The 1153433-nt window shown below is 45.3% G+C and overlaps 1 protein-coding gene, 1 non-coding gene and 1 pseudogene across 2 annotated transcripts; 1 reads left to right on the top strand and 2 right to left on the bottom strand.

The window, feature by feature from the left end:
• The first annotated feature begins 291422 nt into the window (after window positions 1-291422).
• Window positions 291423-1065521, top strand: SWAP70 (switching B cell complex subunit SWAP70). The gene is made up of 12 exons (XM_069623664.1): window positions 291423-291846; window positions 443863-444003; window positions 628821-628994; window positions 771115-771342; window positions 841256-841402; window positions 853864-853972; window positions 911470-911651; window positions 913948-914055; window positions 928198-928364; window positions 959107-959305; window positions 1009930-1010026; window positions 1064822-1065521. Exons 1-12 carry the CDS (start codon window positions 291751-291753, stop codon window positions 1064932-1064934), a joined length of 1761 nt encoding a protein of 586 aa, XP_069479765.1. The 5' UTR covers window positions 291423-291750; the 3' UTR covers window positions 1064935-1065521.
• On the bottom strand, window positions 673805-677052 carry LOC138505204 (28S ribosomal RNA; annotated as a pseudogene).
• LOC138505246 (5.8S ribosomal RNA) lies at window positions 677449-677599 on the bottom strand. The gene has a single exon (XR_011280074.1). It is a non-coding gene; the product is annotated as a 5.8S ribosomal RNA (ribosomal RNA).
• Window positions 1065522-1153433: the final 87912 nt, after the last annotated feature.

Raw genomic sequence — 1153433 nt, 5'->3', positions numbered from 1 at the left:
TTAAAAAACACTTTCCTTGAAAATAAAAGAGAACTAGAAAATATGGGATACGACTTAAGAGTGTACCCAGTGACGCAGACAGAGCAAAAATACGACAGTAAAGAAAGGAAGAGGAAAGAATCTCCGGATAAAAACTTGAATAAACAGAGGAACTCCAACTCACAAACAAAGAAAAGTTACACTAGTCGCGGAGTTAAGGAAAAGACGCAAGAAATGAAAAAGCGAGAAGGACAAAAATCATTGAATTTGAAGGAAACTATCCATTATGGAAGAATTGAGAGAGAAGACAAGAGACAAATTTATAGCGTCATGGAAACACCCTCCCGAAAACAGGCAGGAAAACAAGAAGACCTAAGAAATATTCACAGTGCCAGGGAAACAACAGCCCGAAAGGAACAGACTCAGGAACAACAACAAAACAAAATCGAGAGCGAATTTCCATTAAAATGTGCACTAATAAAAGGAATGTGGTCCTGGTTGCCAAAAGTGTTAACAGAAAAGAAGCAAAAATAGCAGTTTTCTGGAGTCGAGCACATTCAACGAGGGAAATGTAAGGGAGGAGAACAGAAGCAGTCAATAAAAATGTGCTCGTGGAACACGAGAGGACATCTTCACCTCCTATCCGCCAGTGACATGATTTTGGGTGCATACGATTTAATATGCCTTCAGGAGACCTGGTTGTGTGAACCACCCTCTATGAGAGGATTTGATTTAATCTTGGCACCCGCTAATAAGGGCCGTTTGGGAAGACCATCTTCAGGGCTTCTGATCGCTTGCAAAAACAGAAGTGGGATTAAACTAGACAAGACATTGATCAGTAATCTGGACATATTGATGGTGAAAGCCTCATGGACCCGCAAGACAAATAACAAAGAGGGCTATGGAAAAACACCACTAATAATAGCAAATGTCTATTGGAATCCAGCAGCCACAGAAGCAACTACCTTCCTGGAGAAAGTTGAAGAAGCATTGGATATAGCCCTGGCGGATCACTTAGTAAATCACTTCCTGATCTGCGGGGATCTAAATGCAATATGCTCTACAGTCCCAGAGAAAGGAAATAGTCAAGTAAGCAGACAGCGGGGAGAGCAGCGTGGTGAACTTTGGACTCGTCTGATGAAATCTAGAAATTTGCACAACTTACATGAAGCCTTCCCAGACCCAAAGCGTCTGCCAACATGGGAAAGACAAAATTCAAAGGCAACAATAGATTACATTTTTGTTACAGAACCGATTTTGGCCATAACAAAAGACTTTGGAATAATTAGAACAAGGTCCAGCGATCATAATCTGCTCTCAACTTCTTGGGAGGCATCAAGCCCCCCGAATGATTACATGAAAGTCAACATCAAAATCAATGGACAAGGAAATCGATTAAAACTATCAAAGGAGCACATTGTGGAATTAGAGAATTGATTTAATTCCATGACGGAGATAGTGGAAGCGAATAAAACCAACTATATCCCGCTTCTAACGAAGTACAAAAAAACTGCATTTGTAAAAAAATTTGCCGGAAACCCACCAAAACATGTGTTCGATAAAGCTCTGGTGGAGAAACGTCGTATCCTTCGTAAAATTAAACGTACAGCAATAATCAAAGATACATCGGCAGCATATGAAGAAGCAGTGGTTGCAATAAAACATTACAAATCCTGGGTTAGAGGACACAGGTTAAAACTCTACCAACAAGACTCGGAAAACATCTTAAAAATGATAAGTGGAAGAAACACAAGGGAATTTTGGAGTACCTTGAGAGCCACGACGGATGTACAAGAAAAATCATTAATAAGTGAGGTGGGCGAAATAACATGGGTAAAACATTTCGAAACAATGTACTTGGCTCCAACGAAACCCTCTATCGAACTCGTGGGAAATGAGCAAGGCCCATGGCTAAAAGTGGACGACCCTGAGGAGATTCGATTAAAAATTTCAAGTTTAAAGAACTCAAGAGCCCCGGGGCCGGACGGGGTCACTAATGTGGACTTAAAAACAAATCCTGAAGAGTGGGCAAGTCTACTGAGTAAAATCTTCAGTAAATGTTCGGATCTGAGAACTATACCGCCGTCTTGGAAATCAGCAACAGTGGTACCCATTTTCAAAAAAGGTGATAAAAAGGACCCAGCGAATTATAGACCAATCGCGTTGCTTGATGTTATAGGCAAAGTGTTTGGAGCAATGTTGCTAGATCACTTTAAGCTATGGGCAGCAAAAGCTCCATGTGAAGATCCATTCCAAACGGGATTTAAGAAAAATATGGGCACGACGGCTAATATTCTACTCCTTTCTGTCCTGAAAAACAAAGTCCTGGAAGGGGGTCCAAACATTTTTGTGGCATTCATCGATCTGACCCAGGCCTTTGATCGTATAGATAGAGATAGGCTCTGGTCTAAATTGGAGGCGTGGGACTGCCCAGCCATCTTGCTAAACCCAATCAAGGCATTATATACAGACACCAATATGCGGATCCGCTTGGATCAAACCGGTTTACTATCAAGCCCGATATCAACAGCTAGAGGTGTGAAACAGGGGTGTCCATTGGCCCCGGCCTTGTTCTTGGCATTCATTGGCGACATAAATGGCTCAGATACAAAAACACAATCTTTCCCTCCGAAAATTTGTAAAACGCCTATAACGAGGCTCCTATATGCGGACGATCTAGTCCTTTTGGACTATACTCCCGTGGGATTACAGAGACAAATGACAAGTCTGCAGAACTATATGCAAGAAAATCGGCTGGAAATTAACACCAAAAAAACTAAATTGCTGAGATTCAAGAAGTCGACTAGAAAAAACAAAGGACCGAGCTTAAATCTTGAGGGCAAGCCGATTGAAACAGTCTTGGTCTTTAAATATCTAGGAGTTACATTAGACAGCACAAAACAAGACAAAGCTATGCAAATAGCGTTAACAACGAAAGTAAACCAAATGGCAGCCCAAGCCAGGGCAATAGATAGAAAGTTTGGCAGATTCTCGCTGATACCAGTGCGAGAATTCTATAAGAAAAAGGTGATGCCAACACTATCATATGGAGGCGATGCCATGATAAACTTGCCATTAGACATCTGGACAAAAATGGAGTCAAAGTTTTGGAGGAAAGTCCTCACGCTGCCGAACTCAACATCGGGTGCTTCGATTCGTAAAGAGCTTAGCCTGCCGTCCCTTAAAAGCTCCGTAGAACAGGCAAAATTGATGCTTTACAGGAAATGCCGGATGGCGGAGCCCCCATCAATTTATAATTTGATAAATCAGGAACTCGAACGAACCACTACTGGAAGCCTAACAAAATGGAAAAATGATAACATCCAGGTGTTGAAACAAATACAGGAGAACGAAGATTCACTAATCACTAATCCGAAACAAGTCCTCAAAAAACTACGAGAATACGATTGGATACTAACTCTGGAAATTGCAGAAAAAAATAAGCTAACTGCACATCTGCCACCATATGTTAAAAAACTAAATGAACTACAAGAATTCATTAAAAAATTCCCTTGCAGGAAAGGGAGAGACATGTTACTACGTGCTCATCTCAATCTCCTGCCAACAAACGAGATCTTGGCAATAAGAGGCAAAACTGCATCCAATTTTTGTCGTTTTTGCAATATAGAAGAAACAGAGTCAATACGTCATTTATTGCTAAAATGTGCCGCAAACCAACAAGTAAGAAGTCGGTACTTGAGACCTATTTTTTCGGATTTTATTATAGCCGATGAAGATACTTGTTGGGCTCGCTTAATGGGAGGAGACAAGACAAAATGGCAGATAGCTACGTATAAAATATTAGAATCATTAAATCTGCCACAGAAATAGCCCGCGAGGACGACACATTTTAGCGAGACCTTCTGCTTAATTGCGAATTTTATGACAAAATGTCATTTTGTAAAAATCTGTTGATTAAATACAGAAAAAAAAAAAAAAATGTTTATACGAAACTTGACGACTCCCCCTCGACCAGAAAGTACGAAAACCAGTAAAACATTTGTGCAAATTGAGACTCCAGGTAAAGAGTCTAAGCCACTCTTAATGTTACCAAAGGAAACAGTGAAAATGCAACAACTAGTAACAAAACGTCCTCGTGAAGAGACTATGTCCGCAGATGAGGTGGAAGATAATAACTCAATAGACCTATGTGATCTATCAACTTATACAATTGATGATGGAGTTGACCCCCAAAATACGACAATGGTGAGCGAAGACCTAACATCACCGACAGAAGAAGAGCGCATCAATGATTCGAAAAGGAAAATTATGTGGCACAACCGTTATGTGCAGATGCACTCAAAAATGGAATCAGTGATCAGTAATAAGAATCATCGTGTCGTCCAAGATGCCAGAGTAAAAACGAACAATAAGGTGCAAGAAGCATCGCAAACTGCACCTTTAAAGGGCAATCCTAAATGCACCACTGCTCAAGCGCAAAAGCAAAAGCAAAAAAAGCAGAGTGATACATCCACTTCGTATCCACAAGAAAAAAACTGTTGGTGGAAACTGGATTTGGAAAATATACTGGAAGACAATAGCGATCTAAACTTAAACAGAGCCAGTGTAATGAGGTTATTACATTACGTACCGGCACTACGCAACATAAGATCGGACGATATAGCTATTGTTGAATACAAATCAGAAACAAGATCAGATTGGGTGGTGCTACACATGAAATATAAGAACTTAGCTAGACCACTCTTGGAAGCAAAAGAAGACCTTCTGTTCTTTGGGTTTAATCTCACAGTATGTGATGCTCAACACCCAGTAATGGACGAGGCAAACAAGCATAAGCAGAATAGATCCTCAAACAACACCAAAAGGGATGTCTTATGGAAGCAGATGAAACACCAGTCATCAAATCCAACAAGAACCCAAAACCCAAAGAGCCACGTTTAGGATCATGCAGGGTCAAGAGGAATGACCCATTTGCTAACATCTTGGAACATGCGTGGATTTGCTCATTTATTCAGAGATGGCGATATACAAGATCTAAAAAGTACCTTTATCTGTCTGCAAGAAAAGTGGCTACGCGAACCGCCATCAAGTGACGGATACACGAAATTTCTAAATGCGGCAGGAAAAAATATTCTTTGACGCCTTTTTTCTGGCCTATTAACCATGGTAAAGAACTCTGCAGGATGGGAACTGCTACACAGCCATAATCCAAATGTGTTCGTACAGGCCCTAACACTACAAACAGCTGTGGGAACCCATGATGGGAAATCCTTAAATCAACAACTACTGCTAATGAACTTATACTGGAATCCTGCAATGATTGCCGAATCGGTATTCTTGAAGGCTGTAACAACGGAAATAGATAAATGCCACGCATCTTTTTCCGACCCGTTCATGATAGCGTGTGCTGATCTAAATTATTCATGGTTTGATAAGCTAAAAAGGCGAAAGCCATGTGAATTACCAAATTATCCATCAGAGTTTGATGACCGTGGCACAAAATGGGAATATCAACTGATGTTGCGGCAATGTGTAATGCTGAACGGTGTAATCAATGGAGACATCCCTGCAGCAGACACGTGGCACAGAGGAGAAACATCAAAAACTCTTGATTACATTTGGGCCTCTGAAAATCTTCATCCACACATAACAAACCTTGTGATAACGAAGACAACAAAAAGCGACCACGATCCACTGGTACTATCCTGGGAGAACCCTTACAAAAAGCAATTGCAAAGACATATATGTCCACTAGGCATCAATAATGCCCAGAATCGAATACGAATAAACTTTGATCAGATCGACAAGTTAACAACAGGTTATACCGAAACACAAAAGTGGAAGAACCAAGTGGAATATATTTCACTATTAAAGAAGTATACCTACACAAACAAACCAAAAGCGGGAAGTGCCTCATACAGACATTCATTCAGTCCAGCCTTAGACAAGGCAAAGAAACAGCTGCAAAAAGATCTGAAGCAGATAAGGAACGAGGGTGGACCTAAGGAAAAGCTATCATTGAAGGGAAGACGACAGCGTTACTGCAATTGGCGGAAGTCTTTCAATTACATACGAACACAAGAACAAGCTGAATTGATGCTTCGTCTGTTAATGCAAAAAGACAGTCGCAACATCTGGCAAATTATAAATACTGGCAAACTAAACAAGACAAGTGCACTAGCAAATGGAGTAAATGCGGCCAGTTGGATAAATCATTTCACAGCAGTATTCAACGACCAGGACAGCATGAAGTCATCTAATCCATTGGTCGTAGCAGAAAGCTGGAATGTCATTGAAACTGTGGAAGATATTGAATCAGCAATTCAAAAAATGTCAATTTCACGATCAGCTGGACCAGATGGCATCTCAAACCAAATGCTCAAAGCAAATAAAGAAAATTGGGCAAAATTCATTAAAACATTATTCAAGCACATTGCCATGACAAAAAAGATCCCTGTATCCTGGACTAGCGCGGTGGTAGTACCAATTTTTAAAAAGGGAAACCGCGGCAACCCTGAAAACTACCGCCCGATTGCGCTGCTAGACACGATGGGGAAAATTGTTGCCACTTTTCTCCAGAAATAAATTGCTCAATGGGCCGAAGCCGCATCAATATCTGACAACCGACAAACCGGCTTCACCAAAGGCGTCGGATTGGAATTAAACCTAGTGATATTGAACATGGCCAAACTAAACGCTTTAAAACAAAAGAAGAGATTGTTTTTGGCATTCGTCGATTTAAAACAAGCATTCAACAGTATTAACCGCCAACTTCTTTGGAACAAATTGAAAAACTGGGGCTGTCCTAAGCAACTATTGGCTCTACTAATGGCACTTTATGCAAATAGCAACATTTGAGTACGCTTAAACATAGAAGGGGAACCTAACAGAAGAAATTCAAGCTACAAAGGGCGTAAAACAAGACTGCCCCCTAGCTGCGTTCCTATTTAAATTGTTTATAGCCGACCTCCCAGCGGCCTTAAGGCAAACAAGATGCTTCCCTCCAAAAATAAACGTAAATCAGATAAGCCACGTAGTATATGCCGATGATGTAGTATTATTAGACAGCACGGAAATCGGACTTCAAAGATTGTTGTCTTCTCTGCAAGCATAACTATCGGCAAACCAGATGACAATAAACGTGAAGAAATCGCAAGTCATTGCCTTGAGACCAAAAACAAACGTTAAAACAAAAAAATGTACGTGGAAAATAAATAACGAACTCCTGTGGAAAGCAGATACAATCCGTTATCTGGGAGTTGTGTTTAATTCCTCGATAAGAGAGTGGAGCTGGACAAATGAAGTAAGTTCACGAATGAAAATTCTAGCTTTACAAGGAGCAAAATTACATGCTACATATGGAAAGTTCTCATATCAGCCAATAATAACTTTCTACTCTCAAAAAGTGGTCCCAATAGTACGTTTTGGCAGCGAAACAAGCTGGAATATTGACGCAAAATTTTGGTCCCAATTGGAAGGCAGATTTTGGCGCAAAGTGCTGAAATTACCACAGTGTACGTCAATGGTAGGAATTTGTCACGAGCTGGGACTAAATTCCTTACACTCCGTGGTTTTGTTGAAGTCAATAAGTTTGCTACGTAAAATGAGGATAACACCCGCAGCAATACCTTATTTGATTTTAAACAACAAAAGCCAAGATCCATCAGCACATTTGCTAAACAGCTGGGAAGAGAAATTGCTGTCAATTCTAGCAGCGGCAGACATAAACATGCCACTGGTAATAAATACTCCACAACTGGCGAAGGCTAAGTTCAATCAATGGAACTGGATCATCAATACCAACACAAGAGTTTCATTGTTGACAGGTATCGATCTGGGATGTCTTCGCTAAAAGTAGGAGGTTTACCGAAGTACCTGACCAGATTTCCATCACAGTACCACAGAAACCAATTCCTAAGACTGCGACTTAATCTTTATCACACTCGTGAGATCCTGATGAAGATGAAAGATCTGGAAACAACAAGTGCAATCTATCGCTATTGCTTAACAGAAACTGAATCACTGAAACATTTGATAATTGAATGCCCAAATATTGCCAGCCAGCGGTCATTGCACTTGTCACGTTTTGCGCCAAACAATGGAAATATGCCTGAATGGTGGAACTATGTAATATCAGGGACAAATACCATCTTGACATGCTGAATCATAGATTTCGTTGACATGATGCTGCCACATCAAACAAAGTTGAGCGAAACTGGTATGTGAAACATCAAATCGAAGTAGGAGGAGCAGGGGAAAGGAATCAAATAGAGGATCTGAGAACACAGAACGAAAAGACGTTGTTGAATTTAATGTTTGGAAAGAACAAACATTGGCAGAGAACCTAACAGAGGAAGTTGGAGTGTTACTTTACCTTCTACTGGAAACGTTTATTCTCACTCCTATCTTCTTTGTTTCTACGTCTACACTTAGGTTCTCGCCTTGCTCTCCGTTTCTCGCCTTGGTTCTGCCCGTTTTTCTTCCTCTACCCTTCTTTCTGTCTTTGTCCTTTTCTGTTTCGTTCATTTTTCTCAGTCTCTGCTCCTTCCCAGGAAATGGAAACGTAATGATGAAATTTCGTGACTAAAAAGTTTTTTTTTTTTTTTTTTACAAACTAAAGGCAATAAAAATTTTTTTAAAAAAAGGCTGGGTACGGAAGCACACTCTGAGCAAGGCCAAACACATGAGGAAGCAGCAGTTCCAAGATGGCCATTTAATACGAGGAGAAAGATGGCAAAACCTGAGAGGGTTGCAAGGAGGGAAGTGCCCTTGACCTTATCAGAGAAAAAACTTTACTTTCACAAGCCTATCAGACTACAAACATACAACCTGGAATTAAAGCTGAAGAAACCTGCATTTTGTGTCGGAGGTACCCATGGCTCTCCTGCGTCGATAGCCTAGGTGGGGAGGAGCGTTTGCCGCCGTGGGACTGTCCTTGGCTCCTACAACAAAACAATGCCAGTAAAGTCAGCACAGCTGGTGAATCGGGGAGACTGATAGCAGTCCAGTCTGTGTTAGAACCAAGGCTGCAAGCGGCAACATTGTATGAAGAAATCTGAAGAGAACAGTGTGTAAAGTGTATGTGACAAGCGACGCAAATATAATTGAACATTAAAGGAGGGACATAACATTTGAAGCCAAGATAGATACCGTATACAGAGTGGTCTGGCGCCATGTGGGTGCTCATTTGAAGGTCTCTGTTAGGTATCCAACCGAGAGGTGGCAAATGTAAATGGAATTGTGATCCTGCCCCTGTCACCCTGGACTCTCGGGTATCTACCCCCATGCACCGGGTGCATCTCTCCACCCCCCTCTGCCCTCGGGAATCCACCCGACCTCCCCAGACTCCAACTCTCTGCTCCGGCCCTTTTGGCGGGCCTCGATGATGCACCGTCCTCCCATGCAAGGTCTGCTTCCCCTGCGGCCACCCCATGTTCCTGGGGCACGACCCAGCAACCCCTGTGTCCGGAGACCCGAGGCTGGGAGAGCAAGACACTGTAGGTGACATTAGGGTATTGAGGGGGCAGTCTGCACCCATTTCCACTGACTCGATGGACGGCTACCTTCTGACACTGCTGACGGAATGTTCTAAACTGTCACAAACCCCCCATCAAAGGATCAAGCCGATCAGGCCGATCCACCAATTTAGACAGATAATTCGCCACCAGTTGCATGGCAGCCAGCCGGTGCAGAATCCGAAACATATACGGTAGTAGGTAAGGAACCATCTCAGGACCCTATGATTAGAGTTTTTCTTGACTGCCAGCAACTGTAACTGGGCATGGTCAGTAAAGATCATAAAAAGACTGCCCCCAGTAATTGTACCTCAAGGACTCCATGGCCATTTGATGGCAAGGCACACCTTCTCTATCATGGAGTACGGTAGTTCATGAGGAACGAGTTTCTGGCTAATGAAAGCCACTGGATAGAGGTGTTCCTCGTTGCCCTGCGACAACACTGCCCCCAACCTTGTTCCTGAGGTGTCCGTCTGTAGATATAAAGGTTCAGCAAAGTTTGGGCACCGCAACACTGGGAGCGAGGACATCATTTTCTTAGGGCATTGGAATGATTCACTGGCCCGCTCGTCTAAGGACAAGTCACCTGTGTGGGATGCCTGACGGGCATCTGAAAGGGGGGTGGCCATGGATGAAAAGTCTGGATTAAACTGCTGGTAGTGTCCGACAATCCCCAAGAAAGCTTGGATACCCTTCTTTGTAGTTCGCAAGGGCAATCAAAGGATGACTTCCACTTTGTCTAGCTGGGGCCGTATCTCTCCACGACATAACCCAGATACTTAGTCTGGGTGGTGGCCAGTACAGTCTTTTATGGGTTGTTGTGAAGTCCTGCTTCTTTCAACATCAAAACCACTCAGAATAAATGTTCCAGGTATTCGTCCCACAAACTACTGAAGACGATGATGTTGTCTATATACACAGAGGCATATTGGGCACGGGTATCAACAACTTGTCCATCAATGACTGAAAGGTGGCAGGTGCCCCATGGAGACTAAAGGGCAACACAGTAAACTGGTAAAGACCCTGGGGGCTAGAAAAGACAGTTTTGACCAAGTCTTGGATCCGTAGGGGTATTTGCCAATATCCTTTGTTCAGGTCGATGGTACTTAGGAACCTAGCCGTTCTCAATCGTTCTAACAGTTCATCAATTCATGGCATGGGATAAGCTTTGTATGTGGATATGGCATTCAACTGCCGGAAGTCCATGCAAAACTGGGTAGACCCATCAGGTTTTGGGATTAGAATGACTGGGGAACACCAAGGACTAGATGAGGGTTTGATAACCGCTAGCAGTAGCATGTCCTCGAGCTCCACTTGAATTTCTTTTCTCTTGGCCTCTGCGACATGGTATTGTCGCATCCGTATCACTTTCCCTGGGATCGTGTCTATGGAGTTTTCCATGAGAGTGGTTCGGCTGGGTAGGTTGGAGAAAATGTGAGCCACCAGTTTCAGAACCTGGACCACCTCGTTATTTTTCTGTGTGGTCAGTTAGATTCCCCACTCTACCTTGCCCAGACTGCAGACCTCACTCCGTGGAAACAGTTCTGGATCTTCATCACCTGAGCGGACTATGGACATTTGTTTTACAGGTACTGCCCACCTTTTCAACAGGTTTGAATGGTAGTTTTTTCTCTTTATCACAGCGGTTGGGCTGGTGTATCAGTTAGTTCACAAGTCCTAAAACGGTTTTTACGGTGTAGGAACCTTTCCAGTGGGCTAGCATTTTGTTGTTATCCGTGGGCAACAGGGCCAATACCGATCTACTACTTGGAAGGATCTCATCTGGCTGTGTCGGTTGTAGAAGGCTTAATTTCTCTCTTGTGCATGGCCCAGATTGGATCTGGCTAGTTCCCTCAGTGACATCAGATGTGATCTGAGTTTGGTCACAGACTCGGACAGGGATTCTTTCCCATGTTATTCCCAGTCTTCTCTGACTATGTCCAGGAGGGTTCTAGGATTCTGACTGAATTGCAGCTCCAAGGGGGTGAAGCCGGTGGAGGATTGAGGGTTATCCCTTAGGGTCATTAAAATCCATGGTAGGGTCATTAAAATCCATGGTAGGACCCTATCCCAATTTATTCCGGTTGGGGCGGTAACTCGCTTGATCATCTGTTTCAGTGTTTTGTTATATCTTGTAGCGTTCTTGATCTGAGACGATTTCGTGGAGAATTTAGGAATAAGTACGTCACAAACTTGGGTGGCTGAGGTGCCTCTCAAGGGAAACGCTTCAGGGTATCGAGTGGCATAATCGACCACCACCAATAGGTACTGATATCCTATAAGGGCATACGCTGTAGTGATGCTTTGGGAGGAACATAGGGGTTGGTCTTTTGGCACACAGGACATCCCTGACAGTAATTAGAAATGGCTTGATAGATTGCGGGCCAACAGAACCGTTTCAGCACCTTTTGTTGGGTTTTCTCGGGGACTATGTGGCCACCCATGGGATTGTCATGGGCAAGTTGTATCACCATTTCTCTCAAATCCTGGGGCACTAATGACTGCTCATTCGACTGGGATCCATCTCCCTGAGTTATCCGATAGTATTGCACCTTCCTTTCCTCAAATTTTGGGTCAGTTGGGTTCTGGTTAATTTCAGGGTTCAATGCCTGTTCTCGTGCCCTTTTAAGGGTAGGGTCACTGTCCTGCTGCTCTAAAGGAGGCTTCTCTTCCATCGGGTAACCAATCTATCACACAATTGCGATGAGCAGGGATAGGTTTTGGTGTCCTCGTGTACACATCTAATAGCACTGGGGCGTTCATCACTTCCCTTATCCCCACTTACTTCAGGCGTTATGGCAGACTGTTGGCTTCCACTATCCATTGATGCCTGGGTAGGTTTCCCATCTAACGTCATGGCAATGGTGTAGGGGGTTCTTCTTCTTTGGTACTCCTGTGTTCGGAGGACTCCCACTTCCCTAGGCTCTGGTTTGGGTAGGTGGGTACAAAATCTGGCAATATGACCCCTCTACCCGAAACACTGGGGTTGTCTCTGTCCAGGGGTCCCTGTAACAGGGCAGGGATACGGTCTTGGGGTTTCTGGTTCACAAGGTGGCCATCGTCTAGATGAGGCTTTTTGCCCTTCCATGAGACCACCTCCTCCCAAGGGTATAGCAGGTCCAGCCTTTTGACAGGCAGTGGCAGTGTTAATGGCTTCTGCCAGCGATGGCCGGTGGTGTTATCTCACCAACTGCTTGATCGAACCCGGGAGACCCTCTATACATTGTTCTAGTTGTATCTTCTCAACAATTTCGACAACAGAGGCTGTGTTAGGCTTCAGCCACTTTTCTCTGAGGTCTTGTACCTGATAGTACAGCTGCCTAGGTGTTTCGCCGGCTCTTAGCTTGTCCTTTTGCAGGTGGATTCGATATGATTGACCGTCAAATCCTACTCTTTCCAGGATGTCCCCCATATGAGGTGTCTCCCGAGTGGTTGGCCGCCTGGTACGCCCCTTGCATCAGTCCTGTAAGGAGAGTGGTGATGGAATGCCCCAAATGTTCCAATGCCCACTGGGCATTTCGAGCCACTCTCTCAAAATTGGTGAAAAAATAAACATGGGTCTTCCCCGAGTAAAATCCTTTAATTCAGGTAAGGATTAGGTTAGAATCCTTAGTTCACAAAAGAGCTTTGAACAAAAGAAAATATAAGTCTGTCGGTGTCTAGTTTAGCCTGCGGGACTACTCTGGTAAGGCAGTGATCTTTGCTGCCATCTATGTGTCCTCAGTTCTTCAGTACGCCCAGCGGTAATCCAACGAGTGTTCCTACAGCAAGCAGGATACAATAGACACAATGTATCATCATCGCCACCTTTTATAGAGGAAGGTTCTTCCTTTAACCAATCAGGAGTTAGCTTGAAACCCCGTCCTGCGCAGTAGGCCCCCCTATTGGTACCAAGCAGTTCCCTGCAGCCACCATCTTTTTGCCTTTCCTCCTACGTGTTCCTGTGGGCTCCTGCACCCATCACCCTGGACCCTCGGATGTCTCCCCCATGCACAGGGTGTGTCTCTCCACCTCCTCTGCCCTTGGGAATCCACCTGACCTCTGCAGACTCCAACTCTCTGCTCTGGCCTTGTCAACGGGCCTTGAGGATGCACCGTCCTCTCATGCAAGGTCCACTTCCCCTGCGGCCTCCCCATGTTCCCGGGGTACGACCCAGCAACCCCTGTGACAATTGAGTCTGGAGACCCGTGGCCGGGAGAGCAAGACATGGTAGGTGGCATTAGGGTCTTGTGGGGGCACTCTGCACCCATTTCCACTGACTTGAGGGAGGGCTCCCTTCTGACATTGCTGACGGGATGTTCTAGACTGTCACAATAGGGATATCATGTTATGGTTTTGTCATGTTATGGCTACAAAAAAGGGGAGCGCTCACTCACACAAAAACACATATATACCCCCACCCATAATGTAAGCATAGCTCCAACCATGCAACAGTAACTCCATGTTCTGCTAACAGATCATAAGAGAACATAGAGTGCATATTATTCGTGCAGTATATTTGGAGCATTTTGAAAATTATTGGGGTGGTATTACAAAACATAAAAGGACACACAGAAACATGTAACTGTCAAGGCCAACAATGAGGGTCTGGGAGGAAAAACATAATGAGAGTACTACTGCCAGTGCACAGAACAACGCATGAGAGTAAGCAATAAGAACATTATTTTGTATACATGTTTAAGTAAAAATGTTGATTTATGTTATAGATGAAAACATTGGCTTTTTTGGAGCGCAAGAGGAATTTTTATATGGTCTTAGTGGAATATAGTGCAGTGATACAGTGATACAGTTGGAAGGAACAGCATAACAAAAGGTAAGTACTAGTGGATGAAAGAGGGAGTTGAATAAAGAGAGGAAAGATAGGTACCTATGGACACAGGAAGTGTGTGGATCTCCTCATTGGTTAATATTGGAGGAAAGAGGACCCATGTGAGTACAAATGAAAGAGAAAGATAGTGAGGGATAGAGTGGTTTCAAACTGATAGCATTTCTCTTAAGTATAGTGTAGTAGGTGTAGGTAAAGTATAGTATTACATGGCCTGTGGTAGCGGCCATGTAGTTATGGTTAAGTTGCTCATCTCATAGGAAGAGTACTTTTTGGGCGGCTTATAACTTCGCTCCCCCTGGACGAATCCTCACCAAACTTTTCAAAAAAACGTATATGGCCCACTCAGAATTATTTTGCATAGGTACCCTCTCTCCCTCTAGTGATGGACAGGTGAACATGTCATTCAGGGCCCATGTCCTGCCCTCTAGTCCAATATTGCAAATATGAACATAGTTATGCACTCAAATAACTGTATTAACCATACCCTAAATAGAAACAGTGAGGATGAATACGGTCTGAGCATGTCATCTCACCTATGACACATGTAGCTGCATAAGAGACAAGGCAGATATGTATTTATTATAAAATAACACAGACATTAGGCCACACATAGACTTGCAAAACAGCACACGATGACTACCAACCGAAAAACACCCCAAGCCCAGCAAACGGACCCACCAGGCCGAGGCTGCCAACAGCACATTACTGATATCTTGCACTTTTCCAGCTCATTCCCACTAACTCACCCCCCCCCCCCTCCCTTTTTCAGAGCTGCCAGAGCGCCAGGGGACCACTCTGGTGGTGATAGTGCGTGATACAAATATTCTTTAACATTAACATTAACAATACACATTATTTTCACCAGTACATGATTCACATACACAGGTGGATATTTTCTTCCTCTCAGGCTCACTGCTTGATGGCAGACATTCAGGAGAGAAGTATCTCAGATAATGCAAGCGTTATGCTGAGGCTAACCTTTAAAGTCCTTAATTGCGGATACAGGAAGTGGCATCTGAATGCTAATACCCTGAAATATGAAAGTGTCTCTAAAGTGCTAAGGGAATTTATTGAGAATTTGTTTTCTTGATAATTCTTGTACTTCTACTACCTATATTGTTTGGGACACTTTTAAAGCCACCATCAGGGGTGAGCCTATTACTCGGATCTCACATTTAAGAAACTAGGCTTGGCAGAGATTTTAGCCTTAGAAAGGGCATTGTTGATGGCACAAAAACAATATGCTACTTTGAAAAGTGAAAGTGATAGACTGAAATCCGTTAGACTGAAGGGATCTCTTGAGTGTAAGTTACAATAACAGGCAAAGAAAGGCTTGTTCTTACTTAAACATGGTTTCTGGCAGAGTGGGGAAGTGGGAGGGGGAGTTACTTACTAGAACTCTTAAAGGTTAGTTATGCAATGCATTCTGTGGTCACACATATTATTAAAGATGATGGATCATCAGTTATAACTAATAAGGAAATGTGTGATTGTGTTAAGGTTAAGTCTTTATATATTGAAGATTTGAATCCAACTGATAGCGACCTGGACAGATTCTTTAATAAGATTGAGTTACCAACATTGTCGTAGGGAAAGATTTTGGTTAATGAGGTTTCATCAGCTATTAATCAGTTACAAGTGGGTAAATCTCCAGGTTTATCTGGATTGCCTGCTGAAATCTATCAGACCTTTTCAGATCGCTTATTACCGATTCTATGTGATTTGTATAACTGCCTATTGAACAGAGGGCAATTGTGTGCTACGATGAAGGAAGATATAGTTACTATTATCCCCAAGCATGGTAGGGATAACTCAAAATGTGAATATTATTGTCCAATCTCACTACTGATTGTGGGTATGAAAATGTTGGCAAAGGTTTATGTGAATACACTGAGTGTGTGCATTACAGATGTGATACATGTGTCACAGATGGGGTTCATTAGTCAGAGATATGGGTATGACAGCATTAGGGCAATTGTTCATATACTTGGACATACATTTGATGCTGACTACAATGCAGCTTTGAGTTTTTGGGATACTGAAAAAGCATTTGATTGGGTTAACTGGACCCTTCTAGAATTTTCATTACACAAGATGGGCTTTAATGACACTTTTGTGAAAATGGTACATTGTTTGCATAAACGTGTGGTAGCAAAAATGTGGGATAATGGCATACTGACTATTGAGTTTCCACTGCATAGAGGTACAAGGCAGGGTTGCCCATTGTCCCCTTTTTTATTTAACATTGGTCTAGAACTGTTGATAGTGCTCATACAACAGGATTAAAATATCTGTGGACCGATGATTGGAGCTTTAGACATTAGATTGTTGGCCTATGTGGAGGACTTTGTGGTTGCTCTCTCGAACCCACAAGAATGTGGTTCTGTTTTAAGAGATATTTTTGATGAATCTTAATAGGATGGACAAGGTTTTAAAAGATTGTTTGTGGAGTGATAAAACAAAGAGAAATTTGCAATACATTTTAGCCCGTCATGTAGCAAACAGGGGCTTTAGCTACACTGGCCTGGGCATGTATCATAAAGGTTCAGTACCAAAAAGTCAGCAATGTATTTTGGAAACAACAAGGAGACTTTGCCACTGTGGTTACTGATGGAAGCTCAAATAGTTTTGCCGTTCGAGGTTTCCAATCTGTATGTCTAAACCACTGCATACTATTAGATTTTTTCCAACTATATAATTCTTATGTAAGATATTGGTTGAATGATTGAAAGACAATGATCAATGTGTGTGGTTGCATAAAAAGGCCTCCTTGTGGAACAATCTGGCTCTTCAAACACATAATAAGACGTTATGTTGGAAAATGTGGATCAGTAAGTGTCTTCTAGAGGTAAATGACCTGTTAGAGGATGACTGTTTGAGTCATTTTTTTATATTTTATCTGATAAATACAATTTACAAGCAAGGAATAGGTATGGTGTCTTAGACATATGCAAGTTATTGTCTGAAAAATATGCTTTAACCACGTGTTTTAAGCTTATGCCAACTGGGATTGAATCAACCGATGGTTGGGACAGACTCAACAGAAATGGTCCATTGAATTGGGTCCTGATTTGTCCCAGGGCGAATGGTATGAGAGGACTAAACTTGCTGCTTCGGCAAAACTGGATCTTAATCTACGCCTTGTATGGAAAAAAGTCTGGGAAGGTTGTACTGGACACCTGAAAAGATGCATGGGGGAAGGAGAGGGGGACACTAACACGTATGCTATGGGACTGTTCAAGGGTTGAAGATTTCTGGATGGCTCTGCTTGACAGGGTAGAACTAGTGGGTAACATTACTATTCCAAGACATCCTGGATGTTCTATGATAACTTTAGGGGGACATGACAGGGGTCAATTTTGGTACAAAACTTTGGATTGTAAGAGCGCTTGTTTTAGCTCACAAGCAAATTTTAAGACTTTGGAAAACCAGGAAAAAACCTCAGTTAGATGCCTGGCTGAATGAGTTGCTTATCCTTTCTAACTATGAGAAAGTCATGTACCGGAAAAGGGAGAATTCTCACTTATATGATGAAAAATTGTCAGCTTTCAATGAACTGTATGGTTAGCCTCGGTTTGTTCCGAGTCATGTGATGTTCTGTTTTTGAGTATGATGTGGCAATTTCGTTTTTCTTGTATGTGTTCAGTGTTTGTCTTGTACATATTGTTTCTCTGGATTGTGCTCAGCTGTAGATTGGGAATGTTAAAGCTCCATTTTACTATGTTTTAGATAGAGTTGGAAGTTTGACATGTCTTTTGTTTTTCCTTCTTAAGCCATAACTGTGTGATGTATGTTATATCTATGAACTCGTTTATGGTACTTTGAAAGACTATGGCCCTCATTACGAGTGCCGCTGCGCCTGACAGGTCTGACCCTGCCGGTCGCAGTGGCCCCGGTAGTCAGAGTTGCAATGGAAGCACCAGCAACGTTAGCAACTGTGCCGGTGCTTCCAAGTCCCCATTCCCATGGAGTCCTATCTCCTATGGGACTCCATGGGAATGGGGGCTTACAAAATCTGCCGCCTGTCTACCTGCTCTGCCGGGACTTGTAATGTCCTGGTGGCATCGGGAAGTCAGGTGGCGGATCCAGTGTTACGGGGATAGCTGTAACCCGCGGACGCACCGGCAGGTTGCCGGTAACCCCGTAATGAGGCCCAGTGTCACCTGCATACCGTTTCACAGCCACACCCTGCAGACACCCTCCCGCAAACCTGCATGAACATCTTGGGCATTGTCTTGCCCATACACCCAGGCCCCCTGACAATGATCCGTACCTAAAATCCCTGATGAACACTTAACAGGCACCCCGTACTGCCAAGTGAAAGAAGCATAATCCCAGACTCTAGGCACCCTGCCACTGCGTACTGCATGTGTGCCTGCCGTGCCACCACAGCATGACAATGGTACCCCTCACCTGCACCCACACATGTCCACTCACCCATCCAATGGGGAGAGCATGGGCCTTCCATGTCCATGCCAGCCTACCACATACCCCCATTCACATACTGGGCCTGTAACTGGGTCAACCATCAACTTTAGCCGTGCTCCTCCCATGCCCCCCACCCACCCCCAAAACCACCCTCATAACATCCCAACACCCTACACACAGATAGACTGGCATGCCACCGCTCCCAGCAAATTGCAGGTGAACACGCCGGTAATCCCAGTACAGATGTGTTGCATGTGCCATCATCTCCCTACCTGCAGCTGAGGCCACACAACACATGTATGAGTGCAGCATGCCATGTTCCCTCAACAGCATGCCACACAATCATCATGTTGCATGTAACTGGCCATTTGGTAGCCACGCTGGTCACTAACATCATGCCTTTCTTTAACCCTCAGGCACACCATCTGACAGCAAGGGAGGACAACCACCGTCATCAAGGGGCACCAGACGTGGAAGGCAGTCATATCAACGCACAACCACCACCCAGGACACAACAGCACCCACTGTGACTGTCACAGCTGCCCTCACCACCCAGGCAGCTCCTGCAATACCCATTACAGCTGCCATCACCACCCAGACAGCTCCTCCTGCGCCCATTACAGCTGTCAACACCACCCAGGCAGCTCCTATATTGACATAATTGCCCACAAGTGCAATGGCAGGGGACAGACACTACCCCCACCCCAGCAGTCCTATTCATATGTGGCTGACTCCAGCGATGGGGAGCCAGCTGATAATGCAGATGACTCCACGGGGACACCATGGACCAGGCCACTTATGAGTGGCCAGAATTCAGCCCCATGAAACTGTCAAGCCCCCCATGCCCACCCTTCCCCAGTGTCAGGGACGGCCATCTACGCTGCATTGAGGAAAGGCAGGAGGAATTATCTGCCCTGGTGCAGCAGCACCTTGAGGAGTCCCACCTGATGCGGGGTGCGAGGGCGCAGCCCTGCTACGCACTGAGGCCCAGATGATGCAGGAAAGCATGCAGGCCACTGGGCTCCGCAGCGTGCGTCCCCTTGGACATGCTACGTCTGATATTTGATTCTTGGCCAGGAGTGTCAGTGAGGGCAACACCATGTAATGCATGGCAGAGTCGATGGCAATGTCCATGCAGGCGTCCCTGGATCGACAGGCCAATGAGCCTTCACACACTCCGTCCACAAGCTCCACTCCTGCTAGTTCCAGCCAGAGTAGCCCAAGGCAGAGGTCTATGTGGCTGTCTGATACAGGGCATAAGGGTGGGCCAGGTGGCAAGCGGCCAGGTAAATAGGCCCTGGTCAAACATGTGTCATGGGTGTTTCTTGGACTGAGAAATATTTGACTGTTGTGGAGGGTTAGTTGGTGAGGAGGAGTGGGGAGGGATAGTTGGGGAGGGAGATTGTGGAGGGGTATTTGGGGAAGGGCAGTGGGGAGGGTTAGTTGGGGAGAGGGTGTTTGTCCACCTGTTAATTTCTTTCTTTGATGTTAATACACTGGGTTTTGCATTGAAAATCAAGACTGGACATTCATTTCTTTCATGAGAGTGTGATTTATTTGCTGTACAGTAGTTATAGTGGTTGATGGACTAGGCCATGTGCATGTGCTGTGTGCCTAAACGTAGTGGGTAATCAGTTGATGGCATGCATCACGCCCATCCATGGCATCCCTGCGATGGGGCAATGGGATCTCGTCCTCACTGTCTGTCAGAATCCCGGTAGTTGAACTTGAAGTGTAGCCGAAAAGGTCTTCCTACCAATGTACCCCTCTGAATGGAACACACATGCAGAGGAGTCCATTAATTGGAAGATGGAGCACCGCACAAAACCCAGGAGCTGTAATGGAACAAGGAACAAAGTCACTTGGATGTACTGGTTTCACACAATATGGATCAAGACAAAAAACTCTATGGCTAACCAGTGTACGGTAAATCCTTTCCTCTCTAGATGAGTGATGTTGGCCTCTATAGATTAGGAAAAAACCGTCTGTCATACAGCTTCAGGTAACACCTATGCGATAGAACACACTGCTATAACATGGGCTAAATACGTGGGAAGCAGTATGTGATACACAGAGAGGAGACTTACCATCTATGAAAACAGTTGACTCGAAGTCTAGGAAATGCACCCAGTGTATTCCACCGAACCGTACCTACCCAAGACGGCACAAGGACGCCTAGTACGGTTAGGGGTAGAGTCTCCAGTTCCAGGTTGACGAAACAAGGACGACTAATGACAACGAGCGCCAGGGGTGGAAGTCTCTAGTCTGTGCAACGGGTTTGGCAGGAAAAACACTTGGGGTGCAAGAAGAGGTGTAGTTCCGTGCATTCGTTGAGATTGTGTTGAGCTGGGGACTTCTGGAGGCAAAACAAGAAGAAGGTGAGCAGTCCGTGGGTGTGGTCTGGGTCGCAGCCGTGCAGGTGTAGGCAGTGACCAAATCAGCAACAATAGGCTGGGTCCATAAGCGTTCCAAGATTTGTTTTCCGTGCGGGCAAAGACAATGGCAAACTCAGCAATAATGATTTGTGCAGGGTCGTCATTTGGGGGTCGCCAGAGGGCCCAAGTGCGACCTCTGAGGTCTCCCTTGCGACCTCTGTAGTCTCCCTTGCGACCTCTAAAAAAAAAAAAAACACTTTTTTTTATTATTATTTTTTTTTTTGCAATGCAAGCTCCTGGGCTGTGGCCAGCACCATGTGGCTCTTTAATTCAGGAGTGGCTAGCTTTCTTGTTCAGGCCCCTTAAAAAAAGAAGAAAAATAAGAACAAGAGGGCAACACTTTCAGCACTGAACCTAACCTAAATAAGAAATAATGGGAATGCCAAAACATGTGTCTTTCTGGAATTCTATACAATAATTGCTAAACTCATTAAAGGTTTATTTCAGGCAAACTTCAGGGGGTGAATTCACTGATTTAGTCTGTTCTCAAGCACCTCAACTCAGCCTTTCATCCTTCTGAGGTCGGTAAATGGGTACCAACACAGGTTGGGTGATATTGGGTGTATATTTCTTCTATGTAAAGCGCTTAAGCGTAAGTGCTATATAATAACACATCATTATCATTTGGTCATGGACGTCTGCTTGCAATCACAGTAATTTGGTAATATGGGCCTACACACACTGATCTTAACGATACATATGGCGATCCATTCAGGTATGAAATGTACATCACATTATAGTGATATCGTAACCATATTTTTTGTAGTGTACAATGCTATGTGATGCCACTTCCTGTTTTGTCAATGGGTGAAAGGTCGTGTTCCATCGCTTCCCGCGATATCACTTCGGGGTGGGGTCAAATGACATCAACTCCTGTGATTTCATCAGGGGTAAAGGGTCGTGTGATGTCACTTCCACTACCCCTGGCATTTTGGTGAAATGACGTCCCTGGATTTGTGCCCGTAAGCGTTCCGGGTTTTGTTTACAGGTATTCACAAGGGTTGAGGTACAGAGGGGCTAGACAAGAGGGGTAATGTGGACATAAGCAAAAGTCTGGATATCAAGGTTATACAAGAGTAGCACAAGCAGTTAAGCTGTGATTTTTTCAAAATCAGAAGCGGCAACGCTTGGTAACCGGAAGCCTAAGTAGCTCTCCCGTAAGCCTTCCTGACTCTGCCCCTCACGCAGATCGCGTTGTAGTGGGCATGTAAAGGATGCCATAATTGCCATGGAAACCCCCAACCAAAATGCCCATGTGGCAGGGAGCATTTGGAAACAACATATTTCGGGGACACAGTGAAAAATGGAACATGTGGTGACTTGTACAAATTGCTGGTTACCAGAGGACATGACATGGGAGTTGCTAATGAGAAAAGAGCATGCCCATTAGATCGCTTTACGTACGCAGCCCGTGACCTAATCCTGACAGTAACCTCACCTAAAGATGCCCTCACCCTCCTTGTGGACTAGAAATCTGAAACCAGAGCCGGGGCATGGATATTCGTAGATGGTTCCCACATCCTGTCCTCTGGACCATGGCCTTTCCAATACATGAGTTACAAGCGAACACCCTTACAAACCTTGGTGTCCAGAATCCAGAATACGGCTAACCTTGTGCTCCTCCGATCCCTGTACAGCGACCGGAGGATGGGCTGGCAGTATGGTGTATGAATGGAAAGGCTTGACAGGGGATACATGGACGATAGGGTGTATATTCCAAGAAACAGATAGAGCCAGGCACACAGCTACTGGATTTATAACAGTGACTGAATAGGGACCCACAAAAGGAGGTAACAAAGTTCTACGACCAGGGAGGATTAGGTTACGGGTGGACAAGCACACTTTGGATCCTACTAAATACTGGGGAGCCGATGTTCTGTGGACATCCATAAACTCCTCATCACGAGCCTTGGCCCTACGCAACTGATAGGAGACTGCATCTCGAATCTTAGTCAGGTCGCGTACACATGCATCGACTGCCGGACTGGTTTGGGAGGCCACCGGATGCAATGAGAGAGTATGAGGATGTCTGCCATACATAGCGAAGAAGGGTGATGAGCCTGTGGATGTATGTATTGAGTTATTATAGGCGACATCTGCCATGACTAAGACTGACAACCAGGTATCCTGGTGATGAAGAACAAGACAACACAGGAACTGTTCAGGAGTAGCATTCAAACTTTCTGTTTGGCCGTCTGTCTGTGGATGATAGGCGCTCGAGAACCGCCCATCAATACCCAAGGAATGTGTGAGAGCCCTCCAGAAAGGAGAAGTAAATTGGGACCCTCGATCAGAAATGATAATGTGTGGTAGACCAAAGAACCTGAAAACATGCTTTGAAAATAGGTCGGCCAAGATGGGAGCAGTGGGAAGACCCTTACGAGGAACAAACAAGGCTATCTTGGAAAAGGAATCAATTATCACCCATATTGTATCATAGCCATTGGTTTTGGTTAATTCTACTATGAAATACATAGATAACATGACCCGTGGTTACTCAGGGATGGGTAACGGGTGCAAGAGTCCCATGGGTTTAGTAGATGCATTATTGCATTGGGCGCAAACAGAGCACATGTCGTTATGTATTTGGGTATGTCCTTACTCATGGATGGCCACCAGCACGAGAGACGTAACAAGTCAAGTATTTTCCTTCCACCCGAGTGTGCCGCAAACTTGGAATTATGACACCACTGTATGGCAGTTCTGCAAGTGGAACTGTCAGGAAGGTAGATCAAACCTTGATGATAAGGGAGGCCTTGGACAACATCCAGACCATTGTCCTTGATCTCTTGTGGATACAAACGTACCCATTTCAGTAGTGAAGCACACAAAGGAGGTTGCATGGTGCAACCGCAAATCACTTGATGAGGAAGTAAGAGAGGAGTGCCACTATCAGCACAAGTAGATGAACCATGGATACGGGACAATGCATCTGATTTCAAGTGTTTTGAACTGGGCCGATAGGTGATAACAAATGGTACATTGAACAAAAACTTGTGCCAATGAGCATGGCGGGCCGTGGTACACTTCACCGATTTTAAGGCCAATAGATTTCAATGATCCGTGTAGACCTGTACAGGCAGAGTGGTTCCCAGGAGATGGTGTCTCCACACAAGAAAGGCATCTCGAACTGCAAGCAATTCACTTTCGGTGATAGTGTAATTGGCTTCATTGGGTGTCATTTTTCTGGAGTGAAAAGCCACTGGATGTAGATCATTGGTATCCCCACATTTCTGGCAGAGTATTGCCCCAACAGCTACGTCAGAGGCATCCGCCTCAACAACATAGGGTAGTGCAGGGTTCGGATGTAGCAGAACATGGGCTGTCGTGTATGCAGCTTTGAGTATGTCAAATGCTTCTTGAGCTGCCTGGTCCCAAATGAAAGTTTTGTTAGATCTCATAAGAGAGGTCAAAGGAGCGACTATACTTGAAAAGGACGTGATAAACCGTCTATAGAAATTTACAAAGCCTAGAAACGAATGCAATGCTTTCAAGTTAGTCGGTATTGGCCAATCTAAGATCGCCTTTACCTTGGAAGTACTCATCTGGATTCCTCTGTCAGTAATATTGTAACCCAGGAATTCTACCTTGGTGACATGAAAAATGCACTTTTCCAATTTTGCATAAAGATGGTTGTCCCGAAGACGTTGCAAGACCCGAGACACATGAGTGACATGGGACTCATACGTGGGAGAATAGATAAGTAAGTCATCAAGGTATACAACAAGAAAACTGTCCAGCATGTCCCTGAACATGTCATTAATGAAGGGTTGAAATGTGGCGGGGGCGTTGCACAGGCCGAATGGCATCACGCAATAGTCAAACAACCCATAGCTGGTCTTGAATGCAGTCTTCCATTCGTCACCTTGACGCATTCTGACTAGATTATAGGCTCCCCTCAAATCCAGTTTCGTGAATATCTTGGAGGAACCTAGTTGATCCAGAAGAACGGATATCAATGATATGGGATATTGGTTACGAATAGTAACTGCATTGAGTGCACGGCAGTCGATACATGGACGGAGGCCCCCTTGCTTCCTAGGAACAAATAACATGGGAGAGGCCGCCGGGGATCAAGAAGGGCGAATATAACCTGTACTCAAAGCTTTGTCGATGTACTCCTCCAGTATAGCGTCCTCCTTTACTGTCAAGGAGTAGACACGGCCTGAAGGTATTTTTGCCCCGGTACTAAATCAATGGGACAATCATAGGGCCTATGTGGAAGTAATATGTCGGCCCCTTTTACATCAAAAACATCCCGAAAAGCCTGGTATTCCTTAGGCAACGAAACAGAGGTGAACGATCCTATGGTAGGAGCAATTCTCAACAATGGCCGACAAGGATTCTTTGTCAAGGTTGTCAACCCCAAACAATTGGCTTCGCAATATTCTGAAGAGACGAATACCTCACAGACTTCCAGTCGATAATCAGGTTGTACAGTTTTAACCAAGGTCACCCCAATATCAATTTAAACTGAGGAGCAGCTGTGACGTCAAAACGAATGGACTCTGCATGCCCCACATCTGTGGTCATGTCTAGATACACTGTATGTTCTGTTACCTGACCGGACAGCAGTGTGGTACCGTCCACGGCATCGACTAGCTCAGGATGTTCCTTTGAAACCACAGGGATGGCGTTTTTACGGGCATAGGTATGATCTACATAATTCCTGGTAGCACCCAAGTCCAGTACAGCTTCCCCGTCCCAAGAAAAACCAGACAGTGGCTGGAAAGTAGCCTTGATCGTGAGGGGTGTTGCTAGAACAGAGTCCACGCACATGGAACTCAGTAGTTGGACTCCATCAACCACCGAGCTTTCGTGTTTCCCGACTTCTTGGGTTTCTATGTGCATGCCTTCAACAAATGGACCGAAGAGCCGCAATAGAAACATAGATTAGCGATTTGTCGCCTCTCCCGTTCTTCAGGAGTTAATGGCCCTCTAATCGCGCTGATTTACATCAGTTCAGCGTTGCCACTGGTAGGGGTTGATGGAGTGACAGGAATTGGTAAAGGACACCTTTTTTCTCCCTTCCTTTCTGCCCTTCTGGCATCAATCTGTAGTACGAGATCCAATACTTTGTGAAAAGCAGTCGGGACCACAGGGACCGTGGCTAAGGTGTCTTTCAAGGCTTCAGATAAACCTTTATAAAACAAGGATGCCTTCTTATCTTCAGGCCAACCAGTCTCGGCAACAAGCTGGTTGAACGTGGCTACATAGGCAAGGCCTGAGAAGTCTCCTTGTTGTAAACCTAGTAATTCTAATTATGTGGCCTGCGTTTTATACCATGTATCAAAGACACGACTCATAGCTTCAAGCAAGGCATCGCAGTGAAATAGCAAAGGGCTACAAGCCTCGAGTAAAGGGTTTACCCATGCTGCAGCTGTTCCCCTCAGATGGGACAAGACAAAAGCTGCCTTAGTGGTAAAGTCGGGAAACACATTAGGGCAGCACAAGAAGTGTAGCCTACATTCCTTCAAAAAGGTGTGATACACTTTAGGGTCGCCATTAAACCGCTCTGGGGGGGCCTGTAGTATGAAGGAAGTTGCATTTTACACAGGTGCATTAGCTTGCTGAGCTAACCATATTACATATTAGGTCCTTAGATGGCTGCATTAACATCTAAGACTAACAGCTTATTTGAAGTGTGTACTGAATGCTGAAGCTGACCTTTATAGATGGATTAGCAATGATTTAGTAGCGCCTATATTCTAAGTATAGGGAGCTACATTGAACGTGCAGGCATCAAAGGGGTGGAAGGTTACATTCATAGCTTGCAAAGGCAGGGCAAATGCCCAGGTATAGTAGCTAATAGAGACCTGTATTTGAGTGCTTAAAGCATTATAGTGACTAAGATGGCCAGCCTTGTAGTATTATGACACTAGCTAGCTAGCAAAGTGCAGGCTCAGGAAAGCTTGCACACTAGGGATTAATGCAATGTATACTGCTTCAGCTTCCACTGGAATATTCTTTCTTTGCAACTGTGGCACTGCCAGCCTCCCCAAACAGGCCCTCATTCGCATGAGAAGAAACGGCACAACCTTGCACACACTGATAAGAGACAATCCTGAATTTGCAGATGGGCTCTGAGGGGGTAGGAAGGAGCACCTTGGAGCGTTAGCAAGCAGTTTTTCTTTTCCATCAGTAAACAAGTTTTGCACTGAGAAAGTTCTAGAATATTGCGCCACGCTGACTGACAGCACAAAGGTACAAGAATGCATGCATACATGACCCGGTGGGGGATTCTGCCGTGGACTCGCTTCGAGCAAGTGCCCGGAGCTTGATATGCCGCAGCATCTCCTTGTGGCACTGTCTTCTAAAGGGTTGGCTAAAGAATAACACCTGGTGATGGGCAGCAGTTCGTTTATGGTGACCAGCGCCCCCCAGCACTAGATAAAAGGAACGCGAGGCTGTGTTCTAAGTATTTGTGATTTCTCTAACTTGCATTTTTTATTATTCCCAATTGCTGCTAAAATTACCGTTTTTTCTTATATGTTGCTTTCTGTCAAATACATTTTTATGCAGAAGGTGTCATGTCTCCATGTGTGAATTTATCACTGTTGCGCAGAGTCTGACCTGTTAGTGGGTTGTGTTTTGGGGTGTTATAATGACGGGCTGGTCCCCAAATGGTGCTTGCACCCCTTTTCACTACACTTACTTTTCATGCTACTAAGCTTATCATTTCTTCTCTTATTTTTTCTCTGCTTTTTTACTGTTCTGGTATGCTTTTTGGCCTCCCATCTCTTCGTTTTGCTCCTCTAAAAATCTTTCTATCATTCTTCAGTGTGTGTACTCTGTCTTCTGCCCTATCGTAATTCTATTACAGCATCTCTTGTTTCACTTGGTTGGCTACCCTTTCATTTTCAACTTAAATTTAATTTCCTTTGTCTAGTCTTTAAATCTCTCTATGGTCTAGCCCCTGACTATCTTGCTGCACTTGTATCTTTCTCTTTGTTCTTCCTCCCTTTTCTGGTTGAACGTTCCCCCCTTCCTTGTGCCAATCCCGTTTTCATTCTTTTTAGCTCATTGCTCCTTTTCACTGGAACGCTCTACCGCTTACTCTTCGGTCTATCTCTGTCTACTCTATCTTTTGAGTCTTTTTGAAAAAACATCTCTCCATTGTTCCTGATTGTTAGCTACCAGACTTGATTTTCGACCAATTTATCTGATCATTATTGTTGTACTGCTTAATTTTAACTCTGTGCAGCGCTTTGGACAGAGGCGCATTATAAAATACAATAAAAATACAAATACAAAATTGTGCTGACGGCCGTAGGTCAATGGCCACCTGGGGGATGGCGGTGCTGGTGGTGCTCCCCTGCCTTTCAGGCTTGGGCAGTGGCAGTGTGGCAGGCACTGAGCGGAGTGCCTCAAACCCTCTGGAAGGATTTTTGCTTGTGGCACAGTGCTCCGCTTGCGTAGGCAACAGTTTTTTCCCTTTTTTCCAGTAAAGGAACCATCACACAACCATGCGTGAGGGTCGCTTACTCTATAGCTATTTTTATGTTTTGGGATCCCCGGCAAGGTTTCACTCGCCGGGTTTTCTTTCTTTTATTCATATCCTGCACAGGGGTTCCATGCCCCAGCCCCTTTGAACTATCCTCGACCCTGAGGACAGCCTTGGCCTGTTCTATAAACCTTATACCTATAAACCTATAAATCTTTCGATCGATAGGCCACCGGTTGCCACCCGGTACCCTGAATCTCATGCAGCTCCCACTGTACCCCTGAACTCCCAGGAATCCGCTCTAGAGAAAGAGGAACATAGGACTGAGAGGAATGGGCAATAAGAGCCTCACACTTGACCCCTGGTGAATCATAAGTTGATTTCAAAATGGGTCTGCTCTCCCAGATGGTATGACGGAGAGCAGCCGGGCCTCATTTAGATTATCCTCCTGACACAGTGTCCAGTCCTGATAGGTTCTTGTCCGCGGGAGCTGCTGAACCTCACAGACCCCTCAGGATGTTTGATCAACAACTGATTAAATTCACATCTGAAAATCCAACCTCCTCAAGGGAAACGGGAAGTGGAGAAAACAACAAACAACAAATTCCTGTCTCCTAGCTAGTTGGAAATCTGCAGGGAAATAAAAACAAATCACAATAAAATTCACTCTAACACCTCTGACTCTCCCAAGACAATCCCCACATTAGAACCAGTACCTGTTATCCTCCTCGAAGAAGTGGGAGGATTTTTACATTCTGAAAGTTGAGATGACAATCAGCAAGTTCATAGATAATCTTGTCTTTGACTCCTTTTTGTGAAACTCAACTAAATCATCCTGAACTTCCCAGATGACATACTTATGTCCATTGGTTTTTGTTTTAAAAGTCTCTTGAGAAACACTACTTGCTTCCAGATGCTTTTACTACTGTTCAGAGGTTCAATTTCTGTTGGAAACCCTTTTGAGTTCATATTTTATAGCGCTTAGTTTGTTTCTTGTTTGAAACCTTCTGACTGTTTAGAAACTAAAGCAATTAGTGCTTGTTGCAACTGACATGAAGAAAAGGACTCTGTTTCAAGTCCTCGAGCAATGCGATCAATGGAAACGAAGATGTTGCTCTTTGCCGTATGCACGTTGGAGAGAGGACACTACTCCACTGCAGGCCGTGTAGAAAATGTCTGCCAGGAGATGCTTCTCTCAGTCGCGTGATGTTTCAATCAGAGACATTGCTCTCTGCCTTCAATCTAATTAAAGTTCGCGAGGTGCGCTTAGCCCCGCATCTCTAAACTGTCAGTTTCAGAAAATGTTTCACAGATGACACACACACGTACTTGTAATTGTAACTCAAGGGAAAGAATGTTTGCTCATGAATACTGAGTATGACACTCTCTCTCTCAACTATGAACTTCTTTTCCTAAGAAGAGCAAACGAGGAAGCATCAAAAATGAAAGTAAGGTTTTACCAGAACAGAAAACGAAATACCTAACTAAACACCTAAGGGATCATTCTGAGCTCAAAATGTTTTCGCACAAGTGCTATTGTAATCAGTTTTGCTGCGCACCCACCAAACTTTCTGGTTTTCTTGTCCCTCGTTGAACTGAAGTCTCTGGGATCTTTACTTGAAGTGTTTCTTCTCATGAATTCCTGTAACCACAGTCTTATTGAGCCTAAACCTGTAACTTCTCTCACACATGCCCTTCCGGTTCCTGCTTGTTGAATTTGCACAATGAAAGGCAGTTTAGAATGCCTGTGACAACTAGAAGTGCAACCTCTACCAATCAGGTCCCAGCAGCGTTGTCTCCATGATGAATTGGTGAACCTTTCTTCTGCGAAATGTAAAGTTGAGCCCAAACCAACTCGTACCCATTTTAATATTGATATTGATATTTTATTTGTATCGTGCTTGTACACAAGTGTTTCAGAGCGCAGCAAGGCAAGGGAGGGGAACAAGGGAGAACAAAAACAACGATCTTACTTGGCCCAGTGACTTTCAAACACGCAAGTGCATGGGAGAGGGAGGGGGGAGAAGTGGAACGTGTGGAGCAAAGGCAAAACAGATAAATAATACAATACATAAATGATAAAAGGCAACAAACAGTGGTAGTGCAGCCAGCAAGTGGCAAGTGCTGGGTATAAGGCAACAGACAGGCTATGTCTGATAAGTGCAGGATAAAAGTGGGGACTGTATGGTTACAGCTACAGACCCCAGTGCAAGGGGTGGCCCGGAGGCAGTGCAGGTGTGTGGCAGGGTGAGCAGGTACCTGGGCCCGGAAGACAGAGGGTAGGCCAGGTGCACAGTGCCGAGAGAGAACTGATCAGCAGGGGAGAGGAAGGTTGGAAGCAGAAGCAAAGAGGAAGGCCTTGGGGTGCTTCTGGAACCAGAGATGGTTCTCCTCATGTTTCAGAGTGGCAGCGAGGCTGTTCCAGGGGGAGGCCCCAGCCGAAGACAGAGATCTACCCACAGCTCATTTCTTTGAGAAATGACTGACCCTGAGGGAGTTAGAGGTAGAGGAGGGAAGAGCTCGAGAGGGGAGATATTTAAAGAAGGATAGCTGAAGGTATTTTGGAACCAGGCCCCAGAAAGCCTTGTGGACGATGCAGAGGGTTTTGAATGTAATCCTTGCATCCACTGGGAGCCAGTGGAGAGATTTCAAGGCTGGAGAGATACGATCCTAGGGCTTGAGGCAAAGGACAAGTCTTGCAGTCCTATTCTGGATTAGTTACAGAGGGCGCAGTGTAGAGGTAGGTAGATTTAGAAAGAGGCTGTTACAATAGTCCAACCTAGAGAGAACCATGCCTCGGGTGACAGTGAGCTTCTAGAGGAAGGAGAGGAAATGCAGAGTACCTCTGAGGAGGTGCAGTCGGAAGTTTGACTTTTTAGAGACATCAGAGATGTGGGCAGAGAAGGAAAGTGTGGAATCAAAGATGACCCCATCTTTGAATGGCAGTTAAGCAATCAGAGATGAGAGAAGGAGAGGAGGTGGCTGAGGGAAGCCTGAAAATGCACTGGAAATTGGAGCAAAAAATGGCAATGCAGTTGGTGAGATTTGTTTGGGATATATTTACCCACTCCGCAGTACTTCCCCACATCACCAAGCTGCACTCAGCAGAACCAGCAAAATGGCTGCGCTGGCTCCTGTGAGCACAATCGTCTCACACCAAAACTGCATTTTGCAATGACAAAAAGATGACTACACCACCTTGCCAAGCACATATTGGGCAGTATGGAACCAGGGGACACACTGAAAAAGCTTGCGTTGCCAGTGTGTTCTTATATGTACACAAGAAGGGGAATGAAAAAGCAGTGCTGCTTTGCTGCAAGGCCAAAGTTCCCATTGAAAAAGGGAATATTTCACATTGGGAAGGAGGCTGCTATGATGCTATTTTCATCTGTGTTTCATCAAACTATTTTATTAATAAGGCCTTGCCATGCCCATCCATATCCACATTGTGCTTCGGCAGAAGAAAGCATGATCCTTGTATGACAGGCTCTGTGCCAGACAAATCTGATAAAAGCAACAAAAGCTTTACTTCAGGTACACAGAAAAATGCTTCAACTTTTGCTACAAAATGTCAAAAATCACAGCTTGAAAAGACATTTTAGCTTTCTGTGCACATGTCAATTTCATGGAGACCTTTGCCTGGTAGAGAGTGTTGTGTAAAAGAAGCTGGCTACAGCTACGGAGCAGTATTGGGAAGTCAGATGGAACAACTGAATTTGAAAGGAAAATGCTAGCAGCTGTCACCACATGTGTCAAAAATGGGCTTTTGCAAACCAAAGAAGAAAATGCCTGTTTTAAAAGTATTATGTTGTAAAAACATATCCTTGCCTAGCAATGTGAAAAGGGATTGTGCTTTGAAATACATGTATGAGATGGTTTTATTCAGCAGGTTTTCTTCTAATTCAGAGCAAAAATAAATTAAACTGCATTGGCAACCTTGGAGAAATCAGCCCAAGACAGGCTTCTGCTTGGGGGAGAGGTGCTAGTAACAGAAGGCCATTCACAGTAGATCCTAACACACAAGTGATAATTGCTACCTTTACAGACTTTGGTCTGTGCTCCAGTCTCTTACAATGGAACGTCTGCGACACCAACCTGTGAAGCTTAAATCAAACTGGGAAACCCCCCTCGACAATGGGCTGAACTGACAGTTGGGGGGTAGCTGAAGAGAAAAAATATGGTTCCAGTGAAGGACAAAGGATGCCCATGTGTCTCCAAAGACTATTTATGAATAAACTTGTAAGACTTTCATCTTTGCAACAGGACCTCACAAAAATGTAAAAGTTGTTCAGTTTAAATATGATTTTCGTGGCTTTCAAATAAGATATCTTGGCTGTCAATGGCATGTATGGGACATGGACGCCAGAAGAATGTGAATCATGGGGGAAGGACATATGCTGGAATGTTAAAAAGTAACAGAAATAGGCCCCATGATAGTCTGTACACACACCTAAAGTTATAGAATTTTAGGCCGAATGTTTCACATTAAAAATGACCAAAGATTATTAGAAGGGAAAACAATGTGTTACAGACTGCAGAGTTGGCCTGGCATGTTCTGCATAAAATATGTAACCTGCTTATGTAATTTGTTAAGATACCCCAACTATAAAAATGTGCCATTTCTGGCAAAACTGGATTTTGGCAAAAAAGGGCTCCGGGATGGCTTTTTACCTCATAAAATGCAACCTCTTAAACTGGGACGGTTCCTCGAGGAGGCGATTAACTTAGGCTGACCTATCTGAGTCTTGGAGGTAGGCCTAGCTAAGTTCTCCCCACCAATAATTCTGTGATGTCACCAGGCTCTATATAAGGGGTGGTTGACAGAACTCTAGATACTATTCCTGAATTTCCTGCACCGGCGTTCCTGATCTTCCACATTCATCTTGCCAGACTCCAGATCCCACTGAAAAGCTAGAGCATAGCTGATCCTAGCCGAGCAAGGCCAAAGCGTGTGCTGCAAACTCTCATCTCAGAACAGGTTATCATGCCATATTCTTTCTGGAGAGGAGCGCCTGCTACCTTTTTTGACATTTTCTTGCAAGGAACTTGGGGTTGGTCACCCTAAGTTACCTGGGGGCAACCAGACGTGGACTCCCTGCTCACTGTGCTAAGAGAGACACAGCTTCACCTCACTGATGAGGCCCAACAAGGCTGAAACACGTGTATGGGGTTTCTGGTGGTACTCTTGTTCAGAGAGGAATCGCCATAGCATTTCGGTGCTGGACTGCCCATGTGGGCGGGACAAAGACTGATATGCAAATGGATATTTCCCATCTGTGAAAGGTACAGTGAGCAAAAAGCGTGTGCTGCAAACTCTCATCTCAGAACAGGTTATCATGCCATGTTCTTTCTGGAGAGGAGCGCCTGCTACCTTTTTTGACATTTTTTTGCAAGGAACTTGGGGTTGGTCACCCTAAGTTACCCGGGGGCAACCAGACGTGGACTCCCTGCTAACTGTGCTCAGAGAGACACAGCTTCACCTCACTGATGAGGCCCAACAAGGCTGAAACACGTGTATGGGGTTGCTGGTGGTACTATTGTTCAGAGAGGAATTGCCATAGCATTTCGGTGCTGGACTGCCCATGTGGGTGAGACAAAGACTGATATGCAAATGGATATTTCCCATCTGTGAAAGGTACAGTGAGCAAAAAGCGTGTGCTGCAAACTCTCATCTCAGAACAGGTTATCATGCCATGTTCTTTCTGGAGAGGAGCGCCTGCTACCTTTTTTGACATTTTTTTTGCAAGGAACTTGGGGTTGGTCACCCTAAGTTACCTGGGGGCAACCAGACGTGGACTCCCTGCTAAATGTGCTCAGAGAGACACAGCTTCACCTCACTGATGAGGCCCAACAAGGCTGAAACACGTGTATGGGGTTGCTGGTGGTACTCTTGTTCAGAGAGGAATTGCCATAGCATTTTGGTGCTGGACTGCCCATGTGGGTGAGACAAAGACTGATATACAAAGACTGATATGCAAATGGATATTTCCCATCTGTGAAAGGTACAGTGAGCAAAAAGCGTGTGCTGCAAACTCTCATCTCAGAACAGGTTATCATGCCATGTTCTTTCTGGAGAGGAGCGCCTGCTACCTTTTTTGACATTTTTTTTGCAAGGAACTTGGGGTTGGTCACCCTAAGTTACCTGGGGGCAACCAGACGTGGACTCCCTGCTCAATGTGCTCAGAGAGACACAGCTTCACCTCACTGATGAGGCCCAACAAGGCTGAAACACGTGTATGCGGTTGCTGGTGGTACTCTTGTTCACAGAGGAATTGCCATAGCATTTCGGTGCTGGACTGCCCATGTGGGCGGGACAAAGACTGATATGCAAATCGTTATTTCCCATCTGTGAAAGGTACAGTGAGCAAAAAGCGTGTGCTGCAAACTCTCATCTCAGAACAGGTTGTCATGCCATGTTCTTTCTGGAGAGGAGCGTCTGCTACCTTTTTGACATTTTTTTGCAAGGAACTTGGGGTTGGTCACCCTAAGTTACCTGGGGGCAACCAGACGTGGACTCCCTGCTCACTGTGCTCAGAGAGACGCAGCTTCACCTCACTGATGAGGCCCAACAAGGCTGAAACACGTGTATGGGGTTGCTGGTGGTACTCTTGTTCAGAGAGGAATTGCCCATGTGGGCGGGACAAAGACTGATATGCAAATGGATATTTCCCATCTGTGAAAGGTACAGTGAGCAGAAAGCGTGTGCTGCAAACTCTCATCTCAGAACAGGTTATCATGCCATGTTCTTTCTGGATAGGAGCGCCTGCTACCTTTTTTGACATTTTATTGCAAGGAACTTGGGGTTGGTCACCCTAAGTTACCTGGGGGCAACCAGACGTGGACTCCCTGCTCACTGTGCTAAGAGAGACACAGCTTCACCTCACTGATGAGGCCCAACAATGCTGAAACACGTGTATGTGGTTGCTGGTGGTACTCTTGTTCAGAGAGGAATTGCCATAGCATTTCGGTGCTGGACTGCCCATGTGGGCGGGACAAAGACTGATATGCAAATGGATATTTCCCATCTGTGAAAGGTACAGTGAGCAAAAAGCGTGTGCTGCAAACTCTCATCTCAGAACAGGTTATTATGCCATGTTCTTTCTGGAGAGGAGCGCCTGCTACCTTTTTTGACATTTTTTTGCAAGGAACTTGGGGTTGGTCACCCTAAGTTACCTGGGGGCAACCAGACGTGGACTCCCTGCTCACTGTGCTCAGAGAGACACAGCTTCACCTCACTGATGAGGCCCAAAAAGGCTGAAACACGTGTATGGGGTTGCTGATGGTACTCTTGTTCAGAGAGGAATTGCCATAGCATTTCGGTGCTGGACTGCCCATGTGGGCGGGACAAAGACTGATATGCAAATGGTTATTTCCCATCTGTGAAAGGTACAGTGAGCAAAAAGCGTGTGCTGCAAACTCTCATTTCAGAACAGGTTATCATGCCATGTTCTTTCTGGAGAGGAGCGCCTGCTACCTTTTTTGACATCCCAGCAAGGCCTCAATCCTGAAACCCCACTAAAAATCCCAATACCCAAAGGGAGAAGCTGTGGTATTTCTTTGGGAAGCATCCTGAAACCAGCCTGGCTTTTGCCCACTAACTGCATGCCTGCTGCCACCCTGCCATCCAGTGACCCGAATTGCCCAGCTGTACTTGCCATCCGGTGACCAGAATTGCCCAGCTGTTTGCTGTAAGGCGTGCCTGCCGTGTGGTGACCAGACTCAGTTGGCTGTTCCAAAATTCCAAACCCAAGCATGGAATGTGAGTATCTCCTTATCCCAGGGAAACACATAGGGGGTCATTATGAGTTTAGAGGTAGCCATGGTGCTATTAGTGCCATGGCTGCCTCCAAAGTTGTGTCCGAGTTCCCTGAATGGGGATTTACCGGGTCATTCCAACCTTGGAGGACCCGGTAAATCCCCATTCAAAATAGCCATCCCCATTCCCATTCGGGCCCCCATAGGGCTCAATGGGAATGGGGAGGGAGCTAATAGCTCCCTGGTCCCTTAGCGGCTCCCACTAAGGACAGCTGGTTTTACCAGCCGGCCTTAGTGGGACCCGCTAAGGGACCTCGTAATGCGGCGGTAAGGGGTTAACGGCCCTTACCGGCGCCGTTAACTCCTTACCGCCTTACTCATAATGACCCCCATAGTCTCTCCATCTTGACCCTTTTGTCTTTATTCCACTTGCGAGCGACATCTGTCTTTTCATTTCTATCTGGTGTAAATCATAAGCCCTTAGTCATATTTTGAGTAATCAAACTAATTCCCAGTTAAAGTTGAGCGCTGGGGTGACAAGGTTGACTTCGCAAATCAACCTTGGAGCTTACTGTGTCCCTCTTTAACAATATAGTCTAGATAATTTAGTTTAAGTCAAATTTTCCTTTCTTTCAAAACTATTTTCTTATTTTTAACTGCTCTATTTTCCTAAAACTGAACCCCATTCCACCCCGAAAATATCATCCAAATCTTCAGCTACTACCATGCTTTCACTTTGATATTGTCCGTGTTATACATTTGGTCCCCAGCCCAGAAACTGCATTCGAATTCAGTGTTTTTGACCCGTTTTTTTAAAGGCGTTTTTGCATTTAAAACTGTTTCTGTGTAAAAATGCAACTTTCCAAGGTGTGATTTGACTGCAATGGGTTTTCAATTTCAAATCTGTTTTGTGAACTGTATGGTTTTGTGATATTATTACCTTATGGTTACTAGTGATATAACATCCCTGACACTGTGATAAAACATACGCATAGCATTATTTTAAAACACATATAATTAATTATTTATCAAAATCCGAGTGTCATTTTAGGCCTTTGCAAAGGGTTTAAAATCTTTTTGCTGCCTCTTATCCCTGACTACCTGCTGCTTCTTTCTATCCACTCAGAATTTGATTATTTGGATTATTTGGTGGTTAAGGGAACATTGCAGTGGTAAACCTTAACTTGGGTGCTATCTATCCTAATTCAAAAAGTGCTCCTATTCAATTTTTCTTTGGATATGTTCTACTAGACGGTTAACCAAGTGCATTGCTTCAATTCCCATTGTAATTATTACCCCATTGGTGATTGCTTCCCAGTTATAATATATGTGTGATTTTTGTGAATTCTAAAAATAAATAAATATTGTATTTTCACCAACCGTCCTGGTTCATGGTCCATTTTGACCTGGGGTATTTGTAAAAGGGGATGTGAGACGGATCGGATATCGGCTCAATTTGAATTCATTGAAGTTAAAGAAAAATGCATTCCTATTTAGCTCCACATCACAGGCTAAGACCAAGTGTCCTGGTCCAGTGTGTGACGCAAGATTGGTATCCTTAACAGTTGCCAGGTATTGGGTGAAAATCCAGGGTGAGAGGTTAGACCCCAGGGGAACACCACAGATAGAAAGGGAGATAGATGATAGGAAGGACCCAATTTAGACCTGGGAGGGTCAATCAGAGAGGAAAGAGGTCAGCCAGGCCAGAGCCTGATCAGTGATACCCAGGTTGTCACAGAGACGGTTGAGCAGGATGGTATGGTTGACCGTGTCGAAGGCAGAGGAGAGATCATGTAGAATGAGGACAGAGGTAATGTTAGAGTCAACGTTGGAGAGCATCTCTTCATTGATGTTCAGGAGAGCAGTTTCTGTGCTTCTGGCAGCTCTAAAGCCAGACTGATGGTCTTGGAGACAACCAAAAGAATCAGAATGAGGGTTAAGCTGAGAGATGGCCAGCTTTTCCAGGAGTTTGCCCAGAAAAGGAGTAATGGAAATTGGACGATAGTTAGCCAGACAGGAAGGATCTGCTGTGGGTTTCTTGAGAAGAGGATGCACAAGGGAGTGCTTCAGAGGGGCGGGGAAGGCTCCTGAGGCAAAGTAGTGGTTGCAGTAATCGGGAAGGGCCAGAGCGAGGGTATCAATGTGATCCTTGATAGTTTTAGAGGAACAGGGATAAACCTGTTTAGATGAGGCTTTCATAGATTGGACTTGTCTAGCAACCTCATCAGGGGAGAAAAGAAGAAAGGACGAGAAAGAGAGTGGGGGTGGCTGAAGGAGGGTCGGCGTGCACAGAAGGAGAGGGGAGAGCAGGAGGAGGGGAGGAGAGGGTGGACAGGATGTCCTGAGTTTTTGAGCTACAGTGAGGCAAGGGCATTGCAAAGAACTTGGAAGGCTACACGAGGGGCAGAGACTGCAGCAGGGTTGACCAGCTCCTTGGAGATTTTAAAGAGTTCGCTAAATTGTTAGATGCTGCAGAGACACTGGCTTGAATGTGGGCTCTCTTCTTGGTGTGGACAAAGAGTCGGTATTGCCTTTGGAGCAGGCGACAGACCATTTTGTCAGAGGATGAGTAAGAAGCACTCTATTTCCTCTCAGCCGCCCTACACTTACGTTTAAGTGTAGCTAGGTCAGAGTCATACCAGGAATTGCATTTGGCTTTGGACTTCAAACGGATCCTCATGACAGAGGCAAGAGCATCAAGAGTATCACAAATAGAAGAGTAGAGCCGAGACAGGGCTGTGTCAGGATGTGAGTCAGGCAGAGGTGGAGGGATGGGAGAGAAGGTGGCAGCGAAAGCTTCAACTAACACACCCTTATTGGGCCAGATGTCTGAGAAGGAGGTGGCAGTGTTGGGGTAGGTTTGGCCTGGGGGGAAGAGAGGGAGAGATGAGAGGAGAGGAGGGAATGATCGCTCCAGGAGAGAGGAGTGGTCAGAGGGATGGAGAGGGGGAGGTCAGAGGAGATCAAGACATCAAGTGTGTGTCCTGCAGAGTGAGTCAGGCCAGAGGGGAGAATAGAAAGGGAGAGGGAGGCGCAGAAGTCACGGAAGAGTACAGAGGAGGAACAAGGATAGTCTAGATGGATATTGAGGTCACTGAGGAGGAGGAGTAGAGTGGTAGAGGCCAGGAGGGAGGAATAAAGGTCTGCCCACTTAGAGAGAAAGGAGGTGATTTGACCAGGAGGCCGGTAGATAGTAGCCACGGTAAGGGAATGACTAAGAGAGAGAGCCTGCAGACAGAGCATTCAAAAGAGGAGTAGGAATGATTGAGGCAGGAATCCACCCAGGAAAGATTTGAACTGAAAATTATTATCAACTCAAAATAAATTATGCATGACCATAAATTTGACAAAACTGAGCAAACTCACTCTTGCCCCAGACCCTATCTTCCAGTGGAGGAACAGGTAAGGGTTCCTCTACCACATCAAGCATAGTAGGGGCGATGGAGCAGGAAAAGGAACAACCTCTGAAGGAATACTCAGGATGGGGTTCAGGTTCACAAGGAGTGGGATTTGGCTCTGTGAGTGTAGGTACCCACACTGGTGTCTGATTAAACCATCGGTCTGGGTAGACACCAAACGGATCGCCCTCAGTATCAGAGTCTTCACTGGCTTCCGTTTGGCCTTCTGACAGTCTCATGGTCTCGGTAGCTGGGGAAACTTCCGGGGATTGAGGCTTCGAAGGATCTTCTTCAGGCCTTTTAGGGCGAGGTCATTGCTGTTTTACCAGCCCCTTCACTGGTTCTTCCTTAGTCACCTCTGGTGTTCGCTGAACCTCATCCCCGACTGGGAGCAGGTGGTTCCAGTGCAAGGTCTTGATATTCCTTGGCAGCTTTACTCTCACAGTCAGTAGACAGGGAGCTCTCACAGCTGATGCTCTGTGATGAAAGGCTGAAACGCCTAGATTGTTGCGTCCTTTTTTTCCCAGGCTGCAGATCAACACATGATCTCAAAGTTGAAGTGCATGAAACTGGACCTTAGTGTCATAGCATCTTTGATTTCCTTCCGCTGTCATCTCCACGGCAGCCTGAGCCAACTGATATGATTGCTCCAGTTGACGTGTGAGCTGTTTTACACAGCTGGCGTAGTTCTTGCTGCCTGTTCCGTCTGTGGAACTCCAAAACACATGCCTACAGGCAAGCGGGAATCCCATCTAAACATCAAGAAATATGGTATAAACCAGCATGGCATTATTCCTCGCACAGTTGTAGGCATAGGTCAGGGTGGCCACATGCTGACTCCATCTGTTCTTCTCCTCTGGCCACAGGGTTTCCAGCAGTGCCAAGAGGTTTTGATTAAATCTCTCCACAAGGGAATCAAATGAGCGTGATATGGAGTTGTATGGTTCTTCTTGATGCCAACCAGCTCCAGAATCTGCTTGATGAGTGTCGATTCAAACTCTGGTTCCTGGTCTGAATGAATCCTGGCCGGCCTGCCATAGTGCACAACGTATTTTCCCACAACATACGGGCAACAGTGGTGGCACGATGATCTTTGGTGGGAATCACCTACTTGTACCGAGTGAAGTGGTCTGTCACCAGCAGGATGTTCTGTACTCCTCGCCTGTCCATCTCCAGCTTGAGGAAGTCGATGCAGACAAGGTCCGTGGGCCCAGGACCAGCCATGGTCTTCCTGGTGACACACCTAATGCAGTGTTGGCAATAATGCTTGAAATCTGCCGTTAGGCCCAGCCAGAAAAACATTGTGCAGACCAACTCGATGGTTCTGTCACTGCCAAGATGTCTGTGCTGGTCGTCGAGTGTATACAATGGTAAACAGCGTTTATAACTAAAAATAAATAACAAATAACTTTAATAATGAAAAATAAATAACAAAAGACAATTTAATTTTGGGTTAAAAGTATATGTGGGGTGGGGTAAGGGATTCAAAAAGAGTGGGGGGTTAGGATAGGGGTAATAAAGCTAGGGAAACAGGGGACTTGAGTGGGGACTGCCCAAATTAAAAAAGAAAAAAATGCAAAATGTTTTTATTTTAAGATAGTTAAAAACGTTTTTGATATTTATTAATTTGTTATTAACACATCTAACCGCATACAACACAAGTAGCGGAATCTCTGTGGCAAAATCGGTCAACAAAGTATCTGATCTCCATTGTTGCTTTCCTTTTGCAGGATTCCACTCCTTCAGCATCGCAGCTTCCTCGGGGTCATCAGGGATGTCTCTGGACACATCCACTCCCGTAGTCTTGACTTTCAGGAACAGAGCAATTCCAGAATTTGCTAGCTGTGCCATACGGATCTCATCATGGGTCAGATGCGGTAGCTCAGATACCACCAGACTGGTGATGTTGCAGTGGACTGCCGGTACCGCCTCAGATGAGGACCCCAAGCAATCCACGCTCCTGGCTCTGTCTGACTCCTGAAGACAACTCCTTCCACAAGCTGAATCCAACTGGATCATACGGTTGCGCATGAGGCCTCCGAGAGAGGGCATCAGCATTGATGTTAGTGCACCCAGGTCTGTATTGTAGACTGAAATTGTATGTGGGCAGTGTGGCGAGCCATCACTGTCCGGTAGCATCCAGCTTCATCGACTTTAACACATATGTAAGGGGGTTGTTGTCCGTCCTCACAATGAAGGTGGCGATGTAGAGGTAATACTGGAACCTTTCTGTAACAGCCCGCTTCAATGCAGAAAATTCCAACTTGTGGACTGGGTAGTTCTTCTTTGTGGCATGCAGGCCACGGCTGGTGAAAGCAACCAGTCTCTTCTCATCATTGACCTCCTAGTAGAGAACAACTCCCAATCCCTCCTGACTCGCGTCCACATGCAGGATGTAAGGCGATTGCGTATCTGTGTGGGCCAGGACTAGTGCTGTAATGAAGGTCAGCTTGAGCTCCTCGAAGGCCTGCTGGCATTGGTCAGTCCACCAAAGGGCTCCCATGGATGACATAGATGATCCACAGAGTTGGCAGTATTCCTCTGGCTCCTCTGTGTAGGTGGGTATCATTCAGTGATTTTCACAAGTGGTCGGAAGATGTTGGCATATCCCGCAAGGAACCTCCTGTAGTAGTTACAGAATCCCAGGAAACTCTGTAAATCATTTAGGGTAAGAGGTCTTGGCCAGGTTCACAGGGCGCCCATCTTTGCCAGATCCATGGTGATGCCATTCGCAGAGACAATGTGTCCGTTGTACTTGACACTTGTCCGGCAAAACTGGCACTTGTCCACACTGACCTTTAGCCCTTGCTCCCTCAGGTGATCTACCACCTTCATGAGCCTCCTATTGTATTCTTCGAGTGCCATCCCGAACACAATGATGTCATCCAGGCACACAAGTACCTATAGGAGGTTCATGTCGCCAATGATCTTTTCCATGAGGCGCTGGAAAGATGCTGGCACACCAGAGATCCCTGGAGGCATCCTGACGTACTTGCACAATCCCAACAGAGAGATGAAAGTCATCTTCTCATGATCCACTGGATGCATTGGGATCTGCTAGTAGCCACTCCACAGGTCTGGGACCAAAACCACTTGCTCCCACTCAGGCAGTCCAATGCTTCGTCCACCTGGGGTGTGGTGTACTGGCCCAGAATAGTGCAGATGTTAAGTCAACGGTATTTGATTCACAACCGGATAGCCCCATTTTTCTTCCAGATGGGGAAGCGTAGGGGCTCCTGGACTCCTGGACTCCTGGATAATCTCTGCCTGCAGAAGATCATCCAGATGGTGGTGTACATCCTCCAAGTCTCCTGGGGCGAGGCGTCGCAAATGCTCCCTGATTGTCACGACCCTTGCCCAAAACCCCCTCTGGCAAACCCATTGGCCAGGTGGAGTCAGGATTCGGGCCTCTAGAGCCAGGCATCCTCTTCAAAAGCCCTCATCGGGCCAGTCCTGGCGCCTATGGCACCGGGCTCATACACCATGAAAAACAATGTGCTTGGGAACTACTTTATTGTATTGTCAGCCAACATGGAGGCATCCACATAGCTTGGTTCATAAGAACCAAGCTATGCGGTCTAGTGTTTTGGGTGTGGTATCCTAGGGACTACTTTACCTGGACTATTTAGTTGGGGCTATTTAAACCACACCCGAGCAAGACAACACGCTTCACGTTACTTTGCAGCTTGCAACGTGACGCTCACCGTGTCAAGGTATTCCCTCGGAGAAGCAGAACCTGCAAGGAAACAAAAGGAACATCATTAGCAGCAGCATCTTACCTGCAGTCTTCATCTTTAAACACTCGCAGCTACTGAGAACAGCTTCCTCGAATCTGCACACCTTCCGGACAGAACAACCTTAAAGAGGACGATAGAGGCAACATTAAAGAAAGCAGTAGAGACATTTACAAATTACGAACTGCTCAAAATGTTTATCTGGCTGGTCGCCTCTCGGCTGGCACCACTCTGGACATTCCACTCGCGCTGAAGAACACTGCGACCTACAAGGATGAAAAACACAGGTTAACAAAGGCAAGACTTCGCAGCACTGCGCATAGCGCTTACATACCGCATCATAGCGCTCTTAATGCGTCATCATTTACCAGCGGGGCTCAACCAAGCCAGTTCACCGCGCTGAAGCTCCGCATACCTAAAGGAGAAAAAAGAGACATTTTAAACAAAGAAAGGTATGCAGGATAGCAACAAAACTAAAGAACAGCAATAAGACCTACCTGAACAATATCAAACGGGCCGGCGTCAGTGAAGTAACTGGACCGCACTCGCCCATGAAAGACAACGCGCCCCTGCAAAGAAGGCAGGACGGAGAGCACGCCTAATTCTACCACAAGGCAGAACCTTCCCCGCAGACCACATCAGGGCAAAGCTGAGAAGCATACCAGCGAGTAACCCAGCTGGGTGGCGTCCCTGTGGATACCAGGTGAGCGTAACAGAATGCGAAGCCTACCATAACAAATCCACCTGGGTGCCATGGAGACATTAGAAATGGACCAATTGGCCCAATTACTAGTAGAGCTTCGTGCTGAGGCTCATTCTGCCTGACAAGAGACTAATGCCCCCCGGAGAGACCGAATAGTGACCAAAGAACGCACTGAAGAGATTAGCAGGCAATACTTGCAATCACAGGCAGGACAGACGCCTCTACCTGGAAGCAATCCAACGATGCAAAAGCCCGCCATACTATCCAGTCCGGTACAGATCACGTTACCTGGAACAGTGTCCCTGGCACCACCAGAAAGGTTCTCAGGCGACACACGGAAGTATGCGGCATTCATCAATCAGTGCCGCCTTCATTTTCTTTGTAGGCCTGGAGCATTTTCAAACAACCAAGCTCGGGTAGCTTTTGTCTTATCATACCTGAGTGGTAGTGCAGCAGATTGGTCGGTGCTGTTGGTAACCCATGACGATCCTCTATTACATGACTTTGGGGGGTTCCAGAGAGAAATGGAAAAAACTTTTTGCTCGCCATACCCTGGAACAAGCAGTAGACAATGAACTCTTGTCCTTCCGACAGGGGAATCAGGACGTGTTAACGTACATTGCTACCTTCAACAGACTGGTTGCCGAAACTAGGTGGCCAGAAAACAAAAGAACCACGTTATTCCATCGAGCCTTACGAGGCGAATTAAAGGACGCCTTTGCCCAGGTGGTTGATCCACCCAGAGACTGTGCAGAATTCAAAAATCTGGTTGTGAAGCTAGACCACCTGTTGCAGGACCGAAAGGCAGACTGGTCTAAGACGGACCGTCGGACCGTGTATGTTCGACCAAGGGAAAACACCCCCGTGTACCTGAAAATGCTGTAGAGCCCATGCAGATTGGAGGGATACGGCCTCCATTAACAAAACAAGAGCGGGACAAAAGAAGGCAACAACAGCTTTGTTTGTATTGTGGGAAACCACAAGATTTCCTGAAGGACTGTCCAGTAAAACCCCCAAGAAGAACAGTCGGGCCACAGAGAAGGATGAATCTAAGGAATCGGAAAACTACCAAGCTCGACAAATGTAGAGGTCATTTTGTCGAGTGAGAAGAAAGAGTTTCTGACCTCGCACTTTGCAATACCAGTGATCTTAATTAACCACCAACAGTCGTCAAGAATGCATGCTGTTGAAGCATACGTCGATAGCGGAGCAGTTGGAAATTATATTGATCAAGAACTGGCAGCAGAGATGGGGCTTCCTTTGTGTTCTAAGCCAACTATGGAGAAGGTAATTGCTTCTGGACCAGTAACCCAGTGCACAGCCAGGGTAACCTTTCTGTGCCAGGACGGACATCGGGAGTCTATTTCATTCGATCTCATCAAGGCACCTCAGTTCAGGCTAATACTAGGGATGCCATGGTTGGTTGCTCACAACCCTTTGATAGACTGGCGGGCACGAAAATTAACCTTCCTCGGTGACTGCCCCCTACCTGCTATTACCAAGAGGAGAAACCCGACGTCTGTATCCCCATGACTCCCAGAGCGACAGTACCAACCCTGGGAACAACTAATACCTTGCCAAGTGAATACCATGATTTCCAGGATGTTTTCCGAAAGGACCAAGCCAATACATTGATGCCGCACAAGCCCTATGACTGTCAGTTCGACCTTGTTCCTGGTGCACAAATCCCTTGCGGTAGGATCTATGCTCTCACCAGAAAACCTTCATTTGAAATCCTATTTAGACCAGTACCTTGCAAACGGATGTATCCGTCCTTCGAAGTCCCTGGCAGCCAGTCCTTTGTTCTTCGTACCGAAAAAGGAAGGGGAGTTGAGAAACTGTATTGACTACCGCGCATTGAACCAGATCACCCCGAAGAACTGCTACCCCTTGCCACTTATTCCTGAGATGCTAGACCAAGTTAAAGATGCCCAGATTTATACCAAATTGGACCTTCGAGGAGCGTACCACCTGATCCGAGTCAGAAAAGGAGATGAATGGAAAACCGCCTTCTGTATTAAGTACGGCTTGTTTGAATATCAAGTCATGCCCTTCGGGTTATGCAACGCTCGTGCGGCATTCCAGTATTTCATGAATGACGTCTTAAGGGAGTTAATTGATGTGTGCGCCTTAGTGTACATAGATGACATCTTAGTATACTCAGCCTCGGAACAACATCATGTCAGGCACGTTCGTTCAGTCCTCACCAAGCTCCGTCAACATCGCTTGTTTGCAAAGCTTGTAAAATGCTTTTTTCATGTCACCGAAGTAGAATTTCTTGGTTTTATCCTTACTCCAGGAGCCATCAGAATGGACGTGCACAAGGTAGATGCCATTCTGAAATGGCCTTCACCGACGTCTCTGAAAGGGGGTACAAAGCATGCTGGGCTTTGCGAACTTCTACCGCCGGTTCATCCCAGACTTCTCTCAGGTAGTGCACCCAATCACAGTACTATTACGAAAAAACAACAAAAAGTTTGCTTGGACCGAAGAAGCAGAAGAAGCCTTTCAGGAACTTAAACAAAGGTTTACCTCCGCTCCAATCCTGCGACATCCTCGTCCAGACCTCCCTTATGTCATTGAAACTGAGGCGTCCAGTCTCGCAATGGGAGCTGTCCTTTCACAGAGAGACCCAGAAACCAGCCAGCTACATCCTGTGGCCTTCTGGTCGAAAATGTTCTCACTGCCAGAGATTAATTATGCCATCACGGACAAGGAAATCCTGGCTATCAAATCCGCCTTTAAAGCCTGGAGGCACTACCTTCTGGGGGCCAGACACACCATTACAGTCATTACAGACCACGAAACCTGCAATATCTCAAAACAGCCAAGGCCCAGTCCTCGCGCCAATTACGGTGGGCCCTTTTCTTCGCCGAATATGATTATGTAATCACATTTCGACCTGGAGTCAGAAACGGAAAGGCGGATGCCTTATCTCGCATGGGCATAGATGAAATAGAATATACAACTCCAGACCCAGTACCTATTATACCGAAAGACAAACTCTTGGGTATCACGACAGCCTTAACACAAGCATAACTACGAAAAGAAATCCAGCGTAAAATGAATCCTGATGCCTACCTCGCATGGCAAACTCAAGGAGAAGAATATACCATCAAGGACCATCTACCCTTTTTAGGGATCGCCTATTTGTACCCAAGAAGGAATTACAGCAGCATATTATTTCAAACTATCACGATTCACTGTTCGAAGGGTATCCTGGGATCGGCAAAACCCTAGCTACGGGGAAAGAGAACTTTTGGTGTCCTACCTGGTGTAAGGACATCATTCAGTATATTCAGTCCTGCGGTGTCTGCGTGCAAAATAAATCACAGAAACAAAAACCATCTGGTCTCCTACAACCACTGGACATTCCTCCAGTTCCATGGCACACTCTTTCCCTTGACTTCATCACTGATCTACCTCCAAGCCAAGGGTTCAACACCATCCTTGTAGTTGTGGACTTTTTCTCGAAGATGGCCCATTTTATTCCTCTCAAAGGTCTCTCTGTCATGATGCCTACCCCCGCGGACCCAGACCAAGTCCAGCAACCCCAGAAGCAGGCATCAAGTTATCCCAAGCAAGCGCAACAACCCCTGCTAGGGGCTATTTGGGTGCAGTCCTGGCGTCTATGGCGCCAGGCTCATATGGAGAGTCAGTCCTGGCGCCATAGGCGCCAGGCTCATAGATTAAAACTTACCTGATGCAGACCATGCTGCAAACTTACCTGATGCAGACCATGCTGCAAGAGCTCCAAGCCAAAGGAGGCTTGGAAGAGACTACTTTACCTAGGGACTATTTTTTACTCGGGTGGGGCTGGGGAGGAATACTTACCTGGGACTACTTTGGAGGCTATTTAAACCACGGCCGAAGAGCAGCACACGCTTCGCGTTATTCTGCATCCAGCAGCGTAACGCTCACCATGCCTGCAAGTCTGCATCCAGTCTTCTGCAACGCCCGCCTCGAGTCTGGAGCTCCTAGAAAAAGGGAGAAAGAAGGAGAAAAGGTTAGAACAAGAGCAATACCTTTAATCCTTACCTGAATTCCCGATCCATCACGCCTTCGAGCTGGAAGAAAGAAGTTATTTTATGCGCGTCGCCTCGCCAGCTGCAGCGCCGCGCTGAACTCACCAGCCTTCACAGCATCTTCACATTCCACCGCATCCACCTGCATGTTCCCGCCGCACTCCGGCACCTAAGGGGAAGACAAGAACAGCAAGGTGAGCCAAGGGAATACACAGAGGTAATATTAGTTACCCCCCATAGACTTACCTGATTTTACCACCGGGGGTACTATTCGTCTTCACGGGTCGGTGCAGCTTCCACTGCATCTTCGCCGAGCCCCGCCCCTAAGGGGAAACAAAAGGACAGCAAGGTGAAACAAAGGGACAAACAAGGGGAAACCTCCTCACCACAATAGACTTACCTGATTTTACCGCCGGAGGCATTATTCCCCGAGACTTCTCTCAGCGCCTGAATAAGGGAGAAAGCAACAGGTTACATATTGACATTATTTTATCGAACTGTGTTGGATAATACAAATCCTTACCTGAATATTACCGGTTGCCACGAGGAACTCTTCGCTAGGGTCAAGCTGCAACCTGCAAGGAATCGGACAAGAGTGAAAGTCAGACATTTGAACTCTTACGAACTACATACTTACGGCGTCTTGCCGGGAATCTCGGAGTCAATATTGTTCTGGAACTCACCAATTCCTTCGAGCCAGTGAAGAAACTGGTTATCTACGCGCCCCTGTGGGAGCCAGGTGAGCGTAACAGAACGCAAAGCCTACCCACAAATTCCCACCCGGGTGTTATGGATACCTCAGAAACTGACCAATTGGCCCAATTACTAGGGGAACTGAGGGCTGAAGTGCATTCCGCCCGTCAAGAAACCATTGCTCTTAGGAGAGAACTGATTTTGTCAAAGGAACGAACTGATGACCTTGCTAGGCAACTACTGCAAAGCCAGGCTGGACAAGCACCCCTACCTGGTTCCGGGGGAAATCCAGCTCATGTGTTATCGAGTAACCCTGTGCAAATAAACCTACCAGGAAATATTCCATTAGCTCCGCCCGAACGCTTTGCCGGAGATCCCAAAAGGTTCGCCGTGTTTATGAACCAATGCCTCTTGCACTTTTTATGCAGACCTGGAGCCTTCCCAAACGATCAAGCCAAGGTAGCCTTTGTATTGTCATATCTCAGCGGCAGTGCAGCTGGTTGGTCAATTCCACTAGTTACTCAGGATGACCCAATTCTTCGGGATTTTCAGGGCTTTCAAATGAGCATGGAAAGACTATTTGCCCGGCACTCCCAAGGACAGGCCCTGGATAACGAACATTTGTCCCTACGACAGGGTAACCAGGACCTTCTATCCTACATTGCGACCTTTAATAGGTTGATAGTGGAAACTGGATGGCCTGAGGTAAAACGAATCACGTTATTTCATCGAGGGCTTCGAGGAGAACTCAAGGATGTCTTGGCTCAAGTCGTGAACCCACCTCAAAACTGCGCTGAATATATAGACTTAGTGGTCCAGTTAGATCACAGACTTCAGAACAGAAAGGCTGATCGAGCCAAGTTTGAGAATCGGGTGTTGGTCAAAACCCACGCTAACCCCAAAGGAGCAGATGCTTCAGAACCCATGCAAATCGGAGGGGTTAAAGGACCCTCAACCCAGAAGGAAAGAGAAAGGAGACGGCAAATGCAATTGTGTCTATATTGTGGAACTTCTGGGCATTTTCTACGGGATTGCCCTGTAAAACCACCCAAGAAGGTGGTAGGATCTGCTGATAAAAGCCATATGGAGTGAGACTCGGGAAACGACCACGCCCGACAAGCGTAGAGGTCCGCTTGCCGAGCTTGAAGAAGGATACTCAGACCTCGCATTTCATCATACCAATGGTCCTCGTAGATCCAAGGCAGCCATTGCATATGCACGCAGTAAGGGCATACATTGATAGTGGGCCATAGAAAACTATGTGGACTACGAATTGGCTTCCAGGATGAATCTACCTCTCTGCCGAAAAACCACCTCAGATGTCATCACCACAGTCGATGGAACTGAAATTGCCTCTGGGCCTGTAACTCATTCCACCGCAGAGATGACACTATTGGGTCAGGATGGGCATTGAGAGACTATTGTGTTTGATCTAATCAAAGCCCCACAGTTCCAAATAATACTGGGGATACCTTGGTCGGAAACACATAATCCTTGTATTGATTGGCGAGAGAAGAGAATAACCTTCCCAGATTGTGCACAAACCTGTTACCCAAAGACAAATCAGAATGCAGGCCTGGCCACAGTAACCACAGCAGTCATGCAACTACCTCCAGAATACCAGGAATTCCAGGATGTCTTCCAAAAAGGACAGGCAAACACCTTACTACCTCACAGATCGTACGATTGTCAAATCGATCTCATACCCGGTGCACAACCCCCTTGTAGCAGGATCTATGCCCTTACGGAACCTGAGAACCTTCACCTATGACAATACTTAGACCAGTACCTTGCCAATGGCTTCATTCGCCCATCCAAGTCCCCTGCATCTTCAGCTTTGTTCTTCGTGCCCAAAAAGGAAGGTGACCTCAGAACGTGCATAGACTACCGCACATTGAACCAGATAACTGTTAAGAACCGATACCCATTGCCTCTGATCCCTGAACTACTAGACTAAGTGAAGGACGCTTGCATATACACTAAGTTAGATCTCCGGGGGGCATACCATCTGGTACGTGTAAAAGAGGGCGACGAATGGAAGACTGCTTTCCGCACTAAGTATGGGTTATTCGAATACCAGGTGATGCCTTTCGGGTTGTGCAATGCACCAGCAGCCTTCCAATACTTCCTGAAAGATGTACTTTGTGAACTCATTGACGTTTGTGTTGTTGTATATATCGATGATATTCTAGTATACTCCTCTTCAGAATCTGACCATGTGAAGCACGTCCGAGCAGTCCTTGAGAAATTGCGCCAGCACAAACTATATGCAAAACTGGAAAAATGTGTTTTTCATGCCACAGAAGTTGAATTCCTTGGGTTTATCCTGACCCCAAGGGGAGTCCTAATGGACTCACGAAAGGTGGACGCAATCCTTAAGTGGCCATCACCAAGTTCAGTTAAAGGAGTACAAAGCATGCTCGACTTGCCAATTTCTACCGCAGATTCATCCCGGATTTTTCACTTGTTGTACATCCCATCACCACACTCTTGCGAAAAAATAAACGCTTTATGTGGACTGAAGAAGCTGAAAATGCCTTCCAAGAGCTGAAAGCGAAATTCACGTCTGCACCTGTATTAAAGCACCCGCGCCCTGAACTTCCATACATAGTGGAAACTAATGCATCCAGTCTAGCCATGGGAGCTGTCCTGTCTCAAAAGGACCCTGAAACTGGCCAGCTTCACCCATTAGCATTTTGGTCTAGAAAGTTCTCGGCACCCGAGTTAAACTATGCGGTTACCGACAAGGAGTTATTAGCCATTAAATCCACCTTCAAGGTTTGGCGGCACTATCTTCTCAGTGCCAGGCATACCATTACTGTGGTCACTGATCACCGGAACTTACAGTATTTAAAGACAGCCAAGGCCCAATCGTCACGTCAACTCCGATGGGCATTGTTCTTTGCCGAGTTCGATTTCGTGATAACCTATCGACCAGGTTGTAAGAATGGTAAAGCAGACGCCTTATCCCGAATAGGGATGGGAGAGGCAGAAGTGAACCCAGAACCAGTACCTATAATTTCGGAACAAAGGATTCTTGGCATGACTAATCTACAGACAATAGAGGACATTCAGGTAACGATCCAGCAACTCTTTGATCCTACAGCCCTGCAGGACTAGGTAATGAAAGGCCCGGACTACTCTGTCACCAATGATCTGTCTTATTACCAAGGGCGGCTATTTCTTCCACACAAGGAACTACAAGAGCTAGTCATTTCCCGTTATCATGAGACCCTAATGGAGGGGCACCCAGGTATTGCAAAAACTGAAACTAAAATTAAAAGACAATTCTGGTGGCCCACCTGGCGAAAGGATATTAAATCATTTGTGATGTCTTGTGGCATTTGCACCCAAAACAAAAGTCAAAAGAAAAAACCAGCTGGACTTTTACAACCTTTAGACATTCCGCCTACACCATGGCACACCTTATCGTTAGACTTTATTACTGATCTACCCCCATGCAATGGATTTAACACCATTCTAGTTATTGTGGATCTTTTTTCCAAGATGGCCCACTTTATTCCTTAAAAGGGATTACCTTCAGCTTCAATCCTGGCCAAGTAGTTCCTCGAAAACATTGTTCGCATACACGGATTTCCATCCGTATTGGTCTCTGACCGGGGCAGTCAATTCATTTCACATTTTTGGAAAGAATGCTGTCAATTGGCGCAAATCGATGTGAGGTTATCGACCAGTCACCACGGCCAAACCGATGGTCAAACGGAGAGGACCAACCAGACTCTCGAACAATACCTGCGTTGTATGTTACATCAGACTGAGAGTAATTGGAAAGACATTCTTTGGATTGCCGAATATGCATACAATAATTCAGTACACTCTGGAACTGGACAAAGCCCCTTTTATACCTTATATAGGCACCATCCTTGAACCTCAGACCTTGACTCACCCCAACACTTAGAAATGCCCGCAGTGGACCATCTGCACGCTACGATTACACAAGCCTTTAAGGAAGCAACTGCACATTTAAAACAGGTGAAAGAAAAATACAAGAAAGATGCTGATCGGCATAGAAGTGATACTCCACAATACCAGATAGGGGACCAAGTATGGTTAGCCACAAAACATATATCTCTAAAGGGAACATAGACCTTTAACCCCAGATATTTGGGACCTTACTCTATTAAGGCCATTATCAACCCGGTGGCTGTCAAGTTGAATTTACCTGCTAATATGCAAATTCACCCCATCTTTCATGTGTCACTTTTGAAGCCAGTGCAACCAGGGACAAGACTAACCAAGCCACCAGACACCATCCTTGTAGACGGGGAACCCGAATTTGAAGTTAAGAACATCCTGGACTCCAAGCTGATAAAGTCAAAACTTTTTTATTTAATCGACTGGAAAGGTTACGGACCACAGCAAAGGTCATGGGAACCTAGTGACCATGTTCATGCACCCTGATTGGTGAAAAGATTCCACCAAAATTTCCCAGACAAACCACAGGGAAGAACGACTTTAGGAGGGGCCTTGGGGGGAGTGCTGTCATGATGCCTACCCCCGGGAACCCAGACCAAGTCCAGCAACCCCGGAAGCAGGCATCAAGTTATCCCAAGCAAGCCCAACAACCCCTGCTAGGGGCTATTTGGGTGCAGTCCTGGCGTCTATGGCGCCAGACTCAAATGGAGAGTCAGTCCTGGCGCCATAGGCGCCAGGCTCATAGATTAAAACTTACCTGATGCAGACCATGCTGCAAACTTACCTGATGCAGACCATGCTGCAAGAGCACCAAGCCAAAGGAGGCTTTGAAGGGACTACTTTACCTAGGGACTATTTTTTACTCGGGTGGGGCTGGGGAGGAATACTTACCTGGGACTACTTTGGAGGCTATTTAAACCACGCCCGAAGAGCAGCACACGCTTCGCGTTATTCTGCATCCAGCAACGTAACGCTCACCGTGCCTGCAAGTCTGCATCCAGTCTTCTGCCACGCCCGCCTCGAGTCTGGAGCTCCTAGAAAAAGGAAGAAAGAAGGGGAAAAGGTTAGAACAAGAGCAATACCTTTAATCCTTACCTGAATTCCCGATCCATCACGCCTTCGAGCTGGAAGAAAGAAGTTATTTTATGCGTGTCTCCTCGCCTGCTTCAGCGCTGTGCTGAACTCACCGACCTTCGCAGCATCTTCACATTCCACTGCATCCACCTGCATGTTCCTGCCGCACTCCGGCACCTAAGGGGAAGACAAGAACAGCAAGGTGAGCCAAGGGAATACACAGAGGTAATATTAGTTAGCCTCCATAGACTTACCTGATTTTACCACCGGGGGTACTATTCCTCTTCACAGGTCGGCACAGCTTCCACTGCATCGTCGCCGAACCCCGGCCCCTAAGGGGAAACAAAAGGACAGCAAGGTGAAACAAAGGGACAAACAAGGGGAAACCTCCTCACCACAATAGACTTACCTGATTTTACCGCCAGAGGCATTATTCCCCGAGACTTCTCTCAGCGCCTGAATAAGGGAGAAAACAACAAGTTACATATTGACATTATTTTATCAAACTGTGTTGGATAATACAAATCCTTACCTGAATATTACCGGTTGCCACGAGGAACTCTTCGCTAGGGTCAAGCTGCAACCTGCAAGGAATCGGACAAGAGTGAAAGTCAGACATTTGAACTCTTACGAACTACATACTTACGTCGTCTTGCCGGGAATCTCGGAGTCAATATTGTTCTGGAACTCACCAATTCCTTCAAGCCAGTGAAGCAACCTGTGGGTGTTATGATGCCTACTCCCGGGAAGCCAGTTCAGGCCCAGCGTCCCCAAAAGCAGACATCATGTCCCCAGGGAGGGACCCAGCAACCCCTTATAGGGGCTCTTTGGACATTGTCCTGGCGCCTTTGGCGCCAGGCTCATAGAAGACATCAGTCCTGGCACTATAGGCGCCAGGCTCATTATGGGAGTGCTTGGATGGACTTACCTGATGCAGACCATTCTGCCGGATCCAGACCTCCTTGAGGTCTGAAAGGGACTATTTTACCCATGGGACTATTTTCCAACTCGGGCATGGCTGAGGAAGAATACTTACCTGGAACTACTTTGGGGCTATTTAAACCACGCCCAGACAGCAGCTCACGCTTCACGTTGTTCTGAATCTAGCAGCTGGACGCTCACCGTGTCTGCTCCTGCATCCTGGCTCCAGCCACGCCCGCCTGCCACCTGGAACACCTGAAAAGGAAGGAAAGGAGAGAAAGGTGAATAATTGAACTTTATCTACCTCCATCCGGAGTCCGGAACCATCACTCCGACGATCCTGAGAAAAGACATTATTTTTAGAAGCGCATCGCATCGCTCGCTGCAGCGCCGCGTTCAACTCACCTTCACGAGGCGCCCTCGGGCTCTTCAGCGACCATTGGCACCATCCGTCGCCTTTCAGCGCCTAAGGAGAAAAAGAGACAAAACAAAGGTGAGCGAAGGAACAGATTGAGGAAGGCCTTATTCTTCCACCTTAAGATTTACCTGATTATTGTTGGGACAATCTTTCCTCACCTCGGGTCGGCGCCGCTTCTTTGGCACTTCCGTACCCCGGCCCCTAAGGGGAAAAAGACACACGCATTAGTGGGTGAAAGCAAGATCACTAAGGGAACCATCCATCAAAAAGACTCACCAGAGTTTACCTTCGGCGAATCCATTCCTCTACGCGGATTCATCATCCTGCATCTGAAATAGAGAAAAGGACAACGGACAATTAAGGCTTGAACTTTTGCAACTGAATACTTACGGCCTCATATCGGAAAAGTCAAGCGGAGTTGAATACTCACCAAACCCGAGATCCAGTGAAGTAACTGGAAATCAACGCGCCCCTGCATCGGAAGCAGGATGGAGAGCTCGTCCTTTCAGACTCTAAGGTGAGACTCTCCGGGGAATCGCGGAGGGGGTTTGAGGAGTGTGAGAGGGGGAAAGGGGGGGGAATCCGACACATTATCCAGCAGACAGTTAATCCCCTTTTCCATCTACAGAAGGATTCTTCTACGGGCCAGACAGGCGAGGTTTGCGGGTCCGGTCCAGTCTGTCTTCCGAGTCCTGAGCATCACCTTAGAAGAGGTCATAGCAGTCCAGAACAGTTCGGCGCCTCTGTGGGAATCAGGTGAGCGTTACAGTGGGAGCCAGATGAGCGTAACACTCCCAGACGCAGCCACTTTAGCAAAAGTGTTCCTGGAGGGCGTGGTTAAGCTACATGGTTTCCCTTCGGTTCTGGTCTCTGATCGAGGCAGCCAGTTTGTTTCAAACTTCTGGAAAAAATGTTGTGCAATGGCGCAGATCGACGTTCGGCTATCTACCAGTCACCATCCCCAAACGGACGGCCAAACCGAGAGAACCAATCAGACACTCGAGCAATATTTACGGTGCATGCTGCACCACGACCAAAGGAATTGGAAATACCTACTATGGATAGCTGAAGATGCATATAATAATTCTTTGCATTCAAGCACAGGACAAACGCCCTTCTACACCCTTTATGGCAGACATCCACGTACCGCTGAACTAGACCTTCCAGCCAGCTTGGAAATGCCAGCTGTAAAGACTCTACACACAACCATTACTCAGGCTTTCAAAAGGGCAAAGGAACACCTTATTCATGCCAAAGAAAAACAAAAGAGAATCGCTGACCAACACCGGAAAAAGGCCCCTGATTATGAAGTAGGAGACAAATTTTGGTTGCCGCTAAATTCGTACCCATCAAGGGAACCCGGACCTTTCATCCCAGATTCTTAGGACCCTATACCATTAAGGCAATTATCAACGCAGCAGCCGTGAAACTGGATTTACCACCTAATCAACACATCCACCCGGTATTCCATGTGTCCCTCCTGAAACCAATGCAACCCGGCACACGGATTGGGACACCACCTAAGCCCATACTTGTTGACGGAGAACCAGAATTCGTAGTCAGAGATATCTTGGACTCTAAATACTCTAAGACCAAGCTAGATTATCTCGTCGATCGGAAAGGATTTGGACCACAAGATAGATCCTGGGAGCCCAGTGAGAATATCGACGTACCACGTCTAATCAGGAAATTCCATCGGAACTTCCCAAACAAACCTGGGCCAGACAGAAGGAACACCATGGGAGGGGCCTTAGGGGGGAATGCTGTCACGACCCTCGGCCAAAACCCCCTCTGGCAAACCCATTGGCCAGGTGGAGTCAGGACTCGGTCCTCTAGAGCCAGGCATCCTCTTCAAAAGCCCTCATGGGGCGAGTCCTGGCACCTATGGCACCAGGCTCATACACCATGAAAAACAATGTGCTTGGGAACTACTTTATTGTATTGTCAGCCAACATGGAGGCATCCACATAGCTTGGTTCCTAAGAACCAAGATATGCGGTCTAGTGTTGTGGGTGTGGTAGCCTAGGGACTACTTTACCTGGACTATTTTGTTGGGGCTATTTAAATCACACCCGAGCAAGACAACACGCTTCGCGTTACTTTGCAGCTTGCAACGTGACACTCACCGTGTCCAGCTATTCCCTCGAACCTCGGAGAAGCAGAACCTGCAAGGAAACAAAAGGAACATCATTAGCAGCAGCATCTTACCTGCAGTCTTCATCTTTAAACACTCGCAGCTACTGAGAACAGCTTCCTCGAATCTGCACACCTCCCGGACAGACAACCTGAAAGAGGAAGATAGAGGCAACATTAAAGAAAGCATTAGAGACATTTACACATTACGAACTGCTCAAAAGGCTTACCTGGCTGGGCGCTTCTTGGCTGGCACCACTCCGGACATTCCACTCGCGCTGAAGAACACTGCAACCTACAAGGAAGGAAAACATAGGTTAGCAAAGGCAAGACTTTGCAGCGCTGTGCATAGCGCTTACATACCACATCATAGCGCTCTTAATGAGCCATCATTTACCAGCGGGGCTCAACCAAGCCAGTTCGCCGTGCTGAAGCTCTGCATACCTAAGGGAGAAAAAAGAGACATTTTAAACAAAGAAAGGCATGCAGGAGAGCAACAAAACTAAAGAACAGCAATAAGACCTACCTGAACAATATCAAACGGGCCGGCGTCAGTGAAGTAACTGGACCGCACTCGCCCATGAAAGACAACGCACCCCTGCAAAGAAGGCAGGACGGAGAGCACGCCTAATTCTACCACAAGGCAGAAAGTTCCCCGCAGACCACATCAGGGCAAAGCTGAGAAGCATACCAGCGAGTAACCTGGCTGGGTGGCATCCCTGTGGATACCAGGTGAGCGTAACACTGATCTGGTGTTCGACTGTGGGCCTTGCCAATGTCCCAGGGGCTTGTGGAGAATGTCTCGGCATGCAGGGCAGATGCTTCCTCAAATGGTCCTTGTCCCTCTCTGAGATCAGGGAGTCCAAGGTCCAAAGTCCAAGGTCTTTGGATTCAATGCTGTCTCGGATGAGCTGGTGGCAACACTCGCTGGGGCTACAGAACTGGTCATGTGGAACTGTGTGATGATGGTGCATCCTGGTACGTGGATGGATCTTTTGATCACTTTAATGACCAGTACTTTGATGGACTTCAGGTTCATTCAATCTGTTTTCACCATGGTCCGCTGTACCAGTAAACCCATCTCAGAGATCACCACATTCTGGTGCTTCCATCACCAGATGTCTTGGTCGTTGATCCCCGCTGAGTCGTAGTGCCAGGAACCATCATTGTTGTGTGTGCCAGGATTGTGATCTGCCCGAACTGGGTGGTGCGTATATCTCCACTGGGTCCATCAGGTGGAACTCTGGACCGGATCTCTCTCTGCAAGTATGCCTTTTGGCACATGGGGTGCATGGAGAACGTGCTGGCATATCATGGTCCAGCCATCTCCCAACATAATGCTGCCAGTGCGTCTAACATTGAGGAATTAGTTTCAATCACCACCTGTGTTGTAGGATCTTCACTCCGACTGCTGCAAGCTAGAGCCAGGGTGGTGATAGAAGTGCTGAATCCAGCTGCGTCGCATGGACACTCCAGTCTGACCCAGATGTACACCAGATATTTGAAAGGGATGTCTCCCATACCGAGAAGGTTCAGCCCAGCCAAGTGCTCTAATAGGATATGGACCATGTGTTTTCTGTAGACCTGCTCTTAGACAATGGTCACTTGTGAGCTGCTATCAAGAAGCGCTTGTGCCTGTCGTCCAGTGATGGCAATTGCCACTGTGACGGGTGGTCCTACGAGCCCGTCAGGTATTGCCCATGATGTTCGGCTACTGCGCTTGCTGGTAGTTTCACTACAGGTGATTTTCCTCTCAGGTTCCCAGATGATTTCCCCACCGGTGGTGTCACTGCAGCCTTGGACCCATCTAGTGGTGCAGATTTTTGTGTCTCTACTTGGCTGGAGTGTACTAATATTGAGGATTTAAATGCTCCTCTTCCCAGTCCTCGCTGGCGTTTCCCACCATTGCTTGTGTTGGTGTGTTCAAGGCCTGCAACTTTGCCACGACTTGGACATAATCTGGTGTGTTCATGCACATATGGAAAGTGTAGCCCTCTTGTCCACACCTGTGGCAGAACTGCCAAGGCAGGAGAGGTGCGGTATTCCGTTGATTCAATTGGGTCTGCCGTGGCTCTTGAGCGTGCCGGAAGAGTTTGTGTTCTCTCTTTAACGATGGTGGTGTAGAGGCTCTCCCACACTCTGGTGGCCTGGATGTCATTATAGGCAGTGGCTTGGCTGGCACCCTATCGCCTGGATGGTTTGGCACAACTCCTCCACTTAATGTCTCAGGTCATACTCTGGGCAGTGTATGGAGACACCAGTTGGTTTGGCAGACTGTACACTGCGTCCTCCATCTCGCCTTCCAGAAAACACCCCTCTCGGACCAATTCATCATAGGGTGGTTGTTTCTAGGTTTGTTCTTGGAGTCGTAGCTGCAGAAGCATCAGCACCAGGAATCTGGCTCCACCCATGACCTGTTGCAGCTTGACCAGGTTCAGGTGGCTTGGTTCAATCTGCTCCCATTCCAAAGCCAGCTGAATAATCAGCTTGGTCCTGGCCAAATATTCTGAGAGACGTTCACCCTGTTGGAGGCAGGTGGCATAGTACTTCACCATCAGCTCTGCACCGGAATCGGTGGCTCCAAACACTTCATCCAGCATGTACATGATGTCCTTCGCTGTGGGATCTGGATGCGTGGTGCGGAGCGCCTGGATGACTCTCAATGCATGACCACATAGACTCTCAATGATGCGATGCCTCTTCTCCCGGGCTGTAGCTCTCCAGTCGTGTATCATTTAGTTGGTCTGGTCTGCCCAAAGTTGGTATTCTTCTTCACTCCTCGGGATTGGTTTCTCCCCACAGAAGAGTCTCAAGCAGACATGGGAGCCATGCTCAGATGGTGTTGCAATGGCCTCATGTAACACGTCTTTGAAGGCATCCGCCATGGAGGAGGTGATCCGGTTGGTGCCTCTATCCTCTGGTATAGCACTGGTGCACGCTCTAGACCCCAGTAAAATAGGGGTGCTTACAGGCGCATTCATTATGGCACCTAAACTTGGCACTGCAGGATAACTGGGTGCAGTGCTGGACATGGAAGGATTTGGGCTAAGCTAGGTCGTGTGACTGATGCACTACCCTGTAACCCTGTCCAGGTGGTCAATGCTCAGAGAGGATAGGACACTATAGGTACTCCCCCCTGAATGATAAGGGGCAATCTCTCAGGGTCGACTTCATTAGGCCCATAGCAGACCAGGATACTGGTTCCTGCTAGGCAAGGGGCTTTACCCAGGCATTTGACAAGGCCAGTGAGGGACTCTAGGGACTCTGTCAACTTGAGCACCTGGTGTAGAGGTGTGCTCCATGGGACGTCACCTGTAATAAAGCAATGATAAGGCTTAATCTTGTCACCCTCAGCCCAGATGACTACCATGAGGATGGTACCTGTCTATCAGATGGGGTGGCTCGCAGGCGTCCATGGGAGAGGAACCGTGATGGAAAGCATTGCACGATTCACTTTCTCCTTGCACAGTTCTTAGTTCATGATGTTCCATTTGTCTCCAATTTAACAATGGCTGAATACGATTAATAGAAATATTAAAGGGATTGCTAGCACTGTCAGGATTCTCGGGCATGGGGAGTGGCATCATGTCCAGCTTGTAAACAAGAATCTGATGATAGAAAAGAGTTCCAACACATATGGCTAGAGATGGATTGAAGAGCTTGGGGAAGCCACCATGTTCTAGATGTATTTATTTATTTACAGGATGGAACAATGCTCCTTTGATGACAAAAGTACACACAATAGATAAGAAATCAGATTTGATGGGAAGCACTGAGCTTCTTACAATGGGGTGAGTTCGAGTGACATTATGACCAGGTTGTGGGGGTGGGGGCTCCCGAGTCCCATCCCCTAGACTAAGGCATTGGAACACATCAAAGGATACAGTACTGTTTGCTTCCCATTACATCCCTTCCCATAACAAATGTTTCCTTACTTCTTTATTGGCATTGTGAGGGTTTTATAAAGTGTTGTGCTACAGAAATGTTGTGTTCTATCCATTACAACTCGGTTAATTCCTTCCCATTATAAGATTATCATTCATTCTCTCTGGCATTGGAATGGTTTGATACTGTACTGCTGAATTATTCTTATTTATTAGGGTCCATGACATTAACATGATGTATGTTTCTTTTCTTTAGTACCAACAGCACTGCCAGTGCAACCCATCATCTCGGATCAATCAACCACAACTGAACAACACCATCAATTGGACGAATGCTCAATTGGACGAATGGTCGGGAGCATGGATTGTGGGGTCATTTCGAGTACACAGAGAATTGTTATAGTTTCCACTAATTCGGCGTGTGTGCAATTTCTTATGCTGGGATTTACCCCATTGCCTTTTGATTTGCTTGAAAAATGTAGTTTCACAAGGTTTCTGATTTGCATTTTTTCCAATCTTTTATGTTTTCGAATTCATCAGTTGATGATATAACAGGTGGTGCCGACATTACGAGTACAGTGGTATCTCTGCAGTAAATCTGCTGAGATACCACCAAACTAATACCGTTACCGCAACTTGGTCTGGCAGTATTACTGCTGGAGATTACAAGTGGTGATGGCAGTGTTAGTCCCTATTTAACTGGAGTCCATAGGGCTCCATTGGAGATTTTGGCAGAATTACTTTGGCGGTAATTCCACCGGCGGTAATTCTGGCAAAATTTGGCATAAAGGTGATTCCTCCAACTTTCTGCCAAACTCATAGTTGGGTGGTGTGGTAATGCCACGGTAACGGTATTACTGCTGCATTTTACCCACACCGCCCATCTCATTATGAGGCCCATATTGAATGACCTGACCAGCTTTCCTGCACTGACACATGGGGCCTCATTATGAGCTGCGCGGAATGGGTTTAACGGCGCCGTTAAACCCACTCCGCACTATTATGAGGTTCCCTCGCGGGACACGCTGTGGACGTCTGGTTTATCCAGACGTCTGTGGGATGTTTTCCCCCACTAGTCCAGGTCCTGCAACATTACTGTGCATTGCTTGCATCAGGAACATCAGAATGGCCGCTGGAAAGCATACTGCTCGTTAAAAATCACCCAGAATTGCGCAGGAAAAATCTGAAAAATAGGCCGCCATCCACTTTTGCCTATGTCAGTGGTAACACAGGAGACCACTGCCAAAACCCATCATTTGGCTACCCACAGAGCAAAATGACTGCAAAAGAAACACAGAGCTGTTTGGAAATCCGTTTTTCTTGGTTGTCAAATTTGCAAAAATCATGGCTCACATACCACCCAAAAGACCCAACTTCCTTGTTGGATGTTAAACATCATTCTACTTCAGGAATCCACATAAATACAATATCCACAGATGTACACTTATCAGAAGAAAATCCACATTGAAGATTGCTTACTTGGAAAATATTTCAAAAATGGTTACAATACCGTTACTCGCCTCTGTCAGACGCTGGCGATCTCTAAATCTGACAGGAGAAACTTGTGTCTAAAAAGTTAAAGATGTCAAAGAAGGGACTTTCATCAAATGCAATATAGGGTGCCACACATTGATTTTCATGTTGAAAAAGACTGGAGTTGAAGATATGTTTGCTGATTTTAAATTTGAAACTGTAATTTTTCACAAGGGACAATGTCAATTTGACCATAAGGTAACCTGATTCAGCTAAAACTTCAAAGAGGCTTTTTTCCACTGAGAACATACCACCCTTTTGCTTCCCACCAAAAGGATAGGAAATTTCATTTGAATGCTATTACGGGGAGGAGCGGCACTTTGGCCTGTTGCTCTGCTGATCTGGGAAAGAGACAATGGGTTCCTTGAACTGAATAGAAAATGCTAATTCGGGTGTGACTGACACCAACTGCCCTGGCAGGAAGAAGCCATGTGACTCTCTGACTCAGCCAAGCTTTGGAGGCGGGCCAGACTGAAAATGTGGATTTGATAATGAAGTAACTGTATGTTTTAGAAAAAGACTTATAGCAAATTGTACTGAACTGATACAAATATGAAATTTATAGGTTGTTAAAATGAAAAATGTGCTCACAGTTTAATACTAATCTGGAATCTGTGAGACATTCAGAGACTGAACCACGAAAAAGTGCATATTCTAGCAATTGTGATTATGTTAGGAACATGAAAAATTACAGGAATATGTCCAGATAGTATGTGCATGTATGTGGGAAGAATTGTACAGATCCGAAAATGTGTAACCAACCAAAAGCACGAAAAACTGTCATTTATGAACCAAAACTCGTAAAAAGAGAAGATTTGGACAAAAACGTACCTTAGTCAATCTGTCATGTAATTATGTATTATTAACAAGTTGTGCATATTGGAAATATGTTTTTTGGGGAAAATAGATTTGCTGGGTAAAAGCAAAGGGGAGGGATTTCCTTTGGACCCTAAACACAGTGTTATTCTGACACATGATGACACATCATGACACACTGCTTCTTTCTCAAATGAGGAGAGTGGGAATTCTCTGACCTATCAGATCCTTAGAGGGTTGGGCATAGTAGAATCATCCGCCCCACCCCTTTGGAAAATGGATAATTAGGGACTGTTGAGGACCCAGAAAAACACACACTTTCACTCATCACTGATCTACCGGCGAAGCACCCTGCAGGAAGATCCAGACTCCAGAACCTAGATCCAGACTCTAGAACCTAGATCCAGACTCCAGAACTCTGAAGCAGAAAGGCCAATCCAAAAAGCTGAACCCTTCTCAGCTGGCCTTTAAAATCTTGCAACCTGATTTAACCCCTAAACTTCTACGGGGCCTAACCCAACTCATTCAACAGCCTGGCTGAGCTGTTTTGCTGCTTCTGGCCAAAACCCGTGCTAGAACCCAAGATCCAGATCAGTCCAGCAGAGTTGTAACCCAGAACCCGTCAGATCCAGTCCAAGAGGCCGCGCAGAGACCAGAGTGCTGAGAGCAGAACCAAGCACCTGAGACCTGTACGGTGGCGAGCGAATCCCAGCCAAACCCTTGACCATATCTTTAACGGGTCCATTTTAAACCAGAGTTGTGAGTATTTAGCCTAGAACTGTCCACAGTCATCTCTTAGTTTAAGGTAATCCATCCAACCCATTCCAACATATCCAGACTGCATTGTAGAATCTCTTTTGTCCATTCTGAATCCTTTCTCATCCATCTAATCCTGTGATAATTGTTAGTGTAAGCCAACCTGTTTGTAATTCAAAGTGCAATTTCATTATAAATCTTGACTCCTTTTGAGAAAGATCGACCTCTACTAAAACCTCTGTAACTTTTAAACCGTATGTGCTAGGAACGAAATTTAAATGTCATTTTGAAGCTAACATCCTCAACATTCCAATTCCTTATAGTTTTTCCGTTAAAAAAGTTGCAGCGAATTTGCATTTGGCTCAATTTCACTACATGTACAAACAGCTATTTCTTGATTTCCACTTTTGTATGTCATTTTCCATCAGCTAATCATTCTACAATCATTGCTAGTGTTGACCTCAACCAATCCAAATCAACTCTCACTAGTTCTGAATTCCATTTAGCGAATTAAAATAATTTTAGCATTTTTCCCATTCAATTCAACCACATTTAAAAGCAATTGACCTGTTTTCAAATCATTACTGTTCTCTCTAAGCTTGCTGGGGGAGGGGGGAATCGAGAATGAAACTGCAATTGTTGATTGTTATTCCTGAAACCTGTGTGCCCCCAATCCATCTATTCATATTGCATATTGGGGGGAGTGAGTAAAAGGGGGAAAGAGTGATCCCATTGTCTTTGATTGAAGTCATATCAAGTTTTATTTCTGTGTTGCATTCCTTCCTATCATTGCAATTTCTTGAACCCATACAAAGTATTCTCTGCTATATTATTCTTCCTATTCCTACTCCTAATTTATTAAAGAGATTGTCGATATTGTAATATTACCCATTGCTGATCATTGTTCATATTCATAAGTGTGGTATTCAGATATTATTCATATTTATAAAAGTGTGATATATAGATTGTTCAATTCTTCAAATAAATCTTTTAATTTGCAAAACAAACCTATTTCTTGGTTCAGTGAGACCGGGGGGATTCAAAGAGAGGGGCGTTATATAAGGGTACATCATCCAGAATTAAAAGAACTTTTGACATAAACATATATAAATAAGGGTTTCCATTGGGCATCCCATACTAGACATTGACTTAGTTGGAGTGCTGGATTGAAATCACTTACACGTCCATAGCGGGTTCCTCGAGGGAAGCATGGAGCTAACAACGGGCCCATTATGAGTGGGCCCGTTGTTAGCTCCCTCCTCATTCCCATTTAGCTCTGTGGGGGCTCAAATCGGAATGGGGAAGGACCTGGCCCGGGTTCCCTGAAGGAGGAATTACCGGGCCCTCCAAACACGGAATGGCCCGGTAATTCCCCATTCAGGGAACCCGTACACGATTTTGGAGGCAGCCATGGCGCTAATAGCGCCATGGCTACCTCCAAAGTCATAGGGCCTCATTACGACCCTGGCGCTAAGTGAAAAACGATGGCGGTAAATGGTTACCGCCATCGTTTTCCGCTAGGTCCGATCATGACCCGTGACCGTTAACTACGATGCCATTAGCGGCATCGTAGTTAACGCTGCCGCTAACTGCGCCAAGGGCGCGTGCACGCGACCTCCCACACCGTACTTAGCGCCATGGTGGAAAGGTACGCGAATGCCGACCCAAGCAGACATGCACCTAACGCCATCACCCAGCCCGTTAAGTACCTTACCGCCATGGTGCTAATTACGCCATCGCGAACCAACCGAAAATGGCCATGTAAAGTGAATGCAGCTGCCACAGGTGCACAGAAACAGCACAGGTGAAGGCAATACAGACTCAGGAAGTACAAAAAGAGCACACCCCACCCCTTCCCACACCCAGTCACACTCCACAATGATACCAATACGACTAGCAATGTTGGGGCTGGAGGACCTGATAGCAATGTAAGTGCTACAACAGCAACAACAACAACAGGCAGCACAGAGGAGACGCAGGAGGAGAAGGAGGGCAAGGCAGGCCCAGCAAGCCCCACCAGCACAGCCAGTGCCACCACGCAGGCAGCCCCCAATCCCACGCATCAGAGCCAATCCATTCAACCTCACTGCTGAGCAGATCCACACCCTGTACCGTTTGGACCGGGACACCATCACTGCCATCGTAGACATGACACACAACAACATCGTCAGCATGATAGAAACTCCAACCGCCATCCCACCCCGACTGAAGGTAGTGTCTGTACTCCACTTCCTGGCCACAGGCACCTACCAGCACACAGTGGGGCACTTGCATGGCATTTCACAACCATTATTCTCACGAGCACTCATCCAAGTGCTCGATGCCCTCCTCAAGCACACAGACGACCGCATCTCATTACCACAGACTGCCCAGGAGATTGCAAACACCAAAGTGGGTTTCCATGCACTAGCCGGCATACGAGGTTGCATTGGTGCCATCGACTGCACCTATGTTGAATTGGTGGTTCCACGTGCCATGGAGGTACCGTACCGCAACCGGAAACAGTTCCACTCAATCAACGTGCAAATGGTCTGTGACTCCAACAAGATCATCACACATTGTTGTGTCAGATTCCCCGGATCAAACCATGATTCTATGGTCCTGAGGAACTCCCCAATACCACGCTACATGGAGCGACATACAGGCCCAAGATCCTGGCTACTCGGTGAGTCCAATGTCATGACCATGGAAATGTGAATTGGGTAGGTGAATGACGTACCAATGCATACTCCACCTGGCTGAAAGGGGGGGGAATGATGCATACTCCACCTGGCTGAAAGGGGGGGGAATGATGCATACTCCACCTGGCTGAAAGGGGGGGAATGATGCATACTCCACCTGGCTGAAAGGGGGGGGAATGATGCATACTCCACCTGGCTGAAAGGGGGGGGGATGATGCATACTCCACCTGGCTGAAAGGGGGGGGAATGATGCATACTCCACCTGGCTGAAAGGGAGGGGAATTATGCATACTTCACCTGACTGAAAGGGGGGGGATGATGCATACTCCACCTGGCTGAAAGGGGGGGGGGGAATGATGCATACTCCAATTGGCTGTGAGTAGCAGAGAGAACGGAGACAGGTGATACCCTAAAGCAACCCAAACTCCACCCAACACCAGTAAAGCCAATACCCAATGTATGCAGCCCTACCATGTGAATGAGGTTGTGTCCCAACCATGACACAACCATCTGCAAGTGCATTCTACCAATTTAGACCACATTGTCAACAATGAAATGCACCTACATGCACGTCACCAAACACCATCAACCGATAGGCCTGTCCCCCATAACTGCCCACGAAGGAGGCACATGACGGACAGAAACATCAACACACCATTACACAGACAGCAGGGCCCCCAAAATGTCCCTGTCTACATCAGCATTGCTCACTGGGGTCATGATGAGGCCCACAGCAATGTTGCAATGATGTGCGCATTGCCATCACAGGACATGTGCCAGGCCAACTAACCAAACGGCATGAACGGACACAGTGGATGGGCACTCACAATGCACTCCACTCCTCTACATACATTGGGTGATGGCATGCAAAAGAGGCCATGAGAGCCATGAGCATATACTGGTTGCATTGTGTGAATCAATTAGTGCATGTAGAAGTGAGCCAAAGTAACAGTTGGATGCAAGCCATGGTGGCACATCATGTTCTTGATCATACGTCATGACTGACACATACATTCTCGCCTACATACAGGTGATGCAGGCTATCCCCTGAAGAAGTGGCTCCTTACACCAGTCCGGAACCCGCAGAACCAGCACGAGGAGGACTTCAACCGTGCACATACATGTACCTGTGTGGTCATAGAGCAGACATTCGGCCTATTGAAGGCACGGTTCCGATGCCTCAACGGGTCTGGTGGGGCACTCCTGTACCGCCATGAGAAGGTGGCAAAGATCGTCATGGCATGTGTCATGCTACACAATATGTGCGTCAGACGGAATGTGCCCCTGCCCCCTGACGCAGAACTGCAACCACCTGACGATGAGGATGAGGAGGGTGCAGATGGGGCGGCACCTCATGGAGGAGGCGATGCACAGGAGGGGCGTGAAATGCGTCAAAATATCATCGACCACTGCTTCTAGCACACACGGCTGGTGTGTATCACATGGAGACTGCACTTGGGGCACTGTGTGTCTCTGGGACATGCACACTGTGGACTGTACACCAATAAAGCACACATATGCAATGAAAATGTCCACACATTTCATTTCGGAAAAGGAAAAAGTGTATTTCAATCATAAATTGTCATGACACTCCCCCTCCCACCTCCCCCCTCCCCCCTGCACACCCCAACACACCCCCTCCCACCTCCCCCCTCCCCCCTGCACACCCCAACACACCCCATGTAAGTGTCTACAGATGCCTTTGACAGTGGCCACAGGCTGTTACGAGCCCCCTCTCCCGGCCCCCGGGGCACCCCTGGCTGTGGAGCGCAGGTTCCGTCCGGAACGTCGGACGGGGCTGCTCTGTGCAGAACTGGCAGCGGAGGATGTCCCTTCCTGCTCCCGTGCATGCACGTCCTGTAGGGTGTGGGAGAGCTCAGTGAGCACACGACGCAACCCGGCAAGTTTGCCACAAATGTCCCTTGACATGGCCTGCATAGCATCCCTCAGGGTGGCAGTGCTCTGTGCAATTCCGGCCCTTAGGGTCTTCGTGGCCTTTTCAATGGTTGCCCTAGCCCCCACACATTCCGCAGCATGCTCAGTCAGCATCGTGGGCAGATGTTGCTGCCGTTGTATGATGTCCTCGATGGACTGCATACTCCACCTGGCTGAAAGGGGGTGGGGAATGATGCATACTCCAATTGGCTGTGAGTACCAGAGAGAACGGAGACAGATGATACCCTAAAGCAACCCAAACTCCACCCAACACCAGTAAAGCCAATACCCAATGTATGCAGCCCTACCATGTGAATGAGGTTGTGTTCCAACCATGACACAACAATCTGCAAGTGCATTCTACCAATTCAGACCACATTGTCAACAATGAAATGCACCTACATGCACATCACCAAACACCATCAACCGATAGGCCTGTCCCCCATAACTGCCCACGAAGGAGGCACATGACGGACAGAAACATCAACACACCATTACACAGACAGCAGGGTCCCCAAAATGTCCCTGTCTACATCAGCATTGCTCACTGGGGTCATGATGAGGCCCACAGCAATGTTGCAATGATGTGCGCATTGCCATCACAGGACATGTGCCAGGCCAACTAACCAAACGGCATGAACGGACACAGTGGATGGGCACTCACAATGCACTCCACCCCTCTGCATACATTGGGTGATGGCATGCAAAACAGGCCATGCGAGCCATGAGCATAGACTGGTTGCAATGTGTGAATCAATTAGTGCATGTAGAAGTGAGCCAAAGTAACAGTTGGATGCAAGCCATGGTGGCACATCATGTTCTTGATCAGACGTCATGACTGACACATACATTCTCACCTACATACAGGTGATGTAGGCTATCCCCTGAAGAGGTGGCTCCTTGCACCAGTCCGGAACCCGCAGAACCAGCACGAGGAGGACTTCAACCGTGCACATACACGTACCTGTGTGGTCATAGAGCAGACATTTGGCCTATTGAAGGCACGGTTCCGATGCCTCAGCAGGTCTGGTGGGGCACTCCTGTACCGCCATGAGAAGGTGGCAAAGATCGTCATGGCATGTGTCATGCTACACAATATGTGCGTCAGACGGAATGTGCCCCTGCCCCCTGACGCAGAACTGCAACCACCTGACGATGAGGATGAGGAGGGTGCAGATGGGGCGGCACCTCATGGAGGAGGCGATGCACAGGAGGGGCGTGAAATGCGTCAAAATATCATCGACCACTGCTTCTAGCACACACGGCTGGTGTGTATCACATGGAGACTGCACTTGGGGCACTGTGTGTCTCTGGGACATGCACACTGTGGACTGTACACCAATAAAGCACACATATGCAATGAAAATGTCCACACATTTCATTTCAGAAAAGGAAAAAGTGTATTTCAATCATAAATTGTCGTGACACACCCCCTCCCACCTCCCCTTCCCCCCTGCACACCACAACACACCCCCTCCCACCTCCCCACTCCCCCCTGCACACCCCAACACACCCCATGTAAGTGTCTACAGATGCCTGTGACAGTGGCCACAGGCTGTTACGAGCCCCCTCTCCCGGCCCCCGGGGCACCCCTGGCTGTGGAGCGCAGGTTCCGTCCGGAACGTAGGACGGGGCTGCTCTGTGCAGAACTGGCAGCGGAGGATGTCCCTGCCTGCTCCCGTGCATGCACGTCCTGTAGGGTGTGGGAGAGCTCAGTGAGCACACAACGCAACCCGGCAAGTTCGCCACAAATGTCCCTTGACATGGCCTGCATAGCATCCCTCAGGGTGGCAGTGCTCTGTGCAATTTCGGCCCTTAGGGTCTCCGTGGCCTGTTCAATGGTTGCCCTAGCCCCCACACATTCCGCAGCATGCTCAGTCAGCATCATGGACAGATGTTGCTGCCGTTGTATGATGTCCTCGAGGGACTGCTGCCCCTGCTGGGCCATGCCCAGTGCTGGTGGTGTGATGGAGGGGCTGCTCCCCTCCTGTGGACTGAGAACTGGGCATGGGGTAGAAGGCCACTCCTCTTCCTCTGTGTGCCCCTGTGTGTGATCCTCATTGGGGCTGGCATTTGACAAACAGGGGGAATGTAGAAGGTCAGTGGGGCTTCTGACTTCGTGCTCCTCAATGTCAGAGTCTGAACATGCAGCAATTGCAGCTGTTTTACCCATGTTGCTGCTGGCCGTGGACCCGGTGCCTTCTGTGGCAGGCAATGTTGGTACAGGTGGTGCTGCTGCTGCTGGCCTGCTGCCTACTGGGGTGCTTGCCGGTGGGCCGTCCGGTTTGCTTGCAGTGGATTCTGCTTGTTGTGGGGTCTGCCTCACTGCAGCCGAGGTTGAGGGTGCGGGGATGGTATTCTTGGCCTTCTTGGCTCTTTTCGTCGCAGGGGTGTCCTGGTCCTCAGGGTGTGATCCTGTGCCTGTGGTGGAGCAAAGGAGGGAGGGCGTTATTGATGGGTCTGCGGACTTTGGAATGACAATGATTGACATGATTCTGGTCAGTAGATGAGGCAGATTTCAGGCAGGGCCATGCAGGTTGTCTCCTTTTTGTGTGGAATGTGGATGGAGGTATGTGGGTGCCAGCAGTGTATACAGGGTGGAGCTCGCATGTGGCTGAGGGCAGTGTCCAGCTAATGTGTTGCATTTACACTCTAGGGCAACATTGTGCTACACATGAATGGACTGCAGTGACTATGGCATGTCTTGTTTGAGGCATCTACCTTCATCGCCTGATGTCGGAACTCCCCTTTCCATCCCTCCGACGCCTTCAATGCCTTCCATGCCAATCGTGGTTGCACATATTTCCTCCCACGGTTGGAGTTTCAGTGGGGATTCCGAACCTCCACCGGTACCCAGGGCAAGGTTGCGGTTCGCAGAGATGACGGCTCTGACCCGTATGCGAAGGTCATCCCAACGCTTCCTGCACTGCTGTGGGGTGCAGGGTATGGTCCACACCGCGCTGACGCGCTCGGCCACCAGGGCCCATATGGCCTTCTTTTTTGCTATCGCCGGCCTGGTCATTTCCGGTGAGAAAACGACAGCTGCATTGTCTTTCAGGGTCTCCGCAAGCATGCAGAGTTCCTCCCGGGTAAATCTTTCCTGGCGCTGGCGGTGACATGCCTTCTTAACAACTTTAGGCATTTTTGGGTGGTTGAATGGGTGGGTGATGGGTTGGGACAGGTGTCAGGGTTGGATCTGGTGTTGTTCGGAAGGATGGCAATGGATTGTGTTTTTAAAGATGGCCGACGTGCTGTTTCCCGTTCCGCCGCGATGACGCTATTTCTGGTTCTGCTTTTTACGGTGACCGCTAATTGCGGCCACCGCTAATTACGGTGGCCGCTACTTACGGTGGCGGAAGTGCACCTTGCTCGCCCTACAATGCCGGTAGGGGCCCTTTCCGCCATGGCGTTATTTACATTACCGCCATGGCATAATGCTCGTGCGCGATGGGTCGTAATGTGGCGCTCTTTATGCCATCGGCCCACGGCGTAAACGCTCATTACGCCATGGCGGTAATGTCGGCAGATTACCGCCTGGGTCGTAATGAGGCCCATAATGAGGCCCATAGAGTGTAAAAAAGGATCAAGGACCAGAGCCTGCCGGCTATCTCGGTGAGGGGGTGGAGGTCCAATGAGTGCACACGCAGACTGTGGACAATATCACTCTGTGGGAGAAGGAGCAGGGGATGCCGGCACAAGACGTGGATTGTGAGCACTAAAAATAGATGCTTTACAATTAAACACATTTCAACACATATTTATCGTTTACAGTACACAGCTGTCGCCAAAACACAACACTGATGTGCTCAAGAGTATGGCCCTCATTCCGAGGTTGGTGCTAGTCATGGCGCTATCAGCGCCATGACTAGCACCAATAACGGTACCGCCACCGACTTGGTGGTATGGGGACTTACCGATCTATTCCGACCTTTAAGGGACCAGTAAATCCCCATTTGAAAAGCCATTCCACATTCCCATTTGAGCCCCCATATGGCTCAATGGGAAGGGGGAAGGCGTCAATAACGGTACCGCAAATTGCGGTACCGTTATTGACCCCGGTATCCCTTTGTGGGTCCCGTCCATGACGCCTGCTAAAACCAGGCGTTAAGGGAGGACCCGCAAAGGGCCCTCGGAATAGGGCACAAAGGGATTACCGGCACCGGTGTCATTACCGGTGCCCAGTATCCCTTTGCGCCCAGGTCGTAATGACCCCCAATGTAAATTTTTCCATAAGGAAAATGGTTACTCTGTGTGTTCAGGGCTTTTGAGAACATCTCTGTAAGCCAACAACAGACAAAAACAGATTGTATGTACTTGCTAAAAGATAGAATGAAATCATTTGCACATGGTACATTAGGTTAGTTCTTAGTCACAAATGTAATCAACATTTCATGTTTAAATTCGAAGCTATGTCTGCACTGCACGGCAAGGTGCAATATGGAAGCAAATGGCAAAGCTCAATTTTTCTGCTCCATTATTGCAAGGGGCTTTAATGTCAGGATGTGAATTTAATCAGGCTTTTGCTAATTTAAATGCCTTCAAAATAGGTATTTGTATAGAAACTGGCATGCCCCTTGGGCATTACCATATGTACTGTATGTTTACAGATACTTGGGTAGAAGGATTTGAAGATCGCAAGTTGTTTCAAAATACAAGACGTATCAGCCCTCCCCATTCAATTTCCTGGCTAGGGCAGATAAGAGTGCTAGTCCAAAATATGTCATGCAAGTTTCAGACTAAGGACATCACTCCTCTGAATGCGTGCGGCCTGGATGCAGATTGGACATGAAAAATGTAACTGCCATCGACATTATTAAACATCACTAAACACATTACATTACCACTGAATGCGGTCAGGTGGTATTCAGATGTGTACCGAATCTGGCAAATGAGAGCTTGAAGATGCTATCTGCAGGTCGCAAGATCTTTCGAACTAAAACTCCCATCTGCCCTCTTGAATATGTGCAAGTTAGTAGCATACAGTAAATCAAAAAAGGTCATTTACTTTGCCATTAGTTAACACAAACATATGGCTTTACTAGTGTGCAGTTTTCTGGCATAGGTATATCAAATCCTAGGATACATGCAGGCAGCTGGAGTACACTGTGCCCCACATCCAAAACCACTGTTTCTGGTATATATGTATAGTGTGGCATAAGTAAAATAAACTTTCCACACTTTGTCATTATATAAGAAAAAATGCAAACATCAACACTTCATTATATCCATACAAAACAATCAATACATACAGTACATTAATTGCATTAAATACATAAATCCATTCCAAAATGTACATTTTTAGATACATTTCCTCAATGCGGATCCACAATTTAATGATAGCAATCATAAGAGACAACTGGTTGCTGCCAAGGCAGCACAATCAAAAGTGAGATTTAATTGTGTCCAATATAGTCCAAAGGTTATTCAGATAAATTCAATATAAATCCACCAAACTATCACATGAAGTTAAAATATGTCTTGCAAATTCGTGTATTTCTGTATTCTTAAAGTCGACAAAACCCCTTTTCATTTGATTTATCAAATCTAGGCCCTAAAACCGCAAGGCAAGGATGAAGATTAACACAAATGTTCTTCAAAATTCGAGATATGTAAATTATATTAAATATTGTGCCTGATTATATTTGTAAGTGACTGATATTCATTCTTGATTATTTTTACATGGTATAGTCCTATTTTTCCTCTTCTTCAGTGAGTTCTTTCTTAAGCACTTCAAAACAAGTTGCATCATTAGAAACTGAAGTTTTATGTGTGCCAATTATTTCTTTCAGATGTGACAATAAAGTTTGAGCATGCAAATATTTGAGAGAGTCCATTAATTCAGAGAGGTATTTACTTAATGGGAGCTCTGTTTGCAACATCATTGTTAACATAACAATGTTTCTTAACGTAGGGATTGCTCCAATAAAAGTAATGTCCAGTTCCAACCTAAAAGTTTGGAAGACCCAATACCTTGTGCCAAAAGATATCCTCCAATCTATCAAAGTCCTCCAATCCAATTAGAGGTTGCACTTTAATGAACCCATCACCTGTGTAGTCCCTCAAAGAATAATCCTCTCCTCTGTGGATGTCTAGTGCCTACATGAAGCTCGACCTCTCCAAGACTGAATTCCTACTGCAGACCAACAACACTGAACACCATGACATCCAGACCTGGCTCTCTGCTGTGCACATCAAGGGCTTCACACCCAAGTTAGCCATCTGCACCAAGTCCCTTGAATTCGACATCGATAGCCACCTCTCCTTCAAAGAGCACATAGCAAGGAAGACACAAAGGCTTGGACCAATATTCTCTCTTGCGGAAATAAAGGCTTTCATCCCAGAAAAAAAACGTCAGATCTGCTGTCTAAGCCTTGTTCATCTCCGACCTGGATGGTGGCAATGCCCTTTTGGAAGGCCTTACAGCACCTACCCTGGCATCGCTGACATGTGTCCTGCATGCAGCAGCACAAATCACCAAAGGACTTCAAATTCAAGTGACCCTGACCCTCATCGAATTGCACTGGCTCCTGCTGCTATCCCATATCATCTTTAAATCCTGCTGTATTATCTACACGGCTGTCACACTGAAGTCCCCAGACTATCTCACTGAGAAACTCAGCATCTTTGGAGGCCTATGATCCACCAGAAGGACATGTGCAGATTTGAACTTTGTCGATGCAGGAAGGGAAGAACCAGAAGAGAGGCTTTCTCTGTCTCTGCCTCAAGACTCTGGAACCCCCTCCCAATCGGCATCAGACTAGCAACTTTGCTTCTAAAATTCAGGAAGCAGGTCCAGAAACGTATATCTTCAAGGAATGGCTCCTCCCTAACATGTAGGTCCACACACCCTCCAATCTCCACCGTACCTGAGTCTGGGTGATCTGATCCCCACCATTTCATCCCATGGTTGCTTCTAGAGGCCTTGCTGACACATTGCTCGCTCTCCCCCTCACCTGTTGTCAGCTCCTCACTCCATTGTTTCTCTGCTTCCCTCACCATGCTCTTTGCTATATTTTTGTAAATCACTCCGTTGTTTGCTGAGGTTAGGTCTGTGCTCAATGAATACCCTAATAGAAACAATAAAGGCCATATAGCAAACTAGGAATCAGGCTTTGCTTATATATTAAAATTAAACCCCATAACTAAATCCCTGATGATGATTCACAAATGCTCTCATTTTGACCGTCTTTTTGGAGACCCATAGTTTGTCTTAACTTGTATTCTTTAATTGCTGGTTATTTTGATGCAATAAAGACTCCTAAGAAGGGGTAAGAGTCACTACTTTCAATTTCTATGTCTGGCATGTGAAGTTTTCCAGGCGTATAATTGCCACATTTATGAAACAACATATATTTTGTTTTCATACGATTTAGTATAAAAGAACATTTGTTCAAATTATTCATAAGAGCACTAATTACAAGTTTCATCCTCACTGCTGTGTGGCCCAATAAATGGCCCAATAAAACAACATCATTGGCAGATCCCATCCGAAACTCACTACACAATTAGGATGAAGACCACGCACTTCAAAGTCAACAGAGTTGTGGAATCAGGGTATCGATTAACAGAATGACTTCTGCCTGCGACCAAACCAGATTTTGTGCTTCTATAGTGAACAGTATTAACGCACATCCTATTGGTAGATGGATGGGAAAAAGTGTTTGGTGCATGCCATCAACAGGCACATAAAGTTTGCAGATTGGTAACTCATATCTGCAGAATAAGGGGGGGAAACCTGTATTAGTGTTTTATGCTGTACATTAATGCATTGTACCAAAAAGTCCTTACACTGTGTAGGTTTGCTCAATGACAGCAGGGGGCACGATGTCAGTCTTCAAAAGGACTGTGAAGCAGAAAATTAGAAAATAAATCACTGTAACCCTGTGTACTGTACATCCAATCAATAATATATTAGATAGCATGTCCATGAGCACAAGGGCAGGAACAGCACTAACAGCACTTTGAACTTGGGTGATACGTATGAGTGAGCCCTAAAAGAGTGTGAGGTTGTATACAGTAGTATGAGACAGTATGAGGAACTTATTTGGGGATATCAACTTCTTGGCCTCTGCACCTCAGGAAATATGCAACACAATCATGAAGGATATACGGAGCAAAGCGGTGAGGAAGGACGGGCCGGCACAATCATGGCCCAGGTTACAAGGCCTGATGAAAGCATTCATGCTGATGACCTCCTGATGACCTCCTTGGCATGAATTCACTTGTACCCCATTCTTTTAGACCTTTGTCGCTGGTGGTCCCGAAACCTCAAACATCAGAGAACTATGAAGAGAACTATGAAGTGCTGATATTGATGAAAAGGTCTCTCAGAAGCGTTGTGCAGTCGTAGATGTGCACAATGTACTTGATAAATGGGTTCCATCTTAAATCTCCTCCCACAGTGATTCTAACAACAGACAAGAGTACTTCCAAATGGGGGTTGGGGCATTCGTGGGGAATGAAACTGCACAGAAAAAAAGATCTAATTAAACTGGAGGGAACTCAAGCCCATTTTCAGAGCCCTAAAATTATTTGCGCCTCACATCAAGCAACATCATATGCTGATCAGGACAGACAACACCACAGCTGTAAATTGCGAGGGGATACTCACTACAGACCTCAAGGGAAGGTGGCAGGAGTAATGGGAGCAAGGGCAGAGAAGAATCTACGATATCTAAGAGCAACTCACTGAAGTGGGGTGGAAAACACTCTGTGAGACTCCCTGGGGCTGTCTTTTCCTGTGTCCCTGGCATGGTCTTTTTGCTAAGTCTTGCACAGATCACCCAGGAAATAGGAGTCCCCAACATAGACATGTTCGCATCAAGGGGGAGCTCTTTTTCTCCTGCTCTTTTTCTTAAATTCTTCTAAAGGAGGGTCATTATGTTAAGATGCACAGTCAATCCAATGGAGCAACACCTTTATGTAGGCATCCCCCTATGCCTCTGACTGCCACGGTGCTCAAAAAGATCATTGACAAGCCAAGTTTTGACACTTTACTGGTCGAGGAGAACATGGTTCTCCCCTTTAATAGAATTGGAGAGTGGCCCTCCCTTATTACTGGACAATGTTTTGAACCCTGTGACAATGTGGTCCTGTCCTCAGCAGTAGAACAACTTGAGATGGGAGACATGGATATTCAAAGGGCACGGCTAGAGTGGCAAGAGCTGTCAATTTATATTTCCTCATTCACTCATGGATCACATAGGGCTTCAACTTTGAGACCCTATGCTAGCTCTTATCGTCTAGTGTAAGGATAGGAATCTCCTTCCCTTGCAATGTGACAGCCAGTAGAAGCCCAGTTCCTACAGGATAGTTGATATCTGGGCCTTGCCTATTTCTCTCTAAGACAACAATGGACAACCATCAAGGGATTCTGAGAACCTTGGGTAAGGGTTAAGGTTACCCTTCTCTACTGACAGTTTTAAAAAGCTTTGCAATCCCTTGCCCTTAAGGTAGATCCCTTGCACCTTCCTGGGATCTGCCAACAGTGCTAATAACCCTACAGGCAGCCTTCCATATTTAAACCGGTGTCCAGTCAAAGTTTCGAATACATAGTTTCGAAATACAATACTTTTGAAACAAAAGGATCGAAAAAAAATGTTCGAATGCTTTTTTTAATGTATTTTTTTGGGTTTCGTGTAGGAAAAATTAGTGGTTTTTCACCAAAAAACAGGGGTTTGGGGGGGGACCCCCTAAAAAAAAAAAACATGCATACAATTTTTTTTTCGATCCTTTTGTTTCGAAAGTATTGCATTTCGAAACTATGTATTCGAAACTTTGACTATAAACCTTTAAACACATCACAATAAAGATTGTTTATTTTGGTGGTCATTACATCTTGTGGAAGACTAGGGGAATGTGGTGCTCTTCTCAGTTACCCTCCAAATCTGGTGGTGTCTCCTGGGGGCATCACTTTGAGATGTGATCCCATGTTTCGTCCTAAGGTGGTGTCTTCTATACGTCTAGGAGATCATTATCCTATCTGTCCCTCCTTTGTTGGGCCAAGAGGATAGGGTAATCTTAATTCCTTGAATGGTAGACAGATCCTGCTCACTTACCTAGAGAGAACGGAGCAGGTTAAGAAGTCAGACAGTCTTTTAATTTCATTTTGGGCTGCTGGGCAAGGTCGCAGAGCATCCAAAATGTCGATCGCAGGTGCCTGAGAGATACGATTACTCTGGCCTACCTGCCCTGTAGAATTTCAGGGTAGGCCAACCAGAGGGGTGGCAACCTCATGGTACAGACCAAGAGGGAGGCTTTCACACAAGACAATTGTAGTATTACTACCTGGACCATGCAGTGGACCTTTCTTTTTCCACTGCTACCAGCTTGCTCTGTCAGGTCAGGCTGATAATAATCTGTTTACCGATGCATTTCTGCAAGCCACAGTAATACAAATGCACCTTGTTTTAAGAAAAAAGGTTAACATTGTTGTGCAGCATACAGTGGTCCAGCTTTAATATTAGGGCTTGAGTGTCAAGCAATATGTGTACTGTCTAGATAATACTCTTATTATTTACTGCTAATCTTCAATACTACTAGTTTTACTCTTTCTTGCGCTACTCGCCCACCCATGAGTTGAGGTTGCTTCTCCGGAATGGCTAGAACTACCAGCTCAATTAAGGGTAAGTGTATCCTTTTTATATCCTTATGTTGAAATAAAGAGAAGAACACTATTGGAAATTTGCTATGGGGAAAGCAGTTCATCTTTAATGACAGCAAATATTGGGATGAGGTAAAGGGGGGCTATGAGCAATGGAGGTTACCAGCAAGTAATCAGAGTACTCATAAGCCACAAAGCTGCAAGGCAAACTGATGCTCAAAGCACACTTAAAGGTAAAGCCCATATTGCATATGATCCCATTGAATTATTCAGAAGGGGAATTTGCTAAGCAAGTGGCAATCCAAAATGCAAAGGCAAGAAATCCAAAAAGGCAGCCAAAGAAAGTAGTGTACAGTTCAGAGCCCAAAAAATAAATCTGTAGTTCTGTAGTTAAAAAGTGTATCCATCTGGATGGAACTAAAGCAGCATTGGATGTTAAAGGGTTACGAACCTGTTCACTTTGATCCTCTGAAAAATTATATTAAAATATCAAGTATTATTGTATAAACTGTGGCTCCCACCAGCTGTGCCAAAAGAAGCTAGTAAATCCCTGCCCAAAGGGTACATAATCTATGACCAGTATGTGTTTGTTTCATTTGTCAATGGTTCTATGGGTAGCTCAATAGGGTTCAATAGCAACAAAACAAAATTAAAAAATGAGGAAGTCCAACTAGAAAAAGGCATAGATGAGGTGAGAGTTGTATGCAGTTTCTTATCAAAGGCAAGTGTCCATACCACTTCACTATCAACATTGTCTTTGAAAACTCACATAAACTTGAGCGCAGCTTGTTATGCCTGACGGGCAAAACCTTAAGCATGAGCATTGTGATTTGCGTCTACTGCCACACCATGGTGTGAGTGGGGAAGTGCCATTTGTTTATGTTTAGGCCTCTCGGCAGTGGTTGAAAGAACATATAATTAAACCAGTGCTCACTCACCAAGGCAATGGGGCTTCTATTGGGGGCAAAGGGTGCATCGTGAGTTGAACCATATTTAAAATGTTGATGACAAGTACTGTACTCTTGTGGTCACCATGCCCCACTTCTCTTTCACCCAGGTGCTATAGCATTGTATGTTCCCATGTGACACTACGGAAGCAAAGGGTAGATAAATATAAATATGTAGCTGTTGCTAAACAGATTTACAGTCCAGAGGAAATAGGTTCTTTAAAAAGTGAGGTAATGTACAGATATTTCAATGGCCTTTATCTCAACCATCCTTTTAGAGCACACCATTCTCTGTGGTATCTAATCGTGGTGCTGGGCTCCCTCATGTATAAAACATTTTAGACTATTACCTCCTGAGATCAGGAGTTATTGTTTTAGAAAACTGTTTTTCTTTTTGCTACCAGTTCAGCCAGATGGATAATTGGGCTACATGATTTTGCTTTGCAAGACCGCTCCATCGTCTTGCATATGGACAAAGTGGTCTGTCTCACAAAACTGTGTTTAATTCCTAAAGTATTATCTGATTATCATCTTTGAGGGGTCAGAAATGAGAGGCGGACACAAAGTTGTAATGTTTTCCACATTAGAAATGTATTAAAATACAAGCGTTTGAATAAAGGCCTTCTGTCCCTATCCTAACGAGAGTTTCACTGCCTAGGAAATCAAAACTAAACTAAACTGACCTTGTGTCCAAAACGTATCTGACCCTCACACAAAACATTTACAACAAAAGGTGCAAGGTTAAATGTCGCTGCTTTAGATTCCGCAAAAAGTGTGCAAACACCAAGTATGTAAATCCAACAAAACAATCCTTGTATCCAGGGGATGATTCCCTTCCCCTGAACTGTCTCAGGTAGAATATTGAAAATGTTCTGTTCAAACAATGATTCCTAAACATTAGTAGAAATGCCTCTTTCACATAACAATTTCTCAAGCATGATGAAAAGTGTCTTTTCCAAGCAATGGTGTTTTAAAGGATGACAAAGGTGTCTTTTCTGCACAGCAACTTCTTAAAGATGGCCTACTAGTATACCCTCCTGCCAGGAACCTTTTCACAATATATTTTCCTTTCATATACTCTAAATGCATTACCTGGTTTACTCCCCTGCCCGGAATCCCCTTCTGGGCTTTGCAGATCCCCTGGTGTACTCTCCTGCAAGGTATCTTCCCCCAAAGGCTCACTGTCTGGTGCACTTCTTTCACCAGGTTATCTTATAAACATTTATTTATCTTTCAGTTCTCTTTCACTGTAAGTATAACACAGTTGTACTCCCTCGCTGTTTCTACTTTATTGGCTTCAGGCCTAACTTGCTCCAACTTCCCCCATATCAACAGTTCATATATGGAGACTTGTTCAAGTTTTGTTTGTTAACTTTGTTGTTAGTTTTCATTGGCTTGTGGCAATGCATGTTCCAGTCTTCCCAATATTGACATCTCATATCTGAAGACGTGTACAGATCTTGCCTTTCAACTTCTTCATTAGTGTTCAATTGCTTATGACAACATTTACTCCAGTTTTCCCATACCAACATCTCATATATGGGGACTTGTGTAAACTCTGTCTTTCTATATTACTTGGTTAATATTCAAAACAAGTTTCCAATTGTGTTTATGCCTGCCAGTTCACCACAGGGTTACCAATACTCCTGGGCAGACTCACCAGTGTTTACTGGCATTTCCAACCCGCAGAGTATGGCTGTGGTGAAGTCCTTGCTTCAGGAAAGCATTTCCCGTTCTGCAGAGACTTTTCCAGTTCTCCCATCAGCCTCTTTATTCACCCGCTGGTTGAACTGCTGCTCTTCAATGTGATCGTGTCACTGACCGCCTCTACGCTGCTTCTGGCTCTCTAGCGGTCCTCCTGCAGTACCCATGGTGCTTCTCCCGGGTCTCTCGACTTTCCGTTAGGAGACGCCTACCTCTTTCAGCACAGTCTGCTCTCGGTGTCTGCCTTCAATTCTGCTTCTGCTTCGCCGCTCTGCATCTCTCTTCTCCACCTTCACTTCTGATTTGAAGAGGCACACCATTTTTAAATATCCCATACAGCTGATTTCCATCACAACAACTAGTCTGCACATTTATGATGTTTCTTTTTATCCACATTAGCTCCTTCTCCCTCTTCCTTGTCTCAGTACTTGGGGTTTTATGGGAGTTGGAGTCCCTAGGATTATTGTGCTTTTTGAAGTTGTATTGCTTTGGATTTTTGTTTAAATCAAAAACACCAGAAACAAGGGGTGTTATACGTGTGTTATGTACATATGAAGTGCAAATGGTATCCTGTTTAAGGTGTTTGTCAAGAAGGGGTTTTAGGGTTTCACAACTGGAAGGATTTGTATAAGGACAACATGCCATCCGGAATTTAGGATTTATAGGGTCTTCACATGGAAGGGAAGAATACCACGTCTCTCCTGATGGGGTCACCACATATCCCTGACAGCCATCTCCTCCCATGTGATCCTCCCTCATAATACCACCCCCAGGGTCATGATCAGGTAGCACCTGTCATCCCCTGTCCACATGGAAGGAGATCTTAGGCTGTGGATCGGTGATGACTCCAAAGGATTCATTGTGCATCTATTAATTGGGAAATTATTCTTCCAGTATGTCATCCAAGACCTCATGCTTCCTTGGCTGAGGAAACTTTACATAATTTGGAAGGCTTTTGTGCATGGAAATTCTCCAGTTTCAAACAATTCATATATTTTGTTAACCTTTCCGTGACTTGGCAGTCTTGCTATGGGCAAAAGAGTGGCTGAAGCAGTTTGCTATGAACATGAAGTTATAACAGCACACAAGAGACTTTGTGCACATTTGTTCAGAGCAAAGGCTGTATTGCTGGCTGCTGCTCATCTTTGTTGGCCACTGTTGATGCTTTTTGTGTTAAATTTTACCTGGATGCTCGGGGAAGCATCATCATTTAACTTAGAAATTCTAAGTGATATGTTTCAAGGCCTTGTCAGGGAAGGGAGGGAGCCCAACCATCAAAATCCCTTGCTGTGCCATTGTGTGTGCAGCAAGGCAGCATCTGTACCCCGCCCGTCAATGCGGTTCCCAGAAGAGAGTGTGGTTCTAGCAACAGTCTGCACACAAAGTGGCCATACAGCGGGTAAGCCACGGTCGAATGCACATCAAGAGAAAGAGCCCGCTCAGGGGGAAACCCCACCACTAACCCACCCAGGACTTATCATATCAGGGGACCCCCCTGGCCCACCAGGGATGGCATCATTTCAGAATGGCCTGCAAGACTGCCTGAATAAAGGGAGACAGTAGTCCCCCATAACCCGCAGCTTACCCCACAACAGGCATGCGAAAGGCCCACGTGAGGAAGGGGGCGGGGCTTGCAAGCCCTTTAGATGTTTTCCCAAGCCCTTTTACTGCCACAACCCCTGAAGCCAGGTAGGTTGATTGGTCGGAGTGAGTTGGCCTATCCTGAGAGAAGGTGGTGGATTTAGGAAGGAGCCTGAGTAAAAGTTGGTGTGGGTTAGTTTGGTGAGGGCAGGAGGTGGAAGCAGACATCCAAGAGACCAGATGATGAGATTGCAGAGGAGAGTGGAGGTTGTTGGAGTGAGGGGTCTGCAGAGTGGTTGTGTATGAGAGTGGAGATCTTGAGAAGTAGAGATACAATAAGAGTAGCAGGGTGGAGTTGCAGTGGTAGTGGAGGTTGCTGTAATTGTGGGAGTAGTGGAGTAGAGGTGGGTGTAGGAAGTGGTTGTTGGTAGTAGTAGACAGTAGTGAGTGTTAGTTAATGGTAGTGGCAGCTGTGGAAGTGGTAGCAGTGGGTGAGAGAGAACTAGTTACGGTAATAGAAATAGCAATAGCAATGGAGTAGTAATAGTACTGGTACAGAGTTAGTTGTAACAGTGGAGGGGAAGTACTGATAAGGAGGCAGAGTAGTAAGAAGGATAGTGGAAGGAGGAAGTAGTGGGACACGATTTGGAGATAATGGTAACTGGGAGGAGAGGATTAAGAGGAGAAGTAAGATCAAAGGTTGGAGGTAGGAAGGAGGAGTGTGAGATCACAGGGACAGTTGTACAGAGAGGAGAACATCTGGGGGCTCAAATTAGCGAAGGGCCAGGTAATATTGTGTGTGGTTGTAGTGCAAGTGGTACGGTGTGGATGGAGAGACCATCCCTAATTTCCTTAGTGTACTGAGAGGGCATAGGAGAGGGAAAGTTAAAAGGCCCCCTGGGAGACAGGTAGCCATCAGTTTAGGGAACACACTTTTAGTCCCAGCCAGAAATAAGGCAGACAGGTGGCAGCATTCAATAGACCTAACATCCCTCATGGACGTTTGGGTTAGGAATGTGGGAAAGTCTGCAGAAGGTGAGTTAGAAAGGGACGGCCCTATCGCCAAAGCCACAAGCACATCGAAGACCCGAGAAGCACCAGAATCCATCAGCTCATCTGTTGGTACTATTACAAATAAACACCCTTGGAACGACAAATGGTGTTGAGGGTGGTTATTTGTGGCAGACCCCATCACACTATTCACTTGAATCTGAATGTCATATCCCTTCTGCCACTCGCAGTACTTTTGAGGTCTATAGCCTGGTCACAGGTGAATGGTAAATTTCCCGTCCCTTCCCACCACCAACCCCATGTGCCCCCAAATGACAGTAACATGCCCTGATCCCAAACGTACCCTGGCTTCTTCACTTGCACCTCATGTCCACCTCATGTACAACATCCCATTTAGGCATCGGGTTTTAAACCTTATTTTTAAAACATGTTACAATTACAACTTAAACAGGAGCAGAAATAAAAACCAGATCAGGGAGTATTGGTAATACAAAATAATAGGCGCAAGTAGAAAAAACTACCATATTAGGTGTTATTAGAAATAATGTCCATGAGCAGACAGACAGACACACACACACAAACACACCCTGGCACCAAGGACACAGAAAACACTCTGGCTCTCTGAGACAGTGCAGGGGTTTTGAGCCCTAGGGCATTCCCACTCTCTCCTGTCTTCCTTGGGGTTTCCTCCCACATCCAGGCATCCATATCCCCGAGTTATTGCTACTAAATGGTAACTCCTACTGCATATGCACTGGTCCTGCACTAGAAAGGTTTCCTTGAATGCCGGCTGTCCAGCCTCTCTGAGGGACTTACTTATTGACCCTACACTATTTAGTTGTTAGCATTCTAATGGGGGATTGATTATGCCTTGCACTTGCTCTATTTGGTCCAGGCTGATCACTCACACCCACACTCACTTCTACCCTCCTACTCGTACCACTCTGTCCCTCCTCCTTGCTCCTCCCACCAATCTCCTGTTCCTCTGGTGCTTCACTCCTCTTATTTCTTGTCTCTCTTCGATGTCAACTCTCCTCCCACTCCACTTCACTACACCTCCTCTGTGCACTACTACTCTCCTCCTCCCAATACTACTCTCCTCCCCTACTACTCTCCTCACACTACTTTCCCACCACAACTACCACTCAACAAACTCCTTTCTCCCAGTCCCATTCATTTCACATCCACTCCTTGTACTTATCTCTACCCACATGCCACACAAACATGCACACTCACACCGCAGAACCACTGTCACTCCTCAGCTAATGCCACACATGTGCCAACAATCTCCTCAGGAATCCACGGCTCCTTCCTTCCTCCTGCTGTTCTCTTGGACCACCACCTCCAGCTCCACTGACCTCAACCAGATAACCCACAATCCCTGTGGTGCCCTGATACGGCCCTCCCATTTTCTGGATTGGTTCTCTTTCCCTGAAAAATCTGGCCATGTCTTCCCCACCTGGGAGGGTTTGGAGGAAGTCAACATTATAAATAGGGAACTAACACCCGCCCGCCTTCTACCGTGCAGGTTCCCTGCATCATTAATGCACGGTGTGGAAGGTTCAAGGTTCAGTGTTTGTGTTTGGGGGTTCGTCTGTGTGTGCCCAAAGGTAAATCCTTGGTGTAATGGGGTACATGTCCCCAGAAGCAGTCCCTTGTGGTCTAGGGGCTTTAGCAGCATTACGGTTTCGCCTTCACTGATGGGACCCTCTGAATGGCTTCCCTGCCTCACACATAGGGGTGGTTCTGCGGATTCTCTTTTTTTCTGCACCTCCATCACCGATGGATCGTAGACTCCAGAGCCCTGTAGATTGATGGTCAGGTCGTGGCCTGCAGCTGGTGGGGCACTAGATAATGGTTCACACTTCAGTATCTCTCATTGGGCTTCCTCAGGATGCGTATCGGATTGTTGTGGCATGACTTGAGTTAAAGGTGGTCTGCACAACAGCATACTGGCAATATGTAGGGATGGAGAAAGTTAGACCTCTTTTGACCTGGTTGTCTTCCTGAGAAATGACTTTTTAGGGCTCCCTGGTTTGTTCCTCGACCTTAACTGAGAGGGGGCTTTCACCCCCTCTTTACAAGTCCAGAAAGCTGGCCTTGTCACAACACACACTGAACAAGGTACAACATGAATAGCAACAGTGGAAGTTTGCCTTAAAAACACAACGTAAAAAATGTCGTCGTGGGAAGGGACATCACAACCTTCCCTCATGAATAGGAACACCAGTGGCATGGCCAGTGCAATCATTACTTATAAAAAGGAACAGCAATGGGAAGGCCTAGTGAAACAGGTACTGCGTGGACAGGGATAATGGAAGCAATACGATGTTGGCTTTCCTGGGCGGGCAATAGGGGTGGTCCACAAATGGCATGGCTGAAAGGCTCAGATGGAGGGAAGTAGTACTTTGGGTCACAAGAGCGCCATATGCAAAGCATTGTTCACACCCCCATCATTTAAGGTCACCCGCCAACTTATTGGTTGCTTCTGCCTTGATTTCAAGTGACCCTATTTTAATGATCAAATTACCTATTTCCTTCATTAACCCTCCAAATGTCCATTTAATCTAATGCATTTCAATGTAAGTTTTATGTGGAACCAGCATTTTAACATCAGATGAAACATATACACACAGGGTACGAGGGTAAACGCGGGTGGACGGAGTCCACCCACTTTTTTCAGTGGGTGGACTCATTCCCCCCAACTAAAATGAGAAACATTCAACCATTGAATCAACTGCAGTCTTTAGATTTGCAGGCCGGACACTTCACCACTGTACTATATAAGCTGATGAAAAATAACAAACAACTAAAGGTGAAATGTCTCATTTCGGTACTGCAAGTGCCAGGAAAAACATTTCTATTTGGTCTTGGAGTTTAAAACATGCACACCTTTTAACGTTTTCAAAAAAATATTAGGAGAAAGTGACCTCTCTTGGTTTTGTGTGTGTGTCGATTTTATGAAAGCCAAATAGCATTCGTCCTGTGCAATTTGGGTGGTTATGCAAAGCCAATTTAATTAAATGTGCATAATTCAACTTGATGTGCTAATTTCTGGAGACATCACATCCCATTGCATTTGTTGATGAGTCCCCCCACTTCAGTTTTTAGGACTTGACCCGGAGGTAATCCGAGGAAAGTGCTCGATCAACAAAAGCTACTTTTACGGGAATCATTTAATGGGAAACTTGACATGATCATGATTCATATTATAAGACACGACGCAGGTTTTGAAGGGGAATCTCAGCTCGACACCGCCATCTTGTGCTCAAAGATGTGTCTATAGCTACACAGAAAATGGCGTTCCTGGGCACGTGCATAATAGGAAATCATTTTCCATACAGGGAAAATCTAAAAGTAGAACTGAGGGTTTTAATTGAGAGAAATGGACTTATGTGCCAGGGAATCACATTCGAGGAAAATAAAAAAGGTTTATGCAGAATCTACAAAAATGTGTTTCTTAAATGCTGGAGGTGCAGTTCGGATCTGGTTACCCAGTAGCTTGTTTGCCCGTTTTGCCCAAACATATAATTATTTGGGGCATGCTTAGAAAGCGAATACCTCAGGTTGCCGGGCCGGAAGGTGGAATTCACAAGCCCACTAGAGGTTCAGGGGAGGTGAGTTGCCTTAAAAAAAAAGTATAGCAAAATGCGTTGACTATTTGGTTAATACCAGAAAAATTGAAAAGTTGTGCGACACCGACAATTGAGAATGGAGTACGAGTTGAGTGCTGTAATTAATTTGGAGAATGTGCTCTACTAGGGAATAAGAGAGATACTCTATTTTCGATTTCTGTCCTTATCGGAACGTATGTGCAAACATACATGCAAACAAAACGAAGATTAAACAACATCCGTAAGAAAGTACACTACATGAAAATGTATAACTGAATAATAGACAAGAGCCAGGGGCGAGGTGTGAAGAGATTATGTAGGCGAGAGGCCGCATTCCCTAAAGTTAGATTTTGCAACGATTCCACTCAGACTTGCCAATGATCCGTTGCGAAAACGTTTACGTGGAAGGATAAAGGCAGGATAAAGCGCCAAGCCGACCATGGCGGAGCCTGGCCGAGAGCGAGACATGGGCGTGTCAGGCATCTGTAAAGCTGCGGATGTATTTTATCTGTTTTCTTTTTACTAGCACCGACTGATGAGTTTATTAATTTGTGGACTCTGAGATTGCAGTGGACCATTGTACATGTGTTTTTAAGATTATGTAATGTACTACTGCAATGTAGTACTCTGAACATAAAACAATGAAAAATGAAAAAGATAAAAGGAAACAAAAGAGGTTTGCACGGATCGAAGGCTGGGAATCATCACAGACGGAGGCAAGAGCCAGCTGGCGCGAAGGAAGATACTAGACTACCCCGGATAGTGAGCGACGAGCTGTTGCACATCCTTCCTGGGCCAGGCCTTGAGGAAAGGGAGAAAATACATCACAAAAGTGTTGGTGATCATGAAATTGGGCGCCTGTTCAGAGGGATTCCTTCATAGTGAAGGAGTGGCACATGGAATGGCACCAGTTCCTTGTGACAATAACGAATTCACTAATACCCAAAGCTTTTTTAACGAATAAAAAATAACAACAAACATATCGGAAGAGTGAACAGACTCTATGTAACATTGTAAACCCAGAGGGATGATTACTACAAGCAGGTACTAGAGGGTTGGGCCCCCGTTTACCAGGGTGTGTGCCCTCCTCAGGTCCTAGCCTCTCTGACACCCAGGAGGTCTGGGCTTTCCTCAAAGACGAACACTTCCAGCAACTTGCCAAAGCCCTCATGCTAACCCCAGCTTTTGCACAACTAATGTGAGAGGCCACCTGGTTCCCTGAAACACCAGCCTCACCCCTCAAGGGGAGCACACAGAGAAACTGTGGTTCTAACTGTCGACCCACACTGCCACCCATGACTGAGAAGGTTGGTCTCCCACTCCTGGGGCGTGTGCCCTCTTCTCCACTCGAGGAATGGAGGAATGCTTTCGGCTCGCACAAGGCCTAGAGGAACAACAGACTGTACTGAGCGCGCTCCTCTGAAGTGCTCTGGGCTACGTACGGATGGACGTTAAGGAGAAACTTGCACCCTTTTGATTCTCCCCGCATCGCACTGACTTTGCCCCTCTCCAGATCCCAGAATGGCGACTTCAGGAGCAGAGGCGGCAGCTAACAAAGCTGATATAGCGGACCAGCTGAGCGAGATGAAAAGCATGAGAGCTGACATAGGTGGTAAAGTTGACAAAATCACACAGCGAATTGATAAGATGGAAGAAAGACTTGAGGAGGTCAAGCATAATCAGACCTCTCTGGGCATGCTGGAATCCCAAATGGACCAGAGGATTGCGGACATTGAAGCTAGGGAGGAAGAATTCTGCATGAAAATGGATGACTTAGAGAACCAAGAACGACGGAACAACATATGCATTTTTTGAAAACCCGGACAGAGAAGGGGAAACCGAACATGACCTAAAAAGGACCGTCCACATGCTTATGAAACTCCTGTTCGAAGATGACTCTATCGATGAGCCAAAAATGTATCGTATACATAGAGCTGGAGGCACTGCAGGTGGCCCAAAGACGGTCCTGGCACGGTTCCACAATTACGCCGACAAAGCCAGGGTTCTTGAGAAGGTCAAGCGCAGCGCGCAGATTCCCCTGGATGCAGCAAGGGTTCCGATTTACCAAGACCTGTCATCTCTCACATTGGCCATGAGAAGGAAGTACATCCCGCTCACTAAATGGCTGAAGGAGAAGGGCATCCGATATCATTGGGGCTACCCTTTCTCGCTCATATTCGAGTGGGAGGGGAGTATGATCAAGTTTAAGAGAGGGACATCCAGAGCTGTGCAAATGACTTACTAAGGGGCCAGGGGCATAAAGCAAAGCGGGAAGGAAGAAGCGAAGATGACAGAGAATGGCGCATCAAAGGTCCTAAGCGCAGGCGAATCCCAGGATCTAGGAAGTTCAGGAGGATGAATGCATCCCCAGATGCTGAACACTAAGCATATTATCACTGCGCCTCACCACGTCCGATCCCTGCACCTAGAGTGGCAGAATACTTGATCGCCCTAGACGAACAATTAAACTTTACCAATGCGACGGAGAGGGTTTATAGGCGAGGCGATTCCAAACATTGACGACGGAGGCGCCAGTACCATGTCCACAATGAACCGTGAACACAGACTTGTGTTGGTACAGTACCAAGCGGCTCTCGAGCTGCAGGGAAGGATAACCGGTGGAGCTATGTTGCACCAGCTAAGGCACCTACAGTATGACAAGAATAGGAACTGGCGGCAGATCGCTACATTGGTGTGAGGCACTAGCCGGAAGACACTAGGTTGGGGGCTCATTGTGTTCTCTTGTGTCTTCAGCCACAGTGCCCATTGTGACACGTTCCTTATTAGACTCAGTTTGTTCTGAGATCGCTGACTTAACAAGGTATTTTCATGATTCGAAGGGAGGGGGGTGGATAGGGGCTCAATGTTTAGTTAAATGTTCTGAGATGGGACCGTGTGCCGTAAGGTCTCCACTGGTGGTCTGAGACTGGCCAGGGTGAAGATAACCCAGCCGGCCAGAAGCCGATAGGAGTGGGTGGGTGGGGGGCTCAGTTGGGTGGGGAAGGGGAGATCGGAACATGTCCCTACAAAGTTGTGTTGTGGGTATTTGAAACTGCGTTAAGTAACAATGGCACAGGCTCATTTTGCAAGTGGTATAGGCAGAAAATAAGACACGATGGGAACACCTGAACCCCCGAAAGTGGGTCTTCTCAGGGTGGGAACACTCAATGTAAAGGGCTTGAATTCGCTCACAAAAAGGTCATTGGTCTCCAGGGAATTCAAGAGGGCAAACCTTGATGTGTTCTTCATTCAAGAGGCTAAGTACATATGGGGAGAAGAGTGCAAGGTTTTACATCCCAGGCTCGGAACGGAATATTGGGGCTCTGGCCTGCTGTGGAGGGCAGGAGTGGGTATATTAGTGAGTGAGGAAGGAGTTAAACCTGGAGAATACTAAAGTATGGGTGGACACAGAGGGGAGGGCTCTCGTGGTGGGTACAGTGCGCACTATAACGCTCACGGTTGCAATGCTGAACTCTCCGACCAAGATTTCTGCAACGCATGTTCCCAAAGATCATGTCAGAGGCCTCGGGCCATACCATTCTAGGGGGAGACCTTAATTTATGGGTGGATCCCAAGTTGGACAGAAGGGCTGGAAATCCAGAGGCTAGTGACCCTGTAGGAGGTGGCCGAGCAGAAGTGGTGGAGATGATGAGGATATATGGGCTGAAGGATATTTGGCGAACACTTCACCTGAATGAGACTGGATACACATTATATTCTGCACCCCACTCCACTCTCACCAGAATAGACTACCTGTATCTCTCAGACGGGGTGGGAGAGGTTGTGACTGCTTCCAAGATATTCCCAATTTCATGGTCGGATCACAACATGGTTATTCAAGGAATAAGCTTGCTAGCTCTGCCAAACAAAGTTCAAAATGGCGTCGTAATGAAACTCTGTGGAAGGGCCACATCTTTCGCCAGGAAATGGAAAGGGGAATTGAGGAATATTTTGAACTCAATAACACAGAAGGGGTACCCAAGAGAGCAGGGCCGGTCTTTGCATCAGGCAGTGCAGACGGCTGCCTGAGGTGCCAGCTGGTGGGGGGGCGCCAGAACGACTCCAATCATGCATCATTTATTTGTAATTGTACAAAAAATAGAGGTATGAAATCTTGCACTCTGAGCAATGCACCAGTGACCAGTAGCACGAAAGGCCAGCCAAGGTGCTACTGCATTTGTCAGCAGTGATGCAGGCCCTGATCGCTGGAAGCCCCAGATGTTGACATTTTCTTAAAAGCAACATTTGTTGCTTCTCAGACAGTTCCCAGGCCTGGTCTGACCGCCTGTGCCTCCCGAGTCCTCAGCAGAGTTCAGGTGGGGCTCCAGAAGATCAACAAGGACCTGGCAACAGGCAAGCCACTGCTAAGCCCACACACCACATGCAACTGAACTATCGAGCGCAAAGAGGCTATCAGGCTGGCCACTCAAGAGGCTCTGCTCTCGGTAAATCCACTCTGCGTTATAATTTAATATATGAAGTAATGCCATTGCCTTTGTGAGCCTGCATGATGTCCTTATAAGAAACTGCAAGAAGCCCCTTTCTGAGACTGACGAGGGCTTTTTCTTTTGCCAGCACGATGTCTCTCTTAGCCAATGAGCTGCCCCCTCTCAGAGCCTCTACGCTGCCCCTCTTGAAGTCTGATGTGATATTGCCCAGATCACACACTTTGGTCAAGGGGGGGCGCCGGGATATAGAGTGCCTAGATGCACAGTCGGTCAATAATGTAAGGCTAAACCACGTCTCCTTCAAAAAGTTTAACTGTATGTAAACCTTGGCTCAGCATTAAACTCTGCACACCTCCCAGCCAGCCCTGGTTATTATACAGCAAAATATTAACGCATATACATCTTTGACTTTTTACATGTAGATAAGAGAAACGCTGCCAGCATTTTTTTGTTTGTTTGTTTTATTTGCTTGTATAGCGCATCGAGCCAGAGGGTATCTGGGTGCTTTTCTTAAGGTACATGTTACAAAGTTATACATATATAGAGGTAAAATGAATTATACATTGGAATTTGCAGGACAATAATATTTACAGATTTCTACACGATATATAGATTTACAGCATGCACAAACGAGTTGGGATCATAAGAGCTAGTAGAACTGCCCCTGGCTTAGGATGGCCTAAGAGTGGGACCAGGTCGGCTCTAGGCATAGTCAGGTGGGAAGCAAGGGTCTAGAGATCACGATAGGTCAGATTGGATAATATAAGTTGTTTAGTTTGGTTGCGAGAATAGCCAGCATTTTGTTTTGTTCTGAAAAGAGAGGGACACAGTGTCAGTTTTTAGGGCAAGTGGGAGCTTGTTCCAGATCTTGGCAGCTAGCACAGGGAAGCTGGATCCCCCTGCTTTGTTTAATTTAAATGAGGGAATGTTTAGGCAGTGGGAGTAGGTAGATCTGGTAGGCCTTGTGGATTCTCTTCTGGAGAATTTGTTCATCAGATATTTGGGCACTGAATTATTGAGGCATTTGTGGGTGATCATGAGTGTTCGGAAGGTGATCCTGTCTTGGATCGCGAGCCAACTGGTGTTTTGCCTAGTTTGTGTGATGCGGCTAGAACGCGGAATGTTGAGTGCAGCCCTGAGAGCATTGTTTTGCAATACTTGAAGTTTGGGAAGATTCTTTTGACTGGTGCCCAAGTAGAGAGTATTGCAATAGTCCAATTTGGCCATTATGAGGGCTCTGGCCAGGGTGAGACAACTGTTGGAGTTTATGAGCTTGTGAAATGTTTTTGGAGGATGTGCTCTGTCATGACCCCAGCCCCAACACCCTTTGTTAATATTTACGAGGATAGCATACATATTAAAGGTACTCTGCTTTCCTTGTATAAACCACAGCCAGGAAGAGCCTGTGTAATTATAAGGGAAGGGGCAGTGGTTAATTGAAGAGGACTTTCACCGAGCACCAAAAACATTTTTGCTCACAGGTCATTTTGTACATTGCAAATGAAAATCTCACCAAATGCTTTTAGCATTTAAAAAATGCATTTGTACCTTGTGTCATGCCAAACTGCCTAAAATGTTTGCTGCTTTTAACCTGAAAATACTCACGTAAGGGTCCAAAATTACTGTTTGGTGCATTGTGGATTTTCAGTCCTATGGAAATAAAACATTGCCACCCATCACACACAATCAGGGTCTATGGTCTGTCACCTTTGCTGGGAGTGCGGGGACACCTCATTGACACTTTATCCTACCTGTAATATAGAAACCCACACTAACTAATGATCTTTCTTTATGGTCAGTGTCCTATTATACACTTATCAAAAGAACACAATGAAAGTGCAGTGATTTCGGTTTCAGATAGTTTGAAGTACATAGAATGGAATTAAATGTGGCTTTTAAACATTTCTTGGCTGTTACTATTAGTTTAAGGTTAACAAATGATGTAAATCTCCACTGGAATACACAGGGGTGGTTCTAGGTATTGTCAGGTGCTGTGCGGCAAAGCACATTCAGGTTGCCCTATTTTGCATATGTATTGACATCACAGAAAATGATCTTACAATGAGTGACCTAATTCTTTCATACTAGAGGCAACAGAGGAAGTCAGTCACATTGCATGCAAGATGTCCTCAGTAAACTAAGAACCACATAACTTTTTGATGTGCATTTATAAATTGCCACTGACAAAGGGTGTTGCTAGGTCTGGAAAAAAACAGGGACTATGCTAATGTCGGGATTGTCGAGACTCTGGGCTAGCTAGTCTTTTGATTGTAGCCCTTGAGCTTCTATCCGGGGCTACAACCAAAAAACCCAGATCTATAGCCCCTTCAGCCCCCCCCCTCCAGCAATGCCTCTGGCCACTGACATATACATGAAACACAATACCATGAATAAGCCTTTTTTTGAATAGTGTACAGCATAAATGCCTACATATCTATTCCATTCAACAGATGCTAATTAGTCCTGGTTTAACTTCGCATTCTTGTACTTGTAGTCCTGGATTTCCCCATTATAAATCCTGGACTACTACTCCCAGATTGTAAAATTAAAAGCAGGACTGGAATTGCCTCTCCCTAATAGAATGGATAATGTTGGCATATATGGTACAGCATGAATTCAATACCTTCTAGGCTCTTCTAATGTTGGCAGATCAAATCATGTGAGCATGATCAAACACTTTGTGGGGAAACTGGTATTTGAGACCATTATGTATCTTTGACACTCAAGCACATATATGCTCATGTCTGATTGGTAGAAATATGTGGTTGTGCCTGGATTTTAAGACTACTCTGTTTTATAGAAATTAATCGAAAAAGTGCAGCACGACAAATCCATGCATACATATTGCCCATCACATTTGCAAGTGGTGAGTGCAAATTTGCCAAATTGAAGCTCATTAAAACGTACCTCCCATTAACAATGAACAATGAAAGCCTGACTTAGTTGGCTGTTCCATCAATTGAAAATGACATTGGCCATTCTCTGATTCTATCTGATGTTGGGCTTCCATTTAAAAGGGCAAAGTCAAGAAAACTTACTTTTTGAAACCATAATACAGGTAACATTCTAAGATTGTGACCTATGATCTGATGTATGCATTTTATATTGCATTTTTATCTAGTCATTTGAGTGCCATATTCACAGCATTTGTAACATGCAATTTCTGTTTGTGGTTGGGGTGCCAAGGATGCTTTCCGCCTGGGGTGGAATCTGGGCTAAGGCCCGCCCTGCAAGAGAGTGGTGTGGGAGGCAGGGACGGCAACATGGAGAGGATTCTTGATTAGAGAGGGAGAGAATAAAAACAGAAAGAGCCCTAATAGAGACTGTGTTAAGGAAAATGATTGCACAATTAGATGCTGTCGCTTGCAACTCCACCCAGCAGCGAGCAGAGAAGATTGCCGAGGCCAGGCAGAAGAGAGAGGAGTTTAGGCTCATGGAGGAAGGCCAGATTGTTTGAAAACTCCAGTTCCTTAAACAATATGAAAAGGGAGATAAAGCAGATGCGCAGCTTGCCTCTAGGTAGCGGAAAGGTCAGTCCACACCATAGATGGGGGAGGTGGTACCCTAACGACGGACCCGAAAGAGATCCCAGAGGTCTTTGCAAAACTTTATGAGAGACTATACAAATCTGAAGTGGTACACAGGGACACAGAAATAGGACAATATCTGCAAGGGTCAATATGCCACGACTCTCCCATGAAGATATGGAAATGTTAGACGCTCTGATCAAGATTGAAGAGATCGAGAAATCGATAAAGAGACTCCCACTAGGGCAGGCGCCAGGTAACAACTGGTATACAGCTGGCTTCTATAAGACGTTTATATCGTCTTTTCTCCCCTTTATGGTCGACTTATTTAATGACATCCTACGGACAGGGGTAGCACCCGACTAATTCTCTGAGGCACTCATTACTGTCATCCCTAAAGAGGGCAGGGATCCCAAGTACTGTGGATCCTACCGCCCGATCTTGTTACTTAATATTGATGCCAAAATCTACACGCGTGTACTAGCAGCCAGAATTGAGGTCCATATGCCCCGATTAATATACCCTAACCAGGTTGGATTAATTCAGGGAAGACAGGGCACGGATATTATGCGTAAGACGCTGCACTTAATCCGTGAGTCAAAGAAAATGGCAGGTGATCCTGCTCTCCTGTCGGTGGACAACGAAAAGGCATTTGACAGGGTGGAGTGGGACTTCTTGGGGGTGGTACCCGAAAAGCTTGGGCTGGGCCCCACATTCAGAAAAAGGGTCAAAGCTGTTTATACGTCTCCCAAGGCCTCAGTGATGGCTAACTCTGAATATTCCAAATGGTTCAACCTGGACAGGGGTACGAGACAAGGCAGCCCTCTTTCGGCGATATTGTTGGCACTCTCCCTAGAACCCCTCGGTCAGAGGCTTAGATCAGATCATCAAATTGAGGGCCTTCAGGTGAATGTAAAGGAATATAAGATAGCCCTTTATGCTGACAACATTCTCTGACACATAAGGAATCCCCTAGCATTGATACCAAAAGCCATACAACTAATAGAAACCTATGGGGAACTTTCAGGGTTTAAAATCAATAGATCGAAATCCATACTATTCCCATTACAAGAACCCACTCCAGAAACCAACGCCAAGCTCTGCACTCTCGGTCTCGCCACGGGCGGAACCACCCTCCATTATCTAGGGATAAACCTGACATGATATTTGGAGACTTTATATGAAGCCCCGCGTACTAGCCAGTTTTCAGGTCGACTTACATAAGTGGCAGAAGCTTACGAACTCATGGATACGGAGGCTTAATACAATTAAACTGGTGTGTCTCCCAAGATTTCTCTATCCATTTCAAATGCTCCCATTACGACTTCCGGAAGCATTCTTCGTGGAAGTTAAGAGGGCCACCCTGAATTCCTGTGGCAGGGGAAAAAGGCAAGGATAGCTTATGAGACCCTTTTCCTACCCAGGGAAAATGTAGTAGCAGGCCTCTCTGACCTAAAAAACTACTACCAAGCCGTTCAGCTAAGGATCCCGATCCCCCACCTGAGAGGCTGGACAGAAGTACAGTGAGTGCAGCTGGACAATTGCAATCTAGCTCCGGCCACCGTTGCAGAGTGGTTATGGGTCCTGAGGGATACATTACTGCGAAGATTCTGAAATCACCCGATACTGGGCACGATATGGGATATCTGGAGGAAGAGGGTCGATATGCATGCAATAACCACAGGTCCTTCCCCTCTGCACCACATGTGGGCTCCGGGAGTCCAGGAGGAGATCCCCAACCTTGAGAGGTTCCAAACGTGATTTGAAGCAGGCCTTGAAAGAATGGGACAACTATGGAGGGAGGAAAATTTCTTTACAATTACTGAACTCAAAGAATCACTGGGGATACACCCATTGCCAGTCTTCCCCTATTACAGCTTAAGGGGGTCCTTACGCAAAACAAATGGAAGGAGCAGATACAGAGAGACCTCACCCCTTTTGAGAAACTGCTTGACACAATGATCGAAACCCAGGGCTTGATCTCTGCTATGTACAGAGCACTGATAGAAGCAGGGAAGGGGTCGACTGCGCAACTAAGGCAAAGGTGGGAACAAGACTTGGAGTTGGAATTAGATCCTGAGTTATAAACAAGGATCTGCAAAGGGGTCTCACAGGTTTCTATAGCAGCCTAATATAAATTGCATGCCTTCAAACCTCTCCACAGGTGGCAATACAACCCTTGTAGCTTGTCGAAAATGTTTCAATCAGTGAGTCCCATGTGCTGGCGCCACTGTGGGGAACAGGCCAATTATTGGCACATGTGGTGGGGGTGCCCCTGGGTGAAAGTGTTCTGGGATGATATCCTGAGGTGGATCAGGCAGATAGATGGCATCTCCCAGGAGGCTGCACCCCTCTTAATTTTGTTTGGGCTGAAAGAATGTGAGGGGAATTGAGAAGAATGATGGGGATTGCTGCTCCGCTCCTCTTTGCCGCACAGGCCTGCCTGGTGATCAAGTGGAAAGCGGAATTGGCCCAGAGTAAGAGAGAATGGATCGCTGTTGCAACACATATCTGTGTAATGGAGAGAATTACTGCATCCCTACATGGAAAAGCCGCTCAATATGAGTCGTGTGGTGACTTTGTAAATGCAAAATATTACTACTTCCCTGCAAGCACCACCATAATGGGAATGATAGCCAATCAGGTTTTGTTTATGTGACCGCAAATACAGTGAATGAACAATGCGGTGATGAGCAGTCACCTCAAGACCTCCACAGAGCACCACCATACGCACTCAAGTTGTGCGGTCAAAACTGCTGACTAGTAATAGTTCAACCACAAGTCAAGCAAGTTGTCATAGAGGACACAGATAATAATTTGGTTACTATGAGAGGACACGGTTCCGGAGGGGGTTTGGGGGGTTAAGAGAGGGAATAAAAAATGTGGTTTATAGTTTCATGTTGATGTACTTTTGGGGGGGAGAGGGTGGGAGGAATGTCTCTAGTTTTGATATGTTTTGAATGATACATCTATGTTGATTACTATGTTTTTCATAACATAATAAAACTAAATTTAAAAAAAAAAGAACTAAACATGCAGAAACATGTCCAGGCAGTTGCCTTGTCCGCTGCTTACTCAGCCAAACTCATCAACCTCTCCAGAAAATTCCTTACCACTACCAACTGTCTCACCAGGGCCAGCATTGGAAGTAAATTTGATTACTGCAATGCTATCCTTTCCGTAACATCGCAGAAAAATCTCAACAATCCGATCAATTTTCACTAGTTAGACGTGAAGCGCACTGACTTCCAATTAAGGCGCATATTGAGTTCAAAATCCTTTCTATCACTCATTGTTGCCTACACAACACTGCCCACCCCACCTAACCCTTTGCATCACAAAAAAAACAACATACCCAGTCTTCGCTCCTCCACCTCACTTACCACGCCCAGATTCAACAGAAAGAGAGTTAGAGGCTCCAGCTTCACCGTTATTGCTCCCACCCTGTGGAACTCCCTACCACTCTGTATCCAAGAAGAACTCTCCTACCTTCTTTTTCAGAGAAAAGTTAAAACGGCATTGCTTAATAAATATGCCTGAACTTATTGTTTGACCCCCCCTGAAATGTACTGTCAGAAACTTACAATTGCCTCCTTACTGTAACCACCACACTGTACTGCTTGCAACAAATACTGTAAATCCTATTACCTGTACTGTACCATTTTCTAGTGCTCTGATACCTGCAGGTCTGGGCGCTATAAAAAATATCAATAAATAAATAAATAAATACAAATTTAAAAATACATAAATAAAAATACATGAATAATATGATTAGCAGGATTCTTGATGGTGCTGGTAACTTCGTAACACTGAAAGAAGATGCTTGTTAGCAGTTCTAGACCGTTCATAACAGATTTGGACCAATCCTTTTTTCTGACAGTTTGGCAGTACTATAGTCACTGAAACGGGTGCAGTGCTACTAAAAAGCAGAGATTCAACATTGCTGCCTGAAATTCTACACACCTACAGTGTGTACAGTATTCCTATTAGTGCTGATGAGAGTTTTTCAAGTTTTTATAGTTATAGAATTTCCAGATGCCTATCTACATCCCTGCCTACATATGTGCATGCCCTGCCTAAATGTACTCAGATTATGCATTTTAGTCATTGTTGTGATTGCTGCACTTAGGTGCCTCCCTTGTCCATTGCATTTTAGTCATTGTTGGGATTGCTGCACTTAGGTGCCTGCCTTGTCCTTTGCATATTAGTAATTGCTGGGACTGCTGCACCTAGGTGCCTCCCTTGTTCATTGCATTTTAGTCATTGCTGAGATTGCTGCACTTAGGTGCCTCCCTTGTCCATTGCATTTTAGTCATTGTTGGGATTGCGGCACTTAGGCGCTATTGCTACTTGTCTCTTAACATGTGCTCTACTAAGACTTACCGTACACTCATATTCTGTTCCCTACAGTGGACCATTCTCACTAGCATCATAACAATGGCCTACACCAACGCCACACCTTTTAACCTTCAAGAGAGAAATATGCGACTTAGAGCAAGATTACCACGGTTGTACGACCTCAAAAACAAAAGAACTAGACCACCTGGTCCCTCACTAACTCTAACTGCCTCCGACTCCAACCCTCCTGCCCTAGCTGCAGAAAGACACCCAAAAATACATACTGACTTCTCTTACAACCAGGAGAGACCCAATCCCCCCAATCCTAGACCTACCCTAAAAACAATCACAACTCCTACCTTATCAGGAGCCCTCATCAATGCAAGGTCCCTCATAGCCCACAACACGGAAATTGCCGATATACTAGCCATGGACAACTTAGATCTACTAGCCATTACTGAGACCTGGCTCCATGATGCTGCTGGCCCTGCACTCATGATTGCCATACCAGACGGCTACAATGTACTAAGAGTCGATCGGCCTAAATCTAGGGGAGGTGGCCTGGCCATCAGTGCCAAAACGAAACTAGCTGTAAGGCTCACCCCACACCCAGATATCGCATCTTGTGAACTTCTTGCTGCTAAAATACCGATCTCTAACAACAGTACACTAACTATCCTTCTGGTGTATAGACCACCAGGCCCATTAGGTAACTTTGAGGAAGACCTATCTAGCCTTCTCTCGAATATTATCAAAAATTCCACTCAGCTCCTGTTACTAGGTGACTTTAACCTGGGATTCAATGAGGACACAGACAAACAGGCCCACTCCATCCAATCAATCCTAGTCGATCATGGCCTTACCCAAAAAGTCTTAGCCCCTACACACACAAAAGGATGGACATTAGATTGGATAGTTAACCGAAATTGTGCCATGACCATCTCCAACATCTTACCACAAACGTGGACTGACCACCACCTCATTTGTTTCTCATCCACCATAGAGCCTCCTAAACTAGGCAAGCTTGCAACAGCTCCGTCTTTGCCTACTAGAAGCAAAAAATAAATCACAGCTGAAAAACGACTTCCTCTCCTCCTAAGTGCCCTCACCGCTAGCGCTATCAGTTCTGACCCTAACATGTTAGTTGAGACATTCAACAATACTATGTCCAAAGCCTTCCATTCCAAAGAACTCTTCTCCATCCTCCGAGAAATGGAAAACCCAACCACACCCATAGATAATGCCCCCAAGGACAAACAATTGTGCACTAGCATCCAAAATGCTTTAGCTAATAAAATCACATCTCTTCAACCGAAAATTGCTAAGAAGAAAGCATCCCTGAATTCCACTGGAACCCATACCTCCCACTTGGCAGATATACCTAGAATAGTCACTCAAAGTAACTGCAAACCATTCAGATTTTCCAACATATCCATATTGGAAACCGAAAAGGTGATATTATCCTTGAAACCATCCAACTGCCAAGGTGACAGCTGCCCGGCTCAAGTCATTAAGGATGCAGCTAGAGACCTAGCGCCATTCATTTCTAAATTAATAAATTCCTTCTTCAGAACTAGCACCGTACCCGCTAACCTCACAGAATCCTGGATTCTGCCACTCGTAAAAAAACAGACCCTTGACCCAGCAAACCCAACCAATAATAGGCCCATTACTACGGTCCCATTTATCCTTAAAATCATTGACAGAGTAGCTTACCTCCAGATCCAAACTCATCTGGAGACAAACCAACTACTAGGATCACGCCAATCTGGCTTCAGACCACTAGATGGTACTGAAATGGCCCCAATCGACCTAAAGACACAAATCGACGAGTTGAAGGATAAAGGTAAAACAGCTATGCTCCTCCTCCTTCACTTATCGGCAGCCTTCGACCTAGTGGACCACGCAGTGTTATACAACCATCTAGCGTCTGCCGCCCATTTCTCAAGTGAAGCTATAGCATGGGTACAATCCTTCCTAGCCAACTGTACGATGAGAGTGTTCTCCCCATTAGCCTCAGCGGACCCAATACATATCACCTGTGGCGACCCACAAGGTTCATGTGTCACCCCTACAATGTACAATACCTTCAATAAGCCACTCTTTGACAAACTTGACAGATTGGGGGTAACCTACACCAATTATGTGGACGATAGGCAGATCCTCATACCACTATCTGGCAACTTTGTTGAAGACACAGCTCTAGTAAATAAGATTTACCTCATCATTCAGGCATGGATGGCCTCTCATGGCCCCTGCCTGAATGACGATAAAACAGAGATACTGATACTGGGTACCGACTCCAACCTCAAAAAACTCAGCCCTAACTATAGTACCTTCAATATAGACGGCAATATAATCAAAGTGGCAACGGAGGTAAAAACACTAGGTTTTTACCTTGACTCCACTTTATCTCTCAAAAAACAGGTCAATTCCCTGTCTTCCTCAACAGCCTACACATGCAAATTAATCAGGGCCTGCAGACCTTACTTGTCCAAAACCAATTGCATCACACTAGCCAATGCCCTAGTAATGTCCAAACTGGATTACTGTAATGCCCTATATGTAGGCGCCAATAAAACTGTCACAAACAAATTGCAAATATTGCAGAATAATGCTCTTAGAGCAGCCCTTGACATACCCCACAGAGCACATATCTCTAACATTAGGAAAGACAACCACTGGTTAAAAATTAATGACAGAGTTCTCCTTAAAACGCTATCTCTCACACACAAAGGACTGAACAACACTGCGCCCCCATACATCTCGGCTAGACTGACCAGAAAATCCTCTACTCACTACACCAGAGCCTCTAACCACTCCCTACTTGAAACTCCCAGATTTAGACTAACTAAAGCAGGCGAAGCTGCTTCCCTGTTAGAGCGGCCTGTGCTTGGAATTCACTCCCTATGGCATTGAGAGCTAATCTACCCTACTCTAGTTTCAGAAGTAAGGTGAAAAGTTGGCTCTGGAGTAACGACAACTAACCCACTGAACCTGGCCCTCTCATTGCGCATAACCACCTTTGACTCTCCTGATTCCAGACCTATGAGAGAGACTCACATTCCTGTATTTCTTGTATATTTGTATATTGGTATTGTATATATGTCAACAACTCACATAATGCATATTCTGTATGTATCCTTTGTATGTATGCAACCTAAGCCTAAGCATTCTTGCAACTGCTGCGCCCGGCTACCCCTGAGTTTTGGAGCGCATTATCAAATAATAAACTAAACTAAACTAAACTATTTAGAGTTATTTTAACAAAAATGAGTTCACAAACTTTCATAGTTTCCACATTTGTTATAACCAAATGGAAGAAGGTAGGTCTTCTACATGAAGTTCATATATCAAATGCAAGATCACATATCCTCTGGTCTGTTTTGTCACAAAATAGAAATTGCAGTGCCCCTTGTTATTCTTTCTAGATTAATCATCTGTCCTTAATGTTAAGCCCCGGAATAGTTTGAGGAAATTTGGCCTTAGCTACCAAAAACGCACACAAACCCGCACCTTGCGAGACATGAACTTCTATGAAAGATTAACAAAAAATGATAAAATGACTCTAACTCTGTATCCAAAGGATGGTTTCTGACAAGGGAGGCCTCTTACATATGCGTTATGTCTGCCCAAGCGTGTCTGTATACTGGAAGTGAGTGAGCAGTAGGTCTTGTGAAACGATTGGACATCAGGAGCCCCTACCCCCATAAGTGCGTAGTCTAGGTTTTTTGTTGTAATGTATGTCTCCCTTTTGCTCTGTGAGTATGGTGATGTCAGTGTGGAGTGCACGCTATACTGTTATGTCACATGGAGTGTTAGTGTTGTTATCTGAATGTGTGTTCCAAGGGGGACAGTTGGAGAGGATGAGCTGGCGCTGAGGGACGTGCCGGTGTTCCTGTGAACTATCTTACTTAATAGACCCACAATAACTTACCTGCTGGCTCAGGTGTGTTGGTGTATGGTGCCACATCATTTAATTTTTCCAGGAAAATGGCTCAGGAGAAAGGTAGGTTTTTAAACCTGGGCCTGTTCCTGGCTAGACGATGCATATTGTTGGGTTGGACCAAATGGCGACCACCCTCAATAGATGACTGGATCCAGGATGTGACTTGGCCTAATGACATGGAAGGTCTATGGAACCATGGTACATGTGAGGAGCAGACTTAAAGACATTTGGCAGGACTTTCGCCAATACCTTCATGACCAGAGTGGGAAGGATACAGTGTCGGACGGTGTTAAGCAGAATCCTGTGCAGTTCCCTTAGGGAGCACTACACAAGATTAGGACTACAGGTGAGAGCAATAAATCCCTTTTGGTATCTGTCTGTACCACACAGATTTAGTTGGTAGCTGTGGCTGAGCAGTCACACCTATCTCAAGAGGGAGATGAGCAGTATTCAGGGTTTACACAATAGGTCTTCAGTACTATGGCACAAGGAAACACTGACCAAAGCTTTGTATTAAAAAGTAGTTATATATTTATTTTATACACTTCTAATAAAACACATGTATCACAGTCATCAAGCAAGTTAAATTAAGTCAAAGGAAAAATATACACACTCCCAAGTTAAATTGTAGACCAAGTGAACCAGAGTGAAAACTGAGCAAAACGGCACAGTGACAACTACACACAAGGGATCCTCTGACAATTCCTCACGCGGGAGGAAAAACACAAATTATATAGAAATAGGTTCTTACACACCCTGACAACACTTCCCATAAGTTTGTGGACCAGTTTCAGCAAGACAGTGTATCAGTATAGCAATACTTAAATGAAAACTGAGCAAAATGGCATTTCACAAGGTTTAACAATGGGAAGGAAAGGGTAGTTAAAAGAAACAGGTGCACCACACGGTTCTAGCTAAAGAAGGCAGATCTAACAAATGTGACCAGAGTCAGTAGGCCTGTGCCAAAGTCAGTTGGTACAGGGCAAGGGCCCAGGAGCAAAATGTTCTTGTAGCTGCAGTCAAGTCTTTGGTTAACAAAGTGGAAAAGGTGGATGCAGAAGTTGAAAAGACAATGTTAAGAGAGAGGGGCGGCCAACCCAACAGGTGGGTAAAGGATGTAAAACACCTTTAGTGCTACCGCGAAGAAAGGGCGGCCTGGCGGAACAATGTACCTTTAAATGAAGAAGTGGCTCCTGCGGTGGCATTTGTTCCTGGTAGTTCTTGCAGTTCGGGTGATCCAGCAGAGGAAGAGAGGCTCTCGTTGTGGAGGAAGGTTCGAGTTACTGCACTACCCAGGGATGAAACCAGCCATGGTGCTGCCCGACGAATAAAAGGTACGCTCCTTTAAATCGCGGTCCGGGTGGACTAGTGCCTGGCTATCCGGCCTCCGAGTACAGGATACGGGAGATTCAACCAAGGCAGGTCCAGGAAGGCGATTGGCAAACTGGTTGGCCCCGCCTGCTCAAGGGAAGAAGGCTCTTGCAGGTAAAGATCTTCTCTCGTCGTGTGGAGAAAAGTGGTGAGACACTGAAGCAGGGCTTCACCGGTGGTTCAGTCATTGCAGATGTCTTTGGCTTCTTTCCTCTTCGGCTTCTTAGTTCCAGTGGTGACGTCTTGCTCTTCCAGTCCTCAGGACCCTGCTTTTATGCAAAAAGATCCCCATTCATACAGCCTAGCTGTCACTCACACAGTGGAGTGGTCATCTTGGCGGGAGACCCTCCAGCCTATCAGGATAGAGTGCGACATGGGTTGCTGGGGCAACCCTGTCCAGGGGGTCCTACTCCCCTCCCACACAATGGACCCACCCCAGACTCAGGTGCGCCGAAAGGAGGGCTTCTCGGCAGAAGCCCGCCAAAGGGACGAACAAAGGATCCCCGACCAGGGTTAGGAGTTTAGAGAAAGACACGAGAAAGAAGGTATATTAAAGTTCTGGCAATAAAATCCTACTGGAGTAAAGTTAATATTAAAATACACTGGTGGTATGTTAGAGGCTGTCAGAAAAAGAACAATGGGAAAATCCCATAGGGAAATATTTGTGGTCGAATATTTATGGTAGTAACCACTGCCACCAGCCAGAAACTTTTGAGAGAGGGACTGTACGGTACCCTCTAGAATATGAACATAGGGGAAAAACTATTAACCCCTTCCAGTGCCTCCATAGTAAGATGGGTTGTACTGGTTTAGTACATAGGATTTGACTAGTAAAGTCAATGGGGACTTTACATGCCCTTGGAGACAGTAGTCAGTCCCAGGGTATGGAGTCTATGTTTGGGGGGCGCTATGACACCCCTGTGTCACTGCACTGAGGGTGCTCTGTAACACATGTGAATAAAGATGGTTCTTATGGGGTTGAGAAAGATCCCATAGGCATTAAACACAAAAATAGCCTAGAACACACATAGCAAAAATGCCTAAGAGTGGGAAAAAGAGTCTCATTCTTAGCAGGTAAAAAGAAACAAACCCTTCAAATCCAGCAAAGCTGCTGGGGGACTCTATAGGTAAGGTAAATTAGGCATAAAATTAGAATTCTCCCTAATACCCCCCCCACCTCCCTCCTCCCTCAGACTAAGGGACAGGAGGATCTAATCCACTCCTGGATGAGTCTGTTTCCTCTAGTCGGTTATAAACATTGTGGTCTAAACTTTTTCAAAGCCCACACAATGGCAAAACATTCTCTCTCAATAGTTGCCCACCTTGTTTCAGGTTCCTTCAGTTTCCTACTGATGAAGCAAATGGGGTGCTCCCCAGCTTTGGTCAGGAAACACTGACCAAAGCTTTGTATTAAAAAGTAGTTATATATTTATTTTATACACTTCTAATAAAACACATGTATCACAGTCATCAAGCAAGTTAAACTAATTCAAAGGAAAAATATATACACTCCCAAGTTAAATTGTAGACCAAGTGAACCAGAGTGAAAACTGAGCAAAACGGCACAGTGACAACTACACACAAGGGATCCTCTAACAATTCCTCAGGCGGGAGGGAAAACACAAATTATATAGAAATATAGAAACACCCTAACAACACTTCCCATAAGTTTGTGGACCAGTTTCAGCAAGACAGTGTATCAGTATAGCAATACTTAAATGAAAACTAAGCAAAATGGCATTTCACAAGGTTTAACAATGGGAAGGAAAGGGTAGTTAAAAGAAACAGGTGCACCACACGGTTCTAGCTCAGAACCAATCTAAAGAAGGCAGATCCAACAAATGTGACCAGAGTCAGTAGGCCTGTGCCAAAGTCAGTTGGTACAGGGCAAGGGCCCAGGAGCAAAATGTTCTTGTAGCTGCAGTCAAGTCTTTGGTTAACGAAGTGGAAAAGGTGGATGCAGAAGTTGAAAAGACAATGTTAAGAGAGAGGGGCGGCCAACCCAACAGGTAGGTAAAGGATTTAAATCACCTTTGGTGCTATCGCGAAGAAAGGGCGGCCTGCAGAACAATGTACCTTTAGATGAAGAAGTGGCTCCTGTGGTGACGGTTGTTCCTGGTAGTTCCTGCAGTTCGGGTGATCCAGCAGAGGAAGAGAGGCTCTCTTCATGGAGAAAGGTTTGAGTTACTGCACTACCCAGGGATGAAACCAGCCGTGGTGCTGCCCGACGAATAAAAGGTACGCGCCTTTAAATCGCGGTCCGGGTGGACTGGTGCCTGGCTATCCTGGAGTACAGGGTATGGGAGATTCGACCAAGGCAGGTCCGGGAAGGCGATTGGCAAACTGGTTGGCCCCACCAGCTCAAGGGAAGAAGGCTCTTGAAGGTGAAGATCTTCTCTCGTTGTGTGGAGAAAAGTGGTGAGACGCTGCAGCAGCGCTTCACCGGTGGTTCAGTCATTGCAGATGTCTTTGGCTTCTCTCCCCTTCAGCTTCTTAGTTCCAGTGGCAACGTCTTGCTCTTCCAGTCCTCAGGACCCTGCTTTTATGCAAAAAGATCCCCATTCATACAGCCTGTCACTCCCACACAATGGACCCACCCCAGACTCAGTGGCGCCGAAAGGAAGGCTTCTCGGCAGAAGTCTACCAAAAGGACGAACAAAGGATCCCGACCTGGGTTAGGAGTTTAGAGAAAGACACGAGAAAGAAGTTATATTAAAGTGCTGGCAATAAAAACCTACCGGAGTAAAGTTAATATTAAAGTACACCGGCGGTATGTTAGAGGCTGTCCAAAAAAGTGGTAGCCTTGAACAATGGGAAAATCCCATAGGGAAATATTTGCGGTCGAATATTTATGGTAGTAACCACTGCCACCAGCCAGAAACTTTTGAGAGAGGGACCACATTCCAGTACCTCTATAGTAAGATGGGTTGTACTGGTTTAGTTCATAGGATTTGACTAATAAAGTCAATGGGGACTTTAAATGCCCTGGGAGACAGAAGACTGTCTCAGGGTATGGAGTCTATGTTTGGGGGTCGCTACAACACCCCTGTGTCACTGCACTGAGGGTGCTGTGTAACACACGTGAATAAAGATGGTTCTTATGGGGTTGAGAAAGATCCCATAGGCATTAAACACAAAAATAGCCTAGAACACACATAGCAAAAATGCCTAAGAGTGGGAAAAAGAGTCTCACTCTTAGCAGGTAAAAAGAAACAAACCCTTCAAATCCAGCAAAGCTGCTGGGGGACTCTATAGGTAAGGGAAATTAGCCATAGAATGAGAACTCTCCCTAACAGAGGGGGATAGTGAATTGGCTGCGTTACCCTCAACTATGCAAATCTGCGCTGTGCTTCATTGTTAAAGTGTCTGAAATGTGTGATTTAATTATGCAATTCAAATTGTATTGTCACCAAGCTAAATTAAATAAAGGTTTAATAAAAAAAAACTCTGTTTCCAAAACCAATTTTTTTTTAATATTGCACACTAGCTTACAAAACCAGTCAATGTTTGCATCATTCAGACAAAAGCTAGGTTTGTCTACCAGCACCATCAAAGTTGGAGCAGGGGCATTGATTTGTTACTTCTGAATTGAATCTTTTTACCATAAAGCACATGATTCTCAAAAAATCACCAAAGTAAAAACTGCAGAGGATGCACTTTTTCATTTGTATGATTTTAGGAAATACGCAGGTCACCTTATTCACAAACGTGGCATGCACATTTCCGGGGGCTGTGTTCCACCTCAAGTGATGCACAGACCAGTCCCCTTGCATACATTAGTGTTGGGAATGTGCTCCCAAGATTTTGTCACTCTTCCCATGAGGCCAGGGTGGCGAGGCCGCTGCCCAATAGTTCCCCTGGGGGTGGTACTCAGTGGGAGGATCTCATGGGAAGAGATTTCTCCTCCGAGGACAAGGGGGTACATTTCGGGAGAATGCAGTATACCCACCCTCCGCCCATGTACTGTCAGCACTTACTTTGGCATGCCCTCCGCCCTGGAGGTTCGCACTTACTCCTAACGCGGCTCGAGGCTGTTTAGCACTCAACAATCCTAGCACTTCAGCTGTGGCTCACCCATGAGCTTGGAACCCCCAGCACTTAACCCCTTTGCCTTCTTCCTTGCTGCACTTGCCCATTCTGAATACTCACAGGGCCTAGTAGGATTGTCATTTGTTCAACTTTTCCTCCCACTGCTCTTAAATATTGTGTTTTGTAATGTGTTTAACTCCCTTGTTCCCTCCCTTTGCCCGGTGGGTGCTTTGAAACAGTATTTTACTTGCTGTATAAGCGCCTAACAAGCAAACAATAAATAAATACAATCCTTATACACCCCTTCAGTCCTTACATCCCACTTCCAACACAAAATCCCATAGTGAGAGTAGGCCCATGTACTTCTGTAACATCTGTGAGTTTGACATAACCAAAGGTACTGGGACAAAGAAGATCATTGAGAGCCCTGAGGTTTGCCTGACCCTAGTACTGGGACGAGGTGGCCCTTGGGAGGAATAAGGATTGACATGACAACCAGAATTGCAGGTGTTGATGATGTGCCAGGGTGGAGCTGGCATAATGAAAGGAAAACAGAAGGAGGACTATTCTTCGTCAGCCCATGACAAACCCGGGTGTTTCGAATCATGTCCAGAGAAGAACACGGTGAAGCGGTGGACAAAGGTGAGCATCCGTGGAAGTCCAGAGGAGGTTGAGCAGGAAGTAACCTTCCCGCCAGTGCTGAAGAACGGCACAGTGATGTGGCCATGACCAGGTGGACCGAACAGTCTGATGTCAGCGCTGAACCCAGGAAGCAGAGAAGCAGACCACAGACCCAAGCAGCTGATAGACTGAGGGAGAAGGAACACTGGTGCTGCCATCAAGACGCCCAGTCCCAGGAAGAACTGGAGAGCTACCAGATCCCATTGGCAGGTACAGGGAAGTTCAGGAGGCCCAGCAGGGATGCGGGGCAGGTGATAAGAGGGTCTTGTATCAGAGGAATGCTTCCTTGGCCCTGTGGCCTAAGGAAGATCACTGACCAACAGAGAGGGGTCTGGGACCCAAACCAAGAAGCAAGGCATCTCCCTTGTATCAGTACTTGGCAAGAGGGTGAGTCAAGGGAGCTGAACTGAAGGGTGAGAGAAAACAGGGCCTGAGACCCAAACCAGGACATGGGGTGTCATCCTCATGGCCATACTTGGCCAGAGAGTGAAACAATTGGGCTAAACTGAAAAATGAGAGAAACCAGGGTCTGGCTCTCGAAATCAGAAAATAGCATGAGTCATCTTCCTCATTGCAATAATTGGTATAGAGAGAAAATAAGTGAGTGCAAAGAAGAGGAGAAGCCAGGGTTGGGGACCCTTCTAACATTTGAGAACTATGTAATTGAAGCCACATGAAATATAGACCCGGGGAAGGAGTCATTGTCCCTGGTAGTAGTGAACTGTGAAACCAGAGTGAGAGAGAGACCAGGGGAAGGGAGTCATTCCTTCTGGTGATCTGGAATTGTGCTAAAGAAGTGAAAAGATACCAGGGGAAGGGAGTCATTCCCCCCTGGTGATCTGAATTGTGCTAAAGAAGTGGAAAGCTACCAGGGGAAGGGAGTCATTCCGCCTCGTTGAGTTGATCTGTCAAGATACTAGGAGAAGGGAGGCATTCTAGTAACCAAAGTTGTACAAACTCTTGAGCCAAAATACCAAAAAAGGGGGTCCTTCTCCTGGTAACCAAGACATGGAGAAGGGAGTCATTCCCCCTGGTTGTGTTCAACTTTTAAGTCAAGACTTTGTGATACAAACTGTTAGAAGATAAGCAGTGTCTCTGCCCAGGAGAACTGCTTGAGCTTTGCCTTTTGTCTGTTTTGACCTGGGGAAGAGAGCCATTCCCCTAAGTAGAAGCCAATACTTGGAAACAAACTTCTACCCCCAGTACAGAAGAAGGGAGTCATTCTTCTGGACAAAGACGATCTACGTTATCTTTAGTTTGGTATTAAGTGTAAGGGACAGAAGTAGAGTTTTGACACAGGATGGTGGACCATTGATTTAGACGGACATTCTGACAGAGCTATTACTCTTTTATTTGAGGCTGGGTAACCCCTCATAGAGTTAGGGAAAGTTAGGTTTTCTCTTTATTTTCATAAACAATAGAGGTGTATAGCAACCACTATACCACATTTGTGTGTCAGTCTCCTCCTTCTACACCCTTACAGTAGAACAGGTCGTGGTGAAATGCCAAAAGACACATAAAAACATTTATGGGAAAGAACAGCAAGAGGGACATGAGGGTTTAATTCTCGAATTTAATGACATGGTCAATAATTAACCTCTCATATACTGTGCATTCCCCTGAACCTGTTCCAAAGAGGCACTGGGAATGTTTTTGTTTTCTGCGCATTTCAAAATGCACCTTATTTCTCCTTCCGTTTTCTTCCCATTTCAAAACACTGTATTCTGAATTTGCAATGTGCTTTGAAATGCACAGAAATACCCCTTCATCCCCATCTTTGTAAAATAGTTCATGGGGGAAGGGCAGCTATGCACACATTCAGATGCCCTTTGTGAATTGGATGAAACATATTTTCACGCAGTGAAGAGGCTGTTCTACATGAAAATACTGTTTTTAGAATCTGTCCCTTACTTGTTATGGTACTCTAAGGGCAGAAGAAAGTGGGTATGACCTTCACAAGGGTTTGGTTAAGTTACAGAATGCATGGCCCTTTTACTAAATCTAGAGCAAGGTGACGCCATTGACATTTCATTTAACATTTGTATTCGAAAGGAAAAACAAACTTGTATACACCATAGTCTAAAGCAGCTCTCAAAGCAATTCTCATCGGTCACATAGAGCAAACGCTCAAAGGCATCCCAATAAACAACCCCTTTGAGATGTATCCCTTCTTCTACCCACAAGACTCAGGCAATAAAACAGGCAATAAAACAATACGCACCGAAGTCTCCTCTTCCAAGCTGGAATCATCATGACGCCCCCATCTGAAACATCCGACCAGTTGACCTCCATCTGGGTGACAGTGTAGCGCTTGTCATCGCAGTCTACATTTAGTAGCACCTGGAATCTTACTGATGCTGCATTTCTCTCATATTCAAAACTGTTTAAATCTCTTGAAAATACCTATGTTTGGGTAATACCTACGTCTCGGAGTCCATATCTGGGTAAAGCAACAATCAATGATCCTGAATCATCTTCTATTTGACAGCTTCTAAAATTAGACTGGCCCTCAAATCTGTAGAACGGAATATATCCATCACTGCACTACCTTAACCCGGAGTTGCGTGAAGTGGATCTTTCATTGCAAGCAGTTATCACAATTTGCTCCTATTGCCGCGGGTTAGGGGACTGATTTGGGGTTTATTCCCTACTGAACTTTCCTTCCGGACCTCATGTGACAGTGCTATGGTGAATTAAGAGCGCTAAATATTTTCCATGTTACTTCCCTTCCGGATCCATTCCAGATTTCTGGCAGCCAGTATGCTGCTTTAATCAAAAGACTATGCTTCCCAGAATGCATGGCCTACTGCTTCATCTCCACCCTTTCAGGACAAGGTTGGGTGGAGGATAATCAGCACCTGTGGCTGGCAGGTGCAGCAAGCAGCACACCTGAGGCATGTGCTTGTTAGCCAGCTTTAAAAGCTTCAGTTTGCTTCAGTCCAGCGCTGGTCATTGATGCAGTTGAAAGAACAAAGAAATATCGAGGTTGAGTACCACAAATGAAATACACCAATCACAGGCTGAAAAGATACAAGTATATTTTATTACTGTAGAGTTTCCAAAGCAAAACAGATAGCTATCTGGCTCCCAAACCTCACAGTGTGTACCAGCCGACACACTGAGGAGAGAGAGTGCTGGACATCTAAACACAGGCATGTTTGTGCAATTTCTACAATATTGTCCAGCCTCTCTTCAGGTTAATATTTCACGGGCTAGAGTTCATGCCTAGTTCACTTGACAGATGTTACAATATTATGCAAAGGATTATACAGGTTTACATTTCCATGAAAATACAATGATGCTATAGGTTCTCGGATCCGCGGTAAGCCTTATTTCAAGAGTCATTTCAATGCAGTTCAGCTAAGGCATATGATCAACGTTTACTCTTCATTGTTTCAATGTTTATACAAGGATAAGGCTCGTGAGCGCAGGCAACACTTGAATGGCAGTTCGTATGAAGAACAAGGTTTCTTTGAATAGTCGGCTCTCGGTCAACCTAAACATTAACAGAACTCAAAGGTTGTTCAGCTCGACTGCAAAACCGAAACACAGTTCACCATTTCAGAACATGGAACATGAATTGAAATCAAAATGGCGGCTGAGTCTCAAAATGGCGGCGAAGTTAACCCAAAATCGTAACTTTGCTACGCGGTTTTCTGTGTAACGCGAATGGGCTTAGGCCAATATTCATAATAAGGAGGCACTATATGATTACAGTTTAACAAACCCTCCTTTTGGCCTAAACCAAGAGCATTACTAAAACATTTGCCTTACTTAAAACCCCATGTTTCAATGTCCGTACATCCTGAATCACATTCTTCAGAAATAACAATCGCCATTAGATCCTTGACAGTAATATCCTTCATCACAAAAACATTAGTCATTTTCTCAGGTGCATGTGTATTTGGTTCCAATGTACCTATAGTTTGCACACAACATCCCCCTACCACCGAACATATGGCAGGAAGATGTATGCAACAACAACAGAACAATAGAATACCAAGGATTACCACTAAGATTGAAAAGAGCTTCCATCCCCAAGACCGTAGAAAGTCCCAGAACCAAGCACTAAGATCCCAATTTCCCTCGGGAACTTGTACTTCTGTACTTAGGACATGCAGATTTTGTATTGCCTTGAATATGTTAGGGGAGGAGTCAGGCACAAAAACACAACAAGCAGATCCCACCAATTTACATACTCCACCACGCTCAGCTAGGATGACGTCTAACACCATCCTATTCTGTGAAGCTACTAATCTAATTGTTTTCTGTTCCAACGTCATATTGTATAGTATGTTGGTGGTTCTGTTGATGGTTCTCTCCAATACTCTTGCCAGTCTACTAATATCCTCAGAGTTCATAATCTATCCCCAAAATGGAACAAAGTATTTTGCTACATCACCCATGACCTGCGAAGGAGTATCACCATTCTAGTCCCACCTTGGACGAGCTCTAGAGACCTCAGAGGTGCTAGCTACAATACCCCTGGTAGCAAGATACCCAAATAACAAGTACCCTGCCAATCCCTAGGTAGCCAAGGTTAAGCTTCATTGCCACAGACAAAATAAACGGGATCACCTACATACAAAGGTCTGTCCTCACTAGTCCGATTCGCAATATTGGTACAAACCTCAAAAGTACCCATTGACTGAGAACCATCCCTTTGTATGCAGAAGGAAACAGAGTTGGGGCTATGATTGGTAGTGTAAGAGGGAGGCATGGCATCCCATTTGCCTACGGGAGCCATTTTGAAAGAATTCAATGATTGAAAAGGTCTAGAAAGTCTATCGGAAGGCCTAATAGAAGCAACGTTGAGTTTGTTCCTATTTGCAAAAAGGGAACATCCCAGAGGCATCAGGACTCGTCTTTCAAACTCACTCAAATTAGTCCCATCAAAGTTCCCAGAAATGCTATCATTCCAACAACCAAAGAATAGTGCCCTTAGAGAGGCGTAAAATGAAGTAGTCAAAGGAAGAGGATGAATATACCAGCCCAACCCTTTTTCTCCATGCAGTGGCAAATGCAAACATATCCAGCAATTTGTACTATTCAGAATTGCATGGGTTGCATTCATGATTAACAAAAGTGTATTATTGTGGTAACTCTGTCTGTGTTGGGAATCCCTAGAAGGTAGAGTGTGCAGATACACGAAAGGTGAAGACACAGTGGGGATACTCTCGGTAGGTAACAAAGTCTCAAGTGGACGCATCCCCTCAATATACCAAAACCCAAGCGCAATCACAACTGTAAGGCCAGTTAACATTATCACAAGAAAGCAGTAAGTCCTCAAGGACCATGATTTTTGATGCTCAAATGTCTTTGTTAGCCACAAGACCGATCGGTTGGTTCATATGAGTAGAGTTAGCGACAGGCATTGTTCCTCAAAGTTTGCTTTGAAAAGTCTCTGCAAAAAACTCCTTAAGTTCGTTCATTGGTGATCTTCTGACCACATGGTTTATCTTGCTTGAAGGTAACTTTGCCGGTCCCAGCCAGTTTACTTATGTTTCAGTGAGAGAGTGGCAAGGGACTAGCTCAACAGTCATTTCCTGTGGGCACAGCCATGCTGTGCTGTAAGTCTAGTGCCGTGGACGGGGATCGTACCTCAAGACTCCCAGTACGGCGTGATTGCGAACAGAGTGTTGTTACTTCCTGATGGAAGTGGTGAAATAGAGGCAAAATTACTTAAGGGTGCAGAAAGATCCGAAGAAGAATTCAAAGACAAAGCAGCAGTCTCCCCAGGCCCCACAGGCTCAGGGAGAATCTCCAAAACACCCTTGGTGTTTTTTAAGACAGGTTTTTCTTGCGAAGCAGAACAAACGGTTTCCTTCTTTTCTTCTTCGTCGAGTGGCAAAGGGAAAGGTATTTTCTTGACGTGCGTCGCGTGTATCCAGTGTCGTTTCCAGCTACTAGTAGAGCGGTCTGTGTGGCCAACAAGATCTGAAACGGTCCTCTCCAATGCGGTGCAAGGCTGGATGCTCTTTCAAAGGTTTTTGTGAGCACCCAGTCCCCAGGTCGAAGTCGATGACCTGGCCCTTTGTATTTAACTGGGAGAGCTTCTCGCACCTGTTGATAAATCAAATACACATTTTGAGTTAACTGGTCACAGTATTCAGCAAGAAGCAAATGCTCCACATCTTTCAGTTTCTTGGGTTTAGGCAAATTCCAAATATTAGCTAGTCTCCCCATTACAATTTCATAGGGGAAGAGTCCAGTTCTGGTCTGTGGGGTCATCCGCATCGACAGTAAAACTACTGGCAAGGCATCTGGCCATTTCACGTTACTGCTAGCGCAAACATTTGCTAGCTTGTTCTTTAGGATACCATTATGGCGTTCTACAAGTCTGGCACTCTGAGCGTGTCTAGCCGAATGGAACCATTTATCGATCTGTAATCCTGCGCATACTTGCAGGATAACAGCAGCGATAAAATGTAGACCATTGTCCGACCAGATGACCCTCGGCAAACCAAACCTAGGGAAATATTCCTTAAGCATGGTTTTCGCTGTTGTCATTGCTGTGGCATCTTTCACAGGGAAGGCTTCAACCCACTTGCTAAAGGCACAAATAACTACCAGAACGTACTTATAGTTGTAGCAGCGTTCCATTTCGATGAAGTCCAAATGAATGACCTCGAAAGGCACAGAGGGGGGACCAGAACTACCCCTCGGCGTCGCTGTACCCTTTCCCACATTATGCTGTAAGCATACCATACAGTTTTGGACAAAACGCTCATCAGTCTTTGAAATGTTCACATTTACCCAGACAGGTTCTAGTAATTTACAGATTTTTCTAGCACATATCTGAGTAGGACCATGAGCCATTGTAACCATAGCGGTGACATATGCATCGGGTAGCATCTATCTTTTTCTATTGTTGTCCACCCAACAACCTTCCTCATCCAAACTTGCTCAACCCTTAGCCCAGTGTTTAAGTTTTTTTGGAGTGGCATCAGCTTGAATATTTTTTATGGAATCGATTCCTGCATCTATTGTACAAATATTTGTAGTTTCTTTCGTTATTTATATTTCTGAACATAAATCAGTAGCAGTCTGTTTAGCTATCCTGTCAGCAAAAGCGTTTCCTCTCTCTACATCATCTGTTACTTTCTGATGTGCGGCGCACTTCATGATTGCTAATTGAGTAGGAAGCGCAATTGATGAGAGTAGCTGAACTTTCAAGATGCCATGTTGGATTTTAGTTCTGTGTGAGGTCAAGAAACCTCGTTCTGCCCATAGTCTACCGAAGTTGTGAACCACCTCAAAGGCATACTGGCTATCTGTAAATATATTTACTCTAAGCCCTTCGGAAAGTTCACAAGCTCGAGTCAATGCAATAATCTCTGCAGCCTGCGCTGAGTTATGCAAGATTCTCTTGGTTTCCACAATCGTGCTTAGTGTAATGACGGTATAAACAGCAGTGGATGTACCATCTGGAAGTTTAAAGCAGGAGCCATCACAAAACAGCTCCCGTTGTGGATCATTCAGAGGTGTATCATTTAAATCAATTCTTCCTTTGGTTTCCTGCTCTGTAGTATAGAGGCTGTCATGTGACAGTTCGTCACTGCAAGCAATATCTTGCAGAAGAGGCAATAGTCAGCCGGATTCAATACGCAACACCTCTTAATTTGAATATGTGGTGTAAATAGGATCAATTCGTATCTTGTTAATCGTGCGGAAGTAAGGTGTTGAGTTTGCGTTCTGTTTAATAGAACGTCTACAGAGTGGGGTACCATCACGGTTAAAGAGTGACCTAAAACCATACCCTCACATTGTTTTACGGATGCAGCAGCAGCAGCGACAGCTCTCAAACATCTCGGCAAAGCGCATGCAACAGGATCAAGTGTGGAGGAAAAATAACTGAATGGCCTATTCTTCCCCCCATGTTCCTGCATTAAGACAGCCAAAGCACATCCATCACATTCATGCACATACAGAACAAAGGCCTTACCATAATTTGGTGTGCCCAAAACTGGTGCTGAACACAGTGCAGTCTTGAGCAAATCAAAAGCTTTCTGGTGTTCCAAGTTCCATGGTAATGGCAAAGAAATGCCTTTCTTTGTCAATGCCAACATTAGTTTTATCACTAGTGAAAAATTAGGGATCCACTGTCTACAGTAAGAAGCCATTACTATTAAGGCTCTACCCGCTTTCTCTGTATTCGGGACAGACATGCTAGAGATACTCTTTATCCGTTCAGGTGTCAATCTTCTTCCCTCCTTTGACAAGAGATAGCCTAAATAGGCAACCTCCTGTCGACAATACTGAAACTTTTTCAATGAAGCTTTATGCCCATGCTCTGCTAGATGAATAAGCAACAACACAGTGCCCTCTTTGCAAGTAACTTCTGAGTCTGCAGCTAAGAGAAGGTCGTCAACGTATTGCAACAATTTACAAGTGGGAGGCAACTCAAGTGTATCAAGCTGCTCTTTCAAATCCCTACTATAAATGCTCAGGCTCTCCGCGTATCCTTGTGGTGCATGAGTGAATGTAAACGAGCATCCCCCTATGGTGAACGCGAACAAATATCTACTATCCACATGTATGGGAATACTAAAGAAGGCATTCTTAAGATCCACCACACTGAAATGAGTAGCAGAAGCTGGGATCATTGGTAATATCGTGGTTACATCAGGCACAATTGGAAATTGTAGAGCAACGATCTTATTGATTGCGCGTAAATCAATGATGAAACGTAAAGGAATTGCATTATCCCCTTTTTTATACACCGGTAAAATCGGGCTATTGCACAAACTTCCTGCAATTTTCTCATTTACTCCACGGTGGACAAAATCAGAAACTGTGCTCTTCAGGGCTTGCTCACCATCAACTGAAATCTTATATTGTGGAATACGTGGCAACTTAGCTCCTGGTTTCAAAACAATTTTAATGGACTCAATTTGCAAAATGCCAACATCATTGTCGTTAACTGCCCATAAACACGCCGGAACTTCACTAAATTCAGGCGGTAAAGGTCTAGTCAAAAACTGTGAGACAGAAGATTGCTGGGGTGAAATCATCAAACGTACTCCATCCAAAGAACAATGAATTACCACATCTAATTCTTTCAACAGATTCAACCCCAACAAATTCTCACCACAATTTGTCATTAGAAGAAATGGACAGTAATCCGTGAATGGCCCCAATGTAATCGGTACCGGCAAATAAACCGGACTAACCACTGGCGTGGCAGAAAACCCTACAGAAACGTTATTCTGCCCTGACAGTGGAATGTCTGGAACCCGTGAATGATGAATGGAACACTTCTGTGCTCCTGTATCTATCAAAAATAGATGCCTCCTATTCCCCACCTTTATCTTAACGTAGGGCCCTTTCTGATTGACGGGAATAGGCATTGGTTCCAGACCCTGCTTCGGGCTGTCCTAACGAAACAATATATCATTGAAAACAAGATCTTCAGAAAGATAGGAAGTTGAAGGATTATCGAAAATATTTCTGCTATCTATGCTAGGTCGCTGATTATCTTGCGAGAATGGTAGTGGATTTTGAGTGAACTGGTTTCTACCAGGACCCCCTACCCCAGGGCGACCTCTGGATTGTCTACCCATGACACCAAATGTGTTATTCGACCTCTGCTGAAGGATCGAGCATTGTGTTCGCCAATTACCCTCTTGTCTGCAATAAGCACATTGGTTCACGTGTACAGGACCCAACTGCGCATTACTTTGTGGATCAAACTGACCTCGAAACTGTGTATTCCCAGTCCCTCTAACTATCTGTTGCAATAATACTTTGGTTTTCAGGTCTCACATTTTTTTTTCAATCCTCTCTTTTTCATTTTTGACTCTATTTTCATAATACTGAGCCATATGCAATACTTGATTTAGCTTGCCAAGCACTTTCATAAGTCATGATTTGTGATTGGATATCAGGCAACAATCCACGCACAAATGTATCCACAAACAACCTTTCCCCTGACTCGGTGCTTAAATCCTGTCTGCTAAAATCTGAAAATACTTGTTCAAACCGATTAAAGAATTTGGTAGCACCTTCAGATTTCCCTTGGGTACAAGCAGTGAGTTTGTCCCAAACAATCCTTCTCTCGGGAACCAGAGTTTTTAATTTCGTTACTATCCTGTCTGGCAAAGTCAGTATCACTTGCGGTGGTTTCTCACCAGCTTTCCTTTCTCTGTCTAATCTCACCAAGTTAACCTACGTGTCACCCAGCCCTGCTTGATCGTCTACAGTCCTAATCTGTTTCCATAAATCAGCAGGTAGGATCACAGGGAACAACAAGTCTCTATCACCTAAAGTGATAACTGACAAATGCAAGACAGATTCTATTTCTTTATAAAACCCTGTTGGATTTTTCCTAATGTCTGGTATCGACTGCCTAATAGTGTTCACTTCCTGTCTGTAGAACGGAACATGAACAAATTGTGATACATAGTGAGCTTTAATAGTAGCGGCTGCTGTACCTGCTGCAGCATTAGCTGGAATCTCAACTTTAGGAACAAATGTCGGAGGAACTTCTCTCATAGGCAACTGAGAAGTAGGCAACTCCGAACGTTTGTTAAGCAATAAAGCCAGATCGAGTGCTAAAGTGGTGGAAGCAGTATCGGGTGCAAAGGCTCTCTTATAAATAATCATCAATTCTGCGGGACAACAAATCTTTTTCTTTGCAAATTCATCCTGCAGGTATTCTACCATTACCTGTAACACTGTCTTCTGCATTTCTGGAGTATACTGACTAAACATAACATATACTTCTATGGGAGATATCGACACATCTGAAATCCATCTAAGCGCATCCCTTGTGCAAATTTGCGTCTCTTAACTCATTGATTTACAAGGAGAAAAGAACCGTTATTGCATCTACAGAGCATCCAATCTATCACCATCTACTTCAACATTCTGTAACCATTCTAACTCCCTTCTTAACTCAAAAAGCCTCTCAACATGTTCATTTACTTTCTCCGCAGTGTCCCTTGAATAAGCTAAAACATTCAAATCCCTCAACCCTTGTGGGACATCCATGTCCGTCAAATTATTCCACATTACAGCCAAATGTATTCCCATCCCCTCAATAAAAACATTCTGTTTGGGAATACTTTCTAGATCAAGAAATGTAGCTATGACAGCTGATTTTTCACCTTTCTCTATACATTGCTTAACCCATGCATACAAATCTCTCTTCTTATCTTTAGAAACTGTACTATGACTCACTACGTTTGATTCATCACTCGCCCTTTCATCTGCTACAAGCGGAGCAGAAGCGCTTGGGAAAGAGAGAGTAGACAAATCCTGTACAACAGGTAAGGGAGACACTACCGCTGGCAACAAAGACAGAATCACAGGAAAAGTAATAGTGTCACGACCTGTGACCCAAAACCCCACTGGCATGGTTACATGCCAGGTAGGGTTAGGACTCAGAGTTCACTTGGGGCCCCAAGGGCCTTGCATTATCACCATGGACTCTCCTGGAGTCAGTCCTGGCGCCTTTGGCGCCAGGCTCATGTTCAGATTGGGACATTGTCTTGAAGGGACTACTTTTTCTGTGAAGGCCTGCACCCAACATGGAGGCACCCACACAGTCTAGTTCCTAAGAACCAGACTGTGCGGTGCAGTGTTTTAGGGTGTGGTAGCCTCGACTACTTTATCTGGTCTACTTTACAGAGGGCTATATAAACCGCACCCAAGCTACAGAACATGCTTTGCATTATTCTGCAACCAGCAGCGTGATGCTCATCATGTTCAGAGACCAGCACCCAGTGATCCTTGAACAGCGGACCTGCAGAGGAGACAAAATAACATCATTAGCAGTCTCTGCTTACCTGCAACTCTCCATCCGTCGATTCCTGCTGCTCGCGGTCTTCCATCCATTCGGCAGCATCATCAGGACACCACACACGCACCAGAATGAAGCACCTGGAGGGAGAGAGAAAGAGGGACAACGTTAAAACAGGTTACTCACGGCATTCACTGCAGTAATCACAAATTCCTCACCTGGCTGGGCATTTCTTGGCCGGTTCCGCTCCGGAAATCTTCACACGCCCAGAAAGACCATCACGACCTGAAAAGGAATAAAGATACAGGTTAGCAAGAAAAGACATTACCGCGCCGCACTTCGCATTTAACCTACCATCTATCATACGCTCCTGCGTCCATCATCCTGGAAGGAGCCTGATCCAAGAAGCGCACCCACCGAACCTCTGTGCACCTAAGGGGGAATAAATAAAGAAAAGACATTAATAGCAAGAAAGGAAAGCAAGGACATTTAAGACTGCTATAACCAGACTTACCTCCTTAAACACACTTGAATGGGTTAGCACCAGTGAAGTTAACTCGGTCGCTCCAACCCGCAGAAAACTACGCGCCCCTGCACAGAAGGCAGGATGGAGAGCACGCCAGACATCACAACAAGGTGAGGAGTGGGCCATCAGGTCGAGTCCAGGGGGGCTGGTGGGAGGAAACAAAATCTGTTCGTAAATCCAGTCCTCCTGTGTTTTCATGCCCGAAGGGTCCAGGGTGAATCCGGCAACCAAGGCATAAGGGCGTCCCCGTGGATACCAGGTGAGCGTAACAAATAGTTGGTAAAGGTGGAGATGCAGAAGGAGAAACAACAATAGGAAGTGGAGTAACAACTGGCGGCGGAGGAACAACGGGAAGAACAGGGATTGCTTCGGGAAGAGGTGCAACATCAGGAAGAGGTAAGACAGCATGAAGAGGTACATACAGTGGCACCAGGCATACGTTCATTTAAGAGTTTATCAATTAGTTCATCTGAGACATGAAAATCTTTAGACCGCTATATTTTCTGTACACCAAGTTGAAAAGCCCTATCCATGTTTCTAACAGATTCTGACTGTTTCTGTTGATCATACAATAATGCCTTTTCTGAATTCGACATATGACGACTTGCATGCTTCTCTTTGCTTTTAGGTTGGTGCATAGCTTCTTTTTTCCAATTCTGAATTACATCAAATGCTGCAGGTCTAGCCTTTTTCTTTAACAATATGGACTCTAAATACTCTGTTCGGGCAATTTCAAAACTACCATTGACTGGCCACTGAAATTCGGAAGCATGTCTAGTTTGTCTGTGCCAAATATCATTGAATACCATACTACCAATGCCGTACTTACAGTACATAGTACATGCCGACGACCCCTCCTGTGGCACCGGTCGGCCAAATTCCAAAGATTGTCTGTCTCTTCGGAATAATCCCCTGTAACAGGCAGACCATTTCCCAGGCATGTCAGATCACTGGTGTTACCTGGCGTCGTTTGTGCTAGCGAGTACAAATCTGCAACCAAACATCAGGATACTTAGGAATCGGGGCACGACTCACCTAATTACAAAGGACTGAGGAGGTCCGATTGGATTACAAAGAACAAAGGACCCTCGTAGTAGATGATTTCGGCAAAACTGCCCGCCTCGATATATGGATCCTTGCCAAGATGCCATCTCGGACCGCGTGCTCACTGCTCAGGGATCGGATCGTGCAGTACTGTTGAGGTATTGCATCTCCTACAAAGGGGCCCCCTTTTTCTCACTGTCTGATCCCCGTCCGATAGCCACGTCTTCTCTTCAATGAGGTGGCATCAATCTTGAGGCTCCCTATTCGGGCGCCATCTGAAAGAACAAAGAAATATCGAGGCTGAGTACCACAAATTAAATACACCAATCATGGGCTGAAAAGATACAAGTATCTTTTATTACTGTACAGTTTACAAAGCAAAACAGATAGCTATCTGGCTCCCTACACTTCGCAGTGTGTAGCAGCTGACACAGTGAGGAGAGAGAGTGCTAGACATCTAAACACAGGCATATTTATACAATTTATACACTATTGTCCAGCCTCTCTTCAGGTTAATATTTCACGGGATAGAGTTTGTGCCTAATTCACATGACAGATGTTATAATATTATGCAAAGGATTATACAGGTTTACATTTCCATGAAAATACAATGATGGTATAGGTTCTCAGATCCTCGGTAAGCCTTATTTCAAGAGTCATTTCAATGCAGTTCAGCTAAGGCATACGATTGAATGTTTACTCTTCATTGTTTCGATGTTTATACAAGGATGAGGCTTGTGAGCGCAGACAACACTTGAATGGCAGTTCGTATGAAGTACAAGGTTTCTTTGAACAGTCGGCTCTTGGTCAACCTAAACATTAACAGAACTCAAAGGTTGTTCAGCTCCACTGCAAAACAGTTCACCATTTCAGAACATGGAACATGAGTTGAAATCAAAATGGAGGATGTGTCTCAAAATGGTGGCGAAGTTAACTCAAAATCGGAACTTTGCTACGCAGTTTTCTGCGTAATGCGAATGGGCTTGTAGTCATAATAAGGAGGCACTACATGATTACGGTTTAACACAGTGTTCCTGTTTGTGACTGGTCCCTTGTTCTTGGCTTAGTGTCTAGTTCCTAGTCTCTAATTTCTTGTTCCCTTTTCCCTGGATTTTGAATTGAGTGTGCTTATTAGTAATTTCTGCTTCCTGGATTCCCTTTCTGTCTTCCCTTGTTTTGCAATCAGCACTTCCCAGTGCTTTCCTTTCTCTGTGCAGCCAGTTTGTTTATGTTCTATATTCCTTTGTCTTTGCCCTATTCTGCAGTGAAACCATGGGCCTTTAGTCACTCATTGTTACAGATTTAGTATTTAGTCCCATTTTGGCTTTCCTTCCCTGGGTGGAAGGGGGAAAGTATTGCCGTTGTAATTTCTTTTTCCCAGCTCCTGTTACTTTACTTTCTCTTGGAGTCTGTTCCAGGGTTTCCTTTGCACTTCTCCCATTATTCCCTATTGATTATTAGGTGTGGTGTGCTGTTGTAGCCAGCTCCTATGTGAATGCCTATGTTTTCCTCACTATTCTATAATCACTATTCCTACTCGTCCCTTGTCAGGAGTCCTATGTGTTAAGTTATCCTCCCTTTGCTGTTATGGCTTTTCTGGGTCCCTATTTGATCGACAGGGTTTGTGGGCTTCGCTGACATTTCAGGTGGTATTTCTCAAGAGTATTGTCTTTAAGTTACCTTATACAATAACATCAAAGGGGTTAGCTCACAGATCCTGTTGTTGTTTGCCCTGTATGTGGGTTTAGCTCTGACAGTGAATAGCAGCAAAGAAGTGGGCACCACTTTGTAATCTTTACCCGGATACTGATTTTTTAGAAAATTAGTTTCTTATGTGATTTCTTGTCCAAAAATTGTAAGAGGGAGCCAGCTGAGATAAATGAGGAGACACCCAAATCTAAACTCAACTAAAAAAGCAAAAGACCAAGTACACAACTAGGTCACTCAACTGCTCTCCAGAAAACCCAACCGGGTACAATGATAATGCAAATTCATCAAAAGTTTAATGTATTTCCGAAATTATATGTTCACATATAATAACCACGTTAGTCCATTGATTTTTCAAAAAAAGAGAGTTTTTATCAACAAATAGTTGCGTGAAGGCATAGTAATCTGCCTCGTGGTGTGAGGCGTTACCAATATTTCCTTAACGAGGAAGGAAAAGCCACTTAACATCTCATGTCAGACAAAAACATTTGCCAATGCATTTCGGATTCATATATCCTTCTTCAGGGCAAGTCTGACTGAGTAGTAAAGTGCTTGCATGCGTGGTGGCTTGGTGTGCGAAAACATGTGGACGGCAGTGAACTGCCCGGGAAAATGTCAGCGCCGTAGCGCAGCCTTCGGAATAGGCTGAAATGTACTTTCATTACATTTCAGCCTATTCCGAAGGCTGCGCTACGGCGCTGACATTTTCCCGGGCAGTTCACTGCCGTCCACATGTTTTCGCACACCAAGCCACCACGCATGCAAGCACTTTACTACTCAGTCAGACTTGCCCTGAAGAAGGATATATGAATCCGAAATGCATTGGCAAATGTTTTTGTCTGACATGAGATGTTAAGTGGCTTTTCCTTCCTCGTTAAGGAAATATTGGTAACGCCTCACACCACGAGGCAGATTACTATGCCTTCACGCAACTATTTGTTGATAAAAACTCTCTTTTTTTGAAAAATCAATGGACTAACGTGGTTATTATATGTGAACATATAATTTCGGAAATACATTAAACTTTTGATGAATTTGCATTATCATTGTACCCGGTTGGGTTTTCTGGAGAGCAGTTGAGTGACCTAGTTGTGTACTTGGTCTTTTACTTTTTTAGCTCTGACAGTGCCTGTAACAGCAATTGTGGCCAAGGCGCTTGCCGACTTTCTTTGTAATCATAAGTAGTTTCTAAGTGCACATCCCTTTTCATGTATTTGTATTCTTATCACGCTCTACTTGCATATCCTGAATTTTAGTGTACATGTGTCTTGGTTCCTGAGTGCATGTTGTTTGACTCAAGGTTATTCACTGTGTGATCTTGTGCACATTTCCCTTGCCATATTCACTGCCTTTGTCCAAACATGACACATGTACACCCTCCAAATGTTCCTTCCATGAGCTGCAAACTGCTCGCACAGACAACTGTCAAAAACCTCCTTCATCTGAGACTCCAAACCATCCGACACTTGTATAGAACCCCAACAATGGGCTTCTTACCTTCTGGTATCCAAAGCGTTAACCTGTGTGTCCACATTCAAAATTCTTGTGAAGGCACAATCTTTGATTTATCTTGTCCACTCCGGGGAAGCATCCACCTCTCTACCCTGGTAACCAACTGTCCTATCTTTTGTGGCAGGCAGATGATTTTACAGCTCAAAATGTTGGGATGATATATTACAACAAATGCTGACATTCGCCAACCTAAAATGTATGTTTCTTCAATGCAAGTCAAAAAGAAAAAAGAAAATTCACTATATCTGGTGCATATTGTTCCTCTAATGAGCTCTCAAATGCTCGATGATATGAACCTTACCCTCCTGTTCAAGGATGACAACGCTTGTGCCCTTCACCAACATTGACGGGTCCATAGCCATCACTCTATTGATAAAGGAACTCTGACTTGTGCTCTTCTGCTTTCACCACCAACTCCAAGTTGCCAACTTTCAGGTTAAGGGAAGAGTAAACAGTATTCTTTGACTTGAGGAGTGTTTTTTTACCAACTGTGATCGTCTCCTCCTTTGGTGTTTCCTCGGGAGTGTGTTCCCTCATGCCCTTCCACTGTGAAGACCCACACAATTGAAAGAAGTCTTCCGTATTCTCTTTCCTTCTTTTTACAGCCATATATCAGTTTTACTCTCTCTATGCCATGATGTCTGTCACATGTGTTGGTCCAGTAATACAGGGTTAACGCCTGCAGTTGAGAAGGTCTTCAAGATTACCAGCAAGAGAAGTAGAATAAACTTAAGTAATTTGGGCCTCACTGTTTGCTGCACAAGAAGCACCACTCCACCACCAACATGCTGCAGGTGCTTCCAACCCATCTTCACAATTAAGTGGGAGCCACTACCCGCTCATGGAGAGCCGCTAATCTCCTTCAGCTCACATCCGATAAACCTGCCAGCAATACTGCAACTCTCAATAGGATTTTGGCAGATCTGGTTTACGGACAATTACTGTCTTTTACCCTGGGCCTCCTCGTTGGTTTCTATGTGAAATTTGCAAATATTGATGGTCGCACGCAAAAAAGACTGTTCTTTTGGGCCGATTTTAGTGCGGCCCTCAAAATTCAGAAATGTCACTTTTATCATCCCCCAACCTCTTTGCCCACCTTCTTTCCCCCTCCTTGTTCTAACCTGAATTAAAGCGGGTAAAGAGTTGAGCAGTCTCAGTATGGGGTTTCTAAAGCAATATTTTTTATAGGTGGAATAATGAAAAAGACATTTTCACACCAACTCCCCTCCTTGGGCACATTCATTGTTTTACGCTGCCGTCATCCACTGAGGTTAAAAACTCTGCACTGCTCATCACGTGGAAGGAATGAGACAGGGGACTCATGGTGGTCCCAAATTACAGTCACCGATCATGGGCTTCCTGGAATTCCCCCCCCCCTCACTTACTCCGTCCATGAAGATCACTATGAGGGTCCCTTTTGCCCAAGAAAGCATGATGTATGGCTTACGTCACGAGTGACGAAGATAGACATAGGTTTCAAATGTTTATTTCAATTTTTTAGGAAGCATATTGTGTCAGGATACCTGCTAAGGGGTTTCCTAACACAAGTATCAAAAAGAATAGGTCTTCCCCTCTTGCACCAAATCGTTTCCTCACTGCAATAACCAATGTTGATGGTTTCTTCTGTGTACTGTGAGCCAGGCTGCTCCCTGAAGGGCCATGTCTTGAGGATCAGATGGTCTCTTAAAAGGTTGGCCTAAAATGATGTATTGGCTAGCCACCATTTTGGATGTTAAACTAGCTTGGATGGACGCTCATTCCCCTCTCCTAAAGTTGCCTGCTGTTCTTTCTTTTGAGCTCCTCTTCCCGCCCAACATGTGTTTCATTTGTACAGAGACCCTGTGCTAAGCAAGGAAAGGTAGTGAATATATTTGATTCATGTCCTGGGTGCTGGTGTCACCAAAATTCTAACTTTGGTTCTCCTGCAGTGCTTGTCAAGTGGGAGAACAATGCTTGCTACATTTTAACTTCACCCAATAGAGGCACATTTGTCTTCTTTATTTTCCCTGACGTGGAAAATTATACTTTTTATTTCTGCTGGTAGCAAAACGTTTCTATTTGTTTTACTTAAGAACTTTGCTGGAGGAAACCAAGTTACACACCCCATTGTCTGTGTTGTTGCTCCGTTTCACTTCCATTCACGTTTATGAATACTTGAAGGTTAATTATTATTAGCTGTTGTACATAGAGGAACAAAGATATCAGATCATGAGGTCTCTGATGGAGTCTTTAAAAGGTATGCCCACATTAGGAATATCTGATATAACTCATATTACACTGCCACAATAGTGGCAGTGTACTTATGGTTAAGTTGGTGTTTCCGTAGGAAGAGCACTTTTTGGGCGGCTTATAACTTCGCCCCCTCTGGACGAATCCTCACCAAACTTTGTAAAAAAAAGTATATGTCCCACTCTGAATTTTTTTGCAAAGTTTGGTGAGGATTCGTCCAGAGGGGGAAAAGTTTTAGGGGGGTCCCAAAATTTCTGTTTTTTCCCATAGACTGAATGGGAATTTTTTTTTGCTCGCGCCTACAGCCCAAACCGCTGGATGGATTTTCACCAAATTTGGACCAGGAGCAGCGGCTTGGTCCCGAAAGCATGCTTTTGCAAATTTGGTGAAAATTCGTGCAGTAGTTTTTTTTAAAATAACCAAAAAGTAGGTCAAAAAAATTAGTGATATCTGTGTTCGCTTCGCGGACACACTTCCCTGTTCGCTACGTGGACAGGACGGTGATTGTGAAAGCACCTTGCGTGATGTCCACAGACATCTGACGTGCTCTCTCATTGGATGCGGTGAAAGCGTGCAGTGCGTCTGGCTTCAGAGACGCCCGCCATCTTTCTTTCCCGCATGAGAGGCTTTGTCAGGTCAGCAGGAGCGTGTCTGTCTCCTGTTCCTCCCACCCCCGCTCATGCCCCGTGTCTGCCCCTCCCCCCGCTCATGCCCCGTGTGTCCTTCCTGTCCCCCCCACCCCCGCTCATGCTCCGTGTCTCCCCTGTTCCTCCAGCCCCCCGCTCACGTCATCGCACACAGTGGCCAGCGGAGGGCCAAGGAGCGGGATCTGCCGCACTAACTCATGTCCGTGTTTTTGTTTGTCTCCTGACATACAAACCCCTCACCCCCCGCTCATGCTCCTTGTGTCTCTCTCCCTCCCCCCATCCCCCGCTCATGCCCCGTGTGTCTCTCTCCCTCCCCTTCACCCCCCGCTCAGGCCACATGTGTCTCTCTCCCTCCCACCCGCCCCCCGCTCAGGCCCCGTGTGTCTCTCCCTCCCCCCCACCCCCGCTCATGCCCCGTGTGTCTCTGTCCCTCCCCCCACCCCCCGCTCAAGCCCCGTGTGTCTCTCTCCCTCACCCCACCCCCCACTCATGCCCTGTGTGTCTCTCTCCCTCCCCCCCACCCCCCGCTCATGCCCCGTGTGTCTCTCCCCTCCCCCCACCCCCGCTCATGCCTCGTGTGTCTCTCCCCTCCCCCCCACCCCCGCTCATGCCCCGTGTGTCTCTCTCCCTCCCCCCCACCCCCGCTCATGCCCCGTGTGTCTCTCTCCTTCCCCCCCACCCCCGCTCATGCCCCATGTGTCTCTCTCCCTCCCCCCACCCCGGCTCATGCCCCGTGTGTCTCTCTCCCTCCCCCACCCCCCGCTCATGCCCCATGTGTCTCACTACCCCCACCCCCCGCTCATGCCCCGTGTGTCTCTCCTCTCCCCTCCCCCCCGCTCATGCCCCATGTGTCTCTCTCCCTCCCCCCACCCCCCGCCGCTCATGCCCCGTGTGTCTCTCTCCCTCCCCCCCACCCCTGCTCATGCCCCGTGTGTCTCTCTCCCTCCCCCCATCCCCCGCTCATGCCCCGTGTGTCTCTCTCCCTCCCCTCCACCCCCCGCTCATGCCCCGTGTGTCTCTCGACCTCCCCTCGAACCCCCGCTCATGCCCCGTGTATCTCTCCCAATCCCCCACCACTCCTCGCACATGCCCCGTGTGTCTCTCCCCTCCCCCCCACCCCCCGCTCAAGCCCCGTGTGTCTTTCGCCTCCCCCCCACCCCCCGCTCATGCCCCGTGTGTCTCTCCCCTCCCCCCACCCCCCGCTCATGCCCCGTGTGTCTCTCCCCTCCCCCCCGCTCATGCCCCATGTCTCTCCCCTCCCCCCCACCCCCTGCTCATGCCCGTGTGTCTCCCCTCCCCCCAACCCCCTCTCATGCCCCGTGTCTGTCTCCCCTCCCCCCCACACCCCGCTCATGCCCCGTGTGTCTCTCCCCTTCCCCCTACCCCCTGCTCATGCCCCGTGTGTCTCTCCCCCTCCCCCCCACCCCCTGCTCATGCCCCGTGTCTATCTCCTGTTGCCCCCACCCCCGATCATGCCCCGTGTCTGTCTCCTGTTGACCCCCGCTCATGCCCTGTGTCTGTGTCCCCCCACCCCCGCTCATGCCCCGTGTCTGTCTTCTGTTCCCCCCGCTCATGCCCCGTGTCTGTCTCCTGTTCTCCCCACCCCCCGCTCTTGCCCCGTATCTGTCTCCTCTTCCCCCCACCTCCCGCTCATGCCCTGTGTCTGTCTCCTGTTCCCCCACCCCCCGCTCATGTCCCGTGTCTCTCTCCTGTTGCCCACCCACCCCCGCGCTCATGCCCCGTGTCTGTCTCCTGTTGCCCCCACCCACTCATGCCCCGTGTCTGTCTCCTGTTCCCCCGACCCGCTCATGCCCCGTGTCTCTCTCTTGTTGCCCCCCAACCCCCCGCTCATGCCCCGTGTCTGTCTCCCATTCTCCCCACCCCCCGCTCATGCCCAGTGTCTGTCTCCTGTTACTCCCAACCCCCGCTCATGCCCCGTGTCTGTCTCCTGTTGCCCCCCACCCCCCGCTCATGCCCCGTGTCTGTCTCCTGTTATCCCCATCCCCGGTCATGCCCTGTGTCTGTTGTTCCCCCCACCTCCCGCTCATGCCCCGTGTCTGTCTCCTGTTCCCCCCTACCCCGCTCATGCCCCGTGTCTGTCTCCTGTTCCCCCTACCCCCAGCTTATGCCCTGTGTCTCTCCTGTTGACCCCCACCCCTGCTCATTCCCCGTGTCTGTCTCCTGTTGTCCCCCGCCCCCCCGCTCATGCCCCGTGTCTGTCTCTGTTCTCCCCCACCCTCGCTCATGCCCTGTGTCTGTCTCCTGTTGCCCTCCACCCCCCGCTCATGCCCCGTGTCTGTCTCCTGTTGCCCCCCACCCCCCACTCATGCCCCGTGTCTGTCTCCTGTTTCCCCCACCCCCCGCTCATGCCCCGTGTCTCTCTCCTGTTGCCCCCTACCCCCACTCATGCCCCGTGTCTGTCTCCTGTTGCCCCCACCCGCTCATGCCCCGTGTCTGTCTCCTGTTCTCCCCACCCCCGCTCATGCCCCGTGTCTGTCTCCTGTTCCTCCCACCCCCCCGCTCATGCCCCGTGTCTGTCTCCTGTTGCCCCCCACCTCCCCGCTCATGCCCCGTGTCTGTCTCCTGTTCTCCCCACCCCCGCTCATGCCCCGTGTATGTTGTTCCCCCCACCCCCCGCTCATGCCCCGTGTCTGTCTCCTGTTTCCCCCACCCCCTGCTCATGCCCTGTGTCTGTCTCCTGTTCCCCCCACCCCCCGCTCATGCCCCGTGTCTCTCCTGTTGCCCCCCACCCCCCACTCATGCCCCGTATCTGTCTCCTGTTGCCCCCGCTCATGCCCCGTGTCTGTCTCCTGTTCTCCCCACCCCCCGCTCATGCCCCGTGTCTGTCTCCTGTTCCCCCCACCCCCGCTAATGCCCCGTGTCTGTCTCCTGTTGCCCCCCACCCCCCGCTCATGCTCCATGTCTGTCTCCTTTTGCCCCCCACCCCCTGCTCATGCCCCGCCCGTGTCTGTCACCTGTTGCCCCCCACCCCTCGCTCATGCCCCGTGTCTGTCTCCTGTTCCCCCCACCCCCCGCTCATGCCCCGTGTCTCTCTCCTGTTGCCCCCGCTCATGCCCCGTGTCTGTCTCCTGTACCCCCCACCCCCGCTCATGCCCGGTGTCGGTCTCCTGTTTCCCCCACCCCCTCATGCCCCGTGTCTCTCTCCTGTTGCCCCCCCACCCCCGCTCATGCCCCGTGTCTGTCTCCTGTTGCCCCCCACCCCTCCCGCTCATGCCCCGTGTCTGTCTTCTGTTCCCCCCACCCCCCGCTCATGCCCCGTGTCTCTCTCCTGTTGCCTCCCACACCCCGCTCATGCCCCGTGTCTGTCTCCTGTTGCTCCCCACCCCCCGCTCATGCCCCGTGTCTGTCACCTGTTCTCCCAACCCCCCGCTCATGCCCGTATCTGTCTCCTGTTCACCACACCCCCCGCTCATGCCCCCTGTCTGTCTCCTGTTCTCCCCACCCCCCCGCTCATGCCCCATGTCCGTCTCCTGTTGGCCCCACCCCCCGCTCATGCCCCGTGTCTGTCTCCTGTTGCCCCCCACCCCCCACTCATGCCCCATGTCTGTCTCTGTTGTTCCCCCCAGGCCCCGCTCATGCCCCGTGTCTGTCTCCTGTTGCCCCCCACCCCTCCCGCTCATGCCCCGTGTCTGTCTTCTGTTCCCCCCACCCCCCGCTCATGCCCCGTGTCTCTCTCCTGTTGCCTCCCACACCCCGCTCATGCCCCGTGTCTGTATCCTGTTGCTCCCCACCCCCCGCTCATGCCCCGTGTCTGTCACCTGTTCTCCCAACCCCCCGCTCATGCCGGTATCTGTCTCCTGTTCACCACACCCCCCGCTCATGCCCCCTGTCTGTCTCCTGTTCTCCCCACCCCCCCGCTCATGCCCCATGTCCGTCTCCTGTTGGCCCCACCTCCCGCTCATGCCCCGTGCCTGTCTCCTGTTGCCCCCCACCCCCCACTCATGCCCCATGTCTGTCTCCTGTTGCCCCCACCCCCCTGCTCATGCCCCGTGTCTGTCACCTGTTCTCCCAACCCCCCGCTCATGCCCCATATCTGTCTCCTGTTCCCCCCATCCCCCACTCATTCACCCCGTGTCTGTCTCCTATTGCCCCCCACCCCCCGCTCCTGCCCCATGTCTGTCTCTGTTGTTCCCCCCACCCCCCGCTCATGCCCTGTGTCTGTCTCCTGTTCCCCCCACCCCCGCTCATGCCCCGTGTCTCTCTCCTGTTGCCCCCCACCCCCTGCTCGTGCCCCGTGTCTGTCTCCTGTACCCCCCCACTCCCCGCTCATGCCCCGTTTCTGTCTCCTGTTCTCCCCACCCGCTCATGCCCCGTGTCTGTCTCCTGTTTTCCCCACCCCCCGCTCATGCCCCGTGTCTCTCTCCTGTTGCCCACCACCCCCGCTCATGCCCCGTGTCTGTCTCCTGCTGCCCCAACCGCTCATGCCCCGTGTCTGTCTCCTGTTCCCCCCACCCGCTCATGCCCCGTGTCTCTCTCTTGTTGCCCCCCACGCCTCCGCTCATGCCCCATGTCTGTCTCCTGTTCTCCCCACCCCCCCGCTCATGCCCCGTGTCTGTCTCGTGTTCCTCCCACCCCCCGCTCATGCCCCGTGTCAGTTGTTCCACCCCACCCCCCGCTCATGCCCCGTGTCTGTCTCCTGTTTCCCCCATCCCCCGCTCATGCCCCGTGTCTGTCTCCTGTTCCCCCCACCCCCCGCTCATGCCCTGTGTCTCTCCTGTTGCCCCCACCCCCCGCTCATGCCCCGTATCTGTCTCCTGTTCCCCCCACCCCCCGCTCATGCCCCGTGTCTGTCTCCTGTTGCCCCCCACCCCCCGTGTCTGTCTCCTGTTGCCCCCCACCCCCTGCTCATGCCCCGCCCGTGTCTGTCACCTGTTGCCCCCCACCCCTGCTCATGCTCCGTGTCTGTCTCTGTTGTTTCCCCCACCCCCCGCTCATGCCCCGTGTCTGTTTCCTGTTCCCCCCACCCCCGCTCATGCCCTGTGTCTCTCTCCTGTTGCCCCCGCTCATGCCCCGTGTCTGTCTCCTGTACCCCCCACCCCCGCTCATGCCCCGTGTCTGTCTCCTGTCTCCCCACCCGCTCATTCCCCGTGTCTCTCTCCTGTTGCCCCCCGCTCATGCCCACGTGTCTGTCTCCTGTTCCCCCACCCGCTCATGCCCCGTGTCTCTCTCCTGTTGCCTCCCACCCCCGCTTATGCCCCGTGTCTGTCTCCTGTACCCACACCACCCCTGTTCATGCCCCGTGTCTCTCTCCTGTTGCCCCCCACCCCCTGCTCATGCCCCGTGTCTGTCTCCTTTACCCCCCCACCCCGCTCATGCCCCGTGTCTCTCTCCTGTTGCTCCCCACCCCCCCGCTCATGCCCCGTGTCTGTCTTCTGTTCCCCCCACCCCCTGCTCATGCCCTGTGTCTCTCTCCTGTTGCCCCCCACACCCCGCTCATGCCCCGTGTCTGTCACCTGTTCTCCCAACCCCCCGCTCATGCCCCGTATCTGTCTCCAGATCCCCCCACCCCCCGCTCATGCCCCGTGTCTTTCTCCTGTTCTCCCCACCCCCCCGCTCATGCCCCATGTCTGTCTCCTGTTGGCCCCACCCCCCGCTCATGCCCCGTGTCTGTCTCCTGTTGCCCCCCACCCCCCGCTCATGCCCCGTGTCTCTCTGTTGTTCCCCCACCCCCTGCTCATGCCCCGTGTCTGTCTCCTTTACCCCCCCACCCCGCTCATGCCCCGTGTCTCTCTCCTGTTGCCCCCCACCCCCGCTCATGCCCCGTGTCTGTCTTCTGTTCCCCCCACCCCCTGCTCATGCCCCGTGTCTCTCTCCTGTTGCCCCCCACACCCCGCTCATGCCCCGTGTCTGTCACCTGTTCTCCCAACCCCCCGCTCATGCCCCGTATCTGTCTCCAGATCCCCCCACCCCCCGCTCATGCCCCGTGTCTTTCTCCTGTTCTCCCCACCCCCCGCTCATGCCCCATGTCTGTCTCCTGTTGGCCCCACCCCCCGCTCATGCCCCGTGTCTGTCTCCTGTTGCCCCCCACCCCCCGCTCATGCGCCGTGTCTCTCAGTTGTTCCCCCACCCCCTGCTCATGCCCCGTGTCTGTCTCCCGTTCCCCCCACCCCCCGCTCATGCCCCGTGTCTGTCTCCTGTTCCCCCCACCCCCACTCATGCCCCGTGTCTCTCTCCTGTTGCCCCCCACCCCCCGCTCATGCCCCGTGTCTCCCTTCTTTCCCGCTCATGCCCCGTGTCTCCCTTCTTTCCCGCTCGTGCCCTGTGTCTCCCTTCTTTCCACCCCCTGCTCATGCCCCGTGTCTCTCTCCTGGTCTTCCCGACCCCCCGCCGATGCCCTGTTGTGTTCTCTTTATACAGCCTGCCTTCCCTTTCCCTGGTGTCCATCTTGGTAAAAGATGTTCCTTCCTACACCGGGACGCCTGCCTGCGGCGTCCCGGTTTGGGAAGAAAAATCTTTTTTTTACCACCCCGGGTTCCCACTTTGAGAACCTAGGATGCTAGTGGTCTTCCTCCATTGAAAAGGATGTTATGGTTACGTTGCACTAATAAAAAACTATGAAATTCAGTAAAAAAGTGTGTTAAAGTGACTTTATGGTTAAGTTGCGCTACTAAAAACCTATGAAATTCAGTAAAAAAACTTTGTTAAAGGGACGTTATGGTTAAGTTTCGCTACTAAAAACCTATGAAATTCAGTAAAAAAACGTTGTTAAAGGGACGTTAAGGTTAAGTTGCGCTACTAAAACCCTATGAAATTCAGTAAAAAAAACTTTGTTAAAGGGACGTTATGGTTAAGTTGCGCTACTAAAAACCTAGGAAATTCAGTGAAAAAATGTTGTTAAAGGGACGTTATGGTTCCAAGTAAAACCGAAAAACCCTTGAAATTTGCCAGTTATGGTAAGCTAAGCAACCATAACTCGCACCACCACCGTGTACTGCTAAGACTAACACCCACGACATCAAAGATGACATCACAAATGTCATTGATGACATCACTGATGACATTACATGTCTGGCTCACTCTTTTTTCTTTTGCTGACATATCTAGGCCAGGAAACCAGGTTAATCTTAGACTTTGATACTGAATACCCCAACGGTCACACCGTTGATGAGGAGCTGTATACTTTTATGGGCATCTGATACTCTGTTCCTTTCGGTCTAGTTTTCTTGCTCTTGTCTGTTTGATTTTGGTTACCCAATATTGCTTCTCTTAAGTACTTCTAAGACATACTGTTCCGGCCTGGAAACGCCTTGTTTTAATTTTATTGTCTGTGTTATTGTACCAGACTCATTTTCTTTTTGGTTTTACGGCTGTCTTGCCATTCTGATACATTAAGGGACCATTATTATTATGATTTTTGATATAGGTTTATTCTAAATCTATTTTTTCTATGGATATTGCTTTCTTTCCTTCCAATTTTTGCCTTCTTTCCTTACTTGCTATTCTATCAGGTTGAGCACTATGCAGATTTCTTGTTTTCATATATTTGCTTTTTACCGTGTGGGCACGTGATCAACAAAAAACTAACTACTCTTTTAAGACTCTAGGGCATGTAGTGTTTTTATTCCAACCCTAGCCTGCAGCCATATGTATTTTAATATGGAATTTTATTGTAAAATCCTTGCACTTGCACTTTATGAGTACCATAACAAGTTTGGTCTCTTGTTTATTGCTGCTAAATCAGTATGTTTACATGGAAATGCACTTGCACTTCATGAGTATCAAACTACTTTGGTTGATTGTCCACTGCTGCTAAGTCGATATGTTTACATAGAAATGCACGTGCCCTTTATGCTGTAACTGTGGGCTGTCCCACTCATCAGATCTTTTGCTATTGCACTTGCACTTTATTGCCCATTTATAGAAACATGTTTTAATTCCATGGTCGCACTTTCTTGATAGTGATGCATTTATTTTATACTACTGCTATGTTAATATATTTACATAATATTGCACTTGCACTTTATGTTATAACTTTTGACTGCATGTTTTGGAAAGTGATGTTTTCATTTCCAAAAAAGAAAAAACTATTGTTGTGTTTGCATCCATATCAATAATCCTTTATTTTTTATCATGGGACTTATATTTCAGTATTATGCTTACCTCTTATTTTTGTGACATTTTAAACATGTTTCTTGAATTACTTTACTGTGCAATGTATTATACTGCTATATCTAATTGCTGATATCATTGTTCTGTTTTAGACTTTACTCCAGTCTAACATGGCTGCCCTGGTTTTTACAGCATAGTGGTTGATTTGTGGAAACAGGCAAAATGGAAGAGGGACTACTGTGCAATATGTATTGTGTTTTTCACTACGGTTCCCTAACGTGACCAAGCGCTCAGGGAGGCCCGAAACACGTCGTTCAGGACCCATCCTTGGCGTCCTGCTTTGTTTGCTGTGTGTGCTTTGCTTTTTTTGCCTTTTTTTTTACCAACATTAAAACTCGTGTCTTTACCTTGATTCGGGTTTGTCATTTTTTGGGACCTGCAGTACCTCATGGTGGAGTGCGGTTTTCTTTCCTCTGCTGTGTTTTTATATATATATATATAACTTTGCCCCCCCTGTATAAATCCTCACAAAACTTTAACAGGTATATGGCCCCATCAGATTGATTATGCGAAGTTTGGTGATGTTTCGTTAAGGTTGGGCAAAGTTATAGAGAGGTCCCAAAATGTGTGGTTTTTCCCATAGATGCAATGGAAAAAGAATGTTGCTCATGCCTACAGCCCAAACCGCTGGACGACATGTTCACCAAAATTTGGGCCAGGAGCAGCAGCATGGTCCCGAAACGTACTTTTGTAAATTTGGTGTAAATCCAACCAGTAGTTTATTTTTTAAAAGAACCAGAAAATAGGTAAAAAGAAATTAGTTATATCTGGGTTTGGTCCAGGGACGGGCCTCCGATTGGCCCAGAAGTCAAAGTGAGGTCCGCAGACTTCGGATGAGCCCACTGATTGGATGGTGAAAAGCGCGAGGTGCATCAGACTTTCGGAAGCGCCTGCCATGTTGGATTAGCGGACAGCGGCCGATGTCTGCGAACACTGCAGTAAAAACATATTAAAAAACACAACATTGCATGTGGCAAACGAATGAAACAATCTGTGGAGAAGTGAGGGGTGATGAGGATGGGATATGGGCTTGAAAAGCAAAAAAAATTGGGTTTTCTTCTCTGATGACGGCAAACAGTCCGGGGCAGTCTTGCGATATTCGCGAACATCTGAGATGTTTGGGGCATCTATGCCTATTTCTGCATTACAGGATTGGTGAAAAGCAGTTTTTGGATGGTTTATAACTTTGGTGCCACTCAATGGAAATGCATGGAATTTTGGAATTTCATTTTAGACCTGATTCTGAATGGCTTTGTAAAGTGTGGTGCTGTTTTGTCAAGATGGAACAAAATTAGAGAGGGGGGTCCCAAAATATTGTAAAGGCTTATAAATGTTGTGGCATTTGATGAATCTGCACAAAAGTTTGAAAAAGGATTTTAGATCGTTTACCTAATACACACCCTAAGATACTCCAGCCAAAGCTTTCAAATCAAGCGAATAATCCATAAAAACTGGGATTTAATCAAAACAGACCCACAACTGAATTCCCCTTTTCCGGAACCACCGATGTTAGCATTTAAAAGAGGAAACAACTTCAGAGATCGACTTATTAAAGCAGAGACAAGAAAAAATCCTACTCAAACATTCCTGAGCAAACCTAAACCTGGTACTTTTCCATTTCTCAGTTGTCAACATTGCTCCAATGTGATCAAAGGGGATCATATTAGACATGCAAATACAGGCAAGAAAATTCCATTGAGAAACTATGCAACCTGTGACTCTAAAAATGTCATTTATGCAAAACGTTGCCCGTGCAGGAAATATTACGTAGGCAAAACAACGAGGAAGGCAAAAGAAAGATGGACGGAACATAAATCCAACATCAGAACAAAAAACATCAAATCACCCGTCTACAGACACTTTAGAGATCATAATCACAATATTGCACAAATGAGGGTAGTAGTTCTGGAAGTTCTACACCCCCTACCCAGAGGTGGGGATATTGAATAAAGACTTTCACAAAGAGAACTGTACTGGATCCATCGACTCGACTCATTAAACCCATTAGGTATTAATGAGGACTACTATTTAGGGCCTTTCCTATAAACATTTATATTGAAAAAAACCCTGATCCACACCGCTACATCCAAAACTATTAAAATTGAGCCATTGCAGAATCTAATAACATCAGATTGTGAATCCTGAAATGGGACAGCTTTTGAATTTCTTTGTGATTAAATTCACAGATGTACCTTAACCAAAATATCCATTGATGACGGTGTATAAATCTGTTTCACCATGTCTTACTATTTACAGATAGGAAACACTCACTTGTCTCTTGGTCTAAATGTATACAATAACATCTGTATAAATTCTAATCTATACCTATCTTTGAGTCATAGTTACACTCCATTGAATGTGAATCCTCAAATGGAACAGCAGTGTATTTGAATCTCATCAAAACCTCTCAATTTAATTTTGTAACTTGTTAATACTGTTGTTTATTTTATAACAACACATTATAAACATATAAACATATCCCGGCACTCCGTTACCTTGTTGACATGGACTGTCAATTGAATCCCCAGTAAAAAGATTTTTGGACTGACTATGTAGTTACCGTGACACTTACAATCGTGTATCATCCTGCACACGAAATATTCAATCTTAATTGGCAAAATGCATTTAACCAATAAATATGACATCTCATGACTCCCGATTAATTGCCGACATAGTAATCCCTTCTTTTGTTTACTCAATTACTATATAGTAAACAATGCCGCACTACGTGTGCGCGTTACCCGAGAGGACTACTTTTTTATGAGCACGCATTTGCGTGCCTACGTCATTGCTATGACGGTATAAATAGTAAACACACACTCCAGGCCAACAAGCTCCAGCGCAACGGCGACTGCTACCGCGTCGGCTACAGCGTCCCGCGATTCTTCGTTTCTAAGTAACTCCTCATGAGCACAGGCTCATACAGCCACTACTCTGTGCTTTATAAGCACCTTACTAAAACGATACTTTCTTATTTTTGCAGTTACGAGGTGTCCGCTCAGTGACACTTAGAATTTTCACGTTGATCTTCCTGTTACCTATCTACCTCCACCTCCTGATTGATGTTTTTTACGTATCCCTAACAGGTTAGCCTTTCTCTTTATAAACCCGTCTTTTTACAGATAAGACTTGCTAAACTTAGTAACATAGACAGATCGAATATGCCCAAGCAATTATGAGTGTCTTATTGTCCAAACAAACAAATGTTTATCAATTCTCTGCAATTTTTCACCACAGTAAAAGCATTATCACTATTTAGTTTTGTGAAAACTTTGACTTATTATATACTTCTCTCAAGCCATTATGTGCTTTCCTTTCCATAGGCAACTACGTGCATTTGTTATACCAGTCCTTTTTTTCATGTTGAGGGACAAGACAACCAGTGGATCATTTAAATCTACACACAAGGTTAGAAAGCTAACTCTTTTTAGATTAACACTCTCTAAATTGTAGGATTACTTATAAAATAAATTCACAACAGTATGCATAAAATTGCAATTTACTATAAAAAAAAATTCCTTACGAAATGGTTGAGATAAGATATACAATAATGAGGATATTTTGTCATTCTTTACATTGAAACTTCAAGCTCTGAATGTTGAATTAATTGTTGATTGCCAATTTTTACTTATTCTAAAAAACATTTTTTCCATAGAAATGATGAAAATTCTCGTAATTATGTACACCTGATGAACAGAGAAATCTCGAAACGCGTTGGGTGATCGCATTATGAATTAAAACCAAATTATTGTGTGAAAATCTTGTTACTGTACTTATTTACATTATGTTTTGATTGAAAATTGTTGTTCAATCTGACCCATAACAAATTAAGAATTTATGAACTTTCCTAAAAACATATGAAGTCCTTTTGGTGACTCTAGATGACAGTGTTCCATTACATTGTCTCATGAGAGTACACCTCATTGTCACATTATTTTTCTGTTTAAACAGATCTTGGATAGTGTGCAGGGGACGGGAGTTCCCCAAGTTAGGGAACATCCACCTTCTTTTATTTTAACGGCTATGTGTTAACAATTTTCGACATTGGGATAGGTTTCAAATGGGATACAAATTGTGCTCGTGGGTACAGGTTGAAGGGCTGGCTGGGATTGCAGCAAATAAGCACTAAGAGGGTCATAAAGAACTGGAGAGCATGGATTTGCAAACATTTGCTGTGTGTTATTTTTAAAGTGTAAAATGTAAGTACACAACACAGTGATATAACATTGGTGTCTGGGCAATGAGCCTGGCCGTCAGCAAGGAGAAATGTGTTCTGTAATTTGCTTATTGGGGCCTGCGGCATGGCCGAAACCGTAGGTTTGAATGGCAAAAAATATTCTGCTTGCGGTTACAGTCTGAAGTGGTGGACAAGATTACAACAAACAAGCTTGATGAGCATTAGCAAGGACCTGAAAGCATGTTTTTGGAAATATGTCTTGTGTTTTATTTTTCAAAAGTGTAAGAATGTAAGTAGAAAAACTAGTGACATACATTTGGTGTCAAGGACCTGAAAGCATGGTTTTGCAAATGTGACCGTGTTTTATTTTTGGAAAAGTGTCATAATGCAGTTAGAAAAAATAGTGAAACACCTTTGGTGACCGAGGTATAGCCTGTGGCTATGGGAAGTGGCCAGGGTGTCTAAGTCATGGCCAAAGGCCATGAGCCAGAGTATCTGCTACTGGCCAGGACTACGAGGGACCAGCAGTTGCGTAAAAGAGCACGTGTCCACCAGAGACCAGCTATGTGGTAAAGTTTTTCGAAATTGGGATAGGTTTGAAAAAGGAAAAAATATGTGTTCGTGGGTACAGGTTGAAGTGCTGGATGGGATTGCAGCAAATATGCATGAGGAGGGTCAGTAAGAATTGGAACGCATGGTTTTGAAAATACGTCTTGTGTTTTCTTTTTTAAAGTGTAAAATGTAAGTACACAACACAGTGATATAATATTGGTGTCTGGGCAATGAACCTGGCTGTCAGCAAGGAGAAATGTGTACTGTAATTTGCTTATTGGGGCATGCGGCACGGCCCGAAACCCTAGGTATAAATGGTAAGAAATATTCTGCTTGCGGTTACAGTCTGAATTGGTAGACTAGATTACAACAAACTTGCGTGATGAGCATTAGCAAGAACCTGAAAGCATGTTTTTAGAAATATATCTTGTGTTTCATTTTTCAAAAGAAAAGTTTAAGAATGTAAGTAGAAAATCTAGTGATATACATTTGGTGTCTGGGTAGTGGGCCTGGCCCTCAGCAAATGCAAATGTGTACTCTGATTTGCTCATTGGGGAATGCGGCATGGCCGGAGCCTATGCCCCATGGATTTGGAGACTGATCATGATTGCAAGCCATGAGCAACAGCCATTGGTTACATTATTAGGGTATAGTGGACACTGAGCTAGGATGCAGGGTAGGTGCAGTGACTAATAGGGGTGGTTTGGTTCGGCTGGGTTCATGGTGGAGCCTTATGCCGTAGGCAATTGAACAATGATTTCTATTCCCAGCATGCACTGCTGATAACGACAGACATAAGTATGTGTTGCAAAAAATATGTCTCTTAAAGGAGATTTATAGTTCATTCATATATATGAAAAGAGGAATTATTAATAACTTATATATAGTGATGGAACACCATGCAACATTATCACTTATAAAAACCTATTAAATTGACAGCAAAAACTTTGTTAAAGGGATGTTATGGTTAAGATGCATCTCATCCGTGGGACTCCTCTGCTCCATTAGTTACCCAGTGGCGTCCCACCTTGGCATACCTTGGCATTCTGGGTTCACATGAGCACTTGTTCATCCAGTCCTGATCCGCCTCTGCCCTCTCCCTTCCTGCCTCCCTGTACGCCCACCCGCCCCTCTGATTGGTTGTCTCCATAGGCCCTCCAGGACTACGTGACGACCGCTCTCCTCGCTCGCTTCTTGTTGAGCCAGAGTGGGATCGAGCGGTCGCCCGTAGCCCTTTGTGGCTTGCTGTTTGCTGCCATCCAAGCCCTGTTGGGCTTCAGTAAGCCTGCATTGTTTGTTTTATATTTGCCTCAGTCTTGTTGTTGGCGCTCCGTGCGCACTTGTGCTGCCCCCTACCCCCTCCCTCCTCCACACTTCCTGATCCGCCTCTGCCCTCTCCATTCCCGCCTCCCTGCCCACCCACCCCCCCTCTGATTGGTTGTCTCCGTAGGCCCTCCAGGAATACATGACGACCACTCTCCTCGCTCGCTTCTTGTTGAGCCAGAGCGGGATCGAGCGGTCGCCCGTAGCCCTGTCTGGCTTGCTGTTTGCTGCCATCCAAGCCCCGTTGGGCTTCAGTAAGCCTGCATTGTTTGTTTTATATTTGCCTCAGTCTTGTTGTTGGCGCTCCGTGCGCACTTGTGCTGCCCCCCGCCCCCTCCCTCCTCCACACTTCCTGATCCGCCTCTGCCCTCTCCCTTCCCGCCTCCCTGCCCGCCCACACCCCCCCTCTCCTCCCTCTCCTCCTGCCTTAAATCCCACCCCCATGGGCAGCCCCCTGCCCGGCGGCCCCCTTCGGCTAAGGGCCACTTAGGCAAAGGGCGGCTCCCATGGCTGCGGCTCCCTGCGTGTCTGCAGGTGTCCGCAGGGGACGCCAGGTGCCAGGTTCACTCTGCCAGCTCCACCTTCACCCGGCCCCTATACCTTGTCACATCATTCGCATGGTTTCTACACCTCACTGTTGTGGTAAACTAGGATTTTTGTCCCCTCGCAGGACTCTCAAACTTAGGTGGCCTCTGTACCTATTACGCATTACTGTTGTTTCTGAAATGTGGTAACCTAGGGTTTTTCTCCCCTCGCAGGACTCTCAAACTTAGGTGGCCTCTGTACCTATTACGCATTACTGTTGTTTCTGAAATGTGGTAAACTAGGGTTTTTCTCCCCTCGCAGGACTCTCAAACTTAGGTGGCCTCTGTACCTAATACGCATTACTGTTGTTTCTGAAATGTGGTAAACTAGGGTTTTTCTCCCCTCGCAGGACTCTCAAACTTAGGTGGCCTCTGTACCTAATACGCATTACTGTTGTTTCTGAAATGTGGTAAACTAGGGTTTTTCTCCCCTCGCAGGACTCTCAAACGTAGGTGGCCTCTCCACTGTGTACCTAATACGCATTTACTGTTGTTTTTCTGGAATGTGGTAAACTTGAGCTTGCTGCTGACTTCCTGTCTGCGTGCTCTCATCTCGTCTTTCTTCCCCCCCCACTCCCTCCTAATCCATGGTGCTCTCTATCTCGCCTATCTTTTCTAACTGCTTCTCTATTGACTATCCTTCTCTCCTCACTAAATCTGGTAGGAAAAAGTTTAAAAAGGACATCCTGGTCTCCAACCCAGGCCTCCCTATCGCTGACACCTACACTAGTGCCTCCTCTAAGGAAACTCTCACTGACATCCTCTTTTTCGTCCCTTCGCCTGACCTATGGACCTTTCATATGGTCTCTGTGCTCTCTCCTTTCTCCTCTTCTCCTATTAATGCTGGCACCTGTTGGGATGTCCTCTTGGCCCCCTTCCACTCCTCTAAGGCCATCATTAATGTCTATGCTAATGGGACCATCTTGGTCCAAGGCCCTCAGGCCAACCTTCACCTCTTTGATAGACGCTTCCCACGCCTCATCAACTTCCTTTCCTCTCCTGCTGTCCCCCTCCTCCTCTGTCCTCGGCTACCTTGCCTCTACCCTCCCTCCCTGCCCCCTCTCGTGCTCCTTCTACACCTCCTTCTTCTTCACCTCCGCAGGGCATACTTCTGATCTGTACCCCTCCCCGGAAGTCCTTCAAGGATGGCAACCTTCTCCACATTGCCACTCTTAACTCTCGCTCTGCCATCAAACATTCCTCTGATATCTGTCGCCTTCTTGAGGAACTGGACCTTGACGTCCTCGGTCTCACGGAGACATGGTTCACGGCCAGCTCTGTCACCAGCTTTGACACACTCCTACCTGACGGTTACAAGATCCTCGCCGTGCCCAGGCCCAACCGTGCAGGGGGAGTGCAGCCCTTATCTTCCCTGAGTGGATTCCTGCTACTGTCACTCCTACGCAGACCTACTCCTCTTTTGAATGTCTTGTCTGCCGACTCTCGCTCTCTCCTAGCCATTCCCTTACCGTGGCTACTATCTATCGGCCACCTGGTCAAATTTCCTCCTTCCTCTCTGAGTGGGCTGACCTCTCCTCCTCACTCCTGTCCTCTACCACTCAACTCCTCTTTCTTGGTGACTTCAACATCCACCTGGATGCCTCTCGTCCCCCCTCCGGACTCTTTCGTGACCTCTGCGACTCTCTCTCACTCTCTATTCTCCCGTCTGGGCCTACTCATTCTGCAGGGCACACTCTGATGCTCTGATCTCTTCTGACCTTCCCCTCTCCGTCCCTCTCTCCACTCCTCTCTCCTGGAGTGATCACTTTCTCCTATCCTCCCACCTCACCCTCCCTACCCCACAGGCAAAGCCTCCCTCATCACTGCCACCCACCTTCTCGGTCATCCGACCCATGAAACGCGTGTCAGTTGAGGCTTTTGCTGCCACCTTCTCGCCCCCCCCTTCGGCTGACTCCCACCCTGACACAGCCCTCTCCATGCTCCACTCTGCTATATCTGATACTCTTGATATCCTTGCCCCCGTCATGAGAATCCGCCTGAAGCCCAAAGCCAAATGCAACTCCTGGTATGACTCGGATCTCGTCACCCTAAAATGCAAGTACAGGGTGGCAGAGAGGAAATGGCATGCTTCATGTTCATCCTCTGACAAACTGGCCTGCCGCCTGCTCCAAAGGCAATACCGTCTCTCCGTTCTCACCAAGAAGAGAGCCCTTATCCAAGCCCGCATCTCTGCGGCATCTAACAACTCAGCCGAACTCTTTAAAATCTGCAAGGAGCTTGCTAACCCTGCAGCAGTCTCTACCTCTCCTGTCCCCTCCCAGGCCCTCTGCACTGCACTGGCCTCTCACTTCATCTCTAAAACTCAGGACATCCTGTCCTCACTCTCCTCCTATCACCTCCCTCCCTCTCTTCCCTGCTCTTCCTCTGGCCCTTCTGCAGCTACCCCCCCTCCCTCCTTCTCTGCCTTTCCCCTTTTCTCTGCTGACGAGGTTCCCAGACAAGTCCGATCTATGAAAGTCTCGTCTAAACAGGTTCACCCCTGTTCCTCCAAAACTATCAAGGACCACATCGACTCCCTGGCACCTGCCCTGGCTGACTTTTGCAACCACTCCTTCGCCTCTGGAGTCTTCCCATCCCCCCTTAAGCACTCCCTTGTGCACCCTCTTCTTAAGAAACCCTCTTCCGACCCCTCCTGCCCGGCTAACTATCGCCCAATCTCCATCACTCCCTTCCTGGGCAAGCTCCTGGAGAAACTGGCCATCTCCCACCTTAACCTCCATGCTGAATCTGTTGGTAGTCTTCATGACCATCAATCTGGCTTCAGAGCTGCCAGAAGCATGGAAACTGCTCTCCTGAACATCCGTGAAGACTTGCTCTTGAACCTCGACTCCAACACTCCGTGTGTTCTCATTCCGCTCGATCTCTCTTCTGCCTTTGACACGGTCAACCATGCCATCCTGCTCAACCGTCTCTGTGATAACCTGGGTATCACTGGTCAGGCTCTGGCGTGGCTGACCTCTTTCCTTTCCAATCGACCCTCCCAGGTCCAACTGGGGTCCTTTCTCTCTGACATCTTTTTTTCCACCTGTGGTGTCCCCCAGGGATCTAATCTCTCTCCCTGGCTGTTCAACCAGTATCTGGCACTCCTTGCCCACCGCATCGCCGCTCTCTGCCCCAACTTTCAGTGCTATGCGGACGATACCCAGCTCATTTTCAGGCTACCCTCGGCCTCCTCCTCTCCTTCCCTCATGTCTGACTGTCTGTCTGCTATCCAGGAATGGTGTGCCGCCAATGACCTCTGCCTTAATGCCAGTATGACTGAGATTCTACTCATCGGCACACCCACTTCCTCCTTCCCTGCAGCTCTCTGGCTAGCCTCTCTTGGCCCTCTTCCTGCTCCTACCTGCAAGGCAAAAAACCTCGGGGTCATCTTCGACTCCACACTCTCCGTCTCTCCTCATATTTCTGACGTCTCTAAGAAGTCACACTACCAACTGCACCTCCTCAGAGGTATTCTTCCCTTCCTCTCCTTCCCCCAGAAGCTCACTGTCTCCCGAGCTCTGGTTCTCTCAAAGCTGGACTACTGTAACAGCCTCTATCTTAATCTGCCTGCATCCACTCTACGCCCTCTGCAACTCATCCAGAACAGGACTGCGAGACTTGTCCTTGGCCTCAAGCCCAGGGGCCGTATCTCTCCAGGACTGAAATCTCTACACTGGCTCCCAGTGGCTGCGAGGATTAAGTTCAAAACCCTCTGCATTGTCCACAAGGCCTGCTGGGGCCTGGGGCCTGAATACCTTCAACTCTCTCTTCCTAAATATCTTCCTTCCCGAGCCCTTCGCTCATCCGTCTCCAACTCCCTCAGGGTCAGCCGCTTCTCGAAGCAACGAGCTGGGGATAGATTTCTCTCTGCGGCAGGGGCCTCCCTCTGGAACAGCCTTCCTGCCTCCCTGAAACTTGAGGAGAACCATCTCTGGTTCCGGAAGCACCTCAAAACCTTCCTCTTAGCTTCTGCTTTCTCTCTCCCTCTCCCCTGCTAAATTCTTCACTAAACTGCACTGAATCTGCAACTGGGCCACTCTCACCGACCTCGGTACTGGGCCCAGCCACTCTCCACTTGCACTGCCTCCCGGGCAACCCCTGCACTGCGGGACTGTCTCTGTATCCCTACAGCCCCCCCTCCCAGCACTTGTCTGCACTAACCTTGCACTTGCCACCAGCTGGCCCTATTTTATTTATTTTATACTACTTACCTTGTAATGCACTTCCCCCCCTCCCCTTCCCCTTGCACTTTTTCCCTTCCCCTTACCCCTGCACTTGCGCGATCTAAATGACACCTGGCGTAGTAGGATCGTTGTCTGTCTTCCCCTTGTTCCCCCCTCCCTGCCTCGTCGCGCCTTGAAACACCTGTGTATAGGCGCGTTACAAATGCCATATCATATCATATCATATCATACTGCCTCTTCTATTTATGCACTTCTCTCACTGCACAATGCATATGTGCATTTTTTAGGAGCATTGTATACAATGTTCTATAAGTAAGGGAAATGCAGATGCAAAAGATTTGTAAAAGATTGTTAAGTGGCAGTTGGTGTGTGGAAGCTTAATATGGTCATAGGGTTATATGTACAGTTTTTGGAAGTGATTGGTGGATGGATGTGTGACTGTTTGAAAGTAGGCATTGAGGGAGTTGTACAAATATCAAATTAAAAAGGGTAGAAGCGATGCCTTGTGCGATGGTGTGCATGTGCCATACGGGTGTTTTAATGACCCATGGCATGGAAAGGGGACTGTGTAGACCATGGATAGTTATAAAGGTCCATCGATTATGGTCCTTATTGTATGCTAGAGAAAAGTAATTGGGACAGAAAAATGTTTCTGTCATTTTATATTTTTCTCTAATATACAATTGTAAATTAGCACTCTGGGTGGGGGAGCCAAACAATCAGGTGGCTAGGAACGCAGGCTTGACCCACCGGTACAAGCCTGCATTCCAAGCTGCCTGACAGCCAGCTCTCCCCACCGCTATCTTCCTCCCACCCTCAATCCCATTTTATTTATTTTTTTCACCCCCCACTGCCCCTACTAACCATATTTTGTAAGGTATTGTGTACCGCCGCCGCATTCGCTCCTTCTCTTCACCTCCCGCAGGCCGCCATGGAAAGGGAAGAGGGGCTCTGTGCGGAGTCCCACCTTCCCTTTCCATGGTGGCCATCCTGGAAAAGGACTTTCATCCAACAGCGGGATGCCACACGCATCCCGCTGTAGGAAGGAAAATCTTTTTTTTTTTTAGCACCCCCGTTACCACTTTGGCAACCCAGGGTGCTAATGGCCTTCATCCCTCATTGCAGGGGCTGGAATGGGGGATAACGGTCTGGAGCCCTCGTTATTTGCCCTTGCTTTGCTTGGGCCGAGAACTTGGGCTGACAGGCCATTATCCCCTGTTCCAGCCCCTTGAATGGGGGATAAACACCACATTATTCCCATTAGCATAACACAAAATGCTAATGGAATGTTGGAAAGTCTTTTTGATTCTATCTACTTTACTGAGAAATGTAAAGTAGATGGAGTCTATAAGATACTTTTTTTAGTTCCACTTTTTAATTGTCAAAGGTGGTTCTGAAAGGAACCTTTCTTTATGCTGTTTTTTGATTTTGTCTCTTTTTTGTAGGAGAGGTCATAAGATGGGGAGGTAAATGAGGGAAGAGACACCAAGCACTAATATGGAGGGGCAGGTGGACAGGGGAAGATGCTGCGCGTTTGTAACATCTAATGTAGGGGGCAGTGTTGCTCATGCTTCTTGAGTACAGCTTCAAAAGCACTTCGAAATTGTCCCCCGCTTGCAGAGTGGTGTGTTGCAGTATATACAGGGTGCTATTGCCTTCGAAAGATATGGATCAACAGCCTCTTTTATCGCTTGCAAGGTAGCTGGTGGGATTTTGTGTCCCACAGAAGTACGCCATGTGGTTACAGTATTGGTTGAGGAAGATGAGGTGGAGGAAGACACCTACTACTTGCTAAGAAAGGAACAACCTTTCTGAGAGCATTGCAGTGGTTGGATTTGGTGTGGCAGCACATGGTGGTGATCCCGAAGGAGTACTGTCCAGGTAGTCCGCGACTGAGTACACTCAGTGCATTTCACTTTGGTAGCATTAGCCTTTGGTACATTCAGTGGTCGAAGTGTACGAGAAGAAGTAGTGGAACTATGTTCCCTACTTTTCTGCACCGCTCCCCACAAACCCCATTGCCACGCCCCCTCCCATGCACAATACAAACCCCAAAACACATGTGCCTGCTGATTAAGGGAACGTCCAGTGCAGTGCACTGAAAGTGCAAGTTTCAACATATTCCTACACTTTTATTTTAAAACGAAACCGTTCCAGAACGGTTTCTTTTTAAAATAAAAGTATAGGAACGGCAAAACCTAATTAAAAGAAGTAGAGGAGCACCGTTCCCGACTGCTCCCACCCACTTCGACCACTGGGTACATTCCCAACAGTGGTAAAGTACTGCCACACCCATGATTCCCTCTGGGTGGTGGAGGTAGGCACTTCTCTACCTCATCTTCCTGGACCTCTTCATTGTCTTTGGAAGTACTGCGCTTTTTTGTTGTGTAGGTTTTCCTGCTGGTGCTGGTGGTGGCTCTTGGGAAGGAGAGATGGCAATAGCTGATGCCATTTTTAAGATAAATAGCAGTTTTGCTAATATCCTTCCAAGTATGTGCTATGTGCTAGATTGTTAATGGATAATGAGTAAGAATAGGTGTAGAAGCTGTGCAAGGGTACATTTTGAGTTTGAAACTTCCTAGATCAGCAGAAAATGCAGTTCCGGACTCTTCACAAAGCACTGACCCATTCCCGAAGTGCAGACACGTTCGCGGACACAAAATCATGCCGCGTGTGCAAGGTCACGTGACGCTGTCCGAAAAGTCTGCAATGACATCAGATGTTCACGGATGTCGATGGACACAAAAAGTGTGGAAAAAGTTGCAAAAAGTGTATAGAAGTGTTACAAATGATACTAGAAGGTGGGAAATTACAGAGTGTTAAGGTGAGACGTTGCAAATTGGACAAATATTTTGCTATATTGGGGTAAGTATGATATTACTAAGTTGTAGGAAATTAGTGTGCACTGGTAAAATGACATGAAGTTCACTGAAAAACCTTTGGTAAAGGGACATTATGGTTAAGTTGCACGAATAAAAACCCATGAAAGTTATTGAAAAAACGTTGTTTTGTTGGCCAACTTGCATCCTGGCATGTGGAAACCCGACAATCCCTTAACTTCGAACACAGCAATTGGGGAACACCACATCGGAAGAAGAAGGCAAAAAACCCAAGGCCAGCTTCTAATGTATGAACCTTTAGCCACAAAGAAGAAAAGAACGAAGAAGGCTCTGGGGTACACTAATCAAGCTGCACCCAAAGTTGTGACCTTATCTCCACCTCACCCTTATCATCCTTCTTTGGCCTTAAGCTTTTGAACACCCCAACCCCGGCGCCGCTAACAAACAGCGGTAATTAACAAGGAAATCGAGGACGTTTGGTCGTAGCCCTCTGATCCTATAAATATTACTGCACTTGTTAAACCTCAGGCGGCCAGATTGACTAGTGGAGCCTGTGATGCAGGCAGTAAGAAGGTCTAAGAAGACTACAGGGGACCTCCCATTGCTACAAGGGTCGCCACTGCAGGCTTGTACCAACTCCCCTTGTCTAACAAATAATGGTACAAATGTGTTGGGTTAGCCTGCCCCAGAGCGTCAGCACCCTTCCGGGGTCCTCAAGAAGCCTACTGGCTATGGTGATGTCGCTTTGTCTACTGCTCCATCATCCCGGCTTCATGTCTCACCTAAGGGGAAATGTCCTATTAGCACCCGTGCATTACAAATACAGAGCTTATTTGGCGGCAATAGTGACTTATCTTTAAATCATTCTTGCTTACTGGAATTATTCCATAGTATCATTCCATTAAGGTACATTGAGATCAATGCTATCAAAGTTGTGGACATTTCTGAGAATGCCCTTAGGCCTACATTCATAATATTCTTTTTTTCCAATAGTACCTTGTTATACATTTCAGAACATGCTGAATGGTTGAATCATATGGGCTATGAATGTCTTGCTTTTAAAACCCCTTAAGTGCTAAGGGCGAGGTATCTCGTCCTTGGGATTACCTCCCTGTTGCCAAGGACGAGATACCTAGTCCTTGGCACTTAAGGGGTTAATGAAAGAGAAAACGTTAGAAGGCATTGAATGGCGAAATACTGAAATCATCAAAAAAGGCCTTGTCACTGGGGGGGGCATGGCAGTTAAGTTAATATTGCATATGGAAAGAGATTCCGCCCAATGGATATGCACTTGAGTAACCATCCGAAACCCTTGCTTCATGGTGAAACCATCCATGACCAAAGTAGTGATCACAACTGCAACCCTAGCTTGCTGCCTGCGGCAGGGCCTCAGGCTGCCCTACAGGGGGAAGAGCTCCACTGGTCTTGGCTGGCGAGCCTTGTTGCCCAACACAGAAAAAAGCCTTCCTAGCTTACGGCCAGTGTCCAGGATGTTTTGTTGGAACACCATGGGCAACTCTCACCTCTGTGAGGGGGTGGGGGTCTTGATGGCCCATATTGACCAATACTTACTAGTGGCCTTCCAGGAGATCACTAGCCTGGTCTATGTCAGCTGATGGTAGTTTACCTGTAAAAAGGCAACACAGGGTGATCGGGGACGTGCAAAGGGAGGGCTGCTTCGGGGCATTAAAAAATCACTGCTCTTTGCAGAACTAAAATCCACCTCCCCAATATCTTGGTGGGTAAAGTGTGTGGTGAATCATCCAACAACTAAGAAACCATTGACCTCATTGTCTTCAATATATATGACCCTCCCTATAGATCAGACCATGGCCTTATATTGGTGGCGGTAGAAGCACTGCTGGAGGCCCACCTGGGAAGCTCCCCATGTATCATCTGTGGTGACTTCAATTCTAAGATCCCCAAGGAACTGGATTCAGTGTTACTGGATCACAAATCACATCCAATACCTAAGGCGGATGACCAACTAACCAAATGCTACAGTCGGGGACTGGAGAGGGCGAGCGTGATATACTATGCTGGCTTCAGGATGATGAATGGCGGTATGCCATCTGATACACCACCTCATTTCACGCACGTGGGTCATAAATCCAGCTGTGTCTTGGACTATGCCTTTGTGGCTAATGCAAAACACTTGACCATAACACACAGGCTTGAGAGCGACCACCTGCCTTTGATCATCAGTTTGAATGTCTCGTCACCCCCCCTGACAGCTATCATGTCCAGAACGCTGGGCATTAACATAGCGCTGAGCAGTATCTTTTGGAACGACCGACGCTTAGAGATATCTGTACCCATTATGCGGGTCGCTTTAGTCTCCTATATTGAGTATAGCAAAGTGAGTGTGACCAACAAATTGGCAGACTCTGCACTGGAAGCCATCAATGAATATGGAGTGATGGTAGCAAAGGTGATTACCAAGATCTTCACTAAGAGAAGCTCTAATTTACGCCAAACATCACGTGCCACTCATAGCCACTTGTTTGACTAGCTCGTGGTTAGTAAACGATGGTCCTTGCGGGTCAATCTGTGCACCCTGTCAGAATCCTTTGTGGATAGCACAGCATACGCTCTCCAGTTCAACTTAGAAAAGAGTAACTACCACAAATGGTTAAAAAACACTGTTGCCATCTTGAATGTGGACGCTGGCACACTTTGGTCAGCTTTGCCTTAGAAAAAGATGCCCGTAAATTCTGGAAGGCTGTAGAGGGTGCCCATCATGAGCCACCCCAGGGCATCATTGGTGTTGCCGAACCAACTTGGATCGCCTTCCTTACTAAAACCTTGGGAAATGGCAGGCATGCTACGGCCTTACCACTTATTCAACTAGCAAAATGGCAATACAAAAAGGGGCCCAGTGATATTTTAAAGTTGATTACGGGTAGTAATTCATCAGGACCCGGATGGCATCTGCAGCTCACTTGTTAAAAGGCAAGCTGTCCATTGAGCCATAACCCTCGACTGGCTATTTTGTTGGATTGCAGAGTGCCAGGTTATCCCTCTTTCATGGCATGATAGTATCATCATCCCACTATGGAAAAAGGGCAGTCGGGAGGAGCCGAGCAATTATCATTTGCTCGCAATGTTGAACGCACCGTTCAAAATCTTTTCTTGCCTATTGCTGAGTGAACTTCAGGAATGGGCAGAGCAGGCCAACTTTATCCCCACAAACCAAACAGGTTTTCAAAGCGGCTGAGTACCACTACCAATTGTCTTGCTTTAATACTTAATAACTGTAATACAGCAAGCATGGGGTATAGGCGTAAGGACAGTGTTTGTGGCCTTCATTCACTACAGTACAGCCTTTGTTTCCGTGAATAGGAGCCACCTCTGGCAGAAATTATCTGACTGGAATATTCCACCTGGCTTGCTCTCTATGATTATTGCCTTACATGAGAACACACAGGTAAAGATCAGGCTGGATCAACCAGGGAGCACTTCCACCTGGATGCCTACCTATATGGGCTTAAAGCAGGGGTGTAACCTTGACCCACTTCCTTTTAATCTGTACCTTGTAGACATGGGTGCAGCATTGGCCAATTCGACATCAATCACACCAAAATTAGGGGATATTCCCATGCAGTGGCTTGGCTACAACGATGATATAGTGTTGATGGATCTTACTTCGGTTGGCCTCCAGGCATCTTTGGAACGCCTAAGGTTGGACTCTTAATTGAACTCCTTAGTCATCAATATTAGTAAGGCAAAGGTGATGGTCTTTAGCCCCTGCTTCCATAAAACTGGGCGGATGAGTTGGTTCCTTAGAGGGAGAGAATTGGTATTCGCTTTGACCACCAATTATCTAGCCATAGCCATAAGGAGGCAGTGAAACTGAAGAGTGCCCAGATTATAAGAGGCTTACAAAACCTAGCACTGAAGGGTGGAGGCTACTCGCTGGGCATACTAGCTCGACTGTACTCTGCAAAGCTTCTTCCTATTCTCGTGCATTGGGCAAAGTGTTGGGCAAATAAATATGTGAAGAATCTGGCTAAGCTTCAGGGAACTCACCTCAAGAAACTGTTTCATCTTCCCGCCCACACCCCGGTTGAAGTAGTTTACCTGGAACTAGGGCTGGTCACGTGCACGGCGCGAATACAGCTGTCCAAGATATACATGCATTGGAAGCTGGCTACCAACACCCAATCGGAAGCCTCAATCATTCCATCCCAAAGGCAGCTCGAATCAAAGGTGCAATTATCAGGAACAGCAGTCTGATCAACATCTTCTCTGAATGCATTAGCTGGCACCCTGGATACCTGGTGAATCCCGTGACATATAGCCTTACACGCTATAAGCGGGAAATGAAAAATAAGATCATCCCCTTCCACCAAGAGCTTCATAAAAGCAAGCTCCGGACTAGGAGCAATAGTCTTTACTTTATAGAATAGCAAGCTCCGAACTAGGAGCAATAATCTTTACTTTATAGAATAGCAAGCTCCGAACTAGGAGCAATAATCTTTACTTTATAGAATAGCAAGCTCCGAACTAGGAGCAATAATCTTTACTTTATAGAATAGCAGGCTCCGAACTAGGAGCAATAATCTTTACTTTATAGAATAGCAAGCTCCGAACTAGGAGCAATACTCTTTACTTTATAGAATAGCAAGCTCCGAACTAGGAGCAATAATCTTTACTTTATAGAATAGCAAGCTCCGAACTAGGAGCAATACTCTTTACTTTATAGAATAGCAAGCTCCGAACTAGGAGCAATAATCTTTACTTTATAGAATAGCAAGCTCCGAACTAGGAGCAATAATCTTTACTTTATAGAATAGCAAGCTCCGAACTAGGAGCAATACTCTTTACTTTATAGAATAGCAAGCTCCGAACTAGGAGCAATAATCTTTACTTTATAGAATAGCAAGCTCCGAACTAGGAGCAATACTCTTTACTTTATAGAATAGCAAGCTCCGAACTAGGAGCAATAATCTTTACTTTATAGAAAAGCAAGCTCCGAACTAGGAGCAATAATCTTTACTTTATAGAATAGCAAGCTCCGGACTAGGAGCAATAATCTTTACTTTATAGAATAGCAAGCTCCGGACTAGGAGCAATAATCTTTACTTTATAGAATAGCAAGCTCCGAACTAGGAGCAATAATCTTTACTTTATAGAATAGCAAGCTCCGGACTAGGAGCAATAATCTTTACTTTATAGAAAAGCAAGCTCCGGACTAGGAGCAATAATCTTTACTTTATAGAATAGCAAGCTCCGGACTAGGAGCAATAATCTTTACTTTATAGAATATATTGCAAATAGATCGGTGGTCCCAGCTTACATTGAGCAGTTTGTGGGAAACCAGCTGGCCTGGAACAACCTCAAGCTACAAACAAACGCAGTTCACACACTAGAAATCCCTGGGGCATGGACCAACATCCCACGTAGTGAAAGAACTTGTCGCCTGTGTGGAAATCGGGAACTGGAAACTGTGAAGCGCTTATTGATGGAGTTTGAAGCTTTGCCATTATGCGATCACGTGCTGTGAGATCTGCTGGTAACTGTGATGGCATGGGAGAGGGGGAATTATGGGTATGTCTGATGAACGGGAATGAAGAGCCCTTTATTATAGTCTTCACAGTTATGTGGCGGAAGATAGTATTGCTCCAGAATGCGCTAGGAGACTAGGAACGACCAGGTGTGGGGGGAGAGAACGAGTGGCGCAAAGGCACAGGCCGTTGGGTAGTAACGAAGATGCCTATGTCCAGATGTAATCATGATGGCGAAAGATTTCTTTTGTCTTTTTTCTTCGTTTTAATTTCTTGTTTGTGTTACTATCTTTCTTTTTTAATTTCTTTTTCTTACTGAGCATGGGCTCAATTTCTGTGATGTGTTGTGTTAAAAAGCTGACATTGTTCTGCTGTATGACACGTTAAACAATAAAAAAAGGAATATATATATATGCTCCCAGGTGGTTGTAAGGAAGGAGTTATTCAGTCACTTCTAACAAAGTTGCAGATTCCATCTAATTGGGAAATACTTCTCAAAGTGCTTTTGGGAGAGTGGGGGTGAATTTGTCTATTGCTATCTTTGAAGACATATGGGGGAGTATTTGCATTAGTATGACATGAAGTGTGACCTAACGTGCATCAAGCTATGTAGAGAGTGTTACTATGCCATCATCGGTCCCCATTGAGACTGTTTAGACCTACCCATCTTCCAAGTGTTGGTCCTTCACGGGGTGGGGACATCCCCAGTGTGCATGCCATCTTCTTTTAAATGCACATGGCTTGCAAGCTTCTGACCTGTTTTCACTTGCAACGAGCATCTAAGTGCACCTTCTGTTGGATATTCACTACTTACTGTAATTAATTGCAATCACACTATGTGGTGGCTGTACACACATTTGCAAAGAAACATTGAAATTATGAGATCTTCCACTGGTGACGGGGTCTCAAGCATTACACTTTTTTGTCCATATAAGAAAGAAAACATTCCTAATTGGTACGGTGGGATTGGTGGATATGAAGAGATTTGGGGACAATTTAATGAGCTGTACTTTAATCTCCCCTTCTCACCTCCGACTTCTCATATGGCGTGTACCCATTGTGTACTCTGATCTGGTGGTATGTAGTTTTGTCAGTCTTTGTTCTCCCTCCTGCACTTCCCTGTGTTTGTTTTGGTACAGAGGTATTTACAAGCTGTAAATCTTGAATGATTTCTTTGCAATTTATGACTGGGATTTGATCCACTTTCATGATGGTGCATTTAATTATGACCTATATTTTTGGACTGTCTACCCTGTGTTTTCTTAATGAAATAAATATAGCGCCTCGTAAGCTTTCCCCAACAGATATATTATTAACATTGCTGAAGACATTGTCACCTACCAATGCATAGAAATGGGTGACACACATTTTACTGTAACACCCAGCAACTACTTAATTGATTGTGACATTTAAAACAGTTTTCTCCGCACACAACTGAACTCCGAATTAACAGGGTATTTAGATGGATAACCTGCATCCTGACTACCCAACACATGAAGGAATGATTAATGTGTACACTGAAGGGTCAATCATGTTTCAAGCCAAACCCTCAAGCCTGTCTCTTCCAGCCACCACCTTTCCCAACCTCCTCTCCATAGCTTTCCCCTTGAACACCTCTAACCACAGTACAGTGGCCAACTTAACCCTGCCATCAAACAACCAGGATAGTACACTTACTAACAGAAGGGCCCCTAACATAGCCAAAGTTCCAGTAGAAATAGGAAACTAAATAAAGAATGACATAGGATTAACAACACTGCCAGTTTAGTGAAACACCATAACACCATTGTACTAGGCTCCCGAAACAGGAGCTCATCAAAGAAAGTGTAGCTAACATTCACTTGCGGTTGAAGACCACCAAAGTGGCCACCTGTGCTTAATCACGACATGGCTCAAGGTGATCTCTACCACACCTCTTGACACATTACTCTCTAACAACCACACAATCACATCCAACAACAGAACAAATAGACCGGAAAGTGTAGTACCCCTTATCTACCACGATAACATATCTCCGTCTTCGACACCACTGAAAATGCCAATCTAGAATCCATAGCTACACGTTTATCATTGAGCATAACACCTTCATGACCCATGTAGTGGGATGCCACCCATCAGAACACAATTCAGCATTAATCAAGCTGTGGGCCAATCTCCTGAATGACACACTGGTCTTCTCAGACAAGATTCTAATACAAGGAAACATCTGTCTCTGGCTTGATTCTCTCACAGACAATTACGCCTGCCAATCCAATTCAGGTCCAACATGAAGAAACTGGGCTTCTCCACATGGATCAACGCCCTTGTCCATAGAAGTGGTCCGACACTACACATCATGAGGTACATCAACATACACCTTGATTTGGCAGGATAGATCTTGGTTCCCTGTTGCAACCATCAATTGATCATGAGTACTTTGCAACATCAGAAATAACCACAACCATGTGACACCACCCAGACAGAATTTAGCTCTGTCTACAGATTTACAACCCACAGGCTATCCGGTAGATCACCAAACAGGACCCTGGTGATCTAGTAGAAACACTAAACAAAGAGTCCACCCTATCCTTGGACAGCCAGGTACATTGTTGTAACCTTCTCCTCCACACCCACATAAAATGGACCAGAAAGGGTTTGATAACACACAATGAAGAAATGTGGGGAAACTGGAACGCAGTTGGAGGGGTTTGCTGTCCCCATATGAACTTAGTTAGAATACCCAGTTCAGGGGGTACCGAGCCATGATTGAAAGAAAGAAGAACACATATTTCTAAAATAGAGAGAGATCAGTGACCAACAGTTCTTCAGAAGTATTTAAAATCTTTAAAGAAATAAATGCACCCACCAGAATTCTCATTTGTGGAATCCCTATTCCAGGCAGTTTACCTTCCAATTCACCAGGATCCCTTCTGTGTGTAAATGTACAAAGAAGAGCAGTGAAATTGACATAGGGTTACGAAAACAAGGGGTTCAACAAGGTTTCACGAATTGTGAATCAAGCAATGTCATTTATTTAATCCAATGCCTATGCGGACTGAGATATTTTGGAAAAACCGCACGGAAAGCAAGAACCCATTTGATAGAACATTGCAGTTGTATTCAAAATAGCGTGGAGACAGCCCCTTTGGTGAAGCACTTTCTTGAATCATCTCATACCTGTGATGAGTTTTTTGAACAGTGGTGATTAAAGTCACTGGGAAGAATCAAATAATCATTGATGTAAAATTGGGGGAAAATTCATTTTCTTGACAAAACGTCACATTCACGGTTTAATTGGAAACATAGAATAGAATAAAGGGTTGTGATATCCATTTCTATTCAGATGCAAGACCTATTTCCCACGAACAGATATTTTTTGCCACATATGGAACTAGTACTATGCATTTGCCCATCCCAGTCTTAGCCATCTATCAAATTAGCACATCAAGTGTAATGTTTTATGTAATAGCTATGAAGAATTGAAATATTGTTTTTTATAAGGCATTATGGGTGCATACAAACATTTTGTTTTGCATACAATGCTATTATGTGAGGCTCAGTGTAGATCATTCCATTATGTTAATATGAAACACATCCATCACAGAGATGCAGCTGAGCCATCCCCACAAACGTGTTAAGACAAACAGCGCACATTACACATTAGGTAATTTTGCCATTCTGTAATGTCTTTCCTGAGAAAGCCTTTAAGACCAATATAGCCACCAGTTACGCAGTTACGTACATTACGTATTATATGACGTACCTTTATGGTACATTTTTAGGTTAAGCAACGCTTTGTATTAGTTTTGCTGCTTAAAAAGTGAAACCACGCTACAGGCAGAAAAGCTTGCAGGCATCGAAAGATGTCAGTTAACCATTAACACCAGAACAAAAATTCCTCATTTCAATTATTTCCTTTTTGAAATTAAAGAAATCATTTAGGATAGTGAGACACAATTTTTCAATATTTCAAATTGTAGCGTTCTGAGCTTGATGTGGCAAGTATGGGGACAATAACATTGCTTAACAATGTCTCACATCAGCTATTATTAAGGTAATAAAATACAAATCCTCTTTCTATTAACTTTTTTAGACACGTGTTGCATAAAACCTTTTCTATATTTAATGGATTGATTCCTGGTCATTGCTGTTTTCTTATTTGCTATACTCACTAATACTAAGATTGGTTGTGCACTTTAATGTATCTATGTGTGTTATATGTTGTTTGTAAGCAGGAACTTTATTCTATGCATTATCATGTTTGCCTAATGTTTGTGTATGTGCATTAAATGCAGCCATTTCTGATGTATGCTTGCGGTGTACCATCCTGCTAGTATTATTTTTTCGTTGTATCATTTGTCTGAGTAGGCTGTATTTCCCAGTTAATGTGTGCACCACCAGATCCAATCTAACCCCTAAATATCCAAGGTATCACCCTAGATGAGGAAATCTTATTAACAGCCCATATTGACAAGCTCACCTGCAAAGAGTATTTTAGGCTCTACCTGCTGCGCAAGATCTGACCGGACCTAGATCCGGGGCAAAAGATTGAGCTGACTAGAGCCTTATTCGTGACCTCGACTAATGTAATATCTATGCAGCTCACTCTGACTAAACATCAAACACATCTTGGGTGTTTATATGTAGGACTGTATCACATCTTCAGTCAAAGCTCCACTGACTTCCATCTGAGTCCAGAGTTCGCCTGAAAGTACTGTGTCCTATAAGGAGTAGCCACACTGTTTAAATGCCTTATGAGCACTTGTGGCCTTTACAATAGGTTGATGTAGATTCCCCTGGTCTATAGCACATTGTATTGTATTCAATGGTGATCTTTAATGTCATATTTGCTAGTACACTGCCAACTGTATAATGGGGTATGGATATGAAACTGTAAAGAAAATAGCAACCCAAAACCCGAAGGGTAAAATTAATCAAAAAGGCCAAATAATCACTGCACCTCTTTGCAACGGAAAACATGTTTTATTACATGCAAAAGGTCTCAGACGGTCCCGTAGAACTGAACTGACAATGAGCTCCTCACTTCCCATGAAGTTACAGGTTATATAGTGATAAACTGCAGATTTTGAATATGTAGGTTACATTGGTATCCCACCATCTTCATTGGCTACCATCTATAGAACATGCTATCGTCCCCCTATAGCCCCTGGTCCGATTGGCCACATCTTATCTAATCCCATTCTCCTAAACACGTAGTCTCCTACTCCGCTCCAGACGCGATCAAAGTAAACTGACAAGGCCAACTGTGCTTTCATAAGACAATAGGCCTTCTCATTGTACCAGACGCCATGGCGCACACAAACTGCCTCCCTGACCTTGTACTGAATTTATTGGCATCACCTCTGCTCCTCCTATTCCAAATCACGTAACGTTTCATCACAGCTTCCACCTTATATCCTTCTAACCGCAGGTGCCCATTAATCACATGACTGGGGCACCTCTTTTTAGTCTGAATTTTAGGGATTTATTTGTTTTAGCTGTGTATATACTTGTAATTCATGTGTAATTCAGCTCTGAAAGCAACCCAGGAACAGGGCCTCCGACCGGTAACCACAGATACTCACTCCTACCAATATGTTTACTCTCCACTTTGCATCAATAAACAATTAGAAAGCAGACACACCCCTCAATCAATTTGGCCTAGCTGCACACATACCTGCATTGCTCTGAAAGCTCAGCAGCGCAGCCTAGCACTAATAAGCTACGCTTCTCCCTCCACTGACACGGACCACAGTCCCCAAGGGCGTTCAACCCTCAACCTTTAAGATCATACCAATGATACATAAAGTGCTATACAAATGCACCATAACATAAGATGACCTCTCATTGGGGAGAGCCAGTACTGCTCTAAATCTTCTCCTTCCCCATTGGCATCACAAACCCTTATACCCTATTCACATGAATTTGTCCTTCATAGGGTGTATCCCTAATAGATCTTCCAGCAGCTCACATTCTGTTCCCACCACATTCAGTCCCTGCAGATGGATACATTTAGCATGTATCTGTGCACTGTGGGTGCCTCTCACCTCGGTTTCTCTACTGGGGAACGGAAAAGGGGATTTGTTTTTGTAGCTGAGCTACACAGAGACGCAGCTCCACATCAAGGCCCGAGTTCCATTCTTTTCTTGGTATATTACCCCTTAACATCCGATATGGTGACCCTTCTTCCATGTTAACACACTTATCTCACTTCTACCACAGTACCTATCCGACTCCATCTTCCGCCTGTTTCCACTCTTCCCACACACCTCCCCTCGGACCACAACTTTAAATATAACATCTATGCACAAGGCCTATAATGCTGCCCTATCTATAACCTCAGTAACTGCAACAATAGGACATTTGTTGCTCTTTCTGTGTTGCTGTATGTGAGTATCTAATATGTGCCAAACCTAACTAAAAACATTACATGCGCCTTCTGCCACCAAACCTCAGTCTGCTCCCACGATAGTACGTGCTGATAGGTTTTTCTCAACCTAAACCTTTTCGCCTGGCTTGGACCTTGTACATGCATACCCACATTCCCCCTTTAGTTAATACCCCATTACCTAACCCTGCTGCCTCCTTCCTTCTATAGTCATCATCCTTTGGTACCCATGCCTTCCCCACATGGCGTAAGCTTATCCCTGGACATAATCCTCTGGGGTGCCCATCATAAAGCAACACCCTCCATCTACTGCTAAATCAACCCAGCATTCTACACAGTTCTCTGGGTCTGGTGGGGGTGTGGTCAGGGTACCCGGGGGTTACAGGGCATACTCTATTTTCACCAGCCTTGGTCTTACCACCCCATCCCATCTATCAGCCATGGTGTACTTGTATTTTGCGAGAGGAGGAGCTCTAAATACTGTTATTGACACCATCATCATAGCACTCTTCGGTAACGTCTTTGTGCAGCATGTCAGGCTCATCTGACACAAACAAAAAAGTACAAGCAGAAAAATCCTGAAGGGAACCAGCATGTTTACAACTATTTCTTACCACGACAGGGCCTACGAAAACATGGAGTCAAACCAGTCTTCAGCGTTCACACCGCTTCTTTCTCCATCGCGATCCTCAAATCGTAAAGGGCCCCTATCGCACGAGTCAAAGATCCATTGTCTGCATCATTTGGGGGATATATATGTGCAGCATGATGGGCCAATATTCTTGCACACGCCCCCTTCCATAGCAGTGAGCAAATCTAGAACGTATCTATTCTGGAGGGTCATAAGCCTGAATGCCTGAACTCAGTATTTATCGAATTAAGACCCTGTCCATCTGGTTCACCAGCTGCAGCATCTCCCACCTGGTGATCTGTAGCCAGTTGGCATTTGCTGCAGTTTGGGTACCTGGCACCAGGAGGGAGTTGAAAAAACTCTCTATTTTAGTAAACAGTCTGTATTTATCCAGGATCAAATTCAGTTTATTGGAGGAGTCTTTGGACAGGTAATTTGATCTTCTCTGACAACAAAGTCTTAGTGAGCGACGGGTGTGCTTGTCTGTCGGGGAACTATCAGAACTGCTGAGTGCAAGGAGGTCAGTGAATGTAAGCCCCTCCCTGACGGTGGGAAGTGTAGGTAAGTGAATTGTTCGCATAACCATTACACATCCATCAATGCTGCTGTGCCTTCGATCAGGTCACGGATAAAGAGTATTTTATTACAGCAAATATGTGTTCCTATTGGTATAGTACAATTTTCTCGAAAGCAAAAGGAATACTCCACCGGCCTCTGTACTTTTTCTGGTGTTTCACTTAACTCCATTCATGTCAATTTTGGCACGTAATTTCCCCATGTCCTGCCACAGTTCTGGTTCACGCATGCCACTACACCTTCTGAAAACCCGAGTAAGCCCCCCGCTGCACAGCTCACTACTCCTGCCACCCATCTTCCATTGGAAAACCACACTCCCTCCATTTTCAGCAATGGTGTTATCTTGCAACAGGCTTGTTCTTTCTTCTTGGCACATTCTTCATCATCTCTGTCCATTATTACTGCTTGGACTGTGTGCCCTTGAAAAAGACTTCATACTCTGCACAGGGTAGTTGTACCAAACACTGGGCTATAAGAGGCAGCATTTCATGAGGTATAAACAACTTTGGTGCTCCCGTCGCATGAAGCATCAAAGAGCATACATAGCAGCTCTTGTTTGACCTCTCCCTCCGCACTTCATGCATGTGATTATACCACATGTTGACTGATTCGGGATTGGGTACATCAGCCACAGTGTCACAAATTACCCCTCTATATTGGTTGTACTCTATCTCTGCCCCAGTTTCCCTCTTGGTTCATGTTATTCCCAAAGATACATCTGTTTAATTCCCATACCACCCCTTTATCTCCCCCAGCCATATAAAATAACCACACACAAACACTGTACAATGCTTGTAGTTTTGAACTTGCAGTGGGTGAGAAAAAACAGACAACTGAACCCCGGGACCTGGGCCCTTTAAGATGGGGTACCAATCCTTAGAGATGGATGTGGATGCAGAACTTACTCATACAATAATCAAACCGACTCAGGGAGTTGGCAAAACTTAGAACTGTTTTATTAACAATTCCCTAAAACAGGGAGTTACAACGAACATCAACTGACACCGCAGAGCATAATCTCGCATTCTCGAAAACTGAACTTGTTACATGAAAAAATACACATTTATAGTAAAAACTCGTCATCATTGACATCACACTACGTGGCAAACTGAGAAAACCTAATTGGGGATGTGATAGGCTTAACGGGAACATCTAGGTATACGTTCCATACTGATGGGGCGTTGTGATTGAGGCTCTACTGTCAGGTGGGCAACTAAGCCCATCCTAAGTGCAAGTCATCCTCTGTGTCATACTAATACTCAACACCTTATTGGTTACACAAACTATAGGGCTCCTTGATACTTGCCCCTCTATAATTGGTTTGCACGCTTGTACCCTTTTGAAATATTCCACTTGCTAGCAGCATGCAATCTGGTTACCCCAGGTGCTGGGAAGGTCGGCCTGGTCATGCCTCCCCACCCAATTAGCCCAACATCTATCATCACTCCTGCGGTCTGCCATTCAATTAGGCTTTGAACATGGCCTTGTAGAAGCTCGCTGTGCCTGAGAATAAAAGGGAGTGTGGCATTGTCTTCTGATTTCGGTGTAGCTCGATCCAAAGTCTATTTTCATCTGATCATGTGACTGGAGACCATGTTTTTGAGCTTTTAGTTGCATAAAACACTATTTAATGATGAACTCTTGAAGCCTTCAGTGTTTTTTCATTCTACCTCAAACAGAGTTTGTTTCTTTCTCACGTTCATGTAGCTTATTGACAGACAACCAGGCTCACGGTGGCCTCGATTCTTGGTGCTGGGCCAACCAGCCTTTCTTGAATTTTCCTTCGCGATCAGCTATTTTCAACTGTGCCACACTTCAGGCTCTTTCCATTCACGTGGTTCAAGTTTGCTAAAGTGCATTGTGGAACATCCAGATTCTATATATTCCGATGTATATACTTTGGCACATCGCCACAATCTATTCGCTACATAGCCAGCCTCAGGATTACTTTGTCTGCTTGCATTAGAGCATCTGTACAAGTACAAAATTACTTTGCATTTTCTTCAGCATTTCTTTGCACGATCATCTTCATTTCGATCCCGAAATGTTGCTTAACTTTGACACCTCCTCTTCAGATCTTATAGAATGTTTATGTTCCTTCTTCATTTGTGTCTTTTCTAGGTGCATCAGTTCTACTTCACGTGACGTCACCAGTCCTTTTTCCAATTAATTTTCATACTTCTTCTGGGACACTCTCCAGAAGACCATTACTTCTTCATGAATGCATATAGGGTTTTCTCAGTGGATACCTTGTCGCAAGGATTCTTTGTGGTATAGGCATCCTCACTGTTACTGTGCATGTTGCAATTTCAGTTCCCAACATATAGGCAACATGGGGCAGAGCTTTTGGTAGGGGTATTTGGATCCTCCTCTAAACTCCCCCCTCTGGGTGATTCAGCGACCACTCTCTCATCAATTTTCACATCGAGACGTCCTCGTCTGAAGAAGTGCTTCATTGGAGTCCATATCTTTATGACAGCTTTCAGGCATCCTGCTAATTTCACATGCTCATCAACACTCCAGGTAATAAGGCTACACTGTCCATAGGGACTACATTGGATCCGTCTTCCCACATACTTCTTGTGGTTCTTTAGATACAGAAACTTTGTTCCCTCAGGTGCATTGATACTGGCCTTTACGTAGTCTCTGATTTCTTCATCTGTCAGCTCTTTAGGTTTGAATCCTGATTCAACATCAATCACAATCCTAATTCCTACTGCTTTCTTTACAGTCTTCTTGCATTGTGTGATTATTATCCTGATCACACAGAATCCAATCATGATCATCACCAGCAGGGCTCCAAGGAACTTGAAAATGTTCGCCATCCATTGTGGAACCCAGGAGAAGATTGACGCAAACCAGCTGTCATTAGGAATATCTTCCACTTTGTTATCCATCTTGACATGTAGGTGTGTCAGCATCGTTATGGCCTCTGTCAAGGTGCCATTCTCGTCATCATGAGACGGTATGAATTTGCAACATGATTCTCAGGTTTTGGCATAAACACCTCCAACCATAACTGTAATCATATCCAAGACATATCTGTTCTGAAGGGTCATCAGACGTATGACTCTTAGCTCCTCCTTGATAGAATTGAATCCCTTTATGGTGGTGTTGATCGTCTGCAGATGCTCCCATCTGGTTATCTGTAACCACTTGGCATTTGCCATTGTCTGGATCCCAGGCATAAAGATAACAGTAAAAACGGAAGCAGTCTTGCTGAACAATCTGTGCTCATGTGGAATAGCATCAAAGGCCTCTATCGATTTGGCTGAGAAATAGTTTTCTCTCTTCATTTGAATTAAGGAGTTCAGCAGATCTCTTCTTCCTCAGGTGAGCATCTGCTTTTGGAAACTCACCAATGTGTCATGATCTCTGCTTCCAAAAGGTCAGGGTTTTCCCAACTCCCTTGGAAGCAGATCCATAACCCAGGTTCCGAGTGCCAACCAGTCCCAATTGGGACCTTTTGGACCCAGTCCTGGCGCCAGTGGCACCAGGCTCATAAATATGCCCAGTTCCAGCGCTGGAAGCGCCGGGCTCATAATGCTTGGGTGGACTTACCTGCAGCAGACCATGCTGCTTACTTGCCTGCCAGTTGAGCCTCTGATCCTCTTCTGTTTGGAACTACTTTTCCTGTTGGGTGGGGCAGGAGCCACTCCCTAGGTTCAGAACACTGGAACTCTTCTGGAAAGCAGGAACTCTTTTCTTACCTAGGCGTGGCTGTGGAAGGAGACACCTAAGCACTACAGGAGGCTATTTAAACCACACCCGATGCATTAATCTTGCTTTGCGTTATTCTGCATCCTCTGCAGCAGAACGCTCATCGTGTCTTCTGCATCTGATCCTGGGCCTAAGGAAAAAGGCTTACCATCCTGAATCCAGTCTTCAGCAACACCTATAAAGACAAGAAAGAACAGGTTAGCATTACGGTCTTCAGTGATAGCGCTTCACTTACCTGGTCCATCGGCTGTCACCAACGCCTCGCGCTGCATTCCAGCATCTGAAAGACAAAGGCTTACCTACTCTTCGTGCGCTCCGGAGGTCTTCGCACTGCATTCCGGCATCTGAAAGATAAAAGCTTACCAACTCTTCGCACGCTCTGGAGGCCTTCGGCGCTGCATCCCGCATCTGAAAGACAAAACAAGGTGCGTTTAAAGACATTGGGGAACTTTAATACTCACGTGCCATTACTCCTTTCCACATCTAACCCAGTGGGTATTCCGGCACCCTGCAGCCGCTCCGAATTTGTACCTGCAAAATAAAAAGACAGTTAGAGCGCATCGTGAAGCAGGCAACAAGCGCTTACTTACGTGCTTCCAGGCGCTTCTATTCATCACACGGGCTCCATCTTCAACTCACTTCAGCCCGTCATCCGCCATCGCCGGAACCCTGCAAAACAAGAGACATCATTACTAAAGACTTTTAAAGACATTAGAATTACTCGAAACTTACCGTTCGTGCAGTAAACGACGGACAGCAGTCCTCTGAAGTCAAGAGGCCTGCTCCCCTTATCCAGTGAAGAAACTGGTTACAGCACCCTGCCCCGAGGCAGATGGAGAGCACGGCGTTCACTTACCTAAGACATCTTACCCTTCGAGTCAGACATACAGTGCACAGAGGTCCAGCCCGAAGAGCCAGCCGTGTGTTACACATCACCTTTGAAGATACGGTATACGCCCAGTCAAGACCGGCGCCTCTACGGGAATCAGGTGAGCTTTACAGAACACAAAGCCTACCGCAAAACTCCCGTCCAGGCGCTATGGAAACCTCGGATACCGACCAGCTAGCCCAGTTACTTGGGGAACTAAGGGCAGAAGTGCATGCAGCCCGTCAGGAAACGAACGCTCTAAGAAGGGAACTGATTATTTCCAAGGAGCGAACAGATGATCTCGCTAGACAATTGCTACAGTCACAAGCCGGACAGACCCCGTTACCCGCATCTGGGGGAAATCTTCCTTCTACATCCTCTATGAATCCAGTGCAGATCAACCTACCTGGGAATGTACCTCTGGCTCCGCCCGAACGATTTTCTGGTGACCCAAAGAGGTTTGCAGTATTTATCAATCAGTGCCGGTTGCATTTCTTATGCCGGCCAGCAGCCTTTCCAACTGATCAAGCTAAAGTAGCTTTCATGCTTTCGTACCTTAGTGGCAATGCGGCAGACTGGTCGATCCCTCTAGTAAATCAAGATGATCCGGTCCTCCATGATTTTCAAGCTTTTCAGCTCAGTATGGAAAAACTGTTCGCAAGACATTCACAGGAGCAGGCCTTGGACAATGAGCTTCTTTCGTTGCGACAAGGTAATCAAGACCTTTTGGCTTATATTGCGTCTTTCAACAGACTGATAGTGGAAACTCAATGGCCTGAGGATAAAAGGATTACGCTGTTTTATAGAGGTCTACGTGGAGAGCTCAAAGATGTGTTAGCCCGAGTAGTGAATCCCCCACAAGATTGTTCGGACTATATAGACTTAGTCGTTCAAATAGATCACAGACTGCAGAACAGGAAGGCCGATCGTTCCAAGTTTGATGCTCGAGTATTTTCCAAACCGCCAACTCCTTCCAAAGGAGTGGACTCCGGGGAACCCATGCAAATAGGGGGCCTGAAAGGTCCTCTAACACAAAAGGAGCGGGAAAGGAGAAAACAGTTGCAATTATGCCTCTATTGCGGAAACTCAGGGCACTTTCTTCGAGACTGTCCGGTGAAACCTGCCAAGAAGGCAGTAGGAGCTGCAGTTACCAAAGTTACAAACTCTGAGCAGGGAAACGACCTCGCCCGACAAGAATAGAGGTCATCTTGCCGAGCGTGAAAACCAGTTCCGTGACCTCGCATTTCGTGATACCTATGGTCCTCATTAGCCCTGATAATCCGGATCGATTACATGCAATTGAAGCTTACGTCGACAGCGGTGCCATCGGCAATTATGTGGATCATGAAATGGTTTTGAGGATGAATCTAACTCTTTGTCCCAAGGCTGTAAAGGACGTCATTACTACGGTGGATGGAACGGAGATTGCCTCCGGACCAGTAACGCATACCACTCAAGAAGTGACGCTAGTAAGTCAAGATGGACACCATGAGAAGATCGTGTTCGATGTGATCAAGGCTCCTCAGTTTCAGATTATTCTAGGAATACCTTGGTTAGAGAAACACAATCCTCTGATCGATTGGCGAGCAAGAACGGTCCATTTTCCAGAATGTGTCTCTACTTGTCACCCTCCACCTGGTGTTGCACTGGCAGCAATTTCTTCAGAGACTCCCCAGTTACCTCCCGAATACCTAGAATACCAAGATGTTTTCCGGAAGGATCAGGCTAACTCTCTACCTCCTCATAGGTCTTATGACTGCCAGATAGACCTGATACCTGGATCTACTCCTCCTTGTAGTAGAATGTATGCCCTCACCGAGCCTGAGAACCTTCACCTTCGACAATACCTGGATCAATACCTGGCAAATGGGTTTATTCGTCCTTCCAAGTCCCCTGCTTCTTCAGCTTTGTTCTTCGTTCCAAAAAAGGAAGGAGACCTTAGAACTTGTATAGATTATCGCTCCCTGAACCAGATCACCGTCATGAATAGATATCCGTTACCTTTGATCCCTGAACTCCTGGACCAGGTCAGAAAAGCATGCATATATACAAAGCTGGATCTTAGAGGAGCCTACCACTTGGTACGAGTAAAAGAGGGCGATGAATGGAAGACGGCCTTCCGCACCAAATATGGGCTATTTGAATATCAGGTCATGCCCTTCGGACTTTGCAATGCCCCGGCCGCCTTTCAATATTTTATGAACGATGTCCTCAGAGAGCTCATAGACGTGTGTGTTGTTGTTTACATTGACGACATCCTCGTTTATTCTTCATCGGAATCTGAACATCGGAAACATGTGAAAATGGTCCTCGAAAGATTGCGTCAACACAAACTTTTTGCTAAGTTGGAAAAATGTGTTTTCAACGTGACTGAAGTTGAATTCTTGGGATTCATATTATCACCTAGCGGAGTGCGTATGGATTCAAAGAAGGTCGATGCAGTTCTCAAATGGCCATCACCATCCTCCGTAAAAGGTGTGCAAAGCATGTTAGGCTTCGCTAACTTTTAACGCAGGTTTATCCCCGAATTTTCTCGAATAGTCCAGCCCATCACTGCCTTGTTAAAGAAAAACAAACGTTTTGAATGGTCTACCGAGGCGGAACAAGCTTTCCAGGATTTGAAGACTAAATTTATCTCTGCACCAATCTTAAAACACCCTCGCCCCGAACTCCCCTACATCGTGGAAACTGATGCTTCAAGCCTTGCCATGGGGGCAGTTCTATCACAAAAGGACCCGGTAACCAATCAGTTGCATCCCGTGGCATTTTGGTCCCGCAAATTCTCGCCTCCTGAAATCAATTACACGATTACTGACAAGGAACTTCTGGCTATCAAGTCTGCCTTTAAGGCTTGGCGGCATTATCTGCTGGGGGCCCGACACCGTTACTGTGATTACGGATCACCGAAACCTGCAATATTTGAAAACCGCAAAAGCCCAATCCTCTAGACAACTCCGTTGGGCATTATTCTTTGCCGAGTTTGACTTCATAATTACCTATCGACCTGGTACAAAAAACGGTAAAGCTGATGCCCTTTCTCGGATGGGAGTGGAAGAACACTTGATCAACCCTAAACCTGTACCAATCATTCCCGAACAAAGAATTCTGGGTGTAATCGCCACACAATCCATAGAGGAAGTTAAGTATAAAGCCAGGCAACTTGTAACTCCAGCAGACATACAGAATTGGCATCTGCAGGGAAAGGACTTTGCAGTAAAGGACAACTTATTGTATTTCCAAGAACGATTATACCTGCCCAGCACAGATTTACAGAAAAAAGTAATCTCTTGTTATCACGATTCTTTAATGGAAGGACATCCCGGTATGGCCAAGACCTCAGAAAAGATCAAGCGCTACTTCTGGTGGCCGTCTTGGAAAAAAGATATCAGAGACTTTATAATGTCCTGTGGAGTATGCGCCCAAAACAAGAGTCAAAAGGAAAGACCAGCAGGCCTCTTACGCCCTATTGACATCCCACCTCGCCCTTGGCATACGCTTTCTATGGACTTCATCACTGATCTACCTCCATGCTCCAGATACAATACGATTCTAGTAATCGTGGACTTATTCTCCAAGATGGTGCATTTCATTCCGCTCAAAGGCTTGCCAACAGCAGCAACTCTGGCCCGAGAATTTCTCGAAAACATCGTCCGACTGCACGGTTTTCCTTCGGTTCTAATTTCGGATCGAGGTAGTCAATTTATTTCTCATTTTTGGCGAAGTTGCTGTCGGTCGGCTCAAATTGATGTGAGACTATCGACCAGTCACCACCCTCAGACCGACGGACAAACCGAGAGGACCAATCAAACTCTGGAACAGTATTTACGCTGCATGCTGCAACAAACTGAAAAAACTTGGAAAGACATCCTTTGGATAGCCGAATATGCCTACAATAACTCTGTCCATTCGGGAACTGGGAAAACCCCGTTTTTTCTGTTATACAGCAGTCACCCTCGAACCTCAGAGTTGGATCCCCTCCAAGATCTTGAAACACCAGCAGTAGACTACCTGCATTCTACAATCACCCAAGCCTTTAAGGAAGCTGTTTCTCACCTTCAAAGGGCTAAAGAACAATACAAGAAAGGAGCAGATCAACATCGGAAGGAAGCCCCTCAATATCAAGTAGGGGATCAAGTCTGGTTATCCACCAAATATCTACCTCTAAAAGGGCCACGCACATTCAACCCAAGATACCTTGGTCCCTATTCCATCACTACCATAGTAAACCCAGTAGCGGTCAAATTGGACTTGCCCCCGCACATGAAGATACATCCGGTCTTCCACGTCTCTCTATTAAAACCCGTGCAACCTCAAACCCGACTAACTAAATCTCCAAAACCCATCCTAGTTGATGGAGAACTCGAGTTTGAAGTCAAAAGCATTCTGGACTCCAAGATCTCCAAATCTAAACTATTTTACCTAATTGACTGGAAAGGCTACGGCCCCCAAGAGAGATCCTGGGAACCTGCTGAATATGTCCACGCTCCTCGCCTAATCAAAAGATTTCACCGAACATTTCCTGACAAGCCAAAACCCCCGGAGAAGCCCGGTTTGGGAGGGGCCTTGAGGGGGGGTACTGTCATGATCTCTGCTTCCAAAAGGTCAGGGTTTTCCCAACTCCCTTGGAAGCAGATCCATAACCCAGGTTCCGAGTGCCAACCAGTCCCAATTGGGACCTTTTGGACCCAGTCCTGGCGCCAGTGGCACCAGGCTCATAAATATGCCCAGTCCCAGCGCTGGAAGCGCCGGGCTCATAATGCTTGGGTGGACCTACCTGCAGCAGACCATGCTGCTTACTTGCCTGCCAGTTGAGCCTCTGATCCTCTTCTGTTTGGAACTACTTTTCCTGTTGGGTGGGGCAGGAGCCACTCCCTAGGTTCAGAACACTGGAACTCTTCTGGAAAGCAGGAACTCTTTTCTTACCTAGGCGTGGCTGTGGAAGGAGACTTCTAAGCACTACAGGAGGCTATTTAAACCACACCCGATGGATGAATCTTGCTTTGCGTTATTCTGCATCCTCTGCAGCAGAACGCTCATCGTGTCTTCTGCATCTGATCCTGGGCCTAAGGAAAAAGGCTTACCATCCTGAATCCAGTCTTCAGCAACACCTATAAAGACAAGAAAGAACAGGTTAGCATTACGGTCTTCAGTGACAGCGCTTCACTTACCTGGTCCATCGGCTGTCACCAACGCCTCGCGCTGCATTCCAGCATCTGAAAGACAAAGGCTTACCTACTCTTCGTGCGCTCCGGAGGTCTTCGCACTGCATTCCGGCATCTGAAAGACAAAAGCTTACCAACTCTTCGCACGCTCCGGAGGCCTTCGGCGCTGCATCCCGCATCTGAAAGACAAAACAAGGTGCGTTTAAAGACATTGGGGAACTTTAATACTCACGTGCCATTACTCCTTTCCACATCTAACCCAGTGGGTATTCCGGCACCCTGCAGCCGCTCCGAACTTGTACCTGCAAAATAAAAAGACAGTTAGAGCGCATCGTGAAGCAGGCAACAAGCGCTTACTTACGTGCTTCCAGGCGCTTCTATTCATCACACGGGCTCCATCTTCAACTCACTTCAGCCCGTCATCCGCCATCGCCGGAACCCTGCAAAACAAGAGACATCATTACTAAAGACTTTTAAAGACATTAGAATTACTCGAAACTTACCGTTCGTGCAGTAAACGACGGACAGCAGTCCTCTTAAGTCAAGAGGCCTGCTCCCCTTATCCAGTGAAGAAACTGGTTACAGCACCCTGCCCCGAGGCAGATGGAGAGCACGGCGTTCACTTACCTAAGACATCTTACCCTTCGAGTCAGACATACAGTGCACAGAGGTCCAGCCCGAAGAGCCAGCCGTGTGTTACACATCACCTTTGAAGATACGGTATACGCCCAGTCAAGACCGGCGCCTCTACGGGAATCAGGTGAGCGTTACAAATGTTCAAGTCACTCTTGGAATCACCAACGCTGGAACATGAACAATCACTATAGAACATAGTACTCCCCAATCTCTAGGCAGCTTCATGTACACTCTGGATCCACAGGCTCAGTAGTGATCCATTATCACCACTGTCCAATCTTTCATTCCTGGCACATCAAAGATTCGACCACACTGTTGATTCTCTCCAACTTTTCTTGTGCCATTGTTTCTGAAGCATAGTTCTGCACTAGCCAAAGGCACTATCTGCAACATGCCTCCTTTGTCTTTGATCCACGTCAGAAGCTTTGCAAGTTTCGGCCAGAGAGGTTTGCATCCTTTTTCCACTTGTTCGATAACTGGCTTGTGATGACCAGTTACTGCCACAGCTCTGCATATGACTATGTCTTCTTCCCAGCCATCTGGAGAAAGTACTGTTCCCCAGATTCACACCTGGCCTCTTTCCTTGCAGCTTTGTACTTCTTCATCAGTCTTTCTTTGGCAATTGAGTTTCCTGTTTATCTCCCATCTAATTCCAGCTACCTTCATGCCAGGCTGTTCATATCTCATCACATGATCTCTGGTGTGTTCTCTTTGTCTTGTCTTCAAATCTTGGACATAATCATCTTCATCTGGTGCTGACCATTCTGTCACCATACCAAGGATGCCATTCGACCCTGGAATTGGCCTCTTGTATGACAGAGTGCAAGGTGAGTCAAGCAATGAGCTGTTTGGACATCTATCTCAATAGCTATGAATATCTTAGACTTTCCCATAGCATAAGGCAAGAGAGAACTTACATAGCAAGCCTCCTTAGAAGTACTCTTTCCCACTTCTTTCATGTGCTGATACCACATGTTATTCCCCAAATGTGCTGTACTGTATAAATAGTCATTTAATTCATAATCATCCTCCCTTGCACTTCTCTTACGTCTCTTGTTTGCCAAATGATTCCGTACATAATGATCATGGAGTAAATCAAAAACAGACCTCCCTCCAAAGGGAAGCCTGGGGCCACTTGTCACAGATGTGAGTGCCTTCACATGTGTCAATGATGTAGGAACAATCATATACAGCCTTGGCCTTCTTACAGTGTCTAGTTCTGCAAAGGTGACTGGAGTGGGAAGGATTAAGGGATCTCCTTCCCTTTTGGGGCCAACAAAGTAAACAGTGTGGATCAATAAAAACAGAAAAACAATAATAAAAGCTGAACAGGAATATATTATGCACCAATACTTCAGGCCCCACCATCGGTGTCTCTCCACACATCGTCGACTCTGCTCACTTTCTGGAACTGCAATATGTTCAATAGATCACATTTTGCCTATAATTACTTTTAAGGAAGGAAAGATTATTTTTAATTAGGCAAATTTGTCAGGTGTTCAGGAAGCTGCCTGATTTGTTCTATAATCTCCACAAGTAACCAACTGATTGCAGGACGATTTATAGGATCGCATAGAAACACATAAGTGTTGGTGTTACGCCAAACAAGATAAGGATGAACTTAAAGTAAATAGTAAAAGATCATGACAAGTAGTTTGTCAGCATCGTCTTTAGACAGGACCATTTGTGCGTCCAAAGAGAAATTCAGTGAGAAACGAGTCGGGAAACTAATCCCTTTTCCGGTCGTCGAAAAGGAAATCTAGATCGGGCATTTTCCATTTACTTCACCACTCCAAGGTCCAATGTCAAAAAGCTCCTGTGGCTCAAGAACAGTAACTTTCTCGTTTTCTTCTAAAATATCTATAAGGAGTGTTTCATGGGAACCACAGTCCAAATGTACACTTTTTCCTATCTACTGGATAGTCTTTGCGTCCTTCTTCCTCATCATCGATCAAGTCTGCACATGCTGAACTTCTTCTTCTTGACTTGCTTCCGAATGGGTTGGGGGTATGTTGGCCTCTCCAGCGTATACTTTCACATCTCCCAAGTGAATCCAAGCTCTCCACACTTGGACTTTAACTGCTGAAGGAGTAATGCCTTCCACTACATAAGGGCCACTAAATATGGGTTTGTGCAACTTCCTTGTGAAGTTTCTTACTAGAACAGCATCTCTGGCAAATCATTTAGGAACACATAGTTTTTCAAGTCCGGTTGCTGTATTGTCTTCCTCTGTGTCCTGAGACTGACACCCCTTCCGTTTGAGCTGATCTGAAATGACAGAGATACTGGCAGTCATACATGTTAATTACGCATGTAGCTAATTTCCCAACAATTCTGCAGTTGTCTGCGCATCACTCCTTGTCCTCGATGCTATCATTTCTTTGAGCAGACCTTTGAGTCTCTCACATATCTGTTCACTTGCGGGTGATAAGCAGAAGAAAACTTATGTTTAATGCTAAGCAATAAGCTAATCTGTTCAAATACCTCGTTTACAAACTGAGGTCCATTATCAGATCTCAGCACTTCACATACTCACCATCTAGGAAATACTTCTCGTACTAAAAACTTTGCAGCACAAGTGGCATGAGGATGTGTGTATGGACCAGCTTCAATCCATCTCTAGAAGGGGCACACTACCACTATCATATACCTATAGCCACTACAAACCTGCAGCATGCCAACATAGTCAATATGTAAATGCTGAAAAGGACCATTTGGTCGAGGAATTACTCCTCTGACTGTTCGCAGTGTGCGCCCAGCAGTAAACCTTTGACATAAGATGCAATTTACTACATAAAAAGCAACGTGTTCTAACAGGCTCGGTACGAACCAGTCTGCCACAATGGTTTCTGCAAGGCTCTCCCTGGCAATATGCGCAGCATAGTGTAGCTGTTCTAGCAGCACCCTTAATAAGGCTACAGGCATCACCGGTTTACCAGTCTTGTCACCACAGTGCTTCGGAAGAAGATAAAGAACACCCCCTCTGTGTCCATAGTTCTTTTTCTTCCTGTGGATCTCCACCTTGAATTTCCATCAATTGTGTTCTTGACAAATGATCAAACCCTTCATTCACAACCATTATTAAAACAATTTTTTCTTGCACATCAGGAGTATCAAATCTAAAAATATCAGATGAATATGAAACCCTTTTGGCTTCTTCGTCTGCGGCTTGGTTTCTGCATGAAATAAAGTCAGTTCTGTTTGTATGTGCTGTGCACATAACTATTGCAATAGCTACTGGGAGCTGAAGTGCTTTAATAAGCCTGTCCAATAATGCTCAGTGTTGCACTAGAGTGCGTCTGCTCAGAGGTAGCCCCTCCTTTTCCAGCATGCTAACACTGCGTGTACGGTTGATGTCACGTAGGTGGAGTAACTGTACACCTTCACTTCCTGCCCGGTGCGATTCTCGAGCATGACCATAAGCGCCACCAATTCCGCAGCCTGTGCTGAAAAATGAGACGGCAAACTCACACTTGCTACCACTTCAAATTCCCCATTAGCTCTGTGCCTTACCACAGTTGAACCTGAATGGCTTTCTCCATCAGTTTGATCGATCTTCGAAGACCGATCAATAAAGAGAACCTCCCCTGCTGCTACAGCATTCTCCTTTATCCTCGGGATTTCGTCATAGAACTCCTCATAGTTAGAGCAATCATGCACTTGTTCATCTGCTGCCAATGGTTCGGCTACAAACGTGGCACGGTTCACTATTCTATACCTGACTATTTTGATCACTGGATTTGATACAACCACCTCATAAGCAGAAGCCCTCTGAGATGTCAGTGTACCTTTAGATTTCTCCAAACCAGCAAACAAAGCATGGTCAACAAATAAAGTCATGTTACACCCCATTACTATGCTTGCAGATTTCTCGATAGTGAATGCGGCCGCTGCCAGCGATTGTTTGCAAGGGAAGTGACCCCACATAACTGGTTCGGAAATCCCACTATAATATACCAAATGTTTGTGTCCCAATGTGGTTCTCTGTGTGAGTACTGCTGTCATAACTGTTCCATTTATGTGCGAAAACAAAAATAACTGCTCAGAATAATTGGGAATTCCTAACACTGGAGCCATGCAAATTTCTTTTTTGAATTCATCAAACCCTTCCTCCATCACCTCATTCCATTAACTTTTTTCCTTATTCACCTGTGTTTTCTTGAGAGCCTGCAAAAGGGGTCTTGTATATGAACTATAATCAAATATCCATGCTCTGACATAATTACACAGTCTCAGAAATTGCTGCATTTGCTTTATCATGTGCGGTTTTGACGTTTTCATGATTGCCTCAGCTCTTTCAGGTGTAACTTTCTTTCTTTCATGCAAAATTAACTGACCTATGTATAACACCTCTTCCTGACAATAAATTTCTCCTTATCCACTTTATATCATTTCTCTGCTAGAATAATCATTAGCTGAATCGAGTCTTGGCTGCACTCTTCCTCTGTTGTGCCACAAACTAAAATATAATCTACATACTGCAGCACAATGCTTGGCAAATCAATATTGCTTAAGTCCATTTGCAACACCATATTAAGGATTGATGGAGACTCACAATACCCCTGGGGCAAACATGTGCTTTTCAGCTTAGTCTGACGGAACGTGAATGACGTCAGATCTTGAGAATCTTTGTGCCACACGATTGAGAAAATTGCATAGTCTTGAAAATGCCCTCATCTGCCTCTCGGGACATATGATACTACATTGCTTGAGATAAAATTGCTCCGGATTTCAACTTACTCTTAGGGGCCTGTAGTCCATAAAGAGGTTGGCACCTTTTCCATGTCTTCATAAAAAAAATGCGAGCCGCTGCCGCACTATCACCAATCGCAGTGGGATCTCTCTTCTTTCTATCCTGATCCAATAAGTAATACTCATTTCAAACACCACTTCATCATTTGACGGATTGTCTTTAAACATATCCTCGTCAGTGACATCAGTCAATCTGTACCCTTCCCCAATGGCAATCACGGTTCTCCATGGCCTGCCCTCATCATCAAATTCTTGGAGCATGGCCAATTCCCCTCGCACTATTGCTGCTTCCAATTCTAAGGGAAACATCTGTCCCTCTCTTCCTCCATAGGAATCTGTGGCCTGAACAGAAATTCGTCAGGTATTCTCATAATCTTGCCCACTAAACCGGGTAGCCACGTTAACAAAATGCGTACCCCATAGTGAAAGACTTCCAGCTCATGACGGTGTTCCTCTCAGAGCTATTTGTCCTGTAAATGCCATGATAAATTCACCCACATTTAAATAATGTATCCCAGGCATGGAAAACACTATGCCTTCGTCAGTGAAGGAAATCATCATATTTAGCTTTGTCATTAAACCTCGGCCCAAAATATTAACTGGTGTCTGCCTAGAATACAATAATGAGACAGACATATCACACTCTCCTATAGAGACTGGTAATTTCTCAGTGAAAGGAACTCTACTTGTAGCTCCAGAGAACCCTTGAGCATTCACAGCATTTCCTGATAACGAAAATGTTCCCTCTCGTATACATGAGCGAGTTGCCAAAGTGTTTACTAAAAAAGAAAAAGAGTTGCCTCCTATGGTAACATCAACCCTTGGTTCCTCTTGAGGATGTGGTGTCACTGATAGTACTGAACACATCAAGTCACCATGTGAGCTGTCCTATAGTGGGTACATGCTTATTCCCGTGCTGTAAAAGGATTCCCTCCTGTGACAGGGACACCCCCTACTCTAGGAGTCAATAACTGTCCTGTGTTTGCACTCTGCTGCATCTGCATGGGTGCGTGCTCTATCTGCCCTTGCGGCAGATTCAATGCTGCTTGCTGTGGTTGTAAAGCATGTCGCGTTTGCGGTACTTGTGCTTGATACACTGTCTGATTTTTGCAAACCCACCCCTACTTTGTGGGCTGTATGCTGGAGGATAAGCTGTCCCACTCTTGAGAATTGCCAATTTTGTACGTACCCTTGGCTCCCACATGTTTGCGCAATGTGCCCTGTCATTCCATATGCCTTGATTATCGTTCTGCAGATTCTGAAAACGACCTTGGTTATTCTGAAAGCCTCCTCGATTACTCTGAAAGCCTCCCCTTCCTCTGAAACCTGTTCCCCTGCCTCTTGGCATGAATCCATTGCCTCCTTGATCTGACTGCTACTGATAATTCACCTGCGACACTCCCACTACTTCCTGTGTCCCCAGCCCCTCTCCGCTTGTCAACATTGCCCCTTCTATAGCATATTTTGACAGTTTCTTCTGAACTAGCTTAGCTTCCTTGAGCTTCCTGGCATCTTCCCTTTTCTGATTTTTCTCTTGCAACAATCGACAATGGTGCGCAATGGTGAGCTGTATTTCTGGCCATGGCTTTGCTTCCATACCCATCAGCTTCTTGAGCTGCCTCTGTACCTGCACTGGCAGTCCTTGTCATAAAATATGATATAATACAGGTATTGATTTTCCTCAAGGCTCTCGAGTTTCCAAAGACCACTCTTCCTGAAAATTCAGAATGTAAGCAAGCAGATCTTCGCCTTCCTGTATCTTACGTGCCATAATTGCACCCATATCTGACATATCAGGATATTGTACGCTAAGCGCTTTCCAGGCTGTCACCCTGCAGTTATTAAACAGCGCTCCATCATGTGCTGTATTCTGTGCTGTGACACTTGAGTATCCTGCTCTCGTCCAAATGTCATCAGCCCTTTCCCCAAAGATAGCTGCTAGAAGACCCTTAATGTCCCCTATGGCTAAGGGATTTCCTCCTGTCACTTTTTCTAATTCATAAATCCATTTCCCACCCCTGCCGTTAAGCTGGGCAATTTGTATCGTAAATTGTGTTTATCCATTTGGGGCCAAGGAATATACTGCGGTCTGGCCCCTCCTTTCGCTAACAAAGGGAATTACGAAATCCCAAAATCACAATCGGCTCCCATCGTCTGCCTATCCATAGTAGGGAAAATGGTTCCTTATCGCCTTCCTCCTGGTAATGACCTCAGTCTGCTCACATATGGTGGCAATTTCCCCCTCTCACTATGAGATCACCGTTTAGGTCACTCGGGGTACGCCATAGGTTCTGGTATCCGGTTTTAGGCTGATCTAAATCTGACCACCTTACTTCCTTATCAGTCTGGAAACATCCCTCAGGACCGCATGCACTGATACTCTCCTCCTCGCGGAAGGTTTCCCTGTCTTCGTCTGACATAACTTGTTCCCAACTAGTATGGCTACCATCTTTCTCATCTCTGTTTAGAGTCAGCCTGTCCAAAGACAAGGCTCTGTGCTCTAGACTAAACTCTTACTTGCCTCGTGACTGGGCAATTTCAGATCGACCTTCTTTCCCTCTGTTCCTTAATTCAATGTTTGTCCTCATCTCCTGATAAGCTTTTTCGATTCTGTCTCCGATGTTTCCTATCTCAAAATTCTCCTCTGGGTTTACCCGGAAGGCCCTGGTATTGCTTCTTGCGACAGGAGAAACTCCTCTATGTCTTCCCATAGTACAACTGGACTTGGTTCCATCAGCTCTTTCTCAAGGCAATCAATATTGCGTGCCTTCTGCCTTCTCTTTTGTTCCATTTCCTCATCAAATTCCCTTTGTTTCTTGCTTCCTCTCTAACCCTTTCTTCTTCCTGTTTTTTCGCTTCCCTTCGCTCATTTGCCTGATGCACCTCTTTGTCTCTTCGTCTTTGCATTCTTTTATCTCTTAATTTCTATTCTTCCTCCTCTTCTCTCTTCTTTTCTAATCTATCTAATTCTTCAATTGCTCTTTGTCTATTGTCATGTCTTCTCTGCTCCTCTGCTCTTACTTCCTTTCTTAACTGTTCTTCCTGATACATCTGTTCTCGTCTTTGTCTGCTCTTTCTTTTATACTCGTCTTACTTCAATTGTTTCTCTCGTTCCCTGTCTTTTTTATTCTGCTCATCTTGATCTTCCCCTTGCCTTACTTCCTCGATGCTCTTCCCAAAACGTTTGAGCAATATCTGACCACCCATCCATTTGTTCTGTATGAGCGCTATCTCGTCAGCCTTGTCTTTTTCTCCTTTCCATCTCCTAATTTCCCGTTCTATGTCCATGGTCACACTCGGTCGTTCACTTTTCTCTTTGTCCTGCAAGACTTTAGAGATCACTTCCCTTTTTGGAGTCCTTTCTGGGCTCTCCTCACTGCTATAAGCAGGCGGTTCATGTATCAGATTACTATATCCTGTTGCTACTTTTAATTCCCTTAATGGATACAATTCTTCATCTTTTGCACTATCGCCATTTACTTCAGGTGTGGGAGGGGGAGCAGAAGGCTAAACACCCACTCTTTACATTGGTTAAGCATCCAGTCTTCAAAAGGCGGGTCTTCCCATTCCTCCTGGTACATTTTCCAAATCTCTAAGCTGGCTAATCTTTTCTCCAATTTCTTTCCTGTGTACGCAGCGTGCAAGTATGTGGTCATGTGTTGCAAAACTGCTTTTGACAGCGATCCCCCTTGTGGCCATGGCATGAACATTTTATCTGCCGTGCCTTTAACCCATTCTGCACTATATTGCTTAAATCTTGGGTGCATGTTTAGGCAATTGCTTACATAGGTGCATAAGTGGAGTATCATCCCCCATTGTGACAAGTTTCAATCGACTATCAATACTTACCGTTATTTTACACAGAAATGCTTTTCAGAAAAACAATAGATATGAACTTGCACCAATCGTCACCGCTCGAACACTCTATGGGCCTCATTACGACCCGTGCGGAATGGGTTAACGGATTCCGCTAATGGATGCGGACCCGTTAACACCATTCTGCACGATTACGAGGTCCCCTCGCGGACTCGGTAAGGACGCCTGGTAAAACCAGGCATCGTTACCGGGTCCCGCGAGGGGAAGAGGGAGCTAACAACGGGCTGGTCGTAATCGTCCCGTTGTTAGCTCCCTCTCCCATTCCCATTGAGCCCTATGGGGGCTCAAATGGGAATGAGGAAGGTCCGGGTCCGGGTTCTCTCCGAACTCGCAATGGCCCGGTAATTCCCCATTCAGGGAACCCGGTAGCTCCATTGTTACTGCCAAACTCGTAATGAGGCCCTATGTCTCACTTTGCTTTAATTTACCTATTCAATTGATACCATCAAAGACTAAATAAATAAATAATTTACTCTCAACCTCGTAACACAACCTATCGTTTGTCGCTCTTCAACATCTCATTTTTTCTTCTATACATAAAATACATACAAGGCACAAACAGACAAAATGGCCAGCCCCACCATATATCTCTTCTCAGCGCTCCTCGCTGCTATTCTTGCCCCTAAATTTACTCCGATGGGAGGGCAAAACTATTTCCTTTAGGAAACCTTGTTCGCTTATCGCCTATTTATCCACTTCCTCCTCATCATATGCCTCTATGTGACGCTCTTCGTCATTAACTAAATACCCCACCAACCCTCGGTTGCTTTCTACGCATTATGACTTTCCCCAATTAACATTTATCAATTTATTTTTTGCCACCTTTCTCAATCTACTCACCATTCGATTTTCAGTTCCTGACCCACGGGATCGTCTCCTCCTCAACCAGCAACCGGCACTTTCAGTCCGCTCTGCTCCTTGTGGAAACCAGGAGGGGATTTCGTGAAAGAGGGACCGGTCCCACCTATCTCCTAATGTCTTGCAAGAACTTTTTCGGCCACTATCCACAGGAAGCCTCACGGTCCTCGAGCTAAATGGTGGACGACATCCAATATTCCGAGACCCTTAAAAGCCTACTGGGTCGATGCGTCTTTAACCATCCTACCTCTGCTACCATGTGAACCCCGTGTCCTGGGGCCCTTTCAGACAAAGTAGCAATACTTAGAGATGAATGGGGATGCAGAACTTACTCATACATCAATAATCAAAATGGACTCAGGAAGTTGGCAAAACTTAGTACTGTTTTATTAACAATTATCTAAAACAGGGATTTACAACAGACATCAACAGACGCCGCACAGCATAATCTCGCATTCTTGAGAAGTCAACTTGTTACATGAAAAAACAGAAATTTACAGTAAAAACTCCACATCATTGACGTCACACTACGTGGCAAACTAAGGAAACCTACTTGGGGATGTGATATGCTTAACGGGAACATCTAGGTATATGTTGCATAATGACAGGGGTTGTGATTGGGGGTCTACTGTCAGGTGGGAAACTATGCCCATCCCAAGTGAAAGCCATCTTCCGTGTCATACTAATACTTGACACCTTATTGGTAACACAAATTATAGGGCTCCTTGATATGTGGCCCTTTACAATTGTTGGCACGCTTGTACCCTTCTGGATTCCACTTGCTAGCAGCACACAAGCTGGTTACCCCAGGTGCTGGGAGGGTCGGCCTGGTCATGCCTCCCGACCCAATTAGCCCAACATCTATCATCACTCCTATGGTCTGCCATTCAATTAGGCTTTGAACCTGGCCTTGTAGAAGCTCACTGTGCCTGAGAATAAAAGGGAGTGTGGCATGGTCTTATCTTCTGGTTTTGGTGTAGCTCGACCCAAAATCTATTTTCATCTGATCATGTAACTAGAGACAACATTTTCCAGCTTTTAGTTGCATAAAACACTATTAAATGATGAACTCTTGACGCCTTCAGTGTTTTTTCATTCCACCTCAAACAGAAGTTTGTTTCTTTCTCATGTTCATGTAGCTTCTTGACAAACAACCATGCTCATCGTGGCCTCGATTCTTAGTGCTGGGACAGCCAGCCTTTTTTGAATTCTCCTTTGCCATCAGCTATTTCAACTGCGCCACACTTCAAGCTCTTTCCAATCACGGGGTTCGAGTTTGCTAAAGTGCATTGTGGAACATCCAGATTCCATATATTCGTATGTATATACATTGGTGCACCGCCGCAATCTATTAACTAAATAGCCAGCCTCAGGATTACTTTGTCTGCTTGCTGTAACGCTCACCTGGTATCCACGGGGACGCCACCCAATCTGGCTGGACTGCTTCCGACCTTGGACCCACTCCCTTGGACTTTTGTTCGGCTGAGGACCAAGTCTGAAACACAGGAGTTTAGGTTTTAGCTTATTGTCTCTTTTAGCCCGGAGCCCACCTCCCTTGTGGACCCAACGACCCCTTAGTGCTCTCCTCACCTTGTTTTTTGGGAGGGTGCGCTCTCCGTCCTGCTGTTCTGTGCAGGGGTGCATTGTTGATGGGCGCGTCGCAACCTAGTTGCTTCACTGGTGCGGGCCCCTCAGAGTCCAGACCTGCTGCAACTCAGTTCGTCAGGTAAATCTGCTGTTTTGGGAGCTTGTGCTTTATTTGTAATTGCCCCTATTAATGTCTTTCCTTCTTAGGTGCGGAAGGAGTTCTGGTGGTGCCGTGCTGCCAGGGGGCTGTGTACGAGATGGTAAGTGAAAGCACGGAGCGCTGCGCTATGTGCGTTTCTTGTGCTAACCTGGTTGTTGTCCCTTTCTTGCAGGCTGCTGTGATGTTCCGGACTGTATGTTGCAGAGAAGTTGGAGAGCGGTGAGTAAAGTGTTGGTCGAACCGCCTTCTAGCACTTATGAGTGTTAATCGGCCTTGTCTTTCTTCTTGTAGGTCGTTGAAAGGCCCGGAATGGACGTGGACCAAAAGCAAGTCAAATTCAGGTAAGCGAATACTAACAGTGTTCTTTTCTTGTACTTGCAGATATCAGGCCTGGAATGCAGAGGAAGATCCGACAGACCGCTGTGAGCGTCACGCTGCGACCAACAGAGTAACACGAAGCGTGTTCTCCAGCTTGGGCGTGGCCTATATAGCCTGCAGGTATCCCAGGTGCCCCCAGGCCTGACCACACCCTAAATGCTAGACTGCATGGCTCAGTTCTGGAACTGAGCCATGCAGGGGCATCCATGTTGTGAAAATGCCATTGTGAGTTCCAGTTCTCCAATTTCCCATATGAGCCTGGTGCCAAAGCCGCCAGGACTGACTCCAAGAGAGTCTTGGGGGACATAATGGGGCCCTTGGGGCCATGATGGAAGACCGTATTACAGCCCAGCTGGCCTGACTGCAAAGGCCAGGGGTAGGGGTCATGACAGCACTCCCCCCGAGGCTCCTCCCAGGGCGGTTCTCCTGTCTGGTCCTGGCTTGGTGGGATAATCATGATGGAAACGCTGTATCAAACGTGGTTCGTGGCTGTAGTCACAGGGTTCCCATGTCCTGTCCTGCGGACCATACCCCTTCCAAGTCCACTAGATAGTAATTTCGTTCTGGCGTACTTTGAGTCCAGGATGTTCTTGACCTCAAACTCTGGTTTTCCATTGACTATTACTGGTACGGGTGGTGTGGTTACCCGTGTTCCAGGTTGATCTGGTTTCAAGAGAGACACATGGAACACAGGATGAATATGCATGTTGGTAGGCAAGTACAGTTTAACTGCAGCTGGGTTTATAATAGATTTGATGGTGAAAGGTCCTAAATATCGTGGGCGAAATGTCAGGGTTAATTTGAGAGGCACATGTTTTGATGTTAACCAAACTTCTTCTCCCACCTGGTAGTTGGGAGCTCTTTCACGACGCTGGTCTGCGTATTTCTTTTGGCAGAGTTTGGCTTGACGTAAATGCTCGAAGGCTCTTGTGAAGGCCTGAGAAATGATGGTGTGCAAGGTTTTGATGGCCAGCATTTCCAGAGTCGTGGGGACGTCCAGTTCGGACGTGCGTGGATGTCTGCCCTGTATTGTGTAAAATGGGGTCTGTCCCGTACTGCTGTGCAGGGAATTATTATAAGCATACTCGGCTATCCACAGCAAGTCTTTCCAATTCCCTTCCACTTGATGTAACATACAGCACAGGGACTGTTCGAGCGTTTGGTTTGTTCTCTCTCTTTGGCCATCAGTTTGGGGGTGGTGGCTAGTGGATAGTCTGATGTCGATTTGAGCCATTGAACAGCATTTTCTCCAGAAGTTGGATACAAATTGGGTACCTCGATCAGAGATCAGCACTGACGGGAATCCATAAAGTCTTACGATGTGTTCGAAGAATATCTTCGCCAGGCTAGATGCATTTGGGAGACCTTTAAACTGCAAGAAGTGAGCCATTTCAGAAAACAAGTCTACGACCACTAGAATGGTATTGTATCCTTGACTGGATGGTAGATCGGTGATAAAGTCAAGAGATAATGTATGCCAAGGTGCCGGCGGAATTTCCAGTGGTCTGAGGAGTCCAGCTTGTTTCTGCTTAGATGACTTATTTTGTGCACATATGCTGAAAGGGATGATGAATTGAATGACGTCCTTATGCCACGTGGGGCACCAGTAGCTTTGCTTCACCTTGGCTAGAGTCTTAGCAATTCCAGGGTGGCCCTCAATTAAGGAGTCATGATACCCTGAGATGACCTGTTCCTGAAGCTCTTTATTGGGCAAGAACAGACGGTTCCTGAAATATGGTAGTTGGTCCTTGACTGCATAGTGTTCTCCCCGCGAATCCCACTCAGGAGTCAACACATGTCGGATCCCTTGCAGTAATTCGTCCTGAGTCATCGTGGTTGTAATGCCCAGGGGTTTGTCACTCGGGATGATGGCCACGGGATTGGGGGTCGTGTATACCAGTTCATCAGTACCCATGCGGGAAAGGGCATCAGCTTTTCCGTTTTTGACCCCAAGTCGAAACTTGATCACATAATCATACTCCGCAAAGAAAAGGGCCCAGCGTAGCTGTCGTGAGGATTGAGTCTTCGCAGTTTTTAGATATTGTAGATTTCGATGGTCTGTTATCACGGTGATAGTGTGCCTGGCACCTAGAAGATAATGTCATTAGGACTTGAAGGCTGATTTGATGGCTAGGAGCTCCTTGTCCGTGATAGCGTAATTGAGTTCAGGTGGTGAACACTTACGCAACCAGAAGGCTACAGGATTCAGCTGGCCGGTTTGTGGGTCCCTTTGCGAGAGAACAGCACCCATCGCCATGCTGGAGGCGTCTGGAGGCGTCTGTTTCCACCACATACGGAAGATCTGGGCGAGGGTGTCATAAGAACGGGGCAGAAGTGAATCTCACCTTGAGTTCTTGAAAGGCCTTTTCTGCCTCTTCCGTCCACTGGAACTTCTTGTTGCACTTTCTCAATAATTATGTGATTGGATGTACAATTTGAGAAAATCCGGGAATAAATCGGCGGTAAAAGTTTGCAAAGCCCAACATGCTCTGGATCCCTTTGAATGAACTTGGGGCTGGTCAGTTTCGAATGGCGTCAACCTTGTGCACATCCATTCGGAATCCCTTTGGAGTGAGGAAGAAGCCGAGGAACTCTACCTCGGTGATGTGAAATTAACATTTTTCAAGTTTGGCATAGAGGTGATGTTGGCGGAGCTTCGTAAGGACGGAATGAACATGCTTGACGTGGTCCTGTTTCGAGGCCGAGTACACTAGGATATCATCGATATAGACCAGGGCACATACGTCCATCAGCTCTCTCAAGACATTGTTCATGAAATACTGAAATGCACTGGGTAGGGTACCCATCACACCCAGTGCAATTGCTGCTGTTCCCTGGACAGATGGGCTTGTATTCGTTGACTTCCTTCCTTTGTAATAGCAAGTGCGAGTACATCCTTCTGAAAAGACCAATTCCCTTGCACGCCAATCGATATGCGGATTGTGTGCGACCATCCACGACATCCCTAGGATCAACCAGAACTGCAGCGCCTTGATGAGATCGAAAGCGATAGACTCCCGGTGGCCATCCTGACATAGAGGGGTTAGAACTGTTGTGCATTTGGATAATGGACCGGAAGCGATTTCTGTACCATCAATGGTGGTCACTGTCTCGGTGGTCGACATAGGGCAGAGAGAGAGCCCCATCTTTGCTGCAAGATCCTAGTCCATATAATTCCCAACAGCTCTGCTGTCGATGTATGCTTCTACAGCATGCATCCTAGACGGCTGCTGGTGGTTGATTAGGATCACAGGCAACGCAAAATGGGAGGTCTGTAGTTGGCTTTCTTCGCTCGACAAATGGACCCCTACATTTGCCGGGCTTGGTAGTTTTTCAACTCTTCATTCGTGTTTTCCTTATCCGTGGCTCCTACAGTCCTCCTTGATGGCTTTACTGGACACTCTTTGAGGAACTGAACTGCTTTTACGCAGTATAGGCATAGCTGCTGTTCCCTTCTCTTGTCTCTTTCAGCTTTGGTTAAAGGAGGTCTTACTCCTCCCAGTTGCATTGGCTCCACCGAATTGTCTGCCACTCGTGAAACATGGTCCTTAGACCGTACGAACATAGGGCGAGTGTCTGCTCCGATCTGCCCTTCGTCTTGCAACCTGTGATCAAGTTGAACCACAAGGTTGATACACTCTGCACAGCCTTTTGGTAGATCCACCACTTGGGCAAGAACATCCTTTAGCTCCCCCCGTAGGCCCCAGTGAAATAGCATGGTTCTCTTTTCCTCCGGCCACCCGGCTTCGACCACAAGCCTGTTGAAAGTCACTATATATGTTAATAATTCTTGGTTTCCTTGACGAAGAGACAAGAGTTCGTTGTCTAGTGCCTGTCCATGAGTACGACGGGCGAAGAGTTTTTCCATCTCCTGTTGGAAGCCCCCGAAGTCACATAGCAGTGGGTCATCCTGACTAACGAAAGGTACAGACCAGTCTGCAGCACTACCACTCAAATAAGACAACACGAAGGCCACACACGATTGATCATTAGGAAAGGCCCCAAGTCTTCAAAGAAAATGGAGATGACACTGGTTCATGAAGGTTGCATATTTCCTAGGGTCCCCCGTGAAACGCTCCGGTGGAGCTAAAGGAACTGCTCCTGGGAGGGTGATCTGTACCGGATTGATCAGCAGTGCTGACATCGATGGAACGTTCCCAGGCAATGGGGCTTGTCTGGCCTGCGATTTAAGGAGTTGTCTACTTAAATCGTCAGTGCGTTCCTTAGCCACTATCAATTCTCTCCGCAAGGCACTGGTCTCCTGCCTGGCTGAATGCACATCAGCACGTAACTGCCCCAGCATCTGAGCTAACTGGTCGGTTTCCGAGGTTTCCATAACACTCAGGTGGATTGTGGTTTGAGAGGCTTCGCGTTCTGTAACGCTCACCTGGTATCCACGGGGATGCCACCCAATCTGGCTGGACGGCTTCTGACCTTGGACCCACTCCCTTGGACTCTTGTTCGGCTGAGGACCAAGTCTGAAACACAGGAGTTTAGGTTTTCACTTTGAAGTGGGAGAATGGGACAATACTCTCCCCCCAATCTCATCCAGACCATGGCCCAGAGGATCACGACCCAGTCACCCCCCTCGAGGAGTCGGGGCCTCCCCAGCCCAGAGGCCTGTGGACGGCTCTGCCGGCCTCGGGAGAATCACCCCGTCAAGTTGGAGGCACTGCTGAGATCTGTTTGAGGTGTATCTCCTGGGAACTTCATTCCAAGGCCCTTGCAGCGAGGCGACCCGGCAGCGCGGCCCCCTCTGCCGTTGCCCCCTTTGAGGACTACAGGACCATCGCGGAACTGCGAGAAGACCGGACAGCGCAATCCGGATATTGCCCCTCGGGAGCCGATTGAGAAGTATCCCACCCGCGGTTGGCGAGTGTCCAGACATGGTCCACACGAGTGGAGGTGGCGAGCCGCTTAGAGGGGTGCACGCAGTTGAGCGGCCCCGCATCAAGGGAACTTGGTGAGTATGACATGCCCAACAAGCAATGTGACATTGTGAGGGAGGGGGAGGAACTGTAATAAGGGCGGCGGGAGGTGTTTTTACAGTGTGTTGTAAAGATTTGATTAACAAGTGTTGACAGAAAAGTGAGCGGTAGTGGGACAGGCACGAGGGCCGTCTTCTACCGCATCACAGAAACAGGGTGGGTGGAGCCAGAAGGCACCACGTGCGGTTACTCGAAGGCACTGGTTTGTCTAGATCGTGAGCACCTGTAGGGAAGGGGTGTGGCTTTCCTATGAATTGGCATTTGTAGATCAATGAGTAGATGAGGATCCCTACTAATTGAGTGTTGAAGCTCGTTAGGTAGATGACGTTTTCCCATAGGAGGTAGCCAGATTGTTGCCAAGTGTGAAAGATAATTGGCTGGTTAAGCGCCCCTGGCGAGGGGCATATCACACACAAGGCGACGCAGCGTGTGCAGTCCGATTATAAGAATTTTTGTTGAATACCTTGCTCCGGGCGAGGCGAGAGGACAGCTGTGGGGTTGAGGGGGACAGAGGGTAAAACATATTGCGCACTCCACTAGTGTTATAAAAGGTTCTTACCGGTAGTAGGTTGAAGAAGTTGGTGACGTCACCCGTAGAGCTTCCATAGGACACAGCGGCCACATCGCGTTGATAAAAGGGGTGGCCAGGGAATAAGTATCGGGGAGGGGGCAGCATAGAAGAGGTGGGAAGGCCGCACATGGAGAACGCCGGCACCCCTCGATACGGGGAGGGCAGAAAGGGGAAAGGTGGCCGTGCACAGAGAACGCCGGTCACATGAGCAAGGTGGTTGAAAAGGGGAGGGAGAGGTTGGAGAAGGGGAGAAGAAATGTGGGGCGGCTGTACTAGCACATCACACAGGGCACGCAGCCGCAGGGGGCTCTGTGCGCCACGGCCGCAGGGGGCCATACGAGTGATATAAAAAAAAAAGAAAAACATGAGGAAAAACAAATAGAGGAAAAGAACTGTACATTTGCACTGCCTTACCTTTCAGCGGACTGTCGGAAGCCCCCAATTACGGGGCCAGGTAAAAAAGGTGGTTACTGAAGAAGTTGAAATGAAATATAACATAGCAATGTCTCATGGGTCAGGATCTGGAGGGTGGGGAAACACTCTAACTACCCCCCTCCAACACATCTGTAAGACACTATCACCCCACAAGGAGAAACTTATCAAGTATAGTATAGATTGGACACAAGGAACAGACAACAAAATGAGGACACCATGGCCGCCTAACGGCAGCTTAGACCCATACGTCCAACACTCGCTGTTGACGTACATACATAACACATACAAAGGGAAGAAATTAGCTCATCATGTAGAGATGTTCAACTTGTGGAGGATGTTCCAGGGATCGAGACCAGGGACAACAGGGATGTTTACTATGAAAAAGACAACAGAGGAGAAGGGGAGCAAAGAGACAAAGGAGGGTAAGGAGGTGAAGGAAGAAGATGGGGACATGAGCACGGCGAGCAGCAATGCCCCACGTATGGAGGAGGGCACGAAGGAGGAAGGAGGACCGGTTGCAGTACCAGAAGTAAAGGTGGAGAAGGAAGGGACAGACGATATGCCTCTAGCGAAGGTAATAAAAAAAGAGGAGTGAGGATTGTACCCAGTGACGGAATTAAGAGAAGCAGCTAGGCCACAATTAACAGTGGCTGAGGGGTATTTAAACCCTGCGTACAGCCCTCCACCCTACGCCCCTAAGGATAGCTACCAGAGGGGGGCGGCGGCAGCAACGGGCGTGCCAGAGTTCAACACAACACAGGCTGGTACGGGGGGAGGGAAGTAGAGTGGAGAACTAGTTGCAAGCATAGGACCAGATGAGTGGATAGCCGCACAGGTACTCCTAAAACTCAGAGGGACACTAACCGAAGAAGAAGAGGACGTGGTGCAGAGAGTGAAAGAGGAGGGAATGGAAAACACACTGACAGGGACTGAGGTGAGTAGCACCGAGGAAGAACGGCTGTCACAGGTGGAAGAAGAGATGCTGGAGGAAAGGTTGGCTGAACTAAGAGAAGTACGAAGCGACCTGATTAGACAGTACGAGCAAGAAACACGGGGGAGAAAGAAGGAAAGAAAGGAGAGTAGGAAGGAGCAGGCGAGGATGAGGGAGAGACTGGAGGAGAAAAAGAAAGAAGCAGAAAGAATGAAAGCGATAGCAGAAAGAGTGTCACATATGGAGCAGCAGAAAATGAAAAGGAAGGAGGAGGAAAAGGAAAAAGAAATGGAAATGGAAATGTGGAAAAAGAAAATATTGTCTGAAAGCAAACGAAAGTATGAAGTAGGTAAAGTAATAGAGAGCATATTGAAAAGAGGAGGGGCAAAATGGGGAAGACGGGAACAAGACGAAAGGATACTGGCGAAGGTAAGTGCCGAAGTAATGGAAGAATTGCGCAAAAGGAGAGAGGAAATAGGGGTGAAATATTGAGAAATGAGGGAAAAGAGAAGGGGGATAGGAGAACGGAGAATGAAGTAAGAACATACACTCGCCAGGACTCAGAGGTGCCTACAACCTCGGGGCAACCATTAAAGGAGGAGAACGCAAGGCAGCAAACTTGATCGATTTAAAGACAGTTACAGTGGGGGGGAAACTAGCAGACTGATAAATTTTGTAGCGAGGAAGAAGGATGTTCGGGAAAGAATGGAGGAGATGACAACAGGGAAAGCTTAGACAAACTGTACATTACACAGGTAAATTGCAAATCACCCTGGGCATGCAGGAAAAGGGAGGAGGAAAAGACAAGCGAAGAACAGGTAAGAGAAGTAGCAGGGAGAGCGCCACAACCAGTGACACCAACACCATGCCCTCGGACACCCACCCCTGCACACACTCCATATGTCAACAGACTTAGAGATCTCCCGGGGCGCAGACAGGAGGACAGGACGAGCATGCCTGCAGTGAAACACGAGGGTAACATAAGAGGGAGGAGGAGTGGAGGGGACAACAGAACAGATAAATGTAATGATATGTTGATAGGATCACATGACACGGAGGAAGAGGACGAATACACTGACATAGCCCCACGCGCATTAGAGGAAGTGAAGGGGGGGAACTTAATGCCACTTCTAGAAAGAGGAGGGGTCAGACCACAATACGTCCCATGGAAGCATGCCGATAAAGAAAACATAAACTGCAGGCTCTCATCTCTAAGTGGTGGAGCTGGGAAATGGATATATGAGATGGAGAAACATACTGCAGGACAAAAACTACCGGTAGGGGATGTGAAAGAGCTCCTAATATCAATACTAGGGGATGCTGCAGATAACATCTGGAAAAGGGCAGGCTTCCCAGGGATCACAACAACAGACACGTCACATGACGGGGTGCCATTTGCCAACTGCAGGCACACACTATGGCAGGCATTAAGAGTCGAGTACCCAGACACGTCAGACATAGGGGCAATTACGTCACGCAAAATGCGTGAGAATGAAGATCCTGTCGATTACATCCAGGAGATTCAGGAGAAGTGGGGCTTGTGAAGGTGGAGAACCCAAGAAACCCGAGGAGCTATATCGGAAGATGGGTATACTGCAAACCCGGCGGCAGCTGCGTTTACATGTACTGGTCATTTGAAGATCATGTCAACCATTATGGGCACTTGGCTGGAATAACTAAAGTATGGAGAGTGAAAGGAGATTAGGTAAAGGATGAGTTTGTGGTCGACAAGTCGACCAGAGGGGGGACTGAAGTGGGAGAATGGGACAATACCCTCCCCCCAATCTCATCCAGACCATAGCCTAGAGGATCACGACACAGGCACCCCCCACGAGACGAGTTTGTCTACTTACCAGATGACAAAATACCCTGGTTCAGAAACTTACACATAAGAGGAGTATGCCCACCAGCACGCCCGGCACCAGCCCGCCCGGCTCAAGCCGACGCCTGCCACATGGATGAGCTCGACTAGAACAACAGCTACAAGTATCCACATCGTTAGAGATGCCATAACGACATAGCCAACTGCCAAGAACACACGTGCCACCATGCACACTGGTCACTCACACACCAACCTACATGAAGAACATACACAGTGCTATGACGTAGGTGACTGACATACCCACTGACGTGCATCGTTGTAATTTTTTCACATCGGCCTTTTTACAGCACTGCAGAAACTCAAGACGCATGAAGAGCTTGTGTATATGCTTGCTGACACTTCTCCCGCCACCCACCCCTATGACGACACCATCATGTATATCTAATGCTGCTTGTGACACCCTGTCAACCCGCGACCTCCATACTATGGATTATGTACCGCCACCCATGAACTAGGCCCGACTAGGCCGCAAGCAAGAGTCCCCAGGCAGGAGCCTAGCAATGAAAATCTTCCCAGAACAAGAGTACAAGTGCTGACCATGCAGAACAAGTCCCCGGCGAGAGCTCACAGCCAAGGCCACAATGATGCAACCCGCATGCTGCAAGACCATCGCCAAGGTTATACCTGTAAAATGCCAAACCCACAGAAACGAAATACAAATCTAATGCTCATAATTCTGCTCCAACTACGGTCCCTCCACACGTGACCAAGCCGAACTAACAAAGTGCCAAGCTCACGAGACAGAAAGTCGCTAGGGTCCCAAGTCTGGGACACAGGTTGCAACAACGAAGCGGCAAGATGGACACCTACAGCGATGGGAAAGACCCGCTCACAAGCCATGAGCAGACCTGTCCGTTGCCTGCACAAACACATAGTTGCACATTGTTGCTAATGACAGGTACAACGCGAGCTGGGAACGACGATGGTCCCAGGCTTGGGGGCTCGCGGGAGAACCAATCAGAATCCAGAGGGGATTATTACTGATGCCATTACCCTTAACCAATCACCAAGGGTCCCCCTGTAACAATTCTAAAGTAACAACCGCAAGGGACAACCCAAGTGTACCACCTGACCCATCCTCATCCACTAATATTTCTTTCCATATGTTACCTATACTAACCCTACCACTCGGGGAACCAATCCTGAGTGGCGATAGGTTTTGTGCTAACTTTCCCAGGTGACGCGAGTAGCGCATCATACTGCTGTAAAAAGGGCCTTTTCTGCCTCTTCCGTCCACTGGAACTTCTTGTTGCACTTCCTCAATAATTATGTGATTGGATGTACTATTTGAGAAAATCCCGGAATAAATTGGCGGTAAAAGTTTGCAAAGCCCAACATGCTCTGGATCCCTTCGAATGAACTTGGGACTGGCCAGTTTAGAATGGCGTCAACCTTGTGCACATCCATTTGGATTCCCTTTGGAGTGAGGATGAAGCTGAGAAACTCTACCTCGGTGACGTGAAATGAACATTTTTCAAGTTTGGTACAGAGGTGATGTTGGTGGAGCTTTGTAAGGACGGAATGAACATGCTTGACGTGGTCCTTTTTCGAGGCCGAGTATACTAGATATCGTCTATATAGACCAGGGCACAGACGTCCATCAGCTCTCTCAAGACATAGTTCATGAAATACTGAAATGCAACGGGGGTGTTGCAAAGGCCAAATGGCATTACCTGGTAATCATATAGGCCATATTTGGTACGAAACACGGTCTTCCATTCATCCCCCTTTTAATTCGGACAAGATGGTATGCTCCTCTAAGGTTCAATTTCGTGTAGATTTGGGCATCTTTGACTTGGTCTAACAATTCCGGAATAAGCGGCAGGGGGTAACGATTTTTAACAGTGATTTGGTTCAGTGCGCGATAGTCGATGCAAGTCCTCAAATCTCCTTCCTTCTTCAGCACGAAGAATAGGGGAGATGCTGCTGGTGACTTCGATGGGTGGATAAAACCATTAGCCAGGTATTGATTTAAGTAGGACTTTAAATGTTGGTTCTCTGGTTCTATAAGTGTATAGATTCGACCAGAAGGGTTTTGTGCACCAGGTACCAGATCGATCTGGTAATCATAGGGTCTGTGTGGTGGCAAGGTGTTAGTTTGTTCCTTTTGAAACACATCCTGAAAGTCCTGGTATTCACTGGGTAGGGTACCGATCACACCCAGGGCAATTGCTGCTGTTCCCTGGACAGATCGGCTTGTATTCGTTGACTTCCTTCCTTTGTAATAGCAAGTGCGAGTACAGCCTTCGGAAAAGACCAATTCCCTTGCACGCCAATCGATATGTGGATTGTGTGCGACCAACCACGGCATCCCTAGGATCAACCAGAACTGCGGGTCCTTGATGAGATCGAAAGCAATAGACTCCTGGTGGCCGCCCTGACATAGAAGGGTTAGAACTGCTGTGCATTTGGATACTGGACCGTAAGCGATTTCTGTACCATCAACGGTGGTCACTGTTTCGGTGGTCGACTTAGGGCACCATCTTTGCTGCAAGATCCTGGTCAATATAATTCCCAATGGCTCTGCTGTTGATGTATGCTTCTACAGTATGCACCCTAGACAGCTGCTGGTGGTTGATTAGAATCACAGGCAACGCAAAATGGGAGGTCTGTAGTTGACTTTCTTCGCTCGACAAATGGACCCCTACATTTGCCTGGCTTGGTATTTTTCCGACTCTTCATTCGTGTTTTCCTTATCCATGGCTCCTACGGTCCTCCTTGGTGGCTTTAATGGACACTCTTTGAGGAAATTACCTGCTTTTACACAATATAGGCATAGCTGCTGTTCCCTTCTCTTGTCTCTTTCAGCTTTGGTTAAAGGAGGTCTTACTCCTCCCAGTTGCATTGGCTCCACCAAATTGTCTGCCACTCGTGGAACATGGTCCTTAGACCGCACGAACATAGGGCGAGTGTCTGGTCTGCTCCGATCTGCCCTTCGGTCTTGCAACCTGTGATCAAGTTGAACCACAAGGTTGATAAACTCTGCACAGTCTTTTGGTGGATCCACCACTTGGGCAAGAACATCCTTTAGCTCCCCCCGTAGGCCCCGGTGAAATAGCGTGGTTCTCTTTTCCTCCGGCCACCCGGCTTCGAACACAAGCCTGTTGAAGGTCGCTATATATGTTAATAAGTCTTGGTTTCCTTGACGAAGGGAGAAGAGTTAGTTGTCTAGTGCCTGTCACTGAGTATGACGGGCGAAGAGCTTTTCCATCTCCTGCTGGAAGCCCCAAAGTCACGTAGCAGTGGGTCATCCTGACAAACGAAAGGTACAGACCAGTCTGCAGCACTGCCACTCAAATAAGACAACACAAATGCCACATACGATTGATTATTAGGAAAGGCCCCAGGTCTGCAAAGAAATGGAGACGACACTGGTTCATGAAGGTTGCATATTTCCTAGGGTCCCCCGTGAAACGCTCCGGTGGAGCTAAAGGAACTGCTCCTGGGAGGGTGATCTGTACCGGATTGATCAGCAGTGCTGACATTGATGGAACGTTCCCAGGCAATGGGGCTTGTCTGGCCTGCGATTTAAGGAGTTGTCTACTTAAATCATCAGTGCCTTCCTTAGCCACTATCAATTCTCTCTGCAAGGCACTGGTCTCCTTCCTGGCTGAATGCACATCAGCACGTAACTGCCCCAGCATCTGAGCTAACTGTTCGGTTTCCGATGTTTCCATAACGGCCAGGTGGATTGTGATTTGTGAGGCTTCGTGTTCTGTAACGCTCACCTGGTATCCACGGGGATGCCACCCAATCTGGCTGGATGGCTTCCAACCTTGGACCCACTCCCTTGGACTCTTGTTCGGCTGAGGACCAAGTCTGAAACACATGTCATGATCACTGCTTCCAAGGAGTCAGGAACAGCCCAACGTCCTTGGAAGCAGGCCCCTAACCGTTATTTTAGGCACCAACCGGTCCACACTGGGACCTTTTGGACCTTGTCCGGGCGCCGGTGGCACCAGGCTCATCAAAGCCATCGGTCCCGGCACTGGAAGCGCCGGGCTCATAATATGTATGAAGATGCTTGGGTGGACTTACCTGCAGCAGACCATGGTGCTTACTTACCAGCCACATAGGAATCCTCTGTGAACAGGAACTACTTTCTTACCTGGGTGGGGCAAGCTCCACTCCCTGGATACAACACGGGAACTCTTCTGGAACTGGAACTCTTTTCTTACCTAGGCGGGGCCGTGGAGGAAGACGCCTCATCACTCCAAGGCTATTTAAACCACACCCGATTGAACAAACGTGCTTCGCGTTATTCTGCATCTGCAGCAGAACGCTCACCGAGTCTGTTCCAGCCTTTCTTCCTTCCGATCCTGAACCTGCAAGAACAATACTTACCACTCCTGTATCCAGTATTCAGCAGCACCTGCAAAGACAAGAAACAACAGGTTAGCACTGCAACCTTTACACGCAGCGCTTTCCTCACCTGATCCATCGGCAGCGAACATTTCTTCACGCTGCACCTCCGCCTGTGAAGACAAAAGCATTGTTATTACTTACCGGCACTCCGCGAATTCCGGATTTCTTCAACGCTGCAACCCAGCATCTGAAAGACAAACAAAGAGACATTAGACAGGTATTTACTCACGTCCATCGCGCTCGCCACAGTAGAGCGCCTGCAAATACTCCGGCGTTTTCCAGCATCTCTTCAGCACGAACTCACAGCTGCAAGGGAAAAGAGACAGTTAGAGCGCTTGTATTTACTTACGCATTTCCAAGCGCTTCATTCCAAGGCTCTGGCTCCAACTTCGGCTCTCTTCACACCATCTCCTATCTCAAGAGCCCTGCAAGACAAATAGGAAAAAGCATTATACAGAGTCCTGTTCTATATTAACGTCCGCACCTAAAGACTAAAAGGACTAAAAAGGTGTCCAGAAAATCACCGCTCGTGCAGTTAACGACGGTAGCGATCCTCTGATTTCAAGAGGCCTATGTTTCACCAGTGAAGGAACAGGGCAACGGCACCCTGCACCAGACGCAGATGGAGAGTCCAGCATTCACCTAAGGTGAGCACATTGACCTGGGGGCTCTACGGAGAAGCTAAGAAGAGAGAGAGAGAGAGAGAGAGAGAGAGGGACATTCAACAACCCAGATAATTAACCCCCATATTCTTTCACCTGCAGTAATCTCACTCTTCGAGTTCGACACACAGTGCGAAGAGGTTCAGCCCCAGAAGCAAATCGAGTCCTGCACATCACTTTTCGGGTCACAGACACCTTCCTGCCAAGACCAGCGCCTCCGTGGGAATCAGGTGAGCGTTACAACACAGGAGTTTAGGTTTTTGCTTTGAAGTGGGAGAATGTGACAATACCCTCCCCCCAATCTCATCCAGACCATGGCCTAGAGGATCACGACCCAGTCACCCCCCACGAGGCGAGTTCGTCTACTTACCAGATGACAAAATACCCTGGTTCAGAAAGTTACACATAAGAGGAGTATGCCCACCAGCACGCCCGTGTCATGATGCATACCCCCGGGCATCCAGACCACGTCCATCAGCCCCGGGAGCAGGCATCATGTTGCCTTGAGAAAACCCAGCAACCCCTGTTAGGGGCTGTCTGGGTTCAGTCCTGGCGCCTATGGCGCCAGGCTCATATGGGACATCAGTCCTGGCGCCATAGCCGCCAGGATCATAGGTGTACACTTACCTGATGCAGACCATGCTGCAAGAAGATCCAAACCCATGTGAGGCCTAGAAGGGACTACTTTACCTTAGGGACTATTTTGTTATTCGGGTGTGGTCGGGTAGGAATACCAACCTGGGACTACTTTGGAGGCTATTTAAACCACGCCCGAAGAGCAGCACACGCTTCGCGTTATTCTGCATCCAGCAGCGTAATGTTCACCGTGTTAGCAGCAGCATCCAGCCTTCTGCCATGACCGCCTCGAACCTGGAGCACCTAGAAAGAAGGAAAGAAGCAAAGGTTAGAACAAGAGTATTACCTGATTTCTTACCTGATTCCGGATTCATCGCATCTTCAAACAAGAGGAAAGACTTTGTTTTAAACGCGTCACATCGCAGCAGCAGCGCCGCACCATACTCACCGTTCCACGCAGCATTTCTTCGATCCGGTGCTGTCTCCATCTTTACATCGCCGAATCCCGGCACCTAAGGGGGACAAGAAACAACAAGGTGAGCAGAGAGAACAGACAGAGACAATCTCTTTAGCCGCCATATGCTTACCTGATTTTACCGCCGGAGGTATTATTCATCAGCACGCCACATCTTCTTATGCTACACCTGTAAGAACAGGAGAAAGCAGCAAGTTTAACCCTTTGCATTATTTACCGGACAGTGTTGGGTAACACAGACTTTTACCGGAGCGCTTTCAGCAGTCAATCTTTTTATTGGGTCAAAGTTGCAAGATAAAAGAGGAATTGGGCAGGAGTGAATTCCAGACATTTTGAACTCTTACGAACTATATACTTACGGCTCTTCGCCAGGACCTTTTGGATTCAGGATTCCTCTACAACTCTACCAATATCTTCAGGCCAGTGAAGTAACTGGTCATCAACGCGCCCCTGCGTGCTTCGCAGGATGGAGGGCTCATCCTTCAAGAATATAAGGTGATATTGCCGAGAGGGCACAGAGGTGATTAGTGGGGAGGACAGTGGGGGAGCTATCACTTGAATCCACAAGTGGCTAAATCCAGCTCTCCACTTGTAGGAGAATATTTCTACGGGTCAAGCAGACAAGATTAGGAGGGCAGATCCAGTCAGTCATCGCTGCACTACGCATCACGTGGGTGGAGGCCGCAGCAGTCCGGGTCCGACCGACGCCCCTGTGGGAGCCAGGTGAGCATAACAGCCCGGCACCAGCCCGCCGGGCTCAAGCCGACGCCTGCCACATGGATGAGCTCGACTAGAACAACAGCCACAAGTATCCACATTGTTAGAGATGCCATAACGACATAGCCAACTGCCAAGAACACACGTGCCACCATGCACACTGGTCACTCACTCACAAACGTACACGAAGAACATACACAGTGCTATGACGTAGGTGACTGACACACCCACTGACGTGCATCATTGTTATTTTTTCACATTGGCCTTTTTACAGCACTGCAGAAATGCAAGACGCCTGAAGAGCTTGTGTATATGCTTTCTGACGCTTCTCCCGCCACCCACCCCTATGACGACACCATCATGTATATCTAATGCTGCTTGTGACACCCTGTCAACCCGCGACCTCCATACTATGGATTATGTACCGCCACCCATGAACTAGGCCCGAGTAGGCCACAAGCAAGAGTCCCCAGGCAGGAGCCTAGCAATGAAAATCCTCCCAGAACAAGATACAAGTGCTGACCATGCAGAACAAGTCCCCGACGAGAGCTCACAGCCAAGGCCACAATGTTGCAACCCGCATGCCACAAGCCCAGCACCAAGGTTATACCTGTAAAATGCCAAACCCACAGAAACAAAATACAAATCTAATGCTCAAAATTCTGCTCCAGCTACTGTCTCTCCACACGTGACCAAGCCGAACTGACAAAGTGCCAAGCTCACGAGACAGAAAGTCGCCAGGGTCCCACGTCTGGGACACAGGTTGCAACAACGAAGCGGCAAGATGGACACCTACAGCGATGGGAAAGACCCGCTCACAAGCCATGAGCAGACCTGTCCGTTGCCTGCACAAACACATAGTTGCACATTGGTGCTAATGACAAGTACACCGCGAGCTGGGAACGACGATGGTTCCAGGCTTGGGGGGTCGCGGGAGAACCAATCAGAAGCCAGGGGGGCTTATTACTGATGCCATTACCCTTAACCAATCACCAAGGGTCCCCCTGTAACAATTCTAAAGTAACAACTGCAAGGGACAACCCAAGTGTACCACCTGACCCATCCTCATCCACTAATATTTCTTTCCATATGTTACCTATACTAACCCTACCACTCGGGGAACCAATCCTGAGTGGCGATAGGTTTTGTGCTAACTTTCCCAGGAGACGCGAGTAGCGCATCATACTGCTGTAAAAAGGGCCTGCGAGCCCCACTAAGATTGAGAATCTCATCGGACGCGTACGATCCGAGACCCATCCCTGCCGTTGTTATAATAAACAGCAGAATCACCTTGCCTCTTGTGTGTGTCTCATACTCCTTTTGGGTACACGGGAGGAGTTGGGGCCTCCCCAGCCCGGAGGCCTGTGGACGGCTCTGCCGGCCCCAGGAGAATCATCCCGACAGCTTATTGTCTCTTTTAGCCCAGAGCCCACCTCGCTTGTGGACCCAACGACCCCTTAGTGCTCTCCTCACCTTGTTTTTTGGTAGGGTGTGCTCTCCATCCTGCTGTTCTGTGCAGGGGTGCGTTGTTGATGGGCACGTCGCAACCTAGTTGCTTCACTGGTGCGGGCCCCTCAGAGTCCAGACCTGCTGCGACTCAGTTCGTCAGGTAAGTCTGCTGTTTTGGCAGCTTGTCTTTTATTTGTAATTGCCCCTTTAATGTCTTTCCTCCTTTCTTCGGTGCGGAAGGAGTTCTGGTGATGCCGTGCTGCCAGGGGGCTGTGCACGAGATGCTAAGGGAAAGCGCGGAGTGCGGCGCTATGTGCGTTTCTTGTGCTAACCTGTTTGTTGTCCCTTTCTTGCAGGCTGCCGTAATGTTCCGGATTGTATGTTGCCGAGAAGATGGAGAGCGGTGAGTAAAGTGTTGTTCGAACCGCCTTCTAGCACTTATGTGTGTTAATCAGCCTTGTCTTTCTTCTTGCAGGTCGTTGAAAGGCCCGGAATGGACGTGGACCAAAAGCAAGTCAAATTCAGGTAAACGAATACTAAGGGTGTTCTTGTTCTTGTACTTGCAGATATCGGGCCCAGAATGCAGAGGAAGATCTGACAGACCGCTGTGAGCGTCACGCTGCGACCAGCAGAGTAACGCATAGCGTGTTCTCCAGCGTAGGCGTGGCTTATATAGCCTGCAGGTATCGCAGGTGCCCCCAGGCCTGACCACACCCTAATTGCTAGACCGCATGGCTCAGTTCTGGAACTGAGCCATGCGGGGGCATCCATGTTGTGAAAATGCCATTGTGAGTTCCAGTTCTCCAATTTCCCATATGAGCCTGGCTCCAAAGCCACCAGGACTGACTCCAAGAGAGTCTTGGGGGACATAATGGGGCCCTTGGGGTCATGATGGAATACCGTGGTGCAGCCTAGGTGGCCTGACTGCCAAGGCCAGGGGTAGGCGTCATGACAGCACTCCCCCCCCAATGCCCCTCTCAGGGTGGTTCTCCTGTCTGGTCCTGGATTGGTGGGATAATCACGATGGAAACGCTGTATCAAACGTGGTGCATGGATGTAGTCACAGGGTTCCCATGTCCTGTCCTGCAGACCATACCCCTTCCATTCCACTAGATAGTATAATTATGTTCTGACATGCTTTGAGTCCAGGATGTTCTTGACCTCAAACTCTGGTTTTCCATTGACCATTACTGGTTCGGGTGGTGTGGTTACCTGTGTTCCAGGTTGAACTGATTTCAAGAGAGACACATGGAACACAGGATGAATATGCATGTTGGTAGGCAAGGCCAGTTTAACTGCATCTGGGTTTATAATAGATTTGATTGTGAAAGGTCCTAAATATCGTGGACGAAATGTTTGGGTTCCTTTTACAGGCACATGTTTTGATGTTAACCAAACTTCGTCTTCCACCTGGTAGTTGGGAGCTCTTTCACGACGCTGGTCTGCGTATTTCTTTTGGCGGTCTTTGGCTTGATGTAAATGTTCGACGGCCCTTGTGAAGGCCTGAGAAATGATGGTGTGCAAGGTTTTGATGGCCGGCATTTCCAGAGTCGTGGGGACGTCCAGTTCAGACGTGGGTGGATGTTTGCCATGTATTGTGTAAAATAGGGTCTGTCCCGTACTGCTGTGCAAGGAATTATTATAAGCATACTCGGCTATCCACAGCAAGTCTTTCCAATTCCCTTCCACTTGATGTAACATACAGCGCAGGTTCTGTTCGAGCGTTTGGTTCGTTCTCTCTGTTTGGCCATCCGTTTGGGGGTGGTGGCTAGTGGATAGTCTGATGTCGATTTGAGCCATTGAACAGCATTTTCTCCAGAAGTTGGATACGAAATGGGTACCTCGATCAGAGATCAGCACTGAGGGGAACCCATGTTCGAGGAATATCTTCGCCAGGCTAGATGCATTTGGGACACCTTTAAAAGGCAAGAAGTGGGCCATTTTAGAAAACAAGTCTACGACCAATAGAATGATATTTTATTCTTGACTGGATGGTAGTTCGGTGATAAAGTCAAGAGATAATGTATGCCAAGGTGCCGGCCGAATTTCCAGTGGTCTGAGTAATCCAGCTGGTTTCTGCTTAGATGACTTATTTTGTGCACATATACCGCAAGAGATGATGAATTGAGTGACGTCCTTATGCCATGTGGGCCACCAGTAGCTTCGCTTCACCTTGGCTAGAGTCTTAGCAATTCCAGGGTGGCCCTCAATTAGGGAGTCATGATACCCTGAGATGACCAGTTCCTGAAGCTCTTTCTTGGACAAGAATAGACGGTTCCTGAAATATGGTAGTTGGTCCTTGACTGCATAGTGTTCTCCCAGCGAATCCCATTCTTGTAACAACTCGGGAGTCATCACGTGTCGGATCCCTTGCAGTAATTCGTCCTGAGTCATCGTGGTTGTAATGCCCAGGAGTTTGTCACTCGGGATGATGGCCATGGGATCGGGGGTCGTGTATACCAGTTCATCAGTGCCCATGCGGGAAAGGGCATTGGCTTTTCCGTTTTTGACCCTGGGTCGAAACGTGATCACATAATCATACTCCGCAAAGAAAAAGGCCCAGCGTAGCTGTTGTGAGGATTGAGCCTTCGCAGTTTTTAGATATTGTAGATTTCGATGGTCTGTTATCACAGTGATAGTGTGACTGGCACCTAGAAGATAGTGTCGCCAGGCCTTGAAGGCTGATTTGATGGCTAGGAGCTCCTTGTCCGTGATAGCGTAATTGAGTTCAGGTGGTGAAAACCTACGCGACCAGAAGGCTACAGGATGTAGCTGGCCGGTTTGTGGGTCCCTTTGCGAGAGAACAGCACCCATCGCCATGCTGGAGGCGTCTGTTTCCACCACATACGGAAGTTCTGGGCGAGGGTGTCGTAAGATCGGGGCGTAAGTGAATCTCACCTTGAGTTCTTGAAAGGCCTTTTCAGCCTCTTCCGTCCACTGGAACTTCTTGTTGCACTTCCTCAATAATTATGTGATTGGATGTACTATTTGAGAAAATCCCGGAATAAATTGGCAGTAAAAGTTTGCAAAGCCCAACATGCTCTGGATCCCTTTGAATGAACTTTGGACTGGCCAGTTTAGAATGGCATCAACCTTGTGCACATCCATTTGGATTCCCTTTGGAGTGAGGATGAAGCTGAGAAACTCAACCTCGGTGACGTGAAATGAACATTTTTCAAGTTTGGCATAGAGGTGATGTTGGTGGAGCTTCATAAGGACGGAATGAACATGCTTGACGTGGTCCTTTTTCGAGGCCGAGTATACTAGATATCGTCTATATAGACCAGGGCACAGACGTCCATCAACTCTCTCAAGACATAGTTCATGAAATACTGAAATGCAGCGGGGGTGTTGCAAAGGCCAAATTGCATTAACTGGTATTCATATAGGCCATATTTGGTATGAAACGTCGTCTTCCATTCATCCCCCTTTTAATTCAGACAAGATGGTATGCGCCTCTAAGGGTCAATTTTGTGTAGATCTCCAGCTTGGGTGTGGCTTATATAGCCTGCAGGTATCCCAGGTGCCCCCAGGCCTGACCACACCCTAAATGCTAGACCGCATGGCTCAGTTCTGGAACTGAGCCATGCGGGGCATCCATGTTGTGAAAATGCCATTGTGAGTTCCAGTTCTCCAATTTCCCATATGAGCCTGGTGCCAAAGGCGCCAGGACTGACTCCAAGAGAGTCTTGGGGGACATAATGGGGCCCTTGGGGCCATGATGGAAGACAGTGGTGCAGCCTAAGCGGCCTGACTGCCAAGGCCAGGGGCAGGGGTCATGACACTTGTGTTATAGCATCTGCACAAGTATAAAATAACTTTGCATTTTCTTCAGCGTTTCTTCGCACAAGCATCTTCATTCCGATCCCAAAATGTTGCTTAACTTTGACACTTCCTCTTCAGATCTTACAAAATGTTCATGTTCCTTCTTCACTTGTGTCTTTTCTAGGTGCATCAGTTCTGCTTCACGTGACGTCACCAGTCCTTTTTCTCATTCATTTTCATACTTCTTCTGGGACTCTCTCCAGAAGACCATTAATTCTTAGTGAATGCATAAAAGGTTTTCTCAGTGGATACCTTGTCTCAAGGATTCTTTGCGTTATAGGCATCTTCACTGATACTGCGCATGTCACAATTTCCAGTTCCCAACATATAGAAAACATGGGGGCGGATCTTTTGGTAGGGGTATTTGGCTGCTCCTCTACACAACCATGCAGACACATGCACACTATTCATCATAGTATCAGTATTGATCAACTACAATATCATAAGAAAACGTGCTGCAAAGTGTAGTTTAATATCACTCATTAATGTCATCATTCTCGTGAGAAGGTGGATTGGTGCGGGGTGCTTCCAAACATCAGTTAACTGTACCCAGTGTTGCAACTCCCTCACCCATACTGCAAAAGGTGTAGCAAAAATAACAGTTTAAGGTCCATGGAACCTCTGCTTGCTCCAGCAGCAGACAAAATTTGCCACAAAGACCTGGTCCCTTGGATATTGGTGTGGCACCAGTAAGTTCCGTTCATCTGTCGGTGATGCTTCAACTGTTTCTTCTCTTCTTGGAGCAATATGGCGAGGCAAACCGTTTATACTCCTTGTTAACTCCTGCAAATACCCCTTAAACTCCTCCCCCAAAACACCTGCTGCCCTGTGAGCATCTAATGCTGTGTACCTAGGTGTGAGTGGTATGTGCATCCTTCTCCCCATCACTATCCCGAGCAGGGACAAGTGGTGGTCTTTACTGGGCTGCATTCTCAGGCTAAACAAAGATAGAGGAAGACTGTGCAGCCATATCCTCCCTAGCATTGTACATGTTATGTTATGTTATTTTGTATTTATATAGCGCCTTATATACCATTGGTATGGTCTGAAGGCGCTGGTAGGTTGAACGCCCTTGGGAACCGAAGTTCAGATCAGTAGAGAGAGTAGAGAGAGTCAAAGGTGCGTGTGAATAACTTAGACAGTTTACTCTACAGTAGTCGTTCATATTTTCTACAGGTCCGTTGGCCTAGGGATGATATATTGAGCACAGTTTGTGCTTTATCCCCAATAGGGATACTATTTCCTTGACAGTTCATTAAAAAAGTGAGTTCCATTATCAGATTTTGGGTCCTCAAACACCCCCTAGCGAGGAATTACCTTGCGTACCAAAAATCTGCCTGCTGATTTTGCATCAGGTTGTGCGCAGGGACCAGCCTCAACCCAACGGGAAAACAGACACACTATAACAATAGGATAACAGTAATTATTGCACCTATTAAGCATATCCACGTAGTCGATTTGAGCATCTCGGAAATGCCCAGTGGGATGGGCAATGTGCCATGCAACATGCTGAGGGTCTGGCTAGTGCTGTAAAGATGACACGTCATGCAATTCGCCACAAAAGTATTAACATATTCCTGCAGGTTGGGGCCAAACCAGCCCTCCTGAATATCTGCAGCAGTGTGTTGTTTGGAAACATGTGCTGGGTAGTGCTGCTGCCCTAAAGCAACCATGAGCAATTCTCATGGCATTACTACCTAATTTGAAATGTTTTGTCTCCAGATCAAATCGGTCGGTGACTGTGAGCAACCCCTTCTAACCCAAAGCTCTTTCTCACCCTAAGGCACCTGATCTTGTAACTCAATTATTTGTGTGAGTGGTGCACAGTGTATGGGATTGCAAGCTGCAACTGTTGGTTTGCCACCTCTGGATATGCAGTGACATCTGGGTCTCTGTGATCTGTTGCTTCTTTGGTGGCCTTCTCTGCTGCATCATTGCCAAGAGAAACGGGGTCTGTACCTTGGGTGTTGGACGGGACAAGGCATAAATCAATCTCTCTCAAAAGGCTGCATGCTGTATGGGCGTGGCGCCCTACTTCCAAAATCCACTCCTTTTCCATCTGGACAACCCTGAATGTACGGTGGTGGTCACATATGTGGAATCAGAATAAATGGTCACTAAGTACCCTTGAGATCCCTCGAAGGCTTCAATTAATGCAATTAGCTGCGCAGCCTGAGCCGAATAGCATGTTGGTAATCTATTTTGAACTATAACATCATTTTCCCCATCTACAAGGTGCACCACTGCTGCACCTGTGGGTCTCTGACCAGTCTCCTGATCATCTGTCGATGACCCATCAAAAAGGAAGACCTCACCTTCCCTAAGTGTGTCCTCCCTTGCTTGTGTTAAATCATATTCAGAGCTTTCATAGGTAACACAATCATGCACTTCTTCACCTTCCCCAACAGGTATTACAAGAAAGGTGGTGGGGTTCACTGTGCGGCATTGCACAATGTGAAAGGAGGGGCATGACAAAATCACTTCATATGCAGAGGCCCTTTGTGTGTTTAGAATGGATTTACATCGCTCAAGGATGGCAATATCCACAGTGGTCAATGCCTACTCAAAAGGAAATTGACCCTGCATCACTGAATATAATATGCCATTGTAATAAGTAAGGATGTGTGTCCTAGAGATGCATGTTCAGCCAACACAGCAGTCATTATTGGTCCATTGGAGTGTGAAAACGAATACAATTATTTTGTGTAATCAGGGGCTGCCAGTACTGGTGTGTTACTAATGGCATTTTTGTGTTCCTGAAAACATCATACCTTTCTCCTGTCCATGTGAGTGACCCTTTACTTCTCTGTGCGTATTTTAGTCCATGCAGTAAAGGTTTTGTATAACTAGTGTTGGGAGGCAGATGAATACGTCATCCATAACTTCTGCCCTGCCCCCAATCCAATACCACACAAGTAAGGAACATTACATACTCAGTGAACCATAGCACCCTTATCCCATTCAGGTACAACAACACATAGAGACAATCTAAGCTGAAGATGGTGAAAGCAGTCAAGCTAACGTTGCAACATCAATCGGTGTACACACTAGACACAAAGTAGATATGCACTCCACAGGAAGAACATGCACACTATGTAAAATGGGCATTTGTACATGAAAACTATTAACATGTGAGTCTAGAAATTACCCTCCCATAACATAGGCAATATATTTCGTTGGCCGAAAGAGACAGCTGCTTCTGAAACTAAGGAAATTGTTGCCAGTTCCCGCCACAAAATCTGTCTGATCCTGAAATAAAACCTGGAAAGATTGCTATAAAGGAGAAAGGGCTAAGAATGCCCCAACGTTGCCCAGCAGAATATGCATCACTGCTGGCTGACACGAAACCTGCATCATCACTTTGGCACCCACCACCTTTCGTTGCGCCGCAGGCTGACTCTGAGCATGAGTCTGGAAGTGCACCCGCACTATTCATCGATCACACAGTACCTGGAGCAATGCGGTATAATCTACGGCCTCGAGACAAGAAATGATTAGATCTTTGTCCTATTTTTCTTTGTTGCCTCTGTTTCTCATCACGGATGAAGTGGGAACCGGAGGCCTAGGGGAGAGGGGCATGGGAGTTTTGCATATCCGACAGCTCAGGAATGCGGCTCCCCGGTGCTATCTTTGAAAATCCATGTGTAGATCACCCCTCACGGACAAGAGGGGCTCATATGTTACAAAGGCAATTGATAACCGCTCTGGAGTTCTTTGAGCATTGTGCAGAAGCACGATAATCTTGCCCAACGTATAGCAATCCAGGCTGCTGAGAACTGGCAAAACACTTTGTTGACACTTCTGAACTTACTAATATTCGAACGAGTGCAACGGTAAGAGGTATTCATGACGAACATTGTTGGAGAAGAAGAATCAAGAAAAATGCCTGCACAAGCTTCTGCCCCCTCCTGCATCAATGCTGATAATGTAGTAAAAACCGGTGTACGTAGGTGACCCTGTCTATTTCATATGTGGAGAAAAAGCTTATCCCTGGTTGCCCAGAAATTGGGGAGGTACTTGTTACTTGGGGATTCTGTTTCCGGGGGTGTTTCTTTCAAAAACAGCAGATATAGCCAAACAATCTAGATCAAGACCACCACGAGATGAGGAAGGAGGATTAATTGCAGAAGACATAGCAAAATCATTTATACCATTTGGGGCCAAGCAATAAACTCCTATAACATAAGACAACTGTCCAGAATATTAGAGAAAACGATAAATGGGACAACGGATCTATTATACAACATGACATTGGAGGAAAAAGGGATTAGATTGATGACACTCCTAAATAGGATGACTCTTTTGACATAGTTTTGGCTGATCGTGGGGGAGTTTGCAAAATCGTGGGATCATTGTGTTGCGTATTTGTAAGTGACTCCTCCCCTACGATTTTTGAAGCGATAAAAAAATTGCACATTTTGAGCTCCGACCTCCATTCCCTAGAAGGTAGTTGGCAATTAAATATAAGCTCCTGGTTCTGGGAAGTATTATGCTCATGGGGATGGAAATTAGTTGCAATCCTAGTAGCAGTGCTCGGAATATTTATGACATGTTGTTGTTTCATACAACATTGTTTACCAATAATTTGCACTGAAGTAAGTGAGGAGTGCGTACACAAAGTAGCACACAAGAAAACTCTCAGATTGGATACTAAGATGAATCATGAAATGAAGACAGTAAAATAATTTATGTCAATTAATATTGATGACAATGATGATGATTATAGTAGTATGCAAAGTTTGGAATCAGATACCTGGTCAGAAGAAGATGCAATGTTTGGATGATGCGCTTGGCTTACGGCCAAGAGGAGGGTTTGTGAGTCTAGAAATTACCCTCCCATAACATAGGCAATGTATTTCATTGGCCGAAAACCAACCGCCTCATATGTTCAGCATTATTAGTACAGACTCATGAGCATGACCAGAGAGCGTCCATTTTGGAGGAATAGAATTCGAATTTTCGGTTCTTGCTTTCTGTTCAAACTGCTTTGCTGTAAGCGTATTCTATCCCGTTATTGCTCATGTATAGAGCAAGGCCACAAGTTACATGTTGAAACGCAGCTCAGGCAACCCAGACAGCAATGCCCGGTATCCTCCCTCACAAGTCCTTGGAAGTAAGCAACAAGGCATTTAATCACTACGCAGGTGCCAGCTAGTCTCGCTGGTGCGGTAGAGACGGTAGAAACGAACAATTAATGGCTTGAATTATGCTCTCTTTTACAACCCCCCTTCACTGAGCCCCTGTAGATCGAGCTGACCTCTAGCACACAAATAGAAACTAGAAGATAGTGAGGCCTGGAATGTGTCTCTCCCCTGCACGCAGCTTGCTTGTAAGAACAAGAGCATTATGTTCCCTAAAACAAAGAATCGTGTCTGCAAGTCCGCAAATTGCAAACTGTTGCTGAATAAATGTCTGAAGGTGTCATATTCGTCATAATTGTCAATCATCGAAACCATTTCAAAGGAAATACATTATGGGCGTTATTGAATATGTCACTACTGATAATAAGATGTTCATTTTTTATATATGTAACTGTTGTAGAATGCTCGCACTATTGCGTCCCACAGGGTCTGGAGACACACGTTGCGGGACGTGAGACCCAGTCGGCCAACTGGGACTATTTGCTTTGCAATAAACCTTAGATTTTGAGAATTGAACCTCGTGTCTGGTGTATCAGTTTGTGTGAGGTGATTGTGCCTTGTTTCCATACGCGAGGGTCCCTTAGGGGCCCCATCAAAATGGCACCCGAATAGGGACCCTTCCCCACTTGTTCCATCATATACGTTGTAATATAAGAAGGCGAGAGGAGAAAACGAAGCGAGGACGAGACGGTCGAGCCGGGATCAAGAGGTATTCGGGGTGCCCCTGTGAAAGTGATGAGAGACTCCTTTGCAGATCTGTACACAATGATCCCTGATCGATGTGTCGGGCCAGAGAACAAGGAGGCGAGGGTCCCGAAACGAGGCAGAGTGAGCCAAGATACGCAGACACGACGATTCTTGGTTCCGTCAGTATACGGACGAATTGCATCTTGAAAGACGACTTGGTTGATCAGGTGAGTCGTGCCCCGATTCTAAATAACCCTGATATTGGTTGAGAGTTGCTCTTGCATGATCAAACGCCCAGGGTAAGGTTAAAACATGCCTGGGGTATTGTCTTCCTGCCTAGTGGGATTTTTCCACTGCGGTAGACAATCTTTGGAAACTGGCCAGGCTGAGCCACTCATGGGGTCGCCGGCATATGGGATGTACGTAAAATATGGTATAGGGGCGATAATGTTTTCTGAAGTTTTGCATAGGCAAACCAGACACAAAGAAGATTTACAATGGCCAAAACATGGGAGTTATGAGATTGTGCGGATAGATTATTTGGAATCAATACTGTTAAAGAAGAAAGCGCGCCCTGCGTCATTTGACGTCATTAGAGACTGGAGGAAGGAAGCTATGGTCCGTTGGAAAAGCAGAGAGAAAAATACGCGCAGGTCCAAGTCAAGAACAGAAAGAGTGTAAGAGCAGGATGAAAAGGAGTGGGATGATAATTTAAGAAAGACAGACAGATGTGTTCAGATGGGAGTAGAAAAAATATATCTACAACTAGAATTGCATTCATCAGATGAACTAATTAATAAAATATTAACTGAGAAAAGACAAGGGAGACTGATAGAATTATATCGGTGCCCATTGCCCAACCCCTCCCAGTTGCCCAGTCCCCATTACAGCCGCAGGTCTTACAGCCGCAGCAACCACTCCCCCTTCCCGTTGTTCCATTCACACCAGCACCTCCCTCCCAAGACATTCCCTTTACCCCTCCGCCCATTGAACTTGAATTCACGGTAACAAGAGAAGACGGTACGGGAAGAGAGGGTACGGTACAAAGTGAGTGTACTAGAGTCACCCGTAGTGCGGTCAGCAAGGAGAGAAGAAAGGAGTTGAAAGAACAGCCAGAGATGTATATAGATGGAAATGATGAGACATTGACGCTGGATTCAATGTATGATTTCAGGAAGACTAGTGAAAAAAATGTATTGTTGGAATGCATGGGAGAATATTTAATGGAGAGATGGAAGCAGTTGATTGGAATGGTACCGCCGCAGAAGCTGCGGGATTTTAATGCTTTTGCACGGCTGAGAGAGAGAGATGCAGAAATAAAGGAACATGTGGACAGGCTTTTTGAATTTAAAACTGAACTTGATGAAGCATATGCTGAAATGTTTTCCATGCCAGGGTATAGGAACAAAGACATAAGAAGGGAAAGGAAAGAGGCAGTACCATATGTGCAGCATTGATTTCTTCCGCCGTCAAGACAGGCTAGTGAGGAACTGAAAATATGTATTGTATGCATTGTAAAGCCCATTGACTTAGAGAAGGACAGTTGCACAGAACTTTCTGATGCTATTATATATGGTATTATATATCCAAAAAATGTGATTACTAATGTACCTATTAATGACAACTCAATGTTGGGTGTTGTTGGAGACGAGGACTCCTTGCCGCCATTAGATACCTCCCTAGTCGCTCCGGTGGTGTTGGCGGAATTACACAGTCGAACCAGACTGTCAAATGGGCCTTCTACGCCAGCCTTCTACGCCAGCCGCGAGCTCTCATCAATTTAGAGAACAAGTTCATTTTCATGCTGCCATTGAAGCAAATTTGAAACAGCTTAAAAAGGACATGAAAATAAATGATACATCTAATACTAACACCATGAGGAAGGTCAGCTCGCCTGCACATGAGTTACCTCAAATGTATAATGAATCAAGTAATTCACAATCCCCTGTTTTGGGCATAGGCCGAACCCAACTAAAAGAGAGAAATGAAAGTCCACGCTTACCAAACTCATCTTTTCCTCTCTACCCACTTGAGGATACCCTAATTGACCTGAACAATCAAGAACTCCAAACTTTTCCTGTGCTTGCAAGAATTTTGAACTTGCTTGATAAAGGTCATGAGTATGCACATGGAGCGCTGCATGCATTAAGTAACTCTAATGCAGAAATTATGAACAACCTAAGTAGAATCGAAGGATTTATGATGTCACAGGAAAAATGTAATAACTTCTGGGCTTCACAACTGGACACTGTGAGGCAATTGGAACACCCTTTAGTTAGGCCTCCATCTTGTGATCAGTCTACTCAAACTGAGGGGATCTACGTAGAAAAAAGAGAAGCATCTGAGTCACAATTGCAGCCTGTAACTAAGGACAAGCCTATACCTGTCTCTGAATATCTTGAAATTGCAAAATTACAACATGACAGGATACTGGTCCTTGAAAACAACGTAGTAGCAGCGAACTTAGTTCCCCCAGAGTTAATGGAAAAAGATGGTGTTAATCTCCCGATAGCAGTGAACATGGTCCTGGAAAAACCAGATAGTCCTTCAGCTATCACGGATCTGATTGACCTAAATATGGCCAATCTTTCAGTGACAGAAATTCCCTCATCGATAGAGGCAGAGGAAACTGAGCCACCGCAATCTGTGTTTTTTATGTCAAGAAAGGCAAAAAAACAATATGCGAAAGCTCAAAAAAGAAAGGGACGACGAGTTACAGTCTCCTCACTGCCCCTAGCTATTACGGAAAAAAAAAAAAAAAAAAAAATCTAAAACAATAGCCACCCCCTTGTCCACCAAAATGGGTGTTGCGCAAAGGCAATTGGACGATATGGGCATTGACATTATACAACCGAATAAGGAGAGTCGGGTGTTCGTGGAGGAGAGTAAACTGCTGGCTGAGACCAAGTTGCCTCCCGCAAGTACCTCCTCTGAAAAGACATCCGAGAACTCTCCTATGCTAATACAAACACAATTACAGAGGTTTTTTGAGAAGATTGATAAAAAAATTACATCCATGTCGGTACATGTGATAAATGACTCTTCTGAATGTGTGGGGAATGATGTGGCGAAACAAGCAGGAAATGAAATTGTCATCCAAAAAAGTAATATAACAAGTGGGTATCAGCCCACCCCGTCGCCAGTCTTTACAAATGTGAAGGGGTCTTTAGATCCAGTCTTGTCCTATACAGATAATGTAGAGAAAGTGGGTAGGGTGGTCCAAAGGGAAGAAAAACCATTAGAAATTAAACCTATAATAGGATGGTGGGCCAATTATAACTTGATTGATAAACCCAGTCTAAATCGAGCGGCGATAATGAAAATCTTCCATCAGATTCCAGCTTTACGAAATTTGGTCTCAAATGACATTGACTGGGTCAAATTACCATTCACATACAATCACCGAATGATTTGCAAACTACAATCTCCCATAATTGCATCTTTAATTTGGGCTCACTATAGAGACCTAGAGTTTTTGGGTTATAAGATATTTGACTTCCACTCAATGGAGGATGCGTCTGCCTTCATAGACTATCAAGATGTAGAGGAAAAATTAAATCAAAAAATTGAGCCAAGGGACACTCAACTGTCTATGTTACATGATAAAGTAAGCTCACAGGCTGAAGCTGTTGATCAAATAATAAAAAGCTTTGCATGGTTAGAGCCCCTAATGAAATCGATGATTAAAGAAAATCCTGTGGTTGACAACTCATAAAGAAATGTATTTATTATAAAATCTTGGAACTGTTGTGGTTATAAGAACTTAATGACTTGGTCGAGGACTAATTTATGTCTAAACAGGCCTGCGATTATTATTCTGCAGGAAACTATGGCCATTGCAGATATGCCCGTTGAAGGTTTTTCTTGCTTCTTTAGCCACGCACAAAAGGGACTCCTGGGGCGGCCAAGAGGGGGCCTTGCAATTCTAGTCTCATTGGTTTTTGATGTGGTTATAAAGAAATTGTATGTTTCCGAAGAAATCTTGGCCAATGTCATATTGTCTCATAACTCCCAGAATACTCCGCTAGTAGTCTTATCTCTGTACTGGAACCCGATGAGGTCTACAGTTGATGGAATATTAGAAAAATTGAATGCTCTGTTAGAGGTGATTATGAATGAAATGCCAAATGCTGAAATTATTCTGGGTGGGGATTTTAACTCTTCCTTGTTGTACTGCCATGTTGAGTATGAACACTCAAATAATCAACTTGCTTTATCGTCTCATGAAAGAGGTCAATTGTGGGGTCATTTTTTTGATGACTGGAACATGGAAGTTATTCCGTTTGCAACAGATGGTCCTCAAACGACCTGGGAAAGAGGCCGCTATAAGTCTTCTATTGATTACATTGTTGTATCGACCTCTTAAGTCACGTCTCATGTGCATTGCACAATTGAAGAATCAGCTCTTAGTGATCACTCTTGCTTGAGCTGTGCGTTAGCGTGTACCTTAGATGAACACAAATTGTATAGTCCGTTAAAATTGCCTGTAATTGACAGAAATATGTTTTCCATAAGATGGAATTTAAACACGTGTCGCAAGTTGAACAGTCTTGTGAATCGTGACCTGCTTACATTTGATTCGAAAATGTTGTCAATGGCAGAATGTAGGTGGTTGGACTTATGGAATGGGAAAACGATTTGTAAACACCTGAATGATATATCCTCCACTTTCAAGCCTGCGTGGATTGTGGAAGGAGGTGGTATATTTGACTTGGCGATTGCAAAGAGAAAAACACAAAAAAATCAAGAAATAAGGGTCTTGAAAAGGGCATATAATCTCTCGTCTGCCCAAGTAAACGACAGAAAAAAGGAAATTATGGCAAAATACAAAAATGATATTAGATCTTTAAAATACATTATACATATCAAAAAGAATCAACAATTGATTAACATGATGCTTGGTCGAAAAACTAGAGAGATTTGGGGAATATTAAGAGACCCATTGAATAGAAGCCAGATTCAGAAATCCTCTACAGTAAGCGGGGAAGATTGGGTTGTATTCTTCCGGAACAAATATGAGATGCCTGAAAAATATAAATCAATTAAATATGAGGTATGCTTAGCAGATTTACCTAGCAGTTGTCCATGGGAGGTGGAGGCAATTGAGTTGGTAATAACGAATCTTAAACAGTCAAAAGCAGCTGGCCCAGACGGAATTCCACCGTGTGTATTGAAAGATGATCCAAAATTCTGGGCCTCTTATTTACATCGCTGCTTTGAGCTTATATTTAAAACAAAAAAATTGCCCCCCTCTTGGACCTCTGTCTTGGTTATCCCCTTACACAAAAAATGAGACACAGCTGATCCTGCCAATTTTAGACCTGTCGCTCTGATCGATATCTCGGCAAATGTGTTTTCTGCATTAATTCTAAAAGAACTAAATTCCTTTATAACTGTTTCTCAGACCTTTTCTCGTTATCAAGTTGGTTTCAGAAAGGGGCGAGGGACACAATTAAATGCAACTATTCTTGCACACTTATTAAAGAGCGTAAGGCAGGATCAAAAAGGTACAATATATATGGCATTTGTCGATTTATCATCTGCATTCGACTGCGTCATTAGAGAAATGTTATGGGTGAAGATGAAATTGTTTCAGATTCCGGATCACTTAATAGCAATGATTGTTATGCTTCACTCTAACACCAGCTATGGGGTGAGAATCGATTGTTTTGGTCGTTTGACTGATCCTATACGAACCTTCATTGGGGTCAAACAAGGGTGTAATATAGCGACAACACTATTTAATTTATACCTTGCTGACATAGATGAGCTCTGGAATCAGATGGTTTCTTTTCCAGCGAAATTGGGTGATCTATGCATAAATTGGATGGCATTTGCCGATGATATAATTCTTCTAGATCGCACCCTCTTTGGGTTACAACATAAACTTCAACGTTTTTTTAACTTCTGTGAAACCCAGAATTTGTCAGTAAATCCAAGCAAATCAAAGATACTTATCTTTAGTAACAAAAGAAAGGCGGTATCATTTAAATGGTCCATAAACAGCAATGAGATTCCTCGGGTGCCAGGACTCATTTATCTGGGATATAATCTGTCAAACGCCGACTCAATATTTAAATGGCAGGTGGCAATCTCAATAGAAGCAATGCCATTGATTGGTCAGATGAAGATTATTCACAGTAAGTTATGTCAATTTTCGCTTATTCCACTTATTGAGTTTTATCTACTTAAAGTTGAATCAATCATCTTATATGGGTTAGACCTATGCTTACTTTCAATTGGGCCGATACTAAATGCACTGCAGGGGTTGATCTGGAAGAAGGTGCTACATTCTGGCATCTAAACTCTTGTGGCTGAGACTTGCTAATTTTGGAAAAATGTTAGATCCTGTTAAAAACTCACTATATGAAGATCTAGAATCCATGGTGACGAAAGGTATTCCTATATCCTTGCAGAAGGCAAATGCCGAATTACTTAATGCCCTGTCTATGATTGCACAGAACCTATCAGATTTGATCCGATATCCTCAAATTGTAAAAAAAAAACTTTACATGTGTGATTGGGCCAACACCGCTGATAAGATTGGACAATATAGCAATCATACGGAATATGTGAAATTCCGCCACAAACAGAAACCTCTTCTTTTATATCTTACACAAGTTCCCAGTAAATGGGTGAGAATTTCTTTTATGCGATTTAGATTTAACCTTCTATTGACTAAAGATCGCATGAAAAGTTGGAAGAAAAACATTGAACAAATAGACATGAATTGCAGATTATGCATGACAGGTGCTCAGGAAACCCTGAAACATCTTGCATTATATTGTACAGCCTTGGAATCAGAGAGGGTGAAACTTCTTGGAAAATATATATTTTCAGCTACTGGCGTTGCCTATGAATCCTTGTGGGCTCAATGTATGTGGGGATTTAGGGTGCCGGTTGTACTTGCTCTGGTACGTCTGCTTCAAATTATAGAAAAAAGATTAGGCACGGTAAATGTTGACTGAAAAAGAAGAAATGAAAATATGGTTGTAAAGATATCTAGTTATAGCCTCTAGTTTGAAAAGGGAATATAATGTTCCTCTTAATCACTAACATAACTTTTAATATCAAATGCGTGATAACAATTTATTTGTAAGCCTAAACTTGAATTGTGAAAATTGAATTTGCTTTTATATTGGACATGTCTGTCTGATTCTTTTATTGATTTTTATATCCCATATGTGTTGTTTTAGTATTGTATCGTTGTAAAAGATGTTTTGTAAAGTTTGAAGTGTTTTGATTTATTGTATTGTTTAAATTATATGTTGTAAAGATGTTCCATCAAACACAACAATAATAAAAATAAAAAAAAAATATGTACACGAGAGTCGCTAAAATGGATTACAGACCTTAGTGTTCCCATGATGGAAGTGCACGAAATATTTGATCAATATACATTGCCAATGAAGAGAAAAACACTGCAGGTAATGGTTGAATATTTGCAGGATAGAGATATAGAAAATAAACAAGCTAGCCCCCTTGAATTAATGGCAATATATAAGAGAGCTATTGAACGTGAAACAGGATAAACAGCCTTATCGCTAGACTTAGCAATAATATTGCATATGACGGAGGGAGGAGGAAAAGTAAGTGCGGTATTTCCTATGAGGGAAGTTCCACCTACTTTTGTGCCAAAAGTAGAAATTCCTGCAGTGGGTGATCAACCAGCACAGGTAAAAGAAGCGCATTATACAGAACAGTATGTACATGTTCCTTTCTCCAGACAAGAGGTGAATAATATAAAAAGAACGATTCCTGACTTGAGGAAGAATCAGGCCGGATTCTATAAAGAAAGAGTCCTATTTGAGATCGTCCATTTTTACTATGAACGATATTGACCTAATATTCACAGTAATTTTGCCAGCAGTCATATGGAAGCAAATAAGAAAAGTAAATGATCAGGATAGTTTTGGTGACACATGGGAGAATCTAGCAACAGAAGATGCGGACAGGAAAGCAGGCGAGAAACCATCACCAAATATGGCAGCATTACCAGGACGAATAATACAAACATTGAAGGAGATAGTTCCAGAAAAAAGAATTGTATGGGACAAATTAACTGCATGTGTTCAAGGCAAAGATGAGTTAGCCACATATTATTTCAATAGATTTGAGGAAGTATTTACAGATTTCAGTGGGTAGGATGTAAGCACTGAAGCAGGGAAAAGACTATTTATTGATAAATATGTGAGGGGATTAATACCTCCAATTCAAAATCTGATAATGACATCTGAAAGTGCATGACAAGTGAAAACATTGAGTGAAGTATTGCATATGGCCCAGTATTATGTTATGAGCATAGAGTGAATACAGAGAAAGAGAAAGAGGCGAAGGATAGGGTAAATTTGAAAACGAGGGTGTTACTCCAGCAGGTAACGGGTCACAATAGAGGAAGAGGAAATGCGCAAGGGAGGAATAATTCCAACATGCATGGAGGGCCTCTGGGATTAAATCAGTGTGCATATTGTAGGGAAGAGGGTCATTGGCCAGCGCAATAGAAATGGGTATGGTCAGAGAAGACAGCACAGGGGACACCCGGGAACAAATGGACAGAACAGAAATAATAATATGCAGCAAAACCAGACTAGTCAAGGAAATGGCAATCAGAATCAGAACCAGCATCAGAGTCAGACTCCTTACAACCAAAATCAAAGTGAGTGAAATAGAGGCAGGAGCTGAAACATTTTTGACACACAACCCAATGCATATTATTGTGGTGACTACACATCGGATGATTTATTGGTTCCTCAATAGGACAGCCCAAGACAGGGGTTGGAACCAGTGTCTATTCCCGTGAATCAAAAAGGACCCTACGTAGAAATGAAAGTTGGGAATAGAGAGCACAGCTTTCTCGTAGACACAGGTGCACAAAAGTGCTCAATAGACCACCACTTTGCTCTGGAAATACCTCTGTCAGGGCAAAATAATATTTCAGTAGGGTTTGCAGGTACACCAGTAATCAATCCAGTGTCCCAATCAGTACCGGTAACATTGGGACCATTTACCGAATATTGTCCTTTTCTCTTGACAGACAATTGTGGGGAAAATATATTAGGATTAAACTTATTGAAGAAATTGAGTGCAGTTATCCATTGCACTCCTGATGGAGTGTTCTTGATATCACCACAGAATATACCAGTGTCTGAGTTCCTATCCAAATGTTTTCCGGGGGAGTTGAGTGAAGTACCAGCTTGTATATGGGCAATGAATGATAATGATGTGGGATGCTTGAAGATAGAACCAGTGAAAATTGTTTTGAAGGAAGGAGTAACATTGCCACGTATTCCTCAGTACAAGATTTCGATGGAGGGCGAGAAAGCATTGAAAAGTATTGTTTCAGATTTGGTAAAACTGAAGGTAATTGAAGAGATTACAGGTAGCACATGTAACAGCCCCATTCTCCCAGTGTATAAGAAAGGAGGTAATGAGATACCGTATCGTTTCATAATTGATTTACGCGCATTGAACAAAGTCGTTGATCCTCAATTCCCATTGGTCCCAGACGTCACCACAATTTTGACAATGATACCTTCCTCAGCAGCATATTTTAGCGTGGTAGACCTTAAGAATGCATTTTTCAGCATTCCAGTACACCAGGATAGCAGATATTTATTTGCTTTCACGTTAGGAGGACGGTCATTTACATTCACGCGCATTCCACAAGGCTATACAGAGAGTCCGAGTATTTACAGCAGAGCATTGAAAGAACAGCTAGATATGTTAGAATTACCGGCAGGTTGTGTATTGTTACAATATGTAGATGATTTGTTGATTGCTGCTGATACAGAGGAGATTTGTAAAAAGAGTACCGTCTTGTTATTATTACACTTAGCCGCACATGGCCATAAAGCGAGTTTGAAGAAATTGCAATATTGCCAAAAGGAGGTGGCTTATTTGGGCTACCTACTTTCGAGAGAGGGGAGAAGACTGACACCAGAAAGGATAGAAAGTATCTCTGGTATGCCTATTCCAAAAACGCAGAAAGGAGTCATAATAGGGATTGTTTCCTATTGCCGACAGTGGATAGCAAATTTCGCGATGATTGTGAAACCAATGGTCGGAGTGACAAAAAAGGATGCTGTGATGCCTTTGCAATGGAATGAAGAATGCCAGAAAGCATTTGATCTGCTCAAAACTGCATTGTGCTCCGCCCCAGTTTTGGGCACACCAAACTATGAAAAACGTTTCAGATTATTTGTGCATGAGAATGAAGGCTGCACGTTGGCTGCTTTAACACAGGAACAAGGTGGAAGAAATAGAACATGCGGCTATTTTTTCTTCCGTGCTGGACCCTGTAGCATGCGCTTTAACACGTTGTTTGCAAGCTGTTGCAGCGGCTGCTGCATCAGTGAAACAAACTGAAGGAATGGTGCTGGGGCACACCTTAATTTTAATGGTGCCACATGCCATAGATGTTCTATTAAATAGAACGCAGACGCAACACCTCACGTCCGCTAGATTGACTAGATATGAAATTGTCCTATTTGCACCACACATTCAAATTATGAGGTGTAGTGCTTTGAATCCTGCAGAATTAATGCCACTACCCAGTGGAGAAATAAGGGAGAATGAATCACCTCCCCATGAATGGTTACTGAGGAAGAAACGAAAGGAAGAGTTGATTTAACAGACACCCCACAGAAAGAGCCATATGGAGAACTGTTTTGTGACGGCTCCTGCTTCAAACTACCTGATGGCACAGCAACTGCTGCCTATGCCATTACGACACAAAAAAGTATTGTAGAAAGCAAAAGAATCCCCTACAACTCTGCACAAGCCGCGGAGATAATAGCGTTAACCAGAGCATGTGAAATTTCTGAAAATTTGAGTGTAAACATATATACTTACAGCCAATGCGCCTTTGGGGTGGTACATAACTTTGGCTGACTCTGGGCTGAGAGGAGTTTCTTGACATCACATGGAACCAGGATTCAACATGGCCCTTTGATTGTACGATTGCTGTCTGCACTTATGTGTCCGAAGCGCCTAGCAATAGTGAAATGTGAGGCACATAAAAAAGTAACATGTACAGTGGGAGAGGGGAACGCATTTGCAGAGAGGATTGCGAAACAAACTGCCACTGATTTGAGTACCAACATGTTAACAGTACAGTCAGAAGAAGTGCCTTGCATGATAGAAAATGGGATTGCTACTGTCAAAGAGATGCAGACAGAAGCAACTGCTGATGAAATACAAGAGTGGGCTGAGGGCTCTGCAGAACTAGATCTAGAAGGTTGCTGGGTGGACAAGAAAAGTAGAAATTGGATGCTGCCCAACTCCTATGTAACTGCAATGGTCACTATGGCCCACAGTCTCACGCACATTTGTGCAAAGAAAATAATTCAGCACTTAGCTACGGTATAGCAGAACACACACAAGACTAGTACAGAATTGCATAACGTGTTTGCAACACAATGTTGGAAAAGGAACAGCTATTCCAACAGGTAGCTTTGGCCCCCCCGCTATGCCATTTGAGGTAATCCATTTTGAGTTTATAGAGATGGAAAGGTGTCAGAACTTAAAATATTTACTCGTGGTTGTTTGTGCGTTCAGTAAATGGGTAGAAGCATATCCACTGAAGGATTGTACCGCCATGAGCACTGCTAAAGTGATGTTAAAGGAGTACTTTTCGCGGTTTGGCTTGCCCCGCGTCATATGGTCAGACAACGGCCCGCATTTTATTGGCGCAGTAATATTACAGATTTGCGCAGGTCTTCAGATTGATAAAAGATTCCATTGCGCCAGACATCCGATGAGTGCCGGGCTTATTGAGCGCCAGAATGGCATATTGAAAGCCAAGATTAATAAAATTTGTGCAGGAAACAAGTTACGCTGGACGGATGCATTGCCCCTAGCTTTGTTGTGCATGCGCACATCTGTGCAGGCAAGGACTGGGCTCTCCCCGTATGAGATTGTTATGGGGAGGCCTGCTAATGTTTGGTGTGCACCACAGCCAAGGCGATTGAATAAAGTCGAGTATCCTGTGCTCAGTACATACTGTAACCTGTTAATGCAGAAATTGCGTTTGATTCATCAGCAGGTGCAGGAGGCTCTTCCCATCAGATACACGGGTCCAGGGCATTCTCTGCAACCAGGCAACTGGATCCTGGTGAAGGATTTCGAGAGGAAGTCATTGCTTGCACCCAGATGGCGTGGACCCTACCCTACCATACCAAGTACTTTTGGCAACACAGACAGCAGTCCGTGCGGACGGTAGGACGGTGTGGGTACATGGCACACATAAGAAGAGTGTTCCATCGCCATTGAAAGAACTGCCTGATCCAGACGACCAGAGAGAGACAGCTGCTTCTGAAACTAAGGAAATTGTTGCCAATTCCCGCCACAAAATCTGTCTGATCCTGAAATAAAACCTGGAAAGATTGCTATAAAGGAGAAAGGGCTAAGAATGCCCCAAAGTTGCCCAGCAGAATATGCATCACTGCTGGCTGACACGAAACCTGCATCATCACTTTGGCACCCACCACCTTTCGTTGCGCCGCAGGCTGACTCTGAGCATGAGTCTGGAAGTGCACCCGCACTATTCATCGATCACACAGTACCTGGAGCAATGCGGTATAATCTACGGCCTCGAGAGAAGAAGTGATTAGATCTTTGTCCTATTTTTCTTTGTTGCCTCTGTTTCTCATCACGGATGAAGTGGGAACCGGAGGCCTAGGGGAGAGAGGCATGGGAGTTTTGCATATCCGACAGCTCAGGAACGCGGCTACCCGGTGCTATCTTTGAAAATCCATGTGTAGATCACCCCTCACGGACAAGAGGGGCTCATATGTTACAAAGGCAATTGATAACCGCTCTGGAGTTCTTTGAGCATTGTGCAGAAGCACGATAATCTTGCCCAACGTATAGCAATCCAGGCTGCTGAGAACTGGCAAAACACTTTGTTGACACTTCTGAACTTACTAATATTCGAACGAGTGCAACGGTAAGAGGTATTCATGACGAACATTGTTGTAGAAGAAGAATCAAGAAAAATGCCTGCACCAGCTTCTGCCCCCTCCTGCACCAATGCTGATAATGTAGTAAAAACCGGTGTACGTAGGTGACCCTGTCTATTTCATATGTGGAGAAAAAGCTTATCCCTGGTTGCCCAGAAATTGGGGAGGTACTTGTTACTTGGGGATTCTGTTTCCGGGGGTGTTTCTTTCAAAAACAGCAGACATAGCCAAACAATCTAGATCAAGACCACGACGAGATGAGGAAGGAGGATTAATTGCAGAAGACATAGCAAAATCATTTATACCATTTGGGGCCAAGCAATAAACTCCTATAACATAAGACAACTGTCCAGAATATTAGAGAAAACGATAAATGGGACAACGGATCTATTATACAACATGACATTGGAGGAAAAAGGGATTACATTGATGACACTCCAAAATAGGATGACTTTTTTGACATAGTTTTGGCTGATCGTGGGGGAGTTTGCAAAATCGTGGGATCATTGTGTTGCGTATTTGTAAGTGACTCCTCCCCTACGATTTTTGAAGCGATAAAAAAATTGCACATTTTGAGCTCCGACCTCCATTCCCTAGAAGGTAGTTGGCAATTAAATATAAGCTCCTGGTTCTGGGAAGTATTATGCTCATGGGGATGGAAATTAGTTGCAATCCTAGTAGCAGTGCTCGGAATATTTATGACATGTTGTTTCATACAACATTGTTTACCAATAATTTGCACTGAAGTAAGTGAGGAGTGCGTACACAAAGTAGCACACAAGAAAACTCTCAGATTGGATACTAAGATGAATCATGAAATGAAGACAGTAAAAGAATTTATGTCAATTAATATTGATGACAATGATGATGATTATAGTAGTATGCAAAGTTTGGAATCAGATACCTGGTCAGAAGAAGATGCAATGTTTGGATGATGCGCTTGGCTTACGGCCAAGAGGAGGGTTTGTGAGTCTAGAAATTACCCTCCCATAACATAGGCAATGTATTTCATTGGCCGAAAACCAACCGCCTCATATGTTCAGCATTATTAGTACAGACTCATGAGCATGACCAGAGAGCGTCCATTTTGGAGGAATAGAATTCGCCATTTTGACTAATTTTCGGTTCTTGCTTTCTGTTCAAACTGCTTTGCTGTAAGCGTATTCTATCCCGTTATTGCTCATGTATAGAGCAAGGCCACAAGTTACATGTTGAAACGCAGCTCAGGCAACCCAGACAGCAATGCCCGGTATCCTCCCTCACAAGTCCTTGGAAGTAAGCAACAAGGCATTTAATCACTACGCAGGTGCCAGCTAGTCTCGCTGGTGCGGTAGAAACGGTAGAAACGAACAATTAATGGCTTGAATTATGCTCTCTTTTACGGCCCCCCTTCACTGAGCCCCTGTAGATCGAGCTGACCTCTAGCACACAAATAGAAACTAGAAGATAGTGAGGCCTGGAATGTGTCTCTCCCCTGCACGCAGCTTGCTTGTAAGAACAAGAGCATTATGTTCCCTAAAACAAAGAATCGTGTCTGCAAGTCCGCAAATTGCAAACTGTTGCTGAATAAATGTCTGAAGGTGTCATATTCGTCATAATTGTCAATCATCGAAACCATTTCAAAGGAAATACATTATGGGCGTTATTGAATATGTTTACTACTGATAATAAGATGTTCATTTTTTATATATGTAACTGTTGTAGAATGCTCGCTCTATTGCGTCCCACGGGGTCTGGAGACACACGTTGCGGGACGTGAGACCCAGTCGGCCGACTGAGACTATTTGCTTTGCAATAAACCCTAGATTTTGGGAATTGAACCTCGTGTCTGGCGTATCAGTTCGTGTGTGGTGATTGTGCCTTGTTTCCATATGTGAGGGTCCCCTAGGGGCCCCATCAAACATAGCAACCACAAGACATGAAGAACACTAACATAACCAATGTATAGGCTGAATGCAACACGAACGATATGCAAGTATAGCTCTTTAATATAGAAATAAGAGTGTAATAGGGCAGCCATCATCTTCAAAATGGACACTGCAGCATGCTTTTAAATAGTCAAAAGCCTTGAGGCTTTCAGAGAACTGAAAATCTGCCTAAATACAGAGCTGTGCAGAGTTCAGGCAGTAGTTGGCAGTTAGTGCCAACGTCAGAAGGAGATACGTTGGATGGGAACATCAGATCAAAGGCACAAGATAATGATTCCCACGACATAGGCAGTATATTCCCCAATTAATTCAATCTCATAAGAGCACAACCAACCTTTGTTAGCCGAATGCAATGGCACAGTGAGCCAAAAGGACCCCATAGAGAATAACTCAAGAGAATCCCTAAAAACACTACACACACATTAATAATAGCTAAAATCTCAATCAATAGGAGATATTTCCACTTCATACACGTCCTCTAGCATGTGACTTGGAAAACAATAGCTATTCATTAGGTGCAAGCAGAAGATAGGACACCTATGGTACTCCCTAAAAGCACACATAGACCAAAGTTCAAGCTCATAGAGATTACCTGAGCTCATGGTCTAAGTAATGAGGGATGGATGGCATTGCGGTAAAAACATATAAAAAAACACATTACACTTGTTAAACTTATCAAACAATCTCGGCGCGATATAAATAAATAAGTGAATAAATAAATAAATAAATAACGAGGGCTCCGGACCATTATCCTCCATTGCAGCCCCTGCAATGGCGGATAAAGGCCATTAGCACCCCTGGTTCCCAAAGCGATATATGTAATCAAGCAACGGGAGCATTGCAAAATGCGTGTCATCTTCCCGCCGTACCCTTTAGAGGTTTTGGGAGTTATGGATTTCATGCAACTATTAATAAATAACTATTTTAACCTCTGGTTTGGACTCTGGCAACAACTATTCACTTCTAATCATGCCTTCTAGGAGTGCGACTTAATATCGCCAGAAAAAAAAAAAAAAATATATATATATATATATATATATTACACAGCCACAGTAGTGGCTGTGTAGTTATGGTTAAGTTGCTGTTTCCGTAGGAAGAGCACTTTTTGGGCGGCCTATAACTCCGCTCCCCCTGGACGAATCCTCACCAGACTTTGCAAAAAAAAGTATATGGGCCACTCTGATTATTTTTGCAAAGTTTGGTGAGGATTCGTCTAGGGGGGAAAAGTTATAGGGGGGTCCCAAAACGTCTTTTTTTCCCATAGACTGAATGGGGGAAAAACTTTGCGCACGGCTACAGGCCATACCGCTGGATGAATTTTCACCAAATTTGCGGCAGGGGCATGGGCTTGGTCCCGAAAGCGTGCTTTTGTAAATTTGGTGACAATCCCTGCAGTACTTTTCTTTAAAATGACCAAAAAGTAGGTCTAAAAAAATGAGTGATATCTATGTCCACTCCGCGGTCACACTTCCCTGTTCGCTCCACGGACAATATACCAATTGGCTAAGGGGCTGGCGTCATGACCACGGACACGCGACGTCTTCGCCGATTGGCTGCAGCGAGCCAAGATGTGCGTCAGAATGTGTGGATGCGCCCGACATCTTGGATCCGACGACAGCGCAGTCGCAACCAGAGGCAAAATGCTGTGTACGGAAACTGTTTTGGTCTGCTACATTGTTTGAGGAGGTCTAGAGAGTAAGAGATGTGTGAAATACTGTACTTGTTTAGGCGGCAGGTGTTAATGATGTATTCACCATGCCCGCCTTGTCCGGGATATTTGTAAGTACTGCAAATGAGGGTTCTCATAAGGATAGTACTTCAGTCCGTGCTGTGCGCAGGCAACTTCAAACTGTTCTAAGGACACGCGTGGAGTTAGCGAACACTACAATTGAGTAGATGCTGTAGTTCCTATTTTTGTTTGTATGGGTGTGCTACTAATTTAGACGCTAGACCCTGGACACAACCACCGCAGCATATAGCAGCTATACCTACACCCGTAGTCTTGCTTATTGATCAAGTGTTTGTGGGGAGGGACTAGAGTTTTGGATGCATGGCCAAAGGCCATGTACACAAGATCAAATTTGTACGTAGAGAATTTATACGGCACTATGGGTGCGGTATGCTGTGGTAGTTGTGGACAGTACGTAGAGTCTTGGCTGCATGGCTGAAGGCCATGCACCCAAAAACACAATTATAAGCACTGCAGTTATAAGCCACTATGGGTTTCATATACTGGACACCCATACATTCACATATATATGGCCTTACACCCAAGACTCTAGCCTCCGGCCACAACCACTGCAACTTATCACAGCTATAGATACACCCGTAGTATCAAACATCAATTTATATGTAGTGGATTTACAAGCCACAATGGGTGCAATATGCTGTGGTGGGAAACTGTTTTGGTCTGCTACAGTGTTTGAGGAGGTCCAGAGAGTGAGAGATGGGTGAAATACTGTACTTGTCTAGGCGGCAGGTGTTAATGATGTATTCGCCATGCCTGCCTTGTCCGGGATGTTTGTAAGTACTGAAAATGAGGGGTCTCATAAGGATAGCACTTCAGTCCGTGCTGTGCGCAGGCAACTTCAAACTGTTCTATGGACACGTGTGGTGTTAGCGAACACTACAATTGAGTAGATGCTGTAGTCCCTATTTTTGTTTGTATGGGTGTGCTACTAATTTATATGCTGCCATGGGTGTGATATGCTGCGGTGGTTGTGGCCAGGGCCTAGAGTCTTGGGTGCATGGCCGTAGGCCTTAGGCCATACTCCCAAGATGCTAGGCTCTGGCCACAACCACTGCAGCATATTGCAGCTATACCTACACCCGTAGTCTCGCTTATTGATCAGGTGTTTGTGGGGAGGGACTAGAGTCTTGGATACATGGCCAAAGGCCATGTACACAAGATCCAATTTGTACGTAGAGAATGTATAAGGCACTATGGGTGCGATATGCTGTGGTAGTTGTGGTCAGTACGTAGAGTCTTGGCTGCATGGCTGAAGGCCATGCACCCGAAAACACAGTTATAAGCACTGCAGTTATAAACCACTATGGGTTTCATATACTGGACACCCATGCATTCACATATAGCCTCCGGCCACAACCACTGCACCATATCACAGCTATAGATACACCCGTAGTATCAAACATCAATTTATACGTAGTGGATTTACAAGCCACAATGGGTGCAATATGCTGTGGTGGTCATGGCCAGGATGTAGAGTTTTGAGTGCATGGCCTTTTTATAAGCAGTGAAGTTATAAGGCACCATGGTTTTCATAGAGTACATTGATTGTGGGCAGGATGTACATTTTTGGCTGCATGGCTGCAGGCCGTAGGCCGTGCGCCATACTTCTAAACTGTATGCCCTGTGCACAACCACCACACCAAAGCACAGCAATGCATACACCCGTACTATCGCTTATCGCTCAGATGGTTCTGGGGAGGGTGTACAGTCTTGGGTGCATGGCCAAAGGCCATGCACCCAAGAACGATCTTATAAGCACTGGAGTTATAAGCCACTGTACACCCATACATTTAAATATCTATGGCCATACCGCCAAAACTAAAAGGCCCTGCGCACAACCACTGCAGCATGTTACATAGCCACGGTAGTGGCTGTGTACTTATGGTGAAGTTGCTGTTTCCATAGAAAGAGTACTTTTTGGGTGCCTTATAACTCTGCCTCCCCATGGACGAATGCTCACCAAACTTTGTAAGAAACATTTATGGGCGACTCTGAATTTCTTTGGAAAGTTTGGTGATGTTTGGTCCGGGGGGGGAAAGTTATAGGGTGTTGTCTAAAACATCTCTTTTCCCCATAGACTGAATGGGTGAGAAACATTCTGTCCGTTGACATGTGGCGCTTTCCCTGATTGGTTGTGGAACAGCGTGAAGTACGTCAGCTTTCTTTGGTGCCCCCGCCATCTTTAATTCATGTTTTGGTGTACGCAGAGATTGCCAGTAACACATACAAAACAAGACAGCATTGCACTTGTCACACTTATGAAATACTATTTCAGAAAGTGACCTTTAAGGAGAGTGGGATGGGATGTGGCAGCACAAACTGAAAAAGTGGAGTTTTCTTGTCACCAAGGCCATACGGTTAAATGGAAGTTGGTGCTCACTGTACAACTACCAATTAGTAGTTGTACATATATATATATATAAAGAGCACTTTCTGGGTAGCTTATAACTTTGGTGCCGTTTGTCGAATCCTCACCAAACTTTGCAAAAACGGTATATGGCCACCTCAGATCGATTTGGGGGGGCGGGGGGGGGTGGTATTGGTGGTATTGGCAAAGTTATAGGGGCGTCCCAAAACTTTTGAAATCCTCATAGACATAATGGAAAAATAAATGTGCTTGTGCCTACAGCCCAAACCGCTTAATGGATTTTGGTCTAAATCTGTCCAGTAGTTTTTTTTTTTAATGGCCAAAAAGTAGGTACAAATAAATGTGGGATATCTGAGTACGCTTCACGGACTCACTTCCTGATTCGGAGTCCACGGACAACTCTGGGCCAATCAGGGGGTGGCTTGGTGTCTGTGGATATCAAATGCGCGCACTGATTGGATGTATTATTATTATGCATTATAATGTTTTTAACGGTCGTCATATTGGATCCGCGGTCCTTTGTCCACGGACAGCGCAGTGAGGGAAAAAGTCTGGAAAAAACATTTGGGGTTACTTTGTGGCTGAAAGAGGGCTGGAATGGGTGGGGGAGTGATACAATGTTGATATGGAGCTCTCTTTATAGGTGAAATAAAGCTGTGCAGGTTCTGCTGAGTCTGCGGTCAATTTTACTGTCCGCAGACGGCACTTGGATTGGGGGTTTCTGGGTAAGTCTTGTTATGTGAAGGTGTATTGTATGTACTTGTTATATGGTTTAATTCTATTGTGGTTGTGGCCAGTGGCCAGATTCAACGGCCATGCCCCCAAGAATCTGCCCACTGGTCACACACACTATAGTAATATGTGTATAGTAATTATAGGTTCTTGTCATGCACCTCGCTCCGTGGCGCTTGTGGAATAGGTTCAGGCTGGGTAGCCATTGAACGCTCCATCACGCTGCAGAGTGTCTGAAGCAGTGGTCTAGTTTTGCCATTGCCAACGCCACGGCTCATAAGCCATGCCCCCTCCCTGACTTGTTGTGTTGCAACCTTTACGGTTAGTCCACTTGCTGTTTCTTTTGGCGCAGAACGCTAGTTTTCCTGGTTTTCCTGAGCCGCGCTCAGCTTCTATCTCTTCATTTTCTTGTTCCGCTTCCTGCAGTTCGCTTTGCTCTTGTTTCCATTCCTTCCTTGTTCTTTCTCCGTAACTTTGCCTACGCTGTTTACCTGCTTTGGGCGTTGCTCCGCTTTGCATCTCTGTTCGAGTTGTTTCCTGCTCTGCTCTTCTTCCTTCCGCTTTGGCTTACTTGCTCCTCTAAGTCCTGTGGCTCTGCTCTTGTTGTTCTTTCTTTATCGCTTCCGGAACTCCCTTGTTTATCAGCCATCCATTACGGGTACCTACCTTCCTTATCCACCGGAGCCCATCTTCCATTGGTATTGAGGAGGAGCCATTCCGCTGTTCATCATCTGTGTTGGGGTTTTTTGTGCCTACCATAGGCTTTTCCCCAATTGGTCTTTCCCGGGAAGGGCGTCCAAGGGGGGTCCTGCTTGTCAGATCTCACTGTGGCTTTCCCGCGGGTTAGACAAGTGCTTCATAAAAAAAAGAAGAGGATGGATTACAGAGCCCGCAGACCCCAGATACCATCCAGTTCCGGGTTCAGTCTCTCAGGTCAGGAGAAGGAGGTGGAGAGTCTGGAAACAGGGGCTGGGCACCCCAAGGGAACTGACAGTTCTATAGGGGGAGTACACAGTATTTGTAATATGGTAGAATTATATAATTTGAAGTCTAAATGGTATTTATGATCGTAGTACAATTGAGGCTAGTGCTTATGGAATCTGTAGTTGTTTCTTTGTGATGAAATAAAATAGGATAATACTGGGTATGCTTACTTAGTTGCATTGGTAATAAAGCTGGAATGTCTGGTTCTTTTTCTGTGAAGAAAACTGTATGAGTTGTTAAACAAACTAGTTCAAAACTTTAGTTGTATACTATTGTACATACAGATGTACCTTTTTCACCCGTATAAATAGTACATTCTATGCACTATGTTTGGTACAACATTAGTGTGTGGTACACTGTTGTTGTATTTACTAGAATTTATCGTTGGGTCATTGGGAGAAAAAAATCCATAGTGGCTTAAAAATAAAACGACTGTATTTTCGTGCAGTTTTTGGCATATACATAGTTTTAAAGAATATGCATGTTACAGAATACATGTGTGTGGTAGCATGGATATGTTATGTCAGTGTGATACGATGTTTGTTTGAAGTGTGTTGTAATTACTCCTGGAGCTTACTCACTATGTGATTGAAGTTCCGTGCGCATCACATCACTATGACACTGGAGCCACTTAACCTGATATGACACACTGGAGGTCATTACGACCCAGGCGGTAAGTACACCAACTTTACCACCATGGTGTAAACTACATTTACACCATGGTGGATGGCGGATTTACCGCCCCATTCCAAGGTGAGTGGGGCGGTAAATCCCCATTTCCCATTTACCCTTCCCCATTCCCATTTTTGCCCCATAGGGCATAATGGGAATGGGGAAGGCGCTAATTACGGCACCGTAAATTACGGTGCCGTAATTAGCACCAAGGCGGTTTAGCGCCATGGATTTTAACGCCTGCTAAAAGCAGCCGTTAAAATTGGAATCAGGCGTTAAGGGTTAACGACGGCGTTAACCCTTACCGCCTGGGTCGTAATGACCTCCACTGTATATTACTGTATATTATAACCCTATGACTATGTAGGTAACATGCACCCTATTACCTCATTGTTCCTTGACCCTGACCCTGCCTTGTACATACCTGCCTACTGTAACATCGTTTATGTCTGTATTTTCCCACCTATCGTGTACTTGTAACTAAGTTGAGCATATTCTTGTCTGTTTGCGCCCTGATGCCCCAGGACATGGTGCGCTATATAAATAATAAACTAAACTAAACTAAACTAAGGGTATGCTTAAAGCTTACTATATTGGATGTTATAAGAAGTATTGCAGTAACAATAACTGTGATGTATAAAATAAGCATATTTATTTGATGGGCAAAGGGTAATAAACTATTGACAGAAGAATGTGTTGATCAGCACTACTGTTAGTGAGCATGGGAGTGGTGGTATGATGGAATAAGTAGGAACATTATGATGTTTTGAGGAAAACAGTGGCTGTTATAATGGTGTGATTTAGTGCATAAGTATGAGGGTTGCGTGGGTGTACTTGCAAAGGGATGAGGAAGTGTGTGTATGTGTGCTAATGTGTGTTTGTGATAGGGGTATGGAAGAGTAAGGAAATTAAATTGTGGTATAGAAGTTGATGAGAGATGGGTGTGCTGTTAGGCAGTAAGGAATTGGTGGTGTATTGAATAAACTGCAATGTTTAGATAGGAATAGAAAGAGTGTGAATACTGTATTTGTAATGTGTTGCAGCATTTTTAAACAATGAGAAAACTGTGGCCAAGTGGTAATGGAATGGCAGTTTGTAGTTGGAGCAGTGTATGTTGTGTTATAGTACCGGTTGGAAAAGAACAGTACTTTATATGTAAGGAGAAGTGTTGTATATAGATACTTTGGCAGTATACACATATGTGTGACCAGGCGGAGAATGGTGGCACTATAAGGGATATAATGAGAAAGGTTGGAAAGTATGACATTTATATGGAAGGAAAAATGCAAAATGCTGTGCGTTTAAAAATGTTTCTTGTTTAGAACATTTTGTTGAAAGTAAAAACATGCATATGTGCATTTACAGCAGCACGGTGTGTAATGTGCTTGTATAAGTAAGGGAAATGCAGATGAAAAAGATTTGTAGAACATTGTTAAGTGGCAGTTGGTGTGTGGAAGTTTAATATGTTGGCAGTACATGTAACTAACTTCCACTTGATGTGACCAGGTGCACAATGCTGCAATACATGGCATTTGATAGAGTAGTTAAAAACAAGAATATGCTTAGTGAGAAGCTTATTACATGACACGTGGCAGTAACCCTATCTATTTATATACCTATATATATTTTGAGGTGTTTTAAAATATTACTTTAAATAAATGTATGAATACCTGTACTATGTTTTGTTAAATGTAGATAGTGTTCAATCTGCAAATAGAAATCTTGGAGAGTTTCACAGTAGTTTTTGATGCAGGTTGCTGTGACTAACATGAGATATGTAGTCTGACTGTTCAAGAGTACATCTGAAGTGTTGAACTGAGGTGACAGGGTTACATGTAGAGACTTTTGGATGTCATTGGTGGATGGATGTGTGACTGTTTGAAAGCAGCGAATGAGGTAGTGTTAAAAACATAAAAGTAAAAAGGGTAGAAGGGCTGCCTTTTGCGATGGTGTCCACATGCCATTCGGGTCTTTTAAGGATGCCTGGCATGGAAAGGGGGCTCCGGAGACGGCAGACAGTCATGAAGGTCTGTGGATTATAGTCCTTATTGTATGGTAGAGAAAAGTATTTGGTACAGAAAATTGTTTCTGTCCTTTTTCTTTTTGTCTAGTATACAATTGTCCATTATTTCTATTAGCATAGTACAAAATACTAATGGAAATGTTGGAGAATCTTATTGAGTCTAACTACTTTACTGCGAGTCTACACGATTATTTTTTTAGTTCTATTTTTTTAACTGTGAAAGGTGACTCCAAAAGAAACGTTCTTTTTTTGCTGTTTTTTGATTTTGTCTTCTTTTTGTATTTTGTTCTTGTTTCCAGGAGAGGCAAGGAAGTAAGGTGGGAGAGGGAAGTGAGGGAAGGGGCACCAACTACAGATACAGAGGGCCAAGTAGACAGGGGAAGGTGTTGGGCGTGCCTTAAATCTAAAGTAGGGGAAAGTGTTTCCCATGCTCCTTGACTGCAGCCTCGAAAGCACTTCAAAACTGCTCCCCCCACAGAGTGGTGTGTTGCAGTATATACAAAGTACACTTTTCCTGGAAAGATATGGATCAACAGCCTCTTGTATGAAATGCGAGGCAGCTGATGGGATCATCTGCCCCTCAGGAGTAGCATGTGTGGTGGCAGGAGTGGTTGAGGAAAATGAGGTAGAGGAAGACAGACTACTACTCCCTGAGAAAGGAACAGCCTTTCTCAGAGCACCTGGGTGGTTTGAGCTGGTGTGGCGGCACATGGAGGTAGTACCAAAAGAGTATTGCCCATGTAGTCCGCGACTGGGTATGATTCCACACTCAATGCATTCAGCATGAGCAGCCTGAACCTTTGGTGTCCCTTGTATGGTCTTAAAGAACCGCCACACCGATGATTCTCTCCGGGTGTTGGAGGTAGGCATTTCCTTCATCTCATCTTCCTGGTCCTCTTGATTCTCCTCTGAATCATTGTGCCTGTTCCCCTGTCCAGGCACTCCAGCTGGTGGTGGTGATGGTGGCCCCTGGGGAGGAGGGATGGCCATGACTGATGCCAGTTTTGAAGTGAAATAGCAGGTGTGCCAATAGCCTTCCAAGCAGGTGCTCTCTCTTGGACTGCCAGATTGAGAATGGCTAAAAGTAATGGGTGGGTGCCTTCAGAAGAACCTTCAATGATCTTCCCCACTGTCTGCAGACTATAGCGTCACAAATAGGCCTAGGAAAGTTGTAAAAAGTTGAGAGATCAACTAAGACAATGGTCTAGGAGCTGTGGAAGGGTAAACTTTCAACTTGAAACTTCTTAGATCGGTTGAAAATGCAGTTACAAAATGTCTGTGAAGCACAGACCCATTTGTGGACATCATGCTGCATGGGCACGGTCACATGATGACATCTGCAATGGCATGATGATGTCTGTGGACCTTGATGGCGGGAGACGCCAGGCGCATGCGCAGTGGTGTTTGCAATCAGAGGTGCTGTCTGCAGATTTAAGCATGCTTCACATGACACCGGACAGTGTGACATCCGCAAACAACATCCATTGTTACACCGGACTCCAAACATTCCTATACTTCGTGGACTACACATTTGTTTTTTTTAAATAACAAAAAGTATCAGAGAATAACATACAATATATTTATATTATACAAAATACATGTATTTGTGAAAGGGATGGGGTATCGGAATTGGAAACAGAAATGGGAGGATTTGGAATTTCTATAAAGTCATTATTTGGGGTGGGCGAGAGACAAGTTTCATAAAACCGTCTTCGATTTATGTTTTGCGAATTTGATTGGGGTTATTGTTTCGGGAAGGTGGACAGGTACAAGTAGGACAATGATAATCAACATTTCGAACAACATGATTTTTACATGATATAGAAGTTCTTTAAAGTGTACTGGTAAAGATCTATGATATTCAGTGAAAAAACTTTGTTAAATGGACATTATGGGTAAGTTGCACTAATAAAAGCCTATGAAATTCAGTGAAAACTTTGTTAGAGGGACATTATGGTTACAAGTAAAATCGAAAAACCCAAGAAATTTGCCAGTTATGGTAAATTAAGCAACCATAACTCGCACCACCACCGTGCACTTCTAAGACTAACACCCAGAACATGAAAGATGACATCACAAATGTCATTGATGACATCACTGATCACACCTCATATCAGATTAATTCTGTTGGAAAATCTCTACAAGGGGTTGTGTTTACAATGTTGGTAGCAACATATGAGGGATGTTTGGGAGTGCTTTCATGAACTACTTAATGTATTAAAACATTTGTTCATTTAAACAAAATGTTATATTTGAGTGTTTTTGTTAATTAAACAAGCTAATAATACATGTACATAGGCAATGGGTGCAGCATGCACCACAAAACTACAGTATTTTTTAATTTACTAATATTGGTCAGTAAAATAATGAAGGCAAGGCTATCAGAATCTTGACTAATGTAAAACTTGGAATTAATAGCTAATAATACAAGCCTTGCTACACACTTGTGTTAGTACAAACAATACATATGAAGAGCCACAATGCATAGGAATATGAGGCACATGCAGGGAAACTCCAGTAAGGAGGAAAGAAAGAACATCATCACAAAATGACAATAAGATTAGAGTTTATTATCTTGTATACAAATTAATGTTGTGTTTGAGGCATGCTTATTTCCCCATGTATGTGCATCATAAACTGAGACCATACCCTAAAGAAAGTACTTTAGCAACATAGGACAAGGTTAACATCTAGATATAAACTCACTTCTACCACAGTACCTATCTGACTACATCTTCCACCTGTCTCAGCTCTTCCTGCACTCCTCAATTTAGAGCAAAACTTTAAATATGACATCTAAGCACAGAACCTATAATGCTGCCCTTTCTATAACCTTGGCAACCACAACAGCAGTACATATGTTGCTCTTTCTATGTTGGTGTATGTGAGTATCTAATATGTGTCAAACGTAACTCAAAACAATACATGATCCTTCTGCTGCGCAAACTTCATCTAGAACTCTCATATTCAACCTCCTTGAATACTCACAACTTCAACTAATCATATCTACTGCCAAAGAAGGAAAATCCCTCATCTGGCTTGGTAACAAGTTGTTTATTTCACAAGATGTAGCCAAAGGTACGGCCCAACGCAGAAAGGTTTTCCTATCCTTTCGTCCAGTCCTGAAGCAGCTTAATATAAGATATGGGCTTTATCATCCTTGTTCCTTTAAAGTTACGCATGAAGGTCGTTCCGCCGTGTTTGATGATCCTGCAGACCTAAGAGATTTCATACACTCCATCAAATCTGAATGCATGGACACATCCTCGCCTGCCAATGCATCTACTTCTTCCACCACGTGACTATTTTTCTCTTAATTATTTACCCTTGTTATTCACTTGTGTAGTTTAATTCACTTAATGCCATTATGATCCTTTTATTCTATATGGTGGGTTGGGTTTTGCTGCAGTGCCCTTCCTCCACTGAGAGTCGTTCTTTTTCCCTTTGACGACTCAGAAGGCGTTGCCTATCCCTGCTGCATTTTTCTCCTGTTTTTTTTCCCCGTGTCCTGGTCTGATCTCCCTATTTTCCTTATTTTGGTTGGCTCATATATATGCGCTTCATGATCAGACCCCCTACTCCTTCTCCTGACCCTTTATGTGTTTTCCTTATGTGTCTCTCTCAGGGTAGATGTGTTCAAATTGATATAGATACTACTGTGCGCCCTTATTTTTTCCTGGGTATCAGGTTGTACATCGATAATGCTCTGTTTTTTGTTCTATCTCACATTAACAAATTCAATCCATCTGTTGCATGCATACAAGAAACACATCTGTCCAATAAAGAAGCAAAGAAACTTAAATCCGTTTGGGTTAAAGACATCATTTCAAGTCCAGTCATTGCTAATAAACATGGAGTGGCCATATTAATTAGTAAAAAACTTCCTTTCAAAATCCTGATTTTGACATAAATGGGAAATGGGCATGGGTTAAGCTATTGATCGAATCTACACACATCTCCATTCTCAATATCTATGGGCCCACATTGCCCGACCCCAATTTCTGGACCTCGGTCAAACAAATGATACTAAAGAATAGTTTTACTAATTTAATCATGTGCAGTGATGTTAATCAGATAATCGATCCATTCCTCGACCGGAAATCCAGTTGTGCATTCAAATCCTCTAAGTCTCATAAGTCGTTTTTGGGTTGTTTAACCAAAATCAGTCTTATTGATTCTTTGAGACTCTCTCATCCTACTCAACTTGATTACACCTTCCACTCTTACCCTCACAACACACTCTCACACCTAGACTACATTTACTCTACTACATCTCTTACAGGCTCCATTATTGATTCTAAGATTGCTAACATAATCATTTCTGATGATGCCCCAGTATGTACTTCATTTAGTCTCTCGGAAATTAACAAAAGCGCATCTCAATGGAGACTTAATAACTTCTTACTACAAGACACATTATGGAAAAAACATTTAGATGACCACTACTCTCACCGTAATCTAGCAGAGAAACAGTATTATCATAATTCCAATCCTGAAAATCATCGTCAAATCATGGCCTTACGCTTCAAAATTAACAATGAAATTAATGATCTAGCAGCCGGGACGATTCTCAAGTACAAAACAAAAATCTATCAAACATCCAATAAAGCCGGTAAGGTGCTAGCCTCTTACTTAAAAGCGAAAAAAGAAAAACACAATTTTTCCCACATTAAGGATATATGGGGCATCTCTCATAATAAACTTGATGAAATTCTAAAATTCTTTAAAGAATTTTATGAAGATTTATACACTTTGGACAACACTATTTCGAATAATAATATTGTTTCATTCCTCAACAATATGAATAGATCCTCATATTCTCACACTGACCTTTCCCACTTAGATAATGATATTACCCTTACTGAAATCACCCGAACCATAAAGGATTTGGGTAGAGGAAAAGCTCCTGGCCCTGATGGCCTTTCTGTTGAATTTTATGACATTCTGCTTCAGCCCCTTTTACCCAAACTTATGACTCTTTTTTCATTCTTTATATCTCCAAAATCCTCCTCGGGTTCATTTTCTGAAGCCCTCCTCATACTATTTCCTAAACCAGATAAAGACCCTTCTCTTCCTTGTAATTATCAACCTATTTCCCTCATTAACGCACAGAGCAACATTTTTGCTAAGATTTTAGCCAACAGAATAGAATCCTCCCTTTCTGCCCTGATCAAACCGGACCAAGTTGGTTATGGTAAAGGACGCAACATCTCCTCTAATGCTAGATTTCTGCTGAATGCCATTGAACTGGCTGCAAGGGATAAAAATGATAAACAAGGTTATGCAGCCATTGCATTAGATGCAGAAAAAGCTTTCGACCGTGTTCATTGGGACTATATGTTTCAAACCATGGTTGTGGTGATAAGTTTATTTCTATGTTTAAACCTCTCTACTCTTCCCTGAAATCCTCAATTTGTATTATTGTTCAATATTCCTCCTTTTTTCCTCTTCACAGAGGCACACGTCAGGGTTGTCCGTTCTCTCCTATCCTGTACATTCTCTCTCTGCAACCATTATTGGAACCAATCAGATCCATGAAAAATATTCTGGGTATTTCAGGGGGTACTACACATATTAAAATTACTGCATATGCTGATGACATCCTTATTCTTATTAAGAATCCTAAACTTCATCTTCCAAACTTACTTAACACTCTATTTCTATTTGGTCAAGTTTCAGGATACAGACTTAATCAAGATGAATCTGAACTTTTACCTTTAAATCCTTATCATTTCAAGCATGATATTGACCCTTTTGGCTTCAAATGATGTAATGCCTCTATTAAATATTTAGGTATTCGCTTTGCTCCTACGATTCATGACACTATTAAGCTCAATACTCAGATATTACTGGATAAACTCAAAAATCTTACATCTAGATGGTCCCCCCTCTATATTTCTTGGTGGGGACGGCTGGACACAATTAAAATGATGCTCTCCTCAATTGTTCTATATCATTTACAACTCCTCTCTGTCCCTCTACCTTCATCCTTTTTTAAATCTATCAATTCCATCCTACTTAACTTTCTATGGGGTGTAGGGAAAAGTAAGAGAATTGCTATTGCTAGGCTGAAAGCGCCTTACAACATGGATGGGGTAAGATTCCCTGATTTTAAATTATACCACTCTGCTTTCCTCTTGAAGCAATCTAGATTCTGGTTTGCATCCAAAGAAATAACGGATATTCTCACTTGGTGTTCTTTAGAGAAAGATGCTGCCCATCCCTTTGAGGTCACTGACCTAATATACATATTTAATCATTCTTCTATGACTATCTCTGATCCCATAAAAGCCTGAATTTCTGCCCTACAAACCTTTCTCTCTCCTCACACTACATCTCCTAATAAAGGTCTCTCTCCTTTACTTTGGCATAATAAAGCTATTAATATTAACAATGCAACCTTGAATCGAAGGTCCTGGTGGAAAAAAGGTGTTAGATTCATACAACAAATTATTCATGGCCCTTCTATTCTCTCTTTTCAACAATTAAATCACCAATTTTCCATTCCCAAGACCGATTTCAATTATTACAATAACCTTGTCAATTCCTGGATTGATGCTCTTCATCTCTTTGCTAATGATATTCTATCACCAGACCCCTTCAGACTGCTGCAGCTAATCATGATCTCCGATATCAAAGCTGCTAAATTTTATGACATTCTTGCCTCAACCTCTGTGATTTGTCCCGTACGCCTCAAATGGGAAAATGACTTTGGGTGCACCTTAGAAGATCTTACATGGTCACTTTTATTCTCTCAAATTAAAAATATTTCCGTGTCTGCTAACATTACACAACATTTTTTCTTCTTAATCACAGAGACTTCATTACTCCGGACAAACCTGCTAAATCAAATCTGATAGTGATGCACGGTGTTGGTCTTGTGGTTATCCATCAGCCTCACATGATCACATGTTCTTTAACTGTCCTTTTATTTACAGGTTTTGGCAGGACATTTGGAAATATCTCAAACGTATATTTGGTGTGGTTGTTCAATTATCTTTTTTGAATATTGTATTAGGAAGTCTGGCTAATAATACCAACCTCTCCCCTGATTCTGCCAAATTGTATGACGTATTCATTGTTATTGCGCTAAAACTCATTACAGCCAATTGGAAAGGCTTTCGTTCCCTTTCTGTTAGGAGTTGGTGGAACAACATCTGCCACATACAAAGAGTGGAACTCTGCATGGCAAATAATTTAAATCATATTCTTAGGTACAATGCTAAATAGTTATTTTTCATTAGTTTCCTTGACTGTTTTAATGCTACTACGCATGCCACTTAAACATTTGAATGTACATGTTACTTATATGTTGTTAATATAGGTATTTATTGGCTATATCTGATATTATAACTGCTGTATACACTGATTTTATCTGTTAAAATTGTTCTCATATACACCCCTTCCCTCCTCTTCCCTCTGTTTTCATATGTGTTCCTTGTTAGTCTCCTTTTTTGTCTCCCCTTATTCGCGTATTATCTTTGCAGAATCCTTTACAGCAATTTTGTGTGTTTTTGATACTACTTACCCTGCATTAGGATATATTCCTTTCAAATTCAACTAAATTATTTATGGATCATTGTATTAGAATTTCCTTGATATTATTTTCTTGTTGTTATCAGTTCCTATACATTTCTGCATTGTATTGATTTTATTGTACTGTTATAATTAATATGCTAATAAAATCTTTTAAGCTAAGATTGCAGTACCTTAATGCACTTAAAAATAATCTTCCATTTAAGAGAAGAGAAAATAATGCTGCAACGGTATACTTTGCTAACATATTTCAATAAGGATCACATATTGGTCTAAGTACTGTATTATGATTAGTGTACTTTTCATGACTTCTTTATGAAACAGAGTAAGTTGAAAGCTAAACATGGCGGATGAGGAGCGGAAAGGAGGCAAGGACAAGTGAATCGTGATGATTGCAGTACTCCATAAAAACACCATTAAAATAAAAACAAGCATGATACTGCTGCAAAAACAGTACTCAGTTTCAATTGGCAAGGCAAGTCACATTTTGGCACTGCATTCTACAGTAAGATGGTGTTTTAAACCGAAGTTTCAAAAAGAACTGTCACAAAGTGTCTGAGTTGCAGAGAGGTCTCAAATCTTGGTTTCCCCCCTTAACCAAAATGTATGCTCCAGAGACAATTGTTTTATATCAATATGCTTTATTTTAAATTCTTCCATGTCCTTGATTATTTCATAGTTTATTGCAAATGGGTTTTCTGTACATTGTGCACTCCATTTATTGTCTGTTGAAACCTGTAAACATTTTTCTCTATGATGGCTTTTTGAGTGGCCATATTCTTGCATTTCTCATAACCTTCTCTGAAATATTTACAGCAATTTCTTTTATCTTCAGTTTGCCCTGTTTTAGAGGCAAGCAGTACATGGGGCCCCCTTTTGACATCAAGTACATTTTGACAGGTGGGAATGCCCCTATTGTGTCCTTAGTCCAGCCCACCTTTGATAGGGCTTTAATATAAACTTAATATAAATTTAATATAAAAATGATGTCAAAGATTTAATCAATTATGTATATTTTATATAAAGTGTTTTCTAGTTGTATATCAAAAAGGATATAAAATTAATATACATTTTATATTAAAATGATATGAAGTGAATATAACATTTATATAAAAATGTGGCTGTGAGCATGCAGCTGTGCTGCTGACTAGTTGAGAGTTGAGGGCAAAGTGAGCTGTGAAAGCAGAGACGGGGAATCTAGGGTTTTATGGCGTGATGCGACGATGACCCTGGAGTGAGGTTCCGCCCAGAGGTGTTAGGAAGCAGATATACATTTTGTATCAAATGAACAAGCCCCCAAAGTTTTTGTTAGCAATTATATTGAATTTCAATTATTTTATATAACTTTTATATACAGTTTATATATTTAAAGAATCTCAAGAATGTTTGATAAAAAATGATAGAGCTATAAATAGATTTGGGATAATTTTAGTATTTTAATGTGAATAAAATAGAAATAAACATGAATAAATGTGAGTAAAAAATCTGTTGTTTATAATATTTGGTTGTGTGTTTATGTTCAATGGTTATGGGGCGAATATATCGGGCATGAGACTAATGGCTATGTGAGAGCATGCCGGGCATGTTCATCCCATAACCAGGCATTCAGATGACTGTAATATATTATGACAAAGGAACTGTCAAGAGCATTTTGTATGAATAAAAAAATGAAAACATTTAAGTTGTATAGTGTGATTACAAATATAGAAACTGTTGAGCTATAGGTTCAACGACTAGTAACATTAAACTTGCTATAGTGCAAATAGAGGTTGGCACATTGGCTCTATGTAAAGCGGCAAAGTGCGTTTTACAGGGCTAAGACAAATGTTTTCAAACAATTGCCTTTGGCAATGCTTGTTTTTTATATTGACAACAATTTGCCTTTTTATATGGAAAGACCAATGCATGGGGGCATTGCAGGTGATTCTCTGCCTGATACAAAATATTAGCAGCGGAACTCTATGTGGGTTAACCAGCAAGAAGTGTTTTGCCTTTCAAAAATGAACAGCAAAGCTTTGAGAAAACAAACTACCGGCTGTTTCATTGCATGTTTGCCATTTAAAACACAATGGGCCTCATTAAGAGTAGGGTAGTAACCCACCGGTGCGACCAGTGGGTTGCCGCCAGACTCGTAAAACTTTTCCGGCGCCTGACTTCCCAGTGCCACCAGGACACTACAAGTCCCAGCGTATCGGGAAGTCAGGCGCCAGAAAATGTTAGTCCCCATTCCCATCGAGTCCCATGGGAATGGGAACACGAAAACACAGGCACTGTTGGTAATGGTGCTAGTGCTTCCGTGAAATCTCTACGGGTGGGTGCCGTTGCGCCCATCATGTAAAACCTGGCACCGAGTTGTATTGTGGCGGTCCAGAAAGGGTGCCAGTACGGTGCGACCGACACCCTTATTTCCCAACCGCCACACTTATAATGAGGCCCAATGTGTCTTTATTTAAAATAATGCACTTTGACAATGTGTGGTTTGGTTTTAAATGAATGCTTAGGACATTCTGCTGGCAGGGACACACACACACACAGAAACAGCAGCTGTAGTTGGGACGGTTTTTATCTATGAAGCTACGGCTGAGTCAGGACACATGGGGCCTCATTATGATACTGGCGGTGGCCGTGCCGGTAAAACTGGCACAGCTGCCGCTAGCATCATTTTTTTCTGGGCACCCACAAATGGGCAATTACCTGGTCATTACGGGCTTGCCGGATCCGGTAATTGCCAATTCACGGCGCCAGAAAATATTCTTCCCTCTTCCCATTTGAGCCCCATAGGGCTCAATGGGAATGGGGAAGCCGGATGCACCAGCAACATTCGTGAATGGTGCCGGTGCATCCGACATGCTCTGCTCGCAGGTGCCGGTACGCCCGCCAGGTCTGACCTGACTGAAAAGGCACCCGCGAGCAGAACTTGTAGTTTGCCGGTCCGGTAGTAACGGTGCCGGTAGCTTACCGGCGCCATTACTACTGGACCAGCAAACTTATAATGAGGCCGATGGACTCTACCGCGAGCTGTGAAATGCTAGAAATGGGTTGACTCACTCAGCTGATCAGATGTGTTGTCAGCCAGCAGAAAATATTTTAAATAGTCATAGGCTGATATAATGTACACACTCACAATGTTCAGCATTCTGCCGACTTTGCAAAAAGGACTTCTGGCAAAAAACACAGTGGCCTCCCTGTGTGCACGTGATATGCACAATATGATTAACAGAGTGTTATGTGCTTGTGAAATCAATTTTGAACATCACATTCTTCTGCATAGTAATCCAAAATATAGGTATGTGCTTTTTGGATAATGATTCTGCAGAGGGCTGGGTCACACTTTTTTCAAAATATGTCACGGTTTAGGGGTGCTGATAAGGGAACACTAAGGGGGTGAATGTAGGTCTCTGTGTTTAAAAAGCAGACTTTGGACGCCAGCCAAAATATCACTTTAGAGCCTCCGAAAAATCTCAGGACCCTGCTGTTTTTCTGCAGTGTCGAAATTGGAAATGGCGGCACCTCTGCATGGTATCCTGTAATATGAATGCCTGGGACAGAAGAGGCCCCCCTTTTACTAGGTTTTAGATGGAATGAAAAAAGGTGAGTTATTTTTACTTTTAAATTAAAACAACAATATGCATTTAATGACAAGCCTGTGATTTAAAACATTTATTTCTGGAATTTTGTGATCATGTATTCAGGCCTTTTTGAGGCAGACCACCATATATTTAGGCTCTGTAGTAACATTTGATTCTGTGTGAAAGGCTTGGGCTCTGTAGTAACATTGCTCAAGATTTTAGTGCTAAAGTGTTGTGCAGTTTATTAAGAATATTTTTTATAACATTTAGTCACAAGGCTTTTTCACATTTCAAATGAGTGGTACTATATTTTAAACACATTTATGATGGTGTTTATATTCTACAGGCTGAGAGCAGCTGTAGCCTTTTTTCATGTATCAACCAGCAGAGAGATACACAATTGTGAGCCAGTGTTAGAAAACCTCTGTGTCTATTTTTGTGTAAGGAAGCCTCAGAGTGTTAGACTTGTGTGAACATGGAAGAAATGCATTTGTGCCAGTCCGCATGTTTGACTGACTGCAGAACGTGTGCTGTGGTAGAGATAAGAAAGGCTGTTATTTATACCTATATTTTTGTTCGCTGTAGGGACATTCTGTATTTCTTATCAAACTTGTCTTTCTTATCAATCTTTTCTCAGACTTTCACAGGGAAGGAAGACTGATTAAGAGCAGCCAAAACCCTATTTTCATGTATTACCAGCACAGAAATATAAATGCTATTTTTGCAATTTAGACACAGGGCCTGAAAAGTGCACTATAATTGACATGTGTGCGAGGAAGCTCAGAGTACCAGTCTGCATCTTTATACGTGGAAGCTGCGATGTGCTTTTAAAACACAAATATGAGGTAGAAGATAACATTGTTAAGGCAGGGTTAAAGAATATGACAAAACATAACATGAAGAAAATGTTAGCTAGCCACTGATAAAGATTGACTGTAAAGTGTGGCTTTGTGCTAATATTTAAACCTACAGTGATTTATAAACCCAAGCAACTGTAAATATTTATTTTAATCAATGTGGGAAACTGAATGCGAATGAAAATGTTAGTTAGCTGGTGTAAAGCTGTCTGCAGAATGTGTTTTGTGAGAGATAAGGCAGGCTTTCAATCTATACTTATATTTTTGTTTTCTGTGGGGATCCCTCAGGAACATTCTGGATTTCTTATATCTCGGGAGGATAGCTCAGGGGCAATGTGCTTGCCTTGGAAGCAAGACAACACAGAGCACCACAGGTTCACTCCCCAGGTCCACGCATAGAAACCTCTAGGTATTAAGCGCGTTATAAATAACCTATCATATCATTTCATATCATTATCAAACTTGTCTTTCTTATCAATCTTTTTGCAGCTGTGTGCTTTTTTAATGACATGTTTAAAAAGGTAGAGTTTTGTGGCTTTACATGCTGACTAGGATAAGGTGTGGAGGTGTTTGTAAATGTTTAAGCCACTATTACTTAATCAAGCCAGCACTTAAATATTAACGCTTGGAAAGCAAGCATGGGGTAGGAAGTATAAAGGGGTTAAAATCTCTCCCTAAAATCTCTGTATAATTATTAAATTCTACACCACTCTAAGCATGAAAAATGGTCAGGACTTTAAGGCTGTAACTGCACACCCTCGATAGAGACCCACTTTGGCCTTCTATGGGGCTGCTCTGTAAACAAAATATAGGTGTGTTGTGAGGTGCCCGGTCTGGCAGGTTGTGCAAGGATGAGGAAAAGGTAAAGCTTTTTTCATACAAGGGGATGGAATCATTGATTTTTTAAGTGGTACAAGTGCTAGGGTGCTGCATCGAGTTTAAGATGTATTCCTACAGTTGGAATAGTGCTTGTCAATATTTTTTAAAAGAGATGCTTGGTGTGAAAGCTGGCTTCTTTTAAGTGTATGTTGTAGATTGTGCTGGACTCATCTTGTATTTTTAAGTATGGGCCACAATTTACATTTTTGTTCAGCGTGCACAAAGTGACACAATGTAAAACAAATTGTGCAGAATGGTGCTACAACTGATATGTGTTCAGCGAAGCTCAGAGTGAGAGCCTGCATCTGTATATGTGAAAGCTGCAGTGTGTGCTTTAAGACACAATTGTGAGCTAGAAGTGTGCTATTAATTTAAAATAAGTTTTCAACTTTTGCTGCATTTTATAGAATAATGACAGTTCTGACAATGTGTCACAGATCACACGGGCAGTTGAAACACTGGAGTCACAATTTATTTAGTACAAAATGTTTAAAATGTTTAAGGGTGGCAAGTAGCATTGTGTAATATTGGGCTCAATTTGTGAGTGTTGCTAGAGTTGGCATACTGTTGGTGAATGTTGTAATGTGATTTTTACTGTGTGAAAGATGTTCTATTCTGGTTGTATATTTTTTATTTTTAGAGGCAGCATGCACTCCAACAGCTGGATCATGGCAAAGCCGGTAGGCTCTCTGGATGTGGATTGTGGAGCACAGCAACTCGCGCCCATTGGCTTTATGGAGATTTCTGTGGGTGATTCAACAAATCGTGGATGTTTTGAGGACCCAAGGATGGGGTCTCATGTTTCTCTTGGAGCAAATACCAAATAATCCTGGATGTTTTGAGGGCCCGACTATGGGGTTGAATGTTTCTTGTGGATTAACAAATCCTGGACATTTTTAGTGCCCAAGGATGGGATTGCATGTTTATTGGTGTACCAGCAAGGTCTGCTGGATTTGGGGGCCCAATGCAGCAGAATTGTTCTGCAGATTCATCAATGGGAGTGGTTGAATTGACGGCCTGAGGATGGGCCACTGGAATGTCTGGGATCTGTCAAAACATTATGGTTTTTGTGCTGATCCATCATTGTGTCTGGCGAGTGGAACCTTGCAGCCGGCAGACAATGATAACTTCGGGTCTGGGCGAGTAAGAAATGTAATAAATAAATAATGATGTCATGGATCTAGGAGTGCCCATGGCTATCAACAAGAATGGATGTGTGTAGTGAGGGTTTGCAGAGTGTGTTGCTGAAGGGGTATGTTCTTCAGGGGGTTTCAAGCCATAAAGGCTTGGGCCGGGCGCTGCCAATGAAGAATGGCTTTTGGGCTGCTTCAAGGGGCCTCAGCAACCGCTGTCTTGTGAATGACCTGACAAATGGATATCTAAAGAGGGGCCCAAGGACCTGTGATGGTGCCCATTGTTTTTTCATCACAAGGGGTCATGCATCAGGGGCACTGGCGCTATCAAGCCCACAATCATGCAACGCTATGAATGGTGGTTTTGACCGCAACAGCTGACACTACAGGATGTGATGGTGGCCACTACAGCTTTAATTATGAACATTGTTATGTGGGTTTGGGAGGGGGTCACCACACACCAGATGATTCATTATACCATCTAAAGGTATGTCATCTATCACATACAGTGGATGTGTGTGTTATGTAGTCTTTAAGAGGTGTATTGTCACATGTTTTTATTTCTCGCTTCTAGGTAAACTAGAGAACATCAGGCATTTCTTTTGTAGGTTTTCACCTAGCGCTTAAATGCTTAATATAGACACGCAGATACAGCTGTGTTTGTTTTAGGCTAACCTAGCTGTGACTTAAAACCACCCAGTGGGGTTCACACATAGATATCTGTACATGGTTTGTCATTATGGATACCAGGCTACAACATCCATTTGCGTGTGCGCTGGCAGGGCCTTCCAGCTGCGGCATGAGTTACTTTGTCAGAAAACTTTTCGAAAACGCCCATACCACTATGACCCAAATTCCCAATGATTTTCTCTGGTTGTACAGCTGTTGGCAACCTCTTTATAGCAGCTTGCAACAACAGTTTAAGCACCCTCAGTTTATGGAAGGAATGCCTGAGAGTCTCAACGAGGATCATTTACTGCCGCCAAGCATGGTGACTATGATTATCGTGGATGATTTGATGACTGAGGGTGGCCAGAGCATTGAGTTAGAAAAAGCTTTTGCTCTATATTCCCATCATCGCAATCTAAGCATTTGTTATATCATGCAAAATGTGTTCAACAAGGGCAAGAGCAACAGATCTATAATGCTAAACACTAGTTATAGGGTGTTACTTAAGAAAAACCGGACAAACAACAATTAGCTGTAATGGCTCGACAGATGTATCCATCCATCCAAAATGCATTTTTTTAATGGACCCTTTTGAAGACGCGACCAGTAAGCCCTACGGATATCTTTTTGATTGATTTAAAAACAACCCCTATAGAGGATTATAGATTGCGTACCGATACATTCCCCCTGGCTCTGCCAGCTGTTAATATCCCAAAAAAGACATCTAAAAAACAACATTAATAACAATATCACGTCAGTAGCTGGTTGTGCTTTCATCATGTCGACAAGCATGTGAAGAAACATCAAGCCGCTCAAAATGCTTGTATACGCTACCCCTCAACAACGCAAGGCCATTTCAGCCATGACCTCTGATGATCTAATGGTGGCTATTTCGGAGGTTGCCCAGAACACTTTAAAGGAACACGTCCCCCTAACACACCATCAAATAGGTGTGTTGAAAAAGAAAAAGGGCATCATCAAGAAACTGGTCAATAAGCGAATATTGCTACAGGCAAAAAGAAAGGTGGTTTCTCGGACCGTGGATTCATAGGATCGCTCATAGGCATAGCCCTACCGCTAATCACCAGCTTGCTCAAAGGTTGGTGATGGCGCATGCCCATAACAAGTATTTGGTGGACAAGCAGCAGCTAGAAAGTGTGACAACCCCTAAACCCCCTGCAGATTGGGATGTACGAAAGGTTGCCACCATGCGTCTCGACTCAGAAATGAAGGATGTTTTAAACATACCGGGTTTACCGGCTCATGATAAAGCGGTCTTATATATGGATATTCTGCATAAGTACTTAAACCATGCCTGACACGGCGATGTAGAGAAAAACAAACTAACTTTATACATGCCGCCCGAGGAATCTAGCGGTGTGAAAGCTCCACCAGAGGCAGATCCAGTTGTGGCTAATGTGGTGAAGACACTTAGCCAACACTATAAACCTAATGCTGAACTATTGCTGCATAAGATTCAATTTGCAATGGATGTGGCCATGTAGACCAATAAGGGGGAGTTTATTTACAGAGGCGTGGTTGTAAGGGTTTCAAACCTGCACGATCTAGTATGGGGTGTTACGAGTGGACAGACCACTTCTATAATAATGCTCCCATCGGCTGGAATGAGTTCATGCAAGCGGTCGCAGATTTAAATATTCTGACATCTGTTATGGGTAATGTCGCCCAGTGACGCCTTCTGGAGTGGCTAAAAACTGCTGCTCCCGCTACTCCTTGCCAAAAACACAGCCCTCTATATCGCCCTATGAGCAGAACCTGTTTCACAGTCCGAATGAGTTGTGGAATACCAGCTGGTTTAAGGAATCTTTATCCAGTCCCACACAAATCCACAATGCCCCCGACACCCATACCACGAAGAGTTTAGATCACGCCTGTGACGCGGTCCTCCTAGATGGTTATCTGATTAATGTGAACCCCTGTCTGTTGTCTTGAGATGTCTGTGGTATACATTCTTTCTTCCTGTAATAAATAGGTCTTTTTTATTAATAAATGTTTTCAATTCATAAAATTGCCTGGTTCTTTATGATGTGATATGATATGGCATTTATAACGCACCTATAGACAAGTGTTTCAAGGCACGACGAGGGGGGAAAGTGCGGGGGGAAAGCGGAGGACACAGTGCAGTACATGGCATAGTATAATAACAGTAGGTAAGGTAACGGCCAGCAGGAGGCAAGTGCGAAGGTAAGTGCAGACATCAGGTGTCAAGTGCTAGTAGTGGGACTGTAGGGATACGGAAACAGTCCCCAAGTGTGGGGGTTGCCAGGCAGGCAGTGCAGGTGTGTGTGACTGGTGGGGGAGGGACCTGGGCCCAAGAACAGAGGGTGGCCAGGTAACCAGTGCAGATTCAGTTTCAGCCAGGAGGTCAGCATGGGAGAGGAACAGAAAGGCAGAAGCAAAGAGAAAGGTTTTTAGGTGCTTCCGGAACCAGAGATGGTACTCCTCAAGTTTCAGGGAGGCAGGGAGGCTGTTCCTAACAGAGGCCCCAGCCGAAGAAAGAGATCTACCACCAACTCGTTGATTGGACAAGTGACTGATCCTAAGGGAGTTGGAGGCAGAAGAGCGAAGAGCTTGAGAGGGAAGATATTTAGGAAGAGAGAGTTGAAGGTATTGAGGCCTTAGGCCCCAAAACACCTTGTGGACAATGCAGAGGGCTTTGAACTTGATCCTCGCAGCCACTGGGAGCTAGTGACGAGATTTCAGTCCTGGAGAGATACGATCCCTGGGCTTGAGGCCAAGGACAAGTCTCACAGTCCTGTTCTGGATGGGTTGCAGAGGGTGGCTAGTAAAGACAGGCAGATTTAGAAAGAGGCTGTTGCAGTAGTCCAGCCCAGAGAAAACCAGAGCTCTGAAGACATTGAGCTTCTGGGGGAAGGAGAGGAAAGGTAGAATACCTCTGAGGAGGTGCAGCTGGTAGTGGGACTTCTTAGAGGCGTCTGAGATGTGAGGAGAGAAGGAGAGTGTGGAGGTGACGATGACCCAGAGGTTTTTAGCCTCACAGGTAGGAGCAGGAGGAGGGCCAAGAGAGGCCAGCCAGAGAGCGACAGGAACGGAGGTCCTATTTATTATGTATAATAACACACAATGTGTGTTGATTTTTTAAAAGTTATTTTATTGATACATCTATCACTATGTAGACTACCCGCATTTTTGACACATTGTAAATATTTTGCTAGATCTATATACATTAGATAGCGTCTTGTTAACGAATCTGGTTACCATTTGATCGTTTTGTTTGGGAATTTTCAAATACCTTTTTAAAACAACAGGCAATTGGACCTACTGAACTTCAGTGCATGCCACCGTCAAATGCCCCTCAAAATGTATGAGTATGGCCAGCTTCATGGTAAAGTTGGATATTTTGTTGCCTGTAATTGTCTTGGCTGAAGCATTGCTGTGGAGCATAATATAAAAGGTGCAGACTCCACACCATCCCCGTTTCATACCCATGACTTCTAGGGATCTGGTTGGCATCCAACTGTTGAATTTGTCAGGCCACCCTAGTTATTTGACTAGATATTGTTTCCTGGCTCCACGACCTTTACTCTTTATGACTTTTTCGATTCTATAAACTCACTGCTGGTCTTTACTGACCTTTGGGATCTCCTCCCCGTGAGAAACACCCTGAGCAACCTCCCCCAAATAATCAATTAATCTCTCTCTCTCTCTCTCTTTCTCTCTCTCTCTCTCTCTCTCTCTCCATCAATTATATATATATATATATATATATATATATATATATATATATATATTTTTTCAAAGAAACTGGCTTGTTGTCAGTCATTTAAGGAGCACTCATTTATTTATTTATATATTATATATGGGAGAGAGAGAGAGATGGAGAGAGAGAGAGAGAGATTAATTGATATATATATATATATATATATAGAGGCCCTCCCTTTGAGCCACTCTATCTATGATAATAAATCTCATCGCTGTAGTTCTGCTCATACACCTTTGTAAAGACAGCCGTGTGTTTTGAAATCTGCACATGATCCCCCTTTTGAAGGGGCATAAATGGTGTTTTTTAAAAAAAAAAGTTTCTCACTGTACAGTTTTTTCCAGACCTCCAGAACATTCTGTGGCGTTGCACCAGCTGGTTGTAATACACATTTGTAAATGCGCTAACACCTCCACATATCTACAGTGGTTTTAGCCATGGAAAATCACCAGAGCCGTGTTTTAAAAGTGTGTATAAAATGTTGTACAATAGAGGCTTTAACTTCAGAGTGTGTTACAAAGTGATGTATCCCGTGTTGCTTTAGAAGGCCCTGCATTGCTTTATTTAAAAACTCCTTACCAGCGACCATCTGTAATTTAGCAGGCACTCTGCCTTTGTTAAATATGCATTTAATAGCTGTTGCCACGCTGGGATCCATCTTGTTCTTTAAAGCCTCAACATAAGTGTATTTTGATAGAACATCAATGACGGCTAGAATATAGCAAAAACCATTTTGTCCTCGTGGAACCCGTTCAAATCCATAATATTTGCCTGCCATTGTTGAGCGATATCAGATACGACGGTTGTTCACTGTTCAAAATGTTTCTGGGCTGGCTTGTGTAACGCATAAGCCTCCTGCCCCGAAAGCCACGTCTTAACTGCTCCTTGTGACACCTTTTTACCATTGGTTCACAGTTTACAGCATAGGCTGTAAACAACTCCATAACTACCAACTCCCCCTTCATCATAATATATTTTGGACAGCTTCAGACCCGACATATTTGCCCCATAACCGCTCAACACAAGACACAACCAGGTTTTATAAACAACAGATTTTGATTAACATTTAAAATTATTCAAAATGTATTTGCATTAAAATGCTAGAAGAATCGGCCCTGCTACAGATTCTGTAATAAATGCTAAAACTGCAGAGACACATTGCACGCCACTGCCTCGATAAGCAAACATATCACCTTCCATTTAGCAGTGAACTGGATATACTTTATACCCTTCCACTTTCAAACTGTTTTCTCAATGATGTTTCTAACACCCATCGGACACATGCTGCTTCGTTTTCAAAAGAGGGTTATTCGCCGATTCTATAGCCCATAATGTTTAAGACACGCATTGTTCAGTCCCAACATCAATCTTTATCTGTGTCAGCGGCTGCGTCAAGCACAGCAAATCTACTAGACGTTTAGGACTCAACACGTAACATATTTTACATTGCGAATTATCCACCTAACATATTTCCAAACTATCGTGAGCGTTCTGCTGGGGATCATAATTTTTAAGTCTGTAGCACCATGTGTAAAAATGTTGTTTTAAACACACCTCAGCTATTATGGCTGTAAAGCCGTGAGTAGCCCGGATATCAGTGCGAAGAGGAGCTGTTGTGTCCATATCTGTCTCCATTAGCAAGATACAATCCTTACACAAACTGTTATCCCCCGTGGTTTCAATTCATTTTGAATGACAAGCACAATGAATAATAACATTGTCTTTAAGGCTATAGGTTTCCATGAGCACCTTACATAGGCCATTCTCGCAATCCCCTGTGTTTTCAAGTTGATTTGAGCAGTAAGCACAATAAACACTGAAAGTCTTTGCTCTGCTACAGCTTGACACTCCTCACCCCCTTAGACGGAAGCCTGTTTTTCATCAAGTCCCTGTGATGCAGAATCAGCCTCTGGCGTCAACACCACATCCGCCTGCAGAGCCATAGATTTACAGTCTTGAGAACCAGCATCATCCACGCTTCATTGCTTCATAACCACATTGTTGTTGTACCAAAACTCTTCAGGTTCATAGTTGGCCATCAAATCCTGAGCATCTTCCATCCAATCATACACCATAAAACAATCAGAAATATGACTATCGTCATAACCCCGGGGCTGGCTGGGGGTGTTTCCCCTCATCATAACCGTAGCTGTTCATAGTCTTTGTTTCCTAAATAGCCCCTGGCTCTTTGGAAGAGCATGCACGTGTTTTTCATCCATACCACAAAATCTATATATCCGTGTTGTAAGACTGTCCACCTACGTCATCACAGCCTTGGCCCGTCCCTTTAGATTGAAATACATATCCATCTATACTTGCTAACTCTCTAGCCTGTGTCATTGCGATTGTACAATCATGATGTAATCAATCCTATTTATAACATTCATAGTACATTTCTATCAAAGTTTGATGTTACAAAGTGCCACAGCAAATGACATAGCCTGTATACAATTCATAACCTCATCTATACTATCTATAGATCCAATGAAGTTCATATTAAAATTTAGACCCAATTTTATATTAAAATGTATCCAACATTTTTATATTAAATGTATAGAAATTTCATATACGATTAATATAAAACGAATATAAAATGTATACTGTCCCAAAGCTATTTATAGCTTGGTCATTTTATATCAAACATTCTTGAAATTCTTCAAATATATAAACTGTATATAAAGTTTATATAAAATTATTGGAATTCAATAAAATTGCAATCTAAAACTTTGGGGGGCTTATCCATTTGATATAAAAAAGCATACTCACTTCCTAACACCTCGGGTTGGAACCCTACTCTGGAGTCATCGCCGCATCACACCACAAAACCCTAGGTTCACAGTCTCTGGGCCTCATTACGACCCAGGCGGTAAGTTACCGCCTGGGCCTTGACTTTACCACCATGGCGTAAACTACGTTTACGCCATGGTGGTTGGCGGACTTACCGCCCCATTCCAACCTTGGCGGGGCGGTAAGTCCCCAATACCCATTTACCCTTCCCCATTCCCATTTTTGCCCCGTAGGGCATAATGGGAGTGGGGAAGGCGTTAATTACGCCACCGTAAATTACGGTGGCGTAATTAACTCCATGGTCCCTTAGCGCCATGGATTTTAACACCTGCTAAAAGCAGGTGTTAAGTCCGCCATGGCGCTAAGGGACCTCGTACTCAGGCGGTAAGGGTCGGCGCTGTTTACGCTGCCGTAAACCCCTTACCGCCTGGGTCGTAATGAGGCCCTCTGTCTTCACAGCTCACTTCGCCCTAAATCCTCAACAAGTCAGCAGCACAGCCGCATGATCCCAGCCACATTTTTATATACATTTTATAATCACTTCATATCATTTCAATATAAAATGCATACTTACTTTATATCATTTTTCATATAAGATTTAAAAACCCTTCATATAAAATATAAATTTGATGTACAATTGATAACATCTTTGATATCATTTTCATATTAAATTCATATTAAGTTTAAATCAAAGCCCTATCAAAGGGGGGCTGGACTAAGGACACAAAAGAGGCATTCCCACCTGTCAAAATGTACTTGATGTAAAATGAGGCTGTAGTGGTACGCTGTAGGGAAAATGTGGATAGGGGAAAATCACAATATACCACTCTAACCATTGGTTTGCAGACAGAGGCATATCAAAATGAGTTATTGAAGTACATTTGAGCTCACTGATAACATTGCAGTCAGAGCTCAAAATGTTTACTCTCCTGATGTGGAAGGGAGGTAGGAATTATAGAGCTCTCAAGATTGCAATGGCCATGCATGAGAATGCCACCCTGTCTGTTTTTTAATTGACACTCTGTGACTCATAGTTTTCCTAAATTTGAACTGGGAAAGAAAAAGTACAATGTTTCACGATCCAAAGGGAAAAAACAGACTGGATGGTTATCTCACGCATGGGCACCTGAAACTTGAGCTCTCAGAAATTCCAAGTTCAAAAAGTAGCACAATAAACTTAGGGTATGATTCTCCAAGCAAAATGTGTTTAAGTTTTCACAATTAAGTGCTGTTTTAAGCTCTGACTATAAGTTGAAGCCATTGGCATGGGAAATTAAGTTAGTAAAGAGATGGGATGTGAGGGGGGACACCAATGCTGTGAGTATTGTTGGATTTGTATCCACCCATTGACCACTCAGGGCCATGTTAGTCTGTACAACCATTTTCAACCACTACATGCCCCTTCCAATTCAGAACACCCTTCCCACACAATATCCTTGAGATATCTTTGTGCTTTTACAAGGAAGCCTATATTATTTCCAAGCAGTCTTCTATAGGGTAATTACATATATTATGGAAATTATGAATGATGTATATCATTTTAATTATTCTTTGTCTTACTTTTTAATGTTCAAATGTTAAAGGTTGTTTTCAACCAAACAACATTAAAATAATTTTTAAAAATAAGGTAATTATGTATTTGCAAATATAAACAAGCTTCTGATGTAATAAAAAGGTCTTAACAAAGACTGCCTATAGGCATTTTATTATACTCAATATGTGTGGCCTTACCTCTGTTCCTGACACTGAAACACTTTTAATAAGCTATGGCAAAACCCGTAGTTTTGGCTCTTGAATAGGCATTAGATAGAAATGTTCCAGACAATGTTATAATATACTGAGCTGCTAACACACGTTGCCAGCTCTTGCCATCTTATGGCCAGATGTTACCATCCTGGCAGTGCCTGGAAAATGGTTTTCCCATGCCTACATAAAAGCCCAAACTGTTGGTTTTACCAATGCTTGTTTTGCCATCATTCTGAGCAAAACTAACATGATGAGTGTTCTTATGTGGCATACTGGCCTACATTGGTGAGGCCAGCATGGCTGTGTTTTCTTGCAATGGCATGACTTTTTTTACAGGCATTTTGGGCAAAACCATCAGGAGTATTATGTAACATAGGGCTATTGACATATATTGACATAGCTAGCATGGACATGTTTCTTTATAATATTATTACTGACACTATCAGCAAACAAACATGAGTATGTTCTTATGTGGCAATACTGGCATATAATGGTGCAACCAGGCAGCATGGAGATACGCCAGCATAAACATGTTTTGTTTTACACTGGAAGAATACTAGCATATACTGTGGGTAAAGGCTTCATGAACATGTGGTGAAAAAATTCCTGTGCACTGTTAGTGCCATGTATTGGATCTTTTCATGTGTTACCCTACACAACCAATTGTAAACTGTTACCCAATTAAAGTGTGCTGTAAAATGTACGGTAAAATGCACCATAAAGTGTGCTGTAAACTGCACCATTTTAAGACATTATTTTAAAGATGTTCTCTGGTGGGCGGAGGCAATGGAAGAGACTCCCTCCCCCACCCCTGAATGCCGCTTGGTTACTTCGGGCTCCATTGCTGACTCATATTCATAGGATAAGTTTATGCCCCTTGTATAGGAGGTCCCAAATAAAGCATGCAATTCAGTCACCCATTTTGAGGTACCAGGAACATTCACACTGAAATATGTGACTTATGATGAACAAATAAACCAGCAGAGAGCCGCAGTAGGGCAGGATGAAGATATTCAACGAGCTAACACCTGTACATATGCTTGTAACCGCAAGAAAGCTAAGAAAACAGTGCGGCTTGCTATGCTAAGTAGAAGAATAGAGCGGCAAGCACCATTGTACACAATTTACCTCAAAATGAAGCATGTTATATAAGTGCTAGTCCACTTTGAACTAAAAGCAGAACCAACCCAGGTTACTATACGCCAAACGCAAGAATATTCACATTCTAGCAAACACAAGGAAAGAAGGCTGAATCAAAACTCAGCAGAGGCAGCTTGTGCCAGGGAAGCAAAGGTCACATCAACAGAAGCTATGAACGGTAGCTACTTTTAATTGAAGCTAAGAACAGAATATCCTACCTCTGAAGGATCGAGATAAGATGGCGAAGGCAGGTGGCGGGTGAAATGAAAATCAAATACACAAATTGAGAGAAACGAGGCAAATCCATGGTGTGGTAGCATGTGACCATCCGAGTAAGAAGAAGCACTGGTTCACATCTACGCTTGGCATCCGCCCAGACAGAGATGTCAGAACTTTCTCGAGACAAGAAGATGCAATTTCGAGGCCAACCACAGTGAACTAATTGACACATAGCCCATAAAGTGATGATTGATTGAAGGAAGGCAGGGTGAATTGGGGGACACCCTGCACCTGGATGACCGTTCTGCGTGCTGCTAAGCAAAGTGGAAATGTATGCATGGTGTTGATGCCAACCCAATCATCATGAAGCAAATAATCCAGGGTCCTATAGTTAGTAGAACTAATGGGACGTTGTACTTTTAGTGACGTCTACAGTAGTCATTTTTGAAGGAAGGGCTTAGACGCCCACCTGATAATGTTTACCCAATCCCCTCACTCCGTTACCATATACAGATATAGCACCTATATAAAAGTTACCTTTTCCTAACCAATAGAATTGCATGTTAACTTTTGAGTGTTACACGTCAGATTATGAAGCGTTTTGAGTATAGAAATTAAGTTTTGTATGAGGTTTGAGGGAGTTGGGAGTTGAAGCAAGACGGACTATCGAATCACTGCTGATTGCCATTGCTCCCCGTTTTCTGTACTTGTCATTAAACGCACCCCCCTTTGCCAAACCATGATATTGTCCTTATTGATTGGTGTTGGAGTAATAATTCTGCACCCCCATCCATCTCAAGGTGCAGCTATCTTGCCTTAAAGTACTTCGGAGCAAACCCAGACTCTGTGGGCCGTCCGGGGGTCTCCCCAGTACACTTGGTAGCAAGATAGGATGGTTTATGGACTATAAATTATGGATTAAAATAAGACCCTCGACATGAACTAACTCTAGGTCCTCGGCAATATCACAAGTCCTTTGCCATTCGGCTGAGTAGACCGTCAAGCTCCCCGAAGACAGTGGTAGATAAAGAAGAGACTGCAGTCAGGGCCTGAAGGGACCCGTTTTCCCAACACATCCCTTCCCATTCCTACGGGCAACTGAGAGGGCGAAAAACTGAAGAAGGCGGTAATGAAGGCGGTGATCCCGAGGGTCCAGAGACGAACCATGCAAACGGTGAGTGAAACAAAAAATTGAATGTTTTGGCAAATTGTGCATGCCTTAGAACAAGTAAAGGGAAAAGGTAACCGAGGGAGGAGGGAAAACAAAAATAGTCAGAAGTAGAGAAGACTGTATATATATATATATATATATATATATATATATATATATATATATATATATATATGGATAATGACTCAAGAATAATTTAATAAATAAAGGTTACCGGGGAGGACACCCGAGAAGGGAGAGGTTACCAGGGGAGACGTCCGAGAAGTGAGAGGATTCGCCTTATTCCTACGCTTTAATATAGCGGCTAGAAGCAAAGTGTACCCAAAGTCCCACATAATGGGGAATGAATAGGCTACCACAACGTTTAAAGACGTTGTGAAAGGGGTACGTTTACACGCCATGAAGGGGTAATGATTAAAGGCAGAGATATCTGTATCCAGCTGGTATCTGTCTAGTCTGTCAAGCGTCTGTCTTACATGTTTTGTTGTGATGTCATAAGCAAAATATTTTTTTAAGAACTGATTTAAAATGTTGCGATTTAATAGCTGAGATAGAATCGCACACGAATTGATGATTTTTGGGTAGATTAGAATAAATAAAATGTTGTGAAAATTTGGATTGGAATTTGCAGTGTTTGGTGCTCGCTCATATTGTCAGAAGTTGTTTAAACCGCACGAAAGCATTGACAAGTGTTGTAGAAGAGGAAAGTGAACAGATTTAAGCATGGAGGACATGACTCCATTAGCACACTTAAGCAAGCAGTTGCCAAAACACACACCAAAGCTAAAGAAATACAGCACCAAGTGGGTTAAAGGTACCTCCCACAAGATGTTTATGCCGTGACCTCAAAATGGGTCTTTATCTAAAGCTGTCCTACAACATATGACAACATATTTGCATGCCACATATACAGGCAAGAAGTTATGAAAATGCCTTGCTGTTCTCAAGTTGTGGAAAATGTATGAACAGGGAAAGGAGGAAGAGCCACCAACAGATTGGATACTTAATGTATGCGCAGAGGGGGGTGAGGCCTACCGCGCACCTGCCCCACCTGAAACGAGAGTTGAAGAAAGAAAAGACGAGGGATTGTACCCACTAAGAGAAATTAAAGCAGCCACAGGGTACAGCAACCTCGCATACGAGTCACATACACATAGTAGTGACGAAAATCAAGGGAAAGATAAGGACAAAAATATTACCTCAGTAGTCCCAAGGGACAAGGAAAGACGTGATGATAAAAGAAGGGATCAGGCACATACACCTGCGTCTCTCGACAAGGAAATAGAAGGGAAGAGATGCAAGGGAAGCAAAGGTAGAACTGATGAGATAGCATTTGCAAAGGATGAATGGATGGGAGGACAAATCTTATTGAAACTCGATGGCAAAGGCATTGATGACACGAAACAAAAAGGAGAGGTTAGATGAGACACAGAGAAAGGGGAAGAAGAGGGAGTTAAGAGATGAAAGAATAATAAGAAAAGACAGACAAAGGCGAGAACAGCTATATCACAAAGAGCAAGATAGACAGCTCGATCACAACCCAAGAGCAGCCAATGATCAAGACAGACAAAAACAGCAAAGGTTAGTGGAAGAGCAAAGAATATGTGAGAAAAGAATAAGAAGATGAAGAGATGAGGAAATTCAAAGGGAAGATGAATGTAGGAATGAAAAGAGAAAGGAAGAAGGTCAGAGAAGAGGTGAGGAACCACAAAGAATTTGATGACGATATCGAACTTAAGCGAAGACAGAGAGCATGCGATCTTGAGTATTTGGAGAGGGAGATTCAAAAACCCGATCCAGTTATAGAGTGGGAAGACATCGAAGAATTCTTTCCTGCATATGATTCAGTACCAGGCACATCTAGGGCAAATATTGAAGATGACTTCGATGCCAGAAGCATCGGAGAAACGATCGATAAAATATATGATGAAATGGGGCTAGAACAAATACCCCAAGGAGAGGGGGAAGACGAGCGCTTGGAAAGCACTCAGCTGTATGACACTGAGGATGTCACCCGAAGTAGTGGGAATAGGGAACTATCCCTGGACAGATTAGAAATCAGTAGAGACAATGAAGACACAAGAAGTTGCCTGAATTGGGGTCAAACAATGTCCAAATCCGAAAGGGAGGAGTGCGAGGAAAACAAAGAAGGGAGGCGCAGCGAAAAACGATTCCCAAGGGAAAAAGGGATACGATGGTCAGACACTAGCGAGTCTGCACCAAGGGCATCAGAGTCAGCCACGCAGTCTGACCGACATTAAGGAGTACCTCATGGTCAGAGGTGGGTGTCTTCACTGCACTATGTAGACAGACTAAGGACATTGCCAGGTAGACAGCGATGCAGGAATATTATCCCTGCAATAGGCAGGAGAACAATGAGAAAAGAGAAAGAGGGCTACGCATTCCAATTTCCACTACTAGAGAAGGGGGGAATAAGACCACAATACATTCCATGGCCACACATGGATCGAGAAAACTTGAAAAACAAGCTTCCAGTGCTGACATCGGGAGCCGGAAAATGGATACATGAGTTAGAAAAAATGACAGGAGGAAACACGTTAGCTATAGGGGACATTAAGGGCCTCCTAATCACCATACTTGATGAGAGAGCAGACGATGTGTGGGCGCGAGCAGGCTTCCCTGGTGTAACCACAATTAATACTGCGCACAACAGAGTGCCATTTAACAATTATAGAGCCACAATATGGAAAGCACTACGAGTGCTGTATCCAGATACTTCTGATATGGGAGCTATAATGACCCGAAAAATAAAGGATTATGAGGATCCGTTAATTTATATACAGAATTTCCAAGATGCATGGGTACTCGAGACTCATGAATCGTGGACGAAATCAATACCTGTGTTTTACCATATATTGTGCCAAGGGTTGCCAGAACCGGTGCAGAAACAACTCAAGAAATTGGTAGGAGTTCAGGCTAAACCTTGGGCTGAAATACAGTTGACTATCGCACATTATTGTAGACTGCTGCAAGAAAGAAATCGCAAAAAGGAAGCAACTCAAAAGGCTGAGGAAGCAAAATTGGTGCAGAAGAAATGATCAAAGTATGCCCTTGAAAGAGCCATGATAACGAGCGCAGCAAAATCAAGCATACATCAGGTGGCTAGTCCACAACAAAATAATCAGGGTAACGTAGGGTTTTACCCACGGGGAAGAGGATTTAGGGGAAGAGGATGGCAGAGCAATCAGGGAGGTTTCCAAAATAATCAAGGAGGCTTCCAAAACATGCAAAATGGAAACCTGGATATGTCAAATGGGCAAATGATCCGACCACCTCCAGTATGTTGGCTGTATGGAATGACAGGGCATTTGGCGCGCACATGCAGAAATCAAGGCATGATACAGAACGGCCAAGGAATGGGAGCAGGCATGGCAAATCCACCTGCAGTTTTACAACAGGGCATTGCACAGAATCACACGGTGCAACAACAAGCGCCAGGAGCGCAACAAAGAGTCCAACCTCAGAGCATGGGCAATTTTCCACAAAGACAAACCCAACAGGCACCATTGCAAGTGTCACAGGCAATGAGCACAGGGCAGACTCCAAACTCTGGAAGGGGAAGTAACAATGGGAATGGGGGAAATCCACAAGTGCACAGTGGGCGAAACTTGTATATGAACTAGGACAGCTCACTGGGAACCCTGATGTGCTCTATCCTATCAGTGACACCAGACCCTCACAGGGAACCTAGGTGGGATGTCATTATAGGGGGTAAAGAATATTTCTTCCTAGTGGACACGGGTGCAACATGCTCGTGCATACGTGAAATCAAGTTTTCCTTGTGCGGTGAGGCCATAGATACTCAGAGTTTCACAGGAGCTCACAGTTGAGTTCCCTTTACAAACGCACTCCCAGTCTCCATAGAAGAGTGCAAAATGAATGTACCTCTATTATATTCACGTCAGACCCCAATAAACATTTTGGGTCGAGGCTTAATGACAAAGTTGAACATGACAATTTCGTTCACTGAGGAGGGCATAGTATGCTCCACTCTAGGAATGCACTACTCAAATGTGTGTGAAATGTTTAGAGCATACTCAGGACACATAGCCATGAGGGCCATACCATTAGAGCCAGAAATGTTCGCATATGGCATGCATGTGCTTATGGCGGGATTGCCAAGCCTTGCGGACGGGATCATGAGAGCCCCTGATGAGTTCCTATTCAGACCAAGAATACCGATGCATGAGGAGGAGGGACAAGTATTTCTCTTGATGATACACACGGCAGCAATACGAAGGAAAGTGGTTTTGGTTGACGGTTATGATAACGAGGGCAGACAATGGTGCGCGATAATCGCCATCGAAAGAAGGATATCGAGTGACTGACGTCACCGATGACGACCTATTTGAAGAACAAACAGATATAGGAGAGACAATGGTAGAAGTGAGTCTCACCTTTTTGGTAAAGATGTCCAAGAGAGATGTACCTCAGAGAATGCTGCTGGCATTGAACCGTCCTGAATATCTTGATGACGACATGGCCTACAGGACCCTATGACGTAGGCCTCTTGAAGGGGGTGGGAGAAGTGAAAATTAAGCTAAAACCAGGAGCAATTCTACCCAAGGCACGACAATATCCCATGTCCAGAGAGGCAGATGAAGGGATTTTCAAGACAATTTCCGCCATGATGGACCAGGGCATTTTAGTGACGTTAGAGTCACCATGTAATATGTCAGTGTATCCTGTCAAAAAATCATAGGGAGAGTCTTGGCGTTTAATTCAGGATTTACGCCCAATAAATGACATTGTTGAGGCCGAGTTCCCTTTATTCCCTAACCCGGCTAGAATTCTATGTAATATACCTGTTGAGGCAAAGTATTTCACGGTGATTGACTTGAAAAATGCATTTTTCTCAATCCCGTTGCACCGAGACACACAAGATCTGACGTCATTCACGTTCAGACAAATGCGTCTGAAAAGCACGAGGCTGCCACAGGGGTACTGTGAGTCCCCTTCTATTTTCAACAGAGTCCTGCAGATGGACTTAAGCAATATTGCATTAAAAAGTGTCGTCCTGCAGTATGTGGATGACATCTTAATCTGCAGCACAAGAGAAGAGCAATGCAAGCACGATTCTGTTCAGCTATTGACTATACTGGCTGAGAAAGGATATAAGGTTGACAAGAAAAAGTTACAGTATTGTCAAAAGGAAGTGCTGTACATAGGCAAGCTGATCTCACATGAAGGAAAGAAAGTGACCCCAGAAAGGGCTGAAGCCATATTGAACACGGCTAAGCTGCACACGATAAAGCAGATGCAGAGCTTTCTAGGCCTATGCAACTATGTCAGGGCATGGGTCTTCGACTACAGCTCTTATACTAAGCCTTTACTTCAGGCCCTAAAGAAGGCCCAAGTGACGAAAGAAAAGATTGAATGGTCTGAGGCCATAGAAAAGGGGTTTGCTGAACTCAAGAGAGCGATTTGTACAGCTCCAGTTCTCGGAATTCCCAATTATGCAGAGGAATTTTACCTGTTTTCACACACAAATGGCAGCGTCACAACGGCAATTCTCACTCAAAGAACCTCGTTGGGGTACAAGCCCCTGGCATACTACAGTGGGAATCTGGGCCCAGTAATGAGAGGCCACTTCCCATGCGAACAAAGTTTAGCTGCCAGAGTGTTTGCCATAGAGAAGGCTACAACCATTGTGATGGGATGCTCCATGACGTTTTATGTCGAGCACTCATTATTTGCCATTTTAGAAAAACCAAAGAGCACATTGACATCTCAGAGAGCTTCTGCTTATGAAGTGATCATATCAAACCCATCGATTAAAATAGTCCGATGTAAGATAGTAAACCCTGCTAGGTTTATAGCAGAGCCAGTCACTGAATGAGAGCCGATACACGACTGCGCAAATTATGAAGAATTCTACGATGAAATCCCCAGAGTAAAAGAAAATGCCTTGGCAGGAGGAGAGATCGTCTTTATTGATGGGTCTTCGAGAATCGATCAAAGTGATGGGCAAACATACACAGGCGTTGCTGTGATGAAACACACACCAAATGGAGAATTTTGAGTGCTTCTTAGTGCTCGAATACTATCTCATTATTCAGCACAGGCTGCAGAATTATTGGCGTTGATACTCTCCATTGAGAATCACGCAGACCAGGAGGTAACGGTGTACAGTGACTCCGCCTATGTGACGTCAACAGTGCATGCAGGCTTAGCGCGCTGGAAAAGGAGGGGCTACCTCCGAGCAGACGGCACGCCAGTGCAGCAGGCAGCCTTATTGGACAGGCTGATCAAGGCACTACAGCTCCCAGTGGGCATAGCGGTCATGAAATGCACTGCCCACACGAAAGGGACAGATTTTATCTCACACGGAAATCAAGCAGCAGACACGGAAGCCATGCGTATGGCATCCAAAAGTGAGACGGTTATGTCAGTGGAAGCTGGCCATGCCAATGGACTGGTGATGTTTACATAAACCGCACCTGAGGGCTACAGCAATTTGGGGCAAACACAGTTAATGGAACTCCAAGGGGAGGCACCACAGGAAGAGAAGAACCTGTGGAAACGTCGAGGGTGTTTTTTAAACCCCTCTGACAGCTTGTGGTGACAAGACAGCACTGGTAAACCAGTAAATCCTGTAGCCCTATTAAAAATAGTGCTGGAGCAACTACATTACCCAGTCCATATGACAAAGGAGAACCTAGCAGCAACGCGGAAGACTGGTTCATACAGAATTTAGCTGAGCATGTTGCATTCTTTATGGTGAACTGCATAATCTGCCAGCAATTCATCGCTGGGCACGCACTAAAAGTAATGAGAGGAGTCATCCCCATGTCAAATGGGCCATTTTAGCACTTGCATGTCGATTTCATTGACATGATTCAAGAATGTAACGGGTACAGATACTTAATTGTTGTGGTGTGTCCATTCTCTAGATGGATTGAGGCAGATCCCTGTACACACCCAGACTCTACCTGTGCGGCCACATTTTTAGTGAGTGAAGTGTTCCCAAGGTGGGGGGTGTGCGAAGTCATGAGATGAGATAATGCCCCTCATTTTGTCAATGCAGTGTTCGAGTAGATTAGCTTGCTGCTTGGTATAAAGCACAAGTTCTCGTTGGCGTATCATCAGCAAGGTAATGGGGTCTGTGAGAAGCTCAATGGCGTGTTAAAGGAAAGGATAGCCAAGTTGAAGCTTACTCTAAAGAAGGGATGGTTTCACTGCCTTCCACTGGCACTGTATGCTCTTCGGAACCAACCCGGCTCTGACCATCATTTTACGCCACACGAGATAGCCACAGGAAGAAGAATGAGAACTCCCCTAAGACCCCGAGATAGAGCTAGATGTGATGCCCAGTAGACAGGAGAGGTTTTAGGGTCTGAAATGCAGAACTATCTGAACTGTATGACATCTTGCCTTACTGCAATTTCAGACCAGCTGCAGCGATGACGAAAAGGGTGCAGCGATGATGAAAAGGGTGCAGCGCTGCACAGAACACAGAAGGAGACACTCAATGTAATGCTCACCTGGCTCCCACGGAGGCGCTGACCTGGTCTGTATTGTTGTGACCTCTTCAAGTGTGATGCGCAGGATTCGAAACACTGACTGAACTGGACCCCCAAATCTGGCTTGTCTGGCCCGTAGAAAAATCTTTCTGTAGGTGGAGAAAGGGGATTAACTGACTGCAGAGTATTGTGATTGCTTCCCACCTCCCCTTTGCTCTTTTCTGACCAACTCCGAAATCCCCAATCAAGGATCACCTTAATGTTTGAATGGATGAGCTCTCCACCCTGCTTCTGGTGCAGGGGCGCGTATTTTACCAGTTACTTCACTGGTTTCGGAAGGCGAAATGCCGTAAGTATGCAGTTTAAAAAGTTCCAGAGTAGAGTCTTCTCTTTGTTTGCTTTTCTTAACCTGAGATCTGTCCTTATTTTCAGGTGCAGAGTGGAAGTGATGCTTCGAGGGATATTGCCGGAGATCAACTAAGGTGAGTTCGTGATAAAATGATCCCTTTAAATGTCTTTGAATCCCTCTAGTAATGTCTTTCTTTTTTCCCCTTAGGGGCCGGGGTGCGGCACCAGGCCAAGAAGTGGCGCCGACCCGAAATGAGGAGTGGTTCTGTCAAATATGGCCAGGTAAGTCTTGTGACGGAAAATCAGGCTTTACTCATTTGTTCCTCCTGCTTACCTTTTGTCTCTTCTTCTCCCCTGCAGGTACAGAAATGTGGCGGAATGCCCAGAAGGTCGCGGTGGATAGTGAAGAGCCCACGAGGCAGGTGAGTGATGCGCGGCACTGCTACAAGTAGCGCGATGCTTTTAAAGAATGTCTATCTTCAGGATCGCTGGCGTGATGAATTCCGGAGACAGGTAGGAAATTAGATTAAGTTCTTGGTTTTCACCTTTTCTTTTCCCTTCCTTCCTTTCAGGTATCCCAAGATCGAGGCGGGCGTGGCTGGAGGCAAGATGCAAGAGCAGGCACGGTGAGCATTCAGCTGCTAGATGCAGAGCAACGCGAAGCACGTGTGGCAGTCCGGGCGTGGTTTAAATAGCCTTGGAAGAAGTTCCAGGTAAGTATTCTTCCACGGTCCCCACCCAAGTAAAATAGTTCCTTTGATAAAATAGTCCCTCCTAAGCCTCATTTGGCTTGAGGCTTCATGCAGCATGGTCTGCGTCAGGTAAGTGCACCAAACACTTTCTTTTATGAGCCTGGCGCCTATGGCGCCAGGACTGATGTCCAACATGAGCCTGGCGCCAAAGGCGCCAGGACAAAGTCCAAAGAGCCCCTATTAGGGGCCGCTGGGCTTTTACCCGAGGGCATGATGCCTGCTCCCGGGGGTGCTGGGCTTGTCCTGGTGCTCCGGGGGTAGGCATCATGACACTCAATCAGACTCAGTTCAAGGTCTACATGTTCCACTCGTCTTCCCTGGAGATGCCGTCCTTATGAAAAACCATACAAGGAAAATGTGGGACGAGCCAAGATTCAACGGTCCTTTCATTATAGAGGACTACACTCCATCCGCTGTGAAGCTACAGGGCAGGAGAGTGTGGATTTTCCTCGGTGATATCAAACCCTACATCGGAGAAGGCCCCCTGCCTGCACCCCAACGAGAGGAATCGTCGAGCAACGGGGAAGAACCACAGCACGTGCAGACGAGATCCATGATGAGGAAGAAGGATACATGACCAGCAAGACAAAGAAAAGGAACTTTTGCAAATTATGGCTTAAATTGGACAATTCCTCTAAGCAAAAAAGGGGATAAGGACATTTTTAAAAAAAACGGACACTCTGTGCATCCTAGTTGCAGGGTGAAGAAGAAAATTGCACGTGTAAGACACAACATAGTCTGCTGACTTTGAACTTTGGACTGAGGCACGCTGAAGCCTTGATGAGAAAAAGACTATGCCAAATTTTCACCGAGGACATTTACATTGGAAGCAAATACAGTATTCTGATTCATTCAGCACCGAGACCTTATTCGAAATAACTTATGGTATCCCACAGTATAGATATCACAAAGGACGTGGTCACCTATTTCAACCTAGTTCTAAGATCATACCTGTCACTGGTAGGAAGACTCTTCAAGATCCTGAAAACGAAAAAATAATAAAACAACTGCTTACTGTCATTGCCGAAGAATTTATTATACTCCCTGAGTACAGTAAGGAAGAATCAAATGTTCCCAACACAGGCGGAAATAAATGAGCTTGTCAACATACTGTTCTTTCGCATAATCGAAGACTGTCCAACCATTGTCGGGTGAACAACAGATACACTAACATTTCATCGAAACCCAACAAACACTGAACATTAAGTCATCTTTTGAAGAAGATCGTCATTTTGGTCGCACTTCACACGACCGGACACTGCAGACATTGTTTACATCAAGGAAAAAACATATAATCCTGAACGCAGCAAGACAGGACAGATGTCCCTATCACCAGAAGACAGCGGATTGGCACACAATGTCCTTTTTCGCCTAGTAACTGACTTTCCACAGCTAGTGGGGAAACCAATTGATGTTGACATCCTCACATTCATCAGAGATCCAGCTAATGTTGCACAAATGAGAATGCTCCTGTGTGGTATCGTGCTTCAAGTGGAACATTCTAATCATCAGAGAGATTATCTGAGGAGATTTTAAGAAAACTTTCCGCCGAGAGACAGATCGAGGGAGCAGAGTCAAGAACTCCATTTGTTATATTTGTTGTTATTTTTTCCCTATTTCTTCATATTGACCAGTGTCCAACATGTCCTCAGGACTGAAGCAGATTCGGGGGGTGGATTGGGAGCTTACCTACTTTGAACATGCACACTAAAGGGACTCACTGAAGTATTACTTAATTTGATTTTTCCCATAGTCTAGCAAAGGAACTGTATCCTGAAATAAGAAACAATTGTCACTCGCAAGAGGGGGGACACCTTTGGAGCGCCAGACACTGCTAAACACAGAACTCGAAAGACGATATTTGTTAAGGGAATAATAACATTGACATTTGACGAATGATCGAGATGGGGGTCCAGAGCAGCAACCTGGTCCTCCCACAAACAGAGAGGCACCCCCGCTTCTCTGGAAGAAAATGCTGCCGTCTAACATACAAAACTATCATGTAAAATGTACGGTAAAATGCACCATAAAGTGTGCTGTAAACTGCACCATTTTAAGACATTATTTTAAAGATGTTCTCTGGTGGGCGGAGGCAATGGAAGAGACTCCCTCCCCCACCCCTGAATGCCGCTTTGTTACTTCGGGCTCCATTGCTGACTCATATTCATAGGATAAGTTTATGCCCCTTGTATAGGAGGTCCCAAATAAAGCCTGCAGTTCAGTCACCCATTTTGAGGTACCAGGAACATTCACACTGAAATATGTGACTTATGATGAGCAAATAAACCAGCAGAGAGCCGCAGTAGGGCAGGATGAAGATATTCAACGAGCTAACACCTGTACATATGCTTGTAACCGCAAGAAAGCTAAGAAAACAGTGCGGCTTGCTATGCTAAGTAGAAGAATAGAGCGGCAAGCACCATTGTACACAATTTACGTCAAAATGAAGCATGTTATATAAGTGCTAGTCCACTTTGAACTAAAAGCAGAACCAACCCAGGTTACTATACGCCAAACGCAAGAATATTCACATTCTAGCAAACACAAGGAAAGAAGGCTGAATCAAAACTCAGCAGAGGCAGCTTGTGCCAGGGAAGCTAAGGTCACATCAACAGAAGCTATGAACGGTAGCTACTTTTAATTGATGCTAAGAACAGAATATCCTGCCTCTGAAGGATCGAGATAAGACGGCGAAGGCAGGTGGCGGGTGAAACGAAAATCAAATACACAAATTGAGAGAAACAAGGCAAATCCATGGTGTGGTAGCATGTGACCATCCGAGTAAGAAGAAGCACTGGTTCACATCTACGCTTGGCATCCGCCCAGACAGAGATGTCAGAACTTTCTCGAGACAAGAAGATGCAATTTCGAGGCCAACCACAGTGAACTAATTGACACATAGCCCATAAAGTGATGATTGATTGAAGGAAGGCAGGGTGAATTGGGGGACACCCTGCACCTGGCTGACCGTTCTGCGTGCTGCTAAGCAAAGTGGAAATGTATGCATGGTGTTGATGCCAACCCAATCATCATGAACCAAATAATCCAGGGTCCTATAGTTAGTAGAACTAATGGGACGTTGTACTTTTAGTGACGTCTACAGTAGTCATTTTTGAAGGAAGGGCTTAGACGCCCACCTGATAATGTTTACCCAATCCCCTCACTCCGTTACCATATACAGATATAGCACCTATATTAAAGTTACCTTTTCCTAACCAATAGAATTGCATGTTAACTTTTGAGTGTTACACGTCAGATTATGATGCGTTTTGAGTATACAAAAGTAAGTTTTGTATGAGGTTTGAGGGAGTTGGGAGTTGAAGCAAGACGGACTATCGAATCACTGCTGATTGCCATTGCTCCCCGTTTTCTGTACTTGTCATTAAACGCACCCCCCTTTGCCAAACCATGATATTGTCCTTATTGATTGGTGTTGGAGTAATAATTCTGCACCCACATCCATCTCAAGGTGCAGCTATCTTGCCTTAAAGTACTTCGGAGCAAACCCAGACTCTGTGGGCCGTCTGGGGGTCTCCCCAGTACACTTGGTAGCAAGATAGGATGGTTTATCGACTATAAATTATGGATTAAAATAAGACCGTCGACATGAACTAACTCTAGGTCCTCGGCAACATCACAAGTCCTTTGCCATTCGGCTGAGTAGACCGTCAAGCTCCCCGAAGACAGTGGTAGATAAAGAAGAGACTGCAGTCAGGGCCTGAAGGGACCCGTTTTCCCAACACATCCCTTCCCATTCCTACGGGCAACTGAGAGGGCGAAAAACTGAAGAAGGCGGTAACGAAGGCGGTGATCCCGAGGGTCCAGAGACGAACCATGCAAACGGTGAGTGAAACAAAAAATTGAATGTTTTGGCAAATTGTGCATGCCTTAGAACAAGTAAAGGGAAAAGGTAACCGAGGGAGGAGGGAAAACAAAAATAGTCAGAAGTAGAGAAGACTGTATATATATATATATATATGAGGATAATGACTCAAGAATAATTTAATAAAGAAAGGTTACCGGGGAGGACACCCGAGAAGGGAGAGGTTACCAGGGGAGACGCCCGAGAACTGAGAGGATTCGCCTTATTCCTACGCTTTAATATAGCGGCTAGAAGCAAAGTGTACCCAAAGTCCCACATAATGGGGAATGAATAGGCTACCACAACGTTTAAAGACGTTGTGAAAGGGGTACGTTTACACTCCATGAAGGGGTAATGATTAAAGGCAGAGATATCTGTATCCAGCTGGTATCTGTCTAGTCTGTCAAGCGTCTGTCTTACATGTTTTGTTGTGATGTCATAAGCAAAATATTTTTTTAAGAACTGATTTAAAATGTTGCGATTTAATAGCTGAGATAGAATCGCACACGAATTGATGATTTTTGGGTAGATTAGAATAAATAAAATGTTGTGAAAATTTGGATTGGAATTTGCAGTGTTTGGTGCTCGCTCATATTGTCAGAAGTTGTTTAAACCGCACAAAAGCATTGACAAGTGTTGTAGGAGAGGAAAGTGAACAGATTTAAGCATGGAGGACATGACTCCATTAGCACACTGAAGCAAGCAGTTGCCAAAACACACACCCAAGCTAAAGAAATACAGCACCAAGTGGGTTAAAGGTACCTCCCACAAGATGTTTATGCCGTGACCTCAAAATGGGTCTTTATCTAAAGCCGTCCTACAACATATGACAACATATTTGCATGCCACATATACAGGCAAGAAGTTATGAAAATGCCTTGCTGTTCTCAAGTTGTGGAAAATGTATGAACAGGGAAAGGAGGAAGAGCCACCAACAGATTGGATACTTAATGTATGCGCAGAGGGGGGGGGTGAGGCCTAACGCACACCTGCCCCACCTGAAACGAGAGTTGAAGAAAGAAAGGAAGAGGGATTGTACCCACTAAGAGAAATTAAAGCAGCCACAGGGTACAGCAACCCCGCATACGAGTCACATACACATAGTAGTGACGAAAATCAAGGGAAAGATAAGGACAAAAATATTACCTCAGTAGTCCCAAGGGACAAGGAAAGACGTGATGATAAAAGAAGGGATCAGGCACATACACCTGCGTCTCTCGACAAGGAAAGAGAAGGGAAGAGATGCAAGGGAAGCGAAGGTAGAACTGATGAGATAGCATTCGCAAAGGATGAATGGATGGGAGGACAAATCTTATTGAAACTCGATGGCAAAGGCATTGATGACACGAAACAAAAAGGAGAGGTTAGATGAGACACAGAGAAAGGGGAAGAAGAGGGAGTTAAGAGATGAAAGAATAATAAGAAAAGACAGACAAAGGCGAGAACAGCTATATCACAAAGAGCAAGATAGACAGCTCGATCACAACCCAAGAGCAGCCAATGATCAAGACAGACAAAAACAGCAAAGGTTAGTGGAAGAGCAAAGAATATGTGAGAAAAGAATAAGAAGATGAAGAGATGAGGAAATTCAAAGGGAAGATGAATGTAGGAATGAAAAGAGAAAGGAAGAAGGTCAGAGAAGAGGTGAGGAACCACAAAGAATTTGATGACGATATCGAACGTAAGCGAAGACAGAGAGCATGCGATCTTGAGTATTTGGAGAGGGAGATTCAAAAACTCGATCCAGTTATAGAGTGGGAAGACATCGAAGAATTCTTTCCTGCATATGATTCAGTACCAGGCACATCTAGGGCAAATATTGAAGATGACTTCGATGCCAGAAGCATCGGAGAAACGATTGATAAAATATATGATGAAATGGGGCTAGAACAAATATCCCAAGGAGAGGGGGAAGACGAGCGCTTGGAAAGCACTCAGCTGTATGACACTGAGGATGTCACCCGAAGTAGTGGGAATAGGGAACTATCCCTGGACAGATTAGAAATCAGTAGAGACAATGAAGACACAAGAAGTTGCCTGAATTGGGGACAAACAATGTCCAAATCCGAAAGGGAGGAGTGCAAGGAAAACAAAGAAGGGAGGCGCAGCGAAAGACGATTCCCAAGGGAAAAAGGGATACGATGGTCAGACACTAGCGAGTCTGCACCAAGGGCATCAGAGTCAGCCACGCAGTCTGACCGACAGTATGGAGTACCTCATGGTCAGAGGGGGGTGTCTTCACTGCACTATGTAGACAGACTAAGGACATTGCCAGGTAGACAGCGATGCAGGAATATTATCCCTGCAATAGGCAGGAGAACAATGAGAAAAGAGAAAGAGGGCTAGGCATTCCAATTTCCACTACTAGAGAAGGGGGGAATAAGACCACAATACATTCCATGGCCACACATGGATCGAGAAAACTTGAAAAACAAGCTTCCAATGCTGACATCGGGAGCCGGAAAATGGATACATGAGTTAGAAAAAATGACAGGAGAAAACACGTTAGCTATAGGGGACATTAAGGGCCTCCTAATCACCATACTTAATGAGAGAGCAGACGATGTGTGGGCGCGAGCAGGCTTCCCTGGTGTAACCACAATTAATACTGCGCACAACGGAGTGCCATTTAACAATTATAGAGCCACAATATGGAAAGCACTACGAGTGCTGTATCCAGATACTTCTGATATGGGAGCTATAATGACTCGAAAAATAAAGGATTCTGAGGATCCGTTAATTTATATACAGAATTTCCAAGATGCATGGGTACTCGAGACTCATGAATCGTGGACGAAATCAATACCTGTGTTTTACCATATATTGTGCCAAGGGTTGCCAGAACCGGTGCAGAAACAACTCAAGAAATTGGTAGGAGTTCAGGCTAAACCTTGGGCTGAAATACAGTTGACTATCGCACATTATTGTAGACTGCTGCAAGAAAGAAATCGCAAAAAGGAAGCAACTCAAAAGGCTGAGGAAGCGAAATTGGTGCAGAAGAAATGATCAAAGTATGCCCTTGAAGGAGCCATGATAACGAGCGCAGCAAAATCAAGCATACATCAGGTGGCTAGTCCACAACAAAATAATCAGGGTAACGTAGGGTTTTACCCACGGGGAAGAGGATTTAGGGGAAGAGGATGGCAGAGCAATCAGGGAGGTTTCCAAAATAATCAAGGAGGCTTCCAAAACATGCAAAATGGAAACCTGGATATGTCAAATGGGCAAATGATCCGACCACCTCCAGTATGTTGGCTGTATGGAATGACAGGGAATTTGGCGCGCACATGCAGAAATCAAGGCATGATACAGAACGGCCAAGGAATGGGAGCAGGCATGGCAAATCCACCTGCAGTTTACAACAGGGCATTGCACAGAATCACACGGTGCAACAACAAGCGCCAGGAGCGCAACAAAGAGTCCAACCTCAGAGCATGGGCAATTTTCCACAAAGAAAAACCCAACAGGCACCATTGCAAGTGTCACAGGCAATGAGCACAGGGCAGACTCCAAACTCTGGAAGGGGAAGTAACAATGGGAATGGGGGAAATCCACAAGTGCACAGTGGGCGAAACTTGTATATGAACTAGGACAGCTCACTGGGAACCCTGATGTGCTCCATCCTATCAGTGACACCAAACCCTCACAGGGAACCTAGGTGGGATGTCATTTTAGGGGGTAAAGAATATTTCTTCCTAGTGGACACGGGTGCAACATGCTCGTGCATACGTGAAGTCAAGTTTTCCTTGTGCGGTGAGGCCATAGATACTCAGAGTTTCACAGGAGCTCACAGTTGAGTTCCCTTTACAAACGCACTCCCAGTCTCCATAGAAGAGTGCAAAATGAATGTACCTCTATTATATTCACGTCAGACCCCAATAAACATTTTGGGTCGAGACTTAATGACAAAGTTGAACATGACAATTTCGTTCACTGAGGAGGGCATAGTATGCTCCACTCTAGGAATGCACTACTCAAATGTGTGTGAAATGTTTAGAGCATACTCAGGACACATAGCCATGAGGGCCATACCATTAGAGCCAGAAATGTTCGCATATGGCATGCATGTGCTTATGGCGGGATTGCCAAGCCTTGCGGACGGGATCATGAGAGCCTCTGATGAGTTCCTATTCAGACCAAGAATACCGATGCATGAGGAGGAGGGACAAGTATTTCTCTTGATGATACACACGGCAGCAATACGAAGGAAAGTGGTTTTGGTTGACGGTTATGATAACGAGGGCAGACAATGGTGCGCGATAATCGCCATCGAAAGAAGGATATCGAGTGACTGACGTCACCGATGACAACCTATTTCAAGAACAAACAGATATAGGATAGACAATGGTAGAAGTGAGTCTCACCTTTTTGGTAAAGATGTCCAAGAGAGATGTACCTCAGAGAATGCTGCTGGCATTGAACCGTCCTGAATATTTTGATTTCGACATGGCCTACAGGACCCTATGACGTAGGCCTCTTGAAGGGGGTGGGAGAAGTGAAAATTAAGCTAAAACCAGGAGCAATTCTACCCAAGGCACGACAATATCCCATGTCCAGAGAGGCAGATGAAGGGATTTTCAAGACAATTTCCGCCATGATGGACCAGGGCATTTTAGTGACGTTAGAGTCACCATGTAATATGTCAGTGTATCCTGTCAAAAAATCATAGGGAGGGTCTTGGCGTTTAATTCAGGATTTACGCCCAATAAATGACATTGTTGAGGCCGAGTTCCCTTTATTCCCTAACCCGGCTAGAATTCTATGTAATATACCTGTTGAGGCAAAGTATTTCACAGTGATTGACTTGAAAAATGCATTTTTCTCAATCGTTGCACCGAGACTCACAAGATCTGACGTCATTCACGTTCAGACAAATGCGTCTGAAAAGCACGAGGCTGCCACAGGGGTACTGTGAGTCCCCTTCTATTTTCAACAGAGTCCTGCAGATGGACTTAAGCAATATTGCATTAAAAAGTGTCGTCCTGCAGTATGTGGATAACATCTTAATCTGCAGCACAAGAGAAGAGCAATGCAAGCACGATTCTGTTCAGCTATTGACTATACTGGCTGAGAAAGGATATAAGGTTGACAAGGAAAAGTTACAGTATTGTCAACAGGAAGTGCTGTACATAGGCAAGCTGATCTCACATGAAGGAAAGAAAGTGACCCCAGAAAGGGCTGAAGCCATATTGAACACGGCTAAGCTGCACACGATAAAGCAGATGCAGAGCTTTCTAGGCCTATGCAACTATGTCAGGGCATGGGTCTTCGACTACAGCTCTTATACTAAGCCTTTACTTCAGGCCCTAAAGAAGGCCCAAGTGACGAAAGAAAAGATTGAATGGTCTGAGGCCATAGAAAAGGGGTTTGCTGAACTCAAGAGAGCGATTTGTACAGCTCCAGTTCTCGGAATTCCCAATTATGCAGAGGAATTTTACCTGTTTTCACACACAAATGGCAGCGTCACAACGGCAATTCTCACTCAAAGAACCTCGTTGGGGTACAAGCCCCTGGCATACTACAGTGGGAATCTGGGCCCAGTAATGAGAGGCCACTTCCCATGCGAACAAAGTTTAGCTGCCAGAGTGTTTGCCATAGAGAAGGCTACAACCATTGTGATGGGATGCTCCATGACGTTTTATGTCGAGCACTCATTATTTGCCATTTTAGAAAAACCAAAGAGCACATTGACATCTCAGAGAGCTTCTGCATATGAAGTGATCATATCAAACCCATCGATTAAAATAGTCCGATGTAAGATAGTAAACCCTGCTAGGTTTATAGCAGAGCCAGTCACTGAATGAGAGCCGATACACGACTGTGCAAATTATGAAGAATTCTACGATGAAATCCCCAGAGTAAAAGAAAATGCCTTGGCAGGAGGAGAGATCGTCTTTATTGATGGGTCTTCGAGAATCGATCAAAGTGATGGGCAAACATACACCGGCGTTGCTGTGATGAAACACACACCAAATGGAGAATTTCGAGTGCTTCTTAGTGCTCGAATACTATCTCATTATTCAGCACAGGCTGCAGAATTATTGGCGTTGATACTCTCCATTGAGAATCACGCAGACCAGGAGGTAACGGTGTACAGTGACTCCGCCTATGTGACGTCAACAGTGCATGCAGGCTTAGCGCGCTGGAAAAGGAGGGGCTACCTCCGAGCAGACGGCACGCCAGTGCAGCAGGCAGCCTTATTGGACAGGCTGATCAAGGCACTACAGCTCCCAGTGGGCATAGCGGTCATGAAATGCACTGCCCACACGAAAGGGACAGATTTTATCTCACACGGAAATCAAGCAGCAGACACGGAAGCCATGCGTATGGCATCCAAAAGTGAGACGGTTATGTCAGTGGAAGCTGGCCATGCCAATGGACTGGTGATGTTTACATAAACCGCACCTGAGGGCTACAGCAATTTGGAGCAAACACAGTTAATGGAACTCCAAGGGGAGGCACCACAGGAAGAGAAGAACCTGTGGAAACGTCAAGGGTGTTCTTTAAACCCCTCTGACAGCTTGTGGTGACAAGACAGCACTGGTAAACCAGTAAATCCTGTAGCCCTATTAAAAATAGTGCTGGAGCAACTACATTACCCAATCCATATGACAAAGGAGAACCTAGCAGCAACGCAGAAGACTGGTTCATACAGAATTTAGCTGAGCATGTTGCATTCTTTATGGTGAACTGCATAATCTGCCAGCAATTCATCGCTGGGCACGCACTAAAAGTAATGAGAGGAGTCATCCCCATGTCAAATGGGCCATTTTAGCACTTGCATGTCGATTACGTTGACATGATTCAAGAATGTAACGGCTACAGATACTTAATTGTTGTGGTGTGTCCATTCTCTAGATGGATTGAGGCAGGTCCCTGTACACACCCAGACTCTACCTGTGCGGCCACATTTTTAGTGAGTGAAGTGTTCCCAAGGTGGGGGGTGTGCGAAGTCGTGAGATGAGATAATGCCCCTCATTTTGTCAATGCAGTGTTCGAGTAGATTAGCTTGCTGCTTGGTATAAAGCACAAGTTCTCGTTGGCGTATCATCAGCAAGGTATTGGGGTCTGTGAGAAGCTCAATGGTGTGTTAAAGGAAAGGATAGCCAAGTTGAAGCTTACTCTAAAGAAGGGATGGTTTCACTGCCTTCCACTGGCACTGTATGCTCTTCGGAACCAACCCGGCTCCGACCATCATTTTACGCCACACGAGATAGCCACAGGAAGAAGAATGAGAACTCCCCTAAGACCCCGAGATAGAGCTAGATGTGATGCCCAGTCGACAGGAGAGGTTTTAGGGTCTGAAATGCAGAACTATCAGAACTGTATGACATCTTGCCTTACTGCAATTTCAGACCAGCTGCAGCGATGACGAAAAGGGTGCAGCGATGACGAAAAGGGTGCAGCGCTGCACAGAACACAGAAGGAGACACTCAATGTAACGTTCACCTGGCTCCCACGTAGGCGCTGACCTGGTCTGGATTGTTGTGACCTCTTCAAGTGTGATGCGCAGGATTCGAAACACCGACTAAACTGGACCCCCAAATCTGGCTTGTCTGGCCCGTAGAAAAATCTTTCTGTAGGTGGAGAAAGGGGATTAACTGACTGCAGAGTATTGTGATTGCTTCCCACCTCCCCTATGCTCTTTTCTGACCAACTCCGAAATCCCCAATCAAGGCTCACCTTAATGTTTAAATGGATGAGCTCTCCATCCTGCTTCTGGTGCAGGGGCGCGTATTTGACCAGTTACTTCACTGGTTTCGGAAGGCGAAATGCCGTAAGTATGCAGTTTAAAAAGTTCCAGAGTAGAGTCTTCTCTTTGTTTGCTTTTCTTAACCTGCGATCTGTCCTTATTTTCAGGTGCAGAGTGGAAGTGATGCTTCGAGGGATATTGCCGGAGATCAACTCAGGTGAGTTTGTGATAAAATGATCCCTTTAAATGTCTTTGAATCCCTCTAGTAATGTCTTTCTTTTTTCCCCTTAGGGGCCGGGGTGCGGCACCAGGCCAAGAAGTGGCGCCGACCCGAAATGAGGAGTGGTTCTGTCAAATATGGCCAGGTAAGTCTTGTGACGGAAAATCAGGCTTTACTCATTTGTTCCTCCTGCTTACCTTTTGTCTCTTCTTCTCCCCTGCAGGTACAGAAATGTGGCGGAATGCCCAGAAGGTCGCGGTGGATAGTGAAGAGCCCACGAGGCAGGTGAGTGATGCGCGGCGCTGCTACAAGTAGCGCGATGCTTTTAAAGAATGTCTATCTTCAGGATCGCTGGCGTGATGAATTCCGGAGACAGGTAGGAAATTAGATTAAGTTCTTGGTTTTCACCTTTTCTTTTCCCTTCCTTCCTTTCAGGTATCCCAAGATCGAGGCGGGCGTGGCTGGAGGCAAGATGCAAGAGCAGGCACGGTGAGCATTCAGCTGCTAGATGCAGAGCAACGCGAAGCACGTGTGGCAGTCCGGGCGTGGTTTAAATAGCCTTGGAAGAAGTTCCAGGTAAGTATTCTTCCACGGTCCCCACCCAAGTAAAATAGTTCCTTTGATAAAATAGTCCCTCCTAAGCCTCATTTGGCTTGAGGCTTCATGCAGCATGGTCTGCGTCAGGTAAGTGCACCAAACACCCTCTTTTATGAGCCTGGCGCCTATGGCGCCAGGACTGATGTCCAACATGAGCCTGGCGCCAAAGGCGCTAGGACAAAGTCCAAAGAGCCCCTATTAGGGGCCGCTGGGCTTTTACCCGAGGGCATGATGCCTGCTCCCGGGGGTGCTGGGCTTGTCCTGGTGCTCCGGGGGTAGGCATCATGACACTCAATCAGACTCAGTTCAAGGTCTACATGTTCCACTCGTCTTCCCTGGAGATGCCGTCCTTATGAAAAACCATACAAGGAAAATGTGGGACGAGCCAAGATTCAACGGTCCTTTCATTATAGAGGACTACACTCCATCCGCTGTGAAGCTACAGGGCAGGAGAGTGTGGATTTTCCTCGGTGATATCAAACCCTACATCGGAGAAGGCCCCCTGCCTGCACCCCAACGAGAGGAATCGTCGAGCAACGGGGAAGAACCACAGCACGTGCAGACGAGATCCATGACGAGGAAGAAGGATGCATGACCAGCAAGACAAAGAAAAGGAACTTTTGCAAATTATGGCTTAAATTGGACAATTCCTCTAAGCAAAAAAGGGGATAAGGACATTTAAAAAAAAAACGGACACTCTGTGCATCCTAGTTGCAGGGTGAAGAAGAAAATTGCACGTGTAAGACACAACATAGTCTGCTGACTTTGAACTTTGGACTGAGGCACGCTGAAGCCTTGATGAGAAAAAGACTATGCCAAATTTTCACCGAGGACATTTACATTGGAAGCAAATACAGTATCCCGATTCATTCAGCACCGAGACCTTATTCGAAATAACTTATGGTATCCCACAGTATAGATATCACAAAGGACGTGGTCACCTATTTCAACCTAGTTCTAAGATCATACCTGTCACTGGTAGGAAGACTCTTCAAGATCCTGAAAACGAAAAAATAATGAAACAACTGCTTACTGTCATTGCCGAACAATTTATTATACTCCCTGAGTACAGTAAGGAAGAATCAAATGTTCCCAACAAAGGCGGAAATAAATGAGCTCGTCAACATACTGTTCTTTCGCATAATCGAAGACTGTCCAACCATTGTCGGGTGAACAACAGATACACTAACATTTCTTCGAAACCCAACAAACACTGAACATTAAGTCATCTTTTGAATAAGATCGTCATTTTGGTCGCACTTCACACAACCGGACAGTGCAGACATTGTTTACATCAAGGAAAAAACATATAATCCTGAACGCAGCAAGACAGGACAGATGTCCCTATCACCAGAAGACAGCGGATTGGCACACAATGTCCTTTTTCGCCTAGTAACTGACTTTCCACAGCTAGTGGGGAGACCAATTGATGTTGACATCCTCACATTCATCAGAGATCCATCTAATGTTGCACAAATGAGAATGCTCCTGTGTGGTATCGTGCTTCAAGTGGAACATTCTAATCATCAGAGAGATTATCTGAGGAGATTTTAAGAAAACTTTCCGCCGAGAGACAGATCGAGGGAGCAGAGTCAAGAACTCCATTTGTTATATTTGTTGTTATTTTTTCCCTATTTCTTCATATTGACCAGTGTCCAACATGTCCTCAGGACTGAAGCAGATTCGGGGGGTGGATTGGGATCTTACCTTCTTTGAACATGCACACTAAAGGGACTCACTGAAGTATTACTTAATTTGTTTTTTCCCATAGTCTAGCAAAGGAACTGTATCCTGAAATAAGAAACAATTGTCACTCGCAAGAGGGGGGACACCTTTGGAGCACCAGTCACTGCTAAACACAGAACTCGAAAGACGATATTGTTAAGGGAATAATAACATTGACATTTGACGAATGATCGAGCTGGGGGTCCAGAGCAGCAACCTGGTCCTCCCACAAACAGAGAGGCACCCCCGCTTCTCTGGAAGAAAATTCTGCCGTCTAACATACAAAACTATCATGTACCTATGTATCATATTCATTATTATTTTACTGTCATTTACGATCAGAACTGCATTCTTTATTGGTGCACGAAGCGTTCCAATTTCAGTGCACCCACCTGATGATACACGCATGAAACCCACAAGAACACCCAGTCCTTATATAGTTATTCCAGTCCCTAGAAGATCTGATGGTGGAATGAATGAACTTGAAATGGATGTAATTAGCAACGATATACACACACTTGTGGTAACGAACAAAAAGAAAAGCCGGAGACAGGGTCGGCAAGAGATGAATGGGATAACATCACTGATAACTACACGCATGCAAACACTGAATGCACACAAAACAGGCCTAGCATCAATGACTGCAGAACCACAAACCAAAGCAGTAGAAAGGAAGAGACTGCCTACCATAAGGAACTTCACAGAAACTGTCATGAGAAAACAAGAAGAGTTAAGAGAAAAACCAACAGAAGCAGTCATATAAGAAACTCTTGAGAAAACCAGGGCCAACTCAGAAAAACTCTCTGCAAGGACACGAATGTTAGAAGACTTACTATTCCTGCATATAGCCAGAGCGAGGAAACTGCATGAGGAACTGAAAAACAAAACTGCTGAGACTGCATTACCCAGCATATATGTTCCAACACAAGGGACAAGTACCAGTTCCACAATACAGCCATATGCCGGACCAGTGTCAGGCTGGGTGGCATGGGCATTTGCACGCAGCAGAGAAAAGATGCATGAGGACCAGGAAAGGGCTGCCAGACTCCTGTCCACTCAAATGGCGCAGATGAAGAGATCTGCACCATGGACCAGGATACCTGAGAACTCTCCAGCAAGAAAGAGCCATACAGATGCATTCAGAGATGTAGTAATAGCAAACTACATGAAAACCCTAAGAATCAAGGGAAGCATGCAGGAAGACGACAATGAACTGAATGATTACCTGGATAGGACAGCACACTTAGGTAACAACATTTGGTACCAGCATATGAAGGAAGTTGGAAGACGAAAATCCGAAGGGGAATGCTTCGTTTGCGCACTCCTACCGTACAGCATGGGGAAGTCCAAGATCTTCGTGGCTATAGAAATCGATGTCCCGACAGCACACTGTCTCTCACACATAACAATGTGCAATACCAAAGGCCAGTTCATGGGAAGTGATGCCTCATTGATATGGGCAACTGAAACAGCTTATCCCGGTGAAGATGTTTATGTCCAGGACATTAAGCCGAGAAACAGAGCCCATACTAGGAATCATTTGACCGGGTACGAGAAGCCTGGAGTTAGAGGAACAGGAATAAGATGGAAAGTGAACCCAAAACTAAATATCCAAGGAAAAACTCCAGAAGAGGCTCAAAATTGGAAAAACAGAGGCCAAATGCAGATTTGGGGAAAGGTGCTTTCACCAGACGGTTGGGAAAAAGGAGTAGTGATCTTCAGAGCATGGATGGTCCTCAGAGCCTGTAAGGAGGCAATTGAAAACTCACAAAGACTGTGCAAACCACTATGGCCTAAACTTACAATATTACTGACATGGGTCCAAAACAGAGGAGGACCCTTGCAGATAGTGCCACTAGAAAGTCCGAAATTGCGCTTCAGGAACAATGGCACAAGAAAAATGGGGGGAAATCAAAACTGCGGACACATTTTTGAGGGTCCAGGAATGACTCATGTGGCTGCAGTGATCATGGATCATTATTGGGCATGTGGATCCAAAGCATACATTAGACTGCCGAAAAACTGGGGAGGCATATGCACAATAGTGAACGTCCACGTTCCAGCATTAGTGATCCCGAAAAGTGACCTGAACATTGATAGTTTCCCGAAAGCAGATGCTCACCTGAGGAAGAAGAGATCTGTGGAACTGATAACCCGAATGAAGAGAGAGAATTACTTTTCTGCTAAATCAGAAGAAGCATTTCATGCAATCCTAAATGAACACAGGCTGTTCAGCCTCACCCCATCAGTGTTCACAACGATTTTCATGCCTCGAATCCAAGTTGAAGTAAATACTAAATGGTAGCAGATAACCAGATGGGAGTTATTGCAAACCATCAACACGACAATAAAAGGATTCAATGCAATCAAGGAAGAGTTAAGAGCCATCCGAATGATGACTCTCCAGAACAGATATGTACTTGACATGATCATAGATATGGGTGGAGGAGTTTGTGCAAAAATAGGAGAATCATGTTGCACGTTTATACCTTCTCACGACGAGGAAAATGGAACTTTAACAGAAGCTATAAGTATGCCGACAAACCTGCAGAAACAGATGATCAATGAAACCAACGAAGTTGATGATGACAGCTGGTTTGGATTCCTGTTTTCATGGGTTCCACAATGGATGGTGGATGCATTCAAATTCTTGGGAGCCCTGCTAGTGATGATATTATTAGGATTTTGTGTCATCAAGATAATAATCTCACAATGCCAGAAAACTGCAAAGAAAGCCATAGGGATGAAGATCATGATTGATATCAAACCAGGATGGAAGTCCAGAGATCTGACTGATGAAGAAATGAGACTTTGTGAAGGCTAGCAAGCACGCACCAGAAGGTGCAAAGTTTCTCTATCCCAGGAAACGCAGAAATTATGAAGGAAGATGGATTTACTGCAGCCCAAATGGACAATGTCAGCTGATGACGTGGAACAAAGACGAACATGTAAGGACAGCAGGAAGCCTGAGAGGAGTAATAAAAATATGGACTCCAAAGAGACATTTCTTCAAACCATCATGTACAGACCCAGAAGATGAAGAAGGGATGAACCCAGACGACGAAGTGAAGATGAATATAGAGGAACCAAGTAAGATGAATCCAAAGAAGGAAGTGAAAGTGGTCGATGAATCGCCCAGAGGGGGGAGTGTAGAGGAGGTCCCAAATAAAGCCTGCACTCCAGTCGCCCATTTTGAAGTACCAGGAACATTCACACCGAAATACGTGACATATGATGAGCAAATAAACCAGCAGAGAGCCGCAGTAGGGCTCTGCCCAGTACCTATCAGAAGAACAATAGCTATTGAAGTAGCAATAACCAGACAACCATGGACAATAAGGTACCCATTAAGAAAACCCTACCAGCAAATGAAACGAAATAAAGATTACTTAAGTACTCTCCAGGAAGAAACCAAAAAGTCCTTAATGGAAGACGAATGGTGACATCACGATGGCCTGGACTAACGCACCCATAGAAGATATGACGACCCAAGGATGACAGAAAGAGACGAAATGCCATGAATAAAAATATTGTGAAACTGAAAGAAGAGAATGTTGATGAAAGACAAAGGAGCTTAAATTGTAAACAGGATGAAGATATTGAACCAGCTAACGCCTGTACATATGCTTGCAACTGCAAGAAAGCTAAGAAAATAGTGTGGCTTGCTATGCTAAGTAGAAGAATAGAGCGGCAAGCGCCATTGTACACAATCTACCTTTAAACGAAGCATGTTATGTAAGTGCTAGTCCACTTTGCACTAAAAGCAGAACCAACCCAGGTTACTATAGGCCAAACGCAAGAAGATTCATATTGTAGCAAACACGAGGAAAGAAGGCTGAATCGAAACTCGGCGGAGGCAGCTTGTGCCAGGGAAGCCAATGTCACATCAATAGAAGCTATGAACGGTAGCTACTTTTAATTGAAGCTAAGAACAGAATATCCTGCCTCTGAAGGATCAAGATAAGACGGTGAAGGCTTTGTTTTAGGTTAGTCCTAAGTTTCATATGTTGGAATACAGAGTTATGGTTTGGAATTGTGTTTTATTTTGTTTTCCACTGTTATGTATTTTTCAATTCAATGACCTAGGATGTTAATTCTGTTGTTTATTGTAACTTGTTGAAAATGAGAAATAAAGAGTTTTAAAAAAAAATGTAAAAAAAAAAGATAAGACGGCGAAGGCAGGTGGCGGGTGAAATGAAAATCAAATACACAAATTGAGAGAAATGAGGCAAATCCATGGTGTGGTAGCATGTGACCATCAGAGCAAGAAGAAGCACTGGTTCACACCTACGCTTGGCATCCACCCAGACAGAGATATCAGAACTTTCTTGAGACAAGAAGATGTAGTTTTGAGGCCAACCACAGTGAACTAATTGACACATAGCCCATAAAGTGATGATTGATTGAAGGAAGGCAGGGTGAATTGGGGGACACCCTGCACCTGGCTGACCATTCTGTGTGCTGCTAAGCAAAGTGGAAATGTATTCCTGGGGTTGATGCCAACCCAAGCACCATGGACCAAATAATCTAGGGTCCTATAGTTAGAAGAACAAATGGAACGTCACACTTTTAGTGACGTCTACATTAATACATTTTGAAGGAAGGGCTTAGACGCCCACCGGATAGTGTTTACCCAATCACCTCACTCCGTTACTATATACAGATATAGCACCTATATTAAAGTTACCTTTTCCTAACCAATAGAATTGCATGCTAACTTTGAGTGTTACACATCAGATTACGACGCGTTTTGAGTATAAAAATTATGTTTTGTATGAAGTTCGAGGGAGTTGGGAGTTGAAGCGGGATGGACTATCGCATCACTGCTGATTGCCATGACTTCTACTTGTCATTAAACGGCCCCCCTTTGCCAAACCATTGAATTGTCCTTATTGATTGGTGGTGTCGTAATAAATCTGCACCCCCATCCATCTCAAGGTGCAGCTATCTTGTCTTAAAGTACTTCAGAGCAAACCCCGACTCTATGGGCCGGCTGGGGGTCTCCCCAGTACATCCACCAATCAAAACATTCACAAGCTGTCTCGATGCATTTGTCAAATTTAGAAGCCACTAGAACCAAACCAACTCACAATATCTGCTACTCAAAGAAAAGGCCTAACTCATGATATTGCCAGATAGGTAAAGGGGCCATTCATATACTGGACCTCACAAAGCTTGTCTGTTGTTCTAGGAACTCCTTTTAATGTAACTTCCTGTGATTCCCCCCCTCGAGTATTAAAGAATTATTCTGTGTTGTCACAGATGCCATTACTTACGCAAATTAGAGGGCCTCACACATTTTTTTGCCATCCAGGGCTCCGCTGCATTCTCCCACAGCTGTTCTACAACCCGGACCAAGCCCTCACTTGAGTCGCCCCTTAGTCCACCTCCTACAGTGGCACCCCATTGATCTATGCCGCCATAATGATTTTTATTAATGTATATAAAGCGCTCACACATACAGGAATAGTTTGTTTTTCTTAGTTGCATAATTGTGTTTTTTTTTGTCTTAGTTACGTATTTATAATGCGCTTGAACACCCAGAGGTTTGGAAGCGCGGACCCGGGGATCGAACCTGTTGTTACTTCGTGTCGTCTTGCTTCCAAGACGTGCACGCTGCCACTGAGCTATCCTCCCGGGACAAATTGGTTAATTGTCCAAACTGCCTGCTTTGTATGCACCTGGATTGTTTGAATGACCTTTACTCCATGGAACACTTTCTATAATGAGAGGGCAGTATACACAACACAAATAAAATAAAGCAAATATGAAAAAGCTCAAAGAAATGCTAAACTTATATCTTCAAACTTGCCACTCTGGAAATGACTCCAGCACACCACTGGGCAGGGGTTGCACTTCACCTTCTGGGGTCCCTGCCGCTGTTGCCACGCGGATCTGTACACCTGGTGTCACCGTTTTTGTGCATACTTTTTTCCTAGAGCATCGCTGTGCTGCTGCCAGGTGAATGGTACAGTATATACAGCAGGTGCACGTTATGCTCCTGGTGTTAGTGCCGCGGTTGTCACACTACTTCTCTACCGTCGGGTGGCGCTCTCATGAACGTTGATGACATGTTTTACAGCATGAATTGCACTGGACAAAGCGCACAAAGGTACTCATTAAGGAGACAACAGGTTCACTGGTCATTCTGTGGACCTGAAAGTGAACTGTGCCATGATCGTGGCGTTGTGTGAAGTGTCTGAGTCTGCCGGTGCCCCTCCTTCGGCTGCCCTGGGCCCTGCAGCTAGCACTTCTCATTGGCTCGGGAAGGAAGTCGCGTCACGTGTCCCGGGGAGCGGAGCAGTCACCAGAGGGAAGAGTGCAGTGCAGAGTAGCGCCCGTGCCAGTCACACTCGGGTCACTGTGGGAGCGCCAGGGGCGTTCATTGCCAGACGGAGACCACCTGCTGCGGCACGGACCTTTCCTGCTTAGGCATGGCCTTAAAAGCGGAGCTGCTGAAGCCGATATGGCACGCCTTCACCGCCTTGGACGTGGACAAAAGCGGAAAAGTTTCCAAGTCTCAGCTCAAGGTAACACTACACTTCTTTTTTTTTTAACTTGTTGTGGAGTCCGCAAACGGCGAGAAAACGTGAGTGTGGAAATAATGCCGCAGCGAGCGGGGTCGGTGGAGAAGTCCCACCCATCCCAGCGGGTCGCTATCATCCTAGTGCGACACTCGGCAGTCTGCATTGTAGACCACTCTGACCCCACCTGAACTTCGCGTTCATGGGGGCGAGGGGGCGTGTGTGCATCGTGCAGGGTCCCAGTTGGCACGTTGCCATAATTAGTCTACCATAGGGGCGTCCCCTGAAAGGGTCCATTCAAGGGCCACGGATAGTCGTGGAGCTCACTACATGAGCTGTTGTTCGTAGATTGTAAGGACGGCGTGCAGTGCACAGTTGTGTTTGAAATGACGATGGTTGTTCCTTGTCGTGTCTGTGTTTAGGCCCTTTCAACTGAATCGGGGTTCGGGGAACATATTCAGCACCTGACAGTTTCCCTTCAAGAAAGAAATAAAATCTTCATATGTATGATGTGCCTGTGGTGCGCTTGTTGTCGGATTCTGCTGTGCTCTTCCTGTGAACCCCCCTGCCTCATTTTTTTTTCTGTGACTTGACTTTGCTTTTTCTATGAGCCCCACACATTGCCTTCCCTGACTGGCACGGCACCCCGCTTTTAGAAAACGTGCAGAAGGTTCATTGCTCCACCCCGCGTTTAACACGCACACCAGATTTCGCTTCTAAGCGCTGATATAGCGCCTTAAGCCACTCGCTTACGCTTGCTTTCTTCATTCTGGAATCGAATGTTTAGCATTGCAAATGTAGCCCTGTGTATTTTCTGAGTGGATACGCTACGGGTCTTTAAAAAAGAACACCCTCACCTGTTATTATAGGACTTTGAAGTGGGAGCGTGAAGGCCTATTTTTTAAAAAGTCATTTGTTTATAATGTGTCTATCCCAAAAGGTTCACAGCAAACGTCACGTCACATAAATATACGCGCAAAAATAAAACATTTTCATTCGACCATTCTGTTGCTGTAACTCGTCCAAAATCAATTATGACTACACCACGTCTTACGAAGGCCAAGTTTGGTACAATGTATCTGAACTTTTTGTATAACGTTTTAAACGGTGCTATTTGCAAGCTTGGGGGCTTCGCGGAAGGACAACAAAAATGTACCTCGGCTGTTATTGTTGCGGGGCTTAAAAACAGCGCCGCTCAGTGTAGTACTTGCACTTGAAATGATGCACTCCCTGACCCCGGGGCTGCTCGCAGCTAAACACTAGCTGCCTGTCGTTGTAGGTATTAGCACAGCTGCAGTACTAGCTCCCTTGATGCGGACAGACCAGCAGACCCTGTTATGCCGGCCAGCCACGACCAGCAGGAGAGCTGTGTCTCCTGTTTCCTGGCTCCCAAAAGCTGAAGTTTCTGCCTCATGCTGTCCACTTGCCAACTGACCCCTCCAGGTCCCAGCGTGCCGTGACAGTAACCAACAAGACGCCCTTCTGGGGAATCGCTATATGGGTCATCCTGGACACGGTCGGACTGGGCCACCAATCAAAAAGTGGCCCATGGGGGCAAATGGCTATGCATTCCTTTTGTGACACTGTTTGAGTAGTACCCAAGGGCTAGTTTCTTGATAAAATGTGATGCGAATTGTGCATTTTAAGGAATATTTATTCAGCAACACTGTTCAAAACGACTAGCCGCATAGTGAAGTAACTCACCAAACTGGCCCACCTTAGCCAACAAGTGGCCTACTTTGCCAAAAAAAACTGGCCGACACCAGCATTTTGTGTTTTCGGATCGGCCCTATAGGCCAGTCCGAGTCTGATCCTGGATGACACCTCGAAGCATTTCTTAGCACGTCCCTATTCTGAGAAACTGGATTGAGTCCATAGGCTCAGTGCTTTGAAGCCACCTCAGCTTGGGAAAAGCGCTCCACAAGAAATTAAGCAGTCATCCGTGGAAGACTATACAGAGGCTTAACAGGTCCTGCCTGCACACAAGTGAAGTCAAAATAGGTTCATTTCGGACAATGCCCATAAAAAGTGTTTCCGCCATAATATTATTCCATCATATCATACTAACCTATTTTTTTTATATATATGATAAGTGCAAAATCCCATCCATACAAATAGGCCACTTTGATATGATCAGCAATGTCATATAAGCAAACATTATACACAGCCCACCCCAAATCCACCCACCTAAATACTGAAGTGTCCCAGGAAAATGAAAAACACATCTGCTACCCTATATTTCCTAATATCAAAGATTTTTATTTTCATAAAAATCGCGAATTTTAAAGGCTAACCTGGTGCAGACTCATTTAAAAAAAAAAAAAATGAACCGCAGCTTGATTTGGAAGGGGGCGGCCTTGCTCGCTTATGCCCGATGTCTACTTAGTTGGCTGAAACAGTTGCAGAAAAGGGAACCTATTTTCCATGACCCCTCCATTATTGATAGTTAGGAGACTTTTCCCATTTTCCAGGACAGCGGAAGCTCCGGTATCCGTTTTGTTATGAGATCCACGTGGATCGCCATGCACGCAAGCCCCCCACAACCAACAATACATCAAATACACTCTACAATTCGAGCCTCCACCCACGCAGCACCCTTCACACCACCCTCTTCAAGCGTAACCATGACCCCCCATCTCAGACTCTGCCCACCGCGCTCGCCTCTTGCAGAGAACACATGCTTGGGGTGGGGAAGGTGGGCGGATCCTGTAAGAAGCGCAGCTGCAGCTGCAGCTGCACGAGACCACATCTTGCACAATAACACATGCATGGACATCAAGCACACTCACCAGCACGGTGCAGAGAGGGGCGTGCTAGACGCTGGACTTGCAAACCTGATGTAGGCCAAGATTGGAGATATCAGGGATTTGGTGAAACCCCAGATTTGGTGCACCTTTCACACAGTAATGATAAGACTAACGTGCATTTATATAGCGCTATGAACCCTCTGGCATCTGAGCGCTGCTTATTATTAGCTACAGTGTGTGGTGCTCATGTATAGACCGTGGAAGGATGAAAGGCTGAGTTTGGCCCTGCTGGGATTCGAACCTGCGTTGGCAGGCTCTAAACGTATGTCAAAGTGAGCACTCTACTCGCTGTGCTATCTGACCGGCTCTGCATGGCTTCCCAATAACCCTGGCTAATATTGCATTGCTGCTGGTGATTCTTCTTTGCAGATGTGTCGGCTACGGGCGTGTTGTGATTGTCTACGTATGACACATATATTGCAATAAGCTGCATGTTCAGAGTTCTAGGTTAGCAGCTCTGTCATGGCCTCTCTGGATTGGCTTGAGGGCACATCTTGATCAACGTGCACTGCAGCCAACCACTTCATTGGCATGCCTTTCTCTGCAAGTGGCACATTGAAACAAGTCCATATGTCTGCCGATATGTCTCTGTAGCTCTAGAAGACCGCTAAGTTTAATATTCTCCCCATATCAGCAAATGGGCCGTTTCCAAGTAGCGGGCAAGAGAAAACCAAAGTATAACAAAAATTGGCAGAGCCAATAGGTCTGGCCCTGTAATAGTAGAGGGGGAATATTGTTTGGAATAACCCCAGAACAGAAAAAGATATTTCCTTGACATTTGCAAAGTCAGACCTATTCACCTTTGCCAATACAATTTGCCTTTGAGGCAAACTCTGTGCTTCCACTTCAAAATATATGCCCATTTCCCTGTTAGCCATATTTAATTAATTTCTATCATACATGCTCCTAAAATCACTGTGGCCTCATTTCCATCCCCACACATACCTGTGGGCGGGATTACAGTCTGCTGCATACTTCCTGTTGACCCTAGCGTAGATTATTTTTAGAATATTGTTATACACATATTCTTTGACTTTATAAAAGCTTGTTCAGTGCATACCGTGGGGAGAAATATCACAAGCTGCTTTGACACACCGCACCCACCCGCCTGAAGCAGCTTTGTAAAGCTTCATGGAAACAATGAGCCCCGGGATTCATAATGGGTTTTCCTGGAGAACAGAATGTACCATACAAGCCTTCTGTGGTGGGTTGGACTGTCCCAAGGCAATAACCATCTGTTTTTCTGACCTGTAGCACTTTTTTAGAAACTAGGAAAATACATTTTAAGGTGTACTTATTGACTTTCTTGCTATATTACCCACGCCCCCTATCTCAGACTGTGCACCCCTCCCCTCTCCCATGCACTTCTCGTTCTCGCACTTGCACGATCTGAATGACACAAGGCCTACTAAGATCGTTGTCTTGTCCTCCCTCTGTCTCCCCACCCCTTGTCTTGTGGCGCCTAGAAACACTTGTGTACAGGCACATTATAAATGACTTGTATCATATCATATTGTTGACTTTAACGTTTCTATCCATTTTATTAAGCATGCAGGCACAATTTTTGAGAAAAGTGTAATGTCTCATAGACATATATTTAAAACAAACAGTACCTAATGTAGACTACAGAAGAGTACACGAGGCCAATCGTTAATAGAAAATAAAGGCTATCGACATTACACACTGACCTAGAATTTACCTCGGGTAACGTTTTTGGACGACTAGACGTCGATCTAGAGCATTTTAAGCTACAGATTGAGGAGAGAGCAGGGCCATGTCCAGGATGGCAATCTGCCGCCACTCAGTTTGGAAGCCCCAGAATCTTGAGTCTTGAACCCACAAAGGGAGACATGCTCATTCACTGTGTTGTGTGCTATGTCCAATAAAGTAGTATACGCTCTCTGAATATATTATTTGTCCAAGATCACAAGGCTGATCTGCAATAATACGTTCACTTCCAGTTTAGCATGCCTTCAATCCTCCTCGTGATTGAAAAACACAAGCTGTCTGTGTACTGTTTGCCCAAGGTCACAAGGCTGCACTGTAATGAATCCACCCACCCTGCAGTATTGACTGACGTGCTGGTTACTTTCATCCCAAAAGCTGGAATACAATTGTTCCAAATACACTGTTCTCCAAAGATCAAATACCTGTACTGCTCCAAACCACTTAACTGATGGGATGAATGCTTTTCTGTTCTCCACATGCAACACAGATCCATAAAACATACCCCATGCCAAAGATCACTGGGAACACTTCAATAAGCATCTCTTATTTACTGTTTTCTCACTTTCTTTTCCTCCTCCTGGAATACAGGAGCCAAGTGTCTGATGTTTGCACAGGATCACAATACTGCAGTGCAATTAATCTTTCCATCTTTAAGCGCTGTTTGTATCCATTTCCTCCCTGTGAATACAAGAGCCATGAATACACTATTTTTCCAGGATCTCTAGGCACTACTTACTGCAGTTAAGAATAACACACTCCCTCTGCATCATCGTATTGGAACACATGCCATGCTTTCCTTTAAATGATCCACCAAATGCCAATTTCTGTTGTAAAACTCAGTTTTGTGATCTGAGGAGTACTGTTCTTGTGTCCAATTCAACGATTACTATAATTCATTATTTATATTTTCTTGGGAGATTTCAGGAATCTAGATTGTATTTCCTTGCAGTTTCACTTAAACAATATCACATTCCTTCTCAGCCTACGGCCACGTCCTTCATAATTGCAATATCAAAAGTAATTTCGAAGGTATTGAAGCATTTTTGTTTTAGGGAAGTGTTTGCTGTGCCCTGGGCCACATCCAGTCTCTGTTATTTATTTCATTGCACTGCTGAACTACTGGCTACTTTGAAGGAAATGCTTTTGGCAATGTTGTTTCTTTTGCATGTATGAAAATAAGCAAGTGGAGAACACGTATGTTTCATCCTGTTTGTAGTCCCTACTTGCTTTCTTTGATCTCAAAAGCCAAGATCTAAAACGACCAGAAGTGGTCCATACTTGACAGTAAAATTCAGGTGACTTGGAGAGCCATACGTCGTACCCGAAGGGCCATCGCTGGCCCATTATCCACATCCACCTGCTTTGCACCACTGAATTGCACTAACTTTCAAAAGCACTATTCTGGAAATAAAATTGTTCTACGATAGTATAATGTGTAGATGTATTCAGTATAGTGTGTCATTACATTGAATGCCACAGCTCACGTTTAAAAATGACCACACAAAAATGTTCTCCTGTGGTGTAATGCAGTCAGTCATTTATTATAATGTACTAGCAAAAAGTACCCATACTCCTCACGAGTTCTGTAAACAGACATGATACCATTCTCATCAATTATTGAACATCAGTGATCCTGTAGGTTGCTCTTACCAGTCGCTTATCACTTGATGTGCTTTGCACTCTGAAGTAAACTCCACTGAGAATGGGCACGTGTGGCCGGCTGACATAGCCCAGAGCAGACATGGAGCGGAGTGGAGAGTTGGCATGCTGCGGGATACTGGGACCTTCTGTGCGCTCTGCCACCCTGTCGTCTCACCCTGGCACGTTGCAGTGCGTTGTGCTGCAAATATCTCAGAAACGGTGCGTCCTGGGGCCTGGAAACATGTTTTATGTGGTCCTAAACATTCAAGTTGTGTTCCTCGTGTCGAGACGCATAAAATTAGCTTTGTCCGGTCCTTCTATGACCACATTGATGTTAAGCTGATTTCAAACAACTGTCACGTGTGTGAGGGGGCTGAAATGCAGGGAAAGGGGTGGGTTGTCGAAAAATGTTTTCATGTAGACAGAAATGTCCACAGGGTCCTTAGAGGTAACTATGCTAAATTTGATGCAGATTGGTGGAATAGTGTGGAATTTTATAAGGAGCTAACTAACAGAATATCTGCTTTATATTTATTTATTGAGCAGTTGTAAGGCGCTTATACAGCGGAATTGTGTTTCAAAGCATCACAAGGCTAAATGGGAAGGGAACAGGGGAAATAATAACAATGGCAACAAAAACCCAGTAATACACAGTTGTGGTCCTACTAGGTGAGGTGATTTTTTGGGGGTTTCTTCTGGGTACAACCTCTTACTCCGGCGACCGTAATATACCACTTTGTATGTTGTGTCGCGTTGGTGTGGTGATTTTAGGAGGGACCAATTCCCCCCCTCCCTGGTTTCTTGAGCAGTCTGTGAACCACACCTTAACTGCGCCACCAGAGTCGTTTTGTCTCCAGAAATAAATATCCTTTATCCATATGGTTTCATTCAAATGCAATTTATTGATTGAGTTTGCCCAATGCTTGTTTACACGTGTTTCAGCCTCTCAAGGGCCTTTTTCAAAACCAAAAATTCCACGAAGGTTAAGTCATGTCAAGTCAAAAATATATACACAAGTCAATCATTGTGTATTTTGCACAGTCACGGGATAATCCCTTTTCCCGCAGTAGCAGTTCTGACGCGTAGTATCCCTGTTCACGTACCGAAAAGGGATTATCCTGTGTCTGTGCAAAATACACAATGATTGATGTGTGTATATATTTATGACATGACATGACTTAACCTGCCGGAATTATTTGTTTTGAAAAAGGACTTTAGATGCTGAAACATGTGTAAATAAGCATTGGGCAAACTCAATCAGTACATTGCATTTGAATGAAACCAAATGGATAAAGGATATTTATTTCTGGAGACAAAGTGGTCCTACTAGGCCCTGTGGCATTCGGCCGTGCAAGTGCATTGAGGAGAAGTGCAGGGGAAGGGGATAGAAGGGGGAACAGACGAGTGGACAAGTGCTGGAGGAGGGCCTGGGAGGGAAGTGCTAAGTGGAGCCAAGGAGGATAACCTCAGGCTATGTGCTGGTACAGGCGACTCTCAAGGTGGAATGTGGAGCCACCAAGCAGGGGCCTGCAGGGCAGTGTATTGGGGGGGGGAAGGGTGTTAGTATTGACTGAGAGGAAGGGGCTGGGATCCTGTGAGATTCATGAGGGTCAGGCCACTGGTCACAGTGGTAGTGGGGTGATTAGCAGGTAAGGGAAAGAGGCAGAGAAGAGCAGAGTTTTGAGCAGTTTCTGGAACTTAACGAGGTCCGGCTGAAGTCTGAGAGGGGAAGGGAGGCTGTTCCAAAGGGAGCCACCAGCTGGGGATAGCGACCTGCCCCCGCTCACTGTTAGGAGAAGCATTTGACAGTCAGAGAGATGGAATTAGAGGAGTATAGGGCTCTGGCAGGGGAGTATTTAGGGAGGGAAAGTTAGAGATAGCGTGGTCCCAGGCCCCAGAAGGCCTTGTGGATGATACAGAGGGTCTTGAATTTGATCCTTGCAGCCACTGGGAACCAGTGGAGAGAGTTTAGGACTGAAGAGATATGGTGCCTGGGCTTGAGGTGCATGATAAGACTTGCAGCCGTGTTCTCGATTAGCTGGAGAGGGAGAAGGGAGGAAAGAGGGAGATTGAGAAAGAGGCTGTTGCAATAGTTCAGCTTGGAGAGGACCAGAGTCCTGGAGACATTGAGCTTCTGGGGGAAGGTGAGAAAAGGAAGAATGCCTCTGAGGAGGTGGATCTGGAAGTGGGACTTCTTGGTGAGGTCCATGATGTGGGGGGTGAAGGAGAGATGGGAGTTGAAGGTGACCCAGAGGTTTTTGGCCTCACAAGTTGGTGGGGGTAGAGGGCTCAAAGAGGGTGGCCAGCGGGTAGGCAGAAAAGAGGGCACAGGTGTCCCGATGAGGAGGATCTCGGTCTCACTAGTATTGAGACAGAGATAATTCACTGCATGCCATGCCTGAATGGCGGACAGACAGTTGGGGATGAGAGAGGAGGAAGAAGTGGAAGTAGAGGGAAGTTTGAAGGAAAGCTGTGTGTCATCGCGTAACACTGGAAATGAGGAGAAAAGGAGGAGATCAGGTGAGCAAGAGGGGCGAGATAGATATTGAAGAGCCCTGGGGGACACCACAGTTAGAGAGGGTGGTGATGGAGGAGAAAGGGCCCAGTTGCAGTTGGAAAAGGCAGTTAGTGAGGAAGGAGGTCAGCCAATCCAGTGCCTGGTCAGTGATGCCGAGGGTTAGAGAGATTATTACATGCTGCAGCTCAAACATTGTCTCCCGCAAAGAAAACATACACTAAGTAGAAACATAATCACAGAGCTGATAGACACAAGTGACAATACAATTGTCAACCATGTCCTACGATTCCAAGTAGTGGCCATTAGGATACTGAATTAGTTAATAAGCAGTGGTCACAAGAAAGGCATTTGCTATGATATTCTTTAACTACAAGATAATATATACACTAAGAATACACAAGTCCAGAATTGTTTCACTGACATGAAGCATAAAGGATTCACATTTCAATTATCACACAGTGTAAAATCTCTGAGCTTTACTATCAACTGTTACCTTTCATTTACAATACACTTTTCCAAGAAGACCCACATGCTACCACCTTGAACTCCTCCACAAAGGCAAGCCTGTCATCCTTACCCCCAGTTTCAGAACAGTTGTCTAAGCCCTGGCCATTTCCCATGTGGACAGAGTTAACGCCCTATCACCAGCCTGACCCCACTGAAAGCCACCTTGCATGCTCCAGCGGCATCATCACAGTGCTCCGGAAATGCGACCCTCTCTCCATCCTCAAGGAGATGCATTGGCTACTCCTTTAAGCATGCACCATTTTCAAGACGGCTTACATTACCTGCAAAGCAGTCCCAACCAAAACATCACTCTTCTTGGCCGAGAAACTCGCCATCCTCAGAGACCAGTGCACCACCAGAAGCCACAACATCCCCAGGCTGGAAACTGCAAGAGGGGATGAAAACAGGAAATATGAAGCTTCCTGCCCTGCACTGTCTCTGGAACAAGTTACAGATAAGACTGACCCTCTCATCCTATACTTTAGCAAGGACCCAATGACCCTACTCTTAAAAGAACATTTCACTGATCACTCCCCTCAACCCCCTTTCCCTGCTCTCTCTACCCATTCCAGCTACTCTGCTAGCCATGCACTCTATCTGTAAATCACTCTTTCTTTACAGCTAGGTATGTGCTTGATATATCCCATACATTTATGCATACTGTAGTACACAAGTGGACACACCGTCATTACACAAAGCAACATGCAAACTTAGGAAGCCCTTCAAAGCAACATTCAACAACTCTTTCTCCAATCGCGTTATTGTACTGGTTTCTACAAGCAACGGATACTTTAGCCAAGCTTTCACCATAATGCACTCTTTCTGCATCACGTAGCAGTTGATTGGCATCAGCATCTTCTACATACTGCTGCAAAAGGTCTGGCAGAGGGCTAAAGCTCTCTCCAGCAAGACCTGAAAATGATGTACTGTACAACTATGGCAAAAACCTGTTGCAAAGAAGAGACATCCTTAAATGTGTTTTCACAATAGATGTTGCAGTTATCACGTACGTTTTCAAATGGAATGACATTCATATTGTTATGGAAAAGGCACTATTGCAACTTTGGCTGTAACACGTCGCACTGTGCCTGGGCCCTCTTTTTCCTGTGCAATGTTGTTGCATCCCACTCTGCACATGAGAATCCCCATATTCGGAGCTTCCTGGCAGCATTGTCCTGCAGCCTGCAATGTACTTGGAGCCTCCGACCAATCAGATGGACCAATTGCAGAGGATCCACCGCAGCACAAAGGCTTGTCAGCAAGAACCTCCAAAGGGAAGCTATCTCTTCCCTGTAAGGGGCTGTGCTTTGGCTGCTGGGGGCCACCCATGCACTTTAAGACCACTTGCCTTGTGTACAAATGATGCCTTGCATGGGTGAGCTTGTGCATATACTAGTTCAAAAAGACACTCTGCCCCACAACTTTCTATGCAGTACCCTGTGACCCCGGAATTCCGGGGCACCAATGCTCCAACTGCAGGGACACACGGAGAGCTGAGCTGTGGGGCATTGACAATCATCATGCACAGTGGAATAGGAGTCGAAAAACGTAGCAATCCCTAACCCTTTGTTGCTGATTGCAATCCTAATGTTTGTGTTTGGCTCAAAACCATCACAACTTCAAAACAGGCTCCACTAGTGTGCAAAAAGTATCCAAATGTTAGTCAGCCCTTCGTCACTGATAGTGTAGTCAATTATCTATGATTGCTAAGCATGTCACGGTACTCCTTGCTATGATAGCTCAATATAAGCTGCATACAATAGCCCATTACCCTTACCTTGGCTAGCAAGTTGTTAATAAAACCCATTAAGAGTTCTGCAATGATTGGCCCACAAACAAGGACAATGGACATAAACAAACGACACATGCATACATTCCACAACATGCCTATCGGGTTTTGTGATATATGTACGTACCACTTTCACCTGTAGTGGACTCTTGCTCATGCTTAAACTTGTCACCATTCCACAGCTAAATGCTACACTCCCCAATGGGCTGCGATCATTAACTCATCTTTTATAATGCCCTTGAAACCAGAGACCAGTCTCTAAGGGGAGGACCGGATACATACCTGTGTTTCTCTGCGTTGTCTTGCGTCCAAGACAAACCCTTTGCCCCTGAGCTATCGTCCTGACCTACTCCCTCTCTTTTGTTTCTTCGAGTTGATTAAGGAATTCTGTGAGATGAAGAGAGTGAGAGTTCAGGGTTCGATGGAAATCAGATTCCATTTGTTGACCTTTGGAACCATCTGCCCTCATTATTATTGGCGAATCCATCATTGAAAGATTATCTACGTTTGATTGTTCCCCTGATACGGTAGACTCCACGTGGAGCTCCTATTACGAATACTAGCCTTTTATTTTATTTGATTACATTTGTTACACTCCCAGACCCTTAGGTATCACGGCGAGGTTACAGAAATCTTGTTTAAACTAGTCAGAGAGCCAATTACAGCATACTTAAAAGAACTAACATATTTCCAAAAATACAGTAATACAGACAGCAGGTGCCACATTATATACAGAGTTTAGGGAAACAGTTCATTGGTATTGGTTGAATAACCAGGTTTTTAGCAGTTTTTTTAAAGGCTGGCAAGGAATCCTCTTTTTTGATGCTGAGTGGGAGGGAGTTCCAGTGTTTGGGCGCTAGGTATTGGAAGCTACTCCCCCAGCTCTGGTATTCCTGAAGCGGGTGTTGTTAGTAGATGCTGTTTGTTAAATCCTAGAGTTCTGGTGGATTCTGTTTAGTGCCATATAGTTTTGTATGATGGCGTACATTTTATTAATAGTCAGTGTATCTTGGGTGTAATTCCCTGTAAGTTGAATGAGGATTTGGGTGTCATCAGCAAAGTTGGTGTAGATGACACCCATATCATCTAGTGCTGAGAAGAGGAGTTTGGTGTATGCGTTATAGGGAGTAGGCAACAGGCAGGAGCTTTGGGGTACTCCAATGGTGGACTAGGATACGGTCTGCGGCTTCTTTGCCTATGGACAGTCTAGAGGTTCGTCAGCTAGGAAAGATTTGATCCATATGGTGGCATCAGTGGAGAAGTTGAAATCTTTGGCTATGATGAAACAAAGTTTGTTATGATCCACAAGGTTGAATGCTGTAGAAAGGTCCAGCAGTTGAAGAATGCAAAGTTTTCCTGTGCCCCTAATGGTGTCCATCTGGATTTTCAAGTCCAGAGCCATTGCAGATCCAGTCCGGTCCTACTGTGTGGTGACCAGATCGCTTTGCTGATTGCAGACCAGCAGAATTCCTGTCCAGAAATCTTGACTGACCTGAATCCCTAACGTTTCTGTCCAAACCCATGTAGTGAGTATCCTTAGTATAGGACAGTCACTAGTTTATGTACTATGCATAGTCATCCCTATCCAAACCCATCCTCTCTGATACTCAGAACTGCATTGTTAGAATATTTTGAACTGCCTCAACTCTCTATCTCATCCCCATTATTTCTTCTCTACTAGTAGTGTTAAATCGATCTTTGCGCTGATATATATTTTTCTGAAGAAGGCGAGCGTCTTGGCAGGCAAAACCTGATCCAGAGGTGTCCTGGGCTGGTGGCTGTGCTGTCGTGTAGTTTGCTTCTTCGTAGTCCATGCCTAGTGTAAAGAAATCCTGTTTGTCTTTTTAAAAGTGCATCTTTGAAAACGTCCATAACTTCCTCAAAGTTCATGCTAGAAACAAACCCAAAACCGCATCTCAAATCCTTATATTTGTCCCACGATTGCGATTACCGCGCGCGGAAAAGTTTGCCACACATTTTTCGTTTTGGCAAAATCTATAACGTGTAAGATAGCTTTTCATTGCACCCAACCTCAAAATTAAGTTTTCTCATTGCTTATTATCATCAAATCATTGCGAGGGTTTGTCTGCAACCATACAAAGCGTCTCCCATTAGAATTTCAACAATTTCAGTGATTTAAGCCCATATTTAGTGTTTTCACTAGTCCATTCAAAGCCAATTTTGAAACCATTTTGACAGTTTGCCAATTGGTTCTGTTTCTATCTTGTGTTTGCTGGGGGGAAATTGGGATTGATATATTTGCTTGAATTCTGCATTCCTGAAACCTGTTTTCTCTCCTCCTATATCTCTACATTGCATATTGGGGGGTTGAGGGGTTGTAGGGGGAAAGAGTAACCACATTGCTATTGATTTGACCAACCCACAAAAGTATTATTGCTGTGCTGCATTGTCTTTGCTCATTATTACGCCTTATGATTAAAGGGATTGTTTAGTGTGGCATCACACCATTGGTGATTATTGCATAACCATTAAAAATAGTGTGATTATATTGTGAAATACATAATAAATATTTTAACTTTGCAAACCAGCCTGATTCCTGGTTCAGTGTGACCGGGGGGGACGGGGGGAGGGTTCAAAGAGAGGGGCGTGATATAAGTGGTACATCGTTCAGAATAAAATAACCTATAGACACAAATAAATGAGGGTTTCAGTTGCGCATAACACGCTAGGCATTGACTTAGGTGAAGGGCCGGATCGAAATCACTTACAGGATGTGGATGTGACACGGTTGCAGGAAAGTCGTCTGACATAGGAGGATGCACTTAGAGTGGTTAGAGGTTGGGTGGGACAGGCATACGCGTTGTCATATAACACAACATTGTGAGTGGTGGTTATATTGGTTAAGAAGAACCAGCCTTTTACAGTGTTGAACTATCATAGTGATAAGGAAGGGAGGATTGTATCAATTAAAATCCGAATTCAGTAGGCTAATCTGACTGTTTGAAGCATATATGTTCTGATATTTGGTGATGGTTCATTAATTGAAGTGATGGCGCAACACTTACAGAACAAATTGGTGGGAGATATCCTATTAGGGGGAGATTTTAATGAGGTTATGAACCTGTTGCTTGATAGGAGTAAGATCTCACAAAAGCTGACGAAGAGCAAGAATAGGCAGACCCTTATCTATTTGGTAGATGTGTGGAGACGAGTGCACCCAACAGATCGTGATTACAGCTTCAAATCCGGGGCCCATCATATGTATTCTCGTATTGATTATGTCTTGACATCTGGAAGAATGACTCAAAATGTAATGAAAAGTGGAATTGGTGCACTACTCATATCAGATTATGAACTGATTACAGTGGAGCTCTCCTTAGACTATTCCTTGAAGAAATCGGGCAATTGGAAAATTAATATGCAGATTCTGCAAGACAAAGAGACTGTCGGATACATCACTAAAGAAGCTAAAGTATTCATAAATAGACATCGGAATGGTGAGGCCAATAACCTTGCACTTTGGGAATCTTTTAAATGCTATATGAGTGGCTTAATATTTGGGCTTTTGAGCCGAAAGAGGAAGGAGAAGGAATGTGAATTAAAATCTTTGGAGAAAGCAGTTAAATACTTTTAAAGAAGCTACTATACAAACCAGGGAGAGCAAAAGAAGGATTTTGAGTAGAAAAGATTTGAGCTGAACAAATGCTTGGCGGAAAAAGCAGAATATGTATTATTTAGGATGAGATGTGCATACTATGAAGGGGGTGAGATATGTAGTGGACTACTGGCACATCGTTTGAAGAAGATGGGGAGAGAGAAAGTCATTAATGCTATCAACCTGGGCAATGGCTTGAGGTTGTCCTTGCCAGATTGTATCAACAAAGGGTTCAAAGAGTTTTATGAGAACCTCTACTCTACTGACAAACGTGATTATGCCTCATGCACATTTCTTTATTGCAGATTCGCCACCAGGCTTTGTATATATACTTAATACTGGGAATACCCTAATCAAAATCTTGGTCTTGACAAAGACCCAGGAGCGGTCGAAGCATGTGCTGGCTGTTTTCTTTTCCATCATGTAACAATGTTACATATATATGTTTGCGGTACTAAAAACCCATTTGGGTGACCGTACATTGTTCCTACGAACCATGGTAACAATATGACACATAATGTTACATATATATTTGTTTGCGGTACTAAAACCCCCTTTGGGTGACCGTGCATTGTTCCTACGAACCATGGTAACAATATGACACATAATGTTACATATATATTTGTTTGCAGTACTAAAAACCCCTTTGGGTGACCGTGCATTGTTCCTATGAACCATGGTAACAATATGACACCTATTCCTTTTTGCCCCAGTGCAGTTATTTTAGGGATCTTTGTTAATTTGTCCTAATCTTTCGAGGGTGGTAGGCACCACCTCTCTTTACCTTGACACAAGCAGCACAGAGTTTACAACACTGCATTTTACACTGTACTGATACCCAGCGCAGTTTTGATTCACTGTCCTTGTGCCCACCCTTGTGTTTCTTGTATCTAGGGGTATGGCTCACTAGGGATTTAGGCCACTTAATGGAAAAAAACATGTCATGGGCTTTGGATATTGGTAGATGGTCTACACTTAAACTGACACTGTGGGGTAGGGTGAGCACGATCAAGATGACAGCAACACTGAGAATTAATTATATTTTGGAAATGCCTCTGCTTCCAGTGGAGAAAGGGGCCTGGGAAAGGTTGGGTAAACTTCTGCAGAGCCCCCTTGGTAGAATAAACCAAGGTTGAAACTGTGGAAGCTACAACTGCTGATGAAAAAGGGCAGTATAAATGTACGGAATTTTAAGGCTTATCAACTAGCGTTTGCTCAATGCTATATTGTGCCATTCCTGGAGGCTGTGCCAGATGATTGGACAAGGGCTGAGACTAATAGGGTCTGTAAGCAGATCTGAACAGAGACTTCTGCATATTGAAGAGGGTGCTGGGTGGTGCACACACTATTGGGGATGGCGATCTAGGCGACGCTCTTATGCAATTGGCTGGACAGGAAAATCTGGCACCTGTGGTTTATAATCTCTTGCTGGGGACTAGGAAAGGGAATACAGGGTTAAATGAGAAGTGATCTCAGAAACATGCAGCTGGTATAAATGAGGCAAAATAGGAGAGGATATGTAGAAATCTACCTCCTAATATTGGTGAACGTGCGAGACTGGTTCAACTTTTTTATCGAATATTCTGGACGCCTGTATCTAAGGATGTGTGAAAAGAATATGTGTGATTCAAGTTTGTGTTGGGGTGTAGGCACATGGAGGGAACATTAGAACACATTTTCTGGGATTGTCCCATGGTGAGAACATTCTGGAGTGAGATGTGTGCATTGATCACCCGAGTGCTGTGTCTGGACATACTGTTTGATTTTGAAACCCTGATACTTAGGGACAATATACTGATAGAAGATGTATCCAGTCCGGACAAACAAAATGGCTGTTCAGAGACATGAGGACAGGGAAAAATAGATTCTTGGAGGTTGGAAATCTATGAGGCATCCTTTAATGAAGGATTGGATTAATGAGCTCTATAATTTGTCTTTAATTGAAAAGTTACTGTTTTCTCAACAGAATACCTTTCAGCTGTAGGAGAAGATTTGGAATAGATTCAAGGATCTTGACCTGTGATCTACATACTTTTATGTCACTGTGTAAACTTTCTTCCTTTTAGTTGCTGCTTGAATGTTATTCTGTATCTTGTTTACAAGTAATTGTAAATTCATATTAAACCTGTGGTGCCAAGCGCACACCTCTGCATTCGTTGGCATGGATTTTCTGATGAAGATGATGAGTGTCCAGACAGATAGTCATTCACTTCACCAGCGGATTCAGTACACTACTCAGGTGACTCCCCTGCTCTGGACAGACAGACACACACAGACACACACACAGACACACACACACACACCCCCGCCCTCTGTTTTACTGATTGTTCTGGATCCTTGCTTCCTCTTACAGCCTATTCTATTTTCCAATTCCTGATCCGCCTGGGCTAGCCACTTGAAATGATGTAGCTTGCTTTGAGCACTAGCAAGTTCTTCTCATTCACTCAAAAAATGTGATTGAAGAAAGGAGGGAAAAGCCAAAGGCTGCCACCTGCACCTACATTTTACTGGCACTATCCATAGATCAGTGAACCATGCATGGGACCACATGGTGCCAGAGGGCAGAAGCCTAAGGTAACACACCCACTGCCAACAACACAAAACGACAAAGTTACTTTAAGGTCTCATTGTATGACAAACATCCAGATGAATACCTGGACCTTTTTCCCTGGGCCTTGCTGCCCGAACTATAAATGGAACAGTACAAAATATCTCATATCTGGGCTTGCACAATCTACTTGACCGCTCGCATAGTCAACACGTTTTTATGAAGGTGGAGTACTATTTGCAGGGTACTCCACCTTGCTGGTGCATACAATGAATGTTTGAAACCTTATTTAATTTTACAGTTTAGCAAGCAGTAAATGTATGGCTGATCTCCGAGGGCCATGAAGTGGGCTTAAGGTGACGTACGCCATTTTAATGAAGGTGCTCAGTTTTCTTAGGTCGATTGGGTTAATAAAAGTTACTGAACTTGCAGATCTGGAGAGACTTTAAAGAATTTGCAAGGCCTGCGCGTCCTCCTTGCATTTTATTAGTCCTTGCTGCTGCAGTGATACATGTGTAGCAGTTACTCCAACCTGCTTTTCAATTTACTCTGAAACAGGATTTTGGGTCTGCTTCTGTGATAGAGTTTAGTTTTTGGAACTGACCATAAGTGGCCACGTGACACCTGTTCTTTTGTCCCTGCACAGATTCTCAGTTTCTATGCTGTCGCCATTCCAAATAAAAGTAGCTGCCATTGTTAACAGTCTCCCCATTCTGCTACACCTGGCATCCGCAGTCATGCATTTTCGTTACACAACCTTGATGTTTGGTTCAAAAGACAGCAGGCATGGCTAGGCCTTGTTTTGATTGTCGTCATTTGTGACGTGCGGCTATTGTACCGCGGCATACCGGTTACCTTAGTTTTCGAGTTATCACTCCTGTTTCCACCCAGAATTGGGCCTCTTTCCAGCAGCGTTTACACCATACTGCAGCATCACGTTCAATAGTTAAGTCACGCAGAATTGCCACGACTGGAGAGGCCTAACGGATCCCATACCACAGGACGTTTTGATCCAATCCAATTATTACGTTGGTGTATCGCTACCATGTAACATTGGCAGTAGTTACATACCAACCCGATTATACCTCTGCCACTCTCAAGCGAGTTTTGAAGAACCATTGTATATTCAGTTACAGCTCTAAGGAAGAGCCTATGCTCGAAAGACGTGTTGGCTGAACACAACGTGCTTTTTGAATTCTAAAGGCAGAACACATGTGACCTCGGAAATTATAATTTATGTACTTTGTCCCTTTACAGTCTTTGACTAACTACGTGCATTTATGAAAAATATGTTAATACTGACTGAACACAACATGCTTTTTGAATCCTAAAAGGCAGAACACGTGTGACATTTGAAATTATAATTCATTTAATGTATTTACTTAGTCGCATTACAGTCTTATTCGACTTAATACATGCATTTATGACAAATCTGTTGATACTCAAGTTAGTTTTGGAGATTTGTTTAATTAGATGCTTTGCAATGCTTGCACGATTTGTTCTTTTTGAATTAGTATCATTCATACTTGGTGCATCTTTCTGATTCATGCTTATGTTGTAAATTGTACCTTTTTTTTTGTTTTGAATAATCCATCATTATTTCTAACACAACAACAAAAGTTTGAGAACCGGTCGAACATGGCCTTTGATTTTTTTCATTTTTCTTCATCTCTTGAGGGAGGCGCCCAGTGAGACTTTGTGCTTATGCAACCTTGTCTCTGTTTGCCAAGGACCATTCATAATGGCCCCTTTGGCCCCAGCAGGCGCCCAGATCACATGCGCTGTAGCAATCACGGAAGACTTGTCGGTTCAGCATTTCCTTCTGCAGGCAGTGGTGACTGTGGCTTAATCAGGAAAGAGGAAGGTTTGTCACACACAAGCATCGCTATCCTGAGAACTGGAGCTCTTCAACAGCTCAGCGTGTTCCCCGAAGGGCCGAAAGGCGTTTTACACAGAGGAGCGATTGGCGCACGAAACTCATTGTAATAGGGGATCTGGGAGAACGCTGAAGTCCTAAAGTGCCTTGGGAACGATGACACACACACTATCTCAAGCATGTGGGTAGGGGAACACAAGTGCCGACTGGGATCCAGGGTCTTCTGTGAGGGAACTCTCATAGGGTTCTTTGATTTACGCCAGTGATGATAGATCTGATTGCAGGTGTGGCATCAGTAAATTGTTGGTAGGTGTTCCAGTCAAATTGTGTAGATTTGTAACTGCTGTAGGATAATAGACTATTGTGGTGGATGAAGTAGAATGTCAGAGGGGAAAAGAGCAATGGAATGAAGGTTAAGCATGGTGGAAGGAGCATTACTGCGACAACCCACACCATGCTCTGTATATGGACTGAATTATCTCTTACTTCCTCTCTGCTCATAAACTCTTTGCCTTCGACTCCAACTAACATCCCACCCATTGCAAACAAGCATGGACAATATAGTGTGGGCAGAAGAAGGGTGCACTGTCTTTGTCAGGAGTAACTTTCAGGCACTCCATAACAGTGCCACAATCCCAGGACCTTACGCTGAGCTGGCATTCTAGAAAGGGATCCAGATAAGATTTTTTAATGGGAGTATTTTACTCTCTATTTGTTTAAGTTGGGAGTAGAATGATTTTTAGGGAGTAAAACAATAATTCACATATCCAATGAGAGTATTTAATTTGAATGAGTAACATTTTAGCTCTAATATAGATCTATTTTTGTTCTCCATACTTTGTACCCATTCATTTAAACTCTTGGATCAGATGTCTTATGGTGTGGGGAGCGGGTGCTCCATACCGCATATTTAATATCTATTTCCTACACCCTTCTGCCGGGATTGCATATTCCAAAACAGTGATGGTCGGTGTTAGGAAAGATTTCTCTTTTGGCAACTTTCCTTCCATAGTTTCGATGCACCCTCCCAATCTTTTTGATTTGTTTTTTAACCCGTTCTGACTTTTTCATGGGAAGTAAAGTCTTTAGCTTCACTTCCCCTGCCCTTTGTTCATTTGTTCTGGGGAAACTGATCAGTCCTTAGGGCTATCAGTACTGGGAAATTATGAGTCCCTTTTTTACCTTTTGTATTCTTGTAACATTTGAACCTTGCACGCATCATCTTACAATGCAGTGCAATGGGGATCGTATCTGCCTCGCTTTTTACACTTGAGATTTTTGGTTACTTTTATACGTGCTTAAAGACAAGCTGGTGGCAGCAGATCCATTTTTTCAATTTTTGCATTATTTGTAGTGTGTACATTTGCGTTGACTGCACATGGCTACTAAACGTGGCTACTGCCCTAAAAGGGACGTTACACAAGATTATCGCTTGTTCTTTGGCCATATTGTAGTTTGCCCTTCTTCCTAACTTGCCAGGTAAGGAAATTCCATATAAGGTCATGTACTTGCCCAGGAAAGCTGCTGCTTTGCGTGCTAGTGCTGCCTTTTGTGTGTGTGTGTGTGTGAGGCCCAGGAAGGGGGTGCGACTGTCTGGTACCATTCCACATCCATGGAGCCAGAGAGTCTAGGTGTGGGACATGGGTGAAACCAATAGTTGCCCCTGGTTGGACATCTACTAACTGTCTGAAGGTGCAGATCCTCAACACTGGTGGACTTGAGCTTGCTTCCAGGCTGGATCTTGGATAAAAATAGTACTCCTGCAGCCATTTCTTCAGATCAGTGTTGGAGCCAATAATCCCTTGTAGGCAAACAGCTGACTGAAGATCTGAAGACGATCCTTGAAGAGGCCTGGCATTCCTTCCTCCGTCTGGCTCGGTGACACCCTGTTGGACTACCTGATTTCCAAAGACACTGAGCGGTGCTTTAGCCCTTGTACTAGAGGGACCAACTAGTATTGATGCCTTCTCAATGATCCAGCCATCCCAAGCTTTTGGAAGTGTCCCTGGAGCACCCAGTGGACTAACCAGCTCTCTCGTGTGCTACCTCACCAGAAGCGCCGCTGTTCCCGGTTGCACAGAACTTCATTGGCTGCCAGTTTGTGGTACAAGTCGCATTCCCTGTGACTTTCAGCATCCCAACCTCAACGGATCCTGTCCTAGAGAAGCTTCTTAAACTGCTACTGGAAAGACACCAGCTATTGTGCGGTGGCCGTCACTGGAACTTGCCTTCCCTTGTCCTGTGGCGTGTCCTGAAGAGGCTGCATCAGTGAATCTTGCATTTCTTCATTGCTAGGAGTTGCCTCCTGTATCTGGACCTGACCGGAAGAATCCTTGCACCCGCAGCTCATGGGCTCCTCTCACTGGACTCACAAACCAAAAGGAGGGACCAGTGCAAAAACACATATAGTTTATGACTGAGCTATAAACTTGATACCACATAAAAATGGGCAGACAAACCTGAAAAAAACGTACACACACAGCAACCTCACTGCATTCTGCAATTCAGCGGAAAAATATCACAGGCATTCATGGTCCTATGGTGCTCATGGAATTGCGCTGAGGAGCTGCCTATTTAAGAGTGGCTAGAAAAAGAGCACAAGTTGCTTGTGTATGCCCCTAGGTCGAAAGACCTTGTATGTCATCTTCAGAATCCCATTATCTAAGAACAACACTCAAAACGCCTCAATCCGGGAATATTATGTTGGGAGAAATTATATTTAAAAAGGGGCGAGTAGATCAACCAGTGGGGTATCTTTGGCCACAAAATGTATTCGCCGATACACTAGGTGCCTGTACCTAATTAAGAATAGCTTATCTACTTTAAAAAATCCAAGACGACCTACCAGAGAGGAGAGCAATCTATTAACCGCTCAGCTTATCTGGTATAATTTATTATGTTGCAGGCACTCCCTAACCATCTCTCTGTTTGTGTCAACCGGTTTCGGCGGATATCTTAATAGTACCATCTTCTTCAGGACAGTCTTCAGAGAACGAGACTTAAGTCCTTATAGTTCCTTCATTTTCTCTTTTTTTCACCAAGACTTGGGTTAATATAGGATTCGAAAGGATCTCCACCTTGCTATCGCTTGACAAATTGTTGTTGCATTTTTTTAAATCCTGAAATGCAAATGTGGCATAAATAAATCACACTAACCATAAACTATTACTTGGCTGTTCAGGTTACTTAGTCATACTACATCATCACTTTGCTTATTATTATTAGATTTTTTAGTATTGCTCACGTTCAGTGGTTTTTGGTAGTTCACAATATATCATTTTGGTATCTTTCTTCACAGGAAAGGTACCTACGTTAATAATATATTAGGTTTTTGGGTCAGATACTCATTTATTATAACCACTGGTCATTCATACTTGACCAGTGACAGTGATTTCTGCATGATTAACAACGCCAAAGGAAACCCACTTGTTCTAATACAAGTCCTTCTTTGTTCTAAGTTAAGGACCAGCACAGACAGCCAGGACACGTTTAACTGGAAGATGAAACCAAATTAAGGAGAATCAAGCCTTCACTTTATAGCATGAATGGCTGTGGTCCAAAAATATCTGGAGTATTGGAAAAGAAAAAGGAAGTGAACATGATCGGTGCTTATTGTGATACATCCCGCAGAGTCATCACTAAACCCCAGGCTAAAGTCTCCTCCCATGTGACCAGGGTAGGGCAGCTACCACCTGATCCTAACCCTGGGGGTGGTAACAAGAGGGAGGATCACATGGAAGGAGACAGCTCTCAGGGAGAAGTGGTGACTGCGGTAGCAGAGACGCGATATACATCCTCTTTCTGAGAATGAGTTTCCCCTAATGACTAAATATCTATTGGCATGCTGTCAATGTATAATTCCCTCTCCCAGAACTACCCAAAGTACCGAACATGAACGTTCTTTTAACCAGCAGAAAAGTGGTAAATTGGGACTTCAGGAAGTCAATATCACAACTTCTAGTTGTTGTGATTCTGCTTTATTTCAAGGTCTAAAACCCAAGGATAAACCATCAACTCCTTTACCAACTTCCCATAAGTTTGAACACTCTTACTTAACCAATTAGATTAAGTAACTGATTATAAAACAAACAAGAACATTATAAACTCCCAGTGACATAATGCCCATAGTACTGGCACGAGGAAGAGGGACTCAGAGTTGATGCAGTGGCATGAGTGGTCTAGTTGTTGGGAGAGAAGGAACCTCAGTTGGACTTTTAAAACTATAAATGGACTTCAGGTGCAGAGGCAGAAGGAAGCTGATGGTGTAGTTGTGGAGCCAGCAGAACACTGTGTGGGAGATGTAGTAGATTCTGGGGAAAATGTTGCTGAAGCAAGCTATACCATGTGGGAAAGGAGCTCCTGACATGCTGTGAACTGCTCTGATACCACAGCCGCACTGGAGATCACACAGAGCTACGAGAGATCCAGTGAAGGACTGCACACATGGTGGCAGACAAACTAAAGCTTTCAGAAGCAGAGGAAGCCCTGAAGAGACTCGCAGCAACACCAGCTAGTCAGAAGGAGACGTCAAGGCATACCAGTGATGAATCAGGTGATCCCAGGGCACTATGAAGGAGACAAGTAATTATTTTGAATGCCAAACAAATGAACTGATGCAACCTGTGTGCAACTCGCTTAATAAGGGATACCAATTAGGGGACCATTATTACCTGCATTGCCAAAGGCATAGAAGAGACAGATCAAGGCAAACTGGGCGCAACTCTCTTAACCAGGGATACCAATTAGAAGACCATTGTAACCCGCATTGCCAAAGGCATAGAAGAGAGAGAGATCAAGGCAAACTGGGCACAAATCTCTTAACCAGGGATACCAATTAGGGGACAATTGTAACCCGCATTGCCAAATCAGCAGAAGAGTGATACAAGGGTAAACAGGGTGAAAATCTTTCAAAAAGGGATGCCAATTGGAAGAAAATTGCAACCGCCATTGCCAGAATCCAAGAGGTTGCAAAGCCAGAAACCAAAGACTTCAGGAGCAAAGCCCTCCTTTTATGGGAGACCAAGGGGGAGAGAACTGTAACCTGCATTGCATATAGCCAAAAGGCAAGCAAGAGAACAATTATTTTTATGCAATACTCATTTAGGAAGAATTGTAACCCACTTTGTTAAGAGACCAGAGATTATAACGAGAAGCAGTTGTTGATTCAAAACCACCTTATTTATGATTCTGATGTGGAGAGTTTTGGAACAAGCATTACCACAGCATACACTTGTAGTAGTAGGAGTTTTTTCCTGACAGGCGGGTACACCAAGAAAGGGACCAATTGTAGTTAGTCCTGGCAGGCGAGTATACCAGGAAAGAAGAAGATGACTTAAAGTGCTGTGGTTGTGGTAAAAAGATGTGGTGGAAGAGGAAGGGTTAATTCCATTACCATGTCTTCATAAACGGTTACTTTTCAGAATGTGATTAATGAGCCATTTTGACTAAAGTATTTCTTTTGAATAAGAAATATGATACGTTAACAAGTGCTTGGCCCTTGAGGAAAGAACATTTGCATTGATTAATGAATTTGTGTTTTTGAGGAAAAGACTTTTGTTTTGTGAAGCAGGCGATTGTGGAAAAATTGACATTTGCTTTGAATTATGAACAAGCCTCTGGAAGAGAGAGATTCAATTTGGCAAGTGAAAGGATATATTGAACAGAAAAGACTTTGTATGCTACACTGAATGCAACTTTGTTATTGCACAGAATGTTGTTGAACTTGGACTGTTCCTGACTTCATCCAGGGAAAGGGAATCCAGCCCTGGTTACAAGGATTACTGTTTAAAGATTTTGAGTCGAATCAATATGTTATTTTGTGGAATGTAAGACAACCAAACCAACCTTGTATACTTTTGTTGTGTATATTAGTGTGAGGGTCAGATACCTTTTGGACGCTAGGTAATTTTTCTTTAGCCTTAGTTTGTTAGGCAGGGGCATACTTGTTAGGTTAGGGAAAGATTGGCGTTTGTCTCACCTCTTTTTAATGAATGAAATGGCAACTTGTGAGAAAACTAAACCTGTGTGTTCATCTCGCATTTCTGACCCCTCACATAATGCACTGCAATGCTGTTAAGCTCTGTATATGGGTTGACAGTTACAAGTTACAAATGCAATTGCTGGTGCTCCGCAGAAGCATGCTGCTAAAGCATAGGTCTGCATGACAGATCCCCAGATATGACTAACCTTCCTGGACTGCTAGTGCAGGGCAAATGACATAGATTTGTTTCTTTCACACATGAACTGCGCCACATGTGTTTAGTTTGATTTCAATTTCAAATTTTATGGTTCACAAAAATGATTGTGTATTCAACAGTCTCCCAAAGGAGAGCCCTTTATGATGACACATGTTTCAGCTCCTCATGAACCTTTTTCAAATCAGGGCATATATCATGTTCACTTCATTTATACAAACAAATATGTGCACACATATTGTGATGTGTAAGGACAGAAAATAGGGAGGGGTGGCGGTTAGGAATAGTAGGATTCACAGAAAATCGGGGGATGGGGAAACAAATCAAAAAACATATATGTCAGAATAAGTAAATTATCTCACAGTGATTGCATACATGCATACTATACGTTTGGGCTAGTCTTAGTTACTTGGGCCATGTCCAATAAGCAACACCTACGAATGAACAAAAAAAAGGGTGCTGTTATTGAACTGTTTATTTTCTGATAATGTATTCCTTTCATGGTTTACATAAACATTTTCCATAGATCACTAAGAAAGGAAATGCAATAAATAATGGATATACATATTTTCAAGTGTCTATTTAATTTACAAAGTGTTTTTTTGTCTGCATAACTTTATTAAAAATGGCACCTATTCTGCTCCGTATTCAGCTCTGGACGAATACTTGTCCAACTATTTAGTATTCAGTTGAATACATAAATCTACTATTCGGTACACCCCTAATCCAATATGATGCATTTGTGATTCAAGTACAGGCCCACCATTATTCAGTCTCCCACTGACCTGTTCGATAAATATTGTGGTCAGTGCCATACTACAAATGTGTTTTAGGGCAAAAAAGGTTCTGGACAGCATTAGCCACATTGGCATTCCATTCCAAACCCTACTGAGGATTCCCCTCTCCAAATGTATGCATCAGTGTAAATCAACACCTACCGTTGCCAATGGGCCCATACCTATGCCTTTTCATTTCCACCTTGCAGTGTGAGTCTAACCAGTGTACTGCAGATCGCACTTGTGCAGCGAGATAATCATAATGCACCTAGAAGACCATGGACCTTGAGCACCTAACACTCTGTAAAACCCGACACTCTGTAAAACCCTATACAAGGAATATATTTTGCATAATCATTCGGTGCTACCCCGCCCAAATCACACAAGAGTGACAGTCAAACCCCTCAGAAGAAAATGTTTTTGTTGACATTCTCTGTTGGAAAAGCCCTGTTACCGTATAGTAGCTTTGGGAGCATGACCATCCTGGCTAGCCCCAGCCTGCCTGCCAAAGAACAAGATTGGTAGGTAGCATCTGTCACCTTTCAGCTTTCACGAGATCCAGCACTCCATTTTGTAGAAGACATTTTGATCCTGAAATATCTATATTTTCTAGAGCTCCTCTCCAAGGAGAGTCCTTTTTGATGTTGGGTCAAGGCTCTCTGAGGGTAACTGTCTTTTTCAACTCTGACAACTTCCCAAAGTGGTCTTCTAGGCCTAGAATCTGGAGGCATACTATGGCGTGAGCAGGAATGTGTGCCAACTAGTTACGTTTGTTTTTTCTATCATCTCAATGATAGTAGTACTTGGCCATTGAAAATTGTTTTTCACACTCTGTTGGTCTGTATGAACAGTCTTCCAAATGCCTGTATTGGACCACTTGAAGACAGACCGTGACTGCTACATTCGTTGACCTCAAGGTCAGAACTAACTGCAAAATCTACTGTCTACCAATGCCTGTCGAATTCCTCAGATGTGCCTTCCAACCTTTTTGTTCACTAAAAGCGAACTTTGTGATCACCACTTTTGTTTTCCTTTTTTTACATTTGTGTTAGAATTAAATTGGTCAACTGATTGAGGCACCATATTCTCCATAGCTGGCATACATCACCTACAGTACTATGGTTTCTACCCTGACACTGCCTACACATGTGATAGTCAAACGGAGGCTGGATGCACTTCTTCTTTTAAAATTCTCCAAAGAAGTGTTTTCATACTCCATCTTTATGTGGACACCCACTTGTAAGCTTTATTTAATGCCCACTGCTTGTGAGTGGTGTTGGAAGCTTACTATTGTATGCATTCTTCAGCCTGAGTGTCATTTCCTCTGGTAAACCATGTGTAGACTTTAAAACATGTCTACACTGCTCTTCTTTCATGCTACAAGAGGGTTACAAGCAAACAGCTTTCGGTGCAGGACTCCCTTGTTGCTTTCAGCATATCCTCTTTTGTGCAATAACAACCGTTATCATAAAGATATCACATACAGACCTTTCCGTGTTGCTTCATTCTCTCTGAATCAATGGCTAGAAAAGGATATTTTGTAAAAGCCAGTTCATAGGATGCATTTGGCATTGCTTGCATGCCTCTTTATCAAGAGGCTGGATACAGCGGGTTACAGATAGCGTTACCAGATGGCTCCTCCCATGGATTCCGTCTTTAAGTCCTCTGTATTCATTTAATAGTATAATTCCTTCTGGGAGGTAACCCCTTTCTTTCATTTGTCCCAAAAGGACTAAAGTAACACATTCCGATGGCATTTTGAAGGGGAACACAAGCTGCCAAACAGACGTAAGGTGACCTAGCCCTTGACATCTCTAACAAAGTTAGCACTTTATAATTTATATTACATCATCAAAATATTACGGGAACATTTATAGTTCTGCTTTTTGGTACATCCTCTTCCTTTATTGCAGGTTCCCCTATACATTTAATTCATTGTGTAGGCTGTTTAGATTAGTTTATTTGCTTACACATTAACAATGACATCAAGGGACATTTTCTGTGTGTTTTTCTCTCTCTCTCTCTCTCTCTCTCTCTCTCTCTCTCTCTCTCTCTCTCTCTCTCTCTCTCTCTCTCTCTCTCTCTCTCTCTCTCTCTCTCTCTCTCTCTCTCTCTCTCTCTCTCTCTCTCTCTCTCTCTCTCTCTCTCTCTCTCTCTCTCTCTCTCTCTCTCTCTCTCTCTCTCTCTCTCTCTCTCTCTCTCTCCCCCCCCCCCCCCCCCCCCCCCCCCCAGATATATCCCAGAAGGTGACTTTACAGGACCTGCTACCCCCCCGATGGACACTTGCAATGCTTATTATTATGGGAATGATGTGGCTAAAAGGAAAATGATGATCCAAACTTATATAAACAGGCTTAGAGGTTTCCAGATTGAGCATCACAATACTGTGAATCTCAATATGCTAAAATATATCTGTAAAAAAAACTCAAAGAAGATTTGCCCACTAATGAAACAATCTGGCACTTCATATGGTACTGTATGTCGTGCTGACATTCCTTCAGTAGTTGGGGAGAAACATATCCTAAGTAAATGTCTCCCTCACAAATTTAAGGATACTTCCTTCATGTTTGACAAAAAGGGTCTGACCCCCCCTGTTGGGATGAGCCGACAGGACATAGAATGGGCCATTCGTCAATTGAATCCGTCTAGGGCCGCTGGACCAGACAGGATTCCAGCAATATGGGCGGTAATCTTGAAAGCTAAATTCGACCTAATTCTTGCAACCAATTCTCTTCCCGAGGCTTGGTCGTCATCCATCATTGTGCTTGTATATAAAAAGGGGGATCCCACCTCCCCTGATAATTATCGTCCAATTGCACTGACAGATGCAGCTGCAAAAGTTTTTTCTATACTTATCCTGCATCAACTTGAGAAATACATTGCTTCCCACGATATCCTTTCAAAATATCAACTAGGATTTCAAAGGGGGATGAGTACAGTTTTAAATGCCACCGTCGTGTCGCATATTTTGGCACAAACTAAACTTAAACATGCAAATCCAGCATACATGGCCTTTTTTCGACATGTCGTCGGCATTCGACAGAGTCATCAGAGATATCTTGTGGCGTAAAATGCATAAAATAGGGATTCCAAATGAATGCCTTTTTTGGATATAAAAAGTCGGAAATCACTAATGAGGATGCCACCACAGCGTCTATCTCCACATTTGTAGGATTAAAACAAGGCTGTAATTTGGCAGCCACTCTATTTAATCTATATTTGAGCGATGTGGATAACTTATGGGAGGCTGCTGATATGTTTGCAGCTAAACTAGGAACTTGTTGAGTTCCGTGGCTTGCATTCGCAGACAACATTATTCTTTTGGATCCCACTGCTTATGGACTGCAAAATAAATTATGTGCATTCGCAAAGTTTGCAAGTGCCCATAATCTCAGGCCTAATGCAGCTAAAACAAAGATAATGATCTATACGGCAGGTACGAAGGTTAGATCCTTCAAATGGAGGATAGATGATGGCCACATAGATGTATGCTCAAATTTAACAAATCTTGGGTACTCTTTGAGCAATTTTTTGTCAATGGCATATTGGTCTGAAATTCTAAGAGAGAAGTCACAGCCTTTAGTGTCCCAAATGACATGGGCATGTGCTTGTGCAACATTAATATACTTTTCAATACACTACAATGCACCCTTATGAAATCAGCTACACACTTGGCTCTGTCAGTCCCCAACTCCGTGATTCGTCATGAATTTGGACTGATATCTCTCGCAAGTAGATTTGAGTGGAGGACTTTGTGCAATTATGCAAAAATTCTTGAACCTCCAAAAAATTCTCTTTATTCCGAGTTTCATAAAATGTTGAAGAGGACTGGTTCAAATTCCTTTCTCAATTATAGCAAGTGAATGAATTTATTGCTAAATGATCTGGGCATCTCGCAACATGATTTATGCTTTCGTCCATCATACGTTAAAAAGAAACTATATGAGAAGCATTGGATGCTGGCGATTGAAGAGCTGAACAAATATAGCACCTATAAAGACTACGCTAAATTTACTAGGAAAAGGATACCTTGTTGTGCATATATAGTTTATTTTCCATGCCATGCCTCTTGTATGTTATATATACATTTTAAATTAAATCAGCTCTGTGCATGAGAAAGGGTAGCTAACTGGTCCTGTGAAAGGTCTTTAAGATGTCGATTTTCCACTTGTGAGGAGCAGAGAGAATCACCGAAAGAACTTTATTACTGATTAGATTTACTAACCCTGATAGGGTGGATGCACTGGAATTATTATGGATGTGAATGATGTGTGGGGGAGAATAAACCTCTTGTTTTTGCTTTGGTATGATTTTTGTGAATGCTAGAAGCTGAACATGCACGGTCATAAAAATGGTTATAGAAACCCTGATTTCAGCATTCTGAGCACTGTAAGTGTATGTTTAACATAGATTTCAGGAATTAGTTTAAAATACGATAGTAAATATTTAAGTTGCATCGATTTTCTAATATGAATGAACCGGTACAAGAGCCATCTGGTTAAATACTGCACTATGCATCTTTTGCACATAAGCCCAAAATTGGGGTTAAACATTTTTAATATCAGGATGGATCATTGTGTTAGGAAATTTTAGCTGTGTAGGTTCACTATCTTTGTATGTTTAGTTTTATGAATTAACTTAGAATCAATTTTTTTGGAATGTTGATATGAACTCCTTCAGTTATAAATTGTACTATTTGCACATTCATTTACTGCACTTTAGCCCCAATTGGGGCGTAAGGTTTTAATACAATGGACAAATTGAAAGATTATACAAAAATATAGTATGTTATATTGGAATTCCAATTATCCAATTATATTGAAATATTAAGATGAATTTCTTTCTTGATATAGATTTCACCGCTTGCTCATCGTTTATCTTGCATATTAGCTCTGGGTAGGATAGCAGATGTATTATGACAATTCTAAATTATATTGTATGATCAAACTTGAGGTATCTGGATCATAATCAATAGATGAAGATATTCAAGATTTTTTCTAATCTCTCTGTAACTTATGAAATGTATGTAATTGAATCGAACAATGCTTTGTTGAAGGTTTTTAAAAACCATAAACAAATAAAATAAAAAAAATTGCATATTGTTTGAAATATTGAAACTTCAGTATGTTAATGAGTAGTGCATGGTGACCATCAAACACACAGCAACATTTTAAAGCAAGCTAGTTTTGATTTTTAAAGATCAGTACACATATTTACATGATATATTTACTTTATCATGTTTTATAGAAGCAAGCAAAAATAAAAAATACATTACTATATAAGATTTCATGTAATATGTATTCGGGAACTTGGATCTTAGAATATCCTTTAAAACAAATTAATACAACTCTCATTATGGAACCCAAAAATAATCCGTAATAAAGTTGTTTGTAAACACCCTGGGAAATGAACTAATCTAATTTAAAATGTGTTCTCGAAACATTCATTTTGGGAAATGCTATGCGCAGGTTTCTAGATAAAAGTCGGACGTGGGATTATTTTACTCCATATTTCTTTAAAGACTGAACAAAAACTCTCTTTCAGGGACTAAAACAAAATTCCAATTTCCAATGGGTGTATTTTTCTAGGCCATTAAACCTATATATTTACTCTAGAACAAATCTTCCTTTGTAATTCACACTTCTTTTCAGCTAGAAATTCATTCACATTAAAAGATGCATTTCTACCTTAAAGTTGCAATTCATTTTAGGCAGTAATATTATTAGCACTGTTTCCTGTGGCACAGTTCTGCTGGCACCATTGATCTGAACATATGCTTGGAGCTGTTTTGGTAGAAGCAGTGTATAAGCCCATATGGGTAGTTTGTTTACTATTTTGTCGCAAATATTTGTCCGTTTTTAAGGCGTCAAAGTGGCTGGAACATCGCTTATCTGTCATGTTGGGTATAAGTACATATTTTATCAAGTCAATCTTAAATTTAGACCGTGCTCGGAGGCATACTGTACGAAGACACTATACCTTTCTATATTGAAACCACTTCAAGCTGAATTAGAAAACATATTGTTTTAAACACTGAAAGTCATTTGTAGATATATCTTTGAGATAGACCCACCCAAGAGCAAATTCATGTAGGTCTACTTTAAATGTATTCGGCGAAATCTGAAGAGAAAGGCGAACACACACCAGACGACAGCTGTGGATAGAAATGTACCACATAGGGAAGCGCTCAGTAAATGACTGCGTCCAGTAAATCACTGCAGTAAAAAACAGACCTATAACTACAGGGACGTAGTTCTGTGGTTGTGTTCAAGAGCCCTTCCTAGACTTTATAATCGGCAGTGGCCAGAAGGGAAATGATGAACTCATGCTCAAAACACTAAATGGCCCCAACTACACTGACTGAGTTCTCAAATAAGAATTCTGTTGATACCCCGCAGTTGCCACCGGAATCTCTGCTGGAGACAAGCCAACCAAAACATCAAGGCGTAGTAAATGGGGCTCACTGCAACACACATTTTTGTCTTGAAGAAGGCTGATGTCATTTCAGAGTTATTGTTGTTGAATTAGTGTCACACCTAACTAATGATAGGGTGCACACAAAGTAAAATAAGTACTTTACCACATGAATGCCTCGAATCATATGAGAGGCAGATTATGAATCAGGATCAACATTGTGAGAGTGTTACTTTGAGTGAATAGAGATACGTCTGAGCAAATAGGTTGAATGTGTTTGGGAACAACTAGTATATAAATGTGTCCAGGAAATGAATTGTTACGAAGAGAAATGTGATATTATCAGAGGTTATTAACTGAGTACCAAGAATACATTTCTATTTTTGTATGACATATATGGGTACAACTGTTGTTAATTTGTGAATGTCCTGCACTCTTTGGTCTTGATCAATTGTTTTTGCTATATACTTTAAAAGCTATCCATGAGAGATTAAATATTGATGTCCTGTACCATGTTTTTAAGTGATACTCGTTTACTTTGACTTTTGTCTGAGGGATTGTCCGATGAGTGGGCTAATGAAGATATTGTGTACAATTCTCCATACAAGGTTAAGCAGTGGCGTAATTTATGGGTTACATTCCGGGGAAGCAGGCGGTGTGATAGGCTACTTTTGAATGCCTTCTATGGTTTATATCAGATTGTTTGTCAGGTTGTTGTTGATGTTGCAGCTACAAAAACTATTGAGGTAATATATTCCCCTAATTCGTGTGATACTCTCAAATCAAGGTTTATTGCTCAAAATCAAAGTTTGTCATTTATCTCATGCAAGATACATATGATACACTTAACTGCATGAAGACACGAACAAAGAAAAAAGATACTTTCTAACAAGTGACAACCAAAGCCATATCCCACTTTTAAACAGTACCTCCCTCCCCTTCCCCATGTCTCTCTATTGTCCTCAGTAGAATTATTCTAATAAAAATAAAAGACCATAATATCTCCTTGGATTTACACACATTACTCGGGCTACCTTCCATATTTGTCGAAGAAAGGAAGCCAAGCGCTCTTCATGTTCATTCTAGATTGGTGCAGTAGGTGCATTAAATACTCAATGCCAGAAATGGAGCCACTCTATCTCTGTGGGAGTCTTGTTTTGCTTTCACAGTTGCGCTGCACAACTTCTAGCTGCTACCAGAAGGACTTGTGTCATGTGATCCAACTCCCTCTCCTCGTCTTCATCATCAGCTACTCCAAAAAGCACCAGTAACGGAGAGGGTGTTCTTCTTACCCCATCTATCCCCTTAATTCAAGAGAGGACTTCCTCCCAGTACCTCTGTATGTATATGCAGCTCCACTACATGTGGTAATAGTCCCCACCCTACTGCCCGCATTTCCAGCATCGACAGTCCACCCCTGGGTACATCCTTCGTAACCTGGCTGGTGCCTGGGTACTGCCAGCTATGTATCCCCTTGAGGGCCTGCTTCCTGTACTGCAAGGACACTGTAGAGTGAGACACCCTCCTACAGATTCTTGCCCACCCCGTGTCTGTTAATTCCATACAAAGACCGTTTGTTCATTACTACCTAGCAGATATCAGGCCTATGGGTTCTGCTAATAGCAGCTCAATGTACATTCTTGCTATCAAGCCTTTAGTGTTTATTTTTGGGAGCAACCTGCTCTCAAAGGACGTTAGCCCTCTATGGAGATTGTTCCCCCACCTCAAATCAAGTTTAAGTGGTGGCCATATTGAGTCATGTGATTTTTAATAATGACTGGTCATATGGTGTATTTCCTGTCTTCCATTATTAAAGGGGTCAAATTGCAAGGTAAGTAGCCTTATTACAGCAAAATAAGCGTTTAACATATTTTAATATGCACCTGCAACAATGGAATTTGTTAACTTTGCACACAACTTCAGACTGCGTGGGGAAGTCGTCCTTGGTTAGCCCTCTGGAGAGTGTGGCGTGTAGTGGATCAGTGTAACGACCAGGACTTGTTGGAAGTCTGTCATTATCAGTACTCAATGTACATACTTTCGGGTTTGCATTGAAGTTAATGATAATATAATATGTTGACAAAACTCCAAATGTAATATTGTCAGTTATCTTACATATTTTCAATAAAATGGATATACTGAAGAACCGAATGTTTCTTAGTGCTCGTCCGTTTTTTTATCCGAATTTCCAGTTTAATGATGAAGGGTCTTGGAAGGTCTTCAGCTCATTTTTTGTTTTGACCGATTGGTGGCAAAGCCAGCATTGTGCAACTTTTGCCATGTACACAGTGAATGGCTGAGGAGATGGATACGACTAAGCACGAAGGCATCAAGTAAGCAGGATCTCTTCGCAATTTGCGATGCAATACCCTTGGATCTCGTGTCCTATAAACGTTGTAGAAACTGTGCTTTGAATTTCAGTCCAGTAGTGCCTGCTAATGGGGGCTGATCACTGATCTGCTCAAATAGTAGGTGCAGAGACTGTGTGCACAGGCGAGGCAGAGGAACTCCTGGTGGGCTCTGCAAAAATGATTGCAATTTTGCCTGGGTTTCTGCCTCTTTCATTGTCCCCAAAGCGTATATGCAGGGAGGAATATCGAAGTCCTGTGCTTTGCTGCTGTGTCATCCTTGAAGCCTGTAGTGACTAAGTTGCGGACAAAGGGGATTGGGCAAGGGCAGTACTTGGAAGTGGATCGTAGGATGGGCTGTCTGGGCCTGCCACGAGGGACCCCATCCTGGGGCTAAGCTCTGCAGCTGTATGAAAGAGAGCTTGGCTGGTTGGGTATATGCTGTACCTTACCTGATGCCCCTCCATGATGGATATGGGGGCTCAAGCTATTCTTTCTTGGATGTTAGTTTCAAGGTACTCCCCGCAGCTTGATGGGAACACAGGGTGGGGATGGGAGGGCTGTTTATATGCTGGTCCGTCTCTGGCTGTGCCCTATGCTGGATGTGGGGGCTTGGGCTCTTCTTTCCTGTAGTTGGTCTGAAAGTAAGTGCCACAGCTGTACGGCAAGGAGGGGTGGGGATGGAGTGCCTGAATACATGTAAGATTGCAATTATTGCAGTTGTGCCCTGTCCCACTTGCACCTGCCTCTGCCATAATCACCAACGCAAGAGCATATGGGAAGAGGGCAACAACCAACCCCAGACTCTTTGCTGTGCTGCTATGTCAGTGTTATCCCCCGCTCCTGCGGATACTGTGTGTCAAGGCTGGTGAAAAAGAGGATTGGAAAAAGAGGGCTAATTGGAGGTGGACAACGTTCTGGACCTTCCTGGATGGCAGTCATGCTGGGTGTGGGTGGGTGCCTGCATCCTTTCGTAGTTCAATATCACGCACTGCTGGAGTGTGAAAGTTAGAGGTGTGCTGCGGCCATCTCTCTTTGTGTGTGCCAGCTCACTACAATCTATGCAGTGTGTTTGTTGCTCCCAAACAGCCTGTTGGGTAGGACACGTTAGAAATGGGGTGATGGTTAACTGTATTCAGTATGTCTAATGAAGTCCATTTCAGTAATGGAGTCACCGCTCTGATTGTCAGCGCTGACGGAACTGTGCCTCGTGGAGGCAGAGAGTCAATTTACAAATGTGGCATCACACCAGCTGGGAAGGCAAAGAGCTCCAGGGTTTAGTGATCCGCTGTGATGATGGCTACCTTGTGGCACCCAAGCACGCTGTGTATTTGAGCAGCTCTCATCTTTAATGACTGGTGTCGAAAAGTGAGTTATTCAGAGAGAGTTGTTGGAGAAGAAATGACTGTCTTTTTTTGAGAGATGTGGAAACAATAGTTTGACAGCTTGTGTTATTCTAGTTTTGGGAGTTAAGGGCTTTATAAAGTTTTGAAATTATACGTGTTGATGCCCTGCACTTTTGTCCCACATGAAGTGCCTTGGAAGAATGGACATTATTATTGGTGATTTCTATAGTGCTTCAAGTTTGACTCCTCCAACTTCCAAGCTCTAGACGAGGAATTTATCCGAAGGCCTATTCCCAAGCTGAGCCTGTTGTCACTGGATAACCTGTCGGCTTTAGAATACTAAATATTTCCTTCTGAGCGTTGGGTGTCCCATTAGCGCCTGACCTCCTCAGTTAAAATCTTGGATACACCTTGGGTCTCATTCCATTATATGTACTGAATGCCAAGGCAGGCAGTAAACATTACATCCGGATGCTAAAGCCTGTGTGGAGTGGAATTGCTGAAGGTGCCCGTACTGCCACACGTCCAGCCATTTGTGCCAAGGGAAGGGGGGGTCTGTGTGATGTTCCTGGCCGAGGAGGGAGTCTTGGTGGCCTATTTTTGGCAATGAGAGGGATCCCCGTGGATCACTCTACATACGATAGGTCTCAGCTAAACTGCTAGGTGCCCACCCGTGACATCCCCACCATATTAGGCCAGCTTTTAAATTATCTAAAATTAGAGGGATTTCCTCTGTGCGCTCTGTGGGATGAAACTGGTTTGGCGAGTTTTGTTTTCTTCCCCCTTAATGTTCATTGAACATTCTTTTCTTCTGGTTGATGGTGATTTCAGTCTCGCTCATGCATGCATTGACTCCACGCTGCCTTGATACTGAATGGGTGACGGCCAAAGCCAAGAGGAGGGTTCACTTGCTGAGTTTCATATTTTTGATGACAAGCAATCATTTGAATAATGGGAAGCCAATTTACCAAACGCAGTCACTGTCCCAGTAATGAACGGGAAAAGACAGACCGGGTCAATCTGGTGGTCCACTAACAGCATACCAGAGGGGGGATGAGCAACGCTCACAGGCCAGCAGACTGCTTACCCCCCGCTGCGCTGCAAGTAAAAACACAAAGAATAGTCCACATTCAAATGTATGTTGGTGCCAATACCCCTGTGAATAGTACACATGGTTGGTATATCTCAAGAACTATCTTCGCAGGAGCATCTCTGTGTATGTTCGACGTGTGAGGACACTCTCTGCCATGAACCCCCGCTCATAGAAATTGGTGTTCAGGGAACCTTTTTTGGCCATTTGGTTAAAGAGATCTTGCACCATGAACACATAGGTGGGATGGATTTGGTTGGCAGAGGGGTGGAAGCCTTTTCACTGAACTTGGTGTTGGCAGTGTGCCACAGAGGTTATTGCTTGAGGCAACATGCTCTATCTACAGTGTGGTTGGTTGCCCCTGTGGGGAAGGATCCTTTATATATGTCTCTTGCGTCTCTGACAAAGCCTAGGACAGAATATTTAAGGTGAATAACCCCGTAAATGTGTGTAAAGATATGTGTCTGTTCGCTTTCATGTAAGGACCCAATGTAACTTAGATTTAGGAAGAAGGAGTCACAGCTTGCAAACTAAATCACTTTTTAGAAATACAAACTGTATGTGATTTCAGTATATGATTGTGAAATTGTCTTTGCATGTATGAATCATTTTTAAGACTGACATTTGCAAAAGAAAGCAATTCTAATATTCCATGAAGAACAGATTTATTCTGCAGCGTACAACCGCTCGCTGCGTTTTCACATGTATAATTACAAGCTGCCTTCTTTTATTTCTCCATTGCCTTGTCTGGCCGGAAGGGTACATGCACATTATCTAGATATGTTTTTGCTGCACCTTAGTTTCTAGACTGCTGCTGACTTTGCAGGTTTTCTATTTTAAGCAATGGCCGTCAGTATCTAGATTTGGACAGCCTTTCCCGGCCTCGCTCGCTTCGCTCCCTCATTCTCCAAGTCTTTCATTTTGTTCTGTACTTTGTGTACTGCGGTTCTTGACCTTCCTTGAACTACACTTTTCAGAGCTGGATTCTAACTTAAGCCACGTGAACCATTTCTTAGTAGGGGCTCGGTGATCCGTTCCAATCCACTTTGTCCATTTGGTGACGCTCCCTCTCTTCTGACAGGCGTCTCGCTGGAAAGCTGCCAATGGTGAAGCCATCTTGAAATGTTGAATCCTAGGCAAGAAGAAAATAATTCTGTTGGCATTGCTAAGGTTGGTCTGTTGCATCACTGATAACTGTTTCGTAGTAGTGTAAATAGACCAGAAAAGGACAAAATGTTTGAGAGATGCCTCCTTTTTTAGGTGACCAGGAAACGTATCAACCAAAATCTATTTCCTCTTGAGTCCCCCACGCTGCCCTGCCCCCAGGGGACAGGTTACTCATTTGCTCCTTGCCATATTGAACCGGCTGATTTCTTCAGGTTGTTCAATTACTTATCTGCGCCACCAAAAGCTGTGACTGCCACGAGGACATTGGCATTCACATCCTTTACAGTTCATATATCTTGCAGAGGGGGGGAGTCCACGTCCTCCGCAGATCACTGTACAACGATCGGGAAGGAAGCCTTCTCCTCATTGACTCTACTTGGCCATGAACTGGATTTCAGCACGGCGCAAGCTTTTCTTATGTACACCCTGTGATTGCTTTTTCTTTTAAGGTCCACCCGTAATGTCCTAGCTAATATGCCCTTTGTGCATACAGTCCTTACTTTCATCTTTCGCTTGGATGGAACTTCTTGCAGAATATGTGAATTTCTTCTACCAACCATTGATTCTGCTTTCATTGTTCCTAGATGAATGCTTTATGCAATACAGGATGACTAAGTGTTTAAGGCACTCCTGAAGTGCCAGTAAGATAGCCCAGCAAGCTAATGTCTCTCTGCTGACATCTGTGTGCAACCCGCAGTCACATGTTAAAATCCCCCAGTAGGGCCAACTGCGACCTTCCTCTTTCGGGGCAGGTAAGCAAAGTGCCATTAAATGGGTAACAGTTAAGACTTCAAGACTTTGGGTCCCATTACAAGTTGGGCGGTGTGGGTAAAATGCAGTGGTAACACCTTTACCGCTGCAGTACTGCACTGACCAACTACAAGTATGGCGGTAAGGGGCAGGAAAAACCTCCAGTGAAATACTGGAGGCGATTCTGCTGCCCTTACCGCCATGAGGCATCCATTTCAGAGGCATTACCACTGGCGGTATTAGCACTGGTGGTAAAACTGCCAAAATCCTCATGGAGTCCTAGGGACTCCATAAATGGTGACTAACACTGCCATACTGCTACTTGTAATCCATCGGAGCAAGTGGCAGTAGCAGTAATACAGTTTGGTGGTATCTCGGCATATTTACCACTCAGATACCATCAACGCTATAATGAGGCCCCATGGCAGGGTCTTTTTTGGGGGGGGGGATAATTGCAAGCACTCAAGTCATGGGTGAGGCAATTGGGAAAGGGGAATGATCCCCAGTAATGACACCAGCCATTGACTATAAGGCTACCAGCAGAGCGCTAGGTAGGTTTAATAAGAACATGCTACATGTTTTCAATGCTACAACTTGCTGAGCAATCCGGGCCGTCTCAAAGTGTTGATGATATGGTGGGGGAAGTGTGTACCGGAGTGTGAATTAAAGGTTACAAGAAAACTTTGCAATTTCTACGACTCCTGCATTGCCCGATCCTGTATGTATAATTCTCTAGGGGTGTTTGTGCCTGGTCACCCTTAGCCTCCCCTCGGGCCTCTTGTGACATTCTTTGGACTCATGACGCAAGAGCGCCCTTGAGCCCAAACGGGGAGAAAGATGTCATAGCTGGTCCAACAAATGGTTCATGTTCACAAACATTTGAATATTAGGATTAGTCTTGTGAAAAATGCAATGAGGATAACGTATTATTAGTTAGGTGTAGTTCTGCGCCAGAGTAAAAATAGTCAACTCAACTATATGTTGGTCGAAGTTTGGTTTTATTAAACACATATGTGTCCTTCATTAACTCAACCAACATTTCCCGAATGGTGGCACATGCTAATGTTTCGCCCTCTGCGGGCTTTGTCAAGGTGTGTTGGTAAACTTCCAGCAGTTACAACATATTGTCCTGTTATAAATCCCAGGTTCTTGTGTGTTAGGAACAAATGTGATTAGCAATTCCTTAGTCGTCAATAATTTCCAAGCTCAGATTTCACAACCTCTGGATGTTAGCATCCATTGGTTAATCCGAATACGTCCTCAAATGCACGTTAGTTCACAGATTGGTATTTTCACAGTTTTTTGTTGTTAACAACCTGTTGCTAATCCAAAGCAGTTCCCAAATACCAGTTAGTCCACAGATTAGTACAACATTATTACATTGCTTTCATATCAATCATTTAGAAAAGTTCTGCATTCTGATTACAGTGGGCCATTGCCATGTTATGAGTAATCCTTAGGATTGTCAGTGTGGTGGTGGATCAGGTGAGTCTTAGTATTTAAGGTGGCGTACGTCCTGGTACTTGGGCATTTTTTTCTTTTATTCTGTACATTTCCTTGTAATGGATGTTTCCCCTTAAGTATTTTCAAATTGATTAATCCTAAATCCGAAGTTGCAGCTCCTCTGTTCTGAAGGCGATGCTCTGCTGCAGTGTCGCACTTATTCATTGTAATCTTTCTATATGACACCAATGTAATACTTTGGTACTAATCTGTGGAATGACTTGTATTTGGGAACTGTTTTGGAAGAGTGGGGGCTGGGTTAGGTTAGTGGGGAAAGTGGGCAAAATGCAAGATAGCTTTGTTGCTGTGTTGATGAGTACCTGCATACTGTGTGAACGAAACCTTCATGCCAAAAGCAGCAAGTCATTGCATCTAGGATAATCCCTAGATGCAGATCCCTGCATTTAATGTTCAAATGGACTGGGATTATGCGAGAAAATGGATTTTGTCAGCATCGAACTGCAAGAAAAAGTCTCCCGGAAATACTTCTCATGTTTCTTTAAACCCGTTCATCTATTAGCAGATTTTTTTTTTTAAAAAAAGGCATGTGTTGATGCTGTAAGATTTGCTCGGGGTCATTCATTCTTCTCCTTTGGCACTGAACTCCGCTCTACAAGTTTTGCTTTGTGTGATTTTTTTTTTTTTTTTTAGATTTATCTGCCTTATTTGTGAATTTTCCACTGTACCTCTTAGTTTTTGCGTGTTTGAAAATACGAATTTTTCTTCAGCTCATTTTACATCACTCGAGTTTGGTGGTATCACAGTGGTAAATTCACCAAGATATAACCAAACGGAATTACCATTGCTGCCACCTGGTCTGGCAGAATTACCTCCGGATTACAAGTGGTGGTAGGCGATGTTAGTCCCCATTAATTGGAGTTCATGGAGATTTTGGCAGAATTACCGCTGGCGGTATTTCTGCGGATTTTGCTGGTTTTTTGGCAGAAAGGTGGCGGTTTACCTCCAGCTCTTAGCTGAAGGTGAATCCTCCTCCTCTCTGCCAAACTCGTAGTCAGGCGGTGTGGTAATGCAGCAGTAAAATAATTATGACCAGTTTTTACCACACCGGCCAACTTGTAATGAAGCCGTTGTCTATAGGGTCAATAGAAAGTCGAAATACTTCAAGAGAAATCTCATTGATTTGATGTGATTTATAGTATTTTCTTCATCTAACATAACCAAACTATTGTCTTTTAAACAGTTATAAACCACACAAACATAATCAAAACATTTCAATTTTAACCATAGGTAGTTTACACATTATTGCAAACCTGGGAGTGCAAATGAACTTAATTATTTTGGCATTTTGTTGATTGCTAAATATGAAGTGCAAAGGGCTTGAGGCACATTAACCCATAGGGTGCATCAAAAAACACTTTTCTAAGCTAAACAAGTTGAAGCATTACAAAGTAACACAAATCTCAACAATTTGAAATTGCAACGTGCATTAGGTCATACAATGAACTATTTAGGTACAGCCATGACACATGTATCAGTGTTGTTTACATTAGGAGATCACACCTTCTTAGAGTGGCTGTTCAGCAGGAAACAGCATAATTTCAAGAGGTTGTTTAATGAGCCTCAAATAAAGGACAGGTTCACTTCCTTTTTAATTTCAGTTAAATATTTACAAACGGAATGTTCACACATGTTTCATGGCTTCTCAAGCAAAGGCACCACAAGGCCTTATCCTAGGGATATTCATCCTTTTTCTTAGGCAAGATAATACTGGGGCTTGATAAGGTTTCCTTCAACATCCATTTCAATCCTTTTCCCCTTGCTAATGTGTGCGGTGCATTCGTGATCATGACCAATGTTTCCTCAAATTTTCTTTTTTCTAAGTGTGGAAATGGTTGGCTTTTGTGAGCGCATTATTTTCCATGTACACAACTGACTGACGAGGTAAGGCACTTTGTGAGCATGCAAAGTTAATGAACTACCATCTTTGAAGAGCTTGGAAGGGACACTCCACTTCCCAACCACTGCAATTCTATCAGTCTAAAGGTTTCATCTTTCAACACTTTTTCCAAACATGTAGGCTAAACAAATATTTTTATCAAGAGCTCATCAACCAGTCCAAGACTTCAAGATCTGCCATAGTAGCTATCAAAAGTACTCCTGTGCAGGGAAAAAAAATGTTTGCACAAAAAAAGCATTGTATGCTCAGGATATATAATAGGTTTAGTTGCAGATATTAATTTGTCGGCACTGCTCAGGGACAATGCAGAAAGTATTTTATGTCATTGGAAAAAAGCACTCTGGTATTACAAAAATGTATATCGCTTATCACTGATGTGGCTGTCTAAAATCAGTAAGATTACAATATTAGCATATGGAATAATGGCAGCTAAATGGAATTTGTCCGAAAATAAGCCAATTCGAGTTTATGTGCTACTTTAATGAAGTAATTCAAGGGCAGGGAGAACATGTATCTTTTATGAATGGATTATAATTTCATTAGAATAACTGCACCACAGAATTTGATCAGAATTCCTGGGTTTACAAATCACATTGTGTTGTCCTGTTAGTTATGACAACACAGACTCAAAACTTTCCTTGAAGCTATGAGGCATATAGACCATCGATTTTTGCTCCCTAAAAAACAAAAATGTGCCCACCAAAAAGGAAACCATGAACTCGTAGAAGCCTTCCCACTGCTTCCACCCACAAAGTTCACTGATATTTTGTGAAGTCAGTGCCCAACAGAGCAGTGGAATAGAAGGAACTCATAATATTACTGCCTGATCTCAAGAGGAATGTTAAGGGAAAATAACATCTTTTAATAGGGGTAAAATATCCCTTTTGGCAAAGCTGACTACTTTTTCACCCCCTAAAAAATCATTTGATTCCAGTCCAGGAGAAAAATTGTATCGGAGCCCCGCTGCTAACCTTGACATAGGAAGTGGAATGACAGGGCACATAATAACGTTTATAGTCCCCTTTCCTCACCAAAGCCCAGACAAAATTCGACAAAAGCCTTACTGAGGTTTCTTTTGCAGCCCTTTTGAAGACCATCACATGTATTTGCCTTTTGAGTTAACATCAGCAATGGCCATAGGTACAACAGATTGAGTGCCTTCTTTTTTTAATTGGAGAGCCCTCTTCTGCAATTCACTGTTATCAGTTAAACCAGAAGCCTGGCGGAGGCAATAAATGCAAATCACATGATTATATTGAAAAGCTTTATCAGCTGATCATAGAAAGTAACAGAAGGTGCAGTTTGCTAGCCTGTTACTAGAGTTTCCTATCCTTTAGCAAACAAACAACATATTCCCTTTAATGTACTGTACAGCTGAAATGTCTGTCTTGGTTTTTGAAAGTTGATGATTTGTTCTTCACCCTGTGTTCTCCTGTGCTCTTCCACTCGTACCCTTCCACTGCTCCTGTGCTTGCCTCCAATATTTGTTGACAGGGCTCTGTAAACAGTGAGGGATTTCAGCAGTAAAACACTCACTGGGGTATTTGCATACCGACAATGCTTTCCAAGCAACGCATATTTAAAGCATCACCATGATAGTATGTGCAGTTTAAGAAAATGTCATGAATCTGCATGTTCACAATTATTTTGAAGTTTACACTAGATTGTTTGCAACATACCTCACACTTGTCTTGTTGAGTAGGATTAAACAAGTGCTCAATGACACTGTCTTTGTATATCAGTGAGTTACCATATAATTTCTTAAGGTTTATGACCAATGGAACTCTTAAAACATGGAAAGGATGCAGAAGCTTTCTAGCTGTCTAAATATCCCTTGCCCTAATTCTATTTACGAATAATACCCAGCATAGCTCATAACCATTATACCTTTGCATGCCAAGAAAATAATATTCCAGTGTCGCTCTCCATTTATAGGGTAATGTTAGCAATTCTAAAGTAGCAGATGTTGAGAATGACATTTACTTACTTAAAATCTTTAGAGGGCAATTTGATATTTGGGTTTCATAATTGGTTAACTTGCAAGGGGGGCACTTCAAAGTGCTTTTGTGCAGATGTACAAAGAAAAGGATGGAATGAAGGTACACATCCAGGTAGCCTGCTCACTTACAGTCAGTATCAGATATTTGCGCTGATAGTTGGGTTACATAGCTAGTCTGACGCTTTTACAAAGGCACCATTAGTAGCAGAATTTCTAGTGCTTTATTGTTATTTATATTATAACATAAAACAATTGGATGTAGCTACAAATCTGGTAACAGTCAATGATGTCCAGTAATATCTTAATGCGGCATGGGGCGGAAGTTAGAGTCATAAGGTATAATTCTGGTAGACTCAATAACAGGAGTCATGGGTGTGGTGGAAAGATAATTTGGTAAATGTGTGAGGCTATATCTTAGTTACATCTTTTCATGGAGCCACTTTTTCATATTAGTTGTTAACATCGTGTGCGTGTATTCTGTTTTTATAGTCGCACTTGCCTAGTAGGGTAAGGGTAACGTAAATAGGTTAGATCAGAATACCAAGGCTAGTTAGTATAATTTAGTTTTATTTTGAGGGAAAGGAAATGTTTGGGTACTTGCTGTGGTTTTACCTTTCATTACATCTTTTTAAATAGGTGGGAATCATCTGTGTGTGCTGCTAAAACTCTTCTGAGCGACACCCAGAAGGAATCTGGGCAAGCTCAAATGTGCACCATTTAGAGGGAACATTGAATGACCCCATCTCCCTTTTTGAGAATAGCTATTGAGAAACACAGGCTCCAGCTCTCATGGACCTCAAATGTATGGCAAACTGAGTGGAGCATTTGAAACTAGCACTAGTTTTGGTTTTTGTACCGGAATGGGATAGAAATTTGGCAGCTATGGCTGTAATGGTACTACCTGGCAATATGATGGCAAGAGCTGGAAAATGCAGGGATTGCCTGGAATTATACTAGTGCCTAGCATATGCCTCAATAATACCCATACACATCCCAAAACCATTGGCCGGGGCAATGTTTATTTTTTAACAGGACTTTAGTGCAAGGAACAGATATAAATCCGTGTCTGAAAGCACACCTATTTAAGCCTTGTTTATTACCCTTGTTGCACATGCACAGCCTCAATTAAGCCCTTAACTGTCAGAAGGTAGATTAGAAGTATCACTGGTAGGACACAGTTTGATGTTACTGCTTGATAGAGCTAGCTAAAAGAGATCCCAGGGGAATGCATTTAGGCAAAGAGGAGCAGGCAGTGGGTGGGAATGGCAATAAGGAATAAATGGGCACAGGCAGACAATCGATGGGCAAATAACCAAACTCCCACAAGCTGTGTCCCTACTCGGATGTCATCTCCCTCCCATCTGTACTCCAATGCAATAGTCTTAGCTTATAGTTGGCGCCTAAGCACCACCTACCAGCCAAAGCTAAAAAGGAAATGCGCCCACACCTACTGGTTCAATTTCATGACTGGAGCCAACAGGCCAACTTATCCCAGATCTCAGGAGAATTACCATGGGGTGGGTAGGTCATTATGATTAGTTTGCCCCCACTCACCAGCCACTCCCACACACACACGAAGGTGCCCCTGGAATGAATGATTTGAGTGTCCTTTTGTTTGGAAAAACGTTTTTATATTGATATGGCTGTGCAGCTTATTTTTCGGTGCACAGGGACCTCGAATTTGGAAACCATTCACTTCGTTCTTATCAGTGTCTCGCCATTTTAGTAGAGATTTGCATGCTTAAGGTCCCTCGAGATGCAAACTGTGTCAATAAGCTCATATATGTCTTTCTCAATCATACACATGAACTGAGATGGAGTATAATATAAGGCAAAGTTTCTACTGCTTATTTTTCTAGTACAACAGAAAGTACGACAGAAATTAGATTAAAAACGTTTTTCAAAGAATTCACCACCACTGTCTTTCCTACAAAAGCAGAGAAGCACACGCTGGCAGTCTATCCCTGAAGCATGCCGCTAATCTCATGTTCAGATTCTCGCTCTGCTGTATGGGCCCTGTCCAGAGCTCTGAGCTAGGTAACTATACAGGGTGCTTGGTTGTTTGTTCGGATCAATTCAACAGTGCCATCTCTTTGTGTGTGTCTGAGGCAGAGATGGGGCAGTTAAATTCTATTGCCTTATATTCTTTCAAGCACTGGAACTCCTTGCATACAGCTTCCTCTGAATACTTTGCCAGTCCCCCCTTGAGGCCCTATCAACATGCCATGTACCTCTATTGCTTCCTTAGGATGACCACTCCCTGAAGCACTTGCAATACTCCCTGCCATCTGCCCACCACAGACTTTCTTAAACTCCGACATACACCGATTTGAGTAGCCAACTCCATCCAGTTACACACTAAAGCAGTACAAGGATATTCCTCCACAACCCTCTTTTGTTATGAATTTGATCTTGCAGCTTTTGTTAACATCTACTCTAAATTCAAAATGGGTCTGTTGAATGCCATTGTCCACAGTCGCCACACATTCCCAGATAAGTGCAAGTCTGCACTCCCAGACATGCCCAAGGAGGCTACAAGGCTACAGACTAGTGCATTGCAAATGACCTGTAACAGTAAATGTAATGTGAGAGACCAAGGAGGATAGGGAGATTTTAGGCCCAATTACAGCCCAGGTCAACTAGTTACTAAAGACTGGATATTTTTCAGCAGTGGATTAAGGCCAACGTGACCCTCTATTAATGCTTTACATTAGCATTCAGGGGAGTTACAGGACCCACTTATGAAACCACAAAAAGTTCAACACCATAAACAGTGTCGGTTATAGGAGCCATGGAAGTGAGTCCCTAATCAAAAAATCGGTAGCAGGCTAATATAATTGAAGTGTTCTTTATAATGATCAATTTCTTGGTTATATTGTTAAAGTAATGTATGTGATATGCCTGGATTTAAGTGAAGCATTTGACATGGTTCTACACAAAAGCCTCTTAAGCAAGTTGAGCGAACCTCTGGAAATAGTTTTTTTGGTTATCTAGTTTAGGAGCTCTGAGTAAAAGCCAAGACTGGTTGAATAGATTCCCTGTGTTAAAAAGCATATGACTACATGGGTCAGTCATTGCCCAAAGGTTCTTCAAGGAAAGGTATCATGACACTCTTTTCCAGGTGAGAAAGCATTAAAGAAGGCTCCGGAAAGTGGAGCAGTCCTTCCTTCTAAAACTAATGTGGAGATAAAACGCCCATGTGTCCCATGGAATCCCCTTACTTATGCCAACACAAACTGCAAAATATATCGATGTAAAGATAACACTCTGTCCCTAAACAGTAAAAATACCAATTTTCCCCCAAACAAACCGATAGCTAATGTAAAATCGACACTTTCAGAATAGGTCAACATATCGTTGGCCTGTTTAGTATCTAAATTTACTGAATCCATCACATTAGCTCTAGAAGCTGACATTGCTACTGATACATATAATGCTCAACGGATGAACCCAGAATCGCAGAGGTTGGTAGAGGAGGGAGTCAGTCAATCGGATGAATGCAACTGACTCACGAGTAATTCAAAGCAGTATTCCCCATTGGCGTGTGGATTTGGTTGTCAACATGGGTTCGGCGGTAGTACTAGATAGAAGTTTATTGCGTTCACCAACAATACTTTTGTGGTCACGGAACAAGAAGATGAAGCAGACTTGTCTAACTGTCTGCCCAGATCCGTAGATCCAGAGTGACCTAAGTTAGACACCCAGAGACAGCCAATTGATGGCATTGCTAGACTGACGCCTAATCTTGGCGACAAGTTGAACTCATTGTCTTGTATGAAGGACCAATTAACTTCACACGATTTGCTGTCTTCTACACTAAAACTCCCGAAGCATTAGACTTCCTATTGACTTCCTTAGTCGAACACTGTGAGAGCACTCATTGAAAAGTTATGTCTCATACAGAATCCCTCACTTTGACTACTGACAACTGGGTATAAAACCTTGGTTTACAATTGTGGCATACATTATACTAGAGAACATCGACTGTGAGGAGGAAGTCAAAAAGGATAACACTAATTGCAACAGGCGTGTAGTAACTACCCACTATCAAAAAGCAAATCCGGATTCCATCGCCGTGCAATCACCTAAGATAATGTTGATCCAGCAATTGAGTAATTATATATTACTTCTTTAGCAAAGCCTATGGTGGGAGTACAAGAACACCTTGCTTATGAAGAACTCCCAAAAGCAGAAACCTAGGTTTAGACAGAATAAAGGCAAACACAAGAGCAAGGAAAATGTTCCAAAAACTACTAAGCCAGCAAGGGAAGTCATTATTTTGAAGCATCCAATACTGACTTGGTTATTGATCCGGAAGGAAGATATTCCATTACTAAAACCAAAGCAAATAATACAAAGTCTTCTTCGAAGATACAGGCAGGAAGACACAAGTGTACAGGGAAATCTAAGAACGGCTTTGGAGAAAGTCACACATGTGCGCCATCATATTTTGATCTAATAATTACGACTCATAACGAGGAAGCTTCTTTAAAGAGCAATAAAGATATTTGACTTTTTTTATACAGTCTCCCTTGCAGCCTAGTCATCCAGCGGCACACTCTGAATGAGGGAAATACGATCATTCCATCGACCTGCAAGGGGTTGACCTCTTGTTCATGGCCAATGAAGTTGCTGGTCCTCCTCCCCTCCCCCCCCCCCTACCATTGAAGTACTACCGAGTAACAAGAGTGGACACAATCTTCAAGAAACCTTAAATACTAATGCCCCTCAAATTACAATACAAAATAGCCATGTCGCAGACTGCTATTCTTACATGTCTGACAGTAGTCATCACACAAATAAGGAGAGAGATTAACCCATGCACCTTGCAAGGGCCCTGTGTAGGGGCGATCCCAATCCTGAACGTGGCCTAAGAATCCAAAGCCTATTCTGTTTTACCAGTAACTTTATATTAAATCACAGCGCTCTTGTAAATCTACTGCATCTCATATACCCACTTTGTCTTGCGAATTCGAGTGACATGGTGCTAGTGGACCAAATAGAAGATGAACCCTGAGCAGGGGCCAGAGTTTATTTATATTCCAAATCAGTTATGGAGACAGTTAATTTCTTTCACTTAAGAGTTCATCAATATGGGATACGAATGCAGTAATATTAATTGAAGGAGGAATCATGAATCACATAGCTATTGGGAATCGGACCTTACTATCACAATCACCAATGCTGAGGAAACATTAACAGTGACGATTAATGGGGAAGGGGCCAGAAAAACATTCATCAACACCACACAACCCATGAATCACTCCAGGACAGATGGGGAGGACTGGCCCTGGTTGCCCGCGGCTCTTCAACTGAAAATCATTGGTAGACCATAACAAATATTCTAATCTACTCTCCTGGAACATGAGAAGACATGGACATTATTTAGACGAGGAAGGCCTATGGAATCATCTAGAGAAGGTTGCTGTGGTCACCTTGCAGGAGACATGGGCAGTAGATCTACTCAAGTTTGATGGCTAGAACCACATTGAATCCCCAGCGATGGAGGGTTGAGTTGGGAGACTTAGGGGAGGATTACTCCTTAGTGTTCCTAACCAATTTGACATATGTACGGTTAAACTAGACTCAGAGGTATGTTTTGGCTAGGCGTATTATGGGGAAGTCGTTGGGCTCTCACTCTGGAGTTTTGGTTATTAATATATATGATCCCCCCCACCCCCTGGCCTTGTGTACTCAGAGGCAATTATGGCTGCCATGTGGCCATTGGTGGAGGAACCAAACAGGGTAGGCACAATACCTATATTTATTTTAGGTGACCTGAATGCAAATATTGCTCATTCTGCAAAATAAGACTTTGACTCGGCTCTAGAGATACCGGTTACTCAGCTAAAGCAAGCTCTATAGAATACAAAGGGGAAGAAATGTTACCTCTTTTTAAAGAGTTATGGTTTTATTATGCTTAACAGAAGATGTAGTGGGGACATTCCTGGGTGATACACGAGAGTTACAGATAAGTGTGCCTGCACCCTGGATTATGCATTTACCCCAGCACACTTCTTTCCCATTATATTGGGTTTATCAGTAGAGTGTAGGGAAGAAAGCAACCGTTTATCGCTCCTTATTACCTGCCGTGCCCCATAGACGAAAGACATTCCAGCAGTCTCATCGGACTGAGCAGGCTTAATTGGCACCAATACAGGGACTCACCGCGTTACTTGGCAACACTATAAACCTGAAAGTGTGGATCAATGCTTTATTATCGAAAGCGACACTTTCATTGAGTACTGGAGGGCTAATGGTTTAGATGGCCATTTTAGCTACCCTGGGGGTGTGCAGTCTGGGCAGTAACAGTAGAAACAGTTTTGGAAAAATATGAGCTACCCATATCTAATATCATTGAACAGACCTTCCTAAATCTGTGTCTTAGTAAAGATTTGCTCATAGGGGTATTTTCCCTGAAAAAAGAACATGCACACCGATAGAATGGTACAATTCGTGACAGGAAACATGCTCTAAGAAGGGATTTACGTTTTGTTGCTTATGTTCGTGGTGAGCAGCTTGTGGTTATTGCCCACACTAATTGTATTAAACAACTATATCGAAGATAATGATAATGATGTTATTTCTATAGCGCTTTCACAAAAGCTCCTTACAGAGAACATATTGACATACAATATCACCCAACCGAAGTTAGTACTCACTCGTCCTCCCTTGTGCCCCCGAGAAGTGTCCTACATGCGGCCTCACTCCTCAAGGCTCTACGCTGATACTATCACATCACCCCAGCCCTCATCAACCTTCACTGGCTCCCACTGCACTCACAAATCACCATCATCTATTCGGCAGTCACCCAGCTACCTCGCAGAGAGACTCAACATCTCCAGTGTACACCACATCACCAGACGTCAGGACACGTGCAGACTTGAAATCCACTGCTGCAAAAAGGAAAGGACCAATTATGCATCTGTACTGTGTGTATCTGTATTGTTGTATACCTATGTAAAGCACTCCATTGCTTCTCAAAGCTACATCTATGCTTAATAAATATAATAATAATAATAATAATAATAATAATAATAATAATGATATTTGCATGCCTACAGAACCCGCCAAAAATGATGCTGTTGGAGATACCTGATCGAGGCTATTAGCAAAAATGATGAGCAAGCATTTTGGAAAGTGGTTTATGACCATCCTTCAAATTTTAGACTGTTGGAAGGAACATCTAAAGACGCATGGGAAGTTTTTATTAAGAAGACCTTCAACAAGATTCCAGCGGAGGGGCATGGTGTATTTTGGCCTTGTGACAAGTGGCATCTAAAACATAATCTTGAGGATAATATCATCCACATAAAAAAGAGCAAAGATTCCATAGCTGCTGGGCCGGACGGTATCTGCAATGCCCTGATGAAACGCAGCCAAGAGAGGTGGGGCACAGTATTTTACTGATTGTTCCAGACCATTAGTGAGGCTGGCTTTTTTCGAGGGATCTGGACTAAGAGTATTGTGGTACCAGTCTATAAGCCGAGTCCAACTAGTGATCCCAACAGCTATCGCATCCTAGCGATGCTGGATTCTCAGAAAAAATATTTGCTAGGGCGCTACTGGCTGAGTGGGAAGAACTAAAACAGATCTAACCATTCAACCAGTAGGGCTTTCATAAGGCATGCTCAACCACAGACGATCTAATGTTGCTCACGACTGTTATCGAAATTGCATGGAGCTTTTGTCAACAACTGCTGTAGGTAGTGTTTGTTGACTTTAGCACCGCCTTCGACACGGTCACCCGTGTAATCCTCCGGAAAAAGTTAGATGCACAGGGAATGCCCTGTGGGCTACTAATAATTGTCAGGAAACTCTAATAAGACACCCCGGTAAGAGGAAGGTTAAATAGGAAGGATGACTTGACTGCTCATATGGGTGCAAGAAATGGACTGAAATGAAACTGTATATTAGCTCCACTCTTTTTCAACCTATACATGGTGGACTTGTATAACTATTTGGAAGTAGTGCAATACCTCTCCTGCCTTCCAGTTAGGAGTCCCTAGTATTGCTTGACTTGGTTAAGCAGATGATCTGCCGCTGATGAATTACACACCTAACGGACTGCAGGCCCTAATAATTCAGTTGTCGGAATTTGCTAAATTGCATGATCTGAGAATAAATACTGCCAAAACCAAAATCATGGCATTTTAAGTTCAGATCGTCCTTACAGGGAAGTTCGATCGAGCAGGTTCAGGGCCACAACTACTTAGGGGTTAACCCCTGACAGCCGACTTAACTGAGGGATTACATATGGAGAAGTTTAGGCTGGAAGCAGTCCAGCAACTGGGGGCATTAAAAAGGGTTGAAGCATGACACGCAGGATTCTCTCTGGCATCCCTAGTTAAGGTATGTATAATGAAAATCCTCCACAAACTTGCATATGGGCGTACTGTCAGGAGGAAGAAGTGTGAGAAAGAACTTGTGTGAGTTGAGAGCCTTTACATTAAATCACTCTCAGGAGCTTCCCCTCCCGTCTGGCAGTAGAGTACTTAATGTGCAAGCTTAATATCGGCATGATTAAAACAGAATTTCTGATGCAATTTTCTATGTATTATTTACCTAACTCAACTAAACCCATTCAAGAATGAATTCGTCCTCATCGGTCTCCCGCTAAATAAACAACTTGTCCAGCAATGGCTCACTGGTACGGGCCTAGAAGAATTTGATCTACAACTCTGAGGCTGCAAAATCCTTAGGCCTCACCATTGACTGCAGTCTGCCCTTCCAGAAACACACAGGCAAGAAGGCCCAATAGCATGGCTTAGAATCTCTACCGTAGTGCAGGCCCTTGTAGTCTCGCTTATCGATGGGTGAAATGCTCTCCTAACAGGACACCCAGCTGCTCTCTTGGCTCCCCTAAAAGCAGTCCAGCACGTTTTATTGCAGGAGCATGGACATTTGACCAAATGACCCCCATCCAACGTGAACTACAATAGATACTACTAAATGTCCTACTGACTAAATGTTCATAGGACATTTTGTAGTATCTATTTGGTGGTGTAGGTAAAAACAAAAAACAAAATGAAAGGTTGCAGGAGTCCCCCCCACCACCCAACATCCCGCTCACTATATTATACAGTATAGTGAGTGGTGGTTGCAGGGAACAACCCCGCAGCTGAACCAACCAACAGAAAAAAGGGAAAAAGGCTGCAGGGGTGTCCCCCGTAACACCCCGCTCACTATAGTATACAGTATAGTGAACAGGGCTTGTAGGGGACACCCCTGCTACTGACCTGAGAAGTGAAAGGGAACCAGCGTTGCAGGGACACAGCGAGTCGGAATGAAAGGTACGTAGGGGCTGGGGGTGTGTTGGAGGTCTGGGGGGGTAGCTGGGGGTTAATGTTTGTATGGATTTGGAGTTGTTTTACCATGGATGTCCGCATGGGAAATGTACAAACAATTTTGTATAACGTACATTTCTCATGCGGTCATTTCCGTCGCAAACATTTCAGTCGCGGTAAAACAACCCCAAATCCACCAGTGTACCTGGCATCTAAGCTCCACATATCTGGTGACACACTCTCCTCGCAGACCAAATCGTGCAACCTGCTTGAATGGCAACTCGCCTGCAACGAGAGGACCTGCAAACAATCGTTCTTTTGTCATGTACCCACCTTGAGGAACACGATTCCGGTGTTGGCTTGTAATGCCCCAATTCTCTAATTTTGCAAATCTCTCAAAACATGGCTCTTTCAACAACACCTGACCAAGGACTAATTCCAATGGACACACAGACTGACACATAGACCTCACAGTACTGCGCTACTATTAAAAGATGTCAGCCAAATTATGGCTACCAACACTCTGTACAGCGCTCCGCTGCTCTCGAGCTAGGTCCGTACTTTAAGCAATAAAAATTAATCAAATGTAAAAAAACAGTTAAGCCCAGTGATAAGTTATGGCTCATCTCCTTACGATCAGAACTCGGCTATCTGTTTACTCTCAACACGTGACTTGTAATTATATTTGGGAATGGAGTCTAGCCTGGGAAGTAGGTCTCGGCTCTAACATGTCTCGCTTTCCTAGTGCCAAATATAAAAGATTGTTCAATGGACATTTAAAAGAACTTGATAAAGAGCGGCTTTAGGTATATTTATTGACCCCAGCTAATAGTGGAGACTATATAGATGGACGGCTTACTCTGATATGCGTAGGCCAGCATGCCTTTCATAACTCGTTTCTCCGTATGGAATATATAAGGCTAAAATTCAACCTAGTTGACACTCTGGAGATACTTGGTCCAGTATTGGCTCTAAATCGAACACTTCACATGTGTAGACGGTGTTGTACTCATATTATGGCGATAGCTAAACATCTTATTCTCTTGTTTGTAACTAATAAAAAAGAATGACTAGGGCCCCTGATACATTATGTAGCATGATGTTAGATGGGAGTTATATTACCCTTATTTATCAACTGGTGAAATTCTGGGTGACCCTGGATTTTAAATGACGTGACTGGGAAGGCTGGATTATGGGATGAAGGGAGGCTATATGGCATCTCTAGTAGGTGTTAAGATGATTTTGCATGTAATAGAACTGATTTTATGTATGATGTACTGTTTGATTGTTTACAAAAAGCCACTTTGGTCGTATTATAATAAAGAAACAAAAAAGATGAAAGAGGGGATGGAGATTGAATGTTTTTTTTATCTTTGCTTCCACAACACACACAGTCTGTAGAAGAGTGCCAGATTTTTATCTAAAGTACCCTTGGTTCTCTTATACGATAGGTAGAATGGAAGTGGAAGGCAAGGCCAAAATAGGGAAGGCTGTGTGGGGGAGACCTCAAGCAGTGCCCCAGTTTTGGGTCGGAGAATTAGCAGACCCCGGTGAGGTGTGTTGTGTATGTGGACTGGGTCCCCCCTCTGGCAATAACAGGCAGGCTACCCAGGAAAGTGAGAACATGAAAGAAGGCACCAACGTTTTTGCAGAAATCAGGAAATTCATTTATTACAGACAGAGAAGTATGCTCATTGCCAGCAGAGTAAGTTATGCACACTAGACATGGATGATGGTCTGCACGGGTCTGCGGCACAATGAGAGGCATTGATGAGAGGAATACTGGCTAGGCACACCCAGAAGCAGAGTGAGGGCGGGTGAGTAACAGAGACTGAGGGGCACAGTCAGAGAGTGAGGGGCACATTCAGACACTGAGGGGCACAGCGAGAGGGAGAGACAGAGGAGGAGAGACATGGGCAGAGGGGCACAAGGGGATGGAAAGGGAGTAAGCCAGATAGGGAGAAGTGTACCTGCTTGGGTCTCTGTAGCGCCCCTGCCCCTACCCACGTGTCCAGCACTGCAGCCAAGAAAAAGGGACCATGGCCCTGGTTCTCTGTCCACTTATAAGGCTGTTGCTCCACCCCTGCAGAGCCTGCCCACAGGGTCCAAGGAGGAAGAGGGAGGGATTATGACAGGGTCTAGGGTGACGCATTCAGTCACTGGTCCCCCTCCACAGCTGTCACTTTCCCCTCCAAAGGGGAGAAGAGCTTATCAGGAGGTCAAAATATTTCACAGCGTCCGAGTGACAGGAAAAGGGGTGGAGATTCACTGGGGTGGTAGGCTGACAGTTGGAGGCACAGCCCCCCTCCTCCACAGCTGTCCCAGGAAGGGGATGGTGGGACCAAGGAGGAAGGGGTGGGGACATCCCACGATGGGCACAATGGTGGATGCACAGCCCACTCTTCCACAAGTGTCCCAGGAAGGGGATGAAGGGACCAAGGAAGAAGGGGTGGGCAGGGTCATGACAGGTGGGCAAACATCATAGGACAACAGCAACGGAAGGAGATGGAAGGGCTCCCCCCTCACCCACCCCTGTGGCGACCGCAGCTGTTCTCCTGAGCCCAGGGAGGAAGGGGCAGGAATCGGCATAGGCAGGCCCCTTTGGGGGAGCAGGAAAGTCCATGTGACAGAAAGGGGAGGGTGATGTCACAGGATGGGGGCAGCTGGGTACACATGCAGGGACTGGGGAGGGGTAGAGTTCTTCAGGAAGAGCTAATTAATTGGTTGTAAAACTGGCAGCTGTTTGCTGTGCCTGGGGTGGGAAGCAATGAATACATTCAAATGCAGCAATTCAAATACATTTGTGGAAATGAAAAGTCACGCGATATATTAAATTCAACAAGTACCATATATCAACCAACCTAGGCATCCACCCGCTGAGACGGCTATTTCCACAGTAGCGTGCAGACATTCAATAATTGAGCACGATCCAAAAGAGTTGTAGCTAGCTCGCCTTTCCTGCTTTTCAGAAAATGCATTTTTTTCAGGGCAAACTAATGTGTTTTTCCTGTAATTAGCCAATGTTGAAATGTCATGTTTGTTTTGCTTTCAATCCCTTCACTGAGGGTAAGATTACCCATTATCTTTCTATTAATGCTTCAGTGGTCGTTATCTTCAATTACCTTTTTAAATATGACATGGGCAGAGCCAGGAGGAAGGGGTGGGACATGCGGAGCAGTGAGCCTGGTCAAGTCATAGAGTTCTAGAGTCAAAGATTGTAGTATTTGATTATGCGGCACAGCTTTTTGTTAAAATAGCCGTAGATCAGATTTGGCTTCTTGTGATTATGAATGTGTACCCTTTTGTGTCTAGTTGTCATTGGAAGGGAGCTAAATGCATTTGAATGGTTAAAGCTTGTTAAAATAATGATTTAGGCGAGTATGCTTGAGCGTGGGTAAGACGTTGAACTTGGTGAGTTGGAATGTTAACGGTCTGATTCCCCATTGAAATAAGCGTAGTGTGGATTCTTTGCGACAGAGCAGACCTTGTCCTATTACGAGAAACACATCTTTTGGAAGTAGATGTGGTACACATCAAGTCAGGATGCCAAGATAGAATTCCCTAGCACATTTAACTATAAGAGCAGTAGGGTCTCAATTCTGCGAAAGAAACAATGTCGATGTGTGGTAGGTAAGATACGTAAGGATAGCGAAGAATGAGACATCATAATGAATTGTCTGATAGATGGGGCTCCCTATATAAAAAGCAATATTTAAGCACCAAAAAGTGGGCACAGTACATATTTTGAGGACATTCTATAGGGCATTAAACACTTAGGTAGGTATAAAATGATTATATGTGAAGGTTTTAATATTACAATCGACGTGGAGATGGACAGGCCCGGAGGTAAGAGAAGCATATACAGAAATTATAATGATGTAGCATGGTAGACAACCTTGACCTAGTGAACGTCTGACATATAATACATCCCAAAGAATGGTATTACACGTTTGATTGAGATACCCATCAAAGTTACGCGTGGATAGACTATGGTTATCAGAAGAATAAGTGAATAGGGTTAGTGATGTGGACATCAGAGACATTTGTATCTCTGATCATGCTATGGTCTCCATGGAAATTACCCTTGAGAAGCCTGATGTCAAATATAGATGAGGTTGGAGACTCAAAACCTCTCTCTCTTACATAATGAACATAAGGCGAAGAATCAACAGATAGATATTAACCATTTCTGGGAGGAAACTATCGACTCGGTGGCCACAATGGGGTCCCAAAAGAAAATCCATTTCTAAGGGTCAAGATGTTCATTTAACAGTGTTTAAGCAATATCCGAGTAAACAGAATTCCTTAGTGGGATATTTTGAGCAGGATTTGGCAGACATGCGCCCGAGGTCACACCACTTGGTAAAGGTTCCTTGTCGTGGAGTCTTTCTTGATTTTTAACTGAGCACCAAAGGTCTTCAAATATGTCACTGCTACAGTAGGTGTCATTGTGATCCCAGTTTATTTTCACACAGATCTGTTGGAGATTCATTTTGCACATTGGGTTCTAAGGACTTTGGCTCCATCGCAGACTTTAAAATCTTTGAATGCAAAACCTCTTGCCACAGGTAGGGTAGGCCCAAGCAGTCAGTGTCTGGACACGGCATGTAGTGCTTTGTTTTTGCATGTGCTTTAGTCCGAATCCACACCAGATTGCTTGCTCTTTTTTAAATTCTTTAACCACCCTATATTTGGGGTTACAGTGGCTCGAGGACCGGTTCTCCTGACTTCTTTAGAGTACCAGTGCTTGGCAGACAACTGTCAGGATCCACCAGCAGAGACACCACAACATCTACTGAAAGTGATCTTCATATCACTGACTTGGGAAGATTTAAGCAGTTAGGCTTACAATATTTTGGGTTCTATGTATTAAAAGCACGGCCAAAAGGGCCGTTTACACAAAAAAGTTGCAGCACAAATGATGGGTTTTGCTGCTGCAATGTAATGGATGTGGGGAACACCCCAGCGCACCTTGACCCATTATACAATTTTTAAGGGGGTGGGGGACACCCCCGCAATCCCCGCTCCCCTTAAATGGTATAATAGGTACTCCTTTACCAGGTCAAACCACAGCTTTTTGCCGCAATCTTTTTTTTGGCGCAATTTTATTACTGCACACCGTAGTTATGCAGTTCTTGTAAGGTCAATATTCACAACCCTTTTACTAGAGATCAGCTTTGATGAACACCAAGTCTTTAAGTTGGCTGCTGTACCCCTTAAGAAGTTTCAATAGTAGTAGGCCATGTTTGCCACAAACTAGTTGAAACCCTGTTTCTCATTGATGTAGCTTTCAAGCAAAATAAGTATCCAATCCAACACGTCCAGAGAATGGGCTACTTTAATAAAGGAATGGAAAGGCTAAGCTGTTATCCTCTGCATTCCAGTGTCCTATTTTGTTTCTTTGTAGAAGGCAAGGCACCTTACACTTTATATTTAAAGGCAAAAATACCTGAGTATTTTGTACATCCACAGTTATTAGGGATATTAGAAATCCCTAGTATGAGTTGAATTGTTAGTCAGTACTTGACTACTCACTGTGTTGGCTGATAGAGAGAACCTTCAGATCTAGACATGGATTGGTAGAGAGGAAGTACTCATTGAGCGTTTCTGCCCACTAACCAGGATCTTGTGTTTATCAGGTAACACTTTTAAAGAACAAATGAAATACTGATTTAATAAGGCACCTTGCAGAAAGTGTTCACAGTAACTATGGATACAGGGAATGTGGGTGAGGGGGTGCCCAAAGTGGAGCAGTGAGGCTTTGCTAAATTAGACCTTAAGATATTATTTCTTAAAAAGTATTGTGATGGGACTCCCCGATGTTTCATCAGTCTCAGGTGATTAGGAGAGGAGTTTTTTGGATAATCCAAAGCATACAGTAATTGGAGAGTAGGGGTCTTGATAGTTCAAATAATGTGGTGCTTGTGAGTTGAGATGCCAGTGCTGTACAAGTACTTCAGTAATTGAGAGAGGATTGTCAGGGATGGCCTAGTTCTGAGAGTAGCTATCTGGGTAGCCCAATCCAGGGGGGGCAACGGGGGAGATGGCAGGATAGATGCATAGAAGTGAAATGCCTGAACTTGCAGAAGATGTGCTCCCATTAGAAGGCCCACTGGAGAGCAGAACAAAATGAAACAAATATTAATTAAGTGCTGACTTATTACCAGTAAAGCCAGTTTCAAGGTGCTATTAATACCATTACAGCCACATACATTAATATTAACATATAGTCACAACCTAGAATTCCTTAATACATATAAAAGCAGTTCCAGCCTCACTCCCGATCCAGCAGAATTATACCTGTCCTAAAACTCAAGAAATAAAAAAAAGAAGAGGACAAATGCTTGTTTAGTCTAGTCTTGAAACTTTCTAGTCTTCAAACTGTGCGCAGTCGGACAGTTGCGATTTAGAGTTGGAAGACCATTCCAAAGGCGACAGCGCAGGGTGTTGATCAGTTTACCTCTGAAGCATTTTTTTTATGTATGTATCTTCTGCTTTTCCACTTGATCGAAGCACATGAGAGGGAACATAGGGCTTTACAAATTTGGCCAAGTATGTCAGCGCCATTCCAGGAGTAGTTTTCGAAATCAGAGTTGAAACTCTAATTTGAATAAGGGCCTCAATTTGCAGGTTGACACATATTAACACGTCTCGACATGTGGTTCTTTTTTAATGATTACTCCTTCCCTAGATGCTGATTCAAACTACTGGGAAGGTTTGTATCCCGCAGAGCTAGAAATCACTTCCCTGTCTGGACAGTTTTTTGTACTTGACCTCAATTTTCAGCCAGTGCAGTAAGTTGCAGGCTTCAGTGATATGCTCAAACCTTTTGCGCCCATGCATTATTCGTACTGCTCGATTGTGTACGGCCTGCTATACATTAATTTGCTACACCCAGATAGATAGCTGCACAGAATTGGGTTCTGCATAGAACCACTGTTTGAACCAAAATCCTTCGGTGGTGCAGATCTAAGAAGTAGCCACAGCTGCCTATACTGTGCAGGTGTAAGTGAGCACACTTTACCACAGAATTCACCGGGGGCCGCTGACAATTTACTGTCCATCAGCACTCCCAGATTTCTGACGCCCTCAACTCGGACAGGAGGGATGCCTAGACTAAAAGGCCATGTAAATGGCAGGGGGGTTCTCCCTCTGATCACCTACTAACATTTATTTCAGTTTTCCCACCAATAAACACGAAGAACACTGTCCTGCATCCACCTCTGTATTGCCCCCAAACCCTCTCCCACTTTCTTACCTGTTTCAGGACTATTGTGTAGATCTACTAAAAACGGTGTATTGCAAGCATGTAGCCAGCAGTCAAAACCCTAACTTTCAATGATGTCCGCTAAGGGAGATATATATACATTGAAAAGAAGGGGCTAAAGAGCAGATCCTTGTGGCACTCCACAAGTCGGGCAGTTCCTGGCTGGCCGGTCTATAGTTTCCGAGTTGGACTCTCTGGCTTCTGCTAGTCAAGTATTATTTTAGTCGGGCCACACTGTCCAAGAAACATTCTTCTGCGGTTTTAGACACTGAATCAGTCTATTATGATCTGTTGTGTCAAAATCAGCTAAGAGATTGAAAAGAATCAAAGCTGCTGGGTCCACTCAATCTCCAATATCCAGAAGAGTTTACTTGCACCTTAATTCTACGAAAGACAGATTTGGAGAATGACTGCTCCCAGGACTCATTAAATGTGAAGGGAGACATAGACCAAAGCTTATCCTAGATAGGTTCATTGTGGCCACCTAAACTGCGCCTAATCCAAATGTTAAAATGCAACTGGCACCGGTGTGCCCCCTTCAAAGGAGGGGGAGATGAGGCAGCTGCGGGCCAGTTGCAAAAGCTTGAAGGTCTGCCAGGCATGAAGAAGGACGCTCATTAGACAGTGGCTTACTGTGCCTTACATGCTCACCATCAAATGGCAAACACGCATTCACAGGTTAGTCGCGAGATACATGTCATTGGGCCAAATCATGTATTGCATGCTAAAACTGGATTGTCGGGAATAAGTCTGCCAGGAATAGTGTAAACCTGGGAAGCTTCCAGTTTTTTTTCCGGCTCAACTGAAAATGAGCTCTGTCAAGAGTAACACTTGTGGAGGATCATTTTTTCGCTCCAGAGGTCTACCGACCTCAAGCAGCATCAATGCATTTATGGTGTACAGATTTATGGATCACATCTTATGCCTTAATGTATGCGCCTCCTTAAACCCACTCTACCCAACCTGTGATCGGAGGCATTCACACAGGGCTGGATGCCGTACAGAAATAATTGTATATGTTACATAGTCCAATATTTGGATCTGTGTCTGAACCTCCCCTGCTTTGCCGCTACCGATTACTGTCTTTCATATACAACCCACAATCATTCTTTTCATAGATGTATTCATTTTTTAGGGGGTGCCATCCTTTCCTCACAATTTCATACTTCGCTTCCATTTTGTTTTGTTATAGCCCCCCCCCCCAAGTAAAAAAGCGAGGTCAGTTTCATTGTTAATTAAACTTGTCCATTTCAAGTTTACAATGTGTTTTGATGTTTTGATTATTATAAGCTGGTGTCTTAGAGGACACTGACCACAGCACATATTTACTTTTAGGGCGAAGTCCACACTTTATTGCTGCACTCGAAAAATATTGCGCACTTCCTTATTCCTCTATTAAGGAGCAGGCATGCATGTTGGTGATATATTAACATTATTCACTGACCCAATGAAATCTTTTTACTGAATGGGGATTCCCCCTAATCACATACTTGTACAGACAAACAATCTTAATTTGTATACAGCAGAAACATGTTTCACATGAACTCTCGGAGCAGAGTTGGGGGTGCAAGAGTGTGGAGAAATAAGTTATCTTTTTTTATTTATTTGTTCATTTTCGTTTAGGACTCTCATACCAGCACCTCAGTTTGGTCAAAAATATTCAGTCTGGAGGCCTCTTAGATGCTCCAAAGAAGTAGGTTAGTGATAAGCCATCATTCCTGCACCCTCAGACCACTGACCCTCATGGTCATGAAAGAAGATGTTAGTAGCAGGAGACGATCCAGAAAGCACCCTCGTACTTTACACAGAAAAAAATGAAAACATTCTAAGAGTTGGTGATTATGTTTTGATACAAGTTAGATGTTTATATGCGCCTTGAAGCAATTTAGCAGCGAGCACAAAGCAGATCTCCCACAAACAGCAGAATAATGTTTTTTGACAGGCCGAAAAGTAATCTCTGTAACATGGGAAGTGTGTGCTAATTCAAGAATGGATAGCAGGACTGTAGGAGTAAGGCAAACAATATGTCAGAATCCAGGAGTGCAACTAAACCTACATTTGGGATGGGAGGGCACTTTAGAAACAGGGCGGGACAAACTTAGAGGCTTCTCCCCCTCTGTTCTACCCTAGGGGTTGTCTGGTGGTGAGCCCATATATCCTATCCCCGTTTGCCCACCTATCCTTCTACCAGCCACCACACCTCCCCAGCTCTACCCGCCAGAATCAGCTGCTCAGTCCAGTATTACACATAAGTGATCACACATATAAACACAGACACACACACAGACACACAGACACACACACACAGACACACACACAGACACACACACACAGACACACCCACAGACACACACACAGACACACACACATCCCATTGACCATTCACTCACTCATTTACATGTGCACCCAGCCCCCATACATCATACTCGCTCATCCATACATACATTACGTACACACTCCTTGCATACATGCATACATACATAATGAGCTAACGTGCAGTGCAACACCCTTCCACACTGCTATATTCAGAAAAGGCTCCCCTCTCCTCTCTGCCTAACAAAGAGCAAGTGTGCACATAAACCCCCCTCCCCTCGGACGTGAAAAAACACATAACGTTGTTATATGTTCTCTTTCATCTGTGAGGAGGGGGCTGATGTGTGCGGTTTTAGGAGAGGCTTCTCTCCCTTCTGAGTAACAAATTGCCCCGGCCCTCACCTCAAATTTACAGGGGGGCTGAAACCCGGCCAGCTCAATGGTGTTGCGCGACTGTAAGAATCTCCAATGTGTAAAGCCACGCCTGAGGAATTGGTTAATCTGCCACTAGGATGCTTAGATAGTGGCCTCAGAGCAAGGTCATTCTCCACACCATAAAGCAATGCCAGAACTGGAAAGTAGCCACTCCTTTGCTTTCGAGAGACTGGCGGTGCTTTCTGCCCTTGTTCTAGGATTGACTGAAAGATGCTCGGATTCCTCTAGCGCTCTACGTCATTCGCTCTTGCCTTTCAATTGTCCTAAATGGTTGTTGGCCAAAACAGGTGGATTTTTTTCAGTTCCAAACCTATGAAAATGTTCGTCAGTATATCTGTGGCTTCTCCGCCTACGTCGATTATTTAAATTCTGAAAATATAGTGTACCCTTGGTCACAAATTAGTGACTTTAATGCCGTTCGCGTTAATCTCATAGATGGAACACATCTCATTTCTAAAACTGCAAGACCTTCTTGTGCTCCTCTTTCAATGCCTTTATTTGATTGACCTATGATATAAGAGTAGTAGTAAAGAGTCTCTGAAAATATTTATGTATTATCAAATGAAGTGGCACTTGATACAGTTTGGAAGTTATTAATTGAAGCAATCATTCCTTTAATAAATGAATGAGAGGACTGTATGTTCTTTGGGTGCCGGAGCTTGAGCCTGTGTTTTCAAAGCGCTGTCCATCTTGTTCAACTGCCCAGTATACAAGAGAGAGAGCAATATTGAAGTGTCTGAGATGTCGGACATTCCCTTATTGTAGATGGGTTTGCTTATTCTAGATTACCAAACAGATAGATTTCGGCAACTGAAATTAAGATTTTATGCGCAGGTGCGACATGCAGCTCCTGGGTATCAGGCGTATCCCAGTGACCAGGAACTACCTTTGGGGAGTGTGAGGCTACTATATAGTGTGCTGCTAATTTAACTTCCACAGGAGGTGCAATATATATATGTTGTTGCCCATTTCTGCTGAACCAAATGTCTAGTTCTCAAGCACACGTCTCCTAGCACATTGGCATACTTGTTTGTCACAAGTTGGCTTGGGGATGCAACGGTGGCTGGTAGCACTTGGTGCCAAGGTAAGCAGTTTCTTAGAGGCGCCAAGAAGGATCCAAATAGCTGCAAGCTTTTTATATCCCTGAGTTCTGTCTGGATTTGAAGACGACCCACTATCACGCACCACATCCTGAAAAATGCATGTATCCTTTTCTTTTGGACCCTTTTGAAGAATGTTTGAAATCTAAAAGGTAAATAGGACAGCTTAAGTAAAGTAGGAAAATGAATGTTTGAAATGTAGAACTATTAACATGCATGCAGGGCTATCAGGCGCTGTCTTTATATAGAATGTGACCGCACAACAATGTGGTTTTAAATATTAAAATCCATTCTTTCAAGGCCACATTTTTATAATATCGGAGATTTCTTCCTGTGAGATACAAAAGGGGTTGTTTTCTCAAAGGAACCAGTCTCCTCTGATCTCTGTTATAACAGAGATGTTTTGCAGCAGGAATAGAAGGATTGCTGAAATAGTCATGTTGATATAATTGATAACATAATAGATATGTTCGATGATTGATGTGCAGTACTTGTCAAATACATTTGTAATCTCAGCCGAGACATGGTATGTCCTCGGCTGCCCTATGATTGGCTGCATATAGCTTACAGAATAATCGCATATTGCCTGGCATGCCACCACGCCAAAATCAAAGGAAATATAAATTGTAGTGGTGGCCATTTTGCAATGGCGATTTCAGCCACTGAATTGTACAGTGTGTGCCAACGTGTTTGCATCTAGCATTTTCTATAATCATTGGATTATTCCATGACTCCATGTGCATATTGATTTCTCTCTCTCTTTCTCTAAATGAACAAGCAACGTGCCAGTCGCGAAACGCGTTATGATGCTGCCGAATGGTTGGTTTTAATCCTCTTGGGAATACCCTATTTGGAGGGCTTTTAAATATGTTTCTGTGATGCACCAATAAATATATTTTCTACAACTTGGACTCAGACCAGCTGCTGCAATCATTCTTCAAAGAGTGCAACTCATTATACTGTTGCTTCGCAGCAGTATTTGAACATATATGTATTTAATATGTTTCTGTGTGTTAGATGATTCTTCTTTTTTTTTAAGAGTTCCTGACCTTTTAAATATCAGTGTTTTGAAAATCATATGTTTGGAAGCTTAACATGCATATTGTGTAGACATCATGAAGACACAGACAACAGGTTCAATTTTTTAATAAAATGAATAATGTTCTCAACTGCCAGGATTGAGTAAGGCCTAACTTGCCTTACGCTAAGCTAGGATTTCCCTACCTAATGACATTAAGGATAGTCTGTGTCCGTAAGTTCCACAAAAGTCTGTCTGTGTCCACTTCACTTTATAATCCCCCAAGCCTCTCAATAGCTCGTACAGATTGCTTTCTTTTTCATTTACTTCATCAATCCTGTTGTCAAATGCCAGTTTCCTTATCTTTACCTTCCTTGACTCTTTCCAGGCGTGGGTCACTCAGTCTAAACGCAGTTGTCGGACCACACGGTGCACCCATTACAGGTCACGCAACTGATAACCCTTGGCACTCTTTTTTTCCTTCGGTATCCTTTGGGTTTTCTTGCTAACACAGGTTTTTTTCTCTCTGCATCTGTGTCATCGCTTTATATTAATTTGACAAAAGGATTTTCCACACGATTCACTCTGTGCTGTTCACCCTTTCACCACTTTACTTTCACAGTATTCATAAGTGATCATCATTTGCGTTTCACCATGTTCATAAATGTTCATTTGCTTTTAAGCGCTCATCACTTGCTTTTCACATGGTTCACAAATGCTCATCACTTGTTTTTCACTTTGTTCACATAGTCATCATATCTTTCTTTTTGTTCGGTATTCAATATCACTTGTTTCATCTTCTAAATGCATTCCCAACAACTTGCAGATTGCCTGACATTCAAAAACCTTCAAGCTGGGTTCCATGACCAATTGTTACAGGTTTCACTTTGTTCGGCATTACTGTATGCCTGTTTGCAGCCCCAGTGGCGCCCCGGTGCGAGTGTTCCCTTTAATCCACTCACCAGTATGCAGCTGCTCCTCCGGGTGTCTTCTCTCTTAGTTTCAGCTTCTTTTGCACACTGTATACTTTTCAGGAGCCTGGTGAGCAGCGGTCGACTTCTTCGAACCTCGCTGCTTGTTGTAGGTAGCTCTTCTCTTCCCACAAGGATGCTACCAGTGGCCTGTAATGCTTGGGAGCCTTCTGTGTCCCATGGCTCCAGCTGTTGGCAAAAGGGAACAGAGGCTGCCAGTGTCTCGACCCTCTCATGACCCGTTCGGACCCCGGCATCACTTTCTCTCCTCTGCAGCGCCCAGTGTCCTTCCCACCGGCCCCTCTCCAGCCTGCTCCATCGTTAGCTGCGTCCTGTCCTTGGTTTCTCTCCTTCTCCCTTCTCTGCTCGCAGTCCCTCCTTATATGCACCTGTGGCCGGATAACTGATTGCAGGTGCAAGTCTTTGGTTTCAATTATCTGACCATAATTAATTTTCTAGACATGCCTGACTCTTGCAATGGCATTCCTTTGCAGTCCCCTTCTTGGTCTCAGTACCAGAGTGGTATGAATGAGTGTAAGAAAGAGGAAATGACTGATAATAACCTATAAAGGCAGCGGGAGGGTAGCGGTTATTCTGACAAGGGAAAAGGGGATAACATGTCTCACCCCAAGACTTCCTCTCCCCACTCCCCAAGGCCCCTCCACCCAGGTGATCCTCTCTTGCATCTCCACCCCCAGGTTCGGGATCCGAGAGCGATGGCCTATCCCTGCCACCTGAGAAGAGGATCCAGGGGGAGTAGATGTGAGGATGCCCTCAGGTTCCTACAATATCCTGTTAGTGAAAATGTCAATGCACTCTGATCACAATCACAAAATCTTTCTTATAATTTTGAATCAACAAAGTAATGCAGTATTGTACGTTCAGAAATGGCGGTGCCATTGTTTTCTTTTCCTATAGCTCTTTGAGCATATTTAGAGGTCTGTCGTTTTGATAAATGCCACAGCATGGTTGCAGTGCAGTGTCCAATCAGGTTTGGCATTTTAATTAGGGATGTATCTCCTTCGTTTCATGTTAGGATGAGCATTTCCAGTGAGAGAAAAGTGATTTCCCTATCACCACTCCCAAGTAGATTATAACGTTATTAAGATGTGATCCATGTAAGTGGGCACATTGCATAAAGAAATATTTTAATCTTCAAAAATCAAAAATATGTGACTACATTCTTGAAAATAGTTCCATTATCAAAAATCATCCATGTTAATAGTAAAACAATGACCAACATGTGCTTCACAGGATAGATCTGGTTTATCAATTTCACTTAGTGCTCATTGATGCACAAAATGAAATGTTTATCAACACACATTTCCATTGATATTCATGTTATCTAAAAATTAAGAAAGAAGATCACACACAAAAAGTGAGAACCATTTTTTTTTTTCAGCTAACCTGATCTGAGATATATGGCCTGATCACGAGGCTGCATATAAAGGTCCCTCCAATCTTGAGTCTGGTGTGTTTACCCCCAGCTGTGAGCTGGGGGTAAACACACCAGAACAATGCCAATTTTTGGTGCAATTACCGCCGGCGGTATTACCGCACGGTAATTGTGCCGTAAATTCCCCATTCGGTCCAATGGGGACCGGTTATGTAGTGTTCTCAGAATGTACTGAGCACAGGATAGCTCACTATCTGCCATTTTCATACAGTAGAAAGATGTTGGTTGCAACCCAGAGGTCTCTTTACACCTTCCAATTGTGGCATAATTCAGTTTAAGCATTGTGTAACTTTATTCCAAGGTGCTTGACCTGCTCTCCTCATAGTGCCAGATCTGATCCACCTTTTTGTTGCCTCTGTTATATTCGTATTCGTCTTACACCTGGAGACAGGGCCAAGCTCCTAGAGAATCTGATGTAGGGGGAGTTATATATTGTGTTAGGATCAGAAGTGGAAAAGCTATAGATCTGAAAACCAGCCTTTGTATGACACGTTTTACCACACATAGGAGCTTATTGTAGCAAGCGGTAGAGAAAGCAGATAACTCTAGTGTATTACATGTTTCTGGAATTCTTCTTCCTTTAGCTGCTTTATGCACAGTGAAGCAAAGAGGGGACATATGCCATCCCATGTCATTGCTAGAAACTAGTCTGAGAGCCCATTCATCCCACTGAGGAACTAATGTACTCCCAATGCATATAGTTAAGCACTTCCTCTTCACCCACTATGATTTCTGCTTACAGATTTGGAAAACTGGATGTGCTACTGATGGCTTCTAATAAAGATTCTTCGTTTCTGGATTACTCTAGGTCTTGTTTGAAACCTTGCTGATTTTCATGGCATAACTCACTTTTTTGTTGTTAATTTGTAACTTGGCAATACAAAAGGGCATTATCGTGCTCGAGCAGAGATCGGTTATGCAGAGAGCTGGTGACATCATCTAGGGCAAAGAGAGCTGCCATACAAGCGATTTTTTTTCATATTCAAGTATTTGAGGATGACCATTTTGTGCCATTATTCGGCTAAATCATTGCTCTGTACTGTGTTTCTTTTGTCTGGTTCTAAATAGGTATGAAGGCCACTTTTATTTAAATGCTTCCATGTCTACTAGGGCCACCTTCTAAAGAATTCTGTTGTAGAAATTGCCAATGGTTCATCTGAGAGTTTCAGATTCCTGACACTATTTCATCTAGGCATAGTGAAATGTGAAATAAAGGCATAGAATAAGCAGTATCACATAGCGATTTGCTATGCAATTCTTTAGGTTTGCTAATTTAATTCTCACTTGTATAGCACTGCTAGCTATTTAAATTGCCCTGTTCAATGAAAGTACAGCTCACCATGCATTCCACGTTTGCCCCGGGCTCTCTCCACCCTCTGTTCTCGGTTCTTTGTCATAATTCTGCATTTTAAAGGCCAAACACAAAAAAGACAGATTTTTTCCAGCCATTTTTGTGTCGGCTTTAAAATGCAGAAACATGACACTGTGGCCCCCACCACACTTCGCCAGGTCAACCCCTACCCCACCCTCTCCCGCTGGTTGAATTCTTAATCGCGGGGGGTTTAACCTCCCAAACCGCCTAATTACCCAACCCTTTCACAGCAAAACTCAGACTTACAATAAACACAAACAAACCCCTCTTCTCCCGCGGCGGCTCTTCCTCGTCCCGCTGTGCCTGTCAGCCCCTGCAGGCACTCGTGTGCAGCAGGGTCATGACAGTTCGATTTAGAAAGACCGCTCTGTGCGGCCACAGAGCGGTCGTTCTAAATCTATCTTTTTTCTTTTTTTAATTGTTTTTTTAAAAATGATCATTTAACTTAATGTACTTTTCTCTGTTGACTGCAAGTTCAGAGGGGCTAATGGAGAGAGAGTGCAGCAGTAATCATCTCAATCATTATTAAAAGTGCCAAAGGCCTGTACGGGAGTGCTAGACAAGAAAAGCTTTCTTTTTCAAATAATTGCAAACCATAAGTAATCCGGATGATGCTTTTGTTAAGCTAACTACATGCTGTTTGGCAAAGACCAGCATGTGGGAACTATGTTTTTTTAAAGACCGTCCTGCAATTGCATTCGTAAACATGTAAATTGATACATAATGCATAATTGTAGTATTGCTACTGCAAAACACTGCATTCTCAATGTTTTTCAGGAAGGTTTAGGTTAGTGTATCTAGATCTCATAATGTCAACTATATTTCATTTTGATGGGGAAGGTGCATAATATTAACGAGTGGACACTTTTGAAAATGTACATGATCACATTGCCAAATGCTTTTGATGTCAAACCTAGTTCTGTGACCTTTGAGCTGATCCCAAACTTCTTGACATTCTATCTTATCACCCTGTTTCTATATACCAGCTACCCTGAAAGTGAGATGGCCACAAACTACATCTATTTGACCAGTTCTTTGCCTGCAATGCCATTCACTCTGCTTAGTCTCTTACTTTTTCCTCTTACATAATGAATATACAAAGCTAACTAGATGTTTATGCAAAGTAGTTATCAATAGTTCCACCCAGTCTGTGCATCTACAGGTCTGCTGCAGTACCATGCACTGTAGTTAGTCTCCAGAACTCGCTTTGCTCTACAATTATGATTGCATTATACATTTCCACCTGCAGGAGAGGATGGGAACCCAAGTAAAATCTGCAAGTAGCCACCTGCATTTCATGCCGGACCGCTGCACTCTGTCTCCACTGGAATGCCACACCGTGACCCCCTCCTGCCACCACCTGGGTCACATCTAGATCCTGGAAATGGTTATTTCCAATCACCGGAATATGTGTAATTTATTTTTAAGGGAAGCATGAATTGAAAAAAAACTGGTTCCCTGAAAAATAACAACAACAAAAAAATAACCGCACCTCAGATGGGACTCTGAGTGGTAAAGGCGATAAAGGCAGATTACGTGTGTGTGCAGAGCTGGACTTCACTTGGGCATACCTGGCTCAGGCATGAGGAACTTTAGAGGCCCCCCACACCTCCGAAAGTGGTGTTTAACTCTATATTGAAAACAGTTGATATCAATGACAGGCCCTTCTTGTCTACCTGAAGTCGACAAGTACCCTCCATGCAACAACACCATACTATGTATTTAGTCTCCAGCTAAGAGTTTCCTTTAACATTGTGCACGTTTTGATTTGTAACACTTCTGAAATTCTCCTTGCATAGCAAATGATGGGTCAAGCATACAGTATATGGGGCACTGCCCTGTGCAACACTGGATGCACCCAGTTGCACAAAGCCTTGCACTGAAAACTGTTTTCAGAGCCTTTTTATCATATTTATTTGTGTCCAATGACGCAGTCAACCATTACATTTTACAGAAACTCATCTCACTAATGTCTTACTTCAGTGGTACACACACTTGCTGTATTGTTGCTCATTTTATGTCTTGGGTACAAACAACTTCTGGAGACATTAACGAAATCAGTGCACACTTGCTAATGAAATACATTTGTTTGCTGATGAAGAACATTTTATTTTGCAAACTCTGCTAATCAATTTTTGAAAATGAATGTATGCCTTGGAAATGTACAAATCTCTTCTGGATGGCTCTGGATCCTCTGGGATTTGAATGGTCTATGAATCCCAGATGGCCAAGATATTTTGATTAAACTTTGATTGGCTTGGTTTGCATTGCAAGAATGTTCCCATTATTTTTCTGTACTCCTAGATTAGCTCCAGAGCTTTGCTTAATCTAAGAATTCATGTGTGTGTTGTTTAAATTTTCTTAGGTACATGCAGACCGCTTTGCGACAGTAGGAGTGGCTCAGATTTGGGAATATGTGCTGCTCCGATCAGGATCATTGTCACTTACAAATCTTTTTAGGCTCCCCAACACTAAGCTTTATTTTTTTGAGGCTATGCTACATTATTGGGTCTTATGTTGTGAGACATCTCCCATTTTCATTGCCTAGGTCATTAGTGTTTCAGGATGAAAAGTAGGGGATCGTCATTGGGTCCATGTAACTCCCTTGCCCCTGTGAATTTAAAACCTTTTAGTTTACTCTTTTAGCTGGATTGGGTGTTTTTCAGTTTGTAGGTAACATTACCAAAAATGTGCCCCCCAGGTTCTTCATCAACCCGAATGGAAGTGCAGATCTTTAGGGGTTGAAGGTACCAAAATGGAGCATTAGTTTGTGTTGCCAATGGAATCCTGTATAACTGATAGATCTAGCTGCCTGGTTACATATAGGAATATTGAGCAAATGTGTTCTAAAAGAAGAGCAGGGACTGAAAAGCAAAAGGCAAAAGAGAAAGAGTACAAATGAAAATTGGGAGATAATGCAGATCAGAATATAAAGTGAGTAGTTTCCAAAGAAGTGAAACTAGGAACGCGTGAGTCTTATTTAGGTTAACCTTTGTGACTTTTAGGTGTTTAGATGTGAGCAGTTATTTAGCTACTTAACTCCAGCTCTTCAATCCTTCTGCTTGCAGTGAGTCGTAGCAAAGTTGGTCAGGTGAATGAGCTGTGGAAAAGTGGCCATGCGGCTTATATTTACTTTAGACTCTCGATGAACTCTTGATGAACTCTTGATGAATGATGTTTCACACTCATCCATTGGTGGGGTCAAATTATTTACTAGCTTGCATAACATTTGTGGGGTGTAGATGTAAACCGAATAAAAACGGAGCACATCTCCTTAACCCTGAACAGTGTGCTTTGGTAACAAAATAAAACGTCCAAATAGATATGCGGGGGTTTTCCCCATATATCAAAGCAGAGATAAACGTTTCAATCCAGCATGCATATGTGAACAAAACACATAAGGCAGTGATTAAGAGTAGTGGGAAAAACGTCAGTAATACTGTTGCCGGTTATTTTACTAATCTGCCTGTGCATGTTGGAAAATTGTGACAATTGCGCCTCTGGAATGACCACCAATGGTAATGCCGCCATTACATAGTCAAGTCTAGTGTCTTCTGAATGGGGAATAATATAATCTCATGATTAGGCATGGATGCCACTGTTGCCTCCAGCGTTAAAGGCAATACTGCGTGGCGGTATAAGCATTACTAATACCAACCTTATAATGAGGCCCATAAAAACGTGGCTTAGTACGATAAGTCTGATTAAAGCACTAGTTTTTCAACCAAGTGCAGAATCCTCCTTAAGGAGGAGGAAAATGGGTTTAAGAACTCATCCTATCTGACTCAGACACCATTTATGATCAGCTGGGAGCTCCAGCCTTATTTGTGATCATCTGATACAATTAGACCACTTTTTGCTGACTTTGTTTCCATTTAGGCTTTTACTGTGATGCCATCTCTGCTATAGTTTGTCAATTATATGATTCCTGTGTTCCATATAATTTGTTTTTTCTGCTCAATGTGCCATTCCTATGTGAATCAGAAACAACGTATCTGCAGGTCTGGACTATTCCGACCAGTTGACAGCCTGCTTGACAAAAATTCACTGGTTGGGTGGCAACCAGGTGGTTTCAGCACAGACCCTCCACCCCCCTCCAAAAAGGGGCTGTTGTTTTTTACCGATTTCCAGCATGAGAGTGTCCAGCTTCTTGGTTAAATAGCCCTCCTCTTCCTTTGCAAATCATTGGATATCCATTGTAAGGGAAAATATCTAGGAGTCCACGTCAGCTGCCTAATGGCACTCAGGCCTCAGGTGGTCCCATTGCCCAAAGCTTCGGAATGGGATATCATTACCTCATTGGAATACTTGAGTACTAAAACAAGTTATGCACTTTACATTATGCACCTTTTTAACACAGGTACACCATGTGAGAATTTATTGGAATGTGGGAATTATGATTTTAAAAGATTTATGATTTCTTCATTTTAATATTTCACCTTGTAATGAGTATATTGGGGATGGAGATCCATTCTGTATGAAAATAGGACATGTCGCTATTGTGAACACAAGGTTGAAACAGCAAGATATTTACTCACCGTGTGCCCTAATTTAATAGGTTTCTATTATAGGGGCTAAAATCAATTGCTTAGCAACCCTAGATATGATTGTCTCGGATCAATTTTGGGCAGCAATTGCCCCCCCGCTACCAATCCCCACCCCCACACTCCGGTTTACATTGATGCTGCTAATTACACAGTGAACATAATTTTTAAATTATTTTTTATGATCATGAATTGAGATATATGTGTTTAATTGCAGTGTATTGTAACATAGCTTTTAGTTTTTAGCTTTCTTTTCTATGTGTTTTAAATGCTGTAACAATACTGTGTAAAAGGTTTTAACTAACCAAAGCACAATAAATAAAAAATAAAAAATTGCAAAAATTGACCCAAGCTAATTTTAGCAACTGTAGGTCATAAAAAATACCCTCTGTGTTTTGACCAAATGCATAGCCATTCTAGTAAGGGAGGTTGTACGTTTTCTACTTACTTCACCGCCTTTTACACAGTGCTTCTTTCATACTAACTTGTGCCACTCTGTATAGTGCAACTCGTTTATTTTTGCTAATTTGTGTCCTGCACACTGCCAGCTGAATAGCCTCTTGGCACTGTGGCAAACTAAGCCACAGTGAAAAGGCATCAAAGGAGAAAAGGTACGTGGGGAGAGGGAGAGGAAGGGCAAAGGAAGAATATTGGAAGAGAAGGATTGCAGACATTTGCTTTCATAAAGGGATATTTATAAAAGAAAGTGTTGGATTGCTCACCTGAAATGCATGATAGAGCCCATGGCTCTGATGCTCGGGGCAGAGAGTTCCTGCGACGAGGACCAAAGACAACCAATACGTGTGTGTTGCCTGTACTTACAGCTTGAGGGTCGCAATGTAAGGAGGCTGGCATCAGAAAAAAGAAGCTCTGTGGCCGTAGGCCTGCAATTAATGTTCAGCCAGGCAGGGGATGCTCTTGAAGGTGGATTACAGAATCTTGAACTTGATTTGGAATCCCTCGGAAGCCAGTGGAGGCTGGTGAGTGACGTTTCTTTAATCCAAAGATCAGATGGCCAGATGAGTGTTGAACCTTTTGCTTCTGATTGATTTGGTCGCCGGGGAGTCCTGAGTAGAGGGGATTTCCATTATTTATTTGCGAGTTGCCAGTGCTCCTACCACTGTATGGTAGTTTTTTGTGGGATATACGGAAGGAGAACTTTCACTTGGTGGAAGCAGCTGTTTGCACGGTGCAACAACGTTAAAGGCTCATGTCAGTGTTGCACCGAAAGTTTAGGTTTCGGACCTGATATGGACTAGTTTTCCAATCATTACGGGTCTGGTGGTAACCGTGACGGTAAACCAGCGGGTTGCCGCCGGACCCACAAAAAAAATTACTGGCGCCTGACTTCCCGGTGCCACCAGGCTATTCCAAGTCCGGCGGCCGAAAAGTCAGGCGCCATCAATTTTGTTAGTCCTCATTCCCATGGAGTCCCATAGGACTTCATGGAAATGGGGACTCAGGAGCACTGGCAACTGTGCCGGTGCTCTGGTGAGAACTCTCAGCGGGTGCCATGCAAGCGTGGCAGGTCTGACCCTGGCGGGCGGGGCGGCACCTACCCGCAGAGTTGTAGTGTGTCATGGTCCGGAAACAACAGTTGTTTCTGGACTGACACTATTGTAATGAGGCCCAGAGTGTGTAAAATCATTTGCGAAGATGAGGGGGTCCCATTGCAAGGATTTCAGTTTTGGCTCTGTTGAGTTTCAGACAATTAGTGTTCATCCTAGATTCAGTGTCCAGCAACACGTGAGTAATGTGCGGTTTGTGAAAGCTGGGCCATGTGAGTAGTGCCAGACAGTTTGTTCTTTGGTCAGTGAACAGGTTAGAGACGGAGGGCCATTTTACAGAAAGGATGGTGCAAGCACCATTGGCAGAAAGTTCCAGAATCTGCTGGAGGTAAGAAAATCGATTACAGAAAATGATACACTGCCCGGAGCACAGCAACGTTTAAGACCCCTCAAATATCCACCTGCCAGTATCCCACCAGCCATGTATCACATCCCCCATTCGCTGAGGGCAACTGATGACAAACATATACCAATATGTGCACCCTCATGGATTCCACGCATGTGAACTGGTGTGGAAAGCACGCCACCAATGCACAAATGGTCTGTGACTCACACATTATATTCACCAAGGCCACCATGTGTAGCCATGCTCAGTACATGATGCACACATCTAGAACCCATGGGAATCATGACTATATCGAACATCCCGGCTGCTAGGTCAGACCACATAACTACGGACCTGCAACAGTGAAGTTGCTTTGGATAATCCTACATAGAAGAATGAGGCAGCTCAATAAATGTACATGTACCTGTTACCCACTATGATTTCATACTTGCATAGAGGTGACAGTGGATACCCTCTACAGCCTTACCTACTGACATCAGTAGTGGGTGCCTACTGCAGAAAGACAACAAAACCCTTGCCATATACCGATACAGCCCTTTATTGAGCACACAATCGGAGTGCTGAAGTCGTTATGGCCATGACGCATGCATTTGGTGGAGTTCTTTGGTTTTCCCCCAATTTTGTGGGCTATGTTGTCCCAACATAAGTGACCCTGCACAATGTGGAAATGCATCCCAACATCCCTCTGGCTTAGGATCTAGAGAAGGGTGATCAGCAAAGTGGGCCGCCAGTGACTCGGGGACAAGCAAATGGTTGCCCTAGAGACACAGATGAAGCTCACTGCACATGTGTTCCAATGACCCAATCACTCTTACACCACTATGCACTACCAGCATGCAAAAAACCCTTACAAAATGTTCAAAAGTGCCCATGTCTGCAAGTGTTTTAGTGATAATGTGCCCACCACGACATCCAACCCTCCATAACCGAGAATGTCCCCAATGCTCATCGTACCCCATCCCTAACATAACCCAATCAGTCCCTGGGGCACATCGTACCCTCTCCCTAACCCCAACAGTCCTTGGTGCCCATCATATCCCCTCCCTAACCCAAACAGTCCCTGGTGACCAACCTACCCCTTCCTAACCCTAACATACCTTGCTGCCCATTATATCGCCTTTCTAACCTCAACAGTCCCTTGTCTCCTTTCCCAGCTGGGCACATCATATCCCTAATCCCCCAAGTCCCTCATGCCCATCATACTCCACCCTAACTTCACTGAAAACACAAGCGACTTCATGGCTGTGTAGCCAGTGTCAAGGCTTGACGTGTACATTCTGCGTCCATGTAACCCCTTCAACCTATGAAGAGCAAATGGTTGTCATATAGCCGTGTCTAGAGTTTCAGATGGGTAACCTCTGGCATGTACAAGTCCTGTACCATGTTCAGCTTGTGTGCATACAAATAGTGTCTGCAAGATTGTGCTTTGTTGCCTTAGGGACATCACATGGGTGTGATCCTTTGGCCACCCAACAGTACATTTTGTTTTTCGCCATGCATGCACATTGGACTCTGTGAACACCTTCAGGAGGCTCTCAACAGCCTGTAGCTGGGCTCCCATCATGCAGTCATAGTACGCCTGCAGAGATGATGTTCTGAAATGTTGCATGTATGGCTGAAACCTGCATTACTTGCAGTAATGCAGCTTCGTGGTGGGTCAATCTTGCCACGCCACGGTCTCTGCGTTCGCCCACTTCAACAGGTTCCTCCACCATACCTGCACCACTGGCCTCACATGTGCTTTCCATCCCATCGCTATTCTGCGTTTTGCAAGTATCCCTGACTGCCTATCTGCCATCCGGTCCTGGTGCACCTCCAATGATCACTGCCTCAATGCCTGCAAAACTGAGATCCTTCCCATTGGGACCCCCTCTCCCTCCTCCTTCCCCTCACTCTGGCCTTCCTCCTTGGGCTCTCCCTCTGCACCTTCAACTGAAGCCAGAAATCTTGGAGTTATCTTCGACTCCTCTCTCTCTGTCCTTCCTCCCTCACACTCGGGACAAAGCCAAGAAGTCCAATTATCAGCACTTCCTTCTCAAAGGAATTCTACTTTTCCTCACTTTCCCTCAGAGGCTCTATGTGACTCAAGCCCTGGTTCTCTCAAGACTTGACTACTGTAACAGCCTCCTTCTGAATCTGCCTTCTTCCAGTCTGTGACCCCTTTGGTTTATCCAGAAAAGGGCAGCAAGACTTATCCTTGGCCTTAAGCCCAGGGACTGCATCTCTCCTGCAATAGAAAGTCTTCACTGGCTCCCGGTTGCTGCACGGATTAATTAAAATCCCTATGCATCATCCACAAGGCTGTCTGGGCCAATGGACCACACTATCTTCAACTTGATCTCACTAAATACTCTCCCGCTAGACCACTTCACTCCTCTGGCACCAACTATTTCTGTGTAAAGCAGTTTGCTAAACAGAGGGCGGGGGTGCTCACTTCCCTCAGCGGGCTCCCTCCTTTGGAAAAGCCTCCCCCTCTCCCTTCGCCTGGAGCAGGATCTTCTCAAATTCCTGAAGCTCCTTAAGACTTTCCTCTCTTCCTCCTCCTTTCTTCCTTTTCTCCTCTGCTAATCCCACAGTTGCCGAATCGGTGTCCTTGGCCCTTATGCATCTTCGGGGCCTTGACCTCCCACACCAATTCTTCCCAGCTCCTGTCTATCCACAGCACTTGCATCTGCACACCCTCCGCTTTGGAGACTCGCCCTTACACCTCCCGCGGTTGAAGCGGTGTAGCACTCATCATTCCTAGCACTTCGTTCATGGCTCACCCACAAGCTCTGACTCCCCAGCACTTGCCCCTCTTCCCTCTTCCTTTCTACACTAGCACGTTTTGAATACTCACAAGGCATAGTAGATTCGTCCCTCTCCCTCCTCCCCCTCTGCTCTCAAAATGGTTTTGTAATTTATTTCCCACCCTCGCTGCCTCTCTGCCCTGTGGCCTCTTTGAAACAGTATTTTCTTATTGTATAAACGCCTAACAAGCAAACAATACAATAAATAAAGTAACCTGTAATAGCCTTCCGGTTATTGACATCACTGAATGTTTGTGATTAAATTAAGTCTTTGCTATTTTTCTAAATACAACCACTTGCTATCATGCACAGCTCATGTGCTGCTTCTAGCATTGGCCAGCATTTGCAGCCCGCTCATTAATTTTGGTGCTACAGAATGCATTGACTCGGTTGTGGCAAAACCTCAACTTTATGAAACCAGTCCTACAGACATTACTGTAGGAACAGTGTTGCCTTTCATGGGGGACAACCCAACTGGTGCAACACTCTTCCTACAGTGATTTCTGTAGGACTGGTTTCTTTATAATTCAGCTTTTAGGGGAACCTGAGGCTAGGAATCCCTTTAGTGTTGGCACCGATAACTCCATTAGAATTTGAAGCTTTACCCACTAGAGTGTTAACTCGAGTGTATCCTCAAAACTTCTTTATTTGGAAAGTCACATTTGTAATATCCTACCCCTGGTTGATCTTGAATAATTGCCCATTAGTCTACAAGAAGGGCCTCTGTGAGGGATTTGTTAGTGACCACAGCTGGCAGACAGGACTGTTATACGCACATTCATGTGAGTATAGGGTTTGTGTCCTGGACAGAGAGGCCAACACTGGACTTAACGAAATTGATGCATATCTGGCAGGTTGTTTTGATCCTGCCCTGTCACGATCTTTCTCAAATGAGGGAAGGTCCATCCCTTTACCTGGTGTCTTGGATCAATTCTACCCTTCGATCTGCTAATGTCGTGGGCACTGCCTGCGCATTCGACTTGGGTTGTTTCATTCCAGTGGGTACATTTCAAATGTTTGGTCATAGGTCGGCAGTAGGGTCATTTTGCTTTTCATGATCATATTGTTGATTTGCCTGTGCTCCCGGTGTAGGACTCCTTGAAGTTAACTTGAAAGATCTGAGGTTCGAAGGATGCAGAGTCCTGCACGCTTCCCCCTGTGTAGTCTTGTTTCGTATCATGACCCGATGACCTTCAAAACTCTGCCTCAGGAGCCACAGCAGTGCTGGTAGGTGCAGGCTTGGGAGAACTAGCTTCAGTGTTCCACAGTGGACAACTTAACAGTGCATTTGACATGTAGATCCACTACAACCAACTCGGAGTCAAGGTTCATGCCCACATCCTAGGACCCTCTTGTAGGATTTAAGTGTTCCGGCAGCAAAATAGCACAGGTCGAGCAAGGGGGCAATAGTTGGACTCCCATGCGCCCAGCAAGTGCCCATTTATTCATATGTGTTCCGGGGCAGACCTGATTCAAGAAAGTAGGGATTCATTCCATTTACAATATTGGTTTGTGCAATTATTTCTGGTTAATCTATGCGTCACTTTTCACACATTGATGTGGTTTTGTTGACTCTCCTGTGTCCGTCCAAACTCTACTTTTTAAAGAACTTAGCTTCCTGCCTTCAGTTCACCAGGCACTCCCCCCTACCCCCCTCTGCCAGTCACACACCTGCACTGCCCTCCTGGAAACCCCTGCACTTGGGGACTGTTGTCTGTATCCCTACAGTCCTACCACTAGCACTTGACACCTGATGTCTGCACTTACCCTTCTGCCTTGCACTTGCCACCTGCTGGCCGTACTTTATTTTGTTATTTATTCTATTATCCCATGTATTGCACTGTTCCCCCCCCCTTGCACTTCTCCTTCCTCCCTTCCCCTGCACTTGCGCAATCTGAAGGACACCTGGCCTAGTAGAATCGTTGTCTGTCTTCCCTCTGTTCCCCCTCCCTTGCCTCGTCGCGCCTTGAAACACTTGTGTATAGGCGCGTTATAAATGCCTTATCATATCATATCTTATCATAACTCACTGGCACTCAATGTATCGATTTAGGGAAGAATGGAAGACTGTCCGGAATTTGAATACGTGATCGATTTCACACATTTCTGAAGCACACACATTAACCACCTGAGCTATATTACTAGACGTGGGAGTGTGTGATTGAATTCGAAGCATTAACAAAGCAGCTGTTTGCCATTTGACTCGGGGAAGATTTCGTCATGAAGTTCAATTTGACCACGAATTAGTTTAATTCGATAAGCGCTTTCTTAGATTCATATTCGATTTATCGGTCCCTAACAAGTAGAAGAGATGTGTGTATTCGATGTTTATGCTGCCCCCATCTGCTTGAGAGAGAACTCTTTTCCAGCTTCTGTATTTTACCTGAGTGTCTAAACGTGGCTGGTGGCCAGGCGGCAGGCACGCCAGTCCTGGGCCCCAGGGTACAGCACTAGTATAGAACATGTCATGCATGAAGCCAGGTGTCTGCTTTACATTGCTGTAGGATATGGCATAAAAGAAACATTCACCACAAACACACAGTCAGTGCATATGGTGTATACACGTGCACACATTCGGGGCATAAGCGTGCTTATTTTCCTGAGCCATTCAGCATAAAAGATGTATTGTTTGCAAAGTATGTGTAATATACACTGCCCATGTGCGTTAACTGTAACAAAAACGTGTGTTCTAAAAAGCTCTTCAGGAAAGAGAACATATCGAAAAACGGTCTCTATGTGCCCTGGGATGGACCATTTGCAACATTATCAGTTGCACTCTGCCCCTTAATTCCATGCCACTCATGTAGTGTGGCTGTGTCTCCTTAATGTGTTTTCAGTGGTGCGAGGAATTGGCATCATATGCTCGTGTACTGCCATTCCCAAGGATTTCTGGATGTGAGTGGTCAGGATAGGCTTCTATTTGGCTCCTGGAGAGGGAAGATGCCCCGTGACCTACCAGGGGATCTAGCGTAGCAGTCCAGAGAGTGCTACCGTCAATTATCCTCCCGAGGTAAGTCCCATGATGTGGTGTGTAGACCTTAGTGCTATGAACCTGTCCCCTGAAATTACCAACAGGTGTGTAGTGCCTCTGGGTTTGAATTGCATCATTGTTCTGGACCTCTCCCCAGTTTTCCGCCCAGGTTGGGAGAAGACAATGGAGACAGCGGGGATAGAGTTTGATAAACCACCCACCTCCCCTGAGAAGAAGGAGACTGCAAACATGTTCAAGGATGCACCTGCCCCACCCAGGGACATCTACTACTGGCAACCAGAGACCCAGGATTGGGATTACCCAAACAAACATGGACCTACTGGCTGGTGGGGTGTAGTGCAGCGGGTGTAGTGGGTCTGGGAGATCCAGAACTGCACATGCGCGCATGGCTGGGCCATGGGGCTATTCAGGGTGCATGCACTTGTCTAGATCCTTAGTGGGATTCAGAGTGAAGATCACGCTTGCACCTGGAAATAGATCTTCCATTGCAGGTGGCACTCTGAAGTCATGTCACTATAGGAAGGAGTCTGACCCAGTAGGTGCCCCATTTCTTATTTTGGGGCATGGGACGGATTTCCATCTGCTTGGGCAGTCTCCCAGTTTTTTTAATAGAAATTGTAGGAGCTCTAGTAAGTGGATTCTGCCCTGAAAGTAAACTCTGCTGAACAGTCTCACTTTCAGACCACACTCTGTGTTTTACAAGCTCGTTTTGGTGGGTTTGCACCCAGATCGGGCTGCCGGCCATTGGGTGGTTATTGAGCTCATCAACATCATGTACGCAGCATGTTACCTGCAATGGGGCTTCACTTTTAAAAAGTGCCAAGTCAACTTGATCACTAAGGTGTAAACCTAATTTTGGTTGCCTAATCTGCTACAATCGTTTGTAGGGATCATTCAAGACTACATCATGAAGGTGCCCTCCAAAATAACTAACTGGTATATACATAACTCAAGTTATTCTAATTATTGCACTGGCTTTATCTGGAAAAAATTGGAATATATTTGAAAGTGAACAATTAATTTAAAATGGTATAATTGTGTGCCCACATAGTCTGGCGATAGATATTAATAAATAAATATAAGCCATGTCTGGAGTTGACATGGTGATCATTAGGAAACCACAATTATACTGGCCAAAAACTTTTTGATGTCATTTTATTATCATCTTGATTACTTGTGACCTTGTGGTCGGGGGCACTTGTGTATTCATGTCCTCGGGCCGAGTTCTATCCAAAACAAGCCATTTCGCTTCAGCCCAGCAAAAGCCTTTGCCTTCCCTGTCAAAGGGTTGTCACCTGCCGGGAAGACAGGAATTGCCTCCATGGGCAGAGGCGTTGCTAGGGTGGAGGCTAAGGGGGCTATAGCCCTGGGTATTTTGGTTGTTGCCCCGGATAGAGGCTCCGGGACTACAACCAAAAGGCTATAGCTAGCCCGAATCCCACCAGTCTCGGCATTAGCTTAGCCCCTGATCTTTTCCAGACCTAGCAACACCACTGCCCATGGGACAGGACGGGAGTCAGTGCACAACATGACATGCTCTGCCATATCAAAGGAAATTATAGCAGGGTGGTAATTAACCAAGACCCTTTGATGTATGCAGACATAGGAAGGGGCAGAATTGTGTAGCCTGGAGATGACTTTCCAGTTACAGAACAGGTCCATCATCTTGGGTTTCCCTAGGGCTTCCATACTACATGTCCCCTCCACATTTCCTGCAAACAAAGCAGTCAGGGTATGACCTCGCCAGGCAGAACATTCTCTGAACACAGCATCCAGGATTGGACCCCTTACAGATGTCTAGAAGGCAACCAATTGACCCTTTGCTTATATAAAGGGGGAGCTTCTACTCTTAGTTGATTCAGCTTTGAATACTTGAAGAATGTGGATATATGTGAACCTCTGTTAGAGGTACAGTCTGCTTCAAAGTCCTCTACCACAGAGGTGAAGACAGAGAGTTCCAAGAAAAGGGCAATCCTTTTCAGCTAACCATCCCAAGGGAATATTTTGGATGACTTGCTGCCTGGGCAAGGCCTACTGCAGATGAGATCACTGGTACCCACAAGCCTGCTTGCTGCAGATGACCGCACCCTGCAAATGGTCTCTACAAACCTTCCTGGTTGGGAAGTGCCGAAGAAAGGCCTTACCTTTGCCCTCAGGATACCCTGCGCACAGCCTCCCAGCAACCCAGACATCAAGGAGTAGGGTTTAGGTTGATTTGGTAGAATGCATTTCTTTGCAGGATAATCCCTGCAGCCCTCCAAACCTTAAGCCCCCTATATGAATCCTGCTTGAAAGGGCCCTAGTGACATTTAGGACACCACTCCTTACCTTTTTAAAAGATATCTTTGAACTTGGACATGTGCTGGTGAAATGATTGCCTGCCTGCCCCGTCTTCAAAGCCAGAGAGCCCATTTATTCTAAAGTCTGAATTCCCTTACAGGGGTGGACCCGTGGTATTTTGTTATTTGTGTGTTTATTTTGTGTCTAATTTAAGTTTTGTGTTTTTATAGAACCTTGAATGTACTTTGATTTTATTTTGGTACCACATTACTCTTGCGGTTTGGGATGCTGCCATGCTGCCTCACATCCTTTCTGAAGAGTATAGCCTGAAGTATACCATGGCAGTTGTCTGTTGCTTCCTCATACCTTCAGGTTGTGTTGATTTCAGCTTTATTATAAGGATCACTGCAGGTTTAGTGGTAGGGTGGGGCTGAGTAGGTGCTTAAGTCACCATTCATCCCTGTACTCCTGCAGAGCAGTTGCCATTTCGTCACACCTCCACATGCTTGACATTGTGACCTCATTCCATATAAACAAATGTTTATGTTCATGAAATACATGAACATGTTTATCAGGATCGGATCAGTCTTTTTATCTTTGTCGCTTTTCTTGAGCCAGCTTGATGGTCCTCAATTTAGGACAGTTCAGTTCTCCTCTCGTGATATACAATGTCTCAGAATACCCTCAATTCAGTTTCCTAGAATACAGTTTTTCAATTGGTTGATCAGTTCCTGTTTTGCACCTAGTATTTGTCTGTTTTCCCAGAAGGCAGTGTTTCTCCTGATAACACTTTGGGATTCGGATCAGTTTCCCAGAATGTAGTATTGATTTTCACTACTTTGCTGGGATTTTGCTCCTTTCCCAGGATGCTTCGTTTGGGTCATTTACTTGCTTCATTTCTCACCCTATTGGATTTCACAATGTTTCCCTGCCATGTATCATTTTCTTTCAGCACTTGCTTGTCTGGTCACACTATGGGACTTCCCAGAATGCAGCATTACTCCTTCAAATGTCAGCTGGGCATTTGACTTCTCGCTGGGACTCCCACTATATAGTGTTTTTTCATTTTGTCACGGTGGCTTCAGCATGATCTCGATTTACCAGCCTGCAATCTTACTTCTGGGGTTGCGGTTTTGCCGTTAGGTTTCTCACTTACATTACACTTCCTCAAGTGACCTGCTTTTCTTAAAATCAGCCCCTCTGCATGGGATGTTTTTGTGAGCTTATGCCACAACTCGAGTGAATGTGGATGTGCATATATTTGCGTAGCCAGCCCCAGTGTCTGTGCTGTTTGCAAACAGATTGTGTTTCTCAACTCGGCAGCAAAATTTGCCATTTTTTTCACCCCAATTTTGACCAATTCCCATATGTCTACGTACTGTTGTAGCCCCGCATGGATTTAGAATATGCTCTTGTAACCTACTGAATGGTTCACAAACAGCATCTGAGGTCATAAATACCAAGATGGCCACTGCACAGATATGCTTCATGAAGAGCACAGGGTAAGATTAGAACGTTTGAATGAAAATCCTGCGCTCTGGAGGGTTGCAATATAGTTTCGTTTTCAGATTGTAACATTTGTGTGCTGATTGGATTTTCCCCAAACCCTAGCTTCATTTCAACTTGGAACAAGCTTCTACCAGAAAGCGAAAATCCCTATGGAAGTTTGCAACATTTGTGGCCTTTTTCGGTGCAGTTTACACCATTAATCGATTAACACAAAACCTTCTCTGTGAGACCCAGATTCCCCTCTTATTGTCACCCACTGATCTCCCTTGTAACCTTCTTTCTCTTGGCCTGATTTACAAAGTATGTTTTAATGGGATTGCGCCATTGTAAAATGCTTTTGTAAATCAATCCCTCTGTGTTCTATTAGCATTGTCTGTTGTCCCTTTGCCCTCTCCACCTCAGCCTATATCCTGAGATCCAGAGTATTCCCTTTCATCTCTCTCTCTCCATTTCCTGTTAAACTAGTGTTAATAGTCACTGCACTGTTTTGGAACTGCAAAGCTTAGCACAATGATGCTCTGTCGCTTCTCAGAGAAGCAGTGCTACGAACATGCCTGAGAAAAAACGATTGGCATAGGCAGTGCATGTGGGCTTAGACACCATCTGGCATTGTGGAGCTATACACCTTCGCTAGTCCCAGGAGAAATAGCACGTTCTCTGTATTATCAGGAATCATGTCATATTTAGGAAATTGGTAAAGGTTTAACTGCAGTTGTCAAAGTTGTTGGCTGTTGTGGCAAACCTTTTTAAGAAGGCATGCCTTCTGCCCCCTGATTTCCAATCAACAACAGCATCCTGTCACTTAGCCCTGAATTAGAGTACTTGTCATGTTGACGTTGCCCTGGGAGCGGGAGGCGGGAGTTGGGGGAAAGGAGAACTGAAGCAGGGAGGGGAAGTGACGAGGGAGGGGACAGGGAGAGGGCAGAGTAGTTTGCACAAGTGAATAAAGACGTGTTGTTGAACTCCAGTGTCTGCGTCTTTCATGCTGCGCCACACGTGCTCCAGAGCTAACCCTCGCTTTAACAATGGCGGCGAGGAGGGCAGCCTGGTCAGCGCGGCCGCTCTCGTGAAGAGAGAGTGGAGGCCCGCAGCACGCAAACCGGAGCACTCTAAGGCTCGCAGCACGCGATCCGGAACTCGCACGGACAGAGGAGCAGAGCGCCCATGGACGCGGGCCCGCTCGAGTGACAGCCCTCATCTGAGGAAGCCTGGGCTGCGGCGGCGAGCGCAGGAAGCGGGGAGTGGCCACCGCAAGTGGCAGTGACAGCACGGAGGCTGACACGGTACCCGGCCCGCGGCGGTGAGAAGAGAGAACAGCACGTGCACCACGTGGAGCGGAGAGTCTCCAGCCCTGCACATGTCTGCCCCCACGGAGCGAGGAGCTCCAAAGCACAGTAAGTGCTGTACATCCCCACCCACATCGCCAATGAGACTGCAATGATGGTGCTCGTGCCACTCCTGGTGGCCATTTAATCCCCAATAAGCAGGCTGAGTCAGGGCCTGAGGAGGAGGGAGAGTGGAGCAGAGGGCCTCTACCCAGGGACCACCCCCAACCGATCGTGCTCGTGCCATAGTTGTGGCCATCAGGAAGTGAGAGAGTGGGCGGCAAGCAGCCAGGAAGAGGCTGAAGGAACACCCCAGGCCAAGTTAACTCCGCATAGAGGAAATGTCGGGCCAAGAGAACAATCAAGGGGCACAAGCTCAAGGAAATGGGCCCCCAGCTCCGGGTATACAAGCACCAGACCCCGTGCCTTATCACCTGCCAGACAAGCTGGCTGCCCAGATGCCAGGCGCATTCGATGTCACCAACACCAGCAACATGGGTCCCACAAGGACCAAGTGGATCAGAGACTTTGATCTATACATGGGAGCCACAGGGCCGATCGCCGACGCCAGGCAAGTCTGCCTACTAAAATTTGCGGTTGGGTCCGCCACACGCGATATGATTGATGAAATGCGCCCTGACTCCATAGACTCTATCCAAGACTTCAAAGACGCGCTGGCCGCGTACTTTGCTCCACACACCAACGCGGATTATGAAAGGCATCTATTCCACAGCACCAAACAAGCTAAAGGTGAGACGATGGATGCCTATGTAATGCGACTGCACACCAAGCTAAAACACTGTCACTTCGGCAACTACTCGAACACTGAGGCGTTGAGATCGCAAATTATATCTGGATTCGAATCAAAGGCGTTCCGAAGGAAACTGCTTCAAAAGTCCCTCATGCTGGAAGAGATACTGGCGTCGAGAGGCCTATTGGCTCCCAGGTAGAGAGCTTTGGAAACGCAAATCCAGGGTAAAACCTGCACAGGCTCCAGCTGGAAAGGAAGGACGAAGAGCTCTTTTTCTACAAATGCGGGTTTGAATGCCCCCACAAAGGGACGTGCCCCGCGATTGGACAACGCTGTTGTCTCAATTATTTTTGTACAGATAATTAAACTACTACTAACATGTTTATTGTTTTGTAAACAAAAAGTAAAGACTGGTAGTAAAATGCTAGTAAATTTGCTGGGATAATTTTTAGAAAATTCTAATCTATAAAAGTCGTGTTGTTAAACTGAGTAGCGAGAACATGACTGCTTATAGCCAACACTTTGGCTTTACCAATGCTTGTTTTAGAAAGATGTCCCTTTCTTCAGCTCATCATTGGCAATGATATAGCGGAAAACAGTGGCAAGAAACATGGACCCAAGGTCCGTAGTAACATTCCTTGAAACAATATTGACTCCTTACAGTATGGGCAATTCTTGGTGAATAAATTGCCAGTGCCCGATAGAAAGTAGAAGCAAGACTGATGCTTTACATTCTTCTTTGTGAAGAGACGTCAGAATTCTGACAATTTCACTGCGGCTGTACCATGAACTGTGACTGTTTTCTACATGCTGATTGGCTCGTACTCTTCAAATAATAAATATCAATATCAAATGACTGTTATATGTGACAATAATGAACTTGTGAACATTTCGGTGAAAGGTTTTCAAAACTGTAAACCATACTAATGCCAAATAATAATAATAAATATTATCAAAAGAAAGATGTCTTGTTAAAAATGCCACTTCCCCAAGGGGCAATTCCTTGCATGTGGTGCAATCTTAACCAAGAACTAGTGTCCACCAACTGGCTTGCACAATAAGACACAGGATGTAAGCATTGCTGCTACTAGGAAAGGTTGCAAGATGCACTGTTGAGCAATACTCCTTCTCTGGGGCTACTGGCTTGAAAGCGACCACAAATGGTAGCAACGAAGACAAATGATGTAGTGGGGAGTATGAAACAGCAGGTTTCTGATTTAAAATATGCAAGTGCGCATCTGAAGAATTCTTTATTCAGAGTTAAGTCCATGAGAGTGTGTGTATGTATGTATGTATGTATGTATGTATGTATGTATGTATGTATATATATTCAATGAAAAAACTTTGTTAAAGGGACGTTATGGTTAAATTGCGCTACTAACAACCTATGAAATTCAGTGAAATAACTTTGTTAAAGGGACGTTATGGTTAAGTTGCGCTACTAAAAACCTATGAAATTCAGTGAAAAAACGTTGTCAAAGGGACGTTATGGTTCCAAGTAAAACCGAAAAACCCTTGAAATTCGCCAGTTATGGTAAGCTAAGCAACCATAACTCGCACCACCACAGTGCACTGCTAAGACTAACACCCAGGACATCAAAGATGACATCACATCGCATGTGTATGTACTTTTCATGAAATATGTGTACAAGGGATTCTTATTATAATGTTGCGAAACAAGTGTCAAGGATCATTGCAATAAATATCATACCCTAATTGGTGCATGGAACGATGCATTGATATAAATAGCATTCTATTATGGGGTTCTATCTAGTATACTAAGCTACTCATACAGAAACATAACATTGTGTGCAGCGTACAAGATGAAGGTATAATATTCGTAATGTTAATATGTTGAATAAGGAAATGATAATTGTTTTCTTAATAGATTTTTGTGTACTGTGAAATATGTAATACGTAGCTAATAAAACACATGTATTACATAATTGCATTACTATAGACTAAACACAAAGACACAAGAACACATACTAATATGGGTATATACAGGGAAAGTGAAGTTGGCAAAAAAGCACAAGTAGTAGCAGAAACAATTCATAACTTAACTGATTATTTTCATGCAAATAAATGATTGCTCCGTTTCAAAGCTGCTATTTACCCTATGTATATGTATCACTTGATGTGATTGGACCCACAGGGAAAGTACAGCTATAAAAAAAAAACAGAACTATCAGAAAGTGCTCATAAGTCTGTTGATTATCTTTATGCACAAAAAGGATTGCTGTCTTTCAAGCTTGTGTCTTCTCGTATGTATATGTTTCATATGATGTGACTGGACTCTAAGCGAATTACTGTAAGAACCTACTTGAAGGATACATCTACAAATAAAATAAAATGTTTAGTTTCTGACTGTTACTGAAGAAAACCATGTGGCCTAGATATGTCAGCAAAAGAAAACAGAGTGAGCCAGACATGTGATGTCATCAGTGATGTCATCAATGACATTTGTGATGCCATCTTTGATGTCCTGGGTGTTAGTCTTAGCAGTGCACGGTGGTGGCGCGAGTTATGGTTGCTTAGCTTACCATAACTGGTGAATTTCAAGGGTTTTTCAGTTTTACTTGGAACCATAACGTCTCTTTGACAAAGTTTTTTCACTAAATTTCATAGGTTTTTAGTAGCGCAACTTAACCATAACGTCCCTGTAACATTTTTTTTGTACTAAATTTTAAAGGTTTTTATTAGTGCAACATCACCATAACATCCTTTTCAATAGATGAAGACCACTAACATCTTATGTCCTCAAAGTGGGAATGCCGGGTGGTTAAAAAAAAACAAAGATTTTCCTTCCTACACCGGGACGTCTGCGGCGTCCCGGTGTAGGAAGGAAAATCTTTTACCAAGATGGCCACCATGGAAAGGGAAGGCGGGGTGTATAAAGAACACAACAGGGCATGAGCGGGGGGTAGGGGGGAACAGGGGAGACACATGGGCATGAGCGGTGGGTGAGAGGGAACAGGGTACAAACGGGGCATGAGCAGGGGGTGGGGGGGAAAAGGAAGGAAACACTGGGCATGAGCGGTGGTGGGGGGAACACGAGAGAGACACGGGGCATGAGCGGGGGGTGGGAAGGAACATGAGGGAGACACGGGGTATGAGCGGGGGTTGGGGAGGAACACGAGGGAGACACGGGGCATGAGCGGGGGGGTACAGGGCACACACGGGACATGAGCGGGGGTGGGGGGAAAGGAGAGAGACAAGGGGATGAGCGGGGGGGGGTGGGGGGGTAACACAAGGGAAACACAGGGCATGAGCGGGGGGTGGGGGAACACGAGGGAGACACGGGGCATGAGCGGGGGGCAACAGGAGACAGACACGGGGCATGAGCGGGGAGTGGGGCCAACAGGAAAGAGACACGGGGCATGAGCGGGGGGTGGGGAGAACAGGAGACAGACACGGGCATGAGCGGGGGTGGGGAGAACAGGAGACAGACACGGGGCATGAGCGGGGGATGGGGGAACAGGAGACAGATACGGGGCATGAGGGGGGGTGGGGGGCAACAGGAGACAGACACGGGGCATGAGCGGAGGGGTGGGGGGCAACATGAGAGAGACACGGGGCATGAGCACGGAGTGGAGGGGTACAGGAGACAGACACGGGGCATGGGTTGGGCCAACAGGAGACGGACACGGGGCATGAGCGGGGGGTGGGGAGAACAGGAGACAGACACGGGGCATGAGCAGGGGGTGGGGAGAACAGGAGACAGACACGGGGCATGAGCGGGGGGTGGGGAGAACAGGAGACAGACACAGGGCATGAGCGGGGGGTGGGGGGGACAGGAGACAGACACAGGGCATGAGCGGGGGGTGGGGGGGAACAGGAGACTGACACAGGGCATGAGCAGGGGGTGGGGAGCAACAGGAGACTGACACAGGGCATGAGCAGGGGGTGGGGAGCAACAGGAGACTGACACAGGGCATGAGCAGGGGGTGGGGAGCAACAGGAGACTGACACAGGGCATGAGCAGGGGGTGGGGAGCAACAGGAGACTGACACAGGGCATGAGCAGGGGGTGGGGAGCAACAGGAGACAGACACGGGGCATGAGCGGGGGGTGGGGGTACAGGAGACAGACACGGGGCATGAGCGGGGGTGGGGGAACAACAGGAAATAGACACGGGGCATGAGCGGGGGGGCAACAGGAGACAGACATGGGGCATGAGCGGGGGGTGGGGAGAACAGGAGACAGACACGGGGCATGAGCGGGGGGAACAGAAGACAGGAAATAGACACGGGGCATGAGCGGGGGGGCAACAGGAGACAGACACGGGGCATGAGCGGGGGGTGGGGAGAACAGGAGACAGACACGGGGCATGAGCGGGGGGAACAGAAGACAGGAAGACAGATACGGGGCATGAGCGGGGGGTGGGGGAAGGGGGAGAGACACACGGGGCATGAGCTGGGGGTGGGCGGGAGGGAGACACACACACGGGGCATGAGCGGGGGTGGGGGGGAGGGAGAGAGACACACGGGGCATGAGCGGGGGGTGGGGGGAAGGGGAGAGAGGCACACGGGGCATGAGCGGGGAGGTTGGGGAAGGGGAGAGAGACACACGGACATGAGCGGGGGGTGGGCGGGAGGGAGAAAGACGCATGGCATTCGTGTGCAGGCGGCAGTTCCCGCTCCTCGGCCCTCCGCTGGCCACCGTGTGCCGATGGCGTGAGCGGGGGGCTGGAGGAAAAGGGAAGACACGGAGCATGAGTGGGGATGAGGGACTTACTGTGCAGGCGGGATACAAAGCCTCTCATGCGAGGAACAAAGATGGCGGGCGTCTCTGAAGCCAGACGCACTGCACGCTTTCACCGCATCCAATGAGAGAGCACGTCAGATGTCCGCGGACATTACGCAAGCTGCTTGCCCAATCACCGTCCTTTCCTCGGAGCGAACAGGGAAGTGTGTCCGCGAAGCGAACACAGATATCACTAATTTTTTTCACTTACATTTTTGTCATTTTTAAAAAAAACTACTGGACGGATTTACACCAAATAAAGCAAAGCACGCTTTCGGGACCAAGCCGCCGCTCCTGCCGCGAATTTGGTGTAAATCCGTCCAGCGGTTTGGGCTGTAGGCGTGAGCAAAGTTTTTTCCCATTATGTCTATGGGGAAAAAAAAGTTTTGGGACCCCCCCTATAACTTTGGCCCCCCTAGACGAATCCTCACCAAACTGTGCAAAAATATTCACAGTGACCCAAATACTTTTTTTTGCAAAGTTTGGTGAGGATTCGTCCAGGGAGAGCGCAGTTATAAGCCGCCCAAAAAGTGCTCTTCCTACGGAAACAGCAACTTAACCATAACTACATGGTCTCTCTCTCTCTCTCTCTCTCTCTCTCTCTCCAGCTGAGAGGGCTGAAATATGATTGCAAATTATATTTCTTTTCAGTTCAGACCATGTAAGCTTTATTCGACTTAAGTCTTCAGCACTGCAAAGACCATCAATAAAAATATACAAGAGTATCCAAAAAGTACTGATAGTACAGATAAAAAACACTAGCAGCAGGTCATACATAGTATACATAAACCCAATGTATGCATAAATAGAAACAGGTTAAAACAACCAATTGATGATATTAAAAGAATTTATAAAACAGTATTGTTTAGCATTTAAACATTTCATGTGCTACTCATTCACCATCACTCTTATGGTGGGTTTGAAAAAAGCAAGAGGAAATACTTCTACCATCAATGTGATAGTAGAATATGTAATTTCAGTGAAAAAGCCACGCATAAACAGCCTCACCTAGAAGCCATCACCTTCAGATCAGAGCAACGCCACAAAGCATTATGGGTATGCAAAATAGCTGACAAGCTTACTTGTTGCTACATCTGAGGAAATGTCCTAGTCTTAGAAAGCATTGCTATTGCATACGTAGCTTTATCAACCCAAGACTGACATCTGTCAAGAACATTTGCACTCAGCCTCCCTCAAGCCCTTTGTGACGTTTATTCGTTTATGTTCGAATTTGCTATATTATACCATGCTAGGCAATGTTTGCAATGTTATATGGTGCGTGCAACATTATCCTGTGTTCAGGACTTTTTGTAATGTTTGCTGCTTTTTATAGGTAACTAACATTTAACTCTCACCCTTCATACCCTTAACAGCCAACAATGTGGCAGTTCCTGTACATTACCACGCACCTCCTGCCACTTATCACTAGATATATCAAAAAGATCCCATACACAACCTCTACTCAGATACTGTGTCACACTTCTCCCTGACCTCTGCACTACACAATAGCCATACGCCCGCACACACATGAGGTTGGTGTGATGGTCTGCTGGTGCCTCGCGCTGCCTCATTCATACACATACACACGCATCCTAATGGTACGCAGAGACGCATCTTGTGCTGATGAGGTCCCAGCGGCAACTGCCGATCGGGACGCGTTTCTTGTCAACGCGCATGCATGAGCCCAAATGAGGCTCGCGCATGTGTACCCAGGACTCACACTGTAACATCCCTCCTTTTCTTTAAACAGAAACAATTAACCAGATGTAACTTAAACGGGACTCAATGTGAGTCGTTCACTTTAGCTTGCTACAGGCTCAGTCTCCCGAGTCCATGATGTAGTCCTTGAATCGCACCGGGGGCTGTCGCCCATGTCTCGTCGGGTACCGGCTGCTGCTACCGTAGGTCGGCAGCGGTGCGACTTCATTTTGCGATTGTTCGGCCTGCATGTCGACCTTGGGGACACCTCCACTCGCTTCTGCTCTTGGCGTCTCCTCCGGTGACCTTTCCATGGGACTCAAATCCACTTTCTTGAAGAAGGATTTATTTCGGATTACGCTTCCTCTTTCGCTGGCTGCTGTTACCATCGCTCATTTTATGTGAGCGACTGTCCAGGGTTGTGGCTCACATGTAAGCGAAAATGTCCCCTCTGGGTGGCGGTTTTTCACCAGCACAGTCTCCCACCTTTACCTCTCTCTCCTCGGCCTCTCCTCTCACTCTCCGTCTCATTCCTGGTCACTCTTTCTTGCCGTACCCTGGCATTTTAGATTACGCTTGGTGCTCGTCCCTCCATTTCAGGAATTAGTCCTCTTGGGCAGCGTCCAAACAGGGCTTCAGCTGGGGAAACCCACCGAGATGCGAAATACCTTGTTCAATGTCCTCATAAATCGCTCTGCTTCCCCGTTCGCCCTGGGCCATAATGGTGTTACCTCCCTGTGTTGTATCCCCCTTTCCTCCATGTATCTTGCAAACTGGTTCCCCATGAACGGGGGCCCATTGTCCGAACACAGGACGGTCAGGAACCCATGGGTCGCAAACATTTTCTCGAGGGCCAAAAGGGTGTGATCGCATGCAGTGAAGTCCACCAGCTCTACTTCGGGATACCTCGACCACTGGTCTACCACGGCCAAGAAATACATCCCTCTGCCCGTTGAGCCAAAGTCTGCGCCTACTGTCCCCCAGGGGAGTCCGCTCCTATCCATAGACTTTCTGGGCGGGGCCCTTTCTGCCAGGCTTGCGGCTTTGCACGGAAAACATCCCCGCACATGCCCTTCCACATGGTCCTCGAGGTCGGGAAACCACACCTTTGGCCGCAACCTCGTCTTCGTTTTCGCAGAACCCATATGACCTGTGTGTGCCAGTTCGAGGACTCTGGGGACCAGTGCACAGGGAATTACTGTCTGTCTGCCTCGCAGGAGTAGGCCTTCTTCTGAGATGGATAGCTCGTCTCTCATCTTCCACAGTGCCTGCAAATCTCTCTGGGCTCTTTCCTCCCTTCTCGCGTTGCTGTTCAGGACCTCTTTCCACTCCCCACTCCGGATGCCAGACTGAATTACCTTGAAGATTTCCTCTTCGTTGGACGCTCTGGCGACAACCTCTCTCTACAGCGCCACCGGCATGTCCACTTCCACGATGTTATGTATAATCTCCTGGCATGCTACAATTTGCCCTTGCTTCCACTTGCTATTTGGGTGGCGGGACAGGTAGTCTGTGGGGTTGTTAGTCCCGGGCCTGTACAGTAGTTTCACCCCGTAGTCTATGAGTGACAGCATCCAGTGTTAAATGCGTGGTGGGGGTTTGGATGACGCCCCGGCCATGATCGGGATCAGCGGTTTGTGATTGGTGACCACGACCACCGGCTTTCCAAGGATATAGAGGCGGAAATGCCGGCAGCCCCACAAGATCGCCAGCGCCTCACTCTCGATTTGGGAATATCTTCTTTCCGTCTCTGACAGTGCCTTGCTTGTGTACGTAATTGGGTGCATGCTTCCTTGTGCATCCGCCTGCATCAGTACAGCTCCCAACCCTACAGGGCTGGCGTCCACTACGATTTCGGACTCAACAGTGGGATCTAAGGATGCCATGGTGTCCTGATCCGATGATGCCTTCTTGATGTCATTGAACGCTTGTTGTTCTTTTCTGTCCCACGTCCACGGTACGTCATTCTTTGTTAGAGCACAGAGGGGTTCAGAGAGTGACGCCAGTCCTCTTTATAAAGCGGCCACAGTAGTTCAACATTCCGAGGAAGCTGCATACTTCTGCCAGTGACTCAGGAGCAGCGGCCTGTGAATGTCTCGAACTTTTTCCGGGTCTGGCGAGATACCCCCAGCATGAAAAATGAACCCGAAGAATTCTATGCAATCCTTAAAGAATTCGCACTTACTGCGGTGCAGCGTCAGGCCTAGCTCATTCAGTCTCTGCAGTGTCAGTTCTAGCCGCTTCATGTGCTCCATCTCCGATGATGCGAACACCAAAATGTCATTGCTCATGTTGAGCACCGCACGCAGGCCTGCCAGTGCACCCCTTATCGTGTTCTGATGCACTTCAGCAGCAGAGGACACGCCAAAACTGAGTCGCTTGAATTGATAAAGCCCTTCGTGGGTGGTGAAAGTCGTTATGTACTGTGATTCCGGGCAAAGCTCAAGCTGATGGTAACCGGAACGTAGGTCTAATTTTGAAAGGACTTTGGCCCCCTGCAACTCGCTTACGATATCATCCAAAGTTGGGGTAATGTGGCGCTCTCTCTTTATCACCGCTTTGGGCAGCCGCATATCCACACAGATGCGGACAGAACCTGGTTGCTTTGGTTTGGGTGCCACTACTATTGGTGATACCCAGGGCGTGGGCCCTTCAACTTTCTCGATGATATCCATCTTGATTAGAGACTGCAGTTCTTTTTCCACTTGCGGTCTAAGGTGAAAGGGTATCCTCCGGTGTTTGAGTGCGGTAGGTCTTATAGACTCGTCGATGTGTAGACGAACTGGTGCCGCCTTGAGTTTGCCCACCCCTTGAAAAATGCCCTCAAACCTGCTCAGGAGCTGTTCAACATCTGCCTGGTATACTGCCAGCGTAAAGTGGACGATGTTGAGGGCCTCTGACGCTGCGCAGCTCAGGAGAGAGTGGGGACTGACGGTGGTTACATAAAAACGAGCCTTGATTGCATTGAGGCCGTGTGTAACTGGTGCGACGAATACTCCTTGAATTGGCAGGGGCATGTCGCCTCCGAATGTGCAAATCCTAGCTTTTGACTTGTCCAGCTGTGGTAGGCCCGGGATGGCCATGTAGTGGTCCGTGGCCAGAACACACACCGATGCCCCTGTGTCTATGAGGACTGGTGTAGGGGTGCCCTTAATGTCCACTATACAGGGGGGTTGCCTCCTTTTCTTGGCTCCCGTGGCAGTATTCGATATGAAGAAAATGTCTTTGTCATCTTCCTCCTCAGCAATATTTAGTCTGTGTGTCCTGCTCTAGTGTGGCTATGCTCCGCGGCCTCCTGAAGTTGCTCCCGCTTGCCCTCGCAGGACCCCTGTGTCGTCACTGGAGCTGCAGCTCAGCACATTCTTGCGTAATGCCCTGGTGTGTTGCACCTCCCACATACCCTCGACTTCGCAGGTCAGTCCTCAGCGTGCAGCAGGTCGTACCCACAATATTGGCACACTGCAGGGATCCCTGGGCAGGAGACGTATCCTGGCGTTTCTGGCTCCAGCGGGTCTTCGATGGGTTGGCTTTCCCTAGGGCAAATGCCTCCTCACCTTTGCTCAGGCGTATGGCAGTGTCCTTTTTCGCTCCCCTGCTTTCTGCTAGTTCATATATTCTGCCATTATCTAATATCTGGACTAAAGTCATCCCTGGTTCTCGCAGGATTTGCCACCGTAACTTACTTGAGCTGCATCCTTGTATCAGCTGGTTCCTGATCATCACCTCCTCATTGTCCACCTACACATGCTCGATAGCTGACACAGCCGTGCACAGAACTGGTCCAGGGACTCATTGTCGTGTGTCGACATTCGAAAGTGGGATGAAGTGGTTCTGTAGAGCAGTGTTGACGGCAGCATACGTTACCACTTGGACATTTAGTGACTCATAGATGTGTAGCACCTCAGTTCCTGCTGAATACAGCAGCGTGGCGACCTTGGCGTCATCGTCCTCTTCTCCAGTCGCTCTGAAGAACATGTCTAACTTCTTAATCCATTCCAGCCACTTGGGCCCCAACTTCGAGGGCGGGCCTGATGTGTTGAACTCGGGCATGGGCGCCAGAGTGCCATGCTGCCGACGTGCTCCTCGTGCAGGTGATGCAGTCTCCTCGTCTGAGACACTCATTGTCACAGGTAGCACAGGCACCTCACACACGTGACTGAGGCCGCACACTTGTTCTTCTGGTTAGATCCCTCGCTGCTATCCACTGACCTGGATGCCTTGATTATGTGGAAAGCAGGCTCTTCCTTCAGTAGGCCCCTCAAGCAGGGCCATCAGGCATGGGTTGCTGGCTCATTATGGCTGTCATGAAGAGATGTGCCCTTCAGGCCAAGATCGTGGCTCCCTTCCTAGGAGAACCACGAAAGTTCCAAAAATTGTTCCTTTGCTAACCTGTGGGCAGCGCTCAAGCACCCTCGCGGGCCGCAACTGCATCACAGGTCGATTCAAGATAGCCGACAATCGTGTCAGCGTCGGATTCAAGCCGCGTTAGGGAAAGATAGATGTTGCTTGCACTTGCGTGTGCAATAGTAATTCTTCCTCGAGCGACCGTCCTCGTCGCCAATGTGATGGTCTGCTGGTGCCTCGGGCAGCCTCATTCATACACATACACATGCATACTAATGATACGCAGAGACGCTTCGTGCTGTTAGGTCCCGGTGGCAACTGCCGATCGGGACGCGTTTATTTTCAACGCCCATGCGTGAGCCCAAACGAGGCTCGCGCATGCGTACCCAGGACTCGCACTGTAACAGTTGGTGTCTCTAAGTGCCTGCTGGCATCACTTAACTTGGCCACACATGCATATCATTTTGGGATACGCACCTCGTCACACGTTTCTTAACTAAGAGATGGTTACCCGGAGCAAAACATAGTTTCTAGTATCAGTCTACATCATTACCTTAGGCAAAGCAACCATAGGCTACTCCCACTAGCTCACAAACCATCACGCACTGTTGCCTCTCTTACAAGACCCAAAGTTCCAAAACATATTACAGATGAGCTCATTGGTTTAATAATGCCCCATACCTTTGTATGATATTCAGGGTTGGTTGATGGAACAATGTAGTCCTTTCATGATTCCACTAGAGCTCTCCCTCTGTTTTGGTTCATGCAACTTATTTTCAACTTTCAAGTGTTCCTGTAAATATTTGCAGTGTTTTCAGGGCTTTGTCATATAAACCTCTGCCCTCATTCCCATATTCCCATCTATTCCTTCACACCTGCTCTACTATCCACAAGAGCAACCATCACCTTTAGCTCCAGGGGGCGGCGACACTCAAATGATTCTCCTCTTTACAGAGTTAGCTGAGCCCTAGTACTCAGTTAAAAAAACATAAAAAGTCAGATGTAGCATTTACTCGTAGAATGGGAAAGCATCCTTTCGTGAGAAAACAAGAAGGCAATGGTGTGCCTGATCTTCCCGACCCTTCAGACACGGTGCGCATGTCACTGTGATCTCTCCAGATCCACCCCCAAGACTGAAATATCCTTGTTTGGTGGTGGCTTGTGGACGCTGCGCAGCTGTGCCCATTATAACAGGTTCCCTCAGACATGAAGACAAACACTTGAAGTTGGTGGGCAAACTCAGACACATTTCTTTAACTGGCATTATAAGGTCAGGGATCTTTTTAGAGGGGCGGGACTATTCCCTCATGCATAAAATCAGAAAACTGATGATTGTGCATGAGCGGAAGGGTAACATGCGATTTAAACGAATTCAAAAATAACGATTGAAATTATAACGAAGAAAAAACAAATTCAACATGTTTTTTTTTTTAAATTGGGGGTTTCTACCAAACCCTCCATTTTACCATGCTTAGAATTGAATTGAATTACCGTAGTAAATGACCTTGGACACAAATAACCAGACAGACTCAAAGAATATGGCAAAGTACTACTTTATGGTCAGCTCAAATAAAGTAGGGAAATCTGGTGACCATACAAAATGCAGCTCACTCACTCTCGGTTACTTTTCTCTTACACAAAGACTTTATACTTCGATGTACATCTGCTGTGACGTCATCCTATGTGGAAAACAGTAAAACCTATCGAGGGGAGGGATTGGTATGTGGAACATATATACCTATAGTGTTAATGAGACCATTGGCTGCCCCTTATCTGTTATGCACGCCTCACACTACCTCCAAATACTTATACTACTGATTATAAAACGTAATAGCATCAGATTGGCTTCTGCAACATTGTATATCATGCTGCTACATAGCCACTCATGATTGGTTGGCATCCTCTCCCAACCTTTGACATTCGGCTCGCTAGAAGCACGTGAACATAAGAAAACCCAGGTGCAGAGAACGTTAGACCACTGCCCACTTTGGTCAATTAGCCTAGCATCTCTCATCAGTCAGACCATGAGCCAAGGCTTCCCCTTTGTAGTCGACCTTACTGGCTGTTTTCTTCTTTGTGATTTTTAAGGGAGTCGGGGTACACCGCATTCTTCATCTGAGGCTTAATGAATAGACCTTGTATTCGAGTCCTGCATCACTTATCAGTAGACCACGAATTTGTCATAGTTGTGACACAATCCAACATCCTTCTTTTCATCATGGCCACTTTCCTCATGCTATAGTTTCTACTGCAGTATGCTTCTATGCAACTCAGCTACCTTGGCTTTCTGTATATATATATATATATATATATATATATATATATATATATATATATATGCTTCATCTCACTTGCCTTCTCGGCACAGATGATTTCTTCATCTCTTTATACTTGATTACTTTGTTACTTGGATTACACCTTCATTCTTTAAGTATTCTTATATCGTTTCTGTGCGTCATCGTGTCTTCCTTTTTTATGGTGTCACTTTGCTCTCATCTGTTCGCACTTACATCTCTGCTATGTCTAATGGTGAATGCCGACATCCTTCTACCACTTCAGTGCGAGGGGACATTTGATACAGTTGTCTGAGTACATAACGTCTCTCATATCTTCGCTGTGGTATTGGGACGATACCTGGTGCCAAGCACAGAGTCTTCCTGATTTGCTTCCAACATGATGGAGGTGAGGGGGTGGGCACTACAGATGATGTCATCTACTCATCTACATCCCCCCCCGGTCGAGTCCTCGACCACCTCCTCAATCTTCTTCACCTTCTCTTCACACTGTGGCTTCATTGGGATCCATATCTTCGTCACCCCTCTTAGGCGACTTGCATTCTTTGCATGTTCATCCACACTCAAGTCATATAGCATCACTCCCCAGATGGTGGACAGAATACCCAATCTCCTACATCTTTGTTGTGATCTTTAGGGTAATAGAACTTAATTCCTGGGGGTTCCAAGGGACTTCCTTTTATGTTCTCATGGGTGCTGCTCACATTTTGCATGTGTTCACCAGTTTCAGCATTTATATTGATCATTATCCCAATAGCTTTCTTTGCTGTCTTTTGACATTGTTCAATAATGATTTTCACCAGCATTACCAACACTAGCACTGCCCCTAATCGGTTGAAAGCATTCGCCATCCAGGTCGGAATCTAATAAAACAGGGATGAGAAACAATCATCTCCCTCAGTCTCGTCTACTACTTCTTCCATTTTCATGTGTACGTTTGACAAAGTTGTTATGGCCTCTGTCAGGGTTCCAATTTCTCCATCATGGGTGCAAAAGCCACCTTCCATTGCTGTAATCAAGTCCAAGACATACCGTTCTGGAGGGTCATCAATCGAATGGCCCTTAATTCTACTCGAAATGCGTTGAATCCTTTTATAGCTGTGTTGATTGTCTGTAGCAGCTCCCATCTGGTAATTTGTAACCACTTGGCATTCACTGCAATATGGAGTCCTGGCATAAATATAGATGTAAAAAGCATTGCCGTCTTGCCAAATAGTGTATGCTCATCTGGAATACTTTCATAAGCTTTTATTGATTTTGCTGAAAAATGGTTCTCTCTTTTCAGCCAAAGGATGTTAAGAGACCTTCTTTCTCTGGTGTGCATCCATTTTCAGAAAGCTTTCAATCTGAAGATCGCTTTGGGAAATTACTAATGCAGGAACATGTATGATTACTATAGAGCATATTCCTCCCCATTTCTTAAGCAGCTGCAAATAATCTTTAGATCCAGAGGCCCAATAGTTGTCCATTAGTACAGCAGTTCCTCCATTCATTCCTGGCACATCAATTATCTGGTTGCATTCTTCATTTTCGCCAATTTTAATCAGTCCTCTATTTTGGAAACATATTGTGGCATTGTTTACTGGTATTATGGATTGAGGCCCTGCTTCATCCTTGACCCATGTTAGTAGCTTAAAATACTTAGCCCATGACTTTAGGAATATGTTGTTTACTATTTGCACTATGCTTACTGATTCCTTCTTCAATAAGTGTGCAGTGCAAGGTAACATTCCTTCTTCCCATCCTGTACTGGTGGCAACCCATCCATATACCAATAGCTGAGGTCTCTCCCAGCATCTTGGTACTCCTGGTTTTTCCTCTATACCTGAACATCCCAGCCTCTTCATTTCAACAACCTTTACTTGTTCTCTAGTCAGGGATGAACCTATAAGCATCTGGCTCATCAGCAGCCTATCTTTTTTCCCATCTTTTGTGTTTTCATATAAGCATCTTCATATGGAAATTATCTTCTTGATCGCCATTATAAGGTTGCCCATCTTCATTCGGATTGTCCTCTGGTTGTACACGCTGCTAGATGGCTGAGACACTTTGCATCATGCAAAGGTATTTCGAGGGGATTGGGTCCTCCGACGTATTCCATATCTATGACAATAATCACCACAGCTTCGCTGCTTCGGAAAATTTTCTGCGTCCTGCGTCGATGACGTCAATGCGCCGTCCTTGAGGACCTCCTCCGACGGCCGACGTCACACGATGTGATAAGTAGGACCACGATGCCCGTAGCCTCAGTTCCGTTTTTTCTGCGAACGTGTTAGCTTCGTGAATCTCGGTACGCCTCGACTCTTTGGAGTTTCTGTTGTTCATCTCGGTTCTTCGAACCTGTTCGTTTGTGAAGTTATTCTTCGTGAAGATGTCTACCTCGTCTTCCACACCGTGTCCGGGCTTTAAGAAGTGCGGGGACTGTGGGTCCAAGATGTCGGTCACGGAATCGCACAACGCCTGCCTCTGGTGCCTCGGGGAGGCCCATGACACGGATGACTGTGTCGACTGCCAGTCGCTCACGTCGAAAGCCTTGCGGGAGCGCAAGAAGAAGTTATCGGTAGGTAAGGTGTCTAAGCCCCAGAAGTCGAGGTCTGCGGGGCTTTCGACGGACGACTCGAGGGGCGACTCTCCGCGTCGTCATTGGAAGTCCGGTGGGTCTCGGTCCCGGAGTTGGTCTCGCCACTCCTCTGCCTCTTCGAGGCACTCCTGGAAGCGCCGTCATCGGTCTCCTTCCCTGTCCTCATCCGAGGACTCCGCCCGTCGGCGGGTCGCTTACCCCACCAAGCATGTGACACCGGAGGAATGGGCTTCCTTCGGGAAGAAAATGTTAGCGATTCTCGAATCGCAGGGCACTGGTCGGTCCGCACCTCCGAGTGGGGTCGGTCGTGATCAGCCGAGAGACATCGCTCGCACGCCTTCGGGCTCCGGTGGTCGTCAAGATTCGCGGGAAATGTCCCGCTCGGACAAGGGGAATCGTTCTCGGCATGCCCGGTCCAGGTCCCGGTCCTCGACACGCTCGAGACCGCGTGAACCTGTGAAGTCTTCGAGGAAGACATCGACGCGTGTGGTGCCGAGGTCGTCGACAGACTCTCTCGAGGCTCCGCCTCCGAGGAAGTCATCGACGCCTTCGGCTCCCAGGATGTCGAGGGACACGCTCGGGGCTCCACCTTCGAGGCCTGTGTCGACGCCATCGATGCTGTCGGCGCCGCGTCTGTCATCGACGCCGATTCTCTCGACGTCGGCACCGATTCACTCGATGCCTTTCGGGGCTGTGTCGACCGGGGTACCCCGTGCTCGGGGGAACCACCTAGGTAGGCTCTTGCCAAGGTCAAGCATGGCTTTTGTTCCAGTTCTGTGCCTTCTTACAGCCATCTGGAATTCATTTCAGAGGTGGATGAGGGGTTGCAGATCTCCAAAGCTGCAGCGAAGTCGTTGGGCGCTGCAGTTCGACAACCTCCACCTTTTCGTCCTAAGGGACAGCAATGGACGGGAGGTTCCTTTCGTTATTACTCATCCTTTGGTAAAACGAGAGGAGCTGCCAGTCAAAGGGGCCACCGTAGGAGTGCCAGAGGTGGAAAACAAGGTACTCGAGGTGCCAAGGCCGCTCGGGCTGTTGCCTCTTTGCCCTCGGGCAACGCTGCAGCCACTTCAGCTCAGTCATGAGGCCATGTCCCATGGTTAGCCGGTTGGGGGAAGGCTGGTGCAGCATCTTGCAGAGTGGCGCACCATTACTTCAGATGTGTGGGTTCTGGAGATCATAACCCACGGCTACTGTCTTCCTTGCCGACAGAGGCCTCAAGACAATCCACCGGGGAATCTCTTTTTGAAGAGTCAGGATCCGCTCCTTGCGCAGGAAATTCAATCCCTGCTGGAGAAAGGCACCATATAACTGGTGCATGTAGCGGGGAGGAACAAGGGATGGTATTCCCCTTATTTTTTGATTTCCAAGAAGGACAGGGGGATTGAGACCCATCATGGACTTGCGCGGTTTGAACAAAATCCTCAGGAATGACAAGTTCAAGATGGTTACTCTTTCTCAAGTCCTCCAGGCCCTTCAACTTCAGGACTGGTTGGTGTCTCTCGACCTCAACGACGCTTATTTCCATGTGCCGATCCATCCGAAGCACAAGAAGTACCTGAGGTTTGCGGTTGGCGACTCGCACTTTCAGTTTCGGGTCCTGCCGTTCGGATTGACCTCCGCCCCGAGGGTCTTCACCAAGCTCATGGTAGTGGTGGCAGCGCACCTCAGGAAAGGGGGGATTCACGTCTACCCCTACCTGGACGATTGGTTGATCAGGGCGAGCGCTCTCCCGAGCAAGTCCTGGATCATCTGTCAGTCACCTGCCACTCCCTCCACAAGCTGGGCTTCTCCCTCAATTTAAAGAAGTCCCGTTTGACACCAACTCAGAGGCTCCAGTACATCGGAGCAGTGCTCGACACATCCCTGGGGAAGTGTTTTCCTCCCCAGGTGAGGGCACATCACATTCAGCAGATGGTGCACAAGTTTCAACTTGCCCAGACTCTCCCAGCGTTCGAGTTCTTGAGACTGCTCGGCCTCATGGCATCCTGCATTCTTCTGGTGCCGGAGGCCAGGTTGCGGATGAGATCTTTGCAGTGGGCACTCAAGCTCCAGTGGTCACTCAAGCTCCAGTGGTCTCAGTCCTCCGGCAGGATGTCGGACCCTGTACAGGTGCCGTCTTTGGTCGCCCGGGATCTTCTGTGGTGGGCCGACGAAGGCAATCTGATGAGGGGGGCTCCATTTTGGCTGCCTGGTCGGAGGTGACGATCGTGTCGGACACATCCTTCACGGGAGGCAGAGCTCATGTCAACGAGTTGACAGTCAGCGGTCGTTGGTCTCCGTCGGAGTCCAGACTCCATATCAATCTGTTGGAGCTGAGGGCTGTCAGGCTAGCCCTGAAGGCTTTTCTGCCGACTGTGCGAGGAAAGAATGTCCTGATCCTGACGGACAACACGGTGGCCATGCACTACCTCAACAAAAAGGGGGGGCAGGGTCACATTCTCTGTGCAGGGAGGCGATGCAGCTCTGGTTCTGGGAAATCCAGCAGGAGGTTTCGATCTCGGCAGTTCATCTGGCAGGAGGCGAAAACGAGATGGCGGACCCTCTGAGCAGGCAGAGCGCGATCTCTCACGAGTGGGAGTTGGCTCAGGAGATTCTCCTGGAGATCTTCGCCCTTTGGGGGACCCCTCAAGTGGATCTCTTTGCCTCCAGTGTCAACCGGAAGTGCGAGAGGTTCTGCTCGTGGGAATTTCCTCCAAACGGAGCCTTAGGAGACGCGGTCGTGGTGGAGTGGTCATTCCCACTGCTGTATGCGTTTCCTCCAGTCCCCGTCATCCCGCAAGTACTGCAGAGGTTACGGAGGTTCGGTTCCCGGATGATCCTCATTGCTCCGGCGTGGGCCCGGAGGACGTGGTACCCGGACCTTCTCGACTTGTCCATCTGCCCTCCACGACGTCTTCGCTACCAAGATGATCTCCTCTCACGGGAGGGGGGGGTCAGGTTTTCCATCCAGAGGTCCGGTCCCTCAACCTTCACGCATGGTTTCTGAAAGGTTGAGGTGTAAGGATTGGGACCTCCCTGAAGACGTGATGGAGGTGTTGCTTTCGGCCAGAAGGCCCGCAACAAAGTCCCTGTACCGTTGCCGTTGGAGGAAGTTACGCCATATATGTCCATATTTAAGCGCTCGTCTGAAGAGTCTTCTGATTTTAAAATTCCTTTAATTTCTCAGTTTCTGAAAGGGCTCACTAATGTGTTCCCTCCGTCACCTTTCCAGGTGCCCGGTTGGGATTTGAACCTTGTTCTCAAGTTTCTGATGGGTGCTCCGTTTGAGCCTTTGCATTCATGCCCTTTGAGACTGTTAACTGTATTTTTAGTTGCCGTCACTTCCGCTCGCAGAGTGAGTGAGTTACAGGCACTTTCAGTTAAGCCAGGTGGTGTCGGAATTTCATTTAGGCCAGAAGGTTGTTCTTCCGGCATTTTATCCTCCTCCACATTCTGGTAAGGAAGAGGAGAGGCTCCATAGGCTTGATCCTAGAAGAGTGTTAAGCTTTTATATTTCACGCATGTCCCGGGTCAGAGTGGACGATCAGCTCTTTATTGGTTACGCTGGAAAGCGTTTGGGACAGGCTGTGACAAAATGGACATTGTCTCGCTGGATTATTTTGGCTATCTCTGAGTGTTACCGCTTGGTGGGAAAGGACCCACCGGTCGGCTTACGGGCCCATTCTACCAGGGGTATGGCTGCCTCTACCGCCCTGCAGAGGGGTGTTCCTATTCACAACATCTGTGATGCAGCCACCTGGGCTTCGGTACATACTTTTGTATGTCACTATTCCCTCGATTTCATCCGGGGGCAGGATCTGGCTTTTGGCAAGGCGGTCCTTTGCTCCGCAATTTGATTGGGCATGCTAAATTTCTGTTTTCTAAATTCTTTTCCCACCTCCTTGCATTGGTACTGCTTTGGGAGTCTGTCATAGATATGGAATACGTCGGAGGACCCAATTCCCTCGAAGAACAAGTTACTCTCTTACCTGGTAACGTTCTTTCGATGGGATGGTCCGACGACGTATTCCATATCGCTCCCTCCTACCTTCCCCGCTACAGAATTTCTTATGTGATTGCAGCTTACGTTTCCGCAAGGCTTTGTGTGTCGGACTGGCAGAAGACTGGTGGCACACGTTCTGGGATAAAACTACAACTGAGGCTATGGGCGTCGTGCGTCCTACTTATCACATCGGGTGACGTTGGCCGTCGGAGGAGGTCCTCGAGGACGGCGCATCGACACAGGACACAGACGCTGAAAATATTCCGAAGCAGCACAGCTGTGGTGATTACTGTGATAGATATGGACTACGTCGTCGGACCATCCCATCGAAAGAACGTTACCAGGTAAGAGAGTAACTTGTTCTTATCTTGCAATAAATGTTATGGCTTTGCTCATGGCATACGAGATGAGAGAACACACTTAGCAGCTTTACTCTGACGTTCTCCTTGCCACCTCCTTTATGTGTTGATACCACATAATATTCTTTAAATGAACCGAATTTTCAAGATATGAGTTTATATCTTCATTATCTTCTGCAGCATATCTCTTTGCTCAAATAATTTGTTCAGAAACATTAGAGAAAACATTGTTCTTTTACTAGAGATAACCATAGAAGCATCATCAGTTAATGTTTCATCTGTATTATTAAGCATCAACCATCGAAAAGCTGTAATATTGAGGAAGAAAAGACAAATCCTTGTACAAAATGATAATATAAGCATGAATCCAAATTAACTTATTGGTCTTCCCACTGGCATGGCACCTCTTATACTCTGAAACATTCTCATTCTCTTTTTCTTTCAATGTTGTTTTGATCAGTTTTTAACAAATTATTTTCTTTTTACAACAAATATTGCAGGATAATTGCAATGATAACTCTTAGAATGATAGGGACGTTTTTAGGATTCCCCAAAAATGTAATCACATCCACGTCTTGTATTACTAAAGCTGGGTAAGACTGAAGAATATAAGTGAAAAGAGCATGCACAAATGTCTGTAATGTTACCGTTGTAGGCAACATGAAGTGATATATGTATGTATGTTGTTGCTTTGTTTCTGGCACATTATCCCTTTTTCCTAACTAAAATTGTACTGTAATTGCTGCAATGTTCACTTCCCTTCACACTTGGGAATGACTGAAAAGTTCAGAAATGTTCTTTATTCTGATAAATCTTTGGTTTTGCCCTTAGTAGCCATCTTGTCATCCGTGGAACGTCTTCTCTTGCCTCACAGTCATCAGTTGTCGGAGGGGTAGGGGAGCTCTCCTTTGTAGAGCTTCACGTCATTCAGATGCAGCCAGGCTCTTCTGCTTTTCAATTTGACAACTGTGCGTGTAACCTCCTCTACTAGTTAGTCCTTCAAAGCAGGGTTTATTCCTCCTGGATACAAACTAGGCTGCTTTAATAGTTTACTCAGATCACCAGTTGGGCTGTTTTCCGCAATCTTCTTCAACCCTTCCATCTGTTGCTTGATCTGTTGAGAAATAAAAGAAGCACTAGCGGTCATATTTGTCAAATAATCATGCATCTCATCACCTAAAGCCTTTGCTACACTGTGGGCATCAGTTTCAATTCTAGTGGGAGGAGTAAGAGGGTAATCTCATGCAGCATCCAGTCACCAACTCCCGGGGAGTTAGGAGGTGATCTGAACCAGGCTGGCTTTCTCAGTGCGAACAAAGCAAGGGGCAGACAAGGCAGCCACCCATTCTTCAGAGTCATCTTCAATTTCGCTATCCTTTCCTTGAGAAGTCTGTTTAATCTCTCGCAGATACTATTGCCCTGTGGGCGATAAGCAGACAGAATTTTGTGTTTTATGCCTAATAGAAGCACTATCTGTTCGAATAACTCATTAACAAAATGTTGCCCATTGTCGGACCGCAGAACTTCGAACACACCCCATCTAGGGAACACTTCACGCACAAAGAACTTGGCAGCACATGTAGCATTGGGGTGTGTGCATGGACGTGCCTCGATCCATCTAGAAAAAGGACAAACTACCACTAACATGTACCTGTATCCGTTGTATACTCGCAACATATCCACATAATCTATAAGTAGATGCTGACAAGGACCATTAGATTTTGGGATTGCTCCTCTCACTTTCCTTAAGGTGTTTCCTGCTCTGAACTTCTGGCATACAATGCAGTTCACAATAAACTGTGCGATATGGTCCAATACATGTTGTGAGGTGAGAACCAGTGGTCTGTCATTGTTGCAGCAAGACTCTCTCTTGTTGTGTGCACTGGGTAGTGCTGCTCCAACGCCACCTTCGATAATGCTAGAGGCATAACTGACTTTCCAGTGCTATCTTGTCACCATAATGCCTCAGTGGAGGATAGAAAACCCCTGTTTTTTCCCTAGGTCCTGCTCTTCCTGTTGGGCTTGACCTTTCAGTTCAATTAATTATACAATGGATAACATATTAAACCCTTCCGTCATTACCATATACCGTCCTGACAATTGTTTAACATTCTCTACATCAAAGTTAGAAACGTTTTGGAAATATGCTGTCCTTTTGGCTTCTACGTCTACGGATTTGTTACCTTGAGAAATTAAACATGTCGTTTTAATATGGGCTGTGCACTTCACGAATGCGATAGCCAATGGAAGCTTCAGTACTTTAATTAGCTTGTCCAATAGCGGTGCATGTTGCACGGGGGAGCCGTCTGCACGAGGAAACCCCTCTTTTCCAACATGACAATCCTGCATGTACGATTGACGTTGCATAGGCGGAGTCGGAGTACACTGTACTTCTTCATCCTGATATCTCTGGAGTGCAGCGATAAGTGCCACTTATTCTGCAGCTTGTGCTGAACAATGCGAAAGCAGTCTTGCACTCGTCACTACCTCGAATTCACCTTTCTTTTTTAGCCTCACTACTGCTGTCCCAGTATGGCTTTTGCCAGTTGTGTGATACATTTTTGAAGAACCATCAATAAAATAACTCCCCCCCCCCCCTCTGAGGGCTTTGTCTCTAACATGGGGAATATCAACATAGAACTCAGGATACGTTGTGCAGTCATGTTAATGCTGCTAGAAATGTTGCTAGATTCACTATTATACATCTAACAATTTTGATGCTGGATTCAAAATAATGACCTCATATCCAGATGCTCTTTTTGTAGTCAATTTACTTCTGAGTTTCTCTAACATAGTGCATAGGGCGTGCTTGACAAATAACATCATTGAGCACCCAATCGTAATATTTGCAGCCTTTTCAATCGCAAAAGCGGCAGCAGCTAAAGCTTGTTTGCAAGGTTAATGTCCTTTAATTACTAGGTCCAAAATCCCACTGTAGTTTGCTAATGGTTTGTGCCCATGTCCTAAAGTCGTTTTCTCTGTAAGAACTGATGTCATTACCTCTGCATTTGAGTGCGAAAACAAATAGATTTCTTCCTTATAATCTGGAATTCCTAACACAGGAGCTGTGCAAATTGCTCTTTTTAATTCTTCAAATCCCTCAGTTATTTCTTCGGTCCATATTAATTTATTCTTGCCCACATGTGCTTCCTTGAGTCCTTTTTAAAAGTGGTTGAATATATGTGCTGTAATTAAAAACACAGGCCCTAGAGCAATTACATAAGCCTACAAATTGTTGCATCTCCCTTACTGTCTCTGGTTTAGGACTGTTTAGAATCACCTCTGCTCTCTCAGGTGTCACTTTCCTTCCATCTTGAGAGATCAGCTGTCCTGTGTACAGGACCTTTTCCTGACCATATTGCAGCTTGTCTTTGTCTACCTTGGATCCTTTCTCTGCTAGTATAGCAGTGGTCTTCAAACTTCATAGGCCTGCTCCCCCAAGCAAAATTTGGGCAGGCCGGTCCCCCCCCCAAAATGCCAAATGGATAGTAAATCCAAATGGCTATGAACTATCACATGCGGTCACCACATCCTACTCCCAGTATAGTCCCTGGGCTCCCCCACCTGATTCAATCACAGTCTCTGGACTCCCTCATCCCACTCCTAGCCCAGTCCCTGTGCTCACCAGATCCCACCACAGACCCTGGGCTCTCCAAACTCTACTCTTACCACTACCCAGTGGCTACCGCCCATCCCGCTCCCACCACAGTGCCGGGCTCCCCACCCTGTTCCCAGCACAGTCCCAGGGCCATTGGCGGCTGGTGAATATTTTAAGTGGAGGGGCATAAATATTTCCGCCAGATATGCCATGGCGACCGAGCGCAATGAGGGAGCCCAAAGCAACATAAGGGGTGAAATGTTGCATTTTGGAGAATACTTTCAAAATAAAATGGGTAAAAAGACAAACAGTTTGCAATTGGCGCTGATATGATAGATGTCCAGTAAAAAGATACCATCCCTGTCCCCTGGGCCCCACAGTGCCTAACACAATCAGCATGATTATGTGTGTATGCAAGGCGCTGAGGGGCCAAGGGGGAAAGCATGGTATTTTTCATTGGACATCTATGATAGATACCCAGTAAAATAAATACCATCACTGGGCTCCACAGCACCTCAGAGAGCTGATTTTGGTAGGTAGGTAGGGGGATTGTGCAACAAAGGCATTTTTAAGATGCCTTTGTTGTACAACCCTACTTCCCCCCCTCTACCTCACATTCGCCAAAATCAGCTCAACGGACCAAAACACACACACACACCCCACATATGCACACATCAATCACTCTATCATTCGCACGAGCACCCATCACCATACACTCACTCATAACATAAGCATACACGCATCCATACATATATTTAAATAAAAAAATAAATGAACATAAATGTACCTTCTGGTGGGGCCTGTGTGTGGGTGCAGAAACGCCCGGCTACATGTTGCTCTGTCCGTATGTGCGAGGAGGCACAGGAGCTCCTCCTTGCACATACAGACATGCAGTGACCAGCCAGCATTTACAATTAACTATGCAAGGCTGGCAAAGCAAAACGCCCCCAGCCTTGTATGTTTTCAGTGAGCATGTGTGGCTGGGGAACTGAATTGAAGGGAACAGTCAAAGGGAAACACTGTTTCCCGTTGACAGTTCAGCCAGCCCAGGAGCACTCCCTCAGCTGGAAAAAGCAGCTGAGGGAGTGCTCAGTCTTTCAATGGGCTGGCTCATTGGCTGCTCCATAATGGATGAGGGGGCCACTGGGTGGACGCCCCCTCGCCCATTATGGATGAGCTGCTAGCCTCGGACTGGCCTATAGGGCAATAGGGCAATGCTCGTACCAAAAAATGCTAGCGTGGGCCAGTCAAAATGGGAAACTTTTTTGGCCAATGTGGGCCAGTTTGATGAGTTACTTCACTATGCAGCTAGTCATTTTGACCATTGTAGCTGAATAAATATCCTTTAAATATCACAATTTGCTTACATTTTAACAAAAAAAATCTTGTGTACTATTCAAACAGTCTGTGACTAAAGGAATGAATATCCATTTGCAACTGCTGGCCACTTTTTCATTAGTGCCTGAGACAGTTTTATGCTCCAGTCTGACCATGTGAGCCACCCCTGCCGATTTCCTTCACTTTTTCTTTTTACATTTCATGCTGTGCTCTTGCACCCCCCCAGTTTGAAGAACTCTGTAGTATGGTCATGAGTCGAACTGAGTCTTCTCTGCATCATTCTTCTGTCTCGGTGCACACTAATATGTCATCTATGCACCTAATTATTGCACTCTCAAGCTGTGCACTACCCAGATCCATCTGAAGAACCCTATTAAAGATTGAGGGGGAGTCACAGTACCCTTGAGGCAAAGGAGCAGGTTTCAGTTGCATATTTGTATACGAAAATGAGGTCAAATGCTGTGAGTACTCATGATTGGGAATTGAGAAGAATGTGTTTTTTTAAATCTAGGTCTGTAAAATATTTGGCTGTTGCTGGGATATTTAATAATATTGTAGCTGGATTTGGAATTAGAGGAAACTGTGTTTCGATAATATTATTTAGAGGGCAGGAATCCTGAATAAATCTCCATGAGCCCCCTTTCGATTTCTTCACGGAGTACAGTCGTGTTGCATGGGGAATCTGATGGTACCAATATTCCTTCCTGCATTAAAGCAGAAATGGTTTCAAATATGCCCTCATCCCCTTCTGTGGACATGGGGGTACTGCTTAGCTCCTGGCAGTATAGTTCCAGGCTTGAGCTTGATTTTAACTGCTCCTACTCCTTTTAGTAGACCTACATCATAAGGACTACTAGTCCACAAGATGCTTGGCAACTTCTCTAAAACTTCCTGAAAAAAAGGACAGCTTCCTTCTCAAAAATACCATTCCCTGTGGTATGTCTTTGCTCTCTATTTTAATCCAATAGGTAAGACTTACAAAGAATACTAATTCATCGTCTGAGTAGTCCTCTCTAAACAACTCCTCGTCTGTCAGTCTGTATCCTTCACCAAGGGCTAGCACTGCTCTCCATCCTCTTCCCTCATCATCTGTCCCATTGACAACCACCCTTTCTTCTCTGACTGCTGCTGCTTCTTCTAACTCCATGGGAATTATCTGTCCGTCTTCAACATCCATAGGTATTGCTGGTCTGAACAAGAATTCATCAGGTATTCTGAATATTTGTTTGTTTGTTTTATTTCTAATGCGCTCCAGACGCATAGGTAGAAGGGCGCAGCAGGTAGGATAATGCAAAACTTACATTGTTACAGATTATACAGGATACAGTAAAAGTTATACATATTATACAAGATACAGTAATGGATATTATAGATATTATACAAGTTATACAGGATACAGTAATATTATAAAAATGTGCAGGACCATCATCGGGCAGGTCGATGAGTTACATAGGGGATGGTAGGCATAACATATCGTGAGACAGAAGACAAGTGTCAGAGGACAAGTGTCAGGTCTGGGAATGTTATAAACCTATATCTAGTGGTCGTTGGAGATAAGATATTGGATAACATTCCTTCTAAATAGTGGGTACGGCTGATCTGCTCTTAGATTGTTGGGTAGTAGATTCCAGGTTTTGGCCGCCTTCACAGGGAAACTATTCCCACCAACCATGGTAAGTTTAAATCTAGGCACTACCAGACAGTTAGTATTGGTAGCTCTGATAGGTCTGATGGAGTTTTTTTTTTGTATTTTGTTCGTAAGGTAGCTTGGGGCGGCGTTGTTAAGAGCTTTGTGTCAAGGAGATAATTTTTAATTGAATTTTGTGGTTTGTAGATAGCCATTTGTGTTGACGTCTAATGGTGGAGATGTGTGTTCTTTTGTTTATGCCAAGCGCTGCTCGCAAAGCATTGTTTTGGAGCCTTTGAAGTTTCTGAATGGTAGATTTGTTGGCGCCACTGTAAAGGGCATTACAGTAGTCGATCCTGGAGAGGATAAGTGCTCTAGCCAGGATTATGCAACTGTTATTGGAGAGGAAAGGCTTGCCTGCTCTTATCAGTTTGCAGGTGTATGCGGTGGTGGAGGCCAAGGATTTTAGTTGTTTGTCGAATGATAGTGTGGAATCCAAGTAGAAACCGAGGGTTTTTACTTCCTTGGAGACCCTGATAGGATTTCCATCAATATTGAAGGAGGAGAATTCCTTACCTAATTTTTTGGTGTTCATATGTGTTCCCAGGATTATCAGCGCCGTCTTGTCGTCATTCAAGCACAAGCCATGTGTGGCCATCCATGCTTGAACAACGAGATATACCCTGTTCACCAATTCCGAGTCCTTCCTATGATCCCCAGAAAGCGGGAGGAGAATCTGTGTATCCTCTGCATAGTTAGTGTAGGTGATACCCAGAAGGTCTAGATCATCGAACAAGGGTTTGGTGAAGATATTGTATAGGGTAGGCGATACACAGGAACCTTGGTGAACGCCACATAATATAGGGGTAGGGTCAGCTGCGGCCGATGGGGAAAAAACTCTCATTGTTCTTTCGCTGAGGAAGGATTCTAGCCATTTGATGGCCTCAGGAGAGAAATGGGCAGCAGAGTCCAGGTGTTTGCAGAGTACCTTGTGATCGACCAAGTCGAATGCTGCTGAGTAGGAGCAAGAGTGCTGTTCCTCCACCATCCCTCAGCTCGTCGACCTGCGTCTTTAAATCAATTAAGGCGGTTTCTGTTCCGTGAAGTGGACGGAAACCAGATTGTCTTGCTCCTAGGAGCTTATACAAGTCAAGGTGTTTTTGTATCTGAATATAGGCAGCTTTGTCCAATATTTTGAGGAGGAATGGTACAGTGGTAATGGGGCGGTAGTTGGTTGGGATAAGTGGGTCTAAGGTCTGTTTTTTGAGAAGTGGGAGCACCCAGGAATGTTTTAAATTGGCTGGGATAGTGCCTGATGTGAAGGAGGCATTGATTAATTTAGAAATAAATGGTGAGAGGTCTCTGGCAGCGTCTTTTATTAACTGTGCTGGGCAAGTATCGCCCTTGCAGTTAGATGGTTTGAGTGAAAGAATGATTTTTTCTACTTCTAGTGGGGATGTTTTGGAGAAGTGAAATTTGTTGTTTGCCTCTGGTGGGATACTATGTGTAGAGGTATTAGGGGAGTCCTGAAGGTTGAGCATATCTTTTTTTGTTGGATTTTGGTTTGAAGTGTATTAATTTTATTTGCTAGTGCATTTTGAGTATCTGTGCACCAAGTCTTATCCTTGGTAACTAAGTCTGATGTGGCTATTGGTGACTCTAATTCCTTCAGTATGGTGAAGAGTTCTCTCATGCTAGAATTAGAGTTAGTGATACGTTTATCATAGGAATTCTTTTTGGCAAGATTTACTTCTTTTTTAAAGTGAGAGGAGATGGAGGATAGTTTTGCTTTATTTTCGATAGAGGGACATAGTCTCCAGGAATTTTCACTTTTTCTTTTTAGGAGTCGTAAGTCTCTCAGTTGGGGAGTGAACCATTTGTTAAGGTGCGCTTTAGGTTTGCTTTTTCTGAGTTTGAGCGGGGCGATTTTGTCCAATGTGTTGAGCATAATCTTGTTATATTCTTCAACTAGAGTACTAGGGTCTAGATTGTCAGAGCGAGCGTTTAATGTGGGTAGGATGGCGGGGATGACTTTTTCCGCTGTAATACTCTTTTTGTTTCTGGTTAGACAAGGCGGTGCTAACAAAGGGACCGTCGGAGAAGGTCTGGCTGTAGATAGGTTAAAGGTTACGAGAGAGTGATCTGTCCATGATTGGGGAGAGATGGAAGTGATAGAGGCTGTGCAGTTGTAATCTGCTATCCAGTCTTTTGTTCTCCCTTTGGAGTGAGTGGGTCTGTTGACTTTCTGAAACAGGCCTGATGCATTGATGGTATTGGCTATGTCTAAGGCTTGTTTGTCCATAGGGTCATTAAAGCCAAGGTTAAAATCTCCTAATAGTAGAAGCTGGGAAGTAGGTTTAAGGTTGTTGGTAATCAGGCTATGCAGGTCCTCGTCGAAGGTGCCGAGAGGACCTGGGGGTCTATAAATTAGGTGGATGGTGAGGGTTTGTATGTTTATCTGGAATTTGACCGAGATATTTTCACAGGATTGTAGGATTTGAGGAGGGGATGTTCTGAGAGAGAGGCTGAATTTGGAGATGATGGCAATTCCACCACCTCGTGTGCCATCCCTGTCTTGTCTTGTTATAGTGTAGCCTTCTGGAATTGCTAGCATTAGCGATGGTCCAGCTGCGTTATGTAGCCAGGTCTCGGTTACTGCCAGGAAGTCCAGATTGTGTTCTGTAATGAGGTCGGCTATGTCAAGGGCATGGGCGACAAGGGATCTAGCATTAAGGAGTGCTCCTTTGAGTACTAGCGTCTCTTTGGGTATGTTTGTTGGGCTAAGGGTAGTTAAGTTGGTATCTGAGGTCTTGAACTTTTGTGTTTTGATTGTAGTGACATTTGTTGTTGCCGTCTGGTGTGGTTTATGTGGGTAATTTGTTTTTAGGTTGGTTGATGGTAAGGTTCTTCTAGGTGGTTCATAAAGTTGTGTGAGTCTTGCGCGAAGTTTAAGATTTCTGCCTAGTAAGGTGGCTGGGAGGGAGGTGAAGGTTTCGCCTCTGGTACTAATGTTGTTTGGTGGAGAGTTGGTAGGGTTATTAGTCGCTGTGTTGGGCAACGTATGTAGGGCCGGGTCTAATATCGAGGCAGGAGATGCCGTAAGGTGTTCTTGGGTCATGGTGATAAATCTTAGAGTAGCAGCTATAATACTGTAGTGTAATAATGGATGCAGCATTTTTAGTGAGTCCAGATATGTGCACGTGGGTGCTTAGGACTATAGGCAGCAGGGTGGGGCGTTCACTAACAAGGCACAAATGGGCAATTCGGTAGCAAGGCACAGCTGGGCTAGGTGAGACATTCACCAACAAGGCATATGTAGGTTAGGTGAGGCATTCACTAGTAAAGCATACCTAGGGCACAACAAGGTCCAACACAGGGCTCAGCAAAGGTTAAATGTGGTCGAATGGCGACCATGGGGCACAACACAGGGCTCAGCAAAGGTTAAATGTGGTTGAATGGCGACCATGGGGCACAACACAATCTGGGAAACCATGTTAACAAAACAGTCACTCCATACAAGAATACCTCTGGGTCTAAAGGAACCCCTTGAAATACCTTCTGGCCTGCAAATGCCAATATTAACTCTTACATTCAGAAGATGTATTCATGGAGTGGAACACACAATCCCTTTGTCTGTAAAAGATATTGGGCCTGATCATAATACGGCTGGGAAATGGCCAGCCCAAATAGAGTTACCACCAGCCCAATTAGCGTTACTGCTACTCAGTCCAGCGCTATTGGCGCCGGATCACGAGTAGCAGATGAACGGTTATTTCCCATTCCCCATTGGGTACATTGGGCCCAATGGGGTTTCATGGCGATATTAGCGCCGGTGGTAATAGCGTTACTGACACATTTAAGGGCTACCGCCCAACTCATGATGAGGCCCACTGTCATGTTTCATTTTGTCATCAAATCACCTCCTAAAATGTTAACTGGTGTCTCTCGAGAAAACAATAGTGGCATAGGCACATCATGTTCTCCGATGGAAATTGGTAATTCGTCAGGAAAAGGAACAAAACTTGTTGCCCCAGAGAACCCCTGAGCCTTCATGGCAATGGCATAAATTGGGTATTTTCCCTCTCGAACACAGGAAAGAGCCGCTCCAGTGTCTAGAAGAAATGAAAATATTTTGCCTCCTATCATTACCCTGACACTTGGTTCCTCTTGGGGGCCTGGTATCACTGATAGCACTGAACACAACAGGTTGCTCTGTGGGCTGTCCTATTGTGGATATAAATTCATCCCGGTACCTGTGAAAGAATTTCCTCCTACCACGGTCACACACACTAGGTGTAGATGTTTGCATGGCCGCTGCATTCATATTCCATTGTGGTGCCACTGCTTGCTCTATCGGTACTTGCTGTGTTTGTATAGGCGCTTGCTGGAGATACCCTTATGGCATCTACACTTGTGCTGGGCTCTGTTGTACCTACTGTTTTTGCGGCTCATGTGTCTGATTCTGTGTATGATCTTGGGAATAATACGCCTATGGTTCTGTATTATACTACGGAGAATAGCCCATCCCCCCTCTTGAAGCATGCCAGTTCTTTTGCATGTCCCTTTTACTCCTGCACGTTCGGGCTCTGTGTTCCATTCTCCCACAATTCCAACATTTCTGCCGCTGTCCTCCATTAAAGCCTCTCCCCCCTTGGGGTTCTGAAATCTGCCCTGTCCACCTCTGGGCTCTTTCTGTCTACCAGATGGGCAAAAATTGTATCCACCTTCATTTGCAGGATACCCTACATTGCTTGACTCTACTGGCTGTACTCCTTGTGTTGCCACACCTTCACCACTTGTCAATACCGCTCCTTCTATACCACACTTTAACAATTGTTTCTGAACTAACTTTGCTTCCTCTTGCTTTCTGCCCTCTGCTTTTTTCTTGTTTTTCTCTTGCAACAATCGACAATGATGTACGATAGTCAACTGGTTTCACTTCCATCCCTACCTGTTTCTTCATCTGCCTTTGCACTGGTTCGGCAGTCCCTGACTAGAATGTGTTAAAATAATGCCACCGTTTTATCGCATGGTTCTCTCGTCTTGAACCTGCAACACTCTTGAATCTCTTGAATAAAGGCAACAGGGTCTTCATCCTCCCCTATTTTTCTTGTCATAATCGCACTCATGTCTGATGTGTTGGGGTACTGTACTGTAATTGCTCGTCATACATCTGCTCTGCAATTATTAAATGGCGCTCCGTCATGTGTTGTGTTTTGTGCTGTTACACTCTCTTACGTTGCTCGTCTCCAAATTTCATCAGCTCTCTCACCTAGTATGGCTGCTAGCAGGCCCTTTATGTCACCCACTGCTAACATCATTCCCGCTGTCATCCTTTCTAACTCGTAGATCCATTTTCCTGCACCCACAGTCAAACTAGGCAATTTACATTTCAAGTTCTCTTTATGAATCTGTAACCACGGTATAAATTGCAATCATCCGTCCCCTTTCTCTAATAATTGGAATTGCATATACCCTCGCCCATAATCATATCCACCTACACTTCTCGTTTTCCAGGTGTGGCTAGTTTCGCCAATCTGTTTTCATCCTGGCAGTGACCTTAATCTACTCATATATTGCAGGGATATATCCCCTGCACTGCACCATCGTACCGGTGGTCGTTCAGACTATGGTGTTGGCTCCTGTGTTTTCTCTTTAGGGTCTTCTTTATCTGACCATTTTACCCCTTTTTCTATACTTGGATCTATTGAAAAACCACATGCACCCTCTCTCTGTACCTTCTCATTTTGTTGTCTTTCTTCATCTGACATCATTATACCCCATCGTGTATGGCTATCATCCCAGTCCTCATCATTAAGATCAAACCCACTTACGGACAGTGCTCTATGTTCACCTGCCTATATGTCACCCAATCTACTTCATATTGCTTCTGATAAAGATCCGTCATTGTTCCCTTTAGTTTTATAGCATCCTTCTACTTCATTTGCCTATGTAGAGCCCCAGTCCTTTTCCCTCTGCATTCTTCTTATTGCTTGTCAGCCCATGTCTATATTCTCTGTATTCCCTGCAGCTCGAGGCTGTTGTGATCCTCTCTCTTCTTCCCATCGCTTTCATGCTTCAACTGGCACTATACATCTGTTAATGAGATAATCTATTTTGTCATCTTTTTGTTCCCTCCTCCTTCGCATTTCTTCTTCCCTTCTCATCTCCCCATTCTCTTCTTCCTCTTGCCTTCTTTGCAACCTATGTTCTTTCATTCACTGGGCTTCTATTTTGCTGCATTTCTTCTCCTCTATTCTCTTTCCCATTCTCTTGTTATTTATACCTTCTTCATTCTTTTTGTTTCCTCTTTCTCCTTCAGCTCTTTGTATTGCTTTTCTTTCTCTTTCTGTTCTTCTTTCTTCCCTCCGTCTAAGGCTATCAATACCTTTTCCGTCTAACTTGAGTAATATCTTTCCTCCCATCCATTTGTTTTGCTCTGTGATCCCTTGATTGGCTCTGTCCTTCTCCTCTTCTGGTCTCTTGACTTCCTCCTCTATTTTTATCCATCTACTTCTTTGTTCCGCACACTCTTTATATTCCTTGTGTGTCGATATATTTTTTCGTTCCTTAATCTTACTTTCTTCCATGCTGTCTTTACTATTATAAGCAGAAGGTACCTATGTTGGATTAACATACCCCGCTGCTGCCTTCAATTTTTTAAAGGATAAATTCCCTGTTTATCTTCTGTTGTGCTATCATTTTTGGGAGGAGTAAGAGGAGCTGAGGGCATGTTGTCCTGCTCTTTATGATGATTAAGCATCCACTCCTTCTCAGACGGATCTTCTTTCTCGCTCTGATACATTTTCCACAATTCTAGAATAGCTAATCTTTTTTGTAGCTACTTCCGCATATATGTAGCATACAAATACGTTGTCATATGTCGCAATACTTTTTCTTACAATGAACCTTCTTGAGGCCATGGCGTGAGTTTTTTATTAGTCGTGCCCTTCACCCATTCCTTGTGATACTGTCTTATTTTAGGTGTGTATCCTGGTAATGTCCTGCATAGATGTAAAAGAGGAGTGTCCCCCATGATGACAAGCTGATCTCGACTGCTAATACAAACCGGGTTCTTAAATCACCTATAATACAATCATTTATTTGGGCAAGCACTGTTGACTGTGCCCTTTACCAATAAAGATCAATATTTTAACCAATTCTTAGTCTCTATGAAATCGTTTCTCTTTATTTCTTTATTTATAGTTCTATTGACTCTTGCTGGCCTGTTCTGTTATTGCCACTGCAAGAACCTTTATTTAACTTTTACTATTTTTCTTAGCTTTTATCCTTCTGATTGACGTCAATCACTTGGTTTTAAGGCCTGATATTCAACTGATTGTATTAGTATTGTTTTATACTTCTTAGTTCATACACATTAAAAGTTTTATACTGATGTATTTATATCCCCAAATAAATGTGCACTTTTCCTTTTCTGTGATCACCATCCTTTACTTTTCCTTAGTAAATGTATTTCATCTCACTATTTACTCCATTTTGTAGTGTAATAACCATTCTTCTTAATTGGCACTTGCATCAGGAAATCTTATCATATACTCTACTTGGAATATAATGCAAATTCTTTGGTCCCCTTGGAGCCTGAAATCGGGGTATCATCCTTGTACCATGTATATACACTTTATACTATAGCCCCTCCCCTTTATTTGCCACCTTCAATGTTTTACTTGCATCCGTGGCTCAGCTCCAGGCCCTCAGCAACAACCCTTCCCTAATCAACCAGTTTGCCTTCTGTCCCCGGGGCACCTGCAGGGAACGGACAGGTATTTTGTCAAATGGGCACCTGTCAACACTTCTTTCCACTGGTGTGTATTGTGCACCGCTCTCCACAGGAAACTCCATGAGTCTAGATGTGGGCCTAGGTAGTTGGATCATGAACCACCCTCTGCTACCAAAATGTGCAATAGGACCATGGAGTGTGTCTCATGCGCAGAATGGAATTACCATAGTAAATGACCAGGGGAGGGATTGGTTAGGGGAACATATATACCAATAGTATGAATAAGTGTTAATGACACCATTGGCTGCTCCATATCTATTAGGCACGCCTCAAACCACCTCCAAATATGCATAATACTCATAAAAATGACAGCGGATTGGCTTCTGCAACCTTGTATAGCAGGCCGCTTCATAGCCAATTATGATTGGTTGGCATACTCTCCCAACCTCGGACATTCAGGTTGGTAGCAGCAAGTGAACAGAATGAAACCCAGGTGCAGAGAACGTTAGACCACTCCCCACTTTAGTCAATTAGCCAATTGGCCTACAATCTCTCATCATTCAGACCACGGTTTTTCCTTTGTAGTTGACCTTGCTGGCTGTTTTCTTCTCTGGGATTTTTAAGAGAGTCGGGTTATACCGCTATCTTCGTCTGAGGCTTGATTAATGGACCTTGTTTTCGATTGCTGCATCACGTGTCATTAGACTACAAATCTGTCCATTTGGACTTATTTACTGCGATTTGATTTAATTATGCTGGGTGCTATTACTCCTCTTGGCCTCTAGACACTTGGTTGCTCCATCTTATTTGTGCTTTCAGCACACTTGATTATCCAATACTTGGCACTTTCAGATGTTTTCGCTTCTGCTTAATCTAAGAGAAATGTGCCCTTTGTTCATTGCTTATCCTGTTTAACTCCAATTATGTCTTCATCCTTAGTCTTGGTAAAAACAGATATTCTTTGTTTCTTGCATGAATCTTTTTTCTGCAGTATTTCTATCTGTGGCCCTCGTTTGTCTCTGAGGTAGTTTTGACATGATCCGACGTCCATCTTTTCATCATGGCCGCTTTCTTCACGTTATAGTTTCAACAGCAGCAGGCTTCTATGTAACTCAGCTACCTTGCATTTCTGCATATATATAAATATATATATATATTTGTTGAGCTTCATCTCACTTGTCTTCTCGGCATAGATGACTTCTTCATCTCTTAATACTTGATTACTCTGTTATTTGGATTACTCCTTCATTCTTTAAGTATTCTTATATAGTTTATCTGCGTCATCGTGTCTTCCCTTTATGCCAGCACTTTAGTCTCATCGGTACGCCCCTACAGCTCTTCTATGTCTAATGGTGTATGCCGATATCCTTCCACCACTTCAGATGACGCCATCTGCTCCTCTACACCTGCTTCTGCATGGACTCTTGCTTGTGAGATTGGATGGGTAAATGACCCTCCCTGGCATTGAATGAGGTAGAAAGAGTGGTGCAGACAAAAACAAAATTAAGAAATGCTTGAAAAGGGAGGTTCGGTTTGGAAGCGGGCGTCCCTGAATCTTTGTTCCCAAGCACAAGGTGATATTGAATTTCTGTGAATGTTGTTGTGAACGCTAGAAAAGAGCATTCTCAATTTCTCTGTTTGAGGATGAGCATAAAAGGTTTATTCCAGTTTTTAAATTGCAAGACAACACAGACAACATCCTGGCATTAACTCGTTCCCTCGCAACTAACCCGTTCCACCCACCAGGAGAGCTGCATTTGTGCTCTTCAGAGGTTTGACCCCTCTATGTCAAAGGCACTTTTCAGGCCTTCCGGTCTGCTATTCCCGTCTAGCCAAAAGCAACCAGTATATTGCCTCCTAGGAAAAGTCCCTTATTTATGGCCCTAACAGAGCACCTGACTACAGGCTGAAAGTCCAGAGTCTGCATTCTGTAGTGATGGCTACCAGCATTGCCTGATGCAATAACATCGGGGTATCCTAACCAAGTGTCAGCTCTGATTTAAAGGAAACCAATAAACACTAGTGTCATGGGGCGGTCCTTAAGGCAAGATGTAAGAAAACATTTTTTGTCCTGATACTGCTTCCTTGTTTTCTTTTGTCAAGGTAGTTGCTCTCAGACCTGCCTCCTGTTTCTCCATCCCCGTCTTTTCCATTTTCTTCATGTCTTCATCTCATTAATTCATCTATACTACTACTTTTAATCATGTTGGAGCTTTGTGACCATCCACACTGACTTGCAGATGACACATGCTAGCATTCTGAGAACGTTTTCCCGATAGTATTAAGTCATAAAATCAAAGTAATTTTTGGAAAACAATTAGACAGTAAACAAAAGGTCAACAAAATGACAGTAACAAAAATGGGAAAACAGATTTAAAATGGCACCTCAACATTAGTCGGGCACTAAAGTATAACGCAAAACTATGGAAATGTGAGTGGGGAGAGAACAGGGCGTCTTGCATTTTGAAGACAACTATTTTCACTCATTTCCTACATTCTATTGTAGAAAGGCGAGTGATCCGACAAAGATAATGGGGCAGGTTGCAAGCAGAACTCTTCCATTGTGCACTCTCCTTTCCTTTCCAGGTTTGTTGGGACAGTGGCATAACTGGGGTGCTACTGCTGTGTTGCAAGACGTTAGTAAGACTGGCATCACAGTTCAGGCCAACCCATACTTTACATTCTAAACAGCTTCGACTTACGATAATGTCACCATAAATGCACAGGGTTTACTGGTATTACTGGTTACTGGTATTTTGCTTTACCACAAACGGGTTTGGCCAGTTTAACGGAAAATATTTTACTGTATGGCCTTGTTGACTGAATTTAGTCTGTACGAAATGATCGTAAAGCCAAAAATCCGGTCCATCATAGCCATAAGGATCCATCATAGCGAACAAGGGGAACGGTGGTTTCTGGGGTGTCCCACCACTCCCCTTGCTCGCTATAATGGTAACAGGGGTTGCAGGGGTGTCCCCCGCTCCCAGGACATTGGAAGTGGGGACATTAAAAAAAAAAAAGGAAAAGAATGGGCCCCTGTGGAGTCAGTTCTGTCCTGCGATGCGGGGACGGAACTGATGCCGTTAGGTCCGAGTGAAGGCAGCCACTGAAAGGTAAGTGGGGGGCTGTATTTGGTGGGGTAGAAGGGGGCTATGGATTAGTTGATTTTGGCTGTGACAAAATTGGGTTTGAAGCGAAATTGACTACGGTCACTTCTGCCGCAAACAATTATGCCACTGCACTGTCAAAGCATACCAATCCCCACAAACAGTCTGATTGGCATGTGACATCATCTTCCAGTGTTGATGTGTGCCTTAGACCTGCAAAAGGTTTGCAACATGGTTCTGGCCTCATAGCAGCCCTAAAGGTAAACTGTGCCTTTGTTGGAGCTCACCATTAGAGAATGGTTGTTATTGGGTCATGGTAAATGACATGTTTATTGAGCTATAGTGGTCGTTGCCAAAGCACATTAAGAGCAGTAGCAGTGAAACCACGTAAAAGCAGCATTCTGCTATACATGGGAATGATGGGGATCTATGAAAAGTGGTACTTTCCCAGGAATCCCAGAAGTTGTATCATAGCAACTGCAGCTTGGCGGATTCAGGAGAGCCTTGAAACTAGAATTAGGCAGAAAGGAAAGCCAATGGCGGGGATGTTAAGATGGGCTGGTAAGTTACACAAATGTTTTGATGGGCCATAACATTAAAAGCAAGACATTTTGACATCTTTGAATGTGGTGCCCAGCTACAAGATAAACTGGTCAAAATCGAGGGGTGATGCCTGGGTCGCCCTACTATCTGTGCCATCTGTTGAAAGATTGAGGCTTTAGGTGGTGTTCGGTAAGAGAGAAATATCTTGGAATAGGGGTGTGAAAAGAATCATGTAAGTGAACATGTAGCTCCCTAAAAACCGATCTGGAGCACTCAGCTGCACTGCCCTGAGCGCGATGGCTGGCCCAAACCGTGCCTACCTAGGTTGGGATACTAGCACCAGTCATTTGCTGTTTGTAACCAGAGGATATCAAAAAAGCTCACAAGCCCCTATGGTTTATTAAGAGTTTCAGTTTGCAGACATATCATTGTTCGTTGTCCTTCAATGTGGTTTGTGCTGAAACTGCTGTTATCCGCCTTAATTTATTACAAGACTACACCATGAGCCCCTTCCTGGAGGGTTCCTTAGGACGCACTGATATGTTAAAATGGCAAGATAAAGAATTAAGTGTTTCCCTCCAGGTGGCCTACTTGGGATCATCCAATACAAGAGTATGTGCTGCCTTTTTCTTTGTTGGCCACTCCTCTTCTTTCTACGCTTTCCTCCCTTGGTTTTTCTGGATCTTCAATGGTTTCAATCTAACCTTTGTAATATAACTTATTCTTGGCTTAGTCATATCTCCTCCTCCATAGCTCTTCAATTTGGTGTTTTCCAAGGATCGGCTCTTGGCATCCTTCTTTTTTCCCTCTACACTATTCCTCTCTCTGCCACCATCGCATCTTTTAATCGTTTCTGTCACTTGTACCCTGACGACTCGCTGATCTTCTTTTTCTCCTTCTCTTCTTTTTCTGTTGCTCTACACAGTACCCTTTCAAACAGCCATTCATTCCTGCATACATTCTCGTTCTCGTCATCTTAACCCAACTTAAACTGAAGTTCTGTTCTTACTTGCTTTCACCCTCCTTCCTGTCCCTCCCCTCCTGCTCCTTTTGCCCTTCTTCCTTGTTCTTTTTCCATTTCTGCCCAGAATCTTGCTATTCTTTTTGATTCTTCCATTTGCTTCTCATAGTTCTACTTTAGCTTCAGCGGTTCTGCAGGTGCCGTGTTGAGGCAGCCCATCTGCACTCAAGCTGGCTGCACCACTGCACCCTGACTGGCTGCTGAAGGTCACATGGTCGCCTCTGGTCTGGTAACAATAGCCAGACAGTGGCCCAGACAAACCACATCTAGGAAACATGAACCTGGCTGCATTGGGCAAAGGAAACTCTGTGAAGAGGATAATGTCTACATGTGAACTGTGTTCTGCTCATGGAGCCACTGCCTTTATGAAATGGAACCTTCAAGGATTTCGCCAGATTTTATTATTTATTTGGTATTTTTTAATGCGCCTATACACAATGTGGTTCCAAGCGCAACAAGACAAAGGTGGGGGTCGGGGGGGTGGACATGGAGGACAGAAACAAACGGTCCTACTAGGCCTTGTCACTTTCGGATCATGCAAGTACAATAACGAGAAGAGCAGGGGAGAGGGACGGCGGAGGTGGGAGGGGGTGAAGTGAGGAGGAGTGCAGGGCAGGGCCGAATAGGCCGGTTCAAACCAGGCAATCAGGACATTTCTGTGGTAGAATAAGCCCCCCCCCTGCTGGTTTTCTGCAAAGTGCAACTCGCACAATTAAAGAGAACGATGAAGTGAGATGTGGGTATTATCTTGTGTACTTTGCAAGACATGTTATGAATTGGAACAGTTCTGAATGTGATGAATGGGCAAAAGCGGAGGCTTTGGAATGAAGCTGGTGGGTCCTCTGGTGCTGATCCGAGTGCAGCGTCATATGGGATATATCGCAACAGAGTTCCTCAATTAAACACTCTCTCTTAAAAAGTGGGGCAGAAGCCTGCTCTGGAACAACCGGTTTCTTGGTAGCATGCATGCATCACGGAGAAGAGGATGGAGGTGGATGGAGGTCTATTTCTGGTATCCCTGATAAAATGCCCCAAACTATCCCAGATGGTGTCCTCTGTATATAGGCTCCTCAGAGCCCAATGTCAACAGGTGCACCGTTGTCCATTGCCTGGTTTGGGGCATTGGGCCTTGGAAGGAGAAACAAAGGAGAGGTGTTGTGGTAATACCAGGGTAAAGTCACTGGACTGGAGCATTAGGCCATGCCAGATTAAGGTATCGAACCACGCTCACTGAACACCACAAGGCCAAAGAAGGGTTATGGTTGACTCTGTGGACTTTTGGGGTTGTGCACATGAAGTAGGGTCCTTGGTCTAAGCCAGACACTGCTTTCTGGTTGAATGTGGTAAGGTATGTGAGGGACGTGCTGGATGTAGACGTCCAGTTTAGTTTTGGTGAAGTGATGGTCGTCCCAGGAGGATAGCTCAGCAGCAACGTGCTCGCCTTGGAAGCAAGACGACACGAAGCAACACAGGTTTGATCCCCGGTCCACGCTTAGAAACCTCTGGGTATTTAAGCATGTTATAAATACGCAACTAAGACAAAAATCAATTGGGCAACTAACTTTTTTTTTAAAAACAATTCCTGTAACAGCGCTTCGATGCCCGCGGGCTGTGTGAGCGCTTTAAAAATGCTCAAATAAATTAATAAAAATAAAATGGTGGGTAAGTACTGTGTGCTGCCAACCCTATTGCTAGGTGATCAGTTGTGGCTCCTTAGGGGGGTGAGGACATCCAAGAAAAGGGGTTTGAGGCTGTGGAAATCAGTGGGGCCACTAGCTTTTGTCTAATTCAGTCATAGAGCAGGCAGCACTTAGGAGCAAGGGGAAGCAGCAGCTGTGTGGGACACTTGGGGAAAATCCCTGGCCTTCCATGGGTCACTGGCTTCTAGGCCTTAGTTGGATCCAACGGCCGCGGTGTCGAAGCCCACCCACCCTCATTTACACCTGTGGTAATTAGTAGGAGAATGAGGTGGGCGTGTTCATGGTCTCCCTTTTTCTCCCTGTGCTTCTTTTGGGGTGTCATTTATATGTTGACTTTTATTCTGAAGTTGAACTTCTTGATGTGAACCCGGTACACAAGCAATAGTAAACTCTGAATATAAAACTAAACGAAGGTTTTCGAGAAATCAGTGCAATGCACGAGAAAGAGTACAACAGGCGTGTGTTACACCGGTTAGAGGAACTGAAAAAGGGGAGTACTCGGATGGAACAGAAATAACAAGATTAATCACCACATCGAAAGCAGATGAGTCATTGAAAGAACAAGAGAGGCAGTGTTTTATTAAGAAAGGATGCAAATAAAATCTGAACCGACTTTTTCTTCCCTGACCACAACTGGGAAAGCCCCACATTGTTGGCCTTGACGATAATCGCTCCTTGCAGAGTGGACGCTGAACCTGAAGGGTGACCTGCTGCTGGCTCAGCTGAATAATGAGAGGCAACAGGAGTCACGTGGTACATGCAATCTGCAGTTCTATGCAATGACTTTATTTAACTTCCTTCTGATGATCGTGTGCTGGTAACAAGAGAGGGAGTGCTGGTCCGCAGATTCTGGGAGTGTTTTTTGTCTTTGTGAATATTTGTTGGTGTCTTTACAATACAATGCAGTCGTTATTGTGCCTCAGCCTTAAGAGGTACTCAATAAACACCTTTAAATATGTCATTTGGCTTTCTTTCTTTAATGCTGTGGAGCACATTACTGTGCACATCTACAAGGTGTAGTTTGTTTAAAAAAAAAAAACAAATAAAGGTGTGGTAAGCTGTCTTTAAACCATGACATTTTTGTCTTGTCTCATATTTTAGTAGCTAGTTTTTAAGTGTCGCAAAGTCATTTTACCGCATCTCTGTTCTTGTGGCTTTCGTTTCCATGCTTGTGGGCGAGGTGGGGCATGAAGGTAAAAAGGGGACTTGCCTGACATCGCATTGGAGAGGACCCTGCAACCAACACAAGGAAAGAAAGACTTAAAGACACAGAAAAGGAAAAAGAGCAAAATAAGTGCAAAGAGAGAAACTCACTGTGCCAAAAAAAAGGAGCAAAAAAAAAAGGAGAAAATCTCTCACTTTGCGATCCCTCCCCCACCCCCAACGGTATAGGTGGAAATGCCCACACATCAGAAAAAAAGAAAAGCACTATTGCACAGCAATGCCATGAAAGGAATATCTAAGGAATGGGGTCTCTGCAACAGCATATCCAACTTACTTGTCAAAAAACCTGTTACGGATTATGTTTTAGACCCCCTACCCTACTTACAGTCGCAACATCTACATACTCCAATTCCCTCATTGCAACCGCTGTCGGACATTCATGTTGTTCCTGTGCAACTTGTTACCCACTTTGGCAACACAAAGCCTGAGACCGAATATTTCTATGGACCAGGGAATCTGTGGATTCTGCAAACGACCTGCTGCTAAAGAAGTCAATTAAACTCAATACCACTTGTATTCGGCACACAGCCACAAAAGTAAACAGAGCAGAAAAAATACAGTTTCATGATAAAATTCCATAATACAATACATTATGAAATGCTGTAAGTCCATGTAGATAGAGAAGATTATAAAGACATACAGAAAAGGACGGAAAAAAGAAAGCGAGTGGGTATTTACAGCACACAATCGTTTTGACATATTAAGGGAAATTGGCCACAGGAGTTTAGAAATTGAGGAATGGGGAGAGTACATAGTCGCAGTCCCATCACTAGATTTTACTCTACTAGACCTAGTCACTCTGCATGGTATTTTACATTACCTTTGGTCCGGCATCCTGATTAGTCTCAGTATATGGCAGTTGCCGTAGGCAGCCTACACAGCAGAGAAGGATGGAGATTTTCAGCACAGATTCCTTTTCTTTTTTTTTTTTTGATGGCAGTTGGCCACAGGATTTTAACAGTCGAGGAATGGGGGAGAGTATATACTCTCAGCCTCGATTCCTTACTGCCAGGAATGTATTGTCCAGTTTGCGCTTTGGATCTCACCATCCATGCACGCTGGATGAATTTGGCCACAATAAGAACTGTCTCCATGTCATCAGATCTTTTGCACACATTTGATGCATAAGACATGGTGTGAATTCCTGCTGTTTTTAAAAAGGGTTTGTGGTACAGTGCCCTCAAACCCTGTATCATTGGGTATACAAACATGAAGTGTGAAACTGTCTCCTCGCAAACGATGGAAAGTGGGCATAAACCTGTATTCCCTTCTCCCAAAGTACTTGTAAAAGTAGCCAATTTTAATGTGCCCAATCGGAAATTAATAAACCGGGCACAAGCAAATGGAAGATATAGGCAAATGAGGTCTTTTTTTAAAGCCAAAGTCACCTTTAATCCTTACGGAATTAGGAGCCAGCTTTAGATGTCTGCATGCTCCCACTGTTTTCTTCCTGTAATGGTCTACGCAAATCTTGCTTTTAATTCTGGTGGCAATGACTTTGTTGATTTGAGAAGGACGTGTCCATAGAAACTGCTCACCCAAATCTTGCAGGCCTTTCTTAACATGGACTACCCATGGCAGATTCCTACCACTTTCCAGGCTCGGGACGTGTACTAAATCATCCCTAAAGGCCATGAGATTGGGAGTGTTCCATAGCCGTACCCAGTGTACAATTGGTGATGTTGCAGCAATAACATCAATGGGGCACACGTTGGTTTCTAGATGCAGTAATGCACTAAGCGTTCACTGTGGTAACACAAGAAGAGTCTTTAAGAATTTGTTCTCCACCATGGCGAGCATCCTTGCATTTTTGAACACCCAAATGTCCACCCCATAAAGAGCTGCTGTTGTGACCTGCTTCATACAGATCCAACGCTGGTCTTATTTCCCCTTTGCCATGTCTGTTAAAAAAGACTCGGGTCCCACCACTTCATTTTTCCAAAGTGGCTGAGGACTTTATCAACTGACTCATACAATACCCATTCTCATTAAATTGTATTCCAATATAGTCATATGACTTCACTTGCTCTAGGTCGATACCCTCAGCCCTTACTTCTAGTTTTTATTGTCTCCCAAGCTTTGCCTTGAAAACCATGGCCTTTGTTTTATCAGTGCTCAGGCTCAGCCTTAGTTCTCCGCACCTCCTCACAAAGGACGCCAGAGCCTGTCTCAATCCAATTGGGTCGGTTGACAGAATCACAGCGTTGTCCACAAAGAAAAGTGCAAGGTACTTATTTTGACCGGTTTTGGGGGGTTTTTCCTTCTTCCAGCAGGGTTTTAATAACCTCCTCTATATTTATACAAAACAACTGGGGGACTAAGACACAACCTTGCCATACACCTCTGGTTACCTCGAATTTTCTAGTAACTGCTCCACCCACTCATACTCGGACAACTGCCCTATTTCTGTACAACAATTGGATAGTGGAAATGAGACACGTGGGCATAGTTCTTTTGGCCAGTACCTGCCATATGAGGTCCCGTGGAATGCCGTCAAATGACGACTTTAGATCCACAAAAGTGGCATACAGTTTCATTTTTCTAAGGACGGTATATTTCTGGATGAGAATAAACAGACGGATACCCTGGTCTACTGTGCCTTTGCCACACTAGAACCCTGCCTGATGAGTACTGATTATGTCGTTATCCTCAACCCAGGTCTGCATATGCTTCAGGACCACTTTAGCAAAGACTTTGCCTGATCTATCTAGCAAGGATATAGGAGGATAGTTTGCTGGATGCTCCATTCCTACTTTTTTTGTATATGGGCACTATTTCTGCTAGTCGGCAGGAATCAGGGATGACATTGTTTTTGATGCATGCTTTGAAGAATTTCCAGAGGACCGGTGTCCAACCAAATGGTTCATCCCTGTAAATATATAATGGACCTTGTCGGGTCTTTCCGCCGTCTCTGTCATAATGGCAGATTTCACATCTTTAACACTAAACACTAGTTCTCTCTCACGAACTTAAGATAGTGGATGTATCTCACCCAAGGATTCACAATCCCTTCTTCCCCCATAAAGTGCAGAAAAAAAGTGACTGAACCAGGCCTCTGCAGTTATGCTACTCAGCATATTAACATCCACTTGAACCTTTTTGTCTGTTACTTTTTTTCAAAAGGTTACGCTATCCCCGGCCCTTGCAAGACAGTCCCATTTTAATTTGGGGTAGCTTTCTTTTTTTAGTTGTCTAAATTTCTTAGACTCACGCATAGTAGTTCTCTATCGACTAGAGCTCCCTGGGACAGTGTGGCCACCAGGGCCTGTTTTGCTAGAACCCAGCCCCGTCGTACCACTCTACTTTGGCTAGTGCCTTTTGTTTTACTCGATGGCTTGGATAAGTTACAAGAGGAAAAACATTTCCAATTATTTCCTCAAAAGCTTGGATGATTTCCCGATCCTGAGCTCTGTCAGAGCAGATATTCTCAATATAGGGGAGCCTGGTTTGCAACATTGGTGACCTGAGTCAGCGTGGGTAAGGGAGACAACGTTAAGTGAAACCACTAAAGGCCTTTGATCGCTTTCATATTTTTCCAGGATCTCAAGCTTAACTATCTTCTTCCAAGCCCCAACTGATACAAAGATGTAGTCTATCAATGTGGAGTTCCTTGGCTCCATAAATGGTTACCAGCTGGGTGGTCACCGGGGAAACACCCATTACAGGCTCATGGCTCCAATTCATATAGAATCCTGATTATATCAATTGCTAGCTTATAGGCTTTCTTAGGGCGTGGGGCTTTTAAGGGTGGGATTTTCCATATCTCATCTTGATCTTCCCAGATCCTATATGTGTCTGGGAGCGGTTCTAGTTGCATGCTGAAATCCTCCAGAACAATAGTAACCTTGTTAAGTGAGTTTGGGCCTTTAATTTATGTATTTCCCTAATTACACAAACTGTTGTATGCACTGAACAAGAGAATACATTGTCCATCTGCGGCTGTTGCTATTGCATATTGAAAGTTCACAGAACTTGTCTCACAGTTTTCCACCCTCCATTTCAGGGCTGGGTCAATTAGAATAAGTAGCCCGGCACTTGGGCGACCTCTGGGACCCTTTTGGGCAGGACATTTTATTGACTGGTACCCTTGTATGCCTACTGCTTCAATTGCTCAGGTCTCCTGAACAAATACGAGCTGAACCCGTCTGATATGGCTGATCCAGCTAGGTGTAGATATGTGTTTTAGGAGACCTGCTATATTCCAGGAAAGCATATTAAGTGGGGGATACACATCATCCATCAAACTACTAATTTGATATCAATCCACACTTTTGCGTCCTTCTCCTCCGAGGGCGCTCTGGGTCTGATTATTGCAGGACATACATGTGCTGTGACTATTTCCCAGCATTCCTTCCAGGGGTTCCCTTTGGACCTGCACAGTCATGTATGGTAGCCAATGCCTGTTCATAACCTAGTAGATGTGCCCTCAGGCATATCGCAGTTCCCCTAGGTGGATATGTTCTATAATCTATGGGCAGCAATTCCTCTGTCTAACGATAGTTTGAGAAGTATATTTCGATACAGTCAGACAAGCCATCAAACTCCTCCATTTTACACACCTATCTATGTTTTCCCGAAAAATAGAGGTGCACCCTTTCAAATTCTTGACCCAGTAAGTGCATTAGTTTGTTAGGGACGCTTCACTTTCACAGGAATCTGGTGCAAGCCTATGGACTTTGTGGATGACCGCAAATGTCGGGCCTGCCCCATATTCTGCCTTACCTTTATGATCTATCGGCGTCCCAGATGATATTTCCCTCTGTACTCCGTATCCCACATGTTTGAGTTGTTCTGGCCACATGAGAATACATGGCTTTAATAATGGCCTTCAGCAGTTGAATGGGCTGTTCTTTATCAGAAGTGGGTGGGTTTCGCTTGTCTTGCCTATCTGACCTGCTTGTACACTTTGAGGCAGCAGTAGTATAGTTACCCACAACAAGCTTGGATGGTCTATGGCCCTCATTACGACCCAGGCGGTAAGGGGTTTACGCCGGCGTAAACTTCGCCGACCCTTACCGCCTGAGTACGAGTTCCCTCAGCGCCATGGCGGATTTAACACCTGCTTTTAGCAGGTGTTAAAATCCATGGCGCTAACGGACTTCGTTGTTAATTACGCCACCGTAATTTACGGTGGCGTAATTAACGCCTTCCCCACTCCCATTATGCCCTATGGGGCAAAAATGGGAATGGGGAAGGGTAAATGGGGATTGGGGACTTACCGCCCCGCCAAGGTCGGAATGGGGCGGTAAGTCCGCCAACCACCATGGCGGAGTTGGCAGCTTAGCGCCATGGACCATGGTGCTAATAGCACCATGGTACTCCGCCAAGGTCGTAATGAGGGCCACTTGAATTCATGGCCTGAGTAGCTTGCAATCCTCCTTCATTACTCGTTGTTGTTGCTAGAACTGCAAGCCCAGGTGCTGCCCCTGCTCCAAGTTTTATACCCAGTTCCTTTATGGTGCCGTCCAGGGATCTAATCTGGATCATACATTCTTGGATGACACCCATTAGCTGCCCTATATTAGGTTAACCTATAAACTCCTTCCTTACACTCTGGTTCCTCGGACTAACATTAATCGTTCTGGAACTCATCGGGTAGTGGAAGGCGTGACTCAATTCTTGGAAATCCACACCCTGGTGGTCCTTCACGCTCAGTGTAATGCCTTTGGAGCTTCTTGCTTATAATGATTTATTCTTCTTACTTGACTCCCTTTCTGCTTTCTCCTGGAGCAACCTCTTTGTGCCAGAGCAATACCCTGCTGGGGACCTCGGGGACTCAGGGCAGAGAACATGTTGGAAGGCAAGACACTAGGGTCAATTATAATGGTCTCCGCTATCAATTAAACCTGTACCTTATTAATAGGCTCGTTATTTACGCCTGCAGTGTCGCCAGTAGAGGTATTGTCTGTACTTAAAGTAACGGTTGCCCCATCACATTGTGTGAAGGGTGAACTTCGATGATGTCAAATTTAATTGAGCCTGCAGACCAAGCGATGTTATCAGGTAGTACGAAATTCACCCCCCTGACCCGTCCCTTTTACCAATTTCAAAGGCCTTTAGTGGGTCCTAAGCATTCTTCCCTGAACTACTTCCAGCCAGCATATTTATAGTCTGGGTACTATTTGTAGTGGGTTTTTGGACAGCCATTGCACAAACGGTAATTTCATCCCACACCCCTCCTAGGAGACAATTCAAAGTGGAGTTCAAGGCACGATTCGTGTCAATTACGGCCACCTTTTCTATGGCCCTCGGCCAAACGCCTCCCACTAGTGTCCAAGCAGTCGATATGCTGTTCCTGAATTAGATCCTGAATTTCTGTTATCAAAATATTAACATCCTTGATGGGACCAAACATTTTTTTAAATCTTTTTTTGTCAGTCCTCGGGTGAAATGGAGGACATGGCTTTCCTCTTGGTTGTGATGCAAGTTGCAAAAAGCAAAGTGCAAAATGAATGCATGGTTGCAAAGTGCAGTGTGCATGTATCAATTAGTAACAATATATTGTAAACGTGGTATATCTGTAGACCTATTAGCACTCTATAGTATGGCAGGTATTAAAAATGCCAAAAATATCATTCTGTTAAAAACTAAAAGCTCTAGGCGAATAGCCAGTGCTAAAATACCACATTCTCAGTAAAAAGAAATAGAAATCTAAAAAATCAATTGCTCAAGTGCATTACCAATCTTGCGAAAATTGAGGGTCAGGTGTCAAGTGGTACTATGCTAGAGTCCGTTCGTCCATCGATGAAGCATGAAGCCACACGGGTAAACTTCCAATTGATTGACAAATGGACAAAGTCCGTGGTGCAGGTATTACCTGGCTTATGCTTGGGGGGTTTCAGGGCACGCCCGACTGGCTTGGGAGGAAGCAGAGTCCGTCTCCTCCCCCCTTTAACCCTCCTCTGTTTCTTGCCTGTTTTTCATGGTTCTCATATCAGGTTTTATATTTCAATCACAATAACTTCAGTAAGGGCGGTGATCAATGTCAGTGATCATCAGTAATAGTAGAAGGTGCTGGGTTTACGCAGTTCAATTCAATCAACCTTCATTCAACCTTCTTCAGTCGTTACATGTGAAGCTCAGGGACCCGTCAGGCCTCCTGGTCTCCTGTAGTTTCTCTGCATTTGCCGCACTGCAGATAAGGGTGCACCGGCTCGTGAAGAGGACAACAGAGGCTCCTGTAGTTGCTGCTTTTCTTATAACTCAAGAAAGAAAAAGGCTTGTGAAGCACTCGCCTCTGTCTATGGACAGCTTAGGCTGCTCCTCGAAAAGGCAATTTACACTGACATCTGTGTCCAATCAGGTTTCACTCCTAGCAGAGCTTTTCTTCTGTCCTTTCAGACATAAGACTGTCCATCTGTGGGCAACCAGGTTCTAATCAACGCTGGGCAAATTCAGCGTGCCAGAGTGCCATTCGAGAACAGAGGATACTGCTGACTAGGAGATCAGCTACTCAGGCGTTTATTGTGCAAACTATTGTGAGCTTCAGGTTAATACAGCATCTCCAGTATGCAGGTTGGAATACATCATGATGTGGCGCGATCGATGTTGCACCACAGAAGAATGGAATTACAATTGCTGGCACTAGGCGGCAAGCAGGGAACTAAGCTGAAACGAGACTAGGTAACAACCTAGCAGTCCAGCAGGTGGTTATTCCACCTGCTGTGCCCGCCTAACACCTGTAGTGCACAACACTGCTTGCCCTTAGCAGGCCCGGCTTCTACAGAAGACATACAACACTTGATGACACAATGCATAGCAATGGAACATGTACAACATATGCATCGAGGAAGAGTTTTATATAATATTGCAACACCAAGAAGAGTTGATTTCTAGCGACATCTGGCTGGTAGTCCAATCTAATGAATCTTTGCGCTAATGAACTTGCATCAAAAAAGTAGAAGTAAAGCTGAGTGGCCAATGAGCTATGTTTTATGTGTTAATGTACTTCATTTAAATCTATAGGAGTTAAAATTATAATTGTAGTTTAAATTGTGGAATGTATGAATTATGTCTTTTATTTTTATATACTTTTTAAGATATTGATTTTATAATTTTAGTGTGGAACGTTTAAGTTCAACTGTAACACACTTATTTAAATAAAGAAATGCCCACAGAAAACAATGCCACATAAAAAGCTACACAACTAGGTGTCTGATCTGTTCTCAAGAGGGTTCTATGTTATTTCATCGAACGGAATCACTTTGTGGTAATTCACTTCGATGTCTATACTTTGTTTTTGTTTGTTTTTTATATAATGGGGGTTTCCTCCTACCCTCCATACACACATCCCTACATACCTACCTTTACCACCCCACCCTTAAGCCCCTTATCACCAAATCTACACATATAATTTACTTCTCCGCGAAGTAAATTCATCAAAGTGAATGATCACAAAGTCATTCACTTTGATGAAACAACTGTACACAGACAGTGGAAAGGACACACCCGTTCTTGAAAGCTCGGAACTATAAATACGAGCTAGTCTGTTGGATGCATCTTCTCTGCATCATTGCTTTTTCTTTTGATTGTAACTTTTGCTTTTTCCCTCAGTCCCCCTGCTCTCAGGGGCTAACTCATGTTGTGCAAGCTTCCAGGACAACATCCTCTCTCTTCGGGATGTTGCACATAACTGAAGCTGGTTGCCCCTTAATAAGGAGCAGATGCCTGAACTGAACACATGACAGCAAAGTGGAGAGGTGCTAATTTCTATAGATTTTTGCAAACACACACTCGGAGCATTTGCTTCCTTGACAAGGCGAGAGAAATGCAAACTGTTCTATTGCTCACAGACTTCAAATCCTTTCCTTCTGTTTTCTTTCCTCAACATAAAAGCAGAACGTAGATGATCTGAATGCTATCAAACCGGTTTTAATGTACCTTGTGAACAAGGAAGTGGTTTCACAGTTAGGCTTGAATGGATCGCTTACGGCTGGGGGAGGAGAAGGAGGGAAGCGGGTCAAATTAGAGGCAGTGAAGGATCAAACACAATCCACACACCACAAAAGAATGGAAACTTCAGAATCCAAGGCTCGCTCACCCCAACCATTGTGGTTTGTCATTAGGCCAACAATTTGTACCAGTGGCATTTTTATAGAGGTGAAATGGCACAAGCAATCAGGATAGAAATGAACATGCGTTGGCATAGCATTGACCACAAAGAAACAAACAGAACAGTTGGTGTACGTTTTGCTTGTTTAAAACGTAGCCTTTAAAACGTAAGCATGACAGTCCTACATGAACATGTCAAAGTGCTGAGAGACAGAAGTGCGTGTTAATAAGGAATTATCGAGATTTGAGCATCAGTTTTCAGGACTAAACGGAGGCAAGAGTTGTATGGCTCTTTGCTATGTTTTATTATGTTACATTGGGTAAGGTTGGTTAGTGAGAGGGATAGCATACATGTTGTGCTCATCTTTGGATGTGTGCAGAACCTGGAGCACCTGGCGTCTGTGCACGTGAGCTTTCTAGATCTGATTAGTTTTGTGTCCTGAAGGTACTGCTTCCAGTGTTTGACTTGTTTGTTGTCTGAGGTGGTAGGGCTTATAGCCTGGTTAGAGTGATGCATGGTTTGCATGTTTTGGTGGTTTAATTTACTAGCCCTCAGGGTGAGTGTTGTAAGTGAGGCATCTGGCAGAGAAGATGTAGTTAGTGGGTTCTGGGGGATCTCTGGTTATTTGTAGCTATGTTATTGTTTTCCATTCTAAACGTACCGCTTTCCTTGTTTCCGGTTAATGATTTGTAGAAGCACGGAATGTGTGGATTGGGCTGTCCATTCATGGAATGGTTGTTAAATGATTGATCAGTGTTTATCTTGGTGCATTGAAAAGCCAGGGTTTTAGACTTTTCGTGAAAGGAGGTGCTCTTCCACTGTTCTTATTTCCTTAGGGATCAAATTCCATAGTTTGGATATCAAATAGGAAAAGGCAGTTGCTATGAATTTTCATTTCACATAATGTGCTCTTTCTATTTGGATGCCAGTGCTGGATCTCAAATCTTTCTTTGGATGGTATCTGGTGATTTGTCTTTGAATTAATTCACCTCCTTGTCCGTGTACTGATTTATTGGCAATGCAGAGGGCTTTTAAGTTGATGGTCTTCTTTACTGGTAGCCAGTGTAGACATGTTAAGGTCGGTGTGATGTGGCCTCTTCTATTTAATCTCAGGAGTAGTCTTGATGCAGTATTTTGGATGTGTTGTAGGTTTTTGATGAGACGTTCGCACATTCCCTGGTGTAGACTATTTCCATATCTATCCTTGAATATACGAAGGAGATGATTGCGAGGGTTCTGGGTGCGAAGGGGACGTAAGGGAGGATCACTTAGTAATTGGAGGAGGTAGAAGCATTTTTTACTATTGTGTTGGCTAGTGGTTCCAAGGTGAGGCTGTTGTCCATGCAGATTCCCAGGTTTGTTATCAATGTTGACATCTCTGGTTGGGTTCCTAAGGTCGGGGCCATGTGAGGGATGACTGTGTTGGACTGTTTTCTTGTGAGGCGATTCATATTTCTGTTTCGGTTGGGTTTAATTTGAGGTTGTTGTTTGCCATTGAGGAGTTTGTCGGTGAGGCATTTATTGAGGGCATTGTCCAGGCCATTGCCATTGGTTATGTTGAAGATGAGGTGGGTGTCATCTGCGTAGTTGAAGGCTGTCAGTCCCTGGGTTTCAATTCGTTTTTATTAGTGGGGTCATAGAGATGATGAAGAGGAGTGGGGAGAGGCTTGATCTTTCGGGTACTCTCTATGCAATATTTGTTGTGTTCAATGTGAATGGTGGAATGTGGGTTCTTTCTGTTCATTCAATAAATATTTCAGCCATTCTAGTGCGTAGCTATGCATGCCATATTCCTCCAGTCTCTTGATTAGGATTGTGTGCCCGATCGTATCGAAGGCTGCTGAGATGTGCAGCATTATGAGGGCTGATTTGAGGGCTGATTGGGTGTTGACGTCCATGTTCATTTTGAGGTCTTCCCATATGGAGAAGAGTACTGATTCTGAACCTCTCATAGGTCTGAAACTGACCTGGAATTGCAGACTTGAAATCCACTGCTATGCACCAAGATTATTGAAACTCCTCCCATCAGACTTGCCCCCACGCTCAAATAACTGAAGACCAACCACTTTAAGGAGTCCCTCCTCCTCCTCAACACCTAGGGAATGATGTTGCCCCACACCACCTGACTTGCAAGATGCCATCTCTCCCTCTCCTCCCCGCCACCCTGTACACCTGTACCCCTCCTCTGTGCCTCTCTGTATCCTACCCACCACTGTATATCTGTTCTGTTGTTATCTCTGAAAAATGCTCTATTATGCATCTGTACTGTTGTATACCTCGGTAAAGTTTTCTGTTGCTTCTCGAAGCTAGGTCTGCACTCAATAAATACAATAATAATAATAATAATAATAATAATAATAATAATAATAATAAAAGTATTCCATTGCTTTCTACAGGATTGAGTAGTTCTTTGTACATGTGGTTTTCGAGGATTTTAGCCGGGAATGGTAGGTTTTAAATGGGTCTGTAGTTAGTAGGGGCATCTGTATTTCCCTCATCTTTTAGGAGAGGTTTGATGTACACTGACATTAATGACTTTGGTACTGTTTCAGTGTTTAGTGTTTAGTGATAGGTTCATTAGTAGTAGGATCCGGAGGGTTGGTGTTTTGTAGAAGAGTAGCTTTTTGTAGATATCCGGTTGGCACGGGTCTCAGGGAGATCCGGCTATGTTGGTATCTTTCAATAGTTTGGCACTTATAGGTTGACTTGCCTCCGCCTCCTACCCCAATAGTCGGCAGTCGGATGACCAAACATGGACACACAAAAAGGCTGTAGCGAAATCCCTGTTTGCGTTATTCAAAAGATACACCAAACCCTGGTTAGTAACATAAGGGGCCTCATTACGGGTCCGGTGGTAACCCTGCTGGTATTACTGGCGGATTGCCGCCGGACCCCGTAAATATTTACCGGTGCCTGACTTGCCGGTAACACTGGGGTATTACAACCCCGGCAGTCCGGAAAGTCAGGTGCCAGTAAATAGTAATTTCCCATTCCCATAGAGTCTCCTAGGAGCCTTTGGGAAAGGGGAACAGAGAAGCACCAGCACCGTTATGAACGGTGCTGGTGCTTCTGTGATGGTCACCCTACCGTGGCCGCTCTGTCCAGCAGGGTCAGTCCTGCCGGGCACGGCGGCTCCAGCAGGCAGACCTGTAGTATGCCGGTCTGGAAACAACAATGCTGGTAAACTTACCCGCACCGTTGTTTCCGGAGTGGCATGCTTGTAATGAGGCCCAAGATTGTTAGTTTGCCGTTTTCTTCAGAAGGAAGATGGATATCAGCAGCAAGTAATTTGAAGCAGAAGTCTTCACCCAGTGAAAGAATGTGCTCTTATCCCACCTTGCCACATGGGCAATTGTCCTGAATACCTGCCACGAAAGCTCTCCCCATCAGTGGCACTTGTTACTGGCATACCTCCTTTCTACGAAGTTTAAAACGTAATTTACTCACGTTGCCGTATATACATCTGCTTCATTTGGATGAAAATGGTATGAAGAAGGGACCTAGGTGATGGTGAAAGTGGCAAAAATGAAATGTGTGTTCCACTGATAAAGAAACCAAGCTTTAAAAAGAGTTTCTTGTCATTTTGCTTTTTTGAAAATCAATGTTCTGCACTTTTATTTAATGCACAATTGTTCTGTCTGTGTTCACTTTCTCATATAATAATATAAATGTTTCATTACTTACTCAGCACAAGCCTCTGGCCAGCTGCCTCAAACAGACAGACTCTACACAATTGTTCAAAATGCTGTGCATCAGCTCTTCTCCATTTTCAAAGCTTCTCGTTGGCTTAGGAACTTAGACCCTCTCTTGCAGAAGTCCGCTTTCTGTTTTCACTCGGCATTCTTCTGACACCGTTTTGTTCTGGTAGATGGTGATTTGCACCAGGCTCTGAGAATTTTCCATGTTCTTCACACTGCTGTTTCTTCTATTTTGAGGTGGTGGCCTGTTGAACGGATGCTGTAAAGACTCTAGATTAAGAGATCTTGACTTGAGAAAAAGGGGTTACGTTCCCGTACTGCACACATGTGTCTGAGAGCATGTTGAAAGGGTCCATGATTGCTGCAGACTTTTATGCTGCAATATTGTTAGAAAGGGCAGCTCGTCCATAATGACCGACATGCAATTTACCTGACCCACATTATGGGCGAGCCAAAGCAAGCCCAGTGAAAAACCTGAGCATTCCCTTAGCCCCAGCGAGTAGCTTAGGCAATGCTCATGTGCTGGCTGTCTTGTATAGGAAACCAGGGTTCCTTGTGGTGTGGAGTACCCCCAGTTGCACATGCTCAGTGGGCCATCCAAAGCCGGAACCATTTCCCCGGCCTTTATTGTCACATTGGGCATGCTGAGTGGGGAACAGCAAGCAATTAGGGCTTAGGAAAGGATCCTGAGAGTCCACTCCCAAATGGCCTGTCGGGGCTTTTTTGATGCGAGTGCTCGTGGCTTTGCTGCAGGTATTGGGATGGAAGAAATGGTGTGATTGACAGCCAGCTTTGCGCCCTGTCTGTGGAGAGCATCAGGGCACAGCAGTGCTAGTGCAGGGCTGAGGAGGCCGATGGAGCATGTAAATGATGGACAATGTCCTGTGTGTATGCATGCCTGCATGCAAGTGGGTTTTGTTTGTACTTTTGACCATGTGAATGTGTGTGTATATGGATGCATGTGTGTGTGGCGGCAGTGTGCGTGTCAGTAAAATAGTGTGTATGTGTAATGTTTGTGTGGTTTGGGGTGGAGGACTGGTGATTGCGGTTGCAGTATATGGGCATCATGAAGCAGACACATGCAACCGGTTCAAGTTTGGTTCTCAAAACGTGTATTAACTAAACCTGCAGGATGGAGTAAGGCCTAACTTGCCCTTTGCTATGGTGGGATTTCCCTACCTAAATAACACTAAGGATAGTCTGTGTCAGAAAGTCCAAAGCAAATCTGTCTGTGTCCAAAACCTATACTTGCCCTCATAACTAACTGTATGAAATGTGTATGTATGTCAGCATTAAAATGAGTCGTGTTCAAAATAATGTTCAGAGCTTCTTCCAGCTGTTGGCTTGTAATCAGCTTCCCATTCCCCAAGTTCAAAATAGTTCATAAGGCACAGGGGGTCCCTCCCCCAAGAGTTCAAATCTTTCAGCATTTCAAAACACAGCTCCGGGGAACACTTCGCAGTTCTTATGATATTGTTACTGTACATTAGTACACATATATAGTTCAGTTTCTTTACTTCAACATAACACAAGAGATTGTTGTAAAATTCAAACTTCTTTATGGGTGCTTTCAGTGGCTTTTCCATACAGGGGTGCACTCAGTCTAGGCGCAGTTGTCCGACCACATGGTCCACCCATTACAGGTCACGCAACCAATATCCCTTTCTTGGCTGTTTCTTCATCAACCTTAGCCCACTGCTTCAACTTGCCAGTGATGCTTGATGTATTCACTTGTGACACCGTTTTGACACTGTAACACACGCTGGAGACCAAGTAATAATACTGGGTCACACAACCGCTCTCATATGGGGCCCAAGATGGGCACGTATTTATATCTGATTCACGACAATATGTTCAAGTATCCATAATATACCATACTTCTTAGAGAAAGGAAGATGAGTCTTTCTGATTCATATCAAAAATGATTTATCCATAATAGTTCAAACAAAAAGCTATCACTAATATTCCTTAGTGAGGAAGCAGTTGCCACAATCCACATGTATTAGACTAAAAAAGCCAATGCATTTCGGAAATTATTTCCTTCATCAGGGCGAGTCTCATTGGTGTGGTCAGTGGTGAAAAACAGAACGTCCTGCGTTCATGCCCACTCAGCAGTGGGTTGTAAATGACATTATGCACAAAGGCATGGAGAAAATCCACTCGTGCTTACAAGGAAACCAATCTTGTAATACACAGAGAGAAATGATCCTCCACTGTGCAGCTGCAGGGCAGTGACTCACACTGCAGTCTGAGTCACTGCCCTGCAGCTGCACAGTGGAGGATCGTTTCTCTCTGTGTATTACAAGATTGGTTTCCTGATATGCAAATGGATATTTCCCATCTGTGAAAGGCACAGTGAGTAAAAGCAGTGGCTGCGAACTCTCAAGTGGTTAATAACCACTGAACAGGTTATCATGTCTGTTCTTGCGAGAGAGGGGCGCCCGCTACCTTTGTAAAACTATTTGTTAAGGAACCTGGGATTGGTAACCCTGGGTCTCCTGGGGGCAACCAGACGTGGTCTCCCTCTCACTGTGCTTAGAGAGGCATCAGCTTCACCTCACTGATGATCCCCAACAAGGGTGAAACACGTGTATGGGGTTGCTGGTGGTACTCTCGTTCAGATTGGAATTGCCATTGTATTTCGGTGCTGGACTGCCCCTGGGCAGGACAAAGACTGATATGCAAATGGATATTTCCCATCTGTGAAAGGCACAGTGAGTAAAAGCAGTGGCTGCGAACTCTCAAGTGGTTAATAACCACTGAACAGGTTATCATGTCTGTTCTTGCGAGAGAGGGGCGCCCGCTACCTTTGTAAAACTGTATATTATGGATACTTGAACATATTGTCGTGAATCAGATATAAATACGTGCCCATCTTGGGCCCCATATGAGAGCGGTTGTGTGACCCAGTATTATTACTTGGTCTCCAGCGTGTGTTGCAATTATAAGTCCGGGTGTCTCCAGACTTGTCACAGCCAGCTCCTTTTCAATTGGATGTATATTCTTTTTTGAAATATTTGATTTTTACTTGAATATTCTGAACATTTTTGAATACATGGTGGTGCCCACTCTCTTCTCTGTTTGTACCGTTTTGACACTGTACCATGGCTTGGTTGGCCACCATGCACTTGTTACTTTCTTAGATTCTCCTGGCCTTTACCAGTGCATATTTCCTCATAACATACAGTTCCTTGAAATCTCTTGGCTATCGTAAATGCTTATTTTCTCCTATAGTGCAGTTCTTTTGAATTCTTTCCTTTGGCCAATGCTTGTTTTCTCATATAATGAAATTCTTGGTATCAGCTAGATTTACAAACTTTCTTTCACTCTGCTCAGTATTCAAGAGTGCTCAAAACTTGCTTTGGTTTTGTTTGGTATTCCAAAGTAATTATATTTTGCTTTCACTTCGTTCATTACTCATATAACTGCTTGTTTCTATTCAAATTCATGTTCATTATCTTCTTTGCATATTTGCCTGCCAGCCCGGTGTTTCCCCTTCTTGGTACAGTCACTGGTCGGAGCTTAAGGTTGTTCTGCAAGGTCCTCTGCTGCCACAAGTTCTCTTCTTCCAGTGCGGTACCTCGCCTATTCTCCCAGCTGCTCACCTCGTGATACTCTTCCTGCAGCTTCCTTTCACAACCAGTTTGCTCTGCCACGCCGGTCTCCCTCTCTCTGTCTGCCATCAGCCTCCAGCTTCCATCAGCTTTGCTTCCTGCTGCATAAACTCTACATCATTTAACGGGTCTCGGACACTCAACTTGCCACACCGCTGCTCTGGAGTGGACTCCCTGCACCTGCCTGCAACCATCAGTCCGGAGCCTCCATTTCCACAATAAGTTTGACTTTTAAAGTTCCTGCCACCATGATTGGTCCAAAAAGGACTAGAGCGCTCACTGCTGCAACGGTAGTCCTGTCTTGCACTTGCTGTCCTCCTCCTCCTCCTCCTCCTCCTCTCAGTACCTAACTGAGGCCGGTATGTATGTGCATTAATACAATTTGGATGAGTTGCTCTAATTGTTCTCTTCCTCATCCCAGCAGTGCAACAAGGAGTTCATGTAAAGGAGTATGGCATGTGCTGTAATAATTAAGCTGTTCACTAGTTGTATTACAGATATATCACGGCCAAATTAAGTGTAGACATGGCATTGTACTGTAGTTCAGTGCATATGACAAATATTGACAATTGCTGCACTTGTTGCAGTAGCAATCCTGGTGCATGTCAATGGTTTACTTGCCAAGAAGGAATCATTCGATTCCATATTAACAAAATACTGAAGTAACAGTAAACTGCGCACATGGATTTCTCCACATGCGGGTTTGATTAGTCCAAAACAGGGTGCACTTAATTTGGCCTCACATACAGTATTCATTTACATAAACTCCTTGTTGTAGTGATCATGGACAGAAACTGCCAAAGACAAGAAATAAAAACATCACACGTCCAAAGACCATCTGTATTGAAAGGTCAGTAGTTATGTTCCAATAGCACTAATGCACAAAATAACACAGACATAGTGAAGGTGCTAAAACAATGAACAAATATCATCACTACCCGTCCCACCCAATGAAGTTGGGGTGTATTCACACCGGGAGGAGACCCACGTAATTGTAAAGAAATATCCGCCACAAGGAATAACCTATTTCCCAAAGTGTCTGAATAGGATTCAGGTCAGTAGTGCCCTATAACCAAGCTGATAATTAAGAACAACTTGTACTTATGCAATAAGAATCCCCACGTATACCTGTTCCATGTTATATTTTATTTCAGAGCTTGAAGATATAATGAAAGGGTTAGATGAACGATTTGAGTTTCGTTATTAAGCTATTGTATGTCCTGATGAAGGCCTAGTATAACATTTATAAAGATGATCGTCAAGATGTGCGAATCATCATAAAAGGGCCGAAACACCTCGTGTCGACAGTGTACTCCATGCAAACATCCTGTTGTGAATAAAACAAAGCGGAAAATATAACCAACTGACTTTAGCCACCAGGCAATGCTCTGAACACAAAAAACTGTAAAACAAAATTAGATAGATGAATGAATTTGAACACATTAGCATTTTTTTAAAAAGAATTGGAAGTGGTTGTGCTCGCATACCCACATAGACAAACTATGAACAACTTTTTGAAACATGTTGCTTGCATACAAAGCGCACTTTATTACTAACCTCATATCGCACTTAGGCACTTTAATGAGCTGGGAGTATGATAATGTTATGACCCCACACCACTCGATAAACAAAATGTTATGTTAAATGTATGTGAATCTGTACAAATTATATGTTGACATTTTTGCCCATCTGTGTTATGATGTATTGAAAGAAAAATACATTTGAAAAATATTATTTTAAGTTAACAGGATAAGCAAGGCTCAGTGCTGCATTCAGTCCACACCTGCACTCATGCTATAGGCGCTGCAAACGAGGGAGGGGTATCTTTATACTCATTTCTTGTTTTCTGTCTACAATTCCACATTTTTTGAGTATAAGCCCACCGGATGTAGAGGATGTGGACATCCACGCTCGTTCAAGCACCCGTTGTTTGTTCATGATTTATTGGCAATTGTTTTTTCAAGTATCACTTCTGTGAAGTTGTACATTTGCTGTTCTTTAAGGATGCCTTCATTCTAAAACATACATTTTGTTGAGATCCTGTATTTGCTGCATTTGATCATGTTAGGTTTTAATATAACCTTATAGACCGAGGGAGGGGTTATTATCGTGGGGTAATCACCCATGTCTGTAAGGCTAGTAACACATAGCAGTAATAGTAATACATGGTTTGGAGTTTCGTGGTGAAGTAAAAACTTTACTATACTAGTGGGAAAAGTAAATGGACAAACCTAGTAAATTAAATCTGTTTTTATTTTGTAGTATTTAAATAAGGTGTTTTTAATTTAAGCATTTAAATTACACAATTGGCTATACTAGAGCGGGTTCAAAGGGAGCATGCATTAGGAGTCAAGTAAAAGTTAACAATTTATTTAAAAGAAAGCAAACGAATTTGCCAATGTTTTATCATTGTTTTGTTAAATAAGATGTTCGAGCAAAAGAAATCTCCTCCCTGAAAAGGAGTATTTTGCTAAAAAATATCTTGCCTGAATATCGCACTGCTGTTTGCCCTTTTTGTTTTTGAAGACACAATGTTCAGAATGCAGTCAAAACTAGTAGTTACTGACTGCGCTCTGAACATTCTGATTGGCTGAGAGGAGGTCAGTTTCAATCTCCATGTGCTAACTCTAGCTATTTGACGGCATTAGGGTCACACATAAGACCACTTTTTACTACAAGGGAGGTTAGATGGACAACAAGTGTAACATATCAGGCCCTCTCTTAGCCCTCTCATTACATTGTTTGAATAAATTATTACCAACAGGGCAAGTGCCAGTTTAACCCGAGCAATAGCTGCAAGCAGTCCAGTGAAAGAGATGTTCATCCAGACCAACAACATTGACGAAAAGCTTAGGAAAGTCCTCAAAAGTAGCTCCCAGGCATCACGTACAGCGTGTTGCAAACGCACTAAATCAATAAGTAAATAAGGAACTAGTATAAAGTAACAGGTCTGGGGCATCAAAGTCTGCTTCCAGGTGTTTACATAATGCCTTTGCTAGTTAAAAAGGAATTAAGATACAGTAGCGGTTCCTTGGGCATCAAACTTTGGTTCAGTTGTTTACATGACGCTTGTATTTGTAGAGGAGCAGTTGGACGCATATACCCTAAATCCTGCCCCCATCATACTGGAACAGCAGGAGGAGAGATGTATGTGCAACCCCCTGTGTTGTCTCTCTACCACATCGAGTGTAGAAGAGAAGATATGCACTCAGACAACCATACCAAATATACCCTCACACTGCGAGAGTGGAAGGATGTCTGCACACACCATTGGACATCATGGATCGCTGATTGACATCTGAAAAGGGCAGAGTGATGTCATGAAGAAGATATATGACCGCATACTGAAACAATATGAAAATACTTGAGAGACGGTGTAACTGAAGCAACAATAGAAACATGTATGTAATGATAAAGTAATCATGTATGCAAAAGAAGATAAAGTCAATTGGTGATCAATAAGTGTAAATGTGCAGCAGTGCAAGGTAGATGAGATATATAGAAGCTTGCTATAGAGGAATATATAACTTGGCTAGGATCGCCATAATTCCCATCCTCTTACTCATGGTGTCCCACAAGGATCAGTTTTGGGGCCTTTTCTTTTCTCTCTTTATACTTCTCCTCTTGCTAAAGTTATCTCCTCTTATATCTCACCACTTCTACGCTGATGACACCCAGCTCTTTCTCTCTTTCTCCTCCTTTTCATCTGATATTCATACTCGGCTGTCTTCATGCTTAATGGCCATCAAATCAAGGGTGTCCTCCCACTACCTCACACTTAACACTACAAAAACGGACATACTCTTTTTCCCTTTTATTACCATTCCCTCTCCTATTCCTCCTTCATTTATTTAATTTCCTCCTTCTCAACTTACTATTGTATGTAATGCTCGCAATCTGGCACTCTACTTATATTCCGGCCTATCATTCAAACATCACAATTCTCTTCTCGTGCTTGCCTTTATCATCATATTTAATATTTCCAAAGTCTGCTCTTTCTTAACATTTAATGCAACTTAGCTACTTATATCTTCTCTAATTTTTTCACGTCTCTTACTGTTCCACTGCACTTTTTGGTCTCAGAACCTCTCGACTTGCTCCTCTAAAATCCATTTTCAATGCTGCTATTCGTGTACTCTTCTGTTTGACCCCATGTGAATCCTATATCCTCTGCTCTTCTCACTCTTGGCTGGCTTCCTTTCCATGCACAGTTTAAATTCAACTTTATGGTCTTACTCAGGATTACCTTTCCTCACTGGTCTCATTCTACACTCCGTGCAGCTCCCTTCACTCTAGTTCTCAGTTTTGTCTTGTAGTTCCAGCCCCTCCCTGTGCCCAATCACGTTTTCACACACTTGCTCACCTTACCCCCTGCATTGGAATGTTCTTCCTCTTTCTCTACGCTCTATCACTACCTATTCCTTATTCCGCAAATCGCTGAAACTTCATCCGATCTCAGGCTCCTAATGTCAAGATTCATTTGTTTACTATTGTACCATTTTTAAATTGTTGCTATATTAAGAACTTTGGATTAAGGTGCTATAGAAATACCAAATGAATACAGATACAAGTACAAATAATTGGAAAATGGAAGTTGGCTCGTGCGAAGATTAATTCTAACTAACTCAGAAGCAGACCAAAGCTGCCGAGTCAGGAGAAGCTAGAAAACAGCTTTGTGTGCAAACTAAGAGGAGTCTATGTTGGCCTGGGATCAGGGATGCTTTTTTAAGAAATAGCTGAAAAGGACAAAGGGAGGCAGACAGATAAGCCATGAGCATGAGACATATTTATCTCAGATTAAAGAAGATGAAAATGTGCAAAAGCCAAGTATTGGACAATTAACAGTGAATAAGGCTCATCCAAGATGGAGTGAGAAAGTCGCTAGAGGCCAAAGGAGTAATAACCAGTATAATTGAATCAAATAGGAGTCCGAAATTGACACATTTGCGGTCTCTTCACATGTGTTGCAGAAGTCGAAAACCAGGGCTATTCATTAAGCTGTGATTGAAGATAAGTGATGTCCTCATACTCATTTGAATGTCCCAGAACAGAGAGCAACTGCAAGGTCAACTACAGATGGGAAACATTGGCTTATGGTTAAGCTGATGAGAGATGATGTACTAATTGGGAAAGTGGGGAGTAATCTGACGTGACTCAAGCACCTGGGTTTGTTTTTGTACGTGCTGCTAGCCGTGCTGAAAGTCTACGGTTGGGTGGGAATGCCCACCAATCATTGGGTATATGGGGAAACCTGCTATACAATATTGCAAAGACCAATCCGCTGCCATTATGTCCGCTATAATCAGTACTATACGTATTTAGAGGGAGTTCAAGTTGTGTTTTACAGATAATAAACAGCCAATGAAATTCTAACCCGTATGCATTCTAGAAGTAGATATGTTCCCCTAACCAATCCCTCCTGCCAATAGGTTTTATAATTTACCACATAGGATGACATCATAGATAACACACGTTGGGGTATAACACCTCTGTGTAATCAAGTTTGTGTGTGCAAGTATCAATCCAATGTCTGCTGGTGTACCCTGCTTTATTAAATTGAGACTAAAGTATTACTTTGCCATATTCTTGGAGTCTGTCCGTTATTCGGTATGAGATCTTTATTGGTAATTCTATCTAGCACAAGAGACGCTTCAAGGTGCTAGAGCACGTATTAGTAAAGAAGGAACTAGAATACACTAACGGGACTGGGGCATCAAATTCTGCTTCCAGTGTTTCCATGATGCTTTTATTCGTAAAGAAGGAACTAAGATACAGTAATAGGTCTAGAGCATCAAACTCTGCTTCCGGTGTTTACATGAAACTTGTGTTTCCTGTGGCAACAGCTAGCACTGTCTGTCAGTTAAAGGGTGTAATCCAGGTTGTCTGTTTGCTTTTCAGGTGCTGTCCCACAATCTGTGCACGCTGCTCAATGTCCCCCATGACCCAGTGGCACTGGAAGAGCATTTCCGAGATGATGACGAGGGGCCCGTTTCCACCCAGGGGTACATGCCTTACCTGAACAAGTTCATCCTGGATAAGGTGAGGGCTCTTTTCTTTGTATGACTGAATGAATGATTTTATTTATTCATTTTTTATTTTTCTGTATTTGTAACGTGCCCACGACAGACTTAATGATATGATATGATATGGTATTTGTAACGCGCCTATACACAAGTGTTTCAAGGCACGACGAGGCAGGGGGGGAACAAGGGGAGACAGACAACGATCCTACTAGGCCAGGTGTCATCGGATCACGCAAGTGCAAGGGTAGGGGGACTGGGAAAAGTGCAGGGGAAGGGGAGAGGGGAAGTGCAGTACATGGTTAGTAGAATACAAGATAAATAAAAGGGCCAACTGGTGGCAGTGCAAGGAAAGTGCGGTACATGGTTAATAGAATATGAGATAAATAGTAGGGCCAGCTGGTAGCAAGTGCAAGGTAAGTGCCGGGAGAAGGTGCTGTAGGATACAGAGACAGTCCCGTAATGCAGGTAGGCAGTGCAGGGAAGAGTGGCTGGGCCAGGACACGAGATCGGTGAGTGGCCCAGTTGCAGATTCAGTGCAGGTTCAGTGATTTTAGCAGGGGAGAGAGGGAGAGAAAGCAGAGGCAAAGAGGAAGGTTTTGAGGTGCTTCTGGAGCTGGAGATGGTTCTCCTCAAGTTTCAGGGAGGTAGGAAGGCTGTTCCAGAGGGAGGCCCCTGCTGCGGCGAGAGATCTACCCCCAGCTCGTTGCTTGGAGAAGCGGCTGACCCTGAGGTGGTTGGAGGTGGATGAGCGAAGGGCTCGAGAAGGAAGATATTTAGGAAGAGAGAGTTGCAGGTATTTTGGCCCAAGGCCCCAGAAGGCCTTGTGGACAATGCAGAGGGTTTTGAACTTAATCCTTGCAGCCACTGGCAGCCAGTGTAGTGATTTCAGTCCTGGAGAGATACGGTCCCTGGGCTTGAGGCCAAGGACAAGTCTCGCAGTCCTGTTCTGGATGAGTTGCAAAGGGCGGAGAGTAGAGGCAGGAAGATTTAGATAGAGGCTGTTACAGTAGTCCAGCCTAGAGATAACCAGAGCTCTGGAGACAGTGAGCTTCTGGGGGAAGGAGAGGAAAGGAAGGATACCTCTGAGGAGGTGTAGCTGGTATTGTGATTTCTTAGAGACGTCAGAGATGTGAGGAGAGAAGGAGAGTGTGCAGTCGAAGATGACCCCGAGGTTTTTTGCCATGCAGGTAGGAGCAGGAAGAGGGCCAAGGGAGGCCGGCCAGAGAGCTGCAGGGAAGGAGGGAGTGGGTGTGCCGATAAGTAGAATCTCAGTCTTACTGGCATTAAGGCAGAGGTCGTTGGCGGCACACCATTCCTGGATAGCAGAAAGACAGTCAGAGGTGAGGGAAGTGGAAGAGGAGGCCGAGGGTAGCCTGAAAATGAGCTGGGTATCATCCGCGTAGCACTGAAAGTTGGGACAGAGAGCGGCGATGCGGTGAGCAAGAAGTGCCAGATACTGGTTGAACAACCAGGCGGAGAGGTTAGATCCCTGGGGGACACCACAGGTAGAGAAAAAGATGTCAGAGAGGAAGGAACCCAGTTGGACCTGGGAGGGTTGATTGGAGAGGAAGGAGGACAGCCACGCCAGAGCTTGACCAGTGATACCCAGGTTATCACGGAGACGGTTGAGCAGGATGGTGTGGTTAACAGTGTCAAAGGCAGAAGAGAAGTCGAGCAAGATGAGATCACAAGGGGTATTAGAGTCAAGGTTTGAGAGCAGGTCCTCACGGATGTTCAGGAGAGCAGTTTCCGTGCTTCTGGCAGCTCTGAAGCCAGACTGATGGTCATGAAGACTACCAACAGATTCAGCATGGAGATTAAGCTGGGAGATGGCCAGTTTTTCCAGGAGCTTGCCCAGGAAGGGAGTGATAGAGATCGGGCGATAGTTAGCTGGGCAGGAGGGGTTGGAGGAGGGTTTCTTAAGAAGGGGGTGCACAAGGGAGTGCTTGAAGGGGGATGGGAAGACTCCAGAGGTGAAGGAGTGATTGCAGAAGTCAGCCAGGGCAGGCGCCAGGGACTCGATGTGGCTCTTGATAGTTTTGGAGGAACAGGGGTGGACCTGTTTTGACGAGACTGTCATAGATCAGACTTGTCTCGTAACCTCGTCAGCAGAAAAAAGGGGAAAGGCAGAGAAGGAGGGAGGAGGGGCGCAGTTGGAATTGTCAATATTAAAGTAGAGCTACAAAAAGTCACTCGATGGTTAGTTTGTTACGGTGTCCCTTTCAGTTGTCAAACAGTTAGATGATTACTGAAACAGACACCAGTTCAGGAAGGATCTGAAAACATTTCTGACATTCCCTGATCTTTTGCAGTATACTGTTCCATAACAGTATTGACTCATTTGTGCCTCCCCTGACATAGTGTTGCATGCATGTGGTGTGTGTGATGTGGTGCTTTACATGGACTTCTTCAGAAATGTTTTATTGGAGCAGGAAGGGCTTGGGTCTGATTCTTTTTTGTGTCCTGAAGTACAATTTGAAGAAGTATGCATTACCAGTGTGCCCCTTATTCTCTTTTCTTCATTTGCCGTAGCTAATTCGCGAGCATGTTCCCTGCGGTCAGATTATCAGGCCTGGCATTTCCTTGAGGGGGTAGAAATCCTTACAGACATGAGCATAATATCATTGTTACAAGTATCATGTGCTTACCTTTACCGCTCATCCAGGAGAATCGTTCATAATAAGCCATGTTTTCTTTGAAACAAACCTATGTTTATGTTGGTGACGCCTGGAACAAAATAAAAAAAATGTGTTTTGCATAGTTTCTATGGTAACACATCTGATTGAGGCGGCCGCTTTGGTTGGAAGCGCTTTAAATCCCATTTATTGCAGACTGTCATAGAAGAGGAAATTACCTTTTAAAAATGTTACATTAGTAGAGATTGTCCTTGGGATGCTTTTGGTGCTAAGAGCCTCTAGTGCGGGGGTCTTCAACCTTTGGTTCTACAGATGTTTTGGACTCTTATCTCCCATGATCCCTCACCATGTTTTTGCTGGCTAGGGCTGATGGAGTATATAGTCCAAAACATACATACACCTGGCCTGCATTGTAGTATTGAAAACTACTCCCGAGTTTCAATGATCACCAGAGCTTGCATTGTTGGAACAAATCCAAGCCTGTTTTCTGGTTGTTTCTAAAAGCACAGCTACAAGTATCCAGACCCTTGATGAAAACTCTTGAAATACAATACACTTGCAGGGTTGAAACATGTGTATTGTGACCAGTTCTCTGCATAGAGTGTTTTAGCACCATGTTGCCTTATGAGTTTTGCGATGTAAGTGTAAGCTTTTCTTATCTAGGTAGTCCCTACACACTTTCCCTTCCATCCCGCATGGTTTTATGAGCTATATTAGGATATTCTGATTCCATCTATGGCAAGTGCAAGGGGGCGAAGGTGGGGGCGCAGGGGAGTTGTAGTTTGCAAATCGAGTTCCTATACTCACTAGCAATTAAAACAAAGGGAGGCAATGGTTACTCTGAAACTACGCCTTTATTGCCTCCTGATTTTGAGGCATTGCAAATGACCAACAGCAGACTTGTTAGATTCCCAGTGAATGTATGCATAGGTCTATGTATGGGCCCAGTTGGTCTGGGGGAGTTCAGCATAGCCCCTGGTCGAAGTTGGCTCCAAGCTAAGCAGGCTTTCCTGGCCCACAAGGAGCAGCTCAATCCTCCGCTCCTTTCAGTCCATTCAAGAGTCATGTCTAGAGTGAGCTCATGTAGTCTAGCATCGGTCACATGGCGATGCACAAACCTTTGACCTGTACACCCTTCCTGTGCATAGCCGTGCGTTTTTGGTTTAATATTTAATTTTTTGCATGAGCATGTCTTTTTATAAGTGACCCAGAAAAGTGACTTCCAACACATTATTTCCCAGTTTATCGTGGGCTTTCATTGTCTTCCCCAACATGTTTCTGTATAAATTGTTTCTGGAATGAGACAATGGGTCTTTGATAGTATATGCAGCACGTTATAACTGCTTTACAGATGTGTGCAATGTATGCAGAAACTGGATCACTTGTGTGTGCCAGTCTCCTGTGCATTGGTCACATACCCGTTTAGTAGCAGGAGTGGTGGCATGTTGAAGACACCATTTATGCAAGCACAGCAGGTAAATTGTGAGGAAGAGCCTTCGAGCCGTTCATCATGATGTTAATACTAAATAGCAAGTCTTTCATTAATGTTTGTCCCAAAATAAATGGAATGTCCCCCAGAGATTCTGCCCAGGAGACTGGGGTCAGAATGTACCTTGTGTGCTGTGCAGAAGTCACTTACACCAGCCAGAGTCCAGGAGTAGGGAGTAGAATGGGGGGGGGGGTGATGAGTAGGCTACAATTGGAGTCATTGAGGGGGGTATAACAGGAACCAATGAGCAGGACATAGAATGGAAGCCCAGCAGTTATGGGCTAGAATGGCGGTCAGTGCGTGGTGGCAGAATGCACATTAATGAGTGGGTGGTGGAATTGCAGTCAATGAATGGTGACGGAATGGGAGTCAATGGAGGACAGAATTTGTTTCATTTAGTAGCAGACCACATGGGTGGCATTTGGAAAGAGGAAAGAATAGCAGGCAATGAATTGGGCAAAGCATTGGAGAGAACGAATTGGCAAAAGAACAGGAGCCAGTAAGTTGAGGAAGGAATCGGAGGCCTGATTTGAGAAAAGAACATGATTTAATGACATGAGAAATAAATGAGTCCATAAGAACAAGAGTCCATCCGCATGCAATACAATGGCACGATTTGTAGTGGATAGAAATGTAGCCAGTGAGTTAAGAATATAATGAGGATCCATCCATAGACGATATATTGAAAGTAAAACAATGTTCACACCTGTATGAGTATGCGCAATCAGATGGCCAGGAATGCGGATAAAACCTGCTAGTAACTGCCCACACTCTCCCTTCCACCTGAGTTCTTGCTTGCGTTTTTGATGAATGAGTGTATCTATGGGTACGCACGTGAATGAAAGAGTGTATGTTGTGTGGGTGCATGAATGAATGTGGATGTGTGTATGTGGGTGCAAAATGCACCCTCTCTCCTCGGGATCCCCGGGCTCCCAAACAGAGGCTAACTAACCACTTATTTGGGAGTAAAGGTGGAAGGGGTGCCCCCAAATCAAGAGGCCCCCTCAACAGCACAGCAATCGCCCCTCACCTTGCGGTTGAGTGGGCCTTTGATTTGGAAATAATAATGCATTGAGGGGCCTTCTCACCCGGATTGTTGCAGCTGAAGGAGCGCATAGTGTTTTCACTGGGCTGGTTTGGCAGCTCGCCTATGGGTGGGTCGACTCCCTGTCGCCCATTATGGACAAGCCAATCTTCTTGATGGCAGTAGGAGGATACCCCTATTGAGAGACTCCTTGCAAAGGGTGGTGAGTGGATTTGCCAGATTGCCCTAAAAATGTGCAAGGCCTGTGTCAGCTTGCTAGGAAGGTGCTTTGCATTTGGAGGCCAATTTATCAGGGATTCTACCATAGCAGCATGACATTTGTGAAATATATTGCTATTGCTGCTCCTAGAAAGGGGGTTGGCTTCTTCTTTTGAAGGGCAACAATCTTGTTCCTGACGACTTCAACTTTGCTGGAAAAGAAGGAAGGAATAACTTTCACTAGTGCATGGGTGGAAGAAACTGAGTGTTCACTCTCAGTTGGGTCCAGCCGGGTCATTTAGGATTTCAAATGCCCCCAGAGGCACATTTTCGGTTCCTGCATTTTGGCCTTGTAGATAGTTGCGTCTTTCAGCACATTGGCTTCTGGTATCCCCATGCATTGATTGTACATATTGTTTTATCTGCCATCTTGTCCGATTGCGACCAATATTCAGCTGCTCCCTTTGATGGCTTCCACTCCTTTTTAAGACAATTTGTTGGATGCTTTGATTTGCATATTTTTAAACCACCCATGCTTGTACTACTCTTAAACACAAGCCGATCCTAAACTGACATCTTTTTACTCAAGATTCTTAGAACATATAGGGACTTTCTGCTTATTCATCTGACCCATTTCAGAAATGGGATGGGAACAGAGCTTGCACTAGTGGGTGTTGTGGGGGCTGAGGGCATCATTTAAGACCAGTGATACATTTGTCTACCACTTCTGACACCATCAGCTTCTTCACATCAGCATGGATATTGGTGGTAGTATACGCTAATAAATCTGGTCATGTTTCTCTGACTGTTGTCAGTCTCCCACACACAATCCCTTTAAAGCATCCCTGGCACCATTTAACTTTAGGGTATTGTAAGGGTTAGCTTAGGGGTTTTGATTGGTTGGCTTTCACCTGATCAACCTTGGATAACTGACAGGTCATTAAGACATGCACTGGACAGGAGCGGGGTATGGGAGGTCCATAGACTGCCTTCCTTTGAATTAAAAAGAAACCATCCCTTATTCCTAGGTCATGATCCAGGGTGATTCCTCTGTAGTAGGCCTTGTATGGCGTCTCGTGTCTGAGAATATGCGTGAGGAGTGATGCAGGCGTCCTATCTGTGTTATTACTATATAATCTCAGGTAACCACTTTGGCAAGACTTGATGATTCATTGAGCTTCCATTTTAACATGTATGCTGACCTCAAACACACAGCCTCATTTGCAAATAATTTTAGCAATCAACAGATGGATGTGCTTTACCTGCCTTAAGTTTAGCTCTCCTACAAATTCCTCGCCACCACAGATGTCTAGCAGTCATCTGAAGGTCTCTGATCAACTTCTCAGTAATGGACTACTTTATGCCCTGTGTTCAGACCTTTCCAAATTCCATATTAGCAAATCCAAGGAACTTCAAAATGCAGCTGCCAGTACACTGTTGAAATGTGATAAGGTGCCCATGAATCCCCTGTGACCCTAAATTGAGCCGGCATGTCAAACTACGACCTGAAATCGCAACATGCAGTAACTAGCTGTGTAGTTACAAAAATGATTCGTTTTTATTGCTCCTCCTCCGGGAAACCAAGCTTGAATTTGTGGGGGCAGACCCCTAATTACCTCAGCCCAAACCGTGGTCCACCAGCTGAGGAACGAGTGTACGTTTTGTACTAAAAGCTAGGTTTATTGTACACAAATCTTGGCAGCAGTTAGATGGTACTATCTGACCAAATGAACCCAAGTTTCAACAAATTACATCAATGGATACATTTTTAGACATTTTGGCAACAGTTCAAACACTCCCTGATATTTTATTACAACCCACCCATCAAACATGATTGTCAAAACATTTACAATGAAACTTCATCTTTTCCAAATTCATTCTGTCTCATTGGTCATCGACAATCTTTTTGACTATCTTCAGATCATATTCGAAGTCTGCCTTTGCTGGGGATTGGTCCATGTCAGGTCGTGACATCATGGTACAATGAAACATTCACATATATCATAAGTCATTACTTAGTAACAACTGGCCTAGAGCCTTTAACCGTAAGCGTGACTGCACATGGTCTGCTCTGAGATTTTAGCAATACGAAGAAGGGCTGAACAAACAGGTTTCACTTTGTATTACAGATTGCATTCTTATCCACCCCAGACTCCTGGCTCCTCTTAAAACATTCTAATCTATGCAACCACTATTTCAACATGTACAGCCTTTAGTTTCACCCTCTGAAAACTATTTTAACAGTGGACACCATGGCCCCATCTTTATTGCTGAACCAAACAATCAATCAATTCCTTCTACGTGACTTTAATGCAATGAGAGAGATTACATCTGTTCCCTACTGAATTGTTAAACCATAAACCTTCATCCTGTTCACAAGCTGGCCTTCTACTGGGTGAGTCATTCTTCCTCCATCAACCTCCCCCCCAAGCCCAGAAAACCAGAATGTCCCTTTTACCTAAAATATATCATGCAACTGCTAACTGCAAAGTCCAAATGAACCCACAAAACCCCACTGCATGTAGATTTATACAACTTGTTTTTAAACTCCTTTTTATATGTTCCTTCATGTGTATGTCTTATAAATATTATTCCTTCTTTACCGCTGAGTTTCAGAAGAGGATTCCCTCTGGATGCTCATTGAAACCTTCTCCGTCTTCCAGTTTTCATGTGCTTCAAAGCACCCTGTGTGTAAATCGCGTTCATGTTGCATTTGTGGCTTTAGCGTTGTATCTTTCTATGCGCGTGCAACTCTAATTTGTATCAATTCTAGATATCAGTAACACTAATATTAACATAGCCCATCCATAATTAACTACACTCGATACATATGTATTTGCAACATCTCACCCAGTTTGCTGCCACCCCCCAACAAGAAGGCACATGCAATATTAACCCCTCCTAATTATGGGGACCCTTCCTTATCACCCCAAAAGATTGATAATTGAATTACAAACTGTTCAATCATCACTGCCATGTGTGTATTTCGATGATAGTCTTTTAATTGATGTGCAGTTGTGTGTTTTGATGTTTTTTTTAAGAGTTCACAACATAAACAGCCAGAATGGGGCCCTTGAAAAACAACCTAATGTCTCCTCTACTTAGGCAGCTCGGTTCGATCTTCTTGGGGAGGGTTTAGGTCGGGCGTCTGAGGAGGTTCAGATTGTGGCCCTTGGGTTCCAGTGGGAGGTGTGGGGAGGAAGGATGCAACTGGCGAGCCTGCTGAGGGCCCTTGAGCTTGGTGTCCACTTTGGGCATAGTGAAAAAGGAGTGAGTTTAGGACTGTAAGTTAACCCCTGAGAGATCAGGAAACTCAGCCCATTGCCTGCTGTGTGGCTTGGGTTTTTGCTTTTCCAGGGGGCAGGGTACATCGGATGAGACAGCCTTTTGTTATTTTGGTTAAAGGCTTTTTTGCATGGCTTTCACAGGGGAATGGCTTGTAGAGAGTTATGGAAACTCACAACTGGCACAGTACCCTGATGAGAGCGCTTGAATGGAACATTTGTTAGTGTCTGCAGGGCTGGTACACTGACAGGAGCACACCTGACTTTGTTGGGAGCACCAGAGCCGCTATGAGATGTTATGCCAATTATTAGGATGAGCTGGATGGGTGGTACCTCTGGAGGACTGGACTTGAACTTAACATCAGCCATGGACTCACTTTCCAGCCAACTGCTCTGGGCATCCCCATGTCCCTGTAAATACGGCTTGGGAAGTCCCCAAAATTACACAGAGGTTCTGGTGCTAGAACAAACCAAGCACAATAATGGAAAAAGACAAAGTGCAAGACAAAACCCAGCTTTATTGAAATCAAAATAGTGGGGACAGCATACACATCTTGAAGCTCTCAACGTGCTGATCAAAAAACAGCTTTTAAGTCGATCCTTCATCATAATTAGCATCATACTGTACCAAAACCTGCGGGTGAGGAGATTCGTTAAGGGGATTGACTACATTTACATTCTTTAAGGGTTAATAATCTGATTGGGTAACAACAATCTGATGGCGCCTCCTGAGACCACCTCTAAATTAATAATATTGAAGACATCATCTCTAAAATAGGTTATTGTTGGCCTAATTCATACTGGGCTGCCTAAGATTGGGGGTTTTGATTAGTTGGCTTTCTCCTGATCAACGTTGGACAACTGACAGGTCATCAAGACATGAGCCGGACAGGAGTAGGGAGAGGGAGGTCCATAGACTGCCTTCCTCTTAATTAAAAACATACCATCCCTTATTCCTAGGCCATGAACCAGGGTGATTCCTCTGTACTTGGCCTTGTACGGCATCTCGTGTCTGGGAATATGCCTGAGGAATGAGGCAGGTGTCATATCTGTGTTTGTTGCTAATGAATAGATAGTGTTCTTCAATTATGGGTCATGTGTGATGAAGCTGCATTTGGAATTATTTCACCCTGCATTTATTTGCATTTGAGCTAATATTAGTGTGAGTATTATGGTTTTCTCTGCTACTTGGCACACTTCACCCATCCAATACCTCATTGAAACTATTGGCTGTACTTGTTTCCCATATCTCCATTTTCAGTCAAATGATGTCTTCGCTACTGCATGGATCGAGCCCATTTTCACTTTCCTCAGTTCATGCCACCACAAACAAGTTGGGCTGTCCTCTGCTACTTATACTATCGCTAGGGCAGAAGTCTCCTTGAACCTGATGGTGCAGTCTCTATATATCGAGGAAGGACTACAAGTGTGCCTCTGAAGAGTTTGTTTTTGCTCACCACCTTCTTCATAATGGCCCTCTTCATCCTATGATGATAATAACAAAACACAACATAGTGAAATAGTAAACTCCACCATTTTTTTCAGGGCGTTGTGCTAATTTTTAATATGTATTTATTCATCCTTTCCCTCCATCTTTTGAACATGTTGGAGGTTTTCTTATAGTAGCACATTATGATATGTCATGGTATGTCCTGCTGTATTGCGTCAAGTTTTCTAATGTTATTTCACAGCATTGTCATGTTGCTTTGTAGGAGGCCCATAGGGCTTGTGAAGCAGTTGGAAGGCGACACGTAGCATTCCACAAACACCCGTACAAATGATATACACTACTCATTGTGGGAAAAGATCTGTAACGCCCAGTGTAAACCTGGAAAGCAGGCTCTATGGCCCTTCTGAACCTTAAGATTCCCCTGCTTCCCTCTACTATTAGGAGAAGGGAACTGAAGCCAAGATTAAAGAAGGCTAGACCAAGCTGGATGCTAGGAAGCACATTCTAAAGCAGCAAGTTTGTGCTGTAGAATACATTAAATCATAGAAATAACACCATATTCTGGAAGCCACTGTTGCTTTCACAGGAGTGGTCAGCTTGCCTTTTTTCAACAGGGCAGAATAAGACCTGAAATGTTCTCTTGTGGGTGGGACTTAAGAATAAATAGGGGAAGCCAAGTCCCATTTGCCTAAGGTCATAATGGAGCTGAGAAGTCAATGATTCTTTTTCTCTTCTCTTAAGCCCTTGAAGTGTTTCCACTTTAGCAGCCCATCCCAACTGCAACCTAGCACTGAATTAGTAAGCTGTGTGCCCTGTAACACAGGATACTGGTGTAGGCACTCCCCTGTCCGCTCACACCAGAAAAAATACAGCCCACTAGGGAAAAAGGCCCAAGACACACTTGCAAGGATAACAAGTATTTATTTCTGCAAAGTATAAATGCATCAGCAAAGAACTCTGCTGCCGCCAAATGTTCTGGGCTCCGTAGGCATGTGCAGCACATTATAAGCACAAACAATATCACTGATGACCTAATCATATATAGTACACTTTCTACAATCCTAACTGGCCAAGCTCTTTACATGTAGGGCCTGCTCCATATGGGATGCCATGCCATTGGTCCATCTTCATCTGTCCGCCCTAGTCCACGTGGGCACTGCTGGGCTCGTCATCCGAGGTGCAGTTGGCCTAACAATTGATTGACTACTAACACAAACCATGTTATTTTATCATTGTAAAAAGCACCTAGCATATATAGGGATGGGCTCGGGGGGAGAGCCAAGGTCACACTAACTCACACCTTTCACTTCCAGACAGATCAGCAACTCCCAAGGTCCTCCACCTTAGTTTTAGGCTATAGTTTTGATGCTACCCTGCACTTTGCTGCACAAATCATGTGGCCCTTTTTTGAAGGCGCGATAGCCTTGCCTTCTGATCTCGGTGATCGATTCAGGGGTGTAAAAGTGTTATGGTGGTCTCGGTTTGGACTGTGCCATGGCATGCGGGGGGATCATCAGATGAAAGCATGGCAAAGCTGTATTTCTCGTGTGGCGACCCTTGGGGGCAGGAGTGCCTTGCTATCTGTCCTGTGGGATGGTACTACCAAGAGGCGCTCTGCTCCCCTCTCAAGACCTTGCAGGGCGTATTCTTTCCAGGACATGAGGGCATCTAACTTTCTTAGAACAATGGACTGTGTGAGACCTGGCCGGGGTGTGGGTTGTGTTCGTTCTCATGTAAGGGGTCTAATACTAACACACAAAATGTTGTACTCGGCACTTGGGCCTAACTTTTAAGATGGCTGCCGCTCGCCAAGATGGTGTTCGCACCTGCATCTACAATATGACTTGTGCTGCATGCACTAAGGTGATCGCGCACCCCCCTCTATGTGCACCCCCTGCTCCCTGGATGTGTTCTCTTAGCATTTATTTCTCATTCAGTATCACCTAGGGGGTGGGAAGACCCTCTCTTCTTCCCAAAAATGGTTTCATGTGCTCCGGTGGACACGGTGCAGGCCACATTCTAAGCACAAAGACAAAAAACAGGGAACTTTTCAGTAATATCACTGTACGACCCCCGCGAGCAGTATTTAGATTGCAATTCTAAAGATGCCGCATTGGTGTGTCAAAAGAACGGAGACAAAGAGTTCCCCTACTCTGTTTGTCTGAGTAGAAACATGTATTTTGCCCACACCATATAACTGCGCCCCCCTAGGGCTTACCAGAAAATAATAGCTTTCTCACGTCTCGCGTCATAAGGAGAACTGGACGTCAGTCCCTGTTCTTGAAGTTGTGTTCCGGTATTGTCATGGGAACCAGGTAGTCCTACCTTGGTTTCTATGGTTGGAAAAATCATGTCGGCCATGTTTTGGAGTATTCCTATAGTACACTGTGGAAACTACGTGTAAGCTGCCAACGATAGTTTGAACATTTAGTAAACGCAAATTAGAATGTGCCGGGGTGACTGGATAAGTTCTAACATTTGTAAAATTGGGGGAGCTGAGGATAAAGCAGCCCTATAGTGTGGATGCCGGGGAAAAAAACCTGTGCAGAAAAGTTACGTAGTGAGCGACTGCTTAATTCTAGGAAAATCAGAGTCGAAGACATGCAATCATGGCGTGATGGCCATGCATATTTTTATATTTATAGTTAACTATGTGTAACCATCCGTGTGCGGATGGAGGCTAAATAATGGTACTCTCAAAGTGCTAATACTGCTGTATTGTGGGGAATGTGGTCCCCAAACCGAGCCCACAGGGAGAAAACGGTCTCCTATGATCAATAGTACATATATTTCGTAGGGTTGTATACTCTCACTGTTGCAGTTGGTACCTGCATGTAGGGGTGTTGTGACAAGCTTGCAATGAGTAGTTTTATTGACGTGTCACTGATCAAAGTAAGTGATAGGGTTGAGCTAGATATAGACTATAAGAGTGCAGTCTGTGCTGATGTTTTTGATTCGCACAGGTATTTTACAGAAGCAATTGGTTACATTGAATTACGCTTCACTCAGGTAGTTAGTGGTTCATTGTACAAAGGTATAGTAAATCACTCTCATGATTGTGGAATTCAGTTCAGATGTGCTTGTGTTTGATAGGTGCTTGTGCTTCCTGTCGATGCTCGGATGGATTGTTAGTGTCAAAGGAATTATGCCATTTCGTTGTCTGTATTTAAGCCTGCTTCCACACTTCTGAAGCGACAAATAAATTTCACCTCCTCTTGGCGTAGAAGCAGTTCTTTGTTGCCTCCTCTCTGACCCAGGGTAACTCTTGAGACCGATGAATTTGATTTCTCGTTTGTCATTCATCTGGTGTAGGTTCTGCCAATGGTCAGCTAGCAGCAAGTTTCTGTCTTGGCTGCCAATTGCTGATTAATGTTCTCTGATTCTGAAGCGTAGTTCTCGGATCGTACTGCCAATGTAGACCTTGCTGCAAGTGCATATGAGTGCGTATATTACGTATTTTGTCCGACAATTGATTTGTTCTTGTATTTTGATTTGAATTCTGTTTGAATCTTTAAAAATGTCCGTGCTGGTTGTCGCATGTTTGCACATGGAACAGGTGCCATATTTTCTAAAACCTGGCTTGGACTCTTGAAGCCAGGTCGTGGGTGTTTCTTTCTTCCCTTCAGGTAATAGAGATGGACCGAGACTTGTTCTAAGTGTTCTGGCGCGTCTGTAAATTATGGACGGATGCTCATTAATGAAATCCCCTATGTGGAGATCTAGTTTAAGTAAATACCAGTTTCTTTTGAGAATCTTCTTGATTAAGCGATTGTCAGCACAGAATGAGATAATTAATTGAATCTTGTCATATTTGGGTCTGTCCCACTGCTTTAGAGTTTGTAATCTTGGTGTCTGTTGAGCCTTATTCCAGGCTATCTGAATGCTTTTTTTCTAGTACCCTCTGGCCTTGAACCATAGCTCTCAACCCACACGCTTTTGGTGGGTGTCAGCCGCCTTGTAAACAGATGACTCACCCAGCAAGCCTGCTGCATGCCCATTCATTTCAATGGGCCTCTCACCCACCAAAAACAAAATCGGTGTTTTCACCCGCCTTTATGACACAAATGGTTGAGAGCTATGCTTGAACCTGGTAGATAGGATTTCACATTCTTCGTTAAAGTGTTTTTGATCATCACAGTTTCTCCTGGCTCTTATGAACTCTCCTTTTGGAATATTTTGAATCACCGGTTTGTAGTGGCAATATTCTAAGTAGTTGTATGACATGAGTGAGCACCTTTTGCAGCATCCCAAAAGGCTATGCGCTTTGTTTACGTTTCACTAATTACCATTTGAGGCTTTCTATGGTAATTAGGGAAGCAGACCGCTGCAGAGTATTTAAAAAGCATTTTCTGCGCAGTGTTTACCCCTGTTTTTGCACCACTTTCAGATGGGCTGGAGAAAGGGACATCAAAATTGACAGGGACAATTAGCCTGCTTTTCTGAAGGCACGTTCAGTAAATAGAGAGAGAAACTGCAGGTGGACATATAGAAATCAATTAAACAAAGGATGTTTCACATAGTACTGCTGACTGACATTTTGAAAGATACCAACCAGTGGCCACTGACTCGCCTCCATGTGCGATACCGAATTATGCAAATTAATTAAAATCCTATGTCTGTCCTGTACCCTGCATCTGTTTCCCCCACTTTATTAAATGCAGGGCACTTTGCAAGGCACAACCCAGACTGAGAGTGTACCGAGGCAGGGGGCCACTTTATGATCGATGCCCTGCAAACGGGTGTGCGTGTGTGTGTGTGTGCATGTCTGTGTGTGTGTGTGTGTTGCAACATGTTATGCAACGTTATTGTGTTAGGATATATATTTTAGTTTCCATGCATCTTTTCCCAAAAATTGTACTTGATGATAATAGTCGCTTAAATGTACACCACTTTCTGGTTTGCTAGGGTGTAAACAGCCTTCCACTTCTTTGCATCCCTGTACTTAATTTTAACCCCTCCTTCCAAATTTTGATTTTGTCACAAAGAACCATTTCTTTTAAAGGTACCTTTTAGTCATTTCATTTTGTGTGTGTTTATTTACTCATGTATCCTCTCTCCCTAATTTCCTGTGTCTGTGAGCTATGGCATGCTACCCAATGTTGGAATATTGAGCTCGAAGTTCCGTCCTTCTGTTTTATTTTAATTCTTCCTTCCAATTTCGTTGTTACTGAAGGGCAGTTTTTGTTTTTGTGAAAGTTTTGCTTTTTTTAATCTATTTGTATATTTACTCATCACCCCTCCAACTGCTTAACACAACTAGCCGGTCCCTGTGTAACATACTCCATTCTAGCATATCTGAAATATCAGTGGCTAATTCATAGGGTCACTTCTGTCCCCCTTCTTAAATATTGGAATTACCACTGATTGCTTTCAGGATCCTGTGACTTGTTAATGGTCAATGAAAAGGCTAACCATATAGGTAACTGTCTTCTTTTGAATTTATTAGGCATATTTGTAACAGATCGATTGAGAGGTATACACGATATAAGAACTGTAACTAGTTGCATCGATTACACAGGCCTCTATGACGTGTCTTTGTAGATGCATAATTGACACCTTTGATCTATTGCAGAGTTCCTGCGATGGCATAAGTTTGCATAGTTGAAGAATTACAGCACTTACTTTCAGTTTTAGCTTGTGGGGAGGCATTCATCCTACAGCATTTTGCTCTTTAGAGACTGACATGTTGTGCCGGTACTTGACTGGTCATTGACACTGGAACTTCCGTACCCTGTGTGAAGAGAAGTGGGAGTGGAAAGAAGTAACTTGAAATTATTCTGAATGTTTGTGATAGTGGAAGGTGAAGGTGACCGCGTAGAGTCATGCTCATTCTGTTTGTTAAAATGATAGATGTTGCTGAATTGCAAGGGCACACAGAGGTTGACTTTGCCATTTGGAAAGCAGACGGCAACCTAACACTGTTAAATTGCTTCAGCTGAGTCCAGAAACATACAAGCGGTTTTATTTATATATATATGTACAAAAAAATGAAAGGAAAACAAACCACACTCCAGGCAAACACGTAGATCTCCACAGATAGTAATTAGTGTACTGAAGAAAATACACCTCAGCTCGTATTTAAATAACGTGCTGTTTATTATTTTAAAAACAGAGACAAAAATTGTCACGCAGTAGGTCAGTGACAAGGGTTCAACAGAGGCAGGACGCCATCCTGCTAGAAAAGACTTGTTTCGTGCACCACTCGGCGCTTGTTCACTCGTGTGTGTATATATATATATATTACACGGCCACAGTAGTGGCCGTGTAGTTATGGTTAATTTGCTGTTTCCATAGGAAGAGCACTTTTTGGGTTTGGGTGGCTTATAACTTCGCTCCCCGTGGACGAATTTTTACCAAACTTTGCAACTAAAGTACATGGCCCACTCTTGCAAAGTTTGGTGAGGTTTGGTCCGGGGGGGAAAGTTATAGGGGGTGGTCCCAAATCGTCTTTTTTCCCCATAGACTTTTTTCCCCATAGACTGAATGGGGGAAAAACTTTCAGCTCAAACCGCTGGACGGATTTTCACCAAATTTGCGGCAGGCGCTTGGTTCCGAAAGCGTGCTTTTGTAAATTTGGTGCCAATCCGTCCAGTAGTTTTCTTTAAAACGACCAAAAAGAATGTCTAAAACAATTAGTGATGTCTATGTCCGCTCCGCGGTCACACTTCCCTGTTTGCTCCGTGGACAAGATACCAATTGGCTAATGGGCTCACGTCATGACCGCGGACACGTGACATGTCTGCCGATTGGCTGGAGTGAGGCGTGATCTGCGTCAGATTGTTCGGATGCGCCCGACATCTTGGATCCGCCGACAGCGCGGCGGCGAACACAGGCGAAATGCAGTTTTGGGGAGTGTTTTGGTGTGTCAGAGTGCTTGGGGAGGTTTAGAGAGTAAGAGATGGGTGAAATACTGTATTTGTTTAGGCGGCAGGTGCTAATGATGTATTCGCCATGGCCGCGGATGTTTGCAATTACTGAAAATGAGGGGTCTAATAAGGATAGTATTTCCGTCCGTGCTATGCGCAGGCAAGTTGAATCTGTTCTAAGGACACGCATTGGTGTCAGCGGTCATTAAAATTGAGTACATGCCGCAGTTAAAATATTTGATTCTATGGGTGTGGTACTGAGTTATAAGCCGCCATGGGTGTGATATGCTGCGGTGGTTGTGGCCAGGGCCTAGAGTCTTGGGTACATGGCCAAAGGCCATGCACCCAAGACCAAATTTATAAGTAGTGAAGTTATAAGCCACAATGGAAGTTATAAGCCACAATGGGTGTGATATGCTGCGGTGGTTGTGGCCAGGACCTAGAGACGTGGGTGCATGGCCAAAGGCCATGCACCCAAGAACAAAGTTATAAGCCACCATGGGTTTCATATACTGTGGTGGTTGTGGGCAGGACCTGGAGTCTTGGGTGCATGGTTGAAGGCCGTAGGCCGTAGGCTATACACCCAAGACTCTAGGCCCTGGCCACAACCACCGCACCATATTACAGCCATAGATCACACATATAGATTCGAATATGTATGAAATGTTTAAAAATATATTTACTGTTTCATTTGTTGAGATTCGATATTTTTTACATGACTTTAGTACTTGGAGGAAATATTCTTTTTCAATTTCTGTGATAAAAGAAAACAGCATTTTAGTGTATGTATTTTATAAAGACTTATTACATTGCATAATAGACATTTTAGCTTTTTTTCAACCCTCATATTTAGTTAACAAACCAGTGTACTGTGCATGTTGCTCAGTTTCTGTGTTTGTTTTTTCATTGGGTCTGGGGGAAAAAGAATCCTTGTCGGATTTAAAAAAACAACCTTTTTTTGTTATGCTACACACTATTTGTTTGTTTCCTTTGAGTGTTCACTTGTTGTTTCTGGGTAATGTTCTATCTGTTGGCTTGTTGCACATTTTTGAAGCAGTTAGATAACTGGTAGCGTATTCTAACTGCCTATTTTTTGTTACACTTCAGTGCCATTCATTTATCTGTGTGGTTGTTTTACAATCTTGGGCCAGTTAGATACCTGTTGGCGTATTCTAACTGTTTAGTCTTTTAATTGGATTTTTGTTAATGTTGAAGTACAGATTAGTTATAACATTTTGGCTTTAAGAAGATTAAGTAAGTGTTTGTAAGATTTGCTGGTAATCTCTGCTTTAGAGCAATGCTACTATCATTACATTCGAACCATCCACATTTCTTTTTAAAATATGCAGTGTAGTGACTTGATTGGTTGTGGCTCCTGCTTGGTAGATTATACCTATTGTTGTGAAGGTTTTCTTACCAAGTGATACTTGACCGTGTGTCAATCCAGTCAGCTTGCAGTTGTTTTTGGTCCCATCTGCATTGTAACGTGGAAGCATTAGTATTATGTAGTTACTATGTGTTTGTATAAGTAAGGTGGAGCGATTATCTGAATTGCAGATAGTACATAATCGGCCATGGTTTGCCTTTTGTAGAAGTTGCTGAAATGGAATGGATTCACAATTGGGTATGGATACATACACAAATCACTCATTAGGGATTTGTTCCTGTGTCACATTGTTGCTGAGAGTGCATGTATGTTTCCACATGTATGAAATCTGGAAGATTTCATTTATAGGTATGTTTTTGTTTTCCAGTACTTGTAGTAAGAACATTAGAAATTCTTGTGGATCTTCTTGCGAGTTTATAGTGAACCTCACCATTCCAGCACAGGAGTCCAATTCTTGTCTTGTCTTGTTTGTTGCGTTTCTATGAAGGGCAAGTCCAATTCTTGTCTTGTCTTGTTTGTTGCGTTTCTATGAAGGGCTAACATTTGCAAACACAATTGGTCTGTACTGTGTAAATAAATGTTGTTAACAATTGGTGGCAATTGAAATAGAATATGCATTGCGAAATTTGCATAGCAACTTACACCAGTTACATTTGAAAATTTGAATGGACCAGATAGTTCTGTGTCCGAGTGATTTATTTCGGAGTTTGGGTTCCTTCTTTGAAGGAGTACCTGATTTACTTTCACTAATAGGTTCTTCTTTGGTTGTGGTAATTGATGAAGTATTAGCTTCTTTTACTCTCTTTTGAAGGATTTGCAGTCAGATCCTGTTGCATTTCTGCTTGAATTAGTTTTCTTTTACAACGTTTTCCTTTTTGTGGAACAGGATATGATTTCAGATGGGGGGTGTACAGTGAACGTAGTCTATTGTATTCTAAAATGCAAGGAATATCAGTGTTCACTTTACTTCCATCAAAGTTGATTAGAAATAGACCGTCAAGTGTAGATAAGCGTGATAGTGCTACGTAGCTCATGCCTTCTTTAAAGACCTTGTTTCCAATATCTATCAATGCTTTGTCTAGGGTAAGACCTTGGGATTTATGAATGGTGACTGCATATGCAAGAGTTAGAGAACATTTTTCTCTACGTACATACATGTCTTTGAAGAGAAGGAATCGAGCTGTTGAGCGCCCTATCCTTTTTACTTCTGAAAGTTTGTCAAAGAGAATATTGACAAACTGAATGTTGTTGTCACGTGGGTATGTTTGAAAGCCAACAACTGTACCCAGTGCCCCATTAACTAGTCCTTGCTCCACGTCAAGGTTACGTTTAAGCATTACTCTATAATTTAAGGATAATTTTAATATTTTTTCTCACCCAGCTGTGTTGGAGATTGAATTTTCTAAGGTATTTAGTCTTGTTGTGGCTTGCTGACACATGGGTACTGTCATACCATGTACGTCCAGTTTGTCTGTGGAGCAAATTTCAATTATTGGTTGCATTTCTTTTTTTAACATTGTTTCATTGAATTTGGAACAGCTTGCAAGAGTTGGCATTAAGGCCATACAATTGACATGTTTGTGCGCTAATTGTTCCATAACATCAGTAGCACATGCGTTATCGCCATAAAGTGCATGAATGTGTCGGTTTTCAATATTGCCTGTGCTTCTTGAGATAGTACACCAATTCTAATACTTTTAAAAATGTTGGCATAAGTGTGGTCTGCAGATCGATGCATGTTTTCTGTTAATTCTCTGTATTGGAAATGTTGCCAAAGGTTGACATTTCCTATGCTGCCAACAGTTTCACGCCAGAGTTTGTGTCCTAAGGTTTTAAAAATAGGTTCACCTTTCACTGGTGTCAATTGTAGAAGATCTCCGAAAACAATAATCTGTTTTCCTGCAAAGAGTTCTTCGTGGTTTGTTTTAAGTACTTCTTGCAATCTGAGGTGAATCAAAGCCAACATTAGGTTGGAGACCATGCTCACTTCATCTATTAGTAGCATTTTCATTTGTTTTAATACTCTGCGTAGTTCCTTTGCAGCTTTTGTAGAAAGTTTGTAATAGTCAAATTTGTTTTGGTGTTCTACTGGAACGAGTAGTAATCAGTGTAAAGTGACACCACCTATGTTGTAGGCAGCTAAACCTGTGGGGGCAGTTACAACACCTGACAGTTTGTTATTTGTCAATTGTTGAAGGAACTTGTTGATGATTTTGATTAAGAATGTTTTGCCTGAACCAGCTTCACCACTGACGTACAGCAGTATAGGTTTGTAATTTTGGCAAGTACATTCTTTATTTTTGTGTTGTACACCATGTGCAATTTCTTTTGTTACTTCAAAAATGGTGCGCTGGTCTTTGTTAAGTTTTGATTGTAGTGCAGTTAAGTCGTCTGTATCTTCTTCATAGTGACACATGGTGTTTTCTACTTCTGTCATAGCTAATTATGCCTCATTTGCTATTAGTGGCTGGCCCAGTGGTTCTTGGCTTCCTGTTAGTGAAGGTTGACTACTGTCGGGAGTGTCCTTATCTAGTTGGGCCTGGAGTTCTTCTTCGTGTTGCTGTTCATTGTGCAATATGGTTTTGTACTGCATAAAGTTCACATCAGTGATAGTGCTTTAATTTGCTTTGAAAGCGTCTTCATAGCAGTCATAGTTATCTAGTATCTCTCCTTCTTTTCTCCATGGTTTAAAAAGTTGTAGCAGAGACATGTAATATAGTTCTTTCTGTTGAGGAGTTTTTAATGACAATTTGACATGATTAATTAAGCTTTGTTTGGTAACTTTCACTAAGCTGCCTTCACAATCTGTCACTCTATATCTACCTTTTTTCATCTGGTTTTATATTCTTTTTGTATGCAAAGTTTTGGGCTATGTGGTATAGACACATGGTTTCCAAAGTGGTACTTCTGTTCATGTAGTATGTAGTATGTAAATTGTTTTTCTTAAATTGTCTTGGCTGTTGGGATCATTTTTGGCTATCATTCCTATGTCCTCATATGATTTGAGAACTCTTTTTCTAGATTTAGCAGGAGCAAGACTTAGCCATACTATATTTTCAGATTTTCCATACAAAGCAGTACCGGTTAAATGATCTGGAGCTTCGTAGGCACCACATTCTCTGAGAGCATTTTTATGCCTAGCCTGTACAATTTCTGAGAGTGTTTTGTCTGATGATGGGTCATTCCAGAGGTCTTTCTGCTTTTGTTAAATAGGCTGTAACATATTGTGCAACTGCAGTAGAATTGTCTGCAATGTACTGCACATCTATGTTCGCATTCCATAAGAGGGCAATGATTGCTTTGTAATCATTGATATATTTTGATTTTTCTGTTCTTTTTATGTAATACGTGTTCTTATGTGATTTACCTTTAACACTATGTCGAACTGAAGACATGAATTTGTTCACTTCACCTGTTTCTGTAACTGGTCTAGGGAAACCAAAGCGGCATTTTGTGTAGTATTTCCCTTTGTTTTTGTATTTGCGACGACAATATTTGCCACATTTGTGTCTTTGAAATTGTACAATTTGTCCATGAAGGCCACTCTCTGTCGTTTGTGAAGGGATTTCACAAGTGACATATTTTTGGATGAACTGCAAAACAGTGGCATCACTGTCCTGACCAAATTTAGGTGCACCTTTTAATCCATAAAAGCATGTGGATATGTGGTGCTCCTCTTGCTTGGTATTCTTTTCTCCAAAAGAACTGTTGCACTTCTCCACGGGGAGGAACAGTTTTATTACAAATGAAGTGTAGCATAGCAATGAAACGATGGTGGAAATATTTTGAAACATTAACAGGATCTAGAGAGCAAAGTTCTCCAGGTGTTAGTATATCTATGTTGGTTTTGTTGTTGTTTGATAGCGTAGGAAATCATGTAAATCTTCCCATGCATATTCTGCACAACTTAATGTAACAAACCAAGTGGGTGGTCCAAAGTCTCTGATCGTACAACGTACATCTCTGTGACATCAGAACTAGTATTCTTTCTTACCATGCATATTTGCAAACAGATTAGTTATGCTTGATTGTAAAACGTCATCTTTTTCTTGCACTTTTTGTATTAATTGCGTAGCTGACATATTTTGAAAGTGGGTTCCAGATTTCAATATGTGTGCAACTCCGTAACATAGGGTTGCTAGGTCACTTTCAAAGAGTAGGTGGAATATGTATTCCCAGATTTAGACAAAATGTGGATCTTCAGAATACATTCATAATGAGCAGTATTCTGATGCTGTTATCTGAGTGGGTCTATCATCGTATCTTCCTCCTTTGCCAGTAGGAAATAATAGTGGAAAAGTATGTGCTTCTATACTTTTTTCCCATATGCTCATTGGTGAACCTTTTGGTTTGTCGCATTTGGTAAGTTTCTAGTGCATCATCTATGGTCTCATTAGAGTGCAATGGATGAATTGTATAATGGTCCAAAAGAGTGGATACTGCAGCAGGATCCAGAAGTTCAAATTGACCAGTGTCTGATGACTCTTGAATTATTTCAGTTGTTTCCCTTAAGCTTTCTTCAATATTTATTTCTTTGTAGTATTCATTATTGTCTTTCAGATATTGCAAGGCTTGTCTAACTTTATGTAAATCCACGAGTTGTTGCCATTTTATTTTACTTTTGTTGGTACACCATTTACTAAGATAATTTAAGAATGCTCTATTGGACGTTGCACTCTTAGAGTGTGCACATTTTCTGTCAGATCTAATGGCAAATAAACTACTTTGCCACGGATGCCTTTCACCAATTCAGAGGGAGGTAATTTTGCTGTTTTTGGTTGAAGGCGTATTATTGCTTGAAATGGGTGTACTGTTTGAATTATGATGCTCTCATACAAATTGAGTTGTTGCAGGGGTTTTGGTAGTGGGAATAATCCCAAGTTATTTGTGATAGCACGTGAAGGAGTTTGGTTGTTGTCAAGTTTTGTAGTGCAGTAACTGCAACATATTAAGGGTTCACTTATTTCGTATTTGTTTTCTGCTAAAAGTTAGAGATCTAATTCGAACCATTTGGAATCTTCATTGTCTTCTATTTTGTATGTTACGTTTATAGTTTTTGTAACTTTTGTAAAAAGTTCTGCGGCAACACACACACACACACATATGGTTTGGTACTTTTAAATTTTCGTATTTCTCTCTTGTATGTGTGTAATAGAAGGTTGCCATGTGCACAATTGTTGCTAGTCTGTTCTAAAGCTATTGCATTTTGTAAGTGGCTTTCACTTCCAAAAGATTTTCTCTGAATACGGTTGATTTCTTCTTGTAGGTATTTGGGTGTACCATGTAGAAGAGTGTTATTTAAATTGGCTAGTTCTAAAGCAGGACTTTTAGCATAACACAGTTTATACAATAGATTTCTTACATTTGAATGATGTGTTGATATCATTTTGATATCATGGAAGGTGCTTTTGCAAATAGGTCCTGAAATGCAGGCTAATGAATGTCCTTGTAGTCCTGTGTATTTGCGCACTGGACAGGTATCCATATTTTGCAGCACTTTCATTTTGAGTTTGTCTTTACCTTTCACATACTGATTGAGGAACTGGCGTAAAGATTTGAAACATTTGTTGGGAATGTTACACATTGACGTGCACGGCCATTTGTATACTGGAGGTTTTTCATATCCTCGTCCACTGCTATGGATGGCAATTGTGTGTGTTTGGTTTTGTTTGTATGCTTCTTCATTAAAATATGGTTCTGTGGTCGTGGTGTGACTCCATTCACCTCCACAGATATTACAGAAGTTATTTTTGTTGACATTCCGTTTATTGAGAAGTTTCTTTTGTAGTTTAGTACTTTTGTTAGTGTTTTTAAAACTAAAATAAATAACTTCCTTTTGAGAAGGATTGCACTGTCTATGAGAGCTTCTAGGATTAATTTTCTACGGTAAGTTTTAAGGGTTGTGGATGGTTCGCTCCTGTTCTTATTAGATTCTGAAGGACTCTGTGGCGGAACATTTTTGCTAAAATACTTTTTTTTAGTATGGTTTCATGCTAGTATATGAGGATTTATAGGAGCAGTGTTGGCAGTAGTGGTAGCCGAATTCTTGTTAACCATTTTCTGTTTCGTTTCACATTTTGATAGAGGAGGCAAAGTTCTGTAGTTGAAGCTTCTTTTGATTCGCTAAATGACTGCATTAGCTGTTTTGTTTCAGCGTTTTGTACAAACTCTGGTAGAGATGGATGCTTATTTTGGACACTTTTATTTTCATTTGCTCTATTTCTGCGTTCCTTTCTACGGACTTGCTTTTTGTTAGGCATTCTTTGGGCTCTGTTAAAAAAAAAAAGGTATGGGTTGGTCTGTTTTACAACGTATGTGTGCTGTGTGCATGCGTGTATGAGTTTGATGGGGAAGTTGTTTGTGGTGGTGTGTGAATGTGCATTGGGCAGTTACAATGAGTTGGGAAGGCTATTTTTCTGTTTGTATGTTACTACACTCTGGTTCAGATGAGAGTAGAAAGTGAGCTAGTGGTGAGGAGAAGCATTAATAGTAAACGTAATGGTATAAAATTAAAACAGTTATTTGTTTTGTAGTACTAACATTCTAAGGCTTCAGTATGTTATTTGTGTTGCAAAAAAACGGGGATTTCCGTGCCATTCTGCCTGTTAATCTCTGTTTACTAAATGGGGATTTGTGGGCAGAATGGTTCAGAAATCAATATTTCTTTTGGTGCGCAAATTACATGAATGACCCACACAGTCTCTTTGAGGAACAGTAAGAATATAAAGGTATTAATCCACTTACTTTTTTTTGTTGTAGAATGAGCAGATTTCTTTGGATATGTTTGCAGTTTAGATGCTGTTGATTTTCAGTGGTCTTCACTGCAATTGTAAAAAGAAGAAGTTAGTAATTTTGTGTGTTTATAGCACTGATATTAATGTACATGTTAACTTTCATGTTTTCATGGTAGTATTCTCGTTTGATATCTGAACATAGTGTATGCAACCATTTTGACTATGTGCAGCCTTTATATGTTTGCAGTATATTAGTTCAACCTGCTTTGCAAATTAGTACCATTTTAAGTTCATGAAATTCACTTGTTGTTTTGCAGCTGTGTTGTAGATAGCAGAGAGGTTTGGATTTGGAAGTGATAGTTCATTATAGTACATGGGAAACATTTGAATAATTTCATATTATAACTAGACATGCAAACGATCGGGAACACTTGAGAGGGGGATTTCAACTCAGCAATCGGGAACGTTTATATTTCTCATACGATCGCATTGGGATTAGCATTAATTTAGGCGGGAGACACTAAAAAATTATGACATTTTTTAATGAAAAATCGGAAGTCTCGCGCTTAAAGCGGGAGCTTTGGCATGTATGTATTGGCTATACAGATTTAGTGGCATTACTTTTTTATATGGATTCATAAGAGTTGTACATGTAGTCAGAATAAAATATGCATACATGTACTTTGTAATCATGCATGTGGATATGCATGGAGCTGTAAGTAGAAATCTTCGAGACTTGCACGGTAGTTTTTGTAGTAGGTGCTTTCCAATGATATGAGACTTGTATTCAGAGTGATCAACAGTACATTTGAAGTGCGGAACTCTGATGCTGGAGTTAGATGTAGGGGTCTTGGATGTGATTGGTGGATGGTTGTGTGACTGCTTAACTGTGTCCAATGAGGGAATGGATTCGCGAGTGATGTGGAAAGGGTAGAAGGGCTGGATAAGTGTTACGTGCCGCATGGACATCGTGCCTGTCCGCGGGTAGGGCGTGCCACATACAGGGTTTTACAGCAAATCCAGCATGGAAAGGGGACTGTAGGGATAAGCCAATCAGATGTTGACGTTGTTGATTTGTGTAGAAAGAGAGTGTGTGTAGTGAAGATGGCAGAGGTGGAGACAGTCAGGGTGTTGGTGCTCGGAGATATGTTTGTCCATGGTTTACAGCACTATTCTCAATGCAGGCATGTGGCAAACAATTTCGATATTAGAGGAGTGGAGGTGGTGTGGAGCGCTGCGACTGACTGCAATGTAGAGGCAATTCTCCAAGTTTGCAGAGATATGCGTAGGATGAACAGTCCCCATGTGGTAGTGTTTCACTATGGTACTTTCCATTTGGGGTACGTGAGTTCCCCTACTTTGTTGGGAGATTTGGAATAGTTGGTTGAAGCAGTAATCAACATCTTTCCAGCTGCGAAAGTAATTTTTTCTGGATTACTTCTTAGAGCAAAATGGACAACAGTTCTGTTTTTTGTCCTGATCAAATCATTGCTAGGTGTGCAATCAATCGAGGCATGCTTGCTTTCATGCTAAGAACTGGTATGTTTTTCTGTAGCCACAAGAACATTGTTTCGAGTAATGCGGCTTATTTCGAAGCAGATGGTGTTTCTTTATCTTTTTTGGGAAATGACATGTTTTTTTTGGAATGTAAGGGTTGCTTTGGAACAATTTATGTGAAGATTTTAGGAGTAAAATAAGAAGAAACCCCCCCCCAAAAAAATACAAAATAACAGGTGTCTGTTAGGCATCTGCAAAAAAAAACGGCTCTTTTCAGAGCCCACCTTAAAGGGGAAATGGGGAACACTATTTAAATGTACATTTGCAACGCTCAGATCTTCTACATGTCCGCGGATATGGCGGTAGTCTGTGGACAGCACATATTACATACAGGGATTCTGGGGTGGAGAGGCATGCAAATGAGAATGAGCGCAGCTAGGGATTTGTCAGTAAAGTTTAGTGGGTGTGTTGTGTACAGAGAGATTTAGTGAGGATGTCTTTTTCCTGACAGGAGAACAGACAGCTATGGCTGTGTGTGCTCGAAAACAGATATCTGGATTTTGGGAGACTCATGGATACATTGGTTGAAGGTGCATGCAGAACGTTGTGGTATATCTGCAGATCTTGGATTCCCTCATGTGGAAGTGCACTGGCATGGAGTGTGTGGAATAAAGTGGCTGGACTTGGTACCTCTCTGTGCTACTTTACAGACCGAGCGTCATCCTGACATAATTATAATTAATTGTGGAGGGAACAGTTTAGGACATGTGTCCGGAATTTCTTTGCAATTTGCAATGAAGGAAGGACTTGCAAAGGTGATGGACATGTTTCCAAATTGCCAAGTAATTTTTTCACGTATAGCGCAAAGACAAATGTGGCTGCGTTCTTCTTCATTTGGTCAACAAATGGAGAAAGTGAGGCGCAATGTCCATAAGGTTGTTTGTGCCTTTCTAAGAGATGTTGGCATGTCGTCTTTCTACAATGAAAATATTATGTTTCGCAGCACATTCATTTTTCGCAGAGATGGAGTCCATCTTACATATGCTGGCAATCAGATTTTTATTTGAAATGTACGAAATGCATTGCGACCTTTTCTGGTAGTATAGTCCTCTATTTTGCATTACATTTTGACGAATCCAAGTTTTTGAAACACACAAAACACCACTAAAAGGCTCTTTTCAGAGCCACAACTTACTACCAGAGAAAAGTGCATTGGTTTTGCTAGGGTTGCACCCCAAAATTGCATCTGTCCTAGGACTGTCCGCGGACTTATAAAAAAAAGCGCGGGGGTCTGCACTGTTTACATGATAGTTCTGTTTTTAAACTGAGAAAGGTGGCTCTGAAAAGAGCCTTTCTTTAAAACTTTTTGTTGTTTTATATATTTTTTGTGGCTCTCTGTACACCCGACACACTAGGAGAGGAGGAGAAAAGAGGGTAAGGAAGGGACACCAAGCACAGGGATAAGAAAGGACAGGTGCAGAGAGGAAGATGTAGGGTGGGCCTTATTTAGGTAGGTAGCAGTTCTTCTGATGCTCCCTGACTCTACTCTCGAAAGCACTTCGAAGACTCTCCCCGCTGCAGAGTACTGAATCGCAGTACATACACAATATAGTGACCCTCGAAAGGTAAGGGTCAACAGCATCACAAATGGCATGTGAAGCAGCTGGAGGGATGCGCTCTGCCACAGGAGTGTCTCTTGTGGTGAGAGGATCAGAAACGGAGGATGCTGCGGAGGAACTCAACCTACTACGTTCTACTACATGGTACAACTTTGCGAATGTCCGGACCGTGGAGCGAAGTTAGGTGTCGCTTCATGGATGTCGTACCAAAGCTGTACGAACCACGTCTCCCACGACTCAGCACCAAATTGCACTGGTTACAGGTGACCTTGTTCGCACGTGCTTTCGGTACGTTACCATGAATGGTAAACAACCGCCACACCCACGACTCCCGGCAAGTGCTGGTAGTAGAGAGTTCTCTTCATCCTCTTCATCCTCGTTCTCTACATCCTCACGCGTATTCCCCTCAGCAGGCCCTTGGTGAGGTGTTGGTGGTGGAGGGTTTGGGGGTGGTGCTGAGGCTGATGTAGCAACAGCAATAATGGATGGCATTATGGTTGGTGAGGTAATCTCAGCTAGAGCACTAAAGGCAGCAAACGTCAATCTGCAATAGCCAGAAGTACAATGAAGATGAGCTCTGAGGTGTGGCCTTTTATAGGGGTAGAGGGTGCGCCTCATGACCATATCGATCACTCAAAAGCGATGAAAAAGTGGTGATTTTGTACTGTACAATAATTTGGATTGTCTGCATAAGTTCTTTTAAAATGTTGGGGAATCGGACAAAGTGCGTAAATTAGGACACACGCTCAGCTTGGGTGCGGTCACATGATGACGTTGTGAACACGCCCGCAAAGGGAATGGATGTCTGCAGGACACCAAATGCACAGGAACGGTTGTGCGGACAGTGTGCGGGTCCTGAAACTAATTAAATGTGCGACACAAGTGACATGGACAGTTACGGACAGGCGCGATGTTCGCAGGTCTTACGGGTATGGTGCGCATGTGCGTAGATGTTCTGCAGACTGTAAGGCCAGGTATAGTGTCCTTAGGACACCTCCATTTTGTTTGACTACGGACATTGCGGCCACCGCGCCTGTTCTACGGACATTTCCATCTTGGTTGCGAACGGTACGGATAGGTATAGTTTCCTTAGGACACCCCCATTTTGTTATTTTACGGACATCCCGGACACCTGGTGTGTTCTAAGAACAGTTTCATCTTAGTTGCGAATGCTACAGAGAGGTATAGTGTCCTTAGGACACCCCCATTTTGTTTATTTACGGACATCCGGGACAGCTGGTGTGTTCTAGGAACAGTTTCATCTTGGTTGCGAATGGTACGGATAGGTGTAGTGTCTTTAAGACATCCATATTTTGTTAATTATGGACAGTCCGGACAGGCGCGCTGTCCACGGCCATTTTAACTGTTTCTTTAAAAAAAATTAGACACAAACAATTTCATTAAAACTAACATAACATTTATTTTATTGTACACATATACAGCAATTAAGAAAGAGAGGGCGAAGCAGAAACTGAAATAAATATAGGGGAACTAGGGGTTTGCAGAGGATGGTTGTGAGGGGATGAAGGGGACGGTAAGTTTCGTCAAAACGTTTATGTTCTTCATGAGGGTTTGGGGATACTTCATTGGGACATGGAGAGGGGGGACAGGTACAGGTAGTACAGTGGTATCTAATTTTCCTTTGACGTGCTCCTCCACAAATTGCCTTAAACCATTGAAATTATCTTTCAGCATGTCCACTTTCTGTTCTATGCATTGCAAGGTGTCTTGCATGGTGTCTTGCTTTGTGTCTTTTGGTGGAATTTCTTCAATCTTTGCATGGTCTGTTAAAAATATATATATATATGTTAAGACCACATGATGTACTGACTATTAGCTTATGCAGAGAATTATGTACCATTATTATCGCTATCTTCCGACATTCCGTCATGCGGAAAATTCTCCTCGAGCCACTCCAAAGTACTGCACATTTCTGTGTGAAAAACACAAATATATATTAATTAATATATTAATTTTTCTCTACCTCATACAAAAAGTATACAACTATATAAGAAAAATTAAGTTTGCTTACTAGTTTCTGGTAATTTGTGTTCGTTGTGTTGTGTTTGTGTACTGTCGCTCCTAGTTCTGCAGTTTCTGTGAGGAAATTATGTTGGTGGCATATCTTTTTAGTTATGGTATAATCCATTTCATTACATATGGTATTTAAATGGATGGTTGATGTGTTAGACGTGTAGGTTGCACTGCTTATTTACTATTACTTACAATGTGTCTACTTGCTGCTTTTTAAACTTGTGCAGTTTTTCCATGGTATGATAGAACAATTTCAGATACCCCCTGAGTGTTTGGGTAGTGTTGATGTTGTCCGCGGACATACGCACAGTCCGTGGCCTTCAAAAAACATTAGCGCAGGGGTTCAATATGTTCTATGTTCTATGTTATATGTATATAAAGTAAGGGAATTCTAGTAAACATCAACCAAATTCATATGATGCAAGTGTATATTCAGTAAAAAAGCTTTGTTAAAGGGACGTTATGGTTAAGTTGCGCTAGTAAAAACCTATCAAATACAGATAAAAAAACTTTAACGGGACGTTATGGTTCCAAGTAAAACCGAAATACCCTTGAAATTCGCCAGTTAGGGTAAGCTAAGCAACCATAACTCGCGCCACCACTGTGCACTGCTAATACTAACACCCAGGACATCAAAGATGACATCACTGATCCACTGGGGCTGAAAGTGGTGCATTCAGTTATACGATACATACACTTTGCTTTGTCTGTGGGAGACCACATGCACCCCACTGGCGCGCAGGCCCTTTATCACAATTTTGCCTATCTGTGTTGTTTCTTTCCCTGTTCGTGCTGTGGTCGATGACGTTTCTAATTATGGATTTTTAGCTCGAGTTAACCTTTCTTCTGTCTTTTCGCTATTGGTGTGTACTGTTAGCTTATCTATGATCATTTTACCACTTATCAGCTGTCCTTTGAAGTCACACGCCACCACCAACTCACAGAAACTCACCACATACTCAGCTGGTGGCTCATAGTGATGTGCATTGTGTTTCTATTTAACACTACATTTTCTATACTATCAGCATGCTTTGTTGGTCTCCTCTTCGATTATTCTGCCACATTGTCACCATGTTCCTCATTGAGTGTTGGTGACTCTTCCAGTCCTCCAAATAGTCTTTGGCCTTCATTCAATGCTCAAGATATTCAATTCCATTTCTTTTTCCTGCCTTGGCAGAAGCAGTCCCTCCTATGAATTCCACACACACAAGCGTTGCTAGGGGTTGGGGGGGGGGGGCTGCGCAGGCTATAGCCCCGGGGGTTTTGGTTGTAGCCCTTGATAGAAGCTCAGGGGCTACAACCAAAGGGCTAGCTAGCCCCAACGAGTCCCAACAGTCCTGACATTAGCGTAGCCCCAGATCTTTTCCAGACTCGGGCTTGGTTCAGCTTCCCCTTCCCCAAGTTCAAATAGTTCCACAAAGAAACAGAGGCCCCAGGTGGGGGATGGGGGAGGGGTTTCCTTCCCCAAGTATAACACTGTTCCGGGATATCTCAGGGTTCCCTTCCCCAAGTTCAACACAATTGCACACGATTCAAGTCTCTTGATTTTAATCAATATTGTTCGCTTCACTGTACACTCCTTTGATTCGTATTAAACAGATGCTTCAGCATTTGTATCACACAGCCTTTGTCTTTGGGCTTTTCTTGGCTATTCCTCAAGTTTGGCTACTCTGTTTAGGTGCAGTTGTCGGACCACAATGTTCCCCCCTTTACAGGTCACGCAACCGATCACCCTTGGCACTTTCTGATGCTAATGTTTAACACCGGTTTTCCACTTAGTCCCAGTGTTAGCTAACATCTGCTCTGGTTTCTCTCTGGCAGCTTTGTGGCTTAATCACCATTTGTATATTGTCAGTCTCTTGGCTTTGCACCCACTTGCATTCACCTTGTTCGGTGGTGTATGTCTTCTTCGTCCACCTTGTATTCACCTTGCTTCTATGAGTTCAACAACTTGTCTTTTACACTTGCTTTTCATTCAGTTCAAAAATATTCATGACAGCTTTCACTTTGTTTCTCAAAGCTTTTAGCAAATTTCACTCCTTTCAACATAGCATGTTATTTGTTTTCCACTTGTGCTATAATTTGACATGATTTCCATTTGTTGTCTTTAGTGCGGTATTCAATATTTGCTGTTGTATTTCCCAAAATATGGGTTCCATACCCCCTTATTATGAGATTTTTGCTTATTGGCAAACATTAAGGGCCTGATTCACAGATTGTTTTTCAATGGGATTGCACCATTATTAAAATGCTTCTGTGAATCAGGCCCTTAATGTCTTACATTGCCCCCGAAATCCCCCTGGTATGAGTAGCTCCTGTCTCACACTCATTGGAGCTGCTCTGCTTCTCTGGGCATCTTCGTGCTGTTCTTCGTCCTGCTCTGTACTCCCGGATAGGCATCGAACTCCAGTGAGCAGCGCTCGCTTTCGGAAAACCCTCTGACAGTGTCCTGCAGCAGTCAATTCTCCATTTTCCCCAGCTCCAACTAGGAACACTTAACGTAGGCAACTGCTGGGGTTTTGGTCCTCTCGCGGCCCGCTCGGGTCGCGGCAGCTCCCTACTCCCCTGAGAACACAGTGTCCTCTCTGCCCATCCTGCTCCAGCTTGCTCCTCGCCACACATCTGCCACCATCTCTCCAGGCAGGTTCTCTCTGCCGCTTGGGCTTGATTTTAAGCACCTGCAGCCTCCCAATAGGTTTTAGGTGCGAGTAGTTTGCCTGACCCTCATAACACCAATTAACTGGACATGCCTGGCTACTATACTGATACTTATCCATAGCTCTCTTCCTCATCTCGGGTACCAAAGTGGTGCGAGTTAATGGAAGCATGCACAACTTCCAGTTGCCTCCTCCTTATCCCAGTACCACTTGAATTCTGGGACTGGAAGTCCCAATGGGGAAAGTACGTGTTTTTCACAATTTGGGTTGGGCAAAGTCCCATAAAGGTTTGGGATTTGGAAGGGTCTTCACAGAAGGGATATTGCATCTGACCTGAGGGTGTCTCATTCTCTCTCTCCATAAATTGTCTCCCCCCATGTAGTCCTCTCTCGTAGATCCACCCCCAGGGTCAGGATCTAGTAGCGATGGTCCTTCCTTGGTCACCTAGGAGAGGCCAAGAAGGGGAAAAAAGTGAGGATGCCCTCAGATTCCTCACAATTGATATCTGGAAACACTTGCACTTTGTTCCCCATATTTCCTCATTTAACTCTATAATCTGTAATGTTCCTACTGATCGTATGTCACGATCCACCAGAGGCTTTATCTTAGCCGACAGATACGTTGATCTGTTGGGGAAGGTAGTGATAGGGGCATTTTGTATTAAAATCAAAGCTGGTAAGGGTAACCATTACAGCTCATGGAGGGTGGAGGAGATGTGGTTGAACTTGAATAACCCGTTGATGTGGGTTGCGTGGTGTGCCACCTTAATTAGGAGAAGTTTTGTCGCTGAGAGCCCTGCTAGGTGGGAAGTTCCACCATCTATGTGAAAGATTACCAGGGCAGCAGGAAAGGTTTGACCTTGTACAGTAGGGTGATTTGATACCTGCCCATTTGGGCCTTTTCACCTATGTGTTGTTGAAAGGATAGGTGGCTATCCAAAATGAATCCGAGAGATTTCACTGATTAGGTGAGTTGTTGTGTAGATTCGTCCATGTGCACACCATCCAGCCACCTTTGAGAGGGAGCCTGCGTGGCTGGGGGCCTAGGAGGAAAGATTCTGTCTTGGTAGGATTAGGTTCCAAGTAGGTACTTGACAGCCATGTTTGAATGTTAGCAAGGCCTGCGTGGAGGCGGGTGATGTCTTGGGGACACTTAACCTTTAAATACAGCAGAGTGGCATCCATGTATTGGTGTATCGAGATGTCGTGAGTCGGGTAACTTGTACTATGTGGCCAATAGAGATTGAGAGATTGAATAAGACCTGAGAAAGGATGGAGTCCTGGTGGACACCACACGTCACATGACGGCCTGCCAACCTCAGAGAACCCATCTGGATGGCCTGGTGTCTCCCAAATAGATGTGAGGAGGATGACACTGCCTGCAAATCCCACTTTGTAATAAAGGAGGGAAAGTAGTGTGCCATGGTCGACAGTGTTGAATACAAGCATGCTTCACCTTTATTGATAATTTGGAAGGCATCATCGACCACCTGGCTGGTGGTTGTTTCCATGCTGCATTTGGCGCAGAATCCAGATTGCTAATCCTGAGGCAGACCACAGTGGTCAATTTTAGCGAGAAGTTGATTGGCAACAACCTTCTCAATGATCTTTCCGATGAAAGGGAGGCTTGTGCTAAGAAGTTAGTTTGCGAGAACTGCAGGATTGAGGGTGGGTTTTTTAAAGAGGGGGCTTACAAGTACTGTTTTTAGTCTGTCCATCCTTTAGTAAGAGATACTTTGATATCCTGAGAAGGGCAGTAACGGCAGGACTGCTCAGTTGTTTGAGGGTGTTCACTGGACTAATGTCACCCCAAGTCGGCAGTGAGAATTAGGGAAGCCAGTGTTTTAGAAACATCCTCAGGTGATAGGAGGGGGAAGTCAGTCCATGGTTGTACGGGCAACAGGGAAATTGTGAAGCTTGCTTCTCAGTGCCTAGACAATTAAATGTTTGTCCAGATGATTTTGATTTTGTTGAAGTTATTGATAGCCTTATATATTTCTTGTGAATACGGTACCTCATGGTCTGGCACGGGGATCGAGCATTGCTTGACAGCTACCAAAAGGTCCTGGCTCCTGCTAAGTGATGTTGCAATAGTGTTGCCTCATGGATGTAGGTCCGATGGTAGCACCTTAAGGACTTTAGGTCAAGGAGGTTGTCTGGTCTGTGTGCCTTGGACCACTATTTCTCTAGGCTGTACCAAGATACAGAGGGCCACTTTCAGTCTCATACAGTGACATGCAGATTTACATATGCGTCCTAGTAGCAGAGGACCAATTCACTGAAGTATCTTGAGGTTGGGAGGGAAATGAAGCTGGGAAATGCGACTGCTGTCTGAAGCTCAATGGTTTTAAGACTGAGATCCTGGTGCTACACAAACACCCACTTAAAAAATGGATCCTCTTTTCCATGTTGCTACTTTCATATGAAACTGTCCCAATCAAAGGGAATGTAAAAAGATACTCAGATTCATTTGACATCACAACATTAACCTTAATACCCGGATCCGTTCTGTTTTTTAAAATGTCATCTTTTAACTGAACCCCTTAATAGGATCCTTCCCTTTATCCCACCAAAAACCATCCAATGGTTGTAGGGGCATTACTCTCCTGTCCTTTGACTGTGGTAATGCCTTCCACTCCAGTCTCCTCAACTATCAAATTTGGAGGTTTCAAAGAGCACATAATGCTACGGTTTGTCTTATATTGGACTACTTATCGCTGAAGAATACACTAGCTGCTGGTTCACTCCAGGATTCACTTCAGGGTTGTCCCTGCAGTGTTCAGAATTTTCAGTGGCATGGCCATGGAAATACCTTTAGCATAAAACTGACCGTTACTGCATGACACTTCCTATGAGATCCCCAGATTGCAGTCTTCTCGTCATTTCATCTTAAACCTGCAAAATCTGGGTGACCTATCTTTCTCAGTTCTTGGCCCTTGACTCCCCATCTTCCTTCCCTATTCTCCTGCTTTCATTCTGTCCCAAGTTAATTAATTCTTTTTAATACAGTTTTTAAAACTAAGTTTTATTCAAAAACTGATTTGACATTAGGGTGTGGATAATGGTAGAATCCTGTCATTAGATTCTTCATTCAAGTAGAGAATTGAAAGGTATGACAGATAAGGTACAGTCAGTGTATTTTCCAACTTTACAGGAATTGTCCTTGTTTTTTGTGGCTATTTTCTAAATGCTATTTTAATGTGTCAAGAAAGTACACTATCTTCTTGTTATATTGTTTCCATCCATGCATTTATATTACACTGGTTGCATATCTTAACATGCTTATCATTATGTGGTCTTTTAACGTTGTATGTTTATCTTCAAACTGGGGCTCCTGCCAAGTCTGTTCCATTGTGACATATTAGAATTCTCTGAGTGTATATAGGGAGGACCGCTGGTGAAGCTCAGAAATTTGCAGCCTAGCAGTGGAGATGGGTATTTGTTGGACACTTCTGCACTCGGTAAGTGTGTTATCTAAAGTGTTGCAAACATCCAAACATTGACACACTATCCTATTTATCTCATGTCCAAGTTATTAAGCCAAACTCAATATAATATCTTGGATCTCTGCTAATATGTCAAGAATTATCTTCTTTCAAACTTATTTATGCCAAAACTTGTTTTGAGCATAGTTCTCTTCATTAGGGCATGCGATCCGAAGTGTCCTGTACAATGAGATTTTTACCCTGGCAATTTGAAGGGGAAACTCTCTAGTAATGACCATTAACATGGACACCAAACTGAAAGGCATACAATAAGCAGTGTTGTATAGCAATTTGCTATGCAATTCTGTAGGTTTGCTAATTAAATGGACACTTGTGTAGCATACATATTTAAGTTACCCTGTTTAATGGAAGCACAGCTCACCCCGTGTTCCTCTTGCCCACAAGCCTCTATTCATCATTTTTTCCTCTGTTCACTGCAGTAATCACCGCCTCCACTTTTAAGTGCCAAAGGCCAGTCTGTGAGAGTGTTAGTCAAGAATTGTTTTTTTCCAAATAATTGCAAGCCAGAAGTAATCGGGATGACTCTTACTATGCACACTATATCCTGTCTGGCAAAGACCAGTATTTGTTAACTTTATATTTTTTAAAGGATAGTCATGAAATTGCATTCCTTGCATAATTGCAGTATTGCTACTGTAAAACATTGAAATGTCTCCATGCTTTACAGTATAGTTTAGCTTAGTATATCTAAATCTCATTGTCAACCAGATTTCATTTTATTGGGGAAGAAGCATCATATTGATGAGTGAACACTTTTGAAAATGTACATGATTACACAGGCAAACACATTTGATGCTAAACCTAGTTCTGTGACCTCCTGGTTGCATACATCTGCAACTAGTGCTCAACCCATGTGCTGAAGACATACTCCTGGACAGTCTATCTTACCATCCTGCTTTATCCCAGCTAGTCTGAAAGTGAGCTGGCCACAAACTGCAATTTTCCACCTAGTTTGTCCACTTCTCTTCCTGCTATGCCAACCCCTCTGCTTAGTCTCTTTCTTTACTTCCTCTTACATAATCAATACACAAATTAACTAGACATGTACGCAAAGTAGTGATCAATAGTTCCATCAGGTCTGTACATCTACAGATCTGCTGCAATACCATCCACTGTAGTTAGCCTCCATAGATCACTTTGCTCTACGATTATGATTGGTTGTTGACTAAGATTACCTAGTATAATAGCAAAAACACGAGAGAGGGGGCCAAACTGTTTTCAGAACCTTTTCATCACATCTATTTGTGTCCATTCATGCAGCTAACCTTTTACAGACACTCATCCAGGGCCCACAAATTCAACTCGCCCACTCATAGTCGAGTAGATTTTAGGAAGCGCGAATACCATTTGCAGGGGACATTTTAAACTTTTATTTAATATTTACTTTGCAGTAAATGTCAGTAAATGTCAAATAAAGGTTTCACTGTGCATGGCTGGCATCTGGGTGGCAGTAGCGTGCCAAACAAAGTGGGTTTTGGCACCATGCACCATTTTATAGAAAGCGCTTTTACAGTTTTTGACATCTGTTACCAAGAGTCAAGTGCTTTTCTCTTAGGTTGAGTAGGTTAACTAAGTTACCAGACCTGCAGGTCTAGCAGAATTTTTAAGAATTTGCAAGGCCTGACTCTTTTTCACTAATGTCTTACTTCAGCGGTACACAGAAATGCTGTATTGTTGCTTGTTTTATGTCTTGAGTACAAACAACATCTGGTGATATTAAATCTATTAGTTTACCATTGCTAATCAAATGGGTTTGCTTGCTAATCAATAACATTTTAATTAGCAAACTCTGCTAATCAATGTTTTAAAACTAATTTATGCCTTGAACTGCAATGGAGAATGATCCTATTTGTCGTACAACTTTGAACTAATTGTTGACTTTCAATAGGAATACAGATTGGAGTCATAGACAAGATGAGGAGGATTTTACTACAAACTTAAGTGAAAAAAAAGAAGCTTATGAAGACAAGAATGATATAAAGATGTAGGTCCACGCCCTGATGCAGAGCGCAAAGCTCAAGATGTGTTGGCACAAGACTTTGGCATAGCTATGTTTGAAAATGATTTAAATATGTCCTATGTAAAGCGCTTCAGATTAAAATGATACATAAAAAATGTGTTATTATAATTATTATATAAATGTTTATTCCTCTGTAGTTCTTGACCGGTTGGCACAAACCCAATACCCAAGATATTATATTGAGTTTGGCTTAATTTTTTCTAAATGCTCCATTGATCTCATCCACTTCATTCTGTTCTAATGTCAACGTCTAATGTAAACATTTTCATAAACATTCTATAATGTTGCAGATTGCAGCATAACTTCTCATTATGCTGACCTTAACCTTTCCCAGTTACCCTGTTCCCACAATTCCACACCTTCGATCTAGGGCTGGTGCATGATCAATCAGCTCTTTTCTGTGGGCTCTGAGGTCATGCTCCTACGAGCCCTCAGGCATGTGGCTCTTCAGGGTTTAGAGTGTCATTGCGTATTGCTAGTGATTGGATCCTTTCAACCCCACGTCTCCTCTTGTGCCGTCGGGCTGGGTGTTCACAGTAAGAATTCTATGCCTGGGCAGCTGTTAGCATATTTTATCCCTTCACTGTAATAAAACACCTCCATATGTCTGAAACTAGCTGTTGATATAGATGAAATTATTGTGTGATCCTTAACATACCCATCATTTCCTTCATCCGTTACCCACCCCTTTGCCAATTCTGACAGTTCAGGTTTCAGCCAATATGTGTATGAGGTACTTATCTAGGGACGAGCCCTCCCCCTTCCGGTCAGCATCAAAACATCACATGGAAAGGGGACAGTCCAAACTTTATCCTAAAACCTGAGGCTTCTGTTGGGGCATTTCTCTTGAAATCTCCAGGAATATATGGCAACAAGTGCCGGAGGCTTGGCACCCCATCTAACACTTCCCTGCTGCTGGAATTTACCATTTTATTGAGATGGCTAGAACCATTATATATCTACTCGCTGTCATCCTTTGACATTCCCTCTGCCGGGGGAAAGGGTCGTTTTGTGGTCTGAGTGTTAGAGAGTCTCCTAACAGTCATGTTGAAAGCCTTTGTCTAGTTCATGTTCCCATTTGTCTTTTAACCCTGGAGTATGTCTTTCTATCCAGGGTCAAGCTGTTCATATATAAGTGGGAAGCAGCAATTTGGGTAAACAGTCCCTTGTCTATGTCAATTATGAGAGTAATGAGTGGCGATGTTTGCCCCTGTCCATCCCATAGAGACGCTGTGGTTTGTAGTAGTGGCGACATTGGAGGTATTTGTAGAATTTGCTGTGTGGCGGCGGAGGTGGAACTTTCTTCAAAGGATCTAATCAACTACCTTGTCAAAACACTGATAACTCTTGGAAAAAACAGTGATCAAATGTTGTTCAATGTCCTATCTTATAAGATTCCTTCGAAGTCTGGGTTTTCCTTTAGGGGTGCCTTGGTTGGGTGTTGCGTTTCCAGACTCCCCGATGTATTGGGTTATGAATATGCTAGATCTGTTATTATAAGGTTTCTCCTGGGCTATGGGCTCCTGCTCTTTGATACTGGAGATGGGGAGACCTCTAATTTCATAGCGAGTACAGAAGTTCTCTTCCATTTTAGTCCTGAAATCCAGCTGCCACTCGCAATATAGGACTGTGCTGCTTTAAAGGGCAAGATCCAGGACGTGCCGCCTCCCCCACCACTCTGAAGGTTCGCTTTCTATTTTATTCCTGGGTTTTTTCCATTCCCAGATAAACCTGAATATGGCGTTTGTCCAGGTCCGCATTCTTGCAGGTTAAGTGGAAGTTCTAAGCAATGGAACAGATATAAGACCCTCGGGTGGACATTTCCCCTCTGCCTCCCACTCCATTTCAGTGTGGGAGCATTCTTTGCCACTCCAGGTGCCAGAGTCGCTTGTGTACGAGGGGTCTGTAGTTCTCTTTGTAGAGATCCTGCCTTTCAACTCTGATGCAAATTCCCTGGTATATGTCTAATATGTTAGTGAGATCAATGCTACGAGTCCTTTATCCAAAATGCGATGGGAGCCTGTCTGTTGTGTGCGTGGAGGGTATTTCCTGAGGCCTAACTGTATTCTCCGATCTCTTCCAGTTCGGAGACTGTGGCTTCTGGCTGTGCCACATAGAGGACATCACTTGCACAGAGGGAGATTTTGATTTCTACACCCAGGATGTTAATTCCTCTAATTTACGGATGTGTTCGCCACACCTGCGCAATCTGAATGACACATGGCCTAGTAAGACTGTGGTTTGTCCTACTTCTGTTTCCCCCTGCGTGTCTTGTCGCCCCTAGGAACACTTGTGTACAGGCGCGTTATAAATGACTTATCATATCATACCGTGATGGCCTAAAAAGACTGCATTAAGCCTTCTCCTGAAGGAAACCACACCCTTGCCCAAAACTCAAATCCCATTTAGAATGGGGGTCTGGAAGTTCACCCATCTTAATTGTTGTTAATAAGAATTACTAACCAACATTATTGAAGGCCTTATCTTCATCTAGCGGTAGTACAAATGTCTGCCCCAACATGGGTTGGAATTCTCGCGGGTACCCCAGTGGGATTGCGTTAATGAAGAGGTGGTTTCGGGGGTGTAGCAGCGCTCAATCAATAAACGGTCGAAATTGCAGCGCACGATTTTACTTAAAAGATGGGCAGCAGAAGTGGAGCATTGTTTAACCCAGTCCCGAATTGAAACATTTCCATCGTTAAAGCCCAGAGTGCAAAGGTCAACTCTGATGATAAGGATAAATGTGTTACCTTTAACAGCTTGAATGGACTGGTTGGGTTCAGGCGGAATCTGCGCTTGTATGATGGGCAAAGATGAGGGTATAACGAACTTTTTATACATTTTGTATTGATTTTAGAAAGAGATGGTTTAAGCCGCATTTTATTAAAAATAATATAAGGTCATGCTCGCATGCTATGTCCTTGTTTTTTGATTTGCAATGATGATTTATTGTACAATGTTTTACATTCTGCAAAGGTGGTATTCAGAAGAAGGTCGAGAGACTTTTGAGTTTTTATGTACGTTTATTATGTGCCGGTTTTGTTATATTGTGTGAAATTGACTTTTCCTATTAATGGATATTACCCAAATAAAGAATGTTACTATTGCTGACAAAAAAGCAAAAAACTGTGCAGGATCTTACAGAGATGATACTAGGCTAATTCCATACTTGTGTCTGCTGTCTTACAAGACCACAGGGTTCTTCCTCAAGCAGAAGTTCTGAATTGTAAGTAGGCTGCACGCATTGTCCCGCCCCATCCTCCCTTCCATGCTGAATCAGGGATGTAATCTTGCCACTCAGCCTCTTGCCCATTCATTTGGGGTACATTTTACAGTTTAAGAAGGATATAAGTCTATACGATGTGCAGTTGTCGTTCAGTTTTCCCGGTTTGGCGAACACCCATCTTAATTGTTGTTCATAAGAATTACTAACCAACATTATTGAAGGCCTTATCTTCATCTAGCGGTAGTACAAATGTCTGCCCCAACATGGGTTGGAATTCTCGCGGGTACCCCAGTTTAATTCACAGAAAGCTCCAAACCATCAGCACAAATGATTATACTTGGAGACTTTAATCTTGGGTTTAATGACCCTCTCGACACACCAGCCATTGCCCTGGCCACGGCATTAGGGGAGCATGGCCTAAAACAATTCTGTTCCAAACCCACCCACTCGAAGGGTAGAATCCTTGACTGGATAACCGCCCTCAACTGCAACATTACCGTGAAAGATCCCACACAGCTCATTTGGACCGATCACTACCTCCTCCCATTTGACAATAATACCAGCAATCTAGTGCACAAAAAACCCATTATTGCACCTGCCTGCTCAACCAGGAAAAAGAGTAACATCACAGCGGAAGCACTAATACCTTTGGTGATCCCGACTCTAAACGCACTTCCAGCTACAACTGACCTGAACCAATTGGTCAAAGTCTATAACGACTCCATGACCAAAGCCATTGACATCATTGCCCCACTGAAAATGCGCAAAGGGAAACCTAAAGCGCACCTGAATACATGGTACACCCCGGAGCTTAAAACTCTCCGTCAACAAAAAAGTAAACTTGAAGCACTATGGAAATCAGTGCCTTCAGTAAACAACAAAACTAATCTCGCTAATATCTCCACTCTCTACAAAAATGAGATTACACGCGCTAAGAAAGAATCTCTCAACACTAGGATCTCCCAGGCAAGCTCTAGCACAAAAGAGCTCTTTAACATCCTAAAAGAATTAGAAAACCCCACTCCTCCCACTGACTCTTGCACCAAGGATAAATCTTGGTGCACAGGGATCCAGAATGCTCTTGCTAACAAAATTTCAGGGCTCCAAACCAAAATTGACAACAAACGACAACAACTCACTCCTGGTTCTACCTCCAGTTCTACCCCTCTTCCTCCCACCGCCACCAGCTCAGGCTTTACCTTCAGAAAGGTATCCATACCGGAGGTACAGAAAATTAAAGCATCTCTGAAACCCTCGAATTGTAAGGGGGATAGTTGCCCCGCACAAATCATAAAAGATGCAGCCAGGGATCTCTCCCCCTTCATTACTAAATTAATAAACCTGTCTTTCTCCAACAACCTGGTCCCCAGTAATCTGAAACAATCCTGGGTCCTACCACTACTAAAAAAAAACACTCTCGACCCGGACATACCCACTAACTATAGACCCATTACCACCATCCCATTCTTGCTAAAGATTCTTGACAGAGTGGCCTATCTACAAATCCAGGATTACCTTGAGACTAACCATTTACTAGGAACTCGCCAATCTGGCTTTCGTCCACAACATGGGACTGAAACGGCCCTTGTTGACTTCAAGTGCCAGATAGACGAACTCAAAGATAAAGGTAAGGCTGCCATTCTCCTTCTCCTCGACCTTTCCGCTGCCTTTGACCTGGTTGACCACAAAATCCTGTGCAACCACTTGTCATCGGCAGCACACTTCTCCCATTCTGCGGTCACATGGATTCAATCCTTCCTGGATAATAGGACCATGCGGGTCTTCTCACCCCTAGCAGCGGCTGACCCTATTCCCATTACTTGCGGTGTCCCACAAGGTTCCTGTGTCTCACCTACCTTGTATAATATATTTACAAAGCCCCTATTCGACAAGCTGGACAATCTGGGTGTGACCTACACGAACTACGCAGATGACACCCAGATACTCCTCACCCTATCCGGTAATCACAACGCGGACTCCAAATGGATCAATGAAGTCTTCTCCATCATTCAGGCATGGATGGCCACACATGGCCTCTGCCTGAATGATGATAAGACCGAACTGCTTCTTGTCGGCTCACCTAATACTATCCGGAAACTCTGCCCCAGCTACACCAGCTTTACCATTGACGGCAACACCTTACCCATTGCCAAGAGCGTAAAAACCCTCGGTTTCTATTTAGACACAAATACCAACCTAGCCAAACAAATTAATATGACCGCCTCAGCCACTGCCTACACTGGTAAATGAATCAGGGCCTGCAGGCCATTGATCTCCCCTAACAACTGCCTCACTTTAGCCAGAGCACTCATTCAATCTAAATTGGACTATTGTAACAGCCTCTATGTAGGCGCCAACAAAACAGTAATAAACAAACTGCAAGTTTTACAAAATAACGCACTCCGTGCCGCCCTAAATATTCCTAGAAGAGAACATATCTCCGCTACAAGAATCGCTTGCAATTGGCTCTCCATCCAACAAAAACTCGACCTAAAAACCTTATGCCTTACATACAAAGCTCTTAACCATCTAGCCCCACCCTATCTCACTAACAAATTTACATTAAGACAGAACACTAGAACCACTAGATCCTCTAACACACTACAACTGACGTTGCCCAAATACTCCCTCAAAAGAGCTGGCGGATCCAGCTTCCCAACTCTGGCCTCACAACTTTGGAACACTGTTCCACTGGATATCAAATCCACACCTACCTTCCAACCCTTCAGAACTAAGGTCATCACCTGGTTACTTAACAAATAACCAACCATGTTTGTATACATTCCTAATGTACAAATGTTTCTTATTATGCACTAACTGTCTTTCTGTTTACTCTGCCTCATTACTACTGTACTATTGTTCCCTAATGATGCCTGTAACTTGATGCTCAAAGCGCACATATACCCCTGGGTCAAGAGCGCTATACAAATAAATAAACAAACAAACAAACAAACAGGGTAGCATAAAGGTATTCCCTGTGCAGCGGTGTGCTGTTAAACCAGAATGTAACGCATCCTGTTTGTGGCAGTGAGGTGCTCAGTCTGATATTCGTGCGTATATTCTTGGGTGAAGCCATCAGGGCCTGGAAATTTCCCCAGTGCTAGACCCTTGAGAACTTTCTGTAATTCCACATTTCATATCCTGTCTCATGGAAAGTGTCAATCTATCTTGGAGTACATCCACGTCATCTACAGTCATTGCAGAGCACAACATGGGGTGGCGGTACCTGTAGCGTCATTTTACATGTCAGTCTTCATCTAGCTACTGGGGGATTCGTGCCTGGGCCTCTACTTGTTTAACGAGGCAATAGTCCCTCCATCTTAGTCCCCTGATCATCTTCTTGACTGCTCCCAACCCGCTCCACTTTTTGCAGACTTCATCCTTCTATTTTTTGGGATAGGATCAGTGTTAAGATCATGGAGATCTTCAGGCAGCTTAGGTGAGGCAGTACTTGATACTTTATTTAGTTACATCAAACAGGTACATATGTTGACAGGAAAAGTCAGGAGCAGGGAAGAGGCCCACTGGCTCCCACCACTCAGGCTACATGGTTTCCAACTGCCTTTGGGTGGAACACTCACCCAAGGCAACATTCCACCTCACCCAACATTTCACACAAGATATCACACATTGACTGCCATCATTCACTCTGCACACACTCAGGCCCAGTCATCATATACTCAAGTCCAGTCATAACAATCATGAAGCGGCAATTGAGTTAGTGGTGTGTGCTTTGCAAATCAATAAAAACAGATCTATAAAACACCAAGTATATTGTATCTGGAATCTGTGTTCCAAATAGGCCACAATGCCGGCCTTCGAATGGGGTGCCCGAACAGTTGTTTCAAGAATCTATTTCATCCTGAACGGATAACTCATCATAAGCATGCCACAAGGTAGCCTTGTTCCCATTAACACCCACTGCTTTTCATATAAAGCACAATTACATTTAGCCACATTTTAAAATGAATTGACAGGATTCCGTAAGCAGCCCGGGTTTAATGATGACTCTACCCTTGGTATTTGCTATTGGTTGTTCTCGCCTTCAGAATGATGAGACTTAGCTGGGCACGCCTGACCTGTGATTGACTCTGCCTTCACAAATCTGCCTTTCAAGAGGTTCTAGTCGTTGCTATTTACTATAAGTATCCGGTGGGGCACGCTTTGTCCTCCAAGCTGATGGGAAGGCTCAGAGCGGGGGCATTACCATACTGTAATCTCACCGCTCTGAGCCTCCTCAGGGCTGGAGGCCGCCATCTCCCTTGCTGAGGAACAAGGTAAGTTCTCTCCCCCCACACCTCACCCCATCTTGCTACAGATTTCACTCCTTCCCCCTCCCACCGCACTTACCTTCACCTTTCTGGTCATGCGCTGGGAACTGTAGTGTTCCTGCCTCATCCGCTCCTGATCCGCGACACACCACCATGCAAAGGGAGAAGGGACTATGTAGTCCCTTCTCCTCGTTTCCTAGGCGGCCATCTTTTTGTGTGTTTCTTTCCAGTTGTTAAACACAGACATCATTTCACAACTGCCAAAAAGATTCTATTAGTACCCCAGCTCAGGGTTTGTTGCTTACGTATTACGCTCAATGGTACCCACTTTGCCCACTTAAGAGAAATGAAAGACAGAGTCATCTCTGCCCGCATTATAACTTGCACCTGCCACTTAAACGGAGTCCCTTGTAGCAGGCGCATTAACTTATCAAACTGAGTACATTTCTTGGTTTGTTTTAGTTGATTTGTGTTAATTCAGGAATCAGTGGTACTCATTTTATTGATTAAAGAATGACTCTGTCCGACCTAAACTGGGACCTGTGATTTTCAGGCTACAGGTAGATAGTTGCAACAAGCACATTAACCAAATGAACTATTTGGGGTTTGTAAGTTGTGATCTGCCGGTTATTACAGATCTCTGCAGCAGATGCATTAATTTGTGGAGCCAAATTAGTGGAATTAGAACTTGTGACCTGCAAGCTAGTTATTTGCATTAGCGACATTTTCCCTCAAAATGCTTCTGTGCATGGAACCTGGCCCCTGTAATTTACACACCCATCTACATAAACGAACATGTCACCTGCATGATACAAATATATCTGCAATATTTAAATGAGCCAATTGAAGTATCTCACTGGGACGTGCACGTTATACACAGACCACTGTAACAGGCCCACTTACCTTTTGATCTAGCCTACTGGAATTCGGCTTTTAGGCTTGTCTTATACAAACGGATGTCTGCAATAGGGGTGTTAACACACTGAGCTGGCTTACTCGGAATGAACTAGTGGCCTGCAGACTATGTAGAGATCTTTGCAGGTGGTTCATTACGTCACTGAGCTACCTCACCAGCATTGGAATACATGAACTCCATATCGCACACATAATTATTAAACCAGCAAGCCAAAATACCCCAATTGGAATGTCGGGTTTAAAAGAGTGATGCGATGGCAAGGGGAATTTCCTCAAATCTGAGCGTTCTAGCGAAGTTGGAAAATGGGAAGAATACACTTTGCAGGGGTAGTAGTTAGCCCCACGCACAACCCTCGCCACTGCCCAGAGCACACACACAGAGGTGTCTGCCCTTCACTGAACAAGAGCACACCCTCTTTACAAAGTAAATGACACACTGCATAGAAAGTGCCCTTCTAATTTTACCAAATAATCTCACACCAAACAAACCTCAAAAACTTAGCAAATTCCCTGCCTCCTCTTTACCAAAAAATACACAAGAAGCTCCTAGTCCTGGCAAGTGCAGCAAAAGCAATCACTCGCATCACACTTCTTTCTGCATGACCAACGAAGCATGTGGCCTGCCCCCAGTAGTGGCTTAGTTCCTGCGCGGCTTTAGTGCCGAACAGTGGTCTGACTGTGGGCAAAGTGCTTAGTAGGGCAGCTAAAGAGAGCAGACCTGCAGACACCCATGGTTCTGCGCACATCCCACGGCATGCCTGTCCTCTTCCGTGCTGGCAGAGCACAGCCGGGCCTACTGGGGAGGACCCCGCTAGGAGCTCTAACTCATCTGCATTTCTGCATACACATGTATTACCGGGTCTGAGGTTTACGAGAAGGCAAGTTCTTCCTAACAGTGCCTTCATTGTTGCACTGGGCGAGCGTGGAGCCGCGCCAGAGCGCACACTTTAATAAGGGGGAGAAAAACTGTAAAGAAAGGCCCAGGCCTCTCCCCACAACAGTAGCCGTGGAAGGGGGAGATCGCCATCGGCGTGCTGCTGGGTTGCATCTCCCAAAGTTGGGAAACTGAGGGCACGATTATGTGTCGTTTTTGACATACGGATACGTTCAAGCAACCATAGGACCTTTTAATAAAACAATCCATGCAAACAAACTAATTGAAAACTCTTAAAAACCCACTCCTGTAAAAAAAAACAGAGAATACAGGACTTTCATGGGAAAGTCCACTCTGGGTTAATGAGCAGGGGTGTTCAGGCAAGAGAATATGCAGCAACGTTAATTGTACAAGAATTGGTCTTTGGAAAGATCTAGAAGGGGACTTAAAAGTCACTATTGTCCTTTAAAATGGATCCGTGGCAGGGCCTCGTCAAAATACCTTCGTTCTTTTCTGTGGGTGCTCGACAGCATCAAGCCTGGCTACTAGGCCTTTTTTATTATGACCAAGCTTATCTCGAGACATTCGAGTCATGCAGTCCCACTGTCAAGTCTGTTTGATGTGTGGGCTCCCATTGGGTCGAGCTAAATTTTGAAATGGGTGAGTCTGTGGCTTCTATTGGTCGGGACGGCAGGTGAATCTGTTGCCTCCACCAAATTGGGTCAGGCATCGAGTTGATTGAGGTGGTCCACTGCAATGGGTTGAGCCGGAATACTGATGGCTAAAAAGGCAGATCAGCGTTTCAAAGATGCATAGAGTGCCCAAAGCAGCACCACAGGTCCTGTAACTGCACAAACTGCATTGGGTGAGTCGAGCTGGCTTGCAGACATTTCTATGCAATGAAACCGGGTTCTAGCTACCCAATGTAGGTTCTCCTGGGACAAGGTGGGTCCTCAACTCTAAACTTCCAGTTCAGGACATTGTCTAGCACTAACGGGGGGGGGGGGGGGTCATTCAACTACAGCAAACAGAATCCTGGTTCCAGTGCCCAGCCAGCAGAGGGACCTTGGTCCAACAGCAGTGTCACCCCCACTGTTCCCTGGGGATGGAGTGGGGGCAGAGCTCTCCTCTGCTTTGGAAGCTTCTGTCTTGACCTTCATGGCAGAAGACTTTGTAATAGGTTGTATCCCCAACAGAGTGCCAGGTGAAATATTCTTGTCCTTCTAGGATTCCAGAGATCAATCAAAGAGGGAGGGGATGTCCCTTCCTTATAAAGGGAAAATGTCACAGGGATTTGTCTGAAGCACGTCTGCTTTAAGGGGTAAAATCCAGGCTGTTGTAACAAGTGCCCTTGACAACATATCCAGAGTGCCTTGGCCTGCAGGAAATGGGTGGCAGAACATTGTAGAGATCTCTAGCAGAAACCCCTTATGGTGGAATCAAAGTATCAGACTACCTTTCTCCCCTGGCCACTCTAAGACTGCTCCTTCCCATGTCTGCTGATTTCACAAGGGCTCCAGTGGTTATCACCCTGGTGTTAGTGCGGCTTTATGTTAGTGGTGCCTTTGAATCGCTGATTCCAGGATATCTCTTTTGGAGGAACCATGTGTCCTGAGAGGAAGGTGTTACCCTTTCTGCAGGAGGATCAGAGATATAGCTTCCTGAACATTAGCCCACATGGCAATTGTGGAAACATCCAGGTCAGATGGCTAATACATGTCAGCCCTGTCATAGCTAAAGTCCTGCTCACAGAACGGACACCTGTATTATATCAAATTGCTGTGGCTGTATAATTGTGGGACCCTAACAGCCACAATGTCATAACCATGCATGACTTAGTTTTACAGTGCAACATGACACCAGTCTGACTAGGTTACACAATTATTTTAATTTGAATCAGAGGTGCAGGCAGTTAAAGAGCAACCTCTGCCTGCTGTCACTTTGTGTTCCACTACCTGTCAGGAATACTTGTGACCTTTGAACCTGCCCTATGCCACAGCAGTGCTGGTGCTATGAGTGTCAGGAGATTTTCTCATCAAAGGTACATTTTTGCACTATCCTTTTCGCATGGGACATTTATGAAAGAGGGGTCCGATTAGCAGACCTACCTTTCAAAAATTAAAATTACCTGCATCATTATGTTTACTAAAATTTAAAAAAAGGTTGAGCTACTTGCCCAGACCATTTGACCACATGCTCTTATTTGAGATTGTCTGCAGTGTTTGATATTAATACCCCGGTTATGCCCTTCTTATAACCTAGGGAAAAACAGATTTAATACATAGCTATCCATCCCTCTATGGCCTGTTAAAAAAAAAAAGGTTATTTATGTTTCTTGTTACTAATGGGCCTCAATGGGCCGAGTTGATCGGTAGTCACTGTTACCGCGACATTTAATGGTCCACCCAATCTCGAGTCTGGTGTGTTTAGCCCACCTCAGAGCTGGGGTTAAACACACGGAGTTAATGCCAATTTTCAGCACAATTACCACTGATGGTATTACTGTGCGTTAATTGTGCCAAGAATTTCCCATTGAGTCCAATGGACCTAATGGAAAATGGGGACCAACCCATGATCCAGGGATGATACCACTGGACGGGTGGGTGCTAACGCTAATAAAGTTGGGCAGTAACCCAGCTGGGATACCGCCCAACTCGTGATCAGGCCCAATGTCTCTTCTGCAAATAAAAACCAAGGTTGCAGTAGATGTTTATTGTTAACACACTGGTGTCATGCAAGTCCCTATGATTCTTGCTCTGCTGTGGTGCAATGCATCTTCAAGTACCCCTCTCCTGCAAAGAGTGGATTTGAAGATCAGCATGGTGTCAGTGTCAGATATGGTATTTTACGAAAAAAGCTGCCAACACTGAATTTGTCAGCAGCACCATGCACTGGATGCAAACACTTTTTATCTCGAGCGAGCAAACTCTCTTAGGTGAAGGGGGAAAAGGTGTCAATTTGCTGTCACTATGCTTGATGCAAGCCGTATCTTGCATCCGCAAATGCTGACCATGGTAGAATTATTTCTTAAGTGCTATTTTTTTAGAAGGGTACAGTTATCTCCCATTCTCACCTTATGTAGGTGTGCATATATTCATTAAGGGATAAATGGTATGTTTTTGTTGCAGGGCAAACGGTGGCCATTGCCATGCACTGTTCATGATGCTCCACAAATTACTTGCGTGCACCCACAGTTCCTACATGACATGAGCAACAAAAAGAGCTCATGAAATATTGTTGATTCTCAAACTTGTTAGGGCCACTTTCAGTTTGACGTGACGGCCAGTGCCAAAAAGCAAATAAAGTAATATTATTTTGATGACTCACTGTTCCATATCCTTCACCATGTGAGATATGTCCGGAGCAGTGCATGGAGGTGGCCAAGTTGTGGCTGTTTTATGTTGTAGTTGACTTTAGGAACTATAAATAAATAGCGAATAAGTGGGGTTTTGCTGTTTTGTGCTGAAATCCCAAAATCCTTTTTAACAATGGGCCTCATTCCGAGATTGGAGGCCGCCATGGTGCTACTAGCACCATGGCTGCCTCCAATACCGGGTCCATGTCCGGTCTGGTTGATTGGGGACTTACTGGGACATTCCAACCTGTGCGGACCCGGTAAATCCCCATTCAACCAACCATTCCCCATTCCCATTTGAGCCCCCTTAGGGCTCAATGGGAATGGGGAAGGCGCCCTGGTCCCTTAGCGGGACCCATAAAGGATGTGTGGTCAGACCACACGTTCTTTGCGATTCCAGCTAAGGGACCTCGGAATTGGGCGGTAAGGGTTTACCGGTACCGTTTTTTTTGACTGAATTTCAATGACGGTGTAAAGGTAAATGTAACCATCGTGTTCTCCATCCAGTTGCCAAGTAGTTATGGCTCCTGGAGGTTGGTGACTGCCCATTCTTCCTCTCTCCCTTGGGTTTGCCGTGTTCACCTGTACAAGGCCAACTCCTTGGTTCTGGTCTTTCTGTCAGGTAACTTGGCACCCCGAGATTATCCTTGTAATTTATTTACCAGGAGGGACGTATTAAAAACGTTCTGGTGAACAAGCTTCCGAACTTCAAGAGTATGCTTAGCTTGAGTCCATTGCACGACCATGCACTGCTAGTACCACAAACGCGCTGTACTAGGAACTGCCCTTATGGAGAATAGCTCAGCACCACAGGAGGGTTTTATTCCTGCTCTTTTCGATCAACGTTTGCTTGATCCACTACTTGCAAGTACTATGAAGCCATGCAAGCGTATAACCCCCTTCAGCTTCCCGCTCCGGAGGGGGTGTAGCCCTGATCTCCCACGAGTGGATTCCTGGCTTTGTCATTCCTACGCAGGCCTACTCCTCCTTTAAATGCCTCGTCTGCAGGCTCTCTCTCTCCCCTAGCCATTCCCTTATTGTGGCTACTATCTATCGGCCACCTGGTCAGATCTCCTACTTCCTCTCGGAGTGGGCGGACCTCTCCTCTTGACTCCTGGTCTCGACCACTCAACTCCTCCTTCTTGGACTTCAACATTCATCTGGATGCCTCCTGTCCTCCCTCTGGACTGTTGCGCGACCTCTGTGACTCGCTCTCACTCTCTATTCTCCCCTCAAGCCCGACTCACTCTGCAGGGCACACCCTGGATGTTCTGATCTCCTCAGACCTTCCCCTTTCTGTCCCGCTCACCACTCTTCTCTCCTGGAGTGATCACATTCTCCTTTCCTCCCATCTCACCCTCTCTACCCCTCAGACCAAGCCACTTCCATCACTGCCACCCTCCTTCTCGGTCATCCGACCCATGAAGCACGTGTCAGATGAGGCTTTTGCTGCCACTTTCTCACCCCCCCCCCCCCTTTGGCTGACTCGCACCCTGACACAGCCCTTTCCCTGCTCCACTCTGCTATATCTGATACTCTTGATATTCTTGTCCCTGTCATAAGAATCTGCCTGAATCTCAAAGCGAAGTGCAACTCCTGGTACGACTCAGACATCGTCACCCTTAAACGCAAGTGCAGGGTGGCCGAGAGGAGATGGCGGGCTTTATGTACATCCTCTGACAAACTGGCCTGCCGTCTGCTCCAAAGGCAATACCGCCTCTCTGTCCACACCAAGAAGAGAGCTCTTATCCAAGCCCGCGCCTCTGCGGCATCCAACAACTCAGCTGAACTCTTTAAAATCTGCAAGGAACTGGCCAATCCTGCCGCAGTCTCTATCTCTCCTGTCCCTTCCCAGGCCCTGTGCACGGCACTGGCTTCTCACTTCATCTCTAAAACTCAGGACATCCTGTCCTCACTCTCCTCCCTCCCTCTACTCCCTGCTCTTCCTCTGGCCCTTCTGCAGCCACGTCTCCTCCCTCCTTCTCTGCCTTTCCCCTGTTCTCCGCAGACGAGGTTTCTATACAAGTCTGATCTATGAAAGTCTCATCAAAACAGGTTCACCCCTGTTCCTCCAAAACCATCAAGGACCACATGGACTCCCTGGCTCCTGCCCTAGCCGACTTCTGCAACCACTCCTTCGCCACTGGAGTCTTCCCATCCCCCCTGAAGCACTCCCTTGTGCACCCTCTTCTTAAGAAACCCTCTGCCGACCCCTTCTGTCCGGCTAACTATCGCCCAATCTCCATCACTCCCTTCCTGGGCAAACTGCTAGAAAAACTGGCCATCTCCCAGCTTAATCTCCACACTGAATCTGTCGGTTGTCTTCTTGACCCTCAGTCTGGCTTCAGAGCTGCCAGAAGCACAGAAACCGCTCTCCTGAACATTCTTGAAGACCTGCTCTCCACCTTTGATTCTAACACCCCCCTGTGTCCTCATCTTGCTTTATCTCTCTTCTGCCTTTGACATGGTCAACCATGCCATCCTGCTCAAATGTCTCTGTGATAACCTGGGTATCACGAGTCAGGCCCTGGCGTGGCTGATTTCTTTCCTCTCTGACCGACCCTCCCAGGTCCAACTTGGGTCCTTCTGCTCTGCTATCTTTTTCTCTACCGGTGGTGTACCCCAGGGGTCTAACCTCTCTCCCTGGCTTTTCAACCTATACCTGGCACTTCTTGCCCACCACATTGCTGCTCTCTGCCCCAACTTTCAGTGCTACGCGGATGACACTCGGCTCATTTTCAGGCTACCTTCGGCCACCTCTTCTCCATCTCTCATCTCTGTCTGACTGTCTGTCTGCTATCCAGGTGTGGTGTGCCGCCAATGATCTCTGCCTTAATGCCAATAAGACTGAGATTCTCCTCATCGGCACACCCGCTCCCTCCTTTCCTGTCGCTCTCTGGCCAGCCTCTCTTGGCCCTCCTCCTGCTCCTACCTACAAGGCTAAAAACCTTGGGGTCATCTTCGTCCCCACACTCTACTTCTACTTCTCTCCTCACATCTCAGATATCTCTAAGAAGTCACACTACCAGCTGCACCTCCTCAGAGGTATTCTACCTTTCCTCTCCTTCCCCTAGAAGCTCACTGTCTCCAGAGCTCTGGTTCTCTCTAGGCTGGACTACTGCAACAGCCTCTTTCTAAATCTGCCTGCCTCTACTCTCTGCCCTCTGCAACTCATCCAGAACAGGACTGCGAGACTGCGAGACTTGTCCTTAGCCTCAAACCCAGGAATCGTATCTCTCCAGGACTGAAATCTCTGCACTGGTTCCCAGTGGCTGCGAGGATCAAGTTCAAAACCCTCTGCATTGTCCACAAGGCCTTCTGGGGCCTGGGGCCTCAATACCTTCAACGCTCTCTTCCTAAATATCTTCCCTCTCAAGCTCTTTGCTCTTCGGCCTCCAACTCCCTTAGGGTCAGTCGCTTCTCCAAGCAACGAGTTGGTGGTAGATCTCTTTCTTCGGCTGGGGCCTCCCTCTGGAACATCCTCCCTGCCTCCCTGAAACTTGACGAGAACCATCTCCGGTTCCGGAAGCACCTAAAAACCTTTTTCTTTGCTTCTGCCTCTTCTCATTTGTGGTGTCATCTTTGATGTCCTGGGTGTTAGTCTTAGCAGTGCACGGTGGTGGCGCGAGTTATGGTTGCTTAGCTTACCATAACTAGGGAATTTCAGGGGTTTTTCGGTTTTACTTGGAACCATAATGTCACGTTTGTATTATGGCACATTTTGTAAAGTTTGTTTAGTGAATTTCACAGGTTTTCAGTAGCGCAACTTATTCATAACGTCCCCTTAACAATGTTTTTTTTTAGTGAATTTTACGGGTTTTTAGTAGGACAATGTAAGTATAAGGTCTTGTTAAGAAAAGAATTGTGTACTTCATGTCACAGATTTTCAGGAGAGCAACGTAACCATAACGTCACTTTAGCAAGGGTTGTTGGTAAACAGTATACACCTTGCGAAAAATGCCACATGAAGGTATGCTGGCATACTACACCGTGACATGTCCCAGAATCAGTTCACACTTAACTGTACAATCTATGCCTCGTGGGCAGTGTGGAAATACATTTTATAATCATGTAGCAATGTCCACCTCCAACATTTGCCGTACACAATGCCAACATGTATTGGTATGCAGCGATTAGCAATGCACTACACATTATATATCAGTAGCAAAAGTTGTAGTTATCTGAAAAACACATCAGCTAAAGGCATCCTTCCTCCCTAAGAAACAGCAGCAGTGGTGTAATGTGAAAGCATAAGAAACAGTGGCGCTACCTTGCATATAAAAAACGGATAAAATTTGTCACCGTACATCTACCGACCCATATTACCTTTTGTTGCCTTTTTGCTCATTGCCGTTCGCATATTGCCTTATTGCCTGCTGTGCCAAAAAGGAAAGGCGCCTGTAAACAAAGGAAATAATGCGTTAATAACGGCCTTTCACAGTGTAAGGAAAAAAATAAAAATTGGCATACACTCCAAGTACTGCATATTTCTCAGTAAAGTACATAGGCTAAATAATCTTTGCCAGTAATAGTCTAAATTAGGAAAGCAGTAACGTGTGCTACTGAAAAGTACGCCTACTTTTTGTAATCCGGGGCGGCTTTGGCAGTTTGCATTACAAAACAAAATCCTCTTTCAAGATGGCCGCCATAGAAAGGAAAGCCGGTTATTGCATACATATGCCCTCTTCCCTTTCCATGGTAGGCTGCTCAAAGCACAAGTACGTGACGTGACGCAACACTTGTAAATAAACATACAGCGACGTACTACCTAATAACTTACATTTGGAAATGATATAGTGGAAGGTAAAAGAAAACGTGAACATTATAGAGTTTGCAAAGTAGGTTTATTTAACAACAAACTGGCAGAGTCCATCGGAGTAAGCCCATTTTCAATACGATCATAACTATGGTTGTAAGGGCGGCATAGGAAATGGTGAAGAAGAAGAGCACGTTGTTTTTTTGCCATACACATTTTTTTAACTCTTTGTTGAAGCAGTCGCTTTGTTTCCACAGTTATTTCCCAGAAGTCGTCATGACCTGGAGCATACAGCACCATAAATGAAGTGACTTTGCTCCGAATAGCGAGTTCAGCGTACGGACAAATCGGGCTTACAGTCTCATTCCACATAATTATTATGGACAGGCAGCCGCTCACCAGCAGTTGCATTTGCCGTCAGAAGAAGCCCTCACTCGGCATTTGAAAACCATGGCAGACTCAGTATGGCATGATCTACCTGGCAGGAAAAGTTACAGAAAGTACGTGTCAATAGCCAACCTTTAACAAAAAATTTCAAAAAAGACACAGAAAATGTGCAAAGTACAACACAAATGTACGTATTCAAACATGACATGTTAGTAAAATGTTACTAATTTCCATGAGAACCCATAGTAGCAGGCTACAAATGGTGACATTTTGCATGCGCCGTAAGCAGGGTCGCCAACTCTTTGATAGTCTGTCACGGGACACTTGCCCACAAGGCAGTCATGACGTCACGTCATTCACTTGGCCCGCCCCTTTGTAAATGTAATTTTTTTTCAAGGGCTCTTAATTCCTGGCTTAATTGAAATGCAAATGGTTTGCCCTTGGGAGGGGATGGTCACGTTTTTTAACTGCAAACATGCCCATCACGACTCCAGGAACAAAGCATTAGCATTTCAATGAAGCCAGGTGTCGGAGCGTTACAGTTCCAACTGTAGGCTCAAAAGGAGCCAGGGCTGCAGAGCCGGCGGACAAAAAAAGCAGCAGGCGGCAGCGCAGTGCTGTGTACATGACCCCTTCAGTTTGCAGAGTGGCTGTGCTGGAGGCAGGTTCTTCAGACGCAACTCGGAACAACCTGCGTCCCGCACAGCCACTCTGCAAACAGCAGGACGGAGCACCTAATTGCGGGACAATCCCCCGAAATCCGGGACAGTTGGCCACCCTAGCCATAAGAGTAAATAAAATACCAACTACACAGGAAGAGGATAAGTCGTTTATTAAATTAATTATAAAGGACAATAAAAAAGTCTCCTCATTTCAAAAAATACCTAATAAAATGTGCAAAGTTACACCCAAAGCTATGAGGACAAAGTTACCATTTCAAATAAAAAATATTAATGCTAAAAAAGGATGAGTGCACTCATAAGCTACAAACGTACAACCTGGTCACTCTGCAACGTTACAGGAAAAATGTAACAGTGCATAAAGATAATACGGCAATTATATTAGCACAATTAGATGTGCGGTAATGGTACAATAAAGCACGGGTGGCTGTAGAGTGGGCAAAAATAAACGTACATAATATTTACTGCTTCCATTCTGTTTGTGCAAGTCACAAGCCAATGTATTCGCATCGAAGAATCTTCGTATACTGATATTGCAAATCCCTTGCAAACTTTTTAAAACATAACCTTATCAATTGCTATCTTTTTCGACCCTTTCATTGCGTGAATTGCTGCTAACTTTCCCTTTCGGTCAAGGTCAAAAAACAATTGCCCCTTATAGATTCACTCGGATGCGCGGGTGTATTGAGCGGTCAACCGAAAAAAGCAATTCATGTGGCCTTCACTGAGAAACCAAATACATTCTTTCTTTGAAGCAACATATTGCAATCCAATTATGAGAACTGCTACTCCCATACACCTCCAGAAGCGCTGTTTCTAGCAAACACTGCAGATGGTGTCCTTAGTTTTGTAAACTTACGACGCCAGTCTGACCGCAATTTAATTTCAAAAACATTTGTAACTCACACCCCGTAATTAATCGTGGTACACTGAGCAGAAACTTCCATTTAAACGTATCACTTTGGTGACAAGAAAAGTCCACTTTTTCAGTTTGTACTTGCACATCCCATTCTGCCCCCCTCAAAGGTCACCTTCTGAAATACTATTACATGAGTGTGACAAGTCCAATGCTGTCGTCTTTTGGATGAGTTTCTGGCGATATGCGCCTACAGTAAAACATGAATAAAAGATAGGGGAGCCACAAAGGAAAGCTGACGTATTTCATGCTGTTCTACAACCAATCAGGGAAAGAGCCACATGTTTGCGCGCACAAACTTTTTCCCCCATTCAATCTAAGGGGACGTTTTGAGAACCCCTGCCCCTTATAACTTTCGCCCCCCTGCCCCAAAAATCACCAAACTTTCCAAAGAAAGTCAGTGTTAGATTTTTTTTTTTGTTGCAAACTTTGGTAACGAACCGTCCAAGGGTACCACAGGTATAAGGCTGCCAAAAAGTGTTCTTCCTAAGGAAACAGCAACTGCACCATAACAACACAGCCACTAACGTGCCTGTCTAATATGCTGCAGTGCTTGTGGGCTGGACCTAGACATTTGGATATGTGCGTACAAACCTTTGAATGTATACGTGTGCATTGCCTTATAACTGCACTGCTGATAAGGTCGTTTCTTGGTGCATGGCGTTCGGCCATGCATCCAACACTGTACACCTTCCCCAAAACCATCTAACATGCTAACCTATACTACGGTGTATGCATTGCTATAATATGATGTGGTGGTTCTGGACAGGACCTAGGGTTTTAGTAGTATTGTATATGGGCTACAGCCTGCAGCCATGCAGCCAAAACTCTACATCCTGCCCACAACCACCTCTGTGGTGTGCACTGGAAGGGGTATATTGATAGGAGTGGTATGCTTCACTTGATCTCGCCAGAGACTGCATGCCTAGCTGTATGTCCATAGATATTACAATGTGTTGGTGTGCACTGGCTTATACCTGCAGCCCTTATAACTTTGATTTTGGGTGCATGACCTTCGGCCAAGCACCCAACACAGTACACACTCCCCACAACCATGTAATCCATAATCAATACTACAGGTGTATCTATGGTTGTGACATGCTGCCTTTGGCCTACGGCCTAAGGCCATGCATACAAAACTCTAGGCCCTGCCCACAACCACCGCAGCATGTCACAACCATGGTGGCCACCTAATCAATAAGAGGCCCATATGAAAATGTAATGTAATAACGACATGTACTCAATTTCAATGGTCACTAACACCACGCGTATCCTTCGATCATTTTCAAGGTGCCTGCACACAGCACATACTGAAATACTACCCTTATTACACCCCTCATTTTCTGGACGTACAAATATCCTGAACAAGGCAGCAATTGAGAATACATCATTAACAGTTGCCGCCCAAACAAGCACAGTATTTCGTCCATCTCTTACTCTCTGAACCTCCCTAATCACTATAGGAGATCAAAATAATTTCCCAAACACCATTTCGCATGGCAAACACATCATTAACACCTACCGCCCAAACAAGTACACTATTTAACCCATCTCTTACTCTGTAATCCTCCCCACGCACTGTAGCAGAGCAAAACACTTTCCGAAACGGCATTTCCCCTCTGGTAGCGACCGCGCTGTCTTCCGATCCAAGATGTCGGGCACATCCCCACACATTCTGATGCACATCACGGCCCGCTGTAGCCAATCGGCGAAGAAGACACGTGTCCGCGGTCATGACGCTACCCCCCTGGCCAATCGGTATCTTGTCCGCGGAGCGAACAGGGAAGTGTAACTGCGGAGCGGACATAGATATCACACATTTTTTGAGACATATTCTTTGGTCGTTTTAAAGGAAACTACTGGACGGATTGGCACCAAATTTACAAAAGCACGCTTTTGGGACCAAGCCCCTGCCCCTGCCGCAAATTTGGTAACAATCGGTCCAATGGTTTCACCTGTAGGTGTGCGCAAGGTTTTCCCCCCATCCAGAATATGGGGAAAAAAGACGTTTTGGGACCCCCCCCTATAACTTTTCTCCCCCTGAACCAAACATCACCAAACTTTGCAAAAAAAATTCAGAGTGATCCGTATACTTATTTTGCAAAGTTTGGTGTGGATTCGTCCAGGCGGAGCGGAGTTATAAGCCGCCCAAAAAGTGCTCTTCCTATGGAAACAGCAACTTAACCATAACTACACGGCCACTACCTTATATATACTGTGGCCGTGTAGCTACGGTTAAGTTGCTGTTTCCATAGGAAGAGCACTTTTGGGCGGCTTATATCTACGCTCCACCTGGATGAATCCTCACCAAACTTTGCAAAAAAAGTATGTAGCCCACTCTGCAAAGTTTGGTGATGTTTGGTCCAGGGGGGGAAAAGTTTTGTGGGGGGGGGTCCCAAAACATCTTTTTTTCCCATAGACATAATGGGAAACAACTTTGCTCACACCTACAGCCCAAACCGCTGAACAGATTTCCACCAAATTTGCAGCAGGAGCAGCAGCTTGGCCCCGTAAGTGTGCTTTTGTTAATTTGGTGTAAATCCGTCCAGTAGTTTTTTTTTAAAATGACCAAAATATAAAGCAAAAAAATTAGTGATATCTTTGTCTGCTCCGCGGACACACTTCCCTGTTCGCTCCGCGGACAGGACACCGATTGGCTAATTGACTTGCGTCATGTCCGCGGATACCCAACGTGTTCGCTGATTGGTTGGCGTGAAGCATGAGGTGCGTCAGATTTTTGGAAACGCCCGCCATCTTGGCACATCGGCCAGTGTCCGCGGACATCGTGGTAAAACCATATTAAAAAACACAACATCGCACTTGTCAAACTTATCAAATAATCTCTGAGGAGGTGAGGGGTGATGAGCATAGGATGGAATATGGCTGCAAGAAGCAAAAAAACGGGTGGTTTTTACCACGAAAGTCCACGAACAGTTTGGATGTTAGCGAACAGTCCTGAAAAGTTTGCGAACACCTCAGCATTACAGGGTTGGTGAAATGCAGTTCTTGGACGGCTGTTAACTTTGGCGCCACTTAATGAAACTGCATGAAAATTTGCATGTATATTCCTGGGCTGATCTTGAGTGGTGAGTATGCAAAGTTTTTGGGGATTCTGTCATGAGGGGGGGTCTCAAAATAATGTAAATGTTTATAAATGAGGTGCCATTTGATGAATCCTCAATTAATTTGGGAAACTGATAATACATTTAGATAGAAATGTTTTTCCGAAGTGTGGTAGGATTTTGTGAAGAGGGGGCAAAATTAGAGGGGGGTCCCAAAATAATGCAAAGGCTTACAAATGAGGTGCCATTTGACGAATCCACACTTCATTTGGCAAAATGATAATAGATCAAGATATACATATTTTTGCGAAGTTTGGTGGGATTCTGTCCAGAGTGAGCAAAATTAGAGTGGGGGTCCCAAAATATTGATAAAGGCTTATAAATGTGGTGCCATTTGACAAATCTACACAAAGGTTTGCAAAAAGATTATAGATCTAGATTTAGATGTTTTCGTAAAGTCTGAATGGATTTTGTCAAGTGGGGCTAGGTTTTATGACGATTGTATGTGCATACATTTGACACTTTTGAAAAAATAAAACATGGGTGGATTTCCAGCAAATTTGCGTAAGGAGCATTGGCAAGGACCTACAAGCATGGTTTTGCAAATGTGCCAGTGTTTTATTATTTGACAAGTGTCATAATGTAGCTACAAAAAATAGCTCTATACCTTTAGTGACTGAGGGGTAGCCTGTGGCCATGGAGAGTGGCCAAATTGTCCGGGTCATGATCCAGACAATCTGGCTACTGGCCATCACCACAAGGGACAAAACATAGAATTAAAGTGGCCGTGTCCACCTGGGTCTGGCTTTGTGGTAAAGTTATTCGAAATTAGGATAGATTTGAAAGGGAAGAAAAATGTGCTCGTGGAAATATGGTCATAGGGTTCTCTTTTTGCCTTCTGCAGGCTGCTATGGAAAGTGAAGAGGGGCCCTGTATGGAACCCTCACCTTCCCTTTCCATGGTGGCCATCCTGGAAAAGGATTTTCCTTCCTACACCTGGACGCTGCAGGCGTCCCGGTGTTGGAAGAAAAATCTTATTTTTTAGCACCCCGGGTTCCCGCTTTGGGAACCTAGGGTGCTAATGGCCTTCATCCCCCATTTCAGGGGCTGGAATGGGGGGATAATGGTCCAGAGACCTTGTTATCCACTCTCGCTTCGCTTGGGCTGATAACACAATATTCCCATTAGCATAGCACAAAAAGCAAATGGAAATGTTGGAAAATCGTATTTAGTCTATGTACTTTACTGAGAAATATAAAGTAGATGATGTCATCTTTGATGTCCTGGGTGTTAGTCTTAGCAGTGCACGGTGGTGGCACGAGTTATGGTTGCTTAGCTTACCATAACTGCCGAATTTCAGTTTTTTTTGGTTTTACTTGGAATTATAACGTCCGTTTAACAAAGTTTTTTCTTTGAATTTCATAGGTTTTTACTAGTGCAACTTAACCATAACTTCCCTTTTAACAAAGTTTTTTCAATGTGATATATATTTATAAAATCTCTTAACGCTTATTAAAAAAGTGCCTCTTATTACAGGAGAAACCCATGAACATAAATACCTGAATGGAACCTATAACCTCTTAATTTAGTACTGTTCAAAGGCCTTTCATTTTCTATCTGCACAAGCAAAATGGACGTTCTCCCATATGTTGGATGGATGCTGAGTCAGGGACCTGTTCTGTTTTGATATACAGCAGGGCAGCATACTGTATGGGGTGTGGATGAGTGGCAGGCCAGGACACTATGTACTTAACGTATGAAGAAAGCGCACACTCTGACATAATTCGGAGATGACACCTTATAATTACACTCTGCCTGCGGCCCAAGGAATCGGCTCCGTCACAGATGGGCATGAGTGGGCCCGGGTGAGTCCACACAGAAGCGCGCTATCAAGGAGTGTTTTGTAAATCCGCAAACTCTAACTGGTTCAAATTGATCATACGTGAGCCAGTCAGAAGCAGGAGCTGTGAAGGTAAACACAGCGTAATTACAGGGGCTAGGGTGGAAATGAGAGATTGCTACTCTAACTTGAACTCTGCTGTCCGAGTCCATGCATTCCATTGCAACGCAACCTTACCCGCGTGGCAGAATGACACTGACTCTTGCAAGGAAATCTTTCCACCACCAGCTATGCTGATTCTAGTATATTATCTTGGTGTTGCCAGCATGTCTTTCCCTGGCTCTGGTTGCGCCGGGCGGGGGTCTAGGGACTGCATTTACAGAGCTGGTCAATCCTAAAGCTTTGATTTTTTTCACACGTATAGTATTCATTTGTTTCTTCAGGACTGCATTTAAAAAAAAACAGCATCTATGAACCATTTTGTAATATGCTGCTTTCCAGACCAGCTGAGGTGTTGTAATACCAGCGCAGTGCTGATTGGCACAGTAGTAAAGGCTGGCAACATAACACAGGTGCATTGCATACTCCTGTTTATCGATCCACTCAAAGCTTGCTCCTTTGAAACTATTAAATGTCGAGTGGATGGTGGGACGATGGTGGTAAGCTACGGCAGGCAAGAGCTTCCACCTCATGCCTTTGTTGGGGGCTATTGTCTGTTCTTTCCTCTCCCCCTATTCACTGCTGAAAGAGAACCAGCCGCGTACCTTTTTGTGGTAAGGGGGGATGCAGCAACTCTTGAAGATGAGACAAGACTTTATCAAGATAATAGACCCCACATCCTCCCAGCTGTGCGTCTTCCCTTTTCTAACCGTCCTCCCATGATCCATCCCAGGCATCCAAGCTCTAAAGCTTGGAACCCCATCAGCGTATCCAAGATACCACAGACGTCCCCCCTGACACAGAACAAAACTAAACGAGAAACACAACCAACCTAATTCAGAACTAACAAAAAATTGTACGTTCACGTGTATGGGGTTGCTGTTGGTACTCTTGTTCAGAGGGGAATTGCCATAGCATTTCGGTGCTGGACTGAGACTGATATGCACATGGATATTTCCCATCAGTGAAAGGTACAGTGACATAAAGTGTGGCAGCCGACTCTCGAGTGTGTACCTTCCCAAAGAACAGGTCAATGGGCCGTGTTCGTTCTCGCCGAGGGGCGCCTATGGACTATTTTTTTAATTCAGAACTAACACAAACTCATAAAAACTAGCAACTAAAGGAACATAACATATACATTTTATTTTTGCATACATTGCTTAAGCAATATTACACAGGAGGGGGGGCATTACAGGGCCAGGTAATGCTCTGGGGCCATAGTTACAGGCCTAAGATCCTCGCTGGGTACTGATATATTATGTAAACACAATGCAACTTCCTCCTTCCCTGATGTATTGATGGAGCCCTTAATCCAAGCCAGGCGTCTTCTGACCTTTCCAGGCCTCAATACATCCATTTCAACATTACGGACTTCCTCGGTCACACCCATCTTTCACCCACTCTCCTGCCCATCCACATCCTCTACTATTCATCTCACTCACATCCTCCCATCCACCGACCAAATGAACAAGAGTATGTTTCCTCTCCTCACCTGAGCCCCTCCCTTCCTTATGTACTTCCACTACTTTGGCCATAATCCAAATGGACCCATCCTCTAATCTCACAGCATTAGATAGAATTCCCCCCACTCTTTCATACCTCTATCCCTAGCATACTCGGCCATCTCAGAACTTCTAAATTGAGCACCATTGTCACTTACTATCTTTAATGTCTAGCCTTCCCTTTTAAACACCTACTCCACGAAACTATTAATTTCATCACTAAACACCATCTTCACCAATTTAATCTCTGGCCATTTGGTAAAATAGTCAATCATCACTATCACAAACTTGTTCTTACCACCAAGATTATGGTCACAAATTGTCTATCCCAATACGCACTTATGCACCTTCCGGAGGCAAGAAGGGTAATAGCTCGTGTTTTTGCAACTTCATACTCTTATCAGTTGAAAGATGGACAACATTCCGTCACCTTCCTCTCGACCATCACATCCATTCCAGCCCACCAATAATTCTCTTACCTTTTTGTTTAGTGTCAGTTTTTCCAGGATGACCATCCTGAGCTATATCAATCAATCTCACCCTACACACACTGCAGCCACTAATGCTTGTAAGCAACCCTTATTCTACCGACAATTGCTCCTTAACTTCCCAGAATGCCCTGTGCTTTTCTTTTATGTTTTTCTTTGAAGGCCAACCTTCTTGCATCCACTTAATAACCTGCATCAGCACATTATCTGAAACCAGACCTCCTTCGTATTCCTTTTTCGTCACAACAGCACATTGATCACCGAATACCTCACCTAAACACGCAACCATTTTATCCTCCTTCTCATTCCTTTCCACCCCTCTCATTACTGTTTCCAATGGTGAACTCTATAAATAATCTGCAATTTTATTTTGCACCCCAGGTACGCATTCCACTGTAAAATCATATTCCTGCACTCATATGCACAATAACGTTGCTGTCATAAATCCTTGAACTGAATACTTCTACCAATGGTTTATGGTCTGTGCGCACCATGATTCACTGCCCCACACATTTCCTAAAATACTCTACTCCCCATACACATGCCAACAATTTTCTTTCATTTACTGAATACCTGCGTTCACAATCTGTCACAACTCGGGCTGCATGACATATAGGCCCTTATTCACAGAGCGTTTTCCAATGGGGTGTTGCCATTATAAAACACTTCCATGAATTAGGTCCTTCGTGCTTTCCTTTTATCCTCTACCTTGAGATAACACAGACCCCAATCCCTTTATACTGACATCAGTCGTAATGACTGACATTTTATCTACATTAAACCCTCCTGGGTTTTTATCCTTAAAAATTCCTGCTTTTATTACTCCTATCACTTCCTGCCACTCAGCACTCCAATCAAATTCGACTCCCCTTCTTAACAAATCCCTGATTGGTTGGCTTATCTCTGCAAAATTCATTATACATTTATTGTAAAACTCTGCCATCCCTAAAAAAGCTTATATTTCATTGTTATCCTCAGAATAGATGCTTCCCTGATGGCCTTTATGGTATCCTCTCTAGGTCTATACCCCTCACCGCTAATCACATGTCTATTCAACCTCTTTTGCCCTACACTTGCATTTTCTAGGTTCTATAGTCAAATCTTTATCTCTCAATCCACTCAACACTTCATGCAATTGTTTATCATGTTCCACCATGTCCTTCCCATATACAAAAATGTCATCTTGATATACTAATATGCCCGGAATCCCTTTCAGCATCAGATTCTTCACCCTCTTAAATGCCACTGCACCAATCCAAATGGCATCCTGCAATAGCCGTAAAGTCCAAACGGTGTGATAAATGACATTAGAGCTCAACTATCCTCTGTTAATGATGTATGGTGTTACACGGCTTAAAGGTCTAAAGATGTAAATGACTTAGCATTGCAAACAGAGTTCAACATTTCTGTAATAATGGGCATTGGTTACTTGTCCACTATGATCTTTCTGTTCACATCCCTCAGGTCCACACAGACCCTAACTTTACCATTCCTCTTTTTTGCTACTGCAATCGGGCTAATCCACTCCGCTGATTTAATGCGTTCGATCACTTTCTCCTTCACCAGTCTTCCCAATTCTTTCTCCACATCTTCCTTTATTGAAAGGGGAATCTGACGCAGTTTGTGACTCTTAGGATCTGCTCCCTGTTTCAATATTAACTTATAGGGATAACCCCCTCAAACACTCAATCCTTTAGTAAATGCTTATGGAAACTGTTCCTCTTCTGTGCTTTTCCCCTTTACAAACATTACTGGTTCTTCTTGTCTGGGATCTAGATGAATCCCAAGGGCAGCCGGGTCACGCAATCCCGACACATGTACTCCTTTCTTCGCCACATACATGCTTACTACAACCATCCTGCGTTTGTATTCCACCATTGACTAGAACAACACTATAATGCTGATCCTTGATCCTTCAATTCCCTCAAGATCTTTAATATTTGATTTCTGGATACTCTCCTTCAATCCTTCCCCTTTCAGTTTCTTCCATTTACTTTCAGTCAGAATTGAATATGGTAAACTTCAATTATCCACCAACAGCTTGACTGGATGACCATCAATACGTATCTGGCAGCTAGGACATTTCATCTTCCAAAAATGCTTCTCTGCTCTCATCAAAGCAACAACCCTCTCCTCAGCAGAACTACTGCCCTCCTTTCCCTGCACACATGACACTTTCTTGTTCCTCCAATATGTAGCTGTGAAAATGACTTTTCATTCCACAATTTGAACACTTATGATTAATTGCAGGACACGGCTTCGAGTTAGCATAACGTCCCAGTTTCTGACATCGATAACATTTGTTCTTCTCATGTTCCGCCGTAGTTATTGTCTTTCACTTCTCTCCTTTACCTTCACTATCCTTCTGGCCCATCTTATCAATGGCCACTTTATAATTCTGTTTGGCCACTATACTAACTTGGCTCACTTCATTTCCTGTCTCAGTCCCATCAGCCTTTTTTTTCCTTAATGGTCTTTGAACAGAACTGGGTATGTCCCACATTCTTTGCAATGGCTATTTGATCTTCTAGCATAAGATTTGAACTCATCCACAATCTCTCCTGCGTCACTGGGTTGTTGTTGGTATGGATGATTATCTGGTCCTTAAGCTCATCTGGCCCCATCCTAGCTGTAAAGTCACATGAAACGGAGATTCCATAATGCACTTACATACTCCTCAAATGTTTTATTTGATTCTTGTTTTTGTGTTTAAAAGTTAAATCTGTGCATTGCTATGTTTGTTTTTGGTGTGTACTAATTTTTTATTTGTTTAAGTGCCTTCTCATATGCATTCATGTCCCCTCCACCTTGATCATCTGCAATCGGGGAAATCTCCCTATACTTCTTTTGCCCCTTGTGGCCCAATGCATAGTGCAACTTTTCTTTTCTTCATGTCTGGACTAATGCCTTCATGCTCACCTACACTTAAATAATTGCACCAATATTGTTTCCAATCTGTCCGTGAAATTGCTAGCACCCCTGGATTTGGTAAGAATGCTTCAGGTGGATATACAGTGAGTGGCATTCTCGCTACTACTAGTGCTCCTGGTTGTTCCTTTAGAAATGTTCTTGCAAAAGATCATTCACACTTTATCACTATCTTTAACTATTGTCCACATTAACCGTTATGCTCACTGTTCCAGTCAAGTGTTCCATGTGTTACAAGGGTTTACAAATGACTTCCTCCTTGTTCCACAACCTTTTGCATTTCAATCTGAAAAATACAATAAAATGGCCACCACGTTTCCACACGTAGAGAGGTTCTTTCCTCTACTACTTCCATGCAGCAACAAAATTGCTGCCACGTTTCTATTTGTAGAGAGGCCCTTTTCTCTACTCTGTCGTCACTTCACACAGTAGCTCACGCCTCCACTAATGCCTGGCTTGCGATCCTCATGTGTCTTCCAAAGCCGCTCCCCTTGCTGTGATCATTAACACCTGGTTTGCAATACTTGTGTGTCTTCCAAAGCCACTCTCCTTGCTGCGTCTGTTCCCATGCCCATAACTTGCCTATGTGCCAATGGCTTTTCGGGCTTCGCCCAGCAAAGCATGCACGCTACAGCAAATTCTCTAACAGAGTAGCACACGTTTATTTTACATGGATCCTCACATCCTGCTTGCCTCCAGCATCTCTCCTCACCAGAATGTGGTAAGCAGAGACACAGCAACTCTTGAAGATAAGGCAAGACTTTATGAAGATAAAAGAACCCATAGCCTTCGAGCTCTGCTTCTTCCCTCTTCTAACCATCCTTCCACGAACCCTCACGGGCTTCCAGGTTCCAAGCTGTAGAGCTTGAAATCCAATCAGCGTATTCAAGATGCCACACTGTTCTTTTCTTAAATTGGTGTATTTGGCAAGTTTCTTAAAATAATGCTTGTTAGGGTACCGAAATTTAAGAAAGGAAAAGGCAATATTCTGTCCCTTCAGAAAGCAGCCAAGCTACCATGCTGTACAGGCCTGTAGACTGCATGTCCTGGGGCAGAATTCCAACTGGGATAGTATAGAGCTACAGTAGCTGTACAGGGCTGGTGTAATGAATGTTGCTGTTACAATAAGGGTCATCTTGATTCGCCCATCATAAACCCACATAAACTGACTATGGCATCCTCTCCCCCGAATGCGCCTTCACGGCTTAACTTGCACATTGTGCCCACCCCGTTCACAAGTTGCTGTTTCACCATCATGGTTTAGACCACCAATTCATAACAAAGTAAAATCAAATCACTCTGTGTTGCACACACAATCGATAACACTCAAACAGGATTAGAAACAATGAGCAGATCAGGCATGATTAGAAACAAACAAATCAGACCAGTTTAGGAAAAATATATGATATTGGTTATAATTAGAAATAATGACCATCACGCATCTGCATCCCACACTAAACACACACCCATGCAGGTGCCTCTGTGAGCCAGTTTACTGTGCCAATATGGGACACTTTAAAGACATGCTGTAGACTTCTTTGAAGGTTGTCAAAGAAGGCTTACACTTCATCTAACCGAGCAGGCTCTACACCAGCACACACCAATTTCGATGTGAAGCTGCAACGGGCTGGTTGCTTGCAGAATTCTTGCCATGCCGCCACCCGCATCCATTCCACCTTCACTAAACTGAGTGGAAATTCATTGAAAGGCAGAGGGCATTGGTGGCTGGTGGTACGTTAGCTTGGGGATATTGTCGTCAGCGATGGCAGAGAAATAGCTTTGCTCAGATGTCCATTCCCAGCTGAGCAAAGGGAATTCTTTTGGCATCACAGATTCGTGGGAGGAGAATAGGAGTGGGACTGCCCCCTCCCAACCTTAATCGGGTGATTTCATCATCTGGAGGTGCTGTTAAGTTCTCCTGCCAAGCTGTTTATTGCCAAAAAATAAAATAAAATATCAATAAATGGGCTGCTGTTAGCAGTGGATGTGAAAATAGAATGGTGGCTTTGCCACCCAACTTGGCCAGGTGATTCCAAGATGTGTTGAAAGCTCTGTTTCCATTATGTTTCCTGAATGCAGGCTTCAGTGCAAGGTGCAGCTGGGAGATAAAACAAATCATACTGGCCAGTTGTTATACAAAATAAAATAAAATGTACAATTTCCCAAAAACTGTGCCCAAAAAGCCCCCCTGCTACTACTGACCTTGCTGTGTAAAGTTATGAACTGTGTTGTATAAATATGGGTCATGATACACTTTTTTAACTCACAAAAAAGATACAGCACTGGGAGAAACAGTGCAAACATTATTCACACACACAAAACACAGCCCACACAGCAGGCATTCAAGCTTCCCTGATATACACGAAGATTACAATATGGGTAGCATTAAAGCAAGTGAACCCCACACAAAGGACCAGCACAGAACAGTATGCAGCATTGAAATCTTGCATTACTCACTGAACAGATGCATCAAGGGTAGCAACACTGGAAGCTACTATCACATGCCAAACAGGTACATGAACAGATGCATCATGGGTAGCAACACTGGAAGCTACTATCACATACCAAACAGGTACATGGGTAGCAGCAATACCAGATTCCCTGACACGCACCAATAACAGTCACTGCATAGGCAGTAGTCGTGCAAAGGTCCAAACAATGGGTGCTACCCTAACAAATAGAGCAGGTATAGGCAAAGAATAAGCAGGGCCAGTGCAAGCTTTCCTTAAGAAGGTACAGAGTGGACAGGGCTAGTGCAGGCTTTACCTTAAAACCCAACAGGTACAGCATGGGCAGGGACAGTGAAGATTTCCTCACAATTGGTTACAGCACACGCAGGTCCATTGCAAACTTCCCCAACGACCGGGTACACGTACAGCATGGACTACTAGTGCAAGCTTCCTGCTCAAACACAGCACAGGGAGGAGAGAGCAAGCTTCTCACAAATGATTCAGCATGGGCATATGGACATTTTCTCACAAAAAAGGAAAGCATGGACCTTATCAATGCAGTCTTTCCTCACAGACGGGTGCGGGTAGGTAATGGACATGTCCAATTCATGTTTCCCTATGAAATCGGTAGACAGACTGCATGGGGTGGGCCTGGGAAAACCTCCCTCACCGATGGATACATGTGCAACGCAGGCAGGACCAGTACAAACATTGCTCAGAAACAGATACAGCCTGTGCAGGCAGGATCAGTGAAGTCTCCCCAGTGAAATGGCCCAGCATGGACTATTCCATTGCAGTCTTCATGGGCTGTATTTTAGAGGGGGATAGGGGTGTTTGTCCCCCCCAACTTTCATGGCACAGCATTGTGTCCCCATACATTTGGCTGAGCCACCTTTTCTTCAGAAGTAATGTTCCCTCCCCCAACATTTTCAGCAAAGTGACTCTACTGGCAGTCTTCTCTCACAAATGGGCAGAACATGAGTGGGGTCAGTGCAGGTCCCTTGCAAAGGTTCCCAGTACAGCATTTCCGGGTGTGTGTAAGTTTCCCTTACAAACATGCACAAGTACAGCCATTGGCAGGGCAACTGTCCGCAAGGGCCTGGTCAAACTTCACTTATAACTGGGTAGAGGAATAGCACAAAAAGAAAGGTGTGCAGCCTTCCCTCACACCCTGGTACAGGTACAACATGTGTAAGGACAGTGCAAGCTTCCCTCTCAAATGGTTACAGGTGCACCATGCACAGGTCATTGTAAGCTAGTTTACCATTGGGTGCATGTATAGCAGAGGTCTGCAACCTTCAGCTCTCCAGAGGCTTTGGACTACGACTCCCATTAGCCCCATCCAGTATAGTCATTGGTGAGGAATGACAGGAGTCATAGTCCAAAACATATGAAGATCCAAAGATTGCAGACCATCCGTAGGCAGACCCAGGCAAGCTCCCCTGACAGCCACGTCTGGCACAGCATGAACAGTGCCATTTCAAGTTTCATTTGCAGAGTATAGTCACTACATAGGTGCTGGCTCTGTGCAGACGGCCAGATTCCATGCATACAGAGCTCTCCGGGGGTTCCTCTGCCCCAGTCAGCAGCTCTTACCAGAAGTTGGTTGGGAGAGGGACATGTATACAGAGCACACTGTGCAAATATGCCTGCCTTCTGAAATCTGTCTAAGCAATATCTCACTGACAGTCATACTTCCTGTGTGGGAGTGGAAGGGTGAGGTGAGGACAAAGGGAGTTAAGCTGTTGGTGTGTGCAGACACACACCAGCATCCTCTGTATTCTGTGTGACCCCAGTGACCCTGTTTTTCAGTGACCCTAATGTAGAGATTCTAGACTTGTTGTCTTCACATTACTGGCACTCTGCAGTGACCTCTAAAAAATCTTCTATTCGTTTAATGACTTTCATTGTAAGCTTAATATAACTTTGAAAGGTTGATTGCACGGCATTTTCTCTCACCATGCACATATTCACAGCACAGCCAACATGTATTAGGTAAGCATACACTGGCCTAAACAGGCAAGCTCTGACCCTTCATATCAGCATTGCTTGGAAATTTAGCACAGAAAAATGCAAATAATAAGGCAGTTTGAGTTTGCTGACTTTCCAAGAAATTCTATACAATACTTGCAGCTATGAATTCACCCATGTGCAAAGTATACACCTTACAATGTAGCTGGAGCCCCGTGTTAAGATGGCCGCTGCAGCCCTTACGATGCACAGCCTTGCCGCCATCAGCGAAGGGCATGAGAAGAAAAGGCCGCCACCTGTCCGGGCCAGAAGTGCCGTCTTCACCCCATTCACCTAACTTATGCACTTGTGTCCTATCACACTGCAGATCTCCTAATACTTAGACCTTCACTTGACCATTTCTGTTGAGCTGACTCTAAGCTTCTCAGAACTATACCCCAAGGATCATATACTCATGTCTCTCCTCCAAATCACAGAAGCCGACCCTGTAACCACCTCGGACCATTTCAACTACTCACTCACAGATGTAGCACCCAGCCGGCTGGTGCAGCTTTCCCGATACATACCTGCATAACACCATTTAATTCCTTAATGCTTGCAGATCTGTACAATACCATGCATTTCCCCTACTGCCAATACCACGCTCAGCTGAGGAGCCCCCACCTACTTTGTATGTGGCTTTACCAGTTTGGGTTGTTATGACCCTCCTCTTTTACACCTCCATCACTTGAGCCTCCATTCGCTTGAATGTTCCCTATGCCTGCCTGCCGTGACTATATACGCCAACTCGTCTTCTATGTAACTCCGGTAAGTGGGGGGTTGTCTTGCATTATTACACAGGTTTGTTCCTAATTGTCATTCCTGTACATACTTGAACCTGCCTGCAGTTTACCTGACTTGCTCCACAGCCTTGTGCTGTATATGCACTTGATCCTGCCCCTATGGGACCTGAACTGCAGCTTAGTGCTGCATACATTTCTTAACGTGTCTGTTACACACCAGATTGACCTGTAACCTTTTGCTGTGCATGTATTTGATCTGGTTTATAGTCATAATCTCGAATTTACAAATCTCCCAAAAAAAAATGTCAAAAAAAAGGCCGAAAAAAAAAATGTCGAATTTTTTTTATGACGTTTTTTTTTCGAAATGGGGGGGTTCCCCCCGAACCCCCATTTTTTGAATTTTTTTTTGTTTTTACCTATTTTATTTATATATACTAGAGCCCAAAAAAAATATAGAAGAAAAAGAAATTCAACATTTTTTTTTCGCCCTTTTTTTCGAGATTTGTAAATTCGAGGTTATGACTGACCACCATTTGATCTTGCCCATACTGGATTTGACTTACAGCTCGATGCTGTGTACATAATTGTACTTGTTTGTTGCACATGTAATTGAACTCGACAGCAACATACTTGTCCTTTGCATATCTGTCCATAAGGCGTGGCTTTGCCAGACTGTGCAACTACTTTAAATGTGTCCTTTGCGTATCTGTATACCTTACGTAGCCCCTCGTACCATGAGGCGTGGCTTTGCCAGGATGTGCACCTACCTTAAATGTATCCTTTGCGTTTCTTTATACTTGATGTTCCCTCTCCCCCCTTTGCCAGGAGTCGTGGCTCTGCCAGACTGTGCACTTACCCAAATCTGATCTTTCATGTGCATCTGCACACCTGCAGCAGCCCCCCCATGCCATGAGGTGTGGCACTGCTAGGTTATGCTTTCAAGAACCGCCTGTTGTAACCCTTATGCGTGGCCCTACACCTTGTACAATGCCACTTTGCACTTACTGTAACTAGCGCCTAGATGCCTGAGAGTTTTGCGCGCTGCTATAAATGCCAAAATAAATAAAGTTCATGTAGCGTGTGGACCAAAAATAAAGTATGCTTTTTTTTCTGTATTTGGCCACGTCCCCTTATTCTCAAAGGTGACTTGTACATTTCAGCGGGTGGTAGGGGTTATAAAAGCAGCAGTTTACAGGATTCTGTGGCCAGCCCCTTTGCATACATTGGTTTCACTCCTGACACTAATGTATGGCTGGCTCGCAGCACCCACCTGAGTGCTGCGAGCACATTTCACAGTGAAAGGCTCCTATAAAGACTTTCACTGTGAAATGCTAATAAAAAGAAAACCTCATTGCTATCCCTGATTAAGAGATAGAAATGCAAATGGGATAGCAGTGGTTTACACTGTTGCAGTTCCGCTTACAAAAATGCACTGCAAGGTCATGAATGACACTGTCGTGAGCATCCCATCATTTAAAAGACTTTTTTTTTTAAAGTCTCTATTTTGGTCGTGCACGTTTGCCTGACCAGAATGCATCTCGTTTTTTATATGTGTATGCGGGGGTAGAGAATTAGTGGGGGTGGAGGAAGGGAGTGGGAAGTTGTGGGGGCACTCGCTAGTAGAAAGAAAAAAAAACAGATCGAATTCTGGTCGAGCAAAAGTGCAGGGCCAAAATGAAGACTTAAAAAAAGAAATCCTGTAGAACCCTGAGATGCAATGCTCATCCGCTGGGCCTGTGCCAAACAGGCGCAGGAGAATGTCTTTGTTTGCTGCACATATTGCAAAAGTGAATATAAGAAGAACTTTAACAGGCACAGAAACGTAGCCTGATTTGTGCAAATGCACAAAGGGGTTAAAAGAGCAGTTGAATATGTGCATCTATGATGCGCACATTCAAATGACCTTACAGAAAATGGTGTATTTTATTTGGTTGCAAAAGGTGAGATGCGCTAGGACATCTGCTCATTTGCGCCAACTTTTCTTTTGGAAGCATTCCGCTGTTGTTTTCATGCAGTAGTTCTACAGTTGCATGAGTGATATATTTCAGCTTGAGAGGAAATGCTGCAAGAAATCCATTCGTGCGTTTCGGATTCCGAGGCAGTCCTTCCGGCATTTCGTCTCGTCTATCAGGCTGTCTATGCTAATGAAACTATTTAGTAGAGAATGTACTGCAAGCAGAGTACGCTTTGTCCTATTCTGAGAGTGCTTGGAAAATGGCATTCAGCACCTTTGTTGCTGTACATGCATAAGACCCCATCCCTCTCCTGCTCGTACCCATGAGGTGTCTGCTTTGGCTGGCCCATGCTCCTCCTCCAGAGGTATCAGAATGGATCTACCATGACTCGGACCAGACTGAGTGGGATGAATGACCCATTTTGTTTTTTTTATCAAGGTCTCTTCCTCCTAGGCCTTCATCATGTGTGGCATAAAGCCCCAAAAACAGGTTCCCATGGAAAATAATCCTGCGTCCACTCCCAAATGAGTGACTCTTAGACCTGTGGACACTGTGGTTTGCAGATAGGCATCATGCAGCCACTTTATCCTAGATTGCTTTACTTCTCTTTTGTAATTCATAACTGAGGGAAATCACTGCTGTTTGGGTTGGGCCCCTGCTTGCCAGTGCCCTAAGCCACAGCCTACTTTACCTGGTGCCTGCACCTGCCCTGCTTTGCCTCATCATCCTGTAGAATCCAATTACCCGAATCTCGTTCCAGGGAATGTGGGCACTTCACTGGTGATGAGGTGAGTTCAGGGAAAGCCCTCTTGCTGTGCCTGCTCTAGAACCGCTCTCCAATGGAAAGGTTACTGAGTGTCAAAGTTAGATTCTGCTTCCCATTGTGTGTGGCAGACATTCAACTCTGCTCAACCTATGGACATTGACCCTGAGCGTTATTGTTGCTAATCTCTAGGGGACAATTTCTACCCTTACTTGCCAATTTTAGACACATTAATCTGAGTCATTAATGCGATTTACTGCTGCGGACGTCCCTAAGCTATCGTATGCCAGGTGGCCGGCATTCAAGTAAGCACTCTTGTGACACTTTGATCGCTCTTGATGCAGGATTTTCCTTCATGAATGCACATGCTCTGCTTGTTCTGGTCAGCTTTTGCTCCTGCCGGAGTGAGAAGGCCACACAGCATGTGCATGAAGCAAGAATTGTTTAACACCTCAACTCTCGGGGGCAGAAAGCCAACGGGAACAGAAGGACAAAAGCATAAACCTATGAGGGTCACATCCACTGACACAGCAGGCATGAGACCAAGGTTAACAAAACAAATAGCCGAGCATGGGGACGATGTACATGGACCATGACACTCTTCATGTGCAGTGTGGAGGCTGTTTTATGTTCAGGCACGTGGGAAATTCTGTTTTTGTGTAGAGGATGGGGACAACCAGTGCAGGTCTCCTCCTCCTGTGGGCAGGGGCAGCCACTCTAGGAAAAAGCGGACTAGCGCTCTGAGCAGATCTGTAAGCAGCAGGAGAAAATAACCGTTCAAGGCTGGCAAGTGAACTGAAGAACCTTCTCCTTCCCTAAACTGAACCATCTATTGGCCCCAATTGAGTATAACAACCCCTCATGGGCTGATAGGGCAGAAAACCTAGAAAGGAATACATTGCACATGAGTGGATGCAAGCCATAAAAGCTACCAGTCGTCCTGCCAACCAAAAATACCCTGCTTATCAAGAGTCTTTCTTTGCTCTTGTCTCTTGGCAATGTTTTGGCCACACATGGTGCCAATAGTAACCAACCATATGCACCAAAACCAGTAAGGACCTCTGAGCTTCTTCGGGGAAAGTCTTCACAAACAAAATAAACTTGCGGAAAGCAGACCCTTTGCTAGAGGAATAATTCTACCATTTGCTAGAGGAATAAACCTAGATTCTGGCTATCTTGTGCACACCCCACCTGTATGTTCTTCTGTGATACATTTTAATAATGCTGATTTGGTGGGTTGCTAAATTCTTGCTACCAATGTTTTGTTTAGGACCTGCACAGGGTTCTGTTGATCCCGAGCGTGGGTTGCGCTGTAAACATATATAACAACATTATGCCATATTTTTCATCTACTTTGGATGTTCTCATTGTTGGGGCTGTGTGCTTTGTTAGGTGATTAATATATCATCACTTAAGAGCCAGCGGGGTCTTCTCTGCAAGGAGTATGCTTTTTATCATTTATTTTAACGTTTACAATTAATTGTGTACCTTTTGTTAAGTGATTTTCCACTTCTTTGTTTCGATCATAAGTATATTAGGTTCCAATATTTTTTTAAGTTAAATCTTTTTATACATTGACTAAAAAAAACCTACAACAAACGGATCTCTTTGATTTTTACAGCTAGCTATCGGACACCTAATATACCATAAGCACGTCGTAGAGGGATTTATATTTTATTCTATTGTAATAATATCAGATTTTTATAGAGTTCCTCAACCGGATCCTACCCACTTTCGGGAACTGTAATAATAGGCATAATTATTACCAAATGTATTGATACTCACTTCACCCAACCTGGAAAGAGGAAGGGAGGTGTTGGCCCTGTCAGTATTCAAAGCTGAGAAATGCAGGCTGTCCCCGTGACCGAGCTAAGAGCTCAGCTCGTTGAGCTATCCACCTGGACATTGACGCACTGAAGGGGCATAAGGCAAAAGCTAAAAATGGCCCTTCGTGGTGTTGAGACAGTGTCCGTAGGGTGAAGCACTGGTGTGCCAGCTGTTTAAAGTTACCCAATTGTCCACCTTGTGAGAGGTCATGATTTAGATTATCCTCATCACTGAGGGTTTGCTTTGAGTACTCCGCTATTGATTTAGTTGGGGCACAAACAGCCCAGGGATGAAGACAAAGAGGAAAGATGGAAGAACTAAGCAATGAACAGACTAAGGTGGGGGCGCTGTTGAGCAGCCCAAGATGACTGCTTAGTTTCCGAGCTCCGTGTGGCTCTGGCTGAAATCCCCCATGAACTGCGATTCCTTTTGCCCTTACAGCATAATTTTGGTTGAGCCGCTCTCGCATCCTTCCTGACTGCTTCGCTGCAGCTCTGGCCCGAATCGGCCCCAGGAAGCCTGCGAACGGGACGCTTGGGCCGGTGACTTTTGGCGTGCGGGGCCTCTGCGGGCGCCCGGCTCCCGCTTCCTCCTTCCTGCCCTCTTTCATCGGCGACGGGCGGCGACCGCGGTGCGTGTGCCCACCCCCCCTTGGGGGCTCCCGCTACACGGCCACGTCTGCCCACCTGAAGCGGGTCTTTGTCATCGGACGCGGCGGCCCCCCGTGTACGCCGTCGTGCGGGAGGCCGCCGCGGGAGCCTGCGCTGGAGCGCGCCCCCACTTCTTCCCCTGCAAACAGCGCCGGAGCGCTCTTCTCAGCACGGCGGGAGGCGGCTGGGCTGGGCTGGTGCCTGGCCGCCCTGAAAACATGCGGCCCACGTTCCTGGGCTAAGGGGTGGCCGTCGCAGGGGCCTGCGCTGGAGCGCGCCCGACTTCTCCCCCTGTAATCAGCGCCGGAGCGCTCATCTCAGCACGGTGGGGGGCGGCTGGGCTGGAGCCTGGCTGCCCTGAAAACACGCGGCCCACGTTCCTGGGCTGAGAACTTTGATACTGAGGTGAGGAGCGGGGGGGGTGGCCCGTGCTGCGGCGCTCGTGTTGCACCGGGCTGGCCCTCTTGGGGAGGCCTGACCCTCTCACTCTACCCTGAAGTGGGGCACCACCCCTGGACTGCCTGCCCCTGTGAGGGCCCTGGGGTCCCTAGACGCTGATTGCTGCATCTCCTCCCATTACTGGAACCCCGGACTGCACTGGGCTCCCCCACCTTATGCAGGCGACCTGAGGCTGTGGCATCTTTGGACTAGTGGGGTATTAGCCCTGCACCTTCCCCCCCACTCCACTGGGGGCACCTGGCAAACTGAATCTGCTTAGAATTCTCTGACCTAACTGGAAGTGAACCCCTATACAACAACTGCTAACGTTTTTCGTCAGGAAACCACTCGCTCCTTGGTGCTGGCTGCCTCCCCCTACTGACTCCTGCATGGTCCCATGCTTCCTATTTTGGCTGCAACCTGCCCGACTCCACTGTTGCCATAATCTGCCCATGCCACCGCCACGGGTGCGGTGCTTGACGTCTGCCATCGCTTTGATCCTTAGGCCATTCGCCTTCTTCTAATTGCTGCATCTACGAGCCCTGTCACACGGAATCTGGTCTTCGGGCGGCCACTGGTGAGGCACCCGTGGTTCTCCGACATTTGAGTCCCTTGGCCACTCATTCTCCTATAGCATCTGCCCTGGTGGCCCTCCGCCATTTCTGAGTCTCTATCCACAATGCCAAATAGACCCAAAGGGGCCAATGGGAGGGGAGCCATGGATAAATTTGCCAAATCTGTCCCAAGGGCGGAGATGGGGCACACATCGTCCTTGCAGGAGGACCCGGAAAGTGATACTCCCTCTGTGGTGAGAACCCCTGATCCGACTATACTTATGGAGTCCGTGGCCAAGAATTTCGCCTCCTTCCACGAGAAATTAGATGACATTAACGCTAATGTTGCTTCCCTTAAAACCCGAGTGGACCAGGCAGGCACCAGAATTACTGAAGCCGAAAGTATGAAGATGAGATCCATGTGCTGCAGAGTACTGTTGCCTCCTTGTCGCGTGACATGAAGAGTGTGAGAGCTAAGTGCGACGACCTCGAATCGCGCTCTCGTAGAAATAACCTACGCGTAATTGGGGTCCCTGAGAATGCTCTTAAGGGGCGCATGGAGGACGCCGTCGAGACTCTACTCAAGGATCTACTAGGTAATCCGGCTCTCTCACCGTACTTCACTGTTGAACGTGCACCCAGAGCCCTGTCTCCGCGCCCCAAGCCAGGGGATATCCCAAGGCCCATCATCACCAGGATGGTGATATCCCCACTTGGGACATTCTTAACTACCGGGACAGAGAACTTATCCTTCGCCTGGCCCGTAAAAAGGGAGACCTACGCGTTGAGTCCCACACCGTCGGGATCTTCCCAGACTTTTCAATAGCGGTGAAACAGGAACGGCGCCAATTCCTTGGGGTTAAGAAACTGCTTAGAGAACGCAATGTCCCGTACACCATATTGTTTCCGGCATGTCTCAAAATTACTCACAACAACAAACTGTACTTCTTCACTGTCCCAGATGAGGAGGTAAAATTCATCGAAGCACACATACCACTTCATAATTCGGCACCTGACCACGCCAACGCTGACTAACTAGATGTGACTCAGCCTGTCATGGCTCAACCTGGCTGGTAAACCTCCTTTGCACATGGGACGATGGCAATACTCCATCATTAACCATGCGGACTAGGCCCTCTCAACATACTTCCGGGCTATGGTCCGGCTCAGGTGCTGGGGTCATTGCTATCCTTCCCCCTCTTGGGGAGTGGAGCTGGTCTGGCGTTGGATACCTCTTCAGCCACACCTTGGCTCCGATAGCTTACTGATTTTGGGACCCTACAAAGACTCTGTATTGCGCAGAAACCCGTTTCCGACAGCCCATGCTGTCCTACATAATGTTCAAGTAGCCGTCCACACGGCAACAGCGCATCTCACTGCAATTGCAATGCTTATGTTTTGTTGGATGTTACTGCTTGTTGGCCCCAGTTGGGCCCTGGTAGGGGCATATCCCAGTTGGATTTTGCCCTCCGACCTCTACTTCCTAGGGTGGGTCGGGTTAGTTGGTGGCACATGCATCCAGGGGGGGGGGGGTGATTTCCACTGCAAGTTGGGGGTGTGCGGTGAGGGTGGGGGGTGGTATGGTTGGGGTTTGGGGTAACGGTATTGTAAATGACAGGGGCAGTTTGGCAAAACGCACGACATCGGGGCAACCCCGTGGGGGCTTTCTTCATTCACCATGTAACTTTCAACAGCGGTTGTGGGATGTACCCTAGTCTCCTGAAATGTCCACAACAGTGATGTCCTGGAATGTCCGGGGTTTAAGTAACTACACCAAGGCACGCAAAATCAAGGCCCACGCCAACAGGCATGGCTGTAAGATATTGCTTTTGCAGGAAACACACTCTAAGGGCCTGCTGACTAGGTGCATGGCCCCATCATGGGGTCCCCATAGATATTCCACTGCTTACTCGACCCGTGCCAGAGGGGTATTGACAATGATCCATAGGTCACTCAAGTTTGTCCTCCATAAGAGCTACATCGACCCAGAGGGAAGGTATGTTATCCTCCATTGCGCAATAGCTAACGGGGAATATTTACTGGTTAATACCTATGGCCCTAATGAGGACTCTCCCGACTTTGTTGACAAGGTGGCATCCATATTGCTGGGATACGTGGGGGTGCAGATCATTTGGGGGGGGGGCATGAACTTCATATTAGACACCACATTAAACAGAACAGGCACAGCCCCCAGACTGCTTTCCAATGCGGCGCGCAGGCTCCGGGCACATAGCACTACCCTTGACATTCGAGACGCATTGCGGTTAATGCACCCACAGATGCATGAATATACTCATTACTCCTCTGTGCATGACAGCTCCTCCAGAATTGACATGTTCTTTCTATCTGGTACTTTGCTGGGGAGGGTGGTGGAAACTCAAATATTGGCACGTACCCTGTCAGACCATTCACCGATCCGGTTATCCCTAGAATTAGGAGTGCCCGCCCCTACAATTAACACATGGCGTTTAAAGTCCTTGGCCTTACAGGACATATAGGGCCTCATTACGAGTCCGGCGGTAACCGCAACAGTAAAACCGCCTGGTTACTGCCAGACTCGTATTACCATTCCGCCTCCGTGACTCCCGGAATTACCAGGGCATTACAGCCCTGGTGTCCCGGGAATTCCGGAGGCGGAATTCGGTAAATCCCCATTCCCATTGAGTCCCATACGACTCAATGGGAATGGGGAAGTGGAAACACCGGCACCATCTCGTCATGGTGCTGGTGTTTCCACGTCCGCCTGCAGGCGGGAGGTGTTCAACCCGCCAGGTCAGACCTCGGGATCGGGCGATCCGGAATTAACAGTGGTGGCGGGTTTACCGCCACTGTTAATTCCGTACTGCCCGACCTGTAATGAGGCCCATAGTATTTAAGGCTGATATTTTGTCCGACATCCAGTCCTATTTTGAGCTTAATACACCCCAGTCCACTTCTTTGCGGGTCCGGTGGGAGGCTTTCAAAGTCTTCATCAGGGGAATATCCATATCTAGGGAGGCGGGAGTCCTCAAAGCCATAAGAGCTGCCCTTGCCCGCTCTGAGGCCAAATTACATGAACTTGAGAGTGCTCATCCTACATCCGTTGACCCTGCCACCCTCTCCCGGATCATTGAGGAACTCCAATTCTTTAACAAACAGGCCACCAGGGAAGTTCATTACTTCAGTCGTCCACAGGCGGCTCGTAAATATGGAGAGGGGGACAGGCCCGGCAGGACGCTGGCTGCATTGGCTAGGGGTGAGTGGGGCCAAGCGCAGATCACTAGCGTCAAGGACAGCCTGGGGTCGGAACGGTGGTCTGACCAACAAATTTTGGAAGTCTTCACGGACTTCTACTCAGAGCTGTACTCCCAACCCCCCGAGCACAGTGAGTCCCAAATGCGCGACCTCCTCGAGCAGATCCCCACAACTATCGTCTTCCCCCGCAACCAGAGACCAATTGGATTCCCCCATCCTGCTGGATGAAATAGTCGAGGCTATATCCAAATTCCCCAAAGGTAAGGCACCTGGTCCTGACGGGCTGACAGCTGAGTTCAATCAGGAGCACGTGGCCATTTTGGCCCCCAAACTACTAGAAGTTTGGAACGAGTCACTTCGGCTGGGCACCCTTCCCCCAACACTGCGTGAGGCCGTTATTACGGTCTTGCTCAAACCCGGTAAACCCACCGACGAGTGCGGATCATGTAGGCCCCTCTCACTAATGAATTTGTACACCAAAATCTTTGCCAAAGTGATTGCTAGCCGTTTCCTCCCGGTCATGTCGTACATGGTTCACGATGATCAATCAGGCTTTGTACCTGGGAGATCAACATCCCACAACATTAGAAGGCTGCTTAATGTCATGTCGCACATTGACCAGGGTGTGAGTGCAGTTGCGGTCACGCTGGATGCCCAGAAGGCATTTGACATGGTGTCTTGGAAATATATTTGGTTGGTTTTGGAAACTATGGGTATAGGGCTTAATATGATAGCATATAATAAGTTGCTGTACACTTCCCCGGTGGCCAGGGTTCGAGTTAACTCCCAGACGTCCGGTCTGTTCCCTCTCTTTAGAGGCACTCGACAGGGATGCCGTTTTCCTCGATCCTGTTCGCCTTGACAATAGAACCAATGGCCGACTACGTCAGGGAGCGGCACGCGCGCAAAGGGGTACGGCTGAAAGACTCCCCTGAGATTATCTCGCTTTACGCAGATGATGTATTACTCTTCATAAGAGATCCAGCTGTTCATCTGGACCCAATCTTACGCGACATCACCCGCATAGGTACATACTCCGGGTTCACCATAAATTGTACTAAATCTGAGATCTTCCCCCTTACTAGCTCCACGATACAACCCACCACTGAGTACCCGCTCTGTTGGTCCCTGAATGGGATCAAGTACTTGGGAGTCTGGGTGTCCCTGTCCAAAGATTCACTACTAGCAGACAACTACCGGGCTGTTGCAGAGCAGGCAGAGGCCAAAATTACGCACTGGCGTACCCTCCCACTATCATTAGCGGGAAGACTCTCGCTGGTAAAAATGATCTTACTCCCCAAGTTGCTATACATATTTGGTAATGTCCCCATCTGGCCGGGCAGGAGATATTTCACGAACCTGCACAAATAGTTCGCTCAATTCCTATGGCACTCTGGTACGGTGCGTAAAAAGTGGTCGGACATGTCACTACCCTACGATAGAGGGGGCTTCACAGCCCCGGACTTGCTGCGATATTGTACCGCATTACAGGCACAGTTTGCATCTTCCTGGTACCCTGGGCCCCCACCCCGTCCTCACGTCAAACTGGAGGCTCTGGCAGCGGCAGCCACTAACGTGATATCCTTGATTCTAAACCGGCAGTATGAACCAGACTCGCCCATTGACCCGGTCCAGACCACGGTACAGGCTTGGGGCCAGATGTTCAAAACTTGTGACGAACAATACCCGTACTACAAATGGATCCCCGCCTGGAGCTTTCCCGGGCTGGAACCCACACATGACACCGCCCTGGCGCGACACTGGGAGGCCCTGGGATACCGCGCCCTCACTGATTTCTATCCAGAGGGGCAGTTTATAACACTGCAGACGTGGAGACCGGGGCACTCGGGTTCTGTTCTGGAGCTTCTGCAGTTCTACAGACTCCGTGCTGCCTTTCAAAATGCATGCCCTGGCTTCCCCAATGAGCCCCAGGACTCTCCTGGGATTGCCTACATCGCCAACTCGGGTGGTGCCCGTGGGGTGGTTTCTTCGGTATACAAACTCCTCTTGACCGCTGCTTCTCCCCTTCCATCCAGGGCTTGTGATGACTGGGCCTCCGAGCTGGAGCTGGAACTCACTGATCAACAGTGGGAGAAGATGTGTTCTCACACTAGCAGGGAGTCCCTAAACTTCCGCTACCGGAAATTGCTCAACAGGCTGTATTACGCTCCATGTAGAATCTCAAGGTTTGCTCGCTCTGATCCTCGGCTCTGCCCCCGCTGCGGCGGGGAAGGTGCTGATCATCTACACATGTTTTGGGACTGCCCGGAACTGGCCACATTCTGGAGTAAAATCATAGAGACATTGTCTGCAATCACTGATTCTGTTGTTGATCCCGATCCAATGGGGGTTCTGTTTGGGGTGTGGCAGCCTGGGGGGGGCTAAGGACATTGTTAGGTTCCTGAATGTGAGCTGTGTAGTGGCCAAGAAATGTGTCTTGCAAAGCTGGAAGAGCTCTAGTCCCCCTCCATTCCAGAAATGGTTAAATTTACTCACGTGGTCCCGAAACTGCGAGGAGGATTTCCTGGGTATGCTCCCAGTACGTTCTCGTCCTCAAAACATATGGTCCGCCTTCAACAGCTACTTAAATAGCTTAAATGACACTTCTTCGGTGGATGAGTCCTCCTAGCTTCTTCATTAACTGTGTGGCAACCTGGTGCACCGTGATATGTTGTTACTCAGCTGCTGTTGTTCTACTCCCGCTATATGCTCTGGTATTCATCTACACGTGTACCAAATTTGTTTTTTTACTGCTCTGATGTATGTGTATGCTGTATGCCTCTGTCAGCAAAAATAAAAGTTTTTTTTTAAAAAATGAACAGACTAAGGTTGCAAATAAAGCTGTGGCTAATAATGATCCACCCTTTATCCCTTTGTACCCCATTATTCTGGCGGCAGTGTCATAGGTCAAAATATAGCAGATTATTTTGCAGAGCCATTAATACATTAAATGTAGGATACTTCCCTTTGGGTTGTTGACTAGTTTCTACTATTTACTGATTTACAGCATTCATCAGGACGGCTTACCTCTTGAAACGGCTTACCTCTTGAAACTCAAAAGTGTTGTCAGCTGAATGGACCCACCCGTATTGAGCTTGGTCAAATTCTCTCAAGCAATGTTGCTGCACCCACCATCTGTAGGCAATATAAAGTATAAACAAAAGAATGCTGAAGTATTGCAATCTTATTGGTTGAATTTAAAAACTGTTTTCGATATAACCTTAAAAACAAAGGGATACACCAATAGTGTAAAATCCTTGCAGGTAAGCAGGGGGGACAATGTGTACCTGCCACTTGACGTTGCCTAGTGATAATTGACTCTTGAGGAATAAGAAATGGGGTGCTGTGTGTATGTATGAAATTGAGGTGGCGATGGATGTTTTATGTCTGGCAACTTCAAATTTTGCACCCTGAGTTAAGTGCGTGATTTAGGATTGTGGGTCAATTAATTAATTCTGTCAGTCGGTGTGCTGGGAGTCCTGTTTTCTTTAATAGCCTTTTTTTACTGCCAAGATGCAGGCTGTTTTTAAGTTGTCCTCGGATTTTGGGAGATAGAGTTCTTCTATCTGTCCAAGTGGAGAAGCCAGTATTTATTAAAAATGTGTTTAATTGTTTTTTGATAATGCGCCTATTACCATACCTGATTTCGGTTTCTAAGTGCAGATCTGGGATTTGAACCACTGTTGCTCTGCCTGGTCTTGCTTCCAAGACCAAAGCGTTGCCCCTGTGCTATCCTGTCAGTACTCACTCAGTATCCCTGATGATGAGTCAACCGAGTCCCAGCAGGTCGGAACCCAAATGAAACAACCGATCTCAACAAGCCAAGTAAACGTAGAACCTGAGCCTGTCCAAGCCCGGGTCTCCTCACATGAGGGAGATCTTTCTTTAGATTCACCCTTCTGCTGAGTTATGATCACCGGAATTGCTAGGACATGAAGTGGACCAAGCTCTCTACAATAGAAGACAGGGATAATCAGTTGTATACACTTAGCATCTAAAGGGTGACTGAATAGAGAGAAACGAATGTTCTGTGTCTTACCAGTATGGAACTGAGGTCCTAAGGTCTTTAATGAGTTAAATCCAGAGGGAGGTTTAGTAAGGGAACTGCACCCGGGCGGCACGAGGGACGCACTAGAGTCGGGTAGGTGCACCGGATAGAACTCCTGCAAAGTTACCAGTAAGTGCACGTGGAGTAGATAATTTGGAGCCAAACAATAAGTCTTAGAGAACGATTTAGTGGCGAGGGGGAAAACATTTTGGGGGCAGATGTGGAGTATTGCAAGGAATAGAATCCAACAAAAACACAGAGGGTTTAGCTTTCTTAGTCGCGCCGCTAATGGATTTAAGAGCATGACCGGAATGGTCTGTAAACAAGGGAAAAGGGCAGTTTGAGCAGAATCAAACAACACAAAGGCAGAGAACGATACCGTGGTCGTCGTAGTAGGCATCCAGAACCAGGAAAACAGGCGAGTATTCGTTAACAGGCAGGCAGCAAAGGTACAAATCGGCAGGCAAGAGGGACGTCGGTGAACAAATCCGAATGTCAGAGCTTCAAAGACGACTCTGGATACTCCGAGGAAAGCAGTAATGACATTAATCAGAAGCAGCATTCTGAATGCCCCGGCACCTTTTATACAATACCGGCATAGCATGCCAACCGAAGGTACATGCAGAGCACGTGACACGCGGCGAACGCCGCACCGAAATGGAATGTATTACAATTTAGATCAGTCTTGGTGTGCAGGTCATGTGACTCACGGCGAACTCCGCACCGAAGTTGAATGCATATGTGATTAGATGCATCTTTGAAGTGAATGTCTCCATGGCAACTTCCACTTCTGATAAAATGGAGCAGCCACTTAACGAGGCAACCGCAATACTTTTCTCGCTTTTCTCTTTTCTAGTATGGCGTTCTTGGAGTCAGAGGCTTCACGACCCACCAGGACCATGACCTATCCTCTGTAGATAACAATTTGCTGAAGAACAAACTATTTGGTTAAAGCTAGCCATGGTGGTATGCTAGCCTGTGATGTCTAGGTTGAAGTAAGGTCTTGGGAGCAAGCCTATTGAGCTTTCTTGTTGGTATTGAAAACGGTGCTCCTCAGTTGCCTACAGGATTCTTCAGGAGGTGCCTTCAATATCTGCGTTGTGGTCTGTGTTATACATAGCAAAAAAGGTATATTGGAAAGCTTTGAATTAATCATGACCACTGGGTATTCTGCTGGGCACCTTTCCATTCCCTTGTGTTTTGTGCCCTTAAAAAGGACACCAACCATCAATCTTGGCCCTTCCCCCGAATGAAGCAATAAAGCCACGCCATCTCTGCTCAAATATGACAAGTGACTGTAAATCGGGTCCAGTGAGCAAGCAACCCCAGGCATGTTTCATCAGGGTATATCCAATTATGGGTCCCTTCCTTGCTCAATGTGGACTGCTAGTCCAGCAGCAACCTAACCATGCAAGACCTGGCCATCACAGAAGCCTGACAGAGCATATGGGTTGGGTTGGGTGATTGTATCTAGCACAGAGGGGCATATTGAGTCTGCAGTTTCTCGCACACTGTATACTTGAATACTATTCATGTTCTTCTTGGTATCCAGATATGAGCCTTTATCCATCCGTGTGTGCCGGTTAAAAAGTCCCCAGCCCCAGATACCAATGGGCAATGAAGCAATAAGAGTCCTCATGCAGGACAAAAGCGTGGCGTCTATATGGGCAGTGTTTTGGAATGTACTGGAGTATAGCAAGGACTGTTTTGCCCTCAGAACAAAAGGTGGCATTTAGACATTTCACGGGACAAATCTCATTTTCAGTGGGTCAACATGTATAATGTTAGACCACTCATGCATGTTGACCATGTTCATAATACGATGCAGTGTCCATGCCCACTAACTTAAACAGTGTTTATTTAAAGGAAAGAATCCCAGCTTTTTGATATCTCACTACGGGAGATGTTGGGTGCTGGCCTGTATTTTGTAGCCCAAGCCAAAGCCATGACCTCTGGTCTGTCAAGGGGCTACTACTCCATCGGACTGGTGTTGCAGCTAGGCATTGGTGCTTAGTAAATCACTTAAGAACACTTATTTGCAAACATGCTCTTATAGGCCAAGGACCTCCATGGCAGCTTGGTTCCTAGTTCATTATCCTCGCAAGTGATGTAATGAAATATCATGCCATCCTATTGTTTTCTGGCCACCATCGAAGGCACCATGCATAGCCTGATCTCGGTGGAAGGATTACTACATGTGCAGGGAGGAAAATTAAAGCTTACTGCCTCCTTAGGTTACAAAAGTTAATATGCTTCACTTCGAGCGTTGCTGCAGACATAGGGGATGGGTTCAATGTGTGCTAGATGGGCACCAAACAACCGAATACACCTTTCTAACCAATGAATGAATCAATCAGATATATGTATTTCAATGCTAGCCATAAAAGCATTAAACATCGCAAATGTGTGTTAAGGTTGAAAAAATTGTACAACAAACTTCAAATTAACAAAACCAACATTTATCCAACTTGCTTTTACAGTAGGAAACGGAATCACCATAAACATACAAATCATTGCATGTGTGAAACAAATACTCAATACATAAATACAAGAGGAGACATACATGTACAAAGTCACAAACATAATGCGCTCTTCAAATTGAAATGCATATAACAAAAGGAGTGAAAACAATTGAATCACATAGTGCAAAATCAAAGACTCATGGTTTGAACTAAAAAAACAACCCAAAATTGATATAAACGTTTTTACATTTGATGTGATAATGAACCAATCAATCAAATCAAAATAGCCACCAATCAGTCTAATAGAAGAGACAATGTGTAAATGTGTGGCTTCTATGACATGCTCATGAAGGGATGTCCCCTGATCTTCCCTAATCTAGTTTCAATCATATTCCCATAATAGGGCTGGTTTTCCTCAGCACTTTATCCTTTTCTTTCCTTCAACAATCCTTCTTTTTCCGGGTACTGTCCTCCTGCAATTCAGAACAAATTAAACGACATGTGTTTTTAAGAATTCTAATTTGTTATAATAATACAATTTGTTTATTTGTGCATACTAGAATTTGAACCTCGAAGAGACCTACAAAAAACAGCAATAATCTATGACCTTACAAATGCACAAAATCCTTTACTATATCTATAATATTGCCTTGTATTTCTATCATTAAAAGGCAGAAAGAGATATAATGAGAAATGCACTTACAGTGGTTTGTACCTCATCTATTTCTCCCCTTAAAACACGCTTTTAAATCCCAGGTCTTAAAAACTATTAGGCAATTCCACTGTCAAGTCTTCAGAAGTAACCTGGACATGGCCTACATGTGACAAGGTTACAAATAATTATGTGGTATGTTCTGCTTGTCGTTTTACGAATTCCCATTAGAAAAAACGGCAGCTACAGAACGTACTGGGCACTCTTATTAGCAAACATGACACGCATGTCTTGTAACTGTAATGGGACCGATCTAGCCGCCCGTGCAGGATACAGGAATGCTATTCAATGCTGAAAATGGGCCACTCCCCACTGCGTGTAACCTGTGGAGCATATAGCGGGTGGAGAGAAGGGCAGAAATGGCCACCTGTGTGGGTGTGGATAGAGGTTGCTAAGTAACTTGAATAGACGCTCACATTATTGCGTCATTAACATACTCTGCATGTATGCAGCGCCTATTGAGAGTATCTGAGCAGCCTCTTGGTTGTTAGGTAACCAAGATGGACGCTCTTGTAGCCGCGTCATCACTGCTACATCTGCTAAACGTGGATGTCTCTTCATGTATGTATCCCGCGCTTGCAGGAAATTCTTGGCGTAAGGGCGCTATGCAGCCCAGTTAGTTTTGGCAGCACAACAGCTGACAATGAAAAATTACAAATTGTATCTGTAGCTGTTTCGGAGAGTCTGCGAGCGAAGTGTGCATGGTGCTCCAGGTTCCCCAGTAAATACTCGTAGGGCATCTTGCATCAGAAATCTGCTGCCCGATTGCAAGTAAACGGACACAACCAGACAAAGAAAGGACCATGCCTGACTCTGTTGCATGTATCTGGAAGAGAGAGTCTAAACCAGGGATGGGCTTGATAGCGGTCATACATTTTACATTGTGACATAACATCAAAATGCAGATAAGTCTGTTCCTATGTCCAGATAGGTAAGCAACAACATGTCACATAAATTATACAGTTAATGGATTGATATACACCAGTAAATAGCAAATCTGTCTGCTCATATATAGGAACATTGCAGGTGCAGTTGTTCATGTATAGGCCTACTGAACCATAGTATTTTCATGGCACACATGATATTTTCACAGTAAAAAGAATATGGGAGGGCACGATGGCAACATTATTGATCAGAAATAGTATTTTTTCCAATGATATAGTTCTGTCTTCTCTCCTCAACCAATAACAGTATTACAAAAAGTTTTGACAAAAGAGGGAGTATAGATGCACCAGTTGGCCAATGTAAATTTAAAAACAACCTAAAGGATGCCATTCCCCTCTGTCGTTGAGGCCATGCTGATAGCTCTGTAATTTGTGTCTAAGAAGTGCTGTACCAGAGGTGCTGTTAAAGTCTTGGTCCTGATCTTTGAACGATGTTCTGTGATCCTAGTTCTAACCAGTCAGCTGGTTTTGCCCACATATATCTTTTTGCATGGGCATTGGATGATACATATAATGTCAGAGCTTTTGCAGGTGTTGTGGATTTTCAAATTCCATTCTTTTCCGTTCACTTCAAATGAAGTTCTTTTTTCTGTGAATGTGCAGACTGGACAATTTCTGCAGGTGTAATGCCCCATTTTATTTTTTGGTAAACCAAAATATGTTCTTCAGTTAGTCTCAGGAGTTATTGCCAGCCTGTCTGCATTCAGGAGGTGGTGTTTTGTATTATGTCCCCATTTGAAAGCAAAGAGGGTCCTTCAAATAGCAAATTCTCTAGTTGTAGCACATGCCAATTTTTTTAAGAGTTGTTTTTATAGCATTACTCTGCAAAATGTGTTGACACAAACTATATTGGTATTTGGTTGCTTGGCCAAGGAATTGTCTAACAGACTGTCTGTTTTGATTTTGTGCTCTCTTCTTAGCCCGTCTGACCATGTGTTTGGAAATGCCTCGATTAATGAATTTCTGAGACGCCTCAGCAGCCTCCTTCTTAAAGGGTACTAAAGTGGTGCAATTTCTGCAGATTCTCAGGAATTGTCAAAAGGGAATATTTTCCCTCAAAGCTTTTGGGTGAAAGCTCTTGTTGTGCAGTATAGTGTTCCTGTCTGTAGTTTTTTTTTTATATAGGCTGACTGCATGTTTTCCTTCTACCACTGTTATCGTAAGATCCAGGAATGGGATTGAAATGTTGTCCTTACACATGCTGAAACCTAAATGTGTGTTGAGGTGGTTCATCCAAGCAAAGAACTGGTCTACATTTGCCTCCCTGGTGTTCCAAATGACCAATACGTCATCAATGTATCTTTTATACCATAATATGGCTTTGTAAAATTCATTGTTGACTTCAGATTTGGCCATAGAAAGTATAGCATAGTTGGGAGCAAAATATGTCCCCATTGCTGTGCCTTTTATTTGCAAAAGATATTGGGCCTCATTACGAGTTTGCCGGTCCGGATACAACGATACTAGTAAGCTTACAGGTAACATTGTATCCGGACCGGCAAACTCCGAGTTGTGCTCGCGGGTGCCTTTCATTCCGCCAGGTCTGACCTGGTGGAATGAAAGGCACCCGCGGGCATAGCATTTCGGATGCACAGGCACCGTTAATAACGGCGCCTGTGCATCTGGCGTTCCCATTCCCATTGAGTCCTATGGGGCTCAAATGGGAATAGGGAAGAATTTTTTTCCGGCACCCAGGAATGGGCAAATACTGGGTCCGGCAAGGCCGTAATGACCCGGTAATTGCCCATTTCTGGGTGCCAGAAAAAATGCAACTACGGTGGCAGCCGTGCCTGTCTAACGGGTATGGCTACCGCCAGGTTTGTAATGAGGCCCATTGCTTTTTAAATCTGCAAAGGTTTTTGCTGAGAGCCATTTCCAGTAAAGCTAAAATAAAGTTAATACGAAAAGTTTGCGGAGTAGCTCTGGTTTCCAAGTAGTCATGACATACTCTAATGGACTCACCTTGTGGAATATTAGAGTACAATGCAATTATATCAAGTTTTATTAGTAAATGGTAATTAGGATTAAATGGAAACCCTTCAATGGCATTTATTAGATCTCTGGTGTTGTCACGCTCACCTGATTCCCACGGAGGCGCAGGTCTGGCTTCGAGTGCTGATGCTTCTTCAGTGGCGAAGCGCAGGACTCTGAAGACGGACTGGAAGGGCCCCTCTACTCTGGTCTTTTCTGGCTCGCAGGAATATTCCCCTGTGCGTGAAAAGGGAGTATTACCTACTGACGGAATAATGCTCAAGCCTCCCACTCCCTTCCAGCCCTCCACGATACCCTTCCACGATTCCCCGTGAAGTCTCACCTTAGGGTCTGGAAGGATGAGTTCTTCATCCTGCTTCTGATGCAGGGGCGCGTTGAAACCCAGTTACTTCACTGGATTGAGGTTTGATGGGAGTTCAAAATAAGCTTGACTATTCAGGTGAGGCGCTGTAAGAGTTCTGTTGCAAGTTCAAAAGTTCAAGCTTAATAATAATGTTGATTGTCTTATTGCAGCAAGCGCTAATGCTTATGTCTTTTTTCCCCTTAGGGGCCGGGGTTCGGAATGCCGGAGATATGGCGCCGACCCGAAGTGAAACGTGCAGTTCCAGTAAATGACAGGTAAATTCTGGATGAGCGTTCAGGTAATGTCTTTGCATTCGCTCATTGAATGTCCTTGTCTTTTTTCCCCATAGGGGCCGGGGTCCGGAATGCCAGGAAGCGGCAGGACCCAAAATGAAATGGGAATAACCCAACTGGTAAGTCTTAGAAGGAAACTGAACCTTTCCTATTCCCTTCCTTCTCTCACCTTGTTTTCTTGTCTTTTTCTCTCTAGGCTCTGAGAAGTGGGTGCGGATCCGGATGATCGCTGCTGAAGATGGAGGCGCCCAGGAAAGGTGAGTGAAATGCAGCGCTGCAGCGATCGAAGCGAAATGCTTTTAAAATGATGTCTTCCCTTTCAGGATCGTCGGTGTGATGTCTCCGTGATGCAGCTTTAGCTGGTAAGGTCTTCTTTCTCTCCAATTCTCTCTTATCTCCCTTTGCAGGCAACCCAGGATGCTGACAGGCGTGGCTGAAGTCCAGATGCAGGAGCTGACACGGTGAGCGTCCAGCTGCGAGGAGCAGAACAACGCGAAGCGTGAGTTGCTCATCGGGCGTGGTTTAAATAGCTTTGGAAGAAGTTCCAGGTATGTATCCTTCCACCAATCAGGTATGTATCCTTCCCCGACCACACCCAGGTGGAAAGTAGTCCCACAGGTAAAGTAGCTCCATTCAGGCCTCAAGAGGGCCTGGATGTAGCAGCATGGTCTGCATCAGGTAAGTGCACATTAAAACACTTGAACACATGTCTAGCTTTATGAGCCTGGCGCCTAAGGCGCCAGGACAGGGGTCTAACATGAGCCTGGCGCCTAAGGCGCCAGGACTGTGTCCAAAGGGCCCCAGCTTGGGCCGGCTGGCACTTCCGTGGGGGGAATGATGCCTGCCTCTGGGGTTGCTGGGTCGGACCTGGCTCCTTGGACGTAGGCATCATGACAGTACCCCCCCTCAAGGCCCTTCCCTCCGGGGGTTTTGGCTTGTTCGGAAATCTCTGGTGGAACCTTTGTATTAATCGAGGTGCGTGAACATGGTTACTAGGCTCCCACGATCTCTCCTGAGGTCCATATCCCTTCCAGTCAACAAGATAGAAGAGTTTTGACTTTAACACCTTGGAGTCTAAAATGTCTTTAACTTCGAATTCTAATTCCCCTTCAATTTGAACTGGGTCTGGAGGCTTGGAGAGTCGGGTCCCTGGTTGTACTGGCTTCAAAAGTGATGCATGAAAAACTGGATGAATACGCATGTTAGACGGTAAATCCAGTTTAAAGGCCACGGGATTGATTATAGCCTTGATGGGATAAGGTCCTATGAATCTGGGATTGAAGGTTTGTGGGCCCTTGAGGAGTAAATGTTTCTTACTAGCCATACCTGGTCTCCTACTTGGTAAGGAGGAGTTTTACTTCGATGCAAATCAGCGTTTTCTTTATACTTTTTCTTGGCTTGCTGTAAATGAGTTGCAGCTTCTTTGAAGGCTCGGGTTATTGTGGAATGCAGATGATTTACTGCGGGCATTTCCAGGGTCAGAGGTGGGTCTAGGTCAGAGGTCCGAGGATGGTGACCATACAAAGTATAAAAAGGAGTTTGTCCGGTTCCAGAATGCACTGAATTGTTGTATGCATATTCTGCGATCCAAAGGATGTCTTTCCAATTTGACTCGGATTGGTGTAACATGCACCGAAGATATTGCTCGAGAGTCTGATTGGTTCTCTCGGTTTGTCCGTCGGTCTGGGGGTGGTGGCTGGTGGATAACCGCACATCTATTTGTGCTAGTTGGCAACACTTCTTCCAAAAATGGGAGATAAATTGACTTCCACGATCCGAGACTAATATGGAAGGGAAACCATGTATGCGAACTATATTCCCCAGAAATTCCTTGGCCAAGGTGGAAGCTGAAGGCAAGCCTTTTAAAGGGATAAAGTGGGCCATTTTGGAGAATATATCCACAATTACAAGGATAGTGTTGTAACCAGCACAAGGAGGCAGGTCAGTTATAAAGTCCATTGACAAGGTGTGCCATGGTGCCGGTGGAATATCCAAGGGTTGAAGTAGGCCGGCTGGCCTTTTCTTTTGACCCTTGTTTTGGGCGCAAATTCCGCAAGACAATACAAAAGACTTTATGTCTTTTCTCCAAGAAGGCCACCAGAAGTGGCGTTTGATTTTTTCCTCCGTTTTAGCGATACCAGGGTGTCCTTCCATTAATGATTCATGATGATGGGCAATAACAAGTTCTTGCAATTCTTTACTTGGCAGAAACAACCGCTCCTGGAAGTAGGGTAAATCATCCTTAACGGTGTAATGAGGACCCTTTTGACTCCATTCCAGTAAGGCTGAAGAGTCTAGAAGTTGTTTTACTTGCGTTCGGATGTCCTCAATAGTTTGCAATGAAGTTAGGCCTAAGATTCTTTGTTCAGGTATGATTGGCACAGGTTCTAAACTCGAATTGGGTTCTTCCATGCCAATCCGGGATAAGGTGTCCGCTTTACCACTCTTGCAGACAGGGCGATAGGTAATTACAAAATCAAATTCCGCAAAGAATAGAGCCCATCGGAGTTGTCGTGAAGATTGAGCTTTGGCCGTCTTTAAATACTGTAAATTTCTGTGGTCCGTAATTACGGTGATGGTGTGTCTTGCCCCGAGAAGGTAGTGACGCCAAGCCTTGAAAGCAGATTTAATAGTCAGTAACTCGTTGTCGGTAATTGCGTAGTTGATTTCGGGAGGAGAAAATGTCCTGGACCAAAAGGCCACAGGGTGTAGTTGGTTAGTTTCTGGGTCTCTTTGCGACAGGACAGCTCCCATGGCCGAACTGGATGCGTCGGTTTCCACAATGTAAGGGAGATCTGGGTGCGGGTGCTTCAATACAGGTGCACAGGTGAATTTGGTTTTCAGGTGCTGAAAGGCTTGTTCGGCCTCAAGAGTCCATTAAAAACGTTTGTTTTTCTTTAGGAGAGCTGTGATGGGTTGGACTGTTCGGGAAAATTCCGGGATGAATCTTCGATAGAAATTGGCGAAGCCGAGCATGCTCTGAACTCCCTTCACCGAGCTAGGAGATGGCCATTTGAGGATGGCGTCCACCTTTCGCGAGTCCATTCGGACTCCTTGAGGTGTCAGGATGAATCAGAGAAACTCAACTTCTGTGGTATGAAAAACGCATTTTTCGAGCTTTGCAAATAGTCTGTGCTGGCGCAATTTCTTAAGAACTGCCCTAAAATGTTTTCTGTGATTGGATTCTGAAGAAGAGTACACCAGGATGTCGTCAATATAAACAATGACACAGACATCGATAAGTTCCCGAAGAACATCATTCATAAAGTACTGAAAGGCGGCAGGTGCATTGCACAAACCGAAGGGCATCACCTGGTATTCGAAGAGCCCGAATTTGGTGCGGAATGCAGTCTTCCATTCGTCGCCTTCTTTTATACGCACCAGGTGATAAGCTCCTCGGAGATCTAACTTGGTGTACACACAAGCGTCTTTCACCTGGTCGATAAGCTCAGGGATCAGGGGCAGAGGATAACGATTCTTAATCGTTATTTGATTTAGGGCGCGATAGATTATACATGTTCTAAGGTCGCCCTCTTTTTTCGGCACGAAGAACAGAGCTGAGGAGACAGGAGACTTGGACGGGCGAATAAAACCATTGGCTAGGTACTGATCTAAATACTGACGCAGATGCAGGTTCTCAGGTTCCGTAAGAGCATAAATCCTACTACAAGGTAGTTGAGCATTGGGTACCAGATCGATTTGGCAATCATAAGACCGATGGGGAGGTAACGTGTTAGCCTGTTCCTTCTGAAAAACGTCTAGGAATTCTTGGTATTCTGACGGTAGCTGTACAGGGGTGGAAGTTGCTGAGGCTAGACCCATAACTGGATTTCTTGGATAACAAGTTGGTTCACAATCAGGAAAACTTATCTTCTTTGCTCGCCAGTCAATTCTGGGATTATGTGTTTCTAACCAAGGAATTCCAAGGATTACTTGAAATTGTGGGGCCTTGATCACATCAAACACAATTGCTTCCCGATGTCCATCCTGACCCACCAGTGTCACTTCAACAGTGGAATGCGTTACAGGCCCTGAGGCTATTTCGGTTCCATCTACTGTAGTATTGACATCTTGGGTTACTTTCGGGCGGAGAGGGAGCTTAATCCTAGAAGCCAATTCACGGTCTATGTAATTTCCAATAGCTCCACTGTCGATGTACGCTTTTATAGCATGCAACTGCTGAGGCTGTTTTGGGTCCACGAGCACCATTGGCATGACAAAATGCGAGGTCAAAGAGTTTGTTTTCAAGCTCGGCAAGCGGACCCCTACGCTTGTCGGGCTAGGTCGTTTCCCGAATCAGGTGTCAATAAATCGTTATCAGTGGCTCCAACCACCTTCTTAGGTGGTTTAACCGGACAATTTCGAAGAAAGTGACCAGAAGTCCCGCAATACAGACAAAGTTGCATTTGCCGCCTTCTCTCTCGTTCCTTCTGCGTTAATGGTCCTTTAACACCGCCGATTTGCATAGGTTCGGATACGTTGGGACTCTTGGAGTTAGCGTGGGTTTTGATCGGTACTCAGGTTTCGTACTTGAACCGATCTGCTTTTCTATTTTGAAGTCTGTGATCAAGTTGAACCACCAAGTCTATGTAGTCTGCGCAGACCTGGGGTAGATTTACAATCTGAGCTAGAACATCCTTAAGCTCTCCGCGCAGGCCTCGATGAAACAATGTGATCCTTTTGTTTTCTGGCCATCCAGTTTCCACAACCAGTCTATTAAAGGTGGCAACGTAGGACAGGAGATCCTGATTACCTTGTCGTAAGGATAGCAGTTTGTTATCAAGGGCCTGTCCTTGAGAGTGTCGAGCAAACAATCTTTCCATGCTGGCCTGGAAGCCCTGAAAATCCTGGAGAATGGGATCATCCTGATTTACCAATGGAATAGACCAATCGGCAGCACTGCCACTGAGGTAAGATAGTATAAAGGCTACCTTGGTCTGGTCGTTAGGGAAGGCCCCGGGTCTGCATAGAAAGTGTAAACGACATTGGTTCATAAAGACGGCATATTTCTTGGGATCCCCTGCAAAACGTTCAGGCGGGGCCAAAGGCATGTGTCCAGGTAGATTGATTTGAACCGGGTTATTCAAACCCATTGATGTGGAAGTACCTCCGGAATTAGGTAAAGGAGTGTGCCCTGCCTGGGCCTGCAATAACCTTTTGGCCAGGTCATCTGTTCTTTCCTTTGATAGGATCAGTTCTCTTTTGAGAGCGTTAGTCTCCTGGCGGGCTGAGTGCACTTCTGCCCGTAATTCCCCCTAAAGCTGGGCCAGCTGATCTGTCTCGGAAGTCTCCATAGCGCCCGTGTGGGAAATTGTGGGTAGGCTTCGCGTTCTGTCACGCTCACCTGATTCCCACGGAGGCGCAGGTCTGGCTTCGAGTGCTGATGCTTCTTCAGTGGCGAAGCGCAGGACTCTGAAGATGGACTGGAAGGGCTCCTCTACTCTGGTCTTTTCTGGCTCGCAGGAATATTCCCCTGTGCGTGAAAAGGGAGTATTACCTACTGACGGAATAATGCTCAATCCTCCCACTCCCTTCCAGCCCTCCACGATACCCTTCCACGATTCCCCGTGAAGTCTCACCTTAGGGTCTGGAAGGATGAGTTCTCCATCCTGCTTCTGATGCAGGGGCGCGTTGAAACCCAGTTACTTCACTGGATTGAGGTTTGATGGGAGTTCAAAATAAGCTTGACTATTCAGGTGAGGCGCTGTAAGAGTTCTGTTGCAAGTTCAAAAGTTCAAGCTTAATAATAATGTTCATTGTCTTATTGCAGCAAGCGCTAATGCTTATGTCTTTTTTCCCCTTAGGGGCCGGGGTTCGGAATGCCGGATATATGGCGCCGACCCGAAGTGAAACGTGCAGTTCCAGTAAATGACAGGTAAGTTCTGGATGAGCGTTCAGGTAATGTCTTTGCATTCGCTCATTGAATGTCCTTGTCTTTTTTCCCCATAGGGGCCGGGGTCCGGAATGCCAGGAAGCGGCAGGACCCGAAATGAAATGGGAATAACCCAACAGGTAAGTCTTAGAAGGAAACTGAGCCTTTCCTATTCCCTTCCTTCTCTCACCTTGTTTTCTTGTCTTTTTCTCTCTAGGCTCTGAGAAGTGGGTGCGGATCCGGATGATCGCTGCTGAAGATGGAGGCGCCCAGGAAAGGTGAGTGAAATGCAGCGCTGCAGCGATCGAAGCGAAATGCTTTTAAAATGATGTCTTCCCTTTCAGGATCGTCGGTGTGATGTCTCCGTGATGCAGCTTTAGCTGGTAAGGTCTTCTTTCTCCCCAATTCTCTCTTATCTCCCTTTGCAGGCGACCCAGGATGCTGACAGGCGTGGCTGAAGTCCAGATGCAGGAGCTGACACGGTGAGCGTCCAGCTGCGAGGAGCAGAACAACGCGAAGCGTGAGTTGCTGATCGGGCGTGGTTTAAATAGCTTTGGAAGAAGTTCCAGGTATGTATCCTTCCACCGATCAGGTATGTATCCTTCCCCGACCACACCCAGGTGGAAAGTAGTCCCACAGGTAAAGTAGTTCCATTCAGGCTTCAAGAGGGCCTGGATGTAGCAGCATGGTCTGCATCAGGTAAGTGCACATTAAAACACTTGAACACATGTCTAGCTTTATGAGCCTGGCGCCTAATGCGCCAGGACAGGGTTCTAACATGGGCCTGGCGCCTAAGGCGCCAGGACTGTGTCCAAAGGGCCCCAGCTTGGGCCCGCTGGCACTTCCGTGGGGGGGAATGATGCCTGCCTCTGGGGTTGCTGGGTCGGACATGGCTCCTTGGAGGTAGGCATCATAACAGGTGTCCAATAGAAAAGTGAGGGTATCCCTGGCCAGAGGTTTAAGTAAAATGTCTATGACCCTCATTATAAGTTAGGTGGTCTGGTAATAAAGTGCTGTTGGCACCGTGTGCCAGCACTATTACTGTGGCGCACAATTCTGAGACAGAATGCTGGTAACGCCGGCATTGATGGGTCCCTGTGCCATCGGTGTCAGAGGCTCAGACAATGGAATTACCGGCAACCCCAAGACCCATGTCAGTATCACTGGCACCATGGATCCATCAACCTATTACAACCATAATAATACCGGTACTACCGGCATAAAAATGCTGGTAGCATCAGAAAAACCATCCTGAAAACACTGGCATCACAGGCCAGGCGGTAAATGGCCCCAGTTGTGCCCAGATAGGCCACAGGTGCACCAATTCCCCCCAGGTGCACCCAATACAACCAGGAACACTAGAGAAGGACCACACCCAGAACACTCCACCAACACAACCATTCTGCCTCTCTTAGTGGTAGCAATGGGCATGGTGGTGCTGCAGGCTGCAGTGCAGCTGAATGAGCTGGAGCAGCACCAATGGCAGCAGGAGGCCAAGGAGCAGAGGAGGAGGAGGAGGAGGAGGAGGATGAAGATGATGGATGGGATGCAAGTGGTGAAGTGGAGGCAAGCAGTCATACCCCCACACAAGGGCCACACCTTCGGCCCTGAAAGATGGGCAGATACATACCCTGTACCGGCTAAACAGGGAGGCAATTCAAGAACTGCTGACCTTTATCCAGGACGACATAGGGAGCAGGATCGGCATCTAGACAGCCATACTACCACTGCTGAAGCTGGTGTTTGTCTTGCACTTCCTAGCAACAGGCCTGTTCCAGCACTCTGTGGGGAAGCTGCATGGCATATCGTGGCCTGCCTTCTCCAGAGTGCTGGTACTGTAGGACCTTTTGTGCCATATAGGCCAACACATCGCTCTCCCAACCACCTTGGCACAGGTAAATGCCACCAAGGTCCACTTTTACACTCTTGCAGGCATGCCAAATGTGCTCAGAGCATTGGACTGCACACATCTCAAGCTGGTGCCTTCACATGCCACAGAGGAGGTGTATAGGAACTACAAGCAGCACCATTCCCTCAATGTACAGTTAACCTGTGCCGCTGACATCACCATCACGAACTGCTGCACTCAGTTCCCAGGGTCAACCCATGACTCCATGGTTCTGTGGAACAGCACCCTTCCAGCATACATGGCACGGCACAGCGGACAAAGGACCTGGGTGTTGTGTGAGTACATGGACAAGTACACACACATTGCTGCAGGGCGCACAGGCCAAGAGGGAGGGGCATGCACCAATACATGAGCCAAAGCCATGAAGCATCAGAGGGTACGACCAGTGCATGGCCAAAAGCCAGTCCACGAAGCACGGGTGTAACACCAGAATGTTGCTCTCAGTCAGTGGCAAGTTCAGACATCGACCCTGAGGAATCAAACCGGCAATACACTGCAGGAACCAGAATGCAACACTGCCAATCCCAAAAATCCATACCTGCAGTACACCATCCCACACAGGCAAATGAAGACAAGGCCTAGCAAACTGCATGCATGCACAGATCACAGTGTGGGTGCCATATGGTGTGTGTGCAGACACATTATTGGAGTTGGCGTGGCGATTAGCACACCACACCATGGGGATATGCATGTTGGGATTGTTAGTGGCTATTACATTCCCACCCCATAGAGTACAACACATCACAGTGTGGATGACACACACTTGCCATCACAGGGTGCCTCACAGTGCATGACTCGCATACTTACCATGGTATTGGATGCATGGGGTATCAGGGTATCAAACAACGTGCTATTACAATGCAGGCCGGCCACATGTATGCCATGGCTCAACCTTGTGTCCAACCCCCTTGCAGTTGATTCTGCATATCCGCTGCTGCCCTGGCTTATGACCCCGCTGAGGGATGCACAGTCACCGTAAGACGTGGCATAAAACTGTGCCAATGTGTGAACGAGGGCAACCATCAAGCAGACCTTTGGACTCATAAAGGCACGTTTCAGGTGCCTACACCGGTTGGGGGGCACTTCTGTACAGGTCAGAGAAGGTGGGGCAGATAGTCCTGGTATGTGCAATTTTGCATAGTATCTGCATTAGGAGAAACATACCACTGACCCTAGACCTTGACCGACCACCTCCTGAGGGTGGAGATGATGATGATGGTGACTATGCTGGTGAGGCAGCACCAGCCAGGCATAGGCACCTGCCACATGGATGCCAGGGACGGCCGTATTGTACGATAGGAAATCATAGACAACTACTTCTGAGGTCTGCTCACTGTGCACCACCCATGATAGAACACTGTAATTAATGTGCTCACTCAATAAAATGCATACACATGAGTAACGGCTGCCCATTCATTGTTGCAAGTGACTAGTTGAATGTATTTAACATTACTACATACTACAATTCAAACACCCTGCCCACCCCCCTCCCCAAACACCCACCACCCGCTCCCCACACAACATAACTACAAACTGTCTATTCTCCCAGTCCAGTTTCTCACTCCTTGTGCCTCTTGGCACGAGTACCCTTGCCACAGGTAGGCACAACCAAATGTCTCTGGGAGAGGAGCCTGGGGCTGCAGTGGTGGAGGAGCGGCCTGACCCTTGTGCGCCCATGCCCTGCAGGTTGGCCTGCACAAACATTGCCACAGACTCTGCCAGACACTCACCCTTTGAGCAACTTGGATGAGTGCTGCATTGGTACCATCAAGGGCACGAGCACAGCAGCAGCCAGTGGCCTTTATGGCATCCCTAATGAGCTGGGCCTCCTCTAGCTGCTGCCGTTGGATGCCAAACATATTATGGTGGGCCTCCATCTGCCCTATGTGCTCGTCCATCTCCCTGATAGACGACATTGATGAACGTGGCAGACTATGGAGGTTGGATGGATTCAATGTGGGGGAGGGATTGGTGGAACACTGGAAAATCTCGCCTGTGTCTTGCCCACCATCTGCCACCTCAGCCTCATCAGAAGTGGTGCCATGTGATGCGTGGGCATGATGGATGATGGCTGCTTTGGGTGGCTGTCATGGGTGTGCCACTGCCTGTGCCTGTGGAGCAAGCTGCTCTTTCTGGGGCAGCGGTCTGGGCCTGCGGTGGTGACTGGACCTCCTGGGCTGCTGGCTAGGCCTCCTGGGCTGCTGGATGGGCCTGTGGGGCTGGCATTGCCACAATTGTTGGACAGGTGAGCTGATGGGAAGCATGGCTGGGCCTTGCATGGCCTGTGGATGGACCTGTGCTGTCACCATCGGTGGATGTGCCTTTTAGGGTGAGAAAACGTAGCAGTTAGAAGCCTGTTTGTGACTTCGATGCACTTGCATTACGCTACCTGGACATTGCATGGTCCCTGGCCTGGTCAAGATGTGGGGGGTGGGTTGTGCACTTTTGCTTGCATTTATGGGGCCTGTCCGTTTTGGTTAGACTGATGGAACTGTGGTTGTTTTTTGTGTGAAAATTGGGGTACTGCTAACTTCGAGTCATGCCATGGTGCACATGGGCATGGTTGCTTGTTTGGTACAATGGTATTGAGTGTGTTACATTGGGCCCGACCCCTGTCATCCATGTGTGCACTGGGACTTTAGATGATGATGTCACTACTACTGTCCCTTTCCTTGTGCACTTTTCCCTGGCCTGTTTTTGTGTGCAGCTTTTGTGTGGTAAGGGGCATTCTGGTGTGCCTTGTACTCACTGCCATCCCCTTTGGTCCCAGCGTCGGCCGCTGCTCCTCCGACACCCTCTATGCCATCCAGATGCATGACTGAGCTGCATGGCTCCTCCCAGGGCATCAGTTAGATGGGTGAGACCGTCCCACCTCCTGTGGCCATTGACTCACGGCGGTGGGCTGCCAGCAGGTTCCGCAAGCCATCCACCTTTTGTGGCAGTCCTTGGATGTTCTGGGGACGGACCCCACCACAGTGACTCGACTGGCCACCTCCATTCATATGGTCGACTTGCACCGCTGGCTGGTGCAGTGGTTGTCCCTGCCAAATAGGGTATCTGCATTGCCCACAATGTGGTCTGTTAATACAGTTAATTCTGCCTCCAAAAAACGTGGCTTCCGGAGCTGGACTTCTGTGAGCCTGCTCTTGCTGCTTCTGGACATCCTGGCAGTGGTTCCTGGTGTGGATGCCTACAGGAAATGCCCGATTCAAATTGGATCGTGTTTTCCAAAATGGCCACCGGCCAACTTCTAGTTCCTGCGATGACCCTATTTCCAGTGCCAGTGTTGCCGTTGATTCCGGCATCTATTACCGCATTGCCGGTGTCACTGTTTCCGGATCTGCTGGATGGGTGTGCCCGAGGTGTTGTAATCTGCCGGGGATTCCGCCATGCCGTTAACGGTACTACCGGATTGGCAGAATCACAGGCATTGTATAGGATATTTTGTAATGAGGGCCAATGTATTTGCCTATGGGCTCCAGTATGGAGCCACATAGATAGACGATAGGCCATCCTGGAGGATTGATTGGATCTTTGTGCGTTTTAGGCAGGATGTAGAACAGAGGGGTTCTGGGTTTACCCTGGTTTAGGAAAGCAAATTATTTCAGAGTAAGACAACTTCCCTCTCTGCCTGCAGTGGTAATGTCTAAGATCTCTTGGGTGAAAGTGGTAGAGGGTTCTTCTGACAGGAGTTGGTAGCAGTCGTGATCATTTAATATTTTGAGGACTTCTTCATCGTATTTGGCTGCATTCATTACAACAATTCCTCCCTCTTTATCAGCACCTTTTTTCACAATTTTTGAATCATCTTGAAGGGACTTTACAATGGCTTTTTTCTTATTTTCAAAACTGTAATAGATTAGGGAAGATCCAGGAGACATTCCTTCATGAGCTCGTCATAGACTAATATTTACAAATGGTCTCTTCTACTAGACGGATTGCTATTTTGCTTTGATTGGTTCATTAGCACATCAAATGACACAACATCTTTTATATCAATGTCGGGTTGTTTTTTTAGTTCAACCCATGAGTCTTTGATTTTGCTCTATAGGATTGCATTTTTTGCACAACTTTTGTTATATGCACTTAAATTTGAAGGGAGCCTTATTTTTGTGAATGTGTACTTGTATGTGTCCTCTTGTATTTATGCATTGAGTATTTGTTTCATGCATGTAATAATTTGTATGTTTATAGGCATTTGGTTTTCTACTGAAGAAATTCTTTTAGATGTTGGTTTTGTTAATTTGAAGTTTGTTGTATACTTCTCTGAACCTTAACACACATTTCTGATGTTTCATGATAATTAGCCCTGGTGCTTAAGGTTGCTAATGGGGCACACCTACCTTTTGATTTTACAGCCATAAAAGCATTACAGATAAAATATGCAAATCAAACGTTATATACAGTAAACAATAATCACTGATATAAAAAGGTCCGTGAAAATAATAAAATAATATAGTGCAGATAAAATCAGCAAAACCTTCAAATAATGTGACAGTGCGGCTCCATCTCTTCTCACCAAGGAACTAAAGTTGCCATCAATAGACATCGATTTTGAGGAAGCAGATTCTTTATGAAAATATTGCAGACTTTGTAGCAACTTTAGATCTTAGCCAACACATAGGACTTTGCATCTGATATTGGCCTATAAGAGCTACTTTGCGACTAGATAAGTATCCATAGCAATGGTGAGAGTGTACCGGCCCCTTTTGTGCTAGCTGCAGGGCTGGTCTTACACCAGATTGCACCCCAGGAGGGAAGCATCGTTGGCGCCCCCCATTCATCAGAATGCGCCCCTCCTCCCCCGACTGGCTCACGTCACTCCCAAACTACACCTCTGTTGTGCGACAAAACCCCTCCTCAATATGAATAAATAATTGCTATATAAATTGAGGTAGTTTCATTACATTGTAATTCAAGTACTTTACAGAAGAATACTAATGTAAAAACACAGCTGTTGCTGCCCAAGTAAATGGTTTTTCTGTGACCTGCTCTTAGGGGGGTAGTTTCAAACTGTCCGTACTGGCACACTGCAGTGTGACCAGCCTGTAGGGGTCTGAGGGCCCACTGACCACTGGCCTGTGTTGCAGCCAGGTGTTCTGTTCGTACCACCTCACATGTATTTCACAAGGGGCAATACTAGACTAACCATATGAATAATTTTCTGATAGTAGGTTATCATTCCCAGATGTGACAGATGGAAATGTGAGGAGAACATGGTTTTACTTTGTTGCAGGTGGCGACAACTTCAGGCAGCGATATCTCCCAATAGACATACCAAGCCGCTGCACAAATGGTGAAAATTCTAAATGGCCCAGAAAACAGAGGCACTTTGACAGCACTCGTGGTCTGCGGCGCTAGGCAAACGCACCAAAACAAGCTGGTTCCCAGAATCTCCCGGAGACTGCCATATTATGTCGATGAATATAACCTGGCTGGCTGGCAGTACATGTTGCACACTTTAGTCTGCATGCCGTGCTTGAGCTCCAGGCGCTTGGAATTCCCACCTCCCACTTGAGCTGGCATCCCTTCATCATTGCCAACAAACGCCCAGTCCTTAATGCAGGTCATACATAAAGTAAGAAATAGCCATCTTAAGACAACTGAGCATGCTAGAACGCTGTAAAATAGATGCGATAACAGACATGGACAACATAATGACAAACTATACAATGACGCCAACCGATTTAGCCGCTCCCATCATGCCTAGTATAAAGCATATTAAACGTAGCCCCTATATGCAAGACGATATCACCACTGCCCCTATATACCGAGTAAACCTCATCAAAAGAATGCAAGTAAGTAGAGGACTCGCGCATCACATTTACTTAGTTCAACATCTGCAATTCAGTGACCTAGTCCACCTGGGCGCCTAAAAAGATACCGCTTTTTAATGTCACACACTTTAAGGGATTGTGCATTGCCTATTCTAATGTTCGGGCCATTTACACAAATGTGCATTATTATTTTGTAACACAGGCAGCAATTAATAATGTGGAATACGCAGTTTACCTACGTGTGGTGGGATTACTTTTCAAAAGGAGCTCTGTAAGAGCAGAGGGATAATAATAATGATGACTTGGTGCCATACCTGCCTATCCTCCGGATTTTTCCCGGAGACACAGGAATTTTAACCATTTCTCCGGGAAAGACCCTGGAATCTCAGGAATTTTGGTGGGGGGCAGCTTTCACTGATTCCTTTTTTTGTTTTGTTATGCTTGTAGGACTGCAGTGCCATGGACTCCCTGTCTGGGTGTGGCTTTGTCTCTGCAGTAACGACTGTAACGCTTCCAGCACATTGGCAAAAAGAATGCAGGTGTAGCAAAATAAGGCGCGTTTATTTTGCTTCATCTTTCATTCTTTTTTGCCGACTTTCAATGCAAACGCGCGTTTCTTTTGCTTTCTTTCTTTTTGCCCACTCAGCCCCATTGAACCACAGCCATCAGGTTTGCAGTCTGGACAACTCACCACTGCACTACACAACCTGATGAAAAACAACTAAGGTGAAATGTCCAATTTCGGTACTGCAAAATTCAGGAAAAACCTTTGTATGCATAAATCTCAGGAATTTTGATTTTCAAATGTAGGCAGGCATGCTTGGTGCACTGCTCGACGTAGCGTTTCACGCTGGAATCCAGCGGCTGGATTCCAAACGCTCTAATAATAGACATCTCTGTTATTACACACTCGTACTACTAGTGCACTTTGACAGAGATTGTTTGCCTCCAATCTCTGTCAAAGTGCACTAGAGCAGTGGGGAACACCCAGACTCACACACGAGTCGGCCCAAACACTTACCTGATGTGCTGCTGCTGCATCCACCACTCGCTCCTCTTTTCCGAATGGCGGGGGCGCCAGCCAGGCCCAATCATCAATCAGTGCCCGCGCGCACATAGCCTGAGGGCACGCCGCACGTGCGATGCACCCATGGGCGTGGTTGGCGCCAGCGGGGCCTGGTGCCGGTGAAGTGAAAGCAACTAGCAACAAACAAATGTTGCTAATTTGTGAATTCCTGCCCTGCCTGAGGGCAAAGGCAGCCTGAAGCAGCAGTAATCGTTGTTTGATGTGTGAGTGACATAAAAATGATTCTGAATAGGCCTGGCTGGTGCATGTGGCCTGGCTAGCAGGACTCGGAGAACTGCCGCGCGGCGCCACCTACAGGGTGACTAACGTCAGGCAGCCGCCTGAGCTGCCTGACACAAAGACCGGCCCTGGCTAGCTGGCATCTGTTATGTGCTTGTCTGGATCTGCGGTCATTGGTGACATGATTCTAGTAAGGGACATGTGTTTTCTGTGGTACGGGGGGCAGTGAAGACTGACATTCACAACACTCAATAAATTATCGACCATTTTTATGTTATGAAGGTAAATACTGACAAATGTACATGGTGTGTGTGCCTGCGTCATTTGGAAAGTGAGCTGGCATTTTGCCCATTTTCAGGGATGGGGAATTCTCTTTAAAGAACTGAGCATACCGAAGAATAGCTACAGTTTGTTAATATGCATCATAATGATGGAGAGGTTTTTGGATGAAAAAGTGGGACAGAGTGGAAGTGAACTACTGACCTCTGTTGTTCTGTGCCACTCGGGTGCAGTCCCTTGTTCTGCATCCGGTGGCGTTGTGTGCATTCGATTAGTAGGGATCGGAGTGGGTGAGAAGGAGCAGTTTTCATTGGAAGGAGTGTTGAGGGAAATCAGCAGACATCCACAAGTCCATGCAGTGTCTTTGCTGTCCTGGCATTTTGGGCCCTGTGACTGGGGCTCGGGTAGATTATAGCCTGCAGTCTTCAAGAGGGCTGCAGGTTACAATCGAGCCCAAGAAGTGAGAACTTGGTTGAAATTCATGTTGGGTTCGGGCCAATATCAGAGATTAGGCAGGAATTGGGTGAGGAGCATATAATGCTGTTGCTAATGTTTAGCACAGTGTGTCTGTGACTGCAAGCTTTGGCCAGACACACAAAAAAAGGGCTGCCGGCCAATGGACATAGGAGGACTGGTGGGACCTGTTAAACTGTGTTGAATGGGGGGTGGAATGCTTGGGTGAGTAACCAATGAACAAGGATCAAGTTCATGCGGTGAGCATTCTGCTAATGCAGGAAGTGTCACAATGTTAAGGGTCACCTAGGCAATAGACAGATATTGCAGGGTCTCTGTGCACGGGCAATGTGGATGTCACTCGAGAAATATGCAGTGTGAAATGTAATAAGGCCCTGAGACCATGTCCTTCATAAATCAAGATGTGCTGGTGCCTCACAGATCTGGAGTGTTGTTAATGTAGGACAGGAATACACAGAATAACACACAATAATATGCTTAAACAGTCAGTTATTTATCTAGACTTAAAGAACACACCAGGAAATGAAACTAGCAGGTAGTAGTATCACAAAAACCCATATAACACAAATATATACATTCACCTGTATGTTCACTTACATCACTAAGCAACTAACCAGGTAAGTACTCAGATGTACGTAAAAGGATTAGAACCAGTCACAAGTACAATTCCCTTTTACTTAAGAAGTCCAGCCCTACGGTGTATTTGAGCTTGTGAACAAAACAATTCACAGGTTCAAATACAAGGTTTCGCTCAGGAAGGTATTCTCTATAGGGATGCAATGCGCTTGCGTTGGTGATTTAAAACAGTTCAAAACTATTTCAAAGTTCAACAACTATTGGTCAGAAGACAGGCAAGTTCTCCTCTATATTCCAGACCCAAGGCTAAACCAGGAACAGGATACTTGACCAAGGTTTGACCATCAAAGGTAAGTAAGAGGGAGATAGGAGACAAAGGGCTTCGCACCCAGTGTTATCCTTTGGAGGACAAGGGGGGATGGGGCAGGCACAGGTATGCTTACTTAACTATGTGACTGTGATTTTCCATGGGGTCATGATAGATTGTCTGGGGGTCACGGAGTGAAATCTTCTGTTCTTTGTTCGGGTGAGAGGTGCCCAGGGGTTACAGGTTCCTGTGTTCTTTCTGTCAGGTGAAAATTCAAGATGTAAGCCCAGTCGCAGAAGAAATGCAGATTTTCGTGATGCAGACCTGGTCAAGACACTTCATGGGATGGAGGAAAGTGAATTCTAGCAACAATCACTGTTTGCAGGCGATGACAGCCATCCTTCCAATCGCAGTCAAGAAGCAGCTCCAGGACAGGTTTGCTTGATGATGGGAAGCTGAACATTTGGGAGAAGGTGACTTATGGCACAAGCTGGCGATCACCAATGGTCCTGGCTTGAAGGCGAAAAAACGACAATCCTGGCGAGGTAGCCCACGAGGGTCAGTTCACCGAATACTCCAGGGACATTGCTGAAGGCACTTGGCACATGCAACCTTTAGAAGACATTGAGACTAGTTGGTCCCACTAGTCCAAGGATCAAAGCCCTGCGAGGGTCTTCTGAGATCAGGCAGAGGAGCAGGGCGTCACTAGGCCAATCATTGGAGAGGATGCTGGTCCACTGAAGAAGTTATTCTCTGGTCATCAATGGGCAGCTCTTCTTTGAAGAATACTTGTGTTAAGGTGGGCCCAAAAGATCTGAGTATGCCAGAAGAACTGGGGTCAATCCAAACCAAACTCAATGAGGATAGCTTAGCGGCAACGTGCGCGCCTTGGAAGCAATACGACACAAATTAACACAGGTTCGATCCCCGGGTCCGCGCTTAGAAACCTCTGGGTGTTTAAGCGCATTATAAATATGCAACTAAGGCACAAAAAAACAAGTATGCAACTAAAAAAACAAACAATTTCTGTAACAGCACCTCGATTCCCGCGGGCTCTGTGAGCGCTTTAAAAATGTAAAATAAATAAATAAAAATGACGAAATAGACAAAGTGCAAGGAAAAACCCAGCTTTATTATCATCCAAATAAAGCAGTGATAGCATACTAACATTAAAAGCTTGCGGCTGTCAGGGAGCAGATACAGAGCAATCAGTTAAGTGCTATGAACGTGTCATCACTGACATCATAGCATAATCATAGTTGCAAAAACCTACGGGGATCGGGGATTGGTTAGTGGGTATGGCTACATATAGATCGTATAGGGGTTAAATATTGAATTGGGTTAGACCTATCTGATGGCTCCGCCTGAGACCATCCCTGTATTGATAAAGGTAAGAATACATAATTTCTACATTAAAGGATTGGTTGGCATATGATTCAATGGGCGGCATGACACTATGGATTCTGATAGGCTGTGCTTATCAACCTTGGACACTGGACAGGCCATCAAGATATGAGCCAGACGAGGTGTAGGGCGAGAGAGGCCCATGGACTGTCTTTGTTCATTTGAAGAGGATACCATCCCTCATCCACATGCCATGAGACCCGGAAACTCCTTTGTACTTGACCTTGCAGGGTGGCCTATGTCTGTGTATACTTTTAGGAAGTCTTGCAGGTGTCCTATCTCATGCTGACTCCTAATGAATAGCCTCTGATTATAAGTCATGTGTTAAAGGACCGTGAATGAAATGGAATTAGTTCTTTTTTACTGGGATTGTAGCTAATATAAACATTTCTGTCATGTTTTCTGTTCCCACCATGGACACTCTTGAGTTATTCTTCATGGAGTTTGTTGGCTTGCTATTTTACTGCACCTGGTTAACAAAAGATGGTTGTCTTTTTATAACCCTTTAATGAAATTGGGGGTAGCCTGCTTGCGTCATGGGAACTGCCATTGCGTGCCTTCGTTCTGCCGTAACCTTCCGCCCTATCTCATTCTAACCTTGGCACTAATTGTCAGCTACCATCTAAGCTCTGCACAGGTATGTATTTCTGTGGATTCAGCTTTTTGAGTTCTCCCAAAGTCTTTAGACCTTTGTCTATTTATAAGCATGCTGCAGCTTCCATTTTTAAGATGGCTGCCCAATTACACTCTGTATTCTATGTTAGTGAGCTATACTAGTGTGTCATTCAAGTTGCATTCAAATTATACATTGGTCTGTTAGTGTTCTTCATGTCTTGTGGATGTTATTTTAATATTTTTCATGTATAAATGCATATTTGACCTAGTGTAAAAAAAATTTCATGTGGAGTGCATATCTATTTCATGTCTAATGCGTGCCCCTGCTACTGTTGCAATGTTAGATAGACTGCTTTTGCCATCTTAATCTTAGATGGTCTCTGTGTCCTGTTGTACCTGCCTGGGATAAGGGCTGTACGGTTGTTTTAGTGAGTACCGTTTCTCACCTGTGCGGTATCGGATCAGAGGGGCAGAAGCTATTAATTATGTATTCATCTGCCTCCCAACAGTTGGCTCCAAAGTAGATCTGAAGAATGGCTTCAGTTGTCATCTTCTTATCGAAAACTAGAGCTGAAAGGAAGGCTAAGTTTACCAACGAAAAATATCTGCACCATTCAAACAGCCAGTAGTTGTCCAATCAGGGACAACTACTGGTTTCACATTTGCCCCAGCAGCAAGCTTTCCGGCACCAGGGATATGAACTGGGACTGGACAGTCTCAGCCCTTTCGTGTCACACACACACACATAGGCTCACTAGCCTGCAAAAGCAGCAACTTTCCTGGGAAAGTGCGTGGCCTTATATGGGATTTCCTGACCTGGGAAAGCAAACTACAATATGGCCAAAGACAAGCAAATATCTTGTGGCCCATCCATTTTATGGCAATAGCCACGTTTAGTAGCCAAACATGGTAAACACGAACGTGCACATAAAAATGAAGCAAAAAAGGTAGATGTGCCACCAGCTTGTCTTTAGACGCATACAAAAGCAACTCAAAACCAAAGCAAAAAGAATGGGGATCCATAGAAGACTATGGTGGGAAAGTTGAAAAAAGAAAGTCTTTCCTAAAAGGCTCGCATAGTGTACAGGTAGGCTTTTCACTAAACCATAGATGCCAGGCTGCTCATTCTCCAGGATAAGGGTGGTACTTCAGGGCAAATAAAAAAGAACAGAGCTCTCGGGGTAGTTAGTGTCCAAATATAAGGTTTCCAAGCACTCTGGGTCTTTTCCCTGCCTGGCTGCTGGGCCCTTTTCATCCCAGCTGTCTGGATCTCTTATTTCCTCACCTTTCCCCAGTCTTTTGGGTCTCCCCTGCAACCTTCTGTTCCTTTCTTGCCCTAGCTTTCTGGGCTCCCCCTCTATCCTCCTGCTCTCTCCAGTTGCTCTGTTCTAGGCCCCTGTCTCCTGCTCTTGATTCAGCTCCAGATCCTTCTCCAGCTCCTTCTGTTAATCTCTCACAGTCGCTCTTAATGAACCCTGCATTTCGCAGGCCTTTTATCCCACTTAACAGTTTCTCTCAGGTTTAAGAAGACTCCTGGAGCATCGAAGTTGGAAATGTGACCAGCCCCTAAGTACCAGTCTGGCATGGTGGCAGTAGCCAGGGTATCCTCCTTATGGTGGCCCTGGCTCCAGCATCACTTGGCTTGTGGTGGCACCTGGCCCCACTCGCAACCCCACCATCCACCTGTAAGGTCCAGATGGTATTTTGTCAAATCTGGTAAAAGGTTAATAATAGGCCTGTGTTATAGCCCGGTTTACGATGTGTGATGGGCCCATCTAGGGTTGTGCTAGTAATTTCATAGTGTACAGGTGAGAAAGCTGTTCTGCATTCATGTTTCTACATATGTAACATTATTTACTGTTGGTTGGAGTTGGTCATGGGGTGCTTGTGGGCAACTTGAATAGGTGAGAGAGTTTTGGTGCCATGCATTGTGCATTGTATTTGGTGTTGTTTTGTTAATATGAATGGAGTGCCCAGGTCGCTTCTGGGAGCACATAATGTTATTGATAAAAATAAAACATATTGTACCATGTACTGGGGTTTGTGTAGTATCCTGGAATGTTAAGTGATTTCTGGGATCGTGAAATGTTATCTTATTAATGAGCCAATAAAGATTGGGAGTCTCATCTGAGCTAGTTGACCTGAAGTCGATCAGGGCACTCAACTAATATTAATGGTTGTGTACTAAGGTCAATCCAGGACTGAGCCTGATCGGGTAAGGCCAAACATTACATATGTGGCTTCAATAGCTCTCTCGGTAGCCTTCAACTGTGCTGATCGGAACAGACTATGCTGGAAATTACACTGTTGAGGGGTACCGGGGGAGTCTATTGAAATTGATCATGAGGTTTCATGAAAATACAGATATATGAGTAAGGTTGAATAGGGCTGGGTACATGTTGAGGAGGATTACAACTAAGTCTAGTTTAAGGCAGGTCTGTGTTCTGGCCCCCTGCCTTTTTAATTTGGACGTATCAGACATACAGGAGTCCCTACTTCCTGTCTTGCTTGTTCCTCCTAGAATCGGAAAGGAAAAGGTCATATGGATGGCCTACACAGGACTTCCTTCTCTTCGACAATACTCAGGTAGATTTGGAGAGATTGCTGTCGGCTTTTCAGATGTATGCCAAAAGCAACCATCTTGTAATTAATCCTAATAAGACCAAAATTCTGAGACTGTCAAGGGGAGGGAAGACATCTGTGTAGAGATGAGTTCTAGCCAATGTCAGAATTCAGAGGTCTTTAAGTGTTATCTATTTGGGTTTTTATATCAATTCACAACCCTTGAAAACGGGCTTGAACACCTATTTAATCCACAAAGCGAATTGCCTTATGAACCAGTTGGTGAAGTTTGATGGGATATGATATAATATGCCATTCATAACGCACCTATACACAAGTGTTTCAAGGCGTGACGAGGCAAGGTAGGAAGAACAGGGGGAAGACAGACAAACGATCCTACTAGGCCAGGTGTCATTCAGATCGCGCAAGTGCATGGGAAAGGGAAGGGGGAGAGTGCTGGGGGAAAGCGGGGGAGGGGACAGTGGAGTACATGGGATAAAAGAATAAATGACAATAGTAGAAGTGTGGCCAGCAAGTGGCGAGGGTAAGTGCAGACAACATGTATCAAGTGCTGGAAGTGGGACTGAGGGGATTCAGAAACAGTCCCCAAGTTGCCAGGAAGGCAGTGCAGGTGTGTGACTGGCTGGGGAGGGGACCTGGGCCTGAGATCAGAAGGTGGCCAGGTAACCAGTGCAGGTTAGGTTTCAACCAGGAAGTCAGCAGGGGAGAGGAGGAGAAAAAGCTGAAGCAAAGATAAAGGTTTTGAGGTGCTTATGGAACCGGAGATGGTTCTCCTCAAGTTTCAGGGAGGCAGGGAGGCCGTTCCAGAGGGAGGCCCCAGCCGAAGAAAGAGATCTACCACCAACTCGTTGCTTGGAGAAGCGACTGACCCTGAGGGAGTTGGAACCAAATCAGCGAAGAGCTCTAGAAGGTAGATATTTAGGAAGAGAGAGTTGAAGTTATTGCGGCCCCAGAAGGCCTTGTGGACAATGCAGAGTGTTTGAATTTAATCCTTGCAGCCACAGGGAGCCAGTGCAGAGATTTCAGTCCTGGAGAGATACAATCCCTGGTGAGTTGCAGAGGGCGGAGAGTAGAAGCAGGAAGATTTAGAAAGAGGCTGTTGCAATAGTCCAGCCTAGAGAGAACTAGAGCTCTGGAGACAGTGAGCTTCTGCGGGAAGGAGAGGAAGGGGTGGATACCTCTGAGGAGATGCAGTTGATAGTGTGACTTTTTAGAGACATCAGAGATGTGAGGAGAGAAGGAGAGTAGGAGAGTGGGGAGTCGAAGCTGACCCTGAGGTTTTTAGCCTCACAAGTGACAGCAGGAGGAGGGCCAAGAGAGGCCGGCCAGAGAGTGACAGGAAAGGAGGGAGTGGGAGTGCCGATGAGGAAAATCTCAGTCTTACTGCCATTAAGGCAGAGATCATTGGCGGCACACCACTCCTGCATGGCGGACAGGCAGTCAGAGATGAGAGAGGGAGAAGAGGTGGCTAAGGGTAGCCGGAAAATGAGCTGAGTGTCATCTGCATATTACTGGAAGTTAGGGCAAAGCGCGGCAATGCAGTGGGCAAGAAGTGGCAGGTATTGGTTGGAAAGCAAGGGAGAGAGGTTAGACCTCTGGGGAACACCACAGGTAGAGATAGAGGAGAGGAAGGACCCAAGTTGAACCTGGGATGGTCGATCAGAGAGGAAAGAGGTCAGCCATGCCAGGGCCTGGCCAGTGATACCCAGGTTATCACAGAGATGGTTGAGCAGGATGGCATGGTTGACCGTGTCGAAGGCAGAAGAAAGATTAAGTAAGATGAGGACACAGGGTGTTGGAATCAAGGTTGGAGAGCAAGTCTTCACGGATGTTCAGGAGAGCAGTTCACATGCTTCTGGCAGCTCTGAAGCCAGACTGATGGTCATGGAGACAGCCAACAGATTCAGTGTGGAGATTGAGCTGGGAGATGGGCAGCTTTTCCAAAAGTATTCCCAGGAAAGGAGTGATGGAGATTGGGCAATAGTTAGCCGGGCAGGAAGGGTCCGCAGAGGGTTTCTTGAGGAGAGGGTGCACAAGGGAGTGCTTCAGGGGTGAAGGGAAGACTCCAGTGGCGAAGGAGTGGTTGCAGAAGTCGGCCAGGTCAGGAGCCAGGGAGTCAATGTGGTCCTTGATGATTTTGGAGGAGCAGGGAGGAACCTGTTTTGACGAGACTTTCATAGATCAGACTTGTCTAGAAACCTTGTCTGGGGAGAACAGGAGAAAGGAAGAAAAGGGGGAGGAGACGAGGCCGAAGAAGGGCCAGAGGAAGAGCAGGGAGTAGAGGGAGTAAGGGGAGAGGAGGAGAGAGAGGACAGGATGCTCTGAGTTTTAGAGATGAAATGAGAAGCCATAGCCATGCAGAGGGACTGGGAAGGGACAGGAGAGGTAGAGACTGCAGCAGGATTGGCCAGTTCCTTGCAGATTTTAAAGAGTTCAGCTGAGTTGTTGGATGCCGCAGAGATGCGGGCTTGGACGTAAGCTCTCTTCTTGGTGAGGTTAGAGACCCGGTAATGCCTTTGGAGCAGGCGGCAGGCCAGTTTGTCAGAGAAGGTTCGGACGATTCTCAATCAAGCCTGCAATCTCCTTCTATGAGGGGAAGATCGTCCCAAAGCTAATCTATGGGTCAGAATTGTTGAACGAGTGTATGTGGAAGCTGCCATCTGGACACATATTCTAACTCTCCCTAAATCAGTCCTGCTTCCAGCAATCAGGTATGAGCTGGACTTACTCTCTTTAAGAGTAAGAATTAGTTGGAGAATGTTTGCTCTATATAGGGAGGGCCATTATGAGCCCTCTGGAAGGATCAGTCTATGGTATAGTGAAGAACGGACTGGAGACCAACTCTTCAGAAGTTTGCAAATGAGGATATCCAACTCTTTTAAGGAAGTGTTATGAAAGACTCCTGAGTGAATTGACTATGGAATAGGAGGACTTATTTTTAACCCCAGGTCGGGCTAAAAAGGCCCTCTATGATTATGACTGGTTAAGGACAGTAGAATCCTTCCATGCTTATCCATCTGGTTCATTTAATCCAGGAACACAAGAAAAGAGGGCATGTACTCCTGGATTTAAACGTGTTCCCAAATCAAAATCTTAGAAGCCTTGTGTTAAAATTTAGACTTCGGGCCTCATCACGAGTTGGGCTGTATCCCAGTTGTGAATATAATTTGATTGGAAAGGGTTGGCACTACTGAGTGCTTTACGTAACTCTTAAAGTTAAATTAATGTGGATTCAGTATTTAGGACACACCTTAAAACCCTGGCACAGGGTATAAGTAAACAATAAACAAGAAGGATTCAGAGCTTAATCTGATCCTAGGTGTGCTACCCCTTGCTCTCCAGACGGAGTTGCTCCAACTTTGTTGCAATTTAATTACAATATAATTATGTCGGCTCCAAAATCATCACTCTGTAGTCAATCGTTAAAATCTTGAAGATTGTTATTACCTTCTATTTTATTGCTGAGGCTTGGGCATCATGCACTCAAAACAGCGCCATGTAACTTTGTTAAGCCAATGCATTTCGGACATAGTCCGTCATCAGGGCTCTTGGCGCTTTAATTTTCACTTTAACATAAATCATAAAAAATAAAACAGAAACCATAAATCAGCATGTTTAAATGTTCCAAAACAACATGTGATTAATGTTAGTCAATAACCATATACGTATCGTTATTGTCACCACCAGCAATTGGATGTATCATGGTGCATAGTTATATTTCCCAATTGTTTGTTTCAAAGCATAATCATAACATATAGATTCAAGTATTCAATTCAGTGCAGCAAGTAATATGATGTCAGTACAATCATATTATAAATAAAAATTAAGTCACATACCATTGTTGCAGGTTTCAAATTCAACAGGTGTGTATCATCATAGGTAAGCGGAAAAATAGAATGATAAAAGCACGTAAGTATTTAAGTCCGGCATCTAATGCATTTTCACCTTTATGTCAAAACACGTCATGTACCTCTTAAATGGCTGTGCTAGCCTCCCTCCTTCCGTGATGGTCCGTAATGCCTCAGTGTCATATGTCCACGGTTGATCTATAACGAGTCATTGTGTTAATGTTAATATATCCCTTGTGTCTAGATATTCTTTGTTGTTACCCTATGTCCCTGCTTACCTGTATCAACCATCAGCTACTCGTTTGGTTCGTGAAAACCCGCGTCCTTGTTAGACGCCGGTTTTCACTGTTTGGATTACATTGCTATGCAACCCGCACATGCGCCGATGCATCGCAGAAGCTTACTTTCATTTTCTACATACTCACCGCGCGTCGGCTCTCCTGTCAACAATACACTGTTAAAGTGACAGTCTGATTATACTTTCTGCTGCTCCTAATGTGAGCTCGGTACCCTAGTGAGCTCAATGTAACAATTCTAAAATAAAAACGTATGGCTGGGTAACATCATAATTCTATGTTATCAAGGACGTCACCTTTACAAAAATCTAATGATTGTGTGGGTTAAGGATCATGAACCCATGATTATGGTGCTATGCAATTCTAAACTTGTATTGTCAGTACCGAATGCAAATATCTCAACAATTCTGCAGTAGTCTGTGTCTACCAACTCGGGAGGCCGAGGTAGGAATGCCATTCCTGCCTTGGGTCCCGCCCAAGAACACGTTCTGAATGGGAATGTTCCCTCGTTGTAGACATACATCCTTCAACATCACTTCTTCAACAACATCACCCTGTTGTGATGTTCAGGTCCCCGTTATACTAAACATGGTGAATGCCATACAAAACTATTCAAACTATACAAAAACTTTATCCAATCTGATGTTCGTGGTTCCACTTTGACTGTTCATCACTGCTTCTATATTACAGGAAACATGTATAGTTTATTTCTTCATTAATTCCTCCAGGCTTCAGTGAGTCCAGTCTATCTATCCAGTAGGATTCTCTTTGATTAAATCTCTTAAAAATATCCTCATGTTTATCTCTCGGTTTGATTACTTCAAGGACTTGAATCCTAATCTGGTTGATGTTATGTTTCTTTTCTTCCCAATGTCTTGCTACTGCAGAATTTGTGTTATTTGTGCGTATATTAGATCTGTGTTCATTCCATCTGAGTCAACCAGATCTTGTTGATTGTCCTACATAGTACATACCACATGGGCATTTAATGGCATAAATTATGTTCATTGTATCGCAAGTTGCAAAGCTCCTTAATTCAATTTTTTCTCCTGTGCGTGGGTGATTAATGATATTCCCTTTAGTGATGAAATTGCAATTACTGCAATATAGACACGGGTATGTGCCCGTTCTCCGGTGCCCGTTCTCCGGGTCATTGATTGTTGTATCTTGGGTCGTGTTTTGACCAGTCTATCTCTCAAGTTTCTGCTCCTCTTATATGCAAAAATGGGGTTGTCCTCAAATAAATACTCTACTCTTGAATCATTCCTCAATATCTGCCAGTTCTTAAGTAATGCTGTTTTTATTCTGTTGCTCTGTAAGGAATAGCATGACGCGAATACCATCGGTACTTCTTGTTTCTTGAGGTTTCTGTTTTCTTGTGATTGTGATGTCGATAGCGTCAAGCGTTCTTTAGCTGATGTTATCTCTGTCTCTTTATATCCTCCGGCCAGAAACTTTTTCCCCATTGTTTCAATCTCTCTCTCACATAGAATGGAATCGTTGACAATACGCTTCACTCGTGTCATTTGGCTGTATGGTAATTTCCTGAGCAGGCTTGGCTGGTGAAAGCTAAGTCGATGTAGCAGGTTGTTACGGTCTGTTTCTTTTTGATAGATATTAGTTACGTACCTTCCTTCATTAACCGATATGGCTACATCTAGGAAATGAATTTCGGTGAGGGAACTTTCATGAGTGAATTGTATCCTTTGGTCAATGGTATTCAAATATAGGAAAAAATGCTGTAATTTATCGTGTGATCCAGTCCATATCCCGAAAATGTCATCTATGTATCTTGTCCAAAGTGCTATCTCCCCTTTCCAATTGGTTTGTGTTAGTATATGATCTTGTTCAAATTTACGCATGAAACAGTTTGCATAGGTGGGGGCCATAGTTGCCCCCATTGATGTTCCTGAAGTTTGGAGATAGAATGTGTCCTTGTATTGTAGATAAGAGTTCTCGGCAATAAACTCCAGCAGTACCATGATGAATTCCTTTATTACTCTCATTTCTCCTTCCTCATTAATAAGAAACCATTCTATCGCTTCCTGCCCCAAGTCATGGGGGATCGATGTGTAAAGACTCTTTACATCTATTGTAAACATGATGGAGTTCTCAATGTAACCAATGTCCTGCAGGCGGTTCAAGAAATGTGTGGCGTCTTTGGTATAAGTACATGTTTTCTGTACTAGCGGTTGAAGGAAAAAATCTATGTATTGACCAAGAGGTTGTAGTAGACTGTCTATGCCTGACACTATGGATCTGCCAGGCGGTTGCATAGCATCTTTATGAACCTTAGGTAGTGTATAAAAGTTAGGTATTCGTGGATGTTTATTCAATAAGAAAGACTTGTTTCTGTTGTTAATCCACTCCATTTCTTCTGCCTTTTCAAGTAATCTTTCCAGTTGTCGCATGATATCCCTCGTAGGGTCTCCTTCTAACTTCACGTAGGTGTTGGTGTCACTGAGTTGCCGTTCACATTCTCTATTATAATCTGTGCTATCCATGATGACAAGGGCTCCCCCTTTGTCTGCTGGTCTGATAGTAATACTGTCATCTCCAAATAGATCTTTGAGTATGTCTAGTTCATTAGGTTTCAAATTACTATGTTTGGGACGCTTGTAGGAAATCTTCTTAAGATCACTAAGAGTCTGTTTATGAAAAATCTCAATTGAGGGTATGCTGATCGGTGGTATGAAACTGCTTTTGGTTCTAAATTCCTTAAGTACGTGCTCTTTGGGATCTCTATTCCCTGATGGTTCCAGTTCATCAAAAAAAACTCTAAGAAAATGGGATTTTCACCTCTAGAAAAAAGCTGGAGGAGAAACAGCCCATTTAACATACAGCTCATGATAGGGCCAGCCCTTAAATGTGGCGGTACTACCGTTACCGCCGCATTTAAGGGCTACAGCCCAACCCGTGATATCATATGATATGATATGGCATTTGTAACGCGCCTATACACAAGTGTTTCAAGGCGCGACGAGGCAGGGAGGGGGGAACAAGGGGAAGACAGACAACGATCCTACTAGGCCAGGTGTCATTCAGATCGCGCAAGTGCAGGGGTAGGGGGAAGGGAAAAAGTGCAAGGGGAAGTGGAGGGGGGAAGTGCAGTACAAAGTAAGTAGAATAAAAATAAATAAATAGGGCCAGCTGGTGGCAAGTGCAAGGTAAATGCAGACAAGTGCTGGGAAGGGGGGGCTGTAGGGATACAGAGACAGTCCCGCAGTGCAGGGGTTGCCAGGGAGGCAGTGCAAGTGTGGAGTGGCTGGGCCCAGGACCGAGGTCGGTGAGAGTGGCCCAGTTGCAGATTCAGTGCAGTTTCAGTGAAGAATTTAGCAGGGGAGAGGGAGAGAGAAAGCATAAGCAAAGAGGAAGGTTTTGAGGTGCTTCCGGAATTGGAGATGGTTCAGATGAGGCCCTTAATATTTTGCCCACTAGAGAAATTCTCTTGAGAAGGGGGAATATTAATCAATTGGATGCAAGCTGAGATTTTGTAAAATCGAGAGTGAACAAGAGAGCTTAAAACATTTGGTCCATTATTGTACCACTTTGAGTTCTCAAAGAATGGCACTCCTAAGTAAATTATTTCTGAGCATTGAGTGGTTAAATTATGATAGTCTTTGGTTGAGGTGCCTAAACTCCGAAAACTCAAATGATAAACTGGCATCGGTTGGGTTTTTAAACTCTCTACAGTTGAATATAATGTTACTTTATTATGAACTTATGGATGAATTTTGAAAAAACATTTTTTAAAATGTTTTTTAAAAACTTGTTATAACGGAATATATTAGATGTAACGGTTGGAAATGCAAAGAATCCATGGATTTTTAAAAGCTTTTTTTAAAAGTTTTATCTTTTGAAATGTAATGAATTGTGATCTTATTCTTGTTACGATTGTAAAGGTGTTTTATTCTTTTTGTAAACCGTATACAGAATTATTATTTTTTAAAAGACTTGAAGTTTACATTTTTAGATAACTTTGTTTACATTCATAGTTTGTTCTGAATAATAGTACAAATAGGAGGGCCGCAGTTAGATAATACTGATTGTTAATTGGTTTTGGATAGGGAATATCTAGTGATTGTATTTGATTTATTGCATTATTGTATTTACGTTTCATTATTTTTGTATGTGTTATTTACTTTTGTTGTATGCTTGCATTTGTTGTTTTAAGTATGTAAATGAAATTAAAGACATTTCTTATTTTCATGTTTGGCTATTGTGTCAATTGTGTTGATATTATGAGACTTATACTAAGGATATGCAAAGTTCTATGATTCGACATGTAAGTGGGTTATGGGTTAAGTGGGCTATGGGTCCACATATTCGAGATAAGTTGAATTGCTATTTGGATGAGTGGTGTGTTGCGTTGGCCTCATGTCAGAGTTAGTGACATATTAGATTTCAGAGAGTAAGTGAGGTGCGTTATGAACCAAATGTTTGAATGGCAATGTCTACACACTTTTAATTTCTTTGTGACTTGTGTACTGCGTGTTGTTGTGCCATCTCCAAGCACAGTTTTATGTTGGTTCCTTGAAAATATTTGTACCTTGATTTAAGGTTATTCTAAATGGTCAATGACGATAGAAAGGGTAATGCTAGAAGTCCTTTTGAACTTGTGTCGTTTGCATATTAGCCTGTTTTCCCATAGTTATTTTTTCATGTCATAGATTCTGCTCTGCTTCTTATGGATATGTTTGCTGTTCCTCCTTGGTTGGTGGTATGGGTGATTCACTTCCTCAGCTGTTTGATGGCCGGGTGAGCCTGCCATGTAGTGGTGTTGTGTTGATTGTGGAAAGCCTGTACATGTGTGGGGTTATGTGATTTCATCCTTCTTTTGTGCATTTCCCTGTTGTGGTATTTCCTCCAGTGGACTATTGCCTATCAAATTTAGTGTAGCAGTTAGGGGGGGTTATACTGATGCTGTTGGTTCCCAAAGGCGACATTTGTGTAACTCCTGTCTTGTGAGCATTCATTGGATGATTCTGGCATGTAGGCTATTGCTGGATGTGTTGTCAATGGTTCTATTTGTTCAGTGGTCTGGAGGATTCCCTTTCACAAGTGGTTATGGTCTGTGTGGTTGCATTGTACAGTGTTTCTGAGATTGTAGTGGTTATGTTGGGGGCTGTATGTATGTGTGTCAATATTTGCTGTTCAAAAGATGTTTGCTTTTTCATTGTTTAATTTACATTTGCTATTGTCTTTCCAATCTGCAGGGAAGGAGAGGTGTTGTAAACTATCTATTTCTAGCGTCAATGCATCAGTGCTGCTAGAGATTGAATTGTCTGTGATGACATGCGAATGGCCAAGTGTTTACTGTTCGAGTGAGTGGTTGAATAGGTGTTCCATATGTGTCATTTGGAGTGAGCTGGTCTACTGAGTTTCCCAATTTATAACGTGGGTATTTACCCTTCACTTGAGTACTTGGATTAACCTGCATCATCGGGGCGGTATCATTGTTTTACTACATTATATATGACGAAGTCTGAGAACACTGTGTTTCGTGCTAAAGCATAAAAATCCAAGAAACATGCCAATGATGTGTAAAGGCAATGTTGTGAGTTGGGCATTAAAGGACACTTTTCTATTCATATTTATTTGTTATTTATATAGCACCTTACGCCAAGGTGCTGTACAGATGCCAATTTACTGTACAAGAATTAGAGTAAGTAGTAGTACATTACACAGCAGATAAGTACCTTCAGTAACAAGATTACACAGTTACGAATTAAGTTGATAGGTTTTCAAAGCAGCACAAAAGGCAGAATAAGAGTCAATCGATCGAAGGGAAAGAGGAAAGCACGATTGCGCACAAGGAGAGTGAGGTACAATTAATAGAAAATAGGACTGAGAATGAAGAACATGGAAGGGGACGTACAAAGAAACAAGGGATGAACGATAGACAGGAAGAAGACCATAGAGGGACTTGAATACAATACAGAGAACATTGAATTTCAGTCGAGAATGGTAAGGTAGCCATCAAAGAGAGGCTAGAGAAGTAGAAATAGAGTCACAAATAGGAACAGAGTATAAAAGAGGAATAGAGAAATTGAAGACAGACTTTAAGGGAGCTAAGCGAGAGACGGGAAGGCCAAAGAGAAGTGCAGAACAATAGAATAATCCTGAGTGGCTATTAGACATGTATTAGTGCTAAAAGTAAGGAGAGCCTCAACCTTACGGATGTTGAGAAGATGGAATTGACAAGAGCGAGAAATAATAGAAATGTGATAAGTGAAAGGTAGGTCAGTATCAATGAAGACCAAGATTACGTGCAGTAAGACAGATAGGACGATGAGAAGGTGGAAACAGAACAAAGGAAGGAGAAACAGGAAGAGGGATCGTACAAGCTGGGAAGAAAAGAACTTCATTTTTTGAAGCATTAAGACAGTGATCAGACATCCAGGTTTTAATAGCAGAGAGGCAGTCCAAAAGATTTGTGTGAATAGTAAATGTGAAATAAGAAAACAAGGAAGAGTTGGGTTTCATCAGCATAGATACCCAACTCTTTTTATCTTACTCTTCTTTTATTAGGAAAAATGGAGAACTACTCGATGTTCAAACAAAGATTGTAAATGCTGTAGATACGAAGGTTTTGGTACTCTTGGCCAACTCCAAATTGTACCAATTGCATCGTGGGAGACTTCACAAACGTCTGTAGAGAGGAACCGGAATCCAAACCTGTTAAATATGTTCATAAATCCCCCTCATAGTCCAACTAAGAGCTTTACTGAATGTAGCAGAACAGAACTATGATTGCCTGAGTGTGGTTTTTTAAATTGATGGATCTGCATTCATGGAAATTGCAATTTACGTCTCTGATATTGCAGTGAGGTTGAGGGAAACAGGTTTGGGAGAAAGGAAAAAAACATGGTAAGATGAATTTACAGTGCTCTAAAAGCTTTTGAAGATTTTCTGTGGAGCGATGCAAGGGGATTCTATTTAAATGTATGTGTAGGATGACCACTGGGATGCTGTATGTGGCTCTTGGGGGCACGTGTACCTTGAGGGAAATGAGAGCTCCTAATTCTAAATGTGACCCTGTTAGTGAGGATTATATTTGAATGTTATATGTGAGTTGTCCTCCTCTGATGTTCCCTAAATTCCTGAACTGGGACTGATTCCACAACTATTTTCTGAGGATTTCTGGGATGCCCTAACTGTACATTGGCACTTTAGTTTCTCCTGTGCTTTCATGCGAGGTGCCCCGAATCCTGTTGCCCTTCAATAGTTACGATAGTAGGGCGACTGTGATGCTTGTAGCTCTAGCCTGGTCGAGAAGGAGATTGTGATCAGAGCTCATGAACATGCTGATTTGTTCTCCATTGATGTCCACTCTGATTCTGTAATTTCAGTCAAATGTAGGGGGTCAGATAGTCATGCAAGCCTGGTCAGTCTGAAACCTTATGCCTTGCTTTTGCACTTGATGTGGTGGCTTTGCCATGTAAGCCATTCACTAAAGCAGTTTTTGCCTATATGGGCCTCATTACGAGGTGGGAGGTAAGGGATTACCGGCACCGGTAAGGGCACCGGTGCCGGTAATCCCTTACCTCCCTACTATGAGTTCCCTTTGCGGGTCCTTCCTTAACGCCTGGTTTTTGCAGGAGTTCAGGACGGGACCCGCAAAGGGACTCTGGAGCTAATAACGGTACCGCAATTTGCAGTACCATTATTAGCGCCTTCCCCATTCCCATTGAGCCCTATGGGGGCTCAAATGGGAATGGGGAATGGCCCTGGTGAATGGGGAATTACCGGTCCCTCCGACCTCGGAATGGACCGGTAATTGCTCCATTCACCAGGGCGGAGTCGGAAGGGTTTTGGAGGCAGCCATGGAGCCAATAGCTACATGGCTACCTCCAACCTCGTAATGAGGCCCTGTGTATTTATTTACAGTGTTTTGTACCAGGCTACAAGTCATATTCTATCACTCTTACAGTGTTAAAAAAAATGGAAAAAATAGTCTTATTTGTTACATTGTCCTGGAAAAGGAGGAGCGCTAAAGCCCAGCCTTATGCTTGGAAGGTACGCTACATAGCATTCTGTGTTAAATAGCCTGCTACATCCGTAGGCAAATCAATGGTCTGTTTGAAAGGATTTGTCTTCAAATGCTTTCTCAATTGCAGGTGATTAGATTCTGCGCTCAGGTTAGGCTGGAGGGCATTCCAGAATCTAAGACCCATTGCTCCCAGTGAGGGATCTGCCTTGGTGTGAAAGCCATTTGTAGAACCGTTGTTGGAGCTGTTTGAAACGAGATGACTTTCGAGATGTAGATGTAATGTAATAATGGGTTATTTTCTGGAGGGATCTTTGGCCCTTACACCAAAAGATTTTGTGAATGAGGCAGAAGGTCTTTAGCTTAATTCTAGATTCCATAGGAATCCAGTGGAGAGTCTTCAGGGTTGGTTTTATATAATATTGTCTATACAGGATTAAGCAAAGTCTGGCAGGCTGGTTCTAGATTCACTTCAGTATAAGATTTTTGGAAGGCGGATGTAGACCATATAGCGGTAGTCGACGTCAGCCTTCAATAGGGCTGTAGGTGGATGTGATGATTCGCAAGGTACCATCACATCTCCCCAAGACTGAACCCTTTCCCAAGAGGCTAGGGAGATGCAGCCACTACCCAATATTCCCCCTAGGGGAAGGAGGATCTCATGGGGAGGGACTCCCCCCTCTGGGGAGAAGGACAATTACCTATTCTATAACCCATTGGCCAATGTCACACCAATGTCACACCCCAACCTTCCCTAACCTCTGCTCCATGTCAAACAATGTCCTTGAGAATAGACCAATGTATTTCTGTAGTGTAAGAGAAACAGCCCCAACAGAAAGTACCAGGACAAAGAAGAGCACAGAAGACATGAAGATTACTAACTGTGCTAGTACTGGGACGAGGTGGCCCCGAGGATGCATGAAGATGACAATCCACCCGGGCAGGACTGGCAACATTGTATATGAAGAGAAGAAGGACTGAAGACTTTGTCAAACCCAACCGGGGGGAAGGCAGCAGGTGTGGAAACCACCCAGAGCAGGAGTTTCAAATTCTGTCGGTTGATCGGGGATCCTAAAGAGCAGAGGACATGGCAAAGCGCTGAGGGAGTTCTACGTGGGTCCAGATTGAGCGGACCCAAACATGAAGCAGGAAGAGTGAGCTGAGCAGTGCAGAAGAGCGTGGAGCCGGTGTGGTGCTGCAGAAGCTAAGGAGAGAAGCCCAAAGAGCCAGAGAGAAATGTCCCAGTCCCAGGAAGAATGTCCCAAAGAAGGTAACGGGAGGTACGTGAGACCCATAGGGGACATGGGGTGGAAGAGAGGCAGGCTCAAGAGGCTCTCTGCTGGCCCTCTGGGAAGGGCACATTCAGGATCCGAGAAGAACTTCCTTTTAGTAGTGACAGCAATAAGACCACTGACTACCAGAGAAGGGTCTGGGATCAAAAGACAAGCACATTGAGCATCTGAGGAGAATGTCCTCTTTGCAGTGGCAGCAATAAGACCACTGACCACTAGAGAAGGGTCTGGGAGCCAAAAACAAGCACATTGAGTATCTAAGGAGAACTTCCTCTTCGCAGTGGCAACAATAAGACCACTGACCACTAGAGAAGGGCTTGGGACCCTAATCAGAGTGTATCAAGCATCAGAGGAGAACTTCCTCATCACAGTGGTAGCAACAAGCCTACTGACCACAAGAGAAGAGTCTGGGACCCCGACATAAGTATACTAAGCATCCGTGGAAAGCACCTTTGTCTCAGTGGCAGGGAGAAATCCACTGAGACCCTGAGAAGGATTTGGGACTTTGCCATTACCAGGAGAAGGAAGTAATTCTCCTGGTTTTGAAAATCGAAGCAATTGAAAGTCCTCTTGACAGAGATGCCAGGAGAAGGGAGTCATTCCCTCTGGCTTTTGTGTGAACTACATTGGAGTGTGGAAACCAATACAAGCAGAAGGGAGTGACTGGTGCAAAGCTTTGTCAACATGTAAACAAAACCAACAAAATAAAATAAAAATGCATGGACATTTAAAAAAGGCAATTATAAAGCAATTCACATTCCCAATATGAGTTTTTTTTAGGGGAGTAAAGATATATTGTAACTCTAAAAATACATATATTTAGGTGATCCATGATTCTTTGCACATAGTAATTTTGCAAATGATTAAAAGATACAATTTACTATAAAATTGTTCTTTGAATCAGCCAGTAGTTATAAAGGAGCTGCTGCTTCAGAAACGTCTTGGCTGGCACCACTGTTGCAATCATATCGGTGAAACTGTTTGGGTGGAAGCCATTGGTGTAGTGGGGGCTCACGCAGCCTCTGTGGTGCAGGTGCATCACTGCCACATGCCCAGTGGTGGGGGGAGCATGTATGTATATATACATGCGTCCATGCATGTGTGTGGCATATATATGTATGGATGTGATTGGCCATGCTGTGTAAATGTTCTGTGTGCACACACGCTGAATGCAGTGCGAATGTTCTGGGTGCACGGTCAGTGTGAGTGAAATTGAGAGCAGGTGTATGGGTGAGTGAATGGTAAGTTAATGGCTTGGTATGAATGTACGATTATGTGTGTGCGTGGGAAGCACTGGGGGAACAAGGGGCAGGTAGGACTTCATTTGACTGGACATCTTTGAATAAGCAAGCATGAAAAGTGTTATTACGTGTCTAGACTGGCCTACATTGGTGCAGCCAGTTTGGACATGTTTTCTTATTGTGGCATGACATTTTTAATGGCAAACCCAACAGGAGTATGTCCTTACAATGGGGTACAGGCATAAGTTGAGAGCTGGCTTGGTCATGTTGTCTTACAATATCGTTACTATAATTATGAGCATTTTCGTATATGGGAATACTGGCATGTATTGGTGCAGTCAGCATGGAAATATATGGGCACAGCCAGCGTGATAATATTTTTAATACTGGCATATATTGTGGAAGAAGGGCATCATGAAAGTGCATTGGGAAATGCTCCTGTGCACTGTTGGTGACTTACATCTATTGGACCCAATGTTTTGCAAAATAATTTGGTGTGTAATGCACAATTTTAACTAACTAGCTGTACACGGCATGACATATGCTGTTCTAGCATATCTTAACAGTCACTATTGGTCGGCAATTCAAAAGATCCCTCCTGTCCCTCTTCTTGAATATCGGGATTACCACTGATCACTTCCAGGAAGGTCGCTGTGACTTACTAATGGTCACCATGATTGCTTCCAGGAAGGGGGCGTAGGTCCCTGTGGCTTCTTAATGATAATTGAAAAAGCTAGATGTATAGGTTACTGTCTTCTTTTGAATTTGAAAGGCATATTTGTATCAGATGGAATGAGAGGTATGCGCGGTAGAACAACAGTATCTAACTTCCATCAATTACACGGGCCTCTATGATGTGTCTTTGTAGACACGTAATTGTCAACCCTGTTCCATTGCAGGGTGCCCATGATGGTATAAGATTTCATAGTAGCATAATTACAGCACCTACTTTCAGTTTTAGCTTGTGAGGAGGCATTCGTCCTACAGCGGTTCGCTCTTTAGAGACTGAACCGTTGAGCTGGTAATTAACTGTTCATTGACACTGGAACCACCGTGCCCTGTGTGAAGAGGACGTGGGAAAAAGTAACTTGAAATTATTCCAACTGTTTGCGATAGTGGAAGGTGAATGTGACCGCGTAGAAGCATGCTTATTCTGCTTAAGATGATAGCTGTTGTTAAATTGGAAGGGCACATGGAGGTTCACTTTGCCATTAGGACAGCAGAGGGCAACTTAAAACTGATAAAATGCATCACCCGAGTACAGAACCATACCTAAGCGGTTTATATATAGAGATTATTCAAAAATATTTATGGGGGTGGGAACAGTCCCCCTTGTTGCGTTTGGGCTCCCTGGCTATGCTTCTATGCTTCTATGCTTGTTGCCTTTGCAAATGGATGGCAAATATTTACGGCCCTCCAATTAAAAAATTCACCAGCCAAAGCCTTTCCTCTACACTAGGTGAAAGATTTAAACTTTGATTAAAAAACATACTTGCATCTTTCACCCAATGCAGTGCACATTGTGCCTCTGCAGCAGCATGATCATCCTGGGCATTGCTCATTTATGTGTGGAGTGGTCCCTGCTGTGTTGATGAGCGTGGGGGCTAGGGGCGCCCAGCATGGCTTCTAAGCGGAGCCCCTACATTTTGTGCTACACCGCCAGTGAAAGCATGCGGCAGGCTCATATGTGCCCATTTCCTTATTCGTTGTATTTTTGCTCCTTTTTTTGGTTGTGATTCTTTGCCTGTTTTTAGTGAATAAAAGTGGCATGTACACCGCTTATCTGTAGGCTCTATAAATGCTTTGCCAATACACGTTCCTTTCTTGCTTGTGCATGATGGTAGCTTTTCAGAATACTGATTCCTCTTTTTACAGTTAGTGATGGTGCTGAAAAGCTATACATCCCCTGACCGTAGTAACTCATCTCTTCCTCATTCTAGCCTGCTCCCCTGCAGGCGGCCTGTATAGAGCTGGTATTGTTCAGCTCTCTGTAAAGAGGGAAAGGCTGAGGCTGACCCTCACTGGCTAGACCCATCTAGGAAAGAAAACCTGGCACATATGTTGTGTTTTGTCTCCTTGTCAGATTATTTTAGTACACTTTTATATAATGCATGCCAGAGTTTCTCAAAGTACTTTAAACACGTGGAGGATTTTCAGTCCCAGTGCAAGGCCCATTTAGACTCTTTAGGACTCATTTTCGAGTTCCCTGGAGCAATAATAAGGTGTAAAGGGTTACGTCAGGTGTACCACCTTTTTTTTTTTTAACTCTCTGGGATTTAAGTTTTGCCTGCAAAACCTGCTCGTTCTACACCAGTATGACATTTGCATGCTGGCAGAACTCCATCGGAGTCCTATGGAATCTGCCCAAATTGTATGCCTGGTAAAAGCAGGCATATTCCATAGGAATCAGAGAATCCCTGGAAAATGTCCCCATATTCTATCATGTGCGCAAACCCAACCCCTCCAACTGGAGTTTGGGGTGAGAAAAAAAGAGTTTTGGGAAATAAATGTGACTTTTAAAGGATTTTAAAGGACTTCTGCTCCTATGCGGGAATTACAAAGTAGAAATCAGAACACAAAACGGACATGCAATATTTGGCCAAAGTGAGAAATAACATACTGGAAGCCTCATAACACATTCTTTACTCCAAAGGGCTCTGGGGAAGATGATATATGGAAGTGAGGGGCTGGGGTGCAGGGAGAGACTAGGGGGAGCTGAAAACCAGCATACCCATACAAAAAGGGCACATGGTGCTGAGGCAGGCCCACCGGAAATCTCCAGAGTGTGCTGCTGTCTGTACGAGGGCATTTGCGAGTCAGCAGCATGCTGCATGGAAGCATAAAAACAAGGGGCATTGCTTTTACTCATTGGTGTGCCTTCCAAGGAATAGCAAGGGCACACAGCAGAGTGTGTCCCCTTCGCTTTCCGTCTCCATCCTGGAAAAGCATCGGATGTACGCCTTCATGACATTTTGTGCAACACCTATGGACTCCTTTGGAATCCACCTTGCATTTACACCTTCTAAGTAGCAGACGGATTCATTGGAATCAATGAATAAACACTGCCTGCAAAGCATCATTTGCTGGCGGTGTTCATATGTTTTGCAAGTGAGGAAAAGTGCACGCAGAGGAAGCAACAACAGCGAAGTGTTAACATTGGCGGTCCCCTGCGTGCAATTTTCATTTCACCCTCTCCCCCCCCCCCCCCCCACATCCCCCACATGTTGTTTGCCATGCATACATGCCAGGCGGCCTCTAAACATTTTGCAAATGGCAGTGTAACAGAAGGGTGTTGGGGGGATTTCACCAGTTATAACACCTTTCTTTTACACTAAGGTCAACACATAGAATGCAGGTTCGCCGAGGTGCACACGTTGGAGTACCCCTCAGTGCAACTGCCACATCAGGGAAAATGAGCCCAATGCTCTACCCCGCAACACTGGTCTCGGGTTCAAAGTGCATGGCTGTCAAATACAGCTACTCTTGCCACAGGAGCATGCAAAGGGGCTTTGTCACGGTATGAGATGGGGCACGTCCGTAAATAACACCTGTATTTGAGGTGCAGTTCCACTTTCTTCCTTTATGAATTAGCTGTATCCGCACTGTGGGACCCTGCGTCGAGGAGGCAGCGGGGTACTTACGCTGACTGGCCTGTCCTCTTCGCAGCACAGTGTTCCGTGCAGTCCTGTCCCCCATCCAGTAAACAATTAAGATAGCTCAGCTGGTTGAGCGCTCGCTGCTGTGATCCCGGCAAGCCCAATGCATCCTGTCATCCTTCTGAGGTCGATAAATGAGTGCCAACTTCGCTTGGGTGACATTTTATGTAAAGCGCTTTAGCAAAAGCTCTATAAGAATAACCTAATTATCTCGTTTTGTGCTAGAATCACAAGTTATAGGTTGGACAATTAGTGTAGGTTCATAGAATTTGTGCACGCCGTCCTCACAGTGAATAATTAGTCGATCTATTGTTTTTAAAATTGATATTCCCCTAACGAGGTCGTGTGTGTGTGTACGCGCGCGCGCGTGTGTGTGTGTGTGCGTGTGTATGCAATTACCTTCACATTAATAGCACCAGGAAACAACACGCTACAAATCCTTTTGAAGTTCTTAATGCTGTTGATGGATTGTGAACATAAACAAGATGAAGCGATCAAAGTCATACAATGAAAGCAAAACAAACAATTGAAATACGCTGTTCAATGGGTGCCAAGGAGCCCTACTCACCCTTGGAGGAAGCCAGCTAAGCAGTCATTTGCTTATGTGGTTGGTGGGGTAGCTCTCGGGTCTCCGCACCAGCTAGCACCCAAGAGCTGATCAGAGCCGAGCTCCCAAGTTAAGCATGGCTGAAGCAAGGCTACTGTTATGCAGCGGGCCTCTTGGCCATCAGAGGTTAGGAACCCGCAAGCCCTGTGGTCCCTGTTTAGAGGGCTCTCTGTTAGCTGGACCCATACTCTCTCCCACATTGAATTGTGGGATCCTGCTCTACCATGTCCTGGACTCGGCATCTTTTCATTTGTACATGGAACAGACCGTCAGTGGAGTAACTGCTGAAAATGTTGGGGGGACATGACATCTAAAGGAAAAGGTGCCCCTGCCAAATGAATGGGGACAAAATGGTGTGCCACGAAAGTTGGAGGGACAAATATCCCCCCCCCCTAAAATTACGCCCATACAGACTGTGCTTATTCTTCCAGGAAAAAAGATACTTAAATAGAGATATGTTATCAGTTCATTGATCTACAGATTAATACCATTTCTTTGGTGGCTGGTTTACGGATCCTGTCTGTCATCCGTGTAGATGCGCTTTGCAGGAGCATGGCATCATGTATGCACATGGTCACCCTCAGGAGGTCCCCTTCATGGGGCAGGCGAGGCTCACATTGCCACCACAGACACTCCTGACTCTGGAAGGGAATCGGGTCATGGCGTTCGTGCAGTGCCGGCATGTTCAGCTCACATCCCAAGTGTGCACACATCCCGTATGCAGAGGGAAAGGCAGAGGCCTGAATTAGGATTGGAAACTCCATGGGGATCCGCCCATCCATCACACAAGGCCTCCCCTCTTATAAAGCTAAGAACACACTGCTTAAGGGAGCCCACCCCATGAGCACGGGCAGGGCGTGAGAACCAGAGAAGACAGCCCAAGAGGAGGGAAACCATCAGCCATTCCCGATACCAGCTGCCTGAAGACATACACCTTCGTTCCCTTACCACAGAGAGGGGCTGCAAGGCAGGGCCTGGGTGAGGCAGGCAGAGAGAGCTCCAACACAGGGGAGGGACAAGCTAATCCAATCCCAGAGGCCGAATCTGACGCGCAATGCTCATTCCAGCAAACACAACTGAGCCTCCTTTCACCTGAGAGAGGCTGGACGGCGGTACCAAAAGCTCTTTTAAAAACCAGCAAGCTCGGTCTGGCAGCGTGGGTGTTTGGAGCAAGAACTCAAAACAGGAGTTTGTTTGGAGAAGGCTGGAGGAGAGAACGAGAGATTGAGCAAGACCCAGAAGACTGGAGGAGAGGTCCAGGAACCTCGAAGAAAGACAGAGGAGACCAGACTAAAGGTGAGGAGCGCGCAGATGGTGTCCAAAGAGTGAAATTATTGAAACACAAGGAGAGACCCAGAGCTGTAGAGAAGGTGCCTAGAGTGGTGGAGTGGGTAGGAGAGATCGAGAAACCATTGAGCTGGAAAGTAGAGTGCATGATTGGGGTGAAAGGTCAGTATGGAAGTAGCCAGGAGAAGAGCGGTGCCCAAAGGGGCGATGAATTCGATGGTCGGGGTAGTGAGTAAGAGGGTGATGCTCAGAGGGGTGAAGAAGGGGTGATGAGGGCTAGAGAAAGTAGAGAAATGTGGGGAATAGAGACTGTAAGGCCCAAAGGAGAGAAGGAGGTAGGAGAAAATGTTGAGGCTTTTAAGTGAAGAATGTGGAGAGGAAGGTGGGGAATGAAAACAAGAGCATACAGATCAACGATGGTTACGAAAGGAGAGGGAACTGGAAGAGATAGGCCGAGTTTATAGAAAAGACTAAAAATAGGTGCTGATGAAGCCAAGCCAATGATCCGGCCAGAATAGGAACCGGGAACGTGGAAAAAAGGAGAGCAGAGCGAGTAACCTGCTGAGCTTAGGGGCTGAGATCTTGGGTAGAGAAGCTCTAGGCAGTGTAGTTTACCACCCTCTCATCCTGACATATGATCCTCTGGTCCACATCCAGGCCTGTGGCGGGTGCCACACTTCCTACCCTAGCGCCTTATTCCTTTGCTACGAGTGCCTGACAATTCCACCTAGAAAAACTATCTGAAGGAGCAGACAGTGGGGATCTGGAGGAAGACCATCAACAGCCGACCAATAAGACCAAGGCACAGAGCAGAACACAGAAAGGGGAAATGCCCAGTGAAAATAGTACTCCTATGAATCACCAAAAGACCCAGAAGAAGGCAAATCCTGAACCCAGACATTCCGTTGTAAAACTTGCTCTCCTCACAACACCTTTGCCTGGGAAGGGTTCTCCTGGAACCACCTGGGGCTGAAGAGAAGCCATTTTTGAACTTCTTGTCTCCCCAAAATTTTAGTTGGTTAAAGCTACCAGACCAACCCTGATACTTTAGGTGCACTTTATTCCGACTCTGTTTATTATTTTGCCATCGCACGGTACATGTTCACTAGCTTACATGTTCTGTGTCTGTCTGATCGTTTGATTCCCATCACAGAGATGCCAGTGGTTATTTCTTCATTTGGTCCTAGTTCTGCCACGTCTACTTAATTGAGTTGGTCTTTCAATTCTTATCTGGAAAATTTGGATAGATTCTTGGTAGGTGCACTGTTATACAGACTGCGATTTCAATTCCTTCAAAAGGTAAGGCTTTTTACTGATTCCACCTCTCACATGCTCATACCGTGCCTCGATGATCGGATGGTCCGCGTGGTGAGCCGTTCTCTCTTCTGAATATATTAGAGGCACGCTCCACACACTTTCCATGATGGCGCCATTGTCCAGTTAGAGCAGAGATCTGTAACCTGCATCTCACCATGGGGTTTGAGCTACGAGTCACAGGATCCGTCACCATTGACCATGCTTGCCCAGGGTGATGCGGGGGGCGTAGTCCAAAACACCAGGAGAGGCATATTATCCGACCCTAGAGATGGGGGAACCGTTAGAAAGCAAGTTGGTAATGTGAGGCATTTCTTCCATGATCTTGGCTGAAAGATGCATTGTCCCCCAAATTTCCACCCCACATCCGCCTGCTTTTGTTTGGAAGATATTGCCCACTTACTGGGTGATTATTTTTGATAATATATGAAGGGGTAATGGGCATTTGTGGCTAGTGTTTTACCCATGACTTGTGTAATATACGTAGACCATGTCCTGTTTGGGGCAATAGTACCACAGAGGGAAGGTGAAGACCACCATCAGCCTTTTGTTGTTGCTGGAGGTTACCAAGAATGGACCTCTCCTGGCATGCCTTGACCAGGAGACATTGTTCTGGACCGTTTTGGTTTAATACCAGTTTATTCTGGCGGGTGTAGTATTCCGCTGCTACGAGCTGTTTCTGGAGTGGGGTTCCCCACACGTTGGAGGAGCACCGCTTTAAGGCCGCATGTTTATGGGGTAGCTGGTGAAGCTGCTGTACGCACATTTGCATGACGTTCATGCACAGAGACATGTATTGACGAAAGGAGGCAGCCATATTTGACTCCCGAATTGGGGGAAAGGGAATGCTAAATTGGACTTGTTGGTTAATTGCACCTGGGCGCGTTATTTTGCTGGTGATGTGTCTTAGTCCGAATCCAAGTCTTTGTAGTCTGTCCTTGCCATCCAACCCTGCAAGTCCCGGTGTGGCATTTAAGCACTTGCTAATCAAACAGCAGTCTCTGCGAGGCAGGAGTGCTTACATACCAAACTGATATTTTAAACATTGGGAGGAGATAAAAAATCCAACTTTTGGGGGGTGTCTTGTGAATCGCTGGTCTCCCAGAGGGGGCTGGCCTCACAAGATTAAGGGCCTCATTACACAGAAGGCGGTGAGCCATGGCGCTATTAGCGCCATGGCTCATGCCGGTAAAATACCGGCACCGCCTTGGCGGAAAGGGGATTTACTGCCCCATTCCAAGGTTGGTGGGGCGGTAAATCCCCCTTCCCCCATTGCCCTTCCCCATTCCCATTTCTGCCCCATAGGGCTCTATGGGAATGGGGAAGGCGCTAATTACGGCACCGCAATTTTGCGGTGCCGTAATTAGCTCCGAGGTCCCTTAGCGGGTTGGTTTTTAACGCCTGCAAAAAGCAGGCGTTAAAGCACCAACCCGCTAAAGGACCTCGTAGTAAGGCGGTAATGGTTAACGGTCACCGTTACCATTAACGGTGGCCGTTAACCATTACCGCCTTCCGTGTAATGAGGCCCTAAGTGTTCTTCTTTCATGCCAATGGTCTTTAATTTGATCCTCTGAATGTCCCAGACAACCAGGCCGAATGCATGACGAGTCCATGCAGATGGACCACTGTGCTTCGTTGGTATCAGTTTCTACTATGAGTAAAAACAAGTATTTGTGTTTGCCGAGAGAGAGATCTAAGCGGAAGCCCCCACGAGGACTGGAGTAAACACGGACGTGTCTTTGCACCATTCAGTGTGCCAGGGAACCAACTCCAGCAAAGGATTGTGTTCATCAAACTCAATTTGCCTGACCTGGCAAAATGACTTCGCATCACTGCTTATAAATTGAGACCAGGCTGCTGACGTTCAGTGATTTTGGCAATTTGTCCTCTACTGTGAAAGTGCAAACACAAGAAGCCGGGAATGGAATCAACTACTGAATTTGCTTTTTTTTAATTGTATTTTTGGGTTTATCCAAACCTTTATACTAAAAAGAACAATGGGAAACAGTAAGAATAATCCATATGTTTGGAATATTAATACAATGAGAAATGAGCCTAACTTTCCGAAGTAGCATGTTAGGTTTCAGGGCCGGTCTGCTTGTTGTGTGGCACGCCAGTAAGACTGCTGTCCCAGTGAATAAGTGTGGCTCCCCACCTCTGTCCTGTCAGCGGATTGGGAAACCCGGTGGAGGGGGGTGCTAGGATGACTCTGGATGCAATGGCATAGTGTTGAGCAGGGGGGGTCACCTCAGAGAGGGCTCTGGGGGCTGGTGTCCAGCCCAAATCCCCACAAAACACAGCAGCCACGGGAGGGAGACGCTTCAGAATTCGGGTTCCTCTAGCATCCTTCACGTTCTCTATCCGGTCGTACCATTGTTTCTTTTCAGGAGCATCCCAAACGCTTATATACCAAAATATATTTTCATTCAATAAGAAATTATAAAAACAATACACAATATATTTCACCTGAAATGCAAAATATTTTTACAAGACTCAATGGTTTGATCAAAGGTCATTGTGGGGTTAGTAAAGAGTGCCTACAATTTTCTGCTAATGCGATGGATTTTTTCTTTGGTGAATTTTCACTGCATATAACACAGTACGTTGTCTGTACTGTGTGCCATATACCTCATGGCTGGCTTGTTCCAGTTAAACATAGTACCTTAAATCATGTACATCGGCCAAGCCTGGTTGAAGCGCACAGACAGCCAACTGAAGTACTGGTTGACATTGTGTTTCCCGTCTCAAACTTGCATTTGCTGAATAAAGCACTGTGTCTTCGAACACAAACCGCCCACATCCAGTCAACCTGCAGGGGGCAGCAGGCAGTACTCAAGGTCTGTAGGAGCACCTGGGTTGTGTACGCTCTGCTGGCAGGAAGCTTGGATATACTGGAGGCCAATTATTGGCAGTGTATAATGCCCTTGCCCACATCGCATGCAGCACTGAATCACCCACCCTCCACTCCCAAAACAGAAGAACCGGAACTGTCGTCTGTTGCCATGCCTACGCCTGCCCATAGGAAATTCACCCGCGCTGAGTCTGACTGCGTTGGCAGTGGGAGGCAAGAGATCCTGGGCTAGGGAATATGAACTCAAGTGGGCTAGTGTGTTATCTGCAAGATGAAAATACAGGTTTTGGGGCTTAGACAATCGGCCATGCCTATTGCCAGGCATGTGCTAGCTGGCAATGCTCTATATATATGTGCAAATGCTCCTGCACCTATTACTAGACATGTGAAAGCTGTTGATTCTGAGCATGTGCTTCCGATCATGCCTGTTTTGGGACATGTGGACCTGGCTATCCCTGACTTAACCACCTTCCCTAGTCTAGACAGGGAGACCCTAGCTACGCGCTTGTGTGTTGGTGCCAACCCAAGCCTGTACCTTGGAACCTGGCAAGATTGCCAGATGTCAACACCCCATAACCTCTGATAGCTGAAATAACCTGTTACCCCCTGAGACTGCTCAGGCAAGATAACCTTGGAACAGGAGAGCATGCTAAATTGGTGCGACCTTCTGTGTTTGACCACACATGTTCCATTCCTGCCCTCCTAACCACCATTGACAAGACATGCTTCCTTGTAGTGTAGCCCATCAGAATCGGATGCTCGGTAAAGCGCCTACTTTCTTTTACATAAGCGGGGTTCATGCGTGATGGAGCTCACCATCCACCTCACCTGCCTGGCCTTGTAATGGGGGACGCTTTGCATTATAGTTTGCTTAAACCAAGGGATGAGGGAGGGTTTTGTGCACATCCTCCAAAGGAGGGCTTTTCTGATTGTAAGGCTGCAGTCAGGGAGCCTACTTTGCAGAGGGGACGTATGTCATGTATTGACTCTATGCAGTTCCAATGCTCTCGCGGGAGTAACTTATAATGGATTGAGGGAAAGGAGTCTAAGGAGGTGGTAGTTCTCTGGACATGTCCTATTTACATGAACTGTCCGATGACAGTCGTCCTCTCAGTAATCTGCTTGTACTGGTCTTTCCAAGACCCTTTGGGCAATAAACCTTCTCATTCTCTTAGTTCCAGTGGGGTCCCCTTGCTAGCTGCCCCATTCCACCACCTTAAGTAAGTGGGAGTGTGATCCAATGGTCCGGGCCCGCTACTGGTTGTTCCCATTCCATTGCGCTCAGCTGGGGGTCTGCCCAGGTTTGATGATCTCTCCGGCCTGGGAGCCTATTCCTCCACTCTCTCTGAGAGCTGCTCTTCCAGACCTGAGCATTTTGATCCTCGTCAGCACCCCAGAGCTGTCTCTCAAGCCTGGATTTCGCTCCTTTTTCTGACCGCCAGCACATCAGTATCATGGCAGTGTCTGCACTGTCCACCCCCCACACCGACCTGGGGAGTGCGGGGCATCGTGCCTTTGGGTTGAAAGTCCTGCTATCCTGTAACCTCCTTAGACTCCCGCCACAGAAGAAGACAAGACTCCCTCACACACCGCTGGACTCTTCCTGCCTTGCATCTCTGAGTGCAACCTGTTCTCAGACTTTTGCCCCACACACATGACACGCTGACACCCTTATACCAGGGGCACAGCCTGGCACCAACATAGAATATCTTTAGCTGTTTATGTATAGGCTGGCCATAGGTCTCTCATTGGCCCTCGAAACTGGTGATGCCAGTGTGCTGGGCATGTGAGTATTTGGCATACCTGTTACTCAACATGTGAAAAACTGGGCACGGGTAACAGGCAATAATACCTGGTAATGGACCTATGGAATTTGATAATATCCGGTACTGGACACGTGCAATTACTAATATCGTCTTTACTTGGAAAAGTGGAGTCTGGCACTAGCTAGTCTACTGGCAAGCTCTACCCCGCCGGAATGGGGGGTTAACTCCGATCAAAATAGGCAATTTGTACTGTGTGTCGAATATCTATAGTGAACCATCCGTCACTCGTTTCCCTAAAACCATCTTGGATCCACGCCCCCTTGCCCAGTCCTCTAACTCCCTTTTTAAAGTGGTCTTAAAATCATATTAAGGGTTGACTGATTTTTCTAGTCAAATCAAAATTCTCACTTTTTGTTTCCACGTCCTTCAAGAAATAGTGTGTGGGAATTATCACACTTCGGGTTTACATTATGTGGGGGGGGGGGTGGTTGCATACATATGGGTGTATAGTTTAGTTGTGCAGATATGCTGTGGACGGCCGGAACCTGCAATACCTGCCAGTATATTTGCAGGGTACCCATGCAATTGTGAAGTGTGTCACGATCAATATCCGGTTTGCTCTGCATTTCAAATAAAGTGCTTAAGTGCAGGACCCATCAGGCTCGGACTGGGCCCTCAAATTGTCTCTGGCACCAATGAAAAAGTGACACAAAGTTGCAAATGACAATTCATTCCTTTTGTGACAATGTTTGAGTAGTACCCAAGGGGGCGTTTTTTGATAAAATGTGATGCAAATTGTGCATTTTAAAGAATATCAGTCAAAACTACTAGCCACATAGTGAAGTAACTTATCAAACTAGCCCACATTGGCCACAAAGGTGGCCCTCTTTGACCCTAAAAAATGTCCCACACCAGCATTTTGAGTTTTTGGTTCGGCCATGGGCCATGGGCCTGTTGCCCTATAGGCCAGTCCGAGCCTGGGTCTCGTACATCAGTGTCAAGTGCTAAGCATTCCCAAAAGCAAGTGCTCCTTAGCCAGTGTCCCAGGTTCAGGTCTGTGATCACACCTGAAGATGTATATACAGCCTTTGAGACGTCCATCTTGGTTTTTCTGCTCCATGGTATATTCATTGCAAACTGCCGAATGGAAACAAAATGAAAATAACGCGACGTCTGCAAGATTGCTGCTATTTCTTTTAGCATCATTTCAGAAATTCCCTCCTAAGGAAGGAAGTGTGATTAATCCTGTTTTTTAAAATAGTAACATTGTAAGCAATTTGGGACACCCGTGTAAATTCTGTCATTCGTCTGGACTCAGATCCTCTTTTTATAGCCTCACAGAAAGAGTGAGTCTGTAGAAACGTTGACACCACGCACAGTATGTAAACCTGCAGAGGCTTCCCAAGGAAAGGATGCTTCATACCTGCGTAAACACCACACGCCCACTTGCAATACAAGCAAAAGAGAGGCCATGGGCTTCAACCAGGTATTGTGCAATGATGTCAATGAAGTCTTGAAAACATTCCTGGACACTTGTGACCAAAAGTTACTATTTAACTGATTGAAACTACTGAGTGTCTGAGTTGTGCAGTTTAAATTGAGCCGGAAGAGACCAACAAGTTGAGATAATGCATGGACCTTCCAATTCCAAAAGTCAAGAGAGTGACAGACAACTACTCCTTTCCGAGCTTATCTGAACTTAACGTAATGCTGATCCCTGAAGCAGACCCCTTAAAAGCAGTTAGTAGGGTGCCTCCTCCTGAGAACAAAAAACAACATCAATCCTTCATGGAGATTTCCACCGACAGAACAAAGACTCTGGTGGGACCTGGGCACTGCTATCCCTGGCCAGTACTTAGATGTTCTGCAGGCAACACTAGCTTCCCTTGTAAGGCATCTGTACAAGTGTGAAGGAAAACCAAAGTTGGTCACTATACATGCGCTGACATCTGATCAATAGAAATAAGGGACTGTGATGCAATATCGAATACACAAGAATTTTTTTATTCTGGTATGATTAAGAGACCAGTGGTGCCGGCATGTGTTTCGACCATATAGGTCCTTCTCAAGGCACAAAAAAATTAAGGGGCCTCATTACGAGTCCGGTGGTAGTCGTGCCGGTAAAACCGTCAGGCTGCTGCCGGACGCGTGGGGATTTACCGGCTCCCTACTTGCCGGAATTACCAGGGCATTACAGCCCTGGTGATCTGGTAATTCTGGAGCCGGCATTCTGTAAATCCCCATTCCCGTGGAGTCCGATTACACATTACCATGTGGTGATGTGCCAGTGTTTCTGCGTCAGTCTGCGGCCGGTGGAGTTACGCCCGCCAGGTCACACCTGGCGGGTGTAACACCACACAGCCACAGAACTTGTAGTTAGCCGGTTCGGAAAACAGTGCTGGTATGGTTTTACCTGCAACGTTATATCCGGACCGGCTAACTTGTAATGAGGGCCAAGGATTCTCTGATATTCAGTTCAAGCACAAAATGACAATTTCCCATTATCATATCAGAAAAAATGAGAATATGAAAATAACCATCAGCATTGCCCAACATATCAAAACACAGCAATAATATAAGCGGATACGTCACCAATTGATGGAGGACATTGTCAAGGAAGAGAGCAAGTATGAATAATGAAAATAAGAACAATACACAAATACAAAATAAAAAGGAAAAAAGAATGTCATGTCATAAACAAAAGTCCTGTACATCCACTAAAACATCAATGAAGATCTAGGAACCATATAATCACATTTTGGACTGGATAGACTAAAAAGAACAAGTAGTAATCCTAATTGTGATGCCATTGCTTCGAAAGTAAGGAGTATTAATTACAATTCCAACATGGTCCCTGAAACAATCTAATACAATCGCGTATCTAATCGCATATCTAAACATATAATAAAACAAAGAGAGCCAAATGGTTGGCATATGCGAGCGACAACATTTCCAAACTGGGTTGGTCTGAAATTGGTCAGCCACAAAAGGTATTCGATGAGAAAAAGTGGAAACCCCTTAAAAAGGTGTTTTATGGAGCATTGCACGTCATTAGGAATGTAGAATATAACAAATATGCCAAAGTGGACATTCATTCTTACCCGTAATTCGCGAAAGAAATCCTGGCTAAATAGCCTGAGGTCACTTATACGTGACTCTTACCAGAAATGTCTTTCTCTCAAGCTATTTAGCCAGTATTTCTTTCTATAGTCTTAGTGACGCTGCAGTCTATTGTTTGGCTCTTTCTATGAAAGAATGACTGAATATCTTTTTTATTAAATAGTCACCATAGTATGCCCATGCATTGTTCTTTCATCAAAGTAAATTACCTTCTGGTAATTTACTTCTCTGAAATTACATCGTTGGAATGTAAAATATATATAAACATGTGAAGAGAAGAGGGGCGCACTCCAGTTCCCTGCACAGTAAACCCACTCAGCCACTGGTGTTCTCCTCCTACCGGTTTCTGTGCTCTTCACATCATCAGGGAGGCAGTCTTAGCTTGCAGCTCACAGCAAGTGCAGGTGTTAACAATCAATGATGATTCTGCTGCAAGGACTTCTGGTAGCTGTAGTCATCAGGTTTGCAAGGAACAAGCTCCCACCCAATCCCACAGTGGGGAAAGGGGGGAGTAGCCTACAGTGAGGCACTCCAAAGCAGGGCATGTGTCACCCAGGTGCAGCACCCTATTAGATTCTGAAGATTCCACCCTTCAAAAATCCTGTAAATATGACGAACAAGAGGAGAGGGGCGCACTCCAGTTCCCTGCACAGTAAACCCACTCAGCCACTGGTGTTTTCCTCCTATCGGTTTCTGTGCTCTTCACATCATCAGGGAGTCAGTCTTAGCTTGCAGCTCACAGCAAGTGCAATACATATGTAGATAGATATGTGTGTATATATTTAGGTATATAGGAGAGGTGGGAATGGTGTGGGCAAGTAGGGGGTATTGGGAAGACACCATTTTAAAATGAAAATGAGATGAAATGACAGTGAAGTCAATTACCAAGAGGTCATTTACTTCAATGAAAGAACATAGAACAATTTTGGCCCACTGAACTCACTTTACAGCGAAGTCCAAAAAGCGTTAGTTGTGCTTTCAGTGTCTGGGTATTTGATGGGAAGTACCTCAAAATGTTCTCTGTATTTATTATCGATAGCATAGAGGAACGTATTGCAGTATTAACTAAAACACTACCTCAAGGTTAATATGAAATCTGTCAAGAAACAACATAGGGAATTGCATGAACTCTTGTAGCATATGATGGGGAGTACTTTATCTCAAATATTAGGACCCACATTTATTCCTTCAGTTTAAGATCTGAAATGTTATATCCTCATGTCAGCACAGTTCAATTGTGATTCAATAGCATTGTTTCAAGATTAATTTAAATTAAGTAAGCACCAGATGATAGATTTCTACAGAAAATAAGTACAGACAAAGCCAAGAGCCTTGGATTTTGAAGAGCCGTGGGACAGACATCTTCCAGGAACCGCTACTGCCTGAAAAACGCCTGAAAAGATGGTGCCAACAACTGGCAAGTGCTGCTGGTATCTGAGAAGATGGCAGTGCCTAGCAAAAGCCTAGCAATGATTATGCAAAAACCTACAATTATACTGTTTTTGTTTAACAGGATTGAGTACGGGAGTGGGCATGGGGCGGTGCGTAGGAACAAAAAGCAATAATTTAGTGCAAACATAAAGAACTAGAAGGGCTATAGATTGTGACTAGAGATGATATATAGAGAGAGTTGAAGCTGTGAATGCATTGGAAAAGGATTCATAGACAATTAAATGAAATGTGTCTCGAAAAGAGAGCCAGGAAAGCAAACAAAGAGAGAGGAAATTGAAGTGCGACCAACGAGCATACAAATAGCAGAACTAAAAATAGAGCTTAGGGGAGCAAGCTTGTAAGCAGGAAGACCAACTAAAGGAGTAAAGCAGTAATCAAAATGAGAAAGAACAAGAGAGGAAATCAGTAAATTAGTAGCATGAAAAGAAAGAAAAATGAGATTCTAAACTGGAGGAATGTGAAATGTTAGAAATATGAAGGGAAAAGCAAAGAGAAGATTACAAGATTACATTACAAGCAGAGTAGGCAAGGAAATGAAAGAAGAGGAACAGGAAGGGCAGAAGAAGGAAGTGGGAGAGGAAATGTGGATACAGGAATGAACAGTGTCTCCATTTTTGAAGATGAAGAAAGTGAGAATGCGTATGAGAATAGATTGCAAGCAGGCAGTAAGAGTCGAGTGAAGCGGGAGGAACAACCAAAGATCTGGGAATCAGCATAGAGGGGACCGGAAAGACTCAAGGGGGTGGCCATGGAGGAAAGAGGAATCGTATGGTGCAAGAAGAGGAGGGGCCCAAGAACAGATGCCCAAAGGACACCATATTGAAAAGGAAAGGAAGAAGACTGCTTGCCCACCCAAGAAATAGAGATGGTAAGATCAGATAAGCAGGATTGAAAGAACTGTAGGAAAGAACCAGAGAAGGAGTACGGTGGAGAATAGGGTGATTAACAGTATCTAAAGGAGCAAAATGTTCAAGAAGACTAGGAATAAAAGAGAGCTTATAGTGACAAGCAGAAAGCAGAAAGTTAGTGACACAAAGTAGAGCAGTTTCCATGGAATGAAATGCACGAAAAACCCAAACGATTAAGAGGAAGAACAGTGTGATGATCAAGATAGTTTGCAACTTGAGTGCAGACCACTCGCTTGGGGATGTTAAACAAGAAACTAAAGAAATTGGACAGTAATTAGCTTTGCTTACTTATCAACAGTAGGGTACGTGAGATATACTGGTGGGCACTGATGGATCCTGAAACTACAGCCAATACTTGCGTCTACTGAGCCTTTTAAGTGCCCAATGTGTATGGGCTTTTTAACACGCGAATTGTGGAACACAACCAATCGGACTTGGCAAAATCTAATGCCTAAGGGTGAATAAATTGTCAATAGAAATCCCCAGGTGACAGGTTGCTGCGCCAGCACTTTGAGCTGTTTCGACAGAATCTAATAACCTGTCCTGTTGATTATAAAACAGCCGACTGGATGTGCTCCTTTTGTGTGACAAAAGTTGTTTTAATTGCATTTTGATATTTTCTGACAATTGTTAGTGGTGAGGGACAGACCCTTTTGGCTATCCATGTTAGATAGGCGTTACACCATCCGCTACCTAGACCAGGCACCCCTGTCAGCGATAGGGTGTTCTTCCTCTAGGGACAGCCAGTACATTGTTTCTTAATTTACTGTGTGTTCATTATGTGACTGATATGCGCACTTTAATTTCTTTCTCCTGAAGAACCGTTGTTGTTGTGATATCAAACTGATTCCTTTAACGGTTAGGGAAGGCAGTTGACCTTCCAATGTGTCCCTGTTGTTTTTACAGAAAACCACAAGGCCATTGATTGTATGGATCAGACATTGGCGGAGAACAAAATTGCAATGCAAAGACTATTTCCAAATATAGTCCTTCTATGAGAATTCTCCACCTAGGAGAGAGTTGGGCCACTACTGATGACGAAAGTGCATGACACATTCATGAATAGCCTTGAATAGCCCTACTCAAATGGGGAAACCACTGGGGGTATCAAATACAGACCCTCAAACAAGTCCGGGAGCAAACCAGAAGTTTGCTTACAAGTTTTCTTGGCACAATGTCATTTCAGACCAAAGATAAACAGGTGTTAAACAGGTGTGCAGCGCAAACCTCTGAGAAAGAAAATGTAAATCCATTCAAGTTAAAACACCAGAAACATTGGGCCTCATTATGACGTTGGCGGTACCTGCCGGCAGAATTATTTATTTACTGGCACCCGGCTTTGGGGATGTACCGGGGCATTCCAGCCCCAGCTGATCCAGTACATACCCATTGCCGGGTGCCGGTAATAATTACTCCCCATTTCCATTTGAGCCCTTTAGGGCTCAATGGGAATGGGGAGGTCGGATGCACCAGCACCATTCGTGAATGGTGCTGGTGCATCCGACATGCTCTGCTCGTGGGTGCTGGTATGCCCGACAGGTCAGACCTGGCGGGCGGAAAGGCACCGGCAAGCAGAACTCATGTTTGCCGGTCCGGTAGAAACAGCGCCTGTAGTTCACCGGTGCCGTTACTACCGGACCGGCAAACTTGTAATGAGGCCCATTGTCTGAGACATCAGAGGAACGAGAGGGCATGCACCAAGTCCAGCTCTTGCTAGAAGAAGATATACCAGCCAAGTATAACAATGTTTATATGTATTGATGTTTAGTGCCAAAGGGAGATAAGTAATGGCCTCATTTTTGCTGCTTTCCAGCACACTCGTCCCATAATTCCTAGCAAGTTGGAGCAGGGTAGGTACGCTGCATTGAGGGAGACGGGAGCTCTCAAAAATAACAAAAGGACTCTAACGCCTGGAGCGAAACAGAGAGGACAGAACTCAGTACCCCACACCATCACACATTACAGAGTCATGTTGACCCTCTACCAAAGAGATTGTTACAGCTGAAGAAATGTACCTAAAATGTAAGCACTGTTCATGGAACAAGCCCACAAGACATGTTATGTAAGAGAGCTGTCTCTCAGCGGAAACAACAGCCTGACATTCATGACCTTGTATTGCATCTCAGTTGATTTTATCCTAAACAGCAAGACCCCTGACTCGTTCAGCATCCTGCTGTTGCATACGAAGACCACTTAAAAATCACAACAGCACCATCATTGAATATCCCAAGTTGTGAATCACTCCTCCTCCACCTAGCACTGGACCACCAAAACAATCTTTCATTTATACTAATCTACAGACTGTCCACATATGATTAATCTTTCTCTAAAGTATTTGTAGACACCATAACTAACATTGCTACAAAAATACAACCTGCTGATCATAGTAGGAGACTTCAATATCTGAAGAATAAAATACCAACTCTGCTAAACCAGTAACCTCACAACTACCAACGATGCACCTACAACAATTAGTGAAGGGAGCAGCTCGCTCGGCTTACCATAGATGCAATTTTCTGCAAGAGAAACCTAGTTACAACTACGCCCCCAATTCACATTCTCTGGAGCGACCACCATATAACTTTCGTAATCCATGCTCCTACAGGAATATAGACCGCCCAACCAAACATAACACCAATTCTGAAAAGAAACTGGAAATCCCTCAAAACCACAGATCTCAAAACCAGACTGGAATCCTCCAAATCACTGAACACCCTCCTGGAAACACTCCCTACAGAGAAAAGAACAAAGACACTCCAAAATTCAGTCCTTTCACCCTCTCACAAAAGAAAATGACAGCGTGATGATTTACGCCCCACCTCAGAGCCCTTAAAGAAAACAAATCGGAAATGGAACAATCATGGAGGAAAGATCACAACCAACAGGACAAAACTGCATGCCAGAAACAGTTGCGACTCTAAAAAAGTAAAAATCCTGAAAGCAAAAAACGACACTATACCGAACGTATTTCAAAAGCAAGCAATACCCAGAAAAAGATGTTCAGCATCATCAATGAGATAAGAAACCTGACAGCCTGCAATAACAAACACACTCCCTCACAGAAACTATGTGATGACCTTGCAAATCACTTCGAAAACAAAAGCATAAGCATCCAACAAGTAATCAACACGATCCCAAGGACACAAGCAACAACTTTGCTAATGACCCAACTCCAGTAGCAGCCACAAGACTATAAACTACTTCACACAATTTACAACAAAAGCATCAAAACTGGATTTCCAGTATACCCTTGCCAATTAGATATCTACAAGATCATCCTCAGCAAAGAGACACCTACAGAATGTTTCCAAAACCTCATGAACTACTAGCTAGCAACAGGAGCATTACCAAGGAGTTTCAAAGCGGCAAACATTAAACTACTTCTCAAAGATCGCTCGGGATGCGCATACAGCCCAACTAACTTCTGACCTATATCAAACATGCTTACCCGGTGAAATCCGTAGAAACCAAAATGTAAACGGGCAAATCCTAGCACATGTTAAAACTAACCATCTACTGGACTAGGCACAAGTCAGCTTCAGACCTATGAGGGGAACAGAATCGGCACTGCTCTCCATCTGGGATGACCTTAAAACGAACTCCGATTCCAACATCACTTCAGCAACAATACTACTAGACCTTTCAGCTGCGCTCGACACTGTCGACCACACATCACTCATGAAAAGAATCCAAGAAATAGAGATAGCAACACAGCGCTACTATGGATAAAGTTCTTCCTGACAGAAAGAACAGAGACCACCTGGTTACCCCCTTACGACTAAGCACCACTCACAGTAACTAGTGTGGTCCCACAAGGATAGCCTCCCTCACCACTATTCTTCATTATTAAAATGACCCCACTTATGAAACTCATCAAAAGACATCGACTGACTTGCTACATTTATGTTGATCGCACACAAATCATCTACAAAATCAGCAACACCGAAGAGATAGACCAAACCCTTATAATTTGCCTCACACAAAGTAACGGATGGATCAAGAGCAACTGCTTCAAACTCAACCTGCAAAAAGCAGAAATCATGATCAGACTCGACAACCCCTCAACCCAACAACGCATACTATGGCCTACTGAAATAGGAAACAAACTGGAAGATTTGAAAGTAGTTAAAAATCTCAGGATTTTAATGGATAACAACTTAGCAAATCAGTGCAATAGTGAAGAAATGGTTCTTCCATCTACGCACAACCAGACGGATACTACACTTTTCTCACATTCCCACATAGAACACTTGACATCATCTCCCTCATGTCAAGAATAGACTACGCCAACTGCATCTACCACATCATGCCGGAACACCTTACCAAAAAAAAAACAGATATAGAATGCAGCAGCAAGATTACTCCTCAGGCTTGCTAAGAGAGAGCACATGACACGAGCACTAAGAACCCCCCTACACTGGCTATCATTCAAAAGTAGTATTCATTTCAATACACTCTGCAAAACCCACAGAGCTATACATGGGCCAGGAGCAGAATTTCTGCAAGAAGAAATCTTCATCTAAAGACCGAAACGACCCCTGAGATACAGCAATGGCAAATGTCTAGAACCCAAACTCTATACTCTTATCCCTCAACAAAACTCTGGAACTCACTCACCAAGGAAATAAGCATAATGGAAGAACACCCGGCCTTCAGGAAATCACTAAAAACCTGTCTCTTTAATTTGCCAACATAAGTAATTCCATCAAAACAATCTTTGCAACATCATCGTCCCATCCTTACCATTGATCCTACTAAAATGCTCCATATTCCTCAAAACACACCACAGAATTACCAACTATAACACCCACAAATGACTACCACAACATCAAATCTAAAATCTTACAGCAAAAGGCACATCTACTCCAAGGACTCGCCCAATCACAACACACTTACATTCCAAAACTGCACCATAGGCACACAAAACAAGCTATACAGAGACACACACCGCAACATACACAAACCGCACCACCTAGAAGCAAACCCAACACAGTGACCGTTTTTTACAAACTGAAACTACCAACAGAACATCAAAAGCACTTTCTCGTCTCCCGTTAAAATGCCCACCCTTTCTTATCACGTCTGCCAGATCACTTGGAGACTATGAAAATGGTGGCAGTGCTCAGTATAAATCACATTAACATTTCATAACATCTACTGTACCATCCGGGGTTACCAGTACTGGCCCTCCCACAGTTCATTAGGGGGCATCCGGCAGCTATTGAAAGAGGAGTGGTATCCCACTTCCGAGGGATGTACAGTGTGCCAATGGCTTCAATACAGGCTTTCAAAGATACACCATGAGCATACAATCGAAATGGCAGTAAACGGGAAAACACATGATATATAACAAGAGATTGACGTTAGTAATGGGTGCGCCTGCAATTTGCAGCCATGTGGTATTTTAAGAGCAATAAACATTTAAACAACTATCCCACAAGCCTGTTTTAGAATGTGGGGGTGTTCTTATCACTGGAATAGCGGGGGCCCCGGAGCCCCCAGGAAGTGTGGAGGGGGCCTACCATGCAGTGTCCAGCCTCCAGTATCTTCTGAAAGAAATCGTTTCTTCAATGTCTGACCTGAGTTGATTCTATATGTGGCTCAGGAGAAAGAAAGAGTCAAGGTCGCGTTTCTTGAACCTTTGAACTTAAGGTACGTCTGTGAATATTAAAAGAACTAGTGGCACAGTGTACTAATGGTTTATATAACACTTCAGTCTCTGAACTGAACACGTTTTTGGGTTTTTAGAGAGAGAGCAAAGATACACCTAATAACAAGGCTGACTAGCATTGAACCCACGCCTGCATCAATTGAAAAGCAAGCTTTGTTTACAAGGGTCAAATCCCATGTCGGTCTGCACATCAAAAGACATGTAAAAATGGAGGTCGGGCTCCTAATTAGCCTCGGATCGGGTATTTAGAGATGCGAGAAGGAGTTTGTAAATGGCAAGCTAACGGTTGCAGGGTTTGTTTATGGGGTCAAACCATACTTTGAGTTAATTATCATGTTTGGAAGACTGCATGTCAATGGGTGGTTGGGTGGGTGGTGGAATTAACATTTAATCACATTAAGCATATCCCCTGAGATCAAAGCACCCGTGAAAATCCGAGACAGTGGGAAAAATACTGAATTAATTGCACTTCTCCCGAAGTACCCTAGAATAAATCTGGCACAATGAGCACATTGCGATAAGGAGCAGACTCAGGGCCTCTTATGCTCTGAGCTCTAGTTGAAGGGGTCTTATTTAATGCTATCAGTCACTAATGGTGTTTTGTTTCGTGGAGTAAAAAACCTGACAGCAGAGTTCAAATGAGCTGCTGTTGCTGCAGCCTTTGAACAGGTGAGGCGCTGTTTAGGGGGCAAGGAGACGTTAAAAGTGCAGATGCCTGCTTGGAGCTGTAGGGCCCCCGCAGGTCTGCTCTGGAAGATGCGGGCTGGGGGCTCGGAAATAGGCTCTGCCGCGCTTGGCCTACAAAGCCTTCCAGTCCTGTCTGCTGCCTTTTTAATTACCATGGGTGCGGTAACAATAGCTCCCGCGAGGGGGCCCTGACGCTTCCTCTCTACCCTGGGAACGGCTTTCACCTACCTCGAGAGGTCTGGGGGAACAAATGAAAGGCCTCTGTAAGTAGGTATCGCTGGAGACAGGAGTCTTGTAGGCATTAGCCCTCAAACGGCGCAATGTCTGCCAGCAGACCAAGGCAGCAGACAGGGCTAAAAGTGCAGCGTGTCAGGCCTAGCGAGATAAGGTAGAACTACCTCTGCACTTAAAACAGCTAACACTTTAGTTGGGTGTAATCACAGCCAAAGTACAATAACAGGGGGAGGGGGGGACTAATTGAAACTTGTGTTAGGGTTACCAACGGATGTGCTTTTTTCCTTGGTTTACAATGCAAACAAGCCCAGTTAGAAAATATTTAGGAGGCCAGTATATGACTCAGATGTCTGCTCACTATAGTGAGGTTGACCAAGTACGACCTTTGTGGGTTTTTGGTTGCTGTTCATCTGCAGAAATTGAAGGGATCATTTTGCTAGTGTCAAATTTGATCAGATATGTGACCATTTTTGGAACTGGTTCACTGTTACCAAGAACATCCCGAAAATAAGGTGTTGGGGGTCTACAGGTCAGTTCAGGTTTTCCACTGAGCATACAGGTGCTGTTTGATTGTCTTTGCAGGGGCGGCCATAAAGATAGAAGTAGGACAGTGTAACCTGGGCACGGTAATAGACCATCAATGCAGACTGTGTGCCTCGTGTTCTTGGTATTCCTCAGTTGTTAATCCCCCACCTACTCCCCTGTACTCATTATCATGACTATCCTTCTGGGGGTAAGCCACAAGATTCATGCGTCACCTTTGGTGTATGGTTGCCGGTGTGAAGGGAGTAAATGAGAGACAGTGTTGAGTGAATGAGTGCCTGTGTGTGCTGTGTGTAGTGTTATGCTGGAAATGGACAAGGGGCAGACCTGATGAGGAGGCTGATTTAAGTGGTGTGGCTGGTACTGAGGGGCGTAGTTAGGTGTTAAATAATGTGGGTGCCCAGAATATTGGATGCTGGCTGCAAAAACAAAGTGCATTTTGGGAACATAAGAATGACCACCAATTAATCAAACATGTCTGTGATAGTAATTAAAATGTGCATTTCTACTGAGCATGCAATGCACACTTGGTATAATGATCTTTTCATCTGTGAAAATAGTCATCATGACAATAAAGCGTGTACAAAACATGAGACTTATATATAGCTTTGTACTGTTTCAATGCTTGAGTTTGAGCTGTCCGGGTGAGCCAAAAACGGCTATTGGATAGAATTTGTGAAGACTATATCGTTGAACGTATTAAGACTCCATAGAGTTCTTGATACTTGCAGCAGTTGGGGAGAGAGCATCCTAAGCTCAGGGGTGGCTTGAGCCTTGGGTGTACACTGAACAGCGCTCCGGCAAGACCATTATTGCTGCTGTGCACTGTTGGTGAATTGCATCTGTTGAATTTTTGGGTTCAAACCAATTGCACATTGTCTGGCTTTATAACCAGCTTTTCACAGAAAATGTGCTTTAACCTAGTATTTAAGCTGAGAACCTCCTTGTATTCCTTGTGCCCTGTTACCCTCAGGTCTGGTACGCAATACAAATAAATAAACAAACAAATATATTTCTCGGTGACAGAACCCCCACCTCTAACCACTTTTGGTTGGTTTGGATTCCCTCGCTACGCTCACATGCTCAAGCATATTTGTGAGCAATGTTTACACCCCTCCAGGTAGCTTAATCACCAGCCCCCAATGGGTGAGTAGCTGGTGGTTGAAAGGGTATGAATGTGTGTATGCAAGGCTTGAGCCCAGGCAAGGGGCATTGTATCATGGATGTTTTCTTACATATTGTACTGGTATTATTGGACAAAGCCAACTTGATTAATGTTATTGCATGGAGGAGGGGTGGGGGTTTATAGCACGATAGGGCAGGCAGACTGGACATGTTCTTTCTTTGGCATGGCATTTATTACTCACATACGGGGCAAGGTCAACATAATGTGTGTTCTTACATGGGGAAGTTGGGGGTACTTGTGCAGTCAACAAGTTAATGTTTTCTTATTGTGGCATTGCATGTTTTACTGGTGTTAAAGGCAAAGTCAACATGTTGAGTCTTCTTACATATTGAGTGGAGGCACATGTGCACCCAAACAAGGAAAGGGTTCCTTACTGTAGCATTGCTTGTTTTACTGGCATTGGGGGCAAAGTCAACATGAGTATTCCTACATGGTGGTGTGGGTGTTGGGCAAGTAATTTGTGCAGCAGTAGTAACGTTTTTTTCTTGTGGCAGGAGAGTTTTACTGGCATTAGAGTAAAGCCAAAAAGAGAATCTTCATACATGGGGATACTGGCTGTGCCAGCATGAGCATGTTTTCTTTTGGTATCATACCTGTGCATAATATTACTGGCCACACACAGAGTTGGCTCGTACATTTGGGTGTCAGGACTCAGGAGCCAGGCATAGACCCCTTGTTTCTAAACTAGGTGAAAGATGTAAGGTTTGATTAAAACATATACTTCCATCTATTCTGTTCTAATTCAATATGCATGCTTTATTAAAGAGGAGGGCCGACTTGGCCGATACACAGGCAAAGCATGAAAGATGCTTTGCCTGTGTATCTAGGAGAAAGGTTCGAGAATATCAGGGCTTCAATGGCATGGCCATATGACGATCAGCCTGAAGTAGCATCAATCATCACATGCCTTGTATTTCGCCTCTGACTATAAATCTCCCACTGCTTGCAACAAACACGTCGAGCCACGCGTCCGTCGGATTTTCAGTAGATTTCTGAACCTGATTCACCTGCATCAGATCTGTATTTGTATTTGTTTATTTATATTGCGCAGCCTGCACAAGGGCATCAGGGCGCATGTTTGGGAAGGTAGTTACAAGAAAGTGTGTACAGTGACGCTAATGGCGAGCAATTACCAGGGCCATCCCAGCCTGCATGACGCCCCGCTATAAAAAAACAACTGGTCATTATCGATCTAATATGATCATCACTCAGGGAATTTGTATCTACCAGCTTTGAGACGCTCACATATACGTGGCTGCTGAAGGAGAAGCTTTTTATTTGAATGTCAGTTTGTGAGAGTACAGTCATTACAATAACTTGTTTTAGGTCAAGCTTAAGATCCGGGGACATGGGGCTCTATCCGTTCATGCAGTGATGCACTTGGGCACAGTAGGCTGCTCCTGGAGATTTGAGGCAGGGCCCGATGATATGATGGCTTTGGTCGGGATGTAAGGCCGCAGCTGGCAAGATTGCAATACCTGGGCATGTAAGGCTGCAGCCGGCATGTGATATGAGACTGTAGCGGTGGTATGATTGTTGCACCTGGGCACCTGATAATTAGAACTGGGCTTATGATGACAGTATCTGGGCCTATAATGACTGTACCTCTGTATTTGAGGTGGCAGCTACTGCTTGATGGTAGCATCTGGACATATGATAGACTTTCAGGTGGTTTGTTCTTTCTCTCTGGGCCTCACTATATTGGCCCTTTGACTGTGTGGGGCCTGTGAGTGCTGTATGATTCAATACCTGGAGATAGGCGGCTGTAGCTAGCCTACAGTAACCTGGGGCTTATGATGACTTTACGGGTTGTTTGCTCTTTCTCTCTGGGCCCCACTGTACTGAGCCCTTGGACAGTGCGGGGTTAGCGATTACTGTACGATGGCAGTACTTGGAGATAGGAGGCTGTAGCGAGGCTAAGCGTAGTGAGGCTGTAGATTACCACATGAGCCTGCACCTGAGATTAAGAGAAGCCAAGGCTCATCCCATCCCTGTTCATATGGTGTGGCTCTCTCGCCCTTTATGCCACTTTCTGTAATTGCAGTTGCTATTATTACTCAACTCATTGGTGGTCTTGTTATGGATTTTCATGCCATCTTTATTGTTGTGAGTAATGCAGGCAAGTGATTCTCTAAGGTACTTAATAGGCCGACGCAAATTGCTTCTTCATTTTAGTGAATCTACCTTGCACATGAATCTTTCTGGTGTATTCAAATCAGGGAATTCTACACATGTTTCTCCTTCCGCCTAACAGACAATCGACCAAAGCATGACTTGCCGCTGTTTGCATCTGCAAGGAGCGAGTTGCAGCGTCGCAGCAGTGAATCTCTTTTTTTTCAGTGTTTTTGCGAATAAAGCCGTGATGGCCGGCATAGGATCACAGTGGATGGTTGCCAAACTCGGGGAACACAAGGCCTTGCCTATCCGTGGTTTCCATGGTGCAGATGTATCCCCTGCAAATATGTGCACACAGCTTCCAGGGCTGCGAGTCACTTTTTCTTCTTCGTAGATGTTTTTTCGGATTGTGCACACATTAAAGCTGTGTGCGCACCATCATTGTATACCTTTTATTCATCACTAGCAAAAGTACCCGTTCTCCGAACGGGTTCTGTAGGCAGACATGATAACACTCATCAATTGTTGAGAATCAATGATCCACTAAGTCGCTGTTCCAATTCGCTTATTGCTTGATGTGCTTTGCACTCTGGGGTACACTGTACTGTGAATGGGTGCTTGTGGCTGGCCGACAAGCCCCGAAGCAGAGTTGGCCTGCTGCTGCATACTGGGACCTTCTGTGCTCTCTCCCCACCTGTTGCCTCGCCCTGGCATAGTGCAGTTCATTGTGGTGCAAATGTATCAGAAACCGTGCATCCTAGGGCCTTGAAACATGGGAGGTTTTGTTCCTCATGTCGGGACTGGTCCTTCTACGACCACATTGATGTTTCACCGATTTCAGGCAATGGTCTCATGTGTGAAGGTGCTGACATCTGGGGAAAGCTATAGGGTGTCCAAATGTCATGTAGCCAGTAAAGTCCGGAGGGTCCTAAGAGGCAACTATGCAAGATGTGGTGCAGATTGGTGAAACCGTGTGGAATTGTATAAGGAACAATGCTTCGCTAAGCCACAAACCCGCAATTAAATTCTGACTTGTGCTGAAATCCGGGGAAAGGTGTGGGGTGTACAAATGTTACATAGTCATTATTGTCCGGAGGGCCCCAACGGGCAACTATGCAAAATAGGGTGCAGACTGGTGAAACAGTGTGGAATTGTATAAGGAACAATGCTTTGCAAAGTCACAAACCCACAAATTAATTTTGACTTGTGCTGAAATCCGAGGAATGGTGTGGGGTGTCCAAATGTCATGTAGTCAGTATTGTCCGCAGGGTCCTAATGGGTAACTATGTAAAACTTGGTGCGATTGGCGATACAGTATGGAATTATATAAAGAACAACGCTTTGCCACAAACCCACAAACTCACATGCAACCTTTTACTATTTATATAGATAGATATTATTGCCGACTGGTGTTCATTCATGAATTCAAAATTATGGAGGTTTGTTTGATGCAACTATCTGAATAAAATGATGCTATAATGTAAAATGCAAACTCCAAAACTTTCCCTTCGATTGCCATTTCAGAATAAAGTTAAAGATTTCTCTTTTTAAATCTTGTCAGGGTGGATTGCATTCTAGATATTACTGCATATACATTTCAGGTTAATATGCAGTGGTGTTTAGGACTGTTCTTGTCTGAGCTTAATATTTGCACGTGCAAATTAGCCCCGAATTTGTCCCGCAAATTAGAGAAATTGACGAGGATTATCAAATGGTCTAAAAAATATGCAATAATCTCCATTTCAATTAATGATATGCCCATTTTTCTCATTGGTATCCATTGAAAATATCCTTAAAACCGAATTGTTTTATATTCCTGTATTCAGTGAGATGAACAGCCCAGCTCGGATTTATATCTAGATAATAGAGACCTAGAGATTTCTCTGACAGAGTAATGGAGAGGTCCCAAGTGAGCTTAAAGGCTTCGGTTCATTGGCTGCTCATCTGAGTGAAGCTGCATTCTTCAGATCCACCTCTGATGAGCAGAGCTGTGCGCTTCCACCGTTATCACCATATTCTCTACCAAGTGGATTCCACCAGAGGAAACAGCAGGTCTCTGGATTATTCTTGCTTATGGACCACCTTTGTTAGGGATACCCCTGACTACACAACCGCCGTCTCTGTACTATGTTTATGCTGCAAGTTCCATGAGCATTTCTTCAGTGATTGCTTCTTGAAGAACGTGAGCCTTCCTTTGTAATATTACAAATAAGTGTCCATTACGAACAGACAATTTAATAACAAAATAAATTGCTATAAGCGCAAAATCACAGACACAGCTGAAAACATTCAATTTGAAGATGCACGTGGATGTTTTGAAAATTAATTTAATGTTTGAGTAATTTCCCTAATTCCACTTGTACATTTTCATTCAAGGAATGATCTGTTTCGAATGGCGTTTTATTTTATCCACAGTCTCAATACAGGAGGGCCTACAACACCCAGGTTCCTACCTGCAAGTGTGAAAAGCCATCTGGAGCACTGTAATTGGCTCCCAGAAGGACAAGTGACTTGAGGTTCACATTCAATGCATTTCTTTTCTTGGCCACGTCCAGCTTTTCCAGAGGACCTTGTACACCATCTGAGGGTCCTCCGTGCAAAATAAAGCTCTCTGGGCCTACAGTACCCAGGACACTGCCCTCAAGTGTACAAGTCATCTGGAGCCCTGTGATTCACTGCCTGAGGGACATGGGACACACTGCTTCCCCTATTCATTCTCTTCTGGGCTTCCATCGTGGCTGTAGGCAGCCAAGTGCTAAAAGCCGCAAAGGGCAGCTGCTTGTTTTGGCCAAAAGGGCCTGGGGCCAGAACCCTTGCACAAGCCAGGACTACCTTGACCTCGCCCTTTACCTGACTCTTGCTTCTACGCTTTGGGATCTTTCAACCCATTGACTTTCCATTCACAGTGGAGCTTCTGTTATCTCACAGAACCCAGGAACATTGCTGTTTTGGGCCGCTTAACTGTCTTTTGTTTAATTATAGCCCCAGTCTAGCCCACTCAGAACATGCACCTGCTTCTTTTCGATCAACCATCACCCCTCTCCTGTTATGCTCAGACACGTACTATCTCTCTCGGGCTGCACCCTTGCTTCATTGTCTTCACTTACCTATTTCTTCTACCCTTCATGCATATTGACAATGCTCCATTCCTCATTTTACTCACTCTTCTCCTTCCCTATTCTCATAGTCTTCAGCTTCAACTTGGTGCAACTTCAGTATCACTCAATGGCCTCCCCATCTTCATTCTTCCACTCTGTACCCACATCCCTCAAATAACATGCCCCCATTCTTCCAGGATCTCCAAATTCATCTCTACCTCAGAGTACCTGCTCCTCTCCCCTACTTCCTATCACTCTTTCATTTGGCCTTTGGAATGCACAATCCCTCTGCAACAAGTCTTCCTACATCATTGGCCACTACCGCCCTCAACTATTACTTCTTTCTATAACAGAAACTTGGATCTCCCCTTGTGGCTATTCTCAACTAGCAGCTCTCCACTGTGAGTCGGCTGCCTTCTCCCACTGCCACTTATCAGTAAAGTCCTCTACCCTCTTCTGACAGTAACTCTTCCTCTTTTGTTTATGCCACTATTCAACTCATCCCTTCTCTCCCCACACTGTTCTGCCTCTCTTTCGACCCCCTGGTCCTCCAAACGCCTTCTTTTTTAATCTCATTGTTCTCCTTGAGTCACTTCCTTTCTGAGATCCCTGTTCTAAGGCTGGGGAATGTAACCTCCCTAAGTTCTCTGCAGCCACCTGCTTTGGACTCAACTCCCTCAAAGCTGACTATTCACTCAACAACCAGCCTACCCACTCCAGTGGAAATTCTCTTGACCATGTCTTTCTCCCTAATTCACTCTCCTCCTCTGACATCTCCATTTAACCTTCTCCCTCTGATCACTCCATTGTTCACTTTAACATCTCCGTCCCTCCACCTTCTACTGCTCATTTCCCTTCTTTAAAGACTAAGAGGAAACTCAGGCAGGACTCTTTCCCCTTACCTTGATGATTTTAGGACCTCTCTCCTGTCTCTTTCCCCTAGTGATGCCTCTTCCATTAAACATGATTTTTCTGACTTTCACTATGCACTTATGACGCCATTTGTCCATCATTAACCTGCTCACAGATTCATACCTTCCTGTCCCCTTCCTCAGCCTTAGATCACCTCTGAAATGTTTACCCTCAAACCAAACGTGACCTACGATGCTGGCGGAAATAACAGACACTTACCCTACTCTTAACCAACAAAAATTGCAATGCTGTCCTAACCTCTGCACTGGACTCTGCCAAATTCTCCTACTTCACGAACCTAAACTCCTCCCTTCGCACTTACTCTGCAAACTTTCATCTATCTTCCAATCTTTACTCGTACCTCCCAAGCCAATAGCCCTCATATCCATCCTGTCTGCTAAAGACTTGGCTCATCACTTTTCCTTTAAAATATCTAAAATTCATGCCAGTTGTTCTGTCCACCCCCACCTCTACTACTCTCTACAACTTCGCTGCTACCCCTCCAGTGAAATTAGTACCCCTCATTCGCAATGTCAACCCATCCTGCCCTCCTATTAACCCTTTTGCTCCCCAAATGGTCAAAGACTTAATCTCAATCACATGTCCTTATCTCTCTGAGATTTTCAACCTCTCTCTCTCTCCTCTGGACTCTTCTCTGCCTCCTTCAAATCTCCAACTGTCTTATCCCTATTGAAAAAACCTTCTGCTGACCCAAACATCCCAGCAAACTATAGCTCAGTTTTTCTCTTTCCCTATCATTCAAAATTCCTTGAGCGGGTTGTCTTTAACCGAATCACTAAGTACCTTGAGGATAATGGCCTTGGAGATTCACTGGCTTCCTTAGTAAACACCCATTGAGGCTGCACTCAACATGTCTCCAACTTTATCTCTTATGCTCACCACTCCAAACTCTCTTACTCATCCCTTTGGACCTTTCTGCTGCTATAGGCACCGACGACCATGCCTCTCCCCTCCTCACCATGGAGGACCTTGGGTTTCACAAATCTGCTCTTGCCTGGATTGCCTCCTACCTGAAAGGTCGATCCTTTAAAATCTCTTAGAACTCACAAACCTCTGACCCCACCCTCTCCCTATTGGCATCCCCCAAGGATCAGTCCTTGGATCTCTATACCTCTATGCTAGGAAGACCTATCCTATCCTTTTTGCTGATGACACTCAAATATTGTTTTCCTTTTCCTTCTTCACCCCAGCAATCACAACTGTCTCACTGCAATTTGCCATTGGATGGCTCTCAGCTCAATAATGCTGAATTCTTCAAAAACAGAAGTCCTCTTTCTCCCAGCTTCCAGTGCCATCCCTCCCCTCTGCTGTCTCCTTCCCGTCTGAATTTCTTGCTCCCTCACCCAAGGCTTGCAGTCTTGAGGTCCTCTTTGATAGAGACCTACGCCTGCAACAATTAATTATTGCCACTGCTGCTTGTATTTACCTCAACAGTCTGAAAATGTGTACTTTTCTTACTAACCACTCTTGTGCTAAGCAAACTTAACTACTGCTCAAGCCTACTCACTGGCCCTCCTCTCTACTCCTTCATCTAGACAAAGTTCTCAACGTTGCTACCCACACTGGCTACAATGTACCCAGATCCCCTCCCACTTCTACCTACCGGCACCATGCTGGTTAGCTCTCCATGCGCTAGTGCTCTCTTCAACTTCCTTCTCCTAGACTACAAAGCTATCCATGATCATGTTCCTTAGTAGCGGTCTGATTGCATCTCAGTTTACTCACCATCTCTTTCCCTCGTATCCTCCTCTGCAGTTAACCACACCGTCCCATACCCACGATCTACCTCTTCCTGCTTTTGCTCTTTCTTCCTAGCTCCACTGAACCCACTGCCCGTAGGAATCAATTCCAGTCCAACTATGCAGCTCTTCAAAGCTCAGTTTAAACTTCACTTGCTTGCTAAAGAGGGAGCTCTGTCTGCCCTCTGCCCCATAATCCCTACCTGACCCCACCACTGCCTCCAGTGACGTGTATTGTAATTTTGTATATTAAAAATAGCACTCCTCTTTAATTTGAAGCACTTGTCCCCTTGGGTTAATGTTACCTTTGTAAGTCACCTGTTTTCTTATAATATATATTTTCTTCTCTGTTTGTTTTGTTTCTGGTATATGTTCCACTTTCTTCACACCCTCAAACTGCTTTGCCACTGTACTCGTGTTTGTGCTATTGGACAGGCACCCTCCGTTGGAATGCCTCCACCATCTGTAAATGCCTATTCTTTAATACATGCATATACATTTAGATCAAAAAATCATATTCAGGAGAACGTTGTCAATCTGATTCTCAGCATGGATGTAGCTCCTACTCGGTTGTGCCATTCCTCTGTAGCCTGCCTTGTACATTGCCATGTTGGGCCCTGATTTTTCCTGTGGTGCGTAACTGCTCTGCTCTGGAACAGTCTGTCCCCAAGTGGCACCATATGGTAGGAAAGTACAGAAAGGTAACAAGAGGTAGAAGAGACAAGGGGCCAGGTAAGATCTAGAGAAGATGTAAGTCGGGAAGTGCTGTAGAAGCAAGTTCCTCGACGGTGAAGCATATGTAAAGAAAAACCATGACCTAGACTTCCATTAAAAACCAAACGCCCAGTAATGTTAGGTACTGGGAACAGCGCATAGTAAATGGCATATTTTAGTATTCGTTGATATATTTAGCTTCTATTGGCTATATAACAAAGCGTTCTTTTGAAACCAGATATCTGAATTTTGCTGAAATTACGAACCAAATTATGCAAAACATGTCTTCGTTAGAGCCCAGTCTAGAAAGTGTTTCTGTTTTGTTTCTTTGCAAGTTTTATATTGGACAAAATTATTCTAAATTAATTGTCTGCATAATTGTGCTTTCAAGAGCTCATTATAACCTGTGTATAGCTATATAATTATTTGTGTATAGTGCACACTTTTCTTTTTTCTTTAACACATTTCTAAAATACAATGACAGAATAAGTGATTTAGAAATCATACAAGCACAGAAGAAACAAATGTATCTGCAGTGAAAAACCTGCACAAAATTAGTGCTGACATTTCAGTTTGGTGTAGAGTAGATAATGCCATGAATTATAATTTTTACATTACCTAACATTTGCAGATTCTGAACTGTAGAATAGAAAAAGGGTCTTTGGGGGTCATTCCGAGTAACGGCACTGGTAAAGGTGCCGGAGCCGTCAACCCCTTACCGCCTCATTATGAGTCTGCTTGTGGGATCCCGCTAAGGACACCTGGTTTTACCAGGCGCCCTTAGCGGGTCCCGCGAGAAGACCAGGGTGCTAACAACGGGCCCATTATTAACGGGCCTGTTGTTAGCACCCTCCCCATTCCCCATTCCCATTGAGCCCTATGGGGGCTCGAATGGGGATGGGTTCCTTGAATGAGGAATTACCGGGTCCTCCAAGGTCGGAATGGCCCGGATTTCCTCATTCAAGGAGCCTGGACCCAGACCCGGTACACAGTAAGGGGGTAGCCATGCCGCTAATAGCGGCATGGTTACCTCCTACCTTGTAATTACCCCCTTTGTCTTTTGGGGTTTGCTGAGCATTTTAGCCTGATACACTCGGACAAAAGTTTGAAGCACCTGACTAATCATGGCATGGACGATTTAAATAATGGGTTGAGTAATTTGAATCCTTCCATAGCTTACTGGAGAAGACACTTACAATGTGTGGTTTGTGATTTGAATAGGCTCAAACTAGTTTGAACTAAGGCCGCTATTGGTTTGAATTAGGGATAATCATTCCTTTAGAATTTGCCAACCACCCCTTGCTTCAAGGGAAGAGGAGAGTATACCCAAAGTATAGCCAAATATTCTGTACCAACTCATGAGAAGCATTTCCTCCAGGTATCACCCCATTTCCTAGGTCTGTTTGGGAGGAACCCCACTTCTGTCAGCTTACGACTGAGTTCCCCTAGGATCTCCTGCTCCTTTTTCCTGAGAATGATCGCCGTTACATTTAATATTCATAGCACATTATAAGATTGGGTATGCACACAGTGCATTGTCCCTCTTCTTAGCACTGTAATAAAGGAGGGAGCTAGGAAACAGTCCTAGCTCCCAAATACTGCAACTCCCTACCCACCTACATCAAAAAAGAGACCTCTTTCCCCATGTTCAAAAAACAATTGAAAACTTGGTTGTTCAACCTAATTTAGCACAAGCTTCTAACCAAACTATGACAACTATATTGTTAAATGACAATGTATATACCAATGTGCTTGTATCCTATCTTTGTATCCTATGCTCAACTAATGCCTGTGTACATCAATATATTTTCAAGGTCTGTAACCACGCCGTAATACCCCAGGGTCTGGGCGTGTAACGAATGAATGAATGAATAAATAAATAGATATCATCAATATCCAATTTAATGGTACTCCATTTCGAATCCATCCACCTCATCATGGCCGTTTCACTGCATTTGGTTAAACTGGCATTTCACTGTGTTTTTTGTGGCATTTTTGGGGGGCGGGGTCAAGAATATCAAAAAAAATATTTTAAGTGTAGTGAGGGAGATGTAGGGTGGTATGGGTGGCTGGCCCCCATAACAAAATGGCACACACATCACAGGAAACGGTGCTACGACCAGATCCACTCAAATGATTGACCTCGAAAGGATGAAGGACTGAGTCTGCTCTGCTCAGATTCGAGCTTGTTAAGTGCAGACTTGCCCCATGCAAGAGGTGAGAGCGGATCATGTGAACTATTGACGTATGGCATGCACACTCAGTCTGTTTTTACTTGACCTTTGTCATAATCCTTGGGTGTCTCTTGATGACCGCTTCCAACTGTGAAGTGCTCTCAAGTTGTTTGTCAAAATGTGAAGCCTCTTGTCCACTACAAAAGGCTAGCTTAGAAAATGTGAAACGGTGCTGCTATAGATTGTAAAGCCCTTAATATTTTATTCATATATTATGGTTTATAAAGCACCACACACAGCTAAGTAAGAGCCTCACAGTACTCTGGCATGGAAGAGTTGGAGTACACAATAGAGGATAGTGACAGAGGCACAATTCAGGCCAATGTGATGTGGAGCTTGAAATGGGGTGTCTCTGTGTGTCATCATTCAGGTGTACGAAGATGATGGAGAAGCCTCAGAGAGGAAAACCATGCCTCGACAAGAAACGCAAGATGGGATGTTTTGGAGTCAGTTTTTGCCGTATGACGGGTTATGAATGGATCATGAAATGTATAGAGAGCATGCCTCTGTTGATTAACAAAGTCTAAAAGCGTCTTCTAAATCCAGATGCAAGGTCCATAACTTCTTGACCTGAAGAAAGAGTCTACACCCGTGAACCCACAGGGTGTGGGTTGCTCACCTTCGTCCTACAAGGACTCTGTGTTAGTAATGCATAAGGAGTAATATTGATCCTCGCAGTGCAGGAATGGTAAGAGACCAAATGACTGGCCGCCTGCTCAAACCCGTAGCTATAAAAGAGTGGTATACAACAGCGTAGACATCACAGACACTATCCTCGGAAATGCTTGCAGATGTGCCATGCCTGGAGGGAAAGAGCTCTGCATAGTCTTTTGGGATGGCAGCGTGGCCTGATGTACTAATATATTCCAGGAAAATAGACATTGTGGAGAATAAAGAGAGGGTTCTTTCATTGTCGCCCATGAAGATTTCTCACGCTGTTGTCCCGAGCAAAGGTATAAAATATAAAAACGGTCAGGTAGGCATAGGTAAAAAGTTATTGAGATAATGGGTCGATTTCATTAAAAAAAATGTTTTATTGTAAGAGTCACATCCCTTTAATGCAAATATACATAACGTATAATATATTTAAAATAAATGCCAGAAGCACTACAAATATAATTCACCCTAGAGAAAAACCTAGACATTACTAAATAAGTATATTATCCAATTGTCGAATGTATTTTTTAAACACAAGGAAAGCAAGGGCAGACCAGCCAACATAATTGCACATTCACACACTGACATGGATAATCAGCGTTTAGAGGACCTTGATTCTATTTTGCAGAGTTATGTCTGGATATACAAAATAATTCTGCAGCCGTAAACATACACCTCATTAAGCAATGACCTAACTGTTGCATATTTCTGTGCAACCTGTGGAGAATCCTGTGGATCCCCCACTAAACCCTGCCTTAAGTCGCCTCCCAGGTGGCCAGGAGAGGGTAGGTGCTTCCTGATCCCAATCTTGGAGGTGGTGTACTGCGGGAGGATCACCTGGGTGGAGACAAGGGCCAGGGTGGTGGTGATTGAACAGGATGAGACACAGTATTTCTCCTTGAAGAGGGATACTCCTGATATTAGGTTAAAGGAGGAATTGGCTTACTGTCAATTTAGCATATCTCATCCTCCTCCTCAAGAGGGAAAAATAAACTCCAAAGGGGTAACTCAACCAAGTACTGTATTTGAAGAACACGTCTTGTGCCTCCTTAAAATCATATATCTTCCCCAATGCCAAAGGCACAGCAAAAGGGATGACGAAAATGTGGCCCTTCATGTTCCATCTGTCTCTGAAAAGATGAAACCACACATTCCCTCTTCCAACAATATCAGGCAATAAGAAAACCAAATTCTCTTAAAATGAACAACATATCCCGGAATCCCTCAGGGACTGTGACGAAGAAGAGGGTTGAAGAGGCATGTAGGTCTAAAGGACAGGCAGGCAAGCCTAATAGCCTTTGGCAAGAGCAGTCACTTAAGATGAGGGGTCTGCACCAGAAACCAATTAAACCACCTAGGGGGCATAAAAGGCTGCTGCAGGAAGGAGCTATAGAGAGAAGCTGGAGCTGGAAGGTCAGCAGCAGTGGCAGAAGAAGGAGCAAAGCACGAGGCTAGCAGTTCACGAGGAAGTGGGACCACAGAAGGGACTCCAGAGTGAAGGAAGAGCAGATTTCACCTGCAGGCACCAAGTTGGTCCTGTGCTCATAAACCCTGTTTGACTGTGGCAGCATTGGAAGAGACTGGAGGCAAGTGGCAGTCTTTCCAGGTGTGTCTAATTGCTGTGAATGCAGAGCCGAAGTCGTGCGTTTACCCGAGGCCCGTGTGCAGGGGCAAGCCGAGTGGAGCTGGAGAGAAGAAGACTCTCTTTTATCAAGGTTGGAGCGGAGACACCCGTACAGTGGATGGGTGTGGGTCCCAAGAGAGCCTGTAACAGCAGCAGCAGGAGCAGAAGTCAGAAAGTTGGGAAGTGGAAGCAGCCCGCACCCACTGTGATTCCGGAGCAGGTGACTGGAGCTCCGTACAATGAATCACTTAAAATACCTTGCCGGTAACTGAAACCAGCATAGTTTATACTCACGTAGAAGTGGAAGCGAGTGAAACAGTTTACAGTGTGGGCAGTCCTGATTAACAAAGGAAATTGTAGCACAGGCTTGTTCAGCATTAAGCAAAGTGCTTTCTTAAGAAGAAATATTTCCTTTTCCCATTGTTACACAATATTCATTGCCAGAGAGGTCGCTTGTCTCCTATTGAGTTGGAGGATGTTGACGGTAATGATTTAAGAAGCCGTAGTCGACTTTTCCAAAGTGTTAAGAGTACATTTCATGATACAGAGTATGCGTTTAACATATTGTGTTTCCCTGTACATGTTAAAGCAGACAGCGGCCCGAATCAAAAGGGAACACAAGTTTACAAGATGAAGTTCTTCATCAAAAGAAGATTGCGTATACCTAAAACAGTTTTTGAAGGGAAACCTGAATCTTGTAACACCCAGCAGAAATGTTTTAATAATTGCAGAAGTTGTTCCAGTCATAAAAAGAGCAATCATTACCCAAGCCAGTAGACGGTGCTTTCTAAAGTTTACACCAGCTCAATTAAGAACTGATCACAGTGGTTTAGAAATTGTTGAAGCTGTAAGAAACCCAAGGTCCTCTGATACGAGGGTGGCCAGGTTATCCCAGGCTAGAAGAGTGGCAGTACAGCTTTGGGGTAACTACTGGAAACAGGAAGGCGTATCTAAAGTTTGGGAAGGGAGTTGGGTGCTTGTTGACACAACTAAATCTGTGAAGTTGAGACTGGTGAAGCAGAGAGAGGAAAGCAATCCAAGGGCTCAGACCGATTTTGAGGTAGGTTTAAGACTGAGTAAAGTCAAAGAGGCTGCCCTTTCTTATAATATAGAGAGAAGAGTGCCTTGTTCACCTGTAGAGGTCGAAGAGTCTTGTATAAACTTGCCTAATACATTTTTAAGACAAGTTGCAGCAGAAGCAGTGTAACTGTGGTTGTCTATAATTTTGTCATACTATTTTCAGTTGAATGAAGCTGAAGCAGCTGTGAGGTAAAGGAGCCTGCCTTTACAGTACCATTTGTCGGAGGTAGGTGTTCAGGAAAAGCAACCTTCTTAGAAGAAGCATCCTGACAAAGTGTATTCACAACGCTGCAGAGGTTCCAAATGAAGAAGTTGAAGTGGTACTTTTGTTATGACTTTTCTCTTTTATCCTGGAAGAAAGCTGTCTAGGATTGCCATTGGTACTGTTCTTTGTGGGACTTGGAAAGGGGATCCGTTCAGCAACCGAAGATTTACACCGTGGGCCGCTGTCATTTGCATGTTCTCCAGTAGAACTGGGAGAGCCAAGGAATTCATGGGAAGGGCCGACTTTGGATGAGCCTGGTGCTCTGGCCTGGCTCTTAGGGCCGAAGAGGAACCAACCCAGAGAAATGGCTGTGTCAGGGGATTGGGGGAAAGGGGGCAAGAAAACGGTCTAAAGGGGTGTGGGGCAACAGAAAGGGATAAAGGGGCAAGAAAAGGGGCTAAAGGGGTTGAGGGGCAATAAAGGGAGAAAGGGTGATAAAGGGACCTGGAGGCAAGAAAAAGGGCTAAACAGGACTGGTGCAGCAAAAGGGGCTTACGGTCTTGTGGCAACAAAAGGGGATAAAGGGGGTAGGAGCAGGAAAGGGGGCTAAAGGGCAACAAAAGGGGCTAAATGAGACTGGGGCATCAAAGGGGGCAAGAAAAGGGGCTAAACGGAACTGGGGTAAGGAAAAGGGGCTAAAAGGGGCAAGAACAGGGGTGAAATGGGACTGGGGACAAAAAAAGGGGCAGATGGGATGGGGCATCTGAAGGGGTTGAGGGGCAGCGAAAGCGACTAAATGGGACTAGGAGGCCAAAATAAGGGACAAAACAGGACTAGGGCAGTTAAAGCGGCTGCGAGGCAACAAAAGGGGCAAAACAGCAAAGGCTATCCAAAAAGGGTAAAAACGGGGCTGAGGCAACAAAAGGTGCTAAATGGGACTGGGGGTCGAAAATGGGGCCAAATGGGAAGGGGGGTCCAAATAAGTTGGAAAACAGGATTGTGGCAGCTAAAGGGGTTGAGTCGCAACAAAAGGGGCTAAATGGGACTGCGTGTCAAAAAAGAGCAAAACAAACTCGGGGTCAAAAAAGGGTCAAAACGGGACTGGGGCAGCTAATGGGGCTTAAGGATACTAGTGGCGAGAAAAGGAGCTAGCAGGGCTCTTACCTATTTTAAATTCACAGCCACTTCACAGCACCACCAGGAAGTGTTCCGGTCCTGTCCCAGACATTCAATGAGTGGCTGTGGCATGAGAATGTGCCGACAGCACTTACAAGAGCTAGCCTGCCTTACTTACAGTCACAACCACCTGACTTCCTGTCCTGCCCCAGCCAATCAATGAGTGGCTGTGGAGGGACCAGAAGTCAGACGGCCACGACTGGAAGTCAGGCAGATGCGCTCCTGTAAGTAATATCGGCACACCAGGAGAGGGTCTTTTAATACTTCATTTTTGTTTTGTTTTGTTTTAGTAGAGTGGGTGGGCGGGCACCCAGTGGGGCTCGTGGACAGCCCCTGCTTTGGACAGGAACTGACCCGAGAGTAGGGTCAGGCTAGAGGCCCTGTGTGGCTCGGGTCGATCCCCACCGGGCTCCCCCAGCTCTTTTCTCCAGACACTGTCTCTGGCAGATCTGAGAAAGAGGTGGGTATGATACATTTAGTGGGAAGAGGTGGAGAGTGCTGGATAGCTTTGCTGTTGTGTAGATGCTTGCAGTTCAAAGGTTCCTGTTTGCTATTTGCAGGTGTGTTTCTAGGGGTTAAATAGCCTTGTGGTGTGAATGTCTAAGCTCGTCAGTGTCTAGTGTGGTTGAGTATAAAATATGAGAGAGTAAGTACAGGGTGTTAATGGCAATTTAGGCAGTTAATCTGATGTTTCAGGGAATAAATCATAATGGGCCATACATCGCTTTTGAGCAGCATGCAGCAAAATACCAGGTACCTTCTCCCCTTTTCTAGAACCCTATGAAGAATACAGTGGGAAATAATTAAACTATGCTGACAGTTGAATATAGTGGCTAATGATTGATCCAGGCTGCTGGAAGGCAATATTAGTAAATAAAGGGATACTATGCAGCAAATCATACTAGACCAATGTCTCTTACCTGGTTGTTAAGCTGCCTGGGGCTCCTGACTAGCCAGTGTTTAGTGTTGAGTTAATAAACGTAATTGATGGTCTCTTGCTGTCCTCTTGCTATTAGTGTTATCATGAAATGTGTGATACGGTACAATTCCCACTGCCCTCTGGAGTACAGCCTGGCCTCTCTCAGCTCATGTTCTCAGTATAATCTGCTGGCTGCCACAATTGGGTCTTCACAACCCCATCCTTACTTCTGGGCAAGAATGGGGTAGATCACGTAACCTTCCCAATGCCATGCCCAGGACAGCAGTAAGTCGGTGCTGCCCCGCTCATCTACAACATGCACAGCACCACCCAAGCAGGGTTGCTAGGGTTGATGCTGGCATAGAATCAGTTATGTACCCAGACTGCCGATTTGGCACAAAACACCCACTCGTAGACTGTGGCATTTGGTAAAGTTGAACAGAGATCCACATTACTCCCTCTTTTCTCATATAGTTACCCTTTCAAGGTGGATTTAAACGAAACAGAGGAGGAGTCCAGTGGGCAACATTACTGGAAGCTTCTGAACTCCTGATCCTGTAGAAGAGCCCGGTGAGCTTGACACCAACTTCCACCAGGAGCTACTTTAGACTTCGCAGGCCAACTGGTGCCATCCAACCTACCTATGTGACATTAACTCTGTGTTTTGGAACGTGTAAATGAGAATTAGCACACATAGAAGATGTTTAAAGCATAATGGGTCATATATGGCGGGCGCAAATATATACTTTGCATGTTTTGGGGGAGATGGATTTGTGGTACACCTTGTACTAGCTCCCCACTCCCCCAAGGTAGCTCCTGCTTACTGGGTGATCCCAGAGCTGCTTTTAGCTCCCGCTCATCCAATCTTTATTTTGATCCGTGCAGCTGAGTAGGTGCCCTCACGGATTTCGTATATGCACTTACTGTCCACAGCTGTGTTTTCAAATCAACAAGAACACCGATGCGCATGTGAAACACTCCGGTATAGCCCAATAAAATACTAGCTGCTGCAATTCCTTGAATGGGATTGTATTGCCAACTTTGGGAAGCATTCTATTGATTCTACACCTCACTTAAAGATAAGGCATATAGTAAGAAACCGGGTCCTGCTTCGACCCCTCCATTAGTATGGAATATCGGGGTAATGGGGTAATCTGAAACAGCAACAGGCTCCCCCTCCACCTTCGCCCCCAGCTCTTTCTCTCAGTGGCACATTGGACATTAATTGCTCTATAAATTGTAGGAACCAGTTTTCATTGCCCAACTATTTTTTTGACTTCAGGCTAACTAATTAAATGGATTGCCAGAAAGCCATTGCCACGATAGAAAGCCTTTAGGAAGGAAAACGCGGAAAGGAGAGGTCCCCACTCAAACAGGAACTGGGGGAAATCTAACTAGAACAAGATATGTTCCTGCTGGGAAAACCTTCACAAAGGTATAAAGCACTTGTTGTTCACAATAAAAATCAAAGGTACACGTTTGCTTGCAATCAATACCCCAATATATGTAATTATGGGGATACCTTTTATGGCAAAAATGAATTGACAGATTCTCATATGATTCATTATTTTCGCCACGTCGAAGTCATTCATGAAGGGACCCAAAGCAGGAACACATTTTTGTAAAGTTCCTAACTCATGAGGCGACAACGTATACATTTGGTTATCCTTAAGAATCCAATATTATTGCATAAAGCAATGTTTGTAAAAGTGCTCTATCAAATAAAGAGACTTGGTCTATACATGCTTGAATACGCACCTGTCTCTTATAGACCCTGTTCTCCTTGCTACGTTAGGTAAACATAATGCTCTGAGGCCCATGGGCATGCAGCACCTAATAAGAATTAAAATAATGAGCATAATACATGTATAAAGCGCTAGTACGCCCAACGGCATCTTGGTGCTAAAGTACAATAGATACAGTCAAGCAGCCAACACAAGCCACCTAGAAAAGAAAGGTCTTAAGAGAGCGCCTCAACTGGAACTGGTTCTTGGCGACCCTCACATAAGAAGGCAGTGAGTTCCAAAGGTTGGGAGTAGTCAGCGAAAAGGGCTGATGACCCATCCTACAGATCTGAAGCGGGGCACAGTGATAAGATTGGCATCTTAAGAGCGCAATGGGAGTCCTGGGGTACAAGGCTGAAAGGTGAGTTGTAAATATTCGTCCCCTAGGCTGTGGATAGACCAGGGTGGACTATGGACAATTACTTAAATTCAATTTTTTTCAAAACGGGGAGTCAATGCAGAGGACTAAGTACCAGGGAGATGTGAGAGCCAAATAGAGTATCGGTGGCGACTTGAGCTGCATGATTCTGGAGAAGCTGTAAGCGACGTATTCGGTACAATGGCTGGGCCAAAAAGAGGGAATTACAGTAGTTGATCTAACTCAAAACCAGAGAAGCAAACATCGGCTCATGTACAGACGCGGGGAGAAATGGTAGGATCTGACGAAGAACTGTAAGTGAAAATGGCCAGCTTGACAAATAGAACTGACCTGACCCTCTATAGAGTTAGAAGAAGACATTTTAAAGGCCAGATCTTTTACAGCCGGCACAGAAGTAGGAAAGGGACCTAAAACAAGGGGCCAGAAAGAGGTAGTCCACAGAGGTAGCGTAGAGGTAGGTGCTGGTAGGAACTACCAGCACCTCTATCTTGTCCCCATTCAACTTGAGGCAATTGTCACTCATCCAACAGCCCACCGCCTCCAAACAACCCCTAAGCTGAGTAGCGGTAACCGGCTGAGAAAGATTAAGCCACACAATAATTTGTGTATCATCAGCATAGACATAGCAAAGGAGGCCATGGGAGTAGATGAGTGCAACATGAGGCTGAATATAGGTGTTAAATAAGGTGGAAGACAAAGCAGAGCCCTCGGGGACACCACAGGAAAGAAGGAGTTTGACCCCTATCAGTCAAAAAAGATGTAAGCCAAGAAAGGACTGGGCCGGAGAGTCTGGCCAGGGCCATGCGATCCAGCAGGATGGGTGGTCCACCGTATCAAAAGTGGCTGAGAGATCTAATGAAATCAGATCACCAACTCCCCCCTGATTTGACCTCCATTTCAGAGATACAACAAAGAAGACAAAGGGCCTCATTACGACCCTGGCACTCACGTAATGAAGGGTGCCGGTAGGGGATCCGCACCCTTCATTACGTGAGCGCCGATTACGAGGTTCCATTTGCGGGACCCGGACCAGACGTCTGGTAAAACCAGACGTCTTTTCCGGTCCCGCGAGGAGAAGAGGGAGGTAATAACGGGCCATTTGTAATGTGCCCATTATTAACTCCCTCCCAATTCCCATTGAGCCCTATGGGGGCTCAAATGGGGATGGGGAATGGTTCCTACAAGGAGGAATTTCCGGGTCCTCCAATGTTGTAATGACCCGGTTATTCCTCATTTAAGGGACCCGGTAATGGAGCCCGGTTTGAGGCAGCCATGGTGCTGGTAGCACCATAGTTGCCTCCAAACTCGTAATGAGGCCCAAATTCTTCTCAGTCACTGAACTGCCCTTATAGACTATGCTTGTATTGAAACGTAGGGCTGAGTAAAACCCGCTACATTTTTTGAAAGCCATCTGTTCTCTCTGTGCAGGAGCATTCTCTGACATTTCCAGTATTTTCACATGTGAATGCTCTAGAGAATACAGTAAACCACTGCTTGATACTTCACGAGACAAAGTGCTCCACAAACAAGCAATGATCTGACCAGGATTTGACGGGGTGGTTTGAAGATTTTGAATGTTTGGAACCTACCTTTTGAGGAAGAGCACCTACCTTTGGAGATTAAATGTAGCAAATATCTGAAACTGGGCACATCTCTCAATGAGCATGATTGAAAGATGAATAATTCCTGGAATAAATTTCATTTATATTTGAAGTTTAAACTTTAACCATATTAAGAAACCTGAAGGTGAAAAAAAAGGACCAGCTTCATGCTCGAGTAGTCAGTCACTTTTCTCAGTGCAAAATATCAGATCACACAAAGGCAGGTATTCCCCCAATGAAATTGATATTCTTGGTGTTCTTTTATTTGCTTGATTTGTAGTGTCACGTGCCACAAACCCTCATCTCCACCTCCCCCTTCCCTTTTTATCCTCACTCCCGCCGCCCCAACTGACTGGAACCCTTTCTTTAGTCTGTTAACCCTTTTTATGCTAATCATCCTAAAGAAGCCCAGAAATCCATTCAGCTATCATTCTGTCTCTTCCCCATCACTACACTGAAATTCTGGAATGTTTGGTATTCAACTGCAAAGCTACCTACCCGGAGGTCAATTAATTCAGTGACCCCGTCCAATTTGGGTTCTGTAAAAGACATTCCACAGAAACAGCCCTTGCCCATGTCTCCATCTTCCTCAATACTGCAAATCACTGTTGCCTGTCGCAGATGGCTTCAAGGACACACCAACTCTCAATGATAGTGCAAGGATTGTTTTCTTCAAAGGCTCTCTATGGACCATCCCTCTATCTGCCCCAGGGATGGGCAGTCCCTCCCTAGCCTTTGTGTCACTCAACCCCTGGCTTATCACTAGCAAACAGTAACCCCTACTATCTATTAGCTTTCTGACTGACAGTGATGGCCTGAAGGCAAATGTCTTATCTTTTTAACTCCCCCTGGGAACAATCTTGGCACTCCCTAACCAGGGTCCCCATAGGGAGTTTTCAAAGATAGGTGCCTTCCAGAAAATCAGGCCCCACTTGGTCTCTAACTTCCACACCCTCCTTCTCTCCCTATGCCTTTCTGTCTCTCTCCTTGTGTACACTTGTGTATAGGTGCGTTATATTACCATATCATATTACATCTTGGTCACCTCCTTCCTCCTCCTCCACCCACTGTCTGCCCTTCTATCTCCCTGTCACATCCTACTCTCTACCTTTGATGTTCTTCTCTCCTTTCTTCCCTAGTCTACCTCCACCTTCTGATCTTACTCCCTCCTACTTCTCTCCACACCCCTACAAATTTCTCATACTACTATTTCTACTACTACCACTACCCCCTTCTGCACGAACTAGCCGTTCCCGGTGTAACATACGCCGTTCTAGTATATCTTAAAACTCAATATCGGTCGGTAATTCATAGGGGTCACGTCTGCCCCCCTTCCTACATATTTAAAATTACCACCAATCGCTTCCAGGCGAAGGTCCCTGTGACTTATTAATGGTCATTGAAAAGGCTAAACGTATCTGATGAGATGGGAGGTATGCACGGTATAAGAACAGTATCTAAGTTTCATCAATCACACAGGCCTCTATGATTTGTCTTTGGAGATGCAAAATTGTCAACCTTGTTACATTGCAGAGTTCTCCTGATGGAATAAGATTGCATAGTAGCACAATTACAGCACCTACTTCGTGAGTAGGCATTCGTCCTACAGCATTTCGCTCTTCATAGACTGAAAAGTTGAGCCGGATCTTAACTGTTCATTGCAACTGGAACCGCCGTGTCCTGTGGGAAGACAAGTGGGGGTGGAAAGAAGTAAGAAATTATTCCGAATGTTTGCGAAAGTGGAAGGTGAAGGTGACCACTCTACTCTATCAGTGCCACTCAAACCCAAGTTCTGCTTTTTCCCATTAACCAATGCCTCACCTTGCGCACTGCATGCCTTTCTTCACTGTCCTTCCTCCGTCTGGTCTCTTGGCAGCTTCCTCCTGCTCCTTTCTAAACCTCACGTAAATAACCCACGCCTTCCTGTTTTCTTTTCCTCCTTGTATCCTTCCCACATTGCCTATCTTTCTCACATGGTTCCCATTACCAATTGATGTTTTCCTGTTCCCCTAGGGAATTTTTATTCCACTCTGTAATATTGAGCAATCCCCATTTGGCTCTTTGGTGCAGTTGTCATTGGAGCTTTGTGTGTATAAGTGGTGTCAATCATTTTGCTCGCTGAGGTCTTCCACTGCTTGGACCCCTCTGGACGTCTCTGGCTCCTTCTCTCCTGGTTGGGGTGGGTGCTTGCTCTTCTCCCACCAGATATTGCAGTTTCTTGCAAGGGGAGACGGAGACAGACTGGTGAGCATTGTGTTATTCTGGCAGTGGGCAAGATAAGGTGGTACTAGTGTCAAGCAAGAAGGTACAAATAAAACCGACAGGAACTGGGGTCCTCCTAACCGCCATCTTCCCCCGCTGCAGTAGGGCTGAATCAGGGTTCCACATTGGTAGGACTCCCACCTGTTAAGTATTTCAATCAGGCCATACACCCTGGTCTCAGCCTAGTATGCAGCGCACAGCTGAAATTCTTATTTTATTATGTCCATAGGTTCAATATTCTGAGTGATATACCACTCATATCACACCCCTTCTCAAAATACCCCAGGTCACAATGGACCAGGAATCAGGCTGGTTGGTAAAGGTCATATTTACTTCTTTAAAATTCAAATCAAACATTTACTTTGTAATAGGGAGCAGCAATCACCAATGTAGTGACAATAACAAATACAAAGGTATCTAAGGCACTTAAATTCACTCTTTAGCACACAGAAGGATAACACCAGAGAAAGAACACTTTTGGCTTGTTTGGAAGAATAGCACTTAAGTTAGGATTTCCACCTGCAATATTCCTCAACCCACAAATAAGCAATTCTAGTTAGATATAAAGAAGCAGCGGGTATTCAGTAATAAAGAACAGTAAACAGAATTTGAATACAACTCTCCCTCCCCAAACAAGAGAGACAAACGGGTTTGCAATCTTGCACTTTAACATGACATTCGAAAATGGCTGTGTAAAACAATGAATGTGTGCAAAAATCCTTAAATCAATACAAATATCTATGGGAGCAACATTGGAAAGATGCTAACAATCATGAGCTACAGTTTAAGCAAGACTAAACACTTTAAATCCGAATGGAAGTTTGAAAATAATTTAAAATGAAAATCACACGTATAAAACTTTGCAGAAATGCAGATTCCGGCCTAAAATTAACCAAACGATTTTTAAGAAAAAACAGGTGAAATACACTGATTTCGAGTTTTTAGGGTAGGGTGTAGCTATAGGTCTTAGGTATAATCCAGAGTTGAAATGAAGTCTCTAAGTATTAAAATGAGTTAGTTATGCAATGTTGAATGAGAGGCGTTTTTGAAAAATAAAGGAGCAAAAAAGAAAACAGAAATCAACTTTTACAAGGATAGTTATGCTCTACACTAGGGCATTCAGGGTAGGTTACCAGATTGAAACACAGTAAACTCTAGAGGCGATCCGCGGAGCCAACCCTAGCACCTCCGCACCCGCCCTGGCGGACTCAGTCCAATTACACGAGGGAGGGTTAAGGGTTTAGGATTTCACAAGACAAAATAATTTAAATAAATTAGCATTAGTGCAAGGATCAAAGGCAGGGTTGCAAGAATGGTTGTGACAAGATTACAGTGATCAGGATAAGGATTGGATGACTTAGAGATGGATGGAACAATACAAGGCAAGGTATGCTATGCGTTTCTATGCTTCCTATTAATACTTACAGTCCACTTTAATTTAGAATTTTGGACCGTCAAGGGTTCTGGTCATCACACAGATCGGGTCTAACCAAGGACAGCAGGGCACATCTGGCGGGATAGGGTCAGCTGGCCAAATATGGTTACCGGACTGCACTTCTGGTTACTGGAGGCTGGTGATTAGTGGGTTGGCGAGTTTGCATCATGCCTACGTTTAGTAGTAGCAAGCTAGACTGGATCAAAATGCTTCTCTTGGGTTTTTGGTATTTGTTTAGAATTTGAGGCCTAGCTGAAAAAGGGGTTCAGCAATGATTAGGCCTTGGCTTTGTAAGGAAAATCAGGAATCAGGACAAAGATGAAGAAATCAGGAACATGACAGCACACAGAAAATCAGGAAGAAGTCAGGAATCAGTGTTTCCTTGTGTGTTGTCAGGTTCCCTTATTTATCATGCCAAATGATATCACTAAAGTATATGGCAGTGGCAGGCTTACTGTCCACACCCCTAATGCCAGGATTGGGCAAGAGCACAGTCTCTGCCTTGCTTTTCCCTGATTGGATGACAGAAAAGGATGTCATGTTTATGGTGTTACTTTTACAATGTCCAGAAACCTCGCCTAGCCACTGGAACCAAAATCTAACTTTCCCTCAAATACATATTCATGCATTTAGAACCTCTGAGAAAATCAGATACACAGGTTACATATTTTGTGGGTCACATTTAAATCCAAACCCCAAGTCTGTGGGACTTGGTTTTGACTTTCTGCAAAATTTTGGCAATTTTAACCATGAAAGATTTGGCCTAACATTTCCCAATTTTGCACATAGATGCACAATTACCCCTGGGATATGTGTACACAATGTTATTTTGCAACATTAATACTTTCCGTGCAATCGGTCATTCTTTATAACTTCTGTTCCTTATGCAGTACTGAGTCCTACCAAGTCTTCAAAGGAATATCATAAATTTAGATTTAAAACTACCAACTTTCAGATTTTCCTCATTCTTGTAGCAAAGTTAAATGTCTTGAAAGTTCAGTTTCAAAATAGGCTTTTTAAACACAAAATGTCACTTGTCAGTTTTTTTTTTCTTTTTCCCCACTGTAAGCAAATGTCAATTCCTTTGAAGTTGAATGAGGGACCTCTCCCTTGAGTGAAGTTTCCTACCCCTCCCACTTGAAAGGTGAGAGTCTTAGCCTGCTATGGTCTTAGCCTGGGGCAGAGACGAATGTCTGATGCAACTAGGAAAACCCCATTGTCCTGGGTATTCAAAGTATTCAAGCTAGCAATTAGCCTTTCCTGTGCCAGCAGTTTATGAGATGCCACCCTTTCTCAGGGCTAGCACTGGCAGAGCAGGTTTTCTTCTTATATATAGTTTACCAACTTATCATGGGTTTAGTTTTTTCTCATTTTAAATCTTGCCTGAAACCTAGGAATCAAAACTGTTTATAGGAGTACTTTTACCAGTAAGAAATATTTTTACATTCTAAATGAGCATGCCTTTACACCACAATGTACTTTTAAATAGGCGAGTTTGCTCTTCATTCAGGAAAAAGCACATTTAACTTATTTCTTTAAATTATGTTTTCATCTGCAGCAAATACACACTTTGGGCAGCTCTATTTCTTTCATTGAGTGCTGGAGTTGTTTGCAGCATGGATACATGTATCATGCCTCTGTTTAGAGTCTTTCTCTGGACAGCTGATTCTCGATACCTGTTGCAAAGAAATTGCTGCATTTCCCGTGGAAAATGAAAACAGTCCCTGGTTTGCTTTTACAAAGATACTTTTGAAAGGGGCTGTCATTCAAATGAGGCCTGGTTCCTCTGAGACTCAAGAATGATCCTGGGCATTGCAGGGCCCTTTAAACACAGTGGTTCAGGTGAAATTGATGAATTTAGCACCAAAACAGAACTTTGAAGGTTGAAACAGTGACATTTTAAAGAGACATTTTGGGTTTTTCAGAAAAATAATGCTTCTTCTTTCCTTTCACTCCATGTTAAATATTGCAGAGGACACTGGCACATTCCTGCACCGAGTACTCTGTTTTACCCCACCAGAAATGTGTGTTGGCAGGGCGGTGCAGCCATATTCTGTTTGTTGAAAAATGCAGTTTGGGGATCTTGGCGTGCACAGGGGTCAGCGCTGCCATTTTGTGCTGTTTCTTGCACCAATGCAGCAACATGATGTGGTAAGCATAGCTGAGTGGGTCAAAATATCCCACACACCCCATGTTGTAAGGGGTCCACAGCCCCTTCTGACAGTCACACACCTCATCTGTTCTCATTTTTCATAGCCTCTCTGCTGCCTTTGGCACTGTTGGCCTTCCCACTTTGTCCTTACTTCTGTTCATTTAGGATTCCAGGACACCACCCTCACATGGATGGGCTATTTCCTGGTTGGTGGGCCGTTCTTTCCCCATCTATTGGAACATTGCCAACTCCATTGTGACCCCCTTGGCAATGGGTATTCTCTAGGGCTCCATTCTTAGTCCTCTAATATACACCTCCTGACTAGGCAAACCAGCTCATCCTTTGGCTTCTCACATTTTAGTTGATCTTGTTCCAAATTCTTCACCCCAGAATTATCATCCAGCATCACCACTGTCTCTCTAACATTCATTACTGGATAATATTGAATTCTCTGTTTAATTAATTAAAAAACAGAAGTGATCTTTCTCTGCACCAATAAGGTCAAAGACCTTCTCCCCTCCCATTGTTTACCCTGATCTCCCAACTGCATCCCCTTGGCTTGCAACCTATGGGTCTTCCTTGACAGCAAGCTTAAGCTCCATCAGTTCATTCCCTCTACAGCTTCCGGGTTCAACCTACTCAACATCAGACAAATCAATCCCTCATCTCACTTTCCACTCTACTAAAACTCTGTTCTCCACCCCAGTCATCAGCAAACTGACCTACTGCACCAACCTCCTCCTGGGTGCCCCACTCTAATACTTCTGAACAAAAGTCTTAACTTTACCATCTGTGCCATCTTAATCTCTCTGTATCTTCCCCCACCACTGATCACTGCCCCATGCATGTTGCCTCCCTTTGCACAACCACTCTCTTCAGATTCCATCTTCTGGTCTTTATATCCATTTCCAGGCTTGCCTATTGCTGTCTATTTCTAACTCTCAGATCTCAAGCCCTGTTCAACTTTTTGCCTCTTCCCCCCTGTAAGCGATATTCAATCAACACTACAGCTAAGTCAATGCCTATTCTGGGATGCTGAGGAAAACCCTTATTGATGTATTTTTATATCCAGTTCAGTACTCTGGATGACAACCCTTGTATAACACCCCCCTCTTAGAATCCCCCTGACCCCACTGAGCCAAGAAGTAGGTTTGTTTTGCAAATTAAAAGGTTTATTTGAAAATTTAAACTATATATATATATATATATATATATATATATCACACTTTATAATAAATTAATATCTGATAGTACACTTAGACATGATGTTGATCAACAATGGGTAATCTGGCACTAGCACACTTCTTTACAATCAATGAGGAGTTAGTATAGGATGGATAAAGTAGCAAAAATACTTTTATGGCTTCAAGGGAAAAGCAATGAGGAATAAAATGCAGTACAGAAATACTTGATATGATTTTAGCAAAAGATAAGATAATCACTTTTTCTCTGGCAATTCACCCCCCTCCCCTATGCAATGTAAGAAATGGAAGGAGATGGAAAGAGGACCACACAGTTCTCAGGAATGCAATCAAATACAATACGAAATTCAGTTCCCCCCCAGCAAGCTTAGAGGAAACAGGTAGGAGTTTGAAACACAGGCCCAAAATGATTTTTAAATGTGATGGCAATGGATGGGAAAATGTGCCAACTGATTTTAATTCCCTCTAGAGATTCAGGGTGAGTGGGAGATGCGTGTTAGTATTAGTTCAGGCTCACTTTAGCAATGCTCTATGAGTTATTACCAAGTTGCAAACGGATTTTAACAAAAGAAAGAATGGAGCTGCTATTTTGACAAGTGGAGAAATTGAGCCCAAATCGCAAATCGCGGTAAATTTCGCAAGTGCGCGAATCACGATTGCGGTAAAAGTATAAGGATAAAGATTCTAAGCTTTCAGATGAAAGTTAAATTTCGTTCCTAGCCCAAACGGTTCCAGAGATACGGACGATTTAATAAAGGTAGATTTTCGGATTTAAAGTAAAACTCAAAATGACAGGTGACAGCTTGCAGCTGCAGAATTGACAGGTGACAGTTGTGCAGCTTTAAAAATGACAGATGACACGATTTCTAGGAGGCAGTTCTTCTTAGGTTAAAATAGTTTGGATTAGATTATTTTAACTAAGAGATTGGTTCTGCACAGTTCTGCTAGGTACTCGCAATAAAATTTGAACTAGGCCTCGTCACGGTCTGGTCAGGTTGGACGGGACTTCCGGCGGGTGGTTCTGAAGTCCCGGCTATCTGGGTCAACTCTGCTCTCTGGGTCTGTCAAGCACCGGATTTGCTCACAACGGTCTGGTTTGTGGTTCTCTCGGGTTCCGGATACAGCACTGCTTTCTGGATACTACTACAGGTTCTTGCAAAAATTCTTGGCGAAAATTCAAACAGCTCGCCCGGCTGTTGAATAGTTTGGTTGGTTTTGAGGCCTGCTGAAGAGGATTCAGCTGGTGGATTCAGGCCTCTCTGCTACAAATTCTGGAGTTAATTTCTGCTACAGGTTCTGGAGATTGATGGATTTGAAGTCTGGATCTCTGGATGTGAAGTCGTCGGTCAGCATGCTCTGCAGCAAATGGAATTAAATGTCCCCACCTGTCCCAGCAGTCTCTTTTTATGTGTTTTTTAAAAATGGGTGTGTGCCTGGGCCTAGCTAAGCCTGCCCCTCTCTACTTGTCATTGGCCCACTTCTCCCCTCTCCCATGATTGGGGGAAGGAAATGGATTGTCATCATGATGAGGTCTGTTTATGGGTCAGAGGATCCTCCCCTGGTCAATTTGCCCCCAAATCTATATCTGATCCAAATACATATTTCCCAGGTACACAAGTGGCTGACATTACATGTACATATTATATATTCCTTATGGTCCATTCTTGTCCACCTCTGATCTTCCTGGGGGCTTGCATTCAAAAATGACAACATTTTGCGCTTTTTGACTGGTTTTGCAATATCGGACATTTACCCAAAATTACACAAATGTGCACAAGGAGTATGGACATTAATTGATGAAGTGTCAGATTTTTAACATGCAGACATTTGGAGTAAGACCCTATTTTCCGCTAGCAACCCCCCAGAATACACCACAGGGTCCTAACACCTCTTAAAACGTGCACAGAAAAATCACAAAAATAATGATATTACTTATATAATTCTGACAAGTCCGCACTATGAGTTATCTACCTTTTTAAAATATTGCTCTGGTCAAAAAGGGGTGTGGCTTCCCACATCACCTGGTGGAATAACTGGTTTATCCACTTCCCCCAAGCCAGCTTGTTCACAGAGGCACAGCTGCCCCCCAGTTTCTCCCAAGAGGAAGCTATTTTACGACGCCCCCAATATAACATTTGCCTGAGTCAAGAAAGTTGCATTGTTCTGTCCCTTCCAGTTCCCAGGTGCTCCACCCCTAATCTAATCAGAGAGGTGTCAACTCCTTTTGGCAAGGGGCAGCAGGATGCAGCTAGGCCTGGGAAGAGTGGCTGAGCAGGTTTCTCCTGTCGGGGGTAGTTGTCAGGTAGAATCCAGTTTCATTAAGCCAGGTTTCAGCTAAATGTCACTTTTTGTTCCCAGTTTTCTACATTCAAATCAAACTGACAATTTTTACCTATACATTAAATGATTACTTCCTTCAAGTCATTTCAGAATATAGTTTTACATTCTTCCACCTCTTAGCAAGTCTTTCCTTGGCCTGGTTTTGTTTCATTTGTTCAGTTTTACACAAAAGTCTGGTGGTTTTAAAACGCCGGCTTTCTGATAGTGGTGAGTACCGGTATTGCAACCATTTTTGGGATTAAGAAAATGAATTCCCCACAGTTCTGAGTTGCTTTTTTGTGCAATCAGCATTGCCATTCCCAATGGTTTCAGGCTACTGTGTGTGTAGCCCAATGGTGGTTTTAGGCAGTGCCCTCCTGTGCTCACAACATAGGCAAAAATGGGTGGCAGCCTATTCTTCATGTTTTCCCTGTGCACTCTCTGGGGAGTTCTGGACATCATGATGTTTTCCATGCCAGTACTGCACAGTTTTATGGTAGGGCTTGGATGCATGGGTAAAACATCCCACACCCCTCCCTCTAGCACTGCCTCCCTCGTCTTTTCATTCTTCTCCTTTGCCCCCACCACTGGAACTGCATACACCCAAAGATTAAGAACAAACCCACAGTTGCAGGCTTTGAAATTGTCCTAAGGAGCAACCTACTCTCTCTTGTAACAATCCACATTGCCTGACTACCTCCACTCCTGTACCTCTGGAGCAGGATAGTGTTACCCCAGTGTAGGATTTCAAAGACATTATTTGGGAGGTTGCCTTGGCACTGCTTTCCACACAGCGGTATGAAGATTAAATGGGTGTTGTAGGCACAGCTCTGACCTGGAGGTTTTGTCTCTTGGTGGTGTTTGCTAAGGGTCCTATAGGACTGTGGGACCATAATGCTCAAAACGTTGTAATTTGTTAACAATTTGGCAACTTTTCCCTCTCTTCTATCCTTTAGGTCCATGGAACCTTTGACAAGATAGAGTTCAATAGGATGTGCTGGACTTTGTGCGCCAAGAAGAATCTGACCAAAGCGCCATTGCTCATCAGTGAATACGATGCATTCAAAGTGTGGAGCATTTTCAACTTTTTGTCTGAGGATAAATACCCATTGTTCATTGTGTCTGAGGAGGTAAGCAACAAAACATTTTTACAAATATTAGCTGTTAGTCCCCTTTGCATTTGGCTAAAATCTACAATTTTGCAAATATTTCAATGGCCATGAAACTGTGTTTAGGTGGCTGATGCTCCGAGACAGAACAGAAGGCCAGGCAGCCCTATTATGAGCTCCATATTTAGGGATATTTAACGTTCCATATTTTTTAATGAGTTGAAAGCGAACTTAAGGGCATGTTAGGTGTTCCTTACAGATCTTTGACATGTTCATGGGGGATTAAAATCTACTTGTGAGTAATGTTAAACTACATAGCACACCCCCGTGTGGGGGCGTACAGGGCCAGTAACTGCTCATTGATGTCACCAGCACTTTATGCTTCCGAACAAAGAGGTGATAGCTATTTACACACTTGATTTTTTTCTGGGGTGTGACTCGAGTAAAATAGATGGAAGACTGCTGTGTGCATCTTGCATGTGCCCAATCTTTTGTTTAAAAAAAAAATAGCAATGATGGCCGCCACTATAGGAAAAAGGAAATAGACCCTTTTATGTGTGCATGGCAGGCCGCAAGGCAGCGCGAGCAGGTACAGAGCAGATAAGTTGTGAGTGTGGGAGGGGGATGTGGGTTGCTTGGTGGGGCAGAGGTGAGGGTGGGAGAGTTGTCAGAGGAGGGAAATGGGGTGCTGCACAGGCAAGCCATAAAAAATGGCAGCCCCTAGGAAAGGGGTTCAGGTGGCTGTGAGAACGAGTACAGACACTGACAGATTCTGCCAATGTTTCCAGCCACCTGATTGCGTGAGAGCCCTTCCCTGCATGCATATATTGATTACTCAATTGTACCGTACATTTAGTCTAAAAACTTGAAAGAGGGGCGGTGTTATGGCCACAGTGAACACATGACAATCTATGTGACTAATAATCCTATTGTAAATCTTTTTGTGGGCCTGCTGTCTGTAGGGTGAAGAGCATGTGTGTACTCTGTAGTCCGCTGTTTAACAATGTCGGAGTTGTGTGTTCCCAATTCAGGGGATGCCACATGATTAGGCATGAGCAAGGCATGTAGCTTACAGTAGTTCTTATTGGCATTAGGATTCTCATCTGAAGTCTGGCATGTTGTTTCCTCAAATACAAACCTCTTTGCATCAGCCCCCTCTCCCACCCTCCCCTCTGTTTCGCTGAAAATATTCTCACAAATAGATCCCCTTGGAAATCTGCCAAGATCAGTTAAGCCTCACTCCTTATTTTATAAAAGACCTGTATGGTGACACAGTAGTTAAAATCAGGTTATCACAGGACGGGGCATTATCAGAAACCATCCCAACTTGGAAGGGTTTAAAACAAGGGTGTGCATTAGCCCCCTTGTTTTTTAACATCTTCCTCTTCTTGCTTGCAAAGAGGTTAGGGGAAGTACTTAACACCCCTTCTCAATATGGGAATAAGGGTCTGGTATGTATATCGTATGCAGACGATGTTGTTATTCTTGACAGGACTAAAGTGGGCCTACAGCATTCACTCCTGGCATTGTCCATTTTCTCAGCTGTGTTGGCTCTGAAGCCCAATATCAATAAAAGAAAAATCATGGTATTTGGGAGAAAGGCTTCTGCCAACAAAGACAAACATTGGTGGTTAGGAGGGGAGAGTGTGGAAACCACCAATAGCTACCGCTACCTCGGAATTACTATTAGGGCAAAGTACACAACGGCTATTCTAGAAGAGGTAAGCCAAAAAGCTTGAGGGAAATGGTTGGCGCCAAGGAAGAAGATCGACACCCAAGGGGGGAGATGCCTTGAAGCAAAAATATTAGCATACAAAGTATTGATCGTATCTACAATCATATATGCTTTGGAGGTCTTCCCCTGTAAGTGGATAGAAGCAGTTGGTAAACTTGAGGGAAAGATCCTTTGCTCCATGTTAAATTTACCTCCCGGTACGCCTACCTAGGCGATTCGACTAGTATTGGGACTCCCCTCTCTGCGCATGGTGTGCTCAGTTGCGTCATGTAATCTAAGGGCCAAGATAAAGTTTGAGCTGTCAGGCCCTGATAGTCTACTCTCGCTTACTCTCCAGCATGCACGCAAATATGAAACAAGTAGATGGTTTAGCGACTTAGACACCAGAGTGACCGAGTATATGGCTAACATTGAAATGACTCAAATCCCACAGACATGGCTGGACTTTAATTTGGCCAAGATTCCTTTTAAAGCCAGGGTGTATAATATAGACTTAGCTTTGACACACCTTGGCACTTTAAAAAGGTTCAGTGAATAGGTCAGACAATCATTTGATATGAGTCCCAAGTCCTACTTAACAAAAAAACGGTACCCTGCAATGACTAGGTTCAAGCTATCGGTTAGATTACAGACAATTAATGTGTTTGAAAACACTGGAGCATGGACCAGCATTCCACGGCACAAAAGGCTATGCAGACTCTCTTGAAGAACCATAGAGTCTGCCAGACATGTGCTAACTCAATGTGAAAAGTTAGTAACCTTATACGAGCGGGCACATGTGAAGTATAAAGACCCTCGTTCTGACGTATTCTGGAGTTGCCTGTTTGGAGCTGACTCCTCAGTATTATGGCAGTGCATGCCTGGGAGGACATTTGTTTAAAAAAAATCATGAGTATCAACAGTCGTAGCCTTCAATACTGATTTTAATATTGAATTCACATATTTTAAATTTGAATCGTTTTATTATACATGAATTTTAAATGTTGATGGTTGTATTAATGTTAAGGTATAAATGTAAATGTGTATTTTTTGTGTATGTCAGTGCGAAAAGGATGCTCGACATCCATAACACACTTTAAATAAAATAAAAAATAAAAAATAAGCTACTTTGTGGTCTAAATATCACATCTTTGTTGGATTTCCGAATTAATCTGCTATTGCTGTCCATACAGCCTGTCCACTGTTATTTATTTTTTTTACCTTTATTGTGCATTTGGTTACTAAACCAATCTTAAGCACCTTTATAAATGATATTCATTCGTTTATAATCATTTCCAATAAAATATTATTTTCCTTTTATAATCACCATCCAGGTATACATTTGATTTATGTCGCTCAAAACCATTAATATTGACATCACAGCAAAAATAATAACACCACATTATCCACACTGTTTACAAAGTCTAAAATATTACATATTTCAAAACATGTTATTCAGTTAATTTAAGATATTTTTTACAAACGTTGATACCTCTTGCCAAATATAATAGGTGGCAGCAGCTGTAATAACTATTAATTCTGCACAAAAGAGAGTACTCAAAAACTGATCATTTTCATTACTTTCAATGTGTTCTACGAGTTTCCCATATGCTTTGCAGTAGTAGATTTTTAGGATAGTACATAATGTCAAAACATGACGATCTCTGTCCTACATAGGCGACATAATCTTTTATCATAGGGTATATTTTCACAAGCGCCCAAAAAATCAAGTGTAGGAAGCAGATTGAGATGTAGAGAATGAACCGTTTTAGGGCAGGGGAACAAGGCTTTGATAAATACATACATGTAGCATGTAAGAAGAAGCTTTGTTAAGAAAAGGCTTTATATCTCTTCTTATTCACAAGTTTTTCCAGATTAATTACTCTATCCCAGTCTCTAGATGTTAGGTCGATGTTGGGCAATTCTAGAGCCGACGTCAGCAATAAACCCAATGACAACAAAATAAATCATGCAGACTGTTCCAATTCAAATACAAAGCTGTTATCTCTCACTATGGGATATTGTTTACTCATGATTCTCAGAAGCTTGTTGGAATCGGTTTGAGACAAAACCAATGTAAAAAAAAAAGGTTTGTTGAACTAGCCATGTTGTGGTTAACAAAAACCACGTCCATCCTCAGAGCTTCGACTGTAACAGAGCTAGGTAAATTCATCATCGCACAAAGAATTTTGACTTCAAATTTGAAAAAGCAAACTGACGTGCCGCTGAGGAAGAACCTCTAAAACATAGACTAAAGCTGGAATAATGCTAGCATGGTACATTGTTAACATTCCTTCCAAATTATCTCCTCCTCTACTTAAAGATGAATAGTAGAGGCCAATAAAGATGCTCGTTCTGCATGATGATTTTCTTATAGAGTTCTTCCAGTCAGAGGCTGTCTTTGATAAAGTATTTCCTTTTTCCAACAAGTTCAAAGAATGCTTCTGACAAATTATTAGTTAGAAGCCCAAAGTCTCTAGCTACTATCTTATCCGTCATCCATTCCAGAACCTAGGTTCCACTTCCTGATAGATTTATTAAATAATGTGATCTGTGGTTGCGCTAAATATATTCAGAATATCTTGAGAGATCTGAGCAAAAACATGTCAGTGGAACTGTGCCTGCATACCGTTCAGCCACATACTTTAAATCAAGGTTAAGTGCATCACTGTATAAACGTTTGTTTTGCCATTGTTTAAGAGAGAACTACTGGTCTTTCCCTCTCTGGTGCTCTGTGCCTGGCATATGTACAGCCCTTTCAATGACAGTCTGCAAGCATGGCTGCAACTATGCCTGATCCTGTGCGCTAGAATTGCCATGTTGCATCAGCATCTGTCTCCACCTAAGCAAGTGACAATGTTGCTTGTGGAGAGAATATGTTTGCACAGAGAAGAATGCAGTGCGTGCTAATGACGAGGACAACAACCATAGGCCAAGTTGCAAGGTCTCTTCTGATGTGATGAGATCACCCGCATTATGGAGAAATTCTAAGGGAACTCATTTGAGGATGGTACCTGCCCACAATTCCATCAGTGCCACTAGAAAGAAAGTAGGCAGGCATAAGTCTAGAAGCAATAGAAAAAAGGGTGTAGGGTTGGCACCACTGATATAAAATATATAAAATATATATTATATATATATATATGTTTAATTCAATTTCAAGGCGTCCTCCAATAACCAGACACACACTCAATCAGGAAAATATTAAACCACAGCCTCATCTGATGAAAACCATCATCAGAACTGTAGACACCTGCAGTGTAGTCAATACTACTGCATAATAAAGTTGATTCCCCTAAACTGTGCTAAGTTTAAAAGTAACCACTTTAATTTGTTTGTGATTTTTCAAGATCGGAAACGGAAGGCAATCCTTGACTAAACGTATGCAAATTTGAGTAAAGGAATACAAGTGTTGGCGTGGTTCCAAGCATATGAACAGAAGAGAGACGCATGATAAAGTCTCCAAATGGTGAAATGATCCATAGTCGTATTGTTGAGCATCCAAAAGGGCATTTCCATAGGTGCTAAATGTAAAAGAACAGTGTGCCTCATTACGAGTTCGGCGGTGTAGTAAATTGGTGGCATGCCAAGCATTACTGCTGCATTACCACACTGCTGAACTACAGGTTTGGAGGAAAGGCAGAGGAAACACCTCCAGCAGAATGGTGGAAGTAATTTGTCCGCCTTAGCACCCAAAAATGGCCAAATAAGCTGTATTACCACCAGTGCTAATACCACTGGACCAAGCGGTGCTAACAGTAATACCATTTGGTGGTATCTCAGTGTTATTACCACCGAGATAACCATCAAACTCATAATGAGGCCGAGTATGAAGTTCCCTGAATTGACAAGTGTGTTGAGATGAACCCACCAGAAAGTGTTGGCGATTGACGGCGCCAGACAAGACAGTGCTTGAGTGGTGGTGACTTTGATGGAGTGTGCCAAGCTAAAACTTCATTGCACTTGTAGACGTGGTTTGATGAATTGCTATAACAGAATTGCCAGCAGCAGACCAAGTATGCATACAACATTGAGTGTATTGTTTGTCATGGATAATTTGCTTTTATGTTCTCTAACCGCCATGACGCTGCCAGCTTTTCCTGGCCGTGTAGACCAGTGATCTCACCTCACGGGCATGCAGTGATGTGTTTTACTGTTGACTCAGTGAATTTGTTTGCTTTTTCATCTATTCTTCCTCATTGGGGAGTTCCTCATAATAGGTTGGTGAATGACTCCTTAAGGCATGATGTCGCTACTGTTTGTCGCCCTCAGATAAGTAGCTCTGTTTTCTTCACCACAGTGCTGATTTCCATTTCCAGAATAGCCTAAGAAAAACAACCATGCATGAGAAAAGCTCAATAACCTTGAGATCAAGGTTAGGGAGCATTTCTCATCTAGAGTGTTACATATAGTTTTTGGTTGATTTTTCTAGGATATTCTGCACCTCGGAACGTGGAAATCAGATAGAATAAATTAAATGGAAACTGATCAACAGTGAAAGGAAGATACACTTGAAGGACAGTACATCCAGTTGATTATGGGTTACTGGTCTATTAATCATGACAGAATACCACTACAGAGGGAATGTAATATTAAAATGTACTTATTCATTATACATTGTAGATACACAAAAAACCTAGAGAAGTGGGTAAACTACTCCTGAAGAAGGGGGATTAATCACCCTGAAGCACATAGATTGGAATATATAAGGATCTGCCTGACCACAAAGGAATATATGATTGTGAACTTTACCATATGTGTGAATTGACGGAAATCCTTGGTATTTAATTGTTTACCTGCAATTTGTTTATTTAGAATTAAGATTTGTTTACTTGAAGATTTGAACTGTTGTGCAATCTGAGAATTTCTATGCTTAATCGAATATTACATTATGAGTTTGTGGAAAACAATTAAAAATGATATGAGTGTATACAATTGAAGTAAAATTACTTTTTACATAAATTGGGTGAGAAATTATTTTATTGAATACACTTTAAAAATAATTGAGAAATTAATTGTTTTTACAATAACAATTGGGTGTGCAGGGGACAGGAGAGCTCTGCAAGTTTGTGGACCTCTGCTGTTCTTACAATTACTGGAGGCTTGACAGAACATGTTTTTATGGGCTGGATTATAATGAAGTCTCCATCTTCTTTCCGCCTCCCTACGGAGTAGCTTTAACGTCTTTAGGTCTTCAGTGTAACAGGGTTCAGGCGGACAAGCCCTAGCTGTACAGCGTTTCAATGGGGCGATGGAGTCAGCGACATTGCCAAAGCCTGGGCTAAGGTGGTTAGCGTGCAGGGAGATGACCTGGCACAAAGTGACTCAATCTGAGTACATAGTTGTTGACGAGAGATGGAGCGCCAAGCACGTTTCCAGATAAACTGTGTTGGCCGAGTTTTAAGGCAGGGCATAGTAGGGATAGAGAATGGAACTGCAAAGTTATCGGACCAAGTAAATGGGAATGCAGGAAAGATACTACAGATCTCTTTAGCAGCAAACACAAGATCTAAAGTGTTGCCAAGACGGTGGGTTGGGTAGGTAACCTGTTGTGGGAGGCCTAAATCTGACATAGTGGTAAACAGTTGAGATATTGTGTGCTCACTGGCTTTGGTGCACCAAAGGTCTACTCTGGCCCAGGCAGGACGGTGCCATGTGGTCCAGCACCTTTCCTTCTCGAAGTGCTTTGTGCGCCCATCATACCTGTAAATGCTCAGGCTGCCACTGCACATCAGCAAATGCAGGCATACAGGTCTGCAGGAGACAATACACGATATAGGAAGAGTACAACACATATATTTGGGGCCAAATCAAATTATGAAAAACAGTTCGACAAATTCTTTCTGATGTAATCGCATAGAAACCAATAGACAGCCCACTCTGCATTTGCATTGTTAATTCAGCTTGTGGTGTCAGCCTGTAGAAGGGCTACGGATCCCAATGCATAAAAAGGTGCCATATTATGAAGAGGACTTTGGCAGGCTAACAGTTCCCAGCTTCAACGCTACGCACTGGTTTATGCACTCTAGTTTGCATATGGTTACTATGTGCAATTGGTGGTCAGTCACCATTTAATTCCTTGCAACCCTTTGACTGGTTGGAGCCCACTTTGTGCCTCTTGGCAATTGAAAATCGCTCTCATTTTGCAGGATTTTAAGTGGACCGGGCCTAGCCAAGGCAGTGCCATGGCAGTCTCCGAAAAGTGCTTCTGAAACGGGATGGTGCAAGGCTTCCCTAAAGTCCTTTAGTCGCCTGAGCCGGTCGGGCTGCTACAAGCCAAGGCATTTTTTTTTTTTACTGCCTGAAGCCTTTTGTGAATATGGGACAAATCATATCGGCCGTTCAGGCTTTAGGGGAAAAAAAAGCCTTTGCTTGCGCCTGCCCCTACGTTTGAATATAGCGTGGCACCACAAATAAGTAACAAAAGGAGTAGCGGGTGGTGGCCCTTTACCTAAGCTGCATAATGAGCAGTTAAACCACGCCTCTTAAGGCCATGCCCCCTGTCAGAGCCCCACCTTTCACATTCCACTTAATGCACTGTCATTTTGTATATTGAGACAGGACCTTGTTGTCACTAATCCTGCCACTTTGAGTAGTGATGACTTCAAGTCACTGACCTGTGTATGCATTTCACCCATCTGGTCTCTTTTTCTGTTAACGAGTTTTTGTCTTGTAAACTTGAAAAAGGGGAGGTGGTGAAGAAAATAAGAAGAAATTAAAGAAACAGTGCTGTACATATTTAAGAGGACTTACTTTATTTAAAAATTTGCGTTGATCAATTTTGAAGGTTGGTCTAGTAAAACTCACTTAAACACCCCTTTTTGCTGTACGGCTATGAACATGGACACCAGCAAACTTTAACATAAACTAGCGTATCATTGAAAAGGAGTCTTGCATTTGGGATTTTAAACCGTTATTTCTGCTACGTTGTAAACATTTGAAGGGCTTAGCAATGGGGCTTTAAATTGTTTTATTAATAGGTTCTTGTTTTTGATGTTAAAACGTGATCTATTGTCGTCGCCTTTTGTTCTGTCCCAAGAAGTTACACGTTGACAAGTTTCCAAATTAAGCCGCTGACCTAATCGCACCAATTAAAATGCTGTCACGTGGCTGATGGGAACTCGGCCACAATGAAGCAGTTGCATCTTAACAGTTCGTAAAGAGGGTTTTGCTGAATTTGGCGTTTGTCATTCACTGGCCGTTTCCCACGTGTGACTCGCACACTGCGGTAGGCTTCATGACTGCGAAGAGCTAAAACTCCCCACTGACGTTTCCCAACATCTCTTAAATACTCTGGCCCTGTTAAAAGTAATTGCGAGTCAATAGTTCGATGAAGTGCTCTTTCGACAGAGCTCCCTCTCTCTACTTCCCTACAGGTCACGTGCCCTTTATCTCGGCGCGATGAATCACTTGACCTTCAGCATTCCCGAGAGCATGGCGGGTAACGCGCGATAGAGCACGAATGGCATTATTAAGTACCCGGAAACCGGCAATATGGCTCGCCCTTGCCATTGGCTAGAACTAATTTCAGTACTTGCTCAGAAATCTAAACGCTCCCATGCGGGTCCAGGCCGCCTCCGCTTGGCTTTGTTTGGCGGTGCGCGATTTGTATGCATTGGCTGTGAGCACTGGAGCGGCAGGTGCGGGACCCCACAATGATGCCTCTGTCAAGACGAAATTGCAGCATTGCATTAGCACGGACTAATTCCAACGGCCACTGGCAAAGTCAACAAAAAGTGCAGACAGTGCTTTAACTGTGATGAGAAATCTAGAGGGCGAGGAGGCAGGGTAGACCTGGGCGAGCAAGTGAATTCGTGCAGAGGGCCGATTCTGGGGGAATGGCCTGGCTCTTAGGGTCCCAAAAAGAACGGAGTCCGGGAAATGCAAAACAGGAAAGGGGCCCGTGTCGATGGGTTGCCGTAAGAAAAGGAGTTCAGGGCAATACAAGGGGATAAAGAGGTTTGGGGAAACAAAAGGACTGGGGCAACAGAAAAGGCTGAAGGGGTTGGGGGCTACAAAAAGGACAGAGGGGGCAAATAGGGACAAGAAAGGGGAACTGGGTCAAGAACAGGGTCTAAACGAGACTGAAGGGACAAGAGCAGGGGCTAAAGGGGTCTGAGTGCAAGAACAAGGGCTCAGAGCTAAAATGAATTGGAGCAACAAAGGGGTCTAAAGGGGTTGGGGCAACAAATGGGGTAAGAACCAGGGGAGCGACTTATGAATTTCCAGGGGGGGGGCCCAAATACAGGAAGTGACATCACTGGCAGTTATAGGACCGCAAATTTGCATGTAGTCGCCAACTTGGTGCAACGGCGCGCACGGGGATGGGGGGGTGGAGGCACGCGCAAAACAGCGGAAACATTGGCTAGCATGTACTGCATATACTAAAGTCAAGTACGAAGGAGATTTAAGCCTTCGAGTTGCATTCCAGTACGCCATCACTGCCCCTACTCCACCCCTCTATAATCATCCAGATTGTAGTAGTCCTCAAAAGGCAGAGCAACACAACTAGGATGGGAGAACGAAATGCCGTCCCATCCTGTGAGTGTGTCAAACGTCAGAGCAAAGACTGTGCGTGTGCCTCCTACCTTGGAGCACAATCTCACTAATTTGGTGCAAATCTCGCAAGTGGGGGCATGGGAATCCCGTGTGTGTGACCTGCAGACCCCAGATCATATGCTCACTTCTTCAGTGTGAAACTCTGGCCAAGGCTCTTTGGGCAAGCATTCAGTATGGGTCTCACACCTATAAACAGTGTCATATATTGAGTGGGCACCTCACTCATTGGAGCATAGTATCAACCGTTGCTGGTAATCTCACAACTGAATGTACAGTTTCACTCTTGGTCATCTCAGTGACCCCATGTATATTAATGGAGTCAGTCTCCCATCTGGGAAGAGAATTATATTTCTGTTAAAACACTCTGAATTGTCACTCCAGTTTTCTCGATCTATAGATCCATACCATATTCATTCAATGTGTGTGCAGGGGTGATAACTTGTGTCTGAGAGAGCTCATTCTTTCATTCAGGAGAGATAAAGGGGTAACAACCCCCTGTATGTGGGATCAGGCTCATTTTGCCCCATAGCCCCTCCAGAAGGAGTGAGCAGGTTTTAAGACCCTGCTGATTCTGCTATCCGACAGGCTCGAGCCTTCTATCCCTTGCCCCATCACAGCTCCCAACATCCTGAGCGGTAACTTATGGACAGCAGGCAGCTCCGGACATGCCTGTTGCCAATTGAATGTAGACAGATCTACTATTTAGACACTGGGAGAGAGCCATGAATCCACATTGGTGGTGAAGAAGCACTCAACATACAGAACACAATGGTATAGTGTTGCAGTCCTGCTGAGAAATGACAATTCTGAGCATGTGAGCAGCAGGCTGGATCAGTGCTGCCTCATAAAAGGTGTAGAAGCCACTGTGAGAAGTGGCAGTACTGTCCCAACGGTGAGAAGTGTAGTATGTTCACATTAACTATGCTTAAGAACTTTGGGTTATTGAATAGTGCTGCTACTTTCTGAGTAATTCCATCCCTTTAAATATATGAGCTCTTGTATAACCACAACAGTGTTGAGTTATTCTGATGATGACAGACTTGCTCAATAGTTCTGGTTCTGTATCATTAAATGTACTTCAGATCTTTAGAGTATCGGAAGGATAGCTCAGGGGCAACGTGCTCGCCTTGGAAGCAAGGCGACACAGAGTGACAGAGGTTCGCTCCCTCGGTCCGCGCAACACAGGTTCGCTCCCTCGGTCCGCGCAACACAGGTTCGCTCCCTCAGTCCACGCTTAGAAACCTCTGGGTAGTACACGCATTATAAAAAACCAATTAAAATAAAAAGAAATACATCTGTTGAGAAGTGCTGGGGCCTTGTCAATAAGAGTGTAGCAGCTCAACTGAGAAGTTCTGATGTTGTCCCATCAAAAGTATAGCAGCCCCACTAAGATGAACTAGCATTGCCTCAACAAAAGCATAGTATTATCACTGAGAAGATTCAACAATTATAGAAGCCCTGTTACAGCAGTACTATCCCATCAAGAGTATAGCGAGCTAACTGAGGAGTACCAGCATTGCCCCATTTCAAAAATGGCAGCTCTACTAGAAAGTGCTGGCTCATACGCCTCTGCTCCCCACCCATAGCATTCACCCTCACCACGTGCACACTCAGAGACATGCAAACAGTCTCATTTGCCGTCTCCCTGCCCCTGCTCCCTGCCCCTCCCTCGCTTTGCATCTGTACCTCCATTTCTAAAAATCCTTCTGGGTTGGGTATACCTCTACATCTGTTCTCCCCTCTTGCCAACAGGGGTGCACAGATGTACAAATACACCCAACCCAAAACGGTTTTTAGAAATTGAGGGACAGACTTACTTTGAATCTGTGCTCCCATTTCTAAAAATCCTTCTGGGTTGGGTGTACCTCTACATCTGTTCACCCCTCTTGCCAAGAGGGGTGCACAGATGTACAAATACACCAAACCCAAAACGATTCTTAGAAATTGAGGGACAGACGTGCTTTGCATCTGTTCCTCCATTTCTAAAAATCGTTTTGGATTGGGTGTACCTCTACATCTGTGCACCCCTCTTGCCAACAGGGGTGCACAGATGTACAAATACACCCAACCCAAAACGATTTTTAGAAATTGAGGGACAGACTTGCTTTGCATTTGTGCCCCCATTTCTAAAAATCCTTCTGTCTTGGGCGTACCTCTACATCTGTGCACCCCTCTTGCCAACAGGGGTGCACAGATGTACAAATACACCAAACCCAAAACGATTTTTAGATATTGAGGGACAGACTTGTTTTTCATCTGTGCCTCCATTTCTAAAAATCGTTTTGGGTTGGGTGTACCTATACATGCACCACGGTGCACAGATGTAGAAGTATACCCAACCCAAAACGATTTTTAGAAATTGAGGGACAGATGCAAAGCAAGAGCCTCTTGCTTTGTATCTGTCCCACAATTTCTAAACATCGATTTTCCCCGGCTTTACCGGGCCGCCAGAGAGAGACAGTATGGATGGAACAAAGGGCCATCCATACTGCGTCTCTTCTCTCCGGCCTGGGAGGGGGGGGGCTCAGCCCCGACTTCATTCTGCCGGGGGGGGGGTCGGGCCCCGTCCCCCGTACTCGGCGCCCCTGGTGGGGGGGGCGGGGCCCAGTCCCCCATACTCGGTGCCCCTGGTAAGAACAGGAGCGAAAGGCAGCATGGGCAGAAAAAGGGAGCTGGAGGAAGACCAAAGGGGCTGGCAGGAGAGAAAAGGTCCAGAGACAGTGGCAGTGCTTTTTAATGGCGATGGGAAGGGTGGGGGCAGGGGAGGATAGCAAGGGAAGCCAGCACCGTAGGCACACAAAGAGGTGGTAGGCAGTGTTAGATGCCACCTCTTTTTGCTCCATTTCACTTACCTTGGAATCCACCGCTGCGATCCCATCCGTGAAACGGACCATCGGTTGTTAGGGCCATTTCACAGATGGGAAATGGCTGCTTCAGTGTGAGTTGGCTAATTCCCATTAGAGAAATGGCCCTTTTTTCCCCCTGCATAATAATGGTAACTAACCCACTCACACACAGAAGGCTAATTCCCTATTAGAGAATTGGCCCTTTTTGCTCCCCTAGTGGCCAGGTCCTCCATAATAATAGGAACTAGCCCACTCATACTGAAAAGGCTAGTTCCCATTGGAGAAATGGCCCATACTGGCAGGGACGTCATTTAGGTGTCGCCAGAGGTCGCAACTGCGACCTCTGAGGTCTCCCTTGCGACCTCTGTGGTCTCCCTTGCGACCTCTAAAAAAAAAAAAAAGAAAAAATAACCTTTTTTTTTTTTACATTTGCAAGCTCCTGGGCTGTGGTCAGCACCATGTGGCTCTTTACTTCTGCAGTGGCTGGCTTTCTTGTTCCGGCCCCTTAAGAAGAAAAATAAGAACAGGAGTACCTCAAGTCTAACACTTTCAGCACTGACCCTAAATAAGAAAGAATAGGAATACCAAATAATGTGTCTTTCTGGAATTCTATACACTAATTGCTAGACTCATTGAAGGTTTATTTCAGGCACACTTCAGGGGGTGAGTCACTGATTTAGTCTGTTCTTAAATGCCTCAACTCAGCCTTTCATCCTTCTGAGGTCGATAAATGAGTACCAACACAGGTTGGGTGATATTGGGTGTATATTTTTTCTATATAAAGTGCTTAAGCGTAAGTGCTATATAATAACACATCATTATCATTTGGTCACGGACATCTGCTTGCATTCACAGTAATTTGGTAATATGGGCCTATACACACTGATCTTAATTGATTTTCGTAACCATATTTTTCATAGTGTACAATGCTATTATAAATGCCATATCATATCATTTGTGATGCAACTTCCTGTTTTGTCAACGGGTGAAAGGTCGTGTTCCATCACTTCCTGCAATATCACTTCGGGGTGGGGTCAAATGACATCACTTCCGGTGATGTCATCAGAGGGTCAAAAGTCGTGTGATGTCACTTCCGCTACCCCTGGCATTTTTGTGAAATGACGTCCCTGCATACTGGCCACGTCCTGCATAAAAATGGGAACTAGCCTATTCACACTGAGAAGGCTAATTCCCATTAGAGAAATGGCCCTTTTTGCTCCCCTAGTGGCCAGGTCTTGCGTAATAATGGGAACTAGCCCACTCACACTGAGAAGGCTAGTTCCCATTAGAGAAATGGCCCTTTTTTGCCCCCTAATGGCCAGGTCCTGCATAATAATGGGAACTAGCCAACTCACACAGAGAAGGCTAATTCCCATTAGAGAAATAGCCCTTTTTGCTCCCCTAGTGGCCAGGTCCTGCATAATAATGGGAACTAGCCCACTCATACTGAGAAGGCTAGTTCCCATTAGAGAAATTGCCCTTTTTGCCCCTAGTGGCCAAGCCCTGCATAATAATGGGAACTAGCCTAGTCACACTGAGAAGGCTAGTTCCCCTTAGAGAAATGGCCCTTTTTGCTCCCCTCGTGGCCAGGTCCTGCATAATAATGGGAAGTAGCCCACTCATACTAAGAAGGCTAGTTCCCAGTAGAGAAATGGCCCTTTTTGCCCCTAGTGGCCAAGTACTGCACAATAATGGGAACTAGCGTTTCTCCAGCATGGGGTCTGGCATGGATTCACATGCTCATGAATATTCCCCGTCGTCAGGCTGGGAATCCTCGGTAAAGAAAAAATCAGTATCAGTTTCGTTTCTGATCTGTCTTTCTTAGTAGTAACCAATCACTGATCTCTGGGTCATACTGCCCCCAGCCAATGACTGCCCTCTCCCTAAGCCCCGCCTCTGGCAGCCATCCTCAGATTTTTACCGCACGCTCAAGTGTTGGGAGTCCTCCTGCTTTAGCTCTGGAGTTTTTGCTGCGTTTTCGCGCTTTTTCAGGAGATTTTCTCATTTTTTCAGTTTAATCGAGCCTCAAGCTCCACCGTTTCTACTTCCGATAACGGGGACCCGTTTCGGAATTCTTCTACGCCGCTCAAGGGTGAAGTTTTCGTTGAGTTTACGCTTCTTGGAGGATTCTGGAAGATCTGCGGCCTACCTCAACGGACATGGCCCAGGACAAGGGAAGCTCGACGCCGGGATCCAAGCTGTTCAGGTGCTGCCCTGGATGCGGATTACAAAACATTTTCAAGAAGGACGAGCATTCGCGATGTCTCTACTGCCTTCATGAGGACAAGACGCACGTCGAGAAGGACTGCGTTCTGCAAGAACCTTTCGGAACGGACCAAACAAGATCGTCGTTCCCACCTTGCTGCCTGGCTGGAGAAGGGCACAGAAAGTGAGAAGGCGAAGAAAAAGTCTGCGCGGACTTCTGAGTCCTGTGAGGGCGCCCCGGTGACGGGGGCCCAACAGAAGGCCAATCACCGCGAGTCCGCGGGCACCGGGAGCGCCGAAAGGTCGGGCTCTTCGGCTGCCACGCAGGGCGCGACTTCCCCGGCACGTTCAACCACGAGCCAGCGCTCTGGTCCGGGGAAGAGGAAGTCCGAGAACCCGGGTAAGCTGCTGGAGCGGCCCCGGTCGATCTCAAAGGGGGAGCTAGGTGCTGACCCTCACCCCAAGGCGAAGGCCCAGGACGCACCTAAGGTGGTGAGGGCTTTGATCCAGCCGGCGCCAGTGGAAATGACCTCTGGGCCCAGAGTATCCCTGCCACCGCGGAGGGAATCCTCTTTCCAGCCCATCGTTAAGACCCTCATGAAGTCCCCAGGGGAAAAAGAGGGGGGGCAGTGGCCATTACTGACTCGGAATCAGTCTCTGAGGAGGATCTGGTGGAAACCGAGAAGGGCCTCAACGAGAGGTTCAGAAGCCTCAACGAGAAGTTCGAGAAGGTTCGATCCCAGGGGACGGTCCCCGCTGATGTGATCGAAGATAGCGACGATGGCGACGAAGAGGGCCCAGTGGTGCGGCCATCCCGTCCGTCGCAGCCATTACCCGAGCCCCAGGATAGCTCGGCGGCCATTTTGTTGGCGATCCAATCCTTATGTACTGAGATAAGGACGAGATTACCACGGACCCCGACGGAGGATCCAGAACCAGGCCCGTCGGGAAGCCCTCCGAACAAGCAGAGGAGAGTCCACCCCTCTCTGCCCTTCGTGCACGCGAGGCCTGTGGACCCCTCACCCCCCTCGCCGGACCCTAGAGAGGATACGGCGATGGATACAGCGACGGGGACGGACGACGATGGCGGCGATGACACAACGGACATCCCGTCATCATCCCCCCCTCGGGCTTCTCCAGCCGACGAAATTGGCTCCTTTCACGCCATGATAACCAGGGCATCCGAGCTCTTCCAGCTCTGCCCTGAAGAACAAAAAAAGGAAGGGTTTCTTTACCAACGATGAGAGGCGAAGAGGAAGACGGTCCTCACGGTGCCTTTGCTCGACGACATCTGGGACGAGGGGCTTGCTATCCTCAAGAACCCTTCCACGACACCCACCAAGAGGGACAGGTACGAGAAGAAGTACAGAGTCCCCGATGCCGCCCCCTTGTGCCTCAGGGCCCAGCCCACGCCGGACTCTGTTGTCTCGGCAGCGGCCAAGAATAAAGCAGCGGGTGCGGCGGCTTCAACTTCCACTTCTCCGCCGGACAGCGAGGGCAAGAAGTTGGACTCCATGGGACGACGAGTCATCTCGTCGGCGGCAACGACGATTAAGGCGGCCAATGCCTTAGCGATTGTGGCCCGCTATGACAGGGAGCTTTGGTTCAAGATAGCTCCCCTGCTAGACTTCCTACCTGACGACAAGAGGGCGGAGGCCCTACAAATTCTGCAGGAAGGCGAGGTGGCGTCGGATCACGCCATAACAGTGGCAACGGACATTGCCGATACCGGATTTCGCCAACTAGGTAATGGAGTTTGCCTCCGACGATGAGGATGGCTCAAAGCGACGGACTTTCGCCAGGACGTCCAGACCAGAGTCTTGGATATGCCGTTCGATGGCAACAACCTTTTTGGTAAGGCGGTGGACGAGTCGCTCCAGGCCATCAAGACCGACTCGGAGACGGCCCAGGCCCTAGGGGTACTTCAACAACAACGGCCCTTTTGGAGCTATGGAGGCAGACAGGGTGCCTCCAAGGGATCCAGCGGTGGCTCTTCCACATACCGCCAGGCGGCCTGCTCCTCGTCCCAGGAGGCCTACAGAGGTCGCGGCAAGCAAGGGGGATCCCGCCATCGTCGCCAAGGAGGCCAAGGCGGCAAGGCCTCCTCCAAGCAAGACTGACCCGGCCGTGTCGTCGGGCCACCACCGAAAGCACCCCGGTGGGAGGCCGGCTGACGAAGTTCATCAGCGTGTGGGAGTCCATCTCCACCGACCGTTGGGTGCTGGACATCCTGGCCAACGGGCACTCGCTGGAATTCCAAAAGAAGTGCCCTTGCATTCCTCCCGTGGTCAGGAAGGAGAATCACGTCCCTCCACTGCTGTTGGAGGTAAGGGCGATGCTCAAGAAAGGGGCCATCGAGCTCGTCCCCAGGAGGCTCCGGGGCTCCCGCGTGTACTCAAGGTACTTCCTCGTCACAAAGAAGACAGGCAGTTGGCGCCCCATCCTGGACCTGCATCGGTTAAACAAATTCATCAAGGCGCAGAAATTCAAGATGGTCACCCTCCAGCACGTGCTGGGACAGCTGGAGGAGGGCGACTTCCTATCGTCGTCGGACCTGGAGGATGCTTACTTCCACCCTCATTCTAAAAGGACACAAAGTTTCTCAGGTTCGTGGTTCAGGGACGCCACTACCAATTCAGAGCCCTACCGTTCGGATTAAAGTCGGCACCCAGGGTATTCACCAAGTGCCTGGCACCAGTGGTGGTGCGGCTGCGCCTGCAGGGGATCCACGTCTACCCCTACCTGGACGACTGGCTAATCCAGGCAAGGACAAGAGAACTTGCCATCTAACACACAGCGAGGACCGTCCGGCTGCTCACGGAACTGGGGTTCGCCATCAACTACCCCAAATCCCACCTGGTTCCGTCGCAAGTAGCACTATTTATGGGAGCGAAGCTCGATACAGTGGGGCAATTGGCCTCCCTGTCAGAGGAGAGGACGTAGACCATTCTGGGCAAGGTGCAACGCCTGCTAGCCACGGACGTGGCCAGGGTGAGGTCCATCAATTCCCTCCTCGGGATGATGTCCTCATGCATCTATCTTGTACCCCTTTGCAGACTTTGGTTGCGTCCACTACAGGAGTTCCTCGACGCCCACTGGTTTCAGGCGACGGGCCGCTTCAAAGACAGGATCCCTCTCGACGAGGAGTTCCGTCGGGCGATCCTACGGTGGGGTACCCGTGCTCACCTCACTACAGGCACGGACTTTCAAACCCCGGCGTTTCAGGAGACGGTGACGACGGGCGCCTCTCTGGAGAGTTGGGGGGTCCACACCGGAGATCTCCACGCAAGAGGCCTTTGGCTCCCGGAGGAGAGGTCTCTCCACATCAACATTCTGGAGCTCTGAGCAGTGTTCTGGGCGCTCAAGTCGTTCGTTCCGTCCCTTAAGGACAAAGTGGTGAGGATCTTCACCGAAAACACCACCACGATGTTCTACATACGGAAGCAGGGGGGCACCAGATCCCCAGCCCTATCCAAGGAGGCCCAGGATCTGTGGCACTGGGCTGTCCCCCAGGGGATGTTTCAGGTTCCCTTCCACTTGGCAGGAATAAAAACACCATTGCCGACTCACTCATTAGGGAGCAGCGCTCGTGCCACGAGTGGGAACTACATCAGGACAAGGTGGATCGGCTCTTTCGACGATGGGGCAAACCCTGGATCGACCTTTTCGCGACGGCGACGAACTCCAAGTGCCAGAGGTTCGCCAGCAGGTTCCCGCAGCCGAGGATCATGGGCGATGCTTTCTCATTCCCCTGGGATGGCCTGTTTCTATACGTGTTCCCTCCGTTGCCGTTGCTGCTCCGCCTCATCAACCAGCTCAAGAAGTCCAGGTGCAGAATGATCCTTGTCGCACCGGCGTGGCCGAGGCAGATCTGGTTCCCGGACCTTCTGGACTTGTCAAAGTCCCCACCAGTCAAGCTGCCGGCAGACGCAGATCTTCTCTCCAGAGAAGGAGGCGCCGTTCTCCATCATGACCCACAGTCGCTGAACTTGCAGGCCTGGCTCCTGCAGCACTAGAGTTTGGAGGATACGATATCCCGACTGCCTTCAGAGAGGTTCTTGCAAAAGCCAGGGCATCCTCAACTCTCAAGTGTTACGGTCATAAGTGGAAGAGGTTCTCTGTCTGGTGCCGTGCACAGAAGATGAACCCTTTGCGGATTACGGCCCCTCAAGTACTGCCGTACCTACTGTCGCTGGCCAAAGCTGGACTGGCTCATGCATCCATCAAAATACATCTGGCTGCCATCTCCCGATATACCAGGACTACGGGTCGGGCGTCCTTGTGGTCTCATCGCCTGGTGAAGGAATTTATGAAGGGACTATTCCGATCGTTCCCGCCGGTGAAGGCTCCTTCCCCAGCGTGGGAGCTTAATGTGGTGCTGACCAGGCTCATGGGGGGCCCCATTCGAGCCTATGCATTCGTCGCCTTTGAAGTACCTGTCATGGAAGACAGCGTTCCTCGTGGCCTTCACCTCCGCACGACGAGTGGGAGAGATCCAGGCCCTATCTTGCAAGACTCCATACTTGACTTTTCATGACACCAGGGTGGTGCTGAGGACGCATCCCTCCTTCATGCCCAAGGTGCTGTCGGACTTCCACCTCAACGAGCCCTTGGTGTTACCAGTTTTCTTCCCATCGCCTTCGACGCCGGCCAAGAGGACTTTGCACTCGCTGGATGTAGCTAGAGCGCTGAAGTTCTACGTGGACTGCACGAAGAGTTTTCGGAAGACGTCACAACTGTTTGTGAACTTTGGGTCTGTGAATCGAGGGAAGGCTCTCTCGAAGACTTCCATTTCCAGATGGCTCTCCGGCTGCATCATGCACTGTCACCGGTTGGCAAACCGATCGCTGCCCGGCCGTCCGAGAGCCCATTCAACCAGAGCGATCGCTGCTACCACGGCGTTCCATTCTGGTGTGCCCCTGCTGGACATCTGCAGGGCTGCTAGGTGGAGGTCGACGCACACCTTCACAAGATTCTACTGCGTCGATCGGGACTCCAGGGAGGAGTCCAGGGTCGGCCAAGCAGTGCTGCGCAACCTGTTCGCCTAAGGTGAGCCTGGTGAGGAGGTAAGAATAGCTTAATGTTGAATTTTGGATGTAATGCTTAATGTTGAGCCTTTGACACCTCCCGTGGTTGTGCATGTGTATACTGCTATGTATTCTTTTATTCATGAGCATGTGAATCCATGCCAGACCCCATGCTGGAGAAGGAACAAGTTACTTACCTGTAACTGTTGTTCTCCAGCATGGGTCTGGCATGGATTCACATGAGAACCCTGCCGCCTACCCCTCTGCGGCTCTTCACTTGGTCATACTGCCACTTTGCGTGCTATCAAATCCGAGGATGGCTGCCAGAGACGGGGCTTAGGGAGAGGGCAGTCATTGGCTGGGGGCAGTATGACCCAGAGATCAGTGATTGGTTACTACTAAGAAAGACAGATCAGAAACGAAACTGATACTGATTTTTTCTTTACCGAGGATTCCCAACCTGACGGGGAATATTCATGAGCACGTGAATCCATGCCAGACCCATGCTGGAGAACAACAGTTACAGGTAAGTAACTTGATCCACTCACACTGAGACGGCTAGTTCCCATTAGACAAATTTGCTCCCCTAGTGGCCAAGTCCTGCATAATAATGGGAACTAGCCCACTCACACTGAGAAGGCTAGTTCCCATTAGAGAAATGGCCCTTTTTGCCCCTAGTCGCCAAGTCCTGCATAATAATGGGAACTAGCCTACTCACACTGAGAAGGCTAGTTCCCATTAGAGAAATTGCCTTTTTTGCTCCCCTAGTGGCCAGGTCCTGCATAATAATGGGAACTAGCCTACTCACACTGAGAAGGCTAGTTCCCATTAGAGAAATGGCCTTTTTTGCTCCCCTAGTGGCCAGGTCCTGCATAATAATGGGAACTAGCCCACTCATACTGAGAAGGCTAGTTCCCAGTAGAGAAATTGCCCTTTTTGCCCCTAGTGGCAAAGTACTGCATAATAATGGGAACTAGCCTACTCACACTGAGAAGGGTAGTTCCCATTAGACAAATGGCCCTTTTTGCTCCCCTAGTGGCCAAGTCCTGCATAATAATGGGAACTAGCCCACTCACACTGAGAAGGATAGTTCCCATTAGAGAAATGGCCCTTTTTGCCCCTAGTCGCCAAGTCCTGCATAATAATGGGAACTAGCCTACTCACACTGAGAAGGCTAGTTCCCATTAGAGAAATGGCCTTTGTTGCTCCCCTAGTGGCCAGGTCCTGCATAATAATGGGAACTAGCCTACTCACACTGAGAAGGCTAGTTCCCATTAGACAAATGGCCCTTTTTGCCCATAGTGGCCAAGTCATGCTATTTCCCATTAGATAAATGGCCCTTTTTGCCCCTAGTGGCCAAGTCCTGCATAATAATGGGAACAAGCCCACTCGCACAGAGAAGGCTAGTTCCCATTAGAGAAATGGCCCTTATTGCTCCCCTAGTGGCCAAGTTCTGCATAATAATGGGAACTAGCCTACTCATACTGAGAAGGCTAGTTCCCATTAGAGAAATGGCCCCTTTGCTCCCCTAGTGGCCAAGTCCTGCATAATAATGGGAACTAGCCTACTTAAACTGAGAAGGCTAGTTCCCATTAGAGAAACGGCCCTTTGACCTGAAGAAGCAGAAAGGTCCTCTCGCCTAATGGGAACTAGCCCATTCACACCGAAGCAGCCATTTCCCATTAAAGAAACGGCCCTCTGACCTGCAGAGGCAGAAAGGTCCTCTCGTCTAATGGGAACCAGCCCACTCACACTGAAGCAGCTATTTTCCATTAGAGAAATGGCCCTCCGACCTGGAGAAGCAGAAAGGTCCTCTGGTCTAATGGGAACTAGCCCATTCACACTGAAGTAGCTATTTCCCATTAGAGAAACGGCCCTCCGACTTGGAGATGCAGAAAGGTCCTCTCGTCTAATGGGAACTAGCCCATTCACACTGAAGCAGCTATTTCCCATTAGAGAAACGGCCCTCTGACCCGCAGAGGCAGAAAGATCCTCTCGTCTAATGGGAACTAGCCCACTCACACTGAAGCAGCTATTTCCCATTAGAGAAACGGCCCTCCGACCTGGAAAGGCAGAAAGGTCCTCTGGTCTAATGGGAACTAGCCCATTCACACTGAAGCAGCTATTTCCCATTACGGAAACGGCCGTCTGACTTTTCTGCCTCTACAGGTCGGAGGTCTGTTTCTCTAATGGGAAATAGCTGCTTCAGTGTGAGTGAGTTAGTTCCCATTAGACGAGGGGACCTCTTGATCTCCTGTTGATCATCAACTTGTCCCGAATGTACTCTTTCTGATAATGTTCAAAACAACACTTACAGTGCTGTAACAAACTCCTCAATGGTCTCACAATATTTCTGTTGTCTGATGGCAAATTGATAACAAGCCAAAATGTTATTCCCCTTCACCTCGTAATGCTTGTCCAATCTCTGTCCTCACCCTTACACCAACCACCATACAACTTGCCTTGCATTCTCTTCTAGTGTTCTCTGTTCACATTCCACACCCATAATATTCCCTCTGCTTACATTCCTAACACTGTAAGGGGACGCCCTTTCTTCTAGAGGACTTTATTCCCATGGCAACTTTCCGTATTCTAATATTACTCAAGTAGGGTGTTATTGCCAAGTGGGAATGGATCATTTAGTCCCCCTCTAGTGCTCTATATGACCATGGGTTGACCCTCCTTGGACTGACGCATTGGCCCTATTAGGCATGAAGATTTGTTTGCTCTCCTGGCCTGAAAGACCATTTGTCTGTCCTGGGCTTGAAGATGCACTGGCACTCCTGGGCTTGAAGACAAAGATAGGCCCTTCCAGGGGCCAGAAATTGATGTGATGCATCGGCAGGGCCAGAAACCGAAGAGAGGCCCACTCAGCTTGGTGTTGAGAGTTAAACCACGGTCAAGTTGGTTTACCGAGGGTACTGCACTCCTCCTCGTTTTTCCAATACCCCTTTCTACTTTTAATGGGCTAGTTATTTGGTTAAGATGTACAACAAGGCACCAGCTAGCATACTTTCTAATGGACACAGGCCTTCTTCCACAGCATTTACCTTATTTTCAGGGTCCACCTTCTGCAGTTCTTCCTTCCTCCACCTTCCTTTTCTTCCTCAGTACCTGTCCCAAAATGTTCCTCCATCGGTGGCCCTCATATTCCTACACTGATTTTGTCTGTACCTTTTAAACTGTTCTCCAAGTAATTTCCTTCTTTCTCTTGTGTCTCACCTCCCATCTCTCCTTTTCCCCCTTGCTAGTTTCTAGTTTCTTGCTTTGACTTTGACACATTTTGCACACAGCACTTTATATGGATGTATAATGGATTTATATGTACAAGGCAGTTTTGTCAGTATTCATTATCAAGCATTTACCAAGTGGAGTGGCCGAGCAGGAATGTACAAACCGAATTCGGCCTGTAGATATTCTGCCCCAGTTCCATAAAAGGCATGATGAACTAGACATTAGCCCTTGATCTGAATGGGCTTGGCCATGGGTAGCCAATGTCGATGGTGCACATGGAGTAACGTGAGCACAACTAGGTGTGTAAGTGGCTACTCTGGCTGCAGAGTTCTGCAGGACCTGAAGGTGCCATTAGAAGTAAACAGTTTGTGCCAGAAATAGGGCGTTGCAGTGGTCCATGGAGGACATAACAAGTAAGGACACCCCAGGGGCTCGTAACTGAGAAAGGAGTAAACAAAGAACCTTACTATGAGGTTTACAGTTGAAGATAGCCACTTTTGACATACTGGACTTATCTGAGATTCTGCAGACAGAGAAGCTAATATATTTACTCCTAAAGAAGGGCAAAAAGAGGTGGTCCAAAAGGCAGTAGAGGAAGGAGGGACCAACACCAACACCTCATTTTTCCCCTGAACCAGCTATTACACATCCATGCACCCACAGCTTCGAGACAGGCCCTAAATCTGGTCGCTGTCTCGACAAGAGCGATCTAAACAGACCAGGATCTGTGTCATCTGTTAAGAACAACAGTGGAAGCCGTGAGAGCAGATAAGCTTGGTAAGAGGTTACATGTACATGTTAAACAAAACCTGGAAGATGGAGGAAACCTGAGGGACTCCAAAGGTAGACGGTACAGAGTGAAAAGCGTGGATCGAAATTGACTGTACGGTTAGAGAGAAACAAAGAAAACCAGGAAAGAACGGCACCAGAAAGGCCAGACCAGACGATCAAGGCGTCATGGTCAACGGTATCAAAGGCGGCAGATAAGTCAAGTAATGAGCACCGACGCTGCCCGAGTCGTGCAGCCAAGCCACATCGTCAGCGTTGGAGACCAGCACCCCCTCTGTGCCACATCCTGGACGAAAAATGGATTGAGAAGTGTGGAAAAAGAAAGATTACTCAAGAAAGGGCAGACGAAGGCTTCAAAGAGCTTCATAAGAAGATTCCAAGATGGCCCCCGTGACCACCCCACCGTGAGGAGCGCGCTCCTCCCCGGCCACCAGAAAAAGGAGCAATAAGCAGTGTTACAAGACCCCAGGGCAGCAAAAGCAAAGGGGACGACCCTTGAACCAAGAGGTTCCCAAGAAAACTACAACTGGAGTGTTTGGTGGCAGAGTGAGTGGACCTGGGACTGCCAGCAGCGATGCCTGTGTGGGGACTGGCAGTCAAGCCGGAGGAGATCAGAGAACACACGCGGGTGGTGCAGAAGACGCAGGGTGTCCATTCAGCCAAGGCAACATAGGCGAGACTGGGGAGTGTGAGTGGACCACCGCGGGTCCACGGCTGCCAACCTGGGGGAGACAAGGCTGCCAGAACAGCGCGCCCCTGGGAAACACTGGCGCAAGCACCGCAGCGCGGCAATACAGCAGAGCCGGCGCAGCCCGGACACCCAGTTACAAACGAGAGGGAGCGGGTAGTATTCCCCAGAAATCCTGCACCTGCATCTGCCCCATACAGCAAGCCCGGCTCCACGCAGCTCAGGGCCTCCACAAACCATGCGGTGCAGGCCCCCCATGAGCTGTGATGGCCCCAGCTGGGGTAGTGTAAGTAGGCATTATTAAGGGAGTTGGCAGCCATGAAGCAGGCGCACGCAAGACTCTCTCCTCCCAAACAACGTACATGGAGGTTTATGAAAGCATCTGCCCCAGCGCACCATAACCTACACTTGGAAGGTGACCCCCTTTGGCAGGAGACCAGCAGCATACCTGTACCCAGGCAAAGGCCCAAGCCTATACCATTCAGCAACATCAGAGGCAAACTGCAGTAATAGAAGGGTGACAGCACTAAGTCTCCTGCAGCATCCCCTCCGCTAACGGCCAGGGAAGGCACCTGGGTGCGAGAGGTGGGGGCGGCACATGCTCCCAACCCCCAGCATTTGACTCCGCAGGAGAGTGCTGCTTTGCTCCACCACACACCCTTATGAAAACTAACCCTGTCATGCAAGATTAACCGAGAAGGAACCTCCAGGGGTGCAAGGGCATACTTAGAGGCTCAGGAGCTGTGGGAGCATGGGGGCACCCCAGGAAGAAATTCAAGAAGCTCCTTGGCTCCGGGCCAATGTGACACTGCGACCTTGACCACTTTCACCTTTGAGCATACTAGCCCCATGGCCCCCAGGGGGCAACCAACCCAGCTAGACCCCTGCTGCACACAGGAGGGAGAGAGAGAGAAGCATCCCATTCATACAGAACAACTGGCCAATACCGCGGGGTCAAGAGGAACCTCAGAGGCCTGGGGAGAAGCCCCCTACAGTAAGGTGCAGGCAGGCACTCGCCATCACCAGGCAATGTTGCGCAACAAGGCCAAGGAGGCAAAAAAGGGCCCTTCAGGAGCCAAGATCTCAAGAAAACAGGAAGGGACGCCCCAAAAGCTATGGAGAAATGAGGGGGAAGCCCCGGGGAAAGAGGATCCAGCGGTGACCGGCAGCAGTCAGAGGAACCCCCGATGCTGCCACAGGGGCAAGAGGTCATGCGCAAGGCGCTGCAACAGTGCTTTAAGGCATTCAGTGACCAAATGACTGCTACCCTTCAGACACAACTAAGCCTAATACGCACAGAACTTGCACAATTCCTGCAGGAAATCAAAGGCGACAGTTGAATTGATCCAAATGAAAATGCCATTAAAGAACTCACTGAAAACACCCAGAAGATAGATGTATTAGCAAAGCAGCAGGTGGTAGGGACACAACCTGGAGCTCCAAGCCAAGGACGGGAAGGTCCAACATCAGGGTGAAGGGGCTGCCAGAAAGTATGAGAGATGCCGACCTCAGGGAAACAATGCAGCACATGTTCAAAGATTTGCTGGACATGGCTGGGGAGACATTCTCATAGATAGAAGGTCCGTAGCAAGAAAAACCCGGGGCCAGGCCAAGAGAAGTGGCGATGGCGTTACAGCGATGCGACCAAAACAAATGGATCCTCAAAGTGGCAAGGAAAGCAACCCTGATAAAAGTGAACAGCGCCATCATAGAACTTTTCCAGGACCTGGCCAAATCCATACTAACAATGAGGAGGCAAATGGGCCCGGTGACCGAAGCCCTTACCAAAGCCTAGATAAGATCCAGGTGGCAAGGGCGCCAACACCACATCACTACGTTGGATGAGGGACCCAAGATCCTGAATATTGAAGAAGGGGATGCAGGGAGAGGACATAATAGGAGGCCAGAACAGGAAGGCCAGAACATGAGAAGAGTAGAGAGGTCAAAGACAAGACACAAACAATTGTGGGGCCCGGGGGAGGGGGCAGCAACCGAAGCCCCATGCTGAATAAGCTGTCCACTTAACAGCAGCGGTGGGGATCACAAGACAAGGGTTAAGACCTGGTGGGATTAAAGGGGGAATGTCAGCCTAAGGGTCGGTTCCGGGAGACGAGGGGTGGGGTGTGACGGATCTTGGAAACGGGGCAGAGCAGAGGAATGGCTCTCCCCGCACATTTATTCTTCGGGGTGGGAACCAGATCCAGCAACCTAGGACAACGTTACGGCCTGGGGAAGTTGAGTCGAGTCCAGCCGGAAGGGGCGAGAGGGAGGGTGGGGGGCTTAAATCGAGGGGAATCACTTCGACATGGTTACTCTCAGGATGTAACACGGTATGGGTAGCAGAAAAGGGATCCAAATATTAAAACTCAATGTTAGAGGACTAAACACACCAACTAAAGAGACGGAAACTGGAGTACCTCCTCCAGTATACCAAGCCCGACATTGTGACGCTCCAGGAGACCCATATCCGTAAGCAAGACAGACGCAGAATGAAGTTGAGAGGGTACCCTCAGGTTCTGCAGGCCAACGACAAGAGCAAAGCTTGAGGGGTCCTCGTAGCGTTTAGACACCTACCTGATGTGGAAATAATAGCCACAAAAGCTGACAAGGAAGGTAGATTCCTCTTCGTCCAGCTACAATGGGGGTTGGCCTCTCACAATCGCCAAAGTGTATGCCCCTAACTCAGGGCAGGACGGATACTTGCAGGGGGTTTTGGAGAAGCTAGACCAGTTAACAATGAGCCAGCTAATACTGACAGGGGATTTTAACTTGGCGTGGCACCCATCCACGGACAGAAGCGCAGACAGGACACCCACATCTAAAGGCCCATCTAGTAAACTACAGGGTAGCATTACAGAATGGCATTAGCGGATACATGGCATGAACTAAAAGGGGACTCCAAGGGGTATACTTACATATACTTACTACTTACTACTCACATGTGCACTGAACATTCTCAATAATTGATTACTTATGGGTTTGGGTGACACTGCTTTGCCAGGTACGGAGCATAGAAAGGGAAACCATTGCCCTGCCCGACCACACTCCCCTGCAGCTAGAAATCCAATGGGGGGGCCCCTCTGGAAGTGGCGGTTCCCCTGACATCTGCTGAGAGATTAAGTAATTTGCAACGAGATACACAAGTCCATCCGCAACTCCTTTGGGGAAAATAAGACCCCGGAGGTGCAGGAACATGTAGTATGGGACGCCTTTAAGGCAGCCATGCGGGGGATGCTCATAGCAAAGCAGGCATCTCGAGCCAAACAGGAGAAGGCCCTCCAGGTGGTCCTAAGAACAGGGTCAATGGAGACCGATAGGGGGGGTAATGATCAGGAGGGAGTATAGGCATATCAAAGGGCAAATCAATATCCTTCTAGCTAAACAAGCAGTAAAATCGTTCCTATTCTTGAGGCAGAAATATTACCTCCAGGCAACCAAGACAGGCCGGCTCGTCGCCAGGTAGGTTAAGCAGAAGGAGACGGCAGGTACAATACGCCACATTCAGATGGTGGAGGGACAGGAAACCACACGTAGAGAAGAGATCCTGCAGGTGTTCAGAGTTCTATAAGAGCCTCTACTGTACGGAGGCACCAGAGAGTGACCTCTAAAATGCCTTCTTAAAATCTTGCTGGCTAAAAAGATTAGAACAAAGTCAGCGTGACGCTTTAGAAGGGACGATTACCTAAGACGAGGAGCGCGACGATCCAATCGCTACAACCAAATAAAACCCCAGGTCCGGACGGGTACCCTGCCACAAGCATTCCATACTACACTAGTCCTGTTAATGACATCCATGTTCAACTGCTTCTCTGATACGGGCTGCATCTCCCAGTCCAGGGAGGATGCCAAGGCAATCCTCTTCCCTAAGTCAAACAAGAAACCAACCCTCTGTAGCGCCTACCGTCCTACTGCCCTAATAAACCTTGACATCCAGAATGGATAAAGCAATCACCGACCTGATCCACCAGGATCAAGCATGCTTTGTCAAGGGGAGACAAGCGTTTGACAACATTAGGCGAATATTCCACCTGATAGAGAAGTCAAACAGGGCAGTCCTGAGGGCGGGGGTGTTAGCACTAGATGCAGAGAAGGCATTTGACCGAGTCAAATGGTCATTCTTGTTTGCTACCATGGTGGTTATGGGTTTGGCCCGGGCCTTCTCCACCTGGTCAAAGCCAACTATGGAGCACCTTTCATCGGGCTAGCTGTCAATGGGCATGTCTCCCAGGAGATGAGGATCACTAGGGGTACTAAGCAGGGCTGCCCATGTCACCATTCCTGTACGCAAACTTTCTCGAACCCTTCCTAGCTAGAATTAGACAGGAGATGGGAATAAAATGGATTGCATTCGGTGGGGAAGACCATAAGGCAATGGCTTTTGCCAACGACGACCTAGTCGTGCTAACAGACATGGACACTTCCCTCCGGAGGTTAACGGCACTCTTAGGGGAATTTGGCAGAGTGACAGACCTGAAGACCAACAACCAAAAATCTGAACTAATGGTGCTACAAGAAGGCAGGCCCTCAGAAACATCAGATACAGGGCAGTTCGCACGAGCAGAGGGATCCCTTCGATACCTGGGGATGACAATAACCAGTAACCTAGAGGTTATGTACCAAGCAAACTATCCCCACCTGTTGGAAACTATTAAGAACTAGCTGGGAGAGAGGAGGCTCCTTAACATATCATGGATGGGCCGCTTCAATATAATTAAAATGATAATTTTCCCCAGAGCGCTAAATTACTTTCAGGCTATCCCCCTTGTCGGTCCCCCAGAAATTCTTCAAAACCCTGAATAAACTAGTATGTAACTACATCTGGCAAGGGAAAAGACAGAGGGTGGCCTTGAGAGTCATGGTCACTCCCTCTGGGGCATGGGGAATGGGAGTTCCAAACTTTCAAATGTACTACCAACGAGCAGCTCAATTGAGGGTCATCCGAAACTGGTTCAATGGGAATCCCAACAGCATCTGGCAAAGGATGGGTAGGGCAGTGGTGGGGAAAGGCCCTTAGACGAGGCCCTCTGGTGCCCAAGAGCGGACAGGCCCCCACAACACGTACAGAAGCCGAATTACAGCCCTGGTGGAGGATACATGGGATGCTATGGTTAAAAAAGCAAAGATCATGCCCTACCCATCTCAGTTCACTCCCCTATTCCGCAACCCACAGTTTACCCCAGGGCTAGAGAAAGGAGCATATGCCAGGTGGGAAGAAGCGGGCAGCATTCGCGCGAGGGACATGGAGGGACATGGAGGGACATGGAGGGACATGGAGGGACATGGAGGGACATGGAGGGACATGGGGTTAAGTCATTCCAGCTCTGCAAACAAACCATGGGTTTGCGGGAGGAAGATAGGTATCGCTATGCTGAACTGCGGCACCGGCTCTCTTCTCGAGATACGACAAATTTCAGTGATAGACAAATGATTAGAAAAATGTACAAATTATTCACCATGCCAGAGGCCCTATATGAAACAATGGGCAGACACGCTGCCCCTCCTGGTCTCCAAAGAACAGTGATGGGAAGTGTGGCAGCGAATCCCCAAATTGATGAGAGGGGTGCAGACCAGGGAAATGTGGACCAGGAGACTAGTGCAGTGGCACCTAACACCGGAGAAGCTACATAAAATATACCCCTCAGTATCACAGATGTGTTGGCTGGCTGCTATGAAGTAGGCAGCTGTCTCCATGTCTGGTGGTCCTGCCCCATCCTAAAACCGTTCTGGGAAGTGGTCAACAAAGAAAGGAAAGCCATCTTTGGTCCCCAAATATGGACAGAAAATGGAGAAGCTATACTGGGCCTGAGTGACATGCTGGACACACTTCCGACTAAACCACAGAGGAAAGCTTATATGGTCCTAAGCATGGCGGCCCTCTACCTAATTGCGCAAAAGTGGAAATAAACCATGATCCCCAGCGAACAGGAATGGATAGCAAAAATGTGGCATTACACTTTACTGGAATGGGTAACATTCACTATCCAAGGGGATTACGCTAGATTCAAGAATGAGTGGGATGCCATCCTGAACTTCCTGCACAAAGACTACCGTGAACAGTGGTTTACTCAGTGACTAAGACTATGGGATATACTATCGACTACGACCCGTTAAGCCATGTACAGTCGCCTCACAAGATATGCAGCACAGTGATCCAGGGGAGGGTGGGGTCCATTGTCAGGCGGGGAAGGGGATTGTTAATGTTCAAATCTTTAAAATGACAATAAAAATAACATTTTTAAAAAAATGAGAAATTGAAGAAGTAAAATGGGATGAAGAGAGGCCAGGGGGGAGGCAGCGTCGCCTGTCCCAACCGCTGTGGCGAGACAGCCCAGCTCCCCGTCTAGCTTCCCAACTTGGGAGTCGGATGAGACCCTCATGGTTTTAAAACAAAAAAACAAAAAAATCTAGGCGATCAGCCTGGGAAGCCTGCCCTCCACCTGCAGAAGCATGGCGGCAGGGCTTCCCACGGCAGATGCAGGGTGCTCTGCCGCCGTCGCACCGGGCCGGATCCCGCTCATCCTTCCCCAACCCCCTCCGCCGCTCCCCTTTTGGGGGTCGGATGGAGAGGCGGACCAGAGACAGAACAGGCGGGGGGCTGAGCTCCAGGGACCTGGGCAAGAGGGAAGGTCGCCTGCTGCACCGGCGGACCTGGCCATCGCTCGCCCACAGATGTGGGCGGCTGGAACCTAGACGCCCGTGTGCACAATGGCTTGGGGCTCGCCATGCCCCTGTCCGCCTGGGGAGCTGTCCCTCGAGAAAGGCAGTGCTTCTCTCGGCACCCAGCTGCTCCCACTCCGGAACTCCCTGCCGACTGGGGTGCGCTTACCAACATCTGTCTGCTGGTGGGTCAGGGTGGACCGGTGCGCCCACGCCTGGCGGCTCAGGGGCCGCTCAGTGAGGAGAGGATGGGGGTCACTCAAGGCTCCCTCTCTCTGGTGGCAGAACATCCCCAACAGGTTAACCCAACCCGTACGACTTCCTCTAGGTAGTCAAATTTGATTGTCTTCTCGCCGATCCGAGGACCTCACTAAAGCATCCAATCTGTAGTAGCGACGGGCGGTGTGTACAAAGGGCAGGGACTTAACGCAAGTTTATGAACCGCACTTAATGGGAATTCCTCGTTCATGGCAAAATATTAGTTGGCATGGAGGAGTCTCATTCGTTATCAGATTTAACCAGACAAATTGCTCCACCAACTAAGAACGGCCATGCACCACCACCCACAGAATTGAGAAAGAGCTATCAATCTGCCAATATTTTCCGTGTCCGGGCCGGGTGAGGTTTCAAGATGCAGGCTTCACTCCTGGTGGTGCCCTTCCATCAATTCCTTTAAGTTTCAGTTTGCAACCAACCCCCCGCCTCTCCAGAACCCAAAGACTTTGGTTTCCGGGAAGCTGCTCGATGGGTCATGAGAACAACACCGCCAGATCACTAATCAGCATAGTTTATGTTTGGAACTACGACGGTGTCATGGCCACTAATTAAGGGCCATCACTTTCATCCTCCAAAGGGTCCAAATGGACCCTATCCTGGTGCCTGTCGCGCCAGGATGATAAGAAGGTGTGCTCTGCACACTTTGTGTCCAAAGCACGTGCACCCAGGCCGGGCATGGCCATTGGAAAGCATTGGAAAGCATGTGCAGAAGTCTATGGGAGTGGTGAGGTGGGGCCACAAGGCTGAGCTAAAGGGGAGTGGCTGGGGCCAGGCTATTTAAGCCAGCCCCACCCGCATGTAGAGGCTTTGTGTTAGTCTGCTGTGTGCAGCGTAACGCTTACCGCTGTCTGAAGCTCTTACCTGTTTCCAGCTCAGCACGCCTCTCATCAGATCCAGGACATCATCTTCAGCGCACACCTACCTGATTCCAGTTTGCATCTTCAGCGTGCATCTTACCTGAATCCAGCCATACCATCGCTCTCAGCGCAGATACTTCAACTCAGCATCTGCAGCGCGCATCTTACCTGTCTCTGTAATTCCATTGCCTGCAGCTCGTCTCATCCTCACCTGTCTGAGCGCACCTACGCGGGAGTCTTCTCATTCAGCATCCTTACGGATCTTCCAACTATCAGCCGCTGACAGGTTCTCGGACCGCCTCTTTTCATTCAACGCCAGGCTGTCCCTGCAAGAGAAAAGGAACGCACAAGGTTAGAAACTGCATAAACATTTAACGCTTGGCAGCGCAATACCTAAGCCTTGCATACCACCTTGAAACCCTACTTACCTTCTAGTGGGGCTGCTCCATTCCCCTTGTGGCACTATGTGGACTCGCTTCCAACACTGTGACGATGCGTGGCCACCTTCACACCTATTGGGGAAAAAAGAATTACGGACAAGAATCATTGAGAAAGACATTGCAAAATCATACGGACAATAATCATTGTTACGAACACTTACCTCCAAAGTGGATTGGTCGCAGCCGGTCTGGGCCATCACGTACACGGACCAGTAAAGCAACTAAGTCCATCTACAGCGCTCCTGCTGAAGAGAAGCAGGACGGAGAGCTTATCTTTACAAAGCAACAGGTGAGAGTTTATGGGAAAACTGATGCTCCTCTCATTCTGGCATGAGGGTTTCAAAGGAGATCGCAATTCAGCCGCAGCATTTTCACTACCTCTTACCTTCTCCCAAGGGCATTGCAAGCGACCAAAGCAGTCCACACTCCAGCAGCTGGGGGTAAACCCGGATCCAAGGGAGCAAGTCTAGGGAGGGCTGCAACCGTGCCCCAACGTCCCCCCAGAGATCAGGTGAGCGTAACAGAACGCGAAGCCTCTCCGAACCTCTGCCTGGGCGTTTTGGAAACCTCAGAGACTTATCAGATTCAGGCCCAATTACTGGGGGAACTACTAGCTGAAGTGCATGCCTCCCGTCAAGAGACTAATGCCTTAAGAATGGATCTTATTGTCGCTCGAGAACGAATTGACGATCTGGCAAGGCAGATGCTTCAAACTCATGCTGGGCAAGTTCCTTTACCCTGAATCGCACCAACCCCTTTGCCACAGCCATCTCCACCAGTTCAAGTGGTGCTCCTGGGGGCTGTACCTTTGGCCCCACCTGAACGGTTCACTGGTGATCCCAACAAATATGCCATATTCATGAACCACTGTTGTCTTTACTTTTTGTGCCGCCCTGGGGCCTTCCCTAATGAAAGTGCCAGAGTTGCCTTTGTACTTTCATATTTGGGAGGCAGCACAGCGAACTGGTCCATACCATTAGTAACCCAGGATGATCCTGTGCTTCGCAATTTTGGGGCATTTCAACGGGAATTGGAAAAGATTTATGCTAGACACACCCAAGAACAAGCCCTAGATAACGAACTGTTGTCCCTCAGACAAAGAAGCCATGATCTGCTAACATATATTGCCACCTTTAATCGCCTCATTATACAAATCAACTGGCCCGAAGAAGAGAGAACCACATTGTTCTATCGAGGATTGCGTGGGGAATTAAAAGATGTAGTCGCCCAAGTGGTCAACCCTCCCGAGTGCAGAATACATTAATCTGACGGTACAACTGGACCATAGGTTACAAGACCGAAAGATGGACCGCAACAGAACTGAAGAGAGGTCAGTTTATATGCGACCCATGGACAATCACGTGAAAACCCATGAGCCAACCTAACCCATGAAGATAGTGGGATTAGCGGCCCCTATATCCAAAGCTGGAAGAGTAAAAAGGAGGAAACAACAACTTCATTTATATTGCGGGAAGGAAGGACATTTTCTTCGGGATTGCCCAATAAAACCTCCTAAGAAAATAGTAGGTGCAACGGACAACAGCAACGATGAAAAAGATCAGACCCCAGAAAACTCCAACATCCGACAAGCGTAGGGGTCCACTTGTCGAGCGAAATGAAGAAAGTTGTTCAGACCTCGCACCTGGTCATTCCGGTACTTGTAGTCAACCACCAGCAACCATCAAAGGTACATGCTTTGGAAGCATATTTTGACAGTGGAGCGGTGGGAAACTATATCGATCAGAGTCTGGCCACACAAATAGGTCTTCCGCTACAGCAGAAACTACAATCGGAAAATGTTACCGCAGTGGATTGCTCACAGTTGTCATCTGGTCCTGTAACGCAACATACCGACAAAGTTATGTTGATGTTTCAGGATGGTCATCAGGAAGACATTTCATTCGATCTTATTGGGGCACCCCAGTTCCAGATGATCCTAGGAATGCTGTGGCTAGAAACCCATAACCCTGGATTGACTGGCGAACACAAATGCTAACCTTTCCTCAAGAATGCAACAAAAGCTGCTATCTCAAGAGCGTAAAGAGTCCGAAAGTCACGGCTAAATCCATTCTCGAGCTCTTTGGTGCCTTGCCCCCTCAGTATCTGGACTATCAGAACGTATTCCAAAATGAACAAACGAATACCCTACCACCACACAGGCCTAAAGACTGCCAGATCGACCTGGTCCCTGGAGCACAATTACCTTGCAGTCGAATCTACGCTTTGACAGAGCAAGAAAATCAACATCTAAGGACCTACCTAGACCAGTACCTAGCCATTGGTTTCATCCACCCATCTAAGTCTCCTGCCTCTTTGTCCCTTTTCTTCGTACCCAAGAAGGAGGGTGACCTCAGAATGTGTATAGATTATAGGGCGTTAAACCAAATCACTGTTAAGAACAGGTACCCTCTGCCACTCATCCCCAAATTACTCGATCAGGTGAAGAATGCTCGAATCTACACTAAACTAGACCTACGAGGAGCCCATCACCTCATGAGAGTTAAAAAGGACGATGAATGGAAAACAGTCTTCTGAACAAAGTATGGACTTTTCGAGTATCGGATGATGCCCTTCGGGTTATGCAATGCACCGGCAGCATTGCAGTTCTTCATGAACAATGTACTTCACAAACTGTTAGACCTCTGCGTCCTTGTTTACATCGACGATATCCTGATTTACTCAGCATCTAAGGAAGATCATGTTGGCCATGTAAGGGCTGTTTTGGAAAAACTTTGTCCGCATCGGCTGTTTGCCAAATTAGAAAAAATGCTTCTTCCATGTCACGGAAGTTGAGTTTTTGGGCTTCATGCTTACTCCATGAGGAGTTTATATGGACACACGCAAGGTGCATGCTATTCTTCAATGGCCATCCCCGACCACTACCAAAGGAGTGCAAAGTGTGCTCGGGTTTGCTAACTTATATAGACGGTTTATCCCCAACTTTTCACATATAGTCCATCCTATCACTTCTCTCCTGAAAAAGAATACAAAATTCTTCTGGTCTTCCGAAGCAGAGAACGCCTTCCAAGAATTAAAACAGGCCTTCACCTTAGCGGCTGTTCTTAGGCATCCTCAACCTGATCTTCCTTATGTAGTTGAAACTGATGCCTCCAGTATAGCCATGGGGGCAGTATTATCACAAAGGGACCCTGGGACTGGATAGTTACATCCCATAGCATTCTGGTCCCGTAGATGTTCTGCACCAGAAAAGAACTATTCAATCAAGGACAAGGAATTGCTAGCAATTAAAGGAGCCCTCCAAACCTGGAGACACAACCTTCTAGGGGCAAGACACACAGTCACGTTTATCACAGATCACCGTAATCTGCAATATTTAAAAATGGCTAAAGCTCAATCATTGCTTCAGCTTCGCTGGGCTCTTTTCTTCGCCGAATATGATTTCATCATAACTTACAGACCAGGAGTGCATAACGGTAAAGCAGACGCCTTATCCTGCATGGGGGAAGACAAAGACGCCTTCAATCCCTCTGAACCAGTGGCCATTATTCCTGAAGAATGGATTCAACACCAGATTGCTGCAACAGCATGCTGGGAGGACCTGAAGGTAGGTCTACAATCTCAAATGGATCAATCAGCCCAACAAGAATGGTTGAGTAAGGGAGACCAGTATTCCATTAAAGACAACTACCCTATTTTCAAGGAAGACTATATATTCGAGACAAGGAAGTACAAAACAAAATAATATCCAACTACCATGAATCGTTAGTGGAAGGACACTCAGAAATCGCTAAGACTCGAGCCAAGATCCGAAGGAATTATTGGTGGCCCACCTGGAGAAAAGATGTTAGCCAATTTGTTACAACTTGGGGTGTTTGTGCACAACTCAAATCCCAGAAGTCACGCCCTGCAGGGCTGTTGCGCCCATTAACAGTACCACCAGCACCATGGCATACACTGTCTATAGACTTCATTACAGATCTACCACCCTGCGAGGGGTTTAACACAATCCTGGTCGTAGTGGACCTATTTTCCAAAATGGCAAATTTTATTCCACTAAAAGGACTTCCCACTGCTGCTACTCTGGTCGCAGTATTCTTGGAGCAAATCGTCAAATTACACGGTTTTCCGTCTGTACAGGTTTCAGACTGTGGAACGCAATTCGTCTCAGCTTTTTGGAAAAGGTGTTGTAAGATAGCCCAAATCGAAGTGCGTTATCCACGAGTCACCATCCCGAAACCGATGGTCAAACAGAAAGGACCAACCAGACACTTGAGCAATACCTGAGATGTATGTTACTGCAGACGGAAGGGTCCTGGAAAAACATTCTCTGGTTAACTGAATTTGCTTACAATAACTCTATCCATACCAGTACCGGAGAGACACCATTCTACACAATGAATGGCCGACATCCTAGGACATCTTCCTTCGATCCTCTTGACAAATTGGAAATGCCAGCAATCACTTCCTTACATAAAATCATCACTCAGTCACTTAAAGAAGCTACTGAAAACTTGAACAAAGCCAAGGAGCAAAAGAAGAGATTTGCGGATAGACATAGAAAAGAGGCCCCGCAGTATCAAGTCGGGGATAAAGTTTGGTTGGAGTCCAAAAACATTCCATTGAAGGGACCTCGGGCCTTCCGTCCAAGATACCTAGGACCCTACCCCATCAAAGCCATCCTTAACCCGGCTGCCATGAAATTGGAATTACCAGCGAACATGCAAATCCATCCTGTCTTCCATGTTTCCCTTCTAAAACCAATGAAACCGGACACTCGAATCTCAACACCACCTGAGCCAGATATGATAGAAGGTGAACCAGAGTATGAAGTCAAGAACATTCTGGATTCCAAGATAGTGAGATCAAAACTGTACTACTTGATTGATTGGCAAGGTTATGGACCACAAGATCGCACATGGGAACCCGTCGAGTTTGTCCACCAAACCAAGACCAGTAGGAGGAACACCTGTGAGAGGGGCCTTGGGGTGGGGAGGGCTGTCATGGCCACTAATCAAGGGCCATCACTTTCATCCTCCAAAGGATCCAAATGGACCCTGTCCTGGCGCCTTTGGCACCAGGCTCATAAAAAAGTATGCTCTGCACACATTGTGTCCATAGCATGTGCACCCAGGCTGGGCATGACCATTGGAAAGCATTGGAAGGCATGTGCAGAAGTCTATGGGAGTGGTGAGGTGGGGCCACAAGGCGGAGCTAAAGGGGAGTGGCTGGAGACAGGCTATTTAAGCCAGCCTCACCCGCATGTAGAGGCTTTGCGTTAGTCTGCTGTGTGCAGCGTAACGCTTACCGCCGTCTGAAGCTCTTACCTGTTTCCAGCTCAGCACGCCTCTCATCAGGTCCAGGACATCATCTTCAGCATGCACCTACCTGATTCCAGCTTGCATTTTCAGTGCGCATCTTACCTGAATCCAGCCATACCATCGCTCACAGTGCTGCTGCTTCAACTCTACCTCTGTGACGCGCTTGTTACCTGAATCAACCACACCATTGCTCGAAGCGCAGCTATCTTCAACTCAGCATCTGCAGCGTGCATTTTAGCTGTCTCTGTAATTCTATCGCCTGCAGCTCATCTCATCCTCACCTGTCTGAGCGCACCTACGCGGGAGTCTTCTTCTCGTTCAGCATCCTTACAAATCTTCCAACTATCAGCCGCTGACAGGTTCTCGAACCGCCGCTCTCTTTCATCCAATGCCAGGCTGTCCCTGCAAGCGGAAAGGAACGCACAAGGTTAGAAACTGCATAAACATTTAACACTTGGCCGCGCAATACCTAAGCCTTGTGTACCACCTTGAAACCCTACTTACCTTCTAGTGGGGCTGCTCCATTCCCCTTCTGGCACCGCATGGACTTGCTTCCAGCACAACGATGCAGCGTGGCCACCTTCACACCTATTGGGGAAAAGGAAAGACAAAAGAATTATGGACAAGAATCATTGAGAGAGACATTGCAAAAGCATAAGGACAATAATCATTGTTCCGAATACTTACCTTCAAAGTGGATTGGTCGCAGCCGGTCTAGACCATCACATACTCGGACCAGTGAAGTAACTAGGTCCATCGAAAGCACCCCTGCTGAAGAGAAGCAGGACAGGGAGTTTATCTTTACAAAGCAACAGGTGAGAGTTTGTGGGAAAACGCATGCCCCTCTCATTCTGGCACTAGGGGTTCGAGGGAGATCGCAATTCAGCCGCAGCATTTTCACTACCACTTACCTTCTCCCAAGGGCATTGCCAGTGACCAAAGCAGTCCACACTCCAGCAGCTGGGGGTAAACCCGGATCCAAGGGAGAAAAGTCCAGGGAGGGCTCCAACTGTGCCCCAACGTCCCCGCAGAGATCAGGTGAGCGTCACAGACAGTAGATTAATGAAAACATTATTGGCTAATGCTTTCACTTTGGTTAGTCTTGCCCTGGTCCAAGAATGTCACCTCTAGCGGCACAACACGAATGCCCCTGGCTGTCCCTTTTAATCACGGCCCCAGTTCCGAAAAACAAAAAAATAGAATATGTGTCCTATTCCATTATTCCTAGCTTAAGTGTTCAGGTGACCAGCCTGCTTTGAACACTGTACTTTTTTCAAAGTAAACGCTTCAGACCCCCAGGACACTCAGTCAAGAGCATCAAGGGGGCAACAAGAGGCAGGGGCTGGGACAGGCAGTGGTAGCTCACCTCGCGACGGACCGCCAGTTCGATCCCAAGATCCAACTATGAGCTTTTTAACTGCAGCAACTTTAATGTATGCTGTTGGAGCTGGAATTACTGTGGCTGCTGGCACCAGACTTGCCCTCCAATGGGTACTCGTTAAAGGATTTAAAGTGTACTCATTCCAATTACAGTGCCTCGAAAGAGTCCTGTATTGTTATTTTTCGTCACTACCTCCTGGAGTCGGGTGTGGGTAATTTGGGCGCCTGCTGCATTCCTTGATGTGGTAGCCGTTTCTCAGGCTCACTCTCCTGAATCGAACCCTGATTCCCCATTAACCGTGGTCACCATGGTAGGCACAGAAAGTACCATCGAAAGTTTATAGGGCAGACCTCTGAATGCATTGTTGCGGTCACATGGATGTGCGATCGGCCTGAGGTTATCTAGAGTCACCAAAGCGGCCGGACGAGCCCAGATTGGTCTTGGTCTGATAAATGCACGCATCCCGGAAGGTCCACGCTAGTCGGCATGCATTAGCTCTAGAATTACCACATTTATCCAAGTAACAGATGGAACGATCAAAGGAACCATAACTGATTTAATGAGCCATTTGCAGTTTCACTGTACCAGTCGTTTGTACTTGCACGTGCATGGCTTAATCTTTGAGACGTGCATATAATACTGGCATGATCAACCAAGTATCCGCACCTGCTGGAGGGTGGTCACTGGGGGAGCCGCGCGACCACTTCAGAGCCAACCTTCACATCCTCTGGGGCTGTCTGCAGGATCCGAGCGCCAAAGAGCATCCCTAGACGTGTGTGGGTCGGGTGGACAGATTGGTCACGCGGGCGCCGGCGGCCGGGCCTGCTCCACCATACCACAGGGTGGGTGGGTGGAAGGGAGAGGCCAGGCCCAGGCACAACTTGAACCAGTAGGGGGTTTCGCCAGCACGCTGCCACTGGGATGGCGACAGAGGGGGTCAGCAGCCAACGTGCGTTCCGAACTGCTGGAGAAACAAGCTTGGTGGAGGAGGGGCCGTGTCATGGCTTGCGAGGGGATCCTGTCTGATCTGACCACTGGGGAGTTGCCGGGCTACTCGGCTTTTGCTCTAGAGCCAGCCACACGGGCAGCCTGGGTTGGGCAGCGAGAACCAAGAGGAGCGCAGTCAGGTCCCTCTCACCCAGTCTATAGTAATCCGGAGGAAGGTGATTAAGCTTTGTCATCTGTGTACCCAGAGTGACAGAGTGGGACCTCTCGGCAAAAGCGTTGGACTCCTTATAGACCCAATTGGAGAAAAATGTCAAACTGACGCCCATCGGGACTTCCAGAGCAGCCCAGCCGTCTGGTCCTTGCAGACATTCCTCTGGAAAGCGGCCATCTGGTAGGTCAGTGCACTCCAATGGGCCTGGACAGGGCCTTTGGCCCCCCACCTGACAAAGGACAGGGGACTCGCAGATGCCCAAAGGCATGGGCCAGCACCAAGCGTCATCCTCAAGCTCTGGCCAGGCCACCTTAGAGTTTTTTTCCCCCCTCCATGTAAGAGGTTTTTCATCCACCTTGGAGCTTATCCCTCCGGGGAGGGACAGTCGACCCACATGTGAGACAGATACCCAAGGCTGGGTGCTTGGGGGGACCAGCACCCCCCCCCCCCAGCCAGTCTGGAGCTTTAGCAGGCCCCCTTTAGAGCTTCTCCCTCTGGGGCTCCCCGCGACTGACGCAAGGCTTGGGGACTCTTGACCCACACGCACAAGGCTGGCACCCAAGTCCAGTGGGGGCATCAGCCACAGCCACCCTTAGAACTTCTTCCGCCACATTAGAGCTTTACCCTCCGGGGAAGGACAGGGCTCCCCATGATCACCACTGGGCTTGGGGACAGTCAACCCAGACGTGAGACAGGTGCCTAAGGGCAGGAGGCCCCCTCGCCAGCCACCCTGGAGGTTTAGCAGGGCCCCTTTAGAGCTTTTCCCTGTGGAGAGCGATGGGAACCCCACCACTGCTCCCTGCGACTACCACTGGGTTTGGGGCTTTCTCTCCCCTCAGAGATTCTCCCACCACATTAGAGCCTTTCCCTCCAGGACTAGCCCACTAGCCCACAAACACTGTGGAACTCCGGGCCGCCCACTGCAAGCGCATTTACCCCCAAGCGGTGGAAAGGGACCCACTTGGGGCTCCCCTTCACACACGGACCTCATCTTGGGTCTTACCACATGTGGTGGATACTTGCCGAGGACCGGGAGCCGGTAATTGTGCCACGGCCACCCTGGAGGCCGCAGAGTTGCACTTCCATGCCAATCGGAGACAAATGCAGGAGTCAGCCGCGGCATCCACAATTCGGGCCATCTGAGCTAACTCCCCAGGCCAGATGGCCGGCGGCGGTGCCTGCCCCCACCATCCAGGGGCACAGGCTTAAGGTACCACCCCCCCCGTGCTCTGTGGTGGTTGCGTAAGCTGCTGCCTCTCTTCCCTGCCCTGGGTTTAAGGCACCACCTCCGCGCACTCGGGCTGGGGAGACACTTCCACGCCGACTATTAGGTTTACGGAACCCGACCAGAGACAAATGCAGGAGTCAGCCGCAATTCGGGCCATCTGGTCCGCTAGCCCCAACTTGGGCCATCTGGGCCCCACCGTCCAGGGGCACAGGCTTTAGGTATCACCCTCCACACCCTAGGGTGGCTTGCACCCTCTCTTCCCCTGCCCTGTCCGGGGGCTTAAGGTACCACCTCGAAGGCCCGGGCCCGAGGCCATTTGGTCCGCCAGGATGACCAGGAAAGGTGAGAAGAGTGGTCCCCGCTCAGCCCGCACACCCTGTGGGTGCGCACCTATGTTGGGTGGTATTTTCCTGTGCGCCCCACTGGTCCCATGAGGAAGGATGGAGAACCTTGTCAGCGGTGCCGCCTTGCGACAAAAGCTTGGCTCAGAGGATGACTTTGAATAGATCGTAGAGAGGTAGCTGCTCTGCTTCTTAGGAAACCCTGAACCAGAATCAGGTTGTCTGGTTGTCTACGAACGATTTAGCACCATATTCTGTTAGGACTGATTTTCTATACTCTGGCCTGGTGGACAGATGTATAGACGGCCAACCTATATTGTGACAGGGACAACTCTGGGAAGCTGTAGCCAAACCAGTTTAAGGTAGCAGTGACAGGCAGTCTAGGCTAAGTTCTTCAGAGGAGTGAGTGTAAAGGGTCCACAATGATGTAACAAAATTGGAGTCACAAATTACACTTAGACAGGATGTATAAAAATACAGTTATTTAATTATGGCCAAGTACACTATGAGCAAAATGAATACAAGCATGTAGACTTATCAACCAATACCATCAAGCTAAAATACATATATACAGTCACAGGTTCAAGTGCATAATAGAAATCAAAATACTCCTGCAAGGGAATTAATAGGTGAGTATCACACACAAAAAAGTCCACCGAGATGGTCCCTAACTAATATTGTCCAACCCTAAGTTGCCTTGGGCCTTGTGCCCTATTGTTCAGGATACAAAGATACAGAACTCAGGAGGCAGGAAAAAATGTAGGTAGGGTCTCTGGGGTCCAGTGATGGATTGTTAGAGCCAGGGGTCAACATAGACAAGTGTCCAGAATTACCTCCAGCAGTCAGAAGTCTTGCCAAGGCAAGTACTGGCAAAGCCAGTAGGTTTAGGATAAAGGATATTATAAGTCCATTGACTTATAATGGAAGTGTAGGGGTATGTTAAAAGCTCAGTAACGTACCCCCTCACTTCGAATCTTCCCAAGACTTTCCAGAACAAAGGAAGGGTGTCCTGGCTTGATTTCCCTGCTGAATTCCGCAGTCCTTGATTTTCACGGGTTGCAGGTTTGAGGGATTCTCCGGTTAGGATCTTTTGCTGGTGCAAGGACTCTTGATGAAGAAATGCAGAAACAAATGATGCAGCACCCTTCTCGGGACAGGAGGTGGGTCAGAAAAGCAGGTTTTGGACCATGCACGCCACGCACAGCGATGCAGCAGGACTCAGTAGCTGCGGTCAGACTTTCCGGTCTTTCTCGGGCCCCCTTGGTGCTAGGACGCCGCAGAGGGTGTCGTTGCAGTGGCAGCTGAGGGTGTACCAAGTTTCAGGCGGAAACTCGGAACGGCAATGAAGATAACCTGGTAGCCCAAAAACAAAGCTGGTCAGCCACAAAATGATTCACGGGCACTTCTGAAGGTGGTTTTTGTGCTGGGCACCGAGTAGGCTTAGGGAGTGGGTGGTCTTTCCACTCCTGGGGTCGTAGCACCTTCGCAGGCCTACTGGAGATCACGAGACAGACAGGGCTCCACCAGGACTGCAGCAGAAGTTGGTTGCCAGGCACGGCCATGTTTGACCAGTAGCCACAGTAAGTAGCTAAACGCGGTTAAGCTAAAACAAAATTCCCCAAAAAGTGGGGAAAATTCACTGCTGCCACCAGCCCATCTTTTAAGCACCTCTAGAGTAACCAAAAAATCCTTTGAGTGTTAGTCTAGGGCAAAACAAAAATGAACCCCATTGCACTGCAGTGTAAGCTGCTGTGTGCAATGATAAAAAGTTACCAGATGTGATACAAAAGTAGCAACACAGTCACAAGACTAAGGGAAACACTGTTTCCCAGTACTGATGGCCTTAAGGACATATCAGTTTCCCCATAACATGTGAGCAAAGGCCAGTACAGTGAAGCTTAAGGCTTCACTGCACTGCAAAAAGTACAGGTCAGATGGAAAAATAAAAGCAAAAAGTTTTGGGGTTCCGAAAAAAGATGGAAGGAAAGGTGCAGTAAAGAGAATCTTTCCTAACAGATTCCCCACGAAAATGCGCTGCACTATGGGTGAGAGAGGTGGCCCCCTTCTGTCCACACTCAAGTCCCGAGGTGAGCGGTGAGCGGCTCTACACACCGGCCCCGAGGCCGGCTATCCTAAGCCAACCGATGCTCGACCGCGCTGCGGTATCACAGTCTGGGGGGGGAGATTTCTTATTTAGAGGCATTGAGTCATAATCCCACGGATGGTAGCTTCGCCCCATTGGCTCCTCAGCCAAGCACATACACCAAACGTCTGAACCTGCGGTTCCTCTCGTACTGAGCAGGATTACTATTGCAACAACACATCATCAGTAGGGTAAAACTAACCTGTCAACGGTCTAAATCCACCTCACGTTCCCTATTAGCGGGTGAACCATCCAACTCTTGGTGAATTCTGTTCCACAATGATAGGAAGAGTCGACATCGAAGGATCAAAAAGCGGCGTCGCTATGAAGGCTTGGCCGCCACAAGCCAGATATCCCTGTGGTAACTTTTCTGACACCTCCTGCTTGAAACCCAAAAAGTCTGCAGGATCGTGAAGCCCCGCTTTCAGGGTCTGTATTCATACAGAAAAATTGAGATCAAGCTAGCTTTTGCCCTTCTGCTCCGCGGGAGGTTTCTGTCCTCCCTGAGTTCGCCTTAGGACACCTGCGTTATCCTTTGACAGGTTTACCATCCCAGTCAAACTCCCCACCTGCCACTGTCCCTTAGCAGGTTGTGCCTGGCAGGTGCTGGGTGATTGGAGCCAGAAGCGAGAGCCCCACGGGATTCGCCCCCTGCCTCACCGGGTAAGTGGAAAAACGATAAGAGAAGTGGTATTTCACCAGCGGCCCGAGGGCCTCCCACTTATACTACCTCTCAAGTCTCTTGACAGTGCCAGACTGGAGTCAAACTCAACTGGGTCTTCTTTCCCCGACGATTCTGCCAAGCTTGTTCCCTTGGCTGTTTTTCGTTAGATAGTAGATGGGGACAGTGGGAATCTCATTCATCCATTCATGCACATCACTAATTAGATGACAAGGCATTTGGCTACTTTAATGGGGCTACCTTAAGAGTCATAGTTGCCCCAGCCATTTACCCAAGCTTCATTGAATTTCTTCATTTTGACATTCAGAGCACTTGGCAGAAATCACATTACGTCAACACCCTCCATGGGCCTTCGCAATGTTTTGTTTTAATTAAAACAGTCAGATTTCCCTGTTCCGCACCAGTTCCAAGTCAGCTGCTAGGTGTCAGCCAAGGCAGAATGCCGGCCTTGAACCCCAGGAGGGGAAACGAGAGACGAACACTGCAGCTGGGGTGATTCACAGGATGGGCCCGGTTCGCATCCAGAGGCAATGCCGTCCCCCTGGGGGGGCGACGCTTCATCCAGCCATGGTGCGCACCCAGCCCTGCTTTGCGCCCCAGCCCGACCGACCCAGCCCTTAGAGCCAATCCTTATCCCGAAGTTACGGATCGAACTTGCCGACTTCCCATACCTACATTGTGCTGACATGCCAGAGGTTGTCCGCCTTGGAGACCTGCTGCGGATATGGGTACGGCGTGGGGCGAGATTTACAACATCTCACCCAGATTTTCAGGGACTAGCGAGAGCTCGCCGGATGCCGCCAGAACCGTGATGCTTCCCAAGGCTCGGGCCCCCTTATCAGGGAAAACCCTTTCCAGGGTGCCCTGCCCTTCACAAAGAAAAGAACTCTTCCTGCGGCTCCCACCGGCTTCTCTGGGATCATTTGCGTTACTGCACTGGACGCCCGTCCCCGCCACTCTGGGTTCGGGGATCTGAAACCGACTCCCTTTCGATCGGCTGAGGGCAACTGAGGCCATAGCCCATCCCTTTGAAACGGCGCTCGCCCATGTCTCAGGACCGACAGACCCATGTTCAACTTCTGTTCACATGGAACCCTTCTCCACTTCATCATTCAAAGTTTTTGTTTGAATATTTGCCACTACCACCATGATCTGCACCTGTGGCGGCTCCACCCGGGACCTCGACCCAGGTTTCTGTGTGTACCGCAGCAGCCCTCCTACTCGCCTGACTTAGCCCCCGCGGCTCTCAGCGCCAGCCGGTAATGGGCCTGACACTCCAGCGCCATCTATTTTCAGGGCTAGTTGATTCGGCAGGTGAGTTGTTACACATTGCTTAGCGGATTCCGACTTCCATGGCCACCATCCTGCTGTCTATATCAACCAACACCGTTTCTGGGGTCTGATGAGCGTCTGCATCATGCGCCTTAACCTGGTGTTCGGTTCATCCCGCAGCCCCAGTTCTGCTTACCAAAAGTTGCCCACTGAGCACTTTCATACAATACCCGGCTCCACGCCAGCGAGCTAGGCTTCATACCCATTTAAAGTTTGAGAGTAGGTTGAGATAATTTTGACCCGGCTCCACGCCAGCGAGCCAGGCTTCATACCCATTTAAAGTTTGAGAGTAGGTTGAGATCATTTTGACCCCAAGACATCTAATCATTCGCTTTGCTAGATAAAGCTGGGGTTTCTGTGCCCCAGCTATCCTGAGGGGAAACTTCGGAGAGAACCAGCTACTAAATCGTTCGATTGGTCTTTTGCCCCTATACCCAGGCTGGGTGACCGATTTACACATCAGGACCACTACGGACCTCCACCAGGCTGAGTTCACCATCTTTCGGGTCCTATCACACACGCTCATGCATCATCTCTCTGACAGAGCGGGTGAGACGCGTCGGTGGAAGGCCCTCTGTGACAGGATGCCACTGCAATCGGCGAGCACCTGCCCTCACCATCATTACATCACAGGGTTTCATTCGGCCCTCTGACTCATGCACGTGTTATGCTCCTTGGTCAGTGTTTCAAGACAGGTTGGGTGGTTAACCAACATCACCTCAGACCCTGGGCGGCCTTTGTGGGCCTCCCCACCCGGCAGCACACCGTAGTCGCGGCAGTCCACCACAGTCACATCGGGAGCCCTTTCTCCTGTCGCCACTCTAGCAACCCCCAAGAGGGGCCAGGACTGTTGCCGGATAAGGGCACAGTGGCAGTCTATCTCCTTCAGCCCTGTGGACACAGCAAAACTGCTGTCAGGGGGCTGTAACACTCTCTGGGCTGTATTCCCAAGCAACCTGACTCCAAGAAGGCCTAATCCCGGTGTGGAAGAGGCCGCTACCGGACTAACTCCATCTGCGTGGTGAGCCTCGATTCGAAGGACCTGAGCCCCCTGAGTGATGCCGGGGAGTTGGTCTTCTGTACACCACATTTCCCATGCCTGCTGCTGAATGGGGATGCGGCGCTGGGCTCTTCCCTCTTCCCTTTTCACTGGCCGTTACTGAGAGAATCCTGGTTAGTTTATTTTCCTCTGCTTAGTAATATGCTTAAATTCAGCAGGTCACCATGTCTGATCTGAGGCCATGGTCAGGGAGCACAAAGCTCAGGGTAGCTGGCCTCGGGCCCGTACGGGGGGGTTGCCCCAGCCCTGTGCCTCTGGCACAGGCGAGTGTGCTCTGTCCCAATCTGTGACGATGCCCACATGGTCACATGGTCCGTGCTCCATGGTCATCCTGTGCCACCAGCCGTGGGACACCAAAGACAGCCACACACAGCACGACCAGGTGCCCCGGTGTAGGGTGAAGGTGCACCCAGCCATCCCGAAACCAGCATGAGGCGGGGAAGCTGGGGACGCCAGGTCCAAGGATCCAGCGACGGTGCCGATCGGGGTCTGACCTTAGGGTGGTGAATGGAATGGGGTCCCTGCGACAGCCCCAGCCACGACCCTGGGAGGGAACCCCGGGGTGATTGATGTACAAGCGACCCTCAGACAGGCGTAGCCCCGGGAAAAACCCAGGGCCACATGGTGCATTCAAAGTGTTGATCAATGTGTCCTGCAATTCACACGAATTCTCGCAGCTAGCTGCGTTCTTCATCGATGCACGAGTCGAGTGATCCACCGCCAAGAGTCACAGGTAACTTTTTTTTGTTCCAGACGTCGGCCTGACCCTGCCGATGCAGGAGAGGTCAGGGGAAGCAGCGCCAAATGTGGCGGAACAGCCAAGCGCCCTGTCTAGCTCGGCAGAAACCATTGTGGTTTAAAATCCAGGTGCTCAACCTGGGAAGCCTGACTGCCATCTGCAGCAGCACAGCGTTTCGCAGGGGGATGGAGGTAGGCCGCCACCGCCACCTGCCCACCGGCCCGATCCACTCATCCTTCCCCGACCCCTTCCGCTTCCCTTTTGGGGGGAGCTAGGAGATGGACAGCGAGGCGGGCCAGAGACTGCATAGACAGGGGGTCGGGTGGGACCGCTATAGTCTTCAAACCCCAGCCCGGCTGCATAGGGCCCCGCTCCAGGTACCTGGGCAAGAGGGAAGGTCACCCACTGTGCCAGCAGGCCTAGCCATCGTTCACCCACAGATGTGGGTGGCTGGAACCTTGGTGCCCACCGTCGAGTAAGCCAGCTGCACCATGGCTCAGGGCTCATGCGCAGCATGCCGGGCCCCTGTCTGCATGGGGAGGTGCCTCTCGAGAGCGGTCAGGATTCCCTTGGCTCCCGGGTGCCCCAACTCGGGGCTTCCCTGCTGACCGGAGTGTGCCCACCAATGCCCACCCACTGGCAGGTCAGAGGCGGGCTCAGTGAGGAGAGGGGGCTGCCCAGGGCCCCCTTTCCGGTGCGTGGTTGGAGACATCCCCAGCAGGGTAACCCAACCCTGTCAGGCATCCCCGGCCATCAGCTGGGTCGCAGACCCCTCTCTGGTGGAAGAGAATCCCCGCTCCCTGGCACCTAGTTGACCTCACGCACTGAACCGCTCTGCGAGAGGTGCCCCGGGCTGTGGGTGTTCACGTCTGGGATTCAACCGAGGTCGGGCCCACGGCTCTCCCTCCTGCTGCTCCGCTGTTAATGATCCTTCATGCCCCCACTCACAAGTAGATACCATTCACACTCAAATGGCCAATTTTTCCTTCCAAACACACGTTCCAGATTCAAATGCCACCTCCCTCCTGACCCACATGCCACCATCCCTCCATACGAACCCACACAAAGACACCAACATCCGTCCCTCCATACTTACACCAAGATGCTCCACCCCTCAGAGCCACACCCATATGCTTCACCTCTACCTCCAGACTCACACTCAGATGGCGCATTTCGCCCTCTCTCTATACCCACACTCAATTACCCCATCCCTTCGACACACACATGCTCCCACCACTCCAATAAACCAACATCCTTCTCTCCAGACAAACATGCCCCATCCCTCCATTTACACTCAGATGCCCCCTTCCTTCCCACCAGAGTGCTCCAGCCCTGACCCACATGCTCCACCATTCCCTGATATGCCCCCATCATATACCCTGTCCCTCCATTCCAGATCAACAATGCCCCCTCCGATCCAGACTCCAAGATGCCCAATCCCTTCCACAAGACCCATACCATGATGCCCCATGCTCCCTCCACACAGAAAGATGCCCCTATCCATCCTCCAACCAATGAGCCCCAATCCCTCCCTCCAGACCGACATCAATGTGCCTCATCCCTCCCTCCAGATGCACACCAATGTGTCCTATGCCTCCCTTCATACCCACAGCAATGTCCCCATCCCTCCCTCCAGACCCACGCCCATGTACACCTTCGCTTCCTCTCTGACCCACACCAATATGCCCCATCCCTCCTTCTCAGAACCACACCAAGATTCCCAACCCTCCCTCTAGACCAATACCATAATGCCCCATCATCCCTCCACATAGCAAGATGTCCCTTCCCCTTGCATCAGATGCCCATGTGCCGATCCTGAATCACATGCAGATAGCCCCAGCCAACCCAAGCCCATCCTAGTATGCCCCCATCTGCCCAGACCCACACCAATATGCCCCATCCCCTCCTTCCAGACCCACACCAATATGCGGCCATCCCTCCCCAGACCAATGTGCCCACCCCTCCCATCAAACCCACACCAATGTGTCCCCACCACCTCCCTCCAGAGCCACACCAAGATGACCCTTCCCACTTCCCAACCCACACCTAGATGACCCATGCCACCCTCCAAACCCACTGTGCCCCATCTCTCAATCCAGAGAAACACCCATGTGCACCATCCCTCTGCCCAGATCCACACCAACGTGCCCCCACCACCTCCCTCCAGAGCCACACCAATGTGCCCCCACCACCTCCCTCCAGAGCCACACCAAGATGCCCCCACCACCTCCCTCCAGAGCCACACCAAGATGCCCCGTCTAACTTCCCAACCCACACCTAGATGTCCCATGCTACCCTCCAGACCCATTGTGACCCATCTCTCGCTCCAGAATGATGATGCCTGTGTGCCAATCCCGAATCACACGCAGATAGCCCCAGCCGACCCCCTCTAAAACCACCCACCCTAATAATCACACCCTCATGAAACATTAAATCACTCTATTAGCTCCCTTTGATCAGTTAAACACCATCATACACTGTCTCCCTGTTCCTTTTCTTAGACCTCCATACCTTACATGTTGAATAGCTGAGCATGATTTTTAAAGTAAATGTAATTTCCCGCTCCCGTATCGAAATCGGGAGTCTTACAGGAACGTTTGCGGTATCCGGAAGAAAATGCAAATTGTATTTACAGCCAGCCAAGAGCACACAGGTTGCTGCTGTTCCTGCAACCTGGCAGCCAGAGCTTTGCCGCTCAGGGTCTCGTAGAAACGCGGTATCCCAAGGAAAATGCCCACCCCAAACTCTGCAAGCCAAAGGCAGACAGGGTCCCCAGAGAAAATGCCCACCCCAACCGCTGCTAGCCAAAGGCAGGCAGGATCCCCAGAGAAAATGCCCACCCCATTTGCTGCAAGCCAAAGGCTGGCAGGGTCCGGTTGCACTTGCACCGGCAGCCAGAGCGTTCAGAATTCCTGCTCAGCCCCGGCCCGCTCTCTGAATGTTCTCCGGAAACGCTTCACTGCTCCGGAAATCACACGGATGATATTGGAGGTCACGTGAAGAAGAGTGGGCGGGCCGTTGCTATGGTCCTTTTCTCAGGGAACTAGTCGCTACCATTAGGCTAGAATTCATTTCAGGGTCTGCTCAGAAATCTAAACGCTCCACGCTCCCATGCAGGTCTAGGCTGCCTCTGCTTGCCTTTGTTTGGCGGTGCGCGATTTGTATGCATTGGCTGTGAGCACTGGAGCGGCAGGTGCTATTGCCAGTGTGTGGCTTCGGGACCCCACAATGATTACTCTGTTAAGAAAAAATTCCAGCATTACATTAGCACAAACTAATCGCAAAAGTCACTGGCAAAGTCAACAGAATGGGCCTGTGACATGGCAAGTGCAGACAGTGCTTTAACTGTGATGAGAAATCTAGAGGGCGAGGAGGCAGGGTAGACCTGGGCGAGCAAGGGAATTCGTGCAGAGGGCCGAATCTGGGGGAATGGCCCTTAGGGCCCCAAAAAGAACAGAGTCCGGGGAATGCAAAACAGGAAAGGGGCCCGTGTCGGTGCGTTGCGGTAAGAAAAGGAGTTGAGGGCAATATAAGGGACTAAAGAGGTTTGGGGAAACAAAAGGACTGGGGCGAGGGGACTAAAGAGCGCTGAGGTGCAACAAAAGGGGCTAAACTAAACAGGACTGGAGCAACAGAAAAGGCTGAAGGGGTTGGGGCTACAAAAAGGGCAGAGGGGGCAATTGGGGACAAGAAAGGGGGCTGGGTCAAGAACAGGGTCTAAACGAGACTGGGGGGGACAAGAACAGGGGCTAAAGGGGTCTGAGTGTAAGAACAAGGGCTCAGAGCTAAAATGAATTGGAGCAACAAAGTGGTCTAAAGGGGTTGGGGCAACAAATGGGGTAAGAACAGGAACGAAAGGCAGCATGGGCAGATAAAGGGAGCTGGAGCAAAACCAAAGGGGCTGGCGGGCGAAAAAAGGGCCAGGGACAGTGGCAGTGCTTTTTAATGGCGATGGGAAGGCTGGGGCCAGGGGAGGATAGCAACGGAAGCCAACACCGTAGGCACATAAGATGCCACCTCTTTTTGCTCCATTTCACTTACCTTGAAATCCACCGCTGCGGCTAGCTGCTGTACGACAAATCAGGTGGTCATGCTCCTGTAAGGGGCTGTCTTACTTCCTGTCCTGGCCACCTGACTTCCTGTCCCATCCCAACCACTCATTGATTGGCTGGGACAGGACAGGAGTGTGTTCTTTTTCAAATATGTTTATGGGCATTGGGTGGGCAGCCGGTCGGGAGCATGGTGGCCCCTGTTTTGGGCAGACACTGACGAGCGAAGAGGATCAGGCCAGAGCCCCAGTTACGAACTGGCCCGAGCTCTGCCGGGCTGGTCTTGCTCTAGCGGGTGACCCTGTTAAGGAGGGGCATCATGAGACCCTTCAAATGTGTATTTTGGTTCACTCAGTATGATCTCAGATCGTCTTGCTTGCATCCTGTTTGGGGTAAGTAGAAGGGCCTTGCCCACTGTGTTTACTTGGGAATGGTTTCAACATACACCATACCTTCCAATTCACATGCTATTGGTGGGTGCCACCCATCATGTAAGCAGGTCTCTCACCCTCCAAGCCCCTTTCTCGCCCATATAAGTCATTGGGGTTTCACCCATCTAAAACAAAATTGGGTTTTTTTACCCGCCCTCGGGCCACAAATGGTTGAGAGTTGTGACACTAGAAAGCCCACTCGCCTGACCACTGTTGAGCCAATGACATACTTTGTGTCCTTAAGCACTATGCCCAGCAGAACAAGCCTAGGGTTTTGGTCAAGTATATAAAATAAAAAATCCTGTAACCATGACATAAATGAGGTTGTTTTGCTCGCTTTTCAGGAAGTTTTTGCAAACTTGTACATTCTGGTACATAACCTCTGCCTTATTTTTTTGGAGGGCCTAGGGAAGTAAGTAGATGGGCTTTGCCAACCATATTTTTGTAGGCATGATTTCAACATGCCTTAGCTCACCATGATGTTGTGGAATGCTCAAAAGCCTGACCATTGCTGAGCCAAAGTCTCTGCCCAGAAGCCAAGGCCTAGGATTTTGGTCATGGAAGTAAGTAGAAGGGATTTACTGTCATTTTTTTCTTGGGCATGGGTTAAACATGCCCAGGCTCGCCATGCGGTGAGCAAATCCCAGACACAGCCCCTGGTACAGTGAACACCTCTCTCCATCTATCTCTCCTTTTGGTGCTCCACTCCATAGAATAGAGTTGAGTCCCATGATAAATTTGTTCCAGTAGTACACATAGTTCCTTCACCATTTCCTTCTCATGCCTTCCGGAGCACTTTATCTACCCTCTGCACTAGTCCCAACGATCTACCCGACTTTGTTCCCCCCCTGCCACTACTGAATGTTCTATCGTACTCCTCCTTTTGCCTCTGTCAATGCCATAACCTATGGCAGGAGGCGCTATACAAATATTGTAAATCAATCTCTGACAGGTTTGTAATCAAATCACTGTCTTTTAGTATATAAACAATTCAATTAGTGAGTAAATCAACCCCATGCTATAAAAAAATAATCAAAGAGACCGCGGTAGCGGCCATGTAGTTATGGTTAAGTTGCTCAACTCATAGGAAAAGCACTTTTTGGGCGGCTTATAACTTCGCTTCCTGTGGACGAATCCTCACCAAACTTTGCAAAAAAAGTAGCTGGCCCACTCTGAATTTTTATGCCAAGTTTGGTGAGGTTTTGTCAAGAGAGGGGAAAAGTTGTAGGGGGTCCCAAAAGTGAGTTTTTTCAATAGACATAATGGGAAACAACTTTTCTCACGCCTACAGCCCAAACTGCTGGACGGATTTTCACCAAATTTGTGGCAGGAGTGGCGGCTTGGTCCTGAAAGAGTGCTTTTGTGAATTTGGTGTAAACCCATTCAGTAGGTTTTTTTAAAACAACCAAAACGTAAGGCAAACAAATTAGTGATGTCTGTGTTGGACTGGCCTCTGATTGGCCCAGAAAAATTAGCAGACTTTTGCGTGGTACGCGGACATCGGGACGCGGCCACTGATTGAGTGGTGAGAAAACGTGAACTGCGTTGGTTTCTGCGAAACGCCCGCCATGTTGGATTCACAGACTTTTTTGGGGTCCGTGGACAGCGCAGTGAAAAAAGAAAATAAAAGCAACATTGCACTTGTCAAACTCAATAAGCAATCTCTGGGGAGGTGGGGAGGATGAGGATGGGATGGGATATGGCCATAAGAAGCCAAATAACGGGTTGTTTCATCCCCGACAGTCCGCAAACACTCCAGATGTCCTGGGGCAGTCCTGTGGTGTCCGCAGACACTTCAGATGTCCTAGTGTCCTAGGACATCTGTACCTATTTCTGCATTACAACGTTGGGGAAAAGCAGTTTTCTGAGGTTTTATAACTTTAGCGCCACTCAATGAAACTGCAATATTAATCTAGACCTAATCCTGAATGGTTTTGGAAAGTTTTGTGGGATTCTGTCAAAATTAGACGGGGGGGGGGTCCCAACATATTGTAAAGGCAAATAAATGTGGTGTCATTTGACGAATCTGCACAACATTTGGCAAAACGATTTTGGATCTAGATATAAATGGTTTTCTAAAGTTTGGTGGGATTTTCTCAAGAGGGAGTGAAATTAGAGGGGGGGGTCTCAACATTTTTAGATGGCTTATAACTTTGTTGCCATTTGACGAATGTGGACAAAAGTTTTGAGGAAGATTTATAGGCTCAACCTTCAATGTTTGTGTAAAGACTGAATGGATTTTGTCAAGTGGGGGCTAAGTTATATGACTATCGTATGTACATACATTTTGACACTTTTGAAAAAATAAAACATGGGCGGATTTCAAGCAAACACATGTAAGGAGCATTGGCAAGGACATTAAAGCATGGTTTTGCAATTGTGCCTGTGATTTATTTATTGACAAGTGTCATAATGTAGGTTGTAGTGAAAAGAGGAACCTGCACCCCACTGGGAACAGCCCTTAGTGCAATAATCACTCCTGATCACTCTCCCACACAAGTAAGAATCTATGCGAGGCACAATTAACTCAGTCTGGAAGAAAGCCAAACACACAGAAGATGTTATGCTTGCATTTATTTACTACAGTGACTAATCAGAATCAAGCAGCAGTTTTCAATAGAATGGGAATGAAAGTGCAAGCTGAATAATACAAATTATCAGTTAAAGATGAATATGCAATGGATCTTACGCTCCTAGGAATCGTTGACGATAGAATGACACCCAGAACCCACACCACTCAGTGTGCCCGGCACCCCTCAGGGAATGGCCTAGCCCCCAAAAGCCTGCACCAGAGCGGGGATGTGATGCCAGGAGCCTCTGCCCTCTAGTGCTGGCTGGTTATCCAGGCGCTGTCTCTCTCCATGCACGCGTCTCACGAACAGCCCAGGAAGAGTCCTTCCCTAACTGGACCAGGTAGAGTTCTCTTATTAGGGGCTATACGTCAATCACTATGACGTACCAGCTCTTCGCATATCTTCTAGGCTAAAGCCTTCCATGCAGCAAAACATGTTTTTGACTGGAAAGTTACAGCCAGCGGTTGGCTCTCAGGCCCCATGTCCATTGTTGTGGGAAGCGCCTTTCTACATTCCTGGGTTATCAGTGCACCTGACTCGCAGAGCGAAAGAAGAGAAAGGCTGTGCCTGGCTCCTAAACGCTGCGCAGGGCTTCTTGCAAAACTAGATGTTTATGTCTTCAAGAAGGGCCTTCGCAGTTAACCCCTCGCAAGCATGCTGGCTCACTCAGTTTGAGAGGCCTGGCTGGTTCAGCATTTTCCTCCACACTTCGAAAAAACTCTAAATACACGCAGGCTAGCTCAGTAGGTTAATGCAAGTGCAGATTACTGCAAGTGCCTATGTGCTTTTCATGACATAGGTACAAAAAATAGTCATATACCTTTGATGACTGAGGTGTAGCCTGTGGCCGTGGGCAGTAGCCAGATTGTCTTGGTCATGGCATGAGTTCATGATGCGGACAATCTGTCTATTGGCCATGACCGCAAGGGACGAAAAATGGTGTTAAAGTGGCCATGTCCATGGGACCGGCTGTGTGGTAAAGTTATTCAAAAGTGGGATAGGTTTGAAAGGGAAAAATAATGTGCTTGTGGTAATATGGTCATAGGGTTCTGCAGGCTGCCATAGAAAGGGAAGAGGGGCTCTGTACGGAGCACCACCTTCTCTTTCCATGGTGGCCATCTTGGAAAAGGATTGCCCTTCCTACAGCGGGACACCCCAGGTGTCGTGCTGTAGGAAGGAAATTCCTTCCTTCCTACAGCGGGATGCCGACACCGCTGGCGTCCCGCTGTAGGAAGAAAAAATCTATTTGTTAGCACCCCGGGTTCCCGTTTTGTGAATTTCATTTTGGCATCTAAAGCCTTTGGTACACTCCCAACAGTGGTAAAGAACTGCCACACCCATGATTCTCTCTATGTGCTAGAGGAAGACATCACCTCTACCTCATCTTCTTGGTCCTCTTCATTGTCTTTGGAAGTACTGCTCTTTTTCTGTTGTGTAGGTCCTCCAGCTGGTGGTGGTGGCTCTTGGGGAGGCGGGAGGGCAATAGGTGATGCCATTTTTAAGAGAAATAGCAGTTTTACTAATATTCTTCCAAGTATGTGCTTTGCATTAGATTGTTAATGGATAATGAGTAAGTATAGGTGTAGGACCTGTGCAAGGGTACATTTTGAGCTTGATAGTTCCTAGATCAGTCAAAAAATGCAGTTCCAAACAGTCTTCGAAGCATGGACATGATCGCGAAGTGCAGACGCCTTCGCAGACACGTCAACATGCTGCGTGCAAGCGCATGGTCACGTGGCACTGCCCGGAAGGTCTGTGATGATATCAGACATTTGCGGACGTTGACAGATGCAAAAATAGTGGAGAAAGTTGCAAAATGTGTATAAAAGAGTTCAAAATGATGGTAGAAGGTGGGAAATGGCAGAGTTTTAAGCCAAAACTTTGTAAATGGGACAGAAGTATTGCTATATTGGGGTGTATGATATTAGTAAATTGTCAAAAAATAGCATGCACTGGTAAAAACCCATCAAATTCAGTGAAAAAACTTTGTTAAAGGGACGTTATGGTTAAGTTGCACTGGTAAAAACCTGTGAAATTCAATTACAAATCTTTGTTAAAGGGACGTTATGGTTACAAGTAAAACCAAAAAATCTCAGAAATTTGCGAGTTATGGTAAGCAACCATAACTCGCGCCACCACCGTGCACTGTTAAGACTAACACCCAGGACATCAAAGATGACATCACAAATGTCATTGATGACATCACATGTGAAATTCATTTTGATGAAAAACCTCTACAAGGGGTTGTGTTTATAATGTTGGTAGCAAGATGTTAGGGGTGATCGGGAGACCTCTTGTGAACTACTTAATGTATTAAAGAATGTACTCCTCTAAACAACATTGTATTTGAGTGTTGTTAATACAGGAACCTAATCATATTACATGACCCGTGGTAGTAGCGGCCATGTAGTTATGGTTAAGTTGCTAAATCCATACGAAGAGCACTTTTTGGGTGGCTTATAACTTTGCTCCCCCTGGAGGAATCCTCACCAAACTTTGCAAAAAAAGTATATGGCCCACTCTAAATGTTTTTGCAAAGTGAGGTGAGGTGTGGTCTAGGGGGGGCAAAGTTATAGGGAGGGGTCCCAAAATGTCTTTTTTTCCCATAGACTGAATGGAGTAAAACTTTGCTCACTCCTACAGCCGAAACCGCTGGATGAATTTTCACCAAATTTGCAGCAGGAGTGTGCTTTAGTAAACTTCGTGGAAATCCATCCAGTAGTTTTTTTAAAAACAACCAAAAAGTAGGCCCAAAAAAATGAGTGATATCTATGTTTGCTCCGCTGACAGGACACCGGTTGGTCAATCATCTTGCGTTGTGTCCACGGACATGTGACGTGCTCGCTGATTGGTTGGGGTGAAGCGTGTCACATCTTGTCGATGCGCCCGCCATGTTGGATCCGCGGACAGCGCACTGTGGAACTGAGCATAAATCCAATTTTGGGGAGTGTGTTGGTGTGTAGGAGTGGCTGGCGAGGGTGGTGGAGTGAGGTATGGGTTAAATGCTGTATTTGTTTAGGTGGGTGAAGGCTGTGATGTGATTGCGGTGTCCACGGTCACCACGTTTGTTCGCGGACATACTAAACACTGGGTGCACTACTGGCTATTTTACTATACTCTGATGTTGGTTTTGTGTACTTAGTAGAGCATTGGGTGAAGAGGGTATGTATTGAGGAGTTTGTGCATTGGCTGTAATTATTGTTTAAAATGTTAATTGAAGTGGTCAGGTTTTGATGTGGTTGTGTTATGTTTTTGGGTTGTGGTCGTTGGCAGGTGTTTCCTTCCATGGGTGCGTTATACTGCGGTGGTTGTGGCCAGGGCCTAGAGTCCTGAGTGCATGGCCGAAGGCAGGCCTTGGAAGATACCCATGGAAGGAAACATGTTGGATTGTGGTCTACGGTCAGGTGTTTGCTTGAATGGGTGTGTCATGCTGTGGTGTTTGTGAGTCTAATCATTATATACTTACTGTTTGACTTGTTGTGGTTGTATGCACTTTTTTCATGACATGGGTAATTGGAGAAGACATTCTTTTTCAATCTCTGTGATAAAAGAAAAGACCACATGTTAGTGTAGGTAGTTTGTAATGAGTTATTGCATTGCATAGTAGACATTTCTGTATTTTGTCGACCCTCATAGTTGGTACTTTAGAAGTACTATAGTTCAAACCAGTGTACTGTGCAATTTGCTCAGTTCCTGTGGTTGTTCATTAAATCATTGGGTCTGTGGAAAAAAAAATCTATGATGGATAAAAAAAACTTTCTACGTTATGGTACAATACATTTCTTTGGTTGATTTTAATAGGAGGAATTGAATAGGTGTATGGTTTTTGATTTGGAAGTGGTGGTAGTATTGTTCCAATTAGATACCAGTTGATGTAATCTAACGTTTCTTTTCTTGTTTCATTTTAGTAGTCTTCATTTGTCTGTTTGGTTTTTGAAGAATTTTGGGGCAGTTAGATACCTGTTGGCGTATTCTAACTGTTGATAGTTTTGAAGTTGTTGAGGGTATTTTTATACGTAATAAGTGTTGCAGGGTTTCCTTCGAAAAATGTATATTGTCATTTATTGGTTGTAGTTGGATCCTAGTTGGCGTATTGTAACGGTATTCTAACTGTTGATAGTTTTGAAGTTGTTGAGGGTATTTTTATACGTAATAAGTGTTGCAGGGTTTCCTTCGAAAAATGTATATTGTCATCTATTGGTTGTAGTTGGATCCTAGTTGGCGTATTGTAACGGTTTTTAATTTCTGACTGTTAGATACTTGTCTTATTTTATTAGTTTATAGATCTAAAGGTTATTGAGGAGATTTTGTTGATGTTCATACTCAGATTAGTTATTAACTTTTGGTTTAAAGAATATTAAGTAAGCATTTACAAGAGTTGCTGGTAATCTCTGTTTTAGAGTAATGGTAGTATCATTACATCCGAACCATCCACAATTCTTTTTTATATATGCAGTGTAGTGACCTGCATTGGTTGTGGCTCCTGCGTAGTAGATTTTACCTACTGTTGTGAAGGTTTTCTTACCAAGTGATACCTGTCCACGTGTGAATCAAGTCAGCTTGCAGTTGTTTTTGGTACCATCTGCATTGTAACGTAAAAGCATTACTATTATGTGTTTACTATGTAACTGTATTTGTAAGGTGGAGTGATTATCTGAATTGCAGGTAGTACATAATCTGCCACGGTATTCATTTTCTAGAAGTTGCTGAAATGGAATGGATTCACAGTTAGGTATGGATACATACACAAAGTGTTCATTACGGACTTGTTCTTGTGCCACATGGCAGCAGAGAGTGCATGTATGAAAGATTTAATTTATAGGTATGTTTTTTTTTTCCAGTACTTGTAGTAAGTACACTAGAAATTCCTGTGGATCTTTTTGTGTGTTTATAGTGAATTCGACCATTCCAGCACAGTAGTCCAATTCCTGCCTTATTCCAGAAACCCTGTAAGTGTTGTCAGGATTGTTGGTTGGATTTCTTTGAAGGACTAATATTTGCAAACACAATTGGTCTGTCCCGTTAAGTAAATGTTTTCAACAATTGGTGGCAATTGGAATCGAATATTGATTGCTACATTTGCATAGCAATTTACACCAGTTGTATTTGAAAATTTGAATGGACCAGACAGTTCTGTGTCCAAGTCTTTTGTTTGGAGTGTGCGTTGTTTTTTTGAAGAGGTAGTTGATTTTGTTTGTGCACTAGATCCTTCTTTGGTTGTGGTCATTGATGAAGTATTAGCTTATTTTAATTTCTTTGGAGGAATTGCTGTGAGATCCTGCATAATTTGAGTGTGAAGTAGTTTTCTTTTACAAACTTTTGCTTTTTGAGGAACACGCTAGGTTTTTCATATGGGGGGGGCGTTGAGTGAACCCAGTCTATTGTATTCCAGAATGCAAGGAATATCAGCGTTTACTTGACTTGCATCAAAGTTGTTAGAAATAGTCCATCAAGTGTTCGTAAGTGTGACAGTGCTACATAGCTCATGCCTTCTTTAAACACGGTGCTACCAATATCTATCAAGGCTTTATCTAGGGTAAGACCTTGTGATTTGTGAATGGTGACTGCGTATGCTAGAGTTAGAGAAAATTGTTTTCTGCGTACATACATGTCTTTGAAAAGAAGGAAGCGGGCTGTTGAGCGTCCTATCCTTTTAACTTCTGATAGTTTGTCAAAGAGAATATTGACAAACTGTTGTTGTCACATGGGTATGTTTGAAAGCCAATAACTATACCAAGTGCTCCATTAACTAGTCCTTGGTCCACGTCAAGGTTACGTTTAAGCATTACTCTACAGTTTAAAGATAATTTTAATATTTTCTCCAAACCAACTGTGTTAGAGATAGAGTTTTCTAAGGTATTTAGCCTTGTTGTGGCTTGTTCACACATGGGTAGTGTCATACCATGCACATCCAGTTTGTCTGTGGAGCAAATTTGAACTATTGGTTCCATTTCTTTTTACAACATTGTTTGATTGAATTGTGCACAGCTTGTTGGCATCAAGGATATACAGTTTATATTTTTGTATGCACATTTTTCCATGACATCAGCAGCACATGACTTATGGCCATAGAGTGAATGGATGTGCCTGGTTTTTAATATAGATTCTGCTTCTTGAGATAGTACAACAACTGTAATACTTTTTAAAATGTTGGCGTATGTGAGGTCTGCAGACTGATGCATGTTTTCAGTTAATTCTTTGTATTGAAAATGTTGCCAAAAGTTGACATTTCCTATGCTGCCAAGATTTTTATGCCATAGTTTGTGCCCTAAGGTTTTAAAAAATGGTTTCACCTTTAACTGATGTTAATTGAAGAAGATCTCTGAAAACTACAATGTGTTTTCCCCCAAAGAATTCTTCATAGTCTGTTTTCAGGACCTCTTGTAATCTGAGGTGAATCAAGGCTAACATTAGATTGGAAGCCATGCTTACCTCATCTATTAGCAGCATTTTCATTTGTTTGAAAACTCTGCGTAGTTCCATTGCAGCTTCTGGAGTAAGTTTGCAATAGTGTAATTTGTTTTGGTGTTCTACTGGAAGGAGTAGTAATCGGTGTAAAGTGACACCGCCTATGTTGTAGGCAGCTAAACCTGTGGGGGCAGTTACAACAGCTGACAGTTTGTTGTATTTCAATTGTTGGAGGAACTTGTTGATGATTTTGATTAAGAAAGTTTTGCCTGAACCAGCTTGACTACTAACGTATAGCAGTATATTGACGGGTACAATTTTTTGTTTCATGCTGCACACCATGTTCAATTTGTTTTGTTATTTCTAGGAAAATTCTATGCTGCTCATTGTTTAGTTGTGATTTCAGTAGAGGAAAGTCTTCTGTAGATTGCTCATAGTGACACATGGTGTTTTCTAATTCAGTCATGGCTAATTATGCCTCATTTGCTATTAGTGGCTGTCCAAATGGTTCTTGGCTTCCTGTTACAGAAGGTTGACTGCTGTCAGGAGTGTCCACTTCTAGTTGCGCCTGGAGTTCTTCTTCTTGTTGCTGTTCATTGTGTAACATTTTTTTGTACTGCGTAAAGTTTACGTCTGTTCTAGTGCTTTTATTTGCTTTGAAAGCATCTTCATAGGAGTCATAAGTATCTAATAAATCTTCTTTTCTCCATGGTTTAAAACGTTGTAGTAGGGACATGTAATACAGTTCTTTATGTTGAGGAGTTTTTAATGACAATTTCATATGATTAATTAAGCTTCGTTTGGTAAGTTTCACTAGGCTGCCTTCACAATTTTCCACTCTATCTACCTTTCTTATCATCTGGTTTAATATTATTTTTGTATGTGCAGTTTTGGGCTATGTGGTATGGACACATCCTTTCCAAATGGTACTCCTGTTTGGGTAGTAGGTGTCTAGTAAGTTGTTTTTCAAAATGTCTTGGCTGTTGGGATCATTTTTGGCTATTGTTTCTATGTCGTGATATGATTTGAGAACTCCTTTTCTAGATTTAGCAGGACCAAGGCTTAGCCATACTATATTTTCAGATTTTCCATACAAGGCAGTACCAGTTAAATGGTCTGCGGCTTCAAAGCAGCCACCTTGACTGTGGGAGAGCATTGTTATGCCTAAGCTGTACAATTTCTGTGACAGTGTTTTGTCAGATGATAGGTCATTCCAGAGGTCTTTGAGCTCTGTTTTTTCTGCTTTGGTTAAATAGGGTGTGACACATCGTGAAACTGCAGTGGAATTGTCTGCAATGTACTGCACATCTATATTTGCATTCCATAGGAGGGTAATGAATGCATTATAATGATTGATGTATTTTGATCCTTCTCTTATTTTTATGTAATGTGTTCTTACGTGATTTACCTTTGACACTATGTCAAACTGAAGACATGAAGTTGTTTACTTGACCTGTTATTGAAACTGGTCTAGGGAAACCAAAGCAGTATTTGGTGTAGTATTTCCCTTTGTTTTTATATTTGCGATGACAATACTATCCACATTTGTATTTTTGAAATTGTAAAATTTGTGCGTGAAGGTCACTATGTCTCGTTTGTGAAAGGATTTCAAAAGTGACATATTTTTGATTGAACTGTAAAACAGTGGCATCACTGTCCTGACCAAATTTAGGAGCTTCTTTAATCCACAAAAGCATGTGGATGTGTGGTGCTCCTCTGGCTTGGTATTCTTTTCTCCAAAAGAAGTGCTGCACTTCTCTGAGGGGAGGCAATGTTTTATTACAAATGAAGTGTAGCATATCAATGAAGCGATATTGGTTGCTTAGCGTACCATAACTGGCGAATTTCAGGAGTTTTTTGGTTTACTTGTAACCATAACGTCCCTTTAAACAAAGTTTATTCACTGAATTTGATAGGTTTTTAGTAGCGCAACTTAACGATAACGTCCCCTTAACAAAGTTTTTTCAATTGAATTTCATAGCTTTTTATGAGTCCAACTTAACCATAACGTCTATGAACATCTGACTTCATTGCGGACCATCCGGACAGTGTCACATGACCATATGCTGGCGCGCAGCATAATGGCGTGTCCGAGAACCCGTCCGCACTTCACAATAAGATCCGTGCTTCGCGGACAGTTCTCAACTGCATTTTCTACTGATCTAGGAACTTTCAACTTCAAAATTTCCCTTGCACAGCTCCAACACATATTCCTACTCATCCATTAACAAACTAGTGCACAGTACATACTTTTAGCAAAACTGCTATTTATCTTAAAATGGAATCAGCTAATGTCATCCCTCCTCCCCAAGAGACGCCACCACTGCTGTAATGAAGGAGCATGAGAACACTGCCCCCTACCTTAGAAATAACACACCTTCAACATTTTCCTCTGTCCACCTGCCCCTCCATATCAGTGTTCGGTGCCTCTTCCCTCGTTTCCCTCCCCACCTTTCGTGCCAAGCTCTCCTGCCAAAAAGAAAATGCATCCACAAACAATAACAGAAATGTTCTTTTAGGAACCAGCTTTCACAGTTAAAAAACAGAACTAAAATAAAGTATTGACTCCATCTACTTTATACTTCTCAGTAAAGTACATAGACTCAATAAGATTTTCCAACATTTTCATTTGCATTTTGCGTTATGCTAATGGCGATATTGTGGCGTTTATCCCCCGTTCCAGGGATGGAACGGTGTATACCGGCCTGGCAGCCCAAGTTATCAGCCCTAGCGAAGCAAGGGTGGATAACGAGGTCTCTGGACCATTATCCTCCCATTCCAGCCCCTGTAATGGGGGATGAAAGCCATTCGCACCCTAGGTTCCCAAAGGGGAAACCTAGGGGGCTAAAAAAAGGATTTTTCTTCCTACACCGGGACGCCTGTGGCATCCCGGTGTAGGAAGGAAAATCCTTTTCCAAGATGGCCACCATGGAAAGGGAAGGCGGGGTTCCGTACATAACCCCTCTTCACTTTCCATGGCAGCCTGCAGAAGGCGAAAAGAGAACCCTATGACCATATTACCCCAAGCACATTTTTCTACCCTTTCAAACCTATCCCAATTTCGAATAACTTTACCACAATGCCAGTCCCAGGTGGACATGGCCACTTTAACCCCATGGGCTGTGCCTCGTAGTCATGGCCAGTAGCCTGGTTGTCCGGATCATGACCTTATTCCACAACCCAGACAATCTGGCCACTGCCCAGGGCCACATGCTACACCTCAGTCACCAAAGGTAAATCACTATTTTTTTGTACCTACATTATGGCACTTGTCAAAAAAGAAAATCCATTCAGACTTTACGAAAACATTTATATCTAGATCTATAATCTTTTTGCAAACCTTTGTGTAGATTTGTCAAATGGCAAGAGGAAGGAGAGAAAAAGAGGTGGGCACTACCTTGGTAAACACAAGATTTTCTCAATTGCTTTATAAACATTTATGTTTCTGGAGCTGCCGGACTATTGTAGGGTCCTGTGACACCTGGACCCTGTATCCATATCATATAAATGAATGAAGTTGGATAAACCTATCCAGCTAGGTCTGGCGCTCTCTATGGAGCTTGTGAAGAGTTTCTTTGTGGCTTTGGCAGTGTTTGTGTAATCTTAACCAAAAGATTCTTAAGAGGTTCACAGTGTTTCAAGTTATTATTTATCAAAAAGGTTCAAGCACAGTAGTCTTAACAATTCCCAATAGGCAGACTGCTAGGCACATAGATAAGAAATAGACTAATTGGAATGTTTGTGCAGTTAGTTTTATGCCAATGCATTTCGGAGTGAAACTCCTTCGTCAGGGCGTTAACCACACTAACAAATTCGAAATATGTGCATATGAAAAATACCAGGAGTTGCATACATCACATGTTGACAGAAGTACCAAAAATGATGTATAGTGAACGGGTATACAAGCATGTTAATTTTGCCATTCCGCAGATACATATAATCATGTCCAATTGTTGTTCATTGTGATGTAAACAACTAGAATAAATAAAAATAAATAATGTATGCAGAAAATGCAGTTGAACATACATATACATACCCATCAATGTCGTGTTTTGCAGAGGTGAATGCCATGGAGGATAACAATGGGGGAAACAATATATAAAACATGCTCGTGAACGAATGCTGACAGACATCATGCACACAGTGATGCGTACAGCAACTGTTCTGTAAAACTGTACAGTTAATTTAAGTGGATTACCTTATGTAATCTATCAAAGTATCTAAAGACACCTATGTACGGGAGACCCTGTGTCTCCAATAGCTGTGCTGAAAAAAAACGAAAGGTAGTGTGTGCTTAGTATACTCCAAAATTGTGCTAACTATTTCCAACTAAGTGCCATTAACTGAAATCGGTAGCTTACCGGTGTTGATTCACTGTCGCTATTAACTGCTCTACGAAAAAATAATTAAATCATGGTCTTAGTATCATCATGAAAAAGTTCTTTCTGTATTCAATAGAATTCTGCACAAGCTGGTGCAGGCTTACCACTACGTTTTGCTATACTTCGCTGTAGAAGTAGACTATTTTAACGCATTCGCCGCGTTAGTGGCGAGACTTTTGTTGTATTCGGGTTTCTGTGGCAACCCTGTGTGGCGTATGTGAGTGTTTGGGTCGTGCCCCACGCTACGTCGCCTCACGTCCCACGTCCCCATGGAAACGGGGAGACGGGACGGGCGGGGTGTCGACCAGGAACCTGAAATCTTAAAGTTACACTAACAAAAAAGCGTTCTCTTATTGAAACTCTCGCACGATTATACTGATGGTGAAAAGACATCTCCAAATTAGTTGTGCAAGCAATTCTATATTAATATTCTTGAAATCCTCAAGTTTCGCTAAACCAAAAAGCGTTCTCCTAGTAAAACTCACGTTCGATTATGCTGAAGGTAAAAAGGCATCTCCAAACTAGTTATGCACACGATTGAGCATCAATATTGGCGTATACATGTAAGTATGTACTAGTATTGTGAATGTAACTCACCAAAGTCTAACAATGTTAGGATCGGGACTGTGCAAAAATATGTAACTGAAACTTAATATTTCCTGTAATGTTTGAAACACAGTCATAGAAATGTCCACATTGTGTAAATATCTATCCAAATGAGACATTATTGATGTTTTCATGAAACTCATCAACAAATACATTCTGAAATTTTAACATGTAATTGCGCCAATATTGATGTGTCAATACACCAATGTATATGTATCGGTAGAGTACAAGATAGATTTAGTTCATCTAAGTGTTGATGTCTCTATTCAGAACCTAGTCCTATGTTAAGTCGTTGCACGTTAAATTTGTAAGAAACAATGGTAACCCAACATGTGTACATGATATCTGCCAGTCTGCACTTCTTCTTAAGGTTAGTAATATTAATTTACATAACAACTATCAATATCTCGAACCAATAATGTGAATCAATAATGTGAATCAATGGTAACCTCACATAACCTTGCTATTGCTTACGGTAAATAATATTCATTCACATGATGGCCACCAATGTTAAAAGACAGTGGTGTATTTATAAAAAGCATGCCCAATTAATCTCTTCATTCAATCCTCGCGGAGTCAAACTTCCCAGTTCTTCAATCCAAAAGCATTCCCTTCTGTCAAGTCTAGTCTGAATGTTTTCGTGTGCCTCATGCTTCTGGACTACCTCCAATATCAAGAAGTGGATTTGCGCTAAATTGTCTCTTTTCGAGCCAATGTCTTGCAACTGGTGAGTTTAAGTTCTTGTTGCGTATGTATGAGCGATGTTCGTTCCAACAAAGTTTTGATTTCCTTTGTGTCTATCCAACATAATATAGTCCACAAGGACACTTAATTGCATAGATGATATTAGGTGTATCGCAAGTGGCGAAAGATTTCAACATAATCTTTTTGCCAGTATGAGGATGGAATATAGTGTTCCCTTTGTGTACATAGCTGCAATTGCTGCACTATAAACCTTTACATTATATTGGAACCCCCCTCTAATTTTGCCCCCTCTTGACAAAATCCCACCAAACTTCGCAAAAACATTCATATCTAGTAATATTACCAGTTTGCCAAATTAAGTGTACATCTGTCAAATGGCGCTTCATTTATAAGCCTTTACATTATTTTGAGACCCCCCTCTAATTTTGCCCCCTCTTGACAGAATCCCACCAAACTTTACAAACACATTTGGAATCAGGACGGGAATAGAATTGCAACATGTCATGCGGTTTCATTGAGTGGTGCCAAAGTTAAATGCCATCCAAAAACTGCCCCCGAACATCCGAAGTGTTCTGAACTTCTCAGGACTGTTTGCGAACATCCAAACTGTTCAGACTGTTGCAGCAAAAACACCTGTTTTTTTGCTTCTTGCAGCTATATCCCAGCCCATCCTCATCAGCCCTCACCTCCCCAGAGATTATTTGATAAGTTTGACAAGTGCAATGTGGTCTTATTTAATATGTTTTTACCGCAAATCCAAGATGGCGGGCGCATCAAGAAAATGTGACGCATCGCACGCTTCACTCCAACTAATCAGCGAACATGTTGATTGTCCACGGATATGACATAGCCCCACTAGCCAATCGGTGTCCTGTCCACGGAGCGAAGAGGGAAGTGTGTCCGCGGAGCGGACAGAGATATCACTAATTTTTTGGACTTACATTTTGGTAGTTTAAAAAAAACTACTGGACGGATTTTCACCAAATTAACAAAAGCATGCTTGCGGGACCAAGCCGCTGCTCCTGCCGCAAATTTGGTGAAAATCCGTCCAGCGGTTTGGGCTGTAGGCGTGAGCAAAGTTTTTTCCCATTATGTCTATGGGAAAAAATAAATTTTGGGACCCCCCTATAACTTTGCCCCCCCCCTCTTGACCAACCCCTCCAAACTTTGCAAAGAAATTCAGAGTGGGCCATATACTTTTTTTTTGCAAAGTTTGGTGAGGATTCGTCCAGGGGGAGCGAAGTTATAAGCCGCCCAAAAAGTGCTCTTCCTATGAGATGGGCAACTTAACCATAACTACATGGCCGAACCTGAGAATGAACACATCATTTAATATTTGTTAAATTTGTGATGGCGATTCAAGCATGCCACCATTTGGAGAACAAAATGCACAGTGGGCTTAGTGCCCATTTCCTTCTCCTCAATATTACAGTATGATGTCTAACTACAAACCATATAAACTCATTTGGCCATTGTCTGCTGTTGGGTGTGAGGCATGGACTGTCCTGCCTGAACTGAGGACAACTTCCCATTGCCCTAATAAACATTCCATTCAATCCCGATGAGCGCAAGTCTCGTGCCTCACAATCTCAGGCTGCTGACTTTATGCGCACTGGAGAAATCATGTGCGGTGCTAATTAGTGAGGCACTGGCAGAACCACAGCATTGCACTGGCTCGGGAGCGGTTTTGCTGCATTGCTAGAACGCCACCACTTAAAGCCCTTCAGTTTACTCTCATTGTGGAATTTGGAAATGATTAAAGGGAGTCAGCCTCCCCTCCTCCCTCTCCAGTGAACCTGAAAAGCACACAGCACTCTGTATTTCTGAATCTAGAGACCATGTTAGTTTATCCTTGTGTAGGCCTGACTACGGAAATATCCTGCAAGTTGACCACTGCACATTAGCAGTACATGCATAGAAGGGTTTAGGGTTTTGTTGTTCCAAATGCATTTTACTTGCCTTCACATGAACAAATCACAGTTAATTGATATCATGACTGCGACTGGCGCCACAAAGTAAAATAAAATTTGCTGCACATAATGCCCAATTATTCTAATCAAAAATTATAACAAAAGAGTCTTTGAAGCCCAATAAGAAACTACCATTAAAAGAAAACACTCCAGCACAAATATGAATGCTATCACTCTTTCTTCTAAGAAAGAATCATGAATTGAGCCAACGGCTGTGTTGGACTATGTTTTGACTAATTGTTCATAAATATGGGCAGATATACAATTGCTTCACAATGTAAATGGCACCTAAGCTCGAAATTACATAGTGTGGCGTTTGATCATAGAGCCTTGCTTTTGAATTAATCATAACCTTTGGCATTGCTATGGGCAAGCAGACAACCCTCCATAACATTGTTTTCAGCCTGCTATTCCATTACGGAAAGGTTGAGAACATAAGCAAATGAAGCTTGGTTGCAGGGATGTCATTTGGGGGTTGCCAGGGGTAGCAGCTGCTACCCCTGGCTCCCCCCCTGCTACCTCTTGACCTGTCCCTGCAACCCCTGGGCCACTGCAGTAGCAAGAGCAGATATCTGTGTTGCACCTGAAAAAGGCGGTTGTAAATGCAGCTAAATGGGCCACAACTTTTTTCACCTGGTATCTAGATCTCGTTAGCTGGAGAAATAACAGGGATGCAGGAAAAACCATGAAGCCACCATCACTAACAGGTTGGCTATCCATTAGTGAAGAATGCCTGAATTTTTGGGTTCAGAGGCAGGGCTGTCAGTGTGGCTCATAGCCTGTACTGTAGCAACAGGAAGGTTGTGGGGCCTAGGTTTAGCCAGCTGAGAATCGGGAAGAGCAGCCTACTGTACTCTTGAACACAAATCTCATGAGTGTTTCTCGTTGTATGCTTTGCACATCCAGTGAGCCACTGTGCATTTGATGAGTGGGGTGTGCCCGAGTGGCTTCTGCTATCAATCCTGCCTGGGGACTGTGCGACCTGACCCAGATTTGCCAGACCTGCATCACAGGCACACTATAGATAGACGCACAGTGAGATAATTAATTTACATGAAGTGGCCCTCTGCCTTTGAGCTAAACTATCTGTTGCTTCCACAACCAAAACAAACTCAAAAATTTCAAGCTCTAGGAGGCATCCATTTTTTTTAAATGGATGAGCCTCCTGTGCTTGTGTTAAGCTCTGCCCTTGCTGCAATAATGAAGCAATAGCCACCTACTGGTAGCTTTTGTTTATTACATTCAACTTTTGCCTCATTATTGCCGGAGAGCAGAAAATGCAGTAAGGATCCTCTCTGCTGTTGGTAAGTGCTTTTTTTTCTTTTAATTTAGAAAGAAAACCATGGCAATTATAAATGAAACATTATTGTATTTATGATTGCAGAGGATTTCACTTTGAGTCATTGGAGCCCTGCTGGTAGGTTTTGTTTATTACAGCTGGCTGGCTTTTGCTTTATAAGTGCTGCAAGGGGAGAGATTAACGAAAGCATAGGAGGCTCGTCTATTTCACAAAATGGATGCCTCCTAGTGCTTGAAATGTGTGACCTTGAGCCTTATATGCTCAAAAGTTTACATAGGAACTTTCTTTAAAAAATATTTTTATATATTTGTTTCATTATTGCCTATCTTTTGGGACAATACCATTTTTGAGTGAACATCCCCTTCAATTTGCTAATTTGCGTGAAGTTGATGGTGCTGGAGAATGCTGGAGACTTAAGTTGCTGGAGGGTGGCATACTTAAACCTGAAGGTGTTAGAGCAAGGCATTGGAGGTGTAAAGTGTTGGAGGGCCCTTAGCGACTCACAGTGTATAGTGGGGTGGTCTGTGGTGAAAATGGTTGGGGGATACTCAGGCTCTGGTTGGCAGGTGGGAGTGGGTTGCTGTGCAATGGTTCAAAGTGCACTTTTGACAAGCATATCCCTGTGCATATTTTCTAAGTTTAAAAGCATGAAGTGGTACAACCTCTGATTGTTTTCTGGTTGGACGCGTGTTGGTCAGTTGCTGTTTCAAGTCTGTGGCCAGACATTTGGCAGGCACTGGATGTCTGCGCTTTGGCATTTAGGCCTCTTTGAGATTCTCTGTTTATGGTTTGGCTCAAGTGATGTACCAGGTCGTTGTATTCAACATCTTCTTTCATTCACAGTAATTTGGTAATATGGGCCTATACACACTGATATTAACGCTACATATGGTGATCCATTCTTGTATGAAATGTATATCATATTACAGTGATATCGTAACCATATTTTTCTTAATTTACTGAGGAACAATGCTATGTGATGCCACTTTCTGTTCTGTTCTGTGAAAGGTCGTGTGCAGGGTCGGACTGGGACAAGAAATAGGCCCGGTCACCCAAGAAAAAATGGCCCACCCCTTGCCTCAAAAAAGTGGCCTCACGACCCTTGACCTCTGAAGACATCACCAGAAGTGATGCCATTTGACCCCACCCCAAAGTGACATCCCGGGAAGTGATGAAACATGACCTTTCACCCCTTGACAAAACAGGAAGTGGCATCAAATAGCATTGTTCCTAAGTACACTAAATTACTGTAAATCCAAGCTGACGTCCAAGGCCAAATGATAATGTTATTGTATAGCACTTACGCTTAAGCTGTTTTTTTTTATAGAACAAATATGCATACAATATCACCCAACCTGTGTTGGAACTCATTTATCTACCTAAGAAGGATGAAAGGTTTTTTGAAAAGAAAAAAATACATTTTCTTTTTTTTCATTTTTATTTCTCCAAACCGGCCCAGGCATGGCCAGAAACGAGCCCCCAGGAACGAATTCGGCCCAGCCATGGGCCAAAAGGCCGAGGGGACAATCCGACCCTGGTCGTATGCCATCACTTCTTTTGATGACGGGGTCAAATGGATCACTTCTTGTAATGCCATCTGAGGTCAAGGGTCATGTGATGTCACTTCCGCTACCCTGCCATTTTGGTGAAATGACGTCCCTGCATGGTCCCATCTGTCAAACAACCAATAATGGCTTCATGCAGATTAAAACACATAGAATTTAATATTCCTAGTTTACATGCATCTGGATTTCTCTGGTCCTGTTTTGCCCACTTCGTGCCATTTGTTCCTTCCCATTATTCTTGCTCGTATGCTCCCTGTTGCCATCGACATTTCTCCCATTCTGAAATTCCTCATATGCCTGCATGACGTGTACGTTGGCTCTTCTTCTCCTCCCATTCATATTTTCCAGGGTTATGTCTGTGCCTCACTGTAGCTTCCCGTCTATAGTTTCCCTCTTGGAGAGGCTACTATGAAGCGAGCTGCAGCAGATCCTAGTTGTGACTTCTGTGACCTGTCGTGTACGATACATCCTTTTCAAATTCGAGAAATATATCACAGATATATATAACAATGGGGCATGAAGTCAGTGAAATAACATAGCTTTTTATAAAACAATAACTACTATCTAGCTATCCCTTCTCATGATCTCAGGCTCATTGAAGCGTCAACGCTGTTGCAGATCTTCGTGGTATCACCGGGGTGGTATAGCTTTCCTCTCTGCTTCCATGCAATGCCCCTGATGAGGGCATGGATCCTACCAGTTCTCCCCGATTATCAGCACGCCCAACACCAACTCAAGTTACCAACACAATTGAATTGCCTGTCCATTACTCAGTTCATCATCACATCCATTAAACATATACATTTTCATACACATATAAAATACACATGTAATCATCGTCAAAGACATAGTGTCAACAATTCTACCATACACATTGCAAATGGATTAAATAACAGATGTGTTGTAAACCTTTCTTTACCCAGTTCACTACTCTGGAACCCACATAAAGGCTGCATACCGTTCTTATGAGGCTCCTCCAAGGGCAGGGGCTGGGATTCAGGTAGACCCCATCCATTTGTTTTATTTGATCCAAGTCCAGAGTCGCAAGAGAGTTCGAGAAATTCTGTTGCCCTATAGCAGTGGTATTCAAAAATGTTTTATACTGAGCCCCCACTGAGTAAAAATATTGTTTCTGCCCCCCCCCCGCCCCTCACAAGTAATACCTGCTTATACTTTCTGTTAAATGTTCACATTTTCTTATTAAAGCATTCATCATAACACCCTTTCAAAGAATCTTGCACCCCCCCTGGACATCTTCCGCCCCCCCCCCCCTGCTGATATATGGCAAGGACATGAAGGGCCCAAGGAGACGCCTTGGGGCCCCTCGCCTGGCTGCTCATTGATGCAATAATATGTTCCTGTCACACAATGCAGATCCTCTGCGGTTGAACCTCAGTGAAAGTAAAACATGTTCTTTCTTGCACAGGCTTTTTGACCACTCAGTAACCGCGGCCGCTGGCACCTTGTGTCATCTGGGTTCTTTTTCTGCGCCCCTCTGTCCTGTAGTGCAGTGATGTAAACAATAACACGCGCAAGCATCACGCATGCTGTGCTGTATCAGCCAATTACATTTGAAAGTTATTGTGTAGCAGGACAGCAAGGTAGGTCCCACACTGAGCCCTTTCTGCCTGCTCGCATTCTCATCATCTTTTTTGGTTTGGGCTTTTAATCACCTATAAGTCAAAACTATTGCATTCTAGTACAGGTAGGACAGATAAGGCGTGTGAGGAGGGACACATAACTTGTGTGGGTGGTGTTTGGTATTTTACCCACCAATTGATGGCATGGCCATGCTAACCCCTATGGTCATTCCCACCCACTACCTTCTCCCTGCCCTAAACATATCTTCCTGTGATCTCTTCGAGCTTGCCAATGAGCTTTGCCAATGTTTTTTCTAAGCCTTCTGCAGAGAGTTAATGGCTTAATTGCTACTCTAAAAGGCTGCTGGTTTAATACAAATGTCTTAAGCAAGTGTGCCTTCAGCCACTTAATTTACACCTCTTCCATGCACTGAAATGCTGGTAATAACTAGCAAAGACAAAGGCTTGAGGTATTAGACGTTTGCCAAGCACTGACATTATATGCTTGATATTGATATTGATATTTTATTTATTTCGTGCTCGTACACAAGTGTTTCACCAGGCAAAAGGAAGGGGAATTGGCGAGTACAAAAACAGCGATCGTATAGGCCCAGTGACATTGAGAACGTGCAAGTGCATGGGAAAGAGAAAAGGGGTAAGTGCATGGAAGGGAAAGTGGAAAGTGCGGAACAGAAGAAAATAAATACAAATAAATAATTAAAGGTGGTAGTGCAGCAGCCAGTGGCAGGTGCTAGGTTAAGCAGATAAGGTATATCTGATAGTGCAGAAGAGAAGTGGGTGGGGGACTTACAGATACAGACCGCAGTGCAGGGGCGGGTGGCAGGGTGAGCAGGTACCTGTGCCCGGAGGACAGAGGGTGTCCAGGTGAACGGTGCCGAGAGAGAAAACAGATCAGCAGGGGAGAGGAGGGGAAAAGGCAGACACCAAGAGGAAGGTCTTGAGGTGCTTCCAGAATCAGAGGTGGTTCTCCTCAAGTTTCCAAGGTGTCAGGGAGGCTGTTCCAAAGGGAGGTACCAGCTGAAGGCAGAGATCTACCCCCAGTGTGTTTCTTTGAGAAACGACTGACCCTGAGGGAGTTAGAGGTAGCGGAACGAAGGGCTCGAGAGGGGAGGTATTTACGGAGGGATAGTTGAAGGTGTTTTGGACCCAGGCCCCAGAAAGCCTTGTGTACAATGCAGAGGGTTTAAATCTAATCCTTGCCTCCACTAGGAGCCAATGAAGGATATTCAGAGCTGGAGAGATATGATCCAAGGTGCTTGAGGCCAAGGACAAGTCTCGCAGTCCTGTTCTGGATTAGTTGAAGAGGGAGGAGAGTGGAGGCAGGAAGGTTTAGAAAGCGGCTGTTACAGTAGTCCAACCTAGAGAGAACCAGAGCTTGGGAGACAATAAGCTTCTGAGGGAAGGAGAGGAAAGGCACAGTACCTCTGAGGAGGTGTAGTAAGAAGTTAGATATTTTAGAGATGTCAGAGATGCATGCAGAGAAGGAGAGTGTGGAATCAAAGATGCCACCAAGGTTCTTGGCCTCGGAAGTGGGGGTAGGAGGAGGGCCAAGGGAGGCCGGCCAGAGCGTGAAGGGGAAGGATGGTGCAGGTGTACCAATGAGGAGGATCTCGGTCTTGTTGACATTTAGACAAAGGTTGTTGGCGGCACACCAATTTCGAATGGCGATTAGGCAGTCAGAGATGAGGGTAGGCGAGGAGGTGGCTGAAGTAAGCCTGAAAATGAGTTCGGTGTCATCAGCATAGCACTGGAAGTTAGAGCAGAACAAGGATATGCAGTAGACGAGAGTTGCCAGGTATTGGTTGAAAAGCCAAGGCGAGAGGTTAGACCCCTGGGGAACACCACAGGTAGAAAGGGAGATAGAAGATGGAAAAGACCAAAGTTGAACCTGGGAGGGTCGATCAGAGAGGAAAGCGGTCAGCCAGGCCAGAGCCTGATCGGTGATGCCCAGGTTGTCACGCAGACGGTTGAGCAGGGTGGTATGGTTGATCGTTTCTAAAGCAGAGGAGAGATCAAGTAGTATAAGGAGAGGGAATGTTAGAGTCAAGGTTGGAGAGCAGATCTTCACGGATGTGCAGGAGAGCAGTTTCTGTGCTTCTTGTCGCTCTGAAGCCAGATTGGTGATCGTGAAGAGAACCAACGGAGTCGGAATGAAGGTTAAGCTGAGAGATAGCCAGCTTTTCCAGGAGTTTACTCAAAAAGGGAGTAATGGAAATTGGACAATAGTTGGCCGGACAAGAAGGATCAGCTGCAGGTTTCTTAAGGAGAGGATGAACAAGGGAGTACTTCAGAGGGGAGGGGAAAGATCCAGTGGCAAAGGAGAGGTGCAGAAATCAGCAAGGGCCGGAGCAATGGCATCAATGTGGTCCTTAATGGTTTTAGAGGAACAGGGATGGACCTGTTTTGATGAGGCATTCATAGATCAGACTTGTCTAGCAACCTCATCAGGGGAGAAAAGAGGAAAGGAGGAGAAATTGGGTGGAGGTAGCTGAAGGAGGGTCAACAGGCAGAGAAGGAGGGGGAAGAGGAGAGGGGGCGGAGGAGAGGGTGGACAAGATATTCTGGGTTATGGAGATAAAGTGAGAGGCAAGGGCATTGCAAAGGGCCTGGGAGGCAAGAGGAGGGGTGGAGACTGTAATAGGATTGGCCAGCGCCTTACAGATTTTAAAGAGTTCGGCCGAATAGTTTGAAGCCGCAGAGACACAGGCTTGAATGTGGGCTCTCTTCTTGGTGCGGACAGAGAGTCGGTATTGCCTTTGGAGCAAAGTTTGCCCTAGTGCTAATATGGAATGGTATTAGCACTAGGGCAAACTATGCCCTGGTGAAAAAACAAATCGAATTGTTTTTTTTTTGCGCTATGTCAATTCTTGCCCTGGTGCTTATATTATACCATGCCAAACTGCACTTGGCAGGGTGCAATAGTTTTCTAATATGTCCCAGTTTTTTTTAAAAATAGGGCAAACTTTGCCCTAGTGCTAATACCGTACAACTTCACACGTGCACTAGTGCAATGTTTCTATAATCTGGCCCCAGGTATGCACCCCACTCTGCACACAAACATGTCCAATGTTCTAGTTTGCAGTTTGTCTGTCAGTGGTTGGTGTGGTCCTGCCTGGGACTGACCATCCACATCCGAGCCGGTCCGAACCAGGGGCTGCTCACCTATAACGGTAGATGGGCGTTGTCCTGCCACCCATCCACCCATTATGGAGGCACCAGCATCAACACAAAATCAGGGAGAGAGAAGCATACAGGTCCACGCTTATCTCTTTCCAGCAATCCGGATCTACTGAGAAAGCAAAATAGGCTATACTTAGTGGAAAATACAGCTCTTCCAGCCATGCATGGATGATTGGACATGCCGGCAGAGTCCCTGCAAGGGGAGGGAGTGCTCCTGTACAGACTCTTTCATTGTTGTTGATTGAATCGTAGGGTCATTTAAGTTACTGCCCCAGACGTGCCTAATGCATGTATGATCTCAGCTATAAAATGAACGCTACCAATGCTTCCTAGTTCCTGGTGTGCAGTGCATGGATGGTGGTATTCCAAGGAGGAAGAGGAGAGGCCAAACGGAACAGGCTGAGATGGTCAGTAGAGAGCTAAGAAAAACAAAACAAAAGGTGAGGTGTGCGTGTGAGGTGAGCACCTGTTTGTATGTGTGTGTGTTTGTGCATGTGGGTGTGTGTCTGGTGCAAGTCAGACTTATTAGTGTAGCAACACTTCTGCATGAACCCCTATTTTTCACAGCAATGACTACATATATTGTTGAGGCAAGAGGTATCATGCAAACATGTTACATTGCCAATGCTGACATGTATTGTGGGGGCATGCATCACGAACATCTGTTTTGCAGGGCAGTGGTGGCATATTATATGGGCACAAGCATCATGAGCATGTGCTTTATAGTGTAAGGACTGACATATGTTTTGGGCACAGGCATCATGAAGTGTGTTCCACAGTGTCAATACTGGCATATGTTGTGGGTGCTGGCATCATTACCGTGCATTTCTGTATGTATATGCTAGGTTTTATACAGCTGTGAAGCAAATACGTGCTGTACAATAAGGTGATAGAGGAATTGGATACAGTTAGGGTAGACTCTTACCGGTATTCCTGGAAAGACATGGGATGAGCAGATGCAGAGGATCATATGCAGGGGATGCAGTTTAGAGTAGTAAAGGCAGACCAAGACTTGATTAATTTGTTTGCAGAGTGACAGCTGTGCTCCTATTAAGCTTTATTCACGTGAGTTTCACATGATCTGATTTTCTTTTCTTCGTTTGAGTCTCTTGGGTCACATTTGCAAAACAAAAAGTTGATGATGGCAGCAAGGTTTTGAATCAATCATAACCACTGGCATTGCTCTGGACAACACTTCAGGCCATCGTTTTACTTATCCTGCCATGCCTTTATAGAAGGAGAAAGACCAAACACAAATTCAATTTGGTCCCACCTAAAAAGGTGCAGTCATCCTGAACTGCTAAGCTGGTTCCCTTCTGCAGGAGACCACAATCAACCCCAGGCATGTTTCAGGCTTATTGGCCTTAGTCAGTGAGGTGTTGCATGGATCACTAGGCACAGGACTGACATCTGGTCATATCGTTCCACATTAGCAAAAACAGATGGTTGATCGCTGGAAGGTTTTCAATCAATCAGAACCACTGGCATTGGGGGGTGCTGCTGAGCAGCCAGCAAGTTGGCTGCCTAGTGCTGAAGCTGCGCTAACGGCCCATCAAAAACCGAAAAAGGTGGCAACAATATCAAATCTTGTGCACTCTAACTTGGGGCATCGGTGCCCACCACTGAGGGGAACAACTGATCCCAGCGATGGTGGAAACCGGGGACCGAGCAACCCGCTGCTGTTCACTGAAGATCTCGCCATTCCGGAGAGGGAGGAGCAGCTGAACCACCAATGCGGCAAGGTGCTTGTGAGGGACAGTGACCCGTTGCAGCCTTGGCCTTGCTTCTTCGGACATGAACCATCAGCAGCCCAGGACAGTGCACACCTGAGGGGAACCCGGAGCCCACAGCTGCGGAACTGCCGCACACTACACCCTGATTCCGGCCCGAACAGAAGGAAGCAAAATCATCCGCCCGCCTGTAGGGTACTGCCGGTGAGTGCCCGGCCCCGTACCGGGGAATTTCTGCCTGCAGGCTCCCATATGATATTCCTGCAACGTATAGTGCAGCATCCCCCCAAGCTCTCCCCGTCCCTTGTGAAGGGCTGCGCCACCAATTGAGACCATGAGGGGCAGACGGTGGAACGGGCACCATCCCAGGGTCCACCTGATACCACTACACTGGCGGCCCATTGGAACTGGGCCCAACATTAACCCCCAATCACCTGCGCATAAAGGGATCGGCTGAGGGCACGGGCTGCACCGGACCACAGCCCTGTGACCCTCCTCCAACCTTTGTGCCCATCCAGATATCTGCTGGGTTGTGGAGCGACAGGAGAGGAGCAGATAACCTGAGCTCCCACCCGCCTATGGAAGCACCCTGCCATTGCCAGCCCTCCTGGCTGGGCACCAGACCTGTAGGGCCTGGCACATACTGGACCGTACCAGCAGCTACCCTCAAGGGAACCTGCACTAATTTTGGGGCATTGACTTTGGACCAACGAGAAGTAACAGACAGTGGAGGCTTCCTGTTTGAGATTCTGGTGCCACCCCCGTGCTGGCCCACCCACCCACTTTCCATGACTAGAGGCGCAGGCAGTGGGAAGAAGACAGGGGCCAGGGACACATTTGCTACAGTTGCTGCCTGTGAAGCCCCAGAGTCCTCAACTAGCTCTCATTTGGAGCAAACACAACCAACCATGGACCCACCTCCAGACATCACTCACATGATGGAGGCCATGGCCAAGGGCTTTGCGGCCATCGATGAGAAGCTGGATGATATTACGGCCCATGTAGCATCCATGAGGTCACAGCTTGCTAAGGAAGCTGTGCGTATCACAGAGGTTGTGGGACAATGGGGTCATCTTTGACTCCACTCGCTCCTACTCCACCCACATCTCTGACATCTCTAAAAAGTCCAACCACCAGCTGCACCTCCTCAGAGGTGCTCATCCTGTTTTTACCTCCCCCAGAGGCTCACTGTCTCCAGAGCCCTGATTACTGCAAAAGCCTCTTTTTTGATTAAGCTGACCGGGGGAGCCACTGCCTGTCTTGTTCCGTTAGTCTCGGGTCTGCCAAGCGCCCACACTGCTCTCGCACTGTGTCAACAGTGCGATTGGGGCGGTGCCTAATGCCACAGTTCTCTGTAGGATTTTCTGTGGGTGTTCTTGGGAACTTCGGGCACTGGCTGTCCGACACTTAAGTTTAAGGGTAACCCCGAAGCAGGATTATTTGAAATACAGATTTGTCAAGGATTGGAGCTCCGTAGATCAGGCAACCATCTTTCACATGCGTAACAGCGCCCCCACATTAGGCGTCTATTTGACATCATGGCAATAATAGACCCGACGGCAGTGACACTCAACGCTCAGAAAGCGTTCAACATGGTTTCATGGGAGTATCTATGGGCGGTCCTCAGGAAAATGGAAATTGGCCCGAAATTCTTCACTATATCAAATTTCTATACACATGCCCCACAGCCAGTGTCTTAGTCAACTCTTACAAATCGTTACCCTTTGGTCTAAGTAGGGGCACACGGCAGGGCTGCCCACTCTCCCCGATCTTCTTCACTCTAGCCATTGACCCAGTGGCTGATGTGATTCGTACCCATCACAGTCATCGGGGAATCCCCCTCAAGGACCAGCCTGAGATAGAATCGCTATGTGCAGATGATATCCTGCTATATGTAAGGGACCCTCAGGAAAATCTTGACCCTAACTTCGCGATGTGATTGACTTGGGGGGGGGCTTCTCTGGGTTCACAAATTATACCAAATCAGAAATATTCCGACTCACCAGCAACACCAAGGAACCGAGGGTCATTTACCACCTATGCCCGTCCACCAATGCGATAAAATACCTAGGGGTGAAGGTATCTGGGGCAAAACCATCTCTTGTGACAGATCACTATGGAGCAATGGAGACCTATGTGGAGAGAAAACTGACTAGGTGGTGAGCACTCGCAATCACGATGGCTGGTAAATTATCCTTAGTGAAGATGGTGCTAGTACCAAAACTCCTGCACATATTTGCCAATGTCCCAGTCTGGCCGGGAAAGCCTTTCTTCTCCGAACTACATAGACTATGTGCGCAATTCCTGTGGAACGACAGGGCGGTCCGGAAGAAATGGTTGGACATGACTCTGCCATACGACAGGGAGGGGGGGTTTGCGGCCCACAACCTCGAACTATACTGGGTAGCAGCACAGGCCCAGTACCCCTCTTGCTGGTATGGGGACAATTAACAGCCACCACATGTCAAACTTGAGTGCCTAGCAACCAGCGAAGCATATCTCAAAACACTTGTCATGAATCACACATATAACAATGACTTCCCGTATGATCCAGTCTCTGCCACTTTACAGGCCTGGCTCCGTGTACTAGCAGCAAGTACTGAAGTACATCCATATTACAAATGGCTTCCATTATGGAGATCCCCTGGATTTCGCCCCACCTGGGACACCGCACTGGTGACACATTGGGAGGGGCTAGGCTACAGAGCACTGGTTGAATTGTTCCCAGACGGCAAATTTATTACACCACAATCATGGCAGGGGGAACACACCAGCTCGGGGTTAGAACTACTGCGATACTACAGGATGCAAGCTGCGGCACACTCACTGTGTCCCTGTTTCCCATCCAAGCCCCCAGAAACTGAAGAGGTGATGTACATAGCTAATCTCCTCTCCTCTCCTTCTCTCATCTCTGATTGCCTAACTGCCATTCAAGATTGATGTGCCGCCAGCAATCTTTGTCTCAATGCCAGCAAGACAGAGATCCTGCTCATCGGCATACCTTCACCCCCCTTTCCCCTCACTCTTTGGCTGGCCTCCCTTGGCCCTCCTCCTACCCCCACCTGAGAGGCTAAGAACCTCAGGGTCATCTTCAATTCCACATTTTCCTTCTCTGCCCACATCTCCGATGTCTCTAAAAAGTCAAATCTCCTACTACACCTCCTCAGAGATATTCTGCCTTTCCTCTCCTTCCCCCAGAAGCTCACTGTCTCTCAAGCTCTGGTTCTCTCTAGGTTGGACTATTATAACAACCCCTTTCTAAATCTACCTGCGTCTACTCTCCGCCCTCTGCAACTAATCCAGCACAGGACTGTGAGACTTGTCCTTGACCTCAAGCCCTGGGATCGTATCTCTCCAGCTCTGAAATCTCTCTATTGGCTCCCAGTGGATGCAAGGATTAAATTCAAAACCTTCTGCATTGTCCACAAGGTTTTCTGGGGCCTGGGTCCAAAATACCTTCAGCTATCCCCCTGCAAGTACCTCCCCTTTCGAGCTCTTCACTCCTCTACCTCTAACTCCCTCAGGGTCAGTCGTTTTTCAAAGCAACGAGCTTGGGGTCGATCTCTGTTTTCGGCTGGGGCCTCCCTCTGGAATAGCCTCCCTGCCAGTCTGAAACTTAAGGAGAACCTCAAGACCTTCCTCTTTGCTTCTGCCTTCACCTCCCTCTCCCCTGCAGATCTGTTCCTCTCAGCACTGTGCACCTAGCCCTACCCACTGTCTTCCAGGCACTGGTACCTGCTCACCCTCCTTCACTGCCTCCGGTCCACCCCTTGCACTGGGGCCTGTATCTGTACCCATACAGCCCCCCTTTTTCCTTCTGCACTTATCGTACATACCCTGTCTGCTACCTTAAACCCAGCACTTGTCACTTGCTGGCTGCACTACCACTGTTTGTTGTCCATTATTATTTTATTTATTTATGATTATTTATCTGTTTTCTCCTTTGTTCTGTACTTTCCACTTCTCCCCCTCTCCCATGCACTTTCCCCTCTCCCTCTCCCTTGCACTTTCCCCTCTCCCTCTCCCATGCACTTGCGCATTCTCAGTGTCACTGGGCCTAGTAAATTCATTGTTTTTGTTCTCCCTTGTTCCCCTGCCTTGTCTGGTCGCGCTCTGAAACACTTGTGTACGAGTGCGATATAAATAAAATATCAATCAATATCAATTCTTGTGGTGCCCGCAGAATAATGTCAATATTATACAAAACGCTCTTGAACAGACAAGCTGATTCCACTTGAAGGGCACGCAATAGCTGGTCCGACAATCTGGGGGTGGATCTATCTGATGTCCAATGAAACGCATGTGTGCACAGACTAAACAGGTCTCTTTGAACTTCAGGTTCCGATGTATGCAATGTAAATTGTTAAACTGACTGTACTACAAAAGCTCAGCAGAATTTCTTAGGACACAGAACCCCTCTGTCCCAGATGCCGGTCTAACTCAGCTCACCATATGCGCATGCTTTGGTCTTGTGTTCAACTAGAGTCCTTCTGGAACAATGTAATGAAAACTTTCTCTGACATAGTGGACGTCCCTCTTGAACGCTCCCCTCTGGGAGTTTTGTTTGGTGTATGGCACAAAATCCCGAACAAGGAACTACGTGCATTTGTTAATATAGGTTGTATGATTGCTAAAATATGTGTGCTACATAGATGGAAACCTGCCTCTCCTCCCAACAACAAAGTGTAAATGGCCACACTAACCTGGGACCAGGGCTGCAAGGAACAGTATGTTACTCACTACCCCCCACGTCCCACCCTAGGAATATATGATCTGAGTTTCAAACATACCTGTCTAACCTTCCCCAATGAGTGTAACCAAGCAATTGATACAAGGCAAGACCACTAACCAAAAATCTCTAGAGTGAAATGTACTGTACGTAGGTTCGAGGCCCCCTGACTGAAATCTGTTGTAAAGTATTCCGCCTGTCTTCCTGTTTGCTTTGAAAACCACATGTAACCCACTGTACTCTGACATGTTTGCCAATGAATACAAGTTTAAAAAAAAAGAACCACTGGCATTGATCTGGGCAATTATTCAGGCCATCATTTTCAGCCATCCGTACCATTACAAAAGGGGAAAGACCATATGCAAAGCAAGGGTGGTCCCACACCAAAAAGGTCAATCCAGTCCTAATTGCTAAGTCACATCCCAAACAATTGTCTGGAGGGGTACCCAGAGCAATGCCCATGGATGCAATTAATTAAAAACCTTCCATCCACCAATCTTTTGTTTTGCTCGAGTCCTGTGGGACTACATAAGCAATTTCCTCCCCTCCCCTTGCCTTCTGCTGCATTGGCAATGCTGCCATTTATTGTGAAGTCATGCACTATGAACATGTATTTTACAATGGCAAGACTGACATATATCGAGTGTACAGGGTTTATGAATGTGTGTTTTACAGTTGCAAAGCTGGCTTATGTCATGGTCATAGGCATCCTGAAAGTGTTTTGCATTGTTATTGTGGGCATTGGCATTATGTAAATGTACTTTACAGGGGCAGTGTTGGCATATATTGTGGGAAGTGTGTTTTAAACTGGCAATTATGACTTACATTTTGTGCATAGGTATCATGAGGGTGTGTTGTAAAATGCTCCTGTGTACTGTTGGTGACCTGGGATTGATTGTATTCTTCACGCACTAGCACCACAGAACCAATTATTAATAGTATGTATTTTATACATTTGTTGTTGCAAATATTGTTCTGTGAAAAGCGCCATTTCAACCCAACGAAGTTTGGAGATTTAGGGTAAAAGGCTTCATGATCAAGATATGTTAAAATTCATACATGGCAACTTGCCCTATCTTGCTTCGAAGATGCTTTACTAGCCTGTTTTTCCACTGCATTCTTGGACTTGTAGACCTGAGTTTTTCTTTGCATGGCAAGGGGTTGACAGAATTTTTAATGGGGAAATAAAAACTACAAGTTGCAGAAAGCAAAGGAACCCAGGAATGGATTAATATCTACCGAATGACATAGAGCATATCGAATGTATGATTATTGACCCCAAGAAACACATTAAACTATTTGTAAAACATCAAAGAAAATGCGTGTGCTGAGTTTGGGGCCACTGCACTAGTTTTTATATCCAGAGTATTGGTTGAAAACATTCACATTATATTTTCAAATGAATGGGGGCACCTATTGGCTCCTATAGTGTCCCTGATAAAGAATACAAACCCTTGTTGGGAACTACTGCCTAATGCATACCTATGCATACTGTAAGTACATTAGTCGACTGTTAAACTGTATTGTCTGTTCCATGAAACCTTCAGATCTAAAGCGATTCGTTGAGCATCACAATTTATGATTGAAGCATGCTATATTTAATACTTAGTTATGTCATCAATGCCAGCCAGCAGAGTCAAATGATGAGGGATTATGGGAGTCGAAGTTCACAATACCTGGGGCTTGCCGCAGGTTGCAGATCTCTGACGTATATCATTAAAACATACACACATGATGTTGAGATTCTAAACATCTACATTTTTGCATTTTCATTTTCATCTTAATTTATCAATGTGCACAGTGTGTCAACTCGAGCAATGCTTTTTTCTTCTTTTTCCCTTGTCTTTTGCTACAGTTCGATAGATTGGAATATTGTCTTGGGTTATTTGGTTTTCTTAAACCTGTGGGCTGCGTAGTTCTAAGCTTGTTTTGTCTTCTAGCTAGCTGATCACATGGATGGAAATCTGGTTTTGTGTTACTTGCTTTTCTTGGACTTGTGGATCTTGTAGCATTGAGTTTGTGTTCTTTCATTATATTTTGTAGTATGGCAATAGATTCTGTACAGTCAGTTTGTTGTGATGCATCATTTTAAATCAATCCAGGAGGTATTAATTCCGCGTTTCCTGCCATTCTGAGTACACATTTATTTGAAACAGTATAATCAGAATGAAATACCTCGGGCCTTGCACCTCAAAAGGTATCCTATTTAAATGGACACGGAGTTGTAGGTAAAATTAATATCTTCACAGGCTCCACCTTTACAAAGATTGATTTAAAATGGGAGTCTCTTCCTTGAAAGAACATTTGGCTGGGGGGGGGTGGCAATTGGCAGATGGGTTGCTGGCTTAGTGGGTAATCGGGTGCTGATGAGGCACCACCAGCTCATTTTGTGAATGATGTCATCTGATAATGTGAATTGCCCCGCTACAGCAGATCACTTTTCCAGTTGATCAAAGCATCCAGATTTAGTGCGTGCCTTTGCTTTTATTATTTGACTGGGGTCAGTTTCAGTAGTGAAGGAGCCATTTCAATTGGCTCATTTGCCAGGATAGAAGTAGACACATTACTTTCTGCTAAAAACCTAACCGTCTGCCTGTTTTATATGCCATTGGCCATATTCTACTGGTGTCACAAGTAGGTAATGGGCAGGGGGTGTATGGAAGAGGTGGTGTAAGTATAGGGCATGCCATATTCCACTTGATACTGGTACAGCTTAGACTCCTCTTTGCAATCCGTTCCTCAGATATATATGTACGTGTGAGATGTAAATACTACAAACCCAAATAGCTAGAAATCAAGGGAGCACTGTGCAAAAAAGGGAGAATAAAGAGCAAGTAGGTCAGGGGGAGAGGAAGGGCGCAGGCGGGAAGAGCTATAGCTATGAGGGTATCAATTTAGGATAAGGTGTTCCTCAGAGAGCAGGGTAATCCCCATGCTGTGCTCACATGAAAGCAGTTCAGACAAACCCTCTAACCTGCAGCAGATGACACAACATCTCTGAGGAAATGAGACCACTTACCTTGCCCCCACCCTTTTACTGATCCACTCCCGTTCACTGGTACGAAGAACACTGGTGCCACCCATGCCCGTTTGAACCCTGTGCCATAAAAGTGAGCCTTGAATGGGCATACTTCATCTAGGACCGTGCCTGCCTACACCTCCTTCATGCCATCAGTGGTTTCACGTTGGCATGTCACTGCTGCACTGTTGTAACTTTGCACTAAATATGATGGTAATGAATGTGTACTGAAAGGCTGCCAGTTATTTGTTCTAGTGTCGCTGTTTGTTTCCTTTAGTTCGGTGCAGATTTGGGACTGCACTTCTGGGGCCTAGCATTCTCTCAGCAGTTTACCCTATCGTCGCCGCTTAACGTTCCATCCTTTCAGGATCTGGACTTCAGGTTTTGGGTCTAGTGAGCTTAGCTGACGGTCACACCTCCTGCTCTTACTCCCTGTTCCTCCCTACTCTTTTGATCCCTAGTCAGATGCTGGAATCCCGGCTCTAGACTTGGTTGTGAAAGCCCCTGCCCTGCACGCTGCTCTGTCTCTCTGGTCAGGAACTGGAAGGGGGCCTAATGCTTGGCTGCAATAATATCCTGATTCCCGTCCCCACCTCGCGCTCTGTCCTGATCTCGTATTGCATTTTAGCGCATTACAGAACTCCAATCCATTAATAAGGGAATGAAGCAATCCTTACAGGACCCAGACGTTACAAAGGTGGGCTTGGAAGGGAAGATGTCTACTAACTCATCTGTTTCAGTTGGGCGGGAAGGACACAAACTATTGGAGGTTGTGCTCATGGGCCTCAGACTACGGTTTCCTAAAGGATGTTTTCAGCAACATTGAACGAGAAGGACCCCCCAAACTTAAGCGATTAGACCATATGGAACAGCCAACTTATGTTTCATTGACCGAGCTGAATCAACAACATTCTCAATATTGAATCCACAAAATGTACAACTTTTTGTCAACATACCTTACACTCCTCCTGAAGAACCGCCGCGACCCTGCGGCGGGGAAACACTTGTTAAGCAACTGTTGCTTGCTATTCCTCCAAGTTGAGGAACTGTTTTTCGCAACACCACCAGGTTGAGTCCATCATATGATCGCTGTTTTAAGGAACCATTCCAACCAAAGAATCAACTGAATTTGCAACTCCAAATTGGAATATCATGCTATCCACAGGAAAATACTGTTTCTTTCAACCTAAAAGACCAAGTGAATCAAACTAAGGTCTTTCAACCCAAAAAACCTAGTGAATCAAACTAAGGTGATAACCCCAACAAGGATAAACTCCGACCAAAGTAATAACAACACAGACCACAGCTCATCTACATCTTCTTGGAACTTTAATCCTAATACCAAGACTTAGTGAAAGTAACTAAGGACATATTTTTTCATTTATTAGATTCTGCTTTGACTAGAAGACTCTTTTTTCATATGTACTTTAATTTTCATATCTACAATTAACCAGTCTCTCGACTTACATGTGTCAATACTTACAATTTCAAATTAAAATCGGTTATTTTTGAAACCTACCACTTGTGCCAATATCTAATTTTGAGAAGCGCAACAGGAGGGTAAACCTCCCAGCTGTCTATCCAAAATAAGTGTTTCCAGTCGAGAAGAATTATTTCTCTAGTACACCTATTAAGCCCATTAGCTAAAATGTTTATGAAAAGCTTTGTATCAAAATTTAACAAAGCAATGGATTTGTGACAAGGGCAGCCAAACTGCCATCCTCCAGATGTTTTGCCACACAACTCCACTCAGCCGTGTGTCCCTTGTCTATCCTCAGTCCCGTTGACATACCCAATGCATTCGTCAATGTTGCTGAAAACATCCTTTAGGAAACCGTAGTCTGAGGCCTATGAGCACAACCTCCAATAGTTTGTGTCCTTCCCACCCAACTGAAACAGATGAGTTAGTAGACATCTTCCCTTCCAAGCCCACCTTTGTAACGTCTGGGTCGTAATGGATTGGAGTTTTGGAATGTGTTAAAATGCAATACAAGATCAGGACAGAGCGCGAGGTGTGGACGGGAATCAGGATATTATTGCAGCCAAGCATTAGGCCGCCTTCCAGTTCCTCACCAGAAGGGGGAGGTATTGAGAGACGGAGCAGCGTGCAGGGCAGGGCACATTGAAAATAGAAGTATTCAGTGTAAATATTTCACGAAAGGGAGTTGGAAATACAAAGATCTGAAATTTGGCCGCTCAAAAACAACAGTCATAGAGAAAGGTCTGCGTGGTAAATTGCACCGGCACCCTTCTTAAGGGTGCCCGTGCTTCCATGACGGTCTGCTTACCGTGGGCGTTGTGCCTGGCAGGGTCAGACCTGCCGGGCACGACGGCTCCGGCAGGCAGACCTGTAATATGCCGGTCCGGAAATATCAGTGCTGGTATGCTTACCGGCACAGTTTTTTCCAGACCGGCATAGTTGTAATGAGGCCCCATATCTTCAGTAGGAGGTCCCTGCACAACTTAATTTCCTGCCTTTTGGCTTTAATTGGCTAAGCAGATTCTTCAAGATCCTAGAGCTAGACGTAGCAACAACATATACCCTTAGCTTTGCATCTTGCCACGATTTTGCTAGTGACAGGCAACTTAAAAAGAGGGTGTAAATGATGTGCTTATTTTATGGCTACCCCTGTGCAAGTTGTATTAATCATTGAAATTACGGTTTTATGACCACAGGAGAGTGGTCATAAAACCGTAATAGGTTGTGGAGAGGGACACATATATGTATTCGAGTTTTTCCAAATCAGTAGTTTTCCTCTTTCTGACAACATACCCTTGATTAGTTTTGTGCACGTTCATGCGGAAAGATAAAAGTGCATAGGGAAAAGGTAGCGAGTAAAGGCTGGGCAGACACCAATGGGAGTGATGGAAAAATAAACTGTGCGAAGTAGGTCTGTGCGAGAAATGGGATGCGTTTGGGCTATGGTTTTTAATAGCTTTGAAATGGCAGCAGCGGGCTCTCTGAATCGTACCATTATCCTGTTGAAATAGCTATGGTTGCAGCTCAGTGCGAGGCCCCCGTAGAGAGCGGGGCATGGGGCAGTCCACTCCTCCACCCCCTGCAACTCCCTCGTGACACCCCCGGAGGGGAAGATTGGCTAGGGGCTAATCACAATATACCACACTAAACATTGGTTTGCAGACAGAGGAAGTACATTTGAGCTCACCGATAACATTGCAGTTCAAGCTCAAATGTTTACCTTGCCTCACATGGCAGGGAGGCAGGAATCACAGAACTCTTATGTTTCCCATGGCCGGGCGTGGGGTCATCCAAACCTGTTTTTGCTTGGAATTCTGACTTGTAGGTCTCCTGAATTCCAAATGGTACAGAAAGAACGACCAGTCCCGGGATACAAAGGCAAAAAGAGGACTGGAGGGCCTTCCCACACATGGTCAGTTGAAACGTGGGAGCTCTTGAATCACACGTTAAAAAAAGTAGCACAATAATGACACAAAGGACTTGGAGTATGATTTTCCAAGCGTTTTCAAGTTTGAGCAATTAGGCGATGCTTTAAGCACTGCCTGTAAGCTAATCCACAACTATTGGCATGGGAAGTGAAACTAGGTGATAGGATGTGAAGGGGGACACATATGTTGTGGGCATTGTTTGGATTTCTATCTACCCATTGATCACCCCTGGCCATGCTAGTTGCTATAACTATTATCACCTACTACCTGCCCCTCCCCACCTAAACCACCCTTCCACCGGGATCTCTTTGCTCTACCTTTGTGCTTTTTAGGTGGAAGCCTATATATTTCTAAGAATTCCTATATTAGGTAATGGTGTATTTACAACTATAAATCAGCTCCTGTTGTAATACAAATATTTAAATTCATTTTGCCTTCAGGCACTTCATTTTTAATCAATTTGTGTGTCCTTGCATCTGTTCCTAGCACTAAATTCCTGTTAATAACAACAATTGGCAAATCTCTTGTATAGACATTAGACAGGCACTGTCTTAATATATTGATGTGCTATCACCATCTGCCAGCTGTTGCCATCTTAAGACCATATAGTACCATTATGGCAGTGCCTAGACGATGCCTGGTTCGCATGCCTAGTTGATAGCCAAAAACTGTTGGCTTTGCAATTGCTTTTTGCCACTGACGCTGAGAAGGCATTGATTGAGTCTTGTGTTTCTTCGTGACAAGACATAGAAAAGTTGGCCATTCATGATTATGTTCTGAATTGTATCACATATGAGAAGGCTTCTCCTGGTTGGTCAATTACCAGAACATGTGGTCCAGCTGTCAAATAGTCACTGTCATAGCAATCCATGCCATGCCTGAATACTTTTAATACTATGGCTATTATAATGCCACTACACTTCTTCTCCCTGGTAGTAATTGAACAGTCGCTTGAAGTTATAAATACTATTTGCATGAAATATAGTGCTCTTTTGATTTCATGTCTGTACAAACAAACTGGTTTGGCAAAGGGCCATTCACCACTCAGCACTTCAAAGTCATAAAAATTTCAGTATGGTGCTATTTAAGCAATATTACACAGGCAGAGTGGCGTTACCGAGCGCAACTTTCAAACAAATACCCCCCAAAAAAGATGGCCACCATGGATCGTGAGGTGGGGACTATACGTAGCCCCTTCTCCCTTTCCATGGCTGTCTTGTTGACGTCGGTGCTGTGCCGGGAACACTACTTTTCCTGGCGCAGTCGATGGTCAAGGAGCTCCAAGGTAAGTGGGGAGCGGTAGGCGGGTACTTTATTGGGTTGAAAAAGGGGTGTGGGGGTGAGGGATAGGACGTGGGAAAGCGGGGCAGCGCACTTACTTGGAAAACCCAGTGAGGGAAGATGGGGGCCCCCACTCAGAGCCTCCTCATTGGCTAGGAGGCTGCCACACCCCCTTGCCGGGAACTAATCAAATATCAAGTAACATACCTTATGATACTCTTACATTTAAATGTTATCTTTAAAGAGGTAAACTCCTGTCTTCTTAGAGCCCTTTGCAAAATCGCCCAGAAGACAGACTGAAACGGTTAGTGATCCATTTACCCCTACAACCGCAACGTTTAAGGGATGTTTTGCTAATTCCAGCCCAGCAATGGCACAGGCTCATCACCTTTGATGTTTTCCAACATGTTCATGGAATTCTCTTTGATTATACCATAATTACGATTCATAATTTCTTTTGGAGTAAAACCGATTTGTTTGGTGAAACTAGGGGCATAAGATTGCCTCTTTGCCAAGCATTTTATGAAAGCATCCGTGACCTGAGAGGAAATGTTCCTGCGGTTGTTCAAGGGCCTTCCCAAAATCAATGCATGAAAATATATAACGTCTTCTACAACATATACACAAAAACTCAGTAAAAAACATAAATCGGATGTTGTGCAAAACCACACATAGAAAGTGCAAATATGCATACAGTGCATACCAGATAGTTTTTCTACTGTAAACACTGCCACATTCTATTTAGAAAATATTGAGTAATAAAATATTCTTTATTGCACACAACCCTATCTATGAAAAATATGAATTACATTTTTTTTCAAAACCCCTTTCTTTACAGTCGTATTTTTGTACTATAAAGAATGAATACATTATAAATATTTACATTTTTGCCTGCACGGATCCATTGTCTCGGCCTAAGCCCTGACAATGAAATTATGCTTGTGAGACACCACCTTTGCTAGAATGTATTATTGTTGTTCCCCAGGTATCTGTGAAGAAAGGGGATTGCCCACACCTATTTTTGTGTGAAAATAACAATAAGAAACTGCCTTTTGTCCTTATCTAAACCGGGGGGTTGATAGCAAGGTATTTTTTAATGAATGGGTTGCGTACTTGCGACGACCCATTAATTTAAACAAATACTCACCCCACTGTCGTAACAGGGGCCCCCGCAGCCCCTGCGATGCGGGGGGCCCCGCCAGCTCATGTCCTGGAAGTTCTTTTTGAATTTAATTTGCATTCTTAAAGAAATTATTTCTGTAAATGAAATCTTTTCTTTATGAAGGCAGAGTGACCACAAAAAGAAACATTCTTTTTGAAGTCTGAGGGCTCCCCCCACCCCATGACATTGTAGACCCTAGGCTGGAGGCCTCCATGTAATGGGGTGGGTAGGAGCTCTATAACTTCAAAAAGAAATCTTTTTTTTTAAGTCCCTCTGCCTTCATAAAGAAATAATTTCCGTTATGGTTCGGTCCTTAACTGAAATAATTTCTAACTGAAGTTAGAGGACTTCAAAAAGAAACATTCTGACCATGCCGGTCCGGAAACAACGGTGCTGGTAAGCTTACTGGCACCGTTGTTTCTGCACCGGCATATTACAGGTCTGCCGGCTGGGGTCGCCATACCCGACAGGTCTGACCATGCCGGGCACAGCGGCCATGGTAGGCAGACCCATCACGGAAGCACTGGCGCCGTTAACAACGGCACCCGTGCTTTATTACCGGCGCCTGACTTCCTGGCCGCCAGACTTAGAATAGCCTAGTGACACCGGGAAGTCAGGCGATGGTAATTTTTTATGGGTCCGTCAGCAACCCGCCGTTAGCACCGGCACGGTTACCGCCGGACCCGTAATGAGCCCCAATTTCTTTTTGAAGCAATAAGGCTCCACTCACCCCCATGACATGTGTGTGCGTGAGTGTATGGTGAAAGGGTGCACACTTAAATGTATAGGTGGCTGCCTGTGTGAGTGTATGGTGAAAGGGTGCACACAAATGTATGGGTGGTTGAGTGTGCATGTTCGATGAAATGGTGCACACTTAAATGTATGGTTGGCTGCATGGGTGTGCCTGTATGGTGAAAGGGTGCACACTTAAATGTATGGGTGGCTGTTGAGTGGGCCTGTATGGTGAAAGGGTGCACACTTGAATGTATGGGTGGCTGGGTGTGTATATGGCGAATGATGTGTGTGCTTGTGTACAGGGGCACAACAAAACCTACATTGTAGGGGGGCTAACCCTTCAAATGTTGTGAGAGGCGCTGACTTCACGGGCGGTGGGGAGGGGCAAACTTATTTGTCTGGGGGCATCTAACTTCTTTACGCATTTTAATGAGACTATTCTAGTGCCGCTTCAATGTTACAAGCAGTTAACTCTCTCCTTTAAGTCTCCTGTTCCCTCTATACCCTTTCAATCACTCCACTGGCATGCAGGTACTAAACCCAGATCACAATTTCAATTGCCTACAAAATGTGGCATTTGAATGCAGGTACTAAAAATGAAATGCTTTACGTTGGTAATTGCTGGGCCCTTGTTAACAGCAAAACCCAAGTGCCGTTTACCATCTGTGACCTGTTTTGTCCGGCAAATGCTCTAAAGGTCAGCCAGATTGAGTCAACATAGCCCAAAATGTCAGGGGGGTGGGGAGTGCTGAAGCCCAGTCAACTCAATGGTGTTGCCTCACTACTTGTGTGTAATGCTTGGATAACTCCTAGCTCTATTCTTCCTCAAACCAGTACTTATGTGTGAGGTAGTACTTGTGTATGAGGCACTCTTCCACATACACAAGTACTGGGATGAGGTAGAGGTACTTGGAGGTAATGCCTGACTTGGCTACCTGTAATCTTCATTATGCTTAATCCCACTCTTCCTCATCCCAGTACTTACCTATGAGGCAAGGAGCCTCATACGTAAGCTATGAGACAAGGAAGAGGGACCAGGAGGTAATTCTGGGCCAATGAGCCGATTTTGGAGGTTGGGGTAAGGGGTGGGAGGGAGAGGGCATGGGTGGGGGGCCGGATTGAGCGATAAATCATAGTGGTTGTCCATGTCCAGGCTAAGCAGGCATGATATGTGGCATTAGTGGCTAGAGAGGCATTTTGGTGCAGCCGTCCACTCATTCCTCAGTTTGGTATGACTTTCTTTTAACTGGGTATTTCTGATAAATCAGTCCTGCTAAATGTAATTACCTTGCTAGATTGGCATTTGGGTGCTGCCAGTCTAGCCATTTCTTACTCGACATTGTATATTTTTCTGGGCATCTGTGATAAAATGATATAGGTAATTTATAACGCGCCTGTACACAAGTGTTTGTACGTGCGACAAGCCAAGGGAGGGAAGATAGAGGGAGGACAAGACAAATGATTTCACTAGGCCTTTTGTCATTGCGAGAACGAGAAGTGCAAGCGGAAAGGGAGGGCGGAAGTGCAAGGGAGAAGAGAGGGGAAAACAGGGCATCAATGCTCTGAGTAAGTCCAGCCAGGGCAGCATGGCTCTGGGTAGTACAAGGAGAACAAGGGACTGCAGGGTTACAGTTACAGCCGCTAAGTGCAGGTAGGCCTGGAGGCAGTGCAAGGGTGACCGATCAAGAAATAGCCTGGACTCAGAGAGACTCTGAGGGTAGCCAAGCAACCAGTTAGTACAGCAGACAGGTAGGTCAGCAGTTGAGGGAGAGAGAGAAAGCAGATGAAAAGAGGAACGTTTTGAGCTGCTTCTGAAACTTCAGGTGGTCCGGCTCAAGTTTGAGAGGGGCAGGGAGGCCATTCCAGAGGGAGGCACAAGCAGAGGAGAGAGATCTACTCCCCACTTTCTGCCTGGAGAAGCGTCTAACCCTTAGAGAGTAGGAGGTAGTTGAGCGAAGGGTTCGAGAAGGAAGGTATTTTGGAAGAGAGCGTTGGATGTAGTGCAGGCCCCGGCCCCAGAAAGCCTTATGGACAATGCAAAGGGTCTTGAACTTGATCCTTGCAGCCACCAGGAGCCAGTGTAGAGATTTCAGGGCTGGAGATATATGATCCCTGGGCTTGAGGCCAAGGAGAAGTCTTGCAGTCCTGTTCTGGATTAGTTGCAGATGTCGGAGAGTAGAGGAAGGCAGATTGAGAAAGAGGATGTTGCAGTAGTCCAGCCTAGAGAGAACCAGGGCTCTGTAGACAGTGAGCTCCTGGTGGAAAGTGAGAAAGGGAAGAGTCCCATTGAGGAGGAGCTGCTGGTAGTGGGAATTCTTGGTGACGTCTGAGATGTGAGGAAAGAAAGAGAAAGTGGCGTCGAAGATGACATCAAGGTTTTTTGCCTTGCAGGAAGGCGAAGGAAGAGGGCCCAAGGCGGGCGGCCAGAGTGAGAGAGGGAAAGCAGGGGCAGGGGTCCCAATAAGAAGGATCTCTGTCTTACTGGCATTAAGGCAGAGATCGTTGGAGGTGCACCAATCCTGAATCGTGGATAGCCAGTCAGGAATGAGCGAGAGAGGAGAGGAGGCTGAGGGGAACCTTGAGGAAAGCAGTCATACGCATCACACTGAAAGTTAGAGGAGAAGGTAGAGATCAGGTGGGTCAAAGGGGCCAATTAGAGGTTGAAAAACAAGGGTGAGAGGATTGAGCCCCAGGGAACGCCACAGGTAGAGAGAGATGGCGGAGAGAATGGGACCAAGTTGGACCTGGGAGGGGAGGGTGGCAGTCCAAGAGGAAGGAGGTCAGTCACTCCAGGGCCTGATCCTTGATGCCCAGGTTCTCACAGAGTTGATTGCTCAGGATGGCATGGTTGACTGTGTCGAAAGCAGAGGAAAGGAGGAGGATGAGGATAGAAGGAATGCTGGAATCAAAGTTAGAGAGCAGATCTTCATGGGTGTTCAGGAGAGCAGTTTCTATGCCTCTGGCAACTCTGAAACCAGACAGATTGTCATGGAGATAACTAACAGATTCCATGTGTAGAGTAAGCTGGGAGATGGCAAGCTTTTCCAAGAGTTTGCCCAGAAAAGGCGTGATGGAGATTGGGCGATAGTTTGCCGGGCAGGTAGGATCAGCATACAGCTTCTTGAGGAGTGGGTGCACAAGGGAGTGCTTAAGGGCAGAGAGGAACGTTCCAGTGGCAAAACAGTGATTACAGAAATCAGCCAAGGCTGGAGCGAGGGTGTCAATATGGTCCTTGATGGTTCTGGAGGAGCTGGGGAGCACCTGTTTGGACGACACTTTAATAGATGGGACTTGTCTAGAAACCTTGTCAAGTGTTGTCAGAGAGAAAGAGGAAAAAGGAGGAGTAGAGGTAGAGATGGCCAAAGGGGGCCGAGAGAGGAAGAGGGAGAGGAAGAGGAGAAAGAGGACAGGATGTCCTGAAATTTAGCGGAGAAGTGAGAGGCCAGAGCCATACAGAGGGCCTGGGAGGGAACAGGAGAGGTAGAGATCGCAACAGGATTGGCCAGTTCCTTGCAGATTTGAAAGAGTTCACCTGTGTTGTTAGAGGCCACAGAGATGCAGGCTTTAATGTGTGCTCTCTTCTTGATGAGTATTATTGCTCCCACTGTCATTTTGGTGCAACCAGTCCAGTTATGTCTAAATGTGGCCTGGCATGCTTTACTGCAATGTTATTACATGTCTACACTGGTCTACATTGTGCAGCCAGTTGGACATGTTTTCATTGTGGCATGGCATTTTTAATAGCAAAGCATTAATGTTCCTGTGCACTGTTGGTGACTTGCATTTATTGGTTTGGTGTTAGCCTACAAAAGAATTGCAAACACTGTGGTTTTATTCTTTCTCAGAAAGTGTGCTGTATATTTCATTAAAACACATATTTATATCTTTCTCCTAGTGCAGTGTGCGGCATACCCCTTCAGCAGCACGTTTGTGGGTATTGTGTAAGCGTGACAATCTAGGCCGGCCCAGAGTGTGGCGTGACCCGTGATTTGTTGCAGAGTTGGGGGGGGCCTCAGCATGGCTCGCAGGAGGGCCTCCACATTTTGTGTTACGCCACTGACTCACCCAAGATGGCAGCACTGGAAATGGAAGGGGGCTGCATGAGAAGCCTGCTTCCATTTCCATTGCAGCCTGGGATCCGGGAGCAGCAACAACTGCAGTGTCTCCGCCGAGACAGAAATAAGGTTAGTGGGAGGAGGGCATCCGTCAGGCAGATACAGTGGTGAGAGGGGAAGAAGAGGTGGGGGAAAATGATGGTGTGGGTGCAAGCAGCTCTGAACTTGCTCAGAATGCGGCCTTGTAGCTAGATTCAGCCCACCATCCGAGCAACCTGATTAGCTCCAGCGTCTACCTTGGGTATTACTATTGTTTTAGAGAAGAAAATAATTTCAAACCTTAATTATTATTATACGGTGTAAAAGATATTTTCAATGCCACAAGTTGTCAACCCAAGCCACGTTTGAGCAAAAGGACAATATCTTTGCAAGCCAGCACGAGAATATGCTTCTTTTTTTTTTAAAATCCTTTTCTGTTGCATAGGTATCCATTTGTTTATCTGATATTGCATATTGTATCCGCAGTTTGTTCCGCACCTATATATTGGCAACCATTTTTCAGTTTCATCCATTTCAAGACGCTAAGTGCCAACTATGAGCCGAAACTACTGCATTGCAATACCGCTAAGAGGGAGATGACCTGTGAGGACAGCATGTGGTTGTTGTTGTTTCCCTCTTTAACCACCTATTGACTGCCCGTGGCCATGCTATCCCATACGTCCATTTTCACCTATTACCCACCTCTCCGGTCCCAGAATACAGCCCCCTGGATTCTTCTTTAGCTAGCTCTATCAAGCAGTAGCATCAAGCTTTGGCCTGCCACGGCTATTTCGAAGTAGTCTTTTAAAAGTTAATAACTACATTGTAGCTGTAAATGTGCCATTGGTAGAATAACATGTCTTAACCAAGTGGGGCTTCAGCCACTTGATTTATAACTGTTGCTTATACTGAAGTCCTTTAAAATGCAAGCATTGGCAAAGCCAACCGTTTTGGCATGTGTATAGGCATTAGATAGCAATTTGACAGCCACTGCTATCATATGCCGATGTCATCACACTATTTTCCATTATGGAAGTGCCTGCCAAATGCCTATCCCATGCCTACAACTTGTTTGTGTTGGCATTGCCAGTATTTTTCTTAATTGGATTTGCTGATAAAGATGGTTTGCTCAACTAAAGCCCCCGAGTTGTCTATTGCTTCCTGCCTAGCTGTGAAATTCCTGTCTAACAGCAGGCCTGTAAATGCATTCTATCATGGATAGGCATGCCCTGTTGGAGGGGCCTAGAGCCAAGATGTCACTGCGAATGCGAACATGCTCATGAGTGTACTGTGCAGAAGGGATGCTGAAAAGATGGTGGGCAAGAAGACATTCACTAGAAACCTATAGCTTGTGCACCTGAAACTGAGCAAAGCAATATTTATTGCCATTGATGAGACTGTTGCTACTGCTGATGGGCTGTTTCAAGCACCAAATGCTTTTTATCTTGAGCTTGAAAGGGGGGGGGGGGGTTTGCATACTCACTGCTTCCACTCTCAGTGCTATGGTACCAAATGTCCTTACTCCAACAGACTGTAGTCCAATAGACACCAAACGCCCCCCCACCCCGCTCATGACCCTTTAGATCTTCTTGACTCTCAAGATGGAAAAATAACCTCTGGTTTCACAACACCACATACACAGGTTATTTATCCTGTTTCAGACCTGCGCTGCATGCTATTAAATACCCGATTGCTGGTCAAACATGCGATGGAAATTGCTACTTATATTGAGGATCACAATCTTGGCCTATGTGCCTTAATTGACTCCTGGGACACAAGCGCTTCTGCCCCCATGCTCAACTTGGCTATACCGACAGGATATACCATGTTTCAGAGGGACAGACCTGAAGGAAGAGGAGGGGGTGTCCCATTCATTTTGAAGTAAGCCCTTTCGGTATGGGAAACACCAGGACTTATGCTTGATGGTATTGACTCTATTCACATAAAAATAGGCATGAATGCAGAGTCCACCATTAATATCATTATAGTATATAGCCCACCATCGATAAAGGCAAACCTAACCAAAGCTATTAGTAATCATATATTACCCCAGCTGAAACCTGCATCCCACTATATAATTATGGGTGATTTCAATTATTGGCTAGGCACCGATGTTGACCTATATGCTAAGGAACTCCAACAGTTCCTGGGTAACCTTGGTTTTGTACAGAATATGTTGAATCCTACCCATGTTCTGGGTCATACCCTTGACTGGCTGGCAGTACTTAATACCACCTGTAGCGAGGTAAGTACTAGTACTTGCCCCTGGTCAGATCATTTTTTGTGCACTTTCTATTAATGGTGCCATTTCCAGTAAAAATAAATAGCAAACAACCAGGTAATACGTCACAGAATCTAAAACGTATTACGGTTGATAATATCGAACCTTTGCTCAATAACCCTCTGACTTTCTCAACTGAAATGTCGTCACAAGACATGACTGCCCTCCTAATTAACAACTTATCTAGTATATCAGAAAAGCTAGCACCGCTGAAGCAAAAAAGCTACACAAAGAGGATAATAAAAATAAGGCCTGGTTCTCTGTAGAACTTGGAAAACAAAAAAATGCTTCCATTAAAGCATTTTATGCCCGGAAACATGATCCCAAACCTGACCTCTTAGCAACCTATAAGAAAATGGTAAGAGAATACAAAAAATCTATTCTCGAAGCTAAAACAAATTTCCATAATAACCGCATTAGTATTGCCAAATCAGACACCAAGGAAATATTTAAGATCCTAAAAGAACAGGAATCAACTCCTGCTCTATTAGGCCTGTTAGTAAAAAATGACAAACACTGGTGCCAACTTATCCAAGACAGACTCCAAAATAAGCTGCATAATATTCAGATGGCTATGCTTGAAAAAAATATGTCAGCTATATCCCTAGCAGATGAACCAACCAAAGTCCACTCTCGGGACCCAGTTGTTCCTCTATTTAATTTCCACCCGATAACCGAACTTGAATTATCCAAAATCATGGAGCAGATGCAACCCTTTCATTGTAGGGGAGATGCATGTTCATCCATGATTATTAAAACCTGTTCCCCTCGTCTTCTCAAGGCAGTCTGTATTTTTATAAATGCCTCCATGGAGGAAGGTAAGGTGCCGGATGAGCTAAAACAAACCATGGTTACGCCTATTCTCAAGAAACCAGGGTTGGCCAGGGATAACCCTCTTAACTTCCGCCCCATATCTAACACTCTGTTTCTGCTTAAAATATTGGACCGGGTTGCATATAGTCAAAGTGCCGAGCACCTGGAACTGCATCCCATTTTACACTCCCATCAGTCGGGATTTAGAAAACAAATTGCCACAGAAACATCACTTCTGGAGTTGAAATCCAAACTCCTAGCCCAGATGGATAGGAGTATGCTCTCTCTTGTCATTTCATTAGACCAATCGGCAGCGTTCGATTTAATCGAACACACCATTCTAAATACCAGACTGAAGGATGGCGCCAACTTTTCAGACACTGGTTTCTCGGATCGCTTCGTTCCTCGAGCATAGATGCAGTAGAGTCTGTTCCGACATAAAAGAAGCAATACCAGTCCCAGCACTATGTGGTGTCCCACAGGGGGCCAGCACATCGCTGTGTCTATATAACCTCTTCATGGCACCCTTCTTCTTTATGTTAGAGGATGAGGGGGTCGTGTCCTCAACTTATACAGATGACACTCTGTGCGTAGTCCCTCTAACTGGCTCCCATGAGCAGGATGAGTTGGAAGTTAATACAATTTTCACACTGATTGAGAAGTGGATGTTGGACAACTATCTACCCCTTAACAGGAGCAAGACGGAGTTTATGATTGTGGGTAGGCCACATGCCCTGCGCAATCTTAATCAATCTTATAGCTATTTTAGGCTAGGGGATGATATTATAGCTCCTTTGCCCAAAACAAACCTTTTGGGAGTGACACTAGACCAGACACTTAACATGAGGGCTCATGTCACTACGGTCGTCTCATCAGCTGTCTATTATGTTAAACTATTATCACATCTGAGCCCCCTGATTTCCCAGGAAAGTGCAGAAACCATTGCTCGCGCCATAATAGGAGCAAAGATGGATTATTGCTACAGCCTATTGTTGGGCGCCTGTACGCTTGACCTGCATAGGCTCCAGGTAGTTCAGAGCTGGGCAGTGAGAGTCGTCCTTGGGCTCACTAGGCAAGATCATGTATCAGAGGCCAGGCGCTCCCTCCACTGGTTACCCATAGAATCGAGGATCAAGTTCAGGGTCCTGGTCATTACTTTCAAATGCAACTTGCAATTGATGCCTCCATATTTGCAGAGCCACACTAAGGACAAGGTTAATCCAAGAGCACTAATCTCTTGCACGAAAAAAACCTTTTAGTGCAACCCAGATCCAAAACATCTAAAGCTGAGAATGGAGCTTATTTTTTAAAGTGCCCATCCTCTGGAATCAATTGCCTGCCTATATGCGAAATCATAAATCGCTACAGGCCTTTCAGAAATATCTGAAAGCGCTTCTATTCCCCTAAAAAGGAGCACAGTGACTGTTTCACGGACAGTATAGGTCTAAGTTATGATTTCTGTACACCTGCCTCAGATAGTCCACTCTCTGGAGGTTCTTGTTGTTATGTTTTTTTTTTCAACTCGTCCGCACCTTCATGCCTGCGGGTCTATAGCGCGCATTATAAATGCTGTGTAACGTAATGTAAGAGAGGGCCTCCTGGAAATTACGAGAAACGTGCCCTCCACAATCACAGTTCTTGAAAGCAGATCAACTGCAGTTGCTCTATTTTGGGATATTGGTGAAACTTACTAGGCAGCAGGAAGTGCGATGCTTCCTGGAGCACATCTGACCTTTGAGATTGAGGCCTATCTGGACATGAAAAAGCCGCGCATCCTGTAAGCTGTGGCTGAAAACGCTTTCGCGGCGGTGGAAAGCATTTTTAGCCAACGCATCTTAAATGAGCTGACCTGATTCCAATTTGGGAGTGGAGTCAAGAAGTGGTGTTGCTGTTTACCTAAGGAGGCGGGGCTTCTGATGGCAATATCTGTGCTCTAGCCACTGTGCGGTAGCAGTCTACTGAACACGTCCCGGGAATGAGCAAGTTGGCCTTGCCTTTTATTAAAAAACAATTTAAACATCTTAATTAAACATTCACTGTCTGAATGTATTTTGTCTAGAGTTGTGTGGGATTGTTTTCTTATCCTTTCGTGTCTGTCCTTGACATTATTACGAATGCATGCTCCAATCTGAAAGCCAAAAGAAAAAAAACCGTGGGAGTACGAAAACCATGTGAAAAATTAATCTAAAAATGATGTGTGTCCACACACAAGCTACACTAAAAGAAACGTGTGGACGTGTGTTAGAAAGCTCACAATGCACAAATCAGTGGGAGATAACCAACTCAAAACCAGCACAATAACTGTGCAGACTAAAGTTCTTCACAAAATGACAATTTAACAGTGGCTCTCCCAGTGCTCACCTTGAAGCAAGCCCAGGTGGTACTGCAGACCAAAACCTTCAGACTACAACTTTAATGTCGTTTTGCGAGTAACTCACTGAAAGACGCCGCACCTTTCTTTCAGGGATCTGCTAATGTGTCAAGTGACCTCGGGTGGGAATATTCCTTTTCCCCTATAGTCAATGTGCCTAAAGAGAAACTGCCTGCCCCTCTCCATTCTCGCCATAGTGTGGCACTAGAAAGAAATCGTGCAGCGCATGTGCAAGGCTCTGGTTTAGCTGAGCAAACAGTGGTTTATGGGTGTGTGTTAACACGTATCTGTGCTTCTATGCTTCTATGGGTTCTATATGCTCATCCCCAGTATTTCTTTTGTGTTTTTTTTTCCCGAACATATTTATTGATTTTTTTTTAATTTTATTTGGGGGAGAGGGGGCGTCCCCTCAACCCCTTCCCCTATTATTTATTCCCTATAGACCCAACCCTACCCCTTATATGCCCTTACACCGTCCCCCCTCTATATTTGTCAATCATTTTTTTCGGAAAAAAGTGCTGCAAAACAAAAACGTGCGATGGATGAACGTCGTACCGCATCACATTTGGCTTTTCATTGTGAAGTGGTGAGGTCATAGGCCAGTTTGTGAGAGCTGAGTTCGAGTACCACCTCCATCCATTCCCTTTTTTATTGGCTTTGTGTGTTTATTGTATTTTATTTTGTTGCTTTTTTACTGGTTGATATGGGTGCTAAGCTTCTGTATGCTTGGAGCAGGAGCCCTTTTGGTACCCTCTCTACGAACCATTGAAGAGGCTCACGTGGTGTGTGATCTAGTCCATGAGGATGTGCTACCACTCATCTACCCTCTAGCTGTAAAATACCCTTGCCTTATAGTAGGGCCGAGGCTGGTGTCCCCTGTGTATTAACACAAGTGTGAGGTTTTTAGAGCCCCTTGACATTCAACATTGCTTTTTAGTTCCCAATCCAGAGTAGCACACTTTATGCCTCATTACAAGTCTGCCGGTCTGGAAATAAGCATGCCGATAGCAACGTACCAGCACCCTTTTCGGACAGACTCCAACTGTGCCTGCCAGCGTTGTGGCGCGCTTCAGGTCTGACCTGCCGAGCGCAACGACCCAGTAGGCAGAGTTGTCATGGAAGCACTGGCACTGTTACTGCTTCTGAGTCCCCAGACTCCATAGGAATGGGGATCTCAGGCAGCGCAAAACGGTGTTGGAGTCCGGCAGCAACCCGCCCTGGACTTGTAATTAGGCCCTTTGTCTGTGGTGGTAGGAGTACCTCTTTCCATAAAGCTACTTATCTATGTGAATATTATATTATTGACTTTTATTTTGCTGCTTTTATAACAAAAGCATGAGGGTACCTGATTGACATGGAGATGTCAGGCACGCTTTGCACGACCAGACCAGACGGACAAGATCATGGTCATCTACTCTCCATATACTGACCCAAGACTTTGAACTGCTGTAAGTAACTGCAACCCCACCCCTTCTCCCTAAGGCACCACCGCGAGCTCCCCCACTCAGCCTCAACATGAGCGAACAGCCGATGTACGATGTTGTCCAGTATGGCCCCCCCCCATTACCCAGCCCGCTACTCTAGCGCCCTACCATACCTGTATTTGCAGCTGATCTTTGGGAATCTCACCATTGCGCCCCCTTATGACAGAACTACATTTGTCAGCTTGCTATACCTTAAGTGGCTTAGTGATGTTCCCTATTATGCTTTCTGGGAACTAACTTCCTGTACTAAAGACAGCCTACTCACTGCTTAAAGTGATCCCGCCCACTATGCCTGTTTGGCCTCTCACACTGTACTGACTAGCCTACTACACCCTCAGTGAATTAGCCTATAATACCGAAGCAAGCTGTACAGAAAGTGAACTAGCCTACTGTGCCTTAGTGAACTAGCCTATTCTATTGATGAAAACTGTACCGAATTAGACTAGCCTACTGTGCCTTAGTGAACTAGCCTATTCTATTGATGCAAACTGTACCGAATTAGACTAGCCTATTCTATTGATGCAAACTGTACCGAATTGGACTAGCATACGATGTCACTAGTGAAGTAGCCTACTCTATTTGAAGAAAAGTGTACTGAAGTGAACTAGCCCTATGCACTATATCTACCCAGCCCCTTTGCTCCTGAGTGAACTAGACTACCTTGTACCTCAGTGATCTGGCGCCTACCCCACCAGTCACCCACTGCACCATACTGTGCATTCATGGCAGCCTTCTGCAGAACCACTCTAACTATGGCAACTATCCTACCATTACTTAAATCTAGCACACCATTCTACTTCCCTCCAAGGCAGCAACCACCAACACTTCCACCTCCATCTCGCACCTTTGCCGTGACTATGGTTCGTGAAGACCCTAAACAGGACCTTATGCCGAACCTCCCTCTTAGCCCTATAGAATGGATATGCCGATTTGCCTCACCACCCACACCATGGAACCCTTGCCGAGTGAAGGACAGAAACCGGAGACTCTGCTCCCGACTCCCTCCTCATAAGACACTCAAGAGAAAAGACCTTCATCACTCATCCCCTAACCTGCTTCCAGCCATTCTAAACTCATCCCCTAACCTGCTTCCAGCCATTCTAAACTCCAACTCAGTCAAAACACTCTAAACACCTCCCAGCATAGCTGAACGCCCTATCATTAGAGGCGCTCTCATCAACGCTCGGTCCATGGTCGCCCAAGCATTGCAGCAGGACATTGCAGACCTTCTCATCCAACGAACTTCACTTCTTGGCTATCACCGAAACCTGGCTACACCAGGCAGCAGGCCCGCTCTCTCCCTACACATCCCAGATGGCTACTCATTTACAAGGAACATTAGTGAATCAGGCAAAGGAGTCAGAGTAGCCTTCATTGCTAAAACATCCTTAGGCCTCAGAGCTACCACATCGGCCAGCATTCCGTCCTCTGAACTCCTGTCAGTAGTTAAGATCCCACTCTCAGCATCCCAAACAATTCTCTTGCACCTTATCTATAGGCTGCCAGGCCACCTCTCCTCTTTTGAGGAAGATATAGCTGACCTCCTAACTAACAACACCAAATTAGGATCTCAAATCAACCTTCTTGGGTACTTCAACTTAGGCCTCGGTGATCCTAAAGACACAAATGCATTATCACAGGAAAACACAATTTCCCAACTTGGCTTCAAACATCGGATTTCAGCCCCAAAGCACAATAAAGGCAGAACCTTGGATTGGTTGGATGACCATAACTGCGTCACCACCATCCTAAAAAATAAACCAACTGCTTGGTCCGTCCACCATGCCATCTCCTTCTACAACCAAGGAACTGCGAATACTAGCACTATTCCGGCTACCATCCCGCAAACGCTCACCAGGACCAACCGCAATATAACCTTGGAAAGCATACGCCCACTAATTCAGGACATCCTGCCCCCTGCAAATTTCACAGACCTAGATGCTAATAAACTTATCAACCTCTTTAACAAAACGCTTGAGACAGCAGTAGACAACATCGCTCCCATCAAACTCACCAAAGCTAAACCGGCAGCCCATCTTAACAAATGGTTTACCCCTGAACTGAAAATCCATCGGAACACCAAACGTGCAGCAGAATCCATTTGGAGAAAAACACCTAACCCATCCAACAAAGCACTCTTCTCTGCAGCTACTTCCACTTATAAAACAGCTATCCTTACCGCCAAGAAAGAGACCTATGACAATAGAATCCTCAATGAAATATCTAGAACAAAAGAGCTCTTCAATATCCTCAGGGAACTTGAGTCACCATCTGCTCCTGCAGAATCCTATGTGAAAGACGCAGACTGGTGTGAAATAATCCCAAAAGCCCTTGCAGACATAATTCCCTGTTCCAATCTAGAATTGAGCAAAAAAATAACTGCTTGGCAAAAAATGCCATCCCTTCTCCTCCTCCTACCCACAAGACCCCCCCTGCCCCACCCTTCTCCTTCTCTCAGGTCTCGGCCAAAGAAGTTGAAAACATTATCAAAGGCCTCAAGCCGTCAAGGTGGCAAGGGGACATTTGCCCAGCCACCATCATTCAAGAAGGTGCCAAAGAACTGGCCCCCTTCATAATAGCATTAATCAACTCTCCTCCTTGGAACCTAGTTCAGTACACAACAGCCTTAAGGAGGCTTGAGTCATGCCTCTTCTTAAAAAACTAACATAGACCCCAACAACCCCACTAACTATAGACCCATCACCTATACATTCTAAAAATCTTAGACAGAGTGGCCTATCTTCAAATCCAGAAACATCTGGAAGATAACCTTCTGGGCCTCAGACAGTCAGGCTTCTGGCCAAGGCATGAAACAGAAACAGCCCTGCTGGACCTGAAAATCCAGATGGACGAGGCGAAGGACAACGGCAAACTAGCCATTCTCCTGCTGCTAGTCCTCTCAGCAGCTTTCGACCTCGTCGACCACCGGATCCTCACCGTACATCTGGCTACCTTTTCTAGCGAGGCCTCTGCTTGGGTACAATCCTTCATCTCTAACCATACCACCAGGGTCTTCTTACCCTCAGCATCAGCTGACCCAATCCCTATCCACTGCGGCATTCCCCAATGCTTGTGTGTATCGCCAACCTTATACAACATCTTCACAAAGCTCCTAATCGACCGCTTTGACAACCTGGGTGTCACATTCACTAACTATGCTGACAATACCCAGGTTCTCATCACACTGTCCGGATGCTGCGAAGAGGACTCCAAATTGATTAACGACTTATACCTGGAGATCCAGGCCTGGATGGCTAAACACAGTTTATGCCTCAGCGATGAGAAAACTGAGCTCCTTCTCGTCGGATCCCAACCACAACTTAACAAACATGACCCTCGATACACTTCCATCATGTTGATGGAAACCTGATAAAAGTAGCCAAAGAAATTAAAACTCTTGGGGTTTACTTGGACTCCACACTCTCACTAAAAAAACAAGTGAACGTCATGGCTTCTTCCACAGCTTACACAAACAAGCTCATCAATGCCTGTAAGTCATTCCCCCCCTCCCCCTGTAGCTGCAACACCCTAGCCAGGGCACTAGTGCTCTCTAAAATTGACTATTGTAACACCCTCTTCTTAGGCACCTCTGACCGTAACCTGAACAAACTCCAGGTTCTTCAGAACGCCCTCAGAGCTGCACTGAGCATCCCTCGGTACTCCCACATGTCTAGCATTAGACAGGACACCCACTGGCTCCCAGTACGAGACAGGATCACCTTCAGATCACTTGTTATCACCCATAAGTGCCCCTCGAACACTGCTGTCATCTATGTACTCGCACTGCCTCACTATTCCTAAGTTCAACCTAATAAAAGCGGGTGGCTCTAGCTTCCCAGTATTAGCAGCCAAACTATGGAATGCTATACCCCTCAACCTCAGAATGGAACCTTCGTTCTGGACCTTTAGAGCCAAAACAAAGTTTTGGCTTACCAACAAGATTTGCTCAACTATTTGACTAATCACTGTATCTCACCTGTAATGTACGTCACCATATATCTTCTCTGCGACCGCCATGTAACCATGGTCACCTGCACTTATCTTTGGTCTTTGTTCCTTTTGTGTCACTGTTATTGTATAGTATGAAAATGCATGTAACTTCTTGTTCTCATTCTAAGTATCTGGCACCCAGTTACCTCAGGGTTCGGCGCGCTCGTATAAAGAAACTAAACTAAACTAAAACTACCATGGCCAGCCAAAGTGTTGGAGAAAGTGATCACTTCCCAACATCAAACCTTTGTGGAAAAGGAGGCATTGCTAGACAAACTCCAATCAGGATTCCGTCCAAAGCACGGGACCGAGACAACTCTGCTGGCAGTACATAACGACTTGTTGGAGGCCCTGGATGGTGACGAGATTACACTCTTTTTGATGTTGGACTTATCCACGGCTTTCAACACTGTCGATCACAGTTACATTTTAGACTGTCTAGGTAGAGTTGGTAAGGTCTCTGAACAGGCCATCAAATGGTTAGAGACTTTTTTGGCAGACAGACCCCAGCGGGTGACATTTGGGGGCTACACCTTCGAACCTATTGTTTTGAGGTGCAGGGTTCCACATGGATCCTCTTTGTCTCCAATTATTTTTAACCTGTACATGCGCCCCTGGTCTTAAACATTGTGAATTGTCACAGACCGGACAGCGCAATCCGGACATTGGCCACCAGGAGCTGACTTGAGAAGTATCCCGCCTGCGGTTGGCGAGTGTCCAGACATGGTCCAGCTGAGGGGAGGTGGCGAGCCGCTTTGGAGGGGTGCCTGCGGTCGAGCGGCCCTGGCTCACGAGGGCTTGGTGAGTATGGCACACCCAACCAGCAACGTAATGTTGTGCGGGAGGGGGGAGGAATTGTAAAGAGGGAGGTGGGCGGTTGTAGCAGTGTGTGGAAATTGATTTTGACTGATCAGCGGCGATAGAGGTGTGAGGTGTAGGGGGACAGGCACGAGGGCCGTCCCCTACAGCGTCACAAAGTGAATTGGGTGGGGCCCCGGGGCACCCACGTACGACTGTTAGAGGGCGCGGATTGGTTCAAGATCGCAGACACCTGTGTAAGAGGGGGATGTGGCTTTCCTATGAGTTGAAGTTGTAGATCAATGAGTAGATGAGGTTCCCTACTAATTGAGTGTTGAAGCTTGTTAAGTAGATGACGTTTTCCCGCAGGAAGTAGCTAGATTGTTTACCGAGTGCGGAAGATAATTGGCTGGTTAAGCTCCTCTGGAGAGGGGGCGTGTCACACGCGAGGCAACGCAGCGTGCGCATTCCGATTATACTAAGTAAATTGATTGTTGATTCCTCCACTCCAGACGAAGTGGGAAGACAGCTGTGGGGTTAACGGGGGATACAAGTGTAAAAAATAGCACGCGTTCATAAGGTTCTAAAATTGTACGTACTTACAGTATCTTGTAGAGGTTGGTGACATCACCCATAGGGCTTGTATAGGACACCACGACCATCTCGCATTCATCTGGGGGTGGTCGAGGGCCGGGGGTACGAAAGGGTAGGGGCAAAGGGAGAGAGGCGGCTGCGCACGGAGAACGCTGGCTGTGCTTGAACAGGGAGGAGCAAAGGGGGGAGAGACGGCCGCGCATGGAGAACGCCGGCCGCGCTCGACAATGGGGTTGCACAAGAAGGGGTAGCGGTCTGAGCAGACAGCGGGGACGGGGAGAAGGAGGAGCAAAGTTGAAGGTGTGCCAAGTACAGGAGGCACAGAAAGGTGGGGCAGCCCAGAGGACTCAAGGAACTGACAAAATAAGGGTACCGTGGCTGCCCAACGGCAGCTTCGACACATTCACCCAACGCTACCTACTGACATACCTGCATAATACTTACAAAGGGAAAAACTATCAAACCATTTAGCAGTTTTCGATCTTTGGAAGATGTTCCAGGGAGGTACACCGGGGGCCCCAGGAGTGCACGCGGTACAGGAGGTAGAAGAAGAGAAGGTGAAAGGAGAAGGTGGGGGTAAGGAAACCAAAAACACGCCCAACACTGAAGAAAGTGAAGAGGAGGCAGAAGGATCATTTGCGGTAGCAGAGGCGAAGGTTCAAATAGAAGGGGCAGAGGACATGCCAATGGCTAAGGTAGTGAAGAAGGAGGGTTGTATCCAATAACAGAACTTAGAGAAGCCGCCCGACAGCAACTAACGGCTGCTGAGGGATACTCCAAACCCCCATACAGCCCCCCACCATATGCACCCCCAGACGATTGTCAAAAAAGGATGGGGGTGGTGGGTAGGGTAAATTCAACAACAACACTGGCAGGAACGGGGGGTGACAGGAGGGCCCTGGGGAATTTTGCACACGTAGGGCCAGAGGGGTGGGTAGCAGCACAGGTGCTTCTGAAGCTCCGGGAACACTAACAGAGGAAGAGGAGGATACAGTGAGAAAGGTAAATAAGGAAGAGATGGATAGTACACAAACAGGGCACGAGGTAAGTAAAGGGAGAGAAGGGTGACTCTCACAAGAGGAAGAAGAGATATTGGAGGAAATGTTGGCAGAATTGAGGAACGTACGAAGCACGCTGGTTAAGCAGTTCGGGAAGGAAACACAGAAGAGACAGGAGGAAAAAAAGGCACATAAGGAAGAGATGGCGAGAATTAAGGAACAGGCGGAAGAAAGGAAGAATGAAGAAGAGCGCATAAGGGCAATAGCAGAAAGAATGGCACGCGCAGAACACAGGAAGATGAGAAGGAAGGAGGAGGAGAGGGAAGAGAATGATAGGGAAATGGGACTGTGGAAAAAGATGATTATATCTGAAAGCGCCCGGAAGTATGAAGAAGGGAAGGTTATAGAAAGCATACTAAAGAGGGAAGGGGGAATATGGGGGAAAAAGGAAGATGAGGAGAGGATATTAGCTAAGGTGAGGGCAGAGGTATTGGAAGAACTCCACAGGAAACTAGTGGAAGTAGGTGGAGAAGTAGTGGGAAAGAATAAAGAGAAGAGAGGAGATAGGAGGGTGGAACATGGAGCAAAGAAGTACACACACCAGGACAAGGAGGTGGCATCAACATCAACACAGGGGGCTGCGGTTAAAGGAGGTGAGTACACAGATGTGGACTTAATAGATTTAAGGACAGTGACAGTGGGGGGGAAACGCACAGAGTGGGGATTGACATTTCCTGATGGATTCTGCAGCGACGAAGAAGAAGGTTCGAGCGGCAGTGGAAGAGATGGCAACAGGGAGAGTTTAGACAAATTATACATAACGCGCACTAACTGCGAGTCACCATGGGCATGCGAGAGACGGGGAGAACAAAACGTAGGAGAAACACGGGTAAGGGAGGCAACTAGAAAAACACCACGCCCACTGACACCAACCCCCGTGCACCCCCCATATGTTGGCAGACTTGGGGATCTCCCAGGACGCAGGCAGGAGAAGAACAAGCAAACATGTCAGTGATAGGACAAGAAGGTAACAAGAGGGGGAGGAAGGATGTAGGAAGTGAAAGGATAACCTCCTGTAACATTGACAGTATTGAAAAATTACCAGATATGGAGGAAGATGATGAATATACTAACATAATCACACACAGGCGGACAAGAGGGGCGGAGAGGGAGTACAATCTAATGCCACTACTAGAGAGGGGAGGAGCCAGAACACAATATATCCCCTGGAAACATGCCGATAAGGAAAATCTAAAATGCAGACTTCCATCACTAAGTGGAGGAGCTGGGAAGTGGATATATGAGATGGAGAAGCAAACTGTGGGGCAAACATTAGCGGTGGGTGACGTGAAGGGACTCCTAATTTCCATACTGGGGGATGCCGCTGATGACATCTGGAAAAGGGCGGGATTCCCAGGGGTAACAATAAACGACACGTCACATGATGGAGCACCATTCGGCAATTGCAGACATGCACTGTGGCAGGCATTGAGGGTCCAATACCCCGACACATCAGACATGGGAACAATAACCTCACGCAAGATGCGTGAGAATAAAGATCCTGTTGATTACATCCAGGAGATTCAAGAGAAGTGGCGCTTGGAAACGCGGGAACCGTGGGACAAAACACTAGCAATTTTCTACCACATACTAATACAAGGGCTCCCGGAGCAAGTACAAAGACAGTTGAAGAAGCTAGTGGGGATGGAAGCAAAAGCATGGCCAGAAATACAACTGACAATAGTGCACTACTGCAGGATGTGGCAGGAAAAGATGAAACAAAAGCAGGAGGATAGAAAGATAGAGGAAGCGAAATTGGTCCAAAAGAAGTTATCAAAATATACCATGGAGGGAGCACTGATAACAGCACCCACACAGACCACAGTGACACAGCACACAACACAACAGGTATTACCAATGCAGCAAGCACAGGTAATGACACAACAAATGCTTCCACCCCCACCTTACACAGCGCACGCGGGAGGGGGTTATATGCAAATGGGAAACGGGTACTCAAATAACTACAGAGGGAGGGGCGGACAAATGAGAGGGGGAGGATATGGCCCACCCACACAACAACAAGGGGGAGGGTTCCGAGGTTACAATCAACAAGGACAGCAGGGGTATCAAGACAACGTGAGGGGACTTCAATGACAAGCACAGGAACCACCGACATGTTGGATATGTGGGATGGTAGGACACATGTCACGCACATGCAGAATGAGACCAGCACAGGCAGCTTGGGGGGAGCAAGGACAGCAAGGGCCTAAGGGTAAACAGCAAGTTTACCAACAGCAAGGAACACAGCAACCCCTACCACAACAACAACAACCCCAGCTACAAACACAAGTGTATACACAACCACCACAAATGCAACAACCGGCAACACTACAACCACAACTACAGACACAAACATACACACCACAACAACAGATACCACACTCACCACAGCAACAGGCAACAGTAACACAACAAAAAGTACAAGCAGTACAGCAGCTTACACAAATACAGGGCAAGGAAGTGCCAACCTCTGACCCACCTATACAGCAGACGCAGCTGGGGAAGGTAACAATTTTGGGCCACAACCCCTACACGGGGAGTGGACAGTCACTATACCCACAATAGGACAGCCCACAGATGTCTTTGATGTGTCCCATCCTATCAGTAACACCTAACCCTGTGGAGGAACCACGCACACAGGTAACAATAGGTGACAAAATAATGTCCTTCCTGGTTGACACAGGGGCCACTAGGTCATGCATAAGGGAGGGAAAGTTTAAACTGTCAAGCAAAGCTATGAACACTCAAGGATTCTCTGGGGCTTGAGGGTTGGTTCCCTTCACTGATAACATCTCCTTATCTGTAGGTGATCACGATATGTCTCTCCCACTGCTATACTCAAAACAGTCACCAGTAAACATACTAGGTAGAGACATCATGAGCAGAATGAATATGACCATCTCCTTTACTGAAAAGGGAATGATATGCTCCACACTAGGCATTAACATGCTCACAGCACGACAAATACTACAGGCTTATTGCGGCAAAACAGTAGCCAGAGCTGAACCAGTAGATGGAGACCTCTTCCAATATGGGATAGACATGGCAATAGCATGGCTACCAGGAATTGAAGGGAAAATTTGGAGGAGGCCAGCAGCTTACCTTTTTAGACCCGAAACACCAGCCAGCGAGAAGGAAGGGATGAGGATATCACTGAGCATTGAGAGTATTGTAGCAAAAGCAGACTACATTGCAGTATATGCCCAAGACAGGGAAGGGAGAGCTTGGAGAGCAGTAATAACACTAGCAGAGGGGTGCCAACTAACCCAGGTATCTGATGAGGAGCTCTTCTCGGATGATAATGGTGAGGGGGAGATGGTGTTTGAAATGAGTGTCCACATATGGGTGACAGTGACATACAGGGACGTAGCACAGAAGATGGCACTGGCACTAGAGGCACCAGCCATTACTGCTGTACCATTTTACAAGGAGGATCTGGCAGCAGTACCTGCATCTCTATGGACAACCAGTCCATATGACATGAGCTTCATCAAAAGCATTGGAGGGGTGAAAATAAAGTTGAAAAAAGGAGCAATACTGCCAAGAGTGAAGCAATACCCACTATCAAAAGAGGCAGATGAGGGGATATATGAAACAATAACAGCACTAATAGACAGAGGTATACTAGTACCATCAGAGTCTCCATGCAACACTGCTGTGTACCCTATGCGCAAGGCTAAGGGAGGGTCTTGGTGTTTCATCCAGGATTTAAGACCCCTCAACCACATTGTAGAAGCAGAATACCCTATAGCAGCTAATCCAGCCAGTATACTATGTGGAATACCAGCAGAGGCATCACGATTTACCATCATTGAACTCAAAAACGCATTTTTCTCAATACCTCTGCACCCAGACTCACAAGACTTGACAAGTTTCACATATCGCAACACAAAATGGAAACACACCAGGCTGCCCCATGGGTACTGCTAGTCACCATCCATCTTTAACAGGGTGATACAAATGGATTTGGGTAACATTGAGATGGAAAGCATGGTGCTACAATATGTAGATGACATCATCATATGAAGCACCACAGAAGAGAAGTGCAGAAGAGACTGTCAAAATGCTCACAGTCTTAGCAGAAAAAGGGTACAAGGTAGAAAAGGAAAAGCTGCAGTACTGCCAAGAACAAGTGCTCTACATAGGCCAGCTCATTTCACAAAATGGAAGGCACATTGCACCACAAATGGCACAGGCCATAACCAACACACCACAGCCACAGACATTGAGAGAACTGCAGCAGTTCTTGGGCCCATGCAACTACTGCAGGGCCTGGGTTTTTGATTACAGCTCATACATAGGACCACTGCTTGAGGCCCTCAGAGAAGCGCAGAGGGGGGAAAAGAAGTTAAGGTGGACAGCTGAAATGACAGAGGCATTTCAGGAACTAAAACATGCTATATCCACAGCACCAGTACTAGCCACCCCAAACTATGAAGCACAATTTTTCATTTTTTCACATTGTAGCTCAGCAGTAATGAAGGCAGTGCTGACACAGAAATCTAGCATGGGACACAAACCAGTAGCATTCTACAGTGGACACCTAAGTCCTCTATTGTTGGGGCACTTTCCGTGTGAACAGAGTTTGACCGCCGCTGCCTTTGCGGTAGAAAAATCATCCTTAATAACAATGGGCTGCCCAACCACGCTGTACATGGAACATGCCCTTTTTGCAATACTGAACAAACCAACATCAACTTTGACCACTCAAAGGGCATCAGGGTACGAAGTAATTTTGTCCAGACCAGAGTTAACAATTGTAAGGTGCAGCAACGTGAACCCAGCGAGGTTTATAGCAGAGGTAGTAGAAGATGGCAACTACACTCATGACTGCACACAGGCCATTGACACCTACTCTAGCACAAGCAAGGTTGAGGAAAACGCCCTAGAGGGGGGAGAGATAATGTACATTGATGGGTCCTCAACAATTGACCAGAGTGATGGGATACGCAGAACAGGAGCAGCAGTGGTGAGACTGACAGAAGATTGGACCTATGTCCCAGTGAAATGCGTTCAATTACCACAACACTACTCTGGGCAAGCAGCAGAGTTAGTGGCCCTAATTTTGTCACTGAAAGAAAGCAATGACAAAAGAGTAACAATATATTGTGATAGTGCATACGTCACATCAACTGTATATTCTGGATTAATTAAGTGGCAGCGAAGAGGGTTCAGAAGGGCAGACGGCACCCCAGTGCAACATGCCCTACTACTTGCTGAACTAATTAAAGTAATTGAAGACCCCAAAGAAATAGCCTTGGTAAAGTGTCAAGCCCATACAAACGGGGATGATCACATTTCCAAAGGTAACGAAACAGCAGATGCACATGCTAAACATGCTGCGTATTTCGGTGAGATATGGACACCTCCAGAAAAAGAAAAAGAAAAAGATATGGGGAGGGCGGGGGCAAGACTGATGTTGATGAAGGATGGGTACATCCACATCCCTGAAAATCAAATAATGGAATTACAGCAGCAGCACCCATGGCAGAGAAGGAACTATGGGTCAAAAGAGGATGCACAATGTCCCCCACAGACACATTATGGAGACAGAACAATACAGGCAAAATAGTGATGCCCCTGGCCCTATTGAAAACAGCCCTGGCCCAACTACATCATCCCGCACACACATGGAAGGAGGTGATTGCAGCACAAATAAATGAGGGGTGGTTCTGTCCCGAGTTAAATTCACATGTTGCAAACTTCATTAGCAATTGTCTCACTTGTCAACAATTCACGGCCGGTCACACGCTGCAAGTGATAAAAGGTATTATACCCTGTCCGGAAGGACCTTACCTGCACATCCATATTGACTACATTGACATGATCAATGTATGTCAAGGATACAGATAAATGATTGTGGTAGTGTGCCCATTTTCAAGGTGGATCGAGGCAGGTCCATGCTCCCATGCTGACACTTTCAGAGCAGCAAAGTTCTTGGTGAGGGAGGTGTTCCCGAGGTGGGGGGGGGTGTGCGAAGTGTTGCGGTCTGACAATGGCCCACACTTTGCCAATGAAATGTTCCAACACATCATTGCTCTCCTTGGTATAAAGCACAAGTTTGCATGCGCGTACCACCCACAGGCAAATGATGTTTGTGAACGCCTCAACGGCCTCCTAAAAGAAGAGATAGCAAAAATACAGAAATCAACCAAGAAAAGCTGGCTCTACTGCCTCCCCTTAGCCCTATTTGAGTTAAGAAACAGACCAGGGTCGGACCACCACCTCGCACCCCACAAGGTGGTGACCGGACACCAAATGCACCTCCCACTTACACTACCATCAAGGGCTATAACAGATTGTCATGCATCTCAGACTATCTTTGGTGAAGAAATGTACAAATACGTCTCTTCATTGGTTACTAGTGTCGCCTTTATCTCTCAACAGATCTAACGGACGCGGGGCGGGTCGAAGAACACTCAACAAGAAGAGAGACCAAAAAAAGAGCAGGAACAAGCAGTACTGTGGACAGTAAGCGAGGGGGACCACGTCCTCCTGCGCAACTTTAACCGCCGGTGGAACAGCCTTCGTTTCACCGGGCCCGACCTGGTGGAAAAAACAGCTCATAGAGCCGTGAATCTCTGAGACAAGAATGTGTGGACGCATTTGCATGACATCAAGCCCTACAAAAATAAGACCCGCCCTTGAATCGACGACAGGGACAACGCAGCAGTAACTAACAACACCGACAACACAGCCCAAACCCCAAACCCCCCTAAGGACTCAAGTGAACAATTGCCCATAGCCGACCCCATGGTCACGAGATCCCATAGTAAGGAAAACGCTTCCCCAACAAGCCCCGACCAGACAAGCCCCGCCCCAGCCACTACCTAAATAAAGAACATTGTAAAAATATCTGAAATTTTACACCACACTGTGTAGACACGTGCGTGTTCTCTTCTTTTTTGTCTCACACATGCAGGTACCGTGCAGTACTGTTTTATATAGAAGAATTGAATAAAGATACTAACACATGCGTCTTTGCCCAGGGTAAATGCTGCCCATGGATGACAATACCCCAGAAACACTGTCACACCAATTTGTATATGCTATAAAAAGACCAAAATATCTAAAGAAAAGAAGAATACGTGTGTATTATAACACGTTCATTTTGATTATAGAACAATCATTCCCACATCTCCATGAGCATTTACCAGCCCTGAGAGATAGGACGCTAAGTAAAGCGTGGGAAAAGCTTTTCGCCTGGGCATTAAACGACTACATGATAGGGAGAGCTTGAATAAACAAAATGAATGCCTATTTTGACAAATTTTCAGGCGGGCATCTATATCATCAAGAGTAAAAGCTGCACGACTGCAGCAAAGGTATTGAGAAACATGCCAGTGATATTAGCTATTGTAATAAAGACTATAGGCCTATTGTTTATCACTGGTCTGCTTGCTGCCACTGTCTGGCAGGCACACTATGCTTCCGATGTCATGGCTGCACCTCCTACTAACAAACCCCCCACCACGGCTGCAACAGGTACGGTGTCAGGTGGTACAAGTAACATAAGAGTATACGGGAAAATGGTTAAACGTAGTACATCTATTCATAACAACGGGGTAGACACATACCTTACAGAATCCGCACACGTCTCAAACAACATGTGGTACCAGCACATGTCCAAAATTGGTAAGGGGACAACTAAGGACAATTGCTATGTGTGCTCATTGATCCCATACGCCATGAGCGCATCCAGAACATTTGTGGCTACTGAGGTACCTGCAGCATCAGTAGAGTGCCTGATATACCTGGCTCTATTCCGAACAAGAGGACAATTCCAAGGGAGACTAGCAATACTGCAGTGGAAGACAAGGGACACATACCCGTATGAAAATAACTTCATCAAAACACTTCCCATGTACAATAACTACTGGCAACATACACAAGGGTTCCAATATGTGACGGATGGACCAGACAAAGGGGAAACAAAGGAAATAACATTGAATTACCTACCATGTCAATGACGTGCAAGAGAAGTTCCTGGAATACTAGGGTGCTGGGAAAGACCGCTGATAGTAATATATGGAAAGGTGTACACCAAAGAAGGATGGACAGATGGGGTTGTGGGGAGCAATATGGTAACATTGACAAGAGCAACTGTGGCAAAAATGGATGAAGAGAACAATAAGTGTTATAACGGATGGATAAGGAGCGCAGCACTGGTAACATGGCTAGAGAAGGACGAGGATCCAATAACAATACTCCCACTAACTGCACCTACACTATGTTATCAACACGACGGGGACGTTGATGTTGGGAAGAACAGCAAATGCAAAAGAATAGTAATGATAAATGAGGAGGGTGCCGGTACAGCAGTTCTAATGGACCACTATTGGGCCTGCGGAGAAAAGGCATACCACAGCTTGCCGCATCTTGGAATGGAATATGCACTATGGTACACATAAACGTACCATCCCTAGTAGTGCCACAGAAACATGTCAACCTGGGGAACTTCCCTAAGATGGACGAAGCGAATAAAAGGAAGAAAAGATCAGTGATGACAGGAGGAGGGCAGGAAAAGGACGGCACAGCAACATTGTCAAGAGTAAAAAGACAAGGAGAACCACTGACAGGGAACTATCTGTGGGGAAGATCGGAAACCACCCTTAGTGACATCCCACCAGAACACAGACTATTCAGCAGAACAGCAATGTTCTTTTACTCTATAATACATCCAGGAATGCAGGCGTATGCAAATGCGAAGTGGCTCCAAATAACAAGATGGGAGCTGATGATGACAATAAACTCCACCGTCAATGGATTCATCGCGATAAAAGAACTACTAAGGGCAGTACGAATGGTAGCACTCCAGAATAGATATGTGTTGGATCTCCTAACAGCAATGGAAGGAGGAGTTTGTGCAAAAATTGGAAGCTCGTGTTGCACATTTATTCCTGCCAACGACACAGACAATGGCACACTTTCTGAGGCGGTGTCACTACTTGCCAAGTGGCATGCCAAGATGGAAGAGGAAGCAAAAGGAGTGAAGAGAGATGGTAGCTCTTTTTCCTACGTATGGTGATGGATGCCATCATGGCTGTCAGACGGTCTTAAAATAATAGCTGGATGCATAATATTGGGAATGGCCACCCTGTTAGGACTAAGATTGTGGAAAGCATGATCAGCATGCACATGTCATGTTCTGAGTCGGTAGACGTCTCTGGAACCGCTGGCGTTTGAACAACCATGGCAGTGCTGGCTAATTCCTAGAATCACGTTGAGCGGTCTAGTTGTTCCAACGCTGTCCGCCGGCAGGGTTATCTTCCCTCCCCTTCCGGCGGACAGTGCGTTGCAACCCTTGGCGTTCCATCTTTTCCTCTGTGCGAGGCTTCGCTTAGTTTTCTCCGCTTCAGTACATACGGTACTCTGCTTTGTATCCCTTCTCCTCCACGCTCCAGCGGCCTTACTCTTTCTGTCTGTTTCCCTTTCGGCTCCTGTTTCCCAGTATTCTCTGCTCCCAGCCTTTCCCTGACCCTCCGGCCATCCCTCTCCGCGTTCGCTTTTACCTACCTTCTTGCTTTACCTCCTTCCAGTTTTGCTCCTGTTTCTGTTCTTCCCTCGCTCCTTGCTCCGCCTTTGGCTCTTCATACACGGCGGCTTCCAGTGAACCAGTTTTTCCGGTTGTGTATTCAAAATCGATCTACATTCTACTAAGGGGTTTTTTGTGCGTAAGGGCTTTTTCCCCTGTTCCGGCTGTTCCGGAAGGGGGCCCCTGGGTTGTTGTCCTCAACTCCCACGGTGGCTTAATTCCGTGACAAGCCACACCTGCAAATTAAAAAAAAGGAGCATATGGGAAGGAAGATTACAGAAGTTACAGCAGGAGGACTCGGATTCAGGTGAGGAGGAGGGTGATTCTGCTCAAACCATCAATAAGGGCATCAACGCTGACAGTTTGCGACGCCAAAATCCTACCATGGCAACTCCTGAACAGATTCAGGAATTGGTAGCCGCAGTTCAGAACCTCAATCTAGAGGTACAGAATTTGAAGGCTGGGAATGCCATCCTCAAGCAAATGGTGACCACACGAGAGGTTCACTCCATGGATTTACCTCCCATGGCACTCTCTTCAGGAAAATATGATGGCACACCTAAAAAGCTGAAGGAATTTATCGAGGCCTGTCAGCTATATTTCAAATTCCGACCAAATACTTATGCATCTGTGAACACGCGCATAGGATTCATGGTCTCCAACATGACGGGAAATGCGCTGGCCTGGGCAACCCCCCTCGTGAACAGCAATGATCCGGTTCTACAGAACTTTGATGGCTTTTTACAAAGACTGAAAGATACCTTTGAACGCGCCGAGATTTCCTTCACGGTTTGCGAAGAGTTACTGGATTTACAGCAAGGATCTACTGATCTGCTATCCTATATCTCTACTTTTAACATCTTGCTACCGAGGCTGGCTGGCCAGACCAGGCCCAGTATGTGATCTTCCAGAGAGGTGTCAAGGAAGAAATCAAGGATGAGCTGGCTAGAATCCCTAGACCCACCACATTCTCTGACCTATTGACTGCTGTCCTACAAATTGAGCATCGCTTAGGCGAACGTAGAGCAGAAAGAAAGAAGGCCAGACTTCCGCTGCCCGCTCTCCCCTCCTTCTCATCCTCTCCACCGGCCACGAGAACACAGAGAGAGGAACCAATGCAAATTGGTACTGCTAGGGCCCCTCTAACCCCAGAGGAACGGAAACATCGATGAGATTCCGGTTTATGTATGTACTGTGGTTCTGATGGTCACCTTCTGAGAAATTGCCCCGACGTCCCGCCCAGACGGTCGGGAAACAATCGCCCTGGCACCAGTTAGGGACCGGTATCCAAGGGTCTTTTCAAGGTCCCTATGTATCCTTATCCTTGATTCCCCCGCAGAATGAGGATGATTGTCGACTTATAGTCGTATCCAGTCAGATCACTATCTCGGAACAAACCCTTGACACACTGGCACTCATTGACTGTGGCGCAGCCGGCAATTTCATAGATACTGTATGGGCAGAGAAGATATGATTACGCCGTCTCCGTAGAAACGAAGAACAAAAGGTGGAAGGGGTTGATGGATCCCCTCTCAGTTCGGGGCCGATCACCCATTCTACTGAGCCTCTTCATATTTGTTTGCTAAATCACACTGAAGCCCTTGCCTTTGACATTATTCGGGCGGCTCATTTTCCCATCATACTCGGAATCTCTTGGTTAAGACGACATAACCCTACCATTGATTGGGCCAAGAACACCTTGGCTTTTCATTCCAGATATTGTTGCCTGAACTGCCTTTCTGAACTTACACCAAGAACAGTGAAGATAGTTCCTACTGAATGTACCACAGTCAGCGAAGTCTGTTGCATCCCTCCTGAGCTCAACCTATTTCAAGAAGTCTTTTTACTCAAGGAAGTCTTGGATCTGCCACCACACCGTCCAGAAGACTGTGCAATTGATCTATTTCCGGATGCACTAGTGCCCTTTGGGCGAATGTTTTCTTTATCCTTGACCGAAAAAGAAGCCCTACAAAAGTACCTGGATGCCCATTTGGAAAACGGACTGATACAACCCTCCAAATCTCCAGCAGGGGCGCCTTTATTCTTTGTTGCCAAAAGAGATTCGAAGTGTTAAGACCTTGTATAGACTACAGGGTGCTCAATAAGGTCACGATAAGGGACCGTTACCCCATTCTATTAATATCAGATATCTTAGAGGCGGTCCAAGGATGTTCCATCTTCACCAAACTGGACCTTCATAGCACCTACCATCTCCTAAGGATTCGTAGTGGAGATGAATGGAAGACGGCTTTTCGCACGTCCTATGGTCTCTTCGAGTACAAGGTAATGCCTTTTGGCTTGGTAAATGCACCAGCGATTTTTCAGCGATTTATGGATCGTATTTTTTCGGACAGCCTTTACGTCTACACTATTGTCTATCTGGATGATATCCTGATCTTCTCCCATAACCCACAAAAACATACCCAGCATCTGCAGACTGGGTTTCAGCGACTCAAGGACAACAAACTCCTGGTAAAGCCTGAGAAATGCCTGTTTGCGGTCAACACCGTTCCTTATTTGGGGTTTCTTTCCGAACAAGGTGTCACGATGGATTCCGAAAAGGTCCAGGCAATAACTGCATGGCCGTCCCACACAAAACTTAAGGAAGTCCAGATGTTCCTAGGACTGTCCAACTTCTATCGAAAATGTATTCCGAATTTTTCAAATGAGGTACTTCCTATTACTGCCCTCCTTAAGAAGGAGGTGAGACGATTTAAGTGTACTGAAGAAGCTGAATCAGCATTCCAACATCTTAAAGATCTGTTTTGTTCAGCACGCATACTCAAACAACCTAACCAGAAGAAACCCTTCATTATCGAAACCGATGTTTCTAAAGGAGCCATTGGAGCTGTCCTCCTTCAAGAGGCAGATGGTAAGGAACATCCCATAGCATACATGTCCAAAACACTCAACAGCAGTCAACAGAACTACTCCGTGATTGAAAGGGAACTGTTGGCCATCAAGTCCGCTTGTGAAGAATGGAGACACTTACTGCAGGGCGGTGCTACACCGTTTACCATTCGCACTGACCATAAGAACCTGCAGGTTTTACGTAACCTGGATTGTATCAACTCCTGCCAAGCCAGGTGGGCCCACGTCAGTCAATTTGACTTCGTTATAACATATATTTCTGGCAGCCAAAATGTCTTGGCTGATGCCCTTTCCCGAAAACACCTTCATGATGCTTTGGTATTGTCACCCAACAAACTCATGTTTCAAAAAGAACGCATCATTGGTTCAGTTACTGCCTTTTTTGATGACGTCAAGGAAGCCACCACTACGTCTCCACCGAGTCTGGGTAGGAACCTCCGGACCTCAGTTAAGTACGGTCTTATCTTTGTCGACCAGAGATTATATGTCCCTTCTTTGCCTCTCCAACAAAAGGTCATGGAATGGTGTCATGATAGTCCTACAGCAGGACACTGGATCGTAAAGGCCACTATCAAACTCATTACCAGACATGTCTATTGGCCCAGTATGTCCACTGAGGTAAAGAAGTATGGTCGTACCTGTCCCATGTGTTCGATGAGTAAGAATTCCTCACAAAGACCTTTAGGTCTCTTGCAGCAACCCGAGATACCAACCAGACCATGGTCTCCTATATCATCAGACTTTATTGTAGACCTTCCAATGGACATACCTGCATAATGGTTACAGTGGATTCCTTTACCAAGCTGGCACACTTCTCTCCGCTTATAGGCCCACCGTCCGCATCGACCATGGTGGAAATCTTTATCAGGGACATATTCCGGTTACACGGCTTACCTGACAAAATCATTACAGATCGCGGGTGCCAATACACCTCCAGGTTTTGGAAAGTGTTTTGTAGCCGTTTAGGGATTGAGAGGGCACTTTCCTCTGGTTTTCACCCCCAAACAAACGGTCAGACAGAGAGACTCAACGCATCACTCGAACAATACTTATGCTGCTACACCAACCACCTTCAGGACAACTGGTTAGCCCTTCTTCCTACAGCAGAATTCGCCTATAATAATACAGTTCATTCTTCTACTAACATTAGCCCTTTTTTCTGTACTTACCATCTGCACCCTTGTGGCATAATACCCACAATGTTACCCCCAAGCAACATCCTGACTATTGAGTCTACTCTGGCCAACAGCGGGGATGCACACCGGATGGCTCGGAAGAGCCTTCAAAATACCCAACATAAGCACAAATTGCAGGCTGATGGACACAGACAACCGTGCCCTAGTTGGGGGGTGGGCACTAGGGTCTGGCTTTCTACCAGGTATCTTCCACAATGGGTTCACCCCTCCAAAATGTCTCCTAGATTCATTGGCTCATTCGAGATAACAGCCAAGGTTAACCCCATAGCCTATCGTCTAAGACTACCCAAATACCTGTCCCGCATCCACCCTGTATTTCACTCCTCCCTTTTGCGTCCAGTAGGTCCATCAATGAGACCCCCATGACCTGTCATCAACCACAGAACACCCGACCCTTCACCTGTGGATTATGAGGTATCCTCAATCCGTGATTCTAGGTACCGGAGAGGTAGACTGGAATACCTGGTGAGTTGGAAGGGGTACCCCACTTCTGAAGATTCCTGGGAACCCAGTTCCTTTGTACACGCACCCCGGCTTGTACGAATGTTCCATAGAGCTCACCTGGGCAAACCGGGAGGGTCCCGCCATTGGAAGGGGCCATACTGTCATGTTCCGAGTCGGTAGACGTCTCTGGAACCGCTGGCGTTTGAACAACCATGGCAGTCCTGGCTAATTCCCAGAATCACGTCGAGCGGTCTAGTGGTTCCGACGCTGTCCGCCGGCAGGGTTATCTTCCCTCCCCTTCCGGCGGACAGTGCGTTGCAACCCTTGGCTTGACATTCTGTCTTTTCCTCTGTGCGAGGCTTTGCTTAGTTTTCTCTGCTTCAGTACATACGGTACTCTGCGTTGTATACCTTCTCCTCCCCGCTCCGGTGGCCTTACTCTTTCTGTCCGTTTCCCTTTCTGCTCCTGTTTCCCAGTATTCTCTGCTCCCAGCCTTTCCCTGACCCTCCAGCCATCCCTCTCCGCGTTCGCTTTTACTTACTTTCTTGCTTTACCTCCTTCCAGTTTTGCTCCTGTTTCTGTTCTTCCCTCGCTCCTTGCTCCGCCTTTGGCTCTTCATACACGGCGGCTTCCAGTGGACCGGTTTTTCCGGTTGTTTATTCAAAATCGATCTACATTCTACTAAGGGGTTTTTGTGCCTACTGACTTTTTCCCCTGTTCCGGCTGTTCCGGAAGGGGGCCCCTGGGTTGTTGTCCTCAACTTCCACGGTGGCTTCATTCCGTGACAAGCCACACCTGCAAATAAAAAAAAGGAGAATATGGGAAGGAAGATTACAGAAGTTACAGCAGGAGGACTCGGATTCAGGTGAGGAGGAGAGTGATTCTGCTCAAACCATGAATAAGGGCGTCAACGCTGACAGCACGCCCCGATGCCAGCTGAAGACGACAAACACACAGATATAATAATAAAGGAACGTGAGAGGTTGCGCAAGTAAATATTAGAAGCAGACTTGCACCCACCATGAGTGAAGGTAGAGAACCCAAGGAACCCGAAGGACTATGTTGGAAAGTGGGTCTACTGCAAACCCGGTTGTAGATGCGTGTACATGTACTGGTCATTTGAAGACCATGTGAACCAGTATGGACACCTAGCCGGAATAACAAAGGTATGGAGAATACGCGGAGAAAAGAGAGACCAGAGGGGGGACTGAAGTGGGAAAATGGGAAAACACCCCCCCCATTCTCATCCAGACCCTGGCCTAGAGGATCACGGCCTAAGCACCCCCCCCCCGTGAGAAGAGTTCGACCCATTCACTTCTTTACCAGACGACAAGGTATCATGTGCCTACGGCCCACATACACGAGGAGCATGCCCAATACCACGCCCTGGTCAAGCTGTCGCCTGCGACATGGACCAGCTCGACTAAACAGCCACAAAACATCAACATCATTAGAGATGCCATGACGACATAGCCAACCGACAAGAACACACGTGCCACCATGCACACTGGTCACTCACACATCAACCCACACGAAGAACATACTCAGTACTATGACGTAGAGGACTGGCACACCCACGGACATACATTGTTGTTATTTTTCACATAGGCCTCTTACAGCACCGCAGAAATGCAAGATGCCTGAAGAGCTCGTGTATACGCTTGCAGATGCTTTCTCGCCATCCATCCCCATAGAGACGCCATCCTGTATATCTACTGCTGCTTGTGACACTCTGTCGTCCTGCGACACCCATATTATGGATTATATACCGCCACCCAGAAACTAGGCCCAAGTAGGCCGCAAGAAAGAGTCCCTAGGAAGGAGCCTCTCAGATGAAAATCCTCCCAAGACAAAAAAGCAAAGCGCTGACCGCACAGAACGAGCCCCAACGTGAGCCCACAGCCAAGGCCGCAATGTTGCAACCCACATGCCGCGCTCCCAGCGCCAAGGTTACACCTGCCACCGCCAAGCACCCCTCAGAGCTGAAATACAAATCAAATGCTCATAATTTTGCTCCAGCTACGGTCTCCACACGTGACCAAGCCAAACTGACAAAATGCCAAGCTCATGAGACAGAAAGTCGCCAGGGTCGCACGTCTGGGACACAGGTTGCAACAACGAAGCGACAAGTTGAACACCTACACTGATGGGAAAGGCATGATCATCAGCCACTAGCAAGACCTGTCCATTGTCCACCACAAACACATAGTTGCACATTGTTGCCAGCACCAGGTACATCGCGAGCTGGGAACGGCGATGGTCCCAGGCATGGGGGCTCATGAGCGAACCAATCAGGGTACAAGGGGCTCCTCACTGACACCATTTCAGCTAGCCAATCACCAATTGTCCCCTTGTAACTAATTTGTTGTAGCAATTGTTAGGGACAACCCAAGTGTACCACCTGACCCGTCCTCATCCACTAATATTCCCTCCTATAGGTAGCTATACTAACCCTACCACTCGGGGAGCCAACCCGAAGTGGCGTTAGGTTTTGTGACGACTTTCCCAGGTGACGCGAGTAGCGCGTCATACTACGGTAAAAAGGGCCTGTGAGCCCCATGAACAGTGAGAGCGAGAACAATCCCTGCCATTACTATAATAAACAGCAGTAATTACTTTGCTCTTGTGCGTGCGTCATACTCCTTTTGGGACGAGGGACGAGTTGGGACCTCCCCAGCCCCGAAGTCCGCGGACGGCTCTGCCGGCCCCCGGGAAATCACCCCGACAAGGGTCAGCAAGCACAGATGAAGAGGGGAGAGGAGGGATGTGGGCGGAGAGGGTGGACAGGATGTCCTGGGTTTTTTAAATGAAGTGAGAGGCAAGGGCATTGCAAAGAGCCTGGGAGGCAACAGGAGGGGTAGAGACTGCAGCAGGGTTGGCCAGCTCCTTGCAGATTTTAAAGAGTTCGGCCGAGTTGTTAGATGCTGCAGAGACACAAGCTTGAATGTGGACTTTCTTCTTGGTGAGGACAGAGAGTCAGTATTGCCTTTGTAGCAGGCGACAGGCCAGTTTGTCAGAGGATGAACAGGAAGTCCTCCATTTCCTCTCAGCTGCCCTACACTTACGTTTAAGTGTAGCTAGGTCAGAGTCATACCAGGAATTGCACTTGGCTTTGGACTTCAAAGAGATCCTCATGACAGGGGCAAGAGCATCAAGCGTATCAGAACTTGATGAGTAGAGCAGAGACAGGGCTGTGTCAGGATGTGAGACAGCCAAAGGTGGAGGGGGGGGAGAGAAAGTGGCGGCAAAAGCCTCAACTGACACACGCTTCATGGGCCGGATGTCCAAGAAGGTAGGTGGCAGTGTTGGGGTAGGCTTGGCTTGGGGGAAGAGAGGGAGAGATGAGAGGAGGGAGTGATCACTCCAGGAGAGAGGAGTGGTCAGAGGGATGGAGAGGGGGAGGTCAGAGGAGAGCAAGACATCGAGTGTGTGCCCTGCAGAGTGAGTCGGGCCAGATGGTGAGTAATGTATCCCTTGTGAAGGCTCACAGACATGATTCGAGCAGGACAATTGTGTATTTTGTATATCCTCAGCTATTTGAGGTTTATTGGAAGAACGTTCTGCCCATTGCGACTTGAGATTTATTGCAATAAATATAGTTGTTATATGGTTCTAAAAATATTTTGCCAATTGGAAGGTACAGAATTCAGAATGTGTACAAACCATGAATTGTCATGGTATGTCTCACAGCACCTAGGCTTGTTCGGAAAGTGTCATATTGTGTCCCCGAAAGCGATTTCCAGATGTAGTGTGCGCGGAGGTGTACAAAGGAAGGGGTGTAGAGGTGGAGAAACCAGGGCAAAAAGAGCAACTGGGATAGAAGACATAGGATAGTTGGTGTGATGGATTCCAGATTGATTTAATTAACCCCTTGAAGCGCAGAACCCTTTTTTGTCAGGGAATGCACTTGGCTTCTCTGACTAAACAAACAGCATAGCAATACTGTGACCCCCGAACCAGGAGACCATGAGCGGCTAAGTAAAGGATAGGCTGTGTGGTTGGTGAATGTGAACGGAAACACAGAGAAAGGAGAGGGCAGGGTGGGGGTCCTTTCTTCTGAATGCAATGTAAGCCGTGGCACCCCAATTATATGATATAGTGGGTACTGTCACAGAGTCTGCTGAGTATGGAATACAACACAACATAAGTATCAGTTCTGAACTCAAGATATTTATAGTACACACAAGGGATAATGTGGGTTCAAAAGGATGAGAGTATTGCATAACGTCAAACAAAAGGGGTGCCTGTGAGGAAATAAAAAAAGATAACTTTGTTTTGTCAGATTTCATCCTAAAGTCCTCTTGCGTATTTAGATTTCACATCCTAGATTAGGGAAACCCTCTATTATTTGTCAAAAGGGGAAGGGTAGATATGGAATACAGAGAATTTATAGCCTTGTTTCTTAAACATATGCTCCATTTACCCTTCACACCCCAACAACAGAATGTCACTCAAACTCACCCCATTGTAAGAAACTCACTACTTCCTATCAAATCTGAATTTTTGTATATATTGTACGCACTTTTGTCATCAAAAGAGCATTGCTCCGCCCTGTATAAATAAAAAGTTAAAGTAAAGAGTCCCTTACAAAGCGACATAGGTGGCCCGGTTGAGTACAGAGTTTGAGTCCTCTGGGACCAATACATTGAACCTCTTCAACCCTAGTTCTCTCTCCCAGGGTCTGGCTTGAGGTGTTCCCTGCTCGCTGACCTCCTCCCTGCTCTAGGGCATGTTCCATGTTACTTGCTCTTTCTTACCACTCCTGTCATAATACATCTGATCCTTGGAGGCATTGCACTCTCTCAAACCTCCTCCTACTGATTTGAAGTTCTGCCCTGGACCAACCACGTCTGTCAGAACCTCCCTGATCTATCTCTCTAGTAGGGGTGCCTGTTTTTCTCCTGCCTCCCCTGGTTTCGTACCTATCATTCCACTCCTGGCTTTCCTCTTGCCTTTTACCACAGATGTCCATACCTTTCCTCTCCATTTTCCCTCCTGGTCTCATGTTCCCCTTTCCTCCAGCCTTGCTACTGTCTCTCCAGATGATTCTGAATCTCTTCTTTTCCAGAAGGATCTTCCTACCAAGGTCAGAGTGTAGAGCCCAGAGGGACACCACAGGTGGAGAGTGAGATAGGGGTGAGAAAAGGGCCCAGTTGAACCTGGGTGGTTGGTCAAAGAGGAAGGAGGTCAACCAGTCCAGAGCCAGGTTTGTGATGCCAAGGGTATCACAGAGCCGATCTATCTGAGTGGCATGATTGATGTATCAAAGGCAGAGGAAATGTCAGAGGAAATGTCAAGAAGGATGAGAACGGAAGGAGAGCTGGAATCAAGATTAGAGAGCAAGTCTTCATGGGTGTTCAGGAGTGCAGTTTCTGTGCCTCTGGCAGCTCTGATGGTTGTGAAGACAATCAACAGATTCAGTGTGGTGGATAAGGTGGTAAAGGGATGTGGCAAGGCTCAACAGAAGCAATCTCTTACCACCTCACCAGGCTCACCTTCAAGTTTACAGGTTGCGCAGCACTGCTTGGCCCACTCTGGACTCCTCCCTGGAATCCCTATCGATGCAGTAGAATCTCGTGAAGGTGCGCATCGACCTCCACGGAGCAGATGTCCAGCAGGGGCACACCAGACAGGAACGCTGTTGTAGCAGTGACTGCTCTGGGAGAATGGGGTCTCGGACGGCCAGGCAGTGGTCAGTTTGCCAACCGGTGACAGTGGGTGATACAGCCAGAGAGCCAACTGGAAATGGAAGCCTTGTAATGGGCCTTCCCATGGTTCACAGGACCAAAGTTCACAGAAAGTTGAGAAGTTTTCCTGGAAACACTTTGTGCGGGCCACATAAAACTTCAGCGCTCTAGCCACATCCAGCGAGTGCAAAGTCCTTTCAGCCCGGGGACAAAGGCGTCGGAAAAAACGTAACACCAAGGGCTCATTGAGGTGAAATTCTGACGGCACCTTGGGCATGAAGGCGGAGTGCGTCCGCAGCACCACCCTCGTCTCGTGAAAAGTCAAGTAAGGCTGCTTGCGTGACAGGGCCTGGATCTCACCTACTCATCTTGCATAGTTGATGGCCACGTGGAAAGCTGTCTTCCACAAGAGAAACTTGAGCAGAGCTGAATGCATAGGTTCGAATGGTCAGCACCATATTGAGCTCCCACTCCGGGGCTGGAGCCTTCACCGGCGGGAACTAGCGGAACAGCCCCTTGATGAACTCCTTGACCAGAGGGTGCAACCACGGGGAAGACCATCCCGGAGATCTGGTGTAGCGGCAGATAGCCACCAGATGAATCTTGTTGGAGGCGTGAGCCAGCTCTGATTTAGCCAATGACAGTAGATATGGCAATACCTGAGGGGCCGTGACCCTCAGAGGGTTAATCTTCTGTGCACGGAACCAACTAGTAAAGCGCTTCCATTTGTGTCTGGAGCATTTCAAGGTAGATGACGCTCTGGCCTTGGCGAGAATGTCTTTGCAGTCTGCCGAAAGATCGTAGCCACCGAATTCTAACGCTGCAGGAGCCAGGCCTTAAGGTTCAGCGATCCTGGGTCCTGATGCAGAATTGCACCTCATTCCCTGGCGAGAAGATCCACGACCATTGGCCGCTTGACTGGAGGGGACGGCACATAATGGGATCACAATATGTGCCATGCACAGAGAGCACAAACTGGACAGATTGTAAAACATTGGATACCGGATGCCCTGGAAGCATAGGATTCAGAATGTTTAGAATATGGAATAACCGAATAAAAAGTAATGTCATGACATAAGAGATTAATTCATATTGTAGCAGTATAGGGCTTACACTCACAATAGATTACTTATTTCCCACCATTAAGGAATGATATAGATGCTACCAACTATCAGAACCAAGAACAACTGTTCATAAATTGGCATAGCCAGGAACATGGACTCCAAGATGATGCAGAATGTTCAACTTTAAAGAAAAACCATGCTATTGTGAACAACTTACTGAAACTATAAAGGTAAGTAGTGCCATACCTTAGAGCAAACTGACCTTCCACACCCCAATTTGAAATAGACTAACCCGAATCTCCTTCCCTTTTCCTATTTTTACTCTTCAGAACCACAGAAATTTGTTCAATAAGAATCTTCATTAATACATGACTATGGAACAAGTCCTTATGAATTCTGACTGCATATTTTGACATTACGTATATACTGCACTATACTTATGATAACCACAGAATGTACTAAACGAGTGTGCTAGTGCCTTAAAAAAGCCCAAGAAAGGGCAAAACAAACATACGTGCCTCCTAGCGGAGTTATGTTGGCACAAACTTCTTTTACACAACTGTTGTAAATCACGGAAGAAAATACTCTGAAAAAGTTATATTAAAACTAACCAGTCTGTTATCACTAGCTAGTGTCCTTTTGTAAATTATTGATATAAAATTGTATGCAACTTTTTTGCATACTTGTAATGCGCATGGGCTAACATACAAACTCAAACCCCTAATACTCTATATCTATTCCAACACGTGGGCAAGGCTGCATAAAAATAGTCTGGGTATCAATTTGGCAATTAGGTAAGGTAAACATAATGTTTAAATGTGTGCAACGACAGTGTTCTCATGGGGTGCCACGTATGCAAAAAATTGATAAACATGAATTAAGATGAATGAAAATGAAAGGTCGCCGTATGTTTGTTGAGCTGTACCGCGGCTAGCGCGTGTGCCAACTAGGCAACTGTTGCCTTTTCTTGCTTCCAAATCTGCGTGCGTTTAAATAAACTGTTGTGTGTCTGACCTGTGTGTGTCGCGGGTCAGATCATCGTCTCAGGAAGGGTATCATGAATATTAGCAATTGCTTACCTCAGAAGTACAGTGAGGGAAGGGGAGTCTGGGAGACGCGCGGCCCGATCCCTCACTGTTTGTGGTCGTCATGGCACCGGCGTACGTGCGTGCTGGTGCCACGTAGCTCAGTCACCATCTTGGTATGGGACAGTACGTCTACGGCTACAGGGGAACGGGTCCCTGTCACCAGTTGCAATCTAGGGTAGATATTAGGAAAGTAAGCAATTAGAGAGCAATCTCGTTGAGGAATAGTAATAAGGAGGATTGAAGTGGCAAGTTAGCAATTGTCATGAGTTGGACGTTGGACGTGAAACAAGGACTCAAGCCACTACATAGGATTCCCTACGATTGTATGGGATATAAACATTACATGGGATATAAGAATTACAAGCCCCATAGGCAAACAGAGAATCAAGGGTCAATGAGGCTAATAGGCAAGTCATCAGAGCCAGCCCTTCATCCCAAACATTGTCCAGGAGTGGGACCGAAAGGATGGTCTTCCTCTTTGCCTCCCGGCGCTGATATAAGAAGCCTTCCTTCTTTCCTTCCAGCGTGAGCTGGAAAAGCTCCGAAGCTCAGGCGATCATTGCATGGAAAGATCCTATCTCATCCGGAGGAGAGGCTCTGGGCGGAGGCGACGAGAGAGCCCCATCCCGCCATCGTTGCTGTGTCCGATTCAGTTTCAATCTTCCTCCGTATGCGTCGGGTGCAGGCAATACAGACACTGGGAATTTTTTGTCATCCATGTATACATTCCGCAAACTGCAGTTGGAGCACAGCTTGAAGAGGGAAGGGCTGTCCTTCTCGTCCGTCATGATCCACGCGGTGTAGACCCGAAGAATCTTCTGGAAGCCTCCAAGAAGAACACTCGACAAAAACAGCCCTTGAGGTGCGCTGGAAAATCTGCAAAACGGGTACCCGTTAGTCGGAAGGATGATCAATGAAGCACACAGGCTCGATTGACCGAAAATTAGAGTTGAACTCACAAAAAGCGAAAAACGCAGCAAAAAGCTTGAAGAGCGAAGCACAAGGACTCTCAACACTTGAACGTGTGGTAAAAATTTGAATATGCCTGCTAGAGGAGGGGCTTAGGTAGAGGGCAGTCATTGGCTAGGGGCAGTATGACCCAGAGCTCAGTGATTGGTTCATAGGAGAAAGATAGTTTCCTCCTGGGTGCTAAAGTCAAATCTTTGGCCAACTCATCCTATTAAGGCATGACTCCTTCCTCTGTTCTATAATGGTCAGTAGTTGCCCCCTCTCTCTTCTTCGCCCTTCTTGTCTCCCAAACTTAGGTTATCTCTACCCGCTGCCCCTTGAAACTGCTTTCGCCTGTTGATGCTATTGCCAGCTCTGCTACCCTTGGCTGGGTCCTCACACTTTACATATTCTTGTCAAATGCTACTGGATCTCGTTTTTGCGGACGCAATATAGGCCAGTATGCTAGTCCATTAGAGGTAGCAATGCCAATTTATTTTTGATTTTAGAAATGAATTATGTTGCTCAGAGTGTATTCATTCAGTGGAGGAAACTGAAGGATGTTTAACACATCAGTTTCCATACCAGGTCAGCACTGCTAATGCTTTTATCCTTTCTGAAATTCTTCAGGGCCTTCCAAAATTCTCAATCATTAATCAGAAGTTAATAGACAATTCAGAATGTAGCATCTAGAATTCTTCCACATTTATCTGGACTGTGGCGAACCAGAAGAAGGCATCAGACTCACTTTAAGGGTGAATTGCCTGTCTGTTCCTATTGCTAAGTGGGATTTCCCTACCTATAAACTAAACTAAAGGTGCTTGTCTTTTTGCAAAATAGGTTTTGGTCCTCAGTTCAAAAACCTATCCACCATCTGGCCCTACCACTTTACGAAAACAACATAACAATTAAGCCAGAGCAGTATTTCCTTGGCTTGGGCTTCGTCAGACCAGTACTACTTGGATCTCTCTGGGTTTCTTCCAGAGTTCAGGTGACAGTTCCAGTGTTCCTCTTAACAGTTTGTCAAAGAAACCTTCCTGTGTCTTTCTTTAGGTTCCTCAATGAAAAAGTTCAAGGCTTTGTACAAATCAAATGTCTTAGGCTCTTTAAGGGGAGGGATAATTCCTTTTCCCCATCTCCACCAATATCTCTGCTTTCTGTCTACTGATTTTATACAAAGGGAGCCTCCAAGTTCCCCTGGTTCCTGTTCTTTGTTTGACTAATTGTACCCTTCAGGTTCCCTTTTACTTGTGCACTGCAACGTTTCACCTATCTCAATAGGGCTCTCCAGACCCTCTGGCCCTCTGTCTTAATTAGATGCTGGGGCTGTCTCTTTGGTATCTGCCAATGTCTAACACTCGAGTTTCTAGGGCTCCCGTAGCCCTCTTGGATATTATCTCTCTGGGGGGCTGACTGACCTGTATTCAGTGTTATTCCACTTGCTCTTCTTTCTCCTTCCTTGCTCTGTCCAGCTTGCCTTGTTCCACCCTGGTCAGCCCTGGTATCTTTACCACCTTCAGGCTCCAGTGGAGTGAAGGTGGGCATCTCTGACATGTTATCATTTGCCTTCCTTATCCTGCCCGTCTCAGCACTTACTTCGGTTCTCGCACTGCGAACAGAGGATTGTTCCTCTGTCACTCCTTGTTCTTGCGTTCGTTCGTTCGTTTGTTCGTTTGTTCGTTCGTTCATTTGTTCGTTCTTGGGCCCCAGACCCACCACAGCTGCAGCGTATTCACAACACCAGGTAAGATGGTCTTTCTCCTGTCTTCCCATATGAAGTATTGCACTTACCGATGCTAGCCTACTGGCATATCTCTTCCACCTCCTGGTCTTTCTATGCCACTGTTAGCTCCGTGATGTAGTGTGGCTCTGCCCATCCAGGACCTTGTCACGTCAGAGGCTCGCTTCTGCGTAGGATTCCTCGCCCCCCATTCATAATTGGTCATTCCTTTATTTTCACCACAGTACTTCCACAGGGCGTGTTGCTTCTCATCAGCTGCTGGGTTTGAAGAGGGAGGCCTAAACATGGCCCTCATTGCACCTATCCCGCTTTCATCTCAGCAGCAGAGAAACGAGAGATGTATATTATTCTTGGACCCCTCCTACCCATCATCAATATATCGCAGGTGTGAGAACACCTACTCACTCGGACAACTGTTCAGACCCTATCCTAATGACAGTGCTGAAGAAATATAGCTGCAATCAGTGGAACAAGTCGACTGACTGGAATCTGGAAGAAGGCTGATGATGTCACAACTGACATATGACATAGATGCGTTAGACATGAAGTGCATAGACATCCCTGCATGAAGTCACGCAGCCACTTAGATTTCCTGCTGGCAGACACGAAGAACATGCTTATGACTCACATAGTTAGAGGACTGACACACGTACAACTTTGCCATGCGGAAACCACACAAGAATACATATGAATGGCTTGCTGACGCCTAAAGGCAACTAACATGGGCAAACATATAAATCAAGATGGGAGCCACAAGTACATTGGATTGAGTGGAAGAGCTGAAAGGACTTGAGGATACAGAGAAAAGCTGACCAGCTGATCCTGCTGAAGCATGCAGACCGGGCTTCCAGCGCAGCCACCGTGCACCGTCTTGCCAAGGACACAGAGAGAGAGAGAGAGAGAGAGAGTTTCAAGTTAGCAGAAGAGATAGGACACCTGCAAGGAATACAGGCTAAAAAGCCTCATAATTGCAAGCAGGAGAAATCCATTTTGTGGTCTCTACACATGTGATCTGAACCTGCAGGGCCAATTCATTGGAGCCAGACTGAGGTGGCTGTTCCCATCTAACTAAAGGCAGGACGATACAAAAGTAATACCAGGTTCAAACCGAATGTTCTGTCTCAAGGCCTAGGAGATCAGAGATGGTAATTTGTTGGGAACATGCAGCACCTTCGGGTCGTTCTCACTACCTTGAATAGTTGCACTTGGCCTGGTAATTTTCCAAAGCTCCAAGGTTGAGAAGACCCTTTTTGGACAATCCCTAACTACCTTCCATGTTAAACTCACAATTTGTTGCACTGTCCAATCACCTCACACTAACCTGTAACATTTGTATTTGCAACATTTAGAGGTGGACTTGGAGGAGCCACCAGATAAGTTCTGCCCAATTGCCACGTTAACCCCTTATAGAATGTGTATATAGTTTACCTTACTAACCAATCCTGACCCTTATTAGGTTTTCTAGGATGTAACATAATTTTGTGATATCATGTATTAACAAAACTGGCCGACAGGCTCAAGACCGACGGGAGCGTGTGTGGAGAATGCTGCATTATTCATACTGCAATCCCCGTTATTGAATTTTTAATAAAGGCAGTACAACTTTGTTCTATGGCTGGATCTTCCATTTTTTGGGACGGGGGATTTCCTTGGCCCAGTTCCTCTTGCATGCAATTGGGGAGATTGATAATGATTCCCCTGCATGTGATTCGGGTTCATGGGGATTCCAGCATTACCTTCAGCCAAAGATATGGAAGGAATGTCAGTGTGTTTTGGATTCCAATCAACGGATGGAACATCAGTCTCTTCTACAACCATATAGGCAGAGAGGGTATTTCTTATAGGGAGTTTGTGATAGGATTGGGAGTCCCTGTCTCCTAAAGAGGAGTCACTCCCAGTGAGATCCTGCTTTTCCATACCCCTAGCAAGGGTTTTTCTGAGCGGGCTCACCTCCCTAGCCTCAAAGGGTGTGGGTCCCTCCTGAGAAGAAGGGACGGATTTCCCAGATTCATCACAGGACCTAACCATTAATCTCCAACCCTGCAACAACTGCATTGACTCAATAGTCGCAAAACAATCACCTATAAGACAGTATTTATGCTATAAAAGGCTGTCCTTGTACAAAAATCCAATTGTTTGAGGTAGTTAGGTGATTTCATATAAGCCATCACAATTACTTTGTTCGTTCACCCTAAGACTTATTGGTAGAGGCAACTTTCAAACGTATCACGTACTGCATGCAATAAAATCATCATGCTATGTGACATGGAGAGCATGAATCAAGATAGGGAGGCAGGGCTACCAGTAAGAAAAGTGTGGTGGAAGCCTAAAGGGCAGGGTGACCAGTGAATTTTGAGAAAGGTAGGATGGCCACATTACGAAGCAGGAAGAGTGTTCGAGGAGTGGGGCTGCTCGGTGAATCATGCAAGGTTTATATGTAAGTAAGGGAAGCATGATCTTTGAGGGGAGCTTAATGACCCTGGGAAAAGGCAGTCTGGCCAGTGGCTGAATGTGGCAGTCAATAAGGTGGAGTCGCCAAGGAGGGTGCCAAGGTGATCAGCAAGAAAGATGACATGGCCGATGATTGAGGCAGATAACAAGTGCACCAGGTAGAATGGCCTGTAAGTGGGAAAGATTGGTCTGTTCATGATCAATGACCGGGGAATGATGTGGGGTCACCAGTGAATGAGGCAGTATGAAGTGAACACAGCAGGGGGGCATGTGAATGTGCGATTGAGTGGGGAATGAAGAAATGGCAGTAGTGGTGGAGGCAAGCTGCGCAGTGAAGGTGGTGGTCAGAGCAGCGAATGAGGCAAGCTGAGCAGTGAATGGGGTATTGAGCTGCGAATGTAGGTTGAGACAGTGAGTACTAGATGAAGACAACGGATGAGGCAGGCTCAAAAGTGATTGATGCAGGTTGATAAATTAATGAGGCAGTGAGAACAGTTAATATGGAAGAGTGATCATATGCCTGAAATACTCTATGCTTAATAATGTCTAATCTCACTCAATAATATATGGAAGGAAGCACACATTCTGAGCACTTATTTCAGGGTGAATAGGGAAGAAAAGGCATATTTTAATGTGGATTGTGTATTTGACCCTACATGCATTTCTCATTTTTGCATCTTACCAATGTGGCCATCACTGGGTTTTAGCAATGTCTTGGGTTGGAATAGCGCTGACCTATAGAGAGAGACCTTTCCCTGGAGCAAAGGCTTGGCATTTGAGCTAATTTGCATCCCACAATGTGTTGCCCATTTGCCTCAGAACTGGAGGGGAACTTCAAGTGATGTCTACTTGGCGGCACTGTGGTGTGAGTAATTTGTCTGAAATGGCCAATTCTGATTTCACATTTTAGGTGGAAATTGTTGTTTCTAGTCTTTTAAACCCCCCATAACTTTGTAGATATTCTATATATTCAGTGAAATAAACGTTTGTTAAAAGACAGTTAAGGTGAATCACTTCAACGCAACAACATCGTTGACATTCTGTGAAAATACCCTTAGTGGAAGTGACTTCCAGCTGCGAGTGTAACGTAACAAAACCCCCTCACATTGAGCAGGTGTTGGAAGCTACAGCACCTTAACTCTGATCCCCCCCATTGTTCAGTTCATGAGCACATGGATGACATCACATAGGACGTCACTTACGCCATCATTACTAACATCACTGGAAACTGGAGCTCCCTGATGACATCAGAAATGGCATTACTTATATCCTCATTGATGACATCACTGGAAACTAGATTAAATTGATGACATCATTGATGCCATCACTTATAAAATGATCAGTGACATCGCTGGTAGCACAAAATACAACTGAAAGTGAGAGAAAATGTTTAAATACAAAATAATGTTACACATTAAAAGTAGAGGGACTCAAGTGCTTTTTTGGTCTTAATTTATCTCCTCATATTTCTAATTAATGATACTGTTTAGCCCTTAGATTCTAACAGTCAAAGAAATTCCAATTTGATTGGAATCTTTCTGTCCATAAATTGATGCATTTTGCATGAAAGCCATTTCTACTAAGTTGAAAACTCAAGCCATTTGAAAAGTAGTGACTTTAGGATATGTCAAATGGTAGTCTAACTGAAAGAGTTATATGTTGAAAAGTCCACACCAAAGCATGGTAATGAAATGAACAGATGTTCGTAATGTAACTATGACTTTCAATTTGCAGCAGTCTAGAGAAGGGAAGGGCTGTAAAAGAGATGGAACAGTTCACTGAAACCATTTGTTTTATATCACAACTAACTCTGTTCCTCCACGGAGAATGCAGCCCTTACATTGCAATATGGAGATGTTTTTGTAAAATAAACATTAAACATTAAAGGTCAATCGTGAGGAACTATAGTTACATGTTTAGCGGTACAATAGGTTACAATGGAAGAGGAAGATGATGCATTTGTGTGCTAAAAAATGTGATTGTATAGGAAAATTGAGGAATCTTTTGAATGGTTTGACACACTACAATGGTATGTTTCTCCTTTGTTAGCACACACTAATCGAGCTATAGAATTATTCTCAAAAGTAATGTATGCATAACGTAACAATCTAACTTGGCATCAACTGAGCACTGTACACATAGGACACAGGACAAGAGCCGAGCTGGCAGAGGAACTGGCATGGGTTAGGGGGGGTTAGGAGTGGGAATGGAGTCTTCAGGAGTGTGGAGCCCAAATCTTTTATACCAATATTTACTTTCTAGTAATGTCATAAGTCATGCGATTTGAGATGTCATCAGCGTGCTTTGGTTTCAGTTATGTCATTGATGACATCATTGATGACATCATTGGGCTCATGGATTGCATAATGGCATGGCTCAGGGTTAAGATGGCATAGCTTCCAACACCAACTGAATAGCAGGGGTTTTGTTGCGTTTAAATGGTACCTTAACATCACCTCAACTAATGTTTTTTTCACTGAATTCCAAGGGGGTTGTTCCTCTTTATTTCACACCATTCTTTTATTTTGCTACTGTAACAGGTTTCACCATAATTATAGGGTGGTGACCGTGCCCCTACTATAGCCACTTATTATATCTTTAAAATGTTCACTATGGGTTAAACCCATGGAGTGGAGTCCTGCCACCTGATAAAAACATGCAGATTCCGTGTGCTGTCTGCAAAGCATACACTGCGGGCAGCATTTACATTTTTGTAAAAAAGGAAGGTGCAAGGCCTTTTCGCCTGGTTTGACTCTCACTTTTAAACTCAGTTTTGTAAATGTTTGCAATTGCAAGCCAGGACACAACAGCAGACACGTACTAATGTTAGGGTTCCTCTCCATGCACTTACCATTGTTTGCACAAAGATCCACTAGGTGTTTTAATATACAATTTCCCTTTATTTGCATTTAATTTGAATGTATGACCAAATTAACGCAAATATGCCAAGAAAATGTCTTGCAAATGAAAAAGCATGATGATGAATTTTCATTTTTGAAAAGTCAGAGTTGCTGTAATCCACCATGCAAGGTATATAAACGTTTTGTGGGAGGAGGGCACCATTCTCCGTAAAATATTTTAATTTTGAAAACAGGATGGTTTTACCCCAAACCAGCAACGGTGCTTGGTGCCCAAGGTGTTCCTTATTTGGTGCATAATCCATGCAGCAGAAAACATTGCCACAAAAGAAGTTTGTCTGAAGAGAAGAGAGAGATGTTATTTGCATGCTGCTGCTGTGTAGAATGTACTTAGTAAAACAATCCTGGCTGATCCAGTTCCCATGGATTGAGTTGAGACTAGGTAAAGCGACCTCGCACGTGGGGAAAATACACATGAAGATAGTATTTCTAGAGAAAAACCTTCATTTCATAATCTACATTCCGTCCACCTGTGGGAGTTCAGAGCGTGAAGAGCCACTGACTTTTGCACCGCAGACCCTCTCCCCATGAATCCAGGACTTTCTTGAACCCAAGGAATCTGATGTTATTTATGCTATTTAGGTAAATGTTGTGAGAAAAGAAACCACGTTGTGTTAATATAAATTAAATGTACATGTAGAGTAGACAGTAGAAGATTGCTTCTTTGGTTTCCCATGCGGGTCATGTGTGCACTTTTCTCAATGAAGAAAGAAGCTGTGCTTCTCAGGATGATGCCTTTGGCCACAAGCGGGAACTGCAATCAGTGAAAGATTTCAGGCTGTGCGTCCTTTCCCGGAGAAGCGTGTGGCCTGTAAGCGGTTACATGGACGCACCGTGTCCAGCATAGCAAGTCTTCAGTTCCACAAACACACGTGGTATCCGCCGCTGCCAGAGTCGATGTGCTGACAATGTGTCGCCCTGATGACGAGCCTGCTCAAAGCCCCCATTCTTAAACGATATATACATTCACAGACACACTCTCACATAAATAGCCCTGCACACACATCCACGCAAACACAGTTAACGCCACACAGACACGCTCGTTTACAGATGCATAGAGGTACGTGTACACGAACACAAGGCACCCACTTTACTTTCGTAGGAGGTCTATGAAACTAGGGGCTTCGGGAACCGAACGTGCCATGCATAAACACACCTCCTGTGTACTTAAAACCAGGGATTGCTGCGTGATTAAACCGTGCCCTCTCTCTCTCTCACTTTCTCTCTCCTTCTCTCTGCCTGCAGATTGAATACCTACTGAAGAAGCTGACGGAAGCCATGGGAGCCGGCTGGCAACAAGCCTACTTCGAGGATTACAAGGTTGGCCTGGATTCCAAGCAGAATGGCCTGTCTGCCTGGGAGCTCATCGAGCTAATTGGAAATGGGCACTTCAGCAAAGGCATGGACCGGCAGACCATCTCCATGGCCATCAATGAGGTGTTCATTGAGCTCATATTGGACGTCCTGAAGCAGGTGAGCGCCAAGTGACGTCATAGCATGTACATCGGAATATGTAACATGAATATCTTTCAGGCTTCAGGGGAAAACCTTTGTCATACGAAATGTGTTTTAACAAAAAAGCTCATCGAAACGGTCCTCATATCTACCAGTATTGATGGATCTATGTGATCACTGCGACCCCCATAATTCCCGACGGCCGAAAATGCAGACTTTTTTTTAACCCCTTGTACACCACATATATGCGGGGGAGACCCTCGCAATCCCCCATATTACTATAATATCACATACCCCCTCACATATATATGTGGTGTAAGGGGGGTGTTAAAAAAATCGGAATTTCCGCCGTTGGAATTATGAGGGCGACATATTGGGCCTTACCGTATTGATTATATCTGACAAGCTACTTTTTAACAATAATTATTTTTTTCCCGTGGCATACAGCTGTGTCCAGGCTACTCTCACGCTGGTCTAACATGACTAATGACATCTCAATGCCAGCATGTGTCTATGAACCGCAGTTTCCGAGGAGGGGATATCTTGAGGGTGGGTGTCACAGACCACTGATATGACATGCAGCGCATCGGCAGCCAGCCCATGGATGATCAACCAAAGCAGCAGAAGAAAGAGCGCAGACAGGAGCATGCTTGTTTGGCATGCTGGTAGGTTCATTCATTTCCACCCATAGTCTGGGATCTGCAATCTGCTCCTGTCCAGATGTTTCAGACTACTACTCCCACGATGCCTCACCGTTCAGAAAGCTGGCTAGCACCACTGGGAGTTGTAATCCAAAACATGAAGAGAGCTAAAGGTTGCAGTTCACTCCCCCTATTCCATGGACAGCACCATATCTATGAAATGCTTGGGCTTCCATGAAATGCTCTTTTGACGCGCTCTGCTGCTCTTTGTGATGCCCACGCTAAATTAAATATCTACAATAAAAGAAAAATAATAACTTATTTTTTATAACACTTTATACCACGATGTTGCGATGTAAGCTACATGTTGCTATTTCCCAACTTCATGGCCAATAGGAAAAAGGTACAATTGTTTTCATTTTAAAGTTTTTCTTGGAGTATTTTCTGTTAAAGATAACTGCACTTTGGACTTCTGCCGATTTGGTGAATACTCTAGCATCGCCAACCGAGTTTCTTTAACTATCTTACTGGGCTTAGTATCCTCTCCAAACACTCTTCACCCTCCATTGTTTGCCCCCTTGCCTTCCTCCTCCCCTCCCCAACTTCCTTTACCACAATTGGTTGCTCCCACACACATGTCACCGGCATCACTGCATAGATTCTGCTCCCACTGCCACCTGCTTTGTAGCACACATCCAAACTGCACTTCGGCATGCTACACATACATTGAGTGCGCCACTGCGCCCCAACCCCCATTGGCCTTATGTTTTGTTTTGGCTAAAGCGCCACCTATGAGCCAAAAGTATTGCATTGGAGTGCAGCTAGGAGGAGATGGTATTTGAGGAGGGACACACAATGGCTGTAGTTGGTTATTTACCCACCCATTGACTGCCCAAGGCCATTATGATCCATATGGCCCTTTCCACCCATTTATTGCCCCTTTCCACTGAAAACACACTCTGCTGGGATCTCTTTGAGCTACACTTACCAAGCCGTGCCATCAATCTCAATGCTCAAAGTGCCTGCCAGTGTTTTTTCAAAGCAGTCTTCTGAGAGTTAATGACTTCATTTTACTTTTTTTTAATTAATGATTACACTGCAATAACGTAGAAAACAGCATTAAGAAAAATCAACATATACTAAAAGCATAAATATATCCAAAGAAGATCACAATGAATTAGCAATCAATTGACTAATGACCCAATTGGAGCTTTAAGCGTACTACTAGTGTAAAAGATGTCTTAACCAGGTCTGCCTTCAGCCACTTTATTTGCTTGTCCTTCACCGAAGTCCCAATAAAAAAAAAAAATCACTGTCAAAGGCAAATGATTCGGCGTGTATATGCATTAGCCATTTTCCAGGCACTACAATTGTATGCCCATTGCCCAGGCACTTGCACCATTTTACAGCTGCTTTTTTTATTGGCCAGTTAGTACCATTACCGCAGTGCCTGGCAAATGCCTTTCCCATGTCGACACAAAAGCCGAAACTGTTGGCATTGCCAATGCTTGTTTATCTATCTTACTGGTCTCGTTTTGCTACTGCCACCCTCTCTCCCAGCAGACAGAGAAACGAGCAGAACACCAACGTTTCCATATTATGGCCGCACTGCTACCAGAGAATCCATTGCACGCCCATAGCGATGCTACTGTTGCCACCACCAGAGAACCCATCACATGGATAAGATTACCTTTGCGCCACGGTGTGCTCTGCATCACAGGTTATAGCCACCTGTGTTATATTATATCCGGTATCTGCATGCCACCAGAATTAAGGGTACAGCATTCTGCCACTTTGGGGCCTGCACATGGGCATTTCTAGGGTAAACCACACAGGGCAACAGCATACTATAGCCTGCATCTAGCTACCCCAGATAAAACCCATCAAATTTTACTATGCACCTCTATACATCTAGGTGTCACCCAGACTACAGTGCACACTTTTGGTGTCCTTTGCATTACACTGCCTATACTGTGCTAACGCTAGATGTCCCTCGGCTCGCCTAGGCTCTTTTCCTTCTACACAAGTGTGCCAGAAAGACGCACTGTATTGCACAGCCTGCGCACTGCTTTTAGCTCCCCAGACGGGGCTCGTTGCATCACCTAAACTGCGCTCGACCTTTGGGGCTCCAAGCACAGCTCATCGCATAGTAGACCCCGCCCTACTTCTGGGTCACCAGGCAGAACCATTTGCATTGCTCTGAATCTTGGTACCATAGACCTAGCTCACACCTCTTTTAAATAAGTGAACAATAAATAAATAAATAAGCTAACTGCACTGCTTAATCTAGAGTCTTTCGGACACAGGTCCACTGCATTGTACCAGGCAGACCCCATTGCTTGGCTCATGCTGAGGTGTACGTCCAGGTGTACCAAAGACACCTCTCCGTATTACTTGTACTGTGTTCTGCATGTGACTCCCCTGCCGGCATGACTTGGCCTGACTTGCCCTGCAGTGCTCTGCATTTCAGTGACATAGACGAATCCACCGCTTTTCGAATCCCAGACTGAGCTCCGAGCTCTTCTTCTATTGCCTTGCTGCATGTATTCGGTGCACTTCAGCAGCCCTGACGGAGACCATTCCCTTTATGTACAGTCTTGCTGCAGTTATACCAGGTTCTGCATTTTTAAGTAGCATAGACGGAGGGCGTTGCGTTGCTTCTGCTGGGCTTCTGCATTCGCGTGGACTCGGTGAAGCGCCTTGTATGTTGTGTACTGTGAGCTGTATTGACTTCTAGACAAGACCAGTGCAATGTGTACACTGTTTGTCCAATCGCCCTGATAATGCGGTTCCTAACCACACATTGTGATGCAAATCTATGCTGCTGCCACCTACTTAGGCCTTTGCATAGCTAGTTTGGATGTGCCTTACTACATTAAAATCTCTATACATAGATCGGGTATCCAGTCATTTTACCGAAAACAAAACCAGAACCATAATACTGAGCAATACCAAAAATATGAATTACAATATATATATATATATATATATTTAGTGGGGTAAGGGTTTAAATGGGTTGGTATGGGGTTAAAGGGTTAGAAAAACGGGGGGCCTGGGTGAAGAGCCCCCACATAAAAAAAGTCTTTTTTCGGTATTTTGGCTTCGTTGAAATTTACCACTCTGATTTTACCCTCGATAAAATCACATATAACCATAGTTTATTTAACATGTCTGTTGCCTGATAACTTGATCCCACAGCCAGCTTGCTTCACTCTGCTGCTCTTAAAGCTTGCCCCATAAATAGAGCTACTCCTCTTTCTGCTGTAGACCCCATTTGTATTGCTACTATTCTATTCTTCTCCATGCCACCTGACAGCATACCCAGACTGATAACGGCTACATACAGAAATGCAAAATATATGGCATGACCAGCATTGATAGCATATTTTGCTGACAGGTAAAGTAAAATTGCAACATAAACCAATATCTAGATGTCTGAGACCAAAGTAATTTAATTGTACAGCTGGACCTTTTTTTTTATCTTGTTGCTTGGCAATCTCAATGCATAGATAGACTAGTTTTGGTTTGTCAAAAAACAGGGTGCTTCAAGATTCTGCTCGCAGCTCAGTCTGACAAACGACTACAAAGGTAAGTATTAACCACCCGCACCCCCTCATATATCCTCTTTCCAACCCCTTTAGCTTCAGCCAAATCCTCTGCTTTTCACGAAGGCATGCTGAAACATGCCAAGGAACCATACATAACAGCAAAAGCAAATAATGGAAGCCGCGTTTGTAGCTCCCAGAGATCAAGCCACCATATGCCCTGGAGGGAACCCAGTGCCACACCTTCAGAGACCTCTAACAAATTATATATCTAGATATCGCTTGAAATACCCACCCGAGACAAGCTATTTTGACCAGCCCACCAAATTCCAGAAAGAAATAGTGTGCAGAGTAACAAGTCACAATCTCCTCTCAGCAACGGTGGTCACAACCACAAGAGCCTCTGGTTACTACTCCTTTTGTCTCGAGACAACTAGGAACAGCATTAACCAATACTGGAGGATGCCAGCAAGATGGACCCGACCACAAGAAGAAACTACCCATCCTGTTAAAAAATCAAAGCCTTAACCAGGAGGCTTGGGAAGCCACTGTGAACAACATAAGGCCCACCCACACTCCAGACTCTGCCAAGAACCACAATGAAATGGCTTTCACCAGATGCCTTCTGATCAACACTCGATCAATCGCCAAACACACACCTGTTATATTTTTCACATCCTCTTGAAGGACTAAATAGATCTACTCTACATAACTAAGACCTGGATTCGTATAAATCTTTTATTTTTTATTTTTATTATTGTATTTGGTTTAAAAAAACGTTTACAGCCATATAATCACAAAAAAGAAAAATAGAAACATTATACAAATAAAGACTTTTGCAACAATCAACTACAAAAAACACACCGTCCATTAATAAATGAAAACCTAAAATCATCATACTCAAAAAGGAATCCTACCTTGTAAAAAAGTTTTTGATAGAAATTCAAACACAAACCGACTAAAATTCCTACGAAAAGCAGGGTACAAAATGTCAAGTTAAAATATTCACCTCAATTGATTTTATAAAAGCTGACAACGCCAGCCCGTCTGCGATTGTTTCAATGCACAAACATCAATGCACAAACATCTTAAGTTTTTATCATTGCACCAGGCAATGTCATTAAGCCGTTTCACCAAGAAGATCGGTCTCTGATTATTAGGTGCACTGCAATACACTGCCAAATGTTTTGTTGTATCTATTGATTCTTCATTCAAACAGAATCTACTGTAGTCCTCCTTTGCTGTTATCATTCCTCTTCTCAGGAGGACCTCCTTGGTGAACAATGCATTCCACTGCAGTCTCATAAGGATAGACCAATAATATTGGTTTGGAAACTGCAATAGGTAAACCGAGATTGTCCCTCTTTCTTTAGGCTCATGAGCAAGATGGTTCATAGACAAATGTCCATGAAAACCATCAGTGGCATTCGTCCAATCTCTGTCATAGAGGGTATTGTTGACCCTATCTGGATTACATAACAGAGCTTCTGAATCCATGTTCAAATCGCCTAGTATTACTTCACAAGTCGATCTTGTATGATGAACAAAATGTGTTGCCTCTCCATTCGGGCAGACATACTCAATGCAAAATGTAATCTCTTCATAAAGAGTATCAGGGATTGGAGGGATTCAACTACGAGAAAGTGCTACCAGTCTCCATTGGGCACAGGAGTGAAGGAATAGAAGACCTAGTTTGGGTCTTATGGCGGCGGTTGCTAGAGCGCTTGGTATTTTTAAGAGTCAATGCCACATTGATCCTTTTAGTGAATCCAACCATTTTACGGTAGTGTCCGAGTAAAGTTCCATTCCATAAAGTAATTTGGGAACTACTTTCCCCTCAAAAAAATGTATTACAGGTTTGAATGAAAAACGGCCATATTTCCGGTCAACCTTTACCATTTGCATGGATAGAGCCTTCACCCTTTGGACCAGTACCTGCTGGCGGATATAACACATTGGCTGTGCAGAAATGTGGAAGCCCAGATAGGTCATACTCAATGAAGGTTTTAACATTGTATTTTCGAATGACCATGACCGTGAGCCGCGTTTCCTGCCCTTTGACAATGCCAGAATCTTAGTCTTGGATGGGATAATCAGTAGTCCGTTTTCATTTGCGTAAAGAGAAAATGCGTTTAAGAGCTGTTGTAAACCCACCCAGAATTGTCAAAGAGCAGGAAATCGTCAGCGTTAGCCAGCCAAGAAATGTTAAAATTGCCCAGTTTGGAGGAATAATTGCAGCGGGGGGCAGAGAATCATTAATATCAGAAACATAAAAATTGAAAAGACAGGGCACCAAAACGCACCCCTATTTTAAACCTGAATTTGGTTCTATTCTTCTAGATAAAAGTCCCTCATTGTTCAATCTCACCCTAATACCTGTCTTTGCATGAAACCTCATTATAAGATTCAATAGACCGTTCGGTATTCCCCATGCATTGAGTTGCCACCGAAGTCTTCTATGGTCGACTCTGTCAAAAGCCGCTGACAGATCTATTAAGGCCAAATATGTACTACGAGACGGGTCTGCCCACGCCGGTTTCTGAATTGCTCTCGGCGCTAAACCGTTAATATTGGTTAAGGGGCCCTTTCTGAATGCTGTCTGTTTTTTTGTAGTCTATGAACAGAGCAGGCCCAAGCCACAAGATGTTGCAATTAGAGGGACGCAAAGATCTTTCTGCCCACATCAATTAAAGAGATTGGACAGTAATTTATCAGTTCTATCCTTGCGCCTCTCTTAAAAATAGGGACGACATGGGCATCCTCCCAGGATTTTGCGCGCCTCTCTTAAAAATAGGGACGACAGGGGCATCCTCCCAGGATTTTGGGGAAATGCTTAGGGCAACAATGCTCTTAAATAAAACAATCAAAGCATTGGTGCACTTCACTGGGTCTGCTTTTAGTGTGCTGTTATTTAACACATTCAGGCCCGGAGCCCTCGATATTTTACAACTCTGTATGATTTTAAAGACCTCTCCAACTTCAACTGGCATAAGCCACTGTTAGTCCCCCCCCTCATGATCTGACAAACCACATCGACCATCCTTGGTGTGTATAGCTTTTAAAAAAAACTTAACCCACACTGGTTCAGGCACTGCATTCACTTGGCTAATAGCATTGTTATTATCCTGAGTGTTAGAGGGTGCTAGAGAGCCAATCAAGATGGCCGCTCCTTGGTGAGCTCCGATGCGGCCGTAATTAATCCTGACTAATCTCTATACACCGGTGGCAATCCAACCCGATCCAGCACCCGCATGCAGTGCCAATAAGTATCTTAAACGAAGAAGCTGAAATTTGTGGTGAATCGAGCCCCCCACGGACTGAAGCGCAGCCCGACACGCCCGCAATCACCCGATCTCCCACAACCCAACAGGAGGGGCGAGTGGAGCCCGACACCATGGTGGCAACTGGCCTGGGGTCTCTTTTACCCCAGGCACCTCCCTGCGGCTGGCGGCATGCGGCACCGTTCTCGGTCACACCCAACGCAGGGAGACCACAGAAAAGACCGGCACCAGGTGGGAGCCCCCCCCGGAGATCGGCTGAAGCGGCAATCGAGCGGCCAGCCTCTTCAGCAGTGACCCTGCGAGCGCCAACAGACAACTGGGGCATACGCTTCACTGGCGCCCTGCGCCCCCTTGGAAGAACATACCCGGCAAGCTAGACAGCCTCCCCCGCTTCCCTGGCGAAAATACAGCCGTTGCTGCCTGCCCCTGCTGCACCCCGAATCAAGGGCAGTCGGGAAGGCACAGATCACTGCAGCTCCAACACCTCCTGGGCCGCCCACACCCGCGCAGCCTAACCCTGATGGCAACAACAATCGCTGGAGGGTTCCAACAACAGCAAAGGCGGCGAGATAGGCAACCGCCACAGAAACTCAGAAGCGGGATCCCGCAGACCGACTGGAACAGTGACAAGACACACAGAAGTGTGGTCGGTGGCGCCGAAGCGAGGAAAGTGGAACAGAGTGGCTCAACAGACCCCACAGAGGCTCTGATCTGTGCAATTGGGAGACACGCACGACCAGCCGACGACAGGAGCCGTATTACGAGGTGAAAGCCCACAGAGCGCAGCTACCCCCACAAGTCACCCCCATGCCTTTTGATCGCATACCAGCGCAATTTTAATAAAAAATCAATAACGCCTGCCGGCCGCCATTTTGGATTCGGCCCTGCCTCAACTGAAACAGTCGCCAGCAACCTCACAGGCAAAACTTTGTGCGAGAAGCACGGCGGCCAAGGCGAACGACAAGGGGGGGATGGTTCACCCGGCCTAGTACCAAGAGGCCTCACACCACTGAGACTGCACGCCTTTGATCAACACAGATCCTTTCACACTCTAACTACATACAAGGGGTCTTAACGTTTATATAGACCACTAGGCCTCCACAGGTCCGCCAGTAAGCCTGGAAAAGCAGTGAAGACAGGCAATGTGGAAACGCCAAGGTAAAGTCCCATACTCCTGGCAGAACAGAACGGCGAGGAATCACAGCAATCGGTCCAACCCCGCTCCCACTGCGGACCCTTTGCCCGTGCTGCAGGCTACGCAAGCAAACCTCTGATCAGTCGACAACTATCACAACAAAAGCGGCTTACTAGAACATCATCCTGCACACTGTCACAGCCACACCAGCTTTCCCAGAAATACACCACCCCAAATACGCTTCAGCCATACAGCTGTAAAATGCTCAACCCCTGCAGCAAAGTCGATAAATAGCCTGCCTCTGCCCAACTGCAGAACACAACCATGTCGATCCCTCGTCGGCTTAAACATAAGCAACCTCAGAGCAGAACAATACCCCTTGCCTCACAGTTACTAGTAGAATGAGAATGTCCATAAAGACACAAGAATCATGGGAAAATCCGATAAATCTCAAACAAAGCTGAACTTTGACGCTGGTCCCTTGTCAAAACCATCACAGCGCGGCTGCGAACCGGAACCTCCAACTGTCACACCACCTCAGGAAGCTGACCCTTCCAAACCTTTCGATATCCGAGAAATTCTCCTAGAATTGAAAGCAGGAATCGGAGGCCTGGATAACAAAATCGATAGCCTCTCCTCCAAGGTGGACCAGTTACAACACCGACTGGACACCCATGCTGAGTGGCTCGACACAGTGAAGCAACGTGTGCCCGACCTTGACGACAGTACTGCGGCCCTAGTCACCAGAGTCTCCACGCTAGAATCCCAAATGAAAATAGCAAACGCACGAAATGAAGACCTAGAGGGACGGTCTTGGAGCAAGAATTTCAGAATCATCTGTGTCAGAGAACAACAAATGCAAAATAAAATGGAAAACCACGTATTGGCGATGTGCACAGAAATCTTCGGAGTTGGAGCCCTCTCTCGTCTGTTCGTGGTGGAAAGAGCCCATAGGATCCCAGCAACGAGGCCGTCCCCGGAAGCCCCACCACGCCCCATCATAGCTAAATTAATTAATTATAAAGACTGAGACAATGTTTTACGACTGGCGAGAGAAAAGGGCGAGCTACAGTATGACGGCGACACCGTCCACTTCTATCCGGACTTCTCGCCAACAGTACAGGCGTAGGTGTTTAACAACAATAAAGGCAACGCGAGTGTATTAGCTTCCACCATGCTCAGCAGCTGCCCCCCGGTACACTATCCTTAGGAAGGGCCTCATCCCACCCAGGAGGAAACTGCGTACCTGGCGGGGCCACCAAAAGAAGATAACCCCTGGAGTGACAAATTGGCCCTCCACCCACATCCGTTCGGTGTGCTAACAGTACACCAGCTGGCCCGTCCACTGCACGGGTGAAAAGTGCAACACAAATGTGTATGTAGAAAGGGAGGAGAGGCAAAGACCGCCCCCTCACAGCAAAAGAAAGAGGACTGACCGCGAGTGTGGTGTCCTATATTGTAAAAGTCCCAATGTCAGCAGTAAAATCACTATTTCACGCGCAATACGCTAAACATTTAGCAGCATTCCAAAGTACTATAAGCTAAAATAGATTGGGACCACCAATCTAATTTATGTGCTTATGCCAGTAGATATTGGAAATAAATTAGTGATTTGCTGACCCACGATGGTAGACAGAATTGCCCGAACCACTGCTTTAGGTTGGAGAGCGTTTTATTTCACGGGCGGCTTTGTTGCTCCTTATTCACTGGTCCACATAATCGGAAAGGTGTTTCCATTTCTTCAGAGGCGTGTGCAAGCGTTGGTCGATCACCCAAATTATGTAGCACAGTAGCTACGATTTTGACTACGTGAGGAAAAGAGCCTCTTTCCGATAGATTTGCACACCTGGGCTCTTCAGATAGATCATTAGGAGAAGATCCTGCATTTCTATCCAAGTTAGCACCAGTTTGACTTCTCATGCCTGCACGAGAGGTCATATCCAGAACCCAACCACAAGAGTCAAGTCCTTTTATATACTCTGCAGTCGCCAAAAACAATTATTGCCAGTCACAGCCTCAAATTTTCACTAGGCTACTATCTGAGATTGCCCCATATTATTTCCTCAAAGAGTAAAAGAGATTGTGTATAAAGCAGCTGGATTATTAGGTCAAAGCTAAAAGCAAACGGGTTGTTGACTCAAAGGCTAAATACCCTGCAGTCGCCAATGTCTTTTCAAGCAAATTCTAGTCAAATTTGAGCAGAACGAGTAGCTGTAATCTACCCTGAATGTTGGCTCAAAGGGTACAAAAACTCAATCACACGATCACCCAAAAATAAATCTGTTCAAATTTGTTCAAATGTTCAAGGTAGATAAACTTTGTAAAGTCAGTACACAGTTGAAAACATTGTTCACTCAGTTCTCTGTGTTCTCTGAATTCATTCAGCAAAAGCATCAGGCAGTCAGAAGAAAAAGCAGAAAAAGGCTTAATCGCTTTAATATGAGAATTGAAGATCAAAATTGTGACGCCTCACTCATCCCTCCCGTTAAATGTCAATTACTCAGCAAGTTCAGTTACAATACAGTTACAATCCTACCTTGCTTCCGTTCAGCACATTCAGTTGGATGCAGGATTCTGCAGAGTTCTCAGGCCGACAGCAGCTCTGAGGTTCCCAGTATTTGTGTCGAGAGCTCCTCCTTCACTACGAACATCAAAGAAAGACTGCTCAAACAGGATACAAAGTAGCAGAAACAGCGAACACAAAAAACTCAGCAGGCACTCTGTGATAATCAATCACCAGTCATTCATGAAAGTAACCTGCCAGGATATACGATCAAATGTTCCAGACATTCCAGTAGGAATGGAGGAGGGACCATGCTGGCCCAAAGAGACCCAGTCAAAGCCTCAATTTCTACAATTGACATACTCTGGTTTCTCTTCAAACCAAATAAATTGTTCACCCTTTACAATTGACAGCAGCCCAATTGAATCACTTATTCTTACCTGCTCAACCTTTGAGACCTCATTACTAAGCCTCCTCCTTATCTACAGACCACTGTTCTACAGCTCACCTTCACCAGCAAACTCATAGACTCAGTTGCAAACTTATTTGCGGATCACCAAGACCTCATCTTACTCTGAGACTTCAACTGCCTCAAACAAGAGGACAATCCTATAGCAAGGTCCCTCGCAGCAGATCTTGCCACGTTGCATCAAACACATGGTTACATACGTGGTCACACACTGGATGGCATTTTCTGTAATATGAGCATTGTCAGGGTTTCCTCTTCAGTTAAATCAACAAGTACACAACCACACTGCGCTGAGAAGGGAATGCGACAAAAAGACCCAATTTTATCAGAGAATGCACAACACGCCTTTCAACCTCACAGGCTTCCAAACTGAAACAAATTCTTATGACACAACCCGTACGGTGGGTAATTGTTATGAAGCTGCTGCGATCTCAACATAGAATCGCAGTGTGGTGAAGATTGTTATTTTAGACTCAAATAGTCTGCCCATTGGCGTATTAATGATACGCCAACGGGCAGACCTTTCCCTTTTCAGTGCAGTGTGGTTGTTTACTTGTTGATTTATATGTTTTGCAGGACTCGTGGGGCATAGGGTCCTTCTCTGCGAGAGCACGTGCTGCAGATTTCACCTATTGTATTTCAATCCCCCTTTAAATTCAGTTGGTAAGCGCAGCTGATTCAAGTCTAATTGCCACATTCGCTTATTACTTGTTTGCTCTTCAGTTAACCTTTCTTGGGCAGATCATCTATCTATCCCATTTACAATTTTTACAAAGGTGCATCCATTCGTGGACCCATCCAAAGGACCTACTCCCTGACTGAATCTTGGAATGACATACAACCAAACACCCTAATGGAAAGACTCAAAGCAAACAAACCCAATATTAGAGTGGATGCACCGACTACACCACCATTAGGGAAACTCTAAAATTGCATAAACTCTGTCATGGACTGCATAGCTCTGAAAAAGCCATTTAGAAGCTCACAGATGAGAAACCGGCTAAATGGATCACCCCCCTTATTAAACCACATGAAAAAAGAAATTGGAGCAGACAACTTATGAGCAGACAAACTTGCCCAAAATCAGAAGTTTTGTTTGACAGGCCTACAATCATCAAAGCTAAGAAAGCTCACCCTTACGCATGGAATCACTAAACAGCCTGAAATTACGTCTATCTTTCTACCCTTCCTCAATTACTTGATCTCCAGTGAAGTATCCCACTGGTTTTGATATTTAGTGTATTTCATGCAACTCAGGGTTAGTCCTCTGATAATTGGCTGAAATTGAATGGGGATAAAATTGAGGTTTTGGTTCTGGGCTCTGCTCTTGCTACTTCCCCCTGGGTCCCGTTGCTCTGGCCGTCCTCGTTTGGTTCTTTCCATGCTGCTGTCCCTGTGTTTAAGAATCTTGGAATTAAACTGTTTGCTTCCCTGTCTGTCATCCCAGATCAGCTCAGTGTGTCAAGCTGGTCATTTTCAGCTGATGATTCTCAGGAAGGTATTAAAGTGGATCCCTTTCCATCTCCACGCTCTAGTGGTTGCTGCCTTGGTCCTTAGCCGGATCGATTACTGTAACTCTATTTGGCGCAACCTGATTATCTGTTGCATCATCTCCAGATTCTTCAGAATTCCGCTGCCCGGTTTGCTACCAGTGTTTCCTTCAAGAATCATGGTTCTCCAGTTCTGCGCCTCTCCGTTGACTTCCAGTGACCAAACGTGTGCATTTTAGATCTCTGTCTTGTGCACAGGGCGTTCCATGCTGTGGGCCCTAAGTATCTGCAGTGGAAAGTTTGGCCTTATGTTCCCATCCGTTTGCTGCGGTCTAAAGATCTTTTTCTACTTACTGTGCCCAGATTTCGTGGTGCTAGGATTGGTGGCCGCTCCTTTTCGGTGAGGGCTTCCAAATTATGGAATGCCCGGCCTATTGCTCTTCATTTCATGGCTGTCCATCTGCAATTTAGAAAGTCCTTAAAGGCCCTCCTTTTTAAATTCTCTTCTACTTAGGGGTTGTCTCAGTCATTAGCGCTAGGTTGCCTTTTTGGTGTCAGTTGCGCTGTGCCTTGGTACGCTACCTTGGTATGAAAATGATAACATAACATAACATAACCTTAGGTTGAGATGAACAACTTACTGCATGAAGCCCAGGAGGGTTTTAGGCGAATGAGGGGTGCAGAATAGGTACTCTGCTCAATCAGAAACATGCTCAAAAACAATGCAATGTGAACTCACCCTACTGGACATTTCGGAAGCCTTTTATACCATCAACCACGGGGTTCTTCCTCAAATAAAATGGGTTTTGTGTTGCTGGTCCACCTCATTCTTCACTAGGAGAACCAAAATGCCCATCATGGCTCTCTACCCACCCCAGCCAAGCCTACGTATCTTGGTGGTACTCCAAGGATCCAACCTTTGTTTCTTCTGTTCAACATGTGCATAACTCCCCTCCTGGACCTCATCAGTCTGGCTGGTATCACTACTACAGTTACTTTAACGGCCCACAAATAATATACAGACTCAAGAACAACTGATGAACAGACTCCCCAAACCTGAAAACATGCCTGGTACAGGTGGAGACATGCATGAGACCAAACAGACTGCACTCCAACCCCACCAAAATAGAACTCATGAATTGTACTGTGGCTGCATCAAACATCACCTGACCCTTTTGGGCTGACAAGAAGGACCCATGCCCAGGACCGTCACCCACAGTAAAGAACCTTGGAACCACAATGGGCAGCAGTTTCCCTCCTGTGTGAACGGCAGCGGGAGGCATTGTCATAAGTTGCTTTTTCCAACTTTGCACTCTGTGACACATCATGCCCTATCTAGCCTTTACCTACAAATCATGGAAGTGACATCACTAGTTCTTTCAGCACAGGACTATGCAAACAGCCTATCTCAGTCCTCCAGAATACCTCATGGAAAAATTACAGAGGCCGAAAGCCAGCAGCGAAAAAACTCCTTAGAAAGAAAAGGTTTGAGCATACTACCCCTGCACTGCGCACTCTCCATTGGCTCCCCATCATGAAAGGTATGCACTTCAGAACCATCTGCATCGCCCATCGCACATACCATGGAAAGAGCCAAGTCCCCTTCATAAGAAAATTCCACAACTACGCATCATCGAGGACTTGAGGGTCATTAAGGCTGCTCTAGTATGGGTTCCTAGCTACAGTAAGGAAAGGCAGGGAGGAACCTCCTTCTCCCTACTAGCTACCAAAATCTGGAACTCACTGCCGAAATTGTTTTGCGTGAAAGTGGTCCACCCACCTTCAGAAAACCGCTCACGACACTATTGGGCACTCGGCAATCAGGCGTCAGACCCAGACTAGGGACAGAGACTGCCCTTATTGACCTGAAGAATCAACTAGATGACTGGAAAGACAAAGGAGAAGAATCCATCTTTCTCCTTCTGGACGTATCTGCCGTGTTCGACCTGGTCGATCATAAAGTCCTCTGCAACCACTTAAAAACAGTCACCCACTTCTCCAAGGAAGCCACCACATGGATAAGCTATTTTCTGGACAATAGATCAATGAGTCTTCTCACCTTCCTCTGCAGCAGACCCAGTACCCATCACATGTGGTGGACCCCAGGGTTCTTGTGTCTCTCCAACCCTGTATAATATATTTACTAAGTCCCTCTTCGGCATACTTGACAATCTGGGTGTCTCATACACCAACTATGCTGACGACACCCAGATTCTCATACCCATCCAAGGAGACTATGTCGCAGATGTAACCATGATTAATAAAATATACTTCATCATACAAACATGGATGGCCACCCATGGTTTATGCCTTAAGGATGAAAAGACTGATCTTTTAATCGTTGGGTCTCCCAACAGATTTACTAAACTCTCGCCCCAATACAATTCCATCACCATTGATGGAATTAAGATCAAAGTATCCGAGGAAGTAAAAACCTTAGGATTCTTCCTTGACTTTGCACTCAACCTCAATAAACATATCAATGCCACAGCCTCTGCCACTAGCTACACGTGCAAACTGATATATGCATGCAGACCTTTCCTGTCTACGGAAAGGTGCATCACAATTGCGAGAGCCCTAATCCTCTCCAAACTGGACTACTGTAACACCCTTAATTTGGGTACCAGCAAACATAATACCAATAAACTCCAGACACTCCGAAATAATGTCTTAAGATCTGCCATAGGTATTCCCAAATCCCAGCACATTTCCCATGTGAGACGTGCCACCAACATGCTCTCCATAAATGACAGAATCAAGTTCAAATCACTCAACCTTACTCACAAATGTCTCTCTAACAAGGCTCCCCTCTACCTCATTGATAGATTTACCAAACACACCTCTGAACGACCCATTAGAAAGGCGCAATCCAATAGCCTCAGAGTTCCCAACTTCAAACTCAAAAATACAGTAGGTTCTAGATTCTCAGTCTTAGCTGCGCAGTTATGGAACTCTATCCCCGACCCCAACGAGCCATATCTCCCTTCTACTCCTTTTAGACTAATCTTAAAAGTTGGTTGCACTCTCGAGACCTGTGACCACATATGCGGATATCCTAGAACCAGATCTTGTATATTATATCTAGGTTAGAAACTGCAATTAATCTATCTAATGTAAATATGTACATTTCTGTTACAAAATGTACTCCCATGGATATGTATTTCTTTTCTGTCATCTGTAACCATGAACCCTGTAATGCGCTCAGATGCCTATGGGATCGGTGCGCTTAAATGAATACACAATACAACAAGATGCCACTGTTAAGGGAGCAGGCAGTTTAGCATTTGTATGTTCCAGATGTGCCGATGTATGAAAAACCTTACCGTGAGGGAGAGGATGCTACCCTGCCTGCTTTTCCTTTTATCCCTCAGGTCAGACATAGTTCATCAAATGAACTTGATGTGCTCTAAACAATCATAGCAGTCTGCCACATAGGTATGTAGTGTGTGTGACTATGTCTGAACCCTCATGCCCTTTCCATCTGGGTGTGTGGTTGGCGTTTTGGAGCTGGGATTTTCTGTAGCTGAGCAGTTTACCTGCCCTGCACGCAAGACCCCAATGAAATCACATTCTAGTGCACTGAATCATTACTTAACATGGTGCGTAGCACCCATAACCAGGTACTGCCTCTGCAGTAACAGAACAAAAAACAGAATTGAAAGAAGGATGAAGCCCTAGAGGCGAGGACCTGGAGGATTACATTTTCAATGAGGAATTGCCTGGGAACGGATTTCTGTCTTTGGAGAAGAAATCCCCTAAATGTTAAGGACTGGGACAAGGAAGATGTGACTCAGACTAACCAAGGTAATGCGGGCACCATCATTGCCCCTCACATGCTGACAGTAACCGAGCAGCCACTACCAAATAAAGTTGCCACCACGGATCACCTGGCTGGTAGCAGGATATTTACACTGTCTTGAAGAATTGTCTTGCTAGGGTCAGTATCTGGCAGGAGAGCAGAGTCTCGCATTGGAAATGTGTGGGCAGACTGATTTTATGGATGGGAAAGTGGGGGGTTGAGGAAACAGCAGTGTCTTTCACTGTCACCACCCATAGGATAAGCTATATATCAACTATAGGACACCAAAATATATGGGACGCACTACTTGTGAAGGTAGATTGTAGGCAGTTGTTTGTGCTAGACATAGGTTTATGTGCACAGAACTTTCTTAGATCATCAACGAAATTTCACAGTGTAAGCGCTTTGAATCACTTCACTTGTGTATAAGCGCTTTACAAATAAAGAATTACAATTACTGGCTGGGTGGCCGGAGTTTGTCGAGTTATCCTCTTGCTTGGTTCTCCACAACAGACATATGGCTCAATCACTTTTTGGGAGAAACCAGTGGCATTGCTACCCTTTCACATGGCCAGTAGTGAAAAGGTGTTGCCTAGAAATAGTAGCAGATATCCGCACATGTGGTTTTTCAGTTGTTTGTCAAGCATTGAAGGAGTGCAATTGGCATATCACATTTATAGAGGGAGGTCACGTGCATTCAGAAGAAATGAAAGCCCCATGCGGGAGAAGGGCACTAGGTGGGATCCTGTGCAATCTTACAGATCTATGGCGACCTTGTGAGCAATGCTTTGCAGGGACATGTCTTTGCTGCTCCATGATAGGATTGTTGCAGAAGCAAGCGTCTACCCAGACTTCCTGGCTGTTGCCCACAGCAGACAGGTTCACAGACACATGGTACCAGGTGGGCTTTCTCAGGGCATTCTTGTCCTGCGATAAGCCCAGTACCTGCAGAAGCGGCCCTGACCTTGTATGATGCACAGACTGTTGGGCTCCTGGCAGTTTCCCATTCTTACAGTGTATTTGTGTAATAGTTGTCTCAAGATTCAATCAGCCGTGGCCTCTCTTTTTGGTGGTAATGGCAGTGACTTGATCCACTGCTGTGGCTTAATACATTTCTACTATTGTAGGGAACTGAGATAGCCGCTTATCTGACACATTTACTAACAGAACATTGGTCCTGGAACGGTGTTGCCTATAAAATACCTTTCTGCTAGTTATCTGGTTATCCTTTACACTCCGTATCAGTCTCTGTATGAGTGGTGCGTTATTTTTGTTCCCTCGGTTGTAATGATATAAGGTATACTTTGTCCACAAGCATTTTTTGAGTGCCTTCTGTGGTGTTTGGCATCTTATCCTGGATTACAGTTAGCATCTATCTGTCATCTGTGTCTGACCCCAGTCAGTACAGCTGTCTGTTAAAGTTAACTTCGGAATTGGACAGAGCCTACAATGATTTGCTGTGGGAATTCAGGAAAAGATACGCTACCTTAGCACTTAAATTGCAGCTGTGTGTCCTATTCCTGCCTCCCTGGATTGGAAAATGAATGTTTGTCACAATTTTACCTCTTTATACCTGATTGTTGCTATATAACATAAGAGGAAAAACAATGAACTCCTACATCAAAAAACCTGACCACAATGAGGTTTTCACATCAGCAGTTAAATAGATGTTGGCTGCACCGTGAATTACATGTTGGACTGTTTACACCTTAAATGAAGAGGCTGCTTGAGCTCAATTGTTATTTGTGAGAACCTGGTCATCACGGATCAGGCCCTGGAGTGGCTGACATCCTTTTGCTAGGACCGCCCCTCCCAGGACCAACTTGGTCCCTTTCTCTCTGCTACACCTCTCTCTACATGTGGTGTTCCCCAGGGCTCTATACTCTCACCCTGGTTTTTCAACCTCTGCTGGCCCCTTTGGCCCAACTGATCTCTACTTTCTCCTAACTTTCAGTGTTAGGCTCCCCTCAGCCCCCCTCCTCTCTCGCTCATTCCTGACTGTCTATCCATGATTCAGGATTGGTCCACCTCCAACGATCTCTGCCTTAATGCCAGTAAGGCGGAGATCCTTCTCATTGGGACCCGTGCCCCTGCTTTCCCTCTCTCACTCACACCACCAGCCTTGGGCCCTCTTCCTTCACCTTCCTGTGAGGTAAAAAACCTTGGTGTCATCTTTGACTCCACTCTCTCCTCACACCTCGGTCGTCAACAAGAAGTCCCACAACCAGCTGCACTCACTTTCCCCTAGAAGCTCACTATCTCCAGAGCCCTCGTTCTCTCTAGGCTGGTCTGCTACAACAGCCTCTTTCTCAATCTGCCTTCTTCTACTCTCCACCCTCTGCAACTAATCCAGAAAAGGACTGCAAGACTTCTCCTGGGCCTCAAGCCCAGGGACCGTATTTCTCCAGCCCTGAAACCTCTTCACTGGCTCCCGGTGGCTGCAGGGATTAAGTTCAAAACCCTTTGCATTGTCCACAAGACGTTCTTGGCCGGGGTCTACACTACATCTGACGCGCTCTTACAAAATACCTTCCTTCTTGAGACCTTCGCTCAGCTACCTCCAACTCTCTAATGGTTAGATGCTTTTCCAGACAGTGTGGGGGTAGATCTCTCTCCTCTGCAGGCAGGTGCCGCCCTCTAGAATGGCCTCCCTGCCCCTCTCAAACTGGAGCCAGACCACCTAAAGTTCCGGAAGCAGTTCAAAACCTTTCTATTCTCTGCTTTCTCTCTCTCCCTCCCCTGCTGCCCTACCTGACTTACCTATCTGCTGTAACGACTGGTTGCATGGCTACCCGCAGAGTCTCACTGGGTACCAGGCTCTTTCTTGATCAGTCACCCTTGCACTGCCTCCGAGCCTACCACGCACTTAGGGGCTGTAACTGTAACCCTACAGTCCCTTGTTCTCCTTGCACTACCAGAGCCCCGCTGCCCTGGCTGTACTTAACGCAGAGCATTGCTACCCTGTTTTCCCCTCGCCTCTCATTTTCACTTCCCCCTCTCTTTCGCCTCGGACTTCTCGTCATTGCACCTGCACAATCTGAATGACACAATGCCTAGTAAGATCATTTGTCTTGTCCTCCCTCTGCCTTCCCTCCCTTGTCTTGTAGCGCCTAGAAACACTTGTGTACAGGCGCGTTATAAATGACATATCTTTTAGTTTCGACAGTCGTTGAAGGGCAATTTATTACGCTTGAAAGAGTTCAGTCACTGCTAATGGTGGCTGGGGCATTTTTGCAATGGGGGGGCCTACATTTTTCCATTAATGCGTGCAAGCACCCGAGTGTAGCGAGGGAGCACAAGCAAGCCAAGGAGAGTTTGGGGGACTGAGTGGGAGGTGGGTTATCGGCCAGGTAATTAAAAAAAAAAAAAATTAAATGGTGCATTTACAGTGCGCTTTGTATGAGAAGCATTTCACAAAGTATTTTTGGGATTTCGGTGCCCACAATATCTGCCAGCTATTTCCTATAAACCCAGTACTGCCACTGTAAGAACACACCCAACTTGACTTTTCCAAATTGGGCCAGTACTGACACTGCAACCACAAACCTGTGATGGCCGAGGCCAATGAAGCCGGTAATGGCACTGCAAGCACACATCTTTGATAGTTTTGCCCAAACGTGCCAGTATTTTCCCCTGTAAGAACTCGTCTGATGGTTCTTCTACAGGATGCCAGTATTTGCCTCTGTGAGCAAAGGCCTTTCATACATGCCAGTTTTTGCTCCTGTAAGAAGACGCCTGTGATGGCTTTGCTCCAACATGTTTGCCCGTATAAGAACATGTTTGTTATGGCTTTGGCCAAAAAAGGCCCCAAAGTGGCAGTGGTTGCCAATGTAATAATTCAATAGAGACTATTTGCCTACAATGGCAGTATTTGCCACTCAAATACCTCTTGTCAAAGCATTGCCCTATATTTACACCATGCAAAGTGCATCTCAACTCTGCCCCCGACACCCACACACTTCGACCCATCATGTGTTCCCCCTCCAAACCCCCCATGCACACGATGCACATACTAGCTCTGCCATCTCCTCCTACAGCTGCCCATGAATACAAGTCTCTACTTTGTGACAATCACACGGGCACTGCAAAAAACGACAAACAGCTGTTGGATAAAGCAAGAATAATTTTGTGTTTAACAAAGATTAAAAAAAAAAAAAAAAACCTACACAGATTTTAAGCAGACCCTGGGAGGCTCGGACTGGCCCATAGGGCAATAGGCCCATGGGCGAACCAAAAACACAAAATGATGCGGCTAATAGTTTTGACCATTGTTGCTGAATAAATATTTTTTTTAATGCACAATTTGCATTTCACTTTATAAAAAAAAAAAAACTCCCCCTTGGGTACTATTCAAACAATGTCTCAAATGGAATTAATAGCCTGTTGCAACTGTGGGCCACTTTGTCATTGGTGCCCGAGACAATTGTATGCCCCAGTCCGACCCTGGGCCCGCTACACTGGATCTAATCCCCTCTATGTAAGAAAGAGATTATTTACTGGTGCCAGTTCAAAGCTATGGAAGGGCACCAACTTTGCCTAAGGTCATATCCAATTGTGCATATGGTGGCGATATTGGAGAGGACGGGTGTATGGAGAATCCGGTTATAGGCAAAGCAGTGTAAGAGGATTCAATTCAACACTACAGCTAAGTCAATGCCTAGTCTGGGATACTGAATGGAAACCCTTATTGATATATCTTTATGTCCAGTCCATGCGTTCTGGATGACTACCCCTATATAACACCCCTCTCTTTGAATAACCCTGACCCCACTGAGCCAAGAAGTAGTTCTGTTTTGCAAGTCACAAGGTTTATTTGATAATTTAAACAATAGATCTATATATCACACTTTATAATAAATTAATAATTGGATATCACACTTAATCTGATCAGTAATCAATAATGGATAGTCTGGCACTAGCACACTTGTGAATAGGAACGGAAGAATAAGGTGGTAGAGAATACTTTATATAAGTTCAGATGGATGTAATGTTGAATGAAAAATGCAATACAGAAAATACTCAATATGATTTCAACATAACAATGTAATCACTTTTCTCTGGCAATCCCCCCCCCCCTTTATGCAATGCAAGGAAATGGAAGGAAAGCACACAGTTCTCAGAAATGCAATCAAATGTAATTGAGTTCACCCCAGCAAGCTTAGATTACAGATCGGAGTTTTAAACACAGGCCCAAAATGCTTTTATATGTGCTGGCAATGAAGTGAAAAATATACTAAAATGCTTTTAATTCCCTCTAGGAGGTTCAGGGTGAGTGAAATATACTCGGGATGAGTTCAGGCTCCCTTTAGCAAGGATCTAGGAGTAACTAGCAGGTTAAACGAATTTTTGGCAAATGAAAGCAAGAAAACTGCTGTTTTCACACGTGAAGAAATTTTGCAAATCGCGGCAAATTCGCAAGTGCGTTTTTCGCGATTACAGCAAAAGTATCGGGGGTAGGAATGCCGTTCTAGGTTCGTAGGAAAGCCACGATTCTCAGCTTGCAGAGGAAAGTTACTGCAAGTCTCTAGCACAAACGGTCCCGGAGATATGAGCGATTAAATAAAGGTTGTTTTTCAGATTTGAAATTTTAAAGTTCAAAAAGACAAGTGACAGCTAGCAACTAGAAAATGACAGGTGACAGTTAGGAGGCAGTTCTACTTAGATTAAATAGATTGAATTATATTATTTTAACTAAGAGATTGGTTCTGCACAGTTCTACTAGGTACTCACACTATATTCTTGAATTAAATGGGCCTCGCCACGGATCTGGTCAGGTTTTAGACTGGACTCTGGTCTGGTCTCTGCACTTCACAGTGATCTGGGTCAGCTCTCTGGATTCTGGAGATTGATGGATTTAAAGTCTGGATCTTTCTGCACAGCTTTCTCTAGAGATTGATGGAGGTAAAGTATGGATTTTCCCGGCAGAGCGTCCCGCAGCAAATGGATTTGAAGGTCCCTATCTGTCCTGTCTGTCTGCTTTTATCTGTTTTTAAAATGGGTGTGTGTGCAGCATCACTAGACCCTACCCCTCTCCACTTATCATTGGCCAAGCTTTCATTTCTCCCCTGATTGGGGGAGCTAAGTTGTGTCAGAGTGATGTCATTTTACAGCCTGCAGAAAGTCCACTCCTCCTGTCAACTTGCACACAAATCTAGATTTGAACCAAATACATATTTGCAGAGGTACATATTGTTTTAAAATTACACGCACCCATCACATATCACAGGAGGTATACCCTGTCCAAATCTGCTCTTCCTGGGGGCTTGCATTCAGAAATGGCAACATTTGCACTTTTTAACTGATTTTGCAATTTCGGACATTAACCCAAATTTACACACATGTGCGCAAGGAGTATGGACATTAGTTGATGAAGTGTCAGATTTTTCACATGCACACATTTTGAGTAATATCCTCTTTTCCGCTAAAACCCCCCTGAACATACCACCGGGTCCTAACACGTCTTAAAATGTGGGCAGAAAAATCACAAGAATTATGGTATCATTTAAATAATTTTCACAAGTCCGCTCTATGAATGATCCATCTTTTTCTAAAACCATATTCTGGCTATAGGGGTGTGTCTTTTCAGGTCACATGGTACAGAAACCAGTATTTCCAGTTTCTGCCAAGCTCAGAGACCCTGCCCCTTCCAGCTTCTGCCAAGAGGAAGCTGTTTTACGACATCTGCAATAAACCATCTGCCTGGGTGAAGGGGGTTGCATTGTTCAGAGCTCCTGTATTCTGTGGGGGCTCCCCTTAATTCAATTATCAGAGAAATGGCATATCCTTAGTGTGGCCAGCAGGAAACAGCCAGGCCTGGGAAGTTACTTGTGAATCAAGTTTCACTCCTGATGGGGGTAGTTGCCAGGCAAAATTGGAATCTCTTTAAGCCAGTTTTTAGCCACATGTCATTTCTGTTCCCCAGTTTTCTGCATTCAAATAACTAACAATTTTTTACATATGCAGCTAGAATGCTGATTCTAAGTTTAAAACTATGACATTTAAACAATTGCAGCCTATGTGACACTCAAAAGTAGGTCACTCATTTCTTTTAAACATTTAGATTTTTAGTGTCTTTCAGTCCAAATTTACTTAAACTGCTAAAATCCACAGCTCAGCCAGTCTTGTGATGAACATTGTTTTAGGCTCATCCTCTTTCCAGATTTTGTATGCCCACAAGACTTTATTCTGCCAGATGTCCGCTGGTGTTCAGTGAGATTTTTGGATGTGTTGCAAATAGGCATTTTGAGCTGGCATTCAGAGAAACAAAAGGTGATTTTAAAGTGCGGTTTTTCCTTTGGCACACATTTCACTCATGGCACCCCGGCCCATCCTGCTCGCACTGGTGGGTGGCAAGTTAGGCAACCATTTTAGTGTGCACAACTGCGCGGTTTTCATAGATTCTGGCGCACGTGTGGGCTTTTTCGGCCATCTTGGATTTCCTAAGCCCACAGCACCAAATGTTGTAGCCTAATAGTCCAAACGTGGGTCAGAACACCCAACAGCAGGGATAGTGAAAGGTTAACCAGAGAGGGTCGAATAGATTGATAGTTTGCAAATGGAAGGTGAGATATGAAAGGGAGTGGAGGTGAGATGCAGAAATTAGCGTATTTTAGAGAATGATTGCATTGGGGGGGCATAGGAGCAAGCAGACAAACGTGGGGAATGGAGGAAGATGAAGGGCAAAGAAAGATGCCAACATTGTAGGAGAAGTGCAGGGGAGAGCAGGAAGATGGGAGGGATGTAGTAAAGATAGGGGTGCAGACAGGGTCGGACTGGGACAAGAAATAGGCCCAGTCACCCAAATAAGTGGGCCAGCCCTCGCCTAAAAAAAGTGGCCCACCTCTCACTTCACAGCCCTTGACCTCTGATGACATCACCAGAAGTGATATCATTTGACCCCCACCCCAAAGTGACATCCCAGGAAGCAATGAAACACGACCTTTCACCCCTTGACAAAACAGGAAGTGGCATCATATAGCATTGTTCTTAAGTACACTAAATTACTGTGAATCCAAGCAGACGTCCAAGGCCAAATGATAATATGTTATTGTATAGCTTTTTTATAGAACAAATATGCATACAATATCACCCAACCTGTGTTGGTACTCATTTATCGACCTAAGAGGGATGAAAGGCTTTTTGGGAAGAAACATTTTATCTTCCAATTTTCTTTTCTTCCAAACCAGCACAGGCATAGCCATGCATAGCCAGAAACCGGCATTCACTCCCCAGTGACGATTTCGGACCGGCCACGGGCTGAAAGGCCGAGGGGACAATCCAACCCTGGGCGCAGAGGACAGGTAAAAGTTGCAGAGGAGAGGTGCCTGTTAAGAGGGCATCAGAGAGATAAAAGGGAGAGGTGTAACCGAAATTATAAGAGGACGAGCTGAGAGAGATGCAGCAGAGAATGGTGGTGACATGAAGAATTGCAAAGAGGAAAGTTTCAGGGAAGAGGAAAGACGTGTATGGGAAAGGCACTGTCAGGGGTGGTGGACACAGGAATTACGGATTTGCTCGGTACAGGTACGGTGCAGGAGTTTGGCAAGGGTAAAGGTGAAGGAAAAGCAGTCACAATTACAAAAAATGCAAACAGTGACTTTCTTTCCAACAGCACGTGCAAACATGGGAGAGGACAGCCCTACAAAGCACTAGCAAAGAGTTGCTGTGGTGCGACTGTCTGAAGCCTGCCTATTGAAGGCCGGATGTATGCATTTAAAAGCTAAAAGGCAGGTAGCTGCAGTAGTTGTGTTATCTTTTCTGTGTGTACTTTGCTACAGCTCATCAACATACAGAGTGCATGCATAACACGTGTCCATGGAACATGGCAGGAAAAAGCTTCTGAAGGTAGATTAGTACCATGCACACTCAGACAGACTGTATCGGGTGTGACCAGGTCTCTTCACTTGTCGCCAGGGGGACCTCTTTCCTATGAGACTAGGGAGGTGAGGCTGCTTCCCAATAGTCCCCCCTAGGGGGTGCTAATATGTGGGAAGACCTCATAGGGAGGGACTCCCCTCCTAGGGATAACGACCTCCACCTGGGGAAAGCCTTCATACCACCACCACAGCACATAAACCCCTAACCTCATTCTCACCCTTTTTATCCAGTCTTGATAGTGGAGCCATGTGCTCCTGTAAACCCATGACTGTGGCCTGCTACTGCCCACTTTCACTCTTCGATACATCAGCTAAGTGGTTTGGGCGTCTGCTGCATCAAAAGATCATGGCTTTGGTTACTGAGTAGTGAGTCCTCTCGGAGTACCAATATGGCTTCCGAGAGAGCATTGGAACAGTTGACCAGATTGTAAACCTGGGCTTGGTTCTGGATAAATATGTGTGTGACAATAAGGGCATGATCTAGCTAGCATTCATGGACCTTTCAACCACTTTTTATTGCGTTGATCACGGAAAACCCTGGAGTGTTTTACACTCCATGGCATGCCGGGTGAGAGATTAAATATCCTAGTCCATATGCACACTAACCTAACAGCAAAGGTAAGACTGGGAAACCAGGGCCAAGAAATGCAAGCATTTAAGATCTCCTGTGGAGTGCGACAGGGTTGTGTACTGGCCTCATTCATTTTCAATCTCTATATAAACTCACTCACAAATGTCCTAGCTGACTTGGTGAGCGATGTCCCATGGGTGTGTAAATTTTCGTATGCAGACGATGCAGTCCTAATGGCCAGAACAAAAACACCCTTCAAAAATTGATAGATGGATTTGTTGATTATATGAGAGAGAGGCTTAGCAATTAATGTAGGGAAGTCAAAGTTTATGTGTATTGGCAATAGCAAACCACGGGGGATCGCCATACTTGTAGCAGTCTCGAGTGGGTCAAATTTGTTTTGCTACCTTGGGGTGACAATCACTAGTGATTTGGGCTGGTCACTACACATAAAGCTGGGTGGATTACCCATGGATCACACCCTGCGAATTTACGCAGCTAAAACAACACTACTGCTAACATACGGTGTGGCTGCGTGGGTATATTACCAAAAAAAGACAAAATAACCGTAAACACATTTCTAAGGAACATCATGGGCTTACCACAGGGCTTTCCAGGGCACCTACTACAGAAAGAACTTGCACTGGCTTATATAGAACAGCTCATAGCAATACAGCCTTTGATTTATTGGCTGCGTCTATGGAAGATGCCCCAATTATCAATAACTACTGCCCTAGTGAAGGATCTCATGTCTTGGCCTTGGTTATTTGTTCAGTGATGAGTCACAGATGGGTAACCCTCCCCCCGCCCCCAGAGGAGAGCTAACAAAGACCTCCTTCCCCCAAATAACAAGAATAAGGAACAATGACGACTTGCAGAAATAAAGCATCCAATTTTATTATCGTAACGTTGCCTTCAAAATGGTAAGGCCAGCATATGTCCAATGGTTTGTCACCCCAAGAGAAAGGGCAGTTATTATGGCCCTTAGAGAAAATCTCTTGTTCACTGGAGAAAGGCTGCCCTCTTTGCTAGCGAATCGCACTGTGAGAAGAAACTGTCCTAGCTGTGAGAGTGACACAAATTACTTATTGCGCTTTTTGTTCTTTTGTCCTACCCTAACAAATCTAAGAAAGGATTTCTTAATCCCAGCACTAAGAACCTCCAAGATCAGACAGCCCATAAAGTGTATTTATATACTAAATGAGCACTCATGTTACATAGGCTATTTTTATGTATTGAAAAATTATTTTAGTATACTTTTGTGGACCACATGATTTTGATTGTATTTAAATGTTTTTACTGTTGTAATATTTTTAATTTGTCTGCTCTTTGATGGGAATTTATATTTTCGAATAAGATTTGATCTACCTACATACCTTTTATCAACCCATGACTGTGACAAGTATGAGACCTACTGAGATGAAGAAGAACATGAGAAGCATATGGAGTAACCAGATGAAGAATCCGCCAAGTACTGTAACAAGGTGGCTCACTGGAGGCATGAAGAGTGCCAACGAGACTTTCACGGGTGGTGTTGATGTTATGCAAGGGTGATGCAAACAGTACAAAAAGGAAAGTGAGAACTGACAAAGGAGATCTCATCATGGAACTCTGGAGTACGCAAACAAAGCCTGCGAAGTTCAAAGTCAGAACGCTGCTCCCAGAGCAATCGCGTCTCTCCGGGAGTGAGAGGGGAAAGACAGGATTTCACCAGAGCGTTCTGATAGCTGGCAGGGAGCTGACTTACTTAGTGGTGGCGTGACCGTTGGAAGGTTGACCGTCAAATCCAGAAACTACGCTGAGACCATGAGCCGGTCGTGGTGTGCCACACAGGAAACAAGAAGGAGGAAAGGCCCCTGCGACCCTGGGAAGAACCAGAGGCATGTCCCCAGTGAACCCCAGGTAACTTGAATGTTGGGAAGACCGGGTAGGGTCCGGGAAGAGGCCCAGCTCACTGTGAGTGCATCGGGAGGCATCTTCCTCGTCACAGTGGCAAAACTGTAGAGAGGCAGATGTACATGTCATCTAGAGAGCCCGTTCCCTCACCTCCGTCATACTGGAATAACAGCAAGAGAGCACTGTGTGTGATAACTGGTATCATTCTAATACCACATCGAAGGTATGACAGACGTTATGTGCTCAGACAATCGTACTGAATGTACCCTCAAACTGAAATGGTGGATATGAGTCTGCAGACACCACTGGACATAGAAGAACTATGAGTAAAATTGGACAGAAGAGAAGTGACATCATAAAGAGAGAAAATACATAGACGCACTGAATCTGATGAATAGATGTGCAAAGAATGAAGATGTAACTGAAGCAATGATGCAAAACATATGCAAGTATGAAGAAAAGCATATAAACATAGAAGATGTGACATGAGATGTTGCAGATATGATATATTTTATTCATATCGCTCTAATACACAAGTGTTGTAGATGCATATACGCAGAAACGCAAGGTATATAAGACAATGTAGAAGCTTGCTAAAGTAGGAAATTTAACACCAGTAAAGCAGCCATGTTAAGAAAATAGATGTCGGCATTGTACAATAGTAAGCAAGAAGTCTTGAGAAGAGAGACCAAGGCTGCAGAGCTGACAGGCACTGGAATGCAGCTTTGTATGAGTACTAATGGTATTTGCTTGGCTTAAGATCAAGGATGCCGTAGCAAGAAGCAAATGCAAGGGACAAAAGGAGTCGAAGAGATTAAGCCATGTACGTAAGACATATTTCTCTGCTTAAGTAAAGGAGTGAATATTTGTGAGTGCCAAGTATTGGACAATCAAAGATGCAGAAAATTCATGTAAGATGGAGCAACCAAGCCTCCAGAGACAAAGAGGAGTAATAGCACCTAATATAATTGGATTAAATAGCACTAAATAAAAGGTCAGACTGGACAAAATCATGGTCTCCTAAGACGTGGTGCGGGATTTGAAAACAAGGCCTATTCATAAAACTCCAGATGAAGATAGCAATGCACCTTCACTCCCTTTAAAGTTCCAAAGAAGAGAACAGTCAGCAAGATCAACTACAAACAAAAGGTTTTGGTTTAGGGCCTAACTGATGAGAGATGGTAGGCTAATTAGCTATGAAAGGCAGTTGTTTGACGTTGTTCCCCTGCACCTGGGTTTCGTTGCTTATGTGCTGGTAATGAGCTGAATGTCCAAGGTTGGAAGAAAGTGCCAACCAATCATCAGTGTCTCAGAAATGGTGTACTATACATTGTTGCAGAAGCCTACCCGCTGCTGGCATTATGCTATTATCTTTTTTTGTTTTTGTTTTAGTGCCCATGGTTAAACCTTTACACCATACATAATAAATAGAAACGGTGAAGAAAAGAAAACCATTCAATTAATCATTTGATAATTCATAAAAAGAGAAAAGAATGAGAAAAATGCCTAAAATATAGCTAAACACTTAGAAAATAGATTTCAAGACTCTATACCTATAAACTCTAAAAGTCTTAGTGTGTCTAAAATCAGAGATACATATGCTCCTCTATAAATCATTGTCCAAATAGTTTCTACCGAGGGATAAATAAAACCTTTAAAATGATTCTTCAAGAATATATTTCTTGGTCCCTTTAGTTTAACACAACTTACAAGTAGATGTTTTAAAGTTTGTTTCTTTACCACAGAAGCGAGAAAAAAAATGAAATTTCATTCCTTTGATCTCTTGCTACCAATACTTCTCTCGTTCCCCATAGATTTAAGGAAAATCTAAAAACAGTCATACATTTCCGTCAATGGAGGAAGTTTTCTAGATACGTTGGAAGTACATTCCATGCCTTAGGTTCTTGTTTTAAATGCACACAAATATTATATATTTGGCATTCCTCAATTGCGTTATGCCAGTCAGCTCTCCAGATACTTATTTTAACTGAGTCAGGTCAATTTACTAGTGCTTCCCAAGACAAGTGAATTTCATCTTACCAAGTCAGGCATTGTACCTTCCATTTAGTCAGTGGGGTAGAGGTAGAGTGTTCCAATTCAGCTGCTATGATTGCAAGAATCGACTCCTGCAGTCCAGTGGCAATTTTTCTCCAACAGGATAAGGGTTTCCATTTCACAAAAGCTTGCATAGAGAGCAGCCCAAATTCATGATCTGGATAGGGATACTATATGCGCAGCTACCACCCTCTTCCAGAACATACCTATTTTGTTCCAATTGATCTTATCTCCAGCCAACTTACACTCTAGTCCATAGGTCAGTGTCAGAACTACCCTTTTGTTTGTAAAATAATAAGACCGGGAGGTAAGAATAGGTGCCATATTTCTTATGCAGGATCAAAGCTTGTGATGCAGCATTTTTAGCTTTATTCTTTAAATCCTCTCTATAAACCAATTCCACTTGTATCGCATTTATCAAAGGACCCAGGTATCTTTACTCAGAAGTCACCATGCTATGGATTTTCCATGTTTATTTAATTTTCCACAGGGTCCTGGAGTAAAAATCATAATTTTTGATTTTTTGATGTCAATGGTGAGATTATTCATTTGGCAATATTCACCTAGCATTTTTAATTGGTTCTGTAGTACAATGGGAGTCTCGTCGATAAGGACCAAATCGTCTGCATATAATAGCCATTGCACTGCAGAAGCACCCAATTTTGGGGGGAATGTACATGCTCGGGTCAATTTATCACCAAGGTCTCTCAGGAACATATTGAACAATGTTGCAGCCATGACCCATCGTAGCAGCCACAGGAAGCATTTTACAACCCCTAGGGACATACATAGATTACTTCCTCCAGCCTTCGATGCAGCAAACATCTACCTATAAAAAGGATACTTCCCATTTCCTGCAAATCCTGGATCAGATCACCCTAACACCTGATGATATTCTATTTACTATAGATGTGACTAGTCTTTATACTAGCATCCCACACGACTTAAGGCAAAAGGCAGTAGAACATCTTATACTACAAACAGGACCCATAGGAGCAAATAAAGAGTTCTTGATGTTACTGTTGGACTTCATTGCAACGCATTCATGTTTCAAATACAATGGTACATATTATAACCAATTTTCAGGTACGGCCATGGGAGCCACCATGGCACCATCGTATGCGAACAGCTTCATGTTTGACTTTGAAACTACCTACATTATTAGTAATCCACAATGGAAGGACCATCTGAAAAAATGGATACATTACATTGATGACGTTTTTGGAGTATGGTCAGGTAGTCGTGAAGAACTGAACACATTTTTTTTTTTTTAACAGTATTGACAGCCGACTACAATTCACCATGGAAGTAGGCAATCCCAATGTACATTATCTTGATGTACAGATTATCATCACAGACTCAAGAATTTCTACAACAGTATACACCAAACCTACAGACAGAAACAATCTGCTCCATAGAATGAGTTTTCACCCACTCAGTATTCTGCGTAACCTACCACTTGGACAAATGTTGCGAATCAAAAGAATAGTGAGTGATTCAGTGGAACGTGACATCGAATTAAACAAGCTCCATAAGAAATTACAAGAAAGAGGTTATCCAGAGGAAGATCTCCAAGCAGCAAGAGTCAAGACTGATATGCGTGACCGCACACAATTGCTAACTACAAAACATAAATGAGAGAGTCCCGATTTGGTCTTTGTCACTAAGTACTCTACACAGAGTGAACAAATAAAAGACAGTATCCTCAAGAGATGGAGCATATTAGAGAATGACAATAGAACCAAGGAACTATTTGCAAACCCTCCAGTGTTTGCTTATCAAAAAAGCAACAATTTACGGAACTTGTTAGTCGATACACACAACAAAAGAAGTGTCAAACAGAGAACACCTGATGAACATCCAGGCACATATCCGTGCATGAGTTCTGGGAACTGCAACAATGTAATTAAAGGACCCTACATATCCCAGTCTAGAACAGGAGAGCAGATCAAATTGAAATATCATGCTACATGCTTATCAGAGAATGTTATTTACGCCATTAAGTGTCCTTGTGCCCAATACTATGTCGGAGAAACCGCGCGTAAAGTATGTGTCCGCATGAATGAGCATAAATCTTGTATCAGACTGAATAATAGAACATCATCAGGAGCGAGACTTTTTCATGACAATGGGCATACAGTCGCCCAGCTCAAATTTGCAGTGCTGGAAGTTATACCAACTAAAGGCCAAACCTGCAATATGAAGAAACTGAGGGCTCAGAAAGAAGCACAGTGGATAGAAAGAATGGGATCCATTGCTCCAGAAGGGCTGAATGAAGAGTTGGATTTGAGTTGCTTTTTATGAACCTTACAAATGGTTTGGTTTGCTTGGTCTTATTATGTTTCTGCTTATTTTTCTGTTTATCATTATTTTTCTTTTTGCATTTCAGTTATTAGTGTTAGTTTTTGTTTTATCTCAGGGTATCTTTTTGAGTAGTCATTGACTAGGTGGTTCTAATCTATTTCTAATTTATCCTCGTTAATTTTCATGTATGTGCTTTTTTGCATCAATACACATTTTGTGTTTGCTGCGTATCCAGAGGCATTCCGCATCGTTAATTCTAAATTTTTCAAGATTTTTGCATATTATTCATTTGTTTCTGTGATTATTAATGATATTGGCATACACAGCACTGTACTCAATTTATCAGCAATACATCCTTTTACAGTGCATTGGACTGTATTTACCTTTGTGCCATATTAACATGGCCGACTGACCAGCTCTGTGCAACTCATTGAGTCTACAACTTACAAACTGAATGTCCAAAATGGCAGCGCACCAGCGCCATGTTTTAGCTCATTTTTGCACACCCTTTACACATGGCCAGAAATACAGTTGTCCATCGAACATCATTATCGATTATTACAAGAGAAGTATAAGAAAAAACTGAGAATAGAAAGCTTGAGGAAGCAAAGTTAGTTCAGAAGAAATTGGCAAAACTTGCCATAGAAGGAGCAGTATTGATGAGCAGTGAAATAGTGGTTACAACAGAGTTACAGCCTACACAGCCTATCAACGAAGGGTACCCAGTAGATCAGGGCGGGTAACATTTCTGGCCACGTGGTAGAGGGAATGGAGCTAGAGGACGAGGTGGCGGATTTCAAAACCCTCAAGGGAGAGGAGGATTTAATGGAGGACAACCGCTGCAATGCTGGCATTGTGGGAGAATGGGATATATGGTCCGCACATGTAGAAGTAGAGGGGGCATGCAGCAGAACTACTTGGCTCCAAAAGGGGGACATGCTATTTCCCACAATATAGTACAGAACCAACAGAATATTATGCCCAAGATTGCACGCAGTCTCAGACGCTCGCGCCGCAAATACAGCAGAAGCAGCAGACTCTGCTGCAATCAGTCACCCCAAGGGCAGCCACAGCAAGCGCCTATGCCAACACAGCAAGTACAGATCCATCAGTACATCTGACACAACAGGCGATGATGCCACAATGAAATATGAATACAGGAGTCCCACACACACCTACATCCAGGATAGGGAGTGGGACAGTGGTGGAAGGAAATCATTTTACATGTACAGGGATGAATTTTGTATCCACAAGAGGAAAGCCCACAGTGTGACCTGATGTGTCTAAGGGGAAACAAGGTTCAGGGTAGCGATAGGAGGCAAGACATTTTTGTTACTTGTAGATACAGGAGCAACTTGTTCCTGTATTCGGGAGGGAACGTATCAAATGTCTGTCATTGCCATGAATCTGCTGGGATTCTCTGGGGCTATGAGTTTAGTTCCTTTTACTGACAAATTACCAATTTCAATAGGAGAACATGATGTATCCATGCCACTATCGTATTAGCGAATGACACCAGTTAACATATTAGGATGTGATTTGATGACAAAAATGAACATGACTATGGGCCTCATTATGAGCATGGCGGTCCGGGAACTACCGTACCGGTAAGCATGCCGGTACAGTAGTTCCCGGACCGCCATACTATGAGCTCTGCTCGTGGGTGCCGTCTCACCTACCAGGTTTTTCCTGACGGGTGTAGCGGTACCCGAGAGCACAGCACATCGGATGCACCAGCACAACTCTGAATGTGCCGGTGCATCCGCCGTCCCCATCCCCATTCAGCCCTATGGGTCAGAATGGGGATCGGGAGCCCCTTGATTCAGGCACCCGTAAATGGGCAATTACCGGGTCCGCCGAGCTTGGCATGACCCGGTTCTTGCCCATTCACGGGTGCCGGAAAAAATGCAACTCCGGCAGCAGCCGTGCCATTTTTAACAGCACGGCTACCGCCAGAGTTGTAATGAGGCCCAATATCATTTACTAACAAAGGGATAATATGTTCTACTCCAGGAATACATTACATGAATGTAAGAGAATTTATATTAGCATTTACAGGCCAAAAAGCGATACAGGGTGCCCCCTTAAACTCAGAAGTATTTTTGTATGGAGTAAATATTTTGTTGACCTGGCTTTCTGCAATAGATGGGTAAATTATTGAGGATACTTGACAAATGTTTGTTTAGATCACAAATACCTATGGATGATGAGGAATGACAGGTTATTCCCATAGAACTACAGGTAGTGAGAGAGGAAAGAGTGATTGTTCATGGGACAAACAAAGGAAGAGCTTGGAGAACAGTAATAGCTCTTAATGAAGGGTATAGACTAACAGACTTCAGACTAAGAGTTGTTCAGAGGCGTGTATTCGGACGATGAACTAGTATTTCGTATAAGCCTTACCTGTTGGATAAAAGTTGGGAATAGGGAAATACCACAGAGAATAGTATTGGTAAAAAAGAAGCCATCAAGAAGATTTAGAAAAAGTGCCAAGCATCTTATGGACCAACAGTCCATATGATGTGGGTCTATTGAGTGAAGCATGATCAGTCAAAATTAAGCTTAAGCCAGGAGCAGTTTTACCACAAGCAAAACAGTACCCAAAGTCCGGAGAAGTAGATGAAGGGATATTTGAGACATTAGGGAATATTGGGAATACTGGGACCATTAGACTCCATATGTAACACAGCAGTGTACGGAGTTAAGAAATCAACGTGGGGGTCGTGGAGATTTAATCAGGATCTACACCCCTAAACAATATTGTTGAAGCAGCGTTTCCTCTGGTTCTGAATCCAGCTATGATATTATGTAACATTTCAGCTACAGCCAAATATTTTATAGTAATATATTTAAAGAACACTTTCTTTTCAATTCCCTTCATGAAGGTTTCCAAGATTTGACCTCATTTTCATATAGAAACCAACGGTGGAAAGATACACAATTACCACAGGGGTATTGTGAGTCGTCTTCTATCTTTAATAGGGTTCCCCAGATGGACCTAGCTAATGTACAGCTCAAGAGCACAATAATCCAGTACGTAGATGACATATTGGTATGTAGCCATACAGAAGAAAAATGCAGAGAAGTCTCAGTCCAGCTAATGACAGTATTGACAGAAAAAAGATACAAAGTGGGCAAAAATAAATTACAGTATTGCCAAAAAGAGGTCTTGTACATAGGACAGTTAACCTCTCAAGAGGGGAGAAAAGTGACACCTGAGAGAGCAGAAGCAATCATGAAAACTCTAACACCTAAAACACTAAGGGAAATGCAGCAATTTGTAAGCCTATGCAATTATTGTAGGGCCTGGGTTTTTGGCTAAAGCACATATAGCAGACCACTTTTGAATGGAATTAAAGAAGCACAGATAGGTAAAGATGACATAGTATGGACAAATGAAATGACAGAAGGATTTGAAGAGTTGAAAAGACAATTTGTACAACCACTCTGTTAGGGATTCCAGACTGTAGCAAAGAGTTCTATTTATTCTCACATTCAAATGGAGTTGTAATGACAGCAGTCCGCATGCAGGAAACCACATTAGGATATGGATTATTACAGTGGGGTTCTAGACCCAGTAATGAGAGGGCATTACCCTTGCGGACAAGCATTAGCTTCCTTTTGCAATTGAAAAAAGCTGCCACAATGGGATGCTCAATAACGTTATTCGTTGAGCATTCCTTATTTGCCATTTACCTAAAAGTACATTGACTACACAAAGAGCATCAGGGTATGAGGTAATCATTTTGAACCCAGCAATCAAAATTGTTAGGTGCAGAGTAGTGAATCCAGTGACATTTATAGCAGAACCAGTAGAAAAGGACGATTATGTCCATGATTGCACAACATATACTGTACTGAGTCTTATGATGATTTTACCCACGTTAAATAACACGCTCTAGGAGGGGGGGGAATTTCTGTTCATTGATGGTTCTTCAAAAATTTACCAAAGAGGAGAAAGGCATACTGGATCGGCAGCAGTGAAGTTAAAAATGAATGGTGAATTTGAAGTAGTGACAAGTGCTAGATTGCCTTCACATTGTTCAGTGCAGGCTACATAATTGGTGGTGCTTATTGCCGCACTTCAGCGAAATGAGGATAAGGAAGTGGCAGTGTACTCTGATTCCGCCTATGTGACGTCAACTGTACATGCAGGATTGCCATGCTGGAAAAGGAGACGCTTCCTCCACCAAGACGGCATTCCAGTGCAACATGTGCCGCTAACAGACAAGATTATTAAGGCACTAAAGCTCCCATTGGCTATCGCCATGGTGAAGTGTGCAGCCCATACTAAGAGAGGGGACATCATTTCTCGTAACAAAGCCGCAGATGTTGAAGCAAAAAGATCAGCATATTTCCCCAAAATGTCCATTAGAAATCTATCTGGAATGAGAGGTCTGAGTGTGGATATGGTAGGAATATTCTTTCAGGGTTATGCACGGACACTTTTGATTATGCTAAGTAGCGTGCATTCTATGTATTAAATGTTTTGTTGTACTCATGTACTTTGTTAGTTTGACCAGTTAGTCCTTAATTAAAACTGTATAATTAATTGAGCAATAAACTACATTTTTATGTAAAATATTGGTCCTTTTTGAATGCTAGAGGGTATCTTACTGTGTGGTGTACTCTTCATGAGCATTATACCCTAGCTTTTTTGTAAGGGATTACTTTACCCCTCTCCTTTTTGTTGTTACATTTTGCACAGCCCGTGGCTGCTGAGGCATTTTGTAACTTAGGAAGCAGCAATTGATTCCTCTGTCACTGCCCCATTGCAGCCCCCTTGTGTGTCCCTCAGAATTGACATGGCGGAATTGGAAACCCTTAGTTACACAGAAGCACAAATACAGGCAGCAATAAGTGGTCCATCCATTTTTTAGCACTTACCTACTGTGACTTCAGTAGATACATCTATTACAGCAGACAGAGTACTTTGTCTCAAGAACAAAGGATTCCATATGGAACTGCACAGGCAGCTATTGAAAGAATATCTTGAAGCCAATACAATCCCTTTGGGATTGCAGATTCAAACAGCCCCCCTAGTCTTTTTGGAGACTGAAGAATATAAGACCTCTTTCAGCCAGTTTGTGACGAAATGTAGTCATAATTTAATGCTTTTGACTATTAATACTGTAGAAAGACTTACAAACAAATCAAAACAGGAATTGGAGTTACAAGAGGCAGCCTTTTTGGCCAACATGTTTATCACAGAAGTACGTGATAAATTAAACACAATTAATAAGGAGTTGGAGGATTTTAAGAATTTCAACCTTATTAAAAAATCCAACATACTCAACAATGATATTGGTAACTTTGTAAAAGAACGAGTTTACCCATGCCTGGCAGTGAATTACAAATCACCTAACCAATTTTTTTGACCCTCTTCTAATCAACAACACAATAAAAGATGGGTATTTTTTCAGATACCAGCAACTTGTCAGAAGGCGACTTAAGCCATCTAAATCGTTCTTTAACCTCATTGGGGGCCTCTAAGTCATCATCTTACTCCTATGTTTTTCGGACGCAGACAAGGACGCAGTCGGCGACCAGGGCGGAGCATGAACAATAAATATCTAAGCCGGTTACAAACATTCAATACCCGACGACTGGGGTACCCATGGTAGTTCCGCCCATTTTTAATCTGTCTGAACATCGATTAACAGATGCTGAAATGAGCATTCTGACCAAAGGATTAGGATTTGTACACGCTCAGATGGTATCCCGTAATGCATTGGAAATAGAGCTGATGCGTTTGTTCCACTCAGTTCGATTAAGAGCATATTTTATGGATAAAGAAGCTAGGCCAGACAATTCTAATATGAATTTTAGATCTGAATCTCTCACCTATTGACAATGACATCCCATCAGAAATGATGGGCTTTGAACATATGGTACTTCGGGACCTCCCCTCCATGTTTGTAGATCATTCCAACAAAATATCATAGCACAATTTGACCAATAGTGAAAGGGAGGCCCTTAAATCCCTCTCTGCCAACAAGGATATAATCCTCAAGCCAGCCGACAAAGGCGGTGACATTGTGATTATGGGTAAGGAACAGTACATCACTATGCTACGTATTTTAATAAACAACACAGATCACTATGTCAAGATTAGCGTTGATCCCACAGAGGAGCTAACGATTTAATTGCAGGGCCTCTGTAATAGGGCTTGGAGTTGGATTTTATTTCCTCAGAAGAGACGTTTTTTTTTACACCTAGTGACTGTTTTATTTCCACAGTATATGCCCTTCCAAAAATGCAGAAAGATCCTGCAAATCCCCCAGGGAGACTGATTGTTTCCCTCTGTGGATCGACTCTGGAGCCGGTTGGTAATTACATTGAGTATTTTTTGCACTATTTTGCTGAAGAGGCTCCCTATTGTCTTAAAGACACGATGGCTGCTACTAATGCTTTTGAAGGCCTTGAATTTGATTTGATTAAACAAGGGATCTCTTAATGTCACTTGATATTGTGGCCTTATACACCAATATTCCTCAGAATGAAGCCCTCAACATTATCAAGAGAAAACTGGATAATCGACCAGCTCTGCATGCAGTTCCCTCTGGATTTGTATTACAGCTGTTGAATATATCCCTATGCAGTAATTTCTTCGAATGTGATGATTACCCTTTTCTTCAAAATCATGGAGTAGCAATGGGCGCATCATTCATGCCATCTGTAGCTAACATTTATATGGCTGACTTCGAGGCACGTTTTATTTTGAATAACAACCCTGCTGCACAGCTATTGGTACACTGGAGAAGATATACAGAAAAAGGGCCTTACTACAAGTATGGCGGTAAAGCAACAACGGTGCCGGTAGCGCTACCGGCACTGTTGCTACCGTACTGCCATACTACTAGTTCTGCTTGTGGGTGCCCTTGCAGCCACCAGGTCTGACCTGGTGGCTGTACCGCACCCGCGAGCAGAACAGGACTGTAGCAATGTTATTAACAATCCCGGTGCTACCACCTCCCTATTCCCATTCAGCCCTATGGGGCTGAATGGGGATGGGGAGTCCCTTATTGCCAGCACCCACGAATGGGCAATTACCTGGTCCGCCGACCTCAGCATGACCCGGTAATTGCCCATTCGCGGGTGCTGGTAAAATCATGGGTCCGGCGGCAGCCGTGCCTTTGTTACAGGCACGGCTATCGCCAGACCCGTAATGAGGCCCAATGTCTTTTTCATTTGGTGTAGCCAAATCAAAGATCTTGTTGAGTTCGTAAACTGGTTAAACCAGTGTGATCCAAATTTGCTTTTTCATGTCATTTTTACAAAAGGGTGCTTCCATTCCTTGATTTAAATATTGGCCATCATGAAGGCAGGATTTATACGAGTTTCTTTCGAAAAGAGACCGATAGGAATACACACCAGACCGCATCCACAACCACTCAAGAATAACTTACCATATGGGCAATTTTTACAGATCCGACGGATTTGCACTAATGCCAATGACTGTTCACAACATTCTCATAGTGGATAGACATATCTCGGTTATCCACATAAGTCAGTAAAACCGGCGGCTAAGAGAGCACGCTTTATCAACAGGGATTCTCTCCTGACACTCCGGGTTAGAACCTTTCTCCAACAATGACTTGTTTGTGTAACAGCTTCTTATGCAAAGGCACTTTCTATGTATTAAAGGTTTTGTTGTATTCATCTACTTTGTTAGTATGAACAGTTGGTACTTAATTACAACAGTATCATTAATTGAGCAATAAACTACATTTATGTAAAATAATTGGTCCTTTTTTAATGCTAGGGGGTATCTTACTGTGTGGTGTAATTAGCTAAGAAAGGCAGTTGTCCGATGTTGTTCCCCTGCACCTGGGTTTCATTGCTAACGTGCTGCTAACAAGCCGAATGTCCAAGGTTGGAAGAGAGTGCCAAGCAATCGTGAGGGTCTCAGTAATGGTGTACTCTACATTGTTGCAGAAGCCTATCCGCTGCTGTCATTATGCTAAAATCTGTATTTTAGTCATTAGAGGTTGTTTAAGGCGTGCCTACCAGGCAAGGGGCAGCCAAGTAAGTTACTAACACTTATACTGAATATAGGTATATATGTTCCCATAACCAATCCCTTTTACTGTTTGCCACATAGGATGACGTCATAGATGAGGTGATTTGAGGTCTAAAGTATTTTGTGTAATGGAAATGCTATGTGCTGTGCGTAAGCTACAATCTGTTCGCCAGGTTTCCCTATTTTATTAAACTGAGAATAAAGTAGTATTTTGCCATATTGTTTGATTCTGTCTGGTTATTTTGGTCTGAGTTCATTTATTCGGTAATCCCATTTGGCACTTGGAACACTCCAGGTGCTTTTGCACAAAACCCATATAACTGCTCATGCAGAATACCCATGTCGCAGTGGTCAAGCCCAATGCACCCACTGCTCCAGTAGAGTGCAATGGGGGCCATCTCCAACATTGCAGTGGCCACACCCATAGCACTGCTCAAGCAGAATACCTCAGAAGTGATCTCCCTCGTTGCAGTGGCCCAACCATTATCACTGCTCAAGTAGACTTGCAAATGGTTTTCAAGAAAGATACAGAAGAGCCTGGAAAAGATATTTATCATCCTGACGTTAAAGAGGAGACAAACAAAGCCATGGGCTTTTCTACCTCCTGGAAAGAGAAGGGACTGGTACTAACTTTCTTAAAAATGTAGAACTTTCATAAAGGAACCAGGGGAAGGGAGCGTTTCCCCTGGCCCTGTTTTCAAGGGACACTGCAAGAATTACTATCACAAGAAGACTGAAGTAAGACATCAGCAGAAGGATGTCATTCTCCTGGTGAACAAACTTTACTTTTGTTATAGACCATTAGGTTAAGTGTTAGGGTTAGATTGTTGGGTTTCTGACAGAGGTTGGACATTCTGACAGGTCACTAAAGTTTCCTAGGTTGCGGCAGGGTAAACCCCGTTAGTAGGCAGCTATAGGGTGTTCTTCTTTCATAATAAATGAGTGTAACCCCAAACATGAACCCCCCCCCTTGTCAGTCTCCTTCTTCTACACCCTCACACAGGCCAGACAGGTTCTGGTCAGCACTGGCCCTCTGAGAGTGATATCATAAGCACAACCCCTGGATCCAGATTACTCATTCCACTTTAAAATCCAATACTACACTTTTGCACAGGAAGAGCTGAAATGGTGCGATTTTGAAGCCCCGAATCACCCTAACAACTATGGGTCTGGGTATATTCTTAAAGGGGTGGCAGTTCATGCCTTAGGCGACTTGCCATGATGGAGGGGGATGGGCACAGGAACTGGACCAACAACTACATGTTGGGCCGAGTGACAATGCAAGTGTCTCTCAACTTCCAAACGTTTTACTTTTTCACTCTTTGGGACGTGTTTGTATTGTTGGAAGCAGGGAAGATAAAAACGCAACAACACCAAGTCCAAACGCTTCCTGCTAGTTGATAGACATAATCTGTTGCTCATCTTGTCACACGGGCGGATGGGCACAGCTTTACTCGGCTCCTCCTTGTCACAAATACTGGCTCAACCCAGCTAAGGCTCCACACCCTACTCCGAGGCCCTCCCACCCACTATTGCAATTATCAGACTTCATTGGCTGTTAAACCGCCAATGAAGTTTGACGATGGCTGTGACTGATCAAAGCTTGGGGAAGAAGGAAAGAAAGTGCGCTGTTTGCGAAAAGATCATATGGGCGTGGCCAAACGTGTAGCGCCCACCATCCTCTTAATACAGCACCTAACGCTGTCTGGTGGAGCCCCAGGCTACATGCAGAAAAAAACAAAGAACATGTTTGTTCTTTGGCATGGGATGGGCCTCTGCGACCCCCAAACAATATATCTTCCTTGGCCAAGGTAAGCATTACTATTCTATTTATTCCCACAGCGCATGCTGAGTCGATATGAGCTATGGGAATAACTAAAACAATCATTTTAGCACTGAATGCCTGTGTGCCTGCACACTGCCTTAGCCTGCTTTGATCCACGCGGACGGCGCCCCCTGCTCTGTACTACAAGATGCCTCTGGTCAGGGCATAGATGTCAAGGTAGAGCTCTACTCGGGGAGATGGAGCAAACAAGGCAAAATAAGCAAATCGATTATTTGTATGTACTGTTCTGTGTACAGCTAAGGAATTCGGATAGAGAGTTATAAGCTATGGTTTTGCTACTTGGAGAACAATTGAAAATGTGCCATCTTGTACCTCATGAACTGTGATGTATGCCCCTTTGCATTGTGTCTTGATCCTTCCCAATGCTGGCTGATCTAAAACTGCTTGGCACGGCACCCTGTCACTCTGTTGGTGGCTTGAATGAGCCCAGGTTCTGCTTGCAAGTGGGTTTATGAGCATAGTCTGGACAAACCATGCCCAGGAGCCCCTATGACTGAGCAAGTACCATATTTAAGCAATAAACCCTGGCAGACCGGGTTTTACCGTTCCAGGTAATGCCCGTGTCCAAGTGCGAAGGCAGAGCAAAGCAAGGGCTTTAACGTTAGCCCGGCGCATTGACTGCCACGGTAAAGCCCCACCCAGAGGGGTTTATTGATATAAGTATCCTGGTACATCATACCGGGATGATAATAGCTTTTTATTTCAAATGAAGAACAGTGTGTTTGCCATTTTTCAACTTGAAAACCAACTTCAATGCAAGATGCAGCTACCAAACCACCTGAACACTCACAACAAAATCTTCTGGTTCGTTCTTCAGACATCCAGAAAACCATTCAGAGGAGGAGATAGAGACCTATCACTTCGCAAACTGGAGCAACGATGGATCTACCGCCTTAACTCAGTCAAACAAGGCCTAAATGTTGCTATCGAATGGAACCTCTTTTTCAAATAGTAACACTCCAAACTTCCCTCTTGGTTTTTCCACTGCTAACCGGCTGATCTTTTTTTGACTACAAAGGTAAAAAGTTTTTTGAGCACCTGAATTGCCATTAGCCAACTACTACTTTTAGAACCTGTTCCATCCATGCATCCTGAAATCCATGCATCCTTTGCCATTTTTGTGGCTTCGCGAACCTAACAGACAATATGCTTTATATTATTAATTCTGTATCTTGCATACAACGTACTCTAGGTTAATAATTGACAAATGCACCGTGTTGATGACTTTTTCTGTATGTAACCAATAGTCATTAGACTTATGTTGCCTTCAGACGTATCCAAGCACTCTCAGCAATGTAACCAGAAATCTTGCTTCGTGGTCTCATGCTCACATGTACGCCATCTTTGAATACTTGAAGTTGATATTTGATAAATACAACGTCTTGCCCCCCTTTTTCCTGTATGTATCTTTAATATGGCCTCCAGACCCATTCAAACTCACATGTTAGTGATACCAACAATTTTTTGGGTTGCGGTCTTTTGCCCACTTGCCCCTTTTGCAGGACCCCATTAGGAATAATTGCCGCTGATCCACGCATGCGCGCATTGCCCCAAAATAGCGTCTCCAGATCAGATCCAACTACGCATGTGCATAGCTCAACCCATCAGGTACTACGCATGCGCGTTAACCATGACTCTGCTTCTTTACCCATCAGAGTCACAGCTCTTTTTCCAATCGCACAGCTCACGTTTAAAGACATTACGCTACCGAGGTAAGAACACTGAGCATCTAAAGCTCTGGCTCCTAGCCACACCGCCACCGCATGGATACGCTCATTTCCTTATGGGTGCATGCTGTCCACAATGCACTTTTATTCGTTTTTGCAATTATTCGCGCCAGCTACCTATTAGACCACTTGGCCTGTTTCAATCATTTAGGCACTTTCACAGTTTGTTTTGTTTGGCCGTGCCCAGTCAATAGAATTATTAAATGACCGTGAAACCAATGCTTTCGCGCAGATTCATTAATAGACAACTTGTCCGTTTTCAATCAAGGTAGGCACCTTCACAGCCGTGCACAGTCACAAATAATTATAAAAATGCCTTGAGATCACAAGCATCCAACGTCATCTAGTGCATTTAAATCACTCTAATCGCTATAAGTAAGTTCAATAAATACTTACCTGCAACATATTTCACCCATTTCAGCAACCATGCACAGCCAACTGCCAACCATTTATGGTCCCTGCAACCATGGCAATTAACCTGTGCATCCGTGAACTCTCTGGCATATTGATCCTGCCACACCGGCCTCGTAAGGTATTCCCTTGTTTTCTCTGTTACTACTTCGAGTTGTTATGAACCACCACAATACCTAGGTAACTCACTGTTACCCCTTCTTGTAGACTATAGCTACACATGCCCTGCCATTAACCAGCGCAGCCACCAAAATAATTTCAAGTTCAACTGCTGACACTACTAAGGTAGGCTTTTAGCATGCAGTCTCTATACAGATTAATTTGTATGCCAGGTCACCCCCACTCGTGTGTCATCTGTCCCTTTTAGATGATCACCTTTCTTTTTTAACTACGTCCTGATGACAGTTCGGACCCTTCACCTGTGAACAATTCAACACAAGTGAAGGTTGACTCCACCCCGAACCAGAAACATTACCATGTGTCCACAAGCATAATATACTACTAGTTCACAAGTAGTATTGAATTTGGCACCATATACTTGTACTACTAACCCTCACTCACTGAACTGTGATGTTTAAAACAGTTTGCAAATGTTTTGTGTAAGCCCAATGTGGCCTTCAATGTGAGTTTTTAAAGGTTCAACATCTGTCTTTTCCTTTCTGTACGAACCTACAGCCTTTTTTATATATATGTCTGAATCTATGATTAAATTGAATCACCACAAAATTACCTTGCAATCAATATGTGACCTGCATCAGCTAGGATTTGTTTCAAACTAGCTATCTGCCCTCTTCAAGCCTGCCACTATTGCCCAGTTGCAACAGGGGTAGCTGTTGACTCTTCTCCCTCTCACTATGGGATTGGCAAGAAGACTTCTCAGAGAGCGGAGTTAATTGCAGGTGCTACGGGCTTTTCCGTATGCCTAAGTTCATCAACCAGTTTTGGTTGCTGAGGCACCCAGGTGTGAGCAGCTTAGGATATATTTTGTAGAATCGATGTCTGGATTTTCCAAGAGGCAGTTGATTGTACCCCTTCTTGATCCCAGTATGGAAATCGAAGGCGGATCTGATAACCTCTGGTGCAATGTCACTCTTCATGGCACCAATAGAAGGACAACCTTTAGTCGCCCCAGATATGGATATGCTCTGGGCAGCACCCGAATAGGGAAGGGGATGAGCGGACAGATTCAAATCCCTGAATACAAATCTACTAGGCAGGCCCTGGAACACCAACAAGAAATCAAAAGCACTAGAAATGTACAATATCAGCATTTCCAATCAAGTTGACATTTCAACATGAAGGACCTAATATAACATGGGTGAATTTAACACTTATAAAAAAAAAAGAAGGAAAGTGCAAAACAATTGTGTTTATTTTTTTTTTTTTTTTTATTTGTATATGGTTTTATTAAACCTTTACAGAAAGCATCAACACATAGAATCAACACATAGAGAGGATAAATACACAATTACAATTTTACACAATTACATAATTAGAGTATTACAGGAGCTTGGAAGAATCTTACAGTGAGGAAATCCAAGAAACATCGCAACATCATAAAATTACAAGAACACACAAGAACAGGAGCAAGCGCAGTAGCAGCAGATTAACCCATATCTTTAACCTTTAACCTATAACCTACATCTTGAAACAGCATGGTAGCAACAGGTATATCTATTCAAGATGGAGGTTACGAATAAAGCTAGATAGAGCCAGACCCTCCCTACTTGTTCCAATACTCAGACAGCGTTGCCATACTAGATCAGTCGAGAGACCTAGAAATTGAAATTTCAAGGCATTCAAGCAAGAGTCTCTCAGGACATTGAGATGGCAACAGAACAAAATGAGGTGTTTAGCCGTTTCAGGGACTAAGCCACAGAATCTGCAGAGACTGTTAGCCGCTGTAATCTGTTTCCACCTCAGTGTAGTATCCAGAGTAGGTAGAATATTCCACCGTAGTCTGAGTAGTGTATGTCTGTGATCCCGATTTGGGAAGATTTTAAGAATTGGAGAGAGAATTCCTCTTTTTTTATGTTCATGAGCCAAGTGTGACATAGAAGTATATGCATGAAAGGCATCCACGGTCCGGCACCAGTCAAAGTCCCACAACTTCATTTTAGTTTTAGTGGGATTACTGATTAGTTGCTCTAAATCTGAGCCGATATTGGCCAGAATGTCTTCGCAGAGCATAGCAAATTTGTATAGAAATCCAGATCGGTAGATGTTGTTGCCAGCCAGTTCATATAGCGTGTTGGCAGTAGGGGCCTTAAGTTTAGCATAAAGCAGCAGCTTCCTCCATTCAACTCGTGCTGTTAAAGAGATGTAGCCCAGCTCGAAGCGAATGGCGGCCAGGGGTACTGCATTGGGGACGAGTAGGACTCGTCTCCATATGTCCCCTTCAATACCATCCAATTTGGCACTGGTTAGCCGAGTACCGAGCTCTAGGCCATATGTCAGTTTCGGTACGATTTTCCCCTCAAAAAAGAGTAAAGCAGGTCTAATAGAAAATCGGCCATATTTACGGTCAATTTTAAGGATCTGACTGGCCAGTACCTTAGCTTTATTCAGGAGAAGAAGGTTCTGCCCTTTTGAGCCTCTACTAGCTCCCAGATAATAGCCCAGGTAAGTAAGACAAGTGGAGCAAGTTATAGTTGCACCTCCTAGCTTCCAGAGGTTAGTTTTCTTCCTAACAACCCCTTTAGATAAGGCAAGGATTTTGGTTTTCGCAGGATTAATATGCAAGCCATTGAGTTGAGCATAGTTGGCAAATACGTCCAGCAACCGCTGTAGGCCCACCTTAGTTAAATCAAATAGAACAAAATCGTCAGCGTAAGCCAACCAAATAAGCTTCAAAGTGCCAATACTTGGGGCTGATAGCCCCTCTTTCACAAGGTGCTCTGCTACATCTGAAACATATTGATTAAACACCCAGGGGGCTAGCACACAACCCTGTCTAACCCCACGATGAGTACGAACAGCATCTGACATGTCCCCCTTTTTATTTAACCGAATACGAACAGTAGAATTATTATATACCCCCTCCAATAGGCCAATTAAGCCCCTTGGCAGACCCCAGGCATAAAGTTTTTGCCAAAGCCTATTTCGGTCAACACAATCAAAGGCTGCCGAGAGATCCACTGAGGCCATAAAAATAGGTCCCCTAGTTGATCTCCAAGCAGTCTCTTGAATACACTTAACTACCAGTCCATTGATGTTAGTGGAGTGGTTTTTACGGAAGCCCGTTTGAAAGGGGCTCAAGGGATGGCTGGTTTTTTCCCAATCCCTTAAGTGTGAAAGAAGAAAAGCAGAGAAGATTTTACAGTCCGCATCTATTAGAGCGATAGGCCGATAGTTTTTGGGATCGGACCTACTACCGCATTTGAAGATCGGGATAACATATGCAGTGGACCAAGAGCTAGGGCATGTCCCAGTTTGCAAGATATCCCGAAACTCAATACATAAAAGATTAGCCCAAAGATTCGGGTCTGCTTTAAAGGTATTGTTCGTTAGCCCATTCGGGCCAGGGGCTCTTGATCTCTTACATCTGTGGATTAACTCCAGAATCATATCAATCTCTACCGGTGGATCCCATTTAGGATGAGGGTCTAGTGGGTCATAGTCAGTAAAACTAGCCATTGCCGCTAGGGGGCTAGGAGCAAATCTATTTGAGTAGAACTCCAGCCATCCTTGTTCCGCAATCGGATTAAGTTCAGCAATGGCCTGATTACCATCCTGTCCATTAACAATCTGCCAGAAGGCTCCCACATTTGCCTTCAAGATAACCTGTAACATCAGTTCCGAGTCCAGTTGTACTAACTGATGTTTAATTGTTTTACAGTAATTCTTGTAGGCTTGTTTAACCTTCTTGATAAGAATTAGGCGAGTGGGCAAGTCGCTTATTGCAGTTTGTAGTTTCCTAATATTTTTGTTCTTGATAGTTTTTGCTGCTGCCACCTGAGAGTTATATTGATGTAAATGCCTAGTGACTGGAATTCGGTTTACAAGACTAGTGCCAATATCATCTACTGCCACTTGTATCAGGGTAGTGACCATTGCAGAATTAAAAGTTGCCAATTTCCAGTCAAGAGTAGTCTTATTAAGCATGTCCCATAGTTTACCATTCAGAGTTTCAATGTTTTTAGGGGACCACCGAATAGCAGATCCTGATAAATTTGGAGAGACCACGGTCGAATGGCACAGCCGCCCCTTTGTCAGGCAGATGTTAAAAGTTGCTGTTAATATACCATGGTCACTCCATGGGTTCAGGAAGATTTCAAATTTCGAGCATTTTGTAAGTAGATAATCATCCACAAAGATGTAGTCGAGCATAGAGGTGGAAGACCCCCGCCGCCAGGTATAACTACTAGGATTTGAAGAGGGTTGTGAGAGATCACGCAGAGGTTGTAAGCCTAGATTGCCCAATTCAGTATACCAAGTTTGACTAGCCAGTTTTTTCCTTTTATCACATCGTTCAAGGGAGTACAGCTCACAAAATACCCATGGAGAAAAGTTGAATAAACAGTTACAGTTCAAATCCCCAGCTAGTAATACATGACCCGAATCATTAGCCAACATCCACTCCAAAATAATCTGCGAGATAAGAGACACAAACAGCTTAACTTCACCAACCCCTGAATGCCAGTAGATGTTGATAATTAGTAATTTTAGTTGGCCAATACTTGAATTCAGAACTACCCCCAGTGCCCCATAGGGGAGACCCAATAGAACCTTGCCGGCTAGCCCAAAGCAGTTATCCACTGCCACCAGTAAACCACCCGAAGGTCTACCCCTCAAATTATATTGGGCCGGCTGATCGAAAATTTGGAAGCCATCTAAACAAGGGGTTGAGGTCATCCATGTCTCTTGAATACATATAACATTTGCATCTCTCAACTGTTGTAGGCACTCCAAATTCGAGAAAAGGTGTTGATTGCCTCTGGAGTTCCAAGATTTTATGCAAAGGTTCGACTGAGTATCAGAGGTCAGATTTGGGGGGGTAAGCCTAAGGCACAAGTTTTTGCCACAGGGTGGAGATGATGGCGGCCCAGTCAACATCTTTGTTTTGTTGATTCAGTGAGATTATTGGTATGGGCAGAGACTCCTGGCCACCTGCATGGGCCCCTGTTGGTTTAACTGCTGATTGTGAAGAAGAGGGCCCATTGGTCGACAGTTCCCATGCTGCAGCCGCTTCAACTCTGAATCCCAATTCCTTCAGGGAGTCTTTTTGGGTAAGAATCAGTTCTTTGACAAGTGGTGACGCAAGGAAAATCATGCTCATATCCAAAGAATTACAGTCCAGGAAGGCCACTCTATCAATATCCTTAGAGGAGATGAGAGCGAGGGCTGGGATTTCAGAGAAGATAGATAGTACATTATGCCGGTTCAAACAAACAGGCTCATCCAATTTCAGCAGGCTTTGAATCTTTATCAAGTGTAAAGAATTCGGTTTCTTATTGTTCGTAAGTTCTTGGCGTGTTAAAGTGCCCGCTGATAGATTTTGAGAACCCTTCATGGTTAAATCAAGATGTTTGACAGCAGCGGGGGGCAGAGGTCTGGCCTGTGGTTTATGTAGGCGATCCACCAGGTTGCGAATCCCAGCAGAGATTGTGGGGTGGGTAGAGGCATACTGATAATTGGTATCCTGAAAGAATCCCCTCTCCAATCCCCGATCCAAGGGGAAGGCAGGGAGCAGGGGCTGGTTAGGTATTGTGTTCGTAAAAGGTTGCAGTTGAATAGGGCCCCATTTTACCGGGATTTGATTAGGCCTTAAGGCCGACGAGCTCTGTAAGATATTTAGATCGGTAGCTTGAGTCTTAACATGGGGTAGCAGAGTTGCTTCGAAGTTTGTAAATTTTCCAATACCACACCCCTGTTGTGATTTGGTATGTTTTACACCTTGTGGAATCGGAAGAATAATAGGAAGTTCTTCTCGGATCTTAAAATTGCCAGTGCCACTAGCCAGAGTCACGCCAGGAGCCAACAAAGCTGCTTCGTAGGTTTTGAGTTTACTAGTATCAGCTCCAGGTTGTGATTTGCTGGGGTTTGCAGCTTGTGCAACCATTGGAACCATTAGAGTTTGCTCACTGGACCTAAATTTGCCTGTACCACATCCCTGTTGAGGTGGTAACAGAGGGCACAGTTTTGGAATCGGGGATGCATGTAGAGTCTCACTTATAGACTGATTTGGGGGGGCCAAGCAGAATTTTGAAGGTTTTCCTGACCATATGTCTGAAACGTAAGTGACTGAAGGGTTACAACTATCGGTTTGAGCCATAGAGTCAACCAATTTGCTCATTGGAGGCTTAAAGACATTCGGTGAATTACCCTTAGAGATGGAGGCAGTGTTTGAAGAAGTAGAGACCTTTGCAGTAGATTTAGTGAAAAGAAAGTTGGTTTGCTTTGTAGCCAATTTTCGCTTGATAAGGCGCGTTTTGCGTGGGGCCGACATTTTCTTGAGGACTGGGTGCTTAGAAGCATTGACTTGTGTATGTTTAAACACTTGAATTGGGATCAAGCTTGTTATAGGGCTGGGCTCAGTCGACTGAGTAAATTTTATAGTATTAAATAGGTCCTCAGCAGTATTGCGGGGAATAGCCGGTGAAGTGGGCTTAGTTTGTTCAGAAAGAGTTTTTTTACTAATAGCATTTACTTTATTAACTGGGGGCCAAATAAGATTAGGTTGGCCCGGATTGGGGATCAAAATAGGCAAACTTTGGATAGGGTCGGCCATTAAGCCTGTAGAAATGACAGGAGTGTCAAGACCAGCAGGAATTGCTGGTAAATCCTGATCATGAGCAGCAGCAATATTAGAGGGTTCCACTGGCAAGTTGTTATCCGATATCTCTATAATATGGGTATTGGCAATGGGTGTTTGGCTAAGGGGGGTTGGAGAACTTTCGCCCTGTGGAACTTGCACCGGCCACCTCTGAGAGATCTCAGTGCCGATCCAATCCACTTTATTATTAAGATCCACTAAAATATCTGTACCAATACAGTCAATTTTCAGATTCAGTTCTGTCATTGCAATTTTGACGGATTTAAGCTCGGACCAAACATTGTCATAAAGCTCAACAAAGGAGCTCAGAACAACGTTGAGTGCTGAGACTGTCGGGTGCGTCAATCGAATCCGTTCATCCACGTCTTTTAATGTATGGTGTAATTGTGGGGAATTTACTTGGTTCTGATTGATAAGCCCAGGAGCTAGGTCCGGATCATAGTCCGCTATGTTGTTTTCAATGTCTTCCATAATGTTAGTTAGGGCGGTGGGTGTATTATCAGCCATTGGCACTTGAGAAGAGGATCTAGAGATTTCCGGAATTCCAGTAGTAAATGGCAGAATCATCGCTTTATCCGCACACTCAATTATGCTAAAATCCGTGATATTATTATTTCCACCAAAAAAAGCTTGTGTGGTCATTGCTGAGTGATCTAGCATAGCATTGCCTCTAAAAACTTTAGGAAGTTTTATTTCTGTACTAGTTGAGGTTGCTTTTAAGATATATTTGTCCATGTATGTCTGCCCAAGAACTTGTTGGTGTAGTTTAGGCTTTATAGGAGTTTTATGTACTACAATATCACCTGCTGCAGCAACACTGGTAGTAACATCTGTAGTCTCAGGGTTATGGATCATAGCTTTATGAGTGGCTAATGGAATACTAGGTTCCAGGGTGTTTAGCATAATAGGCTTTATCGTAGTGAGGCTACAGGACATGGCATTATTTAAAAAAGGGGTGGATTCCACCGGGCATGAAGCAATGCTTAGAGACTTAGAAGTGATTGAGGGCATAGTATAAGGTAATTTAGCCATGATACAAGTAGAGTCAACCTGTGTAGCCGGATCCACTAAAATAGCGTCTGATAAAAATAGAGGGCCTTTTTGGCTACGCAAACCAGATCTCATCGTGGGGTTAAACAGAATCAGTGTTAAAACACTGAGATAGCGTTGTAGAAATAGAACTTTGACACCAGCTACCCCCAACAATAATATATTGAGTTAATCTTAAGTCTGGGAAACCAGAGAATGAGTGTGGCCAGATGTAAAAAATAGCAGTCGATATGTGTGTTATTGGTCTGCAGTTCCGCTGTCTCTAAAAACACAATTACCTATTGTGATGAGATAAAAATAGTCAATGACAGTAACTTTATAGTTGATAATATGTCGGTGCGAAAAAAAGCAGCCCGACGGAGTGATAAGTCTGGAAGAGAAAAGGTCTTACTAGTTGAAAATCGCTGTCCACGCCGAACAGCAGAACAGCGTCTCCTGCCCTTACAGCCTCCAGGGCTTAACGCCACAAGGGCGGATATGCCGGCAGTAAATGCTGGGATCAAGTCACGTGATCGCTCACGTGTACGCGATAGTCCCCGCCTCCTCCAGGAAGCAGGGGGGCAGCAAGAGCTCTGCTCGCAGTGCTGCTAGGCTCGGAACGGGCTGCAAGCAGTAGAAATGCTTCGTTCGTGAAGCGCACCTCCAGGTAATCAAAGACACACACAATTGTGTTTATCTGGTGTTTGGTAAGGTACCACTTGTGTACTAGATACTTGAGAGTGCACATTTCTGAATTAGACAAAAGGGGAGTGTGTGCATCTAACTGATCCAAGGGCGCACGGTTAAACACGTCACACTGAAATGGCGGCTGAAAGACTGCAGGTCTCTCAGCCACCAAGGAGGGAACACCTCGTGAACTAATTTACCAGGTCAACATAAGCACGACATGCGTCACATGTTGACGCTTGGCAACAGTGTCATACCGTGGCCTGTAAGTTCAGTGTTGCAGCAGCCTTCTCCTATTGAGTCATGTGAAGTCAACCGTAACATGTTGACTTTTTTTGTAAGGAGTTTTCTGCATGTTGGCACACGGTAGCATCAGTATAGTGAGGCTTGAAACAATGTGGAAAGCTGTACAGGGCCGATGGTGGATTCTGAGACTGGCGCGGGCATGCTTTGATAGTAGCAAACCGTTAGGAGTGCAGAGAGGTACCCATGCACGCTTGCCACGTCTGCGCTCCCACTCACTAGCAGCGTGGGTGCCAAAGTGAGAGTGGAAAGGAGAACACCCGTTCCAATACCTGAAAAATAAACGTGGCGCTGATTACTGACAAAGGAGACACCCAGCTTTCTGACTTTAACAATGAGAGGCAGAGGGGCGTGTGCCGAATTGTGAATTTCACCAAGTAATATAAAATAAAGCATTGGCAAAGCAACTGTTTTGGTTTTGCTAAGAATAACACAAAGAGACCAGGGAGGTAACCTAAGTCACGGTGTTTGGCATGTTTGGTGATGGTCAACCATGGTTTAGTGATGGTCTATCATGGTTGGTGATGAGCGTCCATGATATGGCAGTGAACGGCCTGGGTGGGGGGGATGGTTGACCGTGCTTGATGACTTTTGGCCATAGTCGGCCTTGGTGTGCAGTGACCAACCATGGTCTGGAATTGGTCAGTCATGATTCAGAGAGTGTCTGACATGTTTGGCAATGGTTGGCCTTGAGTGGGGTGGTTCGGCCGTGGTCTGGGGTTGGTCAGTCCTGGTCTGGCGATGTTCAGTCCAGGAATGGCGATGATTGGCTATGGACTGACTATGACGAGGCATGGGCTGGCGATGGTTAACCATGGGTTGGACGTGGATGTCAATGGTTTGAATAGGTCAAACAATGAGGGACAGATACTGTGAGCCTGAGTCATGGAAGTGTTTTATAATGGCACACTCCCATAGGAAAAAGTTCCAAGAATCAGGCCCTGTATCCTCCTCATTTACAACTGTACACTTTTGTGCATTTTTCGCTAAAGCATTTTGCAGTGTCAACTGTTTCCAAATTAAATGTGCAGGCCCCTATGTTCAAGCCTTCACTTTCTACTAGACTATATTCATTTGCAAAATGTGCGATTCATTGCCACCTCCAATACTCTGTTAGCCAGAGAGGTAATACTGCTTCCAGAAATATTCCAACCAATGCTGCTCCTTCCGTGGACTCCGCTAGCTTCCAGTGGCACAGTTCTGCCATGAAAGTGAAACTCTTCAGTCCCTAGCCTTTCCTGTCAAACTACATTCCTAAGGACGAAACCTACAATTATGTCCTTCGCGTTCTTACTTTTTGGATCTGAGGTTACGCTAAACATTGAACAGCGTAGAATTATCCTTTTAAACGGCCACCAAAGCAGGTACTCAGACACCCAAACTTTCGTGAGTCTGTGGGTCCATCGTGTGGCATCTAAAGACACAATAACGTAAGAACACACACTGGTTCTGGAACCCAAGGCACACCACGTATCTAAGGATTGTATCACCTTGTTATTTGGCTTGAAACTCTCAACCGATTTTTAACATTTTATGGAGATAAAGTCTCATAGAATAAAGAATCATAGGTGGGTGGTTACCAGCTGCAGGGATATATTCCATCGAGGGGTTCTGAGTGACAGTCTATGATGTTACTTATACATTTCAGGTGGAATATATACCCTGTAGTTGAAAGCTACCCAACCTTAAATGTTAGTGTGTTTATGCCCCCACATCCTTTTTCCATCACCTGCTCTGCCCCCTATGGACCAACATTGCAGCTGGTGTGGAGTGGAGGAATGGGGGGCTATATACAGGCAGTGGCATTTCTGTATTTCACCTGTTACATCATATCAATTGATTATACATTCGATACTCCTCTATGATGTCACTGTAGCAGAAAACAGCACTCAGAAAAAGGGAAATGGTTGCTAACCATACACCACCACAAAAGCTATCCGTGTACAAGTGCACACATCCCAGCCTCTAGCTCTGGAGATGAGTGATCAGCAAGCATGGACAATGTCTGACCCATTGGATACTACAACACTGTTGTCCTTACTGTGTTCTCGGAAACCTAAAACCTTCAGAGATTGAGGGCTTTTAACTGATAACGGTAAAGACCTCTCTTGAACGGGGTAGTCTACCTAACTGCCCAAGAAGGGGGCAAATACATCTCTGCACACACAACAAGGGGGATAAACCAAAAGATTTGACTTTTGTATAGGGCAAATGTTGTCTCTGTTGGCAGGTATAGCAATCACATGCCCAGCGGTACAGGCAAAATGTACCAAGTATTGGCATTTGCCCGGTATTGCAATAATATGTTGCGGTATTACTCTCACTTCCTACATATTGATATGATATGCTTAGGTAGGTCCTCACATCACATGGCAAGTATTGAGATAATATACCCACATACTCGGGTCATTGGCAGGTATGCCCAGGCACTTACACCATTGGCCACATACTAACAAAATATTCCATGGCGCTGTAGTACTCTCCCAGGTTTACCTTTGTTTATCCAGGTGCTCACACCATACAGTGGATTTTTCCATGATATGCCTACATGCATGCACCATATGCCATGTTTGGCCATCAAAGGCCCAGCCACTCATGCCATTTGCAAGGTATTGCCATTATTTGCCTAGGTACTCCCTTTATTTGCCAGGTATTCCCATCATGTACCCATGTCCTTAGAGAGGGCAAAGGGGGATTTGGGGGGACTGGGGGTGCAGGGTTGTGCTCACCCCTCTGCCTGCTGAAAAAGAGGAGTTTGTGTACCTATGAGTGTGTTAGTACCTGGACATTTAAAGACACAATCTTGAATGAATGGTTCAGATAACTGGGGTAAATTATGGCCATTCTTGACTCTCGTCTGTAGATGCCGTTGTGCTCTGCAGCATCCATGGGCTCAGGTAACACATTGCCACTGCTTGTTCCCCGCTGCAATCTCTCCCATGCTGATAAGTAGCCAGTGTCTGACACATCAGATCACTAGGAATTTCCAGCTAGGATTTCCAGGGACAACATTTTTTTGTGTGCACAGCGGAATTAGATGGTCCTTCATGAAGGATGCTGAGGATGGGTGTGACTTGACGCATGAGGCCTTGAGTTTAGAGGTCACCTTCCAGGCCTCATCTACAGAACTTCAGGCGAAAGCTGAGAAACATGACGCTGCCACTGCAGGGCAAAGATTTAAGGGTGTCATGAGGCATTGTAGCTCACAAATCATTCTTCGATGTTGAGGATTTTCTTTGTGCAGAAGAGAGCAATTTCATCTGCACAATCCATGTTATGTATGAAAAGAGGCTTTGTAACAGAATCACTGGTTACTTCTTAAATCATTTTGAACAGTTCAGCAGCACCACACCAGGCTACGGACAACCTTTACAGGGGGTGTGCATTTTTCCTTTTTTTTGTCAGATTCGTTTTTGGTTCTTTGGTGCAGATTTTGTTGGCATTTGTGTCTTTTAATTCATTTGATTGATACCAAAGTTTCTCTGATTTCCTTACCTGTATTCCGAGGAGCGCAATGTCATTGTCAATCTATATATTTACGGTTTTGATTCCAGATTAAGGTTTTCTAATTTTAACCAGCGCCTGCGTTTGTAATGTTTTTTTCAGTTACCTAGTGGGGTGATGTTAGCCTTTTTTCTGGATCAATAGTATTTGGCGCATGAATACCATGGTGGCTGATGGCCATATAACTGTACGATGTGTGGGTGATCTCTACAGTAGTCGGTGATGGTTGGTGCTCCCGGGGAGCTCTGCTTGAGAAGAGAAAGTGCTCAGAATAGACAAGATTGTATATCTTGATGTCCGTGATGCATAACTCTGTGGTTCGAATGATGACCAAGATATGCCCTTTCACGTGGCTGTGGCTGTGTATGACTTGGTTGAAACCCAGGTTGACCAGTTGGTCACAGCATATCAATGCTGTCATTTCTTTTGCGGTTGTCAAAGTGCAAATTGAAATCTCCTGTCACTATGATTTTGATACTAGATGGGGTCTCAATCAGATCTAGCCAGTCCTCCTGGAAGTGAGTGTTACCCCAGGAGGTTCATAAACAATGATGAAGATCATGGCTTTCTTTGGATTCAGCTTGGACTCAATAGATCGTTTTAAAGTGGCTGTAGTATACACTTGTAGTATTTAGGGAAAATAAGTGCCAGTATGATCGTCCCCCTGACCAAATCATTAAGCGTCAATTTTGTATCACTAGTATCAACACATTTCAGCTTGCAGTCCTTTTTTCCCCAGAGGAAAGTGCAGTTGTATCCAATTCCACCGTGAAACATAATCTATCCTAAAAATAGTAATACCAATAGCACTTTGAACCTTATTTTTGCCATTTTGCACCTTTTATAACTCACAAGTGTGGCTATTACCCAACTAAATAGTGCACAATGTATTAACAGCCGAAAGATGTAGGGCTGAGTAGCTTTGCTGGGATTCGAGCTGTGACTTGCAAGTCCCACACACACTTATCAACAGCGAGCGCTTGACTCAGTGGGCTGACTTACAGTCTCTGTTGTAAATTGATTTTTTAAAATTAATGTCTAATGGTGGTTACTGTGTTAGGGAGAACTTCCAGGCAAGCCGGGCGGTTTGATGGGAGTTTACGGACATCGAACCCATGGAAGGCCTAACTCCTTCCCAATCTCAAAAGGAACGCAAGTCCAGACAAGTAGCAAGTTCAAGTGAGGTTTATTACAGCCAACAAACCAACAGGGATCAAATGCATGCAGGCAAATCCAGTCACAGCTCGAGGAACTCTGGCTCGCAGGCTAGTCTTGATAGAATATCACGTCACAAGAACGTCACACCCTGGGCCCTTCTCCAGAAACCTATCCCCACTCTGGGTTGGCTATTGAGTGGTAGTCCCCCTATAGTAGCCCCTATAGAGGTCAGTGGATATGATGTTACGATGTCAGTTTTCAGGCCTGTACCATCCCCGAAAACTGTTACTTACTAATTGTTACAGTATGTGGACCCAATGATTGGTCAGTGGCCCCAGCTACCCTCCCCTAGGGCCATAACCTTTGATCGACTGAGCTGTGTACCCCCAGGTCTGGGACAAAATAAATTCCCAATTCCCAGCTCGGATTGCACCTGTCAATTCTTGGCCCACTGTCAGCAGAAGCAACCGTCTCACGGACCAGACAATGGTCACAACAAAATTGTTACACTCAAGCTATAGTTATGTGCTGGGAAAGGAGCACTCTCACAGCAATAATAGGCTACACACGGCTACATCGCAGACACATAGTTGCACATAGCACCATGAACAGGTGCAGTCCGAGCTAAGCATACTGCTCGGTCGGTGACTGCCTCAACAATGTGAGGGCCGGTGAACCGGGGCGCATTCCAGTGAAGTGATATAATCAAACATTTCTTGACCCAAAAATTCAGCAACATTTTCACAGTCCTTTAGTGCCCTAGTGGGAGGAGCCAGTGGAGATGCATGTGTTACCCCGTCACCACCTCGTGGGGTGTTAAGTGGTGGTCGGGCCCTGGCTTGTTGCGCAGTTCAAATAGTACCAATGGCAAACATTGAAGCCAGTTCATTTTGGTGCTCTGCTGAGTTTTGTCAATGTGCTCCTTCAGGAGGCCATTGAGGCGTTCACACACCCCATTTGCTTGCACGTCATAAGCACATGCGAATTTGTGTTTTATTCCTAGCAGGGAAGTGATGTGGTTGAACAGTTCATTGGCGAAGTGAGGGCCATTGTCATACCTCAGGACCTCACAAACACCCCATCTTGGGAATACTTTGCAGGCCAGATATTTTGCAGCTCGGAGAGCGTCAGCATGGGAATAGGGTCCAGCCTCTATCCATCTTAAAAATGGGCCGACAACCACTATCATGTAGCGGTATCCTTGACATACTTGGATCATGTCGACATGGAGATGCAGGAATGGGCCTTCGGGTCTAGGTTTGGCTCCTCTCACAACTCTGTGTATGCCCAGCAGTGAACTGCTGGCATGTCAATTACTGATAACATATGCCACATGCTCGTTTAAGTTAGGACAGAACCATGATTCTCCAATGCGTGCTGCAATGACCTCTTTCCCTGTGTGCGTTGGATGATGCAACTGTGTCAGGGGTGTAATCAATAACGCAAGTGGCATGACCACCATTCCAGTGTTGTTTTGCCACCATAGGTCGTCTGTGGGGGACATTGAAGACCCTCTCTTTACCCAGAGTTCCTTTTCATTCTTGGATGCAGCTCCCTGTAGTTCCATGATTTGTGTTTCTAGTAGGTAGTTGTACCCTTCCTTCAACACCATTTGCATTACTCCTCCTGTGGCCTGTGCGCTCTCCTTCAATTCCCACAATTGTCCAAAATATGACGCACATTTTGCCTCATAATCTGCTGCTTTGTTCTCTATTGATATTGCATCTTCCCCTTTAGTGTGTACCTGGTACTTTACCATTGCTAGCTCCTGCGGGTATGTTATCACTTCAATTAGTTCTCCTAATAGTAGGGCGTGTTGTACTGGAGTTCCATCAACTCTCCTGTACCCTCTCCTGAGCCATCTGGCCAACCCTGCATGTACTGTTGAGGTCACATAGGCACTGTCGGAGTATATTGTCACTTTCTTTCCTACCCTGTGTTGCAGAGCCAATATAAGGGACACCAGTTCCAGCTGCTTGTGCTGAATAATGAGGTGGTAACCTGGCACTCACCACTACCTCACTTGTCCAGTCCTCCTTCAATCTCACTACAGCAGACCCTGTTCTCCTGATCCCATCACTTTGATCAATAGTTAAAGACCCATCAACGTAGAGCACCTCTCCCCTCTCAAGTGCATCCTCCTCCACCTTGCATGTCTCAGTGAATTACTCTGTTTTTGGTACAGTCATGAGCCCAATCTCCTGGCTGATAGATGTCTGCCATGTATAATGCTGGGTTTACAGTCTTGCATCTTACTATCCTCAATTCTGCTTTTGATAATATTATCGCATAACCTGATGCCCTTTGTGTTGTCAATGTGCTCTTTGGGTTGTGCAGTATTGCAAACAGGGCGTGTTCCTCTTAAAGGGTGGTTGTGCACCCCATTATTATTGTTGATGCCCGCTCCACTGCGAAAACTGCTTCAGCCAATGATTCTTCACATGTATAGTGTCCTTTCATTACCGGGTCAAGCTGTCCACTGTAGTAAGCAGTTGGCTTATGGCCCATGCTTGTTTTTTGTGTCAGTACTGCCCTCATAACCACACCATTGGTGTGTGAAAACATGAAGAATTTCCTTTTGTAGTCTGGGGTCCCTAACACTGAAGCCTTGCATATTGCTTCCTTTAGCTCATTAAATGCTTCAGTTATCTCTTGTGTCCGGACCAGTATTTTAGCCCCTCTCTGAGCCTTTTTGAGCGCAGTTAGCAGTGGCCTGATATATATGCTGTAATCAAAAACCCATGCTCTGAAATAGTTGCACAATCCTAGGAGTTGTTGCATTTCCCTCACTGTTTTAGCTTGTGTTGTGGATTGTCTGTGCTCTCTTTGGGGCAATGTGCCTGCCGTCCTTCGCTATCAGCTGTCCAATGTACAGTACTTCCTTTTGACAGTACTGGAGTTTGTCCTCATCTACCTTGTACCCCTTGTCTGCTAGTACTGTGAGCAGGTGTACTAAGTCTGTCCTGCATTCTTCTTCTATTCCTGCTACATAGTAGGATATGATCTACGTACTGTAGTACTGTGCTTTCTGTGGTGATGTTGCCAAAGTCCATCTGAATCACCCTGTTAAATATAAATGGTGACTCGCAGTACGCCTGGGGCAGCCTAGTGTGTTTCCACTTCTGGTACATAAAGATGGTCAAATCTTGTGAGTCTGTGCGTAGTGGCACTGAGAAGAAAGTGTTCTTCAGATCAATCACGATGAATTAGGTGGCTTCCGCTGGTTGGTGGGTACACTGCTACAGAGTACTGTGCCTCTACGATGTGGTTAAGGGGGCATAAATCTTCTATAAAAAAGTGCCATGACCCCCGGTTGCCTTGCGTACAGGGTACACCACAGTGTTGCATGGAGATTCTGATGGTACCAGGATGCCTCTCTCAATGAGGGCATTGATTGTTGCATAAGTGCCCTCATCTGACTCTTTTGTCAGGGGGTATTACTTCACCTTTGGCTGTATAACTCCAGGTTTCAATTTAATCTTCACTCTCCCTATGCTTTCTATGCACCCTACATTTTAGGAACTCATGGTGCATAAACTGTCAGTACTTTTGCCAAATTCTCTTTCCAAAATGGCAGCAGCGCTCCCAGTGCCATTGCCATTTTCTGTACAACCTCTCTATAGGTAATCTGTAACCAGAACCCCACACTCATTTCCAACATCTCTGTCTCCACTCTTTCTTCCGAAAACAACTCCTCATCTGTTACTGTGGTCAGTCTTCATCTTTCTGTTACTGCAATTATTGCCCTCCATGCTCTCCCTTGGTCATCGGTTGTGTGTACTGCAACCCAATCCTCTCTTGCCACAACTGCCTCGATGTCTATAGGCACAAGTGTTCCCTCTTTCTCCTCTCGTGGTGTCTCTGGTCTGAACAGGTACTCACCTGGCATCCTCCATACTTTCCCTGCTATTCCTGGCATCCAGGCAAGTGCCACACCTGTCCTGGAACATCTCTGGGTCTGATGGCATCCCACTCTGTACCATGTTCCTACAATATGCTTGGACAATCTGTCTTGCTGTTAGCATGTGTATTCCTGGTGTAGAACATACTATGCCCTTGTCTGTGAACAAGATAGTCATGTTCAGTCTGCTCATTATGTCGCATCCCAGTATGTTTACAGGTGCTTGTCGGGAATAGAGCAAGGGCAAAGATAAGGCGTGATCTCCTATAGATAAGGAGATGTTATCAGTAAAAGGAACCACTTCTCGAGCCCGAGAGAATCCTTGAGTGTTCATGGCATTTCCTGACAACGTAAATGTTCCTTCCCGATTAGATGACCTAGTCGCCCTAGTGTCAATGAGAAAGGAAAACATTTTGTCACCTATCGCCACCCTTATGTGAGGTTCCTCTGCAGGATTAGGTGTGACCGACAGGATGGGACACAACAAGTTCATCTATGGGCTGTCCTATTGGGGAAACTTAGATAACCCGTTCCTTATGAAAGGGTTGTTCCCAACCATGGTGACCCCTTCCAACCTTCTTACTGGTACCGTTGCCACTGTGTCCATGGGTTCTGGGGAGTGGCGGTCCTGTATTTGCGCTAACTGTTGTGCTGCTTGCAAATATTGGGGTACTGTTGCTGTCATTTGTGGTGCTGTCATTTGGGGTGCTGTCGTCTGGGGGGGTTGTCATTGGTGCAGCCTGAGGCTGGGTCTGTACTGGATGTGGTACCTGTTGTTTGGTGTTCTGCTTTTGTCCTTGTTGCTGTGCGTCTTCGGCATAATGATCTTCCGTTCCTCCTTGGTAGCCCTTCTGCCCCCAATCTCCCCACCCTTGTTGCACCCCCCTAGTGATGCATGCTCTGGAAATATGTCCTAGTTGCCCACAGGTCCAGCATTAGGGTGGTTTCCTCCTCTGCCCTGGGAACCCTCCTGTAAAGTCTCCTGGTCCCTGGGGCATCTGTTGGTTGTACCCCTGTAATCCCCCTGAGTTTTGATGGGACTGGGGCCCGAAGTCACGCCCTTTTTAGAATCCTCCCCTCCTGCGATAACCCTGTTGGCATCCACCCCTACCAATGTACCCTCCTCCCATGGGCGGGGCTTATTGTTGCATGGGGTGGTATGGTAGCTGTGGTTGGTATTGTGGCTGTGGTACTGGTGCTTGTGTCTGTTGTGTGGGGCTTGCTTTTACCGCCCCTTCCAGTTCATATTTTGACAATTTCTTTTGAACTTACTTTGCCTCATCTGCCTTCCTCTCTTCTGCCTTTTGTTTAGCTTTCTCCTGTCACAACCTGCAATGATGCACTATGGTCGGCAGTATTTCTGGCAGCCCTTCGCTTCCATCCCCACCAGTTTCTTCAAACTTTTCTGCACAGGTTCTGGTAACCCCTGCACCAATATGTTATACAAGATTGCTATTGTCTTGTCCCATGGCTCTCGAGTTTCAAGACGCCAAAGCTCTTGAATCTCTTGAATATAATTAACGCGATCTTCATTGTCACCCATTTTGCGTGACATAATAGCCCCTATGGCTGTCTTGTCCGGGTATTGGGTCCTCAATGCTTGCCATACTGCTGCTCTGCAATTTGCAAATAGTGACCCGTCATGGGCAGTGCTTTGGATAGTCACCCCTCGGAACCACGCCCTCTTCCAAATGTCATCAGCTGTGTCACACAATATTGATACCAGCAGCCGCTTGACGTCTCCCACTGCTAGCCTGTGTCCCGCTGTCAACTTTTCCATCTTGTATATCCATTTCTCAGCTCCTGCACTTAACGAGGGTAGTCTGTATTTGACATTTTCCTTGCCTGTGTATTTCCATGGTACGTACTGAGGTTGTGCCCCGCCCCTCTACAATAGGGGCATCTGTGAATATGCTTCCCTCTCTTCTGGCTTTTTTCTGTATTGTCTAATTTGAATGGGTCCCCCGTTTGTCCTCCATGTCTGTACATATATCTGTCGGTTTTAGCCTGAGTATTTGTTTTGTTTAGTCATATGCTCTAGACAGTCGCCCTCTGGAGTGGGCCAGCACTGTCTCCTCCCTCCTGCGCCTCGGGAGATCCCTTAATCTGTTGACATATCTGTGTAGGTCACCCGTCAGTTGCCTGGTGTGTGTGTTGTCCGCAATCTGATCCTTCTGTCCTCTGACCCTCGGGCCTACACTCTCATGATGTCCCTTCTCCCTTCCTCGTGAGATAGTTTGCTGTGCCCCCCTCTCTCGTCATGACTGTGCTTGTCTTGATCGTCAAACCCTTCGTCGATGTTGCTCAGAACCCTTCTGAAAAATTAAACTTTCACCTGATTGGACTGGACTCATGCTCTACATTGAGATCGATGTCTGTGAATTTACATTTGTTCTCCCCCTCCCGTGTCCCCAGGCATGCAGTGCCCCTTTCTGCCAAACATTTCCTACATAAATCTCTGCTGTTTGTTTCGCTTCGCCTTTCCTCATCCCGTCTAACTCTAGTGCAATCTGTTCACTCATCACCCTTATTGCTTGCGCATGCTCATCTTCCCGTGTTCGTTCCCTTGCCAGTCTCTCTAACTATAACTTCCTCAGCCTTCTCTCCTCATACTTGTGTTTCCTACACTAATATTTTCCTCCTCCATTCTGCCATCTCTGCCTCCTTCTCGTCTTTCCACTTCTTCTCCCACTATTCGCTCTCCTCTTTCTGTTCCCTTTCTATCTTCTCCTTTCACTCCCTTTCCATTAACTCCAACTCCTTCTCCCTTTTCTGCTCCTGCTCTTCCTGTTCCAATTTCTCTTCCCTTCTCTGTTCCCTGTCCTCATGTTCTAGCCTCGCTCGTTTGTCCCTTTGTTGTTGCTCCTCCTCCGCTACCTGTGCTTCCCGGTCACGCCTTCCCTGTTCCATTTTCAAAGCATCTATTGCTTTTGTTGCCCCTTCGGCTACCCCTGTTGTCTTACCCTTTAATTTTAGGAGTATCTGTGCGGCTATCCACTCCTCTGCCCCTATTCCCTCGAATTCTGTTTTTGCACATCGCAGCCCCTCCTCACTTGAGTCCGTACTGCTGGCGGCATGCCCTGTACCTTGCTGTTGTCTTTGGTATATTGTGGTGGTTTAAATGTTGGGTTCGAATACCCCTTTGCAGCCCTTAGTTCCCTCAACGGATATATTCCCTGTTCATCATCTGCATAATTGGATATTCCACTAGGCAGGGCTGTAGGAGGTGCGGAAGGGTCAGAATCCTCCGCTTTTGCCTCCTGCTTGTTCATCATCCATACCCGTTCTCCCATCCCCTCTTGGAACATATGCCAAAGCTCGAATATAGCCATGCGGTTTGCTAGTTTCTTCCCCTTGTATGTGCTCTGTAAGTGTGTCAGTAGTGATTGGAGCACATCCTTGGAAAAACTGCAGTTAGGCAGCCATGGGTTCAGGCTTTTCCCCTCAGTGTCTTTTGACCACTGTATACTATATTTGACAATCTTGTTCTCATATGGTGGCAGGGTTTTGCACAGATGTATTGGTGTTACTCCCCCCACCATCCCCTGGTACATCGGATACATTAGGATTTTTACCTGACTTCTATTTGAGGGTTTCGATTATCTGCTGTCAATGGAGGAAAGTTACATTGCAATGGTTATCAACTTCAATTGCTACAAGCTCCAGTGGCTTTGCATCTTAGACAGCGTACTCCACGTACAGCTCCTCGTTCACTAGCTCTCCGGTTCTCCGGCACACAACCTCAATCCTGTGCATGCACCTTGCACGCACCGCCACTCGTTTACCTCTCTACCAATACCAGGTCCACAATGCTACCTCCTCACTGTCACAACACCCATCCTATGCACCGACCTATGGATGATGTTACCAAGCTAAAGTTCGAACAGGTAGGTAGTCAAGTTGTGCACACAGAGAATAATGACCTGTTGCTCCAATCCCACAGAAAACCCCACAAGACCCCCCAAAAACCCCACAAAACCCAACAGCTGTCTTCCCGCCTCTCCATTATTTCTTGTGACTAACTGCACCCGTTGCATTGCCTAACATGTGAAACGACTCTCTCCAGGAGACTTAACCAGATAGTGCACCTTCCGCAATCTAGGATGGCTCCAGCTAACCGTCACGGGGATACCGACATCTATGCTTCAAGCTAAAATGCCCAATTCATAGGAATACTTTATTTACAGACTCCTATAGTCCAAGTCTGTCAAGTCTATAGTCCTGGTTTACCACCGGAACCTTTTACCTCGAAGACCGAATGTTCCCTAGACAAAGAAAAGGGACTTCTACCTCGCTCCCGTCCCTACTCAACATTCATCTGCTACCAATACTCTCTATATACTATACAATAATACCCTCCACATCCCGCACATATAATACCCACCCTCACACCTTCCTTTGCTATTTGCCTGGACCAATACTTACGTTCGGTGCTTGTTGATGCTGCTCGGCAGCTGGCCCCTCCCGTCAACCGCTCGCCTTGCCCTTCTGGTCTACCTTGGACTCTTCACCAATCGCGGGCGGTATGATTTCCAAACTGCTCCCGACGACCTTTCCCCGGTTAGTGCTTTTCCGGCTTTCTTGCAATTCCTGTGAAGGTCACACTGACTTTCAGGTCCGGCGGCGAAGGAGGCAGCTTCTGGCCGGGCCGACATCACAAACCATCGCCTCTGTTACCAACTTGTTTGGGAGAACTCCCAGGCAAGTCGGGCGGTTTGCTAGAAGTTCGTGGACATTGAACTCACGGAAGGCCTTACTCCTTCCCAATCCCAAAAGGAACACAAGTTCAGACAAGTAGCAAGTTGAACTGAGGTTTATTACAGCCAACAAACAAATGGGGATCAAATGCACAGAGGCAAATCCAGGCACAGCTCGAGGAACTCTGGCTCGCATGCCAGTTTTGATAGAATATTACATCATTCCCAGCTCAGACTGCACCTGTTCATGGTGCAATGTGCAACTATGTGACTGCGATGTAACCGTGTGTAGACAATTATTGCTGTGAGAGTGCTCCTTTGACAGCGCATAACTGTAGCTCGAGTGTAACAATTTTGTTGCACCATTGTCTGGTCCTTGAGATGGTTGCTTCTTCCCAGCTGCGAATTCTTGGCCCACTATCAGCTTGGCTGGGTCACGTGTCTAGAGACCGTGTTTGTGAGCTCTGGAGTTCTGAATTATTCTGCATTAAGAAGGATTATGCTTCTCTACTGCCAGTGTTACTTCGGTGCAGGGTAAAGAATGTCACTTTGCAACTGTCCAACCTTGGCATTGGCCTTGTTCCCCATGCTGTAGTTCTGCTTGCACAGTACTCAGCGTGGCTTCAGGTTTTCTGAGACGGTTGTGGCCTACTTTGATTTCCTAAGCCATAGTCTGGTTTCTCCTGTATGTGCCTTCCATATAGCATCCATAGATTAGTGTGTTATGGCTTTGTCAGGTCCCTTGAGTGCTCCTCAAAACCTGAAAAAATTGTCCAGAGTGCAAATTTATTTACCACAAAGGTGTATCAAAATGTATTTGACATGATACAAAAATTCATAAAAGTCAATGAATCACATGCTTTTACACACTTCATTATTGTGTAACATGGCAGGACAGCAAGGATATACATAAAATTGACTAAAAAAGCAACCACAATATACATTCATAGTGCAGCATTCAAATCATACTCAACAGTCATTGTCATTCATACAAAAACAACTAAAAAACTGAATTTTCTTTGGGGTATAAACAAAAAGAAAGAAGGGTTAAACAAATTCTCCCCGCAGGCAATCTAATTATTTTTATATTTGTATAGTCAGCAATAGAACTGATTGAATGAAACAATCTATCGCAAAGGTGGATCTGAGGAAAGAATGAAGATCACATCCCTTTGAGGAACTCAACCGGTTTCGACGTAGAATGTAGATTTAACGTCTTCATCAGGAGAAAAGATGTAACCACACTGTAAAACAAGAGCATAACTACATGAATGTGCAACAATGCCCTGCCCAAAACCAAACTCAAAATCATAAATCTCCACACCACATGCACACTGTACAGTTATAAAACCTAAAATTGAAATATTAAACACACAATGGTCGTCTATAAACCCAATAATAAACGTCCACATTCCACAGAGTTAAGACCCAGAGCAAGGGTTTAGTGAGACCTAGAAAAAGTCGTACTGAGTGTTTAGGACAGAAGGGCACCACCATGACAGAGATGAATTTGATGGAAAGTGAATATAATAAGAAAGTGGGAGAGAACATATATAAATATATACATGTAGTGCCAGCAGTCCTGGACAACATTATGAGCGCATAGGGATGCGCAAAGGCTAACCTTATGTGTGGGAGCTGTCGTAGCCAATGTAGAATTGAGCTGGGAAGACTACTATCAGTGGCCCCTACCTAACCCAGGAAAATGGAATCCTTGAGTGCTCCTGCCATTCCATAGGGTTATTTGCATGTAAGCATCTGCAAGCATGTGCAGGTGATATTCTTGCTTCTGGCGGTTTCGGCGTTGTTGCGATAAACTGGTGGCAAAATAATAAACGTGCAGATAGTATGTGCATGTCACTGTCTCTATCTCATAGAACATCTCATAGAACTGTACGCATGTGTTCTATGTACATTTGGTTGTGTGGGTGTCCCGAATGTGCGGATGGCACGTGTGCCTAATGTCGGATGCTGCTAGGTCATGTGGTCTTTAACGACTTGAGGCATGGATACTCAGCGCTTTAGTCGATTCTGTCCATTTGGCTGTCACTGGTGCCGTCTTGTGCGTCTTCATCCACTCGGGGTAATGTTCGCACTGCTCCTGGGTTGTAGGTTCCACTGAGGGGGTATTTCTCATGGTACTTGTCCATCGTGGGTGCAGCGAGGGTTGGTCCGAGCTCGTACGATCGGCAGCCATATTGTCTTTGGTTCTTCTTTCGGTTGGGGTGTCTTCCGGGACGGGGGGTATAGTTCAACCTCCCCTCTTTAACTGGTTGGTATTTACCTTGACCATGAAGAATTTCCCTTGTTTATTCCACTGGTCACATGATGTCCAGTGACTATATGGCCTTGTAAAGCATCCAGATTTAGTCAAAACCATATTAAACCAATTAAAAGGATTACCTACCTGGTTTTGTTTTGTGTATATTTCCTGGCATGTGTAATGATGATACCATGTTACCCCTCCTTCCTATAATGTGTTTCTATGTCTGTATTTATGTAGTGGGTCCTAGATACTACACACCTAGAAAGGGAGCAGCTGAGCAATTGGTGGGCTGCAGTGAATAAAGACCCAGAATATGGGGAGAGGTGGGAGTTGGTGAACACCACAGACTCGTGGTGCAGAGAAGAGACCTTGGTTATTTCCATCGCCCGCTCTTGTTAAGAGCGATTTTGCAGCATCTTTTTTAAATTGCAGAGTAGTGATGTAATGTGGTCTTATTTAGCACAACCTCTGCCATTTTGGCAGCCTCTTAGCACATCAGGCATGTCCAACATTGACTAAATCCAGACTGGCTGAGTAGTAACATGTCGTAGGCATGGATGATAAAAGGTGAGTGCTCAGAAAGCCCATGTGAAATGATCCACTTTAATGTGCCCTCCCCCCAAAGCACCCGGTGAGAACCTATGAGTGTCTGTCAATGGCAGAGATCTTACTGAGAAGACTGGTCTTATCCTTCTACCAAATAATACAGCCCAGGTGGTTTTTCAGGATGTCCACAATGAATGACCAATATCTGCATGTATAGATTTTCTGTGATCATTAAAACAATAATAAATTAATTCTGAAAATCCTGCTGCAACTTACTATAAGGTGTTTTAACAAGTCCATTTCTACTACTTACAAACCTCAGTGGAGCCGGGGACATGTTGGCTGTGTTTCCATAAATTAGGTCTTACTGGGCCCGAGACATGTGACCAACGAAGGGAGCTATGCAAGCAGCACCTCTACTAACAAGTGAGGAGCATAAAATAACTGCGCCTGAAATGATTGCAACTCACAGCTGCCATTTGTTTTCTGACAGGGCTACATGTGGAAAAAGGGACACAAAAGGAAAAACTGGACTGAGCGCTGGTTTGTGCTGAAACCCTACATTATGTCATACTATGGAAGTGAAGACCTAAGGGACAAAAAGGGAGAAATCTTCCTCGACGAGAACTGTTTTGTAGAGGTAAAATGCACAGTCTCCACATTTTGTGTATTATAGGGCTGACTAATTTGTCAATATAACAAAACAATGTTGTCATACAGTGAACAAAATCGTACTTCAATTTGTTGTTGCTACCTATCTGCGTTGTGTTACGGCAATCCTTCCAATCTGGCATATGGACATTGAAATAAGTTTGACATAACACATGAGTGCTGCACCTGTAGGGACCAGGCTTCCAGTGCTACTGTGGAGTTCGGAGCCAATGGGAATCACTCTGATGCAGGAATGCCTGTGCATCACGGTACATAAAGTGCGCCATGTAAACAGAAACAACACTTTTTAGTATCAAGTAGCTTAATGACAAGGGGGCTTAGGGCTTGATTCATGAAAGTGTTTTATCATGGTGCAATCCCATAGGAAAACGTTCTGTGAATCAGGGCTTTTATGTCAAGTGATGTTACATCGTTACTGTTAATGGGTGCTGCCTCTCAACGCCTCAATGTGGGAGGGAAATGCCACGTGACTGGAGGATGGCATCCTATCACAGAGGAGGTTCGGGGTGCATAAGGCAGAAAGGTAAATGGCAAAGAAGGAGCACCAAGTTGTCTGGTACTAAAGAGCAGGAATAGCCACTAGAACAACTATGCAGGTACGTGTATGTGCAGAATTGGAGACAAGCAGGCAGGGGTCAAGTCCTAAACATTAAAGTGGGGGGGCCTCAACAAAGGCAACATGATGTTGCCAGACATTCACATATCAAGGTGAAATATGCACATTTAATTAAATTGGCTTTGCATAATCATCCAAATTGCACAGGACGAATGTCATTTGCCTTTCATAAAATCAACACACACACAAAACCAAGAGAGGATATTTTCTTCTAATAGTGTTTTTGAAAATGTTAAAAGGTGTGCATGTTTTAAACTCCAAGAACCAATACAAATGTTTTCCCTGGAACTTGAGTACAGAAATGGGACATTTCACCTTAGTTATTTTTCTGTTTCTCATTTTAGCTGGGGGAACTGAGTCCACCCTCTCGTGTACCCTCGACTTGAGCTCTGCAAGCGGGGATGGTCAGAAGAAGTGGAAGGCAGGTGTGGTGTCGGTGGACTGGGCACACGGGATGCACGCAGATAGACTTTACCATGGAGATAGGAAATACAAGTCCACAAACGGAGACAGGCAGAGAGCAGGTGTTAGTGGAATCAGAAGGAGGGCTGCAATAGCACAAGGGATTTGGGATCCAGGGACATGTTGTCTTTCTAAAAATGCTTTTCTGATGAAACGTGTCTTGAGTTTATGGGGTTGCTAAATAAAAGCCAGAGCATGTATATTTCACTGCAGGACATTTTGAGAGTGTGCACGAGCAGAGACCGAGTGGTTGACCTTGTGCGCCTGCTCTTCAACATGAACTGTTGTCCTTGTGGCGCGGCAGGACTATGTTTATGGGTGATTATCAAGCTCGTTGCGTGCCAAATTGCAGTAAGGAAATACTTGTGCTTCCCCTCATCTTGGAAACGACCTATTCTACCCAGATAACCCATAATCCTTGACCTCACTCGAGGCAGTGTCTATTGGGCTTTAGGATCTATGTTGGAGGCTGTCATGTTTGAAAAAAAGTGGGGTAAAACTTGGGCTCTGACGTAAAGTTATATGATTGTGAGACTAGGGTTTACACAAACTGGAATGCGGGCAGGCAGTAAAGGTTTCCTCCACTGAAGGGGATCTTCTGAAAGAATTTCTGTGACAGAGTGATAACCTGGTAGGGGCTGGATAGGGAGAGCTTTTTCATTTGTATGAAAGTAAATTCTGTCTCTGAAACGGAGGTCTGCTAATCCAAAACCCCTTTCATATATTCTCCATGCCAAAATGATAATGCTCGCATGTGCCTTTGGTGAGAAAGCCTCCCGGTGCCCACAGCTCCAGCCCTGCAGTGTGTGACAAGGCCGGTAACCTAGCCTTAACAAAGGGGAATGGGGACTCCTCTCACCTGGGGTTGGGAGGCCCACCAGGGAGCCATCCAGAGCCAGTCCTACTCCTCAAGTGGATGGTGGCAGTTTAGAGAGCCCCAATTCCTGTCCCATCCCTGTGCTAGAATGTATCTGTGCAGACCACTGATATCTCCAGCATTGCCTCCAAGATCAGAAACTTGCCAGTGTGTTTGTATTGCTTTCAGAACTTGACTATCACAAGCAGAAGATAGAGCAGAACAATCGCCAGACTGCTGCTGAGAGCTGCCACACAGAGTGAGAAAGCTGCACATCAGAGATGCCATCAGATCCCAGGGTACTCGGAGGCAAGGAGACAGAGAGAGAGTCGCTCAGCCAGACCACCACCGAAAACTGCAGTGCATCAAGACCGGGAGTGAGAGAAAAAACAGTGAGGCTGCCACCAGAAGCTGTGGTGCACTGCAGCAGGCAGAGAGACAGCTGCATATGGAAGCCACTCCTGTACACAGATGAACCCAGGAACTTGCAGAGCTGCTGAGAAATCACAGTGAGGCTGTGCAACTAGACAGAGGCAGCCTTGACCACCAGGGACCTAAAGGGGAGCAATACCCACCCTCCCTCAAATATTTTATTGTGGGACCGGGTGGAACCGAACAGGAACTCTTGCCTTCTTGAGCACCCATCTGTGTTATGTGTTCCTGTATGGAAAGAGTGGGTGGGCTTTGCCGCTTTGCCAACTATTTAAGATGTTGCACTTTACACACACATACCCCTAGTGTAAAAGTCACGGTTAGATTAGTTGGGAAAGGGAACCAATCGTAGACAATGGAAGGATATAAAAACCAGTAACAGTAAGCATGAAGTGAGGGTGATTGGGTTGAGGTTGGAAGTGGAGGTGGAGGAGGACCAAGAGACCGGCCAGCAGCAGGCAGATAGGAGCGGCAGGCGCTGGAGGCGATTTGTGGAGCAAGTAATGTATTAGCTAGATTGTGGAAGTGGTACTGCAGTGTAAGTGTGCCTGTTTGTTTGGCAAATGTTTAGAAGAGTACTGTAAGGAGTGATTGGGAAGCAAATTAATACTGGGAGCAAGGCGGGTGACTGAGCAGCATTTAGTGTGGAGGAAGGAGCAGTGGTGTGTAATGGTGATCAGTAGTGTGGAGGCGGGAGTAGTCGTTTTAGAAGGAATAATAACATCAAAGGATGAAGGCAAAACCTAGGCGGAATTAAACATCAAAGGGCTTGAAGGCTGGTTAGAGGAGTGAGGTGGAGGCACCAAACAATAAGAATAGAAAGCAAGAGGTCAGAGAGGGTGTGAAAGAAAAGGCCTGAATCAAACGCAGTAGTTACCAGGCACCATCCGAACTCCCATTAGAACACTAACCACTGGATAGTGTAGGTAGAGTTAGGAAGTCCCTAAGGGAGTCTAGTGAAAATGCATTAGATCTTTAGGCCCTCACCACTAGAAGTCATTGGAATTAAACAGTAGTGGTCACTCTCCTGTACTCACTGATCTTGGTTAGGTTAGAGGTTCAACAACAGACGAGACAGATGGGGACGGCCATAGGTCCCCCCAAATCTTTTACTGGTTCTGACTCTCAGAGTGATTCTGCAACTAATCTTATTTGGATTGGACATTGAATCACAGAGATCTTTTTTTAATAATAACATTTTTGATTTAGAAATTCCCACAAGGGAATTGTCTTCAATTTATAAATGAAAAAGATGCTGACTTCAGCCTACAGATGTCACTGTTGATGCATCTCTTGTACATTCTCATTTTTTAGATGGAAGTATAGCAAGTCAAGGTTTCTTTTTCTTTTGTTTATGGATGTCATTACGCTCCCTTTCGTGACCTGAATTAATGGGTTTAATGAGGGGGTCTCTGCTTGATATATGTTATAGGTCTTCTTTGAAGACCTAAAACATATATCAAGCAGAGACCCCCTCATTGCAGATGGTCAAGCTCCCAGGCCTGACCATCTGGCAGTGTCTTTATTTGTATAATTGCAGAACCAGTTTAAACTTGTGAATTGAATAGTGCTGTGTGGCTGTTACGATCACCTGGTTTCTGTGGGGAAGTTGGGGCACGGTTGGAGCCCTCCCTGGACTTGGCTCCCTTGGATTGGCTCTCTCCCCCAGCTGCTGCAATGTCAATGGCTCCAGATGCTGGTACTGCCCCTGAGAGAAGATGAGAGGCAATGAGAATGGCATGATGGTGTTGTGATTCCCCTCGAACCTTTCGTGCCAGAATGAAGTGAGCAAGCGTTTGCCATGCAAGCCCACCTGTTTTTTCGTAGTGATGGGCTTTCCGTGTCCTGCTTCTGGTAGCAGGGGCACTTTGGGTGGACCTAGTTGCTTCACTGGCCCATAGAAGTGGCGACCCAGACCGGCTGTGACCAACCACTTAGAAGGTGAGTGTTCTTTCTTGGCAATGATTACTGTTCGTATTCTTATTATAATGTCTTTTGCCGTGATTATAGTTTGTAATTCTTACAATGTCTCTTCTCTCCTCCATAGGTGTGCCCGGAGTCGCAGTGTTTGGAGCGAGTCCAGTGATTCCCCAGAGATTGATGAAGCCTTAGAATTAGATGCTAAGTTGGCTGTCAGGGTAGAACACTAGGCTCTGGTATGGAGCAGCCGAGGATTAGTTATTTATGCGACTTCTAACCTGTTGTGTGCTTTTCTCTTGCAGGCGAAGTCTGGCGACGTCGAGAGGAGGACGACTGTTCGGAGGCCAGTCTGCGGCTGCAGGATGGAGGTTCTGCGAAGATGAAGAATGGAAGATAAGCTCCCGCGTAGCTGGACGTCTGGAACAGGTGAGAAAGTGCTCCAACTCCGATGACTATGAGAATTAGGTAAGATGTGATGTGCTGCAGACTATTGAGTGCAGGAGACAGGTAAGGTGCGCATACGGCAGTGGTATAGCTGGAGTCAGGTAAGGTGCGTGTTCAGCGATGGTGTAGCTGGAGTCAGGTAAGATGCGGCTTCAGCGATGGAGTAGCCGCAGTCAGGTAAGATCCGCCTTCAGCGATGGAGTAGATGGAGTCTGGAAGATGCGCAACGAGATGATGGGCAGGAAAACAAGGTAAGGATGGCGGTAAGCGTTATGCTGCAGAAGGCAGACTAATGCGAAGTGCCACTATGTGGGCGGGTTGGCCTTAAATAGGCTGGCCCCGGCCCCTCCCTTTGGACCCGCCTTGTGGCTCCACCTTGCCACTCCCAGAGGTTCTTGCACGTGCTCCCCAATTATCTTCTATGGCTACGCCCGGCCCTGCTGCATGTGCCTTAGGCACAAAGTGTGCAAAGCACACTTATGAGCCTGGTCCAAAGGCGCCAGGACTGGGTCCATTTGGACGCTGTAGGTGATAAAGACATGGGCCCTTGCCCAGTGGCCATGACAACACTCCCCCCTCAAGGCCCCTCTCACCGGCGTTCTTCCCTCTGGTCCTGGTTTGGCAGGGTTATTACGGTGGAACTGTCTGATTATTCGAGGTGCATGGACAAATTCAACAGGTTCCCATGTGCGATCTTGAGGTCCATAACCCTCCCAGTCGATTAAGTAGTACGGTTTTGATCGTACAATCTTACAGTCCAGAATGTCTTTAACCTCGTAATCAGGTGGTTTTTTAATCCTAGTCTCCGGCTTCACAGGTTTTAGGAGGGAAACGTGGAATACTGGGTGGATCCGCATATTGGTGGGTAGATCTAATTTTACAGCTGCAGGATTGATGATGGCCTTGATGGGGTAAGTTCTGAGATATCTTGGACAGAAGACCCGAGGTCCTTTTAATTGTATATTCCTGGATGCCAACCATACTTTATAGCCAATTTGGTAATGCAGAGCTTCCCTTCTGTGCCTGTCAGCAAACTTTTTCTGTTGTTCCTTGGCTTTGATTAGGTTCTTGGTTGCTTCCTTAAGAGTTTGGGTAATGGTGTTATGTAGAGAAGTGATCGCCGGCATTTCTAGTTCATCAATCGGATCAAAGGAGGACATCCGAGGATGGCGACTATTCAAGGTATAGAATGAGGTTTGTCCAGTACTAGTGAGGATGGAGTTATTGTAGGCAAATTCAGTCAACCAGAGAATGTTTTTCCAAGATCCTTCCGTCTGCTGCAGCATGCATCTCAGGTACTGCTCTAGCGTCTGATTGGTCCTTTACGTTTGACCATCAGTTTGGGGATGGTGACTTGTGGATAGGCTAAGATCGATTTGCGCTATCTTACAACAACTCCTCCAAAAGGCTGAGACAAACTGAGTTCCCCAATCTGAAATCAGTACCGAGGGGAAGCCATGTAGTTTGATTATTTGTTCTAAGAATACAGTAGCCAGAGCTCCAGCAGTAGAAAGCCCCTTTAGTGGAATAAAATGTGCCATTTTGGAGAATAAATCTACCACGACTAGAATTGTGTTGAAGCCATCACAGGGTGGAAAATCTGTAATGAAGTCCATGGATAGCGTATGCCATGGTGATGGTGGTATAGCCAACGGATGCAATAATCCTGCGGGGCTTGACTTTTGAGATTATTGTTGCACGTGAACACTGCAGGTTGCAATAAACTGGACCGTGTCCTTTCTCCAGGTTGGCCACCAATAGTTATTCTGGATTTTGGCCAGTGTTTTAGTAATTCCGGGATGTCCCTCCACTAATGACTCATAGTAATTTGCTGTCATTTTGTTTTGTATTTCCTTGTCTTTAATGTATAGTCTTCCCTGAAAATAGGGTAAATTATCCTTGATGGAGTGCTGGTCCCCTTTGTTCAACCATTCTTGTTGGGCTGTTTGGTACATTTGAGACTGGAGGTCGACCTTCAAGTCTTCCCAGCAGGCGGTTACTGTGATCTGGTTCTGAATTTGCCCTTCAGGAATGATGGGTACTGGTTCTGATGGTATAAATGCATCCTTGTCCTCTCCCATTCGTGACAGAGCGTCTGCTTTTCCGTTACGTACTCCTGGTCTGTATGTAATAACAAAATCGTACTCTGCGAAGAAAAGAGCCCAACGAAGCTGACGTGAAGATTGGGCCTTGGCAGTTTTTAAATACTGCAGATTACGGTGGTCTGTAATAACTGTGACGGTATCCCTAGCTCCTAGAAGGTAGTGTCTCCAGGTTTTAAGAGCTCCATTAATTGCTAGTAACTCTTTGTCAGTTATGGTATAGTTAATCTCTGGTGCAGTAAATTTACAAGACCAAAATGCTATGGGGTGTAATTGCCCCGTGTCCGGGTCCTTTTGTGATAAAACTGCCCCCATGGCCATGATGGAGGCATCTGTTTCAACTACATAGGGCAGGTCAGGTCGGGGATGCCAAAGAACGGGTGCTGAGGTGAAGGCCAATTTTAATTCCTGGAAGGCTTTTTCGGCTTCGGGAGACCAGGAAAACTTTGTATTCTTTCTAAGTAAAGAAGTGATAGGATGAAGGATCTGAGAAAATCCCAGGATAAACCGCCTGTAAAAATTGGCAAATCCGAGTACACTCGGCACTCCGTTGGTCGATATTGGGGATGGCCATCGAAGAATAGCTTCCACTTTGCGAGTGTCCATGTGAACCCCTCGTGGGGTAAGCATGAAGCCCAAGAATTCGCCTTCCGTGACATGGAATTTTTTTTCTCCAATTTGGCGAACAGCCGATGCTTAGGAAGCTTTTCCAGAATGGCCCTTACATGGCCCACATGATCTTCCTAGGATGCTGAGTAGATGAGAATGTCGTCGATGTAAACGAGGACACAGACGTCCAACAGTTCGTGAAGTACATCGTTCATGAAGAACTGGAATGTTGCTGGTGTGTTGCATAACCCAAAGGGCATAACCTGAAACTCGAAGAGTCCGTATTTGGTTCGGAATTCTGTCTTCCATTCATCGCCCTTTTTCACTCTTACCAAATGGTAAGCTCCTCGTAGGTTCAGTTTTGTATAGATTTGAGCATTCTTCACCTGATCAAGTAACTCGGGAATGAGTGGTAGAGGTTATCTATTCTTTACGGTAATCTGGTTCATTGCCCTATAATCTATAGAAGTTCTGAGGTCCCCTTCCTTCTTTGGCACGAAGAAGAGAGCTGAGGAGGCTGGAGACTTGGATGGGCGGATGAACCCGTTGGCTAGGTACTGATCTAGGTATGTTCTCAGATGTTGATTCTCTTGCTCAGTTAGAGCATACATTTGACTGTAAGGGATTTGTGCTCCTGGGACCAGGTTGATTTGGTAGTCTTAAGGTCTGTGTGGAGACAGGGTGTTTGCTTGTTCCTTTTGGAACACATCCAAAAAGTCCTGATATTCGAAGGGTAACGAACCAGAAATTCCCATGGTCCAATTGCACCGTCAGATTGATATATTCTGCAAAACACTCACGCGGGTTGACCACTTGAGCTAGCACATCTTTTAACTCACCACGTAGCCCCCGGTAAAAGATGTGGTCCTTTTCTCCTCAGGCCAATTAGTCTGTGTACGAGACGGTTAAATGTGGCAATATAAGTCAACAAATCGTGGCTTCCTTGTCTGAGAGACAATAATTCGTTATCTAAGGCTTGTCCTTGGGTGTGTCTGGCAAACAATTTTTCCAATTCCCGTTGGAATTCCCCAAAATCTCAAAGTATTGGATCATCTTGGGTTACTAATGGTATGGACCAGTCAGCTGCGCTGCCTCCCAAATAAGAAAGTACAAAGGCAACTCTTGTGCTATCGTTAGGGAAAGCCCCAGGTCGACACAAAAAGTGGAGGCGGCACTGGTTCATGAACATGGCATATTTGTTAGGGCGCCGGTGAAACGCTCTGGCGGGGCCAGTGGGACTGCCCCTGGAAGTACCACTTGCACTGGTGGTGATGGTTGTGGCAAAGGAGTTGGTGCAATCGCAGGTAATGGAACCTGTCCTGCGTGTGTCTGGAGCATTACCCTTGCCAAATCATCCGTCCGTTCCTGGGCTACAATAAGGTCTCTCCTCAAGGCATTGATCTCTTGCCTAGAGGCATGCACTTCAGCCTGCAGCTCCCCCAGTAATTGGGCGAACTGGTTGGTTTCAGAAGTGTCCATAACGCCCAGGCAGAGATTCAGAGAGGCTTCGCGTTCTGTTATGCTCACCTGGTCTCAGCAGGGACATTGGGGCACGGTTGGAACCCTCCCTGGACTTGGCTCTTTTGGATCAGCTCTCTCCCCCAGCTGCTGCAAAGTCAACTGCTCTGGATTCTGGTACTGCCCCTGAGAGAAGATGAGAAGCAATGAGAATGACATGATGGTGTCGTGATTCCCCTCAAACCTTTCGTGCCAGAATGAAGTGAGCAAGCGTTTGCCCATGCAAGCTCACCTGTTTTTTCGTAATGATGGGCTCTCCGTCCTGCTTCTGGTAGCAGGGGCGCTTTGGGTGGACCTAGTTGCTTCACTGGCCCGTAGAAGTGGTGACCCAGACCGGCTGTGACCAACCACTTAGAAGGTGAGTGTTCTTGGCAATGATTATTGTTCGTATTCTTATTATAATGTATTTTTCTGTGATTATAGTTCGTAATTCTTACAATGTCTCTTCTCTCCTCTATAAGTGTGCACAGAGTCGCATTGTTTGGAGTGAGTCCAATGATTCCCCAGAGGATGATGAAGCCTTAGAATTAGATGGTAAATTGGCTGTCAGGGTAGAACGCTAGGGTCTGGTATGGCGCAGCTGAGCGTTAGTTATTTATGCAACGTCTAACCTGTTGTGTTCTTTTCTCTTGCAGGTGAAGTCTGGCAACATCAAGCGGAGGACGACTGTTCGGAAGCCAGTCCGCGGCTGCAGGATGGATGTTCCGCGAAGATGAAGAATGGAAGATAAGCTCCCGCGTAGCTGGACGTCCGGAACAGGTGAGAAAGCGCTCCAACTCTGAAGACTATGGGAATCAGGTAAGATGCGATGCGCTGCAGACTATGGAGTGCAGGAGACAGGTAAGGTGCGCGTACAGTGGTGGTATAGCTGGAGTAAGGTAAAATATGCTTTCAGCGATGGAATAGCTGGAGTCTGGAACATGCGCGACGAGATGATGAGCAGGAAAACAAGGTAAGGACGGCGGTAAGCGTTACGCTGCAGAAGGCAGACTAACGTGAAGCGCCAGTAGGTGGGTGGGTTGGCCTTAAATAGGCTGACCCTGGCCCCTCCCTTTGGACCCACCTTATGGCTCCACCTGGCCACTTCCAGAGGTTCTTGCAGGTGCTCCCCAATGATCTTCTATGGCCACGCCCGGCCCTACTGCACGTGCCTTAGGCACAAAGTGTGCAAAGCACTCTTTTTTATGAGCCTGGTGCCAGGACTGGGTCCATTTGGATGCTGTAGGTGATAAAGACATGGGCCCTTGCCCAGTGGCCACGACAGTGGCCTCATATCGTGTGACTGCGTTCCTGAACTAGGGCTTAAGTGTGAGGTACATTTTCAAACAGTTTCAAATTACCCCAAGCTACATTTGAAATATATTTTGACATGTTTCTTTCAGGTTTTAAAGAATCCACAGTGTGATTCCGAGTGAGGTACATGCAATGAAGAATAAAATGATACTTTAAATTATACTTTGTATGACATTTCACGTTATTTTAGTTATTGAAGCCTAAGCAAAATATGATAATTTAAACAAATGACGGATTGGTTATATATTGATGGATTTTCATTCCATACTGGAGATCCAGAAACATAGTGCTGGTGATGGTATCCCAGACATTTATGCTTGTCATGTTCTTCAAAAACATTCTGAGCCTGCTGAATTCCTTTGGGTTGTAAATGCACTCTTTTTGTATTGCACAGTTCTGACTTACTTGTGCATTTTTCTACATGTCCTTAACATTGATCTGGCAATAGTTGAAGAAATGTGCGATTCCCATTCTAGTGTATTGTTTTGTATTGTATTTTATTTATATAATGCAAACCAAGCCCTGAGGCATCTGGGCACATTTCTTACAGTTACAGGTAGTGTATTTACATATCAACAAGTTACAGTTCAATATTGGGAGTATTTACAGTTACAACGGGTCATTAGTAACATTGAGCATCGAGCAAGATTATTTACAGAGTGTGTCTTTAAAGTATAAAATCAGGCCTCTAGCATTGTCATTTAGAAAGTTTCTGTTTAAATAATTACATTCTGTGGGCTGTCTTTAACATCGACAATAAAGAGTATTGAAAAGGACCTTAGAATCTATCTCAGTCCATGAAAGAGTCTGCTAATTTGTTGAAAAATGTTCTTAACTGCACGCATTTAATTGCTTGTCTCATTTCTCAAAGGCATGCCTATCATCATGGCAGCACGCAATATGCAGTATCCAATAGAATGCCTAATTGGTGATTGTTGCCTCTCTTGCTCTTTCAGAGATGCTTTTTGTTCTCATTTTACTTTAGGGGAATGGCTCTCTGTTTCCTTAAGTGGTGCAAATGGTGGGTGGTTTGAAAGGGGAGGGGTGCGTAAACTGCATGCTGTGTTTACTGAGTCCTCCTTTCCCCAACCTCCTTTATCTCACCTCTGTCCTCCTGCCTCCTGTTTCAGCCCCTTCGGCTCTCTTTGCCAGCCATCTCTGAATTATCTCCTTCTATGAACTCCCACCGCCTTCTGCTGCAGACCCTTCTTTTTCCGAGGCATTGACACTGTTTTCCAGCCTTTCCTTGGCCTAAGGAAACACAGGTGTGTCTTCCTGTACAATTCATATAAAAGGACAGGAGCATCTAAGGTGGAAATGTGAGCTCCTGCCTCCCATGTGTTGCATGGTTGGAGCAGCCAGAGGAGCCTCCACACCCAGACCCACACCCAGTTATCTTGCAGAAACATTACAATGTATCTGCAAGAGAACTGAGTGCACTTACCTCAGTGTATTGAAGGGATCGGGGTTAGAATCCCGTGACGGAAATGTTCAAGGGAGTTCAAGGGAGAAAAGACTGAAGATTATTTTTCTGAAAATAACCTTCAGTCTTTTCTCCACTGAACATTTCTGACTTGGCCCCTGTTCCCACCCACACAGCCACCCACACTCACACCCTCCTACTTACCTTGCGGTGGCACACTTCGCTGTGTGCTGCCAACTCAGTGTGTCTCTGCACCGCCTGCTCCCTTTCACTTCTGTGATCAGGAACCGGTGCTGCAGGGTCCTTTTTTTTTTTTTCTTTTTTACTTTTTGGATTCGGCTGCGGGGAACATCCCCGCAGTGCCTGCTCACATTATAGTGATTAAGGGTGCGGGGGATACCCCGCAGCCCTTAGCACCGAATGGGGGATTTAGTTAAATTTTTCGGCTGTTCGGAATTTTTGAACAGCCGAAATTCAGCCCTATCACACATTCAGGCTTTTTTCCCCCAGCTTTTTGGACCTTTCCGTATTGAAACATTCATCAAATACATAGCTACCTTTCCTGCTTTCATGTCAGTAACACTGTAGTATGAATCGCCATGATGCTATGTAGCCTACCATGAGTGTCTCATCATGTGGACACCGCTGGACAGCTTGTTGGTATTATACTTCTACATCTGTGTTATTCTAATGGTTTTCTTCCACGTAAAGATGAATGCATTATAAAGTAATAGTGTCTTGTTTTATGTTTCAGTCTTTACCTGACAAAGATGGAAAGAAATGCCTTTTCCTAATAAAATGCTTAGAAAAAAGCTATGAGATCAGTGCGTCGGATAAGAAGAAAAAGCAGGAGTGGATCCAAGGTAATATACAATCTTTAGATGTGTGTGTGTGTGTGTTTAAAAACAATACAGAATTTACAAGGACAAGTTACTCATGTTGTATTTTATTTTGATACTGGAGGATCTGAGTGAATTCTTTGTCCAGCATAAATGTTTGCAATGTTTGTACATTTAATGCTTTGTCAAATGCATAGCCTTGCCTGGGCTTAGCCTTCATTGCCTATCACCAACGAGCTCCCCTTTGGGTCCATTGCTTCTGCATGGTTGAGTTGAGTGTTTTCCATCATTGCTGGGTGATGCGTTTGCACGCTGGTTTTTCTTTGGTGCTTCTGTATTTCTGATAGTTCTGACTAGCACATGAGTTTTCTGTCAGAGCTCCTCCAACAGTAGACAGAGGCTCCTGGTGTTCATCAGCTTATCTAAGATGCGGAAAGATTGTGTAATGGTGAGAGCTCTTTTATAGTGTTAGACATTTTGTGGCAGCTTGTGACACTGGGCAAATTGGGGAGAAAGATTTCGATTGTTGCTTTGATGAGCTGCTTTTGTTTCCTTCCTGTTTGGAACACTGATGTTTTATTCCAGTTTTGTGCTTGGTACATTGATATTTTTTTCCATTTTGTGTTACATTATTTTTTTTATTGTTATTCGGAATTAAATGTTGTTTGTCTGTGGTTACCACTGTTAGTGGAGTTGCATAAAACAATAACAAGGCTTCCAATCACAGCAGTCGGCAGTTCTATGATGGAAAGAGTGCTTTTATTGGCCCATTTGTTTTAACTAAACAAGTATGCTTAAGGTGGCATTTTAGATTGGCAGGTCATGCCTGACATGTGATCATACACTTCTGTGTGTCAGATCAATGATAGTTTTTCCATTCAGTGTGCATATTTTTGTAGGTGACAACATACAGCTGTATCATATGTGATGATTTCCCCTGCTAGGCTCTGGGGACCAACGAGATAGTGATGGATGGGGGACAGATGTCGCTCTAAACCAGTGGATGCTGTGTTGGTCCAAATTCATAATATTGAAAAGAAATGTTTTCCCCTTTAGGGCACGTGTTTTATTGTAGACGCCAATGGTAGTGAGTATTTAGAGACTGTCACAAACTCGCTCAGCACATCAAAGAACACTTCCGCAATGGGATGCAGGACTGCTGTCAACTTCATGGAAACACGGATCCTCTGTTTGACAAATGCTGAAACCCGCACGTGGGAAGGAGCCTGTCAGTGACACTGTTCCCCGGCAAGGGATTCTCCCGCTAGGGATACAATATTACCCGCTACCCGCATACCCGCTGGTACAAAGCGTTTATCAAGCTATGCAGTGTGAACCCAGCTATTAAAAAGTATGCTGCCAAAAACAAATAGCTCAGCACAATATAGGTAGCACAAGGGAAAATCAAGAGGAAAGACGTAAGATCCAAGGTAACAGAAAGGCCTATTGTACAATCAGCCAACAAAAGATGCAGACAATGGGGCCGGATAATCATAGCCCTTTATTTATTTATTGAGTATTTATAAGGTGCACTATACAGCACAAAAGGGTTGTCCAGGCGCCACAAGACAAAAAGGGTGGGGGCAGGGGAGATAAACAACAATATTGGTCCTACTAGGCAATGTGACATTCGGATCATGCAAGTGCAGAAACAGGAAGTGCAGAGGGTGAGGGGGTGGTAAGTGACGGTCAGGGGAGGGGGCAAAAATGAGGGGGTAGGTGAAGAAAGAAAGGGCCCAGGTCCTAGGCAAGTGCTGGGGGGATGTAGGGTGGCAAGTGTCAGGGGGTGCCGGGTGTGGACCACCGGCTAAGTACAAGAGGAGGGGTTGGACCAGACTCCAGAGGGATGGCAAACCCGCCAGGCTAGTCAGGGAGGGGGGCCTGGAAAGGAAGTGTGGATTTTGGGGCTCGGGGGGTGCAGGCAAAGACTGATCAAGGAGTGCCTGGTGCCCTGAAAAGACTCATGGGGGACCAGGCCGCCATTCACAGTGGCAGATGGGGGGCATTGAACTGGACAATCAGATCCAGTATAGCATATACTGAGGAAACTAGATCACCACAAGAGCAAGGAAAATAATAGAATTAAAGCAAGAAGATGATAGAAGAAAATCTTAGAAAATAATAAAATATGATTCTCTCCTGCAGAACCATGGAGAACACTCCATGGGGAAACACGTGTTGAGAGAAAAGAATAATCTGGAAAAAAAATTAAAAATGTAAAGAGTCAATAAACAATCAATGAAGTTGAAATTGATTTAAGGAATTGACTTGTGGATGGTGTTCATAACAATCAATGAAGAAATTGACTTGTGGATGGTGTTTATTTTGCAAAGACATTTAAGGAAGAGAAAATCTATCTTGTGGGGAAAACTAAACTATTGTAAAAACAATTAATCAAGACACAATTGATCTGTGGAAATTGATATTTTGAACAATTGATCTGTAGAAATTGATATTTTGAAAAAAAAGATAGATTTGAAGCCTTAAAATTGAAAAAAGATTAACGCATATGTGTTAAGTGATTTGAAAAGACTGAACAATATAGTTGACGCACTGCAATAGGGCTCAGACTTGAGGTAGAAAGGTAGTGTGTATTATTGCAACGGTCACAATAAACTGGGCTCAAGCGTGCTGACAACAAAAATACTAATAAATAAAAAGGACTCGCCCAGGAACAATACCTTATATTGACCAGAATCCTTTTAGCAAGGTAAGGCTTGAGGTAGGAAAGTAGAGAAGAGCTGCGGCTTGAGAAGCCTCCGAAACTGAAGGAGGTCCTGCTCAAGTCTGAGAGGGGCAGGGAGGCCATTCCAGATGGAGGCAACTGCCAAATAGAAAGATCTACCCCTCACACTCTGCTTGGAAAAACGTCTGATTTGCAGAGAGTTGGATCTAGAGGACAGAAGTGCTCTAGCAGGCAGGTATTTAGGGAAAGAGAGTTAGATGTAGCGGGATGGATGATGCAGAAGGTCTTGAATTTGATCCTTGCCGTTACCTGTTGCAAGTGGAGAGATTGTAGGTCTGGAGAGATGCAGTCCCTGGGCTTCAGGCCAGTCCTATTCCTATTCTGGATTAGTTAAAACAGGGCGAAGAGAGGAAAGAGGGTGAATGAGGAAGAGGCTGTTGCAGTAATCCAGCCTAGAGAGAACCAGAGCTCTGGGAGAAGGTAAGGAAGGGGAGAATGCCTCTGAGGAGCTGGAACCGAAAGTGGGCCTACTTGGCAAGGTCTGTGATGTTAGGGGAGAAGGAGAAGGGGAGAAGGAGAGAGAGGAGTCAAAGATGACACCAAGGTTTTTAGCCTCACAACATGGGAGGGGACCCAAGAAGGGTGGACAAGAGAGTAGGAGGAGAGCAGGGGTTCTTATATTATCAGCAACAGGTGCAATCCCTCACTAGGAGAGCCACCGAGGGGAGGATAGAGCACACTATAAAACCACAAAGCTGGTTGTTGGAGAAGGTTGTAGCATGTGTTGAGATAGAGTTGGAGTACAATAAGGGCAGCAATCATGAGTTGTTGGCCGTGTGATGAAGTCCCCTTCACGGGCCTTCTTCTAGTGGCCATAAGTCAAGAAACACAGGGAACCTGGGCTCTCAGATAAGCCAGTATTGGAAAAAATACAATTACCACAATGCCCATCAGAAAGCGAAGCAAAGCCCAAAGCGGATTCGGGAAGCAGAATTAGGGGCTATGGAGAATTAAGCCTGGAAAAAACCCAGTTGTTTCACTGAATACAGGCAAGATACCAGAACGCCGGTCACAGGATTCAAAGATCGAAACCAAACAGACAAGCCACCTTGTCCTTCTTCCCCAATTAGAAAATCTGGGATGTGAAACTCTCCCTTCAAGGGGCTAGAAGTCCTAGGGAAACCTTTCAAAACCAGGGAGACCCTGGGGGCAACCTAAACACTGCTAGATAATCATTAGCCCACTTGCCTGCCCAACAGCAGCCCCGCATGCGGTCTGTCACACAAGCTGCCTCCTCAGCTTCTCCCTGTATACAGAATTTCAAAATGTCCACAATGAGATTGCTGCAAAGAAGAGGTGCCAGAGAGGTTTTAAAGACTGGAGACAGGAGTCTGCCTGAGAGAGGAGCTGCAGAAGGGGCAGCAGGGGAGAGGAAGAGGTGATCCTCATAGAGGAGAAGAAAGAAGTAAGATTTATAAGTGAGGCAAACCCAGGAGGGGCTTGTAAGCCAATATTTGCAGTAGAGGAAAAGAGGACAGAGGCAAACCCAGAAGGGGCTTGTGAACTAATATTTGAAGTAGAGGAAAAGAGGGCTGAGGCAAACCCAGGAGGGGCTTGTGAGCCAGTACTTGAAATAGTGGAAAAGAGGGCTCAGCCAAACTCGGGAGGGGCTTGTAAGTCAGTACCCGAAATAGAGGACTGAAGGTTGAAAGGAAAACCTTGAGTGGATTCTCTGTTAATATTGGTAACAGAAGAAAACAGGGAGGAAGTAAACACAAGAGGGGTTGGAAATCAGTAGTGCGAACAGAGGGCAGAGAGGGGGAAGAAAACCCTAGAGTGGAGTTGGAGGGAAGTAGGAATAACACAAAAGGGTGGAGGAAAACCCAGAGTGGAGTAAAAGAGGGATATTGGAACAATACAAAAGTAGGAAATGAAACTTGAAGTGGAGTTGAAGGACGGAATAATATTAGAAGGTTGGCGAGAGAAGGTAATACGCGAAGTGCAGCGGGAGGCACTGACAAAAGGCCAAAGGAGTAGTAAGGAGACACTGAGAAATCAGCATGAGGAGGGTTTCAGTGAAAGTGAGGAAACTGAAAGCGATACAACTTCAGTTGATCAGAGTGAAGATGATTTAGGGGTTGATGAGCTTTGGGAGAGAAAGAATAAAACCATAAAGAAAAGAGGTCACAAGTATATTACAATACTGAAAAGAGAGGCAAGGACCCAGATACCAACTAGGTATTTGGAATTAGGAGGTTCCAGAGGGACAGGTCAGGGCCTAGGTAGGTTTACTAGGGGGAGGAGGTTTCAGCGGGGGTCAGGGAGCGTAGTGACCGCTCAGAGAGGTGGTGGAAACAGCCAAGTCAAGAAAAGTTAGTACAGAGTAGCGCTTTTGTCTCTCATCTTGCTGACCACACCAAGAACCCTAAACCACCTCCGAAGATCTGACAAAGCATTAAGGACTGGTGTAGTCTGGAGGTGCAGGACTCCAGAAGGCCTGCAACTACGCCCAGAAGAGCAGAAGAAAGGTTTGCAACATATTGCACTGGGGAGTGAGGTAACTTCCCTGAGACATTTGGAAACAGTAGCTGAGACCTGACAGTTTGAACTCGCATCCTGGCCATGAGAAAACCATTGCAAGAGATGCTGAATGAAGAAGACGCTGTTACTTTGTCATTTTTTACTGGGAAATAACCTGTTTACATTTCAGTTGGCCCTCCCCTGTACACAATCCCTAATAAAATTGCTTAACTTTGAGTACTTGGTCTTGGCATACTTCTTGGTTCCAAATGTCCAGTATGTGTCAGCGGCAAGATGGGAGAAGACAGGGGAGTGGGTGGTAACATCAGAGGAGGAGGCGGTAACATCAGAGGCAAAGGAAGGAATGCCAGATGAGGAGCTCGTATGCAAAGAGGAGGAGAGTATGTCACCAATATCTGAGCAGAAGAGTGATGGCTACCCCTTTATTAATAAGAACAGGAAGCTGCAAGGATGCAGGTTGGTCCAAGACAGTCGCAAGAGGAGGGAGGAGCCGTCGGACATCACTGAGCCATTGATGATGAGGCACATCCTCTGCACTGGTGGAGCTGCAGAAGACCAGTTAGGGTCTTCCTTAATGTTCCCCTTAGCCACCATCAAAAGTCACGAGTGCTGGTAAAGCCGCACCTGGGGAGGCCCAGGGGCCACATCGGCCAAGTCCATGGTCTAGGTGCTCCTGGGATGGCATCAGGGCACCACTGGCGGCATCACTGGCGGCATGCCCCTTGTTGCACCTCCTCTTCGCGGGCCCAGCTGGAGTCGGGCCCGTCTTTGTGCTTTGCGACCCGCGGGTGGGGGAGGGGCGGACAGCGCACTCCTTCCTTGCGGCCAGAGCCGCTTCATGTCCCTCTGGCAGGCGGGGGGCAGCACCTTACTTCCCTGAGTGGGGAGATTCGGCGGGAGATGGAGTTGGCAGTTCTCTCCCTTTGTTACTTTTGCAGGCCCCGTTGGATACTGGCCTGCATCTTCTTTTTTCTTCTGGCGTTGCCCGGCAGGGGCACCGTCCGGACGGCGTTGCCCGGCAGGGGCACCGTCCTCAAGCTGGGCCCCGTCCTTGGTCTCAGCGCCTGCAGCGCAGCACCAGCATGGTGCACCAAGAATGACGCTGGAGCCTCGATGGGAGTGACTGGCGAGCCGGAAGTGGCTTGCTTCTTTTATTATGGTAGTCACGTGGCTACTGCACCGTGACCCATTACAACATCCTGGGAGCTACCATGCTCCCAGGAGGGGTCACCATGCAACACCTAGAACTGCAGAAATACACAGTTCAGAGGTGAGGAAAGACGAGCCATCAGGGGATGGCAGCAACCTTTGGATCACCTTTAACCCGATGGAGATGTTACAGCTGTACAAACCATGGAGAGACTAATCACCTGTGACGGACAAGGTCAGACAAAGGGGTTTACTAGGAAACCTGCAGTGCCACTGGAGATAATGAGGCGATATCACACTAGTGAAAGAGATTTGTATCTTAGTATATTTTTCCCACTTTTGTTGACCTGTGTACTAGTTTGTGAGCCATCCATCACACGTTCAGTCTTCATTGCATCTGACATTGGCCTCATAATGACACGACAGTGAACACATTAAATCAATGGGCCTCATTACACGGAAGGCGGTAATCCAGGGTGCTATTAGCACCCTGGACCATGCCGGTAAATTACCGGCACCGCCTTGGCGGAAAGGGGATTTACCGCCCCATTCCAAGGTTGGAGGGGCGGTAAATCCCCTTTCCGCCATTGCCCTTCCCCATTCCCATTTCTGCCCCATAGGGCTCTATGGGAATGGGGAAGGCGCTAATTACGGCACCGCAATTTTGCGGTGCCGTAATTAGCTCCGAGGTCCCTTAGCGGGTTGGTACTTAACGCCTGCAAGAAGCAGGCGTTAATTCCTCCAACCCGCAAAGGGACCTCGTAGTACGGCGGTAAGGGTTAACGGTCACCGTTGCCATTAACGGTGACCGTTAACCCTTACCGCCGTCCGTGTAATGAGGCCCAATGTGTTGTATCATTGGGGTTTTCCTTGTATGTTACAACTTGGTAATGTGACAGTATAACATCAGATTCAGTTTAATGCTTGTAAAATGTGCTGCCAGAAATGTCCTATGCCAAGTGAGTCGTGCTATTTGCAACTCCTTTTTAATAACATTTGGTTCTAGCTTTTCGCTTGCAAAAGCTTCTTACAGGCGAGCAGAGATGTGGTAGCGTCTTGCCTTCAATCCAGGAGCAGTTTGCGACTAGTGAGGATGGGGAAATGTCATACGTTGTTTTTAAAAAAAAGTCACAATAACATTTTTGCCTTAAAGGTTTACGGGCAGGTCACTTTAGTGAAGGAAGACTTTTCAGACAGGGAACTTCAGTAGCTGTTCGCACAGGGTCCACAAAGTGGAGTACTGATGTGCTAAAACTGTGACATCAGGCCACATCCCTGTGTAACACGTTTGCAACACTCTTCCTGAAGCTCCAGGAACACAGCCGGTAAACCCTGGCCCTTGCTAAAGCTCCACGACATATTGTTCCGGCCTCCCTATGAAAGAGAGTATATAGAGAAAGTAATATTGCAGCAAGCGGAAGGCACCCTCAAACATATTTTGTGTGCACTCTCTTACCACATTCACTGAAAACAAAAAAAGGAAGACAGACACGTTTTAAAGTAAATATAAAAAAGACAAAACAAAGAAAGACAACCGCAGAAAAATTAAGGCGACCCAAAACGACTAACCTTATCAACAAATGCTACTGAATATTAGGGGCCTTGTTTCGAATTTGGCGTCCTTTTGCAGTAATTCCATGATATTAAAGCCCAAACCGTTCACTGTTCCCACCACTCAGTCTAGCGGAATTACTGCTGTATTACGAGTAGTGGTAAGGCGGTTTCAATCCACATTTTTTGGAATTCATAGGACTCTGTAGGGGATTTTTCTTTGCTGATTGACTGAGCAGTACATCGGTTGATTTGTGGCCTTAAAATGGAAAATATACTGCCAGCATATTGCTATAGTGAAATCCTTCTCTTCAAGGTCAAAACCTGGAGGTAAGGTACAAGCGGCAGTTTTTCTGTTACTGGCAAAAAAGGTGATGGCAGCAGAATTACCTCCACTTGTTTACTGCCCTGCCAAACTTGTAATGAGGCTACCCACCGGCAACACAACTTGTTTCGAAACAGTTACACCCAATATAACTAACTTTTTATTCAGCACAATTACCTCAAAGAAACGATAAAGAATATAGTCCCCGTAATCGAAGATTATGAGGATATCGGCCTGCAATATTCTGAAAGTACATGGCAGCCTGCAACTTCTGTATTAATGCCTGGAAATCATGTTCTGATGACAGGCTAGCTGTGGCGTCACCCGTAATAAGAACGTTGCATCACAACTGCTCTGTAATCCGCTATTAGCTTCGGTTGTGACGTCACAATACCTTCTGCTTAAGACAGCACAGAGCGGAATTCCAGCGTTCACTCCAGCACTTAATAGTAGCTGGGGCAATCTTTTCATATTTATTGCTGGGAGGAAGGATAGCTCAGGTGCAACACAGGTTCGAATCCCGATCCCGCGCTTAGAAACCACTCGCTGGTGTTGTGTTATAAATTAACAATAAATGAACAATGAAATACATTAAAATAAATAAGTTGCTTGTGAAATAGTTTTCTGTGACTCTTCACAGACATTAAATTAACAAGGTGCGGTTTATGGTAGATTGTTTTATTTGTGCACTGCTGAAGTTCAACACAAGTGATCAAGAATCTGCAAGCTATTACCTTAAAGCATAAAACGAAAACGTGTGCCTCATTATAAGTTTTGCACTAGCCTTGCCAGTAAAATTCTGGTGCCCACGAATGAGCAATTACGGGGTCTATGGCCCTGCTCTACCCGGTAATTGCCCATTTGCGGGCGCCAGAATGAAATGCTCCCCATTCCCATTTGAGACCCATAGGGCTCAATGGGAATGGGGAGGTCGGATACACCGGCACCATTCTCGATGGTGCCGGTGCATCCGACATGCTCTGCTCGTGGGTGACGTTCTGCCAGCCAGGTCAGGCCCGGCGGCCATAATGGCACCCGCGAGCAAAACTCGTAGTTTGACGGTCTGGGAACTACATTGCCGGCAATCTTACCGGCACCGTAGTTCCCGGACCGGCAAACTTGTAATGACCCCCATTGTTATTAAACTGCTTAAACTATTTTTCTGCAACACATTAGGAGCTGCATATTATCTTTTTTAAATCCAAACAGATTGTACATTGACTATATGGATCAGCGAATGGAAGATCTCTTACATTAGATTAAGGAATAGGCCAGGGATTATAGGGAACGAAAGTACAAAGGATGATGCAAGTCAACTTGGAATTCCATGCCCTTGTAAAGGAACCTGGCCTTCAGCCTCGTTCCTCTGTTTGGACTTGCAATATTCTTATAATGTGTGGTAGGGGGTATTTTATTCCATATATAGCATACAGTTAGGGAGCATTTTATCCCCTACATATCGTACATTTATGAGTAAATTACCCTATATTGATTACTGTGATTAAAGCGCTGCTGCATATATATTATACAAGAATATTTTCGCTTATATGGTATTTTTGAAAGCTGGTGTAATTGTTTTCATGAAGTCTTGCAAAACTGCTGACCTGTGCATCACGTTTATTAAAACAGGATGTGTTCATTCTTTTCAGTGTAATTTGCTGACCAAGTGTTTCAAGAATAGAACAAACTCCTATATATAGCCTTGTTTCTGGAAGGGTGATCATGTTTGTGGCTCAGAATACTGTCTGCCTACTCCAGGCAAGCCTTTGTGATCAAACCTCTGTGAAAATAGGACCTGATTTACAGGAAGGTTTAATGCAAAGAGCAGGACTGCGTGTATATGCAAATGAGACCCGGCAGATTTCTGGAGCTTGCATGATCGCTGCTGTACAGATACAGTAAACCACAAGTTAGCCTCAAAGCGCAAGCAGAGAGGTTGGCAATCCGGCAAACAATATGAAGTCGATAGCAAAATCCGTAATAACAAGCATTGACAAAGCCACAATAGGTCTGACACCGCAAAAGTTGAGGGTAAGCCTGTCTCCTCCTGTGGGAATTTACAAATAAGCCATCCACTCTACATACAGAGGCTGTGCTTGGAAGGCCTGTGTCTTCCCCGTTCTGTACGTGGATGTATCTGTGATTCTGTTTCAGCACAAACTCTGAAGAATCGGATCTGTTTGTTTTCTACTGTCTCTTGGTTTGAGCCACCATCACGTTTTCGGACTGCCACATGGAAGCAAGGTAGAGTATGTAAAAACAAAAGCCGTACAGGGCCTGGGACCGAGGCCTAAATCTGATTGGTGGAAGGTCTGTCTGCAAGAATGTATTCCCACTGTGCTGTCACTTCCTGACATTGTGCCCACTCCATGGATGCCCAAATGGTCTAATGTTAAAGGCTCTTGCTGGAAATGACATATATTTAACAGCTAATGGTAGCAGAACCTACTCCGAGATGTAATGTTCCCCTGTTTATGGAGTGCACTTTGGGGTACCTACTAGCCCGAAGAAAGGAGTCTGAGGATGCTGTGTGAGCACAGACGCGGTCCTCTGTTCACCTGACGGTGGTCTACTGCACAATATCCCAGACCGACTAATGCCACCGAACCCAGCATGACACCTGAACTTGTCAGCTGAGGAAATGTACCCGCCTGGTGGGACGTTGAGAACATTGTGTGTTGTCTGGGCACCATAATTAAAAAAAAATAAAAATCCTGTGACCGGACCCCCTAATTAAGAAGGTTATCAAATATGCAGACCCCGCGTTTTCCCAGTTACCCAGAGAAGTGCAATATAGTTACATTCCCTCCCCAGATGCTGGATCCCATTTAGTGCCGATGCACTAGAGACAGTTCTTACCCTTAATCTGTGTAGTGTTGACATAGCACTGCTTGTGGTAACATGAGTCCCTTTCGAATGGGCTCCGCTTTACTCTCATGTCACACATAAAACCTCCACTCCAATGGTACTATTAACCACCTGCCATGCGGAATGAGGTGCATATGCTGCAAACCTTACACAATCTCACTGCATCAAGAACCATGAAGGGCTATTTCAGGGGCTCTATCGCTGGGTCTTGGCATTTGAAGCTGCAGATGTCACTAGTCGAGGTCTTGGTTCTGCGCTCTGTGACGCCTCCCGTGCCTTCACAGTGGTGTTCTTCCTGCACCAACAGGTCTTGACATTTTTCTCCCTCCACGAGCTTTTGACTCATGTCAACCTATACTGGCCACTCACCTCCTGGCATACCTGCCTGATTAATTTAGATGCTGGGGACAGACTCTGACAGGTAGAAGGGGGAGCTGTAGGTAGACCAGTTCTAGGGTATAAGTGGCTTAGAACACTCATGGATAACACCGTAATAGTGTTAGGCCTACAGTCATGGGAGGGACCCCCTATCAGGAAGTCACTACTAGCTCCAGTTCTGCCAACACATGCGAGAATAAGGTTGTCCATCTTTCTGTAGAGGAGGGTATGCTAAGGAGAGTTATTACAAATCTGCAAGGAGCCACATTTCAGGGCTCCTCCAAATGATCCTATCTTTCTGGCTGTTCACCTCCAGCACAGCGTAATGTGGTCTGGATGGCCTTACGTAGACTATTGACCACAGATGACCGGTTTCCGGACAGCTTTGAGAATGCATTCAACCAGAATCAATGCCAGTGGGCAAATGTAATGCTGTTATACTGGCACAAACCATTGATGTGGATCTAAATTACTTCATTTTGCACATATGCCTAGTTGCACATACCAAAGCAGCTCACCAAGGGTTTGCCAATGCTCACCAATAAAGCCACCATATGAACTACTCAGATTGGCCATGAACCAGACATGAATTGCCAGGGACATCTCTTGCAGTTCTCTAGCAATACAGAACAAGCATTGGTTATGCCAACAGTCTGGGCTTTTGCGTAGGCATGGATCAGGCACTTTCCAGGCACAGCTTTAGTGGTATTAACTGGCCATTGATGGTAGCATGTCCAAAATGGTGCCAGCACCTAGGCATCTATTAGCAGTGTGTGGCAAATGCTAAAACCACTGGCTTTGCCAATGCTTGTTTTGAGCGCACTTCAGTTAAGGATGCACATAGAGCTTATAAAACGAGTGGCCGAAGACAGACTTGGTTAAGACATTTTATTACACTAGTAGCAAGTTTACGACTCCAATTAAGTCATTAACTCAAAGAAGACTGCTTTATAAAAACATTGGCAGACACTTTAAGTGCAAAGTTTCATGGTAAGGTTTGATTAAAGCAAGCTCAACGAGTTCCCATGAGAATGTGCTTTAGGGGGGGAGGGGCGGGAACAGGGTGGGAGTGGTCATAGGGATTAGCATGGCCATGGGCAGTCAATGGAAGGGCAAACAACACCTACAAGCTTTGTGTCCCTCCTTCTATGCCATTTCTTCCCATCTGTACTCTAATTAAATAGTTGTGGCTTATAGGTGTCGCCAGCGACACCTAATAGCCCAAATTAAAAAGTGCTTGATTTACCCTTTGGTCAGAGGGAGTTGCTTTCTGTCTCTACTGACAAGGAACAAAACATGGGTTTTGGGAATGGAAAGATTCCATGTAATTCATGTTGTGCAATACCTGTGCCAAGTGTCTCAAGGCTCTACATCTCTTGTCAAAATACCAAATGTAGGTCATTTCAGGGCTTGCCATGACCTTTCTAACCACAGGGGTGGTCCTGCAGAATCAGCAGAGACCAATTTAGATGTTCTTTTCCTTTTGGATTACTGAACCAAAGAAGTGGAACTAACCTCCCCATCAGACACCATCTTGCTCTGTGGAATTGAGTCTCCCTGCACCTCACAGCTAAAGAAAACATTAAAGAAGACACTTGCTCCTGGAGCAGGTGCTTTTGTGCTGGTGTCTCAATGGGAAACCAGTCAAGGGTTTTACTCCAGCCTCTTTGTGGTGGACAAGAAGTGGGCTGCACATAATTTGCCAAACTCCTAATTTTGCAGTGTTTTTCTAACCAAGGAAATTTGAAAGATGGCTACCCTAGAACAGACCTGGTTGCCACTCGATTGTGGTCACGGTCTGTGCAATGGACCGCAAGGATACCTACCTCCATGTTCAAGTAGCACCCCCTCATGAAAAATGTCTGTGATTTGCTGTTGTGGGACAAGATCTGTACAATCCTTCCCTGAGGGTCTTTATCAATGGAATAACAGTGTTGATAATTGTGCATTAGCAGAAGCTTTGTGCACATGTACACCCTAAATAAATGACTGACTAACATTTTTTCTGCCAGTGAGCACTGGATTTTTTCTCGGTAAGAAAGCGACAGGTAAACCTATGCCAGTCAATAAAGCAAAGTCCACTTTTATTCAATGTTCAGGGGTTATATTAGATAGGGCAGCACACTTTGATTTTTCCGATTTTTACCCAGCAGGACACCTGCAGTTTCTTGAGTGGCCGCCCTGTGATCATGGCCGGGTGGTTTCTGATTGCGCTGAACCTGGCATGTGGGTACAGGTGGCTCCATGGCTCAGGGTTTGACTGTAATGCATGCCTTTGCACCTGGTGTGCTGTTGAGACCATGAGAGGCCTCCATGGTTGGCTATAGCCCCCTTCTCCGTCTGGTTCTCCTGTACTTTGGCTGGGGCATCCCCTTGTTACTGGCTCTGTGGTTTGCCTATCTAACCAGATTGGCTCTGTGAAGAGTACATGATCTGTGATCAGCAGATCATGTTACATGAATGTTTTGGTGCTGAAGGTGATCCTTTGGCCTTGGGTACCTTTTTCCATCAATACAGGGTGGGAGGAACTGGTTTTCACAGTAAACCAGGCCACGTTTTACAATACCAGATTTGGTGGCATTCATTGGATCTAATGTTGTCCTCCAGCATACAAGATCTGGGGGCGAGTCTTGATCGTTGGCTATGGATTTGGCATTAGTCTTCACCAATGTAGCGAGCAGGTTGACCTATGCATCTTACAAAAACTATCTCTGTCACAAAATATTGTTTTTGGCCGAGGACAGACTTCTTGGGAGTTGCCCTTGCATTGCCATATAGGTTATCTTGTTTGGAAATCAGTTGCTTGAACGCTTTGTCCTGCCCTTTCCAAGCTCTATGTCATGGATGCTGGATTAGGATTGGATGACCTGTTTGGATGAGGCATGTTAAAGGCTATGCGCTGTCTTTCTCTTCCATGATACAATTTGCTATTACATCTTCTCGCTTTGCAGATGGGAGAGGATCTGGGTACACCAGTATCATCAAGTTGCTTACCATAGCGAATTCTGTGTTGGTAGTCCTTAGACCGCTTCTGTATGTGGCACCGGCAAAACCTGATCGCCCTATATGACTCCTACCTGGTTTCAGCTGAGGAGGAGTTGATGGGAAAATCTGGGGTCTTCACTGAAAGAAGGTTAAAGAAATCATTTTCCATAAAGTTCTGGAAAAGCATCATGTTCCAAATGTCATTTTCAACTGACCTTTCTGTTCTCCTGTTTTGTTATTATTATTATGGTATTTGTTGAGTGCAGACCTAGCTTTGAGAAGCAACAGAGCGCTTTACAGAGGTATACAACAATATAGATGCATAACAGAGAGCTTTTCAGTGGTAATAAAACATATATACAGTGGGGGTAGGATACAGAGGGGGACAGAGGAGGGGTGCAGCTGTCCCGGGTGGTGGGGAGGAGAGGGGCAGGCGGGGTGTAACAAGTCAGGTGGCACGAGGGGCGACGTGATGGCCTAGGTGTTGAGGAGGAGAGACTCCTTTAAGGGATGGGTCTTAAATTATTTTCTGAATTGTAGGAGCGTGGGGCGAGTCTGATGCTGGTGGGGAGGAGGTTCCATAGTCTTGGGGTGTAGGTAGAAAATGCTTGTTGTTTTCTGCTCCTTTCCTTTTTGCAGGCACGGATTTCAAGTCTGTACGTGTCCTGGCATCTGGTGGTGTGCTGCCCGCCGGAGATGCAGAGTTTCTCTGCGAGGTAGCTGGGTGACTTGAGGGCAACTGCCTTATAGATGATGCAGCAAGACTTGAAGGTGATTTGTGCATGCAGTGGGAGTCAGTGAAGGTCATTGAGGGCCGTGGAGATGTTTTATAAGCCTTAAGAGGATCATTTACACCATCTTGGGGAACTGGCTGCCTGGTGGAAATAGTGATAGTATGTGCATGCAAGGCATAAAATAAGCGATGTCGCATAGCAATTTGCTATGCAATTCTATAGGTTTGCTAATCGAATGGACACTTGTGTAGCAAAGCTAACTATTTAAGTTGTCCTCTTCAATGAAAGCACAGCTCGTCCTGCATTCCTCTTACTGTTTGTGCTCTCTTCACCCTCTTTTCTATGTTCACTTCAAGTGCTAATGGAGAGAATGTGCAGCAGTAATCGTCTGCTCCACTCTTGAGTGCCAAAGGCATGTGTGGGAGTGCTAGGCAGGAATTTATTTTTCAAATATTTGCAATCCAGAAGTAATCAAGATGATACTTTTATTAAGCTTTACATAATGCATAATTACAGTATTGATACTGTAAAACACGGCATCTCCATGCTTTACAGTAAGGTTTAGGTTAGTGTATCTAAATGTCTGTGTCAACTATGTTTAATTTTGTTGGGAAAGATGCATCATATTGACGAGTGAACACTTTTGAAAATGTACATGATCACATGATCAAATGCTTTTAATGACAAACCTTGTTCTGTAACCTGCAGGTTGCATACATCTTGCAAATGGTGCTGAACCCATGAGCGAACCCATACTCCCTGGCATTCTATATTATCACCCTTTTGCTTTATACCAGCTACCCTGAAAGTGAGATGACCACAAACAACAATATTCCACATAGTTTGCCCAGTTTCTGCCTGCTACACAATCCACTCTGCCTAGTCTCTTTCTTGCCTCTTACATAATGATACACAAAGAGAACTAGATGCTTATGCAAAGTAGTGATCAGTAGTTCCTTCCTGTCTGTATATCTACTGATTTACTGCAATACCAAACACTGTAGTTGGCCTCCAGAGCTCGCTTTGCTTTATGCTTATGATTGTACTGATTGTATGATTGAACTGGCCAAACTGTTTTCAGAGACTTTTTATCATATCCTTTTATTTGTGTCCATTCATACATCTAACCTTTTACATTTTACAGACTCGCCTATGGCTCGCCGTCTTTTCGCCCACTTGCATAGTCGAGTAGATTTAATGAAGGGCGAGTAGCATTTACAAAAGGCGTTTGAAACTTTTATATAACATTTACTTTGTTTGCAGTAAATATCAAAACAAGTTGTGCTGTGCATGTATGGCCTGTGGGGGGAAGCAGTGTGCCGAACATGAAGTGGGTTTGTAGTAAGATGCACCATTTGACAGAAATCGCATTTTAAATGTGTTGTCCTCCGTTCCTGTTGGTCAAGTTCATTTATCTTAGGCTGAATAGGTAAACTAAGTTACCCGACCTGCAGGTCTAGCTGAAATTTGAAGAATTGGCAAGGCCTGACTTCCCTCACTAATGTCTTATTTCAGCGGTACGCAGAGCTGCTGTATTGTTCCTCATTTCATGTCTTTGGTACAACTAACGTCTTGTGACATTAACAATATTAGTACAAAATTGCTAATTAAATAGGTCTGTTTGCTAATCAAAAAACATTTAATTAGCAAACTCTGCTAATACCTTTTTCAAAAACTAATTTATGCCTTGTGCATGTTCAGAATACTTTGGATTTATCTAGTTCTCATTAACCATGTCAAGTGACAGCAAAATAGCAGCAACCATTTGTTTTCCAAGTAGCTCAAAGGCTTATTCTAACTTCCAACCCCTTTTCCTGCAGCTCATCAATGTCTTATATCAGAAATAGAAAGCCAGTCTCTCCCTCTCTTTTGCCGAAGGTGATACCTCCAGAAAAGCATAATCATCGTTCTTCCTTAGATTGATTAGCATTTTATTGAAATTACTACTTAGATTATAGAAAAGACATTTTGAAATGACTTATTAAGTAAGTTTAAAACGTTTGTTACATATGTTATGGAGTAGCAGCCTACAGAAAGCATGTGTGAATATCCAATGTGTCTGTGTCTTATTAAACATGGATTCAACAAAAATTGATATTTTTCTACCTGCTCTTGTAACTTCAATATTTTACCTTGCACAACACATGTGCGGAGCAGTGCGATCATGGGCCTTTTTTTTAGTGAAGTGTATTTCGACAGCCCCGAAGAAATGAATCCTTGGCCACGGAATTCAAGATAATGAAACTGAATTTTATTTTATTTTTTTGCAAGTTGTGAAATGGTTATTAGTTGTGGCATGGCTCTCGTAAGGGTTTAAATTATGATCTTGTTTGAGTGTCCCAACTCTGAGTGCCAACGTTCCTCATACTCCTCAATGGACTCTTTCTCAAGATGCTTCAAGGGTTCTGGCTCCCAGTTCCAGCAGTCATTGCATTTTATCAATGTCTCGCAGTTCTGACTCCAATTCCAACACATAAGAGATCCTTTCCATGTCTTCCAGTGATCGGTCTAGAGGCATCCTGCTGTGTTATGGGAACATGCACACACTGGCACTAAATTGCAGCATGCAGTGCGTCTCTAGGTGTCCTCTAGTAACTCTTCGGTTCCAGCATATAGTGTTCATATTAAGTGTATAATCTGGGTTTATTCAGCAGCTAAACCTTTGCCTCATCTCGGTCTAGGCCTTCACCTCTGTCCTGTTTCTGGGTGTTTGCTTCTCCTGGTCTCTTCTCATCGCCCTGACTGCTTTTAGGTTTGAGTCCCCTCCTCAGTTCTTCCGGCAGCTTTGCTTGGCCCAAGCAGTTAATGTAGCCCTGTGCTCCACGCTGTCACCTTCTCTCCCTGTTGTCATGATCTTCTCTGCTTCAGCAGGGTTTCCGGTCTCCTCCTTGTTGCTGTGGTGTAGCTGTAGCTTTGCGTCAGTTCCACGAATCCCACATAGCTTTGCTTCATCTCATCGTCTTTACATTGAGGTTTGCGTCGCACCTGCAGCTCAGCGTTCTTCCGACTCTTGGAATGTTAACTACCATGTTGCAAAATTACACCTAGAAATTCCTCTGTGAAACATCACACCAGTAAATACCCTGGGAAAGACTCCTCCCTTGTAGTCTCACATGTCCTTTCTTTTGGCCTAGGTGCAAGTCATCACATAGTGTACACGATTTAAATAGTGCAAACCTACCTTACAAGCAATGTTGATCTGTACCAACCATGAACCCCATAGCCAGACTTGAAACAACAGTTGCCTACGGCCCCTGCTATCTCAGCATTAAAAACTAAGGACCTCATTACGAGTTGGGTGGTATCCTGGCAGTAAATCCGCTGCAATACTGCCCAACTAAATTACTGTTACCGCCATTTAGTCTGGCGGAATTACCGGTGGGTTGCATGAGTCGATGGTGGTGTGAATCCCCATTTTTAAGGAGTCCATACGACTCTATGGGGCTTTTTTGATGGAATTACTGTGTCGGTAATTCCTCCAATTTTGCCGATTTTACAGAGATAATTCAGCGGATTTACCTCCAGCATAATGCTGGAGGTAAATCCTCAACTCCAGGGCCATACTCGTAGTATGGCGGAGCGGGAACATTGGCGTTAATTCAGTTACCATCATGTTTCTTCCCGTTACGCCATACTTGTAAGGAGGCCCTTGTGGAAGATATTGCTGTCTTGTATCACAGTCCAATACATACCAACATAAAATATGTTGCTTATTTGTTGCACAGCTTCAACAAACAGTTGGTACTGTTTTTGTAAATGTCTTTGTATTCACCTTTGGGTTTGGTCATTTCAATCCTTCCTGTAGTCTTGAAGGAGTTTGGTTTCAGTATTTGTACACATGTTTCCTCTGTGGAACAGTCTTTGTACATTTGTCTTCATTTCTAGGTTTGATGTTTGGATTGTATTTTTTTGGTTGGCTTCCTTCTGACTTGTTCAGGCTTTAATCAATGGTACTTGATATGGAAGCTGTTCATCTTGATATCTGTTCTTTTCACTGTAATATCACAGCCGCGAGTGGTTGAACAATATGGCGTTTTTGGCATGTATTTCAATATGTCATGAGTTAAGCAATTATGCTTTTACATCTGTATGTGGACATCTTCTTGAGTTACTGGGTTTGTCTTTTAAGCATGCACTTGAGCCTCTCGTTGAGTCATGTTTTTAGCCTGAACAATTTTGTCTCCTCTGCTAAGCTAGATGCTTGGTTTAAAGGTGCTAACTCTCTCTCCTGTTCAGCTTTAGTCTTTAGTACCTACTGTAATGTAAAATGTTCTTATGTACTGGTGTTTTTGGCTTTTCCAGCTTGTTGCAAGTGACCCTGCAAGAAAAGGGGGGAGGATAGTGGGATGTTAGTGGGATAAACAGGGAGAGACAGATGCGAATACTGGGGTTCACACAAGTCCTGGGTGCTGGTGTGACTCTTGATGGGTGTTGGCAGAGAGAAATTTGATTGTGCGTTTAATCTAGAAGGGAGACCTCACGGTCGATCACTTGGAATTATATCTGCAAGGACCTAAGTGCGATAGTGCTGGAGAAATGAGAGGTGGTGTTGCTCAGTGTGTTGGGTTAGTAGGCAGTTGCTGACATGTGCGAAGGTTGATTGTGTGAACAGGGTACAGTGGGGAAGATATGAAGATGACATTTTGCTCAAAGTGGGAATGGTTAAGCAAGGGTGATCCTTTTTGGTTCGGGGCTATTGGCCCGGTGGTATTGGAGTGTTTGGTAATCATCTCCATTAACAATGTTTCTTGTTGTTCAGGTTTGGTTTAGTGGGCGAGAGGAGGTGAACCCAAATTAGTCTAATCTCTAGTTCTTCTTGTTTGACGCCTCATGGGCTAACCTGTTGAATGTTCATGAAAGTCTGCCCAATCCTATTTGGAAGTCAGAAGGAGACCAACGCCATAGTCTGATCCCCGTAGTCCTCACTAATGAGTTGTGTTTAGATTTGGGGCATGGTCATTTAATTGCATGCAAAGGAGGGTCTGTATGATGGATGCTACTGAGAGTGAACATCTTTTGGCTGAGATTGTGTGCTGTTCTCATGCTAGTGTTTTCCTCTGTGAACAGATATTTGGGCATTAAATACCCAGTGTTTAGTTGCTCTGTCAGATCCTAAAGATAGGGTGGGGGAAGGGTAATGCTCATGGAGAACCAGGGGAAAATGAAGAGAGCCTTTCTGTTGTGTTGGTGCCTGCAACCTGCAAGTACACAGAGTTTATAGGTATTCTGTATCTAGAACATAGATGCAAATTTCTCTAAATGGGAGTCTTATGTGCCAGGATTGGCTTGGTGTGGCATGTAAGTTGGTTGTAGACTTGCATCCTCGCATCAATGCGCCCACCTCTATCCTCTATGCTCCTACCACTCGCCTCCTGCAGACAGGTCATGCTTCACATTCTCACATTTCGAATGTCAGATCCTGTCTGACTGTCTTTCTCTTCAGTGTCGAGAGAGAGAGAGAAAAAAAAAAGAAAAAAGAAGTTGATGCTTGGCAGTTTTACCAGAGCAGTGGTGCTGGATTGAAGCATTCTCAATGATATTTAGTGAATTAATTTCCCTGTGGTAGATTCAGGACCCCTGCCATGGACGGCGGGGTGCACAATGCAGAGTGTTTTGAAGTTAATCTTCTAATTGGAAGATGTTCATCTTGGTGCCTGGTGTTCTGAGCTATAGTTTTGCGGTCTATATTTGAACAATTTAGTCTTGTGGTCTTTAAGGCTGTATTTCAATTTGTCATGAGTTAAGCAGTTTTGCGACTCTACATTTCTTGAGTTATTGGGTTTTTAAGCTTGTATTTGAGTGTAATATTTTAAACCTCTACTGGAGCATGAACCAACACGTGTCTTCCATTGTATGATGTTCTTCACGGCCCTTGAAATAGCAGTGACACATTATTTGCTGTCTGGTTGTACTACGTGTGAGTAGTCTCCCTGTGGCTATAATTATGTAATTATAGTTGTCATAAGTCTGTACAGTAATTGGTCAATTATGCCATAGCAATATAAACCTTTCTTGGTAGTAAAGTAGCATCTTGGACCATTAGCTCTGCGTTTCATTGTATAAAGAGATTAAGGATTTAGTGTACCTTTTTAAAGATATTGGGCCTCATTACGAGTCCGGCGGTAACCGGGCCTGAAATTCCGGCAGGTTACCGCCGGACTCGCATTACCATTCCGCTTCCGTGATTCCCGGAATTACCGGGGCATTACGACCCCGGTGACCCAGGAATTCCGGAGGCAGAATTCGGTAAATCCCCATAGGACTCAATGGGAATGGGGAAGTGGAAACACCGGCACCATCTCGTGATGGTGCCGGTGTTTACACGTCGGCCTGCGGGCGGGTGGTGTTAAACCCGCCAGGTCAGACCTGGTGGGAATGACACCTCCCGCCTGCAGTACTCGAGATCACCCGGTCCGGAAACAACAGTGGCGGCGGGTTTACCGCCACCGTTATTTCCAGACCAGTGACTCGTAATGAGGCCCATAGTCTATGGTATTACTGTTTGTTAATATACTTAAATATTTCAGTTAGGTGTTTCGTTTTTTGAGGTTGGCTCTTCTAATTTTATATCTTCTATTTCTTGGTAAAGAAGTAACATGTGGACAACACATTTTCATAGACTTGCTTGGTTTTATTTATCAGGATACTAGTCATTTACTGAGAAGTGTTGTATATGTTCCCTTCAGTATTCTCATAGGGTATGTCCCACTACAGGGTGAATGATTTTCCTTCTAAGTGGGAATATGATATATGTCATTCAACAAAAAGAAAATCATTATAGACATGTACATGTACCCACATATTATTCCATAAAACAGGGAAAACTGCAAATCTATCTCAAAACTAATAACAAGGAGATGGAGATGCAATCAAGAGGTAAGATTGTGTCTACAAAATATAAGAAAATCTATTTTTATAAATTCCTACTTTAAATGAAACCACCTCTTAAATCACAAAAACAAAAATGTACACAACCTAAATCCAAAGCTATCTAGCTGAGTCACATAAATATAACAAAACACAGATAGACATATATTGATTGGGACAAATCAATACATTTTAAAATTCAGATAAAACCAGTTACAATGGCTGGACATGATACAGTGAGGGTAAAGTACCCCTATTCTTCGTTGTATCAAGATTAGCCGACTTAAATAAGTTTCTGTCCCATAAAGCGGACACTAGCTGGACATTCCTCTGGGGCAACAAGTGTAACCACAAATTGTGTCTTGTAGATGGTGGATGAAACTCCTTCCAGTCATTCCTTATGTAACGGATCAGCACAACCCTGCTAGAATCTGGGTCAATTGATCAGACACCAACGCCACACCAATTGTAGCGCAACATTTATAGATGTTGCACTACAATTGGAGTGGCGTTGGTGTCTTATCAATTGAACCAGATCTTAGCAGGGTTGTGCTGATCCGTTACATAAAGAATGGTTAGTTTACCTATATAGTTAGTTTCTTGTAATAAAGTGTACATTTTATCTTTGCATCCTAAGTTTTATGTATGCCCAAATTGCATATTTAATTTCTTTCCAAATCTACCTTTTGAAGGTCTGATTTTAAAGTGGTTCAATTTGCACCCTGGTTCTTGAATAGAAATCAAATACAATTTGTATAGAGGGCAGTTCATATTACTTAGATGCCATTTAGAAATAGTTTATCCTGTCTTTCATCCTTTCATTTCTGTGCACAGGTCTCTACACCAGTGGGAACACTAGGCACCCCTAGCTGGTGCCTCCTGGTATAGCACACAGTTCTCCCTGAGGGCTCCAGCGACATTTAAACTAGTTAATAAACCATTGGCCAAAAGCCAAAATGGGTCCAGGATTAACAGAGAAAGTCACAATTAAACTTCTAAAAGGATTTATTTTCATCCATAATGAATAATTGACTGTGAAATTCAACTGTTTGTTCATTGAAATAATCAAACATGTTTCATCCCATTTCACAATTATTTGTGTGTAGATCTTTATGGACTGATTATATAGAGAGCAAGCAGCAAACTAACAGAGATCATTGCCATATTTCAAGAAGATGGTTGGAAGGGATTCTGGCTAAGATGTGTGTGTTAATACTTTCCATTGTTTCATGTATCTCTAACTTGTATTTAAAAGCAGGTGTGGCAATGTATCAATATCACCACAATTAAAGCAGTGTATTGTCCTTTTACTGGGCTAAGTGACCACACACATCAGACCCAAGGACATAGAAAAGTGAGTAGCTGGGGATGAGATGTTGTTAAGACACATATGGCCTCATTTTAAGTGCCCCGGTCTGGAAATACAGTTGCCAGTAACAAGTTACCAGCACCCTTTCTGGACCGGGTCACTGGGAGTCTGCTGCTCGAGGCACTGAACTACCGGCAGGCCTGACCTGCTGAGAGTTCAGGCCCCTACCAGCATGCTTGTCACTGAGGCACTGGCAGCGTTACTATCGGTGCCAGTGCTTCAGAATTCCCATCCCCATTGATTCCTATCGGACTCCCATGGGAATGGGAAGTTACCATACTGCCACTGCCGCCTGTGATATCACGTAGCACCAGGATGTCAGGCGGCAGTAACAGTAATACAGTATTACCAGCAACACCGGTGGGTTACCAGCAACCTCGTAATGAGGCCCATAGTCCTGAGCAGAAGGTGGACATTGCCACCAACATGGAGGGGGGATACTGTGAAAGATTGAGAAGCTGTGGGTAATTTAAGAAGTTGCTGTTCCACCGATGGAGATGCTCTTGATTGTCTGAATCTTGAATTAGTGTAAAAACATCCCATTTCACAGGTTGGCAGGTGAGGCTCAGGAGACCATGGGTGTTAGCTGTCACTACCACCATGTGATGTAGAGCCCAGAGGAGGAAAAGGGGGTGTCCTCCGGGTTCCCCAGTCCATCTGTAACCTGTGGTGTTCACCCTAACACCCTTAAGCCATGTTAACAACCCCCTTTGAAAGAAGTGTCTGCCTGCCTAGGACCATACCTTTTATCAAGCTGTGCAAGAGTTGTAAAGCCCCTTGACACAAAGGATGTCTTAAGTACAGCAAACTGGCATTGCACAGCATTTGCCAAGTTATGTTCACCACATGCCTTATGATTTCAATAGTAAAAAGGATGCACTCACTTAATTTCCTAACAATTAAGTTCAATTTTGGTTAATACATACTTCTCCTGAATGCTTCAGGTGCATCCAGAACCAACCTGTCGGCTAATCAAGTTCAAGGGATTTTATATAACTCAATAAATAAATTGTTCCTTGTAATATTCTAGATACTCACAATAAAGAAAAAATCAATAAATTGTTCATGATACACATGTTTTAATAATCCATTTAGAAGTCCTAATTTATAATAAAATATATAACTCACAAGCTAAACTAAATTGCTTGTATATGTGTTACAAAGTTCTTCTTCTTGCTAGTTGTTTCGCATATAATCATTTGTTGTTATTCACAGAAAATGGAAATTCTCTTTAATGGATAAATATCCTTCAAAAATTATATTTTACACTATCCCTCTCTCTTTCACAGATCCAAACAGTTCTAGTAGCGATCTTTTCCTCCCTTTGTTACACATTTTCTACATGTTTTGGGTTATGTCGGCCCTTCATCACGAAATTTGGATCTATCTCCTGTGGATAATGAATAACATCAAATTCTAGTTAAATATCTAAATATCTGCAGGGCGCTAGCGAGCCCAGCTAAGATGGCCACAGGTCTGTACACTCCTGTGTGCCCCAGCAGATCCGGACATAATACAGATGTCGCTTAACTAGCCACTGCTACAATACTATCCTCTTCTACCCACAATTGAGGCTAGATGATAGCGGACGAACTTTGGATCGTCTCTGTGACTTAACAGCCAGAGAGACGTGATACTGCCAGCGGCGAGGAGGAGGCTGTGATTGCAGCATCTGAAGAGGAGCTGGAGCAGAGAGACTTGAGTGCAGCTGTAACTGGCCTACCCGTCGGTCGTGGACTACCCTCTGGATTGGACAGCCGAGCTGGACACCGCTGGCTGTGGGGAGAGCAACTGTCAGACCCGGCATCTAAGTGATCAGTGAACACTCAGTGGGACGAGTGAGGACCCAAAGGCCCTACCGTCGGTGGATGGGGGGTGAACCCTCACTGAGGCGCTTCTCAATGATTCAGGACATGTGTCGTCCCATGATGAGGACGCCTCCCGAGGTATGGTGGAGACATAAACAGACACTTATATAACGGCCTGCTTACACCGTGCAGGACTGTGCTGTGCAGAGACAGAATCAGAAGACTGCAGTTCCCACTGGGTTTGCATGCCGGTCGGCGGGCATAGAGACGCTGCCATCGGCGGTGAGACGGTGGAACCATGAACAACGACCAATCCAGCATTAGGCCTTGGCTCAACCATTGAAATTCAATGTTAACGAGAATGCTGCCGGTGTGGATGGATTGGCGTCTTGGTTATAAGGTTGCGCTTGGGAAGACTTGTGAAGATTTGCCATAACCCTGACTCCGGTGATGATAGTGGGCGGTACAAATATCCTTTAACATTAACGTTAACACCTAGTCACGTTGCACCCTGAAGGTAGGATTGTGCTACATACCTTGGTGGATTTAAATGTAAGACACAAAGGTCTGGGAGCATCTAAACACAGAGAAGGGCGCTGGGTGGCCCACTCCACTCATGGGTACAGACATCACCAGATTGTGGAGCGAGGGCTGTGGATCTGACCCGGGTATGTCTGAACTCTGGGGCTGCCCCGGGGGTGGGGGGCATCACCACGATCCACATCAGGGTGACACCCGATGGCCTACTGGTGGGGTGTATAGGGTGGAAGCATGTTTATGGCACATCCCCAGTGGGAAGGTGTACACTGTGGGAGTGGACAGACGCAGATCCTCACATGCCCATAGAGAGTCTCTCCTTTGTGTGGTGGAATCGACTACTGCTACTTGAGACTCCGCTTCTGGCAGAGGTTCGGGAATGTGAAGGTGAATCAGTCAGATATGAAACCTATGCAGGAGGAGGTGTGACCCGAACAATCCCCAGTGTATTGGGGTGGAGGAACGCACACCCTTGGTACATTGTTTGGGTGGGCTGCTGGTCAATAACTGGAGAGCTGCAAAGGGGGTTGCTCTTAGCCGGGTGTCGCTGGCTCCTTTGGGAAGTATAACAATTGTGAATGGGATAGAGGTACCACAGTGGAAAACTCAGAGGAGCAGTGCTGTTCGATGCAGCTCACTTGGACATTATATTTAACATATCACAATAGGGAAGTGTGAGGACTGGTTAATGGTCATTGTGTCTAAGTCGCAGAAAGCTGATAAAAAACCCTTAAAGTTGCACTTTGAGGCGTCCTCCCAGCCTAGGAAGCAAGAGATGATGGATGAGCCACTAGGGGGTGCCTCTCAACCCCCAGCCTTGTACCCTACTGGTGCATTAAGTGATGTTAAAGCCATGTTTACCCGGCTACATGCAGGAATACAGTCATTGGATGGGAAAAGGGATACCCTAATGTGCAAAGTGGACCACATGCAGGAGTTATTGGAATAGCATGGGGACAGAGTAGATGAGGTCAAAGGGAGAATTGCATTGATTGAGGATCAATCTTCTACTGCCACGCTGGAATTAGCCCAGGTCCAGAGAGCCCTCAAAGAATTAGCTAATAAGCAGGAAGATCATGAATCCCGTTCACGCCGGAAAGAATCTCAGGATAGTTGGGGTGCCTGAGGTGGCGGATCAGCGCAACATGGAACTCAAGGTTGAAGGTGGGAGGTCCTTCGGAATCAAGATTTCTCAGAGTTAATTGTGGAAGGAAGCCGATATCGGGAGCGCGGCTACACCAATAATAGCGCAGATGCTGAACTATCATGACAGGGACATGGTTGTACGGAAAGCAAAGGAAAGGGGGATCCTTGTTGTATCGGGGCGCGACAATCCGCGTTTCCCCTAATTTCTCAGATAAAGTGAAAGCATCCAGAAAAAACGCCTGTGGATATTAAGAAGAGAAATCAGGAGAGAGGGATGAAGTATGCCAATCTATTCCCCGCCAAACTTAGGGTGGAACTCAAGGGGCAACCATTGTTTTTTCACACCCCGGAGGAGGCTAACATGTTCCTTGATTGGTACCAAGGGCTTCACAATGAAGGGGGAATAATGATCAAGGGGGAAACTCCCTGTGAAATAGGAGTTCAGTGTGGAGGTTGATGGGGTTTATGATGACGTTATAGATTAGAATGGCTAATGGGGAGAGAGTTCATTGCAGGGGTACCGAGGCTGCTGGGTGTTACTGTAACCTCATGCGGGAGCAATTGTTGTTTTTAGGGGTCAGGGATGGCTGCTGGTAACTGGCAAGTTGGGGTAGCTGGTGTGGGTCAGGGGTTTGGGGGTGGATGCTGGGTAGGATGGAAATGGTGGTTTTAGAGGTTGTGCTCAGCCAATATTTGATGTGTTCTCACTATTCGGAGTGGGGTTGGGGTGTTGCTAGATGCACACTGAGGAGCCCATTGTTTATTGAACTGACATCACAGGAATATGGCCAAGATATTTAAAAGTATGACGTGGACTGTCAGGGGCCTGAACTGCCCACCTAAATGTCAGAAGGTAATATTATATTTGCAGCGTCATGAGATAGACATTGCGTTTCTCCTGGAGACACACCTAACCCCAATGGGAGAAATTAGGCTTGGACAGAGCTGGGGCTGTGTAAGGGAGGCATGGTATCACAAGTATGACCCTGGCACAAAAGGTACAATTTGTCAAACCTTTATTGAAGTTTCAATAGGGTCGGAGAAACTCCTACTTTGCCCTATAGCTAAGATGGGAGTGGTCTCGACCATCAAATAATAAATAAAACAGTCCTAGTTGAGTCCATAAAATCAAAATTGCCTATACTAAAAAAAATGAATGCCTGCCCTATATCTTGTACAAAAAGTGTGAAAAGGAGAATATTTATGTAACGGAAAGTCAGTGTTCAAATATAGCGAATAAATGTGGTTGAGTCAGTTCTCTTCCTTACATTGGACAGCACGGGGTAAGGTGGTCCCTGTAGGCAAGATGACACACTCTGGCTCAGGCTCTTAACACAAAGGTAGTTCAATATGTGGATCGAGACCAACCTGGCCTTCCACATTAAAGTCTCTCTTTCCAACCTTCAAACACAGTTCGCCAAACAATTAATGTCGGTCCCCCTCTATCGGGCTGAGACTTCTTAAAGCAAAGTTCACATCAGTCTCCCTCAGCCAGGCTCAGACCTCTTAAAGCAAAAGTTGACATCCAAAGGTTAATCAGTCTCCCTCTATCGGGCTTGGACCTTTCACAGCAAAACAAAACACATGCAGGGGTTCTCTTCCCCAAGCTTCATTCGCTTCCTGGTTCCCTTCCCCAAACATATTACACTAAGGCTCGGACCGTTTCCTAATGTCAAAGACTTTCAAAAGTGTGTGATTTTTCTTCAGACCTCCGCAGGACCACTTCAACTTTCCAACTTATAACTCACACTTCTATATCATTTGCCCCAGTGCTTCGGGGTCTGGGTAGTTCACTATATTATGTAGTTCAACGTTCACCTTTTTACTTTCCCCTTTTCTCTGGGTCAATTTCAATCGCCTCGCTATTGCAGTTCATTTACTTTAGCGCTATCAACTTTTCACCTTTCACTGAGACTTTCGAATGGGCTACTTCCTTTCAACCGACCACTCCATTACTCAGTATTGCTGACTTTCCAGCTATCGTTATTTCAAAGTTCACTCGCAGGTGTGCCTTTCTACGCATCTCATCCACATGTGTGCATCCTTCAATTGTGTGATAATATTTTGCTACTTCAATCTTTCATCAGCACACTGGTCTCTCACATTGCTTGCCAACTCACCCACTATGTGCGTTTCTGTTCTGTTCCGTGCTTCTTTGATTCTTGAGTCAGGGTTATTACCACAGGCATGGCCTCACCTCCCCAACTCTGCTGTTCACTCGGGAGAGTCGCTGGCATCCTTGAAACACAATGCAGCTTTCTTGTTTGGGACTCGCCCTTCTCCATGTGCCTTTCATGGCTTTTCGGACACAACGACCTCCTGCAGAGAACTCCTGGGATTATCCACCCTGTGGCTCTCATCCCTTGATCTGTTGCTGTGCTCCAGTGGGTTCGCCTTTGCACCGGGAGTTCTGCTCTTACTCGTGTTTCACCTTGCTCAGTGTGTTTCTTCATTCTGCCTTTAATCTGTGTGAGGACAGCGAATTGTCATCAGGCGTATGCATTTAGAGTCAGGTGCCTGGCTGTGCATGACACAGTTAGTGGGACATGTCCAATGTGATGTGTAAGATTTAGTGCTGTTACTCTGTCACCCTCTTCCTCGGCCTGGTGTTTGTGTTGAAATGGGGTGGGGGAGTTGGGACATTGGAGAATCCTATGAAATAGGAGGGATCATAGGTACGGGAAAGGGAGGACTACTGCGTCTCGCCACTGGCTGCCTCACAAACACTCACCGAAGACCCCTCACCCAGGTAATCCTGCTGCACTGGTCTACCCCCAGGGTCTGGATTCAAAGGCGTTGGCTGTGCCCTGCCGATCTGAGAGATCCCAAAGGACTAGCAGGTGAGACACCCTTTAGTTTCTCACAGCTGTCATCGTTCTTTCTCATTCTACTCCTCCTATTCCAGAGGGGTATGCATCCTATTGAGGGGCTCAGTCGGGTTCTGTTTGAACTCGGTGATTAAAAATCAGGAGGGACGGGAATTACTGGTATGTGGGACTATACAGGGGCAGATGGTCAGACTCATTAATTACTAAGGTCCCAACCAAGATTCAGTGGGAACATTGGAGTGGATTGCACGTCAGCTAGAGGGAAACCTGACCGGAGTGATTGTATGGACAGGAGACTTTAAAGAACTGATGGAACCTGACCTTGATAGAACTGGGGATGCTCAAAGACCACTTTTCAAGGCAACCTGTAAGTTACGGGATATATACTGTGCCTAGGACCTAGTTGATATTTGGAGGGTTAGACATGAAGGGGAGGTGGGGTATACATTCCACTGTTCGGTCCATCAATCTGTGTCCTGATTCAATAACTTTTTAATATTTTATTTGATGTATTTGTTTATAACGCGCCAGAGCCCGCAGGCATCGGGGCACATGCAGACACACAGGACGACATGAGAGGAGAGCACAGGACAATGCCAGAGGGTAGCAGGTCAGATAGATGGTAAGTAAAGAGAACAGTTTTCAGGGATTTCTTAAAGGAAGACAAGTTGGAGACCAATGGCAGGATTGTGGGGAGGTCATTCCAGATCCTGGAGGCGCAATTTGCGAATTGTCTGCCCAGCCCTTTTGATTTCTTAAAGAGTGGGCGGGAAACAAGATTGATGTTGGTTGATCTTAGTGAAGGTAGCAAGGCCTACCATGAGGCTGTTGACTTCAGGTAGCTTAGAGCCTTCCCATATAGACACTTGTGAAGCAGAGTTGCTGCTTTGAATTGACATCTTGCCATGACCGGAGCCAGTGGAGTTCCTGTAGATAGTTTGAGATATGGCACCTTCTCAGGACTTTCTTTCAACTATAAGCGTGTTACAATAGTTTATTCTTGACAGAATAGTTGCCCTAGCAATAGTGGCTGTGTTCTCCTGGTTAAGATATGGGTGAATATTTCTAAGAAGCCTTGGGTGGTACGAGCAGTCTTTTACAACTAGGTTTACATGGGCTTCAGCACTCAGTGGGCAATCAGTTTGTACGGCAAGTGTTTTGACTTTTTCTTTAACTGAAATGCAACAGTCCTGGATGGAAAATGACTGATAGTAGTTGGAAAGTTTAGCCCTGGTTTGAAGAGAGGCAAAGATAAGGAGCTTGGTCTTGCCTTTTTTGAGACACATCCAGTTTTCCACCACCCAGGTGTCTATTTGGGCGTGGATATTTTGGAGGGGTAGGCTATCAGCAGCATAATCCCCAGAGAGTTCCAAGACCAGCTGGGTGTCTTCAGTGTAATTGGTCCAAAAAACTCCGTATTTTTCTAGAATGCTGCAGAGAGAAAGGATGTATAAATTAAACAATGGAGGGGACATACATGCTCCCTGAGGTACCCCACAGATGGAAAGAATGAGGTCTGAGGTAGCATTCCCCCAACAGACTTTGGATTGTCCATTAGTCAGGAAGGATAGTATCCATTTGTAGGTTAAGACAGAGAAGTGACAGGTGTCCCTTGGGATCTGTACGAATCGTTTGTGAGCAAATAAATCGAATGCCGCCGATACATCCATTTGCATCAAAAGGCTAGATTTGCCACGGTCCATGATGCTCAGCATATGGCTGTGAAGATCAACAAGGGCAGTCTCTGTATGTACTATAGGCAGGGAGAAAACCCGATTGCCTAGGGTGAAGAATATTCATAGTCTTTATGTAGGATTGGATCTGGCGAGATGCTTCCTTATCTAGTATTTACAGGAAGAAGTTTCAGGTAGTAATGGGCCTTAAGTTGGCTGGGCCCTTGGGGTCCGATCCAGGTTTTTTCAGAAGGGGAGTGAATGTAACATTTTTAATGCCATCAGGAACTATTTGTGTGCGAAAAGAGGCATTGACAAATCGCGCTAGAAATGGAGCAAAGGCATCCTTGTTGTCTAGAATCAGTTTAGGGGGAATCACATTATCCAGTCCAGCTGTCGAGTCCATAGTATCCCGAGTGACCAGCAGATCTGGACTGGATACATGCAAGAAACTAAAGGAGGTGCAGTCGTGTGGGGGTGTGAAAGTTGGGTAGAGAGAGACCGCCGTACCTGGAGAGGAGTGCTTGATTTAGCCAAAATCTGACTTTGGATTTTGACCCTGGCTTTAGGTAATTTGTCTTGAAATGCACCCTGTATTCTAGTGCAATCCACATTAGAAGGTGTAAATGGTGTCAATTGGGCGTTGGGCATTTCGAGGAGCTTTAGAATGTCAAACCATTTGTTTGGTTTGTTGTTAGCTTCTGAAATTTGTTGGTTGAAGTTCTTTTTGGCCTCTGTGATTGCACCTTTATAAGCTTTCTCAAGAGACTTCCAAATGTTTTTATTATCAGACGAGGGGCATTTAAGCCAGCATCTCTCAGCCTTTTTATTTTTTTATTTTTAAGGATCTAAGTTGTGGTGAGAACCAGTTTTTGTGGTTAGTAGTTGTCCTAAACGGCTCTAGACTTGAAGGGGTGAGTTTGTCCAAAAGCAGGGTGAGTTTTCCATTAAAGGTCCCAAATAGTGCGTCAGGGGAGTCTGTCCCCGAGGTTGATAGCATGACTTTAGTGATGCATTCCTTAAGGTCATGGGTGGAGATTTTCTTAAGTTTTCGATTTGTGATACCTTTAGGTGAGTTGGGCAGTTTAGGCAGAGGTGTGCTTCAAGATCGATGTTGAAATTGATCAGGAAATGATCTGACCAGATACAGGGGATAGGGGGTGGTGTTATTTATTCAGACCTTAAGATTACGTGTGATAATCCAATCCAGGATGTTGTCTTTAACATTAGTAGGGTCAGAGTTCAAAACATGATGGTCAATGTTTTTGAGGCTAGACTCAAGCAGAATGGCCTCTTTATCCGATGGGTCCTCTCTCCAGCAGTTAGGGTCTCCCAGAAATAGAGTTGCACTATTAGCCTATTTATATCGGACACAATGGGGGGGGGTGGGTGACTGAGAATGGGATACTAGCACACACATTGTCTGATAATGCACCAGTGACGCCTCCCCTCGAGATAACAGGGCGCATGGGTGGGAGAACACCATGGGTATTCAAGAGTGAAGGATTGACAGATGAGGAATTTCGGGAAGTGATTATCAGAGCTATTTATACATTTTTGAAGAGAATGTGGGCTCGGTTGAGTTGCGGGTGGTGTTGTGGGAGAGTTTCAAATGTGTAATTTGGGGGGAATGTATCTCACGGGAGTCTGGCATATTGAGGTAAATTTGGAAAGAACTAGAGGACTGTGAATGCAGAATAAGGTATATTGTTCTAACTTGATGGGTCCGACTTGATGGTCGTGCAGTTATAAAATGCCTCCGTCCCCAAGTACCGCTCGAGCAGAATATAAACACTGCCCGAGCAATCTTTGAGGCCACAGGAAGGAGTGTTGTCGTCAGCCTGGTATTGAGAACGCCGGAAGGACCCCTGAGCGCTGTAAGGCAAAGGTTATAATCAGGAATATACTCTATAATGGCAATGGGCAATTGATAGAAAGAGAAAAACAAGATGCAGTGACACCAGCTTACCTAATAGAGATGGAATGTAGGTAGAAAACCTACGCAGGGAAATCCACGGCAAGCTGGAATGGTGTAATAGGCACTCCTTCCCAGTACCTCGTGGAGTGTGGCAAGATCTGTAGCAAGGCTTGAAGCAATCCGAAGGTTGCAAAACAGAAGGGCAATCCAAGAGCAAGTCCAGAGTATAACAGGGGTCGGATGTCCAGAAAATCAGAGAACACGCCAAAATCCAAGGGTAATCCAATAGCAAATCCGAAAAGAGTTCCAGGGTCGAAGCAAACAAGAGCAAGGGTAATGCGTGACAGTCCTCCGTAGAAGTTGAAGTAGCTGTGAAGCAAAGAGTCTTGTTTGCCGGCTTCTTTTGAAGGGGCGAGTGGTATCACGCGACGTATCACGTGACTGCTCGCGTACGTTGCATGGAGCGCAACGTGGCCAGCGATTGGAGCTGCCGGCACTTCCTGGTATTCTGACGTTGCCGGCTGTGCAAGAGGCGCCATGGCAGACGCCAACGCGGAAAAGGGCGAAACGAGGCAGATCCGCCCAACATGGTATTCCGCCTGCCGTGTTTTCCCTGCTGGTGGTGTGAATGGGGAATACTACGGCGAGAGGCGCCTGAGGAGGAGAGGTGTGAAGAGGGAAAGGTCGTGTGAGAGGGCGTGACATATATGCAGGCAGATATGGGGTTAATGGACACAGCAGCCAGACAGGTGGAGATTAAGGAGCACTTAGATACGCTTAGGCACCTGGCGCATAGGGAGGGGAAATTCTTGTTGGGGAAGGCATCTGTACCTCAGTATGGGGAGGGACAATGCCCCAGCAAATTATTAGCGAGGGCCGCCAGGACTGATGCACAGAGGAGTCAAGTTTTGTCAATCAAAAACATACATGGGGAGTCGAAGTTTGGTGAAGAAGATATTGTCTGGGAATTCTGTACATTTTACACTTATTTATATTCATCACACACCCGGTTGTCGCAGTTGGATATACATGGATATCTAGATCAAGTAGCACTGTATTGGTGCACAGATTTAGAGAGAGAATGGCTGGGTCGCCCCATAACAATTCCAGAAATGTTATCACAATTAAATTGTTATCATCGGAGAGAGCTCTCGGGCCTGATAGCTTCACAGCAGATTTTTACTAACATTTTGCGTCAAACTGGCCCCACATCTACTTGCAACGTTCCAGCAGGGACTGCAAGAGGGGAGGTTACCGGAGTGAATGACGGAGGGCCGTGGTCGTTGTATTGTAGAAGCCTGGAAAGGAGGTGGATGACTGGTCCTCATACTGCCCTATCTCACTTATTCATTTGGACAACACAATTCTCGCTAAATCATTGGCGGCTATGTTGGCATCCTTGATGCATCAGTTTGTGAAGGGAGACCAGTCGGGATTTATTTCAGGGCAATTCACCTCCTTTAGGCTGCGACAAATGTTCAGGCTTTTGTCAGCGGTTTGACAAGAAGAATGTGTTGGAGCATGCTCGATTGGTGGTGGGCAGGTGGATGGGGCTGCCTCTTACCATGTAGGGCAGATATCATTAGTTAAAATGGTCCTTCTACTGCGATTCCTGTACGCATCTCGTAACGTGCCGTTGGCTCTACCGAAGTCATATTTTCGTGAGGTACAGTCAGAGGTTTTGCGGTTTTCGTTGGCAGGCAAGCATGCGCATGTGTCTTTGGGGGGTAGCTGGTGGCACCTCTACAGAGGGGAGGGCTAGCATCGCCTGACTTTGAGACTTATTATGAAGCAGCCCAAGCAGGCTTTTTGACATATTGGTGTGAAGAACCCATAGATAGGAGGCATGTGGAAGTGGAGAGCGCTCTTGCAACACCACACTTTCTGAGGGCGGTTATATTAACGGCGCCTGATCAGACTCCCAAGGTGGGGAATATGGTGGAGTTGACGTTTAGGTCATGGGTTCGGATTGAGAGGAAAGTGAAGGGTGAACTTATTTACTCTCAAACGCCAGGTCACACATGTCCCAGGGCTACCAATCACTAGTGAGAAGGGCGTTGTGAGCTGTATGAGGCAATTGAATATATCTTGTTTCTGGGATCCTTTTCCAGATGATCAATTTCTAACTGTAGAGGAGATTAGTGGTAGGGGAGAGGTCACACCCCCGGACGTGTTTTTGTATGTTCAATAGGAGATTCCCTGAAACATTTATTTCCCACCTTTCCTGGGGTACTAAGGGTAGGCCCCATATTGAAAGGGATATTAAGTGAGGAGGGTGAGAGTAGGGTGGTATCCAAACTTAAAAACATTGTACAGGAAATTGAGTGGGACAGATGGATCCCTCACAGGAAAAATGGGAGAAATCATTGTGATGTGACATCTCGAAAGAGATATGGACCTACTCTTGTCGGCAAACGAGGAAGATTGCCATTAATAGCCGGTTTAAGCTAATTCATTTTAAGTATTTGCACCATTTCTAATACACCGCTGACAGGTTACAGAGGTTTTTTCCAGACACCCCAGATGAATGCGCAGATGTTGTACATGAGGCATGGAGCTGTCCCCCTATGTTACGGTTCTGGGAACAAGTATTTGAAACACTGAGCGATATTGTGGGGGAAAGGGTGCAACCCTCACTAATGACCGCCCTACTAGGGTATACCAAACTAATTTCAAGGAGTGTGAGGAGGCTGGCAGGGCTGTTATTGCTGTTAGCTAAGAGAAGAGTGGCAATGGAATGGGACAAATCAATGGGATTTAAGATGAAACAATGGAGGGAAGATATTATTTTCTGTAACAAAATGGAAATGGAGTATGGCAGAATGGTTCATCCTTGTGCTAGACCCGGCGCCATATGGGGTCCATACAAACAATATCTTATTTCCCAAGCCCGAGGGGGTGCCTTGGACTCCGGAGAGGAGAATGTGTAAATGGAAATTATGGCTTTGCGGGGGAGAAGGGCTCCATAACTATAAATGGGAAACAACTGAGCTATGCAAATGTGCAGGATGTTACGTTTGGAAAGGACCAATTAAAGTGTTGGAAAATAATTGCACTGTATGTAATCACTGTGAAGAGAAGAGCCAAATCACAGAACCACTGTTAGTTGTGTTTTTATTATTTTCCAGTTCTTGTTTTTCCTCTAAATATCTTCGTAATTACTCACTTGTCAACAGAGTAAAATGAAAATTCAATTTTGGGATGTAAGAATTTTTTGGGTTGAGGGAAGATTGAAAATGACAGTCTATTCTAAATTATCTGTAAGGAATAATGTATTACTTACCAATAGTTTTCATCTAAGAAGGACAAATGAGAGTATTCCATATTGTCAGTTTATGCAGTACAGAAGGATTATTTCTAATAATACAGAAGATGTACAGAAGAGCGAAGAATTGAAACACAATTTCATAGCTTGCAACTATGATGAAACATAACTGGTAACCACGATGCAGGAAGTTGAACACATTTCAAGATCATCTTCATTAGATCTAAAGGCACCAAAGACTCCCCCATACTCATTTTTTTTTTTGTGTTTGGTTTTATTTAAAAACCTTTACAATATAGTTTCAATCAAGTTACATACAAAAAAATCAATTAAAACAATCCTGTTTCAATATTCATATACATCTTTTCAAAACCTCATAAAAATTGAAGTTGTTTTTCAGCATCCTAAATTATGATCCAAACAAAGCCCAACCGTCTACTGCGCAGCAACTAATAAAATGACTATCTTATGGTAAAGCTCTTGTATGCTGGGTCAAAGAAAAAATGTCTAGGTACAATAAGTAAATTAGTTGGCTTCCAATTCATACGATTCATACAGGAAGGTTCTCTCCACTTAGAAAGATTCAACAATGCATTACATAAACCTCATTAAAGATGGAACTCCTTTGGTGATTTTATCCGTTTCTCCCCCTTTGAACTTCGCCCTCTTGAATATATCAATTACATTCCTGGCTGGTCTTCATCTAATTTTGCCTCTATAATTACAAGTAACACAATTAATTTGAGTATTAATTTTTGACTGTACCCTTCCATACAGCGTTTCCAAAGGGATTCCCTTGCAATGTGTGATTTATTTAAAAAGAAATTCTCAAGATCCGAATACGTGATTCCTCCAGAGATGTACAGAAAATTATGAGGTGTATCAGTGTTTCAGATAAAACATTATCCGCACAGAATCGACACATTCCTGATCCCATTGCGCTTTGACCACCATACCAATGTTTTGTTCTAAAAGCCGTTGGAAATTGATTCAGTCTAAATTACATGTATGTTTTTCTAGCTTTTGCCGATGGAAACTGAATAATGTATCTTTGTCTAGTCTCCCATTTACCCCAGAAAAAAATATATTCCTCAAAAGAGGGATATGTGCCCATTGTATCCAGCATGCGGCACCATTGAAATCTTTGGTATTTATTTTTTTGGCTGGCAAGCCACATGCACATCGATTCCGTGGTTTCATTAATTGCTGATACATTTTTCTCGAGTTTTAGAGTTAGTTTATTTAGTGATCTAATGATTGAGTCGCCCAAAGATTTATTCAGCTCTATGGGCCTCATTACGAGTCCGGCGGTAACCGTGGCGGTAAAACCGCCTGGTTACTGCCGGACTCGTATTACCATTCCGCCTCCGTGATTCCCGGAATTACCGGGGCATTACAACCCCGGTTTTCCGGGAATCACGGAGGCAGAATGGTGTTAATCCCCATTCCCATCGAGTGGATATTAAAGGGAGGACTTGAATAGGAGAAGATAATAAAAACCTCCACTATTTATAATGTATTTATTTATTGTGCATTTGTAAGGCACTTATACAACAAGTACATTGTGTTTTAAAGTGCCTGCAGGGCAACAGGGAGGGAACATGGGACTAAAATTAGATATAACACTGAAACATAGAGACGGAACTACTAGGCCTTGTAAGCATTCAGAGCTCTAGAGAAATTGAGCTTCTGGGATAAATTGAGGAAAGGAATAATTCCTTTTTCGGAGATGTAGTTGAAAGTGGGACTTCTTAGCAAGGTCCTGAATGTGAGGGATGAAGAAGAGAGAGGAGTTGAAGAGGACTGCAAGGTTTCTGGCTTCAGATGAAAGTGAAGGGGAAAGCCCACAGAAGATGGCCAGAGTGAGTGAGAGGAAGGAGCAGGAGTCCAAATAGGCAGGAACTCGGTCTTGCTGGCATTGACGCAGAGATCATTGGAGGTACACCAGGACTGGATGGCAGATAGACAGTTAGGAATGATAGATGAAGTGAGAAGAGGATCAGAAGGAAGTTTAAAGAAGAGTTGTGTGTCATCTGCACAACACTGGAAGTTTGGGGAAAAGGTGCAAATGAGGTGTGCAAGTGGGACAAGATAGTTGTTAAAGAGTCAAGGAGAAGGTTTGGAGCCTTGGGGGACGCTGCAGGTGGAGGTGGAGGTAGAGGTGGGTGAGGCGAAAGGGCCCAGAATGACCTGGGATGGACCGTCACTGAGGAAGAAGGTCAGCCAGTGCAGTGCCCGCTCCCAGATACCTAGTGTATCATGGAGCCGTTTTATGAGAATGGAATAGTTGACCATATCAAATGCAGAGAAGAGATCGAGTAGAATGAGACCAGCTGGAGAGTTGGAATCAAGAGATTCAAGCAGCTCCTCACAGGTGTTCAGAAGAGCAGTTTCCATGCCTCTGGATGCTCGAAATCCAGATTGATGGTCATGTAGGCAACCGACAATTTCAGTGGGCTGGGTCAGTAGAGGAAAGACCAGCTTCTCGAAGAGATTCCCAAGGAAGGGGGTGATAGATATGGGGCAGTAGTTGGCAGGACAAGACGGGTGTGCAGAAGGTTTTTTCATGGAGGGGCACACAAGGAAGTGCTTGAGGGAGGAGGGGAAAGATCCAGTAGCAAAAGAGTGGTTGCAGTGATCAGCAAGTGCAGGTACAAGAGATCTAATATTGTCTTTATTTTTTTATTGTTATATGATTAAAAAGATTAACCGTTAGCAAATTCATAAAACAGTTTAAAATACAACTAATTACATTAGTTCAAAATTCCCGTCAAATAAAAAATAAACCATCCAATGCACAATCAGCATCAACAAATCAACAAACCAATTATGTTAAATTCAAAATCTCTTTGAAAACGTGCATTGCTGCCGTCAACCAGTGATTTTGACCATAAGAGCTCATAACTCGTTGCCACACTATTCCAACTCATCTAACAGTATATTTTTCCATCAAGTGGCCAAAGTAGTGGTGGTGCCTGTCATTTAAAGCCCCACAATATAGCAAACGATGCTGTAATGTCTCAACGTGGCCCTGCTCCAAGTAATAGCAACGGATCCTTAACTCCCTTGGGGTCCCAGCTTTGGCGCCCTCAATTTCATTAGTCGGCAATAAATTGAGCCTTAGCCTCATAGCCAGTCTACGCAATGTCGGTCTAGGTGATTTGCTTAAATAGTTCAGTAACACCCCCACAGTCCTTACGTCAATCAGCAAATCTTTTAACTTTTTGTATTATCTTACTTTTTCGATTGTATTAATTCAATCCCTTTCTTTTAACTTTCTCTTGGCTTTTAGAGGGGAGTTCAAGATCATATCCCTAGCGATGCCGCAATCCTTCAGGATTGTATAGCATTCCTTCTCCCATTTGTTAAAGCAGGGCCAAGTTTTTGAGTCCAAAAGTAGCTTCAATTCCCACCAGATGGAACCCTGCTGAGCGCACCAGATACTTTTTAGTAGTGCAAGATTTTTTGACAAACTATAGAACTTAATGGAGGGCAGGCCCGGCATGGTCTTTAACGGTTCTGGAGTAGCAGGGGGAAACCTGTTTTGATGAGACCTTCATGGAGCCGACACATTTAGTGATCTCATCGGGTGTGATAGGAGAGAAGGAGGAGAGAAAGACAGAGGGTGGGAGGGGGCTCTAGGAGGTAGGGTGTGGGAGTGGGGGAGATGGAAGCAAGGATGCTCAGGATGTCCTTAGTTTTTGTGGTGAAGTGAGAGGCCAGTGCTGGGAGGCAGAGGGCAGAGGGACTGGGAGGGAAGAGGTGAGGTGGATACTTCAGAAGGGTTGGCTAGTTCCCTGCAGATTTTAATTTGCAATTCGTTATTTTGTAATTGTTTTTTTATAACACGCTTAATACCCAGAGGTTGCTAAGCGCGGACCCGGGGATCAAACCTGTGTTGCTCTGCATCGTCTTGCTTTCAAGATGAGGACGTTGCCACTGAGCTATCCTCCTACAAAACGGCTGAACTCCTTAAAGAGTTCAGCCGTGTTGTTGGATGCACTGGAGACATGAGCCCAGATGTGGGCTCTTTTCTTGGTGCAGATGGAGAGTCTGTATTGCCTCTGGAGCAAGCGACAGACCACTTTGTCAGAGGGTGAGCCTGAGGTCTGCCACTTCCATTCCGTAGCTCTGCACTTATGTTTCAAGGCTGCAAGTTCAGAGTCGTACCAGGTGTTATGCTTGGAGGGATGTTCCAGCTGGATCCTCATCACTGGGGCAAGAGTGATGAATGTATTGGTAATGGCAAGATGGAGGTTGCTGAGAGCAGAGCCCGAGGTTGAGTCAATAGTGGGGTGGGATGGGGGGATGAAGGTAGATGCTACTGGCGATTCAGGTCCATACATTTTATAGGTAAGGAAGAAAAATGTTTTGGTAACAACAGTTGTTGAAGGGGTATTTTGAATAATTACACATTAAATTGTGCCCTTAATGAGGTACATTTGCTTAATTTCAGCATGCAAATCAGCTATAGGAAGAACAGAGACATAATTATGGAACAGAAAAGGACAAATGATGTTCACCATGGTGATTACATACATAGAGAGCTATTGCTAAGATATTTAACACAAGTGTGATGCTATTGATTATCCACAGGAAGACAGATCAACATTTCCTGATGAAGGGCTGACATAACCCGACACATGTAGAAAATGAGTAGCTTAGATAGAAGAACAACACCTGCGATATGCGCAGGAGAATAAACGTATAACACACATGAGAATCTGTCTGTGTGGTTCTCCCACTGGCAACAAACAAATGTTCAAAAGTGGTTTCCGGGCAGGCGCTCATGAAGCCAAAAAAAGTGCCACACCAGCTTGTGGCGAGTCATGAGGAGACAAACTGTAGCTGGTAGGCAAAGCAGCAATTTCCCTACATTGTACGCTCACTCTGAGGAGCTGCTAGGAAAAATGTGGAGCACGCTGCAACGTCTGAAGAAATCAAATTCAAAGTTCAGTAACCAGTGCAATGTGTGATGTGCAACAGCTGGTAACAGTTTGTAATTTGCCAACCAAGTAAGTGGGTCTGTGTGAGCGTAAAAGCTGACCTTGGTGTAAGCCAGGTGTGATGGTTGTTGGAAAGAGGATAGCAGAATAGCGATGGCATTGCGAGGCGAAGAGGGCGAGCAAACAAGCATTGAAGAGAAGAGCAAGCAGGAGGGATACAAAGATGAAGCAGCAGAAGTGGCGAGAGTAAGTAGGAAAGAGAGTGGGTAGAGGAGGGAAAGAGTGGAACCATCTGGAGAGGAGAAGAGGGTGGAAAATGAGAAATAGATTGGAGAGAATGGGGCATGAAAGAATGAAAGAGGTGGAATATACAAGAGCCAAGTCTGTAAGAGCAGAAAAGAGAGGAGAAGGAATAAGAGAACAAAGACCTCGAGGAAGAAGTGAGAAGCACTAAAAAGTAGGGAGCGAAGGAGCAGGAGAGAATACAGATGGGTGGGAGACAAGACTCCCCTAGCAGAATAGAAGAGAAGTTGAGAGGAGAGAAAGAAGGCCTGCATATCGTTCCCTTACAACAATGGTGACAGTCAGTCACCAGTATTCTGGAGCCCATACCCACAACTCCCTAACCCGGGGAGGACAGCACAGAGGGAACTCGGCATCCTGATGAAAATGACAACAGCGGAAAGAAAAAGCCTAGAAAGAAATGCAGGTGACTCTTGAAACATCATTGAGCGGGGGTGGATTTTTGTTTTGCCATCAGGAGGCAACTCTCAGGGGAAGCCATGGGTGCACTGAAAGAGAGCAATCCACAAGCAGGTTGGAATTACTCCCTTTTGATTTCTTTGAGGAACCCCTCATTAATTTAACACACAAGTGAGGCTGGAGTGGAGCCCATGGTTGTTTTACTGGTAAGCAGTAGAAGTGGTTGCAGGAAAACGGCTGTCGATCATGCCGATGGACCAGCTGCTCTAAGAAGGCTGAGGAGGGCTGAGCACGTGATGCTCTGGGGTGCGGAACAGAGCTATACCAGAGCCGGACTGAGGCCGAAACCGAGTCAGAAACAAGGAGACTGCACAGAAAGAAAGTGCACATGTGAAACTGTTGCACGTTTGAATGCTTATTTTGAAGCGCACAGCTGGCGTACCACTTCAGAAGAAGCGCAATGGAGGAAAGTGCTCATGTGAAACTGTTTCACTTGCATAGTACGGTCCTCTAGTGAAAGACCAAAGGAAAAAAGTAAGCAATTAAATACTGTTACAAGTTGTCATGCCATGTTTGAATGGCGCGCCTGAGTTGCTGAAAAAAGAGACAGAGGAGAAATCCCATAGATCAATTCCCATATTAAATCACTGAGAAAGAAAAACATGCCGGGAGCTGTATTAGACGATCAAAATGGAATAATTGAGAAGTCAAGAAAAATGTGCTGGGTATTGCAGTAAAAATCATTATCAAACCACTAAAACGTACAACCACTTTTACGTCGAACACTCTACAATAGCTACAATATAAAACCTTTGAGAACTCTATGCTGGGCACGTTTAAGAAAAAACAATATTGAATCCCTGAGACATACACAGAGCTCCATGCAGACCACTGTGACGCAAGACCACAATGGCAGCATTTAGATTTATAGAGAACTTCATGCAGAACACTGCGGTGAAAGACCGCTTTGGAACTATTCAGAAGTGTACAGTGCAAGATGCTAGCAAAGCATTGCAAAAATATAGAGCACTTGGATGCTGGGCATTGTAGTCAAAACCAACTATCGAACGCATTGAGTATCTTAGAGGAGTACATGTTGGACACTGCAATAAATGACTGTTAAAATAAAGATTTTAAGATGGCTTTTACTCGTCTAGAGCATTTAGCATCCTGACATCTTGACATACATGCCAACATTCTGTGACCAAAAATCTGTAGGAATCTTAAAGTTTCAAAAATAGTTAGGCGAGGAGGTAATGCTAGCAATAGGGCACGTCAGCAGCCCATTGTCATTGAATGAGCCCGCCGCCGCGGGTGCATTCAATGACAATGAGGCGCCTGCCACGCCTTCTGCCAACACGCCAGCTTAGGGGAGCCCTTGAAAGACTCCCCCTAGTTGGCGTGGTGCGGGGCTAATGGCGCCTTTTGTCAAAGGCACCCGTGGCGGAGGGGCGCCCTTATGCCACTGCCGTGGGTGCCTTTTACATGAAAAGCCTGCATGCTGCGCCTTCTCCCGCTACGCCAGCTCGGGGAAGCCATTGAAAGACTCCCCGAGCTGGCGTGGTGGGGGGCTAATGGTGCATTTTGTCAAAGGCACCCATGGCGAAGGGGCGCATTTAGCCCACCGCCGTGGGCGCCTTTTACATCAAAAGCCTGCATGCTGCGCCTTCTCCCGCTACACCAGCTCGGGAAAGTCCTTGAAAGACTCCCCCGAGCTGGCGTGGTGGGGGGCTAATGGCGCCTTTTGTCAAAGGCACCCGCGGCGGAGGGGCGCATTTAGCCCACCGCCGTGGGTGCCTTTGACATCAAAAGCCTGCATTGCGCGCCTTCTCCCGCTACGCCAGCTCGGGGCAGCCCTTGAAAGACTCCCCCGAGCTGGCGTGGGCAAAAAAAAAAATGTAAAAACAAAAATATATATATATTTTTTTTACAAAATAAATCGGTATTTGGTGCCAATAAATCGGTAGGCGGTAGGACTGCTTAAAAAGCGGTCCTACCGCCTAAATCGGTAGGGTTGGGCTTGATATGAATAAAATGGCTTAAAGCGTAATCCTCATTGGCAAGGCTATTATTATTAAATCATTACATGCAGTACATTGTTGGCGCATGAGATTTTAGATCACTCCAGGAAGTCCAGCTGGCTATTCATGTTTGTACATTTTACTCATTCTATTGGGTCCTTTACTTTCTCTCCTTTACCATGGAGTTCCAAAGCGTCTAACCTTTCTTTGCTCAATTCAGGAGACTTGAGTACCCCTTATTTCTGTTCATTTTCTGTATTGGAAGAAAGTTCAGCCTGTACTATAATTGCTTTTAGTTTTCATCCTCTGTGACCCTCTTACGGTTGGTGGTTTCTCATTTTTTTGTAATGCTCTCTTGAACGTTTTCAATTGAAAGTGCTGCACGATCTTCCTCCATTTTGTATGTATGTGTGTAATATAATGTCAAGTGGACTTGTACTCCTGCCACGTATTTTGGACTCATTTTGCTTGCATTGTAAGAAGGGGGGGCAGTGTTATTTATAGGATAGCAGGAAAAGAAGATCTGAAAACTGAGGTGTTGATGGTTGCAGTTTGGAAGTACCTGGCTCCTTTGTGCTGGTGTGCAATCTATGGATTTGGAGGAGACACTTGGCAGTATGTTGTACGAAGAGGAGAGCAAAACCAAAGGTTGACGGCTGGAAGGTTTTGAACAAATTATTACCACAGGCACAGCTCTGGGCATCCCTCCCGACCATCGTTTTTCAGCCTGCCAAGTCATTACAGAAGGGTAAAGGCCATATGCAAATCGGGCTTGGTCCCACCCCAAAACAGGCAGTCCAGCAAAACTGCTAGGTCCCATCCCTTCAGCACAAGACCACAAGCATCTCCAAACATGTTTCAGCCTTGTAGGGCCTCATCACTGAGGAGTAGCTTGGGTCTCTAGGCCCAGCAGGCACAGCACCCACGTCTGGGCATACCTGTCCCACTCGGGGTGACAAAGCAAAAACAAAGAGGTGATGGCTGGAAGGTTTAGAATGAATCTTAACCACTGGCATTGCTCTGGGCAACTCTCCAGACCATCGTTCTTCGTCTGCCAAGTCATTACAGAAGGGTAAAGACCATATGCAAATCAGGTTTGGTCCCACCCCAAAACGGGCAGTCCAGCCCAAACTGCTAGGTCCCATCCCTTCGGCACGAGACCAGTGGAGGCAACACGCAGTGGAGCGCAACACGCCTCTCACTTCAAATACTGCTTCAACACACGTGATTGTAGGAATACTGACTCTGCTACTTCCCTTCTCTACGGACATGGCCCAGCCTTGAACCGTCCCAGAAAATCCTTGCAAAACCAGCCAAATCTAAGGAAAGCCCCCAAACATCTTAATTCCAGGAATTGACCCACTGTACAAAGTGAGTTCATATTTTGAATGGTCATTGTATTAGCACATGCAGTTGGCTGTCACTTGCATGGTAAGTGTTTTAGGTGAAATCACGACTTGGGCATTTATGACTTCCCATTCCAGAATCACAAGTAGTAGAAGAAAGCATTGAAGCCATTTCTTCAGTGCCAGAGAGACCCAAGGCAGTGGGCAGGTAAGCAAGAGTCCGTGTGGGAGATGGAGAGAGAGAGAGAGAGAGAGGGAGAGGGAGAGAGGGACAGAGAGAGAGAGAGAGGGACAGAGAGAGGGAGGGAAAGAGAGAGAGAGGGACGGAGAGAGAGGGGGGATAGAAGGGGAGGCAGAGGGCGGGAGAGAGGGAGAGGGAGAAAAGACACAGAAAGAGAAAATAAAAACAGAGGGCGAGAAATAAAAGACGGAGCAGAATGCTCGTTGGCGTAGAGAAATAGGAACAATCAGCCTTCCAATTACAAATCATTAAAAGGCGAGCAATATGTAAAGAGTTTTGTCAGTGGGGTACAACATTGGGCGTGAAAAATGGGAAATAATGGAGCTTTTCTAAGTGATAATATCTAAAGGAAGGTAACCTGCCAAATGGATGCATGAAGAGCAAAAGCAGAAATGGATAAATGGCAGCACTGGGGAAGCCTCTGCATGAGGAGTAGGGAAGACGAAGCGCCACAAGGACAACGCAAAGTTGAACAGAAGAGATTATTTTTGGGACATGGGTCGATAGGATTATATTATTCAGAGCCAAAGGTGTGCACATTTCTTACATTTCCCAACTGCATAATTAATGAATGTGTATCCCTGTGTTAATTGCAAGCATGTGTAATGTATGGGAATGACCAATCGGCCCCATGCCGGCTTCAGCCTTGGTTTCACTGTTTCAGGAGTGGCTGGCTGTCTTGTTAAGGCCTCTAAAAAAAAGAACGAGGGGTTGCACAAATGTAAGAGCGACCCTAAATAAGAAAGAAAAGGAATAGTAAATAATGTGGCTTTCTGGAATTCTATACAATAATTGCTCGACTCATTAAAGGTTTATTTCTGGCACACTTCAGGGGGTGAGTCACTGATTTAGTATTTTCTTAAACACCTCAAATTCACAATGCAGACAAACACTTCCAAAAAGCATTTAGCCTTGAATAAGCATCCATTTCGGACTATGCACTTTGCTTTTTCGCAAGTTGCAGTTATAGCATGTTATTTTCAGTGGTCGAAGTGGGAGGAAAAAAGTAGTGGAGCTATGGATTTTGTAGAAAAATTGGTGTTGTTTCCAGTGATGGCTGGTGAATTTTATAAATGGGCGGGACTTGGAATAAACATTTGCCATAAATACGTGGTAGCGACCGAGCGTAACGAGTGAGCCTTACATAAATGAGAAGGGTTCAGAGGGTTTCCTCCATGAGAATTATTTTTAAATAATTGGGTAAACAGTGCATTTTTTGCAGCACATTTTCAGAGAAAATTGGGTAAAAAAATACGAAGTTTACAAACAGATTTCTAGGGTAAGTCTTTAAAAATCGATTTGATGTAGAGTCACCAACAGTGCAAAGCAGCATTTCCCAACACATTTTCATGATACCTTTTCACTACAATGCAATTTTCTGCCATTATAAAAAAAAGTAATTTAATGCTGGGTGCGCCTATATATGTCCATGCTGGTTAAACCAATGTATGCAAGAATGTGCTAGTCTTTGCGTTGACCATATTACCAGGAAAGATACTATAGGAAAACAGGTCCATATGGCAATTGAAACATGTCTTGACTGGATGCACAGTGTTGGCTGGTGAGGCCACGCAGAAAACGCTCATCATGTTGGCTATGCCCTTAACATAGTTTAAGATGGCATGCCACAGAATAAAACATGTCTGTGCTGGAAGAACAAATTACAAATGCCCACACCACCCATATTATGAATACACTTAATGATGGCTTTGACCTCTCAACACAGTTTAAAATGCCATCCCATGCCATAGTAAGAAACCCTTTCCAGATTGGCCACGTACGAACACTTATATTGGCTTTGTGCTTAACCCCAGACTAAAATGCAATTTATAATAAGAAATAATGTTTCATCTTGATGGATAAATGCTACTGCATGTAAGAATGTTCATCTTATTTTCTTTGCCTGCCATGCCACCTGAGAAAACATTGCAGTGCACCAACATGCCCTTTAAGCCCTATCCTTCTACGCAAACACATATTCATCCATATTCACACCAGCAGGCATGCACCCATACAGGTTCTCTCAATCATTCATACATGCACAGAATATTCACACTACATACAGCACACTGTTTTCCAAATGGATATGTAGCTACATAATAACCCTTATATCCAGTGGGAAGAGAAAACACAGCGAGCGCTGCAAAGCACACATTTTAAGCCCCAGACCGAAAATAGTGAAATTAATATATTGCAGCGTTACAAAACTGATGACTGGCAACAAGGGGCTGTTGCTGCGGGCCCACTTGACATGAAAAGGTTGAAAGGCCCCAGCACTGTCCCTGTCACAGCTCAATGCATTTTATTTAGGAACTCCACTGTGCTACCACAAATATTTCCCTCCATTGAACTTATTTTCTGCTTTTGTGGGTTTGGGTAGGAAGTTGGTTAAATACCCACACATCACTGCTTCCAAAGCTCATCAACTTGAAAAGAAATACGTTTTTAGGTAACAAAAATAATACTGCTTTTTTGTAGACTGTTCAAACCTAGTGTGTTTCCAGACCCTGCAGTTATGGATGCCATTAATATTACTGTATCAAAAGGTACTCATTTAAGTTGACTTTAAAAGGATAAAAGTGTGTGCTGGTCATATTGGGAGGCTGTGTTTTGATTACATAACATTCTCTGCAGTCGCCACATTACCCTCCTTTGACCTATTTATTAAGATTGCTTGCATCCGCCATCCATTACATTCCCTCCCAAAGAATCAACTCCAGAAACTCTCCCTTCTCTCAGCAATCCACTCTGGAGCAACACAAAGCATGTAGTGCGATACAAAAAACAAATAAATAAATGAAATAATCATCAGCTGAAATCCCATATCTAAATTTTACACATAAATTACTTTCGAATATGCACGTCCCCAATAAAGTAACAAGAAGTTCTAGATAAAAGAGGGTGCCCAATAGCTTCCAGTTGGGGCTTAAGTAATGGGCTGCCCTGCTGAAATGGGGACCATGTAGTGTTTTCCGCTTGCACGTTGATCAGACTCACATCAGCACATCACGACAGGCATCTGTTTTCAATTATGTGTTCTATCAATATTTAGGCAAGTACTCTGTTTTTAAGGATGCTGTCCTTTTAGAACAGGTTGTGTGAGAGTGCTATAGGGGTGCAACTAGACTAACATTTCAGGGCGGGGCTAACCCTTCAAATATTGGAAGAGACACTCATTTCAGAGACGGTGGAGGAGTGGCAAACTTAATTGTGTGGGGGCATCTAACTTCATTACTCATTGTAATGAGACTTTTCTAGTGCAGCTTCAATGTTACAATCAGTTAACTCTCTCCTTTAAGTCTGACAACACCCACTTCTTGCAGGTCCTGAAGGTCCTAAAAAGTGTGAGAATGGCAGAAGGGGTGCTATCAGCATAGCAGGACATAGCAGAGTGTGGGGCAAGCAACTTCAGTGGCTAGGAGCAACAGGGGAGAAAATGTAATGTTGGTTCAACCACAGTTAGTCCGCTATACTAGAATCTCTGGTTTGCTGAAAGGCAGGTGAGACTATGTCTACCTGTCAAATCAAGTGATACGAGACTGGGGGAGGGCCAGTGCAGCAATAATGCAATTCTACGTGACAGTATTGGAGCCACTAGCAGAGGAGCACCAGGGCACACCAATTGGTCCCTACACTTATTAAAACTGTCCTATTGTAAGGGTGTAAATGTAATCACTTATACGCACTCACATTTTTGCAGTTGAATTCAGGGTGAGATTACATTATATGCACAGAATCACACACTTACGCTAAACAGTGAACATGGATTTCAACCCACTCTGCAATTTGGGCACGGCCACCTTCTTCCACGCTTTACTTGGAACAAATATTTAAGTTTTGGGTGTCCATCAAGACCTACAATAATACTGTCCTATAGCGTTTACTTGCTAAATACACAAATTGCATAGTAAAGCATCATGACAACATGTAAATCCATATAGCAGCATGTTGGGCCAAAATAATATCAGTGTACCTTTTATTTTCAGCATCCTGAATGGAAAACTATAATATGCAAAAGGCAAAATATCTATTTACCCACTTTATTTTCAGTACTTTAAGACACACTCACAATAAAATAAGTTGCGTCATACACTCAATCAGGTTTGGAGATTCGTCACAAACCTCCAGCATGTTGTTATGCATGGTTTTAGGAATATTCAACTAAGAACATCAAAGCAAACTTTACTTTTTAGCATATCAAGCTTTTAGACATTATGGGTGTGAACACATTTTCAAAGGGTGCTTTATTGTGTTGCTCACTTTAACTGTCTGTCAGTCACAGATTTGCATCTCGGGAGAGAGGCACAGCACTGAACCGTCCCTCTCTCCCAACCCACTAGTCACCTGGCTTGGCCCTGACCTACCGAGGGAAGCTTTACTGTCTGTGTGCATGCATGGTTCACTGTGAGGGAAGGGCTATGTCTACGAGTGTGAGGGTGGACATGTCCCCATGTTAGTGCGTGTGTACACTGTGTAAATGTGAAGGAGTGAAGTATTATGTGTGCAGTGTGAATGCTAGCACATAGCAGCTGTGATCTCCTACGTTAGCTTCTTTCCTGCAGGCAGAGTACTCTATATTAACAACTGCAGCAGTAGGGGGGCTGGCACTGAGCCTTCCCCAAAGCACTGTATGTTTAGTATCTGTGCCTAATAGTGCGATGGGACGATGGGCCCTGTAGTAGGCAGCGACAAATGGAGCAGATGCTGCAGACATTTAACAGGGGCTTTAAATCTGAGGGAAACAGACGGTGTATACCTGCATTCTGGGATATGGTGCAGTTCACGTTTACACCCGGTTTAACAGAACCCTGTGAAATGAGGTGGGCCCAAATAAAAAGAAATACATGCAGGGGTTACATTCACAGACCCTGAGCCACCACTCTGTGTGGGTAATGCAAAAACCAGTGAACTCACAAATTGACTTTTGCACCCAATTCATGTTGCCATGGAAAGTGGTTCAGTGGTATAGATTGTGCTGTGTTGTATGTGTGTAGCTTTGTGTGTGTGTGCTTGGTTTGTTTCATCGCCATACAGTCACTGCAAGCAGTGCCGCCCTTAGTGGCAGCAGTGCCCCGGAAGAAAAAGTACAATTTGCCCCCCCTCCCACCGAGCCCCTCGCTGCAGCACCACTATGCTGTTTTTTGCACTGCTTTTGTGATGGCGTTGTGTATGCCTGGCACTAACAGTCTATCATGCTTGCGGCGTATGTTCCAATGGAGTACCTTTTAAAGAAGTGTGAGTTAGCTCGCCCGCACCCGTCTGCACTGCAGGCTACACCAGCAAAAGTAAATCACAGCCAGATTTGTTAATGCTGCCTACAAAACATCAACATAATAATGCGGAAAAGTTATCAGCAAAATCAGTGTGCAAACCAAAGCTTTAAATTTCAGACCCTGCGACATCGGCCTCATTAAAATATCGTGGTTACTGGGAGGAATACAAAAGGCGGGCACTTTTGTATCTGGCAAAGTGCTCCCAGAGGGAAGGCTAAGCGTGGAGGCAGTTTCCTCTTGTACCCCAAAGAGCTAAGAGAATTACTGGTGAACCAACATGGCAGCCTTTTGTGGCCAACGATGCATCCATATAGGGTTGTGTTTGTGTTACCCAGTGATGCCTTCCAGATGACAGCTCAAAATTAAGAAAAATCTACCTGACTGTTGTGTTATAAATGAAACCTGCCTGGTTACAGGGGAGATACTGTGCCCGCTACTGCAGTAGTACAAATAAAATTAAAATATGCTAGGGTCAGGAGAGAGGGATGGCACTGAACCTGCCCTCTCTCCACTAGTCACCTGGCCTGGCCCTGACATCCCGCCTGCACCCTGCACTGCAGACTACTGTAGTACAAATAAAATATGCTCGTATCACACCCATGTCTGAAGCGGGTGTCCAACCCACCGAGCTATGTTCCGCACGTGAGCACAATATGTACATATAGCTGAACCCAGCACTCTAATTGCCAAATCATATTTAGACAAATTCTTTTTCACCAAGTTTGTCAACTTGTCAGATAGTTACTCATGGTAAATGAGTCAAGCTCACTGATTTCAGCATGCGCACACAGTTGCTTCCCCAATATTTGTGATTGTATTGTGGAGAACGACATATTTTCATGCTTAGATCACAAACTTTGCTGGAGAGCCTTGTAGTTGCTTTGCAGCCGCACTCTCTGTTCTGGTCTTTTTAAGCCTTTTCAGAAGGAATGATACTTGCTTTTCCAACAAGTTTCCATGAAGAATTCTTAAATATTCTTAAGTTGGTTTAATGCTTTTAATTGAGCTTTGTGGCACATAGGACAGCTTTTTAGAGCCAACTATGCAGCAATATGTGTTGGTGCACAGCTAAAGATGGGTTGAGGTGAGGTATAGGGCCTGATTTACAAAGCGTTTTTGAATGGGAATTTTCCATTGAAAAACGCTATTGTAAATGAAGCACATAGAGTACTGCTTAAAAGGCAAAATGATGATCCAATTAACATTGACTCAAATCTCAGCTCACCAACGCGATCAAAGTGTGTGATACTGGGCAGATCACTTTACAAACTGGGGTCACCGAGAAGTGATTACTATATATATATAGCCACTGAACCGTTCCTCTCTATCGACCCATAGTCACCAGGCCTGGCCCTGAGTGGCCCTCCGCCCGCACCCTGCACTTACAAACCCTCTCATTACCTACCTGGCAGCGGCAGCCTGCAGGAGGTAACGAAACTCCGACAAGACAGAAGCTGCTTACTGGGTCACTGGCCCACGCTTGCGCATACTGAGGACACGTGCAGAAATGAACCGCACTGCACCTGAATGCGCAGGCGTGGGCCAAGGCTCTGCCATTCATACTGTCGGCAGCTGCATCAGGCAGTGCAGTGATACGACGGTCCGTACCTGTACTTTTGCTTTAAAAAGGAGCGCTCCAGAGCGGTATCTTTTTAAAATAAAAGTATAGGAATGGTAATGGAGGAAAAAAAAAAGTATAGGAGCGTCGCTCCCATCCGCTCCCCCTCACTTCGATATTTTCTGCCCTTTCCTCTGTTACGATCATCACAAGACATTCCATCTGGGTGTCCTCGGTCACTTGACAAAATCCTTGCGCCTAAAAGCTTGTGTATAGTGCAGAAATGTTTGACCATAGCACATAAAGTGGCCCTTGATTTATTTAATTGTGCCACAATGAATGCTTTGTTGTAATGTGTCTATCTTTCCCATCTCCCTGGCATGCTGTTCAGGATGCCTGTATGTATGAGGTAAGAAGTGCCCAGAGTGCAAGATGCCGTGTGAGTGCGCTGCTTTCCCTGTGCTACTCTGAATTGTTTTATACACAGTTATGAACCCTCCCAATGGTATACATTTTGCCAACATATGAAGCCTGAAAAGTAGATCCACACAAGCTTGACATGTGGCCAAGTGCGCACCAAACCCGCAGATGAATTGGCCTGCGTTAAATCTTATATAACAGTTTAATTGTATCCACTACAGAGTGTAATTTGCTTTCTGACTTTCAGGTATGTACTTGCTAATGGTACTAGAGCCGTTAAGATAGCTCAGTGGGTTGAGCGCTCAATGCTGTGATGTTTGTGTGATCTGCAGGTTACAGGTTCGAATCCTAGCTAGGCCAACTCAGCCTTTCATCCTTCTGAGGTCGATGCAGGAGTACCAACACAGGTTGGGTGACGTATGTACATTTGTTCTATATAAAGTGCTTAAGCATAAGTGCTATACAATAACACATCATTATCCAATGACCTCGTTCGTCTGCTTGCATTTACAGTAATTTGGTAATACGGACATATACACACTGATATTAACAATGCCTATGATGATCAATTCTTGTATGAAATGTATATCACATTACAGTGATATTGTAACCATATTTTTGTAGTGCACTTAGGAATAATGCTATGTCATGCCAGTTCCTGTTTTGTCAAGGGGTGAAAAGTTGTGTGCCATCGCATCCCGTGATGTCACTTCCGGGTGGGGTCAAATGACATCAGAAATCCTGTGCCCTCCCTTGTCCCCCTGCTACCTGGGCTTCTCTCTCTGCAGTGCTGACTGCACTGTTGTCAAGTGTAATTGAGCTTGTTGACAAAGCAGCTAAGCCCCTTTCAAACTGCCACAGAGCGCCCTGGAAAGGGCTGTTGGCAGCCCTTAACGACCTGCAATTATTGCAGGTCGTTAAAGAGCTGCCTGCAGCACAATTGCTAATTTGTTCCCAGTCTCAATCTGAGTGTTGTCTTCTTTTTGCATTTGTTTAGGCGTTTAGCACTGATGGGGCCTTTGCATATGAAATACCCCTCAGAGATTTGTACCTGTCCAAAAAGGGTCCCATCAGTGTCAAATGCTCGAAGATCAGCAAAGGAAGAGAGCCCCCCTTTTAAAGTTGTCATGCATGTGACTGACATGCAAAAAAAGGATTCCCTTGCATAGATAGCAAATCTTCCTAACACTAACGGCAAGCTGGGAGTTTGGCACAAAGGTGATCTGTATCCAAATGACATTACTTCTCCTTTTTGTGTGATTCTCGACGTATTTAAAGAATAGCAGTGGTGTTAAAAAACGATTATTTCAGCTTGCATTATTTTACATTTTGGGACTTCTAGCTTGCTAGTCAGCATGTGGACACTGAACATAAAACAACATTATTTTGGCTCAACATGTTTCTCTAAGAATTTAAACGTAAGTTTGCTTTCCTATAAGATGTGTATTTTGCAATGTAACTATCAGAGCTGTCAAGTTTCCTGTGGCCATGCGTGAGATCACCCAGCCCAGTTGTTTCCCTATGGATTCTGGAACCTGCAGTTTTTTCTTACCCATGTGAAATTTAGGAAAACTACACGTTTGAGAATTCCAAGCAAAAACAGGACTGGATAGCTTTGTCACGCATGGCCATGGGGAAACCTTGGAGCGCTTTTCCACAAGACCTAATTGTAGGCCTTGAAATGCAAAAGGTAAATATTGGGATCTGGTGCAGCTTAGAAGGTATGCGTTCAAGCGCCTAAACTGTAGAATGCTTTAACATCCCACCTTCACGCTTTACCCAAAGTGTGGGATCCCGGGAAAATAATGCAATCTCTTCTAATACAGAAGACTTGCCTCAGCAGAGCCAATATACATTTTCTTCCCCTTTTGCTGCCATTCACCAAAGTGGCATGGGCTGTGCAGAATACTACCCCACAGGAGAATTCGTGAAGCTCTTTCCTATGCCCTGTTATGCTATGTTATTCAGTCTAATATAGCATAAAGTCACACATGTTCACAATTTGGAATTTTGGAATTTGCAAGAGGTGAGGTATGGGGCTAATTTAGGAGCAGGATAAGGTTATTTTGTTGCAAAGTTGATATGTGCATATTTCTGTGGTGTCTAGTTTTATATATGTTGTGAGTTATCTGGAGCATTGGTTTGTGTGTGCGCTAGGTACATTGTTTATGATTTTGGCGGCTGCTGGCATGGTGTTTAAGGACTGTGGGGAGTTATGTTGATGTATCTGTGATGGGCTACTGGACTATTTGGGGACATTTGGTATGGGCACGTGTGTTCAGGGCGGTGTGCATTTCATTGTGTAACTTATTGTTTTGGAGTTGGAGGTGCTGCGTGTGTACACACTTGTGGTTATTTAAGGTTGGATGTAGAATGATTTCAGGCGGCATTACCAGATCTTGCTCAACAGGCCATCTAATAACTGAAGACAACCTTTTTCCATTTGGTGCTTGCGTACATCACTGCAAAACTGCCTTTCTCCAGCTTTTATGCCTTGATATGCCATTATATGTAATGTTAGGAACACTGTTAATCTAAGTGTTTCTAAATCACAGGCCACCGATTGTTGAAATTCTAATTGGGGTCTTGGCAGGTAGCTCGCCCCTGACAAGGTTTTCCCAGCCGAGCCCCCAGCGTCACTGAGGGAAGCAGGGAGCTTGGTGATCTAATCTACTGTCCTCCATTCTCCAGCCGTCACTCACACGTTTTTACGCGTTTTGCTCAGCCTGTTTTTTTCTTCTGGCCAGTAAGGGACAGACTGCCCTCGAGACATCAGAGTGGCTCTGTGGCTCCATCTCTGAAGAAGACACTGGGCCTCATTATGAGCTTGCCGGTCCGGATACAATGGTACCGGTAAGCATGCCGGTACCGTTGTCTCCTGACTGGCAAACTGAGTTGTGCTCGCGAGTGCCTTTCGGAATGATAAACAGTTATAAACGGTGCCGGTGCAGCTGACCTCCCCATTCCCATTGAGACCTATGGGGCTCAAATGCGAATGGGGTTAGAATTTTTTCCAGCGCCCAGGAATGGGCAAATACCGGGTCCGGCAAGGCTGTAATTACCCGGTAATTCCCCATTTCTGAGCGCCAGAAAAAAATGAATACCGGCGGCAGCCATGCCTGGCACGGCTACCGCCAGCCTCGTAATGAGGCCCACTGCTTTAAAGGATCACATCTTGTCACTGGTTGACCGCTGTTATCACACACACATACACACACCCTCTAGTTCACATCCTCTTGCTACAATTCTCTATAAAATATCCACACAAAGACACTGATGAGAAAGGAACCCACAGCCCCAATTGCGATCTGCACAGACCTTGCAGAAAAGCACCTGCAGCCAGATGCGAGAGGCACAAAAAGGCATTGCGAACCGTGGGTATTAATAGCACACTTGTGAAGGTCCACCTACAGAAGATGCGTTTGGGACACAATATGGACACTGTATCATTTCAAAGTGCATAAAATGGCAGGTGTCCATTACCAGCCAATGACAACAGGAAACATCTGAACAAATTGCCCAGGAAGGCCCGAAACCAGGCGTGAACCTAACTGGTGCTGTGTGTGTGCTTTTAGAATAAAAATGTCCCTTTGCATTTCTTAACAGGGAAACATTTAGAACGTCTTGTCCAAAAGAATGGTCTCTTAAATGGGCAATCATTGGTAAATCGCTCCCACTTTAAATGCTCTGCCAGAAGCAAGAAAGTGATATGCATTCATTAAGGGCTCCCTCCCATTCCACCCAACAGCGTCTGCTGTTGGGAGGGGGTATTTTTCTTTAGAGAGTCAGGGGTAGGGCTGGGTGATATATCGAGTTTTGGAGATATATCGATATATATTTTCAATATCTATATAGGATGAGACAATATGGTTAACGTCAATGTATATACATATATACAACACATTTGCTTGCTGTATAAATGCACAATGTGTACCTCTCGCGACCACTTTGACTACTTTGCGTGTGCCATTTTGGCAAAGCATACACATTGCCCTTTTATAGGCAGCCCCCCTACTTTTGTCTGTGCCCCCTGAATTTGATTCCTGGAGACGCCGCTGAATTACAAACAGTAAGTGAATTCAGAAGAGGAGTGATGCCATGGGCTGCCAGCGAAATGTCCAGCTCCCTTCACCGCCAGATGCACTTGCTTTTTTCAGCTTGTTCTTGATACTAACCTAGCACTTGCATAGTTTTAAACACCAATCTGAAGTTCACTTTATTTTTCTAGCTAAACCTTTGACACTCTGTGGTACTGCTATTTCAGTTAAGTAGTTGGAAATGTACATGTGGCGGGCTGTAATTGGAGGCTCACATCATGTTGACAAGAGTGTGAGAAACGTCCTTAAGTTGGACCAATGTGTCCTCTTTCTGTTTAAATGTCCACAGCCATTCAGTCTACTCTGAATCTGCGTCGATTAGGCTCCTCACCGCCCCACAAAGAGGCGCGTCACAAAAGGCGGGAGGTGCGCCATAGAATGCAAGCAGAGCAAGAGGAGCTAGATCGGCGAATGCTGGAGCTCCAGATAGAAAATGAGAAGAAGCAGCAGGAGCTGGAATCCATACGGGAGGTACACTTGGACATTTGCCACCATGCCTGCATAGTCAACTTAAATCATACTTGACCACATTTTGTAAATTGTAATGTTGCAATGTATCCAACATTCATTGATGCACAACTCTGTACTTATTGTGAGTTCTGTTTTATTTGCCACAGTTACACAGTGAGCCAGGGCTTACGGGACTCTTTCGTCCCTCCTCCTCCTAATCAGATGTTCCCTCTCCTTCGCCGCTAGTGATCCTACAGGAGAAACAACTAGAATAATAAAGTAAATTGCATGAAAATGACATACCCTAATGTAATTATGCATGCCAAACGTTTTTAAAAAACATGATATCAAAAAATATGATTTCTGTTATTCTTAGGGTATGTATTGAGCAAAGACCTCGCTTTGGGAAGGAATGGTGTGCTTTACAAGTCATAGTGGAAGTAAACAGGGAGGAAAGCAGATTGCAAGGGAGTGGGGAGCTAACAAAGGGCAGCAATTGGCCAGCAAGGTATCTACTAGTAACCAGGGGATGAAAACAGGGGGGTGTAGATCACCCAACCTCAGGTAAGGTGAGGAGAAGAGGAGGTGTGGACCTAGGGTTCAAGTAGCAATTCCTTGAAGATGAGGGTCTTGAAATGTAGAGGCAAGGGTGAGTCTGGCGTTGACGCGGAGGAGGTTTCAGAGTCTGGGGTATAGACTAAAAAGGCCTGTCTTCTGGTCCTTCCCTACCTGCACCAGCAAAGTTCAAGTCTGCACATGCCCTGGCTTCTGGTGGATCATAGGCCTGCGCAGCTGCTGAGCTGCGCAGCTGCGCAGCGAGGTAGCTTGGAGACTTAACATTGCCAGAGGCATAAGACTGCATAGTTGTTGTCAGAGAGTCTGGAGCGACTGGCATGTCCATGAAAAGTTTTACATTTAAGGTTTTTTAGTTCTTTGCTGCACTACGGGAAATCAGGCAAGCTCTTGTTCCCACATCCTAAAATGATGGAACACTTTGTTGTCGCCCGCTCTGGTACACGTAATTTTAATCAATTGAACGGCCTGTGTTTACATTCGTTTACATTGGGAGAGCGATTTTTCATCACTTGGTGAATAGAGTCGTTTATTGCTTGTATGTATTCATTACTTTTGAGTACATGTTGGTTTCCTTGAACCTTTTCTTTATAGTTTAATTAGGGCAAAGAGAATGTGCTGCTATTCCTATTGGTATCATCATGCACACATGTTTTGCTTGTTTCTTCTGCAGTGGGCTAATTTTGTACAAACCCATAAATAGCAAGGAGGACACCGCTTACAATTTCACTTATGTGCAAGTAGTCTCCCTAGTGCTGTTGTGATTGTTTCCATGTCGAGGTGTAATAGGTTTCCATGCATATTTACACATAAAGCAATTGTAAAAGCTGCCTGCCATGCGCATGTATGGCGGACATCATTTAAATGGATTCCAATGAAATCTTTCTCGAGGCACAAAAGTATGCAGATGCCATAGGAATCCAGAGCATCACCACCTGCCGAGAGATGCAATCAGATTCATGACAGGTGGCCTCATTACGAGTTGGGTGGTGTCCCAGCGGTAAATCCGCCAGAATACCGCCCAACTGATTTACCATTACCGACCCTTGGTCAGGCGGAATTACTGCCGGATTAAAAATGGCGGTGTAAATCCCCATTATTTTTTAGTCCATTGGACTCAATTGGTCTTTTTTTCCCGAAATTAACGCAGCAGAATTTCCGTTGCAGTAATTCTGCTGATTCTGATGATGATGATTTTTCAGTGGTGAGTGACAAAATTTACCTCCAGGATTTTTTGGGAAGTAAATCCCCCCACTCCATGCCCGACCTTATAATTTGACATAGTGGTAAAATTGGCGGTAACAAAGTTACCGCCAATTTTACCACTTACCGCCATATCCATAATGTAGGGTGGTGGAATCATTAATTCGTTGTAACATGGAATCCCCACTGCATGTTCCAAATCTTTCAAAACCTCAAAGGAGCTCATTTTGCTCCAGTGAGTAATTTTGCGTTGGGTAGCTGTTAAATACAGACATGCATGTAGGTGGTAGCCCGCTGCCAAATCTTTGTCATTTGCGTGGCAGAGTGTAAATGTGCTGGGCAAAAGGCGGCATACATATGCATGCAAGGCTTTTACACCTTTCATTTGTGTTATACCATAGAGCATAATTAGCATGGATGCAATGTTTAACGAACACTCTATACGTACTGTAGATGTCTCTATCTTCCAGTCGCCCCAACATCCGCATCTGTGCAATGCACAGAGAATCCTGGTTTCAGTGTTGGTTTCTTTGTTATGCAGGAGCAAATCATCGCTGCAGCCCGGGCTGCAGAAGAGGAAAGGAAGCGTATCCAGACCCAGCAGGAACTGCAGGAGAGGTTCAACCAGGAGCTGGAAAGGCAGCAGCAGGTACCTTGTTTATCGGCACATGCAGATTTCTGATGTCACAATGATCACTTATGATGTGCTGGATGAGTGTATCTTCATGGAAAACCCCAGTGTCTCCAACTTGTATTCACACCGCAAAACGTACACTTGTAACACTCCTTAAGTAGACAGGCAGCTTCAAGCTTCCAGTTTAGACATCATGCTGCCTTCTGTACAACTTCAACCTAAGACTCATTGACTGATATGCACCAACACAGATCCCTATATGGACCACACAGTAACACTTGCCTACCCAGATACTAGCGCACAACATCATTTCTTAATTAAAGTTGGGTCTAAAACATTCTGTCCATTCTGTCCAATTTCCCACCCAATGCCAGCTGGTGCCCATCAGCATACAAGAGTGACCTGAGGTTTTTCTCACCAGACAGAGAAGAAGAAAAGCGTAGGTAGTTCTCCTTACTCGACATATAAAAGCTGTTTGTATAGTGAATTTTGTGGAAATCAAGAACATTCAGATTTATGTCTGAATTAGGGGCACCCAGAGCCCTGTTCATTTTTGCTCACTGTTCATTTGTATGATTTATTTGTAGGATATGTTTTCTGACCCATATTAAACCTATGCTAAATATCAATACACTTGCTGGATGCAGTGTCTCAAATGACAATTTAGCGACTCTTTCTCTCTCTCTCTCTCACACACACACACACACACACACACGATGTCTGTCTTTCATTTTGAGCGAGAGTAGTGCTGTCAGGTGTGCATTTGCTAGAACCACCCCACCGTTGCTCACAGCTGCGTAACCAGAGGAAAAATGCATGTAGGTGGCAGCCCGCTGCCAAATTTTGGTCATTTGCGTGGCAGAGTGTAAATGTGCTGGGCAAAAGGCGGCATACATATGCATGCAAGGCTTTTACACCTTTCATTTGTGTTATACCATAGAGCATAATTAGCATGGATGCAATGTTTAACGGACACGCTATACGTACTGTAGGCAGGGGTGTTGCTAGGTCTGGAAAAGACCAGGGGCTACTAATGTCGGAACTGTCGGGACTGGGGGCTAGCGACAAAAAAGCTCAGCACCTCTCAATATATGTATTGAGAGGTGCTGAGCTTTTTTGTCGCAAAAGCAGCTACTGAAAAAAAACAAATACGGCAATTGTTTAATTGTACAACCATTGTACAGTGGCTCTTTTTAATATTTTGAATGTTAATTTCTAAGGATGACTTTCATTATATAGTCCTAATATGAACACAAGAACATTAAACTGTTTTACTGAGCAAAGCAAGTTACAAAAACCTGGATTAACCATATACATTGTTTTCTGATTGGTTATCCTTTCAAGGTGGACAGCTCTGTACAATTCAATCATACACATTTGAAATACTAATACAAGTATCACCAATGAGGATTCCAGCCTGCTTTGCATAAAATTAAATGGCATTTTGGGAACAAAAGAACAACATGGGAACTTCATATTTGAGAAATATGTCTATGATTAAAGGGTTGTATGCTTGAACCACTAAGTACACCGTGCACACTGAGTTTTGTGTTCACTTAATTTTTCACAAAACTCACCCAAACATTGAACTGTTTGGGATATTGAACCATATATATTGATTCAGACAGCCTCAGGATTTCGATGCGAGGATAAATCAGTCACCCCACTGAGGGCTGTTTAGAGATGTTTCCTTTTCCCACACAGAATATTAACCAGTTCCCAGGATAAGGATGGCTGTGCACAACCCTGTTCTCAATGCACAGACATCCTAAGAATTATACATATATAGGATTGATACATTACCAGTAGTTTTTATACATTGCTGAGGCATTATGTTTTTGGATCTCTGTTCTGTACTCCACATAACCATAACAATTTTATGGGTGTAATATGTTAATTATCATTTGTTGAGTGATCCACTTCCAAAGATTGCCATGTTCTGCTTGAGGTTATGAAGCAGATTGTTGCAACTAGGTATACGGGCTCAGAATTTTGTACAAACAAAGAACCTCTTCCCAATACATGTGCTTGAAATTGTGGCTTCGTGGCAGTTTGCATCTCCTAACCAGGTGGATTGCTGGGTTTGCTAGTGCTTAAAGGTCTCTAGCAAAAACCTTGTACCTCCAAAAAACGGAACACTTTCTGGGCCTTACATAGAGGTAATTGGAAAGAGTAAAGAACAATACATTTTACACCTACAATGATCACATCTACTATGCAGGGGGTAATGGGTCTCTGTGCTGCTACTGCCCATGGTCAAAGGCCATGGCTGGCGGGGCCCGAAGGAACTTTTTGTTGCAACATGAACAGTGGCCACGGCCGAAGGCCTTGGCTAGTGGGCCCAAAGAAACCTATTGGCGCAATATGTATAGTGGCCACAGCTGAAACCCAAGGCCACTGGCCATGGCCCAAGGCCATATGTAGTGTACCCCAGAGAAATCTATCAGCGCAAAATGTACAGTGTCCACGGACGAAGGCCGTGGCCCCTGGCCATGACTGAAGGCCATGGATAGTGGGCCCCCAAGAAACTATAGCATAACAAAACCCATGAAATTCAGTGAATAAAACGTTAGATAGGAGAATGTAAGGTGATCAGATTTTGTTGCGTTAAATCTGATCACCCTAACTGCCTGTTAACCAAGGTTTGTTACTGTATATTATATATATCTATATATATTTTTTTTTAAGAAAAGGGGTGAGGGGCGCACTCTGGTTCCCAGCTTGGTGTACCTTCCACAGTCCAGTTGATCTTCTCCTCCAAGCACTTTCATGCCTTTTGCAATCTTCAGGGAGGCAATCTGTTCAGGTGTATATATATATATATATATATATATATATATTTATAGTTTTAGTTATGTTTGGGTGCACTGGGCTAGAGGGTTAGCATGTTGGTGTACATTCCTGAATGGCACTTGTATGATTTTATCTGCATAAGGGGATAGCCTGGTGGCAGGGGTGAGCAGTAGAGGCAGCAACCTGTCCAATGTTGCTCAGGTGAAGGGGTCACCCAACAGGCTACCTCCTATTCCTACTTGTAAAAAGGTGGTTAAAGAGTGTGAGAAAAAGGTGGACTTCTCTGAATACCGACCCCCTGTGTGTGCTTTGACACTCTCTTGAAGCCGGGTTGGGTAGGTAGAGCAGCACGCCGCGGGGGAAGGAATACACTCAGCCAGATTTTGTTGTAAAGGAAAAAATATAGATCCCACCCATTCAAGTGTTGTCTGTCTCATTATAGTAACATCTATGAACTCAGGACAGTAGCCAATCCCCTGTGAGGTAATGGTATGCTCATGAGGTAGGTTACCTCACCTCGCTTCCTTTGTAGCTGGTCTGGTGAGGTTGTTGGTGGCAAACAGTGGTCCCTCCCTGGCCTGGTAGTAGGAGCATGCAGTAACTGCAAGGCCACTTCGAAAATCCGGGGCTTCACTAGCACATTTTACTGTGTATTTCAGTTGCCTGCAGCCCTGTATTGCCATATTTCGATATGCTCTTTTGTCACCCCCTCACTCTACTGTATTCTATTTGTTATTCACTACTAGGCTACATATTCATGGCCTCCTATGGCCCATCACCCTCCTACCCACTACTCCCTTCCCCCATCATACGCCTACTTGTCCTACGTCTCCTTCTCACTGTTATCTCTCTCCTTTTTACAGCCTTTGCCTATCCACATGCCCTTTCCTAGCGCTCCCTGGCATTCCTCCCTTAAACCACATCGCCATCCTCCACTCTCATTCTAAATGGAAATCTGGCTGCTCCTCTCACCAAACACCTCCCACTCCTACGTATCTACCATGTTCATCTTTCTTCTCCTACTCCCCCGCCTAACCTTTTGCTCCATTGTCTTGGGAGGACAGCTCAGGGGCAACGTGCTCGCCTTGGAAGCAAGACGTCACGGGGCACCACAGGATCGATCTCCGGGTCCGCGCTTGGAAAACTCTGGGTATTAAGCGCGTTATAAATAACCTATAATATATCATATCATGTCCATCAGACCGATCTCTCACTGGGTCTCTGGAATGCCCAATCCTTCTGCCATTAAACATCATTCATCGCTGACCCCTTTCACTGAAACTTGGATCCCCTCCTGTGACTCTACCACTCTAGATGTCCTCCACACTAGGATTGGCACTTTTTGTCATGCCCCTCGCCTTGCCTAAAAAAAGGTGGTGGTATTGGCCTAATAATCAGAAAGTTCACATCAACAGACCCTCGCTTCATCTGACTTTACCCACTGATGCCTCAAGCCTATCTCTATCTAACTGCTCTCTCACACGCCACTTAACATTCCTCCAAATTTTCCACCCACCTGGCACCCTTAACCTCTTTTATACCTGCTGCTGGAGTCTTTCCTGGATGATGTAATCATAGTTATAATGGGTGGCCTAAATCTCTCTAATATTAGTAAAGGTTAGCAGACACAGCTCGACAACACTCTTTGACCTCAACCACTTCCTGGTCAACTTACATTATCTTCCCACTCACAGCCATGGGGCCATCCTTGAATGCATTTTCCTTTACCTCACTCCCAGCTTCTCCACACACTCTATTGAACCTGCTCACGCTGACCATTCACTCACTTCACCCTTTCTGTGCCCACCACACTGTGAACACCCCATTTCCCTCACCCCTAACCACAACAAATTTCAAACCAGACTCCATGGCCCACTATTTGAGCTCTGTCAAATCCTCCCTTCAAGCCCTCCATCCTACACCTGTCCACTCTATTGTCCTGCCTTTGTGAGCCCAATAAAGAACTACGTACCTCCTTTAACTCTCACTATCCTGATCACTGATCCGCCCCTCCTAACTGGCCTAACCATGAACCTCCTAACCTGACCCTCCTAACCCTACCATCCAGAAAATAACCAATGTCGCTGCATCTGCACTGCTAGTACAAAGGTTTCTCCCATACTCTTCTCACTGCCTAAAAATAATCTCTCATTGCCCTTACCCTGCCAGGTCCTCATACTACACTGATCTTGTATCCTCTTTGCTCACATCCCCACACATGTCCTATGACCCTCTAGGCTATACCTTTCTTTGCCCTTAAAAAATGCTTGGTAGCATCGTCTCTCTCCACTAATGGCTTTGCTTCTTCTCCAAAATCACAAAAAAACACAGGACACTGCCCACCGTGGTTCTCTTCCACACTCTCCATCCTCTCTTCATCTCCTGTCATTCCTAAACATTTCCCACTATCCCACTTCTCTCTGCACCTTCACCATTCTGATCACTTATGCATCCTTTACTCTGGCCACCCATCCTGTGCTCCCATCAGCCCCTATGCACGGCAAACAAGTACCTGTCACCTCCTCCTACCTCTCCTCCTCCTTCTTCAGTCATTCCCTCACTACACGTATGTTCCCTGCCAAGCGTCCCCATTGTTAAGATACGTGCTGCTGAGCCAAACTAAGACTCTTTCCTCAAGTCTGCGTCTTTCCTCCCCACTGCATTGTCAACTATCTGACGGACCACTCAGTCTGTGAACCCCTCCAATTTGGAGGAAATTGTCAGTGGAGAGTGCCTTCATCATTGTTTCAGTTTTGTCACCTTTCTTGCCTTTCCTAAGTCCTCTTCCTACTTGATCTATTTGCAGATTTTGATACTGTGGATTATCTTTCCCCTCCTACAAACCATCTCCTCCCTCGGCTTCAAGGACATCGAAATGACTTGGTGGTTTCCATTCTCACCAACAACTCCTCCCTTATCTCATGGAAATCGAACAGCCCCTCCCCCACATTCCTCCCTGTAGGAGCCCCTGACAAGCTTCCCTCTGCCCACTCCTCTTTTCTGCATACAATTCTCCCAGGGGAAACCCATCTCTTCCTTTTTCACTGCCACCACTTTGCCGCAGTACCCAGATATTTTTCTACTATCTCCCCTTTTATCTCCCAGTGCATAACCAGCTGCCTCTCCGCCACCCGTCACTGGATCCTTCAAGAAAGAAGTTATTTCTCCCTGCCTTGAATGCTAACCCCACTCCCCCATCAGCCACCTCCTCCCTCCTAACCGCCTCACACCTTCACCAAAGGCTCACAAACCTGGGTGTCACGTCAACTGTGACCTAAGACTCAAGCTGCTAATTACAGCTACCACCACCATTTCTGGGTCCAACCTCCTCAATTAAAGTCAAATCAGCCCCACCTCACGCCCAAAACACTGATGTCTACACTTGTTCTCAGAACATTGGTTTACTGCTCGGGTCTGTTGTTCGTTCTCTCCCCTGCTCCTTTTCTCTCCTAAACAAAATTCTCAACTTGGCAACACAATGCTTGATGACACTCTACGCAGAACAGCTCTCGCTGAGTTCCTACTTCTCGTTCACAAATCTTTCTATGGTCTTGACCCCCGCCTTACTGACTGCATATCCCTTTACTCTCCTTCTAGCTAGAATGCTGCAAGCCTTCTCTCTCATCCACCTTGCCATTCCTCGCCCCACCCTGTGCATGCTTCTGCTTCCGCTCCTTCGGTTTACTTCCCATTCACTAAAATTCCCCCAAACAGTAAATCAAGCCCACCAGTGTCACTATTTATGACCAGACCTAAGGTCCACTTCATATCCATGGAAGGGGCGTCTCTCACCGACTGAATACCCCTCACTAAGAGAGGTCAGCAACCCCCCCACCCCCAGATAAAGGTCCACACATTTGTAAAACAATGTAAAAATGTATATTGACTTGGCGCTAGGCCTGTAAAATTAATCTCGTTTATGTCCGACCTCATTCACTGTCCCTGGTATGTCTCATCATAATTACCCCTGCACCAACTGGTTCTCTCTGATTCTTTCACACACTTCTATTGCAAACGTATTCTACCCAGACTCCTTTTGCCATCTATATTGTTACCTCTTCACTTCCTTTCTATTAGAAATAACATCCTTATTGTTCATCAAATACAAAAAAATGTATTTACTAATTCTCCAGAAGGCTATAAATGAGACGCCATTTCTTTCTAAGGATCTCTCAGGGAACGGAAACTACGTCCAATGGAAGCCCCTTTTTCCTTTGTGTGACTGGCTGAAAGTTTAACCTGTTTTACAGGAAGTAGTGTTTAATATGGGTACCATCTGGTTGCAGAACTGGTCTTAATATGTAGTACCATACAACGGGTCTTGTTACATGTTTAAACAGTACATATAAATAGCCCAAAGTAAAAACAAAAAGGTCAACCTAACTTTGCATTGAAACTAATTTACTCAGTAATAATGAAGAAAGTAAAAATAATGAAATAAGCCCAACAACTTCGATTTGAATATTCAATTCATTACTAAGCATTACTTCATGTTGTAAGTAGTTGAGGTTGTAATCTTTTTTTATTTTTTTTATTTACATGTTTATTCATTTTATATACAATACAACAAAAATCCCAAAACATTACCAACATTATAATTTACAACTAGGTTTATCACAATCAGGATACTCAAACCCCTAAAAGAGGAGATATTACAATGTCATCACTGGAATCAATCAGGATACAACAAATTGACATCAATATTACAACTCTAAAAATCTGCCCCAGATTTGATCAAATAAATTAATTTTCTTGTCTCTGTAAAGGATTATCTTCTCAAATCTTGACACTTGTTTTAGATCATCCATACTTTCTGAAAACGTCGGCCTTTCTTCACTTTTCCATTTCCTCAAGATGATTTTATTTGCCGGAATTCGCTGCTCTGAAAAACCAACTCCTCTGGGGGAAAGAAAGCTCTTCCACTATGTCATCTTCTCCCAGAATTGCAGTCGTATAATCATAATCTTCATGCAACAGAAGAATCTCATTTATCTTCATAGTGACCCTTCTCCAAAAAGATCTTAACTCATTGCAGTCCCACATCATATGTTCAAAAGTTCCACTAGCATGCTTACACCTCCAACAGGCATCTGAATCAACTAAGCCTCTTGCATGTAGTATTTGTGGCGTCCAAAAAAACTGTTTAAAATTTTAATTTGACGACTTCTTTCCCCCAGATTCAATGAGGTTAGAGCCACATTCTTGCACAGATTCCTCCATCTACCCTCAGACATCTCTGATCCAATTATTTCTGACCAATTTGACAGTAAGTCCTTACTTGGTTCTTTGTACTGTTCTAGATTTTTGTACACCTTTGACACCATACCACCTTCTGATTTATAGTCTCTTAGCCACACCTGCCAACCTCTGTCTTCATCAGCAATCTTGTTCACTAGAACTTTCTTCAGCTTCCTATACTCCCCAATTGTGCAATCTTTGAGATCTTTAACTAGAGACAATTGTTTAAAACTGATCCTTGTCCTCCTTCAACAAGGTCCTCCAACCACTGTACACCTCCCAGCAGCCAGTTCGGCCAGAAAAGAGTCTTCTCATCCACTTTTATATCTGGGTTCAAAGATTGAAGTAAAACCATTGTCAAAAACCTCTTTCTTGCTTTTCTTCCAGAGATCTTTTCAACATGACCTTATAAATGTAGTTGGTGGAAACGATTTACATCCAGTTCCATCCACCGTTGACGGAATTGCTCTAGGGAAAGTAGGGAAGATCTACTTGCCTCCGCCAATATCCAGACAGCAGTTGAATTTTCTATGAAAGGAACTAAATGTCTAGCCCCAAATGCCAAATGATAGTTTTCAAAGTCTGCAACCTCCAGACCACCACATTCATGTGAAAGTTGCAGTTTCCATAGTTTTAGATGTGTCTGATTACCCTCCCATAGGAAGATCTGGATCAAGTTCTCAATTTTCTTCAGAAAATACTTCTTAATCTGCAAGGGGATCATGCTTAGTACATAGTTAATGTGTGGTGCTGTCGTCATTTTAATTGCATGCACTCTCCCCCATAGGCTTAATCGTAGCTCATTCCATCGTCTCAAATCTGACTCCAAATTTTGGACCAGATGTCATAGATTGACCTCCATCATTTTAGACACATCTTTAGTCAACCAAATTCCAAGATATCGCATCTTGTCAAGACACCAATTGAAAGCAAAATTCTTCTTTGTCAAAATCGAGCAAAATTTTGATGCCGGTAGTGCTTCAGGGTTTCGACCAATTGATCTTGTATCCCGAAACTCTGTTGAAAGTGTCAATTTCGTCAATTAGCGCAGGAATGGAAGACTCAACATTTTGGATAACCAGCAGCAGATCATCAGTGTAGAGCCAGACCTTTTGACAAGCTTCTCCATAATGAATACCTTCGATTACCTTGTCTTCTCTTATCTTCACAGCAAGGAGTTCCATTGCGATGACAAATAAAATGGGCGACAGGGGCCAACCTAGTCTTGTCCCCCTTTTGAGTTCAAATTTGCCTGAGACCAGGCCATTGGTGTTCACACTAGCTGTAGGTACTGAATATAATAGCGTTATCCAGTCTATCATATTTTTCCAAATCCAAAGCTTTCCAATGCTGTCAGGAGGTATTTCCACTCTATCCGGTCGAATGCCAAGATATTGCAATTGTTTAAATGAAGAGCTACAAACAGCTATCGGGGATTCTGGCCCATCGAGGGACCTGTGGTGCATCGTTTGTTAAATTAGCTTGTATATCGTCAGTGTATTGGACTGAACACATTCATCCAAAGTAGAATGAACGGCTATGGTCACATTTGATTTGAACGAATAAAAAAATACCAAATTAAATTTTAACAGAAAAAAAAATACTGAATTCTTTTTTTTTTATTTGGGGGTGCCTGCCCCTCCAAACCCCCCGTTTCCACATGCTTCCAACCCCAACCCCCAACAACATTTAACCCTTAGCCCCATCCCCATATATATATTTCTTATTATATTTTTTTCATTATTATTTTATTTATTTATTTTTTGTTAAAATCACTGAGTACCCTGAAGACACTCCCTTCAGCCCTTTGCAATCTATCCTGTGTGAAAATATGACTTGATTTACATGAACTAAGTAACTTTGCCTCCTCCAAACAGGATTTCTCGGTGAGCAAATGAGACCCAGATGATTTCTGGAGCATATATGCTGGGTGCTGGTCAGAGAAATAAAAAATAGATCAATGTTCCAGGACAAACAGGGAGTTTGACAATCTGGCAGATCTTTTCAAGTGGAAGTGCTGAGAAATTACTTCAATGGCAAATCTACAATAACAGGAATTGGCAAAGTCAATAGATCTGGTTTTGCAAATGTAGAAGGTAACGCTTGGCCAATCACTCAAAATGCTAACAAAATGCCATATACCTATATTATCCATCCGTGCCACATACTAGGAGTGCTACAGTAGCTCTTGCCTATTTGTGGATGAGTTCACTCTGCTGCTTATATTAACCTTCTCAACGTTCTCAACATTCGGCCATTTCTTACCAATATACAAAACCTTCAGTCTCCCCTCTTGTGCTCAGCAAACTCAACTACTGCTTGCACCTGCTCCTTGACCTTCCTCTCTGCTCTTTCCTTCCTTCCTCCCTCCAGACAAAGTCCTCAACTTTGCTACCCACATTCTCTACAACATACACAGATCCTTCTCTACTTCTACCCACCGCCACAATGCGGGTTGATGGTGCTCTATGCACAACTGCTCCCTTTTCAGTTATCTGCTGTTCTACAAAGCTATCAGTAGTCTTGCTCCTCACAACCCACCTCTCAACAGCTCTTTTCTGCTTCTGCTTGTCTTCATTTATCCTCACTGTCCCTTGCTCCCCTATGCCTTCCCTTTTTTCTGCTCTTTTTCCCTACTTGTCCTACTGCCCATCACAATCAATGCCGCCCCGACGGAAGTGGAAGTAGGAGATATAGCATGACAGTACCTGGCATACAAGATGTGTAGCATGCCATGTTGTGACATTACCTGCACTTACTATGCCAATGCCTATTATTCTGTGGTGGGGTCCCTGAACACATTAGGGTGAAGCAGAGTATATTGTGTGAGTGTCACTCGATTGACTCACACTGCCTCAACCCCACATTATGGCAACAGTTCCATGCTACCTGAAGCATATGCTGCATAGAATCTCCTGTCACCCCTTGACATTTGGCATATCCAGCGCTTATTTCGCCCCTGTGTTGTGTTCACTGGAATGCTGAATTGTTTGTGTGAATGTGAGCATACATGTGTTTGTGTAAGTGCTTCTGGATATGTGGGGTTGCGTGAATGGAAGTTTGTGAATGCATGTCCCTGTGAACATATGTGTGTGCATTTAAGAGCCTGTATGTGTGATAAAGTGTGAGTGCAGTCTTCTGTGTTCTTGTTAGTGTACGTCAATAGGGGGGTGTTTGTGTAGGTTTGGGAGCACATCTTTTTGTATTGTGGGAGCTTTGCTCATGTGGCTCTGAACTGGAGGTGAACTTCCAGTGATGGCTACTAGACCTTGGCATGTGTCACTTGGCTCAAATGGCTTATTCTACTTTCACATTTAAGATGGAAAGGTTTTTTCCCAGTCCTTTTAATCCCACAATAACTTTGCTGATGTTTGTAGACACATGCCCCAGTGCTCCGACCACAAGGCTGCCTGTATAGCCTATACTGCTTGATGATCCCTTATAAGGGCAAAACCAGTATACAGCTGTCTGCAGCCTTGAGAGTATGCTGTTTTGGGTTGAAGAAGATACGTATAAAATAGTACTTGCCTCAAGGCAGAGACTATTTTCTTATGCTAAAGGCTTCCATTTGACCTGATTTACATACCCCCAATGCGTTGCTCATGTTGCTCTGGTGAACCTCCAGTGATTGTTGCTCAATGGCACTGTGGCATGTGTGCTTGGCACAAATGTTTACTTTCACATTTCAGGAGGAAGTAATCCACCATAACTTTGCAGAAGCTCACTATTAAACACTGATACTATGTCTCCAAGGAAAACAATAGTTCAGACTGGCATTTAAAGCAATGCTGCATGCCTATAGTAGTTAAAGTAGGCTACCCTCTACCTACATCCACGCCAGCTTTTCAAACCATTTAGGAGTTGCCACGTTTGCCATGAAATAAGCTTATGTTGACTCACTCTCCGTTTCCTGACCTCTCTCCAACAACCTATCCTTCCTCCTTTCAACTTCTCAACCTTTCGCTCTACTGACAATGTTCTACTTTCCCCTCTGCTCACCTGCAACTCAACCTGAATCTCCAACTCCACCTGCACCATCAACTCCTCTACTTCTCTTCTTGCTGCTCTTCTACTTCAAGCTACCACACCAGGTTGTTCCAGGTTTAAGCTTTTATGAAAGTGTCTTTCGTCCGACTGGGCTGGTCCTAGGGTAATGATCTTTCTTGATTGGGGATCTATTGAATCGCCTGAGCGCCCCTTGCACAGTTGTATCTGTGCACAGTGTCCCAACCTCTTTTACCCTGCAGACAGAGTCTTTAAAAGGCTGGACGGCCAGCTTGGATTTCACTGGCCTGCACATGTGTGGTTGGACGAGGAAGCAGAGCTCAGTGAGTGGAGCGTGGTCAGCGGCTCACTCAATGCAGGGGCAGCAAGCTTTTCATGAGGGGATCGCACCTTAGTAAGGTGTAGCAGTAGATCCTCATGGCCCAAGTACTGCAAGTCCTGGATTTCAGTATAAAACCCTGAGTCTGATTCTTTATAGGGCCAGTGGTGGATGAATATGCCATGTTGCACTCCCCATCCTCAGACACCTGGAGTCCTGGGGAGAACAGGAGATCCTCTCCATATCACCCCTTGCCCCACATCATGTAGTGAATGGGGGGGCTTGACCCCATGAATCAACCCCAAGCAGACTTTAAGGGCCACACAGGGGATATCACCACAGTCCCTAATTATGGGAGCGGTGGAAAACAGCAGAGCTGACTTGCAGACTCCCTCCACATAGGCGTGACCTGCTCCCTTGTCGCCAACCTCCAAAGAGCCCAAAACCCAGCCCTCTGCCTGATATATGGACTCCGTAAAAGGGATGAAGCCGCAGTGGAAAAACCAAACCTTGCACTTGGTCCCATTATAGATTGGAATCCGGTTTTAGATTGACAGCCTCATTTTTAAATGCCAAAGCCATTATGCCAGGTGCAAACTCAAGCGGTATAGCCGGACCAGAGCCCCTCATTGTAGTCACCAGCAGCTTCTCATCTGCTGCTAGCAAAGCTGTCATCAACTGGGGAAGGATGGTTTGCTTTCCAGGAGTCTAAGATCCGGAACACACTTCCGGAAGATCTGCAGAAGCTCAGTCAATCCATCACCTCCAGAAAACAAGTGATGAAGGCCCATCTCTTCGGAGCCAACTCGGTGGATTGCCAACAGCACTGCAGCCAGCTGCCACTGTTGGTGGTGGACAGTGTGCAGAGAGATGAGGTGTATATTGCGTTGAATAGGCAGGGGCATAGGGTTGGTGGGGAAGGGTTACAGGACAGTTTTGTGCATGGGAAAGTGAGGGGGGGTGCAGGAGTGCTTCCCGAGCATCAAATTGATTGCAGCAGTTTTCAAGAGTTCTTGCATTACTTTTGCTTGAGATAAATGTTCGTTGGTACATTGATCCTCAAACTGAAGCCTTTTCGTGTTAGGCTGCGTCAATAAAATAGATATTACCCTCTGGAATGGTGGCACACTATACACAAATAACCTAAAAGACAACTTTGTTTGTCCAATGGCATGGGAGAAGGGTAGGCGACATAATGGATGTGGGAAAGAGGGGCATAGCAGACTGATACTTTGCGTTACGTCTGCCCTCCTTACCTCTACTCAACACCTACTTCAATATCGTAGTCCATACTGGCATGCTGGAGTAGCAAGGTACACAGATAACGTTTACACTCTGGGCGGTTTTAGTCAGGGCTCAAGTCGAGGGTATACGCGGGTGGATGGAGTCCCCCCACTTTTTTCAGAGGGCACCTTGTTGTGCTAATTTCTGGTGATGCCACATTCAGTTGGTATGCTAATGAGTCCCCCCCCCCCACTTTTTCTTTTAGCACTTGACCCCCTGGTTGTAGTCATAGAGAACTCGCTGCGCCTGCTCTGCTCCTTGTTCCATTTCCCAATGTTTCATAGAAGAGTCTAGGCGTGCACTCTGCGATGCCTGGCACTTTCACTGCCTGTCACACTTGCCCTGCCTCAGTGGAAAACCTCTGCTTTACTGATGACTGGCCATCTATATATTATGTGTTGCAGAGCAACATTTCAAAACCCTGGAAAATACAGTACAGAAAAGTTGGCAGAATTGAGCAAATAGCCCAAAACAACAAAGTTTTTATTTTTGAATGCCCTTGTTCTTTTTGACTGCAGATAAGGCTACAGATGGCACAGGAGGTTGCTGAGAAATCTTCAGAGTTGCAGCATAACTTAAATCGATTACGAGAACTTGAGGAAATGTATAAGGAGCTTCAAGCGGCCCTAGATGACGAGAAACAAGCACGCCAGGACGAGGAGACTGTGAGAAGACTTCAGGCCAGGTACCATCAGTGCATTGGGTGGGATGGGAAATGGAGGCGGGCTTTAGCACGGGGGCATGGCTTAAGTGTTGGGTGTGGCTTAAAGGGTGTTGGCCATGGCATATGCTATGGGAGGCGTGGGGGCCTGGTTAAGCAAGGGCCACCTGAAATATATCATTAGACCATGCAAACAATATGTATTTTAGGTAACTCAGCATGGTTTCAGGTTGTCTTGTTTGCATCCATTCTGCATATTTCGGATACATGCCTGGCCCAGTTAGTAAATAAATGGCTGTCCATAAGTAAATCCCTGTCCCAGTCATTATATGCGCAATTTAACTCATTTTGTAAATAAATCACCTAGCCAGCATAACTGACGAGCGCAACATGTTGCTTGCAGCATCCTAAAATGTTGCCCACAATGCTCTGGCCCACTTCGTGGAGGCCTTAAAGGTGGAGGTGCTGCAATGATTGGACAACAATGGCAGTATAGGCCGAGCCAGGAAAGTGTAGGAAAGCTAGCCAATTATCCGGCTCTACTTGCTGTAGAGGCATCGTTACAGTTGGATGAAGTGTGGAGGTTGTGAGGGTCTGACAAACTAAAGCATAGACAGCATGTTTTTGCACTATCACTGTGGTTGGTCACATGACTATTTTTAAGGTAACCATCTTTGTTCTTGGCATGCACAATAGGTGCAGAGCCCATTTCCTATGCAGAATAATGTATACCGCAATTAGCGACCAGGGGCAGCGCTCAGGTACAAACAGTGAAAACCCCCACATTTGTGGGCGGATGCAGCTGGGAACTGCGCTGAGCCCTCACAGATTGACCTCGGCATGGGGGTCCTTTACCGGCCCTATCCATCTCTAAATTCGGGGGTTATCACTAAGTGAATGCTTAGGAATTAACAGGATTTTGGCGGTGGTGCAGGAGATCTTGGACACAGCAGAGGTGAAATGGATGCGGCAAGAAGGAGGACCAGCAGTTGACCAGATGATTTCCTCATGCTTTATTGTAATTCTTGTTGTTGGACATTTTGTAATTTGAATTGAAGTTTCAAAACCATGTTTTTGATTTTTAAATTTTACATTGCTTTGTATATGATTATAGAGTGGCCATGAGTTTTTTTGTTTTCCGGGCTAGCCTTTTAAATGTTCACTGTGGTTTGAAACACACTTTGCCAAGTTGTGGTACAAGTTTGGGTATAACTCACGTGAAAGCCTTTGCCCCACCAAGAACGTCCTCTAGCCGGCATAGTAGTCTCATGTATACATACAGTGGATGGGAGCGAGAATACCAGCAGGTGGATTATACCACTTGTTTACCTCATATTATTTTACCCTGGCTTTAGATTGCTTTTTTTCCTTTTTGTTAGCCATGACGTTTTGATAGGCTTTAGCTATGACTGTTTGTTACATTCATAGTTGCTGGAGTAGCAACACATGACTTGCAGACATGCCTTTCAAGCATCACTAATGTGGATACATGTATTCATTTGACTGCGTCATACTATAGATGTCTATGAACATTAATGATCAACTGTGAGGCTTTCGAATTTTAGAAAAGAAGAGGGTGACCGGACCGTATTCAAATACCGATTTGCTTTATTGAGAATTGATTAATTTAGATGTTACTATGTTTAATGTTCATATATCGTCTTTTCAGGAGAATAAGTAAACGCATGTTAAATAGAAGTGTCAAAGCATTTTAATTTGTTCATATTTTATGAGAGTAAGAGGACTTAAATTGCAAGTGTAAATGCTTGCTGGGTGTAGTGAGGAAAATATGTAGAGTCATTTTAGGACTTTAAATGTCGATTACATTAGGGTAACTAGAGTAGACTCGCAGGATGTCTGGTGGTGAGCCCGTGACAGCAATGCTTAATAATATTAAGCTGCTAAAGAGTTTAAGGTTTACTTGTGATAAGTACAGAGACCATCTCTCTGAATGTATGCCAGTTTCCTTTGAGAGAACCTATCTCTTACACCAATGTCTGTGTCATCCCCACATGACTATTAACTTTATTAAAGAAACAAAACCTTAGGGGGCGCTGCTGAGGAGCAACAAATATGGCTGCTTAATCCCGCAGCTCTGTGTCCGAAACAAAACCTGCCTTAACATCATACTTCTGGTTGGCACAAAAAAGTAATTTGAAGTTAGCGCCGGACTCCTTAATATGGTGGCCCTGTCCTGGCTGGATTTGGTGAAGATCAGTTGTCGGGAGCCGCAGATCTGGAGGCTGTGCTGGGTGGCAGTGATTAGTGGCGGAGTAGGATGCCTGGTGAGCGATTATGAAGCAGGGCCTGACAGCAGCTCACTGGGGAAGAACGGGCAAACATCTGGCTGCCATGGTTTGCATGCTGTGGCCGCTGTTTTCATCTCAACCGTTGAGCACACACAATACCCTGATCGACAGGAGGAGCAGGCGCTGCTGGTGCTGAGACATGTCGCGGCATGGCACAGACCTGGTGAGGCCCCTGGAAGCAACATCCAGAATGGAGCTCAGTGTGACAGGTACCTCTGCTGCTCCAGTTGGGGGTTACACCGTCCCATATCAAATCACATTGCCGTCACAATAGGAGAGACATGGGAGACGTGAGAGAAGACAAGCCTGTAAGACGTTGCTGACATTGCTGGGGAACACTTTATGAATGAATACTGGGCTGAATGTTGCATGATAGTGATGCAGGCGGGATTCGTCTCGGTAGACTCCATGCTTGACAACCTTGTCACCAACATCAGCTCCCTGCATACTAAGTTAGATAAGGAAAGTGGTAGGATTATAGTAGTGGAAACGTGGGTCAGTGACCTGGAGGACACGGTTGGGATGGACGGCCAAGATGGTCAAGCCTTTAAGAAGGAGCTGCAGGCACTAAGCATGAAATGTGATGACTTAGAATCCCGCTCCTGCCGGAACAACGTTGGTATAGTGGGGATTCCCAAGAAAGCGGTCCAGGGACCTATGGAGCCTTTTGTGAAGGGCCTGTTGAAGTCTGTTCAGTGATGCACGGTTCTCTACACAGTTCCTGATTGAAAGGGCACATTGCTGATTGGCTCAATTTCCTAAACCCGGGGCGCCGTCACGTATGATCATTGAAAGACTGTTGAACTATCGAGAATGGGACTTAATCTTGACGATGGCAGGGGAGAAAGGAATGCTACTGCATGAATCAGTGATGGCATACATTTACCCAGATTTCTCTTCAGGGGTCCAAGCCGCCAGGTGCACATATGATCATGTCCCTCACTACTGCAACATAGGCAGGTGCAATATGCCATGATGTTGTCTGCCAAATTGTGCATATAACTTGGCAAGAGGGCTTATTTTTTTTAATTTCCTGAGGCAGCTGTGGCGTACATTGAACAATCTATACCAGTCTCAGTGGATCGAGGTCCGGAAGCGGGATGGAAAGATCGAAAATACTGGATGGCACAATCACTGGCTGGTGAATGAGTAGAGGTATTGTTTTGACCACTGTTTGTCTTGACACTTTATCGATCTGCTCTGGCGAGCCACTATGGACGCTATGCTGGTTGCTTTAAACTTTCAAGGTGAAGTTGATGTTTGCATTGTGCTCCATGAAGTTTTGAAGGTGGCATATTATGGGGTACACTATCAAGTTGGGATGGATAGTGCGGGAGGAAGAAGGCAGGCAAGGATGGTGGTTTCACAAGTTAAAAGGTTTGACGGTCATGCTGGTGGCAGCTGTAGCTAAATCGTTGATCGGTGCAATGTGTGGCTCGACACATGCATATGACTGTGGCAGGTGATGGAATAGGGGGTCAGGAGTCATTACGATTTAACTACGCACATGGAACGTATATGGGCTTAATATCCCTATTAAGGCCAGGAAGATACTTTGTCGACAGACATGGCTCTAAAATACCTATGCTTCAAGGAAACGCTTGCCCTGGGGCGGGTGCATGAAACATTTGCATGCAAATGGGGCCCCCTTGCGATATTACGCTGACTATTCCTCAAAGTCGCTGGGCGTTCTTACCCATGCACATCATTCTCTGGGGTTTCAGGTATCCAGGAGTTGTGTGGACCTGCAGGGGCGATATGTCATAGTCTGGGACGCTCTGGCAAGCAAACTGATAGTATTGGTTGTCATGTATGGCCCAAATGTGGATGACCCAGAGTTCTACCAGCAAATTTCAGACACATTGACGAATTCTGATGGGGAGTTGCTTATTTGGGGAGGGGACTTTAATAGTAGCCTGGATAATCAAGTGGATAGAACATCTAGTACTCTGAGGGTGCTGACCAGAGCGGCCCAGACACTCCAGCAGTTATTATTGTACTATCCCCTGGTAGATGTATAGCGTAAATTGCACTTGTGTGCTAGGGAATATAACTATTACTCGGCGATTCAGGATTTTAGCATCTGTCCTCGAATAGACTTGGGGTCACGTATAGACATGTGGTTGATTGCCTTCGAGACGATGTCGGCGGTTCAGGATTTTAGCATCTGTCCTCGAACATTATCTGAGGATTCCCCTGTTGTATTGTCATTAGTGTTCGCACATTGCCCTAAACTGCGGCTCCAATGGAAGATGGTCCTGTCCCATGCTGAAGGATGCACATTTGGCAGAGATACTGCACTTTGATGTTGCTAAATTGTTTGCAAATAATGAGGGATCAGTGCAGATCAATTCTACAGTTTTGGAGGCGTTTAAGGTGTGGATGAGAGGAGTGCTTCTTTCTGCATCGACTCGTGCCCTTAAGGGTCTTCAGCGAGAGTTGAAGGAGGTTGAGACGCAATTAAGGGGGCTGGAGAATGAACATGGCAGGACACAGAGTGGGGTTGTGTTGGGACTGATTCAGGACAAGCGGGCCATGTTTTTCATGAATTGGCTGACCGGGAATTACTATACATGTTCAGACCTGTCATGGCTCAGAGATATGGCAAAGGGGATAAGGCAGGTAAGCTGCTTGCCAGAATATCTACGGTTGAAATCTTTAGTCAACCTTTTACTGGGATACAGGGGCAGGATGGTACAATAATAGTGAGAGACAATTATATTAATGAGGTTTTCCACTCATACTACCTGAACCTATATGCAAATAGTGACACAGAAATGGACGATGCCCTCCTCCATTTCTCAACCGATCTTGTGCTGCCTGCATTGTCTGCGGAGGTCAGGCAGGTTCTGGAGAAGCCTGTGACGGTAGAGGAGGTAGTTGCTGTGGTGAAATCATTGGCTTCTGGGAAGGTGCTGTGTTGAAATGTTTTGGGGATAGAATTATAAAAGGAATTCTAGCAGGAGCCGACACCCAAAGTGCTGAAGGTGTGGGAAGAATCACTTGTTAGGGAAGGGCTACCCTCATCTTTGTGGGAGGCTATTATAACTGTATTATTGAAGCCCAATAGACCATCCCATGATGTGCCCTCATACAGACCATTATCTTTAATTAATGCAGAGGCAAAGGTGTTCACTAAGATACTTGCCGCATGACTGCCATCATACATGTCCCAAATGGTACACCTGGACCAGTCAGGATTGATCCCCACTAGACCTACTGCCTTGAACCTGAGAAGGCTGCTCTGTGTGATCTCACAAATCAATCTCCAAGCTGGAGCAGTTGCGCCATCCTTAGAGACTGAGGAAGCCTTTGATTTGGTCTCTTGACGCTATTTATTACAGGTGCGGCATCGATTCAAGTTTGGCTCTTATTTCACTCAATGTGTCCAACTATTATATTCAGGTCCAATGGCCAGAGTTTACACAAACCAAATCATATCAGCTCCATTCCCGTTAGAGTCTAGAGAGGGGAACTCAAAAGGGATGTCCACTCTCTGCCCTGCTGTTTGCACTTACGATTCAGCCACTCATGACATTAATCAAGGATGTTCATGGCCATAGAGGGATTAGGATGACAGACCCACCCCAAGTAATTTTGCCGTACGGAGATGATATAAATCACTGCACTACTATACATTCGGACCCCGAGCAGAACCTTGATCCAATCATGAGGGACGTGAATAAATTCCTGCAGTACTCTGGGTATTAAATAAATGACAAATCTGAGCTATTCCCTCTCACTCCCTCTACGCTACAACCAGCTGACCTTCAGGGATTTCCTTGGGCCCCTCTGCTTATTCAACACCTGGGAATAAGTGTGTCTAGGACACAGCAATTGTTGTACACTGACAATCATGAGATAATTTACAACAGCTGGAAACTAAACAAAACATGTGGGCTAGGTCCCAATTTCATTGAATGGGCGGATCTCATTGCTGAAAATGGTCATGCTCCCAAAATTGCTGTATTCGTTTAGTAATGGCACCAGGGAATATTCTTTAACAAGATTAGATCAATGTTTATAGCGTTCATCTGGTGCAATGAGGCGGCCAGGATTAGTTGGGAGAAACTGACTGAGCTGTTTGAACGTGGAGTACTTGCAGCCCCAGATTTTGAAATCGACTCTCTGGCTTCTAAGGCTCATATTCAGTTATCGATAGATAGATTCCTGCACCTTTGATCCAGCCAGAACCACGGTCAATGGTTTATCCCACTGTCGTGTTTTCCCAGCATCTCGCCTATGTTTGACAGGGAACTCCAAAGATTCTGGGATACGCCGAGCCTGCTAATGATGAGGTATAGGTTCCCAAAGGGCCGGTTTGTGTCCCTGGCAGACTTTTCCCAAAAGCTTGGAGGTGCCCCCCTTAGGATTCTGCAGTACTATCACAAGTTGGCAGTGTTCCCGAAGCAGTGGCCCTATTTTCCTACTGAACTGGAGATCCATGAGTGCATCAGCACAATTATGACTACATATGGGGTCAGGAATGGGGTGTCCAGGTTATACAGTCCCCTTCAAGCACACATTAAATCGAAAAACATGATGCTGGCTAGATGGGAAAGAGACTTGGGGTTGCATTTGGAGGAGGATAGATGGAGTGGATGCTGTCAGTTGACAAAAACAGCCTCACTTAACGCAGGTCTCCGACTAATACAGTCTAAATGGCTCCATCATTTGCATTATACCTGTAAAGACTGGAGGAGGGTATCTGTACTTCTACCCTTTATATGGCAGAGCAGAGGCACAGAGCACCCCAGCCAAGGTTCTCTATATGGTAGCTATGAACGAGCAACCAATGCTTAAGCTCTGAGGAGGTGATGCAGGCTGGTTCATAAGTACAGTTAGTCCCCAAGCCCCTACAAAGGAATGTCCACACACTGTTATGTGCAAACACAGCTCTCTATATAAAAATTAGGTTCAGATGTATATACATAATTAACAACACACTTTGTACTCTCATAATTCGAATATTATATGATAGGTTATTTATAACAAGCTTAATACCCAGATGTTTCTAAGTGCAGAACTTGGGATCAAAACTGTGTTGCTCCGTGTCATCATGTTCCCAAGGCAAGCACGTTGCCCCTGAACTATCCTCCCGAGTCAGATGACAAATATATACAGTTTCTATGTGGTACCACACTTATCTTCAGATTCCTTTAAAAGGCATCAACTGCTGGCAGTTATGTAGCATACAAATCATGCAGCAAGGTGTATCAACATAAATCATAAGGAAGGAAGGCAGGTTTAGTTAAACAATAGCAGAATGCTTTATTTAGTTATAAAGACACAATTCTGAGTGAGGATTCTCCCAACTGGGCAACCTGTAATAGAAGTATTAACATACCCAGTTCATAAATGTTTAATAAGTCTTGCTTCCTAGCCAAAAGGGTCAACCACCCCAATGTACTTGAGATGGAAGAGTTTCTTCAACGGTTCGTCAATGAATCCTTAGAGGGTGGACTCCCTTTAAAGCAGAAGTCACTGGGCGTCGAGAACCTCAAAGAAAAGTAGAACACTGGCATCGAGACAGCAGCTTCGACCTTCGCGGTGCTATTTGATGATTATTCGTGGAAGTCCTGGGACAATGAGGCGTGCGGTCGACCTTGATGCAAAGTGTTTGGTGCCGCAAAGAAGACTCAGTGATGGATGTAGGCCCGGCAGCGGTCTTTGGGTGTCGGGCATGGCTTCTTCTGGCCTGTCGGTGCTGCAGCCGCAGCACGCACCTCAGGATAACTTCGGCGATTGGGACCGGACCATGGGCTAGACCTCAGATATTCACTCCGTCAGTGTCCTCGAGAGGTCTTTGTCGGCTTCGGGTGGCGGGAAACCCACCGGCTGACTTTTCTCAGTAGCTAGCGACCTCCACTTTCTCCGTTGAGACAAAATGGTAGACGGTGATGGCAAGGGAGCCCTCTGTCAAATGTTCTTAGGCAAAGGTGGAGCTTTCGCGGATCCAGTCATCGAGCAGCATGACATCAAGATGTCCCCGCTTCTGGGCGACATGCTTCGACTGGCTTCCAGCTTTCACAGAAATCTTTCGAACCCCGGTCGGGGGCAATGGACTTCAATGGCCTTGATGTCCTTCCTCTTCCATTCAGGATTCTCGGCGGACCCCTCCTCCGGTCGACAGCCTTTCTGGACTGGCTTCCAGGGTGCCTTGATGAAGAGCAGCAGGTCTTGCATGATGATCCCTCGTAGCTTGGGGAGAGGTCTCCTAGCCAGGTCCTCTCTCGGATAAGTCCTCGACAGACTCAACAGCTTTTAGAGTTTGTTGAAGGAAATGCAGCAGCAATTCTTATTCTTCCGTCTGGGCTTCAAGTTTCAACTTCAGCTTCTGAACAAATTTATAAGTCCCCATATATACACATCTGTCCCTCATTCACTCTGGCTGAACCAGACTCAGTCAGCCAATCACACGGAAGGGCATGCATCCCGGCACGCAGCCTTTCAGGCTCACATACATTCAGGCCATTCACTTCCCCCGAGAAACACATAACAAGGAATGTGGTTTGGGGCAAGCATCCAGTCTTTAAACACATCACACTGCATTCATCTCAGTTTCAGGCAGGGCTATCTCATTCATTATGTCACCCACACAGAAACCAGACACCCATAACATAGAATGCATATTGGTCACACGCTCTATTCACAGAGGTCCCACCCCAAGGGTGTACCCACAACATGCAGTCACTGGGAAGACTACAGCCTGTCTGGCCTGGACAATACCATATATGGTTCTTCCACCCAAGTCAGGGGAACGGACATAGTCAGGGCTTCACAGGACTTTGGGAAAACAAGGTAACAGGCAATAGAAACCAAGATACCCCAGGGGCCATCTTGCCTTCTATCAGGAATCCATCGATTCCTATTGCAGGGTCTGGGTATCACAAAATAGATGATACTCAGAGCAGCTGTCACATCAGCATGAAGCTGCCAGCAGCCCATACCCTGCTCTTTGGGAAACACACAGGTACCCAAAAACATACACTAGGGTACAGGGTTGTACCCCCCACCCATTGGTGCCATAAGAGTATCCCAAGGGTCTCTGTTCACCATGACCAAAAAGAGGAAGGGGTGCACTGCCAGGAGTCCCACATGGACTCCTGTGCAGAATATAACAGAGCTCACATGATTAGGGAGTACAGGACAAGGAGATGGAGGCCCTGTCCCTCCAATGCATTTCCAGAATCACAATACCCCAACTAGGTTGGCTAAATTTTCCCCGGATGCAGTTGACAAATGTGGGAAATGTGGCAAAGCCCAAGCTGACTCATTCCACATGTATTGGGAATGCCCCCGATCATACTATTCTGGGGCAAAATCACAGCCATATTGATACCATTCTGGACATCCATTCTGGACATCCCGCCATGAATAATGCTGTTCAAATACCTCCTTGGTGATATAGGTAAAGTCTCTGTTTTTACACAACGCTTCTTTAACATTACATGTGTTATGGCTAAGAAATGTATATTTAAACATTGGAAATCAAAATATGCCCCCAGCAGTGAGGAATGGCTGCATGAACTGGTATACACAAATGAAAAAGAGGAGTACTGGTTGGACTATGAGAAGGACTTCATCTGCTCACACTGTACCTGCAGATGTCCATCCAAATGGGGTAGTAGGTCGGGCGATGCTGCTGACGACCAGGCCAATGATCTATGTACTGTAGGTTCTTGTGTATGTACCTAAATGACTTTTACCCTATGCTGTAATTCTGCCATGGTGCCTGATTTTGAACACTTTGTACTGCCAGACATGCGGATCTGTGTTTGCCGCTTTATGTATGACTGTCTTATAAATAAAGGTTTAAATGGATTAAAGAAACAAAACCTAAAATGTATTTAAAAAAGAATCGATGACCCTAACAAGGCATAGGGGGCAGCCAGTGTGGGGAAAGAAAAGGCGTTAGCTTGTACCCCATAATAGCAACTCCCCCCACATTATCTGACCCACAGAGGGGAGCAACACCCCAAGAGTATTGCATCACTAGAACAGCCACGGCTGGCCACTTTCCATAGCTAATCAGCTCTAACAGTCCAACACTCATCACTTCAGTCCACCCAAAAAGGATCTATCAGCCACCTCCTAAGCGTACACAATTCTTTCTCTTAAAGTCCACTCTAACCAATGGGTGCCTGGACACCTTGATATTTAACTCTCTGCTCACTCTCAAAAGGGCGATCTCCCCAATTAAAGTCTCCTGGCACAAATCAGCACTTGACTTTCCCGCTGAAAATGACCTTTTTAATTGTACGCCTCCATTAACCTCTATGGTCCCCTTAGTTTCAAAGAGGGAGGCGGTGGCGGTAGGATTTCTGCTGAACGCAGCATTTGCAATGAGATAATAGTCACTATAATGGCATTTATTTCTGTTCATTCGATATAATGGTCCCAGTAGTTTAAGTTAAAGACTGCAGCAGAAAAAGTCACCATCAATAAAGTGGTTACAATGGAACAATAGCAAATTATAGAAGCAGAATTGCCGGGACATAGAGCGTTCATTTACAAATGTCGTCCAAAAAATGAAATATTGCAACACTAATATGCACATTATGTAACGTATAGTGCAGCATGTATGCTTAATTTAATTTGGTGTAGGTAGCTTCCAAACGTGCCGCCGACTTCAGTTTATAATGTCCCTATTGTGCCTGTGGGTTGAACTCAATCTCCTTCCTAGAAGTGGTTTATGATGCTTGCTACCACCAGTGGTGTGGGCACTGGATATCAGACATTGATTTGGATTTATCGATCAGAGTCATTATAATACGTGAAAGATAGATTTAGTACACATTTAAAAATGACAAATGAGCACTTGTTTGCTGCAAGGGCAGCGTCACAATAATCTGGATGGTCTGTACAGTGGCGTGTTATTTCTGCTCAGCTGGAGTAATGTATTAGCTTTCGAAATCATAAAGAACCTCTTAATCAGATGGTAAAAAGCGAAGAGGGACAGGAAACAGGAAAGAGTTTTGCCTCCAAGGCTGGCATGCAAGGAATGTAGCGCTTTGATGATCTTATCTAACAACTATGAATCTACGCTGCAGAGCCCTTTGCCTGCAGGCAGATCAGTTAGAAAGGTTTCAATATTTAAGAAATGCTCACTTTTCCATAGTTCAAGCAGAGCAGCCTTTTCTGCTTTTTGAAAATATGAAACATTTCTGACACAAGCACAAAGGACAAGCAACTCACCACTCTGCACACATCTTTTCTGCGAAAGGGACACTGAACCAGACCTATTAACAGGGAGATTAATCTTGCATTAAAACCGCCAAGAGAAAACATTCCACACTACTGAGAAAGAACTACAAAGCAGGTACCTGTCACCCACTAATATGTAGGAGGCCAACAATCAGTATTTAGCAGGGATGAAGACTTGAAAGTGGTCCACCATGAACCCCACCTTGAATGCATACAAGTAACCTTAGAATCTAGCACAGACCCGGACCAGAAGTGTATGTCTAGTGGATCAATAGCAGATGGGACCTGGAACATACCTATGCAATATTGGGAGATGCAAAACCTGCCAACACTGCACTGAAGCTGCTATAACAATCCCACAAAATGGCACAATTCAGATTCAAGGGAAACACAACTAACTGCAAATGGTCTAACATTGTGCGCCTCATCCAATCACTAGTGAAGCAGGGGCCCACGCAACACTTGTGGTGCGGGGAGAACTACCACGCCAGGTCTGGGAGGCCCTGGCCCAGTCCTCATCCATCAGGCTTGCAGCACGAGAAGGAGGCACTCAGTAGGGGTTGGGGCTAGCTGTGGCACGTGTCACATTCAGCTCCAACCCCTTCTCTTACAGCTTCCTTGACGCTTATGCACCGGAAACAACTTCCTGGTTCCTGTTTGTGAGCAGCACGGAGGAGCCGAGGGTGGCCTGGAGTGACAGACCAAAGCTGGGAAAACGGGTAAGAAGGCTTTTTAAAACAAAATATGAAAATGTGATGTGTATGGGACAGCGAGTGGTGAGTGAATGAGAAGAAATGTGATAGTGTGTTTTTGAATGTTCTGGGTGGGTGGGTGTGTGCCTGTGTGGAGAATGCCATGTGAGTGGATGTGAGAGAAGGTGTATGAGTGAGCGACTGGTGAGTGAATGAGTATGAATGGGATAGTGTGTTTGTGAATGTTCTGGGTGTGTGATTGCCAGTGTGGAGAATGGAGTGAGAGTGGATGTAAGAGAAGATGTATGAGTGAGCGACTGGTGGGTGAATGAGAAGAAATGTGATAGTGTGTTTGAACGTTCTGTATAGATATGTCCCTGCATGGAGAATGCAGGGTGAGTGGACGCCAGAGAAGGTGTATGGGTCAGTGACTGGTGGGTAAATGAGTAGGACTGTGTTAGTGTGTGTTTGAATATTCTGGGTGGGTGTGCTCCTGTGTGGCGAATGCAGTCTGAGAGAAGGTGTATGAGTGAGTGACTGGTGGGTGAATGAGTAGGACTGTGTTAGTGTGTGTTTGAATATTCTGGGTGGGTGTGCTCCTGTGTGGCGAATGCAGTCTGAGAGAAGGTGTATGAGTGAGTGACTGGTGGGTGAATGAGTAGGACTGTGTTAGTGTGTGTTTGAATATTCTGGGTGGGTGTGCTCCTGTGTGGCGAATGCAGTCTGAGAGAAGGTGTATGAGTGAGTGACTGGTGGGTGAATGAGTAGGACTGTGTTAGTGTGTGTTTGAATGTTCTGGGTGGGTGTGCTCCTGTGTGGCGAATGCAGTGTGAGAGAAGGTGCATGGGTCAGTGACTGGTGGGTAAATGAGTAGGACTGTGTTAGTGTGTGTTTGAATGTTCTGGGTGGGTGTGCTCCTGTGTGGCGAATGCAGTGTGAGAGAAGGTGCATGGGTCAGTGACTGGTGGGTAAATGAGTAGGACTGTGTTAGTGTGTGTTTGAATGTTCTGGGTGGGTGTGCTCCTGTGTGGCGAATGCAGTGCAAGTGGACGCAAGGGTGTTATGGGTGAGTGAGGGTCTGCATCCCTTATGGAAAATGCGTTCATAGCATTCCATTCGGTGTGCATCCATTTAAAACATGCAAAAGGATACACGCAACATGGAATGTTTAGAATGCAGTGCTTAGTCCATTTCAGTACCTCAGATCTCCATCATAAAAACAGCTGGCAAACATGTGACCTTGCCACCAGTGAGCCAAATGTAAAACAGTAAACACGCAGCTAAGCGGTCTTGGCCTTTTCCTGGTCTTCTTTTGGCTGGTGATGCTTCACTGCTGGAAGCCAATAAGCTTTTACACGTAGAACATGACGTAACCTAGCTGGAACTGAGCATTACCCAGTCGCATTTTGCTGTGGACTCCCACGCCCGTTTGGGAAGAAATTGCTGAAATAACATAGACGTGTCACGTGCCTGATTGCCTTCCGGCATCATCTGCTAACCCTCATGGTCAGGTCAGTGGTTTTCCTGCATTGCTTGGCTGTTACTTCGGTTTCACACGTTTTCTAGTGTGTTAAGTCCCCAGATGTGTGAATCAAAATGCATTACTCTATGCGGGGGGCGTTCTCCGATTGTGTAGGCTCTCGGCTTCCCCCAACCCCCGAAGCTTCAGATGAATGGATTTGAGCTGGATTTGGGCTCACGTTTGCGCACAAGGTTTACCAAAGCTGGCACACATTGCGGTCTACCCTCATCCGGTTGCAAGTCTTCGAGTCTAGCACTACCCTGAAGAGGTTCAGTGCCTGGTAGATCATTAAAGCAACTTTAGAGTGTGTGCTTGTCTTGCAGGGGAGGATGTGGCAATGTCGGATAAGAAAAGGAAACGCTTACATGTATTTATGCTGGTGCTGCACCGGCACTCGAAGCGGGTTATTCTTACATGTTTCCCTTGTTCCAGTTGCTTATTTTTGAGCTTTTAAAACGGGCAGTTTAAAACATTTGCAATCCCAAGACCCATGTCTTTTTCACATGCATTGTTCTCTAGATGAATGTTACATGTGTTGCAACAGAATATGTTCCCTTTTGCAAAATGATCTTCCTTATGCGGGCAACTTCCACTGTGTAGATTGTGTGCAACCTGGTCAGCCTGGGCGGTGGTGCCACTTGCTTTTGCTCCACTGAGGGCCAGGGGAGTTGCTAGGTCTGGAAAAGACCCGGGGCTAAACTGATGTTAGAACTGTTGGGACTGGGGGCTAGCTAGTCTTTTGGCTGTAGCTCCTGAGATTCTATCAGGGGCTACAGCCAAAAGATCAGGGGCTATAGCCCCCTTAGCCCCCCCCTAGCAACGCCCCTGCTGCGGGCATTCTTGTGAACAGCCGTCTACTGCACTTGGTATGGAAGCGATGCTGAGGAAACCGGGACCTGGTTCCGTGGGAATGGTCCCTGGCCTGCAGGAGGCATCTAGAACATTCTGGTTGAGGTAGCCAATCATCTTAAGTGTTCAGACAGTAGGTATGCAAGCCATGAGAGTCTTGGAACAGGACTTGCCCGCCATCAAGAGCTCTTGCCAACACACAGGGAAGCCGTGTGTCAAGCCAACAGGAGTTTGACGGAAGTAGTGCTTACCTACTCTTAACTGGAAACGGAAAGGTGTCAGAGCTAGCTAGTAGTCCCTGACATAGTTATAAGGATACAGGGCTGAAGGGCGTTTCCCTTTGTGGGTTTACAGAACTTTGAGGTGACTTTTATTATTTTATTTTTTTCTCGCCACATGGAGTATTGTATTGCTTATGTATCACATTGCCGCGCCGTTATGTAATGTAAGGCTTGGTATCTTCTTTGTTCGGATGCAAAGGCACTTTCGGTTGTCGATAAATATAACAGATCTAGAACCGGTTCGCGTGAAAAAAACAGCAATGTGCAACTTAGCAGTGTTATGCAAAAATGATTTTCGGCAGAGTCATACAATGCATTTCAAAGCCCGTTTGTTGCACACAGATAGATTCAAGCACGGCTGCATGTATATAGGAAATGCTATGTTCTCAAAACACACACCTTCGTGGACGGTCGGCGGCGTAATCTAACTTTAGAAACGGTATTTGAGAGGAAAATTACAGACCATTGGTACTTTCGGGAGAGTCGGCGCTTCTTAGGCAGAGCTAAATGATGGGCCTCAGTGGCGCCGCAGCCTCCCAGACGTCAGTGACGCACTTATTTGGGTGTTAGTGCTGGCATGAGTAATAAAGTGACGCAGTGAGGTCAACGGACCAGTTTACTTTGCAAACGGTTTGTGTCATGCAAATTGTAGTGCATTAACTCGTTCTTTTTTAAAAACTAATGTGTGCTCGTACTGTATTACCGGAGAGCTAATCTTACATTTATTACACGTGCTGCTCTGATAATTACTAGAATTATGAATTGCCTCTTGAGAACAAATTGCCGGCATGTTTTTATTCTTACATGAACATTAAACATACATGAAGTGCACGGGCGCCAATGCCATGTAGCACAGCAGCTACTCTCTAGGAGACATGTCTGCTCAACAATAATATTCTTCTTTGCGGTATCCTGGTATGACTGTGGTGAATGGCTGAGTGTGTGCAAGGGCCTCATAGAATGTTGAAGTAGAGCCTGGAGTGTGGGCGGCCTGAGGATTCTAGAGAGTGACGGTAGGGACTGGGAGATTGACTGGGAACCAGGGCAGAGGCTTATTACCTACTCTCCTACCTTTCATTGACTATGCTATGTAACCAAGAAGAATAAAGTCTGTTTCCTTTTGCACTTACCTAAGTCAGCCTGGTTCCTGCTCCCTGTCATCACTGGCTCAGGATACATCATTCTTCATATAGCACTTTATTCCTCCAGTTTCTATGCGCTGTAATAGCTCTAGTGGTATCCACTTTGATGTTACTCAATTTATTGACGGCAAGAATGATAAAGGGTGGAGGTAGCCCTGCCGGGACCCAAGCCTCCCAAGTTGAAGGCTGGCCTTATGTGTGAGGCGCGCTCTTGATATGTGAGCTACCCACCCAGCATAAAGGTACGAGAACTACGGCAGAAAGAACATTGCTGGGCTTAGGTGGGACATTTTGGCTTTCCAGCATAAGTAGTAATGACACGCTTTGTGGTGTACCTGATGATGCTGTCTGTGATCTCAAAGGAAGGGCATTTGGGGACTCTGAGGGCAGCCCATTTCCCAACTACCCCAAAGCCTCCTGTGCAGCTCCTACCATGGATGTTCAAAGAAGGGGATTTCACAAGAGTGTTCAGAGATTCCATATGTTTGCCTTAAATAAACCATGAGTTGCATTGTGCATCATTTCGAAATATATCAATGCGCAAGTGCTTCTTACTAGAGCAGTTTTGGTAGGCATGATAGTGTTTTTTAATCTGCTTCTTGTATTAGTCTACGCTGCTTCTTGGTTCCAGATCTGTAGAGTAGCTGGTGGACATGTTATCCTAGCTCACGCCCCCTCACCTCTATCATACTGGAACAGTAGGAGAAGGGCCCTATGTGGGACACCAGGTAACATCCCAATACCGCATTGAGTGTATGAGAGACGACATGCACTCAGACAACCGTATCGCATGTACCCTTGCACTGAGAGGGCGGAAGGATGTCTGCACACACCGTTGGACATCGAGCTATGAGTGAAATCTGACAAGCAGAGTGACGTCATGGAGGAAGGATACTGAGACTTACTGAAACAATATGCAAATACTCAAAGAATAAGGATTTAACTGAAGTAACAAGAGAAACATCCAATCGAATATGAATAAATCATATTTGCAAAGAAGATAAAGTAACCTGCTTATTAATAAATGTATATACACAGAAACACAAGGTAGATGAGACATATAGAAGCTTGCTGAAGAAGAAAACATAACATGGCAAGGGCAGCCATGACGGCAATATGGATGTCCGACTCGTATTAAAACCATTCAAACTACCTTGGAGATAGACCATGGCTGCAGAGTCAGGAGACGCTGGAAAAACAGTTTCATGTCAGGAATAAAGATGAGTCTATTGGCCTGGGATCAAGGATGCTACTTCAAGGAATAATTACAAGGCACAAGGGGAGTCAAAACAATAAGCCATGTATGTAAAACATATTGGGCCTCATTACGACTCAGGCGGTAAGGGTTTTATGGCGGCGTAAGCAGCGCCGACCCTTACCGCCTGAGTATGAGGTCCCTTAGCGCCATGGAGGTTTTAACACCTGCTTTTAGCAGGTGTTAAAATCCATGGCGCTAAGGGACCATGGATTTTATTACGCCACCGTAATTTACGGTGGCGTAATTAACGCCTTCCCCACTCCCATTATGCCCTATGGGGCAAAATGGGAATGGGGAAGGGTAAATGGGAAAATGGGGATTTACCGCCCCGCCAAGGTTGGAATGGGGCGGTAAATCCGCCAACCACCATGGCGTAAACGTAGTTTACGCCATGGTGGTAAAGTCACGGCCCAGGCGGTAACTTACCACCTGGGTCGTAATGAGGCCCATTCTCTTAGTTTAAGCGAAGGAGAAAACATCTGCAAGAGCCAAGTATTAGACAATTAAAGATGTGGAAAAAACATGTAAGATGGAGTGAGGAACTCTCTAGAGGCCAAGAAGGGTAATGACACCCAATTCAATTGAAACAAATAGCAGTAAATAGAAGGTTGAGATGGACACATTTGTGGTCTCATCACACGCGATTCAGAAGTTGAAAACAATAGCTGGTCATGAAGCCCAAAGGAAGATAATAGTATGCCTACACTCCGTTGAATGTCCCAGAGCTGAGAGCAGGCTTTGAGGTGAACTACAAAGGAGAAGCTGTGGCTTGGGGCCTGACCGATGAGAGACAATGGACTAATTGGGAAAGTGGGGAGTAGTCTGACGTTGCTTGCAGCACCTGTTTCATTTGGCTTACGTGCTGCTGGCGAGCCGAAAGTCCAAGGTTGGGTAAGCATGCCAAACAATCGGAGGGTCTATGTAGCAACATGCTGTACAATGTTGCAAAGACCAACTGCTGCCATTCTTCTGCTATATTCAGTATTATACATATTTAGAGGTCGTTCAAGGTGTGCCAAACAGATAAGGGGTAGCCAATGAAGTTATTAACACTTATATGATATATAGGTACGTACGTTCCCTTAACCAAACCCTCCCTCAGTATGTTTTAGTTTGCCACTTAGGATGATGTCATAGATGAAGTATATCGAGGTATAAAACCTTTGTATAATCTCATTTGGGTGTGAGTGAGGGAATTACTGCCAGGTATTCGCCAGATTGCTCTTCTTTATTTCTATGCTGATGATAAAGTAGTACTTTGCCATATTTTTTGAGTCTGGTTATTTGGGTCCGAGATCATTATTGGTATTTCCATCTAGCACACAAGACACTTCAAGGTGCTGGAGCACAGATCTGTCGTTTAGTTATTGTCATGTCGTCTATCATGTCTATCCAACGCTCAATAAATCCATGTATTTAAGAGTGGCGGGGCTGGTCTGTGGTGAGGAGGAAAGTTGGTGTTGAGTTTCCTTCTATGCCAATTTAGTTTTGTGTCAAACTGTTGAATCAGGATTTAAATACTTTTGTTCCAGTGTGCCTGCCTTACAATCCCAGCTCCCCACTTTACCATAATTGCAACTCTTTGCAAATCGCCTTTTATTATTTCAATCCTGGGTTGGGCCGATGCACCATGAGCGGAGGTCACGCCCCCACAGGCTAATACTTTGCACTTGTCCCCAGACCAAACGTTGCCAGTCCTTCCCTGAAGACCATTGTAGATAGCCCCACCATAAACGCTTTGGATGAGGGGCATGGAGCACCCCGGGTGCTGGTGGCCTTGGAAAATGCACCCACTGTGCTTGCTGAGAAACCTGGCTGCGTCAGGGCTGCCTGTCTTGGCTAACCTTCAAAAGCCTGTGGTTTTGCATGTGGGCTAAGCAGACAGAAGCCTTTTCATTCTAGTGGCTGAAATGGCTAACCACTGAGTATGAGTGATTATGCGTTATTCTTCCAGCCTCAATATAGAATCGCCTGTGTAGTGACTGCCACACTTGACTGACGTACCCTAGGTTTAATCTGTAACCTTTTTTAAAAAAGATATATATATATATGGGAGCAGATAGCTCTATACATTACATGCATGCCTCTGATGAAGGCAAGCTGATGCTCACGGAAAGGACTGCCATTCCTCCGCAGCGAATCAGGCTTTCATTCTTTTAAGATTGTAAAATGAGTACCACAAATACAGGTAATAATTATGGTAATTAATAACCTGAGTTGAAACTGGAATGTTCAGTATGCCTTGCTATATAAAAAAAACTATGTATTGTATATTACCTTGCAAAACTGAAATATAGCGAGCGATACCCACACTCACCGTGCTCTACTTGGCTCAAGCCAGATAAAGCTTGGGCCTTATCATGCCCCTGATACTAAGAAAAGGGAAGTGAGACGAGTTGGGCAGGAAGTGCTCTCAAGAGAAGCAGATGGGTGCGATGTTGGTTTCTGGTGGTGGCAGCCAGCTGGATCATGAAAAGTCGACTAAGTTATAAAAGGGAGACGCCGAACAAAAGACATTTACGTTTGCACATGGAATACACAGGTCTCCTCATCTCGCGGCAATGTAGGGCCCAGCAATGTGTTCTTTTTGCTTACAGTAATCTTCATTGCACTGAGTCCTTCTATTCCTCGTCACAGTCTTCAACATATGTGATGGCCTTCTCGAGACAGGTACCCTGATCTAATAACAACAACTAAGTTGACATGTGCTCCACTCTCCTAAGCAGGGCTGGCAAAGTAAAAACCCTCTCAACCCTTCTCTAACAATGTAAATATGGCAATCTTTGTGGACCTATCATCTAACCACCAAGGGAACAGTGTGCAGGAACTAGCAATGTTACAAGGAAGAGTGGACTTGGCGTAATGAGGATTACTATAAGTAACCAGCGCATTAGTTTACTACTGCTGCCCACTTCCTCATCCCGGTCCTCAGCATGAGGCTATATAAAGCACAGTCGATGTGGAGCATAAAAACAGCAACCAGACAGTCGGGTCTTTGATTTATATGGGCAAGCTGTCACAGACACAAGGCTACTCATCCCTGTCCCAGTAGGAGAGAATGGAGCCATATTCCCTAGCAAGAGGGTATCTCATATTTCTGGAGGGAGAGTGACCTCTGTTGTGCCTGCTCCTAGGGGTGGTTCTGGAGAGGGGAGGAGAGTAAAATGTTTCCTAAACATAAGGCTACTCCTGTCCCCTGCACACCTTTATTCTGTGATCAGTCAAAATGTACATGAACAAAACTTAATGAAAAGTCGTATAGCAATTCAGAGTGTAGTTTGATTCAAACAGTAATGTGATTCAATTAGGACAATATATGACATAGAATTGTTTTTTAATCATAGCAGCAGGTTAGTGCTAGGATCCTTTATAGTGCAGTGTTGTGCAGCTGAACGCATTTTGGGATAATTCTCTTCTTCAGGAGCATACAGTTTGAGAATGTGTAAGAACAGATATAACCATGATAGACTTAGGATTTAGTATGTGCATATTCACATTTAGGTCACATATAAGGATATTTAGCTTCAAATTTAGTAAGAATAAAAAAGTATTCTGATCAACAACTCTATTATTTCTTCACAGTAGAGGATCTAAGTAGTAACAAATAAATAAATAAAAAAAGGTACGCCATATTTTATGGTGTATGAAGAGTAACATATGACGTTACTGCTACATTAGGACATACCTTATCAAAGGAGAAGTCTCTTATAGCCCAATCAGACTGCTAGGATGTTTCAATAGACCTGGGGAACCGTTTTGGCAATCTGGGGGACAAGCCGGTATCCAAATAAATGAATGTAAAGTATATGAATTTGCAATTATGAAGTATTAGGGGGAGATAGTAAAAAGTACTTCAATTTAGATAGGAGGGGTCTGCTCAATGTACTCATAACTAGAAGGTGATACTCAATATTCAAAGGCATTAGAAAGCAGAATACAAAATTAGATACTGATCAGTATCGGTAGTTAAGCTCGAGTTGAGGTGGAGATCCCACTCTGTCTGTATTATTTACCTGCATTCTTTATTGTGTAAAAATGCTTTAAATTGACCACTGAGTTGCAATCTGTTGGAATGCTATGATTCCATGTGGAATCAACTTAAGATGGCAGATATTTATAGAACATCAGTACGCATCGAACATAGTGAAGTGATGGCATAATGTCATGATGTCATCAGTAAACTATTAGCTAGCAATGTCTTGCACCCTGTAATTATGTAAAAGTATATATATTTTTAAAAGAATTTTTATTAATTTTAAACAACCAACACAAACCAAACTTGCAGCATATACAATAACGTTTCAATTATACATTTCTTCAATCACGTGTGCTGCTTCCCGTATCCCAACCCCCGTTACGAGCCTATTTCTACTAATGTTCTATTCTGCATCTTGTATTGGAATATTTAGTTCCGAGGGTTCTGGTAGGTCTTGCACTGACCCAAATAGTTACGCTATCAGCTGTTTCCAGGCCATCAAGGTCTCAGCCTCCTCCTCCCCCCCAACACTACTAGCCTCTTGCCATACCATGGTTTCTGCTTCCGCCCACTTTTGTAGGTCTTTCCATCATACTTCCAAACGTGGTTTGTGACATGTCTTGCATCCCACAGCTATTCTCCTTTTTGCAAGCGCATATGCCAGATCTTTCAGTTTGCTCATGTACCCAAATTTACGTGGCCTGGGGAAGCCGCCCAACAGACATGCCCATACTGTATCTACCACAATCTTGATACCCTTCTCCGCGAACTTATGTTCAACCTCTCCCCGGAAGCTCTCAATAATCGGGCATAACCAAAACATATGCACCATACCCGCATTCTCCCCATTACATTTAGGGCATGCCTGTCGTCCTGCATTTTTTTAACTTGGCTATCCTTGGGGGTGTCAGGTACGCCCTATGCGTAACATACAGTTGCATCTGTTTGAGTCTAGCATTCCTCAACACCTTCTTGTGATACCCTTGCGCACGTTCCCACATCCCATCTTCCATCGGGGCTCCCACCTCGTTTTCCCAATCCAGTCTCAGCTGCGTGACCTCCTTTCCCACTTTAGTCATCAACATCTCATATAACCTAGATGTCTCATGGCCCCCCTCTGCTATATCATATATTACATCTATACTAGCATCTTTGTTCTCCTTCCAGTACCAGTTCAGGGCACATTCTCTTGACCTTCCGCACCAACCTATGATACGTGATATATTGGCCACTGGGTAGCCCAGTTCCCACCCCCAGCTCCTCAAAGTCTGTTATGATCCCATCCTGCCAAATATCCCCCATTGTAACTATCCCCACCGGCTCCCAGTGGTTCCTAATCAGCTTCCTTAACTGCTCTTCCCCGCCTGCCAGTGCAACAAGTGGCACCTGTGGGGAGCACGGGTATGGGTTCTCCATCAATTGACAAGCCCTGCGCCTCCACCCCAGTACCATCATCTCAGGGCGCCCTCCCATTACTGCTGGGGGCAACCACATAACCTCCTTCAGATAAAAAAGGCCGCAGTCCCGCCCGAACAACCTGGTTTCAGTGGTTACCTCTTCCGAGAGCCATTTAGCCACATATTGCAGCTGACTTGCAACATAATAAAGTTCATAATTTGGCAATTTTATACCCCCCTTCTCATGAAAATTCTGCAGCTTCGAGAGGGCTGATCTGTTCCGTGTGCCGTGCCACAGGAAGTCCCTGCACATGCTGTCCAGTCTGTTGAAGAACTTCTTTGGTATAAAATATGGAATATTCCCAAAATAATGTAGAAGCCTGGGAAAAACCACCATCTTTAGCATTGCACCACGTCCCATCATTGCCAAAGGCAGCCTTACCCAGAACCGCATGCAATTCTCAATTTTCTTGATGGCTACCTCTGTGTTACACTTGTGCTCTTCTTCAACTGTGTGGTATATGTCTATGCCAAGGTAGCGGAATGTGCTCGCCGCCCATGGCACTTGCAACAACGGTAATTGTTCCGGGGGAATCCCCTTGTACACCCCCAATGGGAACATGCTAGACTTCTGAGGGTTCACCGCTATACCAGACATGTCCGCATACCTTCCCATCACCTCCAAAATATATTGGAGGTTTTCCTCTGGATGTCGCAAGTACAGTAATATGTCATCTGCGTATAGGGATATCAGATGTTCACCTCCCGCAGGGATGCCTATCATGTCATATTGTTGCCTTAAATAGATCGCTAGGGGTTCCAAGGCCAGTATATAAAGCATGGGGGACCATGGGCAGCCCTGTCTGGTTCCTCTTCGAAGCTTCCATCTCTCCGATATCACCGACCCCGTTTTTACTCTGGCCAGCGGTTCGCTATATAACATTTTAGCCCACTGCAAATATCACAGACCCATCCCATAGCCAGCCAGGGATGCCAACAACCATGGCCATCTGACAGAGTCGAAGGCCTTTATTGCATCCAGCGAGACAATCGCCAATTCGTCCTCGCTTTCATTACCATATTCAATGACTCTATGGAGTCTTCTGAGATTGTTAGATATATTCCTATTGGGGACATAACCCGTCTGATCCAGATGTATCAATTTGCCTATGACCCTACGCAACCTGTTTGCCAGAACGGCAGTTAGAATTTTACTGTCTTGATTTAACATCGACAGGTGTCTATGAGAACTTCAGCTATGCCCAGGTTTGTTAGGTTTAGGAAGCAGTATTATAATCGCTTCTCTGAGTGACTCTGGCAATCTGCCTAGCTCATACGCCTCATTCAGCATATCTAGCAGCGGGGAAAGAACCTCATCCTAAAAGATTTTTAAAAAATCACTTGGAAGACCATCTGCCCCTGGGGTCTTACTAGTTGGCAACTGTCTCACCATCTCTCCTAATTCCTCCAAGGTGATCGGTGCATCTAGCTCTTCCCTTTCCTCAGCACTAATCTGCGGCAGTCCAATGTCCTCTAATGTTTCTGCTATCATTACCCGATAATCCTCTCCGTCATCCCCATACAGCTGCCCGTAATAGTTTACAAATTCCTGATTAACCTCCTCCTGGGTATCCACCACCCCTCCGTTTTACCTCGTTATTGATCTGATCGGGGGGTCTAGGGGTTTCGCTCTTATATAACTATGCCAAGATCCGTCCCGTTTTATCTCCTCCTGCATGCTGTCTCTCTATGTATTTTTTATAGTTAAGGTTACACAACCTCTCCCAGAGCCCCGCACACTTTTTCTGCAGCTCTAGTATCAAATCAGCATTTTGGCCGGTACTGTCCCCTCCCTTCAGTGCCCTTTCCAGTTCTCCATAGGTGCTCTGCAGGTCTGCCAGGATCCCACCCTGCAACCCCTTGGACTTCGCAATGGCAAACCTCCTCTTCACAACCTTAAAGGCCCCCCACAATGTACCGCCGACTCCACACTGCCCGTATTCGTCTCAAAATAGCTAACAATCTCTTCCCTCATGTCCTCCCTAAAAAGGGGGTCTCTAAGCGCCTCTGCCCTGAGGCGCCACGTCGGAATTCTTGCTCTTGGGTGGCAGCACTGCCATCCAAGGAGCAGGGGCGAGTGGTCGGAAAGGACTCTCGCTTTATATTCAACCTGCGTGATCTCCGTCAGTATGTCCCGAGCGACAAAGACATGATCTAGCCTTGTGTGCAATTGCTGTGGGGCGGAGTAATGCGAGTATTGCCTCTCATGAGGATGACGCACCCTCCATGCATCTTCCAGCCCAAAGTCATGCAGCAGCGTCTGTAGCGCTTTTGCCGACGGGGCAGGCCTATCCATCTTTCCATCTGATCTGTCTACCTTAGGGTTTAATACATAGTTAAAATTCCCTCCCCAAATCACCGCACTCCCCACACACATGCTAAGCTTGTTACACAGGGTTTTAAAGTAGGCGTAGGCCGCTGTGTTCTGGTTTGGGGCATACGTATTGACAACACTTATTTCCCTGTTCTCCACCAGTCCCCTCACTATCAACATCCTCCCGTCCATCTCCACCAGCATCTGTAACAGCTGAAACGGGATGTGTGGTGCGACCCAGGTGATCACACCCCTAGCGTAAGCCGAATATGGTGAGCCCACCACAGTTCCCGTCCATTTCCTCCCAATCATCTCCATCTTATCTCGCGTTAGGTGCATCTCTTGCAATAAGGCAATATCTATCTTCTGTCTTCGTAGATACAGCATGACCTTGTTTCTCTTCAGGTAACTATTAAGTCCCCTGACATTCCAAGTGATTATTTTAAGCTCCCCCATAGCATGTCAAAGTCCCTCTCCCTCCCTCACCTATGGATTCCGGCTCCAGCCGCTTACTCCGTCTATGTAGGCTCGTACCCCAACTTAAACTTCCCCTAACTATAAACACAACAAACTCTCCCTCCTCCCCCCCGCACCCTTCCCCACCTTTCCCCAACAACAACCTCCCCAACTGTTTCCCAGCTCCATCCCTGGATCTCAGGCGCCCTGGCATCTAGCCCTTTCTGGCAAAGCCTGTACTCGCAGCTCAGCAGGGTAAAGCCACCGTAATGGCCGCCTTACTACTAGTTCTTGGGGGTAGGTTGCCTCCATCCTGCCGCTCCTGTTTATTGTGAATTTCCTACGCCTAGTGCTACCAGTTCGTTTACACATTTAATTAGCTATATTCCAGTCCAACAGGGGTATAGATTCCATAGGCTGCACCATGTAGTTCTAATGTTCAAAAGCCTCGTGTAAGGGCTCCCCTCCCACTCATCCCCCCGTGGTCTCGATACCTTCTCATCACTCATCGTGTTTCTGCAGATCCTGCTCCTCATTCTGTTCTGGGTTGCCCTGTGAGTCCAGCCATTTCGCTACTTCCTCTGGGGTGTCAAAAAAGAGCGCTCTGTTTTTGTGCAACACTTTTTTAGCTTTGCCGGATACAGGAGCATATACCTGATACCAGCCGTGCGTAGTCTCCTCTTGACCACCACATAGCTGTACCTCTGCCTTTGCACTAGCATAGTGTAGTCGGGATACGCCATGATGTTGGAGGATGCTCTTTGTATCGTTCCCCCTTTACGAAAATAATCCAGGATCTTCTCCCTGTCTTTATAGTTCAAAATGTTTGCAATTATTGCCCGCGTGGGGCCCCTGGCCGTGGCTTCCTCATCAGGGCCCGATGTGCACGTTCAACCGTGAACCCTTGTGAGAACTTGTCTGCCCCTATCTCTTGCAAAATCATATTTTCGACAGTCCGTGGGGTCCTGGCCCTCTTCTCCTTCCGGCAGGCCGACCACACGGTCATTGTTCCGTCTTGCGCTTCTTCCACTCGGTTTTCGAGGTTAGCAACCTGTTGTTTTAATATGTGGACCTCCTTCGCATTCTGCGTGCTTACATCCGTGTTAGTCTTGACCGCACTCTCCAAGCCACTCGTCCTTTCAGCCAGTGCTCTGACATCCTGTCGCAGCAGGGTAACTTCGATCCCCACTACATCTATTTTATTCTCCAAGGCTGTCCTTAAATCGGCCATAGCCGTCCCCCATTTGGCACTCAATTCTGTTATGGCTGCAAGGACCTGATGATTATCGCCTTGCGGGGTACCTTCCATGGAAGCGGCCGCTCCACTCTGCGTCGGGGTCGAGGGGGTCCGCTGCACCTTCGCGAAGGTCTCCATTGTGGGTTGCTTGCTCTTGGCCCTCAATCCTTTAACTGACATTGTGCCAACTTTCCTGCACGTTTGGCTCCAGCCCCTCAGCGTTACCGTGCCTCCACCAGTTCAGTTAGGTGCTGGGACATCTCCTTCGGAGCATTACAATGTGTGGTGGCCTACGGGGTTGTGTTTCGAGTGGGCTATGTTTTCCCACGTATTTCTGTAGGCGATGTCTCCTAAGCCTGTTCCTGCAGGCCAATGGGCACGCCTTCTCTGCCGCCAACACCGTGCCTCGGCTTCCGTAGTGTACAGCGTTATGTGTTCACCTTAAGGGGAACTGCCCCGCAACATCTGCATCCAGCCTACTCAATTCTGAGTCCCGGCATGTTCTGCCATCTAACAACCGCCTTGACCCCTTCTTGGCCCCATCTTGTTACTGCTTGTGCACAAGTTGTTTGGTCTTGGCCTTTACCCCTCTCCCCGACATCTTGCAATCCTTCTTTCGCGTCTAGTATCGGGTCTACGATATTATTGTGTCTTCGCCAGTACAGTTTAGTGCTGGAGTGTCCTTTTCAGTGGTTTGCACTAGCCAGTGGTACATAAGGTTGTATTTCGAGTGGGCTGTGTCCCCCCACGTCTCTTTGCTGGCTACTGTAGTCCATGCTCCAATGGCATGTTTCTAGAGGCCAGTGCATGCACTTGCATACTCCCACCTCAGCGATTTCGCTCTGGATGTCAGGGTGGCAGTTGGTTCAGGTGACTGTGTCGCTTTGCAGCGCTTCGCTATGGGCTCTTTATCTGTTAACAGATCCCAGCCATTTTCAAGGCCCCCTACGTCACAACAGTGCCTTGGCCCTTATTGTGAAAGGGCAGATTTTCGGTGCGCTTCACGTGCTTATATAGCTCCTTGTTTCATGTGACCCTTTGTTCTAGTAACACCCTTACCAGACAGCATATCAGGCCATGTCCATGCACTGCAACAATAAGGCGCTTCCCATCACTCGAGCGTCCTTTTCACCCTGTGCAGCTCATCTCTGATGCTCTGATTCTGTTTACTTTTGTGCCCGGGGCCCTGCTGCCCTTATTTGCAGTCCGCTCGTGAGTCGTGGTCGGTGTCCTCTGTGGAGCTCGCCACCAGCCGCTATCTCGTGTTACAATGTTTAAAATATTTATAGATGGCTCAGGGTCGTGCAAACATCAGGCGCCCGTCTCTTGTTACACGGCCACTGTTTCCTTCAGTTGTTTCGCACTTGTTGTGAATCGAGCTCCTGCCCGCCTTATGCTGTCATCAGCTGTCTCATACGCCTGGGGCCCCAGCCGTCCTTATTGCAGGGTGCTCGCGGTCCGTGCTTTTTTTGCAGATCTCACATTCGCTCAATGTTTATGAGCGGCTGGGAGTCGCTCGAACATCCGATGCCCGCTCTCCTGTGCTCGGCCACTGTTATCGCTCCGCCTCTTCCAATCCCGAAGCGCTACCACAATGTTGTTTCATACAAAGCACAGCTTTAGAGCAGCGTCGCGTGTCCATCGGCAGCCAGCTTCTTTTTGTCTCCCACGCTGTTTAATTGCAATCCGTCCTTCCCAGGGTTGCAATTACAATCCCTTTGTTGTCCGCCATCTTGCGACAAAGTATCCACGCAGCAGCTTCCCCGAAGTTCTTTTTCAGCTCGAATACCAGGTGTAATACACTTGCCGTTCAGGACAGCTGCAGGGCATACATTCAGACATCCATGCCTTCAGTTATAGGACGCATATGCCGCTTTTCAGGCATAATTCACAGGATCAATACCGGATCAACAGGAGCTGCATTCGGAGGAGCGTCCTACTCCGTGGACATTTAGCCACGCCCCCTGTAATTATGTGAAAAAACTATTGGATATTGTTAATATTGATTAAAACACAGGGTCAGTTGGTTTAGTAGTATCTCATAAGAGAGTATTCAAGTGAACGGCAATCAAATTTGTATTTCACCTTTACAGACAAAACGTTATTTATTTGAAAAGATTTTGGGGTGGTACTCTCCAGTATCAGTAGATTAAGGGCCTTACTCATAGAACGTTTTCCTATGGGATTGCGCCATTATAAAACACTTCCATGAATCAGGCCCAAAATGTGGTAAGTACACCATCACACACGTTCAAAATTCGATTTTTGCCATGAATCAAAAGGTTATAAATTCAGTAGCAGACAATGAAATGTCTCTACAGGATAAAAAGTAGAACACATGTTAGTTAAGCTGAGGTTATGTATATACTACAACATGGGTACGAAAATATAGAAAATATGAGATCATACATATTCAAAAGTCAGTTTTTGCTAGAGGCAAGAGAAGGTCACGATTTGAATCACTGGGAATCTTTGAAAAAATGATTACCTATTGAGCACAACTAGGTTATGTGTGCGACAGAAGAGTTCAGTCATACAGTTCCAAAGAAACATTTTCATAATGTTTTAATTAAACGCTAACATCATTCTTGGATTCATATTTTTCACAAAGTAAGAATGTATCAATATATATTACATTTCTTAGAGGTATGCTCCAAGGTAGAACTCTTCTATCATCCCAAGAGGGTGCTTGGAGTTTAATTTATCGATTCAATATAGTTCACGTTGCATACATTTCTTGTTGAATTCTCCGCCTCTGGATGCCTGATTTAATACTCCAGAATCACAAATCTTAATTGGGCAATCATCTGTCTATGTTCTAGAAAGTGCCTAGTTACTGGTGAGTTGACATTATTTGTGTAGATGTTGCTCTTACGTTCATTCCAGCGTTCCTTAGCTTTCTGGGCGGTTTGATCCACATAATATCTGGCACAGGGGCAGCATTGGCCATTTATGACATTGCGTGTGTCACACGTTGCATAATGTTGTAATTACATTTTTCATCCATTTTGTGGGTGTGGATATATTCTCACTTAATTATGTTATTGCAAATTGTTGCAATTGAGGCATGGTAATGTATCCTTTTTCTTGTTTTGGAGAAACAGTTGTCTAATTGTCTGCTTTCACAGATGCTGTTGGAAATTCTTTCCGCATTTATAAGCGATCATTGGAGATTTTGGAAAAAGTTTAGTCAACTGAGGATCTAGTTGGAATAATCTCCACTTCTTCTTCACAAGACTGGATATGTTTTGACTGCAACTAGAATACTTTATAGTATACAAAAATGGGGTATAATCATTATTTTCTTTAGGATTGAGTAAGTCGTGTTTAGTTTTATCAGTGGCTTTTTGTCTAGCTTCTTCGATAAAAGAATAAGGATATCATCTGGTTTGAAAACATCCAATATCATGCAACATTCTTCATTAAGTGTTTTCCTCAGATATTATTTGCCTCAAATGAAGACATTGACTATAGGGTAAGCTGTTCTTTAGGTGCTGAGGATAGAAACTCTAGTACTGTAAGGTGTTGTTGACGTCAGTAGGTTTTCTATAAATACTTGTAATCTTATTGTTGGTCAAGCAAATCTCTACATCTGAAAAATGTAGTTAGTAGTTTAGGGTTCCCTATGTCGTGGTAAATTTAATGCATGGATGTAATTCATTCAAGTACTCAAAAAAATCTTGTAGTTCTGTTGGTGCACCTTGCCAGATTGATAATACATCATCAATGTAACTTTTCCAAAAGACCACTTCTCGGACCAGTGTTTGTGATGGAGGATGTGATTACTTTCAAAGATAATCATGAACATATTAGCATAGATCGGTGCCATGGCTGACCGCATAGATGTCCCCATGGATGACTAATTGAATGTCACTTATCAATGAACTTATCAAGAATTGACCAATCATCAATCTGTGCTTATGCAGATGCAGCATTGATAGATTAGAATATGTCACACTGCTATGGACTTTAGCATCTTGATGCGTGGTGACCATCGGTAGCCTTATGACAAGTATGCAATCTGCATAACTGTATGTTGAATTACCTTTCCAATGGTTTATTACAGACTGTTGGAAGAAGAGGCAGCTAAGAGAACAGAACTGGAGAAATGGCATCGGCAGCAGGCACTAGCGATTCAGATGACTGAGGCAGAGAAGCAAGAGCTGGAGAACCAGAGGATATTAAAGGATCGCGCCTTGCAAGTTGCTATGGAACAGCTGGAGCAACTGAAGAGTGAGCGCTTGGAAGCCCTTCAACAGTATCAGGTAAGGCAGAGCAGCTGTTTTCCTCTTCGAATACAATATGTGAAAAGTTGCAACCATTTTGAGGGCTGTATAATGGGAGCTAGAGGACTTGGCAAAAGTTGATTCAGACATTACATTGGCAAGACCTGAATGCCATCAATGTAGCTGTGGCCTTGTGAAGTATGATCTTTAAAATGATCACCCATGTGTAGTATGAATGTAAACCAACGTTATCAGGTTTTGTTGGGGTAGATTGAAAAAAGCATGTAGCACTGCGCAGTTCTAAGTAACAGTGCAGCCCGTTATTCAAATGTGTATATCATTGTCAACCGCATATTGGCAGATATCGGCCTATTGTGTACATAGCACTAGAGAACTTCAGTGAGTCCTGCTCTGTGCGGCCAGGCTTGAGCAAGAAAGCCTCACAGTGGACGTCTTTTACTCTGGCATCCGTTATCGCAAGAAGGTCATGTGATCCTGCACTCCCACCAATTATACCTGCTTTAAAGGCCAGTAGCAATACCCAGAAAGGTTTTTTGGGCTAGGTTTGCTTTTCATTGTAGTCTTTGCAACACTCCATCCATTAACGCCAAATCCAAACTCTTTGCTTAATGGGCTTGGGTAAGAAATGTCATATTGTCAAGCTCCTTTGTTAGAGATTTTTACCTGCTAGAGCTGAGAAGATATGTGGTAAAGCGCCTAACGTTAAGACAGTGCTGAAATCCGAGATTCACCCTTCAAAAACCTTGGTGACCATGGACTAATTATATTCTCTCACTGTCCTTTATTTGCCAAAGTTAGGGATTTGGGTTGTAATAACTGAGTTCACAGCACACATTTTCCAAAAATCCTCATTGACAGTTTACAGACTATCATGTTGCTCCACAATTTAAAGTTATTATTATTATTATTATTATTATTATTATTATTATTATTGTGTTTTTTATTGAGCGCAGACCTAGCTGCAGAATCAATGGAGTGCTTTACAGAGGTGTACAATATAACACGTGCATAACAGAGAGCTTTTCAGAGGTAACAGCAGAACAGGTATACAGCGGGGGTAGGATACAGAGGGGCACAGAGGAGGGGTACAGCTGTACCGGGTAGTATGGAGGAGAGGGGCCGGCGGTGTCTAGCAAGTCAGGTGGCACGAGGGGCGAAGTGAGGGCCTAGGTTTTAGAGCATTAGAGACTCCTTGAAGAGGTGGGCCTTGAGTTCTTCAGTATGATGAACTTCACAGAGATGTTTTTCGCCTGGCATTCTGTTAATTCATTCTTGTTCAGTAACTTACAATAAAGAACTGGAGTATCAAAGGATTTTTGTCACCAAATGGGACATCATTTCTATACTGTCACTTCCAGTGAGTTTGATTATCATGCAATTTTAGGGGCCCTACACGTCTGTTCTGCACATGACCTTACGAGTTCTAGAACCAGCTGTTCCTTTACCCGGAAAAGTAGAAGCTGGAGGCTCGTTCAGGTGGCGTGATGAGGTGAGCGCTTGCAGTGGCCCTGAAGATATCTGCCCTGGGGTAGATACTCTTGGGTGACCAATTGGAAGCGACGGTTTACGTACCGTCAAGGGGTGGAAGCTTGTGGGGACACATAAAAGGAACATCAAGCCCTCCACACAGCCTGCAGAGTCACCTACCGGAAGAATACAATTCACGATGGCCAACAGCAAATACAGGCCAAAACGCAGGCCTGCAGAAGCACAGGGAAATAGTTACCTAGTCTCCGTCCCCTCAACCAGCAAAGTACTGGCACTCCAGTCTATGCCAAGAAGGTTGATGATCAACAATATCAGTATTTAGAGCTGTGGGTAGAGCTATCCAGGATCCCTGGGTGTATAGAGGAATCCTACATGGTTGTGCAATAGAACTAGTTAAAATTCCATAGTCATGAGGTGGTCTCACAAACTACAGAAGTAGGAGGCTCTCAGTCATGGTATCTGTTAGGAAAGATTTCTCTTTTGACAACTTTCTCTCCATGGTTTCTACAGACCCCCAATCGTTTTGCTTTGTTTTGTAACCTGTTCTGACTTTTGAGGCGAAGTTAAGCCTTCAGCTTCACGTCTGCTGCCTTTTGCACATTTATTATGGGGAAGCTGATAAGTCCTTCAGACTATCAGTACTGGGAAACTGTTTTCCTTTTTATCTGTTACCTTTTGTAACTTTTAACATTTTACACAACATCATACAATGCAGTGCAATGGGGATACTTTAGTATCACCCTTGCCTTTTACACTTGGGATTTTTGTTTACTTTTTTTATTTTTATTTTTATTTTTTATTTTTTTACAATTCAGAATTTATTGGTCATATATTATATGTGCCTAAAGACAAGCTGGTGGCAGCAGATATATTCTTACAGTTTTTGTGTTATTTCTAACATGTCCTGTGTCCTAAAATGTTTGTGCCATGAGATGTTTGCTTGTTCTCTGGCGTGTTGTTGGTTTGCCTTCTTCCTGCATTGCCAGGTCATGAAATCCCATATAACGTCATGCACTTTCCCGGGATAGCTGCTGATTTTGTGGTCCAGTGCTGCCATTGTGTGGCCCAGAAAGTGGGTGGGGATGTCTGGTCCCACTCCACATCTGTGGTGGCAGAGCGTCTGGGTGTGGGGCATGAGTGAAACCAATAGTTGTCCCGGATTGGACAACTACTGGCTGTTTGAATGGTGCAGTTCCTTATCATTCGTGGGCTTGGACTTGCTTCCAGGCTTGCTTCCAGGCTAGATTTTCAATAAGTGGAGGACTCCTGCAGCCATTGCTTCAGATCAGTATTGGAGTCAAGAATCTCTTGTAGAAGAAGAGCTGACAGAAGATCCGAAGAAGACTCCATAAGAGGCCCACCATCTCTTCCTGCGTCTGGCCTTGTGAAGCCTTATTGGACTACCTGATCTGCGAAGGTCCAGTGCAGTGCTTCAACTCTTGGAGCAGTGGGACCAACCAGTCCCAATGTGTTCCCATGGATCCAGCCATCTGGAGCCTTCGGAAGTGTCCCTGGACCACCTGGTGGACTATCCAGCTCTTTAGTGGGCTTCCTCGCTAGAATCAATGCCATTCCATATTTGCACCCAGAACTTTGGTGGTCATCAGCTTGGGGTATAAGTCGCCTTCCTGCCGAATGTCAGTATTCCAGCCCCAAGGGATTGTGTCCTGGAAGGACTTCTGCAACCATGACTGAAAGGACATCTGCCGCAATCTGTGTGCCATGGCCATCACTGGAACTCACCATCCCCCGTTCTGTGAAGTGTCCTGAAGAGGGCTGCATTGGTGAATCTTGCATTTCTCCCTCGTGAAGGTTTGCACTCTGTTCTTGGACCCGACCAGAAGAATCCTTGCACCAGCAGCTCCTGGACACCTCTCACCGGAAACAATGGTAGGAAATCCAACCTCCAGTGACTCCCCCCACCCGCCCCACCTGGTAGAACCAGCTAGTCACCTGGTAGAATTGGAGTCAGAGGGGTAAGTAAATGCAAAGCATTTGTCGCCCCTCCTATCCTCCATAGGATACCATTGAGAAGACGTCTATTTTTATCCTTACATTCCACTCCACTGCCTTTTGGTCGTTGAACCTGGGTTGTACAATCTAAAAAATAAGAACACATTTTACTTACCTAGTAACTTTGTAGCATCATCTTCTGTGACTTTTGGTCACAAGGCCCCATGCTTCTTATATATTGGGCTGCTGAAGTTAGGGAATATCACTTGTGAGTTGGTTCCATCTTTACTACATCCCTTTACTTGCCTCCTGATTTAAGCCAGTGAATGCATTTTAAGAACCTATGGCAAATGTATATCTTTTTTTTATTGAGTATTGTGCGATAGTATCACCTGCTAGTTTCATGTGTTAGTGTGTGTTAAGGCCTAGAATACATATTTGTATTTTTATACATTCCTCTTTAAATGTAATTGTGTGCTTCACTGTCTGGACTCATTGTGGGCTCTTGACCCCACTCACACTCTCCTGAGAATAGACATGACTGCTTTCCATTGGTACCTTGATTGGATTTTGGCTAACCTCTCAGAGCTCCCTGTTCACTATAAATACAGTGGCCTCCTAAAATCTGTCCACAGGCTACATTCTAGAAATCTATCTTAACTATATCTAGCGCCTGCAAGCCAATGGTAGCTTCCATGAGACCAGAGTTTGGATGTATACTTAATAATAATCTTAAAGCTCTCCAACCTTTGTTTGAGATTGCTGCAGAAGTGGGGTTGGTGAACAGATTCACAGATTCTGCCTTAGCCTCATGAATTTTCGTATGCCTTCCTGTCCTTGTCTCCCGGGGGCCAAGGTGCTTTTCAAGGGCAGACAGGGGGTGATGGAGAATGTTAGTGGTTTCCTTTTGACCATGGTGTATTGGGTTCCCTCTCCTCTTGAGGATCCCAATCTACCCAGTATGGAAACTTCTTCAAATTACGTTACTTATCACTGGCCCACCTCCCTTTCTCCTTCCCAGGTGGCAATGGTCAGTCTGGATGGACAGTGGACAAAGCAGCGTGATGGCAGATTAGACAACATGCCTTTCCAGAAAATCGAGTAGTGCCATCTAACTGTCCCCAAGCTATCCACTTTTCAGGTCTACTCTAAGCACTACCCATACTTCAAATCAGCCTCCCTGTGCCTGTTGATGGTCCAGCATCCTTTCATTTCCCACAAGATGGATTTATCTTGAGTTTGCTCACTCTTCCCCACAGACCCAGTAAGTGGCATTCAAGGCTGTTAGAAAAGCCTGGGTGGTGGCTTCTGGTAGAGGCATTTTAGTTGGCAGGCTTCTTTTGAAGTTTTCCCGAACACTTCCACCAGCACAGTGTTGGTTCCTCCTTGGGGACCTGTGAGTGATTCGTAGCACACTGCAGGTTCCATTTGATCATCTGAAGATAATTAATGTTTCATTGCTGTATTTGAAGACCATCACATCTGCAAAGGATGGGTTGGAAATGCGTGTACTTCTGGGTACCTTCTCATGCTTGAGTTTCTCCTAGGAGTCAATGGTGCTCCGGTTTGGCCGAACCTTCATACAGCAGATTAGAATTTGAGTGCTTTCATGGCCAGATATTATTTTGTTTTAGTGTCACCCACACACTACAAGTGTTAACACATTGTTGCAGGCAAGACCTCTGTTCTTAAGGGCTTTGGCGGAACAGTCACTTAAAGAAAATTATACAGTTTGTGACATTCGATTTATCCTTGAAGGGCCAAAGGACATCTACTCTGTCACTTAGTAGGTAGCTAGCTAAGACTATTTCAATGGAATACCCCTTGGTAAATCTTGCAATTCTCTTTGGCATTCATGGTAGGTCTATGAGGTGTGCCCTTGTCTGAGAGTTGGAGGTCAGCTACATGGTTAAATACACCGAAAGCCAATCGGTAACACACACAAATCAAGAGACCAGACTCATTCGGCCTAAGGTTTTACGGTGTCTAACCGTTGGACACAATCTTGTGGCTAATTTAAAGGGTTGTGATACCCCGCTGTTAACGTTGGATCACTTCTGTTGGGCACACTTCTTCTGGTGTCAGGGTGGTGATTTATTGGTGGGAAGCTTCAGTCAGATACGCCTTTATTTATGTCTTGCAGTTCAGTACTTGATGAGAATGGACATGGGGCCAATACCCCATTATAATATGCATCACACTCGTCCTACTCTTCATCATCACAGTACTCAGACCTGCAACTAATGCTCTCAGAGTTCCGAATCACATTGATCACCTTCGACTTAGCTCATCTCTGGTTGCCTCCTCCTAGCAGCCACCCGCTGCATAGAATGCCTGACCTTTCCACCTTCCACCTCGACCTGCCGCCTCATCGCTCTCTTTCCTCACATCCGCTCCACCACATCTCTCCTCTTCCTGGCTGTGACACTGTCCTCTGCCCCTCCAGTGCTGTCTTCTTTGCAAGTCCCTCCTCTGCTTCTAATGCCGGTCCATATAGACAGAAGCTCAGGCACACGCTTCCCGCATTCTTTATTGCTAAATTAGCACCTCGCTACTGCCAGCCCCAGTAGTGCCTTTTGTGGTGTACTAACTGCTGTAAACCTCTTGGTGAGCCTGTAACCTGGTCCCTAGGCTAATACCAGGCGGTACAGCCTCCCACCGAGGGGTTTATTGCACAAGGAATCAGGGCATTATAAAAATGCATCCAACAGAAACTGAGATATTAGAAACACACATCCAGCAGTAACAACAGTACCAGAGCTATTAGAAGAAAGGCATCTAACGGAAACAGAGCAATTGGAAGCTAGAACAAATCACATACAGAGACCCATTCTAGACCATTCATCTAACAGCGACCGAGATATTCGAAATAATGCAGCCAATAGAAACCGCACCATTAGAAATAATGAGTCCAGCAGAATTGGATATCAAGGAAAGAAGGCATGATATAGAAAGAGAGCCATTAGTAACAATGTAGAACAAAGAAATAGGGGGTTAAAGTCAATGTTGATCAGAAACAGAGCAAATAAATGTAATGCAGAGCAGAAACAGTACCACTAAATGCATTACTGAGCATTGTGATTAGGAACATTGGCAATCGAAAAAAACGCATTTAAAATTATGCATTTAGCAAAATCAGAGCCATTAGAAACAAACCACGTCGAACAGAAACAGTACAATCTGAAAAACATTGTTTCTTAATAGAAAATGAGGACCTCAAATGTTGTACTTTCAAGTAGCTGAGTCCCTCAGATATTGTCCTTAGAAGCTCTGTATAATACATGCTCATGGTGGTTCTGGTGTCAAAGCTTGAGCTTGATCACATTTTTCTTATCATGTGTCCTTCCGAAGCTATGCTCCTCGGTTTTGCCTCTCACGTGATATGAATGCTGTGTGTCTCACTTGCTAAAAGAAAGAATACACATTAAAAAGAGCGTACCCAATGCTATCTGGCTGAAACCCTTCCACGAAGGGGACTTCAAGGAGCTAGGTTATATTATCAGGGTAACACAGAAAGGTTGGGCTGTGCTGCGCAGCCATAATAGCGTTAAAAGCTAAAGAGGGGCAAAGACCCATAGAGATCAAGCTCTGCAGGCAGTTTGATAATGGTGGTGGACCCGCAGAGGTCCAGATTTTCAACCAACAGTGAAGTGAAAGGCCATGAGAAATCAGGTTCTAACCAAGAGATATCAGACTCTGCAGGAAGTGTGACCATTGAGAGACCTGAACCTGAAGAGGCCGGACATGCCAACCATCACAGCAGAGGAAGACCGACTGAACTCAGGCCCGCGAGCAGTATAACCATGGAGAAACCAGCAGGAGACAGAAGTGATAACAAGTGTTGAGATAAATGTACTTGAGGATGAGTGTTTATTGGTGTCACTAGGCTGTGCAGCATGAAATAGTACACATGTGCTCCAAAAGAAGGGTACACTGGAGATATGAAGCAGAATGAATAAAGGTGCAGAGGTAATCATGGGAGTGATCGTGAGAGGCTTGATGTTGCTAGTGTGGCAGAATATTTGAAGTGGCATGCATGATTGAGTATCTACAGTGAAGTACAAAGTGAACCAATGTCTGGCGGGGGGGGGTTGTGGGCTATGGGATGCAATAACCTGTTAAGAAGATAGAAGATAAATGCAAGACATGATTTGGGCAGCAGTGTGATGTATAGATGAGATAGAATTTACTAGGTATCCAGCAATCTGTTGCAGTGGTCCAACTGTGAGCTAAGAAAGGCATTAATGAGGATTTGTGTAGATGGCGTTTCTTTTTAAATAAACAGTTTGGATAGCATTTATGTAGAAGTGGCTGCTAAAGCTAACACGCTTATCAGATTTTCATTTTCAAGTTAAACAATATCCAGGTTTGGATACCTTTTTATTAGTATTATTACTGGGGTATTTATTGAGCACAGACCTAGCTTCAGGAAGCAATGGAGCACTTTAAAATCATAGGGGGAAGAACATGGTTTAGGGAAGCAACGATGCAATGGAGTGGAGATATAACAGTGGAGCGGCTGGGTGGCCCATTTGTTAGCAATGGATCTACAAGCAACCAGGGGAGGAAACAGTGGGGACCAGGTTACCCAGTCTTGGGTAGGGTTAGTGGTGGAGGTTGTGTGGACCTAAGTGTTTCCTTGAAGAAGAGGGTCTTGAGCTCCTTCCTGAACTGAAGAAGCGAGGGAGGAGAGGGGGGAGTCTGATGTTAAAGGGGAGGAGGTTCCAGAGTCTTGAGGTTTAAATGGAGAAGGCCTGTCTTTTGGTTCTTTCCTTCCTGCACACTTCGAGTCTGCACATGTCCTTACTTCTGGTGGATCATAGGGCTCCGGAGATGCTGAGTTTCTTAGTTAGGTTGCTTGGGGTTTACAGGATGACAGTCTTGTAGATTATGCAGCAGAATTTGGGGTGTTGAGGTTCAGTTTGCAAAGTCATATGATGAGTTGTGCTGGAGCATGCAGGAAACATCACAGGGGTGCCAGAGTAGTCGTTGGAAGGCCTTCTAACAGGGCATTGCCACCATGCAGGTGGGAGAGGACCAAGGCTTGGACAGCAGATCTGAAGTGTTTTCTGGAATGAAGGGCTTGATTTTCCGCCGGGAGAAACTAACTTTGAATGTACTAACTGTCTAAAATAGTGTGACCACCATCTCATGAAAAGGTCTATGGGACTTGGAAAGCTTGTGCATCTTACCATTCCAGCATCACATTTCAGTTTGTCCAATAAAAGATATGAAAAGTTGGATTTTAAAACTGGACTGACACGTCATCAAACCTTTTCTCTGCAGGTTGTCAGGTGAGAGTGTAAAATGAGGAATGGAAGTTGACTAATACTGAGCTTGGGTGTGTCTTTACAAGAAGTTTTGGGAAATCTGAGGCAATGAGATTTTGTTAACATTGAAGGATTTGCTGTAAAAACAGGGCTAGATGAATGCTGTATATTGCGCTGCCAAACATAACTTGTAAAGATTCATCAGCCGTCTTGAAAAGAAAGATTTGCTATAAAAACAGAGCCAGACGAATGCTGTAGATTTTGCTGCCATGTATAACTTGTTAACTTGCTGTAAAGGTAGCTGTCGGCCATCTTGAAAACTATAGCTATTAAATGTTCCATGAGATGAGGGCTAATAGTTTCCTTAGATTTGTCAGTGCTTTTATCAATTGTAAACTGGGATGAGGCTAAAATGAATTTACCTCTCATCTGAGATCCTTTGTTTGTAAGATGGTGTTATTCCATGTAATTTGGTTCCTAAGAAGTGGGGGGTTTATGGATGAATACAGCCAGGCTACATTTAAAAATGGTTGGCCACATTGTATAACCAGTGCTGCCTAGAGGTCAATGGCTTTTGATAGCTTATTAAATGTCTGATGCTGTGGTTGTTGAGGTTGATAACCGCATGAACTTTTATATGTATTCTAGCTGACCCTACATGCTTTAGACAAAAATAGGTTATTGTGGTGGGTTCCTCTTCATATATGCATAAATCATTACAGGAGGCCGCCTGAGTGCTGTGTACTCTACCAATGAGTCAAAATGACCTTCCTAGAACATGTACAATATGCACTTGTATCGGTATTCCAACATATAAATACATCCAATAACTCCAACAGACGATTCAAAGGAATTTAATGTGCATTGTGAAGAAGCGAGGAAAATAGATTACACATGTGATGCCAATGCATTTCAGACAGTGTTCATTTAGGTGTGTGGATATTTTACAGGTGGTGTGCCAAATGTAGATTAGGTTACATGGGCAAAAAGGGCATAAACCACATTCTTCGAATTACAGTTGGAGTGGAATCTAAGTTCCCATTTGATTTTCTTGTGCTAATAAAAAACTTGGTGTTTCTGGTGGGGTGGCAAGAGGTGCAATTAACACAGGTATAATGCCCCCAGATTTGTGGTAGATCCCATAACTCAGTGTTGGGTCATGTGGCTCTATGTATATTCCGTCAAGTCGTTGTTGTAGCTCCTACTTTTCTTGAATGCAAAACTTCTTATTTTAGAATTTGTGATTTCCCATGTATAATGAACCAATTATTTTTAATGATCCGTCTAAAAAACTGCTCTGAGAGTTATATGTGGTTATACAGGTTATTTTGACAGTCTGATCCTTTCTTTCCTTACTCTATAGTAATAAATCCATGTAGTTATTATTAGGCTACAACCTTGTTGCATCGCCGGTATATTTTTTGTAGAGCATTTTTTCAATGAAAAAATGCATCAAAATATAGGAGGCTGGGTAAGGAGATATAAGGAGTGGGGGAATAGAAAGAAAAGAATAGGAAAGGGGAGTTTGGCTACACAAATATAAAATAAAAGTCTGAGTTTGTTTTGCAATTTTAGGGCTTCACGAGTGAAGTCATTGTATGCTGAGCAATTATGCTTGTCCTGTAGGAATTGCCCCTATGGTAATGATTGGCTTAGACTATCTGGGTGAAAACCTCTCAATGCAGCAGTGTGTTCCTGTCTGTAGGTTTAGTGAACGTTTTGTTCTTTAGCACATTGTTGTCGTCCAAATATTCAAGTCTAGGAAAATAATGTTTTGTTAATCGAAGTGCATGGGAAAGCGAATATGTGGAGTGCATGTGTTAAGCCAATCCACAAAAGTGGTGGGATCCCCAGATGTGCCCTCCCATATCAGGAGGACATCATCTATATATCTTTCCATAGTTTAATATGTGTCCCCAGTGTGGATTGTTGGGAGAGCAGACAAAGGATCTCTCGTATGAGTCCATAAAACGATTAGCTATGCTTGGGGCACAGGTGGCCCCCCTGCTTGTTCCTTTAATTTGATGCTATAGATCTGTTTTAAAGATGAAAAAGTTATGAGTCAGGCTATTTCAGTTGGGTCAACTAGGAGCTCTGTGGTGGTTCTCTGTGGTTCAACCCGTTGATCAAGAACATATTCAGCTATGTCTAGGGCTTCCACTTGTGGGATGTTAGTGCATAAGCTTTCTTTATCAAGGGTAACTAATCGTTGGGTGGATGTATCGAATACCATACCTTCCACATTGTTGATATGTGTCGTGTTCTTAATGTAAGATGGGATCAATTGGACGAAGGGTCTTAAAAAGAAGTTCACAATGTTTGAGAAGGGCTCAAATACACAGCCAATCCCTGAGACAATGGGTCTTCGGGGGGATTCTCAAGATGTATGTCTATCTTGGGTAGTATGTATATGGCCAGAATACTCGGGTCTTCTCTAAGCAAATATGCTGATGCATGTGTCGTAATCCAATATTCCTCCTGTGCTTTTGACACTTATGAGCAAATGGAATCCTGAATCTCAGCAGTGGGGTCATGATTCAGTGGTGCAGAATGTGCGATTGCGCACTTGTCTAGTGACCTCTTCTTCATAATTGATAATGTCCATAATGACAATCCCTCGTCCTTTATATGCTGATTTGATTATGATATTCTGATCGCAACTGAGGGTTTTCAGTGCTACTTGTTCCTCTCTAGTGATGTTGGGTTTTGTCATTATTTTCTCATTCTCTAGTTTGTCAAATTCTGACCAAATCCGATATTTTTGAATATAATGATCTCAGGTGACATTGCCTCGGTTGAGGGGTAGAAAGTGGACCTAGGTTTGAAGCCAGTGTTCCTATCCTCCTCTTCGTGGGGGTGGTGTTTAGAGACAAATTCCAATTTGAATTTGCCCTGGAACTGTGACATCTCAATCCACAACTGTGCAAAATCTGTGCAGTATGGTAGAATAAAGGAAAGTCCCTTGCTGAGTAGGCTAATCTCACGGGCTGTCATGTTTCTAGAGGATTTTCACGAAGGCTGTGCCATCGAAAACAATTGTCATTTAAAATAATGTTGCTAAATAAACAAAACGGTGTCATTTAAAATAATGAATCTGGAAAAAGCTATGCCAGAAGAAAGAGGTCATATGGAATTCTCTAGGAGAAGAAAATGTCTATCCAGCATTCTGTCTATAAGGAATATTTTTCTGGCATGAATTCTGCCATAAAGAACATTTCTGTGAGCAGTGCTCCAGATGAGATTTTGAGGCGTGAGTATTTTACAGCCTATTTTAAACTGGTGAACAAAGAACGTGCCAGGCAGTGGCTAAGTGATCCAAACTCCTGTTCACATAGAATCGGTATAGCATAACAGCAGTGGGAGCACATCCACATAGAACAGGAACAGTTAGTTGCCTCTGCAGTGCAACCTCCTCACAGATAGAACTAATATAGCATTGATAGTTCAAATGCAAAGGCTAACTTTGCTTCCAGAATCAGAAAAACTCCTCCTAGTAGGGATTTAATAAACCATAATTAGAAAGAATTCAACCTTAGAACAAATGATTTGCGTATCATTTCCTAGCCACTCTACAGTGGGTTCACTTCGTAAAGCGCGTTGCAGAAGGGCATGTTAATATTACAGGAGGATAAGTCACACAATAAGCCTTTCATTTTTTCTCTGCATCTTTGCTATCTTTTGTATATTTATTAATATTAAAATGTTGGGGTTTGATAGCAGAATTGTCTGTTGAAGATTAATGATAGTCCTCATTTGCTGGAGCGAGTACCACTTAATAGCATGCCAGTGTTGCGAAACGATTGCGCAGAGAAGCAAGTGCTCAATGCTCAAATCTATATCTAATCTCATGGTCAAATGCTGGCTCACCCGAGCTAGCCTTCCATCCTTCGGAGATCAGTAAACTGACTATCGACTGAGCCAATAATAATCACAGTGCTTAGAAGTTGGAGGAATCCTGCACGGAGCGCTATATACACATTTTAAATACCTATTTGGTTTACCACTCCAGGAACTTGTTTTGCTGAGTTTCCATTTCATTTGCAAATACAACCATTTCATTGTTTTGTATCAATGCCTTCACTGACTGGAGAGTCTGGTTTTGAATGTTTTCCATGTGGTCTTGAAGATTTGCATGAGGCTGTGAACCCTTTGATCGGTGCAATGACAATCGCTCAACCTTGAGCAAGGGTCCTGCTGCCGCTCACCATTTATAGTACCATTTACCACATTGTCTCCAAGAATTAGACATTGAATACTAATCTGTGCCCCAGATAAGGTTTTGATGTGGCAGTATTTTGCACACTGTTTTAATAATTACAGTGTAAATACATTCATAAGAGTTCAAACTGATTTGGCTCCGTAAGCGTGTAAAAAGTATGCGACAGGTAACCAGATTATGACTAAATTTGGAAATGAATCGAACACATAACTGAAACAATTGTGTAGCAGAGGTGTCTGGCTTAAAAGAGGCTATTACATTTGCGGAAAAACGTCTCCTAGATAGTAATGCGGATGAACACACCACATAGATGTAGCTTTATGGTAAATGCACACAATCACTGAAAAAGCATAATGTGTAAATAAAAAAATCCGTTTTGTACCACTTCACTCCCTTTAGTAGCTTTGAACACGTACTAGGCACCGAGCCCATGCATGGAACACCAGTCACGAAAACAGCATGCATGTTTTGTCACCAGTCACCATCACAGCCCCTCAGGCACTTGGATGAACGTGACATATATGCGCAGAATAGCGCTTTTTCTCATTAGATATTTGTTATCTTTCTTACAGCCACTGAGCTGGATACCATATCCTAGAAATACAGGATTCAAGTAATGAAGCGCACAGAAGGCGCTCCAAGCAACGAACCCTTAACAGATTCGGCGCTTACCTGTCGCACAAAATTGCTACGGCTCAGGTAGGACTATGTCCAGCACACCAATACACAATTTTGTCCCTGTAGAGACACACCCGATCCTCACCCCCAATTTGATCTGCTTATTCTTTGATGTCCCCCGCACAGTGGCACATCAAGTGACAGTCCCTAGTGAACTACATTCGTCCTGAAGACGGCACCAGAAATTCCAACCAGCAACTGTGTGCCAGAAACACAATTTGTGTGTCGACTAAGTAGATGTGAGGCCAACCGGACCACATTCTAAGTCACTATTTTTACTAACCCACACTACAAATCAATCAATGTAAAGAACTAATGTATGAGGTTGATTAAAAAGCCTCAGAAACTGTACTACCCGGATCATTACGGGAAAGCCAAAGACTTTGGTTAATAGCGGTGTTAAGCTATGTTTTAAATCACATAAATAAAAATAAATGTAAATGTACTGCTTAAAAATCCTGGGTGTTCTCGTATGTACAGACTAACCAACAGTGATCTGTGAAAAGTGTGCCAGCTCCATTACCGGCCAGCGTGAAACAGGTGGGGTCGCCTAAGTTCCTTTCTCCTTCTACTGTTATACCCCTCATAACTTAGGCCCCCCTTATCAAAAAAGAGGGACTCTCTACCCCTTGATATCACAAAATGCATGCAAAATGTGCCAGTTGATGATATGATATCGCATTTATAATGCACCTATATACAAGTGTTTCAAGGCGCAACAAGCACCTGCAGGCACAAAACACAGCAGAAGTCGAGCGTAACAAAACCATTCCTCGTCTCACTGAGGGGGTTGTCTCTGACCGGCTCAGTGCACACAGCTCAGAGAAAAATCTCTGAACCACTCCCTTGCAGCCTGCAATTTCATCCATGCAGATAGGAATCAAAAGATGTGTTCCAGTTTCTATCAAGTTACCTGTCCTTTGCACTGCCCTCTGCTCTCAACTGGTGTGTAAATGATAGATATGTACAAGATTTCAATGCATAAAAAGGCCTGGTATGACACTTATCTTAATGCCTGGCTGTGAGGGAGGGTTGCCTATGAAAACCGTGCCCAGCCGGAGTATTACCACTGAGATCAATGTGCCAGAGGAACTTCTGGCATCAGCAACACTTGCCCTATTAATGCCCATAGTAATGATGGTCTCTCATCAGCACATATGAGTGACCGCGTTGGAGCTGGGTAAATGAATCAATCAGTTGGTAGACTGGGGTTTGAAAACCATAAAAGAATTCAGACCAATGTATTTAATGAAATTAGAACACAAGGCTGCTCCGTGTCGTCTTGCTTCTAAGGCGATCACGTTGCCACTGAGCTATCCTCCCTGAAAAATGCTTTCGTAAATCAGGCCCAGAGCGTGTCTCCCCAATCTAATCTTGGCTAATATGACATGGCAGGAGTGCACAGAAAGGTGTATAAACCACACCATATAATTTAACATATGCAAAATGACCCAAAATAAATTAACAAAGCTGGCCATAGAGGCACCATCAATGAGCCAAAGTGAATAGTGACATGAAAGTTATGCACCAAAACTAAACAGCAACAGGACAAGACACTTTGCACCAATATTTATGCCTCAACGATAGTAGGTGTCGCTAGAGCACCGCCTCAGATCGAAAGATAATGGTGATGCTAAAGCGCCACTTTATGAGCACAAACGATGTAGATTCAGTAAGAAGTATAAAGAACCACCACTAAACATTGCTTCTATGCACACTGGTAGCCCCTGTTCTGCGTAGGTTCAGGAACGCGTGCGTCTCTCCACGCAAACATAAGTACATCACCACTCCCTTGGAATAAAAAGTACACACGCCAGTGCCAACACATCTGTCCACATACAGGGTGTGTGTGTCTGTGTATGTGTGTGCAGCCACACACCACAATCCAGTTATCCTACAGGCTGACGCATGCCTCCAACTGGAAATGAGCAATGCAAGTAATAATAATTGGCAATTGTAACATCTGCTGCCAACACCGAGCAGGTGGCACTATATAAACCACACAATATTGCATTATCGGTGTGTTCCTGGATCGTAACCCCTGCACACAGGTCTCCCTCACACATAAAACACCCCAATCCCACCGCACATATATTGTACCTCCAGGGCCATCACAAGGGGGGGCAGGAGGGACAAACTGCCAGGGGGCTCCCGCTTGCGGGGGGCCTCTTGGCCCCCTCTCCTAAGTAGAAGTCAGAACAGTCCACCCGTATCCTTTATTTACACGGGGGACTGTGCTGTCTGCTCTCTGCCCCTGCAATGATTTTGCTCTTTGTTGCGAAACCGTTTGGCTCCACAACAAACACCAAAATAATTGGAGACAGCAGGGCTCAGAAGTGAGCTCTGCTGCCTCCCGTTATTCAGCTGACAACGTGGACATGCCGAATGACAAGAGAGGACTCCTCAAATGTCAGTCAGTGTGTTCACGTTGTCTGCGTGAACACGCTGACTGACGGGAGAGCGTTCTCTCCTGTCAGGCAGCATGTCTACGTGTCGGAGTGACGGACTGTGCGGGTGCTTTTAGGTGCATGGAGGTGTAGTAAGGTAAGTTTTTTATTTTAAATTAACTGTGTATATATGCATATTTAAATTAAATTAGTACATATATGTGTATGAATGCATGCGTGCATGTTGGTGTTTGTTTGTGTCAATGCTGTGTTTGGTTTAATGTATGCATGCATGGAGTTGTGATTGGTGGATGAATGCATGGGTGAAAGTGTTGTATGTGAGTGTGTGTGCAGCCCCGCCCCTAACTGTAGCCGCCCTGTGGGCCACTTCATTAAGGGGTGGGTTCATGGCATCAGAGGTGCAGCTAGGCTAAAATTTCAATGGGGATGGGGACTAACACTTGAAATGCTGGGAGAGGTGCTAACTTCAGAGGTTGTGAGGGAGGAGCAAACTTACTTGTGTGGGGGCATCTAACATCTTTTCTCATTCAAATGAGACTATTCTGGTGAAGCGTCAATGTTATAAGCAGCTACCTCTCTCCTTCATTTCTGAAATGTCACACTTAAAGACTGCAGTGAGAATGAGATGTCTCATGTCTCCACTTCTCTTCTAATCACTCCCCTAGCATGCAAGTGCTAACCCGATGTCAGGATTTCAATTACATAAAAACGTATGCATATGAATGCAGGTGCTAACAGTGAAATGTTTTATGTTAGTAATTGCAGGGCCTTTGTTAACAGCAAAGCCCAGGCATCATTTACTGTTTGTGTCCTGTTCCGTCTGGCCACGGCTCTGTTGGTCAGCCCGGCAGGGGCTGGATGACAGTTTTGAAAGTGGATAGTGAGGTGGGGCCAAAAAAAACATTGCGCTATCGGTCTCTCCACTGAGGAATGTCATCTGGGCCTCTCAGCTTTTACAGTTGAAATGGGCCCCCTAAGCAGCTGCCCCTATGTTGGCAGTCTTATGACACAGAAACCTACTGATAATCTGCAGCTTTTAACCACCTTGCTGCATTATTTTGACTTCATTATTGATTTAAGCACTCCACAGGTGCCTTGGTCTATTTTCCCAATCAATAAGGCAAGGGGGGCCCCCAAACCTCAAAAGGAAATGGGCCCCCACCACCCCTGACACATCTTCAGCCAGCCCTGCTCACATTTCCCTCCCAATTCCCTGAGCCCAGCTAGGAAGCTGAATAGCTATTGCAACTTCCTTTTGGCCACTAGTTGTACCTTTCACCCACATTCACAGGCTCTTTACTTTCATAATGCTATGCTAATCCCTGGGGAGGTGGTCTATCTAAAAGCTGAGATCAGAAGTTAAGACTTTGGTTTTATCAAAGTGAGTCTGTTGAAAATCACATGGATAGGTTTTTGTGCTCTGCATGTTTGATGCTGCTGAAGCTCCTTAACAACTGCTACGGGCTGGCGACACATCGAAAGAGGCCTTCTGCCTCAAAGTGGCCAGGGGCTGGCGCCGTTCATGCAGCCAAGTTGAGTCAACAAAGCCCATCATTTTGGGAGGGGGCTAGAGCCTGATCTGCTCAATGGTGGTGTGCCACTGCATGGCATTCTTTTTGTTTGGGTAATTAGGTGTGCCACCAATAAGCCAAAACGATTCAGTGGTGGAAATAGACTGTTTTCCTGGGGCATCCCTCCTACTGCAGTGAAAGAGGCCGGGTCCAGCAACGGGAGGATTAGGAGGGTGTAGGGCACGTATTTTAGTCACCCCCATCAACATTTGCCTCTTCCCCTGAGAGAATTTATCATCAGCAAAATTCAAAATCTGCACCCCTTTTAAACCTAAAAAATGCACATCAATATTTCCCCTACAGTGCAACATTGACAAGGGATTTCACAGGGCTCCCGTTCAGACCCTCAAGTGGTCTTGTGGGGAAGTGTCTCACTTTGGAACCTAGCAACCACAGTTCAAATCCCTGCCCAACATAGTTTAAAGCACAAACACACCACAGCATTCTAAAATAAACATATAGTACACATAGGTTTTCCAGATTGCAGAGCTGTATCCGTGATCTGGTGAGTCATTTTTTGCAAGATCCTGGATCCGGGAAGATCCTTTCCAATGACAGTATTGAGTACAGATAGGAAGAAATGGCATAGGAGGAGGGACACAAAGCTTGTAGATGTTGTTATTTGCCCACCCATTGACTTCTCATGGCATGCTAATCCATATGGCAATTCTCACCCAGTTTCTGCCCTCCACACCCAAAACACCTCCTCATTGGAACTCTTTGAGCTAGCTTTAGTCAAGCCTTGCCATCAGACTTTGCCCTCAATGTGCCTGCAAGTGTTTTTTCAAAGGAGTCTTCTGAGAGTTAATGACTTCATTGGAGTTGTAAACACAGAACTGGTGTAATAAATATTTCTTGATCAGGTCTGCCTTCAGCCACTCGATTTTAAAGCACCCTGCGTGTCTTTCGCTGAAGTCCTGTTAAAAACAAGCATTGACAAAGCCAACAGTTTTGGTTTGTGCATAGGTATTAGGCATTTGCCAGACACTGCTATTAGCTGCTCAGGTACTCAAACCATTTTGCACCTGGTACCATCAACAGCCAGCTAATACCAATACAGAAGTGCCTTTCCCATACCTACACGAAAGTCCAAACTGTTAGCATTGCCAATGCTCATTTTGCTTTACCCTTGTTGCACAGCACTATGCATCAAGGTTAAAGCAAACAAACTAATTGGCTATATTGCCCCACATTGAATTTAGGCCAATCTAGCCAGTAATAACACTTAGGTGCACAGCCAGCCTGGACATACTTTCTGTGACATGGCATTTTTACTGGCTTGGAGTCCGTACATGGTAAAAATGGCATATATTGATACAGCCTGCATGGACATACATGGGAACAACCAGCATGAATATAGTTTTATACTAGCATATGTTGTGTGGAAATGCAGCATGACATGTATTGGGAAATGTTCCTGTGCACTGTTTGTGATTTGCAACTATTGGGATTTTCCATGTGCTTCCATACACAACCAATTGCAAACTGTATGGATGTTTACCCAATTTTGCAAAGAAAGTGCTCTAAAATGCATAATTTTAACCCAATGTTTCAACATTCTTGGGAATGAACCCCCACCACTCCCCTCAAGCAACCCTTGTTTGGTTTGGGCTCCATCACTATGCTTGCTCTGTTGATCCTGCATAATTGGCGCAAACATTTAAGCCTCTCAAGTTCAGAAATGTACCAGCCTCCACTGTACATCATCTATCAGTGATGTGTGTTTTAATGCACACACAGGGGCAGGGTGCTCCTTGATGCTGGCATCACACACCACATGCTGCCATGCCATACTATGTATATTTATGCATACGATACAAAAGTTAGTCTGGCATAACCCTTTCTTCAGTAGAGAAATCTAGCTTTGCTGTAATTGATTTGCAGTTGTAGTAATAAACCATATTTGGGATCCTCCACACAAACTCAAGGGGAGAATTCTCAAGTCTCCTGTTTGCGGAGGTGCCGCTGCTGGCCCAGTGCAAAACATGTTAAAGGGGCCTCACCAAATGTTTTGCCCCAGGCCTCACCACATCTTGTGACAGCCCTGTGTACTTCCCAAGACACACAAAAGTCCTTCGAGAACATAAACTCTCAAAGGGCACAACCGTCTCCCCGCCTCAGCCCATCATTATAGGATTCCTTTTAAGAGAGCAGAGGCTTGTCATGGGGAGTTAGCGCATAAAAGATTACAAGCAGATATGCATTGTCTTTCCATATAGACGATTGGGCATAGCTATGCAGTAATGCATGCTCTCTCCATCGAGCTTTGCTTTAGACTCACAAATCCCCTCCATATGTCGATTGATTATAGTGAGTGAGCGAGAGAGAGCGAGGTGTACCTTTATGTAATTACTGAGGTCCCCAGGTGATAGTAGTGATAGGTCATGTGTACAGCCGCTTTATGAAATACCTGGGGCGTGGATCACAAACTGGGGGGGGGGCGGCAATATGGATATTGATATTTTATTTCTATTGCGCTTGTACACAAGTGTTTCAGAGCGCGGCAAGGGAATGGAATAGGGGAGAACAAAACAACGATCTTACTAGGCCCAGTGACATTGAGAACGTGCAAGTGCATGGGAGAGGGGGAGGGGAAAAGTGCGTGGAAGGGGGAGAATTGGAAAGTGCAGAGCAAAGGAGAAATAGATAAATAATAATTAATAAATAATAAAGGCAACAAAAAGTGGTAGTGCAGCCAGAAATTGGCAAGTGCTGGGTTTAAGACGGCAGACAGGGTAGGTCTGATAAGTGCAGGAAGAAAAGGCGGGGGGACTCTATGGGTACAGATACAGACCCTAGTGCAAAGGGTGGCCCAGAGGCAGTGCGGGAGGGTGGGAGGGTGAGAAGGTACCTGGGCCCGGAGGACAGAGGGTGGCCAGGTGCACAGTGCCAAGAGGGAACAGATCAGCAGGGGAGAGGGGGAGCGAAGACAGAAGCAAAGAGGAAGATCTTGAGGTGCTTCCGAACCGGAGATGGTTCTCCTCAAGTTTTAGAGTGGCAGGGAGGCTGTTCCAGAGGAAGGCCCCAGCCGAAGACAGAGATCTACCCCCAGCTCGTTTCTTTGAAAAACGACTGACCCAGAGGGCGTTAGAGGTAGAGGAGCGAAGAGCTCGAGAGGGGAGGTATTTGCTGAGAGATAGCTGAAGGTCACTTGAGGTCACTGTGTTAAGGTCACTTCAGGCTCTGTTGATCAGGTTAAAATATATGTGGACTAACCATTGATCCGAAGAAAAAACAGGTGTTCAGGTCAATTGCTTGCACGCTGCAATAGCTTGCAGGTGTGAGTTCCACAACATTTGACTAATTAGACCAGAAGGAAGAACAACTGTGCATTTTAAACGTGCCTAAACGGGAAGTTACACCAGCCCTGGTTTCATCATGGTCTAAAATTAATAACATGCACAGGCTGCAACAATTGTACGTGTAGAGAGAGGTGAACAGGTGCTCGTGAATATACAAATGTTTCTGCGAGAAAGATGAAAAGAAGCACATTCTTGCAGGGCACGCGCTTTAGAAAAAAAGATCGGCAATAGCTTTGGTAATTCCTATAACCCTGTAAGACATTGCCACTTGGCGTTGCCCCCAGCGTTCGAGGGGGGTTACTGCTCTGCTATATGCACGACAGTAAACAGGAGCAGAGCACATGGGTGCAGTCGACGGTCCCGCGCATGCCTGCCACGGCCCTGCTGTCTGTCCAGGCATGCAGGCCTCTTTAATTGAAGCCTCGTTTTTATTTTCAGTATCAAACCAGCGCATTGGCAAAACCAAGGGGTCTGGATTATGTCACATTGAAAAGCTTCTATGTGTTCAGCACAAATGTATGCTTTGGTGTTTAGATGCACAACTGGCGGTAGGTAACATGGCATTGCACTTGTGTGAAATGCATTGATGGAATCGGGACCCTCTTGACCTGAGTAATGACCCGCCCAGTCAGTGTTGCTGATTTGTTTACGATACTTTCCCAGAAGGCCAGGCATGGCCATTGAAGTGGAATCAGTGTAGCTCTTTAAAAACAAAAGTCCTGCCCGCTCTAATTTTCCTAAAGGCCTGCCGATTGAAGTGCCTGTTTTTCTTTTAAGTGCCCATGCTTTTATTTTTTATTGTATAACCTAGTCACAAAAAAATGACTTTTATACATCACACCAAAAATAAATAAAACCAATACTTTATTACAAATAAATCCGCAGTTAATGCATCAATTCATCATATTAATTATACAAATAAGAATAGAAAGGAATGACAAATAGAACGAATCATGAAACAATAGGAAATACGGCCAGCCTGTAAAGTGTGGGAGGGTCTTCATTGTGCTTTTCTTGACAGAGTCCCTCACATGCATATTTTCGTAAATGCCCTGTCCAGTCCAGCTACATTCATTACGAGTTTCAATAGACCTTCAAAGAATTCAAACGCATCGACCACGGGGAAGAATGCACTAGTACTGCGCAAAGGAGGAAACGCGACATACCAGTAAAACATGTCTGTTCACTGAGAAGTTTACGCTGTGAGCATCTCTTTGTTAGGGAGAATTCTCATTCTATGGCTAATTTCCCTCACCTAGTGAGTACCCAACCAGCTTTGCTGGATTTCTGGAGTTTATTTTTTCCACTTGGTAAGAGTGTGAGCCTTTTTCTCACTCTTACATGTGTTTTGTCATGTGTGTTTTTACTGTTTGTGTGATAGTGGGCTCTGGAGGACACCACTCCATGAACCCCACTTTTCATGTATGTTACACAGCACCTTCCATGCAGTAACACAGGGTTGTCTTTGAGACTTCCCCCTGACTTCATTTTTCTGGGGCTGACTACTGTCCCCCAGAAAACAGGTAAAGTTGCCATTTACTTTACATAGTCAATTAAAACTACAGACCCAGTACACCCCATCTTACATGGAGTACTAGAAAGGGTTAACTCCTATCCCTTTTTGTCTGTGCCTCTCTGAGCTTTGTTTTGCTCTTTTAACATTCAGACTTGGCTGGTGGCAGTTGGATCTACCCTAACTTTCCTACCGTGATTATATTATATAAACGTGGTACTGTTCCAGGCTATCATAGTGTAGTTTCTACTACTGCTCATTTGCTCTTGAGATATGTCTGGCTGCTCCGCTACTGCAACCACTTTAACAGTGTATTACGGGCTTGTACCAAAGGTGAACTTGTATTACCACTTGTAGTCTTAATTGTGTGTAGTGGTCCCTAAAGGCACTGAACAGGATTCTGCCTAACATTGCTGTACAGCGGTGAGGATTTTTAAGTATAGAGATTACACTTGGAGTGCTGCTGTTACCTTGGGTCAACTAACCACAAGGCCAAACACCACTTATTCTGTTAACTGAAAAATCATGTCAAATATGGAAAACTACAGTGAAGAGAGTCTCTTAAACTATACTGCTGAGGTTCTGAGAACCATGTGTAGAGAGAGGAGCCTCTCTGGTAAACGAAAGAAATCTGATCTGGTTTCCAAATTGTTGGGAAAACAAAGTCTGGAGAATGGGTCAGAAGGACTTACCCATTCCAGCAAATGTGGATACTGATGTTTCTGATTTTGAGAGTGTTGGAATAGAAGACGTAGATGAGTCCTTGCTAGGAAACCCTACAACTCCCTTGCCTGCTCAGAAAGCACAACCTCTGTCCACAGGGACCCCCGCAGGTCCTACACTCACTCCTGAGTTTATTGCACTAGAGATAATGAGACTTGAATTAGAAGTGAAATGTATGGATGCACAAACTGCCATGAAACATCAAGAATTAAGGCTCAGAGAGAAATGGAGATGGCTCATGCTCTAGAAATGAAGAAATTGTCTTTGGAAAATGCTTCTCTCCCAGAGTCTTCTAGGTCTTCCAGCCCTAAGAGACCCCGTATGCCAAAGGAAATGATTGGTATGTATGAGACTAAACTTGATGTTTTGGATTGGTTAGCAATGTTTGAATACAATCATGGGATTCAGGGTATCTCAGGGAATCCGTTGATTCCTTGGCTTTTCTCTAGGCTCCCCCCCGTTGCAAGTGATGCTGTAATGGAGTTGGGGAGGAGGATAAGCAGGATTATGAGTGGGTAAAGCTAGCTTTGATAGCTAGATTTGGGAAGACCCCTTCCCAGTACCTTAAGAGGTTTAGGACCCTCAAAAAGCATGATGGTACCCCTTGGGCTACCTGGGTGTGTGAATGTTTGAAAAACTTAGATGGTTGGGTTAAGGGTTACAAAGTGAACACTTATGAAGGTTTGAGGAATCTTGTTGTGTTGGAGTCTATTTATGGTGCCTGCTCTCCTGAGCTTAGACAGCACTTGGCTGATTCAAAGGAGATAGATTCCAGGAAGTTCGCTAAGGCTGCTGACCTGTAGGTTGCCAACAGGGCTACTCACAAGGATTCTGGGGCAACTCAGAAGAAGGAAGAGGGAAAGCAGCCAAAGAAAGATGACCAGGAGAATTTCAATACCCCCCATCCAGAAGAGGTCCCCAAACATAATCAGGGTAAGCCACAAGGGAAACCAAATAGGGCTAGTGTACCTCCTGATGCCAAACCAGAGGTAGGGCAGGACATACCCCCATTCCAGAGAACATTTGGTAAATGCTTCAGGTGTGGGTCAACTGACCATGTGGGAGGAGATCCCAGATGCAAGGGTAACCCTGAAGGGGTCAGCACTAACTCCTTAGCCTTCTCCCAGAGGAAGAAGTACAGATGGCTAGTGCTCACTTTCACTTGGTTGCTGAAGAACCTTTGGCTCTTCAAGCAACTATATCCTTAAAGTCCAAGAGTCTGGGTAAGAAACATGGTGATGTGTATGACTCAATTTCTGAAAATTCTAAGGAGTATTATGTGGACAGTGTTCCTGTCAATGGCCAGGACACCCCTGCCAGGAGAGACACTGGGGCCAGCAGAACAGTAGTGGATAAAAGCTTTTTCAAACCTGAGGATGTTGCTCAGGCAGCAACGGATCACAGATCCGGTGGTAGCGGCAAATCCACATTCCCCATTGGGTTCATTGAACCCAATGGGGCATTTCCGGCGCTAATACCGCGGCAGTAATTGTGCCAAAAATCTCTGGCTGGCCAGAAGGATCCCCATTACCAACCACCACATCATTTTATGCATGCAATTACAGTTGGCATAGTCTGCTAGGACCGACAATAGACGCTGGAAACCCACTTGAGTGTGGTCCAAGACTAGCAAGCCAACTAATTTTCAGATCACCAGTTTTGGGGAGGCCAGACCCCTATCATGCAACCATAGGGTCAAGTCTGAGATAAAAAAGAATGAATAAAAAGGGGGCAATCAGGCATCCCTTGTGGACACCTCGTTTTATCTTGATTGTGTCCAAAAGACGCCAGCTCTTGATAATCTAACATAGAAGTGTTCTCATGGAGTTCGATGAGTATGTATGGACAGGAGATGAGGAGAGGCCCCCTGTATGCAATACACCATGTGGTATGTCAGAATCAGGAGACCGACAAGGTGGCATCTTGTTCAAAAGGTTCTTTATTTTTCAACCTCTTACAGCCTAAGCTGTTACCGATCTGTGCGCCCTAGTCTAAAGAAAGAAAAGAAAGCCAGAAGAGTGCTTGTCAGGATGTCTTGCAAGTTAACTCGAGTCTGTCGTCCAGAAACCTATTCTGGGCCGACATTTGTCTCTACCGCTTTATACAAAGAAAGATAATCTAATTTTAACCAAAAGAACCAGAAGGGCTGCTGCCCAAACACAGCAATGGTGGCTGGTTTCTGACTCCACCGAAATGTCTCTTGTCCGAAGACCAGGGCTTCTCGACCGTTGCATAGTTCCAGTCAGAAGACAAGTTTCCCTTATAGAGTTTGCCTATTTCTTTGGGATTGAGCTTCAATCTCAGGTCAGTCTCTTTTCTTTGGAAACCCCCTGTCCTAGTCTCTGGCCTGCTTCAATCTTTCAGGTGCTTCCTGGGTTGTAGGTCCAGACCCATAATTTTTTCGGGACTTTCCACTCCTTGCTGCACTCTCGCCAAGTAGTTGTTTGCTGCTTGTTACCCCTCTCTGGGTTCTCGGTTCTTCACCCCATCTTTGGGGCTATCTCTCACCCCACCTTGGGATTTGGCTTTTACCCCACTTTGGAGTCTACTTGCTTTCACACCACCTTGAGGTCTCTCTTTCACCCTTCCCTGGAGTCGGTTTGATTTCACTCCACCTTGGGGTCTGTTTGCCTTTACCCTGCCTTGTGGGGCTATCTTTAACCGTGCCCTGGGGTCGCTTTGCTTTCACCCTGTCTTGGGGCCTGCTTGCTTTCCCCCTGCCATGGGGTCTCTCTTTCATCCTGCCATGGGGTAGGTTTGCTTTCACCCCGCCTTGTGGTATGGTTTCTTTTACCCCCCATTGAGGTCTTCTGGAGCTAGTCTGCCCACCGCCCAATTCCCTGCAGCTACCCCATACTTTTGACTTCTGCAAGGTGACGCGGTTTTGTTTCCCTGGCTTCCTGTCTCTGAGGATTGGCTCCATTCCAGCTGCCATTTTATGGATCTCCCATGTCTTTTCCTCGGCGCGGCTGTCAGTTCATGCACAGTCGTCCTTCTGTGCTCAAGGCTCCCCTGGACCAGTCTCTTTCCCAGGAGGGCTGCATTTGTTCTGTGAGCCTCTCCACTTTTCCTTTGGCACGCTGGGCGTGTGCTTCCCGTCTCTGGCCACACCTCCCAGGAGGAGGTTTACTGGCATCTGCTGCTCCGTGAGCAGCTCTTCTCTCCTTCCTCAAAGCTGATGCAATCTCTGTTTGTCTCGCAACAGGGTGGAGGGGCAATTCCCTGGTCTTTTTCCTCAGGCGTACATGGTCCCTGAGAGGCGACAGAAGCCACACTAGTCAATCCGGTATACAGCTACATTTTGCACATAGGTTAACTCCCATATAACAAACAACATTTTTATTTTCTGCGGGCAAGGGAGGATTACATAAATCCCTATCTAGGGATTGGCTGTCCTCTAAGGGGGAGCCCCCTCCCCCCAGTGGAACCCACTTGCCCTGTATGCTGGCTCACCTCCTCAGTCCCGAAGGGGGTGGCTCCCCCTTGGGGAGAGTGGACAATTTCCCATGATTCGTCACAAAGTTCTGATAATTGATTTATGCCTCTGGAGCAAGCACTTCTGACCCATCAACATGGACTCCTGACCCCGACCTGCCAAATCTGAAGAAAGACCTTGGATTCATCCATAATCGGGAACTCTCCTTCATGTCTCAAGTGAACTCAGCATTTAGACTCGCTTCTTAGACCTCAAACTGCTTGATGCATTTTTTCCTTCTGCTGCTTCCCAGATATTTACTGCTAAAACCCTCGCCTAGCACCTGGACTATATCAACCTTTAATTGGGCCTCCAACTCGGACAGCTTTAGCACCTTCAATGTGTCCAAAATTCAGCGTCTACTGTTGTGGATAAACCACTTAAAGCATATATTCATAGCCGTATCTTCCCTGCATTGCTTAAGAGTGCCTTTTAAATCTGCAGCCTTTATCAACGATGTTCTCTTTAAACTGAAACTGGACTTCCGCAGCTCCAAATTCTCTCCTTACATGCCACCCTGGTATCTTCATCCCGCTGACAACAATTTCCTGCACACTGCAAAACTTAGGAATGCTTAACAAGGGGTAGAGCCTTCTCCTTTCTTAGTGCCAACCTCTGTAACTCATTCCCAACCACCCTCTGACTTGGAACCCACTCTTCCAAAGTTTAGAAAAGCTTGAAGACCTGGTCCTTCCAGAACCAGTAGCCCCTCAATTCACGACCCTTTCCCCCTCTTCCCTTCTAGAAAAACGTTTTATGTATTACATTTATCAAATGTATCATAAGTTCAAAGTGTAACTGCACGTAACCATTTATGAGGTTCAAACAACATGCATCATTTCAAAAATTCCCTATAAATAGTACAACCCATCCAATTCCAACATACCCTCTTTCTCCAGAGAAGCATAAAAGGGGAGAGAGGGAAAAGGGTCAATGGATAACTAACATTAACAAATGAAGGCAGTGCCAAAGGAAAACATAAATTAATGACGGGGGGGGGTGTGTGTTGGGCAGAGAGGCAGTTATTTTACACGCACAGAAACAAGGTGGTCTGCCACACCATTCAATACAAACATACAGATTCTCTCAAACCTATGCAGGCTCTTCCCTCTTTCAAATCATCACGACCAGGGCCTTCAATGTTCGTATTAACCTCCGAAAATGTGTTATTTTCTTACTAACTACTCTACAAAAACTCTAATTTCCACTCTTGTTTTCAGCAAACTGAACTACTGCTCAAGTCTATTCCTTGGCCTTCCTCTCTTTTAGGGGCCAAAGCCGGAACCTTGCAACATTTCCCTCAAAAATGCCCAGTTGACCCGGTTGAAAGCTTTTAAAGTGTCTAACGCCAATTATATAGTAGGGTCACCTCCAAATATTGTTTTATCTATTAAGTGTATTATTTATTCGAATGTTGTCAAATGTTTGCCAGCCCTGTCCAAACCCTGTTTGATCAGGGTGACTGAGCACCGGAAGTACATCTTCCAATCCACGTGCACGTTTTTTAGCATATATCTTCTCATCCAGGTTTTGCAAAGCGATGGGGCGATATGATACAAATGCAGTGGAGTCCTTTCCTGGCTTATGAATGACGCTAATCCCTGCCTGATTAATTGTGTCTGAGATTTTACCGAAATTCAGGAACAAGTTGAAGAGCGCCATGAATAGGCACAAAAGCTCTCTGCTAAAAACCTTGTAAAAAGGGACTGTCATGCCTTGTGGGCATAGTGCTTCACGGCCACAAGAACTTCCTCCACTGTGAAGGGTCTATTTAAGTGCTACCTTTGCTCTGCAGTGATTCTCCTCAGGTCCACCCCTATTACATACTCCTTGCCCCTAGCCAAATCTGCACAGTCCTCGGTGTACAGTGTCTCATAAAATGTACGAAGAGTCAACTATTTCCTCGCTACAGTTTGAAAGCCTTATTGACAGTAGACCACTGAGGTGATGATAGATTGATATGCTAATTGGTGGGAAGCTAAGTTAAGGCAACCTCACCAGCATCTGGTCAGCCAGCCTGCACGCTGCTAACGTAGGTGGAAAAATACTGAGGATAGACAGAGTGCCAACCAATTGTAGAGGACTTGCGTATTTAGGGGTCCTATAGTGTGAAAACCAATGGAACGTCGTGTATTTAGTGATGTTCATAGTGGTCATTTTTAGAGGAGGGCTTAGTTGTCCACATGATGCTAAATAACCAATCACATAGTTACATTTTTTTTAGACTAGTTCGGATCATATACTTAGATGTTCAGGCAGAACCAATCACTCCCTCCGTTAGGTTTCTGTAGTTTGCCACGTAGGATGAGGTTGTTAACACGTAGGTTAGACGACAGTGATGACACATTTTGCTTATAAAAATAATACATGTTCTTAAACAGAGGCGTTGCTAGGGGGTGGCTAAGGGGGCTATAGCCCCTGGTCTTTTGGTTGTAGCCCCGGATAGAATCATAGGAGCTACAACCAAAAGGCTAGCTAGCCTCCAGTTCTGACAGTTCCGACATTAGCGTAGCCCCGGGTCTTTTCCAGACCTAGCAGCACCCCTGTTCTTAAATATGTTGAGAGTTGAAGATCGAGCATTCGCATTGATGTTCGTTATACTCCCTGTTTTAGATACTTGATATTAAAACAGTCTACCTTTTGTCAACTTCCTGAGTCGGCTCTATTATTTGGTGTATGAGTAAGATCTGCATCCCCATCCATCTCAAAGGTAATTGCTGCTCATCAAAGGAGCTGGACAGTCCAGTTCACTTGGTAGCAGAAAGAAGATGGTTCAAGTGCCATCGACCTGAGTAAACTTTAGAGTCCCGGTAATATCGAACGACCTTTGCCATTCGGCTGAAAGAATGTGAAGCTCCCTGTAGATAGTGGCTACAGTAAAACCAAACAAGTGTCTTGCAAGACCAGGTGTGACGGTCCCCTATTTTCAGATAGAATCCCCTCCCATGTCTACGCGAAGCGGATCAATCGGAAGGTTGAAGAGGTGGTAGAAAAGGCTGACGATCCCGAGGTTCGGAAGAGGAAAAGATGATATCGGTGAGTAAAAAATAAACTGAGCGAGCTGACTAAAGCACGGGTGAAGAGTGAAGAAAAAAGAGAGTAACGGAGGGAGGCGTGATAAAATATAACGTGAAAGTAAGTGTATAATATATGTGGGGAACGAGATATTGACTCGAGTGTGGCCGAGCAATGAGATAAATCGTGAGAGTGGCCACGAGAAGAGAATACAGCCTGGCCTCCGTCTTTATGACGTAACAGAAGAGGTTTGAACCCAAAGTTCTATAGTGGAATCTTAGGATACAGGCCCGGTTTAAGACGGGACCAAAGGGGTAACTTAAACTCCAATCGGAGTGTTTGTAGAGGGCTAATTAGTATTGAGAAGAGAATCAGAAGATATCTATGTAACCGGTTGAGTCTGTCTGTTTGTTTTATGTGGTTTTATGAGCAATGACGTCATGAGTGGAAAATATTATTTGTTTGACTAGAATCGAACCTGATGGTTATTTTTCTTAAGATTAAAGTAAAAAATTGTGATAAGTGGGATTGGAGCTTGCGACGATTGGTGCTCGCTCATATTATGTTATTTCTCTGAAGTGTGTTTAAAAAACTGTGATTATAAAGTAAAACGAAGTGCCACACAAAAGACTAAGGGTAAACAAGTTAAGGATGGAGGATATTACTCCACTTAGGCATATTTGTAAGCAGCTACCAAAACATGCACCTAAGCTTAAACAATACAGTGCGGAATGGGTTAAAGGTACCGTGGATAAAATGTTTATGCCATGGCCACAAGGAGGTTTGCTATCGAAGACAGTCCTGCAGCATATGATGACATATCTGCATGCAGCATACAGAGGAAAGAAGCTAGAAAAGCAATTAGCTAGTTTAGAACTTTGTAAGATGTACCAACAGGAGAGGGAGGAAGAAACTCCTATAGATTGGATACTTAATATATGCAAAGAGGGGGTGAAAAACCCTCTGCTCTCCCGCCCCAGCTGAAACAGGAGACACAAGTAAGAAAGTGGATGGGTTATATCCAATGAGAGAGCTTAAAGCAGCAACAGGGTATAGCAACCCAGCATATGAGTCACCTGTTCAAAGCAGTGACGAAGGCGTGGAGAAAGAAACTGAGAAAGATGTAATCTCTAAGGTCCCCAGGGAAAAGAAGAGACATGATAAGGAAAGAAGTGATCGAGCAAGTACATCTCTAGATATAGGGAGAGAAATAAAACGATGGAAAGGAGAAAGAGACAAGGCTGATGATATAGTGCTTTTACAGAATGAATGGATGGGTGGTCAGATTTTATTAAAACTCGATGGTAAGAGCATTGAGGATGTAAAACAACAGGAAGATCAAGACAAACAAGACAAAAGAAATGAGGAAAGAGAAGAACGATTGAAAGACGAAGGGACGAAAAGAAAGGGTAGGTAGGGACGAGAGCGGGAATATCAGGAGAGAGCAGAGGAACAAAGAAAACGTGATAATAGACAGAGAGCAATCGATGAGCAGGAAAAGCTAGAACAAAGAAGAACAGAAGCAGAGGAACAGAAATTAAGGGATAAAAGAATGCAAAGGCGAAAATATGAAGAAATACACAGGGCAAATGAGAGAAGCGATATGAAGAAAAGAGAGGAAGAGAAAGGAAGAGAGGAAGCAAGGAAACTAAGAGAATTTGATGATGATCTGGAACAAAAAAGAAGGTGGAGAGCAGGCGATCTCAAGTGCCTAGAGAAGGAGATGAGAGATCCCGAGCCAGAAGTAGCATGGGACGATATAGACACATTTTTTCCAGAGTACGAGTCATTACCAGGCCCTTCTAGAGTAAATCTAGAAGAAGAGTTTGACTCAAGGAGAATTGGGGAAGCCATCGATAAAGTATATCATGACATGAAGACCCAGAAAGGTAAAAATGATCGACTCGAGAGCACTCAGTTATATGATACAGAGGGAGCCTCATGTAGTGCGAGGCCAAAGGAGCTGCCTCTAGATAGACTTACTTTGAGCAGAGAGGACGATGAGAAAAGTCACACAAGTTGGGCACAGGATATGTCAGATGAAGACAGAGACACCTCCCACGGGGAAGGAAGAAGGGACGTATGTGGCCCTGAGGGATGTTTTTCAATGGAGAAAGAAGTCGGATGGTCTGATTTAAACACACCTGTAACGAGGGCACCATAGCCACTGACAGTCAGATCGACCCAAGGGGCAATTCCATAGTGAAAGGGGAGAATTGCCACCTTATGCGAGCAGACTAAGATCTCTACCTGATAGAAGGCGATGTGGTAATATCGCTCCTGCATTAAACAGACAAATAATGAGAGATGAGAATGAATTTGGGGCATCACAGTTTCCCTTATTGGAAAAAGGAGGGGCGCGACTGCAATATATACCGTGGCCCAAATGGACAAAGATAATTTAAGATGTAAACTCCCCATGTTAACTTCAGGCGCTGGGAAATTGATACATGAATTAGAGAAATGACAGGCGGAAACACTTTAGCCATAGGGGACATTAAAGGTCTCCTTATCACCATACTTGGTGAGAGAGGTGATGATGTATCAATGAGGGCGGGGTACCGTGGTGTAATTATAGTTAACACTGCTCATGATGGAGCACCGTTCAATAACTGTAAAGTGGCAGTTTGGAAAGCTCTACGAGTACTATATCCGGAAATGTTAGTGCAGAAAAAGCTGTCTAAATATGCCATTGAAGGGGCAATGTTGACGAGTGTAGATGGAGCAAATCCACAGCAGAATGCAAGCACGTCACAGGTGAATAACCAGAGGCAATTCGATCAAAGTAACAATGGGTTTACACTGCGTGTAAGGGGTGGGTTTTGAGGAAGAGGTATTCAGAATAATCAAGGAAATTGGCAGAATAATCGTGGAGGTTTTCAAGGACGAAGTTCAAAAGCCTAATTGACAGTAGACCACTGAGGTGATGATGGATTGATATGCTAATTGGTGGGAAGCTACTTTAAGGCAACCTCACCAGCATCTGGACGGCCAGCCTGCATGCTGCTAACGTAGGTGGAAAAATACTGAGGATAGACAGAGTGCCAACCAATTGTAGAGGACCTGCGTATTTAGGGGTTTTATAGTGTGAAAAATGATGGAACGTTGTGCATTTAGTGACGTTCATAGTGGTAAAATTTAGAGGAGGGCTTAGTTGGCCACATGATGTTAAATAAGCAATCACATAGTTACACTTTTTTTTAGACTAGTATTGATCATATACTTAGATGTTCACGTAGAAATAATCACTCCCTCTGTTAGGTTTCTGTAGTTTGCCACGTAGGATGACGTTGGTAACACTTAGGTTAGACGTCAGTGATGACACATTTTGCTTATAAAAATACCGTTTTTTCTTAAATATGTTGAGAGTTGAAGATCGAGCTTTCGCATTGATGTTCGTTATGCTTCCTCTTTTAGATACATGATATTAAAACAGTCTACCTTTTGTCAACTTCCTGAGTCGGCTCTATTATTTGGTGTATGAGTAAGATCTGCATCCCCATCTATCTCAAAGGTAATTGCTGCTCATCAAAGGAGCTGGACTGTCCAGTTCAAAAGGGTGATCCTGTAGGGTACAGAGTACCACGGGAAGATCCCAGGTGCACGCCGTAGATCTTTTTTGTGGGACAAGATACCACAAAGCTCTGAAGGAATCTCACTATCATTGGCTTAGCTATCTCCACTCTAGCTGAAGACAACAAAATGCTCTGATGGTGGCCCATTGAGCCCTGAGACGAGTGAGCCAAACCAAACTGAAGCCTGTGCTGAACCAGAAATAGGATTTGCACTAAGGTGTGCCATTTAAGGTTGTTTTATTTAAATGAAAATAAAACACCCATCTAATCCTACTATTACGCGGGAAGTTCCCTGCCTAACAAACTAAAACCTAAGGGTGCTCATCAAAGTCCAAAAGAAATAGTCCTTAGTCCCAAATCCTATAAGCTAACTAGTCTCTGACACTTAAGATAAAAAGAACAAAAAGGGAAGCCTCTGACTTTGTTTTCTGCCTAGCCCAATCACTTGGATTGCTTTCTCCGGGCGTGTTCAAATGTTTGCAATACAGTTCTCAACTTCTCTGCAAATTGTGTATGCTAAATCTTACTTTTATATGGTTACCTCTTTCCAGGAAGAAAGGTTTTCTTAATGCAATACCTGCATTTCCGACTTGGTGCTTGAACATTTTCTGTTTCAAATATGTGTGACTGAAACCCTGCATGGTCTGTCTTTCTCCAGATCGGACTGTCTCTGTTGCTCAGGGCTACCCAAAGCCCTCTGCCCTCTGATAGTCATGTTTTAGCTCGGTTTAGATGGGCCACTTGCCTGCTCTGGTTTATCTGCCTCCCATAACCCTTCTGGCTTTCCCAGACTCGACGCTCAATGTCTCCTGGGTTTCAAAGGGCTCTGCAGAACCCCCTGGCTCTGCGATTAGCTTTCTTTAGCTCGGTTTCGGTAGGGCATCTACCCACTCAGGTTTATCAGGCTCCCCTACCCTTTGTGGCTTTCCCAGTCTCGAATGTTATAGCTCGCCCTTCTCAACGGCGTTACCTCTTCAGGAGTGATCGCTTCCCTTCCGCTGCTTGGCTCGGTATCTAATGCACTTCTCGTGCGGAGCTCGGGGATCCAGGCTTTCCGCTGCATTCTGGTTTTGGCATTGGCTAACGGTCCCCAGGCTCACCACGGCTTCCATGTCGTCTTGCCACCAGGTGAGACAGTCAATTTACGGTCTATGTATCTTTCTTGCTCTTGGCTTTTTCACCGGTCAGGATGCCAGGCTTCCGGCACCTTGCAAGTCATTTATTCACTCTCCCAACTACCGCAGGCTCGGCAGTCTAGCATTACACCGCCCCGACAGCATGTCTTCCCGTCAGAGACTCGCCTCTGCACAGTGATGGACTGCCTATTCAGACGTTCGGCCCCGAACCTAATGAGTCTGGCAATGGAAACCAAAGTAAGCTGTTTTTTTTATTTTTTATTCCGTGTGGGCTGGTCTTGAACGTAACTAATGCATGCTCCACATTGCACTAAAATCAGTTCATTGCAATGCAGTTAACATGCTCTCAGTGGATGGACAGATGGATTGTGCGAAACACTGAAATGTTTCAACTTCCGACCTGGCTCATTAATATGCATGATCTGGGACATCTTGCGGAATCCGCGTCACGTAATGCACAAGTGTCTGTTTGCATCTTGCTGCTGCTCGTGCCAATGAAAATGACTTAATTGAAACTATCCAGCGCATGGTACGTCACGTGCCTATTTGTCATCCACTGGACTGCCGGCGCACCCGCGCTCACCCAATCAGCAGCACCGATTTGACAGAGCGCAGGGAATTATGACTAGGAGATGGCGTTGAACTGCTACCTGTGACCTTAAGAATGTGTCACTTTTGTTTGATTCGTGGAGTCTTGCTCGCTCTTACTGCTGTAGTTTTGAAGTTTGTACTATGTAGATAGACGTTTACTATCCAGCACTGCCTGCTGTTTAACAGTAGAACTTAAAGGGATAGTCTAGTAAAAAATTGTATTTAAAAAATAGATAGGCAATATAAAAAAAATAATACTAGCACTATTTTTTTTTAAACTTCCTATGGAAAATTTTCAGCTATTCAAGCTCAAAATTCGCAAAAGCAAGCACATGGGCGCATCCATTTTGTGAAATGGATGCCCGCCTGTGCTGTCTTTTGCTTTTGCGGCACTAATGAAGGAAAAGCCAGCCAGCTGTAGTAAACAAAAGCTACCGCTGGGTGGCTTTTCCTTCATTGGTGCCGGGACTCGGAGGACGCGGACCGGAGACCAGAGCTGGAAAGCTGCAGCTGAATCTCGGTAAGTGCTATTTATTTATTTTTTTAAAATAAGCACTAGCTGCGTTTTTTTTTCTAAGTTTTCCGGGCTGGAGGAGCCCGGAAAACTTAGAAATAAAACCGCAGCTTTAAAAACGTATTTATGTTTGCGGTCGCTTTTGAAGTGACCGCAAACATAAATACAACGTTGTGTTTGAAAACGCTGCGGTTTTTCTTTCCAAGTTTCTCAGGCTCCTCCGGCTCGGAGGAGCCTGAGAAACTCGGAAAGAAAAACCGCAGCGTTTTCAAACACAACCTTGTTGTGTTTATGCCTGCTGTGGCTATCACTTTGGGTCTCCGGTGCTCCCCCAGGGGAGCAGCGGAGACCCAAAGTGAAAGCCAAGGCAGGCAGAAACACAACACGGTTGTGTTTACATGCCGCGGTGTTTCTCCCTACAGCTGATTTCCCATTTCGGGCTCTTGGGCTCCCCACGGGGGGCCCGAGAGCCCCAATGGGAAATGCTAAATGCTGCAGTGTTTCTGCCTAAATCTGATTTCCCATTTGGGGCTCTCGGGCTCCCCACGGGGGGGCCGAGAGCCCCAAATGGGAAATGCTAAATGCTGCAGTTTTTCTGCCTAAATCTGCCTTCCCATTTGGGGCTCTCGGGGGAGCCCGAGAGCCCCAAATGGGGAAGCAGATTTAGGCAGAAACACAACCGTGAGACCCAAAGTGATAGCCACAGCAGGCATAAACACAACGAGGTTGTGCTTGAAAACGCTGCGGTTTTTCTTTCCGAGTTTCTCAGGCTCCTCCGAGCCGGAGGAGCCTGAGAAACTTGGAAAGAAAAACCGCAGCGTTTTCAAACACAACGTTGTATTTATGTTTGCGGTCGCTTCAAAAGCGACCGCAAACATAAATACAACGTTTTTAAAGCTGCGGTTTTATTTCTAAGTTTTCCGGGCTCCTCCAGCCTGGAAAACTTAGAAAAAAAAACGCAGCTAGTGCTTATTTTTAAAAAAAAAATAAATAGCACTTACCGAGATTCAGCTGCAGCTTTCCTGCTCTGGTCTCCGGTCCGCGTCCTCCGAGTCCCGGCACCAATGAAGGAAAAGCCACCCAGCGGTAGCTTTTGTTTACTTTTTGTTTACTACAGATGGCTGGCTTTTCCTTCATTAGTGCCGCAAAAGCAAAAGCCAGCACAGGCGGGCATCCATTTCACAAAATGGATGCGCCCATGTGCTTGCTTTTGTGGATTTTGAGCTTGAAGAGCTCAAAATTTTCCATAGGAAGTTTAAAAAAAAATAGTGCTAGTATTATTTTTTTTATATTGCCTATTTATTTTTTAAATACATTTTTTTACTGGACTATCCCTTTAATTGTTTGTTACTTCACGTCACTGAACCTGAGTGCTAGAGCAGAGAGGCCCAGGGCTTTTCTCAGAATCAGCTAACCTGTCCAGCGCTAGTTTCGCTCGCCCACACTCTCCAATGCAGCTGCAAGCAGAATCGCAGGCTCCCTGCTCAGCTCAGCATGAACAAGGTAGACTTGGCATTCAGCCAGCGATTGCAGATATTTGCAGGAGAATCTTTCATTCACAGAGAAATTTGACAAATTATGTTGGAGATCTATCTCCATGCATCGTTGTTAAAAAGGAAGGCAAACCCCAGGCATGTCACACACATCCATAAATTACCCCTCGTATTTAGGCCTAAAATGTCTCAAAGATGTCTGCGTGGCCTATGTGTGCATGGTTGGATAGCTTAGTTGGTTGAGCACCTGCCCTTGCAGTTGGCTCTGTGTAAGCAACATGTCACAGCTTTGAAATCCCATTGAGTCAGACTTACCCTAAGTAATGGCACTAAAAGGAGTACTAGGAAGCTTTGCAATATCGAAACAGTATGGCTCCTGCGGCCACTGGTGGATTGATTTGTTTTCGAAGTTGGAGCGGTCTACCTACCCCTGAAGCAGAAGTGCCACGGCCCTGTTTAATGATTTGCATAATTTTGCCAACATACTATAATTGAGAGCAGACAGTTTAGTGTCCCTTGTTATTCACTCAGGCAGGGATCTGTTTGGTGGTATGTATGTGTTTACTGCTGGCATATAGGGCTTCAATGCGCCAATGACAGTTCACAAGGAATTGCAAACTATCAAACGTCTGTGACACACTGATGGTTTGATGTTACCTAGTTTGAACTTGAGCACAGACTGACAATTGGGAATGGATGCTTTTTACCAAACCAAATGGCTCATTTTATTGCAGATATTTGCAGAGACAAATGCTATCAGGCAATACCCAGAGCTGCACCTTCCTGGAATACGGAAACATGCTGATGGAGTGAAAGACCAGGTGGAAATCCCAAATGAGCTTTGCAAGCACCTATAAGCCAGATATCAGTTTGTTCACACAAGCACCTTTTTATAGGCCTGGATTAGTATCTTTTATCGATTTTTGTCCCTTTATTTACACTGCATCCTTCAAACAGCACACATATGAGGCATGGACATGGATGAAGGAATTCAGGAATGCAATTAGATGAGTCTAAGCTTTAGTTCATGCTGTGCAAATATTTGGGATGCAAATTAGTGTTTGTGAAAGTTGCGATTGTTAAAATGCATGTATTCCATAGAAATGAATGCACTCATTGTTTGAGAATGTTGAGTCCCCTCCGCCTTCTATAATCCTGCTTCTCGTGCATTTCATATATTTGAGTGTGATGCTTTCGCTGTGCCCTGCGGAGGGGCCGGGCCGGGGGCGGCTTCTTGGAAAAACTTGACTTTGTTAGTTGTCATATTACAAAAGGTTGCACCATGTGTGGTAGAAGGATATGGACATTCTTATGGATGCATGTGGGAATATGTGCTTGTACATGGATCAGTGGGGGCGAGCAAGGATAGTTTGCTCGTATGTGCTATAAAAAGAACACCTCAGTATTATGTTTTTATGAAGTTAATCATTTGAACGGTTTGGGCCGTGCTGGATAGTATTCCCCTGATTTAAAATTATTTTAAATACTTTTCCATTATAATAGCCATTTTGCTTATTGCCCAGTTTTGGACCATCAGAAATCACACTATATCCTCGGTAGCTCATAAACACAAAGCAATCTGTGATCCATGTATGCATTCTAAATTAGGTATGGATATACGTTTATTCATAATAATAATTATTATAATTTGTTATTTGTAACGCGATTAATACCCAGAGGGTTCTAATCACGGTTTTAGGTGGTTTAGACCTGCCAACATGAAGGTCTTTATCATAGCAACAGCAATTACAGAAATATTAGTAAGAATTCAATCCAACTATGTGTTAGTAGCATATTACACATCTACATTATGACTTCTGAGTAAAATGTTACATAGCCGTATAGCCCATCATGTTTCCACTTTGATGAGATGTGCATATATCATCAATAACAACCTAATACATCATATTGTGGCATAATTAGCAAGAGTGAAAGAAGGAATCTAAGCACAGTATGAAAGCATGTGAAATGGTAAATTATTACAAATGCTAAACTATAGGATCCTATTATTCCAATTAACATGTACAGTCTGTGGGTTAACATGTGCCATTTAGCTCGTGGCACATTGCAGACCGCATCCCAGCAATTAGTACCCAGCGAGTGTCAATGAGCTTGTTACAAGCAAGCTCATTGGCCCTCACCCCTTATCTCAGCGAGAAGGCTTTGAAGGCTCTGCTTCACCTCCAAGGCTCTGGGGTTCCTTCCGTGACTGGCTTCCATGGAAAGGGAGAAGGGATTATACATAGTCCCTTCTTTCTGTTCCATGGCTGACTTTTTTTTGTTTGCTTTCTTTTCTGTTCGTTTGAATGGCCGACATGGACAGGAAGCAGGGACCCTTCTCCCAATCCCTGGTGGCCATTTTATTTTATTTTCTTGAGTCGAGAAATGGTTGCAGAGCTGTTCTCGACTCGAGAAAAATTGCAATTAGTACCCCGGTACGACGTGCTGGGGTTCTAATGGCCATATGACTCTCAGAAGGGGGCCATTACTGGTCAGGTAATGGCCCCAGGCCTCCATTAAAGCCCTCGCGACAGTGGCCCCCCTCCAAGGGCCATATTGCCTAAATATGTTTTGATTTACAGTTGTTATAGAAAATCATTCACTCATGCTTCTATTAGGGTTACGGTCATGTCAGTGTTTAACAGATCCAGCAGCCTATGGCCTGCTACATAATCACTTCTTGAATCAAAATTCCTAACATCTCCCCCAAGAAACATTGCAATGCATTAAGTATTTTCATTTAATTTACGAAAGTAAAATACTGCCAGGTGCTAAAGACTAAGGCTTAAAAGCCCACCTTAAGGATGCCATGCATTCTCGTTCATGGTGCCTGTTTTTTTGTCTAGCAGCAAATCTATGCAACGGGTGAAAACTATAGTTGCTGCAACCACATGTGCCAATTTCCACAAACTGACTTATATGCAATTGTAAAAGGCCCATTTAATTGACCTACGTGGTTCAATTTTGTCTGCCGGTTTGACCCAGTTTACTTTTTAACTTATATTTATGGCCAATGTTACCAGTCTTAACTTATGTTAAAATGCACCATTTTCTGCAGGACTTTTAGAAAATGGTACCACAAGGCACTTCTCAAACGGCGTCCCCTGCAAATTAAAAATGTGCAACTCACCCATGTGGGCCACTTTTGATTTGTTGCCTGGATCTACTTTTTGTACCAGTCCAACCCTGCCTCTGCCTAGAATTCACACTCTTCCATTCAAGGTTCCTCGTGGTTTCATGTACGTCACCACAAACAAAAGGGGTGTGTCTTTCTTCCTCGACAGTGGGGTTCAGGCATAATGCAGCATTACCTGAAACCAAAGAGATCGAAGAAATGTCACTATTAGGTCAATCCAAAATAGGGTTAACAGTCTTTCCGATTCCCATGTAGGCAGCTAGTGTTCGTTGGTCCGGGAGTTTCTTACCAGATTGGGAGTCCTTGTCCCCAAGAGGAGAGTCACTACCAGTGAGGTCCCACTTGGCCAGACCCCTAGGGAGGGTTTTGCATAGCGGGCTCACCTCCCTAACCTCAAAGGGGCTGGCTCCCCACTGTGAAGAAGGGACTATTGGTACAGATTTGTCACAAACCCTACTTCAAGAACTGGACAAATAATTGGGCCTCACTCCCCAGTGGAGGCATCTCATTCCAGCAACAGCAGGGGATATAAGAGGGATTCTGCGCAAGGATCAAGAGGAGTGATGATGCTCGTTTCGGGAGTTTGGGGGAATGTTGTCCTTCCTGGGCCAATGGGCAGCCACCAATATGACTGTCAACTTTATGTTCCTGATTTTCTGAAGGATCCGGGGTTGTCACGACCCGTGACTCAGAACCCCACTGGCATGGTCACATGCCAGGTAGGCTTAGGACTCGGGGTTCATTTGGGGCCCCAAGGGCCTTACATTATCACCAGGGACTCTCCTGGAGTCAGTCCTGGAGCCTTTGGCGCCAAGCTCATATTTGGAATGGGACTTGAGGGGACTTCTTTTTGTGTAGAAGCCTGCAGCCAACATGGAGACACCCACACTGTCTAGTCCAGGGGTCTCCAACCTTTACGTTGGCTAGAGCTACTTGTAGTGGATGCCAACAGTGGAGAGCTACTAGCGGATGATATCGGGGTGGGGATATTTATAAGCCTCGGAATTTTTACCAATATTTTTTGGCTCGATTTTCCCCTCTATAAACAGATGGAATAACCTATGCCTTCACGAATATATTAAGAACTTCAAAAACCTCTTTGTTGCATTATTATTTATTAGTAGCTGTCTCAAAAAGACAGATATTTGTTGGACTACCATACAAATATCCTGTAATTTTTGTGCCCCTTCCTTTGCGTTTTATGCAGGCTTTCTACATGCTAGGCACACTATTATTTTCCAAATTAAAAAAAAGTAATTTCCAAATTGAAAAATGTTGCTTGTGTTCAAAAGTTTTCTTTGAAATGTTTTTTTTTGTCAGACACCACACATACTGTTATTTGCCAGTAAGATAGCTCAGCGGGTTGAGCGCTCGCTGCTGCTATCTGAGCGTGATCTGCAGGTCGCAGGTTAAAATCCCGGCAAGGCCAACTCAGCCTTTCTTCCTTCTGAGGTCGATACACGTACCAATTTCAGTTGGGTGATATTGCATGTAAATATGTGCTCTGTAAAGCGCTTTGGATTAAGGCGCTATATAAATAACACATCATTATTTGTGTGCCCCTCTGTGTTTTAGCACAAGTTATATTTATAAAGATGTTATATGCTTGTCAAACTGGTTAATCACAAATGCTTCTGTTATGCTGACGGCAGTTTTTAGGAAATTAAACTGTGGGTTCATGGGTGCCAACTTTTGATTTTCACAGGGGCAGAAATATCCTCACCTCAGCCCTGAATATAAGCAAGCAACCAGCCCAACCCATACCCTGGCCAAACACATTGTATAGCACTTTTTTTATAATTCATTGCAAAAAGTCATACGATTAACAACCTGTAGTTTTGAATATATAACATCTCAGCATCGGTCTGTCAACCTGCTGAACTACCCTGGTAGGCTTCTACTGTACAGCTTGTCTATGGATTGCTTAAGGTACTAAAAGTGGGTGTACTTGTGTCATGGAAGTGATTTAAAGTGGAAGTGTACGGTGTGGAATTTGGAAAGAAATTGCACCATTTTTTTAAATATTATTTTGAACATTTCCAGGCGAGCAGCAGTGCTACTGTGATATTTTCATTGCGTGGTCACAATGATCCTGATCCTGCCCCAGCCCCTCCAACATCTCTGGCAAACAAGAGCAGCTTGCTTAAGAAAGACTGTCGTGGGGGCGCACGAGGCCAACTGTGGTACTACAGGCGGCCTGCAGAAGCATAACGTGATACTGACATTTGTCAGTGGATTTACAAGCAGTTCCAAGTGGCACAGTAGCCAAGCTCTCTGCCTGCAATTGGGCCGACTAGGGTTCTGATCCTGAACACGGAACATGGCTGCAAAAATCACCATTAAATAATATAACTTAGGATAAATGTTTATTTTTTGGTATCTTCAGCGCGGGCGACTGAAAAGGCTCAGGCGAGCTACTAGTCGCCCGCGATCGACTGTTTGGCGACCTCTGGTCTAGTCCCTAAGAACCAGACTGTGCGGTGCAGTGTTTTAGGGTGTGGTAGCCCGGACTACTTTACTTGGACCTCTACAGGGGTAGGCTATATAAACCACACCCAAGCTAAAGAACGTGCTTCGCGTTATTCTGCAGCCAGCAGCGTGACGCTCATCATGTTCAGAGACCAGCACCCGGCGTTCCTGGAATCGCAGACCTGCAGAGGAGACAAAAGAACATCATTAGCAGTCCCAGCTTACCTGCAGCTTTCCATCCTTCGATCCCGGCTGCTCGCGGTCTTCCATTACGTTGGCAGCATCTTCAGGACATCACGCACGCACCGGAACGAAGCACCTGGAGGGGAGAGAAAAAAAGGGACAACGTTAAACAGGTTACTCACAGCAATCACAGCAGTAACCATAACCTCCTCACCTGGCTGGGCATATCTTGCCCGGTTCCGCTCCGGAAATCACTGCACGCCCAGAAAGACCATTGTGACCTGAAAAGGAATAAAGAATACAGGTTAGCCCAAAATGACATTAGCGCGCCGCACTTCGCGCTGAACCTACCTTTCTTCATACGCTCTGCGTCCATAAATCCCGGCAGGAGCCTGACCCAAGCAGCGCACCCAGCGAACCTCTGCACACCTAAGGGGGAAACAATCAGGGAAAGACATTAATAGCACAAAAGAAAAGCAAAGGCCTTCAGAGACTGCTGTAATCGAACTTACCTCCTTAAAGACACTTGAATGGGTTGGCACCAGTGAAGTTAACTCGGTCGCTTCAACCCGCAGAAAACTACGCGCCCCTGCGCAGAAAGCAGGATGGAGAGCACGCCAGACATCATAACAAGGTGAGGAGGGGGCCATCAGGTAGAGTCCAAGGGGTTGGTGGGACGAAACGAAATCTGTGCCTAAGTCCAGTCCTCCTGTGTTTTCAGGCCCACCTGCCATAGAAGACATCATCCCGAATTGAGCACATCAGGGGGAATCCGGCAACCAGGGCATATGGGTGTCCCCGTGGATACCAGGTGAGCGTAACAGGGGGGATTGGTAGAACTGAGGCAAAGGCACAGCCACAGGCCTCTGGCCACTGACTGGTGAGGGCTCTGTTACCCAAAAGCTATCGGCTCCTGAAATCTCAAACAAAATGAAGGTAGAGTTCTCAGCCGAGGTGGACATGTCCACCATGGAGATCCAGAATGTCTGTGATCAGCTGGAATGTTCCCAGGGACATCCTAGAGCACTGCAAAGGCATCATGAAGCAAGACACAGACAACAGACTTGAAGTTCAAAATAAAATACTTAAATGAAATGCCAGGATGGTAGAAGACCTAACTTGCCTTATGCTACAGTGGGGGTTCCCTGCCTGAATGAAACTAAGGAAAGTCTGAGTCAAAGAGTTCAACTTAAAAGTCTGTCTGTGTCCAAAACCTATACTTGCCCTCAGAACTAAAGCTAAACAATGTGTAGGGATGTCAGTTATACAATAAATAGCGTTTAACTAAATGTTCTGAGCTTCTTCCAGCTCTCTTTCAGCTCCCCTTCCCCAAGTGTAAAAGTTCCACACAAGTCTCAAGATTACTTTTCTCAAGTTCAAGGCAATACAGTTCCAAACAATCCTCTGGGTTCCCTTCCCCAAGTTTCAAGCAACACAGTTAAAAAACAAAGACTCCTTTCTCAAGACCACATGTGTAGTTCCTCAAGTCTCAGGGTTCCCTTCCCCAAAACTTTAACTTCACCACGAGAATGTCCTTGGTTTTGAGTATTCAGTGTTCAATGGTCTAGGCGCAGTTGTCAGACCACACGGCTCACCCATCACAGGTCACGCAACCAGGATCACTGGGCTCCTGAGCCCAAACAGGTTCTTTGGTACTTGCTCCTGTGCCCCAAGTCATCTTTACTTGGGTCCTCTTTATCGGCTCCTCTTGGTGTTGTGTTGGTTTACATTCCTCTGGCTTCTCTTTGTCAGCCTCGTGGTTCTGCCATCACCTGTCACACCCCTCTTGCCAGTCTTTGGCATTGCTGCACTGCATTCACTCTTAAAGTTAATTTTCGGGGGTGGGGAGGGGTTTCCTCATACCCCACCTTTGTATGGTGCTCTGTAACACTTGCACCCTTTTCTGTAATTCATTTAACATGGGCACCTTGGGTGTTCTCCTTATTTGCTTGGCCCATAAAGTTGTATTCCGTTCAGTATTTAATATGCTTGGTTTCATTCAACTCAGGTTCAATATGCATTCATGGCCGTTTAGTTTTAAGTTTCCATTCAGTTCGGTATTTAATATGCATTTGTTTTAATTAGTTTTAAGATTCCATTCAGTTCAGTATTAAATATGCATTTGTTTTGCTTAATAGGAGCACCCTGGTGTTTGAGCGTCCTCCCTGACACTCACCGACTCTCTGCATCTGCTTCTGGCGGTTACCGCTGCTTTTCCTCTGCTTCTGAAGCCGGGAAATTCACCTTCCGAGCCCCGCTAACTTGCTGTGTGTTTCCCTCTGCATGCCGGCACTGTAAATGCTTCTTGATGGATGCGTGTGGCATCCTCTCTTCTTTGGGGCACTCTCGCAGCTCCTGCTGCTAGCCCTCGTCTCGGAGGCTCCCAGACCTACCCTCAGTCCCTTCACCCTAGGCAGAGCTCTTCCTGGTGACTCCGGAGCCCCACAGTGCTTCTTCACTTCTTCCTGCACAGTGAGGCGTCTATCCCAGAGGAGAATGAGTCCTGAGCAAGTACAGAAGACGGAGCCAATTTACTGCTTATGGACTCATAGTTGTTCAAGAGTAACCCGTGCTTGATTAAAAATGTGCATGTTAACAATGCCTGTCATCCACCTGTTTTTATGATGTGCCTCTTAGCAGCCAATTATCGAATTATGGGAACACTGCTATTCCTTGCTGATTGACCAGACCTACCAAGAGGGACAAGTTCTCTGTGAGCTCTAGTGAGGATGAGCGTAGCATGAGAGGCGGTACAGTGGCGTGAAAAGCCTTCCTCCTTTGACATAACGCAGGTACTCCTGATGCACAGGATTTATAGGCACGTGATGATACTCATTTAGCAAGTCCAGGATAGAAACCAGTCTCTCTGAGAGAAGAAGGGAATGATCTTCTGCGGGGTCGCCATCTTGATTTTTATCTTCATGACGTACTTGTTTACCTCTTTCTGGTAGCCTCCCGAAGTCTTGTGCACCAAGAAGACTATAGGGAAGCATCCTAAGCTTTGTTCTTCCAAAGGCATTATGGAAATGGAACCCTTCTGAAGAAGTTCCCCATGTTCCTTAAAATTGTCTCTTTTCTGTGTTCTTTGTTAAAGGTGTAAAAAAAGTTACGTAACTGGCAGGTTGACCATGAACTCTATGCTATATCCAGTCCCTTTGATATCCTGCAGCTATCGATCAGTCGCAGATCCCTCCCAATGATGGAAACATGTTTAATCCTGCCACTCGCTGCTGGGTTCCCAGCATAGTCCAGATCTGTGTGTTTTCACTGGTCCCTGCATTTTCCCGGTCTCTGTAGACAGGTTCCTATGTCTGCTTCTGAATACAGGCTGACCCCATCCAGCAGTGGCCCTTTCTCTTGACTTTCTGGACTATGAAGGTCTTGACGTCTGTGGGTGCGATCAACTCATTTTACGCAGTGTTCCACAGCATGCTTCTCCTGTTTGAGGGCTCAATCTACCTTCTCTACTTATTGATCTCAAAAATGTTTGCTGCCTTGGACAGGTAGGCAACGTGATGCTGTTTTATGTGTGTTGTCAGTCATATAATCTTTAGCATTTATCTAACATTTGGCCACCATAGCTGTTCCCATTGTGAGGGCCACTGCCATACTTCCATCATATAAATCATGTCGGCTGGTGCATGACCTCAATCAGGACAGAGCTCTGCACCTTCCTCCATCTCTGGAAACCATCCCAAATCACTTGAGCTGTGCAAGCTGCTTAGGTACAAGTTCTCAATGAGAGCACCTGAGATTTCTTTTTGACAAATGAGTCGATCTTTCAATCCTGAATGTCTGCCTCACCTGGTGCCATCCAGGAGCAACCTGTCAAAAGGAAGAGCAGAAAATCTATCTCCGAATAAGTGGGTAGCTTATCCTCCCCTGTGAAGGGGGTAGAGCTTTCCCCTGAAGCTAGGAGCTGAGATAGTGTCAAGGTTCTCCACTCCTTCATCAGCTTCTTGCTTGTGTTTGGAATCAGAGGAATAAAGAGAGGATGACAATGAAGATGATGATGAGGAGGGGAAGGCACGTCCTTTTAATGCTACCTTCCCTAATGCTTATGGGAGGCAGCTTCTTCTCTTCTCTCAGTGTTTCGTGATCAATTCTTTGTTCCTTTCCAACGGCGTTGGTCATTTTCACCTTCGCCCTTTTATGTAGTGGGGGCTCTGAGAACTAAGAGGAGGAAGAGCTTGTCCCACTGCATTTTGGCCGATCAGTATGCTTACCCATAATAATGAGAAATTGACCCCCGCTCTGCCAGGAATTCAGAGCACCTTTGGTGTCCTGCTTGGACCACAGATAGCAACACTGTTCCTAAAACAAGTATTCAGCTTTGCCTTCAAGTGTTCTGCACCATGCAGACCCATTCCAGAGAATGGGATTGCACCAGTCAATCAAACCCACACTCCTCTCCCGCATTAGTGCAATGCACAGATTTGTTGCCACTGGGAAAATAAACCAGCAAGGCACATGCCCCCAAAGCTTCCACATCCCACACTGGTATGGGAGTCTGCTCTAACCCCACATTGCCATGCCTCCACTCCACCCTTATTGTCTACCCACGTGCTGCAATCCATGAGCGTCCTCTGTGCCATAACATATTGGAGGTTGGACTCTCCCTGGACAGCCCTGCTGCCCGGATATCTCCCTGGAAAACTGACCCCATGTTCCTGTCAGCTGCATGTCCATGTTCAAGCCGACAGGTGACACCTCCTTAACTGGAACCCTGCAACCCTAACCACAGCTGGTGCCCAACTGGAGCTGAAGGAGATCTACTTTTCGTGCTGTTTCATCAACACAGCGTCCTCTTTTTCCTGATCTATGTAGAATAAACCAAACAGATTTGTCAGTGGAATGACTTTATGGTGGGACCTCATGAAAAACAGTAGGGTTATGGGTGAGTTAATACCTTTTATATTCGGTGAACCAATAAAGTAAAAGGTATGTCACCCTCAAGAGTAAGGCCTGGGACGGCAAAAAGAGATGTGGAGATAATGCAGTATACTTAAAGATGTATTTCATAGGGGTACTGGCAGTGGGTTCAACCTACTCTTCTCTAACTATTAGTTTCCAATAGAATAGTAGGCTGGACGTGAACTGTTTGTAAACCCTATTACTTGCAGCTCTTTATTGTGTGATGTAACATAACATGAATATTAATTTCCTTTCAAGCAGTGTGCATATTTGTGTGTATATAACTGCAATATATATATATATATATATATATTGCAGTTTTTATGATGTGATGCATTTATGTTTTTCTATAAACACTTTATTCTCGTATTTAATTTCAATTGCAATAAAAGAAAAAACATAACAAGAATTAAACCAAATAACACCCCCAATCTGATATCACAACTATGCCTCAAACAAGATCCTTCACTCCGCCCAATCTGGCTTCAGACCTTTACGAGGAACTGAATCCTGCCTAGTCTCCCTCTGGGGCGACCTTAAAAGACACTCCAACTCAGATGGTTGTCGCCCTAATCCTACTCAACCTCTCTGAAATGTTTGACACCATTGACCACTCCATCCTCAACGATAGACTACACACCCTCGGCATCAGGGATTCAGCTCTGAATTGGATATCTTCCTTCTCCAACAAATCTCAGAAATTACGCATGCCTTCGTTCTCCTCTGCTCCCCACCCAATTGCCCAAGTAGTGCCGTAGGGCACCTCACTCTCACTGCTCCTCTTAACCTGTACCTGAACCTGCTGCCTGCACTCATTCGATCCCACAGTCTATCGTGCTACAATTACGCAGATGACACCAAAATCATCTTCAAAAGCCCTGCATCTACTGCCACTGATCTCGCAACCTGCCTCTCAGAGATCGAACACTGGATGATATCCAGCAACCTCCTACTCTGGGCAAAACAGAGATCTTGCTATGTGGGACGACCGCCCTCTTCGCTCAGCCCACCGCCTGGCTGCTCTGCCTCACCTCCCCCACCTCCAACACAATAAAAAAAACTCAGATGCATTATGGACACGGACTTGACTCTATCACATCATATCAAGTCTGTGGTAAAATGCTGTTACCTACCCATTCGCATCTTCCACTGCCTTTTTCATTACATGACCTTCCCACACAAAGTGTCTGTGATCATTGCTATCATCCTTTCACGTCTAGACTTTGCTAACGCCCTATACCTAGGGCCCCCCTCCCCATCACAGCTAAGAAAACTCAGAGTAGAAAACTCTGCCACGAGGCTCCTCCTAGCATTAGGCCCCAGAGAACACATCTCCCCTGCCCTCCTCCTTCATTGGCCTCTGATTGGACAGTGATCCTCCTTCAAGGAAATGTGCATCACCCATCAAGCCTTTACAACAATGGACCAGAATACCAGTAGCATACATTCACATGCTACAGGCCTTACAGAAACCTCAGATCAGTCTCAGCACTTCTTTTAATCATTCAAGTGACAAAATCATCCCATATGGGGGGGTTCCTCCTTCTCAGTCAAACCACCCACCATCTAGAACTCCCTCCCATTAACCATCCACCGCACCTTGCCTTCAGGAAGGCACTCAAAGCCTGGCTCTTCCCCTCGGCACCCTTGCAAACTTAGTCTGGATCTCACGCCTAAATAGAGCGCTAAGCGACGCCCACCCTCCCTCGTGGGGATTTCAGGCACACAAGAGGAGTCAGTTAGGTGGATCATAGCACTCCGTCCCACGCCTATACGCTATGCACCATATGACTAAAACTAATATGCTTCAGTACTTCTTCACAAGCCACGCATGCACTGCATCCCACAGAATACAGCCGGTCCCACGAAAACCTAGGTCCAGCTGTTCACATGGTAGTACACCTGTGAGATAGATGCTATCTGTCTATTCCTTGTCCTAAACATACATCACCCTTGACCCCTAAGTGCCACGACCCATAGAATACAGCTGAGTCCCACGCAAAATTAAGTCCAGCTGCCCACATAGCTTGACTATTTGACGCATAACCCGTTCCTCACGCAATATGGGCTGCTATTGGAGACCCAGCCGTTCTCTAGCTACCTTCTATCTGGCAATAAATGCACACATGCATTTTACCACTCCTTTCATTACTTTCAACACAGACTACGGTCTTCTTAAAGGGCGTTCATCCTCACAGCACTTCGAGGCCTTGCCAATGGCAGAAGGCACTATACAAATACCACCTAACACAATATAATTTACCAAACATGAACTGTCCTAACAATGCACAAATTGTGTGTATACCGGCCAAGATATTTGATCAACCATGTTTCGTGTAGAGGTTAACATGCACAGAAAATCTGAACTAATCAGGATGTGCAAAGGACAACAGTGTTTTTATATTTTTGAAGGAAGAAATTCATCATTCCATAGTATGCTTTACCTCAGTGTAAACAAGTATGATTTTCAAACTGTAAGCCGAGGACGCCCCTGGTGTATGTTTGTGATTGTAAAAAGAAATAAGTGTTTAGATTTTACTTGCTAATCTCCACTATACACATGATTAGTTAAGGATGTACAGGTTCGCAATTGTTGATTTGTAGAGCAGAAATGTAGCATCATTTGAAAAAGCACTATAATGTTCGTTGAATATCTAAAAATGTGTTATTCAATGCATCTTGCCTCAGGGCAAAACTCCTTGTCATCAACTCCATTGGTCCTAAACCATAGCCTGATTGGGGTGAACTTGTTACACATTAAAGACTGCGGTGGGGTTATGATGGAAAATGTCCCGCGACTTGTCTTACACGCATAACCAAAAGGATCACTGCCATTACGAAAGCGGATGCAACCACAGGGCTTCAGGTGGCTGGACATGCTGAGTGCTCTAGAAGAACATCTATAAAATGTGCACATTGCGGCACTGAACTAAGGGTATTAAAAGTGGGATTGGTGATACAAATTGGAAAGAAGGGTAGTCATGACGCTAATTCACCTTTATTGGTTTTATACTAGGAAGTAAAAAAGAAATTGGATATGGCAGCGAGTAAGACGAAGAGCTGGAAGGACAAAGTTGCCCACCATGAAGGTTTGCTCCGATTGGTACAGCCGGGTAAGTTGGAGCCAAACCTACCTCGTTGGACTTTTCTTGAATCTCTGCTCATGTTGGTTGTGTGTATCCGCACATGACGCGTGTTGGATTATTGGGCAATATTGACCTAATACTTATGATATCAGAAAAGCACTAACATCTACTGACAACATTGGTATTTTCAAGGGCAGGACTAGTCGTTACACAAAATCCAGTAAGGTTTTCCTCCTATGCAGAATCGAAATAGATTTACATAGAATGAATTTTGTTCACCTTATTTGCATATTTGTCCTCGACTTGATTTTACCATTTGGTGGGTTGACAAGTCGGGCCATTCAGCTCTCTTCTCCAATGATGAGCTTGGCGGTATTGAAAGCTATAGTTGTGAATATAATCTGCACTAATTACAATGAAAATTGAAAAAGAAATCCTAATATATTTGAGCCAAATAGATATCTGAGGACTTTCTTGGACGCTCACCATGTGGAACTTATTTTCAATATCATTCAGAACCTGCAAGATTATTTCCTTTTTATTGATATACCAATCTGCAAGATGTTTTTTGTCTGTTATGTTTTGAACAGGTATATTGTGTTCTGATGTTTGTGAATCTGCTTAGATAATATGCTGTGCATATAGTCTGACATCTAGTGGAAATTGTGGAGTATTGCATCTTTTTTTTGAAGCTTGAAAAGGGACGTTGATATGGGCGTGACTGTAACACTATCCCTAATGTGACGTGCAATGTACCCAAAATCTGGCACACATCGAGGTTCCAACAGATTGTGTTTTTCTGGCTATCTAGTCAGTCGCACATTCTGCAGAGCTTGTAAGAGTTTTATATTGCTGTTCTCTATTTCTTCAGTCGTTCACTTGCCTTCGACGACTACTCAAAGGCTGTTCGACACCTGATCTTGTCCACCAACGATCCATACAGTGACTGCTTGGCGACACTTTTCCACGTGGCCTTGGCCCTCCGGCCCGGCCTTTACAATAGGGAGCGCGGGGCCCTGTTTGTACTGTCGTCTCTTGAGAATGCCTTTTTCTTCATCGCTTCTCTCTCCTTTCCTTTAGTCGGGCTGCCGTTTCCGTCTGCTATGTAGAGGCCGCCTTTTACATTTTGCCCGTCTTGCGACAGCAAATTCCCCTGGAAAACACTGATCGCCAATGCAATTGGTGTCTCCCTCATGATCATGCCGGACATAACTATAAAGCCTGTAAACTCTTTCGACCAAAGACCCTGAGAGACAGGCATACAAAATGGTGGGCAGCCTATGCTATGCATGCCGAGAGTTACTCTCCCGCCAGTGCCGTTGCCTTAGACGTGGAGCCTATCAGTAGCCACGACTCCGATTTGGAGGCTGTGAACCTTACTGTGGAGCCCTTGCGCTCTCCCATGTCCATCGCCAGCCCCGATAAGCATGCACCAGCAGTGCTATGGGGAAGCCACATCCCGGCGACAAGGGCACACATGCGCCACCTGCTCCCAAGCACCCAACCCCTAGCTTTCCCTCGGCTGAGCCATCGAGGAAGGCTTCTACATCAGCAGTCCTGTCTAAGTCCTCAGCGGGGCCTTCTGAACCTCACCATACAACGCCCTCTGTGCACACATCCTCGCGGCCTATGCATGGCAGTAAATCCTCTTCTGTAGTGGGCACTCCCACTGAATCTATGGCCTCCGATGCAGTAGCGTTGAAAGCTGCGGCAGCGCCGAAAGCTGTACCCAGATGTGTCCCTCATCCAAAACACTCCCAAAGCTTTGGGGGAAGCTTTCCAAAGCTGCTTTGCATATTTTGGACCCCAAGAAAGCCTCCCCTTCATCTGAGGACTATTCCTGGCCCTCTATTCCTCTTTCTGTAGCCCTGCACCAGGACCCAGTCCCTCCTGCATGTCCCTTCCCCCTCCTGATCCTTCAGACTCCTCTGAATGGACCAGCGACAATTCTGAGGCTTGTATGAATAAAATGGACGAGTTCATTGATTTTTCAGACCACTTAGATGATGTTTTGAAAAGACATAGGGATGTTGACCCTTGTCCCTCTAAATCACAGAGGCTCCACTTCCCGCACATCTCAATTCTCATACCTGGTTGAATCCCATCAGGAACCCCAGGTGGATGTGTTTCTTGATGACCCAGATGACTCTAGTCAAGACATTTATTATGTCCAAGTCTCTGGTCAAGACAACCAAGATCCTACTTATCAAGACCCCGATTGGAACCCTGTAGATGACCAGAACACTTGGGCTACCACTCCCCCTCATGCCTCTGACCCAGTAAACATTTTTCTGGATGCTCCTCCTACTCCTCAGACCAGAGACTCGCCTATTGACAACCAGATGATGTTCAATAACCTTCTAAAGAAGGCTGTTGACCATTTTCAAATTACCATACAAGAAGCTGTCCCTGATTTAGACTCTTTGGAACATTTCCTTAAGGAGAAACCCCTGTCAGCCAAGAACATCCCTTTGTTGAACTCAATCAAAAAAACGTCTGGCCCCTTCATTGCTCACACCATCGCTCACATGTGCGGTTAATCCCTGTGTGGAGAAAATGTTCCGCCCGTCTCCTTCGGACCCGCTGTACATCAGGGGCTATGACATCCCTGACTCCCTAGTCATCACTACTACTACACGGAAGAGGGCTGAGGTATCACTGTGCTCGTCGGAAATACCTCCCGACAAGGACTGCAAGAAACTGTACACCCTTGGCAAGCATGTCACATCTCTACTGCCTTCTCCACCAGTATAGCCAATAATACCAGAGAGCTATAATGACGTTCAGTGGGATCTCGTCCAAGAGGGCCTCCAAGAAGTCCCAGAACTCGCTAGCACCTGCCTTTTGGCCATGGTTGTGGAAGGACAAGTCACCTAGAATATTCTTAAAAATACCTTGGGCTCCGGGATGTGTCCTTGCCCATGGTACCCTTCTCAAATTCCACGCCTGGCTCAAACATTAAGGCTTTAAACCGGAGACCCAAGCCTCCCTGATCGCCAAGCTGGTGGAGGAAGACAACCTTTTTGGGAAAGCGGTTGATGAGGCTCTGGAGACCACCAAGAAAGAGTACAAGACTTTAAAAATTCTCAAGCAAATCTCGGCCAAGCCCTTCATCCAGCGGGGCATATTCAACACCCACTGGCCTTTTCGTGGGCAGTCCTTCTCCTGATTTTCCTGGGGATGGTATGGTTTGGGGGCCCCAACTGGTCCTCCGGACAGGGCTCCCCCAGTGGGTTGCAGTCCCCTCAACAAAGAGGATTTCATCAGGGGGAAAGCAGAGGCAGAAACTCTGCTTCTAGAGGCTCCACGGCCTACGCCTCCAAGTGACTCGGCGGTACAGGTCCCCTCCTACACTTCCTGGTCGGGGGACGTCTAACATCTTTTAACCATGCTTGGGAGGGATCACATCAGATCAGTAGGTACTCAAGGCCATCGCCCACAAATACTGCATCAAATTCCTCCATCCACCCCGCTACCATCCACCTGGGAGCGGACGACTGTCATAAGACCATCTGTGCATCCTGTTGGACGAGGTCCTGCTACAAAAGATCTAACCATGCACGCTGTTTTAGATCTGCATCCTGCAAACCAAGTGTGTCAAACCTCAGAAATTCAGGATGACAACTCTTTAGGAAGTAATCCTGTTGCAGCGGCAGCGGGATTAGATGGCCACATTGGACATGAAAGATGCATCCTTTCATATTTCAGTGTTGCCAGCGCACAGAAAGTACCTCTGGTTGAAGGTGGAGGACACGCACTATCATTTCAAGGTTCTCCCCTTTGGCATTGCCTCAGCCCTGAGGGTGTTTAAAAAAGTTACTAGTGGTAGCAGCAGCTCACCTGCACAAGCAGTCCATCCCTGTGTACCCTTACCTTGACGACTGGCTCATAACCGGAGACTTGTACGGAAACATGCCTGGGAAATACCCAGACGACAGTAGATCTCTGATTTAATCTGGGATTCTCTATCAACGAGAAGAAGTCAAGTCTGGTCCCCAGCCAAGTGAAACAGTTTCTGGGGGCCCTGATTTGGACAGAAGATGGGCTTGTCTTCTCCTCCAACGAGAGGGTTCAAAACATGCTTTTCCAGATCCCTCATTATGTAGCCAGTCACCGGTCAACCATTCGCAAGGCCACGTGGCTGCTGGGGATGATGCTAGTTCCTCATGCTCATTTGCGCATGTGCCCCATGGAGGAGTGGCTCTTGAGCCAATGGTGTCAGGTCAGTGGCCAGTGAGATGATCTAGTGGTTGTCTCAACAGCCCTCGTTCAGTCTCTGCAGTCATCGTCAAAGGAAATCCTTCACCACCCTTGCAGTGGAGGCCACTCTCACCACAGATGCATCTTTGTCAGGGTGGGGAGCTCACCTCCTTCAACAGACAGCACATGGTGTATGGTCCCATCAATAGCATCCAATAACAACAATCTGTTGGAACTGCTTGCAGTTTTCAAAGCACTGAAAGCCTTCCAGGCTCACCTTCAGGGGAAAATAGTTCTTGTCCTTACAGACAGCACCATGGCCATGTACTACCTGAACAAACAGGGGGGGCACTCTTTCTCTAGAGATATCTAAGCTATTGCCGAACATCTGGAAATGGGCACTCAAACACAGCATGTTCCTTCTATCACAATATGTTCCAGTGGAACACAATCTTCTAGCAGACATGCTTAACCGAGACTTCTTCCTACCCGTAGAGCACGAGTGGCACTTGCAAGAGCACATTCTACTCAATGTCTTTGCAGAGTGGGGTTTTCCAGACATCGACCTGTTCACAACTATGGAGAACACCCAATGGCCAGATTACGCCTCCAGGCACCCACAGAAGTGCTCCAAAGGGAAAGGTCTCTGGATAACATGGGCTGGGAGATTTGCCTTCGCTCCCCCCCGCCCCCGATTCCCTTTCTCAACAGGATAGTGCACAAGATGCAACAGGAACCAGTCACAATGACACTTGTGGGCCCAGCAGCCATGTTTCTCCCACCTCATGCGGATGTCAGTCTCCCCCCCGCCCTCCCAGGAAACACGCAAGACCAAGGGAACATGCTGCAGCCGTGCCCCCAGACACTCAATTTAGCAGTTTGGCTCCAGAAATCATAGGGTTTCACACCCCCAACTCCCTCAGAGATGTATGGACATACTCTGGGGAGCACAAAAACCCAACAGCAGGCATTGCTGTTCCAATAAATGGAAACGCTTTATCTGGTGCAATGGTAAGAACGTCAATCTCATTGACTGCTTCTCCAAAGATATTGTCCTGTACCTAACACACCTAATAGATTCGGGACTTGTGTTCAATTCCCTAAAGGTCCACCGGTTGCTCTCTCTGCGTATACCACATCCCAGAGCAAGGTTTCCTGGTCAACAATACCTGTCAATAAAGCCTTTATGGAAGGGGCCAAAGACTTCACCTCCCTATTTCCAGCCCTACTCCCAGATGGGACTTGAATGTTGTCCTCACAAGACTAATGGGACCTCCTTTCGAACCCACGCACAAGGCTAGCCTTAAGGCCCTCGCCTATAAGACTGCCTTTTTAGTGCCCATGACCTCGATAAGGAGTTAGTGAACTGCAGGCCCTTTCAGTTCAGGACCCATTTGTGACTATTCACAAAGACAAGGTGGTTTTGCGCCCGCACCCACGTTTTGCACGTTCATCTCGAAATTCCATGTGAACCAATCGATCAAACTTCCCACTTTCTTTCAAAACCCCACTAACTTGCCAGAAATAAGCCTCCAGACACTAGACGTGAGGGCAGTAACATACTACCTTGAAAAGACAAAGCCACTGAGAAAGACAAACACATTCTTTGTCTCTGTGGCAGCTGGTAGAGAAGGGGACCCTGTCTCTAAATCAGCCATTTCCAAATGGATTGTAAATTGCATAATGTTGTGTTACTTTCTTGCCAAGAGAGATCTACTGTTTACACCTAGAGCTCAATCTACTCAGTGCACAGTGGCTACCATAGCTTTCATTGCAAATGTTCCCCTAGATTCCATTTGCAAAGCAGCAACCTGGAGTTCTGTTCATACTTTCACCCAACACTACAGCTTAGACACACACTCTAAGTCTGATCCTTGGGTGGAACAAGTGGTACTAAGACATCTCTTTGCTACTGTTCCTTCACACATAGCACCACCATCTATGGGTACTGCTCAATAGCCTTTGCCCAGCATGTGTTCTAAGCAGATTCACAAACATCAGAAGACATATATTACTCACCGTAATCGTATTTTTGATGGTTGTATCTGCTTAGATTCACATGCGCTCACCCTTCCTCCTCTCTTGGAGTAGACGGAACATAGGCATCTTACACCTACTTTCTCCTGTACTCACTAACGCCTCTCTAAGGCCCCCTCACGGCAGAACAAAAACAACCAGCAGTACCTCGACGCGTGAATGATTTTGGGTACACGCCACGCTAGGCATAGTGTTACAGTCATGCCCATGTCAACGTCCTTTTTTGATCTTTGAAAAAAGATGCTATACTCAGTGATTTCGACAAGATGTTGCACTGTATGCACAGCATGTGAATCTAAGCAGATAAAACCATCAGAAATATGATTACGGTGATTAATGTATGCCGTATGCGTTTTTTTTTATACTCCTCCAGTAACCACCATCTAACTAATGGTTTAACAGGGCTTGTCAGGAGTGTGGTGGCTTGTGCCCCTATCAGGGAATCCAGACCTTGGTCTGCGATAGAATAGAAAAGTGCAGCACAGGAGGGTAAAGTGCAAAGGGGGAGAAAGGTTGAACACACATTTAAAAAAATATATATTGTATTTATTTTTATTCAGGAGGAACAATGCTCTTTTGATCACAAAAGAACGTACAATAGATAAGAAATCAGATTTGATGGGAAGCAGTGAGCCTCTTACAATGAGGTGTGTTTGAGGAACATTCTAACCATGTTGTGGAGGAGACTAACTGGAACAGTCATTGGGGACAGTACATTGGTGGACAAAAAATGATTAGGGACAGTGAACATTGGAGATTTTTAAGTTCAGAGAGGTGGTATGGCCAGCTGTGCTCGGAATGTGAGCATGATGGGTGAAGTGCTAGAGCGGAGGCAGAGAAAGTGAGGGACAGAGACGGGTTAGAGGCAAAGGAATAATGTTAGATAGGCAGGTGAGAGGTAGGTTGAGAGGGTAAATCGGAGACCAGGAGGTAGGCTTTTAGTTTGGTTTTGAACAAATCTGTGTGGACGGTTTCTCAGATGTCCGGGGGAAGAGAATTCCATGCAAGTGGAGTAAGAAGAGGTAAGGAGCGGAAGCGAGAGTAAGCACAGGGAGGATGAGGAGCCACAAGGGTAGTCAAGGAGGCAGAGTGGAAATTAAAAGAAGGCTTTTAGAGTTGGATAGAGGAGGATAGATACAGTGGTGCCTTACTGTGGATGGATTTGTGAACCAAGAAATAATATTTTAATCTGGCCCTTTTTTGCATCATCAGCCATCCAACCTTGTGACGGTATGAGGAAGTAATAGTGAAGTGAGGGAGTGCAAAACGAGAGTGCTGGTAGCGAAGTTAATGAGAGGACAGAAAGCATATTTGCGGAAACCAAAGAGGATGCTGGTAGAGAAGTTCAGTTTAGAGAAGACAAGAGTGGTTAAGAGATGCTTGGCAGTGCTGAAAGGAAGGAGGTGCCTGGTTTTCCTAATATTTGGAAGGTTGAGGCGTGCTGCTGTTCCAGTTTTGGAAGATTGAAAGATTGTGTACAGGTAAGAAAGGGAATCAGGTTCAGGGATGGAGTGTATGATATTTTAGAATGATCAAAGCATAGCACTGATCAGTAAAGGGTGAATGCTAAGTGCTCATGCAAACAAGTGTATACCTTGGTAGTGTCTAGTATTTTACAGGAAAGTGCTAAGTGATGGGAATTTAAGATGTGCTGAAGCGTAGTCTTGAAGCGTGAATGCCTTTTTATTCATCAGTGTTAACATTAGGTGTTAACATAATCTGACAGACCCGAAAGACCTAAATCTGGGAATGCTCAGCCAGCTGTCAGAAAGCACAGAGCCCTGAGTAGAGTATGTGCAAGATGAATACGGTGGACATTGTCATGAAGCCGAGCGGAATCAAGATGACACACATGCTGTATTTACAATAATCTGATCTGAATGTGCTTGGACATAGCACATTGCTCAAAACCTTTTTCTCATCCCTGGGCTTCGCTCCGAGCCCACTCAGGGGATTCTCCTGCTTTGGTTTCTGGGTCTCAATCGGTTAAGCAACGACTCACCCTCCCGGTTCAAATCAACACAGCATAAAAACTGTAGGACTTCTATGTGATTTCCTATAAAGAAAAGTCTCCAGGTGTGCACAAACAAAGATCTCAGTTAAGCCACAAAGTATCTGGACAAAAATCAAAATTCAGCTTCTTATCATTTTGGCTTCCCTGGTTCTCAGAAGACCCTTCCACCTGGGTCTCCAGGACTGTGGGTGCTTGCACCTTAGCTCTAGGCAGCTAAAGGACAGCAGGGAGAGTGTTCCCAGACCGGGCCCCAGAGTTGCAACCAAGGCCAGGGACACTTTGGTGCTAAGAGGTCAGGCAGAATAATGCTGTACGAATGGACATTGGAGACTATCATGTCTATGTAGCCGTTGGTGTTTTATTTTAGTGTGCCTCTACATGTTTAGCCCTTCCTCTCTTATTGACTGTCAGGCAGAGATGTGGAGAGTTATAAATGCCATCAGTCTCATAGGCCACTGGACAGCAAAAGTGTGACAGCCCATCTGATGATGAAAGGTAAGCTCCCTCTCTCACTATCACTATGCTCCCTGACCTCCCCACTGCAGCTGCTGTCTCCTTCCTACTGCCCCTTTTACCCAAGCCAATGTGTCCCCGCTGCTCCTTCCCTCTGAAGATGCCGCCTCTTCTCAAACCTCTTGACCACTCCCTCAGCTAATGCATGGGTGTGTACATGGAAATGGGATGCCAAGAACTAGCATGTTGTGTAAGTTCCCAGCTGTTCTTTTTCAAGGCGTGCAGCAAGCACTTGTATATAAAATACGCGGGGTGGTTTATTGACTTTTTGCGTACACAATTGGTTGGTGGCCACCCCACCTGGTTCACTGCCTGGAACGTATGATGGATACGGCCTGTTGCTCCTTTCAATTTGTAGTCCTTGTCCCATGCGGTTCTGACTACAGCCCCTCTGGGACACATTACATTCCCTCTGGTGATAACGTGGATGTCCTGTCCCTAATTTGGGAGCTGAAACCTCACATCTCTTCACCAAGTCTCTGACGCGTCTTCCTTTCCCTCGTCAGCGTGGCTCCTTCTGCTGCTTTCTCTGTCCCAGTCTAGTTGGGGCACTGTGGGGACCCATCATCTTTCTGCAGTCTTGATTCATGGAATCCAGCCGGGTTTGCATCACGCGTCCATTCTTTCTTGACCACGCGTCTGCAATGGGAGGCATTTATTGTCCCCTGCCTCCAGTTTGTAGAAGCTGTGATCATGGGCCGCATGTTGCCTGTCGAGGTCAGTTGGTGCTTGGTGAAAGGACTTTCCATTTTGGTGGTCAGTGAACTAGAACGCCATCTCAAACATCGGTTCTGTGGCATGTCTTCTCTCATCTGTATACCATTGTGTTCATCTCTTTGCATAAGGAGCCCTGATCTGCACATCCTGCTTTGGGCTTTTAGGATTGGCTCATGGCAGGCTTGACTTGGTTTAGTGTCCCAGATTTAACTCAGCTGGGCTCTTAATAGTGTTCTCGTGAGGGTTGTTGCGACACTGCCTCAATACCTTCAAGGAGAGTTGGGTGGATTGAGACCACCTGCAAACTAACAGACGGAATTGTCCTTTTCACAGTTGGCATGCATTTTCCACCATGCCATTAGGTTATGGCCACCATTGGCCACAGTGGCACATTCGGTGTAAATTGCCGGCAGGCCACTTTTGCTGAAACCCTATTTCCTCGGTCTGAATGTGGCAATTTACTCCTGTTCACCTACTCCTCTCACAGACCTTCGTCTTGAGTAGGGGACAACCCTGCAGCCAACAGCTGCTGGCTCCTCACACCACCAGACCCCTTTGACTTTTCACTTGTGCGGGGGACAACCCTGCAGCCGCCGATCCCACTGCAATGCCCCTGTTTTACTCCTCCAAATAGCCTCTTGGTCCCATGTGCCCTTGGCCCACTTGAAAACCCACCTGACCACAGTCCCACTCCTTACCTCCTTCAGGATCCGGTTCCGGGCCTGGAAGTGTCCATCTTCCTGCCTGTCATCAGCAATGCACCAAAAACTCATGCACTAATTCCCCAGACTGGCTGCGGTTCGAACAAAGCAATCTGTCAGGAATTTGTACATGCAAAAATGGACTACTCACAGTGGCATGATCATGTGGTGTGTGAAGTCTATGTACTCTGCATACCATTTGAGATCATGGCTGTTGAGGGGTGGTGCTCCATTTTAGGATTTTATGACCTCAGGATTACTCCACTCATTGGTGACTCTATCTAGCATAGGCGCCACTGATGCATAGGGTGTGGATGTCGTTATTCAGATGATGGGGAAACTCATATATTCACCTGCTATTGCAAGCAGCTATTGGCTAGACTGATCTGTACATTCAATGGTGACCTTCTACCATACACGTTGTGGGAGATCTGAGGCCCAAATGAATGGAGGAGGATTGTCTCCGAATGTACATTGGCACGCCGGCCATGACCTGATCATGTCCTAAACCATGGGGTCCTTTCTGGGGAGCCAGGGCTGGCAATGAATGATCAGCTTGGTGGCATTCTCCCGTAAATGCTACACATGTGCAATGCCAATCATTTGTGATCCCAGCATCCTTGGAATTATCATCAGTGTCCCACTCATCAGCAGTCCCTCCGTCACATACAGCAAGATCTGTATGAATATCTTCCAGGCTTTCGAGTTCCTCTACATGCGCCTTGATGTTCTTTCAGCTTCCTGGACCAATTCTTTTGCCATCTGCAGGGTGTCATCAGCAAGTGTGTCCTCCACGACTTCCTCCTTGGAATCCATCTGTGGGAGTGCTTGTACCGGTACATCAAGTAAGTCGTCTGTCTTCTTTCAGATTCATGGCTGATGGCAAATCAGGATTGCAAAAGATGTAAAGAACTGGGTTCAGATCACGGCCAGGCTTTGGAAAAAGTATGAAGTCCTATTTCTGTAGGTGGTTTACTCCCCTTTATTCTCAGTGGCATCTTCACTTCACTAAAAAAGGCATTGAGGTACCTGCTGATCATTGACTAGCATGTAGCGCTTGCTGGATAAAAAGTGACAGATCTGCTCAGAAGCCTACACTGCCGCACATATTTATTTTCTGGCTGCCAGTAGGCCTTTGGAGTGACGGGGAGATCCCTGCTGACGTATGCTACCATCACTCTTGGTCTGTTGTCATCTTTCATGTACTAGCCTTGTATGACTTGCATCCACAGCGCTTTCAGACAAATGCTGAGATGCAATATGCAAGATGCCTGGCAGACTCTATTGTTACATTACTAGTGTCAAACCCGTTCTGGCATTCTTTGCAGCACACACACTTGATACATTGCTGTCAAGTTTGTGTAATCCTTCACATAGTGAGCACAGTACCTCAACATCCCAAACATGATCTACCCTCTCTGACAGATGTGGAAGGGTCAAGTTTTTGGATAACTTCCATTTTGTCTAGATCTGGGGTCATGTCATTTTCAGAGAATAAATGCTGGGAAAATCTCAATTCTTCTTGCTGATTGCATTTAGAGTGATGTTTGCTTCCTGGAGTAACCAGAAAACCTCATCATGTGTGCCTCTGAATATTAGGAAATCATCATTGTATTTTTTCGCAGCTGGAAAAAAGGATGTGCTGTATTGTTTCTTCAGCTACAGAAGAAATGTCAAGGTCAAATCTCTTGCATCCGCAATCCCAGAGTGCATTGAGAGCTGGAGCTCCAGCTGATGCTACCCCTTGTTGAGGTCCAACTTTGGGAATTGGGTGACTTTGAGTATTAATTTCATATCCTCAAAATGCAGTCAGGGTTGACACTCTCAGTAGCAAACGATCGTAAGTGTATGAAGTGGTCGAAGTGTACAAAAAGAAGTAGTGGAACTATGTTCCCTGCTAGCCTGCCCCGCTCCTCACAAACCCCATCACCACGCTCACTCCCACGCGCCATACAAATCCCCAAATACACCTGCTGCTTTAAGGGAATGTTCGGTGAAGTGCACTGAACTGCAAGTTACAACTTCTTCCTACACTTTTATTTTAAAACTAGCTGGATACCAGGCATTCACCGTGTCCTGATTGAGTGGCGTCTCATGTGCCCTGGAGGATGTTGCTCTTATACTCTTGTCGGCAAGTCTTGCTTCAGTTTGCTCTAGTGTCTCATGTGCCCTGGAGAAAGTTGCTCTTGTCCTCTGGTCGGCAAGTCCTGCTACTGTTGTGTTTTTAGAAGCTCTTGATATTGATTTTCTCTTTGCACCAGATGGAGCTTTTCCAAGCGATGTTCGTTTTTTGTATGGCATGTTTCAGTCCCTCGGTGGCTTCAGCACATTTGAGATAATGTCCAAGAAAAATTGATTGTGCTCTCTTCTCGTGAATGTACTTAAGTAAACTGCAACCTTGCCATATCCCATATTTGGAGCGTTGTGATAAAAAAAATTTTTTTTTAAATTCCCTTTAAAAATGCTTTAATAAACACTTTCGAACTGTAATATATTTCAAAGGAATAATCAACACATCGAACATTTTGCTTCAGACATTTTTCCAAATGTTGACTCCTTCTAGAACCTATTGTAGTGAATCAAGGTGAGCATCAGTAAATGAGGGTGTCTACGGAGTGATTTTTTCGCATTCAAACATAGACTACAATCTTATCCCAGACAAAAGAGGAATGAGCACACCGCAATCTCATGTAACCATCCCCAGTAGGGACAGCCTGCCCCTGACATGGGGGCTGATAAGGGATACAGCAGGCGTTTGAAATTGGCACCTGCCATTGGAGTATTTGGGACTATGTGCACACGACTAGTGTTCATCACTGGACATCTGATGCCAGTGACTAGCGTGTCTTAGGACTCCATTTGATGCACTATCTGTGCATTTAATGCTGGTTTCTGGTCCCATGATGGTAGTATTTCGGCATGTGAGGACATGACTAGCTGTTTCATACCTCTAGCTGGGCACTAGTCCATAGCTAGGTATCGCATGATAGTACATGGGTATATGATGCTGCTCCTGAAACTATGTCTCTGTGTCCCCCCCCCCCGCAACCCCCCTCACCTCCACCATAGGTCCCTCCCAGGTGCTTCTCTCAGGGTAGCCTTCCCTGTGTTCCTGTGCCCTGGAACACCCCAGCATAGATCTTTCCTTGGGTTCCTTCAAATGTCATCTCACCTGTTCCTAATTGGGAAAATATTGCCACTGTATAAAGCATCCTACTATTGTTTGCGTCATTACCTACTTTCTTGCGGCACATTTTATTAAGAGGTTGGGTGAGCCTTTAGTGAGCACAGACATAAGGCACCCAAGGATCAGAAACGTCTACCGTGGATGTGTGTGCATCTTTTACCAAAATGCCACACGATTTCTTCTACTCTATAAAATATGAATACATTATCATATGATAGATATTTTTGGCGAGTACTTGTGATTTGTAAATCTACCCCAGACGCAGTATTTCCTACGCCTGATTTCATAACTTGCTCATTCAAAAGACTAAACCTGCTTTAATCAGAGTCAAACCTATCTTAACACAGGGGGTTCAAATAGTTCCAGTGTCAGAGTGATGGGAAATATTCAAATAGGTACGGCCTGGCTCAATACTTTGGCGACTTCTTTCTGGTTTCGCTTCATTTCATTTCAATGTATTTGATTTTTTTTTCATTGTTTTATTGCATATGATATTGTTCTGATAATAGGCCTGTGTTCAGGTCGAATTCGCTTGAAACTGATGCCAAGCAATAGTTGCCCCTGGTGTGAACTGGCTCAAACCAATTCGAACCACAAGCGAGGAAGATGGGTTGTCTTCATGCTCGGCACGAATCGCCTTCTGCATCGACTCTTTAGTGGCTTGACTGATTCACACTGCTTTGGACCATTGCTTGAATGAATTGAACGGTGATTCGAGTCAATATTCTTCCACGCTTAGATCATCGCATCAAACGGATGGGCCTCTAGGCACACTTTTTGCTTTATTTTATTTTTTAATAGAATCCCGCCAGTGTTAGAGCTACCACTACAGTAACTCTGGTAATGTGGGAGCTCTGTGTGTAGGCGTGGCTTCCTATTGCATCAAGGGGCAACCCATGTTTCTGCTTTTATATAGTGATTCTTCAGGACCTTGAGTGTCGTCGAAGCTGGATGTCCGATTCCTCCACCTTCCCACTGACAGTGCAAGGCAATACTACTCCGAGATATGAAACTGCCACTCGCCTCTTCGTTCCCCCAAGACAATGCTGTTGACCTCCTGCCTATTCCGGTTGGACAGGCTCCTCAGTAACAGAATTAGTGTTTGTGCCTCAGGCTATATTTTGAGATTCCGCCATCATTACCATTTGTTGTGGGGTGTCCGTTTGAAACAAACGGATTCAAGTTGCTCTTTCTCCTTGTGCACACTCGTATGAAACATTGGAGGACATTTCTCCAAATGTATTAAAAAATATTCTGAAGAACTCCTGGGTGTGCTTTGTGAATGTTCATACGTTCAGCAAATTAGCCATTCACATTCAGGATTCGGCACACGTGTTTCCAGGAAATCCTTCTTCATCAAGTGCTAACAAATTGTTATTAAATATATTTAATGATATGCACTAAGTTATAGCATGCCTGATCACACTGGAAAACATAAATATACTATACCTGAGTAGACTCCAACTCAACATCAACATAGTTAGCACAAGGCGCAAAACAGACAGGGAAAAAATACAAATTAAACATGTGACTACAAGTTAGTAAACGTCTTACTAACATACCTGCATCTACCATCAAACGTCATTAATAATACAAACAAATACCCTCATTCATACCTTTTGGATGAAGGCGTTGTAATGAAAATATCCCAAAAGATTCACATTTTAGCAACCAAGTTTGATATCTCTACGGTATGTATGTGGTAAAAAGAATTCTAGGATTGGGAAACCTAATTGAGACACATTTTGTCCAGGATCGGACAGTTCATAACATTAACTCGAGCACCTATGAAAAAGTGTCCCACCATTGTACATAATTCGTTCCTTTAGTGACAGAATGTTTAAATAGTACCCGGGGGAGCTTTTTGGTAAAATGTTTTGCAAATTGTGCATTTTAAAGACTGTTCAGTAACACTTGGTAAAACTACTTGCTGTATTGCAAAGTAACTCGTCAAACTGGCACCACTTGGCTAAAGGACTGGCCCACTTTCACCAAGCAAACTGGCCTACGCTAGCATGTTAAGCCTGTTCATTGGCCATTGCCCTATTGCCTTGTTGGCCCGTCCAAGTCTGATTTTGTCTCATGTCTGTGAAATATCGTGCAACAGAAGATTTGCAATGTGTGTTCCTAATATCTGATGTATTTTCAATATGCCTGTCCTACAGGTGTCTTGATGTTTGACCAACAAACTTTATTGCATGAACATTTGAGCACACAGACCAAATGGTGTATAATACAAAGGGCCAGGAGGATAGCTCAGGGGCAGCTGCTTGTCTAGGAAGCGAGACATCGCAGAGCAACACAGGTTTGAATCCCGGTCCTGCGCTTAGAGACCGGTATTGGATTGCGCCATTATAAAACACTCGTGTGATTCCGGCCCTAAAAAGATTAATTAATTTAAGACAAGTTGAATACTTTAAAGATGGTCACCCTTGATAGCATTTTTGCAACAAAGGCCGCACAAACAAGGAAAGACACCTAGCCATGGAGTTCTAAAGAAAATGCCCGGATCTCTGTTAGTGGGTATGACTGAATATATAATCCTATCTGCGATGTTAGAGCGCCTCCTACTGGCAATAATGGTTTATGCGTAACTGCTTTTGGAAAAAATTGATCTTGTGTCAAAATTTAGCGCACTTTATTTTTATATTTATAAAGTGCGCTAAACCCAGAGGCATTGAGGCGCTGTTACAATCGGCAAGAGCAGAGTATATAGTTGTAGTACAATCCAGGTAGACGGAGGTCTATGATGCAGTGCTGGCTGGATGTTGGGGTGCACCTGTGGCCCAGTGTTTGTTGAATAACAGAGTTTTCAACGATTTGTGGAAGGTCCAGAAGGATTGTTTGGCTCTCCTGGCAGGAGGGAGAAGGTTCCAGTGTTTAGCAGCCATGGAGAGGAAGCTGGAGCTTCCCACTTTTTCCCGTTTCACTTTGGACTGGCAAGGCAGTGTGTAGGCCGTTCTCGTTGGTCTAGAAGGGACAACATTTGCACATTTTTGAGATAGGTAATGGGGGGGGCATCCTTGGAAAGGCATCTGTGCGTGATGTTAAGGGTTTTGAAGAGAATCCGCTCACGAATCGGGAGCCAATGGGCTTTTTTTCTTTCCACTGAAATATGTTCCAGTTTGGGGATGTTTAATGAAGCTCTTCGTGCATTATTTTGTATAACCTGCATTTTTTTGATGTTGCTGTTCGAGGTGCCTACAAAGAGGGCATTACAGTACTCAATTTCCGACCCATTAGTGGCCCTGGCGATGGTGAGGCAGCTGTCCTGGGTGAGAAAAGGCCTTGCTGCATTGATTAGTTTAGTGGAGTAGGCCACAGTGGAGGCCATGGCGTTTATTTGCTGTGTAAGCGAAAGTGTGTCATCCAGGTATACTCCCAGTGTTTTCACAGAGGGTGAAACTGGTATCACGGTACCGTCAATAGTAAAGACGGAGTATTGAAGGTCGAGCTTCATCATCGAGGAGGTACCCACTAGCAGGATCTCTGTCTTATCGTCATTTAAGCAAAGACGATGGGTGGCCATCCAGGCTTGGATGGTGGAGTAAGTGGAGTTGAGGGTGGCAGAGTCTTGTAAGCAGTTGCCGGAAATGGGGAGAAGAATCTGAGTGTCATCAGCATAATTCGTGTTGGAAATGGCAATAAAGTCTAGGAGGGTGAATAAAGGTTTTGTAAAAATATTGTAGAGGGTAGGGGATACGCAGGAGCCTTGAGGTACCCCACAAGTGATGGGAGCAGGGGGAGCGCTGGCATTCTCTGCAAATACCCAAATGACTTTATCGCTCAGGAAGCAGTCAATCCAGGATATGGCTTCTGGCGAGAGGTTTGCCGCTCAGGAAAGGTGGTGAGCGAGGATTTTATGGTCCACTAATTCAAAGGCAGCCGACAGGTCTAGGACTAGCAGTAGTGTTGGATTGCTGTTGTCCCTGATCTCGTCGATCTGGATCTTTAGATCTAGCAATACCATTTCCGTCCCATGGCCCGGGCGAAACCCTGACTTGCGCATCCCTAGTAAATAGTTAGCTTCCAGGTAGCTCTGTATTTGCAGATAAGCTGCTCTGTCAAGAATTGTTAGTACAAAGAGGACGGTAGTGATAGGGCGATAGTTGGTGGGAATCGTAAGGTCAAAGAATGTTTTTTTAATGAGCGGGAGGACCCAGTCTTCTTTGAGGTTAGATGGGACAATGCCTGTGGTGAAGAAGGCATTAATGAATGAGGCAATAATAGTTGCCAGTAGCTCCATGCATTCTTTGATGGCGTTTGCATGACAGATGTCACCTTTGCAGCAAGAAGGTTTGAGGCCATTGAGGATGGTTATAACGTTGTCCTATGCGACATTGGTGAATTGACACGAAGGCAGGTTAAGGGAGAGAGAGGAGGAGGCAGTCCTGACCTTAATGGCGGTAGGCTGGAGTTTGAGAAGGGTTTGTTTGTTATCAATTTTCCTGTGTAGGGTTTCAATTTTTTGCAGCATGGCCTTTTGTTTATCGATGCACCAGGACTCGTCTTTCAGGATGGAGACTGGGGGTTTGGTGGGGGATTGCTATTCCCTTAAAATGTTGAACATCTCACGAGTGTCAGACTTGGCATTGGCAATGCGGATATTGTAGGTAGAGGCTTTGGCCGTGAGGATAGCTTTTTTATGGTGAGCGGCAGCAACAGAAAACAGTAGTTTCCTAGGCTCAGAGGGTGACTTCTTGCAGTCAGCTTCGGCTTGCCGTTTTTTACATCTAAGGGCTTGAAGTTCTGGGGTAAACCACAAGTTTCTATGTGCAGAAGGTTTGAGTTAGCATGGTTTAAGTGAGGCAATAGTGTCCATGATGGTCGTCCAAGTCTTGCAGTACAGGTCAGCAAGAATGGAAGGGTCAGTGGCAAAGGGAGGTTCTGGTAAGAGAGAGATGTGCAAGGGGGTTATGTGCTCTTTGCTAATGTTTTTTGCACTTCTAGCCAGAGTAGGGGGTAGTGCGATAGGGATCAGTGTAGCATAGGCTATTGGCGAGAGAGTGAAGTGGACACATTTATGGTCAGGCCAAGGGCAGGAGGAGTTCGCGAGGATGTTGACATGGCAGTTTAGGTCTGAAATCCAGGCTAGGGTGCATCCTTTGTTGTGAGTGGGGGAGGTAAGTTTGTAGGAAGCCTAGAACATTCAGTGAGTTAGTGAGTGACTATGCTACTTGGTCTAGTGGGCCATTATACCCTAGGTTGAAGTCTCCCAAGAGGATCATTTTAGAGGTGGACTTGATATTAGGCCCCAGTGAATGAATGAGATTTTCTTCAAAGGAGGGTGCATGGCCTGGAGGACGGTAGATAGTGCAGATCGTGATGGTGTCCGAATTTGACATGGTTAGTTTAACTGTAAGCATGTCACAATTGTCAGGTAAGGTGGAGTTTCAGACTCTGATAGGTAAGGAGTCTTTCGCTATAAGAGCTATTCTGCTGCCCTTTGCAGCCGGTATATCACAGCGGGTAACTGTGAAGCCTGGGGGGATGGCTATGGAGAGGGCTGGGCATGATGCGGCATGCAACCAGGTTTTCGGTAACCGCTAGAATATCGAGCTTGTGCATGGTTATCAGGTCATGGATGTCAAGAGTGTGTGCTGGAATTGATCTGGCATTGATGTGACCACAGCATAAGGGAGAGCATGGATCCAACTTAAAAGGGTGGTTAGTTGAAGTCACTTTAGACCCTCCTTTGCTGAAAGGTGTTTGGGTACCATTGTGTGGAGTCGTAATGGCACTTTCTGTGGTGTGGAGTTTTCTAGTGTTCTGCTCGGGCAGATATACTGGTGGTGATGGTACGGTTCGGCAATCCAGAAGGCTTAGGGCAGGGTCTTGGTGAGGTGGCTAGGCGGTTGCCTATGCAGGAATTTCTCATTATGGTAGTTAGGGGGGGGGCGTGCTGGAAGATTTGAATTAGAACTAAGTGGATGGACGATGCGGTAACCTATGCGGGAGTTTCTGCTGGTAGGATCTTGGGGGAGGGCATAGGTATAGTTCATGGTTGGAGTAGTCGTCCCGCATTGCTGCCCAGCACTGGGGGATGGGTTTTCCAGGGGTTAGTTTTTTGTCGCACTTCAAGGATTGCAGGGCGCCTATTATATGGGGTCTTGATAGGTGTTTTGGCTGGCGGTCTGTTAGCTAGGTAGAGTTCAGAGCCGAAGTACAAGAGTGTGGGAAGAAATGGAGTGGGTTTGGGCGTCTTGTGCTGCGTGGGTTGGTGGGTAGAGATTCCAGCAGGCAGAGTGGTAATAACTAGGTTTGAGGAGGGAGTTGTTAGGACAGGGACTCAGCGTATATGTGCAGAGGCGAGGCTGAGTAGTGCGGGTCACGGAGTTAAGGAGGTTGCTTGCCTATGACTGGGGTATGCTAGCACTGGATGTTGGGGCAAGTGTGGGATGGTGGTGGATGGTGCTATGTATAGAGGTTCATACAGGAGAGACGGGAGGAAGGATGTTGGCAGGGGAAGAGGCAACAGGGAGTAGCAGTGGTCGATTCTGGAAACATGTATAAAAATACAGTCCAGGGTGTGGAATTGCAAGGTGGACACAAGGATATTACCTTGAGGCAGCGCAAAGAGGGTGCCGGATCCAGTGATGCAAGCAGGATTCCTAGATGTGGGCTGAAGATGTTTCATAATTTGCGGCCAAGGTTGAGGGGGATTCGACGTGCCAGACTGTCCAGGACAGGTCAAGACGGGCATGAGCCTTAGGAAAGAGCCTTTGGAAAAGGCCGGCTCTGCCTTCTGGCTCCGGGGCTCCGGTCCCAATGTAGCGTGTAGCAGCCAATCGACTGGCTTGGTTGAGGGATGTGGCTCCCTACTTGGTAGACCAAGGCTGGATTTAGTGGCCTCGAGGTCGGCCATCTTGGTGTGGCATTCCGGATCGAGTGGGGGCAGCAGGCATGTTGAACATTAATTTCGATATATTTGAATTACTTTATGCATGGCATTACTCAGAACCAATTCGGAGGAACCTCTTTCACAGACATTAGAATGGCGACTCATCCGTAATAATCCTAAATGCCCATAGAAATTGTACAACTTACACGGAACATGGATGCTGACATGTTGCGTGTACATAAATGTACGTATCAGTGGCATTGTAAATGTTAAATATAGGCACAAAAGCACAAATGTGAATATTGGTATCAAGAAAATGTGTTTCTTGTGGGCCTCCATAGTAAGGAAATTGGAAAATAGTATGTAAAGAATGGAGACCAAAAGGCTAACCAAGGGTGTTCAGGCCTTGACCAGGTTAAAAATACATCATCGATGTATAGAAGCAACTGCCCCCCATATTTTTCCCATAATGTGTCAATAAAAATGTTCTTTTTAAAATTTAAAACGCTCTAATTTTCCATAATTAGGAGCACACGTGGAGCTTAATTGGCGGCAATGGATGTTATTAAAATGAAAATAATAAAATTCCACAAACATAATACAAAAGAATAATTAATCTCTTAATGTTTTCAGGGTGTAAACCTTCTTGTATAGGTATGTTTGTGTAAAGGCCTATGGCGTCGGTCATTGTATGTGTCAGGATGCACAGGGGTCAAGGCCTAAAAAAAAAAAACTAAAAGAAAAGTGGGGGGAATTATTTACATAAGCAATGGGATGTGACGTCACTAGAAATTAGATTATCAAAGTCAAATATGCACATTTCATTCGATTGGCTTTGCGTAACTGTAGTGTTTAGTAATGTTGTACAGCCTTTGTGAGCAGGTGCAGAAGCTGCGTGCAGGTAGTAATGCAGTCCCGGTGCAGAGCTTGCAGCCAAACACATGTGCCTAGATAATTGTTGTCAGGAGAGGAGGGTCAGAGTTCAGATTTGCAGGTGGTAGTCGCCGCCTATTTCGCCAGGGAGGGGAGCTGTCGCTCATTTATGGGATCTGGAATGGAGGTGTGCAAGTAGTCTACTACATGCCTTATAGTGGTTGCCCTTTCCACATTACAGGGAAAGGGGGGCCTCTGGGTGTAGGAATGAAGGATTGAGAAGGAAAAACAGGGATAGGCAGGGCCTGGCTTAGAAGACGCTCAGCTGGGACAACACAATGCTGTGTTTTCAGTGCATGTCCGATTGTGCCTATCTGAGCAATTGGGAGTGCCTGGGGGCATGGAGGTTCACTGCTTGTTGTTGTGTAGGGCAGAAAGGTTGAGAGCCAAACGGCTGGTACTCATTCAGTCCAAAAGGCATCACCAATCTACCTGTAACACTGCATCATGATTTCTTTGTATTATTGTGTTTGAGTCCTTGATCCATTTTGAGAGGAGTACATGAACACAACAATACAAATAAACAGCGAGCTTGATCAAAAGCGTCTGGTAACGAGAGGTGCAGTGTAGAGTAAGGGTGAGATGGCAAGCTTTAAACAAGTCTGTTGCACTGCAGAGCCAGACGAACTGCAATGATCATAAGCACAATAAAGAAAGTGGGAGCAGCCAGTTGTTACTTTCGTACCTGGGCTGAGGGACATCATTTAGGGTTGCCAGGGGTCATAGCTGCAACCCCTTGCGGTCACAGTCACGCCCCTGTGGTCACTCTTGTGACCCCTAAATTAAACACACAAAAAAGAAAAAATATTAATATAAGCTATATTAATATTAATATATTAATAAGCTATACCAGAGAGTGCCAGACTACCGGCAGAGTAAGATAAAGTGAGCGACTGACACTGCGGCTAGCCACCGAGGGAGCCACTATACAGACTGCGGCGTCACCAGGAAAAGCATAATTGTGGAAAGGTAGGTGGTTGCCTCAGCACGCCAGTGCAAGGCTGCCACATTCGATCCCCTTTTGAAATACAGAATGAGTCTTGATTTTCATACCGATCCCAAGATTCTTTTCCCCTTAATTACCTACAAATATGGACATTGTGAGTAAATGGCAATATAAAAAACCAATCTTAAATTATAGTGAAAGGGTTAATAAAGCAAGCATTCAGATCTGTCCTCCTAAAACACTGAAGTACATGTCAAGCTCTCTGAGGCCTGTTCTGCAAGCCTTTGAACTCCTGGTGCACTGCTACACGTGAAGGCCATGTGGATGTGAATGAGCCATGTTTCCCTACACCCTGGCATGAAGCTCCTAGCTCATAGGAGGGAGGGTAGGGAATGTTGGGGGTCTCTATGTGACCCATGTAGCGATCCCCGTGAGCCCCCAACCCCACAGACTGAGCCGCACATGTCTGTTCAGTTCGGGCTCCCCGGTCGCACTATCGCGTCCGGGAACGGCCCCTTTATTTAAAATGCACGTGGCGGCGTGCAACGTCACGCCGCCGCGTGCGCTTCCCTTAAGGGGGCAGCACCACACTCCTCCTTTTTCATAAGGACAAACAAATGTGCATCAACAGTTCCAAACAACAACAACGCATCAAACAGTGCAAATAACCAAAACATCCCACAGTACCCCTTTATTCACTGTCACCCTGGATCCCCGTGACAACTACACACGACACAGGGGCCGTTCAGGAGACTTGTCCCAGCAAGTAGTCGGTGAAGCGAGTAGGTTTCCCTCGCCCAGTCCTCTGGGGGTACCTCCCACCGGCCTCCGGCATGGGCAATCCTTCTGGCGGCAATCCCCAGGCGGGGGATGAGGGAAGGGGGCAGCGCCTCCACCCTCGAGTACTTCCATACTTTCTTGTTCCTGAGGTGGGTCTGTTCTTGTGTCCCCTAGTCTCTTAAAGAAGCTCACGTTCCTGATGACTGTCGATCTCCCGTTCAAGGACATCACCATGGACCCCTTGACGGCCACCACGTCCAGCGGTTCCAGTTCATACGGGAGGGATAGCTTCCCGTGGGGGTGCCTATTTCGTATGAGCATCTCATCCCCAGGTTCTAGGCATTGCGGGCGGAGCCCTCTCCTCGCATTCTCCTGCTCCGTCCGCAGCCTTCAATCGAAATCCACCTGCTGGTCGTTGATCACTCCAGGCTCCTTCTCGCCCACCTCAGGCAGCAGCCCTTGAGGGCACCGTTTGCAGAGGGCCTCGGCCGGGGCCAACCTCGTCGATGCGTGGGGAATGGTGCGGTAGAGACTCAGGAACTGATAGCAGACAGGGTCCTTGGCCTTGTGCTATCCGGAATGTCTTATTCAGAGTTCTCATCAGCCTTTCCGCCTCACCTTTGGCTCTGGGCCAGAGCTGGGTGATCTTCCGGTGTTGAACCCCATACCCGTCCATCAGTTCTGAGAAACGCTCACTCTGAAAAGGCACCCCATTGTCCGAGCACAGGGTATGAGGAAAACCATGAGGCGAATACTTTCTCGAGGGCCACAACCACATGCTCAAAGGCTACCGAGTCCACAAACTTCATCTCTGGGTAGCGGGAGTACTCGTCCACCACCACCACCCAAAGTCCGCATGCACCACCTCCCAGGGTCGTGTCCCTCTAGGCATAGTTTCAATAGCCGGCTCTCGTTGTATCGGGGATGCCGCCTGACACCAGACACAGGCGGCCACATATTCGTCGACCCTCGTTCCAACTCCGGGAACCACACCTTCAGGCATAGTTGGGCCTTCGTATTCGCGTCCCCTTGATGTCCCTGGTGGGCCAAACTTATTACCTCGTGTATCTTGGCTTGGGGCACAACGATGCGGTCACCTCTCAACAGGAGGCCCGTGGCTGAGAACGATAGTTCCTTCTTCACCTTCCACAATTTTTCAAGCACCACCTTGGCTTCTTGGGTGCGTCCGGCCAGTGATTCGAGCACGGTTTTCCATTACCCGTGCTGCATCGCGGGCTTCAGGATCTGAAAACACTCGTCCTGGGCTGCTGCCGCCACCAGGTCCTCAAGGGGCATGGCATTCGGGGTGGCCACTTCCACCACCATCCGTACGTGGTCATCCGCCTCCTCAGCACAAGCATCCAGTGATTCATTGCTGCCATCCCCGGGGTCTGTACACTAAGGAGACACTGTACTCCAGGAGTGCGAGCATCCACCGTTCAATTCTCGCCAGTAGCTTGCACGAGGACCCCGCTAGGATGCTTGTGGTCCATCACAACCATTACTGGCCGGCCCAGGATGTACAGTCTGAAACGCCTGCACCCCCACAACACGGCAAGAGCCTCTCGCTCGATCTGGGAGTAGCGCTGCTTGGTGTCAGACAGCACCTTGCTGGCATACGCTACTGGGCGAATGCTCTCATCCAGGCCAATTTGCGTCAGTACGGCCCCCAATCCAAATGGGCTTGCATCGACAATGATCTCCGACCGGAGTGTTGGGTCGAAGAAGGCCATAGTGTCTTCGGCCGTGAGGGCACTTTTGATATCCTCAAACGCCGCCTGCTCGAGAGGGCTCCAATGCCATGCTGTTTCTTTTTTTGTGAGGGCCCTCAAGGTCTCTGACCTGGATGCTAAATTCTGGATGAACCGACCACAGTACGTCACCATCCCAAGAAAACTCCTCACCTCCGATACATTCTCGGGTGGTCGGGCCTCTTTGATGTCTTTGACTTTTCTTGGATCTGGTGACACACCCCCCTCCTTAAACACAAATCCAAAGAATTTGATTGGTGGACGCAGAAACTCGCACTTTTCCCTGTGGAGTGTCAGGCCCAACGACTGTAGTCTCTCGAAAGTCCTGGCCAGCTTGCGTAAGTGGTCAACCTCCGTCTTGGCGAACACCAGGATGCTGTCACTGATGTTTAGGACTCCATCCAGATCAGCTACGGCGTCCCTGATGATGTTTTGAAACACCTCAGCTGCCAATGACACGCCAAAACTGAGTCTCTTATACCTGTACAGGCCTCTGTGTGTTGTGAAGGTCATTATATACCTTGACTCCGGGTGCAGGACGACCTGGTGGTAACCGGCCCAGAGGTCTAGCTTTGAGAAGAAGCATGCCCCCTGCAATTCCTCAATGATGTCGTCGATAGTTGGTGTCAAATGTCTTTCTCTCTTGATGGCCTTTTTGGGTAGCCTCAATATCGACGCATATTCTTACCGAGTCAGGTTGTTTCGGTTTTCTCGCCACCACTATTGGTGATACCCATGGTGTGGGAACCTCGACCTTCTCAATAATGTCTAAATTCACTAGATTTTCCAGCTCCTTGTCTACTTGTTCCCTGAGATGGAAGGGCACCCTCGGATGTTTCAAAGCTACGGGCTGCACAAACTCATCTATGTGCAGCCTCACTGGGTCACTAGCCATTTGACCAATTCCTTGGAATGGGGCAGAGTACTTGTCCAACAGGTCATGTATGTCCTCCAGATAGACAGAGTAAGCAAAGCTTACAATGCCTAGGGCCTCTGCTGCAGCACAGCTCAGTAGTGTATTCGTGCTCACCGGTGTCACATAGAATCTTGCTGTGATCTTTGACCCATCATGTTCCACCTTTGCCACGAATGCGCCATCCAATGTGATCGGTACTGACTCTCCGAAGGCGAAGATGCGGCCTCTCGGGCTGACTAGTTTCGGTGTTGTGAGCATCACATCTTAGTGTCCACGGGCCATCACGTTGACCGACATCCCTGTGTCTACGAGCACCGGGATGGGCGACTTGTTCACGGCCACCACGCACCTCGGTTGTCATCTGTTTTTCGACTTTAGAGCCCCTACACTTGACATGAAGAAGATATTCTCCTCCTCTTCTTCCTCTTCCTCCTCCGCTTGGGCACCTTCCTCCCCTTGGTCTACCTGTGCCACGTTAGGTGGGCAGGCTTGACGCAGGAACCCCGATCGAACTGGGCCCATGGGGACCATTACAGGCAGGGGCGCCTTGCACACACGGGCATAGTGGTCAGCAAGGCCACACCGTCCACAGGTCCTTACCACCGCTGGGCACTCGGCAGGGTGTGGCAGGTCAGAGCCACACTTTTGGTAGGATTCACCAGCTCTCCCGCCCATGTCACGGATACTGGTACCTGGCCTCCTGGCACCTATGCCGCCATGCCCCACCGCACACACCTCTGCCGTCTTCATTGTGCGTGTTCCAGCCTCCATCTTGGACGCCCTCTCCTCTGAAACTTCATGGCAGCGTCGCAGTTCAAGGATGCGAGCAAGGGTGGTGCCCGGTTCCCTCATTACCTGTCGCCTTAGTTTTCCTGATGAACAGGGCTGTATCAGGAGTGTTCTAATCATGTCATCTAGGTCACCCCACACGCACGCCAAGGAGAGGCGTTTGAGACGACCATAAAAAGTGTCCAGCGTCTCGTCTTCCTTCTGTCGGGCCGACAGCATGACAAACCTCTCATAGTCTGTGTTGGCGAGTGGTAGGAAATGATTGTGGGGGGCCGTTATGGCAGCACCATACGAGGCATTAGTGGTCTGAAGTGACTCAAAGATCTCCTGCACTGTAGGCCCAGCAGCGTATTGCAGCGTTGCCAGCTTACTGTCATCATTCGTCTCCATGGTGGCCCTGAAATACATGTCCAAACGGTCCACCCACCGTTTCCACCTGGGCCCCATGCTGGATGGGGGGCCCGAGACATCACATTCTGGGATTGGCTGGAGCGCCGTAGAGGCCCGCATCTGTGCCATGACTTGGGGCACTGGCTGCGCAACAGATTGAGCCTGAGGTTGGGGCTGGACTTGAGGTTGCTGTAGGTCTGCAGGCTGCCCATCACCCTGGTCACCAGGTGCACTCATGGGTTAGAGCGCACAGGCACCCCCAAAATGAACTGGAGGCCGCAACTCCCCAAGCCAGCACAGGCCCAACGGGCGGGGGCCGTGGAGTGCACCAGTCCAGACACACGAAGAAATTCAATTGTCCAGACCTGATGATGATGATGATGATGATGAGTAGCAGATGTTGCAGGCCACAGAATTTGCCAGTCCCAAAATATGCCTTTGCACACAGCAGCTGGGCATGATGATGAAGGAGATAATGAAGATCCTCCGCTGCAGGATGGCATGGAGGATTTGCAATCCAGCATAGATATCCCAAAAATTGAGCAAGGGAAGTGTAGGGGTTAAGCAGGCCTCAGCACCCTTCCCCCCCTTTCACTTGACGTAGCTCGCCCAAAAATTAAAATAAATCCAAAATCTGGGCATGTGTGGGCTGATATAGCTGCCCTCTATTATGTTTTCCAAAAATTAGGCATGGATGCCCCACACGGGCCCTACCGGAGCACCGTGAGTATCCCCTGCCAGGATTCCAAAATGGCCGCTCAACGCGTGGCCTCTACCCAGCTCGCGGCATGGAATGAATAATCACTGTCATCCGCTCTGCATCAAAATATTTGTTATGCTTCACCGCCGGGCCCGGGGAACATACCGACCTAGTCGCCACTGTTGGGGGTCTCTCTGTGACCCATGTTGAGATCCCTGTGAGACCCCAACCCCACAGACTGAGCCGCACACGTCTGTTCAGTTCGGGCTCCCCGGTAGCACTATCGCGGCCGGGAACGCCCCCTTTATTTATAGCGTGCGCTTCCCTTAAGGGGGCAGCACCACATGGAATGCTGTTTGAAGGTGTTGATGAAGCAGGCAGGGTTATGCTCTCTCCTGAGCCATCCATATGTACTCCCATGACCCGTCCCATAGGCACCCCTCGCTAGGGACGGGAAACTGAACCTTTTTCACCTGAAAAAAATTGGCTTCCCCTTTAAATTTAGATGCACCTGGGGTGTGACCTGGGAGCATGCGCTCCCCTGACTCTGCCCAACGGCGCCACTCCCCAGTCCTCTTTTCCGCATTAACTGGAACAGACCGCTTTCACCAGTGCTCCTGGTTAGGCCTCCGGCCTTGTAATTCCACACGCTCTTCCCCAGGATATTTTCTTTTCCCTTCTTTCTCATAGCAATTATCAGAGATAATACACTGTCCTCTGGTGCCATACTCCTCCTCGGCGCATGTTGACGGCGGGTTTCAGCAGGTGTCTGGCCTGCGAGAGTTCCTTCCTCACGTCGGATCCTCACACACTCTGCCCCCGGTGCCTTGGCCCTGACCACGGCTGGGACGGCTGTTCTGCATGCGACGCATTGACCCCGCGCTCACTGAAGAATCGTTTAGCCAGGTGGAGGGAGCTGCTCGAAAGAACACCACCAGAAGACATCAAGATGTACGTGAAGAGTTAGACCAGGCCCAAGGTTGCTACCCTGTTCTCCTCTGCACCCTGCAAGGGCCACTCCTTCTCTGCAAAGCTTCCAAGCGGGAGGGGCCTTCCATGTCCTAAAACCAGCAAGGGGGCCAAGGCTCCGAGAGCTACCGACCAACAGGTCGAGGGGTCCCAGGATTCTCCCGGTCCCACCGCTGAGGGGCCGTAAGGCTCTAGTACCAGGGTTCTCCCCAAAGGCCTCTGCTCTAACACCGGGTTCGCTCCCGAGGGGGTACCTATACGCAACAGTAGCACTACTGGCATAATGGCCGAGGGCATTCCGCCTCCCAGGTCTCTTCCTTTGGCTTCACAGGTTTTCTGGAGCGACATGCTAGACAGCCATGGTTCGCGGACCCATGGATCCTCTATGTAGTTTCCAAAGGCTTCCTTCCATATGCCAATTTCTCCATTTCCTCTTTCCTCCACTCCCACAGATTGGGACGGCAACTCTTTTGGCAGAAATCTGCTCGCTCATTACAGGTCAGGCGGTAGAGAAGGTACTGGCTTCACAGCGAGGCATGGGCTTCTATTCCCAGATATTTGCCATTCTGAAAAAGAACCAGGCTGGCCTGAGATTTGTTCTAGACCTCTCTTTCTTGACCCTTCCCTACTGCTTCAAAAGTTCAAGATGGTTACTCTAGCAATCATTGCAGAGACACTGTGTGGGGGGAGACTGGATGTGCTCCCTGGATCAGAAGGATGCTTCCCTGAACGTCCCGATTTGGTAGCCACATCATTCCTTCCTGTGGCTCTGGATCATGGGCTTTTTATTTCAATACAAGGTCCTCCCTTTTGGCCTCAATTCCGCCCCAAGAGTCTGTCCCCCAGGGGTCTAACCTCTCTCCCTGGCTGTTCAACCAATACCTGGCCCTCCTTGCCCAGGGCATTGCCACTCTCTGCCCCAACTTTCAGTGCTATGCGGATGACACTCAGCTCATTTTCAGGCTACCTTCGGCCACCTCTTCTCCTTCCCTCATCTCTGACTGTCTGCTATCCAGGAGTGGTGTGCCGCCAATGACCTCTGCCTTAATGCCAGTAAAACTGAAATTGTCATCTTCAGCACACCCGCCCCCTCCTTTCCTGTCACTCTCTGGTTGACCTCTATTGGCCCTCTTCCTGCTCCCACCTGCAAGGCTAAAAACCTTGGGGTCATCTTCGACTCCACACTCTCCTTCTCTCCTCACATCTCTGACGTCTCTAACAAGTCACACTACCAGCTGCACCTCCTCAAAGGTATTCTTCCTCTCCTCTCCTTCCCCCAGAAGCTCACTGTCTCCAGGGTGCTGGTTCTCTCTAGGCTGGACTACTGCAACAGCCTCTTTCTAAATCTGCCTGCTTCTACTCTCCGCCCTCTGCAACTCATCCAGAACAGAACTGCGAGACTTGTCCTTGGCCTCAAGCCCAAGGATCGTATCTCTGCAGGACGGAAATCTCTGCACTGGCTCCCAGTGGCTGCGAGGATTAAGTTCAAAACCCTCTGCATTGTCCACAAGGCCTTCTGGGGCACAGGGCCTCAATACCTTGAACTCTCTCTTCCTAGATATCTTCCTTCTCGAGCTCTTCGCTCATCCGCCTCCAACTCCGTCAGGGTCAGTCGCTTCTCCAAGCAACGAGTTGGTGGTAGATCTCTTTCTTCAGCTTGGGCCTCCCTCTGGAACAGCCTCCCTGCCTCCCTTAAACTTGAGGAGAACCATCTCCGGTTCCGGAAGCACCTCAAAACCTTTCTCTTTGCTTCTGCTTTTTCACCTCCCCTCCCCTCCCTCACCTGCTGACCTCCTGAACTGGACTGGTTACCTGGACACCCTCTGATCTCGGGCCCAGGTCCTCCCCCGCCAGTCTCACACTCCTGCACTGCCTGCCTGGCAACCCCTGCAGTTGGGGACTGTTTCTGTATCCCTGCAGTCACCCTACCAGCACTTGACACCTGTTGTCTGCACTTACCCTTGCACTTGCCACCTGCTGGTCTTACCTTACTTTTGCTATTTATCTATTCCCATGTACTGCAATATCCCCCACCCCCCTTCCCATGCACTTGCGCGATCTGAATGACACCTGGCCTAGTAGGATCGTTGTCTGTCCTCCTTCTGTTCCCCCTCCCTTGCCTTGTCGCGCCTTGAAACACTTGTAGATGCATTATAAATGCCATATCATATAAATAAATGCCATATCATATCCTGGTTTACCCACCACTCCAGCTTCCTTTTTTAGATGCTCATCCACAGTTCTCAAAATGCCCAGTTGCCTGCTGCAGGGTACATTAATGTGTTTGTAGGATGTTATCCATGAGATCTGTAAAAAAATATGCACGTTTATTGTGCAGTTTAGCGCCGGTGGTATTGAAGTACAGCACAGAGAAAGGTAAGCTATTACTTTGCTCTGTGAGAGAAGTCACACTTGGTCATGGACAGGCACTGCAGTGACGCTTCACTGCTCAGTTGTAAACAGAAGTTCAACCTCTTCTAACAAGCGTGTAAGGTCTCGGGAGGATAGCTCAAAAGCTATGTGCTCGCCTTGGAAGCAAGACAACAGAGCACCACAGGTTCGATCCCCGAGTCCGCGCTTAGAAACCTCTGCGTAGTAAACGTGTTATAAATAACCTATCATATCATCATAAGGTGTTTAGCAGTAATAAATAGCCATACTTCTTTTCTGCCATGAATCCTCAATTCTTCAGAAAGCTCTGAACATGTCCCGTTGTCTGTCAGATCGTTGTTTGAATCCAGAAACAAGGAGCAGACATGGGGATAGGGTGTTGGTGGGAATGGAGTCAAATATTCATCAAACAGACCCTCTTCTGTTAGCTTCCAAGCTCCGGTCAGAGCAGCACTGTGCAACCAGGCCTAGTTGTTTCCAGATAAAGATTGGCATGTTTGGAAAGCACGTTGAACAATCACATAAATGGGTGTTCTAAAGTGCACTGCGCAGAGAATAATTTCTGGAGCGGAAAGGTGGGGGTTTTTCACTACACACTTCCATAGCACCAGGCTGCTTTTTGATTTGCTGCTGGGATGCAAACGCGAACTAAAAGGATGCCAGACAGGTGCTTACTGTGCTATTAAATAGACACAAAAATGGACTGTGTGGGGGAAGGAGCTCACACAGCAAGCACATTCCAATGAAGTGGTGCACGGAGAAGAAATGATCCAATCAGATGGGAGTTTGTGGTGGAGGGCTTGTAGAGAAGCACAGGAGTCAGGTGGGCAGGGTTAGAGCCTGGAAGATGATCTTGCCAAGGTAGGCCTAGGGGTTGTAGGTGAAAGGAGCATCATTTCGCCTGCCTGCTCCTAAAACCGGAGCCCCACCACTTTACAAAGTCACCAGCCGCCACTGGTCCCCACCAATCATGGTGACGGCTGGGCCGAGACTTGCAGCACGAGAAGGAAGAGCTCAGTAGGGGTTGGAGCTGACCGTGACATGTGGCAGGTGCCACACTCAGCTCCAACCCCTTCTCTTCCGGCTTCCTCGCGGCTCATATATAGATATCAGGAAGCTCTCCCAACTTCCGGTTCCTGTTTGTGAGCAGCACGGAGGAGCCGGGAGTGGCCTGGAGTAACAGACCGTAAATAGAAAAACAGGTAAGAATGCTTTTTTAATGTGATGTGTATTTTGCATGTGTGAAGTGCGTGTCAGATGTATGTAGGTACTATGGGTCAGTGAGTGGTGGGTGAATGAGAAGAAATGTGATAGTGTGTGTGTTTGAATGTTCTGGGTGTGTGATTGCCAGTGTGGAGAATGGAGTGAGAGTGGATGTAAGAGAAGATGTATGAGTGACTGACTGGTGGGTGAATGAGTGGGAGTGTGATAGCGTGTCTTTGTTCTGGATGGGTGGGTGATTTCCTGTGTGGAGAATGCAATGTGAGTAGACGCGAGAGAAGGTGTATGAGTGAGTGTGACTGGTCGGTGACTGAGAAGAAATGTGTTAGTGTGTGTTTGAATTTTCATAGGGTGTGTGCCTCTGTGGAGAATACAGTGAGTGTGGATGTAAGAGAAGGTTTATGTGTGAGTGACTGGTGGGTGAATGAGTATGAAAGTGATGGTGTGTGTTTGAATGTTCTGTGCCTGTGTGGAGGATGCAGTGTGAGTGGACACGAGAGAAGGTGGATGAGTGTGACTGGAAACATGGGTGTTAGACGCATCTGAAGGGTGTCTGCCATCAGTTCCTGTGATGTCACTTGAGGGATTTGTCAAATGACATCACTTCGTGTGATGTCATCAAAGGTCAAGGGTTGTGTAATGTCACTTCCGCTACCCCTGGCCTTTTGGTGAAATTACGTCTTTAATGGGCCTCTGCACTAAGTGGTCGACCTGCTGCATCAGGCAATTTAAAAATATCCCCTTTGGCTCCTGGTACAGAACTGAACTTGGATGCACAGGCTGCAGCCCACGCTTCTGGCCTGCACACTGCTAACATCACAAACAGGCACCCAGCATGTGCTGGAAACAGGAACAGTTAGTCAAGTAGTAGAAACCAACATTTAAGGGCTGGCAGTGGGACAGTGGACGCTACAAGTGCATGATGTCAGACTGCATGTGACATCCAGCACAGCCGGACGCATGCATATTAATGAGCCACCGTCTGCATAATGTTTCAAGTGAACCTTTGTAAAATGCAAAAATTACACAGCCCAAATAAAACAGGCCCAAAACTTGATCCACAAATTGGCTCATATTGACTGTCGGCCTCTTCTGGCCAAGGGCCAAATGCCTGATGGGACAATCCGAGCCTGCATTTCAGTTTTACTTGCTTGGTCTTTTTCGTCAGCTTATCTGCCGCAGTGGTGAAGTGCATGGCCTGTGAACCTCAAGATTGTGGTTGGAGTCCCGAGGACAGCATAAATTCAGGTATTACCCAATTTTTAATTGATCGAATGTTACATTTAGCTGAATTCGGGCAGTAAAAATTTGATTGATTAAAATCAATCAAATTGGTTAATCACTACCGAGCGGGAGTTGCCGGGGTGACCCCCGGTTCCCTCTGTAGTGATTGCCTTTGGGGATAGCAGGGGTGTCCCCTGCTTCCGGAGGATTGGGGGCAGGGGATGGGGAAGAAAAAGGAAGAAAAGCCGACCCTGCGGCCTCGGATCCGACCCGCGTAGGAGGGACGGAACTGACGCTGCAGGGTCATAATGAAAGCTGGCGCGTGAAAGGTAAGTGGGGGGGCATGGATTTGTTGATTTTGGCAGCAGCAAAATTGGTTTCGCAGCAAAATGGACTACGGTCAATTCCACTGCAAACAATTATGCCACGGCCAAATCACACAGATCCTAAATTCATAAGTTGAAAAACAGTCCATTTCTAATTTTACAACGTCAGCCCTCTGAAAGAAATACCCACGACTTGAGCCGCAAGTTGATGCCGAGCCTCAGTTAAGTCTGACGTGTCCTACACGAAATGCTCACCCCTCCTTAATAGAGGGTGTAGAAAATAGCGACTCTAAGAGGAAATGTTCTCAAACCCACCTGCAGGGATATCTGTCAAGTTTGTGTGCACTTTAGGTAAACAGAGTAGAACCGGTGTGACTGGATCCTTTTAATAAGAACATGTTTGTGTGACCTCAGGCTGGAAAGCCTGTTCTGCAAGGAATTCAGCGTCCTTTTATCAACTCGCACTGCAATTCTTCATAATCGTTTAGATCCCTTAGCTCTCTCACCGGTATCCACCCATATGACCGCAGCCGGCTAACCGTATTTTGCGTAGGGAGACATTACCCCATTTTACTGTGGTCAGTTTGGTGTTGGTAGAATAGGGGTTGAGGGTTTGTGGGAAGCGTAAGGGTAGCAGCTATGGGGAGAGGAATGGCAACCCAATGGTGGTGATCCGTCTCCTCCCTTCCACAATACATTTAAATTCATCTATACACACTGTGGTGCTGCGTGTCACAATATACCATGAAAGGAGGGGGGGGCAGGCCTCCACCTCAGCCTATTCAGTTGTCTTCCTCCATTTTGGTGAGAAAGGCAGTATGCAAACATTTTACCTAATCGCGAGAAAGCATTATGAACTTCATATTCTAGCCCTAAAAGTGCTGGGTACTTGTTTCAGTAATCAGGGGGTCATAATTAGTTTCAAGGTGCTAGCAGAATACTCTGCAAAGCCATCTCGGGAGGATAGCTGAGGGGCAACGAGGCGACATGGAGCAACACAGGTTCGATCCCCGGGTCCGCACTTAGAAACCTCTGGGTATCATATATCATACCATTGTGGCACTAGAGAACGGGCATTCACATGCAACAAATTAAGCAAAAGCAACCCATTCCACGGGCTTCATTGGCCGGTGACGGTCTGGGGCCCAAGTTAGAGGCCTGAATGAAAAGAGGTCCTTAACTTTGGGCCCTAGAACAGTTACTGGTTGCTGAAGCCTATGGAATGGAGTATTATTGCAAACAGCACCTTTTAATAGCAGTCCGCATCTAGCTTGCTACCCGTTGATTAAGAAAACCACACTAATCGTGGCACCAAGGAAATTGAAAGGGGGGATCCATGCAGAGCCCCTCTTTCATCCTGTAATGGCGGCCTCTGCCTGCTGCAGTGATGGGGAAACTGTGGTGCCAGGGGGTGCCTCGCCAGGCGTGTGGGGTGGGGGTGTTGCTGCTGTCTGGTGTACTGGGGACAGCCAGTGAATGCAGCGTATGGAAGAGGTGGGGGATGGGTGCATGCAACTCGCAGCTTGCTTCAAACCCATGCTTAAATCTTGTGATTCAGCCTGGGTTTGGAGCAACTTGATTGAGTGGTGCACAGACCCTTGGTACTAAAGTAGATATTTCCTGTTCTTAACTTATATTACATGTCTTTAAAGTGTATGGACCAGGGCTCAAGGCGAGGGTACACTAGTGTGGACGGCGTCCGTCCACTTTTTTCAGAGGGCGCCCGCCAACCCCCCCTTTTATTTTAGAGGCTGTGTATAAAATGAAACCCATTGGCTATCTTTTCTACCGACCTCGGGACTCGAACCGTGGATGCTTTTTGCAGGCCAGTCACTTCACCACTACACCATATGACTTGAGAAATAGACGACTAAAGTTGAAATGCCACATTTCAGGACTGAATGTTCCAGGGAAAATATTGGTATTGATTCTTGGAATTTGAGACCTGCAGACCTTTTATTGTTTTGAAAATACTATTACAAGAAAATACCCTCTCTTGATATTTTTGTGTTTATTGATTTCATGAAAGGCAAATGCCACTCCTCCTGCGGAGTTTGTATGATCATGCAATGCCAATTGAATGAAATGCACATACTTCACCTGGATATGCTAATTTCTGGTGACATCACATTCCGTACGTTGAGTCCCCCACTTTTATTTTTAGGACTTCACCCCTGGTTTGGCCCAACTACAATTTAAACAGAACCTCCCATGGACCCCATCCTTGTGGTTCCTTGGAGGACTAAAACTATATGTTAGGTTGTTACTCTATCTTGCATTTGTATAGAGCCGCCTGCCATAGGTTCTGTCGTTGAAGCACTTTGCCTGTCAGGGAGGCAGAGAGGAGTATGATAGAACATGCAGTAGAGGTAGGAAGGAGCATAGTCGGGTATATAGTTGGCATGAGTGAGGAGGGATAGATAATGTGCTCAGGAAGGCGTGAGAAGCAAAGGATAGAGGCGCTATGTGTACACTTGGACCAGATTTATCGGTGGACTCAACTGTATTCTTTGGCGCAAAAGGAGAGAGTGCTGAAGAAAGGTGTTTGCCGCGCCAGGCGGTATATCTGGAATTTACTCACCTCATGAAGAGCCTGTGCATGTTGAAATCATACCCAAAAAAACGCTGACGGCAACGCCCTTCTACTTACTTCCCTAAGCCCCCAACAACATTTAGAAGGGGCTACATGTCAGAAATCCGAATTTGACTTTCAGTTGATGGCAACCACCAGCTTGGAAACTTGGCAGTTCTCCTTTGCCTCCCTCCCCTCTGCAGCAGCACGAAGGTTTGTAGACTAGACCGCACCCTCCACCAACCCCGTCCTCTTCCAACCTCACACACTTTCACATACCACAAGACATAAAATGAAAGAACGCGCGTTATAATTAAGTGTATAGCAGTAAGATGGCTGAATGAGCGGGTCATTCGTCAGGCACCCGTCAGGCGACCTGTTCTCATGCTGGTGGCATACCTGCCTAACCTCCGGTATTTATCCGGAGACTCCGGAATTTCAAGCATTTCTCCGGGTCTCCGGAAAAGTTCCTTGAATCTCAGAAATTTTGAGATTCTTTCCGGGTCCCGTCATATTCTCCACCTGATTGGCTGCCACAGGCAGCCAATCAGGTGGAGAATATGACGGGATCGGAAACGGCGCGAAATGTTCGTGCCCACTGCCTGCACCACTATAATAATAGTGCTTTCAATCCATATAATTGGATTGAAAACACTATTATTACGGCAGCGGTACCACGTTAATTTTGCTTACCATAGCACTGAAAATAATTCATTCAGTGCTATAGTAAGCAAAATGAAGGCGGCGGCGGCGCTGCCAAAATAATGCTGCTTTCAATGCAATGACATGGATTGAAAGCACTATTATTTCGGTGGCGGCGCTGCCTTCATTTTGCTTACTATAGCACTGAATGAATTATTTTCAATGCTATGGTAAGCAAAATGAACGTGGTACTGCCGCAAACTGAAGGCTACAACAACCAAGTTTACCTTTTTGACAGGTGGGCGGGGCGTGTGGGCGGAGCCGTGTGAAAATGGGTGGAGTCTTGTGTGGTTGTGGGCGGGGCATACAATTTAGGAATTTTGATTTTCAAATGTAGGCAGGTATGGCTGGTGGTTGTTGTGGGCAAACCCGTGCCTCGGGCCGCCCCGCACACACACTCGTTCACACGCATCCACAAAAGGAGACACAGGACACGCGTGTGTGCCTTAAGGCGTCCCGGCGGCAACTGCCCGCACGGACGTTCTTTATTATGAACGCGCATGCGCGGACCGGAACGAGGCTCACGCATGCGTCGTTCATGCTTGCAACGTCACATCCCTTTTTTTCTTCAACAAAAACAATCTAACATCAACAAGGATGAACAGTATAACCGATAAACATAAAGCATGTAAGCTGGCTGCTGTAACCTCGTCTCAGTCTCCCGAGTCCAGGACATAGTCCTTGAGGTGAGCCGGCAGTCTGCGGTTTCCTCGCACAGGGTACCGAGGGGTGCTTTGCGAAGTCAAGCTGGGACCATCTGCATGCAGAACGGCCTCCCTCTGGGCGTCCTCCGCCTGACCTTCGGGGACAGCCTCGGAGGAGGTGCTTTCGTCCGGTTCACTAGCCCTCGTTGAAGTGTCCACTTTTTTGAAAAAGGACCTGTTGCGGGTGACGGTCCCCCGGTTGCATGCTGCCTTGACCATGGTTCCTTTCACGTGCGTGACTGTCCACGGGTGAGGCTCGTAAGGCAGTGACAGTTTGCCTTCTGGGTGGCGATTCCGAACTAGCACGGAATCATCTATGGCCACTTCCTTGTCTTGGACACCTCTCCTCTCGCTCTCTCTCTGATTGCGGGCTGCCCGCTCCTCCCTCACTTTTTCATTGTCAATGACCCCGGGTACTCTTCCTTCTATCTCCGGTATCATGACACGATGGCAGCGCCCGAATAGCGCTTCAGCAGGGGCAACGCCCGTTGATTGATGTGGCGTGGTCCGATACTCTCGCAGGAATTCCACAACCTTCTTCGGGAGGTCCTCCCCACCGCTTGCGGATATTCTCAGCACCTTGTTTAGCGGGCGCATGAGCCTTTCAGCTTCCACGTTCGCACGCGCCCACAACGGGGATACTCTCCGGACATGGATGCCCCTCGCTTTGAGATACAGTGCAAACTGGCTGCCCGTGAACGGGGGACCATTGTCTGAGCATAGTATTTCGGGGAAGCCATGGGCCGCAAACATTTTGTCCAGAGCCCTGGTGGTGTACTCGGTGGCGGTGGACTCTACGACCTCCACCTCGGGACATCTGGATCATTGGTCTACCACCGCTAAAAAATACATGCCCCGATCCGTTGATCCAAAATCCACATGGACAGTTCCCCAGGGCTTTTCGCTCCATTCATTGAGCTGATCGGTGGAGCTTTATCCCCGGGATTCGCTGCCTGACATGGGAGACACCTTTGTATAAACAGCTCGACCATTCCCTCGAGGTCAGGGAACCACACCTTGGGTCGAAGCCGCGCTTTGGTCCTGGCTACCCCTTGGTGCCCTATGTGAGCTAACTCCAATACACGGTCTCTCAGGGCCTGTGGGATCACAATTTGCCTCCCCCTCACCAGTAGTCCGTCGTCAGAAATGGATAGCTCATCCCTCACCCTCCAAAGCCCCTGAAGGTCTTTCTGGGCGTCAGCCTGCTGCCTTGAATTGTTCTGAAGCACCTCTCTCCAATCGCCGCTTCTAACCGCCGTTCTGATGATGTGGAACACTTCATCCTTGGACGACTCTGTCGCTATGGTGAGTCTGGACAGCACCACCGGCAACGCACCTTCCACCACATGACACAGCAGCTATCGACAGTCGGACATCTCCTTGGTCTTTTCCACATTCTCTGGGTTTCGGTGTCCCGACAGATAGTCCGCCGGATTATTGGTCCCCGGTCTGTACACCAGTCGAACCCCATATTCCATAAGGGCCAGCATCCATCGCTCAATTCCGGGTGGAGGTTTTGATGACACACCCGCCAGGGTGGGCAGCAGGGGCTTATGATCGGTCACGACTATGACCGGCTTGCCCAGGATGTAGAGACGAAAATGGCGACAGCCCACAGTATGGCCAAGGCCTCCCTTTCTATTTGCGAGTAACGCTTTTCTGTGTATGTCAGCGCCTTGCTCGCATATGCAATGGGTCGCATGTCCCCTCTCTTTTCCGCTTGCATCAGCACCGCGCCTACACCCACCGGGCTGGCGCCAACAACGATATTGGACTCAGCGGTGGGGTCGAAGTACGCCATGGCGTCTCCGTCGGACAGGGCATTTTTGATGACCTGAAATGCCTCTTGCTCTTTCCTTTCCCACACCCAGACAGCATAATTCTTGGTCATCGCTCTGAGGGGTTCCGACAATGAGGCCAAACCCTTAATGAAGCGCCCACAGTAGTTTACCATCCCCAAGAAACTCCTTACCTCCGTTGGGGACTGGGGTGCTGCTGCCTCCCTAATGTCCTTGATCTTTGCAGGATCGGCGACACACCGCTGGCATGAAAGATGAAGCCGAAAAACCCAATTCTGTCTTTGAAAAACTCACATTTTTCACGGTGTAGGGTAAGCCCCAAATCTTCTAGCCTCTTCAGCATGCACTCCAATCTCTTCATGTGTTCTGCCTCTGAGTCTGCAAACACCAAAATGTCATCGCTCATATTCAAAAACCCCTTTCAGTCCTGCCAGTGCCCCCCTGATGGTATTTTGAAAAACTTCTGCAGCAGATGAAATGCCGAAACTCAGGCGCTTAAACTGATAGAGGCCATCATGCGTCGTAAAAGTCGTGATATAACGTGAGTCCGGGTGGAGCTCGAGCTGATGATAGCCCGCCCTCAAGTCTAACTTCGAAAAGACTCTCACCCCTTGCAGTTCTCCTATAGTATCATTGAGAGTGGGCGTAATGTGTCTCTCCCTTTTGATAGCCGCATTCGGGAGGCGCATATCGACGCAAATGCGCACCGCTCCCGGGTGTTTTGGCTTGGGGGCGACCACTATGGGCGAGACCCAGGGCGTCGGCCTTCCACCCTTTCGATGATGTCCATTCGAACCATTGACCGGAGTTCTTCCTCCACCTGCTCCTGGAGATGGAACAGGATCCGTCGATGTTTGAGAGCCGTAGGCCTGATGGTGTCGCCAATGTGGAGATGCACAGGAGGAGCTCTCAACTTTCCCACTCCTTCAAAAATGCCTGAGAATCTGGCCAGTAGCTGCTCAATGTCAACTTGATAGACTGCAAATGCAAAATGCACAAGGTCCAATGCCTCTGACGCCGCACAGCTAAGCAGGGAGTGGGGGCTCACATCAGTGATGAAAAATCATGCTTTATGGACTTGTCGCCCTTTGAAACGGGCGCCACGAAGACGCCCTTGATGGGGAGTGGTCTGTCGCCGCCGAACGTGAAGATCTTTGCCCTCGAGACATCCAACGGTGGTGGTCCCGGGATCGACTGGTAGTGATCTGAGGCCAGCACACATACTGAGGCTCCTGTGTCAATCATCACTTGTGAAAGGACCCCTTGAATGCCCACGATGCATTTGGGCTGCCTCTTTTTCCTTGCCCCTGTGGCTATGCTCGAAATGAAGAACACCTCATCCTCCTCTTCTTCCTCCTCTGCCATGTCAGCCTCTGCATATCCTGTTCAACTGTCGCAATTCTCTTTTGCCCCTTCGACCCGCTGCCAAACAACCTGGCCGGACCCCTTTGAGTAGCCACCGGCGCAGGAGCACGGCACATCCGGGCATAGTGTCCGAGTCCGTTGCATCTGCCACAGGATCTGGATTTGGCGGGACATTCTTCCGAGTGCGGCAAATCGTATCCGCAATACTGACAAATGGACGCCACTCCATGCGTTGGACTTGCTTCTTGGCGTTTCTGGCTCCACTTACTCTTTGACACGGACTGCCTCCCGACTGCAAACGCCTCTTCTGACCTGCCGGGACACACCGCCGCGTCCATAGTGGCACCCCTCGATTCTGCCAGTTCATATATTCTTCCACTGTCCAGGATCTGTGTCAGCGTCCATCCTGGCTCCCTTAACACCTGTCTGCGGAGTTTGCCTGAGCCACAGCCTTGGATGACTTGATTTCTAATCATGGCCTCCTCGTTGTCCCATCTGCACGTCGTGGCCATTTGTCTTAGGCTAGCGCAGAATTGATCAAGCGACTCTTCTTCTCGCTGTTTTTCACTTTTGAATAGGAACCTCTCATAGTCCATGTTGGACAGCGGAATAAAATGATTCTTTAGGGCAGTCTTGACCGCATCATAGGTGACTACTTGCAGGTTAAGGGACTCATAAATGCGTAGGACGTCCATAACCGCGGAGTACAGTAGAGTTGCCCTTTTTGCGTCATCATTAGTTTCTCCTGTTGCAGTGAATTACATGTCCAATTTTCTTATCCACAGCAGCCATCTTGGGCCCAATTTTGAGGGTGGACCCGACGTGTCGAATTCTTGCATGGGTAACAGAGATCCCTGTTGTCTCCTTACCACCACCTGCGCTGTCCCTGCATCTTCGTCACTCTTCGCCATGTTCACAGGTCGCACTGGCACCTCCTCGGGGTTTAGAGGCCGCAAACCTGACTTGTGCAGACAGTCGACATACCTCAGGCCACTGCGTGGTGGGGATCAACGTGGCCGTGGACCCCTCCAATTACCACTGCTTGAAGGACAGTCTTCTTGGATGTCGAGAACTGTCAGGATTCCAAAAATGTGTTCACTGTAGTTTCTATGGAACGTGAGCAGCGCACGAGCACCTTTTCAGGCCGCTACTGCCACGTGTCCTGTGTAGAAACCCATGCGCTCTGCTCGTGCTGGATTCGGGGAATGCTCCGGTATAACGTTGCTGCCGTGTACATGCAGCATTATGTCAGCAGAACGCTCCGTTTGCATCCCGCCTCGTCGCCAGATGTTGTGGGCAAACCCGTGCCTCGGGCCGCCCCGCACACACACTCGTTCACACGCATCCACACAAGGAGACACGGTACGTGCTTGTGTGCCTTACGGCATCCCGGCGGCAACTGCCCGCACGGACGTTCTTTATTACGAACGCACATGCGCGGACCGGAACGAGGCTCGCGCATGCGTCGTTCATGCTTGCAACGTCACAGTGGTGTACCCTCACAGCATGCTCTGAGATCATTTTATCCGTTCAACCTTTTTCTCCGAGGAAAATTCCCCACTTTCACTTCTTTTAAAAACGTAAGATCTTTGTATTACACATATGTCTCTTCAGGTTTTTTCTGTTTGTGTGCTCTATAACTAAGTGAACGCCAAGTGAGTAAAACTTGTTTTGCTCATTGTTGTATTCTGATTGTTTCCACCATCACTGACCAAACAGCTGCCTGTGCAGTTAGTGATTCCACGTGGGTAAGCCGGGGGTGCCATCTGCTGTCCATTGTGCAAAAGTGCAATTCTATAGACTCTTAAACTGCGACATAAATACCTCACGGAGGCCCCGATTCTAATTGTGTGAGGAAAGTGGCGTGGACATCGGACAGTCGCCGCACCATTTTCTCCCACAGCCATTCTAAGGGTGGCGGGAGGAATGGCGGGGAGATGTCGCGACAGCAGCCACGTAAATTGTCGACAACTGAGTCCCCGAGGAGCTCTGCATGGTTAGCGTGTGCAGAGCACTTTGCTCCACAGACAAAACAGCAAAGACATGTCTACCTTACCGGAAGCTTGCAGATCCTCTGCAAACACTTCCACTTTCGGTGAAGTAGAAATGTAGATGTGACAAATGAGCAAGAAAGAATATTTAATAAAAAGTCCTAACCCGTTTCCGTGTCTGCTTCACTGTGGGCTCTCTCTGTCATCTTGTGACCTCTGTCTGCATTTTATTTTTAAGGCAATGTGTTTTAGAAATGTCATTATTTTAAACAAAAGCTAACACTTTAGAATGCACGCCGACTCTTGCCTCAACTAGAAACACCTTACTGGGTCCGGTAGCACCGTTTTTTGTCTGCAAAAGAGAAGTTTGGCGGGCAGAATCTGCTCGCACTGGATGCTCTGCATTTGTGGCTGTCAGTAAGGCATGACATGGAACTAAAGTGGCGCATTCCATGTTAGCCCATTTGGTGTTGCCTAGAGTGGACCTTCACTCGGCACACCTTACCCACACAGCTCCCCTTCACATAGACTGCAAATGAAGAGCGGACACGTGGAGAGGGTTCTATACACGCCTTTATTCTCTCGTATCCCTCAATCCAGTGCCTGACTTATCCTCCCCAACCCGGGCTACCCCTCACATGTGACATGGGTGCCAGCATCACAGAACATCACAACCCGCCCCTTTCTTAACAAGTTATTACTTAGTTAATTTCTTCAATCAATCTCTGGAGTTTATGTCTAGGTCGCTGGGGCCTCTCCATTAAACTGAACTGTTGGTGGCCAATACTCTCCTGCATGGGTGAACTGACCTGCTCTTCACTGGAGTCCTCTACAGCATCTTCTGCTCATGTTCTTGCCGTGATGATCCCAGGTATATTCTTGAACTGTGAGGAATTTCTCCTTCAGCAGGGATTAGAGACCCGTTTACATTTGTAATTGCCAATGGTTCCTCGTTGAAGGCGGTCGTGTGTTTGCGGCTCAGGGGCTGGCGCACTATCACGATATCCCCCACCTCTAGGTCATTCTTGCAGGCTTTCCTGGCCCCATCTGCTCGTTCCTTCATGGCTTCCTTGCGACTCATATCCTTCTCCCTCATCTTGCCGTCTTCCACATATTCTTCTCCCTTGGTCCCGACATGTGGGATTCGGGTGCATATGTTCTGCCGAAACATCACTTCAGACAGTGCCTTTCCAGTGGTGCTGTGAGGTGTGTTGCGATAATCACACAACAGCTGATATAGGATCTTTTCAACAGGCTCTCCCATCAAACGTGCAATTTGTACATTCCTTTTAATATTGCTCATAAAACGTCTGACCGTGCCATTTGCCTGCAGCCATAGGGGTGTGATTCAAATGTGGGCGAAACCCATGTATTCCGCAAAAGTCTTGCAGTCTGCAAAGCGAAAGGGGTTACATTATCAGATTTAACTACTCTTGGTATCCTGTAGGCGGCAAACATCCTGCAGCTGTGGAGTGTACCAACTGTAGATCCGGAAATCGAGAATATTTCCCCATCGCTACAAATATGTATCCCCCCCCCTTCCAGGGGACCAAAAAAGTCAACCGCTGTCTCGTCCCATGCTTTCTCTGGAAGCTCTGTTATGCATAGTGGCTCTGGTCGTGTGAGCGGGCGGATGACTGCGCACGTGGGGCATTGTCGAAGAAGCATTTCCATCTTCACGTCCAAGGCGGAAACCATACTTTCTGCCGTACCATCCTCTTGATGGACACAATTCCATGGTGTCCCTCATGCGCAAGCTCCAAAACCTTCTTTTACAATCTTCAGGGAATTACTATTTTCGTTCCTTTGAGTAGTAGAACTTCTTCTGATCAGCCCAGTCCTCTCTTTCACAGCCACCAAACTACTGAGATCTTGTTGAATGTCTGAGGTGGTGTGCTCACCTGCCTGTTTGGCCTGTTTCCATTGTCCTGTTTCAATGCACCTGCAAATGATCTGCATGGCCTGGTCATTCTCCATTTCCTGTGCTATTTGCGCCAGGGTGACTCCTTTTAGGGTGGCTACATGTACAATGTAATGTATATAGTGATCTGCAACAGACGGCGTTGGTATAGGGCTCTTGCGCGGATATCTTGAAAAGAAGTCAGCAGGATTATCCTCCTTGCCCGGGCGATGGAGGATGCAGAAACTGTAGTCCTGTACTCTCAAACCCCATTGTGCAATTCTGGGGGCATTTTTGCTTGAGGGTTTCCGTAAATGAAGAGTAGTGTTTGCTGATAGTTTCCCATATTGGAATAATGAAAATGTTCACAGGCCCACATTATGGCCAGCCCCTCTTTTTCAGCCTATGAATATACCTGCTCATTCCTTCACAGGCTTCTGCTGGCATATGAGACAATGTGGTGCGTGCCTCTGTCCTTGGTGTCAATTTGCGTCAAGATGGCGGCCAACCCTACGGGGCTGGCGTCCACGATCAACTCCGTTTCCCTGGATGTGTTTAAGTAGGCCATGTTTTTGGCGTTCTCAATGCAGTGATGAATTGTCTGAAATGCCTATTGACATGCCTCCGACCACTCAAACGTTGCTTGCTATTTCGTTAAAGCCCTCAGGGGCTCACTTATTAATGCAAAATCCTGGATATATTGGGTACAGTATTTGGCAAGGCCCAGAAAGGATCACAGGTCTGAGACATTTTCTGGGGTCCTTTTCTGGATCTGGTGACATGCCTTGCGCCAAATCGAAGAGTATGTTTCCTTAGCTCACATGTTTCTCTGTTTAGTGTGAGGTGTGCTTCCACAAGTGCCATGCACACTCATGACAGTGTTATCATGTTGTTCTTGATCCTGTCAGAATACTAGAATATTATCAGTGGAATTGAAACAGTTGGGGATATGTTTTATGGCATTGTGTATTTCTGCCTGAAAAATGTCAGCAGCCGACGAGACTCCAAAGCTTAGGCGTTTTGTACCTGTAGGGTCCCAGATGGGTGGCAAATGTGGTTATGTATCTTGACTTCTTGCTCAGTTCCAATTGATGATAACCTTTGTTAAGGTAAATTTTGAAAATACTGTTGCGCTGATTAGCAGGTGGACCATGTCGGTGATCCTTGGAACTTGATAATGCTCTCTCAGTATGGGCTCATTTGGTCGGCGCATGTCTACACATATTCTAATGTCCTGCACGTCCTTTTTGGGCGCTGGAACTATTGGTGACAACCACAGCGATGGGCCTACTGCAAGCTCTATGATGTCTGCGTCCAGAAAATTGTGTAGTTCTTCCTCAAATTGTCATTGGATGTTCACTGGGATGCCACGATAGTGATGGGCTACTGGCTGCAATTGTGGGTCTGTGTGCAGGTTCATTTTGTGGTCTTTTAGCTTTTTCAGGACCTTTGAACAGTGTTGGGAACAGGTGCTCTATCTTGGCTGAGGGATCCAAGTATTTGTGTGCCATGAGTCTGTACAGCACATGTATGAGGCCCATGTCTATGGCAGCTTTAAAGATTAGGATGCACCCGCTGTCCGTTGCGGCTTCCAGTACATGTATGGGTATTCATTTTGTCTGTGTTTTGTATATGCACTGTGCCATGAAATAACCTTTGCAGGGTAAAGGACTTTTTGAGCCATATAGATAAATGAAAGCTTTTGGGATATTGGTGTTCACCTCTTTGCTTATGGCATTTACTGTAGGTCTGGTATCTACTAGAAACTCCATGTCATTTACTTGGAGAAGCAGTATTAGACTTGGTTCTTTTGCCGTTGGGTTTCCCAGTGCATAGAGGTAACCTCTTTTCCATGGCTTTTCCCGAGGTGTTGCTCTTCTTCTTGAACCTTCTTCTGAGGAATTATGGGATCTGCTGTCTGTGACTGTTCAACTAGGTAGGGAATGTGTCTTTTTGGTATTCTCCTTGATCTGCACTGTGTCATCTTGTTTGATTGCCAATCCGCTGATGCTCTCTCCTGTGGGTTTCCTTCCTCTCTTCTGTCCCGCTGCCTTCGTTGAGGTGGCTCATATGGTTGGCTCGCTAACCCTGTGGGACTCTGCATCTGTCTTTCTCTGGCTTGTGTTGGCCTCCTGCCATTTCCTTCACCTCGAGCTTGGCTGTGGTACGTGGGACACACTGCTTGAAAGTGGTGGTCTCCAGCACATGCTGAGCATTGTTGTCCGATGGCTGGGCAGGTACCTTCGTGGTTGCGTTGTCTCAGGTTTGTGGATGTTTTCTGTCTTCCCAGTCGAGATTTTAATGTCACTCAGACCTTCCACTTGCAGGGCGAGGGCCGTGTCTGATCTTGCTAGGCATAGGATCTCGCCCAGGGATCAATATTTTGTAGTAGTCTTTTCCTAAAATCAGCACATTCACACCCTGCAATTATCTGGGAACATAGTTCCTCATCATTTGAGCAATTGTTGAAGTCGCAGTGTTTGAGATGAATGTGTAGACACATAACATAGGAGTCCATCATTTCTCCCTTCTGTTGCTTTGTTGTATGGAACACATATCGTTCATAATCCACGTTTGTGTGAGGTTTAAAGTAGTCGGTCAGAGCTGTTTGGAGATTGTCGTAGATGTCTGTGGTTTTAATCGGCAGTTCGTCCACAACATCATGTACATTGGGGCCTATGGACAAGGCTGTGTTTCTTGTCTTCCACCAGGGGTCCGATGGCTTTGATGTAGACCACCAAATCCCTCATCCATCTTCTCCATCTGTGGCCCAAGCTGCTAGTTTCCAATAAATTAAAATGGGTAAGTAGCTGTGTAATTAAGTTGTCCTCCAATGTTGAGGGCAGGGTTGCTGGTGCTGTGACAGGCACAGTCAGCTCCTCCTCCTCTGGCATGTTGGTTCAGTGGGAAAATATCTACTGGGGCCTGTATTATCTTCTTTCCAGAGTGTGGGCTATGGCTGTACTTGGTAGCTTTTCAAAAAGAATGGGTAGGTACCCTCTTTTTTGTTAACGGGGGGCCTGACTCTTGAGGGTTGGATCAATTGAACAAACAAGAAAAAATAGTCAAGGCTACCCCTCCCCTAAGCTCAAAGGTAGTGCTAGTGGCCCAGAGGGGGCTAGGGTATGTTTACCTCAGCCATTTGTGATCAAGCTGACAAAGTGGAGTATTGTTAAAACAAAGTTTATTCTAAATTACTAATGTATCCACATAAAAAACACTATAAGGCAATTACCAATACATATTTCTGAAATTGTCATTCACAACACAAGAACATATAACAATTTTGACTCTAAGTGACAGCACATTTAATCTGACAGATGAAATGTGCTGTCACTGTTTGCAGCACATATAATCACCTCTAGTTACTAACCTCACTCACGTAGAATCAAAATTGTTATACGTTCTTGTGTTGTGAATGACAATTTCAGCTATATGTTTTCGTAATTGTCTTATATTGTTTTTTATGTGGATACATTATTGTTTATTCTAAATTAACAGTTCCACCTGACTGCATCTGTAGCCCCAGCGAGTGTCGCCACCAGCTCATCCAAGACGGCGTTGGATCCAAAGACCTTGGACACTCCCAGATCTCTGAGAGGGACAAGGACCGAGGCCTGCATGCAGCAGAAAGGAATTACCCAGTCCACAAGTTGGAATTTTTGGCATTGAAGTGGCCCGTTACAGAGAAGTTCCAGGATTACCTCTACAGTGCCACCTTCATGGTGTGGACACATAACAACTCCCTTACGTATGTGTTGAAGTCAGCGAAGCTGGATGCTACCGGACACGATTGGCTTGCTGCACTGTCCACATACAACTTACGTCTACAGTACAGACCTCGGTGCTCTAACACCGATGCTGATGCCCTCTCTCGCAGGACCCATGCTCAGTCGGATGATACAGCTGGATCTACCTCGTGGAAGGAGTTGTCTTCAGCAGGCTATCTGCCAGGCGGCAAGTCAGTAGGAGCCAGACAGAGCCAGGAGCATGGATTGCTTGGGATCCTCAGCTTAGGCGGTACTCGCCATCTACTGTACCATCATCAGTCTGGAGGTATCGGAGCTACTGCATCTGACCCGAGATGAGATCTGTATGTAAAAGCTAGCAGATCCTGGCATTGCTCCATTCCTGAAAGCTAAGACCACAGGATCGGATGTGTCCAGAGACATCCTTTGTGACCCAGAGCAAGCTGCAATGCTGAAGGAGTGGAAGATGCTTTTGCAGAAGGTCGGAATCCTGTACAAGGAAAGCAAAGCTAGAGACCGGTTACTACATCACCTGGTTTTGCCAAAGAGATTCCACCGAGCTGTATTCTAGGCACTCCACGACCAGCACGGACATCTTGGCAGTGACAGAGCCTTCGAGTTGGTCCGCTTAAGGTGTATCTGGCCCAGACTAGCAGCAGATGTCTAGTATTATTGCCAGTACTGCGCCAGGTGTGTCACCAGGAAGACTGCAACCCTACTGCACCCTAGCTTCACCATCTGCAGAGTTCCGGGCACATGGACCTAGTCTGCATAGACTTCCTCAAGCTGGAGATGGACAGGCCAGGTGTGCAAAACATCCCGGTGGTGACAACCACTTCACTCGAATCCAAAATTCTGAAATCATCCCGATTTCACTGTCCAACTTCCCTAACACAGTCCTTTTAGTGTTAGTGCTCTGAAAAACAAACTTCTAAACAGTCCCCACACCATAGAGCTGGCTTTTGAATGGAAGGGTGCTGCATGTCATTGATACTTGGGTTTTGGGGCTGGAGGGAGAAGTGCTTGCAAAAGTGAGATCTTGTGTATCCAACATTGTAAACCAAAATGCTAGTCTTTTTAAGCGTGCAGGAAAATCCTAATCGCACAGCACTGCATATGTAGATTGAGTTTGTTCCTTGACCAGTGTTGATTTTTCCTTGAATTGCAAGCTGTATAACGTATTGTGATTTGTGTTTTCCCAACCACCTTGTGTGATTTGTTTATGTAAAAAGAAGTTTAATTGTGAGCCACAGAGAAGGGGAACGTATGTAGTTTTAGTGCCTGTACTTCCATTACCTGGATTTCAAATAAATATAAATATATTTTCTCTACAGCGGCCTGGTTCTTCGCTCATTGGTGGCACAGTCAGAGGGATCTAAGGGGCATGATATGAATCTAAACTAGGGCTGAAAAAAACAATCCATTCAACAGTTTGTTGTATGAGACCTTGATTGGGGCGGGAAGAAACTCCCCTGTGTTGAGGGTGGGCTCTCAATAAACAGTTACAAAGCAACTCACAAACATTTAAGTGTATATAAAACACCCCCTTTCTCTCAAGGGTATGTCATCTGGACTTATTGGTGCAATGCTTTAATTGTGCATAAAGTTTATGTGTATACCACCGTCCCACTTGGTACCAAGCGTATCAGTCGGAGAGCATATGAGGAAAACCTAGGGCAGCAGATTGCACAGGGTCGACAAGGGAGGCTGTCTCCAGGACAGGACTTGGGCTATACAGGCAGTCTTCGGAAACTATTGTGAAGCATTACAGCAAGGTGTGTCTAATAATACCACTGAAGGGTAAGCTTGAAGTAACTTATACAGGCGTCATCACATTCCCCATTGAAGCCTTCAATCCTATTCAACTAAGTGCACTCAATCATCAAACCTTTATCCTCTCTAAGAAACAATAGAAAGTTGTGTGGGAACCATTGTCCTAGAGACGCATAATAAACATACTTATATTTTATTATGTGTGTACATCCTTCAGTGGTTTGTCTGAGTTACGTTTGGAATAATACGCTAATAGTTCTGCACTATATCTGGGACAATGTCATAATCGACACCATTCACTACCCTAAGAATTTAAAAGCTTTTTAATGCTGCTTTTTACTGTTTTTTAATTGTATCACATAGGATTCCTGTTTTTTGTTGTTGTTGATGTCAAGAGATTCATATTATGATCCAATGATTGATGTATTCGTGTACACAGAAAAACCTATGCAAAGAGAACTTCTATGTCCATCGTTATGATTGGAATTGAGTACATGGTGAAATAACGGCTCTTCAGGTTAAGAACTGCATTACTGTGAGCTGCAGTGCTGCGCGACCGTTGATGGGCTGCGCGACCGTTGATGGGCTGCGTGACCCTCGATGGGCTGCGCGGCATTGATGGGCTGCGTGACTGTGGTGGGCTGCATGGAATTGATGGGCTGCGTGGCTGTTCTGTGCTACGTGACTGTGATAGGCTGCGTGACTGTAACGTGCATGCTCGGGCATGGGAGAGAAGCTTTGAGTTCCCCATGAAATCCCCCAGAACAGAACCCACTACGTCAAGACTCTGGCTGAGCTCTACCATACCAGACACCCCCTCGGGTGACGGTGGTGCTTCAGAATAGAGACGCAGGATGTTTGAGCCCTTGTTCTTATGGCAGTGGTATCTGGGCTGAAACAGAGTTGCATGCTCTGATCCCAAAGAGACTGCAGTGAAACACGACTTTTCTCTGTTGTAGGAGATCCCCTTGTTTACATCAGGGGATTCTGGGAATCAGGAAAGCCCACTCACGATGGGGCGTTAGCCAGTAAAATGGCTCAGCGGGTTAAATGCTCATTGCAGTGTGCTGTGTTTGATTTGCAGGTCGCAGGGTGAAATCCCAGCAAGGCCAAATTAGCCTTTGATCCTTCCGAGGTTGATAAATGAGTATCAATTTTGACTGGGTAATAATAGTAATGTATGTAAATATGTCCTAGGTAAAGCACTTACAATTAAAGCGCTATATACAAAATCAATGTATTATTAAGCGTCCCCTGGAGGAAATGGTTTTCCTTCAGTGCGCGCCCAGGCATTTTAATTCCTCAACTTAGCACTTAAAGTGTCCCAGCCCTCGTCATACATTATAATTAATTATATACATTTTTTATGACATGATTTAAACGGAAGTGGTTTCTAAGCACGTACCCAGGATTCAAACCTGTGTTGCTCTGCTTCATCTTGCTTCCAAAACGAGCGCGTTGCCACTGAGCTATACTACCCATGGAGTTGCCTCTTGCCATGCAGACTTACCTTAGAGAAAGTCCAGTGGGAGGCTGCCCCTCTACCGCCACCCTTGTAATAGAACTACAGTGTAGTCCTGCCAGGCACGTTTCCGCTGATTCCCAAGCCACTCCCACTTTCCAAGGTGCTAAAGGCTTGAGACTACCATCCTCTTTGATCACCCCCTGGCCCTACACAATCTTCAGTCACCCCATACCCCTCTAAGAGAGCGGTAACATTAATACTGTCCTCAGCAAACATCCTTACAAGCCTGACATAGACGAGAGCCGAGGAGGGAGAACCTTCTGGAGTGTAAGCACAGGAACACCGCACCTGAGAGACCAATCATTAAACCTGTTCACTTTCCTATTGCTCGGCTGGAATGAAAAGCACTGTATCTAGGCGGCCAGAGGGAGTCCTCCCGCCTGACTGCAAAATGGGAGCGTGCTGAAGCCGCTTATTAACACAAACATGCCAAGAGTAGAGAATGTGGAACAAGGTGATTCCCTGGTGGAATTACAGAAAACACCCGGGGAAAAACAAATGTAAAGAGGCAATAACCTAAAATATCAGAAACAGTGATTTGACTAGACGGGGATTAACCATAATAGGGCCCTCAGGACAATCAACCACCCTTTAAAAGAGCAAAGACCAAGAGAGGGAGAGAGACACATTGAGGTGCCATCGTGGAGTGGGACGGACCAGAGAAGATTTAGGGAGAGAAAGAGCAGAAGGAGTGTCCAAACATTTAAAGGCTTGCTGAGGACTATACCTCAGGGCCTGGCAAAACCCAAATCCAGCAGCAGGGAAAACCCACAACCTGCTGAGGGCTATATCTCAGACACTGTTGCAGACCACGCCCATATCCGGGGATGGGGGAGGAAAGGGGCAGCGTGTAGAAATATTTGCTGGTAGGAGTGTGTCATAGGTTAAACTCCCTGGCCCATGATGGTGACTCGCGGCTACAGGCTAACAATTTTAGAGCTGAAAAAGTAACCTAAGACCAATGGCGAGAAGCACGTGATAGTCAAATTCAAGGAGCGAACTACTGCTTTAGCCTTGAGACTGGGAACCCAAAAGTGCAAGTTGGGCACTGTAAACCTGGAGCTGTGAAACAAAGAAGCCACTGGCCACTATTCCAGAAGACTGCGAGTAGAGCAAAGAAGCCACTGGCCACTAATCCAGAAGACTGTGAGTAGAGCAAAGAAGCCACTGGCCACTAATCCAGAAGACTGAGAGTAGAGTAAAGAAGCCACAGGCCACTAATCCAGAAGACTGTGAGTAGAGCAAAGAAGCCACTGGCCACTAATCCAGAAGACTGCGAGTAGAGTAAAGAAGCATCTGGGCAGTGATGCCAGAAGCTGTGAGGCCAGGAAGCATACAGGACACTATATTCAGGTGACTTTATAGAGGTTAGGGAATAGTAAGAAGGCCCACATTCCCCAAATATAAGTCCTGGGTAACAGCTTGCGGTCTATCATCTAGACACCCGTAATAGTAACTGATAGGAGAATATAGGGCAGAGTCCCTTCCTATTGTGAGGTTCATACACTACGTCACTTTCCACCCTCCTGACACTTTTAACATTAGCGATCCTCAGTTTCTGTTGATTTACTCCATTCTGGCCTTTAGCTATTCCCCTCCCCCGCCCTGTTGTGCATAATCAGGGGGCATTGGACCATACTGACGCCTCTTGCGTGTTCTTCTGATGGTATCCGGTAATATTATCCCCACCGATAATATCGCCATATATATGGTCGTGGGGTAAGGCAATAGGCGATATTATTAGTGGGGATAATTTATGGGGTTAATGGGACGGGGGTTGCAGGGTTGTCCCCCACTCCATTCAAAAACATTATGGGAGTTGCAGGGGTGTCCCCCGCAGGTTCCATGGCTTAATATCACCACAAAAATATGTCAATATTTTTGTATAGCAATATTTTTGCGGGGCTATTAACACATGGAACCCTACTGACTCCCTTCGACACAGCTGTGGCTGCTTGGAGACTAGAGCTTCTAGCACTATCGCTGCAGGGTTACTTCAGCACTATACCGAAGCATAGAGAGTACATAGGCTGAGGAAGAGTGAGAGCCCCAGTCTCCACGGAATACCTTGAGGGAGCTCCTGAGGCTCTCAACCTCTAATTGCCTTTGTGGCAGCAGCCTGACAGATTATTGCTCATACAATTCTGTTAACTGGGTATCATCTAGGGCCTTCATTGCTGGGCACCCGGAGGATGCTTTGCATATGAACCTGAGAGAGTAGAATTGCATAATGTTGGGAGATTTGTACTGCTGGATAAGTGGCATAGATGTTAGTTTCCACACCCATATTCTGAGCCTGCATGTACCTTTCGCAATACACCATATTATTGTCATATATTGCTGTATTTTCCATACACTAATACCCTACTGATATTGCTAAAAAAGTATTCAATTGGCCGATGTCCTCAACAACATTACAATCCACAGAGAAGATAGTATAGGAGGGGTGCCAAGACAGAAGGGTAGTGGAGGAGAAACGAGTAGTGGGGCTGGGTAGACTCAGAGGTGGGCCCACGCGTAGGAGTTTGTGCACATTTTCACCAGGCTGCATCTATGGACTTATAAAGACCTCTTCCAATGATGGAACACAGTAGGCCAGCCTCTTGAGGATCTCCCAGGCCTTCTGTGAACATTGCTCCTTGGGCGATTCCTCCAGGACTGAAACACAGCTTGGCAGGAGGGTTGGAGTAGCAGGCTTTCCAGAAGCCAGACTTTCTGCCAATGGTGTCTTCAGACAATGTTGTGTATTTGACATACTGATCCCTTTGCTTTGGAATATGGGCGAGACATGCTTACTAGTAAGAAACGGGTACCATTTTGGCGAATCATACTCCCAATGCTTGGTCAACTACCAATCTCCACCCCCTTAGTCGTTTAGTATCCGAAGATGTTCCCATCACAATTTCGCACTTCAGAGGAAACTAAGACCCTGAGGTGCAGAAGGGCAGAAGGTGAGTGGATCTGCACTGATTTTATATATCCATTTTCATACACAGAGTTTGGTCTCACAAGATGGCGGAACACCGTCACATGGGTTGTTGAGGAGAGCATGCTTATGACTTGAAGCACCAGAGTCCGCTTTGTGTAAAGTCAACATAAAACAGCTAAGCAAACTGGCAAACCCATCGGGTGAAATGACTAATACTCAAAACAGAACTGCTTGCCATAGCGACTTATTTCTTTTCCTGTTTTTCAGGTAGTAGAAATCCTTGCTTGATCACAAACTGGGGACCAGCGGCATTTACTCACATGGAACTGGAGCAAAGAGAGAAGACCTGGCAAGAGAAGAAGAATGCTGGGGCAGACTAGATGCTGATGGGCTCAATATGTGCCGTGTACGAAGAAAGGGCTGAGGCCTCTAGCACTTAACATTAGGAAACCTTTACTCTGAACCCACCCTGTCCTGGACAATTTCAAGTAGCAAATGTGTTTGCGCCTCTGGCATAGTTAGTCTTAGCAATGGCGGGTTCTAAGCTAGAAGAGGCAGTAGATTGTTCTATTGGGGAATCGCCAGACTTCCTGGCGGGCCAATGCTTCGGAATGGCTGGTAGGACGGGGACGGAGTCAGCCGCATGCCAGGCAAGCCTGTATATATCATTCCTACGTTTTTATCAAGTATAATGAAGGTATCCTGTTGTCATTTCTTAATGCTCCTTTCAGAAGCCAGCTCTTGGATTTCGCATGGTTAATGAACTTGCGTCTTTAGAGAAGTAAATGTCCAGAAATTCACCCTTATTGCTCCCTGGGCGCCACCTCTCAGTGACTCCTCACACTGTTGGGGGTCCCTCTAGGAGTTCTATGGCTCTTGGGTGAAACTGCTTCCAAGCTACACAAAGTACAAGACTCCATATGTTTGATGTTACACAAGATAGTGTATTAAATCGGAACCCACGTCATCACTGCCAAGTGTATTTGCTCAGCTATTTTTCTAAACTTTTAAAGAATGTCTTCAAGTTAACTGAATCGAAAAAGTTTGGCCTGTGTGTGCAAAGTTTTGTTGGATGCACACTGATCACACAGTACCCTTTAGCATCTTCCTGACTTTCCGATCACGCCATAATCCATGCTCAGTGCTTCCACTTTGCTCTTGCCCTTCACGCTTCTCCCGCTTCTCCCGTTCCCGACTTGGGTCTGGGTACCGCAGGTGGCAGCACAGTTGGCTAACTTGCGGACAAGCTTCAGGGCTGAGAGACCACTACAGTGCCAACCGGCGATATAGCAACATCTGTTTACTCTTAGTATTGGTCTGACCATGACGCCTGGTACCAGGCACTGGAAGACAAAGGTCCCTGGGACACCACCCCTCTGTTGGTGGCCCTAAATGTTTTTTAACGGTTGTGGTAAGCTTATTTTATGGAGCCATAAGAACAACAGTCTGTTAATTGTGTTATGGTTGAGCTGCTAGGGGCTCGCCTTTAGAATGTGTTTATACCATGAACAGTCTCCTTGAGGCAGAGACATAGAAAAGGGCTTCCTGAAATGTTGAGGTATGCCAGTCAGGTGGATGTTGTGCCACCATTTATGAACCCCACTATTTATGTACCTGTATTGTTTTGATCATGCCGCAGCAGATAGCTATTGTGGCAGTGGCAGCCTTCAATGCAGGCACACCACCGAGGTGTGTGTCCCGTATGTGACAGCATAGAGAGATACCAGTATTGGTCAGGCGAGTCCTCTACTTGCTGTACCAGGTATCGTAAGTCCATCAGCCGCAATGTTGCTTTTTGATGCTCAAAATATGCTTACTGTGGCAGTAATGAGCTCTGTCCATCCTTCAGTGCAGGTGCACTGCCAAGCGCATATGTGACTGCATAGAGGTACCCGTTTTGGTCAGGTGTGTCCATCCAGTACTTGCTGGACCATCTATCATGGCTCCATCAGCAGTTATGTTGCTCCCAGATACTCAAAAGATACTTATTGTGGCAGTAATCAGCTCTGACCAGCCTTCAGTGCAGGATGATGCAGAGCACATATGCAACGGAATAGAGGTACCAGTATTGGACAGGTGGGCCCATCAGATACTCGCTGAACCAGTTATAATGGCTCCACCAGCCACAATGTTGCTCTTAGATATGTGTCAGATACTTAGTGTGGCAGTAATCAGCACAGGTTACAGCATCATTAATGTTACTTGGAATGCACTCCCTAAACAGTTACTTATTGCATCAGGAATACATCCCTATAACGTCTGATTCCCTGAAGCCCACTGAGTCCATATCTGTTTTTCTTTAAAACAAGTACAGAATTGGATATGTATTTTTCCACTTAGGCGGTAAACCAAACAGACTAGTGATATTCAGTGAAATAAGACTGGAGACATAAAATCGGGACAGGACAGGCATAAAAATGTATTGTATGCAAAGCTCTATCACCCTCCTATCACCCTCCTACAGTGAGCCATTTAACTCAAGAAGGTTGCTTTTATTTGACCTCTTACAGTCCTTACTCATGTCTTTTCTTTTTGTTTACCTTATGGGTTGCCTTGACTGCCTGAGTGCGGTGACAGGACCGCTGGCATTCCCCTCTCATCTAACTGCAAACAAAATATTTCTGGGTCTGTTGGTTCGAGTTGTTTTTGGGTCAACATATATATATATATATTTTTTTTTAACAGTGACCACGAAAAGGTCCTAAATGTTTTATAATATTTGGGTCATAACAGACATTTTTATTTTTTTGTAATTGACCATATTATTGATTGTCAAGGCACTGTGGATATCATTGCAAAAATAATCAATATTGGCAAAAGGCAAAGAGGAATAAACACTTTCTTCACTTTTTACATAGCGGAGGATGCCATGTTTTGGGTACTCTGCATCTTGTTGGTTTCCCCAGGATACACAATCAACATCTCGCGAGCCCGAGATAATCGGTTATAGGTATGGAATATCTACCTACGCCTGCTCAAATCGAGTAGTATTTGAGGAAAGCACCACTAATGGATACCAGGCGGATCTCCCTGAAGCATTTTGATAAGAAAAGAGACCAGTGAGCATGGCATTGACAGCACATGGTCGTCACAAAGGCAGTTGCACAGAATTTGAGGCTACATGTCGACATTTGCATCAAGCAACCCAAAGGAAGTTACTAGTAAAGCACTGCCCACCAGGCAAGTTCCATGTGAGGAGTCAATGCCACAGAAAAGTTGTCCCTGCACGCCAGAACCACAATCGTAAGGAGAGACTGCCTAAGGCCACAGATCTCAACCACACCGAGGGGGATGAACGCATCTCTGCTTGTATGGCACAAAAACGGTTCTATGCCTTTTGAAGGGCGTACACCAAAAAGAGAAATTACATTTTGGCCAATTTTGTATGGCCTACAAAAGCAGTAATATCACACTCCTGGCGGGTATCACCCCTACCCCCAACCCCCTCATTCACCTGCCCGCCCCCCACCTCCACCCTACCTCCAACCGTTTGCACGCTGGCTTTTCTTAGAAATTGTCTTAGAATTTGGGGGGCTTTACCCCCAAGCTCCTCTTTCCTCCCCCGCTCAAAGCATTCCCCCTAAATCCCCCACCGCAGACACACAAACAAGTAAACACACTAACGTTTGCCCGCTCCCCTGCACCCCATTCCCCATCACAAACATTCCTGCTCCTCCTCTACAGCCACACACTGACAGCCACTCACATCCACACTCGCACACACACTTGTGTGTGTCCAGGAGCATGACAGGTTGATTTGGAGCAAGGTTGTCCAACGTACGGCCCGCGGGCCACAATGCGGCCCTCTGAGCCATTTCATGTGGCCTGCGAGGCCATGACCTGGTTTATTTATTTATTTATTTGCTCGATGTTTGGCAGGTCCGTGGACCCGATTAATTAATTTATTTCCGCAATGCTGGGCCTGACCAGCATTGCGGAAATAAATAAATTGATCGGGTCCACAGACCCAACAAACGTTGACCAAATAAATAAATAAACAGGGCCGTGACGGAGCACTGGTACTGCCGCTGGTGCCCCCTGGGAGGGGGCACCAGAGGCAGTACAGGCCATGGCCTGGTTTATTTATTTATTTGCTCGATGTTCGTCCAGCATTGCGGAAATAAATAAATTAATCAGGTTCCACGGACCCGACAAACATTGAGCAAATAAATAAATAAACCGGGTCATGGCGGAGCACTGTTACTGCTTCTGGTGCCCCCTGGAAGGGGACACCAGAGGCAGTTACAGGCCATGGCCTGGTTTATTTATTTATTTTTTCAATGTTATCGGGTCCGTGGACCCGAATTCTGGGCCGTGGCGAGGACTGTTACTGCCTCTGGTGCCCCCTTTCAGGGGGCACCAGAGGCAGTTACAGCCCATGGCCTGGTTTATTTATTAGTTTGAATGGGTGTGGATGTCCTGTGAGTGCACTGCTTTCCCTATTTTGCCAACCTCTGAATTCTGAAAAGTAGATGCATGCATGCTTGACATGCAGCCAACTTTGCACCAGAACTGCAGATGAATTTAACTGGTCTGCTGTTAAATTTCAGTTAACAGTTTAATGGTATCCACTACCGACAAATTGCTCAGTTTACTATAGCCAATATGATAGCTCAGTGGGTTGAGCGCTCACTGCTGCGATGTGTCTAGGTTTCAGCTTTCAGCATTGCATTTAACTTCTCTATGCTGTGCAATTCCACTATGCCCCTGATTCGTTGCAATAGGCCTGAGGGATTCTTGGAATTTGAGAGCATATTTTACATTGTTCTAGCCAGTGATCGCATATTTCCCTGCACAATGGGGTTACACCAACTAAGCATACACATGAATCACCCTTGCTTTCTCAGTACTGTTGCTCACCTAAATGTAGGGTTCTTTTGTATGGGAAAGCATTCCAAATGACTCATTACTAAGATTTTTTTCAGCTGAAAGATGGATTTTGATTCTCCTCTTCTGACCCTGTTCTGCTATTCCTTCCTCTTCTTGTCGCACAACATCCTACGAGAATAAGGGCCAGCATTCATCTCTTGCTATCTGAATTGGTTCAGTTTGCTTCAAATGTTTTCCATTCATTTAGTTTGGTGTTTGATGGAAAATTGAAAACTTGCATTGCTAGGCACATTTTTCCCTTCGCTCCGTCTTTCTTCTTAATTTAGATGACAAAATCATTTTTAACAAAGTGGCGCGGCATGTTGTATAGGGGAGGCATGATATCACAAGTATAACACGTACACAATAGGTATAATATGAAAAACCTTTATTGAAGTTTTCTGGGGTTGGACAAACTCCTCCTTTGCCCTATGACTAAGATGGGAGTAGTCTTCAATTGGGTTCACCTTTGGGTGATTAATTTACCACATTTTATCTTTTGAATGGGATTATGCTTCTTTCATTACCACAGAAGTAATGAATGTGTATTTCAGAGATAAGTTGGCATATGTATTGGGCACACTGCACATGTTCAGGCAGCATCAATCATGCTTTGTACAGGACAATGCTGGCCTAAATTGGGAACAACCAGCATAGATATGTTGCTACAGAGACATATTTTGGGCACAACCAGTGTTACATCAGTGACATGCTTTCTTACACTGTGGACATATTGATCATTACAATGTGTTGTGTTCTACAATGTTCTTGTCTGCTGTTAGTGACATGGAATGCACATGTTCCCCTTTAGAACTGATTGTAAACTTATGCCTTTTTGGCCACTTTTTCCTGCTGTTAAATGCACCATTTCAGCCCCATATTTGAAAAAATAAATCTTGGGGGGGGGGGGGAACCCTCCCTAGATCGTTATAGCTCCCTCGCTACGCTCGGTCGCCCCCACTATTTCAGAGAAATATCAACACATGCACACTGGAAGAAATCACAGGAAACTAGCCTTTGATCACTGTCCCTGACATCAAAAGCTATCTTTGGGACTGCATGGCTATCACTGCATGTGATGCTATTGTGTCAGAGGTCACGCACCATAGATTCTGAATATACTGCGTTGGGTGAGGGCGTTGACTTTTGGCTCGCCGGACCACAGGGTGACAAAAACTTAATACTTCATCCCCACATTCAAAAAGGTTGGACAAGCCTGATTTGGAGAGACTGCTTGGAGCGGTCTTTCTAAATCGATCATTTTGTATTTTAGTACAGTGAAAAAGAGCACATCTGTACGCAGTTCAGGTGTGTCGATGCCTGGACGCATCTAACCCAAGGTATTCATTGTGCATTGACATTTAAGTTATCTTGCATTCACCCTCTCTTCCCATTAACCATACCCAACCACCTCTATTTCAGATCCACCAATAGCTCCTGGAAGCCATGCAAATGGCCAAGGTGAGCTATAGGAATCCCATTAACAACCCAGCATAGTATCCACTTTGCAAGTCTCCTGGATACACAGTCCTGTTCCTCAGACGTAGAATATGATGATGCTTAGCACAGCAACCTTTCTCTCGTCGTGCTACTTGGAGAAGGTACTAGGCTCAGTCGCGGTGAAGCGCTCTGTGTGCATACGAAATGAAGGCATCTCGTGAGATGTCCACGCAATGTTATTGACCCCTTACAAAAGGGAAGTTAAGGATATCGTCTTCCTCACATCTCTCCTTTGCCTGGAGGAGTCTGAAAAAAAGAAAACTGAAGAGACTATCAGTTCTAACTTTGATATAATAAATCTAGTGCCAAATAGAGGTCTTTTTTTAACAATGGTTAATGTCCTCTTGTAATTGCAACAGTTTTCGCTAGCAAAAGATGAACGAATAATACTTTCTGAATATGAATGTGTTTTTACTTGCGTAATTGTTTTACTAATTACTTATGTTTATATTAAAATAGGACGTGGCAAAGTGCCAGCAAATGCCTTAATACAGATTTTGTATAATGACTGTACAGAGAACACCCGCGTTTTCTACGTTTTGTTGTTTAGTCTTGTGTCTAATTGAGGAGGTTGGCTGTTCTACGTTAACACAACCTGTGCTGTGTACACAAGTTACTGTAGGGACACATTTTACAGCATACTATATGGATATAGAGACATGTGGGTAACATTTCCAATTCAGTATTCTTTACCCGAATTCAGTACATGACGCTAAATTAGTTTTCTTTTTGCAAACTGGATTCTCGCGCTTATGTGTTTTTGTAGGAGGGGAAGGGAAGGAAGACCAAATACAACATATATGGTTGCATTTTTTAATTCTGTAGAATTATAAGTATGATAAAATAATACAAAATGTTCTCTGTGTTGTGTTTTTGTGTGTGCTCATTTTCCAATCTTTCAGCCTTTGCTTGTGACCAAGAGCAAGATGATGGGAGCAGTGGAGAGTGTTGACTTTAGATTTTGCCATGTTACCTTGTAAAGGGTCAACACAACATTTCCAATCACACCCGAAGCCCCAGCGAGTCATAGGTTCCTCATTTAATGAAAAGATGGACTAGGGATATAACGTACTTCATGTACAATCCTTAGACAGTTTCTTAAAATGTGTAAATGTATTGAAACGGATTGGTGTGGCTTTCCCTCATGTTTACATTAGAACTCTGTGCTTTGCTCCGAATGTACAATGATCTTCAGATTACCGAACATGCTGCTGTTTTGGCTTATTTTCCTACTTACCAGGCTTGCCCCAGTGTCCGGCACCAGTCGGACCCAGCATTAGATTACTTTACTCCAATGGATCACTTTTAAGATACTTTGGGCCTCATTACGATTTCAGCAGTGTGGCCAAAAACGGTGGTAAATACTTGCCATTAGTGCCTCATTACCGCCGAACTGTGAGTTTGGAGATAAGGTGATGGAAAAACCTCCAGCAGAATGCTGGAGGTAATTCCTCTGCCTTAATGCCGAAAAGGGCCTATTCAGCGGATTTACTACCAAAATACCACTAAATTTGTAATGAGGCCCTTTGTTTAATCTTTACGTGCATTCGTGGTCTGCCCCCCCTTTACCTTCAACAGAAAACTAAACATTAGCTGCCTGCCTGCACTCTTCGCTCTACACATTTACAAGAAATGTATCTCGTTATTGATGGGGCGATCCTACTTAACGCACAGATGTTAAGGGACATCAGACATGGAACAAGAGTCTGCACCATTGGCTAACATGTGGAATTCTGAGCAAGAGTCTGCACCATTGGCTAACGTGTGGAATTCTGAGTATCATAGTACAAACCTAGTTGGGAAGCAATGGATTGCAGTACAGCAAGAGGATAGAGTAATACGCCAGAGTACAATTAGTACATTTAGAAGGATAGAATACCTAGAGTAGACTTACACAGATATGGAGTCAGGGGATTCAACGTGTTTCATGGAGGAGAGAAAGCTAGACCCTGTCTTAATCAAGGAAGTTCTGCTGATTATCGTCTTTGAGAAGTGTTTCACCCTTTTTTGAATTGCGTTTGTATGTATTTGAATAAGAGGGATGTACATTTCAATCAAAAAGGATTTGAAGTAACACATTTACAAGTGGCAGAGACCTTTCCATGAAGGGTGCCTGTACAATAGCACACAGATGAGAACAAGTGGTGAGCCACTTTTTGGGGTTGTGAACAAAGTGGACCAGGGTAAAAAAAAAACAGGTGACTTGCAGGTAATATTAATATAGAGGGGAAAGTGCTGCAAACTATGGTGGATTACTGTACAAAACTACATTATTACGCAGTACTGAGGAGAGTGGTGGGGTCAGTTAGTGAGGAGGAGGAGGGGAGGGAGGAGTTCCCTCTTTGCCCAGTAGCTGAAGTTTAAGCCAAGCTTTGAAGAGATCCAAAGTCAGGCTGGTATTGATTGCGATGGGCAGCCGGTTGTAACAGAGCGGGTTGATTAGGTAGCCAGAGGAGGGATATTGGAAACAAACAGTAAACTAAATGTACTTGTCATCCCTGGGTTGGACCCTGTTCGCCTTTCTTTCAGACCTGCAGAGCGGTGCTTAAGCGTTATGAACTGTTGCTTCTAGCAATACAATTATGGGCCCAGAAGCTGAACTTAACAACCCACGCTAAAGGTGAGAGCACATAAAAAAGACTCAGGCAAAAGATGCAAAATGGTAGGTTTTGACATTCCCCTTTTGTCCTCTGTGAACTATTCAGTGTGTGAAGGGGAACAATTAGGATCAAAGTGAAAAAAACCTATACAACAGCTGCGTGTGCAATTATGTCTACATTTCAGTGAAGGACATTGGGACCGGTGGCGATGAGAAAGGCCCATGGAGATGGTCAGCACGGGTGGAGGTGGGGAATAAGGAAGAGGAGAGAAATCAAGGAAGTGCGTAGATATTGGGGAGCGGGGAGCACATGGACTAGTGGCTGGGACCCTGATAGACACAGGAGCTTTGGCCATACCTGCAATTGTTTGTTGGAAGCGCTGGATCCTGATTGACTGTCATGGCCTCAAGACTCCACTCGAGGTCTCATGTTGGTGTAGGGCGCAGCAGCGCATGATTCGGTCTGTGCTGGGCTGCAAATGAAGTCACATAGAATCACGTGTATTTGCTGGAGTGGTAGGAGCACTCTCATCATTAACAAAAAGAAATTCACATACCATAAAATAAATAATCAAATTAAAGACAACGGGCAAAGGAGCTTTATATATCTGTGTTTACTTGATATTTCCAATTCTTGTAACAGTCCAACAGCCAACATGTGATTTGAGCTTCCTAAGGCTCCTTTTCAAGGCTGACAAAATATAATTGAACAATATGCACTTTTTAAGGTTATACATGTGCCACTTAATCATATTACCATACAGGTGTTCATTATCTTCAAAGTTTAAGGCCCAAAGCAATAAGCTCCTGTTTAACTTCCCCCTTTCACTGTCCTTATATAGTCACATAAATGCATGAATTATAGTTGCAGCCTCATGTTAGAAGCACTAACAAATCTTCTATATGGTTACACTTTGTGGTAACATTTTTATCTGTAAAATGTTTTGCGGACTGCATACCTGCATCGATTAGTGTGAAAATAAGGTTTTTTTCTTAAGGCTTTTGAATTAGTATTTGTAACTATCACTCAGTGAAAAAAAACTGATCCGATTTCTACGAGCAAAGAAATGTAGCTTTTCATGGAAGCGCACTTATTTGGTTTGCGTTTTAGAGTTCTTACATCAGTATTTACTGGTTCAAGATTCAGATCAAAAGTAGGATAATTACCTTTCTTATAAAGAGAGATCTATTAACTTCTCGTTTCAAAATGTTTCATATCCTTTTGTATGAGTGTCAGTTGTGTAGCTACTTGATTGCTTCTCAGCTAGAACACAATGCAGAGATTATCTCTAAACAATGCTCTATTTTAAGTAAATACCTCCAATGTTGGTTACAGTAAATATTAGGATCTAAGACCTTGGGCCTCGTTATGAGTGTGGTGGTCCGGAAACAACGGTGCCAGTAAACTCACTGACACCCTGGTTTCCGGACTGCCACACTACTAGTTAGCCTGCCAGGGCCGCTGCACCCGACGGGTCTGACCCTGCCGGGCACAGCAGCTCATCACAGACGCATCGGCACTGTTATTAATGGTGCCGATGCGTCTGTGAACCCATTCCCTTGGAGTCCTATGGGACTCCATGGGACTGGGGACTAACATTTTACAGCACCCAGCTTCCCGGTCTGCCGGGACTTGTAATGTCCCAGTGGAACCAAGAAGCTAGGTACTGGTAAAATGTTAGGAGTCTGGCGACAACCCGCCGGAAGAACCGGCCGGGTTACTGCCCGACTCGTAATGAGGCCTTGGTATTATTGATGAATATAGCTTGCTTAATTGAATCCTTGTTTAATTGTATAGATGAATAATACATTACAATGTAATATATAGCAGGAGGTGTTTAGCAGTGCAGGATATTTTCAACTGTTGCTTTTTTATGGTTAGAAAGTGTATATATTTTTGTATTACCTTAGTTCCTCAATAGGTTAACATTCTGACTGTCTGGTCTGCTTGGAAATGAACCTTCATCAGTCTAACATCATACATGTTCTTACCATTCTGAGTATTTGAAACTAGATTTTGATTATTCTGGTTAGGGTAAACTGTATTCTTGTTTGTGGCTATTCAGAACTCTAACAGTTTGTCCTATTTACGCCAGACTGTCTCCCCGAAAAGGCATTCTTTGAATTGAGGTTGACATCGGCGGCTCCTTAGTTGAAGCCCTAGATCCATCAGCACAGTAGCTACACATGCCTTCTTCTGTAGGGTAGTAAGCTGGCTCACACGTGTGGTTGCGTAGAGGAAGAACCTGGTTTAAAATGGCACAACAGTATGAAATCCGGCTTAACTGTTTATCAACATCTTTCCTTTTGGCCACCACATATGTGAAGAACCTTTTTCTGACAACTCCACATCAGAGCTCTCTAAAGGAGCCTTGACACAATCTAGAATGAATGGTGGTAATTCCAGCTGCAAGCCCTTATCTTCAAATCTTGCTGCATCAACCACAAGGCTGTCACCCTGAAGTCTCTGAGCTGCCGCACTGAGAAACTCTGCATGCCCGCAGGTCTACAATCTACCAGAGGTCAGGGCATGTGCTGATTTTAACTCCACCAGGGCAGGGAGGAAAGAACCAGAAAACAGGCCTTCTCTCTCCCCCCAAGACTCTGGACCTCCTCCCAGTCAACATCAGACTCTCCCCCATCGCTTCTACAATTCAGGAAGGAGCTCATGACCCATCTATTCAAGGAATCGCTCCTCCCTAACACCTATGTTCACACACCCTCCACTCCTCACCCTACCTAACACTGGGTGATCTGCTCTCCACGGTTTCCTCGCCTGGTTGCTTGTTGATCCCTGATTTATGATAGAGGCTCAGACAGCTCTTCTTTGACGATACACAGTGCTTTAAATGGGCCGGTGCTACCTGACCCTCAGTCCCTGCACTTCTTGTTTTTGAGAATATGAGTACCTGCACTTCTCAAAGTCAAAAGAGTATTCATACTTAACTATGTGACAGTGTGAAAATGAAAGCATTTTATTTAACTTTATTGCACTGAAGGACTAAGCTCATGCAGCCTTTGCTGTGACAAGATGTGCCCACTCCCTCTTCCTGTCCCCTCCATCCGCAATGTCTCCTTCAGGGCCCACCCTGCAGAACAAAAGGAGGGCCAAACCTGCAGCTACAGAGCTGCCAGCCCACCAAGCATTGAAAACAATTTCAATAATTGGGCTTTAGCTGTTACCCCTATAGGGTTCCATGAGAGTTTTCATATGGAGCACTGATGGATTTGGAAAGACTGGACAATCACTTTATCAACACTTTTCTTTGTTATTAGCAGTGCATTTTCTAATATGCACCTTTTGTAATAATTGGAATTGTGATGGCGCAATGCGGACTGAAAACTCCCCCACAGCTCCAGTTACCTACCAAGTTCCTTATTAGACAATGAAAGTGAGCAATAATGAAACTCCCCTTTTAAAGTTAAAGTTTACATCTATGGTGTCTGCTACTTTGACCCGCAAAAATGAACGTCTCCTTTTATATGGATATTCAAATGTTCTTCAGCCAATGTATAACGCAAGAGTGTGTGTGAAAGGATCCCAGAATCACTGCTGAACCCAAGTGTGCAATCCTTGGCAAATAATTCAATCTCACTGTGCATTGTCTGCAAACACCGTTTATTTTAAGCCTGACATCGTTTGTACATCAGAACACTGGTCTGTGAGTGATGACCTTCTTTGAGAGATAGTTGCACCAAGCTGACAGAATACAATGTAAAGTTTATGACTTTATGGTAAACCATTATACTGAGATGTTGGTTGCAGTCACTGAGAGATAGGATAAGTCATTTATAACGCGCCTGTACACAAGTGTTTCTGGCAGCGACAAGACAAGGAAGGGAAGACAGAGGAAGGGCAAGACAACGATCTTAATAGCCCTCCTGTCATTGTGCCCTGTGCCTTGTTTCAGCACAGCATGCTCCGAAGGCTAGGCTCAGAAAATATAAAATGTACACAGAGAGTTAAAGAGCGTGTGAGGACATGACTGAAGTGGGAGTGTGGGCAGAGAGACAAATACATGGAAATGGACACGAAGTGCGAGACATTAATAGAAAGTAAGTGGGAGTGTGGGGAGAGAGACAAATACATGGAAATGGACACGAAGTGCGAGACATTAATAGAAAGTAAGTGGGAGTGTGGGGAGAGAGACAAATACATGGAAATGGACACGAAGTGCGAGACATTAATAGAAAGTAAGTGGGAGTCTGGGGAGAGAGACAAATACATGGAAATGGACACGAAGTGCGAGACATTAATAGAAAGTAAGTGGGAGTGTGGGGAGAGGGACAAATACAGGGAAATGGACACGAAGTGCGAGACATTAATAGAAAGTAAGTGGGAGTGTGGGCAGAGAGACAAATACATGAAAATGGACACGAAGTGCGAGACATTAATAGAAAGTAAGTGGGAGTGTGGGGAGAGAGACAAATACATGGAAATGGACACGAAGTGCGAGACATTAATAGAAAGTAAGTGGGAGTGTGGGGAGAGAGACAAATACATGGAAATGGACACGAAGTGCGAGACATTAATAGAAAGTAAGTGGGAGTGTGGGGAGAGAGACAAATACATGGAAATGGACACGAAGTGCGAGACATTAATAGAAAGTAAGTGGGAGTCTGGGGAGAGAGACAAATACATGGAAATGGACACGAAGTGCGAGACATTAATAGAAAGTAAGTGGGAGTGTGGGGAGAGAGACAAATACATGGAAATGGACACGAAGTGCGAGACATTAATAGAAAGTAAGTGGGAGTGTGGGGAGAGAGACAAATACAGGGAAATTGACACGAAGTGCGAGACATTAATAGAAACTAAGTGGGAGTGTGGGGAGAGAGACAAATACAGGGAAATGAACACGAAGTGCGAGTCATTAATAGAAAGTAAGTGGGAGTGTGGGGAGAGGGACAAATACAGGGAAATGGACACGAAGTGCGAGACATTAATAGAAAGTAAGTGAGAGTGTGGGGAGAGAGACAAATACAGGGAAATGAACACGAAGTGCGAGACATTAATAGAAAGTAAGTGGGAGTGTGGGGAGAGAGACAAATACAGGGAAATGGACACGAAGTGCGAGACATTAATAGAAAGTAAGTGGGAGTGTGGGGAGAGGGACAAATACAGGGAAATGGACACGAAGTGCGAGTCATTAATAGAAAGTAAGTGGGAGTGTGGGGAGAGAGACAAATACATGGAAATTGACATGAAGTGGGAGTGTGGGTAGAGAGACAAATACATGGAAATGGACATGAAGTGCGAGGCATTAATAGAAAGTAAGACAAATGAAGAACTACGAAAATGGAATTAGACAGACAGAGTAAGGTTAAATGGAATGGGTCAATGATCCCGAACAGGTTCCGGTTAAGTGATTTTAAGCCCCTTCCAGGCTAAGGCTCAGCCCACTAAAAGCCTAGATTGATGACTACCTGCACTTCTTTTTTTACATTGAAAGCAATAATGATGCCCCAAATAGCAGGTGAGACGAGACAGAAAAAGAGGGTGCAGGCGTTGCCAAACCCCAAGTGTAATAACGGTAGACAGGCAGCAAGCTTCAGACGCTCCTTGTGCACTAGTGTCCATTATTTCCAAAAAAGGTCTGGAAAAAACACATGGCAGTGATAGTACAACTTTGTAGTGATTCACATCCCCAACGCAGGCCCCTCAGTCAGCAGCACCCACACAGAATTCGCTGTAATGTTGACCAAGCAAACTACAATAAGGAGAGGTAAGGGCCCTTCTCAGCCCTTCCAAGAAATCAGGAGTGTGGAGATATGTTATGTCAGAAAACAAGCTTGTGTTTCCTCCTGTCATCTATACAAAAAGAAGTGCTTGGGCAGGGATGCCGGGTACTAATTTGGGCCAACCTGAGACATCATCTGCATGCTTTGCAAAAGGAAGGACAAAATAAAAGGGTGACAGGGCAGCCTCCTAGCACTCCTCAACTCTAGGCGTGGGCACGTTCGTCCCACTAGCCAACACCACTACACCAGAGAACCTTGCTGAATTATAGATTTTCACAGGATATGACAAAACACCATCTTTGCCTGGTGTTCTCTTTGCATGTAGACAACTTATTTCCCCCTGCATGCGCCAGCCCACTGCTGCTTAGACCTTTGAACATACCACAAAATTAAAAATGGCAACCTTGTTGGCATAGATTTGCTGCCCTATTCCTTTGTGGAAAACTGTGGAATCAAATGGCTCCCTAGCCTCCTTTAGATCCTCCCCCGCCCCCCTCATTCAGAGCCGACACTACTTCACTCAAACCTCTATACCACGATTCTATGGCCATGTCATGGAAGCAGTGGGAATGTCATTGGACCACTGGCAGGATAATAAGTCCATTTAACAATGGAAATGTGTACCAGTGCTCAAGGACCAGATTTCATGGCCATCGCTGGCCACTTGGTCACCGTCCCCCATATCTTACAATACATAAAGAGACACAATAAAGCAATAACATACAGTTCCTAAAAGCAACATCAGCAATAAAAACAACTAATATTTTATGCAAGCTTCTCCATATTAATAGTCACACTCAAAGTAAATCCATTAAACAACCTTGGATGGGCTGCAAGAGAATACAAAAAGCTAGAAAATCAGTCCTCGCAGTCCAGCCCAAATAGTGTACCTACCTCTGAGATGGTGCCTCTGCATTATGTGAGCTCCCAAATAAAGAAGGCTATTGCGCAAACCACCACTGTCGAGCCGTAGAATGTGCCTATAGAAGTGCTTCCTGAAAGTGCCTACTACAAGTGAGGCATCACCCAGACCAGCCTATAATATGCATAGTGCTTGCACAGGAACAATGAATGGGCCACTAATTCCAGTCCCATCTTGCAAGCATAGGGGCAAGCCACAGCCTTGTGCACGGCCAATTTTCCCAATATTACATTTAAAAGTGAAACTCCTAAGCAAATGCAGACTTTCACATATGATGGAACCTACATCTTATCAAGGTAAGTCTTCTGATCCCTTTAGCATTTTAAGTCAAAATATAATTCCAACCTCAGATTTGCTAATTACAGGGCTGCCCCACTCCAGGCCGCGAGGGCTGGAATCCTGATGGGTTTTCAGGATATCCCTCATTAATATTCATGAGAAAAAAAATGTACATACATGTAAAATGATTATATGCAAATTTACCTGGTGAATAAGGGGTGTCCTGAAAACCGATATGGATCTGGCCCTCGAGGCCTGGAGACAAAGCAATTTTTCTGTCGGCATTTATTCTATTTATATTTTTTATTTTGTACTTATAAAGCAGGTAAATTGTGTTTCAAAGCACCCACAGGGCATCAGTGAGGGATCATGGGATTGAAAAACAACAATGAAGGATAAAGACAGACCTACTAGGCCTTGTGAGCATTCAGAACATGCAAGTGGGGAGAGAGGATATGGGAAGCGGGAGAGGGATGGTAAGTGCTAAGAGTGCCCGTGCTCGTGAGTGAGCAGCATATAAGTGCCTACTGGAGGAAGTGCTAGGGAGAGGTCAGCTGCCAATAAATAGGTAAGTGCAGGCCTATAGTGGCATAGGCCAGTGGGTGCCAAGGCAAGTGATGGGAGTGGGAGGAGGCTGAAGGTGATTGGGTGTGGGAGGCCAGGGCCCAGAAGGACACATAAGGTCCCTGGTCACCATCCTCAGCAACTGTGGGATTAACAGAGGAGGGGGAGGAGGAGGTGAAAAGGAAAGTCTTGAGGAGCTTCCGAAATTTGAGGAGATCCGACTCAAGACGAAGGGGGAGGCTGCTCCATAGGAGGGAGCCAGCTGAGGAAAGATATCGGCCACCAGCCCTCTTTCCAGCAAAGCGCTTGACACACAGAGAGTTGGTACCGGAAGGAACGTAGAGATCTAGAGGGAGAGTATTTAGTAAGAGCAAGTTGTAGATGGTGTGGTCCCCGGCCCCAGCCAGCCTTATTAATCATGCAAAGGGATTTGAATTTGATCCTTGCAGCAACTGGGAGCCAGTGGAGAGTTTTTAGGGCTGGGGAGATGCAGTCCCTGGGCTTGATGCCAAGGATAAGTCTTGCTGCCCTATTCTGGATTAGCTGCAGGGGTTGTAGAGTGGAAGAGGGTAGATTCTTCAGAAAAAAGGCTATTGTTGTAGTCTAGCCTAGAGAGAACCAGTGCTCTGGAGACATTGATCTTCTGGGGGAAGTGAGAAAAGGGAGAATTCCTTTCAGAAGGAAGAGTTGAAAGTGGGACTTCTTGGCAAGGTCCTGAATGTGAGGGAGGAAGGAAAGAGAGAAGTCGAAGATGACTGCTAGGTTTCTGGCTTCCGATGAAGGAGAAGGGGGAGAGCCCATAGAGGATGGCCAGAATGAGGGAAAGAAACGGGGACCGGGAGTCCCAATAGGAAGGATCTCAGTCTTGCTGGCATTAAGGAAGAGATTGTTGGAAGTACACCAGGACTGGATGGCAGATAGGCAGTCTGGAATGATGGAAGAGGTAAGGAGAGGGTCAGAGGGAAGTTTGAAGAAGAGTTGTGTGTCATCTGGGTAACACTGGACGTTAGGGGAGAAGGTGGAAATGAGGTGTGCCAGCGGAGCAAAGTAAGTGTTAAAGAGCCAGGGGGAGAGGTTGGAGCCCTGGGGGGAACAGCATTTGGAGAAAGAAGAAGGGGAGGAGAAAGTTCCCAGAATAACCTGGGACAGACGGTCAATGAGGAAGGAGGTTAGCCAGTCCAGTGCCCGCTCAGAGATAACCAGGGTATCATAAAGCCATTTTATGAGCATGTTATTTAATTCATTTTTAGTCATACGACAGAATAGGATTTTATGAATCCCAAAGGTACTTGAGATGCAGAGTACATTACAACTTCTTTACATGTGGTAACCAGGACAGGGAAGACATACCCCTAGAGGTCATCAGCTCCTGGAGGTGAACTTTATAAACCGTATTTACTTCCATTGCACAGATTCTGACCCATAAAAGCATCAGTCTTATAGCTGCTTCCAGACTAATATGACCATTTGGAGGTGCTTCATAGTTGCATGCTCAAGTCCATAAAGAGCACTATGTAGTCATGCACGTGTAGGCTTGAAGTGGGACTGCAAAGATTGTCCCCCTATCTTTGGGTCAAACTTGAGTATGCTCCTCCTATCTTTTTTAGCACCATCTTCCATTTTAATCAGGGGCTACCAAGTGCCAGAGCTGATAGGCAGATCCGAGGATTATCCGATACCTCTATAGCTTGCAATGAGTCGCGCTCCGTACCCATCCTATGCCTTAATGAGCGTTTGGAGCCCCACAAATTGATCAGCCCATTTTCTGTCTGCATCTTCTGCATATAGGTGAACAGGAACCTTGATATCTCCCATTCTTGGTGGATCAGATCTTGCCACTTGCAACGAGGTTTCAAGATCGTTGATGAATAAATTAAATGGGGTTGAGGCTAGACACATCCCCGTTTTACTCCCTTCTTGATAGAACACATCTTTGTTACCTCTCCTACGCAGCCATACCCCTGCCACCTGGTGTTGTCATGGACCAGACTACTGTTATTAATTCAGGGTGTTTTCCTTCCTCTCCCAAAACCTCCCACAGAATGTCCCTGTCTACAGAATCTAAGGCAACCTCCAGATCCACAAATCCGAACTATAGTCAGTGCTTTAAGTGGGCTGGGGCCAGATGGGGCTAGGCACCTGGCAATCTCCAAAAAGTGGGGCTGACTCGGGGTCCCTGCAGAGGTCCTGTGGCCCCACCGCCCATGGCGAGACACATTATCCTGCCACGGCCACAGCCATGATTGGAGATGCACCCACCATGATCAGTTCTGGCAAGTAGGCCAGGCAGCTTTGACTCACAGCAATGCAGCCAGCCACAACATCACAAAGTTTGGTCTACGCTGTGGTTGGCCGGCACTTCTGCCAGTCACAGTGTCCCCAAACTGTAACTCGGGCTCAGTGATCTGCAGATTAGATCACCAAGCCCAAGGCATCTTTGTCACCGGCAGCAGAGTGATACCTGAGGGGAAACCTGAGTTGCTGTGCACCTCTCCGCTGGCTCCCTGCCCCATCAGGTTAGTATTAAAAAACACTTGAGGCTGTGTACTAAGGCACGATGGGAGGGTTCTTGGGTTTTGGTAGGAATGAGTTGGAGAGTAGTATGATAGATGATATGATATGGCATTTATAACGCGCCTATACACAAGTGTTTCAAGGCGCAACGAGGCAAGGGAGGGGAAAACGGTGGAAGACAGACAACGATCCTACTAGGACAGGTGTCATTCAGATCGCGCAAGTGTGAGGGTAGGGAGAAAGGGAAGAGTGCCAGGGGAAGGGAAAGGGGAAAGTGCAGTACATGGGAAAGAAGAATAAATACGATAAATAAAACGGCCTGATGGTGGCAAGTGCAAGGTAAGAGCAGACAGGTGCTGGCAAGGGGACTGACGGGATACAGGACCAGTCCCCAAGTGCAGGGGGTTGCCAGGGAGGCAGGGCAGGTGAGCATAAGGCGGACCTGGCTCCAAGATCAGAAGGGGTGGCCAGGTAACCAGTGCAGAATCGGCAGGGAAATTCAGCAGGGGAGAGAGGCAGAGAAAGCAGAAGCAAAGAGGAAGGTTTTGAGGTGTTTTCGGAACCAGAGATGGTTCTCCTCAAGTTTCAGGGAGGCAGGAAGGCTGTTCCAGAGGGAGGCCCCAGCAGAGGAGAGAGATCGACCACCAACTCATTGCTTGGAGAAGCGGCTAACCCTGAGTGAGTTGGAGGCAGATGAGCGAAGAGCCCGAGAAGGAAGGTATTTAGGAAGAGAGAGTTGAAGGTAATGCGGTCCCAGGCCCAGAAGGCCTTGTGGATAATGCAGAGGGTTTTGAACTTAATCCTTGCAACCACTGGGAGCCAGTGCAGAGATTTCAATCCTGGAGAGGTATGATCCCTGGGCTTGAGTCCAAGCACAAGTCTTGCAGTCCTGTTTTGGATAAGTTGCAGAGGGCGGAGAGTAGAGGCAGGCCGATTTAGATAGAGGCTGTTGCAATAGTCCAGTTTAGAGAGAACCAGGGCTCTGGAGATGGTGAGCTTCTGGGGGACGGAGAGGAGAGGAAGAATACCTCTGAGGAGGTGCAGCTGGTAGTGTGACTTCTTAGAGACGTCGGCGATGTGAGGAGAGAAGGAGAGTGTGGAGTCGAAGATGACCCCTGAGGTTTTTAGCCTTGCAGTTGGGAGCAGGAAGAGTTCCAAGGGAGGCTGGCCAGAGAGCTGAAGGGAAGGAGGGAGAGGGGGTGCCGATGAGTAGAATCTCGGTCTTACTGGCAAGTCATTGTCCTTAGGAATGATTGGAGGACGGTACCCATAATCCCTAACCTGCCAACTGCGAGGAACAATTTTCACCACCGAATCAATACAATACGTAGCAGGTGTGGTGGGTGTAGATTGTCACCTTTTTTTACTTTCGGAGCCTTTTCAGAAGCAGTTTGTCAGCACCACGTTAAGCTTTGCTTTTTTTCACTGATGTAAACGCGTTGTTCTTTTAGCGCAGGATTTACTGAACAGTACGGCGGGACCCTTCCCAAATGTTACAGGTAGTTTTGAAGTAGAAAACAAAGTACATACTTAACACGTAATCCAAGCTGCGAAGATCACAATTAAGGAATAATGCTGCCAACTAACAAAATGGGCCTTTCGAACCACCTATTGACTACACAAGCGGACCTATACTTCCAAACCCTAAGGGTATGGAAGTCAGGATATGGAAGTATAGGTCAGCTTGTGTAGTCATTGGGTATGGAAGTATAGGTCAACATATGTAGTCATTGGGTGGCTTGTAAGGCCCATGTTGTTGCTTTGTGCCTAAGGCATGAGCATTACTCTCTACATAGAAACATATTAAATAAAAGGTCAGAATCTAGGCCCCTTCATTGTGTTTGCCGACCTGCCGCATGTAAATGAATGATGGTCTGCCCTTGTGAGATTCTGCGCTTTTTAGGAATGACTACGAAGAGGTTGAGTGGTTTCATTGTGTATGAAATGGGGGAGTGATACTGTAATGGCGGCACACTTTGCACAGGCGGGAAAGGGACACCCTTTTCATTCTAATGAGACATATGAATGAAAACTCACTGTCTGGAGACAAGACTGCCGAGTGAAGCACTGCCGCCGACTGTGCTGTGGACGGCCTAAAATGGCTTCTCGAGACAGCTGATGAAATTGGGCATATGGGTAAGTGAAAATAACTCTAAAACACACAAAATTAAGGACTGGGTAACATTCTAGCATGTACCAATGAAAATCTCCAAAGTAACCACTATGGCGAAAGCGAAGAACAGGACCACGCTTGTCCAAGCACATAACACCAGCCTTGATTACAATTCAATGAAAAAGCTTTGTTAAAGGGGCGTTATGGTTAAGTTGCACTAATGAAAACCTATGAAATTCAATGAAAAAACTTTGTTAAAGGGACGTTATGGTTAAGTTGCACTAATAACTTAACCATAACGTCCCTTTAACAAAGATTTTTTCAGTGAATTTCATGGGTTTTTACCAGTGCATGCTATTTTCCTACTACTTACTAAAATCATACTTACCCAATACAGCAATATTTGTGTTCAATTTACAAAGTGTCACCTTAAAACATTGTCATTTCCCGACCTTCTAGAATCATTTTTAACACTTTTATACACTTTTTGTAACTCTTTCAACTAGTTTTGCATCCGTAGACGTCTACGAACATCTGACTTCATTGCGGACCTTCCAGGCAGTGCCACATGACCATACGCTGGCGTGCGGCATGATGACGTGTCCAAGAACCCGCCCACACTTCACGATAAGATCCATGCTTCACGGACAGTTCGAAACTGCATTTTCTACTGGTCTAGGAACTTTCAACTTCAAAATTTCCCTTGCACAGCTCCTACACCTATTGCTACTCATTATCCATTAACAATCTAGTACATGGTACATACTTTTAACAAAACTGCTAGCCATCTTAAAATGGCATCAGCTAATGCCATCCCTCCTCCCCAAGAGCCACTACCACTGCTGTAATCAAGGAGCATGAGAAACACTGCCCCCTACCTTAGAAATAACACACACACAACATTTTCCCCTGTCCACCTACCCCTCAATATTAGTGTTTGGTGCCTCTTTCCTCATTTCCCTCCCCACCTTTCGTTCTTAGCTCTCCTGACAAAAAAAAAATACATCCAAAAACAACAAAAGAAATGTTCCTTTACGAACCACCTTTCACAGTAAAAAAATAGAACTAAAAAAAAACGTACAGAGACTACTTTATATTTCTCAGTAAAGTACATAGACTCAATAAGATTTTCCAACATTTCCATTTGCATTTTGTGCTATGCTAATGGGAATATTGTGGCGTTCATCCTCCGTTCCAGGGACTGGAAGAGTGGATACCGGCCCGGCAGCCCAAGTTATCAGCCCAAGCAAGGGTGGATAACGAGGTCTCTGGACCATTATCCCCCATTCCAGCCCCTGTAATAGGGGATGACGGCCATTAGCACCCTAGGTTCCCAAATTGGGAACCCAGTGTGCTGAAAAAAGATTTTTCTTCCTACACCGGGATGGCTGCGTCCCGGTGTAGGAAGGAAAATCCTTTTCCAAGATGGCCACCATGGAAAGGGAAGGCAGGGTTCCATACAGGGCCCCTCTTCACTTTCCATGGCAGCCTGCGAAAGGAGAACCCTAAAACCATATTACCACGAGCACATTTTTCTTCCCTTTCAAACCTATCCCAATTTGGAATAGCTTTACCACAAAGCCAAGCCCAGGTAGACATGACCACCTTAACCCCATGTTTTGTCCCTCGTGGTCATGGCCAGTAGCCAGATTGTCCGGATCATGACCTTATTCCATGACCCGGACAATCTGGCCACTGCCCATGGCCACCGGCTGCACCTTAGTCACCAAAGGTATATCACTATTTTGTGTACCTACATTATGACACTCGTCAAAAAATAAAAAACAGGCACATTTGCTAAACTATGCTTTCAGGTCCTTGCCAATGCTCCTTACAAAAGTTTGCTGGAAATCCACCCATGTTTTATTTTTTCAAAAGTGTCAAATGTATGCACATACAACCGTCATATAACCTAGCCCCCACTTGACAAAATCCATTCAGACTTTATGAAAACATTTATACCTATATCTATAATCTTTTTGCAAACCTTTGTGTAGATTTGTCAACTGGCACCTCATTTATAAGCCTTCTCGTTATTTTGGCCCCCTCTTGACAGAATTCCACCAAACTATGCAAACTCTGATCAGGAATATAATTGCAAATGTTCATGCAGTTTCATTAAGTGGCACCAAAGTTATAAGCCATCCAAGAACTGCTTTTCACCAACCCTGTAATACTTGGGTGTCCCCGAACTTCACCTCTCACCTCCCCAGAGATTATTTGATAAGTTTGACAAGTGCAATGTTGTGTTGTTTAATATGTTTTTACCGCGATGTCCGCGAACACCGGCCGCTGTCCGCGAATCCAAGATGGCGGGCATTTCCAAAAATCTGACGCACTTTTCAACATCCACGCTTTTCAACATCCAATCAGTGGGCAAATCCGATGTCCGCGGACACCACGCTGCCCTCTAAGCCAATCTGAGTCCTGTCCGTGGACCGAACAGGGAAGTGTGTCTGCAGAGCGGACATAGATATCACTATGTTTTTTAGATCTACTTTTTGGTCGTTTAAAAAAAACGACTGGACGGATTTCCACCAAATTTACAAAAGCACGCTTTCGGGACCAAGCTGCCGCTTCTGCTGCAAATTTGGTGAAAATCCATCCAGCGGTTTGGTCTGTAGGCGTGAGCAAAGTTTTTTTCTCCATTCAGTCTATGGGGAAAAAAATACATTTTGGGACCCCCCCTTTATAACTTTGCCCCCACTTGACCCAACCTCACCAAACTTTGCAGAAAAATTCAGAGTGGGCCATATACTTTATTTCCAAGGTAGCAAAGTTCTAAGCTGCCCAAAAAGTGCTCTTCCTATGGGTTTAGCAACTTAACCATAACTATATGGCCGCTAACGCAGGCCATGTAATATTTGGCCAATGCACAGGTCTGCCAGTGCTCCTCAAATCTGACCTACATGGCAGAGTCTATTGATAAAATCATGGGCACCCACGAAGCTCTGCAAAGTCACACAATCCTGACCTGCAGCAGAGCAGCCCTTGCTAAGCCATTGTCAAGAGCAGTGTATTCCTCTGCCAGTGTACCTCAATCCGGTCTGTCAATGCCTCTCATTTGTAACTTTAGGTACCTTGTAGTTCCAGTTTTGGGCTTCTCATGCATTCATAGCCTTGAGCATACCATGCTGCTCCTCTGATAGTGGGACTTACACTTCTTTTCCAGTGCTCATCAATCCTGATCTGCAGGGGGGTTCCCAATTTTACACATTTTGCCAAACATATTTCTTTGTTTATAAAAGATGGATTGAAAAGTACACACACCATAGTAAGGTACTGTAAGGAAGGCATGGTATCAAAGTAATACAGACACAAGTGACCACAGTTCAAGAGCGTTTATTGAACTTTATCAAGGGTGTGATAAACGCCTATCTAATCCTAAATCTAATATGGGAGCAAGCTACGACCATCAAAATAATTATAATGCCGCCCCAGTAGAGTCTCGTCAAAATAAAAGGGCATATACTAAAAAACCTATTACCAGTCCTTACCGCTAAGTTACAAATAATATGGGGGTAATGTTTGATGAACAAGAAAGAAGTGTTCACAAAATAAGTTAGCTTATCCGAACTATACCCCAGAATCCCATGCCCATCCTAGCAAACAAAATGTAGATAACTGTACTTTTAAGCAGTCCATTACTCATTGGACTATTTCCATTCGAGATATAATTTTGTCTGTGACATTGTGTTTGTTTCTTGTGGTCTTTGAAATGGGAAAGTGTAATATTCTCTAATTTACAGAGGAATAAAATTGATTGTGGAATTTCGGAGGAGCTTGAGGTTGAATTCAAAAGCATTCAAATATTACAGAACTTTATAGTCAACAGATTGGGAACATGTACATGCATGTGTGTATGAAGATTTACACTCTTGTGAAAATATACGACTAGGGAGCCTTCGAAAAAAAATGGGGTTGCTGACACTAGCCACGTGGAATGTTAAAGGTTTAAACTGCCCAAAAAAAGGAGGAAAATACTATCGAGATTCTGGAGAGAGAAGGCAGATGTGGTACTTTTGCAGGAAACGCACCCGATGGAGCACCCTGAGAATTTACTTAATACCCATGAATATACCAAAGCCCTATTGAATTGTCACTTATCCAAATCAAGGGGACTGGGGGCAATACTTCCAAAAGGACTGGGAATGACAATAGAATAGAAAAAGTGCCAATGGATGAGGGTCAAATGATCTTGCTCGATGTGAAACATGAGGGTACACTAATAACATTGGGTTCTGTGTATGGACCCTGCCCTGGAGGGGGTTCTTTCTTCAAGATCTTAACCACATTATAGCATGCTGATTTACAAGTCAGGGGTTGAGGAGAGAGATTCAGGGATTTGCTGACACCTTTAATTTGGTTGACATCTAGAGGACTCTGCATCCCAGGGAGAGATAATACTAATTTTAACCCTTGGCACATGATTCCTATAAAAGGATTGACTATTTTCTAGATAAATTGATTGAACAGTCAGCAGGGGCAAATATGAGTGAGCGTGGCCTATCGGATCATTCAATGGTGACTCTAAAACTAAATATTGGTTATTGACGGCCTAATTATTTTAGATGGTGACTTAAAACATTCATATTAAAGGATGAGGAAGCGTTGGAGGCTTTTGACAAATTAATTACTCTTTATTTCAAGGAGAACAATGGGTCGGCTGATAGTTTTTCTGGGATTAATTTAAGGCCTCTATTCGTGTTGAGCTAATGAACTGGTTTACAGAGCAAGGAGGTCTGGAATAAATAAACTAAAAGAGATGGAATCAGAACTTTGTGATTTGCAAAGAAAATATGCCCTGTCAAGGGCTGGGGAAGATACATTGAGGATGGATAGAGCTAAAGAAGCACTAAATTGTGAAATGGATAGGCATGCTGGAAAGGTTTTGTTTTTTATGAAACATAGATATTGGAAGGAGGGCGATCGAGGGACCCGACTCCTGGCGAACAAATTGAACGGCCTGATGGAAAGATCATATGTTCAAAGGATAGATAATGGATTGGGTGGAATGGCAAGAAAAAAAAAGTAAATATGTGAGTGTTTCCGTTCCTTCTATGCCTCCTTATATACAGAAGAGCTTAAACCTCGGGCATCCCCAGAATTGGATAAATACTTTAATAAAATAGATATACCTTATTTATCTGAAGAGGGCAGGAACTCATTGGATGCTCCAATTACTACATCAGAAATATTAATGGCAATAAATCAACTCCACACTGGAAAGTCTCCAGGTATGGATGGGTTACCAGTAGAATTCTATAGATTCTTTAGCTCCAAATTGGTGCCTGCACTCTGTAGCCTATATAACAGTTTTCTGATGGATGGGACTCTTTGTCCTTCCATGAGAGAGGCGATTGCTACTTTAATACCAAAGTCAGGAAAAGACACTACTAAATGTAGCAATTAACACCCAATCACTCTAACCAATGTTGACGCAAAAATATTTAGAAAGGTTCTGACTAACTGGTTGGATAAACATATGTGTGAATTATTAGATCAGTTCCTAGTGGGATTCATGAGGCTAAGACATGGGTATGATAACATTAGAACATTAATAGATACTATGGGTCAATCGGAAACCGAAATTGGGAAAAATATTACTAATTTTTTTAGATGCTGAAAAGGCATTTGATTGTGTGAATTGGACCTTGTCAAATTATACGTTGCTTGAAATGGAGTTTGGGCTATTATTCCTGAAAGCTGTTGGGGCATTAGTCTGATATCACTGCTAGAATTTGGGTTAATGACGAACTATCATCATCCATCCCGCTAGTCAGAGGTACGAGGCAAGGTTGTCCGATATCTCCTTTTGTTTGTTTAACATTTACAAATATCAAATCGCACCTTGGGAGTACCCCGCTGTGGATAACAGCTTCTGGTGTTCATAATATGACAAAAACGGGAGCCATTCCATTTCCCTTTCATTATGTAAGTCAGATAAAGTTGCTGTAAGTCTCTCCATGTCATAAATATTGTGTGCCTTATGCAGCCATTCCTTAAGTGTAGGAGGGTGAGGCTGCTTCCAATATATTGTTGTACATACTCTGGCGGCCAAAAATAGATTGGCCACTTCATGGGTTGTTTTAGTATAAGTTTCCCATTCCTCTGACAATCCAAAGAGGATTAACCAGGGAACCAAGGGCCTCTCTATACCATCTACGGTCTTCACCCAAGCCAGCACCTCCTTCCAGAAAGTCTGCATTGCCGGAAACTCCCAATAGACATGGCAGTAAGTGCCAACACTGCCACACCCCCACCAACACAATCGGCTTGCGCCTGGAAACACCTTGGAGAGCCTTTCCGCCAAGAACTGTCATTGTTGCAATAACCTTTATCCATACAACTTATATTGCATGGCTATTGAAGTTGACCATAGGGTTTGACACATGTATGGCCAGGGATCTCTGTTTTCTGGGAAGGGAATGTCCTGCGCCCACTGTTGTCTGCCCCTATGTGGGTGTTCTTCGCCGGCTTCAAACAATGCAGAATAAATCTTTGATTTGAATCCCCTAGAACCCACACGAGTGTCTAGCACCCATTTAAAGGCCATCAGAGAGTGGCCCAAGAGGTTACTCCAAGAACGATCTGTGAGAACTCCCTTTAGCTGTAAGTACATACAATTTAACAATAGACCCTCACTGAGTATTTCATCTAAAACAATTTTAAGGATAATGGAGCTCTCCCTCCATAGCTGTCCCACTGGTATCAAGCCTCTCTCATAAAATTACTGAAAACAGAGCGGTTCATGGATCTTGTCTTGAATCGGGGGAGCCCAAAGACAACTGAAAGGGGAAGGCTGACTCGTTATCCTTTGCGGCAGTGCATTATTCTGCCCTAATCCCCACAAAGTAGCGAGGACTGTTTCCTAATTCTCTGTGGAAGGCAATGTCCCGGGACCCACAACCATTCCCCTATTGTGACCGAGCCCATCAAATCATTCTCAAGGGTAACCCATTGCTTATCGATAGAACCCCGAAGATGGTCCAACTAAACCTGCAGCTGAGCTGCCCTATAAGAATTCCATAAATCCGGTGGGGCTACCCCACCCCTTTCTTTCGGCTGTATCAATGAGGTATTCACCACTTGCAGTTTTGCTGACTTCCACAGAAAAATCAAAAGGCCTTGTTTCGCATCCATAAAAAAAATATTTGAGGGACCTCTTTCGGGAGAGCTTGAAACAAAAACAATAAACAGAGAATATACATTTTGATGGTAGTGAGACTGCCTGCCCAAGAACAAATCAACTGTGTCCATCTCCCCAAGTCCAACTTAATGGCGGCCCATAAAGGGGGATAATTAGCTTCATACAAATGTGTCATGTCCCTAGTAAGAGTAACCCAAAGATAACGCAGTCCTTCTGACTGCCAGCGAAAACCACTCTGGGTTATCCAGTGAAAGAGATCCGTTGAAAGATCCACCAGAGGCAACATCTCTGATTTTCCATAATTTAATTTAAAGCCAGAGCACACTCCATAAACACCCTAACACCTCTTTCAATTCTATCTGGGAAGTTTCCAATTTTGCAACATACTGCAATATGTTGTGCGCAAAAAGTGCTAATTTATATTCCATACGCCGTCATGTTATAACCCACAAATGTTTCCATTTCTACGAATCTTGTCTGCGAGCAGTTCCAGGGTCAAAGCAAAAATCAGGAGGGAAAGAGGCCAACCCTGCTTGGTGCTCCTCTGCAATGGGAAGAAGTCTGATGAGAGACCATTCAGACACCTGTGCCTTTGCAGTTTTGTACACGGCCATAACACCTTCACACCAGCGAGAGCTGAACCCCATGCTGGCCAAGACCCCACTGAGAAAAGGTCATTCGACATGGTCAAAGGCCTTCTCTGCATCCAGCGAAACCAAGAGCGGGTTCCTATCAGCAGAGTCAAAGGATACTAGTAAATGAAGGGTTTTGAGAATATTGTCCACCCTTAGCCTTCCTCGTACAAAACACACCTGGTAACTATATATCAGGCAAGGCAACAAACTTCCTGGGCATTCTGCCAGGACACTGGAGTAGATCTTAACGTCTACGTCCAGAAGAGATATTAGGCGGTAAGAACCACTATCAAGCCTGTTTCTACCTTCTTTTGGGATCACAACAATCCTCGCCTGGGTGAATGAGTCGGGTACCAATTCTCCATCCATTATACTATTGAATAGGGAAGATAAAACCATGCTAACAAGGTACCAAACCTCTTGTAAAATGCCTCTGTGTATCCGTCAGGTCCCGGAGCTGAGCCTGTTTTCAGTCTTGCAATAGCTTGCAAGACCTCCTGAGGTTCTATTGATGCATTCAGAATATCTAAATCAGCAGTCTCTACTCTAGGAAAGCTAGCACCTGCAGGATATTCATCTATTATTTTGGCTGGGGCGTTGCTAGTGTACAAAACCTGTTGTATTCAGCAAACCTTCGAACTATGCTTTCAGAGGTCGCCAATCTATCTCCCTGGGGTGACTTTATTTCTATAACCGATCTACCCGCCTGCTGCTTACGAAGCCTTGCCGCTAATGGAGTGTGTGGTTTATTCCCTTTCTCAAAAAATCTCTGTTTCAGACATTTAAGCTGAAACAGAGCGGCACCCTTCCAAATATTGTGCAATTCCTGTAAAAGGCCAGCAATCTCTTTCTGATTCTCTTCCTGATCGGATAACTGTTCATACACAGCAGTCTCCCAGGATTGAATATGTTCTCTTAACTGAGCATCACGCAGGGCTCGTGTCCTCCTCTTTTCCAACCCCTCCGCTATAAGCAAACTACGGAAGGTCGCCTTTCCTCCCTCCCACACCATACGCAAACCCAGATGGGTCCCTTCCACCCATGGAAAATATTGCAATTTTGTTCATCAAAATCCCTGCGGGACCCTACATCCAGGGAATTTCAGAGACAAAAACTATAATAATCAAAAATAATGAAGGAACAATTGATGGGTTGTGCTGTTCAACCTTACCAAACAGTCCACACCAGGACTTAGATAGAACACCACTTCCAGGAGTTGGAGGACAGGCCCATAACCAATAGTGACACATTTCCAAACAGTCTCAGGGAGTGTTCAACTTCCAGAACTTCCTGGAGCCCTTCCGCCTCCCTCTCTGCAACAATGGTTGGTAGATGCCGGCAGTCAATGGCGGACCCTTCAGAGGCCTGACAGCACCCTCAACCGAAGATCCATTCCGCAAATGTTCCAATGCACCTTTCGCCTCTGCCAATGTACTGCTACGATAGTCCCCCTGACCATGTTCAAAGTTGAGGGAGAAGGGAAAACCCCACCTATACCGAACTCTGTTCCCTCTGAGCCACTGCGTAACCGGGCAGCACTCCTTTCGCTTAGTCAAGTTGAGGGCTGATAGATCTTGATATATTTTCACTGCATACCCTTCATAGGTAATTGGCTCCTTCTCTCTTGGTTTCTGAAGAATCATCGTTTTCTGAGCAAAGTTGTGGCATTTGACAAGGACGGAACGTGGGCTTCCAGTGGGACCTCCTCCTCTATGCACCCTGTCAAAAACAAAGTCCGGCAGGGCAGACCATTAAAACAAGAAATCTAACAGACGTCACAGATGGTGTTCCAGAGAAGATGGTGATTCCCCTTGATTTTCACATAGGCCCATTATACATAAAGTACATCTCCTTTCTTCTCGAGATCATCGATTGTTGTGGCCAAGTCCATCTCTCTAGATTCTAGGTCCTGCAGCCTTGCATCTATCTTCATTTTGACCAGGTCATTGGAAAGCTGGTTGTTTTCTAGTGCCTCCATGCTGTTCTCCAATGTTACGCCTCTACCCTTCAACTCTGTGACCGAGGCCTTATTTCTCATAGCTTTCAGTTCATCCAACAGTAACTGAATGTCAGCCTTGGTGGAGCCTTTCTCTGAGCCATCAGATAGTTGTGTGGTTGGGGGTTGCCGCCACCAGGATGATCAGAAATTACCAAGATGGGACAAACTCCCAGCACATACAGATACCAAAAAGAAAAAAAAACTGCCACTCAAAATTGCTGGAATGATCCAAAAGCGTGTATTGCACTGGTTCTACAGCAAAATGTCCAGAAAATTCACTGCACTAAGATGCCTCCCAGCAACACACTGATAGAAAAGCTGGAGTCTGTGTCACCCTCTGGGTGAAGGAGTCTTTGCACACTTTTAAACTGGTATGGGATTCTGCACCAGCGAACCACCACAATCCCAAAAAAACACCTTCATATGTCAGAAGCAATGCATGTGTGCCTGGGAGTGGGAAATAAGCTAAACAATCCCCCATGTATCGTTGAAAAGATTCAGTGCACGCCTCCAATAATAAAGGAAAGCACCCGTCCTTGTAATCGCAGCTCTTTTCCCCGGAGATGCTGCAGGCGAGGACTGGTTACCGGAATGCAGAGGCTAATGTTTAAGCATGCAGAGCTTCTTGCACAGCCGATCAACCTCCTTGGCATGTCGGTTGCAGAGCTTTTAATGCTGCAAACGGCTCATCAGCCTGGGATCTTAGCTCCGACGCTGGCTCTCCAGCAACACAGTGAACAGGGAATGCCCCGCTCTGCAGCCACTCCGGCAGCAAACCTCTGCTTTCCCCCCTGCAATGCTAGGGAAGGCCACACCCCAGAAACACTGCTCGGGGGAGGCTTAACATACACCCAGGCACATAACACTCCATCATCCATGGTACAGGGTTTCTACATTTTTCCTCTGATGGGGGAAGGAGAAGACAGGTTAACCAGCCATGTCGCCTGTCCTCCGGTGGTCTCCCAATTTGTTTTTTTTTATTTAAATGACCCCTACGTGTGTTTGTTTTTTGCCCACTCCTGAGACTCTTGTTGTCGATGTTATGCAAAACCACAGCTAGATTGCGAGGAAACCAAAGAATTAAACACAAAACATTTGAGTATCCTGCATAAAGTTGCTGGCAGCTAGCCGATAACTTAGTTGCGACCCAGAGAAGCAACCCCGCTTTGGACGTCCCTTTCTTTGAGGGACTTTCAGATATATTGAAAACAACATAATCAATCTTATGGACCTGCTCAGATCTCCTGATGTGCAATAGCATCTCCCTTCCTAAAACAGGACTGCCAGTCCTGACTATAATGCAAGGCCCATCCAGTAACATCATCTGAGGGTGCTTGCATGAGCTTCTGAAGTCAATTGGGGCTCTTGTCTTATCATTTGTCTGCCTAAACGTCCGCTGATTTCACCCACCTGACTACCCAATGGGATTCCTCCTACACCTAACCCAGACTCTTCCCCTACCCGATTCTAAGCTAACTGTTGCAGTTGATGGCCAATCGCAAAACCAATCATGGGAGTACAAGAGGATAAAAATAACACAAGGCCTCTGGGAAATAGCACCCATCTGGTGCATTCCTCCACCAATATCCGCCAAACCAGACCAGAATTCTAAAGGTGACAACTGTGCAATCCCCAGGCTTATCCTTTGGCCTCGTCCCTGGATATATGGCTCTGGCCTTTTTTTCTATTGGTCGGACAATGGGCTACGTTATTTACAAGACTTTCTGTGGGCTCCCCCCCCCTCCTCTGATATCATTGGCGGTCCAGTCATAGCAAGTAAGATGGCACTGCAGTGGAGGGCAGACTCCATACTATCCCACTCGATTCTAGAGGACAATTCCCTCCCTTTCCCCCTAGAATCCTGATCCTCCTGACAGAGCTTGAATGCTCCTGTAGAGCCATCTAACTTCAGAGCCTACGGCTACTAATTTCCCTATCCTCCTTCCCTGCCGACCAGATAAAGCAGGAGCAACGCGGCCACTCTCTGCAAGGAATATCTCCCAAAAGGAAAGAGGGCTCAATCTCTTGCATGAATGTGGAATGGTTGTGGTGATCACCCTGCAAGCTGTGTCTCTCTCCCCCATCAAGTGCCACCCTGATTGACATATTGCCCTTCTCCAAAACATCCACCCTTGCACCGAATTCATCCACACTTAAAGAAACCTTATGCAACACCATTTTACAGAAGGTCCATAACAATCCTCGTGATTGTCAATTAGTTTGCACACAAACCCTAGCGTTCAAGACACCCAGTATAATCGCTCAAAGCCATTTTCAATTTTGTTGCTAGCCCCCTCAGTTGTTTAACATTCTGTGGTTATAACCTTTACCCTCCCCTAGCCTTGCTAGATACCATTCTGTCCCCATCAGAACCTGACACAAGAGTTCAGCCCCAGGGTCGTCATCCTGTAATGTGCCAAAACAGTCCATCCCATTAGGTAAAGATGCAAAATACCCAGATGTGAGTGGCATCCCAGTGAAAACAGATTGCAGGGCAGCACTAGGGGTAGATTTGACGGCCAGCTTGTAAAATTGTAATTATTGCTGGCCCCCGCACTAGGAAAGAACAGGGCGTACATGCTGCTGGGACAGCCTTCATCTTCTTGCTGGACTAGAAAGAGAGGTCCTTGAGTGCCTTTCTCTCTCCCACCATGGCTCTATCCACCAGAATCGTGTGGCTCATGTTAACACCTTGGCCTCACAACACAGTCAACACAACTAATGTCTTTGCTAATATATATAAAAGTGGTTTGATGGTACAAACAGGTGAACAATGAGCCCAGATAAAGGATAATGCTGACTGTGGCTTTAGATTAAAGATGTTCCGAATTAATAAAGGTCGATGATTGGAGGATAATTGCTCCCATTATGAAGTGCTTGTGCACCCCAATTAAAAAAAGAAAATCTGGGAGACCACTAGGGGGCACGGGAGCAGATGGCCGCCTAGGCTTGTAGCTCACGTCCCCTTCAGCGAAACAGAGAGGATAATGAGAATTTCAGTCCCAGACACCGGAATCCATACACCAACGTGGAGATGATACTCCCTGGAACCTGCGTGGGTGAAAACGGAGCCCAAGACGGAGGCTGTGAGATAGAACGCTGTGGTATTGCAGTGAAGAAACGTGGCGGGAAGGCCCGCGGCTGCCAGAGATCATAAACCAGGTCCTGCTGGCACATTACGCACAGAGGGAGAGAAGGACACACGTGCAGTGAGGGTGGCTGGAAAGACCCCCAAGTGATTGATCCAGACTGGGGATAGATCCCTCACTTCCGGACTGCCCCGCAACTAAGAGGCACATACAGAATGAAGACGCAGCCAGGGAGGAGCCGTGAGCAGAGGGCACGAACTGCACACTCGGGGCCGGCGGCAGAAGAGCAGGACAATCAGTCCCCCAACTGACACTGGTCGCTGCTGCTACACAGACTACCTACCCGAGCCGGATGAGAGGGTGCCACGGAAGCGATGATTCATCTGGCTGCGGTGGCGATCAAATACGGACCGCTATACATGCGGGAGAACGGCTCCCTGTAACGAGTGAAGAGGGGAGGCAGAGAACATGGCCCGAGGCAGGAGCGGAACGTAGAGCTCGCCACGCAAGGTACGTCCAGGTCCCCCTCTAAACCCCACGCACCACAGGAAGTAAGAGAAGTCACTGGAGCAGGCCCAAGGGTGAGGTATACCCAAGGGGCATAAAAGGGAGCCCACAAGCTGCTCGTCAAACACAGTCCCCAAACTTATGAGGGCGGGGCATAAGAGGCTGACAAGAGCAGACACCCTCTATGAGCCGCCCTCTCAAGTGCGGTATGACACAACCACGAGTCTCAATTTGTAGAAGACTATAACTCTGAGTTAGGTGAACGGTACATGGAAGAGAGCACAACGACACCCGGCTGGATCAGGTGAGGAGACCACGCGCGACACAGGATCCTGTGCAAAGGAGGGCCAGAGGTGACACCCAGATGACAAACGGGGTGACCAAGATCTACGGAAACACACTGCCACACAGTAGCAGAAACGGCAGGAGATTGGGATAAACCAGGGATTCACTGCACACAGGGTGGTCCCCGCACAGCGAAGCAGGGGAGAGTGCTACAGCCCTCCTGACTGGACCTTGCACATATAGGCCGGATTGACAAGCACTGAGAGAGTGTGGGAGATAGGGGAACGGCTTGGGCCCAAATACAGCAGGGTCGGGACGGACAGTGGCTCGCCAGAGGAGGAAGAGAATTGGCTCTCCCGTGACACATGCCTCTGCTCCCAAGGTATAGAAGTGAAAGCACGAACATCATCCAGGTGATACCTGGAAGGAGACATGAAGAAAGACACTGCGGTAACCCTAACATACCCGCACCCACTGTACATTACAAGGGGAGAATTGTGAAGAGAAGAGGGTAACACCCGTAGTACGGGTTCCGCAGCCTCAGGGAAAACCAAGTGAACGAGTAACCGGAAAGCAGCATGCTCCAACACGCAAGAATACAGTGAAAAACTTGAGGTGCTCAAGGAACGGTGTGCTGGGGCAGGCCGTTTGTGGAATGTATCAATCATAAAAGAGTACACAGAAGGAAGAACCGGACCAAAGACAGGGTCCAAGCCAAACCCATAGAAACCTGCAGTGAAAAGAAAATGCTGTGACCACGGCTGGTGACATTGAAAGAGAGCGACGTCTAAGAAAGTAGACATGTCCAAGTTCTCCACAAAAGAAGATGCAGGGCACATCCTGGTGGAGATAAAGGCCCTCACAGGAGACCTACAGGCCTCACTGGCAGACCTAACAGGCAGAATGACAACTATGGAGACTTAAGTAGAAGGACTCGAACACAATCAGTTGAATGTGGACTTGGTAGAAATGAAGCTGGATGCGAGGATTACAGAGTTAGAGCCTGAGACAAGTGGAGGAGGAAGTCATTGGCCTGATAAACCAGCTCTTTGAAGCAGATGGGAGCAAATTAGTACAACTCGGAATGGCCCCCTCTCCATAGTGGCTAAATTCCTGAGCTTCAAAGACAGAATGGAAGTTCTGAGCAGGGTGAAACAACAGTGTGAAGTGGAATTTTAGGGCTCCAAAGTCGCAATATACCAGGATTGATCAAATCTTACCCTGGTGAGGCTAAGAAGTTGCAGACCCCTCACAACATGGCTGCGGGAAAAAGAAATTTGATACAGATGGGTTAACCCGTTCTCGCTACAATTCAAAGTGGAAGGGGTGGACTATCGGCTAACATCTGCAAAAGAGGCAGAGCAGCCCCTGAGACACCTCACAGCGGATGCAGACGCTCAGCCAAGAAGCCCGCAGGGCCCATCTGCCAGCAAAGAACGACCGCTATCTGCTCCAGGCCCGCAGAGAAGGAGGGGACAAACAGGGAGAAAGTATGAAACTCAATGGGCCTTCTCCCCGAAAAGTGCCCTACACACAGGAATAACAGCTGGAAAACAACTCCAGGGACCAAACTGTGAGTAATTTGCAATATGGAAACCTAAACTGGGCGGATGCCTAGAAAGATGCTGAAGATTCGCTGAAGGGGGGCAACTCCACTTGCTCCAAAGTGGCCCCTTGTGAGAGAGGGGGGTCTCTGAGACTAAAGTTCAACACACCAAGTTGGGGTCCCTGATATTTCAAAAGTTCCATTGTGAATTAATTAAGGGGGTTGGCACCAGGGCAACATATACGGATGACGACGAACAAGGTCTCCAAACCATGGGAGAAATAGAAAAGACATCGCCAAAAGCTGGATATAGACAGGAGAGGGAAGCAGAGGTACATGGGGAAAGGTGATGCAAGGACGGGTTTAACCGTGGGCACACTCAATGTGAAAGGCTTCAACTCACCTGCAAAAAGGTCCCTAACTGTGCAGGAATTCTGGAAGGCCTCACTAGATATACTGTTCCTAGAGGAAACGCACCTAATACAGGGGGAAGAGTGGGCACTGAGGGGTGGGGGTGGATAGGACAGGTGTACTGGGCGTCCGGGAGCACACAAAAAGGGGGAGTCAGCATAATAATCCACAGACAATGTAGGCTGCAGGACTGTGTGGCCACAAATCTGTTAAAAGGGGGAATGCTAATCTGACAGGGTAACTAACCTAGAGGGAGTTAGAATACTACTGGCAGCGATATATGCCCCCAATACACAGGACAGGAAGAGAAGTGATGGGACAGAAGATGGGAGAGTGGACAGGTTGGGGCACCTGGGATTGGCAATTGAGAAGTGAGGTTTGGTGGATGTATGGAGGAGTCAGCACCCACAGGAAGAAGGCTACATGTTCTACTCGGTGCCCCACAAAACATATTCAAGGATTGACTTCCTGCTAGTAGATAAGGAACAGGGCGCAAGGGTAAAGGGGAGCGCTATCAGGCCAGTGGGATGGACGGACCTTGACATGGTAACTATGACCCTAGACGTGATGGGCCTATACAGGCCCAAGGGCACATGGCGCTGCAATGAGTCACTCTGGGGTGACCCTGTTTTTGCTGACCAACTAGCCAAGGGAATAGCAGACTATTTTGAAATGAATGACACAGGAGAGGTGAGCACCGAAGTGGTCTAGGATGAGGCCACATGGAGAGGTCTTTTGATTCGAGAGGGAGAAGGAAAAGAGAGAGAGGCCTGACTGAAGAAAAACATATAAAAGAGATACAGGAGGGGAAGGAGAGGATACATGCCATGAAAGGAAACACGGACAAAATCAGAGAAGGGTTGTCAAAAAGGGCGGAGTTTAAGGCACTTGCTATGGGGGAAACCTTATGGAAACTGAGATACCTAAAGCAGAAATACTACGAAAAAGGGGACAAGGCAGATGCACTCTTGGCAGCCAGGCTCCGGGCACATAGGGCAGAGAGATGGGTAACCAAACTGGGAGACACCGTGGAGGGAAGACATTCGCCCAATATTATGAGAAGATATATGAGTCCGAGGCTACTGATGGGGAGGAAGCAGTGGGGGCATACCTAAGCGGGGTAAACATGACCGGACTAACATAACCAGAGTTAGAGCACCTAGAGAGCCCAATCACAGAAGAAGAAATCCAAGACGCAATTTCACACCTCCCAAACGGCAAGGCAAAGCCCCAGGTGAGGATGGGTACACCATAGAATTTCATAAAAAACATGCAGGAATCTTGGCACAACATATGGCAAAACTTTATAACCATACCCTAGACACAGGGAAAGCACCCGCAACATTTAGCAAAGCACTGATATGTGTAATCCCAAAAGAGGGAAGGAACCCAACACAATGCCCGTCATGCCGCCCAATCTCACTCCTAAAAGCAGACGAAAAAATATCACAAGAATTTTAGCGACAAGACTAGAAATGAAGCTACCCCTCATAGTGCACCCGGACCAAATGGGGTTCATAGCAGGCAGACAAGGCCCAGATGCAATTAGAAAGATGCTAGTCCTCCTAGAACACACAAAGGGTAACCCTGGGGACCAGGCTCAATTGACTATAGATGCTGACGGGGTGGAATGGGGTTTCCTCTTTGCAATACTACGCAAATTGGGGATGGGGGAAAGAAAGTTGCCGAGCAATCTATTTGGGGCCAACAGCGAGGGTGGCGGTAACCGGAGATAAATCCAGGAAGTTGAAGCTCAGCAGGGGCACTAGGCAGGAATGCCCTCTATCATCCCTGCTGTTTGCGCTGACGATGGAGCCACTAGGGGGGAAGGTACAAAATGATGACCAGATAAAGGGGCTACAAGTAGGGGCACAGACTCACAAGTTAAGCATGCATGCTGATGACGTATTGTTATACCTTTCGTTCACGACAGAATCGATACAGAGGGTGCTTAGAGCTTTGGATGAATATGGGAGGTGTCAGGCTTCAAGGTCAACATCAATAAGTTGACTCTCCTCCCACTCCACGAGGATACAGAGGATCTATTTGGTAAGTGTGTCGACCTAGGTATTCCAGTAGAGAGGAGCGACATAAGGTACCTCGGGTTGAGGATTCCGAGAGACTTGAATAAACCATACAAATGCAACTTCCCCCCACCACTAGACAGAGTGTTTGGAGACCTGGAGGCCTGGTCGAAATTGACGGCCTCCTGGCTTGGAAGAGTGAACGTGATCAAAATGATGTTCCTCCCCAAAGTGTTATATCTCTACCAGGCACTCCTGATGGAACTCCCTGAATCACATTTCATGGAGATTAAAAAAAGAATACTGAGATTTCTTTGGCAGGGGAGAAAGAAAAGGGTGGCATATAAGCTATTAGTGCAGTCCAAGGAGAAAGGGAGAGTGGGGCTGCCTGAGATCCAAACCTATTAGAGAGCAGCCCAAAGCAGAGCCATTATACCTCACCTATGAGTGGGAAGAGACAGGCAATGAGTGGGGATAGAAAACCTCCTCTTCACACCCGTAACTCTAGGAGTATGGCTTTGAGCTTCTGCGTCTGCGGCTCTGAACAGTGTACACACACATAGCATCCTGGGCCCCCTCTGGAGGTTGTGGAGGGTTAAGAGGGAAATGGTTGGGGTCACTACCTGGCCATCGCCTTTAAGCCATATATGCCCCCCCCAGATACGGGAATGTATACCGGACCATGGAGGTTTCAGGAATGTGTTGACGAAAGACAGATTCACAGAGTTAAATGACCTTGAAGAATCACTGGGGATAGCGAACATATCTGTCTTTAAATGCCTACAACTTAAGGGGGTGCTTATGTCGGACGACTGGAAGAAGGAACTACAGAGAGACTTGACCCGAACAGAAAAGCTGTTGGACTCAGAGAAGGGGACCAGGGGCGTCATATCTAGAATGTACTAGGCACTGTTAGAAGCAAAATGGGAAGATATTAGCGCGACTAGGAAGAATAAAAAGATAGTGTTCGTTCTCGCAGAGGGGCACCTATGGACTATTTTTTGATTATTTAAGGGACTTACGTTTAGTTACCCTAAGTTTCCTAGGGTCATCCAGATGTGAACCCCTTGCTCACTGTGCTAAGAGAGAAACAGCTCCACCTCACTGATGAGGCCCAACAAGGCTGAAACACGTGTATGGGTTTGCTGTTGGTACTCTTGTTCAGAAAGGAATTGCCATAGCATTTCAGGGCTGGACAGCCCATTTGGGCAGGACAAAGACTGATATGCAAATGGCTATTTCCCATCTGTGAAAGGATACAGTGTTGCTAAAGTGTGGCTGCGGACTCTCGAGTGGGTACCTTCCCAAAGAACAGGTCAATGGGCCGTGTTTGTTTTCACAGAGGGATGCCTATGGACTATTTTTTTTATTATTTTAATAATTGTTCGGCCATAAAGTTGCCACCTGGCCCTATGCTTCTGATCTCCTAACCTGCCAACTGCCTGCGCAATAACTATACACAATGAAACACATTATGCGTTCTGTATGCCTTTTTTCGACTTTGGGTGCAAAGAATAGATGCAAGTAGACTCGTATTGAAATAATTAATTGAACAAATCTGTTTAAAGAAAAGTCACCCATTCTGTGTTTTATGATTTCAATGCAGTGTCCCCATTTAAATTACATTTTACTAGTAATTTACTAATTGCATTCAAATTAAGGGAGTCATTCATGGAATCAAGCGCAGAAGTGGCACACACAGCTGCTGCGCAGAGGGAACGTGCGCCAGCTTGCGCCAAAACCCATTTTGACGCACCGCATATTCATGGATTTAAACGTCCATAACCAGCCGTGGTGCAGTGCGGTGCAGCGACCCTGCAGCAGTGCCAGTTACTCCCCAACCCAGGCCTGTGCGTCAAAAACATCCGCACAAATCCCCTACATGGTGCAAAGTCCAGTGGACCAGCATACAGCCCCCCAACAATGAAATCGCACTAAAAACGCCACTCAGCCCTCACGCGACAACCCAATTGCATGTAAAACTCCTTGCGCACCCCTACGAATATGCGTACCCCACTTGCGCCAGCCCAATCACGTGTAAAACTCCCTGCGCACCTCTCGGAATATGCGTACCCCGCTTGCGCCAGGCCAATCATGTGTAAACTCCTGTACCCAGCCCACGTCAGACCAATCGCGTGTAAAACATCTCATGCACCCCTTGGAATACGCGTCCCACCTCACACCAGCCCAATTGTGTGTAAAACTCCTTGTGCACCCCTACGAATACGTGTACCCCACTCGTGCCAGCCCAATCACGTGTAAAACTCCCCTCGCACCCCTCGGAATATGCGTATCACGCTCGCGCCAGGCAAATAGTGTGGAAAAATTCCCCCCTGTGGTGTGGGCTGGCTGCGGGGCATGGTCAGGGTGGATGGGCTGCCTGTAGGGCATCGTCAGGGTGGATGGTCTGCCTTCGGGGCATGGGGAGGGTGGATGGTCTGCCTGCGGGGCATGGGGAGGGTGGATGGGCTACATGTGGGGCATGGGGAGGGTGGATGGGCTGCCTGCTGGGCATGTCCAGGGGTGATGGGCTGGCTGTTATGCATGGTCAGGGTGGATGGGATGCCTGCGGGACATGGGGAGGGTGGATGGGCTGCCTGCTGGGTATGTACAGGGGTGATGGGCTGCTTGTTGGGCAGGGTGGATGGGCTGCCTGCAGGGCATGGTCTGGGTGGATGGGCTGCTTGCTGGGCATTTCCAGGGGTGATGGGCTGCCTGCGGGTCATGGGCAGGGTGGATGGGCTGCCTGCAGGGCATGGGGAGGGTGGATGGGCTGCCTGTGGGGCATGAAGAGGGTGGATGGGCTGCCTGCGGGGCATGTCCAGGGGTGATGGGCTGCCTGCGGGGACATGTTCAGGTGTGATGGGCTGCCTGCAGGGCATGGGGAGGGTGAATGGTCTGCCTGCGGGGCATGGGGAGGGTTGATGGGCTGCCTGCAGGCATGGGGAGGGTGGATGGGTTGCCTGCGGTGCATGTCCAGGGGTGATGGGCAGGCTGAGGGTCATAGACAGGGGTGTAGGGTGGTCCCCTGTGGTGAGGACTGCTTAAGGGTCATGGACAGGGGTGTAGGGTGGTCCCCTGTGGTGAGGGCTGCCTGTGGGTCATGGATAGGGGTGTAGGGTGGACCCCTGTGGTGTGGGCTGGCTGCAGGGGGTGCATGTGGCTCCTCACCACACTGCTGCACGAATATGGGGGTACGCAATTGAGCTTTCCACGTGAATCTGCTGGCGCGAGCGGGGTATGTGTATTCTGGGGTACGCAAGTGAGAATTACATGCGATTTCACTGGCGGGAGCGGGGTACGTGCATTCCGGGGTACGAGACTGAGAATTACACGTGATTTTGCTGGCGCGAGCAGGGTATGTTTATTCTGGGGTACGCGAGTGTGCTTTACATGTGATATCGCTGGCGGGAGCAGAGTACGTGTATTCCAGGGTACGTGAGTGCGCTTTACACGTGATTTCACTGGCAGGAGCGGGGTACATGTATTCCGAGCTGGCAAGTGAGAATTGCACACAATTTCGTTGGCGCGAGCAGGGTACATGTATTCTGGAGTACGCGAGTGCGCTTTACACGTGATTTCGCTGGTGGGAGCGAGGTACGTGTATTCTGGGCTACGCAAGTGAGAATTACACTCGATTTGGCAGTGTGTGCCCTCCCCCCTCCCCATGCCCCACAGGCAGCTCACACCACAGGCCCCCCCCCCCTACACCCCTGGTCATTCCCCGCAGGCAGCCCATCCACCCTGACCATGCCCTGTAGGCAGGACACACCACGGGGGACCACCATACACCCCTGGGAATGCCCCACAGGCAGCTCACACCACAGGGGACCACCCTACACCCCTGGGCATGCCCCGCAGGCAGCCCACACCACAGGTGCCCCCCTACTCCCCTGACCATGCCCTGCAGCCAGCCCATCCTCAGGGGGGAACTCTGCAACCCCTGACCATGCCCTGCAGGCAGCCCACATGGCACCATGCACTTGTAAGCCCCAACACAAGTCCCCCCACCAGTGACGGGCAACTGCCAGCAGGCCCCCAACTCATGTCCCTCCACCCTGACTCATGACCCTCCACTCTGACTCATGTCCCCCCCACCAGTGACGGGCACCTGCCAGCAGGCCCCAACACATGTCCCTCCACCCCACCCCTATTGACGGCAACCTGCCAGCAGGCCCCGACTCATGTCCCTCCACCTCGACTCATGTCCCTCCACCTCGACTCTAGTCCCCCCATAACAATGACGGGCACCTGCCAGCAGCCCCGACACATGTCCCTCCACCCAACCCCCATTGATGGCAACCTTCCAGCAGGCCCCAGCTCATGTCCCTCTACCCCAACTCATGTCCTCCCCACCAGTGATGGGCACCTGCCAGCAGGCCCCGACACATGTCCCTCCACCCCACCCCCATTGACAGCAACCTGCCAGCAGGCCCGGCTCATGTCCCTCCATCCCGACTCATGTCCCTCCACCCCCACTCATGCCCCCCCACCATTGAGGGGCACCTGCCTACAGGCCCCAACACATGTCCCTCCACCCTACCCCCATTGACAGAAACCTGCCAGCAGGCCCAGACTTATGTCCCTCCACCCCGACTCATGTCCCTCCACCACAACTCATGTCCCCCCCACCAGTGACGGGCACGTGTCAGCAGGCCCCGACACATGCTCCTCCACCCCACCCCCATTGACGGCAACCTGCCAGCAGGCCCCGACTCATGTCCCTCCACCAGTGACGGGCACCTGCCACCAGGCCACGACACGTGTCCCTCCACCCCAACCAACCCCTCAAACACCACGTCATAACAATACAGACCCATGGCGCTAATGCCAACCCAAATCCCACCCCCCCACCCCCGAGTACAAACACGCAACCTTCCACTGCACCCACTCCCTAGTAAATTACCCATGCCATGAGAGTCTGAAAAGAACCAGCATGCCCGTGAATAAATGTCCTACAGAGCCACACAGTGGCAACACATGACCGAGCCAATGCTCATAGAGACCAATGAGAGTAGACCACATCAATAATGAAGATTCATGAAATGTATTAAAAATAAAACAAAATGACGAAATGAAAACCACACATGCAAATGAAGAAATAATGAATGCAATATGAAAAAGAAAGTAAAATCCAGGGAAAAATGAAAATCCAAGTCATGAAAAATGAAAAGTGGTCCATCGCCAAAGTCCATAGAAATATCCAAAATTGAAAAGCATAAAAAACCATAACTCCATGGGATGACGTAAAAAAGAAAGTAGGTACATGTCCGGAACTATTTACAATGAAAGTCTGAAGGGTCCATGATCCCAAAACAAAATGAAACCTACAAAAAACCCTATGTAAAACACAACTATATACAAAAAGTGGAGCAAAGTCTATGTACTCCAAATCATAAAAAATGAAACTTAAACCTAAATAACTATATACAAAGGCGGCGGGCTAGTCAGACAGCTCACTTTTTTGATGTCCCGGGCCAGGGCATCATCAAACTCCATGTTGATGTTCCGGAGGCGGGCCTGTTCCCTGGCCTCGAGGTGTCGCAGCGGTGCAGCCATGGCATCCTCTAACTCCCTGCGAGTTGCCTCGAAGCACTCAGCCCGCCTCAAAGCCGGTTGCATGGAGTTCTCCACCCTGACCATTGTGAGCTGTGCCCTCTCCGCCCGCTGCCGCTCTGCATGATTTGCTAGCTCAACCGCTGCCCCACGGAAGACACTCCCAATCCTGGTCCTCCTGCCCCCGGGATGTTGATGGCCCCGAGCCATGATGGCTCCCACACTGAGCCTGCTGCTGCCTCCAATAAAACTGCCTCTGGCACCACAACATCATCTAGGCTGATGGAATCCTCTGGTGCCGCCATGCACGTGCCCTGCTTGTTGATGCCTGCACGTCCTCCATTTGCTGGGGTCCAGTTGGTGGGATGGCCACCCCTGCTGGACCTCCGACTCCCGACTCCCGACTGTGGCAGGGATGTGTCCTCTACCAGCCTGGCCGCTGGCTCAGGGGCAGCTCCACAGGGTGCCCAGGTGATACTTGGGTGGGAAGATGGCACAGAGGATGACTGGCGTATAGGGGGTTCAGTTGAGGAGGGGGTAGCAAGAAGATCCAGCACACAGAGGAACCCAGTGCCGACGACCTGTCCTAGTAGTGCAACGCGCCCAAACCGGTATTCGAAATTACGTGCATTGTTCTGATGAGAACCCTGAATACCACGTTGGCGCAATGCCACACCAGCTAGGACAGGCTCAATCCGGTCACGGATTGCCACGTCTGCAGGGAGAGGAAGGCCAGTTGTTGTTTGCGCATCCCCTCCCTGAAAACAGGTCTGTGCGACGGCATCCCTGCTGGTGCCAGATGATGCAGTCACAGGATTGGGTACACTGGTACTCTTCAACATGCACTGCATCCAATGAGTACGCATGGACACTTACCGCTCGACTCCAGAAGGGTCTGCCTCTCAAGGACCTAGAGGTGAAGCACTGGGCGAATGCGTTCCAGGACGCTCACCTGGTTGGTGGTAAAGCAGACCTGGCACCCCACTGCATCAGCTGCGTCCAAGAGGCGCTGGGCCTTCCTGAGGGCCCTGGACCTGAATTCCTCCCAGCGCATATTGACGTGTTTCAGGTCGCGGGTTGCCACCCCCTCCGCGTTGATGGCACCCACGATGTCCAACCAGATCCTCTCCCATCCATCCTTGTTGGCGCATGGTCGTCCGAACAGGGCATCATAATGCACGAGGACTTGCTCCACCAGGATGACAACTTCTCCTGCAGTGAAGCTGGCAGCCCTCTGCCTCTCTGCCGGGTGGTCACCACTGGTCCTAGATGGAGTTTATCGAGAAAATTTGGTAGAGGAGGTGCACTCTGAGTTTATATTTTCTTTGTTAATCTAAGTCTCTGTGAGAATTAATTTGAATACTTAGGTGCAATCCGTTAAGCCTGTGCTGCCAGACTAAAAAACTGAGTGAATTGTATATGGTCAACCGTTGTATCGGAAAACATAACAGATGCACATTGCCCGAAACGCGTAGTGGAACCCATAGGTTAGAATCCTAAAAGCCTGCAAGAGGGCTTGTGTAAAACTGGGACAATAATCCAAGGATATCAAGACATTTTGGAACAATTTCACTACAAATGAATGAAGTATTGTTTGTTGAAGAATCATGATGTGATTAAAACTGTAATTGGAAAAAAAAAATATTATTGAAACAGGCATACACGAACAAGTTTGTATATGACAATATAATATGCAATGTGCCTATGATATACTGAATGAGAACAGAAAATCCTTGTTACGAAAGAAATAAACACACACACAAGTTTGTGTTTTTTACATAAGCAAGTTGTCATACACGTGTAGTTTATTGAACAATATTTGGCTGTCGTAGTGCAGCACAGAAGTGTGCATCTGTTATGTTTTCCGATACAACGGTTGACCATATACAATTCACCTAGATGGAGTTTGGCCTGACATGGCAACCCCTGAGGCAGGTGTGGGTGGGCAATTGGGTCCTGGTGCTGGGCTGTGGAGTGATGGAACAGCAGTCAGGAGTCTTCTGTTCCAACAGGGGTGGTCGCAGCAACTGTACACCTGCAGATGGCTGATCTGCAGGCCCCAAATAGCAGGGTACGTGGCCAGAATGCAGGCAGGCAGCAGCAGATGGCTTGTGGGAGGTGGCTTGCGGTTCTGGGGGGCAGGAAAGGGCCTTCTGGGCAGGAGCATGGTTTTCCGTGTGTTGTCGCGCCAGTTTGATGCAGAGTGAATCCGCACGTGAAAAAACAGCACGTCAGCATGTAATTCGAGGAAAGGGCCTAAGTGCGTAAGTGACGTGACGTGCGCAGACATTTCCCTCAGCACGGGTGAATAGTAAATCCGCACGTGCAAAAACAGCACGTCCGCGTGTGAATGCGTGTAATTCGAGGAAAGGGCCTAAGTGCGTCAGGGATGTGACGCATGCGGGTGTTTCTCTCGTTACAGGTTAAAGGTGACCATGGCCCAGCAGTTCGCTGTATGTGCTTTTCGTGGAGACCGATGCGTGTGTTGCTACTTCTTGTTGTTAACGCGCCATCACTTCACAGTGGATCGAGGACGTACCTCTTCTTTTGGCGGGGGTCTTGCCTATGCATGTTTTTTATTCCCACGCTAGTCAGGCGGTGAGTCGCGCATGCTTTTTTTCCCACTGCGGGTCCCCCTCTGCATTGCATACCCATTTTCAAGGTCATAGTAGCCTGTGTCCCATGCGTATGCATTTTTTGTGTCCCTGGGTGCCACCGCGTACTGCAGGAGGTTAATTCCACATACATGAGCTACCGGGGGTTGCATGCACGCTTTTATTGCAGATTTGGGGTTCCTGAGCGTTGCGTGACCCGTCATTTTCTCACCGGGGTCACATACAGCCTTGCAGGAGCACAGGGGTGCTATTTACATCACGTACCCCGCACCCTTCACCCCAATTGCCCAGGACAATTGTCGTGTACACCTCCCATTGGCACTAGTACATCCGTGCCATGGTTGGGAGGCCATGAAAGGTGAGGGGTGCCTCAGTGGGGCATCCTCCATTTGGTGGGCATGGTCAGGGACGTGGCCAGGGTGACCAGGGAGTAGGGTGAGTCCAGGGTGCCCAGGGTAGCTGCAGAGGGGGAAGAGGCAGGGGTGCGCCACTTCGGCAGGATGTTCTGCCACGTGTTGGTGCAGTCCTGCCACCACCCCCTGCGGCTCCGGGAGATGCAGCTCTTGCATCTGACACTGGCACCCATGTGACCCGGCAGTCAGTTTCATCTATTGCCATGTACCCGATGGTAGTTGTAGCTGCAGGTGCAGCTGTGGCGACCACCACCCAGGCTCAGGGTTGGCCAGCGCATGATGCGTTGGCACCTGAGGACTCCCAGGCAGAATTCCAGGTGGTCGAGAAGCACAAGCAAAGTGCATGCAGGGCTGCTCTGACCGGGGCACATGTCCCTGGGGCAGTGTTGTCATCTGCTGCCCCGAGCAGCCGGTTGTTGGCAACTGCATGGGCAGATGCAGCCAACACCACCCCGGCTGTGAGTCTGCCAGACAGGACAGTCTCGGTCACAGACCTTGGCACAGCAGCTGTTGCTTTGCTGGGTCCAGTGAAGAGCACCCAGCAGCCACTGACGCAAGTCAGGGCTTCCGTCCTAGTTCCACCTGCCACTCCCTTGGTCCAGTCCACCAGCGCCACTGCCCCTACTGATCAGGGCGGCATTTGCTTGTCAGGGTCTGGACCACTGCCAAAGAGGAGGAAGGTTGCTCCTGCACAAGAGGCTGGGACCCCAGACATGGCTCCGGTCTCTGGCACGTCGAGGAAGAAGCCTTTCGGCAAGCAGGAACTGGACTTCTTTGTGGGCTACATATCGGAACACGAACGTGATATGCTAGTGGGCCCAATTTGCCACACTACGCCTGCCCAGCGTTGGGACCACTGGAAGCATGTTGCGGATGGTGTTAGTGCATACGGACATGAGGTGCACACAGCTCAGGACTGCAAAAAGCATTGGGATGACCTCCAACGCTGTGCTAAGCTAAAGAGTGCCTCTAATTATGCCATGACTCGGGTGACTGGCAGTGGGCCACCACCTGAGAAGGAAGAACTCACTCCGCACGAGGTGATCGCTGCAGAGTTCATCCTGACAGAATTGGTTGAAGGAGTGGGAGAGATGCAGGATTATGATTCCCCGTCTGGTGAGTGTTGTTGCGTGTTTGTCCAGCCCATGTGTGGTTTGCTTGTGTGATGTGTTGTGCTTGACTGCCACTACATGCTATGTGTACATGGTTGTCATGTGCGAGTCATGCAATGCTTCACTAATTCGTGCCTGTTGTGATGCATGCTGGACATGTGAAGCAGCCGGGGACTGTCCTCATCACCACACATGCACCCTACTCACATGCTAGTCACCCGGCTGCCCCTCCAGTCCATGTTCCAGCTCACTGACCTATAGCATGTAGCCTGTGGTGTCTTTCCACTCAAGCACTCAGACTATGTCACCGCATGACTGACGTGCATGTGTGTTCAGCCTGCATGTGGGTACTCCATTCCTTGTCCCACCGCCCCCCTGCACCTCAGTTTAACCATGGCACTGGTGGGTAACATGTTGGACTACTGCGATGGCCTGTTCCGCACTCCTGTGTACATGCACACTTCCCCCTGCGAACCTGCCAGACATATACAGTGGGGTACATCCTTTGTTCTTGGTGCAGGGTGTCTCACTCGGACTGTGCAGATGGCAGATGCTCCCCGGGGACATGAGTGCCCATTCATGCTCCATGTGCATTCCATGCATGCCCCTATGTGTCCATGGCAGGATGGGCAGGATGATCATTGTAGTACCTGTCCAGGATTACATACGTATCATGGCATTTGGTCATCCATTCCATGCTCACTCTGGCTCAGTCCTGCATCACGCACGTTTAGGGTGTCATTGTCTGTGTGGGGCACAGGCCTCCCCCTGTTGCAGGCCCCCTGACTCTGTGTTCAACTGGTGTAGTGCCTTCTGCATGAATAGGTGTACTACTGAGGGTTCTTCATTTGTCCTGCTTACTGTCCCATTCTCATCTGCTGTTGTATCAGTTGACTGAGATGATGCAAATGACTCTAGCCAACACTGTCTGCCAATACAGAGTTCTCTGGCCAACCTTTCATTGCTATGCAATGCCTCCCTGTATTTTCACTAAGGGGGGCGGGGAAGTTACCTGTAGCCATGCAACCCAGTGCATGCACATTGCACATGATGGCTGAACTTGCCCTTACACTGCCTTCATGTTTAGTCATTGACATCATAACGTACTTGTTGATGTAGATAGTTGGTAATGTACACATGTTCTGCACTGCACCCACCCACTTCTGAGCCATGTTACACCGTTCTACATGCCTACTCACTGCTGCAATGTCAAAGTGACCTGGCATGTATGTTCAGATTGTAATCCCTTCATTGTTATGAAACGCACTGGCACAGGTGCATCCTGCGACACATGTACTCTGTATTGGAACACCCTAGCGGGTGTTTAGCAAAGTTGATTGGCCAATCTGCGGCCTATACCAACTGGTATAGAAAGCAGATTGATTATAGGCTGCCAATCAGGTTGTTATTACTGTGGAGCTGCCTGCACGTGTGTATGTGTACACATTCACATACATCAAAGCAAGCAGCATTGAAGCTGCTTGCTTTGCTGTATAGGATGCTGTTCATATACAACATAAGGGTGTATGTGAACATGGGTGCATTTGAACACTTTCACATATACACATGCAAGCAGCTTCAACGTTGTGTAGTGCAACATTGCAGCTACTTTCTTAGGTGTGTGTGTGAAAGTGTTTATTTACATGTGTTCTCAGCAGCATTTTTGTTGAATGACTAATATGTTGTTATTTAACGTAAATGCTGTGAGATTTCAGCATTGCGCCCATTATGTTGAGCTGGCACAATCCTGAAGGTGCACTGTCGTGCAGTACGTGTACGCCCAGGCCCACTTAGCAAATCTGGTGGAGCCTGGGCATGATGATTTGACACACTGAATAATGTTTTTTGGCACATTCAATGCACATTGTGCTGAATCAGGCCCTGAGGGGTGTTCTGGAGGCTTCATGGCCCGGCAGCTCAGACTGTACTGGGCATTATGGTCCCTAATGCCTCGTTACAAGCCCTCGCTTTTCTTGGGACATTCACTATGTCTTCATGGCCCATGACGCCCAGTACGGGCCGAGGTGCATATGGAGGAAGCTATATTGGTGATGATGATTTAGTGATGCATGTGTACATGCATATTACCTGTGTCATGGTGTGTTTTGATTCACTTGCAGCTATGGCCATTTGGCTGTTCAGACATGCTTATGCTGAGTGCCATCTCTTTGTCGCCATCTGTCATTAGAGGTGATATACTACATTCAGTACATGTGTAGGCGTCGCAATTTACACGCATCAATTTCTGCTTTTGGGATGCGATTGCATATCAATGCCACTGGATGCATGCCGGAATTTCAGTTGGGTGTGACATGTCTGCTTCATGTGTTGGCTGTCAATGTGATGTCTATGTGTGGGTTATGTGCTTCTGACATGTGTACTCATGTTTGTTTTTTCAAGTTACAGGTGATGATGCAATGGAGCCAGAGGATGGTGATGTCATTCCAGATACGGGGTTGCTATTACATCAGCAACCCGGCACAAGTGGGGGTCGTGGGGTGGTAGACCACGAAAATCCACCTGTGCTCCAGACCATTGTGTCCAGTGCTGGCAATCAGTCAAGCTCTGATGATCACTCTGAGCACAATGTTGAGTTGGATTTGTGTCAGGTCCATTCGTCGCCGGTGAGTGATCCTGATGTGGATGATCTTCAGTCCGCGACACCTGCACTGAGGTGCCAGACAGTGTTGTAACATCCGCCTGTGGTGGTTATGGATGCACGGTCACACTCCACAGCAGTTGCTGATGTGCCTGGGGTATCATGTCAATGGAGGGATGTAGTCCTGCAGCCATGGGTGGTGCCAATCCAGCAAGGACCATGGCTCCTTGGGTCCCTCAAGTGTCAAGTCCGACAACGCAGTGGCCGTGCGCCACTGGGGAATACTGAGTGGGAACAATTCATGTATGCCAGTTCACAGCAACAGGGGGGCAGCTATTGATAAGATCGTTCAAGGCATGGAACGTGTGGACCAATCCGCACTCTCCCCAGCTAGGCAGGTGGAGCTCCAGCAGCAGGCAGCACAGTCCATGGGCCGCTCACTCAGGCTGGGCATGGCGGCCTCTGATGGGGCAGGCTGGGCTGAAATGGTGTCTCTGTGCCAAGCACTTGCTGCTCATGCAGAGGCAAACATGGAGGCCCTGAGGAATGACCATCATCTACTCTGGGTGTGCTCAACATGTCCCAGAGGCAGCGGTCAGAGGAGAGGTTGGTGCAGCTTGAGAACACCATCTTGGCTGAGCTATGTGCATGCCGGGACGTGCTCCGGATGTCATGTGAGGCCATGCAGGCAGAACTCTCTATTATACGTGCTACCTTGCAAGAGGAAGCATGCGTATCGTTGAGGTGCTGCATGCTGACCTACGTGCCATCGCCACACAGGACCGGGTTTACCAGACCCGCCGGCTTGCTGCCGTCGAGGGGCAAGCTGCGCAAAAGCATGGTCAGGGAACTGTTCCACGTCCACCTTCTGATTTCTATCCAGAGGGTGACTCGGACGATGACTTATCTTCCACACAGGTCGGGCCATGCAGGCTTCGAGCCCATGGAGGTTTTTTTTTATCTCCACATCATCGCATATGGGTGTTGAGGTCCACCCTGTACCTCCCCTCTCCTGGGTGCCCCCCCGCCCACCGGGTCATATGTGGCCATTTTTATTTTATTTTTATAATATTGTTTGTCTATTGTGCATTCATGTGACTGTGTGGTGCTTTGTGGCTTTTGAAAGCATCCACTGTCTGTTCCAGCTGGGCCCATACAAGCTTGTCTCGTGTATGCGTTTGTGGCTTGGGGTCCAGACACACATGCCACTCCTGCTTCTCCTTTCCATGGGCTTGCAAGAATGGTTCGGTGTGACAGCAATTTACCCAAGGGCATTGGACTTTCATCATATCTGTGGCCAGTCCGCTGCTGTACTACTTGTGTTTACACCCCTAGTGGGGATTATGGATGTTTTCTCCACGGCATGTCTGCAATCAATTTTGGTGAGTACATTTTTGAACTGTGCATTTATTGAAGTTGATTGTGATGTTTTTTTTATTTCTTGCCTGTAGATGTGCTTGATGCACTTCATGCTGTAGATGGTAGCCTGCACCCTTTAACTGTCAAAGCCACACTGATGGTGGGAGGGGGCCGGGTGGTGACAATGTCAAGTTGGTACCTGTTAGGTTCAGCCCCTCAGAACTGTGGCAAAGGTGGAAGCATTAGGAATGTGACCCAAGAACCACAAATCACGATCCTGTCCTCACCTGAGATGTCCGTCTAGACTACTTCTCTGCTCCGTTACATTTGGACGGCACGTTGTATCTGTCTTCCTTCTTGGACTTCGTTGCTGCGTGTTGGTGCAGTTTTCCTACTGGACTACAGCTCTTTTACTTGTTTTTCACACTCTGGTGCCTTTAGTCCCTGTTTTTCGCCCTGCTACTGTCCTTGTTGCAGATCTGTCCGCCTGTCTCTCGGGCAGTTATTTCCACGTACTCGTACACTGCCTCGCTTTGCCTCGGTACACTTCTGTACCACAGCATCTCTCTCGCTCCTCCTATCTATGATCTATTCCATACATACCTTTATGTTGACTTTGGCCTTTTACCAGAGCTATTCAACTGTCTGGCTCTTAACTTGCTGTCAGCTGTTTCCGGCATTCTCGCATTCACTCTGCCTTTCCAGACTTGTGCTGTCTCTGCCTTTCTCCGTTTACGCTATCAAGGATTGATTGGGTTTCAGCTCAACCATCCAGTTGTGCCCGCCTCCTTGGTTATTTTCTACTCAAGTTTCAGCTCTACCCATCAGTTGTAGCATCCTCACTGATTATTGTCTACTCAAATTCCTACCCATCCTGTTGGACCATTGTACAACTGTGCAACATTGGAAGTTATTCTATCATTCAGCTTGGACATGTACTTGGCCATATTCTACAACTTCAAATCATCTACTAGAGACTCTTCCAGGGTTTATTTTTGGCGCCTAGAGGCTTTTTCCCTGGTTTGGGGGTTTAGCTCCTTCGAGCTCTCTGCGATTTGGTATTTTTACTGGTCAAGGTGGCCTCTGAGGGGCTAGACCCTATTTACACGAAAGGAAGAACAAGAAAACCAGGGGGAAGGGGGATTCTGAAGCCAGGTAGACTAGAAGGAAGAAGCCGACGGACCCCAGAGACAGTTCTTCTGAAGGTAAGGTGATGAGGAAATGAGGGAGGTGCTTTTGTTGTCGGACAGTACGCTTGGGCTACAGTGATTGGCCACTGTCTGACATTGTCAATGTGGGGTACTATGTATATGGTGTGTTCTGCTGGTCAATGGATGTTCCTTTGTTGGATTTACTTTTCAGGTGTTAGGGGATTGGTGTGGTTTGACACACTGGGGTGTCCAAATGGGCAGTGTTCACATGTGATGTGTACAGGCCACTGAGGGTCACTTAATTTCACATGCATGTATTGAGTGCATGTCCCTACTGACACACACACTTACACAATGCACCACCACGCATACAACCACCCATCCATGCCCACACGTGCACACAGTTTGCCTTCTCTGCCATGTTGTGTCCCTGCGGCACATGATCACTTATCATTTTGGGATTGTGTACATGCGTCACTGGGTAATTTAAGTTGCTTGTTCTTTTTTATATGATGCTCAAGGTGTATCCCCAACACAATGGCCGCTCACTGTGCTGTGTGCTGAGCGGTGTGTAGCAGGAGACACACACAGCACACGGTTTTGGGATTTGCCGATTTGGATTGGCCAATGTGCATGCCAACAGGCATTCTGTCTTTTGTTGATGGTACCACTGGTGGCATGCATTTGTGTATGATTTTGTATGTGTGGGAGGTTGTTGGTCAGTCATTTCATCCAATTCCATGTCAGGTGTGATTGTCTCAGGCCTGTTTCCATTTATCACGTGGCACTTCGTAACTAATTTGTCATGTGTTGTGCATTTGGTTTGCTCTTTTGCTGTTGCATGCCATGTCATGGTGTGGCAGACGAGGGTGATGGGGGTTGGGAGGGTTTGGGTGACATACCAGTGATTTTCATGGCCTGTTTTGCAGGGGGGTGGTGTGATATGCACCTTGCATGTGTTCCTTTCGGTCACATCGGATTGGTTATGTTTAAGTAGATAGGGATGTATAAAATGTAGCACTTCTGTGGAAACATTCTCAGGGTAGTAAGGTTGTGACAGTTGACTGTCTCTTTGTCACCATCGACTGTCACCTGGTATGTGCCAGGCCTGTGTGCACTCCGCAGGGGTGGGAGTTTAGGTGAAAAATGTGGCTACAAGCTGGGCCCAGGCTGCCTCGCCACATGCCCTTTCCCCTCCCATGAGCAGCGCCTGTGCCTGTGGTTGGGGATGTGGGGGCACCACCATGTCCACTGGTACGCACCGCCGTGTTGCAACATTGTGCAGGACACATACTGCCACAATGATCCTGCACACTACTGGGGGTGCATATAGTAGCTGCCCGCCAGATCGGTCAAGGGAGCGGAAGCCTGACTTGAGCACTCCGAATGTGCGCTCTACTATGCCCCTGGTTGCAATATGGGCTGCGTTGTTTCTTACCTTGGGTGGTATGGTGGGGTTCCGTATTGGCGTCATCATGTGGGTGCTCAGAGGGTAGGCACTGTCCCCTGGGCAGGTGATGATGGTTGTCATTAGTTGGGTTTGTGTATTTGTCTGTGTGTGACATGCATGTGCACAGACATTTGTACTCACCAATGAGCCATGTGTCGCCATGCTTCCCAGCTTCCAGGTCCCGGCTCAGGGCGGACATTCTGTATATGAAACTGTCATGGGTGGAGCCAGGGTAATTTGCATAGACAGAGGTGATGATTCCCTTTGCATCGCATACGACCTGCACGTTGATGGAATGCCAGTGCTTGCGGTTTCGATAGATGTTCTCAGTGGCCCTAGGTGGACATAGGGCCACATAGGTGCAATCTATGGCACCGAGCGCTTTGGGGAAGTGTGCCACCCTGTAAAAGTCCTGGACCACGGCCTGCCTTTCTGCAGGTGTTCTGGGCATGTATATGTGCCTGCGGACTGAGGGGCGCACAGTCATGATTGCCAACATCTGGTGTAGGCAGTGTGACTGCGTGGGCTGTGAGACACCGCCAATTATGGCAGTTGTCCTCTGAAATGACCCAGTAGGCAAAAAATGCAGAACATTGAGCACCTTTTGCAAGGGGCCCAGTGATTGGGAGCACAAGGTTGTCCCTTTTGACATCCCTTTTGACATCCTCACCAAAATTCAGCTCATAAAAGGCCTATCATGGCACCTGCTTGCCCTACCAGGAAAAAGAGCAATATCACAGCAGAAGCCCTAATACCCCTAGTGATCCCCACATTGAACGCACTACCTGCTACAACGGACTTGAACCAATTGGTCAACGTTTACAATGAGTCCATGGCCAATGCCATCGACATCACTGCCCCACTGAAACTACGTAAAAGGATACCCAAAGCGCACCTTAACACATGGTACACCCCGGAGCTCAAAACCCTCCGTCAACAAAAAAATAAACTCGAAGCACTATGGAAATCAGTGCCCTCTGTAAATAACAGAACGAATCTCACTAACATCTCCACCCTCTACAAAAATGAGATTATACGTGCCAAGAAAGAATCTCTCAATACTAGGATCTCCCAGGCAAGCTCTAGTACTAAGGAGCTCTTTAACATACTAAAGGAACTAGAAAACCCCATTACTCCTACCGACTCCTGCACTAAGGATAAACTTTGGTGCACAGGGATCCAGAATGCCCTAGCTAACAAAATCTTAGGGCTCCAAACTAAAATTAACAACAAACGACAACAACTCACTCTTGATCCTACTTCCACCCCCACTCCCCCTCCACTTACTGCCATTAGTTCAGGCTTCACTTTCAAAAAAGTATCCATATTGGAGGTTCAGAAAATTATAACATCCCTGAAACCATCGAACTGCAAGGGGGACAGCTGCCCCGCACAGATTATAAAAGATGCAGCTAGGGATCTCTCCCCTTTTATCACTAAATTAATAAACCTGTCCTTCACCAATAACATGGTCCCCAGCAATCTGAAACAGTCTTGGGTCCTACCTCTACTAAAAAAAACTACTCTCAACCCTGACATTCCCACGAATTATAGACCTATTACCACCGTCCCATTCCTACTAAAAATTTTGGATAAAGTGGCTTATCTACAAATCCAGGACTACCTCGAGACTAATCATCTACTAGGAACTCGCCAATCCGGCTTTCGACCACAACATGGGACAGAGACAGCCCTTGTTGATCTCAAATGCCAGATAGACGAACTCAAAGACAAAGGCAAGGCTGCCATCCTTCTACTCCTTGACCTCTCCGCCGCCTTTGACCTGGTCGACCATAAAATCCTGTGCAACCATCTGTCTCTGGCAGCACACTTCTCTCACTCTGCGGTCACATGGATCCAATCTTTCCTGGACAATAGAACCATGCGGGTCTTCTCTCCCCTAGCAGCGGCTGACCCCATCCCCATCACCTGTGGTGTCCCACAAGGTTCCTGTGTCTCACCTACTCTATACAATATATTCACCAAGCCCCTATTCGATAAGCTGGACAATCTGGGTGTCACCTACACAAACTACGCAGATGACACCCAGATACTCCTCACCTTATCAGGTAATTACAACAAGGACGCCAAATGGATCAATGAAGTCTTTTCCATCATTCAGGCATGGATGGCCACACATGGCCTGTGCCTGAATGATGACAAGACCGAACTGCTTCTTGTCGGCTCACCTAACACTATCCGAAAACTCTGTCCCGGCTACACTAGCTTCACTATTGACGGTAACACCATACCCATCGCCAAGAGCGTAAAAACCCTCGGCTTCCACCTAGACACGAACACTAACCTAGCTAAACAAATCAACATGACCGCCTCGGCCACTGCCTACACTGGCAAACTTATCAGGGCCTGCAGACCATTGATCTCCCCTAGCAATTGCCTCATCCTAGCCAGAGCTCTCATTCAATCTAAACTGGACTACTGTAATAGCCTCTATGTAGGTGCCAACAAATCAGTAATCAATAAATTGCAAGTCCTACAAAACAATGCACTCCGTGCCGCCCTCAATATTCCCAGAAGGGAACACATCTCCGCCACCAGAACTGCCTGTAAATGGTTGTCCATACAACAAAAAATAGACCTGAAAACTATTTGCCTTACTTACAAAGCCCTTAATCATCTTGCCCCGCCCTACCTCTCTAACAAATTTACACTAAGACAGAACACCAAAACCACCAGATCGTCCAACACACTACAACTAACAGTTCCCAAATACTCCCTCAAAAGAGCCGGCGGATCCAGCTTCCCAGCTCTGGCATCACAACTTTGGAACTCCATCCCACTGGATATTAAATCTACACCCACCTTCCAACCCTTCAGAACTAAGGTCATCTCCTGGCTAATCAACAAATAACTGTCCTACCACATATGTATGCACACCCTTTCTCCAATTTTACTTATGTTGTTTGACCACTATTATCTATGCATTTCTGCCTTCTTGTTCAGCTCTCCTATGACTTATTACTACTGTACCATTGTCTGTTATTTGTAACCTGATGTTCAAAGCGCACATATACCTCTGGGTCAAGAGCGCTATATAAATAAATAAACAAACAAACAAACAAACAAGGTGGTGATGTGAGCTCATCCTCCCACTCAGTGACCAGGTCTAGGATGATATGAGGTGGAAACCTATACCTGCCATAGACCTCGTCATCAGGCATCCCAAAAAGGCTGGCCCTGGGCAAAGAAATGCAGGGCCTGGCTATTCTCCTCCTCCTGCTGTGTCCCACAATCACTGCTGCGAGAAATGGGACATTTATCGTAGCTGTATATACGTGTTTGTTGTTTGCGTGCACTTTTATACTGCGCGGGGACGCTTCTGCCTTCCTACCTGTGGCGGACATGTTTACGCGTGTTGTTTGGTGTGCGCGGGTTTCACCTATTCGATTCCATGTATACGTGTTGTTCGCGCGCGTGTGGGCATTTCATGTATTTCCCAGCAGTACTTCCCCAGTTGCGCCCTCATTTTGAAGCATTGTTCTCCATTCCGTGTGTTCCGGCCCCTTTTTGGTGTGTGCACTACACGTTGTGCGCTTTCGCTGTGCGCATCGCACACGGCGTTCGGGATGTCTCAGTGACGTGTGCGCCGGTGTGCGCCGCATGTGGTTTCAGCGCAGCTCCCTGGAAAAACACGCGCACAGACTTCCATGAATTGCTTGCGTGCGATTTGCGATTTACCGGCACGGTTACCGCCAAACTTGTAATGAGGCCATAGAGTCTTTTCTGTGTTTACTATACTTCCCCTTACCTTCTTAGCTTAAAAGGCCAATGAGGGATTTCAAATGTCCATCTTGGCAGATAGTGTCGATTTTAAAAATGTTTAAAGGGGAGATTGAAAAGTTTAAATAGTTATGAGGAACTCGGTGTACATTTTAACTCTGAAGCCTTCTCACATTGTAAAACATAGAGCAATATTCAGGGACAACAAAATGGCTCTGGAATTTGTTTGTAGCCAACTAATGCTAGTGATAACCAAACACTTTCTCTTAATGTTACCGTGCAATGCGCCAATACACCGTTTTCTTACCACAAATATTGTGCAGGAGTTGGAATTCACATACATAAAACATTACTAGTTGTAAGGCCGAATAACAGCAGAAAAAGATGATATCCGACAGTTTATTAATCAACCATTATCTCTCCACCACCTTCCATAACTGTTATCAATAATCACTTAAAATTAATACATTTCTACCAAATAATGTATCCTTATATATGCATATAAGTGATATGAACAGACCATAATTTTTTGATTACAGAAAAAAGGCACATTTTATTATTATTATATACATTTCATTTAAAAGACCATACAGTTTTTAAACAGGACATTGTTACAATATAACACATTTTCTGAGAAGTATGCCACTATTTATAAAAAAAATCTGCTAGTTAGTTTAGCTACAATGGCATACTTTGGAGAACATTCCACTGAAGCTATGTTCTTGGTTATAGAGTCCACTCGGGGAGGAAAACCTGTTATTAGACTGAGGGCCTGATTCATGGAAGCGTTTTATAATGGCACAATCCCGTAGGAAAAGTTCTGTGAATCAGGCCCTATGTCTTTCCATCGCCAAAACTGTCAATGGGATTTATGTGAGGAATTCAAATTCCATTCATTTGAAGACCCAGTCCTTTTTTGTTTTTGTCAATGCCAACCCGCAATAAAATGTTCTTGCAACACCAGCAGTTTGTGCCTGCTGTTTGAGCAAGCAGCTCAGGAACCAGGTACATTTTCCTCTGCTTTTCTTCCTTGCTCAGAGGTAGATGTGCACAAGCTTGATAGTGTGTGTGTTGCCCCCCCTAAATATCTGTTAGCAGCGTGGTGATTGCGTAATTGACACTTTTATACCATTATATCTGCTGATTTCTCACAGTTTCTAGAACTAAACACACATCAGGGAAACTGCTTCCAAACAAAATCAATCCCTGTTATTTTCAGCTTCCAGAACATTACAGAGAACAATGTTTCCTTATAAATATACGGAACATTTTATTTTCCACCCAAAAATATTTATACAAAGTATATTTTAATTTTTTTGTTAAAGAGGTAAATGCAAACAGCATTTTATTCCTCAATGTCTGAGGGATAAACTTGAGTAATGATTAAACAAGTTGGCTCCCATTAAGTCCACTGTTTTAAAAGTACGAAAAAGATATGCTTAATGCGCGGACGCGGGATTGTCACAACTACAGTTCCCATGAGGCCTGTAGTTCTTGTCAGCCGCAGGTGTGTCTGTTCCTTTTAATGAAGATGCCTATGAGCTCTAGTAAGCTACGTTTAGTAAATCACATGCACAGGAGTACAGGGACACCGGTCACGGAAAGGCAGGTTCGTTCTTTGCAAAACAGGATGAGAATTGAAATGTGAACAACTGCAGCTAATCAAGTAAGTTTAATTGCTTTTCTTGTTATTATTTTTTACAACATGTTGTGAAATGGACCTACTAAAAAGGTCTGATAAACGCAGATGTTAGCAATTGAAGGTTGCAGAGTAGATATGAAAGTAGCATTTGTCAATAGTAATTCAATGCCGATCCCTGTTGTTATTTTTCAGCTTCTGAAAGACAGCGAATGGGCAATGTTGGCAAGAGTGACAACATGCATGCTGTTTTTTTTATACAGTCCAAGATTTTGAGTTTTTTTGTGAAGGGAAAGTGTCTGTCTATTAAAAGAGAAACCGCCTAGGAGTTTTTCACTATGTATAAAAGAAAATGGAAGAAAGCATGTTTACCCACTGATGAAAGTCCATAGTATTTAAATCTTATGTACGGATGGTAACGTGCGCACGTCGTGTTTTTCTTGTCTACATGGTTTGGTTTGTTTATTTGTAGAGCGCTGCCGGACCCTCGGGTAGCGGGCCGCTAATTCTTTAAGAACATCCGTGGTTACAGAATGTTGCACATACAAGTGAGTGAGCATGGTGCATTACAGTATAGTTCGAAGGACCTGGTTACAGAATGGTCCTGGGAGAGGCATAGTATATTATGACAGGGCGGTTCCAATTAGGTTTGCAGTACACATAACATACATTCCATTGGTGAGGGGGATAATAGAATAGTTTCAGAAACATAAGTGCTGTATTGGATCGGTTAAGGAAGTCTAAGCGTTGGTCTGGTTATTGTTGGGTGCTAAGCCGTTCCTTGACTTTGGCTCTAAATGACCAGAATGAGGGTTCGTCTCTTATAGCCGTGGGCAATGCATTCCCCCAGCAGTTTTCAGGTTAAACATTGGTATATTGAGTTGGTGAAGGTAAGGTGATCTGGTGGAGTTCTGTCTCGTGAATTTGGCTGAGAGGTAGCCTGGGGCAGTCTGGTATAGGCATTTGTGAGTAATGACCAATGTCCGCAATTTAATTCTATCACGGATGGGGAGCCAGTGGGATTCCTTTCTGAGTGTGGTGATTTGTGCCTTGCGTGGGAGATTGAGAGGCAGCGGAGGGCATTATTTTGAATTATTTGTAGTCTGTTCAGGTTGTTATTAGTGGAAACCAAGATTAGGGTGTTGCAATAGTCCAACTTGGACAGTATGATGGCTCTAGTCAATGTAAGGCAGCTATTGGTAGATAGGAATGGTTTGCAGGCATTTATGAGTTTTATTGGTGTATGCTGTAGCTGAGATGGTGGCGTTAATTTGCTTTTTAAGGGAAAGTGTAGTCAAGGTATAGCCCAATGTTTTGACTTCTTTCGACACTTTTATGATGTTGCCATCAATGGAGAAGGATTGGTATCTTGAATCCAGTTTGTTGAGGCGGTTCTGTGATCCGACAATAAGCAGTTCCGTTTTATCGTCATTTAAGCAGAGGCTGTGGGTGGCCATCCATGCTTGAATCACTAGATAGATCTCGTTCAGTTTAGCAGCATCCTCATCATAGTTCCCCGTGAGGTCAATGAGGACCTGGGTGTTATCCGCATAATTAGTGTAGGTGACACCCAAGTTGTCAAGATAGTCGAAGAGGAGCTTGGTGAAGACTCAACAAAAACTGGGGGGGTTATTTAAACGTCCGCACTCAGACCAAAAAGTCATTTAAAGTCCAAATAATGGCTTCAAAATGCCACAAAATCATTCCAAAGGAGTTCCAGTATTAGAAAAGTTCTTTAATGTGGTGAACAGCCGACACGTGCTTCGACCACTGGTCGTTCTCAAGGCTGTATTTCGTATTTAGCCATACATATTGGTTTACAAATTAGCATGGTCAAATGTTGAAAATTATATTAACATTCAGTTTGTCAAACATAAATACCATAAAAGGATGATATCCAAAATAGGTTACATGTGCATTACCAAAAATGCGGTTGTCCCAAAATTAGGAAATAAAAATAGCAATCATACCATGTAATGTCACAACACTGGTTCAGGATAAACGGGTAAGTCAGGAGTAGTGGGAGAAAAATAAGGGGAAAAAAAAGAAGAAAGAACGAAATAAGAAATGGTTCCGCATCTCAAATTAAAAAAAAAAAAAACTTGGTGAAGAAGTTGTAAAGTGTGGGGGAGATAAATGAGCCTTGGGGGACTCCGCATTGGATTGGGACAGGGTCTGCAGCAGCGCCACGAGATGGGGAGAAGACCCTGGTTGTTCTGTCCGATAAGAAGGACCGCATCCAATTGGAGGCATCCTGAGAGTGCAGCAGCCGAGGAGAGGTGTTCGGTGAGAAGTTTGTGGTCGACTAAGTCGAGGCTGCGGACAGATCCAACAAGAGCAGGATGGCCAACTTGCCCTTGTCTTTAGCTTCATCCATTTGGATTTTTAGATCTAGGAGTGCTGTTTCCGTCCCATGTCTAGGTCTAAAGCCAGATTGTTGCAGTTCTAGAAGGTTGTTGTTCTCCAAATGCTGTTGTATTTGGAGGTAAGCTACTCTGTCTAGAATTTTTAGGAGGAATGGGGCTGTAGTAATGGGTCTATAGTTGGTTGGTGTGTTGGGGTCTAAGTTGGGCTTTTTGAGCAGGTGTAGGACCCAAGCCTCTTTGAGGTTGTTTGGGACAGTTGCATTTTTGAACGAGGTGTTAATCAGAGACGTGATGACGGGGGCCAGGTCTCTAGCACTGCCCTTAATGACTGTGGCAGGACATAGGTCGCCTAGGCAGTTAGAAGGTTTTAGACTTGCTATTATATTTATTACTTCCTCCTCTGTGATGGGAGAGAAGTGAAAGAGGGGGCAATCAGGGGGTTGAAGAATGTGCTGGTTAGCGTCTTTATAGGTGGATGCTCTCAGGGAGAATTTTTGTTTGGTAGTGAGAGACGGGGCTTTTCTCCAGTTGGATTCAGCTGTTCTCTTGAGAATGCGTAATCCCTTTAGTTCTGCCAAGAACCATTTGTTCACATGGGCTATGGGTTTCTTAGCTTACAAGAAGCTATTTTGTTCAGGGCTTGTTCCAGGGTGTGGTTGTAAAGGTCGACTAATGATGTAGCATTAGAGTGGGAGGAGTTGCCCTAAATGGGGGTGATAGGTTTTATCAGTGGTCTCAGATTATCCATGGTGATAATACGTTTATTTCTGGCTAAGGTTTTAGGTGCCTCGGTAGTGTGTACCTTCTTTTGTGTAGCTATGGGTATAGTGAAGGTAATAAGATGGTGATCTGACCAGGGACAAGGTGTAATGTCAGTCACTGGGATGTTGCAGCTGACTTCAGCGAGCCAGTCCAGTTTTCTGCCTTTAATATGTGTGGGTTTGTTAATGTGTTGTGTCAAGCCTAGTTGTGTGATAGTGTCATTGATAGTAGTGGCATTTGTGTCGTCAGGGTCTTGTAACCCGAGGTTGAAATCGCCCAATATGGTAATTTGGGAACCTGGTTTAGTATTGGCTGTAAGTAGATGGGAGATGTCTTCCTCGAAGGAGGCGATAGCCCCTGGAGGCCTATATATAAGGTGGAAGAGAACAGTTTTAGAGCTGGAAAGTGGCAGTTTGAATGATAGTAGTTCAGCAGATGGCATATCTATGTTGTTGACTGCTCTGATATTTACGTGGGATTTAGCAATGACTGCTACTCCACCCCCTATCCCGGTTGCTCTGTCCGTTCTGAAGATAGAGTAGTTATCAGGGACAGCAATGGAAAGAGCAGGTCCGGCAGCAGGGTGTAGCCATATTTCGGTTACTGCTAGGAAGTCCAAATTGTTTGATGTGATCACATCTGCAATGTCAGGAGAGTGGGCGACTAAGGAGCGAGCGCTGATGAGGGCGCCTTTGAGTGTACAAGCGCCCGGGACTGCTGGGATCTCAGGTGATCGATTGCCTGGTGAATCGGGGGAGAGGTTATTAGGTGTCCACTTGGGGAAGTTGTGTGCTTTGGGTTGGAAGTTTGCCATATTTCTGATGGGTGGTTTTGGTGGGTAGGTGCTTGGAGTGAGTGCGTGAACTAAGTCGGGCATTTCTCATGTGCAAGGGGCAAGATGTGTTGAGATACTGAGTGTTGGCTGTGTTGGCACGGTAACCTAGGTTAGCATTTCTAAGATAAGTGGGTTATGGTATGAGAGGTGTAGTAGGGGTGGCAAACTTTGCGATCCAGTCTGCAGGTGATATAGGTGGTTGCGGAAGTGGAGGCATTCCTAGTGCCCCCGTGAGTGGTGGTTTGGCGCAGGTGTTAAGGGGAGCATAGATGGTGCTATATTAAGGCAGAGAAGGAGGATGGAGGCCATTGTGTTACGTGTCTTAGTGAACCCATGCTGAGATGGGGTGTTATTTGGCCTGCACAATGTATAGCAGTGGACCAGTATATGTGAGACAATCAGTGGTAGGGGACTGGATCTAGCAATGTACAGTCTATACCAGAGGGCTAGTATAGGTAGTACAGGTAATACACAATATGTAGCAATGGGATAGTTCACACAGTTAGTGGTAGAGGACTAGATCTAGCAATACACAGTCTATAGCAGAGGGCTAGTATAGGTAGTACAGGTAATACACAATCTGTAGCAATGGGCTAGTACATGGGGGTCACACAATGAATGATAGAGTAGGTATGGGATACAGGAAATGCGAGGGGTTAGCATGTTTAGCATATAACTAGGAGCTATGTTAAACTATCCATGTAAAAATTAGCTGTAATATTTTCAGGACGGCCTTACCTAACGTAGTGGGAAACAATGGATAAGCATACCATAATTGTCTACTGTTCAGTGCTTCTGTGAGTTCAGGGTGTCCTCCCAATAAGTGGTGTAAGGCCTGAGTGCCTGTGGGTAGGGTCGCAGCAGTGTACTGCAGTGTTTCTAGGCACGCACCAGCGCACTAACAGGCGCAAACAAGGCCTTTGTACAGCCTTAGTACCAGGCCTCCAGCGCATCCACCTGCCGGCGGATGTTGAATGTAGATCAAGGGGCTGGTCGAGACTCAGCCTCACTGTGGTGCCGCAAAGCGCCCGGCATTGGGTGGTCGGGCAGGAAGTAGGACACAGTCAGGCAGGCCGTGTAGCGTGCACAGTTCGGATTCAGCATTTACTGCAATGAGGCCTGGTGTGTGTGGCTGCAGGAGAGGGGGGCTCCTGCCCTCTACCCTCGGCGAACAGAACAGAACATGATCTAGACAGGCTTTGCAACAAACATTAACTGGTGAATTCAAGCTTTGTTTTGCTTTTATTTACTAAGTTTTTCCATTTTTTGTGTGTTTGTATAACTGTTTGATAAGAGAATGTTTTTGACTTAGTTTTGCTTCTTATATGTTGTGTAAACAATTTAAAATCTTTTTATATATATTTTTGAGGTTTAAAATAAAATGTTCTGTATATTTATAATAAAGAAATGTTCTATCTAATTTTCTGGAGGCTGAAAGCAAAAGGGATTGATTTTGTTTGGATGCAGTTTCACTGATGTCTATTTAGTTTTGTATTTATACCAGTTTGGAAGCTGCAATATTTTTCCAGTAGTCCTTTTTAAAATGTTTACAGTTTCTAGAACTCTAGAATTCCTTGGAAACAGACTTTGACACGTGCCAAATATTGAATTGATGCTTAATCTGTGGGAACCTCTATTGCATGACTTTGGTAATGTTCACATGTCTGTCTGTGTCATTGCTTTCATCTGTAATCCTTTTGATTGAAGAAGTTCAAACGATTTCACAGCATCATGCTAATCCATCGCAGTCACCTGAATCACCACAAAGCTCACAATGTTTTCAAGTTGTGGAGGTGATGAGTACAATACTTACCTGAAAATCTCGGAATGTCGCACTGTCCGTGACCTGGCAGCCAAAGACTTTTCCCAGCGAGAGCATTGCGGAGTGCTACCTGCTCTTGATTTTACACATCATGTATTGCAGGGAATGAGTATATGTGCTTTTATTTTTATTTGTTTTTTATTTGACAAGTGTTACATAGAAGTCAAGACAAAAGCTTTTTAACACATTCTTAAAACGAGATAAACAAGAAGTACAATGTTCAAGGGAATAAAGAAGGGGGAAAGAAAAAGAAAATATCATACCAGAAGAGCCATCCTAGGCACTCCACAGGACAAGCCCACACAGTTATCTAAAAACCAATCCTGAATGCAGGTTTTAAGAAGTATAGTTCTCCAACGTGCAGGCTACTTTTTTTTTTCCAAAAGATGGTAAAGAATATGATACAGGTTTTGTTGTTTCCACCCATGATTAAGTCCCAAGGAGCCTTGCCAAGAAAAGGGTGGCACAGACCAGCTGCACGAAGGGCCGTTGACCGGTGATCTTCCAGTACCTCACAGTAGATTAGCAGGTTCTTTACAGACTCAAGTTGCCCAGAGCCACACAGTCGACACAAGCGCGAGGACCTGGGAACGTCTGTCCAAGCACCCATAATTTCCAAAGTCTTCACAAAGTTGTTTTTAAATTTGAGATAATCCTACACCAGTCTACTGCCCACAAATTTCCCAATGTACTTCGGGGGGCATTCTTGTGAGAGGATGTACTCAATGAATAGGTAGCTGTTTGTTCGAATCCAGTTGCCCAATATAATGCTCGCGGAAACAGGCATGCACAGCAGTTCGCATAGCAACTTTGAATCGTGAGAGGGGCCAGCTCAGGGAGGCACCAGGAACCTGAGCCATCCATCTGTTGGCGACCATGGAAAAACAGTGTAGAATGCTCCCCTGCATAAAGGTGGCCTTCATCAGAGCCGTATTGAAAATTATGGAATTCAAAGTGCCAGCCTCAGCATTGGCAAGGTGCCAGTATGTGTTCAAAGAAGACAACTGCCGTGCAAGAGAAGATGCCAAACCCAAGGAAAATGGTCTTGACCGGCGTGCCTGATGGAAAACAAAACCGCCCCTTGAGTAAGGAAGATTAGAGTTTCACCACTCCCTCAATGTTTCCAGAATGCCAGAATTAAGCTCCGTACATGAGATTTGGGCTAGTTTTGGCCAGATAGAGCTGCACCAAGATCCCGACAGAGTAACCACCTCCACTGCGGGCCTGTTTTCCCAGGGACCCGATGGCCTGCAAGCACCTAAGCTTAGCATAATCGATAAGTACCGCGTAAGCCAAAATCAAAGTGAATCCCCAGGTATTTGTATTCCTTTGGTGTTGATCACAAGATCCAGGGAGTCAGAGAATTTTTTCAGGGAGTCGAGGGATACCTGTAGCGCAGTGCGGGTAAGGTCTAGCAGAATAATATCATCTGTGTATCCCAACCATTGGAGCGGAAAGTCACCCAATTGGGGGGGGATCGAGGAAAGACTTGCAAGAATGCATCCCTGTTTCAGACCTGTGCAGAGGGTATCCAAGTTGAAATGCTACCAGTTTGGACCATTAGCCTGGTATTGAAATGGAGGAGAATAATTATAGACAGAAGACTGCCGGAATATTCCAAGCAGATAGTTCGGACTATAGCTTATTGCGGTTAACAGAATCGAATGACGCCTTGTAGTAAATAAACGCGGTCTAAACAGTACGCTGGTGAATGAGCCAAGCCTACTGGATGATAGTCTGAAGTGCAAGGTAATTGGTCATCATGCTCAAGCCCCTTTGGCAGCCGTTCTGATTGAGTGGGATAAGCTTTGCCTCAACAGCCCAAGACCAGAGGTCGTTGCGAAGCATGCCAGTGAATATTTTGGATGGTGCGTCAAGCATCGCAAGAAGGTGATAATTGGCAGGGTTGGACTCGTCACCTTTCTCCCACATTGGGACGATGGTGCTGTCGCTTCAAGAAGGAATACGCTGGGATTCACCAATCCAATGAAAAACGCAATTCAATGCACTAGTCCACCTATTAGCTTCTTTCTTGACTACAGCACTACAGACGCTGTCAAGGTCAGGAGCATGCAAAGCCGTACTGCTGGTAAATAATCCTCAGAGTCATACGTGTAGTGCCATCTTGTCTATGAGCGCGATATAAATAAAATATTATTTCATTTCATCTGCCAGATGGAGGGCAAAGGAAATTGTATGTGAGATTTCCTCCTCCCAGTGCGTTTGCGACATGCTCGAACCAAGCAGATTCGGTCACGCGTAGAGTAGTGACCGTCAACCAACTACCAAAATTGGCCAGCGTCATTGACAAGGGCCGAATTCACCAGGTTCTGCCATTGTAGGCATTAGATAGAGTACCAATGCAGTTACAGCCATTTCCACCAAAGATGTTTGGCTTTATTCAAACAAGCAACCCGATCACTAGGTGAAAGTGGCATTTCCACAATGGTGCAGTTCCCTGCGCATGTCCTACCTTTTAGCAGCAATGTTTCCATCGTAAAAGTGATGGTGAGGAAGCGGGCGAAATGTGGGTCTATGGACCCTAGGGGCCCGGCCACTAAATGGTGGCAAACGCTGAGATGACTTCCTCATAATCCTGAATCACCTCATGGGGGCAAACACTAATGCTTGCTGAATCCCCAAACACCAAGCGTACGACAAAAGAAGCCAAGGCGACACATAAATGTAACAATGCTTCATTGAGTCTTCACTCATTCCAGGATATACGATTTAGGCAAGGGTTGACTCTTAGAGTTCTGGTAGTCTCAGGGATATGAGTAGGCACATCAAAATTGAGAGACAACACAAGGGGTAAGTGGTCGCTCTCCAAACAGGGAAAGATACCCATGTCTTCCACCATTTGGGGTTTGTTTGCTATAAAAACCTAGTCCAAAATGCTACTGGATTTAGGGCCATGACGGGTGTATTTGGGTGGACAGTCTGGTGAAAAAGCACTATTTATCATGGTGAAACCAAAGGAGTAAAGTATGCTAGTCCACTCTAGACCCCTCCTGCAGAAACGAAAAAGCAAACTACCATCAACAGAAGAAAATGAGGAAAGCCCCTTTGTGTCAGCCAAATGTGATAGACTGGGTATCCGGGAATTAAAGTCCCCATAGATGATACAAGGGGGATAGGTAGTTAGTTTGCCAATTAGGGTCTCAATTTCAAGTAAAATCAAAGAATTCTGCACATTGCAATTTGTGAATAACAAACATTTGTGCAAAGGCATTGCTTATGAGCACTTCTAAGAGTACTGCGAATAATTCAAAGAAGAAAAAAACATACAGAAACATATTGTCATAAGTGTAGACAAAGTACGCATAGTACAATAATTCATCATTGAGACTATGGGCCTCATTACAAGTATGGCGGTGAGGCAACAACGGTGCCGGTATTGCTACCGGCACCGTTGCTACCGTACCGCCATACTAGAAGTCCTGCTTGCGGGTGCCTTTGCAGCCACCAGGTCTGACCTGGTGGCCGTACCGGCACCCACGAGCAGACCATGATGGTAGCACCGGTAACGTTATTAACGGTACCGGTGCTACCACCCTCACCATTCCCATTGAACCCTATGAGGCTCAAATGGGAATGGGGATGTACCCGGCCCAGCAACCGTGAAAGGGCAATTACCGGATGCGAGTTTGGTAAAACCGGCAAAGGCTGCCTCCAACCTCATAATGAGGCCCTATGTCTGTGTCCTATACTATGACCTAACATAGGTCAGGCTGCAGACAAGAAGTGACCAGTGCTCTAAGTAGTGCTCATAAGCAATGCCTTTGCACAAATGTTTGGTGTTCACATATTGCACTGTGCAAAATTGGTGTAGCACTGTTTTTCCCTTTGTTTTTGTGTTCCATGTACAAATGTGAAAGAAAAAAACAAATAAAAAAAACTGCTATAATGGAATGGGTACCAGGTGAATTATTCACCTTTTGTAAAAAGCAGTAATAAAATTCAGTTGGCCAATTCGAGAATGCCGCTTTGACCAAACTTGTTGTTATTGATATTGATATTTTATTTCTATCGTGCTCATACACAAGTGTTTCAGAGCGCGACAAGGCAAGGGAAGGGGAACAGAGGAGAAACAAAAACAACGATCTTACTAGGCCCAGTGACATTGAGAACGCGCAAGTGCATGGTAGAGGGGGAGAGGGAGAAGTGCATGGAAGGGGGAACAAAAGGAGAGTGAGGAGCAAGGAGGAAAAAAACATTAATAATAATAAATAAATTAATAAATAAAAAGGCAACAAACAGAAGAAATTGCAGCCAGCAAGTGGCAGTTCTGGGTTTAAGGCAGCAGGCTGGGTAGGTCTGATAAGTGCAGGAAGAACAAAACAAAGGGGTGCGGGCTGTATGGGTACAGATACAGACCCAGTACAATGGGTGGCCCAGAGGTAGTGCGTGCGGGTGGCAAGAGCAGCAGGTACCTGGAGCCGGAGGAAAGAGGGTGGCCAGGTGCATGGTGCCGAGGGAGAGTGGAATCAGCAGGGGAGAGGGGGGGGCAAAGGCAGAAGCAAAGAGGAAGATCTTGAGGTGCTTCCAGAACCGGAGATGGTTCTCCTCAAGTTTGAGAGTGGCAGGGAGGCTGTTCCAGAGGGAGGCCCCAGCCGAAGACGGAGATCTACCCCGAGCTTGTTTCTTTGAGAAACGACTGACCCTGAGGGAGTTAGAGGTAGAGGAGCGGAGTGCTCGAGATGGGAGGTATTTGCAGAGGGATAGATGAAGGTATGTTGAACCCAGGCCCCAGAAAGCCTTGTGGACAATGCAGAGGGTTTTAAATTAAATCCTTGCATCCACTGGGAGCCAATGGAGAGATTTCAGAGCTGGAGAGATACAATCCCAGGGCTTGAGGCCAAGGACAAGTCTCGCACTCCTGTTCTGGATAAGTTGCAAAGGGCAGAGAGTAGAAGTAGGTAGATTAAGAAAGAGGCTGTTGCAATAGTCCAATTTAGAGAGAACCAGAGCTTGGGAGACAGTGAGCTTCTGGGGGAATGAGAGTTTAGTTTAGTTTATTATTTGTATAGCACCGCCTGGCCCAGGGGCATCCAGGCGCTTGGTACAGTTACATAGTAGCCAATATGTTACATCATACATTTAGGTAGATAAAAACAGTTATAGATAATATACACATCATACATATTTACACGCTTTGGGCTAATACAGTTTATGAAGGCAGTAAATGCAGTAGTCTGGTAAGTTGGAGTTTAAGACTTCTTTGGAGTTTTAGATTTCAAAATGAAGAGTACCGCTGAGGAGGTGCAGTAGGAAGTTTGACTTTTTGATACATCAGCGATGTGGGTGGAGAAGGAGAGTGTGGAATCAAAGGTGACACCAAGGTTCTTGGCCTCGCAGGTGGGGATAGGAGGAGGGCCAAGGGATGCTGGCCAGAGAGAGAGGGGAAAGGAAGGTGATGGTGTGCTGATGAGGAGGATCTCAGTCATCAGACAGAGATCGTTGGTGGCACACCAATCTTGAATGGCAGTTAGGCAATCAGTGATGAGAGAGGAGGAGGAGGTGGCCGAGGGCAGCCTAAAAATGAGCTGAGTGTCATCTGCATAGCACTGGACGTTTGAGCAGAAAAAGGCAATACAGCGGGCGAGAGTTGCTAGGTATTGGTTGAAAAGCCACAGCAAGAGGTTAGACCCCTGGGGAACACCACAGGTGGAGAGGAAGATAGATGATAGGAAGGACTCAAGTTGGACCTGGGAGGGTCGATCAGAGAGGAAAGAGGTCAGCCAGGCCAGAGCCTGATCGGTGATGCCCAGGTTATCACAGAGATGGTTGAGCAGGATGGTATGGTTGACCGTGTCGAAGGCAGAGGAGAAATTGAGTAGGATGAGGACAGAGGGAATGCTAGAATCAAGGTTGGAAAGCAGATCTTCACGGATGTTCAGCAGAGCAGTTTCCGTGCTTCTGACGGATCTAAAGCCAGACTGATGGTCACGGAGACAGCCAACAGAGTCAGAATGAAGGATTAGCTGAGAGATGACCAGATTTTCAAGGAGTTTGCCCAAGAAGGGGGTAATGGAAATTGGGCAATAGTTGGCCAGACAAGAGGGATCAGCTGTGGGTTTCTTGAGGAGAGGATGCACAAGGGAGTGCTTAAGAGGGGAGGGGAAGGATCCAGAGGCAAAGGAGTGATTGCAGAAATCGGCAAGGGCCGGAGCGAGGGTATCAATATAGCCCTTGATAGTTTTAGAGGAACAGGGATGAACCTGTTTTGACGAGGCATTCATAGATCGGACTTGTCTAGCAACCTCATCAGGGGAGAAAAGATGAAAGGAAGAGAAGGAGGGTGGGGGATGGCTGGAGGAGGGTCAGTGAGTACAGACAGAGAGGAGAGAGGGGAGGGAGTGGAGGAGAGGGTGAGATAAAGTGAGAGGCCAGGGCATTGCAAAGAGCCTGAGAGGGAAGGGAAGGGGTAGAGACTGCAGCAGGGTTGGCCAACTCCTTGCAGATTTTAAAGAGTTCAGCTGAGCTGTTATATGCTTCAGAGACACAGGCTTGAATGTGGACTCTCTTCTTGGTATGTTGTAGCTAACTTTGTCTACAACACCATGAACCTACAACCAGGCTCTTGATGGGTTTCAAAGACAGATTCATTCCAGCCAGCACTTTTTGATGAATATTACATACATGAACAACGGTATGCTGAATTAATTTAATAAGTGGCGGGACACCCTGCGTTATGTATAACAGCCATTTGGGGCAGCCTCTTTTAAGGGGTTTCCGGATGTATATTTAAAAGAAAGCAAGTCAGCATTAGGATGCCCAGGGCTTGTGTTGCATGGTTAAAAGGATCAAGCAGTGGCATGCAATTAGGAAGAGTAAAAGTGGGCACAAAAGGATGGTACCGAACTGCCACCCCGTACGATTCATGGCAGTTCAAAGTACGAGTTAACCCCTCCACCATAGCCGTAGTCTTGATAAGCTGTGAGTCCTGCACATCCATTTTAGCTGCATTCACATTACATTTGGAAGAAAGATCGGACAGTAATGATTCCAGTACATTAAACATTGCTGCCGAAGAGCTACTAGTATCGGCTAAGTCAGTAAAATCGGTTGAGCAACAAGATGCTGGTGAGGAAAAGCCATCGTTTATGCGCAACGAAATGGCATATGAGTCACCAGAATGGAGATTATAAGGTGACTCACAAAATGCAAGTGGAAAGTCCAAAGATGGTTCAGGACCAGGAAGAACTGAGTAAGGTTATCCTTAGGCTTGTGAATTGCGGGCGTAAGATCCAGGAAGGTCCGAAGAGAGTTCAACTTCAGACAAAGTGGTGTTGGCAAATGTATGGCAGGAGTGCACCATACACACAGTTTCCCCCACATTCCTAGTGGGGAAGAAATTATCACCAGATAAGTAGGGGGTAATCACAAAACACTCAGCCTTGGATGAATTGACATTTGCAACAGGTAGAATATGGGGTGAGACAATAGAAGCATCAGCAGGCATGGTCACCGGGGTCTTGGTAAGTGCCCTGGCCACTTTTTCAAAAGTCAAGGTGCCCAGAAAATGTAGAAGAGTGGAACATTCATGAATCAAGTCCTCAGTTCGTGCTTGGCTAGAGGCAGCAATGTGCTCACATTCCTTTTTGTGCGTCAAGTATAAAGCAGTGATTTTGGAGTCCGTAGTAATGCCTTTAAGCAATTTAAGAGTGCGTTGGGGGCAGACACGCTTAATACGGCTTGTGTTTTTAGCTGGAATGTCGGGAGGACTGGAGACAGAGCCTTCCAGTGTGCTGCGTTGAAAAGCCTCTTCCAATTGGGTATTCGAGAGCACACAGTACGCCATGGCACTCAACGAAGAAAAAGCCACACGCTTAATCGGGCAGTACAATGCAGGAACGGAGGCGCAACGCTACAGCGTCAGTCTTAAAAATGAAAATTGCTTCAAGTTTCAAATGTAAAAAGTGGAAAGCACTGGCACAGCTGAAGTAAAGTAAATATGCTCAGTACCACAGAGCTACAATCACAGGATAAAAAAAGAAAAATCTAGGAATAGGAGGAGGGCAGTGCCCCTGTGCTCACCAACTAGCCAAACTGCCAGACTGTGTCTACACTTTCTCCTCACATTCAGCGAGATTTTGTGGGAGAGTGTACGCTACTCAGAGGGAGTTATAAAATGGCAAGTAAAGATCTGGGGATTAACTGCTGTTTCAGTCAATAAATAAGAGCTCACTGTGGGGTTAGCTGATGGTTTTACCACTAGGTCGGCACAGTAGTTGCTTTCACCGCCCCTAAGGAGTAACCCAAATCAAGGAGCTGAGGGGCCACCACCAGGAATACAGGCACACTAGCTTGAATAGCACCAGCAGCGCGGCTCGGCTTAGCAGGAGGCTAAAGCCTAAAGTTACCTGCTGTAGCTATAGCAAAAGAAGCTGATGTGCATTCGGGCTCATTTCCCTCACCGCGGCTCTCAGCATGCCTTGCGCACCTAACCAGATGCCGTGAATGCTCAGTGGCACCAGAGCTTGTCCCCCCAAGGCTTTGCACCTCACACACTGCCCTTGGAGAACAGATCCAAGAAGAAACCTCTGCATCCAGTGCCAAAATCAGGACCAGCTCCTGTGCTAGGATTATTGACCTGCAGCATTTTGGGGCTCAGAGCTGCAAAACTTTGAGGTGGCAGAGAAGGAGACCAACAGGCTAGAGGAAAGGCCTGCACATCGTAGACACGAGCATCATGCTGCACTACTCACATGATCGAGAATGCAGATTGAACACTACGCAGTCGCTTCCGACACTCTTGACTATGTGCTTTCATTTATAGTTCGAGGTTTGCAAAAGGAACTCCAGTCCACAAAATGTAGAAAAGCTTGAGATTTTTGAAAATATGGAGCCACTAAATAACAGTGCGCAAGACATTTCCTGCTGGAACATTCCCAAGCATTGGTTGAGCAGACCAAGAAAGGCTGCAGTGTTCCTTCTCACAACTTCCTTGAATGGTCAAGTTTGTTCCAACTATTTGACTTTTCAAATGCATCAAAGGCCACAACTGTAACCCACGGTCAATGTGCTGCATTTCAGCATCTTGAAAATGTCAAACAGTTAACCGTCAAATACTATTCATTTTGCTTCCCACAAAAGCCACCAGTCCGGCAATTGAATTTTGTCTGCTGTGAAGGTGGTGGTTATTTCCTCCACACTTGCCATGCTGTAGTCATAGTAATTGTCTCAGTTACTAGGTTGCTTCAGTGGTTTCCAACAGGGATAACTCCAGTGGTTATGATTCAATCAGCGAAACGGAGAAAAAGAGAGGGGAATCTTGCATCACCTCTTTAGATGGTGTTGATTGCCTGATCTGATCCGCACGCATTGTCTTTGCCTCTTCGGGTGATAGTGTCAGGTAAGGAGGACGTGGTGTGGACAAGCAATGATTTCTCAATACTTTGCACGGCTCTGCTGAGTTGTTCAGCTCAATTTATGGCCACTGCACAGGGCATCCATCATGACAACATTGGGTCAAAGTTCAGAAGTATGCAACACAATTCTTCCCAAGTCACCATCATTTAACTTCCAGCACCCCCTAGTACAGTCTGAGTTTATCTATTCTTCTTTTTCTTAAGCCTCTATTTCAAGAGATAATAAAATATTTTAAGCATGGTGTGCCAGTGATAACCATAAGCGTCCAGAAAATAGCAATGCAAAGTCTAGATTCTGAGCACATCCTAGAAGTCATTATACAAAAGAGACAATGAATTACTGTTGTGTATTTCATCAATCCTGTATACTCAACATAGTTTTTTGATGGCTGTGTTGTGTCGGTCTCATGACACAACAGGACAATTAGAATAATGCAAAGTTAGACAAGCAATGTACGACACTCAACTTTTTATTTCATTCTGTGGGACATTGTTCATCTTTTTTTTTTTTAGATGTTTTCACAATCAAATAAAAATGATCAATTCATACACATTGTAAATTCTCGTGAACAGAAACGTTTAAAAAGAATAACAAATATAACAAGCCATTCACACCTGTGCTCCTTGCGTGGTCTCTTGTGGTCCTAAATCAATACCAACTTCAGGGCATGTCTTTATACATTACAGTTGGCATAAACCACCATCTACGATGTGAAACTCTAGACTTGTTTTGTTAATTTATAGAGCGCACCGAGCCCTTAGGCAACTGGGCGCTAATCTTTCATGTTACAGAAAATACAGACAAGTTATAAAGATAAACAGCAATAAAAAACATCATTTACAAATATACATGATGTGAACGTACAATGGTACAGATTTAAGTATATACATCAGATTTACAGAGTGCAAGGTCCTTGCATGAAGCCTTGCGTAAATGACCACCCGAAAAACACAATCAGTATGCCTAGTAAGCCTATGCTCCTGGGCAGTGCTTTAAGTGGGGTAAAAAATTGAGGGGGGCCCTCGTTTGGGGGCGTGGCTTCCATTGCGGGCGTGGCCTAAAAGTGCACAAATCATAGTAAGGTGCGCAAACAAATATATAAATGTATTTGAGCATTTATATATTTGTTTGCGTACTAGTATGGTTTGTGATTTTTCAAGCCTTCTTTTATATACATAGCAATGTTACATATTTCTATGTTTATACAAGGTGGCTTGAAAGTGCACAAACCATAGTAAGTTACGCACACTTGTGTGCTTACCTTACTATGGTTTGTGTAATTTTCAAGCTGCCTTTTATAAACATAGACATTTGTAACATATGTCTATGTTTATAAAAGACGGCTTGAAACGTAGCCATCTTTTATAAAGCGTTGAGGATGGACAAAACCCAAGGTGGCTTTGTCCGTCGACAAAGCTATATAAAAGATGCCTTGAATTGTGTACGATTCAAGCCGTCTGTTATAAACATAGAAATATGTCTACGTTTATAAAAGATGGCTTAAACGTACACAGTTGAAGGCATCTTTTATAAAGCCTTGCCAAAGCAGAAAGGCGCCTCGGGCTCAGTGATCTCTGCTTAGAGCAGAGATCACAGAGCCCGAGGTGTCTTTCACCCTCTGCGAACCCGCGGGCTCCGTGATCTAATCTGCAGATTAGATCACGGAGCCCGCGGGTTCGCTGAGGGTCAGTGACCTGGCGAGGGAAAACTAAGGGACTCTAGCTTCCTCTGATGGCCCCTCAGATGAGGGGTCATCAGAGAAAGTTACAGTGACTGACGGAAGTGCCAGCCAGTCACAGCAACGCTGTGCCTGGCTGGCACTTCTGTCAGCTTGCCTGACGTTAAAGTGGCGGGCGCATCTCCGGTCGCGGCTGCGGCCAAGGCAGGATAATGCGTCCTGCCATGGCTTGGTGAGGCCGGGGGGCCCCTGGCAGGGCCCCAGCTCAGCCCCACTTTTTGGAGACTGCCGGGCCCGGCCCACTTAAAGCACTGCTCCTGGGGTTGTATCGTATGGTGCTGACAGAGGGCCTCATTATACATTTACCGGTCCGGGAACTACAGTACCTGTAAGCTTGCTACGAGTTCTGCTCTCCGGTGCCATTACGGCCGCCAGGTGTGACCTGGCGGCCTTACTGACACCCGCAAGCAGAGCATGTCTGATGCACCAGCACCATTCTGAATGTGCCGGCGCATCCGACCTCCCCATTCCCATTGAGCCCTATAGGGTTCCATTGGGAATGGGGAATAAAGGTTTCCGGCCTCTGGCAATGGGGAAATACAGGGTCCGCCAGAGTTGTAATGGCCCTGTATTTCCCGATTGCCAGGGGCCGGAAAAATTTGCGGGTTTGGCGGCAGCCTGCCAGTTTTACAGGCAAGGCTACCACCAAACTTGTAACGAGGCCCATAGACTCCTTGAGAACAAGAAAAGATCAGAAAAGTGAAACAGGTAAAAGTCAAGTGAAAATGGATTGTAAGAGGCCAATAGAGAGAGCTATACAATTCACTTGTGATATGGTTGCTTTCAATAACCCTTTACACCCTACCCTTGGATATGCACAAAGCAAACACCACCGACATACCTGTTCTCCTTCATTGCAGCCATGCTTTCCATAAAGACGACTGCACACCGCCATATCCTCCTTCAATATAAGAAGTGTATAGTTGATTGAACAACAGGAAAACAAAATGCATGTACAATTGGTTGATGCTATACATTCAAATTGAAGTATGCAGAGAAAACTGATGAATGTTATTGGCACGGATGCTTACACTTCTCGATTGTAATACCTGTCATCATCAAAATAGTAATAAACATTTCAAATACCTGTTCCCCTTCAGTAAGTTCATATGCTCCTGTCATAAAGGTAAGAACAACTGCTCCCTTCTGTGGCAGGACAATGAAAATCTTGATGCCCATCAACATTTATAAATAGAAATGGCTTGTTGATATTCATCAATCTTTGTCAAGAGACTCCGAACATGTAGCTTCATTAAATGCATGATGCCAGTAACCCCTGCAAATAAAACTCACTTAACGATAAATATATACCTGTGCGCCCTGGGCAGTGCCTGATGAAATGCATAACGGAGCTGATGTAATGGTATCCTAGTTATGAAATGTAATGGATACACTTAGAATATTACATACCGCCCAGAAGAAAGGCAAATAACTTTCAATTAGGCATTATGACATTCATGCATGTGATTCACTTTGATAGACAAAGAAAGCCATTGAACTAATCAATGGATAAACAGTCGTTGTGATACCAACATCTAGATAGATTTCGGATGCACATGAAAATCATATGACATAACATGCAAGATGAGGTACCGAGTTAGAGTGTGTGAAACAATTGAATATTGGGCAATAAAATGGGATGTCTAACAAAAAAACAGTTGTCACCAAAATATAAAGAAAATGCTGATGACCTTGTATCTCCCACTAATATAGGCATACATATCCACATTAAACAATACACTGTTTATACCTGTGCATCCGGAGAGGTTTGCAATGATGCTGTGAAACACCTCGCAGTGTGTACCAGCCGACAAAGAGGTGAGCGAGTGCTGAACATCTAAATACTAACGTATTTATACATTTCGTACAATATTGTCCAGCCACTCTCTTCATGTTAATAATTTGTGGTCTAGAGTTCGTGCCTAGTTCACATACAGATTTTACAATATCATGTGAAGGATTACATACGTTTGTATTTCCATGAAGACACAATAGCGATGTATGTTCTCGGATCCCGAGGTAAGCCTTGTTTCAAGTATCTTCATAATGTAGTTCAGCTAAAGCATACGCTCGAGGTTTGTTCTTCATTGTCCCAATGTTTATACAAGGATGTGGCTTACGAGCGCAGACAACACTCGAATGACAGTTCATATGAAGCACAAGGTCTCTTTGCTCAGTTTAAACAGTCGGCTCTCGGACAACTTAAACATTAACAGAACTGAAAGGTCGGAAGGCTTGGCTGCAAGTCGAAAACATAGTCCACCATTTTAGAACGTAGAACACACAAGTGGAAATCAAAATGGCGGATGAATCTTAAAATGGCGGTGAAGTTAACCCAAAAATCTGAACTTTGCAACACAGTTTTCCGTGTAGCGTGAATTGGCTTGGGCCAATATAAATACTAAGGAGGCACTATATAATTCCCGTTTAACAAACCCTCCTTTTGGCATAAGCCAAGAGCTTTGCTAAAAATATTCACTTTACTCGTAACCAATGTTCCCTTTAATTATTTTTCTCTATGTGCGGAACCAGTTGGCTGTTGTGCGCACATTATTTTCCATGTGGGCAACTGACTAATGAGGTAAGCCACTTTGTGAGCTACCGTCGCAGAAGAGAGTTTGGAAAGGAATGTCCTCTTCCCAGCCACTGCAATTCTTTAAAAATCTTACAATACTTTTTCCAAACACATGGGCCAAAATAAAATGTCATATGTGATTATACAGAAAACTCATCAACCAGTCCAAGACTTCAATATCTGCCGCAGTACTTTGGAAACTTACTTCTGCACAAAGAAAAATGACGGCCTCATTGCAAGTTTGACAGTAAGTGGTATAGTTGGCGGTAACTCCGTTGCGCCAACTTTACCACTATGCCAAATTAAGATTTCGGTCCTGGAGTGGAAGATTTGCCTCCAGGAAAATCCTGGAGGTAAATCCTCCAACTCATTGCCGAAATCGTCGGAATCTCTGCTGCAGTAATTCCGCCAAAAAGCCACATTTAGTACAATAGACCCAATATGGACTCAATATGAATGGGGAATTACACCGCTACCATCAGTTGTAATCCGGCAGAAATTCCTCTGCACCAAGTGGTGGTAACAGTAATTTTTTGGGCCATTATTCTGGTGGATTTACGCCAGAATAGCGTCCCAAGTCTTAACGAAGCCCTGTATGTTTTATGCCACTGGAAAATCTCTGATTTGTATTACAAAACACAAATATCTCTCAGTTGTGTTCCCAGATATCTTGCGCAAACAATATTTATTCTTTTAAAAAGTTTCTTTGTATTCAGATTTTTCAAATAAAGGAAATTTGATTCTTTATGCGATAATCTCGAGGTCAGCCGAGACGTGTTTCGACCTAAGGGGTCTTTATCAAGGCTGGTGCGTCACTGTTAATTGAGCGTTAGGTAGGTTGGCTCTTGTGGGTTCCACTCCTTGAATAGGGTGGCTTGTCAGCCTGTTACTGCTGTGAACGACGTCCCTGGCGTTTGTGGCCCTCAAATATCTCTTATCATAACTGATGTGGCTGTCAAGAAACTCACACAGAATACATCTGCCGATGGATTAATGGCAATTAAAAGCAATGGGTCAAAAACATGCTGAAGGGAGTTCAAGTGCCACTTGAATGAAGTAATTCAAGGGCCAGGACAACATGCTTCTAATAATTTGTGTAAGGATGATAATTCCATCAGAATAACTGCACCTTAGAATATGATGATCCTAAATTCCTGTGCCTCTGCTTACTATTCACATTACGTTCTCCTGTGGGTAGTGATAACACCAGCCTTAGATCTAAGAAACATATGCACCATGCATTTTTACTCCCTAAAAAAGGAAAATGTGCCTGACAAAAACGAGAAACAATGAACATATTGCTTCAACCCACAAAGATCCACTGATATTTATTTGATTTGGTGACCAGTAGAACAGTGGAATAGGAAGGAAGGAACTCTAATAATATTAATGCCTACTCTCAAAAGGAATTTTATGGGGAAAGAACCTCTTTTAACAAGCAGAACGTATCCCTATTGGAAAAGCGATTTACTTTTTTACTCCCCAAAAAATCATTTGACTCCAAGTAGGGAGCAAAATCTGATTAGAGCCTTGCTTGTACCCCCGACATAGGGAGTGAAATGACAGGGCATATAATAAAGTATGTAGTTTTCCCCACCCTTCCGCACCACAACCTGGATAAAATTAAACAAGAGCCTTACTGAGGTTTATTATGGAGCCCTGTTGAAGAAAATCAAACATACATGCCTTTTAAGTTAATTGCATCAATTCATCAGAGATGTAACTGATTGAGTGCCTTCTTCTAGAACTATAGATCCCTCTTCTGTAATTCTTTGTGATCAGTTAAATAAGATGCAGGGAGATGCTGGTGACTGCACACACAGAACACATGGTTATATTGAAAATCCCTGAGCAATTGAGCATAGAAAGAAAATGAAGGGGCTGTTGTCTGGATGGGTACTAGAATTTCCTATCCTTTAGCAAACACGCAACACATTTCCTTCAGTGTACTGCCGAAACGTCTGACTTGGTCTTTGAAATGTTCTGCTTTGTTCATCATCCGCAAGGAGCGATGCTTCCACACATCCCCATCCCCAGCCCAAGTGCTTGCCTTAAATACTAGTTGATAGAACACTGTAATAAGTGAGGGATTGTAGCAGTACACACTCACTCAGATATTTACAGACCCACCATACTTTGCAAGCCAGGCATATTTAAATGCCTCAACATATGATGTGCATTTTAAGAATGTCATGACTCTCCATGTACACAATTCTATTGCAGGGCATACAAGATTGTTTGCAACATACCCCACCCTTCCCTTTCACTGAGCACTTTTGTAATACTACACAAGTGCTCAGTGAAACTGTTTTTGCATAGAAGCGAGTTACCATATAATGTGTGAAGGTCTATGCCCAAAGGAATGCTGAACACTTGGAAACAATGCAGATTGTGTGAAAAGCATTCTCCTGTCTGACTATCCGGTGCCCTTATACTATGGACGAGTAATCCCAGGCATAGTCCATACCCATTATCCCTTGTAGGCTAAGTAAATGATATTGCAATGTTGCTCTCTACTTATAGGCTAATGTTAGTAATGCTAAATTAGGAGACGCTGAGCATCACATTTGTCTTTTCAAAATCTTTAGAGGGCAAATTAATATTCGAGTTTCATAATGCGTTAACTTACAAGTGGGCCGCTTCAAAGTACTTGCGTGACATATGTACAAAGAAGATGAATTATGGGATTTGGTTACACATCCAAGTAGCCTGCTTACTTCCAGTCAGTATCCAATATTTGAGCTGGTAGTTAGATTATATAGTGTGGGTGACATTTTTGGTAAAAAGCACAATGAGTAACAGAAATTCTGGCGCCTGAACGTTACTCATGTTACAACAAACATAAAACAAGTGGATGTATGTACACGTCCGCTGACCTTTCGTACAGCCAAGAGAGGAAGAGTCAAGTCATATGGTAAAAGTGTGGTAGAGTCATACGGTAAAAGTGTGGTAGAGTCTGGTTTAGGAGTCATGGTGGGGATGGAAAATGTTTGGTTATAGTGTGCAGGCATATCTTGGTTAGATTCTTCTGTTCATGAAGCCAGTTTTTCATATTAGTTTTTAACCTCTTGTGTTTTATGTTGCTGTTAGGGATTTTAGGTGCATAGTAGTGTAATGCAAATTAGCAGAATATCAAGACTAGTTGCTTATTTTAAGAGAAAGAACATCTCAGGTAATTGCTGTGGCTTGTGCTTTATTAAATCTTTTTGAATAGATGAGAATTGTCTGTGTGCGGTGCTAATCTTCTGAGCGGCACCCAGAAGGAAGCTGGGAAAGCGCACATGGGCACAGCTTAGAGGGAACATTGCTCGTAACTCCCCGTCTCAATGTACATATGTCCATACATCCTGAATCACATTTATCAGATATATCAATTGCCATCAAATCCTTGACAGTAATATCCCCCATCACAAAAACATTAGTCATCTTCTCAGGTGCGTGTATTTTCAGTCCTAATGTTCCTACAGTTTGCGCACAACATCCTGCTAACATCGAACATATGACGGGAAGACATTGTATGCAACAACAGCAGAACAACATAATACCCAGGATTACCACTAAGGCTAAAAATAGTTTCCATCCCCAAGACCGTAAAGAGCCCCAGAACCAAGCACTAAGATCCCAGTTTCTCTCGGGAACATGTACTTCTGTACTTTGGACGTGCAGATTTTGTATTGCCTTTAATATGGTAGGGGAGGAGTCGGGTGCGAAAACGCAACAAGCAGATCCCACTAATTTACATACTCCACCACGCTCAGCCAGAATGACGTCTAACACCATCCGGTTCTGTAGAGCCACTAATCTAATTGCTCTCTGTTCTAACGTCATATTGTAGAGTATATCGGTGGTCTGGTTGATGGTTCTCTCCAATACTCTTGCAAGTCTCCTAATATCCTCGGAATTCATGATCTGTCCCCAAAATGGCACAAAGGATTTCACTACATCCCCCATGAATTGTGAAGGAGTGTCACCGTTCTCGTCCCGCCTTGGACGAGCCCTAGAGACCTCAGAGGTGCTAGCTACAAATACCCCTGGTAGCAAGATACCCAAATAACAAGTACCCTGCCAATCCCCAGGTGGCCAAGGATAAGCTTCATTGCCACAAATGAAGTAAACAGGATCACCTACATACAAGGGTCTGTCCTCACCGGTCAAATTCGCAATATTGGTACAACCCTTAAAAGTACCCATTGACTGAGAACCATTCCTTTGTATGCAGAAGGAAACCGAGTTGGGGCTGTGATTGATAGTGTAAGAAGGAGGCGTGGCATCCCGGTTGCCTCCGGGAGCCATCTTGAAAGAAATTAACGATTGGAAAGGTCGGAATGCCTAATAGAAGCAGCATTAAGATTGCTCCTATTTGTGAAAAGGGAACATCCCAGGGGTGGTAGGACTCGCCTTTCAAACGCATTTAAATTAGTCCTGTCAAAGTTCCCTGAGATGCTGTCATTCCAACGACCAAAGAATAGTGCCCTTAGAGAGGCATAGCATGCAGTAGCTAGAGGCAAAAGGATGACTATACCATCCCAACCCTTTTTCCCCATGTTGTGGCAGATGCAAACAGATCCAGCAACTAGTTCTGTTTAAAATCGCATGAGTCGCATTCATGATTAACGAAAGCGTATTGTTGTGATAACTCTGTCTGTGTTGGAAATCCCTAGAAGATAGTGTGCAGATGCACAAAAGGAGAAGACATAGTGGGAACACTCTCAGTGGGTATAAAACTTGGACGCACCCCCTCAATGTTCCAAAACCAAAGAGTGATTACTACTGTTATACCAATTAACATAATTACAAGAAAACAGTACGTCTTCATGGACCATTAATTTTTCTGTCCAATGTCTTTGTTAGCCACACAATTGATTGGTTGCTCTGTACGAGTAGGGATTGCGACAGGCATTGTTCCTCAAAGCTCTTTCCGGAAAGTTTCTGAGATATACTCCTTAAGTTCGTTTGTTGGTGATCTCCTGACCACGTGATTTATCTTGATTGAAGATAACTTTTGGCGGTCCCAGCCACTTACTTATGTTTCCGAGTGAGAGTGCCAAAGGACAAGCTCAGCAGTCGTTTCCTGTAGGCACATCCGTGCTGTGCTGTAAGTCTAGTGCCATGGACGCAGATCTTACCTTAAGACTCCTGGCACTGTGTGATCTGCGAACAGTGTGTCGTTGCTTCCTGGTGGAAGTGATGAAGCAGAGGCAAAGTTACTCAAGGGTGCAGAAAGATCCAAAGAAGAATTCAGAGACAAAGCAGCAGTCTCCCCAGGCCCCACAGGCTCAGGAAGAGTCTCCAAAATACCCTTGATGTTGTTCAAGACAGATTGGTCACCAGAAGCAGAGCAAACATTTTCCTTCTTTTCTTCTCCGTCGTGTGGCAAATGACGTATTGCAGCAGTGTACAAGTAGAAGGCAACTCAACTGTATCGAGCTGTTCTTTCAAAGCCCTACTATAAATGCTCAGACTTTCCGTGTACCCTTGTGGTGCACGGGTGAATGTAAATGAGCGTCCCCCTAGGGTGAAGGCAAACAAATATCTACTATCCATGTGTATGGGAATGCTAAAGAAGGCATTCTTAAGATCCACCACACTGAAATGAGTAGCAGAAGCTGGAATCATTGTTAATATCGTTGTCACATCAGGCACAATAGGAAATTGTGGAGCAACAATCTTATTGATAGAGCGCGAAATCGATTATGAAACGGAACGGAATCGCATTATCCCCTTTCTTATACAATGGTAAAATTGGGCTATTGCACAAATTTCCTACAATTTCTTTGATTACTCCACAATGTACAAAGTCGGAAAGTATACGCTTCAAAGCTTGCTCACCATCAACTGAAATCTTATATGGTGGAATTTGTGGCAACTTAACTCCTGGTTTCAAAACAATTTTAACAGGCTCCATTTGAAAAATACCAACATCATTGTCAACCGCCCATAAACACGCCGGAACTGCACTAAATTCTGGCTGCAATGGTCTAGTCAAAAACCGTGAGGCAGAAAATTGCTGAGGTGAAATCGTCAAACGCACTCCATCCGAAGAACAATGAATTACCGCATTTAATTCCTTCAACAGATTCAACCCCATCAAATTCTCTCTACAGTTTGTTGTCAGAAGAAACGGACAGTGATCCGTAAATGGCCCCAGTGAAAGAAAGAAACCGGACTAACCACTGGCGTGCCAGAAAACCCTACAGAAACGTTATTCCGCCCTGACAGTGGAATGTCTGGAACCTATGAATGATCAATGGAACACTTTGTGTCTATCAAAAATAGATGCTTCCTATTCCCCACCATCATCTCAACGTAGGGACCTTTCTGATTAACGAGAATAGGTGCCGGTTCCAGACCCTGCTTTGGGCTGTCCTAACGAAACAATATATCGTCAAAGACAATATCTTCAGAATGATAGGCAGCTGAAGGATTATCAAAAATATTTCTGCTAGCTGCACTAGGTTGCTGATTGTCTTGCGAGAATTACTCAGAATTTTGAGCAAACTGGCTTCTACCAGGACCCTCTACCCCAGGGCGACCTCTGGATCCTCTACCCATGACACCATATGTGTTATTCGACCTTTGCTGGAGGATCGGGCATTGTGCTCGCCAATGACCCTCTTGTCTGCAATAAGCACATTGATTCGCGTGTACAGGACCCAACAGCGCATTACTTTGTGGAACGAATTGACCTCGAAACTGTGTACTTCCACCTCTAGGCCCTCTGACCATCTGTTGCAATAATACCTTGGTTTTTAGATCTCCCTTTTTCTTTTCAATCCTTTCTTTTTCATTATTGACTCTATTCTCGTAATACTGAGCCATATGCAACACTTCGGACTGTGATTTAGCTTGCCAACCACTCTCGGAAGTCATAATTTGGGACTGGATATCAGGCAACAATCCACGCACAAACTTGTCCACAAACAATCTTTTCCCTGACTCGGTGCTTTAAATCCTGTCTGCTAAAACCTGAGAATACTTGTTCGAACCGATGAAAGAATTCGGTAGCACCTTCAGATTTTCCTTTGGTACAAGCAGTGAGTTTGTCCCAAACAATCCTTCTCTCGGGAATCAAAGTTTATAATTTTGTTACTATTCTATCTGGCAAAGTCAGTATCACTTGCGGTGGTCTATCACCAGCTTTCCTTTCTCCATCTAACCCAACCAAGTTACCCCACGTGTCACCTAACCCTGCTGGATCATCTACAGTCCTAATCTGTTTCCATAAATCAGCAGGTAGGATCATGGGAAACAACAAATCTATGTCACCCAAAGTGAAAACTGACGAATGCAGGACAGATTCTATTTCTTTGTAAAAACGCTGTTAGATTTTTCCTAATGTCTGGAATCGACTGTCTAATAGTATTCACGTCCTGTCTGGAGAACGGGACGTGAACAAACTGATACATAGTGAGCTTCAATATCGATGGCTGCTGCACCTGTTGCAACATTAGCCAGAATCTCAACTTTAGAAACGAATGTCGGATGAACCTCTCTCGTAGGCAACTGAGAAGTAGGCAACTCTGAACGTTTACTAAGCCACAGAGCTAAATCGAGCACTAAAGTGGTGGAAGCAGTATCAGATGCAAAAGCGCTCTTATAAATATTCAATAATTCTGCAGGACAACAAATCTTTTTCTTTATACATTCATCCTGTAGGTATTCTACCATTACCTGTAACACTTTCCTCTGCATTTCTGGAGTATACTGACTATACGTATCATATACTTCTACGGGAGATATCGACATATCTGAAATCCATCTAAGCGTATCCCTTGTGCAAATTCGTGTTTCTTCACTCGTTGACTTACAAGGAGGAAGGAACCGTTTCTGCACGTAAAAAGCGTCCAAACTATCACCATCTATTTCATCATTCTGTAACCGTTCTAACTCCCTTCTAAACTCAAAAAACCTTTCGACATGTTCATGTACTTTCTCCGCAGTATCCCTTGAAAAGGCTAAAACATTCAAATCTCTCAACCCTTGTGGGACATCTGTGTCCGTCAATCTATTCCACATTACAGCCAAATGTATCCCCATCCCCTCAATAAAGACATTCTGATCGGGAATACTTTCTAGGTTAAGGAGTGTAGCTAAGACAGTAGATTTTTCACCTTTCTCTATACATTGCTTAGCCCATCCATTCAAATCTCTCCTCTTTTCTTAGAAAACTGTGTTCCGGGTTACAACTTTTGATTCAGCACTCGCCCCTTCATCAGCTACAAACAGAACACAACTGCTTGGGAAAGAGCGAGTAGACAAATCCTGTACAACAGGTAGTGGACACACTACCGCTGGCAACAAAGACGGATTTACTGGAACAGTAATAGTCGATAAAGGTGAAGGTACAGACGGAAGAACAACAGGAAGAGGAGCAATAACTGGCGGCGGAGGTGCAACAGGAAGAAAAGGAATTGCTGAGGGAGGAGGAGCGACAGCAGGAAGAGGTAAGACAGCAGGAATAGGTACATAAGGAGGTGGTGCAGTGTCACCAGACCTATGTTCATTTAATAGTTTATCAATTAGCTCATCTGAGACATGAAAATCTTTAGACGGATATATTTTCTGTATACCAAGTTGAAAAGCCCTATCCATGTTTCTAACACACTGACTGTTTTTGCTGATCATACAATGATGCCCTTTCTGAATCTGACATATGACAACGTGCATGCTTCTCTTTACTCTTAAATTGCTGCATAGCTTCCTTTTTACATCACATGCTGCAGGTCTAGCTTTTTTCGTTAACAATATAGATTCTAAATACTCTATTTGGGCATTCTCAAAACTACCATTGACTGGCCACTGATGTTCGGAAGCATGTCTAGTTTGTGCCAAATATTGTTAAATACTATACTACAAATGCTGTACTTACAGTACATAGTACATGCCTGTGACCCCTCCTATGGTACGGTCAGCCAAATTCCAAAGATTGTCTGTCCCTGTGGAATAATCCCCTGAAACAGGCAGACATTTTCCCAGGCATGTCAGATTACTGGTGTTACCTGGCGTCGTTTGTGCTCGCGAGT

Source organism: Ambystoma mexicanum, chromosome 11 (assembly GCF_040938575.1).
Source record: "Ambystoma mexicanum isolate Mex_15411 chromosome 11, UKY_AmexF1_1, whole genome shotgun sequence".
In the NCBI taxonomy this organism is placed as follows: Eukaryota; Metazoa; Chordata; class Amphibia; order Caudata; family Ambystomatidae; genus Ambystoma; species Ambystoma mexicanum.
Note: the sequence above shows the minus strand (reverse complement) of the source record. Positions and strands in the feature narration are given on the sequence as shown.

Bases quoted from the DNA above. Each gene is read 5' to 3' on its own strand.
- SWAP70 (XM_069623664.1), top strand. From the start codon at position 291,751: ATGGCCTTAAAAGCGGAGCTGCTGAAGCCGATATGGCACGCCTTCACC. The intron at 841,403-853,863 runs GTAAAATGCACA...TTTATGTTTCAG, and splicing joins ACGAGAACTGTTTTGTAGAG to TCTTTACCTGACAAAGATGG. The intron at 914,056-928,197 runs GTACCTTGTTTA...TTTTGACTGCAG, and splicing joins AGCTGGAAAGGCAGCAGCAG to ATAAGGCTACAGATGGCACA.